Source organism: Grampus griseus, assembly GCF_964374135.1.
Source record: "Grampus griseus genome assembly, chromosome: 16".
Taxonomy (NCBI): Eukaryota; Metazoa; Chordata; class Mammalia; order Artiodactyla; family Delphinidae; genus Grampus; species Grampus griseus.
Window position 1 is genome coordinate 70,297,852 of NC_139010.1, and position 1,153,433 is coordinate 71,451,284.

At 41.9% G+C, this 1,153,433-nt stretch overlaps 10 protein-coding genes across 22 annotated transcripts in view; 7 read left to right on the top strand and 3 right to left on the bottom strand.

Annotated features, from left to right (window-relative positions):
- Positions 1–103,944: 103,944 nt before the first annotated feature.
- Positions 103,945–105,490, top strand: ADRB1 (adrenoceptor beta 1; the record flags this gene model as incomplete). The annotated part of the gene is made up of 1 exon (XM_082673254.1): positions 103,945–105,490. Exon 1 carries the CDS (start codon positions 104,084–104,086, stop codon positions 105,488–105,490), a length of 1,407 nt encoding a protein of 468 aa, XP_082529380.1. The 5' UTR covers positions 103,945–104,083.
- A 15,050-nt stretch (positions 105,491–120,540) lies between these two features.
- On the top strand, positions 120,541–122,623 carry LOC309834310 (stress-70 protein, mitochondrial-like; the record flags this gene model as incomplete). The annotated part of the gene is given in 3 exon segments (XM_082672970.1): positions 120,541–120,671; positions 120,673–120,819; positions 120,821–122,623. Coding segments are annotated over 3 exon segments (2,019 nt in total). The 5' UTR covers positions 120,541–120,602.
- Positions 122,624–173,100: 50,477 nt separating this feature from the next.
- On the bottom strand, positions 173,101–221,614 carry CCDC186 (coiled-coil domain containing 186). Its single transcript, XM_082674025.1, has 16 exons — positions 221,437–221,614; positions 211,854–212,549; positions 207,302–207,428; positions 200,568–200,696; positions 195,054–195,266; positions 194,031–194,150; positions 190,369–190,473; positions 189,804–189,902; positions 189,551–189,637; positions 187,838–187,980; positions 184,429–184,684; positions 183,588–183,777; positions 182,316–182,396; positions 179,671–179,881; positions 178,202–178,421; positions 173,101–177,517 (listed from the first exon to the last, which is right to left on the bottom strand). The coding sequence occupies exons 2-16, from the start codon at positions 212,513–212,515 to the stop codon at positions 177,434–177,436; spliced, it is 2,727 nt and encodes a 908-aa protein (XP_082530151.1). The 5' UTR covers positions 212,516–212,549; positions 221,437–221,614; the 3' UTR covers positions 173,101–177,433.
- Positions 221,615–234,398: 12,784 nt separating this feature from the next.
- On the top strand, positions 234,399–269,696 carry TDRD1 (tudor domain containing 1; the record flags this gene model as incomplete). 6 transcript variants are annotated; one of them, XM_082673651.1, is made up of 24 exons in its annotated part: positions 234,399–234,714; positions 236,865–236,923; positions 241,316–241,460; positions 244,095–244,200; positions 244,695–244,758; positions 245,928–246,032; positions 246,257–246,439; positions 246,952–247,095; positions 247,656–247,824; positions 249,580–249,666; positions 250,441–250,608; positions 250,728–250,835; positions 251,686–251,856; positions 254,942–255,184; positions 255,543–255,680; positions 258,419–258,529; positions 259,272–259,442; positions 262,024–262,299; positions 263,013–263,132; positions 264,642–264,755; positions 267,234–267,401; positions 268,604–268,831; positions 269,478–269,524; positions 269,604–269,696. In XM_082673651.1, exons 1-24 carry the CDS (start codon positions 234,414–234,416, stop codon positions 269,694–269,696), a joined length of 3,519 nt encoding a protein of 1,172 aa, XP_082529777.1. In that variant the 5' UTR covers positions 234,399–234,413. The 6 variants fall into 6 exon arrangements, with proteins under 6 accessions (XP_082529777.1, XP_082529778.1, XP_082529780.1 ...); XM_082673652.1 differs by having other exon boundaries at positions 234,402–234,714; positions 263,025–263,132; XM_082673654.1 differs by lacking the exon at positions 268,604–268,831 and having other exon boundaries at positions 234,402–234,714.
- Positions 269,697–278,883: 9,187 nt separating this feature from the next.
- On the top strand, positions 278,884–336,554 carry VWA2 (von Willebrand factor A domain containing 2; the record flags this gene model as incomplete). Its single annotated transcript, XM_082672971.1, is given in 18 exon segments — positions 278,884–279,565; positions 292,086–292,160; positions 293,480–293,613; positions 299,679–299,788; positions 321,629–321,794; positions 321,796–321,822; positions 325,901–326,036; positions 326,596–326,728; positions 329,647–329,702; positions 331,304–331,411; positions 332,391–332,573; positions 332,576–332,667; positions 332,669–332,936; positions 333,998–334,196; positions 334,198–334,343; positions 334,346–334,540; positions 335,181–335,306; positions 336,439–336,554. Coding segments are annotated over 18 exon segments (2,952 nt in total).
- A 3,289-nt stretch (positions 336,555–339,843) lies between these two features.
- On the bottom strand, positions 339,844–438,497 carry AFAP1L2 (actin filament associated protein 1 like 2). Of its 2 annotated transcripts, none has more exons than XM_082674113.1 (21): positions 438,454–438,497; positions 432,978–433,031; positions 377,777–377,905; positions 371,388–371,462; positions 369,921–370,015; positions 362,826–362,916; positions 359,969–360,052; positions 356,900–357,105; positions 355,691–355,870; positions 354,906–354,995; positions 353,346–353,430; positions 352,754–352,858; positions 350,000–350,211; positions 347,945–348,090; positions 346,978–347,089; positions 344,515–344,754; positions 344,256–344,427; positions 343,805–343,960; positions 342,189–342,370; positions 341,938–342,060; positions 339,844–341,063 (listed from the first exon to the last, which is right to left on the bottom strand). In XM_082674113.1, the coding sequence occupies exons 1-21, from the start codon at positions 438,467–438,469 to the stop codon at positions 341,037–341,039; spliced, it is 2,580 nt and encodes an 859-aa protein (XP_082530239.1). In that variant the 5' UTR covers positions 438,470–438,497; the 3' UTR covers positions 339,844–341,036. The 2 variants fall into 2 exon arrangements, with proteins under 2 accessions (XP_082530239.1, XP_082530238.1); XM_082674112.1 differs by having other exon boundaries at positions 342,177–342,370.
- Positions 438,498–460,101: 21,604 nt separating this feature from the next.
- Positions 460,102–778,464, bottom strand: ABLIM1 (actin binding LIM protein 1). Of its 7 annotated transcripts, XM_082674206.1 has the most exons (25): positions 687,448–687,536; positions 614,377–614,511; positions 582,708–582,891; positions 578,387–578,496; positions 560,890–561,016; positions 559,260–559,353; positions 513,247–513,334; positions 509,472–509,530; positions 506,511–506,594; positions 497,224–497,301; positions 496,027–496,182; positions 492,761–492,796; positions 490,275–490,404; positions 488,002–488,118; positions 480,124–480,228; positions 478,373–478,420; positions 475,219–475,359; positions 472,469–472,560; positions 471,154–471,265; positions 469,347–469,411; positions 468,647–468,707; positions 467,877–467,884; positions 466,972–467,046; positions 465,839–465,919; positions 460,102–464,725 (listed from the first exon to the last, which is right to left on the bottom strand). In XM_082674206.1, the coding sequence occupies exons 1-25, from the start codon at positions 687,503–687,505 to the stop codon at positions 464,612–464,614; spliced, it is 2,358 nt and encodes a 785-aa protein (XP_082530332.1). In that variant the 5' UTR covers positions 687,506–687,536; the 3' UTR covers positions 460,102–464,611. The 7 variants fall into 7 exon arrangements, with proteins under 7 accessions (XP_082530332.1, XP_082530330.1, XP_082530328.1 ...); XM_082674202.1 differs by lacking the exons at positions 460,102–464,725; positions 465,839–465,919; positions 466,972–467,046; positions 687,448–687,536 and adding an exon at positions 778,332–778,464 and having other exon boundaries at positions 467,048–467,884; positions 475,219–475,365; XM_082674200.1 differs by lacking the exons at positions 460,102–464,725; positions 465,839–465,919; positions 466,972–467,046 and having other exon boundaries at positions 467,048–467,884; positions 475,219–475,365; positions 687,448–687,544.
- Positions 778,465–818,338: 39,874 nt separating this feature from the next.
- On the top strand, positions 818,339–854,192 carry FHIP2A (FHF complex subunit HOOK interacting protein 2A). Its single transcript, XM_082674331.1, has 17 exons — positions 818,339–818,542; positions 825,838–825,916; positions 830,236–830,405; positions 832,106–832,210; positions 832,651–832,773; positions 837,300–837,593; positions 837,769–837,965; positions 839,329–839,443; positions 840,081–840,157; positions 840,239–840,431; positions 840,615–840,784; positions 841,165–841,308; positions 842,195–842,285; positions 844,382–844,525; positions 850,239–850,379; positions 850,726–850,829; positions 850,934–854,192. Exons 1-17 carry the CDS (start codon positions 818,498–818,500, stop codon positions 851,037–851,039), a joined length of 2,298 nt encoding a protein of 765 aa, XP_082530457.1. The 5' UTR covers positions 818,339–818,497; the 3' UTR covers positions 851,040–854,192.
- A 62,445-nt stretch (positions 854,193–916,637) lies between these two features.
- TRUB1 (TruB pseudouridine synthase family member 1) lies at positions 916,638–947,129 on the top strand. Its single transcript, XM_082673832.1, has 8 exons — positions 916,638–916,932; positions 920,142–920,240; positions 926,498–926,553; positions 932,965–933,046; positions 940,111–940,183; positions 941,498–941,637; positions 943,549–943,605; positions 944,407–947,129. Exons 1-8 carry the CDS (start codon positions 916,653–916,655, stop codon positions 944,664–944,666), a joined length of 1,047 nt encoding a protein of 348 aa, XP_082529958.1. The 5' UTR covers positions 916,638–916,652; the 3' UTR covers positions 944,667–947,129.
- Positions 947,130–1,048,773: 101,644 nt separating this feature from the next.
- ATRNL1 (attractin like 1) overlaps positions 1,048,774–1,153,433 on the top strand; it is a gene marked incomplete at both ends in the record, with an annotated part of 679,175 nt that continues 574,515 nt past the window's right edge. Inside the window, 9 exons of the mRNA XM_082673255.1 lie at positions 1,048,774–1,049,072; positions 1,074,651–1,074,734; positions 1,075,900–1,076,013; positions 1,082,645–1,082,773; positions 1,084,125–1,084,333; positions 1,097,504–1,097,678; positions 1,100,254–1,100,341; positions 1,108,915–1,109,170; positions 1,139,847–1,140,030. Coding sequence (XP_082529381.1) covers positions 1,048,774–1,049,072; positions 1,074,651–1,074,734; positions 1,075,900–1,076,013; positions 1,082,645–1,082,773; positions 1,084,125–1,084,333; positions 1,097,504–1,097,678; positions 1,100,254–1,100,341; positions 1,108,915–1,109,170; positions 1,139,847–1,140,030 — 1,538 coding nt within the window. The remainder of the gene's footprint in view (positions 1,049,073–1,074,650; positions 1,074,735–1,075,899; positions 1,076,014–1,082,644; positions 1,082,774–1,084,124; positions 1,084,334–1,097,503; positions 1,097,679–1,100,253; positions 1,100,342–1,108,914; positions 1,109,171–1,139,846; positions 1,140,031–1,153,433) is intronic.

The window sequence follows — 1,153,433 nt, forward strand, 5'->3', positions numbered from 1 at the left end:
TCATGTACCCATGCTTCTGTCCTGAGATCACAGGCAATGAATCTACTCACTGTGTCCCTTCTCCTCCTCCATCCCTGGGTTGGGGTTCTGGCCTGGGATTAGAGAGGACAGATGTCGCTCCCCAGGAGGGGAACTGGAGACTGAATTCTAGATGGAGCCTCCGAGGGGCTGGTAGATGGGGCCTAAACCAGGGTAGCTGTGCATATTGACTCACTATCAGAAGCCCCCTCAACACACTGTAGACACTGGGGAAGTTTGGCTGGAATCTTTCCAGGGAGATAATACATGTCCTGTTTCTAGGGCTGCCGTAACAAATAACCACAAACTGGGGAGCTTAAAACAACACAGATCTATTGTCTCATGATTCTGGTGGCTAGAAGTCTGAAATCAAGGTGATGGCAGAGCCGTGTTCCCTCTGGGGGCTCTAAGAAAGAGTCCTACCTTGCCTCTTCCTAGCTGCTGGTTCCTAGCTGCTGGTACTGCTGGCATTCCTGGGGTTGTAGCAGCATCACTCCAATTTCTGCCTCCACTTTCACATGGCTATCTTCCCTCTGTGTGTGTCTTCACAGGGTCCTCTTATAAGGACACTAGTCATTAGATTTAGGGCCCACTCTAATCCAGTATGACTTCACCTTAAATACATCTGCAAAGACCCTAGTTCCAAATAAGGTCATATTCGGAGGTTCTGGGTAGACATGAATGGGGGGGGACATATTCAACTGAGTACAATACAGTAAATTGCAAAGGCCGTAGCCTAGAAGTCAGAAGACCTGGGTTCAAGGTCTGGCTTGACCCCACTTACTAATTTTGAGAAGTTAAACAAGTCATTTAACTCTCAATGCTTTTGCTATAAAATGGAAATAATAACAACAGTAATAATAATACCTACACTCAAGGCTGTCGTGAGACTAGAGTGGGAACGACTGTAGGGTCTGTGGTGTGGGAATGACTTCGATGTAACAGCAGCCTCCAAGTCTACCACCAGACTGGCTAAGCCAGAAGTCATAGAACATTAGGTGGCAGGCAGCTTCTAAGACGACCCCCAGGAATTCCCACCTCCTGGTATTCACATCCTTGTGTAATCCCCTCCCCTTGAGTACTGGTTGGACCTCATGACTTACTTCTAATGAATCAGGCAAAAGTGATGGGATGTGAATCCTGAGATTAAGTTATGAAGAGACTCTTGCTTTCTCACTTCCTCCCTGTGATGGAAGGCAGGTTCATGTTGTAAGTGGCCCTATGGAGAGGCCCACATGGCAAGAAACTGAGGGAGGTCTCTCTCCAGCCTGTGAGAAACTGGAGGATCCTGCCAATACCACTTATGCGGGCTTAGAAGTAAATCCTCCCCAGTTAGCCTTGGGAGGACTGCAGTACCTGCCAACATCTGATTATAGCCTATGAGAGACCCTGAGCAGAGGACTATATCCTAACTCACAGAAATTATGAAATATTACATATTTATTTAAAGCCACTAATTTGGGGGTAATTTGTTACACAACCATAGATAATGAACTGCTATGGACTGAATGTTTCTGTCTCTCCCAGAATTCGTATGTTGAACCCTAATCCCAAGTGTGATGGAAATGGGAAGTGGAGCCTTTTGGAGGTGATGAGGTCATGAGGGTGGAGCCCTCATGAATGGGATTAGTGCCCTTATAAAAGAAACCCCAGGTTGCTCCCTCATCTCTTCCACCACGTGAGGACACACCAAGAAGATAGTCATCTATGAACCAGGTCTTCACCAGACACTGAATCTGCCAACACTCTTATCTTGGAATTCCCAAGAGAATTTCTGTTGTTTATAAGCCACCCAGCCTATGGTATTATGTTACAGCAGCCAGAATGGACTGAGCCATTAATACAGTTTATTAAAGCAATTTAAAAATTAAGAAACAAGAGGAAGGAGATGGGGTAGGTCCGAGTGGAATGAAAGACCACATTTCCTGAGCCCTGGATTATGCAATATTCACATATCCAGCCTCTGTCAGCCATATCAGGCTTCCTCACTGATGGTTTGATTATGAGAACCAAAGTTGAGGGTTTGAGCAAAGGGACCCATAGACAGAAGGTACCTGGGCCAATAATGCACACTTGCTCCACAGGGAGATGTAGGGGCAAGCACTCAGGGCCACAGCTGTACCTTCTCCGTTAGCCTGTTGAGCAGCTATGAATTTTATCTGGCAGAGGACATATGGGACCAGAATGTGTGGCCACGTTAAGACCTGATGAATACTGAGCGTCTCATATGTATGTACTTATGTGTGTTTAGTGTATCATGAATATTTGGTGCCATGTATGCTTTATGTGTATTATGAATACTTAATCCTACTTGGTCTTTCCATCCCTTCTGGGTTTTTTTCTGGTTAAAAAAGTACTTTCTGGGACTTCCCTGGTGGCACAGTAGATGAGATTCCACACTCATAGTGCAGGGGGCCTGGGTTCGATCCCTGGTCAGGGAACTAGATCCCAAATGTGTGCCACAACTAAGAGTTTGCATGCCACAACTAAGGAGCCTGCCTGCCACAACTAAGACCCGGTGCAACTGAATAAATAAATGTTTTTTAAAAGTACTTTCTTAACCTTAAAATACAGAAGTAGGAGAAACCCTCATTATTGTTTCTCATGTCATCTACTTTACTGGCCACCCTTTGCCACATCTTTTACCTTGCCTTGAATACTCTTTGCCATGACCATCAAACTCCTATCCATCCTCCAAAGCCCAGCTTAAGTCTCACCTTCTGCAGAATGCCTTCCCTGACACTGTAGCCAGTTTATGCTGAATTTGGTTCATACCAGCTCAAAAGAGCCAGCTGGTAATTTTTTCAGGAATTTTGCAAGCTGATTATTGAACACAGGCATAATTAAAAATTAAATATATGTAAACTTACAATGAAATAAATTATATTTTTTAAGAAGGTAGTAAATGCTCAGAACTCATCACTTCTGAATTATTATAATACATTTGACTGTAATCTGTGCTCACATTTATTTACATTCATTGTGCCTTTGTGGTGGAACTACTTTATCATGGTATGTCCTTGTGTGTCTCTTCCCAACTCCACATTCCATGAAGTCATCTTGGTGACTTGAAGTTGACCATGTTGGAAGTATGGTATTTACACCATGGAAATTGGCAAATGCTACACAGGAAAACTTTTCTTTTCCTCCCAGAGAGCCAGTTGTTAAACATTTACCAGCACGACCACTGACCCCAACCAAAGTAATCTCTCTGAATTCTAAACTCGTATAGCACTTCCTGTCTTTTCTATTCAATAAATGGGCATTTAGCTTTTGCTCCCTTAGTTATCAGGAATATTTCCTGTGTGTGCCCATGTCTGTGCACCTTCTCCTCCTAACTTGGGTTGTTGCCAGTTTTAGGAGCAGGGCTGGTGTCCCCCTTTAGCCTTCCTGAGCCCCCTTTTCTTAAATAAATGAGCAAAATGCAACCCCCTTCCCAGTGTGAGGCCCAGCACCATCTCCAGACTTCCTGGCTCTCCAAGGGGCTCATGTTCTCACCATCTTCCCTACTCCTGTTGTGACTCCTGGCCTCTCCCTGCTGCTGCTGTCCTCTTTCTGTCCCACATCAGCTCCCACTGCTCCTCCTTTGTTCCCCACAGAACCATGGACACAGCAATATATCTTTACTAAGGGTTTGGAGTAAATGGGTGGGAGAACACAGGAATCAGTAATAATTCAACATCAGGCATCACTTCCCTGATATATTAATTCCCATCACTGGGGATCTCTCCCTGCTCCTTTTCTCCATGGGCTCCTCTCCACCAGGAATGTTATCTCCATGTCTGATGGTCCCCAAACTCCAGTTTCCTTACCCACCAAGGGAAAACCACAATTCATCCAACTTTATGATATCAAGAAATTTGCTCTGAATACCTCCCCAACTAAAGACCCATCTTTGCACATTAATTTTTAAAAATTACAATAAAAACTCTTTAAAAAAGTGGGTATAGAGGGAACATACCTCAACATAGTAAAGACCAGATATGACAAGCCCACAGCTAACATCATACTCAACAATAAAAAGCTGACCGTATGCTAACACACATATATGGAATCTAAAAAAAAAAAAAAAAAGGTACTGATGAACCTAGTAGCAGGGCAGGAATAAAGATGTAGACATAGAGAATGGACTTGAGGATATGGCAGGGGGAGGGGGAAGCTGGGGTGAAGTGAGAGTAGCATAGACATAGGTACACTACCAAATGTAAAATAGATAGCTAGTGGGAAGCAGCAGCATAGCACAGGGAGATCAGCTCGGTGCTTTGTGACAACCTAGAGGGGTGGGATAGGGAGGGTGGGAGGGAGGATCAAGAGGGAGGGGATATGGGGATATATATATGCATATGGCTGATTCACTTTGTTGTACAACAGAAACTAACACAGCACTGTGAAGCAATTATACTCCAGTAAAGATGTATTAAAAAAAAACAATGAAAAGCTGAAAGCTTTTCTTCTAAGATCAAGAACAAGACAAGGATGCCCATTCTTGCCTTTTATTCAACATAGTATTGAAGTCCTAGCCAGAGCAATTAGGCAAGAAAAAGAAATAAAAGGCACCCAAATTGAAAAGGAAGAAGTAAAACTGTCTCTATTTTCAGATGACCTGATGTTATATACAGAAAACCCTAAAGACTCCACCAAAAAACTGATAGAATAAACAAATTCGGTAAAGCTACAGGATAAAAAAATCGATTTTCGTAAAGTTACAGGAAAAAAAATCAATTTTACAAAACTATAATCAATATAAAAAAATCAGTTGCATTTCTATGCACTAATAATGGACTATCAGAAAGAGAAATTAAGAAAACAATCCCATTTACAACTGCATCAAAAGAATAAAATTCCCAGGAATAAATTTAACAAAGGAGGTGAAACTATAAGACATTAATGAACAAAATTGAAGAAGACACAGATAAACAAAGATATTCTGTGCTCATAGATAAGAATATTCTTAAAATATCCATACTACAGATTCAATGCAATGCCTACCAAAATTCCCATGGCATTTTTCACAGAAATAGAACCTCAGAATTTGTATGGAACCACAAAAGACCCCAAATAACCAAAGCAATCTTGAGAAAAAAGAACAAAGCTAGAGATATCATGCTTCCTGGTTTCAAACTATATTACAAAGCTATAATAATCAAAACAGTATGGTATTGGCATAAAAAGACACATAGACCAATGGAACAGAATAGAGAGAAGTAAATATAAATATATATATATGTGTGTGTGTATATATATATATGTGTGTGTGTATATAATATATATATTTAATTTATGACAAAAAACCCAAGAACACACAATGGGGAAAGAACAGTCTCTTCAGTAAAAAATATTAGGAAAACTGGACAGCCACATGTAAAAGAATTAAATGGGACCACTATCTTACATCATACACAAAAATTAACTTGAAATGGATTAAAGACTTTAATATAAGACCTGAAACCATAAAACACCTAGAAGAAAACATAGGTGGTAAACTCTTTGGCATTGGTCTTGGCAAGGATTTTTTTTGGATTTGACACCAAAAGCAAAGGTAACAAAAGCAAAAGTAAACAAATGGGACTACATCAAACTAAAAAGCTTCTGCACAAAGAAAACCATCAACAGAATGAAAAGGCAACCTATAGAATGGGAGAAAATATTTGCAAATCATGTATCTAACAAGGGTTTAATACCCAAAATATATAAAGAACTAGTGCAACTCAGTAGCAAAAAAATAAAGAATCTGATTTTTAAAATGGACAGAGAATCTAAATAGACATTTTTCCAAAGAAAACATACAGATGGCCAACAGGCACATGAAAAGATGCCCAACATCACTAATCATCAGGGAAATGCAAATCAAACCCACAATAAGATATCACCTCACATCTGATAGAATGGCTATTAACAAAAATACAAGAAATAAAAAATGTCAGTGAGAATGTGGAGAAAAGGGAACCCTGTGTACTGCTGGTGAGAATGTAAATTGGTGCTATGGAAAACACTATGGAGTTTCCTCAAAATATTAAAAATAGAACTACAATATGATCCAACAATTCCATTTCTGGGTATTTATCCAAAAGAATTGAAAACAGGATCTTGAAGAGATATTTGCACATCCATGTTCACTACCACACTGCTTACAATAGCCAGGAGGTAGAAGCAACTTAAATGTCCATCAACAGATAAACGGATAAACAAAATGTGGTATATACATACAATGGAATATTATTCAGCCTTAAAAAAGAAGGGAATCCTGTCTCATGTTACAACATGGATAAGGATTGAGGATATTACACTAAATGAAATAAACCAGTCACAAAAGACAAACACTGCATGCTTCCGTTTATATGAGGTATCTAAAGTCGTCAACCTCTTAGACACAGGAAGTAGAATGGTGGTTGCCAGGGGCTAGGGGGAGGCGGGAAAGTTGGAACTATTCAATGGGTACAGAGTTTCAATTTTGCAAGATGAAAAGTTCTAGAGATCTGTTATACAACAAGATGCATATAGTTAACAATACTGTAACGTACACTTTAAAATTGTTAGAAGGTAAATTTATGCCATGTGTTTATTAACCACACTTTTTTTTTAAGTAAAGGAACTAACTGATCTTCCCATTCTAAAAATATGTGATTTCGTAACAGGACTCAAGAAACAATACAAGACAATCACATGTGTGCCTGATATAAATTATTTTTGGACTATCTGTGGTTTTGAAATATCCAGGTCACTCTTTACTACCATATAAGTAAGAGGTATGTTTAAAGAGGTGTCCCAGAGTTTCAGCGAGCCCACTTTTAGTCCTGGGACATTCTCTACACTGTATAACCTTTTTTTATAACTGGAAAAAAGTCTTCTCCCATGTCAGAAATGCATACACATGTGGCAGACACAGTAAGGGGATGGCATCACATAGGGAGTATTGGAGAGAGCTGGTCACCTGTTACCACCAGCCAAGGCTCTCCTGGAGCCTGGCCCAGCATCTGATGCTGCCGAGCCCCCCTCTGTGTATCCAGATCCCAGACAACCTCTGCTCACCACATCCTGGGAGATGGGCTTCCTTTCTACCTGTAAGCAGCCTGTTGGGAAACCCCATCCTACTCAAATGAGCTTACAGTAAATCCTTTAGAGAAGTGAAAAATCCCTTTATGCTTCACTCTTTACTTTGTGAATTAAAATTTTTGTGAACAGCGTTTTCTTTGAGCAAAGTTCCCTCTACAGTCACACTAGATGGTTTGTCTAAAGCTCATGCGAAAGGGTGGCCACCCTTAGTCATGCCTGCTTTGCTCTTCCCCTACAAGAAAAACATTTTACAGCTGTGTCAAAAAACCCCCAAACAACCCAATCAAAAAATGGGCAGAAGATCTAAATAGACATTTCTCCAAACAAGACATACAGATGGCCAAGAGGCACATGAAAAGATGCTAAACATTGCTAATTATTAGAGAAACGCAAATCAGAACTACAATGAGATATCACCTCACACCAGTCAGAATGGCCATCATCAAAAAAATCTACAAACAATAAGTGCTGGAGAGGGTGTGGAGAAAAGAGAACCCTCCTACACTGTTGGTGGGAATGTAAATGGTTGGTAGGTAAAACCATTATGGAGAACAGTATGTAGGTTCCTTAAAAAACTAAAAATCGAACTGCCACATGATCCAACAATCTCACTCCTGGGCACATATCTGGAGAAAACTCTAATTCGAAAATAGACTTGCACCCCAATGTTCATAGCAGCACTATTTGCAATAGCCAGGACATGGAAGCAACCTAAGCGTCCATCAACAGATGAATGGATGAAGAAGATGTGGTACTTACATACAATGGAATATTACTCAGCCATTAGAAAGAACGAAATAATGCCATATGCAGCAACATGGATGGACCTAGAGATTGTCATACTAAGTGACATAGACAGAGAAAGACAAATATCATATGATATTGCTTATATGTGGAATCTAAAATAAGGGTACAAACGACCTTATCTACAAAATATAGTTACAGATGTAGAAAACAAACTTATGGTTACTAGGGCGTAAGCTGGGGGAGGGATAAATTGGGAGATTTGGGATTGACATATATACACACTACTATATATAAAATAGATAATAAGGGAACAGCACAGGGAACTCTACTCAATACTCTGTAATGACCTATATAGGAAAAGAATCTAAAAAAGGGTGGGTATATGTATACATGTAACTAATTCACTTTGCTGTACACCTGAAACTAACATGACATTGTAAGTCAACTATACTCTAATAAAAATTTTTAAAAAAACTTTTTTTCACTTTATTCCCCCCCCCCTTTTTTTTTTTAAAGGAGACCAGCAGATGTTTGATGTGGGGTCAGGTGCTGTTAGAGACCAGTTTTTCTGCAAGACAGTTCCCATGTGGGAGTTGTCCTGTTTCTCCCCAGTGTCTCCAAAGCAAAGTTTCAGAGACTGTTCTGACAGCCTGGACTCAGGCCGATGCCATTGTAGTTCCAGGTCTCCAGCACCCCTTGGAGGCGTTTTAATGTTCTTGACAGACTATCTATTAAAATATTGTGTCCTCATTTGGAGTTTCCAGCTCTGTGTTTGCACTGAGCCCCATCCAGCTAAAAAGGGAAAGAAAATACTTGATGTGTTCTTTACTGCAGGGTCCAGGCAGATACCGACCAAACTTTATTGTCAGTGGCACCAAATTCTGCACCATCTGCCCAGCCTGGAGACTCCAAATGGCTCCCCAAGGCCACGAACCTCATGTAGACTTGAGGTTTGGAAGAGGTCAACTTGGTTCTGGCAAGTGCACTGCAGGCCACCTCCCAAGCCTGAAAACATTCATTAGAATGGTTTTAAGCCCAAATTAACATCAGATAGTTTTAGCCACAGTTGCCCCCATTTATGTTATAAAATCATGCATTTTTAGAGCTAGAAAGGATCCCAGAGAACTTCAAGGTCAACAACCTCATCCTACAACGGTGAATTGAAAAGGGTCATTGAAGGACACCTTCTGGTTGGTAACAGAGACGGGGCCAGAACCCAGCCAGGCCTCCTGACTCCCCACAATTGGATCTTCCCACTATAGCCCAAAAGTACATGACTTAGCTCTCAAAAGTGAATCTAGTCTGGGCCCTTGTCCTCAGGACGTTGCCTTTCTTCTGGAGGCCTGATAAAGGTCACACAGGGAATGGAGTGGAAATAAGCTGATGACCCCTGGGTGGCAAACAGTGCCGGCTTGGCAGACAGAACAGTGGCGGAGGTCCCCCGAGACCCAAGAATGTGAAAGCTCCTAGTTGATGGGACGGCACACAGAGGCTGACTGTGCTGAGTACATTATGGAAAAATTAGATTCAGATCATCTTTTGAACTCTTGTTCTGTCCTGACCCCAATAATTCAGAGATGGAAGATTTGTACCGTCAGTTCTGCAGTTATTTCAAGTACAGTCAGTTCTGCAGTTCTTTCAAATGGTAATTCCTTACATTATATGTTTCACTTGTAAATTTTCAAAATGCTTTCATAAACTATCTTCGGTTGGGTCCCCAGATACAGACTCAGGAGAAGATTCACATGCAGGTGTCAATAATTTACAATGGAGATGCTCCCAGGAGAAACCAGCCAAGGGGTGGGAGCAGCTCCAGCAGCTCAAGGACCATCCTCCAAAGGAGGTCTCAGGTTGGAGCCTTCGGAAGCAAAGCACTCAGAAACTGGGGGACTGGCACATGGAACCAGTCAGAGGGCTCTAAGGAGGTCTGGATTCAGCACCCATAGTGTCTGCTACACCTGGGCTAGCTCACTTGGTCCTTAAGCAACAGGAGGGAATGCATCCTTCATTTACAGAACACAGGAGCTAAGATAAAGAGAAGCTATGCCCAAGGTCACACACTCAGTGTAAATAACAAGGCGTACAGGACTCACCTGGACGTGCCCCGCCCTCAAGGCTCTTCTTTCTCTACCACGGGAATGCTTGCAGTCCATGATAGTTTCCCACTGGCTAAGGTGATGTGCGTCCGATGTAATTAGGAAGTCAAATCAGCTGCATTCCAAACCAACTGGAAACTACTTTTGGATGTGTTGATGTTGATTATCTAGCTTTCTAGTCCCTTAAATCAGAAGAGAATTTGGAGAAGTTTTGCACTTATTAATCTCAATGTCTCTGGGAAACAGACATCAGAATAGTGTTGTTTTAGGTAAACCAACTCTCCACTCTCCTAGCATGACTTGCCGCGTCTCACCTTGTACCTATGCTGTTCTCACCTGTGAGATGTACCACCCCCCACTACTACTCAAGACTCCCCACCTAAGCCTCTGAGCAAGTCTTACTGGATCCCCCCTGCCACCCCAAGGTCTGACCTCCCCTTGGACCTCGGCTGTGTAGCCTTTTGGTGGCATCTCGTCCTGCCTACCTTTTTAACGGGTTTGCTTCTTTTTGCCTAAAGCGAAGATCTGTTCCTTAGGACTGGGCTCACATCCGATGCCACCCTGTATCCTCTGCCAAGTCCAGCAGGATGCTTCAGAAACAGACGTTTGAAGAGCTTTCAGTCACTCCATTTTCAGACAGAAAAATGGAAGCAGCAAGAGCAACCTGCCCAGATAAATCACAAGCCACGGCAACGCTCAGCTTGCAGACGCTTCCTCTCCATTTTCCTCGGTGAAACTGAGAAGGGCTTAAGAGACCACCCCTATTAGGGCTGGTGAGAAAGGGGCGGGCTCTGGAGGCCACCTGCCTGCGTGATTAACTGTATGACCTCAGGCAAACCTGCTTCACTTTTCTCTGTTTTCTACTCTGTAAAATGGAGTTAATAATAGCACCTGTCTCACAGGATTATGAGGATTAAATGAGCTTCACGCATATAGAGAACTTTAAAAGGTACAGAGTGAGCACTTTAAATAGATTTATCTATTATTATTACTATTACCACTGTTCTGAGTCCAGAAGGATAAGGAATTTGCCTAAACATTCCATCTCTAGGAAGATCATGCTCGAACGTCACCTCCTCAGTGAAGCCTTCCCTGACCACCCTATGTAAATGGCAACCTTTCTTCTCTGTATTCTTTGTCCCTTTCCCTGCTTGTTGTCTTTTAACCGACTGTGTAATTTACTTGTTTTGTTCATTATTTGTTCCCCTCACTAGGGGGAAGGCAAGGGCACCGTTTTCTGCCCATTTTGTTCACTGCTGTATCCGCCAGACTCTGGAACAGTGCCTAGCACACAGTAGGGCACAATAAATATTTATTAAATGATGAAGTGGCAAATCTGGGATTCAGCATCACCTTGGTGGCTGTGAGTACCACCACATACTGGCCTGGGTGATAACTTGGGGTGTGGCCCCCGGTGGACAGCCCTCGTTCTCTAAGCCCCCGCTCCCAACACCCGCAAATACGCAGTGACACTTACAGGCAAATCGCAGAAGAGATTCCACTTCTGCCCACAGGCGCTAGTTAGGCTACCAGTCAGAACCACATTCAAGGCCCAGCTTGGCCTGTATCTAGGTGTGGGCCTTGGGCAAGGCCCTCTGCCTCTTGGGACCCTCCTCTTGGGCATGGTGGTCTCCAGGGCTCTCCCAGCTTCCTCTGTCGCGGCTTCAAGCTTTGCTTACTTGCAGAACCCAAGAACACGGAGGTCTCCCTGGTCTTCCCCATTACACCTGATTTAAATCAGCAGGGGCAGCTCTAGACACAGCTGCTCTCAATGCAGCCCTGGCCCCCTGGAGAGGAAGGGAAATGAACAGGCATCTCTGCCCGCCCCAAGCTCTCTCAGGACTGGCCCTCTGCAACCCCAAGCAGCAGAGCCTGGACACTTGCTGAATCCTTTGAAGCTGCGATAGTTGCTTGGGTGGGGCAAGTGTCTGCATGGGCAGGTTTTTTTTTTCTTATTTCCGAGAATTTCCACTTCTAATGGCATTCATCTTTCCCAGGAACTCCCTTCAGCTAAAAAAGAAAAAGCAAACAAAAGAAACCCTCCCTGAACAAGGAGACTTTCTTTCTCTGACTGTGAGTCCCTGATAAGAAAAACCCTCTGCCAGTTGTGGCATCCTGTTCTGGACCTGCCTGCTCTCCCTCTCCTTGGCAAGGCCACTGTGTCTCTCTCCCATAACCACTTTTTTTTTTTAATTTATTTAGCTTTTTATTTTTTGGCTATATTGGGTCTTCGTTGCTATGTGCAGGCTTTCTCTAGTTGCGGCGAGCAGGGGCTGTTCTTTGTTGCGGTGCGCGCGGGCTTCTCATTGCGGCGGCTTCCCTTGCTGTGGAGCGTGGGCTCTAGGCACGCAGGCTTCAGTAGTTGTGGCTCACGGGCTCAGGAGTTGTGGTTTGTGGGCTCTAGAGCACAGGCTCAGTAGTTGTGGTGCACGGGCTCAGTTGCTCCACAGCATGTGGGATCTTCCCGGACCAGGGCTCGAACCTGTGTCCCCTGCATTGGCAGGAGGATTCTTAACCACTGCACTACCAGGGAAGCCCCATAACCACTTTTAATAACAACTTATACACTTTACCTGCTAGACATTTTAAAAAGATAAAAATGACCATATTATCTTTTCTATTCTAAGATGCCTCTTTCACTTTGGTAATAAAACCAACAGGCCTGGACCCACCAGAGACTGAATTCTGCCGTATAGGGCAGAATTGCCATCCAGGATGGGAGCCACCTGCCACATGTGGCTTCCTGAACACTGGAAATGTTGTTAGTCCAAGCTAAGATGGGCTGTAAGTGTAAATATACACCAGATTCCAAAGGCTTAATATGACCAATATGTAAAATAGCTCAGTAGTAAGTTTTATATTGATTACATGTGGACATGGTGATGCTGGGGATATATTGGGTTAAATGAAATATATTATGGCAAAATTAATTTTTACTTATTTAAATGTGACTATTAGGACATTTTAAATTTTGTATATGGCTCACATTACACTCTATTGGATTGTGCTGATATAGAATTATTTCTTGTTTTCTTAGAATTATTTCTAGTCTCTAAATTCAAACAAGGAAGACCAACATTTTGCCTTGCTTCCTTGGATATTCAATCCATATTTCCCAGGTTGTATGATGAGAAAGAGCAGTCCTTTATTTCTTGCTATTTACTCCAAAAGTCCCGAGAAGGGAGGTGAGCACAGGACTTTCATCAGTTAGTCAAGTTCCAAGAGGAATTAAGTTCGCATTTTCCTCCTCAGGGAAGCTATGGTAGTTTCTGCCATGGGCGACCTTCATTTCCAACTGTACCTCTTACTTAGAAATACTCATTATTTCAGAATCTTCTTTGTAAAAACACTGTTCTACTAATTAACCAATTAGTAGAAAGTGCTTGGAAAGCCATTTATGAGCTGCTGAGTTAGGGATATCTCTGCTGGAAATGTTTAAGTCATATCCTTATTGCTACGTGCTGCCTTAACTTGAACCTCCTAAGAGCAGTTTCTAAGACTGGGATTTGGGAGACATGAATGTCAGCACCAGCTCTCTCTCTTTTTTTTTTTTTTTTTTTTGCGGTACACGGGCCTCTAGCTGTTGTGGCCTCTCCCGTTGCGGAGCAACAGGCTCCGGACGCGCAGGCTCAGCGGCCATGGCTCACGGGCCCAGCCGCTCCGCGGCACGCGGGATCCTCCCGGACCGGGGCACTAACCCGCGTCACCTGTACCGGCAGGCGGACTCCCAACCACCGCTCCACCAGGGAAGCCCCAGCACCAGCTCTTTGACTTGTAACTGCATGACCTTAAGAAAGCCACTTCCCTGGGCTGCAAGTTTGTCATCGATAAAGTTGGCAGGTGGCTTCTAAAAGTCCTTCTACCCTTCGTACTGGATTTAACATTCTAAGACTTGAAAATAAAACACTCAAGATGCAATAACAAAAAATTGAATTTTTGTAGTCAGCTTTTTGGTATTATGCAGGTGTTTCTGATTATCTTATAAAGATCTTTCCTCTTTTAAGTTTGGGGTTATCAAATCTAAGCAGTAGAAGGACCTATAGCATGTTCCTGATTATTTTATAGTAAAAACCACATCCAGTTCATGCAATCACCCCAGGGTAGTAGTTTGGTAATAAATGTCAAGAACGGCAAAGCTCTTCTCCTGTGATCGCTTCATGGAATCCATCATAAGGAAGTTATAGAAATTTGAAGAAAGATTTGTATGGAGACACAATATTGTAAATCAACTATACTCCAATATAAAATAAAAATTAAATTTAAAACTGATTTGTATGGAAAGATAGTAAGCCAGGCTACTTAACATATAATAATCATAATAACAATAAAAATAAGAAAGATCAGATGTCCAGTAGCAGGTAAACAGTAAAAATAGATAAAGTAAACCCATACAGTAGGATATTGTTACAGCATTAAAAATTGCTTTAGAGAGCTATTTCACAACATGGGAAAGTGTTTCTTCTATTGTTTAAATTGGAAGAAAATTCTTCAATCCTAACAGTAATTTTCCCCAAGTAGTGGCATTTATGAGTGATTTTTATTTTCATAGTCATACTCTTCTATATATTTTCCAAATTCTTTAATAATTCCAATTACCATGATAATCAGAAAAAAATGACGACTTTAAAAAAGAAATACATCGAATTTTCTAAGCCCTACAGTGTTCAAGGCTTTATTTGGTTCTGTGATGGACGCATGGCTGAAGTGGAGAACATGGCAATCTACGTGCTTTAGAACAGGACATACCTAGAAGTGCTCAGTAAAGGTTTGGTTAATGATTGAATCAAGAATTGGAGAAAAAAATAAAATCATGAAGGGTTAAATTTTAAAAACTTTCATTTTTCAGGATTAATTTTCAAATGAATGGTACAGACGATGATGAGTTGAGAGGAAGAATAATTACAATGAACTTCAGCTGAAAAATAAGTCTTTATGGAGGACACCTGTGTTAGTTTGTTAGGGCTGCCGTACAAATACCACAGACCAGGTGGCTTAAGCAATAGAAGTGTATTTCTCACAGTTCTGGAGGCTGTAAGTCCGAGGTCAAGCTGTCGGCAGGTTTGGTTTCTCCAGAGGCCTCTCTCAGCTTTCACATGGCTACCTTCTTGCTGTGTCCTCACACGGCCTTTCCTCTGTGTGTGCATCTCTCATGTTTCTGTGTGTCTAGATCTCCTCTTCTTATAAGGACCCCATTCATATTGGAATAAGTCCCACTCTAAGAGACTCTTTAAAGACCCTATCTCCAAATACAGTCACTTTCTGGGGTACTGGGGTTTAGGGCTTCGACATGTGAATTTTGGGGGACACAATTCAGCCCGTAACAATACCGATCCCAAGTGATTCCATGGACCTAAAATCTCCCGAGTGATCCTAATCGATCCCAGTGAGGAGCAGGGAGCGGCGTTAATCGTCCGGCACTCCCTGCCAACACCGCCCACCTCCCCACCTGCCAGAGGGGATGTGTCAGAATCTGAATCCGAGACACCAATGAAAGCCTTTTAATGGTGCCAAAGGTCCCTTTAGGGATGTCTTTGGAGGAAAAGTGAGGTACCACATTAGAAGAGTTAGAATCCAGCAAATCGTTTCATCCTTGACTAAGAAATTGGACATAACTCTGTAGATAATAGAGAATCATTAGACAATATCAATAAAACACTCACGTAACTTCCCTGTTTTTTATTTGTTTTGTTTTTTAATTCTGGAGGCTAAAAATGACTATATTACGTGAGACTTCACAGGTGTCACTTAATACGGAGCATTTAAATCATCTCAGCAAACAAGTCTTGGGGTTGAAAGAAAAGATAGCCTTTGTCCCATCAAATAAAAATATCACAGAATTGAACAAAGACTACTCTGTTTCACGGTACCTACACAGCCAAAGCAAAAAGTCAATTATCCAGATAATCCTGTTTTATTTATGAAGTTTTAAGCTCCTGTGGAGGACGCCTACCTAGTCCTATTCCCTTTTAGAAAATAATTAAATCCTGAGCCCACTAAATGTTAGAGGTAAAGTGGATGTTCCTTCCAGAATTTTTTTTTTGAGTTCTTGTATTGCACAGGCTGTCCGATTCTTCCTTAACCTTTGACTTCCTCTGCTACCCTCACGAGTTGCCAAGTTCCCCACCAAAAGATCCCTAGAGGAAGGCAATTACAAGAAAACTGTCAACTGGCTGTGATGGAGCCTGATTTTCTTATTGAAATGGAGATTTAAGGTCAGGGAACCAAACAAAAACCAAAACAGAACAAACTCATCAAAATGCAGGCCCCTAAATTGAGACGAACAGTGTTTAACTCTAAATTTAAAAGAGGGATGGAATAGAATGCCACGAGCTTCCCAGAAAACAGGGCAGCTTTCCCTACTGAAGCAAAACAGATTTCTTTTGCCTTCTAGTATAAGCTTTGGTCCTGTATTTCATCCCTACCCTTGCTGTCTTTTACCTTGTCTTTCACTGACTTCTAATAGTCTTAATCTTTGCAAGCCACCTTAAATTGTTTTTAGAACAAGCCACACATACAGACATACATATCCCAACAAACAGTATTCGAAAGCCCTCATTGACCATGCCGCTGCTCAGGCTTTTTTCTTCCCTCTACCTTGTCTCCTGAAAGCCTGGCGTGTGGGAAAGGAAACAGCTCGGGGTCTTAACCATCTATTCAAGTCCCTCCATATCCACGTGGCATTGGTTCCAGGATCCTCGCCCCACCCCCACCCTCATAGGATACCAAATGCAAGGACGTTCAAGCCCCTTCAACGGAACGGCGTAGTATTTGCATATGACTTCCGTACATCCGTCTGTACACTTTAAATCCTCTCTAGGTTACTTCTAATACCTAACAATGTAAGTGTTATGTAAAGAAGTATAAATACGATGGAAATGCTATGTAAATAGTTGCTGGTGCTTGGCAAATTCAAGTTTTGCTTTTTGGAACTCTCTGGACTCTTTTTTCTGAATATTTTCAATCCGAGGTTGGTTGAATCAGGATGCAGAACCCATGGATGTAGAACCCACAGATACCGAGGTGCGACTGTATTCCCAACTGGGTGTTGGCAGAAGTGAAGTACAGAGAACATCCAACAGAGGGTCTGTTATCTATGTCCCAAGATTGTTACCATGTATTATGGGCTGAATGTTTGTGTTCCCCCCAAATGTTGAAGCCCTGACCTCTAATGTAATGGTATTTGGAGGTGGGTCCAGCCAGCTAAAGAATGTCCCTTGCCATCTGGTTCTACAAGAACTAAGTCATTAGCCACTGCAGTTGCTGACTTTTAACACACCTGAAAGGAATTGAGGGTGGAGATCAGAAATGAGGCACTCTGTGCTCTGGGAAAACTGGCAGAATAGGCCTTCAGATGGTGAGATATTTTCAGCAGGAAATTTTATGAACCCCAATTCTTAGAAAATTATCTACCGTACTGAGAAAAACACTAAAACCATTAACTAAGATGCTTCTCCTCATGACCAGCAGCAGCCTTCTACCAAGATGTGTGCTTGACTGCACGTGCCCCTTCTCCAAACTCACATATATACTGACCCCCCACCCCATCTCTTTGGAGAAGTTCCTCAGAGCTCTCTGAGAGGCTGTCTCCTGGGCTATAGTCCTCAGTAAGGCCCCACATAAAACTGGAACTCATACCTCTCACGTTGTGCATTTTTATTTCAGTCAATAGTCCTTTGGGAGGAGAATAGGTTTAGATGAGGTCCTGAAAGTGGAGTCCCCAAGATGGATCAGTGCTCCTATAAGAGGAGAAAGAAAGGGACTTCCCTGGCGGTCCAGTGGTTAGGACTCCATGCTTCCACTGTGGGGGGGCCCGAGTTCGATCCCTGGTCAGGGAACAAAGATCCCACAAGCCATGCAGCATGGCCAAAAAAGAAAGGAGAGATCTCACCACGGGAAGACACATGAAGAAGTGGGCATCTGCCAGCCAGGAAGAGGGCCCTCACTAAGAACTGACTCTGCGGGCACCCTGGACTTCCCAGCCTCCAGAACTGGGAAGTATAAACGTGTGTTGCTTAAGCCACCCAGTCTGTGGTCTTCTGTTGTAGCAGCCCGAGCGCTGGCCAGAAATGGAAGGTAAAGCAGCCAACCTCCCAGCAATCTTGCCGTCAAGCCACCTGGCAAATCATGTACACGGACCACAGACAGCTCTGATGGGTTTCCACTAGCTCCTTGCCGAGTGCCTAGGACTGCAGCCTTTTTCTGCCCTGAGGATCTCAGAGCCTTCATGGCATTTCTTTCTCTCTTAGACACACTGGAAGCACCAGTCCTTATACCTCTAAAGCTCACACCAACGTTTCTGACTCTCATAGGATTTAGTGGAGCTTCACAGGAAGTAAGATTTTCCTCCTGTGTGTTCTTGGCAGCTGGCCTTTTCCCTGACCGCTAGTGTTGCAGTTTCCATAGCGTTTCACCATGTACCATCTCTCTAAATTTATGGCTAATTTACTTTTTTTCCGATCCCATTCAATGAAAACCAGTCACAATAAATTACACATTGCGTTTTTCAGTCCAGGCAGACGGGCCAGTTGATGACAATATGCTGATTTCAGAAGTTTGCACTGTTCATCTAAACGAAGACTGATATGGCCTAATTGCCTGAATTGGTCGGGGGTGGGGGGTGGGGACAATTCTAAAAGCTGTACCATTGCCAGAATTTCTGCTGCCCGTTAAGCAAAGCTGATAGTGTTTCTCTGAAGCAGGTTTGCACAGAGACCTGTGGGGAGCCAGGGGGCCCCACTCCAGCACCTCTGACACACTTAGTCCTCTCTGGCCTTCAGATTTCCAGCAGCACTTAGACCCCAGCCCACGGATTCACAGGCTAGTCCCCTGGGTCTCCCAACTACATCGACCCATTGCCAAAGCTCTCAAGGGCTCCTCTGGAAATCCCACGGGCTTGGGCTTGGGCTTGGGTGAGGGGTAGGGGGGATTCACAGCACAGCTCCTACTGCCCCTGAGTACTCATTCCACTGTATCTCATCTCCTCTTTCTCATTTTTGTTCTGGCCTTGGGGTCTAGAAGTTGTGAGCAGTTCCTACGGTCACATCCTTTGGAAAGCTACCTACAGGGAGGGATCTATATCTACCCTTGGGTCCAGTGGTTCTCAGTCAGGCAACACCGCCCCCTAGAAAGCACAGGGAAATGCATGAGGACCTTTCTCAGGATTGTTGAAACAATGGGTTCGAAGATTCTCCTAGCATTTTAGTGCCTGGAACAGGGTTGCTGAATATTCTGAAATGCATGGGACATCCCTACTCACTGCCCCAAAGGTCAGTAGCGACCCTCCTCCTGGAGAAACACTGGTCATCAAAACTAGGGCACAAGAGCCCCATTCTAACAAACTGCTATATTCCACAGCCCCCTTTCTGCTTAAGTGAGAACTTCTGCAGGGTCTGAGTGGCTTCGGAAGAATCCTCCGTTTACACCTGCGTCCTCCTGCCCAGACCATAAGCATCTTGAGGGCTGATGCTATTTCTGACCCTTTGAATGGCATCTGGGACACAGTAGATTCCAGTAAGGTCTGCTGAATTTGATGAACTGAATTGCATTGCACTATTTCATGAGAATAGGAACAAGGACCCAAACACATAAAGTCTGAGAAGTAAAGGATAAAAACCCTGATTGGACAGGATAAAAATTCTTTCTAAGGGACAGTGAATAGGAAGTGTATTCACTATCCCTTCTCCGATGGCCTCTGTTTCCACCCCATCCCTACACCCTACCACGGCCTGGCCAAGAAGAATTCAGGAAACACCCCCAAATCAACCTCTGGGCTTTATGCTGATCAAATAATGAATCAGAGCAATGAACAAGGTGACAAGGAAACAGATGAGCTTTGGAAAAGGCCAAAAGTTAACACCCTAGAAGGTAAAAGGGGATCTAAAAGGAAGGAAGGGACAGAAGAGACAGAATGTGGGCAGAGCCATGGTGGGAAGAGTCTGGAAAGGGGAGAAGTCAGGATGGGAACAGCCTCAACATGGAGAAATTAGAAGCAGGTTCTGAGGGTCTTCAGGTCCTTCACACTGGTTTTGTTTAGTTGTTTATTGAGCTTTTCTCTTACATTTGGGAGATCACAAAGTCAACGAACAGTTGACTACTGTATGAGGACCTACTATATGAAAAGCCCAAATGGTCTTTGAAGAGCATTTTAAATTGCAGTAAAATACACATAAAATTTATCATCATAACCATTTTTAGTGTACCGTTCAGTAGTAATAAGTGCATTCACCTTGTTGTGTAACCAATGTCCAGAATTTTTTCATACTCATTTTCAAACTCATACCCAGTTCCTCCTCTCTCCAGCCCCTGGCAACTCCTACTCTACTTTTTGTTTCTATGAGTTTGACCTCATATAAGTGGGATCATACAGTATTTGCCTTTGTTGAAGAGCATGCATTTTTAAGACCTGCTAATGTGTCCATTACCGTGTGTGACCGTGAAATACGGAAGGAGGGGAAGGTGAAAACCGGGGGTGTTGTCATCACCACCAATACCATCAGCAAATCTGGGAAGAAGCCGAACCTGGCTAGGCCCTCTCGTGTCACCCAGGCCCATGGCCGGCAGAGAGGCCTTCATCCAAGCTTCTGTTCTGGTCCTGACTCCCCCGGTTCCCCCTTCCAAAGATGCCTGGACCAACTGTCACACTGGACTCTGGAACAACCTAATTCACATAAAACTGCTAACAGCTGACAACATAAGTCACATTGTGTTTTCATACAGAGGACTAAATCTCTAAAAGGAGAATTTCAGATAACTGCCTGTATAGACAGAATGTTTGTGTGCCCCCAAAGTTCATATGTCGGAACCTAATCCCCAGTGGGGTTGTATTTGGAGGTGGGCTTTTGGGAGATAACTGGGTTATGAGGGTAGAGGCTTACTGGTTTAGTTCAGGTCCTGGAAGCAGAGCTTGAGACAGGAATTTGAGACAAGTGACTTACGGTGGATGTGCCTTTTAGGAAACCCTCCATGGGAGGGCAAGAAGGAGGGCGGAGCAGGGACAGCTCTCAGGTAAGGGTGAGCTGTGACTGAGGCACGAGGGCCACCGGCGCGTTTCCATACGGCAGTCACGGTGTCCAGTAAGGCAAGGGTGCTGGCCCTGTGCCCTCTCCTGGGATGGAGCAACCTCCCAGACAGGGCAGCTTGGCAATGAGGGTCCTGGTCCGGTCAAAGGATACACGACTGGTTCTTTGGGAGGAATGTCACACCTGTGTGACTCACGTATGGAAAGCACTGCCAGGCTAGGAAGCTGAAGTGGTTGTTCCTGTTCCTGTTGTTTCTGTTCCTGGAAACAGAAATGAACTATGGTCCAGTGATGAAGCGATTTCCCTAGCTATGGGACAGCTGTGGTAAAGAACTTTCCAGTGTGAGAACTGAGGCTAAGGGGGTGAAGGTAACTGATGATTGACATGGAGGGAACCGAGTAATTACCTGCTACGTGGTAAACTATGGACACAGCACTTTTTAAGAGAGAGGAAAAAATAACTCAGTATACAAGCTTACTGCGTGTAAAACCCAACATCACAAAATTCCCTGATAAGAATCGGCACCAGACAGGCATTTAAAGAGTTAGCATCTTCCTCTGCAGTGGATGTAATTATCACACTGCTTTGTACATCTGTTTGCTGTACCCTCCAAATGGAACAGGATGCCGTTTCACTGATGTTGCAGATTTATCCACCTGGCTTTTGAGCAGTTGGTCACTTTTCAGTCTGGTGGTAAATGCTTCCCCCACCTACCTCGGCACACAGGCTGGTCCCTCCCACCCCAAGCTCCCAGATCCTAGAGTAAAGTCTAGGAGAACTCAACACAGGATGGTTGGTTTTTCCATTGGCTCCCTGCTTTCTGATCCTTCCAGAAAATGCAACTGGACAATTCAATGTGACATTGGGAGGCGGGGGCAGCTTAGGAGCCAAGAAATGACATGTGTCAGTGACATGCGCTGAGGGATAATATCTGTTCACTGACAAAGAGGGAAGGTCTTGGTGAGGCGGAAGGACAGAGCTGGGCCCAACCAGCTGGGAGGCCTTGGCTCACACCCCAGAGCCAGCTGGCAGGAAGGCACAGCCACTGCCATCCAAGGAGCTTGAATCTGACCTTCTAACCCAATGAGTCATCTCATGTGGGTTTCCCCCTGGTTTCTTGCACCATTTGTAATCATCAAGGCAGCACTGATTTCAAGGAAGAAATTTCTCTGTTCCCTTATGGCCGAGCACTGTGTCAACTAATGGTTTGTCCAGCTCAGAAATTCCAGAGTGATGAGACTGTGTCCTTCAGGGTGGGGTGCACCCTTCCGCCTCCTCCAGCCTGTGTACAGCTGTGCCTTGGTCCCCAAGGAATCAGCCTTTTGGGTGAGTTTCCAGTGCTGGGGGCCAGCCAGGAAGAGTCTGGATCCCTCAATCACGTGAAAAAACAAGCTTTCTCCTCTGCCAAAGTTCACTGCCAACTCTGTCCCAGGGTCCCAATAGAGCTTCCCCCGCACCAGGCCACCCTCTGGAGTAGGAAGGTGAGTCATAAAGTGTTGGGGCTGGCAGGGATGCTGACATTGTCCAGCTCAGCTCATGCTTGCTTTTGCTTAGCCGTCGTCAAACAAAAGTAAACCATGAATGTGGGGCGGCTCAGGTCAGAGCAGAGGGGAGACTGATTCCAGGCTCACTGGCCTACCCCCATCCACAAGCCCTGGAACCCCCTGGAATCCCCAGAGCCATTTGGAAACCACTGATCCAGTGCAACTCCTTTTTATGTGCATAAAGAAAACCCTGGATACAATGGAATATTACTCAGCCATAAAAAAAAGAAAAGAAATGAAATTCTGCCATTTGCAACAACATGGATGGACCTGGAGGGTGTTATGCTTGGTGAAATCAAGTCAGGCAGAGAAAGACAAAGACTGCACGTCATCACTTACACGTGGAATCCAAAAACTAAAACAAACCAGTGAGGATAACAAAACAGAATCAGACTCACAGATAGAGAGAGCTAACTAGTGGCTCCCAGTGGGCAGAGAGAAGAGGGGAGCAGCAAGATGGGGTAGGGGATTAAGAGGCACAAACTACTACGCATCAAATAGATAAGCACCAAGGGCTTCCCTGGTGGCACAGTGGTTGAGAGTCCGCCTGCCGATGCAGGGGACACGGGTTCGTGCCCCGGTCCGGGAGGATCCCACATGCCGCGGAGCAGCTGGGCCCGTGAGCCATGGCCGCTGAGCCTGCGCGTCCGGAGCCTGTGCTCCGCAACGGAAGAGGCCACAACAGTGAGAGGCCCGTGTAACGCAAAAAAAAAATAATAATAAAAATTTAAAAAAATAAAAAAGAAATAAGCAACACAGATATACTGTATGGCACAGGGAGTATTATCAATATTTTCTAATAACTTTAAATGGAGTATAATCTATAAAAAGTTTGAATTACTATGTTGTACACCTGAAACTAATATAATATTGCAAGTCAACTATACTTCAGTAATAATTTTAAAAGGCTCATAGAATTTTACTCTTTGAAAAAAAAAGAAAGAAGGAAAGGAAAGAAAACCCTGGCCTAAAAGGGAAAGCTGTGTTTCCAAGTCACAGCGGGCTTGTGAGGGAGTGGGCCTGAGGTTCTCCTGTGTCCCCAGGCAGGTGGCCTGTCCCACAGGCTTCACAAGGCTCCTGCTGGGGCTGTGTCTCTTCCTAGGTCAGCCCCTCTCCTTGGCCATGGCTCCACACTAAATGCCACACCTGGTTTTTGTTGTTCTCAGGATCAAGCCCCTGCCCTTCAGCACCACAACCCCAAGGTGCCACCTGTGTGTGTCCTGGGAGGGTGGCACCCAGGCTGGGGCAGCCACTGTTTGCCTTGCTGAGGCAGATGAGCGTGACTTTCTTTGTCTGATGTTGCTGAGTTCTTAGAAAAATAAATAAATAAACCCACAGGCTCCACAGTGCGGTTTTAGATATGACCGCACAGCACCGTCTCCCAAGGCCAGGAGGCTTGGAGCCGGGGCCAAGCCTGGGTGATGAGAACCACTGCGGGCTGAAGACAGTGGCCGTGTGTTGAGGAGACAGAAAAGTGACAAGGGAATGAAACTACTCTTTGGGCAGGCTACCTGGCCCACCCAAAGGGCATTTCCTACCCCCGGAAACAAGGCAGACCTGGCATCTCTGAATCTCTCCTTTTCTCTGTCTTGTGCTGTCTCTTCTTTTTCTGCTCTCTTGCTCTCTGCCTTTGCCCTCAGTCACTTGTTTCCCAACTCCCTGCTTTTTCCACTTGTTTTCTCTGTATCTGTGCCTACGTATGCCCATTTCTCTGTGGTTCTCTCTCTCTCTCTCTTTTTTTTTTCGGCTGAGCTGTGCCGCATGTGGGATCTTAGTTCCCCCTCCAGGGATCGAACCAGGGGCCCCCTGCAGTGCTGCAGTGGAAGCACCGAGTCCTAACCACTGGACCACCACGGAAGTCCCTGTGGTTCTCTTTCCCTTCTGTGCTTCCATCTCTCCATCTCTCCGTTTTCCCTTTGGTCATTTGCACACATACATGCGCACACAAGCACCACCCCACACAAGTTCACGCTCACAGAGCCACACACAGAAAAACATACACACACACGCACGCACACATGACACATGTGTGCACACACAATACACACATACACAATCCCACACAGCTCACACTCACCCAAACTCACACACCCACAGAAACATGCACACATACACTCCCCCCTTTCCGTTGAGGCTAAGCTAAGTAAACTCAGAAGACCAGCTGGGTACCCACAGGCTTGTTGACACCTCTCCGTATTAAGAGCGATTAGTAACCATAGGGGCGTCTTGGTCAGTCAAATATCTGAGGCTCAGGACCAATAAGCTGGGAAGCCTCATATATGAACCTTGTTCCAGCCACATCACCTCCTGGAAAGGAGCTTCCTGTCTCAGCCACTCGAGTAGGTGGTCACTCCAGCAGCCGCAACCAGACTGCTAAGACCTGGAACATCTCACATGCCTTTTGAAGACGGTTGTGGTTAGCGTTTGGAGGCCTGTGTTGGTTTAGATTTTCTGAGCCTGGGTTTAGAAAGGAAGCACTATTTTGAGGAGGGAGATCATAATCACACTGGTTTGTGTAATTGGTGGCTCTAGTCCTGAGACGCAAGACTAGAGATGCAGGTTTTGCTGTGTAAGTTGAAAGCAAGCTGGTGGCTTCACCAGGCCAAAGAATAGAGACCTAAGGTATTCTAAGTTTTCACCAGGGCCTTGCTATAGATCAACTGCTTGACACCACTGCCAGTTAACGTCTCATGGCCTCGGTTACCTAGTCTCACCATGCCAACAGACCCATATGGGTGATACCACCGACGAAAACATTTGTGCAGAAAATTATTTATCAGGGTTGAAAGGTAACAAACAGGAAACTGCAAAATATTTTTATTTCATTTCAATTCATTCAAGGCAAACACATGGTTTATGACTCCCTGCTGGACGGTAGTTTGGGGCCACTTATGGTAAAGGCAAGTAGCCTTACAGCTATAGTGACCGTTGTACCTGAACTGAAAATCAGTATCTGACAAGAATAAGGAAAGTAGGACAGAATATTTAAAATAGGGATCATTCCAGAAGATCTGGTAGATTTCAAATACTTAGTGATCCTCAAGGGTGATGTTATTATATTGGATAATAGTTAATGCTCAAAATAAGAAATCCCCCCACGCATCGCAAAAATGTTAAATAAAGTTTAATGTATTCTGTTTAAGTAGAAAGGAATATTATGTATATATTCATATATATATGAAGGAATATATATGGTAAATATGATATATATGACTCATATGTATGATTCATAAAGAATTTAATTTTCCTAAAGATTAAAATGTTAAACTTGAATGTTTAACTCAAAATGTTAAAATTGAAACTTCCTAAAAGTTAAAAATGTTCATCTTACAAAATGTTTAAAATAAAAAATGTTTAAGGTCTTAAATGAGTAAACCCTCAGCTTTTTTAGAAAAACTCAGTTATCATCATGACATATTTTGCAAGAGTCCCAGATAGCTGAGACTTTTCCATACATAATTTGTAAACAATTGTCCAGTGTCTAGTAGTTATGAAGAACTGGTTGCTTTTCTATCTTTTGAGGGCATGCCAAAAGATAGAAGGACTAGGGCAGTGTATTAGTTGTCTAATGTTGCTATAACAAATTACAACAAATGTAGTCACTTAAAACCAGACACGCTTATTATCTTACAGTTCTGTAGGTCAGTAGTCCAAAACGGGTCATAACGAGCTAGATTCAAGGTGTTGGCAGGACTGTGCTCTTCTGCAGACTCTAGGGGAGAAAGTGTTTCCATGCCTTTTCCAGCTTCTAGAAACCACCCACATTCCTTGGCTTACGGCCCCCTTCCTTACTCTTCAAAGCCAGCAACGGCAAGCTGAGTCCTTCCTATATTACATCAATCTGCCCGTTCCTTCGGCAGTCACACCTCCTCTCCGTAACCAGGAAAGGGTCTCCGTTTTTAAGGATTCGTGTGATTAGATTGGAGTTGCCTGGATAATCCAGAAAAATCTCCCCATCTCAAAGTCCTTAACCTTAATCACATTGGAAAGTCCTTTTTGCCTAGTAAGGTAACAGGTTCCGGGGATTCAGAGATGGACACCCCTTGGAAGTAGGGTGTGGGAGATAGAGGCTAGGATTCTAGACGTGGAATTAGCAGGTCAATTCAAGCTTAAGCAATGTCAGCAAACTATTGCAGGACTAGAGTGAGGCATGGAATTGCTCTGCAATTTTGCTTTTCCCTCCAATCAAATAAGAAAAATAGGAGTTCTCTACCTCATGGGCCATGTCAGACGGCAATCTGAGACTGTCACACTCCTGAAGCATTATATGAATTCCTGGGAAGAGGCTGCTTTCTGTGCCCTGGGGGGAGCAGATCACAGAGAGAGCACAATGCATGTCAGAGCACGTCGTAAACGACCGGCTTCTGATAAAATAGCTACCAGATCAATCTGCTGGGTTTCAAGCAGAGTCGTAGAGTGGACTGGCCTGCATTTCAAGAGACCTGGGCTCTGGTGCAGTGACAGGAAGGGGATGATGCTGGGAGGTTAGGAGGAAACAAAGATGATTGAACCCCTTGAGTCCCTGGATGGAAGTGATCTATAATTTAGTGACGGCATCAAGCATAGGCATAACTCGGATGCATGACAGGATGAAACAGGGGCTGCAGCCCAGGAGGAATGTGCCAAAGGGCTCGTGCCTGTGGTCCATCCACAGTATTTTATGTCTCTGTTTGTTAGAGACACAAAGGAACAGCTTTGCGGACAATTCAGCCAAAATGAAAAGGGCAGGGACATTCTCTAAATTTTCTTCTACTAGTCCATTTTGGTTCTATCTTGCTTTAATCCTGTTTTTAAAAATCTAGTGCTGTTGTAAGGCCTTTCAGAATCCTGAAAGGATGCAGAGTAGATGTGGTGCCTTTTTTTTTTTTTTTTTTTAGTATAAGTTTGTGAAATGCCTTTTGTCTTTGTTCTCAGTTGGGATCCTGACGAACTTGCTCACTGCCTCCCAGGGGTAAAGAGGCTACGGTGAGGCCTCTGTTGTTTGAGCTTAGTGTTGGCAAACATGACTAATACTCGATTTGTCCAGGTGTTTATAAAGTGCCTACTGCGTTCTTAGCAGTGTGTGCACGTTCCACCATGTTGGAACAGGACTTTCAACATGGTGCTGTGACAGGGGTTTTGGTTTTGTTTCGACGTATTCAAACTGATGTAATGATACAAAAGTAAAGGCGTGGTGAACAGTCCAAGGGGTGGAAGGTGAGTGGGAGGAGAAGTATGGGGGAGGATGGGAATAAAAAAAAGCCCACCTTACAACAGAGAATCAAGAGGCAATGGGGATGGTTGGTGGCACAAAAGATGGAGGTGTAGGTGGAAGAACGGAGGGTAGGGTGTTTGGCAGGGAAGAAGGAGAGGGAAAGGCGGTGATGAGGAGTGGGGTGCAGATGGTGTGTGGGGATTGTGTATGGGAGCCGAATCCGCACTTGTCAGTGCAGGAAGTCAGCAGACAATGTCTGAAGCTGATAAAAGGAGAAATCGTGGTATAAGCGTTTTATTTAAAGATAGGGAACTCACCATCAGAAACAGAGAAACAAAAAGGAGGGAATGCAGTTAGCTCTTGGGAGCAGGACTGGGGCTGAAGCGGGCTGAGCCGAGTGCAGTTACTACTCACTACCCCAACTTATTTTCTAGAAGACAATGTGTAGGTCTCGTCTGATGGGATAAAGAACGTTGAGCAAATTAATGTAAAGAAGTGTCCCTCTTTTATTTCTACGATATTCTACTCTCTCAGGGAGGTTTAATTCTAAGAAAAATGTATCACACGTGTATTAGCTGCATATGTACGATATAGGTATCATATGTTGAGGCGTGCATAGAAATCTTAATTATTACATTGATTTTTTCACCCTTTGCCAATATCTTATTATAAAAAATTTCAAGCATATGAAAAAGTTGAGGAAATTTTTACAGTAAGCACCTGTATACCCACCACCTATCCACAATTAACATTTTATTATACTTGCTTTATCATCTATCTGTCCATCTGTCCATTCTTCCATCTGTCAATTTATCTTAGCTTGTTGAAGCATTTATGATGTTGATTTTTAAAATTATTTATTTATAAATTTATTTTATTTATTTGTTTTTGGCTGTGTGGGGTCTTCGTTGCTGCGCCTGGGCTTTCTCTAGTTGCGATGAGCGGGGGCTACTCTTGGTTGTGGTGCGTGGGCTTCTCATTGCGGTGGCTTCTCTTGTTGCGGAGCATGGGTTCTAGGTGCGTGGGCTTCAGTAGTTGTGGAACATGGGCTCAGTAGTTGTAGCTCACAGGCTCTAGAGTGCAGGCTCAGTAGCTGTGGCACACGGGTGTAGTTGCTCTGAGGCATGTGGGATCTTCCCGGACCAGGGCTTGAACCCGTGTCGCCCACATTGGCAGGCGGATTCTTAACCACTGTGCCACCAAGGAAGCCTCTATGTTGATTTTTTTATTGTGTAACAAAATTTATCATCTTTAAATGGACAGTTCAGTAGTGTTAAGTATATTCACATTATTGTGGAATAGATCTCCAGAACTTTTCTCACCTTGCAGAACTGGAACCCTATGTCCATTGAATAACTTGGGTAACCACCATCTACTTCGACGACTCTAGGCACCTCATATAAGTAGAATCATACAAAAGTTGTCTTTTTGTGACTGGTTTATTTCATTTAACATAATGTCCTCAAGGTTCATCCACGTTGTAGCATGTGTCAGGAGTTCCTTCCTTTTTAAGGCTGAATAATGTTCCATTTTATGTGTATATAACATTTTGTTTATTCATTCATCCACTGATGAATAGGTTGCTTCCACCTCTTGGCTATTGTGAATAGTGCTGCTATGAACGTAGGTGTGCAAATATCTTTTTGAGACACTACTTTCAATTCTTTTGGGTATCTACCCAGAAGTAAGATTGCTGGATCATATGGTAGTTCTATTTTCAATTTTTTGAGGAATCTTCATACTATTTCCATAGCAGCTGTCCCGTTTTACAACCTCTCCAAGGGCTCTAATACCTCCACACCTTCGCAGGCACTTGTTATCTTCTGGTTTTTGTTTGTTTGTTTGTTTTTGATAGTAGCCATCCTAATGGATGTGAAGTGGTTGGTATATTTAAAAGCTAACCTTTTCTAGGTGACTGAGAAAATAGGGTTCTCAGAAGAAATTGCAGTGCTGATGACAACACAAAGGTTGATTATTCTAAGTAAAAAACTTTCCTTAGACGTGAATGGTAAGTCAGGAAGTTCTCAGGGCAAATCCAGGGATGGAATTTCTCTTCACAGTAAATTTCATTCTATTTGCCTCGTTGAGTCAGTGTCAGCGTACAGGTTGGGTTAAAAGGCTACAGGTTTGTTACCATCAGGGGTACTAAGAGAAAGGTAAATTCTATGTATTAATAGTCAGATTATGGACCTAACTAAACCGAAGTTGTTTCATATCCTGAATTTTCTCATTGATTCTGATCCATGAGGCTTCTTGCAGTTTCTACACCAAATTAAGGCTTTGTTCTCTGGTGAAAATATCTTTCGAATTGAAATCATGTTGGCTTTTGAGTACCTTTGGGAACTTTTGACTCCATCTTCCTTCTATGGAAATGTTTGTCCCTCTGCTAGACAGACACTGCTCTCCTTCTGGTTTCCTTTGTGTGGGTAGCCTGGTGATCACCTTTTTAATTAACTCCTGAAGAACTCAGGCACGGGAGTGCAGTCTGGCCTCATGATATTATCGCCCTGGACTTGCATTACAATAGACTGATCTGGGACTAAACGCGATCTGGGTATTTGTGAAGCTGGTAAGGAGATTAATAAACAGAAACCTTAAGAACAATGAATCCATGTCTACATAGCTGCATGGCAGTTGCTCTGCGGAACAACTCTGAAAATGGGTTTGTTGGTCAGTTCTAGATCTATGCTTGCATTTGTGGCCAAAAGGCTAAAGAAGAGGAAGCGTGTGGGACAGCAGGTGGTTACTGTTCCCCAAATACGATGTAACACCATCAGTCCTGACACAGCAGCGGCTGAGCATCCCACCATAATTGGTTGACCCTTGGCTAACCCCGTTTCTAGATCGTGTTTACCTGGCGGATGTTTCAGCCATCTAATTAGCATTCTTCAAGGTTATTCTACCCCCGAAAGGGCTCCCTTTGGAATACCACATGCACCGTGATGCTTGATCAAGAAACGTGTACATTTATGGTGCCCCTCTCCTCTTTAATTACTAAACAAGTTAACTAATTCATACTAGTTTGACAGTAGAGCATCTACCATGTTGGCCTGCTCTGCAGAGAGCATTTTAGGAGGCAAGATCTTATTAATTTCACTATCCCATGACAGAGGCCCTCATTATTCCAATGCAGATAGGCAACAGGAGGTTCAGAAAGGTGAAGTGACTTGCTCGAGGAGAGCTACGATTCAAACCAGGTCTGTCTGAGTCTGGAGTAGACCTCTAACCACCACCTGAGTTACCTTTCTCTGTGCTCCTACATTCTTCGAGCTAGAGCTATCCCGCTCCCGTGAGCTAGTCCATTGCTGTTTCTGTTTTACTTGTAGTCTTCTCTTCTTCCTGTGGCCCATATGGCATCGTTCTGGGCACCTAGTAACTGCTGGGTGAATGCTTGGTGATGATGAACGTGCCTTCATACGATCCCTGCACTTAAACCTCCTATACCAGCTTCCCTGAAAGGCCAGCTCAGCTGTACAGGGAATAATGGATATGGTGGGAAACCTGGAGTCCAAATAAGAGTGGCCAAGACAAGTGGCTCAGCCTCCCTCGGCCTCTTTTCCTGCTTCAGCAATTTGAGTGTGTTAGTCATACAATCGGAGGTTTCCTGTGCTGAAATGCTGCACTTGTAAATGTAAGTTGTAACAAGGTGTTGAGGTTACTTGGGGCCCCAAACCGGTAATGAGGGCTCAGAGATGAAAACAGAGTTGTTATGCAGCCATCCTCTGAAAAGAGCCATCAGGTATGCGGCCAGGTGCCCCCTCCAGAATAAGAAATGGCAAACCCTTCCACCCTCCTCCACGCTCAGGGCACAATGGGTGCAGTGCCACTGAGGACTTTGGTCTTTGGGGAGGCGATCTGTGTTTGGGAAAGAAGATTCTCGTCCCTCTGATGGGGGAGGAGAGAAGAGTGCTTCTCTCTGTCAGGGTCTGATCTAAGCTACTTTGATGGTTCAGAATTACTGAGTTATTTTTTCCACGTAACAGTGTAGCTTTTAATAGTTTGCAACAGGGTAGAGCTAACAATCTCTCACTCCACAATCCAGAAGTCCTAGCCAAATTCTGACACACACACACACACACACACACACACACACACACACCACACACACACACCACACACACACACCACACACACACATACACACACACACACACCACACACACACCACACACATACACACACACACATACACACACACACCACACACATACACACACACCACACACACACACACACATACACACACATACACACACACCACACACATACACACACACCACACACACACATACACACACACACAAATTTTATAAACAAGCAGGCATAACAAAACAAAATAAAACAAAACACTATCCTCCAACGTGCCTGTAAGCTTGGTAAAGTCCCTACAATCTGTCCTCGGATTCTCTTGAGGTAAATGCAAGAATATTCTACTGGCATGTGTCAGCCAACTGTCTAGTCATCATCAAGATTCCTATGTTAAGGGGCTAAAATGTCAATCTGGAAGTAATAGGCAATTGAACTTCTAGGTTTTTATTCTATGTAGAGCAGTGGTGCCTGTACAGCATTTCTGTCCATTAATTCATGTATCTTGAACGCTATTCATTTCACAAGTATAAAAGTCATTTCTAAAAATCCCTCCTCTAATTAATAAACCCTCTGGTGTTGCTGGAGATAAAAGTATTTCTATCTGTTAAAGTTCTGGCAGAAAGCAGCACATTCCCATGAGGTAATGAAAGAAAGTTTGATGAAGAGACTATTGCAAAGGTGTGGTCAGGTTTAGGAGAAACTAACAAAGGATGGAGAAGCAACCAGGGCTAGCGACTCTGAGAGCCTTTGTTACTCTTCTCCTGAGCCCTAAGGGACATAAGAAGTTGTTCTTGGAACCTGGAAGAAGCCTTAGGTGGAGCAGAGGGTTACCAACAACAGCTGCAGCCTTAGGTAGAGCAATGTGGCCACTGCCAGTCTGTAGCCTAAAAGGACTCGTTTGGATTACGTGTGGGGAGGAGGGGTAAACACCGCGGTCTCTGCCTTCCAGCCTCCGATCTCCTGCTGGTGCCTCCCGCTAGCTGAACCCAACAGGAAGCCAGAGGCAAGGGGGCTGGGTTGATACAGCTCTGAAAGGTCAGTTCTTAGGGCCCATGCGGCAGCGTGCAGGACAGGGAGCGGATCTGGAGGTCATCCGACATCATAGTTGAAGGCTTGTAGTAACCTTTAGAGTTTTCAAATGCAAACTCATCATGCCTGGAGTGTGGTTCCTAAATAGTGTACTCCAAATGTCCACTAACTTCCCTGAGTTTAATACCAACACCCATGCGTAGATCGTACTGTGTATGGTATTTTAAAGTAAATTACACATAATTTAACACCTTCTCTGAAGTCAAGTTAGTCCCTCTTGAAAATTGGGGATACCTGCAAAGAGGGACACTGGCGTGTCATCCTCCAATTGGATATCTGCTTAGGCAGCTGACTTGGTGACCTGTACAAGAACAGCCCACCTCCCAAATGCTGGAACCGTCTGCTGAAGGTGCAGCTGAAGCGCCAGGTCAAAGGAAACCCTCAGAAAGGGTGGGGCGCATCCTTCAGGACACAGCATGTTTATTAAGTCAGAGACTCCTACACGGTACCGTGTCTCCAATAGGAAGGATACCTGAGTTCAGAAAACAGGGGGAAGCAGCAGCATTGGCCCCGCCTACCATCACTCCTAGTGACCCACTGTCCTTCCTGTCCTTGCAACCCTGGACTCTGACTTCTTGAAGGTCCTGGTCTCCCAAAGGGACCCGCTCATGGCAGGGGACAAAGCAAGGGTCCCATTGAACTATAATTTATTGCTGCCAGCAGTGTGCTTTGAACTCCTTGCCCAAGGATCAGCAGGTGAGGAGAGAAATCTTTATACCGCCAGGGGCTATTGACCTTGATAATCCGAAGGATGGAGGGATGCTTTACATGGTGGAGGGCCTGAAAAGGGCATGTTATCAAGGGTTCAGATCCCCCCAGGAAGGCAGACTTGGCTCAAACCACCAAGGATGCTACCAATACCTGCCAAGGGGATAGCTGAGGGTGAGAGGAATTTAGAATGGATAATGGAGGAGGGAGAGGCTGAGTACCAGCTGTGACTGTAAGACCAAATGCACTAAGGTGGCCGTGAGAATGCGTCAGCAGACCTCCAACTATAGGGAACGTAGTCAACCAAGGGCCCACTGCTGCTCCTGGAACCCACCACTGCCCTCGCACAGAGGCCACACATCCCACGGCTGCTCCTGGAAGGATGTGGTCAGGATTCTAAGGCAGTTGCCTTCCTGGGAGACACCAGATTCCTCTCAGCTGAATTTGGCGGGGGCACCCACACACAGACACACACAGCCTGCTGACCCTTCCTTGGACTGCACGGCGGTCTAAGGCGCTCCATTCAACCTTTCACTCAGATCAGACCTCCATGGTGGTCTTCCCCCACTACCTCATTTTCCCACACTCAGCTGTTTCCTCTAATGAAATCCTGGCATCTTGAAGCCTGTCTTGGAGTCTGCTTATTGGAGGACTGGAACAACGCAAAGCCTTGGGTAAAATACTTCCTTCCAGGTCTCCTCGCCCCTATTGTGAAGTGAGGACGGTCGCTCAGACACTCTCTATAGAGAGTTCCATTCTGCTCCTAGTTTAGCTGGTCCAGAGGCTGGTCCAGACTGACTTTCCAGCTGAGGCTGGGCCCTGCCCTCTGAGCTAGCCCACTTTCACAGGTCTCGCTCTGAAGATACCAGACCTTGATCTAGAGCAGAGTAAGTGCATAAGGGCCCTTTTGTCCTGTTACAGGGTCTGTGCAGAGATGGTGACCAGGCTCTTTCCTATGTCGCCTGCTTCAGTATTTGCATGTGACCACTCACGATGCCACTGGACCACAAGTTAACCCATAGCTCTCAAGGGTCATCGTGCATTTCTAGAAAACTCTAAGTAAAGCCTGCAAGTATCATCCCTGGAGACACCTTCACCCTTACACACGTACCTTCCAATTCAAGGTCTAATGTCCTCCCTGCCCCAAGATAAAGAACCAAAATAACTCTTGGGAAAATTGTGATTTTTGCTCATTCGGAGCCCCAGGGTTTTTTTCACCCTGGGAAATACAGACTCTCCCTTTTTGCTTCCAGAATAAAGGGTGACTGGTTCTTTGGAGGAGAAAAGACTTACGTTCAGCTCTACATCAAAATGTCTCCTAATCTTGAGATTCTATCTAGGACAGTCTATATTTTCAAGCTTTAGTTCAAGTTCATGTCCTTTGGTTGCCTTAGACTCAGCATTTGCCCTGCTTGCTGACGCAGGGGGAAACATGTGCTTTGCTCTCAAAAATAAAAAGAGAAAACAGAAGAAGAAAAAGAAAGTTCACATCTCAAGGGTTGGGTTTACTCTGGCTTAGGTAATGAATTCAGAAATGTTTTATTTCAATTAACAAAGGCAATTTGGATTTTCTTTCTCTCTGTCTCTGTCTCTTTCTCTCTCCCCTTCTCCTCCTAGCTCAATCAACTGACTATACCTGCATTTCACCTGCTTCTGCTGTAGTGACTTTCTGCCTCAGCAGAGTTTGGTCTCATACCAATGGAATCAATGGAACTGGTAGAAAGCGGGTGTTTTTGTTGAACTAAGGGGAAACTCCATCTTGGCTTGAGCAGTGCCATTCCCAAAAGGGCTCTGAAGGAACTGTATAGTTTGGTAGGTGATAAAATACTCCACAGAGGCAGAGGGGTGGAAGAGCTGCCCAACCCAGAGAGCACCTCGAATACGGAAACAACAAATAAAAACAAATGACAGGGGCTGGGGGGGGGGTTTCCACATTCTAGCTCCTTCGGCTTCTACTTAAGCCTTGATCAAAGGGCGGGCTACCGAGACCCTCTAGGTGGGAACGTACCATCACGCAAGGAGAGGTGCCGAGTGCAGCTTACATTCTCTTATTTTATCCCTCATCCGTGCTTCTGCCTGCCTTCCACCTCACAGTCGACTGCTGGGGGGCTCTCAGTAAAGAAGAGGGCGAATCATAAACCAGCGAGCTTGCTGTTTGCTGTGTAACAACCACACTGAACCCTGTAACCAGATAAGTGAGGTCTTCTTCAAAGTAGTCACCCTGGGAAGCTCTCCATGTTGTTTTTAAACAATGCTATGGCTGCTCACAGAGTCTTACAGGACAATGGGCTACAATAACTGGTGCGAAATCTCTCAGCAGTTTGCAAAGCACAGATAGGCACACCCTTTGAAGCGGCACAGTTCTCACTGCCATTTCATGTGAGGAATCATCCAATCCTGATTTACTGTTTGTGTTACCCTTAGGCAGCTATACACAAGCTGCCCTAGTCCATTTCTGGTGATATAACAAGAATGAACTAGAAGTAAATCCCGCCCACTCTTCCCCACCTCTTCGCTGGGAGATAACTCTTCATGGAGCTCTTCCATTTCTACACAAGTTATGAGCAGAAGCACTGACTACCTTCACTCTGGATTAGTTTTTCAAGGATGCTTGTGTAATGAACAGCCTTAGAAGTGTAGTTTCTCCCTCCAGAGCAAAGGACATGCAGACTTAACATCCCGTATAAAAAAGATATGTCCTTGTCATACAAAAGATAGGCATGTTTACTGACCAATATAAAAATGTCAGTTCCCTAAACTCAAAGTTTCTTTCCTAATACAACCCACTGCGTGTTCATGTCACTCTGTGGGAATCGGGGGGAGGAGAACTGACACAAAGCCGATACTCTAGCTACTGCCACTGTGATGAGTACGAAAACATCCTTTGTCTCTGACCCAGGAATCGTGTATCTTCTGCCAACATCCATGGAACTGTTTATAGGTGAAACACCCCTCACAATGTTGGACATTCTCTACCCCCAGAGGATGGCAAATAATGTTGTGTGGGTGCTAAGCAGGGTAGGAAGTGGGGGAGCCCTAGAGAAGCTATAATAACAGGTCAGTCCTTACGTGGATTTAGAGGCTGAGCTGGTTGCCAGCAGCTACTATAGCAAATACCACAAACTGGTGGCTTTAAAGAATAGAAATTTGTTCTCTCACAGTTCTGGAGGCCAGACGTCTGAAATCAAGGTGTCAGCAGGGCTGTCCTCCTTCCAGCTCCTGGTAGCTGTTGGCATTTCCTAGCCTGTGGCTGTGTGATCTTGGACTCCCCTACTGTGTGTATTTCTCCTCCATGTGTCCCTTATAAGGACACTTATCATTGGACTTAGGACCCACCTAGATAATACAGGGTGATCTCATCTTAAGATCCTTAGCTTAAATACATCTGTAAAATACTCTTTTTCCAAATAAGGTAATATCCATAGGTTCCAGAGATTAGAAAGTGGGCATATCTTTTGGGGGCCACCATTCAGCCCACCACAGGAGCCCACATTCATATCACCTGGATGGTCAAAAAAAATCTTAAGCCATTAATATAATTGAAAGAGGTCCTAAACTAATATAGTTTCCAAGTACCTGGCAGAAGCAAACACAAATCTTCTTTGACAAAATGCATCCCTAGCCTAGGGAAAATGTCTTACAAATAACTTCCCAAGGAAAATGAGCAGGTCGTGATAAAAAATAACCAAGCACACAAGAAAACAAGGTCAAAAATTGCCCACCACACTCATACTCCGTTCTTTGAGAAATCGCCTTGCCCACAGACCCTGCTGCCTAGGAACCTATGTTTTGAACCGGTTGACACTGACCCCTGACCTTCACCTCAGCTGACAACAAAAGTGGGCATCAGTCCCAAGAACAGTCTTCTGGTTGGCTCGTGACCTATGACCTGGTACATACAGATGACCCGGCTAATTGGTTTTCTCTCTGTCTTTCTCCCTCCCTCCCTCCCTCTCAAAAATTTGAATAAATTAGGATAGCATTGGTCAGTTAGTCTTGGAAGCTAAAACCAAAAGGTCATGATGGAAAAGAGGTTGAGAAGCTCATGATGGGCCAGGTACAATCCAGAGTTGTGGGAAAAAAAACTGGGTCATCAGAGGAACCAAAGAGGACCATTGAGAGCAGACTTGATAGAAGCAAACACACCGAGTTAGCTGCTCATTGAAATGGTGAAACATACAGTGAAAACTCATTAACTCACTGAACAAAAATGCAAGAGACACTTCCTAGTGTTTTGTGCACTCTAGGCTGGTTTGGGAGGACATAACAGTGAATGAGATGAACACCTTTCTTGTTGCCTAGCAGGAGTTTAGAGCTAAAAACAAAACGAAGCACCCCCCCACACACACATTTCCAGTGAGTGGTATGAAAATGAAGAAACCCACTATTGACATGTCTCACATGAACCTGGAGTCATCTCCCATCTCCATTCTTTGCGATGCCCAGTGCTCAGACAGCCCTGTTCTTGGAGCTCCCTGAAACTGAACAATAGGAATCCTTATCTGAGCTCACCTGAGCAAGTCTCTGATTTGTGTATCAAGAATCCAACCAAAATAGTCTTCTCTCCTATTCCTTAGCTCAGAAAGAAGTCAATAATTATTGAGTTTGGGATCATTTGCAGCAGTGCAAATTAACTACAGTCAAAAGCTCCCTCCTTGGAATCTTGGGTAAGGGGACTTTACTGAGATGGAAAGGGAAGATGTTTTAGTTCCATCTGCTTGCTGCAGCAACTTCAGCCCCGATACAAGGTTCTAATACTGTAGCATCCCATCCATTCAGTACTCAGGTTACTACAAGTCCAAAGCGATCTTGTGGACTCTGGTCTTCCTAGAATATGCATTAGAAAGATAAGGATTTTCAGTGGGTTGTATGCCAGGTGCTCAAAGAGGGGGAAGATGAGTTGAGATCAAAGAAGAGCTCCCAAGTAGGACACACCCAGTGACTACAGAGAGCAGTAGCATCTCGGGATTCGAGGGTGGAGGAGGCTGATGTCACTGTCCCCTTTGGGGCTAAGGCAGAGGCTGTGGTGGGTGTCTGTTATTTCTACCCACATGGCTCCTCTTCCCTTTCTTCTGGAGACAAAAACTGGGGGAAAGGAATTGCCTCTTCTCAGCTACATGACCTAATCACTTTCAACCCCCGCTCCTTCCCATCCTTTTTGTGTGATTATCATGTCCTTTAACTTTGATTTCTGTCACTTGCTACCAAAGAGTCAGGAAGGTTCTACTTGGTTCTGTCTCTGGCTTCAGGAACACACCACAGAGGAAACCGAGAAGCCCTGTAAGTGGAGGGGCCCGTGGAGTTAATGGAGATTGCCTTCCTTATGGAGAGATTCTTCCCCAGACGCCTATGCCCTAGGTGTGCGTGTAGGGCCCCTGCTGGCTCTCCGGGCTGCGTGTTGACGTAAGAGATTAGGTTGCACTGGAACACTCTACTGAAGAGCTATTTTGATTGAAAGAACAAACTAAAAATTAATAATAATAATTATAGCTCATTTCCTTCCCTGAGTTATGTCTTTTTACGAAGGTGACCTGAAAACAAGAATCTCCCCTTCGTGTGCAAATGGAAATGAGCTTTGAAGAGAGAGCACACACTATGGGTCACAGCTTCTGGCGTTTCCCTGTTCGCTGCCTTTATTGCTCTCAGAAGAACAGAGTGCTTACATTTTTCTTTCTCTTTATCAGTGGTTTTCTTTCAAAAAAAAAAAAAAAAAAGAAGTCACTTCGTTTTCTTTACCTATTTTTAAAGAGATCAGTAAATTTCTAAACCAGCTTGCAACTTGGCTGACCACAGTGCTTTCACTCTTGCCAGTCTGGCCCAGCCTCACATTGGCTCCCAGGCATCTTTCTTCCTCTGGCCACACTGGGCATTTCCACATGGACAGAACGTGAAGGGCTAGGCCCACAGAAACATTCTGCCACACTATCTTGCAAAATCTCTCGGTGACCCACATGGAGTGAAAGGTCCAACCTTCTTTCCGGCCTGGATGAAAGAGCCTGGTGTTCAGGACCGTGACCCATCGTGCCCTGGGCAGCCCCTCCAGTGACTGGTAAAGGCCTCCTACTGGAAGAACAGCGGGAGCGGCCAGGGGAAACTAGCCTCCTGGGTAATCACAGCCCGTGTCCCTCACCTGCTGCCGGAAGTCCAAGAGGGAGCCTTTTCCAACTCTGGCCACCAGGCCACATGGGGCCTGCAAAATCATTCCAAAGCTCCATGAAAGAACACAGAACAGCCTTTGTCATGTAAAATTAGCCCGGGCAAAGCCCCAGAGAACATACCATTGGATGCCATCCTGCTCTCCCTGCACAAGAGCATGTGACAGATAAAAATGGTTCCAACTCCTGCATTGGTCATCAGCATTTTCCCAGTTTTCACTATCCATCTCCTACTTTTACTCTTCTTGCTGCCCTGGATTCCTTGATCACTGAATTTCCTCCCAGAGGCTGCCCAGGAGAGGGAAGTCTCCTGGTCGCCATGGTGTGCAGAGAGAAGCCGAGGAATGAACCCAGTGGCCTCCTGTTTGCCAAGGTTCCACTGAAACCACATCTATGCTCCGGATTAGCAAACTAACTTGGTTCCCCTTCCAGGCTCGGCTCTCTCCATCAAATGTCTACTTTGCCAAAGATCACCCTTCAGCCTGATAACACAGAATAAGGCCACTGTCTGGTTGTCCCTGAGGCCTTTCATTCAAAGCCAAGTGTGCTGACATTCTGCCTAATACCTCCCCCAAGGAAGGCTGCAGCTTTCTCTCCATGCTTCTGCAAAACACGGAGCTTGCTCATAGCAAACGGTTCTGACCCGTGGGAGACCACTAGAGTCAGGACATTTCTGCAGGCTTCTCATCAATTACTTATTTTCCAGGCTGGACACTCCCTGTAGAGCAAAGCTGGAAGTCAAACTATGCTCAGAGAATATCCTGGCAGAGAAAACACCAGGTTTCATTGCTAAGCGAAAAATCTATGATCTCCCCACCAACTTCTCCAACGAGTGGGCCTCACCAGCCACAGCAAGGATTAATTTGAACATGGCCATTTCTTGGCATCTCAGGATGAATTTTCCAGGACACAAAGGCATGAGATGTTGCATCATCTTGGTCATTTTTATGACCGGTGGGGAGGTAGAAGAGAAAAAGATAATTAGATGCACCAAGCTGTGGAACAGATGGAACAGTAAAATGCTCACTGTCAGGTCCTGGATCAAAGAGACTGGCTCTTACATATGCAAGAAATTCAGTCTCCCTTAAAGTAAGAAATGAGGACAGAGCCTCCAGCAACTGGTCTACAAGTGAGTCTTTCACAGGCTTCAGGAAGCCTGCAGTGTTTCCCATCACCACCCAACACTCAAGTGTCACCGGCTTCAGGAAGCATGCGGTGTTTCCCATCACCACCCAACACTCCAGTGTCACCGGCTTCAGGAAGCATGTGGTGTTTCCCATCACCACCCAACACTCAAGTGTCACCGGCTTCAGGAAGCATGCGGTGTTTCCCATCACCACCCAACACTCAAGTGTCACCGGCTTCAGGAAGCATGCGGTGTTTCCCATCACCACCCAACACTTAAGTGTCACCGGCTTCGGGAAGCATGCAGTGTTTCCCATCACCACCCAACACTCAAGTGTCACCAGCTTCAGGAAGCATGCAGTGTTTCCCATCACCACCCAACACTCAAAGTGTCACCTAAGAATCTGAGTTACAAACTAGGGGGAGATATTGGAAATAAATCAAAATATGCACATGAGTTGTGGTACGATGAAGGGATTCCTGGGTATTTTTGTCCTTCTACTTTCCTAACTTCCTGTATACCATAAAAAAAAAAAGACACCCTCCCCCCTTTTTCTTTAGCATATCAGCCACCCAAACACCTAGTTAAAAATGTCGGCACTCATTCCTGAGGCCTTTCTTTTCTTCCCCTTAAACATCTCAGTCCATGCATCCTCTCTTCTCTATCTCCACCTTCTGGTCCTTAGTGCAGACACTTGGGGCCGGTTCAATCCTCTTCTGAGCACTGACATCCTCCCCTACATGGCTTCCCCGTTGCTGGTGTCACTCATCATCCAGTCCCTCCTCCAACGGCAGCCAGAGTAACTTTCTAAAATAGGAGCCCTGTCCCGGCACATTCCTGCCCGACTTCTTCAATAGCTCTACATTGCCTCCAGGAGACAATTTAAATTCCTTTCCAGAACCCGCAGGGCTCTTGAGAACCAAACCTGCCAAGCTCTTCCCCTCTCCTTCCTCAGCAGCTCTCCCCACAGCCACTGCAGCTTGTAGGCCCCCAAGGCACTCATTCCAGCCATTCCCTTTGCCCGAAATGCCCCCACCTCCCAGCCTCCCAGGCTCCCAGCCCCTGTGAAGCTCAAGCATCCCACATTTCCCCACCCAAGGAAACGCTGCTGGCCGTGCGCTTGGTCTCGACACCGACCCTGTCCACATCACAGCACTGTACACGGGGCTCTGGAGCTGGGCGCCCCGCATTTGTCTCTCTCACTAGACTATGGGCTGCAGGAGGGCAGGGACCTGGGTTCATTCATTTCTGGATCCTCAGCACGTGGCTCCTGCAGTGCCCGGCACAGGGGGATGTTCAGTAAATGTTGTTGATTTCAGAAGACGAATAAATCAAGCAATTAAAATGTGACTTTCTGCCATAATTGTCATATTATTTAGACCTGCATCATCTACTTCAGCACAATGAAAAATAAAATTAAAAGAAACGGGATCATCTAAAATCCTCGAGGAAAGCCAAATCACATGCAGTGCCTGTTGGTTCCCAGATTCTAGGCTTTTTCTCTCTCTCACTGCTCACCCTCCCAGGCCCCCTCCCGCGTTCCAATAAGTGTTTTTGTAAGGAACATACATAGAGGTACCTAGAGGAATTTTGCTGTTTAAGTGTAGCTGTGCTCAGGACCTCCATGGCGAAAGATGATGGGTGTCAACACTGTATTATAGGAGGATTCCTGTTTTGAAAAGGAGTCTTCTTCTCATAGAGTATCCATTGCAATTACAGAAGCCCTAACCCAATCTCCTCTTCAGGCAATTATAGATCATTAACTACTTGACAGAGGATAAGGGAAAAACTAAGCCAAAGTGGTAGAAGCCATTGCCCAATGAAGATTCGCTAGCAATGGAGGTAAAACATCCCTGAAATTACAACATGAGTCAGGAAACGGAGTTTGCGTACACACCGCCGAAGAGTCCGGAGTCTGGGTTCTAGCCCTACCAACCATTCGCTGTTGACCTGGGGCAAGTCGCCCAAGCTTTGAGAACCTCACTTCCTTCGGTGTAAAATGGGGAGGGATCAGAGTAGGTGTCCTACGAGAGACTGTGCAACCGTTTCAGAGAATGGAAGTCTGGCACAGTATAAAGGTCAGAACTGGGCCACGGAGGGAGAAGACTGGGTTCAGTCCTGGCACTGCCACGTCTGACTCTATGTCCTTGAGTGTCCTTGGGCAGATTCCTTAAGCTCTTTGAGCTTCAATTTTCCCGTCTGAAAAATGGGGCGTATAAATGGAACTTGTAGAGCTCTCGGGAGGAATAGAAAGTAGCCAATGTGTAGGAGAGGGTAGCTCTGATCATTACTGGGGTTTGAGGCCACAGGGCGTAGTAATTTGGAACGCAGACCCACCTGGTTCAAATCCCAGTTCTGCTGTGTCACCTTGAGGAAGCTCCTTACTTTCTCTGAGCCTCTGTTTCTTCCTGTGACAAATGGAGATAACAGTTGTACGTACGTCAAAGGGCTGCTGGGAGGATTTTTTTTTAAAATCAATGTACATAAATAAATGTAGGGGAAGCGCTCAGGAACTGGCAGACGACATCTTCGCCCGTCTCAGGGTCTAACTGAGGCGCCTGCCCAGTTAGGCGCCTCCTTCCCAGCCCCCTCCTTCCCAGCCCCCTCCTCCTGAGGTCAGAAGCGTCCTTCCTTCCCATCCTTCCAGGGAGAAGAGGAGAGAGGAAAACAAGATCACAGGTGACAGAGTAAGGGCCCAAGGTGACCTTGGAGGCACAGGGAAAGCTGGCCTGAGACTCATCTGCCCTCAGAGCCCACCGCCGGTTCACCTCACCTCCCTTGCTTTCCGAAGCTTTAAAGTAGCCTGAACCGGTGTGACCGCATCTCAGCGGCCCTCGGAGAGGACCCACAGGGTGTTTTCAAGCCAGCCCTGAGCTCCTTACGAGCCAGGCTCCAGCTAGGAGTTATTCTCACGCACAAGGGCTCCACCAGGCTGGCAGCGGAAGTGCGTTCTGGTGCTTTCCTGCCAGGGCCCCCTGCTACGGGAGCTCCGAGCATGCGGAGGGGTCGGGCCAATCAGCTCCTTCAATAAAAAGGGCCTGTGGAACCCTGCCAGCTGCAGAGGGAGGGCTGCCGGGGTCGGGGGAAGGATGACAGGCTCTATGGAGACCAAGGATCACAATAATGGGGAAAAGTCTGCACTGGGAGTCAGGTAGTCGGTGGTCTTGTTTCAGCCCCGCCCCTCACTCCAGGTGTGTGACCTTGAATAAGTTGCCTCCCCTGAGCCTTTAATTGGCGTCTGATCTTTCGGATCTCTCAAACTGGCTCTGTTCTCCACCTCACAGTGGCTTCATTCTCAGACCTTACATGATGTCAGGATGGCTTCCAGTAGCTACTAACCTTCTTCTTCTGATGCTCACACCTAGCAGGAAACACAGAGAGCTTCTCTTCCCCCTTGTTGGCCAAACCAAAGTGCTGACTTTGTTGCTAGAGGTGCTCTGCACCCACCTGTGGGGGTCACGGTGAACCAGTCCCCATTCAGGATCCCTTCAGGCTGCGTCCCTGTGCTGCAAAGCCTGCAGAGTGGAAATCTGCATCCTCAGCCCCGCTCAGCTAGGGTTGTGCATGCAAATTAGGTGCCATTCATCACATGTCCTAGTGTGAGATTGGGAAGGCAGCAGCGAGACGGGTCCCATTCTCCTGCTGCTTCAGCTGTGGCTCCTGGCCAAGGTTCCGGGCAGAGTCTCCAGCTCCATGGGTGTCCAGAAGCTTCTGAAGCCTGGATTGCAGCAACTGGGTATATTCTTGAATGGGATGGCAGCGTGGAGGGTGGTGTTCCTCTCCTTCCACCTTAATGCCTGGTGGGCAAAAAGCATCTTTCCTGGAGACCCAGCCAGAGTTTTTCCATGAACACCTGTTTCCCGCCAGTAAATATATTTCTGTTTCAAAACCACTGAGTCATTCCGGCTCCCTGTGTCTGACTCCTGACCAAGGCCCCATCCCTGAACCAGTCACTGGGCCAGAGGGAAAGGAACGTGCTGATTGCCTGGGCCTTGGGCACATGCCCGCCCACAGAGTCTGGATTAGTCATCTTTGCCAAAAGATACAGACAAAAAGAATAATTTCCTGAAAGTACTATTACTTTAGTGTTGCTAAATTTCTACTAACAATTAAATTACAATTATCGAGGGAAAGGGGGGATGGAGATTGGGCAACCAAAAAACACAAATGTCCACTACACACCCCAACTCAGATGTCAGGGTAAGGAGCCCTGGAAGACACAAACGGAAGAGTGGAAGATGTCAAGATTCTGTCCAGGCCAAAACTGTGGTGCAGAAGGCACTGACAGTGCCACACAAAGATTCCCTCCATCCTCCTTCCTGTTTCCTGTATCCATCCCCTGGCCCTGTGTGCTCGGCTTCTGGCCTGCAGCAGAAGACTACCCTGGGTGCTTCCGCTTGCAGAGTGCTGGGCTACCTGGGAGCTCACCTTGGGCAGGTTAGCTCTTGACCAATGACTGACCAGTGCAGGGGGATGAAAGGCCAGCTCTCCTGCCTCAGGTGTGGACTGACTCTGAGGTATAATTGACACTGCAGGGTTCCCATGTGGGATCCAGCTGAGGCTGGGACTTGACCCCAGAGCATACCTCTCCCCCACTCTTTGGCTTCTCCCCCTCCTTGACCTGCTCCCCCAGTACCTGGGAAGACTTTTAATAAATCATTTGCACACAAATCCTCATCTCCGGGTCTGCTTCCAAGAATCCTGGAGATACTGAAGTGGCCAGAAGTGTTCACAGCCAATGAGAGTCCCGGCCTCTGCTCTGACTCACTCGGAACGTGACATTGTCAATATCCAGGTGAGTCCCACCTCTGAGCTAGGATTCTGGATGCAAACTGGTTTCCTCCTTTTTAAAAGGAGATCATTACACGGGGAACGTTTATAATTCCTTCTTTGTCCTTACACTCAGATTAAAGTCATGTAAACCTAAGAGAGCATCAATTAATCTTGATTTTATTTTCACTGCTCTTTGATTAGAAAATATTGGGTTGGACAAAAAGTTCATCCAGTTAAGGAGTATGTCGTTCAATAAAGTTCTTGGTGAAAATGAAAGATGTGTCTTTTATTTTTACTTAAGACTGAACCAACTTTTTGGCCAAACCAATCCTAACAGTCACCAGAGGTGTCCACTTAAACCACAAGTTCCTAAATAAATATTTGAGGAAAGAACCCTTTCCTTTCATTAAATTAAAAAAAAAAAAAGACCACTCTGGTGGAGAGAGGCACCCTGAGGCACAGGAACATCTGGGCAGCTCTGGTGCCCACAGTGTCTCCTGGGCAAGGGCAGGTGGACGATGCACAGCAGAGAGGTGAGCCGCGGGGAGTAGACGGCAGGATGGATGGGAGGTCTCCTTTCCACTCTGCTGCTGCCAGACGAGCTGAGCCATCGCGGGACTATAGGACCTCTCTGAATCCACTTCCTCATCTATTGAAATGATTGCCTCATGGGTCCTGTCCAGCTCCAAAGTTCTCCATCTCTCCTGGGAAGAACGTCCACATTCCTACAGAGCACTGAATTTTAATACTGAATTTTATTTTTTCACAGAAACCAGAGGGGAGTAGAAGCAACTTATTTTATTAAGTGTCCTTTTACTTATCTGAGAAGTAAGCAAAGTCATTGCACTACAAGCAGATTCATAAAGACTCAAGGTTGGGCTTCCCTGGTGGCGCAGTGGTTGAGAGTCCACCTGCCGATGTGGGGGACGCGGGTTCGTGGCCCGGTCCGGGAGGATCCCACATGCCACAGAGTGGCTGGGCCCATGAGCCACAGCCGCTGGGCCTGTGCATCCGGAGCCTGTGCTCTGCAACGGGAGAGGCCACAGCAGTGAGAGGCCCAAGTACCATAAAAAAAAAAAAAAAAAAAAAGACTAAAGGTTAACCTCACAGCTTACAAGGACAAATCCTGACCCCAGCCAAGATGAACATTGGGAATATCCTTCTTAAGCAGCAGTTCAAGTGTCCAAATCAGTAACGTCTTTGTCTTGGACCCATGAGACCCACAGGCTTGCTACGTCCCACTGGGAGGGACCATTATTTGGGAGATGGCTATATTGTAAGAAAACCTCTGTCTGCCAAATTGGAGAGTTGGGTAATTGCAATTCCAGGATTTCACGTAGGTGGTTTCTTCAAAGGCCTTCATTTATTTGCTGCTTGATGTAAAAGAAACCTCATTTATGTAGTTTCTTTTTCTCCCAGGGAGGTTAAGAGCTCGGTAAAGCTAATGGACTACATATATCACTGGCTTTAATATAGTCCCAGGCAACTTAATGCTAAAGCATTGTGATGATTTGATATCATAAAAAGCATCCATTTTTATTGAGAATGGGAAATCAACTAATCAGGTGTCCATTCAGAAAATAACGTAGCTGTTAGAAGGCATGGTTGGGAAAGGGAGGGAGTGAGGAAAAAAGCAAGGAAGTGGATGAAACAACAAAAGGGAAGAAGGAAGGAAGGGAAGGAGGGAGGGAGGTAGAAGGAAAGAAAGGCAGAAAACCAAATGTATATATGCTGTTGAATTTTAACCCCAGCTGACTAGCCAGCTGTGTCCAATAGAAATATGATGGCAGAGACTATCTTCATTGATCACCAATATAACCCTAAGACTTAACATTGTCTGGCATGAGGTGACTGTTCTATAAATATAAATGCGAGACGGCATACACGAATAAATTCAAGTCATATTCACTGAATAGCTACCATATTGCATTAAGCATTACTTGAAACATTGAAGAAATGTAAATATTTTTTGAGTAAATGAAGGAGCGAATTGAGGAATGAGGTCATATCCAACATGCCCTTCTGATCTACTTATAATATATAATGGAGTGTTACAATTTAGGACTTAGCATTTTCAGTATGCTGGGACAAAACCAGTCTCACTAAAATATTTATTTTAAATCAACTAAACAGCCTGCCTCTTGCCTAGAAATTTTTGATTTTTTTTTTTTCCTCATGGCTCTTTATAACTAGACCTTAGGACCACTCTCTCTTACTGAGCATAGAGATGCTTATATAACAGCAGATGGACTCCTTGTTGACACATTCCATCATCCCTTCAGAATGTCCACTAATCTGTAGGAGAGAAAGAGACAGCCACACACATACACAAAATCGCAAGAAATGCTTATGTTCAAAATAATATCATTCAGAAAAATAAAAGAAAAAGAAATATAATGTGAGCCACATGTGTAATTTGAAAGTATCTAGTAAGTGTGTTTAAAAAGCAAAAAAAAAGAAGTTGAAACTACTTTAAAAAAATCTTTTTTTTTTTTTTTTTTTGCGGTACGCAGGCCCCTCACTGTTGTAGCTTCTCCCGTTGCGGAGCACAGGCTCCGGACGCGCAGGCTCAGTGGCCATGGCTCACGGGCCTAGCCACTCCGCAGCATGTGGGATCTTCCCGGACTGGGGCACGAACCTGTATCCCCTGGCATTGGCAGGCGGACTCTCAACCACTGCGCCACCAGGGAAGCCCTTTTTTAATCTTTTATATTGGAGTATAGTTGATTAACAATGTTGTGTTAGTTTCAGGTGTACAGCAAAGTGATACAGTTATACATATGCATGTATCTATTCTTTTTCAAATTCTTTTCCCATTTAAGTTATTACAGAATATTGAGCAGAGTTCCCTGTGCTACACAGTAGGTCCTTTCTGGTTATCTATTTTAAATCTAGCAGTGTGTACAAACTACTTTTTAGAAAGTTTTTATTTTATTTAACTTAATATAACCAGACCTCATCTAATATATTTGAAATGAAAAGATCATTTCAACACGTGATCAATATAAAAATTATGAAGACATACTGCATTCTTTTTTTCCCCCTGACTTTTCTAAATCATCACAGTTCAGGGTGTTTTTGGCACTTGGAGCGCATCTCAGCTTGAGCTGGCCACATTTCAAGCACTCGAGGGTCATGTGTGTCCACTATATTGGACATCGCGGGTCTGGTCCCTGCCTATGCCACTCAACTGAAACTCTTCTCTGACTGGACACCAGTGACCTCCTAAGGCAAATGGCCTCTTCTCACACACAAGCCTCCTCCGAATTCTCTTTGAAGTCTCTGCTATGTGAGGCACGTTTGATGACCCACTCCCTGAAATTTTCTCCTCCCTTGAGTTACAAAACCTGACATTCTCAGTTCCTCCCTGTCTCTTCAACAGTGTCCTCATGGTGCTCTTGCTGCCCTCCAAGCATCAGTTGTCTTCCTCTCTATATATATTTGAACAGCTCCAAAACCCAGGCTCCCAGGCTGGACCTGGCTCCTGCATTCAGGACACATATTCCCAGCTACTTGAAGGACTTCTCCATCCACCTAGCATCCCTCAGCACCTAAGACCAAATGTTCTAGACCAGCCCTATCTTCTCCTCCGACCCATGCTAGTTTTCTTCCCTGACATCCCAGTTTTTGTTCATGTTTGAATCACCACTGAACAAATATTTAACGAGCACTTACTCTGTGCCAGCTGCAGGGATACAGCAGTGGACAAGCCAGACGAAAATCTCTGTTCTCATGGAGCTGACACTCTAGTGAGGATAGATGGACACTCAAACATAATCAATAAGGAAAATACATACTATGTCAGAAAGTAATACTCACTACAGAGAAGAACATAGCAAGATAAGGGGAATGCAGAGTGTAGGAGAGGGGTACTTAGGTGGGCCCACAAAGAAGGTGATACTGGGACAAAGGCTTCAAGGAAGAGAGAGAGTGAACCATGCACATACCCGGGGAGGAGCTTCCAAGACAACGGAGAAGTCCTCATGGCTGAGTGTGTCCAGCATTTGACATTTAGAGAAACCACAATGGCCAGAGCAGAGTGAGCAAGGGGGCAGATCAGAAGAAAATGAGATCAGGAGGAGATGAGAGTCTAGAATGGCAGGCCGCCCAGGCCATCGTGAGGGCTTTGGTCACCCGGGCTTGGAAGGTAGGGCTGGTCTCTCGCCTCTGTGCCTCTCCATTCATCCAGTCTCCAGGGCTGACCCTCTTGAAGCCTCTTGATTCATCCCCACTCTCCCTTTTATCCAATCACCCCCCACCTTACCATCAGTAGGTTACTCTGCCTAAAGTACAGCTGTGGTAGTGTCCTCCTCCACCACCTGTCCCCAGCACCTTTGAAATAAGGTTTAAAGCCTCAGATGAATCATTTAGGGCCCCCTCCAACATCAGCCGTTCCCTGCTCACCCACACACGGCTACCCCTTGCTCCAGCCAGATTGGATTCCTTGCAATTCCCTTTGCATGCCGTATGAACTCCTTAGCCTCTGTCACTCCATCTGAAATATATTGAGCTGCTACTCAGTTCAATGAATAAACACAGTATCTTCCATGAAGATCTCCTTTACACAGACTCATCCCCAACTGGTAGTTTCTTCTTTGAACTCTCATACCATTTCGCATTTGTCTTTATTAACACGTCTGCCACATTTGGACATGCGTTATAGTTATCCTTGGCTTATTTCTTCTCCTAAATTTGCCTGGGGAACTTGTCTTTTTGGTCTGTGCAGACTTCTAATTCCTAGGGCTATGCCTCCCACAGATGGGGTACGAGGTATTTGTTGAACATCCTAGTGGATGGATGAATGAATGAATCATAGTAATATAATTAGTTGCTGTGTTATATTGTTGGGTGAGGACAGTGGAATTACACATTTTGTTTCTTTCCTAATCTCCAAAATCTGTAATATCTATTTTATTATTAAAGTAAAATATTTATATAATTTTTTTAAATCACTATAGTTCATGCTGGGTCATCAATGATCAAGCAAGCAATTTAACTTCTCTGAGCCCGTTTCCTCAGCTATAAGGAGGGGACAGGATTCTTACTTCATAGAGTTGTAGTGAGAATTCATTTTCATATGAGATGGTGTGTGTTAAGATATCGGGTATCTAGCCTGGCACACAGTAGGTGCTCAATAAAAGAAAGGACAATGATGATGGTGATGATGATAATAATGATGATGGTGATGGTGGTAGTAGTGGTAACAGTAATGGCAAAAATTATGACTTTCAACCAGCTAAAAATTAAGTGCTAAAAAGAGAAGGTTCTGCCCAGGTTGTTGAGGGACCACAGCTCTCAATGTCAGGCAACTGAGTTTTCCCTTCGTCAGATGCTATTTACAAAAGCAAAGGTCATCTGATATATTCATAGAAGGTTCCAGGCACATCAATTATTCATTCCCACATTTGAGACTTTGAAACAGATAAATTTCATACTGGGACTACAAATGATTAAAAAGAGAAAAATCCAGTTAGTGTGGCTATTAAGTGTGATGAATTGTGTAAAAATGGTTTATTGGATGCATGCATAGTTTTTTTTTAAGGAGCAAAACTTTCCTATAATAATTTTGTAGCTTTCATTTTTATATTATAAAATAATTCATGTTTATTATAGAAAATTTGCAGAAAAAAGCAATGACACTAAAATCATTCATAATTCCATTATTTAGGGTCAACAGCTGTGTACACTTTGAGGCCTATTTCTCTGATCTGTTTTATTTTTCCCTTTCTAGTAGTTTGGGAGGGAAAACAGTGCATCCTCTCTTTACTATGCTACTGGTTCACATTAATTTGAATTCATTTTTCTCTATCAATGGCAAGAATTAAATAGTACCTATTACCTCTCTCTTATGGAAGACATGGTATTTGGTACATTATTACTTAATTGCTACTTTTTTCAACCATTCCCAGCTTTGGTTCATTTAATATGGAATTTGGGGCTTAAATTATTATTACTAATAATATATACCTTCTATTTCAATAATTATTGATATTTACATTAAGTTTTATGACCACATCAGCAATAATTACTTAGACTGATTTGTATTTAACTGGTCACATAGTTTAACACCCATGCACTTACACTGTCTTCCCCATTTTAAAGTATTTGTTTCACTTAATCTGCCAGTTTGGTATTCTTCTCTGGGTAATTCCCTCAGGCAGAGCATGTAAGCAGTTGACTTTCTGAGTCTAGAATATCTGATAATATTTTTGTGAACATTAACTTGGCTTGTAGAATTATTGATTCATAAACATTTCCCCTAAAAATTATGTAGATGTTGTTCAGTTACTTCTTTTGTTTCATGTAAGGGAAGAGAAATCTAAAAGCACACTGACACATACTCATTTGTAGTAACTTTCCTTGAAGCTTACACGTTTTGCTTGTTTTCTTTACCCTTGAAATTCAAGAAAATTAATTACTGCAGATCTATTGGTCTATGTAATAAATTTTGCCTGGTACTTACCGATCCTTTCCCATCTCTTGTCTAGAGTAATTTAAGGTCACCCTATTTGGTAGCAGAATCACAAATAATGGATTTCAGGGTGTCTGAAATCCAGGACAGCCCTGAGCTTTCTGAATACATTTAAAGACAGTGACATGTAGTGGAAGGAACACAGCCTGCGGTGTCAGCTCTGCAAGTGGTCAGCTGCATGACCTTGGACATGTTACCTGATTTCTCTCCAAGCCTCAGTTTCCTCATCTGTAAATGGGGATAGGAAAAACTCCTTGCAGAATAAATAAGGCAAAAAGCAGGCCCTCCATAAGTCATGTCTACTGTCCTGCAACGTGAGAAGAGCAATACCTCCTCAAGCCAAGGCCGTGGAACTTTGGTGCAAGAAAAATTCAGATTCTATCTTGGGAGTCAGAGTTGCTCTTCTTTCTAACTGGAAAGTGTCTTGGAAAAGTGACTCCATCCTTGAAAGATGAAAACATTTTAGGAGAGCAGAGTGTCTGCCAAGGGAGCGAATGATCAGCTCAAATCCAGTTATGGGAGCGTGAAATCTGGGAAGAGGAGAAGGGAAAGAAATGCTGGTTCTCTCTTGGTCACTGACACAGGCCTCTTGGCCTTGTCTTGGGTGCTCCCGTTGTCCTTGTCCCTTTCATCATGACTCAGAACCGTGGACACGTTCACATCTACGAACAAGTAGAACCATTAGAAGATCAAGCTTTACCTAAAGAGTGGTCCACAGTCCAGCAGCTTCAGCAACACCCAGGAGCTTGTCAGAAATGCAGACTCTCGGGTCCCATCCTGGAGTCGCTGAATCAGAATTTGCAGTTTAACAAGATTCCCAGGGGACGCATGTTATGCCAAAGTTTGAGAAGTTTATTTCCAACCACACGTTGGTCAGAACTGAAGATTTAGCAGGCTTCTTTGTCACTAACCAGTGGTTTTATTTTCATGCCTTTTTAAAACAGAAATGAAACCCCAGCAGACAGGTCTAGAAGAAATGAACAAAAGGCATATGGAACTTTAAAGTGTAGAATGAAGACCAGTGGTTTCCCCTGCAGCCAATTCCATGGGAGCCAGGGAAGGGCCTGGTTCTCCTTCCTGAGGCCACCTCAACTTGCTTCTCTGCCCTTGGCACTGAGCTGGCACCAGAAGATCATCATCTCACATGTTCCCAGCCTCTCTGCCTGACCACAGTAATGAGGACACAACCGCTGAGAGCCACAGTCACATCATCCTTGGCCTCTGTGGCTCCTCCCACACCTAACTCTGGGGGATCCCACTGTGACCATAGATTGGGTCACAAAGCAGAAACTGGCATCTGCTGCTTCTGTAGGTGTGCTGTGGCCCCAGCCTTGACCTCCCTCTGGGCCCCAGATCCTCCCTCCTCCCTTCTCCAGCCATCACCCTGTGAATGTATATCTCCAGCTTTGGCCACCAGCCCCCGGCCAGAGCCTGAGCCAGAGCTGGAGTGAACACTGCGTGGTGACTCCAGTACTTTGCCTTGACTTCCGGGGCTCCAGAGTCCACAAGGATGTCCTGAGCAAGGTGGTCTCCCAGCTCTTCTCCAGGCCTAACCTGGGAGTCTCCCTTGAATTCCCAGAGGTGAAATAGAATGTTGCCAGAGTGAGGGGCCTAAACACATTCTGGGGTTCTCTGCAGCCCTCGCATGGCTTCCTTCATCAGCTGTGTGCGTTCAGGGAACACGCCCGGCTGCTCCTGTATATGCAGGGCTCACTGGAATGTCTGACACATCATGGGCACCTATATGTATTTGAACCTAAATCAAAGTGCGGCAAAGAGCCTGCATGGTCTTAACAGTGCAATCGGAGTTTAGTGAGAAGTAAGCTAATACCCAAGTTACTGGTCATGGCCTTATAGGAGAGCCCCCAGATTCCTCTCTGGTGTCCACTACTGTTTCTTTCATCCTTGAGGATGGATGAAACCCATCCTCATGGGTTTGAGGGGCCTTTTGGTCACGGGAGGAGAGGCCCCCTGGGTATAGTCTTCCTGGAAAGGGTGGGTTTAGAAAGTACTGAGGCAAAATGAAGTGGGTACAATGTGAAGGTATCAGGGAAGCCTCGGGAGGGATAGGATGGGTGGGGACAGGAGATATGGGAGAGAAGCTGTGAGTGATAAGACCAGCTCTGGGGAACAAAAGAGGACCCAGCAGCAGAGCAGGAGACCAAGGGCCTGAAAAGGAAAGTTGGGCGTAGGTCAAGATTGTGTAACATTCTATTGGAACTCCATCCCCCCACTCCCGAGCCTGCAGGAAAGTCGGCCAAGTGCCACAATCTTGTGATAGTGTGTCTCGTGGAAAGGGAGCTGCATTCAACCTTCAGGTGGATGAGAGAGAGAGAGGCAGAGAGAAGAGAAGGTCCGGGAAGGCAAGCTGCTGATCAGGGCAGGTCTGAACTGGGGAAGTCTCTGAGGCACAGGCTGGTGAGCAGAACGCAAGGCTCCATCAGGAAACTCCAGCAACCTCGGAGTGGATGCAAGATGGTTCCTGAATGTGGGAAGGGACTGCGAGCCAGCGAGCATGGTATTAAAAGGAAGGAAGGACGGACCCCAAATGCTGGAAGATTTAGAAACAACGTGTTGCCATCACACGGGTTACATAAAACTTATCCCCATTTACGGAGCCACCTCTGGCTTTTGGGCAAGTAAGTCTTTAGTCAATGGAAGCTACCAGCACATGACTGAATTTGAGTCACAATGTTGTAAAATGTCCCTGGAGATTCCTGGATGAAAGTGACAACTGTCACTATAAAATGACAAATGAATCAGAATAACCAGTGTTGGATGACCTCCACCAGTCGCCCGGGCTGCTTGCCATGATAACAAAGCCCTCCTCACATAAGAGACAGATGTCCTGATTACCCCACCGACCTTCTGCTCCAGAAGCCCACCCACTCTGGGGAGGAGGGGTCTTTTCAGAGAAACCCACCTGGGTAGAGCTCTGTGGTTCTCTAGAGAAACTGGACTATTCACAGTGGTGCAGTGAGGAAAAACAAACGATCCTAGTACTTGGAGAGAGCTGTTTCAGAGAAAAGTTATGCTTAAAAAAACAGATGGTTCCTTTGTTTCCAATAGTTGCCTATAAATTCTCTATTTTTCTGTCCGGTGGAATCGAAATTGATTGAAATTGACATTCTTTTATCATGAGTCAGTTGACAAGAAAATTGAGAAAACAAAACACTGAGCGCCAGTTCTTTTTCTTTTTCTTTCTTTCCAAACAAGTAAGTCCAGAGGTTCAGACAGAGAAAGAAGGAGGTCAGTGGTCTGCTTTTAGAAGCTGCCAGCAGTTGCCTTTCCGAAGCTGCTATGCAGATGTGTGGACACAGACTTTTCTCCACTGCTGCACATCTGGAATTCTGGAATTGTCCCTCTGGTGTTCCATGCAAAATAGCAAAAAACCAACTTTGGTTTTCTGACCCATGTGGTTCCATAACCTTTTCCAGACTCGAGCTGTGAAAAATTGCTGCTCCTGGCTTGAAATTCACAGTTTAGCAAGTGGTATGTTTCAGGGGACCTGGTGGGCCTGAAGATTAATTTGTATTTGCTGCCTCCTGGGGTTCCCAATCAGCAACTTGGCTCCCAGAGTCCCCAGTCCGAGTGTCGCAATGCACTCCTTGGGCGAGGAAGAATGCGGCACAAATGTCGTCTGTGAGAACAGCCCACTGTCTGGATGTCTTCTAGTTTGTGACTTTTCCCCTATTTTCACCATCACATATACAAAAAAGGTGTTGGGAGACATTTGTGTCTTCCACTGATCACGAAATGCCTCCTCTCCTGGAGACCTGGACACAGTTGCCCTTCGGGCTGGCGGTGTCTCCCTTCTCCCAGCCGCGTGAGCCACCTGAGATGCTTCACGCCGCATCTGCTGATGAGCACATGCAGAAAGTGTGACCCGTGGGGAACCGGCTGACTGGCTAACTGAGCTTGAATCCTTCCTCCAAACAATATGCCCATGAGAAAGGGTCACTGGGCTCTGAAGGTGGTGACTCGGCTTAGTGAAGAGGCCCTTTCCCACTCCTAAGTAGCACTGAGTCCCCAAGGCTGTTAAACTTTCCATTCATGACTTTTAGAAATGGGATGGAATTTTGGGGGTGGGGAGAGCGGTGCAGCGAATTAAATTTAAAATATATATATATATATATATATGTGCACGCGTGTGTGTATATATATATATTTATATATGTTGTCCGTCTTTGTTCCAATGTACAGTCCTGAGATCCATGGCATTTGGCTGACCATTAAAGCGCTTTGGGGAATGGTGTTTTCTTTGATGCAAAATGGTAACTGAAAATGTGGAAAGCAAATGGATTCCTAGTCCCAAGCTTTCCATGACGCTCTGAGGCCAGCCCCACATCCTCCGTGAGCGCTTGCCTGAGTTTGCCCACTGTGACCGCCTGCAGCGTCCACCAGCTGTATTCCCTCATTTTGCATGGAACGTTTGCTAACTCTAATAATAATAATGATAACCTTCCTAGATATTCTTTGCATTTTTCTCGATTCTCCAGTAAGGCCCTGGAGGGCAGATTTGTGCCTATTGTATCCCCAGCATCAAGTTGAGGGCCCTCCCTACAGAAGGTCTCAAAATAATTTAATAATGCAGAAAGATCCATTTATATATGGATATATGGCCCATCCCAAGTGAGGACAAGTATCTTGCAGTAGGAAATGACAAGGACAGCAGTTCAATTAAGAAAACACTTGCTGACGCCTCCCCGGGGTCATGGCTAAAAGCGACTGGCACAGAAAAGGAGCTCCTAATTCCAGAGGTAAATGCCATTGTGCTGGACACTTGGCCATCTTCAGTGTGAACCATAGGCATGGATACAGGGAGTGGGGAAAAATCTGAGAAGCCCCAGGAATTGCGGCTTTAGAAGTACAGCCTAGCCATGGGTTACGGAGAGGAAAAAGGTTGGTACCACAGAGCCAGCTGTTACATATTCAGGAAAATTGCAGGAATTTTGAGAGCCAGTTGTCAAATCATTGGTACCTTGAGATCAGCTGTGGTAAGAATATTTACACCATGGAAATCAGCGAACACTGCCAATCAGGTTCTTCCTATCCCGTCTCATGTAGGAGAGCTGGTTTACCAGAACACGACTGCTAACACCTGAGCATCTGTGCACAGACTAGAGCAAGTTTTGAGCAAAAGCTTCAAGCTGACTGTGACCTTGACAGGCCTTATTGTGCAAGGCACCAGCCTCTGCCACGAGCAGCCTATGGTGCCCGGAACAAAGGTTGGCCATTGCCTGTAGCTGAGAATCTTGGTCACTTCTGGGTCTTGGTAGCTACCTCTGCCCACCTGAGACCACTTAGAATCACGGCTTTTCTTACAAAGGATTGCAATATGCACACATGTATAATCTGCATTTTGAATTTGTAAATTTCCATTATCGTGGGTGCCCAGAGCACTGCGTATTATTACGTCAAGCGCAGCTCCTAACAGTGGTCCCCCAGTGTGAACGAAGCAGAACCAGAATAACTACAGATGGCCTGAGTCTCCGCACATGACACTTTTTCTCAGATTTTCACTGCCTTTTATTTACTCCTCTCTGTAATGTTTTCCTGGTTGACCTTATCTCGTCCCATGGCATCCATGGCATTAGATACTGTTGCACACTGATAACACCCAAATCCAGCTGTGATTTCTCCCCTGAGCTCCAGACTCATATCCAACTTCCTCCTTGACATCTCCACTAGGATGTCCAATGGGTGTCTCAAACCTTTCAAAAGGTTACACTGGCTCATGTCACTCCTCTGCTTCCGGTGTCTACTCATCTCATGCCAAATACAAATCCCTAAAGTGGTCTGATCTACGTCCCCAGCCCATCACTTCCCTGTCCTCCTCTCTCAGTGCTCTCTCCACTGTCGTGCTGGTCTCTCTGCTCTTTCTGAAACATGGCAGACAGGCCTCACTTTAGGAGAACTTGCTATTGCACCTGCCTGGAAAGTTCTTTCACCAGGTATCCACATGGCTTCCTCCCTCACCTCCTCAAGTCTTTACAAAAGGCCCCTTGTTAAACAGGCCTCCCTTGAGCACCATATTTTGAATTACATCCTTCACACTCCCTACGCCCTCCCCAACCCCACCTCCTATCACCTCTCAACGCTCTATATCTTACTGACTTTCCTGTTTATTGCTTTTCCTCCCACTAGAATGTAAGCTCCCCGAGGGCAAGGATTTTAGTTCAGTTTGTTCAGTGTTGTATCCCTAAGACTCAGCACAGCACCCAGCATATAGTAGGGGCTCAGGAAATACTTGTTGAATAAATAAATGAAAATCTTGGTCTCTGTTCTCAACCTCTTGGTCTCTCCCAGCCTCCACTCTGCCGACGGGCCCACCATTTCACTCAGTGTTTCAGGATAAAATTCTGACCCGCCCTCATCTTCTACTAGCAAGTGCCAACAGCTTGACCATGAAAATATATCTTGAATCTGACGACTTGCCTCTGCTTCTCTGCAGACACCATAGTCCAAACCATTCTCAGCTGGACAACAGCCATCATTTCCTACCTGGTCTTCCCACTTCCAGGCTCTCCCACAGCCGTCCCGCCCACCCTTTCACACACACACATTGTCAGAGTGATCTTTTAAAAATGTCAAACAGAACACATGACTCCTCCGCTGAGAACCTCCCAAAGGCTTCTCACCACATTTAAAACAAAATCCATGCTACCTGACCCGGCCACTGCTGACTTTTCCAGACTCAACTCCAACACTCTCCCAATTACTCTCTTTCCTTCAACAGCAGGTACTAAGTGCCTGCTTGGGGACAGGGCTGTTCGGGGTGTTTGGGACACATCGTGGCACAAAATGGAAAAATATTTATGCTCTTGTGGAGTTTCTGTTCTATATATAATGATGGGAAACAAACAGTGAGCAGTAAACACGGTAATAATTAATAATAGAGTGTATAAGAAGGTGATGAGTGCTACGGAAAGTAAAGAGACGTTAGAGAGGAATTGGAAGGGGTGAGCTTGGCCCAGCGAGAGCCGGCTGCAGTGTTAGGTAGGTCCTCACTGAGGGGGCAGGACCCGAGCTAAGATGAGGAAGTAAGCCACCCACGGTCTTCTTGCCGTGCCTAGAATGGACTGGGCTGGGCTTGTATTGTGTCAACTCAGCCAAGCTGGACGTCTGTTGCTTAGAATAGCCTAGTTCCACGCATAGTTCCAGGTTAGCATGGCCCACAGTTGCGCATGAGGTTTGGAAGGCAGAAACGAAGCCGCAGCGTTATTCCTTTTTGCTAGGAAGGTGGTGCCGGGTACCAGGTGCAGGTGCAGCTCGCTCACGTTGATGGATGCGTCTCTGCTGGCTTTGTTTTGTCAGCCAGTGGCTGAGCCATAGCTCCTTTGGTTCCCACAGGATCTCTTCGTTCAGCAACTTCAGCTCCTGGCCAGGTGCACGCTTAGCCCTGTGACGAAGGGCACTGAGGATGGAGGCATGAAGGTGTTGAGAGACCAGTCAGGTTCCAGCTCACCCTTGCAGCTCGCCACTCATCCTTCCTTCCCTCACATCACATCACATCATTCCCAACTGCCTGCGCTGCTGACTTCAGGATGGAGCACAGGATACAGGAGCAACAGCCTCACATCATCTAGTTACCAGCTGCCACGGTGCTGTGAGGCTAAGTCCCTAAATAACGAATGAATGAACCAACTAACTAAGGAAGTTTTTTTATAGGATTTATTATAAGGATAATATATTTTTATTATACTTATTGTGTACACAATGGCTGGCTCCTTATCTTCTAATCTATGCTCATGTGTCACCATCTTATAAAAAAACCTTACCTAAATATCTGAAACAGAAGTTTCTGCGGTCACTTCATAACACCTCCCGTGTTTGTTTATGGCATATATTACTCTTTGAGCTTATTTTTTTTAATTTATTTGATTACTTGCTTACCAGGGATCATCCTACTCATTGCTTTATCTCCAGTGCCTAGAACCCAGACTGCACATGATAGGAATCAAAAACAATAATAATGATTGAATAAATATATTTGATGTCTTTTTTGTGGCGTTTATCAACAGATTTCTGAATACCAAAATACACTAAAATGGTTTCAACTGCAGGAGTTTTGAATGCAAATCTCACAAGGGCTTAATGGGAAAATGCTAGCATTTATTCATAAAGTCTATAAAGGAAAAGACAAAGCATTTATTGATTACATTAGTCAAATTACTTTTATCGACACATTTTCAAAGCACAACCAAACCAAAAACAAACCTTTGATTGTATCATAGTATCCAATTCACGAAAAAAATCCCCGTTTTTTTGAGAACTAAATATTGAAATAGTTACAAAACAATGTGTTTTGTTAGTAAATTACGCTTAAACCTGGGAGTCTGAGTAAAAATTAAAGTTTGGTACCTCTCTAGCAAGCAATTGAACTAAAAGTTTCTCCCTAGCAAAAAAATACAGAATTAGAAGATTTTTTAAATTACAGTGTACTAAAACAAGACAATCCTTTAAAACAAATGTCTATATTTTAATTTTTAACCATTTAAAGCCAAAGATACTTCTGAGTCAAAACTTCTTTTGCCAATTCTTCAATGGAATAGTGGTTCTAACTTTTGCCAAGTAACCCATTTTAATTGTCATTGATTATTCCTTGTAGACATTAGACTGATGTTTGCTCATCTTACTTTTCTTTCCTTTATCACCTCCGCTCTTAGCATCCCACTTGGCTATAGATCTTCTGCACCAAAGCTCCATGTAAAAGAACTTGGTTCTTTCTTCCTGTGGCCAATCCTGGCACAACTTCATTCCCCTCCTAAACATATTTGCTTGTTCATTCATGCATTGAACCAATATGGATTGATCATCTTCTGTGTCTCAGAGGTTGTTTTAGTTTCAAGGTCATTGTCTTGGAAGAGTTCCTTCCTTTTCTGACCCATAAATGTTACGCTGGTGACCCAAAGAAGCAAGTGTTGCCCTGCCTTGTTTTCCCAAACATTCTCCCTGAAACCATTTGGGGTGTAACGCTTCCTGCTGCTATTCCTACAATTCTCCGCCACTGGTTTCTATTTGTACTTGGCTAAGTGCTCTTCCTTCCCATTTTTGTTCCTGCCCTTTTAAAGTCCGAGAGCATCAAAGGATGTCCTGTGCAGCCTCTGCTTTTACTAGCTCCCTTCCCTTTCCTCCTGCAAGAGGATCACTTGCAATTGCAGATTCAGAGTGACATTTCTGAGAGTGTCCCAACCCTCTTGGGACATGAGTCATTTGAAAGTCTCTGACCGTGACATCTGCCCTATCTCTCCTCTGACCTTTGGGAAATCTGCTTCCTTAAAGTCTAGATTGTGTGTTTCCACTGCAAAACTTTCCCTGTCCTTGGCTCTCATGAACTCATAAATGGATTTTGGATCCAGGCAGCCATGAATTTGAATCCTGGCTCTACCCCTTATTGGGAATATCACCTTGTCGAGTCATGGAATTTGCTTGTACCAAAGTTTCCTAATCTGTACAGAAGAAGGATATTCTAAAGATTGTATTTTCCCTTATAAAAGGGAGGCAGGAGAGTCAGAGAAATGGAGATGTGTTGATGGATGCAGAGGTCAGCATGATATGAAACCGTGAGCCAAGGAATGTGCACAGCCTCTAGAAGCTGGTGGAATCAGGGAAATAGATTCTCCCCTAGCGCCTCCAGAAGGAAAGCAGCTCTGCTGACACCTTGATTTTTAACCCACTGAGACTGATTCTGGACTTCTGACCCTCAGAACCCTAGGATAATAAATTTGTGTTGTTTTAAGTTTGTGGTAACTTATTAATTACTAGTTTCCTAATGCTGTAATTTACTGCAGCAATGGGAAACTAGTACAGACTTCCATGGGTCTTACAAAGTTACCCTAGGGAGAGGGGACATTTCCAGCCCTGTTCAACCAGAACCATTATTCACATGTTTCAAGTGTATTTGTTTATAATTATGACCTCACCTCTATTCCTAAAGAGTTTGAGATGGCATATTAAGAAACAGATTCTATTTTTATTTGACCCAAATGAGCTATGGTTTTAGAGAAGAAAAAAAAAAGTGTGACAGCTTATGTGTGAGGACGGAGTATGTTTAGAAAGAAGAAAACAGAATTCAATCGCACTGTGCCTGCACTCCCAGGTTTCTTGCCTTCAAGATTAAATCTGCCTCTGGTTTATAGTAAGAGAGACGCAAGACACTCATCTGTGACAAAGGCTGGTAGCTTTCACCAAACCCTTTTCTCTTCTTCCTGGGCACTAACTAGACAGCACTTCCCAGACCATCCTTGCAGTTGGGTGTGGCCTCCGACCAAGGTCTAGCCAATGGAATGTGAGTGGACGATGTGTGCCACATCCAAGCTTGCCCTCCCCCAAACCCCCTATGCATGTTATTCCATGTTTTTTACCCTTCCATTGGCCTGATGCAGATAATCAAGACAACCTTGGAAGCCATATGTTGTATATACCACACAATGGAAGGAGACTGGGTCCCTGAATCACCAGGTGGAGGAGAATTACCAGCCAATCAGGAACATTTGTTTGGGACTTTATATGAATGAGCAATTAACTTCTATTGTGTTGAGTAATTATATATTTGGGGGTTGTTTATCATAGCAGCTAGCATTACTCTAAGGAAACACACAATGCAAATCCCAAATATTTGGGGCAAGCACAGCCTGTTTTGCAGAAAGGCACACGGTGGGATCAATGCCAACTGTAAGAAACTGATTAGGGTTTATGTGTCACTCTGAACACAGCAGGTTTTATAAACATGACTTGAAGAATGGTTCTTTTCAGGTTTTCCTGGTTCAGCCCAATTAAAGCCACTGCTGATGCAACAAACCCTTCTCTTAATGCATTACATAACGAGTATTAACAAAAACACCATGGTTTTAATATTTTCACTGTAGTCTAAACCTGAATGATGAAATCACTTAATACCATTTGACTTTGTCAAAACACAATTTTCTGGACACAACCATTCAAATACTCTTTAATGTCTAAGAGAAACGCCACCCTACGAGTGTACACTTGTCTCCAGACCTAAGATTAGGGTGACCAACCACCCCAGTTTTCCCGAGACTGAGGGAATTCCTGGTATATGAGACTTTCAGTTTTAATATCAGGACAGTCTCAGGCAAACTGGGAAGAGTTAGTCACCCTACAGGATACTATTCTGTTAGAAGCAAGTCTACATATATGGCTGGAAATCCAGAAGAGAACAAAGAAAAGGGACTTTTTTCCTCCTTCTACCAGGAAGGGCACACTCTCAGTTTAGGAAACGATAAATTCCTTTAAGGCTCCACTGATTGGGAAAATTCCAGAATCTCTGATTTATCCAACGTTCATGCCCATGCCCTCACAAAGGCCAAGGGCCAATGCTGAAGTTAGACTGGTTGGAAATAATGTGTCCTCGACTTCCCTTGTGTTCTTTCTTACATAGCAGTGCAGGCAGCTGACACTAAATGCTGTGAGAACAGTCCTGAAGCAGAATGATAATACAGAGGGGAGGTGGGTGCCGATGGCAGAAAGGAGGGGCTCTGCAGTGGGAGGGGGACAGCACAGTGCTCTGCAGTGCACCATCTGCTCCTTTGCCCTGGGGTTTCCAATCACCCTGCTAACTCAAGAACTCTTGTCATTAGATTGGGCCGCGTGGTGGTTCCTGGGATGTTGGGCTAGTAATTGATCTGCATAGCTCCCATCACACAGTGCTGCCCAGCCCACCTCCAGGACTTGGAGACTCATCTCTTTGACATGAACTTACAGGAGTGGATGAAGCTAACTCTCACTCTAATGAAAATCAGGTCAGGCAACATGAAGGGATTCAATGTTTCCCCGTTCTGTCTTTCCTATGCCACTGCCTTGGTCACGTCCCATACTTCCTATGCTGTTGATATCATTTACCACAGATTTTTCTTGATGTTGCCTCACTTTTAAAACTCAATTCTATTTTCAAAGGACGTTGCATATCACCAACATAAATGGAAAACCGGTATCACTTGACAGAACTATAACAATCATAAAAAATTAAGTACAATGAAAGCAAAGCAGTGTGATTCAATTTCTGCTTGATATAATTTCAGATGGAGAGCTCCAGGTCTGCAGCCTGCTCTCTCTTGATTAAAAAGGGAATTAACAGCAGTTAGAGAAGCGCTTTATGTGGACTGGTACCACACTGAGGCTTTCTCCTTGGTTAACTGAAAGAGAATCCCCATAGTATTAATAGCATCAAACCTAGAGAATCCCCATAGTATTAATAACATCAAACCTACTGAGCCCTACCAGACCCATCTCTGCGCACCTCTGCAATCCCATCAGATGTCTCTCTCTGGATCTCTCCCCTACTACCTTGAAATCTCCATTGGCTTTCAATAAATGAATGGCTTTGAATGAATGAATGAATGAAATGCCAAGACTTACAGGCAAGTAAATCTTGATACAAGATTTTCAGGTAAAAATTTTTAGAAGAATTAAAGGCTCTTCTGGAAAAAAATGCCTATAAAAATAAGAGCATAATCCTAGAACTAATGAAAAGTATTTGTTTAAAATTTCCTCAAAGGTGCTTGGGTGACACACATACCCATTCCTGAAAATTGCAGAACTCCTTGTTTGAAAAAGTATTCATGAAGAACCTGGGGGCAAGACAGGAATAAAGACACAGACCTACTAGAGAATGGACTTGAGGATATGGGGAGGGGGAAGGGTAAGCTGTGACAATGTGAGAGAGTGGCATGGACATATATACACCACCAAACGTAAGGTAGATAGCTAGTGGGAAGCAGCCGCGTAGCACAGGGAGATCAGCTATGTGCTTTGTGACTGCCTGGAGGGGTGGGATAGGGAGGGTGGGAGGGAGGGAGACGCAAGAGGGAAGAGATATGGGAACATATGTATATGTATGACTGATTCACTTTGTTATAAAGCAGAAACTAACACACCATTGTAAAGCAATTATACTCCAATAAACATGTTAAAAAAAAAAATATTCACACTGCCATACCTAAGGAGAGAATTCACACCTATTTGAAAGTTAATTTGTACACACACACACACACAACTGAAAACACTGTCAATATTCCTAGGAAGGAAAAATGAGAGGGATGTGGGCTCATGGAGAAAGCTCTTTCTCCTAAGTTAGAAGACAATCATGTACTGCATCTTTTAGGTATTGGCATGGTGACCAAGTTGACCAAGATCTTATTTCAGGCTACCACAAACTTATTGTGATTTTTTTACAAGCAGCTCAACATCTTAGTGCCTCTAACTTTGTCTCTCCTCCCCTCAGGTTGGATAATTGACATTTAGCAAGATAATTTCCAAGATGTTATACTATGTTATTTTGAAGAGAGGTGTCACATACGTAAATCCAAACCTATACTGAAGTATAGAAAATTTCAGTACTATAGTCACTGGGAGCAATGAGAGATGTGCATGTCCTAGGAGTGTCTGAATCAATTACCTTAATAGGGTGAACTATAGCTATAATGAGGATTCTAAGGGTTGTCTGCTTGAGTTATAAAAAAAATATGCTGGATCAAATATTTCAGAAAATCTAATGCCATGATTGTAAGTTACTATTACTCAAAAAATTAAACATAGAGTTAATATATGACCTAGCAATTCCACTCCTAGGTGTATTCCAAGAGAACTGAAAACAAACCTTCCGATTTCTATGTAAATGTCCATAGCAGCGTTATGCATAAGAGTCAAAAAGTGGAAACATGTCCATCAAAAGGCCCACATGCCCATCAACTAATAAATGGATAAATAAAATGTGATACATTCATATCATGGAATATTTTGGGATAAAAAGAAATGAAGTACTGATACATGCTATAACATGGACGAAACTTGAAAATATTATGCCAAATGCAAGAAGCCAATAACAAAGCATCATATATTGCATTATTTCTATTTATATAAAATATACAGAATAAGAAAATCTATAGAGATAGAAATAGATTGGTGGCTGCTGAAGGCTGAAGATGATGGGGGTAGGGGGAAATTAGGGACTGATGGCTAAGGGATAAAGTGTTTCTTTTGGGAGTGATGAAAATATTCTAGAATTGACTGTGGTGATGGTTGCACAGCTCTGTGAATATGTTAAAAGTCATTGAATGGCACATTTTAAATGGATGAATTGGATGATACGTGAATTACATCTCGGTAAAGTTGTTAAAAGCAATAATCATATGCTATTTTCCCTAAATCATTTCTTCATCCCATTTTAAGAGGAGGATTCAGCATGTTAAATTAGAATCAATAAATCAATGCTGTCTTGTTAAATGCCATCATATATTTAGACTTTTTTTTGTTTTTGTTTTTGGGTTTTTTTTGCGGTACGTGGGCCTCTCACTGCTGTGGCCTCTCCTGTTGCGGAGCACAGGCTCCAGACGCGCAGGCTCAGCGGCCATGGCTCACGAGCCCAGTCGCTCCGCGGCATGTGGGATCTTCCCGGACCGGGGCACAAACCCGTGTCCCCTGCATCGGCAGGCGGACTCTCAACCACTGCGCCACCAGGGAAGCCCTCTTTTAAGTTTTTTAATATTTAGATTTATTCCCCAATGATAGATAAAACGTCACTTTGATTAAAAATTATGTTCTTACTATGGTGGTGTTCAATCACCATAGCGAATGGTCTTGATCTTGTACTTGCTTCTTGTCACGCTCTCAGCTGTAGCTCTAAGCGCTCTGATATGGTCTGAACTTGACCTTGAGACAATGACAGCCCCAGTATGTTGCCAATGTCATGCCGGAGTTGTGACCAACAATAGCCATAATTGTGTCCAAACAGTCTTAATATTCAACAATGTCGAACAGGACTCTCAGGGGCGCATTGCGTTGGTGTAACTGAATTTGATGACGTTGGCTGCTCTTTCTGGCAAGTGTTCTAGATTAGTTTTTATTTTGAGGTTTTGCCCTTTTAAGTGTAGGAGTATCTTCTACAATCTTCTCGAGTCTCTGTTTTCCAAGTAGATAATCATTTTAATGGCCTGGTTGCTCCTATTCTGGCTAAGGAAAGGGATTTGTTTCCAAAGACTTCAAAGAGTGTGGTGCTTTTGCCTAGACGTGGTGGCTTTTTTTAAAAAGAATGTCAAAGAATATACTGCTGTTATTATTTTAAAATAAAACAAAATAAAACCACAACGTTCCTTAGAGTCATTGCAAGTGTGTATTTCACTTCACGGTTATAGATTTTATTAACTTTGAGTAAAATTATTATTACACAATCCCATGTAGTGAAAAAGACACACAAATCATACTAAATGTTTTAAATATTCCAAAAGAGAAGATGCTTAGGCCAATGACAGGGCTTACAATACTTATGAAACACAAATGTATTAATTCCCATAGAATCATAAGTACTGGCCCCATCAAAAAATGGCAATAATAAGTGGTATAAAAATGCCACTTGGATTGAATTACTGACTTAATTTTCCTTTCCTTAATTGTAATAAAGTCTGTGATGCTAACACCAGGAAGTGTGTCACTAGCTTTTGTTTTGTTCGTAGTTTATGTATTCCATACAAAAGCAAGCTGGGAACAGATTTTATTGGGGAAGAAGAGTAATCTATTCCTTTCCGCAAAACTCAAACCACGATGAATTCAAAGTTCCCCCAAATAACTGCTCTGTAGATTATAAACAAGAACTGGAATTCCAAGCATGAATCACTCATCCCTTTGAGTAAGTGATCAGGAACTCTAAAGCCCTGGAGAATGGGGACCACTGTGAACTCTGGAGCAGAAGGCAGGGCTGTGCAGCTTTGGGTGCCGTGGAGTGGACAGGTAGTGAAAGCGTCAGAAAGAGGAAAAGTGTCAATAGGACAGTGAGTGCTTAAACTCAGACACAAATTCTAGCAGAAGCAGCAGGTGGCTGTGTTTCCACCTCTAATCACCGACAAAATGATTCACCAAACTGAGGTCTCTGGGAGGAATAATGGGTTAAAAACCACTTTTCATCAATTCTCCTAACACACATGACAGTTACAGACCCAGGCCAAGGGTCAAAGACCAAGGGTCAAGTGTCTGGGGGCCTTTAAAACTGTCCTGGGAGTGCTATACTGGACTCCCTCTAGGCACCAAGACGAACCCATCTCATTTCCTTTTAAAAAATTAATAATATTTAACTTTCCTAATATAAAAATAACTAAATTATGCCTTATAGAATAAAACCCAGAAAAGTATAAAGAAAATAATCAAATTACCTATAATCATTCTGCTCTGAAATAATCACTGTTAACATTTTAGTGTTTTTCCTTAAAATGGTTTCCTACACAGATATGGTCATAGGTCATAACAAAATTGGAACCTTGATAAATATCCAGTTTTGTACTCGCTTTTTCACTTAGCATTATATTGTGAGCCTTTCCTCACATCATTCAATAGCCTTAGAAACATGATTTTTAATGGCTGCATACTATTCTATCACATGGATACAGCAGAATTAACTACATCCCTACCTTAGACATTTAGATCGTTTTCAACTTTTCATTATTATAAATCGTTCTGTAATGAACACTCCTCCTAACTTATTTTTTAACAACCTAGGGGGAATCTTTGTGTCTTGCATGGGTAGAATTACTAACACAGCAAGAAGAAATATGGCACTACATAACTGGAAAGACGTTTCAAAAGACAGTCCATCAAAGGTTTTGACCCCTGTGCTCCTGAGGGAGCAGTTCTGTGGAATACACACAAAATCATCCCTCATTTGCTCATCATTTTAGGACTTGAGACTCCACTTGCTCTTGAAAAACACTGTGGATGCAACACAGTGTTTTTCAGTCAACAACTATATCCCTCTTATCAGGTGGCCAAGTCTTGCACACAAGCAGCAGCAAGAACTTTCTGATGAGGAGGCACCGGGTAGCATTTGCCAAATGTGCAGGGACCGTGACAAAACGGCAAAGGACGGAAAGGAGTCTGCTCTCCACTGCCTTTTATTTATTTATCTGTTTGCTTTTGTTGTGGAAAAACATACATAACACAAAATTTACCGTTTTCACCATTTTTAAGTATACAATCGAGTGGCATTACGTACATTCACATTGTCGTGCAACCATAGTTATCCTTTTCCAGAAATTTTTCGCCCTGCAAAACTTAAACTCTGCACCCGTTAAACAATAGCTTCCCATTTCCCTCTCCTCCCAGATACTGGCACCTGCTCTAGGCACCTCATATCAATGGAATCACACAGTATTTGTCCTCTGGCTCCCTTCACTAGGCATAATGTTTTCAAGGCTCATCCATGTAGTACCATACGTCAGAATTTTATCCCATTGCACGGGAACACCACATTCTGTTTATTCACACAAAAAATGCTGATGGACATTTAGGGTGTTTCCACTTTTTGACAATTATGAATAATGCTGCAATTTTTCACACAATTGTACATTCATGTGCAAGTGTCTGCTTGAGACTTTGCTTTCATTTCTTTTGGGTGTATACCTAGCAGTGGGATTGCTGGGTCATATTGGTAAGTCTATGTTTAATTTTTTAAGGAACCACCAAACTGTTTTCCACAGCATTGCACCATTTTACATTCCTACCAGCAACACAAGAGGGTTCCCATTTCTCTACATCTTCATTGACACTTGTTACTTTCCTTGTTTTTTAGCCATCCTAATGGGTATAAGGTGGTTTTGATTTGCATTTCCTTAATGACCAATGACATTGGGCATCTTTTCATGTGCTCATTGGTCATTTGTCTATCTTCTTTGGAGAAATGTCTCTTCAAGTCTTTTGCCCGTTTTTGAAATGGATTGCTGGAGGAATCTGCTTTTGCTGGGACAGACAAGACACTCAGCATCACAGTGCTTTCCACACAGAGCATTTGGTGGCAAGGAACAGATATGGATTTTCAAAAAAGCACCATTAAGAAGAGGGTTACTATGAGGCAAAGGGGGGCCCTCTTGGGATCCTGGTACAGGAAGTTCAGTGGGCCTCCAGGACCTGGAAAGGCATCAGATGGCTACCCTGTCCCTGTCCCTCTCTGGGGACAGTGTAGTCCCGTCTCTGCCCCTCCCTGCTTATCCGCTCCTCCCTGTGTGAGGCACTTAACCTCTGCTTCCCATCCGCAGCCTCAGTGTCTGGCTTCCCAGGACACATGCCCAAGCCTCATCTTCACATGACCTTAGAGCTCCAGGGGCCCCCATGAGACTCCAGCTTCTCTGTCCCCTCATTCAGCATTTCTCCTCTGAGGTCAGGAGCCCCTGGGGCCCAATCAGCTGTGGCAAACACTGTCAAATTGGCCCCTGCCTTCATGGAGGGCTGTGGATAGAAAGCAACTCCAAGGAAGGGCATATGGGGGTGGCAGCAATGGCTGCACTTAGCACCCAGAGGAGCGTTTCAAAGCTGTTCACAACCAATACACATTATTTATTATGCCCATTTCTTAAGCCCCCAAGAGTATTCTACACTTGATATTATTTGTCTTCGACTTAACGTACTGGCCTTTCAGGGAGAACAGCTGTAATGTTCCAAAGGCACCCTTCAGTGTTGGCGTGACGGCAGCACGTCCAATGCTGAGAACAGTTAATAGCCGGTGGCTGCGTTTCAGTTCCAGAGGCTGAATGTTGATCTCAGCAAGGCAAACTTGCTTGATCCAGAATGTTTCTATATGAATGTGCTTTGCCGTCAGCTGGTCTCCCTGGTGTTAAATGCAAGCTATATCCTCTCCCCACCTTTTCATTAGGTTCAAAAGGGAAAAGGGCAATCGTATTACTTGAGAGTAGTTAGAACATGCAGAAGCCAAAGAGGGCAGCACGTAAGAGCAGGCTCTGGAGTCAGCCCAGGTGGGACCCGAATGCCCTGGTGAAAAGTGAGGTTTTAGTCATTATTTACAAATCACTGCTGACCAGTAGTGCAGCTAATAAGAGATGATGTCTTGTAATTAGGACAAGATCCTTTTACAGATGACTTCGTCTGTTTGAAATGTAAACCAAGGGTAAGTTGCGAGTGTTCTCACTGTTCGTCCCAGCCCCTCTGTCTTTGGATGAGGCATCTGCTTAAAGGCTGTCCTTATTAGTCTCTGTGAAAAGGAGAAATTTCCCAAAGGAGAGGACAGTCTTGTTTTTCTTCGTCAGATGATGACAGATCCAATCAAAACCCTTTTCCCATTAGATGGTGCCTTAGGAGGGAAACCTTGTGAAGGGTAAAATGGGTCAGGTGGGCAATCAGAGACAGAGAAATTCAAGAAAACACCTATTGGCAGGTACACTTGGAGGACGTTCCCCCAGGATGCGGGGGAGTAAGGTGGGCTGGCATACTGTATTTTTTATTACCGTGTCTTTAAAAAATGTAATAGACATTATTTTTTAGAGCAGTTATAGGTTGGCAGAAAAATGGAGCAGATAGTACAAAGAATCCCCTTATCCCGTCTCCCCTCACACAAAGTATCTCCTGTTATTTCCATCCGGCATCAGTGTGGTACATGTGCTACAACTGATGAGCCAAAACTGATTAACCAATATTATTAACGGAAGTCCCTAGTTTACATTAGGGTTCACTCTTTGTGTTGTACATTCCATGGGTTTTAACATACGTGAAAATGTCACATATCCACCATTATCATACAGATTAATTTCATTGACCTAAAAATCCCCTGTACTCCATCTATTCACTCCTGTCCCCTCCTTGAAACATTGTCAACCATCGATAATTTTACTATCTCTGGTTTTGCCACTATGCTTTTTAATGAAAATTTCTGGAACAGTCAGGCACACTGGTCAGGACGGGATTAGAAGAGCAATGGTCTTGGTTTACGAGCACATCCTTACTTTGTGCTGGGTACTCTCTCAAGCACTGGACAAAAGTGAGCTCACCTAATTCTCATAATAACCTAGAAGCCATTATTATCCCATTTTAAAGATGAGGAATTAAGACTTAGCAAACTGGTTAAGCTATTCAGGTTACACCGCTCGGAGGGAGTAGGACTGGGCCTAGAACAAGGACAGACTATAGTGACTACACTTAACGCCTGCACTCCTGGCCCCCATTTCTGACTGTTCTAAAATTAACATTAGGACTATTTTTCCTCTTGAACCAAATGAAAAGATATGCAGATGTTATGACTTACTACTATTATCATAGATTTGCTTCATTGGTCTTAAAATCTAAACGTTTCTTTAGAATATAACATGTACATTGGAAAAAATAACCACACTTCTTTTTGCTTTAAAATGAAGTTACTTAGCAAAAATAGACAAATGGGACTATGTAAAACTTTAAAACTTTTGTGCATCAATCAGAGAAGAAAAAGAAATAAAAGGAATCCAAATCGGAAAAGAAGAGGTAAAGCTGTCACTGTTTGCAGATGACATGATACTATACATAGAGAATCCTAGAGCTGTTACCATAAAACTACTAGAGCTAATCAATGAATTTGGTAAAGTAGCAGGATACAAAATTAACGCACAGAAATCTCTGGCATTCCTATACACTAATGATGAAAAATCTGAAAGTGAAATTAAGAAAACACTCCAATTCACCATTGCAACAAAAAGAATAAAATATCTAGGAATAAACCTACCTAAGGAGACAGAAGACCTGTATGTAGAAAATTATAAGACAATGATGAAAGAAATTAAAGATGATACAAATAGATGGGGATACAAATAGATGTTCTTGGATTGGAAGAATCAACATTGTGAAAATGACTCTACAACCCAAAGCAATATACAGATTCAATGCAATCCCTATCCAACTACCACTGGCATTTTTCACAGAACTAGAACAAAAACTTTCACAATTTGTATGGAAACACAAAAGACCCCGAATAGCCAAAGCAATCTTGAGAACGAAAAATGGAGCTGGAGGAATCAGGTTCCCTGACTTCAGACTATACTACAAAGCTACAGTAATCAAGACAGTATGGTACTGGCACAAAAACAGAAAGATAGATCAATGGAACAGGATAGAAAGCCCAGAGATAAACCCATGCACATATGGTCACCTTATCTTTGATAAAGGAGGCAAGAATATACAGTGGAGAAAAGACAGCCTCTTCAATAAGTGGTGCTGGGAAAACTGGACAGGTACATATAAAAGTATGAAATTAGAACACTCCCTAACACCATACACAAAAATAAGCTCAAAATGGATTAAAAGGGCTTCCCTGGTGGCGCAGTGGTTGAAAGTCCGCCTGCCGATACAGGGGACATGGGTTCATGCCCCGGTTCAGGAAGATCCCACATGCCGCGGAGCTGCTAGGCCCGTGAGCCATGGCTGCTGAGCCTGCACGTCCAGAGCCTGTGCTCTGCAACGGGAGAGGCCACAACAGTGAGAGGCCCACATACCGCAAAAAAAAAAAAAAGGATTAAAGACCTAAATGTAAGGCCAGACACTATCAAACTCTTAGAGGAAAACATAGGCAGAACACTGGATGACATAAATCACAGCAAGATCCTTTTTGACCCACCTCCTAGAGAAATGGAAATAAAAACAAAAATAAACAAATGGGACCTAATGAAACTTCAAAGCTTTTGCACAGCAAAGGAAACCATAAACAAGACCAGAAGACAACCCTCAGAATGGGAGAAAATATTTGCAAATGAAGCAACTGACAAAGGATTAATCTCCAAAATTTATAAGGAGCTCATGCAGCTCGATAACAAGAAAACAAACAACCCAATCCAAAAATGGGCAGAAGACCTAAATAGACATTTCCCCAAAGAAGATATACAGATTGCCAACAAACACATGAAAGAATGCTCAACATCACTAATCATCACAGAAATGAAAATTAAAACCACAATGAGATATCACCTCACACCCACTAGGATGACTACTATCAAAAAACAAGAAAATAACAATTGTTGGCAAGAATGTTGAGAAACTGGAACACTTGTGCACTATTGGTGGGATTCCAAAATGATGCAACTGCCATGGAATATAGTATGGAAATTCCTCAAAAAATTAAAAATAGAACCACCATATGATCCAGCAATTCTACTTCTGGGTATATACCTAAAAGAATTGAAAGTAGGTCCCAAAAAGATATTTGCACACCTATGTTCATAGCAGCACTATTCACAATAGCCAAGGTATGGAAGCAACACAAATGTCCACCAACTGATGAGTAGGTAAACAAAATATGGTATATACATACAATGGAATATTATTCTGCCTTAAAAAGGAAGGAAATCCTGTCACATGCTACAACATGGATGAACCTTGAGGACATTATGATAAGTGAAATAAGTCAGTCACAAAAAGACAAATACAGTATGATTCCACTTATATGAGTTGTCTAAGGTAGACAAATTCATAGAAATAGAAAGTAAAATAGAGATTACTAGGGGCTAGGGAAGGGGGAAAAGGACAGTTATTGTTTAGTAAGGTATAAAAGTTCAGATTTGCAAGATGAAAAAGTTCTGGAGCTGTTTCACGGCAATTTGAATATACTTACCACTACTGAACTATACACTTAAAAGTGGTTAAGACAATACAGTTTGTGTTTTTTACCATAATTCTTTAAAATGAAGTTACCTAAGGAACTCGAGCAGATATTTGTATACCAGTGTTCAGAGCAGCATTATTCATAATTGCCGGAAGGTGGAAAGAGCCCAAATGACCATCGACACGTGAATGGATAAACAAAACGTGGTATAGCTATGTGATGGCATACTCATTCAGCCTTAAAAAGGAATGAAATTATGACATATGCTACAAAGTGAATGAACCTGAAAAACATTAAGCCTAGTGAAAGAAAGAAGACACAAAAGGACAGACACCGTGTGACTCCACTTCTATGAGGTGCCTAGAGTCGTCAGGTTCAGGGACTGGATGGTGGCTGCTAGAGGCTGGGGGAGGGGAAGAGGAGTTGTGCTTAATGGGGACAGAGTTTCAGTTTTGCAAGATGACAAAGTTCTGGAAATGGATGTTGGTGATGGTTGCATAAAACTGTGAATGTATGTAATGCCATTGAACTGTCCGCTTAAATATGGTTAAAATGGCAAAATTTGTTATATATATTTTACCACAATTTTTTTAAATGGGGGAAAAAAATGAAGTTTCCTAACTTTTCTTCTTCTAAGGGAACCTGCCTGATCAAAATGCTTAACTGCCATAGGACATGTGTCCAGGAGGAGAACAGCTTAAGCTGGAGACTATTGCTCTGTGGCTTTCTCAGAAGTCACATGTAGAATCTAAGACTCATGGCAGATCTCGCTGTCATTAAATTCCAAGTTGTGCTAGATGCTTCATCAGAGAGAAGGAATAAGCAACTGGAAGCCAAGGAAAGATGAGCAAAGGCCTGCTTCCTTGACCAACTAGTGGCTCCCAAGATTCAAGGAGTTGTAAAGATCAGCTCACTTGATGTTCACAACAGCCCCATTTTACCTACAGGCAGACTGAGGCACAGGCACTTTGAAGTCAACTTGCCCCAAGTCACACATGGCTGGTGGTAAGCAGGGCAGGGATCCAAACCCAGATGGTCTGACCCAAGAGGCCACATTCTTGACCACTTGCTATTCTGCCCTAGAGGAGGTAAGAGGCTGAGAAAGCAAAGACATGAATGCAAATAAGGGACAAGAAAGTAAGGGCTTGCCCGGCCTTACCAGGTGCAAATGTTAGCTCGTTCAACTACGGCACCCAACTCTAGGATGCGGTTCCCGTTTCTGTAGTCAAGGAACCTCTGGTCCAGAGACTGTTAAGCCAGCTTCTCTGGGTCCCACAGCCAGCGAGCCCCATTCAGACTCACCAACCCCAGTTGCTGTTGTGGTTAGAAAATACAGGGTTCTCCCCATTTTGCCATTTCTCAGAGGCAGGACTGGCCCAGGTTGCTAGAGCTGTTTCCTAATTAAAAAAATGTTAGACCCCAACACTTCCTAATTGTGGGGTGCTTTGACCATTTCACCTCTTTCCCCTAGACCAAGAGATCTCAGGGAGAGACCGAAATGACCAAGGTCAAAGTGATGGGCAGTCCCAGACTGAGCCCCACGAGATTCTTTCTTGGGTGGCGGAAACTATGAGGCTGGAGGAAAATGTTGAAAATGGGAATCCACCAACGTGGAAGGCTTTACTCAAGATTTTTAAAGTTAAATACTGTGGGAAACGGCGGCAGATGGGGGGAACATATTGCAGGAATGGGGCTGCACAACTGCCGGCACCGTGGAACTTGGACCAAGGCAAGGAAAACCACAGGCTCCCAGATCGCTCGAATGCAACTGGAGAAAATGTGAAATCATTTGTTGTGGCCGAGAGCAGTTAAACTTGTCACACACGCTAGTGAGCTCAGGATACCCAAGGAAATAGACCTCCAGCCAAACCCGGCAGCAGCCAGAGGTGAGAGCAACACGGCTTCTCCCAAAGGCAAAAGTGAAGAGCATCAGGGCCCAGGGCCTTTTCCGGAAGGGTTATCTTGGATGGCTCCGGCAGGGGGTCACTCCGGTCAGCCACGGTGGCTGGTGACGCTTCGATGCCTGGACAGAATCAGCCATCAGGTCTGCTCGTCTCCCTTCCACATTCGCAATGTTCTCCTCTGCCTCCCAAGGCTGCCTTCCTGGGCCAGAAGCCCATCACCTCTCGCCTGCTGCCAGATGGAGCTCACATCTGCCCAGTGACTCCCCTGCTCGGAAACCTCCTACAGAACAAACCTCCAACTCCTCAGCTTAGCCCCCCACATTGATCTCCCCAAGCAACTTGCCACGGCTGCCAGGTCGGTCTGTCTCCAGGTCATGACTACAATGTCATGACTTCCTCAGGAGAGGGATTATGTCTGTACCTGACAGATTCTCCGTTAATGTGTGCTGGATCAGCACAGCCAAGTGCACATGCTTTCGAGTCAGAAAACCTGAATTGGAATTTTGGTTCCACCACTTAATGGCTTGGGTAAGTTAACTAACCCTTCTGAGCCCCATTTTCAATGTTGGCAAATGAGGGTCAGGGTGTCTATTTCATTGGTTCTTTTTGAGAATTAAATGGAACAAAGTATATAAAATGATTAGTCAATAATAAACTCTCAATAAATGCTTTTTAAAAAATTTTAGTTAATAATAAACTCTCAATAAATGCTTTCTAAAAAATTTTTTTTAGTCAATAATAAACTCTCAATAAATGCTCTTTAGATAGGCAGGCCTCTGCTGCATATCTGACAGCCACCTATGCCACAGTGCTTGTCACCCTCCAACCTTAGGGAAGGACAGAAGTACCACCAGATAAAGGATTTGGGTGGCATTTATTAAAAGGAGCTGTTTTGTTACAGTGCCCAATTTTAGTTAGTTCATAAGAGAGAGAGCTGAGAGAAAACAGGCTAGAGAAGGAATTTTTAAAGGACTGAACCAAGAGGAAAGAAAAACAAGCCAAGGATAATTATTGATTCAGAAAGAGAGGGAAATACAGCCGAAGTGTTCCATCATCCAGGGAGATCATCAAGTCTCTTCAGTTCTTATGAGTTTTAGCTTCACTGAGAGAAGTGTTATCAGGTCCAAGGGCAATAAATTTAGAATAAGTGAGGGCACATTTGCTTTATGAAGTTCTATCAGCCGGGAAGGAAGAAAAATCCCTCTCTCTGTCATCTCCTCACTACCCGCCTCTGATAAGCCACAGAGGCCTAGCTTCTCCATTACCCAGGATTCACTGCTGGGATGCTTGTGGTGGAAACTAGAGTGACAAGTGCTCCGAGCGGTGTTATGTCGCTGAGAAGGCCCCTTGTGCTCTCCCTCTATGTGATGATATTCACCCTCCCCCCTACCATCCATCAGCTTCCATACAATTCTCCCATCGCCTCTTCCTCCTATGTGGCAAGCACTGTCCTTCTTCATCCTAAAGAGTTAATATTTCGGTGAAGCTTTTTAAATTTGCAAGATGCAACCCATTAGCGCTGGTAAAATCAGTTCCAGGGGTTGCCATCAACTATTTTTTAAAAGTTAAACAGGAAATAACATAGTGCATCACACATGGTAAAGTTAAGTATCATTTTATGAAACTTTTGTGTCAGGTATGTATATATAAGTTAAATGTACTTCTTACTGTGGGTCTCAGTCAAAAGTGTTCAAAAACCTGACTTGAGTAACTATGCAGAACTGGTTATTATTTTCCATGTTTCATTCCTGTTCATATCCTCTAGCACCCAGCACCGTGCCCTAACACAGAGGGAATGTTCACTGAGTATTTGTGGAGGAATGATTAAGTGCATGTTTGAATAATGAAGTGCAACGTGGCTAGAATGAGGAAGTACTTGAAAGGTGAGAAAACAGATAAGAGAAAAAATGTAAGAGGGTTTGGGGGCGAATTTCTCTTGCTTTTGGGGAAGAACTGGCTCATTTCAAGCTGCTAGGATCTGGTTCATGTGGAATAACGGAAGTCTTTTTTTTTTAAACTGGAGCCTTAGTTGGACAATACATCCATCTGATAACTTCCTACTTTCCAGTGTACTTGATATTGTGTGGATCTAATATAAGAACACTTCAGCACTGGCGCTGTGACATGAATAACTCAAAATCAGAACTAGACCAAACTGCCATTTCAACATTAGTATCATGTCTCACTTAAAATGACCAGTGACCGGGCTTCCCTGGTGGCGCAGTGGTTGAGAGTCCGCCTGCCAATGCAGGGGACACGGGTTTGTGCCCCGGTCCGGGAAGATCCCACATGCCGCGGAGCGGCTGGGCCCGTGAGCCATGGCCACTGAGCCTGCGCGTCCGGAGCCTGTGCTCCGCAACAGGAGAGGCCACGGCAGTGAGAGGCCCGCGTACCGCAAAAAAGAAAAAAAAAAAAAAATGATCAGTGACCGAGTGATATCACAGCAAAACCTAAAAAATATCTAAATGTTCATAAACCGATGGAGACCTTTAACAAAATGGTCTCTCCATACAGTGTAACACTACTCAGAAATAAAAAGGAATAAACTATGGACACTTGAAACAACACGAACAAACCTTAAAAACATTATGCTAAGTGAAAGAAGCCAGACACCAAAGATAGCTTATGGTATGATTCCATTTATACGAAATTTCTAGACAAAAAGCAGATCAGGCATTGCCTGGGCCTGAGGGTGGGAGCAGAATCTGATGACAAATGGGCCTGAGGGGGTGTTGGAAGTGTTCTAAAACTGGCTCTAGTGTTGGTTGCACAACTGTATACATTTATTAGGACTCGTTGAATTGTGCGCTTACAATGGGTGAATTATACTATGTAAATTATACCTCATGAAGCTGTTAGAAAAATCATAGGTGTTTTGAAATGCCTCTCTGGCTGGGTGGCACAGGAGAAACTTTCCCTTATACTTCTCAGCTGTGGTTTTCTTTATTAGCAAAGGGTGTGGACATTTCTTAAAGTCAGACTATTATATAACCTGGCCAATTCCCCCTTTTCAAGGAATATGGACAGAAAATCAGTGTCTTTCTGCCTGCTGTCTGTGGGCCTTTGAGACACCGCAATACCAACGGGTAAGCAGGGCCTTGCTGGTCCCATGCCCACTCACGCAACAGTGAGGATGCCAGGGAGGAAAGAATTCCCTTGAAGCCCTTCCTATACTGTGGTGCTTTGCAGCAGACAGGATGTAGGGTCCTTTCTACACTGCCCAAATCAGCAGCAATTGTAAAGAGAAAAAAACAGACGAGTATACTGAGTTTGTGGGCTTTTTCCTCCCCAGATAACTCACATTGAAAGTACAAAGCAGTTATAATATTTTCAACCTCGTAACCTGAAATCATACAGCTATTCAAAGCTCACGATCAAGGCAGATGTGCTTTGAGGAAACAATTGACATCGTCCTCCTCACTTGTTCACATAATGAAGGAATGTGTCTTATTCTTCTTCCACATCCTCCGGCTCCTCTTGCAAATGGTGCCCTGGAACCGTGCTAAGTGTTTAACAAGTCCCAGATAAATACTTGTTGATTTGATTGATTCTTTGTCTACCCCTGTGACAAGGGCTACATAGAATTGATGGGATGATTTGTACCAGCTGGAATGGAACACCATGTACACCGTGGTCTCAGTAATTTGACTGATGAGCATATGTTTTGCTTTCAAATCTCAAACCTCCAGAATCTCTCAAATCCAAACCAGAAGGTTTTTTTTTTAAAGCTTAACATTATTTTAGCTCTCACCAGTTCATGCCAAAACTGCAAACCAAACCCAAGTAGGTGAAAGTCATTATAATGCACAATTATATGAAAATCAATTGCAGTTTTTGCTCGTGTTTAAAACAGAGAAGCGTGGCACTCAATTTTTGTTTGTTTGTTTAAAACCAGAGTTTCCATATGGTTGGAAATTCTAATTCAAAAAAGCCAAAGTATACATGGTTAAGTCCTTGGCAAAACACACAAAATAGAAACTAAAATGAACAATAAATCACAACTTGATACTGAACTAGGAATGTCATTTTGTGCCATTTTTTAAACTTTTCTGAGTATTTCTTTTAAAAATGCATTCCTGGCTTCCCCCTTACACACATGTTAGATAAAGGGAGAGTAACACAGGTGGCTCCAGTCCAGAACGCTCAGAGGCTAAAAGTGACTGTGATTCCTGGGTTCTCCCCACTGGGATCGTCAGTGGTGAAGCGCACAGCAAATAGCCCTCCCCATGGGGCAGACCTGGCTCTATTAAAGGCTTCAAGCCACAGCAGTCACTCTCTCTGGAGAGGAAGAACGTGGAGGTGAAATCGAGGCAAGAGCCACCTACTTGGTCCAGTTGCTCCACCCAAATTGCCAAAAGTCAGGCTCGATATCCCTTACTCTCAAATTAAATATGGCAGAGAGAACCTGTGGTTCATTTCTATTGTTTTCATTCCGTATTTACTGAAAGTCTGCTCTGTGCCCAGCTCGTGGGTAACTCACTGAATTTTGAACATTTCTGCTTTTTGACTGTGCCTGACTCTCGGTGCTTTGTAAGAGTTTTGAGGAGTAGAACTGAGCCTTTCCGTGTTTGTAGCCTTGGCCTCCAGCCCAGGGCCTGGCAAAGAGTGTGCAATCAATCAATGTTGGTTGAATGGATGGATGGGTGAATGGGATAGAAATGGACGGACGGGTGGGTAGGTAGGTGGGTGGGTAGGTGGATGGATAGATGGGTTGATGGATGGATGGATGGATGAACAGACAGACCAATCAGTCAATAAATTTCCCCACTTTCAAGGTCCTATACATCAAGCTGCCCCCGTATTTCAACTGCTAAATAAATGCACAGTATTATCATTAAAGTCCAGACATTCATCTGTTTTGATGATAAGCGTGGTGGGAATAGACAGAAAAAGAGTTCCATGCTTCACTGATGCCACATGCGGCAAGCTCTTTGCCAAATGCACTATTTATCACCTGAAGACTACTCTTTCTGATATCTTATTCCATTTATAGATTCTGACTCTAGAGTGTAAGATTTTATTTTTTGAGTTAAAATGTGATAAGCGACCTTTCAGTTCCCAGAGTCTCTTCTCTGTAGGTCAGAAGTTATTGGCTGGAGTCCTGGCATCTCCCTGGAGTTTTGCATACTCCTGTCGACCAAACCTCCTTAACCGTCAGACCAAATGATGTCATATTCTTTATTGTGCATTTTTCTAACAGTTGACTTACGTCTACGTATGCACACATTATCTTTGATTTCCCACTATTTACAGAAATTGTAATCAGGTAAGCAAGTTTTAATTCTACATGGTGACTGCTTCATGGAGGGTTTTGATGATAAAGTTAATGAAAAATGTGTTGGTATTTGTTCAATGCACTGTCGGTGATGGTATGATTTTGTGGCATATTATATAATATGTCATTTAATCACTGATGAAAAGATGTCTTAGAGACCCTGTATTTCTAACACAAAAATTATGAAAACAAATAATAAATACTATTTATTAAGCACGCACTACGTAGGGCTCTTACACATATTAGCTTAGTCATTTCACACTAGAGTCCTAGGAAATAGGGAATATTATTCTGATTATTCTGCTGGTGAAATACTTGAACCTCAAAAACTACGAAAGGTACTGCTCAAAGACATATAATTAGTGGTGAAATAAGACTTAAACCTAGATCAGCCTGTGTTCTTTCTACTCCACCACCTGGGTTAGATACTGTAGTTCTAAGAAAAACACATTTCTTTCGCTTATTACACAGGACATCGTGGAACTGCTCATGTACTAAAAACCATGTTCAGGGTTATTGTGGTTTGGTTATTTAAAAAAACCCCACAAGATCAGATGTGTAGATTTCCTTTGACTTCAGTATAGTGTGACCTCAAAAAAAAAAAGAAAACCGCTTAATCTTTCAAATACGGACTTCCACAATATGCATATTCATGCGTACTCTGAAGTGGATTGGGTAGAATGAGTCTGGTTGATTACCTCCAGAGCAATAAGGCTTGTCCCAAATTACAAGGCTGGAGGGACAGTGGGAGAGGACATTGCAACCTTTGATAATCTTTGCCTATACATGAGTGCCCATACTGAGAATTCAGGACACATTTACAGCACCTCCGCTTGGTTTTTGCTTTACGGAGTTTTTAAACACAGTAGCAAATAGGAGGTGACTGCCAGCTGGCTGAAATCTACAGTTAATCTGAAAGGTCAGACAGCCCCCTTTGGGGCTTCCCTGGTGGCGCAGTGGTTGAGAGTCCGCCTGCCAATGCAGGGGACGCGGGTTCGTGCACCGGTCTGGGAAGATCCCACATGCTGCGGAGCGGCTGGGCCCGTGAGCCATGGCCGCTGAGCCTGTGCGTCCGGAGCCTGTGCTCCGCAACGGGAGAGGCCACAACAGTGAGAGGCCCGCGTACCGCAAAAAAAAAAAAAAAAGCAAGCCTCCTTTGTTTGACATGTGCCACCGCCACCCCACCTCATTCCGTTATAGGCTAGGCAGCAGTGGTGACCCTGCAAGGACCACGTCTACTCTTGTCCCCGGCATGTTGTGGTGACGCGGAGGTGCTGAGATGGCTTTGGGGTTCAGTCTAAGGTCAGCCTTTTCCGCGTTTCACTTCATGGCCCAATAGGCACCAAGTTTGTGGTTCACCCTCTATCTCTGGGAGCATTCAAGGCCCGGGCAGACGGCCTAAGACTGAGAACAAAAGAACACCCGGCTGCCCAAGAGTTCAAGACACCGTAGCCAGCCACCTCTGCCCCAGCGTTCCTGTGCCCCCCAAGCACTCCACACACAGACATACAAACCCTTCCCGTGCCCTTCTGCTCCTCCAATCACAGACCGCATCCCCTTAGTCCCACACTTCTTCAGCCATGTCAACAATTTCCTTTTTTTTTTTGTATTTTTTAAATTAATTTTTATGGGAGTATAGTTGCTTTACAATGTTGTTAGTTTCTGCTGTACAGTAAAATGAAGCAGCTGCTGAAGAGGAGGAGGGAGAAATTTTCATCTTAAGATACGGCAAGTAACTTCTTCCTTGATGAATTGCTCCTTCTCTCCCCTGCCCTGTAAGCTCGCTCTGAGGTAACTTCCTAATTCTCTTTGACAAGACAGTTTACTCTTGATGAGGATTAAAGGTTATGTTCGACCTGAATGGCACACAAGGAAATGAGGCAATAATTTCTCTGAGCTGGCTGAATGGTTCCTGTTTTTTGGTCTTTGAATTAGTACGATTCTGAGCTTTAAGTTGTTTCTGGCTTTCGTGAGTTAATTTCGTAATCCCAGGATAAAGTCCACATCTTCCAATTTAAAGGGTTGACTGGTACTGATTGTTTCCTGAATGACTGGCATTTTTCTCCGATGTAGACCTCAGTGTTAATACCGAGAATGATTTCAAGTCATCACACACTCTCACGAAGATCTCTCGGCTCCCCAAAGATCTCCTGCACCCTCTTTATTCCTTTCCCAAAGCCTCTACAATAGAACAGTAGTTAACTCTGCCACCTGGGGCTATTTCAGTAGGCATCAAGTTGTCTGCTGCCCCTCCAGTCTCTTGCCTACACCTCCTGTATAGCACGCAGACATTTCTTTCTTTTTTTTTTTTTTTAATTTTTGGCTGCGTGGGGTCTTCATTGCTGCACGCGGGCTTTCTCTAGTTGCATCGAGCGGGGCGCTACTCTTTGTTGCGGTGCGCGGGCTTCTCATTGCAGTGGCTTCTCTTGTTGCGGAGCACGGGCTGTAGACGCGTGGGCTTCAGTAGTTGCGGCGTGTGGGCTCAGTAGTTGTGGCGCACAGGGTTAGTTGCTCCGCAGCATGTGGTATCTTCCCGGACCAGGGTTCGAACCCGCGTCCCCTGCATTGGCAGGCAGATTCTTAACCACTGCGCCACCAGGGAAGTCTGCACATAGACATTTCTTAATCCATCACTATTTTTAAATTATTTGTGCATTTAAGTCCATATGTTTATATCAGGGTTTCTGAACCTCAGCACTATTGAAATTTTGGGCCAGATCACTCTTTGTTGCGGGGCTATTTATACACAAAAGGATGGTTAACAACATCCCTGGCCAACCCACTAGATGCCAGTAGCACCCCCTCCAAAGTTACAACACCCAAAACTATCTCTATACATCGCCACATATCCTCCAGGAAGGCAAAATTTTCCCTGGTTGAGAAAAACTTGGCTTTACGCTGTTCTAGATTACAAGTTCCTTTAGGATTGGAACTAACCTAATTTGTACAGACTTCACAACAGGAAGGTGCTCAGAGAGGCTGTTTAATGATGATCACTATCACTAAAAATGTAACAAGAATTTTTGGCTCACATCTAAAGAAAACGGAACATTTAAACAGATAATCGAGCAAACAGTGGACAATTTGTCTTATTCAGCTTTCCGTTCAAATCAGTAAGATTAAAACAACAATTCTTAGCTCTCATGTATTAACCACACAGAGGAATTGAAAATCTGTAAGAAAAGGGTCCATCACCTCCTGATGAAACTGCTCCCACAAAATAAGGTAAGAGGCAGGAAAACTGAAATCCCCCATAGCAGTGAATGACTGCAACCCTCAGAGTGAAGAGTGTGAGGTGGGATAAACATCTCTTTGCAATTACTGTCCTGCAAAGGCAGGGAATGAAGGTGACACCCGTTCCCTCATGGGACACCCTCGGGGCGGGGGGAAGGCAAAAGATAGATACAAACTGATATATCATTGTAACGGCTGCTGTTAGTCATGCATTCAAGTGGCATGAAACTGCTGGATTCAGAAAAGAAAAGCTTCTCTCAACAGCCCTCTCTCTAGGCAAAAGAACAAAACCTCCTATCAGTTAATCTGATGAATTACATCAGTTATTTTTATTCTATTCATAAGAGACAAGGCATGTAGGTCCTGCTTGTTCTTACATGCATTAGTTAACAATTCCATTAAACAAATATTTATTGAAACCATGGACAAGACAATCTGATAGTCACCGGTCACTGCAGTGGAAATACCCAATGAGTAAAAAAATAAGGATCTGCCCTCAGAGTATTTACGGTTTTGATTTCTATAACAATTTGTTGTATATTTGTATAATATCCCCATACATACTTGACTTTGTATACTTTAACGGCTCAATACTATGAACTCTAGGAAAGGTTTAAAAAATCCGGTGGTGATTCAAAGGCCCAAGCAACCACAGATGATGGGCGATCAAGAAAAAGTTTATGGAGACGTGGGTTTTGAAAGAAGGGTGGATGTTCAAAAGAATATTAATAGTGAAGTTTTGCTCCTGATTATAAAATTAATGAATATATTTGTTTTTTAAAAAAATACAGAAAACAAAGAAAACCCCAAGGAAAAAATGACCTTGCATAAGCAGTGGAAGTCTTGAGCAGAGGTGCAGGACCTGACATGGGGGGCTGAACAGCAGGACCTGTGGGGGAGCCTGATAAACTAGGGAGGAACGTGGGGTGGAGGCCTGAATGCCAGACCTAATTAGGAGGGTAATGGGGAGCCATTGATGGTGGAATGTTCTGGGCATGGCCTCCTTCCATCCTCACAACAATCCTGTGGGACGGCAGTGGCTCTGCTCAATTTTCAGATGCAGAGCAGGAGGATTTAAGCTGTGCAGTTAACTTGCACAAGTTCACGCAGCTAGTACGTGGCTGAGGTGGGCACCCCAAAACCCCACGCTCCTCATACCCAGGGGGAATTGAGTGGGACAAGACAGGACTGTGATTTAGAACATCAAGAGTCTATGTGGAGGGCTTTCCTGGTGGCGCAGTGGTTGAGAGTCCGCCTGCCGATGCAGGGGACACAGGTTCCAGCCCTGGTCTGGGAGGATCCCACATGCCGCGGAGCAACTAGGCCTGTGAGCCACAACTACTGAGCCTGTGCGTCTGGAGCCTGTGCTCCGCAACAAGAGAGGCCACGACAGTGAGAGGCCCGCGTACCGCCATGAAGAGTGGCCCCCGCTTGCCGCAACTAGAGAAAGCCCTCACGCAGAAACGAAGACCCAACACAGCCAAAATAAATTAATTAATTAATAAACTCCTACCCCCAACATCTTTTTTAAAAAAAAAAAAAAGAATCCGCCTGCCAATGCAGGGGACATGGGTTCGAGCCCTGGGCCAGGAAGATCCCACATGCTGCAGGGTAACTAAGCCCATGCGCCACTACTGAGCCTGCGCTCTAGAGCCCGCGAGCCACAGCTACTGAGCCCGTGTGCAGCAACAAATACCCAAAGCAGCCAAAAATCGATAAATAATTTTTTTTTAAAAAAAGAGTCTACATGGACATAGGGAACAGACTGGTGGTTGCTAAGGGGGAGGGGGTTGGAGGAGGGCTGGAGTGGGAGGCTGGGTTAGCTGGTGTAAGCTGTTATACACAGAATGGATAACAACAAGGTCCTACTGTGCAGCACAGGGACTATATTCAACATTCTATGATAAACCATAATGGAAAAGAATATGAAAAAAGAATGTATATATATAGACACAGCGGAAATTAACACAACACTGTAAATCCACTATACTTCAATTAAAAAAAAAAGAACATCAAGAGTGTAGCTTCAGGACTTCCCTGCTGGCGCAGTGGTTAAGAATCCACCTGTCAATGCAGGGGACGCGGGTTCGAGCCCTTCTCTGGGAAGATCCCACGGAGCAACTAAGCCTATGTGCCACAGCTACTGAGCCCACATGCCACAATTATGGAAGCCTGTGCACCTAGAGCCCATGTTCCACAACAAGAGAAGCCACCGCAATGAGAAGCCCGCGCACCGCCATGAAGAGTAGCCCCCACTCGCCGCCCCTAGAGAAAGCCCGCGCACAGCAATGAAGACCCAACGCAGCCAAAAATAAATTTTAAAAACATTTAAAAAAAAAGAGAGAGAGAGTCTAGCTGCAGCAGGTGTGACTTTGACCCAACGGAGTGGATCAAAAGATTCTATAGGCTCAGGACAATGATCCAACTCACTTTATTGATAAAAGACCAACCTGCAGCCCAGAGACGGCCACACAGAGCAGGTATAGCTTCCCTTGCCCTAGGGAATGCAGCATGGCATGATACTGCCAAGGTACCACCCGAATGAGTTCAGGATCACTTCAGGGGCTTTGAGCATCTGCCTTCGCACTTTTCATTAGGAGTCTGTGCCACTGACCCATTCCTACAGATGGTCTGGACCATCCACCTAGGAGCCAACCTGCTCACCTGGTGTGAGTGGAAGGAACCCCCAGCACATTCCTGAGACTCTAGGATGTATTCCCAGGATTCCCATGCCCCTGGTAGATCCAGGCCTCATGCCAAGAAAGGACAACATTTCAAAGGAAGATTCATGAGTGTGAATAGAGTTAATAGTGTCAGATGCTACAGAAGGGGCACAGTGCACAGGGCAACTGGTTCTAACTTTCATGGAGTTACCGGGAATCTCTGAGGAAGCACTTTTGAATGGTAGTGGCAGCAAAACTGGATTGCTCAGAATTACAGAGGGAGGGAACAATAACGAAATAAATACGTTAGGTATGATCTACTCCTTCTAGAAATATGTTGACAAGAGGAGGAGAGAGATGAGAAGTGGTGGTGGGATGGGAAGGATTTGTTTAAGGCCAGATGAGACATGAACCTTTCTTTTTCAACAGCATTCAAACATGTTTCTGTGCCTTGTATTGTGCCAGGCACTGTCCTAGACCCCAGAGACACAGCCATGATTACAACCAACAAAATTCCTGTCCTCAGCAACTTATGTTTGGGGGAGGGAATAGGAAGGGGGCAGGGTAGATAGACTCACCAAGCATAAAAATAAACACAATAAATATAAATAAGGTAATTTTATATAACGATGTGAAAATGTCAATGACATGGCAATGACAAAAGAGATGGGTGTAATAAGATAGAAGTTGGCTGAGTCTGGGGGAAGGGGTAGTCAGACAGGTCTTCTCTAAGGAGGTGACATTTGAGTGAACACCTCAGTAGTGAGAAGGAACTGGCCATGCAGCTCAGGGGACAGAGAGTTCAGAGGCCCTGTGGCAGGTACCAGTTTAAGGGACAAAAGGGCCAGTGTGGTAAAACACAGGAAGCAGGGGAGGGGGAAAGAGGGGAGGCAGCAAACAGATCACCGTACACTTGAGGCCACAGAAGTGAATTTGGGTTTAATTCTAATTGCAGTGTGAAACCACTGGGAGGGTTGAAGCAGGAAGGCTAAGTGATCATGTATGTATTTTTAAAAGATGACCTTGGGTACAGAGTGGAAAATGAACTCTAGGGAGAGGAGTGGAAGTCACTGGCATCTGTGCAGGGGTCCTGATGGGAGATGCTGCCACCAAGGTAGCAGCAGTGGAGAAGGTGAGAAGCTGGTGTGTGCAGAGTTGATAGCATTTGCTGACGGACTGGCTGTGGGGAGAGCTGGACAGAGAGGAACTGAGGATGAGTCCTAGGACCTTGGCCCGAGAACCCTAGCTGAATGGTGGTGCTATTTCCTGAGATGGGAAGACTGAGGGAGGAGTTTGGGGGGAGTTGAGAGTACTGGACAAGTTAACTTTGAGATGCCAGATGAGATCTGAAGTAGACAGCTGGGAGAAGTCAGGCCAGCACTACAGATTGGAGTTATCAGCATATTGATTTAAGAAAAAAAAAAAAGGTCAGATTAGTTAAACATAAAATTACCATATGACCCTGCAATTCCACTCGGGGTATAGACCCCAAAGAATTGAAAACAGGTGTTCAAACAAAACCTTGTACACAAATATTCATAGCAGCACTATTTAAAATAGCCAAATGGTAGAAAATGATGGACTCAAATGTCCATCAACAGATGAACAGATAAACTAACTGTGGAATAACCACACCGTGGAATATTATTCAGCCATAAAAAGGAGTGAAGTACTGATATGTGCTACATGGATGAACCTTGAAAATATTGTGCTAAGTGAACGATTCCATTTCTTTGGAACATCCAGAATAAGCAGATACACAGAGACATAAAGCAGATCTGTGGTTGCCAGGGGCTGGGGGGAGGGGGAAAGGGGGAGTGACTGCTTGATGGGTATGGAGTTTTCTTTTGGGGTGACGGAAATGTTCTGGAACTAGAGAGAGGTGGTGGTTGCACAACAACGTGAATGTACTAAATGCCACCAAATTGTATACTTTGAAATGGTAAAGTGTATATTCGCGGTATTTTAGCACACTCAGAAAAACAAAAACAAAACAGGCAATGGGATTGGACGAGACAATCTAAGGAGAGGGTTTCGATAGAGACGAGGATTCCCGAGTGAGCCCTGGAGCACACCAATATTTAGAAGCCAAGCAGAGGAGGATGGCCAATAACGAAGATTCAAAGGGAGCAAACTGTGATATAGGAGGAAAACTATGGGAGCTGCTGTCTAGAACCCAAAAGAGAAAATGTTTCCAGAGCGCATAGTGGCCATCTGTATCCAGGAATGCGCTTTGGGAAGAGGTTGCCAGATTCGCCCACACCGGAGTGGAGCCATTTTGCACCGTGATCAGCACGGCATCGATGTGCTCTTTTCCCCAGCCTTGCCAACACAGCGTGTTGTCAAAATGTTTGCCAAGCTGGAAGGTGAGAATTGGATCTCGGGATAGTTTTCGCTTGTGAATCCCTTATTGAAAGTGAGGTTGAGCATTTTGCCAAATGTTCAAGGGCCATTTGTCTTTCTTTCTGGAGAGCTATCTGTTCAAGGTCTCTGCCCATTTTTCTGTTGAGCTGTGTGTCTTTTATTCTTGATTTCTAGGAGCTCTTTAAATATCACAGAGTTTGGTCCTTTATAGTATCCCCTTTCTTGAAACTCTCTTCTCTTCGTTTCCACAACAGTACTCTCTCCTAGGTCTTCTCTCGCCTCCCAGGATCTCGTCTCAGCGTTTTGGGACTTTTTCCTTCTGTGCGTGGGTTACTTTTCCCCTTGGTACCTTTTTAAAAATGGTAGTGCCCCCCATATTCGGCAGCCTCCCTCCTCTGCATATCCTTCTAAGGCAGCCCTTCCCTTCTATCTCTTCCTCCATCAGAATTCTAATTACAACTGTATGCTGAAAACTCCCAAATATACATGGAACCAGATATTAAAATAGGACTTTTCTGATGCCCCCATCTGGGCTGAGACCCCAAAGCCGAGAGTAAGGATTGTAAGGCACCCATGCCTTCTAAAGAGAAGGGCTAGACCATCCACGCAGACCCTGGGAGGGCGACCCAAACCACCACACAGGGACCACACCTCATGGTGAGGGTCTTCAGTGGGGGCTTGAGTGTTGCTCCTGGGTTTTCTGCAGAGTCGAGGGGGTACTGTGGTTCCTTCCCAACACCCTCAAACCAAGCAGGGGAATTTCAGAGAAACTTTCAGAGACTCTGGCCTGTGCCTTATGGAACTGGGGAGACACAGGATTCATACCTGACTCATGCCTGAAAAACTCTAAAGGTGAGAGGTTGGCTTCCTGCCTGGGCCCCAAGTGAGGAAAGGGAGGTTCCCGGGGACCAAGGTCAACTCTCACCAATGCTCTTCCTGATGGTGTGACACGCGCCCCCCCCCCCCCAGTTAGTGGTCATTCTCTCCCTATTGGTCACAGAAAGTTGGAACAAGATCTTGAAGGCATTAAAAGGATGTAATTGTTGATTTGTGTGGGATGTTGGAAGGCAGACTTGACATGGTAACAGCAGAAGAGAAGAAAGTCCTAACAGGCAGAATTCAATAAGTCATGGAGGACCAGCCGTGAGCATTCATGGAAAACATCCTTACAAACGAAGTTTTTACAAAAGATAAGCACAGAAAAAAATTCATATGACATCGTGTAGCATTCACTTAAGATTTCTGATATCAATTGAATTTGGATCTTAGTTTCAAAATAATAAGCTGTTTCAAAATAGGAGAAAAATAAAATGTGGCTTATTTTAGAGATGTAAAGAGGGCTGCCTTTGGAGTCACACAGACCTGGGTTGGAAGTCCTGCTCTGCTATTAAGTAGTTGTGAAACTTTGTGCAAGTCACTCAACTTCTCCAAGCCTCAATTTACTCCTTTAGAGGGAAAAGTAATACCTGACAAGACTATTACAAGAAGTAAATGAGATATTATAAATGATACCCTTAACAAAGTATCTGGTGTTTAGTCATTGGTTTTGAGAGAGAATGTGACATCCATCACTAATCAGGGAAATGCAAATCAAACCCACAGTGAGCTATCACCTCACAACCGTTAGATGGCTATTATAAAAAAGACAAGAGATAATAAGGGTCCGCGAGGATGTGGAGACAAGGGAAGCCTTGTGCACTGTTGATGGGAATGTAAAATGGTGCAGCCACTATGGAAAACAGTATGGTGGTACCTCAAAAAATTAAGAATTGAACTACCATACGATCTAACAATCCCACTCCTGGGTACATATCTGAAGGAATTGAAATCTGTATCTCAAAGAGATATCTGCACACCCATGTTCTCTGCAGCATTATCCACATTAGCAAGATATGGAAATAACCTAAATGTCCAAATGAATGAATAAGAAAATTATATACATATATAGACATATATGTCTCTCTCTCTCTCTCTCTCTCTCTCTATATATATATATATATATGTACAATGGAACATTATTCAGCCATTAAAAAAAGGAAACCCTGTCATTTGCAGCAACATGAATAAATCTGGATGCCATTATGCTAAGTGAAATAAGCCAGACAGAGAAAGACAAATACTGTATGGTGTCACTTACATGTGGAATCAAAACAAATAAACAAACAAAACTGATTTCACAGAAACAGAGAATAGAACAGTGGTTGCCAGGGACTGGGGGGGGAGACAGAAATGGGGTGATATAGGTGAGAGGGTACAAATTTTCAGTTGTGAGAATAATAAGTTCTGAGGATCTAATGTACAGCATGGTGATTATAGTTAATGATACGGTACTGCAGACTTGAAAGTTGCTGAGAGTAGATCTAGCATCCTTACCACCCCCACACACACACAGAGTTAGCTATGCTAACTACTGGAGGTGATGGATAAATTAATTATCTTGACCTTGGTGATCATTCTATCAAATCATCACATTGTACACTTTAAATATATACAATTATATTGTCAATTATTCCTCAATGAAGTTAAAAAAAGAAAGGAAAGAAACTCTCCAAAGGTAAACTTCTTGAGGACTGGGTCCAAATCTTACATATAGACTTACTATTCTATATTCCATAGCAAGTGGATTTTTACAGCTGGATATTACTATTAATACTATGACAATAACGGTACTTCAATTAACAAAATTTTCAAGATTCTCTGTCAGTCAGAAGTGTTTGCAAAAGTTTTACATGGTCACAGATAACGTTTTCAAGAAAAATAAAAAGAAACAGGAAAAAGGACAAAAGAAAGAGAATGTGACACACATCTATGTTTCTATTACGCTGCACTGCAAAGAGTGCATATATCCTATGATTCTATTTCAAGTCTTTAATTTTCATCATTTGGTCTCGTGCTTTCTGGATGCTGCTAACTTTCATGGAAGCATTATGAAGTTTCCAAAGAAAGGTCTCTGTGATGTGTTCTGAAGGAAACCGAGAGGAAAATAAACCAAACCGAAGTAAGGAAACACAGCTTGGGAGTTCAGAAAAACTATCTGCTCCTCATACATCAAGTTAAAAATACAGTTGCACAAACAGATGACTAAATAATACTCAGACCCACAGGACTGAGCTTTTCTTTAAGTACTATCTTATATAAGTTTGTTCTACTGAACTAACCTCGCCATTAAACAAACTTAGATGTGACATTAAAAAAAATACAGTTTCATATACATCCACATCCATGCTGTTTACATAGCACACACGTAACAGATACATCTGTCAGGAGGAGTTGGCATCCTTGCCTGTGGAATGCAGTACTATGTTACCAAGATCCTCAGAACTTCCCGCTTGGGCACCCAGTTCTCGTGAGGCTCTGGTAGCAGAGGCATTCGGGACAGCTGGGAGCCATTCTTAATATCAAATGGCAAAGACAAGTTATCAGATTGAGTTCTTGGATCTTAATCAGCTGGGGTTTTGGGTTTTGTTCTTTTGGCATTAAGGTCAAGTTGATTTGGTCCGTGGCCATGCACAGGTTAAGCTATTATTAGCTTGATCATCAGTAGCAACAAAGGCCAATTAGATGTACAACTTAGGGCCACACAAAATCAGGCTGTTTGTGAACTTCAGATTCCATAATAAATCTAAACCGACATACTTAAGGAAGTTGTTTCTTAGTCAAACCTCTGCTAGCCAGTATTGTAAGATCTGAATCATTCTCTCCATCAAAATCATTACTTCAAGGTGATAAAAATCCTGTTTCTCAATGGATTCCATATGAGCGAGTACCTGATTTATCTTGCCTCAAAGGCCAGCTTTGTTCTTCACTTATAAAGGTTTGTTATATCTCTCCTACCCGGTTATTTGCTGTCTGTTACACTAATTCTAGCTCAGGAAAAGTAACAGGCATGTTGCAGCTTTGGAGAGAAACTCTGAGTGTGTCTACACAATGTCAAAACAACCTGCTGAGAGTGGTCGACACAACAACCAAGTGGATTGGCTGGTTTTAATCCTTGAATTTGAATTACTAAAGTGAACTTGAATTATTCTACTCCATTTGCAAGAAAACAGTAGAGTTTCTTGGTTTGTAATGAGCTATAAATTAGCAGTGCCTCCACCCCTTCCTACCTTAAGCACATCCCTAACAGGGTATGTGCCTTACCCTGCCCCGGCCCTCTCCCCACACCCCTCCATCTGAGACCCAGGCTACTTACTCAGCAAACTTGGGAACTGATCTGATCACCGTCAGCCTGTGGCATTCATGACTTTGTGACAGCCTGCGACTCTGCAACCAACTTGACTGCTCTCATCAGGGTCTGGGTACTATTTATTTGCAGAGCCATCTTTAGCATGAGATTTGAGAAGACATTATACTTGCCCTCTGTCCTAGAAGACTTAACTAATATAGCATGTATGAGATACAGGTGATAGAAGTAATCAAGATAAAATGAGGTCATTAAGGTGGATCCTAATCTAATATGATGGTGTCTTTATAAAAAGGAGAAATTTGGACACAGAGACAGACAGGTATGGAGGGCCAGACAGCCATCTCCAAGCCCAGGAGAGAGGCTTGGAACAGATCCCTTGCTCATAGCCCTCAGAAGGAGCCAACTCTGCCAACACCTTGATTTTGGACTCGTAGCAAACTAATTCCCACCTCACTGATCTGGCACCACGGGAGGATAAAAACAGCCCACATCAATTCACTTTCTAGATAACCCATGCGTTCTAGAAAATAAGAAGTTCCCAAATTTTCATACCACCGTTTTCCAATAAAAATGTTTATAAAACGCACATTAAACTGAGGACGGTTGAACCTAATTTAAAACTTTCTTAGTGAGCCAGGACTATCGGTGACTGCGGAGTGCAGAACACAGAAGACTATTGGTCTCTGCAGTAAATGGCATCACCGGTTTCCGTTTTCTTCTCTAATATGAAGTTCCCAGAAGCGCCCCTCCGCTCCCTGCACCATCCTCGTGCCTTCCCTCCAACTTGTTTCTCCTAATCTGTTATGAAAGAACAGAGACCGAACAAGATATTGAAACTGTTTTGGAAATAAAATTGTTCCAAGTGAGTCTGAAAGACTCTCCTAGGGTTTACACCGCATGGACTTGGGAAAACTTCTTTTGTCGCCTGCTTCTTTACTCTCTGTTTTCAGGAGGTGGGGTGGTCAGACCCCTTGTACTCAGGACAACTGAAGTGTCCTCCGTTGACACAAAACAAGTTACAAGAGAACCTTCTGGTCTCCTCGAGATCTTATGAATATACACCGTAAAAAGAAGCAGCTTGGATCAATTAGAGCTTGGGAAATAAGCCTCTCTATTAAGAGCCCAGTGGGGCTTTGTTTGGTAATTGTTGTTGTTTCATATATTTTGAATGTGGTTTATACCATAGGGTGGAACTCTCTACAATGACCTTTCCATGATGTAAAATTAGTTTGAGAAATTCTAATTCCCCAAACAGAATGATAATCAGATTAAATGAGCACAAAGGAGTAAACTTGCCTTTGAAAGCAAAAGAGTACTTACCAAATTAGATTCTTTACTACATCCTCTCACTTGAAAAGAAAATGCAATTATTCAATTTCCACTGACTAGAGGTTGCCTCCTCTGCCACCCGTGATTTTGTGCAGAATGAGGATTTTTCTGCCATGATCTTTTTGTGGTGGTGGCAGTTGGGGGGGAAAATGGAAAAAAGAAAAGATAATGTTTATTAAGTACGTAACGATGAGCCAGGCACTATGCCAAATGCTGTGTGTGTCTTATCGAATCCTCCAAACGCCTCAGAGGTAGGTACGATTATTATTATTATTCCCACTTAACAGATGATGAAGCCGAGCCCTGAGATGTTCAAATAACTTGTTGTTGAGTCATCCAGCTACTAACTGGCAAAACCTGGATTGTAACCCAGGCAGTGTGACTTCAGAATCTGCATCCTTAATCCTGATGGTATACAGAGAGAGGCAAATGTCAAAACTAATCACTAAAATGAGTGTCATCTTACTAAAATGCCATAATTTGAAATTATGTACTAAAAAAGCAACTAAAACAAAAACGCATAAGCCAGGGATATTCTCAAAATCTCCCATCAAGCCTGGTTATGCTATAAAACACTGATTCTTTTTTGCGAGGTTAAGTATGGGTTTTTAACTTGCTAATAAATTACTTTTAGTCTAAGTCAACCCTCAGATAAGAACTTATGGAAACTATACACATGAATGTGTACGCGTGGGAATTTTTTAAACCAAGATTATTATCCTCAAGAGACAGCTATGAAAATGCAAATAATCTCTATTAATTAATAATGAGGGAGATGTCAAAGTGCAGAGTAACTGGCAGCAGAAGCAAGGAAAGGTAAGGAGTGGGATGGAAATGGTGACAAGCGGGAGTAAAATCATCACTTTAGATATTTTCAGAATAAGAAAAAACAATATTTTCAGGACCGTGTCAATACCATTTCAGTGCATTTTCCAGGCTTTTCAGAGAGCCTCAAAGTTCAACATGCCCATGACAGAGCTACCTGGTTTGGAAAAGTTATTAGGGTGAGGAAATGACCAAGCAAGTAGAGCTTGCTTTTTAATTTTCTGTTCCAAACTCCCAAACAGCTTCATTTTGACTTTTAAATAAAACCCCAAGGTTGTCACAGCTTTGGGACCTTTGATTCTCAGTAAGAGTCTTTTGTGAAATTTTTTTCTAGTTACAGATTTAAAAACAAAACAAAAAACCAAATTACTTAATTGCTTTGCTTTTTGGGTTTTTTGTTTTTGTCTTCAGAGTTAGTATTCATGTGACACTTCTGGAAATTCACATTGAAATGTACTAACAAAGAGACTTTTATTTGTGTGGATAAATATGATTATTCTTCTAGATCTATTATATTTAAACCAATTGAAAAATACAAATAAACATTGCATGATAGAATCTCTTCACTCATTCAGAGCTATTTATTTAAAAAAATGACTCCATGACTCGCTCCAGGCCCCAAAATATATCATGCAATTGAATTATGCTGACAAGCAGTTAAGAGGTGGGTCCAAATCTGTTAAGGATGCAGGCTCTGGTAATTAAAGATTAGCTCAATAGGCAGGAAAGTGAAGAACTCCCTTTCCCTTTCCTTGAAACCTTAAGCACGTCTCTCTCCTTATGCTTCAGTGTCTCCATACGAAAACAGGAAGGAAAAAACCCAACCATTTCTCCACCAGTGTGAAAAGTCACTTATATTTAGAAGAGGTCTGCAAAGAAGGTCACTGCCCCCTTAACATTTAATTAAGTGATAATGCTCTGGAAACAGAAAGCTATCATAGGATAAAGATTTCTAATGGGTTTTATTCAAGGAGCTGCAAAGCTGAGACACTGTGGAAAATATATGTCATGTCAAAGGTTTGATATTTATTTTCAATGCAAGAAGCCTAACCACAGTGGTTATCAAAACCAAAGTAGCAGCAATAGTGTCCCACTAGTGTGGGACTCTGCCCTTCCAAGGCAAAGGACTCGCCATGCCTGTATTTACTGAGTGGGTCTGGATGAGCATTTATACAGTACGTAAGTTACCTACGAAAATATATATCCAAAACAAAGAAGTGGAAAAACATATGAAAGAAGATGCCTGTTTGGTCTACTCAGAGTAGTGAGTGAAAAGAAGCAATGTAAATGATTTGGTCTGCCACCCAGAGGCAAGACAACTTGCTTCTTCCACTGGTTCCCTTTGGCAATTCCATTCAGTTGGATGGGCCAGACCCATCTTCCATAGGTGAATGGAAAACACAATGTCTTCTTTTATTTTAGAGAGTGCACATAAGCTTTTAAGTGGTTCCTCTATTCCACAGGAATTTGCAAAGTACCAACTACATGACCAAAATAAATGGGAGCTAAAACGTTTAAAAGGTATCATTTCTACCCGTTAGAAACTTAAAATAAGGGCTTGGGGGATTCTTGTTGCTACAGACTTCTCAGCTTTTTACAACATAATCGTTTTATCAGGAGCACAATAAGACTCTGTTAAAATAAAACCTAGAGTTTTCAATAATTAGTGCAGCTTGTTGTCATTACAAGCTCTAGATTTGGGCAGATTGAAGGACAACTCTTAGCCAAGTACTTTTCATGTGTGCTGATAACACTCCCATTGCCGCCGGCACTTTAAGGTAAGATCTCAGCTGATGAACACTCAAGTTTTATTCATCATACACCTGAATAAGAACAGAACTTATGAAAGTTGGCTAAGTTTTATGTTGCACTACCTTCCATTTTTTTTTAAAGTTACTAGTTATGGCACTAAATAGTTGAGAAAAAAAATCCTTTCTCTGCTGCTAATATTTCACCACTGAAATACTTTAAAGGAACTTATGTCAGAGAATCACATAAATGAACACTTAAAAAAAAGAGTAGGGTACCTACTAAGGAAGGGCACAAAGATGGGGGAAAATCTTTTTTAAAATGTGATTGGCCAAAGGTAAAGGCATTTAAAAATCGTTCACTGTTATCCAGCCTCTGAGTCGTACTAATATCCAGCGTGAGAAAGAAAGGAGTCACCTGATAAAGTGAAGCTTATGTAAGTGAACTGACTCCTCTCGTACAAGCAAATCCTGACACATTTCATGGTTTGAAATGTCATAATGATTGGATGAGACCGCATTTGATGCGTTTCAAGCATACGGTGCTATATGAGATTTCAAGAAGCTGTCACATACATCATCTCATTTAATCCATGTGTAACCCTGCGAGGGAGCGAACGGTGAGTCCATTTTAAGGATGAAGCCACTGCTGAAGGTCAAACTCAAAAGTGACACCAGGACACAAACCTGGATCTTCCGCCTACCAGGTCTGAACACTTTTCAATATATCCAAATTTTGAAAAATATTATTACTGGCTCTTGCATTGTTCAAAGTACTCTTTAGACATACCAGGGAGAGGAGGAGAAGGCAAAGAGGGAGGAAGTGGGAGAGAGGAGAGCTTCTGAATTGCCCAAATAGTCCATGCTTTGCTATGATTACACCACTGTCTTCTGTGCTTCTTCTTATCACAGTGGATGCAATTGCTTGTCCCTGTGTAAACTGTGTCTTCAAAACCAGTATATGACCTTAAGCCAGCCACAGGTGCAAACTGTTCTTTGCTTAGTTTAGCGCTGAGTGACTGTTTTAGCAGTTACATTACTTTATGTGAAAAGTTGTATATCTTTCCTCAGAAACAGCCACTAGAGCTCTGATCAATGAATTCTGCCACCTATTATCAGCCTCAAGGCAAATTATGCTAACTTACTGATTTGATACTTTTCTTGGCGCTTTACTTAGAAATTTCCCCCGGACTTCCTCTGGCCAAACTTCCAGCAGCTGTCCAGTTAGGCTACTCACCATTATTTTAATCTCATTTGCCAACAAAGTCAACTGAAGAATGGAAAGGTCTCCATCAAGTTCATGGCTTACAACTATGGGTGGGTTGGACGCCCATTAGTCACTGCCGCACAGACTTTTAATTTGATCTAGAATTTGAAGCCAGATTCAAGTCATCAGCCATTCTCCCAGGGCAGAAATGCCTGGATATATAGTATCATAAAGGAAGGAAAAAGGTAATTCACCCTGAATATTTATGAAGATTAGGTAGTATTTTTTATTATGTGGACTTTCATTGTACCTTTGGAAAAACTCTTACCTAAGTCTGCCCCACGTTATTTATTACTGAGTAGGTATGATATAAATTTATTTATCTCATGAGCCTACCTTGTATTTGTAAAGCTTATATTTTGAAATGCTTATATGAAAGTATTGACTAGGCTATAGGGACATGAATTATTACTCTAAACTTGAAGCATGAGGAAAGATCATAACTCCAAAAACACTCGATTATTTCTCATACTAGTAAATATGAGAATATCTTAATAAATTAAATATTAAATATTTATGAATCAAAGCTTAATGTTAATTAATGTTAGGTAATTTTAGTAAACATGGGAAATATAAAAATGTATAGGATGGTCCTGGCTCTCGATGGCCTTATAATCCATATGAGAAGAAAAGAGAAAAATTAAAAATTATAAAAATCATATCACAATATAAGAGACGTCGAAAGGCAACATATTGTTCCTTGACACATGAAATGCAATGAGCAAAGTAACTACTCTAGGTAGGGAAAGGAGAGATCATTTCCAGAAACAGTGGGTAGGGATGACTGTAAAGTAAAAAATGTATCAACCAGATCTTGAATTTGAACTCCATGAGACAGAGATGGAGGAGGGAATTCTTGGTGGAAGGATCACAATGAGAAAGAGTACAGATGCAAAAAAAGGAAAAAGGGGGCTTCCCTGGTGGCGCAGTGGTTGGGAGTCCGCCTGCCGATGCAGGGGACATGGGTTCGTGCCCTGGTCCGGGAAGATCCCACATGCCACGGAGCGGCTAGGCCCCTGAGCCATGGCCACTGAGCCTGCGTGTCCAGAGCCTGTGCTCCGCAACGGGAGAGACCACAACAGTGAGAGGCCCACGTACAGCAAAAAAAAAAAAAGGAAAAAGGGTATAGATCCAAAAACTAACTTACACAACTGCAAGTTAGGGTGACATGGAGAGTTCTAGTACGGGATAGTGCTGGAAAGGCTATTTGGAACTGGACTGTGGAGGGCTTTGAAGGCCATGTTGAGGAGTTGAGGTTTCTGAACAGAAAAGCATTTCGGTCAATGCAGCATTTTAGAAATATGAATTTGGCTATGGTATGCCAGATTAAATGGATCAGGAAGGACTAGAGGCCAGGAGCTCAAAAGGAACCCACAGCATGTTCAGGTGTGGGATAAAGGCAGTGGGACGGGAAAGGTAGAGGTGGGAGCAGGAAATACTGAGGAGGAAGCCCTCTCGTTTTCAATGTGCTGATTAGCATGTATTGTTGGAGCTTTCTGTTCCTTTCTAAAGGACCGTCAAGTCAGTGGGTTCCCAAGAACTGATTCATTTTAAGAGTTGGGGGTGGGGAACGGGGAAATGGAGGAGTTACTAATTTTGAACTTGCAACATCTCATACCTGTGTAAGTGGGTATGTTTTCTTCTTAATCTTGTATCCTTAACTCAGGACAAAACAATGTTAGCTCAAAAATGTTTTTTTAAAAAAGTGTCATGAAGTGTAAGGATTAAAGGAAATCCGAGAACATTTTATTTTAAAAGAAAGTGAACTCTAGTTGAATACTCCAAACTTTTCCATCAGTACAACTGAAGGACGGCCCCAAGAATTCCAGGAATCCCTTTATGCCTGCAGCCCTACGTTGGAACTCCTATCAAAATAACCTGCTGGTTTTGGATATTTGTGATTTAATGTATTTATTATCCAGAAATTCAGGGAAACTTGATTTATCTTTGAATGAGCAGGGGAAAAAAGTTTCAGGAGAGTTTTTCAACAATTCAAATCTCGCGCCCTGGTATTTTTGGTGTGTTTATACATACGTATACCAATACATGAATGTATACAAAATGTATACAAATACATACATATTTGCACATATGGTAATGCTATTGGCATCCAGGCTTCTGCACTGAATCTGTACAACCAAGTTCAGGCCTTATCGCTCACAGAAATGCAGTCCCTTTGCCCTTCAGGGGCCCTTAAGCTTGGCACACAATATTCCCAGTAACACCACTTGACAGAAAGATGGCGCCCAACAGAAAGCCTCCTTCCCACATTCCCTACACCTCACTGCACAGCCCAGCACTCAGAATCCTGCAGCGTCAAATCCAACTCTTTCCAACCCCTTGGCTATTTTGAGACTGTCCCTTGAGGGCGGGAACAGAAAAAAGTCGGAAGCGGAGACAGGTTTGCAGTGACTTGGGTACCTAGGGCTCTCTGGGAGCCTACACTGAACTCAGGGTGCAGGCCCCCACCCCCCCCCTCTTTCTAGCCCTCTCCTTTCCTTGCTCCCCCTTCTCAAGCTTCCCAAGTTGGCAGAACTAGGGCAGAACTAGGCTGACAAGTCCTAGGGCAGGGGTGAATAAACAAATAAATCAGCCACATCCACACCCACCCACCTTGTAGCACTGATTATCAAGTTCGGGCCTAAAGCAAATTTATGTTTGGATATAGAGAAAGTGGTTTAAACTGCTGGACTTTATAAACTGAATAAACATTGCTTTTAGCTCTTGACTTGGGTAGCTGTGGAAGTCAGTCTTTCTCTACAGGGTAAGAATATGAGTTTGTTCCTTTCAGACGCTATGCTTTTTTTTTTTTTTTTTTTTTTTTTTTTGCGGTATGCGGGCCTCTCACTGTTGTGGCCTCTCCTGTTGCGGAGCACAGGCTCCGGACGTGCAGGCTCAGCGGCCATGGCTCACGGGCCCAGCCGCTCTGCGGCATGTGGGATCTTCCCGGACCAGGGCACGAACCCATGTCCCCTGCATCGGCAGGCAGACTCTCAACCACTGCGCCACCAGGGAAGCCCCCGCAGATGCTATGCTTTTTATTCCAATGCTAGAAAGATGTGTGAGCATTATATAACACTTTCATGCACTCTTACATGGGTAATTAGAAGCTGTTTACCCGTCCTTGTTCTCAAAGATTCGATTAAGGTCTTTTTATTTTCAAGGCTGAGCTGAGGACCTTACTGTGGTGGAATCAGACAGGGGGCCTGAACACCTTCTGCTGCATTGTGTGCTCACGGTGCCCATCCTGTAGGTGGGTCCCCACATATAAGCACACCGACTGCAGGGCTGACTCACTAATTTTAAACCCATGCAGCTGCCAACTCAGGGGTCTCTGATATAACTTTAAATGCTATCGGATTTTAATCTTCTGGAGTATTTACATATTTTCTTCTCTCATCCCTCCAAAACATATCCTAGAGTTTTGAGAATCTGGGAACTTGGGCAAAGGAGAAAACAACTTGGGCAGACCAAGAAATCTGAAATCTCAGTTCACTATGTCGTCCAAAACTAATGTACCTTTCTGTTTGCACTGACCCAGCTCAAACTGCAAAATCACGTGAGTAATAAAACACAAAATCCTGGTGTTATAACTGAATGTGAAAAGTCTGAAATGTAATTAAACGTGCTCTGTCTTCGTGGCGGTGTCACTTACTCCACGTTAACATTTGTGTTTCCTTAAGCCTCTCTCTTCATAGTATCGACACACACTGTTGCATCATACTCACACATCCATCAGCTGGGACTGGGGAGTGTGTGTTTTTCCAACTGGTCCTCAGCATTAGCTGTCAGATGCACAACCCTTCCCTTCCTTTCTGCATCTGCTGTCCTGGAACAACAGAAGCTTCGTGCAAGAATAGCTCCCAGAGAGCGTTGCTGACAGATGCGCGGTTTGCTCGAGCAAGGCGCTTGCTGGAAAGTTTCCTCTAACCGCTAACACCCGCCTCCGATCCCCTGAGCTGGCAGGACGCAGGCTGGCTGGGTCCCCTCTTGACGGAGGAAGGCTTTTACACGCACTCTCCTAGGCTGCCCAACACGAGAAACAATCTTGCAGCCAGACTCCTCCAACCCCAGTGAACAGACCGTCCAAGGCGCTCTGGTGCTTCGAGAACACCGAGGTCCCCTCCCCGCTAAAGGAAGCGCGCGCTCTGCTCCGCAGGAATCCTGGGCACTGGAGGTAGACGGGTAGCGAGTTGAGCCCGAGCGCAGGAAGGAGCCAAACGCCGGAGGCAAACGGGGCGCAGGAGAGGAGAGACTGGGGTCCGCGGGAGGGGACAGGGTGGGAGCCGGGGCGCCGTAGGGAGCCAACGGGAACTGGGCGCTGGAACCAGCGGACTCAGGAAGGCGCGCGCGCGCAGGAACCCGCGGGCGCCGAGGAGACGCTCGCTTGGCCCTCTGCCTCACTCCTCGGAGCCGCGGAACCGCCGGTAGGAGGGGGGGCTGCGGGGGGTTGCTGCGGGGAACCAGACAGGGGCGTGCCTTCGCCCGGATTGGCTGCAGGAGCCTGACGCGAGGCCCCGGGGGTTGGCTCGGGAGAGTGGGACTGGGGTGGGTTGGGTGCTGGGTGCCGGGGCTGCGGGCTCCGCGCGCTCAGAAACATGCTGAGGTCCCGGCAGCTGTTCCAGCAGCGACAGCGGCTCCAGCAGCAGCGGCGGCGGCGGCGGCGGCGACAGCGCACGGCTCCGGCTGGGAAGGCGCCCGGCGCCCATGCCTCCGGCCCAGCGCCTCGGCTGTCCTGACCTGGCCGCGACCTCCCTCCGCGCGCCCCGCCGCCCGGGCCTCTGGGGGGTTCCCCAACCGCGGCCCAACTCCGCCACACCCCCTCCCCCGGCCTCCGCAGCTCGGCATGGGCGCGGGGGCGCTCGCCCTGGGCGCCTCCGAGCCCTGCAACCTGTCAACCGCCGCGCCGCTCCCCGACGGCGCGGCCACGGCGGCGCGGCTGCTAGTGCCCGCGCTGCCGCCCGCCTCGCTGCTGACCCCCGCCAGCGAGGGAACCGCGCCGCTGTCGCAGCAGTGGACGGCCGGCATGGGCCTGCTGATGGCGCTCATCGTGTTGCTCATCGTGGCGGGCAACGTGCTCGTGATCGTGTCCATCGCCAAGACGCCGCGGCTGCAGACGCTCACCAACCTCTTCATCATGTCCCTGGCCAGCGCTGACCTGGTCATGGGGCTGCTGGTGGTGCCGTTCGGGGCCACCATCGTGGTGTGGGGCCGCTGGGAGTACGGCTCCTTCTTCTGCGAGCTCTGGACCTCGGTGGACGTGCTGTGCGTGACGGCCAGCATCGAGACCCTGTGTGTCATCGCCCTGGACCGCTATCTCGCCATCACATCGCCCTTCCGCTACCAGAGCCTGCTGACCCGCGCGCGGGCGCGGGCCCTCGTGTGCACCGTGTGGGCCATCTCGGCCCTGGTGTCCTTCCTGCCCATCCTCATGCACTGGTGGCGGGCTGAGGGCGACGAGGCGCGCCGCTGCTACAACGACCCCAAGTGCTGCGATTTCGTCACCAACCGGGCCTACGCCATAGCCTCGTCCGTCGTCTCCTTCTACGTGCCCCTGTGCATCATGGCCTTCGTGTACTTGCGGGTGTTCCGCGAGGCCCAGAAGCAGGTGAAGAAGATCGACAGCTGCGAGCGCCGCTTCCTCAGCGGCCCCACGCGGCCGCCCTCGCCCTCGCCCGCGTCCTCGCCCGCGCCCCCGCTCCCGACCGCCGCCGCCTCCCCGGTGGCCAACGGGCGCGCCAGCAAGCGGCGCCCCTCGCGCCTCGTGGCCCTTCGCGAGCAGAAGGCGCTCAAGACGCTGGGCATCATCATGGGCGTGTTCACGCTCTGCTGGCTGCCCTTCTTCCTGGCCAACGTGGTGAAGGCCTTCCACCGCGACCTGGTGCCCGACAGCCTCTTCGTCTTCTTCAACTGGCTGGGCTACGCCAACTCGGCCTTCAACCCCATCATCTACTGCCGCAGCCCCGACTTCCGCAAGGCCTTCCAGCGCCTGCTCTGCTGCGCGCGCCGGGCCGCCCGCGGGAGCCACGCGGCCGCCGGGGACCCGCCGCGCGCCTCGGGCTGCCTGGCGGTGGCCCGGCCGTCGCCGTCGCCCGGGGCCGGCTCAGACGACGACGACGACGACGTCGGGACCTCGCCGCCCGCGCGCCTGCTGGAGCCCTGGGCCGACTACAACGGTGGGGCGGCGGCCGACAGCGACTCGAGCCCGGACGAGCCGAGCCGCCCGGGCTGTGCCTCGGAATCCAAGGTGTAGGGCCGGGCGCCCTCCGCGCCTCCCCGCCTCCCTGTCTCCCTGCCTCCCCAGCCCGGGCGCAGGCTCTGCGCCCCGGGAGGAAGAGAACCCGGGCGTCCCTGAATGGCTTCCTGGGGGAAGAGGAGATCTGTGTTTACTCAAGACCGAAAGCAGGTGAATTCGAAGCCCGCAAACCTCGTCTGCATCGTCCAAGGCAAACAGAAAAGCCACAGACAGTGTTGCACAGAAAGGAAGGTTTGGGGAGGGGTGGGAGAGCGGCTTGCTGATTTTTGTTGGGTTCTTTTTTCTCTTTGTGGTCCGGCCTTATTTTGTGGGTGCGTGTGATACGTCTTTAGATCTTTTTTTTCTCCCAGGTGGTTTTTTAACACTCTCTGCGATGACCGGGAAGGGAAGGGAGAAGCGTTAGGAGATAAGTCTCTGACTTGGCTTCTATCCCGTTCTCGGGAACAGGAGCGGTCAACCGGAGAAAGAGGAGAGGATGACAGTTGATGAGGACGTGTTTCCTTTGCCTTCCGTTGAAATTTCATTTGAATTGCTGAGTAATGATTTCTCCTGTTCTTAAAGCAGAGGGAAAGGATGGATGCAAAAATCGCGTTTCAGGAAATTTTAAGCTATTCTTGGAACAAGCCTCACCTTGCTTTCCTTTTGTAGGGCAAGCCGGCTGTCCCCGAGAGCCTCGGTGGTCAGGCCGAGGGGTTCCTACCTCACACTGTGCACATTGCACAGCAAGATAGAAAGACTTGTTTATATTAAACAGCTTATTTATGTATCAATATTAGTTGGAAGGACCAGGCGCTGAGCCTCTGTGACGTGTGACTCTGTCCGTTGAAGACAGGACAGAAAAAGAAAAGAAGAGGAAACAGTTCAGATTACTGCACATGTGGGTAAAAACGAAAAACAGAACAAAACAAAAAGGCGTGATTCAAAGTGGCATTTTTGCACAGTATTAGGAACTGTAAAGTCCGCTGAAGATGTTACTTGCACAAAAAGAAATTGAATATTTTTTAACGGGGGTGGGGTGAGGTAGGGGCAGATCTTAAAAACTAAAATAACACTCAAACTCTGCTTCTGTTGTCTATTATGTTACTGAGCTAATGATTTATTGGAAAAATACCTTTTTATACTCTTTTATCATGGTACTGTAACTGTATCCATATTATAAATATAATTATCTTAAGGATTTTTTTATTATTTTTTTATGTCCAAGGGCCCACGTGAATCTGCTGGTAATATTTAGCACTTGTGTGTAGATACTATTTCCTCTCTGTGTTTTGCCAAGTATTTATACTCTGGTGCAACTAACTACTATGTGAGGAATTGATCCATGTGCAATAAATACCAATAAAGCACAAAAAAGATTATGTACTGTGTGTCTGTAAGGGCTCAGTGATAATGGAAAAGACAGTTTGTTTTGTTCAAAATATAGGCTGGATTTCCCATAGAGCTCTTTTAATAGCTTTTCATGACTCAATAGCATAGCAAAATGCCTCTAGACCAAATAAGGCGTGCACCTACTGAGAGCTGCATGCTTGCCCTAAATTTTCACAGCCAGATTCAGAGTATTCTAGACTACTTGTAGGTGTTTTCAAGATCCCATCTGCCGTACTTGCCTTAAGAAGTAATATTTGGGATTGTGCATCTTCTAAGAAAACATGATTGAGTCAGGTAACTCAGCTGCAACTTTGCACAGAAATGCAGGAAAGAAGACTAAGTCGTGGACCCGGCATTGCCTACTTGGAATTCGGTAAGTGGCATCCACGGCTGGTTTTTGTTTTCCAACAGAAAATCAAAATCACAGTGTGTGCAGATTTCTCCAGTGGCTGTTTAGAAAGCAAAATGCTTTCATGGTTAAGCAAAAATTTAGAAAAGAGCACTTAAGTAAATTTTTTTTTCTCTTGTGTAGTTAAGTAGACCATTTCAGCAGAAGTTCTGGGTGGACAGGTAACAGGTAAAAGTAAATGTGAAATTTTCAAATTTCCTAACAAGATTATGACACCCCCCAATGGATAGGATAGTTTTCCTAAAGTTAGTTCCTAAGGAAAATATAGTGAAATTCTATCTGGGGATTAATTCTACATTCTCCAAAATAAGTTTAAGTATTTCTCTTTCTTTGCATTTTTAAACAAGCTTTTCATTTCATGATGGTACAGGAAGGAAACCGATGTGAAGAGTATAAAGTTTTGGCTTATACCGAGATTGAACATGAACAAACTCTTCGCTACCAAGGAAAGTCAAGACCGATTATCCTTTTTTTTTTTTTTTTTTGGCAATGCGATATTCTAAAAACCAGGAAAGACCAGTCTTCTGAGAAAGATTAATGTTGCCGATGTTTTAGAGACCAGCAGAAGGTTGCATGAACAGTAGCAGTTTCAACAAAAGCTGCTGTGAAGTTTAACCCCTTTGTCCAGCAAAGAAAAAAGTGGAGAGGTGGGAGATAGCAAAAGTTATTTAAAAATACAGATACATACCTAAAGAAACTAATTTTGGAGAATGTAAAAATTCCAGGATGAAATCTCACTATCCTTTCCCCTAGGAACAAATACAGTCCATTTCTATCCTCCCTTCCCCCACCTGAATATGTAAGTTGCATTTTGTTAGGGGTTTTGTTCCTCTTCGTTTTTAAATCATACTAGAAAATTAATAGACTTAATGTCTACAGTTTCATCTGAAGAGCACTCAAGTACCAGGTAATGCTTCACTTTCCTATTTTGTCTAGCTAAGTCTTTACATTTAAATAAAAAGAAATTTTCCCAGACCCAAACTTACATATAGACCCATCAAACCTTAGGTCTCAAAATCATGAAAGTCCTATAAACTTTAATAACAAATATATATAATTTAACTGCTTAGTAGACAGGTCTGAACTCTTGAGTGAATTAGAGGAAACCACTATAATCTTGGGGCCAGTTTATATGTATTTGTAGGAAATAGAAAAAAAGAGTTTTCTGTGATCTCTTGAGTTCTCTAACTGAGGGTTACGGGGATTCAGAAACAGACCTTGTCAGTGATTCCTACTACCCAGGAAAACTGCTTTTCGTTGTTTTGAAGAAGACATTGATCTATAATAGAAATGTAGGAATCTGAGCTGCCAATCCCAATAGCTACATCAGTGGGAGGAGAAAACTGCCAATCCTGTTTAATCTGGTGAGATAATGCACAGTAGAAGTGACAGGAGGAGGGCAGTGTGTATGCAGAAAATCAACCTTACCCCGCGGGTTTGTGTGTAACAGTACCAAAGGCATAAGCCTTAAAATTAAAACAGTGAACATATGACCAAGAGTCACTTATTTGCTACATTTGAAATTATGTTTCAGTTGCACGCTGTAAAGTTCTCTATGTGTAACAAGATATTCCAGCATCCATAATTCTCCCTCCAGTGTAGGAATCTATAATTGGTATAGAAGATAGCTTCATCGCTTGGTGAACTTGGCAATGTAAAACTTTGTAAATAGAGCTCATTTTTTCTATCCAGGCTTTCTTTGGAACTGGAATTATTAATAACCTCTAAGTGGCTATTGTGAAACCTTTCCTTGTTAAGCACATTTTCCTAATTTCGCATTTTGTTGAGCGTGCTGACTTCCTCTGGCAATATGTAAAATTGCCAGACGGAAATTCTGCACTCGAAGTCTCAGGATGATATTAGCATTCAAGTTTTTAGCAAGAGCTTCTAAGCAAGGGTCAAAAGGAAAATTATTAAGTTTTACTGCCATTTGTGAAAGGCTTAAAAAAATTTTTTAACAAAGCAGGACCCATCAGTTCTTTGGAAGGAAAAAAATTTAAAACCTTAGCCGTAATTCAAATTAAACACATTGGCACAGATAATTTAGTTTTATTTGTACATTTCTGGCATTATGTGCTGAGAAATACTAATTCTTTTGACTCCCTGCCAATTTGCTACTAATCAAAATGGAGAAGATATGCACTGTTTGGATTATACCTAAAAATAGTTGTACTACAGTCACATCAGCAAATGGAATTAATTTCTCTTTCTTCTCCTTCACACACACCCTCCACATTATTTAAATTTCCATCTAGAATATTGCTTGTGAATCTCATAATTTGTGATTCAATGTGTCCCAGAGTTCACTGCTACACTGCAATTATTTTAAAGCAAATTCTAGGGGTGGGATAGGGAGGTGGGAGGGAGACGCAAGAGGGAGGAGATATGGCGATATATGTATATGTATAGCTGATTCACTTTGTTATACAAAAGAAACTAATACACCATTGTAAAGCAATTATACTCCAATAAAGATGTTAAAAAAAAGAAAAAAAAAGCAAATTCTATCAAACTACTTTCTGAGAAATACACCTCTCCTAAAATTCCAACTTTTACTCTGCTCTCATTTAAAGAGTCTCTACTAAATAGTCCATATAATGTCATCAAAGAAGTATTAATACTATAAATAGATACTTTTTGGATTAATTTACCTCCTGATAGTCTCTTTACCTTTTGTGGGAGATAGTTTCTGAATCAATAAGACTTGGTCATTTGATGGAGCAGTTAATAGGCTTCCAGATCCAATCGCTCTAACGACAGACTGGAAAACAGCTGCCCAAAGGAGAAGCTGACACTATGCTGACAACATGAGAGCATGATCTTGGCAGTCATCTTAGCAGCACCCAAGAAAGCATGGAAAGTAACTGTCTACACCCTTTAAACCTTTGTCTTCACTTACATGTTGCCTTCACTCTGAGCACATCTCTACCTTCCTGGTACCTGAAGCCAGTTCTTGCCTTGGACATACCCTATACTCACCAGCCCTTCTCTTGAGCACATCTTCATTTCCTCTTGAATGAACTAGAACCATCTAGAACATCTAGATAAATTGTCTTCCTGGCAGCATTAACGTCTCATGAACAGTTTCCTAAAGCTCTGGTTTTCAACATCTCTCAATACTTAAGATTCTTGTTTTCTTCTCTCTCCATGTCCCCTGGCTCATAGCTATTAATTAATATTAGCAAGATCACATTGTTTTCTTCCTATTTATGAGAGAACTTACCTATGATGCATTTTAAATGTCTTAAGTTTGGATTTCTTCCTGAGAATTTCAGTATTGCTCATAATTATGAGTAGAAAAACATTTTAAACTCTGTACTTTTCCTATAAAAAGTCTTCATGTTGAGTTTAATATTTGTGGTGTGGGGCTTTCTTAACAGGCTTTATTTTCCTGTTTTTCTTTATTTTTCAGTTCTTAACTGTATGACCTTGTCCGTTTTTCAGCATCCTGATTGCAAAGGATAACATGAGCTGTTACACCTTCAACTATTTGTAAATTAGTTTTCCTAATCATTAGGCTAGCTGATTTGTGGGAATTGTGGGTAAATTTTTACTCTAGGAGAGCAGAAAACGTGTTCAAGCAGACAGTCCAAAGACTGGCTGCTCTGGCTCCTCTGTATTTGCTGCTGTGCCCAGTGAGCTTGGAGAGGTCAGTTGGTTTCCCTGCTACTCGGGTTCACTTCCCACAAACCCTGATCAGTAGCCTTTGTTTGTAAATCCCTCTGAGATGCTCTGATAGAAGGAGTTTATAGCTTTGCACGGTCTATCATTTCGAATACTTCCTCCTGACCTTCTTTTCCCTTTCCTTGCAACTCCACCCACAAAATCCCTGGGGTTTTTTTTTAAGTGAAAAGAACAACTAAGAATAGCAAATATATATATATATATATATATAAAATACCCCATGCATCCCAAGAAACAGTTCTTCACTTATTATTATACTTAAAATTCCATACACCCAAAAAATTCCACAAAAACCACAACTGAATAAAATAGTCTCCTTCCCAAACATCTGATTTAAAAACCTGTTTGCTCTGTGCTAAGCAAAAGTGGTTGTTTAATGATTCTGAACCCACGGCCACTTGAGAAAAGTAAGTCAATTTGGAAGGTAACTCAACTCTACGATTTTGCATTGAGTTGTAAACACTAAAAGCAACTCTCTAGATTTTTCTCCTTTTCCTGGAATAGCAATTCAGAGATGAAAAGTGCTGAGAGCAATGGCAGTTCGAATTTTTGCTAACCTCTCTTTTGTGGCTTGCAGGGCATTGGGTTTCTTTGTTCCCAACTTAATGAACAGAGGCAAATCTACAGGAACTTCACTGACTTAAAATATCTATTATGTTAACTAAAGAAACTCACCTGTGATCTTGAGGTCCTAGTTAAAAATGCTTTTAAAGAGTAAACATTAATAGATGTTCCAATGACATTTTCTGCAGTGAGTTTTTTCTAAAGCCATTAAAGTTAACAGTTTAGTAAGATGCTCTTTTTAAAGAATTCCTTGTGTTTAAATGATTCAGTGATCAGTCCTGAAATAATGTGTGGGTTTTTTTCCCTTAAAATAGGCATATCTTTATAAAACTGAGTCACCCAGAAAAACTCCAGAATTTTCGGCATGGGAAGGACCTAGATATGTCTAGTAAACAACACCCCTACTCTATATAAAACAGATAATCAACAAGGACCTACTGTATAGCACAGGGAACTCTACTCAATATTCTGTAATAACCTATATGAGAAAAGAATCTGAAAAAGAATGGTTTGTATATATATGTATAACTGAATCACTTTGCTGTACACCTGAAACTAACACAGCATTGTAAATCAACTCTACTCCAATATAAAATAAAAATTAAATTAAATTTAAAAAATAAATAAAGGAAATGGACAAAAACAAAAACACCACTATACTCAAGCAACGGTATAACTAGATCAGTACAGACCACCAAGACTGAAGAGACATAATCTGAGATGTAAAGACCTGACCCATCATTTAATTACCAGTCTTATCAGCAAATGTTTCCTTTGTAGCTAACCCAAATCCCTCTTACTGTTTTGACTCATGATTAATCTCAATGGAATCTGAAAACTAATGACTGAGCCACTATTTTCTGTATTAAAATCCTTCCAGTGATACATATGAAAAACAGTGCCCTCCCCCTCAGCTTTCTATGTGCTAAATCCATTTCCTCTTATAAACAACTTTCATTTCATCTCAAATCCTTTCATTCTTTCTGTTGTTCAAATGGGGGTCCCATTACATCCCAGTTACAGGGATTTTTCCTGGCTGGAGACTGGAATGAAACACGGCACTGTGCAGTGTTCAGTGTGGCACGAGGCCTGGTGGCATCAACATGCCATCCTTCCTGTAACTGTGTTGCTAATGTTTTTAAACATCTCCGAGTCACAAAATTCCGAGGATCTGAAAAAATACTGTACCAAGCGACAAAGGTAACATGAAAATTGTAAGTCCTTACAGTACTGCAAAAAGCATTCTTGCAAGCACAGGACAATATAAATTTTACTCAAAACAGGCAACGCATAGAACTCCCTCTTCAAGCGGCAAATGTTTACAAGTCTCTTCAAACCTTTTGAGTGTTAATATACCTATACAGATAAATACTTTTTTTCACATTAGAGATGCTCAGAAGACACCTGGGGAGCTTAACTATTTGGAGGATTTCTGAGATTAGTTTCTGAGTTGTGATTCATATGTTTACCTGTTCCTGAAAGATTGAGGGTACTGTGTCCTGAGTGAGTGTGCTGTATGGGATACAACCAGCTGAAAACACTGGGCCTGTCCCCAAGGCACCCACACTCTGGCTGGGGAGATCAGACATCCACAAGTGAAAAGTGACAAAGAATGAGGCAGGTGTGGCTGCAGGCCAGACACGTGGCCAAAAGTAAGGGCTCTAGACCAGCTCTAATAGAAATACAATGCAAGCTGTATATTTAATTTTACATGTTCTAGTAGCTACGTTTTTTTAAAGTAAAAAACAGGTGAAGCTAGTGTTATCATTTCAACATAGAATTGATGTAAAACTGTATGAAGGAGATGCTTTTTTTATACTAAATCTTTGAATCTGATGTACATCTTACACTTACAGCCATCTCAGTTGAGACCACATTTCAAGTGTTCAACAGACCCATATGACTGGTGGCTACTGTCCTGACACTTCAGCTCTAGAGTTCAAAGGACATGGATGGATAGGAGTGGATGGATAGGGTGGCATAATCTAGAGGCTTGGTGATGTAGTAGATCTTGGATAAGGCGATAAACCTGTGTGAAAGGCCATTCCATGAGAAGTTGCTGGGGGAAGAAAACCGCATGAACAAAAGCATAGGGATATAGGTAGTTGAGATGAATTTTTAGACAATGAATAACCAGTTACAGACGGTTCATGTTGATGGAGTAATTAGAAGATGAAACTGGACAAGTAGTTCGGGAACAGATCAGAAGGTTAATGCAAAAGTGTTGAACTCTAACCTTCCCAGAAGCCTGGAGATTGACGATCAAGAGTGTTATGAGAAAAGCAGTGTTTTAGAAAGATTAACCTGGCATCAGAGGCATGACAGGTGGATATCACATCTTAATCTTCCAAATAATTGAGTTAAGTAAATTCAATAATCATATTTTATAAATCAAGACTAATATTTATATAATCTCATATAATAAATATGAGTTCATTATTAAACTGGCTTTCTGGTTCTCATATATCAGCCCCAGGAGCCGATCCAGAGAAATGCAGCCCAGAGAAGCCGACCCAGGTTTCTGAGTGCATGATGCTGACAGCCTGGCCAATGACGGAAGGTTCTGCCCCCTTGCAGGTAAGGCATATGAGCTCAGGTGATTTGTTCAAGACAACAGGTAAGCAGTCTGGATCAAGTCTAGGTGCCTGACTCCTAAGTCCATCTCTTACTCCAAACTGTTACCAAAGCAGTTAACAAACTGCTTGTCTGTTCCCCACAAGACTGGAAGCTCCAACACACTGCCTGGCACAAGGTATGAACTCTAAATTTTCATTGACTGAATTCCACTGGAGCCAGAGAACCAAGTTCTCTGGCTTCTGCAACAATCCAAGCACAGAGTGATAACAGGCCTCACTAGAGCAGTGCACTGCAAGAAGATGTGATGTAACCCTCTATTTCCTTTGAAATTCAGATTTTCACTAGCAGACATAAATAATAGTTTCTCTAAGAAAGGTGCTAAGCCTCAAATTGCAACATATATGGGGCATTCTTTGCTAGTGTCACAGGAAACAATGAGATTATTTCCCAAAAATTTCTAAGAAATGGATTTATTTCTAGAAATGGCACCTAGATTGCTGGAATGTATTTTAGCAACATATATTCAATGAGTATACAGTGTATGAAAATGTACATCATTATTCTTTAAAAATAGGCATTTCTCTAAAATTGTTAAGTCAGAACTGCATGTTCTAGGCTCCAGGTTCAGTTATCAATGTGTAAAATACTTGATTTATTTGTCACTTATTGTATTCTATTTTCAATGGGGTTCTCTCTTTTGTAACTGGAAGATTTGTAGCCATTTTTCTTACTGGACTTTACAAGGGAAAAAGTCCCTTTCCCCACCCCCAAGTTTTCTCCCTAGACCCCCCCCAACAGTTAACATAGCTAAGAGAATCAGATTCTGTTTCACTAACTTAGAGATGTCTGGCAAGAGATTAAATAGCTGTGTCTCACTTTGTGCAGGTCACCAACTTGTTAACTCATCATACTATAAAGGGGTAGCTGGGAGGGGGACCAAACTGTGGGGATCCAAGGGTATGTGCAATGTACAACATAATATATATACACACGTGGCAGCGCAAGCACTGCAGCTAAAGGTTAAAACCAGTTCTAAGGGGTCGTCTCAGGGTTATTCATACAGTCAAGGAGGAGACAAAGAGGTCAGCTTGTTGTAGGTTCACACATGATACTTTGGGGAAAAGCCTTTTCTTTTTTCTCCCCCCTCAACATTTAACTAAAAACATTTTTTAAAACTACAGCTTGCTGCTGACCCAGCGTTTTCTCTTGTTTCCATGTGAGACATTATTATTACAGTATGTTCACAGGATCAGGTGTACAGTACATGAAACGGTCTACTCTACTGCACACGCCTCTCCAGTGAACAGGGTTTGTCCACAACTGCGAACTTCTGGGTTCCTGCAAGATTGGGAATGTACAACAATAAACCATACACAGTTCAGCAGTCACCATTTTTGTCCTTCGGGTTTTTTTTGGTTTGTTTTTTTTAACCATTAAAAACATTATGGGGCTTCCCTCGTGGCGCAGTGGTTGCGAGTCCGCCTGCCGATGCAGGGCACGCGGGTTCGTGTCCAGGTCCGGGAAGATCCCGCATGCCGCCGAGCGGCTGGGCCCGTGAGCCATGGCCGCTGAGCCTGTGCGTCCGGAGCCTGTGCTCCACAATAGGAGAAGCCACAACAGTGAGAGGCCCGCGTACCGCAAAAAAACAAAACAAACAAACAAAAAAAAACATTATGAAATGTGGCATCCCCTTGATGCCAGGACTGGGAAAGCCATTTTTATTTGTATTTTTTTCCCCCAAACTCACTGTAAACGACAGTAACTTTGGTTAAAATAAAAGAAGTCTTCTATGTAGGCAGAGCTTTGTCTTTTCAAATAGGGCAGGGTCCTGAGGGGACAGGGAATAGAAAAATTGGGAGGAGGAAGGGGCGAGGAGGAGGAAAGAGAACTAGGAGAGACTTTCTTTCCAAGGGAGAAGCTGGACAGCACAGGGTAAACTGGATTCTGAGGTGGTTTTGCATCAGTAAAGGGCAACAGTTTCTAAGTTCTCCACGCGCGCGCACGCGCACACAGGGAGGGAGGCGTCCCACGGCTGTCATGACTGACCAATCAAAAACAGAACATCGCAAATGACTTGTGAAACCAGTGAGTTCATCGACGGTGATACCGAGATGTCCAACAACCGTGACTCATACAGCGTGAACTCCGAGTGTTTCTCGTCCACCTTGGCCAGGGCCAGCAGCGCACAGGCAGCCTGCCACATCACGTCCACACTAGCTGGCCCAAAGGGCGGGTTCTGCGTGTGGAGCAGGCTGGCCTGGCTCTGCTGGAACCGTCTGGCAGCAAGGCTGTCCTCCAGGAAGCCCAGGAGGTCGCCGATGCTGCCTTTCTGCACTGCAGTGGCACAGGCTACCAGGCTGTCACCCTGTGCCAGGTTGGCTAGGAGTACCACAGCCATCTCCTGGCACACAGGGTTCTCTGGGTCACTGAGGAAGCGCACCATGGTGCTGTACAACTTCTCCGGGTGGCTGAAGGGGGGTGTGGCCAGGATCAGGTCCGCATTGCTGTCCTGGATGCCGAGTTTGCTGAGGGTTTCCAAGACCAGTCTCTGGGGGGGGAGGATGGCGTTGGGGCCCAGGGTGGAGAAGGGGTCCTGGGTTTCAGCTGAAGGGCAGACTGCCCAGTGTAGGAGTCCATCCAGGACAGGCAGGCAAATGCCCTCGGGGTATGGGGAGAGGTCCAGCTGCCCCGAACTGTTGGCGAGCGTGACCAAGGTGTTTTCCCAAAGCATCTCCAAGCAGTCCCACCACCACTCCACTTTGTTGCAGCTCACCCCTTGGTCCTGCTTCCCCTCCTTCTCGTAAGTCAGTGGCGCCTGCTTCCATTCCGGGTGCTTGTGGTGCAGAAGGATCTGCTTGCCCAGGGTGAGCAGCAGCCCCGGGTGCTTGGACATCTCAAAGTCGAAGTCTAGCACAAATGACAGACTTCGGATGGTATTGGAGACACAGACGCAGCGTTTGGCTAGGGAATCCTGCCAGCCCAGAAGGGTACACAGTAGGGTGTCATCTTTACTGTGGGGTTCATCCTCTAGGATCTTGATGTTCCGATGGCTCTGTGCTGGGCTGATGCCAAATGGAAACTTGCTGCTTTCCTTGGTGGCCTCTACACTCTTGGCTCCCTCCTCGGTCAATGTGCTAGACCAGGTGGACAACATGTCATCCATAGTGGCTGGGATCCGTTTTTCTGGAGGGCCATCAGTCGGGGGGCCCTCCTGCTCTGTTGTCCCTGGGGTACCCTCTACTGCTGTGACATACTTCCGAGTGACTGGTGGGCAGGGTACATGAGGCCGGGAAGGCAGCAGCTCTGTTTTGCTCTCAAAGCAGGTCTGGATATGCTCAGTGGTGACCCCCCCACAAATCCGCCAGTGCAGCAAGCCACTGTCAAACTCCTACACGCGCCCAAGCTTATCTGAGCAGCCCACCATAGATGGGTCGTTCTTTTGCACAAGCTTTACTGGAAGCCTGTCAAACTCACTAATCAGCTTCTCCTCACTATTCTCTGAGGCGGCTTTGTCCTTGTCCGCAAAGGCCATCTCCTCATCATTTTCAATTACTTCCTCCTCTTCTTCCTCCTCTAGTTTAGGACCTAGAAGGTCTTCCTCCTTCTCTCCCTGCACAGGAGCTGGACTAGACGTTTTGCTGAATCTCCCAGGGTCCAGTAGTGTTCTCTGTCCTGGGTCACCCACCTCATACTCCTTTAAAATGCCAAAGATCTCAATCAGGCAACGTGGGAAATATTCCACAAGGAGCTCCAGCAACCCTGGGAGCTGACTGAGGTTGAAAGTCATGATGCTGTTGTTATCATACAGCAGGATGTTACTGGTGTCTAATGCCCACGTGCTCTCTGCCAGCAGCCCGGACTTGAGGGACATCATTACCCGCCACGCCTCCAGGGTTCCGATGTCTTTCGTCGTGAGCCACCTCCTCTGCTTCAACACAGGCTGTGTGGCTTCAACAGAGCCAGGTGGGAAGGTGATGTCCCGCCGAATCATAGGGGGCTGCACAGGGGCAGGTGCTATGTGTGAGTCAGGTACTGGGGGACCTGGCTTCTGCATCTTCATCCCAGAGCGCAGGAATGGAGACTTGCTAGGAGAGGTGCGGTTCTCCATTGGCCGGGACAGGGGAGCAGGGCTGGATACCTGAGGAATGTGATTCTGCATGCTTGGTGGGGGCTGGTAGTTGGACGGAGGGGGCCTTGTCATGGGGGGCACGGGGGCAGAAGGACCATATGGGGGCTGGCGTGTGCCACGGGAAGGCCATGGGCCTTCATGGTTGGCTCTCTGATCCGTGTGCAGCATTTCATGTTTGGTTCACGCCCTGATAGGCAGCGCCTTGCAGGGCAGAGCCCGTGCTCTGCCTGCTGGCGTAATTGTGAATGAGTGCTTTTTAAAGTTCATTTCTCAAAGGTCAGAAGTAATTTATTGTGTGACAGTCCGGTTTGGAGAGATGAGAAAGGTGCTTTGTTCTTCTTTTAAACGTGACCGCACAGGCACATACACACAGCATTACAAAAGCTTCTCAGGCAAAAATATAGGGTCTAAGTCCACAAACTCTTACCTGAGAGCCTGTGGGGGAAGATATGTTTTAGAATTCAGGATTTGGGGGATTCTAGGAACATAATACGGTGCATAGTACAGAACATCTTAAGCAGGGTCCCAGGTCAGCATTCCATAATCAAACATTAACGTCTCTGCAGTGAAATGTATGATTGTTCATACTGAGTAGATAAATAATGACTACAAAAAGCCTCATGCCAGTTCAGGTCAGATCTTACTGCCAAATGAGTTCAATTCAGGTCGCATTTACTCGCAAGTGAGTTATGGAAAAAAACCTCTATCTTCAGAGCTTTCTAGATTTGGGAATTGAGAGTGAGAAATTGTGGACATGTATTATGAAATATTCCTTCATAGAATGTCATCTACTCTTTAGGGAAGGCAATGAAACATATTCAAACCTACCAAATATGTTAAATCAATTAATTTTCAAATAATATTATTCAATAGATACTTGTCCAATGAGGAATAAACACAGTTATTTAAACAGTGACAATTACAGGGAGATTTGATATAATAGGCTACATCCTGTTAGCGGACATTAAGAATGGCCGAAGGCTTGGGGACTTCCCTGGTGGTCCAGCTGTTAAGACTCCGCACTCCCATTGCTGGGGGCTTGGGTTTGATCCCCAGTCAGGGAACTAGATCCCACATGCATGGCGCAACTAAGACCCAGCATAGCCAAATAAATAAATAAATGTATATTTAAGAAAAATAAAAGAATGTCCAAAGGCTCGATAATGATTGGTGGGCAACTTATTTGCAAACAATCAATAAGAGCCAATATGTTATACAGCCAACCCACTGCTTGTTAGTGGCAACATATCAGCTATGAAAATATCCTTGATTAATTCAAGGCTGATTTCAAAGAATCTCAGGATTGGAATCACTTTAAAATCACTGTAGTCCAACCACCTCTTAGAGCAAAGAATCTTCTTATCCTTAGGTCACCAACCCCTTAAAGTTACAAAAGAAAAAAAGAAAAGGGAAAAAAGGTTATGATCTTCACCCCAGAAAGATGCACATGCATGATAAGTGTCACAATCATTTCCAAGGGATCTACTGACCCCGAGTTCAGAATTCCTGCCTAGATGCTTGCCATATTTGAAAAGAAAGCTAATGTTTTATAATTTCACAGCAATCTTACTACCCTGGAGAGCTTCTATATTTTAAGTTGCTCATAAATTGACTGTGGTCATATGTTTCAATGGCTTCTGTGACATTTATCTCAACTTATGATTTTCTATGCAATATTTATAAGATTTTTTTTTTTTTTTTTTTTTTTGTGGTACGCGGGCCTCTCACTGCTGTGGCCTCTCCCATTCCGGAGCACAGGCTCTGGACGCACAGGCTCAGCAGCCATGGCTCACGGGCCCAGCCGCTCCGCGGCACGTGGGATTCTCCCGGACCGGGGCACGAACCCGTGTCCCCTGCATCGGCAGGCGGACTCTCAACCACTGCGCCACCAGGGAAGCCCAAGATAAATATTTTTGAACTCACTGTGACCCTTTGTTTTAACCATAAAGGTTGAAAAGAGGAAACATCATGACATTTTTTGGCTTTTCTTTTTGTATTTTTACATCCCATATCACACATAACTCAGACGGGGGAAAGAAAGAAAAAGAAATCCTTGATATACCTCTTTTAGCCTCCTGGTCTGTCACGGAGCCCAGACCTGCCGCAGCTGGCACGGGAGGACACGCTTTTCCCTACCATCATGCCCCAAAGCGTGTTAGCCATAGGCCCTGACTCCGGAAGCAGCGTTCAGGTATTTTCTCATCAGGCAGCGCGGCGGCGCCTCAGCGGAAGAGCGGGCTTCCAGGCCGCAGCGATCAAACCCCGCCCCCCACCTCACGTAGTTGGAGGTTTCCAGAAGCGCTAGCATTACCGCGCCGCGCAATTCTCGGTGGTCCGAGCGCGTGTTTGCTGCCTCGTATTTCCACTATTTACCAGTCATGATAAGCGCCAGCCGAGCCGCAGTAGACCGTCTTGTCGGCGCCGCAGCCTCTCGGGGGCCCCCCAGCCGCCCGCCACCAGGATGGCTGGAATGGCTTTAGTCATGAAACTTTTAGAATTGTTTCAAGGCGGGACTGTGCATCAGAAGCGATCAAGGGAGCAGCTGTTGGTACTGATTTGGGTACCACCAACTCCTGTGTGGCAGTTATGGAAGGTTAACAAAGCAAAGGTGCTAGAGAATGCTGAAGGGGCCAGAACCACCCCTTCAGTTGTAGCCTTTACAGCGGATGGTGAGCGACTTGTTGGCGTGCCGGCCAAGCGACAGGCTGTCACCAACCCAAACAACACATTCTATGCTACCAAGCGTCTCATTGGCCGGCGATATGATGACCCAGAAGTTCAAAAAGACATTAAAAATGTTCCTTTTAAAATTGTCCGTGCCTCCAAAGGCGATGCCTGGGTTGAAGCTCATGGAAAACTCTATTCCCCGAGTCAGATTGGAGCATTTGTGTTGATGAAGATGAAAGAGACTGCAGAAAATTACTTGGGGCACACAGCAAAAGATGCTGTGATCACCGTCCCAGCGTATTTCAGTGACTCTCAGAGACAGGCCACTAAGGATGCTGGCCAGATATCTGGACTAAATGTGCTTTGGGTAATTAATGAACCCACAGCAGCTGTTCTTGCTTACGGTCTAGACAAATCAGAAGACAAAATCATTGTCGTATATGATTTAGGTGATGGAACTTTTGATATTTCCATGCTGGAAATTCAGAAAGGAGTATTTGAGGTGAAATCCACCAATGGAGACACGTTTTTAGGTGGTGAAGACTTCGACCAGGCCTTGCTGCGTCACATTGTGAAGGAGTTCAAAAGAGAGACAGGGGTTGATTTGACCAAAGACAACATGGCGCTTCAAAGGGTTCGGGAAGCCGCTGAGAAGGCCAAGTGTGAACTCTCTTCATCTGTGCAGACTGACATCAATTTGCCACACCTTACGATGGATGCTTCTGGGCCCAAGCATTTGAATATGAAGCTGACCGGGGTTCAGTTTGAGGGGACTGTTACTGATCTAATCAGAAGGACCATAGCTCCATGCCAAAAAGCCATGCAAGATGCAGAAGCCAGCAAAAGTGACATAGGAGAAGTGATTCTGGTTGGTGGCATGACTAGGATGCCCAAGGTTCAGCAGACTGTGCAGGATCTCTTTGGTCAAGCCCCAAGTAAAGCTGTCAGTCCTGATGAGGCTGTGGCCATTGGAGCTGCCATTCAGGGAGGTGTGCTGGCTGGTGATGTCACAGATGTGCTACTCTTGGATGTCACTCCCCTGTCTCTGGGTATTGAGACTCTGGGAGGTGTCTTCACCAAGCTTATTAACAGGAACACCACTATTCCAACCAAGAAGAGCCAGGTGTTTTCTACAGCTGCTGATGGACAGACTCAAGTGGAGATTAAAGTGTGTCAGGGTGAGAGAGAGATGGCTGGAGACAACAGATTTCTTGGACAGTTTACTTTGATTGGGATTCCTCCAGCCCCTCGTGGAGTCCCTCCGATTGAAGTTACATTTGACATTGATGCCAATGGGATTGTACATGTTTCTGCCAAAGATAAGGGTACAGGACGCGAGCAGCAGAGTGTGATCCAGTCTTCCGGTGGGTTAAGCAAAGATGATATTGAAAATATGGTTAAAAATGCAGAGAAGTATGTTGAGGAAGACCGGCGAAAGAAGGAACGAGTTGAAGCAGTTAATATGGCTGAAGGAATCATTCATGACACAGAAACCAAGATGGAAGAATTCAAGGACCAATTGCCTGCTGATGAGTGCCACAAGCTAAAAGAAGAGATTTCCAAAATGAGGGAGCGCCTCGCTCGAAAAGACAGTGAAACAGGAGAAAACATAAGGCAGGCAGCATCTTCCCTTCAGCAAGCATCATTGAAGCTCTTCGAAATGGCATACAAAAAGATGGCATCTGAGCGGGAAGGCAGTAAACTCTGGAGTCGAAAGGACAACATATTATGATGCTTGGGAGTGAAGGGATTTCCTGAGCTGAAATGGGCAAAACTTCAGTCTTCTACTGTGTTTTTGCAGTACTCTCTATATAATTTCCTGAATGTGTAAATTTCGTGACCATTAGCTAATGATCATTTAACAAGTGATAATTCCCAACAGTACAAAGTTCACAGTGTTCTGTCCCTAGCCTGTCATTCCTTTTCAGCTGCATGTAAAATGGGGGGAAAGATGATTTATCGATCATTCTAAAGATTTAACGTTGTTTTGTGCTGAAGTAGCTGTATTTTCAAAGGGGTGAAACCATCTCACACACTGAAGACAGGTCTGGAATGAGACCATAGGGGGATGAGATCCTTCTAGTTACCTAAGAACTGCTGTACCAGCCTGTGTGTATATGGAGTTCTTCAACTGAGGCCCTGCAAGGCAAACCAGCTGTGCCATGTTGGGAGGTAGGGCAGGGGAAGCTAAATCAATGGAAAACTAAGCTAGCTATTTATGTGAGGTCCAGCTTCTAAAACGCAAGTCTCCCAAACTTTCTGAAGGCATACTTTCCTAGCTACCCCTTGGCCTGTGTCTGGCACCTGTATCCCTGATGACTGTTCTTTTTGATCCATTCTGGATTTTTAAAAAAATAAATAGGAAAAGCAAAAAAAAAAAAAAAAAAATCCTCTAAGGAAAAAACATAAAATTTCCTGCTAATAATTTATCAAGCAACAATTTTCAATTTGACATTAACTGGAATAGGAAATGATGGAGTAACTTTTCTAAGTGTGGAGCTGTCACGGGAGAAAAGACTTATATTAGTCTCTGGCATCAAATCATGATTTAGATTTGTCAGTATTAGGCACACCATTGCCTTTCTTTGACATTTTTAGGCGTCTGATAGGAGAGGATTCTGCGTGTGCTGCAGTAGAAACTTCCTTCTATGCACTTATCCGAACGGTTCATCGAGAGCATCCTTCTCAATCTAAGCATCTCAAAGAGACTGACTCACCAACACCAGCCCCTTGGCACACCCGAAGAAGGAGTACCTGAACTCCACAATCACATCAAAAAGACTGACTTCTCTTTGCGTAAGAAATTAAGAGAGCAATGGTTCCTGCTAGGCATGGACAGAAAAAGTGTCCTGCAGCCTCTTTCCAGTTAGTCTGGTGAAATTGAACATAAACTGTCGTAAGGGCAAGCTGGAGCCCAGCTGAAATCTCACCCTGTTACTAGGCATCTTCCAATAGCTTGCTGCACTGTCCTCATGTCCATACAAGGACTATGCCAGGAAAAGACCAGGCAAGTCAACAAAATCACGGCCAAGTCAGATGATGGGCTCCTTGCCCTTCCTGCATGTAGTCTCATCATCAGACTCAGCCCAGGTCCCAGGGAAAGTGATGGAGAGCAATCCTTAGGTCAAGTGGCCAAGGGATGTGAACGGTTTCCCTTCCCATTGTTGCCCTTGAGGACCACTTCTTTGCCTCTCCCTGTAGGAGAAAAACTCTCAGTCATAATAATTCATGTGTTTGGCTTGTTCCTTTGCTACCATTCAGTGTCAAAGATATACCATGAATATTACAAAAGACAAAATCTGATGGGATCTTGAAAGCTTTATGCTAAGTGCGAATCAGACACAAAAGCCATATGTTACATTATTCCATTTACATGAAATGTCCAGAATAGGCCAATCTATAAAGACAGCATGTGGATAAATGGTCACCAGAGGCCGGGGTAGGGGGTCATGGAGAATGTTTAATGGGTGCACCATTCCCTTTGGGTGATGAAAATGTCCTGGAATTGGAGAGGAATGATGATTGCCCCTTTTTACATGTACTAAATGCCACTGAATTGTGAGCTTTCAAATGGTTAGAATGGTGAATTTTACGGTATTTGTTTTTTTACCACAATAAAAAGAAATGTGATAGGGTCCTTTTCTACTAGGCTTGCATTTTTATTTCTGTAGACAAAAACATATAAGACGAAAATTGGAGAAAATATTTCAACAGAAGACAGAAGAGGAGAAAATTTATTCTAGCTTTGAAAATAGTTCAGTTTGTTTTTATCAAAGTTGAAAGCAAGCAAGGGAGCATCTCAGTCTTCATGAGCCAACGCAATTCTCTCATCTTACAGCTAAGAAGTGAAGGCTTTCGGGGTAACCTGGTCTGGAGAGCAGACAACCAGATTTGAATCTGGTTCTGCCAGATTCTGGCCTACCACTAGTCTACATTACTGCCTGTGTGACTTGAATGCATTTACCCAGTCTCTCTGAACCTCAGTTTCCACATCAATAAAATGGGCCTGGAAGTCCGCAAAAGGTCACCAGACCACTTTTTGATAACAGCAAAGCTAAATTTATCAGAACTTGGTGCAGTAAGGGAGAATGCCGTCTTGACAAAGTCTTAATTTCTCAGAAGAGAAAGTCAAAATGGATATTTATAGGGTTTTAGGATCTGGTCTCAAGTGACTTACAGCAGGTCTTTCAAGGTGGAGCTGACTGAGATTGGGCAGACTTCGTAGCATCATAGGATCAGCGGAAACAACAGGGCGAGGGGCTTGAAGCAAGTCTTCACTAACTAACTGTTGTTTGAATAGCCAGCTGTTTACCTGTTGCTCTGGATAAACTGATCTGCAGGAATTTCCTGAGGCAAACTGTGCAGTTATTATTGGTTTACAATCTTATCGTTTCTGAGGGAAGAGTTCCTGGAACAAACAAGCAAGCCATGTTGACATGGGTAGTCTCAGCTCCAGGCCCTAAGAGTTCTGTCACGTGTGATGTAGGGGGCCTCAGAGGTGCTATGGTTATATGTCAAGCACATAACCATTGCCTACACCCAACAAATCCTTTATTTTCTCCCAAAATCTCACCAGCATTCCCACTAAACACTTGCTCCTAGATGGTGAATCTCAGCCAGAACTAGAACCAAGTCTTCTGCCTTGCTTTCTAGAACCCTTTCCATGATTGGGTTGGGTTCCACCTCTCCTGGCATAGGCAAATGAATTCAGCCACAGTAAAAAGCCCCAAGTATTTCTGCCACACTGAATGAAGAAGCAGCAGAGCAGAATGGTTGTGATGCCAACAGACCTGGGTCTTAGGTTTTCTGTCACCAGATCTGACCCTAGGCCAATTATTTGCCCCTCAAGCCTCACTTCCTCACCTATAAAACAAGGATGGCCATGCTTAGCACTCAGTACATACTCACCTAATCTTTTAAATTAATAAATCCATGCTCCCAAATTCTAATTTCAATTCCTTTTCTCAGGCTTGACAAAGATGAATTTTTGTTTTGTTTTGCACTTGTTCCTTATCTTCAGAGAGGACCTGGGTGTGGCTCTCGGGATGCTGAGAAAGCAGCCTTTCCAATGGCATCCGGAGCTTTCCTGCTCAGAGGAAGGACATAAAATCCCCTGGGACGTGAGGGACCCACAGAGTTTAAGCCCAAAAGGTTCACATTATTTAAATAGGCAGCCCCAAAGTCTGATAATCTGAACCTCATCAAGCCTAACTTCTCTGTCTGACTACTTGCTTTTTCTCCTATCCTATGACTTCCAACATCCTTCATGGGCAGAGCCGTTGACAGTTTTAGCTACTCCCCTTCAACCTGATTTACTGCCTAGGGCTCAAGTACAACAGTTTTTGTTTCAGTATTTATTTATATAAACTAGCAGTTTGTCTGACCTGTAGAATTACCCACATCTATATGGCAGGTTAAATCTATGACAGGAGAGTATTGCAAATAATTCCTAATCTGGACACTTCCAATGGAAGCATCAGAAAAAAAGACCCCCAAACTAGGTATAGGGACCTGCATGGGTTCTAATACCCTCTGCTCCCAGTAAGTTTGGGGGAATAATTTTATATGTCTTTACCACAATGTTGAATTTGAAAAAGGCTGCTGGTTGAACAGGGTAACAGCTAAGATCTTTTCCTAGCTCCAATGAGCTGTTACCTACTTTTAACCAAGGGTGTTTTCCTAAAAGTTCACGCTCTCCTAGAAGGCAAACCCAGTAACTTTCTAATGGGTTTTTCAAGAGATCAAATTTTATGGGTTAATTAATATTTTTCTGTCCAGAAACATTTTTTGCACTCCAACTAGAAGCCAGGTACCATCTTGGGTAATGGAAACACACAGTTACCAATCCTGGCCCCCAAGGAGCTCACAGCCTGATGGAGGAAGCAGCCAATGCAAGTCCCTAATTGAATGATGCAAGGTTTACCATGAGACCCCCAAAAAGGGAACAGATTCTAAAACAGGCTTGGATAATTAGGAAGAGCATCTCCTACAACGTATCAAGTGAGCTGGAACTTGGTTGATTTTGTAGTTTTTGCCAAGATGAAAAGGGCATTCCAAGCAGAGGAGAGAACTTTCCAAAGGCAGGGAGGCAAGAAAGAATAGGCTGGATTCCGAAGACAGCAAGAACATTTGCATGGCTGGAGCGTACGCCTGCCAAGGCTACTGCAGTGGGAAACGACTCCCGATAAACAGGAAAAGGCTAGACCAGGAAGGAGTTTATAGATCTTACCAGGAATTTTGGAGTTCATTCTGAAGGGCGAAGAGAGTCATGGAAGGTTTTAAGTAAATGAATTCTCGAGTCAGATTTGAGTTCCATTGCACGTACTTGACAAGAACAGGGAGGGTGGACAGGTGAGTAGAACTGGAAAAGGGGAGATGCGTTAAGTGAGTCAAGACGATGCGAGAAGGCCATAAATCACAGAAAGGAAGGCAAGACCAGTAGCATGTCTTGTTGGGGTTGGGGTGGGGGAAGTTCAAGGAAACAGAGTCAGATGTGTGGTTGGAGGTTCTTGAGTTTGACGTGGACACGCAGGGTGAGAAGTCTACCAAGCAGCTGAGAAAAGAGATTTGGGTTTCAGGGTATGGCATGACGCAGAGATGTAGGAATGGTTGGCACACCACTGGAAAGAAGTTCAAAGTGAAAACTTTCCAATACTACTAACAAAAATACAACAAAACAAGTAAGAAAATAATGGTAGGTAAGGGACGAATAATGTCTACAGTTTTCCTTAGACTTATTTCTTATATCTTCACAGATAAACATTTCTTTTTTATAGCCAATTCCAACATTATATAATAATAGGTAAGAAAAATATAGGTTCTAGAATTTTTATATATACATATGCATGCAAATGTGTGTTTTGCATTTGTGTGTGTGTGTGTGTGTGTGTGTGTGTGTGTGTGTGTGTGTGTGTGTGTGTGTCCTTCCTCATTCTGGGAAAAGATGGTGCATCAGCTTCAAGCCAGGTGAGTTGCCCAAGAATAGCTAGGAAAAAGTTATATTTGCTTCTTTATATTTTAGTTTGCTGTCCAATGTTTGCAAGACTTTCCCCTCCATCATTGAAAGAATGTGTTTGGCCCTGAGGACTTGGTATCAGGCAGACAACATATTTCTTACTTTAGAAGTGGCACTGTTAGAATAAAGAGCCTGAGAACCGGAACTGTTGCCAGAAATAGCCAGGTCAATTCACCCACTTCCAAGAAGGTCACCGAGCTTCAGAACAGGGTGAAGGCAGATTGAAGCAGAGTCCTGGCATTGCCACCGCTGCATCAGTCGGTTGCAGAATTTATGGCTCTTAGTTCCCTTGATTGAGGGCACTGGTGTTGACCGGGCATTTTCTGTTCCTCCCTCTTATACGGTTTTTCCAGCTGTGTCAAAATAATCGCTGTTATCAGGTGACCTTCCCTAAGAAGTCAGTCTCCCTTCTGTTTTAACAGCTACCTGTTGAGAATCTTATTTTTTTATTTTTATTTTTTTGTGGTATGCGGGCCTCTCACTGTTGTGGCCTCTCCCGCTGCGTAGCACAGGCTCCGGACGCACAGGCCCAGCGGCCATGACTCACGGTCCCAGCTGCTCCGTGGCACGTGGGATCCTCCTGGACCGGGGCACGAACCCATGTCCCCTGCATCGGCAGGCGGACTCTCAACCACTGCGCCACCAGGGAAGCCCGAGAATCTTATTTTTATTGAACAATTATAACCCAAGAGCTGTCATCTGTCAGGTTTTAAATGTTTGTTAAAAATAGGAGTCCCAGACATGTAGTCATTAGACAACAGAAAATCATAAACAGTAGGAAAAGCCAGTGACAGCAAGAGACGTTAGTTATGTGAATTCATTACTACACCTCAGTTGGGGAAGAGAGGGCCACAGTCAGAGGCAAATCATAAGGAAATGGAGGGTTATGGCCCTTAACAGAAGCAGTTCTACTGGCGCACAAGAAACTACATCCCTGTGGACATCCCGTTCATATTAATAACTATAGCTATGCATTGGGGGAGAGGGGTCTGTCTTAGAGTAGGAATTGGAAAAATAGGGTAATAGCTCAGGAACAACGCATAACTTGGGAAAATGCTTTGAAATGATAGCTAATTTTTTTTTAGTGTTTCTTATTTTACTTAGCACTACACTACACGCTCTTATGGATCACATCACTCGATCTGAGAGAACACTGTGAGACAAGTCCTGTACCAGCACATTTTACTGATGAAGAAACTGAGGCTTGGTGGGGCGAATGACCTGCTTAAGATTCCAGAGCTGGGAAGTGGCTGTCAGAGCTCTGGGGACCCAAGCGCTTTCCTCCAGAGCCCTCCCTCTCGTCCTCACATGACTGTTCTACCTAGGACACCAAAATGCCCTTTTATGGATACTGAAATGGGCACTCCGCCTCCCCAGCCCCCTCCCACTGGGCTCTCTGATTCAAGCCATGATTTGTCTGGTGGGTGGCAGCTTGGGTTTCAGGCAAGAGAGTGACTCTCCAAACCCCAGCTTGAGTTGGGGAGCCCAGGTTGGGGTTTATTCCGTGGCCTCATTCTCCCTAACTCCACACGGTACCACGATGTCCTGGGTAATCGCAGATACTCAAGACGTCCAAAGGTGCAAGGTCCAAGGACACATCTGCATTTGTTGATTAAAGATCACGTTTTTTTAATATTAGTATCTTCTTTTGTTTCACCCAATTTCCTTTTTCAGGCCATGACTTTTTTCTGTTCTCATGCACGATGGAATATGTGCTTTTCTTTCCAAGCGTACCCTACCGAACTCACGTTCATGGTCTTACCCCCCACAGTATTTTTCCACCATTTCCCCTGATTTATGAAAATTCAAACTTCCACGTCCACAGAGTCCTAGGATGGAGTAGACTATTGAATTCAATTGAGCAGAAGACCTTTAAATAGCTGTCCCTAGTACATTGCATTACACGTCATTAACAGCCACTGCGGGGGCAGGGCAGGTTATGGAGGGCAATAAAGTCCTGGCTAATTGACAATCACTTAGAAATTAATACAAAGCATCTCGGAAATGCACATTGTTAAATGTTTATTGAAGCCTATCTATCTGCCTGCGCTGAATACTAACATACAAAAACATTTCCAAAGAACTCACCTTCTGATTGCACTCAAAAGAATAATTAGAGGAAAATGTGATGAGTCATCAAGTGTTAAAGTGTGCAGAAGGTGATTCAATTGATCAAAGTCTATTGTATAATCACATTTCAGATACACATCTACAATATAAAGCGAGCTACCATTTTCTTGGTTAAAAATCAGACAAAAGTCCGTCATTTTCTATGGGAAGCTATGATGTCAGGCTAAAGACATCAGTCAGCATTTTCTTCCTGTCATTTAGGGTTTCCTCTTATTTGAACCTCATTTTAATATCCTTGAATTATTCAATAAGAAACGCAGTCACTATAGCCACAACAGGGCTTTTTGTTGCAAATCAAAATGATTTTCTCATTACCTACTTGCCCCTTAGATGTCCTTTTGAAAATGTATTTTCTAGGACAATACTTTTCTTACGATTTTACTTTTGGAATCCAAATAACGATGACCCCCTCCCCTTCCATCCCCTGAAATTCATCTGCTGGGAACCCTGATGCCACAGAAAGGATTCTCAAAGCTCTGCTAGAGAAAATACTTGATAAACTTTACAGCCAACATCAGACTTTGAAGAAGAGAAGACAAGCACAGCTGGGAGAGGACCGTACACAGAGGCCTTCTAAATTCCTTTTTCAGTTTGTAGTGCTGCAGATAAGTTTTTCCATGAAGCAGTCCAACCCCTGTTGCTGCAAGACCTGTTTTTTTTTTTTTTTTAAATAAGTCCGTAAACGAACTGGAACTTCTGTCAAGTCTGGTGACTCTGTATAAATGGGTGCAAATATAACTTGATGTGTTAATTTCTTTCTAGAAAACAATTTATGTTCATAGAATCGTGGGATCCCAGAGTTGAAAGGACCTTAACAGTCATCCAGTCTAAACACCAACCTCATGTTGGAATTGTTCACCTCTAAAGTCTGTTTTCCAGAGCAGCTGAGCTGAAGTCCCTGAGTCAGATGTTTTGCACGTCCCTGTCCCATAAGGGCAGTTGAATATGAACATCATCTCACTGGTGATTATTTCCCTGGGTGGTGTGGATAGATTCTAAGGAATGGGTTTAACATGGATTGCTAATAGGTTGAACTAGAAATAGATTTTTTGGCTCACCCCTATGGCTAAGGCATTCCTCTGTATTTCTATTTTTCTTTTCTCTATAGGAATGTCTATACTTCTGAAAATTCCAGCATGTTTGTCATTTTATTATAAATCTCCCCTAAATATATGCAGGTTTGAAAAATCCTTCTACCAGTCCCCCATGAAACAGGATGAGTAGTTTGCAAACTGAAGGCCTAGAAAACCGACCAGAACAGAATAAATACATGAACTGGCAGAGGTAACAGGATGAAAAGCCAATGGCAGTAGCTGAGAGTGTCCTAGAGACACATGCTCAGAAAACAAGGGCAGCTAAATCAAGTGGATCGTGGGGATAACCGTTTGGTATAGGGTCTTGCCAGACAGGAAGCTCTCACCTGCCCAGTGGCCAAGAGAATTAAGAGAGTCCTGGCTTCAGCTATAGACAGGAGCAGGAGAAAGAAAGCTGATGTTTGAATAAAGGCCTGATTAGCAAGTTCAACTGAATAAAGATAAGTTGACTAAATGGGGTAGAATCTTATTTTTAATTACCTTGATGTGTTTAGCCTATATTCCCAAACCTTATACGGTAGTGCAATAAAAAAATTTTTTTACTACGAACTGTTATGTTGATTATGCCAACAAACACATGGATAGGGGATTCCAGGAAGGGGAAAGGGGTACAAGAGCAACGAAAGGGAAAACTGGGTCCATGGAGGTGCAACCAACAGAAAGTGCTGTTACTGACAGCAACCCTGGAGGGTTCTTTTTGGGAGTCAGACTCATTCTCATCCAAGAATGAAACAGAAGGACCTTATACAAAGGGTCAGATTTGACTTTTCCATCATTGGAGTTTATGTTTGCTTCCCTCCCAAAAACAGTTGCTTCATTTATGGTTGGCAAATTCATAATAGAGTTCAACTGAACTCAACTGGGCTTTTTCCATTTCCTTAAAATTTAACGTTTTATTAACAGGAGGATAAAGAAAAATGGAAAAGTAAAGATAATTGGCAACAGATATCTATGTGGCACTAGCTACTGGAATGTATTAATATTAACACTGGGCCGTGTTTCAAGAGCTTTTAAATAAATAAATAAATAAAATAAAGTTGAAGCCCCTTGCTTTCCAGCCCAGCACCATTCCTCCCTCTCCCTCCCCAGAGGCAACTTCTATCATGAATCTAATAAGCATCTTTTCCCGAGATTTTGTGCCTAAACCATGCATAGATACATCATAGACTATTGTCTTGTTACTTTTTAAATGTTATAGGCATTATATTATTAGTATTAATCTACAACGTGCTATTTTCCAGCCCTGTTTTGAGATCCAGCATTCTACATCTTACAGAGTCCCAGTGACCACTAGTTTAGAGAACTATTTTTTTTAAAAAAAGAAAAGAAAAAAGAATGATTCCCATAGGCAAGTGTTCCTATTAGATAATGAAAGATTAAAGTGATGATTATTATGGACAAAAGACATTAAAAGCACTTAATTGAACCTCCAAGTGTATCATGATGGTCTCTGATCTATCAAATTAAAAAGCACATTTTTAAAAATTACAATGAGTGCTAATCAAACTAGATACTTTTTAAATTTCATGGAGCTATTTTATTCAAATGAAAGTGCTTTGAAGATGAAAAGTGCATGTTTTTCCTCCCAGAATTAAATCATTTCATCTCTTGTCCCACAAAGTTTATTAAAGTGGGAAAAAGTAAATACGTTCTTCCCTTTTTATGAAGTTTCAGTTTACTTATGTTAGGGCTAGCTTCCATTTTCTATCCTTATTTCTTGTCACAGTTTGTAATTTCCCTACACTGATAGATATTCTTTCTCTACCCCTTAAATTATGCAGAGTAGTGGTCTGGAGGGAGGGCTCATGAACCTTATTTTTCTTGCGGTTTTCTCTCATTACTTCATTGCAAGGCAATAGTTTTTAAAAGACTTCATGCTAGCGAATGGCAGTTGACACACAGAGCTTAACAACTTTTTTGGAGTCTGAAGGTCTGTGATGTAAATACCCAAGTTTGTTTTTAAAAGGTTTTCATAATCCATTGTATAAATACTTACATAATTTCCAAAACATGTTCTTTGAAGCCACAATCCTTCCAGCATTATTATCTGTTAGTAACTAGTAAATGTGGGATCTGCGAGCTTGAATTCCAGTGTGTCACTTTATCATTTTTAAATTTCGTGAGAGTTGGAACTCAGAGGACAGACTTACCCCTTCTTGCTTCAAGAAAACATCTTCAGCGTGTCATCCACTTTGGAGGGAAGAAGACTCCTGAGTTTTGATAAACTTGACCTCTGCGGAATTATACCAGAGGGAACTGAAATAGAATAAATATTTGTAGGCATTTAAACTCATCCTTCTAGGTAACATTCTGCAATTCCTTCTATGATCCACTTTTTATTTTGCCCGCAAACTTCTGACCAAGGCCATGGGGGTTTCAGTGGAAGTCAGCAAAGACAACACTCTGCCTGTTGGAAACCCAAAGGGTTACGTCCTACGTATGAGAGGTTTCACGTGGGCTTAATCTACCCTGGCTTGGGGTAGAGCCTCTTAGAGAGAGAGGGAGAGGCCTGATCACAGCTTCAGCTGAGTTTTACTGATCTTTGGCTTTCTGGGGAAAACACCTTGCTGGGCTATAGAGCACAGGCCTACAAGACTTGTAGTTGCCCAGCCATGAGACCAAAGAAAGAACCCACAGAAAGCGACAGAGATCAATCATTTATCGGACAGGGGATCTTACACAGAGCGTCCTGGAGCGACACCCCACCATGCGCAGCAGACAACGGGCAGGACACGGCAGCAGCCTTTACCGCAGTGAGGGGGTGGGGGGAGGAGGAGGAGGCTCCCATTTATAGGGGAATTGACGTCAGGTGGGCTCATCAGTTACCGGGACTAATTAAGCCCTATAATTAAGAGCATTGGATAGTCATGTGAGTGAAGCAGGGACTGGTGGAGCAGGGGGTGGACAGAGAGCAAGAGAACAGCCATCTTGAGTGGCCTGACCATACACACCTGAACACAACCTTGTGGGTGTTTCCAGCCTCAGATGCCCACCTGTGGCTGAAACCAAAGAACCAGGGTAGCAGAGACCCTTTGGACCAAGCCCTCTGCTAGGCCTTGACTGGACCTTTTACCTGGTGCTCTATAAGTTTCACCCAAGAAGAATCCTTTTGGATTTTTTTTTTTTTTTTTTTTTTTTAATCGGTACGCGGGCCTCTCACTGTTGCGGCCTCTCCCGTTGCGGAGCACAGGCTCCGGACGCGCAGGCTCAGCGGCCGTGGCTCACGAGCCCAGCCGCTCCGCGGCATGTGGGATCTTCCTGGACCGGGGCACGGACCCGTGTCCCCTGCATCGGCAGGCGGATTCTCAACCACTGCGCCACCAGGGAAGCCCTTTTTTGGATTTTTTGCTTCAACAACCTAGGTCACTGGTTTGTATCTTCTAGACCTTCCAGTACGACAGAAGTCTTGACCTTTGTGGACTTTCATTTTTTACTGTATTGAAATTATTTTTTAGTACATTATCTTTCATTATAGCTTCTCTTATTGCAGTTTGTTTTACTGATATTTTCTTTGCATTTTAATCTTTAAGAAAATAAATGGAGAACAGTAAGGATAAGGGGAAGAGTTTCAAACATGGGGGGCCAGACGCCAATTATCCCCACAGTGAGCTCTGCCTCACTCAGCCCTTCCCTGCCTGTCAGTTCATCTCTCATTTCAGCTCCAGATGGTCCCCTTGACCTTGAAGACAGCTTGCTGGGAGAACTTTTTAGTCTTACACCTAAAATCATTATTCCTGGCAGCTCAGTGTGGGTACAGGAGAAAATATTCTGTCTGGGGAACTGTAACCCCAGCCCTAAATTTAGCTTAGCGGGGCTGGAAACATACACTCTTATCTCAAGATGAGTACATTTACCAATTAAGATACTTGATTTCTCATGTGCATAACTTTCTCACACTGAGGTAATTAAGAGGAATGCTGGATATTCTCCTTCTGTCCCTCTAGATCCACTTTCCACTGCTTCTCGCAGCCAAATCTGGCCTTTTAAAAAACCCCAATGTAAGCAGAAGTATATCCTTAAACCGGAAAAGAACCAGGCCGTCCATTGCTTTGATACCATCATCATCATCATCATCGTCATCGTGAAACACTTACTAGACACTTGCTCAGGACCCCCTCTAACAACATGTGAACACAGGACATGCATATATTTGCACAGAACGGAAAAATAAATAGGTTTAAGGAAAATGATATGGGAAGTGTCTGCTCAACCATGCAGGCAATAAATACTGCAGGAGTTCAGGAAAGGGAGAGAAGATACAGCCTATGATATTTTAAAAAATGATCTCAGTAAAGAGGTGGGACTTGGGAAATACAGTATTGAGATTATGAGAGAGAAGGGCATTCTTTTCTTCCAAGGAGAAATGTGTGAACAAAGACATAAAACAAAACCAGAAAGGAGCCAGACCTGCCTGAGGCCAGTTAATGGGCCAGAGCTTGGTACGGTAGGTTTGTTTTACCTGTAGGCTCTTTCCTGTGTGTGCCACGTACTGTCCAGGCCATTTGGTGTACCTGGGGAATGTGACAGCACAATGTCTGGGCCTTTGCTATGGAAGCAACATTTTGCTGTTTGTGTTCTACTTAGTTTACTAAAAACAGTATGAGTTTTCAGCTTAGAAAAGATTGAGAACTGTATTTGTTTTAGCTTACTTAATTCTCTTAACCCTGGCACACTTTTTCATGCTTTAAAATTAATACATAGAGTAGAATGTATGAATTACATGGAGGAAGTTGATAGTCCTCCATGTAATTTTTAGCAGATAGTCCTGCGAGTTTTGACAAACACATGCAGCCAGGTAACCACAATGACAATCAAGATATCAAAGAGTTCCATCACCCAAAAAAATTTCCCTGGGCCCTTTGTAGGCGACCCTCTCCCTCACCTCCAGCTTCTGGTGACCATGATCTATTTTCTGTCCCTACAGTTTTGCCTTTCCCAGGATGTCTATAAATGGAATCACACATTCTGTAGCTTCTTTCATTTAACATAATGTATTTGTGATTCACCCACGTTGTTGTATATACCAGTAGTTTGTTATTTTTTGTTGCTGTGTAGTATTCCACTGTATAGATGTTCCAAAGTGCTTATCCATACAGAAGTTGAAGGACATTCAAGTTGTTTCTATTTTTTTGACAATTACAAATAAAGCTGCTATCAACATTTACATACAGGTTTTTGTGTGAATGTAAGTTTTCACTTTACTTGCATAAATACTTCAGAGTGGGACCTCTGGCTCACATAATAAGTGTATGTTTAGGTTTTTTTCTTGTCATTAAGCAAAGCCTCATAGGAACATTGAGTGTGTAGGTAAAAAAATCTGAAAAGTACAGGTTCACAAACTTATGTTCCCTTGACCTTTTCACATATATTTGTATATAATTTAACATTGTTTGGGGGGGGAATGGCTAAAGAGCTCTTTTGCTCTTGCCAGTAAAGTTACACAATAAGTGATAACAACAGCTCAGCATTTACTTCACAATGTTTCTCTTCAGGTCTTCTCTAGGTTTTTAGTTTTATTAGTTTTTAGCATATTTAGTTTTATAAGGAATGGCCAAACTGTTTTCCAGAGTGGTTGCACTATTTTGCATTCCCACTGGCAGTGTATAAGACTTCCAGTTTTCCTGCACCCCTGCCAGGACTTGGTATTGTCTTTTTTGTTAAACATAGCCATTCTTATAGGTGTGGGGTGATACCTCACTGTAGCTTTAGTTTGCATTTCCCTAATGACTAATGATGCTAAGCTGGAAAGGTTTTAATTCTACCACAACTATAAGTAACCACACCACTAGGCAGTGGTTCTCAACTGGGGGCAATTTTGTCACCCAGGGGACATTTGGCAACGTCTGGAGACGTTTTCAGTTGTCCCAACGGGGGAGTGCTAGTAGCATTTACTGGGTAGAGGCCAGGGATGCTGCTAGACATCCTTCAATGCACAAGACAGTACCCACAACGAAGAGTCATCCATCCCCAAATGTCAACGGTGCCAAGGCTGAGAAACTCTGCACTAGAGTGTTGTCAGAAAGATTCAAACACGGGCCACCCTGAAGATTAGGGGAGCTCTTCATGCTATATTACATTTACACTAATAAAAATGGACTTAGGAAACAATTTCCAGTAGATCTTAAACCCTTTTTTTTCAGTCTGCCCTAGGGTTCATAGCTTCATGCTCTCAGCTTGATACTTCCCATGATAAGTTCTCTCTCAAGTTTAGACGCACACTCTTGCTAACTTACGTATTTGGCCTTCTTCTGACCTAAATAAATGTCAAATCATTGAGGTTTTCCTTTGCGTCTGAGTTCCTTTTAATGGTGAGACTCTGTATTATCAAACTTTAGCTCAGAGTAAGTTACGTTTGCATCATAAATCCTTGAAAATTGTAACAATTTATTGCCAAAAGGCAAGCCACTTACTCTCTCAGCATCTCAGTTCCTCTTCTATGAAATAAGAGAATCAGAGTGGCAGCTGACTGCCAAGGCCTCTTTAAGGCTCTCCTGTGCTTTGATCCCTATCGAGACTGTTGGGTGCTCCTGACATTCAGCAGCACAATGAAATCATCCATGTACCATTTCTTGGCACCAAAGGTGTACATATCTATTTAGGAACCCTTGCCTCCAGTCACCCCCCAAAATTTTTTAAAATAATTAACAGGTAAACAAGACCATATGATTTGCCTAGCAAGAGTTTAACTTCCTTTGATGACTCGTTATAGATTCCAGTCATTTTTAGATTTGGGTTTTTATTTCAGGTCAGCAGTAGAGCCACTTCCAGTCCATGTTTGTTTGTGTGCCCTGAAGTTTATCTCAGAATGGGTGTGTAGGAAGAACAGGGAGGTGAGAATTCCCTGGCGGTCCAGTGGTTAGGACTGAGCGCTCTCACTGCCTGGGCCCTGGGTTCGATCCCTGGTCAGGGAATGAAGATCATGCAAGCCACGCAAGGTGTGCAGAGCAGCCAAAAAAATTTTTTTTAATAAAAGAAAATAAAAAAAGAGCAGGGAGGAAGAAAGGCAAGCGATCACCTACCTGCTGTAGCCAAATACTGCTCTGAAATTTTTATCTCATTTTTCTTCCCATGAATGCAGAGCAATAACTTCATTCAACAAGCACATGTATGTGTCTACTCTGTTCTCAGCACTGTGCCAGAGACTTAGGTAGACACCAAAGAAGATCAAGATATGGCACATTTCCTTCCAGAATGACACAGGGAAGGACTAGACCATCACCCTCAAATCATGAGCCAGCCATACAAAGCCAGGACTGTGAACTTCTCGGGGGTTTGTGCCCCTAGAACTGACACCTGCATGTAATAGGTCCTAAGGAAACTTTTTTTTTGGGGGGGGGGGTACGCGGGCATCTCACTGTTGTGGCCTCTCCCGTTGCGGAGCACAAGCTCCGGACGCGCAGGCTCAGCGGCCATGGCTCACGGGCCCAGCCGCTCCGCGGCATGTGGGATCTTCCCGGACTGGGGCTCGAACCCGTGTCCCCCTGCATCGGCAGGCGGACTCTCAACCACTGCGCCACCAGGGAAGCCCCCTAAGGAAACATTTTATTGATGAAGTCATAGAGCATCGAGCAGTGCTCCTCACATTATCTGCGGTAGAGGGATCTTTCCTAAAGTTTCCAATCCATTGGTGGCCAATGCATTGGTAGAACACAATAAAAGTGTGTGTAGGTGTCATAGCAATGCCAAATTGTTGTATACATTTCTAGAAGCTTTATCCTAAGTTCTGTGGTTATCTCATTGTAGAGTAGTAAAATAACAAACAAAAAACGAAAACACCCACAGATCAGCACTGGTCCATGGACCACACTTTGTCAATAAGAGAAAAATTAAAAAGAGGATACTGGGGCTTCCCTGGTGGGGCAGTGGTTGAGAGTTCGCCTGCCGATGCAGGGGACGCGGGTTCGTGCCCCGGTCCGGGAAGATCCCACATGCCGCGGAGCAGCTGGGCCCGTGAGCCATGGCCGCTCAGCCTGCGCATCCGGAGCCTGTGCTCCGCGGCGGGAGAGGCCGCGGCGGTGAGAGGCCCGCGTACAGAAAAAAAAAAAAAAAAAAGGATACTTTGTGCCTAAAATGATAAGAGTGCATGAACCCACAATTCACTCTGATTTCACCCACCAAGTCTGGGGCTTGATGCAAGTAAGAAATTGAAACCATCAGAAAGACCTCAAACCCCACCTGGACTTGACTGTTTCCCAAATCCTCCTTCTCCCAAATCTGGTTTCCGTTCAAGCACTGGATGGGGGAAGAAACCAAGACGGAAAAGGAAGAAAGACAGATGTGAGACTGGAATGGCTGCTCCCCATCCAGAGTGGTTGACAGAGGGCGCTCCCAGCGGCCCTCCCAGGCTCTCCTCTTCAGCTCATTAGGTCACCTTGGGCTTCCCACACCTCCCTGGTGAGTCCCTGGGCAGCACCCATCACGTAACATCATGGTCAGGCCCCGCTCTGAAGACATTCCAGCCACTGACCTACAACCTAACGGTTCTCTCATTAGTGTTTCTAGCTCACTGAAGCGTCCAGTCACGGCCATCAAAGACTCTTCTCCTCCCCTTCTTTCCCACCCACGCCCCCTGCCAGCCACAGTCACTGTAAGGTGGCCGTGGCTTTCCTTCCCTCTCAGTCTGTCCAACTGCAAGCCAGCGACCCTGAGAGGAGTCTCCGTCTCCGAATGCCCCGGGCATTCAGCTCCCTGTGGAAAGCATTTTATTTTAAGAACCAGAGCGAAGTGTCATGACCATAACTCTTCACTAACTCAGGATGAAACTTCATCCCCAAAGTGCCTGCTGGAAAAAGGACAGGGAGAAGAATTCAGTATTCTTAGCTTGATGGCCAGCCAGGTCTGGATTAGGCCATCTCTGCCGAACTGCTGAGAAAAAATGACGTGCTAAAATTCCTCTGTCTGCCTCAATACTTTTGTGGATGGTACTGAATATTTTGCAGGATGTGGTAACAGAGAAACATTCTGCTAAGTGAGCCATTGTTGAAACCGTGCTCTTGAAAGAATAGGAAAAAGAGATACTCGCAGAATTTTCAGGTCCCTGATGCAGTGTTTAGAGTCATCGTACCAGCATTGCATTTTTTTTTTAATTCCTCAGGAGGACAGGAAATTAATTTGACCCAGAAACCAAGTTGTCAGGTCGTATAGAGGAACCAAACTTCGTGCTTCCTGGCACTTTGACATAAAACCGAGTAAACAATATTAAAGTTGAATGATATTATTTTGAGAAACAGTGACTGGAATTGCCTCTCAGCTGTTCTTTCCACCTCAGTCTCTTCCGCCTTCAATCTTCCCTGCATATTACATTAATCTTCCAAAACACTCCTCTCATTTCCCTCCTTTAGTCATGAATCTACAATGGCAGCCAATAATGTAGCTCAGAGTCACTACCTTGTAGAGCAGAAGGAATCTCAGCCATTTCATCTGGACACCTTATTTGCAAAGTGGTGAAGTGAGGGTCCAGAAAAGGTGACTGACTCACGGTTGCTCAGCTAGTAATGGACAGAAATAAGAAGCTAGAGCTCCAAATCCAAGGCATGGTTGTATTTTTTTTTTCTTTTTTTTCTTTTTTTTTTTTGCCTTAATTCCTCTGATAAACTTTCAAAGCACAGTTCGACCCCACATTCTAATAGAACATCATTTCTTGGCCCTGAGTCCCCAGCTCCACCTCACCACTGTGCACAGCCCTTCCCCTTTGTTTCTGCCAGACCTTCAGCCAGAAGGTCCCATCCCTCCTTCCCTGTACCCATTCCACCAAATTTCTCCATGACACCCAGCCCGAGGACCCTACTGCTCCTTTCCTGGTTCCTCTCCTACTCATTGGCTATACATCGTGTTTGAGCATTCAGTCACATACTGTCTTGTTCATTCAGTGTTTCTTGGGTTTCTTCTTCATTAGCATCATAGAGTCATAGGAAATTAGAGGTGGAAGGTATCTACAAGTCATCCAGTTTGACCCCAACCTGTACCCCATTGCTGTCTAGCTCTCCCAAACCACTGCCTAGAGGGGGAAAATTAATACCTGACCCAACCTGCCCATTCCTAGTTAACCTAGTTAACCCTAGTTAACCCCATTCCTAGATAACCCTATTTGTCAGAAAGTCCTTCCTTTTGCCAAGACAAAAATCTCCCACCAATCTCCACCAAAACTGACCTTATAGCTGTTCCCCGGGATGACCCAAAATGAATGGAATCCCTCTGCCATATAGCTTCTTTTTAGATATTTAAAGACAATTTTCATGCATCTTCCCTTTCCTTAGCCACCTCCCTTCCCCAGGAGTCTCACTTCCAGTCCAAACAATTTACTCATCCTATTCTGCCCGTGACATGGCTTTGACAGCGCTGTTCACAGTGCTCTTAAATTATGATTAGAAAATATCTGAACACAACACCACAAAATCCAACATCAGAAAATAGTCTGCTAATGGCCCAAGCACCTCCCTTCTAAAACGACACATTTGCCATTGTGTCCTGCAACCTCACTAGCTTTCTGAATGCTGTATCACACTGTGGACCCACGATGAGCTTGTTAAAAACAAGATTTATCATCAGGGCACATCTTCCCTCTCTAGTCCAAGTGCAATTAGATTTGCAGATTTTTGCAGAACGTTGCGTTTATTCTCCTTAAAATAATTCCTTTCTTCTGTCATTAAGTCATTATTGAATTCCTTGGCACCTGTGAGAAGCAAAAAAGAATCAGACATTGGTCCTTCATCAAAAAGTGCTTATAGTAGGTAAGATTATACACCCACAAATAATTTATTCTAAGGTAGACAGACATGAATGTGCTTTTTCATGAATTTCAGTTATGGAATTTCAGTTATGGAACCATGGAAGTTCAGAGAAGAAGAAATCGCTCCCATCCAGGGAGAGAGAAGATAGAAGACACGGTGGAGAAGAGGCTGGTTTGAATACATTGCAGTGATAGGAAGGCAGTTCTCTGTGATGGGAATGGGATCGACCGAGATACAGAGGCAAGAGATCAAGGACTCAAAACAAGCTCAGAAGTGAAGAGTAGAAATCATGAGTTTCACTGGCACCTGATTCCAGACCAGTCTCATAGGGTGCTTCCTTGCTTTCCTCCATTTGATATTTGCACACCCCTTCCTCCACAGTAAGGACTCCAGATCCCCCAATATTGGCACATTTACTCATTTGCTCAATTCTATGACACTTGTTGCCACACCCATGTCACTTCACAAAACAAACCTTCTGAAAAGAGTTCAAGATCTATTGGCAGGTTTTGTTCCTCCCGGACTGAGGGTCCACAATCACTATGTTCAAAATCACCCGGATTTGTTCTCCCCTCTCCCACGCCTATTCAGCATGGTTGTGTTATTCCTTTGCAATACATTGGGGCTCATGTGTTTCTATTTGCATTCAGTTTGGGTTTTTTCCTCTTACCTTTCTTGATTCGACTTTATTTTTCTAATATGTAGAACACTCATGTGCTTGACCAGAAACTTTACTTTTCTTTGGTAGCTTACTACACCTAGCAAACTGGATCATTCAAAATGGGCAGTTGTTTTCTGATTGATTCATTACTGAATAAGTAAAAGGTTGGAAATTGTGTGTAACAATCAGAGATACCCATTATTAAGGAGGTTTTCAGCTGAACATCCAAAGGTGCTGTAAGCTCAAGTCTTTGATGTCCAATCACAGCAAAGTCTGATGTGCCCCCAAAGTCTCAAGCTAACCAAGGACATAAACCCAGATGGCAGCCCCAGGATGCCCCAAAGGAAAGTACTCCATCTGGGATGCCATTCAATGGTAACTTGGGCAAAAACTGTCCTGGGGTTTGTCCCTGATGTCGTAGTGGCTATTGAAAGATTTTTAGAAGTAGCACCTGCACAGTAAACTTCCTCACGTGACTGCTGCTTCTTCCGCTGTGGGCAAGGCAGGAAAGAAGAAAAGGTTAACCTTCCTCAGAGGTTAAGACAGATCTGTGCATGCATTGCATTTCTTTGGGTGCAAATAGGGCAACCATATTTGAGAAAGCTGAATTGCAGCCAGGTTGGCCTCTCCATAGAGAAGAGATAAGAAAGATATGATTCATTAAATAAATCATTCTGATAAAAAGGGCTCTAGTTAACATAGAGTCTGCTTGTTTCACTTTTCATTTATACTTATCAATCATTATGAATGTAATCATTAACAAATTATTTAAATAATTGGCCATGCAAACACGGGGCCAAAAGACAAACTACTTGTTTGGGAGTACCAAAGACTCTACTTTGAAATTACAAAGCCATGTTTCTCCTCGTGAAATTCAGTTGCAGTGCCATGCAGTAAGCATGATTTTCCTCCTTTCCTCTCCTTGGGAAGGGAGGAAAGCACTGCGAGTTCGTTGGTGGCATCTAGGCATGTGCTCTGCTGAGTGCCTCATACCAGCACTGCCTGCTGTGTTCCCAAGGAAGGACTCAGCCCAGTAGCCTGGGGGATCCTGTGCCATGGACCCTTTACCCAGGCTTCTCCCCAAAGCCCTCAGACTATCTTATTGGAGGGGAGAATGCAGGTAGGGAACAGGTAAACTTCTCTCCTTCGATTGTTGAAAACACATTTCTAACCTCCTAATACAATTAGAGGAAAAACAGAACTCATCAATATCATCTATTTTTACCTAAACCTGGTGATATAAGACAGGATCTCTAATCTAGAGATGAACTGGAGTCACCAGGAGATGCAAGGCCCAACGCTCACTATTCTATACTATTTTTCATTCTCTCATTCTGTAACCCCTTAAATAAAAGCTGTAGGAGGATTCATTTATTGATCATATCGTATGTGTAGAGCAAGGTACTAGGTGCAAATGTAAGGAGACATTTGACAGGTATATCAGTTAAATATTAATGCATAACAAACCACCCACAACTTAGAGGCTTAAAACAACAACCGTTCTATTTATTCTGTGGGTCAGCAGTTTGGGCTGGTCTTGCCTAGAGGCCCTCGTGCAGTTGAAGTCATCTATCTGGCAACTTACCTGGGGCTGGGTGGTCTAATATGGCCTCACACACATGTCTGGTGGTTGGTGTTGGCTGTCAACTGGGTCACGTGTCTCTAACAGGCAGGCAACGTTCTGATAAGGCAAACCTCCATACAAACTTTTTAAGCATCCCATACCATGTTTGCAGATATCCCATTGGCCAAAGCAAGTCATTTGGCCAAAGCCAGAGTCACTGTGGGAGGAGTCTCCCAAGGGTGTGGAGGTGGAATTCACTAAGGACAACTGCCATGATAATCTACCACACTTGGTCTTGTAAGGACATGGGCTGTGCGCGTTGACATCAAAACCCCAGTCAAGGCTTCTTGGGCTTCTCAAGGCTCCAGGCTATCTCCTACTTCCTGGTTAACATACCGTTCACGTCAGGCTTTGGTGCACTCAGGAATCTACATGACTTAGAGACCTCGCCTCCTAGGCTTTGAGCCTGCCACCACTTCCATCCTGGCCAGCCATTCCTCTTTGTTTTATTTTGTTTTGTTTTAACTAGCTTAAATATGTAGTAAAACAAAATATGTACCTGGTAAAATAAACTAAATAGTACATAAGAATAAAAATGAAAAGTGGGAGTCCTTCAACCCTATCTCCATGATCTATTCTTCTCGATTGTTCTTCTGAAGGCATTCCAGCACTATCTGACTCCCATTTCCCACTCAGGACTTCAAAGCCACAGGAATTTTCTGGGTCTGCCAAAGGGGGCAGGAATTGAGTGGGTTTCCCAGCCTCCGCAGAGGATATGCAATCTCCCGGTCAATTTCTCCCGATTGGCTGTTAAGTTCACCTTTGTTAACTTCAGAGCTGTTGAGCTAGGGGTCACCTCCACTACCCTGGAGCTTATTCTCCAGGGTCTGGTGACAAGCCTTGGATGCTGGTGTGTCACAGAGTCCAGCTCTCTGTGGGTACGTCTTCATCTCACATTCCAACGACCAATTGATTTTACCCATCAAATAAAGCAGATAACCCCTTGCACTGGCATAGCGTACGCACACTCTAAAGAGCTAAACATTGCACCTTATAGCAGGCAGACAAGCGACAGAGCACCGAGATCACACACAGGCGAGAGGCAGCGAGAACAGGCAGGCAGACTCAGCCCCAGCCTTGGTGAGAAGACTACACTTAAAACACAGAAGAAAACTGTGAACAAAAGCATCGGCGAAACGAGACTAGTAATGACAACCCTGGTTCTCAGGCCAGCACGGGACCTGCAGAAGAGGCTCAGCAGTGCCTGGACACAGGCAGAAGAGGAACCCAGACCAGAGAGATATAAGCACTGTTTTCTCAGCCACCCCTTCCCAGGGTTTTTACCAAACCCCCACGCCCAGGGAATTAATACACTAATCATCTACATCAGAAGAGCAGGTTACATATGTCCATGAAATACTTATGCACAATATAAATTATTCTTCAGTTAATTGCAGTAAACTGCAATTCTCATTTAATAACAGTGGTTTCTAGTTATTCTTATCAGATCTTTATTATTGTCTACCTAAAGCTCCCGATTAGAGAAATCTTGTAGGTTAGAGGAGAATGCGTGGGCTGTGCACACACTGTCTAAATATTGCTGTCAAGATGCTGGTGGCCAGAGTGGGCAGGGCCCAGACAAGCCTCACTCTTCACTGAATCTTGCTTTTATAAGGCTTACCTCTGCCTGTTCTCGGGATACGTCATATTTCCTCGTAAGATCTGTATTCACTCTTTCTAAGATCATTCTCTCTGGTCCCCTCTTTTCAGAGTATCATTCCCCCCCCCCTTTTGCTTCCATTCCACCTTCTTCTATTCCCCAATCATTTTTTGAAATAACATTTATTGCTTTTAAACTTGCCCCATAATCTCTTTTTTATTTTTCCTCTGGGTTCTGGGAGACTTTCCTAACCTTATCTTCTCCTGTCCTGGTTTACATTTCTATGGTACCCAGTGCCTCCACTGGGGTTTGTAATACAGCAAAATCACAGTTTTCATCTCCAGGCTGCCTCTTCTGCTCTCAGATATCTCCTCCTCGAATTTGCTTTGAATGTTTTCCCAGCAGCCATGTCCTCTTGGATCTTACTGAGAACGCAAATTAGTTTTTTTTTTTTTTTGCACTGAGTTGATTTCATAGTTTATTTTGCATATTTGCTTGATTCCTGGGATGGGTTCCCTTCTTTAGAAGTGTGGGGTCCCACTGTGTTTCATGCATTCTGTCTGAGTTGAGCCTTCCAGAGAGAGAGGAGGGTTGGGAGCTGAGGTGCAATCATTCCAAATGATTGGGTCACCTGTTTGAATTTTTTACGCAAGTAAAGAGATTGACTCTAGTTTCACCTTGCTAGGTCGAAGGTCCAGCAGCTTCGTCAGAGAGCATGGAGGGGGCTGGGAGAGAAGAAGGAAGAAAGGCAGCTCCATAGGTCCTTGGGCAGTGGGTTTCACCTACAAGCCAGAGACCCCTGCTCGCGTTCACAGCGACATACACGCTCTGTCTGATGCAGCTGTGCTCTGAGCCAGCAGCACCGCGTTCCCTGACTCTGCCTGAGACCGCTGTCCATTCCAAGAGCTGGAGCTGGACTTGACTGCTCCCCAAAGATTCTAAAGGGCTGGCTGAAGCTTGGTGTTTCTCTCCCTCCCTTCCCTGCCCCCACTGTCCCACACACACTCTCCAGCCCTCACCCTCAAATTTGGTGGATATTGGTGAGGGTCTAAGCCTCTTCCACTTCCCAGGTAGGTAGTCCCTTTACATGTGTATTTAATAAGATAGTAGAATCGTATTTACTGAATTCCTCTTAAGGAGAGTGTGGTATTTGGAAGAAATAACTTGACCAGCTACTTGGTAGAGGGGATGAGACTCCAAAGGCATATTTTTACTACTAAAGATGATTGCTGAATTGCAGACCATGAGACAGGGAGAGGAATTTGTTTTGCTCCTGAGAAGCAACAGAGAGAGAGAGAGAAAGAGAGAGGGAGAGAGAGGAAAAGGAGAAAAGGAAGTCACAGAGATGGCAGAAACCCATGCACTGGGCGAGGCCACCAGCCCCATGACCTGCACACCTTCAGTTAAGGTAGAGTTTCTCAATGTCACCATTATTGACATTGGAGGCTTGATAATTCTTTGTCATGGGGGCGTTCCTATGCCCTGTAGCATCCCTGGCCTCTACCCAGTAGATGCCACTAGCACACATCCTCCAGAGGTGACAGCCAGAGATGTCTCTGGACACTACCAAAATTGCCCCCAGTGGAGAACAACTGAGTTAAGACAACTAAAGTCATGAAGTGCCTGGGCTGAGTGAATTCTTTGTGGAAAGTGTTGAAGGGTTTGAGTTCCTGGCCAGGCTGATAGAGGGCCAAGCAGGGGCTGCATGAGGAATAGAGAGGCCAGAGGCAGAAGGGATCGTGAGAATATAAGCCCCAGGAATTCACAGATATGGTGGGTCGGGCTTTGAAGTTTTACGAGCTGTGGTCTCTGGGGGCAGGGAGTTTGCCTGATGTCTGCATTACAGAGTCAGTCCCAGATTAGATCACACCTTCCTTGAATCAGGTCGGGTCTAAGCTGTAGATGACAGAAATCCCTCCCTGTTCCTGTCACGTGTCAGTCAGTCACCCTTAGTTTCCAGCTCTAAGACAGGCTGTTCCACTTTCTTTAGTGGGAATCTGGAAGCCAGCTAGAGGTCATCTCACCCAGAAGCTGTCCTGTTAACGGAGTCTCCACACCAGTTTTAAGTCTCCTGCATCACGCAGAAGCACCAGTGGGCAAGTTTATCTTGATACAAATGATGAGTGTCTCTCACAGGAAGGCATGTATCTATGACAGGTACAGCCTAAAACCTCAGGACAGTTTTTTTCAAGCTCAAGTGGAGCAATATTTTTGGTGAGTTCCTTCAGGATAGATATGTCCTGAAAACTGGTGTGGCCAACTGCTTGCTTTTTTTTTTTTTTTTTAATTTTTTGTCTAGGCTGATCGACACTTCACCATTTCCCATGAGCCCCTGCTTCCTTCTTCCATCTGAGCGCTTGGACTAGTTTATTCTGTATGGTGCCCACCGGCTTTTCATCTGCAAACACCAAGATCCTTAGAAGTTTCTAAAATGCTTTCCTTCTCTCTACCAGATTCCTATTCTCTACCAGATTCCTAAACACGGAATGGTGGTTTGCCTGTTAATTCAAATCAAATCAGCAAACACATGTTGAGGAGTTGGAAGAGAATGATCTCATGGAAACATGGAAACCATGACACTACCATTTATTGAGCAATTATTATTTGCCCTCTGATACTTTAGGGAATTAATCTAACAGCAAAATCCCATTTCAAAGATTAAGAAACTGAGGTTCTACTGCATAGCACAGGAAACTCTACTCCATACTCTGTAATAACCTAAATGGGAGAAGAGTTTGAAAAAGAATAGATACATGTATATGTATAACTTATCACTCTGCTATACACCTGAAATTAACACAACATTGTTAATCAACTATACTCCAATACAAAATTAAAAATTTTTCAATTAAAATTAAGAAATTAAAACTTAAAAAAATTTTTTAAGTTTAAGAAACTGAGGTTCACAGAGGTTAAATAACTTGCCTGTTGTCACAGTACTAGCAACTCAACAAGCTGACTGAAAACCCTTTCTCTTTACAATATTGTAAAATGACGTAAAAGAGGAGACTAATCAGATATAATTTTGTGGGTTTTGGCCACAGTTAGCATAAATTTATGGAAGGAGAGTTTGCTTTTTTAAAAATGGGGTTATTTCTACAATACTTGATGAGTTAAAAATTTTCCAAAGGGATCACCTTGTGCTTCCTTTGCATAGCAAATATAATATTTAATGTGATAATATTGAAAAGCTATTTCATAAATAACATAGCTAATTAGTAATGTCCAGCTACTTAAAGTTATAAATCAAACTGTTAACCTATTAACTAAAATATATTATAGCTTTCTATCTTGACAAATAGGACTTAATAAAACAAATAAAATATACATGTGAATTTACATTATTAATATGACTAAAATATATAAATTTAAAAAATAAAATAATTAAGTTAAAAAACGGGGCTGTTATTTTCAAAATTCAAGTTTTCAGACAGATTCCTAAAGGTGGAATTTAGGGTCAAAGGTAATAAACATATTCTCGAGGCTCATGGTACCTATTGCCTAAGTCCCTTATTTTAAAATCTTTGCTATTTTGATAGGTGAAAATATGCTATCTTTTAATTTTATTGTGCATTCTTTCTTTATCTCTAAGATTCAACATTCTTTCATGTTCATTGGGTGTCTGCACTTCTGTTCATATCCTTTTTGTCTATTTTTCTGGTGCAGTTTTTTTCTTAGTATTTTGTAAGCTTTACTTGTAAAATAAGGATATTAACTCTTTATCACAGTGTTAAAATACTTTTGCCAGTTTGTCATTTGCATTTTTGGGTGCTTATTGTTTCTTTAGACACTTAAGAACTTCTTTTATTTTGTTGGAAAATCTCATTCTTTTTCATAATAATTAATTGTATTGATGTGGCCCTTAGAAAGTGCTCAATTTTGATATTTTCTTCTGATTTTAAAAGGCTTCATGTTTTACTTTTATGCTAATCCACTGTAATGTATTTTAATCTATCGGGTGAGGCTGTAATTTTCATCTTTTACAAATAACTAAATTTTCCATCATTTTTTGAATAATCCAAATCTTTCTCCGTTGGTTCCTTTATGAACTACTAAGTATTAAAATGTTTGGGGTCTCTCTTAGGTTGACTCTTCTGCCTGTCTAGCCACTTATCAATCTTATGCCTAGAGCATAGTGTTTCAAAGCAGCTTTCAGATCTCCTTTAATATTTAAGGCTCCTCCTCTCCTCATGCTTTCCCAAAACTTTCTTAACTCTGCTGGTATGTTTATTTTTCCAAACGAAGTTTAATCACCATGTGATTTGTTTTTAATAAATTTATTCATTTATTTATTTTTGGCTGTGTTGGGTCTTCGTTGCTGCACGCAGGCTTTCTCTAGTTTCAGCGAGTGGGGGTTACTCTTGGTTGCAGTGCGTGGGCTTCTCATTGTGGTGGTTTCTCTCGTTGCGGAGCATGGGCTCTAGGCACGCGGGCTTCAGTAGTTGTAGCACACGGGCTCAGTAATTGTGGCTCGCAGGCTCTAGAGCGCAGGCTCAGTAGTTGTGGCGCATGGGCTTAGTTGCTCCGCAGCATGTGGGATCTTCCCGGACCAGGGCTCGAACCGTGTCCCCTGCGTTGGCAGGCGGATTCTTAACCACTGCACCACCAGGGAAGCCCACCATGTCATTTTTTTAAAGAGCAGCAACATGTTGTTTCCATGGAGGTTGGCTGGGTTAGTTACGTGCAGCTCTCGCAGCCTTGCTGTCTTTGCCAAGAACCCCTTCCCCATCCCCCACCCCACCTCGTCACCTGGGTAACTCTGGCCACTGGTTTAACTGCCCAGTTGTTCATCTGTCTGTCTCATGTCACACTCCCCCTGTCTCCACCCCCACTAAACTGTGAGCCGCTTAGCAGCAGAGGCAGAATCTTGCTCTCTTCCTCTGCTCAGCAGTCCAGCTTCCGGCAAAAGGTGTTAAATAAAAGGAAAGCTCGAAATAAGACCCGGGTAGAGGTGAATGTGTGAGGTGATCTTCAGCCTCGATCTTGAGGAGGCCTCAGGATGCTCAGCTGGGTCTTCCTGATCTCAGAACCCCCTCCAGGCCCCTTCCTGATCTCCAGTCTCTTCAAAAGACTTCTCTGAAATCTATGCCTCACTCCAACCTTCTGCAGAACTGCTGTCACACAACCCACGTCCGAGGGATATTATGAGATGATTTCGGCTCAGGACCTAACTCAGAGACTTCTGGAGCTGAATTTTAATGCTGGCAGCACAAAGTGTGAATAAACATTACCATGCTTTATTGCTCTAAATCTGTTGCTAAATTCCTTGCTTCTCTACGAGTCAGAAGCCCAATAAACAACTTCTGCAATGTTCCAATAACTACCTTGACTGTCGTTTCGGATATTCTGAATGATTCATAGAGTCTTCCTGCTGATTCCAACCACAGAAGTACTTTCTGTCTAAAGCCATTAAACCTGAAAATCCATAGCTCTCAGGTTCATTGGAACAGTTGGGAAAATAAGAGGTGCTGAAAGTGATACCTGGAGCTGAAAGTGGCCCCAAGACTTTGAAAGCAGCACCTTTCTACTTGATGAACGGGAACACAGGTGACGGTTGTATACCTGTTTTCATCCTTACGTAGCTTCCAATTTCAAAGATGTAGGGAAGGTCTTGCTTTTGAAATGGAATGACTGTCTCATTGGGAACACTTTGGGCTAGAAGTAGAAGGGGAGCCATGTTCCTCTCTAATTACATCCTCAACCAAAGATGCTTCATTTGTCCTGGGTCAACAATCATCACCCCTTCTAAATCTGCACCCACACCCTGTGTTAGAAAATAAGTGGAAGGATAGTCCCTGATATGTATGTAGGCATGTTAAGTTTTCAAATCTGTACTAAGATTTTATGAACAGAATACTCCATGCTCTGGCCCTATATATAGGCAGAGGAGCAGGGTACTGCCTGAGTGGTAGGATTGAGAACGCTGCTTACATTTATCGCCCAAGCCCACACGCCCACACCCAACTGTCACAGAGCCTGAAATTCCTACCATTAGAGTTGCTACTTTTGGTTGAGGCAGAGGGCTTCAAGAAAACCCTTGTTCAAATATACATATACCAGGCAAGACTTGTTCCACAACACTCAGTTGCACGGAGCATCTCATTTCTTTATTTTTCTATTGCAAATAAAACAGGGCCGGATGGCTTATAAAGAATAGGAATAGGGAATAGTGACTTAACAGCAGCGAAACCTCGCAGATACCTCCTTCACCGAGTGACAAGGGCTGACCTGATCAGTGATGTCATGTGGGTGTCATGCACGTACCCTCTGATGTGACGTGATGTGATGAGAAGGGCAAGTCCCCAGGTCCCATAGCTCCAGTCTAATATGAGAAAAATACCTGACAAACCCAATCTGGGAGACATTCTGCAGGATAGCTGGCCAGCCCTTCTTAAGACTGTCAAGGTCATGAAAAACAGGAGAAGACTGAGAAACTGTCACAGATCAGAGGAGACTGAGGAGACGTGGTGATTAAATACAACACGGTACCCTGGATTAGACCCTAGAACAGAAAGAGGACATTAGTGGAAAAGCTAGTTACATCAAAATAAAGTTGGGGTTTAGTTAATGTAGAGTACCAGTGATGGTTCTGACTTTTGACAACATACCATGGAAAAGTAACTTGTTCCCAATGTCTACCCCTCACTCAATTTGCCTCAGTTTGGGGCAAATTGAGTGAGCAGTAGACATGAACTCACTGTACTACCTCTGTAACATTTCTGTAAATTTAAATTCTTCCAAAATAAGGTTTCTTAAGGGTCAGGGAGAAGTCCAGTACCCATTTTATTCTTTGGGGCTCCCACCTCCAGTCTTGGGCTATAAGGAACCCTGGGAACTTAGTAGGGCCACAGTAGGGCCCCTCTAAGCGTGGGGTCAGTGCTCAGCGGGTTCACCTTACATCCCCTTATGGGTGCAGCCCACGGCCACCTGTTCGGTGCTGTGGATCCATCGGATGCCAGCCTCACTAGCTCCGTGAGCCCAGGCAGCCTGGTCCAGGTGCTGGCAGGCAGTTAATGGTGAGTGCTCTACTCTTCACCTGCCAGGCTGGGTACCTGGGGACACTTGCCTTGGCTGTCAGAGCCTCAGGGATCAGCACCTGATCCTTCACTGGCCTGCAGGTAACCAGCCCTTGTCCAAGGTGTCCCCTTTCACAAGGTATTGCCTGCAAGCTAAGGTGGGTCTTCATTCAGAACCTCACTCCTTGCATCTGGCCAGCCTTGGGGCTCCACCCCTTGCACCCTCCCCTTCAACCCACAGAGCCCTCGTCCTTGCAGTGGGTTAAGTCCTATCTCCTGCAGGAACCTAGACTGTTGAAAACACAGGCATCTAAAGCTCGCCTGAGACAGGAGAAGTCCAGACATCCAGGACACGGGACCTGGCTCCTCTTTTGGAAGAAGAAGGAAAAAATACCTCTCATTCTTTCCTGATGAGCTTACAGCTGAGAAAAAAATAGGCATAGTTAATTCTCAAGCTGGTTATTTCACCACATTAAATGTTCAACACATGGGGCTTCCCTGGTGGCGCAGTGGTTTAGAGTCCGCCTGCCGATGCAGGGGACGCGGGTTCGTGCCCCAGTCCGGGAAGATCCCACATGCCGCGGAGCGGCTGGGCCCATGAGCCATGGCCACTGAGCCTGCGCGTCCGGAGCCTGTGCTCCGCAGTGGGAGAGGCCACAACAGTGAGAGGCCCGCGTACCGCAAAAAAAAAAAAAAAAAAAAGTTCAACATATGGCCTCGTACCACCAACCTGTAGAAGGTGACACATGACCCAGTCATGGGAAGAAGTAGCACCAGGCCCTGTACCACCTTCCACCCCCCAGAGGGAGACGGAGAAAAACGAAAGGATAGAAGAGTGCCAGGAGCATTTGTGGAGAGTTGTCAACAGGAGTAGCCACTAGAGGGTAGTATGGGGGTCCTTTACTATCTGGTGGGCCTCCAAGGTGACCACTCTGCATAAAAAATAAATCCGGCTGTCCCTGCAGAAAAAGAGCCTTGCAGTGTATGGGAGAATTTTCTTTCCTGATATGAGTCTAGATTACACTGCCCCTTGAGGCTTCATACTTGTCCCTCCTTCAGACATGCATGAGCCTGCTCTAACAGACCAAGTACTCAAAGAATCAGGAGTGCCTCCCATGCCCATAGCAGAACAAGGGGACCCAGCCTAGAGGGCTCAGTTACCAAGGGGTCTGGACCACCTCTTCAAACATCACTGACCATCAAGCTGAAGCCCCAAGTGTCACTCCAGACAGAACAACTCCAACCTGAGCAAAAGCAACGGGGGTAGCGCAAGGGGGAGGCATAATTCCAGAGCATGAGCCCCCTTCCATCGGCTCAGGTTGGGTTTCCCAAAAGAGGCAGGGGGAGAGCCTCATATAGATCATTGGAGAGCAAGGACCCGGAGGACCTTGCTTAGGATTCGGGGGTGTGCTGGGATGGTGGCCACTACAGCCAGTTTATAGAGGACAGAAGTTTGTTCAGTGTGAGACGTGGTCCAGGACAAGCTGTGGTCTCTTGCCCGAAGCAAAGGCAGTGGAGTGTCACTCAGGACAGCCTCAGAATTGAGGTCAGGGATTGTGGCTGATTATACAGCCTCCAAGCTTTATTCTCCACCCTCCTGGGTTCTAGGACAGCATCTAATACACTTAAATGTTTTTTCTGCTTCAAGGGGCCAGACTTGGTCTCTGTTATTTGCCATTAAAACCTTGATTGACACACGTTAACTCCTCTTATCCCAAATTAACGTAGATAAATGTCACGTGGAGATGATTCCCTTGAACCTGGAAACAGTAAATTAAATGGACATAATGGACTCTTTCAGCAAACAAGACTAAAAATGCGTTTTTGTTTCCTCCTCCCGTAACACATATTAAGTAACCCCATCTCACATTACTTCAGCACCTCAGAGACTCAAACCACTAGGAAGCACAGGAGGACTTGTGAGTTAATTACAATAGCCTTTGCAGGTTCAGCTTGTGGTTTTCCTCCTACAATGAAATGCGAAGCATGGGGGAGGTGAGCTCTGCCATGTGTTGCTGCTAGTGTTTTTTTACCAAGGATCCAAGGCTGTTTGATATTTTTGGCTTTGTCATTCCCATTTCCAGTCCCGTTTTGGAAATAAAGCAATACTGAAGTCCAAAGGAGTTTCAGAACTACAAAATGGTCTGTTGGCCCAAGGTAAAAAGTTAAATTCCTGAGGTCCCTCTTCCCATTTTTTCCAGGTTGCTTTTGTCATGTAGCAAGTGGACTTTCCAAAACTCTTTAGTTCCTTCCTCCTTAGTACTTACTGCAGGCTCTTTTCTGCCTCCGTTTATCACAGAATCTATTTCGGGGCTGTGGACTTCTTATCTCTTCTTGGGACTCCTCCTGGACAGCGAGACTTCAGACTCAGGACTGGGCACCAGAAAGAAATCAAGGTGTCACCACTTTGCCCTTGGATTCCCAAGGACAGTGTGGCTAAATTTCCCGTCTTGCCCACACCCTGTCACATGACTAGAACCCAACAGAGAAGGAGTTCCCATAGCTGACATCAGAGCTTGGATTTTATGCTCCTCATTCAGCTTTGAAGTTTCAAAATTTAAGAGAGAGATCGAGAGTGCATGATGAAGTCGTTTTACCCTCTGTGAACTTGGGGCACACTTCAGCACAGCTTGGGACTCCCTAACAGTTAAAAATACCAGTGCTACGTACTTTACTCAAGGACAAGTGCAAACTCTTCTGGCCTCTGTACACTCCTCCGTGTGTGTGTGTGTGTGTGTGTGTGTGTGTGTGTGTAACTGACCCTTGTTTTTCATAGAACCCAGCTTTGCCTCACTATATCAGATATTCAGTCTCTAAGAGTGACAGAATCTGAATTTTTCCACCCTGAATTTAACCTGTGTGGTTCCAGCCCCCAACCCAGGGTGACCTCCAAGCTCTTCTGAATCTCCAGATCCTGAGTAGCCTCCTGTGACTGACGAAGGAAGAGTCAGGGGAAGTTGTTGAAGGCAAGAGATATTTTCTGTGAAGCTCCTCCCCATAGCTTCCTGTGAAGCTGCACAGGAAGACAAATTATAAGTCTCCTCCTGCATAATGAAATTTCCTACAAAATTCATCCAGCCAACTCGCCATTCTGCATCATCTGTAGATAATGGATTACACTGACCCAGTGCCCAGCAGAGTAGGTCTGAAATCAATGGTGATGAATAAATAAATGGAAACATGATTTGCATTTAAGCTCAAATAGCTAAGAAAGCGTGATATTAGTAGCACCTTTGCAAATTCATCTTTTCATGGCAAACTTGGCCTCCAAACCTTGGGTGTATACTGAGGATGCAACTTTCACATTGGCCCATAAGACACATTGTCCTCAGCTGCCTATCCCACCCCTATCTCATTTGAGCCTAAACATAAGAAAGGACAGGAAGTTTTATTCCAGTTTTCCCAGTGAGGAAACTGGGGCTGTGTTATGGGCTGAACTGCATCCCCTCAAACTCATGTGTGGAAGCGTTACCCCCCCAGCTCCTCAGAATGTGACTCTATTGGAGATAGTGTCATTAAAGAGGTAATTAGGCTAAAATGGGGTCATTAGCATGGCCCTAATTCAATGTGATTGGTGTCCTTATAAGAAAAGGATATTAGGACACAGAGAGGACATCAGAACATCATCTGTGGGAGCACAGAGAGATGACCAAGGGAGAACACGGCAAGGAGGCAGCCCTCTGCAAGCCAAGGAGAGAGGCCTCAGGAAAAAAGCAAAACAAAACAAAACAAAAGCCCTACCAACACCTTGATCTCTGACTTCTAGCCTCCAGAAATGTGAGAAAATAAATGTCTGTCGTTTGAGCCACCCAGTTTGTGGTCTTTTGCTATGGCGGCCCTAAGAGCCTAGCACAGGCTCAAAGATGTTAACACCCTGTAAGAAATAGAGTGAACTTTAGTCCACATGCCCCAATTTGAAACTTCTTTATCAAATAAAACAATTGACTTAGGCGAAAACGCCCTGCTTTGTGGCTGTTAACCTGTAATGGATCTCTGATTTACTTACTGCTTCCTCACTGTTTAATTGCCCTAGGGCTATACACACACAAACACAAATTCCAACGTTCCTTTCATTTCAGGTGACTTTTAGTTCAATTAGTACTTAGAGCAAAATGTTCATTTGATCCTAGGCAGGGCAGCGCTGGAAAATAATTCAGGGTCCACACCCCCTATTTCCCCAAAGAAAAGCTAAAACGGCCCTTCTTATCTGCCCTTATTTGTCTAATACTCACATTTCTTATTTGAGCAACACGCAGAGAATGACAAAGATCCTGAGAAAAATTAGACTTCTTCAGGCAGACATAATTCCAATTAAAACAGCCCTTGGATCCTGACTTGTCTCCTTTGGGGAAAACTGAAGTGCACTGCTCCCCCGCTCAGGTCAAAAGTGACCAGGCACTGCGAAGGGGTCACCGCTTTACTTCTACGTCTAGGCTTTCCCTGCCAGTTTACTGTCTGGGAGGTGGCGGCAGAGCTCATTTGCATTCCGAGGCAGAACTGAAACTTGGGGGCGTGAGCAATGATTTGCATTATGAGCCCATTTCCCCTTTTCCTCTCTGCTTCCCCAGGGATGCTCACTAAGTCCCAAGTGGGCCTGACGCCTGGGGTCTGCCTTCTTGAAGCAGAGAGAAGGCCCCTCAGTCCCAAAGACAGCTCTGGAACAGGTGGCCCAGGAGCCAAGCTATATTCTGCACAGAGCCCTCCCCCTGCTGAACCGTCTAGAGATGCCTTTGTTACCACTGGGGTGGGAGGGAGGCTGGAGGAAGGACACAGCTGACTTTCCCAGCAGGCAGAGATCAGGCACTGACCTGGTTAAAATAGTAACTGCTGAAAGTGACAGCGACATAAGCCATGTGTGCAGCAGTCACAATCGGGGTTCTCCAGCCATGCTCTGGCTGAAGACCAACCTGAGTGATTTTGTACCCTGCCCAGCTCCAGGACCAAAACCTAAGTGTTTTGGGAATGTGCATTCCTGTCTACTAATGTAAGTACTGTACTTTAACTGGATTCCTTAAAAATATGCCTCTGTGTCTTCATTATCATCATCTTTGCAGTTTTCAGGATGATCATTAGATTCTTATCAATATATGCACAACTGGCAAAGATTCCAATCATGCCACTAAAGAACAATCTCAAAGTCTCTGACCTTCATGCAGAGTGGGGAAGTTGTCATCCCACCCAGACTGTGACATGGGGGCGATACGGTGGCTTGGGAGGTGTGTGAATCTTAGACGTGTTAAGCTCTAAGTAATGCAGCTCTTCCCTCTCTTCCAGCGGCCTTTGAAGTAAAGGCAAATTTAAGTCTGCTGATCCCCAAACATCATAAAATGAGGTGTAAGGACCCCGGGGCAGTGGCTGATTGCCCATCTAAACAGCCACCACAGATGCATTCCCAATGCAGCACAAGTCCTTTACTAAAGATTTTATTAAGGAAAACCATATTTTTCACTCCCCACTAAAGCAAGTTTGCAAATTTCTAGATACACCTCAGTTTTAATACCAAAGCTCCAGCAACATACCCAGCTACTAAAGCAAATATTATCCTACATTAAATGGAAACGGCTCCCTGAGAAAAATTCCCTACATGTCAAGCCAGGGTTAAACCGTCTAGAATGAGAAAGACAGAAATGAGTGAGGTTTTCCTTTCCAGAGAGAAAACCACTTAGAGGAGACCAGGTTCCCGGCAGGGAAGCCTGATAAGTGTCCCCGTGGGCTGCGAGGGGCCCTGGGCCAAAGGAGGAGATGAGACGGGGCTCTACACCCAGGGAGGCGGGGGACGGCAGGGGCGCAGATGGAGGTGAGGCTCTAGAAGGAAAAGAAGGGCAGAGCCGTGGTTCGAGCCCTGGGAAATCCTCAAGCGATGATTTAGGAAGTGAAAAGGGACTCACAGCCGCGGGTCGAGTAAAGTGGCTGGAAGCTCCTAAGGGGAGCTGTTCCCAGCTCGCTCCCCACTCCCAGGGCACCTTTCAAAGCCCTGCCTAGACACCCGGACAAAGAGATTAGCCGGCTCAGAAACTCCTCGTCTGCCTTCCTCTCCACCTCCGCCCCGCCCCCGACCGCGGGCAGGCGGGCCGCTCGCAGGCTTCCTTTGATTCATAGATGGCTGCGTTTCCAACAACCCTATAGGAAGCAGGAGGGGCTGAACCTCCAGCCCAGGCTTTCGGGGGCCTAGGGTTCCTTCAAAGAAGGAAATGATTGTGTTGACTTAATTTGGAAGCCCCGAATTTCATGTGCCCTTAATTTGAAAGCTGGATTTTCTCTCCCACTTTCTTCCTAACCTGAGAAACAGATCCTTAGCTGGAAAGCTCCAGCTCCAGAGGGAGCATATGGCCACTGTCACTTGCAGAAGGGAGGGCTGGATGGACAGAAAAATGGTCTGGCAACATCTCAGTTGACACCAAAGGCTAGTAGCTCATCAGTAAGAGAGCACTGCCCATGCCGGAGATGGAGGCCCTGAACAGATCCCAGACACACTGAGGCTTTAACTGACAGTGACTTAGGGCACTGGTAGGAGACAGGGGACTGCACCAGAGGACACACTCTCAGTTGCCTGCTCTGAACCCAGCTTCCTGTCACCTCGATAAGGTGTCTTTTCAGACTGTAAGGTCCTCATCCTTTTTATATGAATTGCATGCCCTGCTGTCATCTCAGCCGGCCCTGTTCCATTCCTCAGTCACATCTGTCATGTGGAAATAGAAGAGGAGGACTTGATTCTTAAACCAAGGGCCTCCATTAGCTACCTTTAGTTTTTCTCCAGAAATTGGAACAATTAATTGGATGGTTATAAACGACAGGAGAAAGTTTTGTTATTTTTAGCAATCTATAGCGAATGTAATAAAATTCAGAGTCATAAAGCAGAGCCTGCTGGATTTCTTCTTCATGTGGTGGTGATATGACATTAAAGCAGCTCTTTTTTCCGGCCCCTCCTGGGAGTGGGCAGTTTGAGAAGTGGATCTGCCAGCCGGAAACGAGACGGCTCTGCAGCGCATTGGGCTCATTCTCTCTAACAAACATCTGCAAAGTGCTGCAGGAATGTTGCCTTTCTTCCAAATGTCCAGCTCTAGGAGACTTGAAAATTCTTCAAAGGTTGGAAAGCTTTTGATATTTTCTGTTTAGGGATTTGGGCAACAGTAGAATCACACACTAGGTTATGCTAGTACCAGCCATCCAGGGTCACAGACTTGTCTGGGGGCTGAGTATACGCAAAGACAGGGACTAAAAGCCCAAGTTACAGGAAAGATCTCTCAGGATCCTGCAGACTGGGCTCCCGCCAGGTGATGAGAAAGAAAGGGAGATGCATGCTTCCTAGTGTGTGATGATTGGCTGGTTTCATAACGTTCCTCTGCCACCTAGTGGCAGTTAGAGCCTACACGTAAGTCCCACAGAACCTTCTAGGAGTACCTATGTCAGGGAGGATTATCTACAAAACTTTTAAGAATTAACTTCATGTTTTACACAAACGCTTTTCAAAACATCCTTCCTGAGGTTCACCAGAGAGATCAATGAAAACTGACTTCGGGTCTATCATGGTGTGTGGGGCGATGCCCACTTTACAGGGACACTTTGCCTAAGAACTTGTAGCAGGTTAACAGCTTTTTCCTTCATAACAATGTGATCCACAGCACAAAAACTACACACACTCACACACACACAGTCCTTGCTCTCTTTATCACTAGACACAAGGAGTTCCACTGTAACTCCCTGGCTGGCCTCTACTGTATGTACTGCTTTGGGGATTCTTTTCTAAGGATGAGGCCAGCCTTTAATGACATCATGCCAATTTGCATGACTGCAGTCTTTTGCCTGGTATCTATGACCTTGCACTGTTCTTCCTTGCCTGGAAGAGCCATGTTCAGTGCTGGTGTTCTGAACTCTCTACCATGACAACAGCTTGTTTTTATTCAGTGCTCAAACTGCATGAAAGAGTAGATGGTATAGGCTTGTTATTTCATTTGAATCTCAAGACAATACTACGAGCAAGGTACCTACTCTCATCATCATTGTACCTACGAAGAAACTGAAGCACAAAAAGGTTTCATCAAGTGATCAGACCCAGGTGGTCAGATTCCAGAACGTATACTCTTTAGCTATTTTGCCACAGCTTCCTTCAAGTTCATATCATATCCCCACTACTGGACTTTTTGATGGTATGAAACTTATCGAATTTTTCAAGCTGATCAAATTGCTTGATTAATAGTCCAAGCTCATCACTACGCACAAATATAAGGTCTCTCAGCATAAATAAACCCAGCCTTATTCCAGGAGGTGGGTGTCATACTGGCATTGCATGTCAAATTATGGCAAGGACTTCTTAGCACAGAAGCAGAGGCCTGGAAGTGAATTACACATGTGAAAGATCTGTAGCATATTTCAGACTAGCAAATCTCAGTGAATATTTCCCAGAACCATTCCAAAGGAAGAACTTATAGATGGTGTGAAGGAGTGAAATGAGCCCAGATCCAAAGTCGGGCACCTGAGCCCCTCGTATGCAGTCACATGAATTGGGAAACTAATTTTATTAATCGCTAAAAATCATTCTTTCAACAAAGCTAAAAAGTAAAATAAACATTGAAATTTAAAATCTTAAGCAAAATGTGACAGCATAAAAAATACTCCAATTTACACATTTTCAGGCAAACATAACATGGTTTTTTAGTGCTTTGACATGAATAAAATCATTCAGTTTTGTGCCTTTCAATTTTTAAAGCCATTTGAGGTTTTAAGGCCGAGTGTTGCTAAATCTGTTAGATGTTCTTGTCACCTCAGGGTGCTCCTAAATCATTTAAAATTAGTTTTCATTCAGAGAAAGGACATTCTGCTGAGGATAGAGTAATGAGAATGGTCAAAATTAATAATATTAAAGGGAACATACTCCACAAAAACTTATACTCATGTCATTTGAGGTTGCTTAAAGTTTTTTTTTCAATTTTCCTTTTTAATAATGATGTACAAACAGTAATTGATTGCACCCATGATTAATTCTATAGCTCTCTACTTGACTATCTCTATCTTCTCCATATCTTTTACAACAGACGTTTGATTCATGTCGATTAATTAGATCAGAATAAGAAATGTCAATAAGTCAGCGACTGGCAAACTAACTGTACTTGGCCTTGAAATCTTGGGTCTATCTGGGCCATATCTTTATTTTACAATATGTGATGGAATTTTACATGTTGTAATCCTTTCCCATCCAATGAACGTTGAAGCTCAAAGAGCTTTTACCTTGGCTGTTGGCAAATCAATCAACCAAAGTAGTTAATGCAAAAAAATTTTAATATATTGTTGGATTGTTAGCAAAATGTCTGCCAAAGGAGCTTTTCAGTACAGAAAACAAATATTTTTAAAATATAAAAATATATTTGTAAATAGAAGATATGTTTTAAAATATAATTTGAAGCGGTCCTAATACAATATTGTTTTCCATTACACATTAAAATGCAATGACAGGGACTTCCCTGGTGGCGCAGTGGAGAAGACTCCGTGCTCCCAAAGCAGGGGGCCCAGGTTCGATCTCTGGTCAGGGAACCAGATCCCACATGCATGCCGCAACTAAGAGTTCGCATGCCACAACTAAGGAGCCGGTGAGCCACAAATAAAGAGCCCGCCTGCTGCAACTAAGACCCTGCGCAACCAAATAAATAAATTTTTTTTTAAAAAATGTAGTTAAAAAAAAATGCGATGACAAAGCTCTGTTTCCTTTCAACTAAAATGTGTCCGGATACCAAAGGGCAGTCCACTGCCTGGACAGCTCTTTGTGTTTGTTGAAGTCAATGACTTCTCCCATATCCTGCTAGAGCAAAAACTGGCAAAAAGCAAGAATCTTTCCTAGAGACTCTACCATTTCTCTAGCAAGAAATACATGCCATTTTTGTATACTGTAATAATCAAGGAATGGTATATTCTTTTTCAATGACCTGCAGAGCAAATTGTACCTTGGGCTGCACAAATTAATCTGAATTACCCGGTACAGAGATCTATTGTGATACTGTTTATATGCCTGTGTTAATTTTTCCTTGGCATTGTATAATTTGGTCTTGCAACTGCTTAGGTAAATAGTAGTTAAGAGAACACTGAATAATTTATAATTCATTCACTTATTTGATAAGTGGTGATTGTGCATTCTCTAGGTGCTGGACTATGCTAGAGCTGAGGATTCGGGTGACTAGGAATTTGGTGTCCTTGCTGAGAGCAAAAGCTCTACAGTCAGCTGGCCTGGGTGCAGATGCTGACTCAGCTACTTACTAGCCAGGTGACCTCAAGCATGCTGCTTAAACTTACTTAGCTTATTCATCTCTAAAATTTATTTTTTTGCAAGAATCAAACGAGTTAACAAAAGAGTACCTGGTTTATAGTAGGCATCTGCCATTTTAATTAATACAGCAATGGATTAGCACAGGTAGAGAGGAGGCATTCCAGAAAAGTTAGGTGTGAAGTTGCTCCCAGTCCTTGTCAGGGAGGCATTTGTTTGCTAGTGTTGTCAGATTTATTGATTTTATTAAAATTTACCTGCTCGAGGCCACAATCAATACCACTGAAACTCTGATCTCAGAATAGTCCATGTGCCCTGGTGTGATGCATCCATTGAATCGACCATTGTTTGCTCTGCCTGATATAATAGGTGTCTTCTCAAAATGCCATGAAGGACCACCACTTCCCTGGTGGTCCAGTGGTTAAGACTCCATGCTGCCAATGCAGGGGGCCCAGGTTCGATCCCTGGTCAGGGAACTAGATCCCGCATGTCACAACTAAAGAGCCCGCGTGCTGCAACGAAGATCTCACATGCCGCCACAACTAAGACCCAGTGCAGCCAAATAAATAAATAAATATTCAAATCCTCTCCCACAAAGACAAAGCAGAACAATTAAAGCTCTTGTGTTCCCAAAATTCTAAAAAAAAAAAAAAAAGCCATGAAATGCTCCTTGTCCTATCTTACCCCCACTCCTTGCAGTGTCTTTGAGACACAGCAATTGCTCACCGCCATAATCTCTCAAAACAGGTCTCCAATTAACTTGCTTGCTTCCTGGAATTACCTGAATTCTCATCATTGGCTCTCATGGTTCTGAGAAAACTATGAGACCAAATGATGCTCAGAGAGATTGCCAGAAGAGCTTGGATGTGCTAACCAGGCCCTGGAGAGTCTCTTACTGCTCTGTAGGTCCCTGCAGCACAGGCTGGAGCCAATGTGTTGTCATCTTGTTTGTTAGTTTATTTATATTCTGTCCTCGTTTTTCCTCATCCCCACTTCCAACTATGTGCCACTTAAATTGTAGAAAAGCACTGAGTATTTACAGCTCACAGTTTCTTGGTACCGCCATTAGCAACTGAAAGCAGCTCAAGGAAGCACTCCACTTGACATAGGATGACAACTAGTTTGCCAACTAAATTTAAAAGAAAAAAGCTCCTCTCTTCAGGGCAAAATATTTTGAAATAATTTCTCAAACTATTTTGAAGTTACCCTTAATCTGAAGTTACTTGCTTTTTGCTAATATTTTAATCTTTACTAAAAATGTTTACTGCTGGTATTCTCAGCACCTAAAACAGCGCTGGACATGTGCTTTGTAAATTTTGCTGAACGAATTGAAGTACGATGGGCATGATTATCAATATAAGATTGTTCGGAAAATTATATGATGGATCTCATGATATGAAGAGGATTCAGTGAACTATATCCAGAGTAGAATTTATTCATTTACTCATTTAATAAATATATATGGTACTTAGTATTTGCCAGGCACTATTATAAGTGATTTATACACAGTAATTAATTTAGCTAATATTTCCTCTCTATAGGGCTGAATAATCAGATCCTAGAAATAGAGTCTGAACAAAAAGAGGTGCATAGATTTCTATGGATATTTTGCAAGAAATGTGTAAGATTTTTTCATAGTAATAACACCTTATTACTTATTCTAAAAGGCCCATGTTATATGCTTTATAAAATAAACCCCTTTCATCCTCACAACAAATGTATGTTGTAAGTGTTCTTACAGGTATAAAAACTGAGGCTCAGAGAGAGCAGATATAGGTCCAAAACCCAAAGTTACAATGTTAAGAATTTGAACCCAGCTCTGAATTCAAAATTTTTGCATATTTGGAAATCATCTTTTTCCCTTATTTACTTTCTGCCCTCTTTCTTCCTCACTCCTACTCGCAAGTAGTTTGTAAGCTCTATGCATCGGCAGACAAAACCTGCTCCTTCATTGTACTATCCCTGTGCCTAGATCAGGCCAGGCATTTATGGGCACTGGGGAAATATTTGTTTGATGGGTGAATAAATGGACCCCAGAGTCCTTGCAGAGGTGCCACACTGCCTTCTGAATACCACCAGTTTCCTCTAAAGTAATTTATAACAATTTCCAGACTTATTTTTCTAACTGAAATGTTTATTAGCTAAAGCATATGTAGTGTGTTAGGTACCTCCTCCAGATTTTTAGGAACCAGGTGTGCTGAAAGAACATGGGCTTTGAGAAGCCATGCAAAAGGCCAATGGGTACATGAAAATGTGCTGAACATCACTGATCATCAGGGAAATGCAAATCAAAACCACAATGAGCTATCAACTCACACTTGTTAGAATGGCTTTTATTCAAAGGACAAAAGGGACTTCCCTGGTGGTCCAGTGGTAAATAATCCACTTTACAATGCAGGGACTGGGCTCGATCCCTGGTCAGGGAACTAAGATCCCATGCTGCGGAGCAACTAAGTCCTCGCGCCACAACTACTGAGCTCACATGCCTCAATAGAGAGCTGCATGCCGCAAACTACAGAGCCCACGTGCTCTGGAGCCTGCAAGCCACAACTAGAGAGAGAAAATCCACACATGACAACTAGAGAGACGCCCGTAGACCACAACGAAGAGCCCGCACGCCACAACAAAAAGATCCCGCATGACTCAACGAAGATCCCGGGTGCCACAAGACCCGATGCAGCCAAAAATAAAATAATAAATAAATCTTTTAAAAAAAATAAAAGGACAAAAGATAAGTATTAGCAAGGATTGGATGAAGGGGAACACTTGTGCACTGTTGGTGGGAATGTAAGTTGGTGCAGCTACTATGGAAAACAGTATGGAGGTTCCTCAAAAAATTAAAAATAGACCTACCATAGAATCCAGCAATCCCATTTCTGAGTATATATCCAAAGGAGATGAAATCGGCATCCCATGTTCATTGCATCATTATTCACAAAGCCAAGATATGGAAATAACCTAAATATCCATCACTAGACGAATGGATAAAGAGAATGTAGTATATATATTCAACGGGATATTATTCAGCCTTAAAAAAGGAGATCCTTTTCAGAGGTCATACAACGTATTTCACTCTCACTTTCAGTAGCAGTCTGGGTCGTCAGGACACAGAAACAATACAGTATGCTAAACAAAAGCTTAATACAAAGAATTACTGTGATAAAGAGTTACTATAAGATATAAGGAAATTCTGTACGATACCTTTGGCTGAGGGAGAGAACCCAAGGATGCACAAACTTGGAAGGGGTTCAGACTGCGCTGGAGAAGGTGTGGTTCAGCCCATTGGGTAGCAGAGGTGTTAGCAGGTTTGGCCAGGATGGAGCTGGTCTGGAGCTGCTTGGCAAACAATAGGTAGAAGTGCCAGCTGGGGAGCAGGTGGTCAGCAACCAGTGGTGTGGACCTGCACGGGCTATTTTGTGTGTAACTCTCTGGACCACATGTAACTTTGTGTAGCCATGCAGGGGCTTTGGTTTCCATGTTGAGAAGGCCATGGAACGGTTACCATAAAGTGCTGCAAAGTTGCAGAGGGATGCCTGGGGCAGGCTCCACTGGATGTCCTCTCATGCACAAGGCTGACACCCAGCCCCTGCCAGCAACTTCCAGAAACTTCTTCCTCCTGTAAGTTGCTTCTATTGCTCTCTGCCGAGGAAGGTTAACACCATGCTTACTTTAAAGGAGAGATGGTTAAAGGAATTCTCTTGTTGATCACGGGGCAGATATTTCGGAATGCATTTGGACCTGAGAAGCAATAAGTCAATAACCCACACAACTTCCATCTTCAGAGCTTCCTTAACTCCTTTGGTTCCAAGGACCTGTAGAACCATAAGGTATTGGTATTAACTGTTTCGGGCACTATCAGGGTCATCGGTGCCTCTGGAGCAAAGAAAAGCCTGATGAGGTGTGACCTCAGGCAGATCACTTCCTCCCATGAGCCTTTTCCCTCATCTTATAATGAGCGACTGAAGTGAATCAGTGGTTTTTCAAATACCAGGCTCCACTGAAGGAAGAAAACAGAGCATTTTGCAGAACGAAACTCATGCAGTTGAAAAGTGGAATCTTTCAGCCTTTTTTGAAAAGTGTTAAAACATCCTGTCTTTCATGAAATTATGGTGATAAACTGCAGTTCTTTTTGATTCTCACTTAGCAAAATAAAAGTCTGCAAGCTCAGAATTTTGTTTTTGAAATTTTACTAGCCTGTAGGACCTGCAAGTCTGGACTTGAGCCTAGATGCTCTCTCTCGAGCCTTCCTTCATCTCTCAGACCTGCGGTTCCACAGAGCCCTGTGGTCTTTGCTTCTCATCATCCAACTGTAAAGCAGGCAGAAGAAAATCTAGAAAAGGCGCTTGCTTCAGCAGCACCTGTTGTAAATTTGCACCCATCACAGAGATCCACATGGCCCCTGCACAGTGATGACTCACCAATAAGTGAAGCATTTCATATTTTTAAGATATTTTGTAAACCCCAGGGCAACCATCAAGACTTTTTTTTTTTCCTACAGTACGCGGGTCTCTCACTGTTGTGGCCTCTCCCATTGCCAGAGCACAGGCTCCGGACGCGCAGGCTCAGTGGCCATGGCTCATGGGCCCAGCCGCTCCGCAGCATGTGGGATCCTCCCAGACCGGGGCACAAACCCGTGTCCCCTGCATCGGCAGGCGGACTCTCAACCACTGCGCCACCAGGGAAGCCTCCAAGACATTTTTTTAAAAAGGGTTAACTCCTAAGCCAGTACTGGAGATATAATTGAATCATACAAACGAATTAATCCAAAAGCAGGCAGAAATTCTAGAAAAGGATGGAAAATTTATTTTACACATGTATCTTGCTTAGCATAATGACTGAGTCTTAGTGGCAGCAAACAGAGCCTGAGTTCTATCAAAACACACACTGAGTCAGGAGCAGTGCTTGAGTTATCTATATTGCTTTGAAAGCACCGCAGAACCTAAAGGAAATATTGACAGTGGAGCTTTCTTAAACTAAGAAAATGAGCGACAACCACGTGGCAGGGGTGGCACGTGGTTAGGTGCCAGCTAATCGTCTGCCTTCCTATCTTCAACAGCCCACCAGTGCTTGTGTGTTAGCTAGGGGGTGGCTGGAATTGGAACCCGGGTTAGACCTCCTGACCTCCAGAGGCTACAGGAGGCAAGTCATGTGAACACCTCCCTTTGGCTGGTATTAGTAAAATTCTAAGCCCCATAGTGCTTTTTTTCCCTTTCCTTCCTCCTTCCTACAAAAGGGTGAAACACTCACAGTATGTTCACAGTTAGAACCAGGCCCTCAGGACAAAGTCTATGTGACAATGTCAAACAAGTATTAATTTTAAAGCTCCAGCCATCTAAACACTCCCCCTGCTGACACCTCAGTGGCTGTGCACAAGAGGATAGGGTTGGCTCGAAAATGAGTAATTTGCATTCTTCTCGTTACTTATTTTCATCATGCAGCCGCCGAACCCGCCATCCCATCTTCAGAAATGGCATCAGGCTGCAGGTGTCTCTAGGTTGCACAAAGGTCTGAAGCAAGAATTGAATTATAGACCTTCTCAAGGAATGCTGCTCAAATGAACATTGGCAATACATCACCTTCTCCTACCTCTTTCCAAACTCAATCTTTTTCAAGAGAATAAGGAAACTGAACAATAGGATCTTTCCAGATAGTAACTATGTGTGTGTGCGTGTGTGTATAATCTCCACCCCTCACTCCTCCCTTTCTCTTACTATGCACTCCTACGGTACCAGCATGTGATATGATTCTTAGAATACAATTTTAAAAGTCAACTATAGTGGGCTTCCCTGGTGGCGCAGTGGTTGAGAGTCCACCTGCCGATGCAGGGGACACGGGTTCGTGCCCCGGGCCGGGAAGATCCCGCATGCCGCGGAGTGGCTAGGCCCGTGAGCCATGGCCACTGAGCCTGCGCGTCCGGAGCCTGTGCTCTGCAATGGGAGAGGCCACGACAGTGAGAGGCCCGCGTACCGCAAAAAAAAAAGTCAACTATAGCAAAAAAGAGTACATATTCATTGAAAAATGTTTTGGAAACAAGAATTTAAAGTGAAATATGAAAGTATACCACTCCTCAGGGGAAGCCACTGTTGAGTCTATGTATCCAATCAGAACTTCTCCTTTACATATACACATAGTTGTATATATAACAGTATTTTTTCACTTTGTTGTAAAGGTTATTCTATTAAAGCAACAATTTTTATAATACACATATATATGCATCCTTCAACATTTTGAATAATAGTTTTTTAAAAAAAAACAGGAATTAGCCCTTTATTTTTAAAGACTTAGCTTATATGTCCACATCTCAGAGCTTTGCAGTTTACAAAGTTCTTCCACATTCAGTATCCTATTTAGTCCTCAGAAAAATAGGTTTTATCATCCCGATTTTACAGGTGAGAAAACTGAAGCTCAAAGTGGTAAAGTGACGTGTTTAAGGTTTTACCATCAGTGCCGGGGCAGGGTTGTCCAAGTCCATGTCCAGATCATTTCACAGCCCTCAGTGTTCTCCGGTTCCTTAGATGGAGATGGGGCAGGAAAGGGAGGCTCCATTACAGTCACCAACAGGGCAGCATGAAAAGGTATACCCATAGGTAATTCAGAAGCTTAAGGAACACCTATTCATTGCCCAGACTGTCAAGAAAATTATAATATCATCTATCAACTGTGAGTCCCCGGCAAATCTCTACTGAGTTTAAAAGGGAACAAAATGACTGATTTTATTTCTGTTCTTCTCTGATTGCAGTTAGAGGAAGAGCTTAGTCAAAAGACAATCAGAAAGAGGAAGAAAAGAGGGGCACCAAGTCTCCAACTAAGAGTCTGCTAAATCACACAAACTTGCACATCCATCTTCTTTAATAGATTATTGGTCTTTTGTTTAAACCATATTAGTGCAAAGAAAAAGAATCTAAATATGACTTCAACCCACTCACTGAAGTATTAGTACTTTTGACTTTTGGGAGGCAGCAGAGGATAGTGAAAGGCACCCCCAAACCGTGTTCAAATTCCACCTCAACAAATCCCTAGCAAGAAGATCCTCAGAACTACTGTGCACCTGTTTCCTAACTCATACGGTTGTCAGAGCCTCCCTCAAAGCAGTTCATTAGTATTTGTTCCCTGCCCCTGCCGTGATGTTTGTCCTTTAACTGTGTTCCTTATCATTTCAAAGGGAAAACAAACGTTCTTAAAATGCAAAAGCAATACAGTACATTGTATTTGATTTATTTCTGACCAGAGAGACTAGGTTCTAAATGCTACTGTTAAGTAAATACAGCATTGGGTAAACTCCTAAAACACATTAGAGCACCTCGCAGGACAAACCATGTTCATATATGTAGCTACTTTTCTTATACTGACAAGTGTCCAGAACCAATCAGAGGGCCTTTTAACTTCATTGGGGGATGGATCATGTAGCCAGCTGTATCAGACCATGAGCTCCATGGCCCTCAGGCCATCACCGCAGACCTCACCTTTACTTGAACTTAGTCCTTACCCCAACTCTACCCATCCCCCCAAACCTGTTAAGGTCTCTGCCTCTCATCTCCACAGCCTGCAATACAATATGACACCTATTTACCTGTTAATGAGCATTTAAGACAGAGGTTAATCTAGAAAAACATTTCAGTATACTCTGTTTCCTAGGATTGACTGGCTTTTTTTCTTTTTCTGGAAGCTTTAATAGAAGTCAACTTTAAATTACATAATATATGAATACATTCTTTTAAAAACTGAAACAGTCCTTTAACCCTGCACCCCTACACCATGCCCCCAACACACAATCACACAAGGTTAATTTCTACTAGGACTTCAGTGTTTAACTCTCTGGAATCCCCTCCTTCAAAAAAAAAAAAACATACACATATGATAAGCTGGTACATCTCTAGTTCGACTTATAATTTCAAAAAGGTACAAAGTGAGATCAGGAATCACCATGGACCATTCTCTCTAAACAGCCACATTACATGGGTCTCGCCTCCTGCGGTATATCGTCTACAGCACAGGCAAGCCCGTCTATGACATGGAGCACTTCCACCAGCGAAATAGTAATTTGACAAGGAACTGAACGTGACAAGGAATGTCGCTGAACTTTCTCTTTTCCCTTTAATCTCTTCCTCACTTGACTGACTTGGTAAATAAAAGCCCATCCAAGCAGGATGCTGAAGGAATCGATGAAGGCTGGAAACTCAGAGACAGCCAAACCAGCTCTGCACAGGTAGAGTTCTGGTTGTTGTTTTGGGTGTGATAAGTTGTGTGATGGGGGAGGCAGTGAGTGTGGGCAAAGACAAAAGGAAAGGTCCTCTTCCGCTTTATCCCAAAGCTGTTACTGAAATGGAACGACGTCATGCCTGCAGGTAGAGTGCGATCTTTAAAAACCATCAGCAACGTTTGTGCTTCAGAGTATGCACTTTGCAAACAAGTTACTCAGACTGCTTAAACTTCACAACACCTTTGTGAGACTGTGATATTGGATCATCCAATCTCAGAAGGCACCTGGGGCTTGAGCATGTGGAGCACCATTCTGCCATGAAGTTATGCTTCCAAGCCTCTGCTTTAACTTTTTTTGAAAGTTGGTGCCTTGGAGCTTAGAAGGCATTTAACCACATAAAGAAAAAAGGTAATAAATGTTACAGGCAAGCACACAAAGCCTTTTTACTCATAAATTTTGATAAGACTTAGTCAGTCACTGTTTCAAAATATGATTTCTATAAGAAAGTGGGTTCTGAATTTCAATTAGGAAAGCCAGGAACAGACTTTTTGGCCGGCAAGTCCCAGCAGGGTCTCCCTCCAATCCCTCCAGGCTTGCCCCAAATTAACCCCAAAACAAAACACAAAATCCAGGAAGAAGCCAGTTCAGAGCCCAAAGCAACAGCCTCCTTTAGCATGGACTCCTAGGGACCTGTTTTTTGGGGGGAGATGGGATCTATGGGGGCTCCGGTGGGAATAGAGCTGAAAGTGTTTCATGTGGGCAGGCAGACTAGATCAAGGGCATCAGAGGTAGTGGGCATTTGGGGGTATCTTCCCTGGTCAGACTTCATAAAGAAGAAACTGCCAAAGAAACAATAGCTACTGTGGCAGGTTTAACTGCTATTTCTTGGGACAAGTAAAGCATAAGGATGCTGAAAACACATACACACAATTTCCTGTCCTTGGGCCTTTAATTAGTCATTAAAAGCAAAAACTACACAGTGAAATGGATGATGTGGAAAGCCATTCTAGTATTTAATATAGTTCCCAAGTAAATGTAACTAGAAGTTGACTCTCAACAAGCTAAGTTTTCTTATTTCAGTGAATCCTAAACTTTCAATAGAACTCTTTTTACACTGGGTTAAATGGTAGAGATTTTCCTCTCAGGTCTAACATCCTATCCTTTTTTTTGAAGTACAATTAGGGGGCAGACTGGCAAGTCTGACTGGCAAGAAGCATGGCCTTTGGACAATTTAAAGGCTGAAAATTCTTCAGAAATAGAAAACTACTTAAGTGGATGCTTCTTTTAAAAAATAAGAATCAAGTCTCTTAAATGTAACTTAGGAATTAATGGTGCATCTCTGCACCATTTGTCCTCTGCAGGGACATCAAGTCTAGTCACACTGTTCTCAGAATCATTAAAAGAGCATTAGCATTGGTCAGCCAGAGGCATCCTCCCAAGTTGCTGGTCCTGAAGAAGTGTGCATTCATTCTACACTCATTGATTGAAGCAGACTTTATTAAGAAAAAACAGACTTGGATTTAAGTTTGTTGGAACGGTCTTTTACGACTGTGGGTCACACTGAAGAACCGTAAGCCAATACTCTTCCAATAACTCACCCTCTTCTTTCATATATTCCTTTCTCTTGCAAACAAATCTACAAGTTGCTGAACGCAGACTATTAAGGATGTCAGGAAAGCTTCCTCTATTCTATCACTTTTACCTTTATTCCAAGGATCCTGATTTCAGGGGATTCTTTCCAATAGTAAACTCTTTAAGGAACGTTGCATAATCTGTGTACTTGAACTGTTAAGAGAAATGGAAAACAACACATTGTGATGTGAAATATCCACCATACACATTACCTTCATGAAATTAATGCCATTTCAATATATTTTTATTGAACGTATTAGATCTTTATTGTTAAAGCTGGATAATTCGGGCAAGTTAAGTTCCATAATTTTGTGGAAAATCTGAATTTATTACTGGCTTGTCAAGTTCAATGAGAAATTTTCACATAGGCATGTATAAAAGGCCTTTTATAAAAGGCTGAATTTTGCTATCAATAATTTAAACAAAAATTTAAAATACAATGTGGCATTCAGTTTGCTTACTATTGTTCACTGACTTTTAATGGTAATCAGTAAAGACAAAAATGGAAAGCAAACATTCTCAATCTGGTTTTAAAAAAGAAAATTCAAGCAATCTGTATCAGGTTTTGCCAAGTCTGGAGAATCAGTCTGTTAGCAAGTGGTGTGCGTAAATAAATAAACAAAGATGCCAGTAAAATACAACTTGGTAAATAGGCATTACCTATTTAATAAGTACAATATATACATAAAATTCTCTTGAAAAGCTTCATTTTATACAGAAACATATTTACAAAATGAACAGTATAATCAAACTAAAGATTATCTGTACAATGCACACACATATATATATATGAACTTTGGAAGGTAAACAAGTTTCATCATAGTCAAAATGGACAGCCATATGCATTTTAAAAAAGAATTTCATTCCAGAAGAAAAATACATCTTTAATATACAATTATATTTTTCATTTATTTTCCTGAAAATTCTTTGTTTGGATTATCTTCTCTTGTTCAGCCTTGAAAATTTTCAGGTTTCTAGTGCCACCAACTGGTGTTAAAAATTAACAATCTTAGTGTCAAAAAAGAATTGTTTTGTTTTAAAAAGGTTACTGGAAGATAGACCACTGGACTCAGCATCCATAAGGCAAATTAATGATATGGAATAACATGATTGATAAAAATATTTTCACCACGGTAGCATATATAACATTTACAATATTAATGGTTTCTAGTGCTTTTTTCCTTCTACTGGTAAATCTTGGTCTAAAATTATATGTAGAAGTCTTTAGAGTATACTGCAAAACAAAGTTGGGAAATATGCATGACAATGTGATTAGATTCATCTTTATAAGCATCAAGTAGACATTAATAATTTACTAAAATGGCAAAAATCAAATACCATTTTATAGTCTTTGGATTTTTTTCCTTCTTCTTAAAGAATAAACATCAAGCTGTGAAAAAGTTAGGAATGTGCAGAACCACCATGAAAACAGCAATCTGCTCTCAGCGTACCTCAGCAAGGATTCATTTCCCAAAGCTTCACGCCAGAGTGAGACTTCTGGGTCACCTACTTGCACAAGTGAATTAACCCTCTTCCAACAGGGGCTGGTTGTGAGCTGCAGAGGCTTAAAGAGCCGCTCCTACTGCCTCCCAGCTGTTTTCACTAGACCATAAGCTCCGTAAGGACAGGAATTGCCCTGTCTGGTCTGTCTACCAGTATAATGATGATACCCTGTATGGTGCCTGGCAATAAGAGGTTTCTAATAACTATGTTTATTACATGAATAAATAACATGTTGGTAGCCTGACAAAATTTAATTTCAAGATAATCTGCTTTAAATGGTTATGGATAGAAAGTTTAAAAAAAAAAAACAACACTAAAGTTTAAACTCATTCTTCTGCCCAAACCCACCATTTTCAATCCTTAAAACTTATCAGGCTAACGTTTGAAGTGGTATGGGAAAAAGGGAGTCACAGCAAGTATGCACTTTAAAAGTGAACCTAGCAGAGTGTATACATATATATACACACACACAAAAATCATTTCCTGCTCAAAGAAACCAAAATACTGCTAACAAAAACAGCATTTGATGTGTTCAATTAATAATAAACACATAAAACAAAATTTCTCCTAGATCTCAAGTTTATCTGGACCATTTTCCTTTTCTAGACACCCCATTCTTCTCTCCATATATTCAGTACAGTAAGGGTAGAAGGTCCTCTAAATGTTTACATCAGAATCTGTCTGTGAATCAGTTTAGAGAGAGGGAGCTGATAAATGCACATTTTTGTACACATTTTGCTCAGTCCTGATCCATATACAAAAGGATATAGTAGAAACTAAGGAGCAAAAGGAAAATAAAGCATTTTCTTCAAGTTTTCCACAGTTCCATACATTTATGGGTGGGAAAAGTAATAATAAGTCAAAATATGGTTTATAATTACATTCTTCTAAAATTGTTTAACCATTAAACTTCTCTGAGTGAATGCTGGCACAAATGTTAATATTGGAATGTTTCATTTTCATATGTAATATATGTATGCAAAAACATGTATATATATTTTTAAGGTGTATAGACATAGAATACTATGGTTCTGACCACTATTTGGTCTCCATTAATATATTTTGTGTCTTGGGAGGAAAAAAACAAATATTGTAGTGTATGAATCTATATCACATAAGAAGCTATATAAATTTAGTTATGTTGACTACTCTAAATAGTCTTTGGGAGTATCGACAGTATTGTCAAAAACAACTAGGAAAATAATTCAGATGTGATTGCACTTACCCTCTTATTTCTTTATTTTGATAAATTATTACTGGTAAAAAGAACAAGATACGTTATGGTAAGGCTAAACGTTTTATAGCTATTTTAAATATAAAATGTTTCTGAACTTGTATTTCCATTCTGAAGTGAAAAGATTTTGTTTTTAGATGACAACATATAACTCAATAGACAGAAAAAATGCTACATTGAATTATCTAATCCTTAGTAACTGATCTTTTTAAGCAATGTTCATTTAAAAAAAAAAGTTAAAACACATTAAAGGGAAATTGCCACCATAAGCCCAGCCCAACTTTTAAAGCCACACAATTCTTGTTTTTTTGTTTTTTTTTTGCGCTACGTGGGCCTCTCACTGTTGTGGCCTCTCCCATTGCAGAACACAGGCTCCGGACGCGCAGGCCCAGCGGCCATGGCTCACGGGCCCAGCTGCTCCGCGGCACGTGGGATCCTCCCGGACCGGGGGACGAACCCGTGTTCCCTGCTTCGGCAGGCGGACTCTCAACCACTGCGCCACCAGGGAAGCCCTGCCACACAATTCTTTAAAGGCTTTTAATCCACCGCAAAGCTTACTTCTGTTAAGGGGAGAAAGAAGTTGGCGAAAATCCAAAACGAAAATGAGGCTTGCTGCAACATCTGTGTATGTGCCAAGGTATCTACTATAGAAATTATCTGAATATAATGAAATGTGAAAAACCACACACAAAAATTAAAATAAGTGAGAAATTACAAGAGGTGAGAAAAAAATTCAATGACAGAAATACTGATACTATGACTGTCAACATTTAAGTGTACATCATAAATATTGTAAAACTCCAACAGGATACATAAATTTGGTTCTAAAATTCCTTTGGTTACGGAGATGTAATTATTTTGTATTTTAAATAAATATACCAAACATATCATATCTGGGGACTGTAAGATCACCCCACTATAATATATAATTATACCAATAGTAAAGAATGGTGCACAGATAAAATGGTTAACAGTGCCATATGCTGGATTTTCTTGGGAACTGGTTCTTTATAAATATCTTAAATTTATCTTTATACTTGATGTCAGTAAAACTAAAGTACTTCAGTTTCAAAGAATTCATTATTCATCTCTCTGTTCTAATGAGACTAATCCATTTCACATTTTAAAATATAACTGAAGTCCACAGGAATTCTCTAAATGAGCAGATTATTTAAAATCATATTTTATGTAACTGGAGATTTAAAAAACTCAACTATTAACTCAATTCGAATCTGAAAAAAATGTACCTAGCACAAATAAGGAAACCTGACAGGGGCATACAATGCCTGACCATTGCTAGTTACCAAAAGCTAGCTTTCCTATTAGCTTCCATTAAAATCAAATGGTTTAAGAACTCATTGGCATCCCTAACACACAAGCAAATGTTATATTAGAATGTCAAAACAAGTTTTTATCACTTCTTTAGTTTTATTCATGTTGGAGAAATAGCATATTACTGAATGATTAACACCTGTCCTTCCATGCATAATTTTAAAAAGTGAAATCATTTTTGAGATTATATATTTTAAAGGGAAGAAATATGGAGAAGGGGTTTTCAAAAGCCCTTGTCATAATGTTCAGCACTTCATATGACTATCAGCAAATTAAATAAGTTGTTCTGATTCAATGACAGGCTGTCACCACACAAAAACAAGTTTCATCAAAGCTTACATTCTTACAGTATACACAGCAATGCACTTGTATTGTAAAAAGGTACTTTTTTATACAGATGAAGCAAAACAAATTTTTTACTGGCTGACACACAAAGCAGGGAAAAGTTTCCAACAATACTGGGCAATGGCACCTGCTCCTTGTGTAGCTTTTGTCTGTTTACTGAGGAAGAACTTTGTGTTAGGTTTTCTTCGTCCTCTGTTCTAGGTCGTGCTGGTGTTTAATTAGACGTTCTATTTCTGTTCCAAGTGTTTGCAGATTTTCCTTTAACAATTGGAAAAAGAGGGAAAAGAAAACAGAACTACTAAGTATAATAAGTAAAAAGATTCAGTTTGAACTATTTTTGCCTAAATTCTGAACTGAAACAGTGACAGTCTTAAATGCCATGCAAGATAAACTAGGCACACGGCTGTTTTCAGTAAAGTAATCCTGTACACTTCAGAGTCAGAAACTCTTTTTACTGAAGCTATAGCAAATTTTAGTGCCTAAAAATATTACCAGATTAAAAAAATTATTTTTTAAATCCATTACTAACCATCAAGGCCCAAACAGCACAGATAGAATAGCTGGGTCAGATAACAGCTGCAAAAAATAAAATAAAGCTGGAATACATTAGAAAATAAATGCCTCAATCTTAAAGTCTCAGTAATCAATTATAACTAATTGTAATATATGTCAAAGGCCACCCATTGCAAAGTAAATTACTCGGTAAATGACTCATCTTAGCGTCTATCCAACAGCTAAACTGATTTTTTTGCTATTTCTTTCTTTCCTGCTAATTTAAAAAATTGTACTTTTCAAAAAGAGAAAAACACAAAATTTTATATATGGAAAAAACGGCTACCCTGCATTACAGAAATAGTCCATCCATGTGTTGGATTGAACTATGAAAGAGGCACCATTTTTGTCATGTTTATTGGTTGGTAAGTGAATGAGAAATACAAATACCTTCAAAGTAATATTTTTCAATAACGTATCCTCCAAAACAGCCTGTAGTTTTCGGTTGATCTCCAAAGAGAGTTCCAATGTTAATCCACTATCAGCTGGATGGGATGTGTATAAAGATGCCATGATGCCACCCCGTCTACTTAAATGGACTTTGTTAAAATCAGATGCCTCTGAAGAAAGTGTGCCTGATTCTTCTCGTAAAACGTAACTCTGAATTATTCTGCAAAATAAAACGACACTATCAGTTATGGCCTTGCAGAATTACAAACACTGTAATTTGCAAGAGTCAACTAATCATAAGCTTAAAGATGATTAGCATAAAGTAATTATCTATTAGTTAATAACAGAACTATATTAGAAAATAAAGGGGTTTTCCTTATTCAGATGGTTTCTTAAACAATCCCATTTTTGTTCTAACATGGTATTTAGATTAAAGATACATAAACATTGCTTTTCTATTTTTTCCTTATTACTTTAAATCAAAATATGTGAGCAATTTATTGTTCCAGTTTCAGTTAATATTTTCTATTTTCCTGTCATTAAACTTAAAACTGTGTTTTACTCTTTTTCGTTTAAAAGTCATGGGCAAATTTTTCTCTAAGTCTAAACTTATTTCAAAATAAAAATTTTTAAGTCATGGGTAAAGACCCACAATATTACTTAAATGAATATGGTATCTGTGAGAGGAATTTGGCCCAGCACAGGCTCTGGAGCCAGTCAGAGCTGGGTTTGGATTTCCAACTCTCGGTCTGTCACTTACAGGATGAGTGGTGACTCTGGAACATTTAGTAATTTGACCTGAGCCCCAATTAATTAACCTATCAAATTAGACACAGTGGTCCCCAACCTTTCTGGCACCAGGGACCAGTTTCGTGGAAGACAATTCTTCCACGGCCTGGGGCGTGGGGTGGGCTACTTCAGGCAGTAATGCGAGCAATGGGGAGCCTGCATTGCCGGGAGTTGGGGACCCCTGAACTAGAGGACTCATTCTCTCCCTGGGTAGTTTTAAGAAATCAATGAGATACTGTTAAGTCACAGGCACAGTGCCTTATATTTATATTTCTCTACTATATTTAGTAGATGCCCAATAATAACTCACTATGTCCTGCCCAACAGGAATGATAATCCACAACCCCAGTATCTCTTAAAACCACCATCTTGAAAATAAAAAGCTAAGTAGAGTACTATCTGTTTTTAAGTCCAAAGGTATTTTAGTCTCTTAAAAAATTAGTGTCTACTGAACTCTGTATCACCTTAAAGGAAAGACCTGTGTTTTCTTTAATGTCTGTAGTCCCAAAACCTAGAACATAAATAAGTTATCAGTAAAAGATTGGGAACTGAGTGACTATAGTTTTAAGAACTATTTTTTGAAAGAAAAGCTCTTGATATGACTAATTTTGAACACAATAACTTTACCATGTGAATAATGGTATTTTGAACACACATTACAGTACCATAATAATACATACTTTGTTTTTTTCCTAATTTCTTCCACCAATTGTTTGATGTGATCCTCCATAAATTCTATCTTTTCATTTTTCCGAGCATGTGCCTTCTGCAGCCTTACTATCCTCTCAATCAGCATGGCCTTGTCTACTTCTGGAAAGTTATCCACAGCTACTGACGACCCAGTATTTTCTGGAGATCGATCTTCTGCACTGCTTCGAGCATTGAGGGACCCTGAAGACAAAAAAAAAAATCCACTTATTGTACTTAGTCTGGAGTCAACTCTAATCTCATATATTATTTCTTCTAGTATCATTTTCACATATTCAATTTAACAGAGTTGGGTCCAGAACACAAGTCATACGTGACCTGAGTTCTTGTTTCTGAATACATTGATGATAGAAAAAAGGGTCTAGGGCTCCCCTGGTGGCACAGTGGTTAAGACTCTGCCTGCCAATGCAGGGGACACGGGTTCAATCCCTGGTCCGGGAAGATCCCACATGCCACAGAGCAACTAAGCCCGTGCGCCAAAACTACTGAAGTCAGTCAGAAAGAGAAAGACAAATATCTTATGCTAACACATATATATGGAATTTAAGAAAAAAAAATGTCATGAAGAACCTAGGGGTAAGACAGGAATAAAGACACAGACCTACTAGAGAATGGACTTGAGGATATGGGGAGGGGGAAGGGTAAGCTGTGACAAAGTGAGAGAGTGGCATGGACATATATACACTACCAAACGTGAAATAGATAGCTAGTGGGAAGCAGCCGCATAGCACACGGAGATCAGCTCGGTGGTTTCTGACCACCTAGAGGGGTGGGATAGGGAGGGTGGGAGGGAGGGAGACGCAAGAGAGAAGAGATATGGGAACATATGTATAACTGATTCACTTTATTATAAAGCAGAAACTAACACACGATTGTAAAGCAATTATACTCCAATAAAGATGTAAAAAAAAAAACTACTGAAGCCCACGTGCCTAGAGCCTGTGCTCCGCAACAAGAGAAGCCACCACAATGAGAAGCCCGTGCACCACAACAATGAGTAGCCCCTACTCACGGCAACTAGAGAGAGCCTGTGCACAACAATGAAGGCCCAAGGCAGCCATAAATAAGGAAGGGAGGGAGGGAGGGAGGGAGGGAGGGAGGAAGGAAGAAGGGTCTAGTATGTCTCTCAGGAACAGAATGAGTAAGTGCAATAGAGAAACGAGAAATTCCAGAGAAGTCAGAAAAACAAGTCTGAAGTGACACCAAAATTAAACTGAGACAGACACAGATAAAGACAGAAGACAGAATATAGCCAGTGGGTTAAGCTCTGGAGCCAGTCTTCCTAGGTTCAAATCTTACTTCTCCACTTTCTAGCTGTGTGACTTTGGACAAGTTAACTCTCTGTATCAAGGTCACTTCGTTTCAAAATGTGAATCATAATATGATTTGCCTCGTAGGACTGTTATCCTCATTTAAATTAGTTAACATGTCTGAAGTGCATGAACAGCATACATAGTATGCACTAAGTGCATGTTAGCTATTATTTTTACCAATATCATTTGAGAAGAATTTCTAATCCTTTTTATTCTACAAAGACACATTTTTTTCCTAACCCTATTATGTAGATTTAAGACAAGTAATATATCTTATCCAAGGTCATGCACAAATAAATGGTAGAGCTGGGATCTAAATACCCAATGTGTAATCTCAAACCCATGTTCTCTCTACACAATTTTCCCACTATTGTAACAGTTGATGATGTTTTTTCCCCTAATGTGCGACTCCTGGGAGGCAGTGTATGTAGTGGCGTGCAGACTCCAGAGCCTGAGAGTTCTGTTACTGTGGATTTTGGGAAAGTCATGCAACCACTACGAATCTTAAGTTTCCCCATCTGTAAAATGGGAATACAACACTTATTTCACATGGCTGTTCTGTGAGTAAATGATATGTTTAAAACGTTTAGCACGGTTCCTGGCATTCCAAAAATGGTAAATATGCTGATATTTTGCCAATTATAATTTTCACAGTGCTACTGATCATAATTTTATAGATTCAATTTTTGCTTTAGACTATAGGTATATTTACCATGAGAAAAGCAAAAAGATTTAAAAATACACAGGCATAAATATATATATATAAAAGCTGATATATAATGATGACCATTTCATTAGCTCTCAGGTGTTAAAAGTAATATAAAATTAAAAGAAAACGAAAGCGCATACTACACCAAATCTCTCTATAGATGGATACAAATCTGAATTTAAAAATGGAAGAGTAAACTGTTGCACAGAATAAAGAAGCAGGTATGGAAAAGGAGGTAGGAAGACAGATGGTATAGAAACCCATGACAAACTTGAAACCCTGTCTAATGATTAAACATTTAACTGGAAATATTTTTTACAACATAATTATGTACAACTACTGCTTTTTATAATTCAAAATTAAAGAAAAGCATATCGATACTTTTTAAACAAAAAATCCTATTTCTTTTCCTTTTTTTTTTTTGACCATGCCGCAGCTCATGGGATCTTAGTTCCCTGACCAGGGATTGAACCCACACCCTCGGCAGTGAAAGCACAGAGCCCTAACCACTGGACCACCAGGGAATTCCCGAAAAATGCTATTTCTTTTTATAATCAATCACTAAAAAACAACTGTAAAAACATTAGTTTTTCACCTGATGAACTAGAACGACTTCCCATGCTGCTGACTTCTTTATCATAGCTTCCATTCTCAACCTGATCTAACTTTCTTCGTGCTGCAGGAAAAAGAAATGGATTACTTGTGACAACTGTCATGACCATTGGCCCCCACTATCTCTGATTTTAATTGCTAAAATCACTTAGGCCAAAATGGCATAAACAACAAGAGAAACTTCTTGAACATGTACTTTCGAAAGGAGGGCTGTAGGGTCATTCATATAAAATGACATCTAGAAATGTACAGGTCATATACAAAATATATGGAAACAACATTATGGTAACAACTGATACAGGCATCACTTAGGTACACAGAACCTAACTTTTGGAGTCCTGAAAGATTTCGAAGAGCTCCACACTACCACAAATTTCCCCCAAATTTCCCTTTAATCACATCTATGAAAACAAACTAAATTCTTATGGCAAATATCTGAATATATTTATATTAAGTAAATGCTAAGTCTCTTTTACCATATTACTATATTTCACCCTATTTTAATACAAATAAAGCAGTGGGGAATAGTAGAGAATAGGATGTCAGAATACATCTCTTATTCATCTTTGTATCCAATCACATAGCACAGACCCCCAATTTGTATGAATTTTTAAATGTAAGAAATCTGGGTTCCAGTTCTAGATGTTAATTGTTGTGTCCAGGTAATTTATAACCTTTGTGGGTCTCAGTTTCCCCTAAGAATAAGGGTTAGGGTTCAATGATCTCTAAGTGAGAGGTCTACAAGGTGGGGGCAGGTACCCTAGATGCTGCACGAAACAACTCACAGACAAGGGTAGGGAGAAAATATCAGAACTCTATTTATACTTATATTTAATCTAATCTTTTTAAATTTGTATTTTTCATGTTTTTCTAATGTGCATAAACTAGAGTAATACATGTTTAAAATTTACAAATAACTAGATACAAATTGGAGAACAAATACTTAAATACTTTTTTATTGACAGCAGTATGTGATCAACAAAGTCTAGACACTACTGCCTTGGTAAGGTACTTTCTCAATTCTTACATTTTGTGGTTCTGTGAATAAATGTCTTTTAACATAGAACATGCTATAAACTATTCACGGAACTACAAGAAGGTCAGCCATGTGGTTTATTAACATTAATACATTAAAAAGAACATACAGCTCTAATCAATGTGGGAGAAACTGATGTAAAATATACTTTTTCTATAAATCCTTAACAATGAAAAGAAACAAAAACATTCAAGGTCTAAGTGTAGAAAAATTTTATACCTTGCTGAAGTTGTTTGGTAAGATCCTTGACACTAGAGGCATGTTTACGTCTTTGAGTTACTAATTCATCTTTTAATTCTTCCACCTGGGTACTCAGTGTTTTAACTTCGGTTTGTCTACAAGTGAGTTCAGCTTGCAGAGTCTGGACTTCCTCTTTTCGCAGTTCTTCTTCTTTTAACAATCTACTTTCCTAAATATTAAATAAGATAAAAAATACCAACTTTAATATCTGTTTCAATTACTGTTCACAGTTTAAAACCTTAAAAATACAAGGTCTTTCATAGTAAATTCTTCTGTCATCACTCATTATCAGGTTTTGTTTACGAGCTCCTCAAATTCTTTATACAGTAATGCAGGGGGATATATTAATGCATCTGCCATTCTATACATGTAAAACAACATGTGATACAGGTCTCTGTATTTTTTTTTTTCATGTCTCTATTTCTGGTTTAAAGTCTCAAATTATTTCTATGAGTAACCTGAAGATACTCTCACTACTTGGAAATATTAAACCATTTTTAAGCTATAAAAATATAGAAATTTAAAGTTCTTTTAAGAAATATATAATAAATCCAGTTAGGAATAACAAAAACCCTGGTTTTCTTACTTTCAAAAGTGAAATATTTCTTCCTAACGATGTTAGGGAAAAATTTTTATTATAAATTACATAAGTTGAAAGGAAAAACTGACATTTCTCATAGCATTTGAAATTATCAGAAAGTCAGTGCCAAAAAAAAAAAAAAGAGTTTAATCAACTACCATTAAGTTTATGCTTTTAGGGAAATTTAATTTGTGCTACTTGCTATGTTGCTTTAAAAGTTAAATGTACACTTATACTTACCAAATTAATATTTGTCTGTTTCATGTGTTCACATTGGCTTTGTAACTGACTTTCACTACAGGAAAGTTTATCAAACTGTGACTGCAAAGAATTGGATTCAGACTGAAGTTGTGCATTCTTACTAGTGAGCTTTTCTGTAAACAGTAGTAGCTCAGATTCTCTTTTCCTACTGCCTTCGATGTCTTTTTGTAGGTCATTAATCAAAGAATTAAGACTTTCCACTTCTTCCTTCAAATTTTCAATTTCTTGTTTACCTCTAGAAAACAAAGTTTACAATTAAGAAAAAAATTAAACTATTAAAAGACATTAATGGTTTGAGAATTTTCATCAAATGAAATTCTTTATGAAGGTACTCTTATTCATTCATCCAAGTATTTATTTGGATTACTATGAATGCCTAACATATGCTAGGAACTAAGAGCTGGGAATATACATAAGCAAGACTGACATGGCCCCTGCTTTCAAAGAGCTTTTAGTCAAGTAGTGTGAAAAAACATTTTTGATGATGAAAGCACAGAGTGGGTCACCTAAGCTAGTGTAAGTGATGAGTAAACTAATATTTAAAGGGTTAGCAAACTTTTCCTATAAAAGGCCCACACAGTAAACAATGTAGGCTTCTGGAGCATATGGCCTTTGTTACAACTGTTTATAACTCTGCCACTGTAGTGTGAAAGCAGCCACACATAATACATAAAGGAATGAGAGTGGCTGTGTTCCCAAAAAAAAGTTTATTGACAGAAAGAGGCAGTGAGCTGGATTTGGCTTCTGGGCCATAGTTTGCTAATTCCTGAGCTAAAGGGAAAGTAACAGTGAGTGGGAAAACAAAATATGTTCCAGGTAGAGGAAACAGTATGTGCAAAGCTGGGAAGGGAACAAGAGAATGACTTCTTGTTGGTACTAACAAACAGATGTTCAATACTGATGAGGATAAGGACAGTACTATATCCTAGCACTTAACACAGGGCTCGGCACCTAGGAGACAATTAATTAACATTTGTTAACCAACTATTGCTGAAATACAGAATAAAGAAGGAGAAGGCACAGAGGGAGAAGCAAGGTTACTAATGATCTTTCAAGCCATATTAAGCCATCTGAACTCACTAGGCAATCCTTGAGGCAATGGGAAATCATTGAGAGGTTTGAGATTTCCTTTGTAAAAAAGATTATCCTAACCACAGTGTAGGAAACAGACTAAAAGGGAAGCAAAAAAACAAAACAAAACAGTTTAGAAGCCCTGGCAGTTTGCCGGGAGAGCTGATAATGGCTTGAACAATGGTAGCAGCAGTGGGGATGTAAACAGTAAATGGATTTGAAAGACATTAAAGAGTTAGCATCAAAAATATTTTGTGACTGGTTACATGTGTGAGGGAAAGGAAAGAAGAGCCAAGGGTAACTCCCAGGTTCCTGGGTTGGAAAATCATGTGGATGTCACACTCATCATTCATCTCAGGAACATCAGAGAAGCATATTTGTGGACAAGATACATGAATCAGTATTGGACATATTATAAGTTTGAGGTGTCTTTGATACTTATGTATCTGGAGCTCAGCAAAAAGGGTTGATGATAATTAACTTGAAGGTCCTGCAGCACACTACTGGAAGAGTTAGGATCACCCAGGGTTATAATAAAATAAGAACAAAAAACAGCTTTATGACATAAAGAGAAGGCTGCCAAGGAGACAGAAAAGATTGGCCAGAAAGTGGGGAGGAACACCAGGAAAGTACAAGGAAATGAAGCCAAAAGAACAGAGCATATCAAGAAAGGTAATGGGCTTAGTGTGTCCATACTGAAAATTCAAGCAAGGCTTAATCTGGGAAATATCTACTATATTTAAGGATGCATTAGCAGTCTGTAATGGAATGCTGGGGCATTAGAATAAATGGAGAGGAACAGAAGAACAAAGTATGTGAAGAAATGGAGAACAAGCACAGATGATTCTATAAAGACATTTTTGGTTGTGAAAAAAGGGAGAAAGGAGATAATAGGAGTTTTGATGTTTTTAAGATATAATATTTAAATGTAGAAAGAAGAAAAGTCAGTAAAAAGAGGGAGGTAAGAGATAAAGAATAAAGAAGGAATAATCAAGGAAGACCCTGAGAAGGCAGAAGAGCATGGGATCCACAGTAGGAGTAGGGACCACAATTTGATTCAGAAAGAATAGGAACATTTCTTCCATAATAACAGAAGGAAAAGAGAAATGACTGCAGATGCAGGCAAGTTCATAGGACTGATAGCAAGAGGTTGAGAGAACTGTCACCTGACAGCTCCCTTTTTTTCTGTGAAGTAAGAGGTAATCGCCTGACAAGAGTAAAGAGCAAGGTGAGAGGGAAGATCAGAAGTGTGAAGAAAGCAGTAAGGTTTGGAATAATGCTAAGAAGATGGGGAGAAGGCTCTGACTAAGGACATATGGTAGGACTGGAGGTGCATTAGGATTCCCAGTTGAGGTTGGTTGCTAACCATGAATTTATAGCAGCATCAATCTGGATGATCTTGAGGATTTCTTCAGCAACACTCAGCAGCCTGGGTGTTGGTAGGGTATGAAGAAGAAGGTATCTGGATCCAGCCTGAATCCCGGCTCTCTCAGGTAATGTCGTAAGTAGAATTTAGCTAAATGGCTTTATAAGAAGCCAAGGAATAGGACTTCCCTGGTGGTGCAGTGGTTAAGAATCCGCCTGCCAATGCAGGGGACACAGGTTCGAGCCCTGCTCCAGGAAGATCCCACCTGCTGCGGAGCAACTAAGCCCGTGAGCCACAACTACTGAGCCTGCGCTCTAGAGCCACTGAGTCCACGCACCACAACTACTGAAGTCCACATGCCTAGAGCCCGTGCTCTGCAACGAGAAGCCACCACAATGAGAAGCACGCACACCACAACAAAGAGTAGCTCCCACTCACCGCAACTAGAGAAAGCCCGTGTGTAGCAACAAAGACCCAAAGCAGCCCCCAAAAATAAATAAAATAAATTTATAAAAAAAAAAAAAAGAAGCCAAGGAATGATGTTACCTCCTGACCTTGAGCTACATACATGCAAAAATATAGACATAGATACATATCTATCTTTTAGAAGAAAACCTACTGTGTATAAGTAATAGAATTTGAAAGCTAAGGAATGGATAAAAAACTACAATCCATTCTGTCTTATAAATAGTTACTGCCAAAAAAAAAAAAAAAAAAAAAAAAAACTACTGCCAATATTTAGGGAATATAAACTTTGATTTTTTAGAAGCCGTGATGGGAACTACAAAGAAAACCCAAAATAAGTTCAAATGAAGACAGGAATTAAAGTTTTTTTATCTAGTAAAATATAAAATTACTCTTATTTAATGCAACAATTGCATTTAAAAACAGAAACAAGATAGAATCAAAAAGCCTGTTGATTAGCATAAACAGAAGTTGCTCATTTTATACCTTTGATGCTGCTCCTGTATCTGACCTGCAATTTTCACTTTGTCCAATAAATTCTGAATTTCAGCTTTTTGGCGATTAATAATTTCTTTATATTTTGATAGTTCATCTTCTGTTCTCAATCGTTCATCTTCTAGACATTTTACCTATCAAATAATCATAATTGAGTTAAACTACAAACAATATTTTCTTGTTCTTTATTAGCTATTTCAGACAGTGGTTATATATTAATAATCTAAGCTAAATTCTGAAGCAATATTAATTAACATGAAGAAAATATAATAGGAAGTTAACAGTCTTGGGTTTCAGTCTCAGATTTCTCATGATTTAGTCATGGGATTTTTAACATGCCACTTCATTCTGGCTGAATCTCCATTTTCTCATCTGAAAAGAGGATGTACCTTCCCTATCTGCCTCAAAGTACTGGCATGAAGAACAAATAGAAAGGTACATGAAAGACACTTTAAAAATTATTAAGTGATCGCAAATTCAAGGTGGTTACCTAAAAGCCTTTTTCTAAATAAATGAAAGATATATAATGATAACATATTTCACACTTATATTAAAAGGGCAAATATTCTTAAAATGAGAACCATAACACTGGAAAAGATTTAAGAGGTTGTTAGAAATTAAAACTGTATACAAGGGACTTCCTTGGTGGTCCAGTGGTTAAGAATCTGCCTTCCAATGCAGGGGATGTGGGTTCAATCCCTGGTCAGGGAACTAAGATCCCCCATGCTGCAGGGCAACTAAGCCCATGCACCGCAACTACTTAGCCTGTGTGCTCTAGAGCCCACATGAGAGCCCGCAACTAAGAGAGCCCGCATGCTGCAACTACTGAGCCCGCGTGCCACAACTAGAGAGAAGCCTGCATGCTGCAATGAAGAGCCCACATGCCACAACGAAAGACCCCACATGATGCAACGAAGATCCTGTGTGCTGCAACTAAGACCCAATGCAGTCAAATAAATAAATAAATAAACAAGCAAGCAAGCAAACATTTTTTTTAAAAAACTGTATGCAAGACTATTAAATATACCTAGGAGAAATGTAAAGGTTTTCTATTATTTTCTTTCTTCTTTTCTTTTCTCATTAATTAATTTTATTTATTTATTTTTGGCTGCGTTGGGTCTTCATTGCTGCGTGCAGGCTTTCTCTAGTTGCAGCAAGCGGGGCTACTCTTCGTTGCGGTGCGCAGGCTTCTCATTGTGGCGGCTTCTCTTTGTTGCGGAACACAGGCTCTAGGCACGCAGGCTCAGTAGTTGTGGCTCACGGGCTGTAGAGCACAGGCTCAGCAGTTGTGGCACACGGGCTTAGTTGCTCCGTGGCATGTGGGATCTTCCCAGTCCAGGGCTCGACTCTGTGTCCCCTGCATTGGCAGGCAGATTCTTAACCATTGCGCCACCAGGGCAGTCCCTTTCTATTATTTTCTGACACAGCTCTAAAGCCCATGTAACAGAGGACCAAGGATAACTTATAGATAAAGCAAATGTGCTGTGAAACAGGAATGTTTGGCAAACACTTTAAAGGGACTGAAATGGAAGACACTTTTATTTCTCTAAGAGTCAATTTTGTTGCTAGGGAATTGACATGCTACTATTTGATTTTGGAATATTTCTATATAAATATCCTTTCCCCAAGATTTAAAAATCAGAATGAGTACAAAATTAAAGATAGTTATCCTTCCTCTGGAGTCATGACTAAAGACTGAATTACCTTTGTTCTCAGTGTTCGTAGCTCATCCATGCCCTCCTTAAATGTCCTCTTCAGATCTTCTAGTTCCTTTATTTTGGCATGATGCATCTTTAAAAACGTTTAAAAGAAACCACAAATCATTATATACTAAACCAGATCTAAAATTTATTACCTGCTCCTTCCAGAAGGCCTTAAAGTAGCTGACAATAAGTACTTGTTCTTTCTCTCCTCTATATTATACCATCCAAGGTATACAAAGAACAAAGCTACTCACTTCTAGCTGGTTAGATTTTTCTTGCATTTGTTTTTCAAGTTCTCCTTTTGTGACTCTAAGCTTGGCATCAAGTTCATTTGATTTAATTTCTTCTGATTCCTAATGGGAAAGAAATGACAAAAGTATGACAATTTTTAAAGTTTTATGCTTTGAAATGTGAAGAAGGCTTTTGCAATTAAGTTTCCTCATCGTGAAATACATAGCTCATGTATGTAAAATTGATGACTGTATTCAAAGATTTTAAATACGTCAATTTTGCACCAACTAGAAGAGCATACTTAACATATATAACATAATAGAATGGGCTCTTTTTTTAAGTTATACATTTTCTTGTACTCTTCATTCTTCTAACGTTTTCTAGTGTTTTTATTTGGTTAAAAACTTCTCTAGTAAGATCTCTATTTAACCTGCAAGTACTTTAACATAGGAAATAGCCTGTATTTAATTTAGCTGCCCTACCAAATCTATTCCACACTTCGAATATTGTAGATACAAAAATTTATGAAACAAGATTACTGATATCTGGCATAATTTGTTACTAATCTATTCAAAAATTTAAGCATACCTGATATGTTTTTATCATATCCTGACAATTTTTCCGAATTTGATCTGCTTCTTCCTTTGCTTGAGTTAATTTTGTTGTTGTCTCTTTGAGTTTATCTTTGGTTTCCTGCATTGACAAAAAGACAATGTGAGATGATAGAAAATATATATTGGTCTCTGTCCCCAGTTCCTGGCACAGAGCTCCTAAAACCCTTGTAATTTTTTAAGTGATAAAAACATCAGGAGCATCTCTTGTTCTAATACTGGTCTTTAACCTCTGTTCCTGCCACAGAGCTCCTGAAATCCTCATAATTTCCCAAGTGATAGGAGTGTCTTTTGTTCTACTGAGGTGACTCTGACTGGACTTCTGGATGACAGCTGGTCCCCAGAAAGACCAAGTCATGGTTAGAAGCTTGGAATTTTCAACCCTGTCCCCCATTCCCTTGAGAAGGCAGAAGGGTAAAAATGGAGTTAATGATCAATCTCAAGCCTATGTGATGAAGCCTCCACAAAAAAACAAAAGTATGAGGCTTGGGGAGCTTCCAGATGGTGCACACATCCAATATCGGGAAGGTGACAAACCCTAACTCCAGAGGGACAGAAGCTCCTGCACTTGGGACCTTCCCAGACCTCACCTTATGTATCTCTTTATCTCACTGTTCATCTGACCCTTTATAATGTCCTTTAATAAACTGGTAAAGGTAAATAACTGTACTCATTCCCTGAGTTCTGTGTGGTACTGTAGCAAATTTTTTTTTTTTTTTTTTTTTTGCAGTACGCGGGCCTCTCACTGCTGTGGCCTCTCCCGTTGCGGAGCACAGGCTCCGGACGCGCAGGCGCAGCGGCCATGGCTCACGGGCCCAGCCGCTCCGCGGCACGTGGGATCATCCCGGACCAGGGCACAAACCCGTGTCCCCTGCATCGGCAGGCGGACTCTCAACCACTGTGCCATCAGGGAAGCCCTGTAGCAAATTTTTGAACCCAAGGCGGGGGGGTTGTTAGAACCTCCAATCTATAGCCAGTTGATCAGAAGAACAGGTCATAACCTGGGCTTGGGACTGGTGCCTGAAGTGGGAGGTGGGGGAAGTCTTGTGGGACTGAGCCTTTAACCTGGAGGATCTGACACTATCTCTGGATCGATAGTGTCAAAACTGAGTTAAGTTGTAGGCCACTCAGCTGGTATCACAGAGAATTGCTTGTTGTGGGGAAAAGCCTTCTCACATTGGTAACCAGAAGTGACAGAAGTGAAGTGTTCTGTGTAAAAGTAAAAGAGACACAAAGGGAAGAAACCCACAGTAGGGAGAACTGGATTTTTCCCTACACTGAAGGAAAACTGGGTTTTTCCTTTACAGACAGTAACAAGGTTGGCATAGTGATGTGATGAATGGTGAGAACAATGACCAGACAGTAGAGAAAGCTCTTGTCGTAGCACTGCCACTGGAGTCAGATACTATTTTAGTAATAACATTTTATGCTTCTGACAAAAAACTAAATGTGGCCTGAACAGTTAATTGACAGTCATTAAATAAAGTTAAATTTGATAGAGTTTTCATCAAATCACTAGAAGTTACTAACCTGAAAAGACAAAAAGAGCAAAGTGTTTAAGCAGTTCTTTGTAGATCCATAAAAAGTCAATTGTTTGGTTGATGGCCAAGGTATCTATTCAAAACTGTTTTACAGATTCATGCTGCAATTTGGTTTCTGTTCCTAACTACTCTCCTAAAATAACAATTCTGAAGGTCTGCAGGGACTACTTTCTCATCAAATCCAATTGCTTTTTCTCATTTCTTCTTCTTGATTTACCTGTTCCAGTTCTGATCACTCCAGACTCTGAATAGCCTTCCTCTGTTTACAAGACAACATACTCCTGTTTTTGCCCACTTCATCATTGCCTTCGCTGTCTCCTTGACTAGCTAGACTTCCTGTGGTGACTGTCCCAGTACAGCCCTACCCTGTAGCTCCAACGTTCTCCTTCAGAGTACCCATCCAGTCCCATAATTTGGGCTATTATGTGGATTTCAAATGAGAGTTTAGGTATCATCTCCTCCTAGTAGCTTCCCTTCAGAAAGGGGTAGAAGTTGCTATTCTGCCTTCCCATAGATAGAATCCAGGGAATCCCTAGATTGTAAAACTTGATACATTGTACAGCAGCTTACATGCTTCCCCCACTGAGGATACAGCTTCTGGATAACACCTAGCTCAGTAGTTGCCACATATTAATTGTTCACGTAATAAGTGTTGAATTAACGAAGGAATACCTAACATAAACCTTCTGTTCTAGTTAGGTTGGTTTTCTCAAACACCAAATATTCATCTCCCTTTTCTCTCTTATCTTGCTGTTCCTCCACTTGGAATGCCTTTCCTGTCATCTCTTAATGTAAATTGCATCTATCCTTCACACACGGCTTCTTATACATCATTTTGTTTTTGGATAAACCTACCATACAATTAAGTGCCTACTTACATACTTTCAGTTGCAGGTCTTTTAAAAATAATTTCACTTATATTAAAACTGTGTTACTTTTAAAATTTAAACATTTGAAGGCTTTTTCAAATATCGTTTTTTAAAATATGAGAATGTTAGCTCAACAAGAAGAAGGAGAGACAGATAGAGAACAGAACTTTATCTGTTTTACCCCCCCACTTCTATATCATCAATAACTAAAACAGAGCCTGATACATAGTAGGTACTCACTTCATTTATTCAAAACATAGCAATTGAGAGACTCCTGTGTCAAATACAATTTCAAATGGTTTGTAGCCCTGTGTGAGCCCTAAGGATTGTTGCCCCTACTCCTTCTGGCAGTTCTTTCTCTGCCCATATAGTTTCCTAACACTCATTTGCTGATCAGCAATTAGCTCAGAAACCTACCATTCTCTAACCTATCTTTGACCACTGTCAACAGACACTTCTCCCTACAGTTTTCTCTGATATTATAATATACAAATATCCAAAGGTTAACAGTTCTACCAACTTAGGATTATTTAAAGAGATGCCAATGATAATTTAAACAATATCATTAAGCCTATTTTTGAAAATGTGGTAACTGTTATAAATAACATGGCTCTTTTGTTTAAATCATATTTCAAAGTTTTTTTTTTTACTTCACATTCTATCATCTTCAGATTTTTATTACTGCTTATATCAGTTCAGTTACTGCTTAAAATTATGGCATCAGGTACCAGCCTTTATCACTTTTTATTATATTGTTTAATAATATGATATTCATTATACACAATACAAATAGAATTATATTCATAATAAACAGATAAGGAAACTTTCTTTGTTATGTTTATATTTAAATAAAAATTCGTATTTCTTGATTATAAGAATTGTATCATCACTAACATTTTTTTAAGAATTTCCAGAGTTTACTTTCAATTTTGATAACCTACATATTCTCCTCTTCCCCCGAACCTGACAATGTTTAATATAAAATATAGAACACTAAAAATGCTTAAAGAACAAAGTCATTGGGGGGTTAAAAACAATGAATGCTAAAACAACATTCTATCCAATTTAATATGTAAATCATGCAAGGAAGTATCTTTTTATGATCACCAAATATTCAGGCCCAAGCTATCCTACAGGAGTCACTAAGCTTTATGCCTCATTAATAACTATTACTGCATGTGCTCTTAAAACTGATTCTAATAATTTTTCCACTGTATTACAGTACTCACCTTGTGTGAATCCATTTCTGCTTTTAATTTGTTTTGTGCCCATTTTACTTTAATGATTTGAGAGTTGATATCTTCCTTTAATTTGTCTATTTCTCTGACGAGTCTAGTAGTTTCACCTTCCTAAAATAATATCACCAGGTCATATTTTTCATTTAAACAACCAACCAATCATTTGTGTATCTTTTATATCTCAAGATAATTAATGCAATAACACTATAATTCAGGGCTAGCACATTACGGCCTATAAACTGACTTAAAGTTCAATTCATAAGAGGACAGTAAAAGCCTAAAACCAATTAACAGACATAAGATGATTAATATTTATATTTTAACCAACTAGTACACTGTGAGTATAAGCATACCTTTCTGATTCTTCCCAACTGGCTGACATTAAGGTGAAATATGAATTAAATTGGTTTTGCCAGAATTCTTGAGACAATGACAACATTCCTGAACTAAAAGTTAATTAATAAAAAATATCATTGATTACCAAGAAATGATAACCTACTGGACACAAGACTACGCCATGAGGATGCTAGTTAATAGCAAGGATTCTAAATAGCACAGTAATTAAATCTCCTTGGACAGCGTGTAAGAACATGTTTTTCTACAAGTAAAATATAAATTCTATGATGTGTAAGTAAGTGTTACATTAAGATTCTGGTCAAAGTATACTTCTGGCTGAAAAACTACTCACATTTTGACACACCATGTACATCTTTTACCAAAATAAAATCTTCCTGTGAAGCACAAAGTCATTTCTTCAACATGCAGATTTTAAAAGGAAGTTTTTAAAAAGATCTGTCTAATAAACAACATGTCAGTTTCTCATCTTTTCATAGGAAAAACTTTTTGGAGCTAAGTAACAAGATATTGGAATTATTAAAGCATTCTTTGAAGGTAAACTAAGAAAAACAACTTTATGTTTAACAGTGGTTTAACCATGTTAAGTTATGATTATTTGATTAAATAAGGAAAAGCAAAGAGTAAGTTTCAAATAAGATACAATATCAAAAGTTATACCTTTGTTTCGTACAGCTGGTGCAGCCGTCCTTTCTCCTGAGAAAGTTGCTTAATTTTGTTAGTGTTTTTCTCATATTCTTTATTTGCCTCTCTAAGTTTTTTCTCAAGTATCTCTTTTTCCTTTCGAAGGTCTAAAGACCCCTTCTCGCCTCTTACATACTTCATTACCATTGCTTCTTTTTCCTGGCGTGCTTCTTCACATTTCTTGTTGGCCTTTGAAAATAATATCTAGCATTAATAAAACACATTTTTCAAATAAAAATTAATTAAAACAAATAATATTTTCCTATAATATCACCAATGTATTTTTTGGTCTTTTACACAAGATTTTCAGGACCTGTGTCATGAAATTTTAAAAAAGAGAAATGATACAATGAACAAATTAATATCATTAATATTTGCTTCTTCCCTTTCCTATTCCTTTTCCTTTAGCTAATATGGTTGCTATTTTCTGTTTACTCCTTCAGATCACTTTTCCACTCTTTCCTAGCCCACTCTGTGCTCTGGGAAAGTGACCATCAGGGACCATATCAACAAGTTTCTTTGCCCTCATACTTCCAGTTGGGTTTGGCCAACAGGAGGCACTAAGCAGAAGATTAGGACGGTAGGCAGAGAATGAGATCTGGCTCCTCCAGAATCATACACTGTTCCTGTCAGGTGACCTCTCTATGCAACTACCTTCTCTGGGTTGTACTACCTGCACCGTCTCCTTATTCCTTTAGCCCAAAGAGTGATAATGGCTCCTCCAGCGGCCCCAGGATCCTGCATTTTCCCAGGTTGGACTCCCTAAATCTTACCCATACCTTTGTAAAGAGTCCTTTTATGAAATTCTCCCCAAATCACCAGTTTCTGTTTTCTGTCAGGATCCTGAGTCTATGGCTGACAATTTCTAAAATCTATAATCTTAGCTCCCTCACAAAAAAGTAAGTAATATGCTAATTAGTGATCGCTGGGTTCCTCTGTATGAAAAGTATTTGGCATTTTAACAAGAAATACCTAATTGGATTAGGTGTGACATCTACCTATATACTAACTTAAAATTCTCTGTAACTATAAGCTGGTACTCCATACTGTGAAATTTCATACAATGAAAACCTCTACAGATGGCCCTTCATTTAAGTAAATTCATAGCTTGCAAATATGATGAAGCACATACTTACTTTACAGAAGACGGATCCTTAAACTTTAAGGATCTTCAATGGCAGCTAGTGGTAAACTCCAACTAATACTACAACTGAATTGAAGTAGGTTTAGCGTTAGGATAATGTGGGGAAACCTCCTATGCTCTGATGAAAGTGACTGACAAAAAATGTTTCATGAAGTTCTGCTACAGCTGATAAGCACATCTAGTAACCACTCAAAATACTATACATATAAGTATTTTTAAAAATCATCCAATTGGGATTTTTCCCCCATTGAAATAGCCTACTAATTTTCAAGAAATTAAAGAAAACACTGGAATAGGGATGGCAGAGATCCCTGAGGCTTTGATGACATGCTTGTGGACAAATGATTGACAAAACCGTGATGGAATTGGCTGACAGAATTAGCTAGATTTTTAGATAACTGAATAACTGTACTTAGAAAAAGTCAACTAATGGTAATGTCAACTTTAAAAGAAGTCCAGTTCCATGATAACTTAATGCTTAGATAATGGATTAGCTTTTGGGAACATAATGAAGAATAAGCCATGGTAAGTCCTGGAAGAGCTCACTACCTAGTAAGAACAACACATAAACGAAGATTATGAAACAATTTCTAGTGGATGAATGTACAAAGTTCTTTGAAAATACAAAAATACTAACAGTCCCTGGGAAGGGTTGGCATGAAGGGTGAAAGATGCTATTTGTACTTGAACTAGGTGCTATACTTGAGCTAGGCATTGAAGGACTCAGTAAAGGGATCAGTCAAGGAAAGGAATTCAAGCTAGAGTGGTTATCATGTGGTTATTTTAGGCTCAAATGCCTAAAAGTATAAAATAGCATGACATATTTAGAGGACATTAAATTATTCTGTAGTGATTAAATTTGGTGTGTTGATTGCAGTGGAGAGGAAGTAGTTATAAAACAGAAAAGGAGGTAGAGATCAGATCCTGAAAGGAAGAAGGACTTCTCTTCTTGTCATGCTAATGATTTGAGATTTTATCCTACAGGCAAAGAGAAGCCAAAGACGGATTTAATAAAAGGTGTTTTAAATTTTATTAAATTAAATTGTGTTTTAAAAAGATACCTGGTAGCAACATGGAAACTTCACTGAAGTTAAGAGATAAGAAGCAGAAAACAGATAATTATAATACACGAGATAACATATTACAAGGTTCTTAACTACAGGAGGGGATATGCACCAGAATGTCCTGTTACCCAGAGTCATCCCTGAATCAGCTGCAAAAGAATAACCTGGGGTGGGACTTCCCTGGTGATCCAGTGGTAAAGAATCTGCCTTCCAATGCAGGTGATGCAGGTTCGATCCCTGGTTGGGGAACTAAGATCCCACATGCCACAGAGCAACTAAGCCCGTGCGCCACAACTACTGAGTCCGCATACCTCAACTAGAGAACTCGCGTGCTGCAAACTACACAGCCCATGCGCTCTGGAGCCCTCGTGCCACAACTAGAGAAGCCTGCGTACCACAACTAGAGAGGAGCCTGCGCAGTGCAATGAAGAGCCCACGTGTCGCAACTAAGACACGACACAGCCAAAAATAAATAAATTAATTAAAATTTAAATAAATAAAAAAAACAAATGGATTTATTAAAAAAAAAAGAATAACCTGGGGTGCTAAAAGTTCACATTTCTATATCCCACCCCAGATAATAGCAGCACCTACTTCATAGATTGTTGGGAGTATTAAATGAGATAATTGACTACTCTTTAAGCTTCTATTGAAAGTCAGTCCATTATGGCACAGATAAAGAGGAGTCAGTAAAAGTCTTCGGATTTGACTAGTTTTAAGATGTTTACCATTGACTTGGATGAAGATATGAATAACATAATTGATAGGATTCAATAGTCAACTAAAATTAAGATAAACTGTAGAAGTAGTTCTGCTTCTCCAAGTATGGCAGATGAATCCTCCCCATTCAAAACACCTAAAATTTTAGATAAAGTACAACAAATGTTTTTTTAATGCACAGTTGAGTTCACAAGAAAGTATGGGAGGGCTTCCCTGGTGGCGCAGTGGTTGAGAGTCCGCCTGCCGATGCAGGGGACACGGGTTCATGCCCCGGTCCGGGAAGATCCCACATGCCGCAGAGCAGCTGTGCCCATGAGCCATGGCCGCTGAGCCTGTGCGTCCGGAGCCTGTGCTCCGCAACGGGAGAGGCCACAACAGTGAGAGGCCCGCATACCGCAAAAAAAAAAAAAAAAAAAAAAAAGAAAGTATGGGAAATTTCAGGGCCAAAAAATCTAATTAGCAGCAGGAATCCAGAATGCTTCGTTAGGGCTGAATACTTACCAATATGAGGTCATGTGGGGCTGAGGGAGACATGCTACAAAGTCCCTAAGAATTTATAACTAACTCTACCCTCCTGTAAATTTGAGGTTCAGATACATTCTACGTATCTGTTCTGAGAAATGGAGAAACCTCAAACTGGAAAATTAAACTGGGGAGTGTACACATGTGTGTGCAGCAACATGTACACACTCATGCTAGGAAGCTATTTCTAAATAAAACTCACCAGGTTTGGTGACTCTAGGTGAAGGGTAAACAAATGTTCATTTTACTATTCTTTTACCTTTTCTACAGGCTTAAAAATTCTCAAATCAAAAAGTTGAGAGGAAAAGTTATGGGAGAAAAGGAATGAAGCCAATCTAGAAACAACTGAATGGAACAATCTCCAAAATCTACATAAGAATACCCACCTCTTAGGGTTATCCTGAATATTAAATAAGTGAATACTTGTAAACCGTTATTAACCTCACCTACACTCATCATTAGAGAGGAAACAGATACAGAGTACTGAGTGTAGTATGTTGCCATTTGTTTAAAAACAGGGGGGAGGATGGGAGGAATAAAGGAAATATATACATGCTTGTCCATGCAACAAATATTCTGAGAAGGATATACAGGAAACTGGCATCAATGGTTGCCTCTGGGAAGGGTGCGGAGTGGGAGAAAAAGTTTGGAAGAAGACATGTTTTACTGTTTGAATTGTTATTGTGCACATTTTACTATCATTTTGTTTCTATTTTAAAATATAATTCCAAAGAATATATATAAATATTTAAATTTATTTATTTATTTATGGCTGCGTTGGGTCTTTATTGTTGCGTGCAGACTTTAGACGCGACGAACGGGGGCTACTCTTCGTTGCGGTGCGCGGGCTTCTCATTGCGGTGGCTTCTCTTGTTGCGGAGCACAGGCTCTAGCTGCGTGGGCTTCAGTAGTTGTGGCACATGGGCTCAGTAGTTGTGGCTCATGGGCTCTAGAGCTCAGGCTCAGTAGTTGTGGCGCATGGGCTTAGTTGCTCTGTGGCATGTGGGATCTTCCCGGACCAGGGCTCGAAACTGTGTCCCCTGCACTGGCAAGTGGATTCTTAACCACTGCGCCACCAGGGAAGTCCCCAAGAATATACACACACACACACACACACACACACTTCTTCTCTTATAAATTTATTTATTTTTGGCTGCACTGGATCTTTGTTGCTGTGTGCGGGCTTTTCTCTAGTTGCGGAGAGCGGGGGCTACTCTTTGTTGCAGTGCCTGGGCTTCTCATTGTGGTGGTTTCTCTTGTTGCAGAGCACGGGATCTAGGTACACAGGCTTCAGCAGTTGTGGCTCGGAGGCTCTAGAGCACAGGCTCAGTAGTTGTGGTGTATGGGCTTATTTGCTCCACGGCATGGGGGAATCTTCCCGGACCAGGGATCAAACCCGTGTCCCCTGCGTTGGCAGGTGGATTCTTAACCACTGCACCACCAGGGAAGTCCCCAAGAATATATATATTTTTAAAGCTCACTAAGTTATTCTAATGAAGCTATGTTTGGGTCCACTAAAACCAACAACTTCTTAATGTCTTATCTTCTACATTTCTCTTTAATTAGTATAAAAGGTTTGAGAACTGATAGTGTAAATTTTAAATATATAACATTCCTAATGCTCAGGGTAAGCATATTGTAAAGAATCACAGGAATAAAGGTTGAAGTTTTTTGTTGTTAGCATGCATTTATGTATTGCTTTAGCGTTTTTTTTTTCTTTTTTTTTGCAGTACGCGGGCCTCTCACTGTTGTGGCCTCTCCCGTTGCAGAGCAAAGGCTCCGGACGCGCAGGCCCAGCAGCCATGACTCATGCGCCCAGCTGCTCCGCGGCATGTGGGATCTTCCCAGACCGGGGCATGAACCCGTGCCCCCTGCATCGGCAGGCAGACTCTCAACCACTGCGCCACCAGGGAAGCCCCCTGCTTTAGCATTTTTTAAATCCTAATCCTAATACACACTAATGTCCAAAACTGTCTAAAAGGTTACTTAATATACAAAGAATCATCAGAAAGTTAATAATAATAATGCCTTGAAAAATACCTGTTCCATCCGATGGGCCATCTCTTTGTGTAATTGCTGAATTGCATTTTTAGTTGCAATGTCTTGAGCTAGTACTTTATCTTTGGAAGCTTGAACTTCTTTATTAAGTTCCTCTATTCTTGATTCTAACTGTAAAGAAAATTATTTCCAGATTATTTTTATAGTTATAACAAACAGACCCCCAATATTTCAAATAAATATAAACAATGTAAACAAGCATAAAGATGGCAATGAATATACTTCAGCCATAGAAATCAAAAGTAAATGTTAGCAATGTTCTGATATATCAATAGAATTAAGTCAGAATAAATCTGAAGCAGATTCTGGTAAGATGGATGATAAGCTCTAGAGTAATTACCAATGAAATAATTCAGAAAATATCATGAAAAAAATTTTAATGTTACATATTTACTTAATGCAAAATAAAGCAGTAAATGAGACACAGGGAAACAAAACAGAAACATACAGAAAGACATACAGAAAACACAGACACAAAATTTTAAAATGGTAGACAAAAATCGAACTGTCAACAGTAACATTAAATGAGAGTAAATAATCATATCAAAAGGCAGAGATCTTCAGACTGAAATAGAAAACAAGATCTAGACTGGAATAAAAAACAAAATGCTGTTTACAAAGGTACTTTAGGGAATTCCCTGTCAGTCCAGTGGTTAGGACTCTGTGCTTTCACTGCTGAGGGCGCGGGTTCAATCCCTGGTTGGAGAACTAAGATCCCACAAGCCACGCGGCACAGCCAAAAAAAAAAAAATAAGGCACTTTAGATTCATCTCATAATGATAAAAGGGTCAATCCAGCAGAAAGGTATGGTAATTATAAATATACATGCACCTAGTAATATAGCACCAAAATACATGAATCAATAACTGACAGAAATGAAGAAGGAAGTGGACAATTCAATAATAATAGTTGGAGACTTCAATACCTCACTTTTAGTAATGAACAGAACTAGAAAGAAGATTAACAAGGAAATAGGAGACTTGAACACAACTATATAACAACTAAATCTAACACATCTATACAACATTCCACTCAGCAACAGCAGAATACACCTACTCTTCAAGTGAACATGAAATATTCTTCAGGACAGAACCTATGCTAGGTCTTAAAGCAAATCTCAATAAATTTAAAACACTGAAATCGCACAAAGTATCTTCCTTTGACAACCATAATGGAATGAAATTAGAACTCAGTAACACAGAGAGAAACTTGACAATTCATAAATATGTAAAAATTAAACAACATCTAAATAACCAAGGGAGAAATCAAAGAGAAAGTAGAAAATAAGGTGACAAATAAAGATACAACATATTTATGGGATGCAGCTAAAGCAGTGTTTAGAGGGAAATTTGTAGTTATAAACATCACTATTGAAAAACAAGAAAGGTCTCAAATCAAAACTAAACTTTCATCTTAAGACACTGGGAAAAAAAAAAAAAAAGAGCAAACTAAATCTAAAGCCGGTAAGAAAAAGGAAATAATAAAGATTAGAGAGGAAAGTAATGAAATAGAGAATAGGAAAATGGAGAAAAATCAACAAAACAAAAAATGCTTCTTTGAAATGATCAACAAAACTGACAAACCTTTAGCTAGATTGATCACAAGAATCAAAATGAAAGAGGGACATACTGACCTTACAGAAATAAATGAAATTTACAGAAATAACTAATTATGAATGAATATTATGAACAATTTAACTTAGATTAAATGCACAATTCTTAGAAAGACACAAACTACCAAAACTGGCTCAAGAAGAAATAGAAAATCTGTATAGACCTACACAGGCATATCTCAAGAGATACTGTGGGTTTAGTCCAGACCACTGTAATAAAGCAAGTACTGCAATAAAGCAAGTCACACAAATTTTTTGGTTTCCCAGTGCATATTAAATTTATGTATACACTATATTGTAGTCTTTTAAGTGTGCAACAGCATTATGTCTAAAAAAACTGTACATAATTAAAAAATACTTTATTGCTAAAAAATGCTAACCACCATGTGACAACACAGGTTGCCACAAATCTTCAATTTGTAAAAACCACAATATCTTATGAAGTGCAATATGGTGAAGTGCAATTTTAAAAAAGGCATGCTTGTAATAAGAGATTAAATTAGTAAAAAAAAAAAAAATTTTTAACTACCCACAAAGAAAAATTCAGGTCCAGGTGACTACATAGGTATATTCTACCAAACATTTAAATAATTAATACTAATTCTTCACAAATTGTCACCCCCCCCAAAAAAAGGAACACTTCCCAACTCAATCTATGAAGTCAGTACTATGCTGCACCAAAACCAAAGACATCACAAGAAAAGAAAGCTACAAGAGCAATAGCTCTTATGAATATAGGCAGAAAAATTCTCAACAAAATACTAGCAAAAACTTCTGCAATATATAAGAATTATACTCCATGACCAAAAGGGATTTATCACAGTAAAACTATGCTGGTTTAATATCCAAAAATCAGTTAATGTAATACACCATATCGACAGAACAAAAAACACATAATCATCTCCACAGATGTAGAAAAAGCATTTGGTAAAATTCAACTCTTTCATGATAAAAATACTCAACAAACTAGGAATAAAAAGGAACTTCTTCAACCTGATAGCATCTATGAAAAGCCGACAGCTAACACCGTACTTAGTGGTGAAAGACAATGCTTCAGAAATGAGAGAAGGATATCTACTCTTGCCACTTCTACTCAACATTGTATTGGAGGGTCCAGCCAGGGAAATCAGGCAGGAGATGAAATAAAAAGCACTCAGATAAGAAAGGAAGAAGTAAAACTCTCTACATGCAGATGACATGATTTTATATATGGAAAATCCTAAGAAATCTGCCAAAAAATTTTAGAACTAATAAACAAGTACAGCCAAGTTACAGAATATAATATAAAAAAATTGTTGGGACTTCCCTGGTGGCGCAGTGGTTAAGAATCCACCTGCCAATGCAGGGGACACGGGTTCAAGCCCGGGTCCGGGAAGATCCCACATGCTGCGGAACAACTAAGCCATGCGCCACAACTTCTGAGCCTGTGCTCTAGAGCCCACGACCCACAACTACTGAAGCCTGCACACCTAGAGCCCATGCTCCACAGCAAGAGAAGCCACCGCAATGAGAAGCCCACGCACCACAACGAAGAGTAGCCCCCGCTTGCCACAACTAGAGAAAGCCTGCGTGCAGCAACGAAGAGTCAATGCAGCAAAATAAATAAATAAATAAAGTTTTATATACACTTGTAATTAACAATCTGAAAATGAAATTAAGAAAACAACTCCATTTACAATAGCATCAAAAAGAATAAACCACCTAGGAATAAATTTAATGAAGGAATTGCAAAAATTACTCCGAAAACTACAGAGCACTTTAGAAAGAAATTAAAGATCTAAATAAATGGGCGGATATCCCTTGTTTGTGAATTGAAAAACATAATATTGTTAAAATGGCAATACTCTCCAAATGAAGTCTACAGATTCAATGCAATCCCTAACAAACCCAGTTGGCTTCACTGTAGAATGACAAGTTGATAGTAAGATTCATATGGAAATACAAGAAACTGAGAATAGACTATCTTGGAAAAGAAGAACAAAATTTGAGAACTCACACTTCCCAATGTCAAAACTTACTGCAAAACAACAGAAATCAAGATAGTGTGGTATTAGCATAATGAAAGACAAATAGATCAATGAAACAGAACTGAGAGTCTAGAAATAAGTTGATGTATCAATTGGTTTTCAACAGGGATGCCAAGACCATTCAATAGAGGAAGAATACTCTTTTTAATAAATGGTTCTGGGACAACTGGATAGCCATATACAAAAGAATGAAGTTGTATATCATACAATATAAAAAAAATTAATTCAAAAAGAATCAAGACCTAAATATAAAAGCCTAATTATAAAACTCTTAGAGGAAAACATAGGAGTAAATCTTCATGATCGTGGATTTGGCAATGGAGTCTTACATATGACACCAACTGCACAAGCAATTAAAAGAAAAAATAGATAAAACTGGACATCATCAAAATTTAAAACTTTTGTCCAAGTACACTATCAAGAAAGTGAAAACAAATCCACAGAATGGGAGGAAATATTTGCAAATCATATATCTGATAAAGGTTTATAATCCAGAATATAAAAAGAACTATCACTACTCAACAATAAAAAAGTTTAAAAATGGGTAGAGAAAATACTTCCCTAGAAGTATCTATTTAAGATATACAAATGGCCAAGAAGCACAGGAAAAGATGTGTAACTTCATTGGTGATTAAGGAAATGCATATCAAAATCACGAGATACCATTTCACAACCATTAGGATGGCTATAATAAAGAAGTCCAATAATAACAAGCATTGGCAAGGATGTGGAGAAAATGAAACCCTCATACACTGCTGGTAGGAATATAAAATGGTGCAACCACTTTGGAAAACAGTCTGCCAGCTCCTCAGTAAGTTAAACATAGAGTTATCATTTGACCCAACAATTCCACTCCTAGGTAGACACCCAAAAGAAATGAAAGTATATGTCCACACAAAAACTTCTACATCGCAGCATTATTAATAATAGCCAGAAAGTGCAAACAACCCAAATATCCATCAGATGATGAAAGGATAAATAAAATGTTGTATACCTATACAACAGAATATCACTTGGCCATTAATTTAAGTACTGATACAAGCTACAATTTGATTGAAACCTTGAAAACATTACACTAAGTGAAAGAAGCCAGATATTATATGATTCCATTTATACGAAGGAAAAGGACACATATTATAGGATTCCATTTATATGAAGTGTTCAGAATTGGCAAATATACAGAGAGACAGAAAGTAGATTAGTTGTTCCCTAGGGCTGGGGGGAGACAGCTGCGAGGGGTTGGAGGGAAATGAGGAGTGACTACTAATGGATTCAGAGTTTTTTGTATGATAAAATTTTCTAAAATTGTGACAAACCCTGCACAACTAAAAACCACTGAACTGTATACTGAAATAAGTGAATTATATGGTATGTGAATTATACCTCAATAAAGCTGTTATAAAAAACCCTAAATATTAGTTTACATATAGTACATGTGTACTAATTATCCTTATGACAAAATTATTTAGAGCAACACTGTCCAATAGAAATATAAGCCACAATTTTTTTTCTTTTCATTTTTGCGGTACGCGGGCCTCTCACTGTTGTGGCCTCTCCCATTGTGGAGCACAGGCTCCGGACGCGCAGGCTCAGCAGCCATGGCTCACGGGCCCAGCCGCTCCGCGGCATGTGGGATCCTGCCAGACCAGGGCACGAACCCGTGTCCCCTGCATCGGCAGGCGGACTCTCAACCACTGCACCACCAGGGAAGCCCCTAAGCCACAATTTTTTAGTAGCCACATTTTAAAAAGCAAAAAGAAACAGGTGAAATAAATGTTTTATTAAATCCTATAAATATCATATCAACGTGTAATCAACATGAAAAACTGAGCCATTTTATCTTTTTTTGTACTAAGTCTTTGAAATTAAGTGTGTATTTCACACTTACATCACCTCTTAATTTGGACTAGCCACCTTTTAGTGCTCAATAGCACTATGGCTAGTGGCTGCCATATTAAGTGGTGCAGATTCACAGATAAAATTAGGAAAGAAAACTCTGCTATACTGGCTAGCAAAAGAATGGTGAATCGAATTTTCTCTTTTAAAAAGGCACAACCACTAACAAGCTCATGAAAAGAACAGCTCTGGTTCACCTCCATCTATTTAGTCTGAAGTTTCTGGTCATCAGCAGTGACCTGCCTACCAAAATACAGATTCAGGCTACTATTAAGGCACCTTCACACTTTAAAATTCTAAGTTTGGTCTGCATGCAGTAGCCCTTTCCACACAAAAATCAGGATTAAATATGTAAAATTTTACAAATATGGTCACCTTCCAACTATGTAAAGGTTCATGAAGTATACCAAGGCATAGATAAGTGAAACTTGGTTTTTTATTATATTACTACCAGCTGTTTACTTTTATTTTCATTATATAGCTTTCTGTGAAAGATGAGGCAAAAAGAAAGACTTTTAAGGCTACAATGTTTCTAATCCTTCCCACAGAAGAAAAAGCAGCTCAGAAAGATAAAGCGCAGCTGAGCTTTGCTACCAGTCTTGAATATGAACTTTGTCAATCCAAGCATCACAGTACATTAAAAAAAAAAAAACAAAGAAAACAAAGATGAACTTTGTCAATCCAAGCATCACAGTACATTTAAAAAAAAGAAAAGAAAGAAAGAAAAGAAAGAAACAAAGAAAGAAAAGGAAAGGCTAGGGAAGCTAGCTCACCAGATAAAGTCTGAAGAGAGCCAGTCTTCAGTATAGTTCACAAAATACTGAGAATGGAAACATATTAAACTATAAGCTTGAAAACATTCTAATGCCAGATATAAACTTTTAAGTATATACTGCTTCTTCCAAAACAATCTATTTGACTGCCAAACAAATAGTCTTTCCCGCTCAGATTTCTATTATATATAGAATAGTCACACATATCACATAGAAATATTAATTTATATAAAACAAAAAGATCAACTATGATTCCCAGTTCATAAAAGACAATGCTTCACATACCAAGCAATCTTCTGCATTTAAAGTATGATTTAACTTACAGAACTTCAATTTGCACACAAATATTCAGGAATGTATTTATTTTATATATTGAAGAACAGACTTTAAAGATTTTTGTCTTTTTACCTGTTTAATTGTGTTCATATGCTGCTTCTCTGTTTCTGTTCTTTTTTTTAGTTCTTCTCTTAAATTGTCTTTTTCTGAACAAATGTCTAAGATAAGTTCCTGATGCTTCTTATTTTCTTTAATTAACCTAAATATAAAAAGGCAGTATCAGTAAAACATAATTAAAAATGACAATGTGTAATATAATCTGTTTGCAGACTAGGGTGTAGATACCTATGATTAAGAAATGAAAATTCCCAAGTAGTCCTTTTGTAATGATATATTATACTTTACAAAACATTCTCTGGCCAGTCAGGCTATTAACTTTTTCCTAGAAATTTGTATTATTTCAAATTAAGAGAAAAATAATCAGATAAAGAAAACCACACACTTTTAAGTTTATGTCTACAGGCATATGAATTATGTAGTTCATCCCTTCAGCACTGGAATTCCTTCAGGTCAGTCAGTGGCAACCAGGGGCAATTGTTCCCCTCCAGGCATGTGTCTGGAGAAACTTTTTGGTAGCCACTACAGTGGTGAGGCTTGCTACTGGCTTCTTGTACACAGAGGCAGGGATGCTGCTAAACATCCTACAATGCACAGGATAGCCCCAGCATCAACAAAAAATGATCTGCCCCCATATGTCAATAGTGCTGTGGTTGAGAAATCTTGCTTTAGATTTCTAAAATATTTTAATGATATTCTTATAGTTACAAAAGTAGTCAATGTAAAATAATAAAGTTTGAGCAGAAATTTCATTTTGAGTTCCCTAGAAAAATATAAATAAAACCTTAAAAATTACCTGTAAAAGTACTCAGAACTATAAAGTAAGATACCTAAGAGGGTTAACAGCTAATATTTTAGGATTACTAGCAACAGCTATTATTTGACATTTATTGCACAAATACTATTTACTAAGTTTAGCTTTAAATGCATTATTTAACACTCAGGTCTATAAATTAATAAGTCTATGAAATTATTATTATGCTTTATGAATTTGAAAACAAACCAAAACTGAAGCCTAGAACTTATTCCAGGTTATATAGCTAGTAAGCGGTTGAACTGAGATTTGGACCCAGGTCTAATTCCTTGCCATCTTCTCCTTTGCAGATCCCTCATTTACTCAACAAATGCTCACTGGGTACCTACTATGTACCTATATTAGTCTATATGTTGGGGGTACATCAGCAAACTGTCCCTGCCCTCATGATGCTTACATTCTAACAGAGAAATTAAACAATAAATAGATATATAATGAAATACCAAGTTGTCATTAAGTTCTATTAAGAAAACTAAAGGAGGGCAAGAGGACAGGGAGAGTGACTTGAGCTGTGATTGTACATAAGGTAACCAGGACAGACCTCTCTGAGGAGGACAGTAATGCAGTGAGGAGGAAAGTCATGAAAATGTTTGGGAAAAGAAAAAAATGTGTAGCATGCAAGTTTCTTCAAGCCTTTCATGGCACAGGGGGTTAACTTTGTTTATGTACATGATTAAGGCGTACACTCAATTTGTTGCGAAAAACAACCTGAAACACAAAAATCCTGACTATACCTCGAAAGTAAACAATTTAGGGAGGGAGAAGTGAAGAACAGCAAGCCCTGAAATTGTTATTCTTACATGCCAAATGCATATCCTGTACACAAATAACTGTTCTTAATTAAGAATTCTGGTTGGGACCTTGGACAATAATATTGATGTTAGAAAATAGAGGAATGGATGTATAAACAAAGCCATTTGAAAATACATGCATTCATGAAAATTTAAGCCAAAGGAACTGAAAGGTAGTTTTCTTTACAGAAAATTAAATGAAGGCAAAAGAAAAAAAATGAGTTGTTTTAGAGCTAACCTTAATCACAAAGCATTTTATTTGAAATTTAAAATATTACATGTATGGGTTTCCCTGGTGGCACAGTGGTTGAGAGTCCGCCTGCAGATGCAGGGGACACAGGTTCGTGCCCCGGTCCGGGAGGATCCCACGTGCCGCGGAACGGCTGGGCCCGTGAGCCATGGCCGCTGAGCCTGCGCATCCGGAGCCTGTGCTCCGCAATGGGAGAGGCCACAACCGTGAGAGGCCCGCGCACCGCAAAAAAAAAAAAAAAAAAAAAAAAAAAAAATTACACGTATAACAAAAAATTAACTTAGATTTAAAATAATATTTGACATTTTTATAATGCTTTAATGTCCTCAAAACAATCCCATCAGGTAAGTATTGTCCCCTCATAAAGATGAAAAAATCTTCGTCTTGGAGAGGTTGATTTAACTAAGGAAACAGAGCGTGCAAGTGGTAGTGGGAATCTTCCAACTCTGGGCTTCTGACCAGACCTGTGCTCACCCCAGTCTACCATGTGGCCACTGTTCTGACATGACAGAACAAAAGAGGAATTAATTTTCTACTGTATTCCTAATGTTTTTAGATAAATTTAATAACATGTAACTTGTTCATTTCAGATAACCACATTAAAAAAATCCACTGAAGCCAGACTAATTGGGTTTAACTTTGCCATTTACTAGCATGTGACCTGAAGCAAGTTACTTAACCTCTCTGTGCTTCAAGTACCTCATCTGTAAAATGGGAATAATAATAGTTCATACCACATAGGGTTGTTGTGAGGATTCCATGAGTTAATACATGTAAAGTGCCAGGCACATAATTAACAGCATCTAAGTGTTCCTGATATTATTATTAAATCTGTAACATCTTATAATTTACAAGAGACGCTTGAAAGTGGTTAAGTCTCCAAATCTAAGGAAAGTAGAGGCATCAAGGATGATCTCAAAGGGAAGGTCTAAGAGATAAGCACAGGTAACAGGAAAATGAGGAAGTTACCCTAAAAAGCAAGAATGGCAAATACTGATGGTTCAAGTATAAAATCACAGTTTTTTCAATAATAGCAGCATTCCAGTAAAGTTATGAGCAGGAGTAGCTGACATTGGTTTTTGCATAGTATTAAGAAAGGTATTAGATTCTCAAGAGATATTTGTACACTCATGTTAACAGCAACGTTATTCACACTAGCCAAAAGGTAGAAGCAACCCAAATGTCCACTGATGGATGAACAGATAACAAAATGTGGTATGTATACATACAATGGAATATTATTCAACCCTAAAAAGGAAGGAAGCTCTGACACAGGCTACAATATGGATGAACCTTGAGGACATCTGCTAAGTGAAATAAGCCAGTCACAAAACGGCAAATAGTATCAAAAGCAGTTAAACTCTTAGAAACAAAGTAGAATGGTGGTTACCAGGGGCTGGGGCAGGGGGAAACAGGGAGCTGTTGTTCAATAGGTATAGAATTTCAGATTTGTAAGATGAAAAAGCTATGGAGATCGGTTGTACAATAATGTGAATATACTTAACACTACCAAACTGCACACATTTAAAAATGTTTAAGATGGTAAATTTTATGTTATGTGTATTTTATCACAATTGAAAAATAAAAAAATAGAAAAAAGAAGGGCTCTGGATGCTGAGATTAAAATTCATTGGGTAAACCAATGAAGGGTGAGCTGGCTTGGGGAAGACTGATCTACTGATAATCTGGAAGAGTAAACTAGAAGCAAGGAGATCATTAAAAGTCAATTGCATATCAAGCAATATTTGGATTATGGTATATTTTCCTCTGTCATCCTCCTCTAGCGTGTAGATTTCCTCCTCCCCTTTCTCTACACACACCCCTCCCATTCCAAAAATTTTTTTACCATTCCAAAAATTTTTTTAAAGTATCACTTTTTTAAAAAGAGAATCCGTCTGTATTTTAGTGAAGGCTAGCAAGTTTTATTTTCCTTTATTAAAGGTTATAGGAGTACCTAAACATATGCATCACTCACATATATAAATTTAAAACAAAGAGTGGTATAATATTATTAGGAAAAGATAAAATGAAATTAAACTGTTGTTAAAATAGAAATTAACTCCATAAATCCAAGAGAAGTCTAAAAACAACTATGTTCTTATTTATTGAATGACACTAGACCAATTCTTCTGTTCTAATTTTAATTTTTTAAACCAATGAATTTACAGTGGGAATTTTAAGAAAATTTTTTGAATTTTATAACTTGTCATTCCTCTTGAATTTATCTTAATTCTGACATTATGTTTTACATTCTTTCAAAACTGGAAAATTTGAAAGAATATAAATTTATTTCTCTTTATAAATCTTTCTAGATCTTTAATAAACTAACACTTTAATAAAACATTTATTCTTTTAAACTTATACACTAAGACATATGTAAAACAGAAATTTTGAATCATATTCAAAACAGTGCCTTTATACATAGATACATATGTTTCTATATATGCTAATGTATTTGACATAGGTATATTATATATAACTCTCATAAAAACACTGTTTACCTATTATTTCTAAAATAATGAAAATACAATACCACATTCTAAGAAAAAACAGAGTTATATATTAAATAACTAGGCAAACTTAACATCTGCTCAACTACCATGTGCATGGCTCTATTGTGGAAATAAAAGTAGATAAAATGATACCTTCCTTTAAAGAATTCAATCTTTAATCCCTGTGGAAAAAAATAACCTGAAAGAATAAAACACTTACTTCTTTATGGTATGCTCCTGCTGCAAATGCTTATCTTGCACACACTTTTCAAACATAACTAATGCATTTTCTCCCTTATTCATTCCATTTGGTAGTCGGTGTTCTTTTGCAAACTCAGTAGATAAGAGCTCAGATTCTATTTCTTCCAACAAATCCTCTGATGTTGAAACATTCTTCATTTTTGAAATAAGTTTCTTGGTGCAGTCTGTATCATAAGGACTTTCTGAATAGGTCTTTTGATTAGCTGCTTCTGTAAATGTAGATGACCTTAATTCCGCCAATATTTGTGTTACTGTTTGTTCTGCTTCATTTGTTTTCAAAACTTGCTTTGTAAAATCTCCACCAGGAAAATTAGCTATTTGTTCAGAATTTTCTGGGCATATGTCTGTTTTAGCACAGGAATCCTCACCTCCACCATGATCTGGAATATAATTTTCCTGTGTTTCAGTTTGATTATTGTGTTCACTGGGCTGACATAAAGTTTTATCAAACTTTAATGACAACAGTTTGGACTCATTTTCTAAGCTGCTGTTTTCATCACCAGAAAACGAATTGCATGAGTCTTCCTTTATTTCAGATGTTTTCTCAATATTTTGATCAGAGGAAATGGAGGCTATGTGCTCTGTTTCTGACATGCTGACTGGCACCAATTCACTTTGCATCTCTTCAAAGCTGTTCCTGATCTTCGTTTTACATCTGAGAAAGTCAAAACATAAATTTTTTTTAAAAAGGTTTTTTAAACCAAGACCCCATATATATTTGCACACATTCCATGATGTGGAAAATCTAAGGCCGCACATTTTACCACTAATAATTCTTTAAAAATTCTTTCCTTGGGTGGGGGTGGGGGGAAGAATAGAACAGCTGACCCACGTGAGCCACAACCAGTCAGGTGCTACATAGGCTCATTCTCTTTTCTCCTTCAGTCCAGTCCTACAACTTCACTTCAGTTGCAGTTTGGCATTCCCCAATCACCCCCATAAGATGTTGGGTATGGAATGATACTAATAACAGGAAGATTAGCGCCCAAGAATTGTTTAGAATTCCTTCAGCTCCACAAAGGGAAAAAGACTACCTAAAGAATTTGTAAGAAACTATTGGGGAAATAAGATAGCAATGAAAACACTAGGCAAGAAATTACAAATCAAGATAATAAAACAATGTACATTAACAATGATAAATATTTACTGCAAAAGGAAAATTAAACAATAACAAAACACAGCTACCTACAGCCCAGACACCTAGAGCTGAGCTGAAAGAAGTCAGGGTGTAAAGGATCCCTGACAGGAATTCATTTTTCACCCAGGGTTGCAGGAAGTATCATGGCGATTTCCAAACATTCTCATCAAGAACACACAATGTTCAGTACAACTCAAACGGACCTCATATACATTGCTTAGGTCATAAAAGAAACATTTACAAAACTAATTCAACAATGTTAAAATATATTTTATGCTGTTTATGAGCGTTACTAATCTAGCTATTTTCTGAAAATTAGTCAACTTTAAAAATTATCCTGAGACAGAAAAATAAAAACATTCCAGCAATCTTGATGAAGAAGAATTGTCAACTTCTTTTGTCAGACATCAACCAAGCATGTACTGGAGTCATGTGAGGTTGGATAAAAATGTGGGCAGATCATAGTTTTGAAAGAAACTAGGGAAAAAATACTTCCAGATGTAAGGTATAAATGGAAAACAGAAAGACTAATATTTGAATAAAAGAAAGATACATGTTTACGTTGGTCTGTGGTGAAGGTGGTGGTCAGAGGATGGTGAAAAAGGGTAAGAGAAGATGGTCAGGTAGAATCCTCAGAATGATATGCAGGAGTGAAGGTTGTTAAGAAGGACGATAAATCATGACAGACTTGTATACTTGATATACCATAGAATTTCTAGCACATACTAGGTTTTCAAATATTTGTGGAATTAAAGCAAGAAGTAATATGAGAAAAGCAGTATTTGAGGACTAGGAATGCAGAAAATGGGAAGAATAATTCTAAGAAAGGAAAGAAAACCAGCTTGTTTGTTAAATACTCTGGCGTCGACTAATACAGACGTTGGCCTTAATACTATAAATTACCTACCTGTAAAACATATTTCCAAACAATGAAACAAATTATCATTATTATCTTGCTGCATATATTGCATACTAAGACAAAGTCCACACTAGCAATAAAGGTTTGGTTTAGGCAATACAAATAAATGCAGTAACAAAAAGCCTTGTGAGTATGCTGTATTCCAAATCTAGGACAAAGTAAAATAATTCTCAAACAGGGACATTAGCCGCCTACATTATCTTCTTCAAAGTAACTAATTTCAAGATACAACTTGTGAACGTGTTGCTGCTGAATTTGAAATCTTAATTTAGAAACATCATAACTAGTCAATGCTATGTGATATCTACTTAAGTCAAATTCAGAGCTGACCAAATGTAATGGAAAGCAGATAAAGAATCTATTTAAAAGAGAATGAGTCTACGAAGGCATTGTGACTCTCCAGCATAGATAGCAAGTGAAAAAAACCTCTCATTTGAGAACTCTTAAGGCTCTTGCCTGTGCACCATGCTTTGCAAACAGAAAAGCATTACGCAAACAATCGTTATCTTCTCATCCAGCTTTCATATTCCCCAGGGTTCAGTCCTCAACTTTATTTTCCTTCCCAGAATTCATCCACTTTGATAACTTAAACCAAAAACTCACAGTTGATGCCCACTTTAATTATTTTCATTCCTGTGCTCTTGAGTTACAGATAATGAATTATCTCTTTGTCTTCACTCTATCTCTACATAAAATAAAATCTCAAATGAATACAGGCATTTCCAATGGCTCAACTCAAAAATGGTTAAATCCAAAATCATAACAATAGCTCCTAAAATTGAGTACCCCCAGATAATCTTTTTTTTATTTCTGTCAATGGTATCATTTTTCTTAGTCATGACTCCTTCCTTTCCTTTAGCCTCATATTCTTTTACTAATTTCATGTCTCCTGCAATTATACCCTCCTTTCTACTGTCACTGTCCCCAACCTGCAACCCAACCCAGGCCTGATAACTTCCTACCCGGAACACTGAATTGTTGGTTTCTCAGTCTCACTCCATTCCTCCCTCCTGCGTCACCCAATCCAGAGAAGGGGTTGAAGAATATACTACATAGGCTCTGCCAAAGGGGAACAGGAGCTGCCCTATGAAGCAAGTCCTCAATGGCACAAGGGTCCACGGAGCTACAACACTGCCCCCCAGAAATCCACACATACCACCTCCAGAGACCACCATCAAATACAACCAGATGGACCAGAGTAAGGCCAGAGGTATCTCTTCCCTCTTTAAAGTTTCAGAGAGTGAGAACTCTGCCTCCACTGGCTGGTTTTCTTCCCCCAACTCCAAAAGGGCTAGTTAGAGAAAGGAGAGGGAACATATTTTAGAGCCAAATTACACCTCTTCTTCTTTAATCCAAGCAGCTGGGAACTAACAGCTTCAACACTTCTTTAGGGAGATGATAGAGTTTATGATTAACATTTTTTGTTGCTTTTGTTTTGTAAGCGATTGAAACCTGTCTTAATTTCTGGAATAAGTTTTTTCTGGTTATCAAAAGTGGCAGCAAAAGGGTTATGACATCAAACCAAGACATTATTGAAGGATTGCACCTCAGAGGGAAGTGGAGGGGATGTGAGCATTTCATGTTTATACCTCAGAGTTGCAATTCCTCAATAAACCAGTTGTAGTATTTTTCCAATCTTATCTCTCAACACATTCCTAAAATCCTAGTACTTCACTATAGTATTATACTTTGCCAGTCCCTGACCAGTCTATTCAAGATTCCTCCAAACAGTGTGCTCATTAACATTTCCATGGCTTTGCTCTAATCTAGAACATTCTTCCCTTCAGTCTATCCAGAGCCTAATTATATTTAAAGGACGTATTCTAAGGCCACATTTTCCTTCAAATTTTCCCTCATGAGAAGTACAAAAATAATCTCTCATGTAAATGAAAACATACTTCATTTATACTCATCAGGTACATAGTGGCAGCCTTCCTTGTGACGTTTCTTTTTTTGTTTATTTTTTTGTTTTGTTTTGTTTTTCCTTGTGACATTTCTGAACAGCCTTTTAAATGATCTCTTGCAAAGAAGAGGAACCACGCTCTGAACTGAATCAAACTTCTTAAATCTCAAGCAATATAATAGTAATAATAAATAGATAAATAAATCTAACAAATATATTCTCTACTACCTTTACAGTCATTCTTGCAAAGGCTGTTCAGTGGTTCTCAGTGAGGGTGGGATTGGGTTTACACAATGAGCTGGGGGGGGGGGTTGAAGGACATTTAGAAGGTGGGAACCAGGTTGTAAGAAGACTTGTCATGTGTAAGACAGTACAGAACAACAAAAAGGTCTCATTCTGCTGGATATTCATCTAGGTTAAAAAAAAAAAAATTTTTTATAATTACCTCAGCTTGGACTGTTTTACGTATTATCCTCCTGTAAATTAAAGAAGGCTTAGTTCAACCTCAAAAGACAAGCACTGGGCTTCCCTGGTGGCGCAGTGGTTGAGAGTCCGCCTGCCGATGCAGGGGACATGGGTTCGTGCCCCGGTCCAGGAGGATCCCACGTGCCACGGAGCGGCTGGGCCCGTGAGCCATGGCCACTGAGCCTGTGCGTCCGGAGCCTGTGCTCCGCAACGGGAGAGTCCACAGCAGTGAGAGACCCGCGTACCACAAAAAAAAAAAAAAAAAAAGACAAGCACTTTCTATACTGTTGCTCAGTAATATGCCCATGACCTTTGAAAAAACTCTTCAGATGAACTGGCATCTGAGAATCACTTAACTTGCAAACATAGTTTTCTGATGCTCAAATGAATACTGATTGGAGGCAAAAGAAAAAGGAGAGAAGTTAAAGAAGATTTATGTGTATATATGTAAAAAGCCATCACTAAAGAGTAAATAACTGTACAAGAATGGTACGGGGAAGAGAGCCATGATGAGCTTGATTGTCCATGATTAACCAGGGGAAAAAAGAGTCAGCTGACTCCTCTTGTGGGCCTCCAGTTGGCAATGGTGATATAGGCCAATTTGGCTGCTGTCCAAGTTTTTTCTTAGGGGTGGGGGTAGTTATCATTAAAGCTACTGAGGACTGAATAGCCTAGAAGTAGATTAAAGGTGTAGGATGTAAAACTAGACATTTGTTTACAAGATTGTTTTAATTAAGAAGTGCTTGTATAAATCAAATTCACACTCATGTATATAGATATAGCGACTACAATTACAGATTACAATATCTGTTGCTTCTTTGAGGTAAGAAGTAACACAGGTTATTTGACTTTTTAGTAACTCTTACTCATTAGGGGAAAATACTGTATTTAAATTTAGCAGTCACAAAATTCCTCTTAATTCAAGCACTATTTTCCCCCCTGAGAGTTGTTTCTGTTTCTGACACAGTACTACAGGACCAATTCACACTTCAAAATTGTTTCAGTGGAGTGAGAAGTGGTTTCGCTCTTACTGGAGCTCGTCAGCTGTAGGCAACTGGTCGAGAAACATTTACTTGCCTTAAAGCCAACCATTATCCACCTTGGATTTTATTTCTTAATCAAAGAACTAGCAATTCTACAAAATTATTTCCAAGCAAAAAGCCTTATAAACGAAAACACTGTCTTTAACAGCTTTTAGTACTATTTCTTGTTTCTCAGTAAACAGCAGTATAAACAACAACAACAAAAGAACTTAAGCTTATTCAATAAATGCAAATACAAATGAATCCAATCCACAGATATTTGGTAATAGATTATCAAACATACAAGCCTCATACAAAAGTACCAAGCCAGAAATACATTTCTAAACTAGATATTAATTCATTCATTCACCAAATATGTACTGAGCATGTAATTATGTTCAGGCACTGTTCTATGTGTTGGGAACACAGCAGTGAATAAAACAGATATCTCTTCTGGAGTTTACACTCTGGTGTAGTGGACCAACATATAAAATCTATGTTAAATCTTTTGCTCTTGTGTTTACAGTATTTTAATTTGAAGGTCTGTCAGCGTTCCATCAGAAGCTGTATAAGATATGCATGAGTGTCTAAGTCCAAATGCATGAGTGTTTAAGTCCCACAGAAACATGTGACTCAGTTCAGCATAAGTGTTACTTACAACAAACTAAAAATTTTAAACTTTAAAAATTTTAAATTTTAAAAAGTCTCAAATAATACCAGCTATAGCTTCTCAAATAATGTCCATTAAGATAAGCAAGTTGAGCCTGTGAGGGCACTCCTGTTCTTCAATATAATGGTTTACTGTCCTTTGAAGGAAAAGTAAGTACATCCAAAGGTCTTTTACACACTCCCCGAATACACTCTGAAAGCAGCATAAACAAAATAATGACCTATCTTTCCGACCAGTTGTAACAAGGTTCTAAAACGGCAATTAAAATCAGAAGCAATTAAAAACTGGTTATTTCAAAGAACTCTAGTTTTACCAAAAGTAAGATATATTTATAAAGTAGTCACATTGTAACTAAGCTTTTGGGTAAAATTTAATATACCGAGTTTCCTTTACGTGAAACATTATTACTTGCTCTTAAAAGTTGTCTTTAGTCCACTAGGTTAAAAAGCATATTATATGAGGCCAAGGTCAATTATCCCTGTAGGGATTTGTTTAGTTTTGCAACCAAGGGTTAGGGCATTGTGAATTTTACAGTGTGTACACTATATCACCAAAAAAAAAAAAAAAAGATGTTGAAAAGACTCAGGGCAATAGATGCAGCAGGATACCCCACCCCCACCCCAAACAGTACCAAATCCTGTGACATGAAAACAGAAGACATTACAGTCCATCAAGATTCCAGGAAAAAGAGAGTAAGTAGCCACATCATACATCACATTATCAAGTATAGGTCATATTATCAGTTTGGTATCTTAGATCCATGCAATTTTATGTATCTCTAATAGTAAGTTTTAAAATAGAAAAAATTTTAATACAGAAATCTCAGTTTGAAGCTACTTGTACAGAGCTCACCAAATGAACTTTAATAAGTCTAAGAAGACATGAAAAGTATTTTCAGCTAATTTCCCCCCCAAATCTGAAAGCTTAAAAAAAAAGAGGGGGCGGTAATTGGCCTATAGCTCCCTTTTCAAAAAGGAAGGCTAATAACTTAAAAAAAAAATTAAGTTTTAAGTCTGCCTTATATTATATTAAGAAGTTCTGGTTAATGTTTAAATTTTGAAGCCACCTTTGGCCTGGGCTTGGTTAATTTGGTACAATGTAGTTTACCAAAAAAATAAATTATTCATTAGCTACTACATAATCATCCCTGAAATAGACTTAACAGTTCATGTGCCTTAATGACTGACAACTATACTCACAATCCAATCAATACTTTGCTGGGTTTGATTTCCACTTTGTGTCTATTGCCCCTTCATGCCAATACTTTTTCTTTTGTTTACTTCTTAGCCCAAATAGATTTTTAAAATCTCAGTAGCTGAGAAATAAATTTCAAAGGTGACATTTGCAATAATATGATAAGATTACAGGGTTAATTTGCAAATTTAAATTATCTATGCTCCCAAGGTTGCCCTGAAACGACACTGAGCATAACATTCCCAACACTGCAAGCAGCGTGACATGTTTATGAGAAACTCAAGAATCAGCTTTAATTATTTAAAGCTAGAGATAAGGGATAAAAGAAAGACCTAAATTTTACTGAAAGAAAAGAAACAGAACTAAGCAGTCTTACTTTAACATGAAACTGTTAAATGAATTTGAAAAACTAGCACAAATTAGGGAAAGATGATTCCCTTCAAAGGGAAAGATGATTTTTCTAAATCTCTAAATAAAAGCTGCTTCAACCTATCATCTCTTCCTAAAGAGTGAGTATACTTCACTGTTTTACCTTCATTCCAGGATGTCAGCATGTAGCTGTAAATAGATGGTTTTAAAGTGAATAAGTAATCATTATCAGCTATGCTGTTACTGTACAGCATCAAAGAACAACTCTTTAGTTTATGGTTGAAGGAACTAAAAGGTTAAAGAGTGGTTACTGTGCTACACCACTCCTTTCCTGTTAGCAGTGAACAAGCCTCTGAAATACCAATGAAACTCTAAGGAATCTCCGCTGTTTAAAGAAACCTCTGAGTTTATATCCAGGTATCAGGAATTAGACAAGGTCTTAAAAAGAATAAAACCAATATAAACACAATCCAGGCATTTCCAGGTAGAATCTTCAGTAATTATACATGCTTGCTTATTACAATGTAATAAGGAGTTTTAATTCTTTATACTGCAAAATTTGTTAATCACTCAATACTGTCACTGAATTTAAAATAAAAGACCAAAAAGGAAGAAAAAAAAAAAGAGGCCAATCATCACTGTTTTCTATTTGTGTAATGATGGGTAAAGAATTGGAAAGTAGCTGTACAGAGACGAGCAGACTTTATACACAAGCAGATAGTTCAGTTTTACTATCAATATCTCTTGAACCTTAACCTTTCCCACACACTGCAAATATGACAGTGTAGTTAGTAGTTGGGAAGGCTGCACCCACAACTACCATACCTAAACACTTAATAGATTTTTCTTTTTGAGTGACTACCAGCACACCTCTTGAAACACTTCCACTAATTTGCCGCACAATTTCCTTAGAAAAACTCCCAACCTATCATTTCGGAAAAAATAACAAAGCTAGGCATCAAAGGTACGTTACACACGCATACGCGGAGAAAACTGCCAAACGCCTGGGGCTGCATGGCCTTCTAAACAACGCTCCTAAGTAACAAGATTATCATGTCAAAGGTAATCCAAATGTTCCAAATCCAGGCCTCTTTCCTCAAAACAATATCAAAATGTAAATATTAGCTCAAGTTATTAAACTGTTAACAGCCAAGCAATAATTACACCTGTTCCCCAAGACTGCTACTAGGGAACATGTAGAAGGGGTTTTACCATTTTACAAGTTTGAGAGAGGCTCAAATTTGAAACATGATCCTTACCAACCAAGGTTTATCAAATGCCTTGATGTCCTTGGAAAAAAGGCAACATAAACACCAAGAACGATTTCTCTCATATCCACAATCCCAAAGAATCGTCTCTAAATTACTTAAAATCACAGTAATGGAAGTGTTTGGAAGAGAGTTTAAAAAGTCGCTAACAGTCAACATAAAACACATACACAGTGAACTTGGAGAGGAAAGGAGAAATAGGCGACTGAGTCTATGAGGGATGGCCGAGCAGGTAGGGCTTAGCTACAGTTCGCATTAGGAGACCGGGCAAGTGGCCCAAGTTCCGCCGCTCTCTAGGCACCACTCTGGAGGCGCGGCCCTCACGGCCCCCGGCGACCCCTCGGCCGCCGCCTGCCCCGGCGCCCGGGACTGAGGAAGGGAGGCAGGGAGAGGAGGGGATTCCGAACTCCTTCCCCCAGCGCTCGCCTCGCCCCCTAGAGAAGCCAGGCAGGGAGCCGCCCCGGGACCTGCAGGACGGGGCGGAAGGTGGGCACGACGGAGCGGAAGGTGGGCACGACGGAGCGGAAGGTGAGCAGCCCGCCGCGCCGCCACCGCGACTCCCCGGCCCGCCCCTGGCATCCCTCAGGCACTTACCCCACTTCTTCGAGCCTTAGGCCACACCCCTAAAGAGGCCATTGGAATTCCCGCGTAGAGGCCAACTTCTCCATAACGGGGTCCAGAAGAACAGGAAGTGCAGGGGCGGGGGGCAGCGATGAGTAACAGGGCCGACACCAAGCTCCCTCCGCCGCGACTTCCCCAAGCCCCCGCAGAGCTGACACATCAACAAAGATGGCGGCGACGCTGAAGCCGGCCCCACTACAGCTGAGGGGGCGGGGCTCCCTGGAGGAGCCAATCAGCACGGCGCGGGCGGCGTGACGCGACGCCCCTTGGTGCCTGGGTAACCTGTCTGCAGTGGGCGGGGCTGGCGCAGCGCTGTCTCCTACCCCGGGAGCGCCAGGCACGAGAGTTAGACTTGCTGGGCACCCCCCCACTACCCCGCATCCCCGGTCGACCCGGCGAACCGGTTCTCCCGCCTCTAGTTCCGTCCTATCTCTCACGCCCCTCCTCGGCCCAAGCAGGTTATTGCTTCCTGTAGAGCGTGCTCCTTGGAGATGTTCCCTCTGAACCCTTTGGCCCTTACTCATCATAGTCAGGGACATAAAGTTATAAAAATGAGAATTCAAAATTGTGACTTGCAAGCTTTGATGCGTGTCTTGCACCTGACGTGGGCGGCGTCAGCAAGAGCAGCCTACCTGCCCGTCAGACAGTTCATCTCTGGGAGAGGTTCTGGGGGTTTCCAGAACACCGCGTTCGAGTCCACCACGCGGCCCCTACTGCCATTGTTTAATAATAAACTGTTGGTGCGTTCGTCGCCTGTACTGCACTGTGAGCCTTGAGCGCTGGAAGTGTCCTCATCCCCGCACGCAGCGTCGGGGTTGACATGCTGGAGCAGCTCAATAATTAGCAAAAAACTTTAAAAAGTGTACTGGGGGCCGGGGTGGGTGAGGATGTGTATTCAATATAGTTGCCTAATCGCGTCCTGAGAAGTAAGGTGAGAGCAGTTTCAGTCTGGAGGGTTTGCAAACCTACTCTGTCCAGTTAAGTGCTGTTCTTTAAGATATCTTACATACAACTCCTGCGTGAATATAGTTGATTCTGACAAGTCAATTCAAGAGTTTATAAAGAAAAACTTCTTTTTCGGTTAAACTTCTTTGATACTAACTTCTGGCAAAACAAAAACAAAAACCTAAAAAACAAAACCAAAAAACAAACCCCACTTTAAAAAATTCAACATTTTGTAACTCTGTTCCTCTTTCCTTTCAACAGGAAATGGCACCTCCCTCCTTAAATGAAGATACTGATTAAAGCACATTATGCAGTGAAAGTGTGACAGTAAAGAAATTATTTGGCTTTTTTTGTTGTTGTTGGCTGGTTGGGTCTTCGCTGCTGTGCGCGGGCTTTCTTTAGTTGCTGAGAGCGGGGGCTACTCCTCCTTGCCACGCGTGGACTTCTCATTACCGTGGCTTCTCTTGTTGTGAAGAACAGTCTCTAGGCGTGCAGGCTTCAGTAGTTGTGACCCGTGGGCTCAGTAGTTGTGGCTTGTAGGCTCTAGAGCACAGGCCCAGTGGTTGCAGCACACAGGCTATGTGGGATCTTCCTGGAGCAGGGCTCGAACCTGTGTCCCCTGCATTGGCAGGGGGATTCTTAACCACTGAGCCACCAGGGAAGTCCCAAGAAATGATTTGACTTTTAAACAATAAATTGACCAAATATTCCTACTGAGATGTTATTCCAAGGGGGAAAATTAAAAAAGAAACTTTAAGCTTTTTCAGTGTGCATATTGTCAGTAATAACATTCATACTGTTATTTCTGAAATATATTAGTATAAAGCGTATATGTAATCCTTGGGAACCAAGATTTTCAGTATTGGAGAAAGGAAATACACATATAAAAATCAAAGAAATTAAGTAAAAATACTACAATCCTAAATTTGAATTTAGAAATATCAGTATGAACTCATGGCACATTTCATTTCCATTTAAAAAAAAGGCTGTCCACTGGAAAGGCCTAGAACAATGATCAACCCAATGCACACCCCTATTCTCCTACCATCTCTAAATATAATTTACCTCTAAAAGTCACCTGGGATCCTTGAAGCTCAAGGGCTAAATCTACATCTGGGGCAAGAAATGTACAAGAAAGCCTAGGACATTTTGGTTGTATCAGAAAGCAAAGAAGAAAGCAAAGATCATAGGAGTTGTGTCAAAAAGATTCAGGAGGCAATTCAAAGGTGTTCCCACTGGTCAAAGATAGGACAATTTTAGCATTCAAAAATAACAGCAATAGAGATACATCTACCAGGTTAAAAATCAATGAGCGTTGATTTTTTAAAATGTCATTGGTCACCTTTGGAGGATTCCAAGGAATCATCACATTCTGAAAACTGATAAAAGAATAAAGCATCCTACCTTTTCTGTTACAAACTGAATCTCAGTCAAGTAGTTGATGTGAGAAAGTTCTTTATAGAATTTCAGGTAATAAATGCAGAGGAAAAGATAGACTATCACCATTTTGGAAACCCTAGTGAAATAATGTATCCAGGTAATGATCATCAGTGAATCCAGAATCATTAGATGAAAAGCTGACTGGAAACTTTACAGTGCATGGATAGGTCTGACAACATTAGAACCTGCTAAGTTAATTTTAATATCCCCCAAAGAGAAAGGACTAGATATTAAGTGTCTTCTGATGTGGAGCAATAGAGGAACACACCACCTGTGAAGTATTCTTGCTAGAGAGGATGTAATCAACAAAATTGTGAGAAAAACTGCAGTTACTTCAATACATAAGCTGCAAGAAATCTCTTTTTAAAATACATCACTGAATGCAAATGTAGGATCTGATTTGACCATACCAACTGTTAAAAATCATTTGAGACTATCTGGAAATTTTCAATACTAATTTGATGATATTAGGAAACTATTTTTAAAGGTGGGATAAATTTTGGTGATTTTTTTAACAGTCATAATCTTTTAAAAATACATCCTTAAATATATATGGATGTAAAGATACAATGTCCCAGAAAGTAAGAACGTGCTCAAAAAAATAAAAACAACCCCACATTGATGGGAGTATGTCAAAGGAGAACAAAAAAGAACTGAAGGGACTTCCCTGGTGGCGCAGTGGTTAAGAATCCACCTGCCAACGCAGCGGACACAGGTTCGATCCCTGGTCTAGGAAGATCCCACATGCCACGGAGCAACTAAGCCCATGGGCCACAACTCCTGAGCCTGCTCTCTAGAGCCCACGAGCCACAACTACTGAGCCTGCGTACCACAACTACTGAAGCCCGAGTGCCTAGAGCCCGTGCTCCGCAACAAGAGAAGCCACCGCAATGAGAAGCCCACGCACCACAACAAAGAGTATCCCCCACTCGCCGCAACTAGAGAAAGCCCATGCGCAGCACAAAGACCCAATGCAGCCAAAAATAAATCAATAAAATAAATAAATTTATAAAAAAAGAAGGACTGAAGGAGCTTCCAATGGCCCTAGTTGGAATTTGAGCAAGGAAATAAAGTAGTATTGGATTATAACCCAAAGTATAAAATAAATATCTATGAGTTCCTACTGATAGAGATGATTGAATATATTAATAAATAGAAGAGGCGAGACACATCTCCCATGCAAAAGAATTTTAAATAGGGACTTCCCTGGTGGCACAGTGGTTAAGAATCCGCCTGCCAATGCAGGGGACACGGGTTCGAGCCCTGCTCTGGGAACGTCCCACATGCCGCAGAACAACTAAGCCCATGCAGCCCACCTACTGAGCCTGCGCTCTAGAGCCCGCTAGCCACAACTACTGAGCCCATGTGTCACAACTACTGAAGCCTGCATGTCTAGAGCCTGTGCTCCGCAACAAGAGAAGCCACCACAATGAGAAGCCCACACACCACAACGAAGAGTAGCCCCTGCTCACCGCAACTAGAGATAGCCCTCACACAGCAACGCAGACCCAATGCAGCTAAAAATAAATTTATATTTAAAAAATTCTAAATAATTTCTGTAAGTACTCTGCCCTTAAGGAAGTGAAGCATAACCCTCTTTCTTTAGGTGTAGACTGCACATAATGACTTCTTCCAAAGTGTATAGTATGTAAAGGGAGGGGAAAAAAGTAACTTCATAGTAGGGAAACCTGACAAGTACTAGCCAGGTGATCATGGAAAATATCAACTGTCATAAATCATGCTCATAGAATGTACCCTTCATATGATGCTATAGGAATGACACTTTACCTCTGTAGTCTTCCGGCTAATAACCCATAACTACTCTCTTAACATGAGAAAAATATCAGACCAATTCCATCAATGGGGCATCGTACAAAAATGCCTCACCATTACTCCTGGAAGCTGGGAAGGCCATCAAAACACGGATAGTCTGAAAAACTGCCACAGCCAAGAGCCTAAGGAGACATGACAACTAAATAAGTGTGTTATCCTGAATGGGATCCTGGCTCAGAAGAAGGACAATAAGTAAACACTACGAAAATCTAAATAAAATATGGACTTTAGTAATAATGTATCAATATTGGTTCCTTAATTGTAACAAACATATCCTACTAATATAATGTTACTAATAAGGAAAACTGGGTGTGGTTTATGTGGGAATTCTCCATACTGTCTTCTCAGTCTATTTGTATTTCTAAAACTGTTCTAAAAATAAAATCTATTAAAAAGAAAACAATATACAAGTCGGAATTTGCCTCAAAACAATGGATGGAGAGTATGTGGGGTACAGATGCAGACAAGATTGACCGTAAATTGATAATATTGAACTGGGTGATGATTACATAAGGGTACTCTTTTTCTTCTGAATTTTTTTAACGGTCATAGTTCAAAAAATAGCTAAAAATATTTTTTCTTTGAGCAACATCAACCTATAATCACGTGCTCTCAGGGCAAACTGTGATCACGTGTACCTGGTTTCCACGTGCAGGCAGAAGCAGTGGATTGATTTGAGAAAACTTCTTAAGACTTTAAGTGATTAATATAACTCAAGTGACCCTTGCGGAGACAAGGTCTGCATTTTTGCCCTTGGAGTTTCCAGGGACTCCTTTCTAGAAAAAGCAAAAACGACTATCTTAAGTTTCCGCAGTGGACCTCCCTCTGACCCTGCAGCTTTTGTACCAAAGTTAGAGCACAAAAATGGCGCCGCCAGGCCCAGGGCGCAGCTCCCAACGCGCAGAGAGCTCACGTCGCCGCAGCGGCAGCACGTCGCCGCAGCGGCAGCACGTCGCCGCAGCGGCAGCACGTCGCCGCAGCGGCAGCACGTGGATGCGGACTGCGCAGGCGCGCGTTGCCGCGGGAGAGCGGCCTGGGCGTCAGGAGCGAGGTAAGCGCGGGGAGAGCATCCGGCGGCCGGGGCTCCGGGACACGGGCAGGTGCCACCACCGCCAGGCTTCAGAGGCTGGTCGGGGTCAGCGGCCCTTTTGCCTCTTTCCAGGTCAGGATTCCCAGGCGCATGGGGAAGCGAAAGGGACTGCGTGAGGGTTACGGAGCTTCAGTCGTTGGGGCCGGATGTTGGGCGCTGAACGTTTAGGTCGTACGTTGAGCGGGTATCAGGGGCCTGGAAGTGGAGAGAGTACGGAAGGTTGAGAGAAGCCCTAGGAGCTTTGGCTGGGAAGGCAGGTCTGGGGTGGGAGGTTTTGGGAGGAGGGGCGTATTGGGAGGAGGGGCGAGAGATGTGGGAGTTGAGCTTTGGGCAAATGCGGGCCTTGCAGCAGATTTGGAAAATAGTTAATACTTCCAGGCATGACTCTCCAAAGTGTGAACATCCGCTTGCATCCCATTGGAGGACCTCTTTCCTCTTCACTCTAAAACAATTTGGTTCGTGGATTCAATGTCTTCATTTAACTCAAAGCTACAGTGCAGACAATACTTTTTAGACTTCTTCCCCCTACTTATCTACTGTAGAAAGGAAGATACATCGCAGCGTTCGCTTACATATAGGTGAGGCAACACTGGTTCATTTAACACGTATTTATAGCATGTCTGCTGTGTACTAGTCGCTTTTCTTGGCACTCAGCCCCTGCTATAAATATGCTTGCCCTGTTGGCCTCTGGTTCCCTTATTGAGCCGTCCAGTTATTGAATGTGCAATTGCACGGCCTAGGAATGTGACGTGAGTTTTCATCTTAGATGTGTAATGGCGCTGGTCCTCGTGGTTTTGGCGAGTTACTAAACCTTCTCAGGTCTCCCTTCCTTGTCTGTAGGAATAAAGAAATAGTAATACTTTAATCCTCAAATTAGTTTCGTTTTCAGTGTGCAAACTAATTCCACCTGAGTGGAAGAAATTCTTTGTGTGTGGGAGTGGTATAGAAGTAAAGTAAAAATAACGGCTGCATTTTAAGGATTTAGTAAGGTCCTGCCACTGTGCTGGGTAGTTTACATGCAGTGTCACATTGAATCCTCATGATTAGGTGTTGTGAGGAAGTTACTACTTCTGGCCACACTTAACAGCCACTGAATCCTAGAAAGATGAAGTGATTTGCCTGAGGTAGCATAGCTAAATGAGGAAGATGAGACTGCTCAGACTTGGGTCTGACCGACTTTAAAGCTCGTGTTCTGTGGAACCATTGAGTTTCATAGCTTTAAAACTGTTTCCTTTGAATAGCCATTCTCTCTGAATGCAGGGGGTTACCAGGAGGACAAAAGCAAACAGAGAAGAAAAAGTATTAGTTAAGTATCTGCTGCATGCACTTTTGGTATTAAAGGAATTAACTCACTGTGGGTTTACTCTAGCCTCTAGGTTGTGGTCTCTTGGAAAGACAGGAGAGGCCTTATGTCACTGTTTACAGTGTATCCTGGGATGCTCTGGGCTTCCTAGGGGAAGGGTAGCTGGATTTCAAGGGAGTAAAAGAAAGGTTTTGCCCCTTGGGGAGCATCAAGTCTTACTGAGATCAATTCATGAAGTACAGAACAAAAGGACAACACAAAACCAAGGCCTTATTTTTGCCTGTAGAACTGCAGAAGTTAGTTACTTTCATTCCACTGCTCTTTTATTACATCAGTGATTCCTTAAAGAAATTTGGGAACCCTTCTAATTAATCTCTAGTGTTGGTTAAGGAAACAAAACTAATTACTGTAGATTTGAGGATTATCATAAATATATTTTATTTGTCACTAGTAGCGTGTAAAAAATAGTGGATTGTATATGGGGGAACTGCTTATTTTAAAACTGTGTGAGGTAAGCCTGTCCTCAAGGTATGACCCCCAAAGCAATATCTATCACACCTCTGTATCTGTATATTCCAGAAGTTTGCAACCCAAGATTGGGAAACATAGAACTATGGTATAAGGCCTGTCCTCTCCAGATTCAAATATGCCCCAGTGATTGACACACGATGAAGCCAAGTAAGGATAAACGCACATTCTTAGTTTTTTTTAATGTTCAAATTCAGCTTTAAAAGTGTATTTTGTATCCCAGTTGTGGTGGTTACATAAATCTATATATGTGTTAAAATTCACAGAACTGTAAATTAAAAGAAAAAAGACAATTGCATGGTATGATAATTACACATTTAAAAAAAATAAATTCCAAAAGATTTTAGATGAGTGCAAGTTTTATGGGTACTCCCAGTAGTCCAGGCTTCCCTCCAAAAGCTAGTGCATAGGAAGAAGTAACTTTCAGAGTCAGGGATAGTGTGATTCTCCTGTTGACCCTTTGTCGGCCCACATCTAGAATCCTGTGCTGTTAGGAGAGTCCTTTCTATATGAGGGTTTCGGATGAACTAGAGAAAGTGCTGAATTGTGAGAAGTCTAGAAGATTAAGGACCTGGAGGAAAGTGGACATGGTGGCCATTTCAGATCTTTGAACGGTTGGGGTCACGGGGCAGCAGCAGGAGTCACTTGGGAAGAGAACCATTTTATACAGAAGCATGCAGTACAATTGGCCGTCCAAAATGAAAGGAAGTTAGAAGTTTCTAGTTATAGGACAGGGCTAGATGTCTATTTGCCCTGGGTGTTGTAATGAAAATTCCTAAATTGGGTGAGGCAAGTGAGATAACCTAAATTCTAACCTAAATATTCCACCATAGGTGGAGCTTCTTTTAAGCTTAAATCCTTTTTGTTTGCTGCTTACACTTTACATTGGGTCTAAAACTGATTGTTATCCTTCCTAAAGTCAAATAACTTTATTAATTTTTGGACTTTGGAAGAGTTGAGGTAAGACATGAAGTATTGCTATTAAATTTCAGTAAACCTCATAGCATGGTGTAATTCTCCCTTTAAGATTGCTAGATGAAATTTCAGACAGTGAATTTAACTTTCCCTGTCTAGGTTGTCAGGAAAACAGTGCAATAGTGCATTTTAGATAGTTTTATCATACGAGTATCTTTTTTTTGTGTGTGTGTGGTAAGCGGGCCTCTCACTGTTGTGGCCTCTCCCGTTGCGGAGCACAGGCTCCGGACGCGCAGGCTCAGCGGCCATGGCTCACGGGCCCAGCAGCTCCGCAGCATGTGGGATCTTCCCGGACCGGGGCACGAACCCGTGTCCCCTGCATGGGCAGATGGACTGTCAACTACTGCGCCACCAGGGAAGCCCATACGAGTATCTTTTGAATGCTGCATTGTACCAGACGCGGTGGTAGGCACTCTGGGAAATCAGAGGGTTTTTTGTAAGTTGTTTTAGTAAGACATGGTTCCTGCACTCAAGCAACTTAAAATAATTGTCTATAGGTAACTCTACAGGGTAGTGAGGAGTTAAGGATTGACTGTCAGCCTTATTAATAAGGACAAAGTTAGAAAAGCTATTTCAGAAGTTAAAGGCTGTGTATTGAGGGTCCCAATGGTGTCTTGAAACAGTGTCTGTACCCTGGTTTTGTGGTTTAAATATTACTGTGATCTTTTATTTGGTTTAAAATTAACCACAGTTTACGAAAAAAAAGTTTGAACATGCAATGATATTTTAATCTTTAACATGCTTTTTTATATAAAAGTAAATCATCCTAAAATATAACTTGGAAAATGAAAAAGATTGAAAAAGAAAAAGATTTCCTCAACTTACCTACCCCAGAACACTGTTATTTAAAATTTAATGTATCTCACTCATCTCTTTTTACATGGAGTTTTGTTCTTTTTTATTTTGCAGTTATTATACTGAATATACAGTGTTTTTCTGATTTTTCATTTGCCATTCTAATAGACATTTTACAATGTTTTTGAAAGCTGTGATTTTGAATGGTAGTGTAATATTCTGTGTAGTAGAAGCATCACTGTTAACTTTTTTCCTTTTTTTTCTATTTTAAATGGATATTTATACATGCCGTATTTTTTGATATTTAAGGTTATTTCAGTGGGATGATTTCTAGAATAGACTTGTCAGGTGAGTGGCTATGGATATTTTTAAGAATATATATTATATGTTATATATGTATAATATGCACATATATATTATATAACTATATTATGTATAATACACATGTACATATATAAATCTCCAACTTATTTCTCAGGCAGAACATATTAATTTATATTCCCTTCAGTAATGAGTGTTTTACTTGCACCTATGCTGTATAGAAAATAATATATAGTTATTTCAATTTGAATTTTTTTGTTACAAATGAGGTTGAATGTTTTCCCCCTTACGTTCATCAATGAATCTTCATCCTCTATGTATCCTTTCATGCCTTTTGCTCGTTTTTTTTTTTTATTGGTATCTGTGTCCATTGGGCTTCAAATAGAAAATCCAAAGGTGTATTTTTCTGATGCCACAGCAAGGCTGTGCCTAGGCAAATCAGGGCTGGAGTCAGGGCTTCTGCCAGGGACACCAGACTCTGCCTTCTCCTCTCCACTGTCCTGAGGGTGTGCTGCTTTCTCATGCTTATTGCTTTCTCATTGCATTGTGGGTGATATATCTTCAGGCCTCAGGTCCGTGTTGCAGGAAGAAAGAAGTGAAAGACCCTGCTAGCCAAATCTGTCCCTGTCCATCAGGAAAGGAGAGAGCTTTCTGAGAAGCTCCACTCAGAACTCTGATTATGGCCAGTATTTAACTCAAGCTGGCAAATCAGAAGTAGAAGGTGATGTTTGGGTCGGTTACCCACAGTGTCTGCTACAGTGTCTGGATGTTTTTACTATTTATCCACTTTTTAAAAGGTATCAAATTTCTCATCTTTGTGTTAGTACTTATTTTTCCGACCTCTTTGCTGTTTTTTGTAAGTTTTTAATTGTTCATTTAATCATGTTTGCTATCATTTCGTTTATGGTATTTTACCACTTTAATAAAACAGGGACTTCCCTGGTGGTCCAGTGGTTAAGGCTCAGAGCTCCCAATGCAAGGGGCACGGGTTTGATCCCTGATCGGGGAACTAAGATCCCCAGAAATAAAAAAATAAATAAAACCCAAACTCCTCATCCTCCAGTGTGGGTGTTGCACACTGATTCTCTGGGAAGCAAAATCTGAGATGGAGGTTCATGTAGTGTGATGAGTGAACATGGCCCGTTTGGAACTAGTTTCTTTTGGAGTTAGTTAGTGGACTTCGTAGTCCATTATGTCTCAGCGTTGGAAAAATGAATGTTCTTGGTTGTATTAGTCCCTGTTAGATCAGGTTTATTGTGTTAGTAAAATATATATCACTGCTTGTTTTCTATCTGTTGACTATTATGTGTCTAAAGCAGGTGTGTCCTCATTGTGACTGCATTTCTCTTCTAATCAGTTTTTACTTTATACATCTCAAGGCGATGTCATTGTGAGTCAGAGATTTCTGGCCCCTCTCTCTCCTGGGAGGGTTTCTTTTACCAATGTAAAATATCTCTCTTTATCCCAATATTTTCTACCTTGAGTTCTATTTTATCTGCTGTTAATGCTATTAATATTAGCAGCCCAACTTTATTTTGGTTATTTGCATAGCACATATTTTAGTCCTTTTATTTTCAAGCTTACCGTGTATTTTGTTTAATGTGTGCCTTTTGTGCACAGTACGTATCTGGATATTTTCCTCCCTGGGTCCATCTCTCTTTTTCTATTTTGAGACTGAATCATTGATATTTAGATTACTTGGGCTTGGGTCTGTCATCTTATTTGATATTTTCTGTTTACCATACTTGAATTTTTTTTTCCCTGTTGGATTGTGATTTTAAAGTTATGCTTTGTTTTTGTCCTTGTGGTAGTTGCCCTAATACTTTTTTTTTTAATTTTATGTATGTATTTATTTATGGCTGCGTTGGGTCCTCGTTGCTGCACGTGGCCTTTCCCTAGTTGCGATGAGCACAGGCTCTGGACGCGCAGGCCCAGCGGCCATGGCTCACCGGCCCAGCCACTCCACAGCATGTAGGATCCTCCTGGACCGGGGCACGAACCCGTGTCCCCTGCATCGGCAGGTGGACTCTCAACCACTGCGCCACCAGGGAAGCGCGGGGGCCACTCTTCATTGCGGTGCATGGGTCTCTCACTGCAGTGGCCTCTCTTGTTGCAGAGCACAGGCTCTAGGCGTGCGGGGTTCAGCAGTTGGGGCACGTGGGCTCTAGAGCACAGGCTCAGTAGATGTGGCACACGGGCTTAGTTGCTCCACGGCATGTGGGATCCTTCCAGACCAGGGATCAAACCCGTGTCCCCTGCATTGGCAGTCGGATTCTCAACCACTGTGCCACCAGGGAAGCCTGTCCTAATAATTTAAATGCATGTTCTTTATATTTCTTGTACAGAGTCTAGCGTTACTCAATATTCACATCGCCACCCAGCATCCCCTGGAAGTTATTTTCCTTTTGTAATTTCACAGTATTTCTGTCTTACTGCATCCTTCATAGTAGTTCTCAATCTGATCCTTCAGTTTAGGTATACCTGAACATATCTGCTACAGGTATGCTTTCCCTGACAGCTACAGTATCTCCCGCCACAGCTGCCCATCTGCCGGCCTTCTATTAGGGATCTTCCCACCTGTAAGTCTGCTTGTGTATTTCTTTTTTCTTTCTTTTTGTAAATTTCATTATCTTTTCTGTACTGTCATTGAATTAGGCTGGGCCTGATTTAGAGCAGAGATAGAAGTTTTAGGACACCACGAGGGAGGATTTTTCTGCTCTTTATCTTCTATTTAAAATAAGGTCAAATAATATTTAGCTATTACTCATACCAGTTTCAGCTATCTGTTGCCTTTTTTTTTCCTGAGCAGTTTGGGGAAGATAGGCAGAAGTTTTGTCTTCAGGCTAAAGACAAAGCGATAGGTCACTACTTAAAAATAAGAGTTGTTTGTCTACTTATATTACTTCCTCTGTGCAAACACTTAGTATTTTCAAGGAGTAATAGGGAAACAACAAGCCCACATAATGTCTGATTAGAGGTTTCTCAGAAGCGCTTTGCAACAGTATGTGTACCTTATTTTCAGTGAAGGGCACACACAGATAAGTCCTTAAAAGCAGTAGATACAAGTTACAATTTATGGAAGCCCAGCTGGACATTATGAAACAGAGGACTTGGGAAAAACAGACCAAACCGGAATCAGCTGAGGCAAATTGTGAAGGATGACTAGGAAGGAAAGGGTTGACCAGGTGGATGAGAGAGTGAGGGCATTCTGGGGACCTGGTTCAGCATAGTCAACGACATAGCAGAGCAACAAGTAGGGGAGGATAGAGGGATTCTGAGAGGCTAGACAGGTAGGGGATGACCTGATCTAAACACTACCCTCTATTGTATTTCACCATTAAGTTGTAGGCTTTAGGTCGGAAGTACTTCGTTTAAAACTTGATGGTCCTTTTCTATTCATGTTGTTTCCAGAAGCTTTTTAAAGTAAGGAATGGTGTCGAATCCAGAGATAACTCTTCTGATGTCTCTTGATTTGCCCGTTGTCGAATTCTGTTAAACTTGGGAGTTTGTACTTAAAGAATCGTTCTTTTCTTGTGCCTGTAGAACAGGCTTTGATATCATGGTTACAGTTACATCTGCTTTGGAATCATTGATGAGAAAGAGCTGTTACATAAAGAGAAATCACCTGGCCCTGCAGTGCTTCTACTTTTGGAATTAAAAGTTGCCTTTTAAATACATTTCTTCCCTTAGACTTCTGTGAATGTTAAATTGCCGCTTAATATGATGTCAAGAAGTAATTTGGAGGCATCTAGCTGTAAAATGACAGAGCCATTTAATTTTGAGAAAAATGAAAGCAAGCTTCCACCGCATGAGTCTTTAAGAAGTACCGGAGGACATCCTAACCATCCTAATTTCAGGTTGAAAAGCCCAGAGAATGGAAATAAAAAGAAAAATTTTTTGCTTTGTGAGCAAACCAAACAATATCTGGCTAGTCAGGAAGACAATTCAGAATCTTCAAACTCTAATGGCATCAGTGGAGAAGTGGCTGGATCCAAAGGAGACAGGACGATGCTGCCAACAGGTGAGTAAAACCTGTAGGCTTAATACTACTTGATTCTGATGGTTTCTTCGACTTATCGAAAGTATGTGTAACTATACATCAGTGTGCTATTAACAGAACAGCCAAATGGCTAACTTACAGGATTTGCATATACATATTAATTTAGAAGGAAAAACCAGATGCCAAGTAGCTACCTTTGGCTACATTAATCACAGAAGGATTCCTGAGGAGAAAGTGTCTACAGACAAGCCTCCCTCCTCCCCACCTGCCCCAATCCAGAGACATACTGGGAATGTAGAAACCAAACACTCTGGCTTTTTATGGATGTTCTAAAGATTGGCCGTATTCTAAAAATACTATGCAGATTTTATGCATGTAATAGCTCACAAAGGTATGTCTAAGACATTAACTTGTTTCATTTGATTTTTTAAATCATTCCTTTAGTCTTAATTCTAAAAATCTGCTTTTTAAGGAGACTGGGGCCTGGTGGAATTAGCCTCTGTGAATGTGTATGAGATGTGATCTTTTAATATTATGGTGATGTAGTTCTCAGAGTATGGCCCTTGGGCCTCTGGAGTCACAACTATTTTCCTAATAATATTAAAACATTATTTGCTCTTTTTCACTGTGCTGACTTTATGCTGGTGGTGCAAAAGCAAAGGTGAGTAGACTCTGGCACCTTGTTAACTTGCCTTTAGCAGAGGTACCAGCTTGGGCTAGTGGTCATTGTTTTTCATTTTCATGCCCTTGCAGTTAAGACAAAACAACCCAGAAGGGTCAGTTTTACTTAAGAATGCCCTTGATAAAGCAGTACAAATTTATTAGTAAGTCTTGAGCCTTGTGTACAGGTATTTTTAGTGTTTTGTTTAACAAAATGGGAATTGCTCCTAACTTTTGCTGCTTACTGAAGTATGAAAAGCATGTGTGTGATTGAGTTGTGAGCTGAATGGAAACTTTTTTTTCTTGGAACGTCATTTTTAATTGAAAAGAATGACACACTGTGGTCATTCAGACTTAGATATCTGGCCGTCATTTTCTCAAAAATGGACAAAGTGAGCCTGTCACGTCAAAGAAAACAGCTGACAGTGTTTTGTTGCTAATGATAAAGTGCAAGCTTTCAAGCAAAAATGAGAATTTCAGGAAATGTGTATCTGCCACTCTGAGCTTGACAGCTTCCCAATACTTAAAAGATTTTTCTGGTGAGATGCATGGTGATATTAACACATAAGGTTTTTCGGTACTGTCTTATGAAATGTGTCAACATTTGGAAGATCTGCATAACTCAGGAGTTTCTCAATCTTTTCCTGAAGACCAATGCATGATGCTCTGTAGTCCTGCATGGGTAAAAATCCATTTAAAGTGCAAGATAAATCAATGGATTCTAATATAACAGTATGAAAAGTTTATTGATAACGGTTTTAGATTCCACATTGCAGCTAACCCTTAAACTACCACTTGAGTTTTGGGGTGAATTAAAGGAGAATATCCACAGTTACCTGAGAAGGCCATAAAATACTTCTCCTATTTGCAACCATGTATGTGTGTGAGGCCAGATTTACTTCACAGTTAAAGCAACATATCATAACAAATTGGATTCAAAAGCAGATATGAGAATCCAACTATCATTGGTTAAGCCAAACATTAAAGAGATGTGCAAAAATGTAAAACAGTGCCACTCTTCACACAATTTTTTTTTTTTGCTTTGGAAAATAGTTTTTAAAAAACCATGTCAACATGTAATGCAGTTATTATTTTTAAGTAAATATATTTAAATATTTAGTTTTAATTTCAACTACTAGTATTTGAAATTTCTAATACTTAGTTTTAATTTCTAATAATGCTAAATATTGATAGTTACAAGCTATGTAAACAAAAGCTCTTTGAGATCCTCAGTAATTTCTAAGGGTATAGAGTCTGGAGTTCAAAAAGCTTGGTAACTTGTTGCCTTCGTGAATGGAGAAAAGTTCAGAGTGAGGTATATAGTAGTCAAGGAAATTTCAAACAAATCCTTTTTTTTCATTAGGAAAAGTAGGATGTTACTTATTTATATGTAGCTTTAAGGTTATTATGGTATAGCTTTATTATCTGAATGTTGCGTAATTATGTTGCTGTACATTTTCAGGAATAAAGTAATATTTGACCTTTATTAGGCATTATGTTTTACATCCCAGGTAACTCTGTGTCACCATTAAATGTTGGAAATAATTCACCACCCAAAGAAGTAAATAGTGTAAGTTATTTATTTTTTTTCTATTTTGTGTTTTTGGGTAAAAAATTCTAAACATGTTTTTATATCGTGTTAATGAAGAATTACTCAATTTGCGGGTATTGTTCAAGGTCAGACTGTCTTATCTCTAGGCTAGTATCTTTTTAAAAATAAAATTCAACTTTTTCTATTTGGGTAATTATAGATTGACCTACAGTTGGAAGAAATAATAGAGATTCTTCGTGGCTTTTACCCAGTTGTTTCCTGTGGTGATAAGCTGAAGAGCTATAGTGTAATATTACAGTCAGGCTATTGACATAATACAGGCAAGATACAGAACATTTCCATCGCTCGAAGGATCTCTTCTGCACCTTTTTATGGTCACATCCACTTCCCTCCTGCCCCTACCCCCTTCTTAAGCCCTGGCAACCATTAACCTAATCCATATTTCCAAAATGTTGTCATTTCAAGGATGTTATATAAATGAAATCATAGAGTATGTACCTTTTGGGATTGGATTTTTTTCATTCAGCGTAATTGTCTGGAGATTCACCTAGATTGCTGTATGTATCAATAGTTCAATGCTTTTTATTGCTGAGTAGTATACTGTGGCTTATTTAAACATTCTCCCATTGAAATACATCTGGATTGTTCCCAGTTTCTGGCTATTATAACTAAAACTGCTGTAAACATTCATGTGTAAGGTTTTATGTGAACATGAGTTTTTAATTTTTGTTTTTGCTCTAGGATAAATGCCCAGGAGTGCATTTTTGGGTCATATAGTAGTTGCATATGTAGTTTTTTAAGAAGCTGCCAAAGTGTTTTCCAGAGTGGCTATACCGTTTTACATTCCCATTGAGAATGTATGAGTGATCCAGATTCTCTGCACCCAGCATCCTCACCAGCATTTGGTGGTGTTACTATTTTTAGTTTCCCTATTGTCACATTTGTGTAGTGATAGCTCATTGTGGTTTTGTTTGACTAATGGCTAATGATAAACATCTTTTCATGTGCTTATTTGCCATCTGTGTATCCTTTTTGGTGAAATGTTCTCCATGTCTTTGTCCATTTTCTAATTTGGATTGTTTATTTTTTTACTGCCAAGTTTTGAAAGTTCTTTATATATTACAGATTCTAGTGCTTTGTCAAATATGTGATTTACAAATATTTTCTCCCAGTTTCCGGCTTGTCTTTTTATTCTCTTAACAAGATGTTTAGCAGAGCAAAAGTTTTTAGCTAGGTCCTGGTCAATTTTTCCTTTTATGGATTATACTTTTGGTGTCAAGTCTAAGAACTTTTTCTGCTATAGATGCAGAAAGTTTTGGGATTTTTTTTCCCCCTAAAGTTTGTAGTTTTATATTTAAATTTGCGGTCCATTTTGAGTTAATTATAAGTTGTGAGACTTAGGTTGAGGTTAATTTTTTTTTGGCTAGGGATGTCCAATTGCTGCAGCACCATTTGTTGAAAATGTTATCTTTCCTCCACTGAATTGCTTTTGCACTTTTGTCGGAAATTAGCTGGGCTAATTTGTGTGGGTCTATTCTGGATTCTCTTTTCTTTTCCACTGATCTATGGGTCTTTCCCTCCACCAATACCACACAGTACTGGAGCTATGATGGTCAGTCTTGAAGTTCGGTACAGTGATTCCTCCCACTTTCCGTTTCTTTTTTCAAAATCATTTAATCTAGTTTCTTTCCTTTCCAGTATACATTTTAGAACAATCTTGTTTGTATCTACAAAAAATCTTGCTGGAATTTTGATAGGAATTGTATTAAGCCTGTATATCAATTTGAAAATTGTTGACATCTTTGCTGTGGTGAATCTTCCAATTAACACAATCTGTCTCCCAATTTATCTAGATATTCTTTTATTTCTTTCACTTTGTGGTTTGCAGCTTACCAGCGGTGCACGTTTTGTTAGATTTACACCTAAGTATTGTTTTTTGAGTGATTGTAAATGCTGTTATATATTTTATTTCATGTGTCCTCACGTTCATTGCTAATATATAAAAATATGGTTGATTTCACATGTTTATCTTGTATCCTGTGACCTTCCAGGAGTCACTTATTCTAGGAATTTTTTTGTAGACTGCTTGCAATTTTCTACATAGACAATTATATCATCTGCCAATAAAGGACAGTTTTATTTCTTCCTTTTTAAAATATATGGTTTTAATTTCCCTTTCTTGCTTTATTGCACTGACTAGAACTTCTAGCATTATGTTAAGAGTGGTGACAGTGGACATATTTGTTTCCAAACCTAGGGGGAAAGCACTGAGTCTTTTCACTGTTGAGTATAATGTTAGCTATAGAATTTTTGCAGACGATCTTTATCAAGTTGATGAAGTTTTCTCTATTCCTACTTTTCTGAGCGTTTATATCATGAATAGGTATTGAAATTTTTAAGATGCTTTTTCTTCATCCATTGATATTGTTGTGATTTTTTTTCCTCCTTTAGCCTGTTAGTTTGGTGGATTGCATTGATATATATTTTTTTAATTTAACCAGTCTTGCATCCCTGGAATAAGCCCCAGTTGGTCATGGTGTATAATTATTTTTTATATGTTGCTGAATTATATCTGATATTGTTTCGATGAGGATTTTTTACATCCATTTTCATGAGAGAGGTTGGTCTGTGATTTTCTCTTTTTTATTGTCTTTGTATAGTTTGGGTATCAAGGTAATATTAGTTTTCTGGAATAGAGATTGTATAGAGTTGGTGTTAATTCTTCTTTAAACATTTGGTAGTATTCTCCGGTGGTAAAAAACCATATGGGCTTGGGGATTTATTTTTGGGGGAGTTTTAAAATTATGATTCAGTTTCCTTAATATTTATAAGGCTATTCAAATTATCTATTTCATATTGTGATAATTTGTGATTTTTCAGGAATTGGTCCATTTTGCTTACATTGTGAAGTCTACATAGAGTTGTTCGAAGTATTCCATTGTCATTTTTATATCTTCATGGTCTGTAGTAATATTCCCTTATTTCATTCCTGATATCGGTAATTTCTGCCTCTGATTTCTTCACTGTTAGTCTTGCTAGAGATTTATCAATTTTGTTCATCTTTTCAAAGGACCAGGTCTTGTTTCACTGATTTTTTTCCTCCAAGTTTTTATTTTTAATTACATTGATTTCTGCTTTTATCTTTATCGTTTCCTTCCTCTGCTTGCTTTGGGCATGTTTTGTTCTTATTGTTTAGGTTCTTGAGATGAGAACTTACATTATTAATTTGAGACTTTACCTCTTTTCTAGTATGTGACTTTAGAGCTATAAATTTCTGTCTTGGTGATACTTTGTGTCCCACAAATTTGATATGTTGTATTTTTATTTTCTTTTAGTTCAGTGTATTTTTAAAACATTTCCCTGAGACATCCTCTTTGACTCATGCATTATTTAGAAGTGTATTGTCTAGTTTCCAAATGTTTGGAGATTATCTGTTCTCATTCTGTTACTGATTTCTAGTGTAAGTCCATTGTGGTTGAATAACACCGTCTGTATGATTTAAATTCTTTTAAATTGGTTGAAGTTTGTTCTATGGCCCAGGATGTTCTTGGCTGGACAAGGGTGGGAGTTCAGCTTCCCAGCATCCTTACTGCTCCCCCCCCCCCCATATCCTCTCTACTTAACACGAGGTGGAGGGAGGATTGGAGGTGGAAGGGTTTGGAGACAATCCACTCATTACTATTGAATGGTGGTGGAAAATCCTGACTGTCCACTAGGTTTCCTCTTAACACCACCCCAATGGTGCTGGTAGTTGGGGGGCATGGGGGACACTCTTTACTGCCAGGCAGAAGTCCATGCTCCCCATGCAGTCTCCACAGGGAGACCCCACGAGGATGAAGTGCTGGCTCCCTACTCTGTTGGCCTTCTCTGATACCACCCAAGTGGGAGAGAGGGGCACCTCACTGTAGCCTGGTGAAGGTGGAGGTCTAGGCTCCCCAGTCTCCCTTTGCTGGTGGGATGGGGCCACAGTTTTTTCTGCGGCAACTGTCTGGAGTAGAGCAGTTACTGATAAAGTTTTTCTGTCTGTCTGGGCCATCCCTTTCCTGGTCTTTTGGCTAGAGAGAGCAAGCGAGCAGGCTTTTTGTTGGGGCTTTTATCATCTGTGCCTTTGGGTGTTTCTGACTTCTCCAGCACCGCATCTGAGATATATGAGGCAGAATAAAAACTCTGGGGACTCACTGCCATGTCCTTCTCTGGGTGCCAAGTTCCTAGCCTGTCTGCTGCCTTCCTTCAGTGTCACTGTGTGTTTATTTTATATATAAGTCCAAGGTTTTTAGTTGTACTTAATGGTAGGAGTAAGAGAAAGTACATCTATCTTGTCTTCTCGGCAGAGGAAATCCCAAGTCTAATATTCAACAAACAAAACATTATTACCAAGTTTTAATACTGCTATTGCTCTTTTCTTAATAGAAGACTAGCAATAATGTGTCTCCTGCAAAATCAAAAAAAGTACACAAGTTGGTTGAGAGTTCCTTGTCCATAAATGATCCAGCACTCTTCAGCTCATTAGGACCTCCTCTTCGGTCGACAACTTGCCATTGCTGCGGTCTGTTTGGTAAGCATATTGCTCTCAGATGCCTGTTGGATTATTCCTTTACACATTTGAAAAATATTTTTATTATGTAAAACATTACATATAAACAGAAGAGCATATATAAATCATATACCCATTTCCCAGCTTCAACAGCTGCCAACATCCTACCATTCTTGTTCATCCATGCCTTTTTTTTTTTTTTGCAGTACGCGGGCCTCTCACTGTTGTGGCCTCTCCCGTTGCGGAGCACAGGCTCCGGATGCTCAGGCTCAGCAGCCATGGCTCACGGGCCTAGCTGCTCCGCAGCATGTGGGATCTTCCTGGACCAGGGCACGAGCCCGTGTCCCCTGCATCAGCAGGCGGACTCTCAACCACTGAGCCACCAGGGAAGCCCCATGCTTCTTTATTTGATTATTTTTTATACTTTTTTTGAGATAAAACATACTTGCACTGAAAGGCACAAACTCATAGCCCAATCAAGATGAAGAATACTTCCATCTTCTCAGAAAGTTCCCTCATGTCCCTTCCCAGTCACTATACCCCCCAGAGGCAACCACTGTTGTTGTTTCACCATAAATTAATTTTACCAGTTACAGAATTTCTTGTAAATGGAATCATACAGTATAGACTCTGTGGGAAGCTTTTCTTGTTCAGAAAATATTTCTGAGTTTAATCCATGTTTTTGCATGTACATTAATTTTTTTGTTCGTTGCTGAGTAGCATTTCATTACATGATATCACAGTGTGTATATCTGTTCTGTTGAACATTTCGCTTGTGTCCAGCTTTTGGCTATTATGAATAGAGCTCTCTACACGTTTTTGCATAAGTCTTTGTGTGGACGTATGTTCTCGTTTCTTTTGGGTACAAACCTAGGGGTAGGATTGCTGAGTCAAAAGGTAAGTGTATGCTTAACTTTATAAGAAAAAGCCAAACCGTTTTCCAAAGTAGTTGTCCCATTTTGTATTCCCACTGGGAGTGAGTTCTGGTTGCTCCACATCTTTGTCAACATTTGGTGTTTTCAGTCCTTTTAATTTTAGCCTTTCTCATGGATGTGTAGTGGTATCTCCCTGTGGTTTTTTTGTTTTGTTTTGTTTTGTTTTTTGCGGTACGCGGGCCTCTCACTGTTGTGGCCTCTCCCGTTGCGGAGCACAGGCTCTGGACGCGCAGGCTCAGCGGCCATGGCTCACGGGCCCAGCCGCTCCACGGCATGTGGGATCTTCCCAGACCGGGGCACGCACCCGCGTCCCCTGCATCAGCAGGCGGACTCTCAACCACTGCGCCATCAGGGAAGCCCCTCCCTGTGGTTTTAATTTGCATGTCCCTCATGATCAATGATCTTGAGCAGTTTTCCTGTGCTCACTGGCTATTTGGATATTTCGCTTCTTTTTTCCAATTTCTTTTAGAGTGGAGGCATTTGAGGCCAGCCTGATTTCGTTGTTTCTTTATGTGTTTTTTGTTTTGTTTTTCAGATAACTTGTTTTCCTCTGCCTGGAAACTGATAGGTTTTTTTTTAAACTTCATTTCAAAAACTTACTGGGTTTTTCTAGGTGTGATTCTCCTTGTTGGTTTTTGTCTTGTTATTTTTAAATGGCACGAGGTGAACCTCATCAGACTGTGTTTGCACATGTCTGTTTTCACCACCGCGGATTTTCTGTTCCCTTTGATTGTTCCTTTTATATCGTGTGTTCTGGGTTCTGCTTTAGGAAAGTCAGTTATGTTTCCAGTCTGTCTGATAACAGCCAGGGTTCTTGGCCTTCCCCAATCAATAGAAATTGATCAGAGGACAGGCAAGAAATTCAGGCAAGGCTTTATTGGGGCAGTAGGGGGAGTGAGAACAAACAGCAGGTTCTCTTGCTTGCTCACTCCCTGAGTAGGGGGTGAGCTTGTTGCTTATATGGGGTGAGGGTAGGAGTGTGTCCAGGGGTCAGGCCGGCGGGGTGACTTTAGGCGGTTTGCCCACCTAAGATGATATGGTGCGCAGGGGGCATGTGCAGTACCCTGCTTTTCCTCCCGACCTCCTGGTTTTGCTCCTGGCTCGTCAAAAGTGGCAGTTGGGTTTTTCTGGTCTCTTGGTATGTTTTGTCCAGAATTTGCCCCAACTGCACATGCACGCAGTTATCTTTAGTCCCATATGGTTTCTTTGTATTTTGTGGCTCGAGGAGAGGTGTGTCCAGGTGCAAGCACTGCGGCAAAGGGTCGCAGGTCCCAGCCTGCCTCGTGTCCTCCTTCTCTTTTTCATCTTGGCCCCCTTTCTCTGCAGTTCAACGGAGCTTTATAAATTCAGTTTGTTTGTTTGTTTATTTTTGCGGTACGCAGGCCTCTCCCTGTTGTGGCCTCTCCCGTTGCGGAGCACAGGCTCCGGATGTGCAGGCTCAGCGGCCATGGCTCATGGGCCCAGCCGCTCCGTGGCATGTGGGATCCTCCCGGACCAGGGCACGAACCCGTGTCCTCTGCATTGGCAGGCGGACTCTCAACCACTGCGCCACCAGGGAAGCCCTATAAATTCAGTTTTAACACCTAATCATAAACAGCATAATCCTCTTCACATATTCTCCTTGATATGATTAATAGAATGACGTCTTTGAAACGGTCTCGTTCCTGCCAACAAATATTTGCAATAAAACATTGGTGGTGTCATGGGCTGTGTTCTGTAGGGCCGCTGAGGTGCTCACAGTGCAAGCAGACGTACTACTGCTCTGTCGCATGCCAGAGAAGGGACTGGGCAGCCCACAGCATCGTGTGCAAACCTGTTCAGCAGAAGTAAGTGTGATTTTTTTTTTTTTACATTCATTAGAGAATATTTTAAAATACGGAGTTTTTTTTTTTTTTGGTAGTATAAGGATCAAATCAGGTAAGCAGGCCATAACTATGTAAAAGTTGCTGCTTTTTACTTTTTTATTTAAGTATAACATAAAGTATACAAATCTGAAGTGAACAGCTCTACAATTTTTGATCCCCAAAACTCTGTTTTAAGTAATGTAGGTATTTTCTCCATTTTGCAGATAGGGAAACTGAGGCTTGGAGATTGTGGCTATCTCCCTTTCATTAGGTGGCTTTTGGAAGAAGCACACCTGTGCACAGGGCAGACCCTTGCATAGCCACCATGGGGTTGTTTTACTTTGTTACTACTGTGATTCTTTCTGGAAGAAGCTGTTTTGTTCTTTCTGGATTTTGTTGAGAATTTAACATTATTGTGGCCCTTACTTTTAATTGGTTCTGTGCTGTAAGTATTATAATTGGTTGCTTTATTTCAGTTTCCACAAACTTGAAGATAATAAATCACCTTTTGAAACAAAGAACATGGAAGTGAAAAAAGAGGTATGATATACTTACTTTCTCTTTGCCTTTAGAGTGAATTTTTAATGACTCCCTTTATTTTGAAGTAAGAGGACCTAAGCTAAATAAAATATTTATGACTTATTTCTCCATTTCACCAGTGTTTGTTTATTCCTGTTGAATAAATCTGTACACCCTAGTGATAGATTTGGTGAGCGTTGGGGGTCTATGAGAACTGTTTATGCCCAGCTTTTTCCAAAAAGGACTTGAGATGGCCGTGTCTCGCTGTAGGTGGACTACTGAGAAAGTTGTCTCTTTGTAGTCCCTGCGTGCACATGCTCTCTAGCTTTGTGTACTGGATTCTAATAGGGCCCTGTTATCTAAGGAGCACTTTTTCCTGTTAATACCTTTCTTCCATGTAGCTAACTGTATAGGGTAAATCATTTGCAATCTGGAAAGTATCAGTGATGTCCAACTCATATTTTATAGGTAAATTTTAGCTTTCTCTAGCTGGTCCTAGCTTCTACTTTAAAAAAAAAAAATCCATTCCTATAAAAATGTTAACAAGTGAAAACTTAAAACACGACCCTCCCCGCCCCCTTTTTTAAAAAATAAACTCAACATTGCCATCACCATCATGGCCTGATTCTCGGGTGATCCCAGTGCTATGCACACTGCCTATGGACGGTACGTTTTAGTGACTCTAGAAGACGTATGTTATTTCTCTACACCCTCATTCAAACCTGGGAGTCAGGCTGTTTTGACCTAGGTTCTAGCAAATAGTGGCCATGGTATCATTTATTTTATTTTATGTTATTTTTAATTATTTATTTTTTATTTATTTATTTTTGACTGCATTGGCTTTTCGTTGCTACACGTGGGCTTTCTCTAGTTGGGGCGATTGTGGGCTACTCTTGGTTGCGGTGCACGGGCTTCTCATTGCAGTGGCTTCTCTTGTTGCAGAGCATGGGCTGTAGATGCACAGGCTCAGTAGTTGTGGCTCACAGACTCTAGAGCGCAGTCTCAGTAGTTGTGGCCCACGGGCTTAGTTGCTCTGCAGCAGGTGGGATCTTCCCAGACCAGGGATCAAACCTGTGTCCCCTGCATTGGCAGGTGGATTCTTAACCACTGTGCAACCAGGGAAGTCCGGCCATGGTATCATTTAAACATGTGCTTGTAAGTAACTCACTTAATGTGTTTTTTCAAACCAGAGTGACTGTCCTGTTGGAGTTACTAAAGAAATAGCCATTTGTGCTGATAAAATAATGTTTTCTGATTTGAGAAGCCTACAACTCAGGAAAAGCATGGAAATAAAGGTATTTGTTGTTTAATTTCCATAGACAGAGATCCAAAGAACTGTAGATTTTTATTTCCTTGTTTCCTGTGTTTGAGTTTATAAGACAGCTCCAAAATACAACTGAAATTGATAAAGATTGCAAAAACTTGTCTACAGTACTTTTTGTATCTTGTTATAAAGCTTTACAAAATTAACATTTGCTTTGTTCTCAGTGAGTTATTGCAACTTTTTTGTCTTTGAAAGGGTATAGTTACTGAATTCAAACACCCAGGTGACTTTTATGTGCAGTTACATTCTTCAGAAGTTTTAGAATACATGAACCAACTGTCTGCGAGCTTAAAGGAAACATATGCAAATAAGGCACATGAAGAAGATTATATTCCTGTAAAGGGGGAAGTTTGTGTTGCCAAGTACACTGTCGATCAGGTAACCCCTAATGAAATATTTAACAAGACATTTTAATTTACTTTGGTCCTATCAGCTTGACACCAGAGCTTTTAATGATGCATTAGATGGCTTGAGGTGAGACTCTGGTCACACTGCTGTTTCTCTTCCTCAGTCAGGAGTCCACATCTGTTTGCTTACTTCCTCCCTGCCTGAGGCCACTCCAGCTCTGCATGTAGGCTCCTCAGTTGCTGGGTACAGAGTGATTGCTAGTCCTAGAGCTTGTGTTTATTTGTGTAGCTGAGGCATTAGTGTGTCACAGAGTCTGCTGGGCTAGAATAGCCTGGGAATTGTTGTGTATATTAAAGCATCTAAAATGGACAAATTTGAGGATTTCTGAGCCAGATTCTTAGGAAATTAAGGTAACTTGTTCATAGAGTATCTCAGAACAGAACAGTAACTTTTCCTTTGCATGTTCTGTAGATTGAGAGTTTTTAAACCTAAGATTGTGAAATGCTGTTTAGAAGCAGAATACCGTTATATTTCACTTTCAGACCTGGAACAGAGTAATAATACAAGATGTTGATGTACTGCAGAAGAAGGCACAAGTCTTATATATTGATTATGGAAATGAAGAAATAATTCCAGTAAACAGAATTCACCAACTAAACAGAAAAATTGACTTGTTTCCTCCTTGTGTAAGTCTCTTTTACTTTTTGAATTCCTAATAGCATCCCAAAGGAGCTGTTTTTAATGTTTTGATGGACATAATATTTGCGTGTTTGTTGCCATGGTTATTATGAGAAAGGACCTATTGGTGTATCTTTTACTATGTAGAGAAACAATCATGGACTTTCTTGGCTCCATTTTATTAGGCATTCCTTAGTTAAGTACTGCCTCAGGTAGGAAACATAGCATTTTTAGGGACATCTTATCAATCTGCTGTTTAAAAACAATCATTTTATTATCATTTATTACATTATTTGGAAGCAACTTAAATTTATGTGTAATTGAAGGATAATAACCATCCTTTGGTTGATTTCTCAAGCTTAAAGTCCCAAAAGGAAAAGCATTGTGGATAGAATATCAAGAGAGACAAATAATTATTCATAAAATTGTTTATCGGATTAGTACTTGAAGATTTTTGATGAATATTCAGCATGAAATACCTTGTCTTTAAAAAAAATCTTTGCATAATTAATTAGAAAAAAGTCACTTTCAAATACTAATTTTTAGTAACTTGTGTAAAATCTTTCAGGCCATAAAATGCTTTGTAGCCAATGTTATCCCAGCAGAGGGGAATTGGAGCAATGATTGTATTAAAACTATTAAATCACTGTTAATGCAGCAGTACTGCTCTCTAAAGATTGTGGACATCTTAAAAGAAGTGATTTCCTTTGCTGTGGATGTTATGCTGACAAGTTCAGGTAAGATCTGAATCTTTCTTTTTTTTTTTTTTTAAATTTTATTTATTTATTTATGACTGTGTTGGTCTTCGTTTCTGTGCGCAGGCTTTCTCTAGTTGTGGCGAGTGGGGGCCACTCTTCATCGCCGTGTGCGGGCCTCTCACTGTTGCGGCCTCTCTTGTTGCAGAGCACAGGCTCCAGACCCACAGGCTCAGTAATTGTGGCTCGCGGGCCCCGTTGCTCCGCGGCATGTGGGATCCTCCCAGACCAGGGCTCGAACCCGTGTCCCCTGCATTGGCAGGCAGATTCTCAGCCACTGCGCCACCAGGGAAGCCCTGAATATTTCTTTTTAAATGGAGCACTTAATATGTTATTTAGTGCCCACCTGTTACTCAGAGAAGAAATAGAAACATGAAGTGAGACCAAGTAAGCCCCACTCTGGAGTCATTCAGATTGTGACAGGAAATATGGCCTTGGCTCTGCTCTTGCAGTTGGCAGTTTATCAAAGACAAGGCACAAGTTTATAGAATTTGGTACATTAAAAGGCTAGATCTAGACTTATTATGGGAAAACTCTAGTATCTTTTTAATACAGCCATTATAATATCCCTGATTTCTACTCATTTACTGGGAAAATTCAGGAATTTTTCTGTGAATTTGTCCATCCTTACCATCAGTGCTTTTTCTTTGAACAACCTTCACAGAACTGCATTTGGTTAGCATTAAGCCCATAAGCACATAGTATTTAAGTTGTGGAAATGGAAGCAGTTTGGAATCCTGTTCTTCCTTTATGGCTTTGTACATATTTAAAAAGTGACTTCTGACAGTGTGCTTATAATTGCCTCTTGGTTTCCAAGGTATTATTACTCTTCTATTGCTTGAGACCCATCATTGGTTGATTACTTGGTAGAAAATTCAGTTAATCCTGTTGTGAAATTGAGTATAAAATCTCTGTGTTTTGTTTCTTTGCTATGTATGTTCCATGTTGTGACTTGAGCTTTTGGATACTGTTTGAGGGAACTTGAAGTTTATATGGCTGCTGGTTGACACTTGATTCAGCCATACTTTATGTCTGAGATGAAGTAGTCTTATGTCTTAAATTTATTTTTTCTTATAAATGGTGGTCATTCTAAGCATGCCAGTGAGGTGGTAACTAAATCTTCCATGTTATTCATAATTTTTAAGTGAAATATTTTTATTAAATTTTTTGTTAAGTGATGATGGGGATTTTGACTCAATTTTTTCTAATAAATTTATTTATTTTTGGCTGCATTGGGTCTTTGTTGCTGCAGGTGGGCTTCCTCTAGTTGCAGCGAGTGGGGGCTACTCTTTGTGGCGGTGCATGGGCTTCTCATTGCGGTGTCTTTTCGTTGCAGAGCACAGGCTCTAGGTGCGCGGGCTTCAGTAGTTGTGGCACACGGGCTCAGTAGTTGTGGCTTGTGGGCTCTAGAGTACATGCTGAGTAGTTGTGGTGCACAGGCTTAGTTGCTCCGCGGCATGTGGGATCTTTCTGGACCAGGGCACGAACCCGTGTCCCCTGCATTGGCAGGCAGATTCTTAACCACTGCACCACCGGGGAAGCCCTTTGACTCAATTTTTAAAGCTGAAAATTAATAAACTATATTTTGCACATAGAAACTGAACTAGTAAAAAATATGCTGGTGTGCGAATAGCTATAATCTTTAAATCATGTGATTCATTTCTTTTGTATTTATTCTTTTCCTCTAATACTTAGTATAATATCTCAATGGAAATATGTTCTCTTAATTACTTTTAGGAAAATTCTTAGACCATGTGCTCATAGAAATGGGATATGGCTTGAAACACAAGGGACAAAATTCTAAGAAGCCAAGTGCGGATTCAAGTGAGTATACAGATTAATATTGAACAGTGTAGTGATTTTAGTTATTGAAGAAGTTATTGTCTCTTGTCTGTATTCCTAGAGTACTGCCTATATGAAATCCTTGAAACATCAATCTTGGGTGAGACAGCTCTGCTGAACAGTTCTCAGGAGTTTTTTTGGCCATCTGGAGGAGAAAACTCAATACTTACTGGTCTAAAAGTTATCACGGTTGAAATTGTAAATGATGGTGGTGTCCTAGGGAGACTGTAAAGTGAGAGAAGTGAACCTGAGCTTACAGTACCAAGGGAGAAGCTGTGTTGGGAGAGGTGGAAAGAGAACAGGGAAAATGTTGCCAGAATAACAGAAGAGTAAATGTTCTGGGAAGGAGTCATCAGCAATAATAAATGCTGCAAAGGGGTCCAGTGGAAGGAACAAAATCCTCCCAGCAGTATCTGCTTCACTAAGGCACTGTGGAGGTGCCTTCAGGGAGGGTATTCTGTGGGCAGTTATACGCCCACATAGAGAAGAGATTATAAAACGGTGGCAGGATCGCAGAGTGCAGTGGGGGCCCTGGGAAGGGCACCTGACCCAGATTTGGAGGAAAGCCTTTCACAGTGACATCATACTGAGCAGGAAATACTCAAGTTGCTGGGAGATTTGGGAATATGTTCTGGGAAAAAAGACCAGCATGTATGTATTAAGGCCTAGAAGTGTGAAAGAGCACAGTTAGGCCTGAGAAACTGGAAAATTGGATTAATGAAACCAAAAAGGCTTATATTTCTGCTTTTTGATAAGGTGATCTTGAAGATGTCAGGAAAATCACAGCTGAAAACAAAATTGTTATAGACAGAAGTGGCCTAATCCCCAAAGTGTTGACTTTGAACGTAGGTGATGAGTTTTGCGGTGTGGTCGCCCACATTCAGACTCCAGAAGACTTCTTTTGTCAACGACTACAAAGTGGGCGTAAGTAAATCTTGATTTGTGTTATCAATATAACATACATCAAGAGACTCAGCATGCAGATATGCAGATAATGTGTAAACTTGTATTTCTTTAGTTTAAGATGTGATCTGTATCCACAGATAAGCTCGCTGAACTTCAGGTGTCACTTACCACGTACTGCAGTCAAGTGTCTCCACGCTCTGATTTTTATCCAACCATTGGTGATATCTGCTGTGCTCAGTTCTCTGGTAAGGAAAAGAGTATTATTGAATTTTTTACTTACAATTAAGTACCAAGAAATGAACCAACCTTCGTTTTGCGTTGATGGCTGCATTTGAAGTTTGAGTAGTGCACCAATTATGTTTTTAAGTATATCCAATTAAACTGAATCCAAGTGTGTAAGGGAGGAGGAGGACCTGTAAATGCTGCGGGGGTGGGGGTGATGGAGGTTTTTATTTTATCAGCCCTTTAGTTCTGGAGACTGATACAGACATTTGTTTATATCAGTGTGGGAATGTGGAACCTCCCAGGGTCATGTCTTGGCCAGTTTTCTTTGGAACAGCAGGAGTGTCTGGAGGCACATAGCTGTTGTGGCCCGGCCTCTGTAGCTGCACAGATGATGACCCTGTGATGACCGGGTTCAGTTCTCTGCTGAAGGGAGGACCAGTGGCCTCACAGGCGGGGAGAGACAGGTAGGCCTCCGGTAAATCTATGGCTTGGTTAGTGGAGTCTGGTTGACTCATACTGCCAGGTATTCTAAAATTGATCAAGACCTAATGGATTCACTCACATGACCAGGACATGTTCCCTTGTCCTAATGAGTTAACTGTCCACTAGAGGGATTAAGCACTTAATAAATAAATAATGACAAGCATACAACATGAGTTACCTAGAAAGGGATGAATAAAGGTGACATTTCAGGAGTTGAAAGCTTCTGATAAGGAAAAGTAGGAATGGTGAATAAGCATGCATAGTTCAGTAAAGCTTGATGTTACATGAAAATAGAATCTATAAATGACCATCTAAATTGAGGAGGAAAAATTTTTGTGTATATCTACATTGGAAAATCATTTCAGATTGAGTCTCTCCTATTTTTAGAGGATGACCAGTGGTACCGTGCCTCTGTTTTGGCTTATGCTTCTGAAGAATCTGTACTGGTCGGATATGTAGACTATGGAAACTTTGAAATCCTTAGTTTGACAAGACTTTGCCCCATAACTCCGAAGTTGTTGGAATTGCCAATGCAAGCTATTAAGTGTGTGCTGGCAGGTATGTAATTTTTATAGTTTCTGTATTCTTAAAATATTGAAACCTAAAGTTAAGAGCATTAGAATTGAAATTAAACTAGTGAGTAGATCAGGGAATGTGTTTAGCTATAACTTACCTCAGTACAAAAACAATCCTTAATGGAACATTTAGGAAATAGATGACTATTTTGCTATCGGTAATAAAATGAAGTTGAATGTACCTGTGTTTATGAAGTTGAGTATTCTTTTTTGTTATTTATAGATCCTGCATTATCAATACATATCACAGAAGCCTGTCAATTGCATGAATTAGGGGGAAACTGCTTTTGAAAGCAAGAACATTAACGATCATATGCTTAGAAATCACTGTATATGTAACATGTCCCGCTTGGAGCAGGAGCTTCTTTCCAGTGTAAAAGATTAGCTTCTACAACTTTTCATTCACATGCACCAGAATTTAACTAGTATCCAGTTATCAGAAGGATATTTCCAAGTTTCTGCTACTAGCAGTGTTCTTTTAGCTACATTTTTTAGCCTATCCAAGATCATATCCTTAGGAAGAGGTACAAACTACTGTGTATAAAATAAGTAAGCTATAGGGATGTATAGTACAGCACAGGGAATATAACCAATATTTTATAATAACTTTAAGTGGAGCATAATCTGTAATCTACAAAAATACTGAATCACTGCATTGTACACCTGAAACTAATACAGTATTGTAAATCAAATATACTTCAATTAAAAATTAATGATCTTTTTTAAAAAACTAATTTTTAAAAACAGATCATTTCCTTGGGATAGGTTGCAAAACGCACTTACATTTGCAAAAATACCGCCTTAGGTGGAATGGAGGTGTCAGTGGGTATGCTTTTCATGTTTGTGATACACATTATGATTGTTCCCTAGAAAAGGTAGAACTGGTTTACACACCTACCAGAAACGTAGTAGGGAGTCAGTTCCTTGACACATTGGTGTACCAAATATTGGGTGGGCCAAAAGGTTCGTTTCGTTTTTTCCGTAAGATGGCTCTAGTAGCACTTAGTTTTCTTTAACTTCACTCGAAACAATTTTGTTAGATTGTATGTGACAGCTGTCATATCAGCGTGCATTTAAAAAAAGACTTATCAAAATTGGTGAATTTTTGTGTAGCCATTTTAATATTGAAGGTGGAAGAAAAACAACTTTTTTGGCATATTATGCTTTATTCTTTCAAGAAAGGTAAAAATGCAACTGAAATGCACAAAAAGATTTGTGGAGAAGGTGCTGTGACTGATTAAGTGTGTCAAAAGTGGTTAGTGAAGTTTCGTGCTGGAGATTTCTCTCTGGACGATGCTCCACGGTTGGGTAGACCAGTTGAAATTGATAGCGGTCAAATCAAAAAACAATAATTGAGGACAATCAACGTTATACCACACGGGAGAGAGCTGACATACTCAAAATACCCAAATTGAGTGCTGAAAATCATTTGCACCAGCTTGGTTATGTGAATCGCTTTGATGTTTGGGTTCCACATAAGTTAAGCGAAAAAACCTTCTTGACCATATTTCCGCATTCGATTCTTTACTGAAACGTAATGAAAACGTTCCGTTTTTAAAACAAATTGTGACGGGTGATGAAAAGTGGTTACTGTACAATAATGTGGAACGGAAGAGATCATGGGGCAAGCGAAGTGAACCACCACTAACCACACCAAAGGCCAGTCTTCATCCAAAGAAGGTGATGTTGTGTACGTGGTGGGATTGGAAGGGAGTCCTGTATCAGGAGCTCCTTCTGGAAAACCAAAGGATTAATTCCAACAAGTACTGCTGCCAGTTAGACCAACTGAAAGCAGCACTCAACGAACAGCATCCAGAATTACTCAACGGAAAACGCATAATCTTCCATCAGGATAACGCAAGACCACATGTTTCTTTGATGACCAGTTAAAAACTGTTACAGCTTACCTGGGAAGTTCTGATTCATCTGCTGTATTCACCAGATATTGCACCTTCAGATTTCCATTTATTTCGGTATTTACAAAATTCTCTTAATGGAAAAAAGGTCAGTTCCCTGGAAGACTGTAAAAGGTACCTGGAACAGTTCTTTGCTCAAAAAGATAAAAAGTTTTGGGAAGATGGAATTATGAAGTTGTCTGAAAAATGACAGAAGGTGTGGAACAAAAGGGTGAATATGTTGTTCAATAAAGGTCTTAAGTGAAAATGAAAAATGTCTTTTATTTTAAAAACTGAAGGTACTTTTGTCCTGCCCAATAGATATTTCTGGATTGTTTCATCTTGGCCACTTTTGATAAGCTAAAAACTAAATCATTTTAATTTGCTTCATTACCAGTGAGACTGGATGTTTTTTCATAAGTTACTTGGCTCTTAATTTTATGAAATGACTTGCTATAACTTTGGGGTTGTTGATTTGTAAGTGCCCTTTCAGTAAATGCTACAGATGTTTCAGACGTCAGTATTAGTGACCGGTGTTTCTTCCTGGATTGTTTTATACTTTTGTTTGTGATTTTGTTAACAACCTTATTGACATATAATTTATATACCATAAAAGTCACTGTTTTAGGGAATTCTCTGGCAGTCCAGTGGTTAAGACTCCGCTCTTTCACTGCCAAGGACGTGGGTTTGATCCCTGGTCGGGGAACTAAGATCCTGCAAGCCGCACAGCCAAAAAAAAAAAAAAAACAACAGTGTTTTAGGTATACAATTCAGTGATTTTTAGTAATTTACCGAGTTGTACAGCCATCACCATAATCCACTTTTGGAATATTTCCATCACCCCACTGAGATCTCTTGTGCCCATTTATATATAGTTAATCCTAGCTTCCTAGGCAACCATTAATCTACTTTCGGTCTTCTAGATTTGCCTCTTTGGACATTTCGTATCAATGGATTTATGATGGTTTGTTTACATAGAAATATAGAAGCGTTTTACAGACGTTTTCTTTATAATTTTGCCTTCATTTTCATGTTTAGAAAATCCTTCTCAGATGGGACTTTCTGGTTCCAGTGTTTGTCATAGAGTCCTTAAGTTTGTGGAAATTAGGAGCTAAATTTGTAAAGGCTTGCAATAAGAAATATTTTAACATTCTTTTAAAAATTCTTTGTTAGGAGTAAAGCCATCATTAGGAATTTGGACTCCAGAAGCTATTTATCTGATGAGAAAAATTGTACAGAATAAAATGATCACAGTGAAAGTGGTGGACAAGTTGGAAAACAGTTCCCTGGTGGAACTTACGGATAGGTCTGTGATGCCCCACATCAGTATCACCAGAGTGCTCATCGATGCAGGCTTTGCCGTGGGGGACAAGGGGGTAGTGACAGTTAAGCCCAGTGTCATGAAAGAAGCCAGTGGTAAGTAAATTGTCCACCAGATAATGTCCGTGCTGGAATTCAGGTGGCTTTGTGAATGTATGGGTTCTCATACTTTAAACAAGAATTGATGTTGAGTACCTTTTGTCCTTTTAAATCAAGCATTCATCTAAAGAGTGTGTTTGGGTCACTGGCAGCTGAAGGTCGATCAGAAATGTGAATTTGGAATTCAGTGAGGTAGTAATGGTTAATTCTCATACTAATTAACTTTCCTGCAAAGTCACTAAGAAAGTTATTGGACGTTCAGTTCTTCAAAAGCAGACTCTTTATCTTTAGCAGCCCTGCTTCCAGCTCCCCGCTCTGGCCATTTGTTTTGCAAATCGTCCGTTTATTTTCACAGTTCCCTCGGGTGTAGAAGCAGAAATCAGTCAGTTGGAGTGGACGTGGGTTGAACTTGCTGTTGATCAGACAGTAGATGTTGTGGTCTGTGTGATGTATAGTCCTGGAGAATTTTACTGCCATGTGCTTAAAGAGGATGGTAAGTTGACTCTTACTTATTTCTTTTTACAGTACACTGGCATAGATAATAGGTCAAGATAAGTTTGTTATTGGGTGGTGAAACTGTTCTCTTTCCAGTAAAGGCCAAGTGGGTATTTGTACTTTCAAGAAAGATTTGGTTTTACTTCGTTGCCTTTTATTCCATTGTAAGACATTATTTTCTGTTTTCAATAGTCTCTGTTTAAACCAGCTTAGAGTTCACAGAATGTCTGCTAAATTCATTTTTGAAAAATTTTAATTGTTGATCTCATTGACGTATGACATACATACAGATAAGTGCACAAATACGAGTGCAGCATAACAAATTCTCACAAAGTCAAAACCTTGTATAACCAACCTCTGGTAACCAGTAACCCGGAAGTTTCCTTCACGTCTGCTGACAATCACTGCCACTTCTTTCTTTCAGAAGTAAATATGATCGTGCCTTCTAATAATAGCATAGATTAGTTTTTCCCATTTATGAACTTTATATAAATGGAATCATACAATATGTACTATTCTGTGCCTTGTTGCTTTTTTTTTTTCACATTTGTGAGTTTGGACCATCATTTTCACGTGTGACTGTAGCTCGTTTTTTGTTGCTGCATAGTGATCTGTTGTGTGAATGTACTGCAGTTTACTGTTCCTTTCCACTCTTGGACATTTGGGTTATTTCTAGTTCTGAGCTATAAAATGTTGGTAAGAATATTCTCATACAGATTTAGCGCACATGCATTTCCATTGAACATGTACCTAGGAATGAAATTACTGGCCAAATCTTAAAGGGTATGTGTGTTTTCAGCTCTGATTGATGAATGCTAAAAAGTTTCCAAAGTGATCATGGCAGTTGTTGGTTGGAGAATTCTGGTTGTTCCACATCCTCACAAACACTTTGTATTTTCCGTCTTTTTCCCTTGAGCCATTCTGGTGAGCATCATTGATTTTAACCTTTCTAAGTTTTGGGTTTTCTCTCTGTCAAATAAGGATGTTACCCTAGATAACTAAGTTCCTGACTGGCTCCCAACTTGTGAGGTTTGTCATCCCTTCATACAGAATCATCTGGTAGATAGGCTACTATTTTAAAATATTTGCCACTTATTTTCATAAGTGATTGTACAAGCATATGGTACAAATTTTAAAGTTACAAAAGAGAATATAGTGAAAAGTTAAGTTTCCCAGTTCCTCTTCTCAGATTTCTAAATATCCTTCCAGTTCCTTTTCTCAATGTTCTCAATATTTTTCCAAAGTTGCGCTATACATATGCTTGTATGAATATATATATTCCTTTTTATGTAGGCATAAATGGTAAAATAAATAATATTTGCACTTTGCCTTTTTCTCCCACTCTGTCTTGGATATCAGTTCACATAGTGTTTCCTCCGTTCTTTTTAAAATATACTTTTAACTTTGGAATAATTTTAGATTTACAGAAAAGTTGCCAAGGTAGTACAGAGAGTTCCTGTATACCCCTAGTTTTCTCTATAGTACCACAATTACGTAAGATGTTAACATTTGTTACAACTTAAGAGACCCACATTGGTAAATGTCTATGAACTAACCTCCAGACTTTATCTGGGTTTCGCTAGATGTTTTTTCCATTTCTGGTAATGGCCTTTTTCTGTTCCAGGGTACCACATCACTGTACGTCCTCATTCCTTTTCATGGTTACATGGTATTCCTCTGGGTGGGTTTACCCTAATTTAGTTAACCTAGGTGCAGCTACAGCTAAAGGATTCCTGTGTACAAGCATTTATCACTAAAAACAATTCTTGTAATCTGTGATTTTATTCTGAGACTATATCCTTGAGACAAATTCCTAAAATTGTACAATAGTTATTAAGTCAAAAGATATGTGCTCTTGTGCTCTTGAGAGAGTGCCCTCAAGAGGCCATCCAGGCTGATTTCCACCATCAGTGTATGAAAGTGCCCTCTCCCACACCATTTCCTGCAGTGTGTCCTTAAACTTTCTTATTTTGACTAACCTGAACGGTGACAATTCTAACTCGATACAACTTAATTTCCATTTCTGTGGATGGGTCTTTGCCACATATTTAAAAGATATTTTTCTTTTACTTCTATAGTGTTCAGATCCCTTTACTTGGCATTTTAAAGCTCTCCACGGTCTGTATATTTCCAAGCACATCTCTGGTGTTCTTCTTCAGTGATTCACCTTTCCATTCCTCTTCTCTGCCAGACTGCTCCCAGCAAGTGTTTTTTTGGCTGCTTAATTTGGTACTTCGCCTCAGAGCCGTTTCTTTTTCTGGAATGACCCTCTCCTTTTCTAGCAAACAAGTCATACTTCAGATTTCTCTGTGAAGCCTGCAGTGCACAGAGCTCACCTCTCTGAAAGTCCTTAGCAGACACTATCTGTGCCAGCCATTTAGTAATTACATATACTCCTTCAGGACAGCTTATATGTAACTTCCTTTTTGTGCAGGCTTGTGCACTGTTTCCTGGTCCACATGCAAAGCTCATGCTCTAGCATACTGACAACAATGCCATCATCATGGCTCTGTGCCCAGTAAATTGTTGGCATGGGGTTTACTGAGAGTATTAACTAAATAATGACTTATTTGCCCAATTTCTTAATAAGGAGAAGGGAGAGGTATTTGGTGTACTTTATAGTTGCTTGGGGATATGCCTGGGTTTTTATGATCAAAACACTTTCCAACTTTAAATGAAAATCTGTTACTCTGCATGTTTTTAAAATATTAAACACTATGTGTATTGTGTTTTCAGCTCTAAAGAAACTCAGTGACTTGAACAAATTGGTAGCAGAATATTGCCAGCAGAAGTTGCCTAAAAATTTTAAGGCAGAAGTAGGGCAACCTTGTTGTGCTTTTTTTGTAGGTAAGTTGCAGTTGGCACAATATTGACTATATTAGAATCTTTTATTTCTTGACTTTCAAACCTCATTTTTAGTGGATTTTCTTCCTGATGTTTAAGCAGATATTTTTCATAATCAAAATTAAGTGAATGCTTAAAATACTGTGGGTTTTTTTGTTCTTCTCTCTTTGTAACAAGGAGCCTCCAAATGATACATTCTTACCTAACTTTGTCAAATGCTTTTCTTTCCAGAATTTCTGATAATATTAAAAGCTAGAGAGTGGGAAACCTGTTCACTGCAGATTCATTGTTTCTTCTGGTCACCCTGTGCATGTTTATTTTGAAAATATGTTTGATGAAACACCTTAATTTCATTGCATGTTTTTCTGTTTGTTTTTTCTATTATTTACCAAGTAACAAGTGAAACAATCTCATTAGTGGTGAGACTATTATAAGTCTTCCAGTTTGACAAATATCAAGTTTATTAAGTCTTTACTTCACTTAATATTCTGCATATTGGTTAGGTTATGAATGAAATCTTTGTAGTAGATGTAAAAGTGTGATGCTATAAAAACTTTGGTGATATTCTAAGAATGAATTTTGAGAATCCTCCTTCTAGGGATTTCTGAATTAAAAACTAAAGGTGTTGTCTGGGAAGAGAAATATATTAGCTACTTTAGACAAAGAATGGTCTTTTTCAAGATAAAAATTTCAAACCTTAATAGAAGGGAAATACTCCATGTTACAAATTCTGTGTTAAATCTAGGTGATGGTAATTGGTATCGTGCTTTAGTCAAGGAAATCTTATCAAATGGAAATGTTAAAGTACAGTTTGTGGATTATGGAAACATTGAAGAAGTTACTGCAGATGAACTCCAAATGATCCCATCCAAATTTTTAAAACTTCCATTTCAGGGGATACAGTGCTGGCTAGTAGGTATGGTGCAGAGTAAGAAATTTTCTCAACTGTCTTCTAATACTTAGAGTACATAAATTTCTCAGTATTAATATATTTATAATTTTAATATTTTGTGTAAGTTATTTTCTGTTTCATATTATAAAATTTAGAAACATATATTTAAAGATACTGGCCAAAATGTTCAGTGTTGATGTCAAAGTAAGGAAGCAGCTGCTTTTCTATACTTATGATAGGAGTGAAAACTGATGCTTTCTTTTGGAGACATTTTGCAGGATTCCTTAAGAGCCTCAAATATTCTTACCTTTTGTCTTAGCAAGTTTACTTCTAATAATTCATCCTAAAGAAATAATCATGTTATTTCACAGAGTTCACCTACATGGAAATTCATTACACTGCTGTTAATAATAGCAAAACAACCTAAATAGCCAATAGTAGAGGCTTGGTTAAATGAGGATCCACATAATGGGTAGTGGTAGTACCTATTTCATAGGTTTGTTATGAAGATTATTAAATTAATGTTTAGATCAGGGTCTGTCTGGCACTCAGAGTTCTATTAAGTGTTCGTTCTTATTACACAGTCATTAAAATGTTAAGTATGTGTTGATGTGAAGACTAGTTCATGATTTAAGTGAAGGAAGCAAGTTATGAAAGAGATGGCAGGATGGCATTGTGATTAAGAGGACAGATTAGAAGCAGCTCTGCTGCCTACTAGCTGTGAAACCTTAGGTAAACTGTTTAAACTCTATGCTTCCTTTTCCTCATCTGGAAAATAACGGTACCTTCCTCAAAAAGGCATTAAGGATAAAAGAGATACAAGGCATAAAGCACTGAATAGTGGCTAACATTACAACTATTTTTATTATTATAAAAATTTCTTTATAAAAGCATTATGAGTATATATGTGCATGTGTGTATTTCCATATGCACATAAAGATTATGAAGGGTTGGATACCAAAATGTTAATAGTGGTCATGTCTAGAAGCATTAGATGCTTTTTATTTTTCCTTTTGCCTGTTTAATTTCTACTTATTTTACACTATGTTCTGGATTATTGTTTTTAATCACCATGTTTTATGTCAGCGTTTCTTAAAATATGACCCCTCCACCCCACAGCCAGTAGTATCAACGTGAGAACTTGTTAAAAATGTAGATTCTTAGTCCCCATCCAAGACCTACTATTAAATTGGAAACTCTAGGGTGGGGCCCCAAAATCTGTTTTCACAAGCCCTGTACATAATACATATGCACACTCACATTTGAGAACCACTGTTATGAAAATAAGGGTATAAGCCAAAGTTATCCCAGAAAGATAATTTTTGGTTAAATAATTAAATATGATACTTTGAAATTATCATTGGAAGACTCTTCACAAAGGTGCAAGTGTAGGTTTAACATCTTTTACTAGAATAGTTGATAACTCATCATTGTGTATGTAACCATAGTGGCTTCTAAAAGAAATAATAATTCTATTTTTGCCTATTGGGAAAAATGCCAGGTGAAGATAAGTTAGTGAGGAAAGTAAAGACGGATCCTGAGCCTCCTAAAACAGTAGTATATTTGTAGATGCATTATCTGCAACTCAGGCACTGAGGATGTAGATATATAATTGATTATTGAGAAAAGATATTCAAAATCACTGACCTGAATGGTAAACTTGGGAAGGGTCCAGTCCTGGGTATTATTGAGGCAAAAAGTGCAGCTTTGGGGCACAGAATTCTTACTTTTTTTATTTTTATACTCCACATCTTTATTTATTTTTATTATTTTTTATACTCCACATCTTTATTGGAGTATAATTGCTTTACAATGGTGTGTTAGTTTCTGCTTTATAACAAAGTGAATCAGTTATACATATACATATGTTCGCATATCTCTTCCCTCTTGCGTCTCCCTCCCTCCCACCCTCCCTATCCCACCCCTCTAGGTGGTCACAAACCACCGAGCTGATCTCCCTGTGCTATGTGGCTGCTTCCCACTAGCTAGCTATTTTATGTTTGGTAGTGTATATATGTCCATGCCACTCTCTCGCTTTGTCACAGCTTACCCTTCCCCCTCCCCGTATCCTCAAGTCCATTTTCTAGTAGGTCTGTGTCTTTATTCCCATCTTACCCTTAGGTTCTTCATGACCTTTTTTTTTTTTTTTCTTAGATTCCATATATATGTGTTAGCATATGGTATTTGTTTTTCTCTTTCTGACTTACTTCACTCTGTATGACAGACTCTAGGTCCATCCACCTCACTACAAATAACTTAATTTCGTTTCTTTTTATGGCTGAATAGTATTCAATTGTATATATGTGCCACATCTTCATTATCCATTCATCTGTTGATGGATACTTAGGTTGCTTCCATGTCCTGGCTATTGTAAATAGAGCTGCAATGAACATTTTGGTACATGACTCTTTTTGAATTATGGTTGAAAGCTTCCCTAATGTGGGAAAGGAAATAGTTAATCAAGTCCAGGAAGCACAGAGAGTCCCATACAGGATAAATCCAAGGAGAAACATGCCAAGGCACATATTAATCAAACTATCAAAAATTAAATACAAAGAAAACATATTAAGGGCAGAATTCTTCTTAATGCTGTTTTATTTGTTAGATATACAGCCTAGAAACAAACACTGGACCAGAGAAGCCATAGCAAGATTTCAGACGTGTGTCACAGGGATAAAACTCCAAGCCCGAGTGGTTGAAATCACTGAAAATGGAGTGGGAGTTGAACTCACCGATCTTTCCACTTCTTATCCCAGGATAATTACTGATGTTCTGATTGAAGAACATCTGGTTTTAAAAGCTAGTTCACCATGTAAAGACTTAGTGAAAAACAGTCCTGTTAATAAACATGGTCTTCAAATTGATGCCCCATGGCTTCAAGGTAACATTTTTAAACTGCTATTTAAATTTATGTTATCCTTTGCTTTTATAGGCTGTGAAAATTTTTCTATTCCAAGTGACATGATTTTCCTGTAGAAATATGCTTTGTGGAAATAGATTAGTAATAAGTAAAGTTAGTTTAATATTTATTGAAACATGGCTTTTTTATTAAACACTGTACTCTTTTTTTTTTTTTTTTTGCGGTACGCGGGCCTCTGACTGTTGTGGCCTCTCCCGTTGCGGAGCACAGGCTCCGGACACGCAGGCTCAGCGGCCATGGCTCACGGGCCTAGCCGCTCTGCGGCATGTGGGATCTTCCCGGACTGGGGCACGGACCCGTGTCCCCCGCATCGGCAGGCGGACTCTCAACCACTGCGCCACCAGGGAAGCCCTGTACTCATTTTTAATGTAATTACTTGTCAGGCAGATGTGTATCATACAGCTATGTATCCTTTAAAGTTTGAGTAAATTTTAAGAATTAAATATACTACAGAAATGGAAATATGCTACTGAAATATACTATAGGAGCATAATAGTTTAAGGATTCTTATTATAGATTGAACTTTTTTGTAATGCACACCAAAATCCCTCAAATTAAACAGATTGTTTTATGTAAACACAGATTTTCGTTTTGGGAATTTGGGAATGTTGGTATTCAGTAGAATACTAAATGTTATCTTTTTCATGAGAGACCTGTATTTCGTATGTTTTCAGCCACCTCTTCAGCTGAGCAGTGGAGGACAATAGAATTGCCAGTTAATAAAACTGTACAGGCAAGCGTATTAGAAATCGTAAACCCAAACTTGTTTTATGCTCTACCAAATGAAATGCCAGGTAAGAAACCAAACAGAGTTTGAGACACATTTATGCTGGTCTTTTAAACTGTAGAATGAACTTACCTGAATTCCTTAGGAAGTGATGGGGAGAAGAAGGTGATGATTTCTGTTTCACTCATGTTTTAATTGATCATAATAACACTTCAGGAAAATTTAATTATAAAAACATGAATGTGAACATGCCGTGCATTCAGCACCTACTCCACCTGGTCTTGATCATCTACAGCTTTTTATAACAAAGCAGCATCCTTAATTACTGTATAATTTCTTGTTTAAAAATAGGTACTGTCTGTATTGAATTGTACTTATTACTAAGCTAACCTTCTACAAGCATTACGAGAATTTGAACCAAAACAGTTTAGATACGTTGGAAAAGTACTTCCTAATCAGTCTATAATCACAGTGTTACTGTATCTTAGAAACTTGGAGAAATCTTTTACACTGGCCCTAATCATGAAGAAAAGTAGCATGTAAATATTGACTTTCCTTTTTTATTTCGTGAAAGATTACAATTAAGGCATCTCTTCAGTGTATTTTAGGTTTTTTTTTAAAATTATTTTATTTACTTACTTTTGGCTGCATTGGGTCTTCGTTGCTGCGTGCGGGCTTTCTCTAGTTGCGGTGAGCGAGGGCTACTTTTCGTTCAGGTGCGCGGGCTTCTCATTGCGGTGGCTTCTCTTGTTGCGGAGCATGGGCTCTAGGCCTACGGGCTTCAGTAGTTGTGGCTCACGGGCTCTAGAGCGCAGGCTCTAGTTGTGGTGCATGGGCTTTGTTGCTCTGTGGCATGTGGGATCTTCCTGGACCAGGGCTCGAACCCATGTCCCCTGCATTAGCAGGCGGATTCTTAACCACTGTGCCACCAGGGAAGCCCCAGCGTATTTAACTTTATTCTTGCAGTATCAGAGGCTGAGTTAGTGCAAGTTTGCTATTCAAAATAATTTGCAGGTATTTGAAAGCTGAAAAAAATGAAAAAAAAAGTTTTTTCAAATGGTCAAACCAAGAATTGTGGTGATAACAATAACTGCTCTTAAATTTATCCTCCAGTATTAGGAATAATCAACTTTAAACTGTATAGCGGAAAGCAGCGTCTTAGGATTATTGCATCCTGACAATAACATATGGTATGATGAATTGGAAGTACTTTGCTTCATTTAATTAACTATAACACACTTACTGAAAAGTATACTGAACAGTCGTAAAACTGCAGCTTAATAGAACAAGTTTTTGTAGAATGAACACACTAGAATAGCCACCCTGATCAAGAAATTAGCCCCCCAGTGGCTTCCTTCTTGCCCCCTCCCAGTCTTGCATCCCTTCCCCACAAGGTAACCAGTAGTGGTTTTATCTTTTTTTGGCTTTATCTATTTTAAAAATATAAATGTATATTTTAATATATATGGGTTCTTTTTTGAGTGGTTAGATTTGACTTTCCTTTTTATATAAATACTTTATTATAAATAGTAGCATTGAAAATTTCTTCACAATACATTTTCTATATATATTTTAGATCAGGAAAAACTGTGTGTATTGACAGCCGAATTGTTAGAATACTGCAGTGCTCAGAAAAGTCGATCGGCCTATAGACCAAAACTTGGAGATGCGTGCTGTGCCAGATACACAGGTAAGATTCTTTTCTATTCCCCAAACAGTGTTCACTTTAAAATTTAGATTTACAGTTTAAAAATGTATTTCGTTTCCCTCTTCTTTTGTATGACAACTAGATCTACAATTTCCCTCTCTTTCTTCCCAGTAGAAATGTGTCATAATTTTTGTTTAGATAAGTATTCTGTATTACGTTATTAGTTTTGCATAAACAGTATTCACAGCCTACCCACGTAGTTACTATAATTACATTTTTCTTTTGCAGCCTTTTTTGTTACTAGTGTCCTATATACTTTCACTAATGATCTCCAGTTCTCTGCATTGGTATAAATTCTCTCCATGAATACTGCCTGTACTTTATCAACTTTTATCATATTGTAGGCAGCTCCAGCCTTCTGACACACTCCTATCCAGACTGCTTGTCCTCCAGACCTGAGCTGTCATCCTGAAATTTTCCTTTCACCATCATACTGGAGATTGTTTCAGCACGAACCCCCTATGTTTCTTGGATTTCTCTCCCACCCCACCTTGTTGGCTAGATTTCTCCCTCCCTCATCTCAACTTGTTTTCTGGATCCTTTACTTTTGATTTAATATTTTGGTATATCTATCTCATCCTCTAGAAGCTGAGAAAAGGTACATGTAAGATAAATTTTGTTATCTTTCATGTTTGAAAAAGTCTTTATTCTACCCTAATAGTTACTTGATAGCTTACCTGTAGATAAAATTCTAGGTTGGAAATCATCTTTCTCTTAAAATTTTGAAGGCATCGTGGATGTTGCTGGTGGAGAGGTAGATGTCATTCAGGTTCTCCAAACTTTGTACGTATTTTTTTCCTCCTTTCTGGAACTTTTGGTAATCTTTTCATCTCAAGTTTTGAATTTTTTTTTTTTTTTGCGGTACGTGGGCTCTCACTGTTGTGGCCTCTCCTGCTGCGGGGCACAGGCTCCGGACGCGCAGGCTCAGTGGCCATGGCTCACGGGCCCAGCCTCTCTGCGGCATGTGGGATCCTCCCAGACCGGGACACGAACCCATGTCCCCTGCGTCGTCAGGTGGACTCTCAACCACTGCACCACCAGGGAAGCCCCTGAATTTTATGATGTGACTCAGCACTGGTTTTCTTTTCACCTTTGTACTGAGCACCCAGTGAGTGGGCCCTTTAGAAATTCATGAGCTTCAGTTTTGAAAATTTTTCCTGAATTTTTTTATTCCTTTCTTTTATTTTCTGCTCCTTTATGAACTCCAAGTATTCTCATGTTGGACTTAAACTCTACTGCTAAATTTCGTTTGCTGTTTTTTTTTCTTTTTTTTTTTCCCAAGAGATTTCCTCAGTTTTCTCTTCCAGCCTTCCGTATTTCATTTTTAATATCACATTTTTGGTTTCAGTAGCTTTTTTTGTTTCTCAAGTGTGTGGTTTTTAATAACTGTCTTGTACTTGCTTCAAGGATGGAAGGTCATTTCTCCGAGGATGTTAATATCATTTTTTAATTTTCATGGTCTTCTCCGTCTTTGGGTCTCTGTTTCCTTGAGTTCCTGTTTGTTTCAGTCTTCTCTTTCATGTCAGAGACTTTCTTCTACTATCTGATCATCTTTCGCTGTTCATTTATGTAAGGTGAAGCACTGAGAAGCTAATTGGAGGTTCCTTTGTGCACAGGCAGAGCTTGTCTGCTTAGTGGACTTTCCTGTAGGGTGACCTGGCTCTGCCGTTTCACTGGGAACTCCTGATGCCTGTGTCTTGAAGTGCTTTTGCTTGAGACGGTCGTCTCCTCCCTGGAGTGCATAGCTTGCCTGGCAGGGTTCTTGTAAACTCCCTCTTCTGCTCTGCCTCACGTTCCCCAGTCCGTAGTCTTTCTGGTTCGTCCTCTCTGGGGAGGACACTCGTCTTCTGCCCATGGGTAGGAGCAGTTACCTGAAAAGGGGGAATTTTCTAAGCGTTATTAAAACACGTAAACATAAAACTGAGCATTCTCTTTAGCAACTTTAAAAATAGATATTATGTGTAAATGTGTTTATAAACTAAAGTTTATTCACGTGCCTTGGGGAAGCAACTCTGCTTCTGTTATCCAATCCCCATTTCATCTCCACCTTTGCTCCAACTTTTGAATGAGTAGCATCAATTATTGAGCCTTGATTGCTTGGGGATTTGAGATGCAAACTGAGATGTTTCTTGGCTTCTTTACACCCAGCTTTAGTTGAGCTCTGCTAAATCATTTCCACTCACATATTTGCTTTCCACCTTCCACTATTACACTGTCTTCCCTCTTGTTCTCTATCCTTGTGGTTTTAGGCCTTTTTCTGTTTAGTTCTGTAACTGTCTTTTGAGTAGAATCTGCAAGGAGTATATGTGATGCTCCTATTTAATCTAAACTCCTTGGCGTGAAGTCAGAAATCTTGGTGTGAATTTCTAAGTGAGGTAAATGTAACTGTGAATAACCATCTTAAAGGAGGAGGGCATCATTGAATGTAACTTCTCACCTGAGATTCCTCTGTATTTTCAGGTGATGATTTCTGGTACCGTGCCGTTGTTCTGGGGACATCAGCTGCTGATGTGAAAGTGCTCTATGCAGACTATGGAAACATTGAAACTCTGCCTCTTTGCAGAGTGCAGCCAATCTCTGCCAGCCACCTGGAGCTTCCTTTCCAAATTATTAAATGTTCCCTTGAAGGTACACAATTAAGTCACTTTCCGATTTGGGTGTCTGTGGGATGTTTTTCTTCCTTTTATAGCACGGAGTCTGAAACAAATGAGTATTTTAGGACTTCCCTGGTGGCGTGGTGGTTAAGAATCCGCCTGCCAATGCAGGGGACACGGGTTCGAGCCCTGGTCCGGGAAGATCCCACGTGCCGCGGAGCAGCTAAGCCCGTGCGCCACAACTACGGAGCCTGCGCTCTAGAGCCCGCGAGCCACAGCTACTGAACCCACGTGCCACAACTACTGAAGCCCTCAACGCCTAGAGCCCCTGCTCCACAGCAAGAGAAGCCCCCGCAATGAGAAGCCCGCACACCGCAACGAAGAGTAGCCCCCGCTCACCGCAACTAGAGAAAGCCCGCGCACAGCAATGAAGACCCAACACAGCCAAAAATAAAATTAAAAATTTAAAAAAAAGCGTATTTTAAGCAACAGCCCAGATTTCTAAATATCAAGCAGAGTTTACCAAAAAATCTCATACCTTTTATTATTATTTCATTCTCACAAAAATTATGTTCATTTGTTCCATCTTTGTTTTACAGATTAGTTTCAGAGAGTCAAGGCTCAGAGATTCTGGTTTGCCTCAGGTTGCAAAGCTAGTTAAGTGGCAGGGCCAGGGTGAACTGGGGTCAGTCATCTGACGTCTTGTGCGGGGGTCTTTCTGCTTCGTCACAGAGGCTAGAGACATTCAAATGGCACCGTTTGGGGCTACCTTCCTATTCATACCATATCTGCGTATTTATTCAGCCCTTCAGTTGGAATTTGAATAAACGGAACTAAAATGCTAAAGTAGCGTTTTATTCTTACTCCTGGTTTCTTTACCCAGAGGTCCCAGCAGATAATAACACACTGATTTCCTCACAGTCTGCTTTGGTTTTGACTCAGAGAGTTGGAAAATTATCTTTATTATTGTTTGCTTCTACCATTAGAATGTAAGTCCACAAAGGCAGACATTTGTCTGTTTTGTGGCTTCTAGACCTAAATTAGTGCTTGACATAGTAGGGATTGAGGAATATTTATTAAGTTTGATTTTTTTGAATGCAACAGCAGTAGTACATCAAAGCATACCTAAACCTAGCTAAAATCAGTGAGCCTTTTGCTTATTATCCTTAGATAATTTATCTAAATATCATTTTTCAGGAACTTGACGATTAACTCTAATATTCAATTTTTTTCCAGGACCAATGGAATTGAATGGAAGCTGTTCTCAATTAATAATAGAGCTACTGAAAAATTTAATGTTGAATCAGAATGTAATGCTTTCTGTAAAAGGATTTATCAAGAATGTCCACACAGTGTCAGTTGAGAAGTGTTCTGAGAATGGTACTATCAATATAGCTGATAAGCTGGTGATGTATGGTCTGGCGAAAAACATCACATCTGAAAAGCAAAGTGCTTTAAATAAAGGTATTCTTTTCAAGTTTAATTAATAGCAGGTGTAAGTGTAGCCAAGAACAGATGTGATCAATTTAGTTGACCTGATCCTTCCTTATTCTCCGTGGCCACGTTCCCTCTGTCGTCATCCTTTACAAATCCAGCGGCAGGGTGCTGACTCATGTTGCCACCTCAGAGGAGCCACCTGGAAGGAAGCAGGCCTCCCAGTCCAGATTTTCCTTAGATCAGGCTCAGCAACACTGTTGATAGAATTGATGCTGAGAGCTTTAGAAATGTCAAGCATTCAGAGTAGCTTCCAACTTCCTTTTGATCCTGATCAAAGTGAGAAGAACTCACATATTTGAGAATGGATCTTACTAGTTATTGCATAAGATGATGCTTTGGCAGGCCTGCCCTCAACCAAAAAGAGATATCCTGTGTATGACAGGCAAAAGACCTGAAACCTCGGAGGTAAGGGCACTCATTTGGTAAAACCCAGGACAGGAGTAGATAACATAAAGCCCAAATGAAAAATTAATTGATCAAGTCCTTTGTAGTTGGAAAGGATCTGCCCTGAGGGGCAGATCTGTATATGTTCAGACTGCAGGTTTTGTTTTGTTATATTATTTCTGTTATTTATAGTGCTAGTTGTCTAATGGCTTTTTGCATTTGCTTTTAGAAAAGGTGAACAGGATGAATTGCTGCTGCACAGAGCTACAGAAACAAGTGGGTAAAATTTCCTTAAGTGAAATTATACTCCCACCATTTTTAGGAATGAAATAACACCATTTCTTCTCACCCTCAGGTTGAAAAACATGAACAGATTCTTCTCTTCCTCTTAAACAGTCCAACCAATCAAAACAAATTTACTGAAATGAAAAAATTGTTAAAAAGTTAAGTAAGTTAAATTTGATGTTTTTGCACTTGTGTAACCCCCAGCAGGACATCTCCAGTCATGTTGTCATGACAGAGCTAATGGGGTTGACACCCGTTTTGAGGCTGTACTTTATTCTGCGGTGTAATGATCTGAGGTCTGGCTGTAGTGTTTCTGCTGTCTTTGTAGGTTTTGTTTGGTAAGCTCCCTTTGACACTGCTAGTGGGACTGAGTCCAAGGCTGTCCGGATTGCAGCGTCCTTTACTGTGTTTGACATAGAGACAGCTCTTGATGATATTTGCAGGGACTTGTAAAAATTGTCATGAGGTCAAGCTTAGCCTGAACTTCTTTGTGTCTAGAGTGAAATTAACTCTCCCTTGTAGTACTTCTATAAAAACATTTAGCACTTTTTGTGAAGAGGTTCTAAGAGGCCAGGAACAGAAAATGGGCTGTACTGATAGTATATTTCATTTCAAAACAAAACATACTCTTCCTTTTTTGGCTGCGGTGACTCTAGTGGTTCAAGACTACATTGGTGGATTTTGAATAGTGGTTCCCCTGCTTTTCTATATTGCCTGGGATCCTTTGTTCTAAGGTGGCCCTCGGAAATTGTTTTGTGATCAGTAGCCAGTTAGAACTTCTCATCAAAATGAAGTTGTCCTTCTCACCACTTTGAATTGATAGAATTCTAGCTAAAAGCAAAGGATCTTTGACTTACTCAGTATGTGCACTCTTGCTGGCTAACCTGCAGTTCATATCTGACCATTTGCAAGTAGCTCCCGAGGTCCTCCTGCCCTCTGGGGCTCAGTGGGTGTAGCAGCTCTCAAGGAGGTACCTACTGGGGTCAGACCTATTCTCTACATGATAATGGACAGTTGTTTTGTTTCTGTTTCTAAGAAAGTATGGCTAAGTTCTAAGCTAAATATCATTCATGCAAGATCAAGAGTTTTGATTCTCATGATTTATTTTGAGATGATTTATTTTACTTCACAAGTTTTGGGTTATTTTTAATAAATGCTGACTTGCAGTTACAACTTTCAGTCCTTTCTAATATATTAAGTTTTAATACTGACTGCTGTTATGTGTACCATACTTGAGTTTAAAATTTAATGATACCAAATCATCATATTTCTAATCAAGTTGATTAACTGTATGTGCTTTAATCTTTATATCTGTGCAATAAGCTTTTTTTTTTTCCCGTAAGAATATTGAGTGTGTTTGGGTACACAACTTCAGATGAAACCTGTATTTTCTATTGTTTCTAAATAGATTGAAGATATTACTTAAAAAAAAACAAAACACTTGATTTAAAGCATAGTGGTTGAACTGGCTTTACCCCTACTGCAGAAATAAATATAGGTTGTCTACCTTTGAATACCTTATATTTGAGTAGTGCATTATCTAATAGTCACATATTTTTTTTACATCTTTATTGGAGTATAATTGCTTTACAATGGCGTAATAGTCACGTATTTAATCTTCACAGTGCTCAGAAGATTAAAAGAAGGTAGGCCTCATTTTATAGATGAGGAGGTGAAGGCTCAAGGAGGTTAAGTGGCTGCCCAAAAAACCACACACACAGACTGGAAAGTAGGTCTTATGATGCAAGCTGAGTTCTCCGTACCACCGTTTGCTGCTTACCTGTAGCTGTGCTACAATATCATTTTAGATTAGATCAGTTCTGGATGGCAAGAAACTAAGGGGTTATATTACTAGAAAAAATTACATACATGGTTCCTTAAGCATACTTCCTTCATTGTGGTGAAAATATAGTTGGTTTTGTTTTGTTTTTTCTGGTACGCGGGCCTCTTACTGTTGTGGCCTCTCCCATTGTGGAGCACAGGCTCCCGACGCGCAGGCTCAGCGGCCATGGCTCACGGGCCCACCCGCTCCGCGGCATATGGGATCTTTCTGGACCGGGGCACGAACCCCTGTCCCCTGCATCGGCAGGCGGACTGTCAACCACTGCGCCACCAGGGAGGCCCTGGATAATTGTTTAAATTACTCTTCTTAGAGAAGGATAAAATGTGCTTAAAGTTTCAGTGTTTCATCATCTCTGGAGAAATTTGTTCGTAATTTTATTGTAAAATTGCTAAACTAGGAGTGATGTGGTGATGAGAACATAAAACTCCCTGTAATCTGTTACTCAAAAGTGGTAAGTATTTCAGCATACAAGTTAATAAAATATTTTTTATATTTGGAGGGAGAGCAAACAGCTATATTTTATATCTGTGAAGGGGAGTACAGACAGCTGTATTGGACATAAAGCACTGTTACTGTGGTGGTGAATTTTTTTTAATTGGCAGATTTGACTTAAAGTAATTTCAGTTAAAAATGAATATTTGGTTTACTTTTACTTAAGATAGAAATTAAGAACCATGGTAATTGAGTTTCTATATAAGGCGTAATGATAGCTGATTTTTCTCTTGCAGAAACACTCTCAGAGATCAACACTTACGAGAAAGGAAACAGTGAAGGCTTGACTGAGGAGAGAAAGTACAGCATCTTGTGTTTTTGTTTCTTGGAAACTTTTTCTTTAATGACATTTTATGCCTTAATTTTTGTTTGCTTACCACTCTTCTGTCTAGGCGGGGTAGTTTTATTTTTTTCCCTCGATGTTCTTCCCCCCCAAATAAGTCTTGCATAAAAGATTCATACCAAGTGCGTGGGAATATGGGAAGGGATACATAGGGGCTGTCTAGTGTACATGTAACTTTTTATTACTTAAAGGTACTGAAGAAAATATGGCTCTGGGTTAGTATTGGATCAATTTAGTTGATAGACACATGAGTTTTATTTTTTGGATTTTTCTGTATGTTTGATATATTTCATAGTAAAATATGCCCTGCTCTCCCTGTCGCAGTCTGCCTCTTCCACGTAATAAATGTTCTTTGGTTTGTTGTTGCTTGGGTCTCTGCCCTTCTTATCTTGTTCTCTCTGAGGTCATCAGCTTCTTTCTCTCCATGTTGATTCAGATGGCGTTTCCTCTGCCCTTGGGCACAGTCTGCCCTTGGGCTCTCACCCACTGGGTGGGCGGAAGGCACAGATTCTTCTCTCTGTTCCTGACATCCACAGGTACCTTTCCAATCTGTAGCCACTTAGATTGTTAATGTAGATAGAATTTACATTTTCTGAAGCACAAATATAGTTAACAATTTAAGTTAAAAAGCTAAGTTAGAGTATATATTTTTCTGGAAGCACATACAGTCATCTTAAACTGTAAACTCACATATACAGAATTATGGGCCAGCTGACTTTCCTGCCAGCCTGTAAGTTTCTATTTGGGAATTTTTCCATGATTTAAGTATCAGACTGTGACAGCCTAAGAAGATGTTGTCACCAACTCAAAGAAGAAACTCGACTTTTTTTTTTTTTTTTTTGCTTTTACTGGTAATGTGTGTCAGCTTAGATTAAGTGGAGTTTTTCCTCATGTTAAAAGTTGTTCAAACATTGATGTGCTTCTATTAGATAAAAATTTAAGCTGCCCAGTAAAATCCTTTTCCTTCACAGCCAGATTTCCCTTGTGTCCTTATTGCCAGCAGCATTTTGCTAATTTCCTTTTCTTGTTGGCATATACTAGGAGCACTGGACGTTTAATTTGTTCATACTCTGTTCAATTCCAATCACAATGAAAATGCAAATGAAAACTGGAATCGCAGAATTGTCCTTTTTATTAAGGAAAATTAGGGAAGCAAGTCATGGAACACATTAAAAAAAATCTAAGTTCATCGGATTCCAAGGTTTTATCGTATGGTACATACTGGAAGTTTGAATAGAAACCGTTTAAATTAAATGGAGTTTAATAATAGTTGGTGGTTGAGCTATTTGCCTTGTTCCCAAAGAGAAACTAACGTAATCTATAGTGCTAGTCTCACAAGTAGAGAGATGGGTTAAATGTCTTCTGGATTAATGCAGCATATTCTCATATTCTCGTACTGGACCACCAGATCTTATTTTTGATCTTTCACATTAATTCACATATTTACTGAGCTCCAGCTGTGTTCCTGACACTGAGGTAAGTGACGTATTTTTTGTTCAGTAGGGCCACGTGTGGTCCGTCAACACCTGCCAATCCCAGTCTTGGGGTTCCCTCAAAATACTTAGTTCAGTCATAGATAAGTACTTAACACCTGAGACCATATAATCAAACAGTTATATTCCTTGGCATAGGGCATGCAAATATTGAGACAAATCAGATCCATCGTGCAAGGGATTCTTAACCATGGGTTAAGCAATGAACAGGGGTGGTGGGGGGCAGTGTGGGAAGAGGACATATTTGATGTGCCTTTTTCTTTTGGTAGAATGTTGTTTGCTAGGGCCGCTAGAAATGAAAAAGTTTCAAAATTGTGAACAAGGGTGAGTGATAATCTGAACTCGAGCTCTCTTGCTCCAGAAAACCTGAGGATCCTTCTCAGCAGGGCCTTAAACTGCCGAATTCTAGGTGAGGAATAAAGTCATTGTGATGCCCACCACTCTGAGTCTGCCAGACCAGAGCAGTAAACCAGTAGAGTAACTAGTGGGCTCATCACCAACATGACTGCTGCCTGGATTGGGCCAATCGAGCTCTTCTGGGATTAGCCAAAGAGTGACACCTGGGCTCCTCACCGCTGTGGGTGTTTCTGTAGCCAGACTTGCACCCAAGGAGTGCTTTACTTGTTAAACAGAAGAATCGCAAGGGTGCTTTTTGTTTGCTCTGTTTTTCCAGATGAATTAGAGGGCAACCTGTGGTTCCAAACGTGCAGTTAGGAGTCGTAGGATGGTTTTGTTTGCTGAAATTAAAGAGAGGTTCAGATACGCTAAGACTTCTGCCTATTTGTATGGGGCAGGAGTTGTGGAAGGCTCACCCAGGGAACTGCTAACACTTCCTCTATGCCTGAACATTGTTCAAGTTACCGTTCAGGCACTGTGGTCTAACTTCCCTAGGAAGGTTCTCAAATCTTGGCAGTAGCTTTCAGATAACCTAACATTGGTTTCACTTAAGGCTTTAGCTGCCCAGCCTCAGCCATTTTCCTATGCTTTCCTTGAGACCCTGAGGTGATGCCGTATTTAAAGACTTGTGATAACCTTTTGAAGATCAGGTGCCCACCTGCTGTTACGTGAGCCTTCCAGGAAATGAGACTGACTGTGAGGTTGATCGTACATCAGGCAGAGCCTAGTCTGCTGCCTCCAAGGGTGCGCCCAGATTCCTCTCAAAATGCACTCAGTGAATACTTACATTAAGGCATGCACGTATATGTGAAAACTAAAGACACAAAATTTGGAACTATTGACAGTTTGAAGTCGAGTGCATATGTGGTTTTGGATGTTGATTGAATGACTGAATGTTACCCAAGCCTTTGCCTTTGCCGACATTCCACGCTTACTCATGTAGCCAGAAAGCATCACGTTTCCTAAAAGCAAATCCAGTAAAACCTTGTACATAATTTTTCTCACTGTTTTAAGGAGTTGAGATGCTTTAACCCTTAGAACGATTGGTGCCTGCCCCAAACCTAAGGGTCATTAGCTTGAAGATGGCGGTATTTCTGTTCCTTATGTCCCCCTGCCACGCCTTTATTCTCTCTTGCTGCTGTTAGCGCCACAGTTTTTGCTCTGGCTTAATTTGTTGCCTGTGGAGTACTTGAGAGCCAGGCCCTTTGTTTCCTCTGGGGTGGTTTCTTCGCCGTTAAACATGCGTTGTTTCCTGTTCTTTCATTTTTCAATGGAGGGTTCTGGGAAATCTACAACTTTTGTGGCTCTATTATGAATCCTTCTCTGGGTTTTTTAATATGTGCTTCACCTTGCTTCATCATGTGGGGGAGTGGATGCAAAGAATTTGAATTAGGCTTCCATAGGTTTGGGAACCACTGTACCCATCCACTTTTATAGTCCAGCAAACTGAACAGTCAGATATTAAGCATCTTATCTCTTGTCAGAAAGCCAGTAGGGAAGAGAGCTGGGTGGGGAACCCCAAACCACCTCATTTCCAAAGCAGTGGTCATTCCACTACGCTGGGTGTCTGCCTCTGCACATTGCTGGGAGCCAAGGTCCCCCTTTATCTCTTCGTGGAATTCAAAGTTGTCTTTATACCTTGGTGTGTTTACAACTGAGACATGCTGTATAGGGCAATTCATGAATTAACTCATTTTAAAAGGGCACTTACTACGTAGAGTTACAGGGCATTGGGGCCACAAAGATGAATATGGCAAGTCCTTGGAAGCAAGGGGCTCACAAGCCCTTTGGGATGAAGGTCCTTCATAGTGCCTATTTTTAAAATTTCCACAAATCTCACAAGGGAGGGGTTGCCATGGATGACAAAAGTAGTTGCCCAGCTTCTCCCTGTATTAAAATCCTCTACCGCTGCTAGTCAGCCACTCAGCACACGGCATAGCCTGGGCCACCTGCTTTCCCCGCCCACGCATACATGGAAGAAAGGCACAGGTGATTAACTTTTGATGTGAGGGAGTTTGGAGCAACTGATGCTGTTACCAAAAGAAGGGGTCCATCTACTTGCCACTCTAAAGCCAATAAAGAAGCAAGGTTGGTGGAAAGGAAAGTTTGCTTTATTTTGGAGGCTGGCAACCTGGGGGGAGGGCGGACGCCTGTCCAAAGGCCAACCCTCCAGAGCTGACAGAGGGCAAGAGCTTTTATAGGCGGAGGGAGGGGGCTACATGCAGAAACAGCACAGTCAGCTCTGTCATCTTGAATTTGGTTATGCGGTGGTCTGATCAGCTTCATCTTGATTGTTTTTAAGTACAGTTAATCTTTAGTTCCAGGGTTGGTTTGTTCCCATTTCTTTGAGGCCAGCCCTCGGAATTGTGGCAGCTTATGTCGTGACTACAACCTTGTCATCATTAGTTCACTTCTTCCACCTGGCGGGGGTTTCAGTATAAGACAGCTCGCAGGATGTGGCTCAGAGTATTATGTATAGCCCTTGAAAAAGGATCTAGAGGTCCTTGATTTGCGTAATGACTAAACTATTATTATTTTGTTGGACTGTCTTCCTGTTTATGCATTTTCTCACTTCTCTGATTAAACTTATTCTTTGGCTAAGGTTTTTTCACAGACAGAAGGCAGGCTGAGGACATGGGGGTGGGGGGGGCAAGGACCATATAGGGTCCTACTCCATTTCAATATCTCCACCAGTATTTATAGTTTCAGCCTTTTTACTTCTTAATCATGGAATGAAAATGTGAAATGCCCCCAACTACAGAAGTAAAACTGTCAGGAGCATCCAGAATTGAAATGTAGCTTCTCTCAGGTAAACCTGCTTAGGCAAAGGTGTGCTGGTTCACTGTCAACAACCAATCAGAACAGGTTGGGGAGAGGGTTGCCACCCGTGAAGTTCCCACTTTGACCAGGACTTGGTCTGCTCTTCTCAAACCCCTGCTCTATCTAGAGCGGCATGGGCAACTCGACACTTGCGGCTATTGAACACTTAAAATACAGCTAGTCCAAAAGCAGATGTGCTGTAAGTGTAAATACAACTGAATTTCAAAGACTTAGCTTAAAATATCTCACTCTGATTACATGTTGAGATAGTATTTGGGATCGACTGGGTTAGTAAATTAAGTTCACCTGCTCTTTTTCACTTTAATATGGCTACTAGACCATTTGAAATCACCTGTGTGGCGTGCACTGCCTTTCTATGGGACAGTGCCCATCTAGGGGCAGAGACCATGCCTCCCCCACTGAGCATTTAGACCCGCAGACAAGTTCCCCTGCACAGGTGCTCAGGCATTACTTATGCTGCTCTGGTTGACTGTTTTTACATTTGGGTGCTCAGTAAATAATATTGGGAGGAATGAAACGAGGTGAAAAAATGAGGCCTCTTTTTTTCCCCTCTTCAGTGAAGTTTGCAACAATCGACATTACCACGGGCCACTTTCACTGGAAGTTGTCAATATTGGGAGGATTGGAAACCAACTGAGAACCACAGAGGGAAATGTGACGTTTTTAGAATTTTTTGAAAAGGAAAGATGTAAAAACAGAATTGTTATTAGTCTATCAGATTGCCATTTATAAGAAAAATGGGGGAGGGGCTTGGAAGAAAGGAAACAGGTCAATCTTCCTGGAGGGCAACTTGATAATAATACACATCAAAAGCCTTAAATTGTATATATAGCCTATAGCCTAGAACTTTACCATCTTGCAGTTCACTCCAAGGGAGTAACTGGGCAAAAGCACAAATATCTAATGATTAAAATTAAAAGAGTGGACTGGTTAAGTACACTAGAACATTAAAAGTGGCTAAAAGCCACAGAAAGAAGCAGAAACTAACACACCATTGTAAAGCAATTATACTCCAATAAAGATGTTAAAAAATTTTTTTAATAGATTTTTTTAATGAAAAAATATCTCCACTTGCAGATAACATGAATGTTTATCTAGTCAATAGTAAGGAATCTACCAAAAACTGCTAGAATTGTGGCATAGTGTGTTTCCAAAAATAGTCACTGCAGAAGTTCTGGTACCATATCTTACAGAATCTTGTTACTCCCCCCCTCAGAATCTTTTCCCCTTTCCTCGAAATTGGACTATTTTGTGACTGACTTGAAAAATAAAATGCAGTGGAAGTGAAGAAAAGCCACAGAAAGATGTTCAAAAAGGGACATAAAAAAGCTGGTTATGATACACTATGCATGGAATGAGCTAACAATAAAATTTAGTATGAGTAGAATGATGCTGGAAGAAGGAACACCATAATGTTAACAGTGCCTATCTCTGGGTGGTGGGGTAGGTGTGCTTTGCTTATCCATTTTTTTTTGGTAATGAGCACACGTTATGCAATGACACTTTTTTTGATGTATGAAAACTACAGATTATGCAATAATAGCTTTTTTTTTGAGTGCTTACTACGCACAAGGCATTGTGCCAGGCATTGAGCTATTGTCGCTTTGTGGTGTTTGATTTTTTTAAAAAATCAAGGCACCTACTAGACTTAAACGAGGATACTGGCCAAAAGGCCCGCTTACTACCGCCCAACTGCAAGAACAGGACAGACAGGTAAACAAAGGGCAATTGCCATTACAAATAGAAACGATGCCAAAGTCAACATTTTCGTGAGGGTCGAAGCAATAAATCCTGCAGAGTCGAAGGGAGATGACACCCTGCTGCACCGCTCGGAGGCTGGGAGACCAGAGCAGAAGTAAGTACCTTTGTTTATTTGCCAGCCTTGGCCAACGCGTTGTTTAAAAACGCGAGAGGCGCTGCGGACCGTGTTCCCATAAGCGCAATGCACCGCCCTTGGGAGAGCGGGCTCAGCCGGCACCGCACTCCGCGCCTCTCCTCCGTGAGGAGCACAGGTGTCCCACGTGGCTCCCACCCGGGCGCCCCTCCCCGGGCCTGCAGCGGCCCCTGGCCCGAGCGTGTCCCGCCGCGCGCTCCTCGCCGCGCTCGCCGCCTCTGTTCCGTGAGGAACACAGGTGTCCCACATGACTCCCACCCGGGCGCCCCTCCCCGGGCCTGCAGCGGCCCCTGGCCCGAGCGTGATTCGCCGAGAGCCCAGCCCGAGTGGTCTCCACGCCGCAGGAGCCTGCGTTCCGGGGCGTGGTTAGCTGCGTCGGAGAGGCGCCGCTTCCTTCCTCGCGCTCTCAGGAGAGGAGAAGCCCGGCCCACGGGCGAACAAGCCCGGCGTTCCGAGACCACTGGCCCCGCGCGAACGCGGCGTCGGGACGGCGGGTTTTGTTCGGCAATGTCTGCGCTCCACCTGAGTGCGGTCGTGGCGCCCGGTCGTCTCTCCGGGAAGTCGGCGTTCCGGGCAAAGCGCACCTGGCGCGCGCCTCCTCCGGGCTCCCCGCTGTCGGCCCCGGGCGAGCCGGCGGGGTTCTTGGGAGGCAGCGCGCGGCGGGCCCGGGAACGGCCCCTCTCATGGGTCCCCGGCAGCGGAGCACCGAGCGGAGGGGCGCGGACCGCAGGTAAGGGGATGGGGGCTCGGTGAATGTGGGTGGAGGAGGGAACCTTATAATACACCCGACAGGCTTGGCACGGTCGTGGAGCCCCCTGACCTGGCTCGCCTTTCGAATAAAGGCTTTGGGGACAAGCCCAAGCCTCCCCCGCGCTCCATTTTACAGAACAGATGCAGGTGCCCGCTTGGTTTTGTCAAGCAGCCCAGTGGCCCCAGCGAGGTCTCTGCAAGCAGAGCCTGAGAGGGGCCCGCTGCCCTGAGAGACTCGCCCTTGGCCTGTGGGAAGTCCAAGGGATTTATCCTCCATGGTGATTTCACCTGCTGGGACCCCCTCCCCGGCCCAACCCCACTCTGGCCAGCTGGACCAGCCTTGCTTCCTGCACTTCTCCAATTCAGGTCCGGCTCTTGGCCACCTTCTGGGATGGGAAAGGGGAGGGTCTCAGAATTGCACCTTAGAAACTCGCCAGGGGGCATGGGTTTAAAAACAGGATGGACACCCAGGCGGAAGAGAAGGGAGGAGGGCACCTTGCTGCCCTTTCATTGTGGAATCAGTGGCTTTCCCGCTGAGAGGGACCTTTCCATGGTGACGCTATGCAGTGTGTTTGGTGTCTTGGAACTGAATAATTAGAACCTGTACAGTTTTCAAATTATGTGGTCCATTAATTTAAAAACAAAACCCCGAGAACCTCTGAGTGTTTTATAAATTGAGGTCTAAAAATTGAAGGTCTGTTCTGCTTCCAGTGTGACATTATATTAAGAAATGTGCAGTTATTGAGAGAAGAGTCAGAAAAGAGAGGGAAACAGAAAACCAAGAGAGGTTTGGCTGTACTTGGCAAAGGCCGTGGAAGTTCATTTGTAAATGCTGCTGGCTTTCGGTAGCCTGCAGCCCTTCTCTTCCTGTGGCTGATGGGGCACAAAGCTCGACTAGATAGTCCCTTGCATTGGGACATGTAGCCCTTCCTCTGCTTTGTAGAAATCCAGCTCAGAGCCACCTCTTGAGGTATAAGAATTTCCCAGCCAGGGTCCCCAGGCAAATCCCGGAGGGTCATGGAGATTCCTTCGCTCATCATACCTGCGTCTTTGAAAACCATCAATGGCGTTTTTCTTTATTTTTTTTTTAACAATTTTTTTTTTTAATTTTATTATTTATTTATTGGCCGCTTTAGGTCTTCGTTGCGGTGCACAGGCTTCTCACTGCGGTGGCTTCTCTTGTTGCAGAGCGTGGGCTCTAGGCGCATGGGCTTCAGTAGTTGTGGTTCACGGGCTCTAGGTGCACAGGTTTCAGTAGTTGTGGCGCACGGGCTTAGTTGCTCCAAGGCATGTGGGATCTTCCCAGACCAGGGCTCGAACCCGTGTCCCCTGCAACCCCTGTGCCACCAGGGAAGTCTGACATTTTTTTCTTTAAATCTGGTTTTTGGTCTATGGTCCAGAGCTTAGTGTAGCTCTTTCCCCGCCCCCTCGCTAGGCTCGAGTTCTTGGAATGAATTATAGTCAGATGCCCGTGTTTTTACAGATGAGGAGACTGAGACCCAGAAAGGGTGGAAGACTGCCCGAGGGAGAATGGGAGAGCTTCCCAGGAACCCTGACTCTTGGGTTTTTAATGAGCTTCTTGAGCATCACAGTCACTAATTGGCAAGTGATGACATTGAGGATAAACTACTGGTGAAAATGTAAAAGCCTTTTGTTAAGAATGTGCCCACCAGGTGCGCATCTTATAGAGCATATTCACTGCATTCCCACCACCTGAGAGGGTGCTGGGCACAGGGCAGATGCTTACTAGTTCTTACTGAATAATTTAAATTTCCTATAATTATATCAATGGAAGGGTCAGCACCACTATAAGGTGTTTTGGAAGACTGGTCTTCACACTTTGGTACTTCACAGATCAGTAAAAAAAAAAAAAAAAAGAAAACTTTTAATTGAAAGGACTGTAACAGAATTGCTCATTTTTAATTTTATCCCACAAGGATATTAAAAAAAAAAAAAGACACATCCCTCCCATCATCTACAAAGCTATTGGAGGTCTCTTGGGAACCCTGCACAAGGGAGGGTCTATCCCGTGCAACACCCCTGCTTCAGCGTCTCCCCAAGCCAGCAACCTGGGACAGCTGAATACACTTGAAGGCCCTTCTCTTAGTTCATCCTTTTATCTTCTAAACAGCTCCAGCCTGCTTACTCTTCCTCTTCCACCCAGAAAACTACCTGCTGGGTTTCCCTGAATGTGATTATGACCCTCCATCCCTCACTTCCTTTCCTGATCCTGGGTCCCTTCTCTTAACTGGATTTCCCTGATCTCCATTAGTCACCTTTGCCCTTGCCAGAGGACTTTTGCACTGTAGTCTCATGTGATGCTGGCAACAACCTTTCCAGGTAAATAGGACGGGTAATGTCACCCCCATTTTTGAAAGAAGAAAACTGAGTGACTAAAGTGAAGGAATTTACCTAAGAAGTCAGCGCTCAGGTCTCCTCATGTCAGACTGGTGCTCTTTGCACGCCAACTGCGTACGGCGCGCTTCTTGGCATGTCCGGGCTGCCAGCATCAGAAGACCTGGGCCTGACACCAAACTTGTGATTTACCAGCTCTTTGACCTTGGACCCCAACTTCTCCAAGACCATTTCCATAAGTATAAAAGTGGAAATGATCATGTCTACCCTATAGGGTATGAGCAGTTAAATGAAGTTAATATACTAAATGCAGTGATAATCTTTTAACATCATATGTTTAGAAAGGCTTTTACCCTTAGGGGGACTTTCACACACTGTTCCACTGGATCTTTACAACACTGTCAGTTTATGAAACAGATGAATGAACTGAGGTGGACAGGGGTGGGGGTGTGTGAGGAGTTGTTTGCAGAGTCACCCGTCTGGTTAGAAGCAGAACTAGTCTGGAATTTCATCCCTGGACTTCCAGTCCTGTGTGTGTCTTTCCAGAGTCCCATGGCAGTGAATTTGGGTCCTGTACAGTTTCAATAAAGGATTTTCAAATACTACCAAAACAAATATCAGAATCTCTTTTGGCTAAAAATGTCCCTTAGCAGGTACAGTGAATGTGGGAAACCTGTGATTTATGCCCAATCTGCCTATTCTCCCCAATTATCCAGAGATCCAGAGGGCACATTGTTTGACCCTTGGGGATGATTTCTGGTTGCCAGACTGTTAGGTTCTGAAAATTGTGATTTTGTTAGAGGGAGCATGGCGTGTCCAGAGCAACTTTTAAAATGCTCTTCTTGCCTTACCAGACTAGAAATGTGTCATCCACTTCCCTTGACTTTCTGGGTCTGAGCCAAGTATTTTGCCAAATGAACAAGGAAGATGTTTGTTACAGGGGAAGACCACGGGCTTCCAGGCTGGAGACTTTTGCCTCTGATTTTAAAGCCTTTCTGTTCAGGTGTGGACTGTTTTTGTAAAGGGTTCAGATTTCCATCCTACTGATGGAGAGGAGGCTGCCAAGGGCTAATCTAATATTCGGGGTTGGAATTGCATTTTGTAAGGAGGTGGAGTGCTCTCCTTTTTCACCCTGCCCTCATTTCATTTCCAATCATAGAGGAGAAGGTGGGCATTGTCCTGCAAAACTGCCTTTAACTATTGCTCAGTCTGGCCCTTCTTTTTCAAAAGTAGCCTTGTTTGGCCTTCCTTTCTTCCTGTCTCATGGGAAACGTATTCCTGGGGCAGCACAGAGTGTGATGTTTTGCAGCGTCCAGCAGCACCCCTCACTCACCCGCTGTCCCGGGTGCTGCATGGAATCAGGATTGGAAAATAAGAATCAGATAAGAAGACAGGGTGGGGGGGTGTCTAAGTCCAAGCATGAGAACCCCAGAAGCTAGGAATAATGTGTGGGATTAGCATGAGTGATGGAACAGAAAGGAACAAATGTGATGAGGCAGGTGATTCGTAATGGAAGAGGCTTGACAACGCGTACCTGGGAACGAAGGATTTGTTTCTGCCCCTGGGTTGCAGACCACTCCCAACTGCTTTGTACAAGAATGCATAGAGTTCTGGAAATCTTCTCAAGTTTCGTGCTCGAGTATGGGAGTTGCTGGCAGGTATTAGCTCATGGAAGACTGCCAATGGGTGGGATTCAGGGTGGCAGATTTTAAATTATGCTTCTGTTCCTCTATCCTGGTCCCCCAGAACCAGGAAGGTGACAGAAGGAACAGATCACCGGGAGGCCAGAAAGGAGTCCGATGCACTTACTAGCTGTCTAACCTGGGGCGAAACACTTCACTTCTCCATGTCTCAGTTTTCTCATCTGTAAAATGGGAGTAACACGCTGTCACGAGCTGGCTGGGAGAATTAGGAGAGAGAAGATACAGAAGTATGGAGCCTGGTACTGGGCGCTTTAGTGAGTTAAGCGCTCACTAGGTGGGAGCAGCTGTTGGTTTTTACTGTGGAATTCATCCTTTAAAAAATTTTCAGATGTAGGGTTGCGTTTAGAATGTTGAATTAGTATTGCAAGAAAGTTTTGCTATGTGAGTTGGGGGGAATGAACTGAATTTTTGAGATGATTGGGTGGGCATAGATAGTAAAGAGTGCTATTAACCCTGCACCAGCATTGAAATAACAGTTTCATTTATCTTGGTGTAAAAAAGAATACAAAGATTCATCCGGAAGTATCCTTCCAGCCGACCTGCCGTGCTGAGTTCCGCTAAGCACGTGTCTCGCCTACTATGTGGCAGGCACGTGAAGCTTGCTGGGGCTCCAGCAGAGACTGAGACACAATCCCTAGTCCCTGAGCCGTTTGCCATCTGGCAGGCAGGACAGATATACCAGCAGGCAGGCTCGGTGTGGGCTGTGTGGCAGTGGGGATTGCAGTGGGTGTGGGAGGACAGGGGAGGGAGGTGCTGCTGAGGTCCCAGAGTCAGCGCCATCTCAGCCAAGCACTTACGAGGAGGCGTCTGACTTCCTACATTGATCTCCAGATTGCCAACACAAATTCTGTTTTAATGAGCAGAACCTTAGGAGGCTCTGGCAAAACACGCATCTGGGCAAGCAGAGGCGCGTGATAGAGCACGATGGATCTGCTTAGGTCTGTCACCTAGCAGAGGGAGGGGCCCGTGTTCACTGAACGCCTTGCTCTGCGTCGGGAACCTTCTGCACTCTCTTTTACCTTGTCCTCACGGCAGCCTGCGGAGGCTGCTAGAATCCTAGTTTTGTAAAAAAAAATTAACAGGCCTGAGCCTCAGAGTCCCGCGCGTGCCCAAGGTCAGAAGCTGTGATCCCAGAAAATCATCCTGAACCTCGGGACTAGACGGCGTGGAGAAGCCCTTTCCCTTTGCTCTGCACTGGCCCTTGTCTCCAGGCCTCGCCCCTGCCTGGCTTCCAGACCCCAGGTGGGGACTTGTCCTGTGGCTGTTGTCTGAAGTAAGAGGAAAGAAAACATGTCCTTGGGGAAAAGGAAAGTCTGTCTTGCTGGCATGAGCGGCGCAGGAGGCATGACAGCCCCTCCACCAGCCGGTATCCTCTCGGTCTACCTTTCTCCCTTTGATTGTGTCTGGGAAGCTCCTGCCTTCCTCCCGCTTGCAGTATTGCGTGTCCAATTTTCACTTAGATTAGGTGAGGATGTGAAGCCTCTGAGTTATTTGAAGCACAGAGACCCTCAGCTGGTTAGGATATTCGATTTGGTTTGCTTCAGAAATGTTTTGAAATCCAGCAAGCTGAATAGACAGGGGAGTAAGGTCCGAACATTGTAGGTCCACGATGGAGGGGAGATCAAAAGGGGATTTTTTTTTTTAAACCAGAAGACACCTTGGTAGCATCTGGTCCAACCTCTTCATTTTGCAGGTGAGGAACTGTAGGCCCCTCTCAGGGTCACACAGCATCAGATGAGAAGTAGGGCCCCTGGATCCAGGATGCAGACTCTACCACCGTGGGGTGGGCATGGCTCCTGCCTGTCCGGGGGTGACTTACGGTGTGCCAGCTCAGTGTGGATGGAGTTCAGGGCTGTGGCTCTAGGACTCTGAGCTGACTTCGGCTCCAGGAGTAGCATGGTTAGAGGAAAGCCTATTGGATTAGGAGCCAGAGACTTGAGCTGTGTGATCACCCAGGACCCCTTCCCTTCTAAGCATCAGTGACGCCTTCCAATCATCGCTGGCGTGTGTACATTCATTCACTGAGTCTCCTCTTTACTTTTGACACCAGAGCGCGCCACCTGCGGGTAGGAATGCAGGCCCAGGGGGTAAGCACGGGCCAGGAAAGCGCACCGACCACCACTGGTTATTCATATTTCCTGCAATTCCAGTGAGGTCTGGCAGTAGCACCTTCATGAACACGAGTCGGGTCATTTTTAACTCTTCTGCAGTTCACAAGAATATACATTTCCTGGGTGACTTTGATTTTCAAGGCTCTCAGACTGGTCGGCAGATCCTCTGAATTCAGAGTGGAGTTCTGTTGTGTTCCTGCAGCTGGCAGGTGTGTTTTCAGTGCCCAGGCAGAGGTGGATGGGGTGCAGCAGACGAGTGAGACAAAACGAGTGAGACAAAAGCCACACGGCTGAGTCACCGAAGATGACCAGGAGACTCCCGCCAGGTGTTTTGGAGAACTGGCGTCCCTAGTGGAGGTGGGGAATCCGAAGGGCCAGGATCCATAAATGAAGACTTGGGGCTTCCGCCTTGCTCTCCACGTTCTTAGATGCAGGAGAGTGGCCCTTATTGAGGATGTTAAAGGGATTTTTGGAGTGTCAGGTTGAAGTGAGTTTCCCCGCTGCATGTTGCACGCTTCTGTGCCCCCGCAGAGACTGACCGCTTCTCTCTCTGCCCTCGTCTCTATAGCCTGGGATTCTCCTGGAATCCTGCAGTGTTTCCCTTTCCACATCTCTGCTTAGGATTTTCTCTTTGGAATTAGCTCCTGATTGAGCATCTGTGTTATTTGTTTAGTGGAAAGAAACATGTGCATTGCCTGGCTCCTCCTAGTATGGTGGATTTACAGTGTTGTGTTAGTTTCAGGTGTACAGCAAAGTGAATTAGTTATACATACATCCACTTTTTTTTAGATTCTTTTCCCATATAGGCCATTACATAGTATTGAGTAGAGTTCCTTGTGCTATACACCAGGTTCTTATTAGTTATCTATTTTATATATAGTAGTGTGTACATGTCAGTCCCAATCTCCCAATTGATCCCTCCTTCCCCACTTCTCCCCTGGTGACCATAAGTTTGTTTTCTATATTTGTGGCTCTACTTCTGTTTTGTAAATAAGTTCATTTGTACCCTTTTTTTTAGATTGCACGTATAAGTGATATCATATATTTGTCTTCCTGTGTCTGATTTCACTCAGTATGACAGCCTCTAGATCCATCCATGTTGCTGCAAATAGCATTACTTTGTTCTTTTTTTATGGCTGAGTAATATTCCATTGTATATATGTGCCACATCTTCTTTATCCATTCCTCTGTTGATGGACATTTAGGTTGCTTCCATGTCCTGGCTATTGTAAATAGTGCTGCAGTGAACGTTGGGGTGCATGTATGCTTTTGAACCATGGTTTTCTCCGGGTATATTCCCAGTAGTGGGATTGGTGGGTCATATGGTAGTTCTATTTTTAGTTTTTTAAGGAACCTCCATACTGTTCTCCATAGTGGCTGTATCAATTTACATTCCCATCAACAGTCAAGAGGGTTCCCTTTTCTCCACATCCTCTCCAGCATTTATTGTTTCTAGATTTTTTGATGATGGCCATTCTGACCCATGTGAGGTGATACCTCATTGTAGTTTTGATTTGAATTTCTCTAATAATTAGTGATGTTGAGCATCTTGTGCTTTTTGGCCATCTATATGTCTTCTTTGGAGAAATGTCTATTTAGATCTTCTGCCCATTTTTTGATTGGGTTATTTGTTTTTTTGAGATTGAGCTACATGGGCTGTTTGTACATTTTGGAGATTAATCCCTTGTCAGTTGCTTTGTTGGCAAATATTTTCTCCCATCCTGAGGGTTGTCTTTTTGTTTTCTTTATGGTTTCCTTTGCTGTGCAAAAGCTTTTAAGTTTAATTAGATCCCATTTGTTTATTTTTGTTTTTATTTTCATTACTTTAGGAGGTGGATCAAAAAAGATCTTGCTGTGATTTATGTTTAATGCAGAAAAACTGTAGGGTGAGATCTTGAATGTATTGCATCCCAAAGGACAAAATATAGAACCTATTGTTAAGATATTTTTAGATTTTTTTCCCTGCTGAATTATGTTGGGGGGAAAAAGTCTAAATTTCATCTATATGATCACTTTCAGTTCTTACGCTACATGTATACTTAGTAAGATATAAGTCTGTCTGAATTGTGCATCATATCTTTGTGATTGAAATGATAATATTGCATTTCCAGGCCTCACAGCTAAAATTAGAAGTAAACCTCAGATATGTGCCCTTATGGAAGCAAAGTTACGGTCTATGGTTTCTCAAGAAAAGCTCTCACTTCCCATCCTTAATATCTCCCTCAAAAATCGATAAGTAATCAGGCTCCATGGAACTGAATTTTACCCATACTATAAGCATTAGGAAACAAAAAAACTTTACAAAAATACTTTTGTTGCTTCCTCTGCCATGTTACTGTTTTTAAGTAATTTAGAAAGTGCGGGCTGGGAGACCTTGCTCGGTTTCAGAAAATGAAGACTTTGAAATCAAATCTTCAGTCTATCAGAATCTAACTCCTTGTGAAGAAGTGGAGCTGCTAAGAGGGAGGGGCTTTCCCCAGGGTCACATGGCTGGTCGGGGCCGAGGCTGAGCAGGGCCCCGGGTCTCTTAACTCTGGACACAGGGCACCTTGCCAGAGTCTGTGAATAATGGAGCAAATCAGTTTTCTGTTTACTTCCCACTTTGGCCCTCCCAAGTTCTAGCCCCTCTGAAATATGAGACGGTAGAAAGGAATAGTGTGTTTTGTGGATTGTCGCCCAACGAGTAAGAACCAGTGGGCTGGGTGGCTGGCTGAGGCTAGCCCAGGGTCCTCTTGCGGTCTCTGAGGCTCTCTTCCAGTTCTTCCCTGCTCTGTGTTTCTGTGAGTAGGGGTATACTCTCTGCTCGTTGGCTGCTGTCACCACCTGCCTGTTCTCCGGAGCCTCAGGGAGATAAGGGAGGCTGCAAGAAGGGTGTGCTTGCCCAGCCTGCCTATCCCCTCTCCTGAAGCCATGTAGGTGCTGAATGTGACACAGTAGCTTCATGGCCAAGGAATTGGGGAGAGATGAGATGTGTTTGGGGACAGGGACCGAATGCGGTCCCTGGGGGCCCAGGCACAGTAAAGTTTCTGTTCTAGCTCATCGTGGAACTTCACCCTCTGTAGCCTGTCCAGTTTACAGGGCACTTGATCTGACCACCCCTAGGTTGTACAGATGAGGCAGGGGAGGCCCAGAGAGGTTCTGTGATTTGCCTGGGGCTGCACAGCTATCAGTAGCAGGGCTGAGATGAAAACCCGCCACCCACTCCACCCCCTCCCCGTCCAGCTTCTTAGCACCACCCATTGCCCCCGCCCTCCCCAGGTAGGTGGTCCTCAGAGGTGTGGGCTGACTTGGTTGGGAGAGGAAGCAACAGTCACACGTTCATCAGCTCCCTGTTCCAAGGGGGACTTCTGCAGAGTCCTGAGGTAGTTTCACAGGGGCGCAGTGGGGACATCACCCCGGTACCTGCTCCCCTGAAGGACGCCTCACCTGAAGCCTGGCACCCACCAGGACAGCTGGGCACATGGTGCAGAGTTACATTAGCTGAGTCACATCTGTACTGAGCGGCCTCTGGTCATGGAGCGCCTCCTCCCTCCTATCCGGGGCGATGGCTGGTCTGTCTCCTGCTGGAGAATTTGCTGGTAAGATGGATTCCTTAGCTCCTGGACCCTTTGCCAGTAATTCATGGGCTCATTCAGGAAAGCTTAGTGCCTACTGGCTTTGACACAGGGTCAAAGGATGTGAGCATTTTTATAGTTCTTAATTCATTTGGCCAAACTGTGTGCAGAGAGCTGGGCTGGGCTCTGTGGAGGACAGGTGGAAGTGTTCCTGCCCTCGGAGAACTTCCGGGGGTGCAGGGCTCATGGGAGCTGCACCGCATCACGGGATGGGCTGCAGCAGGACCCCCCCCCCCACCAGGTTGACAAGATCTTGATGATGTCGAGTACACTGACGCAGAAAGCCTCCATTTTCTGGAGGACCAATTTGCTGAATTACTGAGTGACTTTTGTGATCTTTTGTTTTTGGAGTTTGGGGGTAAGTGTTGCCTCTGCTTCTGTCCCAGCATCTGCCGTGTGTTTTATGCAAGTGGAGGATTTTTTTTTTCTTTAATTCAGTCTACCGTCTGTGTTGTAGTTTATGTCTTGTTTCTCCCTCTGGTGGCAAAATGGCAGTGGCGGACTTTCTTGGACTTCATGACATCTACTTACTTGTCTGACAGCTTTTGACTGTGGAGCTAATGGCTGGTTCAGCATTTTGGCCTAGAACCATCTTCTACTCGAGTAGAGATTAGGGGGAGGGCATATCAGGTGAGCAGGAACTCAGATACGGTCGGGGGAGAAGTAGACACTGGTTTAGCTTGTTTTTCAGGGACTAGTGAATGTAGAGGAGCCACAGAAGGTGGAGCTGGGACCAGCCAAGGGGGTAGTTGCTTAATGCAGTGGTCCCCAACCTTTTTGGCACCAGAGACTGGTTTTGTGGAAGACAGTTTTTCCACGGACCCACATGGAGGGGGATGGTTTCGGGGTGATTCAAGAGCATTACATTTATTATGCACTTTATTTCTATTATTATTACATTGTAGTATATAATGAAATAATTATACAACCCCCCACAATGCTGACAGGAGGCGGAGCTCAGGCGGTGATGCGAGCAATGGGGAGCGGCTCTAAATACAGAGGAAGCTTCGCTCACTTGCCTGCCTGCCGCTCACCTCCCGCTGTGCAGTCTGGTTCCTAACCGGTCATGGACCAGTACTGGTCCATGGCCCGGGGGTTGGGGACCCCTGGCCTAATGAACTCCAGGGGGTGCTGCCAACGAGAAGCATGCCCCCCAGAACCTGACATCAGTTTTTGGTGTCCTCCTCCTGGTCACCTTCCTGGCAGGGGCAAATCCCCCTGAGCCCAGCGTCCCTGTGTTGTGTGATTGCTACCCCACACCCACCCCCGCCTGGCTCGCTCTCCTTCACCTCTTTCCTCGGCAGTCCCCCCCACCCCATCTCACATTCCTTCATCTGCCCCATTCCTGGCCTGTCCAGCTCCTGGGCTTTGCCCACCCTCACTTTGTGCCCACTGTGCTTATCCAGCGGACATGAACGTTTATAAGCATCTACATGTCTGCTTCTTCTGACAGTGACCATGCACAGTTGGCTTTTCAAATAATCCCTCCAAGTGGCACCTCACTGTCTTCAGAACTTTTTTTTTTTTTTTTTTTTTGTGGTACGCGGGCCTCTCACTGCTGTGGCCTCTCCCGTTGCGGAGCACAGGCTCCAGACGCACAGGCTCAGCGGCCATGGCTCACGGGCCTAGCCGCTCCGCGGCATGTGGGATCCTCCCGGACCGGAGCACAAACCCCGTCCCCTGCATCGGCAGGCGGACTCTCAAGCACTGAGCCACCAGGGAAGCCCATCTTCAGAACTTTCATCGGGGTTGGCTTGCTGTTCAGCACCTGGCATGTTACCTGCCCTCAAAGTTTATTTTGAAAATTGTTGTTGGCTGCTCATATGCCATTATTACAATTTTACTGGGTATCACATAGAAGAAAAAAAATGTATCCACAAACTTTCTACCCCAAAACTTTTTAGCGCTTGTTCATATTAATTGCACTGAATGAATGTATCATTGTTTACTGAGAGTTCTATCTCTTTGGAGATTTGTTATCGCCATCATTCCTCTGAAACAAGTCACATTGAAGGGAGTGTCTTGGTGCACATTTTCCCTTCTCTAAAGTTGTTTTTCCGTTGGATCAATTCCCAGGTGCGATACTATGGAGCCTAAGCGCTTTGATGACTCTTAATTCATTTGGCTAAATTGTTTTCCAAAAGGGTTGTACCAATTTACAGTGTCACCACTGGAAAAGCTTTTCCTGATTTAATCTTTCCCCAGTTACATTTAAATTTAAAACTTGATCATCTAAGTTTCACATTTAAAAGGGTATCCCACTGTTTGAGTTAAAGTGTTTTGTCACCTGTTTGAAAATTTTCCTTGTGCTTTTCTATGAATTCTCTTTGTTCTATGAATTGTCGGTTCATATCCAAGGTTAATGTTTATGGCAAGATGCTACACCCCAGAGGGGCACTCAGTTATCATGCCTACCCAGGGACGAAGCTCATCAGAATCACAGGCTCTCTATATCCCCCCATATATCTTTTAAATTTTTCTCTTCAAAATACCCAAATTTAAATGCAAAGATACCTGATAGAAGTGGGGCAATTGGTGGGGGCGGAGGGAATTATTTATGTTATCCATCTGGTAATTTTTAAGATACAATATCATTAAACTCTTTCACATTCCTGTTTTCTCTCTTGTGACCCGTTTGTTCTGGTCATATAACGTGGAGACTAAGACTTCTCCCCTCTCTGCCTTGTAATGACTGCTTCTGGTGTTTTCTCTCCTAGTGCCCCCATCCCTCCCTCTTCAGGAAGTCCACGTGAGCAAGCAGACCATTGGGAAGATTTCAGTCGCCAGCAAAAGTAAGCCCACGTTTTCCTTAACCCTCCAAACACCTACTTCAGCCTCTGTGTGATGGACTCAAGAGAAGCCATGTTACTCCGGACAGTTTCTTCCCCACTCCTGTCTTCTTTCATGCTGTGGCCAGAGTTATTTTTCCCAAACAGGGGCCTGACCAAGTTCCTCTCCTGGTTAAAAACCCTAGGAAGATCCCTGTTGCCGAATTTCTTGGCCCGTGCTTCAAGGTCTTCTGTTGTGTGACCACCATCTACGCAACCGGCCTCGTCTGCTGCCATATTCCTTCTCTTCCTCCCTGCTCGTCATCCCCTCCACATGCTCAAGCCACACCCGCCCACTCCTAGGGACCCTGCAGTCCCTTCCCTCCCTCTCTGGTGAAATCCCCCTTGCACGCTGCTACCAGGTGGCGCCTTCTCACTGGTGCTTCTCTGACTTCTGCTCTCTTGCATCTTTCTGGTGAGGTGATAGGGTGTGGACTCTGCAGCCACACCTGTGGACAGTTTGATTCCCGGCTCCACCACTTTCTGGTACTTTGGCCTTAGGAAATTCCTGAATTTCCCTGTGCCCTGCTCTCCTTATCTCTCCAATGGGAATGCAGATTGTAAATCTGTTTAGGGGTGGGGGTAGGGGGCTAGAGAGCTGATAGCTAAAGAGTACAGGGTTTCCTTTTGAGGAGATGGAAAATGTTCTAAAATTGATTGTGATGGTGATAAATACATCTGTGAATATACTAAAAACCATTGAAGTGTATACTTTAAATGGGTGACTGGTATGGTATGTGAATATTATCTCAATATACCTGTTGAAAAATAAAGAAATAGTATATCTCAAGGCGGTTATGAGAATTAAATAAATTAGTACATATAAAGTGTGTAAAGCAGCACCCGGCATATAGGAAAGATGCAGTCAGTGCTGGTTATCATTACGTAGACTCTTGGGTAATGCAGTCATATGAACCAGGGTGCCTGGCTGTGTCCCAGACAAGATTGTGACCCCTGAGGGCGGGAACCAAGGCTCTTGGGTATCCCTCACTGGCCCAGTAGCCCCTCCTCTCATACGGCTCAGTTAGTGTTGTTGAATTAGACTCTTCCATTATTATACAGACTTTCATGAGTTGTGCTCATGGTAGGTGGGTGCTCCCTGCTGCAGAGGAGGGCTGCCTCTGGCCCAGAATTTCTCCAGTGTTATTTCCCCCATTGGGCTTAGAGGAGCTTGACCCACCACAAGGTTGCTTCCCCCTCCACTCTGCTTTGGGAGTAAGATCTTTTGGGGACCAGACTGTAGGGAAGCTGATTGTCACCCATTCTGTCCCCCTCTCCCCTAGGGATGTGGTGCTCGGCTGTGGCGGACGTCCTGTTTCTGATCGATGGCTCTCACAGCATTGGGAAAGGGAGCTTTGAAAGGTCCAAGCACTTTGCCATCACGGTCTGTGATGCTCTGGACATCAACCCCAGGAGGGTGAGTGCAAGTCTCGTTGTCTTTGTATGAGGGCGTCTTTGGCTGCAAGTGACAGAAATTCTGTCTTAAGCAGAAGAGGTCACTTACTGGCTTGTGGAACCAGGAAGACTAAGGAGGTGAATCCTGGTTCTAGGCACAGTGGGATCCGGGGACTCGATCCCTCTCTTCTCCTCCTCTCCATTTTGCTTCCCTCTGTTGGCTTCCTTCCCAGGCAGGTTTTCCTTACATAGCAAAGTTGCCCTACATTGTCCCTCAAGGTAGTCACCCCAGGAAAAAGAAAGTAGACTTCTTACCCTGTAGAGCTGGCAGCAGTCCCAGGGAGGGCTCTGATTGGACAGGCATAGGTCACATGACAATCCCTTGACCAATCACAGAAGTCAAAGGGAAGAGCTTGTCTGGCCAAACCTGAGTCATGTGCTTATCTTCATTCTTGCAGTGGGGATGAACACTTGGATTTCCCACTAGAAAGAGAGGTGGTGTTTGCAGAACAGTGGGAAAAAGAAAGCATGCTGGCAGACAAAAACTATAACTGCCTCTGAAGACTAGAGTCGTAATATGAAACACAGCTCCTGCCCTCTCTGTTCACTTGAAAGGAACAGCTCCTGCCTAATCAATCCAGCCAGTATCTTCATTTCTTGTTCTTCCTTGTTTCAAATAGCAAGTGTTAAATGTCAGCAGTGCGCTAGCTGTGGCTCTTGTTGCTAAAGGGGCATTTTGGAACAACTCAACAGAAAAACAGGCAGTGAACACAGTTCCCAGAAAATGAAACGTAGATGGCCCTTTGACGTAGGAAAAGATGCCCAACCTCACTCAATGTAATAGCAAATCTCTGACCGATATACCATTTTTCACTTAACTAGATTAGCAAAAATCCAAAGTTTGGTGTCATGCTCCATTGGCAAGTCTGTAGGAAAGCGGTGTTCTCATGCACTGCTGGTGGGAATGTGCAACCTCTCTATAGAGGAATCTGTAATAACAGTGTCTATCAAAATTACAAAGGCTGGGACCCTTTGACTCAGTATTTCATTCTACAGATACTCCCACAGGTGCAAAATAATGCACATATGAAGTTATTCATTGCAGTGTTGTTTGTAATTGTGAAAGATTTCAGGCAACCCAAAGGCCTGCTCACAGGGGACAGGTAAATCTATTATGGTGTCTTCATATAATGAAACACAGGGCAGCTTTAGAAAGTAAATGAGGAAAATCGCTGATGTGGAAAGACACCAAAACAAATTGAGTGTAAAAATAAGGTGCAGGGTTTCCCTGGTGGCGCAGTGGTTGGGAGTCCGCCTGCCGATGCAGGGGACATGGGTTCGTGCCCCGGTCCGGGACGATCCCACATGCCGCGGAGCGACTGGGCCCGTGAGCCGTGGCCGCTGAACCTGCGCGTCCGGAGCCTGTGCTCCGCAACGGGAGAGGCCACAACAGTGAGAGGCCCGGGTACCACAAAAAAAAAAAAAAAAAAAAGGTGCAAATGGTATGTATAATGTGTTACCTTTTATGAAAAATGGAGATGAAAAGAGTCTATGTTTGTATTCATCTGTATGTGCATGAAGAAACTCTGGAGGGATTTGTAAGAGGCTAAGAGCAGCGGTTTCCCATTGAGGGAGAGGGTGGGAACTGAGCAGATGGAGCACAAGTCCAGAGGGAGGCCCATCGGTATAGATGTCTTTATACTTTATGGATTTTGAACCACGTGAACTGACTCAAAAATCAAGTAAATTTAAGGAGGGCATTTTGGTCTGGAAAGCTATAATTACTTGAATTAGGGGCTAGTCACATACAGGTCGGGGAAGAAAGTGGTTTTCCAAGATGGCATTCCTGGGTTAATCCTAGAAAAACTTCTAGGATTTAGGAGCAAAATCATGGCTTTTAATGAGGGCCAGATTTTCTCCAGAATGACATGTCATTTGTGGAGAGTGAGCACATTACCCTGGACCTCAGGCTGTCTTGCATGGTTATAGCTGACATCATTCCATCGAGGCATGAACAGCCTGGAAGTTCCAACCGTGAAGTTAACCCATCACAGACCCTCAGAGGGTCAGGGCCAAGGGCAGCTGAATCTCTACCCTCCTACACACAGGGCCCTGATTTTGAAAGGAAGTGATTCTCTATGAAGTTTCACTAATTTTTTCATGGAGGAAGAGCCATAAAGATCAAACACTGTTGACCTTGGCATGGATATAATATGTCCTGAAATGGGTGGCCTGGAGACCCCAGCGGATGGCAGGTTGGAAGGGAAGAGTTGTATGGATTATTAGAGAATGTTTTACAACTGAAGAAACAGGCTCAGAGAGGCTAAGTGACTGCCTAGGGTCACACAGCAATCTTAGAAGAGAGCTAAGCTTGGAAGAACTGGTGCTCTTGACTCTCAGCCCAGGACTTCACATTCTGCTGTCGCAACCACGTAGCACGTGGACAGCAGGCAACATGGTGGTGTGTGTATGTGTATCTGTGTATGCGGAAGTGGTGGGTGCTGATGGAATTCAGCATCCTCAAAGAGAGGGTAAGAAAACTATGACAGAAAAACTTGATGGGTGATGCTGTTGGGAGCAACTGTCTCAACACACAGGTCCCCAGATTTCAGGGAATTTAATCTCAATGTTGCCAAACCACGTCTAGAATGTGGCATTTTTTAGGTTAGATATTGGCAAAGCAGACAGTGCCCACAGCAAGGAGACAGAACATTGAGAGGCCTGGACTTTTCCATGTGAGGGAACCTGATTATCATTTTCATGGGAAAGAGGATGCCTAGCGGCTCTCTTTTATTAAGAGGACATAGTCTGGGTGTTGAGGGAACTGTATTTGGCTTGTCCTGAGAAAACTTTCTCACAGCAAGACCTGTTGAGCAAAGGAGTTGGGTGTCTATTTCACGAGCAAACGAGAACCTCCACCTCCAAGCTGCTCAGACTCGATGGAATTGCTGGCGAAGGGTTTTTGCATTAGGGTGATTTCAGATGCTTCAGTCTGACTTGTGGCTTCAGGTTTTGTGTGTTTGCTGCTGCATTTTGGTGTCATCGTCTTATCTCCATGTACAAGAGATTTGATTTGCACCTAATTTTACTTTCCAGGAAGAAATTTTTAAGTAGCTATAAATTAAGGCTTTTTATGGAGGCTCTGTTTTGAGGTGGATTTAAGGTGTTTAAAAAGTCTTCCTCTCAACCCTTAAGCTGAGAAGTTCACTTCCTGGCTCTAATATAATGATTGCAGCAGAGTGATTACAGTGTGGTGAGAAATCTGGGCGGGCTTGCTTCTGAGCGTACAGTAAACCGAAGATAAAAGGTAACTATTTTGCTCCCAAACCACCAATTAAATTAAATGCCTTGACTACTGACTCCAGCTGTTTCCATCTTGTTTTGTTTTGAAGTTGGCTCCTTCCTGTTTAATTTAAATAAATACACCCAGCTATTGGTCTCAAGGGAGTTTTTAAACTAATTCATTCATTCACATGGTTCCAAAAAAAAGACGTTCAATGAAAAATATCCCTCCCGGTCACACATTTTCTATTTGCCCAGCCCCGTCCCCCTGCTGTCTTGAGCATCCTTACAGAATCGCTTCATGCAAATATAAGCAATATGAATATATATTCTAATTTTTGCCCTTTTAACACAAAGGGTAGCATGCTATACACACAGTTTTATCCCTTGCCTTTTTCTCTTCACATTATCTTGGAAGTCTTTCCATATCTAGGTAGATAGGTAATATAGGTCTTAATATAGGCATATACACTATATCATTTTTTATAGCTGATTAATGTTCCATTGTAAGGATTTACCAAGGTTTAGTTAACCAACCCTTATTGATGGACATCCACTATTACAAATATATTGTGAGCTTGTAAATATGTCATTTCACACATGTAGAAGTATATAGCTGTAGGATAAATTCCCGATAGCCCCATGCATTAGTAATTTTCAATAAATATTGACAAATTTCTCTCTGTGGCTGCCGTAACATTTATGTTCTTATAGCAGTGTTTGAGAATACTGGTTTCCCCCTGCAAACATTGTATCTGGCTTTTTGCTACCTCTCAGTGCAACACGATCAAGCATCTTTTCTTATTAAAGAGCCGTTCTGTATTTCCTGTTCTGTGATCCCTGTTCATAGCCTTGGCCCATTTTCCTGTTGGATTGTTGGTCTTTACACATATCAATTCCTAGACACTCTCTATATATTGGGGAAACTAACCCTTTGTCTCTGACGTGAGTTGCAGATAACTTCATTTTGTCTTCATTTTTTGGTTGTGTTATGGTATGTTTTGCCCTGTAGAAGTTTTCTTCACGTAGTCAGATTTATCAGTTTTCCTTTACGACTGCTGGATTGCAAGTCTTTTCTACTTTGAAGTTACGAAGGAATTCTCCCAAGTTTTCTAGAACTTTTATGGTTACATTTTTGACATTTAAATCTTGAATCCATTTGCAATTTATCCTTTATTCTTTTGCAGATGGCTATCCAGTTGTCCCAGTATCACTTACTGACTGTACCATCTTTTCCCAGTGGTTTGAGATGCTCCCTTTATCACATGCTAAATTCAAGGGAGATTTTAAACGGGTCGCTTTTCAGAAACTCCTTCCTGAGGTTCTCTACTACTCTGCTTTCCGGTATCCCTCTCCCTCACATGCCCACCCAAGACTTAAATTTCTTCCTATTTAAGATTCCCAACAGCTCCTCCTCAGAACTTCCTGTGGGAGGAAGGTCCAATGGGCTGTGCTCCCTGGAAGCAGATGCAGCTGGCCTGCTGTGGCCAAGTGCTTTGATCGGCTCCCAAGCGCCAGGCCTGTTAAGCGATCAGCAGTGAAGGAACTCACAGAGCAGGAAAAAAATCAGCGTCGTTGTTTAAATATGAATCACTTGGCCCATTTACAATCTTGGCCAGAATCGGGGTTAATTGTGAGAATAGTAACTGAGAATGTAGTTTCTCCGGGAGTTTAGAGAGCCAATGACTAGGTGCAGGGGTTAGGCCCTCAAGAGGAAGCTTAAATGTCTAAACCCTTCTCTGCTTGACACACACTAATCTTAAGGATCCAGGGAATGACTTTACTCAGTTTCCCTTCTCCAGTTTTGTAAGGCATTGGATTTTCTCCCATGGCCTTCTGAATGAGGATGCGAAATCAGGACTCGCCAGTGGCTCTCACAACCTCCGCTACTTCAGCTCCAATAGCGCTCGTCTCCGATTAGGGAGCTGCTTGCCCCCCAGTCTGACTGTGGCCTGGAGATCTGGCCTTTCCCTAGCTTGGCAGGAGGAGGCCTGGAAGGGCGGGCCCCCCAACCAAGGATGGGTGTGTGGAGGCTGCGGATAGCCTCTGTGACACCCCTGGTTGGGGGTTTAGCTGAAGTCGTGTGCTGGCTGAGAAGGTGATCGGCATAACAGGCTTAGTGAAGATCACAGGCACCAAGTCCAAAGGCTGCGCTCCTATCTTACTAGCCCTGGGCCAGTCCTGTATCCTCTTTGTTTTAGTTTCTCCAGCAGTAATGTGGGTAGGAATAGCACCTCTGTGGGTTAAATGTAATAAAGAGTTGAGAAGGCTTAAAACAGTGCTTCTGCCTGGGAGGCAGTAAGTGTGAGCAGAGACCCTAAAGCTCACAGCTCCGCCAAGAGAGCTGTCGGAATGGGGGTCAAATTGGTGGTGGTCATTGTGGAGCATGGGCAGATGTGACCGTCTCCTTCCAGATTGTCCTCTCAGTCTTTGGAACCTTTTTTTTTTTTTTGTGGTACGCGGGCCTCTCACTTTTGTGGCCTCTTCCGTTGCAGAGCACAGGCTCCGGACGCGCAGGCTCAGTGGCCATGGCTCACAGACCCAGCCGCTCCGCGGCATGTGGGATCTTCCCGGACCGGGGCACGAACCCGCGTCCCCTGCATCGGCAGGTGGACTCTCAACCACTGTGCCACCAGGGAAGCCCCTGGAACCTTCTTTTAAGGACATGAGAGAAATACCAGCACTGGTATTTGTGAGTGGGCCGGAGGCAGGGTCGTTAACCTTTCTCGTCCCTTCTTTCCTCTTAGGGATGTTTGTGTCTTGACCCTGCTCTCGGGCCCCAGGGCCCTCTGTCTCCCACTGCAGGTCAAGGTGGGAGCCATCCAGTTCAGTTCCTCCCCTCGTCTGGAATTCCCCATGGATGCGTTTTCAACCCAACAGGAAGTGAAGGCAAGAATCAAGAGGATGGTTTTCAAGTAAGTACGATCAGATGATCAGATGCTGCCGTGGTTAGGATGAAGCTAGCTGCTCTCGGAATCGTCCCTTGAAGGGTTGGGCCTGCTCTTGACCTCACAGAGAGAGAGGCTGTGGCCCGCCTTCCAAAAGCCCAGCCGAGTGCAGCGGGTGAAAAGAATTCCCTTCTCAAAGCTGCCCCTTATTACATGATAATGTCCCAGGTGGAAACTTAAATGCAAGTTAAAAAAAAAAAAGATTTGCTGTTACTGTGTGTGGCTGTCAGCTGGGAGAAAGGGCTAGTGAAGGTGGAGACAGGTTAAGAGCATGAGGTGGTAGGAAGAACCCTGGGTCCTTCTCCCAGTTCTGTCCCTGGTGACCACACAGCCAGGAGAATTCACCATGCTTCTTGGAGCCTCATTTCTGTGATCTAAAAAGAGTAAGTGGTCCTCTGTTACTGAGAGCACTTTAAAAATGATGCATTTCTGTTTGTGTGCTCATACACATATACATCCTATAAATATATATATATATGTAATGAGTCATAATTTTACTCACAAGTCAGCTGATGTGTGTATATGCACATACATATATGTGTATACATATATTTTATGTATAATTTTTTTTTTTTTTGTGATACACGAGCCTCTCACTGTTGTGGCCTCTCCCGTTGCGGAGCACAGGCTCCGGACGCGCAGGCTCAGCGGCCATGGCTCACGGGCCCAGCCGCTCCGCGGCATGTGGGATCTTCCCGGACCGGGGCACGAACCTGTGTCCCCTGCAGCGGCAGGCAGACTCTCAACCACTGCGCCACCAGGGAAGCCCTATGTATAAATATTTTATATATGTGTCTTATATACATACACATATACAGCTACATGGATATAAATGTGTGTTATACACATGCATGTATATACATGTACATACACACAGTGTTCTTCATAAGCCCTCACAGAGGAATGCCTTTATTTGTCACCTGCCACTCTGATCTCTGGATCTTCTTTGCCCCCTGCTGCCTCTTGCCCTAGCGGATCTGAAGTTCCACTCAAGTCCATGGTCCCAGCCATGTACAGCCGTCACCTCCGCTTGCAAAGGCTCTGAGGTCCTTTAATAGGCCTCGGGCCTCTGTAGGTCCCCAGTGCTCTCAATAAGCCAAAATCCCCACACTGGACACAGCAGGAACTCTGGGTGTCCTACAGGTCCCAGAGACCCCCAGTGACTTTTCTTAAAATTTTTATTTTATATTGGACCATAGTTGATTTACAATGTTGTGTTAGTTTCAGGTGTACAGAAAAGTGATTCAGTTATACATATATCTATTCTTTCTTAGATTCTTTTCTCATTTAGGTTATTACAGAATACTGAGCACAGTTCCCATTGCTATACAGTAGGTCCTTGTTGGTTATTTTATTTTATTTTTTTAACAAAGTGAATCAGGTATACATATATATATGTTCCCATTATCTCTTCCCTCTTGCATCTCCCTCCCTCCCACCCTCCCTATCCCACCCCTCCAGGCGGTCACAAAGCACCGAGCTGATCTCTCTGTGCTATGCAGCTGCTTCCCACTAGCTATCTACCTTACGTTTGGTAGTGTATATATGTCCATGCCTCTCTCTCACTGTCACAGCTTACCCTTCCCCCTTCCCATATGCTCAAGTCCATTCTCTAGTAGGTCTGTGTGTTTATTCCTGTCTTACCCTTAGGTTCTTCATGACATTTTTTTCCCTTAAATTCCATATATATGTGTTAGCATACAGTATTTGTCTTTCTCTTTCTGACTTACTTCACTCTGTATGACAGACTCTAGGTCTATCCACCTCATTACAAAGAGCTCAATTTCGTTTCTTTTTATGGCTGAGTAATATTCCATTGTATATATGTGCCACATCTTCTTTATCCATTCATCTGATGATTGACACTTAGGTTGTTTCCATATCCGAGCTATTGTAAATAGAGCTGCAATGAACATTTTGGTACATGACTCTTTTTGAATTATGGTTTTCTCAGGGTATATGCCCAGTAGTGGGATTGCTGGGTCATATGGTAGTTCTATTTGTAGTTTTTTAAGGAACCTCCATACTGTTCTCCACAGTGGCTGTATCAATTACATTCCCACCAACAGTGCAGGAGGGTTCCCTTTTCTCCACATCCTCTCCAGCATTTATTGTTTCTAGATTTTTTGATGATGGCCATTCTGACTGGTGTGAGATGATATCTCATTGTAGTTTTGATTTGCATTTCTCTAATTTAGATTAATGATGTTGAGCATTCTTTCATGTGTTTGTTGGCAGTGTGTATATCTTCTTTGGAGAAATGTCTATTTAGGTCTTCTGCCCATTTTTGGATTGGGTTGTTTGATTTTTTGTTATTGAGCTGCTTATAAATTTTGGAGATTAATCCTTTGTCAGTTGCTTCATTTGCAAATATTTTCTCCCATTCTGAGGGTTGTCTTTTGGTCTTTTTTATGGTTTCCTTTGCTGTGCAAAAGCTTTGAAGTTTCATTAGGTCCCATTTGTTTATTTTTGTTTTTATTTCCATTTCTCTAGGAGGCGGGTCAAAAAGGATCTTGCTGTGATTTATATCATAGAGTGTTCTGCCTATGTTTTCCTCTAAGAGTTCGATAGTTTCTGGCCTTACGTTTAGGTCTTTAATCCATTTTGAGCTTATTTCTGTGTATGGTGTTAGGGAGTGATCTAATCTCATACTTTTACATGTACCTGTCCAGTTTTCCGAGCACCACTTATTGAAGAGGCTGTCCTTTCTCCACTGTACATACCTGCCTCCTTTATCAAAGATAAGGTGACCATATGTGTGTGGGTTTATCTCTGGGCTTTCTATCCTGTTCCATTGATCTATCTTTCTGTTTTTGTGCCAGTACCATACTGTCTTGATTACTGTAGTATAGTCTGAAGTCAGCGAGCCTGAATCCTCCACCTCCGTTTTTTGTTCTCAAGATTGCTTTGGCTATTCGGGGTCTTTTGTCTTTCCATACAAATTGTGAAAGTTTTTGTTCTAGTTCTGTGAAAAATGCCAGTGGTAGTTTGATAGGGATTGCATTGAATCTATAGATTGCTTTGGGTAGTAGAGTCATTTTCACAATGTTGATTCTTCCAATCCAAGAACATGGTATATGTCTCCATCTATTTGTATCATCTTTAATTTCTTTCATCAGTGTCTTATAGTTTTCTGCATACAGGTCTTTTGTCTCCTTAGGTAGGTTTATTCCTAGATATTTTATTCTTTTTGTTGCAATGGTAAATGGGAGTGTTTTCTTGATTTCACTTTCAGATTATTCATCATTAGTATATAGGAATGCCAGAGATTTCTGTGCATTAATTTTGTATCCTGCTACTTTACCAAATTCATTGATTAGCTCTAGTAGTTTTCTGGTAACATCTTTAGGATTTTCTATGTATACTATCATGTCATCTGCAAACAGTGACAGCTTTACTTCTTTTCTGATTTGGATTCCTTTTATTTCCTTCTCTTCTCTGATTGCTGTGGCTAAAACTTCCAAAACTATGTTGAATAAACTATGTTGAATTGCTGTGGCTAAAACTTCCAAAACTATGTTGAATAAAACTTCCAAAACTATGGTGAGAGTGGGCAACCTTGCCTTGTTCCTGATCTTAGTGGAAATGGTATCAGTTTTTCACCATTGAGGACGATGTTGGTTGTGGGTTTTTCATATATGGCCTTTATTATGTTGAGGAAAGTTCCCTCTATGCCTACTTTCTGCAGGGTTTTTATCATAAATGGGTGTTGAATTTTGTCAAAAGCTTTCTCTGCATCTATTGAGATGATCATATGGTTTTTCTCCTTCAATTTGTTAATATGGTGTATCACGTTGATTGATTTGCATATATTGAAGAATCCTTGCATTCCTGGAATAAACCCCACGTGATCATGGTGCATACACCTTTTATGCACCTTTTAATGTGCTGTTGGATTCTGTTTGCTACTACTTTGTTGAGGATTTTTGCATCTATGTTCATCAGTGATATTGGCCTGTAGTTTTCTTTCTTTGTGACATCCTTGTCTGGTTTTGGTATCAGGGTGATGGTGGCCTCGTAGAATGAGTTTGGGAGTGTTCCTCCCTCTGCTATATATATATATTTTTTTAACATCTTTATTGGGGTATAATTACTTTACAATGGTGTGTTAGTTTCTGCTTTATAACAAAGTGAATCAGTTATACATATACATATGTTCCCATATCTCTTCCCTCTTGCGTCTCCCTCCCTCCCACCCTCCCTATCCCACCCCTCCAGGCTGTCACAAAGCACCGAGCCAATATCCCTGTGCCATGCGGCTGCTTCCCACTAGCTATCTACCTTACTACGTTTGTTACTGTGTATATGTCCATGACTCTCTCTTGCCCCATCACAGCTCACCCTTCCCCCTCCCCATAACCTCAAGTCCGTTCTCTAGTAGGTCTGCGTCTTTATTCCTGCCTTACCCCTAGGTTCTTCGTGACATTTTTTTTTTTCTTAAATTCCATATATATGTGTTAGCATACGGTATTTGTCTTTTTCTTTCTGACTTACTTCACTGTGTATGACAGACTCTAGGTCTATCCACCTCATTACAAATAGCTCAATTTTGTTTCTTTTTATGGCTGAGTAATATTCCATTGTATATATGTGCCACATCTTCTTTATCCATTCATCCGATGATGGGCACTTAGGTTGTTTCCATATCCGAGCTATTGTAAATAGAGCTGCAATGAACATTTTGGTACATGACTCTTTTTGAATTTCAGTTTTCTCAGGGTATGTGCCCAGTAGTGGGATTGCTGGGTCATATGGTAGTTCTATTTGTAGTTTTTTAAGGAACCTCCATACTGTTCTCCATAGTGGCTGAACCAATTCACATTCCCACCAGCAGTGCAAGAGGGTTCCCTGTTCTCCACACCCTCTCCAGCATTTATTGTTTCTAGATTTTTTGATGATGGCCATTCTGACTGGTGTGAGATGATATCTCATTGTAGTTTTGATTTGCATTTCTCTAATGATTAATGATGTTGAGCATTCTTTCATGTGTTTGTTGGCAGTCTGTATATCTTCTTTGGAGAAATGTCTATTTAGGTCTTCTGCCCATTTTTGGATTGGGTTTTTTGTTTTTTTGTTATTGAGCTGCATGAGCTGCTTGTAAATTTTGGAGATTAATCCTTTGTCGGTTGCTTCATTTGCAAATATTTTCTCCCATTCTGAGGGTTGTCTTTTGGTCTTGTTTATGGTTTCCTTTGCTGTGCAAAAGCTTTGAAGTTTCATTAGGTCCCATTTGTTTATTTTTGTTTTTATTTCCATTACTCTAGGGGGGTGGGTCAGAAAGAATCTTGCTGTGATTTATGTCATAGAGTGTTCTGCCTATGTTTTCCTCTAACAGTTTGATAGTTTCTGGCCTTATATTTAGGTCTTTAATCCATTTTGAGCTTATTTTTGTGTATGGTGTTAGGGAGTGTTCTAATTTCATTCTTTTACATGTACCTGTCCAGTTTTCCCAGCACCACTTATTGAAGAGGCTGTCCTTTCTCCACTGTACATTCCTGCCACCTTTATCAAAGATAAGGTGTCCATATGTGCATGGGTTTATCTCTGGGCTTTCTATCCTGTTCCATTGATCTATCTTTCTGTTTTTGTGCCAGTACCATACCGTCTTGATAACTGTAGCTTTGTAGTATAGTCTGAAGTCAGGGAGCCTGATTCCTCCAGTTCCTTTTTTTGTTCTCAAGATTGCTTTGGCTATTCGGGGTCTTTTGTGTTTCCATACAAATTGCGAAATTTTTTGTGCTAGTTCTGTGAAAAATGCCAGTGGTAGTTTGATAGGGATTGCATTGAATCTATAGATTGCTTTGGGTAGTAGAGTCATTTTCACAATGTTGATTCTTCCAATCCAAGAACATGGTATATGTCTCCATCTATTTGTATCATCTTTAATTTCTTTCATCAGTGTCTTATAGTTTTCTGCATACAGGTCTTTTGTCTCCTTAGGTAGGTTTATTCCTAGATATTTTATTCTTTTTGTTGCAATGGTAAATGGGAGTGTTTTCTTGATTTCACTTTCAGATTATTCATCATTAGTATATAGGAATGCCAGAGATTTCTGTGCATTAATTTTGTATCCTGCTACTTTACCAAATTCATTGATTAGCTCTAGTAGTTTTCTGGTAGCATCTTTAGGATTCTCTATGTATAGGATCATGTCATCTGCAAACAGTGACAGCTTTACTTCTTCTTTTCCGATTTGGATTCCTTTTATTTCCTTCTCTTCTCTGATTGCTGTGGCTAAAACTTCCAAAACTATGTTGAATAAGAGTGGTGAGAGTGGGCACCCTTGTCTTTTTCCTGATCTTAGTGGAAATGCTTTCAGTTTTTCACCATTGAGGATGATGTTTGCTGTGGGCTTGTCGTATATGGCCTTTATTATGTTGAGGAAAGTTCCCTCTATGCCTACTTTCTGCAGGGTTTTTATCATAAATGGGTGTTGAACTTTGTCAAAAGCTTTCTCTGCATCTATTGAGATGATCATATGGTTTTTCTCCTTCAATTTGTTAATATGGTTTATCACATTGATAGATTTGCGTATATTGAAGAATCCTTGCATTCCTGGAATAAACCCCAGTTGATCATGGTGTATGATCCTTTTAATGTGCTGTTGGATTCTGTTTGCTAGTATTTTGTTGAGGATTTTTGCATCTATGTTCATCAGTGATATTGGTCTGTAGTTTTCTTTCTTTGTGACATCCTTGCCTGGTTTTGGTATCAAGGTGATGGTGGCCTCGTAGAAGGAGTTTGGGAGTGTTCCTCCCTCTGCTATATTTTGGAAGAGTTTGAGGAGGATAGGTGTTAGCTCTTCTCTAAATGTTTGATAGAATTCGCCTGTGAAGCCATCTGGTCCTGGGCTTCTGTTTGTTGGAAGACGTTTAATCACAGTTTCAATTTCAGTGCTTGTGATTGGTCTATTCATATTTTCTATTTCTTCCTGATTCAGTCTTGGCAGGTTGTGCATTTCTAAGAATTTGTCCATTTCTTCCAGGTTGTCCATTTTATTGGCATAGAGTTGCTTGTAGTAATCTCTCATGATCTTTTGTATTTCTGCAGTGTCAGTTGTTACTTTTCCTTTTTCATTTCTAATCCTATTGATTTGAATCTTCTCCCTTTTTTTCTTGATGAGTCTGGCTAATGGTTGATCAATTTTGTTTATCTTCTCAAAGAACCAGCTTTTAGTTTTATTGATCTTTGCTATCATTTCCTTCATTTCTTTTTCATTTATTTCTGATCTGATTTTTATGATTTCTTTCCTTCTGCTAACTTTGGGGTTTTTTTGTTCTTCTTTCTCTCATTGCTTTAGGTGCAAGGTTAGGTTGTTTATTCGAGATGTTTCCTTTTTCTTAAGGTAGGATTGTATTGCTATAAACTTCCCTCTTAGAACTGCTTTTGCTGCATCCCATAGATTTTGGGTCGTCGTGTCTCCATTGTCATTTGTTTCTAGGTATTTTTTTATGTCCTCTTTGATTTCTTCAGTGATCTCTTGGTTATTTAGTAGTATATCGTTTAGCCTCCATGTGTTTGTATTTTTTACAGATCTTTTCCTGTAATTGATATCTAGTCTCACAGCATTGTGGTCGGAAAAGATACTTGATACAATTTCAGTTTTCTTAAATTTACCAAGGCTTGATTTGTGACCCAAGATATGATCTATCCTGGAGAATGTTCCATGAGCACTTGAGAAAAATGTGTATTCTGTTGTTCTTGTATGGAATGTCCTATAAATATCAATTAAGTCCATCTTGTTTAATGTATCATTTAAAGCTTGTGTTTCCTTATTTATTTTCATTTTGGATGATCTGTCCATTGGTGAAAGTGGGGTGTTAAGGTCCCCTACTATGAATGTGTTACTGTCGATTTCCCCTTTTATGGCTGTTAGTATTTGCCTTATGTATTGAGGTGCTCCTATGTTGGGTGCATAAATATTTACAATTGTTATATCTTCTTCTTGGATCGATCCCTTGATCATTATGTAGTGTCCTTCTTTGTCTCTTCTAAAAGTCTTTATTTTAAAGTCTATTTTGTCTGATATGAGAATTGCTACTCCAGCTTTCTTTTGGTTTCCATTTGCATGAAATATCTTTTTCCATCCCCTTACTTTCAGTCTGTATGTGTCTCTAGGTCTGAAGTGGGTCTCTTGTAGACAGCAAATATATGGGTCTTGTTCTTGTATCCATTCAGCCAATCTGTGTCTTTTGGTGGGAGCATTTAGTCCATTTACATTTAAGGTAATTATCGATATGTATGTTCCTATTCCCATTGTTTCAATTGTTTTGGGTTCGTTATTGTAGGTCTTTTCCTTCTCTTATGTTTCTTGCCTAGAGAAGTTCCTTTAGCAGTTGTGAAGCTGGTTTGGTGGTGCTGAACTCTCTCAGTTTTTGCTTGTCTGTAAAGGTTTTAATTTTTCCATCAAATCTGAATGAGATCCTTGCTGGGTAGAGTAATCTTGGTTGCAGGTTTTTCTCCTTCATCACTTTAAATATGTCCTGCCAGTCCCTTCTGGCTTGCAGAGTTTCTGCTGAGAGATCAGCTGTTAACCTTATGGGGATTCCCTTGTGTGTTATTTGTTGTTTTTCCCTTGCTGCTTTTAATATGTTTTCTTTGTGTTTAATTTTTGACAGTTTGATTAATATGTGTCTTGGTGTATTTCTCTTTGGATTTATCCTGTATGGGACTCTCTGTGCTTCCTGGACTTGATTAACTATTTCCTTTCCCATATTATGGAAGTTTTCAACTATAATCTCTTCAAATATTTTCTCAGTCCCTTTCTTTTTCTCTTCTTCTTCTGGAACCCCTATAATTCGAATGTTGGTACGTTTGATGTTGTCCCAGAGGTCTCTGAGACTGTCCTCAGTTCTTTTCATTCTTTTTTCTTTATTCTGCTCTGCAGTAGTTATTTCCACTATTGTATCTTCCAGGTCACTTATCCGTTCTTCTGCCTCAGTTATTCTGCTATTGACCCCATTTTTAATTTCATTTATTGTGTTGTTCATCGTTGCTTGTTTCATCTTTTGTTCTTCTAGGTCCTTGTTAAATGTTTCTTGCATTCTGTCTATTCTATTTCCAAGATTTTAGATCATCTTTACTATCATTCTTTTGAATTCTTTTTCAGGTAGACTGCCTATTTCCTTTTCATTTGTTAGGTCTGGTGGGTTTTTATCTTGCTCCTTCATCTGCTGTGTGTTTTTCTGTCTTCTCATTTTGCTTATCTTACTGTGTTTGGGGTCTCCTTTTTGCAGGCTGCAGGTTCGTAGTTCCCGTTGTTTTTGGTGTCCCCAGTGGCTAAGGTTGGTTCAGTGGGTTGTGTAGGCTTCCTGGTGGAGGGGACTAGTGCCTGTGTTCTGGTGGATGAGGCTGGATCTTGTCTTTCTGGTGGGCAGGTCCACATCTGGTGGTGTGTTTTGGGGTGTCTGTGGATTTATTATGATTTTAGGTAGCCTCTGTGCTAATGGGTGGGGTTGTGTTTCCTGCTAGTTGTTTGGCATAGGATGTCCAGCACTGTAGCTTGCTGGTCGTTGAGTGAAGCTGGGTGCTGGCGTTGAGATGGAGATCTCTGGGAGATTTTCGCCATTTGATATTATGTGCAGCTGGGAGGTCTCTTGTGGACCAGTGTCCTGAAGTTGGCTCTCCCACCTCAGAGGCACAGCACTGACTCCTGGCTGCTGCACCAAGAGCCTTTCATCCACACAGCTCAGAATAAAAGGGAGAAAAAGTAGAAAGAATGAATTAGTAGAAGAAAGAAAGAAAGAAAGAGAGAGAGAGAAAGAAAGAGAGAGGGAGAGAGAGAGAGAGAGAAAGAAAGAAAGAAAGGAGGGAGGGAGGGAAGGAAGGAAAAAAGAAAGGAGATAAAGTAAAATAAAATAAAGTAAGATAAAATATAATAAAGTTGTTAAAATAAAAAAATAATTATTAAGAGAAAAAAAAGAAAAAAAATGTTTTAAGAAAGCAAAAAAACCCCAAAACGGACGGATAGAACCCTAGGACAAATGGTGGAAGCAAAGGTGTACAGACAAAAATCTCACACAGAAGCATACACACTCACAAAAAGAGGAAAAGGGGAGAAAATCATAAATCTTGCTCTCAAAGTCCACCTCCTCAATTTGGGATGGTTCGTTGTCTATTCATGTATTCCACAGATGCAGGGTACATCAAGTTGATTGTGGAGCTTTAATCCGCTGCTTCTGCGGCTGCTGGGAGAGATTTCCCTTTCTCTTCTTTGTTCTCACAGCTCCCAGGGGCTCAGCTTTGGATTTGGCCCCGCCTGTGCGTGTAGGTCGCCGGAGGGCGTCTGTTCTTTGCTCAGACAGGACGGGGTTAAAGGAGCCGCTGATTCCGCGGCTGTGGCTCACTCAGGCCGCGGGGTGGGGGAGGGCACGGAGTGCGGGGCCAGCCTGCGGCGGCAGAGGTGCGCGTGACGTTGCAGCAGACTGAGGTACGCCGTGCGTTCTCCCGGGGGAGTTGTCCCTGCATCCCGGGACCCTGGCAGTGGCGGGCTGCACAGGCTCCCCGGAAGGGGGGTGTGGATAGTGACCTGTGCTCGCACACAGGCTTCTTGGTGGTGGCGGCAGCAGCAGCCTTAGCGTCTCATGCCCGTCTCTGGGGTCCGCACTTTTAGCCGCGGCTTGCGCCCATCTCTGGAGCTCCTTTAAGCAGCGCTCTTAATCCCCTCTCCTCGTGCACCAGGAAACAAAGAGGGAAGAAAATGTCTCTTGCCTCTTCGGCAGGTGCAGACTTTTCCCCGGACTCCCTCCCGGCCAGCCGTGGCGCACTAACTCCTTCAGGCTGTGTTCACGCCGCCAACCCCAGTCCTCTCCCGGCGCTCCGACCGAAGCCCGAGCCTCAGCTCGCAGCCCCGTCCGCCCCGGCGGGTGAGCAGACAAGCCTCCCGGGCTGGTGAGTGCCGGTCAGCACAGATCCTCTGTGCAGGAATCTCTCTGCTTTGCCCTCCGCACCCCTGTGGCTGCGCTCTCTTCCGCAGCTCCGAAGCTTCCCCCTCCGCCACCCACAGTCTCCACCCGCGAAGGGGCTTCCTAGTGTGTGGAAACCTTTCCTCCCTCACAGCTCCCTCCCACTGGCGCAGGTCCCGTCCCTATTCTTTTGTCTCTGTTTATTCTTTTTTCTTTTGCCCTACCCAGGTACGTGGGGGGTTTCTTGCCTTTTGGGAGGTCTGAGGTCCTCTGCCAGCGTTCAGTAGGTGTTCTGTAGGAGTTGTTCCACGTGTAGATGTCTGGTTATCTATTTTAAATAGAGTAGTGTGTATATGTCAATCCCAATTTATCCCTATCCCCACCTTTCCCCTTTAGTAACCATAAGTTTGTTTTCCACGTCTGAGTCTGTTTCTGTTTTATGCGTAAGTTCATTTGTATCGTCATTTCCACTTCCAAATAAGTGATATCATATATTTGTTTTTGTCTGACTTACTTTTGTCTGACTTACTTACTACCTAGGAGTTCACTGACTAGAGAAAACAAGATCCTTGCATTGAAGCTTAAATTCTATTGCTGGCGGGGAAGAGGGGGTGGGGAGGTAGATAACATGCCAATGAGTAAATATAAAATAATTCTGTTAGTGGTAAGTATAAAAAAAGAGAGAAGAAAAATATATTTGAGAAAACATCAGTGTGCTAGGGGTTAGGAGTGCAGGGATGCAGGCTGCTCCTGTTTTGTAGCGTGGTCGGGGAAGGCATCGCTGATAAGGTGCCAGGTGACCAGCAGTGTGATGAAAGTCAAGGAGAGGTTCCTGTCCTTGCTGGAGAAGGATGGTCCAGGTGATGGCTCCGAGGAGCATGCTTGGCGTATTCAAAAGGAACAGCCGGTGGCCAGTGTAGTTGCATCCTTGGGCGTGCTGTTCCTCCTGACAGCTGCGGGGTGTCTCAATGCTTCCCAGGAAACCACTGTGGGGTTCCTGGAGTCCTTCTCCTGGAGAGTAGCCTCAGGTCTTTGCACTCTCCCGAGCCCAGTCGACTTACAGCCCCTCCAGCAGGAAATCTAATTTTGCACACCGTGGGGCACGTCCGCAGTCTGACTTACTTACTTAGTATGATAATCTCTAAGTCCATCCATGTTGCTACAGATGGCATTATTTCATTCTTTTATGGCAGAGTAACATTCCATTGTGCATATCACATCATCTTTATTCATTCCTCTGTCAGTGGACATTTAGGTTGTTTCCATGTCTTGGCTATTGTAAACAGCACTGCAATGAACATTGGGGAGCATGTATCCTTTCGAACCATGGTTTTCTCCTGAAATATGCCCGGGAGCGGGATTGCTGGATCATATGGTAGCTCTATTTTTAGTTTTTTTAAGGAACCTCCGTACTGTTTTCCTTAGTGGCTGTACCAATTTACATTCCCACCAACAGTGTTGGAGGGTTCCCTTTTCTCCACACTCTCTCCAACACTTATTGTTTGTAGACTTTTTGATGATGGTAATTCTGACTGGTGTGAGGTGATATCTCATTGTAGTTTCGATTTGCATTTCTCTAATAATTGGCAATGTTGAACATCTTTTCTTATGCCTGTTGGCCATCTGTATGTCTTCTTTGGAGAAATGTCTATTTAGGTTTTCTGCCCATTTTTTGATTGGGTTGTTTGTTTTTTTGATATTGAGCTGCATGAGCTTTTTGTAAATTTTGAAGTTTAATCCCTTGTTGTTTGCATCATTTGCAAATATTTTCTCTCATTCTGTGGGCTGTATTTTCGCTTTGTTTATGGTTTCCTTTGCTGCACAAAAGCTTTTGAGTTTAATTAGGTCCCATTTGTTTATTTTTGTTTTTATTTCCATTACTCTAGGAGATGGCTCAAAAAAGGTTTTGCTTCGATTCATGTCAAAGGGTGTTCTGCCTTTGTTTTCCTCTAAGAGTTTTATAGTATCCAGTCTTACATTTAGGTCTGTAATCAATTTTGAATTTATTTTTGTGTATGGTGTTAGAGAATGTTCTAATTTCATTGTTTTACATGTAGCTATCCAGTTTTCCCAGCACCATTTATTGAAGAGACTGTATTTTCTTCATTGTATAGTCTTGCCTCCTTTGTCATAGATTAATTGACCATAGGTTTATTTCTGGGCTTTCCTGTTCCATTGATCGATATCTCTGTTTTTGTGCCAGTATCACACTGTTTTAATTACTGTAGCTTTGTAGTATAGTCTGAAGTCAGGGAGCCTGATTCCTCCAGTGTCATTTTTGTTTCTTAAGATTGCTTTGCCTATTCGGGGTCCATACAAATTAAAATTTTTTTGTTCTAGTTCTGTGAAAAATGCCATTGGTAATTTGATAGGGATTGCATTGAATCTGTAGCATGCTTGTGATAGTATAGTCATTTTGACAATATCGATTCTTCTAATCCAAGAACATGGTATATATTTCCATCTGTTTGTTTCAGCTTCAATTTCTTTCATCAGCATCACATTGTTTTTGGAGTACAGGTCTTTTGCCTCCTTAGGTAGGTTTACCTAGGTATTTTATTCTTTTTGATGCAATGATAAATGGGATTGTTTCTTTAATTTCTCTTTCTGATCTTTTGTTGTTAGTGTATAGAAGTACAACAGATTTCTGTGTATTAATTTTGTATCCTGCAACTTTACTGAATTCATTGATGAGCTCTAGTAGTTTTCTTTTAGGATTTTCTATGTATAGTATCGTGTCATCTGCAAACAGTGACAGTTTTACTTCTTTTCCAATTTGAATTCATTTTATTTCTTCTTCTTCTCTGATTGCCATGGCTAGGACTTCCAAAACTATGTTGAATAAAAGTGGCGAGAGTGGACATCCTTGTCTTGTTCCTGATCTTGGAGGAAATGCTTTCAGGTTTTCACCATTGAGTATGATGTTGGCTGTAGTTTTGTCATATATGGTCTTTATTATGTTGAGTTAAGTTCCCTCTGTGCCCACTTTCTGGAGAGTTTTCATCATAAATGGGTATTGAATTTTGTCAAAAGCTTTTTCTGCATCTTTTGAGATGATCGTACAGTTTTTATTCTTCAGTTTGTTAATGTGGTATATCACAGTGATTGATTTGCGGATATCAAAAAATCCTTGCATCCCTGGGATATACCTTGCATCCCTGAGATATACCACGATCCTTGCATCATGGTATATGATCCTTTTAGTGTATTGTTGGATTCAGTTTGCTAGTATTTTGTTGAGGATTTCTGTGTCTGTGTTCATCAGTGATATTGGCCTGTAATTTTCTTTTTTTATGGTATCTTTGTCTGGTTTTGGTATAAAGGTGATGGTGGCCTCATAGAATGAATTTGGGAGTGTTCCTTCCTCTGCAATTTTTTGAAAGAGTTTCAGAAGGATAGGTGTTAACTCTTCTCTAAATGTTTGATAGAATTCACCTGTGAAGCCATTTGGTCCTGGACTTTGGTTTGTTGGGAGTTTTTAAATCACCGTTTCAATTTCAGTACTTGTGATTGGTCTGTTCATATTTTTTATTTCTTCATGGTTTAGTCTTAGGAGATTGTATCTTTCTAAAATTTGTCCATTTCTTCTAGGTTGTCCATTTTATTGGCATATAGTTGCTTGTAGTAGTCTCTTATGATCCTTTGTATTTCTTTGGTGTCAGTTGTAACTTCTTCATATCTAATTTTATTGATTTGAGCCTGCTCCCTTTTTTTCTTGATGAGTCTGGCTAAAGGTTTATCAATTTTGCTTATCTTTTCAAAGAACCAGCATTTAGTTTCATTGATCTTTTCTATCACTTTCTTTGTCTCAATTTCATTTATTTCTGCTGTAATCTTTATGATGATTTCTTTCCTTCTAATGACTCTGGGTTTTGTTTGTTCTTCTTTCTCTAATTGCTTTAGGTGTAAGGTTAGGTTATTTATTGGGGATTTGTCTTGTTTCCTGAGGTAAGATTGTATTGCTATAAACTTCCCTCTTAGAACTGCTTTTTCTGCATCCGATAGGTTTTGGATCATCATACTTTCATTTTCATTTGTCTCTAGGTATTTTTGGATTTCCTCTTTGATCTCTTCAGTGATTCATTGGTTGTTTAGTAGCATATTGTTTAACCTCCACATGTTTGTGTTTTTTACAGTTTTTTTCTTGTTGTTTATTTCTGTTCTCATCGCGTTGTGGTCAGAAAAGATGCTTGATATGATTTCAGTTTTCTTAAATTTACCGAGGTTTACTTTGTAGCCTAGCATGTGATCAGTCCTGGAGAATGTTCCATGTGCACTTGAAACGAATCTGTGTTCTGCTGCTTTTGGACAGGATGCTCTATAAATATCAGTTAAGTCCCTCTGATCTAATGTGTCATCTAAGGCCCATGTCTCCTTATTGATTTTCTGTCTGGATGATCTGTCCATTGATGAAAGTGGTGTGTTAAAGCCCCCCCCCCCCATTATTGTGTTACTGTTGATTTCTCCTTTTATGGCTGTTAGTATTTGCCTTATATATTGAGGTGCTCCTGTGTTGGGTGCATATATATTTACAATTGTTATATCTTCTTCTTGGATTGATCCCTTGATCATTATGTAGTATCCTTCTTTATCTCTTGTAACAGTCTTTATTTTAAAGTCTGTTTTGTCTGATCTGAATATTGCTAATCTAACTGTCTTTTGATTTCCATTTGCATGGAATACCTTTTTCCATTTACTCACTTTCAGCCTGTATGTATCCCTAGATCTTAAGTGGGTCTGTTGTAGACAGCATATACATAGGTCTTGTTTTTGTATCCATTTCAGCCAGTCTGTGTCTTTTGTTTGGAGCATTTAATCTGTTTATGTTTAAGGTAATTACCCCCACCTCCGATACCAGCAGGTAGGTCTGGCCCAGGCTCTTATGAGGTCACTGCTTTTTCTCCTGGGTCCTGGTGTGCACTAGACCTTGTGTGTGTCCTCCAAGAGTGGAGTTTCTGTTACCCCAGTCCTGTGGAGCTCCTGTGATCAAACCCTGCTGGCCTTCAAAGCCAGGTGCTCTGGGAGCTCCTCCTCCTGATGCCAGACCTGCAGGCTGGGGAGCCTGACGTGGGGCTCAGAACTTTCACTCCTATAGGAGAACCTCTGAGATATAATTATTTTCCAGTTTGTGGGTTGCCCACCCAGTGGGTATGGGATTTGATTTTATCACAGTTGTGCCCCTCCTACCATCTTGTTGTGGCTGCTTCTTTGTCTTTGGATGTAGGATATCTTTTTTGGTAAGTTCCAGCAGTTTTTTGTCAGTGGTTGTGCAGCAGTTAGTTGTAATTTCGGTGTTTTTGTGAGGGGGGTGAGCTCACATCCTTCTACCCAGCCATCTTGTTACTGCCCCCATCCCCAGTGACTTCATCTTAGGTTGTTTATCCCAGCCCTTTCCTCTGACCTTGGGTGCAGAATGAGCAGCAAGTCAAATACAAGAAAGTTCAAAGGAAAAAGCACGTTAATATGTTTTTTAAAAGTGATATTAGTGTACGTTGACCTTTCCATGTTCCCTTGGAGCCTTCTACCCTTGGGCCCTCCACGAATGGTTCCCGTAGAGAACAGTGGCATCCCCACTTCTGTATCTTGGGCCCAGACACACTGAGCAGTACTTGTCAAAGTGAGGTCTTTGGTCAGATGGTCTGAGTCAGAATTGCTTAGGGAGTATGTTAAAGTGCAGGTGCCTGGGCTGTCTCCAGACCTGCTAAATCACTCTGGGCAGTGATACTTAGAATTGGCACTTTTAAAAGGTCTCTTCCCACTGCCCCCTGGCCTAGGAGTGTTATACACACTAACTTATTTAAAACAGCTTTATTGAGATATAATTAAAATACTGTAAAGTTCACACCTTTAATGTGTACAGTTCAGTGGTTTTTAGTATATTTTCAGGGTTATCCAACTATTACCATCATCTAATTTTAGAATATTTTCATCATCTCAATAAGAAACCTTGTAAATAGACTATTCTCCAGAGAAGATATATAAATGGCCAATAAGCACATGAAAAGATGCTCAACATCATTAGTCATTAAGGAAATGCAAATCAAAACCATAATGAGATACCACTTCACACCCACTAGGAGGGATAAAATGAAAGACAGACAATAACAAGTGTTGGCAGAGATGTGGAGAAATTGGAGCCCTCATACGCTGCTGGTAGGATTGTAAAGTGGTGCAGCAACTTTGGAAAACAGTACAGCAGTTCCTCAAAATGTTAAACATAGAGTTACCACATGTCCTAGGAATTCCACTCCAAGAGAAACAAAGACATATGCCTGCACAAAAACATGTACAGTGATGTTCACAGCAGTGTTATTTATGATAGCCAAAATCCAATGGATGAATGGGTACACAAAATGTAATTTATTCCTAGAAGCAAAAATGAACAGATAGAACTACATAAAACTCAAAAGCTTATGCACAGCAAAAGAAACAACAAAATGAAAAGGCAGCCTACAGAATTGGAGAAAAATTTTGCAAATCATATATCAGGTAAGGTGTTATTATCCAAAATATATAAAGAACTCATACAAGCAATAACAAAAAACCCAACAATCTGGTTAAAAAATGGGCGGAAGAACTAAATAGACATTTTTCCAAAGAGGACATCAAAATGGCCAAGAGGCAAGATGCTTAACTAAAATGCTAAGTGAAACAAGCCAGACATAAAAGGTCACGTATTGTATGATTTCATTTATATGAAATAGTCTAAAATGGGCAAATCTGTGGAGACAGAAAGTAGATTAGTCATTTCCAGGGGATGTGGGGTGGCGGGATATGACTGCTAACAGGTAGAAAGCTTCTTTTTGGGGTGATGAAAATAGCTTGGATTTAGGTAGTGGTGATGGTTGTACAGCTCTGAATTATACTAAAAACCACATTTGTACTTTAAAATGGTGAATTCTGTGGTATGTGAATTATATCATTATTGATATTTTATTGTTATAAAAACTTTTGTACCCATTATATACACAAAAACATTTGCAGAAGAAAAAGTAACCTAATGTTTTAAATTTAGGACTGAAAGTCAAAAACGTTTGGGGGACTTTGACTCAAATGACTCAGCCCTGCTCTCTTGTGAAAAACTAAGCCAATTTAAGTGACTTGGTACCAAAAGGTACTCTATAGAGATCACCCCGTACCTCTTCCAACCCCTTATTTTATGGAAGAGGATACTGAGGTTGGGGAGGAGCAGGTGACTTGGCCGGGACCACAGGGTCGCACTGCGCGTCCAGGAGGCCCCATGGAGCTGTCCTTTCCCACCTCTCTCCGACCTCCCCCTCCACCCCTGCCCCCTAAGTAATTAGTTGAGCCCCTTGTCAGCTGTGCTGAAAATCGTAACTAAGGGCTGTTATTCATAACCCATGACGTGCGGAGATGCATTGAGGATGCACCAGATGAGGACACGGGGGGTGGAGAAAGATGCCTCTTTACGTGTCTGAACAAGGTCAGCTCTTCTTTTGGGGATGAGAATGGTTAGCATTTGTGTATCCCAGGTTGGCTGTAAGACGACAAACAAGAAAAGGAGGCAGTTCCTGGTTTTTGGGCCACGGTTGCAGGGTCATTGAGGACATTGAACGTTAAGACACTCTTACTAATAACAGAGGAATGTTGGCCGAATGGGAGCGATGACCTGCCCAGGGCTCTTTACCCTTTTTCTTCAGTGGAGTTTTAAATTCTCGACAGACGAGCACAGCTGTCCCCAAAACCCAGAACACTTGCCTTTCCAGATCAATGCAGTCCCCTAAAAGCATGTTTTGAAATGACTAAGAAGACACTGTGACAGTCACCTTATTGCTACTTTGTAATAAGTTTAAAAAATACTACAATCAAACCTTACAGTGTTGTACCCCATGATAACCTAAAACACGGCCAGCAGTTGGCTTCCGAATGTCTAGAAGTCTGGCCAGAGGGCTGTGCACGTCTGTTCCATCATCTGATTAATTTCACGTAACATGACTCTGAGTTTTCTGTGATTGAATTTTTTTTTTCTTTTGGACCCCATCTGTAGCTTTATCAAAGTTGTACCGTGTTTGAGTAGCTCTGCAGAAATAGCAATGACCCCTTTCTTTAGCACAAAGCCTTTTATAGCCAGCTCTGGCCTCTTTCAAGCTGCATTAACATTTAAACATAGTTTTTAGAATAGTTAAAATTACAAAGCACTTTGCTCTATTTTTTTTTTTACTTAATATTATTTGTATTTTTGCATAAAGCTGCATTATTTTTCATGTTGATCCTTTTTAATGGTTATGTAATCAATGAATTGAGCTCTTACAATATAGTAAATCAGACCCCTAAAAGGACACATTTAGCTTGATTCCAGGATTTTTGTCCATTGCGGAAACCACCAACAACAAAAACTCCTGTAATCAACATCCCTATACCTACAGTGAGTGTTCTTATGAATTATTTTTCGAAGTCTGTTCCATGAACTACCTGCATCAGAATCACTGGGGGTGGGAAAGGGGAGCGGGTCTAAAATGTATTGATAGATTCTCAGGCCTGGTCACACACCCACCAATTTGGACTCTGGGAGGATGGAATCTGAAAATCCACATTAGTAAATCTCCTAAGGGACTTTCATGCTGACTAGAATTTGAGACTAGCTCAAAAGGTAAACTTCTTAGAAGAGGCTGCTAGGTAGTTCATTATAATGACCACGATGGAGTGCTTACTAGGTACTAGCAGGCACTGGATACAGCATTTAATCTTCAAACAATACTGTTACTTTTTCTACTTTAGCAGGTTTAACAGGAGTGTCAGACCAAGTAACGTTGCCAAGTTTAGCGGGCCAGTATCTCACGGGACTAGTATCTGCGCCCTTGTTCTTAATCGTCCACGCGTTTCTATCATAAACAGCAGTCCATCTGTGAACCTTCACTTTCTACCTCGTTTAGTCCCATTGGAGAGAAATTAGAAAAACCTTAGATTCTGGCCTCAGACCTTCCTGTCTGGAGCCAGACGATGAGCTCAGAACAGTCTCTGTGAGAAACACCCCGTGGAATAAGAAAAGTGGAGGTAGCAGGGTTTCTTCTCATTTCCCGGGGTTCAGATGCTGTTAGGAATCTCACCTGCGCTCGGTCGGTCAGAAGCCAGCAGGTCAGATGCAGAGGTGGAGAGGGTGGCCGGCACGGGCATTTGTGCGCTAAGCGATGTGGAAGCGGACACCCCAGAGGTCCGTGGAGTTGTAGTCTGGGCCCTCATGGCCTTGAAATTTAATTTCTCTCTAGCCACAGGCTGGTAGCTACGAAGAGCGGGGCCAGACCCACTCAGAAAATCTGGATTGAAAAGGGAAAACAAAGGTTAACTCTGGAGGGGCTGAGGGTAGACCTGTATGAGAAACAAGAACAGCGTTGCGGAGAACAAGTGCTTTTTCTCCTGGTCTTGAAGCTTTGAATCCATATGGAAAGAAGTGATGATTAGATGGACGAGGGGTGCGGGGGTGTTTTGAGGAGAGAAAGCGAAGTCTGGCTGAGAAGCTAAGGACGCAGGGCCACAGCCAGAGGCTTGTGGGGAACCCTGCCGGGGGAAGGCACAGGGAGCTCCTGGCTTTTGGCGAAAAGTGTTTTGAAACCATTTAGAACAGTATAGAGTAGGGGTCAGCAAACCTTTTCAGCAAAGAGCCATAGAGTAAATATTTTAAAGCTCTGCCGGCCGCGTGGTCTCTGCTTAGATAGTACATAAATGAATGGGCGCCCATTTTCCATGCCCGTTAGGCGCAAGTCTGCAGAGGAATGACCATTGGCTTTGGAATTAGCTGGACTGGGTTTCAACTGCAGTTCTGACCTCCACTGGCTGGGGAGAGGTAGGCTGTGTAGCCTGATGGTTAAGAACTTGGGCTCTGGAAGTGGAGGGTTCAAGTCCTACCTCCACCACCCATGAGCTGTGTCACCTTAGCTAAGGCCCTTCTCTTCTCTGAACTCCCCTGTCTCAGAGCTGTGGTGAGAATTATATGAGCCAAGCACCTTTACACACACACACACACACACACACACACACACACACACACACACACACACTCTCAGCACAGTGGTGCCTGGCATGTGGTAAGTGCACAGTAAATATTAAGTTAGTATTACTGGTCTCTGAGCAGGGGATTCCTCATCTATTACCATCCACTGAAAGGTTTTGCCCAAAATCTATTGTAGTGAGTCATATTATTTTCTTCCCAGTTGACGGAGCTGGCAGTCCACCCTCTGAGGACGTTTGCACGAGCCTCCTATGGCGAGCTTTACTAGGGATTCTGTGCTGGGATTCCAGGCTCAGTCGACAGTCCCTGTAACTAGGCTGTGAGGATTAGAGAATCTTAGCATCCTCATGAGATGGGACCACCGTAACCTGCCCTGATCTGAAAGCAGTCAAACGGTTCAGCCTTCCAGTGCCCAACCCTGAACTTGGAAGTGGGACAGAGAGGCCTGATCACGGACCCTTGCATCAAAGCCTCTGATGAGAGGCCTCATCAGACCCTTGCCGCAAAGCCCCGTCCTTCACGCCCATAAATTCTTATGAAGCTCATTTATCTGCTTTCCCACTCCAAGGAGATGTTGAGCTGTAACAAGAAGGGAATGGTATGGGGCTGGGGAGATGGGAGGTGGGTGTTAGACAAACGAGGAGAATTGTGCCCCGGAGACACCATGGCGAGAGACAGCAAACACATACACAAAGAATGTCATTGTTACATAACACAACAGAGATGTATAGGGGGAGTGTTAAGTCCAGGGGAAAAGTTCATTTCTCTTCATCATTCTTGTGGTTTAGTTGGTGAGAGAGTGCGTATCTCATGCTGGAATTGTCCCTTTGAGTCTCTGCTGGAAGAAGGTGGCCATCATTTCAGGCTCTCATTCCAACTTCATCTCTGGACCGCTGCCTCTTTCTTCTTTGTTTTTTTCCTTCTGGGTCAGCTCAGAGGAGGACGTACAGAGATGGGCCTTGCTCTGAAATACCTTCTGCATAAAGGATTCCCTGGGGGCAGAACTGCCTCTGTGCCCCAGGTCCCCATCATTGTCACTGACGGGAGGTCCCAAGGGCATGTGGCCCTGCCAGCCAAGCAGCTGAAGCAAAGGGGCGTCACCTGTGTTTGCTGTGGGGGTCTGCTTCCCAGTAAGAGATTTGGTCACGCGGGGTCAGCCCTCTGGGTCAGCCTGGGGACGTCGCAGCCATGGGAAGAGAGGGGAGCTGGGAAAACCATCCTGATCCTTCCTGGATCCGTTTTTTTGTCACTTTGCTGTATTGTTGCTGGCACAAGGGGACCGCCAAGTCTTTGGAAGTCTGAGAGTTTGCATCGTCTTTAATTTAGTCTGAATACTTGATTTCAAGTGTCAGAAACTTGACTCTAATTTATCTGGGCAGAAATGGAAGTTCATGGACTCATCCAACTGCACAGGGTGGGTCAGCAGCCAGATGCAGGAATAGACCTTCCTAGAGGAGAGGGGGGCACAGTTCCTCAATGCTCTCAACCCTGAAAATGGAGGTGACCTCAGTGGGGCTGTTGTCATTTGTGGGTATCAAGTGAAATGACTCTTGGTCTGGGCACTGTGCCTATACATAGAAATCTCTTTATTAATTTTAGTATAGTTGTTCCTTGGGGTTGGTTCTAGGACCCCTGTGGATACCAAAACCCATGGATGCTTAAGTCCCTTAGTTGGCCACCCATATCCATGGATGTGGAACCCACAGATACAGAGGACCAACTGTACATTATTTATTCTCTCAGTCAATAAATGTATGTTGTCTTCCTCGTGCCAGACACTGTTCTAGGTTCTCAGGATGCACAGACAGCAATACAAAGTCCCTGCCCTGATGGAGCTTCTGTTCTAGGAAAGGAGCTAGATTTAAAAAAAAAAAAAAAAAAGAAGTGAGTGAATAAATAAGTAACAGTTTCAGGTGGAAATAAAATTCAAAGGAGAAAAATAAAGTAGGGAAGAGGTTACAGAGTGATGGGAATAGAGAGGACAGCTGTTTTAGATAGGGGGGTCTGGCAAGGCTCCTTTGAAGAGTTCATTTTTGAGCAGAAACTTGAGTGAGGAACAAGCCTTCCAAATAACAGGGAAAAGAGCAGGCAAGGCAGGCAGATGGAAAGTGCAAAGGCCCTGAGGCAGTAGCTAGCTCGGTGTGTGATAGAAACAGTGAGACAGCCAGGAGTGGCTGGAGCCCAGCAACCAAGGGGTGAATTATAAGAAATAAGGTAGAAGAGGTGGGCAGGAGTTAGGTCTAGAGCTTTTGTGGGTTATTGTAGAGACTAAAGTTTGTAATGAGTAGTCTGGGAAGTCTTTGGGGTGGGGGGTTTGAGCAGGAAAATTACATGAATTGGCTTACATTTTTAGAAAATCACACTGACTGCAAGGTAGAGAGAATAGACTGGTGGGTGAGGCAGAGGGAGAAGCAATAATAGGGGCAGTGGGGAGTCTAGTTAGGAGGCCTTTGGAGCAGCTCACATGCAAGATTATGATGGTTTGCAGTAGGGAAGCAGCTGTGACCCCGCTGAGGAGTGGCTGGATTTAGGTTGCTTTTGGAAGGCAGAGCAATGGAGTGACCGGTGTATTGGATGTGGGTGTGTGAGAGAAGAATCAAAGATTTTGGCCTGAACTCCCGTGTGAATGGTGGTGCTATTTACTGAAAAGAGAAAGAGTGGGAAAGGAACAAAGGAAATTGAATTCTGTTTCAGACAAGTCAAGTTTGAGATGCGTATCAGCCATCTAAGTAGAGAAGCTGAGTAAAGAGTTGGATACGAGAGTCTGGAGCAGAGGAGAAAGGACAGGCATCGAGATTGAAACTGACGATGGTATTTAAAGCCTAAATAAGATCACCAGGAGCTGAGTGCTGCGTGGACCAGCAAGTGCAGAAAGAGGAAGAAGATAGAAGGGGACTGAGGTTGTAGGTACCATGGGGCTGCCCCGATTGTGCAGTGTCCTGGTGACGATGATGACAGCTACCACCACCATTATTGTTGTCATTGCCAGTAAGTTGGTATTAGACACAAGCTGCCTTATGGCTGGCTCTTTCTGTGTCCTCAGATATAAGGAGTATAAACCCCTTGAGAGAGGAGAGTGGGCGTTACTTCATGGCTCCCTGCCCACCCTCATCCCCACATAGGGCCAAATAGAGTGCCTTGCACGTAGTATTTGCCCAAAGGTTTGTCACTGAGGATAGACTCTCCCATGGGTGGAAATACTGGCCCGTTCTGGGGCTTTCTTCTCCAGCTGCTGGCTGGAGTAGCGCTTCTCAAACTATCTGTGGTGAAGGTCCAGTTTGTTTTTTTTTCTAATCCATCATGAACGGATACTTTTTTAAAAAAAAAATACAATAAAAATGAGTTGCTGGAAAGATGAAATAAAAACAAAATAGAAACTCAGATATTTATTATTTGACCCAACAGACATAAAATGACTGTCAAGTTGCTGTACGATTAGTTTCTAAATGCTTGGTGTCTATACTTACCGGATTCTGAATCAGGGGGAAACAGTTCGGGGCTCTTCACTGGCCCACAGACCGTATTTTGAGCATCCCTAGTGTAGGGAAATCAAGAAGCCATTGCTCAGAAGAGGGGGCACGGCTCAGATATGAAGACCTGAGCTGCAGACACAGGAAGCCTCTGAGAAAGCCTGTTGGATTTCCAGGGCTACCTGACCCCTCCCCACTCCTAGTAAGAGGCCAGCTCCCTGTTGACCAGTGGTTCTCCAAGTGTGTTCCTTGGACCAGCAGTAACAGCATCACCTGGGAGCTTGCTAGAAATGCACACACTCAGGCCCCACTGCATTGAGTCCAAAACTCTGGGGCAAAAGGAGCCTCGATCTGTGGTTTTTCTGGCCCCTCAGTGATTCTGATGCCGCCAAAGTCTGAGAACCACTGCAGTGTGAGATTAAAGACTGTTGCCCGTTCAAACTCTTTCCCCCTTTTAGTGTACATTGAGCCCCTTCTCTGATGGTTCTCAACTCTGGCTGAGCATCTGAATTACCCAGGGAGCTTTTAAGAAGGTCTGTTTGGGGGCCGGGAGAGCTAAGGGTGCGGCCCGACAGAGCTGCCCGCTCAATGCTAATGTGAGTCCGGAACTGAGGAGCCCCTCTGTGTGCCAGGCGCTGTCCCAGGTGCTGGGCAAAGTGTCTGGTCTCTGTGGCTTCAGAGGAGGATGGGGAGCTTTACATTAGGAGGTTTAGAGATACATGAAGGTTTTGCTGTATTGCCAAGCCGTGGTCTGTTTTGATGAATTTTTGATAGGCAGGATTCTAAATGTGTCACTGACTGCCTTGTCTTCTTAAAAACAGGTTTCTCGACATCATTTAACCCTTTCTTCATGCCCTACGGTCATCATCCCCCACAGCATTTCTGTTCTGGACACTAGCAGTGCCCTCTGATTGTGGAGCTATGCCAGCTCCTGCCTCTACACGGCCTCATGTTGCTGGCCTTTCAGTTCTTATTGCCACTATTTATAATTCTTCAGGATTTTTTTTTCTTTTCTGTTACTAGCTGTCCCTGTTTGTTCTTCTCTTGCTGTCACCTAGAACCACGTTCCTTCATTTCCTTTCTAGTTAAATTTATTTTTATTTTTGGCTGCGTTGGGTCTTCGTTGCTGTGCATGGGCTTTCTCTAGTTGCGATGAGCAGGGGCTACTCTTCGTTGCGGTGCGCGAGCTTCCCATTGGGTGGCTTCTCGTTGCACGGGCTCTAGGCGTGCAGGCTTCAGTAGTTGTGGTACCCGGGCTCAGTAGTGTGGCGCACGGGCTTAGTTGCTCCGCGGCATGTGGGATCTTCCCGGACCAGGGCTCAAACCCGTGTCTCCTGCATTGGCAGGCAGATTCTTAACCACGGTGCCCCCAGGGAAGCCCTCTGGTTAAATTTTTCTCATCAGCTATAGGTTGCAAAACCAGACGACTAAATCTGTTAGGACCCTGTCTCAAATAAGAGCCGACGGTTTGAGTGTGAGGCTCTCCTCTGAGGAAGTTCGGGGACTGGAGCGTGTGCACGTTATGACCCATGGCTGAGCATCCTCGAGGTCCTTCTGTGCTTCACTTCTAGACCTTACCTGCATCCTAGGTGGATGAGGTTGCAGCTCTGTGGCTCCTGCAGTAGTGGGTGGCGGGGCTGTCCACAGGGAGCCCAGCGTCTAGGAGACGGGTGGATAGGAGGTGGGTGAGTGTGGGGCGATGAGCCATTGTAACTTCTCGGCCGGGGACTTGGGGCACAGGTGGGAGGAGCTGCGCACGCTGGCCAGCAAGCCAAGGGAGCAGCACGTGCTGATGGCCGAGCAGGTGGAGGACACCGCCCACAGCCTCTCCAGCACCCTCGGCGGCTCTGCCACGTGCACCATTGCCTCTCCGGGTGAGTAAGGCCTTTCCGTGTGGAAAGGAGTGGCCTCGCCTGTATGGAAGCGGGATGGAGGTGAGGAGGGTTCCCCAAGGCCGGAGGTCCCCCTGAGAGGGAGGGAAGAGGAATGGAGCCCAGCAGCCTCGGCCCTGGGGCCCTCTGCTCTGTTCTACCGCCCTGTGTCAGGCCCTGTGGGGTTCTAGGCTGGGAATTCCGAACTTGTTGCACGGGGTAGAGAGGCTCAGATCTGGTGGGGTCCCCTCCCCTGCTGTCAGCACAGGGAGGCCTCATCTGGGGGTGAGATCCCTGTATTCCCAGTCATCTTTGTCAGGCTCCATCCAGGAGCTAGAGTGAAGTACGTTGTAAAAAAAAAAAAAAAAAAATGGTACACGTGTGCACAGGATGGAAGAGCGGTGTGGGGCGGGGCTTGTGCAGAGGAGATGCTCGGAGACCGGCTGCCCCTCCCCCGTGTACTCTGCCGGGAAAGAGCCAGGGCTGAGGGTCGTGGGCCCACCGGCGGAGGAAGGAGGCGTAACCCTGTCTTCCCTGCCTCGGGTATGCACGGTGGACACAGACTGCAAGGTCCAGCCTCACCCCTGTGAGCACAAGACGCTAGAGATGGTCAGGCAGCTTGCCGGCCAGGCCCCGTGCCGGAGGGGATCTCGGGGGACCAAGGCCGTGCTGGCTGCTCTCTGTCCCTTTTCCAGGTTTGTCCACAAGGTGTGGGGTCAGAGCCTGCGGGCAGGGCCTGGGCGGGGACGGCCAAGTGCTCATGGGCTGCAGGGAGAACGGCTCTCCGGGGCCTTGGCTGTGGAGTGTGTGACAGGGATCGGAGGAGACCTGGGAGGGAGGCAGGGACAGAGCTCCGGGGACCCAGGCAGGGGCACAGCTACTCAGTGTCAGAGCCTTTTAGACACACCGCCCAGGAGCCCCGGGCCTGGGTCCCAGCCATTCTGAAGGCTGGTAATTCAGCCAAAAGCTGGTCTGACAGGGCGGTGGTCTGGACTTGGGATAGTGGTCTGCTAATCTGGTCCCTCCGATCACCAGTTTCCACGTGTCTGGGGGCTGAGCAAGGCCAGAGGCTTACGGTGCTTCGATGGATTCCGGATGTGGAGACCGTGAAGAATGCTGGATTCTTCAGGGCCGGAGCTCAGGCATTCAAGGGCACCCGGCGCCTGGCTCTCAGCCACCGCCCCGCAGGCCCCCAGATCGTCCCCTTTATCCGGACCACCTTCAGTACGGCACCTGGTCAGGAGCTCATGACCTCGTCCTCTAGTCCTTTCTGGAGGGCCAGGGTAGCGTTTGAACCAGCTGCACCTTGGCCCCTTGGCCTGGCCTCAGCGATGAGATCAGAGCGTGCACAGCAGTGAGATGGAGCGGCTGAGAAGCCGTGAGGGCCGTGTTGGGTCGATGCAGAGTCCGAACGCCATCTCGGCAGGGAAGGGCGGTGCCCCCCATGTGGATCAGAGGAAGTGGGGCCTCGTGCCATGTCAGAGGCCACTAGAGGATCTCTTCCAAACCTGCACTTTCGAGTGAAAGGAGGTAGTTCTTCATTCCCTGGTGAACATGTTTAAGGACTCACTGTGAGCCAGGCAGGGTCCAGCGAGGAGGCAGGCACAGTCGCGGCCCCAAGAAGCTTGTGGTCCAGAGAGAGCCTCCCAAGTGCTGGGATGGGGCCTGTCCTCGCCACACGTCATGGAGGAGGGGTTGCTTGAGCAGTCTTAAAAGATGTGGGAACCAGGTAGCAGTGGGCAGAGGCGTCCAGAGCCGGGAGCCCTGGGAGAGGCTGGTGGGTAGAGTACACTTCATGGCTATGTGCTCAGACTCTGGGGGCATCACCACTAGTGAGCTGGGAACCTCCCGCTGTCTGTTTCCACATTCAGCAAGGGGGTGATAACAGGACCTGCCCCCGGAGGATTGCCAGGGGCACTCAGCGAGGTAATTCGTAGAATGCACTGACATTGCAGGCTCCTAGAATAATGCATATAGTAGGCTTTTCATCAATCCCCTCATTCAAGAAATACTCACCGAGGCTCTCCTAAGTTCCCAGCACTGCCCCAGGTCCTGGGGAATCAGCATGAGCGTCTCGGAAACAAATTTGCTCTCATGAGCAAGAGGCAGCAGTGAACAAAGTGAATACCTAAATGAACTATTAGGTGGTGGTAAGTGCAATAGGGGAAAGGATGCGGGGTGGGACAAGTAGAGGGTAGGGGTGCAGCTTTAATTAGAGTGGGCAGGGACCAGACCTGAGGGAGGTGGGGGACTAGCTGAGCACAGGCCCAGGCGAAGCCCTGTGGATAGTGTCTGCTCCACAACGCTGGCTCCTGTAGGCCTGGGTAGGGAGGGCAGGGCCCGTGGAGCTTTCTGGGCTAGGACCTGTGGTTTGATGAGGAGTAGACGTGGAGGGGGAGAAGAGTTCTCTTTAATGAGCTGGCAGCTTGGCACAGTTTTGATTTCAGCAACCCCTTGAGTTCGTAGTTGACTTGGCTTTTATCCCAAGTGGATGATTTGCCTCAGGAAAGCCCCCGCCCTAGAGGTGAGCCCAGTTAGCCTGCCCGCCAGGTGAGCAGCCCTGGGTGGGGTCTCCCCGGGAGAAGTGCTCTTTGGCAAGTTTTAGAGAACTTTGTCGCGAAGGCCCCAGGAGAATCTCCTTAGATGAGGCCATCCGTGGAGCTGCTGCAAGCCAAGAGGAGGGCTTTCTGCCCGAGGGATGAGGACCCACTCCTCTGTGGTTGGCCCATCGCCCTGCAGACTCAGGAGAGCCAGGGGGCAGAGGGCAGGATGCATGGGCTTTGGAGTGGGAGATGGAGTTCGGATCCCAGCTCTGCTGTGTTCTGGTAACCGTGTGACTTTGGGCAACTTAATTCAGCCCTGAACCCATTTCTCCATCTGGAAGAGGAGACTGCTGTCTCTCCAAGTAGCTGAGGCCTTGAAGTAACGATGGGGGATGGCGGGGGCATGGAAGCCAGCACAGGAATGGCGGCCCTTGTGTTGTCACAGAAGGTTGTCACTCACACCGACCTCAGAGGTCGTTGAGACCAGCCAGTGGTTTGCAAATCCTCCTGAGCTACGGAGCCTCCTATGGACACTTGTTATGCAGACCAGAAAAAGCACATCTGGGGTGGGGGCGTGGGGCTGGGGCACTGGGGGAGCCCTGGACAGTCCCCTTCCCTCTCCACTGAGGCTCTGAGGAACACAGTTGAAAACTAGAGAGTTGCTATATAGAAGAGGGAACAGAAGACCAGAGAAGGAAAGTAACTTGCCTGGGGTCACATAGCCAGAATGCAGTCGCCTAATCCCAGTATTTCCCACCCCCCACTCCTTGTGCTGGCCCCAGAAAGTAACTCGTAGTAGACAGCTGTTGCCGTAGTTCAGAGTATTGAACACAGATACCTCTAATTTCTGACATGATAGCCAGCTTCCATTATCTTTTTTAATTGTCTGAGTAGTTTGAAACATTTCCTACTCTATGTGCACACAAAAGTTGGGTAGAATCAGGAAAAAAAAAAGAACCAAGTCTGTCTTGACTTGCTTCTGCATTGGCATCTTGTTTCAGCTTTTAGTGTTTTAAACACCCTCTCCTGTTAAAACTTTGATCTCTACCATTTGTTTCCTTGGGTTGTAGCTGGAAGAGAGTGTTCTTAACCCACCCTGCCACCTGCTACAGGACCACCCGCCCAGGTACACTCTGCCTCTTGGATTCTCCTCTTCTTTCTGGCCCTGGGACTAGGCTGGCTCCCAAAGTGGCATTTACACTCCTGGGGTAGCACGTGGGGTTGGACTGAGCTCCAGGGCACAGGGACAGGCATTTTCAGAGGCAGAGGAACATGCTCATGCCATACTCGTGCCTCCCTTGGTCAGTGGTATATTTTCACTGAGAAAGGGAGTGAAGGCTTTGGAATTACTTCCTTAACCAGGGCCCCTTGCGTTGACAAGAGGCAGAGCAGGGCGTGCACTGAGCCCCAGCTGTGCAGACAGCCTCACATCTAGCACCAGACTCAGGGCAAGATACCTGAGCCTCACTTTCCTCCTCTGTAAAATGGGGGTAATGTTTGCCCCATGTCTGGGCTCCCCATTTCCCTGCTCTGGATGATAGGGGGTACCATACAAGGGATCCTAGGGAAGACTCAGTAGGTGATGTCCACCAAAGCGCTTCATTAGCGACACAGTCGCAAGCAAACAGGAGGACTTTTCAATACCATTAAGATCATGCAGGCTGGCTTCCCAACGGGCCCTCGCTGCTCCTCACCCCGGGGTCTAGTGCGTCTCACTGACCCAGGAGCACAGAAATCACACTGAAGTGTCTTGGCATCAGTGCTTGCGTAGATATGCTACTCCCGATGAGGTCGGGAGTCCGTCCCTCGGAAGCAGAGCCAGAGGCTTTGTGTGCAGGCAGGATGGTGCTTCCTGCCTGGGGTTAGGTGATCCTTCGGGCATCTTATTTTAAAGTTCTAACTTGGCTGGTCTCTGACACATGGGAGGAACTGAAAGTGGGGTTGTTTCTACTCAGAAATTAAAGCTCAAGGACTTACGGTTTTGGAACCAGAGTGACCTGTGTTTGAGTCCCAGCTCTGCCACTTTCCAAGTAGCTGACCTTCAGCACGTGACTTCTGTTCGTCAAGTTTCAGCTTCCTCGTCTGTGACACGGCGGTTCACAGTACCTGTTTCATCCAGTTGTATCAGTGAAGTGAGATTATACATGTGTAGCGCTTAGCACAATACCTGGCCCCATAATAGCTGCTCAGTTAAAGGCCACTGTTGATGCTGTTAATGAGCCCTCAGTTGTTTGCATGAAACTCCAACTGACAGAACTGCTGGCCTAGGAGCCCAGAGTTACCCTCGATAATTCCTACCTTCCAGAAGTGTATACTTTAATTACAATCATGTCACCACCAAGTAATAGATTAACATTTTTAAGGTATTGGGGGTTTGGACTCCTACATATAAATTTGGAGGTCGGGGGGGGGGCGGAATTCAGTCCATAACACGTGTTCCCAGTATCAGAGCCAGGAGCCAGATCCCATTGGCAGATCCCCAAGTGAGCCTGTAATTCGCACGGGGCCTTACTGAGCCCACCACTGAGTGTCTGGTATCACCTACACCCTAACCCCGCCTTACGTACCTCATTTACTTTCCTTTTCCTCTTTGCTACAGGTGTTGAGACTAATTTCCTAGTGCATCTGGGGAAAGAAAGGGGCTGGGCCCTGGTGTGGCTGGGTAGCCAAACCCCTTCGCATCTCTGGGCTGATGTGCCAGGCTGTTAACAGGCATCTCTCTGATAGGCCCCCGTGACTCGCAGCCCTGCCAGAATGGAGGCACGTGTGTTCCAGAAGGACTGGACCGGTACCACTGCCTCTGCCCGCCAGCCTTTGGAGGGGAGGCTGACTGCGGTACGTGTGCACAGGCCTTCCCAGACTCTGTTGGGGAGCAGTGGAGCCGGGGTTCCTGCTTCTCACCTGCCACCCTTTTAGCTACTAGGTAGGAACTGGCCCTGGAGTTAGGGCCACCTGCTTTTCAAGTATACCACTGATCTGATGTCTCAGATGATACACTGAGGGTTCCATGAAGAAGTAACTCAGGTGGTGGAGCTCCGGCTAGGACACGGCTCCTGGCTTCTTAGCTTTAGAATGGCTGCTGCTTGATCTGTGAGCATTGTGGAGCCCAGCTGCGGGCTGGAGCTGGCCGAACTGGGTCCTGGTTCTGGGCTGAGTCTCTTCTCCCCTCTTCCAAGAAGAGGAGGAGTGAGAAGCTTCAACCCCTTTTGGATTTAAAACTGTGAAATGAAGATTATAATAACTGGCTTTACCCCCTACGGTTATGGGAGTTTGAAATAAGATTCTTAGCACAATGCTTGACACGTAGGATGGGACTTGTTAAATAGTCACTTTTTAAAAACTGTAGTGCTGGGTCAGTTGGAGACTTATATGGGAAAAAGATATATATGTTGACTCCCTACCTCACAAGCTACACAAAAAATCAAGTCCAGATGGATCATAGATTTAAATGTAAAAGGCAAAGTTGTGAAACTTCTGGAAGAAAACATAGGAGCATATCTTCATGATCTTGGGGTAGACAAAGATTTCTCCAACAGGACACAAGAAGCACTAACCATAATGGGAAAAAGTTATAGAAAAATTTCTTTTGAAAGAGTGGTGAGATGGAGACACTTGGTGGGAGCCAGGGAGCTCTGTGTCCGGCTGTAGCTAACCCTGTGACCTGCACTGGTCACTAGGCCCTGAAGCCTCTGTGTCAGTGTCTCATCTCCCTCCTGGGAGGGAGGCGGCTCCGGCCCCACGTGGCTCCTGGGGGTCCCGGGTGGGACAGTGGTCTGCGTGCTCCACAGCGCGACGGCCGCTGTGATCCTGGCAGCCCCGAAGCTGAGCCTGGAGTGCAGAGCCGACGTCGTCTTCCCGCTGGCCGGCTCGGCGGCTGCCACCCCGGAGGGCTTCCTGTGGACCAAGGCCTCCGTGAAGCGGTTCGTGCCGGGGGCGCTGAGCGAGGGCTCCCGGGCATGCTTGGGTGTGGCCGTGCCCGTGGGCGAGTACCGGGACGTGCGGACCTGGTCAGGAGCCTCGACGACCTGCCCTTCGCTGGCGGCGCCATCCTGACAGGCCACGCCCCGCAGCAGGCGGCGGAGCGCGGCTTCCGGGAGCGCCGCCGGAACGGGCCTGGACCGGCCCCGCAGGGCCGTGGTCCTAATGACCGAGGCGCACTCTCAGGACCAGGTGGCCGGCCCGGCGACTTTCGCCAGGGCCTGGGAGCTGCTCCTGCTGGGCGTGGGCAGCGAGGCCGTGCGGGCAGACGTGGAGGAGGTCACTGGTAGCCCGGCGTGCGTCATGATCGACGCTGGCCCGGAGGACCTGTGCCGCCAAATCCCGAAGCTGCGGGGAAAGCTGTGCAGCCAGCAGCGCCCAGGTAAGGACCAGTCCTGCACCGGCGCCAGCTGCGGGCCGGCCTCGCCCAACCCAGGGGCCGGCTGGCCAGTGGCAGGCCCTTCCTCCCTTTGGTAGCGACTTCACCAGGGCCTGTACTGGGGGCCGCAAGCACGGCCCGACTCTTCTGTATGCTAGCCTTGTGATGAGTAACTTCTCAGTTTACTGGTCAGTAAAATTGGACTAACGTAGTACCTAGTACCTCCAGAGGGGCTTTCGTGAGGATTAAGTAAGGCAAGCACCGTGCACACTAGTACACAGTAAGCTCAGAGTGTACGCTCAGAATTGTAGGTATCGCTGTTTATTATTGTTATTTATTGTTGTTAACAAGGAGTTCTGAATCTTCAGTCTTCAGCTGAAATGTCGCTCCTCAGAGGAGCCCCAACCCCATCCTTACCCACCCGTGCCGCCCCCGCTGGTCCCTCATAGCACCCTGCTCCTTCCCTCCATGGCTGCTCACATAGTTTGTAATTCTTTGTTGGTTTCATGTTTGTCAGCCGATCAAGGACAGGCACTGGCAGTTTTGTCCACATGGTATAATTAGTGCCTTGTATACAGTGCACGGCACGTGGAGGGCACTCGGTAATGGCACAGATGAGGCCCCGGAGCTCAATGGCTTACGCACAGCGGACGTTTATTCCTCTCACATAACAGTTCAGAGGTGAGCGGCCAGGGCCCGCAGGGTGGCTCGGCTCTCTTGTGGTTCCACCTCTAACTCCAGGTCACTGTTTCTCAGACAGCAGGAAGAGGGCAGAGGGGAAGTGGAAGGCAAGCAGCTTCCTTTTGAGGACATAACTTGGAAATCACACAATTACTTGCAATCACAACCCACTATATAGAACTTGTCACGTGGCCACACCCGGCTGCCAGGGAGGCTAGGAATGTGGTCTAGCTGAGCATTCGCGTGTCCTGCTACCATTCTAGGAGAGGGTGGAGGACGGATACTGCAGTGCACAGACAGCAGACCGGCTGACCTGGGCTCCGCTCACCCCGGAGCAGTCCTCACTTTGCTGCCCACTGAGGTCCACTCTGCTTGTTCTGCAGGCTGCCAGGCCCAGTCGCTGGACCTGGTCTTCATGTTGGATGCCTCGGCCTCTGTGGGGCCCGAGGACTTCGCCCAGATGCAGAGCTTCGTGAGAAGCAGTGTCCTCCGGTTTGACGTGAACCCTGACGTGACACAGATTGGCCTGGTGGTGTATGGCGGCCAGGTCCAGACAGCCTTTGGGCTGGACCCCCACCTCACCGGCACTGCGGGCCAGGAGCCAGGCCCCCTACCTGGGTGGGGTGGGCTCAGCAGGCACGGCCTTGCTGCACATCTATGACAAGGTGATGACGGTCCGGAGGGGCGCCCGGCCTGGTGTCCCCAAGGCTGTGGTGGTGGTCACGGGTGGGAGGGGGCAGAGGACGTGGCTGTCCCTGCCCAGGAGCTGAGGGACGACGGCGTCTCTGTCTTGGTGATGGGCGTGGGGCCCGTCCTGAGGGAGGCACTGCGGAGGCTCCCACGTCCCTGGGACTCCCTGATCCACATGGCAGCCTACGCAGACCTGAGGCACCACCAGGACACGCTCATGGAGTGGATATGCAGAGGTGAGTGGGGGGCGATCCACACCCTCCGGGCCGCCTCCAAGGGAGGACCTCAGCCCGAGCCTTCATGTACATCATTACAGGGACAGCAACTCCTCCCAACTGCTGGGCGCTTTCCACGTGCCGGGCTTTATGCTAAGTGCCACACTTGCACGAATGTCACTCACCTGACATTTAAGGTGCAGCTAATTTAACACAGGCACCTCTTCCCAAACTTGAGAATGTATGCACCCCACTTAAAAAGAAGACGTCACTAGGATACCCATAGGACCCCGGGTTGGCACTGACCTTGGTAGGAGCAGACACAGCCAGGACAGCCTGACTCCAAGCCTGCCTTTTGCCAGTGACATCCTTTCCACTTTTTAAAAAGCATGTGGCCACGATAATAACAATAAGCACTGCTGTGCGCACGGCCCACCCTAGAGAGGGAGTCTCTGTACACGTGTAGGAAAGCTGGGTGGAAGTCGGGTCTTTGACCGGCCATGCAGTATGGGGCCCAACTAACCTGTGGCTCAAAGGCCCATGGAGCCACTAAGATGTGTAAAACTCTGCTCTGGTGGCCTCGCCTCTGTACTGGGCTTCCTTAGAGCGGGGTCTTCGGGGCCAGCCCAGGCTGGGTCTGCTGGCACGTGCTCCCTTGCAGAAGCCAAGCGGCCAGTTAACCTCTGCACACCCAGCCCGTGCATGAGTGAGGGCACCTGCGTCCTGCACAATGGGAGCTACCGCTGCGGGTGCCGCGATGGCCGGGAGGGCGCGCACTGCGAGAGCCGTGAGTGGGGCACCTGCGTGCACGTGGGAGCTGGGGTGCTGTTCTGAGAGTCCTGAGCCCCAGGGCCACAGCCAAAGGAGGCTCTAGGGCATCAGTGGAAGGAATCAATCATTTGTTCGTTCATGCAGGAAACATTCAGTGGGTGCCTCCTACATCCCAGGTGCTATTCTAGGTGCAGGGAACAGAGCAGGAAGCAGGACAGAGAATCTCTGCCCTCGTGGAGCTTCCATTCTAGTGAGGGAGACAGCAAATAAGTACAGCACGAAGTGTATTATATGGTGCTGAGCACACACTCTGATTGATGAAAATTGATGACTGGGAGGGAGGAGCAAGTGGACCCAGACTAACTGAAAGGCAGGCAGAGGATGTGGCACGGGTACAGGTGGGTGGGTAGATGTGGCGGTGGAAGTCGGTGGGAGTTCCGAGCGTTTCTTTTTTTTTAAAATGTTGAGCCTTCTTTTTTTAATTTATTTTTATTTTTGGCTGTCTTGGGTTTTTGTTTCTGTGCAAGGGCTTTCTCTAGTTGTGGCAAGCGGGGGCCACTCTTCATCGCGGTGCACGGGCCTCTTACTGTCACAGCCTCTCTTGTTGCGGAGCACAGGCTCCAGACGCACAGGCTCAGTAGTTGTGGCTCACGGGCCTAGTTGCTCCGCGGCATGTGGGATCTTCCCGGACCAGGGCTCAAACTCGCGTCCCCTGCATTAGCAGGCAGGTTCTTAACCACTGCGCCACCAGGGAAGCCCCCGAGCGTTTCTGTTTGCTCAGCTGAGAGAGAGGATGGGGAGACATGGAGGTTGAGGAGGGAAGAGAACTAGTAACTGTCTAGGAGAGAAGGGGCCCAGAGTGAGGACGTAGAGAATGATCGTTGGGCAGCACTCTGGCCCACCTGTGGCCGCCGTTCATGAATTTAAAGTTACAACAGCAGCGGCAGCCAGAGGATGATTCCCACTGGAGCCCTGGGTTTTCAGGCACTGGTAGAGGTGGGCTTCCTGATACCAGGCGTGATGTGAGGGGCACCTCTTCCTTGGCTTACGGAGTAAGAGCAAGGCATGATGGGGCCCGTGAGGCAACTAGTTGGTTGAGAAGAGGACTCAGACACTCCTCGTGTCCTCAAAGTTCACTTCTTTCCCAGGGACCTTGAGAGGAGATGCCCTCAAGGCACGTGGCCCCAGCCGAAAGCCTGCAGGAGGGCAGCAGCTGCCCCCCTCCCGGCTGCTACCAAGAAGGCCTGGGTTCCCTGGGCGCTGAAAGGGGGCCTGCCCTCAGTGGAGCATCCTGTCCTGTGGGGTCCTTTGCGTGTCTGCCTTCAGCCCTGTCCAGAACCCTCCTGCCCACTCTCCTGACCCAGGGAGAAGAGAGGGCCCAGCTGCAGACGGTGCTGCCTAGGGACACAGTAGCAGCTGATATCGCCCCTAACGACGATGTTGAAAATTCTTCAGGTGTAAGTACTTACTTTGCTGACCTAGTTGAACGCTGCTGAGCTGGTGTCATCTGCCACCTTTCCCCTGAGGAGGAACAGAGGAAACTGGAGACTTTCGATGGCCTGTTTGAAGCTCACTTTTCCCACAACAGATGCTAAGTAGAACGTTGTTGGGACAGTCATGCCCAACAGAAGGCAGTGATGAGAGTGTCACTCGGACCCCCGACGTGATGACACTTCAAGATAGACAAAGGGTGGACCTTGAAACACATCTTTCTCCTAAGATGTCCCAGAGGGATTCATTCTTAGTTTGAAAAGGGGCTTGAGTGGCATTTGTGACTAGTTTTGGTGACTGGATCCGCGTGTGGGAGTTGGAAAGGCCCCAGGCTGGAAGGTGACTGATTAACCAGCTGTTTGGCCTTGGGGGAGGGGCTGAGTGTGCAAACGGCCCTGGTCTCCAGGGGCCACGTGAGCTGGGCCTGGGCACTGGGCAGCAGTCCCTTCGAGGGGCTTCTCAGCCTTTACTTAGGAGGGTTAATTGCGGGGTGTTTCTTGAGTGCTTGTCTTACTCTGCCCTTTGGGGGCAAAAAGGAGTAGAATTCTTAAACTCAGTCAATATAGAACAAAGAAACTTGGAGGAGTTTTGTTTTTTTAGGCGTAGATCTTATTCTGCTTGGTTTTAGGTTTTTTTTTTTAGACCTGGTTTTGAAAGGAATATTTCAAGAAGTAATGTTGGTTATTTATTTAACAGGAGTTTTTGTACCTAAATGGCAAAGAGGCTTAGTTTGAATATTTTTTTGGTGAACTGGATATTTCCTTACCCCACAGTATTTAGGAATCAGTTCTCCCCCTGGGTGGTCGTGTTGGGAGTTGGGTTTTTGGTAGAAGCCTTTGTAGACCTCTGATTTAAATCCAAATACTTTCTCACAGTTTTTATTTTTAAAGTAAATACTTTAATGTGATGTTTTATAGGCAAACATTCAAGGCTACCTTGGTTTAAGTATTGCTTAGCTTTAAGAATTTTAGGATTTCTGGTGCAATAAAAGTACTTGAAAGGTCACCACCATGGTTCTGTTAGACGTTAAAAAGTCCTGTGTGCCGAGCACTGTGCATGACAGTCATTTGCGTTCAAGGGATATTTTCATTCCTATTATTGCTTTTGCCTTGGCAGAAGGTGACATCAGAGCAGGGTCACATGCCCACCTGGCAGGTGCCGATAGGTGATGTCTGAATTTACATGAACCCCTTGTCTTTATATTAACAGCAGTTTAATCGTTTCATAGTGTAGGCTTTTTGTCTGGTTCAGGGCTGACATTTTGATGTCCCATTTGAATTGGACTTAAAAAACCCCCCACAAAACTGTGGTCCCTGGGCTTACATATCAAAGCCTTTACTGTTGCTATTTTTAGGTCCCAGCCCTTGAAACTTTACCTTTTCTAGTGAAGGTGTGAAGAGTTCAACCCTTTTGGGGTCCCAGTAGCGGCAGAGGGAATTCCTAACAAGATAGCCTTAAGTGATCTTTTCCCAGCCAACCCTTTTTCTTTCTTTTAAAATAAATTGGCTTTTAATTACACATGTAATATATAAATATGTTCTCCTTGGAAAAGCTTAAACACTGCAGATAGATCATAAATCTTTTATTTTCTCCAAATGATCCTTATTCCAGCCAACTTGCTAAATGCTCTAGTTCTAATAGTTGATTATTTGATTCTCTTGCTTTTTTAGAAAGACAGCATTTACAAGTAATAACAGATTTGTCTCTTCCTTTTGAAATCTTATACTGCTTTTTCTTGTCATCTTGCATTGTCTAGAACCTTCAGAATCATGTTTTAAGAAGTAGTGGTAACAGCATGCATCTGGTTCTTGACTTGAAGGGACTTTTTCATCATGATGTTCTGTGGATTACTTGATAAGGAATGTTTACTTCTATTCCTAGCTTACAAAGAGTGTTTATTAGGAGTGTTGAGATTTGTGGTTTGCTCTTCTGCTTCCTTTCAGAAGATGTTTTTTCACATTTAATCGGTTAATATGATAAATTACCCATTAGTATATTTTCAGTTGTTGAATCACCTTTGATTTCTTGGGTGAATGCTGTCTGGTCGCAATACCTGATTCTTTAAGCACTGTTGAATTTCTTTTGCCAATACTTTAAAGCTTTTGTTCATCTGTGTTCAAAAATGAGATTTTCTTTTGCAATATGTGTTAGCATAGCTCTGATACAAAATTCTAACTTTCTAAAATGAAAACTATATAGTCCTCAGACTTTCAAGCTGCTATATTCATAGTGTTTGCTTATAATTTAAAAAGTCTCGTCAGTATCTGTACTTAAGGCCTCCTTTTCAGTTCTGCCATTTAATACTGCCCTAGGCTGTCTTTTTATTGTATTCGCCTTTTCAATGAGCCAGAAGTTTGGTTTTGTCATTTTTAAAAAAGTTATTTATTTATTTTGGCTCTGTTGGGTCTCCGTTTCTGTGCAAGGGCTTTCACCATTTGCGGCAAGCGGGGACCACTCTTCATCGCGGTGCGCGGGCCTCTCACTATCGTGGCCTCTCTTGTTGCGGAGCACAGGCTCCAGACGCGCAGGCTCAGTAATTGTGGCTCACGGGCCCAGTTGCTCCGTGGCATGTGGGATCCTCCCAGACCAGGGCTCGAACCCGTGTCCCCTGCATTGGCAGGTAGATTCTCAACCACTGCGCCACCAGGGAAGCCCTGGTTTTGTCATTTTTAAAACCAGCATGTTTATGCTATAAACTTTCTTAATTATTACTACTAAGGCAACTTTCCAAGTACTGGTACCTTTTTTTCCCCCAGGAATTATTTAGGAGTGTGTTTAATTTCTAGGAGTACTGATTTTCAACCACTTATATATGGTCAGCCTCTAAAGATGTTTCCCTTGTGTTAATTTTACTATTAAAATCTTCTTTCAGCCTTACCTATGCTACTTGAGTTAAGGAGGCTTAAAGTCTCCTGCTAAGAGCCCACCTTGTAGTTCTACCAGTTTTTACTGCACATAGTGTGAAGTTCAGTGCATAGATAACCATGATGTTTCCCCCCTTTAAGTAGAAGTCTGCCAGGCCTTGCCCCATGTCTTTCCATGAAATACAAGAAAATCCAAAATACAATTAACATTTTATTAAAAAAAAAAACCAAAACTAACTCACCACTTGGGACACCAAGTGTTTATGACAAAGGAAATAAATGCCCTGGGATTAGAAAGACAATAAGACTCAAAAGACCTTTAGTTCTCAGGAACCAGTGTTAAAGAACTCTGATTCAGAACCCCCAGAAATGAGGCTGAGAGATGACAGGTGAAATGTTCCAACCTGTGTTAACCAATGTGTTCCAACCTGTGTTAACCAGTGCCATCAGAAGAGAAGAACGGGCAACACAAAGAACAGCACTGCCAATTTTAAGAGAAGAAAGAGACCACCAGAAACAAAACTCGCCCCTCTTTTTCTTGGATAAGGGCCTGGACATCGAGCACAACTTAAGAAAACAGGGACTAAGAGAACATTATACTAAGTAACTCTTCTCTTAGAAATCGCCTCACCGCAGGACTGAATCTGTAAACACAGGGTAATCTTGTTTCTATGGTAATGTAAAATGTCAGTTAAATCTCAACAGTCACTTTTCACTGTTCTAAATTACAGGATTTGAAACTTTTTTTTCTATGTAATACAGCATCACTTAAAATTTTATTTAAAAGCAATTGGTTCTGGCCTGCTTTAGCCTGAAAAAAGTCCTTAATTTACTGGCAACAGTGCCTCAGCTTGGTCCCAAATGTTTTCCCCGTTACCATTTCTCAAAAAACCATAGATGGCTTTACACAGTTGAAGACAAGGACGGTTTAACCCCTGACGCTGCTAAGAATCAGATAGGGGTTTAGACCTTCTCAATCACCAAAGCCATGTGACCAGTGGGACAGGGCCCTGCTACCTTAATTTCTCTTCCACCAAAGTCTCCACATCAGAATCTTTTCACTTAAAAAGCTTGATAAAGCAATTGCTGAAAACTTCAAGGAAGAAACACAGAATACCCCTAAATACAGCAATGTAATGTTTACAACCAATAGACTTAGGTCTCCAAACAAGTCTTTTTTGTTGTTGTTGTCGTATTACTTCCTTTGGCTCTGCAAAGGGACAGAGCCTCCTCTTAGCTGAAGTTTTCCATTCATAGAACCCCAGTCCTTCCTTTTTCTTGTAAACAGACTCACCCTTTTACAGAGTTGCTGCTTTAACGAAGACTGTAATGAAGCAGGATTGTCACCAAGGTCCATATTGACAGGAGAGTCTCTAGATGAAGTTTGTTTCCTAACTTGCTCCTTTCTTCTCCCATTCCTAGGGTACCATTCAAACACCAGCGTCCCCCCAAAAGAAGAAAGTTAGTTATCCTCCGTAGCCAACCTACATATTCCTAGAAGAAGCTAGGAATAGAGACGCCAATTAAGTAAGGTTCAACCCCTGCGTGTCCCCCACTGCTTGGAGCACGTGTTCAGAGATTTCTGAGGCCCTGGAGCAGCAGAGAGGGAGGTGAGTGATGTCTGCCGTGGCAGTGGCTCGTGTGCTTGCATGGATTTAATACTTAGTCATTGGTGCAGGTGCCTCAAAATATCTCCTGCAGGTAATAAGCAGGATAAAAATAAGGAGCAGAGTTTGCCAAGAACACAGGCAGCTCTAGGCATGCTCTTGACTGTATAAATGAGTCAAGGATTCATAACACTTTTTGTCTAGCCCTCAGGCAAAAACCCAGCAATGGGCACCTGCTCCGTTTACGCCTTTTACTGAGCCTTTGTCACCAGCCGGCCGGATGGATGGCTTTAGGCAAATCCGACACCTGTCTGAATCTGCTGCTTTGGTTTTCATGGCAGAAGTCCTTCAGAGTCACTGAGGTTTTTTTTAATTGGAAAACTGTCCAGCGCCAGTCTGTCTCTGAACTGCAGCTCTCCCCCAGACTCTACTGATATCACGTGGCGGGCAGTGCAGGGATTCACGCGCCCTCAGGCTGACTCGTAAGGACACTGAACCAAGCACAAGCACCTTTCTGGTTGGTCAATGCCAAAGACACAGCAAAGCCCCAGCCCCTGCCTCTTGCTGCTGAGAGCAGAGCCCCCACTCGAAGCTGGAAAGTGCCACCCGCCTCAGAAGGGCCCCACCATAGTGACAGTTCTGCTGCCACCCGTGGCCCAGAAGGAGGCCGGGAACGACCGCTTACCTTGGCTTTCTGGAGGACGGTGCCTTTGCCTGTGACCATGACCGACAGAGGCCTGTTCTTGAGCGCAGTTGCAGAGTTGACTGGGGTACAGTCCGGGGCAGGAGTCGAGGTGGCAGCTTTGGGCTGTGGTCACAGGAGAGAGGGAGGGCTGAGTTCAGGGCGGGGAGGGTGACCCAGTCCCCAAGCCCAGTCCAGGAGGCCCTGCAAGCAGCTCAGAGGAACGCGGCTCCCAGACTCACTCGGGGGCTCACGTTCTCCAGGTGGGTGGTGTCTACAGTTGTGCCCAGCGTCACGGGCCCGGCCTCGGCCTTCTTCAGGCTGTCCTTCACCTCCACAATGCTGAGCTCCAGGTCCACGCGCCTGCGCTCCTCCACCCTGCACTCCTCATCGATCTCCTTCAGCTTCTCCTCCAGGCTGGCTGCCGCCCCCTTGTCTGCAGAGAGAAGCCAGTCGGCTGCAGGGAACAAACAGCCCTTCAGCCAGAAGCCCCACCAGGGGGAGGGCAGGATTCGCACACGCTCTGCCGGAACAGGACCCCAAGTGGCCCCGGACCACAGGTCTGGCTCCAACACTCAGGGCTGGGATGGGCCTCTGGGTGATGGGCGGCCTCCCAGCCCAGGTCCTGTGTCCGCACTCCACAAAGGCTGGGGAGGCCCCAGAAGAAGAGCTCTGCCTTCACGAGAGGGCCTGAACCTGAGTCCTAAGTCCCTTCTGGTAGAGAGACTCTCAGTTGTTTCGATACCTGCTATTGTGACAGCGACCCCAAAGGGACAGAGGAGCTTTATTAATGACCCTTGGAGGATGGCTGGGCCATTGCAGCCTGCCCCACACGGTTCCCTCCATCCTTCTGGCACGTGTGCTGCTTCCCTGGGCCTAGTGGAGCAGTGGTCCTCAGCCCTGGCACCTTCTCAGCCCTGTTTTATGCTTCCCTCTTCACCCTGGAGTTCTCAGGTTGGTCCTACAGCACCAAGAAATGACGACTTATGAAGAGTCAACCCTAGGAGCTCACTGCGCTAGAGGAAAGGATGGACGTGTTCAATATAGAATCCTAAGCAAGGGCGCCTGCTAATGAGGAGTGATGAAAGTGTTCTGAAATTGACTGTGGTGACGGCTGCACAGCTCTGTGGATATACTGAAAACCACCTGTAAATGGGTTATCGTATGGTCTGTGAATTCTCTCTCGATAAAGATGTAATATTAAAAAAAAAAAAACAGTGGGTCACTTTGTGCCCCCCATGACCTTCCACCACCAATCATGTTATAAGCTTCCCAGAGAGCCCGAACCTGTTAGTGTGAGTCTGCAGTTTAAATATTAAATGAGCCCAGAGTTACTACTCTGAAAACGAAGTCAAATGCTGCTGAAAGGTCTTGGGAGAGACAAGGTGCTAGGAAACGGCTGAAGAATCATATGAAGATGACTTGGAAAATAATCTACAAGGATTCAGATTTCTTTAAAATGAACACAAACTCAAGGTGCTTGTAAAAAAATGACCAGATGAGGCATTAGAGATGTGGTTACTGTGGAAACCAGGACCCAGGGCTCCCGTCAGCCAGCCCAGATGGCAGGAAAAGACCTTGGCACTGCTTTAGAAGATGGGCCAAAAAATATTCATTTGTTTTAAGTGAGAATCAAACACTTCCGGTCTAAACACAATTTTTAGAGCATTTCCTCCTTTAACCAGCTTTTCCAGCTACGTCCTGGTACAGGACAGTGGCCCTTCAGACGGGCTGGAGGGGGAGGACTTTGCAGGGAGCACCCACCTGTGCCAAAGGCTGACGGGGCTGCAGCCCAGGTGCAGATGCGGATTCTTCCCCCGGAAAGCCCAGGCCCCTCCACGGGCCCTCTCTGCTGAGGGGGGGCCCTTACCTGTACACTTCAACAGGGTCTCCTTCAACTCCCGTTTCTCCCTCCGGAGCTGAGCCAGGTGCCCCCGGATTTCTTCCTTCTTCTTCTCAAGCCTCTCCTTCTCCTCTGTGTACCGCTTCACCTCGGCTTCTGTCCTGTTCTTGCCAAGTTTGATCTCTACAGACCCAGAGAGGGGAACCCCCGGGTCAGCCAGGCTGGCCCCTGAGGGCTGTCCCACCCCACTCTGCAGGCTCAGACGGAACCCAGGGCTTTGGCAGTAGATTAGAGCTGGATGCCAGGCCAGCCTAGCACGGACAGAAAAGGAAATGGGGCCCACCCTTTCTTTGCTGTGTGACGTTGGGCAAGTCCTTCACCTCTCTGAGCCTCTGTTTCCTCATCTGAAAGGGAGGGAATTGGGCTAACTTCTCCAAGCCCTTTCCAAAACCTTCAACTCTTAATCTAGCACAGGCACCTGCATTGGTTGCCTTCAACCTGTCTTTCACAGGTGGGCTGGCCCCGGCTGGGGTGATGGGCACAGTGTCAGGGCAGCTCGGTGGGAAGGAGATCTTCTGCTGTTCAGTCTGGATTTTGACTGCCGTGATTCCCAGGGAAGGCTCCTCAGGTTCCTGACTCTCCTGCTGCATCTGCTTTGGGAGAAAGCAAACAGGACCCAGCTGGCCGAGACACCCCAGAAGGTGAGGCCAGCTCACCTGCTGGGGGGCCCCCTGTACCTGCAACTCGGGGTTCTCTGGAGACACCATGAGGGGCTCATCGGGGATGGGGTTCAGGTCTGCAGGGAGGGCCTCGGCCGGAGGGTCCGGCTGGGGCAGCGTGGGCGAGGGGGCCCGGGCCTGTGCACCGCCGGTGCCGTGCAGGAAGGACTTGACGGGCGTGAGGTCCAGGTATACGCGGTCGGGGTCAGGCTCACTCGGGGCATCTGTCGCAGGAGCAGCTTCCTCAGGGGCCTCCCCCTGCACAGGGAAGAGACAGGGGGCTTTCTCCACAGCCTCGGCTCCCTGGGCTCTGGAGGGGGCCCTGCCGCAGGTCTCCCGTCCCCTTCCTTGTGCCGGAGTTCGCAGGGCCTCCTTCCCAGGGAGCCTCCTGCTGAGCTGGAGTTAGAAGGCCTGGGTCTGCCATTCAAGAGCTGGGGGACCCAGGAGACAGTACTTCATCTTCCCGACCTCACTTCCTCATCTGGAGAGAAGAGACTCATAGTACCTCCCTATCGGGTGGCTGGGATTAAATGAGATAACCCACAGAAGCCCTTAGCACAGAGGCCCACGCCCAGTGAAGCAAACCTGCTGTCAGGGGGATTATTCCCCCTCAGCTGTGAGCCTCAAAGGCTAATGGTGTCTGGACAGCTAAAAGAATGAGATAGAACATTTCCTCATACCACATACAAAAATAATCTCCAAATGGATTAAAGACCTCAGTGTGAGACCTGAAACCATAAAACTCCTAGAAGAGAACGTGGGCAGAACACTCTTTGACATGAAGCATAGCAACATTTTTTTGGATCTGTCTCCTAAGGCAAAAGAAATAAAAGGAAAAATAAACAACTGAGATCTAATTAAACTTAAAAGCTCTTGCACAGCAAAGGAAACCACTGATGAAATCAAAAGACAGCCTATGGAATGGGAGAAAATATTTGCATATGATATGACCGACAAGGGGTTAATATCCAAAATATATAAATAGCTCATACAACTCAATATAAAAAAAAAATCAAAAAACAGGCAGAAGTCCTGAACAGACATTTTTCCGAAGAAGACATACAGATGGCTCATAGGCGCGGGAAAAGATGCTCAATATCACTAATTATTAGAGAAATGCGAATCAAAACCACCACAGGATACCACCTCACACCTGTCAGAATGGCTATCTTCAAAAGCCTATAAATAACATGTTGGCGAGGATGTGGAGAAAAGGGAAGCCTTGTGCACTGTTGGTGGGAATGGAAACTGGTGCGGCCACTATGGAAAACAGTACAGAGGTTCCTCAAAACAGTAAAATAGAACTACCATCTGATCCAGCAATTCCACTCCTTGGTATATATCCAGAAAAAGCAAAAGCACTTATTTGGAAAGCTATACACACCTCAGTGTTCATAGCAGCACTATTTACAGTAGCCAAGATATGGAAGCAACCCTAGTGTCCAACAGATGAATGGAAAAAGATGTATGTATGTATTATATACGTGTATGTGTGTACACACACACACACACACACAGAGACATGGAATATTAACCATAAAAAGGATGGAATTCTGCCATTTGCCGCAATATGGATGAACCTAGAGAATATTACGCTTAGTGAAATAAGTCAGAGAAATACAAATACTGTATGATACCACTCGTATGTGGAATCTAAAAAATAATACAAACAAGTGAATATAGCAAAACAAACAGATTCACAGATATGGAGAACAAACTAGTGGTTACCAGTGGGGAGAGGGTAGGCGGGAAGGGCAAGATAGGGGTATGGGATTAAGAGATACAAACTGCTATGTATAAAAGAGATACAAACTGCTATGGTGATAAGCAACAAGGATAGATTGTACAGCACAGGGAATTACAGCCATTATTTTGTAATAACTTTTTTTTTTTTTTGCGGTACGCAGGCCTCTCACCGTTTGGGCCTCTCCCATTGCGTAGCACAGGCTCCGGACGCACAGGCTCAGCCGCCATGGCTCACGGGCCCAGCCGCTCCGCGGCATGTGGGATCTTCCCGGACCGGGGCACGAACCTGTGTCCCCTGCATCGGCAGGCGGACTCTCAACCACTGCGCCACCAGGGAAGCCCCTGTAATAACTTTTAGTGGCATATAATCTATAAAAATACTGACACACTGTGCTGTAAACCTGAGACTAATATAATATTGCAAATCAGCTCTACTTCAGTTTTTAAAAAAGGCTAATGGTGTTGCTGCTCCCCATTCCCACCGCCACACCCCGCACCCCTGGCACTGACCAGGGTGGTTAACCAGCTGTTTTATCTAGACAAGTCCCCAAGCCAGGCAGACGGCACCGCCCCACTATACAAAATATGACCTCTTGCGCCTCGGTTTCTGCACTGATGGCCCTGAGGGTGACCTGGAGTCCATTCCTCTCAGGGACCATCTAACGATCTCTGGCGTTGAGGCTTGGCAGGAAGAGGATGGGCAGCCCCAGGCTGCAGCCCAGCCGGCGCCCTTACCACAGCCGTCAGCTCTGACACCTCCACGTCATCATACAGTAGCTCCTGGTGATGCTGGCTGGGCAGGCCGTCAATGTAAGTGTTCGGCTCTGAGAACTTTCTCTGCATCAGTCTGGAAGACACGGCAAAAGAGGATTCAGGACAGGGTGCTAAAAGCCACCAGTCTCAAAGGAGTCATAACAATGAGAGGTGCTGAGAAATCTGTGGGCAGTACAGGAGGCCTGGGGACTAGCTCTGACCTCATTTTAAAACAAATTCATTTATTTAGGGGTATCCCCTCCCTCTCTCCCCAGGGCCTTCTTACTAGAACTCCCGGTTCCAAATTTCTCTTCCCGAAAAACGAACTTCCCTCGCCCCGTACCCCTCCTCTTGGAATCCTTTTGCCATCTTCTCGCCCTGATTTCTCCTTTTCAGGATCTCCTTCCAACAACAGCAAAACCCTTTCTCGCTTCATCTTCACAATACACTCGGCCAGCACAGGCCAGATGCCTTCCCCATTTTGGCTCAGCTGGCTTCTACCCATGCTACCTCTACCCCCCAACCGAGGACCACTTCTCCCCGAGTCCCAGTTTGCTCATCTAGGAAGCAGAAGTACTACCCCTGCCCTGCTTATTCCAGGGTGTGCTGGGACCCAGCGATGGAGCCATGGGAAAGTGCTGTCTCCACAGAAAGGAAAGCAGAAGGCCAGGAAAGGTGCCAACTCTGCCTTCAGGAGCTGGATAGCGTCTCATGAGAGCCAGGGATGCTGTGGCTGCCCCCGGGCCAGAGGTCTGGCTCAGCTCTTTGCTGGGCCTCCTGCAGGGCTGCTCCCTGGCCCTGGCCTGCCTGCTGCTGGGTAGAACAGGACCCACCCTGAGTTCCCAGCTGCCACCCTGCTCGACTGACCACCAGCGGCCAGCCTGGGCCTCGGTCTAGAAGCATAGCTGGGAGTGGGAGGGTGCAAAGCAGGAGGCCCCTTAATACTCACAGCAGAGAGGTTTTGGCGGCGCTTACGATACAGGAAACCCTGTCGGCATCCACATAGTCGTAAGTGAATTCTTCTGGGTCTGTCTTGGAGCCCGACTCAGAAAGCAGGAGGCCTAGCCAGTGGCCCATTTCCTCGGAAGACTTGGCCTGGGAGGAGGCCGAGAGGGACATGAGCAGGGCTGGAGTGTGCTGCCTGGTGCCCCACCCCTGCCCTGATGCCCACCCCGGGCAAGGCCTCTGGGAGCCCTGGGGTCATGCTCTTCATTTTCACTAGCATATCCCATCCCCCAGGGACCCCCAAATGATATTTCCTGCTACTGCTGACACCCTGGTGCCACCTCAATGATGCTGTGGACATCTGTCCCAAGTATCACGTGATGTTTATAAACATGTATTTCTAGAAGGCTAATGGACCGGGAGAGGACTGTTCAAATGTATGTATTTTAGGTCGACACCTCTATTTTATGAATGATCACATTTCAGATTACAACCCTAGTCCATTTATACAAGACTACCTGGATCCCTAAGAAATAACAAAATTCAAATTTATTTTTGTTTATGGTTTTAAGAGTCAGGATGTCTTATACACGTTACACCAGGTCAGCTGGCTCTGACAAATCTTGAGCTAAATTCCAGTGAAGTTGGTGCCTGATTTTCTCCAGGGGACAATGCATTCTAATCAAATACGTTATCACATTGAGTATTTCTATTAAAATGCCAACAGGGTTTCTGGGCTTTATAAAGAACTAGGAATTCTATAAATACTACAGGTTTACTTTCGTGAGGAAAAACAGTCACCATGCTGGCATTACACAACACCGCTCTGCCACCTTATTGCTCTTTTCTCGCGATCAGAGGGGCAGCTAAAAGTGCAGTTTGACGTTTAGCTGGTTTCCTTTCCCCACTCATTTTCAAGTGGATTTCTCAATACAGCTTTTCACGGGCTGCTTCTAGTTCCTGCTACCACCATCCCTGCGCTGGGCGATGGTAACAGCTTCCTAACGGGTCTCATTTTATCCCTTCCTGTCCCCCTCTCCTCCGTCCCCCACCCAGCAGCTGGAGGAAGAATCTTGGAATCCAAACCTGAACACGCCACCCTCCCTTGAAACCCTTTAGGGTCTCCCACTGCTCTCAGGATCAGCCCCCCCGTCCCTCCCCACCTTGTCCCACAGGCTTTCCCTACACCAGCCCCCATCCGCCCAGCACGCAAACTTTCCTACCTATTCATAGCGCCTGCCCCACTGCTGAGTGATTACTGAGTAATCAGTTGGACAACCACTGAATAATATCTCACTCTTGTACTAGCATGTAAGTTCCATGGCAGGGAGTCTGTCTTGTTCACCCTATCACTGTGCTGAATAGGTATCTGTCAACAGGATGGATGGATGCAGGAATGAATACAAGCTTGTCCCTGGGAAGCAGTTGGGATGTGGATCTTTTAGCCACCAGAGGGCAGTATTGGAGCAAAATCTGGATGAAGACCCCTGGATACAGGACTAGATGAACAGGGGTGAACTGGGGTGTGTGCTTAAGTGCCTGTAAAGCCCTCTGGCTCAGGCCTGCCCGGCTCATTGCGAGGCATTAGGTCACCTCTTATTTTTGTAAATGTAACATCGAACAGAGGACGGGGAGTGGGAATAATGTAATTGTGTCACAAACCTTATTATTCCCCCCCCCCCAGATAAGCCCTAACAGTCAGCATTTTTATGTACTGGCCCCCATCTGGTGATACACAAACGAAATCACAAACCCGCTTTGAGTCCCCAGAAAGTTTTTCCAGCAACTCAGAGAGTTATAAATACTCCTCCTGCCCTAAGTGCAGGAAATAGCTCATTGTCCCGTTCCTATAACACAACCACCCTGAGGTCAGAAAGGGAGTGGAAATTTTTTAAAAATGCAAACAATCTCAGGCAAAGGAAGTAAAAATAAAGGGTGGCTAAGTTGACTCTCCCATTGTAGGACTGCGGTCCTCAGGACCTGCGGCAAACAGCCGTGACCACGACCTCTGCCCTGGCCGTGCCTCCCCACTCCCACCCAGCCAGAGGGCCAGCGGTACCTCGAGCTTGGCCAGCTCCTCGCCGTCGTGGAGGATGCGGAAGGAGTAGAGGTGGTCGGGGCTCGGGTCCGGCACCACCTCACAGCCCACCAGGCTGAGGGGCTGCTGGGCCGCCTTGCTGCGGTTCCGGTCCTGGTAGAAGTACAGGTGACTGTCCCTGACGGAGCACCAGCGCGACTTCCACTGGCTGTTCACCAGCACGTTCAGGTAACCTGTGGGGTGGGAGGCGGCTTCAGGGCGGGTGCGTGGCTGAGGGCTGCCCTTGCTCCCGGACCCCTGGAGAGGCTTCTCCAGATCTCAGCTCCAAGGCTTGCCATGCTTTGCCCGAGAGACTTTCTTGCCTCGTAGAGGCTGTGAATTCTCCTTCGTGTTAGCTGCTAGATCCTTTGAAGGTGGGCAGCACCGTGCTACTGGGTTTTGAGAAAGGCCTGTCCGGAGGGAAGTGAGTCGTGCCTTGGCCTGGACCAGGCAGAGAGCGTGTGTGTGTGTGCGTGTGTGCGTGCATGCATATGTGTGTGTGCGTGTGTGGGTGTGCGTGCGCGTGTGTCTGCATGCCTGTGTGCGTCTGCGTGCATGTTTGTGCATGTGCGTGTGTGTCTGTGTGTGTGTGTGCAGCACCGAGGCAGGCACCCCCACTCCGGCCTCCTTGTCTCCCTTCCCCCGCCCTTGCCAGCCCAGGCCACCTGCAGGAAGCTCGCCCCAGCCTGGGTGTCCTGGCCGTATATGCGACCCCCTCACCTCCACAGCCTTAGTTCCCTCAGCTCCCCTGACACCTTGCCGTCCCCAGTCGCTGGGTCTCAGCCTGCAAAGGCCCCTCCCCCTCGGCCAGCTCCACGTCCTCCCAGAGGTGGCTGGCCCTCCTGGGTCCTGCCCTCCCTGCACGGTCGGCCTTCAGAACACTTGAGTCCTGGAACAGCGACATTCTCCACTTCCATGTCAGCCTCCCAACGGGACACAGAGCTTGTGAAGGGCAGGAACTTGCCACGTTCGTCTCCAGCGCCTGGTTCTGTGCCCCTTGGCCTCTCCACCAGGCAGCCCTTCTTTCTCCACCGGCACACAGGGGCTGCCAGTGCTGGGGTGCGTCCATCACATAGGCCTTTCTTGTTTTTAAATGGTTGCATGTGTTGGGTTCAGCTTCCTCCCAACCTAGGTGAATATTTACGGAGCTGACACCGTGTGCCAAGCACAGCCTTGTCCCTGGGGCTGGAAAGATCAGTAAACATCCAGTCTCGGGCCCCTCTGCCTGCCCCACACACCGTGGGTCGACATGTCTCTGTGCTGCTCACCTTCCCAGGGGCACTGGCTTACAAAGCGGATGCCTTCTCCATCCTAAGGGACCGGCAGCTGCTCTGAACCTTAGCCGGGAAGAACTAGGCCCATGCAACAGGGTCAAAGTACACAGCCACCTTCGCACCCAGTCCAGTGCTGGACACTCAGTGGGAATCGTGAATTTCTCAGGGCCACGAGACCATCACATCACAGTAGCAAAGTGGAAGAATGTGAGCCCAGGACCTAGGAACTCTGGCTCATTTAGGCAGGCGCCCCACTCGCCCATCCCGATTCTCTGGACCAGAGAGAGGCAGGGAGCTCAGGCACCGAGTCCTGGGAAGGAGAGTAGCTATGTTCTCTCTGGCCCTTCCCCAGCCACAGGGGACAGCAGCGTGCTTCCCTGCTGAGTAACGGCCAGCAAGAACCCAGCCACATCGCGCAAAGCGACTCACTGGGACCAGGCTCCCAGGCCCAACACCGTGCCCTCTGAGGCCACAGGGCCTGGCAGAGATGGGCCATCACCCGGCAACCTGGCCAGAGAACCAGGAGACTCCAAAGGCAGGGCCCTGTCTGCTGCCTTCCTGTCGCTCCAGCCCACCCTGCCAGCCGCAAAACACAGAGCTGAACTGGGACTCAGGAAGAGAGCCCAGGGCTGGTACACGGGTTCCATGAGGAGGAGGAAAAGGCCCAAAGAAGGAGAGTAGTAGCCTTCAGGCTCCGGGGCGTAAGTATAGCAATGAGCTTTGAGTTGGAAGCCAGGATGTTTTCTGGGAAAGGTCTCGCTCTCTCTGTCTCTCTTTCCTGTCATCAGTTTCCTCAAGGCCGAGTAAGGGCAGCAGAGATGACCTGGAGGGCCTCCCAGCACCCACACATTCCCTCTGTACCGGCGACATGGGCTTTTGTCATCCCCTTAACGGGTCTTACCAGTGCCCCCTCAGAGTCTTTGCTCCTGCCCGCGGGGGCCATCCCAGCCCGTTTAGCTCCCGCCCGGCCTTGGCAGCTCAGGTCCAGGAAGCCATCCATCTCTGTCTACACAGTAAGAACGGTTCTTTCTGTCCCCGAGTCCTTGTAGCTAGTAAGACGGCACAGTGTGCGGTTATGGGTATAAGGCCATCATCTCTGTTGAGCTGTAAGCTCTCAGGACTGTGTCCTCCGCCTGCTTGGGCCCCTTTCCCTAACACCGTGCCTACCGTGCTCCATACACATTGATCGAATGAACATACAACTTTAAAGACTGTGGGGAGGACGGCCATCAACTACCCTTCACTTCCGCACGCTGCAGCAAGAGGGTCTGGTGAGGCTTTATAAAGGGCTGCCTGCAGCGAAGATCAGCAGAAACTGTGGACTGTGGGCTCACCCGCTCAAGAGGTGCTAGAGCAAACCCCAAGTCCCCGCCCTGGCCGTCTGAGCCGCCTTGCTGGAGACGGGCTGCGGCCCGGCGGGGGAGCCCGCCCTCTGGCCCAGGAGGCGGCTACTGAAGCTTACTGGATGTCTCGAGGGACCTTTCCGGAGGCTCCAGCGAGGTAGATTTCTTCCTGCCCAGGTTCATTAGGTTGCTCAGTTTGAGGCCAGCAGAACATTTCTTCTTGACTGTCAAGATGAGAGGAAAAACCTTCAGCCTTGCACACAGCCTACCGATGTGCGCTCATGGATGACGGAAAAATTAGCAGACCTGTCCCTGTCCTGTCTGCCCCTCCCTGTGCGCGCACAGGTCTGTGCCCCAGACTCGGATCCACAGGGCAGTCAGGTGTCTCTAGAGGCACACCAACCTCTCCTACAGAACACGTCAGCACTGGAGAATCCTTACAGACTGAATGGGTTCAGAGAAATCTGAACTAGGGTTAGCAAACGAGATGAAAGAATATTCTACCCCCAGCAATTCATGGAACGTAACTTCAGTTTGGTCCTCTCTCCTTTTTTCCGCGATCTATCAGCTGTATACTTCTAAGCAGTTTAGAAACTGGAGGCATGCTGGAATGAGCTGTTAAAATTCGGTAGGGTTGAGCCAGACAGCCGAGCCTCAAAGCCCGGGATACCACCCCTCCCAACCCTAGGCTGAGAGCCAGAGCGTTTGTACCGTCTTTGGTCTCTGGGACCTCAGGGTGGCCATCTATGGAGCTTCCATAGTCCGAGGCTGACAGGTACTTCTCAGTTACATCTGGCTGTGGAAGAGAGAGAGACAAGTGGGTGATCTTGTCTGGGAATGGTTACCTGGGAGACCACAATTTAAGGGAAAATAATAGATGACTCTTGGGTGTAGGCTAGGGGTCACCTTGGAGTCCAAGTCACTGGTGGGGCATGGCCAGGCTTCCCTGGGGCTCCCTAAAGGACCTGCCTTTACCTTCCCTTGTGAGGTTCCCCACCCCATGCCAGAGCATTGTTTCCTTCTTCAGGCCACCGCATATCCTTGATCGTGAGTTCTCAAGATGACTACTCCACTTGGTGTGACGGCGGCTCCGTAGCCAGTGGGCAGGGCAGGTAGCCAGCCCCAGGGTGCACGAGAGCATCGCAACTGAAGCTGGGACCCACCCATACCAGGACATCTTTTGAGAGTTGACTGCACTACCAACGCGGCAGGCTTTGCAGAAGGGCTGGCTTGTCCTCACAGGGTCAGACCACGATTCGAATCCCACCTGGAGCATTCTCTAGTGCGGCAGGGCCCCTCTGAGCCCCACCCTGCATGTGTATAAAATAGGGATAACACCCCTGTCTGCATTCTCAGGGCTGTTGGGGGACTAGAGACAGTCCCTAGAGTAGACACTCAGAAGATTCCCATCAGGCTTCTTCTAGAACCACTGACTCCAGAACCCCTGGAAAACAAGCCCAGCGACTCCCAACCAACAAGGCCTTCACTGAGGACCAAGGACTGCAGTACCTGGCCCGGGAATCTTGTGTGCTGGGTCTTTAGGGAGAGGCCTTGTTTCTCACCCCAATGTGAAGGAATCTCCAGGTTTACTCTGACTTCAGTTTTCTTGTCAATGACCAAGGAATGAATAAGAATGAAAACATCAGCCCCTCTTCCGTCACCCTAGAAGGCTGTGGGTTTTCCTCCATGGGGGTGGCCCGTGCCTTCCAAAGGAGCAGAGAGCCTCCTCCCTGCTCAGGGCCTCTGTCCACCCTCTGCCTTCCTCCCTGCCGGGGGTGGGGACCCCAAGATGAGCCACAGGGACCCTCTGTGCACAGCAGGGTTCCAGGCACCCACCTGGGGACATGGAATGTGACCCCGCAGTGACAGCCCTCCCCTCGGCCAGCACCCAGCCCAACTTTCTCAACTTTGACCCTAAAGCAGGGCTCCCACAGTTCCATGCAAATCAGCAGTAGGGCCCTTTGGTTGGGGTCCAACACCCAGACAGTTGCCTAAGTGGGAAGGAAGAGCCTCAAAAAATCTCCCTGCCCAAGAACGGAGGCAAAGTGACTTTTGTCCCAATAAACCTTCCCCCAAGCAAGAAAATACTGTAGGCTTCTGTCATTCTCATCCGTTTCCCTGCCAAGCTGAAGCTATTGCCCTTAGCCAAGCACTGCACGTTTCTTATCAACTGGGCTGACGTGCGAGAGCAAAGCTCCCCATCTTAACACCTTGAATTTTATGGAGACAAAAATGGAATTGAACGCTCTTTCAGGCAGGGTAGAGGCTTACTTTTGGACAACTCGGGCGCTGGGCATCTGGGGTGTACTGGCTTCCCTCACAAGCTCCTTCAGAAGGCAGGCCACTCACCTCCTGGATGACCTGAAGGAAGAGGAAGACCCTTCAGGCCTGCAGCCACGGCCAGACCAAAGCCAGAGCCCCCCTAGCCACGTGTGGCCTCGGGACCCAGCCAGGGAGGGGGCGTGTTCCCGAGGCCTGTCTCCCGCAGGCCCCCAGGTGTTTGGTGGCGTGCCAGGGAAGCGGGGCGGGGAGGCAGGCAGCAGGGTTGGCAGCAAAGCCCAAACAGGGTGAGGGCAGCCAGATCTCAGCTGCTCTCACCCCATCCTGGGCAGGGGTGGCTGTTCACGGCGGGGGTGAACACCCACATTTGCCAGATGGCTCGCTGGCTCCTGGGGGCCGTGGGGCTCGCTGTGGAGGGTCTGCGTGCCGCCTGGGACTCAGGCCTGGACGCTGCCTTGGTCCAGGCCAGGCTCCCAGACATGCCTGTCAGAGTCCACCCCAGCTCCCCCGGGAAGGAGCCTTTGAACTGGCTGGCGATGCCGCACTGGAGACCAGAAGGCAAGTGGATTTCAGCTAGAGCCCAAGTCCAGGTGGCAGAGACCTAGCCCTGCGACCCATTTCCCTAAGGCGGCTCGCTACCACCGACGACGCAGGAAGCCCTGCGAACTTGAAGGATCATAGACACTTCACCCCCGACCACAGCCATCCCTTTGAAAAGGCTGGGGAGCCCCAGAGCGGAGCAGGCCCACCTCCCCCGCACCTGGCGCCTCCCTCACCCTGAGCCACTGCTCAGCCTGGTCCTTGCTCTGCAGGCCCAGCACGATCACGTCGGCGCTCACGGGGGTGATCTTCAGCTTGTGCTCCTTCTTCCGCACTTGCTTCTCCTTGTGCACCACACTGCTGCCCAGCAAGTTCACGTCCAGCTGAGGACTGTGGTCCTTGGAGGACTTGTAACACTGGAAGAGGGGAGAGGCGAGACGCTGCTTGGCCAGGTTCTGCAGAGGAGGGGCCCCTGGGCAGGGCAGGACCCGCTGAGGGGTGGGCTCTGCACGACAAACCCAACGGCCGGACACCCCTGTGCAAGTGCAGAGCTGTCACCTCCAACACTGGCAACGCGTGTTCTCGGCGTCAGTGACCAGGCAGCTGTCTCTGTCTCCCTCAAGCCTCTTCTTCCCCAGCCCTGCTCATCCAAGCTGCTCTAATCGCACTGCAGACCACGCCGGCTCCTAAAATTTGTCCTCTGCAGGCAACTCCCACCTCTCCAGGGTGGAAGGCACTTTTCCCAGTTCTCTGTCTCTCTGCTTCTGTTCCTTCCTCGGCTTCCCCAGTAAGGGGTCCAGAGGGGATGAAGGCCAAGTTTATCATCCGATTCGTTAGGAGACGATGTGTTAGCAGAGAAAGGAAGCGACTCTCCTCCCTACCAGAGAAAATGCGTTACCCCTCTGTTTCTCACTTGTAAGGTGCAGGTGCTTTACGGGGCTGCTTAACAGGATTACCTGGAAAACACCTGCGCGCAGCAGGGCGGGTTGTAACCAGTGAAGAAGGGTGTTTATAATGACTCCATGGAACTTCACACTGGGACATAAAACCAAATTTTAATTTAAAGTAACAAGAAACGGGGCTGTGGTCAGAGTACTATCTTCTGATTCCCTTATGGGTCTCCTCTTATAATCAGTCACCTGCCTGGGCAGCAGGCTCTGCCCCAAAAGGACTGTAAAGAAGAAGTAGCCCACAGACCAGGGGACAAAAACATCCCCGGAAAAAATATCTGTGGGATGGGATCGGTGGGGAGGGGAGGGGGCAGTCGTCACAGACCCCTTTGAAAGCCTGCTGAAAGTACTAGTCCTTCCTACTTAAGGGAAAGCACGTTCATCCTCGCACACGAAGCTCTGCTGGGGAGAAGCAGAAACCCCCTGACGCGACAGGCTCTAAGCACCTGGCATCAGGGACCACCCGCACCTCCACTCCGGGGAGAGGACACTCACCAGGAGCCTGGTGTCCTTGATCACGCAGAGCTGCTTGGCCCACTGGCCCAGCCACTTCTTGCGCCACAGGAAAGCACAGATGCGGGCGTCGCGCATCAGCTCGATGCTGGCCTCGGGCGAGGGCCACTGGTAGGGGGCCGACTTGCCCTTGCTGCTTTCGTCCTCGTCGTAGGACTCGTAGGAACTGCTCACGGCCTCTCCGTCCTCTGCAAGGAAGAGCCCTCCGTCACAGTTCCAGCGGGCAGGGGATGTTCCGAAACAGGCTTTGCTCCTTCGGGAGGGAGGGGAGCAGGCAGGGGCAGCCAGTGGTCCCCAGGCCACCCCGCCCCCTCCGTGCCCTTGGACCAGCCCACAGTCACCAACCACACACCCAGGCGGACTTTCCGGCCCCCAAACCCCTGAGCAAAGCGCCTTGGATGCTGCCTCCGGCCGCAGACGCAGGTGACATAAAACCAGGAGTCTCCCTCTTCCTCCTCAAATCCTGTCGCCTCAGACCCTGTGGAAACCTCTGACCAGACGCGGCCCTCACACGCCTGCTCTTGAGAGGTCCAGTGCCCCTGCTGGGGGCCTCCATTTCCTCCGCTGAAGGATGAGATCGCTTCTGAGGGCCCAGGAGGAGAGGGTCGCCGTCTGAGCCCAGAGCTGGGCGAGCCTCCAGCAGCGGCCCACTGGGCCTGCCCTGTCCCTGGTTCTGTCCTGGGAGCAGCAGGAGCTGGCCCTCCGGGGAAGGCGGCCACCCTCGCACTCCTGAAGGCTCTCCTCACAATCGCAGCCCTGCTGGAAAATCAGCTTATCTTCCACAGGCTCCGTTCTCTTTCCCTCCCCACAAAGCACCTCCCGTCACGAGCTTAGCATCTTCTGCCCATCCCCACCTGCTACCCTTCCTTTCTAGCAATGAGCCACCCTCACGTTTTTATTCTGTTTAAAAGAATCCCAAAACGCACCAAATTGCACCCGATCCTGTGCCCGCTCTGCATGCCTCGGTTTCCGCCTCCACCACCCTGCAAGAATTTCTCTGTTCCCCAGGCCTCACTGCGCTATTCGAGGCCAACAAAAACTAGGTGCAGAAAAAAATCAGTCAATCAAACCCCGAAATGCAGGACACGGAGAAAGGAGAACCTCAGGATCCAGGTCCAACCCCTGGCTCAGCACCGGAATCCTGTCTGTCGTAACCCTGCCCCAGCCTCTGCTTGAATCCCCCCGTGGACGGAGAGCTCATACCGCCCGACTGCTGGACAATTCCTTCTGTTACTGGGCAGCTCTAACAGTTAGAAAGTCACATCTACTTCCCTGTGACTTCTACAGACACGTTCTGTCCCCTTGAGTCAGAGTGAATGGAACCTCTCTTTCTTCTCCACATTACCCATCAGAAAAGAGACAGCCCATGGGTCCCCCATCTTCTCTTCTCCAGAAGCCTCTTAAACTACCTGCATAGCTAGGTTCCTGCAATACTAAGAAAACAGAACCGCATTTGAATTAGAATGAGGCCACGGCCACAGTTACTCTGGCTACAATGCCAATGAAAATGTGTTTTATCTTGCTTTAATATTTTTAAAAATAATACCTTGACTATTTTAATATCAGTCTTCTTGAAAAGCAGTGTGATACTACTCCCCTTCCTGGCTTAATAAAAAAGTTGCATAGTTCACAATTTTATACCTATTAAATAAACAAAGACTGAAAATAGTGGTGCTACCCAGTAGGGGACCCTGAACTCTCTCGTATGGCTGGTGGCAATATAAATGAACGCCAGCCTCTCAGGAAACAACCTGTCAGCCTGCTGTTTCGAGCGCCATAAGAACATTCACACCCTTCGACCCAATAATCCCAGTCCTGGGAGTTGATCCTAAGAAACTAGTTTTTAAAAAAGGAAGGAAGTGGGGAAGGTTACATGCATTAAGATATTTCTTCAAGTGCTATTGAACAGTCAGCAGAAGGAGACTCAGGAAAGTCTGATTTCATCCAGCGTACCGTGCACCCGTAATCAGTGAAAGCTCTGAAGACTAGTCTGCAACTTGAGAATCTCCTTAAGATAAGATGGTAAGTGAGAAAGCACAATTAAAATGATCTATACAAAGAGAACAGTACTGAAAGGCTCAGAGAGAACTCAAAATAGTTGGTTTGATCTGGTGGTAGGATCAGGGTGATTCTGTAAAAAATGTACCCCTTGTCAGCACTGCACAATAAATGAAATAAGAATGATGTAGTCACTGGGATAGCTCTTTCAGTGATAAAGATTAATAAGCGAGGCTACAGAGATTAGTGTGAAGAAGCTGGCCGAATCCCGCCCCCCTCCTCCCCGCCCCCGGCTGTTCTGTGCTTCTGGGGTTGCCCCACATGTTCCATGGAGAATTCTCACATCCGCCCCTCTGCCTCCAAGGGCGATGGGGAACAGCTTGGAGGAAATCTAGGGCAAATGTATTGACCATTTTATTTATCTCTAAGAGTGATCACGGGGCTTCCCTGGTGGCGCAGTGGTTGAGAGTCTGCCTGCCGATGCAGGGGACAGGGTTCGTGCCCCGGTCCGGGAAGATCCCACATGCCGCAGAGCGGCTGCGCCCGTGAGCCATGGCCGCTGAGCCTGCGCGTCCGGAGCCTGTGCTCCACAACGGGAGAGGCCACGGCAGTGAGAGGCCCGCGTACCGCAAAAAAAAAAAAAAAAAAAAAAAAAAAAAGAGTGATCACGGCCCAACCATAAATGTAGGGTATTCTTAAACAGGTACTTGGCTTCTAGAGGTTGCAGGATGAACAGGAGTGAAAGGCAGGATGCTCAGATAATTCCAAACCCCTTTTTGCTGTCCCCAGGTGGAGACTGCACCCACTGTGTCCTGTGGCATGTCCTCGGGAACAGAGGGCAGGACAGCCATGCCACGCTCTGCATCCTCTAGCCATCTGTTTGGAGGCTACAGGCAGGGGTCTGCAGAGGGACAGCACACGGCGTGCGCGTGCAGAACCCATGCAAGAGGACGGGAAGAGGGCGGCAGCCACCCTCGGGGCATGCACCCCGCCTCAGAGAGGGCCAGGCAGCAGATGGGATCACCGGCATTCCCGCTCTGGGACAAGCAGTACCCAAGGTGATTGTGGCGTAAACGACTCCTTCAGGTACCTGTACCCACCTGGGGACTCCACTGGGGGGAAATCTGCCAGAATGATCTGTGTGGGATCCAGAAGGACAGACAAAGGCAAGAGGAAGAGAGAGAAGATGAAGAGAGCGGCAGACCCAGATGTAGAGACACAAAGAGATGTGGCGACGCGGCTGCCCTCCCACCAGAAGTTAGTGCATTCCCATTGGAGATGTGGGCTTGTCAGGTGTACCCCAGCCTGGCCAAGGACATCATTTCCCAGCCCCTTCCCATCCAGAGATGTGACTTCCTGCTGCCAATGGAATGTGGATAGAAGCACTGGGTGTCACTCTGCCTGGTGCCTTTAAGGAGCACATAGAGGTTCTCCACCCTTTCTTTGTGGTGGATTCTGTGGCCTCAGAAGGTGACCGAGCTCACGCTGGACGCAGCCTGCTGACCAGTAACGCCCAGCTGAACTATTCCGTGAGTGAGAATCAGATCTGCATTGGGTTACTCTAAGCTGCAAGAGGGCTTGTTTGTTACAGCAGCTGCCGTTACTGATGTCTACCGTCTCTAGCAGGAGACACCAGCAATGCAGGAGCTCTACCTAATAGCTCCTGCACAGGCCGGCAGGGCACTTACTAAACTTGTTCAGAGAGAGGACCTGACCCAGGGAAGCAGTGAGTGGACTGCTGATAAAGCAGGCCAAGAGGCCAAGCAACTGGTCTTTTTCAGGAAGTCAGCAAAATCGCTGTTGGACAAAGAAGTAGAGCAAGGGGCGGAAGTCCAATGGTCATTTCTGCTGTTGTGACCTGTGCGTCCCACTGGTCAAACAGGTGTGGGGGACAGCAGGCAGGAACCAAGGGCAGGCCAGCTTATGATGCAGGGGAGGCCCCCTCTTCGTGGTAAGTATGACCAGCTCCCCACAAGTCATCCTCCGTCCTCGGGCTGGCAGGGGACAAAGGCAACTGGGCTTCTCCCCACCCTCCTTCCTGACCTTGTGATGACCCCTCCCCCCCACCCCCCCCACCCCCAGTTCTGGATAAAACCAATATGAACTCCCAGTCGAGAGACAAACACCGGGATCCTTCTGACTGCTTGTTTGTGTCGAGATGAAGTGTCTGCCCCACCAACAGGCCCCCGGGAGCGTCTGGGAGGCAGGCCCCGGCTGGCACAGGCCACACCCGAGAGAGATGGGCTTCAGACACATGGAGGTGCTCCCCGGGGTGAGTCACTGCTCCCACCTTCCAGACGCACCCAGACAGCCCCACCGCGCTCTCAGCTCCAGTCTGAAATCACAGTCCGGCCACTGACTTGGCAACACCTCGCAAGCTAAGTGATGTCTGTCCACAAAACCAGACTCTTAGGATAAAATTCCTTTGGGCCAAAGAAGCCCTCACCTCCCACACAGTTCCCGGGACCGCAGACAGTAGGTAAAGTGTGAAGAAAGAGGACAAGAATCCCATGTGGCTCCAGGTGACTGGTCCCATCTCATCCCAGGGCCAGTTCTTTGTGACACCAACAAGGTCCCCCCTTCGGCCAAGTTCATTCCCACCACCAGGGATCCTTACTGCTGACATCTGCAAGTTGCTTTATGCTTTCAAAGACCTTTCACTTACAAAGGAAGGAAAGAGAAGGAGGTGAGAAAGGCAGAGTGAGGGGACCAGAGTCCAGCTACCTGGGAGAATGGGGTCACAACCATCTTTCTTCCAGAACCTTCAAGGCCTTTCTGTGTTATAGAATCCCCACAACGAGAGCATTTCTATTTCTGATCCAACCTCATCAGGCTGAGAACCACTGGCCGAGGACAGATGAGCCCTGCCCCCATAGCAAAGGGCCTCACAGACAGATGAGCCCTGCCCCCATAGCAAAGGGTCTCACAGCGTGAGCCCTGCCCCCATAGCAAAGCCCATCTACCTAAGTTAGGTCAGCCACAAACAACCCTCCCCTCCAAAGGCTGGAGAAAAGTCTATTCAGAGAAAAGCCGAAGTCGTTACCAAGGCCTACAGCTGCTTCTGTGTCCCCATCTCCCATCTCCCTCCCCCAACCCCACCTGCTCCTGCCACAATGGCCTCCAAACATGCCAAGGGCTCTCCTGCCTCAGGGCCTTTGCACATACTGTGCTCTCTGTTTAGAAAGTTCTTCCTGCAGGTATCAGCTCCACCCAGTTCCCACTTCATTTGGGAATCTGCTCAAGGTCATGCTATCAGAGAGGCCCTCCCTAATCTAAAATAAAATCCCTCTCCTGCCCCCACCCAGCCCCTGCAGCTTTCCATCCTGACAAGTTATCACCACCTGACACATCCTATGTTTATTTGCTGTCTGTCTTCCCTCCCAGAATCTAAGTGCCGTGACCACTGAACCCCACTGAATCCTGCGTGCTGCTGAGCTCCTGACTCCTAGAAGCATGCTGGGTACATGGTGGGAGCCCAGTGACTATTAGTCCAGCGAAAGAACCTGGAAACTGGGCTCTGGCTCAGCCTGACCACATTTCCATTGCTTACGGGGCCTTGTGCCTCTCGGCCAACACACCTCTTCTTTGTCACATTTCTGTGCTGAATCCAGCAACATCCAGGCAGGACCACAGAAGGCATCAGACACAGTAAACCAGCTCCTTGTGGACCACCCCAAGCCCCTCCTTGTGGGTGGGTTGGGTCTGCTGTAGGTCTCAGCTCCCCAGCAGACCAGAGGCCAAATGCTCTGTGGCCAGTTCTCAATTCGGGCCACGCTCTCTAGTAAGAGCCACCCAGGCTGCCCTGTGTTTCTAGCCAGGGTAAGTGTGCCGGTCACCACCAGGGGAGTTGGCACTGGCCTCCGTGCAGGAAGTGACTGGACCCCCTCCAAGCCCCGTCCCCAGGATGTACCATTGAGGGATGTGTCATATGGTTCGGCCTCTTCATAGTAACCCTCTGGAGACTCGATCTTTGGGGTGGAGAGCTGTTTCCGTTCTGGAATCTGTGGTATGAACAAATAAAACAAACATTTTCAGATACGATACACTGGGAACAACTTGGAATTAACCCTTTGGGTGGAAGGAGAGGGAACCAGAAGAAAAAAATGCCCAGCTTGGACGTCAAGCAAGTCGAGAGGGAGAACGGGGATTATCGTGACTCCCGTCAGCCACCCCATCCACAGTGTTTGGTTTGCATCCAGCTGGAGGGCTGTGGGTGCGTTGCTTAACCTCACCAAGCCTCAGCATTCCCCCCGCCTCCTGCAGAATGAGGCTCCGATGCCCACCACACACACAATACCATTGTACACATCATGACATAACACACTTGAAAGGCCAGATGGAGTCAGGCTGTCATGGTAGCTATGATGGCTTCTGCATAGAATACACTTTCTACAAAGACAAGGGCTGATCGGGGTACACAGAGGAAGAGGACCTGGCTTCTAACTCCCAAACTTCTCGCATAACAAGTTCAATCATTTGCTCAGCAGATACTGGATGGCTCCCACGGACTAGCTGAGGGACACATCCAGACGGTCAGGAGTCAGTCCTGAGAAAGTCTTAACTAGGTGCTCACAACTCCTTATCAAGTGCTTTAATAGACAAGGTCAGAGCTCCATGGGAGCGTGGAGGGTGTGATGAACATTTAGGACCAAGGAAGGATGCTCAGAGGACAGGACCACCCAGCATTTCTTACATGGCATGAGGGTGAATGAGCATAATTTGAGTAGAATAAAAAACATATGCAGGGCTTCCCTGGTGGCGCAGTGGTTGAGAGTCTGCCTGCCGATGCAGGGGACATGGGTTCATGCCCCGGTCTGGGAAGATCCCACATGCCGCAGAGCCGCTAGGCCCGTGAGCCATGGCCGCTGAGCCTGCACGTCCAGAGCCTGTGCTCCGCAACGGGAGAGGCCACAACAGTGAGAGGCCCGCGTACCGCAAAAAACAAAAACATATGCAACTGTGGAGAAGAACAGAGCATGAACATCGTTCTCTCTTCCATTATTCCATCTGTAAGATGGGCACTAGACTACGAAGGTAATCTCATAAGCAATAGCAGAGGAAAAAGAGAGATAGATGGTGGCATGAATATTACTATATATAGGTCATGAACGTGTAAGTGTCCATCCACACAAGTCCCTGAAGAGGGCCAAGGGAATATTCGTGATGAGAACAGAAATGGCAAAAGCTGAAGTGCATTCCCAGTCCTGGTTTTGAGAAGTCCTTGTGCTGCGTGTTCCACACGAGGGGCAGGCCTGGACCTTCGGGGGGTGCCAAGTGAAGACAGAGGACGGCTCTTAAGGTAAAGGGGGTGCAGGGAGATCGTAGGAGAGACGGGGCCCTGACCTCGGACGGACCCCTGGGCTGCTGGGGATTCCTTGCCCCACCAGGAACAGGGGCAGGAGGTGGGGAAATCTAGAAACCTTTGCCATGGAAAATGAGCTTCTTTGGGGGACCTATGACAGAGAGAGCTTCCCTAGGCCTGGCCCAGGCGATGGTGGGAGAACAGGCAGCGTGGGCTCACGTCCCCCGTGGGACAGTACTCAGCAGGGACCACAAGGGCGTCGGTTCCCAGCTTCCCCCGGGGGCAGAGTAATGCTCCTGCAGCTGCTGCACAAAACCAGGCTCCCCAGAGCCAAGTCTTCTGTGGCTTGGCGACTAGATCTATTTCTATGATCTCCAGAGTGAATGTAACTAGGTTCGAATCCAGCCTTTAGGAGTCCATAGATTTAACCATGGGTATGTGACAGCCTCTCTGGGTCTCACTTTCCCTCTTCATAAAACAGGAATAGTACTGGAGTTGTCGAGGATTCAAGGAGACAAAACGTGATGGTGCTTCCACAGGGCCTGGTGCGTATCCAGTACGAGGAGGCTGTTGTCATCGTTGTCTGGGGGCCTCCACGACCCAGGCGCCCTACAGGAGCCAGGTTACTGGATTGCTGTCCGGCAAGCTGAGACAGGTCCACATGAGGAGGGTCAGCAGAGGCCAGGCCACCACCTGGCTCCCATACCACGTCCTTCGAACTCCATCTGGCCCGACACCGAGAGAGCTGACCCAAGTCCCAGAGGCAGGCTCTGAGCAGCCTGCAGCCCCAGCAGGTGCGACACACAGCACGCAGGAAGGAACAGAATAATCTGCTCATTTCCTAAGCAGCCCAGCTGCACTCCGGGCCGGCTGCGGAAGGGCGACGGCTGCGAGCAGTACCTCCGGCCGGGCTCCTCGCCGGGGCGAGGGCCTCGCACATGGTGGACACATCTGGTAGCTGCTAGTGGATGACCCTTCGCCTCTGCTGCCCCTGGCCTGGAGAGACGTTTCTGCTCCTCTCGGCCACTCCCGGCCCCTCGGTCAGCCAGAGGAAGTGCTGCCTCTGAGAGCCTGCTTCCTGGGGTCTGAGGGGAAAATGTCTCCTTACCTGGGCCCCGACAAGGTCTCTGCTTTTGGGTCCTGGGGCTCAGGCTTCCTGCGTGGGCTGGGCCTCCAGCTGCAGCCTCCAAGAAGCCCCACTCCCCATACGGGGTGTGGGAACCCTTGTCTTGGTGAGGGCGTGGGGATCCCATCCGGAGGGAAGCTCTGAGCACCCAAGGTCTGGCTCTGGTCTGGATTCCCATGATTAGAATAGGACAGAAGGGGATTGAACCCTCCTGTGGGAACTCCTGCTGGGTCATTATCCCCACAGGGGGCCTGCCCTCCCATCTAGGAGTTGAGCACCAGGGGGTGTTTCTTGAGAGTCTCCCAAGCCTCTCACTGTGAAATCATCTGTAAATGGATCTATACAGAGAGGCAGATAGGGCAGTGGGGCAGGAATCTGACCTTCGGGGCTGGGTTCGAATCCTGACACTGGCACATCGAGCTGTGTGACTCTGGACAACTGACTTGACCTCTCTGGGCCTCAGTTCCTTTGCTATAAAATGGGGAGAGTAGAAGTACCTGTCACATGGGGTCACTGTAAGGATTAAACTGTGCTCAGCACTATTAAATAATAAATATTAGTGTTCACTAACCTTCAAAATAAGATATAAAAATATCAATCAAAGGGAGAAAAGGTGCCTGTAGGCATGTTTGGTGGGGGAAGAACAGGTGTACTCTGGGAGGATACAGAGGAAGTATTTGGGCATGACCTGGCTTATAGCAAGCTCAACTGCCTTAAAGAACAGGACAGCCCCTGTCCTCAAGGCGGCCAGGGCAAAAGATACGGGCCTGGGTCACGTTAAAGGACAAAACGATTCCAACAATTCAGAAGAGAGTCACATAATTACACAGGCGCGATGGCCTATTATCAGAGGAGCAAGAGATCCTAAACTCCCGGAATTAAGAATGAAGGAAAGTTACTTTATCATCATGATGATGAAGATGGTGCACATTCAACGAAGAAGCAGAAGATGTGTGACTTCGGAACCTGAAATAACTGAGGGTTCACAGGAAGGGACAGGGAAGAAAGCCACCCTGCTCAGCGTGACTTGCCAGAGATTGGCAAACTTTACCTGTAGAGAGCCAAACAGTCAATACTTAGGGATTTGCAGGCCATTCAGCGGCTCCGACCTCAGCTCTTCTACCCTGCTACTGTAGTGCAAAAGCACCCATAAATATACACAAATGAATAAGCGTGGCTGAATTCCAGCAAAATGTTATTTACAAAAGCAGGTGGTGCAGGATTCGGTCAGGGGGCTGTACCTGGCCAGTGCTGATTTAGATGAGACACAGAGCTGAAGATGCGGGGTGGCCCAGGTGACCTGGGGCAACCCTGCAGTTCTGAGCAACCTGCCCCAGAATGCACTGTGGAAGCTTCCGGGGTGGGGGCTAGCGGATCCAGCCCGAGCTCCCCAGACCAACCACGGTGACGGCCTTCCCTGCCCCCGCAGAGCAGCCTGCAGAAGTCCAGCCCCGATGCATGGTCAGGCCTCAGAGGGGAGGCGGGCGGAGGTGGCTGCCCAGGCCAGGAGCACAACGGTGCCAGCAGACGTCTGTCTCTCGGAAAGCAACCGCCGCACCTGGCTGTGCAGACCGTGGCCTGGAAGTACCACGGCTGCTGAGTCACTGGCCACACCCACAAGATCGCTCCAGACCCCTGGCTGCCCCCTCCAGTGTTGGACGGGCTGAGCCTGGGACAGAGGCCACGCTCCCGGCCCAGCCCTGGGCACTGAGGACCCCAGGCAGACGCCCAGCTTGCGCTACAGCCACCAGAGAGCCCGGGGCCGGGCATGCAAGAGGACAAGCCACCGTGGCGCCCTGAAGCTCCTGGGTCAGGGTGGGAAGGGACACGGCTTTCTCTGGCCGAGGAAGAGAGGTCACAGGGCCAACCAGGCCCAGGCTGCCACGCTCCCTCCCTCCCCAACTGCTTGCTGTTCTGGTTCTCCTCCTCCCTGTGAGAGCCAGAAGACACAGCTGTTCCCCGCTCCGCCCTGACACCGCTCCTCTGGGGGCCTTGGACTAAGTCTTCAGCCAGACTTGACCAGAGAGGAGGCTGGAGGGGAGCAGGCGTGTGTGGGCAGGCAGGGAGGACCCCGGGTTCTGCACCCCGCCTTCCTCACTCCACATCCAGAAGGCCCTGGGGTGGAGGTGGGCGACTGGGACAGAACTAGGAGGGACCTAGGAAAGGTCCTTCTCAGCAGAGCAATTCCACAAGGAGCGGAGACTGCCAAGGCCGCTCGCTCTGCTGGAAGTTGCCCCACGGCCTGGAGTACGTCCACGGGAACCGTCACCACGCATCTGAAAGGCCACACATCTCGGGTGGTGGTGTCTTTCCAGTGCAGCAATAGGTTCCTCTCGAGCCTCTCCTGGCCCCGATGGCCCACAGACACAGCTGATGCCGGGAGTCCGCTCCAGGGGACGACCACAGTCCTGGCCTTGATCGGAGGCCCTGCGTCTCACACCCCCTTCTGTGCCGGGGTCACAGAAGGCTAGCAAGGGAGCACTAAAAGCCAGCCAGAGTCCCGGGGCTGCCGGACTCTGTGACCACGACCCGGCCCCAGACCCTGGGTTCCCAGTCCACCACCACGTTTGTCAAACACGGGCTTCCAGAGCGAGTCACCGCTAAGAGGCTCCACCAGGTGAACGCCCCTCCCGTCTGGTGTGGACCCCTAAGCAGCTAGCTGCCCCACGTGGGGTGGGCAGTGGCACCCCACTGCACAGAGGCCAAAGGCACCCCGGTCAGAATCACACATGAACTCAGGCTAGGAAAGTTGCAGCCCTGGCTCAGAGCATCCACCTCTCCTTCCCCCCATCCGGCAAGGGGTGCTTGGGGCGTAACCGGAAAACCACAACACCTCCCGTCTGCTTAAAACCAGCAACAACTGGATGGGAGCTGAGAGGCCATGCCCCCTCCCCAAGTCCCGGCGCCAAAAGTGAGGGGAGCCTGCTGCGGAAAGGGACATGACTTGTACCTTTACTTGGCTAAGAAGCCGAGCTGAAGTCCGGGAGGCCGCAGAGTGGCCCAGAAACCAAGAAACTGCATACAAATCCTGGGCCTGCTACCTCCCAGTGGTGGGATCTTGGCCAGTTGTTTTAACTCCCTGAGCCTCTGTTTTTTGGCAGGTGGTGGGAGGACCATGTTTGTGTGCACCGAGTGGGCAGCGGCTCAGAACATGACAGTCACTCGTGGCATCAGCATATTGGGGTACCCAGGGCCTGATGCTCAGTCCATCAAGTCTGTCAGCCTGAGATGAAGGGTCCCTGCCAAGCTGTCACCCAGCTCCAGGGGCTCCTGCAGTGGGATGCTGCCCAGACATTCCAGGCCTGCCCTACCAGCTGTGAGAGCAGCGGGCAGAACCGTACTGCCCCCAGGAAGGCATGAATGAAGGGGCCAGTCTGGGGACGGGACCCCCTCAGTGGTGACCTGAGCCTACGGATCCGGTGATGGATGGCTTGGTGGGAGCTCAGTGACCGTGCAGTCCCACGGTCCCAGAAATCCTTCCCAGCCAGATCCTAGCGTGGAAAGAACTTGGGTTCAAGTTCTGCCACTTCAAGGCTGTGTGACACTGGGATATTATAAACTCACTGATTCTCGGTTCTTCACCCATAAAATGTAAATACTACCACTCACCTCACTGAATACCACGCCCCCTGAATAAGAGGAGCTTAGGTGAGAGATGTTTACGTTCCTTTCATTTAAACACCAGGAAACAGAGGGCCAGAGACCTTAACTAACCTGCTCAAGGTCAAGGAGCTAGTACCTGGCAGAGCTGGACTCTGAACCCAGGTCTGTAGGAGTCCATAAATCCATCCATCCACGAACATGCGTGTGGCCTACTGTGTGCAGACACAGGACACGAAGCAGTAAACGAGACAAGTCCCTGATCCAGGGAGCTTACACCTACTCTGGGAGGCAAATAATAAACATGGAGGGGTAACTGGGCGGCGTGGCAGGCAGTAATGGGGGCAGGCACTGAGGTGGGATGCCTCACATGGGTAAGTCAGGGAAAGTCTGTCTAAGAATGTCTGAGACAGGAGGAGGGGGCAGCCTTTGAGGGGCCAGGGCCCAGGGACTGCAGAGTCCCTGAGGCAGGACTGACCACAGGGGACAACCCAGGAACAGAAAGGAGGCTGGTGGAGAGCAGATGCAACAAGGCTGGAGACGCAGCTGGGCCAGACCGTGTAGGCCCTGGGGCCACGTGAAGGAATGTGGATGTTCTGTCCCAAGTCCAGTGAGAGCTCTTGGTGGGTTTCAAGCAGGAAGTGGTGTGATGTGGTTTACATTTCTGAAAGGTCACTGTGGCCTGAGCTGGTGCCCATGTCTGTACAAGGCCCCGCTCACGGGGTGCTGGTGAAGAGCCTGGCCTAGCCTCGGACACACAGGGACCCTCATCTCGCACTGCCGTTCCTCTTTGCGCTGAGCAAATGATGTCACCTGCTAGCACGCTTACTTGTCTCCGTCCCTCCCAGTGCCCCGGACCCCACAGACAACAGGTGCTCCGAAAATGCCAGACGCTTGGCGGACTGACACCTGCGAGAAGCATTGGACCTTCACGGGACCCAAGTCAGGGAAATGAGGGGTCCCGGACCCACACTTACGATCTTGGGTGGCGGAAGGTCTGGAAGACTCTTCTGAGGGGCCGAGGAGTGCTGGCTGGGCTCGCCGTTAGTCAGTGGGCTCTGCTCCTCGGGCGCTGTGGGAAGCAAGCAGAAGAGGGCTTTGATGAGGGGCACCCAGGCTTGCAGTGGAGTCTCAGTAGCCAGGAATGTCTGGTCACATGAGCCCCCAGTTCTATTTGGGCAGGTGTTAATTACCCAGGCAGGCGGTCCCTGGAGCCAGTGTTGTTTTTCCTCCAAGAATAGGGTAGATCGGCCATGGGCAGTTTCCTCAGGAGGAACTGGTTTGAGGTTTCTGGTAGGTTCCGCACCCTCTCCTCCACCGGCCCCATGTCCAAAACGCCCTGGCCACAGAGCTTCAGTGAGTGGAGGAGCTGCCCGTGGTCACTATATTGAGCTGCTCTCAGCACCGACCCTGTGATTACCTCTGTCCACCCCATGGTTTCCCCGGAAGGCAAACAACCTAGGGCCCGGGGGCTGCTTTAGTGCAGGGGACTTCTGCGGAGCCCACGCTTGGTGGTGGGGCAGGAGGTGAAAGCCACACTGGGGACCTTGGCCACCAACCCTCTGTGCACTTTTAAGGAAAAGGCCCCAAAGGCTCTTCTGAGCCTGACCATTTCAGCAGGTGGCCAAGCCAGCTGGGGACAGACAGGTTCAGGCAGATCTGACCCTGGGGCTTTGCTGGCTGATGTCCTGAAGCCAAGTCTTTAACAGGACCGAATGTTTGGGGATGCTGTGTTCCCACCTCTTGCTAAGCCTCTGCCTTTGAGTCACAGGCTTGAGAGCTGCGAGACGGGGGCTTCTAATCCCCTCTCCTCTGCAGCTAGGCAGCTCTGCAAACCTCTGGGCCTCCCTGGGGTCCTGCTGGACCCACTCCTGAGGGTTTTCAGACAAAAGCAGAGAGCAGAACAGAGAAGATTAAGAAGCCATGGAAGACACCACCTGTCCTTCCAGTGGAAGGTAAGATGTTCTGCCAAGTGATTACCTTTGAACAAAACCTTCGATCGAATATTAAGGCAGCTGCTGACATCACCGACTCCTCGCCATCACCCCCCCCCCCAACACACACACACTCATAAAATCCAGACTTCTGTCAAAAGTCATAAAGCTGGGGCTGTGGGATCAGCACCTATACAGCTGCTTTCTTAGAGCATCTGAATTATAACTTCCTATTCCTGGGACGATGCTGGGAAACGCTGAGAGATTTTAGGGACTGAATCCTTATCCACGAAGGGGACACGAGACCTTTAAGAGGCAAGGAGGTGGCCTGATGAGACATCCCAAAATACATCAACCCCAAATAGCATCACCCAAAATGCGACTTCCAAAAATAACCCCACCAGGCCTGTCTGTGGTCCTGGCTGGGAGGAAGGAGGGGTGGGACGGGACCAAGGCTTATACTGGCCCCCTTCCTGGGAGCTGGCCACTCCATCAGCGGCAGACCCGTACCTTTGTCTTGGGACTCGGCATCCTGTTGCTTGTGGACCGTCACTTTGTTCATATAAATGTACTCCTCGTCAGAACCTGCAGAAGGAGGATGGAAGACACAGGCTTCATGTGATTTCATGAAGGGAAAGGGCCTCTAGAGAGAAAGGATGTCCCCTCCACCCCTCAGAGACATTGTCATCAGCCTGGATTCCAGTAAAAGCATACAACATTTTGAGTTGATTGAAAGAGTCCACTGTAGAAAGAGCTGACAGATTTCCAAAAAAAGAAATACCACATTGCTGACTGTTAGTTTTCTAGCCTGGGGGGAGGGGAGGGGAGGGAAGGGAAGGGGAGGATACAGAAGGATAGCTTTGGGAATAAAAGGCTTAAGTGGAAAAGCACCCATACCTTAAAGATCTGCCTCATATTCCACCAAGCAGAGATTTCTCTGGGTTTCCTAGCATTTTGTTTAAATTGTAAAACATTTCCTATCAGTCATTCTCACCCTAGTCTGAATTACACTCATGGGCTAATCAGAGTGAGGTCTATATAAGATAGGTCATATTCAGGACCTGGAAGTTTAGCTCCCAGGCCTCTAGGTGGGGTGCCACTGTGGGGGCCTGAGCTCTGGGTTTGGAGTGGGGAGTGTGCTGGGATTTGGACCTGCAGGACCAGCAGCTACCTGCTCTACCTGCAGTGCACAGCCCTTCCCCTCCTTTAAAAACATTTCTGTACAGGCTGTCACCTTCCCCGTGCATGTCTAGGCAGAGAAAGGCTTTGACCCTTTCTTCAGAAGCCTGCAGAGGAGACTGATCTGAGTGTTTCTCCTCCTAGAAATCCTCCTGCATTTCTTTGTGCCTCTTAATTTGCATTGCCTAGAAACTTGCAGCTGATAAATTCCAGTGGCTGGAGATGGTGCTACAGAGCCAAGGAGCCCAATTCAAACCCCTGGCGAAGGAGGCAGTTCAGCGCCAGCCAGTTCCACACCACAGACCGCCTAGACTCCAGCCAGCAGGCCTGCGTCAACAGAGCCCTGAGAACCCAGAGGAACAGGAGGAGGATACGGCTGGATGGATCTTCCTCCATCAGCCCGTGGGATTGCCACCCTGGTGCCCTGCCCTACCAGAACCAGTCAGCAACGTCACCCCTATACCAAGGGCCGCAGCAGCTTATCAGAGGGAACTACAAGGTCTAAACGTAGTTATCCACAACTTGCATACTTCCACTGAGGGGCTGGGTCTGTACCTCCTCCAGAGCACGGCACAGGATTAAAGCACTCTGCAGGGAGAAGCAGGAGACAGGGTAGGGGATGGGGGACGGGGGGCCTCGGCCAAGCTCTGCCATTAACAGTAATTCTGAGCAAAACAGCTAACCTGTGTGCCTTAGTTCTCTTGCCTGCATAGTATGGAAAATAATTGTGATGAAATATTGCCTAGTTCTACCTAACTGAAATTTTCAAATGTACAAAACTCAAACGTTAGGGAATTTGAAAAAGTAAGGTAACCTTGTAACTAACAAAGATTAAAAATCACAGCCTAGGGCTTCCCTGGTGGCGCAGTGGTTGAAAGTCCGCCTGCCGATGCAGGGGACACGGGTTCGAGCCCCGGTCCAGGAGGATCCCACATGCTGCGGAGCGACTGGGCCCGTGAGCCATGGCCGCTGAGCCTGCGCGTCCGGAGCCTGTGCTCCGCGACGGGAGAGGCCACAATAGTGAGAGGCCCGCATACCGCAAAAAAAAAAAAAGACAGCCTAAAACATGGGAAATAATTCAAAGGCTCAATAATAGGAAAATGGTGAAAGAAACCATGGCACATCAACATAGGTAACAGCAGGTCACCTTTAAGAGTAAATGGATTACCGGCACAACCATTTTGGAAGTGATCTTGGAGGATAATTTAATTTTAAGTGTTCATATTCTGTAACCCAACATTTCCGCTGCCAGAAATCTATCTTGAAGATAAACTCCAGCATGTAAACAAAATTTTATTTGAGGGTGTTTACTGCAATATTATATGAGGTTTTTTTTTTTTAAGAACAAAACTTAAATGCCCACGAATAGGGGGCTGGTTGAATATTATTGTTCATCCATGGATGGACACTACCCACCTGTGAAAAATCACAAAGTAGCTCTATGTCTGCTGTTTACAAAGATATCCAAAAATCACAGTTAAAGGATCATGTTTCAGAAAAGCAAAAAAAAAAAGAAAGAAAGAAAGAAAGAAAAAGTATGAGAACTGTCAACATAGGGAAATGTGCACAGGCAGCAATTCTAAATGTAAAAATAATGCAAAGCAGAGTACAGAGGCAAACCACAGCTACATGAAAATATCCCGATGACACCGATAAAGATCAAAAAAGGAAGTGGAGGAATGTAAATAGTGTTTAATGTTCATTTCACATTCTTTTCTTTTTTCATACTGTTAACTAAGCCCACACTCCCGTACAAAAGAAAAGGCAAGATATTGTTGTTATTGTTTTAACTGTTAGACTCTGAGCAGGTGCTTCCCCCCCAAGACGGTGATCTGTAAATTGCAGAGAAAGCTGGCACTGGCCGTGTCACCAGGCTGCGTCTCCCTCCTTGGACACTCTGCAGGCCATGCTTGACTAGGTGTTGATTCTCAACACCATCCAGTTGGTAGGTAAGAGGCTCCCAGGACCATCTGCAATCCTGTGAACTTGGCCCTGGAAAGAGAAGCCTGATGAGCTGTCCCAGGTCTGGGAGGCAGCAGCCTCGGGTTGGAGAATTTCCATCATTGTCTCATTCATTTTCAGAAGTGCACTGAGCACCAGCACTGTACTAGGTGCTGGGGATACAGCAGAGAACAAAACAGACATTGTCTCTGCCGTTGTGAACTCACCAGATCGGGGGAGGGAGAGGGAGAGGGGGCAGACCCAGATTGGGTAGTCGCACAGGTATGTGGGAAATGACAGCAGCTACAGGTACGGTGGAAAGGAGAGCTCATCGTGCTTTGAGCAAGTGTGTGGATCCTGGGGGAACGACCCTTCTCTGAAGAGGGTGGTGGGAAGGGGTAGGGAGGAGGGGCCCGGACCCTCTTACTACAGCTGCATAGACTGAACGTTTGAAGCATTTCCCATCACAGGGGCAGCCCTGAAATGTTCCCAGAGTCTCTGAGCAGGGTACTGGGGGGCCCACAAGGTTAAGACAGGAAAAAATATTGGGCCCCCAATAGACAGACCTCAATCCATGTCTTGACCTTACCACCTAGACAAAAGGCAGAGAGTGGAAAATTCAGTAATACACTGAAGATCGGAAAATGGAAAATTCCATTTGAAAAGTGCACACACACACACACACACACACACACACACACACACACACACACACACACACTCATGCTCTGCCCCAAATGTGTTGAAGTAAACACCAGCTCAGCCAGTGGAGACCACAGCCTATCTTGAAATGATCATCCTGCCTCCACCTGTAAGTCCCGTCAGGCTGAGTTAATTTTCTGGAAGATACACAGTGAGGCAGGCATGGGAAGCTGAGAGAAAACGACCAACGCGTTCAATTTAAGGGGCTTTGGATTCTATCCCGTGCAGCATAATTAACCTGGTACAGACTCATCTGGACCGTGGAGAGAGGAGGGGAGCGTAATGGTTAGGTCTGCTGGCCCAGGCCCAAGCCTGGGCTCTGCCACGCATGGCCATGTGCCTAAAGTAACTTTCCAAACCTCAGTTCCCTTGTTGGTAAGATGGGGACAGCAACTCCCTCACTGCCTTCGGACGGGGTTAGATGACATAATCCAAGTCATTTCATTCATTAAGCACGGGGCTGGGAAATGGTAAGAGCACAGAAAGTGTGAGCTGCTGTTATAACCACTCTGCCATCCGAGAGGGTGCAAAGAGGACCAGAGGGGAAGTTCGAAAACAGTGGCTATTCATCCGTGGGCACTGACCTGGAGAACAGAAGTGACAGCCGAAGGCCTTGGTACGGCTATGCGCATTTTATCGGTGGTCTGGGTGTGCTCTGGGGGCAATTCACACTGGGGGGCCCCCGACCCGTTCTCAGCAGCTCCTGCAACCCTACAAACTGCAGAGAGCAAGGGTGGGCAAGGCCTGACTTTATGAGAGCAGAACATACACACATCAAAGGTGAAACAGAGGTCACCCTACAGGAAGCCACACTAGACCACAAAGGGGACCCCACACCGGGAGCCCTGATGGAGTGGTGAGAACCAAGAAGCAGAGGTCAGACGCCATCACAGGGGTGTTTCTCAATTCCCAACAAAGGTGTTCTTTATCATTAAACATTCGCAGGTTGGAGCACATCTAAATGGCCTGGGAGTGTGCTCTGTAAAGAATTCCACCGATGAGTCCTTCTGTGGAGTGATTCATCCCTCTGTAACTTACCTGCTTTGTAATGGGGATTTCCCATCTGCTCATCCCACCTTTGATGTGCTACTGACCAGCACTCAAGGCAGGTCAGCAGATGCTCACTACAAAGCTAGGAGGAGCCTGTAGAGCTCAAAGGCAATGAAGGGGCTGCCGGAAAACCCCTCTGATGAAAGGCTAGGGGAGCCAGATTATGCCGACGGAAGAGAAGGCTGCCGGGCATATAGCAACATGCTCCAGCTTCATGACTTCTCTGATCTTCAGACAATAGGAACTAATTCCACAGGGAACAAAAAAAAAAAGGAAAAGGGACTTTGAAATGTAGCCCAGTGGACGCAGGCTGGATGTCAGGGAGGAGTCCCTGACTGTGATGGCCAAAGAAGGTGCACTTCCCTCCCTGGCAAGGATCTGGGCTATTCCTACTGTGAGACAGATGGATTAGATGTCCTCTTACTGTCCCTTACTGTCCCCAAAATATCACTTTCAATTCTCAAACATCCGATATAAAAATAAACTCGACTAAACTGTTATGACTTCACAAGAAGGTGTTTCTTTAAAAAAAAAACACCTGTGCTAGAAATGAAACCGTATGTCCACAAGAAGACTTGTACAAGGCTGTTCAAAGCAGCCTTATTATTCATATTAGCGCAAATCTGCAAACAACCCAAATGTCCATCAGCAGTGAATGGACGAGCAGATTGCAGTATATTCGCAGAAGGGAACACCATTCAGTCCACAGCATGGAGTGACGGGGGCCAGACCCAAGGCACAAACCACCCAATTCCATTCATAGGAGGCTCCAGAATGGGCACCGCTAATCAATGGTGGTAGAAATCTGAAAAATGGTTGCCTTGGGGTGGGGCTAGGGAGGAATTCTTGCCCTGGGAAGGGGCAAGAGTGAATTTTCTGAGATGATAGAGATGTTCTACGTCTTATTTTGGGTGGTGGGTGCACAGGTGCATACAGCTGTCAAACCTCACTGAACTGGGCTTCCCTGGTGGCGCAAGTGGTTGAGAGTCCGCCTGCCGATGCAGGGGACGCGGGTTCGTGCCCCAGTCCGGGAAGATCCCACATGCCACGGAGCGGCTGGGCCCATGAGCCATGGCCGCTGAGCCTGCACGTCCAGAGCCTGTGCTCCGCAACGGGAGAGGCCACAACAGTGAGAGGCCCGCGTACCGCAAAAAAAAAAAAAAAAAAAAAAAAAAACGAAAAAAATAAACAAACTCACTGAACCAACTCCTGAAGATCTGTGTACTTGACTGGATACAAAATCTAGCTCAATTAAGAAGATAGAAAACCAATGAACTCACAGTTCTGTGATTTACAAAGTCTTAAAACAATGTTTTCCTGTTTTCCCTTGGGCTGTATGACACTGGGCAAGTTATTTACACTCTCCAGGCCTGAGTCTCCTCATCTGTAATAACAGCAGCAACCCCACAGGGGTGTCTTGAAGATGAAGCCCGAGCAATACATGTGCGGGCGGGAAGTGCTCAATTAAGCATTAGCTATGATTATACCAGTTTATTATCCCTTCTCTACTTTCAACCATAAGGAAAAGTGCTCTTCGTGGGCTACTGTGTTGAGTGTTCAGAAACTCCTGGGGCTGCCGTACACGTCCCGTCACTCTTGCACTATTGTTACGGGCTGAACTATGTCCCCCTCAAAATGCACGAATTAAGTCCTAACCCTGAATACCTCAGAATGTGACTGTATTTGGAGAAAGTGTCTTTAAAGACATAATTAACATTAAATGAGGCCACTGGGGCGGGCCCTGATCCAGTATGAATGGTGTCCTTATAGGAAGAGGAAATTTGGACACCGCCATTCACACAGAGGAAAGATGGTGTAAAGACCCAGGGAGAAGGGGACCATCGACATGCCAAGGAGAGAGGCCTCAGAAGGAACCAATCCTGATTTTTAGCCTCCAGAACTGTGACAAAGTGCGTTTCTGTTGTTCAACCCAGTCTGTGGGGTGTCATTATGGCAGCTCTAACACACGTACAACCATCGTCCTGCTTCCACGGGGACCTCTTTACTAAGGCCCCGGCCACACTCACTGCTGCTTTTGGTGTAAAGCCGGAGGAGCTCGGCCAGGCCACTCTTCTTCACCACAGCTGTGCTGCTCAGGTTCTCTTGGTCAAGAATCCTGAGGAAGTCATCCAGCTCTGTCAGCAGCTGCTCCAGGGCTAGAGACAGAAAACAGAAGAATCCCTTATAGCAGCTGCCTTCTCTCCAAAGGCCCAGCTCAGACACACCTCCGATCCCACAGCATCCCACGACGGACCCTCCGGTCTTGAGGGGTGGGGTCCAGGGTGAGGCCAGGCAGCACATGGGGGGCCCAGCCAATAGGTGCAATTCCCAGTGCCAGCATCGCTGGGGAGAGGCAAACAGGCCCTTGGCTTCGAGATGGACAACCTCGGCCAAAGCTGCGGGGCTACCATTTGCTGGAGTGACAGTGGCCAAGGTGGTCCAGTCAAGTCTATCAGGCTGTGAGAATCTGGAAACAGGATTTTCTTCCTAATAAAGGTCAATCAAAACAGCTCAGGGTCTGGGGAACTTGAACACAGATCAGACCCCCAACCGTCAAAAGAAATGCTGTGGTTGACCCAGTTGTTAATCCTTTCCCCAAGGATGGGGAAACACAGAGTCACTTCAGGGAGATGAAACAGTGATTACTCTGTGCCCGCAGGAATGTGGACAACCTATCCAAAGCCACACTTGGACAAACGAAGCCTTTCCCTGAGATTCTTCAGTGACTTCAGAGCCACTTCAATTGCCACTAGGCCAGCGTCACTCCCAAGCTGGTTAAGGGCTGTGGTGCCTCGGATCTAGTTGTCAAATACGCCTCTCTCAAGGGCCACTGTTATAGAAGCACTGGCCAATTTCTAGCTGGAAGTACATTGCAGAAACATCAGTGCAGCGGGCAACAGTCTAGGTGCAGGGCCTTCCCCATTACTGTTGTTGTTATTATTGTTAATGACCGAAATCTCTATTAAGAACAGGATGCTGCATTCCCTGCTGGGGTCCTCACCTTGGCGCTCCCTGCCCAGCTGGCTCTCCAGAACGTGCTCATTAATGGCAGCAGCTCCTTGAGGGTCTAAACAACGCTTTCCAACCCTGGCTGCATTGGAATCACCTGGAGAGATTTTAAAACTCCTAATGTCTAAGCCGCACCCAGACTGATGATATCAGGATCTCTGGGAGTGAGACCCAGGAGTTATTAGGTCTTAAACCTCCTCAGGTGATTCCAATATGCAGCCAACGCTGAGAAGCATGGGTCTAAATGTAATGCCAGGGGCCACAACTGAGGGCCCTCCTTCCGACAGCAGCCAAGACGCCCAGACCGCCCTCCACCGCCTGCTGCTGGAACTCTAAGCGGTCACACAATCTCTCCAAGCTCATTCCCTCATCTGTAAAGTGGAGAAGACTGTGTGGGCCCTGCCCATCTCACAAGGTGGGTGTAAAAGACAAAATCTGTGAAGCTCTTCACAGCGATGCTTGTGAAATGCTATGCTAACCACACAAAGAGCTTTGTCATCATCGTCTCCTCCCATCCTGTGACATCATTAGTTATTTCTTATTCTCCACCAGTAGCATTCGTCTCTAAGTTCCTCTTCAGAGAAAAACCAAAACCTTGCACTGTAACATTCCCTACCCTACCATGTAAGGGAGAGGAAGGAAAGGAAGGTCACCTCCTCCGAGCAGCCCTCCCTGACCACCTTCTCCATACTAGATATTTCTTATCATTTTCTAACTCAGCATCTATCTCCTGCTTTCATAGCCCTAATCACAACTTACTAGCAATATGAATATACAATATTTTTTGAATACACAGTATTTTTTAAATAAGATTTTAAAATGAACAATATCAACAATGAATGAAATAACAGTTTTATTTATGTGCCCATTTTTAACGTGTATTTTTGTCTTTCTCATCCTGGTCTAGTCTGTTAGCTCAGTGAGTCAGAACCACACCTGTCTTGCATCTTTGGCACCTCACGCTGTTACAGGCGTTGAATGAATGTTTATGGAAATAATGAATAAATGAATGAATAAAGTTATTAGGTACCTACTAGCTCACAAGAACTCTAGGAGGTAAGCAACATTATGCCTATTTTGCAGATGTGGACCTGGTGGCCCAGAGAAGACCCATAACGGCCCACATGGCCCATGACAGAGAGCTGGGTTTGCTGCCTGACTCCAAGGCTGAGCTCTTGGCAACACCCCACCTGATGCCTCCATGTAGGGCCTTCTTCCAGCATCCCCCAAAGGCCTGGCGCCCCAGAACTGAACCAGAGCCCCTGACTATCCCCTAACCCCCTCATTATAGAAGCCCTTATACTCCCCTGGTTCTAAGGGAGAGCCCAGTGCCCTATTTCTGTTCAAACACCCCCTTGGCTCTCAGTGGGGTAGCAGCCTCTGACTCCAATTCTGAAAAACCAAACTCCCTGGAATGAATATTGCTACCGACCGGGAGAGAGCTGGAGGAAGGGAACGGGGGATGAGGATGCTTATTTCGGAAGAGAGCAGTGATAACAGTACCAGCGCATGTGACTGTCAGGTCAAACAGCCAGCTGGCTCAGATGAGTGGGTGCCGCCTGTCGTAGGTCAGAGCGCTCTCTCCCTGCAGGGAGAAACAGCAGAGAAACCGCCTCTCTCCCTTTCAGTGTCCTGGTAAAGGATGAAGAATCAAGCGGGTCCCACAGAAGTCTATGCGTCACTTCCCCTCCGGCTTGTCAAAAGCCAAGTGAAGGTAAAAGACACCTTCACATAGCCAGCGGCCCAAATGCTGCATGTGGTACGTGTTGGCCCGTGTGCCTAGAGGTAGGATGGAAGACGCCCTCATCTCTGCCCGAGAAGAGATGAGCAGATGGTTAAGGGATAGCCAAGGAGAGGCAAGAAAGAAGCCACATCAGGTAGTTCTGCTTGGGAAAGAGCCATGGATCAACAGCAGAGTCTCCTGCCCCGTCCTTGGGTATTGAGAAGAACACCCCAGGGAATCTCCAAGAGGTCAGTGGCTTCTGCCCTGTTTACTTAAAATTGATTAAACTCTTAACGCAATGAAATTTGAAAGAGCACCAGCAAAAGCTCCCAGAGCCCACCGAATCAGCATCCGGCGAGACCTCTCCGTATGCCCAGCACTCAGCTGGGCCCTCAGCCTCAACTTACCGGGAAACTGGAAAGGAGACCTGGATGGCGTGGCTCCTGCCTTTTGCAGGCTTGTTGGCGGGACAAGACGAGCACAGGTGAAGTGATTAACAGACCAGGGCGCACCACCAAAGAGTCAAGAGTCTCGCAGCTGATATCAGACGATAGGTTTAAGGCTGGAAGGTTTCTGGGAAGAGGCCCTCGTAGAGTAAGGCCTTAGGTTGTTTTTTGTTTGGTTTTGTTTGATTTTGAACAGTTATTCATGAGTTTCCAGTTGGCTGCAGAAACTCAACAGGCTGAAAGAAATGAGCTTAAAGAAGTCAAACTGGGGGACTTCCCTGGTGGCGCAGTGGTTAAGAATCCGCCTGCCAATGCAGGGGACACGGGTTTGAGCCCTGGTCCGGGAAGATCCCACATGCCACAGAGCAACTAAGCCCGTGTGCCACAACTACTGAGCCTGTGCTCTAGAGCCCGCGAGCCACAACTACTGAGCCCGTGTGCCACAACTACTGAAGCCCACGCGCCTAGAGCCCGTGCTCCGCAACATGAGAAGCCACCGCAATAAGAAGCCCGTGCACCGCAACGAAGAGTAGCCCCCGCACGCCACAACTAGAGAAAAGCCTGCACACAGCAACGAAGACCCAACGCAGCCAAAAATAAATAAATAAAATTTTTAAAAAAAGAAACAAGTGAATTAAAACAAGACACTAGGAAAAAAAAAAGTCAAACTGGGGAAAAACAAAGGATAAATGACTCTGAGGCTTGAACTCAGCTACAGTGGATAAGGAAAGTGAAAGGGCCTTGCAAAACAACTAGGATCTCAAGCTGCATTTTTCCTGACCTTCTGAACTCCACTGAGCTATTACTGCTGCTACTCCTGCTAACAAACAAAGAAAAAACACGAGAACTTTAAGTGTCTCTTGTTTCCACATCCTCAGCTATTCCCAAAAGCTGCCTGATTCCTGGAAAACAGCCTTGTTTATTTTTATGTGAGCAGATACATACCAAGCCAAAGGATGAAAAGCATCAGTGCCTGGCTCTGGGGAGACAAAGGTGACCCTGATGGGGTCCCGTGCACTTCCAGGAGCCCCATGCCTGGAAATAGGGCACCAGTGAATACACAGGATAGAAGTGATCCAGGGACATTTCCAAGGATCAGGAATGTACCGAGGAAAGAGACAAACTTTGCGGTTATCAGGGAGAGGAATTTATAAGCTGGCCATTGCCGATGAATAGGAGCTCACCAGGAAGAGGCAGAGGCATTTCAGGAAAAGGGAATGATGCTCAGAAGAAGACTCAGATGCTGAAAGCACATGGGGTGTCTGAGAAACCACGAGTAGCTCTGTGTATCAGGGCACCCAGAGCATGGGGGCAGGGTGGGTGGGCCTTGAAGGAGAGAAAGTGGGCTCTGCGGCCAGAACTGCAGACTTAGATCCTGTGGGCAGATCATAAGGGCTTTATTCGCTTTGCTAGGGAGTTCGTGCCTCATCCTGCAGGGCTTCTGGGCAGTGCAGTGGAGGAGGCCATGCTATGCGGCTCTTCAAGCAGGCTAGCTCTGCCAGCTGTGGGGAGGACGGTGGAAGGGGACCAGGGGACAGGACGGGGAGGCAGGGAGGCCAGTGAGATGACTGCATTAGCTCAGCTGAGGAAGATGAGGGTGTCACCCAATCACAGCGGCTGGGGCCATGCAGGGTGCTGCACCCCACCACCTCCAAGTCTCCCAGGCACTCTGCAAGTGCACAGTGGGGGGAATGGGCTCTTGAGCCTGGATTACAACCTAACTCTGTCACATCTGCCGTTAACAGCGGCACTGGGGTTCAAGTCCAACTGTGAACAAGTCCAAGTACTTGCTGTCTGCTGACCGCGCTGGGGAAGTCAGAGAGGTTGACCTGGATCATGGCCTCTGCTTCCCAAGGTAGCAGGGGATGGGATGGAGGGGTTGGACTTGAGACATGTGACAGGTAGCAGCCATGGGCCATTAGATGTGGAGACTGTAAGAGAAGATGCCCACGGGTGGCTGAGAGCTGCAGAATACCATTAGACACACAGGCCTGAGGACACTGCAGTTAACTGGGCATCTGTGGTCCCTGCTGCTGGGGAACTGATGGGCTAGGCCGATGGGAAAGATGGGAAGAGGGGGAGTGCTGAGGAAGCAGATACCCTCCTTTTCCCCTAAAACAGCTGAGTCAGGTGAAGAGTATGCACCAGGGTTGAAGAAACGCAGGACCGGGAAGCAGAGGGAGTCACGAAACCCAGAGGTCACTTCCCTTCGTCTCTGGATCCACATCATCCTTCAAGCTCCGTCCAGGCCCCGACCCCACAGAGCCGCACCCACGACCGAGGGCACTCAGCTCTCCTGCCAGCTCTTCCCTAGATTCCTCACTGTCCAAGTCAGTTGTTCTCAGTTGTCTCAGTCTGTGCCAGGTCTGTATTCTGGGCTAGGCCTGAGCCCTTTCTGGACAAGGGTCAGCCTTCGTAGGTTTGGGCCTCTGACAAGGCGCTAAGCACATCAGAGGTCAGTGACGCTCCTGCCATCATACCCCCTGGGGTCCAGCCACAGGTTCCCCCGCTAGCCCAAAGGAGAGCGTTCCTGTGAAAACTTTATGCCGAAAAGGCATAAAGGGAAGCAGCTACTGTCTTTTTCTGGAAAAACGAAACTCCTCTCTGGATGGATTTCAGTTAGCGCAAGCAGGTATTCACGTAGGCCTTTCATCAAAGCCAAGGGGCGCGAAGCGAACTTTGGAAAAGCAGGGGAAACCGAGAGCTCAGGCTCTTGGGAATAATAAAAGCATGGCCCCAACTTGCGCCAACCCTGGTGACATTTTAAAGCCCTTAGAGCTCGGAGGGACGGGCCATCCCTGGGAGGAATGCGGCCATTTCACCGAGGCTCTGGAACGCACTCGTCCCAATTCCCTTCCCCCATCACCCCCACATTGCTCATTTTGGTCTCTTCCTCAACCTCCAGCGGAGGGAGGGAAAAATAAGTGTGCTGTTCATCGTGGAAACTGTAGGCCCTTGTGCAGGCTTTCCATCCTGGCTCTGTTAAAGTTCAGAGTTGTCTGCTCACGGGCTGACAAATCATCAATACGATTCTTGTTCAGGACGTGCAAGGCCCACGCAGAGCCGGACGGGTCAACGGCTCGATTCATCGCCCTCGGCCCCGGCAAAGCTCTGCCTCCAGATGACCTCCTCCCCCAGTTTTTCTCATCCTGAGGCAGTTCTGCTTTTTGGTCACTAGGTTCCCAACCATAAACGTCTTCCCAACATGCCAAAAAAGCTGCTTCTCGTGATTCCCCTGCTGTTTTACACACACAGTTTTATTTATTCAGCTGCGTTTGCTGAAGACCCATGATTGAGGGTGATTTTCCTTCCAAACGTGAAACTGAGCAGACCTGTTCTTTTAAGTATAAAGACATGCATCCCCCTCCCTGCCCCGACGGGGTTCCGAACATTGAGCCACAGGGCATATTATTTGCGTGAACCCGACTGCTGGGCACCAACCAAAGTTATGAAGCTGGTGAAAGTTTCTGTGACAAGCAACAGCATCAGGTGGGTTGCAATGAGGAGCAGAAAATGCCAGTAGACTCATCCTGGTCACAGAGAACCGTCAAGTTCTCAATGAGCTTTTGGAAAACATGCCCCTTTACTCCACCTAAAAGGAGACCTCCCCCCACTTTTAGGAGGCCCAATCCCCCTTTCTCTAAAAGTGCCAAATGCCAAGTCAGCCTTTACCAAGTACCCGATGTACCGACGGGTATGTGCCAGGCAGGTTGATAGGAAGTGGGTTTCTTCCTTTCTTTTTTTATGGCGGTAATACACACATAACTTTACATTAATTTACCACTTTAGCCACTTTAAAGCTTACAACTCAGTGTTACAATGCCATGCAACCATCACCACCACTACCTAGTTCCAGAACTTTTTCATCACCTGAAACATAAACTCACTAGGTTGTCGCTCTCCATTCTTTCCTCCCCCAGATTTGTGGCAACCACAAATCTGCTTTCTGACTCTGTAGGTTTGCCAATTCTGAATATTTCATGTAAATGGAATCATATAATATGTAGCCTTTTGAGCCTGGCGTCTTTCACGACGCATCATGATTTCAAGGTTCATCCATGCTGTAGCATGGATGGTATTTCGTTCCTTCTTACGGCTGAATAATGTTCCCTTGTATGGATATACCACATTCTGTTTGTCCCTTCATCATTAATGAGGAAGTGGGTTTTTTTAAACAAAAATAATTTTTAATTGGGCTATAACTTACATACAGCAACATCCTCTGTTTTTACTGTATAAAAATCTAGTGTTCTGACCAACACACTCAGCTGTGGCAACTACCACCACAATCAAGATACAGAACAATTCCATCACCCAAAAAGTTCCTTTGTGCCCTTCTGCAGGTGACCCCTTCTCCACTCCCAGGCCCCGGCACCCTGCAGAACCTCTGGAGTCTGGCTCCTTTTACCGAACATAAGGCATCTGAGATTCATCCATTGTTGTTACATGTATGAGAAGTTTGTTCCTTTTGATTGCTGTGTAGTATTCCATCCTACGGCTGGAGGAAGCCCATATGTCTCCATATATTAAGAGATCTCTGCTGGGTGCTTCTGCACAGACACAGCAGGTTCCTGTGTCCTCACCCCAGTTTCTCATGCTTCTGAAGGCACCCTCCTGCTGACTTTCAAGGGCACTCCTGCTTTCAGGACACCGAATGGAAGACCACTCAGGGCCATGCATACAAAAGATAAAGCGGTGCTTCTCGGCAAAGGCTGCATATTGGAATCAACTGGGGACTTAAAAAAAATTCCTGATGCCTGGGTCCACCCCCAGAGCTCCTGCTGTAATTGCTCTGGGTGTGGTCTGGTCCTCAGGAGTTTTCAAAGCTTCCCAGGTGATTCTACTATGCAGCCAAGGTGATGAACCACAGAGATAAAGGTGTGATGATTGCTTCATGAAAAGTCTTTACTTTATAAAATTACTTATGAGTCCTTAAAAAACAAATTTCCATAGTGCTGCTATATAACGCAGTTCTGATTTCACATGGAGAACTTTCTAGGTTCATGCTTGTCATATCAAGTCAGATACATTTGAAAATACCTTTTTTTTCCTCCTAACGTCTTTTCCCTTCTGGACAGTGAGGGTGTGGAAGGCAAGAACCAAGATGTCTCTGTGTTTACACATCACTGAACTCGGTTCCCTGTCCTGCTTAAACAAGTGGGAACTCTTATCACTGGTAATCCGCACCCAAAAGGTTTGCAGGCTACTCCTCCGGTGGGCTGTCATTGATCCCGCCTGCCTGGACCTCAGGAGACTGAGCCAGAAACGTAAATAACTTTCTCCAGGATAAATACTCCAGGAGTTTTTCTTTATTTCCATCTCCAAGAAATGGCGAGGGGGAGAGGGCTGTGCTCCATTTACCAGCGCTGTGACTGCGCTTCTCCCTGCTGAGTCTGACCTTCAAGGTCAGTTTGTCATCATTTTTGCAAGATCTGCTTTTTCTCACCTATCTTGGAGTCTCATCACTTAAAACACATCCCCAAGAAGAGGCCGCCCTCTGCATTCCCAGATCATCTGTGCGGGCTTGAAGAGATGGGACAGATGCTTTGCTGTGGCTTGCACTACTGGAAAAACAACTCGAGTTGCTCACTGGTGACCTCTCAGATGGAACAAACCTCCCCAAGAGCAGAATTCCAACCCCAGCTATGAAGCCAACTGGAACCAGAGCCGCTCAGATAGGGCCTCTCAGAAATTTCACATAGTAACCACCAAAGACATCAAATCAAGCACAGCGAGGAAGAGAGGCCAGGCGCCTGCCAAGGGCCACTTCCTCTCTGCCTCAGCCTGCCCAGAAGCACCACCTGTCCATCCAGTCCAACAGCACAGGGACTATTACTTGGTGATTCTCCCATCTTTATTTTCTATTTGTCCCATGAACGCAAGTCCTTGGTCCCTAGTGAAGTTGAAGGCTCTGTGTAGATAGGGACCACATCTTCCGGTTTAGTTTCCCCCACTGTGCTTAAACAGTGCTTTGCTCTAAAGTCAGTGCTTGGAAAACATCTGCTGAGCATAAGGCTTCCATACACACACACACACACACACACACACACACACACACCACACACACACACACACACACACACACACACACACACACACACACACACACAGACACACACACGGCCTAAGGAAGGCTCCTCCTGAATTGTCTTGTAATAAAAGGATTACAAGACAGGCCAGGGGCGACAGACCACAGTTCAGGTCCCCACAGCTAACAGCTCTGGAAGGACCATCCAGAGACAGCCCCCAGCAGCAGACATATCTCACACCTGGGCAGCACTCTAGTGGGAGAACTTACTCAAGGGTGCAGGTGGGAGGGGCATGGAGGTGGCCGTTCCCCTGGAGACCAGGAACCCAGGGCCAAAGGAGCTCGACCCCCAGGGCACTCCAGCAGTTCAAGGGGCGCAGGAGGGCCGGAGCGAGGCACCCCAGGTTCTAGCAGCCACCAGGGTCCAGGCCAGACAAAGAGGCTTTGGGGCCCAGGGGGCCTTTGTCCCCGGGCTCAGTTAGGACATTCCTTAAATGCAATCTGCCAGAAGAGTGGCTTCATTCAGACTCAGTTATGCGGGTGGGAGGCGCAGAGGTTCAGCTGGGTGGCTCCCCTCATGGCAAGTCCCACAGCAGCTGGCACAAACCATTTCAGTCTCTGAACAAGAGGCTGTCAGGGGTCACTCAAGTTCACTTTGGAAGTTTGGGAAGTACTGTGTTTAACAGAAAAAAAAAAAGAAGGCTGGAAAATAACAGTGGTTATCTCTCGGTGGAGGGGTTCTGGGAAATTTTCATTCCTGCTTTACACCCTCCCCTTTTCCTCAACACAAAAGAGCAGTGAGTTATTCCATGAAGAGAAGACACTGCTGAGGGGCTGGTATGCTTTCGGTTTTGGCTGCAAATTTAGGTTTGTCCTTATTCACTTGCTATTTGTATTAGACAAAAAGGACACAAACTAAAAATGTATGGAAAGAAAAAATAATCACTGTACTGTTCAGATTTCCTGTTTCTTTCCAGCAGTTGGCAAAAGTAATGACCCACCATTGGGCTGATGTGCCAGTGGGGCCTCTTCATCCTGTTCAGGCCTCCAACGCGAAAGAGGTCAAAATCAGCCCTGGCAATCTAAAACCACGACCCCCTTGACCTCGGAGTCAGCGGCAGGAGGCTACCCCCAGCCTGATTCAATGCCCTCCTGGCCCACACAGGCAAGAGCCCTTCCTTGGGGCTCCAAGGAAGCTGGGCTAGAGGACAAAGGCCTCCTAGCCCCCCAGCCTCCTTGTCTGGCCTGGACCCTGGTGGCTGCTGGAACCTGGAATTTCTCGCCCCTGCCCTCACACTCCCTCTGAACTGCTGGAATGTCCTGGGTACGTTGGGGGTGGTGGTTGTGTACCTTTTGCCCTGGGTTCCTGGTCCAGAGAAAGCAGTGTCGTTCATGCCCTTCCCACCTGTACCAGATTCATAAATTCCCATTGCTTAGGGACTTCCCTGGTGGCACAGTGGTTGAGAATCCGCCTGCCAATGCAGGGGACACGGGTTCAATCCCTGGTCGAGAAAGATCCCACATGCCGTGGAGCAACTAAGCCCGTGCGCCACAACTACTGAGCCTGAGCTCTAGAGCCCACGAGCCACAACTACTGAGCCCACGCACTGCAACTACTGAAGCCCGCGCGCCTAGAGCCTGTGCTCCACAACAAGAGAAGCCACCGGATTGAGAAGCCCGCATACTGCAATGAAGAGTAGCTCCTGCTCGCTGCAACTAGAGAAAGCCCGCACACAACAACGAAGACTCAATACAGCCTAAATAAATACATAAATAAATTTTTTAAAAAACAAATTTCCTTTGCTTAAATCTTAGTTCCAAATCGTGGCTCACCCTTGGCTTTACCACATACAGGCCGTGTGGCCTTAGAGAGCTGAATTCACTTCTCTGTGCTTCAGTTTCCTCGTTTGTAAAATGGGGTTAATAACAGTACTAACTTCATAAGACTGGTGTAAAGATCACAAAATAATCCCATAAAGTGCATATACTAAGGTAAATGTTAGCTGCTAAATAAAAACTAGATCTCTCCTATAAGATGGATATGGAAGACTCTCCATAAACACACACTCCCACACACATATACATTGCAATTTTAGTAGAACAGTTTCAAAAAAGTGATTGGAGATATCCCTGTCTGGTTTTTGCAGGACTACTACACTGTGTCCTGGCAGAACGGCAGCAGAGGTAACTGGGGTGGAATTCCGGTTAAGCCCCTCTGAGGAACCACCTTCCTAGAAACACATAATGTTGAAAATAAATAAGAAGTGCAGGTTTTCCAAGCTTCCTGTAGCTCCCCAGCCCAGGTCTCCATACCAGATACGCATGTGCAGAACAAGAGTCAATGGCAGGCTGTGAATTGAGAAGTGGCTACCAGGTCCTGTGCTTCTTTTCCACCCTCTGCCCATCTAACCCCTGACCCTGCAGCACCACCCTCCCTACCTGCCTTGACAGCAACCCAGGCAACATTCCTATGGGCAAAGAGCACAACCCCATTAAAAACGTTGCCTCAGAAGGGACAACCCATGAGCGTGTGCAGTGGATCCTATCTGCTGTTTTTCCCCCTTCCCCAGCATCTACTTGCCCTTCTTATTTGTACCCAATTTCTCTTTGGGAAACCCTTTTAACCAGCTGTATTTGCAGCTTGGGCGGGACTAGAAGCCCCACCCCCGACTCCATGGCAGCTACATGACCCTGGAGTTAGCCAGAGTGTTTCATTCCCTTAGCCACAGTGATTGGCTTAGGGATGGCCTCATGATGAGAGCCAAGCCAATGAGCGGCAGCCGCGGGACTCTTCCTAGAACTACCTCTTGGTCTCCGAGCTGCTGGAATGTCAGCCCGGGGCCACCTTGGACATCTCCGAGCACAGCCTCCCAAGGAAAGAAAACAGAGCCTGGAGACTCTGACCTTTCAAACCCCGACTCAAACGAGCCTTCTCCTATACCGCTCAGTTTTGTGCGGCCAGGACTTCCTTTTTTTTTTTTTTTTTTTGCGGTACGCGGGCCTCTCACTGTTGTGGCCTCTCCCGTTGTGGAGCACAGGCTCCGGACACGCAGGCTCAGTGGCCGTGGCTCACGGGTCTAGCCGCTCTGCGGCATGTGGGATCTTCCCGGACCGGGGCACGAACCCGTGTCCCCTGCATCGGCAGGCAGACTCTCAAGCACTGCACCACCAGGGAAGCCCAGGACGTCCCATTTTTTGATTAAGCCAGATTGAGCTGGGTTCTCCCTTGCTTGCAAATGGAGAGTCAGCTACCACAGCACATTTTTTGAGCCTGGAATCTGGGCCGGGCAGTCTGCATACACAATTTCAATTCATCTTGTGGGGTAGACATTATCATCCCCATTTCACAGAGGGGAGACCTGAGGCCAAAGGAGGGCCACAATGTAAACACCAGAGCTCAGAATCAACAGGGCCTTCTGGCCGCATGCCTAGAATTTACTCCATTAATCTGAGTCTACTTTACAGTGGTAAGGATTTGCTTATTACTCCAGAGAGTAGAATTAAAAAACATTCTAATGAAAGCAAAGTGTGGGGAAAGATCCAGGAAAAAAAGCACCTTGAGAAGCCTGAGATAAAATGTCACCAAGGCCTGGGATGAGGGCAGAGATATATGGGCAAAGGGCAGCGAAGATAAACTCCTGCCAGCCTTAGGAATACCAGCAGAAGGAAAACTGAAAGGGAAATTCCAAAGGCCCAGAGGGGAGAAGCAGAGCAGGGCATGGCATTGGGGATACGGAAGGACCTGAAAGAAGACCTTCACTTATTCCAGGCAGAGCTGACAGATTTCAAGACAGCCAAGCCCTCCAAGGCAGGCTGATGGGAGAAACAATGGTGGCAGCTGCAACTCTTGGCTCAGGGAGCAAAAGAGCTGGGAGAGAGCATGCCATCCCCAAACCTCCAAACCTGACTCCCCAGACCCATAGGATGGAACAGAAATGGGAGGGGCTGGGGTTGTTCAGTTGTGGAGAGCACAAGAAAGGGTCTGCCTAAAATGGTCCTTAATACTAGGAGGACTGGAGAAGCAAAAGTCTACACAAAGGAGCAACTTTAATCAAGCCAGCAGTTCTGAACAGACAGCTCTTTAGCTAGACCAGCCCTGCCTCTGCTGATAGAACATCTCTAAGGGACGAGAACTGATAATCAGGCAGAGAGCTGCATATGCTCCCGTTACGTGAACCTCATCAACTTGGAATCAGTCCCTTCAGCAGCGCTGCAGGAATTAGGAATCGATAATGAATGGAAGTTAATTATTTTGGTATACTTAGCATTCTTTTCCCCTTCTTTTGGGAATGGGAGGACATGTTCCATACAGTTCAGATCTGGCGGGCCCCACCTGAGCCATGGGAGGTGGGGATGTAGCTGAGGACCGGTCATTCTTTAGGCCCCAGTGATGGGTTCAAGCAAGACCAGAATTTCCCCTAGGATTTGCTCTACTGGCTTTGGGAGAAAGAGGCCTTTCCTGTCTTCAGATTATAAACCACGAGGATATATACTTGGAGCTGCAGTCGACTCTCCATCCTCCACTCCACCTTCCCAGTCTGAAGATGAAGCCAGTGCTCAGAGGGGAGGAAAGCTGAGAACTAGAGAAAGAGACAGAGCCCTACCCACATTGCTAGAGTTCCTAGGTCCAGCCGTGCCTGAAGCTACCTCTGAACTTGCCAACTACATGAACCTTTTTCACATAAGCTGGGTTTTAGTCACCAATGACCAGAAAGTCCTTATTCATGTGTAAGTGAAGTTTGAACAAATGGTGGCTTCATGTAAACCACCCCCTTTACGAGGCATACCTCAATTTCCCAAAGCTATAAAATGGCCCAAGAGTAATCTTAATTTCCCGCTCCCTTTGAAAGATCCAAGCACAAAGCCAGGTAATTTTCTTGGATGACAAATATGGTGCCCAAACCACCAGAAAAACAGCTGACGATGGCCCACAAACACTGAGGGCATGGCTGTGATGGTCTGTTTAAACCACAAGAAGCATCAGGCCTAGGGATAGGTGGCGGGGGGTTGCTTCCCAGCCAGGAACCCAGCTCCTCTCTTTTCTGACCGGTGTCCATGCCCTTGTGCTGCTCTCCACGGTCCCCAGGACAGGGCCCACAGCAGTGCTTTTCAAACTGGACATGACTCTTCAGTGGGCTATGCTGTCAACTCAGTGAGTTACCAGCAGCTCGAAAAAAAATGTAGTGGGAGGACTTCCCTGGTGGTGCAGTGGTTGAGAGTCCGCCTTCCGATGCAGGGGACAAAGGTTCATGCCCCGGTCTGGGAAGATCCCACGTGCCGCGGAGCGGCTGGGCCCGTGAGCCATGGCCGCTAAGCCTGCGCGTCCGGAGCCTGTGCTCGCAACGGGAGAGGCCACGAGAGTGAGAGCCCCGCGTACCGCAAAAAAAAAAAACCAAAAAAAAAAATGTAGTAGGAAATATCAGGATGCATAGCATCTAGTAAAGGAGTGTAATCTTTCATAAAACTTTTGTTTTTAGATGTATGTCCTGGCATACAACGTAAAATACATTCCTTACCATGGTCACAATCAAAAGGTCTCAAAAACACTACTGTAGGCCCATGATCTCTTATCTGAAACCCACAAAGGAAGAGTTGTTTTGAAAGTCTGTACGTTTTAAATTCTAGAAAAGGAACATGGTGCATAAGGTCTGGGGAAACACCCAGGAATAAAACTCATGAACATTTCTTTAGCAAAATACACAAACATTCAAGCTAAGTGGGCTTGATAGATTATATATCCCCTCACATCATTTCAGATGCCTTCACATTAATTTGTTCCAACCTTACCAAAAAACTCCTGGCTTTCCAAGTTTGGGGATTTGGGAATTGAAGCGAGAAAACTGTGGACCTATGTAGGGATTCTCAGGACCTTTTTCCTTCTTCTGCCTTGAAATTGACTTTTAATTTTCCAATTTTTAAAAAAGACCTCATGGGGCTTCCCTGGTGGCACAGTGGTTGAGAGTCCGCCTGCTGATGCAGGGGACACGGGTTCGTGCCCCGGTCCGGGAAGATCCCACATGTCGCGGAGCGGCTGGGCCCGTGAGCCATGGCCGCTGAGCCTGTGCGTCCGGAGCCTGTGCTCCCCAACGGGAGAGGCCACAACAGTGAGAGGCCCGCGTACCGCAAAAAAATAAATAAATAAAATAAAATGTCTATCATAGACTCGGAGCATTTTGAAAGCAAGAAAAAAGTTATCCCTCGGATAGAAACAAAACAAGGTTCAGAGAGAGAAAGGGACTTTGCCAAGGTCATACGGTCAGTCTGTAGAAAGCTAAATTTCCTACATCTGCCCTAGGCTTTCTAAACATAAATTCAAGTAGTTTTGTATCCTAGAGAGTAAAGGAAAGCACAAGGGTCATTCTTTAATGAGAGTTGCATGGGAGTGGCAGAGAAGGCCCCAGAAGATTCTAAATGTATTGGTTGCAATTCACCAAAGTGAGAGGGGCAAGAAGAGAGAAGTTCTCTCCACAGAAAAACAGCTGCTGTGACCCGGATGGAAAAGATTTGGTTCCTCGGTCCAGGCTGTTCTTTGTTTACATGAACAAGGGCCAGACATTCATCACAGAAATATTCTAAATTAAACCCTTGAAGCCCTGTTATATAAACAACGTAAAGGTATCACAGAGCTTTGAGTTGGATCATTGTTTTTGTTTTGACAAAATTTGTCAAAAGAAACTGCTGATGTACAATTTCTGACTCTTCCAGAGCATTTCCGTTTGGCAGAACATTTTAAGTTTGCATTTGGCTCTCTCTTCAAATCTCCCTTTCCCTCCCTGGCCGATCTCATAGGGACCTCTCTGCTCCTTATCTCTGTGTGCCAACATCTCCAACACAGTGGCCCCCAGCCTCAGACTCCCTGGAACTGTCTTTAGCCACTTTTTCTCTGCCACAGCCAAGTTCTCTAACGCAACACCCACACTCTACGTGAACTACTATCTGAACTATGCTATCAGACCACATGCCACACTCTATCTGAACTACTATCCCCTTGACCCTCAAACCAGGCTTTAAGAGCCCCCTAGGGCACGGTCAGCACTTCAGCCCAGCAGTGCGCCCTGCCCCATCTCACCCCCGCCCTGGCCCTGTCTACCCACGCTAACTGTTCAGCAAGTATTTCCCGAGTGCCGGCTACACATCAGTGGTCCTTTTACAATGTAGTAAGCGTCTACTCTCTGCCAGGGCCATGCTAAGCAATACAATAGGGGAGAAAAATGGGCAAATTTCTATTTCAATTTGCATATATTCCTTGAAATCATAAAACAAGAATGCATGCTGCCACTCTGTTTGCATGTAATGTAGTAGTGTTTCCTTTACTCCCTCCCTCAAGCACGGCACTACTGAATTGAGGATACTTCTTGTATCCAGTGACATCTTAGAATTAGTCATCCCTCAGTCAGCTCTTCCCCTTCCCACCACAGTGATTTTCCATTCACTCATAGTGAGGGCTATTTGCACCGTGTTAAGTTTCTCTGGACAAGTTACTTTCTAAGTGTTTTCAAGTCTCCTAAATGCTAAAATTGTGTCTGTCTCAAATCTCAAACCAGCTCTCTACAGTGCAAGCATCGGAGTTCACTGTAGGCATCCCTGCACCTCGTAAGTACCTGGGTAGGTACCTGTTAGGCACGAGTTAGGCGCACAGACCTGAAAGGGAGTTCACACATTTGATGACTAAATGGTGCTGGGCCTGGGTGAAGAACCCCCCCACCCTCTTCCAGCCCATGGCTCTGAAAATCCCTGTCCTTTCCATTCAGAACTGGTTGTTGGGACCCCATCCAACATCTCCAGAACAATCCTAACTCTGAATCCCAAACGTGGTTCAGGAGTTGCTTACTTAGAAATAAGGCTTAATTTTTAAAACCTGGGAATAAAGGTGCCTTCTTTTGCCTTACCATTGTTCTGAAGGTACTTTGGTGTAAAGTAAAGCAAAAATGCAATGAACTCTAAATTCAGAAACCAGGATTAAGAGATTATATGATGGGCAGTTTTCTACTGAAACTTGAACAATGAAGATAGAATTACAGTTAAATAAATAATACAAAATGCTATTCATAATAAGCCAGTAAAAGAGAAAGAATATAAACCAAAAGAGGAAAACTGCTTTTCTTAAGAATAAAGTCAGCCAGAAGACTGACAAAGTCTATCACACTGAGCTCTTAATAATAAACCTATACGGTAGACAGAATTATCCCTTAGATGAAGAAACAGACTCAGAGAGGTTAAGTAACCTGCCCAAAGTCACACAGCTAGTACATTCAGATCTGAATTTTCAAATCACTCTGGCCTCTCCCACCATAACCTTGGCTGGCCTCCCTTGCAATTTCTTCTTTCATGTCCAGACAGTACAACTTACAAAAAAGAAGAAGAAGAAGAAGAAAATCCACAGCCATTTGAAAATAGCACCTAGAAGAACTGGCATACCTAAGAGAATATTATTGCCTAGATTTATATATAAATACAGAAGATCTCTGCTCGTCCATTTCAACCCTCCTTATTCATACAAGTTGCCCATGACCAAATCACATCCTATGAGAACAGTAACAGTAAAAGAGAACAGTAAAAACTCAGGAAATACATTTGACTCACAACAGGAGCTGAGACCACTAATATTAAAGTTTCTGGTGTGTGACATTTAGTTATTCAAACACCCAACAAGTTTACCAGTAAACCTTGCATGGTAAGTATTTTGCTAATGCAATATCTGTTAAGCATCAGTAGCCAAATTACAAAAAGTATCAACTTGGGCTTCCCTGGTGGCGCAGTGGTTGGAAATCCGCCTGCCAATGCAGGGGACGCGGGTTCGTGCCCCGGTCCGGGAAGATCCCACATGCCGCGGAGCGGCTGGGCCCGTGAGCCATGGCCACTGAGCCTGCACGTCCGGAGCCTGTGCTCCGCAACGGGAGAGGCCACGACAGTGAGAGGCCCACGTACCGGAAAAAAAAAAAAAAAAAGTATCAACTTTATTACTGGGTTTAAAATGACTTTTGGTTTTAAAAAGACTAAATGCCTTGTAATCAAGTTAGCCAATAAAAAAAAAATCCACCACTCAAATGTATATTGTGAGCCATGCATGTGAACATGCCTTGCACTTGTCAACACAGCAACTGGGAAATGAAAAGTGGTGGGAAGGGGGCTGAATGAAGGTCCATGGACCTATCCTACTGGAGGTAGTTATTCATCGAAGTCCTCTGGAAATTAATTGACTTTCCTTGCCCCCTGCATAGCAAGTCTATTCAACCAGAGTGGGTTCATGTGGCGGGGGCAGGTTATATCTTGTAATAAAAAGGGAAAGGGTTTGGTTGGCAAATGTGGTTTTAATCAAAGCCTTCCTCTGGCTATTAGAAACAGGTTTCAAACAAGTGACCTGTTGGCTTATTGTAGACGTGGTCAAAGAAAGCCAGACACCTCTCCCTGAACTGTAATAACATATCTTATCCATCTTTTCTTTCATTCATTTAAAAAAAAAAGGTACTGATACAGTCAGGACAAGAAGCAAAGGAAGCCAGTGGAAACTTAGAAGACTAAGAAAACATTCTATCTTATGAGCCACTGTTTTGATTCCTGCCTTGGCCCCTACACTCTTTTGTTTCTACTGAATACACCTTTGCCAAGGACATTAAAAAGGGTCATATCTATGACACTGCCACCTTACTAAAGCTAAGAATGAACAAATGCCACAGAGATGAAGTGTGAAGTTAATTTTAGGGGTCAATTTGACTGGGCCACGAGCGTCTATAATCACAGGAACCAATTCCTGATAATAAAGCTCTTCCAATGGATGGATGGATAGATGGAGAGAGAGATCCTATTGGTTTTGTTTCTCTGAAGAACCCTAATACACAGAGCTTTTGCAAACCAAGGAGATGTCCCATTCAAGTTGAAAGACATTTCGAAAACAGCAAGGAAAATTTCACATGGTTGGGAATTAAAACATTCACCACTATCGTCCTGAAATCTCAAATCTCCTAGGTACTTTTCTATCCCAAATTTATTCCATCAAGCATGGTTCAAACCCCACAGATCTGGACAGTTTCTTGGGTGCTGAGGCTCAGAAATTCTCAGAACTTTGAACATGCATTTTGTTTTCCAAGCAAAATTTCTGCAGCAGTACAATAATTTTCTCCATTTGCATATGTGCTATCCCTGTGAAATCATGGGACCAAGTGTCAGGAAATGAACCCAGGCAGAAAATGGTCTGCAGCATTCCTGTGATGTCTCAACCGATCCCAGTTCAGAAATATCAGTGAGACAATTGAGATTATTCCCAAACTCCTGGCACCTGACTTTTAATACAGACTTAAGAAAAGCACTTCCATCTGACATGTGACATCTGAGCAGACAGGCTAGGACAACTCTGGTGCGAAGAGTGTGCAAAGTGATGGAACCATCTTGACTTTCTTTTGGCAACTAAGGGGTCACATCCCATAGGGGGGTGTTGTCCCAAGGTGACCGTGTCCTTATGCTTCTCACAGCTTCATTTCTTCAGGCATTCATTTACTCACCAAATATTTATGGAGTGCCTAATACGTGTTAGACCCTTAGATTCAACCACTAAATAAAATGGGTATGGCCCTCCTGGAGTATACATCAATATGCTTCGGTATAAATTCTTTTCTTAGGGCTTCCCTGGTGGCGCAGCGGTTGAGAGTCCGCCTGCCGATGCAGGGGACACGGGTTCGTGCCCCGGTCTGGGAAGATCCCACGTGCCTCAGAGCGGCTGGGCCCGTGAGCCATGGCCGCTGAGCCTGCGCGTCCGGAGCCTGTGCTCCTCAACCGGAGAGGCCGCAACAGTGAGAGGCCCGCGTACCGCAAAAAAAAAAAAAAAAAAAAAAATTTGCATATAAATTCTTTCCTTATAGTTATGTTAGCTTTTCAGCACCTTTTGGACGAACATCAATAAAAAAATCCTGCTATTCTTTTTTTCCCCCAACCCTGTATTGCCCCTGCCCCTCCCAGTCTCCACTGATAACCACTAGCTTGTTCTCTATAACTGTTAAGTCTGCTCCTTTTTTGTTTTATTCACTATTTGTCTTTTTTTTTAGATTCCACATAAGTGATATCATACAGTATGTCCTTCTCAATCTGACTTATTTCACTTAGCATAATGCCCTCCAAATCCATCCACGTTACTGCAAACAGCAAAATTTCATTCTTTTTTATGACTAATATTCCATTGTAAAAAAGTCCTGGTATTTTTTTTTTTTTTGCGGTACGCGGGCCTCTCACTGTTGTGGCCTCTCCCATTGCGGAGCACAGGCTCCGGACGCGCAGGCTCAGCGGCCATGGCTCACGGGCCCAGCCGCTCCACGGCATGTGGGATCTTCCCAGACCGGGGCACGAACCCGTGTCCCCTGCATCGGCAGGCGGAGTCTCAACCACTGAGCCACCAGGGAAGCCCTCTCCTGGTATTCTTAATGTCCCAATATTCTTCTGTGATTTTCATGCATGAATGAGTGGCAGAAAAACCTATATGTTTTTTCTATGGGTATTTTATGATGGTAGCTGTTAAATTCTCTCCCTTTTATGATGAAGGATGGCCCCCATATAGTGGAAGGAGCTGGGTTGAAATTCAGTGGCTGTACTAACAAGCTGTTTGAACTTCAACAAGTTTGACAACTTCTTGGAACCTTCGTTTTCCCACCTACAGAAGTGGGAAGAAATGGTACCTATCTTGTAGGGTTGGTGTGGGGATTAAATGAAATAACATGTGAAAACCACCAGACACAAAGCATCATTTAATAAATGTTATTATTACCCCCTGTAGTGGGTTGAATAGAGGTCCCCAGAAAGATATGTCCAAGTCCTAACCCCTGGTACCCGTGAATGTGACCTTATTTGGAATTGGGCCTTTGCTGATGTAATTAAATTAAGGATCTCAAAATGAGATTTTTCTGGATTTAGGGTGGGCTCTAAATCCAATGACTGATGTCACTGAAGAAAAGAGAGGGAGCTTTAAGATGCAGAAACACAGGGAAGAAGGCCATGTGGAGACAGACTGGAGTGATACCCACAGCCAAGGAATGCCAGGCCCCACCCGAAGTGGGAAGAGGCAAGAAAGGACCCTCCCCTAGGGTCATCAGAGGGAGCGTGGCCCTGCTGACACCTTGATTTTCGATTTCTGGCCTCCAGAATAAAGAGAGAATAAGATTCTGGTGTTTTAAACCACCTAGTCTGTGGGAATTTGTTCCTGCGGTCCTAGGTAACTAACACACTCGCCTTCAACCCATGGGACTGGAACAGAATATTCGTACACAGCTTAGGAAGAAAACAAAGAGCCCAGTGAAGATTAGACTTACAAACGATTTAGCCTGGTTGGAAAGCTCTGATTTTCCACTGAATTAGAAGAATCTGATTAGGTTTAAAATCAGGCAGGTAAAAACATCTGAATTTGAAAACATCCATGCTGGTGAAATAGGGCCCTCCATTTTGGCCATAAATGATAGTAAACAACTTTCACAAAAAGCTGAGCGGGTGGTGGGCCCAGGGCTTCTAGGCCGGACCCTGACAGGTGCGGGCAGGACAGCTGCACAGGGCCCAGGGGAGAAGAATGAGCCCGGGATGCGGGCTCTGCTCCCCACTCGGTGCCGGTGAGGTCCAACTTGCTCATGCCCCGGGAGCTGTCTTGCAAGAGTAGGTGCTGGACACAGAAGCAGTGAACTGGGAAAACAGAAGTCGGGGTGGGGCAACCCCTGGAACATACGCCAGACTCAGATTCCAAGTTGTGGCTCCTGGAAGGTTCTCTTGAGCCCACTGGCTTCCCATCCCAAGTACAGCCTGCAGTGTGTACACCACACGTGCCTCAAGGCCCAGAGTCAGGCCAGCCACCCATTCTAGACTCAGCGCCCTGGGCTCCCAGCGGCCCCCGTCGCAAGAACCAGGCTGAGCCCCTGCTCTGGTTCTGAGTCCTGGGCCTTCCTGTCCTTTCATGTGAGCCCCCGACCAACGCTGACAAATGACACTTGCGTCATTTCATCTTCCACAGTCTTATTCCAGACTTTGTTAACCAATCTTAAAGTTGAGGACCCTGAGTGAAGTAACTTTCTCAAGGTCACAGAGGTCACCAATGGCAGAGCCAAAATCCAAGCGCAGATCTTTGCCCTACCATCCAGTGCTCACCCCCACATCGGGGAGGTCACTGGGGAGGCCTTCCCTGATCGATCCAGGAGGCTTGTTTCCTCCACCGCTCAGCCTGCTCTGCTCATGGCGCTGAAACAACAGCGCTTTCACCTGACGGCTGCCTTACCAAGGCCTTGACTCACATTTTATCTAATCCTCATGACAACCCTATATGACATATATCATTATACCCATTTTATAGACGGGGAAACTAAGGTCTCCGAGAGAGAAACCGCCTGGCTCAAAGCCACACAGCTAATGCGACGCAGAACGGGATTAGAGCCAAGGCCCCAAAGCGCATGCTCTTTCCCCACACAGAACACTGATCGAGCCCCTGACTCGAGGCCATAATGCTCAGCAGCTGTTGCTGCGGAACTACTTAAGGGAGAGCCAAGCTGTCACTTACACTTTTTGGAGTCCCCTTTTCCCTTGCTGACATTCCCCTCTGCAGGCTGCTACCTTGTTAAGAACTCAGCAAAGTCACAGCTGTGACAGCTGCTGAGGGTTTGCCTCTGGGCTCCTGCTGCATGGCCTCACCCTTCCCATGGGCACAACCCTTAGGGTCTGGATTAGTGTCCTAGGGCTGCCACAACAAAATACACGGAATGATGACTTAAATCAACAGGAATGTACTCTCTCCCAGCCCTGGAGGCTAGAAGCCCAAAATCAGGTGTTGACAGGACCAGGCTCCTCCGATGTATGCGGGGAAGAACACTTCTTTGTCTCATTCTAGCTTCTGGTGGTTGCTGGCAATCCCTCGTATTCCTTGTCCTGCAGCTGCATCGGTCCAATCTCTGCCTCTGTCATCACATGACATTCTCCCTGTGTGTCTCTGAATCCAAATTGCCCTCTTCTTATAAGGACATTTTATCCTTGTTGGATAAGGGCCCATCCTAATCCAGTAGGGCCACTGGATCTTAACTGGATTACACCTGCAAAGACCCTATTTCCAAATAAGGCCATATTCTGGGGGTTGGAACTTGAACATAGCTTTCTGGGGGCTCCAGAAGAGGCCACATGGAAACCCAGACAAACAGATCTTCTTCCCTGAGCCCTCTCACCTGTGGCCCCAGCACTAAGCAAGGCCCTTGCTTCTCAGCTACATGGGGGCAGGATGGGGGGCCCTTTTGGGTCCTCCTGCCCGCCTTGGACCATGAGTTTTGTTTTAATATCCACACCCCAGACCAAATAAGTCAGACTCTCTTGTTGGGTCCAAGCACCTGGAGGCTCCCCATCTGATTCACACGAGCAGACAGGATTAAGAATGAGAGCCCTGGGGTACAAGTGGATTAAATCATTGGTTCGCCAGGGGTGGTAAGTCATATGCAACCAATAACTGACACTCCTCTGCAACATGTTCCAGTGCTTCCAGACTCCTTCTATGATAACACGCCTGAGCTGCCAAGGCTTGTTTAAGGCCTGCCTCTCCTCCCCAATTTCCCCTCAGCCTATAAGCTTCATGAGGAATAGTCCTCCGTGTCTGTCTTGATCACTGCTTACTCGCAGGGCCAACTTTGGTGGCTGGCACATAGCAGCTACTCAATACAAACTTGTTAAATGAACGAGTGAGCAAATGAAGGAGTACATGAGTGAATGAACAAATGGACACAGGTATTATGAAGGGCATTTTTAGAAGGAGACAAAGCCACATCAGCGGTAAGTTGAATCCTGCCATCCATCCAACAGCTCGTAACCCCGAACGGGGGCAGACCCACCACCCCACCACAACTCGAGTAAGAACGTGTCAAGCCTCCATGATTTCCATCCTATGGGGGAGGAAAGGGGAGTGACAAGGGACGGGGGTGATCAGAGAGGGCAAAATGGTGCCTGGGCTGGGCTGTGGGGGGTTTGGATAAAGGGAGATGGGGCAAAGGCGGCATTCAAGGAAGTGGTGAGAGTGATGTGATAAGAGCTTTGGGGGCTGCTGCGAGGGAACAGTGACCACAGCCCATGCTTCATTCAGGCAGGCGAACGGTGAGATGAGGCTCCCATGGGGTCAGCCTTGCCAACCAGGTGGAGGTGTATTCCCCAGGTGAAGCATCCAGTTGGTAATGGGAAATCATAAATGGCTTGGAGCAGAGGAGTAATGATGAAAACAGAATCATAGAAGAGCTAGCTGGCTGTGGTGTGTGGAAACCAGCAATTGGAGGCCCATCTCTGTTCCAGCCCAGCCACAAACTCAAGTTCCCAGCTCAGACAGAGGCTGGGCATCAGAGGTTGTCTGACGAACATTACACACTATCCAGAAACTCCTAACAAGACATGTTTTACAAGGCCAACGGCTTGAAATCACAACTTCAACGCTGAGGGCTTTCAATAGGAAAGAATTCTCTCCCCCTTTCTCTGTATACGTACTTATTAAATCACTGGGATCATTTTGGCAAAGAAAGCTAACTTCTCCGGGCCCTGTTTGACTCACAGTAACATAACAAGGCAGTGTTACACACACAAAACGTGCAGACGTGGCGAGGCGTGTGTATTGCTCCCTTGCATTCTCAAGCTAACAAACGATCCAGGAACCTCCCAAGCATAACCTTGTGGACCCTCCAGGGAATCCAGTTAGTAGGAGTATTTTTGGTCGTCCCTGGGCACCAACCTGATAGTACATGTAACTGAGGCTATAAACTCTGAGTCATAGGTAGCCATCCAGATGATCCAGAAGAGGCTTAAAATAATTTTATAAATTATTACCAAAATGAAAATATAAAATTCAAATCATCATAGAGAGCTTAGAAACAAATATCTAGGGCTCAGTCTGAGAAAAGTAATCTTCAATCAGATGCAGAAAACCATCTACAATAGCTTCCAAGGAACCAGTCCCCACCCCCCACCGCACTCCCCACAGAGCTCATGACCCTCACAAAGGCCTTTCCAGCCAAGTCTGTCCAAATCCAGTTGTACAACCAGTTTAAGGGGCAGCCTTTCTTTGAGCAGCCTTGAGATGCCCATCACACATTTGTAACTATCTTTGAGGTTGAGATTGACGACAGAGGTATCCCGAGCAGGACTGTTTGGTGAGCAGATTCATTAATTACAGAGAAGAGCTGTGGGCCTCAGTTCCAAGTAACAAGATGCTGCCTCTTAGCAAAAAGGAAAGATTCTCAGACACTCGTGAAAGATGCAACGGAGGCAGGCCTGGGCTGTGAAAAGACAGGCCTGGTCGGGATCCTGTCAAGAGGAAGGACACAGCCTTCCAGAGGGGAGGGCTGAGTAGGGTCCTCAAAACCAAAGGACAAAGAGATGATGGATGGACGGGGAGTGAGGATCAATGCCTCCGAACAGGTCACTTATTTGCGCCCGGTACGCTTCCTAAACGGTTTCTGAAAATGGAAACAGAAAACCAAAACCAAAAGGAGGGGAAAGAAAATGTACCCCAAACCTAGGCTAAAGTTGTAAAGAATATGAAATATAAGCTTTGCCTTTCAGGGTAGTCAAGTCAGGTAAAGGAGGGGAGGCAATTATTCTTACCTGATCCAAGGGAACATACCAGTCCTTCGTCTTTTTCCTGATGCTACATTGCAAGAGGGATTATTGACCTTTGACAGATCAAGGCTCCTCCAGTGTTTTTTCATATTATTAATACTTAGCAGCGAGGTCAAGCCGGTCGGCTAAGATGGCCAGGCCACACCACGCCCGTGAACAAGGCTCCAGATGTGTGGGAGGTGACAGCCCACACGTCACTTTCTGGCTGGGCCAAAGGGAAAATAGAGCTTTGGGTGACTTCCCATCTCTTCTGTGTAACGGGAGGCTTCTTGACAAAAGGCAAGAAGACAAATAGCCTTCTGGAAACACTGTGTCTGTGCCAGAGGGCAAAACATCATCAGCTGTTGCAGACATTCTGGGACGTAGACTCGTATCAGGCCAACCTCATGTTCTCCGAGAATGTGTTACAGAGAGTGAATTTCAGGGTGCATCACATCTCCAAAATGTCAGGGGAAAATGACTTGGTGATTCGGTCCACCTGTCTAGGGCGGCTGCCTCTATCTCACACCCCTCCCCTGCTGCAGCGCGGGGTAGCCCAATACTCTCCGGTACTAAAGGGACAGGATGTGATTGTGGGCAGGAGCTAAACGTGAAAAGGGTTGTTTGCAGAGCAGCCAGGAACTGACCAATAATGAGCCCCAGTCCCTGAAGCTGCTGATAACAGGAGGCCAGAGGCCACACTAGAATGTAACCTCCAGTAAATCACTGTTAATTGCCAGGGGGAGAGGAATGAAGGCTCTGCTTGCACTTGCAAGTTGATTTCAGGTCATTCCACAGCCTTCCCAGGGGCTCCCTGGCAAGGAGGTGAGGCGGGCAGAGGGGCTGGGAGAAAGATTGCTCTCCACCCTTTTCTATGTCCTTTGTGGCAGCGGCCACTGCAAATGCACACACACACGGGAATGCACACACACTCCCAACAGAAAGCTTACTTCTTCTTCCCACCCTTGCAGGCCAGGCTGGAGCATGGCTCTTGGAGTAATTAACTACATGAACACATTAACAGACTCCGCTGCACACAGGGAGCAGAGACAAGAAGCAGGAGTCACAAGAGTGGGATTCCATAAATGGCTGAGAGTGAGTTGGTGCCACGTTGCCCTAGCGGTGGAGGAGATGAGAGGCTACGGACACCTACCTCAAGGGGTTGATGGCTCAGAAAAGGATGCCACTATTTGGTTGGGTGTGAAAACTCACTGCTGATTTTTAACAACTTCTAATGAAAATATTTAATAAAATTTATGAAATTTTAAAGGAAGTTTTCAAACATGTAAAGTAGGAATAGTAAAATGGACCCCCCATGAACCCATTACTGAGGTCATCATTTTCTAACAGTTCTAAACATATCTCCATTCTTATTTCATCTCCTGCTCCACCTATTTTTGCTGAAGTATTAAAAACAAATCTATTGGGGCTTCCCTGGTGGCGCAGTGGTTGGGAGTCCGCCTGCCGATGCAGGGGACACGGGTTCGTGACCCGGTCCGGGAAGAGGCCACATGCCGTGGAGCGGCTGGGCCCGTGAGCCATGGCCGCTGAGCCTGCGTGTCCGGAGCCTGTGCTCCACAACGGGAGAGGCCACCACAGTGAGAGGCCCGCGTACCGCAAAAAACCCCCCATAAACAAAAAAACAAATCTATTCAAAATAGAATACGTTTAAGTTCTGCAATATGCATAAATACCTCAGTGTGTCTCTATCAGGTAAAACCTTTTTACATTCAAAACAGATGATCATACAGATGAATGAAGAAAGAAGATGTGGTACATATATACAATGGAATATTACTCAGCCATTGAGAAGAATGAAATAACGCCATTTGCAGCAACATGGATGGACCTGGAGATTATCATGCTAAGTAAAGTCAGTCAGAGAAGGACAGCTATCATATATCGCTTATATGCAGAATCTAAAAAAATGATACAGATGAACTTATTTACAAAACAGAGTCACTGACTTAGAGAACTAACTTATGGTTACCAGTGGGGAACCATAAGTTAGTGGGGGGGGGAGGGGAAAGGTGGGGGGGAGGAATAGATTGACATGTCCACACTGCTAGATATAAAATAGATAACCAACAAGGACCTACTGTATAGCACAGGGAACTCTGCTCAATACTCTGTAATAACCTAAATGGGAAAAGAATTTGAAAAAGAGTAGATACATGTATATGTATAACTGAATCACTTTGCTGTACACCTGAAACTAACACAACACCGTTATTCAACTATACTCCAATATAAAATAAAAATTTCAAAAAAAACCCAGTGACCATACCCAACAAAATGAACACGCCTATTCTTTAGTTATTTTGGCACCTCCTGCCCAGATGCAGGATTCAGTGGGTAGGAATGGGAGGACTTGAGATACCCTGTCCTCTTTTGCCACCACCAGGCAGGGTGACCCCAGGCGAGCTGACCAACCTCCCTGGCCCACAGTTTCCTCATCACTAATAGAAAATCAGAGGGGTTGGTCTCTCAAGTTTCATCCAAACTCCAAATATAGCTATTCTCAGGTCCCCAAGGGTCGTGTAGTATTGCCTATAATCCCCTTTCACACTCTTCTTTGAATAGTGCAATATATGTGTGCAAGTAAGTTAATCTAAATCCACACCCCAGGGTGGGGAGCTCATACTTAAAGTACCCTAAACAGATTACACACCCCAGGAGCTTTGGTTAGTTGAAAGACTCTGATCACAAATCCACACCCCAGGGGCAGCTACTACAAGGCTTTAGTTATTCTGAAGGATGCTGAAACTGTTTCATTGCTGACTTGAGTGGTGTTCCCATAAACGGAGGAGCTAGAAACCCTCTTCCGGAGCCTCCACCCTCGCACGAACCAGGCCCGGGACAAAATGCGGCGCGACGCTCACGCGCTGCTGAATGATCCACTAGGGCAGCTAAGTCCTTCCACGAGCATTTCATCGAACCTGCCTGAAGTGAGGTGCCTGTTGGGCAGAACAGAAGGCTGGGTCTTCATTAGGCCCATAGAACAGACTAAAGCTGTTCTTTTTTTTTTTAACATCTTTATTGGAGTATAATTGCTTTACAATGGTGTGTTAGTTTCTGCTTTGTAACAAAGTGAATCAGCTATACATATACATATATCCCCATATCCCCTCCCTCTTGCGTCTCCCTCCCTCCCACCCTCCCTATCCCACCCCTCTAGGTGGTCACAAAGCACCAAGCTGATCTCCCTGTGCCATGCGGCTGCTTCCCACTAGCTATCTGTTTTACGTTTGGTAGTGCACATATGTCCACGCCACTCTCTCACTTCGTCCCAGCTTACCCTTCCCCCTCCCGATATCCTGAGGTCCATTCTCTAGTAAGGCTGTTCTTGTATCGGCTGGCTCACAGATACTTGGGGTGCAGCCGAATTTGGTCTGAGACTTGGTTTCGTTTTAACACAGCAGCAGGGAGTGAAATTGTGTGGGAGGGGACCCATGGCCCCCTTCTATATCTTACACTGGAAGTCACGGTGTTTGCCAAAAGCACCCACAGTGTGGCGCTCTGCCCACTTCTGAACTTTTACTCCCGTTATTTCCCTTTATCTGAATTCCCCTCCCCCCGCACCCTGCTTCTCTATAAATCCTTTCCATCTGTTAAAGCCCAATGCAAATCCTGCTTCCTCCAAAGAGCCTTCCCCAGCCAACAGGACCCAGGCAGCAGTCAGGCAACATTGAACTAATCTTTTCATTTCCCATGACCGTGAGATATATTTGGGGGCTGCAGGAATGCGGTGAGTTACTCACTCGGACAGGCTGGTGTCTGCGGGGCCTCTCACAGGGTCCCAAGGAGAGGACATTGGCTGGTGGGAACCAAGCGGGGGCTCACTCCTTCTCTCTCATCTTTCCCCACCTGCAACTGGGCAAAGCAGCTAAAATAACGCTGAAAACTCTTCTCAGTCTGCCTGTGACTTGCTCGGTTCTCCATGGACAAAGCCAGGTGGGTTTGTACCGAGGAAGGAAAGTGGGGAAGAGAAGCCAGGGGTTCGGCTACCATCTTGGAAAGAAGGAGCTCAGCTGAGAACAGGCAGATCATAAAATTCAAGGCTTCTGGTGTGGGTAGTTGTAAATGCGGACTCTGAAGAAAGTAGACCGGCAGGGCAAGACCCCCCATCAGTCCAAAAAAGGATGATTTACCAAGGTCAGAATTTGGGCCATGGAAAATTCCCTTTGTTTACTCCATTTTTTTTTTTTTTTTTTTAAGCAGTCCAAGAGCAGAGGGAAGATTATCTTTTTGCGGGGAAAAAAAAAGGCCCCTTTTATAGCTCATAAACCTAGTGAATTAAATGGGCAATATGGATGAGTTCTATTGTATTTTATCACGGGAAAAAAGATTAATTGGAATGGCTCTCCCCACGAGAACCACTACATTAACTTCTCCCCAGCAAGTCACATCCTGTAGAGACAGCAGCAACAAAGGTTTCTTTCCCTTAACTTGGATGAAACAGCAAAATTCCTGAGTAATCTGTTCCAAATTGAAGTTTCTCCTTGGGCTTGAAAAGGCATGCTGTTAATAGTAGTTTTGTGGAGAATCTCAGGATGGCTGGAGAGCTTAACCCCGAGAATGACCACCGGTCTTTTCCCTTGGTCCCTCCCTGGGCAGTCACCTGGACGGGCTCTAGAGCCACCTTGGGGGCCCTCCCTCCCAGCCCAGAAGCCCAGAGCGCCATTATTCATTCCAATGAATTCCAATGGGTTCCCAGATCTTTCCTCTGTAAACACCAAGTCCAGCCCTGGGCTGACTTGCCATTGTTTGGCCCCGAATTTATGGCTCAGATAAGGGAAGCAGCATAGGGCTGGGTGGGGTGGGAGGGGCAGGGGTTGCCACGAGTGAAATAACCCAGTATTTTCTTGTGCTTTTTTCTCCATATCTCAAGGTCCAGAACAGGCTGAGGGTGACCAGCTCCGGAAGCTTCCATGATGCGAAATACCTTCTCAATGACTTCTTTTGTGTACTTTCTTCTATTTTTTATTAAACTTTTACTGGAAAAATGGAATGTATGCACATGGTAAAAATATACTTATTTGTTTATTTACTTATTTACTTATTCATATCAAACAGCAGCACAAATGTAGACGATGAGAAGTTTCCCTTTCATCTCAGAACCCCCAGCACCTGCCCCCTCCCTGGCAACTACTATCAATGGACTATATGTATCTTACCAGGGCTTTCTACTGCATACTAGTCTATGTAAAAAAAAATACATAGAAAAATACAGGTAAAGCTCTTTCATACTAGCAAACTTATACTACCTATGGCATTCTGAACCTTGCTATTTTCACCTGTCGATGCCCCCTTGGAGAGCCACTCTGGGTAACACATGGATGTGTCTTGTTCTTTTTAATAGCTACATGGTACTCCATTGAATGGATGCAACATGTTTAAAAATGTATTTTTTTGTTTATAAAATACACAGCTATTATTTTGCAAACCTGCACTACAGGAAACGCAGAGTAATGAGGAAAATCTCATTAACCCTTTCTTCCCCTCTTTTTTAAATTTTCAGTCCTAGCACTCCAAAATCCCCCTGCCCCATACGTTGCCCCGAAATGATGACACTAGGACATTCACGTGGCGGCCAGCAGAGAGAACAGGGACTGGGAAGATAAAGGCCAGGCCCCCAGAGCTCTGTCTCCACTCCCTGGTCTCTGTCTTGCAAGTCCCCAGGCCTCTGTCACCATGATTACCTGCCAATGCACCACCCCCGCCCCCGCCCCCCCCGCGCCCCGCCCTTCTCCCAAGGCCAGGCAGCAAGGTAATCTTGCCCCTTCTCTGCTGGTAAAATCAGCAAGACCTGGGTTCACAGTGGACAGAACACTGACTGGGACCCCAGGACCACCCCTGCCTAGTGTTTGGAGAAGATGCAAAGCCCCTCGCTGGGCTTCCGTGTGGCGTCAAAGAGAAAAACACCACAATCCCACCGATTAAAACTGTCTCACAAGCTCTACACGCCCAATCCCCTCTCACTCCTCACGCTGTGGCTTCAGCATTCCAGGCTGGGGAGGACACTTTGTCAGTTATTTGGGTATTTCACAGACCTTGACATGCCCACCCCTTAAATCTCCTAGGCAACGTTACCCTAAACATCCCAGCTCAAGTTACAGATTTGAAACGCCTGCACGGTATCATTGGATTTTTCTGAAACTTGGTCATTCAAGCAGAAAGGGAAAAAGTGTTCCTGGAAACTCTCTCCGTGAGACAAACAGTACAGCTGGCTAACCCTCTGACACAGGACCATCATGCCCGGGGCCACAGGCCTGCCAACGAGGATGAGGGCTCATGTAAGGAGCTGCAGATGTGCAGCTGGCCAGGAGGGTCTTCACAGACGCCCAGCTGAGGGACGGAAAGCCCTATGGGTCTCGGAAGGCTCTCCACGAGGCTCCCCTTCCCCAACCTTGGCCTCAGAATAAAGGCAGATGCTGCAAGCCCTGGTTCTGGGAGGCCGTTCTCGCTGGTTGCGGAGCAGCAGGGTTTGCTCCAGATTTGTCTTTAGCTGCTCAGCATTTACACAGGAGCTGCCAGAGTCCTGAACTCACCCCCCTGCTGGATGATTCTAGAAGAAAAAAAAAAAATCATGCAGCTGTTTCAGCTTCTCCATCCTTGGAAAAACCTTCCAACTAGGAGCTGGAAGGGGCCCAGGGCTGATGTTGCATCCTGAAGAAACTCTTTCCTAGACAGATTTTAGAGAACTAGGTCTGTGGGACGGTGGGTGCGGGATGTTCGATCCCTCGCAGACGAGGAGTGGCCTGTGGGAGAGCTTCCCTCGTGGCAGTGGTGAGAAGGGAGTCTGTCCCTAGACCAGACATTACCTAGTCTAGTATTATTTCAGGTTCACCAGTGAGCTAACCTAGTCACTAAGGCATTAGGGGGGTTACTGCCTCATCCTCTAGAACAGGGGTAAGCAAAGGACGGCCCACGGGCCAGATGGAACCCGCCACCTCTTTCTGTACAGCCCTCATGCTAGGATAGGTTTTTATGTTTTTCAATGGCTGAAAGAAAATCCAAAGAAGAATATCCTGTAACACATGAAAATGACATGAAATTCAAGTTTCAGGGTCCGTAAATAAGGTTTTGTTGGAACTCAGCCACGCCCATTTGTTTACAGTCTAGGGCTGCTTACACATTACAACGGCAGAGTTCAGTCACTGCCACAGAGACCACATGGCCACAAATCCTGAAATATTTACTATTTGCCCTGGTTCCCTCATTCTAGAGCAGGCCACTAGGTAAAAATCAAGGACATCATGTAGGTACTACTATAACAAGAGAAATCACAAATTTCTACCAATTTTCTATTGACAAAATTCAAAATATCACAATTGAGTACAATGTTTTATAATACGGGTCCAACGCAAAGGAAAATCTTTCTATGGGGGGATAGTTCGCTTATTGGGGGTTCCAAGTTAGTGTCCCCTTTCACCAGATTGATTGCAAATGTTCATCTGTAAAAACCTTTCTTAGCTTGAAGGCCACTGGCCAGTACAAAAAAGATGACTTCAATTTTCTGATCTCTTATTTCCGTTCCATGAGAGTCTAATCGGGAACAAATATTAACAATTTTAAATTGGATTTGGGACAACAACAGAGTACGTGGTCAGTGATACTGTTCCTTCCCATCCCTCCCCCACAAAAGTCAGTCGCTTAAAGGAACCGCACACACTAAAGTTTGTCCAAGAGATTGTGAGAAATTCCAGAGGAAGGATCGTGTTTATTTATAAGCACTCTGACGTGTGACATAAACCAAAATATACGGAGCATCAGCTATGAACCAGGCCTTGTACTTGGGTCTGGTGGAGGTGGGGTACGGGGGGTGAGTTCAATACAAAGAAGCCTGAAATGTTATCTACATTTAAGGACTTTCAACTAAGAAGAGAAGAGAAGGAATAAATAACAGTTAAATAATAGAACTAAACTCTGACACCAACGCTGCTGCTATGGTAGCATGTGACTAGCATACAAGCAGTCTTTACTGGAGCCTATAAATGCAACTTCTCCTAACGTGGGGGTGGGTATTCAGTTTCCCTTACTTGGAACTGAAGAACCTGTACAATCACTGCTCCTCTTGCAAGAGGATTACAGCAATTACCTATCTCAAAAACTGCAAGGAAGAGCATTCTGAAACAATCACAGTGGGGACTTCCCTGGCCGTCCAGTGGTTAGGACTCCACACTTCCACTGAAGGGGGCACAGTTTCCACCCCTGGTCTGGGAGCTAAGATCCCACACGCTGCACGGCGCGGCCAAAAAAAAGAAAAAGAAAGAAAAAAAATGAAACAATCACAGGGGCTGAAACAACACTGCAAATTCAGACCCTGATAATGGAGTTGATGAATGTGTTCTAACCAGCACTGTCAACACTCAGTTAAAACACACATGCAACGACTTCAACCCTATCCAAGGGATAGAAATACTGAAGACGTAAGAATAGAGAAACATGGGAAGAATAAAAGACCACCCAGGCAGAATCAGCCAGAGCCTGAGAAACCATTGGAGCTTTCACGCCTCCCTAGAAGTCACCACCCACAGAGACGTGAGCCAGCAGGACCGGGAAAGGAATGGCGGAAGAAGCCCAGCACAGCCTTCACCTGCCTTCCCGAAGGCCGGGAAGGAGAAGGGTGCTCTGCTGGGTGCTTTCAAGCATCTCTAGGGACGTTATACAAGTCAAGGTCATAATACACATAGAAAATGTCTCCTTTGGCCCACAGTTTACTAATTCACACTCACCCCCCTCCCTCCTAACCCTGGCTTCCTAAGCGAAAGAGCACCTCTGAACAACCAAACGTGAGATGCCGCGAACTTCATCTTGACTAGCACACGAAGAGTTATCACACAAGCTCAGTACACGGAATATTTTACCAGATTATCTGAAAAGCCCAGCGGAGATATTCCTTTTCTACGACTCTTTAGAGAAGCCAGTCTCAAAGTAAGGATCAAATGTGGCACAAAGTATGATTTGCAAACTCGATGACTCTGGATGAAGTCCAGCCAAGGACAGTTGTGCTTCTTGAAAGGAAGCCATCACTCTGCCCATCAAGGTATAGTGCGTGGGTGGCGAATGTGCAGGACACGAACATTCGTGGACCGTTTGCTGTACCATAGACACTGGACCATACGACAAGTGTAATAATCAAGGGAGTACAACTTTTACATCCATGGTCAATGCTGTCTACAGAACCAAGTTCTTGGCAAAATAGCAGCTAATGGAAGAGAATGGTTACTGGTTTTCCCCCGTGTGATGATATAATAATTCAATAATTATTTTTTGAGCCCTTACACTCTTCTAGACACAAAAATGAGTAAGATGCATTTCTACCCTCAAATGCCTTCGCTTCAATCCAGCAAGACAGTGGTAAGCCAAGGGTGAGGGGAGCCCAGAGAAAGGAGTACCTATTGGCCTGAGAGGCTTAAGGAGAGAGCATCACACAGGTGGCTCCATTTCAAAGGGACACTGAGAATCCTCCCCATGTCTGGAAAAGTCTGTAAGGGCTCAGATGTGTTTTCTGCCACATTTCTCAGAAGTTGCTTCCCAGGAAACTGAACCATGGTTCTTCTGGGTCTTCGCTGGTGCCACACCTCCCATGTGCTTTGTCCCTATTTGCCAGGAAGCATCTCAGGCAAGGAGGTTCTGTCACAGCAGAATCAGAGCCCAAGTCAAGGGAAAGGACCTTCAGAATGAGCATACAAATCACCAGGTGTCTCACCACCTGCTCAGGGATTGCCTGCTGGCAAAGAACATGAAGGAGCATTCTTCTTTACATTACTCATGGAATTCACAAGACAAGCGATTTTTTCTTGTTTGAATGCTAAACATGTTTCTAAAATAAGCACTAGCTGTATATTGACACAGGAAATTGACTGGAATTTTCAGTCAATTGGGTACAAAACCATCTCATTACTACTGAAGCTTAAACCTTTACTTTGTTAATCCCCACCAGTCAATAACATTGTAGACACCTGGATGGAACACAGAAAAGGCTAAAACAAAAGTGGAACACACACTAAAATCGGAGCTTACCAGGACAACCTGAGAAGCTTTCTATGAAGAAATAGTAAAAGTACTGTCATTGTCTTCATTATCCCTAGACGCCAGGAGATTCAGAATGTAAATATCGTCTAATATGATGAACTACAATTTCTACATGAGAAAGGCAGAGTCTTTCTCCATAAAGCAGTGTTATTTTGCTTTTCCTGCAAATGTACCATCTTCCAGATTGTCAGAGATCCCCGCTTCTCAAATGGTACCTGAAATTAAATTAGCCCCAAAAGACCAAAGTTAAGGGCCTGGAAGAGAAGTAATGACCCCCACTTCCCAGCTTCCCAAGACCCCACAGTCCAAGAAGTTCTCAAAGAAAACTCATGGAGGAAGAAGCTTGGCCTCCAGGTCTACAGGGATGTTCTGGCCACCATGGAAGACAGAGAATACATCACTGGTCATCACTAAGAGGGTCTGGGCCAGTGAGCCCCAGACCCACCAACCTTGAGGAAGCACCTGCCCCTGGCTTGGCCTGGCCCAAGACATGCACCAGATGGAGAAGGGGCTACACCAGCTATGCCAGCGATACATACGCCCCCTGTACCAGCTCCTCTGCAATGGTGATGTCTGACACTAAGTCAGCAAAACCAGGATCTTCAAAACCAGGTCACACTGGCCTAGCCTAAATATCCTATTTTTCCACAATAAAAAACAAAGGACAAGTCATCTACCACCCAGTGGAATAGTTAAAACTTTGGGAAAATTTTCCCATAAAACAAACGTCTTTAGGGGGTGATAGGAAGACAGATGAAGATACAGACAGACATTTTTTCCTTCAGTGGAAGTTCTGAAATATTGAGGCAACTTGGATTGCATTTTTACTGCCACTTCCAGGCAAAATCCTTTTGAGATTTCTTGTTCTGCATGGGTTTACCCCACATTCCTACAAGTGAATGCTTCCAGGGCGGTCATGAGATACTCTCTTAATCCCATAACCCCCGAACCCCGAGTGTCTGATGAAGGCTGAGGAAGTGAAAATTAAGTAGGTCTTTTCCTTGAGTCAATCAGTTCCCTTGCCTTAATACCCCCCGGAGAGTGGAAATCAGCCAAGGTCAGGAGAGCGAGTCTGCCTGGGAAGAGATGATTTCATTGATTGGGACTTTATGGGGCTTGTATGTTTTATGTGGCAAATACTTTTGCTACCCTTTTGCAAGGGTGGGGGGCAGGGAGGGGGAACAAAACAAAAACTCCATCCCTGGCAGGGATCTTGAGTCACACAATCTGGGAAGGGAATGAAGTCCAACCTCATTTCCCTACTGTCTGGAGTCTCAATTTAGTTCTGGGGGATGACAGGGTTTACATCCAAGAGGCTTCCATTCCAAAGTGTGGGGCTCTCCTCAAAAGGCTCACTCACCCTGATCATTCCATGATGAGGGAGCAGACACTGGCTCCAGGGAAGACCCTGAGTGAAGACCACACTGCCTTGGACAGTCTCTCCATTGACAAGGCACCCAAGAGCACCTGACCCAGAACTCTTTGAAGACAATACTGTAGGTGTCTTGTCTTCTTTCTGTCTCAAGGTTACCTGTCTCACATCTACAATGGGAATGCAAAGCTCTAGCTACCCTTATAGAATTCTAAGGTGAAATAAGATAATTCACGTAACACATTTGTTAGAGGCATGGCAATGAGAACTCTTATATACTACGAGCTTCTAGGTGGCAGGAACAATATTGGATATGTCAATCTCTGAATCTGCACTATATATAGATAAGGGTTTAATAAATGCTTGTGATGAGTAGGTGTTTTAAAAATTAAGAGTGAAGGAACATGTTACAAAGCTACAAAAATTAAAGCAGTGTGGCAATGACATGTGAATGGACAAACAAATCAACGGAAAAGACTAGAGTGTACAGAATAGGCCCTAGTATATACAGTGATTTAGCTTATGATAAAGACATTGAGAAAGAAAGATTACTGAAAAACACTGTTGGTACAACAGGGTAGCCATCTGGAAAAATATACATTTAGACCCCTATGTCATACCTTGTGAAGAATTTCAGATTGTTCAAAAGCTTAAAACATGAAAAATAAGATCACAAAAGTTCTAGAAGAATGCATGGCTGGTGAGAACGTACAATGTTATAGTCACTTTGAAAAACAGTCTGGCAGTTTCTCAAATGATTAAACATAAAGTTACCACATAACCCAGAAATTCTACTCCTAGGTATATACTCAAGATAAACAAAAATGTATCATAAAAACTTATATACAAATACTTATAGCAACATTATTCACAAGAGCCAAAAAGTGGGAACAACACAAATGTTCATCAATGGATGAATGGATAAACCAGGTGTGTTGTATCTATACACAGACATGCAATGGAATATTATTTGGTCATAAAAAGGAATGAAGTACTGATAACGTGCTACAACTTGGATTGAACCTTGAAAATATTATGCCAAGTTAAAGAAGCCAATCACAAGAGTCTGCATATTATGTGATTCTATTCATATGAGAGTCCAGACTAGGAAAGTAGATTAGTAGTTGCTTAGGGATGGGGGGAAGGAGAGAATGGAGGATAAGGGGGTGACAGCCAAAGGGTAAGGGGTCTTTTTTTTTTTGAGGTGATGAAATGTTCTAAGATTGACTGTGATGATGGTTGCATATGTCTGTGAATATAAAAAAAAACCCACTCAATTGTACACTTTAAATGGTAAATTGTATGGTATGCAAATGATCTTGATAAGGCTGTTAAGAAAAAAAAGAAAAAGATTTTTTAAGTAGAATTTTATGGAAAGACTTTCTAAGTACCAGCAAAACCCAGAGCTATAAAAGGAGATAAATTTGACCACACACATACAGAAAAAATTCTAGTTTAGAAAAATAAACATAAAAACAAGTCAAAAGACAAGAAACTGGGCAGCCAGGGGTAGGGGTACAATTTTGCAGCTCATATCCAAAGGGTTAATTTCCTTATGATATAAAAAGTGCCTACAAAATTAATTTTAAAAGACCAACAACCCAAGAAGAAAATGAGTACACACACACACAAATGGCTTTTAAACATATGAAAAGATGTTCAACTTTCCTTATAATAAAAGAGAGAAACCATATAGAGATGCCTTTGGCCACTCTGATAGGCAAAGATGAAAAAGTATAATATATTGATGAGGGTGTAGGAAAACAGATACTCTGACACTTTACTGATGAGAGTAAAAAGGACACAACTTCCCAGGAGAGCATTTATCTAATAAAATGGTAAATGCATATGTCCTTCAACCCAGCAATTCTGCTCATGAGTTTCTATCCTGAGATGAGATCCTTCATGTGTGTGAAATGACCTGCATGCAAGGAAATTGATGGTGGCATTGTTTGTTATGGCAAAGGATTGGGAAAAACTTAAATGCTCAACAATGATAGAAATCATGTGATTTCCACATGAAGGAAATACACAGCAGCATTACAAAGAAATCAGAAGATCTATCAGGAATGAACTCCAAGAAACATCCTTAACTCAAATAAGAAGGTAAACAGTGGGTATGCTCCATTCGGGGGAAATGGGGACATTATACCTACATGGCTGCTTAATATGCATCTTTTTTTTTTTTTTTTTGAAGGATCTATAAAACTGGGGTAGTGCTTGCTTCCAGCAAGGCAATGTGAGTGAACAGGGGTACGAGGGAGGTTTACTTTTTACTGTACCCTTTTGCTTTTTAAAACTATGCCATGGGGGTTGGAAAGAAGGAGAGAAAAAAGGACAGAGATGAGGGGAGGGGAAAAGGAGGGAGGGTGGGAGGAAAGGAAAGAAATGAAGGAAGGAAGGGACAGTTAGGATTATTGTAGAGAGGAAGAAAAATATGTGCTCAAATATATCCTTGACAGATATTATCACTGAGGGTGGAATTCTAGGGATTTTCACATTATAAATTTCTGCTACATGTGCGTATTTAATAATAAGCAGGTATGACTTTTGCCATAAAAAAACCATAAAATTACTACATTGAACTCCTTAAAGATGAAATAACAGTTTGAAATGTGTAGCTGTTGTTTACACTATTTTAAATTATTTAAAGTAACTCCACTGGAAAAAAAATGAAAAACTGAGTTTGCCCAGTCGGGCCCTTTTATCTTAAGCTTGGAAAGCTGAACTTTTGTCCTGGAAAGTCAGTGGAGAAACAAGCACAGAACTTGGTGGAAGGGGGTCTTGTGGACGCCCAGCCTGAGGCTAGAAGCACTGAGATACCTACTCTCAGCCCAAGGCCAGAAGTTCTCACTGGCTCTTCCTACCTCTCCACCTCATCTTCTCTTTCTCCATCATCCCTTCTGATCTGGTTACAGGAGGAAAGAAGCAGACAGATTCAGGGGAGGAACCAGGGTCAAGTTCAAGGGCTCTAGCCCTTCATCTCTCTTAGCCTCGGTCCCTCTAGAGAAACATGCTCTGCCCTAGAAGGACTAGACCCTCCAAAACCCTATGATCCTTTAAGAACTGCAGTGGGCTTTGCAAATGTATCAAGGGGGAGGGCCATCATCCCATAAGTCACCTTCTAGAAGGCAGCGTTTGAGAGGTGGAATCATTCACTCTGATTATTTGGGACCTTTCTCAGCGGCCATCAATCCCATCCTTTTCTGTTTCTTGCTGCCTCCATCCTCTCCATTTTCGCGGCTGTTCGGAGCCCTCCTTGCTGAATCAATGGCATCTTGTCCGTGGTCTTGACCCAGCTCCAAGTGATGAACCAACTTCACTGGGAGCGTCTGCTGAGGGCTCTCTGAGAAGGGCCATTGTTCCCCCCACACTTGTCCAAAGCCTCCATTTAGGGACGGCTGTGAGCGTGGATGGAGGACATTCATCACCGGGAACATTTGCCAACAAATGAGAGACAGCTGTTGGGCTCAAAGGGTGTGTGGCTGAATGTTGCCTGCAGCGAGATTTATTTTTCCAAATGAGAATATCCTCACTTACCTTTTCTTCTTCCAAATTATAAGAAATGGGGGCAATGCTCACCTTCCCCCTTACCTGTCAGAATCCACGGCCACCCCACTAATCATACAGCATGCAAGGCATCATGGGAGCACATGAGCAAACAAGGCCTCCCGCACAGAGCGTGCATACACTGCACACACACCTGCCTCCAGGCCCACGGGGAGGAGTGGCTGGGTCACGCGAGCCGTGCCTTCTGGCCAGGAATCAGGCCTTGCCTCTCCCGACCCTCCACGTGCCCACAGCAGTGCTGGGTCCACACACTCAGCAGGGACTCCTGAAGGCTGGCTGAGAGAGGCAGATGGGAAACTGGACTGAAACTCCTGGGAATCACCAGGAACAAAGCAAATGCCCGCTTATGTGCCAAACATTCTGCTGTCCGTTTTAGGGGCTATAAAACTAGCCAAGGGGACAAGGCAGGGATACGAGGAACAGAGACCCACCCACGCCAGCCCAGGGAAGTGCTGACTGGATCCCACGTGGAGCCTGAGCATCTGGAGCCAGATGTGGTCAATGGAAGCTTCCAGAGGCAGGGGTGGTGATGAGGTGGGTGTAAGTGGGAAGGGAGGAGGGATGGGATGACGTTCCCTGTCATAAAGAACAGCAGAAGCGCAGGTCTGGCCAGGCCAGCTGAGGATGCAACAGGCAGACAGGACACCCGGAAGCCAGGCACAGAGAAGCCTGCTCTTAGGAAAGGCTGCTTCCTCAGCCAGGGCTCTCCTCAGAGACAGCCAAGCCTCAGCTGTGAGCAATGCTGGGGAATCCTCATCCCAAAGGGGTACACCAAGATGGCGGACTGCAGCTGGGAGACGCAACACCCCGTTTAACGTTAGATTCAAACGTGGCTGCCGATCAGGTTTGAAGTCATTTGAGGATGGAGATCATGTTGAGCTCGACCAGGCTACACCAAGCAGCGGAATGTGCTGTAGGGTCCGACGGAGCTGGGTCTGGATCCTTCCAGACCGGCTGTGAGCTTTTGCTTGGGCTGCCTCTGGCCTCAACGGCTGGCTTCAATTTCCTCCATCCACAGAATAAGGATAGTAATGTTTACTGCTGGATCCCCGCCTCCCTGCCCCCATGCCCAGCCCCCGATTCAGCAGGCCTAGAATAAGATGAAAGTGTCCAATGGAAAAGCTCTGGGAAGCCTTTTATTAACATTCTCAGCTCAGCCTAACTCAGGGGAACAAGCCTCTGAATTCCAGGGGACTTCTCCCACAGCAAAGCAATGACAAGAATGTCACTGAAAGATTCTAAGATGCTTTTCCTATCAGAATCCTCTCAGGTACGCAGCTCCCCCAGGGAGGCTACAGGTACCTGGTGGAGGGGGAGAGGAGGGATGCGAGGGGCTCACCACCACTTCCCCCCAGGAGGATGTAGGGATTAAATGAGAGGGTGAGAGCAAAATGCCAGGGGAGAGAGGCCTCTGCTGAGCCTGTGAACAGAGCCAATACCAGATGTGGGCAGCGAGACTGACTTACACTCAGCCGAGAGTCTGAAAACTCGCCTTCTGGTAGAAACAGCTTCCTAGTCGGTAGCTGTGTGAGTTAAGTTTAAAGGCTCAGGCCCTCAGTTACCCCGTGGAGAAAACAGCTATCTTACGATTTCTGACACATCTCACTGGGATACTCACGAAAGTCAAAACTGGAACATACACTGAAATAAGCAGTAGAAGATATTGGTATTATTTTTTCATAATCGCTATAATCACTCCTGATGCTCCACTTAATATGGAGAAGGCGGCAGCATCTGCAGAGCAGGGAAGATGAAGAAAGTCAGGGTTGATGGGTGGGGGGCAACCCCCCCCCAGAGAGAGGCAGTGCTGGAAGTCACGAGAGGTCCAGTGCATGTGTCCCAGGGAGCAGCTGCCAGGAGGCCAGGGCCTCCCTGGGCCCAGCGGGACCCCACTGCCAGGCCGGGGAGCAGCAACCTGGGATAAGCAAGCAAAATATACCCGCAGCAATGTGGCTCTGAGCAGATGTTCTCGTGGGGCTGCAACTGGTAACCAGGCCATGTGGGCACCGGTCCCGTGACTACAGGGGGCTTATCACTCTCCTCATCTTGTAGATGGGCACTTGGCACGGAAGCGTCCACTGCCTGTGGGACTGAAATGAACTTCACCAGCCTGCCCGAATCTCTTACTGAGACCTCACTGCTGACTGTGATCCTGCATCTAATTGCCCGTCTCAGCAGCCAATCTCAAACACGTTCCCACAAGGACCCAGAAAGCCCGCCTTCTGGGGAGAGCTGAGAACTAGTCAGGAACAGTAGCAATGCCTAAGGAAGCACCACGACTGCCGTTTGCCTGCTATGCAAATCCCAGCCCAGCACTGAAATAACCACCTTCCATACATGTTCGGTGCTTTTCAGTTTTCAGGACACTTTCATGCATGGTTTTCATTCATCTTCCCAACAAGCCTGGGACAGGAGTAGAGCGATGATTATTATAGATGGAGAAAACTGAGGCTGGGGTGACAGAGGACTAATGAGGCACAGTGTTCTCATCCTAACGGGTTCAGAAGCAGGAAACAGTCAGCTTGCCCCTCCCTCACACAGCCTTAATGGCCACACTACTGAAAGCAAAGGTTTTAGGCATCAGAAATAAGCATGGCAGGGGCTTCCCTGGTGGCGCAGTGGTTGAGAATCTGCCTGCCAATGCAGGGGACACGGGTTCGAGCCCTGGTCCGGGAAGATCCCACATGCCGTGGAGCAACTAAGCCCGTGTGCCACAATGACTGAGCCTGCGCTCTACAGCCCATGAGCCACAACTACTGAATCCATGAGCCACAACTACTGAGCCTGTGTGCCACAACTACTGAAGCCCATGCACGTAGAGCATGTGCTGCACAAGAGAAACCAACGCAATGAGAAGCTGGTGCACCACAAAGAAGAGTCGCCCCCACTCACCGCAACTAGAGAAAGCCCCCGCGCGCAGCAACAAAGACCCAACACAGCCAAAAATAATAAATAAATAATACAATAAATAAATTTATTTTTTTAAAAAAGAAAGAAACATGGCAGATCCATGGCAAATACAGCGCAGTACCTTGTTTCACCACAACCTACGGCCCGTAACTAGCCTCTTGGGGCTCTGACCATGTGCTGAACCTGTGGAGAAGTACGAGATTTCACTCAGTTCTTACAAACCTGTAGGGAAGAGGGTAATCAGCCCCTTTCAGAGGAAGACACTGAGGCTCAGAGAGGGCAAGTAACTGCTCAACGTTGCAAGTATCCAAGCTGGATGTGAACCAGGTGGGCATAAACCCTGACATTTTCGACCATTATTATATTCCCTGCAACCTGCACAGTGGGGAAATAGAGCATTCAATGCCTCTTAACAGGGAGAAGTAATTCAGAGATGTTAGATGGTTCAGAGGTCAAAGAGCTACTTTCCTTCCCTGGCTTTGCCTGGTGGGAAGGATGCAGTACCATCATTCGGGAATCTCAGGCAACTGTCCTACACCTGCCACCAATGAGCTGTGCACCTGCGGGCTTTCTCCATGCCCAGTCTCACCCTCAGAACCCCCTTCAGTAAAGTGCGGAAAACTGTAACAGGCCTGTAGCACCTCAACCTCTTCAGAGAAGTATGAAGGAGAATATTCTTCCAGGATGTGCTTAGAATTTTGCTGTGGAATAAAAGACTGGTGGTAACCTACCCTTGTAAGAGGCAGTGGGTGACTGGGAAGCTCAATTCCACTGCTTGTAAAGTGCTCTCAGAATACGACCCAATTTTGGCTTTGACTGTAATAAACATGCTATATTTTGAAAGTCTTAAAAAAAAAAAAAAGAATACAACCCAAGCTTTTGGCTCTCCCACCTCATCTCTCACCACCGTCCCCATTGCTGACTCTGCTCCCAGCTCCCAGCCCCTAAATCCATACCATTCAAGCTCTTGATGATCTCAGGACCTTTGCACCTGCTGCTTTCTCTGCCTGGAACTCCCAACCCTGGTTCTCCATGCAGCAGGCCCCTCCTCTTCACTTAGATCTCAACCCAAACGTCATCTCAGAGAGACTCTCTGTGACCACCCTGGCTGATAGTGCGACTGTTCCTTCCCCCTGCCAATTACTCTCAAAACATACTGTTTAACCTAAGTGTCCATCATCGGATGAATGGATAAAGAAGATGTGGCACATATATATAAGGGAATATTACTCAGCCATAAAAAGAAACGAAATTGAGCTATTTGTAATGAGGTGGATGGACCTAGAGTCTGTCATACAGAGTGAAGTAAGTCAGAAAGAGAAAACCAAATACCGTAAGCTAACACATATATATGGAACTTAAGGGAAAAAAAATGTCATGAAGAACCTAGGGGTAAGACAGGAATAAAGACACAGACCTACTAGAGAATGGACTTGAGGATATGGGAAGGGGGAAGGGTAAGCTGTGACAAAGCGAGAGAGAGGCATGGACATATATACACTACCAAACGTAAGGTAGATAGCTAGTGGGAAGCAGCCGCATAGCACAGGGAGATCAGCTCGGTGCTTTGTGACCGCCTGGAGGGGTGGGATAGGGTGGGTGGGAGGGAGGGAGACGCAAGAGGGAAGAGATATGGGAACATATGTATAACTGATTCACTTTGTTATAAAGCAGAAACTAACAAACCATTGTAAAGAAATTATACTCCAATAAAGAGGTAAAAATATACTGTTTTTCATGTTACTTACTACTATCTGAAAGTATCCTTTATTAGACCCATTAATACCGTGCCCAGCTTTATCTCAGCACCCAGACGACACCTGGCACACGAGGAAGCTCAAAAAACGCCTATGGTGTGAACACCTGGAAATTCGCCATTACAAAGGGCTATTTACACACATCAGCAAGTTCAGTAAAAAACCACAAACCCTTCTAACTGGAAAGGACCCTGGGGCTGACACTTGCACTTAGGAGAACAGAAATGAAGATCTACATTGTTCCAACACTGAGGCATACACATTCCAGTGGAGCTAGGAATGGGGAATGCAGGGCAGAAACTGAACTTGGTCAGTAAATGGACAGGTCAGATGAAGGACAGCTAGAAGAAAAAGACATCAGTGCATGAGAAAGAACGGTGGGAGAACAATCAAAGCAGCAGAGCCAAAATCAGGGGTTTTTCCATTTTCTGAAAACCTTAAGCTTTATTTCCTGGCTTTTACACATAGCTGGATTTGCTGCTCCGCACCCCCAGCTGAGCCACACCTGAAAGAGTCAGCTCTTCTGCCCACGCTCACGAGACCCCAGGCAGCCTCGCAGAGCACACATTGGGCAGAGCAGAAGCAGGCTGTGGTCTTCCCGGCCCAAATGGCTCTACCACACACACCTTTGAATCTCAAAAAGACTTAAAAAAGACAAAGGACGGGCTTCCCTAGTGGCGCAGTGGTTAAGAGTCCGCCTGCTGATGCAGGGGATGCAGGTTTGTGCCCCAGTCTGGGAAGATCCCACATGCCGCGGAGCGGCTGGGCCCCTGAGCCATGGCCGCTGAGCCTGTGAGTCCGGAGACTGTGCTCCGCAACGGGAGAGGCCACAACAGTGAGAGGCCCGCGTATCGCCAAAAAAAAAAAAGACAAAGGAAAACAAGTATATTGCAAGTAGGAATAGAGGTGGAACAAAAAATTTCAGGGGCCAATTCAGTTCAGGTTAAATAGACCCCAGGTCTGTTTGTGGAGAAGCAGTTGCTCTCGTTTGGATGCACCGATTTTGAGTGAATATTCCCATCTCCTGGGTGGAGAGAAGCAAAAATGAACTGCTGTACAGAGTCTAGCAACTTCGTGTCCAATCAATCAGGTACCGGAAAAATCCAATTCCAATGCCTTCGACTCAATCTGATAAACCTTTGGACACAGCCCTTGGCCGTGACCTGTACGTACTTATTAGCAATCTGAACCCAAAGATGACACCTGGTGCTCAGAGTAGCTGGAGGTGACTGAAAAATAACACAACTCTTAAAAGCCAGCTCTATCATCCCAGGCTCATCCAAGGGTGGGTTACAAGCATCCCCTCCCCTCCTGACCACGGCAGGCTGCTAATCATCACTACAGCTCTGAAAAACACATTAACTTTGGTGTGAATTGTAAGGGTGGTCTATTATCACAACCTCACTGGCAAAGGGTCTTGGACAGCCCAGCACTTAACAGAAAGAAAATGGCCTCCCCATTAACTCTTCCCCCTGGCGGGGGCTGCAGGGAGATGAGTGCCCACCCGACTCCCACCTCTCCATCGCGCACTGCATGTACTGCTGGTGTTGCCATCACTATGACCAGTTCTATTTCAAGTCAGATTTGTAGGCTTCTGGCATCAGCAGCAGACTATAAACAAACTCTTACAAATCCACTTTCCTGGGATTCCCTGGTGGCTCAGTGGTTAAGAATCTGCCTGCCAATGCAGGGGACACGGGTTCGAGCCCTGGCCCGGGAAGATCCCACATGCCGCGGAGCAACTAAGCCCGTGCGCCACAACTACTGAGCCTGTGCTCTAGAGCACGCGAGCCACAACTACTGAGCCCACGTGCCGCAACTACTGAAACCCGCACGCCTAGAGCCTGTGCTCCGCAACAAAGAGTAGCCCCCGCTCTCAGCAACTAGAGAAAACCCACGCACAGCAACAAAGACCCAATGAAGTCAAAAATTAAATTAATTTAAAAAAAAAAAATTCCCTTTCATGCCCATATCCCATCCCCCACTACCAACAGAGATGACATTCTCTCCTGTACGTACTTTTTTTCTGTTATGGGTTCCTGCTCGATGTGTACTGCCTTATGAATTTTTAACGGCCTGAAATACAATTGTCTCAAGGGCCCTTCTGCTTCCTACCTTTCAGTCAGCACTACATCTTAAAGAGCCATCTATGTTTCTGGACAGACATTTAATCCATTGCTTCCACTGCTGCAAAATTTTCTAGAATGTGCACCTGCTGTCATAGTTCACCTAGACACCAAGACCACCTCCCGCTCTCCACCACCGAAAATAACACTGCAAAGATCATCTTCAAACCTGTCCGGAGTGGACCCATGCAGAAAGTTCTGAGTGTTCTGAGAACACCTGGCCTCCTGCAGCCCCTCACTTCCGCCAGCCTGCTGGGCGGTTGCTCTGGCTGGTTTGGCTCTGAAAACTAAAAGAGCCCAAGCAAGCGTTTCTTCAGGTGCTCGCCATTCTGGAGGCTCCTTCACCTGTAAACTCCCATTCACACCCTTTACTCACCTTCTTTTCTATTGAGATTTCTGCCTTTTTCTGGCTGATTTGCCAGAGGTCCTTGAATATTCTAAATGTTAATCCCCTGAAGCTTTTAGACAGTGTAAATCTCTCTCTCCTTTCGGCCAGCTGCCTATTACCTTTGTCCGAAATCTCATTAATGAACAGAAGCCCTTAACTTTGACGCAATCAAACTCAGAAAACAGCACAAAGAGGAATAATGGCTTTTGACCCTTGAACTCTCACCTTCCTGGGAACATAGACTTTCCATCAACTGTAACATGACCGTGGCCATGGAGGGTCATGCAAGGTGCAGTGAGGGGTTAAAGTCTTCAGGGGGGTCAAGGTTAAGGGTGAGTGAGCATTGACAGATAAGCCTGGCAGGCAGCCCTGAGTGGAGAACATTCCAGGCCAAAGGAACAGCATTTGCAAAAGTCCAATTTGGGGAATCACAAGGAATCCACTACGGCTGGGGCACAGAACAAAGTGATAAATAGCCATAGGGGCTGGACAAATAGGCATGGGCCACTGCAGAAGGAGCTCAGATTTTTTCCAGTGCCAGACACGGGAGAGCACATCTCCCTGCTCTCCGCACAGCCACTGGAGAGTTGCTTTAGCCACTGCCTGCACTCAAGGTAGAGGGCCTGGTTCAGGGACCCTAAGAAATCTGGGCTCACCTTAGGTACGTAGCAAACTATTGAAGTTTAAGAGAAACCCACAGAATATTCTAGAAAGAAAAGGTTCATGAGCATCCGAGTTAAACTACCAAGGTGGTAAGAGACACCCATTGGACAGGTCTGGACTGTCCTGAACGAAGACTTTCCTTCCTGGCCTCAGCTGGAAGCTGCTCCGCCTACTGCTCTTGCCTTCGGTGAAAGTTCTCAGCGACAGAATTCCCCAACTGCCAAGTGTGCTTGTGCCGGAAATGTACCTAATAAAGTCATTAGTGACAGCGGACTCTTACCCAAGACCCCACCAGGATCTCTGCCAGCCAGCTGTTTCCTCCTGAATCTAAACCATTTTCACACTCAGTAATGGTAATGTTTTAAGAAAGAAGAGAAAGAAAAGAAAAAAACAGCCATTTGTAGAGAATATTTTGCTCCAATCTATGTGACTGGCCTTATTTTTTCCAGCCAGAGAAGAAATGCATATGCACAGACACATGGCAGCCGAGGATGGAGGTACAGAGCAGGGCTGTGCAGGATGCAGTGAGGGGTTGAAGGCTTGGGCTGGGGGGGTGGGGGTCGAGGTCAAGATGTCAAGGCTGAGTGAGCCTTGATGGATAAGTGTGGGATCTGGGCGTCAGTCCATCCCAGCAGAACACGTCCTCTGAATTCTCACTTTCTCTCTCCCAAGCTGCCTCAATCTCCCCAGGGCAGAAAAATAAATCTTGTTGTAGGACACCAATCTTATCCTTTAAGGGCATTAGGTAAATAGCTTTAGGAAATTTCAAGAAAATGGGGCTGATTGTGGCTGACAGCGCTTCTCCAAGACACACACGCGCGCGCACACACACACACACACACACGCACACACACAGTCCCAATCACGCCTAATGTGAAGTGAATGAGTTTATCAGCTTCCTTTCCCTTCACTGGGGCCCCACCCGCTAGGTATGTTAAGGGCTGCAAGGATGCAAAGAGGAGGGAAGCCAGACCCCCGACATCGGTGCCCCCCATGTCCCCCAACTGTCCAAAGGCATTTTCAAACACAATCCCTGCAAGCACTTTCGCTCTGAGATGACTTCCAAGTCTATTGCTAGGGCCAGGGAGGTAACAAAGCTGCCTACACACTTCAGAGGCCTCCTGCTTAGGACAAGAGGCTCCCACCTGCCGGCTGCCATGCCCGCGTCAGGCATCCAGCTGTACTTGAGAAACGATGCTGAAACTGACCTGACACTTGCCCTGGTGAGTGGGCTCCACATTCTCACATAGAGAATGCAGGCTTCTCTATCTGCTCCTCAGTCAACAGCATCATGTCGATGCCTCCCTGAAGACTTGAGAGCACTCGGGGCCCTTACCTCGGGGTCAGAGAAGCAAAAACCCCACTCACTCATGAATTAGAGCCCCCTCCCCCAGTCTCTTTCAGTCGTGAGTGGAGACCTGGGGGGTAGGGGCACGGGAGACAGTCATGCTTCCAAAGGATTTGATCTCAAAAGCAACAGACTAAATTCTCCCTTGGAGAACAAAATGACCTTTCCCACTCTCAAGGGAACCAGTGCGTGGCGAGCCAGGAGCGACACCTGGACCCCATAACTCTCGGAGATTTGCCCCCAGCCTGAACTGTTTACAATTACACGCACCAAACCAGCATCAGATGGGCGGGAGATGGACACTTGCCCACGGGGAAGCCAGGAGGTCAATGGGAAAAAATTATTTTAGTCAATGTTGAGCCTTCATGTTTGGAATGTTTATCCAAACTGTGGCGATGTTCTCATGCTCCCCCTGTGCAGATGCCAGGCCGTCCTCTGATGCTGATTTCCAGGGAGCTTGGGATGGCAGTGGAAGGAGCCCCACCCAGGGCTGGGACTACTTCTTTCACCCCTTGGAGGTGAGCAGGTCACAGGGCTGTTTAAGGACCAGCAGAGAGGGCAAGAACTCTCCTGGGCATCCCAGCCTCTGTGACTAGTCACACTAACCCGCCCTGGGTCAGGTGGGACGGCTGGCAAGCTTTCATGGTTAGCATGGACCATGAGGGTTGGGGAAGGTGACCGTCTTTGCAGCAGGCAGTATGGAGTGACACTTTCTAGGGCCTGATGAAGCAGCAGGGGCTGCACCGAACAGACTTCACCCAGGCCTCCTCTTCCAGGAAGGAATGAGATGCTCCTCGTTGGGCTGGGAGCATGCCCCATTTCCCACCCTGCCTCTGAGGTCATCAGCTCCTCCTGGGGAAGCCTGGAGTTCTAGCCTTGGCTGCTAGAAATAAGAGCAGAGACCTGGAGGCAAGGGGAGGCTCTCTCTTTCTGGGTCTTTCTGACCTTAGGTTCCTGGGGAAGATCCTTTTTCTAAAAATACAGGAGACCTGAACAGAACTGACAGAAAGAAAAAAAAAAAAGGGAGAAAGTCAAGAAGAAGAGAGTAAAGGAATGAAAGAAGAGAGCAAGGGTGGGGGAGGGAGAAAAATAGAGAGAGAGGACGTTGAATGTACAGAAGCAGGTGTGAGCCTGTGTGCGCCCAGGAGGGGTCTTGCAGCACCTAACACACACTCACACTTGCCGGAGCTGGTTTTGTCATCAACCTGACCTGCTTTGCCACAGTCTAAGTTTCAGGGCACCTGGGACATTACTGAGTCTCACCCCAGCTCAGGTAGCCGGCAGTGGCTCTCTCAGGAGAGCCTCAAGGGCTTCAGACACCTGGAACTGTCACCACACACTAGACGATGGCACCGGACCGTCAAACACACCATGATCCTCAGCCACAACTCCAGAAATACCATCCACAGAGACCCCATCTCCACATCAGGCTAGAAGACATGCATCCAACTCTGCCATGACTGTCACGGACCAGCCGCACTGCATCAGGCACTCGAGCAACAGGTGTGAGGTTGTCTGTCCTCTGTCCAAGCTCTGCCACATCACCACCCTTTACTTCCTTCCACTTGTGCCAAGCAGAAGCCACAAGGGGCCTCTGTTCATGGAAGTACCTAGTGGTGGTGTCCATCTTCACTTCTTCAAAGAAAGTGCTAGAAGGGGATGCCACAAAAGGCCTGATGATGCAAAGGGCAGTAGGTTGGTGACCGTCTCAGGCTCATAAGAAGTCTGATATTGTAAATGAGAGTATTTTTCCCCCAAGGAGACCCAAGAGCATGAAGATGAAGATAAGATGCCCCCAGCAGACCTGCCACCCAGTAAGTCCCAGCCCTGATATCAGGGACACCCAGCACCCTCGGAGTTCCTTCCCAAAGGCCCGTATTTGAATTTTAGTAAATCAGCTCAATATGTTCTAGGATTGTGGGTATTAAATAAGTCAGTGAAATCTCCAAACAATAAGCTCATTCAACACAATCTTTCTTCTCCCCCCTTCTGGGGACTTGAATATAGTTAACATGAATAAATCCTCTTGTGTAAAAACTGGGAAAGAAGAAAAAGGGGGGTGGAGGATGGAAGGAAATGGCAGGATTCCCACTTGTTGGTCTAAGAGGAAGGCTGACAGCCCTCAGAACCCCCCCAAAATGCCAGTAGGCCAGGGTAGCCTGGGGAGATGGTGGTAATCGTTTGCAGTCTGGGGAAGGAAGTATCTGGAATTTCCCCACCCATGCACTCCCAGCTTCTCCTCTGCAGCCCTCAAACTAGAATTCAAACTAGTACTGTTTGTACTCAACCTAGAAGTGGGTCCTTGGGCTGCCCCAAACCTGGCCCTTCCAAGGTGGACCCTCCACAAGCCAGGCCTGACCCTGCATCAGGGAAGATTCACTGCAAATATGCACAAAAAGTATTCCCTGCCTCTACCCCACCCTCCACCACTGTCCCCCAACACAGTTGAGAAAATTGGGACTAAGGACTGCAATTATTCTATTATTATTCTGCTATTATTCAGCAATTCTTCCTGAATACCCCAAGAACAGGTAGAACGGACCTGCCTCTGTGGGTAGCTAGTGTCCTGGACACATTTATGATTAAGAAGCGTTGCATGTGTGAAATTCTCCTGTGTAGTTCATGACTGAAAGTTATCTGGGCCCATAGGGTCCTCAGGGATGAAAGTTCTGCAGCCTTCCAACCCACTGTACTTAATGAAGACGAGAAGACACACAGTCGGCTACCCGGGTCATAGAGCCAAACACAGTTCACCTGAAGAACAAGCCAGTTTGACTTAGGGTTTGAGTTTCTGGGAAATGGGAACCACTAAGCTCTTCAGATTCCATTAGGACCACCAGAACGATACGTCCTCATTCATGGGGGATTCTGCATCCCGTCTCCTGGACTGGTGAGCAAGGGCTGCTGCTCGCACATCACAAGGCTTTTCTCTGCCTGGAAACAAAAGGGCTGATCCCTTACCTCACATGGGAATAGGTGCATTATTTTGCTAAATCATGCATTCTCCCCCCCCTCAAAATCAATCCTAGCTAGCACAGACATGCAGGATTGCCAAAATCAAGAGGTCAGCCAGGAAATAATTATGGTGCAGACTCAATTCCAATTCAATAACTTCACTGGTGAAAAAAACAAAACAAAACAAAACAAAAAACAAACCTTGCAGCATAAAGCCTGCCAAAGTCAATACATTAGATCCATGTGTGTGTAGCAGAAGAGTTCCCAGGGTGGGAACCCAGAGCTAATGCTTCAATATTCCATGACCCTCCTGGGCACATCTGCTGCCTGGGTTTTAGGAGACCTGCTTTTCCTTTTCTCTAAATAGAGGGAGAGCTTCCACCATCACCCTGTCTGTGCCTCACAGATACGTCTCTTGCGTTTAGCATACCGTCCCATAGTCATTTTGTTTTGCACCAAAATTCTTCACTGTCTTCTGCTGCACCTCCAGGTGGCTGCAGGCATGACCACACCAAGACCTCAGATGCTATTTACAACCTGTGATGGCCAACCACATGCTTGATCGATGCTTCATCTTATACCACAGTGTCACAAATGGCTAGTGTTTGTTTTAAAGTCAGCTTTCTGGAGGTATAATTTACACAAAGAAAGAAAAAACCAAAAACGCTTCCCTGTTGACTGTACAGCTCTAGAACTGTGTAACCACCACCACTATAAAGATGCAAAAAAAATGAAGATTTGTATCATTCCAGAAATTTCCCTCCTGCTCCTTTGTGGTGAATCCCTTGTCCCAGCCCTGGTAGCTACTGACCTGTTTCCCTTTCCGACAGTTTTGCCTTTTCCAGAAAGTCACATAAGTGGAATCATGCAGTGTGACTGCAGACTTTTCAAGACTGGCTTCTCTCCTCTAGGATACTGGTGGATATCCTTCGTGGTTAGTTGCAAACGGCTAGTTTTTAAGCTTTGGGCTTCTGCTTTCTTGTCAAAGAGACAAAATAACTGGCTCTAGTTCGTCTTTGCTACGGAGCAACCACATGTTTGATTTAGCTTTTAATAAAGCTGAGAGGCCTGGGAACAAGGCGACCCACCATCTCGGGTCTGCCCGGGACTAAGGGATTTCCTGAGACTGGGCACTTTCAGTGGCAAAACCAGGAAAGTCCCAGGCGAACTGGGGCAGTTAGTCACCCTCCTTGGGAAAGACACCTCCACCGGCAGGAATGCACATGGCCCCGCTCAGATTCCTTCCGGGAGAAGCAGGCTGCTCTCTCAGAGCTAACAGCTAACCATCCTTCCTCCATTTAATGAGGAGCAGAAGGCCAATTTGCTGGGGCACAGCTCACCACACTCAACAGGCCTGCTGCTGTCTTTGATATCCCTGGGAGGGGTTCAAGGAAGTGAGAGGAGAACTCAGGGGTCTGTTTAGGAAACAACAGAGCAGGGCTTCTGTTGCTGTCGGTGCCCCTCCCTGCTCCTCCCTGAAATTTAAGGCCCACGGAGAGACGGGACGTGAAAATACAATACGCTGGGCTCATCTGGTTTTGCACCAGTGCAGCACGACGTCCAGGGTAACGCAGGCTCCGACATTTTCTACACGTTCTCCCTACTCCCTCTCAATGGAGTTTTTCGTTAGTTTGTTTTAAGACCAACTAGGGAGAAGGTGAGAGCCAAGTGACAGAAAATTAGTAAAGAGCTTGAAGTTCTAGTTAGAATTTAAGGGTCTCTCCTATATAAACTTACTGAGACAGCAAAGAAGTTCCTTGCCCAGCTCCTTTCCAGCTGACCTCAAGGGGATTACGTAGATGCTCTGAGAAGCTAGGCTGCCTGGGAACAGGCTGAACATCCCCAGCTCAGAGCTCCCAACAGCTTCGCAAAGCATGTGATGGGCACAGCTGGTGCCCAAATTAACGGTGAGGAACCACCCAACCCCCAAGAAGGCAGGAACTGGTGGGGCCAGGACGACATCACCGAGGTTTCAGGGTATTTGCTCCCTGAATTAATACAACATTGCCCCTTACAAGTACAGCACAGAAGCTCTTAACAATTATTCCATCAAGCAGCAGTTAGTAATCATTATCCTCACTCGTACAGGTGAGGAGACAAGGCCCAGAGAGATTAATTGACTTGCCCAAGGTCGCACAGCGAGTTAGTGGCAAAGGTCAGATTAGAACCCTGAGCCCCGGAGTGCCCAGGCTGGCGCCCAGCTCCACGAGATCCCTCAGCCATCGGTCCAGAGCATGGGCAGAGCCAAGTCTGTGCCCTCGGGAGCCCTGGAGGCCAGGTGAGCTTCTGCGGAGGGCACAGGCAGGCTCATACTCACAAGCAGAAACCTGCAGCATCCTTCTCTGTACCACCAGACAGCAACACCCCTGTGCTGGAACAGACAGAAACAAGGCTCAAGTCGGGAAAGCCAAGGGTGGCCACTGCTGGCTTGCATCTCCACTTCCGGAATCTGGCTTTGAGATCATGCCTCATTTCCCTTTGTGACCCAGGGCTGCCCCTGAGGGCCGGAACCTGAGAGAGGAGGCACTCCTGTTGCCTGCAATTCCTTCCTTCCTTCATTCCCCCATCTTGTCTCAGGCACTTACTATGTGCCTGGCAGTGCACTAGGGGCTGAGGGGGAGGGATCCTTGGGGGAGAGAGATACCCCTGTCTTGAAGGGGCTTCAGGGGAGACAGACACAGAGGCATATAATGATAAGACAATGTGACTTTAATTCAACAGTTTTTGAGCACTTAACGATGTGCTACACCTAAAATAGTGAGGGAACACAGAGCAACTCAGGGGAGGCTTCATGGAAGAGGAGGCATGTGGGCCAGGTCCTGAAGACGGAGGAGAGTTTCACTGAGTGGCTAATCCCTTCCTGGCTAAAAGGACACTGATAAGGAATGAGCCTGAAAATTGCTCCTAGAACTTCTTTCTAAATAAGCCCTTGTTGTTATTAGAACAGGAATCTACCCTTTAGAAACTCACTTCTCAGGGATCTCTTATCTAGGTTGTGACTTGCTGAGTTGTTGCTTAATCTCTTTCGGCCTCAGTGGATCCGTCTCTCAAATGGAAGCGAATAATCCTGCATTTCAGAGAGTGGCTCCAGGCTTTGGAGACACGTTCACACAAAGGTCCTTGAGAAACAAATTCCTCACATGTCCGATGGCATTCTCTTTCCCACCAAAGCTGCCTTTCTCCACTCTCAACAGGAAATTGGTTTTATTTATAAGAATCACAATCCTAAACTGGAGTTTGTTGGGCTGCCCACATTCCCTCCCTCATTTTCCTCCCCTCCTCAAGACATATCCTCCCTCCAGAGATTCCTCAGTAACCACAGAGCAAGTAGCATTGAAGAGTGCTCGGAAAACGTGATGGCTAAACACCAGGGGGTGGTTTCTAGAAGGGGAAACTGAGGCCTGGACAGCTCAGCATCTCGCCTGACCAAGCAGATCCCTCGGGACTCCCAGTTCCCAAGCTGCTGCCTCTTCCTCGCACCCTGACTCTTCTCCCTTCCATTTCAGCCTGGGCTCTGGGCAGACGTGCCATCCTCCCTTGGCCTGGGGAAAGTCTCCCTTCTCTGGATGACAGAAGTCTTTAGAGAAACACTTCCCATCATTAAAGGGATTTGGAAGAAAACTGGCACAGCTTCCTCAGCTTTGAAGCTCCTGGGCCCCTCCCGGCCCTTTAATGGTCCTTGGAACCAGCCCAGTTCCCAGAGCTCCCGCCCCTTCAGAAGAGGGGAAGGGCCGGGAGCAGAATTCCCCCACCCCTCCCGGCCTCTCAGCACCAAAGGTGACCTCTCAGTATTTGTTTCAGACCATTTCATTGCCAAGGCATCAAGGGCTCCCACACAAAGAGCTTCAAAGTCAGGAGGGCTTGGGGTCAAGTACAACCATGAGCAAACGCTGAGCTTAGGGTTCTGAAGCATCACTTTGGAGACTGTTTTTCAGTAGCTTCCCCACAGCCTTTCAAAGTCCATAACAGCTTCAGGTGAATTACATTAGATTTCTGTAGGTATCACAAGATTCGGTTAAACCACATCACATGCGTATGGAGGGGGGTATCCGTCTCCACACTCGCTCTTAGTTTTCCAGGTGAGGAAAGTGTTATATAATTATCTTTTTTCAATGGTTCTCATTGTTGGCTACACACTAGAATCACCTAAAAAACACGCTTAAGCCGAACCCTTAGACCAATTAAATCAGAATGTCTTGGGTGGGGTCTATGCATCCATATTTTTTAAAGCTCCCTGGATGTTTCCCACATGTGTCTAAAGTTAAGACACTCTGCTTTAAGTAGAACTTCAACTGGGAAAACCTGAGCTCCTAGACATGGAAAAACAACATATTCAGATGATTCTTCTGAAGGTGAAATGAATATTATCAATCTGTTTATCTCTTTTAATTAGTTTTCCTTTTTTGGACCTTCCCTGACCACAGATCTCATGATTCCCACATAAGCTTTCAAGTATTTTTACTGGCTTGACTCTTCACAGCTCATCTCTACCTTCCAGTACCCTAGAACCAAGTGCCCTCTCCCGAAAATCAGGTGATATGATTCAGAAACCAAAGAATACAGGAAAAGAATGATACACTTTCAACCAATTACTGTGATCCAAATTAAAGTGACTATCTCAACCTTGCATGTTTGTATCCAAGTGTGACACAATTTCAGGAAGCTTTGGCATGGACTTCCAAGTGCAATACCACAGACAGTAGGTCAGTCACATTTGGCCCTGGACACACTCACCAGCTGGAAGAGCAGTAGGAACCAGAATCCTTGACTCCATGGTGTGAATTCAGCCAGTGGGCTTATGCACAGTGATACAAGGATGCCCTTACGGGATTCATAAATATGTAAACACCCAAGGATGGGAACGGTCTCAACGCAGCCCGCAGGGCTTAGCACAGCTAAGACAACACCGAAGAGATTCACGCACAAGACACAGCAATTCTACCATCACTTTCTAGGACAACTCTTATAAAAGCTCCACCTCTCTGGGGAAGACACCCTCACCTACTGCCTCCACCACCACCTTGTTTTTGCTTAAGAGAATCATGGTTGTCTCCAGAATGGCTTAGAAGGGATGAGGAGAAAGCCTGGAAATGTTTCTGCATTACACACAGGGTGATATTCCAGTCTTTACCTCCAGACGTCTCTTTACCTCTTACAGAACAATGGAAAGTCAGCCCAGAGCCTAAAAATGATAGGCTGGTTTTGGAGATGCACAATATGTGACATGTAGGCTGGGGAACGTGGAAAACAGTTTCTCCTAACGTGGACTGATTTGTGTGATTTACAAATGAGAGAAAACATTTTGAGAATCTGGAGATGGTGATGAGGCATTCAACCTATTTGTGAGGAGAGAGAGCTCAAAACTGGGAACTTAGAAACATAGAAGGAGACATTTAAATAACAAATTTTAAAAGCATCACAAACAATTCTTTACAATTTTTACCTATGTTCTGAGAGCCCAAGTATACCTTGCTCTTCCATTTAATTTTGTTGTTAAAACCACCATACCTAGTCATTCCATAATTATTCAATCTTACCAAAAAAAAAAAAACAACCCTCACTCTCTGACAAGCGAGAGACTACAGATACTAGTTAGAGTTGCACTGGTTAATGGAAGACTGGGTCCAACATGCTTAGTTTTGCACAGATCAACTTTTCAAGTCAATGACTGTTCAAAGCGCAACTCAGCTTCTCCAGTGAATGGGGAATTCTAGATCCCTGGTGAAGTGGGGGATCCCCAAATTCCTTGGCTTAAAGGTCCAGTAAACATATTAGTAGCTTCGCCAGTGAAACCTGGAGATTTTTCTCCATAGTCAAAACACTAAAAGATGGGCTGGGTTAGCCCCTGCAATCCAGCTAATTCTCAGATGTATTCGCTTATCACTCGCTGTGTTTGATTTACTGCAAAATGAGGAGGCAGATACATGTGTTACCAGAAACATAAACACTCTGAACGGGAAACTAAATTTCCTTCAGTTGGCGAAAACCTCTTAGAGATCTTGGAGGGTGGGAGGATGTTAAACCCCCAAGAGGAAAAGATAAGTAAGAAGACTTTCTCAGGTTAAGGGCCAAGTCAAAAGCTATTAATACAAAAACCTTCTGATGATAACTGGGCATTTGGAAAGACGACACAAAATGTTATCATTTGCCCTAACTCAGAAGGATTAATATACTGATTTGATCAAGTAGCTTACAACCAGGACCTTCAACCAGCAGCTAACACAATTCAGGAAGGGCAGACTCTGAGCTGGAAGTGGCCCTCAGGGAGGCGACTCAAGTCTCGAATTCCCTGGGAGGGTCCCTCCCAAAGGGCGGAGGGGCCCCAGCCGGGTGGGGAGCAGCAAATTGCAATTTTAGAAGGAGAGGGCCTGTGGCTTCCTCAAGTGTTCTGAGACTACCGAAGCACGCATTCAGGCACAAAACTGATGTGATCTCAGCAGAATCTGAGACAAAAAACCACCCGCTTAGAAATGTGAGAGAGGCTCCAGGGAGGGTTCACAGAAAACGAAAAAGGAAGGTTGTCAACTAATTTAACTCGGTCTCCCCAGCTGGCTTCTGTGCTCCTGGCAAAGACCCTTCCTTTACATGTGAAGCCCTGCCCAAGATTTAGTTCTTTCACCCTCACCTGTAACCAGGTGATCCAAATAAGGAAAGAGAAAAATCAAAAGATACAACTGGTTTAGGGGACCAAAGCTGAGCCCTAAAAGTTTGTCAGTTCAGAAATGAGAAACCACTGGAGTGAGATTCCTTGGGAATCTGAGCGGCCTCCTTTATTACTCTCTCCCAGGGGGAAATAAATATAGAAACAGTATTTCCTTTTGCAGGTTTGGCAGAGACGAGTCCAGGACGAGAAAGTGCAAGAAGCTTTCCCAAAGGAAAGGAGTTGGCGGAGGGGTCCAGGGGGGTCCCCGCAGCGTCATGCTTAAGGGGCAGCTCTTTAACCTCCTTTTCCAAATGATGTGCAATCCGAGGCTTCTAGACTCCAGCCCCGGCGCTCTAAGCACGGGAGCGAGTCGGGCACAGCCAGCACACCAGGGTTTGGCCGAGATCCCCGGCCCAGGCCAACCCCAAAACTTGCCCAGCTGATTACGAGCTAAGCCCTTGGGCTGAGACGCGCTCCACCTGCCGGGCACCCCGCTCTGCCCCCAATCCCTGCACCTCGCTCTTGCTTGGGGGTAAAGCAGCGGAGAAGGGCTCGGAGAGAGACAGTTTACCGGGGCAGCTTAACGATTGGGATGGCCCGACCAAGCCCGGAAGAAAGCTGCGCGCCCACCCCCAACTTACGCCCAAGCGCATCCCCTCGCAGGCTTTCTCCGGGTTTGCAAGAAGCCCTCCACTCCGGCTGGCGCCCGCTCGAGAAACCCCAACTACCTGCCCCTTTGCCACCCAAGCAGCCCCGCACTGTTCCGACCTCACTCGGGAACTCCTCGGCCTCGCTCCATCTTTCCGGGGCGACCGGGGCTTAGAGGGTGGGTCTCCAAGCGCACCCCGGGTCCTCCAACAGGTGAGAAGCCTCGCCACGCCGACCCCGGCCCTCCGCGCCTGGGAGGATCAAAGCTCCCGGGCCGCAGCCGCCACCTAGGAGTCCGCTCTACCAGCCCGCGGCGCCGCCGTGGCCCGGGTCTTCGGCCCAGATCCGGGCTGGGCGGGGGCAGCCGGCCTGGCTCACCTGAGCCCCGGCGGGACGCGAGGCGCACCTGGTGACGCCTCTCGCTATGCCCGGCCTTGCTTTCCGGCGTGGCGCGGGGCGAGTAGGTGTTGGGGGCGCGCCGGCCCGGGACCCGCGTCCTCACCTTTGAACCGCTCCATCTGGGCCGCGGCGTGCGCTCCTCGCGGCTCGGCTCCGGCGCTGCGCTCTCTGCGCTCGGCTCCGCGCCCAGGGCTGCCGCGCTGGCCCCTCCCCGTGAGGTCACGCTCTCGGCGGGACCTCCTAGCGCGCCTGGCGCGCCCGGGGCCCTCGGACCCGGTCCCCTCCCGGCGCGCCGGCCCCGCAGAGGAACTCCGCGGCCGGCCTGGGCGGACTTTCAGCGCTCAAGTCCGTGCGCGCCCCGGGCCCCACTCCCGCGGCTGCGTGGCAGCTGCTTCACGTCCCGGCCCCGGGATGGCGGGAGGGAGACCGAGACGTGCCCAAACCCTGGGGGAGGCCCCGGGGAGGGGCGGGCCTACGAGAGCCGTTCTTCCAGCCGCCGGGCTGCGAACCCACTGCCGAGAGCGGGAGACTGAGGGCTCAGTAGGAAGACAGATAGGTGCCTAGAGCGCCCCCCGCTCGATCCCCGGGCCCGCGCCCTTTCGCCTTTGGCGTTTCTCGAGGGGAGACGTGGGGAGAGCGCTGGGGTCAACCGAGCCCGCCCCCAGTTCTTCGGGAATCGCTCCCACTCTCTCGCAGTCTCTCTGGGCAGCCGAAGGCACACACATCTACTTGCTGTCTTTTACCCCAGCCCAGGTTCCCTGGGCGCCTTGTGCCAGGCTCTTCTGAGAAAGACTAGGATTTCTAGAGCCGCCTAGATGAATCGGGGGGCGCCGGGTTTCTGGGCTGGCGCAGCGCCAACCGCCCTGGAGGGGTACCATCTCTTCCATAGGGAGCTCAATCATGGCTCTAACTGCACCCTGCACCACCGCTGCCACCAAGGTCCACACTAATGTCCTTTACATTTTTTTGTTGTTTTGGGGTTTTTTTTTTTGCCATCGATCCCTCCACTCTCTCACGCCCTCTCAACATGCCCATGTCCTCCCCACCTGCCCCCAAAGAAGATCCATGTTTTCCTTTAAACTTCCATTTTCACTTTAAAATCTCAATCACAGTTTTTTGCTGAACGCCTGGTTTTTCAACATGTCTCCCCCAACTTCCTTGAAGGAACACTTAAGGATGATTTGTTGTTGCTGTTTTCTAAAAGACATCCTAATTCTTCCTCGGAACAGCAGTTAGCTCTGATGTTTGGAAACCTTCTGTCCCAGCGGTCTTAGAAATGTCTTTCTCAGCTCTGTTAGCAGCTAACATCCACGGAGCCATCCTCTCAAACCAGGCATGAGGCTGAGGGCTGTACGTGCGCAGCCTTTAATTTTCCCAATGACCCTGTGAATTATTTGTCATGTAGTTGAAGAAACTGAGGCTTACAGAGGTTAAACAACTTGCCCAAAGTCACACAGCTAAAAGAGAACACAGCAGGCATTAAGCGCACGTGGTCTGCTTCCAGATGTTTATTCACAAAACTTTCCTGGAGCTCATAGGAAGTACCAGGCTGTCTGTCACTGTCTTGGGGAGCACGCAGACAAGTGAACAATGATGGCCCAGCCAGGTAGGGGCTCTGATTAGACCCAAGCACAAGGGATTCTGGAAGCCCAGTGGAGGGCCCTGATCCGGCCTGGAAAAGCCTCCTAAGCCTTCTAGAAGAGGGGATGGCTGAGCTGAGTCTTAAAAGATGAGTTAGAGCTAGGGTGATGACAGGAGAGGCAAAGTGACTGCAGCCTTCCAGGCAGAAAGGACAGTGGGGACAATGGCAAAGAGGCCACACCAAGGCTCTGTGCCTGAGCACAGGGCGTGAGGGAGATGGAAGGGCCAAGGCGGACGCTGCGGTTTCCAGCAACTTCGATGACCAGGTGGTGAGTGTCCCCAGTCAGTCAGTCCTCAGATATTTATTACCTGAGCCCCTGTCAGGTGCCAGGCGCTACCAGGCACTCCAGAGCGTGTGAGTCAGGTGGCCGAGGGACTGCTGGTAGGAGTGTGGGGTGGGACGACAAGCAGGAAAGGAGCTGAGCATCCCTGAGTCAGACGCAGAGACGCGTTAGCAGGTTGGGGTGTTGCGGGCAGAATGTGAAGGGCCCCCAGCATCTCCAGGGGGCTTAGAGTCCTGGATCTGAGCCTTCAAACTCACCCCCATACATTATTTCAATTCTCGCAGCCACTCTTCCAGGTGGGCCCGGCTCACGGGGGTTCAAAAAATAGGAAAAGTGAAGGTTGCAGCAAGAATGCAAGCATCTCAGGGGACCAGGGGACAGGAAATAGTGTTCAGGGGGCCTTGGGAAGCTGGGACAGGGAACCGGGTCGGGACGGAGGGTGCTCTTGCTTTTTTGTGTTCTCCCTCGTCCTTCCCTTTCCCCATCTTGCAAATGGCCAGGCCTGGTGCCCACCCTCCCATGTACAATGTCCATCGCTGGGTCCCGGGTTTCCTTTCAAGTTCTCAAGAAGAATCTGATCGTGCAGCTCGTTGTTTTGAAACCAGCCTCAAGTCTGGTGGCTGGTCACTCTTGGGCAGATTTCAGCTCCAGCTGTCAGCTGGGGCCAGCGGGGAGAGGTTACATGGTCCAGCCCCACTCAGCAGGGCCTTTGTTCCAGCTGGCCCTCCCAGAGGAATAAGAGCAGGGTTGGCTCTCACTGAGGTCACTAAGTATAAAAGGTGGGTTAAACTACCTCCATCCTGTGAATGAGAGGAGTTAGGGCCTCACCAAAGTCACCAAGTTAGGTAATCTCTCTTTCAGAACTCAAAACTCAGGTTTCCTGATTCCAAACCCTGTGCTGTGTCACACCCCTGAGTTCCGGCTTTCCTGGGGCTCTAACTGGACAGGGCTTTACCCCAGCCAGTCCTCTGGTAGCTGTCTCTGTAAGCACTTCCTGTAACGGCAACCCCTCTCTGCAGGCTGGGGAGGGGGAGGCTCGATATCCCTATCATGCCTACTCCCTCCCCCCCCACCCCCCCACCCCACCCCTACCCACCCCCTGGCTCCAGCCCGTTAATTACCTCTTCCTAAATCCTCTCTAGTTTATCAGGGAAACTTGGCAAATCCCAGAGCCTCTAGACAAACAGAAATCAATCGGAAATGTATGCAGAGTGAATTTAAAATGGGACTTCACTGCCCTTTGCAAGAATGAAACCGAAACACTACTTCAAACCATCAGTAGGAATCAGGCCTCTGGAAAGCTCAGTACTGTGTCCCCCTCTCTCCAAGTCCTGGGTGTGGTTTAACCCTGTGTCTTCAGTCACTTTGCAACTTCCACAAAGGAGCCACTCACATTCAAATTATAATTCATTGAGTTTCTGGCCTCCGGGATCAGACAAGCTGGTTTCCTTCTCAGCCTTCTGAGGGCTATGACCGACCCCACCCCATACCATAGGATCCCAAATGGGCTGTTCTGTTGCAGGCAGTCCTAAAACCAAACTGAGTACCCCCAGCCTGGAGTGTAGGTGGTGGGTGGGTGTGGAGTGGAGGTGCACCGGGCCCTCTGGGTGTGCAGGTGGAAGTGTCGGCGACACAGATGACTGAAGGGCTGCTTCTCCCTTAATTCCTAAACCAATTCTCGGCACCAGACAGCTTTCTTCAACTGCAAAGGGGTTGAGGCTGTTGCCAGCTGGGGCAATGAAGAGGGGAGCCCAGTTTTACAAGATTTATCCTGTTTGATTCTCACAACCATCCAGGCAGCACATACTATTTCCCCTTATTTCACACATGGAGAACCTAAGTAACTTGCCCAAGGTCACCACTGGGCAGGACCCAAGCCAGTCCCATTTGAACAGCATCTCTGACCCAACTACCGAGGAGTAGAAATGCTGCATTGTACGGTACTTCTGTGTTTAACTTTTTGAGGAACCCCCAAAATATTTCCCCCAGTGGCTCCACCAGCGATGCACACGTGCTGCAATTTCTTCACCTCCTCACCAACACTTATTTTCCATTTTTTAAAATTACTCCCATCCTAGGGGGTTTCTTTATTATTTTAAGTCTCTGAAGTCAACATGGCATGAAGTTAACATTTCTTGAATCTGAGTCGTTGATACACGAGTGTATTTTATATTATACAGTGAGGACCACTGGCTGGAGTTCAACCCTCTCGGAGTTTTACATTTGAGGAAACCAAGGCCTGGAATCTTGACGCAGGAAGTGTTCATTCAATATTCAGGTGATCGAGCCTCTCAGCCAGCATGTTTGAAATACTCCAGAATTTAAAAACAAAAAAAAACCAATAAATATTTGGCCTAAAGAAAGCAAGCAAATCTAGGCTGAGAGCGAGTAGGTAGAGGCGAGGAGAGGGGGGCGGTCGGAGGAGGGGGATTCCTGGGTGCCCCTCTGGTTGGACTCTGTGCCAGAGCCCACAGTGCGTAGCTTGATAGGGAAAAGCAGGAAGTACCAGTGCCACTGCCTGGTCTCCTGGTGCCCTTACCTCCATAGCAGGGCTGGCACAGCAGAGGGATACAGGCCTACAGACTGGGGAGAATGTGAGCTTTTAGCTGCACCTCTAGGAAATCTTCAGCTTAGAAAAAACACTCCTAGTCTATTCTGGTCAATATTCCTATAATGATTTGATTTCTATAAAGGGGCTATTTATGTTTATAACTTTCCTTAAAATATTCCTATCAGGTAGAGTAGACGAAAGGTGACTCTCCGAAGATCTACGTAATTGAAGATCAAAGAATCCAAGAATGTCCCTTTGGAAGTAGTTGGACACGGGACCCCTTATTTCATACCAGAAAGGCCTGTGATTCCAGGAGCAGGTCTGCTTGTCCAGGTCATGCTGGGGGTCAAGGGCTCATGGCCCAGGGCCCAGGGCTCCTCTGGGCCTCCCTTCTGTGGTCTGAGCGTCCTGGGCCCTCCTTGGTCCCTAGGACCATGGATGGGCAGGGCTGCTGGGCTTCCTGACTCCGGGTACAAAGGTCACATTCTGTTCTCGCAGCTCTGCGGTGCCAGCTGGGCCGCACACTTCCTCTCAGCTCTGGAAAAGCACACTGGAGGTTTTCATAAACGACTCCCACACCATCCCCATTCTGATGTGCTGCCCCCCACTCTCCAGAGAGATCCAGGATTGATTGACTCTCCTTCATCACCTTTCTCCCTTTCCTCCTGAAGTCACACATCCACTCCTAGCTAACAGGTAAGATTCTCAAATGCTCAGCTGGGTCTTCTCTCCAGTAAATTGGGACTGTGGGAGTGAAAGGACACGTTCTCCGGTCATCTTCCCACCAAATCGGAGGCTCTGAAACTCGGTGGACACAGGCATCCTCGCTCTGTCTTTTCCTCTCTCCGTGTTGTCGCTCCTAACACTTGCCCCAGCCCATCTCTAGGCCCTTTGCCTCCCATTTCCTGCCTTGATTCCCAGTCCATCGATGCAGAACATTTCACAGCTGTCTGGAAACTTGGAATCAATAGCGAATCCAACCGTGTGACCTGACGCTCGGGATGCAGGAACCCAGAGAGGTGCCAGGACCAACCCAAGGGGGCCAGCAGCTGGCAGGTGGCACCAGAGCCCAGACATGGTATCCAGCAAGAGCTCTTCTTCCAGCTGCTTCTGCTCAGGGCTTGGCTGCCCTTTCTGCCTGGGTAGTCCTAATCCTGTGTCATCCTGGATCATACAGTAGCCCTGACACTTGCCTGAAGTCTGGTGCCTGGGCAGTTGTCAGGGTCTTGATCTTGGATTCACTTGCTTGATTGTTTTTGCTGACTCTTCCCGTGGTTGCTAAGATCATCCTTTCTCAGATGAGGCTCAGACAGAAATGCAGCTGGACCAGAACTGGCAGCCCCGCAGGTTCTTCAGAGTCCCCAGATAAGGCCACCTTGCAGAGGAATCATTCATTTGTGCCTGGAAGCAGAGTACTTCCTGCTTCCTTTCCTGAACTCCCTTCCCCTGCAGAGTCCCAGCTGTCCTTCCAGACCCAGCCCAGAGGCCTTTCTCCTTCATCCAGTCTTCCCAGAATGTTTCAAAAGGACTGAAGGATTAAAAAGATTCTTGAACTCCTGTAACACTTCCCCCCTCCCCCCCAGATCCATTTCTCATTTAATAACAGAAAAAAATGACTGTCTTTTTAGGTCTGGGTCTCTCCAAATAGCTTGTAGGATCCTGTGAGCAGGAACTCAGTATAGGCCCCTAGATAGCCCACCAGTCAGGACTGGCAAGTCTTGGGTGCCTGCGATTTAGAGATTGGTTGTGGGCCCACAGACCCGGCCACAAGCCCACAGCCGCTCACGCAGAGGCAACCACCTCTCTGCAGTCGGTGCTTCCCCAGCACTGCGCTGCCAACAGGCTTAGCTCCCCAAGGCCTCTTGGGGCTGCCTGGGCCCCATACCAGGCCAGAACAGCTCAGCCTGTTAATCCTTCTCCATCTAGCAAGGCTGAACTTCTTCAGACTCTCGTTGCTGGGTTTCAGAATCCACTCTCTCCCGGTTGACATGCCAGGTGACTCTTCTTCCCACTCCTTGGTGTACTCTTTGTGGATCCCTTTCCAATGGTTGGATGAATGGAGTGGAATTTTAAGCCTTTTCCCCCAAAGTCACCGATTGGGGTAAGGTATAGCCATGGGAAGTCATCACCTAGAGGTTGGCTCAATCTTGCGGAAACAAGATTCCATTAGTTTTTAAGGCAAAGTGGGCCCGCACTGATGCAGCTTCTGCCAAGTCCCAGGGCAGGCAGGAGTGGGGCGGAAGGCCGTCCGGAGGGCACGGGCGCATCTCTGTGACCCTGATCCAAGAGCCTTCCCCAGCAGGTCCTGTGTGCTGTTTCCAGCTCACCATTCTGCCTACCCTTAGACTTGGTTTTTCTTTAAAAGTACCAATTTCCTTAAAAGTACCCATTTTCAAGGTTGGTAATGGATGTGGTGAGAGAATAACTGACCCAGAGCCACAGAAGCAGGACTGGGGCTGGACTCTGTGTCTCCTGATTCGCAGGCAGGGCTCTTCCTGCTGCAGCCACTGTGCTGAGGGTGAAAGCAGGTCTGAACTGGTTCCTCCAGGATGGGAAATGTTGCCACATCGGCCAAGGCCCCTGGTCCTGTTCCGCTCAAAGATGGCCTTTCTAGAGCCCCATACACCAGGCTCCTCACTATGGGTACAGCCTAGCATGTAGAATTGTCCGCAAATCCTCCTGAAAGAGTGAAGTACTCTCCACGAGAGTGATTGTATCCCTGAGCGGACAAAAATCTGTTCTTGGGGTAGGGTGAAAAAAATCTTACAGTGTATAACTAAACACACACACACATAGTATATAAACAGATATACAGTCTATCTGTGGGATTAAAATTTCACGGGGGAGTAATATCTCAGCCGCCTATTACAATGTGTGTGTGGGTTTCCCCACACCCCCAAGCAATGCTCTGACATCAGCTGGGTATTCTACAATTCAACTCCATTCTGACACCATCTACCTGGAGATAGCATTAAATCCCACAGGTTAAGGGCTTGGTCCTACAAGACTGCGCGCCAAGCCCTCCCCTGGCCCCAATCCCCACAGCTTCAGATGCCAATCCCAAGTTCAGGTGATCACATGTACTTCTGATCAACTGCCTATGTATTGGTAGCTCCCACAACTTTCTCCTCAGGTTTGATTTATCTGCTAGAGTGGCTCACAGAACTCAGGAATACATTTTACTTACTAGATTACCAGTTTATAATAAAAGGATATAACTCAAGAACGGCCAGGTGGAAGAGATGCATAGGGCAAGGGATGGGGGAAGGGCACAGAACTTCTATGCCTCTCCCAGCTCACCACTATCTCCGCATCTCCAGGGATTCATGAAGTCAGAAGTGCTCTGAACCCTTTTCTTTTGGGTTTTTATGGAGTTTTCATTACATGGGTATCATTGATTAAATCATTGGCCACTGGTGAGTGATTCAACCTCAAGCCCTTCTCCCCTCCCCGGAAGTCAGGGGGTTGGGACTGAAAGTTCCAAACCTTCAGTCACATGGTTGGTTCCCCTGGCAACCAGCCCCCATCCTTAGGAACTTTCCAAAAGTCACCTCATTAACGGAAACTCAGGTGTGGTGAGAGGGGGTTGTTATGAGTATCGAGACACCTTTATCACTCTTATCACTTAGGAAATTCCAAGGGTTTTAGGAGCTCTGTGTCAGAGATATAAATTTCTTGTCATAAATCACAATATCACAAGGAGAAAATGTCTACAAATGTTCCGGGATGGAGGCGACAATGAAAGAAAGGTGAGAAACACCGGAATATAGGCTCTGGAGTCAAGATTAGAATCTCCCCTCTACCTCTTTCTAGCCGGTGACCTTGGGCAACTTATTCAACCTTTCGGTACCCCAGTTTATCCCTTAGTCAAATAGGAATAAAAATTATACTCATCTCATAGGTTGGCTGTGAGAACTACATGAGATAATACACATAAAGAACTTAGTTCCATGTCTGAGACATTAGGTCACAACAGGTGTTAGACGCATCTTTCAGATTAAGTGGCTGAACATGAGGGCGTCCTCTTCCACGTGATAAGAATCACTCAGGCCTCCTGTGGCAGAGAAAACAGCTATGGATTGTTTCAGCCATCACTCTACATGCAGAAGGGTCCTATTCGGTGCCAAGGATTAGAATTGGTGCTAGGATTTCAATCAACCACCCACCCACCCACTCAGGTCTCTGCCCTCCACCTCTCTGTATCTGACACTAAGCATGGCCACCTGGCGTTTTATTAGATGATAAATTGCCTGAAGTCCTCAAGGGATTCAGAGCCTAAAGGGGCGGCCAGAGACTCCATCAGCACTGGCAGAAAAGCCTTATCTACTAAGTCAGTGCTTCTTAGACATTAACAGGTATAGGAATCACCTGGGGACCTTAACACTCAGCTTCTGCTTTGGAAGGTCTGGAGTGGGACCGGAGAGTTTGCATTTCTGACAAGCTCCCAGGCGATGGCGATGCCGCTGGTCCAGGACTACAAATTGAGGGGCCAAGTATCCAAGAAGCTGCCCTTTCCCACAGTTAGCCAAACTGAGGAAATGAGGTTCCCCTTTCTCTGCTGATGGCTGCCTGTTAGTCTGACATCTCTTGGGGCCCACAATAAAGTGTCTAGAAAATTTCACATTGGTAAATTCTGGAACAAAATCTTCAAGGCGAGTTTATCCCGCACCTGGGGTCACGACCGGTCTCTGAGGATTTCGAACACTGAGTCACAATGAGCTCGCTTCAGTGCCCCTGCTGGATCACACAGTTGTACTTGATTTTCTTCCAGGATCAAAATACTTCAGGGGGAGGGAAAGGCAAAGACAGGAGAGGAGGAGAGAGGGGAGAGAGAGAGGAGGAAGCAGTAAAGCGGCTTCCCAACTTCCTTTTGGAAACAGCCTCAGGTAGCCACCATTTCTTCTGGCAGAAACAACTGAGAGAATGTAAATGGGAATCGTTTATAGAGGAGTCTCCACCAGGGCAGAGCATTTGAAACCAGGCCACTACAATTGGACAGTGTCTGGGGATCTCATTCTGTCACTCGATTAGAATTTTTAGTGTAATTCAAGTAATGTTTACGGAAGGCCCCCAAGCAGAAGGGCCTGGGGTGTGGGGTTTGGAGCCAAGAACAGGCAAACAGGCAGTTCCCAGATGGCAAGGAACAACAATCTTTTTTTTTTTTTTAATGCATTTGAGGAGCAGTTTCCTCAGCAAAGGAGTAAACTGTTAACACATAAAGATGAACTGACTTGGACGGTTCAGAGAATGAAGCTGCCAGTGGGTTTGACTTGCGGATTTGCTCTTAGATCTGCCCCATTGACCTGAGGGCTCTTGGTAGGATTCACATCCTACCTCACACAAATATTGTCACTTAATTCAGACAACACCTGGGAACATCGAAGTGGTGAGTGTCTTAGAATCTGTGGTCTGCCCAACAGATGGGCCACCTCCGGGGGGGTTGTAAAAGTGGAAAAGCTTGGGAGGCTGGGAGAAAGATTTTCCTGAGCTGGGTCACGTCTTGAGACTCAGTCCTTCAGACTGAAGGGCCGGCGTGTCCTAGTTATCCCACCTCCATCGTTTACGATCAGTGTGACACTGGGCACGGTTCTTTATCTGTAAAATGGGGATAATAATAATACCTACTTCATGAACATGTTGTAAGGATGCTACAGGATGAAGCACACAAAAAACTTAGCATAACGTCGGCTATTGAGTGAATCCTCAAAAATGGGTAGTGGGTACATTTAGCAAGTGCTCAGGTCTCGGGGGGTGGTGGAGGAGTAAGGCAAAGGAAAGAACTAAGAGCTTAGAACGTTGTTTTTCAACAAACGCTTTCCTTCGTGTGCATAGAACCAAATTTAATGCCCTCAATCTAAGCCATAAATGTACATCCCACCTGCTCAAGCTTCTTGCCCACTTCCCACTGGGTTAAAAGCCAACACAGCCACTTCTGAGCTTCTCATGACAGAGCTATGGAAGCACACTGGCCTCGCTCTTGATTTCCACCATCTCCAATCTCCCATCCTTCTGCATCTCCAGCTGACACTTGGCTGGTTCTCACTCTTCTCCAAAATCGACTGCATCTTTCTCCACTACATAGCTTTTGTTTTTTACAATAAAAATAAACCTCTGTTTACCTCTTTTCAAATTAATTGCCCTTCTTTGTCATTGCATGTATTTTTAATTGTGTTGAATTCCAACTTATTGATGTGTCATTATTTTTATAATCATTCTCCCATGGAGGTATCGGAGTGATTTCTAGATTTCAATATTCTAAATAGAACATCTAAAGACATCTTAATCCAGATTATCTTCTTCCTTTAAAAGAACATTTTTATTGAGATATAGTTGACATACCATGCAAATCACCCATTTAAAGTGTACAATTTAATGGTTTTTACTATGTTAACAGAGTCGTGCACCCATCACCACAATTAATTTTAGAACATCTTTATCACCCTAAGAGGAAACCTTACACCCATTAGTAGTCATCCCATTCTCCCCACTGCCCCAGCCTTAGGCAACCACTAATCTATCTTCTGACTCTACAGATTTGCCTACTCTGGAAATGGCATATAAATGGAATTATTTAATATTTCCAAAGACCATTCCGTTCCATAGTCTTTGGGGCCTGGCTTCTCTCACTTAGCATAATATTTTCAACTTTCATCCATGTTGTAGCAGGTATCAGTATTTATTCCTTTGTATTGCCAAAGAATATTCCATTGTATGGCTACATCACATTTTATTTATTCATTCATCAGTTGTTGGACATTGGTCTATTATGAATAATGCTGCTATAAATATTCATGTACAAGGTTTTGCATGCACGCACATTTTCATTTCTGTTGGGTGCACTGCATAGTTACGCCCCCAATCAGGTGTTGCTCTTGTGGTTCAACCCTTGTTCGTATGTTGAGCTCATGCTCTCCTCTCCGCCCCAAACCTGCTCCCCTTCCAAAGTACACGGAAGGTTCCACCACCTCTCCTGTTGCACAATACAGAAGCTTAGCAGTCATCCTGTATGCACCCTCAGCTCTTCCATCCTCCACCCCACTGCAGCCCACATCCAGTCCAGTTGCAATTCAAATACAAGCATTCCTCAGAGCATGCTTTGCAGATGTTCTAGAATCAATCAGGCCATTAACTCCTTTTTTTTTTTTGGCTGCGTCGGGTCTTAGCTGTGGCATGCAGGCTCTTTGCTGCGGCGCCCGGGCTTCTCTCTAGTTGCAGTGTGCAGGCTTCAGGGCGCGTGGGCTCTGTAGTGTGTGGCACACGGGCTCTAGTTGAGGCGGACGAGCTCAGTAGTTGTGGTTTGCGGGCTCAGTGGCCCCATGGCATGTGGGATCTTAGTTTTCCGACCAAGGATCGAACCCACAGCCCCTGCATTGGGAGTGGGATTCTTAACCACTGGACCACCAGGGAAGTCTCAGGCCATTAGTTTTTTACACACTCATACCCCTCTGTTTATACTTGTAGGGTTCCTTGATTAATGTCTGTTTGCTCCCTGTTTTATCTCAAGTGCTTAGCATAGTGCCTACTTTATAGCAAGACTGTAAGCTTCTCAAGATTGGATATATATCACATTTCTTTTATAACATCTCACAGATCCCAGTACACTAGTATTGGCAATAAAAATGTGTTGACTTGAACTGCTTTTATTATTATAATTTTTTACAAATTTTTAATTAAGGTATAATTTACTTACAGAAAATTCAGCCTTTTTGGTGTGCAGTTCCATGGGTTTTGATAAATGTATACAGTCACATGATCACCACAATTAAGACACAGAATATTTCATCACCTCCCAGAATTTCCATGTGTTCCTTTGTAGTCAACCCTCTGCCTCCCCTATTCCCATGAAACCTCTGATTTGTGGTTTTCTATCCCTATAGTTTTGCCTTTTCCGGAATCTCATGTAAATCTAATCATATATCTGTAGCTTTTTGATTCTGGCTTTTCTTCCACTTAGCTCATGCATTTGTGCTTCCCCTATGTCATCGTAAGAGCTTGTTCCTTTTTATTGCTCAGTACTATTCTGTTGTATGGAAGAACTACAGTTTGTTTATCCATTCCTCAGTTAAAGAACATTTGGGATGTTTCTAGCTTTAGGCAATGTGAACCATGGCAGTATAAACACGCATGTACAGGTTTTGTGTGAGCCAAGGTTTTGGTTTTACTTGGATAAAGACCTAGGAGCCGGACTGTGATATCATAAGATCAATGTATGTTTAACTTTTAAGAAACTGTCCAACTGTTTTCCAAAGCAGTTGTGTCATTCTGCATCCCCGCCAGTGGTGTCCATCATTCTGCATCCCCGCCAGTGGTGTCCATCATTCTGCATCCCCGCCAGTGGTGTCCATCATTCTGCATCCCCGCCAGTGGTGTCCATCATTCTGCATCCCCGCCAGTGGTGTCCATCATTCTGCATCCCTGCCAGTGGTGTCCATCATTCTGCATCCCCGCCAGTGGTGTCCAAGAGCCCAGTTGCCCTGCATCCTCACCAGCACTTGATAGTAAGAATTCTTCACATAGTCTAGATTCCAGTACTTTATGAGATATGTGATTTGCAAATATTTTTCCCATCTGAGGCTTGTTTTTTCATTCTCTTTATATCTTTCAAAGAGCAGAAGTTCTTAATTTTGATGAAGACCAATTTATCACTTTTTAAATTTTACGAATCATGCTTTTGGTATCATATATAAGAAGTCTTTGCCTAGCTCAAGGTCATGAAAATTTTCCCCTATGTTTTCTTCTAGAAAATTTGTAGGTTTAGGGTTTTTACATTTAGGCCCTTGGTCCATTTGATTTCTGTTTTATCTCATGAACTTTTTCATCTGCTTTAGGTTCCAAATCTAACCTACGATATGCTTGCCCACATTGCTCTCCAGCCTTTAAGCTCCTTGAGGGCAGGGATTGTGTTTTCTCAATGTCAATATTTGCATGACCCTGAGAATGAGCTCTCCTTAAATTGTGAGCCCTCGGCACCTCACCTGTCTCACCCTAGTCCCCACCCCTTATTTTATTCATGTTTTCCATAACACCAAGTATCATGTCTTTCACTTTAGGTACTGAATACATGTTACTGACATTTTAAACATGAGATATTCGAAGGGCTTTAGGCTGCCTATCCCACTGAGAATGAAGGAGAATTAGCACAACTAGGAAAAATCATTTCTAGTCATTTAATTAGCACTGACTGTACGCTGTGCACCTACTGTGCGCCAGATGCTGGAATGCCTCCTGGTGGCCCAGACCTCCAGAAGGGTACTTCATCCTATGTGGCCTTCTTATAGCAGTGCTTATGACATCACCCAGTAAGCAGGAATACAGAGTTGTACAACCAAGCAAAGTGCTCTGATGGGATGTTTTCAATATCTGAAACACATTCAGGTAGAAAGTATGATAGAGAAATAATGTGTCAGTCCCCCCACGTGGCAGACGTTCTACCTTGAGTTCAAGTGAGGCCAGATGTAAAAAGACAAGGGTCTTTTTACTTGCAGGGCTACTTGTCTCTCGTTTTCCCTCTATTTTTCCCTCTAGTTGCACTTTTCCCCCCAACAAGGAAGAGTTTTCAGGGAACACCCACTTTGTGGCTACCTGGACAGAGAGAAGGGAAGGGGACTTTCCCCATTCAAGGTTTGCAGACTCAAAGACTGAAGGAAAAACCCAGTGTGTCTGGAAGGTGACTTTCTGACTGTCTCAGGCTGTTATAACAAAAATATCATGAACCGGGTGGCTTACAATCAACAGAAATTTATTTCGGACAGTTCTGGAGGCTGGTGATCTGACTGAGGTGCCAGCACGGTGGGATGAGGGCCTCACCCAGGTTGCAGACTTCTCCTTCTAGCCTCACAAGGTGTAAGGGGCTGAGGGATCCTGCTGGGGCCGCTTTTATTGGGCTGGCCAAAAAGCTCGTTCGGGTTTTTCCATAAGATGTTACGGAAGATCCGAACGCACTTTCTCGCCAACCCAATATAAGGACACTAATCCCATGAGGGCTCTGCCCTCATCACCCACCAAAGGCCTCACCTTTTGTCAGGTGTGCTGGGGTGGCAGTTAGATTCCCCCTGTGCCTCTGCTCATGTGTTCCGGCAAAGGGGACACAGTAACTTAGGAAGGACAAATCCATTCTCATCTCTGGAAAGATCTTAAAGAAATTTGATGCTTTGACAGAATGTTTCGTCCCAGGCTAGAAAAAAAAAATCTATTTAAATACTGTGTTGTTGTTGTTGTTCTTTTTAAATTACGTAGGTTGAGAAATCGTGAGTTTAAAGCTTAGTGATTTGAACTTAAGCACGTTCTAGAGGCAGGAAAAGACTCATTAAAATAAATTTTATGACTTTGGCATTTTGTATTGTTTAAAAGTAACCAATTACAGAAAATGGAAATGAGATGTCAAGATTTCAATTTTAGTTTTAAAGCAAACCTAGTTCCCTCCTAGGGATTAATAATTAAAATAAACTTCATAGTTCTAGGGAACAACCTAATTTGGGCAATGTTTTTAAAAAATTATAATTTGTGAACCACCAGTCCTAGAATCACTTGACAGGTTTGTTAATAATCTCCCCTCCCTCCCTCCCTCCCTCCCTTCCTTCCTTCCTTCTCTCCCTCCTTCCTTTCTTCTCTCTCTCTCTTACACACACACACACAGAGAAGTTACTCGGTCCCCCATTAAATCTATCTGGTGGTGAGGCCTGGGAATTTGCATTCTTAATAAACTCCTGGGATATAGACATTTTCATTCAGGTTTTAAATCACTAATGTATGGGCTCTTTCCCTGTCATGGTAATAACACCTAGTACTAAATACTAATAATACTAACAATAATAATATTTTGCTAACCTTTATTGGGTGTTAGTATGGGCCTGTTCTGAGTGTAGCTCATGCATTAACTCATGTAATCCTCTCAGCAACTCCTGGAATAAGCAGCATCTTCCTCCTCATTATGGAGAGGCAGAAACTGAGGCAGGAGTACCTTGTCCAGGTCGTGCTGCTGGGTAGCGGCTCTGGACTAAAGGAGTTCATGAGGCACAGGGGGCCCCTGATGACCCCAGGGGAGAGGTGAACTCACAGGTCCCTTTGCCCCTGCACACTGGCAGATGGACATTTACATCAATGTGTGCTCTGCTTCTAGCCTAGCCCAGGGCTCGGCTCATCTTAAAGAGCAAAGTCCCCTGAGGGAGGAGGAGACATGCTGCCACCTGACTGGCCAGCCCAGTTCTGCCCAGAGGGGCTCCATCCCCAAGGTGGACTCTGCCTGCTTCGGGCTTGCCAGTTGAAAACATTCTAACTACGTTGGGCCATTGAGGCCTGCTAGGCGAGTCAACTGATAGCCAGGCAAACGTTGATCTTCTTTCTAGGAAGAGAAAAATCAGACCCTTATCTGCCTCGCTGGTGTTGGAGAAGTAGGCCTTGTCTCTCCATACCTGGTCAGTGGCATCAAAGTGCCCTGGGGCCCTAGGGCATCTGGCTTAGACCCCTGCCTGTTCCACCTTGCTGAGGAGTCACGAGACCTTTTTTCACTGATAAAAATGCAGTATTCATTTCTTAGGGCTGCCATAACAAATAACCAGAAACTGGATGGCTTAAGACAACAGAAATTCATTCTCTCATCGTTGTGGAGTCCAGAAGTCTAAAATCAAGGTGCAGGCAGGGCCATGCTCCTGCTGAAGGTGCTAGAAGAGGACCCTTCCTTGCCTCTTCCAGATCCCGGTGGCTCCGTGGCTTATGGTAACACAACTCTGATCTTTGCCTTTGCCTTCATATGGCCTTCATTTTTGTGTCTATCTCTGTGTCTCTCCTTTTGAGTATCATATAAGGACATGTGTGGTGAGATTTAGGGCCCACCTGAATCTAGGATGGTCTTATCTCCAGATCCTTACCTGAATTACATCTGCAAAGACCCTAATTCCAAATAAGGGCATATTCTGAGGTTCTGGGTGGACATATCTTTTGAGGGACATTATTTCAACTCACTGCAGATGCTTTCATATACAAGGGTTCAAAAATAAAAACAACCACGTTTATGTAAAAGAAGAGTTTGCAGACATAACTCCTGGCTTCCTCGGTCTTACTCTCTCCCCAGCCAGCCCTGAAGACAGTTCCCAAATTTCCCTGGAGTAACTGTCTCAACAGAAAACTTAGGACTAGAGTTCTTTATACCCACCCTTCCAGCAAACAACAGACTGAAAAAACAGTGAGCACACTGGGGGAAAAAAATAAGTTGTCTGGTAGAATAACAGGATTTCTAGGCCATGTTTTCAACCTTCAGACGTTTCTTAAGGTTGTGAGAGGAGAAAGGGAGGTGGAGATGCCAGTGGATTGTTTTTCCTTTAAGCAACTAGGCACCTGACCCGTCCTCTCTCATCTCATGCTTCTTTCTGTAAATGGAGACAATCTCCTTCATCTCCTTGAGAATGAGGTGACATCTGAGCAGATTCTGATTCAGAGAGCTAGACACCCTGTTGTGTGAAGGACGGTGCCAGTGATTTCTTAGGGAGGCCTCTGGAGGCTGCAGGCCTATTTGCAAGGGCAGACTTCCAAGGCCTTGGTCTGACTCCTGGTCGCATGTGTTAGGGTGATGCAGTCTCGCAAGGTCTGGCAGTAGATGCTGGGTGAGTCACAGACCAGCTCCACTCTTGACCTGAGGCCATGCAGCGTGGGCCAGGGGTTCCTAAACTTGGTTGATCATCAGAATTATCTGGAAGCTTTGACATTTTGTTTTAGGACACAGCTTCCTGGCTCCCTCCCCAGACCTACATAATCAGAATCTCCTTGTGGATGAAGCATAAGCTTTTCAGTTAGAGCTGGGGCCACATCCTGACGCTTCCCCATCTCCGCATGTGAGTTTGACAGGTCAGCCAAGCTCTGATCTGTGTACTGAGGGCAATGACACTTCCCCAGGTTGCCTGTGGTGGGGGGTAGGGGGAAGGTTCAGAGGCGATGCTTGTGAAAGTACCACATCCAGTGGAAGCCATCTGATTCAAATAACGATTAATAAATACCAGCAATTTACCCCGAGTTGTCTGAAATACCTTGTTTTTACGTGCAGGAGGAAGAATTTGTTCTATATATTTAAAAAAGGGGAAAGAAAGAAAGAGAGAGAGAGAGGGAGAAAGGAAGGAAGAAAGGAAGGAAGAAAAAGAAAGACAGGGTAATCCAGTTGACTCTTACTCCTATCTGATGGGAATGTAACTGCCCACAACATTTTCTAACTTTCCATTAAGAAGCATATGCTTTGGGACAATAGCAGGAACGAAAGAACTTATACTTTCTGTGCAGTTTCGAGCAAAATGTTGTTATTCATGGCCAGGCTCCACCTTGCAGAGAAAGGCTGGGATTAGTCTTTGCAAAGATGGTCCTTTTGGCAAATCTTAGAAATCACGTGCAAATGAGGAGACCCCAGAGAGCTGTGACAGCCTCAGGAGGGATATGGCTGTTGGACGTGATGGGAAGGGGCTAGAATCCCATCCACTTTTTAGTGGGCCTCTCCCAGTCCTGGGTTTACCTTTCACCGATGAAATGAAATAATCTACACAAACTAACACTTAGCCCTGAGCCTGGCACTCCAGAGGCTCTCAAGGAATGTCAGCCACTGCCATCAGACCAGCGTCATCCATCTTCCTCTTAGACTATCTGGACTCATGTACCCTCAAGTCTGATTCCCAAGCTCTGGTTCTGGAAGCCAGGTGGCTCTACCCTGCCTCTAGGCCTTCGGGAACATCCCAGGATGCTCTGGGAGGGCCCACAAGTAAAACATACTCAGGACAAAGCAGAAACAGCCTCTGCTTTGGAGGGAGGTTTTCCCAAACCAATTTTTCTTTTTATCTGATGGGAAGGGCCGAGTTAAGAGGCAGCAGCAGGGGGACAGCACAAATAAATACAGAGAAACCTCTCCAGGGCCTGCTATTGTGCTGAGCACAATGACAGGCTCTGGAGAGCATTTTTATCCAGTTGAGACTGGAAACTAAAATAAATGTGGTCATATTACACCCTCCTCCAGAGCCCTGACTTACCGCAGCACTTCCCTGAGTGCCGTAGGGTGGAAGGGGCATTTCTTTGTCAGAGTCCTGGCTGGTGTGGGGGGAGAAGGGAATTTAGGGTGTGAAGGCAGGTCCTCAAAATTGGGGCTGAGATCCCTGAAGCCTTGGGCACTAGTCCTTTGACCACCCTGAACTTTCTCAAAAGCTGCTAACACCAAGTCCCCACCCTTCCCAGGGCTTTCCGGCCAACAATGGGCCATGTCCAGCAGGGCGGGGCTGGTGACACACCCAGGCAAGGCTGTTTGACTCTGTGGGGTGGAGGAGGGAGCCCCCTTCCAGAAATGGGCGGGGGGGGCTAAGCAGGACTGGTAGCTTTCTTGAGCCTCAGAAATGTCTCCCAATACTGTAAGGACTGGCAGGTCAGCCTCTGCGGCCTTGGGCTGCTTTGAAGTGAGTCATACATTGGAAAGATCTTTCTGAAACCAAAGCCATCTTTCATGGGAATGAGTCTCAACTCTTCTGCAGCTGGTGTTTCTAAACATCCCTCGAGCAGGCTGGGGAAATCCTCCCCACCCAGAAAACACCGAGGTCCAACGGCTCTAAAACTCCTTGGGAAAAGCTGAGCCCCCAGGCTGGCACATTTGGACGCTTCCATTGTAGGCGGCCTGGCACCCTGGCTCCTGCAGTACCCGTGGGGACAGCTGAGCCCTTCTCTGCATGACACTTGCTTACATTTTGAGCTTGGAACTGGGGAGATGGGGTCTGAATCCTAGGCCCACCACTCAATAGGCAGATCTTGTATAAGGCACTTGGTTTCTCTGGGTCTGTTTCCTCAGTTCTGCAGTAGAAGTGATGTAAGGAACTCCATGAAATAAAGCGTGTAATATGCTCACCTCAGAACTGGGCAAACAGTTAAGTCCTCACTACACGGCAGCCGCTTTATTAATAAAAGCTAATGTGCGAGCGCCCATTTTGTATCATGCCGCGTCCTATTCTACCTGATTCTCACAATAACTCTTTGAGGTAGATATTTTTATTACTATTCCTATTTTATAAAAATGGAAATTGAGGCTTAGAGAAGTTAGGCAAACTGTCACTAGTCACACAGCTAATTATTGGTGGAGCTTGAACTCAAACCCAGGGAGTTTGGGCTTCCCTGGTGGCGCAGTGGTTAAGAATCCGCCTGCCAATGCAGGGGACACAGGTTCGAGCCCTGGTCCGGGAAGATCCCACATGCCGCGGAACAACTAAGCTCGTGTGCCACAACTACTGAGCCTGAGCTCTAGAGCCCGCGAGCCACAACTACTGAGTCCACGTGCCACAACTACTGAAGCCTGTGCGCCTAGAGCCCGTGCTCCGCGACAAGAGAAGCCACGGCAATGAGAAGCCCGCGCACTGCAACGAAGAGTAGCCCCCACTCACCGCAACTAGAGAAAGCCCGTGCACAGCAACGAAGACCCAACACAGCCAAAAATAAATAAATAAATAAATTTATAAAAACAAAACAAAAAAATCCCAGGGAGTTTGATGCTATAGCCCACACTCAACTGCTATGTAACACTGTTATTATTACTATTAATTAGCACATCTTGGGAATTCTGTGGTGGTACAGCGGTTAGGACTCCAAGCTTCCACTGCAGGGGGCCTGGCTTTGATCCCTAGTCAAGGAACTAAGATTCCATAAGCCATGTGGTGTGGCCAAAAAAAAAAAAAAAAATCACATCTTCAGGGGATCTCAATCATAGATAATTATTGGACAAGAGAGTGTTGTTATTGAAGCATATAAAAGCTGTGGGCTTGTTTTAATGCTGGAGAATTCATAACAAAGACTAGAGGGGGAAAAAGCCCAGAACAAAAACTTAAATTCTTGAATGATTAAACTATCCAAAATAGTAGTAGACCGTTGGTGGGAATGTAAATTGGTGCAGCCACTATGGAGAACAGTATGGAAGTTCCTTGAGAAACTAAAAATAGGACTACCATATGATCCTGCAATACCACTACTGGGCATATATCCAGAGAAAACTATAACTCAAAAAGATACATGCACCCCAATGTTCATAGCAGTGCTATTCACAACAGCCAAGACATGGAAGCAACCTAAATGTCCATCGACAGATGAATGGATAAAGAAGATGTGGTACATTTATACAATGGAATATTACTCAGCCATAAAAAAGAATGAAATAATGCCATTTGCAGCAACATGGATGGACCTAGAGATTATCATACTAAGTGAAGTAAGCCAGACAGTGGAGGTCAAAGATGTTTTGAAAGATGTTTTCCTCCCACTGCATTCTAGTTTCTTAGTAAAATGGCCCAACTCACGGCAGCGGTTCCGAAGCTCCTGTCCTCAAACCTCAAATCCCCAGCCTTGCCTAAGTGATGAGACTGTTGCTGCTCTGTGTCACACACAAAACTGAATACCAGCTAGATCAGCACAGTGCAACAGCTCTATTAAATTGTTTCTTTAGTTCACTTGGTCAATATGGTCTGGGTCACTGGGCAAACAGTTCTGGAATATACCACTGCTACCTGATGCATTTTCCCCTCTAACCTGCCTTCCTACGTGATAAAAGTGCATTCCCAGGACTTTGATTTTGTTTTTGTCTTTAGAAGTTGGGCTGGCACTTTTTCAAATGGGACAGACCTTGAAAGGGAGCAGGGGAAACCAGAAAGGAAACCCGGTGTGGAGGCAGTTACGCATAAAGCACACACTTTATTCACTGAGTTGTGAGGACAACAGTGAGGCAGGACAGCGGCAGAGGGGCGGCAGGTGTTGATTTCAACAAGAGTGTGGAGCGCGTTGGGTGTCCCAAGCACAGTAACGCAGGCCCAGGGCCATCCCACCTCTGCACACTGGCACGTGGCATTCAGGATGCCGACCGATATCCACTCACTTTCACGGGGGACATGATACATCTTTTAAGCAGCATTTCTTCCAAATATTTGCTTTCTTGTTTCTGGAAGGGGAGGGGAGGCAGGAAGAACAGTATGCCTTCCAACACTTGAAAAAAAATTCCATTAAACCCAACTTAAAAAGGAAAGAACTGCAAAAGCTTCGATGCAGGACTGTCAGCAACTCACAGAAACCACACGTTTATCACGGGACAGGTCTGTACATAACACCCCAAAAGAACACCAATCCTGCAGACATTCGTCTTCTCTTCCGTAGGGTAAAGAAACATACACATATACAGTCACTAAGTGGCTCATTGCCTTTCTGAATGTTAGTGGATGCAGTCTTTTCCTCTACCTTTGGCAAACGGGCTCAGAAAGCGACTCATGGCATCGTCACTCTTGGGAGATACTCTTTTGGGAAGAATTTTATTTAATGATAACAATCGCCACTCAATTACACTAAGCATCAGAAAAGATTGGGTTTAATTTTGCTGTGTACACATATATTGTTTAGAAAGTTTTTCAGCTTAAACTGACCACCTCCCCCTTTCCTTTTGAGTTTGCCAGAAATGAAACTTGCCCCAAATGAGAAATACACAGATCCATATGCAAAGCGTGTCAGTCACCATCTCCCCACTACTCCCTAGACAGCAAATAGAAAGACAGTGATTTTTTAAAACGCCGAAGTCAAAGTTTCTCCTTCTTTCATTACGACATAATTGGGTAGTTCCCTTAACACACATCGCCACTATAAGGTGTCATTACGAACCTCAAGCCTGAAATGATCTCTTTTTCTGGATAGAACGTTCTTCAAAAGGGAGTACTAATGAGTGAGTTTTAGGGCATCCTGACAAACACTTGTTTTATAAAAAGGAAAATGATTTTACAAGCCAGATAAAATCAAGGCTGGCCTCGGAAGTAGATTAAACAGTGACCGGAAATACAGATGAGGTGATTTGTAAAAACTGAGCCTGCTGCAGAGGATGCAGAAGGGCTGATGGCACAGAGTTCATCTTCCTTCCATCATCTTTCCTGACAGTCAGAAAGAGGGCTCTGGGAGCCCACAGCCTGGAGGGTCCCCTGCCCCTTCAACATGCAAGAGAACGCTAACATCAAGTTTGCTTTAGAGAGTTTTTTTAGAAAGACCTACCTAGTCAAAAGTGGTTCATTTGAATTTTTAAACTTGCAAAAGCATAGATATATATACTGTATAATCATCTAAGAAGCAATTCTTTAGAAAAAGGTGTTTGCTTTAAAGTGTAAAGAAATTAGAGGAAAGTTTTAGGAACATTTCTAGCAAGACTTTTCCAAGTGGAGTTGACTGACATCACCAGATGGAGGGGATAGGAGTTGAAAAGAGCATTGTTCCAGCCTCACCTCGGAAGAGGAAACTCAGCTTGGCAACAACAGAATGGGAAGTTGGGGAGAACTGGGGAGACTAGAGGACATGACAGATAGAAACTACTTTTTTTTTTCCTTTGCACCTTATTCCCCATTGTCTCTAGCTTTTCTGTTCAAGGTTTCAGGGACCAGGCAGTTTATCTTTTGTTATTGAAGGAGTCACAGTAAGAACATTTCATAATGAACCCAAACCAAAATGTAGATACCTAGCGAGCTGGACAGGTTTCCCAACGCTCTTTATATCTCAACATAAATCACACCAGAAGACTAAATGGTATCCTGGCTGTTTTGGAAGCAACTTTAAAGGAAGCACTGACTTTCAGGTCATCATAGAGGCCTCTTCATGCAATCAGCCTATGCTTCAAGAATCACTAGTAAGCCCACTGATCAAAAATGTAGCCCTTTATGTATGCACTAAGGAAGCTTACCATGTGTATACTTCCTGTCCTAGAGTAAGCAATCCTCCTTAATTTGACTGTGTTAACCACTGGAATTTTTTTATGCGGGGCAGCGTTCAAGCAGAGAACACTGATTTCCTGTGCAGTGACCTGGACATTTTCGGGACACGCATGCTGAGTCCAGTTCAACGAAACACATAGGGCGCTGTAGCCCCACTGATTCAGTTTGGCAGTTGGAAGAATCAGGTTGCCCTGTGACCCGCGCCCGTGGCTGGAGCCTTCCGCTGGGGAGTGGGGTTGGGAAGCCCACTCTGCGTTCCCAGTGCCCCCTTCCCTAGAGCACAGCACTGCTCTGCTTGCAGCCAGGAGGCTACTGGCATGTTCTGGCAAGGCATTTTTGCACGGTGTAGTTTAAATTAGCTCATACACTTGATATGGAAAGAAGCTATTTCCCACCCCCGACCCCGCCAAGATGGATGCAAAACTGAATTCAAAAGTTACAAGAAAAGTAGAGTTTCATTAGTGGCGGCAAATTTAGGGCTCAGTTCTTTAACTATCATCGCCATTTTTCTTACACTGACATTTAATCTGCAAGTACGTGGATTATAACTCATTAGCCAATGAAAAAAAAACCTCTCCTCCAGCCGAAACCTCGGCTACGTTTGGCCATCCTTGTTATTGGTCGTGGCAGGGGAACACTGGGACTACACCACGGTCCTCACCCCTCACACTTTGCCAGAGCGAAGCAAGGATTAGGACACACAGGCGTTGTGCCCAGGCTACCCATGCAGGAGAGGTCACAGAAGGTGGGACAGCGGATGTACTGAATGAAGCAAGAGGCAACGGATAGATGAAGGGGCGAAACTGTGGGCTGCAGTCTGCCTTCAGTCCAAGGAGGAGCTGGTCTCCTCACATCTACCTCATCAGAGCCATTTGCTAAATATGTTAGTAGGTCCAACACACACATACACACACACACACACACACACACACACGTATTTGTGAGAAGAGTCCTCAAACATTCAATGTCTAGCAAAGGTCAGGCAGGTTTAGATTCTCTTGGGAAACACAGAATACTATAAAGCAATTGCAGTATTCACTACAGCACCCGGTTGCTAGAGCGTGTCACAAGTTAGGTCTGCAGTACAAGATCAGAAAGAATATTCTACTTGCTTTTTACCACTGGTGTCAGCTACTAACTCATTCTAATACTCGGTGCCAGCAGGAAGAATTTCTGAGCTTTTATTATTAGTGGCATATGCAGGTGAATTCAGATGTTTTCTTCTTTGGCTTTAACATAGAGTTTAAATTCTTAAACAGAGCCCCAAAGCATGAGAATAGATGTGACAACCTCCTACATGTGAGTCACGTCCTGTCTGAGTCTCAGCCAGAGGCTTTCAGGAACCATGGTGGGGTCTTAAATGCAAGTTTTGGGGTAATCTTCGGCTCCAATGTGAATGTTGTGTTACTGAGTTTGAGGACTCCGGTGAGATGTTCTGCTGTCTACACACAGTCTGATCCTAGGTCTGCGGTCTTCGGTCTGACGCTGACTTGAGCTACATGGAATATGCTGGCTTCTAACCACCAACACCCTTCCACAGGGGACCTGGTGGCAGGGATGCAGTTAGCCTCACTCTTGACCTTTGAGTCATGTGCACCTGTGCAAATGTCCCTGAGGAGCTGCAGCACAGTGGGACAAACATTCGAGCAGGAATGAAATTTAAAAGCACATGCAGACACACCAAACTGCCTTGGGTGAGTGAAAACACATAAACGCACACATGCAAACCAGGAAGTCCACAGACCTAGGCAAGAAAGAAAGCTCAAAAGACCAAATTAAATCATTCTGAGGCAATCTACCTTGGAGTTGCAGAGATTTCAAAGAGAAAAACATGCCTTTCCTTAGCCTACTACTGAAAAGACCTTAAAAAAACCAAAATCAGCCAGGGCTTGATGTGATTTAGAGAATGCCAGATAGAGAGCAGAGGTTGCTGGGTGGGAGAACTTGCATTGAGAGGAGACAGAACTTTTGTTTTTGATCAAGACTGCTGTGGCCTTTGGACAAAACTCACCTAACAGCATACAACTGGGCCAATCTGGAGACAATCCCCCTTTCCTTTCTTTGTAAGAGCGGAGGGCTGCGGGGCTGAGACATCTCCTGTCCTTGGTGCAGAGGAGCACGCTTTCTGAAGTAGAAAAGGGTTTAAGGAGAATTTTCATTCACTCCTTTTTCCTCTCTTTCTCTTAATTCTTTTTTCTTTTTAATAATAGGCTAAGTGGGCTTCCCTGGTGACGCAGTGGTTGAGAGTCCGCCTGCCGATGCAGGGGACACGGGTTCGTGCCCGGGTCCGGGAAGATCCCACATGCTGCGGAACGGCTGGGCCCGTGAGCCATGGCCGCTGAGCCTGCAGGTCCGGAGCCTGTGCTCCGCAACGGGAGAGGCCACAACGGTGAGAGGCCCGCGTACCGCAAAAAAAATAATAATAGGCTAAGTAATTTGCCAATCAGGTCCTAGCAAACAGTAGGGGACAAGGAGCCATGTTAAAAATGACTTTGGTGGCTATTGAAACAGAGCTGCCGGGGGCCCCGATTCTGCTTTCCCTCCTGCTGAAGCCCAGGCAGGGCTGCAGGAGGCCAGTGAGGAAAGGGAGGGCAAAGGCTGCTGCCACGTGGATCTATCCCTCGGGCTCTTCCTTCTCAGCCGCGGCGCTACATAATAAATATACTCGTACTTTGGAATTATTACAACTGCTTTTGTCCATGCGGCATCCTAAGGGTACTTGCTGGCTCTTACCCATACAGTCACACTATTATTGAATAACAGTTGAAAGAAAACAAAAGTAGCTCCTGCTGTGCACATAAGGTGATGGAAAAAGGTCACACGTGAACACTACTGTCGAGGGTGGGAACACAGACATTTCTACCCCACTGCTTCTGGGCGAATGTTGCCACGGGCTGGCCCATCATTTGGCTCATGGGTGTTTTAATCAGATTTTCCCTTTTGTTGCTGAGGGACAGTAGTTTGCAAAGTCTCCAATCAAGTTTGGGGCTCACTACAACATCCTATGTGTCACCGCCATGGTCAGTCCTTTTTCTAATTGCTGTCTATGTGTGGTACTCAGAAGAGTTTTGCTTTTTTCTTCATGTCGTTGCGTCTCCAAAGAGGTAACTTGTCAAAATCCTGGATGGACATTCCAAAGATTTCCCGAAACACTTCTGGGGCTAAGTGGCGCTGTGATGGGAGAAGAGAACAGTGGTCAGTCCTGATGGCCACATGGATGACCTTGAGAGTTGCTCTCCAGTTTATAAGTGATTGTTTTGAAGAGCAAAAGGCAGAATGATGGAAGAGGAGTTTATCTCTGAGGCTTCTTAGCAGGCACTGGACCCAGTGGTTCCTTACCTGGCCAGGCCAGGTGAGGCACCCTTCCTACCAAAGAAAAGAGCTGGTGGAGTATTAATGATGATTGTTGATAACATTGAATGGCGATGGGGCACGGTAAGATGAGTCATTATCCTGGAGGTGACTCCACTTCAGGTCCTTGGGACGCTGAGGAGATGCAGGGAAAATGGACCAGAGCAATAAGGAAGCCAGAGAGAGGCTTCCAGAGTGGTCCTTTGGCATCCCTGGGGCTTTTTCCTGGCTCAGCAGTGGGATGTTTGGTCTTCTGAGGAGACCAAGAACTTCAATCTCTTGTCCGCCTAGTAAGGTTCTCTTAGGATAGTGGAGCCTTTATTCTCTGTGCCAGCCTGACCTCACATACAGATGTACTGCTTTTTGTCAGAGAAAATTAATGATTCTTTATGAGATTAGCAGCCAGAGTTTTCCTTAATTAAAACCATTCAGATGGAAAAGTACAAAGATCAGTCTTCCACATCTAAGGAGGCCTTGGGTATGTGTACCCAGCGAACCCTTCGACAAGGAATGTGGAAACAGCCAAGGGAGAAACTTGCCCAGTACACACCTCTTTAGTGAACACTCCCTCCCCAATCTCCACAAACTCAACCCAGGCTCAGAGAAAGATAAGGATTTGGGGGTATCTGAAGAGTGATGGAGACTCCATTCCACATCCCCAGCCATAAATTAGGGCAACGCCAAATCTCCAGAGAACATGACTGAAATCAAACTGCATCTCCTGGGTTGTTCTTCTGAACTTTACCATACATTTTTATGCTCATCTCTTAAATACAAATTTGGGTTTTCCTCCAAGTTAGCTTAGTTTAACCTAGGTTGATCCTTTTTATCTTTTTGCCTTAACTGGAACATTTCTTAGGGGGAAGTTGTGGAAAATGCACAGGAATATGCAGTTGGGACAAGTTTTTTTGTTTGTTTGTTGTTTTTTTTTACCTCTAGCCTGGTTCTGTCCACGTCTCTTAGGATTTTGCTGCGCCCTCTGTTGGTCACCATCAGCATTTCATATGGAAATATCTGAGAAGCAAAGAAAAACACCTAGAATATTGCTGTCCATGTTTTTATTTTTATTTTTTTTGGCCATGTGGCATCTTAGATCAACTAGGGATCAAACCCGTGCCCCCTGCAGTGGAAGTGCGGAGCCCTAACCACTGGACTGCCAGGGAAATATTCCCACCGCTGTCCATTTTATCAACAAGCAGAAGCTACCTAAAATCTAAGACTCCCAAGATAGAGCTTCTAAGACACTATGGTTAGAGTATTAGAGTGATGGGTGTTCCTCACTCAAGTCTCCAGCAGACAGGGGCAGGTTCCTATACATTCCCAATACCCACAAGTGTCTCATGTGGCACTGTGCCTCTGGAGGGCGCTGCGAGTAAAAGAATACAACTTACTATGTATTGGGGATGAAGGTAAAAATTGGAAGAGAATTGAAATTAGAGGTTTATGTTTTACAAGGCAGTACACATTTGTAGGGTTAAAAAATCTCGTTCCATGTCCAGCTCATGAATCCAGTCCCAGAAGCAGTGTTTTGGTAGATGACGTATTGAAATAAGCCCCAGTTATAGTCACCAAGGAGCACAGCTCTTGGATACCCTTGGAGTCACAGGATGTTCTGGAGCTGGGGCAACCAATCATCCCAGTTTGCTTGGGACTAAGGAGGATCCCAGGATGCAAGACTTCCGGTGCTAAAACCAGGAAGGTCTTGGGTAAGCTAGGATGTGTTGGTCACCCTATCCGGAGGGCGCTGCAGCTGCTCCACGTGGAGCAGGCTTTGCCATGCTCATGGCAGGGGCCAAGTACACACCGAGGTCACAGGAGAGAAGTGCTGGTACTTCACTGGGAACACACAGCACCAGACCCAGCGAGGGCTTAAACCTGTTGACTCGGTGTGACAAAACCCACAGAGTGGAAAGATGCTTTATGACACACCCTGCCTAATGCACTGGGCTAGAGCCAAGTGGGTCTCAACCCTGAAGATGGTGAAAAAGATACAAAATCAAATCTTTTCAGGGTTATGTGTCAGTTTCATCCCATGTGAGAGGAAAGAGAAAAAGAGCCACACTTGCCTTTGGTTCCAACATGTTAGGCATGGAGACACCCCGGTCCATCCTCATTCCAGGCATGTGGCCATCTGGGAGGGTCTGCAGCAGAAATGCAGGTTTCAGGAGTGGCCCATGGCAGCATGGGGAGCTGAGGGAGAGCTCTGTGGGCTCCTAGACCTCCCTGTTTGGGTCTCAAATCTTCACGGCCATTTTAGAGATGTGTCACCTTAATTACCATGGATTTTTCAAAATGAGCTCCTTGTTAAATAAAAGCAGGGATAGTGGGAATGCTGCTTTTATACTCCAGCTGATGAAAGATTTTGGCTTAATAACTACTGACTAATCCCTGAATGTAGGCTGCACGTGTTAAAGTATATGGTACGTCAAAGAATTGCCAGGTCTATGTTTGTTTGTTTTTTTTAATTCTAATCTTAGCTTTCTTTGCATTTTTCCCCTTTTCTCATTCTCCATTATCATTTTACAAGGTTTAGGTTCTAGGAAAAAAGGAATGGTACCACACCAGCTCTTTCCTATTGGCCAAGACAGGGGTTTCTTTTCACCTGTGACCACACAGAGGAGGGGAGGGCCTCAAGGAGTGAGTGGTTATAACTAAAAGAAAAAGCAACTGTATGTGTGTGGACCCTTGATGCAGGTCCACTTCCACCCCAGAGAGGACTCTCCAAAGGCAGAGCAAGAGGGTCCTCGGACACCTGGTGTGGCTCATGCAGGCCTGCAGGACCAGCTTGACCTGGGCACCAGGCATGCGTGCTGCTCATGGCTCCTCACATCTGTGGACTAAAGATTAGACGGATCAACTAAAGTCAGGGTCTTCTCAACAGAAACCCTTCCCTGGAGCAGCAGAACATGTCTGGATTGTGAAAAGGCTGTTTTGCTGGTGTGGCCAACTTGGGAAAGACAGTGTTCCATACCTGGTAGTCTGGAAAGGAAAGAAAAAGAAAATCTCAGAAGGGCAAGCCCATATTAAAACAGGGAAACATCAACAGAGATTATAACCTATTGCAATTCTCCAAACATCCCCCAACAAGCCATGCTCTCCTGGCTCCGGGTCTCTGCGCACACTGCCTGGCTGCTCCCTGAAGCTGGAAGATGCCCGCTCTGGTTTTAGTTATCAGTTTAAACACCCTTTCTTGTGGAAGCTGACACCCTGAAGGTGTTTCTCCCTTCTCTCTGCATCTCCGATCGTAGCATTTATCTCACAGAGTTTCTCTCTCTCTGTCTCTGTCACATGCATTTTTTATTAGTTATCTATTTTATACATATTAGTGTATATATGTCAATCCCAATCTCCCAGTTCATCCCAGCCCTGCCCCCTGCTTTCCCCCCTTGGTGTCCATACATTTGTTCTCTACATCTGTGTCTCTGTTTCTGCCTTGCACCCCAGTTCATCTGTAGCCACATGCATTTTGAAGGTAGGCCCCTGTCTTGCTTCACGGTACTTCCAGGGATCTAATTAGTGCTCGGTACATAGTAGGAGCAATGAATTCCCTCCTACAAACTCGCTTCTTGTGGTCTCACATCAGGAGAGACCCTCTGGGATTTTAATACATGCCCTGATGGCTCAGAGGACAGATGTGATCTGACCGTAGGATGTGACACAGCCTGAGCCCAGCTAACATGCCTGTGACAGCACAGCCCCTCTTCCCCTTGGTCAGCCAACACCCGGCCGCAGGGGCCTCACCTCGCACTCCCCCGCTGACATCCCCATAGCTGCTGTACTGAGCAAAGTCTGTAGAAACAGGCTGAAATGAAGAAAAACACACCATTAGCAAATCTGCTCCACGGTACTCATTCTGGAGTCAGGCGAAAAGGAAGATGGGATTTACAAAATCCTGAGAATTCCTCCCAAGCCGAATTCCTGGACCCCTATTATTTTTCCTACGTAGTTCTTCTTCTATGAAATACCTGTGTTTTGTGGTATATCCTATGCTACTGCTCAGCAGGTCCTTGGCAAGCAATTATCTCTTGCTGATAAATAAAAACACATTTTTCCACATCACAGCTACACAGTTACACTTGTTCTATGCTTTGTGGGGAGGGAGGTTGTAACAAACTTTCCTGTATCTTTTTACAGCAGAGATAATGGCTCCGGTAATTACTTTTTGCTTGACTGTAGAAATATTGGACACACAATTAATCTAGTCTTCCCATAAGCTTATACAGGCTATTCTTTTATCTAAAGTCAATTTCTCTTTCTCTCAATAGAAATATCTTATTTTGCCTGTAACTCAAAGTGATTTACCAGGAGAGCAGGGTGATTACAATTTTCATTATATCCAACACTGAGATCATATTGTCAGATGTATTCAGACAATACATCAGCACTTCCACCAGGACTCAAGAGGGAAGAGACTCAGAAACGAGTAACTGAGAAATCTCACCCGGTGAAGCCCGTTTTTCCCATAGCCTGGGAGAGATGAGGTTTTCGATGATAGAGCATGTGAAGCTGAATAAGAGAAAGATAAAAAAAGTAATTGTTAGGAACCCGAAGTCCAATTCTTTCATGAAGTCGGCAGTGTATCTTCTACCCTACAGAATAGAGGATTTAGAAAAAAACAATCCAAATATTGGGTTCAAATGTTCATAAAATGCCACCATGTTTGGCTGATGCAGGGAATGGGTGGGCAGTGAAATTTTCGAGGAGGGATGGGGAAGGAAGAAGTGCTTGGCATCTCTGAATCCTCAACACAATCCTAATAATAATGGTAGTATTTCCATTTTACAGGAGAAGAAATAGGGGCTAATAGAAATGTAAGTATCTTGCCCACGGCTGCTCAGCTTGTAAAGATCTAAGCAATGATCTAAACCCAGGGCTATTGGGATACACAGGCCCAAGCCCCAGTTGGTACGGCAGCAATAACTGATCTGGAGGCCTACACTTACGTTACCAAGATCTACTGGTCAACCACAGGTGGACTCCTGGGAGGCTTGGGATAGGGTATCCCATTGATCAACAGTGTGGACACCTCATAAACTGCTGGGCTTTGGAGGGAGTAGACCTGGGCTTGGGTTTTGGCTCTGCAACTTAACACCTCTGCATCTTCGGGCATCGTAATCCATCTTGTTAAGTCTTCATTTCTTGACCCATGTAGATACAGTGCTGTTTATTTTTATACAACAGAGTTGCAGAATTGGAAGGAACTCTAAAGATTACTAAACTACCTAATCCAAGATTAATGCCAGTGACACATCTATGAGAAGTAGCAGGGCATTCCGGTTAAGGGTGTAGGCTCTGGGGTTATAATACTTAGACTCCTAAACCTTAGTTTTGGTAGTTATCAGCAATGTGACATCGGGTAAGTTACTTAAACTTCCCTTTACTTGTCTCCTGATTTACAAAATGGGGAAGATGATAATACTCATAATACCATCTACTTCATTGGTATGTCGTGAAGATTAAATGAAATAATGTTTAGCAGAAGTGTTTGCAGAGGAAGCACTAAACACATGTTTAAAGGAATCCTCAGGAGAGAAAATTAGGCACTAGTTCACAACATGTGAGAACATATCTTGTGGGTTAAAAGAGAACAGGCTTATGACAAGTATAAGCAGGGGAAAATATACCGAAAGACTATTTCAGCCCAGTATATAAGTAATCTCTTTCAAAAGTATCAACAACAGCACTGTTAGCCCTCAGCTCTTATATTGAATATACTAAAGTCATAATACTTTGAAAAAACTGTTCATGCTCTCTACAGTTAAAAAGCGTTCTGTTCTTGGACTTCCCTGGCGGTCCAGTGGTTAAGACTCTGTGCTTCCACCGCAGGGGGCACGCGTTCAGTCCCTGGTTAGGGAACTAATGGCCCACAGGGCAACCAAATCAAAAAAAAGAACAAAGTTCTAAAAAGCATTCTGTTCTCTGTGAGGATTTTCTTTTTGCCGCTTCCCTCTGAGATGTATGTTCTAGAAGGTAGACCCGGCACAAGGGAACTGACCCCTCTTGGTTCCTGAGATCCTCCAAGGGCTCCCCCTATTTCCAACAGGAAGGAAACATACATTTAAGGAAGAGCCATGGCAGGCTCTTAAGCTAAGTTGACATGACATAGGATTCTTACATTTCCTTTCCTATAGAACACTCTGTAGATTCCACCAGAAACCACCCTGCCTCTCCTGGAACCGTCAAAATAGGCTCCTTGCAGGCAGGTGGCCAGCTCCTGGCTCAGGGAAGGCGGTGGGTCTGCTGCTCACCTGAGTTGATGGAAGAATCATAGCGCCCGGTGGCCAGGGAGGACCTCTCCCGGCTCTCCCTCTCCTTCTCCATCTCTTCTTTCAGTATCAACTGGCCCAGGCCCGAGTTGAGCTATTCACAGAGAAAAGGAAAACGAAAGCGAAGCCCGCAATTACTTTTAGGGAACTGCAGTTTCTTTTTAGGAGATCCTGCAAGAAGTTCCTGACTCTGGAGAGGGCTGAGGCATATTGTCCCAGAGCCTGGTGGCTCCCCAAAAGGTCAGCCAGGTCTTGGACCTTGAACCCACCATAGTCCCTTCAATGTCAAGGCTCTGTTGCCCTAAACCAGGCTCCACATCAGAAGAGTGTTCTCCCTCCTTTGCCCTCCCCCCAAAGCACCAGCAGGTAGACTCAGGAGGGCAATGTGTGAGTATGTACAGATTTTTGATGTGGGAAGGGAAGACTGGGGACAGTAGCCTTTAAAGATAAATTACACTGATTTGTTTAAAAACAGGGGAAAAAATAATGCATGCTCATTGTACAGATTCTAGAAAACCCAGAAGGAAAGAAGAACCCATAATCCACCACTCAGAGACACCACCATTTACATTCTCATCTGCATCTATCCAGTAGTTTTCTACGCACATAATATACAAAACTGGGAACACATAATAAATGTAACTTTGTATCCTTATATAACTAGTATCATGTGCATTCCCCATATGATGAAGTATCTTTGGAAAATGACCCTTATTGGTAGGAGTTGATCATGTCTAGGCTCCCTCAACCCCAGGCCTTCTGGGATGCTGTGGGCCTAGCTAGAGACGGAGTGTACAATGAGGATGTCTTAGTGACAGTCCATTTTATCCCCTCTCTCTTGGCCCAGATATACACACACAAGGTCCTATGAGTCCTGAGGAAAGACTTGGAGAAAGGCTCTTTCCCAAGGGAATCCCTTCAGCAGAGCCTGCGTGAGGGAAGGAAGGTGTTGTACCACCTCGGAGTGCACTCTGGCTTTACCTGGCCTTTCAGCATCCTTTCAACACATGCACCGCACACCCACACACCCCACACAGAGTCTCGCTCTCCTCGAAAAGGCCCAAACATTCCGTGTCTCTCTGACCTCCAGGTCACCTCTTCCAGAACCCGCTAAGTATCTGCCTTATTACAGTCACTAGATGCCCATCTTGTCTCTCCTACTGGACCGTAAGCCCCTGAGGGCTGGGAGTGCCCCCTGCTAATCTTGGTGGCTCGCCCATAGCAATCATTCAGTAACATGGATCAACAGAAGACAGAACCGAAGTGAAGGCTGCAGCAAAGTAGTTTAAGGACAAACCTTCATTAATTGCTCCTCTTGTAGCTGTCGGCGTCTCAGCAGTTCCTCGTCGTCTTCCTCTCTGCCACTAGATCTGCGTCTCATGTCAGCTCCTAAGTCCACAGCAAAGACAACCTCTCACGTTAGCCCCACAGCAAGGGGAGCTCAAGGGACTAGTCCACCTGTGCTCAACGTGTCAGGCGGGCAAAGTCAGCAGTGGTCTTCAACATTCGTGAACAACACATGGGAAAAAAGAGCCTGCCACCAGTTCAGCTGGTTTCTTGAGACAACGGGGCCCCATTCGACAAGCCAGTCCAAAAATGTGATTCAGTAAGGCATGCCTCCCAACAATCTGATCTGCTCAATTAGAACTCGGTTTGCCATTACGATTGGGTCTAAGTCATCCCACTGGCCACTTGTCAGAGCTTCCATAGTAAGTGGGAGGGGCATCTACGGTTATTATTTTCATGTCCCTGAGGTCATTGTTCAAATAGAGAGGAAGCCAGATTCATCTAGATACCATCAAATAGGTAAAACAGTCTCTTGTGATGAATTTAAAAATCTTGTTTTCTTTTTCTGAATATTTAGGTTTGTCACCATACCATCACCCTGTCTTCTACCTCCAATAAATTCATTAAGAAGCATGCTTCAGTGGTTAAGACTCCACGCTCCCAATGCAGGGGGCCCAGGTTCGATCCCTGGTCAGGGAACTAGATCCCACATACATGCCACAACTAAGAGTTTGCATGCCACAACTAAGGAGCCCGTGTGTCACAACTAAGGAGGCAGCAAGCCACAATTAAGAAGCTCTCAAGCCACAACTAAAGAGCCCACCTGCTGCAACTAAGACCCAGTGCAACCAAATAAATAAATATTTTTTAAAAAAAAGAAAAAAGAAGCATGCTTTATTTTTCTTTGAAGAGATGGGTCTCTAATGTTTCCTTGCTCTTAATCTTTCAGAAAATGGTCACAAAAGGGTTTTATACTAATGGGCCAATAAAAAGGGTTAATGCAGCTAAAAAGTTACTTATTTCAGTATAATAGAGCAGATCACGTACAATTTTTAAGCTTCCTGGAAAAGGGGAGATGGAGGGGAAAGGAGGAATCTGTCTGGATGTCTGGAAAATTAAGATAATTATCGCTTTTCCTAAGTGGCTTGGACTAATTTAGCTGTGGGAAGAGATAGGAAAGCCTGCTAATCTAATCAAAATAAACTCTAACTAATACCTTCAGGGTTTGATCAGTTGGATTAATGGACCAGAAGCTTTCTTCATTTTGGAACCCCGAACTATTTAGTGATGACAGTTGGTAACAACAAAATGTTAATTCTCCCCTAAAGTTTAGCTGTTTAATGTCCCTGCTATGCAACACGACTGAACTAGGAACCTCAGCGGCCCCAAGAACTGCCTGAAGGATGTGGACCAGCAGAAAAAAAAAGCTGACGACTGAGTCTTAGTTTCTAAAATCATGAATATCAACGTGAATTTTCTCTCTTTAATCTACACGAACAAAAATGAATAGACATAAGTTTTCAAGAACTAGATACATCTTAAGTCAACATAACGTATAGAATACTTGTGAATAAGGAACCCAGGAGGTATAATAGATTTTTCCTTCAACTATTTCTATAGATATCAATTGCTTTAAAATCCACTTCTATTGCCTGTAAAAGTTATTCCAAAAATAACTTGGCAAAAAATAGCAGGATGAAGAAAATTTGGGAATTTTGGAAAATTGAAGGCCTTTTAGGTTGTCAACAGAAATGTGATAAGATAGTCATATCTTTGTAAAGCTGACTCACTAAATTTTCAGTACTACCTTCTGAGTTTGCTAATACCATTTTTTAGGGCCAAGTGATTTCACTAATGACAAAGCAGTAAACACACAGACAGTCTAAAGCATAAATGTGTGGTTCAAAGCAAAGAATGAAACAGCTCCAATGTGACATTTTAGCACAGAAGTCATGGAAATGACAGATGTGAAATCATGTAGCTTTACATGAGTAATATTCCAGAACACCTGCTACTCTGTAACAGCCCTTCTTAGTAATGCAGAACGTGATCAGGCAAGAAAAATGAAAGAGCTTCAGCGTTAAGATTGGTTGTTAAGAGAATCGTAATTACAACCCAGAAATCATCTAAAACAAACTTAATTCAAAGAAGTCACACTTCTGTGGACACTCAGTAAATCCACCCACTATGCTCTAACTATATAGAACGAAGTTCTTGGTAGGAGGCTTTGATTCAACTATGTTCAAAAGAGTTACTGGGGCTTCCCTGGTGGTGCAGTGGTTGGGAGTCCGCCTGCCGATGCGGGGGACATGGGTTCGTGCCCTGGTCTGGGAGGATCCCACGTGCCGCGGAGCGGCTGGGCCCGTGAGCCATGGCCGCTGGGCCTGCGCGTCCGGAGCCTGTGCTCCGCAACGGGAGAGGCTGCAACGGTGAGAGGCCCGCGTACCACAAAAAAAAAAAAAAAAAAAAAAAAAGTTACTGACTTTACAATAATAACTGAGAGTCCACGCAAAACACCCGTTTTAGACCAGTTCTGCACCTCACTGGGCTTGGTTAGCACAAGGCTCTGGTGGTTGGGTTTTTGAAGCATTCTGCACACACGTTAACACTACCTTAGTTCTTTTCACTGTTCTAACTCTTGGTCATACTTTTCTTAAAAAGTCTTTACACTAGGACACATGTCCTTGCATACTTTTAAGCACTGCATCTTGAGATCTCCTAGCAATCTGTCCATGTGGCTTAGCTGCTACCGTTGCATACCTATGGCGGCAAGTGAGGGGGGACCAGGCCAGTGGTCCGTCTCAATCTTTGGTATCTCGCTGGGGTCTGGAGCCTGGGCTGCTGGGAACTTGGAAAACTTGATGATGTCTTCTGAAGACTTGCTCTGGGCTGCCAAGGCAGCTGCATCTGGATGGGAATCAGGGGCAGCTTAGCTAGCGGTCTGTAAGGTCATGGCAGTATACAATCCTCTTACATAGTTTTCTCGTGCTCTGGCAAAAAGTGTGAACTCCAGAGAGCTGTTTATCACCGTTATCCATCACCCCGTCACTAACAGTTCCTAGTGACAACTCGACTCATCCTCCTTACGTTCTGCCGGAAGCAAAGCTTCATTCTACATCTGTTCTACATCTGAAAAATCTTGTTCCAGAGCTGTGCTGTCCAATACTAGCTCGAGCCACACGTGGCTACTCACGTTTAAATGAACACAATTAAATAAAACAAACGATTAATAAAACTAAAATTCAGTTCCTCAGTGGCACTAGCCACATTTTATGTGATCCATACCTACACGTGATTAGCGGCTACTGTATTGGACAGTATAGTTATAGAACATTTCCATCATCCCGGAAAGTTCCACTGGACAATTCTAGAGCAATTAGAAATTTGAATCTAGTTAATTTGAAATTAAAGAGGTTAGTGAAAAGCATGACATTGTCACTTGACTGTAGGTGTTAATCGTAGGAGAGTTGGTTGGCTTTGAATTTTTGTGGCTTCTCAGCCACAAAAATATTGGTCCAGTTCATTTCAATCCTTGCCTATTGTATATGTGTCCTTGATTCCTAGGTGAAGTGGCAGCAGGAGAATCCACTGTCAGCTTGCAGGAATTTAGCCTTGAGACTTGGGTTTGCCATACCCACTCGCTGTTTTGTTCAAGGGGCTGCATATACAAATGAGTCATCCAGCTTTAAAACCACAAAAGCCAGAATAGGAGCAGCATGAGTTCGCAGAGTTCTTAATGGCTGTGCTGATAGGTGGAGTCATTGGCTTAGAGCCCCAGATGGAATCACAGAAGTGGAGCAAAACAAACCAGGTTAAATGGTCAGTCCCTGATTCTGGCTAATTCTGCAAGCTGACCTGGGATGTTACTAAACATTCCACAATATATTTATAATGCTATAAATAAAATTTGCCCCCCTCCCTGGGCTCACAGATTTTTAAATCTGGAAGTAACTTTTTGAATTTTCATCTCCAATTCCACATTTTTTAAGTAACTTTCTGGGTCTCAATTTGCTTAAGTAACTTGACTGAGGTCGCCCTACATAATAATAAGGGATAAATTCTCAGCCAGGCATGGAACAGTATTTTTCCTGAATTTCTAACCTCATGAGTATAAAAGATAAAATCAGCTTGGAAAACACTGCACACTATATCCTCTTCTTAAAGAAGGACTATATGTGTTAGCATATTAAAGACTAAGAAGTGTACTTTATTTAAGTCTAGCATTTTCCAAATGCACAGGGCATAGACACCAGTTTTTGGTATGACATCTATTTCTATCACAGAGAATTGCTCTTTTGCAGAATGTCCTTTGGGATGTACCGCTCTGGTTGTGCTACTCTTAATTACAAGAGACTGAAAGAAAGTAAAGAGTAAAGTCAATTTCACAAAAAGAAGCAAACTAATCCCTTCCAAATAAATAACCTAACATTATCCTATCTTTTTAAATCTTAAGTATTTGATTATTTTTATTTGGAGAGGCAGGGTCTTAAGAGATTTTAGTATTTTAAAAAAAGTCTCTATAAACTGATAAATCAAACTGGGAATCTTATTCTTAAATTAAAAAATATATATATATTTTAAAGCCAGACTTCAAACAGTACTTACGCATTAGAATTGGTGAAGTCAGTAAACATTCACATGTTAATGAGTGGGTGAGAAGACATTAAACCATAAAAAAAGCAAACAAAAACAAGGTTAAGAAACTTAAAAAAGCAAGCACATGGTGTAAACTCAAAAAAAAAAAAAAACACAGATAAAAAAAATCATAGTTCTAGAACCATTGCAATACATACATTCTTTTTCCCCTAGAATGTTGGCCTGAAATTTTTTTCCTTTTTGCATTTTCAACTCTATTTGCTTTTCATGTCATCCTAAGCCTTTAGGACTCATTAATGTCAACTGGATTCTAAAGGCAGCCTTCAAATTTCCAGGCACAATTTGTGTATAATTTTCTGAAATCACCTGGAGACCAGGCTTGGCTTTCTACCCATTCACAAAGATTTACAGCAGCTGAATCTATAGAGACCTAATAATGTTGGAGGGAAATGTGATTTACAAAGAGTAATATGATTTCCTGGGTTTAAAAATTCTATATTCCCAGAAAAGGAAAACACAATTATAAATCCACATCAGTGGTTCTTAGCTTGCAGGAATTTCAGAGACAAGCTGGCCTAATGTACTGGTTTTTGCAGATGAGAAAACTGAGGGACAGAGGTTACGTTTCTGATATCACAGAACCGTTTAGGTGAAGAGCTGGGATCAAGGCTAGGGCCTCTGTCTCAGCATGAGTCCCATCCCCTCTACTACAGGGTGCAGACATCTGCATGCTCCATTAGAAACTGGGGAACTGGACAGTCAGGCTGATGGAAGCTTGGTCAAGTTAATGTTTTCTTGGCCACACAGCTTGCGGTATCTTAGTTCCCTGACCAGAGATCGCACCTGTGCTCCCTGCAATGGAAGCACAAAGTCCTAACCACTGGAACGCCAGGGAATTCCCTTGGTCAAATTAATTTTTAGGTAGCTAGCCTTCACTAGTTTTAATTAGTTAAACTAATTGCAAGCTCATCAAAATTATCAGAGAGGTTGGTTAAATTATTTGATGGCCCCCCCAAAACAGTCTTGTTAGGGAGTTTGTGAATTACTGTGTGACCGTACCTTTCCTTCCCTATGAGTGTAATGATACATGGTTTGATGGGCTCAGAAATAAGCTAGGAGTTTCCTAATCAAGCTAAGTGTTCTCTATCTAGGAAAACCGACTTCACAATATTTGCATCATAGGAGACCACAAAGGCATAATACACTGGACGCCCCAGTTTGATTCTCAAAAGCAGCAGCAGGTAAGCCTTTCAGAGGACAGTGAAGAGTTCAGCTGACGTTGCTACTTAAAAGCTACGCGGAGGAAAGCGGGTTTTACCATGCTGTTTGTAGATGGGTGGTTTTCGGTAAATGTTGATCCCTTGATCTGTGGAAATGAAAAGCAAAGGTGTGTGATTACGGGGAGGCATCCACCGATGGGAAAAACAGATCAACCAAGAGGCAAACCAAACTGAAGATTCTCCAACAAAAATAACCCAGAAGGTTAACTTTTGTATTACAAAGATTGAGGTTACTGGAAGAAGAAATTACAGGAATGAGTGAATTACTATAGACATGTGACATGGAATCCTTTGTAATACATCTTAGGATATAGAGAGATGTCATTCACTCATGAGCCATTTATTTCAAATATACACTTCACTAAAAGTGGGGTTAAAACAGGAAGAAATGCAAGCAGTGCAGATACTGTGATGGTGAGGAAGACGTAACCAGTTTGGGGAAGATCCCCAAATTGCTACTGTCTCGAAATTGAGCTGCCAGTAGAGACCAGTGGCTCAATTTACTTTTCAACTAATGAGTGGAACAGTGGAAAGCGATGTAGTGAAAATTAAGAGTATATTTTTGTAAAACATAGAAACAATTTTTAGGTGCGAGGCTAGTCTGGTGTATTGACAGGATGTTTGACAAAATCCTAGTTTGTATAGGCCAAATTTTACAAAAGAAAGGAAGAGTAAGGAGATGCCAAATACTATTCATATATTTATATAGAACCCCATTTGATTATGCAACCATTAAACTTTGACTGCAAATACTCAGTAGGTTTCAAAAGGTTTCCCCAGAATCTTGGGCACTGGATCCTGGTTGGGCATTCTTTATGAAAAAAGTTGCAAACATACAACACTGATTTTCAAGGTTCGATGAAACTTCATTTATATGTATTTTTTAAAGGCAGTGCTATCTCAGTGGTATGAAGCCCATTGAACTTTCCTCTGTTCAAACTTCTAGGTAAGTTTGGAATGCAAAAGAGAAAAACTACTACAGATTCCAAATATGTATGTTAACATTAACATAATGGGTAATTTATTAAACCACTTTCAGTAGCTAAAAGAAGCAAAACAATGTACTTCTGACGGAAAAATAATATCATGACTGCTGACGGCCAATCTTGCCTTCACAAAGATTGTGAGCTGACCCTAAATATTAAGATACTGATGGGTTCTGATTTTTCCAGTTCCTGATGGCAAATTACTATTTGTACCATGACAGCAAAGCTTATAGCACCAAGCCTAAATTGCAAGATGTCTCTGTGGGCTATGGAGGTGGTTAGTTAATTACACACTGCAGAAAGACCCTCCAAATGACCCAATTTTTCAGCTCCCTGAAAAGTCCATAGAAAGAATCTCCACACTGGAGACAAACAGATAAAATAAAAGTACTCTCAAGAACACTGTGGTTCAGTCTTTAGGCTGAGAAGGTAACTAGATTGCCATTGTGTTAGACAATGACACTAAACCACAGAGTGGTATCTCAGAAGGTACTAACATAAGGGTAAAATTAAAATTTTTGTCAAAACAAGACAAAACGAAGCAACTCAACCCTTATTCCTTCACCCTCTGCCTCCCATCCCCCTTCAAAAATTTTAGAGAAAATGTAAACCTTCAATACAATCCTGGCATCTCCCATACAAAGCTTTTGAAAGGCCCTCTAGGTCAGGTCCTGCAATTTAGGGTTTGTCGGCTGTGAGCATCTCAGTTAAAAGAGCATGAGAAATGGAGACGAGACAGAGGCGACAAGGCTACATTCTGCACGGTGACAGGACACCAAGACACAGACCATGTCAGCTCCTACCTGGAACATGGAAATGTTTAGGGGCCTGAGCGTAAGTTGGAGTGAGAGGGCGGCTGTCTGGCCGATAAGGGAGAGGGGAGTTCCGGCCGCTGGATGGCTCATTGCCTCCAATGAGAAGAATGGAGAAAACAAAATGAGAGAAGGGAGAGCAAGAAAGAAAACAAAGCTAGCATAATAAAAATTCAAAATGAACAAACCGGAAGGAGGTACATCAAAAAGGAGAAACCAAAGAAACAAACTCAGTTCATCAACTTGGCTCACAAAGGTGACTGGTATAAGGTTGAATTTTCCAAAAGAGAGATTTGAGTTCAAGTGGAACTAGGTTAAAAGCAGTGAGCGGTAAGATGCATCATTCCAATGGCATGCGGTTGAAGGCTGTGAGCTGGCAGCAAACTGATTAGATGGAAAGTACATTAAGAAGAATGGAAAGTCACTTGCTAATGATTCAGGGTCAGTCGTCAGATGGTTTACAACCCAAGCATGTAAAGGGGTGGGATATGCAAACCCAAAAACAATCACTTCCAGGCACAATGGCAGAGGCTGGCAATCAGAATCTATTTCTCTGAATGGGAGGCTGAGTCTGGGAACCTGTGTGGTCCTTCCTCTGAGCAACACAAAGTGCCTTCATTGCAGCCTATGTTTCTGTTGCTTCACTTTGAAATACACACAGTAGTCAGACCCCTTTCTTCCAGGTACTTTGGGACCACTTATACTTCTCTCTACCTTTCTCTTAAAAGAGGCTCTACCCAGTCTAAAAATTCCATCAGTGAGACATTTACTGAGCATCTACTATGGCTGGGCAGTGAGCTTCGATTGAAGCTAAGTAGGTGAATGAGATGTGGTGCCTGGCTGCAAGGGGCCTCATCAGGGTCTACCTAAGGAGACAGACTTATAAGCGACAAGTACACGTAATACCACATAAGTGCTTACTCGGGGGTATGCGAAAAATTCTATGGCACTCATATGAAGGTACCATTGATTTTTCATAAAGGCTACAGAAAGATGCTAGAATTGAGTTGGTCATTGAAGAGTAAGCTCACCAGGTGGATGGGTGGCTGCAGGGGTGAGAAGGTCCAGATTCTAGGGAGCTGGAACATCACGGGGAAGGAAGGGCCACGGTGTGTGGGAGCAACAGGACGGGCCTCTGTGGCTGGGCAGCACGGCGTTCTTGGAGGTGGGAGTGGGGAAGAGCCTGCAACGCGCTGCTGGGCTTGGCTGCAAAAGCCTTGAGGACCCCCCCCCCATAGCCACCATCATTCCCTCGGATAAGAACTGCAGGGTGAATTGAGACTTGTGCAAAATCGGAAAGAGATCAGCTCTTACCCTACTGTCCTCCTTCCCCACGACTGAGCGAACATCCGTGCAAGAATACACCAGAAGATATAGGACTATCAAAAGTTAATGAATTAGTAAGGTAATTACTTTTATGATTGAGTTGTAAGGGTTCTTTACATATTCTGGATAACAAGTTTCTTATCAGACATATGATTTGCAAATATTTTCTCCCACTTTGTGGTTGTCTTTTACTTTCTTGATAGTGTCCTTTGAAGCACAGAAGTTTTAAATTTTGATTAAGTCCAATATATCTATCAGTTAAGGCTAACAATTTTAAATAAATCACAGATCTTCAGAAAATAGAGGAGTCAATTTTTTTTTTTACTTTGTCATAATTTTTTTTTTAATTGAGATATAACTGACATATAACATTATATTAGTTTTAGGTGTACAAGGGCCAATTTCTTCAAGTAAATCAAACTGTTCTAAATCTGGCCAGTAATGCATGAAAGATGTCAATTGCTGGAGTCTCAAAATAACACGTTCAATAGGGTTTTAATTTTTTGATATGTATAGTTTTAGATAACCAGAGCACAGATCTGTACCAAATGGGTAGTAAGATATTCTGAATATGAGATCTGAATTTGTTCCTGTCTCAGATTTCGAGTCCAGGTTTTTGGTTATCATGTTCTAAAACTTTTGTCCTTTTTTCTTTTTTTGTTTCAAGAGTCAGTTTAGCATCTGGCTCCCAATATATCATAATGCTGACTTTACTAGAGTGAGATATTAGCTCCTAAAAATTATGAAGCTTCACCTACAGCCACTGATCTATTAAAGAGCTCATTTAAAGAGAAAGTGACGTCATTTCCTATCACTCTCCTAAAGAGAAATAACCAGCTCATGTCTGAAAAAAATTAATATAAAAAACGCAGGTAGAGGCAAGCAGGGGGAGGAAGAATACAGTTTACGTTTAGAAGAAAATCCTGCTTTAACCCTAAGGCTGAATCAGAACTAGATCTCATTTACCTCTGTGTGTTCAACACAGTGCCTGGCCACGACTAAGGGCTTAATAAATGTCTGTGAATGAATGACTGAAGTAGGCCAACTAATTAATTCTACAGCAATGAATGACCTAATTTAGTGAGCACCACTGCAGGATCAACCATCATCTTTCTCTTAATTATAGGTAGCCGGATGCTAGGACACAGCAATGGGATCACAATAGTACCTTTTTTCTTTTTTTTTAAAATAGCTTTCCCTAGAGTTGATCCTTAATAACCCCAATTTAATTGTTTCACTTCAGAAGAATTCTTTACTCCTACAAACATTAGAAATTATTCACAAGAGTAATCCATAATTAAAAAACAGAATAATTCTTGTGGGCTATTCTCAAAGGAAGTTCTAGAGAGACTCAACTTTCTTGCTTTATTTGAGGTTTTTTTCTGAAGACCTTGCCTATCTTGAACACTGGTGCTACTGCTTTGAAACCATACTGCTCCCTGCCCTTAATCCTGCACCTCTAACCTTCCTGTACTTGTAGAACATCAGATTTTCGGGGGAGAGAAATGTTCTCACAGGTTTTGTTTATAATATCCAATCAGATGAAACTCCATTAAATTTTTTCTGATAGTTACTAGCCAGGGTCACGCACACACAAAAATAGCTGCATATATGGGACATCAAGGTTTAAGGTCATTAGAATTAGCATTTGCCCAAGTATTCTATCATTAAGATGCTCTGCTGCCCAGTGGCAGTAGAAACCCATCACTTCCATGGTCGACGGCTCTCAAAGGCTATGGAATGACTGTCTGACTTCCCAAAGGGTAGTGGCTGAATGCTGTCTCCAGTTGGGCAGAGTTTTTTACTTAGCAGCATGTCTTCGGCAACCACTGACCTTTCTAGTGGCTAGAAAAAACGCTAGTATGTTCAAGTCTTTGTAAGTAGATTTAACTCTATAATCATTTAAAATCTCCCACGAGACATTTGAAAACACTAGGTAAACAGCTACTCAGCAACACACCCATCTAAGTGATCCTGCATAGTATGATTTCCACACATCACAACGGCTCGTTGGGGAAAAGGTCTCAGGGTACATAATGTTGCTAGGTACCAAATTCTTAGTCCTTGAAATGCGAAAGGAATCAAAAATTTTGGCATTAACAAAAAAATTCTCAAGATGAGGCCTTTTCTAAGTTAAACACCCTTTCTTTAAGTGATAAAACGTTTCACTCTATCCTGGATGGAAATGACTGAGGAAGGCCCTAAAAGGTTATTTTCGTGCTTAGTTCATTACTCAGGCAAAGTGATGTATAAGCCATCAGATGAAATATCATATACGGAAGGTACCATCGTCATCATCATCATCTATCAGCCTGGTGTTGACATTGTTTAAAAATAACATAATAGTGTATATATCATATAATAGTGTATATATCACACTCGTAGCCATTTTGTTCCTTTAAATAAGTCCTTGCATTGGTTCATCTAAGTTGTTAGTGATCTCAGCTCCTGGGGTGAGAAGCTACTGTATATATAGATATACATTTCTTGGTCTTCATTTTCAGCTCCTTCCAAGTCAGCCCAATAGGCCAATTTTTCAGTCCTTGGGAGATCATTCACTGGAAGGATTCCCACTGTACTTAAATTCAAACGCTCTGTCCAACTTTTATTCTTCTTTTCGCCACCATGAGAGCCTCAGTGACAAATTCTAAGACAAGTCAATCTAAATGGCAATGCTAGTGTCTGCTGTGGGAAACGGCTGGCAACACTTAGCTTCTGGACTCTAAGTGCTTATGTTCCAAAATATAAATTCCGAGGGGACCTTAAAGTTGGCAGCAACTAGAATGTCATGACAGAGTTTCAAGATTACTGGTCCTTGTCTAAAGCTTCAATAAACGTTATGGTTTCCTTCAGCAAGTGTCAAATACATATTTGCATCATAGCAACTCATATCTATGGCAAAACAAGGAAGATTTCTTTCAAAGAGACTTAATATATGTAGCCCTCCTGTTTGCAAATCTGATTCATGGACACAGAAGGAAATATCTAACAGTATTTCAAAGGGAAAGGAAGAGAAACTGTGCAAACATGGCACAAAACCCAAAACAAGGTGAAAATAGTTTTTCCAAATAGGCATGCACTTGTCCAAATGGCCCAACAATGATATACTGATATAGAATGAAGCTGCAAGGAAGGTCAGAGAACAGAAATAAAAAACACAATGGAAAACGAGATGGGCATTACAGAAAATGGATGGGGAAGCCAACGAGATAGAGAGAAAGCTGGTGATGTGCATCTCAGCTCTACACCCATGCAGGTGTCCTCAGCTCTGTGGACCCTGAGGGCCTGGGCCACATGCATCTGAAATAAGGGCCAAGAATTGGACTTGGGAGGTGGGAGGTGGGCTTCTGGCTGCCAGAGGGGCAAGGGGACCCCTGCTTTCAGCTACACCTTCCTGAGATGGACATCCCACCCTGGGGTCCTCAAGCTCCTTGGCTTACGTTTGTTTTAAAAATAATTTCCCTGAGATTGCAAAACAAGCTCCAAGTTAAAGAGTGAATGTTCAAATGAAGAGCCATGGAAAACCCTGGGAGACTTTGCTCTTTAAAGATATCTTAGATGTGTTTCTCTAATGGTCATACGTTCCCCCTGGACTGGAGAGGAGTTTCATGTAAATGGATACATGTCTTTCAAAATAACTAAGACGTAATTCTTTGCAGAATCCGTATTTAGCTATTCAACTAAACTAGGCTTTTAAAGCAATATCTTTAATATACAAATTCTGCATGATTGATTTTGTAGTTTAGCAAAAAGCTGATTTTAAAACTAAGCATATACTGTTATGCACATTATATTCTGTATCTGAAGTATATAAACTATTTCATCTGAACAAACTGTAGGCATATATCCAGTAAAAAGAAAATGGGAGAGAGACCATTAGATATTTTTTAAGCGTAAGCTCGAAGTAACAAACTATTGCTTTCTATAATTTAAACCTATACTATTTGACTGTGTACTTCGAATTCAGACTGAAAAAAGAAAAGATTGTGTATCTATACTTTTAATAAAGCATTATTTAGGCACACTGAAGTACTGTAATTTTCCTAACCACTTATTATTTCTATTGAAAAGTTAATTTTGTAGTTTAAATGCCTGAAAGTAGCTGTTTGTCTTGGCCTCCATAAGAATGCAATTTTCTAGTTAAAAGAGATGGAAAATAAAAGTTTGCTTTAAAAATTATACTTCGTGTATAGCATTTAGGCCGAAACACACCCCCCTCATAGGAATGAGGGATGGGAAGGCTTGGGGTCTATCTAGTCCTGGTGCTGCCACTTCCTAGCTGTGAGTCCTTGGCCGGGTCACTTAACCAGGGCCTCAGCTCTTCATCCACCCCCATGCCTGCCCCCTGCTACTTTACTTCATAGGGCCGCTGTGAAGAGTGATGGACTGATGCAACCGGAAGTGCTCTAAGAACACCATGCCAAGGGGGAAGTCACAGAGGGACCAGAGTTGAGTGCTCACTACACACCAGGGCATTTCACCTTGCCAACTACTAATAGGCGCTTGCCATGTACCTCTATAAGGATGAGATCATGAGCCGCAGCAGCTGCTGACCTTCAACACCCCCTGAAAGGAGTTCAGGGTGGAGATCAGGAACGAGGCACTCTGTGCTCTGGGAAGAACTGACAGGACAGGTCTTCAGAGAGTTAGATACTTTCAGGAGAAGATTTTATGAGCCCAATTCTTGCATCTCCTCGTATCTAGAAAAGCACTAAAATCCTTCATGGTGACATCTGCTCCTCGAGACTAGCAGAATCCTTCTGCAAAAAATATGTGCCTGATTGCATGGACTCTCCCTTCACCAGAATCACCTATATACTGACCTTCCCCCTGCCTCTCTGGAGCAGTTTCTCAGAGCTATCTGCAGTGCTGTCTCCCGGGCTATAGCCCTCATTTTGCCCCAAATAAAATTTAATTCACACTCTCACGTTGTGATTTTTTTTTTTCACTTGACAACCTCACACACCCCAATACCCTAGGAGAGGTTTCATAGATGAGGCAAGTGGCACTCAAAAGGTTAAGTCTACAATCCAAGGTCCCATAGCTAGCATGTGACAGAGATTATATTCAAAGCCGGGACTCCAGTGTCCACATGGGTGCCCATCTCGCCATAAGGCTGTGCACAAGCACGAGGTATTGAGTCTTGATATTTTGTGATGTGTTATTTGTATAAACTCTGTATAACTTTATAGGGTACATGACATTTTTCATCCTACACAAAGTAGCTTTCTGAAAGATGAAATATATAATAACCAAATAAGGCAGTTTACATTTTAATGAATTAAAAAAATGTATTTTCCCTTGTATATTAGAAACAAAGAAACAAAAATCTTAATTTGGCCAAGGGCTTCTATATTAAAGTCTCTTTAAAATACATCTCTGAAGTTTTTTTCAATAATTTCTTATGGTTTTATAGACATTCTCTAAAGTATCATCTTGACATCTAAATAATAAAGGTCTTTCCTCCCCCAAATACTAATTAGCAGTAATAATTTTAAATAACCTGTCAAGAATTTTAGAAAGTGCTGCACCTGCTGAAAAATTTCTTTGCTAGTGGCAAACGGTATGTGTCTTCAGATAAGCTTGTCAGCAATGTTATTTTTACAGCACAGAAAATGCTAAAATCGCATGCTTGTAAAATGACTGCAAAGGAAATTCAGTCAAAGAGCACAACATTTAGGCTGCTTGAGAAAGTGTTAGTGATGTGAGCTCTTGGAACTCGGGGTTAGAATCCCTTCGGTCTGTCTTAAGACCCATGACAACATCTGTGCTTGCCTGCTACTCCCTCCTTAAGGTATCTTCTTTGGTTAATTTGGTTCAAATCAAGACTACGGAAAAAGCATCCTCTGGGAGCTCCTACTTATCTTAAATTTGGGGCTCTTGGCTCGATTGAGAATGGCCACGGAAACATAACAGACAATGAGAACAATGGGAACGGCATAGAGGGAAGGGCAGAAATGGGCAGGAACAGAAAACAGAAGGCAAAGTCCCTGTTCTCCATCATGCAGACATCAGGACAGGTCGAAGGAAGATTACTCTAAGGGTTGTCTCAAGGAGATAAATTTAAGTTACGCTGCCATAGATCTTTCATACCGTCCAAACATTTTAATATTGTTACATGGTTAAGGGGCTTATCACCATTAAGACAACTTTGGAACCCTTGTTGCTGAATACTGTTTTTGCTGAGCCATAACACATATGAAAACCAGGAAGATTCCCCAGATATATATTATATTTTGCTTTTGACCAGAGAAAAACAAAATAATAATATATATTTTTCTTAAGCAGTAGCTAACAAATCTCAGGGTCTCAAACATATTTCCTGTTTCTTCATCTAGAGCCCTTTAGAAATGACATATTTCTCCTACCGAGAGATGCTATGCCAGTTCTAAGACACGGCTGGGTGTAGCCATGACACACGCAGGCATGCTGAGAAGCCCAAAGCTCGGAGCTGACTCTTGGAGATGCACCTTATTAGCCTTCCCCGGGTGCTAATAAATCTCGGCTATGCAGGGTGCTGCCTGGAGAAGCCTGCCTCCTTACCTTTGATATGGGGAAGGAAGTGGTGTCGGAAAGGGGAGTTGGGGCGGGAGTCGCTGTGGCCGGAGCTGAGGCTGCCGGTGTGCAGGAAGGACCTCTGCACACCAGGAGACAGCAGCTCTGTGCAGCAAGGATCAGGGGCAGGACACGGTGCAAACAGAAAAGAAGAGCACAAATTAACACACGAGCAGGGACAACGCCATCGTTCCAAGGGAGAAAAAAAAATCAAGAATGTTAATCAAGAGTCTGAAAAAGGAGGAAGGAAAAGGGGTTAAGAAGGCACCTACGAAGGGTTACACAAAGTGGGGAGAGTCTGCAAACAGGTTCAGGTCAGTACAGAGTTCACTCTCCGAGGATAAATGGTTTTAGTGGGAGGGAACGGCCACCAGAAGGTTCTGTCAGGATGACACCAGCTACCACTGAGCCAGGACTGGGCACATCACTTAGACTCCACCATAGCTGTTTTTAAAAGGCACCTAACAAAACAGAACCCTCTGAAACACAGGTACAAAACCGACAATCATTTCAAGAACCTTGCAAAGAAATACTTATACGTAAGGGTCAGATTCTTTGTTTTTTAAGCTGCAAACGTCTCCTACTGCAAGTTTAATTTTACTTTTCCTATGTAGAAGGGAAACCTGTCTGTATCCCCTGGGTAGCAAAGAGCTACCTGTGATCTTGAGAATTGGGTAGTGGTAACACCAGGGGAGCTGGAAACTCAGTTATGGACCGTTAACCTAAGCCCAGACCTAAGGACGTGCGTCATCCTCTGGTATCTAGAACGTGTGGAGTGGATACTCTGAGGTGCTCTGTGCTGACCATGACTATGCTAGCAGAGCCCCATCTCGAAAAATAATTATGAGCCCTAACAACTGACATCACGCATGTCCATAACGTATTGTGAAGGGGGAGGAGAAGTGCTAGAATGCGGAATGTTCTACAGGCTCTTGGCATCAGAACCATGACTAGAACAGAGGAAAACTTTCTACTGCCCAATGAGGACATGACCTTTTAGGGAAACCATGTCCCTGGCTGACCACTCCCTTGCTATCCAGGGATTCTCTCGAACAACAATTTCCCAGTGAACTTCGCATCATTCTGATAAGGGTACGGCTGCAGTATCAGGGTATACCCATACGTAGGGGTGGTGGCATAAAGGATTTCTCATCACCCAGACAGAAAATGGCATAAATCCAAACCCAGAAGTAAAATGAATATCATCGTACATGAAAAATAAAAGGAATTTCTTTCCTGAAAAATTTTCCTTTAACGTAACTCAACAGATACTGAGTAAATATTTGAGTCTAGAGAAAACTATACTTTATTGAAGGATCAAAAAGTAAAAATTTAATCCTCTATAAGCATTAAATCTATGGCTTTAAAGAGACGATTGCAGCCTTTTTACATTCTGTTCATGTCCTTTGGTTTATATTTTATAAAACACGTTAGCATATGAATGGGCTTATTCTCATCAGCCTGCACAGAAGCAAGAGGCTTAAAATGAAGTCTTCATAGACATATATCAACACCAAGTTTGTTTAGAAGGACAAAATCTTCCTTGGTGAATCTGTTTCTCAGGAATCCTCGGTCTGTGCTGGGATCTCCATGCTTTTTCTACCCTACATGGGAGATACCCACTAACAGTAAAAGGGACTACGTTCTGCCGAGATAAAGGTAAATGAGGTCCACTACTCTTAATATTCCCCATCATAGCACACCTCTAGTGTTTTTATATTTTCCAAGTCTGATTCAAAATCTTAGGTTGGAAGGCATCTTAAAAGTTACCAAATACAACCCCGAGGTTGTATATGAGACTTCTTCCTAGCAGGTTCTTAACCAAGCATGCTTAGTAATACCATGTGCCCGGATGGGGGAAACATAATAAACTCACGAGTAAATGACTGGATTTAGATTTTAGATAAGCCTAAAAGGCACATCACCGTATTTTCTTTTGGAGATCTCCATTTTAAGTCTCAAAGTGCTGAGATTTTCTTCAAGTCTGAAAAACCCAAAAAACCTCCTTTGCTTCTAGGTGTTCACTGTCAAAATGTAATTATTTAGTAAGTCATAATGAATACAACCATAAAATGACTCTTGTTTTGAGAAAAGAAATAACACAAACTACAATGGAATAGGAGTTTGCAAGTTTTTCTGGGAGAGGGGCAGATAGATTTGGCAGCCAGATTTTTAAATACGCTATCAGCGGTGGGGAAAACAATCACATAGAAACACGGATGACTCTATAGAGAGTGAATCCCGGGAACAGGTGCCCTTACCAGGTCTGTGAAAATGCTGGGGAGAGCGAGACGTGGTTGGAGTGTAGCTGTGACGGCTGTACACAGGGGAGTTGATGGAGCCCTGGCTGGTGGACCGGTGGATCATCCGGTCCCGCCCATCCTGGTACCCCTGGAAGCAAGTGCGAGAAAGAGGGAGCACAAGGCATACATGCAGGCTGTTGTCAGGTTCAAGTGAAATCAAGTTGCACCAAAGTCACCCAGGAACTATCCCGTCTACCTGTTCATGTATACACTTTAGGGCCATATTCCTTAAGTAGGTATGCAAACAAGCATTCCATGGTTAGTGCTTTTTGTTCAAAACCTGTAGTGCTTGCCTTTACCAAGATTTAAGATGTAAAAAGGATAAACTCCAGTGTTGATAGAGCTCTGGGAAAAGAGGGAATAATTCCAATGACCACACTTATATCGTGCTTTTCAGTTTTACGAAGTCTGTTCACGTAGGTTGTATCATCAGATCCGCATCATAAAGAAGGTAGACACACGGTATCACCTCCCTTCTTCACAAATGCAGAATGTTTCAGAAGGTTCCACGCAGGTAAGAGACCCGTGTGCAGGTGGAGCCTGCTTCAGAACCAGCCTCCTGACTCTCCTCTCATCCCTGGATCCAACCACCAACCCACACCATCCATGCTGTTGATCTGGTGATGTTTTACGTCGATTTTCCTGGAGAACAAGCCTGTGGTGGCCTCAACTCCAGTAATTCTACTTCTACTTTAGGAAGCAAATTCCAAAAAGAAAAAAAAATTTTTTTCAACGATCTTTAAGTGGAAAAATTTCCTCAGACATTTATAATGCCACCATTTATAAAGACAAAACTTTGTATTATGTGCTCAACAAAACCGGGGAATAATTAGGTTATGGCATATCAATTTAATGGAATACAATAGCACCACCAGTCTGTCACCATGTCCAAGTCTAGAAAAGAATATTGTAGGTATAAAGTATAAAAAAAATCATACACACACAAACATAACATAAAACTTTAAAAGAATTAGAAGAGTACAAGGAACGTTTTACATTTTAGGAATTTGTGGCCCTATGAAGTTTCTACTAGCACAAGAAAAATAAAAGTTTGAAAGAATGCATGAAAAAGGACTAAATTAAAACCTCAAAAACTATGGACGTGCGCAATTTGAGAGCAAGAGGCAAAAAAACTTTGATTTTATCCTAGTTGTGGCTGTAACAATAAATTAAAACAGCAACAAAACAAAATTCCCCCAATAATGTGCCTCAACCTATTATTACTATTTCTATTATTGACAAGTCGTCAATAATAGAAATTAATTCTTCATAACTTCAGTTGAAAACGATCAGAATATTCATAGAAATTAGTTATTCATAGCACTCGGTCATAAACCACAATACTACAGAGATTATAGTGATTACCTAAGATCAGGCCAGTTTTATATAGACTATCCAGACAGTTACTTAGCTTTAAGACAAGACAACTGATTTTATTTATTAATTATTATTATTATTTTTAGAAGGGGGTAGACCTAACCCCTGAGGAGTTTGCTCACTGGATACATAAGGAAATACAAAATAATAAGAAGCACACTGAACAAACAATCCCTTGATTATTACTACCTGTAATAGCTTAAATGAAAGTGCTGGGTTAGACCTGGACCATGCTCAGATTTGAGGTGGTCTGAGCTTAGGCCACCCTCCAAGGGCAAAATTATGCTGGGACAACAGAAAGTGTCTCTAAGACCTCTGGTCACCAAGCACCTCTGTCACTGTGGGTGACAGCAAAACCAAGACACTCCTGGGATCGGGGTATAGTGTGTATAGTATAGAACAGTATCATCAGCTTCCCGAAGAACGTTTAATAAAATGGGTTTTGGGAGCGTCACTAATTTGGGGGCTCTGTCTTTGGTGCTGGGTGCTGCAGAGGGGAAGAGCATGTTTGGGTTGATAGGGGACCCGTGGCTCACTATGGAACCATCACTGACAGCTCTACGTGATCCAGATACGCAGGAGGTTATTCCCGAGGGAACAGCCAGCCTGGTGGACTTGATAAAAGCCACTATAAGGTCCGTCTACCCTGAGAGGGGGGTCAAGACTCTTGATTTTAGACTAAGAGAAGTGGTCTCCCATGAAGATGGCTCTGCTGATAGAAACACCATGACCACTGCTGGCCATTTCAGATAATCAGTAGGTTAGGATTCAGATCGATCAATTACAGATGAGAGGAGAGAGACCAACATTGGGACAAGTGGTCCCCATTCTCCACTCTCTTTCCTACCACTCAGAGGTGCAGGGTAAGGCTGGTTGTATTCCCTAGTCTCCATTTAGAAAGAAATTTACTTCTGGGTCTTACAGTCATATCTTACATGTAAGGAATCCTACATTCATCATAATCTTGTACACGGGTTTTCTGTCCTTTTGCAAAAATGTGAGTCTAGGAATATGGTCCAAGTAACTCCCCAACTCCACCCATTACAACTTCCAAAAATGGTACTTACTTCTGCTGATGGAGTAGGAGACAAAGTCCTTGGAGACTAGAAGAATAAAAGAGAATTAAAGTCACAACGTTTATTGTTAGCTCATTTTCAGTTTTAATTAGAGTTGCTTATCAGAATCCCCTGGACACATTATTCAAGCTGCACATGCCAGCACCTCTGCCCATTCCCCGTCTTCTGATTCAGCAAGTTGAGAGCGGGGCTCAGACAGGTACACAAGGACAAAGCTCTCACGAGACTAGGGCACATGTCTCTGCTTAAGACGCAGGGGTTTTGGAAATATGTTGTGATGCTTTAGGTGATTAACTTAGAGAAATTGGAACTACTTCCCCTATATGCTCAAACTATGCTGTTTACTACTATGAGTTACAGTGTCTACTGAAACACACAGTTTGGTAAACACAGTTGTGGACTAAATTATAACCACAGTAATCACCTGATATGTTATGATGACCAGGTCCGTGGCATCCTCCCCAGTGGCCTTGCCAACCTCAACACCATTCACCTTCTGGCTTTCATCTTTCCAGGCACACAGGCTTCCTCAGGGCAGTCAGCAGACCAACCCCTCTCTCACCTCAGGGACTTTGCACTTGCTGCACCCGCTGCCAGCAGTGCTTTCCTCTCAGACACCTGCAGGGCTCACTCCCCATCCTCAGTGAGGTCTCTACTCAAATGCACTACCACACAGTAACTTCCGTGAGCCTCCTGCTTAGAGTAGCAACCCGGCCCCGGCATGCTTTCTCCTTACTCAGCTTCATTTTCCCTCACAGCTCCATCACCCTCTAAAATTATGTTATGTATCTGTCTGTTTATTATGTCTCCCACATTACACTGCAAGCTCCATGAGGGCAAGGACTCCATTCATTTACAACCAAGTATTCCCAGCGACTGGAGCAGCTCTTGGCACATATTAGGTGCTCAACAAATATTTCCTAAATGAATGACCGAAATGTTTATGATTAAAATGCAGAAAGCTTTCAAATAGAAATGAAATGCAAACAAAGCATTCTGAAGAACAGGCCAGTGGTGGATTTCTGTTTCGGAATTTGCCCTTTTGTTCCAAATTTACAAGAAGCTGCTGGCTCTCTTGCACTCCAGACTTCCTTGAGCCCCATGGTCTGGTTTGATCGGCTTTCTGGAGGCACAGATGGCTACACAGAACTTCAAGCTTACTCCTCCAGGTTTCTAAAATGGCAGTAGATGGATTCTCTGGAAGAAGTGTTAATAATTAAAGGAATAAATAACTAAATAGCTTGCAAACTTGTCTAAGTTGCAAGATCCATGCATTGGGGAAGAGCTCGCGAATACGGCTGACCAGAGGGCCTCCTTGCATCCACACTTTACGCTCAGAGAAACCCACAGGCCTCATTCTAGGCTATGATGGTAACAGTGCTGATTATGATGGCAGCCAGCATTCTTGCTGAGTACTTATTACGTGCCAGGTATTGTTGTAATCTAAATATTTCATTTAATCCTTACAAAAAACCTCTAAGGTAGGTATTACCATTATCTTGAATTTACAGATAAGGAGACTGAAATATGTAATTTTTCCAAAGTCATAGGGAGAGGAAAAATCAGTCTGGTTCCAAACCCAGAAACTTTCACTTCAAAGCTCAAACTTTTGGGCCCAGAACACCATAAAGCAACTCACCTCCCCTTGCTTGTGTGACTCGAACCCTAGGAAATTCTCATACACTTGCTCAAGGACCAGCCCCTATGCACTCTGCTCAGGAACCTTCCTTTGCCCCTTATCCTCTCTGAAGCTCTGCCACCCAAATGCAATTGAACCCCCCAGACCAATCAGCCTGCTCTTGAGAGGGGCCGCAGATGCAGTTACAGGGGCATGACCACTAGGTGGCACTACATGAAAACAGACACCACTTCCTGCCCAAAGGACCATTTCAATGCAGAGCTATGCTCCAGAATGTGTGTGTGTGTGTGTGTGTGTGTGTGTGTGTGTGTGTGTGTGTGTGTGTGTGTGTGTGTGTGTGTGTGTGTGTGTGTGTGTGTGTGTGTGTGTGTGTGTGTGTAATTAAAAATACAGACATGATTATAAAACAATAAATATTATACATACATTATTGAGAATAAACAGAATTGCCACGTTTTCACGAACTTTCTTCATCTAAGATCTTAAAGCACTGTGATGTTACAATTATTGGTTTTAGCCTTGGTTGAATGACTGATTTTGGTCCACTACTTGGGAAACACCTCTCTGAGTGGACTAAAATCATTCTGTAGATGATTCCAATTTAAAAAACAAAAGGGGAAAAATTTAGAGTGAGTTGAATAGGCCAGGGGAAACAGACCAGAGCCCATGAGACCTAGGGGAAAGAGAGGGGAGGGTCACTAGGGGCTGAGGCTGAGCTCCAGCCTGTGGACCATTAATGTTGGGAGAGTATTAATAAGCCCCAAGAAGACAGGTAAAGACAACAGTGGTAGCTGCCATTTTCTGAACATTCACCACGAGTCTGGCTCTCTGCTAATTGCTTTAATAATTAGTTAATGTAGATTAGCTTTAATAGATGATAAATTATCTAGATATATAGATAATTAATCTTTAATAGCTTGTTTTATCCTCACTAACGCCCCATGAGGCAGATTCTGTCATTATCTGTTTTACAGACAAAAAAACTAGGATCAGAATGGTTGTCTCATGGTCAAAGTCACACAACCAGCATGTGGACTTCCTGGGTTAAGCCCAGGTAACTTGATTCCAGAAGCCTAGCTCATACCACGGTCCTATACCATGGCCCAATTCTCTCTACTTTGTCTTTTCTTGCATATTGTATCTTATGATGCTAAAAACTGCAGCTGTCAAAATTTAGGGGCTGTGATCTCTCTCATGATCCCCATGAATGTACTTCAGCTTGCCCCCAAACCAAGACCCCATTCCCCACCCCATCCCCCCCCTGCACCGAGCACTATCCCTCCCTCACTCCCTCTGCCCAGCTCACAGAGTCTCCCCTGACAACTTCGGCTTCCTTCCCAGCATGCCGGCTCTGCTATCCTACAACCTGGTACTGATGCTTACTCATCCTGCACTGCCGTTTTCTGTGGCTGGTCTGCTTCCCTACCTCTCCATACCTCTCCAAGGGCAGGGAAGGTGTGATAGGTTTTTGACTACCTCAGATCACCTGGTAGAGAAGCCTGCAAACAGTGGGCAACCAAAAGGACCCTCTCATTTATTCTGATTCCAGTCAGTAGTTTTTATACACGTGCCAAAGAGAAATAAGTTGTACCACTCACAACTTCTGGGAATGTATTACCTCTCCCAGGCTCTGCCTCTCCTGTTTGTCATCATAGCCCGAAGAGTAGAAAGGCTCATAGGTAATAAGATCTGGACGTTCAATGTCATAAATTGCCTTGACCTTGGGAATGGCTGCTAAATCCTTGTAATCCAGGATTTCATTGTCCACTTTTGCCTGCCAAAGTTAAACAGAAAGAAAAAATCACTTTGCCGTCTCATCTTCGGGGAACTATGGTTAGCGCATCTCATGTCTTGTTTAAAAAGTGAAAACCTTAAAAATAAACAAAACCCAAAACACTTTGCTTAACACGGCCATACTCTTTATAAAGTTGCCTGTTTAATACTCGCAGACATAGAGAACACACCTGTGGTTGCCTAGGAGGAGGGCAGTTGGGGGCGGGAAGAATTGGGAGTTTGGGATTAGCAGATGCAAACTGTTATACATAGAATGAATAAACAACAAGGTCCTACTGTACAGCACAGGAAACTATATTCGATATCCTGTGATAAACCATAATGGCAAAGAATATGAAAAAGAATGTATATATATGTATAACTGAATTACTTTACTGTACAGTAGAAATGAACACAACACTGTAAATCAACTATACTTTGATTTATACCAATTTATACCAATATTAATCACATTTTCAAAAAAGTCACCAAAAGCTTAGGAAGAAGTCTATGTAGAATTCATCAAGTAGAGAAGCCTGTAAACCTTCAGGATAATTTCCTAAATTTATTACAGAGAAGGAAAAGCTCAAACAGATGGCCAAAAAATCCTCCCAGATGGCTAAAACAAGAACTGAATATTTAATAAACTAAATATTTAAAGACCTCTGTGGCAGAATTTAAAGACACTCAGTATCAGCATTGTAAAATGTATAATCAATCCCCAAATATCTATATGCAAGTTAGGTACAACAATTTTTTAAGTCCTGCATCATATCACTGCACTTTACAGATCAACTAATCGTTCACTCTGTACCAATGGTCATCTACTCGTTCACTCTGTACCGATGGTCACATTCACATGAACACTTGATCACGTGGAGGAAAATGGGATTGAGGTGGCTGATCTACAAGAATGAAAACTGGATCTCATAACAGACATAAAAATCATTTTGAATTATTCACTTTTGGATTATCCAGTCCATGCTTACCAGCTGCTACCACCCCTGGTCCGGAAGTGTCTCTTCCAGAAGTAGATACTTACATAGATAGTATGACCTGGGGACCCAGGGATACTGGAGCCTGGTCTAGAATAAATGCTCTCGGAAGAAGTCCTGGTAGGCTGTAAAATAAAGAGTGACTTGTAAGATTTCAGACCATGGCTTCAGAATCAAGACTGGCCTAAGTCCCTACACTTTCCTAAAGACTTAAGCTGGTTAAAATGAGAAAGAGGTGTAACTTTTCTGAATATGGGAAAATAGAACACAGAAAGAAAGGCAAATGAGAACTAGTTGTACAATCAGCCTTGAAAATGCATTTCGGGGCTTTTCTTTTTCTCCTTGTCCCGTACAAGGGGACATGGTCAAGCACATTCCGTCTCCATGGCCACAATCCCGGCCCCAGTCACCACCTCTGCTGGTCTGGACTCCTGCAATGGCCTCTCCTCTGGGTTTCCTGCCTTCATTCTCTCCCTCTTCAAATCCACTTGGCACCCAGTGGCCAGAGAGATCTTTGAAGAATACAATTGGGATTGTCACTATCCTGCTTTTGGCTTCAGGGTCCACAGAGAATGAAATCACAGCTCCCAGGGCCTTGGGATTTTGTCCCTGCCTTCCTTCCCATCACTCACTACCCACTGTCACTCATAGAACATGGTACATGTCACTGTCTCAGGGTCCTTATCCTTGCTGCTTCCTCTGCCCCAAATGCTCTGATCCCCAATTTTACTTGGTTGATTTTTTTTCCTCCTTCAGTCCTGGCTTAAATATCACCTCCTCAAAGAAGCCTTCCCTGATCTTTCACTCCAGAGTTGGTGACCTTGTTATTTTCTCTCACAGTATCATTCTTGTTTTTTTTCTTCATGAATAAAATGTATAATTCTGTATTTGTTGGTTTCATCATCACGTTAATCTCCCTCACTACCTTTAGTTATGACCTCTGCTCTCAGAGGGTTTATTTTCTCTCCACTGTATGTGCCCGATGTTTTACACAGGTACAGAGAAGGCATAAATATTTGTTGCGGGAATGAGCTAGAATTTATTATTTGTAAACAAATCCTCAGTTTGTGGATACTTGACTCATGTCAGTTGCACGTTTTGAGCCTTACCATATGGAAGGTCACTGAGGTAAGGTTAGTGGTCGGCTGCTGGGGAAGGTATAAGAAAGTAGACTTTGTAATAGAGGCTGGAGAACCCTGAGAGTGAGATGGGAGCAGGGAGAAAAGGCATGAGTTGAGATTAACTGCCCCCCTCCTCTGCTTGGTATGTTCTGGAAAGCTGTGCAAAGAAACCCAAAGGCCTGGTCTTGGAAGATTTGCTCCCCTCCGCACAGCTATTTCTTGGAGAAGACAATTTATAGAGCTACGTTAGGAATAGGACTTTCCCTCTTTGGTACTGTTTCTACTGATATTTGGTACCTCAAATATGAGTCTAACTGAGTCAGAAAAACCCTCCTAAAAGCAAGGATGTTGCGTCACTATGGAACTCACATCTGAAACAAGGAAAGCAAACCCGCCTGGCCAACCAGAGGCAGGCAGTGATTAGACTTGCCCTGACAGTAAGAATTCACGAGGGGGCTGGGGTCCGTGGCTCTCGCCAGTGTCCCTGGTATCTCTGAGACAGGAGGGTGGAGGGGGTAGGAGAAAGCACACGGGGTACAGTGGAGGTGTGCCAGGCTCGACACTTCCATCCCTGCCCCACCCCCCAGACCTGCCTCATACAAGCACTTTCCTCCTCAAGTGACAATTTTCCCATCACAGGCATATCTCAATATAAGAAAATCCTCAGATCTGAGTATAATGAAAAAGAAAGGATTCACATAATAACACGACTCAAAAAGCCCAACTCCCGGACCCATTTCCCAATCAAAATATAGAAGTGACACCACCAAAGTGCAGCCCTCCTTTAAAAAGAGACGCCAGCCCTTCAGAAAGCTGAGCCGATAACCATCTCTGCGGGATAATCATTAACTACAGGTCGTCCTTCAGCTTCAAGTGGCCAGGATCTAACATTTGCCAAACTCAATATAAAAATGAAACCTCTTATGTAACAACATAAGAATATTAATAGCAGTAAACATGTATTGCCCACTTACTATGTAGCAGGCCCTGTGCTAAGCGCTCCCCAGGCAGGCGCTCACTTAATCTTCTCAGTAACCCCAGGAAGTAGGTACCGCTGACATCATTATTTTATAGATGAGTGAAAAGTCACACACAGGTAGGCAAGTGTCAGGATTTGAAACCAGACACTTTAGAGGCAGAGCCCAAGCTCTTAATCCCTGCGCTAAATTTTCTGCCCATGTCGTAAGGCGTGTGTGGCCGTTTATTTCTCATCAACATGGCTTTGGGACGAAGGAGGTGAAAGTAAAAGAAAAATATTGAGATGAACTGGCAGAAAAGAGTGCCTGCGAACTGAAAATGTTTTTGCTGCCACTTACAAGCTTCTAAGAAGCCTGCAATAGCTCGGTGTTAGGGTGGGGTGGGAGAGGGTGCACCCTAGGACAGTCCAACATCTTCGGTTGCTGGTGTTGCTATGACAACAACAAGGTCTGTTTTCATTAAAAGCAGTGAGGACACTGCGTGAATAGCTAAAGTGCATACAGAGCTTTGGGGCCTCTCCCATGTTACTCATCCTAATTTTTGTCAAATGTGGGCCAGGGATCCTTTCTGTCTTTCCTGTAATGATGCACCTGGGGACGGCTCTGAAGTGTTTTGTTCTCTGGCGTACTGTGCGAGCTGATAGGAACGTAGTTGGGGACGAACGTGAGCACAGGTCAGAAAGGGGCCCTGGGTGCTCCCTTCCAGGGATGGAGAACTTCGTGGAAGGAAAAGGTCTCTTGGCTGAAGCAACCTGTCCCAGCTCAGTCTCTCTCCTTTCCTTCTTCACTGGATAGAGTATTCTGTGAGCGGCACAGGCTTTCTCTGAAGCATTTTACCCTGTTAATATTGTAGGGCTAAAGGTTTTAAGTTATCCGACAATCTGAATTCTTGTCAAGTCCCATCTGATTCTTCAGAGGTGTTCAGATCACAGTCACCTCCAATTTGCGCACAACTGTCCTGGATTCTCTGATTCCAAAATAAAGATTTTAGAGTTTCATAGTCAGTTTGCGAAGTCAAGCTGATGTTCACCGAATCCACTACTGCTCTGGCTCTCGTTAGATGCACTCTGCCCCGTGCATCTTCAGGCTACTTAGAGTATTGGAGAAACGCTTACAGTATCTCTCGGAGGTTCAGAATCTGCTTTCTTTCACTGCATTTGCCACCGTTTGCTTTTGCTTCCTCCTGACCTCCTAACCTTACTGTAAACTTTACTTCCGCAGGCATCTTGTTTGTGGGTTATTCTTGCTTGCCTATTTTCTTACAATGGTCTTTATTTTCCTGTTTAAAATGAAATAATGGGATAAAACACACTTCTGTAGAGTATAATCTAGTGGGGTTAAAAGGCTGGTTTTGGAGTCAAATACCTTGGCTCACACACTGGCTCTCCTAGTTGTGTGACATTACATGAGTGTCTCTTTTCTTTCTCTCATTTTTTTTTTTCTTTGAACTTCCTTGAGCTTCAACTTCTCTACTTATAGAATGGAGGAGAGGGTACTTACAACCCCTAGTTCCTAGGGATAAATGAGACAAGACATATAAAGCTTCAAGCACCTTGCCCAGCACATGGCAAAGACCCAGCATTTTCCAGACACTTGACATTAGACTGGAGTTCTCAGCCAGTTCATCTCAAATAGTGAAAGGCAGCACTGCCTCTGTTTTGCTCCTCATCATAGGACAGTCCTTTCAGATGTGAGCTCCACAGACCAGACTTTCCTACCACCTGTGGAGGCCTTCCCATACCCTGGAACTCACGTATGTTAACTATCTCAGCACATGGGGGGGGGGGCAGCAGCCCCACCTGGAGCTGACAAATGTCCTTCCCCTTCTTGAGAACTCCATGGAGTGAATCTATATCCTTCCAAGATGACTTCCTGCTTACGTCTTGGCTGTAGTTACTAATGCCCTTCCATGACAGATGGCAACGAGTTGCACAGGCCTGTCTGACCTGCCAGTATAGTTCCTGGTTCGCTGCCTCTTGAACTGTGCTCCAAGCTTAAATGGTACACAGGGATGCCTGCTTTTTGCCACACTCCCTAATGGCTCCCAAAGTGTATTTGTTCAACCAGCAGAGGTTAGAGCTCTCCCTTATGAAGATCATAAAATTACTTTTAAAAGCTGGACTATTAATTTTGGAGTTTGAATCTTAAATATTTAGAATTTTACCTTTCAAGTCTAAACATCTAGACTTGTAAGCATGTTGCATTTTATTTTTTTATGTGTTTTAAAGTGTTAATTAAAAAAAGCCAAATCTTAATATTACCTCATATAACAAAAGAAATCCAAATGTTAAGACCTAAATGCCAGTGTAATTTGAGGTGTATTTTAGAATAAGAAAGAAGAGAAACATGCTGAATTTTAAATGAACGTCTTGTTTATCAATAATGCACCCTTTTCTTCTTCTAGCTGTATTTTCCCTCTAATTAATACATAACTTGCTGAAGGTCTCTGATGGCCTTCATCTTCAAAAGGCACAGAGCTGTCTTCCAACACAGCTGCTCATATCCACACAGTCAAATTAAAACTCATCTTAACCTCGAAAGCAACAACTGACATGTTTTCCCTCTTTCAAATCCCACTGACAGTTTCTTCTTTATCATTAACTTAATTCTAGCGTCACCTCTTTGAACTGTAACAAAGTTACAGAAGATCCATATTTCCACATGATCCTTAGGTGCAATTATTTAACCTAAATTACTATTTTAACCTATTCAGATATCCAAGTTAACAACAGCGATTCATCAAATTAAATCAAGAACCCAAATGGGCCAACAGCCTTTGTTTCTGGAATTCCCTATGAGAGCTATGATGGATACCCTCTTGCCAATATTATAAATGAAGATAATTTCAAATTTGTATCCCCAAAGGTATGCCCACTTCTGTTCTACAGAGAAAAAGCAACAAGGATCTGTGGTTAAGCTGTTAAAGCAGATGCAATTTACTTACTCTCCTTTAATCACTTTTTCCTTCATGCCTTAACAGAAAAAAAGAACTTGAAAGCACAGTTGGAAAAGTTCAGTTCTTTCTTTTGATGCCATCTTTGGAGGAAAATAAAAAGGTAGAGGGAAGGGTGGAAAAAGCAAGGTAGATATAGGAAGGATTATAGACTGGCTGTGATCTTTCAGTGTATTTTGCCAACAAGATCAGGCAAATCATTTAATCCTTATTTTGGTAACAAGAGGCAAGGATCCTTCAGAAAGAACCTTGTAGTTGTATGTGGCTGTCCTCACTCAATCGCTCATGAGGAAGAGGTCTAAATCTACATTGATTTCTCCAGCACACCTTCACATACTTACTTTTGATTTCAAAAAGGCTTTTTATTTTCCTCAAAGGAAAAAAATAAATCAACAAAGAGAGGTCTCACCTGACTAGTAGTTCATTTCAATAGTAAAGAGAAAACAAATGGCATTTGATCACTAATAGCAGGTGCTTGAAAATGCAAGTCTTTTTGTTTTCTGTATGAAACTTTTAAAAAAACCCTCTAACTACCTTTCACTTGATATTTTCCCTTACGCCTTCACTTTGTCCACCTGTTCTACCCTGCAGGAGGCACAGTCACAGAATGAAAATTACATCGAAGAGACCATTTTATGCTTCCACCCCAGCTCTCAACCTTCTTCAAATGTTCACCATTAAAAAACACTTACCAGAGCTTTGCCGGGAGATTAACCAGAGAAGTGACATTTTCCGATTATTTCCAATCACGGGCCACCATGCACACTTGGTCCCTTCTTAGAAGGGGAGAGCTGGAGAGCCCTCTGCTGCCCCTGCCCTCCCCCCATTCAGCAGAAGCAGGGGTGCAACAACTACGTTCATCTAATCTGCATTCATCCAAAGCCATGCTCTAAGAAGGGAGAGAGCTACAGGCAACTGGCACCCAGATCGGAGAGATCATACAAACACCTACGGGACAACTACCGATATAAGGTGACTAACACCTTATACAAAGTGCTGCTAAGGCTGACAGTACCTGCCTTGGGTTTTTGCTGAAGTTCACCAGACAAGGTGGTGATAACAGCTGCAGAAGAAGGAATATTTTTAAAAATCTGCATATACTGAATGTTCACTGCTAAGTCAAAAAAGGAACTCCTTTTGGTTCTTTTTCTGTTTTTGTTTGTTTGTTGTTTTATTTTTGGCTGTGCTGCATGGCTTGTGGGATCTTAGTTCCCCGACCAGGGACAGAACCCACACCCTAGGCAGTAAAAGCACAGAGTCCTAACCACTGGACCACCAGGGGATTCCCAGGAACTCCTTTTGGAAAAAGAAATTTGTTTGTGAGGAAGCAGGAGGGACTCACGGGCACACATCTCCTTCTCTAGAGCCAGGTGCACAACGGCCATCAGCCTTTACTATGGCCAAGAGTCCCCACTGTCTTTGCAGGATAAATCTTAACACCCATACATTCTGATGCATTGTAAAGACAGACCAAAAAGAATAAAACTTTCAAACAGAGTGAAAGCTGGGAACAAAGTGGTATGTATGGTAGCAACATTAATAAAACAATAACAGCATTATTTCCTTGTTCTAGACATACTTAAAGCCTCTAATTAGTTCCTTTGTAGAAATATACACATGGTGTTTGTTGGGTATATTATGGGTTTGCAAGTGCATACGTTATAATATAGTGAATGTTAGTTTCAGAAGAAAAACACTCATGCCCCTTTTGGAAGGCAGCCATTCATACTTCAGCCTCCAAAGGCACAACACAGAAGCCCCTTTTTAGAATGTAAGCAAGTGATCCATTCCAGAATATTACAGACTTGGTCCTGGGAATCTCGTGTGCTTTGTTTATAGTGCATTACAACAGGAATTATAAATGGTCAGTACCAACTTTTACCTACAGACAAAATCTGCTATTCCTATAAAACTCTTCCACGTAAGCAAAACCAGAATATGTTTTTCTTAGGGGATTCTATTTTCACCATTTTCTTTACCTATAATTCAGCAAGAGGAAAGAAGGGGAGATTTCAGAATATAAATAATAAAATGACTTTCCTCCACAATAAAACCAGGCTTATTTCAGGGGCGTGGAATGTTGACTGTCCCTGCAAGGTGTACAGTTCACCTAACAACTAAAGCTGCTTGACATTATCTGGTGAAACGAGCGGCTGTGTAGGCCACAATATTTAAAAGATCAAAATAGCTGGGTGGCTTGAGAATTGCTTTGGCGTTTTCAGGCTTCTCGAACGTTCTCATGAGCTGTTCCTCAATGGCCAACGGGTGAAGCAAGACCTTGTCAAATAGCCTGTTCTCTCTGCCGGGTCCCAAGCTGTTGGCACCTTTCTGTGATGGGGCTACAGTTGACCGCACTGATATTTAAGGCTGAATAATGGGAATCAGATGTCCCTTTTGAACAACAGGATAGGAAGAGAGAAGGCTTTTTCAAGACAGACCCCCCCGCCCCAGCCTCTCTCTCTCTCTCCCCCCACCACTTCTCAAGATGCTCCATGTCTCTTAGACTTAACGGTCTGGAGAAGACCAAAAATGATCACAGTTGATGGTATTTTTCTTCAAGTTATGAAAATGAATCACTTGGCAATAGCCTTAGGCTACCAACATAAAACACTATTTGAGTTATAAAGTATACTTTCAGGGAAAACCCCAAAAGCTGTTGAAAAAGCAACTTCCTGCCAAGTAGGTACTAATTCTGAGCCCTCACTTCAGTGGGGACCATCTTTGGTTCTTCCTCTGGATTCATGACACTATAAGTCTGCTGTACGTGAAACCCTGCCACTGGAGCTAAAGCTTTAAGATAGATGAAGATCATATGACATATACATGTTGGATGTAACCCAGCATCACGGGCCAACACCATGCACTCGAGGCCTGGAGCCTTTGCTGTTTATGACCTGCGTAGCCTTGGGCTGACTTCATTCTATAGATGAAGAAACTTAGCAGGTTGATATCTAAAACGTTCCTTTCTACTCTGAAACTCTGTACTTCTAACTACTTTTCAAATCATTTAAAGAAAGAAGGTGAAGTTTTAATAAAAGTAGATCCAAACCCAAACTCTCCTGGGCTGTAGGACAGTTCTGGCAGGCAGAGAAAACAGGCGCAGGCACAAAGCCTGGACTAAAGAGCTGTGTTGCAACCCTGAGTTGTCAAATGGGTTTCCTCTGGACAAAGATAGGATTGTGGAAAGTCACTCGTAATTTACCAGGCCAAGGTTTCAACTGATTCTAAGAGACCCCGAAAGAAGGTCAGGTGTGTGCAGGGAACATCCTCCCCTGCTTTGCTGCTCATCTGGAGAGCAAGCTGAGTACCTTCCCTGTTCCTGTAGGATGCTCTGGGCAGGTGGTGCTGCCTTGAAACACCATCTCCTCCTTCTACACTATCAAACTTCGCCAGTATTTCATGTTGTCCTCTTTTTGCCTTCCTAGGTTTCTCTCTTACTCTCCTTTTGTAGGACAGTGGAAAGAAGATGAGTTATAGGCTCAGAGAGACCTGGGTTCCAATCCCAGCTCTTCCACTTACCGCTGGGATAACTCTGGGCAAGTTCGTTAACTATGATGGGCCTCCGTCTCTCCATCTGTAAGATGGGAATCAGGATAGCTACTTCATGGGGATTCTTAGGGAGAGCCACTGAAAGTGTATGTCAATCCCCCAGCCTCTTGCAGAGCTGGTGCCTGGTTTTATTTGTTTCCTTTCCCACTTCGCTACTCCTTCCTGGAGCCAAACCTCTCCCTCCCGAAGCACTGCATTTCCCCAGCTCCCCGCTCCTGCCGTTCTCTTCACCAGGCCCACCCCTTTCTCATCATCTCTACATGTTCAAATCCCATTCAGCCTCCATAACTCAACTCAAAGACCACTTCTCCTAGGAAGTGCCCCTTGACCCCCTTCCCTCATCTGAACTTCCTTGATCTTTATGATCCACATCCTGTGATACATTTCTCTATCATTCTATAATTATTTACCTGTCTTTTCTTCCTTACTATACCTGGGTACTTAGCAAATATTTGATCAACAAACAAATGTGTGAGCATAGGACCAAAAGGGTAGCTTCCAATGTGCTCGCTGTACTGAAGACAATGCTTTAGTCACGGCTCTAAATGAAAACATTGTCCAGAGAAGAAAACAGCCCGAATCAGAATGTGAGATGCACTCCGTGGGGTGAGAAAAGCATCTGCCTCTGCAGGAGCCCAGAAGTTATGTGGGGAAAGCAGCAAGGGGAGGAAAAGCGACAGAAGCCTGGGGCCCAGGACAGTGGCTCCCAGCCTCAGCCCAGACACAGAGCCAACCTGCAGAGACGGGGACCATCCTGTGCGTCGAATCAGACTTTTGGGATAAAAGAAATCAGATGGAGAACGACGGATGTTTCGTGGCTGCCATGAAACATGAAAAAGGGAAGAATGAACAATGAAACAGCCTCGATTCAGAAACACTATCAAAACCAGAAAAAAACCTTCAGGAAAACTAATCTGATAAGTGACAAGTGACATCACTTTAGTTGTGTGTGTGTGTGTGTGTGTGTGTGTGTGTTTGGGGTCCATGTTTGAAAGCATAGTAACTGGTCTTTTTTTTTTTCTTTCTTTCTTTTTTTTTGGCTGCGCCGTGCCGCTTGCAGGATCCAGTTCTCCGACTAGGGATTGAACCTACACGCTTGGCAGTGAAAGCGCGGAGTCCTAACGACTGGATCTCCAGGGAATTCCCTAACTGGTCTTCAAGTTACAGTATGTTTACCTATGTTCCAACCCACCATCGTTCCTTTCCATTTATTCTGGCTTAAATATTCTGATATATGAAGAGTGAGAAGCCAATGAAGCCACTGAGAGATGTTCTTAAGAATCTGTTATTACAAAAGCCCCACAAATTCTTTAAGTACCAAGAACGTGGATTACTCAGTGGGGTTGCCAAAAGATTCTTAAAAACATTTTCATTTTGCTATAGTAACTGCACTGATGTGACACCCAGTAAAAGGCCTGGAAATCCTGGCTCAAGACTGTCATCTGGAGACACACCCTTAAGAGAGCACAAGATTTATTCCTTCTTCAAAAATCTAGCCTCTTTTAAATCCCACCAGCGTCATCCAGTACCCCACTTGGGCCACATCAGAACCTCTTTCCTCGGAGGTGCATCATCCTCCTTCTTTCTGGGTGAGTGAGCTGAGGGCTGGGCTGACCTCCCAAGTGGTAAATGTTGGCTTTAGGAGAAGAGCTTTGGAATTCTCTAGAAAGTTTCACTAAAGGAAAAAAAATCAACAGGTCCTCTTGGCCAGAATGAGTGGAAGTATCTCACTAGCTGTTTTCATAATCTTATCCATAGAGTTCCATCAAGATGCGATCAAGAGTGTTGATTTTTAGGGCTTCCCTGGTGGCGCAGTGGTTGAGAGTCCGCCTGCCGATGCAAGGGACGCAGGTTCCTGCCCCGGTCCGGGAAGATCCCACATGCCACAGAGCGGCTGGGCCCGTGAGCCATGTCCGCTGAGCCTGCGTGTCCAGAGCCTGTGCTCCGCAACAGGAGAGGCCACAACAGTGAGAGGCCCGCGTACCACAAAAAAAAAAAAGTGTTGATTTAAAAAAAAAAAATCATTTTAGTAACACAATCTGCAAATTCAAGCAATCCTTATAGAGGAAAGACACATTCCATTCAGTCTGGCCACGTTAGTATTCCTCTCTCCATCTCCCAAAACACTTCATCAGGGATGAAGTGAAAATGATTATTCAAGAAACTGAAGCAACACTGTAAAGACAGTGTCGACCATTAGCTACTTGGGAGGTTTTGGGGCAGCATCCACAAGCTATGCTGTGAATTTTAAATTCTTATGATAAAAGTGACAGTAAGTCGCCTCTTACTGTCTTTAATGTTCTTTAACCTCTTCTTCAATGTTCTAGTATTTTATAATGACAACCTGCTTTCAAAGCAAATGGAAAAATATCTCCATCTGATCTTACAGATGCCAGCTGAAGCAGAAAAAAAAGCAAAGGAAATAAAGCTGCTGGGCAGACCTGGGCTTTGCTGAGAATAAAGGAAAGATACTGGAAAATGAAAACAAGAGCTGTCATTCCCAGGGTGGCAGGCCCAAAAAAAATGGGTCTCACTGAAAATCATTTCTCTGAAGCCAAGTCACCCCTTCACAAGTGACACATTAGTGATGGGGCCACACGGATGCAGCAGCTATGCAGCTGCTGGGGTTACATACGTTGTTCTTTACGTCTGCTAATGGCAGGTCAAGAAGAAATGATACCACATCCTAGAGTCTTCTAGAGTCTGGCTTTCAAAACAAATTCAGACCATTCTTTTCCCTGAGGCACCAGGTGACCTAGTCAACCTCCAGTTTTTCCAAGGGTACCAGTAAGGTAGCTAAACTGAGGGAGTGTAGACTGGGGTCCAGTCTGATTATTGCTCTGAAAAATACTTCACAGCCCAAGTGAAAAACTGGGGGCATCTGAGTAAGATACAGATTATGATCATGGCCTTGCAACTGTGTACAGCTCTTTGCTTTTTAAACAGATGAAATATTGTCACCTGGAGGTGATCTGAGAATTGAGTAAGACCAGGGGAAGGCTTTAGAAGTGAGAGATTAAAAAAAAAAAAAGGAAAGAAAGATAAAAGAAGTGAGAGATAAAGAGAATCTATCCTCTTGCCCGAGCGGTCCATGTTCTAGGGAGTTACAAAAACATTCTGATGCTACCTAAAGTTTAAGTTACAAAAACAATCAAGAATACCTGTTTACATTGACACGTCTGGGCTCATCATGATTTTCCCCAAAGGTTTTATCTGACAAGTCATCAGCTTCTGGAGATGGAGGCCACTCAGTGAATTTGGATTTGAGAGGCCAATCAAACGTAGAAAGAGCTGAGCAATGGCCTCAGAGTTTGGGCTGGAGTGATATTATGGACAAAGTACAAAAAAAGCCCGGTGATGAGGTCACCAGATGTTGGACCTAGAACTTGATGAAACATTTGTTCACATCTGTCAGGTCTGACTTTTCCCTTGAATGCTTTCCTAAGAACCTGACTTATGAGGCAAGGCTTATTTTGTCCAACACAAGCATTTGGAACAAAATCCACCATTGATTTAAGGTAGGAGGGAACCTGCTTTTTTGGCCAAATGGCCTTTCCACTTAGTCTGCTATAGAGAAAAAAAAAAAAAAGTTATAACAAAGTACTTTCACCCAAACTCCAGTCCCCAAAATTAGTGACTATAAACACAGTGCCCAGCACGTACACCTGGCATCATGGCACTAGTGCCTTCCTTACCCGCAGTTTTTCCTCGGTCTTGGTGGATTGCTTACAGTCGGGATGCCAAACGGTAGAACCTGGAAAGACAATGCATGGCTAAGAATAAAGGAAATGGAAAGCAGCCAGAGTCCCGTTAGACAGAACTTCTGAGAGTGGCCCTGTGCCCAAGTGAATCATGACAGTTCAAACTCCAGGGGAGTTTTCCACATCTGGTCTGAACTTGTTCTATAACAGTCATAATCCTAGACCACAGAGACCACTAATTGGGCACAAGAGTGTCTTGATGAAAGAGACTGTTCTTGACTGGGTGGTGGTTTTTGTTTTTGTTTTTGTTTTTAAACTGTATCATTATCCTTTAAAAGTAATGTCTGTGTGCTTAGCAACAGCTGCATTTAATTTCAGAAATATAAGCCATAAGCCATGCTTATATAACATCAAAACAACCAAGCAACTTAGATGAGGGCAATAAAGTCAAACCAGATCGCCTATAACCAGAAGCAAAACTCACTGAATTTTTTGTTGATCCAACAGACACAGGAGACCAATCTAACTAGCAGAAAGATTGAAAGTTACATTACAAATCCACAAGGTTTCCTTTAACTTTTAACCTTTTAATTAACTGCAAAAAGTCTTCACTTTTAAACTAATGAAGGCACTAATTCAGTGTCATCTTCTGTTCCTGGGTTAATGCCTCACTTTACAGGAGTGTAAAGCACTTTCTTAGATGGTACCAGTACCAAAGAACTAAGCAAAACACTTATATCCAATCAAAAGCTCTTTTCTTATAAGAATCAAATGTCTGCCTATATGATTATTTTACGCCTAGATAGACAATCTATGTAATTTATGGCTAAGGCCTATATGTAAGTCTTATATGTTCATATAAGGGTATGTTCAAATGTGGGAATGGGCAGAAGAACTTGAAGAGGGACTTAAAAAGACCTAAGCGAATAAAGTTACTAAGTTGAAGACTCATAAACTTAGAGAACGAACTTATGGTCACGAGGGGGAAGGGAGGTGGGGGAGGGATTGTTTGGGAGTTTGGGGTTGACGTGTCCAACACTGCTAGATTTAAAGTGGACAGCCAACAAGGACCTACTGTATTGCACAGGGAACTCTGTGCAATACTCTGTAACAACCTAATTGGGAAAAGAATTTGAAAAAGAATAGATACATATATATGTATAACTGAATCACTTTGTTCTATACCTGAAACTAACACATTGTTAATCAACTACACTCCAACATAAAATAAAAAGGTAAAAAAATTTGAAAAAGTTACTAAGTGGAAAGCAGTAAGTAAATGATATAAACTTAATAAGAATCTCAGTATGAATATTAGACTGTCTACATTTCATTGTTGAAATCTTTCTCCCTTCAAGCAGCAATCTGTGTGTGTACTTGAAAAGTATCAAATTAGAATAACTCTCGAATTATTTCACACCACTGAACTAAAATACTATTAAATTAATTAATACTATTAAATTAATGACTAAAATACTATTAAATTAAATTAATACTATTAAATTAATTTTATATCAGAATTATACTTTAATCCCTATTTAGCAGTAATTTCTATCTTGCTTAACCCAGGGCCAAAAAAAAAAAAAAAAATTAAACAAACCCAAACCAGGCAGACACACAGTCCATTCAGCACTAGCGTTTACTCTGAGGCTGGCTACAAAGCACAAGAAATCGTCTTAACATGGAGAGCCAAGGGCCGGGGGTCAGGGCCGGGTCCAGGAGCTGCGTGCGCTGTGGAGGTTCTACTGAGCGGGCGTCCTGGCCCTGAATCCCGGGTGTGCACACGGTGTCACATGGTTCTCCAGAGGTCAGACACACAGGGAATGGGAGCCAGAGGGAACATCTGATGCTGGGGAGGATGGGGAGGATGCAACTGCTCATTCTTCAAGGACGTGCCAAGAGGGCAGGCAAAGAACACAGAAGCCCAGCTCCAGGAGAGATTCACAACAATCCCCAAATTCTGAATGTAGCCCAAACTGAGTTGTTTATTTGTAGTATGAATGTACTGCACTCCTGCACAGCCTGAAATCACCCTCTCTATTCAGCTTCCAGGACCATGTGAACGTGCAGAGCTGCACCCAGACACAACCCTGAGTCTTGGTTCTCAGCAGACACAGGGGTGACAGGTACTCTTGGGACTTTGATTGTGGGTGCTGTAATTGACACACTCAGATCTAAAACAGAGCCTGGAGACCAACTGAAGAATAAATCTGCTCTATGCTGAAAATGTAAACTGACACCTGCCTATTGCTCTCATGGATTCACAGCCTGTCCTCAGGGGAAATGCGTCATATAAAGCACACGTGAGACCACGGATTTGGTGCTTCTCACTTGCTCTTATTGGGCCCTTTAAAATTCAGTGAGATCTTTTTTTTTTTTTTTGCGGTACGTGGGCCTCTCACTGTTGTGGCCTCTCCCGTTGCGGAACACAGGCTCTGGACGCGCAGGCTCAGCGGCCATGGCTCACGGGCCCAGCTGCTCTGCGGCACGTGGGATCTTCCCAGACCGGGGCACGAACCCGTGTCCCCTGCATCGGCAGGCGGACTCTCAACGACTGTGCCACCAGGGAAGCCCCAGTGAGATCTTTAATCAAAATTTTTCAGAGAGATCCTTCTAAAGCTGAAAGGATGTTTGGGTTGTCAGTTTCTCATATAGCTAGCATTTTTAAGGGGAGAGTAGCCAAAGCTTTGCTCTAATACTCAAGAATCGTTTCCAAAGACTTTTCTTAGTTGCATAAAAACAAAAATTGAGACCAAAGCAAACCATTCATTAAAACTACACATTTGTAAAAAAAAAACACAAAAAAACAAAAAAAACTACACATACTGTTACATGCAGAGAGAGACGAAGAAATGACATGTAAAGGCCAATGAGACCCAGTAATTAGCAAAACTGAATAAGCAACAGCTCTCGTGGTTCTTGCTAATTTTACTGATAAGCCCTTGTCTATTTAATGACTCTTTTTCCCGCTAAAATTAGTAAAATGCTTGCACAGATGGTGCTGTTTGACTGGAGGAGAATCCTCCCCTAAAGCTCTCTGAGAAGCTTCAGAATTTTAGAGGAGACAAAAGCTAATCACAGCTGTACACTGAGAAATTTTCTCAAAATTATTTTCATTAAAAAAAAATAATTGAATGGCCCTCTGGTAATGAGCCCTTCCTTGACACCAGAAACTTCTCAATTTCTCTGTCAGGGACTTTGGGTGTGTTCTCTCACTCTCTGTCCCTCTCTCTTACACTATGACAGCTATGTCATCTTAATGGGATGAAGTACATCTGTGATGCAATTCACCAAATACGGGATTTTCTTCTTCCTGAAAGCCTGGATAAGAGCAGCCTGGGAGGCCCCCCAAAATCCTTTCCCCAGGACAGTGAAGCGAGAAAAGACAAAGTAGCCATCCAATGTGTAACATTTCTAGAAATGCTTTCCCTCTTTTGATCTTTTGTTTCCCAAGCATATCCCTGGGGACTGGGTGGGAGGAGGGGGCACTGATTCTCACTCTTGCCTAACCTCCGTAGCAGCAAACATCAAGTCCAATTCATTCACCCAGAAGCAACGCACTCCTCTGTTAACAGTCTCAGGGGCTCACTGCCAGGATGTCAATTGCTTGGCTGATTAATACTAACAGATGAGGTAACATTTGGCTACATTCATTCTGGATCCACGTAGCCCTGCAGCTAAAAAAATGCCTCCTTCTCTGAAAACAAACATAGCGAGGTTTTCTTTCCCCAGGTGGGGAGAACTTACTGGATTCTTGAGTCCACCTTACCTTGAAGATACATTTCCTCTCCTTCTGTGAACATCTGGTTGCATCTGCTGCATCGTGCACAGCTAGGGTGGTAATGTTTGTCACCTGCCTGCAAGAGGAGAGGTAGGAAATATTTTAGTCTATATTTAGTCTATATTTTAGTCTATTACTTTAGTCTATTACAGCCTCTTTTCTGGATGTGGGAATTTGGAGGAAAAGAGAAGAAGCTAAGGCAGGAAAAATAACTGTCCAATTGACCAAACTTCCTATACCAACAGCCCTAGAAGCTGGAGCTGATCCCACTGGATCTGGGAGGGGTTCAAAGACCAGCTACTTGTGCCTGCTATGTGAGGCTGCCTTGCCTCTTGGGGTTTCTGGCATCCAGTTGTCTCTCAGCTTGGGCTCTCCTGGACGGTTGCCAGTTATACAGCATGTGCCTGAGATGAGTCCACGCCATCTCCCAAACAAGCCCACCTCAAAAACATTAACATCCAAACTGATGTTGGAGGCCAGTGTTGGTTTGTACTAGAGCAATAAAAAGAAAGGATACTATTTAGCAGGTTCTTGCTTTCCTAGCTAAACAGTCTGAAAATAATATAATCTACCCAGCTTACATCAAGATGAGAAAAACCATAGTAAAAGACATCATATGCTGCTTTTTATCTTGGAAGGAGCCCCAACTCTCTTCTCTGCTGCTTATAACAATCTTTTGCCAAAGTCTCATTTTAATTGTTTTCTGAAGAAGGCATTTTACTGAGATGGCTCTGCATTATTCCTGGGCATTTCACATTCTTAAATATCACAGATGCCACCACAGTGGGTGTTGACTTCCCCAAAGCAAAGTGTCACTGGACACAGGGACAAATCTGTAGACAGGTGCCAAGTCCCTTTAGAGTCATGCTCCAAATGCATATGTCCAACATAGCAAAATCCTTTCGTCCACATCTTAGCAAAAAGTCTCGCCACCCAAAACTTATCATATGTACTCTGCAATTAAATCATTTCATCAATCGACCATAAAAACATTTCTTCTGCATTAACTGTGCACAAGGTACTGCTGAGAGCCCAGAGTTAAAAGTGACTTCACCCTGTGCCTGCGTGAAATCTCAACAGGAAATCAGAGGTCAGGTAGTGATTCCTTTCTCACACCCTCCTGTAGAAACTATGAAACCAATTAGCTACTAGAGTGTGAGATGGTGGTCAGCTACTCAAGATAACCCAGTGGAAAAAAAATGGAAGTTATTTACAAGTAGAAGCCAGGAATGAAACGTTTTCAGTGGTGCCTGCCAGCAAATTCCAGAAGTGGAATTTTGCTCTTATCCACACAGCATTATTTATTTAATTTTTCGGCGGGGGGTGGGAGGTGGAATGGGGGGGCAAGTGAGGGGAGTATAGGAAATGTTCACACAAAGTAGCCCTTTCTCTTCGGCCATCCAGGGTCCAATGTGAGTGAAAGGAGGAAGAGAAAATATTACTCAGTTCTAAACTGTGTTGGGTCAGCTGGGATATCAGTGCTGGGAGGTCCCAGGCATTTGGACAATCTCTGAATTCTCAAGGAAAATGTAGGGGGCAGAATTAAGGCCCCTTGACGGGAATCTGGTGTAGTCTGCAGTGAAAAGCACACGCCCTCAGTAAGCTAGAAATAGAAAGAAATTTCTTCAAGCTGATAAAGTGTATCTACCATATTTAGTGGTGCAGTATTAGAAGCGTTCTAAAGATAAGAACAAGGCAGAGGTGTACACTTTCACCAGCGTTTTTCTTTAGTCCTAGCCTATGTGATAGATCAAGAAAAGAAATCAGTATAAAGGTCACTAATAAAAGAGTTCAGTCAAGTAGCTAGATAAAAAATTAATATATAAAAGCCAATAGTTTTCCTGTTCACTAGTAATACAAATTAAGTCCAGGTGATGGGAAAACAGGTCCCTATTTGTAATAGCAACAAATAAACCCTTCGATGAAAGATCTACATAAGGATCTTAACTGACGGGCATGAAAGAAATAGAGACATATGGTACTTGCGGATGGGAAAACTAAATATAGTAAAGATGCCAAATTATCCAAAATGAACCTATTAATGCAACATATTCTCAGTCAAAATACACACAGGAGTTTCTTTTATAGAACTGGACAAGCTGATTTTAAAAGTTCACATGGAAGAAAAAATGCACAAAAATATAAAAACTGCTTTGGAAAAGAGAGTGGCAGTGAAGGGGGTTTTTCCCTTCCCGAATAAAAAGTTATTCTAAGGCTAAAATAATTAAAGTATTCTAATATTGGTGCAGGGATAGAAAATAAATCAGTGGGACAGAAGAGAGGAACCAGGTGCACAGCCATACATACAAGAGAATTATGATAAAGGTGGTGTTTCAAATGAGTTGAAAGAAATGGATTATTCAATTAACGGTGAGAACAATGAGTTTTTCACTTAGAGAAAGTTAAATCTAGAGTCCTAATTCACAACCTACACAAAAACAAATTCTAGAGAGGTACAAAGTTAAAAGTTGAAACAAAATCATAGAAATATTCGAAGAATATGTAGGACACTGTTTTAACAAACTTGGGAAGGCTTTCCTAAGCAAGGCAAAGCCTAGAAACAATAAAGATAAATATTGACTGTGGACGTGTGCCTGCACATACACACATGCATACACAATCTCTAGACATAAAACAAAGTTACAGACAGGGATAAAATATCTGTCATGCATTTCAGAGAAAAGATTATTATCCAGAACTTATAAAGAGCATCTACAATGAAAAATAAATGGCAATATGGGCAAAAGGCAATTTCCAGAGGAAAGGTCGATAACCCCCCAAATAATTAGCTCAACCCCACCGGGAATCAGGGAAACACAATTTAGAAAAAGGGTGTTTTAATTCAACAAATTGGCAAAGATAAGAAGAAGGCTAATGTGAGGAAACAGGCATTCTCACACTGTTGGTGAGCAAAATTCTTTTTGGAAAGCAATACTTATTGAAATTTAATGTATACGTACATACTACTCCCTGATGAATGATTCCACCTGTAAAAGCCATTCTACAGAAATTCTCACACATGTGCCCAAAAGTGTATGTATTAAGGATATTCAGTTCTGAATTACTTATAACAGCAAAGAACAAGGAAACAGAAGCAACCTAAATAAGAAAGTAGTGAAATAAAATATCGACTCACGTAGCCATTAAAAGAAAGAAGTAAACGTATATGTATTTATATGGGAAGAGTTCAAACAAACACTATTAAGAGAAAAAAATCAAGTGAAAAAATAATGCCTGTGATATGGCCACATATAGTAGTGGTCAAAAGTCTGGAGATACTGGGGTAAGTGTGACTGGATTCAAATCCAGTTTCAGCACCATGTGGTCCCGTAAAGGTGACAATCTCCCTAACCTTCACTTCCACAGCTGTAAAATGGGTAGAATAATAGCGCGTAACTCATGGAGCTGATGAGAGGGCTAGTATATTGCTTGCCCTCACCCTCTGCCCCCCAACATCCAGCCCTATAAGTCAGGCACTGTTACTATTATTTATGCCGGAGAGGACACACATATATATATATGTATATTGATTTTATGTGTGTGCCCTGCACGGAGAGAAGATAGGGAGAATGCACACCAGTTAGTTTTCTATGGTTCCTTGTGGGGAAAGAGGAAGGAGCAGGGTGGGAACCTAACAATTTCCTTTACATGTTTCTGTATTGCTTTGATCTTTTACAAGAATTCATTTTTATGTTACTGTGTAATAAGGAAATAAAAGACTAAGAGGAAGAAAGTCCACTGTCTCTTGGAGTCATAACACCCAACGTGATCTTGGGCAAATCACAAACTCTTGGAAACTCTATTGCAAAGTAGAGATGATGAAGTTGATGGTGACATTAACAATAAAAGTGAACATTTTTATGATTATTCTGTGTCAGTCACTGTTCTACATACTTCATAAACATTCAGTCATTTGTTTAACAATAACCTCCTAAGGTTATTATTCCCTACTTTATAGATGAGGAAGCTGAGGCTTGCGGAGATTTAGTAAACTTGTTCCTGGTCACACAGCTAGAAAGTGGTAGGGCCAGGCTGCAAACCCAGGTAGTCTGGCTCTGGAGCACATGTTCCTAACTAGTACCATAACTAATAACCATACAGTACCCCGCTGCTGTATCTACCTCACAGTGATGCTAGGGTGAACGATCAAATGACATTTTGAAAATGTTGTGATGTACTGCATACAATAATAATAGGAATAACAACCTAATAATCCTTTGCACAGAGATGGTTCCAGGGCCATCCACAGAAAGGCTTGTTAGCGCGGTTTGGGATGCTGACAAAAGGCTCTCTGGATGCTGCCGCCCTTTCCCAAGGACAGGCAAAGGAGAGTAACTGTGTTACATGAGCTGTCATACAAGATGGACGGAAGATTTGTCAAGCGCTCCTGTGGCAGGGCTCTGCTCTGTAAATCACGAGCAAAACCACTGCTGAGAAACTCCGCCAGCATAACGCCAGGGGCATCGGTCTTGACCCGTGCACTTGCTTCATCCCATGATGCTGAACGTGTCAAGAGATACAGTGAGCCAGAACCGAAGGGCAGTGGCACAGCCGTTTAAAAGTCTTTCTGTTTGTGCAGCAGTGCAGGCCTGGGGGGCGGGGGGCACAGGGTCATGTGCTCAGGATAGGGGAGCCCCTCCTTTGCATGTGTGAGCCACCCCATCTCTGTTTCACTTCTTCTTAACACAGGAACCCATGATGGTTCACAGACAAGCCCTGTGCACAGGGCCAGGAAAGGTATCAGAGCCGAACACAGATGGGGTTATATGCAAACTAACCAAAAAAATTGGATGTAGCTGAATCCAAAGCATTTAAATTAGAGTCATTTTTAGAAGAAGGAAAAGTATTTCAGATCATGAGCAAAATGAGACTAAACAGCGTCCATCTACAAACAGATGAGGAACACACAATCCACTGTGGAGAGGAGGCTGTTGATTGCAAACTTATTTTTTTTTTTTTTAAGATTTAATTTTATTTATTTTTGGCTGCTTTGCGTCTTTGTTGCTGCGCGCGCGCTTTCTCTAGTACGGTGAGCGGGGGGCTGGCTACTCTGTTGCGGTGCGTGGGCTTCTCATTGTGGTGGCTTCTCTTTGTTGCAGAGCATGGGCTCTAGGCGCGAGGCCAACTAACTTCAGTAGTTGTGGCTCGCGGGCTCTAGAGCGCAGGCTCAGTAGTTGTGGTGCATGGGCTTAGTTGCTCTGCGGCATGTGGGATCTTCCCAGACCAGGGATCGAACCCTTGTCCCCTGCATTGGCAGGCAGATTCTTATCTACTGCGCCACCAAGGAAGTCCCTGAGTGCAAACTTTTGAAGCACTGTGGGCTCTGTTGTGACAGGTGACTTCATGAGCAGTGATTACCGGGTACCTGTCCCCAGGCCCACACCCTGGAACACCAGCTCTGCCTCAACCCGAGAGACCAGATGAACCTCTGGGGCTCACTACAGCTCTGTCATCACCATTTTCTGTCCATCTTTGTACCCTGCTGTTTAAAAAATTACAACCTTATTTTCACATATTCAAAATGCACACGTTAAAAAGTCCACATTCTGGCTGGCATTAAACTCTATGGACCATAAACGATTTGTTTATTTAGTTGAGTTTTATAAAAGCACCTGCATACACATTCAAAGTGCTAAAAAGCACTTGCCTTTAATGGTGCTGATTAAGTCACACTTGTGTGGTTATTATTCCTATTTAGTTAATCTCTAACTTGAAGTATAAACTTTATCATACAGGCGAGAATACCATCTGGGGAAATACCACCTGCTATAAAGCAAGAGAAAGGAGCCCTGAACTCCTTGTGGACACGGGGTGCAGGGAAAGGGTTACAAGATTCAGAATCAGGAGACTGGGGTATTATTTCTTTATTTCTTACTCATGGGACCTCAATTATGTCACTACTTACCCTCTCCAAGGCCCAGGACCCTCCTCTGTAAAAAGTCCCATCCTGCTGTAAAATTCTATGATTCTGTGTGAAATCCTGTCCCTCTACAAGCTCACAAGGCAGTGTTAACAGAAAAGTAATCTAGGTAGAGAAAGAACATTCTTGATGGCAGGGAATGGAATTTAACCAAAGACTCCATAGTGTCTGACAGCCAGGAGGAGTTCTGACGCCCTAAGCCCTGTGCCAGCGTAACAGGCCACTGGGAGTAGAAAACAGAACTGTAATTATAGACCCCGTCCTTGGACAGATAATCTGCTTAGCTCCGGAATGGCTAACTGCCCTTTTCAGTTTCTCTTTACCCCTTTTCTCTTGGAGTGCTTTACTCCTGATACTGCCCAGGAGATATGAAACATGGCCGTTGAGGTCAGCCTTCAGCAATTTATAGCTTATGCCACGCCTCCTTCCAAAAAGGACTTCCAGATGCTTATCAGAGAGGGCTGTGACCTGAAAACAATGGAACAAAAACCTTAGAGGAAAAAAAAAAATCAAAAGGCTCCACACTCAGGCAAACATGTTTGTTGGGATCCGAGCTTCTCAGCAGATGAGGACAAAAGGGAAAATGGGCCACGAAAGTCTCACAGTGGGAAAAAAATGGTCACATACAATTGCCACTAGAGAGGCAAGGTTTCCTGATTCTAAATTAGTAACAGTCACCGCAGGCTGAGGTTCGGTAGGGTCTTGCTCTGTTCCAGGCATGGGACCAAGGGCTCTGAGTGACGGCCCTCAGACAGCCCTGTGGGGTAGGTGCTATTGTACAATCTTGTTCTGCAAGCAAAAAATGAAAGCTCACAGTGAACAATTTCTCCAAAGCTCCCAGTGCTTCCAAAAAGCAGAGCTGGGCTGTGAGTCCAGGTCGCCTGACTCTAGGCCTCCTCTTGCGTAAACTGCCTCGAAAAAGCACCAAAGGAATTCTCATAGGGGGACCTCAGTTCTGGAGCAGTAAAACAACTTCCACACTAATTTCGATGATGGCTAGAAACGTCCAACAAGTTGTTTCTTACACAGACCCTTGAGAAAAACTGAGGGTGTAGCACTGAAAGGTCGTTGAATGAAATCATTCTCACAGGGGAAGTTAAACTATCAAGGTCTAGGTTTGCAGTCCCTTTTTTTTTTTTTCCCCCGGTACGCAGGCTTCTCACTGTTGTGGCCTCTCCCGTTGTGGAGCACAGGCTCCGGACTCGCAGGCTCAGCGGCCATGGCTCACGGGCCCAGCCGCTCCGCGGCACGTGGGATCTTCCCAGAGTGGGGCACGAACCCGTGTCCCCTGCATCGGCAGGCGGACTCTCAACCACTGCGCCACCAGGGAAGCCCCTGCAGTCTCATTTTAAAAATCTAACCTGATTCAGAGACGGTGCTCAGAATACCCAAAGGAGTAAACAAATTGCATTTCTGTCCCTGAGACTCTCGCAAACATGGGTCTGGTTGATGGTGCTTTCAGACTAAGGACATGCAAACACTTGGAGTTGTGTTGGTCTAGGTCAGGGGTTTTCTAACTTTTCTGCACATAAGTAACACCCAAGAGCCTTTTAAAAATGGGTTCAATGGCCCTGGGGTGGGGCCCAGAAATAAGCTGCTTTTGTTTTATTTTGTAAGCACTGACCTAAGTCCATGCAGATCATTGTGAACTGGGGAAACCTGACAGTAGATGAGGAAGCCAAAGGGAGTAACAAGGATGTTGCTTCCGTGGCAGGTGCTTGGGTGGGGAGGGAGAGGCAGAATCACACTAGTTCCCACTTTGCTCCTGTAGAAATGCGATGCGAGGGCTGACTCAGGCTTTTCTGCGTTTGTTGTTTTTTTCCCTTGGAGTGGGAGAGGTTTCCAGTGCAACTGGACCAACTTGATCCTGAAGCTGCCACTCCCCTGTTCCGGACGCTTTTTTTTTTCCTGATGCAGCATCCTGTTTAGGCAGGATCGTGAGGGTGTGTTGTGGCCCAAAGTTTGGATCCTGGGCAAAGGTGACTAAATCAGTCTGCCCAGGCAGGTTACACAAAGTCCACAGGGCTCCCCACAAGTCTGTGCACAGCCAGTCTGCACAGAGAAGAGCATGCTGCAGCCCTGCCACCTCACCGACCATAGAGCCCCAACTGCGGCCCTTGCTCCAAACATCAGGGGGAGGGGCGGCGGCTGGTCTTCCCCAGAGAAGATGCACAAAACGGTACAGAGAGAAATACGCAATGGCATTCCAGCGCTCTGGTTCCCTCTGACCAGCTCAAAATATAAAGGAATAAAAAAGGCTGCAACATCCCGGTGTACCTGCATACTGGCTTTTGGCAGATGGTTACTGCTATCCCATCTCCTTCCAAGGAGTGAAGGGCAAAAACTTTTAAGCAGTCTTTGCAGTTTAACAGTGCTAGATAAACATTATCTGTAGATGTGTGCATTCCTGAAAGACCTAACTGGTCTCTTTAAATTGATCAGTAACGTCAGTGTAATCTTTACCAAAAATCCCAGTCAGATTATTTGTACATTGACAAGCCAATCCTAAAGTTTATATGGCAATAGGAGAGTGGTACAGCTACTTTGGAAACCTCTTGAGCAGTATCTCAAAAAGTTGAACATAAATATACCATGCAACCCAGCACTTCCACTCCTAGGTTTCGAACTCAAAGAAATGGTAACTTCTGTCCATGCAAAGACTTATATGCAAAAGTTCACAGCAGTGTTCTCCAAAAATAGCCCCAAACTGGAAATAATCCAAATGACTCTCAACTAGTGAATAGATACACAAAATGTGAAGCGTTCAAATCGTGCAATACTGCAAAGTTACTGCTTTTAAACGAAAGGAACTGCTGATACATCCAACACAGACGACCCTCAACAACATGCTGTTAAGAAGCCAGACACGAAAGGCTACATGTTGATTCCACTGCTATGAAATTTCTAGAAAAGGCAACCGGAAAGAGATACAAAGTAGATTGGTGGCTGCTGGAAATGGGGATGGGAATAAGATTGGGCGCAGGGTTGACTGCAAAGTCAAAATGAGGTGATGGAAAAGTTGTAAAACTGCATTGTGGTGATGGCTACACAGCTGTTTAAATGTAGTAAAAATAAACTGTATTTTATGGTACATAAACTATTCTTTAATAAAGAGACAGGACAATTAAAAAAAAGAAAGAAAGAAAGCAGTAGGGAGTGGGGGAAAGACCTGACCGGAAGACAAGAGGAACTTTCCTGTGCACTGTTCACAAGGACACATCAGGGCGTGCATGCATTCATTCCTTTTGGGGGGGGTCCAGATTCCTTTGGAAAGCTATTGAAAAATATAGACTTTTTTTTTTTTTTGCAGAACAAAATATACCTGCATATAAAGAAAGCTAGATATATGTGTGCAATATTGTACTGTTAGCAGTTGTCTAAAGACTCGAACATTTTCAAAGGGATTAGAAAACAATTGCCTAATTTGCTAATCTAATCAGTATTTCTCTTTCTTCAGAGGAATCACTATTCTCTTGTACAACAAGAAAAATGGAGCTGCAGAGAGATTAAGTAACTTGCTGGGGACCACATGAGACGTTGAAACGAAAACCTAGGCTACGCCATTAACCTTAGTGTCGCTACTGGGAATCTCTCAGGCTGGTTCTTTGGCTGTGTGCTTTCATGCACAATATTTAATTGGAGTTTTCTCTGAACTTTTGAAGCAGGTGACATCATCCTTCATGTTTTATGGTGATCAAACCGAGGCTCAGAGGCCAAATGACTTGCTGCACCAAAACCAAGGTCACACAGCTAAGTGTCAGAACTAGGAAACATCCCAGGTCTTCGGACACAAGTTCGATTCTCTTGTACTGATATCACCACATCATGGATACAATACTTCTCTTGTTTCAGAAATCTTAGGCAACTAGAAAAATAAATAGAAATATCCTGTATAATATAAAAAGATGGCCAAAATGATTGAGAAGTTTTGTTAACATGTATTTTGAATAGTTTGCCAAATTTCAAGGCAGAGCAAATAACTACACTGAAGGCAAAACATAAATCTGAAATGCACGGATATCTGCATTTGAAACTAACCTCTCCTCTCTGGTGCTCCCACAGCTCTGGGCTTGGGCTGTCCCACACATTTAACTTTGCCTCGAACGTTACTGAAATGGAGAAGGACGATATGGTCCTTGCCCCCTCCATGTCCTCAGCCCGCCTTTCGTCTGTGGAAAAACTTTAGCCAAAGAATAAGTTTAATCAGAGAAGTGAGAAATGCAGAAACAAAGGAAAACAGTCAAAGGAGACCAAATAATAATAGTTTAGTCATTAAACATAGTCAAGGATCTTTAGGTCCTCCTTAAGGGCCATAGACAATATTCTGAGCCGTATCCTGCGAGCTGTCTTATAGATACCGAAACCCCCGCCAGGTGGAAGAAGTGAACTACATGATGACCAGGCTGTAGCCATGGCATAAGCTGCCACAATTCCGAGAATTGGCCTCCAAGAAACGGAAACGAATGGAACCTGAAGATTAACTGTACCTGAAACAATCAAGATGATGCTGGTTGACCACCGATGACCAATTTCAAGATGACTGTCAGAGCTTGACAGAGAGTTGGCCTTTGGACAGGCGTCCACCCTCCCCAGTTGCCAGCATCGAAAATAAAACAAACTTTCCTTTCCACCAACCTGGCCTCTTTATTGGCTTTTGAGAGGCGAGCAGCCGGACCCCACTTTCAGTTACATTATGGCTGGGCTGTCTGCCCCATCCCACTGTCCAACATGGAGTAGAAAGAGATGGGCTTTGGAATCAAGAGAACGCAGGGTCTGCATTCTGACCTTGCAAATGGTGTGGCCTTGGGCACTTTTCTGGACTTATTTCTTCAATTGTAAAAACTGGCATAAGAAACCCTTCCACATAGGATTGTTATGAAAATTAAGTAACCAAAGGCAAGTTCAGTTCATACCAAAGTAAGTATCTGGGACCAGTAAGTGCAGGTGAGCTTGCTCCCTCTCATTCACGTTAGACTATACATCCCTTTAAAGACGCGGGCCACACATGTGTCATCATAGCTCTTGGATCTCTCTTGCTTTCCATAGAGCAAGTTCTCTAGAAATGTCGGGTAAATTAATGGCCAGCAGAAGCCCTTATCCCCAAATCTCTAGATGCTGAGCAACCATTTCCTGCACAATTATGGCCAAAAGAGAACTAAAGGATGAACTTCAGAGCCCCAGCTGTCATTTCGCTATTTACCTGTTTCCAGATACTAACGCTAAGCACCTCAGAAACCATATTCTATCTGACTCTCCCTACAACCCTGTGATGGGGTTATTATGTCCATTTAACAGATGAGGAAATTAAAGCTTAGGGACATCAAGAAATCACCCAAGGTTACTCAGTTAGCAAGGAATGGAACTGTGGTCTAAACCCCAGTCTGTCCAACTCCAGACTGTACTCAGAAGCACCAGGTCCTCCAGCCTCCCTACCCTCAGCAGCTCCATTCACGAGGGGAGACCCTTGCTGGGATCTGCCCTAAAACGGCGTATTTCCTATGACTTTACAGTATCATCTTTCAACTTGCTTTTTTTTTTAAAGAATACAAATAAAGGTTTATTGTACCAAATTAAGGTCTTCATATTTTAGTTTCCTAAGGCTCAAGGAAGACTAGATGATTTTTAAAGACCTCAACAAAAATTTTACTTTCACGATCCCTCCCACCCCCAACTATTCAAACGGTGTGATAAATGTTATAAAAACAAAACAAAAAACCAAAACCACTAGAAATAACACCAAGTCCTTTAAAAACAACTCTCCCAAATGTTATTTCTTGACGTAGGTGGTCTTCGTGGTTTGGGACAATGTGATCCTAAATCCTTGTAAAGCAGCCCTGGCAGCTCCAGCCTGCCTGTCATTTTCAAATCCAGTTAAGTCATGTCATGTCTCACAGATATTAAACGTACTTCCTTGAAACCAGGAACTGATTAAGTAGCATGGATAACATCATCTCATTAGTCTCTTCCGAAAAGTTATTAAGGAATACAACATAGTTTAGAGGGTAACCAGGGACCCAAGGATTTGGGGTTGAATTTCCTTGGGTGTTAGCTAGACTTGGTATTCCCTGACCAAGGTAATTGTTGTTACAGTCTGTTCTACAATGTGGCTTTCTTTCTTTTCTTTGTTACAAAAAATGCCATGCATTTTACATATTATATCACAATGTTCTCCCTTACCAGGTAGGCAGGAAGTCCTGAATGCACTTTTTTTTTTTTTCCTTTCTTTGGAGTAGGAAAGAGGTACACCTTATTTTTTTTTTCTTTTAAGTAAACTTCTTTACTGAAGTAGAACATACACTGGAAAAAATGCACAAATCATAAATTTCTAGTTCAATGAATTGTCATAAATGCAACACAACTTGTAACTAGCGCCCAAACTGAGTAAGAGAACATTATCTGTACCCAGAAGCCCCTTCATGTCCTCTTCCAGTCACTGACTGCTAATCACTATGCTGACTTCTAACTTTTACCTGTCTTTGAAGTTTACATAACAGGAAGCAGCTAAGTCTGGCCTCTCTTACTCAACACCGTGAGAATTATTCATGATTCTGTGTGTACTGGTACTTCACCATGTCTCATGATTCCATAGTATTCCTTTGTGTAATTATACTACATCTTATTTATCCATTCCACTCTTGATGGACATTTTGGTAGTTTTTTTTTGTTTTTTTTTTTTGCGGGACGCGCAGGCTCAGCGGCACATGGCTCACGGACCCAGCCGCTCCGCGGCATGTGGGATCTTCCCGGACCGGGGCACGAACCCGCGTCCCCTGCGTCGGCAAGCGGACTCTCAACCACTGCGCCACCAGGGAAGCCCTTGGTAGTTTTTAAATGTTGGCTGTTCTGAACTGTGTTGCTGTGAAACTTCCTGCCCATGTCTTTTGGTGAATTATACACACATTTCAGTGGTACATGTACATAAAAGCAGACAATGTATGTCAAGGTCACTGCATACGTTTATGTTCAGATTGAGTGCTGCCAAACAGTTATCCAAAGTGGTTTTTGCCTTTTATTACAATTTTAATCCGAGAGGAATTAGAAGGAATTAAATAAGAAGAATCAAATTAAGAGCACTTTAGCAAATAGATTCCCAAAGTGTTTTCTAACCTCTGTGAAGTGAATGATTTTTTTTTTTTTTAATAAAATGGCCTCTCTGTACTTTAATCCCATCAGGTATCCATTATTCCAGTATCTCCAGAGTGTCACTGAGCAATTTCCAATTCTCCTTTTATCCTCGTCTTTCTGTTCGAGAGACGTGGATGAACCGATGGAGAGACGTGGATGAACTGATGGAGAGACGTGGATGAAATGCAAATAGCCCTCATATTTAATTCCAAAATCAGCAGGCAATGGCTGGCACGCCCTGGATCACTCTGCACAAGGCTTTGTCATGAAGCTTCAAAAGTGGCTTCTTCCACTTAGGGCTAAGGCCCACTGGCAAGGATCAAAAAAGAATTGGAATTGGAAGGTTGAGGACTTCAGTGGCTACCAAAAGATTTCACTTTTCCTCTCATGGTTGAGCTTAAACATTTCTTATCCATTATTTTTATTGTTAATAATATCTTTTGCATTTGTTTTGTAGTTGAATGTTTGTGAAGCACCTTCCCGTTTAATCCACCCAATGCTTCGGGGGTACCCTATTACTCTTATGCCTATTTATGGACTAAGAAAAGCCTTCTAAGTTACAGAGCTAGCGTTCAGTCTAGGGTTTTTGACTAAGTCCATTCTCCCTTCCCCCTACATCCTGCTACATGTTAAGAGTCAGAAAGACTGGAAATTACTTTGGTAACTTGGACAGCTTAAAAATAATAAGCATTTTTTTTTTCCTTCTTCCATGAATTCTCACGAGGGAGTACAGCAGCTAACTACCCAGGTAAGATCCAAGGGATCTCTGAAGACTACCCCTTGCACACAATAACTCACTTGGGCTGATAGTTTGATATTGTGGACTAGAAAATGATCCTGGTTCCTGGGGTCTCATTAGGAGAGTGTCATTTGGCCCATTTTAGACATGTTATTAGGCTGCCCCAGTCTCGGTATGTGCAACGTCAGGAATGTAAAAGGTGGATGTTTGAGAAATCTGTTAGGTTGAATACTGTACTGAACTTTCAGCCTGTTTGGATGTATTGGGACCCAACTGCTTATTTCCCCCAAAGCTATGTACTGTCTGAGAAGACTTGTATGTTCTATAATGTTAAAAGGGTAGAAAAGTATTGCTTCTGCCTAGTTTGCAAGATTGCTATGTAGGTAAAATAAATGTTAATTACATGTAAATTTACCTTGAGTACTATGACACAGGGAGAGGATGAACTAGGTTGCAAAATACCAGCTGATTCTAGGCCATTTTCTTTCCAAATACTTACACTCCGAAAGAGATTTTTAAGGGGTCTCTTTAGGAAGTTAGACCCAAGAGGGACAGACTCTCAGAATCCAGTGGGATATTACGGTGAACACTGAGTAGAACGCCAGGTCAGCTGCTGCTCTGCATGTGCTAAACACTATTTGCATAATTCCAGGGAGGGAACAATGAGAAACTCGTCATGCTTCCGGTTTAATGCAACCCATTTTTCAAATGCAGACACCACCCTACAGTCAAGGTCAAAGGTTTTACATCTTTTCCTTTCTCAACACCAGGAGATAAATATTTGCCTTCAAGTTCAACATTCTTGAAATCTAATCCCAACTGGATAATTTTTGTCTCTTGTTCAAGGGCAAACACTTAAGGTTTCTTATTACTCGTGATCTCATTCCTGGTCTCCTTTCCAACTCAAGAGCACGTTGGAGTCAGGAATGCACAATAACAGCAATCCAAAGCGGCTCGTCCCTGCCAGAAGCTCCAAGGGGATCAATGATCAATACACATGTCCAGGCGGCCAAATGGCCCAAGTGTGTGCCTGGGAGAGGGGATGGGAAAGAGCATGCAGGTCCCCTGTATTTATCGTCTTAGTAATGACTTTGTCACTTGTAGGAAACATACAGAAAGCAGGGCTTTTTTAAATTAAAAATATTTAAGCTTGTTATATAGTGTACAGGAAACATGTCATCCCAATTCAGGGAGATTCTAGGTTGTCACCTGCTTTTCTTCATCAAGTTGCTATCGCTAAAGTAAATTCCACTTCTATGATTTTTGTCTTCTCCAGGAATTGCAAACATTTCTCTATCCCACCCATTCTTTTTCCTTCCTTGATATCTCTATTCTAACGTAACTCTCAAAGGACTTCATGAGAGTTGGGTAAGACCCAGAGCCTTGGGCATAGCCCTTGCCTTGCTTTGGAGTCTTGGGTGATCCTTACAAGTTATGTCCACTAAAACCATGGCTCGGAGTTATCAACTCTTTTACAGATGGTTCAGCTCTGGGCTGCCTACAGCCCAGTATCAGACTAAAAATATTTTTTCTTCCCCAGGGTTAGAGGAGTCTTCAGGGTGGGAACCAATACCAGAACAGTCAGAAAAACACAACTTGCTTTCAAAAACAACCTTGTATGATTTCCTCTCCCACTGTGGCTGGACTCTACCCCCTTAACAAACAACCAAGCCTTCCAGCCCAGAATCTGCAGAGCCCAGACTCTACCGTTTCACTAGGAGCAGCGGGGAGGGGTGCTCTGGCCATCACTGTCAGTGCTAATGGTCAGGAGCAAGAAGAAACAGTGCAAAGTAAATTCTAAGACGGAGAGGGAGATGTATGAAAGAATTCAGGACCCCATGTTTGGCAATACCCAAATCAGAACCCATTTAAAAGCAAAGCTCATGTCTTTGGATGACGACCAAAGCATTTCCGTACCCTGCAAAGAAAGAGATACATGATTCACATTCCAGTCTTTACAGCCTGGGTGGGGGCTTGCTCTGCGACCAACCCTCTGGATTCCTCTGGAAGGGCAGGCCTGGGGCTGGAGCCAGGATAAGCAGAGAGTTCTGCCCAGGAGGGCAGGTACCCTGCCAGCCGCACCTGCGGCCCCCTCCCACCCGATATGTCAGGTGACAGAGGGTCCTGTCAGAGGGGAGCCAGTGACCTTGTCGTGGCTAGATGCTGGGACTCAGATGACAGCCTGAGTCACAGACATGGACCCGTGATTCTGTGCAGTCACACAGTTCTGGAACCTTTGAAGTGTTAGACCCTGTGACCTGAGCCGATGTCAAGCCTGCACTTTGCCCCAGGGCAGCAGACTGGCCCAAGTTCTGAGGTCAAGGCATCCAAGTGCTCCTTAGCAAAGTCTACTGAACTCAGTCAAAGCCAGCCGGCTCCTCTGACAGACAGGCAGGCAGGCAGGCACACCGACAGGAAAAGCCCAGCTGCCCGGAAAAGCAGCCACTCTGCAAAGAAATGTTGGTCGTCCTCCCTCCTCACCACTCAGCAACTGGACCAGAGGCCCTTTACTGAGCTAAGGACATTTAAACGGCAGGTTAGTTTTTATTGAACACCACATGGTTCACAACCCTCTCTGGATAAAACGTCTTTAATGTCATCCCATTACCTACTGACAAAAGTTGAACTTCCTACCCCGGCATTCAACAGCCTCCACAATCTGGTCTCAATCTACCTGTCCAGCTTTAAAGAATTATAGGTTCCCCTCGAGAGAGGTGGAGTAGCTCTGGGGAAGGGCTTGGGCACCAGCAGCTTTAACGAGCTCCCCTAGTGATTCCCAGGTGCAGCCCAGGCTGAGAACTTCTAGAGTGAGCCTTCTCCAACTCCCCAGATTCAGGCATTCCCTTCGACTTGCATTTATTTCTGGTCTTGAATATATACTTTTTAAACATTGATGGAAGTAGACACCCATTTATCTAATGCAATAAATTATCACTGCTGGTTACTTAACCGGTTTTCCCACTAGACTTTTCACTTCTCAGAAGAAAGGACACTGTCTTATTCATTTTCATATTTCCAGAGTCTTGTAGGTGTTGAGCACATAGTAGGTATATTTTGCAAAAATAGTCTACTTTATATAATAAAATACCAATGCTGCAAGCATTGGGTCAAAAGCTGCCTTCTCTAGGGACTTTTCTTATCAATTTCACCTGGATAGGACCCCGCCTCATCTGCACTCTTAAATAAACAGCATTCATTTATTCCATTCATATAGTGCCTTGAGCTTCTAGATATTTCTGTGTTTTAGGACTGCCACTAACTTTTAAGTTCCATTAAGGCAGGGACCGTGTCCTTTATAATTGTATATTATAACAATAATTATGCAATCAGCTAGCAAGTACAAGCATTAAACGCTAAATGCTTGTTTAAAGAATGAATTATATCTCAAACTAGTAGACCCAAAATATGTTAGGTAAGTATAGCACTGAGAAGAATTACCATGCTGTAGAGCAATGACAGAATGAATTTTTGAAATCAAACTATATTGGTAAATTTACATTAGGATTTTATTCTATTCTAAGCTGTTTTCCTTTTAAAAATTCTTTTTTATCCCCTCTCACCTCTTTCTAGAATAGTCCTACTTCCTGTAATTTGCTCCTAATACATTTCCTGGGAAAGAGTGATTCTAATTCTTTCAGTATGAAACAAACAGGTCACCTGCAAAAAACACTCCCAACTCTCAAGAGAAAAACCAACTGTCTATATTCTCCAATATCATCAAGTTTAAAGGCCTCCCTTTCTTATGGGACCAAACAGCTGTCCCTCTGCCTCTCTCCAGCGTGAAAACGGTGGCATCACTTCCTTATCAACAAACTATCTCAGGTGCACAGATGCTCTCTTAGCATCTTCCTGGAAAGGTTGGTCCAGGCACTCCCCATTCAAGACAAGTCAACTGCCTTCTGTCCAATTAGGACAGGACAGCTGCTCCCGCTTCCTCGCTGCAGGCCAGCCGTGATGAGCACAAGATGACTTAGATTCGTAAACCTCGCGGAGAGGGATACTGATTCCAAAAATAATGAGTCTATTAAAGGCAGGAGGCTGAACAAACTGCTGTTTTCACCTGTGCATAAAGCAGGCCAGATTTAGTGATCTGGAGAAAGGAAATGTGTTCCAACCCAATGTAATGCACATATGGGAGCGCCTGGTATATAGTAATGTCCAGCTGTGTTTTCTAGGGACCAGAGGCCTGTGTGCATGAGGTCAGAGCCTTTAGGCAGAAGCCTTGTTCATTTCTGCATCCCCAGTTTGTGCAAACAGTAAGTGCTCAATAAGCATTCACTGAATGAAAGACTCTGCCCTGGGATCAAGAGGAGGGGACAGTGGGTGATGATGATTCAAGGGGTCAGAGAAGACGTCACAGAAAATGGCCCTGTAAATGGAGATTAGAAAGGTAAGCAGAATCTCCCTTTCATTACTATATGCACCAAAACTCAAGACTTTTTTCCCTATCACTCACATCACAGCCAAGAACATATCCACCTGGACCCCTCCATCTACCCTCTCTTTCCCCAACACACAAAAGCAAACCCAGAAAACCAGACATTTCTTTACCTCGAGTTGCTTTTCTATATAATTTCCATATATAATGGTCAGCTAAAAGCTCATTTCTTACCCCTTATACATTTAACTGATAGATGGGATAAATTGAGAGAACAAAAATCACAGAGGGGATAGAAAGAGAAGAAAGAAGGATACTAGCTCTTCATTGCAGAAAAGCAGTGATCTTAGAAAACTGTGTTTCAAACATCCCAACCATGCGACATAACGGCTCAGAACAGGAAGAAATTAGCTTTATTTCAGTAACAGCCAGTATTCTACCACCCCTTAAATCAAGCAAAAATCATTATCATACACACACACACAAAGCCACTGGCAGGCAACATCCGACAGTAATGATTTCACACTCAATTTATCCCGAGCTAGCTCATACCACATCACAGCAATTTCGCCGGGTAGACTTGCTTCCATTCACCTCTTCCTAACCTAGAGTAAACGACCACCAATAAAAGTCCAACTCAGCCTGCAGCACTAGTGGGCTTAGAGTCGACGTGAATTTAATGTCCCTCACTAATTCTGGTGGCTGGAGAGAGCAAAGGGCGTCCCTCATTAACCAGGAACAAAAAAACAGCTAAATGGTTCTTAGCATTCCTGTCTAGTCCAGAGTATGTAGACATAAGCGATTGATTTTTCTGAGAAAGGTGATGGATTCAATGCTACCAAGAAATATATCCTTTACCAAAGAGATGGCAAGGATTAGTGCTCTGGCTGAATCTAGTTGGCTACTGATATCTGCTAAGTTTGGGTCACGTTTCAAATTTCCAAGACAGAGAGATTCTTGAAAATGTCATCACAAGCCTGAAAAGTTTTCAAACGATGCTATCCCTCAAATGATGGTACCCAGGGAATCACTGTGTCTGGCCTCTAGGCTGTATGCGTATCTCTTCTTGGACTATCTGCAGATTAGTTACCTCAGGTGGCTTGCTCTATGCTGCTTGCAGTAGACTCAGAGAATAAGAAGTTATTTTTCAATATTAGATAGAAATAAACATAATTAAGACATGAAATGGGCTTTTTTTTTTTTTTTTTGCGGTACACGGGCCTCTCACTGTTGTGGCCTCTCCCGTTGCGGAGCACAGGCTCCAGACGCGCAGGCTCAGCGGCCATGGCTCACAGGCCCAGCCGCTCCGCGGCATGTGGGATCTTCCCGGACCAGGGCACGAACCCGTGTCCCCTGCATCGGCAGGCGGACTCGCAACCACTGCGCCACCAGGGAAGCCCGAAATGGGCATTTTGAATTATGAGCTGTTTTGTTAATTTATGCAATCATTCCCCTGAATTAATTTTTATAGTTGAACTAGAACCGTACCTTTCCAGCAGTGAGTGCATAAAAACACAAAAGGGCATTCAAAGTACAGGAAACGGGCTTCCCACAGGCCACTTAGCAGAGTTTAAAACTGTGTCTACACTATTGCGATCCTGTTTAGAAATTTAAAAGCATTAGTTTGAAAACTAAGAGGCACAAAGCACCCGTCCTTGATAGCTACCACCATGGCACCCTTAGGGATTAAAGATTCAATTAAGAGTCTCCACGGGCTTTTTGCCTGAATGCAAATGCACCTTTCAGAGAAACAAAAAATCTAAAACACATCTGGGGACATCTCCCAGCGCCTGAACGCGGGTTAGTCCAGGTGAATGTGCAGTGGGTGTAAAAGAACAAACCCACGCCCGAGATCACATTAATAGCAAGTCAAGACCAGGGTCATTTAGAAGTAACGTGTGGCTGAGGCTACCCCACGCTCATGATCCCCCAGTGAGCGAGTTAAGGCCACCCTGCTTTGGGGAGAGCCTCATCCTCCCCACAACTCCAGTCACAGGAACTGCCATCATCTCCACGACCCACCACGGGCCACAGAGAATGATCCAGGCTGGAAAGGTGACCACACCATGGCAATGGCACCTTCCCCAGGACTTCCTGAGGTGAGCAGGGGAGAGAACAGCCTTTTCCACTGAGGTTGAGCTGCTCGGAGCCCCTGTAGCTCCGTCCTTTCCAAGCAGAGAGAGTAGGTTTGTGAGCACGAACACACCTGCAGAGACAAGCCGACGCCCAGAGCACACACACAGCACCTGAGGCCCAGGCTTCAGCCCCTCCGGCCCTCTGTGGCGGCCTGGTCCTGTTGTGCTTTACTCGGTGTTAGGGGTTGACTTGTGCCCCCTAAGAAGATACGTTTGTTGCAATTCCAATTCCCAACACCTCAGAATGTGCTCCTCTTTGGAAACCGGGTTGTTGCAGATGTCATTAGTTAAGATGAGGTCAGACCAGAGTTAGGTTGGCTCTTAATCCAGGATGGCTGGTGTCCTCATACGAGGAGGAAAGGGTGACAGGCTTCCTTCGAATGCCAGGTCACAGGAGGCAGAGATTGGAGTTACGCTGCCACAAGCCAAGGAATGCCTGGGGCTACCAGAATCTGGACCAGGCAAAAGGAATGCCCCCTCCTGCCCTCACAGAGGCCTCGGAGAGAGCCTGGCCGTGCCAACACCTTGGCTGTAGACTTCTACCCTCCAGAACTGTGAGAGAATAAATTTCTGCTGCTTTAAAGCCACCCGCTTTGTAGTACTTTGTTACGGCAGCCCTAGGACACTAAGACAGCTGGATTGAGGTGAGTTTCTGCCACTTTTGACCAAAGGTGCTGTCTCCCAGTGGAAAGTGGGCTGGCCTCACTTCTCAATTTTAGAAACTAAAACCTTTTTGCATCCAAATGCCTTGTGCAACACAAATAACAGCTGTTTTCTCAAACTGTTAAAAACAAGTGACGGGGCTTCCCTGGTGGCGCAGTGGTTTAGAGTCCGCCTGCTGATGCAGGGGACACGGGTTCTTGCCCCGGTCTGGGAAGATCCCATGTGCTGCGGAGCGGCTGGGCCCGGGAGCCATGGCCGCTGAGCCTGCGCGTCCGGAGCCTGTGCTCCGCAACGGGAGAGGCCACAACATAAAAACAAGTGACGTACCCAGCCACAATCCTTTAGTTTTGCATGAATACAACTTTCTTCTGAAAAATTATACAAATAGATGGTGTTGGTAATCCAGGCCTCACGCTGGAGTCAAACCTCGAAACTCAACTACCAGTGCTGGTTAATTTCAGAGCAAGGCCACCATTCAGCTGGCTCCAACTGAACTAAAAACCCCTGCGGATTACAAAGGAAAGCTTTCCTTCTGCTTTCTTTTGTTTTTTTAAAATAAATTTATTTATTTATTTTATTTATTTTTGGCTGCATTGGGTCTTCGTTACTGCGTGTGGGCTTTTCTCTAGTTGCGGCGAGCGGGGGCTACTCTTCGTTGCGGTGCTCGGGCTTCTCATTGCGGTGGCTTCTCTTGTTGCGGAGCACCGGCTCTAGGCGCACGGGCTTCAGCAGTTGTGTCACGCGGGCTCATTAGTTGTGGCTCGCGGGCTCTAGAGCACAGGCTCAGTAGTTGTGGCACAGGCTTTGCCGCTCCGCGGCATGTGGGATCTTCCTGGACCAGGGCTTGTACCCGTGTCCCCTGCATTAGCAGGTGGATTCTTAACCACTGTGCCACCAGGGAAGCCCTGCTTCCTTTTCAATTAAGGTGTCAGATATGCAAATACTTTTCTCATTAGCCTCTTATTTTGCTGAACTTGGCAAGAAAATTCCTCGAAGTCTTGCAGTTCTGGCCGGTGATTTCTGTGACTGATCTTAGACTTGCAAATAACTCTCAGCAGATGCCATTCCTGGGGCTGCCAGGGTTCTCCTCAAAAAGCAGGGCTGCTGATTATGACAAGAATGAGGCAGGGAGAAAAACTTGAACAGGAAGAACACTGATGTTTAGACAGAGGACATGGAGTGGGTTGAATTGTGGCTCCTTCAAGGTATGTTCACCTGGAACCTCAGAATGTAACCTTGCTAGGTATAGGGGTTTTGCAGATGGAATTAAGGTAAGGTTCTTGAGATGAGGTCATCCTGGATTAGGGTGGGCCCTAAATCCAATGACAAGTCCTTACGAGAAAAGAGAAGGGGAAGCAGATTGAGAGACACAAAGAGGAAGGCCACGGGGAGACTGGCAAAGATTGGAGCGATATGTCCACAAGCCAAGGAACGTCAGGATTGCCAGCCGTCGTCAGAAGCCAGGAGAGAACATGGGACGGGTTCTCCGTCAGAGCCTCCAGAAGGAGCCCACAACCCTACTGACACCACCTCGATTTCAGTTGTCTGGCGCCCAGGACTGTGAGTGAATAGATTTCTGTGGTTCTAAGTCACCAAGTTTGTGGTCCTTTGTTACAGCAGCCCTAGGAAATGAACACAGGACACCTCCAAAAGCACAGACACTGAAGGGCAGGCACAGGGCGGGTCTAACCTCATTCACCACAAACCATATTCCACAGCACTACACAAAACTTGGCATCTTCAGGATTTCACAGAAGTCTCTTCATAATCAATCATGATGTTAATCCTAAAATTTGCTTGGAAACCTTCATCGTCATGCAAAGTCATGTATTAACTTGCCCCTTTGTACACGGTGCTGGGCTGGGAGCAAGGAGGCTGAAGCGATCCCCCCTCCAGAGCGGCTCACGTGGAGGGCCGCTCAGACACACGGGATGATGTGAAGCCAACGAGACATCATCTTTGACTGTCGGCCAGTAATTATTTACATCTATAGTTATTCTCTTGTATTTGTTATGGTTTCTTGGAGCAAGGTAAAGAATGAGGCCACTATGTGGCCTTTAGGAATCAAGTCCTAAATCCATAAGCACTGGCCCTGAGTCACTGCCAAGCGAAGAAAAGGAAACTGTAAAACAACAGGCACAACGTGGTCCTATTTGTCTAAAACAAGGACATATACCCTCCCACGTTTATCTGTGCATTGGAAACAGGAGAAAAGCAAGATACAGAACTACATTCGGGATGACAGAAGCCATGTGCCTAAACTCCAGATATGTAAACACTTCCGTGGCTGCCAGGGACTCGGAACAACACCCACCACTGGGGAGCGGGGGTGGGGAGGGAGAGGGGGATGTCTACTGGGATGTCTACAGCTGGCAAACTGTAGCCCTGCTTTTGTAAATAAAGCTTTATTGGAACGCAGCCATGTCCATTCGTTTGCGTGGTGTCCATGGCTACTCGGGCCCTTCAACAGAAGAACTGAGTGGCTAAGACAGAGAGAGTAATGGTCCATGAAGCTGAAAATATTTACTATCTGGTCCCTTGCAGAAAGAGTCTGTACAGACAGAGTTACCATCTGCCCTCTGCCTTGTATGATTCTACACCATGTGCTTCTTTGTTTATTCATTTAAAATGAGCACACATTACTTTGTAAAGAAAACTTTTAGAAGTTCTCTACTTGGACAGGGCAGGGCATCCCAGGCAGTCATCAACGATCTTCCTGGAAGCAGGTGGAAACTCACATGTTTTCAGGATAAGAAGGGAAGGCCTTCTTCTGGCCTGGCCTGGAAAGGGAAGGTGTCTCAAAACAAAGAGAATATAAAATAAAGCTTTGAGCAAAAATTCTCAAATATCCACGGAATGACCAGCAGAGAAATTCACTCAACTCCCTAGCACCCTGCTTTCACGCAATAGCTTTAATATTCCGAAGGCCTTTTGGAGTACCTTTTTTTTTTTTTTTTGTACAATAAGCAGAGAAGTAGTTGAATGGGGTGGCCTGGGGAGTGCTGGGGGTGGTGAAACACAGAACTGCTTTGAGGCTTGCTTTTCGCTCTCACCAATAGGTTGTACCTTCTTATGTTTTCTGGGTCTCAATATCCTTAACTTTAAGAAGGTCAGACCAGATTAAGTCTATGTCACGTTCCTGCCATGGTATTTCTAGGGGTCTTGAGCCGGAATTACCTTTAACACAGAAAAGCAGGTAGAGAAGAGATCTTTCAGGTTGGTGCCAGGCCAGGTCTGGGAACCAGCCAACTGAGTTGCAGCCCGTGTCAGTGTGAGCTCAGATTAGGCAAGGCCCCAGTTACCAAATGGCTCTGGGCTGGAAGTAATGCATGAACTCAGTCAGAAATTCCTTTCCAATACTCTCATTGCAAAACCAGTTAAATTCCAACCACGAGACACAGTTATTAATGAGCACACCCAAGACCATTAAGGAGCTTGAGAGTTTTGTGTTAAAAAGTCACAGTCCCTCCAATTTTGCTCAGGGATGGTTAAAGGGCCAGTAGTGGCTGTGATGGACAGAGAAGCTGGGTCACACATTGGGGTTCGTGACAGATTCCACACACATGCTACCCACGACAGAGCGCCTCTTGGTGGTCCCACCCCCAGTGCTGGAGGGCCTTTTGATTTTATCACACATGAACTCCATCTTCCTGCTTATCCTCCCACCAAGGAAAATGGGAACCAGCTGGGTTGGCCCCAAACCTGGGTGAAACTTGGTTCTGCGCCAAGGAAAGCTTTGACGGACCAGCCTTGTCAGGACTCTGCCCTGTTAGAGTCGTCATCGGGACTTGTCGTGTGCTGGAAAATTCAAGCTGCCAGACGATGAGGGACCTGCTCGCAACACACCAGCACAGTCTGCCTCGTTCCTGCTCGAAGACTCACATTACTGGGCACACCAGATGCGGACACCTGGGGCATGAGCGCAGTTAACTCCTTCCACCACAACGCTATGAAAGTTCAGCAGCTTTTATCACCTTAGAACGGAATTAGAGAATTACATGCACGTGTCACCAGAGGCTTCTGATCTTGGCTTTCTACCTCAGCAATGGAACATCCTGGGGCCAACCAAACTCATAAAGACTGGTGTCAGCCCTTCTTCCATATTTTTAACGCAACCAAGTGGAGGGGCAGGCAATTGGAAGCACCTGGTTGTGTTAAAAATATGGGAAGAAACACTGACACAGTTTACATTTTTAGGCTTTTTCCTAGGTTTTTTTTTTTTTTTTTCACTTGAAATGTCCATCTATGGCTGCTAGGTTCTTTTCTTAGTGAGAAGCTTTATGTTCTAAGGGAAATCAATGTAACGCTGGGAGCTGAAAACAGGGAAAGTGGTCCCTAGGGCTGCCCAGGAACCAGCTCGGTTAAAGTTCTTATGCATGACTCAACAATAGCTGAACTTTTTAACTAATGGATTTGCTTACATGAGAAAAATGAGAGTTTAAATAATCAATTAAGCCCTGACAGTTTAAAAAAAGTGACTTAAGATACACCAGCTAGTTAGAGATGAGCTAATAAGCTCATCTTTACACTATTTATATAATATTGCAAATAATATTATAAATAATGTTTATATTATAAATAATGCTTATAAGCTCAAATAATAAGGAAGAGAGGGAGGAGGTGAGGTGAGTTCTTAGGTTTCATTCATTTGGCAAAAGCTGATGGCGGACCAATTCTCATCAACCTGATGAAGAGGAGACAAATGCTGTGGAATATGGGCTTTGGAGACAGACATCATGGATTCAAATCCAGGCCCTGCCAGTAATCATCTGGGCAGCTGCTCTGAGCCTCAGTTTCCTTATTTGCAAAACAAAGGTGAAAGTAATACAGAGTAATGCACATGGGTGAAAGGACATTAATGAGATAGGGTTATAAAGTGCAGTAAGAACTAATAATAACTACAGCCATAATCACCCTTTATTAGATATTCCTGTCCCGATGCTTACCCTGAAGAGGTGTGGCTGACTCCAAAACAAGGGACTACAACAGGTGGCACTGTTGGTGTGATGTGCCCAGTGAGGTGGGCATGGGGGAGAAAACCACCCAAGACCACTGTGGAGGGGGGCACCACAGAAGGGGAGCGCTTGGTTAGATTTAAAGGGGAGCAGGAGGTTACTAGGCAGATAGCACCCCCCGCCTCCTTCCCTCCCTCCCCATTCATTCCTCCATCTACCATCCACCATCCATTTATTGAACACCTACCTACCTTCCATCAGACACTATTTTATTTTATTGTATTGAAGTACAGTGGATTTACAATGTTGTGTTAGTTTCTGGTGTACAGCAAAGTAATTCAGTTACATATACCTATTCTTTTTCAGATTCTTTTCCATTATAGGATTATAGGTTACTACAGGATATTGAATGTAGTTCGCTGTGCTATATAGTAGGACCTTGTTGTTTACCTGTTTTATATAAAGTAGTGTGTGTCTGTTAATCCCAAGCTCCTAATGTATCCCTCCCCCACCCTTTCCCTTTTGGTAACTATAAGTTTGTTTTCTACGTCTGTGAGTCTGTTTCTGTTTTGTAAATACATTCATTTGCAGATCCTGTTTTAGGTGCTGGGAACATGGCAGCACCTGTCATGAAGTTTACATTCTAGCAACAGGTGACAGACAATGATGTGTATACAAACACGGAAGAATTTCATATTGTGGAAAAAAAGTGCCAAGAAGAGAATAAAACAGGGCCAGGGGACAGAAGATGACCTGGGGGAAGAATGTTCCAGGCAGAGGGAACAGCGAGTACAAAGACCCCAAGACGGCGAGAGAGTGCTTGAGAGACAGAAAGAGGGCCAGTAGGCTGGAGTGAATCGAAGGGAGAGATGTAGGTGCCTTGGGGGGGCAGGGCAGGAGCTTAATTGCAGAGGGCTGGCTAAGCCAAGGTAAGGTTTTTCAATAGGTTTTTACAGTTCTGAGGTTAAAAGTCAAAACAAAAAAACCCACAGGGGTTTCCCTGGTGGCGCAGTGGTTAAGAATCCGCCTGCCAATGCAGGGGACATGGGTTCGAGCCCTGGTACGGGTCTGGGAAGATCCCACGTGCCGCGGAGCAACTAAGCCCGTGCGCCACAACTACTGAAGCCTGCGTGTCTAGAGCCCGTGCTTTGCAACAAGAGAAGCCACCGCAATGAGAAGCCCGCGCACTGTAACGAAGAGTAGCCCCCGTTCACTGCAACTAGAGGAAGCCCACGCGCAGCAATGAAGACCCAACGCAGCCAAAAATAAAATAAATAAATGTATATATATTAAAAAAAAAAGGTACATCATTTTTTCCTTATGCTTTAAAACTCTTTAAAAACCACAAAGGAGGGCTTCTCTGGTGGCGCAGTGGTTGGGAGTCCGCCTGCCGATGCAGGGGACAAGGGTTCGTGTCCCGGTCCAGGAAGATCCCACATGCCGTGGAGCAGCTGGGCCCGTGAGCCATGGCTGCTGAACCTGTGCGTCCAGAGCCTGTGCTCCGCAACGGGAGAGGCCACAGCGGTGAGAGGCCCGCGTACCACAAAAAAAACCCCACAAAGGAAGACTGGAAATCTGCACTCGCCAGCACCCCCCACCCCAGTCCTTAGGCCCTAAACTTTGTTATGTAAGAACCAACACCTTCTTTAATCTGTTGCCAGAACAAGATACACTTTGCATCCTAAACAAGCTGCCAAAACAAAGCAGAAAGCTGGGCTAAAACTCTGTTAGAGGATGTTCTGAACTGTTCAAAACACATTTCTCTATCTTTTCAAGTATGTTTATTTGGACAAGGTATACGGATATAAGCGCGGATGCAAGGAGCCAGCTGCAGAGCCCCAAGACAAACTAACACTATTATTATTTAGCAGGAGGGTAAGATAAAAGCCGCCTTAAGTGTAAGCAAGCATTCCTGCTTCATCTAATGTTTATGAGCAAAAAAACGCCCTCAATGTGAACCAGCAATGCTGAGGAGGACACAGACACGTATTTGCCAAAGACATTCCAGGCTTGGTGAACAGGAAAAGCAGTGGGGTTTGTTTCCTCTTTTATTAGGGCCCCCTCCCTGCAAGGTCACAGTTTAAGCCTGGGCAGCTTAAGGCACCAGTTAGACTCATTCTTGCCCATATAGACTCATACCAGGGACTCTGCTTTAGAAAACGGAGCAAGGGACAGTCTTTGAATCACAGCATTAAGGCCATCTTGGGCTCCTTTACATACCACTACTACATCTTTACATCCTGCATATTCCAGGGAAGTCCCCATTTCAAGTCATCTGCCTCATCTGGACACCCCATGTCCTGATACCTGATTCAAGAAATGTGGGCTCTTTTTTTTTTGTGGTACGCGGGCCTCTCACTGTTGTGGCCTCTCCCGTTGCGGAGCACAGGCTCCGGATGCGCAGGCTCAGCGGCCATGGCTCACGGCCCCAGCCATTCCGCGGCATGTGGTATCTTCCTGGACCGGGGCACGAACCCGTGTCCCCTGCATCGGCGGGTGGACTCTCAACCACTGCGCCACCAGGGAAGCCCGAAATGTAGGCTCTTTTAAGCAGCACTGTTCTGACTTCCCAGTAGACACTCCCAATTCTCGAAGACTTCATACCCTAATACATAAGAATCTATAAGGCATATTTTTTCATTTGTGATCTACAAGTTCATTGGACTGGATAATTTTCTTAAAAACAAAGAGGATGGGAATACATTGCCTTTAGGTCAAGTCCTAGGCTTGGCATGTTCTTCTCACTGAAGCCACAAGGCAGCTTTAGCACGTGGGGCTTTAAATATAAGAGCATAAGTTTAATATCTGGACCTCAGGAAGAAAAATTTATAAAGCTCTCCCCTCTAAATTTTACAACCCACAGAACCACTATTCCTATATCCTTAAAAGATTTCCCTGGTAGTCTTTCAAACATTAAAGGCTGCTTGGATGGGGAATGGATTTGTCCTTTTGAAAAAAATACACAGAATAGACTATGTGGACAGGACACAGGTGGTAGACATGCGAACTTCTTGCAGACCAAGCTCCCGGGTGGTCTTTGTATGGGAATCACTGACATCCACTTGTTTATTCATCAACTACTGAGCAGCCAGCATCCGTAGTCACTGTGCTACATCCTGGTGATAAAATGGACCTAAAATACTTATGTTTTCTGCATTCATAGATCTTAGATCTAGTAAACGAGGGAGTGGGTTTTCAAATGAGGAAATGCTTCTAAGAGAGCACAAGGTGTCGGATACATAGGTACCTCCAAGTAGAGGTAAACGGAAGATGTGCTTTGTAATGAATCACAGAAAACACCACGGGCCATTCCAACCCATCACCAAGAATGACTCCAACAATTAGAGGTGTTTCCTGATATGCTCAGCCAATGTCAGGCACCACCCCTACCCGAGCTGGGTCTGAGGAGGGTTTCCTCCCCAGAGCAGCCTGTGGCCACTCCTTGCAACATACCATGGTGTTCAGCACATATCATGTTCTTGGAGAAATGCCAAGAACATGTAATACATATAGTTTGTATATCAGATCGTTGTTTAATAAGATTATGAATGTATACTTATAAAATTTAAAGCTATAATTAGAACATAGGTCCACCAAGAAAAGTTAAGTAGAACTAAGCAAAATTGGCTATTTCCAATGTTTTGTTCCAGAATTTGTTACGATTTCATTTTGTAATCTGTTAACCTCTGAGAGCAAACACACAACAGCATATGCTAAAGGTGTAAGAAAACTTTTAAACGGAAAAAGTTCCAGCCATTGACTTTTTTGTTATCTGTGAATTGGAAAAAGGCTGTGACTATTTTATTTCATTGACAAAATGAGACCCAACTCTCAATCAGAAAGTCTGAGACTTACTGGTACAGAGGGGGAAAGGAAAAAAGAAATGGAAGCACTTAGCTACAGGTTCCAGAAGAAAAACCAAATAGGTGTGCCCAGATTTACACACAAGGCACACCTATTTTTTACACCTTATAAAACGTGCTATAATACGAGATGCTTTTTAAAAAAAAAATAGTGCATTTCTGGGATGCACTTAAGATAGGATTCCTTTCAGAGAAGTTTGATTAGGCACTGCAACAAATAAGGCCCACAAAGGACCAGGAGGGGAGAGGCCAGGGGCAGAAGAATGTATATGGAGAAGAGTGCTTAACCCCTGCTCCACGACCCAGCCCAGGATGTGATTTCAAACAAAAAGAAAACAAAGCAAAGACCAAAATGCTCAGGGCAAAATATTTGTCCCGTTCCTGCTCTTTTGATAAACACTCTCCCTTGGGGTCTTGCCTCCCCGACCCAGCCCTCCCAGTAGGTCTCAAAAGTGGTTACTTAATAGGAGTGGTTCTGAACTGGGGACTGATTTTGCCCTGCAGGGAACATTTGGCAATGGCTGGAGATGTTTTTAGTTGTTGAGTTGGGGAGGGAATTGCTACTGTCATCTAGTGGGTGGGTACCAGGGATGCTGCTAAACACAGGACAGTTCCCCACAGCAAAGAATCACCCCATCCAAAATGCCAGTCGTGCTGAGGCTGAGAAACCTGGTCTACAGGAGGCAAAACCATGATCATCCCTCTACACACTTGGGGTGTTAAGTCCTGAGTATTTTGGACTTTCCCGTCCTTTTAAATTAGCTATTATTTAGTTGGAGGGAAAAACCTGCAGACCTCTGTTGTCATGATATGATAGCCCCTGACCCAGTTGGATAAGCCACAGGTGCAGGGGTTAAACTCACTGACACATGAAAATGCAGAAGGAACCCACTTGAAAACATGAGGTTGAAACGTGCATTGAAAGCTTATTTCAAAGAGGCTGAGCCAGGCCTCACATTTAGTCTTAAAAACCCTTCTCAAAAGTAATTTATGTCGGGCTTCCCTGGTGGCGCAGTGGTTGAGAGTCCGCCTGCCGATGCAGGGGACGCGGGTTCGTGCCCCGGTCCGGGAAGATCGCATGTGCCGCGGAGCGGCTGGGCCCGTGAGCCATGGCCGCTGAGCCTGCGCGTCCGGAGCCTATGCTGCGCAACGGGAGAGGCCACAACAGTGAGAGGCCCACGTACCGCAAAAAAAAAAAAAGTAATTTATATCAAGGAGCTGTGGCAAATTCACCTTTTCTGTAAGTACATCATGACTCAACAAGCCTTTTGATCCATTATAGAATGGCAACAATATTTTAATTAGTTATTTTCACTTACTTGTCAGAACCTGTTTGGATAATCTAAATAACTTCACATCCTCTTAACATACCTCCTGAGACTGTCTCAGAGAAAACAGGCTCAATTTTCTTTTAAATCCCCAGTCCCAGTGAAGGGATAGATGGAGCTGCTATGGCAACCCCACACCTGCTCACTTTTTTTTTTTTTTAACCTTTCCCAAATCATAAATCTATTTCTTTCATGGTTGAGATGCTTTTTCTTGTCTCATTCCTTCTTCAGTGCTAGCACAGCATGCTTTAAAATTTTTTCTCAAAAATAAACTTTGGAGCATGGTTTGATTAATAACTAGGTTTTCAGAAAACCTGTTTGCATTAGAAAGGCAAGAATCTCTAGATTTCTTACTTTTCCTGCCCAAAGATGGTAGAGAGAGGGCACAGTCAGGCTCTTTCAACCTGTAGCTGTAAGACAATATGAATAATACACAAATGTTTTGCTTCCCCATATTCATTCATGGGAAACTTCTTAAAGGAAAAATCCTCACATCTATAGTAACAGATCAATTGAGTCAATTCCCCTCGCCCCTTTTACCACCAGACCCCCTAAATACGATTAAGTTCTTTCATCTCAAACATAAATTCCGCAGAGCTTTACAACCACACACAAAACAAAACAAAACAATCTGGAAACCACACTCTCCTTTCAATCTTGGGGGTAGCAGTCTGAAAAAACACACTCTTTAAAAGGTCAATAAACTATTACTCTCAGTCAAATAACTTGCCTTTCCTGCTCTTTGCTACTAGATGCATGGAAAAAAACCTCCGTAGTTCATTTGTATCATAAGAAAAGCAAAAAGTTTAAATGTCCTTCAGGCCAAAGCAAGTGGCTTCTGTCGCCAGGATCCAGCATACCACATCTGGAGGACCCTGGGGGTCTCCAATGTCGCCAAGGAAGCGGGGAATTTCACGTCTGCTCTGCAAAGCCAAGGACACCTCCAGCAACATCGCTTTACCTTAATCCAGGGCTCCTTTTCTTCTGCTTCGGTGCCTGGTTTTGCTGAGCAGGGAACTCTGGACTTCAAACTCACAACACGGCAAAGACGCTTGGAAACGCCAGACCTCAGCCCGACAGACCGGGGCTCCCCGCCCGCCTGGGGCACGCGAGCGGGCTCCTCTCTGAAGCAAGGCTAACGAAATGCACGTCTCTCCAGAGACACACACCGGAAAAAAGAACAGACTGGGGCAGGCGTTCCCACCCTCCCTCTCCCCACTGCATTTACTAGTTAAACACACCAGCAACCACTAACGGGCCAGTCCATGTTTCTGAAAAAGGAGGGGGGTATGTTTTCTTTTTTTTTTTTTAACTGCAGGTGGGGAAAGTACCATTTCTTCACATTCACCCACGCTTGTCTGAACCATTAATCTGACAGCGATTGTCCCCGGGGGCAGAGGCTTGCGTTGAAACAAGTGTCTTGTGCTTTTTAATTTCTTTCTTCGATTTGGGATGATGGAAAGGTACACGACTGAGCATAGAGATCAAATAGCCTCCTCTCCTAAGTCACTGCATTGGAGACACACTTTATGGCATCCTTTCTGTAGGTGTAATAAAACACAGTGCAACTTGATTTTGGTTTCCACTCGTTGTTCAGAATTTTCACATTTCAGAATGTTTGTATTGAGATAAATGGGATCCCCCCCAAACGTCACTTATGAAGCTTCCGTGTTTCACACTGTTGGTACATTTTGTATTGTGTCCTTTTACTGCAGTAAAAAAATTACTAGTTACCTACATTCCAGGCACTTTACACACCTTACCTCACTGTCCACTAAACTGTCCTGCAGAAATGCCAGATGAAGCCACCACAGAAGGCAAAGCCACAGGCTCTGCGTGTTTATGAACAGACGGAGCCGGAAACCTTCTACCGCGGTGCTAGCACAGCCCCTTTTCTGTAGCCCTCCCTTAGAACTAGGGCAAGATTCTGTTGACTCCTGTCATTTTTAACAAGACTAAAGTGATTTAGGGAAATTTTTCATGGAGATTATTTGCTCGTAAAGATCAGCTAATACATAAAAAGACCTTTGTGTGTGTGTGTGTAATCTCTCTAGGTTGGTTTGGAAGCAATCCCAAACACTGCTGAAGACATGTAAGGATTTTAGCAATAGAACAGTGCTTCTAAAATGGAGAGGAAGCCACTGAATTGCACATTATAATAATTACAGGGGGTTAGCGAAACTTCTAGTGCATTATCCTTCCAAGGAGTCGAAAGCCCCCATGAATGTGCTTTCACCACACCCTTTTAGGGACAGTTTCTCTAAGTGTGATCTGTAGCCCCCTGGCCCTACCAGAATCACCCAGAGCAGGGTGGCATGTTAACATGCAGATTCCTGGCCCCAGCCTGGACCCCTAGAATCTCTGGGTGAGGTCTGGTAATCTATACTTTAAATGAGATATCCAGGGGATCCTAGAACTTTGCCTCTTGTTTGGGACATTAGTAGGCAGTCCACTGTTTGCAGAGGAGTGAAAGTGTCCCTCCTTACAAAGGAAAAAGGGAAATTCAACCATGCTCCCAGGCACAGGAGCATAAGATCTGGGATCACTGCCCCCCAGACTTAATCATCCTCTTCTACTCTCCCATATTTGGAGTTATCAGCTCCTCTTTCAGATTTTATTTCTGTATTACCTCTATATCTTCTAGGATGGAGAGAAAGAGGATGGTTCATCTTTAAATTGGCCAAGCATATTTCCAAATGAAAAGAGCCCCAAATCACCACCAGACAGAGTCAAGAGTTTCAAGAAACCATTCTAGTTGGGCAGCCCTTACTGAGCAATAACGAGATGCCTTTCCTGTTGACCTGCCTTCTCTACATTCATGTGCATGTGATTATGGGAAAGAAAGTGAAGAATAAAGAATCAAAGGATGGGCTTAGGGATCTGTTTGAGGTGATGGAAATGTTCTAAAATTGGATTGGGATGATGGTTGCACAACTCTGTAAATTTACTAAGGATTCTTAAATCACACAGTTAACCAGGGTGAACTGTAAGGTATGTAAATAAAGATGTTACTAATCAAAGGGGCAGGTGGTTAACATCTGTTCCAAAGGGACTCAGTCTATATCAAGGAGCTGATATTGGAGCTCTCACAGTCCGTAGAAGCTAAGAGGCCTCTTCATCATCATCCTAGATACTGAGAAACGCCGCATCTGGGCAAATGTGCTGGGCATTATACAGAACAATGAAACAGAAAGCACAAATCCTCCAGGAGTTTATACTTAACAGACCACACTCAGGTGGATGTGATAACAGACAGGAAAAAGACACGTGGGCATTTATTTCCCACGTGAGGGAAAGGAACCAGTAATTAGTAAGTAGGGTGGTGAGGAATTTATGCCCAAAGAGTATGTGAAGGCCATGACAAAAATTCATAATGGGAAAAACAATCATTCGTCAACAAATCTTTATTTAGCAGCTGCTAGATGCCTTGTAAAAAGTATTGTAAGAGAAAATACTTGCTGGAACAATGATAGATCGAATTTAGGCGCATGTGGATGTCTAAAGTTAAGCGATTTAAGAAAATTTCAAAAGAAAGCATCAACGTGCTTTGTACGTGTTGATGACTATTAACTTGTGCATCTGAAATAATCACATATTTAACTACATCAGAGAGTAAGTCGGTGGGGGTGAGCCTGCCTCCTTCATTCAGATAGGAAGTTATGAGCTCATTCAATGTACTGGGCTTTTACAAAATCTTTTTCTTCATTTATAAAGGAAGAAAATGGAAAAAACATTCTTGAAGCATCGTATGTCAGGCACTGTCCCAGATGACTCATTTATAATCCGATTTAAGCCTTTAAAAGGTAAAGATTATCCATATTTTACAAATGAGGCTGCTGAGGCTTAGAGTTTAAGCAACTTGCTACCCATTGCTCAGCTCTAAGTGTAGGTACTATAATCAAATCCTGGTGTGTCTGGCTGTGTCAGTTCTTTCTAGTAACCACTCTTGCCTCTCCCACCTTACCTAAGGCCACTTCAAGCTCCAAAATTCCTGATTCTGTCTATGTTTCCAAGATGCCTGCCTGCAGCTTTGAGGTTTGCTGCAGGGCCATGAAAATAGATGGTTTATAAACAGTTATCATTTGCAAGGCCACTCCAAAGTGTCCTTTAGGGAAAGGGATTACTGAAGCAGTTCATTTTCTCTGGGCTGGACGAGTACCAGCCCTGACCGTCACTCCTCCTGGCAAACTCTAGGCAGGTCCATCTGCTGGAATTGGCATTACATCCCTCACAAGGTGGGAAGCCATGAGGTGCAGGAAGCAAGCATGTTCAGGTGGAAAACAAAAGAGGAGGAAGCCTGTTCCTAGTAGGATAGGTAGCAGGGCAGCATCGCTGCCTGAGGCCAAGGGGACCAAATGCGCCCATCTCCCCTGGAGCAGTCATCATCTCCTGGGCCTCGTGGAAAATTTCACATCCTCACCTAGAGAAAGTTGTGCCCAGAATAGAAGTTGTCCTGGTGACCTGCGGATGGTGCCACGTTTCAACGTCTACCCCCAAGTTGAACACTTGCTACAAGGGGCTAAGTGGACAAAAACATAAGGCCAAAATACAGCCGAGGTAGCTCGGACACCACCTTTTGTCTCAGCTGTCAGGAACCCAGAATCTAGAGAAGATTTCTTGAGACCAAAGGGCTGCCCTAATGCCCACTGGAGGTACAGCCCAGATTTAAGGAGAAAGGCTGGATCTGGGTGTAGAGAGCCCTTTGCCTCTCTCACCATCCACCAGATGGGCAGATCCAAGAGGGTGGCGGGCGTTTTCTAATATGCATGACCTTTCAGATGGAGAAATGGATCCAGGTGAACCCACAAAAGCCAATTAACCTCATAATTAAATTAAAATTATGCTAGTCAGCAATGGAAAATATATTTTTCTTAATTTTTAAAGTTTACAACCTACTTACAAAAATGATTTAAAGTGGAAAACAGCACATTATAAGCACGCAATTAAACCAAACAGTCAAATGAAAACCAAAGAAACAGACAAAGTTGGAAAAAAGTGACCTAAGACGTCAGTCACAAGGGCAAATGGAGACAAATTTCTCACTCTCACCTGCCTGTACCTACCCATTTCTCAAGATCCAAAGCTGACTTCTAAGAATTGACAAGAATCTTTTCAACCCCAGGGCATTTATTGTGTGTGCATCTCACTTGGCCCTCACACAACTGTGCAGCCCCAGTTATCTTTTGTGTACTGAGATACAGTCAAAGATTGAACTCTTTTACTGCTCCACCAAGAAATGGTCATGACAATTACCTTGAACTTCAGTGAAGGTCACCTCTGCAGGGCAGGTGAGGCACCTTGGAATCGATCCCTTAGAATAAGGGGTATAATCGTCCCTTTTCGGGTTATAGTGGTGAAGGAGACATGAACAGAGCCAGGGATGGGAGCACGTGGGGAACAGGAGGAAGGGAAAGGATGGACGCTTTAGGTCCATGAGAATGCAGACACATGAGCCTTCTGAGGCTCACATAGTGTTGGGTCCAGGAGAGGAGAAAGGACAACTCTGAGGGGTCATCACTTCTGTGCTCAGAACAGTGGCCAGACCAGAGACCCATCCCTTCTCTGTACTTGTTGGTCACGTGTCTTCGCAGGCTGCCTCTCAGCTGTTGGGTCCTAGCTACTCCCAAAGTTCAATACCATCACTGAGAATCACCCTCGGACTGAAGATGCTGCAGCAGCTGCGGGTACTCATGAGCTCTGGGCGTCCCTGGGACACTACAGGGGGTGTAATTTTGGACTCGGACACCCTATTACTTTTAGAAATGCACGCCTCATCTACCTGAGAAGAAGTCCTAAGTCTCACACCTTCTTCTGTGGCCCCCAGTGCTGGGTCATAAGCACATGCTCAGTACTTCTTGCTAATTTCTCTGGAAGAGTCACATTACCCCACTTGGTTCAGCTGTCACCCCACTGCCACATTGCACCAGCAAGAAGCTAAGCTCTCTGAAGTAGAATAACACTGAAAAACAAAACATCTTTTTTAACTTAAAATACAAAGTCTTTTCAGAATGTCATTTCCAGAGAAGAAAGCCCTTCCGTCTGTGCTGGCAGAAATGGGTGCTTTTTAAAAATAAATATCGAATCTTTGCTGCCTGTGAACAGTCTTCTGCTACCCTGGCAACACACTTCCTCTTACCATTAATGTAGGACAAAGTGGATAATTTTGGGTGAATCAGATAGATTTTCCTCCAATCATTTATCATGTCAATGTGCTTCTTATGCTCTACTGGGCCAATTCCTGATCTATTCATGATGGAGGGGACAAATATTAGCACTAAGTTATTCTTTGCAAATAAGACGTTGCAACCAACACCACTGAGATATAATCCACATGCCATAAAATTCACCCTTCTAAAAAAAGGGTACCATTCAGTAGTTTTTAGTATATTCACAGACTTGTGCAACCATCACCACTATCTAATTCAAGAACATTTCATCACCCCCAAAAGAAACTCCATACCCATTAACAGTCATTTCCCTCACCCCCACAGACACTGGAAACCACCAATAGACTTTCTGTCTCTACAGATTTGCCTATTGTAGGAATCATATAATAGGTGGTCTTTTGTGACTAGCTTCTTTCACTTAGCATAATATATTCAAGGTTCATCCATGCTGTAGCAGGTATCAGGGACTTACTCCTTTTTACTGCTGAATAATATTCCATTGTATGGATAGCGCACATCTTGCTTAACTCATATTTAAGATGAGGCCATTTTTGCAGTTTATCGTTAAGCTGTATTTTAAATGAGGAAAGGTGACCGGTGTCCCTATATTGGAACTGCCTCCCAGGCTCTTCTTGACTCTCCACTGAGCTTTGGGGAGTCCTAGACCAGAGCTCGGTGAAGAAAGCATGCTCCCTCACTCGAGACGGCACCATCCATCCACAGTATTCTCCACGGGCCATGCCAGGTGCCCCTGTAGAGCCTCCAGCTGAGTAAAGGAGACAAGGGAGAATGAGGCATGACGGTGTGGAAATACAACAGACTCTAGGAGCAGGGTCCCTGACCTTCGGAGACATTTTACATGGGTAAAAAGGAACCCAAACAAGCAGCAAATGTTTACTGTCCTGAAAATAGATATAACAGGGCCACTAAGGAGGTACTTTCCCCATTTCACCAGGAATGGTAAATTTTGGTCCTTCTGTAAGTTATTTTGGGAGGCAAATCAATTACTTGTTTTCTGCAATGATTATTGCCAGATAGATCACGAAGCAGCATGTGTGTACGTGTGTGTTCCTATCTTCTGAGGACTGAGAGACCTGGCTTCTAATTGGGTTCTGTTACCAATCAGCCCCCAGGTCTCTGGTGCTCATCTGTAGGTGGAGGTCAGTAGTAACTGCTTTCATCACTTTACAGGCCTGTTGTGAGGATCAAATATTTATGAGATCCTTTGTAAATGTTAAATATATCATACAAAAGCAGGCTATTGTGGTGGTTCACTGTCCACTGGGGCAGAGACCATCTCAACCAAGACTTCAAATATTACTTGATTCTTCTCCTTTCCCTCATCCTCAAATATATTTGGGTCCACAATTAAGTGGAAGGAGGCATGAATTCCTGGGAGTGCAGTGAGAATGAAATTATTTTTCTGCACGAACACAGCTTATTAGTCTTGCTTGCATTTATATGACATACACAGAACAAGAAACGGGGGACTTCACCATTCAGTCTGTCTTTGCAAATTACATCTTCAATGGTGACAGAAAGATTATCTGCCATGCAAGTGCCCTGGGACAGCCTATGTTCCCTCTCACTAGGTAACAGTTTAGCCCAGAACAAGATCTACTCATTGCTTGTGGCTGTTACAGCAGAACACGCTTAAAATACCTACAGCAAAAGGAAGGAAGGGGACAAGGGCCTCTAATTTATAACATGAATTAGTTTCACAGGAACATCATAAACATTTGTCCTTGGGCTTTATGGAAAAGGAGTTGTAATCAAAAAGTAAAAACAAAACAAGGTAAAACAAAACAAAGCCATCGGTTTTAATCCCTCGGAGAATCAAGGGAAAGGATTTGCTGACTCATGTTGTGATTCCATTTCCTACACTGCAGGGGTAGAGCAGGAGGGGTCTAAAGCCAGTCTAAGTCCTGTCTTTTCATCCAAGGCTTCCAAGTTAATAGATAAAGACAGGACAGTGTTGCCATAGGTAATGAATGGAATGGCACTAAGGAGGCTGGAGGATTGGCCCTGGGCCACATTTGAGGGTCTCTCTCTTACATCGCGAGGCATTCAAATTATAACAGACCCTGTCATACATTCTTCCCAGGAGAGCACAAGTGGCACAGTAAACACCCCACCACAGAAAGACGTGGGCTACCAGCCCTTCTGGAAAGACAGGAGGATTGATTTCCTGGGTGTGGCGACCTGAGGAAGGCCAGGGAAAGACTAGCAGCCCCGCCCTCCGCTGGGAGGAATGCAGACACACCACGGGCCTTTGTCTCTGGGGCCAGAGCACACAGGAGGCTGGGCACACAGCCGGCCAGGTGCCTGCTGAGGGCGGCACTGTCTGCAGAGCCAGCCAACCCTAAGAGCCCTGGTCTTTTTTGTTTGCTTGTTTCTTCAACTTTTATACTCATGTTATTATTTTTTTTTACATCTTTATTGGAGTATAATTACTTTACAAATGGTGTGTTAGTTTCTGCTTTATAACAAAGTGAATCAGTTATACATATACATATGTTCCCACATCTCTTCCCTCTTGCGTCTCCCTCCCTCCCACCCTCCCTATCCCACCCCTCTAGGTGGTCACAAGGCACCGAGCTGATCTCCCTGTGCTATGCGGCTGCTTCCCACTAGCTCTCTATTTTACGTTTGGTAGAGAGCCCTGGTCTTGAAGGAATCCGGGAGTGCTCTGTGAACACTGAGCTCCCTGGGGAAAGGGAGTTGTGCAAGAGAACAGACTAAGAGAAGTCAAGTCCAGCCTCGGTCTGCAGATGGGACAGACCAGGACAGGGAAGGGGGCCGACATGGGACGGGCCCTTTTCCTTTACCCTCCAGACTTCTGTGTCTAGTTTGACATTGGCTTTTTTTTTTTTTCTGTACTGCATTCATTTTGCAGCTATTTTATTGTTGCTCTCTTTCTTGGGAAAGTTGGAAGGTAACAACCTGAACCCAGGAAAGGAAGTTTGTTGGAGTCAGAGATCTCCTGGGACCATCCACCAAAGACGGAAGGAAATTCATACCAAAGGGATGTCCCCAGCATGTACTGACATCTGTGACCTAAGTCTGAAGTCTCACGTCATGTCCTGTTACCACTAAGCTGCTAAAGCAGAAGGGAGCAGGGTAGGGGGAGGGAAGGGAAGTAAGTACCAGGAGCAGGAAGGCTGCTTCCGAGAAGAGTTTAGAGGTGGAGATGGAGATAGAAGGCTACTGGCAAACTCCAGTATCTCACACGAATCTGCTTCTGGACTTCTTAGTTAGGAGGGAGGTTGTAAACATCTTCAGAATGCTCCTGAATTTCTAGGTTAATTAGCATAAGCTCTAAAATATGTGCCACTTATAGCAAGATCTCTCAAAAACAAAACTGGGGCTTCCCTGACGGCGCAGTGGTTGAGAGTCTGCCTGCCAATGCAGGGGACACGGGTTCGTGCCCTGGTCTGGGAAGATCCCACATGCCGTGGAGCGGCTGGGCCCGTGAGCCATGGCTGCTGGGCCTGCGCGTCCGGAGCCTGTGCTCCGCAACGGGAGAGGCCACAGCAGTGAGAGGCCCGCGTACCGCAAAAAAAAACCCAAAAAACTGAAAGCAAGCTAATGACAAATAAAACTACAATCCGAGTGTAGGCCATATGCTGAGTGTTATAGGCCAGTTTCCAGAAAATCTCTCCAGAAAAAAAAGAACTGCTGGCTCTGACCCCTTAGGTCTAAGACATGAGAATTACAGAACTCAGATCCTTAGAACCAAAGTAACTTTAGGAGTCAAGTGGTCCAAGTCTTGGATTTACATATATATTTTTAATGCTTGTATTTAAAGAAAAAACTGAGGCTCAAAGAAATTGAGTGAGTTGCCCAAGGTCACAAGCTGTGAGTTCCAGATCCAAGAGTAAATCCCCGATTTCCCATCCCCTGGAGCCCTTTTCACTAAAACACATGAAGCTCTCCTCCCCACTCCCTCAAGCCAATGTAATGGGTAGAGTTTATGATATTAAGGAATAACGGAGAGAGAAGTTTAGAACAGGGTAGAGTTTCAGAGGTTACATGCCACTCCTTTTTACCTGTGAAATGAAGATAGTCTCAAAGAGGCTAAATGATCTGTTCAAAATTACTCAGGAATCAGTGACGTAGCTGAGCCTGGAGCTTCTTGACCATTGTCTGGGACCCTTCTCCTTCTCAAAGCTCCCTCCAGTGTCTGGTGGTATCTCAGGTAAAACCACACCCAGAGAAGTGGCCTTAGGACACCTCCGATGCTCAGCAAGAGTTCAATTAAAACCACACCAGAGCTCCGGCCTTCACCAGGATGACACTTGCATAATTTCCCAGGTTTACTGGACTGGTGGCCCCCCCAAAGATATATCCACATCAAATCTCTGGAACCTGTGAATGTTTGGAAAAAGGGTCTTTACAGATGTAATTAAGCTAAGGATCTTGAGAGGAGGGAATCATCCTGAATGATCCAGGGGGACCTCAAATCCAATGACAAGTGACCTTCTAAAAGAAAGGCAGAGGGAGGTTTGACACAGAGAGGAGAGGACACAGAGGGGAAGGCTCTGTGGAGATGGAGACAGGGATGAGGGTTATGTAGCCACAGCCACTAGGAGCTGGAAGAGGCAGGGAAGGATCCTCCCCTAGCCTTTGGAGGGAGCACAGCCCCTGCCAGCACCTCAGTTTGGGACTTCTGGCCTCCAGAACTGTGAGACAATAAGTTTCTGCGGTTTTAAGCCACCACTGTTACAGAAGACACAGGGAACTAATAATACATTTATAATCTCTATGGATAAAATCAATCAGAAACACAACCACAAAAAATCAAAGATCACAGAATGGATAGGCAAACTGTGGTACATCCATACAATGGAATATTATTCAGCCTGAAAAAGGAAGGAAATACTGTCACATGCTGCAACACGGATGAACCTCAAGGACATTATACTAAGTGAAATAAGCCCATCGGTGGAAAACACAAATACTGTATGATTCCACCTATATGAGATACTCAGAGTAGTCAAATTCATAGAGACAGAAAGTAGAGTGGCCACCGCCAAGGACTGTGGGGAGAGGGGAACGGGGAGTCACTGTTTAATAAGAACAGATTTCAAAGTCATAAAGCGTTATGGAGATGGATGGTGGTGACGGTTGCACAACGTTAGGAATCTATGTAATACTCTGAACTATACGCTTAAAAATGGTTAAGATGGTACATTTTATGTTATGTGGATTTTACCATAATTTTAAAAACAGAAAAAAAAAAACCAAACCCCCAAAAGCAAGGATTACAGTATTTACAACAAATCCAGAATCATCATGCTTTACCTACAGTGGGTCAGAGAATAAAAGGCAGAGGGAGGAGGGCAGAGTTTTGTGCTGGGAACCCAGCCAGGTTGACTCACGAGCTGTCACATGTCAGCTGCTCACCGTACAGGACATTTTTCTAGATCACACACCCATCTGAGGGGGATGGCACACCCACTGGGTGGGTCTTGAATCTGCCCGGAACCCCACTGCAACCTGCTCCCAGAAGCCCCACCTCGGCGGGTCTGTGTGGAAAGCGTCCCAGGCTTCGTCCTCATCCATGGCCCTCATGGAGGCCTGAAGCCAATGGGGTGAGGGGCCCTCGCAGCCCCTGCAAACGCTGGAATACTCGGGTCTCCAGGGAGAAACCAGAGTAAGCAGATGTGTCCTCAAAACAGCATGCTCTTGCGTCTAGTTCTACTGTAGAGATTCCTTCCTACAGCTGTTGAACTAAATCTGAAGATGATCAACACCCTCACCAGCCCTTCTGCCTCCCCAACTCTTTTGGGGGATCACAGTCCCACATGTGGCCTGAGGAGACAGCTGCTTCCATCCACGCTGTCTACAAATGCGGTGCTCAAGCTGGGGGCTGCGTTCACTGTCTTCCCGCCTCTCTTGCTATAGCTAAACATCTTGGAAATAAGTTCTGGTGTTTTAGTTATTTGTTTATTATTGAATTAGAATCGACATACAATATTCTATTAGTTTTAGTACAATATAGTGATTCGGTATTTTTACACATGGTTCGTCACAGTAAGTCTACATTCCATCTTGTTTTAAGATGAAATTTCCTAATTGTTCCCAACTCTATGGGTTTATTTCAGACCTGTGCAGCAGATCAAACTTGGGAAGCCAAGGAAATGCTGTAAGGCCCCACTCAGGGCTCCTCGCTCTGTGGAGGGACGAGGGGCACATTCAGAGGACAGGCGAGGACTACTGTACTTTGTGTCTTGGGATGAGACGGCTGGACTTTAAGCCACCCCCTGGATGGGTCACACGCATCTTCTCCAATAGCTTTCCTAGGGATGTGCATCACCCTGGGCCCCAAACCCAGCCTTGAAGTATCCTTGGGCTGCCAATAAAAGCCTTATTGGAAAGGCCATGAAAACTCCTCCTTGCCCCCCAGCTGTGTGTGTGGTGGTGGGCATCTACTTCTCAGGTGTCACTCCAGCTAGTGCCACCACTGTTTGGTGTCCAAAGCTCTCCAAACTGGCCTCCCTGTCTCCACCATTTCTTTTTTTTTTTTTTTTTGCAGTACGCAGGCCTCTCACTGCTGTGGCCTCTCCCGTTGCGGAGCACAGGCTCCCGACGCACAGGCTCAGCGGCCATGGCTCACGGACACAGCCGCTCCGCGGCATGTGGGATCTTCCCGGACCGGGGCACGAAACGGTGTCCCCTGCATCGGCAGGCAGACTCCCAACCACTGCGCCACCAGGGAAGCCCTCCACCGTTTCTTTTTAAAATTGAGGTGAAATTCACATAACATAAAATTAACCATTTTAAAGGGAACAATTCCGTGACGTTTAGGACGTTCACAAGGTTGTGCAACCACCATCTCTATCTAGTTCCAAAACATTTTCATCGCCCCAAGGGGGTACCAATAAGCAGACACTCCCTGTCCCCCGTCCCTACCCCCAACTCCGGGCAACCACCAATCTGCTTCCTCTCCCTATGGATCGATCTCCTCTGGATATTTCATCTAAATGGAAGCATACAGTGTGTGTGGTCGTTCATGACCGGCTTCTACCACTTGGCATAATGTTTTCAAGGTTCATGCACGTTGTAGCCTGTGTCAGAACTCCTTCCTTTTAAAGGCTGAATGATATCCCATTGTCTATATATACTACATTGTGTTTATCCATCCATTCATGGACTCGTGGGCTGTTTTCCCTTCTGCCTGGTGGGAGCAGAGCTGCCGTGAACATGGGGGCACACGCATGCATTTGAGGACACCCACCTATTCTTCACACAACAGTCTGATCCAGCCACATGACACTCTAGCCACAATCACTTCAACGCTTCGCACCACTCTTAGGATAAAGCCAAACTCCTGAATGTGACTTTCGAGGTCCTCATGCTCGGGCCCCTCCCATTCCTCCAGCATCATCTCTCTCAGCTGTGCTCCTGCCCAAATGACTTTGTTTCTTCGGTATGCTGTGCTTGTGCTTGCCTCTGAGCCTCTGCCATTGCTGTTCCTTCTTCCTGAAACACCCTTCCCCTGAGTCAGAGGCAACCACTGTTCCTTCTTCCTGAAACACCCTTCCCCTGAGTCAGAGGCAACTGCATAGACAACACGCACTTCCTTATCTCCCAAATCCAATTAGCTGGACTAGATCTCAGCACAGAGCCAACGTCAGCCCCCCTCTGCACTTCACGGACAGGAAGGCATTGCAGAGCTTGCTGTGGGATTAGGAAGGCTACCCTGAACTTGGTGAAATCCCACAGAAGCTGCCCAGTGACAACTTGGGGGAATCTCCGATTCAGTCCTGGGTCCCTGAAACATAGCCTGTTGGGAAGTTTGAATGAGGTGAAGTGGATTCAGTGCCCTGGTGTCTGCTGAAGCCATGTGACAAGTTGTTCAGCTACCTTCCAAGGACTCCACCAGGCATCCTGACTCAGTGCTCAGTGCACATTCTCCGCCCTGAGACGCGGGATGGGTGTGAGCCAATCTCTGCTTTTTCCATGGGAGTGTGTTAACACCCCACAGGCCTATGAGAAGCCAGGCAGTGACTCTCTGACCTCTGACCTCATGTCCACAGGTGGCCCCGGCCCAGGAGGAGCTCGGCTCAGCCCAGAGGCAGAAGCTGGTGGGGCGGCTGCTGAGAAAGCAGGAACCAAGCTCCCTGGTGCGAGGCAGTCACACCTGAACTTGACAGGCTTCGGCTCAGCCTGGACCACAGGGCGTTCTGGGTCACACAGGATGTGGTTTTCTAAGGGTGGGGAAGTCTACGCCCTCACCTCTAATGACTCTTTCTTCTCTTAGCTTCAATTTGGAGCCTCTGCTCCGTGAGTCTGTACACTCCCACGTATACACACAAGAGCGCACACGTGTACACGCACACACGGACATGCGGGCACACATACGCACAGGTGTACCACCCCCACACACGGCTCTAGCACGCTCTTCATTTCCTCTTTTCTAACTTCTAAACAAAAGAACAGTTTAATATAACCTTTCCTACTACATAATTCCTAACAGACTCTTTTTCATTCTTTTGCTCCCTCAAATTCCCCATCCTTCCAATTTCCACACGAGCACTCAGTAGGCACTGCCTGAGAAGACAGTACCACACAGTAGTTCTCTAAGCGACTCGTCATCTACAACTACTCTTTCCTCCACATGTGAGAAAAAGATGGGAAACAATGGAAAAAGAGGCCCCCGTGTATTTTCCAGGGCCTCGCGGAAGACGACGGTGGCTGCGAGGGAAGCCCATCTGTCACTTACCTCCAGGACCTTGCCAGTGACAAACTGGCGGCAGGCTTCGCATTTTACCCCGAAGAGAGCCTGGTAGTCCTTTTCGCAGTACGGAGCGCCATCCCTGCAGGACAGAGAGCGTCAGCTCCCGAGAAGGCCGAGGGCGGGAAGGACACCCAGACCCCATTTCTCTCCGCCCTCCTGCACAGAACGGTAGCAGAAGCTGTTTCTCTCCCACCCAGCACTCACATGTCTGGAGACCTGGTCAGACAGGGTCAAAGCCCACAAAACCAAGCGATCCGGAGAGAACGCTGAGGTTCTCCAAGCCGCGTGGAAGTAACAGCCAAATGGTTACGGCTGCCGATTCCTGGACTGCCTCAGACCTAACTAGCGAAAACCTGGAGTCGCTCTCTCTCGCGGCACCAGGCCAGATGGGCTTCAGCTGTGGTCCCAGGGTCCCTCTTCCTCAACCCCCACCAGCTCACTGACTCATATGCGTCCCAACAGCATGGAGACGCCATCCCCTTAGCCCTCAGGGGCCCTAGGGGTCCAGGGCCTCTCACTCAGCCTCCTGCAACCTCCTTCATGTCCCTCGGGACACAGTGAAGAATACCATGTTCTATGTGCCATCACGTGGAAGAGTTAAAACGTGCCACTTCAGACAGCCCAGTTACCTAGCGCCGCACAGCCGTCAGTGTCAAAGGCCGAGCATTTCTCTCTTCTTACTTGGGCTGTGCATCAGAATCACCTGTGCAGTTTCTCCCTTTCTAATACTGGTGTTTGCTTCACCCCAGACCTGCAGAATTGGATTTCTAGGGGGTGGGGCCTAAGCTACTTCTTTTGTTTGTTTCACTATATTCAGGAGTTAAATTCATTAAAATTGTTCTGAATAGGTGCTGGTTGGAGACCATTTTTTAAAGTGGATGGGGGAAAATTTTCCCTCACTGCCAGTGGACCCTCCCCCTGCTCCATGCTCATTCTTCCCTCCTTAATTTTTTTTTTTTTTTGGCCTGGTTGCACGGCATGTGGAATCTTAATTCCCTGACCAGGGATCAAACCCCGCGCCCACTGCAGTAGAAGTGTGGAGTCTTAACCACTGGACCACCGAGGAAGTCCCTCCTCCTTAATTTGAAAGGTAACCACTGTAACTAGTTTTTGCAGGTTACATTAAACAAAAACAAAAACTTCACCTGCTCTATTATCTATACCAGCATCTGACTCTAATGAACCTGTTCCCTGGTGGTCCTAATGGGCTCTGTGCCTAGACCCTGAGTGTTTTTTTTTGGGAGGGGGGTGTCTACAAATATGTCTGAGACCTGGAAGGAGGGTAAAGGTTTACTAGTTCCAAATAGGAAAAAAAATTAGCGAAATTACTAAATGCTTAATTGGTTACAACATACAGCCTATCCTTATGTCAGCTTCATTAATTGTTACATTAGGCAATGATGAATATTTCATTAAACTTATAGTAGGCAACAACAGAAGAATAAAATTCTCTTCAAAAGTTTTATGGCAAAAAGTTCATATTGATTTTGGGATGTGAATGTCTTTCATTATGTCTGATGGGATGGGGTGGAGTCCCGGAGAGCAGGGCCTACAGAGGGGCCCAACACGGCCCCATCCCCGCTGAAATGATCCACGTCCCAGGCCCCAGTCTTACTTGCTGATGTACTCCCCGGTGAGGACTTTGCCGCAGGACTTGCATTTAAAGCAACCCAAGTGCCACTGCTTTTCCAGGGCCAGGAGCGCCTGCCCGTTCTTGATATCTCGTCCACAGCCAGCACAATCTGGAAAAAAAGCAGCCACCAGTGGTTACTCCACGTTTGTTTTGCTAAATCCAAGCACGCAGGCCTGCTCTGAACCCCAGTGTGTACCCATCACACACTCAATAAATATTTACTCAAGCACAATTTCATTCCGCGTTCTCTCCCTGCACGAAACCTGCGCCGGCGGACTCGCAGGCCCCATCCTCACACAGGATGGGAACGTCATAAACCTCCGTGGGTCCAAGGGCATGGACGTCCTTCATCAGTTTATTTCCTTGGGGGTGATGTAACTACCCTCTGAGCTCCAGCTGGCCCAGAGAATATTTAATTATAGTGTCTTGGCTGTGATTTTAAGAAAGCTCTCATCGGCCTTTATTAATTGAGGGCACATGTGAGTAGCTGAGCATATCATGCTGGATGCCTCTCTAACACTAGGTATGGGACTCTTGGAAGGCTGCCCGTTAAGTCTCATTTTTGTAAACAGGACTCTACTTCCTTATCAGCCTAAACCAGACTCTCAAACATTTGTGATCATCAATTCAATGGCTTTTAATTCCTTAGCCTTCAATTCTCCCTGACAGGCTCCTGTGAAGCAGATAGAGGAGAAAGTGTTTCTCCATGGTAGCGAGTGTGGACCCTGCAATGAGACGACCTGGTTCTGAACCCCAGCTCATGTTGGCTAGTCACGTGACCCAGGTTGGTTCTCGCCTTTTCTAAGTCTTGGTTTCCTCATATGAAAGCCAGGATGCTATTAGTGCCTGTCTCAAGTTCTCTGATGAGGAATCAATGAAATAAAGGACTTAGAGCTCTATAAACATTTGCTATTGTTACAATTGCCCTTATTCTGATTATTAAAAACATAGTCGTTAGGGAAATGGAATATTTAAGAGAACCCAGAAGAATGTACAGGCGTACCCCATTTTATCGTGTTTCACTTTATTGTGCTTCAAATATAATGCGAATTGAAGGTTTGTGGCAACCTTACCTCAATCAAGTCTACTGGCGCCATCTTTTCAAAAACATTTGCTCACTTTGTGTCTCTGTGTCATTTTCGTAATTCTCCCAATTTCCCAAATTTTTTTATTATTATTGTGTTTGTTATGGTGATCTGTGATCAATGATCTTTGATATTCCTGCTAAGTCTCGCTGAAGGCTCAGATGATGGTTAGCATTTTTCAGCAATAAGGTACTTTCTAATTCAGGTATGTACATTGCTTTTTTACACATCATGTTTTGCACACTTAACAGACTACAGAATGATGTAAATATAACTTCCATATGCACTGGGGAACCAAAAAAAATTCATGTGACTCATTTTATTGCTGTATTTGCTTTATTGTGGTGGTCTAGAACTGATCCCGCCGCATAGGCAGTATCTCCGAGGTCTGCCTGTAAATTGGTACAACCTTTCTGTAAAGCAATTTCTGTAAAATCAACGTACCTGAGAAAGTGAAAGAAAGCACTGTTGGCACATTGCTCATGATGTCCCCAACTGATCATAAAAAACACTCACGGAATAAAGAAATGTGCAGACAAGGCCTCTCGGTACACAAAATGATTACACACGCCCCTTTTGTGACCACATCTGTGACTGCTGCTCCTGTACTAAGAATGACATTTCTAGCCTAACTTGAATTCTCTCTCCTAGAAAAACTTCCCTAACAGTACCCAGCACAAGCCCAAATCCTATAAAAAGTTCCTCTAAATGTCATCCAGACATAACTCACAATTTTTCTCCTTTTCTCCCTTGCTGTGGTTCGTTAAGTACACTTGACTTTTTTTTTTATTGACTACAGGTGTGCTTCTGGTGACCTCTGGTCAGTGGGTATTTACATAACCTTTATATGCAGCAATTTCATGTCTAAGATTTTATTCTACAAATAAACTTGCAAAAGAATGTGCCTGTGAGTGTATGTCTATCCCCTGAAGAATATATATTCATCCTCTACCGCATTTTTGTAACAATAAAACTGAAAATAGCCTATGTGGACATTAATGAGAAACTGGTTACATTGATTACGGTATGGTCAATATGGAATAGTACATACCGTTGAAACGAAGGAGGTAGATTTGTGTGCTGACATGGAGAGATGTCCAAAGTAGATGGAGTTAAAAAAAAAGGAAGCTGTAAAACACTATGCATAACAGAAACTCTTTTTTTTTTTTTTTTTTTTTGCGGTACGCGGGCCTCTCACTGTTGTGGCCTCTCCCGTTGCGGAGCGCAGGCTCAGCGGTCATGGCTCATGGGCCCAGCCGCTCCGCGGCACGTGGGATCTTCCCGGACCGGGGCACGAACCCGTGTCCCCTGCATCGGCAGGCAGACTCTCAACCACTGCGCCACCAGGGAAGCCCCATAAGCTGATATTTTCTTATCAGGAGAATGTAAAAAATTGCTGAGCAAAATATTTATAAAGTTAAAAGTATATCTGCAATACAAGTTATGAATATTGCAGATGAGAATTTCTTTAAGTATAGCCCATTATAAACTGAGAGTGTATTATACGGTCACAAAGCGTTACATAGTTTTTTAAGAGCTGGGGTTTATACGATTCCCAGCAATTCACCAAAAGTCTTTCAAAGGGGACCACTCATCTGGTAGTTTACTATAAAGATAAAAATGGAAGGCCATGATATTTGCTCATAAATACAATTTTTAAAGGTCAGGAGCACAGTATGGATTTAAGATGAATTGGCAGGTTTTAATCCAAGCGAACTGAATATTTTCTTCATTCTTCTGATTAGATTATGCCCACTAGGTGGCAATAAGGATTTAAAATAATACGGAAGATGCTGGTTGATAGAATTTTTAAAGCAGAAAATAAACCTTAGAGATGGGTTTTCAATTCTACAACTGAAGACAGTCAGGCTCAAGAAGGTCAGTGGAGCTGTTTGGTATCTCCCCTGCACTGGGGTTGAGGGAGATCAAAGGTGCGGGGACAGCGAGAGGGCTGGCTTTAGGATTAGGAAGACTTGGGCACTAACTCGGAAAAGTTATTCTCTCTGACCCCTCATTTCTTCATCTGGGAAATGCTGACCCACTTCTCAGGTTGCTGCGAGGAAGAAGAGAAACTCTGTGTCGTGAAGTGCTTCGTATAACACTTAGAATGCTTGGTATCTGTTGGGTGCTCCACATGGGGAGCGCCAAGGAAAGGGCGCTCCCCTTTCCTTGGTAGGGGCCGATGGGACTAGAAACCAGGTTTCTTGATTCTGTCTTGCTGTTTTTATAAGAACATTCATGCCCAGATACCTCAGAGCTCTGACAGCAGCTGAGACAATTTGAGTGCAATAATGACCTCTCTGATCATTCGGCACTGAGGGCTTTGGTGAACCAGGCATTGTGTGAGCGTTTTATAGACATGGCATATACTCTTCAGTAGTTGTTTTTCACAATCTTTATTATCCCTCACAGTCATGGAGTCAAAGTGCCTTGCAGTCTGGAAGCCTCTGACCTCACAGGGGGTGTCCTGAACCTCTCAGATCCTCCATGCCCTGTACTGTTCCACGGACGGCACACATTCTACAACTGATCTTGGTTATGTTTCATGAAGAAGCATTCACTGAGTGTGACCACCTAGAGCCAGCCAGCTGGTGAAACTGGGCTGGAAGTAGAGGCTGGGGATGAGGCTCCTTCATCCCAAACCTTAAGACATAAATCAAGCAAATCTGCAAAGATGGCCTCCTGGAAAGTAGGATACTGGCCCAGCTGATTCAAAGTATTCCAGTGTATTCCACAGAGGTTACCCATTCGTTTCTCTCTGGACAAAACTTTATACTCTCCTTAAGCCTGATGTCATGCTGGGGAAAGTAGAAAAGATGCTGAGATAAAAAGATTTGTGCTGATGGTTTGTGTCTCCTATGCTCATTCCAACTAAGCTCTTTTATAAAGAACAAAATGTCCTCGTCTCTATCTTCATGTTTTTCAGCTGTTGAGAAAATTGTTTCCACATCACTGAAGCAGCTGCTGGTAAATATAGAAAGCTGGTGATTGGCACTGGAATTACTGCCAAAGTCAGAAATAGGTGAATATGGAGCAGCACCAAGGAAATCAAACCCTCTAGCAACTCGCTGGTCTTCTTTCGGGGATACACAACGACCAAATGTGAAAACAAAAGCAAACTACAACAGCCTTAAACACTCTGCCCCCAAGCCTTTCATTCTTGGCACCAGGAGCCAAGAGAAAAGCAGGGATTTGGCTACTTATGTCCAAGTTAAACTAATATCCATGTACACACCTGGTTCCATGTTTATATCATTTTGTTCAAAGTTAATGAATATCCTTGAGAATAGGGATCCTGTCTGTCTCCTTTAACCTCTCTCTTTGTTTTCTTTTTTGGCATAGGGCCATGGACACCTGGGCTTCTAAAGTACTTAAGTTGAAGAAGGTGACAAATGGCTCTCTGAAAGGAAACCTGTGTTCTCATGATGCTAAGAAAGATGTCATCACTTGGGCTGCCTTTAAGGTCCTGTCAGCCTGGAGCCTGGATACCTATGTTCTTTTTTTTTTTTTTTTTTTTGCGGTACGCGGGCCTCTAGCTGTTGTGGCCTCTCCCGTTGCGGAGCACAGGCTCCAGACACGCAGGCTCAGAGGCCATGGCTCACGGGCCCAGCCGCTCCGCGACATGTGGGATCTTCCCGGACTGGGGCACGAACCTGCGTCCCCTGCATTGGCAGGCAGACTCCCAACCACTGCGCCACCAGGGAAGCCCCCTATGTTCCTTTTAAGAACGATTTCTGCCTTCCTAGAATTTCCCATTTGGTAAGGGTAAGAGCCAAAAAGATGTCTTACTCTGTGAAGATGATTTTCTGGAACAGAAGGCTGCGGAACGGAGCTACAGAAGAGGGAACTTCGTGGTAACTGAATTCCCAATCACCCCTGCCTTCTCAGGCTTCTGTCATGCCTAGAACCATCAGTGGAGGTGGAAGCTGCCATTCACAGTAGCCACCCATCTGCGACCAAAGCTTCTAGAATATGGAATGGGACTTTTCCTAGTGTCCTGAAATTTTGGGTTATGTATCATCTTAGAGCTGAAAACAATGATGATAAATTTTCCGTCTTCCAGAGAAGGTTGCTAGGAATATCCTTGCCGGATTTACCAAAAGATAGTAGAATCTACCTGATGACTCTCAACGCTTACTGCCTCCCTACCTCTGAAATCAGAAATTCACAGAGGCATAGAGGAGAGTGGGCAGGGAGCTGTCCACACAGCAGGAATGGGGTGTTCCCTCCCCTCTGCTGTGAGAGGGATTAGAGGACCCTGGGAGAGCGGGGGGACCAGCCCCCCACTCCCCACCTACATGTTTACTGAGTGGGGACGCTCAGGCCCTGGTGCTCCTGTGGATCCATGAGAAGCTTGATGTTAAGAGTTCTTGGGACAAATTGACTGGACTGTCCTGGAGCTTGGTAGCGTTCATGAACAAAAAGTCTGGAGCCTGCTAAGTCTGGAAGATTTGGAAGGCAGGAAGCCGGCTGGAGCCCCTCCTCTTGATGGCAGGCTAAGGAGAAGGCAGAAGTAGGAGAGGTGTGCATGGCCACCATTTGGCTCACCGGGGATGCACTTGTGTCCTGTGGCTGGTACCCACGCCCAAGCATCTTGAATGAACCCACCTGAGAAAGCTGCCTGCCAGGCATTAGTAAGAGCTTATGAGGAGCAGACCTGAGGCTGGGGAGGATGGAGGGGGTTTGTTGAAACAGGTTAGCCAGAAATTGCACACTTTTGTCAAGGAACTCAAAATGGGTCCTATTAAAAATTCTCCCTAGGGCTTCCCTGTTGGTGCAGTGGTTGGGGGTCCGCCTGCCGATGCATGGGACGCGGGTTCATGCCCCGGTCCAGGAAGATCCCATGTGCCGCGGAGCGGCTGGGCCCGTGAGCCATGGCCGCTGAGCCTGCGCGTCTGGAGCCTGTGCTCCACAACGGGAGAGGCCACAACAGTGAGAGGCCCGCGTACCGCAAAAAAAAAAAAAAAAAAAAAAAAAGAGAGAATAAAAAAAGAAACTCTAGTTGTCATCAACCGAGATTAGCACGTAAGTTCATGGCTATACATGTGGATGAAAAATAGACACGAAATCATTTCAGATACAGGGTTTTTGTTTGTTTGTTTCTGTTTCAAGACACTTCACTTACTATATACTGTTGAGTCTTTCACACTGAACTCATAACCAACAGCACTATAACTCATACCTGAAGGAAGCTTTTGCCGCACACATATTTTCTCCATAAGACACCTCACCGCCTTCTGGGAACGAACAGTAGCGAGCCGGGTGTTTTGTTGTTGTTAATTTAAATCTATTATGGATGCATGTTATATATACCTTTTGCATGTTGAATGTACACATTCTTAGAAAGGAACAATGTGTCTGAGACACCACTCCATGTCAAAAACTGCACATCATTAGTCATCAACTTTGAGTTTTCCTCATTCTAGCCTAGGAGATGTGGCAGAAGGAAAGAAAAAATTTTAAAAAAGCCTACAAGATCTGTCCCAGACACATCTATTTCAGCAGAAAGAAGACACACCAGGCAAACAAAGCAACAAATACTGAAAACAGACATAGGTTGTTATTAATAGAAAGTAGAATAAGATTTTGGAGACCTTATAAAATATTCAAGTGGCATCCTTTTAATAGACTGTTAACTAGAGGCACTTTATTCCTGGCCAGGTGTCAATACAAGGAGCTTTAAGGAAAACAAACAAACAAAACCCCCCAATTTAAGCTCCAGGGTTTGGCTAACTTGAATCCTGAATTTAATGACATCATATCTTGTCATTCAACGTCTCCCACAGGATGTGGATTTCCCTGACCTTGTGTAATAAAATAGTGAATGCAGAATACCGGAGAACAGCTGTTCTACCCAAAGGAGAGAAAGTGGAGACGAGAGAAGTGTGACCTGAACATGGGTCAGATTCTGTGAGGTCAACAAGCCGCCTTTGACACAAGCTTTCAACACATCTGATCAGCCTCTGGCACGTGGATTGCTCTGTGTGAATAACTGTGGGAGGCACGTAGTGGCTGCCCACCCTAGACAGGACAGATGTTTTCAGTTTGCTAAGGTTCGCATCCCTCCCTAGGGTCTAAATGTCCACTGCCACCTGTTTTCACGCTTGAACTGAGCATATGCACCTATGTTACCAGCCTGGCCCTTTTTTGTAGGCCCTTGAATCTGTAACCCATCAATTTAAAAAAATCCAGACATTCCCTATGCTATTTTTTTCTTTTTTTTTTTTGCGGGCCTCTCACTGCTATGGCCTCTCCCGTTGCGGAGCACAGGCTCTGGACGCGCAGGCTCAGCGGCCATGGCTCACGGGCCCAGCCACTCCGCGGCACGTGGGATCTTCCCGGACCGGGGCACAAACCCGTGTCCCCTGCATCGGCAGGCAGACTCTCAACCACTGCACCACCAGGGAAGCCCTATTTTTTTTTTTTTTTAATAAGACTTGGCTTACAGTTTTAACATCATTAAGGTATAAGGGGTTTGGGGTTTGGGTATTTGAAAACCCTTCCTTGACTAAAAAGGCCACATCATTTAGTAGTGATAAGAGCGTCCATCTAGCAAGTGTACACCGTTGAATGTCTGATCTTCAGCTGTGCTGCTCAGTGTTGTCAAGTTCCAACCAGACATCTGAGTTGACAACTACTGACTGGCCACAATCCGTGTCGAGTTACTGACATGAGTCTGCAATTTTCTTTTCTAGCATGTCATGGCAAATTCCATGGGTATGAGGTCACCAAAAGAAAAGACAGATAGAGGGCAAAATGCAAATGTGTTAGGCTAAGCACTTTTCAAGAATTAGTTTTTTAAGTACTTTTTAACTTCTGAAATTCTACGCTGCCATTTGCCAGAAAGCAATACATGGGGTCACGAGACAAATACTAGCTGGGGCTGAGGGGAATTGGAACATTTATATTTATTTATATTCAAATAGGTGCAGTGTATTTGCCATCTTATGGCTCTCAATAATTTATACCTAAATTCACTAAAAATGATGCAGAATTATTTTAAAAGGTTATGGGCTGCCTGAATATGTAATCTTGAACCAGACTTTGCACAATCACCATGTCCTTGCCTAGGTTAGCTGCTCCCTTTGCTGTCTTGACGGCCATGATGGAAACATCACAAGCCAGAGCAGCCTCTGACCTGCTATTTTAGGTGAAGGTTCTTGTTGTCTTGGGAAAACAATACTGCACAACAAACAAGTTTTCATGGGCCATAGCAGCAGCAGATTATCAGCCTCATCAGGAAAGCTGTAGGCAGGACCAGGAACAGTCATCTTCGGAGCCCTCTATTATCTAATATTTGGCAGTCAATCCCATCTTTCCTTCTTTTAAAGTGTATATCATATATACTTATAGCTTTGGTCATAATTTTTATAAATACAGACCATTTGCACATCTGAAACTTCCAATTCTAACCCCTGAGCCAGTGCTCACAGAATTCCGATAGGAGTATTACGAATTCTCAAGGTCAAGAAGCCCCCTCCTTTAAGTAGCATTGGGTGTGTTTTTACTCATATTCATGATCAGGATCTGAACAGGAAATTTTATTAAAAGGAGCCAGATTGTTTGCCTTTCCTCTCCATTAATTGGTTATGAATCTATTAAGCAGGAGTTGAATGGAAGGAATTCTGACACATGCTATGACATGGATGAGCCTTGAAAACAAGGTGGAAGAAGTCAGAAACAAAAGGCCACACTTGTATGATGTCATTTATGTGAAATGTCCACAATAGGTGAATACACAGAAACAGAAAGCAGATTGGTAGCTCCTAGGGGCTGGGAGAAGCGGTGAACTGGGAGTAACTGCTTAATGGGTACAGAGTTTTCTTTTGGGGTGATGAAAATGTTTTGGAAATAGAAGTGGTGGTTGGACAATGTTGTGATCTACTTAAACATTCACTTTAAAATAGTTAATTTTATGTTATGTGAATTTCAGTTAAAAAAATCTGTACCAAGAAGGTTTGCCCTTATACTGATTTCCTTAATTAAGTTGTAAATTTTAACCTGGTGAGGAGTTTCATGATAAATCTTTAACTGGCTATGGTCACCCAGCAAACCGGGCTCTTGCCAAAGAGGAAATCATACTTGAGTTTTACGTCAGTTTCTCAGATCCAGTACTCATTAGCCAATATCAGCTCATTGACTCTATTCCAAAGATAGAAAGAAGAAAAGAAAGGGTAGAATGTCAGTTTCAGTACTTTCCTCATGTGACCAGTCACTTAATACATACACAACTGAAGGTCACAGCAAGGGCAAACTGCAGTGAGACTTCAGTCTGGAATGGGCCTTTTATTTATTTACTTATTTTTTTTATAAATTTATTTTTATTTATATTATTTATTTTTGGCTGCACTGGGTCTTCCTTGCTACGCATGGGCTTTCTCTAGTTGCAGCGAGCAGGGGCTACTCTTCTTGCGCTACGTGGGCATCTCATTGTGGTGGCTTCTCTTGTTGCAGAGCACGGGCTCTAGGCATGTGGGCTTCAGTAGTTGTGGCACATGGGCTCAGTAGCTGTGGCTCACAGGCTGTAGAGCGCAGGCTCAATAGTTGTGGCGTACGGGCTTAGCTGCTCCACAGCGTGTGGGATCCTCCTGGACCAGGACTCGAGCCCACGTCCTCTGCATTGGCAGGTGGATTCTTAACCACTGCACCACCAGGGAAGTCCCTTTTTTTAAATTTAACATTATTTTTATTTTTGATGTGCTTTGGTTTTAAATAGGTAATACATACACATAGTTAAACTTTTTTTTTCATGTAGTAAAAATAATTCCTTTCCTTCACTATCTCCCTGCTACTGCTCCCTTTCTTCTGGAGATAAGCACTAAGAGTAATTTCTCAGTATCCCTCTGAGGACAGTCTATAGGAATATACAACTATAGATATACACAGCAGTCCTTTGAACAGCTAAGTCTTTACTGCTGCTGAAAAATTAAACTGGGGAATAACCACGCTTCCAATCATTAAAATTCTAGTTTTACTGATAAGTTGTCAGAAGGTGCGGGTCTTATTACATAAAAGACGTATCTAGTGAAATGAAAACAGCAAAGAACAAAATACCATTAACTTGCCAACCACTGAAACATTTTTTTGTACCCATTTTCCCTTTTTGCCCCTTAGTTGGACCCATTCCCTATAAGGCGGGAACTTTTCTTCCTTTCTTGCAACCGAGATAATCCAGGTTCTGGTTAAGTGAAAAGATATGTCACTCTGGGATCTTTATGTCTGACTCATAATTGTAACAGGTTTCAGTCTGAAAAATCTAAATTCCTTTTTGCGACATACCTTGTCCTCCCGCAATGAATCTTTGGCTACTATGTCAATTCCAAAGTCTCTCAACAGTCTAATCCATACCCAGTAGAGCAATACTGGAACTGCCATGTCAGGTTAGACCCTGTCCTTCCAGGCCAGGGGCTGGCACCCTAAGTGCCCAGACAGGTGAGGCCTCTCTAACCTCACACTCAAAGTTGGGAAATACATTCCCTGACACTTCTACTGAAAAAAAAAACCCAAAATCAAAAAAACCTTGTGATGCTGTCATCAGCCGAATTCTCTAAAGCAATAGCTCCTTCCCCTTTTATTAAATAAGAGGAAAGACTTGTAAATAAGATGAGAAAATGAACATTTAAACATGCCGGTACACCTTGCCCTCATGCACCCAAGCTGTACTATGTAATTTTACAAAACCACAAAAGCCATTGTCACCATCGTCATTCAAGTAGTATTCAGAACTCAACATTCCAGACCTGGGAGCTGAGATTTATTACCTGAAAGGCTCTCCTGGGATGGCATCAATTTACCCACTAAATGAACATTCATGTACTTGCTGTGTGCACAGTGCTATTCTTAGGGAAAAAATAAATAAAAGAGCTTGTCATTAGGTAGCTCATAGTCTGGTTGGAGAGAAAAAGATGCAAAGAGCTAGGGGAGCTATGTGGTAATAACTGTCACAATAGAAGTGCAAAGCACAGCTTTGGCCGGGACACCTGTGAGCTGGCCCTGTAGCCAGGGAGCCTAAGCAAATTCAAAGCTTTCAATCTTTTGTGTGACACTAAAAAGAACAAATGATGTTTGATGAGAAGACACATGACCAAAATGCTATGGGAAGAATTTATGCGAAGTTGTACATGTGTCTATAGCACTTAGAGCAAAATCCAGAAGCATATCCACCAACATGTTAACAGAGGTAATCTCATTGTGATGGGATTTCGGGCGATTTTCATCTCCTTCTTTGTACTTTTCTGTAAAATTTGTATTGTTTTACAATGAACACTTAAACCCATTTAAAAAGAGAAGATTGTTATTAGCTCTGTTTAGAGATAAAGATGGCTTTGATTCAATTCCTGGAGTGTTTTTCTAGGGCTTTATGTGCTAGACCTTGTGTAAGAGAGAAAGACAGCAGGGTCCTTATCTTTAATGAGTTCATGAACTTGGTGGTGGAGGTGGGCACACATTTAAACAATTAAAATGCAACAGGTTATGTACCAATGTTGGTTTTTTAATTGTGACAGATGTATCACCGTAATACACGATGATAACTGTGCAGTAAAGAATTTGGCTGGTGCCAGGAACACAGTAGGTGCTCAAAGAAATGCTCATTGAATGAATGAATGACATCCATATCTTTCTTTCACTTAGTCCTTTCATTCATCTTCCTCACCTTTTCTCACGGCCATTACCTGTACCCACAACCAATGGTATCCCCAGCTCTGATCAGTGATGTCAAATCACTGATTTTGCACACCATCATTGCCATTACCACCTTAATCTTTCTAGAACATTGTTTTCATCTGGTTGTCCTCCAGGTTAAGCCAAGCTCCACATTGCCAAACCCCTCAAAGCCTCCAGAGACCTGGCGCCCTTGCTCTAACTTTCCAGATTTTCTTCTCAGGACGTGGAAGAACAAAGCCTTTGCTCTGTCTGGGTTCCCCCTGTGCTGTTTTTACAAGTACCCTCCCCACATTTAGACTGTCCTCCCACGTAGTAGTATCTTATTTAATTCCCGTAACAACCCTTGGGAGTAGCTATCTTCCGATTTTCAGATGAGAGCATGAAGGTTCTGAGACATCCAATAGCTTGTCCATGACTTCATGGCTAGGAAGAAGCAGGACCAGGAGTGAAACCCAAGCCCTCTGAAAGGTAGAGCCCACATTTGAAACCAGCATGCTACGCTCTCTTCTTCTGTTCCTTTCTGATTCTGAGTTATCTCTAAGCTCAAGTTCTAGTCTTGTAACTTCCTTAAAGAACAATGGTTAACATTTGGATGAGCTTATTAGGTATCATGAATCTTTTAAGTACTTTACTTATATGACCCCAGAACAACCCAATGAGAAAGGAACTATTATTATTTGTTTCAATTTCATTTATTTATTTTTGGCTGCCTTGGGTCCCCATTGCTGTGTGTGGGCTCCTCATTGTGGTGGCTTCTCTTGTCGCGGAGCATGGGCTTCAGTAGTTGTGGCACACGGGCTCAGTAGTCATGGCACACGGGCCCAGCCGCTCCGCGGCATGTGGGATACTCCCGGACCAGGGCTCGAACCCATGTCCCCTGCACTGGCAGGCGGATTCCCAACCATTGCACCACGAGGGAAGCCCAAGAAAGGAACTATTATTGTTTCCTATTTTATAGGCAAAGAAACGCTGGCAGAGATTGAGTTCTCAAGGCCACACAGCCTGTATGTGGTAGAACTGGGATAAAAACCAGCCATCAACCTGTCCAGAACCCACACTCTTTAGCAGAAGCCTGCCAAGCCTCCTCTGCCATCCTATCCTACTGGAAGAAAGTGTCTCAAGAAGGTGGGGCTGGTCTGTTTTGAAGACCTTCCGCAAAACCCGTCACCATGAGTCAAAACCCAACAGTCCATGGGTTGTATGTGTGCACGTGTTCCTGCCTTCAATGGTTTTACATATTGGTGGAAATATCAAATGAACAGAAAAGACAGCCACCGTGAACGGTAGAGTGAAAAACGCACAGTCACAAAAAGCAAAGATTGTCCTACACAAAAATTCAGAAGTCAATGCGTGAACAGTAAGTTTTTGTTTTATAAGTAGTCAGTACTTTTATCTATTTACTTATTTAATCCTACGAGGTAGGTACCTATTGCCATCCCATTTTACGGAAGAGGACCTGGAGGATGGAGAGGTCAGGAGATGGCTAGAGCCAGAGCCTGCCCCAGGCAGTCAGATGCCAGCATCAGATCGTCACCACTCCACCTATTGTAGGGGCCTCAGCAGACAATCCCACTCAACCTGCAAATGTTTTTTTGAGAGAGAACATAGATAAAAAAAAAAAAAATCATCTTGCAACTATTAAAAGCTATTGCACCAAATAGAAAAGTAAAATAATTGAAAAATTCTTCCTCCCCTTTGAAAACATGCACAGGACTGTTTATCTGAAATGATTTAAATTCAGTCCAAGCAGAGCATTTGCCCCAATACGTTAGGAGTTCCAATTGCAGTTGGAACAATGGCAATGCTGTACAGAGGGGGTAAAGGAGAGGAAGATGGGTTTGGATGTATGTGTGTGGGGGGGGTGTTCATAGCATCAATCTGCCAAACCCACACACAATCAGACACTAGTCAGACACCCTTTGAAATGGAAAGGGTGATCGTAGACAGCAACCCACTTCTGTTCAGATGCCTGAAATAGACCAGAGCCGTGCAGGAAGCAACATCCAAAGCCGATTCCCTGCCCTCTAGGTTGTCACACACAGACTCCCCCTCACGTGGCTCCTTACGCCACAAGAACCAGTCCCTCAATTACTGGCAGATACACGGAATGGAGTGAAGTTAGGCCTTAGAGTGTCAGTAAACTTCTGGGAGAGCATCATGTTTTCTGGACATACATTTTTATTTCTAAAGAATGAATCAGCTAGATATGGGCAATTGATTTTTTTTTATCAATTATAAAAGCAGTTTAATTGATGTTCATTGTAACCCTGTGAGGCAATGTTTACTATTATCTCCATGCTATATAATGTTTGTTGCTTATTGAATTCAAATTGCATTAGACTGGGTGCAGCAACAGTTTTTACTAATTCAAGGGCAATAATCTTTAATTGAAGTAGTTTGTTTCTATGAATAACTTCCTGATGGTTTCTATTCACCAAACCTTGCTACACCAGGGAGGCAACTGTGGCACACAGAAAGCACACAGCCCTTGCAGGCAGACACTCGAGTAAATCCGCAGACAAGTCAGGTCACTGCTCCAAGGCTCAGCACCCCGCATCTTTGGAAATCAGAGAGTGATACCTACATTATGCAATAAATATCCGGGACAGTAACATGGCATCTGGAGCCTGGGTTTGTATCCCGACTCTACCACTGTGTAACCTTGTGTAACCTTATTTAACATCTATGGCCCTTTGTTTCTTCATCTGTGAAAAGGGGATAGTTTTAGTACCAACCTATAGGGTGGTTTTGAGGATTAAATGAGTTAAAATTTGTACACCAGCTACACAGTGCCTGATCACAGTGAGTACTGTGCAAATGTTTTAAGAAGAAAATAAAATAAAGGTGAGAAGAGTTACTGTAATGTGGAAGAAAGCACCAAGCAGAGTACCCAAGACATCACAGGCACTCCACTGGGACGTCTCCCTAAATTAGAGCAACACAGACATGGTGGCCCCTGAGTAGCTGAAATTGCACCTCTACTGAGTAAGCTCTAACAGAGCCTATTTTGTGTTAATTCTCATCACATCATTGACTTGCTTCCATTGGCCACTCTTCACTTCTTCTCTCCCTCTCACACTGTCTTCACCTCCTATTCAGTGATTATGGAAAACCAGCCACAGAATGTGAAATAAAATTTCGGTTCAGAAGAGCAAACTCATTTGTGAAAGAACATTTCAAAGGAAAGAGAGGACCTTGGCTCTCTGATCTATGTCACCAACACTGTGAACATTAGCAAAGAAAAGTTTCATGATTTGCCTTTCTTTAGGAAGCTTTGCCAAGTTACATTATTTTTTAAAAAATAAGAATCAAAGTAACATCAGTATAGTTTTAAAATATAGGGCATTTCTTAAAGAATTACAAAGAATAACCAAGTGTTTTCTAATTATGCGCCAACGAATTTCAGAAACTTGCTGAAAATTCACTTACTCTTGTACTTGTGTGCCTGCCTCCTTTGGGTACTTTGCATGTGTGTATCCATATATAAGAGCTCTCTTTTTGACAGACACCCACACCCACGCGCCCCAGAAATGCTATTTGAGTACTTATCTAAACAGACAAGTACTTGTTGAAAATAAAAATGTTCTGACCAAAGCAATTGCACAGAGAAAAGGGATTTCATCCATTGGGAGCAAAGGAGAAAATACGATTTGGTCCAACAATTTGCACACACGCAATAACTGTTAAATCTAGCATTAGAAATGTAATGAATTTGAGTCTGATACATTTTTATACTTAGAATTTTAATTTCTTTTTTATGTGCATAACAACTATGTCATATAGAAAAAGAAAATATAGATAAAGCAAAACAATGTTTAATAAAAATTGGAATAACCATTTTGGTGGAGCTATGATTAGGAAATATGCTTCCAAATTACATGGAGGAAGAGGACTGGAAGTCTTTAAAAATATCCTCCTTCTGTTTCTTAAACCAACCAATGAGGAGTATTAGATGAAACAAAAAGACAGCCCCAAACTCGCAGTCAGAAGCCCTGCCTCTAACCCTACCTTATTATTGGATAGCTTGTGTGACCTTGAATATCCTCATGGGCTGCAATATCCTCACCTATCAAGAAAGATAGTTGGACTAAAGGACTCCACTGAATTTGAGGATGCAGCCAGTCCTATAATAGGCCTATGGACATGATCTTCTGTTATAGATTGTCATCCTATCCTGGGACTCATAACATCCTCTTTTTCTTAACTAGACTGAAGAATTCCTGCAAAGTTTTTTGGTAACATACTTTCAAAGCAAGCCCTCTCAAGCAAGGGGTACCTATTCTCAACCTAGGTCACCTTCCCAATGACCTGCAGGGGGCAGAGTAGGTAAGCACAGGGAGGGACTTGAAACCGTATTAGGGGTCTTGGATAGTGTCCTGTTTTGTAGCCCTTATCCTACCCAGGCTGCTGTTATTTATTAGTAGGGCATATAAATCCACATGCTAAGGATCTGATCATGTGTGTTGAATAAGATGCACTAACACATTTATTTTCTTCTTTTCTCCCAATGGTCAAAATCCAATTTCTATGTAAATACGTTTGGTCATAACATTCTTATTTTTAACAGGTATAACTCTTCTACTTTAACAGGAGGATTTGGAAGTGCTGTTAAAAATTACAAGAAATTCCTCCGGAGCAGAAGGGGCTTATCTCATTCTTATGTGCTGAGGCTGGCAGGGTTTAAAGGCATTTGTTCTCTGAGGATGGGCACAATACACAGAAACCGAGGCAAACCTCTATCTAGTCCATGTCCTAAAGCCCCAGGAAACAGAGGGAAGGAGAGCTTCCTTGCTTGCTGTCCTGAGTTCAGAATCCCTCTCACTTCAGAGTGAACTGACCTACCCAATGTTATTTACTACAAGAAATACTGCAATTTGCCACTATTTTTATTTGGAAGGAAGTTGGTTTTCTTTGGATTCATACAGGTCAGACAAGCCTTGTCATCAAGAATTACCAATCCCATGATGTATGGATAGCTTGTCCCATACTTTCTTCCGATCTCGCCTTGGGTGACACTTTTTAAGAGTGGTCTTCCTGATTGCCCCATACAAACACAGACCCATTGACCTGCTTTTTCTTCCTACTTTAATTTTCTTCACGTATTAGATATTTTTGTACATGCATTCATTGTCTACCTGCTCCTACTAAAAAAGAAGCTTCCTGAGGATTCTGAGTATGTTCTGTCCACGCCTGTATCTCTAGTGTGAATGACACACACATTGTACGTGCTCAGCAAATTATCTGTTCAGTGAATAAATGTCAGAAACCCTCCAGGTGAATAAAGAATACTTAAGGGTGATAAAGAATAAAGAATTATTTAAGAGTAAATAATAACCACCACATTTGCCCAAGGCACTGCGGGGATAGCTTTTCTAATACACAGAGACATCAATCACAGCACCACCAAACGCTCTCACAGCTTAACCTCCGTGACCAGAGAGGGGCGTTTCTGATGTAATAGTTAATAATTCTTTTTCCTTCATTTACTATCAAAATACACAGTGTGATGTCCAATTCTACTTCTGTCCTTTTGAAATAAGGGAGATGCTTCTCACTGCATGGGTTTTAGTGAAGGTTTCTCCACGCATCACGTTTTACAATTGAAAACGCCTTAGATATAGGCCTACTCTTGGCTCCGGCTACCGGAGTTTCTCAAAAAGGAAGGTACCTGCCTAAGCTACCTTTGAGGAATGAAGGAATTCATGTCAACAGGTGGCTGGGGCACTTACTGCCAGAGCAGGAGGCTTCTTTAGGGCTGGAAGACATCGGCTGTGCACACAGTTGGCAAAGGCAGTCTCTCCCATTGAACGTGACTCGGTCACCGGGTGGAAACGGGCGCCTGGAGACAGAAAGACATTGCCCTCAAGGTTACTGCAGCAATTTCATTCCTCTTCCTCACCCCTGCTTGGCTGGCCTCCGGTGCCAATTCACTGCTTCGAAGAGGAGCCAAACCATTTGAAATGCAGCCTGAAGCCAGCCAGCCAGCTGGATCCAGTCCAAACAAACACACAAACGTGCCTCATTTTGAGAGGAAAGGAGAATGCGCAGCTTCTGCGGGCAACCGGATAGTAAAATGATACCGTTTACCTCCACTCATTAGCGGAGGGATGTTCCAACAAGTCACCTAGCAGGGCACACACAGTACAATTTTCCTTTTCCAAATGGAAACACCTCCAGGAAGAAATATTTTAAATGCCATGGATTCCTATTCAAGCTTAAGGCCCTTCCCCAAGAGAACTGGTTGCAGGTCAAGCATTAACTCTTTAAGTTCCCTGGACCAACGTGATAATTATGCTGAATTAGACTTGGTCCTGGACGTCTGAATGGGCGAACTAAATATCTCACAGTGCTAGGGGCCCAGTCCCTTATAAACTTGGAGAAATACGAAGATGCGATAAATATCTGTTTAAAAATTAGTATTAGCTTCTTTTCAGAAAGATATTTTCCTTTCACATTAGATATTCATCAATAACAGCACACGTTGCAAAAATATTGCCTTCTTCAGGTACGTTATCAGTTTCTTCTGCTCCCACTTCAGCAGGCAGATAGCTTTAAAAAAAGTCATTAATTAATAGCCATATGACAGTTTCCACGCCTACTTTCTTGCAACTGACCAATTTGCCAATGATCTTCATCATGAGTTTTCAAATGTGTGATTCTGTCAATCAGGAAATTTGAAACTCATAAGCCAAACATCCCCACACATCTGAGTCAGAAGCAATTTCTTAAGAACAAATTCAAGCTTCTGGACATGTTTTACGCTCACAGCTGCCTTAAGTTGCCCTTCGGCCGCCTAACAGTTGTTGATTAACCATAATGCACGCACAGATAGTAAATTTGGACTTAACTCCACAAACGTGCTTGCTGCCAGTCATCAAGGAGAGTTTTAAACTCTCACACCGCCAAATTTTAGAAGCGCTGAGTTGAGGTGGTCTCTCCTCTCCTCTTCTCTCCTGGTGCCGTGTTACTTTCCGTTGCTCAGCTAAGGCCCAGAGAGGTTAAGCAACTTGTGTGGATTGACCAGCTAGGGAGACCAAGCCACAGGCAGGTGCAGGTGGTATCCACCAACTCAGAACTTGCTCTGTCTTTAATAATCAAAGTCACACTCTGGTGGATACCAACAGGCCTATGCTTCACACTTACTAAGTAAAACCAAGCAAGCCTCCAAACTGCTCTGTAAGGAGGCCCTCAGGGGGTGAAGAGTCCGCAGACACAATAAGCTCAGGTTCTTTGCCTCTGATCAGGGCCAGGACCAGGGTGAGGGCAGCGAGGCAACCGAGGCAAAGCATCTAAGGAGGCCCCCGCTGTCAGAAGTGCTGCATGACCCAGGAGTAAGCACCCCTTTAAACTGTGCGCCCAGGAGCCTCCCTGGCTTCACCCTAGTCCAGGCCCTGCATCTGATCTAAGCTTCTATTTTTTTTTTTTTTTAAGCTTCTATTTTTAAACTTGAACCCCACACAGATCCACCATGGGACAAACCAGAGTCCAGTTCTCAACAATGCGACCAGGTCTTCTGAATTTTGAATTTTGTTATTTCATGAATGACCCCCCTTCATTTCCCTACGTCCTCTGCCCATATGGGTTCACTTCCTCCTGACATTTGCCCAAATGTTTGTAATAGGAGAACTGGATTTACAGTCAGAACACCTGAGTTCAAATCTTGGCCTTGCGATGTGAGGGACTGGGAAAATCCCTTACACTCTGAGTCTCAAAGTCACTCATAAGTAGGGATACGAATTCCTGATTGACTCCGCAGAATTGCTCAGAGGGTTAAATTAATTTCTACATGAACGCAATTTGTAAACTGTAAAGGTGGCCTCCTCAGAGGAAACTGACATCATTCAGCAGCAGCAACAGTGGGCACCTCTCTGCTGGCTCAAACATGCAGGGACAGGACTACAGCTGATAAATGTTTGTCCGTTACCAACTTGAAGCAATGATCTCTCAGGGCCAAGATCAGGAAGCCTCTTGGAGTTTACCTGGGCCAGCGCCCTCCAACCTGACTGAGTCTCCTCCTCCTTGGTGGCCCTTCAGAAACCACTAAATTATCATGAGAGTTAGGAAGGAGAAAGGCTAGAAACGGATATTTTAAAGAGACCCTCCCTAGGGGATTCCAGTGACCATCCAGGTTTGGGGAATCACTTGTATGCAGTTCACAGCCTCTCACCTTACAGATGAGACAACTGCTGTGGAAAAGTTAGCTCACATAGGTCTCAAATCAGCCCAGGAAGCAGGACCAGGACTCAGGTCTCCCGAATCCCAGTCCAGGCTCTTAACCAGGCTGTGAGCTACAGCCTGAAAAAGGAGAGGTCAAGAGGAAGCTTTGCTTTTGATTAAATACAGAAAAAAATTCAGCTCATTAACCCAGAATTTTTAAATTATGATTTAAAAATATATATAATTTTAAAATGGGCTAATAGTTATATAAAGTTATTAAAATAATTTGATTATGAATATTTCATCTAAATCTTATTACAATCTATTCATGTGTATTATCTTGTTAATTAATTATACAAAATCATATTTACCCTTCTAGAGTTTACATCTCTCTGGCCTAGAAACATGAAATGCTGAAAAACAAAACAAACTGTAGTTTTTACAAAGGCATAGCAAAATGGAGCGCACAGAATCAACACCATTCCAAAGGCATGGGATTGCCTGATTAGTATGGGTCCATTAAGTAGCTGATCCTTTATTGGTGAGTCTCCTCATTATAGGAATCGAACCCATTGTAAATTCTGTAATGTGTAGCACTCAAAACGCAACAACAATGAACCACATTTTCCACTCACACTTCACACAGTTTCCTTCTTCTCTCTGACTGATCATTTTAATCAAGTTGCTTTGTGCAGTAAAGATCTAACCTTGGTGGATGATAGAGAGGAGGGGTTGGCAACTTTTCCCCTGAAAGATCAAATTGTAAATATATTTTTAGACTGTGCAGATCATAAGGTTTCTGTCACAACTGCTCAACTCTGCCACTGTCACTTGGAACCAGCCATAGACAATACATAAACAAACGGGCGTGGCTGTGTTCCAATAAAACTTTATTTACAAAACACGTATTGGGTCTAATTTGGCCCATGGGGCAGTTTGCTCTCCCTGGTTATACAGCAAATGCAACTATTTCACACACCCACTCCCACACACTGATACTTCCAAATAAGCTTCATCTTTCCAAGTATTTATGCCATTTCCTCCCATGTTTCCATTGCTCAAAGTGTCTCAAGATCTAGAGCTGCTTTCAGATTTGGTTTCAAGGCACTTAAAATCAGTCACATTATTTAGTGGAGGATATCACATATAAAGTTTCCTAAGTAAATTACTTTTTGACTAAGCCTGATAACACACTAGGAAAATAAAAACATCTAAAGGTGCATCAGAAAAAAATATTTTAAGACAAATGTATGATATCACTTTTATGTGGAATCTAAAAAAAATGATACAAATGAATTTATTTACAAAACAGAAATAGACTCACAGACATAGAAAACAAATTTATGGTTACCGAGGGGGAGGGATAAATTAGGAATTAACAGATATAAACTACTATATATAAAATAGATAAACAACAAGGTCCTACTGTATAGCACACGGAACTATATTCAATATCGTGTAATAATTTATAATGGAAAAGAATATGAAAAAGATATATGTGTATATTTGTATAACTGAATCACCTTGCTGTACACCTGGAACTAACACAACACTGTAAATCAAACTGTACTTCAATAAAAAAAATTTTTTTTAAAGAAAAGATATTTTAAGACTAAGTACAACTCAAAGGACTTCCCTGGTGGTCCAGTAGTTAAGACTCAACACTCCCAATGCAGGGGGCCTGGGTTCAATCCCTGGTCGGGGAAATAGATCCCACATGCGGCAACTAAAAGATCCTATATGCCACAGCTAAGACCAGGCACAGCCAAAATAAATAAATACTAAACAAACAAACAAAAAAAGAGAGACTAGGTACAACTCAAGACCAAAGCGCACATTCCAAGCTTTGACAGCAGAACCCAGAGCTTCTCTGTTGGGGAAAGCCACACTTACTTGCAGATCGTACAAGCAAAGCAGTTGGGATGGTAGGTCTTGCCCAGGGCGGTCACCACCTCTCCTTCCACAAACTCCCCGCAGCCATGGCAGCGCGTGCCATACATCCTCTGGTAGTCCAGGGTGCAGAGATACTCTCCGTTCTTTATGAAGAAGCCCCCTTGGGCCAGGTCACAGCCACACACTGTGGACAGACAAGTTCACATCTGGTCATCATGTGCCAAGCTGCTGGGCAGCAGTGCCTTCTACTGCATGCTGCTAACTTACTCTATGATCTCAGCAGTATGGGGTTTGGGAGGGGGGACTGGTACAAAGAGCTATTTATTGTTGGGCTCTGATTCTCTCTTGCCTCCCTCCCCTTTTGCTTCCCTCCCCTTTGGGAGCTATGCAATGTCTCATGCAAGTAAAATCCATTGGCTAGGGCTCCACAGCTTCTGTGATATGTCTAAGATTCAGAGATAATCAGTCTTTGATGGAAAGATACCTTTGGTTCACGCGGTCTCAAATATGAACAAAACTGTCTCTTGCAGTGCTATTCAGGAAAGCACGGCTTGCCCACACAACTGCTTGGTTTGGACCAAAAACTGTTACTGAGCTGAGTAATAAATTCCCACTACACCAAAAGCTGAAATGTCCAGTGTCTATTTTTTCACACTCTGGAAATACTTTCCCATAGTTCTAAACAATTCAGACGTTTAATTTTCTCTTTGTGCAGTAAATAGGATAAGTCCATTATTTATATATTACAGAGAGAGATAAAAATGAACAAGCAGAAGAGGAAAGAAAAGGGAACATGTCCAAGATAAAACTGTCATTCAGGACCTCAGCACACGCAAAAGAGGCTGCTTTGCTGTGTCTGGATTTTGGCGTCTCTTTCAAAACTGTGCAGCTGTGAATTACGGAGATGGTGCAAAAAACAGCAGGTCCTGGGATTCCAGGTGTGCATGTTCAGGCAAGACCAGAGCAGGACTCAGCAACTGGTCCAAAAATAAAGCCAAAGGCAGCCTCTGCGAGTAAAGATTTTCCACTGCCAAGTGACTGGGAAGCAACACCAAAGCTGGAAACCTCCATTCTTAACCTCTCTATCCCCAAGTTTGGATGACACTTCAGGGCCTTGGGCAAAGAATCCAGGATTTGTCCTGATTATTCCTGCAAGCAGTTGGTATGGGCACTCAGCTGGGGTAGGGACGAGGTGAGTTCAGTCACTAAATTGCTTTCCTAAGGACCTACTGGAACACATGGTAAGTTCCCATGACACATGAACACATCTAGATGAACTAGTGTTGAGCACAGTAAGATTCTGACGGAATCTTACCGCCCCACCCTCAGTTAGCCGTCTCTACTAACGGCAAACTACTGAAGATACTCAAGGTGACGGAGAACCTACAACAAGCTTTCCACTGTGGGTTCATCTGTCTTTGTTTAGATCAACACTCCACAGCTATGACCTCCTTCTTTGCAATTTATAATCAAGTAACCCAAGATGATGGCCTGAGTCCGTCATGCCTGAAAATGACCACCATATAACCCTACTGTGATCACATTACCTAGAAACCAGCTTGTTCATCACCTGCCACCTCCCTAACCTGCCAGTCCCCCACTGCTCCCACACCTGCCTTTTCCTTACCAAATGGTCCTGTGGGTCGAGAGAATTCAAGTATGGACTAAGCCTACTCCACCTGCAAATTCCTTCAACAACAATAAACACAACCCTGAGGCCACAGGACACCTTAGAGTTCTTTCTTCTATATTGTCCTATGTATTCTTTTTTATTTTCCCACAAGATGACAAAGCACTTCATGGGTAAGAGTCCTCAGCTTCACTTCTTTTGATTTGTCTTTAGGGACCTCCAACCACGGTATCTGATATAACACTGGGAACCAATTTTTGAATTATTATAAATTGAATCCAGCCTCAAACTTGGCAAATTCCCACTGGTTTCACTCCTCAGTGGCATCAAGCAGTTCCAATGACTCAGTTGCTCTTCCAAACCTGGGTATTTCTCAAAACCATGAAAGGTAACAAAATAAGGCATTTGGACTGCTAGTAATTCCCTTCAGTCTGTCTTCCAATCACCTAAGGTAGACAGAATGTAAAAATTCACAGATCCTTTATAAAAAGATCTGGTAGCAATAGGGTAATTATGGTAATACAGATTGTTGAGAAAGCTTCAAAGCTAATTCTAAATATTTTAGAAATCCCTGTGTTCACTGCTTCCTTAGGGAACCTCTGCAGCCTCTCTAGTTCACAGGGTTTTGTGAAGTCGACACATCCTGTCCTTTAATAATAAAGTCTTAGTTTATATGAACCTAATATAGCCTTAAAAATGACTTTTTAATTACTGTTGAGAGATGCCAAACTAAAATCAAACTGTGCCTCTTTGCAGTTTGATTATTTCATTTGGCTTAGTCCTTTTTTTTTTTTTGGCGGTACGCCTCTCACTGTTGTGGCCTTTCCCGTTGTGGAGCACAGGCTCCGGACGCGCAGGCTCAGCGGCCATGGCTCACGGGCCCAGCCGCTCGGCGGCATGTGGGATCCTCCCGGACCGGGGCATGAACCCGTGTCCCCTGCATCGGCAGGCGGACTCCCAACCACTGCGCCACCAGGGAAGCCTTGGCTTAGTCCTTAAATTCAAAGCAGTGGCCCAAATTGGCTTACCAAACTGTACCACTGTTTCCGGTGGTTTATGCACAAGGAAACCAGTGTTTGAAAACGGACTCACAGAGGCAGGGGTCATGAAGGGCACACACAGCAAGCAGTGAGAAGGAACGTCTGTACTGCTCAGACCTAAGAGTACTTAACGTTATTACATTTCCTAAGACTGGACTAGTTGGGATGTAATCTCAGACTCTTCCCTCTCCAGGCTTTACTTGCCTGTTCCTCCTCTGACCACAACTTCTCAGTCTCCTTGGCCAGACCCCTAAATGCAAGTAACTCCCATGGATGTCACCTCCTTCCTCTAGAATACAAGGCCTCCCTGGGAACAGGTCTCATCCACTCTCAGAGCTTCAACTATGACTTTATGTGAAGGATTCTCAAATCTATGTCTTTATCTGTGATACCTTCCCCAAGCTGGGCAGAGACGGCACACCTAACTCAAACACAGCATCGTCAAAACAAACTCTACCCTCTCAGCTTCTCTGCCATCTCTTCTGAAACATTCTGCTATTCCCACTTTTAATAAAATGGCAGCGCTATGCATTCTCCCACTCTTACACCAAAATTTTCAACTGTCCACTAAATCCAATCCATTTTCCCAAGAAAACATTTCTTTGATCCATTTCCCTCCTCTGCCTTCTTGCCATCTTTACTCAGGTCCTGGCCTTCAGCATCACTTTCTTGTATTAAAACAGCCTTATTATAACAGTTTGTGTACTGGCAAAAAAAAAAAAACCCAAACCTGGGAACAACTCAAATTTCCATCAGCAGAGCAATAGTTGGATAAGTTACGCTATATCCAGTCTATGGAGTTTGTATTAAAAAGAATGGGTTAGATCAATATCTGTAACCTAGAGGCCCGTCCGGGACATATTATTAAAAGAGAAAATTTCACAAAGAATTTTAATAATCCCTTTTTTAAAAAGTCTACTTATGTTTTTATGAACGAGGAAAAGTGAGTTAAGACAAACATAGGGTTATTAAATGGGTTATCTCAGTAGGATGAAGAATTGTTAACTTTTTCTTCACATAACTATGTGTCAGCTCACTTTTTAAAATTAGTTAATTTTGCTCATACACACATAACATAAAATGGACCATCTTAACCATTTTTAAGTGTATAGTTCAGTGACATTCAGCACATTCACACAGTTGTGCAGTCACCACCCCCATGCATCCACAGGACATCTTTCATCTTGCAAAACTGAAACTCTGGACCCATAAAACAATAACTCCTCATTCTCCCTCCCTCCCCCCAGCCCCTGGCAACCGCCACTCTACTTGCTGTCTCTAAGAATCTGACTATTCTTGGTGCCTATACAGGTAGAAGCTCACTTTAATAATAAGATGTTAAGGAAAATTATCCAAACCTTGTAAACAAGGTGAAGGAGAGAAGCGTGTTCCTCCAGTGTCATGCCGGAGTATTAACAGCTCACACAAAATTATTTCATGACCCAGGGCACTGGATCTGTGTTTGACAAGCTCTTTACTACTAATTAAAAGCCTGGACTTTGAAAGTTAACCATAACTTGTAGATTCTTGTTCGGTAGCTGTGCAGATGATTTCTGTCCAGATTTACTCTCCTGTTAGACTGCTAACCAGTTTTATATCTAACCCTGGCATCTTATCCCAACATCTTTTCTTGAATGCCTTTAAACCCATTCCTTTGGTTCTCCTTTGAACCAGCTTTACATTCTGCTAGTTCCTTCATTAATGAATTGACTATATCTCTGGTACATGTTCATTCCATATTTGTATGAGAGTCATGTATTTAACTTTTTGAAAACTACACTTTGACAAAGGAGTTACTCTTTTTAACCAAAAATATCTAAAGGTGAACATTTTAAAAATTAAAAAAAACTTTTGGTCTATTTTATATTAACAGCTTTGCTGAGAATCCTTTTCACTGGTGGCGCAAAGTAAAACTTTCCCATCCAAATGATCACACAATCCCAATTTAAGGTCGAAATTCAGTAGAGGCTCTATTTAGGTTTTTAACTCTGGATGCTCCATTTGTCTTTGCTTTGGTTGAAAGTTAACATATGCCCAGGGAAAAGCATAGATTCCTTTCATAAAAAAATAGAGCTGCTACTTGAGGACATGGGGAGAGGGAAGGGTAAGCTGGGACGAAGTGAGAGAGTGGCATGGACATATATAAACTAACAAATGTAAAATAGATAGCTGGTGGGAAGCAGCCGCATAGCACAGGGAGATCAGCTCAGTGCTTTGTGACCACCTAGAGGGCTGGGATAGGGAGGGTGGGAGGGAGACGCAAGAGGGAGGAGATATGGGGATATATGTATATGTATAGCTGATTCACTTCGTTAGAAAGCAGAAACGAACACACCATTGTAAAGCAATTATACTCCAATAAAGACGTTAAAAAAAAATAGAGCTGCCAGTGAAAGAGATTAATCAATTGCTTTGTTCTCATGATCAATTATTTAAAACATGTCCCACTCAAGACCCCCCTGAATCTTGCCTGCTTTGCTATCACTAAAGCATGGCCACAAAGAGTCATATGTCTTGTAGATGTTACACCCTTGAATTAATTCTCTGCAAACCAAGGAATTCCATTAACTAGTTAAGAAGGAATATGTACATTGAAGCAATTTTATATAAAAGTTGTGAAAATAGTAACAGCACATTTAAAAATCTTACATCTTTTAAAAAAAGTTAACAGGAGCTGCTTGTGTTGTAAAAATACCACAGAACAGGAGGGGAACAAAGTATGGAGGTGTCAAATAAGGGTGAAAACAGCATAGTATTCTAGCGGCATGAACAGGGTTGTAGTAGCAACTATTTCTTCAACTTTCTAAAAACAGCAGTTACTTTTTATGTTGCAACAAATTCATTTCAGAGACATTCCATCTGTCAACTAGTTCATACTGCCAGAAACTTAGGAGAATAGGTAATATTTAAAACTCTGCCCAAAGGTTGCTTGGAGGTAAAATGCAAGAGACATTTTCTTCATCTAGATCAAGAGACTGAACATCTCTGCCGGTCTCACTGGTGTTTTAATCATTTCATCCTAGTGAGAGAGGGAGGGATGTCAAGCAAACATGATCAGTTTAGTTTTGAGCAACATAAGAATTCTAATTGGGGGCCTGGAGCCTTAGGTGGGTTCTTTCTTCTCTTTTCTAGGGCAGGTGCTGGTTTTGTGGTCTGGCACTCTGCCAGCTGGTCAGCCCATCACAGGTCATGAAGAGCCCTTCTGAACTTGCCCCAGGGAAATGAAGGCTTTTCATGGCAGGATCTGGGTTACACCCGCTCATTTCTGGCGATAAGGGCCATGTGCTTGCTTTCCTTCTTTCCTTCTTTCTTTTCCTTTCTTCCTTTCTTTCCTTCTTATTTTCTTTCCTTCTTTCTTTCTTATTTTTTACATTACTTTTATTTTTTCTTTCAGTTTTATTGAGATATAATTGACATACGGCGCTGTACAAATTTAAGGTGTACGGCATAGTGATCTGATTTACATACATCATGAAATTATTATCACAATAAGTTTCGTAAACATCCATTACCTCATATAGATACAAAATGAAAGAAAGAATTTTTTTTTCTTGTGATGAGAACTCTTAGGATTCACTCTTTTAATAACTTTCACATACAACACACAGCAGTGTTAACTATATTTATCAGGTTGTACATTACATCACTAGCACTTATTTATCTTATAACTGGGAGTTTGTACCTTTTTATTGCCTTCATCCAACTCCCCCTCACCCCACCCCCACCTCTGGTAACCACAAATCTGATCTCTTTCTCTATGAATATGTGTGTTTGTTTTAGAAGTAAAATTGACCTACAACACTATTCTAGTCATTTATTTTTTAAAATAAATTTATTTTATTTATTTTATTTTTGGCTGCACTGGGTCTTCGCTGCTGCACGCAGGCTTCTCATTGCCGTGGCTTCTCTTCTTGCAGAGCACGGGCTCTAGGCACGCAGGCTTCAGTAGTTGTGGCACATGGGCTCAGCAGTTGTGGCTTGCACGCTCTAGAGCGCAGGCTCAATAGCTGTGGCCCACGGGCTTAGTTGCTCCAGAATGTGGGATCTTCCCAGACCAGGGATCAAACCCGTGTCCCCTGCATCGGCAGGTGGATTCTTAACCACTGCACCACCAGGGAAGCCCACTATGCTAGTTCTTGTAACTCAACTTAGTGATTTGATATTTCTATACATTTCAAAATGACCACCACAATAAGTCCAGTTACAATCTGTCACCACAGGAAGATATTACATAATTATTGACTATATTCCCCACACTGTACATTTCATACTGGTGACTCATTTATTTTGCAGCTGGAAGTTTGCACCTCTTAATCTCCATCACCTATTTATCTTCTCCCCCTTCAACCCTCCCCCAAGCATCCACCTGTTTGTTCTCTGTATCTATGACTCTGTTTCTGTTTTGTTATTTGCTATTTGTTCATTTGTTTTGTTTTTAGATTCCACACAAAAGTGAAATCATACAGTATTTGTCTTTCTCTGTCTGACTTATTTCACTTAGCATAATGTCCTCCAGTCCCATCCATGTTGTCGCAAATGGCAAGATTTCATTCTCTTTATGGCTGAGTAACATTCCATTGTGTATGTACATCACATCTTTTTTATCCATTCACCCATTGATGGGCATTTCGGTTGCGCCTATACTTTGGCTACTGTAAATAATGCTGCAATGAGCATAGGGGTGCATGTGTCCTTTCTTTTTTTAAATTGAAGTATAGTTGATTTACAGTGTTGTGTTGTTGCTGTACAGCAAAGTGATTCAGTTATGGGTGCAGGTATCTTTTCTAATTAGTGTTTTTGTTTCCTTCAGATAAATATCCAGGAGTGGGATTGCTGGATCATATGGTAGATCTGTTTTTAGTTTTCTGAGGAACCTCCATACTGTTTTCCATAGTGGCCACACCAATTTACATTCCCGTCAACAGCATATGAGGGTTCCCTTTTTTCCACACCCTAAAAGGGCTATGTGCTATAGAAGTTCTGCTTTACAGGTGAAACCCTGTTCTACCTGGCCTGGGCCAGCACTAGCCCCGCCTCCTCTTAGGCTGTCATGTGCAGAAGCAGGGCTGGGATGGACGCAGGGTACGCAACTCTCAAACACTTCATGGGTGGATCTGCCCTGTGAATATCACATACTTCCCATCCTCTTCATCCATCCTCTACTCCAACTAAATTTTAAAAGAACTTTAGGGCTTTCCTGGTGGCGCAGTGGTTGAGAGTCCGCCTGCCGATGCAGGGGACGCGGGTTCGTGCCCCAGTCCGGGAAGATCCCACATGCCGTGGAGCGGCTGGGCCCGTGAGCCATGGCCGCTGAGCCTGTGCTCCGCAACGGGAGAGGCCACAACAGTGAGAGGCCCACGTAATGCAAAAAAAAAAAAAAAAAGAACTTTATTCATCCAAGATGTTATTCTATTCATTTCCTCAAACCCTTTTTTCACAGAAAATACAAAGGTAGACTTTGACATAGCATCTTCCCAAACCACTCCCAATTCTATTACAGGGTGGGGTCTCACTGAATCAGATTCTGCTCTGAAATCCAGAGCAGTGTGTTTGAAATTACCATACACTGTAGCTCCAAAGTACTACATGCTGTCGCCCAGAGTTCAAAATAGCTGAACAGAGACTCATAAACAATAATAAGAGGGGGCAGCTTCCACTAAAAATAACCATTAGCTAATGCATCACCCTGGAAGCAAACACTAAGCCTCAAAAACATATTTAAATAGTTTTCACCTTAACTTCTAAATGCGCATCGAAATCAATGATCATTTCTGGGAAAGAAGGTAGTTAGAAGTCCAACCAGATGGCAAAATGAGACCCCAAAGCCAGGCATTTGAGGGGCTGTATTAATTCCAAGTTTGAATTTACAATAATAACTGAAGAGACTTGGCTGAAAAGGAAACATTTAGGAACCTCTTTTATTAATAAAATCTTCAACTACAAAGTAAGTTTGTTTTTAATGCTTATTGTGGATTAATTATGTTAATCCACATTAATTATAACCAGCTCAAATAACAAAGATATCACCCAGAATAATATCTCTCACTCAGTGTACTGTTTTGTTTTGGTTTTGGCCCATAACCCAAAACAAGTATTAAAGTCTTCTCTGATAGCATAGATTACTTAATAATTAGGAAAGATCATGCATAAATGCTGCAAATGTGCACAAGGAAGAAATGAAAGGCTGGCCAGACTTAATAGGACCTTGCTTATCCCAGGTAAGCCCACCTCAGACTAGGCCACCCACTGGAATTTTGGGCCCACAGGTAAATTTTAAGATCTATATTCTCTCCTCTCCCTTTCCCTTTTTCAGTCCCCAGAAAGAGCTCAGTCATGTATCTTTGCCTTTTATGAACTCCCAGACACTAAGGACAGAGCCTCCATGCGAATCATATGTGTATCTATAAGCTGACCCTGCAGAAGACAGATAAAGGCACAGATGCATAGCCATTTTTACCAGCAACCACAAAAAAGCAGTTAGCATGGGGTCTATTGACCCTCTTAATGGGCTCTTTTTCTCTGGTTTCTCCTGCCCAATCTACCCTGCACACCTTCTTCCAAGTATTATGGTAAAAGACCTCCTGCTTCACTCTGCAAACATGCTGACCTTGCATCTAAGGCCCTGGCATCTACCAAACATTCATCTGACTCTTCTTGATCATCAGGGCTTTATTCCAGTCAAACTGACCCTCCCATCCCCCTGCCGGATAGACACCTCCTCCACCTCCTGCCAACACCCATACCAAGCCCAGCCAGCCTCCCAGGCCCCACTCAGGTTTGACCTTGTGATGAAGCTGATGGCTTCTTCCAGTCCCCTCTGGCTCTGCTTTCTCTGGGCTCAGAATAATTATTAACGTTTGACTCTTAATATATGTTATCTTGTACCTTATACTGCCATTGAGATTTTCTCCTTATCTCAGTTGCAAGCTTACTGAAGGCAAATACCACTTCTTATGCTGTTTTATATCTTCCATGATACTTAGAGAGATGGAAACTTATTGTCCCTTTCCTCCTATTTCATATTGCTTTAAACCAGGACAGTGTGGGCAGAACCAAGTTGCCCTGGCACAGCATAAAGAAAGAGCCAGTAATCCTGTCTTTGCTTCTGCAAGTACCAAATTGGCATCAAAATAGTGGCGCCAAGGTAGTAACTCCACCCTCTCTCAAATTCTTGAGTCTTTTAAGACTCTGAACTTCCTTCACAACTGAAATTGACCGTAACTCAACAACTCAAGAGACCATTTCAATTCACATGTGCTACGTGTAGGGTCACACTACAGCTCTGCTTTGTGCTCACAATACCAAGAAGGTCCTGATTACAGAGAATAAGACTGTGACTGGTTATGTGCTCCATAATTTAAGGTGCATGAAAAGAAACGAGAATGGGATCACAGAGTAGCAACAGGAGTAATTAAAGGGCTGGGAGAGAACAGCTAAGGAAAAAAAAAAGGTAAATGGAATTGGGATTAGACCAAAGAAAAGAGGTCCGGGTAATTATGGTCTTTAAGTGTATGGTGGGTTATTTTAAGGAAATCAATAATCAGCTCTTTTCCATCTAAAGGACAAACTAGGGAAACATTTGCTTTACATGTACCAAGAGATCTAGGTTAGATAAGCTTATAGCTATAACCATAGAGGTGATTACAAATGAGAACAGGCTCTTGAAAGAGGCTATACTATATCTATGGTTAGAAAATATTTATGACAGAATAAATGGCCTTTCCATTCAGGATAGAAGAGCACTTACACTTTTCGGTATGGACAATGTGATAATGTTACTTTCTTGACCCATACAGCTAGATCAAATCACAGAGATTACATTACAATGAAAAAAGCATCAAATTTATCATTTTATCAGCACCTAAAGTACCATTTTGGAAATGAGATATAAACATGAAGAGTTAGTTCTTATAGCATATAAATTAGATAATATAATTTTACTTAAAAAAAAAACTAAACACAGAAAACTCTTCATCTGTGTATTCAACCCACACACCCCTCGGTTTTCATCCACTTTACTCCATGAAATCCTTGCACTTATAAATACACATATTCTACATGGAATGATCCTTGTCTGGTAAACATCTTATAAACCTGAAGATGGCAAAAATGGAAAGTGCTATTGGAGATGGGATGCTTTTCCCAAGCCCTTTCACAGAACCCTGTCTTTAAAGACTAATTCTTGAAAATTATATTGCAATTCATTGACATAAGTAGAAGTTGTTACCCAGATTTTCTAATAGTTTTAGATAAACACTTTAAAAATAATTTTGATGTTCATGGGCTATGAACATCAAAAGGTAGCATTTCCCACACCCTCTAACACACAGTTAAGACTCTCATTGCGAAGTGGCAACAGTCTCTATTAAGACATATTCTGTATGCAGACTTCTGCCAACGCTATCTTGAGAGATGAGCTCATGTGATCTGATTTTTAAAAATTTCCACAGACGTCCAATGTTCAGAAGTCTTTTTAAAACTATGTGGCTATAAATAACATACAACACTAGTTCCATTTTTGAAATGGAATAAAGTGACTCTAATTAATGTTTAAAATGCCATCTTTCAAATGACAGTAGGAGGGTTATGGCTCCATTCATTTCCGGCAGGAAGCTTGCTTCCCCAAATGAAGGCCAGCGTCAACTCCAGATACACCCCTGTCTCCACCACCTTGAACAAAGCAGTCCCTACCCCTGACCACAACTAGCATGCTCCCCCTTTCCAGTCCTGGGAAGGTTATTATGTTTTCTGGAGCATCCGTGTTTTATCATATCTTGTCCCCTTCTTGGCAACATCCCTGGACCATTCAGCTCTAGGTGGTCTCTGCAGTCTTGGGACTCATTGCACCTGTGCTCTGGACCACTCACCTGCACCTGTCCTGCTACCAGCCATGGTTCCTCTAGTAAGCACACCACTTGCCACCAGATCACATGCTCTTTAGGGGTAGGCATCATGTTATAAATACGTTTCAGACCTCCATAGCCTAGGATGGTGAATGGACAGATGATAGATGCTCTATAAACATTTTACATGGTAAACATTTGAAGGCCATCAAGTGTAAATATTCCCAGATTGATTTATGCCACAAATTAAGTGACTTCTAGTAAGAAAAGAATGCAAATCTGCTCTTTGGAATAATGAAGTCCATTTAGTGGACTTTTATTACAAGGAAAAATTAAGTGGCTACTGTAGTTTCATCCTTCACACGGCAGCTCAAATTTCTCTTCCAGAAGAGGTGGGAGTGGGGTAGGAAAGCCTTTCCTGACCACCTGCCCATCCCCCCACCACAAACACACTGAGATCCTCCTGTTACAAGCTCACATTTTTGCCCAGGCAGATCTTTTCATTTTCCCTTTATTGCACCAATGACAGTTATTAAGTCATAGTTTTATGATTATTTCAATATCTGATTAATACCTTGTCTTAGTCCATTCAGGCTGCTCTAACGAAATACCACAGACTGGGTGGTTAATAAACAATTGAAATTTATTTTTCACAGTTCTGGAGACTGTGAAGTCCAAGATCAAGTTGACAGCTGATTCAGTGTCTGGTGAGAGCCCACTTCTTGGTTCAGAGAGCAGTCTTCTCATTAGGTCCTCATGTGGCAGAAGGGATGAGGGAGCTCTTTGGGGTCTCTTTCATAAGGGCACTAATCCCATTCATGAGGGCTCATCCTCATGACCTAATCACCTCCCAGAGGCCATACTTCCTAACACCATTGGGGACTGGATTTCAACATATGAGTTTGGGAGGAACACAAACATTCAGTCTATGGAATACCACTATGAAGGCAGAGGTCATGTCTAACTTATATGTATAACCTGATTGTGTATGACTTATTCTTGAGTGCCTCAGCACTTGAAAAAAAAAAATTTGTTGAGGGACTTCCCTGGTGGTGCAGTGGTTAAGAATCCACCTGCCAATGCTGGGGACACGGGTTCGAGCCCTGGTCTGGCAAGATCCCACATGCTGCGGAGCAACTAAGCCTGTGTGCCACAACAACCGAGCCTGCACTCTAGAGCCCATGAGCCGCAACTACTGAACCCATGTGCCACAACTACTGAAACCTGCGTGCCTAGAGCCTATGCTCTGCAACAAGAGAAGCCACTGCAATGAGAAGCCTGCGCACTGCAACAAAGAGTAGCCTCCGCTCACCACAACTAGAGAAAGCCTGCACGCAGCAACGAAGACCCAACACAGCCAAAAATAAAATAAATAAATTAAAAAATACGTATTTGTTGAATAAACAAATGTTACTGTTTATCCTCGGAATTTATTGTATACCCTATAGGTTAGCCATGGTTTTCATCATTGATAGTCATTTGACTGCAGTCTTCAGCTTTGAACTTATGGGTGCAGATAAATTATATATCAGGGAGTTCTATACCCTTGTTTCTTTTGCCCCATTCAGAATTTCACAGGACATATCTTGATGCTGTGACTTTTTCCATCTCCATATTACTAGTCGGTATGTTTAGAGCATAAATTTTAAAAAATATTTATTTTATTTTATTTATTTATTTGGCTGTGTTGGATCTTCATTGAGGTATGGGGGATCTTAGTTTCCCCACCAAGGACTGAACCCTCGTCCCCTGCATTGGAAGGTGGATTCTTTACCACTAGACTGCCAGGGAAGTCCCTAGAGCATAAATTTTCATATCTACTTTTTAGCTGAACATTTCCTGAATTCTATGTTTAATGATGCTGTTCTAAAGAAAAGCCCAATTCCTGTGAATTTCATACGCCATGAAGGGCCATGACCAGGGAATCCTTATCTGGATGTTTCTGAACAGGCTACTTATATACTCTCCCTCATGCCAATATCCCACTACCAATTCAAAGCCCATGTCCAACAAAGCAGTGGTCCTCAAATTTGGTGAACTGGTTGGAAATGCTAGACCCTGACCACCGAGATGCTGATCAGGGAGACTGGGGTGAGACCAGGAATCTGAATCGTTAACCAGCATCAGGATTACTCTGGGGTAGGTGCTTCTTGGCTCACACTTTATCATCTCTGCACTAAATGGTTTTATAAGTTTAAGCTTCTCCAGGTAGCTCTCACACCATATACATATCTCCTGATACATCACATCTATTGAGGTTCTCCCACTTCTCATGAAATGTTCAATGAATAAAGAGAAGCTCAGAGTTTTAGAAGTTTTGAGACACAGCAGAAAGGTGATCACGGGCTCTTAGGTATGCTGTAAACACTCTTTCCTGGCGGGAAAGTAGGACTGACTCAGTGGCACTGCACAGCCCACTGGAGGCAGATGATGGGACCCTGGGGGGACCTAGAGCGAAAGGCTAAGGGGAATTTGTTTGAGTCACAGAAGGACCCTTGAAGTTACCTCACAAATGCCTTTCAATCATGGAGAAAGGTGACTCAAGTCTCTCCTCTTGGGTTTAATGTGGATAAGAGGGTTTTAGGGTGCTTACCTCATTTGGGAATTGGTTGATCTTATCAACCAAGGAAGAATTCCAAAAGAAATCCTACTTTTGCCCTGTAGCTGTCACTCAGTAGATAATACCACTCTAGAGGGTATCAAATCCCTTCTCAGATTAAATCAAAGAAAAAGAAATGAGGGACTTTCCTGGTGGCACAGTGCTTGAGAATCCGCCTGCCAATGCAGGGGACACGGGTTTGAGCCCTGGTCCAGGAGGATCGCACATGCCGTGGAGCAATTAAGCCCATGCACCACAACTACTGAGTCTGTGTTCCAGAGCCCGTGAGCCACAACTACTGAGCCCACGTGCCACAACTACTGAGGCCTGTGTGCCTAGAGTCCATGCTCCGCAACAAGAGAGGCCACTGCAATGAGAGGCCCGTGCACCACAGCGAAGACTAGTCCCAACTTGCCGCAACTAGAGAAAGCCTGCGCGCAGCGACGAAGACCCAACACAGCCAAAAATAAATAAAATAATAAATTTATTTTTAAAAATAAATAAATAAATAAAGAAAGAAAGAAAGAAAGAAAGAAAGAAAGAAAGAAAGAAAGAAATGACCATGGTAGAGTCAATTCTTACAGGATACTTTTCAAATTGCAATCAAAATTCACTAATTCAATCTCATTAGCGGCAGGCAAACCTCACCATAGCAGTTTAAAAGTTGGACTACATTTACATAAGTGCAGTTTTTCTTCTTTTCAGTAGATGTCATGATTATAATATGGTAAAACATTTGAGTCCCAAGACCACACTAAAAACAGCCTCATCATTTCAGATGCAAATCCAAGTCTACTATCAGAATCACTGCTTCCCATACTTTCCCAATTTCACTCACGTACCACCTTCACTATTTTTTGACATAGTTTTTGTTTCCTAAATGCCTTTTAAAAAATCAGCTCACTTTTTTTTAGGTAAAGCAGACATTTTTATTCATTAGATGTAATGAGTTGATATTATAGTCTTTTTTTTAACATCTTTATTGGAGTATAATTGCTTTACAATGGTGTGTTATTTTCTGCTTTAGAACAAAGTGAATCAGCTAAATGTATACATATATCCCCATATCCCCTCCCACCTGTGTCTCCCTCCCAACCTCCCTATCCCAGCCCTCTAGGTGGTCACAAAGCACCGAGCTGATCTCCCTGTGCTATGCAGCTGCTTCCTACTAGTTATCTGTTTTACATAAGTCCATGCCACTCTCTAACTTCGTCCCAGCTTACCCTTCCCCATCCCGTGTCCTCAAGTCCATTCTCTATGTCTGTATTTTTATTCCTGTCCTGCTCCTAGGTTTTTCAGAACCATTTTTTTAGATTCCATATATATATGTGTTAGAATACGGTATTTGTTTTTCTCTTTCTGACTTACTTCACTCTATATAACAGACTCTAGGTCCATCCAACTCACTACAAATAACTCAATTTCGTTGCCTTTTATGGCTGAGTAACATTCCATTGTATATATGTGCCACATCTCCTTTATCCATTCATCTGTCGATGGACACTTAGGTTGCTTCCATGTCCTGGCTATTGTAAATAGAGCTGCAAGGAACATTGTGGTACATGACTCTTTTTGAATTATGGTTTTCTCAGGGTATATGCTCATAGTGGGGTTGCTGCACCATATGGTACTTCTATTTTTAGTTTTTTAAGGAATCTCCGTACTGTTCTCCATAGTGGTTGTATCAATTTACATTCCCACCAACAGTGCAGGAGGATTCCCTTTTCTCCACACCCTCTCCAGCATTTACTGTTTCTAGATTTTTTGATGATGGTCATTCTGACCAGTGTGAGATGATACCTTGGTGTAGTTTTTTTTTTTTTTTTTGCGGTACGCGGGCCCCTCATTGTTGTGGCCTCTCCCGTTGCGGAGCACAGGCTCCAGACGCGCAGGCTCAGCGGCCATGGCTCACGGGCCCAGCCGCTCCGCGGCATGTGGGATCTTTGCAGACCGGGGCACGAACCCGTGTCCCCTGCATTGGCAGGCGGACTCTCAACCACTGCGCCACCAGGGAAGCCCCCTTGTTGTAGTTTTGATTTGCATTTCTCTAATGATTAGTGATGTTGAGCATCCTTTCATGTGTTTGTTGGCAATCAGTATATCTTCTTTGGAGAAATGTCTATTTAGGTCTTCTGCCCATTTTTGGATTGGATTGTTTGTTTTTTTCATATTGAGCTGCATGGGCTGCTTATATATTTTGGAGATGAATCCTTTGTCAGTTGCTTCATTTGAAAATATTTTCCCCCATTCTGAGGGTTGTTATTTCATCGTTTATGGTTTCCTTTGCTGTGCAAAAGCTTTTAAGTTTCATTAGGTCCCATTTGTTTATTTTTGTTTTTACTTCCATTACTCTAGGAGGTGGGTCAAAAAGGATCTTGCTGTGATTTATGTCATAGAATGTTCTGCCTATGTTTTCCTCTAAGAGTTTTAAAGTGTCTGACCTTACATTTAGGTCTTTAATCCATTTTGAGTTTAATTTTGTGTATGGTGTTAGAAAGTGTTCTAATTTCATTCTTTTCCATGTAGCTGTCCAGTTTTCCCAGCACCACTTATTGAAGAGGCTGTATTTTCTCCATTGTATATTCTTGTCTCCTTTGTCAAAGATAAGGTGACCATATGTGTGTGGATTTATCTCTGGGCTTTCTATCCTGTTCCATTGATCTATATTTCTGTTTTTGTGCCAGTACCATATTGTCTTGATTACTGTAGCTTTGTAGTATAGTCGGAAGTCAGGTAGCCTGGTTCCTCCAGCTCCATTTTTCTTTCTCAAGATTGCTTTGGTTATTCGGGGTCTTTTGTGTTTCCATACAAATTGTGAAATTTTGTGTTCTAGTTCTGTGAAAAATGCCATTGGTAGTTTGATAGGGATTGCATTGAATCTGTAGATTGCTTTGAGTAGCATAGTCATTTTCACAATGTTGATTCTTCCAATCCAAGGACATGGTATATCTCTCCATCTGTTTATATCATCTTTAATTTCTTTCATCAGTGTCTTATAGTTTTCTAGGTCTTTTGTCTCCTTAGGTAGTTTTATTCCTACATATTTTATTCTTTTTGTTGCAATGGTAAATGGGAGTTTTTCCTTAATTTCTCTTTCAGATTTTTCATCATTAGTATATAGGAATGCAAGAGAATTCTGTGTATTAATTTTGTATCCTGCCACTTTACCAAATTCATTGATTAGTCCTAGTAGTTTCTGGTAGCATCTTCAGGATTCTCTATGTAGTATCATGTCATCTGCAAACAGTGACAGTTTTACTTCTTTTCCGATTTGGATTCCTTTTATTTCTTTTTCTTCTCTGATTGTTGTGGCCAAAACTTCCAAAACTATGTTGAATAATGGTGGTGAGAGTGGGCAACCCTGTCTTGTTCCTGATCTTAGTGGAAATGGTTTCAGTTTTTCACCATTGAGAACGATGTTGGTTGTGGGTTTTTCATATATGGCCTTTATTATGTTGAGGTAAGTTCCCTCTATGCCTACTTTCTGGAGGGTTTTTATCATAAATTGGTGTTGAATTGTTTTGAAAGTTTTTCTGCAACTATTGAGATGATCATAAGGTTTTTCTCCTTCCTTTTGTTAATATGGTGTATCACATTGATTGATTTCTGTATATTGAAGAATCCTTGCATTCCTGGGATAAATCCCACTTGATCATGGTATATGATTCTTTTAATGTGCTGTTGGATTCTGTTTGCTAGTATTTTGTTGAGGATTTTTGCATCTATATTCATCAGTGATATTGGCCTGTAGTTTTCTTTTTTTTGTGACACCTTTGTCTGGTTTTGGTATCAGGGTGATGGTGGCCTTGTAGAATGAGTTTGGGAGTGTTCCTCCCTCTGCTATATTTTGGAAGAGTTTGAGAAGGACAGGTGTTAGCTCTTCTCTAATTGTTTGATAGAATTCACCTGTGAAGCCATCTGGTCCTGGGCTTTTGTTTGTTAGAAGGTTTTTAATCACAGTTTCAATTTCAGTGCTTGTGATTGGTCTGTTAACATTTTCTATTTCTTCCTGGTTCAGTGTTGGAAGGTTGTGCTTTTCTAAGTATTTGTCTGTTTCTTCCAAGTTGTCCATTTTATTGGCATAGAGTTGCTTGTAGTAATCTCTCATGATCCTTTGTATTTCTGCACTGTCAGTTGTTACTTCTCCTTCTTCATTTCTAATTCTATTGATTTGAATCTTTTCCCTTTTTTTCTTGATGAGTCTGGCTACTGGTTTATCACTTTTGTTTACCTTCTCAAAGAACCATCTTTTAGTTTTATTGATCTTTGCTATCATTTCCTTCATTTCTTTTTCATTTATTTCTGATCTGATCTTTATGATTTCTTTCCTTCTGCTAACTTTGGGGTTTTTTTGTTTTTCTTTCTCTACTTGCTTTAGGTGTAAGGTTAGGTTGTTTATTTGAGATGTTTCTTGTTTCTTGAGGTAGGATTGTATTGCTATAAACTTCCCTCTTAGAAATGCTTTTGCTGCATCCGATAGGTTTTAGGTCATGGTGTTTTCATTTTCATTTGTTTCCAGGTATTTTTTGATTTCCTCTTTGATTTCTTCAGTGATCTCTTGGTTATTTAGTAGTATATTGTTTAGCCTCCATGTGTTTGTATTTTTTACAATCTGTTTCCTGTAATTGATATCTAGTCTCATAGCATTGTGGTCAGAAAAGATACCTGATATGACTTCAATTTTCTTAAATTTACCAAGGCTTGATTTGTGACCCAAGATATGATCTATCCTGGAGCATGTTCTATGAGCACTTGAGAAGAAAGTGTATTCTGTTGTTTTTGGATGGAATGTCCTATAAATATCAATTAAGTCCATCTTGTTTAATGTATCATTTAAAGCTTGTGTTTCCTTATTTATTTTCATTTTGGATGATCTGTCCATTGGTGAAAGTGGGGTGTTAAAGTCCCCTACTATGATTGTGTTACTTTCGACTTCTCCTTTTATGGTTGTTGGCATTTGCCTTATGTAGAGAGGTGCTCCCATGTTGGGTGCATAACTATTTACCATTGTTATATCTTCTTCTTGGATTGATCCCTTGATCATTATGTAGTGTCCTTCTTTGTCTCCTGTAATAGTCTTTATTTTAAAGTTTATTTTGTCTGATATGAGAATTGCTACTCCAGCTTTCTTTTGATTTCCATTTGCATGGAATATCTTTTTCCATCCCCTCACTTTTAGTCTGTTTGTGTCCCTAGGTCTGAAGTAGGTCTCTTGTAGACAGCATATATACAGGTCTCATTTTTGTATCCGTTCAGCCAGTCTATGTCTTTTGGTTGAAGCATTTAATCCATTTACATTTACGGTAATTACCGATATGTATGTTCCTATTACCATTCTCTTAATTGTTTTGGGTTTGTTATTGTAGGTCTATTCCTTGTCTTGTGTTTCCTGCCTAGAGAAGTTGCTTTAGCATTTGTTGTAAAGCTGGTCTGGTGGTGCTGAATTCCCTTAGCTTTTGCTTGTCTGTTAAGGTTTTAATTTCTCTGTCAAATCTGAATGAGATCCTTGCTGGATAGAGTAATCTTGGTTGTAGGTTTTTCCCTTTCATCACTTTAAATATGTCCTGCCACAGCCTTCTGGTTTGCAGAGTTTCTGCTGAAAGATCAGCTGTTAACCTTATGGGGATTCCCTTGTATGTTATTTGTTGCTTTTCCCTTGCTGCTTTTAATATTTTTCCTTTGTATTTAATTTTTGATAATTTGATTAATATGCGTCTTGGCATGTTTCTCCTTGGATTTATCCTGTATGGGACTTTCTGCACTTCCTGGACCTGATTGACTATTTCCTTTCCCATATTAGGGAAGTTTTCAACTAAAATCTCTTCAAATATTTTCTCAGTCCCTTTCTTTTTCTCTTCTTCTGAGACCCCTATAATTCGAATGCTGGTGTGTTTAATGTTGTCTCAGAGATCTCTGAGACTGTCCTCAATTCTTTTCATTCTTTTTTCTTTATTCTGCTCTGTGGGAGTTATTTCCACTATTTTATCTTCCAGGTCACTTATCCATTCTTCTGCCTCAGTTATTCTGCTATTGATTCCTTCTAGAGAATTTTAAATTTCATTTATTGTGCTGTTCATCACAGTGTGTTTGCTCTCTAGTTCCTCTAGGTCCTTGTTAAACGTTTCTTGTATTTTCTCCATTCTGTTTCCAAGATTTTGGATCATCTTTACTATCATTACTCTGAATTCTTTTTCAGGTAGACTCCCTATTTCCTCTTCATTTGTTTGATCTGGTGGGTTTTTACCTTGCTCCTTCATCTGCTGCGTATTTCTCTGTCTTCTCATATTGCTTAACTTACTGTGTTTGGGGTCTCTTTTTTGCAGGCTGCAGGTTCGTAGTTCCTGCTGTTTTTGGTGTCTGCCTCCAGTGGGTAAGGTTGGTTCAGTGGGTTGTGTAGGCTTCCTGGTGGAGGGGACTGGTGGCTGTGTTCTGGTGGATGAGGCTGGATCTTGTCTTTCTAGTGGGCAGGACTGCGTCCAGTGGTGTGTTTTGGGGTGTCTGTGAACTTGTTATGATTTTAGGTAGCCTCTCTGCTAATTGGTACGGTTGTGTTCTTGTCTTGGTAGTTGCCTGGCATGGGGTGTTCAGCAGCGGAGCTTGCTCTTGTTGAATGGAGTTGCGTCTTAGCATGGAGACAGAGGTCTCTGGGACAGCTCTCACCAGTTGATATTATGTGGGGCTGGGAGGTCTCTAGTGGACCAATGTCCTGAACTCAGCTCTCCCACCTCAGAGGCTCAGGCCTGACACCCGGCTGGAGTACCAAGACCCTGTCAGCCACACGGCTTTGTTGTTCATTACATGGTCTGTAATCATGGAAGTGCATCTGAAAAAGGCAGCTGAAGAGCCTGCTTTGGTATTGAGTCCCACCCAAGCCTTCAGCTGGCCCTGGCCTCGGTCTCTGCTCTCAGTCAGGCCTGCACTCTCCTTAGGCAGGATAGAGACAAATAAATCTCATTTTTATGAAGTACAATTATTTTAAAAGGCAAATGTATACCATTACTGTAAATCAAAACTTCCAGGGCCACTTGCCCTCTATATAAAGTATCTGTAGAAATAAATAATTAAATAATGTGATTCAGTTTGAGCTTTGATATCATTGCCTGATTAAGGCCCTGTGCCTGACAGCTATTGTCTCTTTGTTATAAAGATCTTCTGCTTCATGAAATTAGAAGGGTTGAAAAAAATATTGAAGAGAGAATATTTTTTCCCTGTGTGAGAAATGCTGTATCTGGGAACTACAAAAATAATTTTCTCCTTCCCACACTTAAGAAGACATTGATTGAAATCAAGCCTGGGTGACCTGAATTTAATAATTTGGAAATAATAATCTGTAATTAGTATCAATCAATGATAAACATTTCTTTAATTCATTCAGCCATTATTATTGAGTGCCTAATGTACGCTAGGTTTTTTCCTAAGGACTGCTGTACAAACCCATTGGTGCCTACATTCTAGCAGGGGGAGACAGACAACCAACAAACCACACATAACTTAAATCGTATATAAATACATATATATGTAAACACACGCAGATACACATATACACGTGTATCCATATCAGTTGGTGTCAAAGATGATCTCATTGATAAATGTCATTTGAGAAGGGACCCAAAGGAAGTGACGGAGGGCGCCAGGCACATATCTGGATAAACAGTTTGTCAAGCAAAAGGAACTGTAAGTGCAAAGGTCCTGAGGCTCTTCAATGCTTGGTTTGTTTAAGAGCAATCAAACAGGTCAGTGTAGCTTGGCAGAGGGAGCCAGAAAGTGCTGGGACATGATGACTGGGAGTAACAGTGAGGAGGGGCCCTGAAGGTCAAATTAAGGTCTTTGGCTTTCATTCTGAAAGATGCGGGAATTCTTTGGAAAGGTGACAGGATCTGGCTTTATTTTTAGGATCACCTTGGCTACTGCATTACGAATAATCTGGGGAAGGGGGGCAACGGCAGATGCAGGGAGACCCAATACCATTATTAATCCAGGCAAAACATGATGGCAGCTTGGAGTAGGATCATTATCTTTGGGATAGTGTGAACAGTCAGATTTTTGTATATACTATGAAGATAGGGCCAAAGGGATTTTTTGGTGGAATACTTGCTTCATGTGAAAGAAAAAGAGGAGTGAAAATGACTCCAACGTTTCTAGCCTGAGCAACTGGGAGGAAGGTCTTGACAACTGCTGAAATTAAAAGACTGGAGAAGAAGGTTAGGGGGTAGGGATGGTGCCAGTAGCCAGGAATTAGGTTTGAGGGGCCTACCGGAGATGCTGAGAAGGCCTTTGAAGATATCAGGCTGGATTGCAGGGTAGAGTAATCGAGTTGGTATTTGTCAGGGTACAGATGGTACTTGTAAACCATGAGACTAGATGAGCTCACTAGAAAGTGGACATAGAGATGAGGTCTGACCACGGGGTACTCCAAGGGTTCAGGGTCAGGACGTGAAAAGAAACAGCAACAGGATGAGTTCAGTGCTTGCTTTAAAAATGCTTGAGGAACATTTCCGTTTTCCTCCCTCCTCTATGATATAAACACTCCCATAACCTTTGTTGTACAAATCATCTTCTTAGAAAATGTGTTCTTCTTTGATCAAGCTGGGTGAACTTCAGCGTTCCCTTTCTCAAAAAGTAAGCTTCCATGGACACAAAACAGAGCTCTCAGGAACTATAAAGAACCTGAGATTTTTACCTGCAAGCTAACAAGTTAGCCTGCCCTGATTTCACGGATGCTGGCAGAAGACATGACACTCCTGGGTCAGAAGCAAAAGACTTTTTTTTTCTTTAAAGAAGATAGGACTTCCCTGGTGGCGCAGTGGTTGAGAGTCCGCCTGCCGATGCAGGGAACACGGGTTCACGCCCCGGTCCGGGAGGATCCTACATGCCGTGGAGCGGCTGGGCCCGTGAGCCATGGCCGCTGAGCCTACGCGTCCGGAGCCTGTGCTCCGCAACGGGAGAGGCCTCAACAGTGAGAGGCCCACGTACCGCAAAAAAAAAGAAGCGAAAGACTTTATGACTCAGGGCGAGTAACATGAGCTTCATATTTGTTACCCATTCCCCATGACCCCCCAAATCCCTCAGAGGCAAGAGAAGCAGGTCACCAGGATGCTGCTCGTGCAGGGGGTTTGTGTCACTGAGGAACCCCGAGCTTAGGAAGCCCCAATCTTTCATAATAAGCTGCAAGCAAATCTTCTAGAGGCAGACATTATCTTTATTATACTAGACAGCAAACAAATCCATCCCCTACTCCAGAGGGAAACACTATCTCTATCTTCCAAGAATGTTCACTATACAAACATCCTTGGAAAGATAATTCAGAACAACAAGCTACCGGCGCCTATGCTCACAAGAGACCCATGGATAATTAACTCCCAGCAAGAGTCAAAATTGTTGAGCAGCGTATTCTGGAGAAGTTCTGAGCCTTTATCCTATTTCACTTTGGAATTCAAAACCTTATAACCTAAATTATATTTATTTGACTAGGTAACACTTTAATATGGTGCAAAATTCAAAAGATAAGCTACACAGGATTATTCTTTTATCAACAAAAGATGGCATGAACGTGGTTTCTGATTTGCTGTGCGAAGGGAGCACATTTGCATCAGACTTATTTTTCTTGCATCCGGATTAATTCTTCCATTTAATCAATTTCCAAATGAGTCAGATTCTCTAAATAGGTATTAAAAGCCCGAGCTCAGCACTTAGGGAATATAAGAAATTGCTTCCATTTTACTAGAGCTATATCAATGTCCACTTGAGTCAGAAAATAACCCACATGCAGTGGGTTACATCCAGTGGGTTAAATGAAAGCTAAGGGTCTAAACCAGCATAAAGAACTAAACAGCAGCAACATCTCACCCAAGCGCTGCCTGACAGTAGCCTTCAGCACAAGTTCTCTTATCTGTTCCATCTGCCAGGCAGACGTGTAGCTCTGTAATCGATGACAGATAGCTTTACTTACACTCGTTCTTTTCAAAAGATAATGTTGCTGTCTAGTAAGCATTTGAGGGCATATATCATAGTAAGCACTCAATAAATCTTGTTGACTAGCTATGCCATTAGAAACACTTACAAATATTCAAGTGACAAAGAAATACACGGTTACTGGTCATTCAGTCAGCTTTCCCCTTATTGGGCACCTAATACATCGGGCATTGTTTTAGGTACCAGGTACACAGTAGTAAACAAAACAGGCAAAAGGGCTTCCCTGGTGGCACAGTGGTTGGGGGTCCGCCTGCCGATTCAGGGGACACGGGTTCGTGCCCCTGTCCGGGAGGATCCCACGTGCCGTGGAGCGGCTGGGCCCGTGAGCCGTGGCCGCTGAGCCTGCGCATCGGGAGCCTGCGCTCCGCAAATGGAGAGGCCACGGCAGTAAGAGGCCCGCGTACCGCAAAAAAAAAAAAAAAAACAGACAAAAATCTCTGCCCTCGAGGGGAGCTTACTCTTTAGTAGGAGGTAAAGATACATGAATAAAATATACTAAATAATGATAAATGTTAAGGAAAAAAGATACATTAGAAAGAGATATGGTATAGGGAGCAGCTGAAATCTTATACAGTATAGTCCAGGAAAGGCTCACTGAAAACAGAACATTTAGCTAGATAGCCCTTCTCAATCCTCTGGTCCCTGATCGTTTCTAAATGCTCTAGAACTTTCTGGAAGAAAACTGGATCTAGGGCATTATCCTGAAAAAAAATGCTCAAGATAGACAACAATAATTATAATGAACAATATAATGTATCAACAATGTATATGATGAACTGTGTGTATAATTAACTTAAATTTAATCAAATATTAAATATGTAATTATTAAATATTAAATTTATACTATTTAAACAGGTTTCTTATTCTCTTATAGAGCATGTATTACAATCATGATGCAGACAAGGTGCTACATTAAAAAATGATCATTGGGGCTTCCCTGGTGGCGCAGTGGTTGAGAGTCCGCCTGCCGATGCAGGGGACATGGGTTCGCGCCCCGGCCCCGGAAGATCCCACATGCCGCGGAGTGGCTGGGCCCGTGAGCCATGGCTGCTGAGCCTGCGCGTCCGGAGCCTGTGCCCCGCAACGGGAGAGGCCACAACATGAGAGGCCCGTGTACCGCAAAAAAAAAAAAAGATCATTGGGGCTTCCCTGGTGGTTCAGTGGTTGAGAGTCCGCCTACCGATGCAGGGGACACGGGTTCGCGCCCTGGTCCGGGAAGATCGCACATGCCGCGGAGTGGCTGGGCCCGTGAGCCATGGCCGCTGAGCCTGCGCGTTCGGAGCCTGTGCTCCGCAAGGGGAGAGGCCATAGCAGTGAGAGGCCCGCGTACAGGAAAAAAAAAAAAAAAAAAAAAAGATCATATCACTGGAACAGTAGCAGAATGATTGGATAGCATTAAAAAAAAAACACCTCTTTTAAGTTAGTGGGATGGCTGCTGCTAATGGGCAAGCATGAAAAACAAAGCCACTGAGTACTTAAGATATAGAATAGCTCCATCCAGAAGCCTGCAGCCATATTTTATTTCCATTGGGTTATTATAGAGAATAACAGAAGCTTTGGGGATCTCCTTTTCTTTTAATTATAGAATCCATCCATTAATTAAATCACTTTCCCCATCTCATTACCAGATGGGCACATTTTCCAAGGTTACAAATGGAAATTAGGTTCTACTTCCTTGAGACGCTGGCATCGTTATTATTCAGTTCCTGCCTTTTGCCCTTTCCCAGGGGAATTCCACACACAATTACAGAGCTTCAGCCATTACCTGGATGCCAAACACTTTCGAATCCTTCTTCCCAACACAGACCAGTACCTCTCGAGTGCTAAGCCTATGAGACTCTGTATGGACCATGTGGGCTCAGCCACAATGTATCCCAAACTGAACTCTCTCCCCGCACTAGCCTATCCAGTGCTGTTGTATATCCTTAGTTGGTGGCAACCATCTGTCCACCCAGGCAGTCCAACTGGAAACCTGGATCCTTCTTCATTCCTCATATTCCATCAGTCATAAAATCCTAGCAACCTTAACTTTAAATGTCTTTTAAATCTGTCCCTGAGTCCCTATCACACCTGGTGCCACCTTGCATGTTTTCCACCTGACTACCATTCTATCCCCCTTCTGCATCTATCTCCCTGCCCCCAGTCCACATGCTATATTTCTCTCCATCACAGCACTTATTACTCAATATAATACATGTTGCTTATGTAGATACCTCTTCAAATACCCCATGAGTTCTCTGACACACAAACACGTATGTGTGTCAGCACACAAACAGGCTGTGCTCTTTCTTTTCTCAGCATTTAGCATAATATCTTGCATGGAGTATGTGTTCCATTAACATGTACTAATTGGATACATAACTCTTGGACCATCAGATCCCAAGATATCAGACGTTTCAGGAAGTGATATAGGTTCACCAACAAAATTCATGCTCACCAACCCTGACCCTGTTCCAGCTAAACCTATGAAGTCGTGGACTGCTTATGGGTTTAAGTTTGTGTTATGAAGTCTAATTCCTCCACTGCAACCCTGTCCCACCTTCGTACTTGTCTAGCTCTCATGTAAGACGTTCAGTGTGCTCTTTGTCCCTCCTCCTTCAAAATCCATTCTTAGTAAGAGTTCATCTCTGCTTTTTATTTCCACGGGTATTTGCATCTTAGGGTTTTCTTTCTAATTGCGGAAAGCCCCCTCAGGTCCCACTCAAGAACTACGAGGCTTTGGCACCATGGTATATGTATGAAGGAGAGCTGGTAGGAGGGAGGAGAGAGAATCACCCAGAGATCCTGACTCACCTCGTGGTCAGAACCTGAATGTTCCTCCTCCCGCACTCAGCCAGGTCTTGACCAAAAGCCCAGGCTTGTTTTAGCAAATGCCCTCCACCCAAAATCCTCCATCCTGGGACATTAGCTCACAATCGGAACATGACATCTCTATTTTGTTTTTCCTTCCAGTTTTATTGAGACATAACTGACATACAGCTCTGTATAAGTTGAAGATGCACAGCATAACGATTTGACTCACATACACCATGAAATTATGACCTCAGTAAGTTTAGTGAACATCCATCATCTCATACAGATGCAGAATTAAAGAAATAGAAAAAAAGATTTCTTTTTCCTTGTGAAGAAAACTTAAGCTTTACTCTCTTAACTTTCACACGTAACATACAACAGTGTTGATTATATTTATCACTTCGTACATTACATCTCTGGTACTTATTTATCATATAACTGGGAGTTTGTACCTTTTGACCACCTTCATCCAATTCCCACTTCCGCCTCTGGGGACCGCAGTTCTGATCTGTTTCTCTGTGAGTTTGTTTTTGAAGTATAATTGACCTGCAACACTATGTTAGTTCCTGGTACACAACACAGTGATTTAACATTTCTATACATTTCAAAACGATCACCACGACAAGCCTGGTTACAATCTGCCACCACACAAAGGTATCACATAAATATTGACTGTAGTCCCCATGCTGTACATTTCACACCAGTGGTTCATTTATTTTGCAGCTGGAAGTTTGCGCCTCTTAATCTCCCTCACCTATTTCTCTCCCACACCTTCCTCCTCCCCTCTGGCATCCACCTGTTTGTTCTCTATATCTATGACTCTTGTTTCTGCTTTGTTATGGTTATTCATTTGTTCTGTTTTTTAGATTACACATATAAGTGAAATCATACAGTATTTGTTGCTGTCTGACTTATTTCACTTAGCATAATACCCTCTGGATCCATTCATCTATTCTTTTGCAGATGGCAAGATTTTATTCTTTTTCTGTGACTGGGTAATATCCATTGTATATCACATCTTCTTTATCCAGTCATCTATTGATGGGCACTTAGGTTGCTTCCATATCTTGGTTATTGTAAATAACACTGCAATGAACATAGGGGTGCATATATCATTTTGAATTAGTGTCTTCATTTTTTTTGGATAAATACCCAGAAATGGAATAGTTTAATCATATGGTAGTTCTATATTTTATTTTCTGAGGAACCTCCATACTGTTCTCCATAGTGGCTACACCAATTTACATTCCCACCAACAGTGCATGAGGGTTCCCTTTTCTCCACATCCTCGCCAACACTTGTTATTTGTGTAAAAATGACACCTCTGCTTTATATGTAACAGAAAGAAAACAAAACGGTTGTTTTAAGACTTAGCTGCAGTCTGGGCCACTTAGGTTAGGATGAAGACAGCATTCTTCAAGGGGATTTTTGTTTCCTCTGGGAAACCCTCCTAATGAGCTTATAAAACGTAGAGACCCTAAGGTAATTTAGACTCCTGATCTGACAGTGAGGGAGAAGGAAGTTGGGGTCCCTGGGATGGAGGGGAGAAGGGCCTTTGTAGAGAGAGGAAGCCCTACCAAGATGGTAGCAGATGAGGTTCTGAATAAGTATGAGAAATGGCCCTCATCTGTACTGTCTGCTCAATTTTTCTGTAAATGTAAAATTGCTCTAAAAATTAAAGTCTATTAATAGACTTTTCCAGTTAATAGAAAGAAGGAAGGAAGGAAAGAAAGAAAGAACGGAGGGAGGGAGGGAGGGAGGGAGGGAAGAAGCAAGGATGGAAGGAAAGAGAAAGCCTGAGAATACTAGGCAGTTGTATATTCTGTGCTATAACTCCCTCCATTATCCCAGACATTCAGTAAACTCTGCTGAAAACAGCTGCTTTGGGAAAAGGAGGAAGAGAAATGGTGTCCAGTATGGGGTGAAGCCATGCGAAAGGCACAGCACTCATAAAGGGGAGACCAAGAAGTTGGGAGTGGCAAGAATTTAGAGCAAAAGGGGACCACAAGAATGTAAACCTCGAGGAATCTCTAGAACTGTGTTGTCCAATACTATAGCTACTAACTACCTGTGGCTATCGAATGGTTGAAATGTGACTGACTAGTCCAAATTGAGATGCACTGTAAGCTAGTATGAAAAAAAAAGAATGTCAAATATCTCAATAATTTTTATTTTAATTACTTGTTGAAATGATACTATTTGGGGTCTGTAAGGACAAATAAAAAATATATTATGAAAGTTAACTGCACCTATCCCGTTATACCTTTTTAATATAGCTATTAGAAAATTCAGAATCATGTATGTGGCTTGCATCATGTTTCTACTAGACAACGCTACTCTAGAATCTTGGGGAAAAGCCATAAACTTGCTAGAGTATAAGACATGGGGAGCTTAAACACCTTCTTTGGATAGTAAAAAAAGGGATGATCCCAGTAAGTTGGAGACATAAGACAGCAGACTTGACAGATAAAGTATGGGAAAATACAAATTTACAAGAACCGATGACAATTTTTTTAGTAAAATTTTGTTTAAACTAAAAATAATTCCTATGAATGACGTGTTCTCAAAATATGATGTAATTTATAAAAAAATTCAACTTTTCAGGAACATATTGATAGCATGAAACAAAGTATATATGGTACAACTTTCCAACATAAATAACTTACATTCAGTCCTTCGATTTAAACTAGAAGAAAAGCATGGAAACTTCTACCTCCCGGGGGATAAACGAATGTGTCTTCTAATATCTTGATGTGTTGAACAGTGACCACCCGGAGACTAACACTTTGTACTTTCAACTAGAAATATAAACTACATACAGGGATGCCCTTGTTTACTTTTTTCTGTTTATTTCATATCAAACCTACTCCTTAAGCCATGTCTCAGGAAATCTATGAGCACAAAATAAAACAAAATATAATGCCTGACCCCAAGTTAGCCAATCTGGATGTAAGCAGAAGTTATATTTTTTTCTGACATGCTACCTAAAAGGCTCTAATTCAGTATCTCTGGGTTCTGTATTATGTAGAGATATGGTTATGTGTATATAGAATTGGCAAACTTCAGACCTGGGGTGATTTAAATATCACGTGGTCTAGTCTCTTTCTTTTACAGATAAGGACACAGAGCCACAGAGAGGTCACTTGCCTGAGACCATAGAGCTGCTTTAGTGGCAATGGCAGGACTTAAGGCACACAGAGTGCGGACACAGTCAGTACCCTGGGTGTGACCTGATGCTTCCTGATAACCAACTTGGGTCATTTGAAAACTGGGGATTTATCGTACTTGCTCATAGGGATTTCCAGGAGGATCAAAGACTCTCTCTCTATATGATGCGCATTATAGCCTTTGTCATCTCTGTCACGCTCAATGGGAGCCAAACTCACGCCCTTCCTTCCCCTCCACCTTTTTACCCGAGCTATACGCCAGTGCTCTTTTTCCTGAAAAGGTTACACTCAGTAAAAGAAACAGCTGTGGACTCCAGAAAAGCTTTTGCCCGCCGCCTTTGATCATGTATTTGAGGGTCTCTAGGCAGCCTGGAGCTTACTTGAGAGACCCCGGGGACAGCTGGTTAAGATGGCAATGCTGACCCTTTGTAGCCTAAGGGGCTCAAAATGAAACACGGTTTCCAGGAATGAGAGTGGGTACCACGTGCAGAGCCCAGAGGAAAGCTGCAGAGCAGGCTCATAGCCTTGCCCCTCTTCCGCCTCTTCCAACATCACTGAACCCCAGCCTGAGCTATCCAGACACGCCCTTAGCTCAAGTAACATATTTCTCACATAAACACACAGAAACTACTCGCTTCTTCCTTGGCCACTTGGCCACGCCCTGGCTCCAGGATAACAGGACAGCACATTTCATACGTAGATGCCAAGAGCTGCATCCCCAGAAGGGGGGCTTGTTAACAGAAATCAACCACAGATGGGTCACTTCTTAAGTGGGAAGTGTTTTCCTGCTTGGAGGCCTTCCAAGCGTTCTTGCTTAATTCTCACTTCTCAACACACACACACACACACACACACACACACAAGCACGCACAGAAGCCAGTGTCCTAGCACCCCAATCTTAAAGTTTTCCAGTCCTCCTTTAAAAAATGGCTTTGGGACATGGTTACTTTGAAGTAGGAGTCCCTCATCTCAGGGAAAAAGAAATATAAAGTGCAGATAAACAGCAAGGTCCTACAGTATAGCACAGGGAACCACATTCAATAGCCTGTGACAAACCAGAATGGAAAAGAATATGAAAAAGAATACGTACATATATGTATAACTGAATCACTTTGCTGTACACTAGAAACTAACACAACATTGTAGATCAACTATACTTCAACAAAATAAAAAAATTTTTTTTAATATTTTTAGAAAGAAATATAAACTTGGGACTTCTCTGGCAGTCCAGTGGTTAAGACTCCATGCTTCCATAGCAGGGGTCACGGGTTTGATCCCTGGTTGGGGAACTACGACCCCATATGCCGCGTGGCACAGCCAAAAAGAAAAACAAAAGAAAACAAAACACAAAACTCCATTTTCATTGCTCTTCCACAATTAGGCTCCTCTCCTAGGATCAGGCACCTCAGTGAACACCCAAAGACAGTGTACTGCTGGTCTTGGGGGTGGGGGGAGCTCAGTCTCCCCCTTAAGTTTAATCCATTCCCAAATTAGAGAAGGTGAGCAATTCCAGGGTCTGGGAGCACATTCATTTACCATCTGGTGAACTGGTGTGGAGTTAAGGGGATGGGGCAGCCTCCAAGGCAAGGACATGGCACACAGCCAGGAAGCTGGAGGGTCCATACCTTTGCAGGTGAAACATCTGATGTGGAAATGTTTGGTCTGGACCCGAAGCACTTCACCCTTGCACGGCTCCCCACATTTATGGCAGTGAATGACAGGTTTCTCTGACGGGTGGTGAGGGTCCTGAGGGTTGGCCACTGAAAGAAAAACAAAAAAAGATCCACGTGAGTAGAAAGCATTGCTACAAAAGCAGTCATTGTGGGCACGCATAAATATACCCCGAATTTCAGTATCAAGTGAGCCACATATTGATTCAATAAGCACTGGTGGAGCCTCTGCCCCCATGTCATAATTACGGGGACACACAGATCAATAAGAGAGCTGTGGCTTTAACAGTCCGGTGGGGAAAACACTGGGCTTGCTCCTCTGGCAGCCAGAAGTCTTGTCTCTTCCTCCCAGACTTCTCCAGGACTAGGTAATTGGGTCATTAAGTATATGATCTTATTTGGTTCAATAGTGTACGGTACGTCCCTATCTTGATTTAGAAAGTGCCTTCCAGCCAGGAGTTCACTGCAGACTGTAATCCTTGACAAAGAGGACCGTTTATTAAAGTTCGTATTTTTGTGTTTCTCCCCGTTTTTACTTCTCCTTCTTTCCCCAGCTTCTCTGAACACAGCAGAACACTCGTGCACCAAAGGGGCTCAGTTAGCATTTATTTCCTTCTTAGTTAGCAGGCACTGGCTAGTTCCTCGTCTCCAAAGAGTCATGCCTGATCCTCATTTGGCAACTCAACCCGTTGGATGTCTATTACGAGCCTCCTATTGTGTGCACAGTTCCTGAGTGGTGGAGAATCCGCCTGCCGATGCAGGGGACACAGGTTCGTGCCCCGGTCTGGGAAGATCCCACATGCCGCGGAGCGGCTGGGCCCGTGAGCCATGGCCGCTGAGCCTGCGCGTCCGGAGCCTGTGCTCCACAACAGGAGAGGCCGCAACAGTGAGGCCAGCGTACCGCAAAAAAAAAATAATAATAAAAAATAAATAAATTAGTAACTACGTGGATTTCTCTGAACCTCAGTTTCCTCTCCTGTAAAACAAAGGGAATTGGATCAGCGGATTTCGAAGATCTTTCCAGGCTCTAAAATCATATGATGGGGCTTACAGGGATTATTCTCCCAGTTTCCAGAGTGTGGCCTTCAGAGAACAGAAGTTATTGTGACGGCCGTGCCCCAGGAATAGGATTACAGGCTCCTCTTACGAAGAACCAGGAGAGTAGAGGCAGCAAGGGGACACCTGCTTGACGCTACCCAAGGATCTTCACTGAACCTGCCGTTTGTCCAGCCAGAGAATGCAGCGAGGCGTTCGGTGCTATTAAATTCCTTTTCTGATTTGGGTTCTCAGAAGGAGGAACCGTGTGATATACAGAAATGTATTACATAAGTACCTACATGAGCGTGATATGGGATAAGAACAGTGAACCTAAAATTAATCAACCAACACAAAGAACAAAGATGATTTCTTTTTTCAAACGGTAAAACCAGGTTGGACCGGGGGAGGGGGGTGTGGGCAGGTATTGCTGAAATTGAATTTAGAAAGCACCTCACAGCAAGGAGCTCTCTGTATACCACGAGTATAATAGTGCATTGTTTCCCTCAGACCACTGTAATGTTCTCATTTCGCCTGGAAAGAGTTTGAATAAGACAGTCCAATTAATCCATTACTAGTTAAATTCTCAGAAACAAGGTTCTCCTTGTGAGATTTAGACCAGGAGCAGGTGTAGTTTCGGGTTAAACTCCTGACCTGAAATCCCTGCACTGGACCCCAAAGTGTTCGGCAAAGGTATGAACATCGTGATACCCCTGCATTTCCTTATCTGCCTGCTGGGATCTCTCTTGGAAACCCGTATTCACAACAGAAGTCAGTACTATCTAAAGGAATTAAGAAGGGGCTTCCTTCCAAGATCTCTAAACAACCACTGACTTTTAAAATGATGTGTAACAAGGCCAAAAATCTATTCACCTGGGCATTAAAAAAAAAGTCTCCCTTAACAATATCTGCTTTATGTAAGGTTTTTCGTTTGTTTGTTTCAACCTCCTGCTTCCTATAAGAATGGAGGAAAATAACATTTACGGAGCATCTGTCTGCTAAGTGCCAGGCACGGTGCTAGGTGCTCACATATAAGTCATTTTATTTCATCCTCACCACCCCTCCCTCAGTGACTTGGGGAATACTGTTCCCCCTTGACAGGTGAGCAAATCAAGCCTCAGAGAAGCTGAGCAGCCTTCTCAGGTAACGGTAAGTGGAGGCTCAAAGATCTACACCCAGGGCTTTCTGACTCCCAAGCTCATGATCCTCTTGTCTAAATCAGAAATTTAGAAATCAGAAATTATTATAAGTCCAGCGATGATTGTTGTTAAGTCAGGCAATAATTTATTTAGCCAGGCTCAAGTACTGCTCTAAAAGCAGCAACTAGGACTTGGTTTATAAAGGCTTATGCACTGTGTACAGTAATATATTGCTAGCTGAGCATGGCACCCAGGTGGTAATCCTCAAGGTGGCTCTGCTGATCCCCTATATCAGAACTCCCTGTGCCATGTACTGAATACGCAGATTCCTCAGCCCACTGAACCAGGGGTGCGAGTTGGGGACCTGTTATTTTCGTAAGCTCCTCAGGTGATTCTTATGCATACTACAGTTTAAGAACTACTGTCCCCTTAGAATTCAGACAATACTGTTAAGCAAGTTACAGAGAAGAGTTAGAGTGAAGAAAAGTAACCCACGAGACCATCCACCTCAGAAACAATATTAGAACACAGTGGATCTCTTGACTGTGAGGGAGAAGGCATTTTTGGAGGAGAAATTGCACTGCGGTTTCTCTGGACACTTGCATTTTTTATAGCTAGGCAAGCCAGCTATGCTGAGTAACGATGAGGGAAGGAAGATATCCTTTCACTTCTTGGCTCTTCCCTTTGCCCTTAACGCAGGTGCCAATGCCCATGCTGGCACCAGTCACAGACGTCAGAACTGGGCTCAGCATCTGCATTTTGCAGGCATTTCCCTTTGGAAATATATATTACACTGCGCAATCCTCCAGGCCCAGAGATGACCTTTATTTTCACCCAGAGATGAGCAGAGACTACACCACGTTTACTTGCCTTTCCATCGTACATCAGCCCAGGCAGACGCTTATCAGAACCACCTACTTGTGAAGAAATGGGCTCTGCTTGTTGGAGGACAGAATCCAAAGACCAAAAGAGACTCAGTATTTATTTCATCCCAACTCAAATCAGTAGAGACAAAAGAATCTCTCCGCTTTTTAAAGATCAATAAAGAGGTTTCCTTTACATAACTTCCTTTGGCAGTTTGGTTAATACCACATGTATATCCTTTGGCTCAAGCCTACATTTTTGAAATGTGCTTAGCCCCTTGCAACATAAAAGATGACATTAACTCTGTACTCCTCTTATTTGCCAACTAGCTCTGCTGCTAATTTTTACTTCATTGCTCCATCCTTCAGAGCCTGGGTGGTCCCTCCGTATTCTACTGATAGGGAAAATGAGGGGCAGAGAGCTTACGCTCCTTGTGCCCAAAGTCAGCAGCAAATTATTGACAGAGGTACACTCAGCACTCGGGCTTCCCAAGTTTCTTCTGCTGTACCAAGTCGTCAGTGATTTACCCCGGAATTTGGGCAGACATGGTTAAAATCTTCCATGGCTCATCAGTTTGTCGCTAAGATAAGAATAATACGATGAGAAACCAAAAGCATGGTTGCGTATCTCCTGAATGGCGAGGAAATGTATATGAAGAGCCAAGAATGTAGTTGCCTGAAAAGGTAAAGGGATTCGTCCACTGCACAATATCCAGTTTGGAGGGATTCTGGAGACTCAGTTAAAACAGGCTATTGCAAGGCTAACTGAGGAGTTTCACAGTCAAGTAAAGCAGGTTAGCCTCATCCCTGGGACTCCAGCACAGAACAGAACCAAAGTTCCATTTTGGATGTGTTACTTTGGAAATGCGTATTAGAGATCGCAGGTGATGAGACTGTGTGTGTGGGGGGGGTGGGGGGGGGTTGAGATCATTAAGGAAACCTGTTACCTTCAGTGCCCCCAAGCAGAGGACATTAAAGGCTGTAAGAGGAAAGCTGAAAAGATTAGGTGGAGCCCCTCCTAATATTCCAGAACCAGCCTCGTCTTACCCAAGTTCTTTCCTTCTGAGGGACAGACCATGCAACTAGACCAGCAGAATCAGAATATCTGAGAAAACATATTTGAAATAAAAATCTCCTTAGCAGGTGACTATCACAGCCCATGGCAGCCTCCTCAGGATGAGTTATACCTTGCCCCGGGTTATCTGAGTTATTCAGAATCTCTCAGGTAATAAACCCCCCTCCCAAGTACGCGTCCCTGTCATTAGTACCGTCACTCCCTTCGCCAGCCTTTGAAACCACACAGGCTTAATGGCTTTCAAAGCCCTTCCATCTGCATTATCTCATGAGAGATATCTCATTACTCTCATGAGAGCCCAACAAGGTAGGAAGAGCAGAAACTGTCAAGAACGTTTTACAAATGGGCAAACTGAGACTCGGAGGAACAGAGTGACTCACCCAAGGTGACACAGCCATGAAACAGAGAGTTGCCAATAAACCAATGCAGTGCTCTTTACACCCAAACGATCCCCTGATCACTGACGCTTGGAGACGTGCAGCCATCCTGATCCCACCCTCTCTTTCATCTCCCACGAAATTCTGTCCAATCTCACATCCCTTAGTCATCTCTTCTCTCACCACATGAATCCAGTCTTCAACCCCTTTTTCTCAGATTGCTGAGAGTTCCCTGCTCCCTGGCTCCTTCTTCTTCAATGTGACCTGCGAAGTGTAGGCAACTCAAAGGAGTGGGGCATCACTCCCCACTCCTTAAGTTTGGGCTGTGCTTGGTGACCTCCTTCCAGAGGGGACAGTATGGAAGGGGGAGTGGGAGAGAAACTTTACAGTGGACAACTCTGACAAGCACTACCTCACCCAGGTGGTCAAGGTCAACATCAACAAGTCGTGTTGATAGCATGTACCTTTGATATGATGTGATGAAAACTAGTACTTTGCCCCTGTGACCTTCCTTCCTCCCCAAACCTCACAATCCGAATCTAATCATGAGAAAATCCCCAAAGTACCAGACCAGTACTCGTCAAAATCGTCAAGATCATCAAAAACAAGGAGGAAAGTCATATCGTCACAGCCAAGAGGAGCCTTGATGACTAAATGTAGTGTGGTATCCTGGATGGGATCCCAGAACAGAAAAAAGACATCATATAAAACCAAGAAAATACAAACAAAGTACAGTCTTAAGTTAACACTGTGTCAGTTTTGTCATTAACTGTAACAAAAGAATTATATTAATGTAAGATGCTACTCATATGGAAAACTAGTATACGGAAACTCTCTGTACTATCTTGCTGAATTTTCTTTAAATCTAAGACTGCTCTAAAAAATAAAGTCTATTAAAATAAAACCAAATAACTTCCATTATCTCTCTCAGTCCCAATCCATCAAGTCTAAAGTTCTTGGTCTCATTTCAGAGATCTTCAATAACATGACCCACAACAGCTATTTAGATATTTAAGAAGAAACTACATTGCTGAGTACTTCTCACTGTGCTGAGTGGTTTTGAACTCTGGGAGGCCAACCCCAAAGATAGACACTAAAATCCTCTGCGGTCCATTCATATAAATATACAAGTGAGGCCTCCTGACCACTTCCTGGTCAGTCATCTGAAGCTTCTCTGAAGCTCTCACTGTAGCTTATAGTAATAAATTATTTCATTCTCCTCCAAGTCCTAAAGCACTAAATACCTGCACTGTCACCCAGCACTTAATTTTCTCTTGTTTTGTGTTTATTTTGCTTCTGTTTCACAGTGCATCAATCCTGACCCTACAAAATTGCAAGCTCAATGGTCAATTCCTCCAGGTTTCTGGGATACTTCTGATTTCAAATAATCTGAGTTGTTCTCTCTGTACTTCTCAGTTCAATTATTGGATCAGGGAAAATACAGTTACCATCCAATACCACTATTGGAGCATCTCCCATATGAAGCTACAGATTCTTGAACTTAGGACAACTCAATATGTAACTCTGTAACACCATTCTATTATTGTAACAAGTACAATTTATTGAATACTTACTATGTTCTAGGCCCTGTGTTAACTAATTTACACTCGCAATCACAGATAATCATCACAACTGCCTTTCGGGGGTGCTGTTTTATTATTCCTGCTGTGCAGAGGAAGACACCAAGGCTAAGAGTCAAATACCTTGTTCAAGACTTATTTATGAAACAGAAACAGACTCACAGACTTAGAGAATGAACTTATGGCTATCAGGTGGGATGGGTGGGGGGAAGGGATAGTTAGAGAGTTTGGGATTGACAGGTACACACTGCTGTATTTAAAATGGATAAGGGCTTCCCTGGTGGCGCAGTGGTTGAGAGTCCGCCTGCCGATGCAGGGGACACGGGTTCGTGCCCCGGTCCGGGAAGATCTCACGTGCCGCGGAGCGGCTGGGCCTGTGGACCATGGCCACTGAGCCTGTGCGTCCGGAGCCTGTGCTCCGCAATGGGAGAGGCCACAGCAGTGAGAGGCCCGCGTACCGCAAAAAAAAAAAAAATTGTATAAAATGGATAACCAACAAGGACCTACTATATAACACAGGAAACTCTGCTCAATATTATGTAACAAATGGGAAAAGAATTTGAAAAAGAACAGATACATGTATATATATCACTGAATCACTTTGCTGTACATCCGAAACTATCACAACATTGTTAATCAACTATACTCCAATATAAAATAAAAAGTTAAAAAAAAAAAGATTACACTACTAGGAAGTTGTCTGACTACAAAGCCCACACTCAGAAGCACTGGGTAGGGGATTTCCACAGGAAAGTATTATACAGCATAGAACGAAACCAAGCTAGTACAATGTACTAAATTCTGATTACACACCTCAGAAGCAGTAAACACCCAGCTGCATCGTAATCCCAAAGGTAACACCTGCTAGTAAACAAGCAGATGGGAAATAACACTTCAAATATAAAAGAAGTTATTCCAGGCTGCGGCAATTTATGGGGAAAGAACACTTACAGGGGAAGGGTAATAGAGCAAGGGGATGCATTCAGCCTCCACCCTGAGCAGAGGGGCCTGGGTTGGAAAACTGTCTGGTTAGGACTGGTCTGGATTTGCAATCACAAAATGATTTTCTGCTGGTAAGTTTGGTTTCTGTCTAAAGATAGGAATCCTATTATCCTGGGAGCCTACATTTCAGAGGAACTGCTTCACTACTGAGAAAGCTTTCTATGCTTCTACCCCATTAGCTCCCATTTAATTGTAAACACACATCACAGAGATGTGTTCTCCCGCCCTTCCACCGCTTCTCTCCACCTCCTCCCTTTCTTTATGCTCAAATGGTACTAGTATTGAGCCTAGGAATCGAGCAACTCAGGAGTTTAAATAAATGCACAGAGGGCTTAATTTGCAGTTTACCCAGAAGTCCATTTCCTGCTGTGGCAAGTGGTAGTTACGGGAAGCTACCCACTGTTACCATGTCAGTAGTTGTCCAAAATGACCCTTCTCTTAAATTGGCTTCCATGACCTAATTTCCTTATACCATGTTAGTCTGGTGGTCAGGATTACTGCTTAGCACAAAGCACACGGCCGCCTTGGCACAAACACTCCCGGCGAGCAGTAGGACGGCTGTGTTCTAGCACCCTGCCACTGGTGGCTTTCCGCTTGTAACAGATCCCAATATCTGATTTGCCTTTTCTGAGGCAACGCAGTTTGTCTCTGCTATTCCTCCAAACATAAAAGACACCGTCACCAATGGGTCAGCTGGGATCCTGATTATAGCAACAGCCCAGGCTTTAATCCAGTTAATCTGATTCCCCCAAGGCAAAGAGGTACTAGGATTATAATAATTCAGCCAGGAAATTTCCTCCGTGTAAATCATGACGCTTTTGCCCTGCTGTGTGTGCTACACCTGCCTTCTGGGTCGGAAGGTTAATCTTAGAAAGGGATTTACCATCAGTTCGGTGTCTTCTCCTCCTGCTTCTAAAAGGGTGTCTCCCTTGACACACCGTTTCGTTGAGATGACTCACTGAGGCCACTCCCTTCTTTGGCCTCCCCTAGCCCTTCTCTGACAGCACTTAGTAATTTAACTTTGGAGCACAGTCACCGGTAGAAAGCCACACCGCTCCCCCCGAACAGTAACTCAAAAGGACCCTGCAGGAGACCTGACTCCTAGCCCTGCCTCTCCTGACACGAGCCTCCGCTTCCCCGAGACCATACAGAAGGGCTAAGAGGGGCTTCCCTGGCGGCGCGGTGGTTAAGAATCTGCCTGCCGATGCAGGGGACACGGGTTCGAGCCCTGGTCCAGGAAGATCCCACATGCCGCGGAGCAACTAAGCCCGTGAGCCACAACTACTGGGCCCGTGTGCCGCAACTACTGAAGCCCGCGTGCCTAAAGCCTGTGCTCCACAACGAGAGAAGCCACCACAATGAGAAACCCACGCACCGCAACTGGAGAAAAGCCCGTGCGCAGCAACGAAGACCAAACACAGCCAAAAATAAATAATAAATAAATACATAAATTTATTTAAAAAAAGAAGGGCTAAGAATGCCTCACAGGTTGAAGTGGGGACAACACGAGGTCATCTCCTCGTGGGCCAGCGCCCACAGCACCGGCCTGGCACACAGATGCCCGAGTCATCTGAATGTTGGGAAAGACCGTCACTAACCCTGATGAGCAGGAATTTCTAAAGTTTAACAACAATACCTTCTGAAATGTGACACAGCCTTTGAAAGTCACCCAGGGATCTCAAATTGTCCCTGCCCCAGCAATTCTACTTAGAATTGGATCAAGTCAAACACTTGGGCTGTGGCCACAGCCTGGACCCTGCTGGCAGACCACCGAGGGACAGGGTCGCAGTCTAACAGCATTTAGGCCTAGGGTCCTGGGATGGGGTTTCACTTAGGCCTGGTAGCACCACCACTGCCTTCTCCCCCGCTAATTCCAAACCCAGACACATGAGAGGGGTTTAAAAAAAACAGAAAACCAAGATGTTAACTGTAGTGTCCCTGTGAGGTACACACTGAAGTCTGATATCAGCACAGGAAGCTTCCCAGCTGTCTTCGCCTTTTTTTTTTTTTTTTTTCTGCTTCTACTTACTGCCCAGGACACACTGGGAATTACTAACTAGTTAAAAATAGCACTTAAGACAAACGAATGAAAATTGTTAATATGCGTATGGTACTTCACAATTTACAAAAGGTGTTCAAATATAATATCTCCCTCGATCCTATCAACCTCAGATTGACCTCACTGAGCATTAGCAATGTTAAGGACCTTCCCTCCAAGAGTGGTGAGCTGGTAGGGCTCTTGCCTGCTGCAGAGAGCTGGCCTTGCACAGCTCTGCCCAACTGTGCGCTCAGTGACTTCACCTCAGTAGCCTGAAATCAGCCACGGGGCGGGTATTTACACCACGGAAATCGGCAAACTTTACAAATCAGGGCTTTGCCTTGTGCCCGCTCCCAGAGACGGTTGTGACACGTTTACTAGCACACCACCGTGCCCGAGGTCACCTGCTGGTAAAAAGCAACATGAGGATTTTAATTCAGGTGGTAGTAAATTTCAAAAACAAGACTTTGAACCCTTTCTGAAGTGGCCCTCCCACTCGCACTCTGAATAAACACGCACAGTCACCTTCCCCTGGGTCTCTCCAGCGTCCGCAGGCCTATGGGGAAGATGAAAACAAAGGACTTGAGTTCACAGTATCCAACGTGCAGAATCAGACATGATCTTACAAACGCTGGAACTACACTTTAGGTATTTAGTCTCCTTTCAGAACTTCAGTCTGGCTTGTTCAAGCTTTCTGTATGACATAACTCTGCCCCATGTTACCTTTGCAAGAAAAGGCAAGCACACATCATCTATACTTGTCACCTTGCCAGGTATTTTCCTCATCATCCGGGCGACAGAGAGCCTGACCCTGGGTGGTTCGATCATTCTCTCATTTAACTTCAGGGATTCATCTGCTGGAGTGGGGGAAAAGAGATTATTTCCTAAAGTTTAGCAAAGTTCAGACTTAGTGAAGTCTATCACTGGAAAAGAAAAAATACGTTTGAAGTTCAACACGCGACCGGTGGGGGAAGAGGACAGAGACATTACATAAATGTCTCCATTAAAACTCCTAAATGCAACCTTCCAACGCTTGAGAAATAACTTCTTAGCAACAAGAGTCAACAAATACTGACCACATTAAGAGCTGCTGTGTGTCCTGTGTTGTTCCAGGCCCTATGGGGAACTCTGGAGACAGACCTCCCGTGCCCTACCCAGTTCTGTGCACAGCACACAGGAGTGTCTCCCTGGGGAGCTGGTCAGTGCTGAGAGAAAACCACTTGGGAGCTGTCCTGGGAGGTTTAAGACTGTAGGAGAGGCACAGACGATATGTTAGGACTTCTGCAGGGAGAAGCATGCAGTAGGTTGGGATGAACAGCTGGAGAAAGTTCCAGGGAGGAAGGACTGGGATTTGAGACCGTGGTATGGGCAGAATGTAAATGGTGACAAGGGGAGGATAGTTCAGGGAGCAGGGACAGCGTGAGCCAGGGTCTGAAGGTGGGAGAGCTATGGTTAGTCGGGCAGCCCTCTGACCCAGAGGCTTCGTGGGCAAGAGCAACGGAAGGCGAAAGCGGCAGAGTTTCTCCCGTGACATTTGTGTAAGTCCCAGATCCTGCCCTCAAAGAGTTTACACTTTTATGGCGTAGGTTAGATGGAAGGAGGTGGAGGAAAGGATAAACAGACAGATAAGGAGATAAAGAGAGACGGAGAGAGAAAGAAAGAGAAGGAATATGAATGGGAATAAAAGGTAGAGAGTAAATCGTGTGCTGAAGTAAAAGTGTAAACTGAGGAGAGAGAAACCAAAAAAATTTTCAAGAAGGAAGCATCCTTCCAGCTGGGTCTTTAAGGCAGGGTAGGAGGGCAGGATTTAAATGAGTAGGAAGGAAGAGGAAGGCATCTTAGATGATGGAGGGGTGGGACGGGGTATATCTGGGGACCGTCAGGACACCTGGTTTGGCGGAAGCACGCAGTGCGCAAAGGGCAACATGGAATAGAAGACAGTGAACAAAGTTTGACCTGCGCATCCTTGAAGGACAAGCTAAGGAACAGACTCTAAAGGTTCCTTCTCTCTCCCAGGTGGAGGTCTTGAGATGAGTGATATAATCAGAGTATAATTGGCCTATTTCTTAGGAGCTGCGTTAGGACTGGTTTTCAGCTCACAGTGCAGGCAAATTGGGAGCCATGCACTATGACATGATGGCTTTCAGCGAGGGGTCCCCTCCAGCGGTGACGTGGTCACAGTCCTGATTCTGGTCAGCCAGGCCTGGTGCGAATCCGGGCTCCACTCCTCTTAGCTCTGTGATCATGGAACAAGTTACTTTTCTTCCCAGGCCTCAATTTCCTCTTCTGAAAAATGGGTACGAAACCTATTCTGACACTTACAAGGATAAATGTATGTAAGGTTCTCAGCACTTTTCCTGACAGATAATGAGTGTCCATCAAATGGAAGCCATGATGGTTCCCATGCTGTTTCAGTGTGGGGATACGGTGAACTGTAGTTTAAGGTCCTTGATCATAAATAAATGACCATGTGCTCCGCCTGAAACACAAATACGTTGAATTTCCAGCTCTGCTGTCTTCTGTGGCTTTTAGCAATGGACACCTACTCTTCTGCTGGGTAACACCCAGTGCATGTTCAGTGCACCCAATGAATCTTACAGTTTTCGGTGTCATCATTTCAGTCTAACCCGTAAGACTCTAAAGGGCAGATCTTGTTTTATCAGCATATAGTTCACACATCCTAAATTTTACCCATTTAAAGGGTACAATTCAATCTTTTTAGGTATATTCACAGAATTGTGTGACCATCACCACAAGTAGTAATTCTGGTATTTTTTACGTTTTTATCACCCCCAGAAGAGACCCCATACCCATGAGCAGTCACGCCCCCATCCCTCCCCTGCTCAGCCCTGGGCAACCACTAATCTATTTTCTGTCTCTATTGATTTTAAGTAGCAGGTTTGACTAGTGTCCATTAGTCTCCTCTGAGTAATTGGTTCCTCAACAAGTAGGGTGCTAGGAGGGGTTTAGGGGACAGTTGGGAAGAATGCACAGGGTCTGTCTTCAAATAGTGTGGGCTTTTGACTCATGTTCAATCCCTTTGCTACAGAGCAACCGGAATGATCTTTTAAGGGCATTATTTGAGCAGATCATACCACCAGCTAAGGCCTCTAAGTAGCTTCTGCCGCATTATCCAAGGCACCCTATGGTAGCCCACGGAGCTTGCCCACCTCCCTGGTCTGTTCTCATGTCCTCTCCACATCGCTCCCAAGCTCCTGTTCCTGACGCTTCAAGATCTCCACATGCGGGCTTCCCTGGTGGCACAGTGGTTGAGAATCTGCCTGCTAATGCAGGGGACACGGGTTTGGGCCCTGGTCTGGGAGGATCCCACATGCCTCGGAGCAACTAGGCCTGTGAGCCACAACTACTGAGCCTGTGCATCTGGAGCCTGTGCTCCGCCACAAGAGAGGCTGCGATAGTGAGAGGCCCACGCACCGCGATGAAGAGCGGCCCCCGCTCGCCACAGCTAGAGAAAGCCCTCGCACAGAAACGAAGACCCAACACAGCAAAAATAAATAAATTAATTAATAAACTCCTACCCCCGACATCTCCTTTAAAAAAAAAAAAATCTCCACATGCCCCTTCCCTTCCAGAAGGCTGGTCCCTCTGGTATTTGCAAGGCTGGCTCCTCCTCTTCTGGTCTCATCCTGAAGCACCTCTCACATCAACCCTCTGAGAGCTCCCTCGGGACCACCCAAGTCAATTCGGTTTCCCTGCTTCCCTGCTGCCCCCATCTCTGTTTACTTGCTTTATACTTACCACAGTCTAAACATTCTGTTTCCTTCTTTTCTGTCTTCTTACTACAAGGTTACTGCCACTGTATTCCCAGGGTCTAGCACGGTTTCTGGCACCAGGTCTATGCTCTGTAGATGTATGTTCAGCGTGTTCATTCACTTAACACTAGCCTGATTTTCTGTCTCTCTTCCATAGTAACAGCCTTTGGGTGAAATCGAAAGTTGGTTAAATGCCTTGGCGTCACCAATCGGATGTATCAGTTAGGTAATTTTGATGATGTCAATAAACTCAACTAATGACATAATGACTAAGACTTGCTTAAATTTCTGACTCAGACAAAAAACCAGAAGCTGAAGGGATGAGCTTACTGGTGGACCAGTTTCAAATCAACTCTGGCTAAGCTTCTCTCTGAATGAGAACTGCACAAAGGAGTACCACTTCCAGTCGAACTGACCTAGGGCCAGGAGCAGAGGTGGCACCAGAGCCTTGGAAAATGGAAACGCAGTGTTCCCAGAGCAGGACATCACATGATGATGGGGAGGAAGCCAGCAGGGGCTGCTGCACCGTGGGTGGACAGTTTCCTCGGCAAGAATCCTGGGCACACCTGGCTTCCGGCCTCAAACATTTTAAAACAACTGTTCTTATAAGGTCCACAGGTTCCTGCACCAAATCATTATCAGCCATCTCATTTCATTCCACAGCAGAAAGATGAACTACTATCATCAGCTTGCTTGCCCAGGGGACGTGGGCTTAAAGAACCCAGCCAGTAGAGCTCCTTGATGACGTTCTATCACAGGACAGTAGGAACGACTGGCCACAGGAAGCCACTCGCGTGGTCCCGGAGCAGGGTGGCACGACAAAAGTTTCCAAGGTCTTGCTCTGCTTACGGTGAACTGGGAAGACACTGGCCAGCAGAAATGGGTGGCTCCTTAACTCACCTGTCTAGCTCTGTTTATCTGCCCAGGTGCTGAAACTAATCTGATTATTGAACTCCATCCCAATGAAAACGTTGTCCCACCAATTTTACTCAGTCCAGAGGTACAGTGATAACAATAGCTGCAAAAGCAAACAATTACTGAGCTCTTGCTAGGTTATTTTAAATGCCTTATAGTATCGATTCAACCCTCACAACAACCCTATGAAGTTGGTACAACTGATATCCTTATTTTCTGATGAGGAAACCGAGGCACAGGCGGGGTTAAGTGACTTGCCTGAGGTCACACAATTAGTAACAGTGGAGCTGGGATTTTAACCCAGGCAGTCTGGCTGCAGAGCTCCCGCTCATAAATGCTACTCGTTTCCAGGCAAACCTATAACATCCCGAAGGCTTCGGGGATAATCATACAAAGTTACCAAGGTAAATGGAACAATTGCACCACGAGGGACAAATGAGAAAGAGATGAACACATACAGGGAAGCGTTTCACACGTTCAGGCTCTGGACCTGTCTCTCCTGAAAATCCCAGCTGAAGGCAGTTTGACTGCCTCTCCATCCAGCTACAAATTTAATTATTCTCACCGCCTATATTTTCATTTTATTTTCTCTGCAAGGGATCTTGGGTCATTCCCTCTGGCTCCGGGCTGTGCACCTACCCTGCTATTTAAATAAACTTTAGAGATCAACGGACGTTTGGGCAACGTTTCTGAGCTTTTTATACAAGTTCTGTCATTGAAATGAATCCTGACAATAAAGATATGAAGAGGGTAGTATGGGTTTTCTCCCGTATGTTTTAATTTTTATCAAAGTTTAAGAAACTAAAAAGGCTTATATGCATAAAAACCACATACACTGGGCTTCCCTGGTGGCGCAGTGGTTGAGAGTCCACCTGCCGATGCAGGGGACGCGGGTTCGTGCCCCGGTCCGGGAAGATCCCACATGCCGCGGAGCGGCTGGGCCCGTGAGCCATGGCCGCTGAGCCTGCGCGTCCGGAGCCTGTGCTCTGCAAAGGGAGAGGCCACAACCGTGAGAGGCCCACATACCGCCAAAAAAAAAAAAAAAAACCAAAACCACGCATACTTATAAGGCACGATGGCAACTGCCTGCCTCCCCACCCTCACTGCTCTGTGCTCACCATAAGTAGATGCGTTCGACTTTTGGTGTTTTTCCTGGTCTTCATCGCTCTGTTTCTTAGTCTTAAGAAATTCTTACTGCTACTCTTATTGCTACATTCTCATACCAACTCAGTCACTACTTATTAACATCTTGTTCTTACTAATATGGCTAAACCACATTTTCAATTAACGGTGGTCAGCGCTTACACTTTGAGAATGTAATTATCGTTCGACTAGAACCTGCAGCGCAATCTGTGAATACAGCCCCTTTCTTGTACAACTTTCTTTTTTTCTCCTAGATGTCATCATTTCCTTTTCTCCCACTAGCCTGGTTTCCGATGAACAATCCATCATGTTTATTTTTTTTTAACGGTTTTTGTTGTAGATCTAACCAGTAATTCTTTCCAGCGCTCAAACTTATCAGATAACTTACCAAACCTCCACACCCGGAGAGAAAAGTGGGTGTTTTCAGTGCTATTTTCACTGAAGAAAAAATCAAATCTCACACAGGTGAAGAGCTTGGCTCTACGTCCTCTAGAGACATGATTCATCTGATAGCAACCCCAGCATTCACTCCCTGGCAGCACTGCCTCTGGGGAAAGAAGATGTGCGGGCTGTGGCTGCACAACTCCAGAGGGGGCCGCTCCCCCGCACGAGGATGAGAATGGGGCCCTGGAGGGAGGTGACACACAGATCCTGTAAAGAAAGGGAGGCTTCCCACCTCATCTTCAAATACTGTTCCTCATGGTCTTGTACTGCACTGGTTCCCCACCCCCGGTAGTATCGTATGGGACACTCTCTGTCCTTGTAGGTTGCCACTCTCTGTCTGGCCTTGTTTGTTTGATTCACGTTTAGCACCTGGCTTCTCTGCCTACCTATTAAGCAAAGCCACCATATCAGTGCCACCTCACCGTGGTCCCTGGGCTCTCATGTTAAGCACGGCCTTTCCCTAGGGGGGTCTCTCCATCACTGCCGCACCTGCCAATGGCAAGAAGCCACTCTGGTGCTCTTGTTTCCTAGTCCAAGCTCTTTTTGAGTCCTGTTGCATCTTGCAGGAGTGCCTCCAACTCAAGATAGGAGTGATGGCAGACACACCCAGGACCCAAAGAAAGGTTATGCTTTTCCTGCTGCACGGGAGGCTTGCTATGACAACTCACCTCTCAGACATTCCAAGGGAGGGGTGAACTCTCTCCAAAGCCCCTACGTTACAATATTTCTTGAAATACTCTGATATGTCAAAACTGCATGCTATATAGCACATGGTGCCCAACCAATGGAGGTGAAGAGCTGTTGCACTGATGATGGGTGACGTGGTACCTGACAGACTGCCCAAGCCCTGAAATTGTTCTACTCTCCCTGGTTGTGATGCAAAAACAAGGGGACCAGGCGAGCAGAGAGGTGATGTGGAAGCATACGGGGAAATTCTTCTAAATGAAAAAGTCGTTCCAGAAATATCAGGCTTAGATGCTAATGAGGCCTGAATGGGGGTTTCCTTTGGACTTTCTGCTGAAATTCAACCACGTAGCATTTTACTCTGAATTGAACAGCTGGGTCAGTCCTTAATTGACCCAAAAGATGACAAGCACCCCAAAAGAGGACACCAAATTCTGGCCAACTTCTGTTTAGGATAAAATGATCACGAAAAGATTCCAAAATTATTCTGTCAAAACTTTTCCAGTTGCAAGTGAATAAATCCAACTTAACCAAAATGACCAAAATGTACATATTAAGCACTATTGTAAGTGTCCAGGATAGAAACATGGTTGCCCAAGAAAGTACCTTGCTCTGTTTCCATCCAATAAAACTTTAGTTAGTATAGATGTTCTAAACCAATGGTTTTCAAACTTCAGGTCTTGACCCATGAAACAGGCTATCGGTTCAAGAGATCATGACCAGCTTAGTTAAAAAAAATAGGAGAGGCTAGAAGAGAGCGGAGAGTAAAGGTTAAGGATTGCTTCATGTGACTTCTTCTGTAGCTATTTATATGCATAAGTGCACAAGTCTTGAGTCTTGATGTGTCAAAATGGATTTCTTACTGTGGGTAGGTTTGGTGAGCGCTGTGTTAAGCCCCAGACCACAACTGGAAGGCCCTTTGGCCGAGTCCTGCCCACAGACATGTTTTGTTTGGCCTACACAGAGTTTTTTTGAAGAGAAAGTTGAATCATTTGCCAACATTTAAGCATCTGGAGATTTTACATAAAAACCCCTATTTCTAGTCACTCTTGGAAATTGGAAGGCCTGGCCATGTGGCCTACATGCCTCCATTCCTAGTTTCGTGGGAACCAGGATAGAGCAACAGAGTGGCTTTTTGCTGTAGGGGGGTCCCTGCTGTCCAGTTTGTCCTAATCTCCATTCATTTGGGTCACCTGCCTGATTCTTGGAGGCACCTGTATGTACAGCCTTTGGTTCTAACCATCCTCAACTCAACCTGACCTGCAAAGCCCTCCATTTACCCTTCCTCACGTTCACTGCAGTCACGTGACCGATAGTAGTTCCTGCCAAACTCAGCTGGCTGCGTTTCCTGCATTGCTTCTGTTTTGCCAGTTGGAACCCTTTCTCCCATTTCCCCTTTATCCACTTGTTGCACTCCTGTTCAACCTTCAAAGGCTTGCTTGCCATGACCTCCCAGGAGAGTTAGTCACTCCCTGCACTGCAGCCCCGTATTACTTTGAGTTCTCTGCTGCATACATTTCACGTTATATCATAATCATTTCTGTGTTTATGTTCCTTGCTAGAATGTGAGTGCTTTCAGGTCAAGAACTACATTTTATTTGTTTCTATACCTAGACTGCTCATCTCTTATTAGGTTCTGAATAAACATTTAAACAAGGATAACCACCTCCTGCACCCATACGCATCCTTCATCCACTTGTTAGTTCGTTCAACATTCACTGAGCCCTTACTATGGAGCAGACACTGTATACTGAGTGCGAATTGAATTAAACACCATCCCTAACAGGAAGAAATTAACAGAACCCTTCAAGGTCAATCTTAAATGCTTCCTTTTCTGTAAAGCCTTTTGTGATTCATTTGAAACACTAACTCTTCCTTCCTTTGAACCCCAAGAGAATACCATTTATACCCCTTCTGATCACCTTATGTTGCCTCTCTTTTCAATCAGCACCCCTCCCCACACTGGCTAATTCATTAACCTACTGAAGGTAGGACCTTTTCAGTGTATCAGGTTACCCCCGATATGCCTTGTGGAGAGTAGACCTCAATAAATTTGTGATGCGCTCAAGAAGCCCGTTGCTATGGTTCATTGCTTCAGGCTGGGCTCTTCACACATGGCAGGACTGGCAGTGTCTTCCAGTTGAGCAGGTACAGCACCACAGAAACCAGTCCAGCAGCTACCATTCCCACTGAGATGGGTGGTCCTCGACGGCTGTCCAGACAGGGCTCCCACGAGTGGCACACAGCAATCCAGCAGACACTCATCTAGCTCCACGTGTCACTTAGGGGACCCTCCACGGACCTGGGAACCCGCAGCTCCTGCCATTTTTCTGAGGGGTACTCAGCCCTCTCTCTCATTTCCCATCAGATACTCCACAGTGAAATAACCGTGCTACCTTTCTCTACCATTCTCTATTTGTCTTAATTTTTCTTGTTTCTCCCTGCACAATGTTTCAAATAGCATTGTGAATACAGACTGCTGAACAATCAATGTTGTTGAATGACAAGACAGAATCCAGACATCTAGAATACAGACCGATATAGTGGAGGTGGGTGAAAAGCTCCAGGTTTTAATACTATGTTTTAGCTCCTCAGAGACTGTCCTGGCTCCTTTGAAACTATCTTTTACAAAGGATTCCAAAAAGGTGTATGAACCCCAGTAAAAATGTTCACCTAACCCTTCTAGATTAGGAATGATGGTTACAGAATGGCACTCCTGTGCCATGACTCCCTGCCTTCCCCAAGTCAAGCTGAACGCCAACTCACTCCCAGGGAAAGGCACCTTGTAACTTCCTCCCATGCCCACTCTCTGCCCATCCAGTGTCATATACTGACAGCAGTCTCCTGGCCACTCAGATCTCCCAGAAGATTTTTTTTTTTAATGAACTATAGCTTTATTCTGCGACGCAGGAGAGTCAGAGTGAGAACAATGCTCTCGGCCTTCTCTTTGCTGTCTGCGTTGTAAGCAAGATAAATTAGCAAAAGAGAATGGAGAGGCTACTTATATAAAAGTTCTGACTTCTCTGCCTGGAAGGCTGATCATTTTACCCACAGAAACCATGGATTACCTAGACAGTGTCAGAGTATGATCCCCGGACCACAGGCGTCAACATCACCTGGGAATTGCTAGAAATGCGAAACCCCAGGCCCTTCCTCAGACTTACTGAATCAGAACTCTGGGAAGAGGACCTAGAAACCCCTGTTCTTACAAGCCTTCCAGGTGGTTCTGATGCCTGCTAACAGTTGAGAACCACTGCCCTAGATAGTAATTTCCCTGGAAGTCTTAAGAAAACCAGCATCTTCACAGTTAAGTCCAAGTATTCAAAGAAGTCAGCCTATTGGATTGCAGTGGGACACAGAAACTCAACCCTGGGGCCCCTCAGGGCACACTGGACCATAATAGCATTAATCATGTCAGTGTGAACACAAATACAACGTTTCAGAGAAAAGAGGTCATGCATACAAATATTCACCCTCCCCACTGTTAACGAAATTTGCCCTTGAATACACAGCTCCTGCCAGTTTGGGATAAACATACCTCTCCGTATGAGTCACCATCACACCAACACACAATGGAATAGGAAGCTGGGCTGGATTCTACTGTGGTGTGCCCAGATCAGGCTCAACCACAATGGGAAGAAATCCTGCACCGCTCACCCATCACTGAACCTTCTGAAAGGTCCTCTGACTCTAATGCTGGCCCAGGAAAATACTCAGCATTTCGGCTTTGGCATACGAGATGCAAACACTATGAGGGCCCTCCTGCCTGCCTCCCAGGAGCTGTGAATATGATGATGACGCAGAGAAGCCCCCTCCTCACAGAGAATCGGTGCACAAGATTTTGCTCTTGGTAGGGTGAGTCTCACTGAGGATGTCTTTTCTGCAGGACTTTGGAAAGTCAAGTTCTTGTTCTTTAAAAAAGGGTTTCTCCTAAATGTCCATCGACAGATGAATGGATAAAGAAGACCACCCATCTCAGTGGCCCAACCAGCTGAGACGTTCTCAAGAGAGGGTACATTTAAGTCAATGTGTTCCTTCTCTCAGATTTCTTTCCACATTCAGCCTTAAGTCGAATTGTGGAAACAAAGTCTTTTTTTTTTTCTCTCTGGATAAACATTTTTAGACGTCAGTGAGTAGGTGGCAGAGGGCAGGGATCTGTTGTGATTTTTTTTGTTTTTTAATGTGAAGTTCTTTCCCTTAGCGTTAGAAATCCCATCACCCAGACAGCCCTTCAGTTGTGAAGAAAACCAGAGCAGAGCCGTACTTCCTAGTGAGAGTAGTACTATTTCGTTTATAAAACAGTAAGAGAAATTCACACTTGGTTTTTTTTTCCTTTCGAGTGGAATATGATGACAAAACTGGATCTCCTCTCCCTCCAAAGATTCAAAGTTCACAACTGAGCTGTGTGCATAAGTCACAGATCAAGACAATGTGTTCTGAAGCTTATAGCATCGTGGTGTCTCCCTAAATCAATAGCTTCCCTTTAGACCTTACTTAGGAAATATCCCTGTCATTGGTGTCCCTTGAAAAACTTGGGGCTTTTCGAGTTAAGGAAAAATGAAGAACCTAGACAATTCCAGGCACAGGTAGGGGTGGGGTAGGAAGCCTCAACCTGGTAAGCAGGGTTGGAAAACTGAATCTAGGAGAAGCTATTTTACACCAACAGGGGGCCTGGAAGGCAACTTGGATGGATAATGAATTATTATACTGCAGAGAACGATCTGTTCTCAGACTTCCCCAAGGATGGAACAGAAATGGATTTTGATTACATTAGGCAGCGTGCACGCGCCTGAGTGGGTAGTGTCTGTGTGGGTGTGGGTTTTGGAAAGAGTGGGTTTTGGAAGGAGTGCGATGGGGGGGAAGAACAGATACCATTAGAGGCAACAACACGTGGCAACTCTAAATGTTGTTTGTTAAGACAATATATGAAGTCAACAACTCCTTAGGGAGAGACAGACACTCTTCCTTAAGTCATACAGGTGATGATTAAATTGTTGTATAATTTCTCTGGTGTTTACTTCAGTGTTCAGAGTAACTCTAGAAGAACATACAGAAGGGGTGGGCCTTTGTAAAGCACTGTTAGGAAGCAGAACTTGAGTTAGGTCTTGGGCGGATACAGAAAAGGAGACTATATATATTTCTTACCAGGACAGGAGGGGCAGAATGACCCAGGATGGAGAAGGAAGATACCGCCATGATTATTCAAATAGGAAAAGTGTGGGGGGAGGTACCATAAGTACAATTAGCACAGATTCTGGAGGCAGATAGGCCTGGGTAGAAAATCAGCTCTTCTACTTTCTCGCTAAGTGACCTCTGGCAAGTTTCTAAACTCCTGTGAACCCCCTCTTCCTCATCTATTCAAGGGGAGGAGTACCACTGACCTTGATGGTTTCAAAGATTAGAGACAATGTACGTAAGGCTTTCAACACAAAGCCTGCCAGTTAGTATATTTTCAATAACTGGCAGATTTAATAGTAACATTAAAAACAAAAACAGAACCTAGTGGCAGGGCAGGAATAAAGATGCAGACGTTGAGAACCGACTTGAGGACACAGGGAGGGTAGGGGAGGCTGGGACGAAGTGAGAGAGTGGCATGGACATATATACACTAACAAATGTAAAATAGATAGCTAGTGGGAAGCAGCCGCATAGCACAGGGAGATCAGCTCGGTGCTCTGTGACCACCTAGAGGGATGGGATAGGGAGGGTGGGAGGGAGACGCAAGAGGGAAGAGATATGGGAACATATGTTTATGTATAGCTGATTCACTTTGTTATAAAGCAGAAACTAACACACCATTGTAAAGCACTTATACTCCAATAAAGACGTAAATAAATAAAGAAAGAAATAAAAGCACACACAAAAAAAACAAGATTGTCTTAGATAGCGGTGGGGAGGAGGTAATTTCAGGACTTGAGGAGAACCCTCATGATTAGCAGGAAGCCTTGAACTTTACCTTGTCACTCATTTAGGTTTCTGAGCTGGAAATATGATGACATCAGCGTCCCAAGAGGATTACGTTGGTGCCAGTCTGTAGGACACATCTGAGACTCAGTACACTGCTGTTCTCAGAAGTTGCTAAGAAACAAGACTGCTCCGTGTGTGTGTGTGTTTGTGTGTGTGTGTCTCACATACCTGAATGTCAGGTGGAGGGTGAACGTCTCTCCACTGAGGGTGAACTACAATGAGTTTCACTGGGTCCTGCTCGACCTTAAAAGCAAGTTGGGGGACTTCCCTGGTGGTGCAGTGGTTAAGAATCTGCCTGCCAACACAGGGGACACGGGTTCGATCCCTGGTCCGGGAAGATCCCACATGCCATGGAGCAACTAAGCCCGTGCGCCACAACTACTGAGCCCACGTGCCACAACTACTGAAGCCCGTGCGCCTAGAGCCCGTGCTCCACAACAAGGGAAGACACCACAATGAGAAGCCCGCGCACCGCAACGAAGAGAAAGTAGCCCCCGCTCGCCGCAACTAGAGAAAGCCCACGTGCAGCAATGAAGACCCAATGCAGCCAAAATAAATAAATAAATTTATTTAAAAAATAAATAAAAGCAAGTTGGGTCATCTAACGGTGACAGAAAACTTCTGAGAAACAAAATAAACAAAAAATGATTTGCTCAAATGTAGAGCTCTGTCCTTGATGTGACTCCCTTGCTGCTAAATTTTTATCCTCTTACATGATTTCCAAACCCCATAAGGCCCCCCTTATTGTTTAAATAAATGAGTGTTTACACAACGTAATCTCTAGTATTTGCTTATTCTTGTTTTCTCTAACAAAAAGGAATAATAAATCCCTTTTGTGTTCATTTTTAAAACTTGTACTAGAACACACGTAAGCTAGGCAATGACAGTTTTTAAATGAGTAGAGTGGGCTCTGGAGTTGAGGCTGATGGAAGTGTATTCAGGAAGACAGATACTGACTGATAAACCCACAAAATCTCTCCTGCTTCTTTGTTATAGGACACAGCAAGGGTAAGACGCCGTTGAACGCGTCAGAGAAATAACCACTTCATCAAGATTCCCAGATCAATAAGTCTCTGCAACTGGAAATGGGTGGGCACCTGGTTAGGAGAAGAGAAGAGAAGGAGGGTCAAAGCATGTTGGTAAATGTCAGTCCACACCTGTAGAGGTGTGATCTGCCAGCATGCTTTCTTTCCAGTCAGTGTCAACCCCAAGCCGAGAGATACTTGGAAACTTTACCTAGGAGAGAGAATGGTGGTGCAAACCGGTGGGAGCTAAACCATCTCTAAGTGGTGAGCAACAGGCAATCTACGTCACTCCTTCAGAGGGCTTCCCACGTTCCTCAGGATGGACGCTGCCGTGATCCAAGCTCGCTCAAGGCTGATTCGTGTCCGCTCCAGGAGAAAGGAAGAAGCTAGGCCTCTCTGGCAGCAAGAGAAAATGGAGAGTACTAGAAAGGTCTCAGAATCAGGAAGACACAGGTTCTGGATCCAGCTCTGACAACAGGCCAACCTGTTTCAACTGTAAGAATCTACGATGGGCAGGCACCAAGCTATGAACTGGAAGATTAAAGAGAGAGACACAGGGCTGCTGCTGAGACGCTCGCTGTCTAGTGACGGAGCCAATGGGTGTCCACACGCTGTAGTAAATGCAGACACTGAGCCATGTTCTGCTTTGATGGAACACAGAGGATGAGCGCTTGGTCCAATTACCCGCTGTGTGATTTTGAGCAATTTACCTACCCTTTCTGAAGCCCCATTTTCTCACTCTAGGATGAATGTCTGGACTGCATGCTTTCCTGTGCCCTTCTCGTTTTAAAAGCTATAATGAAATTCCTTTCTTCCCACGGAAGAAAGCTTGTGTACCCACCAAAAACCCTGCCTTCCCCTGCTGTTGGCTGAGGTCAATGCAATCAGGAAGCTGGGAGACAGAAGTGGAGACGGACACAGACCTCAAAATAAAAAAGGAACAGCCTTTAATCAGTGGCTAAGGGCTAAGATAATACTAGTATGTGACCTCTCGGTGCCCTGTCCAAAGTGTTCCAGTCAGAAAGTGGCTACTGACTTGTAAAGCAAATGTGAACCCAGGCAATCCGAGCTTTGGGAAGTCTGCAATGACTTAAAAAGAGCTGCTATTCGGAGACCACTGATCTATAATACATTCACCACATACAGCAAGTCTGGAGCTTCCACGGACCCCTGGGGGATGGAATCGGGAAGTGGCTTTTACAATCCCCTTTCCCATCACTCATAAATTACTCCTGTTGGGGAAACAAACTCAAATCCATTAGCAATAGAGATTAGAGCCAGGTTGTTTCTCTCCTCTGTGGGAGAGGTAAAAATGAAGGGACCTGACCTTGGTTAAATGTCAACATATTTATCTGTTACTCTGAGGGTTCCTGGTATCACCCCAAAAAGAGAGGAAACATTATTAGAGGCACCTATATTCACACCAAATCATTTCACTCAATTACCCCTTAGTCCATGAAAAACCAAAGCAAAACAACGTGATTTATGAAAGATACACAGGAGCAGAATGGATGGAGCAGAAGCTGTTTCTCTTTGTCCTAAGGTGTGGTCTTAATACAGTTAGCTGTCATGATCCTATTTCTCCATCCATCCATTAGCATAATAAACCTGAACTGAGTTTCCAGCAATAGGGATCAATTTGAGTTCAGCACATTCACCTAATATTTATTCCCTGTAGGGGCTTTACGAGAAAGTACATAAAGATAAATCACTGAAATGTTCAAGACAGCCCCCGAAGAGCAGACATCTGTGTTTATGGAGAAAAGTACGTCCACAGTCAGAAAATGTGGTAGAATAAATCCAAGCTTACCAAAAAAGCAAAATTAAACGGTGGTTACTCACACTATCAAATCATGTTGTAAAGGTCCTGAAGACATATTAAGGGAAAAAATCAAGTCACAGAAAATGATCAAAGAATGATTCTTTTAAAATACTATCTACCTATCTATCTATCTATCTCCCATCTATCTATGTTATTCCTGTCTAGGTCTAAAAGGAGGCACAGTAACTATTAACAATTTTGCCTCAAGAGAGAAAGGGGAGTTGAGGTGTACAGGGTAGGGGCAAGGAGATTTCATGTTTCATTCTCTAGTCTCCTGTGACATTTCACTTTTCTTAACGTAAGACATATTTATATATTACATGGATAATTAAAAGCAAACACTGTTGTGCTCTTTTATATTTCCCAGATAAACAAATAATTTAAACTACAAGTCAATTCTGAAAGATTTAACTTCCATTTCAGGACCACACCCAGTGCATAAATACTGCACACCTGTGCAGAGCCTGATTGCCCTCTCCCTTTTTACTTTCTTCTTAAGACATAATCTGTCACCTTTGACATGTTAAGCATCCTTTAAGGTGTTTGGAGGAGTGATTAGGGATGCCGCTGAAATGACAGGTTATTAGAGTGGCACACCTGGAACCTTTAAGACAGCCCGCTTCGAACTTCCAGCCAGTCCAGCTAGGCTTGGGCAGATGCCCAAACAGCACAGACGTGGTAGAAGGGTCCTTTCATTACACATCTTCATTAATTTATTGATTTGGGTGGGGGTAAGTGAGGAAGAATGGAGGCTAGGATGAGGGCAGGAAGGCAAGGCTCAAACACAACCAAAAATTCAAAATGCAATGTCAGGCAAAAGAGACGCACGCCCGGGAGCTCGGCTGTGCAAACACTCCAGAAATAGGATGTGCTTCTGACGACGCCGTGGCTAAATGAAAGGTTCTTGATGAAGTAAGTCTCCCTTCTGTGGAAACCCAGACATCACAATACAGATTCTTAAACCAGGAACATGTCTGCCCGGCTTTCCATTGATCATCCCCCATTAGGTGGCCGAGCCCTGAAGCACCTGTCCAACTTCTGCAACCATGCACAGTGATCGATATTTATAATTACCTTTCTCCTTCACCATGGCAACCAGGGCCTTTGGAGAGCACCGCCGAAGGAAACAGGAACAAAGTCTAGGAGTGGGAGCGCCCCTAGGCAGGCAGCTCGGCTGCGGCAGAGGCAGCGAGGAAGAGCCGGGGCATCCACTTGCCAAGTCCGGGGCTTCTTTCTAAAATCCCGCCCCCCCGTCTGGAAGGCCGAGCTCCGGTGCCCGCCCCAGCGATCGCAGCCGAGTGGTGGCCGCGCCCTGCTGCGGGGGGGGCCTGGTGGGGGGGACGCTGCCCTTCGGCCTCAGCCACTCACTACAGCTGCTGCTGTAACAAATGCAAAATTCCAGTGTCCTAATCTCTGGTCACTGACACCACGTAGCATTCCTCGTGCCGGGAAAACGGGCACCAAAATGCGCTGGAGCCCTGGCCCCCTCCTGGGGTCTGATAAATGATTGCCAGAAGAGGGGGGCCGAGGGGCAAGCCAGGGACTGTTCCAATAAGGAAAACTAGTCAATTGTTAGCTTATTAGTCTCCTATTACTGCTGCTGTCAATTCAGCTTCTTTCAGACCAACTGAATAGATAAAATTAGCCTTGGCAGCTCACGCAGCTCAATATCAAAAAAACAAACAACCCAATCCCAAAATGGGCAGAAGACCTAAACAGACATTTCTCCAAAGAAGATATACAGACTGCCAACAAACACATGAAAGAATGCTCAACATCACTAATCATTAGAGAAATGCAAATCAAAACCACAATGAGGTATCACCTCACACCGGTCAGAATGGCCATCATCAAAAAATCTACAAACAATAAATGCTGGAGAGGGTGTGGAAAAAAGGGAACCCTCTTGCACTGTTGGTGGGAATGTAAATTGATACAGCCACTATGGAGAACAGTATGGAGGGTCCTTAAAAAACTAAAAATAGAACTACCATATGACCCAGTAATCCCACTACTGGGCATATACCCTGAGAAAACCATAATTCAAAGAGTCATGTACCAAAATGTTCATTGCAGCTCTATTTACAATAGTCCGGAGATGGAAACAACCTAAGTGTACATCATCGGATGAATGGATAAAGAAGATGTGGCACATACCTACAATGGAATATTACTCAGCCATAAAAAGAAAAGAAATTGAGTTATTTGTAGTGAGGTGGATGGACCTAGAGTCTGTCATACAGAGTGAAGTAAGTCAGAAAGGGAAAAACAAATACCGTATGCTAACACATATATATGGAATCTAAAAAAAAAAAGGTTCTGAAGAACCTAGGGGCAGGACAGGAATAAAGACGCAGACGTAGAGAAGGGACTTGAGGACACGGGGAGGGGGAAGGGTAAGCTGGGATCAAGTGAGAGAGAGGCATGGACATATATACACTACCAAATGTAAAACAGATAGCTAGTGGGAAGCAGCTGCATAGCACAGGGAGATCAGCTCAGTGCTTTGTGACCACCTAGAGGGGTGGGATAGGGACAGTAGGAAGGAGATGCAAGAGGGAGGAGATATGGGGATATATGTATATGTATAGCTGATTCACTTTGTTATACAGCAGAAACTAACACACCATTGTAAAGCAATTATACTCCAGTAAAGATGTTAAAAAAAAAAAGTGAAAGGGTAACCTTTCTATTTTTATTGTAGAAACTGCGATTTAAATCTATGCAAGTAAATATGTGTTCAATTCCTACCCCCCAAAATAAATAAATAAATAAAATTAGGCTTGGTAGAAAAATAATGCTAGGGTGCCTTCAAGCTCATTTTCTTCAACTTTTAAGGTCCTGGAGGCTGAGTTATAATGAAAAATGAATAATGACATTTGATTTGTGATTTGCCCTGCTGCTCCCCGACCCCTTTCCTGAAATGGGAGGAGCGGGGGACCGACCGGACAATGAGAGGGAGTCTGGGAAGAGGCTCTTTCAGGATTCCATTCCTCATCCAGGATCAAAGTAAAAATCTGAGTTATCCAGGTAGGATTCTGACTTCCCCCTTCTTTAGAGTTTTCTAGACAAGCCCCTCTTGGGCTGTGTCTATGTGAGGGAGGAACCTTCCCAGCCACAAAGTGCAGGGCAGTCACCCCTGCACCGCTCACCAGCCTAAGTCTGCTCCGGCAGTGGCAGTGAAACCTGACAAGTGACAAGGCTTTCGATTTCTGACCCGCAGGAGCACACGCTGGTCTCACGGGAGCAGGTGACTTCCGGGGGGGGGTGGTGGAGGCTGGGGTCACTAAGCCGACGCCCACCCCATTCCAGCACCTGTCTCCGAAATCCAGATTGTTTGCTTGCTCTCCCCACCACGTGGGAGAGATGTGATGAGCAAGAGACACAAAGGCAGATGCCGTGGCTCGGAGAGAGCAGCAGATGGACAAGCCGCCCTGCAAAACCCGAACGCACAGCCAGGATTCGACTGTTTTACTGCAAATATTGTACCGTGTTGGGTCTAAGAGAGCTGGGGTGACAGAAAGGAATGAAGTCAATCAACGTGCCTCATCTTTGCCTCCGAGGTTGTTTATAGCTGAAATGACGTTGGGTGGGGCTGGTTTTCTGCCGGGTAACAGTGGCAGAGCTCAAGCAGCTGTGACATTCCTACATCTGTGATTCAGGGCTTTACTATTAATAGCCTGGGCATCTCTGCCTGTAAGAAAGGGCTAATAAGGCCCCTCCAACCCATGGGTCGTCATTTCTATGACACAAACTTCTCCCACGGTCCTCCCTGACCCCACTGCAGCCCCATAGGGTCATGTTTTTCCTAAGTCAGCAGCCAGCTGGAGTGTGAGCTCTATAGAGCCTTTAAGCGGCTTCTCTAACCTCCATTCATAAATAAGCGCCAAGCATGAAAGCAGCACGACCTCAGGTCGAGAGGGATGGGCAGGGCTCAAGAGCAGGAGGGACAAGCCCTTTCTATCCCCGAAAGTTCACGGCTAGCACTGCACGGTCTACTTCTCCCATCCCTAACACCCTCAGAGCCTGCAAGGAGATGCGGACAAGCAAAATTAAACTCGGAGAACTGGAATTAGTTTGGTGCTGTGAGCCTAGCAGGTGAATTTATTTTATTATATTTTTGCTGCATCAATAGATTAGCCCCTCACGGAGGCACTCCCTCTCTCACCCTCTCTCTCTCCCTTCCCGCCCCACACCCCATGGAATGTGACACTAAAACACCATTGTGTTTCTAGTCCAAACCAAATCATACATAAATATTCTGGATACTGTAAATGCAATTAGTTCAATGTCTTTTATTCAGGGTGACCATTTTTAATCCTGAGATTTCAGTTTATTAACCAAACTGATTTATTACAGCTCTGAACCTACCTGTATACCTTTGTGGGTAAACTGCGCAGAAACCCTGGTTGAGGAAGGCTCACTGGCCGCTTTGGAGACTCTGCCAGCAGAGTAACAGCTGGTGCCTATTCATTTCCAGAGAAGCCTTTTCCAAAGGAAAATACTACATAGTGGTTCAGAGAGATTGCCCCCCTCCTGTGTTTTCCATGGAAAGAATTTTCCTGTACCACAGTCAGAGGGAATGAGTCACCAGCATTTAGTTGCTAAACAACAGTCATACAGCTAAAGCCCCCCCAACAGTCAGACACTGCTACTTTAGGATAAAAGCATCCACCCTACACTTTTAAGATAACCAAAGAGGGTATTACTAAAGTTATTTTTGGAATGTGGCAGAGTAAGACCAAATTGTTTTTGTCTCCAGCCTCAGGGCCAAATAATTAAGAGCTTTGAGAACAGAAGCAAAGCATAGATATTTTCTACTTTACAGTTAGTTAAAGCTACGAGAAGTGCAGCAACATAAATGAAGGAAAAAATAAAAAATGTACAGTTCATAAGACAGCAGGACTTTTTATTGTTATTTCTAGAGAAGATTTCCAAAGAACTTATCTCAATCTCATTCCACTCAGATGAGATAAGACTTCATAATACAGACACCAACCCGTGGGTTCATTTGTTGTTTTATTCCCCCAAACTGACTCACTGCTGCCTTGTCATTCACTCACAAAATGAAGCCAGGGTTGTCCACAAGTGACCAAAGGACAGAAACCATTTTGTTGCAGAGAAAAGCTTTGTGAGCACACAGCCACTCTTGGCAAAAAATCAAGAGTACATCACTTCCAAAGAAGCCATGCCAATTAAGAGGGAAATGTGAAAACCAGAAAACAAGCAACCTGATGGAGTCCACGTCCTCACTGCTCTCTCCTACAGAGCCGCGGATTGTCTATGGCCTGTGCATCCACAGGGCAGGAATTTCAGGACCCCTCCATGGCCACCCATCCTTCAACTCCTTTGGACTCATTGGCAGAAGAGTGCTCAAAATCCTCTCTAGCAGAATCCAGCTGAAGGAAAACTTGAGAATGAGTTTGTTATTTGCTTTCCATTTAATGTTTACATCTACCAACCTCACTGCAGATATTTATGGGGCATCTACGGTACGTCAAGTACTGGGCTGGCAATACCAAAACAGGAAGAGAGAAATCACTGCTCTGGAGTTGCTTACCATCTAGTGGAGGAGATGCTCACACACAAAAACTCTCAACCCAGTTAGGAAGGTGGTAAGACAGAAGTGGGGGGACTTCCCTGGTGGTGCAGTGGTTAAGAATCCACCTGCCAATGCAGGGGACACGGGTTCGATCCCTGGTCCGGGAAGATCCCACATGCCATGGAGCAACTAAACCCATGCGCCACAACTACTGAGCCTGCGCTCTAGAGCCCACGAGCCACAACTACTGAGCCCACGTGCTGCAACTACTGAAGCCCGGGCGCCTAGAGCCCATGCTCCACAACGAGAGAAGCCACCACAATGAGAAGCCCGCACACTGCAACAAAGAGTAGCCCCAGCTCGCCGCAACTAGAGAAAGCCCGCGCACAGCAATGAAGACCCGATGCAGCCAAAAAAAAAAAAGACAGAAGTGGGTGCACAGGGTGCAGAGCAGTACTGAGCCCAATCTGGGGAGTCAGGAGAGGCTTCTAGGAGGAGTAAAGAAGTAAGAGAGGGGTGACAAATGAAGAAAGGGGGAAAGATCATTCCATGGCCTCCCCTTGGGACGAGGTATCAAGCTCACTGTTCAAGAGGAATGGGGAGAGGTTCAAACTAAGGCCAGGGTGGCAGATCATGGAGGGCTCTGAATGCCACACTAAGGACGATGGACATGAGAAGTGATGTGATGAGAGTCTCAAACCTGAGCTACCTATTTCTTTACCAATTAAGTTCAAAATACTTTGGGTGCATTTCGAAGTCTGCCACGATGTGTTTCCAACCATACTGCCTCCTTCCTCCAAATTGGATTGTGTTGGTGTGTGCATGTCCCGTGTTTAGCAGACATGCCCAGAAAGTGTCTATGTTTATTAGTGTACTTAAATATTTCCCTGAGAAATAGAATAAAATGACAGCCAGGCACATCCCACACATAGCACTTTAAGTAGCACAAAGCATTTGGGATTGGCTTATCCTCCTGTAGTAATGGCTTCATGTCCACAATGAAGCTGTGAGCTCCATGAAGGGAAGGAGGTTTTCATGCTTTGCTAGACTCCCAAGAGTGCAGCCTGCAGACCTCCAGGGATAAAAAAAATACGAGGGATGCTTTAAATGCATACACCTGGTCCCATCCAAGGTCTGATGATTCAGATTTTCGGGGATGGGGCTTGAGCTGCACCAGCTCCTTAAGTGTTGAAGGACCACTGACTGGCCTAGCACATGGGCCTGCATCACAGGAAGTAAATGAACATGAAATTTACAAACATAGCTATAGCCCATGCTGCCACATCTAAAAAACAACCTCCATCTTCTCAGTTGGCTGAAATAACAATCATCCTGACATTCACTGCAATCTTCATGAAAATTTATTAGTAGTGATGATTCCAAAGTTTCCTACAGTCTGACACAAACTCCTAAATGTCTGATCTCTCTTGATCCCACTCTCATGTTTTCAACGGGAATTCTTAGGATTTTTTCCATGTGAATCTCACAGAATCAATGCCCAGCAAACTTCTTTTCCATGAGTTCTTCAAGTAGAATTATTTTACATTTGTATCCAAAACTTCCCTATGGTCCTTCTCAGAAGCCAGTTCTGAGTTTGGACCTAAACAACAGGTTGCAGCTTAGGAAAAATTACTAAGGTATATTTAAAGCTCTCTATAAATAATCCACTAAAGATATAAACTGCAGAGGGAGCACAAAACAAGCCTTTTTCCTGAAAGTGTACTGGAATCTATTACTGGAATTCAAAGGATCTTTTGATAGTACAGAGAGTTTCATGAATTTTAGCCTAATTTCAGGCACACGAGAAGTTCACACAAGAAGTACAGAAATACCTTTGAATTACTTGGGAAAAAAGGCTTTTTTTCCCCCTAACAATTTACTCTTGGCTTTATCTTTTCCCCTAATATTTTCTAGGTAGAAATACAGCTATTGGGAAAGAAAAACGGTCATTTCCTATCATCTGGAGCTGTGATGCCTTTCCTAGCAACACCCCCTTCTTTCTGGTACTTAATGTCACCAGTGCTCTGAATTTTACTACACTGCAATGAAGGACTTATATGTCTATTTTTGCAAAAGATTGTGGGCTCTCTGAGGGAAGGGATCACACGTGAATATCTGTATTCACATAGTGATAGGCACAAAGTAGGAATGTGACATTTGATGAATTCTAAGGAATAAATGTCACTGGCTTACCATAGTAAGTCAAAATGCTAAGTATTCATTTTTATATCAAAAAGGCTGATTTAAAAATCTTACTCAAGTAAATTAAAAGTAAATTCAGTCTCATATATAAATCAATTTAGTGGTTGCTTGAAAGTATTTGCCAAGATGCAAACCAATAATTCACCGTGGGAGAAATGAGTTGAAAGGAACTTAACCAGGTAGCATCTTACAAAGTCTCCTTAATAACTAATCCTAAGTACCACTTTTGTTGCCATTTACAGAGGGCTTATTATGTGTCAGCTACCATTCTACTCTCTTTACATTCATTTATCACCTCATTTAATCCTCCTAACAACTGGATAAGATAATGTTATTATCTTTACACTTGAGGGAAGAGGCTTGTCAGAATCCAAAGCCATGGGCCCTCCCTTTGCTTTGTTGGGTCTCTTGCTTTGTTGGGTCTTTTGCTTTGCTGGGTCTTCATTCCACAGAGGTCATGAAAGAGTCTCCATTCCCCTGTTCCTAACTACACACACACACACACACACACACACACACACACACACACACACACACACAGAGACATTTTTTGAGTCAAGATGCACTCAATGTACATCAACTTCCTTGGCGTTTCCAGAAGACTTGACACGATGGAAATGATGTTCCATTTTGCCTTGTCTGTAGAAAATGATCTTCTCTCCTGATACCTTATCCTTCATTGGCTCTTGAACGTCTTATGATAGGACCTGCCAGGTGAATCGCATCCCCTTGGCCTGTTGGGCTCATCCTTGGCTGGACAGGGGAAGATGGTTTGCCCAGATCCACATTCTCGAGTCTTTGAAGTTGCAATTCAATCATCTACCCTGTCTAATCATCCTCAAGGAATAGCATTCCTGTGGTCTACATAGAGAGAAAACTAAAAACATTTTATGGGGGGTGGTCACAGAATTTTTGCAAAGTTGACAAAGCCTCCATTTGCCCCCTTCACGCTGATTAGGCCCTGGCACACTCCCAGAAAATAACCTCTCTCACATTCTCCTGGGACATTTCAGCCATCGTCTGAGGGACAGGCCGAATAAAGCATGCAAAGTGCATGGCCACTAGTGCATGTGCTGTCACAGGAAAAACAGCACTGTCACCCAACACACATCTCTGTGAGCTCCTCCAGCTCTCAGGACAGAGAGAGAAGGGACCATGCAACCGACCCTCTGGTTTGTGAAAAACTATAACTTGTATGAAAAAAAAATAGGCATTAGCTTCACATTGAGATGAAAACAAAAGTCCTAAGGCAGACTTGTCCAAGGTTACACAATTACTTGGAAATGGCCAAAACCCCTGGGGTCTTACCTCCTACCTGTGGTTATTTTGTCATGCTAACTGGCCACACAAGCAACCTGATCAAACAGCCAGGATTTGAGTTCCAGCTCTGCCACAGGCTCAGGGGCCTCGGGCATGTTATTTTCTCTCTGGGTTTCAGCAGTCTCATCTGTGGACGGTAGTAACATGCTCCACTTGTGAGGTTGTGGTGAGGACAGGGCTGGCTTCCTGGGCGAGCGACCTGGGAAGCTGTGTAGGAACCTGTGCTCAGATGGGCCCTCCATTTGGTTTAATGCTCTGCTCTTGTTATATTGAGATTTGTAAGAATTTTACTTTGAGCTTGTGTTTTATAAGTGAGGTTGGATGGGACAATGGAGCATGCGTGTGCGCAGACGAGAGAGGTACAGGATGTGTGTCTGCATTCCTGCTGCCCCCTTCACAGGTGGTATTTGCGATGCCCCCTGAGCTCCCAATTCCAGTGGACTCGTGATGCGTGGGAATTCAGGGAGTGCAAGGGAAGTGTGTCACATCTACGACTGAACAAACAGCAGCACTGAGAGGTCACTTTCCATCCAAACCACAATGCAAAAAAGAAGGCAAGGGGTTCAAGGAAACACAAACGACCAAGGGACCCTATCATATCCTTTCTGACTCATGTAACTTCCCTATTGAGCCAACCACTTACACTGAAAATGATGACATAGAAGCAAAAGGAAAGATAGGACAACCTACTGCCCCCTTTCCCTTCCATCCTTCCTTACCCATCAGTAAGCCAAAGGTAGAGAGTGTCGCAAGAACGCACACGCATCCAAGAAGTGAAATAAAAACAGTTGAGCTATTTGGGTTCAGAATTCCCACGCTTCTGGAAAGAATGAAATACATATGCATCTACGATCTATGAAATATAAATTGCGCAATTTCACAAACGAGTTCAGTGCTCTTATATTTGAGTTTAAAATGAGCGGTGCACAGTGTAAACATGAAAGGTCAAACTTCATGTCAACAATTTAAAATTTTACTTTATTTAGGACAACATTAAATAGCAAATAAAAACATTATGACAAGGTGAGAAAGAGTCTGTGGAATAAAGAAAAAAAGCTTTATATTGTAGTACCTTTAAAGGCACTTTACTCCTGCACTTTGAACCAGGGGTCTCACATTTTCCTTTTGCACTGGACCCTGCAAATTATGTACCTGGTACTGGGTGAGGCTGAAAGAGGCTCTCTATGAAATGAAAGGGCCTGGCATCCAGAAGGAGCTCAAGGAAGGTAATAACGATTGTTATTTCTTAGTTTCTCACTGCTTCATCAATTTACAACAAAAAGAGGATAATGGAAAACTGTAAAGCTCAAGTTTTCAAAACCATTCTGGGCTACAGGGAGCCTTTTCTTATCAAATGTGGGGAATCTTACTTACAATGCCTTGAAGAATTTAGACCCCCTCCTGATACCTTGACACATGACCTTTGCTGCCATATGAAAAAGGCAGTGTGATGCCAACCACCCAAGAAACACTGGACTCCAAGGTTAGGAAACCTCCCCAGGAAGACACAGTTAACCTCAGCCCACTCACTCATTCAGGAAATACTTACTGAGTGCTTACTAAGTGTCAGGAACTGTTCTAGATGCTGCAAGAAACACTGGACTCCAAGGTTAGGAAACCTCCCCAGGAAGACACAGTTAACCTCAGCCCACTCACTCATTCAGGAAATACTTACTGAGTGCTTACTAAGTGTCAGGAACTGTTCTAGGTGCTGGGATATGGCTGTAAGGGCAACAGACAAAAATCCTTGCTGTGATGGAGCTTACATTCTAGTTGTGTGTGTGTGTGGTTGATATAATAAAATATACATATATATATATCATATGATATAGATGATAGAAGTGGTAAGTATTATGGAGAAAAATCAAGGCTGGAGAAAAATCAAGGCTGGAGAAAGAGAGTTGGGGGGAAGGAGATGTGGTTTGAAGTGAGTGGCCAAGGAAGGCCTATTTGAGAAAGTGTCATTTGCGCAAACCTGAAGGAGGTGGGGGAGTAGCCATATGGATATTTGAGGAAAGAGCATCCCAGACAAGTGAACAATAAGAGCGAAGGTCTGAAGGAGGGAGGTGACCTGGTGTGTTCAAGGAGTGAGAGCCGAAGTGAGGTTAGAGAAGAGGAAGAGTTAGGCCCCTCCCTATCAGTCATGTGAGGACCTTGGCTTTACAGTGAGTGAGGTGGGAAGCCATTGGAGGCTCTGAGCAGAGACAGTTGCGTGATCTGATTGTCATTTCCACAGGATCCTTCTGGCTTCTGCGTGAGACAAGAGTGAAGGGGAACGGGCACAAAATGTTGAATTAGTGCATGAAATTTAAAAAGAGCTCATGTTGTGTGATGATGACACAACAGAAGGAGATGAAGAAAAAGATTACACAAATAAGAAGTGGAAACTGAGGACCAAGACAGGATCAACAGGAATGAATGAGACATCAAAGAAGAGAGCAGACACTGATAAATATCTAATTCCTAGGACAGAAAAAAGTTTGAGATGATCTCAATGAATGCAGAAGAAAGACCCTAAAACAATGAGAGACAATCAATAGATGTGCAAAATAAAGGAAAATGAAAAAACTTACGTCCCAGAAGTAGAGAATTTAAGAAGCAGAAGATATATTCAGAGATCTAATACACAAGAATTTCCCTGAAATAGAGATAGATCTGAACTTGCAGATTTAAAGAGTGTAGAGATACTATTTTAACAAAGTTTGATACAGAATGCTCACTCCAGGTCTTAACCTAAGCTTTTGAACTTCAAAGGATATCATTCTCCATATATCCAGACAGAAAAAGCCCATCACTCATCAAAAGAGAAAAACTCAGGCTAATCTCAGACTTCTCAGTGGCAATGCTAATGCACAGAAGACAGCGGAGCAATACCTGAAAATCTCGAGGGAAAGAAAGTGTGTGTCGCAAGAGCCTTTCACTCAGCCCAAATGTTGTTCAGACATAAAGGCAATGGACAAACCAACCACAACCACAGAGGTGGTCAGGAAATACAACACCACGAACACTTCTTTGGAAAATAGCTTCACATCAACATCTAGTCAATGAAGACATGAGTGAGATGAGTCAAAATAAACTCAGGAATGCAAATATTGTAGTAAAAGGACTAGCAGTGAGCAGTGAATTCTATTAAATATGAAACTGATACCCCAATTACTGGATTATGGTTATGAAAGAGAATGGGAATGCTCTTGTGAGCAAAGAAAGCCAAGAACAACATGAAAACAATATTATAACTAACAAATACCAGGAGGTGGGTAGGAGAGACGTATGAGAGAGATACTGTCCTTGTCTTCACAGCAGGAAGAGATGACTTGCACCAGACAGTCCAAGATTCTTGATCTAGGCATCTCACAGAATCACCTGATTGCTTCATCTTTGCTTAGAGATTATGCAAAACCTAACCCCTATTTGTCTACTTCATCTCCCATCACTTGGACTTGGTAAGGCAAAGGGTATCACAAGGCAAACGTATCTTCACGGTTCTAAAAGGGAGTTAATACACCTTTACCGTTTTACTGATTCATTTTTTTCTTTTTTTTCCAGATTCTTGGTTCAAGATCCAAAATTGTTTCTCATTTATTTCTATCTAGGATTTCCACAGTATCTTTCCTCCAGAGAGGTTGAGGAATGAAAAAGAGATGACACACTGGTTCCAAGGATACCCACATAGAGTTTTAGTTTTCTTTCCAGTTATTGAGCCTGCATATTTATGAAAATGCCATGGAATTTCTCATGACAAGACTTTCATTATCAACACAGAGTCACTGCCCAGAGGTAATGACATGCCTTGGGGGATGCTAATCATTCCTCTTCTGCCCCCATTCAACCCCTCTTCTGAGCGGGCACTGAACAACATGACTTCACGCTCTGGCTGTGGCTGACTGGATCCTAAGTAGACACTGGATGGGGACGGGGGACCCATATCTCAGCTGGCCAAGCACTTACGATGTATATCCTGCCTTGAGAAAGAGGAGCTGGGTCAATTAGGTTTTCACTTCTGGGACTCTGAACTAAGAGTCATATAGAAAAGTCCTAGTCAGGGGCTGGTACATGTATTAAAAGATCAAGTAAGGCCAGGCCAGGGGCAGGCTTCATAGAGACATGTGGATACCACAATTCCAAGGGGTAAAGTGTCAGAGGAAGCCAGTTGGGAGGGAAGAGAATAGGACATTCCCCAAAACTGAACAGATGGTCCTGGAGCAGCCTGGAATTCTATGCTTCCTGAAGCCTGACTGCTCAGCATTTCCTGGGTTCCTATGAGACCTCTCTATGTTCTCACACATATACATTCCTCCGTCTTTTGAATGCTCGTATCTCCTTGGCATTCACCTCTAAAAGTCAAACCTGGTTCCTAGAAACATCAAATGAGTGAGTTAACGCCCCTGAAAGCTGCTAAGTGCTTCTTCCTTTAAAATATGTCAATAAGTCTACTTGGTTTAACTCTGGTCACAGGGGTCAGCACAAACAACTGCTTCATAAACCAATATGCCCCCAAAAGCCTTTTAAGACTGTAGTTGTGTTTTGGGGGGAAGGATGTGATTTATGACATTGATCAAGCTCTGTAGAAATGAATCCTTTTATAATAATATTCCATTTACATATATACATGGGCTTTCATTTTAAAAATTTAAACAGTTTCACATTGCTACAATTGCACCAAAGATTGTGCTAGTACTATATGCCATATGGCTGTATTTTTGAAAGAGGTATAAAAGGTAGTTTTATTCCTTTCTTCCCTTCTCACCATTCCCCAGCAAGACAGAAAACACTCTGCATATGTATTGGATTTGTTGAGGTTTGGGGAGATTGGAGGGAGGACAGGAAGGGAAATATTTAGAACTTAAATTCTTCTTGGTTTTGGATCTGAATTATACACTATATTTTTCCCTTCCTGAATAAAATATACTAAGAGTGCTGGGCATTTATCAATATGCTTCATTGGTCATTAAATTTACACACCGAAAAAAGCAACAAAGCCATAAAAACAGCTTTAAGCCATAGCATCACACAATTGAAAGCAAAGTGGGCAAAATTCAGGAAAGAATGAAAAGAAATTACCACTGATTCATTAATTATGCATTTACTGAACATCTATAATACATAAAACTTCATAAAGCTGACTGATATATAGATCGAAGATGCCTAGATTAAGCCCTCAGTGAGCTTACATTCTAGTAGGGCAAGTAGCACAAGTACTTAAATAACTTCAAGGGGAAGTAGAAAGGGATTGGAATCAGAAGTACTAAGAAAATGCTATAAAGGTTTGAAGAAAGGAATGCTTGCCGTTTAGCAAAAGAGATAGAGGAAAGCTTCAAGTAGAATATGGTCCTCCCCAAATACAGGAAGAGTTACAGAAAGTTGGTTGGGCTCAGCATCTTTTCACCAGTTGCTACAGACAGGAAATGAACTAGACCACTCCTGGTATCCAGATAAAAGAGCTAACCAAGAAACGTGTTGAAAGCAGCTTCTCGTGTCCTCTTCAAAATCTTAAAATAGACCAACTGAACCGTGATCTATGCAAGATCAAGTTCAGTTGAAGTATTACTAAACAAAGTAACATCACATAGTATTTCCATCAATGATAATATTGTAGCAATTGATGACTTCAGTGATGGAGCAGTTAATTATTAAGCAGCCAGTACCCCTGCAACAGGGCTGGCTACCAACTGGTTACAGAGTTTGAGTGTCACTTCAAGGACAAGTCTGGCCTGAGGAAAAGATAACAGATGAACGTATCCAGCTACATATTAGAACCACATGATAGCCCTTCAGGGAAAAGAGTGATAGGAAACAGAACTGGGAATTGTCCCACACAAAGAGCAAATGTTAAACACCCTAGAATATTCTAGTGATGTCAAAAATGACATTACAACATGATCCGGGGCGTGACAGACATAAAGAGAGAAAGCTGGGTGCTGGCAGTGGCTCCAACTATGTGACTTTTCTTCCCAAGCCCACCTTTATCCACTGGGGACCTATTTTATGTCATGAGAATGCTCCCTCTCCACTGGCCCACATGCAAACCTCTGTGAGCTGGATTTTCCTGGGCACTGTGAGTCAGAACATCTCTGACATCCTCTGATTCATTTCAGTTGCTATCTATGGCTACAGAACTTGGATGAGGAAAAATCTTTAAACAGCAACCGAACAAAGCTTGGGGGCTGTCCTCAGGCACCTGTAGCAGAACAACAAAACCAGCTGACTAAAGTCACCAAGTAAAGAGCCTACCTTCCTTTGTGCAATATGTTTGCAAACCTTTAAGTTGTAGGGATATACGAGGTTTTGAAGATTAAGATACAGGGTATAAACAGGCATGAATGTACACATGGGATTTTTCACTTTAATGAAAACCGGTTATTTCATATTAGGGGAATAGTTTTGACTTAATTTAAAATTGTATTAAGGGCAATTTTAATGCAAAATTGTGTAGTCCCTGGGGAAAACAGTTTGACAGTTCCTCAAAAAGTTAAACATAGGGTTAACATATGACCCAGCAATCCCACTCTTAGGTATATTCCCAAGAGAATTGAAAACATATGTCTTCTGTCCACACAAAAATTTGTATACAGGTGTTCCTACCAGCATTATTCATAATACCCTAGAACAGAAACAACCCAAATGTCCATCAGCTGATGAATAGATAAACAAAATGTGGCATATCCAAATAGCCATATAAAGGAACGAAATACTGATAACATGCTGCAACATCGATGAACCATGAAAACATTATGCTAAGTGAAAGAAGCCAGACACTAAAGGTCATGTGTTGTGTAATTCCAATTATATGAAATGTCCAGAACAGGTACATTCATAGAGACAGAAAGTATCAATAGATCAGGAGTTCCCAGGGGCTGGGGAGCGGTGGTAACAGGGAGTGACTGCTAACAGATACAGGGTCGCTTTTAGCGGTGATAAAAATGCTCTGGAATTAGATAGTGGTGATGTTTGCACAACTTTGTGAATACACTAAAACCCACAAAATTGTACATGTTAAAATGGCATATTTTTATGGCATGTGAATTATAATCTTAATTTTTTAAATGTGTGAAATATGTTTATTTACCAAGCACAGCGTTTATTATACACTGGAGAAACAAAGCCCGCTAAAACCACTTTGCTGCAAATAAGAACCTTACTACCTGGCAAAGAGAGACATGCAGACAAACAGATATAACCAAGCATAAAAGTGCATAAAGGTGGAAATACTTATCCATAAATGGGCATTTGTGTGGTATTCCCCAAACAGGGGACATCTGGAGAAGATTCAAAGGAAAGTTTCACCTGAGCTGAATCTCAAACTAAATTAAAACAATTTTTGGTAGTCCTTTGGTCTTCTCTTCTACGATGTTAAGCAGGGAGAAAGGAGACCAGTTCTTCATCTAATTTCACCTCTAATTTATCCAACAGATCTGGGGAAAGTCACTTCACTTCTCTGGGCCTCAGTCTCCCACTCCCTGGAGAAAGGTGTTGATATCAAAGTTTTATTTCCATCCTTAAGAAACATCTAGAATTCCAAGGCATACTATAGTTCTTCTAGAGTTCTGGCCTATTTAGATTTGAAGGTCCCGTGAATTCTGATTTTGCATTCTGAGTGTGGTGTCTTCTGGAGGTTGAGAAAGGAATCATCCGCTCTCCTGGCTACATCACAAATAGCGTCACAAATAGACTATGCTGCTTTCCTGTCGGCAGCCTTCATCTTGCGTCCCAGAGCCAGTCCAGACTCATGGCTGATTTACTAAGTTAACAGGCATCTATGATGATAAGCACTGGGTCATACCCCAGATTCATTAGGATCACATGATGCTAAATCAGGGGTTTCTGTGAAGGTAGTCCACTCTTAGTAAGAATAAAAATATTTTTAAAGCCAGGGAAAAATACCAACACCAAACAATAAATGTAAACGGATTGCCTTACCTTCTGACTTTAAATAAGATTCGTTTTTACGTATTAATACGTGTAATTAAAACTAATGGGGCATTTCAGCATATTCAGTTACTTAAGGAAGTAAACTAGATGGGAACATTTCCTGTGAAAATAAGTTACTTGTCCACACTCCTAGGCCTAAAAAAAAATAAATAAAAACAAAGAAACACATCAAAGCAATAAGGCTGGACCAAGAAGAGAGAGGCAGTGGAACTAAGTGAAAAATGTCTTCTATTTTTTTCTTTCTAATCTCATTTCACTGAGATATTTTCTTTCTACTCCTATTCTGGGTATGTCTCCTCTATTTTCCAGCTCAAATCCTACTTTCTATTTCCCTGGCCATCCCAGGTCCAAGTTATCTTTCCTTGCTTGGAAAACTAATTGTATGTATTACCTAAGAATTTATTTCACTCCTCCCACATTTGGGGTGGAGAGAAGAAGAAAGGGGGAAATAGTTATTGAAAAGCTACTAAGGTTAGTTTATTTTCTTCTTTTATATTTATATTTTATTTTAGTCCTCATATTATTACTGCAGTGTAGGTAGTATTATCCACATTTGATAAGTGATAAAACTGAGGCTCAAAGATATTAAGTATGGGGACTTCCCTGGTGGCGCAGTGGTTGAGAGTCCGCCTGCCAATACAGGGGACAGGGGTTCGAGCCCTGGTCCGGGAAGATCCCATATGCTGTGGAGCAGCTAAGCCTGTGAGCCACAACTACTGAGCCTGTGCTCTAGAGCCTGAGAGCTGCAACTACTGAGCCCACGTGCTGCAACTACTGAAGCCCGCACACCTAGAGCCTGTGCTCTGCAACAAGAGAAGCCACCACAATGAGAGGCCTGTGCACCACAACAAAGAGTAGCCCCCGCTCTCAGCAACTAGAGAAAACCTGCGTGCAGCAGTGAAGACCCAATGCAGCCAAAAAATTAAATAAATGAATAAATAAATAAATTTAAAAAAAAGATATTAAGTATGGTGTCCAAGTCACAACATCTAAAATGAGTAGTGCTGCCTGACCCCACAGCCCAGAACTTGCGGCCACTGCACCAAACTGCTTCTTCCGGCCTCAGCTACTTGAAAGCAGGGGGATAATTTTACACCCACTGTATTCTAACATAGCGATTTGATTTCTACAAACATCTGTTCATTCATCTACTCATACACTTACAGCCTCTTTCCATACTAGGTACTATAATACAGTGAAAATAGAAATGTGGCTCCCTCCACACCCTCAGAGAGGACCTTGCAGTGTGCTAAGCGAGAGATGCTTACAAACAGGTACTTCTAACAGAGATGCATGGGATGCTGTAGAGCAACAGGAGGATGAGGGAAGAGGTAAGACAAGCCTGCCCAGAGGAGGAAAAGCTTAAAGCAAATCCTGCCTGAGAGTGAGAGCAACCGGGAAGGCTATGGCAAGAAGCAGAACAGCACGGAGAGAGAAGGTGAAAGGGCCCTTCAAACATCTGTGACAAAGACCTCTGGTGTGAGTGTTGGGGCAGAGGGGGGTTAATGATTGAAAATGTGATAGAAAGGCAGGGTCAGAGGTCGTTTACCGCCGATCATTTCCCACCTCAACAGAATAAAAGTCAAAGTAAGACTACTGTTTTGAGGGAACCACATCCCATCAACAAACTGGACGTGGTCCTGGTGGCCTGGTGTGGTGGAGGAACTGAGGCCACGACTGAGCACATCTCCTTGCCAACACCAGATTCCTGTCACCACTTTGTGTCCAGACAGCCACTTGTGTAGCCATCGGCGAGGACAGCAGGGCTGAGGGGAGGAACCAGATATTCCTTCTTGTCACATCTTGTGGGAAACATTTTTTCATGGCTAGAAGTCAAACACCCCTCTCAAATTTAAGGTGGGGTGGGTAGGGGTCTTCACCATTGAGTCTGAGATTTGCAAAGTATTTAAAACATTTTTCCAACACAGCATCTCAACACTACCAGGAAGATGCGATAGAAAAGCTCCACAGAGTCTTGGAAGGTGTGCTCTTCAAACTGTGGACAACAAAAAGTCCCTTCTAGCCTTTGGGCCACAATGTCCAAGACCTCCCCCTAGCCCTTTGACAGAAATGTCTGATCTATGGGGTTGGGATTAGTAACAGCAAACGAGATGAAAAGGGACACAGAAAGTTAGAGAACCACAGTGTCACATGCCATGAACAATATAACAAAACAGGTTGCTACCACTTGAAGAAGCAACAATGTATTAATCACCAGAGAGGGGACTGCCAACTCTACTTTGGTCCCTGGTCTCCAGTCCAGAACATTTTGCTTTGGGATTTGGACTCAGCTGACAACATAATCATTGAACCCTTTCAGATGACCTTAGGGCTTCTGATAGCAGCACCAGTCTCTTCTTGCTTGTTAGTTGAGAAGGTAATTGCCCTAAATATGCCTCTTTCATTTGTACTAGACCCAAAAGCTCAGAAGGTCAGAGAACAACACAGGTTCACAAACTTACTCTAAGTTCCAACAGTAAGGTGAGGAGAAAACCCCATGCAGATAGCTTGTAATTATGAACTAGGAAAAAGAAATATTTGCTAAGTTTCCTGGCAAAACCAATTTATTTTATAAGAGAATCTTCAAATTTGAGTTGTTAAAGTACTTCTTTAGAACTACTAGTTACAAATTTTAAGTTTGCCAATGCTCAGCAGATCTCATGGATGACCTGTCCTTAAGCTCCTAGGGCTAAGGCCTTACCACATCACGGTTAAGACCATGAACTTGGGTGTCAGGCCAACCTGGGTCCAAATCCAGCTCTTCCACTTTCTACCTATATAACTTCTGGCAGGTTTCTTAACTGCATATGCCTCAGACGCCTCATCTGTAAAACAAAGATTAAAGTAGTGCTGGCTTTGTTGAGTTATTAGGAATATTAAATGCGGAAAAATTATAAAGCACTTGGCACAATGTTGGAGACATAGCAGTCCCTCAATGAATGGCAGTGGGTCTAGAGTGGTATTGCATCCACAATCAGAGATACAATCAGATCCACATGTAGAAGCTATTTTTTACGTTCACTGATATATCTTTGCTGTGTCTACACGTCCCAGCTTCTTGCCAATTCCTTTCCTGTTCTTTTTTTAAATTTTTAAAATTTTTTTATTGTGGCACGCGGGCCTCTCACTGTTGTGGCCTCTCCCGTTGCGGAGCACAGGCTCCGGACGCACAGGCTCAGCGGCCATGGCTCACGGGCCCAGCCACTCCATGGCATGTGGGATCTTCCCGGACCGGGGCACGAACCCGTGTCCCCTGCATCGGCAGGCGGACTCTCAACCACTGCGCCACCAGGGAAGCCCATCCTTTCCTGTTCTTAAATGGGGAAAACAGTTCCTTCTCTAGTGACTTCTGGGGGTTGTTTTGAGCATAACAAAAGAGAAAGACACATAGGGGCACTTTGACAAGCGTGGAGCTCTGCACAGCTCAAAGCAGGAGCGAGCACCAGACAAAAACAGGAAGCTGCAACATCTTGAGGTCTTTCTGGCAGCTGCAGGAGGCCTTTGCCAAATATCCCTGAGCATCCTGCCAGGAGCTGCTCCTGAGCACTGGGAGGCTTTGCTAGCGCAGGAACACACACGACTGCAGGAGGGTGAGCTTCCTTCACGCACCTGTCCTAAACGGGATACTTCAAGCACACTTAGTAGCTTCCTGGGAACCCCACTTCCTGTGCTGTGTTTATACTCCTGGGCCCCAGCAGCACAAAAACTGGACCTCTATTGCTTCACAGCAGTGGAAGACAAAATCATTATTTTTTAAATTTAGCAGATGCTTGTGTGTGCCACCATATCAAACACCTCTGACGTGCATGTTCTCATTTAATCCTTATAATCAATGCTGTCCTTAGACTCAGGCAAACAGGGACCCCACCCCTAAACCAAACCTTCCTCAAAAATAGACGTCTAAGTCCCTTCCTGTTGCCTGAGACCAGCTGGGGCCAGCAGTGCTATCTGGGCAGGGCAGTCCGGCCTCCTGTTTGGAGCACTCTCTAATGATCCTCTATGTCTCTCCCTTGCTGTGCAGGGGGTTGACCAGATGCCTGGAGGAGCTCTAGCCAACCAAGGCCCTGAAACTAGCTCAATTCCTGGAGGGGAGTTTGGTGAATAATCACTCCCTGAGGCTGGCATGGTATTTCTTTACCATGATTGAGCAGGATTGGACTGTTGACACACTGATTTGGGGTGACTCAAATTGTTTATGTAAACAGGGGCCCCACAAAAAATATTTGCCCAGGAAACCATATGCCCTAGGGGCAGACCTGCTCATAGCAATCACGTAAGGTGTGCGTTCTTCAGCATACCTTACAGATTGGGAAACTCTCACTTGGAGACACTAATTTCCCAAAATAACACATTTAGTAAGTAGAAGAGCTGGGACTCAAATTCTGAAATGTCCAACCCCAAAGCCACACACTGAACTAATCCCCCAGGTTTCCTTATCTGCCTCCACTAAGATACTGATACCCCAGTGATGGTTACGCTTTCCTTTACCCAGGCTCTCTTTGATACTGTTTATTCTCTTAGTCTCTTGTGATTGAAACTACTGACAAGCCATTGTCCAGCACACGCTCCATCAACCACAGTTTACCTGGTCTCCGCTTGACTTCCTGCCTTCTCTACTGGCAGACCTTACCTCTTTCCTGAGCATCAACAGCTCATTCCAAAAACATGTACCTTGAATCACTTTTATTTATTTTATTTATTTTTATTTAACATCTTTATTGGAATATAATTGCTTTACAATGTTGTATTAGTTTCTGCTGTATAACAAAGTGAATCAGCTATATGTATACATATATCCCCTCCCTCTTGCATCTCCCTCCCACCCTCCCTATCCCACCCCTCTAGGTGGTCACAAAGCACCGAGCTGATCTCCCTGTGCTATGCAGCTTCTTCCCACTAGCTATCTACCTTACGTTTGGTAGTGTATATATGTCAATGCTACTCTCAGCTTACCCTTCCCCCTCCCCGTGTCCTCAAGTCCATTCTCTACGTCTGCGTCTTTACTCCTGTTCTGCCCCTAGGTTCATCAGAACCTTTTTTTTTTTTAGATTCATATATATGTGTTAGCATACAGTATTTGTTTTTCTCTTTCTGACTTACTTCACTCTGTATGACAGACTCTAGGTCCATCCACCTCACTACAAATAACTCAATTTCGTTTCTTTTTATGGCTGAGTAAAACCGTATATGTAGAAGCACTGAACTCATTCATAATTAACTGTTGGCTCCAGCAGAAAGCTACCTGTTTGGTTTTTATCCCTAATTGATGAATTAACTTTTTTTCCTCAATAAAGGGATGTTAGGTATCTGCCAGCATGTGAATCCGACGGTTGAGAGAGGTGCCCTAAACTATAATAGGCATGGTCAGCTGGCTCTGAACCAAGTTTTTCTAGGGTGGCTTATAGGAGGCCTGGGGGCAGCGGTCACGGTTTCTCTATCCCCACTCCTTGCTCCCCTGAAAAGGATGAGGCTGGAGTAGTGAAGTGGAGACTGTTGAGGAGTAAGAGAACCAAGGAAGTGTGAACATCAGGAACCGTCAGCACCTGTCGGATCAGTATCCTGTCCTGCCTTGACACTGACCTGCTAGCCAGCCTCCCTCTGTCCCAGTCAAAGCTCAGTATAACCATAATGATATACTACCTTATACCTACTAGGAAAGCTAGAAGCAAAACGTCAGATAATAACAAGTGTTGCCAAGGATGTGGTGAAATTGGAATCTTCACGTGCTGCTGGTGGGAATGTAAAATGGTGCAGCCACTTTGGATAAGAGTCTGGGAATTCCTCAGAAGGTTAAACATACAACTACCGTATGACCCAGCAATGTCACTCTTAGGTATATACCCAAGAGAAATGAAAACATATGGCCACACAAAAAGTTGTACATGAATGTTCACAGCAGCATTATTCATAATAGCCAAAGGTGGAAACAACCCAAATGTCCATTAACTGATGAATGGATAAACAAAATGTGGTCTATATATATATATATATATATCCATACAATGGAATATTATTTAACCATAACAAGGAATGACGTACTGATACGTTCATATCATAATATGAATGAACCTAGAAAATATGCTAAGTAAAGAAGCCAGACACAAAAGACCAGATAGTATGATTCCACTCATATGAAATGTCCAAAATAGGGAACTCTATGAAGACAGAAAGTAGATTAGGGGCTTCTTACAGCTGGAGGGTGGGTATGGAGAGGTTGGGGTGAGGGCAGGGTAACGGTAAAAGGGCGCAGGGCTTCTTTTTGAGACAATAAAATATTTCCAAAATTCACTGTGATGATGGTTGCACATAACAGCAAATATACTAAAAACTATTGAGCTGTACACTTTGAATGTGTGAATTGTATGATATATGAATTATATCTCAACAAAGCTATTTAAAACTTAATTGAAAACAAAACACCCCAGTATAGGTTAACTCCCTTACCTTACCTGGCTTTAATTCAACCCTGCCGTCCTCTCTAGCAAAGAATTATCAGGTATATATTCTGTTTTCTGGCTCTTTCGGTTCATCTTCACATGTTTATAGGGACCATGTCTAATAGCCCTCTGCCTCCTGTACAAATCCTAGCACTGGTTTTGACAAAGGAGTAAGCAGCTGGGTGGATGTCATCTTCATTAATAAAGAAATCCCTGTAATTTCCAAGTCTGAGAACTCTTAAGTGCAATGACTCTTGTCCTCATCTGGGCTTTCTCAACTTCTTTCCCAGGCAGATGGATGAGTGACCACATTCTAATAAATTTCACTGAAAAGAAGCCTCAACAAGTTCTCTAAATATTATAAATCCTTTCTTTTTCATTTCTTTTAAAATATTTCACAAGATCAGCACACCTGAGGCAGTGACAATTTAGACCTCAACTTCACTTAGGTCTCGTTTTACTAGTGGCAGTCTGCTGCCTTGAATATTTCTTTTCCATTCACCTTATATCATATGAAAGAAAAACATCTATCGACAGAGATCTTTCTTTTCCATCATACTTCCTATTACAGACCATTATTAGTACTAAGTATGGAAAGAGACGTATTTGTTACTGAGATCATAAAATCATGGACAAAATTACCGTCAGAATATAGCTCCATAGCTGTACTTATGTTACATTCTCCATTGCTCCCACCCTCACCCCATTAATTATATATCAAGGATAGTGTTTCCTTTGAAGAATACATAATGGAAGAATGGTTCTAGATAACACTTTATTACTTATGCCAATCACGAAACACAAAGCCGTGTCCAGAGTGGGCTCTTTTACTTACCAAGAAGATCAAGGTTGTTCAACAAGTGCTCAAACATGCAATAGACCTCAGGATGTAGACACAACAAATGAGTGATGGTGGCCCGCCTGTGAGCAGGGTAGGGGCTCCCAGGGGCATACACATCCTCGACAACCAGTATCCTTCTGTATGAGCCCCTGGTGCTGGTTTTTTCAGATGAGGTGACTTTGCTTTTCACCGAGTTGAACAATTTCCCCAGAGACTTTAAACCAAGGAAGCAAGGCATCTTGGCACTGATTACAAAGAAGTTAGAAATAGATACCAGGCTCCCAAGAAGCTGTGCTTCTCCGCAACTCTCCTGACTCCTTATTGTTTTTTTCTCACTGCCCAGAAAAGAAGATTAAGGAAGATGTATTTAAGTGATTACCCTCAAGAGCTTAGGTAGGGCTCCATATACACAGATGATCAGGTATAAAAACAACCGCTACCAGGAACTCAAGACTATGTCAGTCAGAGACATGAATGCATATTTAAAAATCAGATTAATATCCAGAGCAAGAGGAAGGACAGAGCTGCAACAGCTGAAAGAATTCACCCGCGGCTATTCCTAGGATATTCAATATCATCTGGTAAGAGTACTGTGAATAGCCATATCTATCGAATAGAATCTAAAAATGCATAACAGAAACAACTCAGGATAATAATTCCAAGTTCTCTAGTATTTCAGATCTCATGGAAGGGAGAGCTCAATTAAAGTTCTTCAGCTTCAACTAGCGACATATCTAGCTCCAGGCCACAGTAAATAATCCTTTTCATTTTCTAGAGGGAAAACCCCTCCCCCTAGTGTCATGAAAATCTTTCTGCCTCATTCCATTAATCCAAAAGCTAATAATATTCTTAATGTTGTTTCATGTGTTTTCTGTTATTGCAGAATCCCTAGAAGAATCACACAATGGAGACAATTATCATGAAGGTAGCTGCGTGTATTAATAAAGTTATAAGCTAGCAGGACCGTCACACAGTTAGGGCTGCTGATGTACAAAGGACAACCCTGGTAATGAGTATTTACCCTCTGATATCCACTCAGTAAGGTTAAGCACAATATGTGACCGTCTATAAACACACAATAGTCACAAGTCAGAGTGAATAAAACCATGCTTCTTCTCCTGTCATTGGGCTATTATATTCTAACAGCCTTTTCTTTTCAATAAAGCCCTTACACACTTTAAACAGAATTGAATTATAGAGCTAGAAACGTCTTCAGAGATAGTCTAGTCCAGTGGTTCCCAAATATCACTGTGCAGAAGAGTCTTGTGTAGAGTTTTTGAGAAATACAAAATCTGGGGCACTAGCCCAGACCACTGAATGGGATTCTTTGCAGGTGAGTCCCAGGAACTTATATTTTTCAAAGTTCCCCATACCAGGACCAACATCCAGGAAGCATTGATCTACTCCAGCCCTTTAATTTTAAGATGAGGAAGTAAGCCTTAGAGATGCTAAGTGACTTTCCCAGGACAACACAGCAAGCCCAGGGTGAAGCCAGGTCTCCTGACTCCTAAACCATGACTGTTTCTACCACAGTCGACAGGTCCTTCCACAAAAGCTATAGAGAGATGAAGCAGAGAAAGCAAATCTTTGCTTCTTTTATTATTAGCTCCTAATCTTTAATGCAGGATTTAGTAACAGAGTTCAAGAACCAGAGAATTCAAATTTGCTAGAATGATTCTAGGCCAATGGGAAGCACAGTGGGAATGGAGATCGACTCTGCCCCAAAGGCCATCCAGATAGGGCTGGAGCTGCAGAGGGTGCAAGTATGGAAGCTTCTGCACACCACAGTCACACGGTGAAATTTTTGTCATCAAAGTTTGGAAATTAAGCCCTATACCAGCATTGCCTCCAGAAAAGATCCTTCCAAGGTCTTCCTCTGAAAACAGTTTTCAAAGCGAGTGAAACAAGCTGTATGTGTTCTATTTCTTGCTTGTCTATTTTGAAGAGCCTTAGGATGTACAATGTGAGATATTTTATCAAGTGTTTCCCAAGGTATGGTTCCTGGACCAGTCTGTTTAAAACACAGATGCCAGAGGCCCATTGTAGACCTACTGGTTCTTCTAAAGTGTTTTTCTAATAAACATTGTAATATGGGAACCTCCTCCCTAAACCGTGAATTCCTTCTTCCTGTGGTTAGTTTCCTATAGACCTGTCCTTTGCAAACTGAGAAAGTGAAAAGGTCTATCTGCTTATGTGTGTGTCCACATGGCCTGTTTGTGAAACATATATATGTTTCTATGTAGAGAAGCTGGACGCAGCCGCTTTAAACATAGGCTCTAGTATATACTAACGATACACAAACATAGACTTTGGACAGATAAGATGACTTTTTTTCAAATCCAGCATCTTCCTGACCAAGCAAAAGTATAACTATTCCATGACAAAGTTATCCTGCCTTCTCGGTCCCTAAACTTGTCAAGCATTGCCCACTAAAACGAATTCTACAGCACTGACTCAGTTGTTGTTTCAGCAGAACATATTCAGGCCACACCTAAATTTCTGGACAAGTTTATAGATCCATATATGTAGTTAAAAAGCAGTTATATACTGATAGACTGTAAAAGGAAAAAAAATTAAATTCTTCAATAAAAGGATTATATATAAGAAGTTCTATCTATTTTATGAATTTTAGGTCAGGATGGAAAGTAAATATGAACCATAAAGAAGGCTGATGAGAGGTTGGTTTTCTTTTAAAGACAATCTCATTGCATATAAGTGAGAGGTACTGAGGTACTGAGTTCTTTCTCAGGTGGTGGAGAGAGTTAAGAATTCAGATACTGGCTGCTTGGGAGCTAGAGTCAGCAGTGACATTGGGCACCCTTGAGCTACATTCCACTTTCCAGAGTGCCCAGAGTTCTTAGCTTAACCTCTTCCACATAGCTCATTGTAAACACCCAGCAGAGGCCACACCTCCAGTCTTAAAAATAAACTTTCAGTGGTATCTGCCTGACAGCAACCTCTTCAGGCATGAAAGCACCGTATGGAGGAGATCCTTAAAGAAGCACCAGTGCACCCATTTCTTCCACTGCTGCACCAACATCAGCCTCTTGCCGCAGCTCATGTAAAATTACAGTCACAGCATTTACAAAGCAGTAAAGTGGTTTCTGTGACAGTTCACGTGGTTATAAAACAAGGTATCACAATGCATTACACTACAAAGCTAATGCTAATTACGAATGTGTAATTTGTTTGTGTGGCCTGCATATCTTATCTAATAGGACTTTCCTAATGCTGCTAGCAACAGTTCCACGGCACCTGAACAAGCTTTTCTTCTATGATAAAAGATGAAAAGAAACTGTCAGTGGAAAAATGAACCAAGAGCTTCAACCAGCACTGAGAGACCCTGAGCACTCTGCCTGTGCATACTGTAGGAGCTCAATAATGAGATGAACCCCAACCTCAGAACCAAGGATTTGGGGGTTGCACAGTGCTCAGGGGACAGATGCCTTAAGTACTGCTCTTAGTGTGCCAGTCACAGGTCAGTCCCTGCAGCAATTCTCCGCAAGTGAATTCTGACTTTAATTTATCCCATGTAACTATTTTTTTTTTTTTTTTTGCGGTACGCGGGCCTCTCACTGTTGTGGCCTCTCCCGTTGCGGAGCACAGGCTCCGGATGCGCAGGCTCAGTGGCCATGGCTCATGGGCCCAGCCGCTCCGCGGCATATAGGATCCTCCCGGACCAGGGCACGAACCCGTGTCCCCTGCATCGGCAGGCGGACTCTCAACCACTGCGCCACCAGGGAAGCCCCCATGTAACTATTTAGGTCTTTTTTTTTTTCAGACGAATGTCCCTCCTCCCCCTTTAAATCACCTGCTAAGATTTACCTGCTTTTTGCTAAGACAAAAATTTTTGAGAGAATATTACCACCTTTAAGATGCCAATTTTTATGGGATTTAGTTTTATAAGGAAATAGTTTGAATTTACAGCCTGTGGCTTTATCAGTGACAAATAGCACTACTTGTTTTTCAGTTTTGGATTTTGTTTTAATCAGAAGTGAGCAAACAGAAGAGCTTAGCAAGTCCATTGAAAACACCTGCAGTAGTTCACAATAATCAGGATGATCTTTGCTGCTGAGCAGGGCAGAGTAAGTAGAGAAACAGCAGTTTTTTAAGTGGGAGGGTTCAGAGGAAGGGGCACCATCGACCGGACTTCCAGACGATTACGCCTCAGCTCGCTGGAGGTTCTCCCACTCCAGCAGCTACACCTGCTCCCTGCCACCAGCAAGTCTTAAGTTTAGTCCTTCTGTTCGCCTGCAACATTAACCTGGGCATCTCTTCCACGAAGCCCAATGTTTAAGGGGTCTTACCCATCCCTCCAAGGCAGGCTGTGATTTTCTGAGCATACTGGCACAGGCTCCTGTCTGGGTAGGGCTCCTCTGGAAGGCCTGCTTCGTCCATCACTCTGCAAGCAGCTGCCTCTCTTCCCGTAATGCCACCCGTCCAAGACCTGCTCAAAACGGGACCAGCAGCCAAGCCCCCTCTTCCATATCATCTCCATTAATAATTCAGACGCTACATTAAATCTGCTAAGCATTTAGGATTGAGGGCACCAAGGCACTCGGAGGACTGAAGCGTAATTAGTTTAACAGACAGCAAGTGTCTCAGATTACCCTCTAACGATAACTCTCCGCAGGCAAGATTTCCAAATAGCAATGAAAGGCAGGCTTGGAATGCCTTCAAGGAAGCAGCCGCAGACAGGGATCAGCTCGGGGATGGTCACAGGCATCCCTGGAGCTCGAACCCCGTGCGTTAGACAAGGCTGCCTCACGAATCTGTTCCACGGAGTCAGAGCACTAACGTCACTTACCACAGATCACAACCCACAAGGCTGGGGTCTCCTTCCATTGCCGAAACTTCTCCTGCCCTGAACACACCCCATGTTCCCCAACCCTTAATTCTTTCTGTGCTTCTTTCTCTTTTCCTGAAATACCTCAACCTTCTCCCACCTGATCTTTCTGAAATTCCATCTGTGCTTAAAAATGCAGCTCAGCTGCTACCTTCTCCATCAAGACTTCCAGAATCCCTCCAGCTAGAATTAATTTCTTCCTGTCTTGTCTTCAAAAGCAGCTCTGCCGTGGGATTTATTATACCCTGCCTTGTAACACGGTTACCTGTAGACGGCCTTATTTTCCCCACTGGTGCTAAGTTTCTAGAGGTCAGGAGTCTTGCCTCTGTCATCCTGTCTCCTTCACGTAGGACTCTACACACACTAGCTGCTCAGGGCCTTGTAAACAGAATTTGACAACTCTTGATAAGTCACTGTAAAATACGAGGACACAGTACTTGGATAAAAGGCAGATATCAGGGGCTTCCCTGGTGGTGCAGTGGTTGAGAGTCTGCCTGCCGATGCAGAAGACACGGGTTCGTGCCCCAGTCTGGGAAGATCCCACATGCCGTGGAGCGGCTGGGCCCCTGAGCCATGGCTGCTGAGCCTGCGCGTCCGGAGCCTGTGCTCCGCAACGGGAGAGGCCACAACAGTGAGAGGCCCGCATACCGCTAAAGAAAAAAAACAAAAAACAACAACAACAACAAAAAAAAGGCAAAGACAAAACACGCTTTGGTCATTAAAAACTGCTTTAAGGGTCTGAGAACTCCTGTTCCCACATATGCAGCTTCAGGATGTGGTTATCCTCCTGCTGGTCAGAGCTCACCTAAGTGCCACTGGACTGGAAGGCACTCGGTGACACGCACATGCCTGAGTGGCCCAGGCCAGCTGTGGCCACAGAAAGCTGTCCCAGTGGTTGGTCATTAGGAGACAGGTTGTTCTTGCTGGTGGGATAAAAAGCTGAGCATAGGAAAGAGAAAGCCCGGCGTCAGCACTTTTCTGCACCACCACTGATGGAGGCGCTGGACCCGGAGCAGGTGCGTGGTGCTTGCCTGCTCCGGCCTCCCCTCCAGGGCCCTCCCAGGAGGGAGACTGCAGAGGGGAGCGTTTCCAGTGGCATGGTTTGAGGTATTCATAATTTATCTATCTCGACACAGAATAGCTCCGACTCACTCTGGCAAATCTCATGTTCACTGTCAATTTATTAGAAAATGTCAAATAATCTATTCCACCCCGAACAGCCTACTTCCTGACTATGCCATAACCAGGGCCTTTTGCTCACCGCATCTTTTCTGCAGATCACTCACCTCTGCACTTAAACTTTGACTTCAAAGAGGAACTCCCTGGAGTCTGTGGTCACAAGACATATGTAAGGGAGACAAGGAATATAACAGGAGATCTGCTGATGGAAATCAGCGTCAGGCTTTTCTGCATCCTTTGCTGAAGGGAGCTCTCTTCATTCCACAAAGATATACTGAGTGTCACAATAGGACAGTCCAGGCGTTAGCTGCTTTAATGAGGAATAAGACAAGGGCCTTCAGCGAGCACGGAAATTAGCCGGAGACATGGGCATGTACATGCCTAACTATAGTGCAACTTGGTGAATCCACCCCAGTGTATAGTTAGTGCAATAGAAGATGGGAGAGGGGTTTGGTTTAGATATTTGAAATATAGTTAGTGGTACCTTTTAATTTTGTCTTAAAAAATGTGTTTCAGAAAGAGACGTGGTTTATGTTTCAGATTTTACGTGGACAATTTTATGCATTTCTGTTACATTTCCAACAATAGCACACAAAAGAAGGCTTTCCCTCGAGGGAGTCCATGGGGCGTGTGTGTCAAGTGTGTTCCCTTGCCATGCTCTCAGTGCCATGCTCTGAGGTTATGAAAGTGCCTGGGAGAGAAAGGATGGGTCAGCCTGGGGCTGGTGGGATTCTGGAGAATAGGGTGTTGGATCTGGATCTTGAAGAAAAAACTTATTAAGAAAAGAAGGGGACTAGGGTAAGACAGAAAAGAACAATCCAAACAGAATGCTCCAGAAGAAAGCTTTATTCAGATCACACAAGATGACGGGAAGGAAGATCAGGGAAAGCTCAGGTCTTAGAACGCAGAACCTATCCATCCACATATAAACAACTCTAGTCAGAGAATAACACACGCACAAGACACGCCCCCCAAATGCTGCTCACAACCATTCTTTTTTTTTTGCGGTACGTGGGCCTCTCACTGCCGTGGCCTCTCCCGTTGCGGAGCACAGGCTCCAGCGGCCATGGCTCACGGGCCCAGCCGCTCCGCGACATGTGGGATCCTCCCGGACCAGGGCACGAACCCGTGTCCCCTGTATCGGCAGGCGGACTCTCAACCACTGCGCCACCAGGGAAGCCCTCACAGCCATTCTTTACAGTGTCAGAACTCCGGGAAAACTCTTGGCACGTGCCCACAGATGCCTTTCACAGTGATTCATTATTAACAGCCTCTCTCTGCACTTGTTTTTGTCCAGTTTTGTTAATCATGGCAGCCCTGTAAGGTGAGAGGGTACAACCTCTACACGGATCCCCTGCAGCTCCAACTGAGAAACTGAGACCGGGAGGATACTCCATCCCTTGAAACTAAACTCACAGTCAGAATTAGAGGTTTGAAGAGAACCTACACTACCCAAAGGCAAATATGAGACCTTAATATCAATAAAAGATGCTCTTAGCCATTTTGAAGTTCAGGGCTGTAAAAGGTTAGAGCACAGTGTTGTCAATGTGGTTACAGATGAACAACTATTTTTCTAACGAAGGAGAATTTTGTTCTTTCCATAATCTGGGCTGAGCTGGTGACTTTCCACTGCACCCTTTACCTGGAAGGGACAATTTATTGGATACAAAATTGGGAGTCTCTGACATGAAAGATGCTTTCAGGCAGAATCATCGTCCAGGCATTGTTTCATGTACTGGTTGTCAAAATAGGGTATGCAATACGTAAAAGATAATTAATTGCAGTGTAGAAAGAAAATTTTTTATATATATATATATGAGATATTATGTATATAAATATATACATACTATCTTATTCTTTAACATTTTAGAATATATGTATGCTTTAGAATGTATATAATATTAATATACAAGAGTATTATTTATTAGTAAATAATAAACATAAATAGGCATGGTTTTTTTTACTGCTAAGGATGCAAAATCAAGAGAGTTTGGAGACCAGGGGTTATTCTATCAAAATAAATCATAAGGAAACCAACAAGAACTCAACCAGAGGTTAGTACTAAATAATGGATGAAACCAAAGCTAAAAATAAACAAAGGAGAACAACAATGTGGTGGGTAAATGCATGGGCTCTGGAGTAAGAAAACGTCCTTCAGATTCTGGCTTTGCTACTTACTGCTGGGCAACCTCAGGGAAGCTCTTCACTTATTTAAACCTTGGTTGCCTTGTCTGTAAAATGGATATAGTAATAGTATCTACCGTATGTACCTGCTAAAGCCCCTAATAATTCCTAGAACATATGAGGCGCTCTATAAATGTTAATTCAAAGGCTGCATATTCAAATACTTACGGGACTGAAAATAGAAATGAAAACAATTGAGGCAGTAGTTTGGTCCTAAGATACCTGTGATACTTGTAGTAAGATGGGTGTAAAGTACGTTCCCCACCTAAAGAAGGAGCCACTATTCAGATCCAGCCAGTTATTGCTGTTTTGGAACGCCAGCCAAGGGTTACCAGGTGTTCAGATTTTTATGTGAAATATCCCAAGTTTCAAACATTTGCAAGTAATTCAAAACAAAACAAAACAAACAAACAAACAAAAAACACGATCCACATCCTCCCCTCCCCCGCAAAAAAGAGAAAGAAAGCAACACATGTTCACAGGCCTATCATGGCCTGTGGGTTACCAGCCTAAGTAAGATCTATGTATCTGTTATTGCAAACCTATCATGTAAACTCTCCTACTCACCATGCTTGAACCAAACAGTTGTGGTTTATTTCAGGTACTGGAGGAAGGCAAAGGGGTGGAAGAATTTTAGAAGCATTGCAAGGTTTCACATACAAGATATTTTCTTACTTGCAGAATTGGATTTTAATTATGACATATCTGCTATGAACCACCACAAAAGTGGCCATTATTCCCAAACAGCTGAGTGTATGATACCAGCAGCACTTACTTCCAGAGCAAATTTTATCACCTTTTTTCCTTGTCACGAATGCAAAAGCATGTCCTTTCTCCATTACATTATTTTCTTTATACCTACATTATATAATCCTTTATCTCTAATCACGAGGATACTATTATGAATTCTACTCTGTATGTTTCCCCTTAATTTTTTGTTTCTTTTATACAATTTTTACCTACGGTGAAAAGCATAGATCTTAGGCGTACACTTCAATGAGTTTAGACAAATTCATTCGCCCACGTAACCCACACCGCTCTCAAGGTATAGAACACATCCGTCACCTCAGAAAGTTCCCTTGTGATCTTTCCCAGTCGCTCTCCACCTCCACATCAGAGGCAACCACTATTCTGATTTCTCCCACCATTTTTCTCATTCTAGAACTTCACATAAATAGAACTATCTAGTATGTACCCTTTCGCCCCCAGCTTCTTTTGTTCAGCATGTTTTCGAGATCCATCCATGTTTCTCCATTACGTTTTGCCTCTCACGTTTCCCCCAATGCAAAAATCATAGCTTCTCTCCAATATGCTATAAATCATAAACTGTATGTTCTTATCCCATGGTAAACACCATATCATGAACTTTGGGAATGGGAACACACGCAAAACCTACTTTTGGAGTCTCAAAGCATACCACTTTTGACACCATGTCATTGGTTGGGGCAGGCCACGATTTGGGAGCTGCCTAGGCAGGCAGTATTGGGGGTTGGGAGAACTTCAGGCTGTGTCATATTGGAAGGCGCAAGTGCCTGAGGGAGATAATCCAATGGAAGAGTTGCCTGTCTGCAAATACTGAGTCAGAAAGAGAAGTGGAAATGGGGAAGCAACCAATTATGCGTGATCATTTCGGAGGAAGAAGGGAAGGGAAAGCACCCAGCCTAGGTTGAGATGGGAAGAGAGGTGGGTAAGTTTGACAACCAAGGGGCAAGTGGAGTGAGACAGGGTTATTAGTAGATAAGGAACACAAGATCGTTCTAAGATCTTCCCACAAATCTAAGGTATCCTGCTGAGCCACCGCTTTCTTGCATGGACTCATACACCCAGCCGCTCTGAGGATGGGCAGTGGTTATAGGAGGTGACTCCAGTAGACAAGTGGCCAGAATAAAAGGAGGTGGATGCTTAGCAAGGGGGAAATAAATTTGTAATGTAAGGGGTTTTGTTAGAACTCCCAAAGGTTAGAGCTTGAGTGACTGGAAAAAAGTAGAGCCATTGAGAAAAGAGACGTAGGAAAGAGAATGAGTTAGGGTGGAGAAGGTGATCATTGCAGATGTAATATGAGTTTAAGATGTCATCAGAACATCCATGGCGTGGTAACCAGCAGGAAATGGGGCATGCTGCTCTAGCTCCCAGGGGAGAAGTCACAGCTGGAGGTGTAACTTTGGCAGCACCCACCAAAGTGAGGGTTGGGGCCGTGGGAATGGATGAAGGAGAAAAGAACTCACTGGACCAGGAACTCCTTGAAAGCAAAGGTGGTCTCTCTCATTTCTGTGTCTGTTTCTGGGGAGATACTTCACAAATATTTATGAACATTGGACCTTAAAACGAATACTAGATGTAAGTTATCTGGGAAAATATATTAAAATTGCCCATATATACTCAATTTACTGAAATTGACCCTCTGCACACAAATGCTCAAACCTCTCAGCTCATTGCACTAACTAAATGATTCAACTCAGCAGTACTTCCTAGCATTCTAATTAAGGAAGCATACATCTTATTGACTAAAATTTCCAGTAACAGCATAACGCTATTGCTTACCCTGCCAAAAAAAGAAGAAAAGCAGTTAAAAAGAAAAAACACTTTCAAAAGACTTCAATTCATCCTTCAATTCAATTCATCCTTTAAATGTAGTAATTAAACTTACCTAAGAGGATACAGGTTTGCAGAGAACAGATTCAGAAAAATACTGGATTCTAAAGAATATGACCCCTTCCACAATCCGCTTCATAATTATAAATGTGCACGCATCAGTAAAAATGTGCACAGAAAAATCTGAATGTGGCATAGACCGTGATCCGTAGAAGGGAAATTCAATCAGCATTTATTGAGCATTTCTTTGTGCACAGTTCTGTAATAGGTATAAAATGGAAAAACAAAGTGATTTGCTTTTCATTTTCTGATGAAAACCTAAGTACTCTTTAAAGGCTTTCAATATAGGAGCTCTCAAGACAAAGCAAACAAAAATAGCCTGAACCAGGATGAAGTGGATGGTGGATGTCTTCAACAGATGGATCATTTGGAGCTCTGTGTGTGTGTGTGTTTCTGGTATTGTTTTATTTATTTATTTCTCAGGAGGAGAGAATGCCTTGAGACTATTCATTTTTAAACTCACATTGGCATATGGAGAAGCAGGGTGGTAGGGGAAGGATGCCGCAAAATAGAGAACAGAGCAAACGGTAATGCCTGAAGAGGTAAAAGGATAGGAAAAGAGTTTTTTAGGGATAAGAATTACAAATGGCTTAAAAGATCAACATGTTAAGTGAAAAAGCAATTATACATTTGAAGGACCACAGAATCCATGAAGTGGATAGAAACACAGTCAACGAACATAGATTGAGGATCACAGGTCAAAGACAACATCACACAAGGTTAGCTGTCCAGCCCCGCTCCTGCTTCTAACCACATCTTCCCTACATGCTGTCTCAGTTCCCCTGAGGTTTTCCCCATGAAGCTTTCGCTAACCCTACAGCTCTATGAATCTGCCTGTCCTAAACTGCTACTTCCCACCCCCAAAGTATCAAAATGGATTTACAATTGAGGATCAAGTTACGTCAAATACCTTCTTAGTTACAGTTGTTCCCATTTCAGCTTTTCTGTTATAGAAGTAATATACTTCATTAGAGAAAAGTTAGGAGATGCTGAAAACTATTAACAAATGGAAACAACACAGTCCTACCATCCAGAAATCACTGTTAATTCTTCAGTATATTTTCTTTCAGTGATTTTCTATGAAAATCTTTATTTCACATCACATTACATATGCAATTTATAACTTTGGCTCACTGAAACTTTTCCCCGTGTCATTCGAATCTATCGTTATGACTTTAATGTTAAAATTTTAATGGAACTATATCTTACATGCAGTAGTTCACAAATCTCAAGTACACAGCTCAGTGAGTTTTTTCATGTGTACAACATGTAACCACCTCTCAGATCAAGATCTAAAACGTTCCTGACATCCCAGAAGGTTTCTTAATACCCGGTCAATGCTACATCTCCTCTCCCTCTAGGAAACCACTATTCTGACTTATAATAGATTAGCTTTGCTTGAATTTGAACTTCAAGATGTATGTATAGCATGTACTTATCCATGTTTGGCTCCTTTTACTCAGCATAATGCTTGTTCAATTCATCCATGATGTTGTGTGTATCAGTAGTTTTGTTTTATTGTTGGGTAATATTCCGTTGGAAAAATACACCTCAACTACACAACTAATTTATCCATTCTCCTGTTTTGGGACATTTGGCTTTTGGGTGGGGGGCTATTATAAATAAAACTGCTATGAACATTATTATAGATGTCCATTAGTGGACATACATGCTGATTTCTCTTGATTATGTACCTAGGATAGAGTGGATGTATGTTAATTTTTGAAGGTACTCTCAAACACTTTTCCAAAATGACTGGTTCAGTTTATATTCCCACCAGCAATGCAGGATAATTTTAGTTGTTCCACATTCTTGCTAACGTTTAGTATTATCAGCCCTTTTAATTTTAGCCATTCTGCCAGATGAATAACGGTGTCTCACTGGGGTGATGACTAATGATGGTGAGACTTTTTTCATATGTTTATCGGCCATTTTGGACATCTTCTTTTGTGAAGTAGATGTTTTTGTGAAATATGGATTCTCTGCCTTTTCCTTATTGATTTGTAGGAGTTCTTTATATACCTTGGATATGAGTACTTTTTCAAACACAATGCAACTACCTTCTCCTAGATGGTAGCTTGCCCATTCATTTCCTTAATGATATCCTTTGATGAACCATTCCTAATTTTAATAAAACTTTAATTTAGCGACTTTTTCTTTTTTGGCTAGTGCTTGCTTTTGGTGTTTTTTTAAAGAAATCTTTGTTTAATGCACGCTTATGAACATTTTCTCGTCTGTTTTATCCCAGAAATTGGTTTTAGCTTTTATGTTCCATCTCAAATTAATTTTTTAACATCTTTGTTGGAGTATAATTGCTTTACAATGGTGTGTTAGTTTTCATATATATTTCATACGTATATAGGGATATATGTATAGCTGATTCACATTGTTATAAAACAGAAACTAACACACCATTGTAAAGCAATTATACTCCAATAAAGATGTTAAAAAAAAAGAAGACAATAGTTTAGAAGCTGTAGAAGATGAAAATGGAGAAAGTTATTATTTTAATGTATTTATTAAAATAAAACTACCGTGAAAGAACTTAGAATTTGCCATTCCTAGTCATCATACCTGAGGTTAGCAATAAAATTAAAAGAAATTCCTGGTAGGTTTTAAGAACATCATTTGAAATCCCCTGAGTTTCTTGGAAAAATACCATTTTTCCCAGGTAAAATAATCGTATAAATCCACTCTCACTGTTACTGATTATTACCTTACATTTTCTTTTAATTTGTTACACACATTATGTTTTCTTGAGACATTCTCTTTTCTCTCAATAATTTCCTTTCTTACTGTGTGTTCACAGAGAGAGAGAGAGCCACAGACAAGCTATGAGAAAAAGGATTAGGTAAAGGATCTGCTGGGAAACTTCCTAAGATCCAGCCTTCCAATAAACTTACAGATATTCTATCTCGTTATGAAGAAGAAAATTTATTTTTAGTCTCTTCGTGAAACTCTCAGAGCATTCATATAAATGTCTGATTTTGAAGATTTTAACAGCGTGTTGCCTCCACAGTAACATTAAGAATAACAATAATTAAGATGGCTAAAAGAATTTTTAGTGCTTGTCATGTGACACGCACTGTACTTTAGCAGTTTTATTTTAATCATATGTATGTAAAATCAGGAGGGAATTCATTTACCTTGGGAAAAATCCTCCTTACTTTTGAGACTGGTTCCCTCCCTCTGGGATCCCCCGATACATTGATGCACTGTGGTCACCCGTCCATGGCCATTGCTGGCCCCTGACCACCCCAAGGGAAGAATCAGAGCTGATCTTCCTCATTGTTGCATCCCCAGGTCCTAAGGCAGCGATTGGCACAAAGCAGGAGCTCAATAAATAATAAATCAAATGAGTGAAATAAAATAATACCTTTCAGACCCCTTCTTCTGTGTACATTTTGACAGTTCCACCAGGAGGGAAAAACTAAGATATCTGAGAAAAACATGAAGCTTTAGAAAACTCTTTTTTTTTTAGATCAACTATTTTACTACACAGATATGAAGTAGTAATAAATAAAAATGACAAAGTGAACAAGTGTGATAATTATAAGAATATTAGAATGGGTTTGCTTTTTTAAAATATGAGGATTTTCAATACTAAATTAAAGCACACTGACCTAAACTTTCTCCATTTTCATCTTCTACAGCCTCTAAATTATTGTCTTCTTTTTTTTTAACAATTTTATTGGAGTATAATTGCTTTACAATGGTGTGTTAGTTTTGCTGTATAACAAAGTGAATCATCTATACATATACATATATCCCCAAATCTCCTCCCTCTCGTGTCTCCCTCCTACCCTCCCTATCCCACCCCTCTAGGTGGTCACAAAGAACGAAGCTGATCTCCCTGTGCTATGCGGCTGCTTCCCACTAGCTATCTAGTTTACATTTGGTAGTGTATATAAAATTAAGACTCTTATCCAAGGGGGCATCCCTCCTTCCCGCCTTTCCTAGAGCTACGGTCCAAACTCTTCTTTATCTGGATTTAATCAGCAGAAATCTGTCAAGAGACAGGCTATTGACGACAAGCTGACTACAAATGAGTAAACAGGTATTAAAGATTTTGAACCAAAAACTTTACTTTCTAACAGTATTCTGGGCTTTTTTTCCTTCAAATATAGGGGGAGCATGAAGATTACTAAGGAAAATCTAAGTGAAATACAATTTAGGTGGAAAAATACCCACTTAAATTCTGCATATTGTTTCTTAATAGTTAAAAATAAATCATTCCTATTAATCCCTCTGGTTCCTTTATACAAATCTAGGTCACATCAATCAAACACAAATTTTAAAGTGGCATAAAATCAAATCTCTTTAATTAGGTATTTCTTTTCTTTTATTTTCAAATCTTTCCTTCCTCATCCTCCAACTAAGCAAAAATATTAACATTCTTAAACATGTTTTCAAACAGGCAATCAGAAGCAGAAATCATTTGCAGCAAGTAATACTCCTGAAGAGAAATGAGTTTTTATTCTGACTGAACCACACTAACCTGTTGGAAAATTTACCTATTGAATGACCATAAGTTTTTTCTGACTTCATATCTAAAACATATCTTGTTGAGCTAAATTAATCTTTATTGCCTTGGAAACCATTGCTCCTTTTTCAGCAAGTCTTCCATAACTGACCCTGTCTTATTTCTTTCAATATTCTAGGCCAGTGGTCTATAAACTAATGCTTGCTGTCCTGTTTTACAAATAAAGATTTATCAGAACACAGTCATGGCCATCCATTTGTGTATTATCCATGGCTACTTCTGTGCTGAAACCATAGCTGAATAATTGCAACAGAGACCACTCAGCTCATAAAGGTTAAAATATTTACTATTTTGTCCTTTACAGCAAAAGTTTGCTTTAGGCTAGTCACATGCAAAGTGTTCAAATCTTCTATTTCTTAGCTTTTTGCTCTATAATCATCTTATTCACTAGTTTCATCTGTACATCATTTCCTCAAGTATGATTAGTAAAGTCCTTGAGGGTTAGAATTGTCTCTCTATTTTATTTTATTTTTTAAATTTTATTTTATTTTATTTTTATTTATTTATTTTTGGTTGCACTGGGTCTTCATTGCTGCATGCAGGCTTTCTCTAGTTGCGGCGAGTGGGGTCTTCTCTTTGTTGTGGTGTACGGGTTTTCTCATTGCGGTGGCTTCTCCTGTTGCAGAGCCCGGGCTCTAGGCGTGCGGGCTTCAGTAGTTGTGGCACGTGGGCTCAGTAGTTGTGGCTCGCAGGCTCTAGAGTGCAGGCTCAGTAGTTGTGGTGCACAGGCTTATTTGCTCCGCAGCATGTGGGATCTTCCCGGACCAGGGCTCGAACCCGTGTCCCCTGCATTGGCAGGAGGATTCTTAACCACTGCGCCACCAGGGAAGTCCCCTTGTTTTTTAAATAAAAAAATGAAAGTCTGGCAAGGTTAGCTGGACATAAGACTTTTACTTAAGTGAGTCTCAATAAGTGTCCGTTCATGCCAGGGCTCCTGTTACTGCACAGAAGGCAAGATAGGTTGCCTTCGTGGCCCTACTTCATCTTCCCTCCTTGTACCCAAGCCCTTTGCCACGTAACTTTACAATGCCCACCACTTTGACCATGTAACTTGCTCTGGCCTGTAGAATAAGGAGGAAGAAAGTAACTGTGCGGTTCTGAGCTAGGCCTCAAAGAGGTCGTGCATATCTCTGTTTGCTCTTTGCCCTTCTGCTTCACTGTGATGGGGACATGGCTGGGATAACCTGCTGGTCCCAAGAGGAGGATGAGAGATGCGTGGAGCAGAGTTACCTCCAAACATGTGGTGAGCCTTCCAAACTGCCCACTGATGCAGCAGAAAGCAGCTGACCCCCGGCCAACCCTGCAGACTCATGAAAAATGGTAGATGATTGTTGCTTTAAGCTTCCAAATTTTGGAATGGCTTATGGAGCAGGAATAACTAATTGATATAAGAGTACCTTGTCTGATAATAATTACTGCTAATACTTATATTCCTTTGGAATCTTAAAGGCAAAAATGAAAAAGGTGCAATTTTTTTTTGGCCACACCACATGGCTTTTGGGATCTTAGTTCCCCGACCAGGGATAGAACCCATGCCCCTGCAGTGGACTCGCGGAGTCTTAAACAATGGACCGCCAGGGAAGTCCCGGTGTAATATTTTTTAGTGACATGGTTTTTATGGGACCAAACTCTTAAAGGTAATATATATGATGTCCTTTTTCACCCAAATATGAAAAGCAATCAACCAATCAATAAGAATTTAGTGACTAAAGAACTCAAGAACTCAACAACAACAAAAAAACAAACAACCCGATTAAAAAATGAACAGAGGATCTGGGGCTTCCCTGGTGGCGCAGTGGTTGAGAGTCCGCCTGCCGATGCAGGGGACACGGGTTTGTGCCCCGGTCCGGGAAGATCCCACTTGCCACGGAACGGCTAGGCCCGTGAGCCATGGCCACTGAGCCTGCGTGTCTGGAGCCTGTGCTCCGCAACGGGAGAGGCCACAACAGTGAGAGGTCCGCGTACTGCAAAAAAAACCCCCAAAAACCAGAGGATCTGAAAGGCATTTTTCCAAAGAAGACATACAAATGGCCAACAGGCAAATGAAAAGATGTTCAACATTGCTAATCATCAGAGAAATCAAATACAAATATCAACTCACGTTCATTAGAATGGCTATTATCAAAAGACAAAAAATAACAAGTGCTGGAGAGGGTGTGGAGAAAAGGGAACCCTCCTGCACTGTTGGTGGGAGTGTAAATTAGTGTAGCCACTATGGAGAACAGTATGGAGATCCCTCAAAAAATTTAAAATAGAACTATCATAGGACCCAACTGTTCCACTTCTGGGTGTTTGTCCAAAAAATATGAAAACACTAATTCAAAATGCTATAGGCACCCCTATGTTCATCACAGCATTATTTTTAATAGCCAAGATAAGAAAACAACTTAAGTGCCCGTCAGTAGATGGATGGATAAAGAAGATGTGGTATATATACCATGCTGTAGTGTATTTGAAAGTCGAATTATAATAGTGTATATGTGAAACTTATACAATGTTATGAATCAATGTTAGCTCAATTTTAAAAAAGAATTTAGTGCACATCCACCATGTGCTCATTACTGAAAGATATGAGATTTCTGAAAGATATAAAAATCACAGTTTTAATATTAATGAACTTATAATTCTGTTGGAGGAGATTAAATAAAATGCGAGTATAAGACTGTAATTAAGTGGGAAAATCTACAGAAACTTTGAGCTTCTGGTTAAACATGGTGCTGTGAACACTGTTTATCTCTGTGTCTTCACAAAACCCCAAAAAGATCATGAAAGGAACAACAGCGGTAGACATGTCGACACGATTTTGGAAGCTGGAAAGTGAATGGATGACATAAGCAGAAAGGGAGAAGCTGAAACTTAACCTGGAGGGGAAACAACCGCGGGGGCAAGCCAGGGAAGGCCCGTTATTGGAGGCACAAAGTACCACTGAAGGCAGGGATGAAGGATGAACAGGAGGATGGGATGACGTCTTTACGGAAAAGCATCAAACCTCCATTTCCCCTCCCTTTCTTCTCTCTGCCAGGAGACTGACCCTCACTGATACCAGCCAAAGATGAAAAATAAAAAAGTAAAAAGTCCCACCTAGAAAGGCCACATTGTGTAACAGAAATGCCATAGTTTTGATGATCTTAGAAAGTCAGGCCAGAAAAACTCCAGAATCCTTGGGTCTTACTCCCTTGTCTCCTGTTCATGGAAGAAGACACTATTTGGCTTCTAAAACTAGGAACATGCATTACTTTGATGAAAATAAAATGAATAAATAACACTGATAATAGTAGTTACCACCTAGGTTTGGATGGTGGTCAAGAGAAGCTTTTGCCTTTCATATAGTATTTGAAAGTTTTACAGTGAGAGCTTACTCTTGTATGATTTGTATAATTTAAAATAAATAAACACACACATAAAAATAAAATAACCAAACTAGAATCAAAGCCTATGGATTCCAAGTCACTATTTAACAATATAAATAATTTGGAAGCAGCTGAATTTCTCAGGTGGAACTATAATTGCCAATGCTAGAACCCATTCATTATTACACGTGAGGCACCATGCCATGGGTTTTATAGACATCCTCATTTAATCCTCACAGTCTTATAAAGCAGGTAGCCCTACTATTAGCTCCATTTTATAGAAGCAGAAACTGAGGCTTAGAGAAATTCAGACACTTGCCCAAGGTTACCTGGCTAGTAGGTATCAAAGCCATGATGTGAACCAAATCTCTTGTCTCTAGAGCTCAAGAACTTAACGTTGTGTCCAGAGGAACATCCTTTTCCTTCTACAAGTCCAAAATCATATACTTCCATTAGAAAAAAATAACTCTGAAATTCACCAAAGAATAGGCATTTTAGCAAGAGGAAAATAAATCCCAAATCCTTGTGGTCCCGGCAATAAGCAGTGGAAGAAATGGTTCCTGAGGACCAGAGGCACCCTGATCCCATGCTGCAGCCACGGTGAGAAGTGACCTGTGGTCAGATTGTGCCCCACTGAAATCAGTGGGGTCATTTATATCCCAAGGAGCCCTCAGGGCTTCCCTAGCTAGCATCCTAACCTCTTCAGGTGACCACATCTTTTTTAAAATTGAAGTATAGTTGATTTATAATGATGTGTTCATTTCAGGTGTACAGCAAAGTGATTCAGTTATAAATGTATATATTTTTCAGATTCTTTTCGATTATAGGTTAAAATATTGAATATAGTTCCCTGTGCTATACAGTAAATCCTTGTCATTTATCTATTTTATATATAGTACTGTGTATCTGTTAATCCCATACTCCTAATTTATCCCTCCCTACCCTTTCTCCTTTGGTAACCATAAGTTTGTTTTCAATGTCTGTGAGTCTGTTTCTGTTTTGTATACAAATTCATCTGTATTAGTCTTTAGATTCCACATATAACTGATATCATATGGTATTTGTCTTCCTCTTTCTGACTTCACTTAGTATGATCTTTAGGGCAATCCATGTTGCCACAAATGGCAAAATTTCATTCTTTTTTATGGCTGAGTAATATTCCATTGTGTATATATACCACATCTTCTTTATCCATTCATCTGTTGGACACTTAGGTTGCTTCCATGTCTTGGCTATTGTAAATAGTGGTGCTATGAACATAGGGGTGCATGTATCTTTTCAAATTAGAGTTTTCATCTTTTCCGGATATCCCAGGAATGGGATTGCTGGATCATATGGTAGCTGTATTTTTAGCTTCTAAGGAACCTCCATACTGTTTTTCATACTGGCTGCACCAATTTACATTCCTTAGGTGACTACATGTTCTTACATCTTATATTCCAATACTGGCATTCTTCACCCAGCTCAGGTGCTTACTAATTTCTCATGTTGGTTAGCTGCCCGGCACATCTTTGGCACACACATGCCAGCAGTCCTTCCAAGACTATAGACTCTAAGTGACAGAGATTTATTCTGAACAATACATAGCACAGTACCTGCCACCTGCTGAAAGATGCTTAGTAAATTAACGAGAACAAACAGAACGTTAATGAGCCGCTCTAACGCCAAGTCGGGGGAGGGCTCTATGACACATCCGCAGATCCTCCCCAATGAAGCTACCAATTAGAGACAGACTATTACCGTGAGAGTGCCTCTAAAGTTAAAAAAGTAAGGAAAGACATGGCAGGAGCCTCAAAAGTGAAGTGGCTACTTAAATCCACGAATCTGCATGTGCATTTGAGTGTTCACATAGCCAGCAACACACTGTATGTGAAAAATAAACAGAACGGACCACTTAAATCATTTAAAAATAGACCATAGAGATGGACTTGCCATAAAATAATACCACTCCGCTAACACGCAGACCTTTCCCCAAGAGCACTGTGTACCCCACTTCACCTTCTAAGTCTCTACCACTTCATTCACGCGTCACATGAGGTATGGTTTCCATGCAAAGCGTTATAAAGATGAGTAATACCAGGCTCAGGGAGTTTCTATTGCACTAGGATCTTCGAGGCACGTGGTAGGTCACAAGCCTGGGGAGCCTGCGAACAGCGTCTGTGGGGGAGGCAGGACTCAGACAGGAGCTCCCAAGGCCCCTTCGATGCTTGACTGCTTTGCACAAACCTGCTTCTGGGTGGGCTCCCACCGTTCACACATGTCTCTAGCAGGGTCGTGTTCTAATTGACCCACTGGCCACCGGCCTTGACGGAGCGCATTTTCCATGGCAGCTGTGACTGCCTCTTAAAGCAGAAAAACCTGCCCAACACTCCATTCTCTCACGTGGAACCTAGACGGGGTGCCAATGAGCACATGGCATTTTTGCCCCTTTTTGGAAATGAATGGCATTTAGAGATGTCTTGTTAAATCTCGATATTCTGAATTAATATCCTGTCTATGACCCCAACCTTTAAAGTATGTTAGTGATGGAGAAGTACGTGTCAGCAGTCAGGTTTTAGTATAAAATAGAAGGTTGGGTAGCTCATATGCCTAAATAACTAATGTTAATTGTATGCAAACACTAGCTCTAAGCAGATCCTTTAGAGAAGAAGATAATAAATTGCTGCATCAAAGTCTTACATCACCCGTCCTCTAAGTAGTTAATGCTTTCAAGCTCTGCCAGGAGAAGAAGACAGGGTGATGCACTCATTAAAGATGGGTGGGTGGGCAGGCGAAAACCTGGTTGTTTTAAAGTATCTGGGACCCAACTACCAGTTAAGACACCAAATTCAAGCATGGTCAAACATGTTTATTAGACATCCTTTCAAAACATCCTTCTATTTAAAAAAAAAAAAAGGTCATTAAAAAATATGGTCAATATTCCCTATGGAGAGAGTACTTTTAAAACAATGCAGAGTAGTGAAACTCCTTATGTTACAGACATAAGGTGTGCCTCTTTTTAAGTCTCAGAATAATTTGCCAACTTCCAATTTAATTATGACTGAGATTCAAGTCAACTGTTTAGTGTTCTAGGGATACACTTTCTGTAGATTCCAGCTGGCAGCAAGTGGAAAGATTCCAAATACATTAAAAATCCGCCATGGAGTGGAAAGGAGGGGAGTAGGAAAAAAACGGAGAAAAGAAATGAAATTCTTTTGAAAGAATTTTTCTTTCCAGTGACCACTAAAAATATAATCAGATATGACTTACTCTGTTAATTTATAATCTCCCTTTCATGTAAGATTTTCCAAAACCTGCCCTATCTTTCCTAGAAATTGAAATGAAAACTTACTCTTTTTGGGACTTCCCTGGTGGCACAGTGGTTAAGAATCTGCCTGTCAATGCAGGGGACACAGGTTTGATCCCTGGTCCGGGAAGATCCCACATGCCACGGAGCAACTAAGCCCGTGCGCCACAACTACTGAGCCTGCACTCTAGAGCCCGTGAGCCACAACTACTGAGCCCACGTGCCACAACTGCTGAAGCCCATGCCTAGAGCCCGTGCTCCGCAACAAAAGAAGCCACCACAATGAGAAGCCTGTGCACCGCACCGAAGAGTAGCCCCCACTCGTCGCAACTAGAGAAAGCCCGCGCGCAGCAATGAAGATCCAACGTGGCCAAAAAAAAAAAAAAAAAATTTTACTCTTTTTACAGTGCAAGGAATCAGAGGACTTCAAAGTTATTCAAATAGTGACACTTAGACATCTTGAGATATTCTAGTTTTATCTCTAAGACCCCTTTCAGTTAGGAAAAGCCATAGAATCATAGTTTCCAACTATAAATATCAGTAGTGTGTTGATACTAATTAATATGTACAGTGTTATCATTAACATTCAGATTCTATCTTCAAAGAAAGCCCAGAGAGTGTCAAAGAATCCAGAGGCCTTTTGTAAACATCAGGTGGTTACACTTTAGAAAGAACCTGGTAAGAAAAAGTTGCAGCTGAAGTTTTGGCTTACTGCCCACCTGGGGCTACTGTCAGCTTTAAATTTAATTATTCTGATGTTTGTCAACTTTTGCCTTCCCAGCAAATGTTGAAGGCAGATCAATAAAGAATATGACACCACATTTCCAGAGTTTTCAGTCAGCATTGTCTTTCAGAGTAATGTTCATTTATAGAAGAAAATTTTATGGCACAGAAAGCCTCCATGAATTATTCATCAGTTACAGAGTATGCCAACATTCAGTTCCTTTGTACCTCTCAACAGTGTGTACATGTGAAGTGTAGCACGCCAAGGCTCCCCAGTCCTACAGGAAGGCAAACCAGAGCTCACCGGAGGTCCTGGTAAACCGAGAAGAGCAGGGCGTTCAAAAGTGATGGTGGGAGGTACAAAGCGTATCTGCCTTACATGAGACTACTGGAGAGTCTACTCTCCAGAAGCCAAAATGTTCCAATCACTTACCCTAAGCAGTCTAGGATCAAAAGAATCAGCGTGAATCGACAAGGTCTGCTGGTTTCAATGGAGCAGCCGGCAAAATCACCTTGGGATGCCTCTGAGGCTGTGGCATCGGCTGTCGGTGCCTGGAGTGCTGAGCAGGGTGGGCTCCCTCTTGAAGCCAGCCTCACCTGGGTATGAACTGTCTGACGAAGCACAACTGTAGGGGGAGCACCCTAGGGACGGCATCCCTAACTCAAAACACCCAGAGCGCCTGATCCAAGGAGAGAAAAACTACATTGTAACGTAAGGGGATGAAAGAATTCATCTCGAAGCTATGTTAACACAGAGGTACTGGCATGGAGAGGGCGGGTGAAAGGAAAAGAGCATGTGAGCAGAAATGGGGTCACAGATGTTCACCTACAGTCACTGAGGACTCCTTCTAAAGTGCTCCAACAGACCAACCTATCTAAATTTAGACAGGTTGTCCATTTTTAAATCCCATTATATTAATGACATCTATAAATATGTTAATATATAACATATGCATTTTATACAAACATGTTATGCACATAGAGGGTTAAGATAATAAGCGTACAACTATTTTAACCAGTAGAAAAGTCACTGCATCTCTCCTCATCTTTAAACACACAGTCTACCCCAGACAGCACGTATGTCGAGTTTACAAAAATGGACAGTCAAACCTTGGTTGTCTTCGAGGATGTGATGAGGGTCCATGGGCTCAACGGGTTCCCAGGTCATTAACACGCACAAAGCTCTAAGGTTTCAGCTTTTCTTCCTGAGGTGGCTGACACACAGAAGGACTGCATCCACTCCTCAGGAAGGCCCTGGCTTTCCTCCCACGAATCTGTGGGCTGAGTTGGACCCGAGGGAGGGGCATGCCACCCAGAGGGTGTGTCACAGCCAGCTCTGGAAGAATGAGCAGTTTCCGGCAGGATTCTAGCTCCTTCCTCAAGCACAGAGTCCTCATCTCCCGGCCCTCTGTGCTCTGTCTCCCACCAATTCTAAAGACTACTCTGAACAACACATCAGTTCACTGACACCACAGCTGCAGAAAACTGCCCTTTCTGGGAAGATACTATTAAAACACGCCCAGAACGTTCCGCCGGTTTTCCTCCAATCTGCGCAATTCAGAATCCAGATTTTGATCACTGTGACTGCACAATAACTCAAACACGTGAGACAAAGAAAGAAAAGGATCGATTTCCCTAAGGCTGCTGCATCCTCTCTTCACTTAATGAGTGATCATCTCGCCAGATGGGCTTTTAGCACTTTTTTCGTGTGTGCGAGGATTTAACAAAAATACTCCAACTTGGGGAGACTCCTTTCACTATCAGCCTGGCTGTTCATCATGGCTTTGGATGTTGTTTCCTGACAAAACGCTGGTCTGAGGCCAGTCATGGACTTGGAGCCCTTTTGTATTAGGTACAGGCTGTCTGAAAACAATGGCCTCCTCCGGTAAGGCTCAGGAAGAGGCATTTTTTCCTTTAGTCAGTAATGCCCTGATGCTGGGTTGGATTACCTACCACCCACAGTCCAACTTTTCCCCCAGTTATTTTTGGACACCAGGGCTTTTGCAAATTGGAAACATTATGAAGGCAGTTTTAATGGGAGAAGACACTTAGGACAAATATCTCCAGCGTCAGACACATTTAGAGGCTAAGAGGTAGAAGGAAACTGGCATAATTGTTTTCAGCGTGAGGGCAGTTCATCTAATTCCTGCAATAAAGACTTAAGCCCCAGCACCCAATTCTGAGATAGTTAATTCAATATAAGGCCCATAATCTACCCATTGAAAGGAAAGACTACATGATCACATTGTTTAAACATTAAGCTTATGTCGTTGAACATTCTCAGCTTACTCTCTTCTCCGTCCAGGTGGCTTTTTTGATTTGTTTTGAAATGGCTCTGGGTCATACTCCTGGGTCGCCCCACCCTCCCTTCCTTGAGTCCAGGCCACCATCTGGAACTCTGTGCCTCCGATAACGTCCTCCTGACTTGGCCGAAGCACCAGGCGCCAGACAAAGGATCACAACTGGACCACTCGTTGATAAAATGCTTGGCATTTGCGGAGCTGTCATATGTTAGCTGCTGCTAAAAGGCCAGTCGCATTTATTGAAATCTTCTGATTACGCCCAATGCCTAGCATTCTCATGACAGTGATTTCATAGTTCAGCCCTAATGTTTTTTTATTAGTGTCTCAGCATTCTTACCTTAAGGATGGAACAGAAGTCTTTTATCATTGCATTTTTTTTTCTCATTAGTCCTCATTCTGATTGTGATGGAAGCTAGTTTTTCCCACTCCCTTGAAATCACAGAATATGATCCCTAACTGATTTTAAATGAAAGTGGGGGAGAAGAAACCACATGTAGTGCTGTAGCTCTTTTCTGGGACCAAAACAGGATTCTAGTTTCAAAGCAGCCTGCATGGATGGGTTCCTTGCCTATTATGAGGCAGGACAGCACGGCGAGCGAGTAGGGGCACGATCCAACATGGAAACTTCGACTTTTTGAAGTGTTAGCCAATAAAGTAGTTCCTTCCTGACCATGTTCCTCCAAATCTTACTTCCGTTAGTTGAGCCAGAGATACGTGGGCAATTTATTAGAATCCAAAAGCCAGTTGCTTAAAAACTGTTTATATAACCGTTTTCCAATTAAATGGCAATGGTACTCCCTACGATGTCATTCTAAAATCAGAGGTACTGCTATGTGTTCTTTACCTTACATAACTCAGTCACCTGAGGAAGCTGGAGCAGAAATCTTTCCCAAATGATGCTCCTCAGAAGTCTTCCCAGGAGAGCGACTGTCAGTCAGTAAAATTAATAAATAAAACATGCCTTAAATTGCATATTCACCTATACTTGAGAAATGCTTCATTCAACATTGTTAAACAGGTTTATTAATCATGGACTTCTCAGAGACATGTGTGCCTTGTAACTCTTTAAGACAAAAATAAGGTAAGAGGCACTTCCTAAATTTATTGGACCAGAGAACGCCCAACCCCAGCACAAATATTAACTGACCCCAAAACAGAATTTGGAAATACTTCTCTAAGGAAGCAGAGGGCAAGAAGGGAATTTAGAGATAATTTACTTCATAGTGTCAAAGAGAAATCTTAGAGCCAGAGGAACTCAGGAACTTGCCAAGGCCACACACCATGTATAAGGAGGAGACTTCTGACCAGCAACATTCCATCCTGCTATTCAGATGGCTACAATAGGCCTCAGCGCCTGGGTCTGTTTGCAAGTCCGGTCTGGTCCCCAGTGAGGCTAACTTGGAAACGTAGATGCTGCGTGTTCCTAGGCAAACAGCACATCTTACAGCAGATTGTATTAAAAGACTGGGCTTAGGAGATGAAGCCTACCATAATATAATTTATGACAGAGCTAAGAGTGAAAAATAGCGTGTATCAATAACAAAACACGCACAGGGCCCTGGTCTCATCTTTTAAACTAAGCAGAAGAGACAGAAACTTGAAGCAAATTTAATCCCATAAGAAGAATGATTCTATTGGGAACGATGGAAACTAAATTTCTTAAAAGGTCATATTCAGTAAGAAAGAAGACCCCTCTAGACCCTAACTAGAAAGGCACAGGAAAAAAAAAAGTTAAGTACTGATTTGTCATTTCCCTTGAACTTGTGTTCTGATGATGTCCAATTATAAGCCCAGGTGATTGGCCTCAATCCAAGCTCAGCTATGTGACTCCATGGGAAAGATCAGTTTCAGGAACTAAAAGAACTAGTAGCTCACCACCCACTTAAACACAAAGCACTCTGAAGTGTCTTCATCTCGATATGGTCTTTTTGGCACACAACGATCTCTGTGCTGCTAGACCCAGTTTCTGCTAATGATTTCCACGTGGATCCCACGTCATTATTTTTGTGACTGGAGAGGAAATTTTATGGACTTTACTAAGATAATATCAACGCCTATTACGTATGGTCATTGTGTATCTCAGATTCATAAACTGCAAATAGAATAGCATTATTATTATTCATAGCTCACATTTACTGAGGGCTCACTCTCTCCAGGTTTTGAACAGATTCTCTCATTGATTTCTTATAACCCTCTGAGGCAGGTACCATTATCATCTCCATCAGAAAGATGAGGCAACTGAACAGAGAGAAAGTTGAAGAAATTGCCCAAGGCCACTCCACTAACAAGAGATACAGCTGGGACTTGGGGACTTGGACACAAGCGGTCTGAGTCAGAGACCCATGCCCAGGATGCTAAAACTCTCTCCAGAATAAACAGCTCAAGGCAAATCATTACATCAGAGAAGATGCCAAAGCTATCTCCATGCCTGAGATAATGGTGGGGTGATCCAAAATATGAATTTAGCAGTACAAAAAGTAAGAGTATATCGAAGGCTGCTAATGCTTTTTGCAAAAGGTCTAAATACTAAAGACTCCATGGGAGAAGGAAGGAGTTCTTTCTGTTGACGTCAAAAGAATCATTTTTCTGAGTCACATACTGTTTTCATGAGATTCTCCTGAATTAATCTCCTTCACAAAGAGACCTAGTTGATGGGTAGTACCTGTCTCTGCAAAGGCTGCAGTGAGGGGACCACCGTCATGGCAGACTGTTCCCCAAACCTCATGCCCACTGATTGGAGTTGCCATCTGACACTTACTAGATCCAACTTCTTGACCTGGTCCTATTGCTAACTCACCAGTGATCCTAGGTCAGTCACCAAACTGACTTCTAAATCTGTTAAATGGTCCAATAATACCTGCTCTATCTGTATCAGAAAAGGTTAGAGATAACAGTGCCACCCAAAATTTCTATCAACTCTTTTTCTTTTACTTTCTCTTCTTTTTTCCTTCCTTCCTTCCTTCCTTTCTTTCCTCCTTCCTTCCCTCCCTTTCTTTTCCTTTCTTCTTTTTTTGGCCACTATTTGTCAAAAAGGACTTGAGATGAAATCTCAAGAAACTAGACTCCCCACATCAAACAATTAGCTGCATGGAAACAGTATAGCTAGTACATTGGAATCCATCACCTGAATTTATGCTTATCCTAATCACTACTTGATGCTGCCCCCTAATACTTGCCGCCAGCACCCCAAAATGGGGCTAATATCTTTCAAGCAGTTATTCTGTCCCAGGAACTAAGATAAGCATTTCTCACCTGCATCTCTCAATTTTTCCTCATAACAATCTTAGAAGGTAAGTACTTGGAAGAAGGGTATTATTAATCCTTATTTAACAGATGAGAAGACTAAGCCTAGAGAGAAAGTACTTTTTCTTAAAGTCAGAGCTTGTGGTCAGGGGAGCAGGAACTTGAACTCAGGTCTGTACATGTTCATCACTGTGCTAGAGTGAGATGTGATCAAATGGCTCAACCACAACATCCTCGAGCCTTCTTCACATTGCTCTGCGTGCAATCAACCAACATCAAGGCTGTTATTTGTGTGAACATTTTCTAATAAAGAGGGACTAATTCGAAGCAGAACGTACTTAGTGGTTGCCATCAGACGGCTTCTACATCGCCCATCCACAGCTAAGAAGTGGACAGTCATGGATTTGCTATTTCCCTCCTCTCCCACTTTCACCTATTTCATCTGCCCTGACCCTTCTCTCCTACCCAACCTGCTGGGCTAGGCTAGTGGGGATTAAAATGTTTTCTATACTCCCTGCAAAAAAAACCAGGCCATTTCTCTTTCATGCTCATCTGACACAAATAAACTTTAGGAACTGGGGGATTCCAATCTTTCTGTGCCTTTGAAAATTTGCGACGATGAAGTCTTAAAACAAAAAAAAATTACTGCAGAATGAGAAGATTCTACCTTTCTCTCATTGTATGAGGATCAAACATTAAGTTAAATCATGATTGACTATAGTCTGGATTTTTATAATTTCCACATTAATTACCATTTTGCTCACAAGTGACGTATGATCATAGCAACTGCAAAATATTCCACACGTAGCTTCACCCCTAGAGAAGGAAGGAGGATATTTATTGACTGCGCTATACACAGCGGCTACATTTTATATGGAATTTTTTTGTTGTTAGGGGGTAGGAAAATAGAATAAACATCTAGAAAATACTTCCCCTGGAAATGTTACTACATCATTCTGTCTCACCTATATCTTTCACTCAGTGTGTACCACTAGCAACCAGTTTGGAAGCTGTATTCTCTTTGGAAGCTTTATTCAAAGTTAGTGGGAAGAGAAAATATGCCACATTTTAACGAGAATGAGAATGTTACTTCAAACCACTGACTCTGATTCAACCCAGTGTAATTTGGGAAACTTTAAATTTAATTTAACATTCTGTATTACCCTGCCTAGTTAACAATTTACGGACAGCAAAACATTCATATCTAGTCTTTAATGAAAGCAATCCTTTATTTGTGGTCTCATGCAAACTAATTATTCCAAAGACTTTCCTACTGACTTCTGAAAATCTTAATGGTTTAACTTTCATCTCTTCCAAGATCATTTGTTTACTTTAGCAAAGGGAGTTGGGCTAGCCTGTAACTATATACATCACACCTTTATAAACCTAGCCAAAAATCAAAAAAACAAAACAAAACAAAAATCTTTCTACTCTGTCCCAAATTCAAGAGGATAAGTCTAGTTTAAGGTATGTTTAATGATAGAGGAAGAAAAAAAACCCAACATGCATTTAAATCTTTCAAAACAAGTCAACACTGAGGATGCCTTGCTAAACCTTTTTAGGGTTCCTAATAACCAACTACTGGGGTCAAGGATAAAATTGCCTTTAGCGGTCAAATACTTCTCCCCAGCAGTAGCCTTCTGATACTCCAATCTCTGTCCCTCTCACACAGGCACAGACAGACTGTACAGAAGCTAGAGGGAGCCTTTGGATCAACTAGTCCAGTTGTTTTCAAGCTCATACACAGAATAATGAGGCTTCTCGTGGACTGGAGAGGGATGAGAAGGGCTGACTCTGGCTCCACCCCAACTTCCACCAGAGAAATTTCAGCTCATCTATCTTATTTTCTGGGCTTCCGGATGAGCCTTTATTTGAAAACAGGGTTCCATAGCTAAAAACAAACACACACTTTGAAAAATTCCCATCCTGTCCAATCCTTTCACTTTAGGAAGGAGGAAAATGAAGACCATGAGAGTCAGTGACTGGTCCCAGGTCCCAGAATAAGTGAGTGGCCAAGGCAGGGTTATGGCCAACCATGGGCTCTGAGCAATGTGCTCCAGTGTAAGCACTTTCCCCAAGTTGCAGTGCTCAGGTCTGTCTACTACAGCTCTTCCTGGAACTGCCCACAACCCTACAGGGCAGGCTTGCAGGTACAGCGGTGGTCTCATTCCTATTCTTATTTTTATTCTTATTCTTATTCTCAACATTTTTAAAGTACTAGATTGAGAGGCCAGGGACAGGAAAGTAGCAAGAGCCCTGCCAATTTAAGATGAAAAATAAAAACTTTCTGAGGTTGAATGTAAACCAATAGAAAATAATATTTGCTTGATAAAGTTGAATTTACATTCAAATTAGGATGGAAGCAGGATCTGTCCTGCTTGCTGTGATCTTCATTCTTTTTTTTTTTTTACATCTTTATTGGAGTATAATTGCTTTACAATGGCGTGTTAGGTTCTGCTTTATAACAAAGTGAATCAGTTATATATATACATATGTTCCCACATCTCTTCCCTCTCGCGTCTCCGTCCCTCCAACTCTCTCTATCCCACCCCTCTAGGTGGTCTCAAAGCACCGAGCTAATCTCCCTGTGCTATGCGGCTACTTCCCACTAGCTATCTATTTTACATTTGTTCATTCTTAAAGTCTTGTTACTTAGCAAACCACAGCTGAGCTCACTGCATGGGGTCTAGTCCCAGGGTCACTCTAGTACTCATCAGGATACCTAGCCTCTGCAATTAGTCTGGGAGTGCATTCTGGATAAATACCACTGTCGCTGGCTCCAGGAAGGTGGGCTCCACGTTTTGTAAAACGTGATGAAACCAAACTGTGAGCAACAAAAACTGATAAATTAAACTGGACTACTCCAGCTATCCCTAGGGTCTCTGATTTACAACAGGCTCCTTTAAACAGACTCCTAAAATAATCTTAGTTGCCATGCACTAGATGAGTATCTAAGCAAGTTCTCTTACCTATATGGGCCTCAGTTTTCTCATCTATAAGATGGGGATGATTAAAGTACCTACCTTACGGGGTATCATAACAATTTAAGTAAATGGCTCCTGGTACATAGTAATCTCTATATAAATATTAGTCATTGTCATTGTTGTTATCCTTATTTTGTTAAAAAAATAAAATAAAGTGTTAGAGAGGCTAAGGATGGGAAAGAAGAGCCCTGCCAATTTAAGATGAAAAATGAAAATGAAATTGTTATGAATTTGAATGTAAAGCAATAGAAAATAATAATCGATGGGTAAAAGTGGAATTGACAGACAAGCTGGGGCCACAGCTCCACCACCTTGCTGCTCACAGCTAACCTGGAGCAGCAGCTTTGCCATCGCCTGGGAACTCGTTAGAAATGCAGAATCTCAGCACCCAACCCCACTCCCACCTACCGGATCAGAACCTGCCTTTTAACAATATCTCCAGGGAATTCATGTGCATATTAAAGTTAGAGAGAGGCTGCTTTATGGCATACACTGAGGTTTTAGCGCTTGTAGGTTAAAGGAATAAGACCTCGCTCTGTAGTTATACCTCCACACATTCTCCTAAATCCTACACCCCTCATATTAGATGGTTTCAACCAACCTGAGTCTTAAAGCAGATGTTCCTTGCATGAGACAGAACAATATGTTAGGAGGGCATCAAGAGCAGTGAAATCACCTCTTGTTAGTAATGTCATCATCACAGTCATCATCAATGACTAACATTTATTGAGCTCTTAAAATATGCAAGGATTAATGCAAGGTGCTTTCCATATGTTCTCAGTGAATACGCACAATACCCTTTCAAGGAGGTAATACTGTGCCCATTTTATAGATGAGGGAACGGAGGCTCAAAGAGGCTACATTACTTCCTTACATCCAAGTTGAATGGGAAAAAAGGCCTTTCTGAAGTCCACTCTCTTTCTCAAAATTGATGCCTACGACATCAAAATCATATCTTTGTGAAGTAGGGAGCAGGAATTAGCTCTTTTTAGGTAAAGAAAACTGAGACACAGAGTGGGTGAATGCATGATGTAGAGTCCACAACCTGAGACTGAAGTCAGGTCTAAGTCCATCAGGATTCGAGTTTTTCTTTTTTTTTTTTTTTGCGGTACGCGGGCCTCTCACTGTTGTGGCCTCTCCCGTTGCGGAGCACAGGCTCCGGACGCGCAGGCTCAGCGGCCATGGCTCACGGGCCCAGCCGCTCCGCGGCATGTGGGATCTTCCCGGACCGGGGCACGAACCCGCGACCCCTGCATCGGCAGGCGGACTCTCAACCACTGCGCCACCAGGGAAGCCCAGGATTCAAGTTTTTCAGATTGAATAATCCTGCTGCTAGAAACACCAATGATAATATAATGGCATTGAAGAGATGGGGGGAAAATAAATCAAATGAAAAGAAAGGTTTCCATTCATGAAGCTTTGGACAACTAAACCAAGGGACTTCCAATTTTAATCTCTGAAGTCAGGGTCTTATTGGGGTGTCAGCCTCTTTGGCAAACCAGAACTTCCAGATTTTTATCGCCATCGCCTGTGGCAACTGGCCCTTATCAGTATATCTCAGCTAACATCCTACACAACGTTATGCTTGCACACCTGCGAAATTCTCCTAATTACAGCCTTTCTGATTTCCCTCACTAGCTCTCCATCCAAGTTTGATATCCAAAGAGTTTAGAACTCAGCAAGGCTTGTCAAAATCATTCCTTGATAGCACCAATGTCGTCAATCAAAGACACAGGTTTAGAATCAAGTGATCAGACTACTTACCCAGGCCCCAGTGAATGCCTTCTTCCTCTGTCCTTGAGGGCAGCAGGGAAAGAAACAGGATTTGTTGACTAAGAATTCTGAATCAGTTTGTGCGGGCTGTCACTGCAAAATACCACAGACTGGGGTGGCTTCAACAACAGAAATTTATTTTCTCACAGTTCCAGAGGCTGGAAGTCCAAGGTCAAGGTGTTGGCAGGTTTGGCTTCTGAGGCCTCTCACCTTGGCTTGCAGATGGCCACTTTCTTGCTGTGACCTCACAGGGTCAGCCTTCTGTGTGTGCATATGTCTCATGTCTCTTTCTCTCTTCCTCTGTGTCCAAATGTCCTCTTCTTATAAGGATACCAGTCGTATTAGATGAGGGCCCACCTTAATGACCTCATTTTAATTTAATGACATCTTTCAAGGTCCTATCTCCAAATACACTTGAGGTAGGGCTTCAACAGAGGAATTTGGGGAGGACACAACTCAACTCACAGCGGATGCTGAATGGATCTTTTCCTCCATTGTCACTAAGTCCTAGGGCTATGCTGAGGCCTTCTCATGCAGCATGGGTTCGGTAAGAACAAGAATTTGCAATAATCTGAATCTCTCAGACCCATGACTCAGAGCACTCTGGGGGGAGAAGGAAGAGGAGGGATTTCCAGATCAGAACTTTTCTTTTCTGTTTACCGGGCCGAGCTTCTTCCCTGCCCCTATGCATCACGAGTGCAGGGGAGGTCACCCTACAGAGGGTTTTTAACAAAATGTAAACGGCACTTCTAGAACAGTCTGAGTCAGAGACACGAACAACTACTTCTAAAAAGTACAAACTGGAAAGAACTGGCATCCGGCAGCCTGGAAGGCCTCTCGTGCCCTGAGGCACATGCTCCTGAGTGGTGAGGGGCTCAGTCCTGGGAGCTGGCGCTGGGCTTCGCAGACAGCTGTCCTGTGCAGGAGGACAGCCAGCCCCGGGCCAGCCCTCGCAGCTCCCCAGGCAGCACCAGCAAATGTCAGCAAGTAGGAGCGAGGAAAACCAGCACGGAGCGAACATGTCAGGAGGTGCCGGCTTCACACAGGATGTGTGCAAACGGCTTCTAACGATGAACTAGACGTTAGGTTCCTGGGTATCTAAACCATGATACCATAGGAACAGAACAAGACTAAAGTGAGAGTGAGAATTTGCTATTAAAATGAAAACCCATACATCATTTAGTCTAATAAAGTTCATTAATTTAGACTGCCCTAATTTTCAGTTTTAGTAATTCAGCTAATTCTTTACATCATTAATTTTTAAACTTCGATCTCCAAACCTTTCCATATTGATATAAAATTCCATAATCTTCCTTGGGGTTTTAAAAGATTATTTTGCCATTTTCATTTGGTGTATGATACGGACTTTAAAGTAAAGCTTATTTTAGATCAATATATTACTAAATGTATTGATTATATTTTAGAGATCTCTTGTACAGAGACAATGCAGAACACTGCAGCTATAGAGGAAAATTACACCAGCAAGGAAACAGAAGGAAAAATTAATTTCCCCACTAGAAATTTCCTTATTAATTTCCCTATTAATTTATTAATACATGTGAAGAAACAAGTTAAGAATCACTAGACATTTGAGGAAAACAAACAACACAAAATGGGATCAAGATGAAAATATAACCACATGATTCTAGAGAATACAAATAATTCATACAACAGAAGAGGACCTAAATAAAAATTCAAATTCAATTCACATCCTCTAAGGTGTTTGAGAACACACTGTATCCATGAAATAAAAATGCTAAAAGATTAAAGGAGGAAGCAGAGAAAAAGAGGGTTTGGGGAAATTAAAAATGATTGTGAAAATAAAAAGAAATTCAATTGGTAAGCTAGAAGAAAATGTCAAGGAGATTGCCAAGAACATAGAACAAAATAAAAAAGAGATGGAAAATATGAAAGAAGAATTAAGAGAGATGGAGGACACCCAGCACCCATTTGGTAGGAATCTCAGAAAGAGAATACAGAGAAGAGGGGAGAAAATAATAAGAGAAAACTCCCCAGACCCAATGAAAGAAACAGGTCTTCATATGCCTTCATTAAAGGGCAAACCAGGTGCTGAATAGGATGAAGAAAACAAACAAACAAACAAAAACAACCAGCAAGACATATCCTGGTGGAATTTCAGACCTCTGAAGATACAGAGAAGATCTTTAAAGCTATCAGAGACCCAATCAGGTTCCCAAGAAAGGAAAAGGACTCAAGCTGCCCTCAGACTTGGCAGACATTCTGAATTTCAGAAAACAGTAGAACAAAGCCTTTCAAGTTTTAGGGAAAACATACCATTGAATCTGGATATCTATACCAGGTCAATCAAGCATGTGGGCAAAATAAGACATTTTCAGACTTGCAAGGATTCCATTGACCTCCCATGCATCCTTACTGAAAAAAGTTTGACTCAAACAGAAGGAAAAATTAATCCTCAAACATAAAACTATAGATTCCAAGAAAATGTAGAATTAGTTTAAGAATAAAACAGTAGTGGTGTTTGTCCCACAGTGACAGCTATGCAACAGATCTAGAAATATGGTTAGAACATGGTCAGAGGGTTCCAAGAACGCATCTTCAAGAAAGAGTTCATTCAGCAAGTTAGCATGATTAAGAGGACAGAAGATCTTAGTGATGCCATTAATATATTCATTTTGCTTAGCAAAAAAAAAAAAAAAAAAAAAGAATTGGGATTAAAAGCTTTGTGTAAACTAAAACTCTGTATGAGAAAATCATGGTGCAACTATGATGCAAACTAAAAACTAACATAAAGTAACATAATTTTAAGCAAAAAAAAGTAAGGATTTTGGAAAAGGGCCCTTTGATGATGATGCTTTGATAATGCTTGAACATTCTCTTAGAGCAAAACAGCATCAATGCTCAAAATAATTCCTTTTCTCTACAGGTCCAATCACATACCTGCTTTGCAGTTAAGAACGTTTATATAACTTTAATGTTATAAATACATTCTATTGGTTTTCAGATCTCAAAATCAACCTATAATAAACAAGAAAGCCTGAAAGTTAGAAGATGTACAATATTGTAAACCTTGACAATGTAAAAGTAGGGTATAGAGGAGAACAGTAAGAAGGCAAAAAACGTGGGTAGGAGAAGAAAAGTGAGGTGAAGGAGTGGTAATTTCCTCCTTTCACATTATAGGGAGTCAGGAGGTATTACCTAAAATCAGATAAAATATAGCAGTATATTATTTCGAGTTATAAAGACTACCGACAGTAGATTTAAAACTAACAAAACTCTGGAAGTGAGTATTAAAGTTCCTAGTTTAAGAGCAATTGTTGAAAGAAATGCAAGTACAAACATATTATTTAGAATTTATAGTAGTACCTACCAGAAGTAAAAAATAAACTTTTAAAACAGTTATATCTGCTATAAAAGGGCAACACAAGGTATCCCTGTGGTGACGCAGCTGCTTTATGTCTTGGTTGAATCAATGTCAATACACTGCTTGTGATATTGTACTGCAGAATTGCAAGGCGTTGCCCAGTTATATTAATTCTACCAAAGATTCTACCAAGCTAATATATTTATTTTCTTTTTCACCTTTCCTGAGGTATAATTGACAAATAAAATTGTAAGATGTTTAAAGTGTACAACGTGATGATTTGATATACATGCACATTGTGAAAGGATTCCCACCCTGAAGTTAATTAATACATCCATCACCTCACATAGTTACCTTTGTGTGAGTGTGTGTGTTTGTGTGTGTGTGAGAGAGAGACAGACAGAGACAGAGACAGAGAGAGGGAGACAGAGAGAAAGAGAGAGGGAGTGAGCTTAAGATTTACTCTCTTAGCAAATTTCACTTACACAATACAGTATTGCCAACTATATTCACCATGTTATACATTAGATACTCAGAACCTATCCATCTTGTAACTGGGAACTTATACCTTTTTACCAACCTCTCCCTATTTCCCCCACCCCTGGCAACTACTATTCTACTCACTGTTTCTATGAATTTCACTTTTTTTAGATTCCACATGTAAGTAATACCCTAATGCATCTCTAGATGGATACACAGTAAGTTAATTCATTATATATGAAGAATGCATTAGGGCATTAGGGCTAATTCTCTAGTGAAATCTCATTGAAAAAGGCTGCTCTACACAAAACACTGCAAATAATTGCTGAGATAAATTAAAGAAAACCTAAATAAATGGAGATATATAACCTGTCTATGGATTTTAAGATACAATATTAAGATGTTCATTTCCCTGAAATTAATTTATGGATTCAATGCAACCCCAATAATATTCTCAGCAGGTGTATAGAAATTGGTAAACTGATGTTCCAATAGACGTGGGAACATAAGAGCCTAGGAATACCAAAACAATCTTGAAAAAGAACAAAGATGGAAGACTTATATGACTGAAAAGACTTTCTATAAAGCTACAGTAATCAAGACAGTGTGGTACTGGCATAGTGAAAGACAAGTTGATCAATAAATGGATTAGAAATTCCAGAAAGAGAGCCACACTTTCATGATCAGTAGATTTTCTACAAAGGTCCCAATGCAATTCAACCAGGAAAGGAGTCTTTTCAACAACCGGAACAACTGGATATCCACGTGGGAAAAAAATGAACCTCAACCCTTCCCTCGCAGTACATACGAAAATTATTTTGAGAGGGATGACAGATGTAAACCTAAAGTCCAAATCTATAAAGCTTTTAGAAGAATACATAAAATACCTTTGTTCCCTGGGATTAGGCACAGATTTCTTGAATAGATAGGATACAAAAAACACAAACCATAAAAACTGATACATTAAACTTCATTGAAATTAAAACTTCTATTCATTAAAAGAGACTATTAAGAAAATAAATAGGCAAATCTCAGGCTGGGATAAAAAACTTGTAAAACATAAAGTAGACAAAGAACTTGTATTCAGAATATATTTTTGAGAAGTCCTACAGCTCAATAAGAAGATAAACAACACAATTTAATAGTGGGGAAACAAAGACTTGAACACGCACTTCACAAAGAAAGATATGCAAATACCCACTAAGCACATGAAAAAATACTTAAATAATTAGTTATCAGGGAAATGCAAACTAAAATCACACTTAGATGCCCGTCTACCAAATGACAATACTAAATGTTGATGAGGATGTAAAACAGCTAAACCTCTCATACGTGGCTAGTGAGAATATACCAAGGTACAATGACTTAAAAAAGATTTGCTATTTTCTTATAAAGTTAAGCGTACACCTCCCCTTGGCCTAGCAATTCCACATCTAGATGTTTATTCAAAGGAAATGAAAACACAAATCCACAAAAAGACTTTTTCGAGTATTTTCATAGCAGATTTATTCATATTAGCAAAAAATTATAAACAAGTCAAATGTTCATCAATAGTATGAAAAAACAAATTGTGGTATAGCTGTACAATGGAATACCACTCAGCAATAAAAAGGAATGACTACTTCTATATACAAGGACGTGGATGAATCACACAGACCTTATGCTGAGCAAAAGACGCTTATGCAAAAAGAGTATGAATCCTTTATATGAAGTTCTAGAACAGGCAAATCTATTTAGAACTGTGGACTAAGAGAATGCACTGACAAGGGACACAAGGGAATATCTGGGGATGTGGAAATGTTCAATATTGTGATAGAAGTTATGTGGATATATCCATTTTTAAAAATCTTAGAGCTAAGATCTGTACATCAATGTATGCCAATTGTATCTTTAAAAAATAACTTAAAAAGTAATAGAGGGAGTGGAAGTTTACATCTAACAAGGATGGCAGGGTGTTGTTAACTGAAACTGGGTGATGGATATGTGAGGTTCATTATACTAGTTTGCTTATTTTTTATTATAGTAATCTTCAAACACATGCCAAGGAAAAAATGTACACTGAATTTTAACTTTGTATTATTGCAACATGATCATATAGATGCTTAGAATTCTAATATTTAAGCTTAAACATTCAACTGACTGATTTTTATTACTTTTATTGCTTTTCTTAACGGTAAGCTAAAAAAAGATTTCAGCCTGCTATTTCCAACCTTTTCTCTCTAAATATCATATTATAAGTGAGGAAAATCTTTACTGCTAATAATCAAAAAACAAAGTGCAGATAATCATTAATATATTATCCTTCTAAAACACTGGCTTTTGAAATACCGTAGTTCTTCCCATGACGTAAAGAAGAATTTTACTTAGAAGAGTGAGACTTATGAATACCGTGAAGATCAACTTGAGAATAAGAGTTTGCAGAATTTTTAAAAATGTTAAAGATAAAAATGATTCACTTGTATTTTATCATCAATCTTTTTAATGTTTCTTATCTTTAACCAAAGGTCTTTCATGACTATACCTTGAACAATATATGAATAAGAATAAAAACACTTTAAGTGGCACTGTGGTTTGGCTTTTCTAGCTACTCAGTGATTTGAACAACTCTCTCTCTCTCTGTCTCTGTCTCTCTCTCCTCCCTCTCTCTCTCTTTCCCTCTGTCTCTCCCTGCCACACGCACTCTCTCATAACATTACATCTCTGAGGTATCTTGGAGTAACAAGAGCTTAAATTGTTACCACATAAACTATAAAAATGTACCTTATAGTACTTCCCAGGAGAATATTTTCATAAATGGGGATTATCTGTAAATCTGCTTTGGCCAGCTACTAAACTGGAATTTAGAATGTGCATTACATATTAGCAGAGATGTTCTAATGCCCAGTTTCAAGCTTCCCTTAAATTGCTTATAGCTTATTTATTTTTCATACCATTTTCAATAAAGTGATTCACAGGCAAAGCCTGCCTTTGGTCATTCTGAGAAGAAAAAAGAGTAACTTAATGGGCAGGGCAAATCAGTCTCTCCCTTCCTGAGTGGGGTCCAATGTCTTTTTTTCTGGCATGCCTGGGAATGTGAAAGTACACTTTGTTTTAGGCTCTTTCCACAAAGAGAATCCACAGATTGTTTCCAAGTATAACGATTTAGTGGATCATTGACCCTAATAAGGAGTCAAGTCCAATTTCAGAGAATCCTGGTTCTCAGAGACAAACTCATGAATAGTTCATCAGCTGAAGTGGAAGAGCTGCCTTATAATTCCTTTCATGTATACCAGTTTTAAGACTTTTTCAAAGGACTGGATAATTGTGCCCAAAATTTCCATGCTCACTGAAGTACTTTAAACAATATGAGTACCCAAACAAATGAGGTAATAAGAAATAAAAGTTTGATATCTCCTTTTTTTTAATTAGTGTCAGGTCTAGTTCTTAAACTAAACACGTGCAGAATTAGCTCAAAATCAGCTGAGAAATATCTGGTTCATGCCATGACCTCCAGGCAGACATGTACTTACACCATCGCAGATACAGGGTGTGTGTATGCTTAAAACTTCTAGGCAAGAACACAGGGATTTTTTAAATGCTAAAACAAGATAGCAGGCAGAATTCTGACTTGACTAGAACCAACTAGCCTGAGCCATGTTTTAAAGCAGTTATCACACAAATTATAAAATAAAATGGGGCTTCCCTGGTGGCGCGGTGGTTGAGAGTCCGCCTGCCGATGTAGGGGACATGGGTTCGTGCCCCAGTCCGGGAAGATCCCACATGCCGTGGAGCGGCTGGGCCCGTGAGCCATGGCCGCTGAGCCTGCGCGTCTGGAGCCTGTGCTCCGCAGTGGGAGAGGCCACAACAGTGAGAGCCCCGCGTACCACAAAAAAAAAAAAAAAAAAAAAAAAAGGATGTGACTTATTGACAAATAAAGTGACTTGAGATTAGGATACAAAGCCAACAAGTGTACCCACTGGACATCATCCTGTATCCCAAAGTCAGATGTCAATGCCCATGGTCCCTGAGCAGATGGGTCACCACTGGGCAGGGTACGAATTAGGAGGGTAAGGCAAAGACCTTGAATAGTTGAAACTGGAGGAAATAGTCTGAAAAACTTTTTTTTTTTTTTTTTTGCAGAGGTTGAACCTAATGAATAAGGATGAAGGAAAAGAGAACTGTAGATGGTTTGGGATAAGCAAACACAGGAGACTGACAGAAAACATAAGAAGTCATTCAGCTCACAAAAATTTACTCAGACCCTTGGTGAGAAAGTCTGGTCACCAAGATAGGCACAAAAGCAAAAGTAATGTCTCTAAAACTTAGTGCCATGGTAAAGCAGAAATGAAGCCACTGTATCTTCCAAAGATGGTTACTTAAGATATTGTAATTTATGCAGGTAGCCTCACCAGAAATCATGATAAAAAGTTTGAAATTTTATGAAATATTTTGTTTTGTGTGCAGAAGATTGCAGTGCAAGGGCAGGGCTGCAGGTAGTGGGATGGGGGTGTGGATCAAATTATTTGATAATACATTTCATTGGGTTATTTTCCAAGACAAATAGCCAACAGGTCCGGTTTACCCTGAAACCTCTAGTACAAGGCAGTCATCATTCTTACCATAAATAATTGGATCCATTGAATAAAGAAGATGTGGCACATATATACAATGGAATATTAGTCATAAAAAGAAATGACATTGAGTTACTTGTAGTGAGGTGGATGGACCTAGAGTCTGTCATACAGAGTGAAGTAAGTCAGAAAGAGAAAAACAAATACTGTATGCTAACACATATATATGGCATCTAAAAAAAAAAAAAAGGTTCTAACGAACCTAGGGGCAGGACAGGAATAAAGACACAGACGTAGAGAAGGGACTTGAGGACACGGGGAGGGGGAAGGGTAAGGTGGGATAAAGTGAGAGAGTAGTATTGACATATATACACTACCAAATGTAAAATAGATAGCTAGTGGGAAGCAGCTGCATAGCACAGGGAGATCATCTTGGTGCTTTGTGACCGCCTGGAGGGGTAGGATAGGAAGGGTGACGCAAGAGGGAGGGGATATGAGGATATATGTACACATATAGCTGATTCACTTTGTTATACAGCAGAAACTAACACAACATTGTAAAGCAATTATATTTCAAAAAAGATGTTAAAAAAAAAAGAATTGGATCCATTTAAAAACCACCAAGTCAAACTCAAACCTTCAAACCTGAATCTCAAGTACAAGACTACACTCTTTCTTGATGTCACACTCGGAATCAGAAAATCAATCAATCGGAATCAAGCATCTACTATGTATAAAATAACAATATATAATTAGATAAGGGGATGGAAAACTACATACAAGTAAATTCAGCAAAGCAAAGTTCAAAGGATTAGGAAACCTTTGGGAATTGAATCGATTTAGGCACAAGCCCCTTTTCTCGGAAAGACTTTATCTTTTTTCTTTCCCAGGTTCATTCTGTCATCCGAGTTACATAAACTATATTAACAGCATCAGTACCAACTGATTGTCAGAGTTTTGTGGGATACCCTTATCAATAAATAACCCTCACTATGAGTTAGTCTCACAAATGTTCACTGGTAATGATGACACCAAAGTCGACAGGTCAATGCACGCTCCCACATGCTGGAGGCATAAACAACAGGCAGTTAAGACCCAAGCAGCTACTTTTCCCTGGAGGAGTACACCAAGTGTGGCTTGCAGTCTCAAGGAGGAGAGCAAACTAATTCTCTTTCTACACGCCAGCGTGACGAAGCCTGAGGCTAAAGACGTCCAAGGCAGTTGCCCAATTATGATGGGGAGAGGTAGGGTTATGAGAGATAACCTTTGGGGGAAATATTTTGCTAAAAGCAGAGAACTTGTTCTGTTGCTTAACCTGTTATGTCCCCAGAGGAGTTCATTACCCTATTATTCCACTTACTATAAAGAGAATGGCCTGCTACTCTGATTCATTATGTTTCAGAGTTTTGTTCAACTTAAAAAAATTAAAAACCCTGCCCAATCCTGTGGGAAACCAAAGCGGCCCCTCCCCAGACTTCCAGTAAGCCAGTAAGACACCAGTAATAGACTCTCAGACACACAGAATGGCCTATTAGAGACCAACACCATCATTTAAATTTTTCCAGTAACTGCATAAAAAAGTAAAAGAAAACAGGTGAAATGAATTATAACAATTATTTTATTTAAGACAATATATCAAGATATATTTAACCTGATACAGTATCCCTTCAACAAGAGCTCAATAGCCACGTGTGGTTAGTGACCACCACCTGGATGATGCAGTCAGAGGCCACGATATCCTGCAGAGTTCTCACTGCTTTACTAAAGCTATTTTGCTAATCACTGTTTTTCAAAGTCTGTTTTGGTGGCAGGTCTTTTATTTGTTCACACGAGGTGATGAATACAAAATATGTACAACTCAACAGTCTTGGTGATGGGAAACCTTACTAAAACCTTCTTAGCCATAAGGAAAAGGGCACTTTTAAAAAGGAACCACCATGAGAAGGATGGCAAGTGTGAAATGCATGCTGAGCTCTCTCTAGATAAAGTGATCCAGCTACTGGCACATTCTGAAACAAAACAACCTCAATAGGCACCGGTCCAGCGCTGTCATGTGACCATGAAGCAGCTATGCCCCCTGAAGCCATCAGGAAACCTCTTGGTCTAATAGACAGTCAGTGTTTCCCTGAAAGTGCTTCCTCCTACCTGTCAAGTCCTCTCTCCAGGTACCCTCTGCCACAAACGTCTCCTTGCCAAGCATGAGGCGATGCTAAGAGACCCTCCTTTCATGGGACCCCAAAACCACATAGGACTGGTAATTGGAGGCAGCAGTGACACACATGAAAATAAATAGTGTACTTCTGGTGAAGGAGGAGGTCCAGAGAGGGTAGAGGAAAACTTGGAGAGAATGCAAAAAAAGAATGAAAGAAAAGTGAATGAGTTAAGTAATTTAAAAAGAAGTACTTATTCTCCCCCTACATTTGAGGAAAGGAGGGAAAAAGGGAGGGAGGGAGGGAGAGAAGGAGGGAGGGAGGAAGGAAGGAAGGAAGGAAGGAAGGGAGGAAGGAAGGGAGGGAAGAAGGAAGGAAATGAAGTAGTAAAACCTACTTATCCTAAAAGTCAACTCCAGTTAATAATAAAATCCAGGGTCAGTGTCTTAATGCTTGAGTGAGGCAGCAGACAAGCTTTCCAATATAATTAACAGAAGTGGATTTACCATGAAGTTAAAGATGCTTGAGCTGCACGGACTCTCACTTGCAGGGACGCTTTCAAAGTCCTGGGAGGAGCCCTAATATTATTCACATGGTCATATGTCTGTAAAATTTGCACACACGCGTGCACACATAAACACACACACACACACACACACACACACACACACAAAGATATTTCAATCAGAATCTTAAGACTCTCTCTTTTCCTTTGACTTCCCTCCAGAGAAGGTCAGTGTTGAAGTGGCACAGAGTATATTTTAAGAATCTGGCTAAGAAGAAGTTGAGTCAGGAATACATTTAGTTTGGGGTTTTGTGGAATATATTTATGGGGTTCATTGCCACCTCTGTGTATTGTTACATTATTGTTAGCTATCACTGCAGTGTAAAAATGACTTCCAGGGACACTCCTACCACGTACGATGCTGACTCAGTGTCATGACATGAAGATGTGAGAACAGAGGTCATGTGATAAGAATGTGTCCCATGGCATCCAGCACAAGAACTGTGTGGGCCCTAGAAGAGAAACAAGGTTTGAAATGTACAGAGGTCTATGGAAAAAATCTTCCAACCATCAGACATGTAAAATCAGAAGCAGAGGATTCAGTCCTCATCAACATCTAGTCAAAACCGAAGTTCTCTCCTACCATAAATATACTTGGTAATGAAACAGGTATAATTATAAATTCACCACACATTTTTACGTAGGCACTATGAGAAATCAAAACTATCAAAATTCTGGTATTTATAGACCCAAAACTATAGCAGTGAGTGTAACTGTGCGAAATTGCTTGTTTTATGTGTTCCAGCTAGCAATACAAAAAATAAATTTTAATAAACTATGCTAAAAGAAAGATTAAAGTATTTTTCTTTTCTCTATATAGAAAATATTACAAAATTGTTGTCATGTGAAGAGGCAATCAAAGAGTATGCCATCTAAAATGTAGGGGGAGGGGTTTCCCTGGTGGCACAGTGGTTAAGAATCCGCCTGCCAATGCAGGGGACACAGGTTCGAGCCCTGGTCCGGGAAGATCCCACATGCCATGGAGCAACTAAGCCCACATGCCACAACTACTGAGCCCATGTGCCACAAGTACTGAAGTCCACGCACCTAGAGCCCGAGCTCCGAAACAAGAGAAGCCACTGCAATGAGAAGTCCGTGCACTGCAACAAAGAGTAGCTCCCGCTCGCCGCAACTAGAGAAAGCCCAAGTCCAGCATCAAAGACCCAACAATGAAGGCCTGATGCAGACAAAAATAAATAAATAAATAAATAATTTAAAAAATGTAGAGGGAGAAGTATTACAAAGATATGTCAATATGTTTATTACTTAACTGCCTGTTGCTCTGTATGGCATGATATTTGATAACTGTCGTGTTTAAGAAAGAAATTTGACATTTCTTATGATTTTTTCCTCTTCCTAAATAAACATTCATCTTTATACCTAATTTTTTGGCTCCGGACGTGCAGGCCCAGCGTCCATGGCTCAAGGGCCCAGCCGCTCCGCGGCACGTGGGATCCTCCCGGACCGGGGCACGAACCCGTGTCTCCTGCATCGGCAGGCAGACTCTCAACCACTGCGCCACCAGGGAAGCCCCCTATACTAATTTTTGTATTCGTAATTTTTCATTATTTTGCCTAAAGGGGGCTCCTCAAATAATACAATCTTCTACAATATTGCATGTAAGGCTCCATAAAACCTTAGCAAAAAATAACTACACATACCACCATCCCCACCATGTGCATACACACGTACACACGGATGCGCGTGTGCACACGCACACACACACACGCACACATTTACTTGGGCAAGAACTGCCATGTTGACCCAGGTCAAGGATACCCACTGGACTTCCCATCCACTCCTCTCACAGGTTCAACTGCCCAACAGATCCAGAGATGAAGTGACTCAGTAGGGCTTTGGCAACTATCAGAATTGTATTAACATGTAATCTTGACAGATTTGGCTTTCCAGAAAGAAATGCATGGGTCCATATTTGCATACTAAGTGTCTGAATTCCACTATTTCACTAGAAAATGTGAGCCTCTGAAACATTTGCTTGTCTTTTACTCATTCTTTAAAATTCTAAAGACATTCTGATACACCCTACTTAAAGTTGACCTACAAGCTCATACTTGTGTGTAAGTAGGTCTGAAAAAGACTAGTCAATGATTATGATAATATTCAAAGTATTCCTGTTCTATTTGGGGTCTGTAGTCCCTGTAAGGTATCTCTGTCACAAGGCACTATATATTCACTTGTCACAAGTGAAGTTTTACTGTCACAAGAGCAACAGTAACAGAAGTTACTCTGGTTGTCACAAGGAAGGCAAATGAATATTGCTGTCCAGCATCTCATTAGAAATTGGTTTCACCAGGGTTTTGTAAAATTTTCTTCTGCTGATTGTCTTGTTTGCAGTCATCCCACTTCAACTTACCATGAGCTCTTCTGTTGCTATACAATGGCTTTTTATAGGAACTGGGTATATTCCCTATCTTTTGATGTTCAATTTACATGGTGACAATGTTGAGACCACTGAAGAAGCCACGTGTAAAGCTTATGACTGACACAAGTCTCACAGTCACACATACCACTCTTGGGACCAGGAATGGCCAGCCCTCATGCTTAACTTCTGTATCAGTCAGGGTCTTGGCAGGAAACAGATAGAACATTCAAACCGCATCATTTGAAAAGAGTTGAACAAAGCGGATATTTGCAAAGGTATGGGAAGGGTTTAGGTAAACCGACAAGGAACCTCCCCTACATGAGCCTAGCTACAGTGGAGAGCTGTTACTACTCCTAGGCCTGCAGAGGTGAGGGGTAGAGTAGATGCTAGAATCCAAAGTGGGGTAGCCAAATGGAGAGGACTACCTGACAGGAGCTATGGCCTTTAACAGAAGGACAGACAGCCAATGGTGACCTGGCAGGGAAGGAGTCAGGGGAACAAACACCCCAACTACATTCTCCTCCCACTCTCAGATCTCCTGCCATAGCCCCCCACAGGCTGGACCCAACTCCAGCAGAAGTCAAGGGAGCCACTGATGCAGCTGTAGAGGTGAGCCTGGAGCACAGAGCAGAGCAAAGGGCAGAGAGAGTGGAGTCCAAGGAACATCGGGAAGATCTTCAGTGTATCCTTGAGAATGAGAGGGAAAATCTTTTCATTACAAAGTGTACTGATGCCATAGTTAAAAGTTATAGTGGTTCCTTCATAAGACCTAAAAATTACAGTGTAGAGGCATACAATGGTTTTCAAACCATAAATATAGGAAATTCAAAAGCAAAACGGCTGCAGCCTATTAGGAGCTACACTCCGTCAGACTGACCACCCTTAATCAAGGCTACCTTCTATTTGCCAGGCTCCCCAGCGTCATGCTGGCTTTCTTAGTTTGGGTTTTCCACTTTGCTGTCATCATATGGTTGAGACACACATGCTACGTGGATAAAAGCTAAGGAGATGACAGTTCACACTCTGATGCCACTAGTGAAAAATTTTAGTGATATGTGGAACAACCTGGTACAGGTTAGTCTATGACACAGGACTATTTGGGGCTTTTTAGGGCAAAGTTGAATCTGCTCAACAAAACTGTCATTGATTTTATGTGAGTACTTCTTATTTATTACACATCAAACCGTAGGGCAATGGACCGCCTCCTTTCCCTACAGTTCCATCTGCTAATGAAATACACATCTTCTCACCCTGCTATTTCCATGATGTAGCTGACAGAGCATTTTGATACCTGACTCAGGTTTTAATAAGGAAGAGGAGACACTGGTATAAGAAAATGCCTGGGAAGGTGGAAGCCAATTCCTACTGTGCTGGCCTCTTTCTGGGGCACGTGTGTTACTTGCCAAGGATGGCAGAAGGGCAGGTTTCCGTGACGAATACAGGATAATCCCCTTCAGATGGAATGCCCAAGATCCCACTAAAATCCCTGCATTTTGGGGGGGGTGTTACACAACTGTTATTCTGTTAGGAAGGAACAAGGGAGCTATGTCCCCAAAGGAGAGTGTTTTTTAAGTACACAGTAATAAGATCTGGCAATAAACTACACATCCAAGGGAAAGGAAAACAAAGTGCAAGATGAAGAGAAAGGGAAAATAAAAAACAGGCCTTGTCGGGGCTTCCCTGGTGGCGCAGTGGTTGAGCGTCCGCCTGCCGATGCAGGGTATACGGGTTCGTGCCGCGGTCTGGGAATATCCCACATGCCGCGGAGTGGCTGGGCCCGTGAGCCATGGCCGCTGAGCCCGCGCATCCGGAGCCTGTGCTCCGCAACGGGAGAGGCCACAACAGTGAGAGGCCCGCGTACCGCAAAAAAAAAAAAAAGAAAAACAGGCCTTGTCAAGAAGCCATCCCTCAATGTTTTTCTTAACCAATGAAGGGTAAGAAAGGCTTCTAACCTCACATTTCCTACCACTGGCATTTACTTAGAGAAAGTATAGACTTTTCATTTGTGTTAGTCCCTTTTTGGTAACACTAAAGAACTTTCAGTTTCAACCAGCCAGCTTCATTCAACAAGATTGTTTCCCTTCAAGGGGCAGCTTTTAGGAAAACTTCACTCCTTTCAATAAAAGAATAATAAAAGAAGTGAGGAATTCACACCCATCTTTCTCTAAATGCAAAGAGAGTAAGTGATAAATATCACTCTTGCAGAGAAAATGTGTCTCCCTGCTTAAAAAATACACACAATGGATAGAGTGACAGCTTAAAAGGGGCTCAAACGAGACAAAAATGGGAAACTGGGGCTTCCCTGGTGGTGCAGTGGTTGAGAGTCCGCCTGCCGATGCAGGGGACACGGGTTCGTGACCCGGTCCGGGAAGATCTCACATGCCGCGGAGCGGCTGGGCCAGTGAGCCATGGCCGCTGAGCCTGCGCGTCCGGAGCCTGTGCTCTGCAACGGGAGAGGCCACAACAGTGAGAGGACCCCATACCGCAAAGAAAAAAAAAAAAGGAAACCGACTTGTACCTACTGTGTTAACTGCATTCTGTACTGGGAAGGTGCTGCATTCACAGGGTCCACATACCAACTTGGACTTGGAAATCATCTCCCAGAAATGCCTAGAGAGGAACCTCGATAAATACGTCGTAATCAGCCCTCACAAACATTTTACTTTATGGAACATTCTTTCCCTCTGAAGTGGCCCTCTGATGCTGTTTACCCTAGGATTGAGTGCCTTCTCTTCCTGTTTATTAATCACAGGGCTGGAGCTGGTTTTCTAATTAACTTCATCTAGATCGTAAAACCATCCATTTGGGACCTCGGACTTCACATCTCATTTCACAGATGAGAAAAACTAAAGTTCACTGAGGCTAAGTGACTTGCTGCAGATCAGACAGCTCATCAAACTGAGCCCAACCTGAAGGTCTTTGGACATGGAGCCTAGGGCTTTTTCTACTATAGCACTTACTGGGTCCCCAGCCAAAGGCGGCCTTTCAAAACTGGGCTGTCAACCACCAGCACTGAAAGAAGCCAGTGATCCTGGCACCTCAAGCTGAAAGCTGCACTTGAAAAGGATTTGGAAACCCTGGAGGGTTGACGTCCTTGTGACTAATGTTACCAAAACCTCCCCAAGTCAGAGCTGGAACTGCTGATGCTGAGCTGTCCTCCAACTGTAACTGAGCACGCAGCTCCACAGAAGACTGTAAAACACTCCTCCACGTATCTTGGGATCACACACACTCAGAGGGTTTGGTTTGTTTTGTTTTGCTGTGGCCTGCACAGAAGTCAGTAGCAGATTATTTTTACGTAAACTATTTACAGATTCAGAAAACTAAGGAAAAACCTTAAGAAGACAATTCTCCATTCGCTGTAATAAGGAATAAATAAATTAACCCCACATTATGTCCTTGTAATCTATACAGAAGGATTGTTATCCTTCTGATTTCAAAAAAAACCACTTCAGATTTCTTTCTCTCTTCCTCCTTCCTTCCCACCCTCTCTGTTCCCCTTTTATGCCATGAAGGCAGAAGTGATTCCAATGTGGACTTTTGCATATTCTTAAAGAAAGAAGGAGAAGAAAAGAGAAGAGAAGAGAAGTGAAGAAAAGGAAAGGAAAGGAAAGAAAAACAAAAAACCCAAAGCTGATCCACATCTAAAATTTCAACACTTTGAAGTTACTTATGTTTAATATAATATTGTTCTTAATAAAATTACTAGCTTTCACAGAAGCATGGACTTTCTTATTTGATGCAGGAAAAAAAGGCACAAAGATTTCCCAGAAAGGCTGAGGGCCAAGGGAGTTGGAAGAGAGAGCCAAGAAAGAAAATTCCAGTCATCTTAGTTGCTCTACTTAGGGAACATTGCCCTTTCCTCCTAATTAGCTAGCCAAACACCATTAATTTTCACAAACACACCTAGGATTAGTATTCAACCCTCTTCCTTCAATTCTTTCCAAGTAAAAGCAGCTGCAAGAAAAGGACAAGCCTGGGAATTTAGGAATCTTCTGCTCTTTTCCTAGTAAGAACACATTTAGTAAAACAAAACAAAAACCAAATTACATTCCTTAAAAGACACGCATTTCCTAACAATGCCTCCTGCCTGAGAAGTGACCCAGGCTGACACTGAGGCTGACTTGCTCTCACTCAGCCCAGTGGGTAAAACTGCCTGGTGCTCACACACACGTTAGTTCTCCAAGGAGGACAAAGTGCGGAGGCGTCCTTCCTGACCTCAGCTTTCACAGTGACCTTTCCTTTCTATAAGAAACCTACTGTAACATAGTGAAACCTTTGAGTTTGGGGGCTATTTAAGCTTAAAATTGAAGTCCATACATTTCTTCTGAACCCTCATTTTTAATTTTCAACCAAATATACTTCTGAATTCTTTCATTTGCATTAACAAGGAAAACGTGAACAGAAATACAATGTGGAAAGAAACATAAATACAAAGAGCATGTTACAGATTCCCCTGAAATTAGTCTTAAGAGTTAGGTACCCACGTTGGAGCGATCACATTCGACTCCCATCATGATATGGAGCCGTCATCATGGAAGTTCCTACTTCCCCCCATTTATCAACCAAAACAATCACGTGTTTCTACAAAAGGCTAGTGTGAGGATAAAGCAGAAAACCTCTCTGGTGCTATTAGAAATGCATGTTCCATCCACCCCTAGAGTCACTATTTTCTGTCTCAGACTGTGTTATGGAGTCCTCTTGGCCAGGAGAGTAGCTATCCAACAAAAAGTGGAGAAAACAGAGAACTTTTCATCATCATCTGCCATGTCCCTCCATGTAAGGAAAAGGTGACCTTAGATCCTTTACGGCCAGTGTTAGAACCGTTTCTCCAGCTCCAGCGGGCACTCTTTAGCTACGGTAACTAAGGAGGGTAAGTACATATATGCAAGTTCTAATGGTTTGTCACAGACAGGGCGTCTAAAATAGGTAGAGAGAAAGAGAGAAGAAAAAGAAAACATTTCTCCACAGCCCCCCAAAGAAAAAAGAAACAAAGTCATTGTAAATATGTTTTTCTGATTTTCTTATGCAGGGACCACCACCTCCTGAACTTATAAGGGACACTTTCTTAAGGATAATCACTTGTCTTCCAACTGATGTACTTCATCTTTAACATATATGCTATTAAGATCATGTAAACTTTCCATGCTAGAAATCCTCCTGTCTAAACGATATCAATGATTTGGGAATCCAAGGTAAAATTAAGTCCTTTAAAACTCCGAGAACCAATGATCCCCTCCCTGAGTGGTTTTTTTTTTTTTTTTTTGTAACATCTTTATTGGAGTATAAATGCTTTACAATGGTGTGTTAGTTTCTGCTGGATACCAAAGTGAATCAGCTATATGCATATGTATATCCCCATATCCCCTCCCTCTTGCGTATCCCTCCCACCCTCCCTATCCCACCCCTCTAGGTGGTCACAAAGCACCGAGCTGATCTCCCTGTGCTATGCAGCTGCTTCCCACTAGCTATCTATTTTACGTTTGGTCAAAAATGTAATTGACATATATACCAAAATATTTGGTATATATGTCAATGTTACTCTCTCACTTCGTCCCAGCTTACCCTTCCCCAATGGCCATCACCAAAAAATCCCTGAGTGGTTTCTATGCAGGTCTCCAACACTGAGTTCATTACACACTAGCTGCTTTTGCGGATGCCAGATATGTATAAATTTCTTCTGTAATTGCTTGCACTGCTTGGAACTGCTCATCCACAGGAGCAGCAGGAAAATACAGGGGAAATGGTAAGCTCTGTTAATGGAAGCTTCCACACGGACACAGAGCTGTCACAGCTGTCACAGTCACCATGCAGCAAAGTGTATGCTGGTGCCAGATGTCTGCTCACATCACTGCTGCAAGCCCACCAGCGGATGCCAAAGCACCCCATTATCTCACTCATTCAACCAATGTCTGCTGAGCTCCTACTATTCACTGGGGCTGAGGATACCATTGCAAGCGAGAGGCCTCATCTGTAAATGCCTCAGCAGTGGGGTAATTCGTACCATTAGCATTTGTTAGGAGCAAGTGAACTGCTCCGTGTGGATACCTTTATCTACTGATCTGAAGAGACTCTGAGAATCTAACAGCTGGAAGGGATGGCTGAGGTCCTAAGAAATATACAAAAACAACAACATTGATACCATGTAGGGAGAGCACTGAACTCTAGATGAATCGGCTAGGATTCCTCAACCGCAGCATCTTTGACATTTGGGGCCCGATAATTCTTTGTCGTGGGGATGTCTGTGCCTTGGAGGGTGTTAAGCAGCATCCCTGGCCTCTGCCTGCCGGATGCCAGGAGCACCAGCCCCCCAGGTGTGACAACCAAAAATGTCTTCAGACATCGTCAAACATTCCCTGGGGGACAAAACTGCCTCCAACTGAGTACCACTGAAACAGATGCCACAAATAGGCTTCAAACTAGGAATTTTTCCTTCCAGTTTTATGGAGATATAATTGATATATAGCACTGTATACGTTTAAGGCATACAGCATAATGAATTGACTTCAAACTAGGATTTTATGGTATTAAAAAAGGCAAGAGGGCTTCCCTGGTGGCGCAGTGGTTGGGAGTCTGCCTGCCAATGCAGGGGACGCGGGTTCGTGCCCCGGTCCGGGAGGATCCCACGTGCCGCGGAGCGGTTGGGCCCCTGGGCCATGGCCGCTGGGCCTGCGCGTCCGGAGCCTGTGCTCCGCAACGGGAGAGGCCACAGCAGTGAGAGGCCCGCGTACCGCAAAAAAAAAAAAAAAAGGTAGGAAGATGGAAAGAGGGGAAATAAGTAGGCACATAGTGTCCCTTTGAATAAGACTTCCAAATTATCAATAGATGACCCCAGAGTCAAGTGATTTACACCCCACCCCCAGTACATACAAACACAATTTTTCCCCTTTATTTTACGACAGAAAACCCAGTATGGAAACACTCTAATTCTAAAAAGAATCACATGTGGTTCCGTTTTGTAAGAAAATTTTCCTTCTCCAGAAGCTATTGGTAATGAGGACAGAGAATGGGGCATTCTCTCCTGGCTCAGGCTGGATGATTAATTACCTCTGTGGAACAGCAATGCAGCAGCTGTGTCTGCCAGTGTCCCTGGGACCCATAATTAACCCAGAAGGTCCTCCAGGGGGAATCAGACAAGAAGCCAAAGGAATATAATTAAATCCCTTTTGCAGCTTTAAAGGTGCTCAAGTCCTAGATTCTTAACCAGATCCATTCTTTGTCTGGAAGCACGAGTTCTCCACCCGGGTTGCCCATGATCTTCCAAATAATCTAGCTTTTGTATTGTATTAGTCAATATTGATGTGATGTAAAGTTACTGAAAAAAAAAACAAAAACAAGGTACAGAAGAGTGTGTCTGGGCTGCTCTCATTTGTGTAAAGAACAAGACACTTAGGAGTGTACATGCAGGAAAAATTTCTGGAAGGAAACAAGAGAAACAACATTGGCTACCTCTGAGGAGTGTAAATGGGGTCACAAGAAGCTCATTTCACTGAACAGCTTTGCATCCTGCTTGAACTTTTGTTCACTTGTGTATGTTATTATATAATAATGACCAACCATCACGGGGCAAACTTGGCAAGACAGGTGTGGAATATAATGAAAAGTAGGAAACATAGTGAGAAGCCAAGAGATTCCACACCTCCCCCAAAGGCCACTGATCTCCCTGACAGGATTTATGTTGGCCATAGTTTCACAGAGTCTGAAAATTAACTACATAGGCTTTCTCCATAAAAGTCCAATAAACATTTTTTGACTACCTACGATGCCCAAGATACTGTAAGGGCAGTTCACATAAAAGAGCTCAGGTGAACCTTAAATAACCCTAAGAAGTAGAATCTCTACTCTCATCTGAACCTCAGGACCTTGCCCAAGGTCACTGAGGTGCGGAAAGGGCCACACGAGGCTTGAGCTTGAAGCCCAATCCTGTCCTTCTACTTCACCGCCCATCTTCAGAGCACTGGGTGAAGTGACCTCTCAAGGCCACTAACCTCACCACTGCTTGGAGTATCGTGAGAGATCAGTGGCCCTCTCATGGCTGGTGTCAGGCTCACAATATAATTCTAGGTACTGCAGTAATAAGGATGCCCATTCTTGTGTCAGATTTTGTATGTTGTAGGACAGGTCACAGGAAACAGAAAGGTGACATCTGTGTCTGTCATGCTTATCTTCTGGGGGATGATCCCAGCAGCGCTGGGTTGGCTGCTCTGGCTGAAGCCTGGGCTCCCTGCTTTAGCCTTCTGGTGGTCTGAACAACTAACTCATCTTCCAATGGTTAAACATTTTCAGAATCTCCATTTTTTTTTTTTTTTTGGCCATGCTGCACGGCTTGTTGGATTCTCTGTTCCCAGACCAGGGACTGAACCCAGGCCACAGCAGTGAAAGCCCGGAATCCTAACCACTAGGCCACCAGGGAACTCCCCAAATCTCCACTCTTTAACCAAACATACCTGCCTTTTCTTCCATTCCTTCAGAATAATTCTCAATAATTATTCCTATAAACTTAGCTGTGAAGAAGAGTCTATGAAGGGTCCTTTCTTCAGTAATGTGTTTTCACAGGGCTTCTGGGAGCCTCAAAGGGCATTCTGTTCAGTGAATGAGTACAGAGAGACATCTTAAGGAAAGAATGGTTTCTAGAAGCCTTTGAATCACAGTACTCACCCAACCTGAAACCTCTTCGTTAACCCCTTTCTCCCAGGGTCCTTATGGATGTAGCAAGACTAGGGAAAATTCAAATAAAAACAGCAAGCATGAAAACTTCAATCTTAAAGAAAACAAGGAACCAAATCTATTTTCCACACAACATGAACCATGAAACGTAGTCCTTCCTACCCCCTGTCGGGCATTTGCCTAGCATTTACCTTCAATCTTCACAACTTCAGCCGTGGATAATTATCCAACAAGGATAATCAATAGTGTGTCTAAATAAAAACCCTTCCCAGCAGTGGCTAAAAACCAAACACAGAGGGTCTGAGACCCCAGTCCCTGCTCTGCTCCTCGAGGCCCTGAGCCAGGGTCAGCCCACCCGATAAACCTGGCTCACACTGAATGTCAGTTACTCTGTGAGAGGCTGCCCTGGGAAGTGACTGGAAATTGCGTTCAGCTAAGATAAGGAGGGTTGCCATACTCTTTATTAATAGATCAAGTAGCTTTTCAAAGTCTGATTTGGTGGCAATGGGGATTAACTGTGTTCTTCTCCAATCACGTTCCTGGCCTGATCCCTTCTGGGACAGCTTCCTTAGTTAGCAGTAACTCCCTCACAGGTAACCTTCGCCTCTCAGGAGTAGAGGCGGCACAATGAATCTCCTGGACCTCAGGAATAAGCTCTTTTACACTCTGCGGAGGATGTCTTGTGGACTCCTCCCAGCCAGCAGGGCCCCACTGAGCACTTACTCCTAAGGAGATGCCCAAGTGAGGGCTCCCGGCTTTATACAGACAGATCAGTCTGGAGGACGTCCTCGGTGAATGGGCAGGTGGGCCTGGAGGATAACTAAGTGCCCTTAGAAGATCATTTTTAAGCCTTATAATCAGATCTCAAGGTCCAGTCACAGTCTTTTTCTAATAAAATTCCAGAGATCTAAACTTCTAAATCAATCCAATAGCCTCAATTAAGAAATTAAAAGCAGTCATCATTTACAACTCATATTTCTCCACACACATACACACACTTCAAGGTAAGAGGGAATTTTGCTTCCCTGGCATCTCCTTTACCCCAAATGATTTTGCTTACAGGGATCCCACTGGTGCCCGAAGAGGCCTCTCTGAGCAGAAGATGCTTTGTCCTTGTCTAAACAGGTGCGGAGCCAAGGGAGCAGAGAACGGCCTGTCACTGGCTGACCAGGAGAGGCAGTGGAGGGGGCCTCAGCTTCTGGGTAGGTCCTTTTCTCCCAGCAAAAGCCCACTCATGCTTCCAGACCCAGCTCAAGCTGAGCTAATCCCTCCCTCTTCTGTAATCACAGCTTGAGGTGCACATACCTTGGCCAAAGCACTGAGCACATTATGTTGTAATGATTATCTACACGGCTGTCTCACCAGTAGAGCACGAACTCCTACCTGAGCTACTATGCCTCCAGCACCTAACACAGGGCTCAGCCCCAGAGCAGTGGTGATAAATGAAAACTTACCCTAATGAGATTTGCTTATTCAAGCCTTTCTAAGTGTCTGACCAGATTTTGGTGAGGAAGAGAAAGTGACAGATGCAAAGGACAGGGGGAGGCAGGCTCAGGAGAGGACCAGAGCTGCAGTGGGCAGGGGCCGGCTATGGAAGCCAGGAGGGACACACAATGATGAGGACGGGCCCCTACAGAAATACTCAGATTACCTAAGACAGCAAGCTGTAACCTGGCCGAACGCGGGGGTCTCGGGAAATGGAACACAGGGCAGGTAAATTTTAACGGCTGAAACAGGAATAAATGAGAGCACAGGCTGCTACCTGGAGGGCAAGCTGTCTAGGATTACCCTGGAGGGCCGAGCCAGGCCAGCACGAAAGGACTGCAGGGAAAGGTCAGCGTGCATCTTGACCTTTTCAAAACCTTGAGAAACACCGGCAGGACTCTTGCCCACCCTCCTCCTTACCACCAAGCTACCGTGGGGGCAGCCTCTCTGTCCTTTCAGCCTGTTTGACACGCCTACATAAATTGTACAGAGATGAATTTGTGTTTTAGTGGAAAACTATGCATTGTCTATATACAATACACACTTAAGGGTTATCTGATTCTAGCCCTGCCCATTGTCTGAGTTGTTTGCACCTCTTTGTTTACAGGTTAAACTGAGAGACCTGCCATCATGGTCATGCCTGGTAGAGGTTCAACTGCCTTCTCTCTTGCTCTGTGCAAAAATCAGTCTGACTCCGTTTACATATTTGTTTCGGTATTCCTGATCTAGAAATGTATCTGGTTTTCCATTCTCTTTCGAACTTGTTACAACATCTGCATGGTTCCTTTGTTGATGAATGAGTAAAACAAAACCTCTGACATGTGCTCATTTTGGTATCTGTAGGAGAGCCATGGTTTTACCTTTTTCTGAAAAGCATCTTTTAACAATTGTTATTACCTCAACTCCAAACTTTCAATCGCTTTTTAAAAGGAAGACCCCTCATTTCACATCTGGAAGGCTATTCATGATATTTAAGTTGCATGTTCCTTATTAGCGTGCAACAGAAAGAGCCCTTAACAAGGGACTCCTCGTGGCTCCCAGTTCTGCCACTTATTGGTAGTGTGTCCTTGAGTCTAAGTTACTTGATTTCTTTGGGCTTCAGTTTCTTCATCTGTAAAATAGAATCACTGTGAAGATCCAAGGAAAATGTACGTGAAAGTACAAACCTGCAGGTAAAGCACCGCAAATAGGAGCTATCACCACTGTCATTACCATCTTTACGGAAGGAAGGGATTCTTTTGTGTCGTGCGTGTGTGTGTCTGTGTGTGTGTGTGTGTGTGTGTGTCTGTTAATCCCAAGCTCTTAATTTATCCCTCCAGCCCCTTTCCCCTTTGGTAACCACAAGTTTGTTTTCTATGTCCATGAGTCTATTTCTGTTTTGTAAATAAGTTTATTTTTATCATTTTTTTTAGATTCCACATATAAGTGATATCATATTTGTCTTTCTCTGTCTGACTTAAACTTTACTTAGTATGATACTCACTAGGTCCATCCATGTTGCTGCAAATGGCATTATTTCATTCTTCTTTATGGTTGAGTAATACTCCATTGTGTGTGTGTGTGTGTGTGTGTGTGTGTGTGTGTGTGTATACACACACCACATCTTTATCCGTTCATCTGTCGATGGACACTTAGGTTGCTTCCATGTCTTGCCTATTGTAAATAGTGCTGCTATGAACACCGGGGTGAATGTATCTTTTTGAATTAGAGTTTTTGTCTTTTGTAGATATATGACCAGGAATTGCTGGATCATATGGTAACTCTATTTTTAATTTTTTAAGGAACTTCCATACTGTTCTTCATAGTGGCTGCACCAATTTACATTCCCACCAACAGTGTAGGAAGGTTCCCTTTTCTCCACACCCTGTCCAGCATTTATTGTTTATAGATTTTTTGATGATGGTCATTCTGACCGGTGTGAAGTGATACTTCATTGTAGGTTTGATTTGCATTTCTCTATTAATTAGCAATGTTGAGCATCTTTTCATGTGCCTCTTGGCCATCTGTATGTCTTCTCTGAAGAAATGTCTATTTAGGTCTTCTGCCTATTTTTTGATTGGGTTGTTTGTTTTTTTGATATTGAGTTGTATAAGCTGTTTATATATTTTGGGAATTAAGCCCTTGTCAGTTGCACCATTTGCAAATATTTTCTCCCATTCTGTAGGTTGTCTTTTCATTTTGTTGATGGTTTCCTTTGCTGTGCAAAAGCTTATAGGTTTGATTTGGTCCCATTTGGTTTTGTTTGTTTGTTTGTTTCTGCTTTGTTTTGTTTGCTTTTATTTCTCTTGCCTTGGGAGACTGACCTAAGAAAACATTGCTACAATTTATGTTAGAGAGTTTTGTCTATGTTGTCTTCTAGAAGTTTCATGGTATCATGTCTTATATTTAAGTCTTTGAGCCAGGAATTCTTAAAAGTGGAGAAACTCAGCTCTCCTCCTGCTTTTTTTTTTTATGTCTTTATTGGAGTATAATTGCTTTACAATGTTGTGTTAGTTTCTGCTGTACAACAAAGTGAATCAGCTATATGTATACATATATCCCCGTATCTCCTCCCTCTTGAGACTCCCTCTCACCCTCCCTATCCCACCCCTATAGGTCGTCACATCCATTTTACATTAGGTAGTGTATATATGTCAGTGCTACTCTCTCACTTCGTCCCTGCTTCCCCTTCCCCCGCCCCGTGTCCTCAAGTCCATTCTCTATGGCTGCGTCGTTATTCCTGCCCTGCCACTAGGTTCATCAGTACCGTTTTTTGATTCCATATATGTGGGTTAGCATACATATTTGTTTTTCGCTTTCTGACTTTCTTTCCTCTGTATGACAGACTCTAGTTCCATCCACCTCATTACAAATAACTCAATTTCATTCCAAACAAAAAGCCTAGATGTTTCTAGGCTTTTTGTTTGTTTCTGCTTTGGTTTTGCTTTTTCCATGCCATGCTGCGGGAGACATCCTCATCCATGTAATTTTGGCCCATTCGTTCTGGTATATCTGTAGGGTAACTTGCTAGTGGGGGAATTTGTTAGTTCACCAATTATGTGCTTTTTAAGTTCTTCAGTTTTCATCCTGGAGATTTAAAAAAATACATTCTCAAATGCTAATTTTGGAGTAAAGGCCTGATGCTAGTTGAGGAAGCCTTCTTTTTTAAGAAATAGCATTGAGTTATTTTGTGTGGCTGGGGGTGGAGGGAGAAAAGAGAAACATCATTTTACTCACGGTGCATCTAAATATATGAAAATGTGAGGTCCATCCACCTTATTACAAATAACTCAATTTCATTCCTTTTTATGGCTGAGTAATAATGCTCCATTGTATGTATGTGTCACATCTTCTTTATCCATTCATCTATTGATGGACATTTAGGTTGCTTCCATGTCCTGGCTATTGTAAATAGTGCTGCAGTGAACATTGTGGTACATGACTCTTTTTGAATTATGGTTTTCTCAGGGTATATGCCCAGTAGTGGAACTGCTGGGTCATATGGTAGTTCTATTTTTCGTTTTTTTAAGGAACCTCCATACTGTTCTCCATAGTGGCTGTATCAATTTACATTCCCACCAACAGTGCAAGAGGGTTTCCTTTTCTCCACACCCTCTCCAGCATTTATGGTTTCTAGATTTTTTGGTGATGGCGATTCTGACCAGCATGAGGTAATACCTCATTGTAGTTTTGAGTTATATTTCTCTAATGATTAGTGATGTTGAGCATCCTTTCATGTGTTTGTTGGCAATCAGTATATCTTCTTTGGAGAAATGTCTATTTAGGTCTTCTGCCCATTTTTGGATTGGGTTGTTTGCTTTTGTAATACTGTGCTGCATGGGCTGCTTGTATATTTTGGAGATGAATCCTTTGTCAGTTGCTTCATTTGAAAATATTTTCTCCCATTCTAAGGGTTGTCTTTTCGTCTTATGTTTTCCTTTGCTATGCAAAAGCTTTTAAGTTTCATTAGGTCCCATTTGTTTATTTTTGTTTTTACTTCCATTACTCTAGGAGGTGGGTCAAAAAAGATCTTGCTGTGGTTTATGTCAAAGAGTGTTTTTCCTACGTTTTCCTCTAAGAGTTTTATAGTGTCTGGTCTTACATTTAGGTCTTTAATCCATTTTGAGTTTATTTTTGTGTATGGTGTTAGGGAGTGTTCTAATTTCATTCTTTTACATGTAGTTGTACAGTTTTCCCAGCACCACTTATTAAAGAGGCTGTCTTTTCTCCATTGTATATTCTTGCCTCTTTTGTCAAAGGTAAGGTGACCATATGTGTGTGGGTTTATCTCTGGGCTTTCTATCCTGTTCCATTGATCTATATTTCTGTTTTTGTGCCAGTACCATGCTGTCTTAATTACTGTAGCTTTGTAGTATAGTCTGAAGTCCAGGAGCCTGATTCCTCCAGCTCTGTTTTTTTTTCTCAAGATTGCTTTGCCTATTCGGGGTCTTTTGTGTTTCCATAAAAATTGTAAAATTTTTTGTTCTAGTTCTGTGAAAAATGCCATTGGTAATTTGATGGGGATTGCACTGAATCTATAGATTGCTTTGGGTAGTGTAGTCATTTTCACAATGTTGATTCTTGCAATCCAAGAACATGGTATATCTCTCCATCTGTTTGTATCGTCTTTTATTTCTTTCATCAGTGTCTTATAGTTTTCTGCATATAGGTCTTTCATTTCCTTAGGTAGGTTTATTCCTAGGTACTTTATTCTTTTAGTTGCAGTGGTAAATGGGAGTGTTTCCTTAATTTCTCTTCCTGATTTTTCGTTGTTAGTGTATAGGAATGCAAGAGATTTCTGTGAATTAATTTTGTATCCTGCTACTTTACCAAATTCATTGATTAGCTCTACTAGTTTTCTGGTGGCATCTTTAGGATTTTCTATGTATCGTCTCCTCCTGCTTTTGCCTAAAGACCAAACAGGCAAAGTTGTCTTGGCAATAGACACTCCCTAGCACCAGGCCTGACCTTCTCTCTTGCCTATCCCTTCTCTTTCCCATCCTTTTCTAGAGGCTACACTGAAAGGCATCTATTTTGTACTGGTCTTTTCAAGGCCTTCCAAAGTGAAGAGCATTCCCACCCTATTAGCAGAACAGGGCTGGGGTGGGGGCCTCTAAGAAGTCCTGCCTTCCTCCCCTGAGCACAGCAGGCACATTTTACAAAGACCTTCTAGGGCCAGGCCCTCTCCTGGACTGTCCAACTCTAAGGAGCGAATCAAGGCAGCAGCAAGGGCAGTCACCTCACAGGGAGATAGGCGAGTGGGTCTCAGCAAGCTCCAGACCTCCACCAGGTATCAGCCACCAGATACCCAACGCCTGCCAGTAAACGAGCCTATGTGTTCCCTTAGTGCAAAGTGAAGCATATTCTGTTAAAAACATGCCCCACGTTTTCATATATTTAGATGCACCATGAGTAAAATGATGTTTCTCTTTTCTCCCTCCACCCCCAGCCACACAAAATAACTCAATGCTATTTTTTAAAAAAGAAGGCTTCCTCAACTAGCATCAGGCCTTTACTCCAAAATTAGCATTTGAGAATGTATTTTTTTAAATCTCCAGGATGAAAACTGAAGAACTTAAAAAGCACATAATTGGTGAACTAACAAATTCCCCCACTAGCAAGTTACCCTACAGATATACCAGAACGAATGGGCCAAAATTACATGGATGAGGATGTCTCCCGCAGCATGGCATGGAAAAAGCAAAACCAAAGCAGAAACAAACAAAAAGCCTAGAAACATCTAAATACTCATTAATAGAGACGATGGCACTGTTTTTTTTTAAAAAGTGCAGACCATCCATACAGTAAATGGGATACTGACATTAATGGGCACTCCACATACCTGTATGCTCACGTGTGACACAGCCTCGACGTAGATTATCAGGTGTAAAAAACTAACGGACAAAATGGTGTGTAGAGTATGATCCCTTATTAGAAATGAAGTGCATTTCTTCTGGAAGAATACAAAGAAACTCTCTTGGGGGAAATGCACTGAGTGTCTGGAAAAGAAGAAGTCTCGGCATGTACTGTGCAGATGTAAGCCTTGTACGTGTATCACTTTTCTGTCTTTAAATGTCCAAAGGCACTATCTGGATTGTAAGACTTGAATTCATTTTCTTTTTGTGCATTTCTATATTTAACTGCTATGTTTTATAGCTCCAAAGAATATGAGTGTGTGATTTGTAAAAAGTGTTAGGGAATAGGTTTAGAGATTTGTTGCTGTTACAAAATAAAACGAAACAGCTGTTGTGAGTATGTGGGAAAGCTATTTTCTGCAGTTTTCACAAAACCGCTTCATTTTGCCAGTGGGCAAAAAGGTTTTGTGACTTATAGCAACACTGTCTAGCTTGCAGAAACAATGTTAAATGTGAATTCATATAAATAACAGCAATAAAGTAACCCCCCAAATTCTACAGAATCTCAAAATGTCATCATCAAAGACATTTACCTCCCTTTCCGAGGCTGTCATGCCTCAGGACGTAGACAAATCAATAGGCCCATTTCATCTCCTTGCCATTTTTCTGCAGTGAATCGGCTAGCATAGTAAGATAAATGTATGGCACCACCTGAGACAATGAGCTAACAAATATTTTAAAAGCTTTCACTAGGAAAGAATAGTTTCACCTTAGGAACAAGATAAAATTCCAGGTGACAATTTAGAAGTTTCTCTGTGTTTTGATACAAGATCAAAAAAGTAGAATACAGAATTTTAGAATACATAGGGGAGGAAAAATATCTTTACTCATCTCAGGCTCTTGATTAGGTCTCTGTAACAAAAGACAGATTAACAAGAGGAAAAGCATACAAATTTATTTAACATAAGTTTACGTGACACAGAAGCCATCATAAGAAAATGAAGACCTAAAGAAATGGTTAAACCTGAGCATGGTTTGTTTGTTTGTTTCCATTTATTTTATTGAAGTACAGCTCATGTACAATGTTGTGTTGATTTCTGCTGTACAGCAAAGTGATTCAGTTATAAAAATATATACATTCTTTTTCATATTCTTTTCCATTATAATTTATCAGAGGATATTGCATACAGTTCCCTGTGCTGTACAGTAGGACCCTGTTGTTTAAACCTGGGTGTCTTTTATGCTAGTTTTTTTAAATTGAGATATAATTGACATATAACATTATAGGTTTCAGGTGTACAACATAATGAATCAATATTCATATGTACTATGAAATGATCAGCACAATAAGTCTAGTTAATATCCATCACCCACAAACAGTCACAAATTTTTCTTGTGATAAGAACATATATGATATACTCTCAGCAACTTTCAAACACACAGGAAGTATTGTTAACTACAGTCGCCATGCTGTACATCACATCCCCAGGACTTATTTTTTTATAACTGGAAGTTTGCACCTTTTGATCCCCTTCACCCATTTTACATACCTGCTACCCCCCAACCCCAACCTCTGGCACCCACCTACGTGTTCTCTGTATCTATGAGTTTGGTGTTTTTGCTAGCTTTAATAAAGAGTGGAAAGTTGTGAGAAAATGGGATAGGACAAAGAGTGTGAACTAATTGTGGGAAACTGGGAGATTTGTAAAAATGTGACAAAGAATTTGTACCCAGAATTTATAAACATCTATAAATCAATAATAATAATATAGCTGATTCACTTTGTTATACACCAGAAACTAACAAAACACTGTAAAGCAATTATTACTCCAATAAAGATGTTAAAAAAAAAAGACATAGTAATCCACTGGAAAATGGTAAAGATACTAACTGGCGACTCACAATTGAGGAAAAACAAATGATCTTACATAAATGTATGAAAAGGTGCTGTTCAGATTTGTCAGTAATCACGAAAATACAAATTAAAACGGAAGTGAGTTATCACTTCATACTCAAACCTGACAATGCAAGTGTTGGCAAATTTGTGGAGAAATGGGAATGCTCTTCTGCTGGTAATAGAAACACATACAAGCACCTTGGAGAGCAAAATTTTAATATCTAGTAAATGGAAGATGCACATGCCCAAAGCCCAAATAGTTCCACTTCTGTTTTTGTACCCTGCATCAGAAGGACAGGTAAGAATGTTTACTGTGGAGACCTTCAAGATGGCGGAGGAGAAAGACGTGGAGATCACCTTCCTCCCACAAATACATGAGAAATACATCTACATGTGGAACAACTCCTACAGGACACCTACTGAACGCTGGCAGAAGACCTCAGACTTCCCAAAAGGCAAGAAACTCCCCATGTACCTGTACAGGCAAAAGGAAAAACAGAGAAAAAAGGATAGGGACGGGACCTGCACCTTGGGGAGGGAGCTGGGAAGGAGGAAAAGTTCCCACACACAAGGAAGCCCCTTCACTGGTGGAGACTGCAGGTGGCGGTGGGCGGGGGGAAGCTCCGGAGCCACGGAGGAGAGCGCAGCAACAGGGATGTGGAGGGCAAAGCGGAGAGATTCCCGCACAGAGGATCGGTGCTGACCGGCACTCACCAGCCCGAGAGGCCTGTCAGCTCACCCACCAGGGCGGGCGGGGCTGCGAGCTGAGGCTCCGGCTTCGGTCGGAGCGCAGGGAGAGGACTGGGGTTGGCGGCGTGAACACAGCCTGAAGGGGTTAATGCGCCTTGGCTAGCCGGGAGAGAGTCTGGGGAAAAGTCTGGAGCTGCCTAAGAGGAAAGAGACCATTGTTCAGGGTGCACGAGGAGAGGGGATTCAGAGCACCGCCTAAACGAGCTCCAAACGAGCTCCAAGAGGGGCGCGAGACGCGGCTAAAAGCGCGGACCCCAGAGACGGGCAGGAGACGCTAAGGCTGCTGCTGCCGCCACCAAGAAGCCTGTGTGCGAGCACAGGTCACTATCCACACCTCCTTTCCCAGGAGCCTGTGCAGCCCGCCACTGCCAGGGCCTCGGGATCCAGGACAACTTCCCCGGGAGAACGCACGGCGCGCCTCAGGCTGGTGCAACGTCACGCCGGTCTCTGCCGCCGCAGGCTCGCCCTGCGCTCCGTGCCCCTCCCTCCCTCCGGCCTGAGTGAGCCAGAGCCCCCGAATCAGCGGCTCCTTTAACCCCATCCTGTCTGAGCGAAGAACATACGCCCTCAGGCGACCTACACGCAGAGGCAGGGCCAAATCCAAAGCTGAGCCCCTGGGAGCTGGGCCAACAAAGACGAGAAAGGGAAATCTCTCCCAGCAGCCTCAGGAGCAGCGGATTAAATCCACAGGCAACATCATGTACCTGGCATCTGTGGAATACCTGAATAGACAACGAATCATCCCAAAATTGAGGCGGTGGACTTTGGGAGAAACTGTAGACTTGTGGTTTGCTTTCTGAATCTAGTTTGTTTCTGGTTTTATGTTTATCTTAGTTTAGTATTTAGAGTTTATTATCATTGGTAGATTTGTTTATTGATTTGGTTGCTCTCTTCCTTTTTTTTGTATAAATAAATATACATATATTTTTCCTTTTTCTCTTTTTGTGAGTGTGTATGGGTATCCTTTGTGTGATTTTGTCTGTATAGCTTTGCTTTTACCATTTGTCCCAGTGTTCTGTCTGTCCTTTTTTTCTCTTTTTTTTATTACTTTTTAATATTTTTTTGTTTTTTATTTTAATTATTATATTCTATTTATTTTCTTTCTTTTTTTCTCCCTTTTCTTCTGAGCCGTGTGGCTGACAGGGTCTCGGTGCTCCGGCCGGGTGTCAGGCCTGTGCCTCTGAGGTGGGAGAGTTGAGTTCAGGACACTGGTCCACCAGAGACCTCCCAGCTCCATGTAATAAAAAATGGGCAAACGCTCTCCCAGAGATGTCCATGTCAACGCTAAGAACCAGCTCCACTCAATGACCAGCAAGCTACAGTGCTGGACACCCTATGCCAAACAACTAGCAAGAAAGGAACACAACCCCACCCATTAGCAGAGAGGCTGCCTAAAATCATAATGGGGTCACAGAAACCCCAAAACACACCACCGGACGTGGACCTGCCCACCAGACAGCCAAGATCCAGCCTCATCCACCAAAACACAGGCACCAGTCCCCTCCACCAGGAAGCCTACACAACCCACTGAACCAACCTTAGCCACTGGGGACAGACACCAAAAACAACGGGAACTACTCACCTGCAGCCTGTGTAAAGGAGACCCCAAACACAGTAAACTAAGCAAAATGAGAAGACAGGGAAAAACACAGCAGATGAAGAAGCAAGGTAAAAACACCAGACCAAACAAATGAAGAGGAAATAGGCAGTCTACCTGAAAAAGATTTCAGAGTAATGATAGTAAAGATGATCCAAAATCTTGGAAATAGAACTGAGAAAATAAAAGAAACGATTAACAGGGATCTAGAAGAACTAAAGAGCAAAGAAACAATGATGAACAACACAATTAATAAAATTTAAAATTCTCTAGAAGGAATCAACAGCAGAATAACTGAGGCAGAAGAACGGATAAGTGACCTGGAAGATAAAATAGTGGAAATAACTACCACAGAGAAGAATAAAGAAAAAAGAATGAAAAGAACTGAGGAGAGTCTCAGAGACCTCTGGGGCAACATTAAACGCACCAACATTCAAAGTATATGGGTCCCAGAAGAAGAAGAGAAAAAGAAAGGGACTGAGAAAATATTTGAAGAGATTATAGTTGAAAACTTCCCTAATATGGGAAAGGAAATAGTCAATCAAGTCTAGGAAGCACAGAGTGTCCCATATAGGATAAATTCAAGGAGAAACACACCAAGACGCATATTAATCAAACTATCAAAAATTAAATACAAAGAAAAAATATTAAAAGCAGCACGGGAAACACAACATATAACATACAAGGGAATCCCCATAAGGTTAACAGCTAATCTTTCAGCAGAAACTCTGCAAGGCAGAAGGAAGTGGCAGGACATATTTAAAGTGATGAAAGGGAAAAACCTACAACCAAGATTACTCTACCCAGCAAGGATCTCATTCAGAGTCGACAGAGAAATTAAAACCTTTACAGACAAGAAAAAGCTAAGAGAATTCAGCACCACCAAACCAGCTTTACAACAAATGCTAAAGGAACTTCTCTAGGCTGGAAACACAAGAGAAGACCTACAATAACAAACCGAAAAGAATCAAGAAAAGGGTAATAGGAACATACATACTGATAACTACCTTAAATGTAAATGGATTAAATGCTCCAACCAAGAGACACAGACTGGCTGAATGGATACAAAAACAAGACCCATATATATGCTGTCTCCAAGAGACCCACTTCAGACCTAGGGACACATACAGACTGAAAGTGAGGGGATAGAAAAAGATATTCCATGCAAATAGAAATCAAAAGAAAGCTGCTGTAGCAATTCTCATATCAAACCAAATAGCCTTTAAAATAAAGACTATTACAAGAGAAAAAGAAGGACACTATATAATGATCAAGGGATCAATCCAAAAAGAAGATATAACAATGGTAAATATTTATGTATCCAACATAGGAGCACCTCAATATATAAGGCAAATGCTAACAGCCATAAAAGGGGAAATCGACAGTAACACAGTCATAGTAGGGGACTTTAACACCCCACTTTCACCAATGGACAGGTCATCCAAAATGAAAATAAATAAGGAAACACAAGCTTTAAATGATACATTAAACAAGATGGACTTGATTGATATTTATAGGACATTCCATCCAAAAACAACAAAATATACATTCTTCTCAAGTGCTCATGGAACATTCTCCACGAATAGATCATATCTTGGTTCACAAAACAAGCCTTGGTAAATTTAAGAAAATTGAAATCGTATCAAGTATCTTTTCTGACCACAACGTTATGAGACTAGATATCAGTTACAGGAAAAAATCTGTAAAAAATACAAAACATGGAGGCTAAACAATACACTACTAAATAACCAAGAGATCACTGAAGAAATCAAAGAGGAAATCAAAAAATACCTAGAAACAAATAACAATGAAAACACCATGACCCAAAACCTATCAGATGCAGCAAAAGTGGCTCTAAGAGGGAAGTTTACAGCAATACAAACCTACCTCAAGAAATAAGAAACATCTCAAATAAACAACCTAACCTTACACCTAAAGCAAGTAGAGAAAGAAGAACAAAAATACCCCAAAGTTAGCAGAAGGAAAGAAATCATAAAGATCAGATCAGAAATAAATGAAAAACAAATGAAGAAAACAATAGCAAAGGTCAATAAAACTAAAAGCTGCTTCTTTGACAAGATAAACAAAATTGATAAACCATTAGCCAGACTCATCAAGAAAAAAAGGGAGGGCTTCCCTGGTGGCGCAGTGGTTGAGAGTCCGCCTGCTGATGCAGGGGACACAGGTTCGTGCCCCGGTCCGGGAAGATCCCACATGCCGCAGAGCGGCTGGGCCTGTGAGCCATGGCCACTGAGCCTGTGCGTCTGGAGCCTGTGCTCCTCAACGGGAGAGGCCACAACAGTGAGAGGTCCGTGTGTCGCAAAAAAAAAAAAAAAAAAGAAAAAAAGGGAGAAGATTCAGATCAAAAGAATTAGAAATGAAAAAGGAGAAGTAACACCTGACAGTGCAGAAATACAAAGGATCATGAGAGATTACTACAAGCAACTCTATGCCAATAAAATGGACAACCTGGAAGAAACGGACACATTCTTAGAAATGCACAACCTCTCGAGACTGAACCAGGAAGAAATAGAAAATATAAACAGACCAAAGACAAGCACTGAAATTGACACTGTGATTAAAAATCTTCCAGCGAACAAAAGCCCAGGACCAGATGGCTTCACAGGCGAATTCTATCAAACATTTAGAGAAGAGCTAACACCTATCCTTTTCAAACTCTTCCAAAATATAGCAGAAGGATGAACACTCCCAAATACATCCTATGAGGCCACCATCACCCTGATACCAAAACCAGACAAAGATGTCACAAGGAAAGAAAACTACAGGCCAATAACACTGATGAACATAGATGCAAAAATCTTCAACAAAATACTAGCAAACAGAATCCAACAGCACATTAAAAGGATCATACACCATGATCAAGTGGGGTTTATCCCAGGAACGCAAGGATTCTTCAATATACGCAAATCAATCAATGTGATACACCATATTAACAAATTGAAGGAGAAAAACCATATGATCATCTCAATAGATGCAGAAAAACCTTTTGTCAAAATTCAACATCGATTTATGATAAAAACCCTGCAGAAAGTAGGCATAGAGGGAACTTACCTCAACACAATAAAGGCCATATATGACAAAGCCACAGCCAACATCGTTCTCAATTGTGACAAGCTGAAACCATTTTCTCTAAGATCAGGAACAAGACAAGGTTGTCCACTCTCACCACTATTGTTCAACATAGTTTCGAAGTTTTAGCCACAGCAATCAGAGAAGAAAAAGAAATAAAAGGAATCCAAATCGGAAAAGAAGTAAAGCTGTCACTGTTTGCAGATGACATGATACTACACATAGAGAATCCTAAAGATGCTACCAGAAAACTGCAAGAGCTAATCAATGAATTTGGTAAAGTAGCAGGATACAAAATTAATGCACAGAAATCTCTTGCATTCCTATACACTAACGATGAAAAATCAGAAAGAGAAACTAAGGAAACACTCCCATTTACCATTGCAACAAAAGAATAAAATACCTAGGAATAAACCTACCTAAGGAGACAAAAGACCTGTATGCAGAAAACTATAAGACACTGATGAAAGAAATTAAAGATGATACAAACAGATGGAGGGATATACCATGTTCTTGGATTAGAAGAATCAACGTTGTGAAAATGACTATACTACCCAAAGCAATCTACAGATTCAATGCAATCCCTATCAAACTACCAATGGCATTTTTCACAGAACTAGAACAAAAAAGTTCACAATTTGTATGGAAACACAAGAACCCAAATAGCCAAAGCAATCTTGAGAAAAAAAAAACAGAGCTGGAGGAATCAGGCTCCTGGACTTCAGACTATACTATAAAGCTACAGTAATTAAGACAGTATGGTACTGGCACAAAAACAGAAATATAGATCAATGGAACAGGATAGAAAGCCCAGAGATAAACCCACACAAATATGGTCACCTTATCTTTCACAAAGGAGGCAATAATATACAATGGAGAAAAGACAGCCTCTTCAATAAGTGGTGCTGGGAAAACTGGACAGCTACATGTACAAGAATGAAATTAGAACACTCCCTAACACCATACACAAAATAAACTCAAAATGGATTAAAGACCTAAATGTAAGGCCAGGCACTATAAAACTCTTAGAGGAAAACATACGCAGAACACTCTATGACATAAATCACAGCAAGATCCTTTTTGACCCACCTCCTAGAGGAATGGAAATAAAAACAAAAATAAACAAACGGGACCTAATGAAACTTAAAAGCTTTTCTACAGGGCTTCCCTGGTGGCGCAGTGGTTGAGAGTCCGCCTGCCGATGCAGGGGATACAGGTTTGTGCCCCGGTCTGGGAAGATCCCACATCCCGTGGAGCAGCTGAGCCCATGAGCCATGGCCGCTGAGCCTGCGCATCCGGAGCCTGTGCTCTGCAATGGGAGAGGCCACAGCAGTGAGAGGCCCGCATACCGAAAAAGAAAAAAAAAAAATCTTTTGCACAGCAAAGGAAAACATTAACAAGATGAAAAGACAACCCTCAGAATGGGAGAAAATATTTTCGAATGAAGCAAGTGCCAAAGGATTAATCTCCCAAATTTACAAGCAGCTCATGCAGCTCAATATCAAAAAAACAAACAACCCAATCCAAAAATGGGCAGAAGACCTAAATAGACATTTCTCCAAAGAAGATATACAGATTCCCAACAAACACATGAAAGGATGCTCAACATCACCAATCATTAGAGAAATGCAAATCAAAACCACAATGAGGTATCACCTCACACCGGTCAGAATGGTCATCATTAAAAAATCTAGAAACCATAAATGCTGGAGAGGGTGTGGTGAAAAGAGAACCCTCTTGCACTGTTGGTGGGAATGTAAATTGATACAGCCACTATGGAGAACAGTAAGGAGGTTCCTTAAAAAACTACAAATATAACTACCATATGACCCAGCAATCCCACTATTGGGCATATACCCTGAGAAAACCATAATTCAAAAAGAGTCATGTACCACAGTGTTCATTGCAGCTCTATTTACAATAGCCAGACGTGGAAGCAACCTAAGTGTCCACTGACAGATGAATGGATAAAGAAGATGTGGCACATACGTACAATGGAATATTACTCAGCCATAAAAAAGAAATGAAATTGAGTTATTTGTAGTGGAGGTGGATGGACCCAGAGTGAGGTGGGTGGACCCAGAGTGTGTCATACAGAGTGAAGTAAGTCAGAAAGAGAAAAACAAATACCGTATGGTAACACATATATACGGAATCTAAAAAGAAACAAAAAACGGTTCTGAAAAACCTAGGGGCAGGACAGGAATAAAGATGCAGACGTAGAGAAGGGACTTGAGGACACAGGGAGGGGGAAAGGTAAGCTGGGACAAAGTGAGAGAGTGACGTGGACATACATACACTACCAAATGTAAAATAGATAGCTAGTGGGAAGCAGCTGCATAGCACAGGGAGATCAGTTCGGTGCTCTGTGACCACTCTAGAGGGGTGGGATAAGGAGAGTGGGAGGGAGACGCAAGAGGAAGGGGATATGGGGACATATGTATAAGTATAGCTGATTCACTTTGTTATACAGCAGAATCTAACACAACATTGAAAAGCAATTATACTCCAATGAGATTGTTAAAAAAAATGTTTATTGCATAATTGTTATAACAGCAAGAAATTGGGGGGATTGAGGGGAACCTAAATATCCACCAATACCATGGATAGATAAATTATGATTTAGTCATAAAATACTTGCCTTATAAGGCAGGGGAAAAAATGAATGAACTATAGCAACATGTATCAACATGAATTAATCTCAAAGACATAATGGTGAGCCAAAAAAAAAAAAAGCTAGAGAGTAGTACATAATGCTTTCATATAAAGAGTGAAAATAAGCAAAGCTGTGCTGTATGTTGTTCGTTTACATATATATGTGGGAATACTCTCGAAGCAGTAATTACAACAATTCATGATAGCAATTGCCTCTGGGGAGAGGAGATGAAAGAGATTTGGGAGGGGCGCACAGGGGAAGTCAGTTGTATTTATGACATTTTATTTCTTTAAAAATCTGAAGCAAGTATAGCAAAATTGTAGAAGTCTATACATCAGTGTCCATATTGTGTTTTTCTCTATTCTTTTCACTTTTTTTTTTTTTTTTTTTTTTTTTTTTTGCGGTACGTGGCCCTCTCACTGCTGTGGCCTCTCCCGTTGCGGAGCACAGGCTCCGGACGCGCAGGCTCAGCGGCCGTGGCTCACGGACCCAGCCGCTCTGCGGCATATGGGATCCTCCCGGACCGGGGCACGAACCCACGTCTCCTGCGTCGGCAGGCGGACTCTCAACCACTGCGCCACCAGGGAAACCCTCTTTTCACTTTTTAAAGTGTTCATAAAGTAATGTTTTTGCAACCTGCAGTTAGGAGTCCATTCATTCATTCAACAATTATTTACTGAGCCCACGCAAGCACTGGTTCTAGGTGCTGCAACACTGTTGTTTACTCTGTGTAACCATGTACCAGGCACTGTGCTCAGCACCTTTGATGTTTTAGCCTCTTTAATCATCACTTCACTCCCATGCTCTTAGGACCTTATTTTGCCAATGAGAAAACTGAGGCTTAGGGAAAGTACTTGACCAAGTTCTTGCAGCTATCAGGGTTAAGTACGAACCCAGGATGACTCCAAAGCCAGTGTTCTTCCCAGGGTACTCACTGTCTGCCTCCAGAGGTTCCAATGTATGGGTATACCCTGAGCACCAAAACATGCAGGCACGGTCCATTCTACATGGTGCCACCAACCTGGTTCCAAAGCTGATCACCATCAAACTTTGGGATGATATCAAAGTCCCAGGGAAATGAGCACCTTTTTAAAAAGATTAAGAGCTGCTGGTCCAACGTGCCCAAAGCTAATTATCTATGGTATAAAAATACCCCAAAGACCAAATCTTGAAGTAGTTTTCACAGTCTGATTCTCAAATTGAAACAGAAACTCTGAATGAGTTGTTAAGTCGTCTGACTGTGACTGTCCACAATTCCTCTCAGGACATAGAGGACAGAAAACTGTGTGGCATGGCTAAGGAAAGGAGTCTGTACATACATCCAGGGAGTTTCTTAAACCCAGTCCTGAGAAAATGATACTGTACTACAGTGTTATGAGAAATAGAGAAAAGTCAACATTTTGATGAAACAGAAATTTTCTATGCAAAACTCCTTTCTGATCATTTTGCCTTATGGTCTACTGTTCTGCTAGTAAAAAGCCAAGTTATTTGGCTTGGTCAGTACAGTTATTGGGTAAAACTGTAAGCCAATTAAAAAATAACAATTTCCTCATTCTTTCAGCCACTTCACTAGAATATAAACACTTTGAGAACAGAGGTATTATTATATCAGTAAACATTCATACAAATAAATCAGCCTAATTCAGTGGCTTTTCATTCTTCATTCAAAAACTGCTTTACTGTTCATATGGCTGGGTTATGTTTCTTTTCCCAAATAACATGTACACAAAGAATGTATTCCTTAAAGGAAAATGTGGAATACAAATAGCTAGAGTGCTGTTTCCTCTGCTACAGGACAAAATTCCACCTAGAGTGAAACGGCTGAGTAGGCTATGATCAGTCACCATGATAAAATCCTGAGCCCCTGGACTAATGACATGATGACTTATGTAACTGAACCATAAGTTAACTGGAGATAGGTTCATGACCAACCAACAGCAAGTATATGGACCGTTATAGGTTAATACTAGATCCACATTACATGCTTGTTTCAGTTTTCTCATCCACTTTGCTTTTGAAATATACATACCATAATTCACCCTTTTAACCTATACAATTCATTGGGTTTTAGTACATTCAAAAATTTCTACAACCATCATCACTAATTCCAAAACATGTTCATCACCCAAAAAGAAACTAGCAGTCACTCCCCATTTCCTCCCTGCCACCACCTCCCTGGCAACCCCTAATCTACTTTCTGTCTCTGTGAATTTACCTATTCTGGACATTTCATACTTATGGAATCATACAAAATGTGGCCTTTTGTGCCTGGTTTCTTTCGCTCAGCATGTTTTCATGGTTCAGCCATGTTGTAGCATACATCAGTCCTTCACTCTACTTATTGCTGACAAATATCCCATTGTATAGATATACTACGTTTCATTTATCAGTTCACCAGTTGATGTATATTTGAGTTGTTTGCAATTTTTGACTATTATGAATAATGTTGCTATAAACATTCATGTACAGGTTTTTGCATGGACATACGTTTTCAATCCTCTCGGTTATATAGCTCAGAGTGAAATTGCTAGGTCATATGGTAATTCTGTACTTAACTTTTTGATAAACTGACAAACTGTCCTCCAAAGGACTGTACCATTCTACACTCTCACTAGCAATGTATTAGAGTTCCAATTTTTCCACATCCTCACCAACACGTGCTATCTTTTTTATTATAACCATCCTAGTGGGTGCGAAGTGGTGTCTTGTTATTTTGATTTGCATTTCCCTAATGACTAATGATACTGAGCATCTTTTCATGCACTTATTGGCCATTTATATACCTTCTTTGGAGCAAGGTCTATTCAAACCCTTTGTACATTTTTAAATTAGGTTGTGTAGTTTTGTTTCAGTTGTAAGAGTTCTTTATTCTGACTAATAGACCCTTATCAGATATATGATTTGTGTATATTTTCTCCCATTTTATTGGTGGTATTGTCACTTTCTTGATAAAGGCCTTGGAAACACAGAAAATTTTAATTTTGGTGAAGTCCATTGTATCTCTTTGTCCTTGGTTGCTTATGCTGTTGGTGTCATACCTAGGAAATCATTGCCTAATCCAAAGGTCATGAAGAGGTACACCTATGTTTTCTTCTAGCTCACCTACTTTAAATGATGCTGCCTTGGCATATTTTATATATCACTATAAACTGCCATAAATTACCTCTAGAAAAAAAGCTAGATATTAATGAATTAATTTTTTAAAAAGTCATAGTCACTGATAAGGACAACTATGTTGGTTCCTTTCATATACGGAAATCCTATGACAAATATGTAAACAAAATCTAAAAATTTAAAACTCAAAATACGAAAGTGAAATGTTTACATTTACTTGGGCTCCAACTGAAATTCAGGTTATATAACCTAGTTTAATGTTCAGATTCTCTAGTCCATATTATTGTGTTCATTTAGTATAAATATAATAATTAAGAATATACTAGAATCATTGATTGCATATTATGAATACTAAAAGTGGATTAGGATCATAGCGTGGAGGACCACGAGTGTAAGGTTATAGAGTTTGGACTTTGCTACATAAACAAAACCATTGAGAAGGTTTTTGAGCAAGGGAGTGACACAATCTCAGTGGTGTTTTAGGAAGATTTGGTGGGGTGCCAGGTAGTGTGTGAATTAGATAGGTGATGGGACTGGGGTGGGGAATAGAGGAAAGAGAGCCCTAAATAAGGGCTACAGGGAAAATTGTAACTATTCTGAATTCTTTGACTGAATTGTCTAGCAACACTAACCTGGTCCAAAAAAACTGCCCTTTAGGAAAAGAATATTGCAACTCACTTCTCATGTAGCTTGATCACATGTAATTCAGCCACTGTAATGCTGTGTACCCCAAGCGAAAACATGCTCATTGAAGATCTGAAGTTTAGTCTCTGGAATTAATTTAATCAGCCATACTAAACAATTTAAAAGTCAGCCTTCCTGTAGCATGCTGGGCTGACGTTATTTATTTATGTGGTGAATTGAACCCTGCTGAGAAAAACTTAGTGATGTCACACCCCATTTTCTTCGGTACCCAAAGAACACAGGTGATGCATGGGAAAACTGATTTACAACATCCAAATTCAGTCTCCTTATAATTAGATAAAGGACTCGTTTGTTCCCAGTAAGTAACAACCAGTTATTTCTGCCCAATACCACCTGTATCAGAAAAAGACACCCTGTTGCTGTCATATTCAAGTAAAAAGTGTTTCGCATCTCATTCTTCCTTTGTATTTTCATCACTAACTCCCTATTTCAGGACCTCGAGACTTCATAGGTGGATTCAGAAGCCCTATCTTCCTGCCTCTGATCTTTGCCCAACCTCCTGCCAGCTAATTTAATTCATCCTCTACCTGGCTCCCCACCAAATCTCCCAAATATACCACTGAGACTGTGTCATTCCCTTGCTCAAAAACCTTCCAAATGGTTTTCTGTTTACACAGCAAAGTCCAAACAGCATAACCTTACATTCATGGTTCTCCATAATATGCTCACTTTCCAGCCTTATCTATAATGACTCACTCTCCCAAAGTCGCCATTCTAATCAAAGTGGTCTTCAGTTTCTCCCCAAAGTTCCGTCTAGTCTCCCCAACTATCACACCCTGCTCCCCTCATCCTCCTTCTCTGAAAGGCTCTCCTCACACCTCAGTTTTCCAAATCCAACCAATCCATTGAGATTCAGCTCACCTCCCCATGGGAGGAAGTCTTCCCAGACCACTAGCCACACAATAGGGTGATGTGCTTTCCGGTCCATGACTTGACTTATCATGGCATCAAATTCTCAATAGAGGGCTTCCCTGGTGGCGCAGTGGTTGAGAGTCCGCCTGCCGATGCTGTGAGCCATGGCCGCTGAGCCTGCGCGTCCGGAGCCTGTGCTCCGCAACGGGAGAGGCCACAACAGTGAGAGAGGCCCGCGTACCGCAAAAAAAAAAAAATTCTCAATAGATTATTTTACATGGATTGTTGAGTTTTCAAAAGGGTTAAGTCTACTCTTTACTACTAGTGGGTAAGTTTCCTGAGGGTAAGGTCTCTTTAGTATGTTTTCCATCAAGTAAAAACAGTAAATATCTAATAATTATGAAATATACTCAAGAGGTTAAGAAAGTTCTTGCCTGGAATAGTTTTTAAGTGAGGACATGCTACCTATACACGTTCCAGACGGGATTTCAATCAGTTCACAAGACTGCCTAAAATGAAGCAAGTTAGCAAGTACAACTTTGGAATTTTTTTTCCCTACCATGTATACAATGCAGTTGTAGGTACTGCAGAGGTTTACAAAGATAAGATAGATCCTTGAGTCCCTGCCCTCAAGAAGTTCAAAATCTAGGAGGCTCACTCAAGTCCTCCAGTTACTTCCTATAAGGTTTCAGGTAGAGGGAATGGCATGAAGAGAGGAAAGCAGGCTCCTACCTAGAGTAATGCTGAAGGGTCTTGTCTAAAGAGCAATGATTTATTTGCTCTTGAATTAATCCAGGGATCTAAGATTATTTATTTTGTTATTGGTAGAGCCAATAAAGCACTCTCCTTAATTTCTTTTGAACACAGATAAACAAAAAAATTTCCACTTTCCGTATGTTCCAGGGATTTGGGAGCCAATTGAAATTCCATTTATGTTTTTTCATTTATATTTTTATTATATTAGTAAATGTAAATAATTGGTCTTAGAACGGAAGATGTTTTAGTAAAACTGGTGCTGTGGTCAAGTCAAAGTTGTATTTGCAAAGTGGGAACAGGAGTCCAGTAGTCAAATATTACAACACAGTATGTGTGCCTCTGTCCCTAAGGAGACTAGGTGTAGGAAGATGGATGAATAATCACAAATCTCTGTATTACTCTCAAAATATCTAACCACACATCCTTTACCAATGGAATGCCAGTAGATCTCCCTGTGGTACCATTTGTGGAGCAGTGTGACGTCTAAGCTTGTTGACAAAGGAATGTTTTTAGATAATGTACCTACAAAGAGAGCCAGAGTTTCTGCAAAAGAGATTTTGACAGGTGGCGATGTTTTTCTAGAACCATTTCCATAATCCTAAAGTGCCCCCCAGGAACCAGAAGGCACTGGTTTTGAAGTCCACTATTATACCATCTGTCGTATGTGAAGAAGAGCCTGGCCCTGGGATATGAGATAAAACTCAGATACCACTTGTATTAAGCAACGACCTCATAAATAAGAATGCAATAAACGGGCCATAGTGATTTAATCCTCATTGCCATTTGGGGTTTGATTATCAAGCCAAGCCAAACAGAGACAAAGAATTTGATGAGTGTGTTGGCTGACTGGATTGTATATTAAAAAACAACAACCCTAAGGTACATTTCAGTCCCTGCTTAAAAAGTAATAAAACTGACAATTACATATTGTAATAACTTTGGATGGTGACAGATGGTAACTAGACTTACTGTGGTCATTGTTTTGTAATGTATAGAAATATTGAATCACTATGTTGTACATCTGTAACTAATACAATAAGTCAATTATGCTTCCATAAAAAACTGACAATTACACATATTCCTTAACCATTTTTTAAAATAATAAAGGAGATATTTGTGCTGGGAAAAATATAAATAGTACATCCAGTGACAGCTATCTAAACATGAAACCAGGAACAGCACTGAGCAGTACACACGGCAGGGTAGCCGATAAAAACGTAAAATGCTCTTAAATCTAGTGACCAACATGTAGATAGAAATATTACTTTACCACTTTGGGCTTTTGAAAAGCCAACTTAATGCAGTGATGCTTAAAATATATCTATCTGAAATAGCTTCAAACTACATGTTGGTAAAAATTCTAGTAACACCAAAAAAAGAAGGTGCATTAGCATGTCCCAGATTCATCTGTGAGACCGTGGCAGCTATTAGCATTAGCAAGAAATAAAACGGTGCATAAAATAAACAGTCCCTGCTCAATTTGGGAAAGCACTTTTTCAAATCTTCTGACCTGTTGAACTCTAGGCTCTATTCTACTTTGGTCTTTGAAACTTGCATCATCCTTAGTGCTCCCTGACACTTGCATCATCCTTAGTGCTTCCTGACTTCCTGGTTTCAACACAACGACAATTATAATTCCAAATCCCTCCAAACCTGAATCGTGTTATCCCCCAACCCCAAATCCTGCCCCGTAAATGGGCCTGTTCATATCCTGCTGCATCCTTATCCTAATTGAAGGAAGATTCGAACCTTGTATTATCAACAGGTACAAATATCACTAAAAAAAATTTGTTTTAAGAATTTTTATCTCACACTTCAATATGATGTACTAAAACACTAAAATAAAGTTCAAAGCTACCCAGTAAAGAAACCTCTAAACCTATTGTGACACAACACAGAGGACACTCAGATAGGTCTGAACGATTATGGTCTTCAGAGATAGTGGCCAATATTGAATGATTTTGCACTTACATATCCGTGCAATAAAATACGTTGCATTTTTAAAGTTCATGCACTTCTCAAAATCTAATGTTTCCTCAACGTTAGTTCAGCCTCAGAAGCATTCTAGTAAAAAGTGTGCCATTGGATAAAGAAGATGTGGTGTGTATACAATGGAATATTACTCAGCCATAAAAATAGAATAAAATAATACCATTTGCAGCAACATGGATGGACCTGGAGATTATCATATTAAGTGAAGTAAGTCAGACAGAGAAAGACAAATATCATATGATATCACTTATATGTGGAATCTGAGAAAATGATACAAATGAACTTACTTACAAAAAAAAAAAATAGACTCACAGACATAGAGAACAAATTTATGGTCACCAAAGGGGAAAGGAGGGGGAGAGGGATAAATTAGGAGTATGGGATTAACAGATACACACTACTATATATAAAATAGATAACTAACAAGGACCTATGATATAGCACAGGGAACTCTACTCAATACTCTGTAATGACTTATATGGGAAAAGAATCTAAAAAAGAGTGGAGGACTTCCCTGGTGGTGCAGTAGTTGGGAGTCCGCCTACCAATGCAGGGGACACGGGTTTGACCCCTGGTGCGGGAGGATCCCCCATGCTGCGGAGCAACTGAGCCCATGAGCCACAACTACTGAGCCTGCGCTCTAAAGCCCACGAGCCAAAACTTCTGAGCCCACGTGCTGCAACTACTTAAGCCCGTGCCCCTAGAGCCTGTGCTCTGCCACCACAAAGAGAAGTCCACGCACCACAAGGAAGGGTAGCCCTCGCTCACTGCAACTAGAGAAAGCCCGCTGTGCAGCAACAAAGACCCAACACAGCCAAAGAAATAAATTTTTAAAAAAATAATAAAAATGAGTAGATATATGTATATGTGTAACTGAATCACTTTGCTGTACACCTGAAACTAACACAACATTGTAAATCAACTATACTTCAATTTAAAAATAAAAAATAAAAATTTTTAAAGGTGCCATTACAGCTATACATTCTGGGTAACGGATATGTGGGTGTTCACTCTATCATTTTATCCACTTTGTGAATATTAAAATAGTTTACTAAAAAAATGAGGTTGCATAATCTTTTGATTTTACTAAAAACAACTAAATTGTACTCTTTAAAAGGTGAATTTTATGGTATATGAATTATATCCCAATAAGAAAAAATATGTAAGCATTATGCTTTCCAAACTGGAGATGAGAGAAATTTGAAACAGCTAGAGAAACAGTCATTTGTTCAAAGCCAAATAAGATATCCTTGGAAAAACATACAAATGTGGGCACAAGCTAATGCAGCACTTTATCCCCTCCAGTCATTAAATTAAAGAGAGAATTATTACAAAATCCTTTTACTCTCTTGGCTTAAAAAGGAAATGGCAGAGTTAATAGCCAACAGCTTTCGGTGACTTTACATGAATAGATATAGGTCTTCGTTAGTCCGTTTATCCTTTACTAGCTGTGTTTTACCTCAAAACTGAAAAGAAGCAAATGACAACTTCATGAATAAACTCCTAGTTGGATCTAGAAGGGACAGAAACTGAAGCACAGCCAGGAAAATGGGCATTTCTGGGTGACAGAGGGGAGGATGGTACACTTGTGGTGGTCTGGATGAGCAAGAATAAACTCTGTTTAAGATAAACAAGGGAAACAATTCTCTTCAAATGAAAGTATGATTAAGATGCTAAAAGATCTTAGTAACATGGGGAAAACAATATCTCTTCTCTAATTACAAAAGAGAAAGGCACCTAAAACCTTTAGAATAGGCAGAGAAGCTACAACAAAGTCATTATCTAAATAGAAACAATTTAAAGGTGATGTGATTTTGAGTAATTGAGGAATGTAAGAAAAAAGAATCCATTTGACCTTAATGCTTTGAACGTTCTCCTTAAAGAAGCACAAGTGTGGTGCCATGGCATTGCAACCCTTTCTCTGGTTTCCAGTGTTTAGAATAAGCCTATACACAAAGCAGGGCAAGTTTACAATAACATCAAAATGTGTCAATTTTTGATAACATAAAAATAGTGGTAGAGCTGATGGAGCTCAGGGCTTGTAGTGAAGGAGAGGTTGAGAGTAATTAGGAACCCTAGTTCCTCAACTTACATCCTAGAGAGTCTATAGAGTCCAGAGTTGACAGAACAAGAAATTGGGATAAAAATATAATTTTTAAAATTAAAAAAATGTATGTTATATGGGACTTCCCTGGTGGCACAGTGGTTAAGAATCCGCCTGCCAATGCAGGGGACATGGGTTTGAGCCCTCGTCCGGGAAGATCCCACATGCCGCGTAGCAACTAAGCCCATGCGCAACAACTACTGAGCCTGCGCTCTAGAGCCCACGAGCCACAACTACTGAGCCTGCATGCCACAACTACTGAAGCCTGCACACCTAGAGCCTGTGCTCCTCAACCAGAGAGGCCACCACAATGAGAAGCCTGCGCACTGCAACAAAGAGTAGCCCCTGCTCACCGCAACTAGAGAAAGCCTGTGCGCAGCAACGAAGACCCAACACAGCCAAAAATAATTAATTATTATTTTTTAATTTATGTTATCATAAAAATAATAAAACACTAGGTAGGATGAAGAACGGCAGAGATACAGTAGGGATACTAAATCTTTATCTTTTATAGTGAGGAGTCTAACATGAATGGATGAATAGAGAGAAATGTAGTTTTTACATATATATTTTATATATGTATTTATATTATATATACATATATACAATGTAATACCATTCAGTACTGATTGATTTTTTTTCTTTTTACATTATACATGCATTGCTTTCACCATACCTTCTTGATTCTTTAAATCACAGAGTCAAGGGGGAAATAATCTGCATAACAAATAGGCACAGTAAAGACAGTTTTGCCATCAAAAACACGAATCCACTGGATTGGCAGTTTCCCACTTCAGATGGTCAAATGCCAACTCAGCTGGCATTCGGGCTCTGTTAGGTCCTTGCTTCGACACTAGAAAATCAACTGAATACAGCCTAACAGGCTTAAAGGAAGCTCAACCGAGATCTTATCTTGTTAGGGCATAATTCTATTGGCAACTTATCAAATAATAAGAAGCCAAAAACGCACTGGCGTTGAGTCCAGTGGATGAACTCCCTATTTCCAGCTAGGATAAGGATAGCCATTTCTAAAATAACAACATACCCATCGCACCAATTTTTTAAAATCTCAATCTGAATATACAATACACAATTATAGGACACAGAGAAAGAATTGTCACCAAAATGATTTAACAATGTTTCTAGACAATCAATGGAGTCTCCTACAATGTAGTAGATAGTTGAATACACATTTATATGGTTCTTCACTAAGTCTAACAAATGTTATTGTGGGTGCCTCAAAATGTTAATAATACCCATTCTGTCAGTTATTAGTAAGAACTTTTAAAAATAGACGTTTTGAGCTTTTCATACATGTAGTACATACATGTACTGCGTATAAGAAAAACAGGGGGCTTCCCTGGTGGCGCAGTGGTTGAGAGTCCGCCTGCCGATGCAGGGGACACGGGTTCGTGCCCCGGTCCCGGACGATCCCACATGCCGCGGAGCGGCTGGGCCCGTGAGCCATGGCCGCTGGGCCGGCGCGTCTGGAGCCTGTGCTCCGCACCGGGAGAGGCCACAACAGTGAGAGGCCCGCGTACCACAAAAAAAAAAAAAAGAAAGAAAGAAAGAAAAACAGGAATATTAACACAAATGGACAGTTACAGATTTTTAGCAGAAGCTTTACCCCTTGCCTACATTCTCTTAGGGAAATTTGTTGCCTCTTTGCTTGGGACTGTATAGAAAGAAGTAATCCTAGGGGACTTGCACCACTTGCCTTTGAAGTCTTTCTTATTCTGCCGAGGAGGAAATCTGGGCATGACTAAATCCCAACCCCTACACATTCTCCTATGGGGGAGTATGAAAATGGAAAATTGCAGGTACGGAAAGGAGTGGATGCAGCCACAAATCTAAATTTACAGGAAAATTAATACTATAGCGATTGGAAGTAGTTACTTGGACAGAGCTGATATGGAAATGGATCTTTGAAATAAGAAAAAAATCTGCTTTTCTGAGGTAATATATAGACTGCAAATCAGGGAAGATGTGGTCTTAGCACTTTGGAAACCACTTAACAACAGTGGTTCACTACTTTCAAGTCACCTTAAAGAATTCTACTAGGTAACAGCTTTGACAGACTTGTCCTTAATATGAACCCTTTAAAATAATGGAAGTGCACTAGGTTTAAAATCAAAACACCTGCCAATAACTGGGAAGGTATATGTACAACATATATCAGGGAAATGGTTAATATCTTTAGGAAGAGAAATGGAGGGACATCCTCCTGTCTCTACTCCTCAACCTCCCACCATAAAACAAGAGCAGGCAATTCACAAGATGAAGTATATGGGAAAAGGTCAGAATTGTTCCTAATCAAAGGCATGTAAGTTCAAATAGATTCTCTTTGTTCCCCACAAATAACTGACAGAGATTATTTTCAGTTAAAATTCAGAAACTGTGAGGACACTATTACAGCTGCTAGCGGAAGTTTAAAATGATACAGCCTAGGGACTGCCCCAGTGGTCCAGTGGTTAAGACTCCGTGCTTTCAGTGCAGGGGGTGCAGGTTCGATCCCTGGTCAGGGAACTAAGATCCCACATGATGCGAGGCGTGGCCAAAAATAATAATAATAATACAGTCTTTCAGGAAACCATATGTCAATATGTTGTCAAATTCATTCACTGAAATATTATGATGCCATGAAAAGAACCCCAGAGAAGTTTTTATAGACATAGAAAGTTATTTATGGAAAACTATAACAAAACATAAGTACAGAAAAATTACCTTTTTGTCAAACACATGAAACACAACCTATTCATAACTTGTGGACTTCCTATATTTAACAAGAATGTTTAGGGTTACTAGTAGGGCAAAGCAGATTGCTTCTCCCTTAATTCTCATAGATTTAGCTAACTTTGGTAGAAAGCTAGCCTATCTCAAGCTGATTCCCGTCTTATGAAATATGAATGCTCTAAGACAAATTAAAAAGTACTTAACTTTTATATTTGGCATTATTTTTAAAAGGCTCTACTAAGTGTTATTTGAAAGCCCTTGAAAATTTTTATTGCTGTGTTTAAGTATTATAATATCAGTTAATTGTAAAATAATTATCTCTAATGACTAACAACTGTCGGAAGCACACTTTGGTTCCACAAAAAAGTATGGAGAGATACAATTTATCTTTGTGTTCCATCACTGCATTATTTGAGTTTATTTCCAACCATCTGTAAGTAAGCAAAACAAAACAAAATACCATTATCTACATTCTACCTGTCACCTGCATCTGCAAGTAAAACATCCAGACCAGCAAGTTAAATATGAAAGAAAATCTCTTCCTGAGTCAATGACTTTGAACCAGTAACTTAACTTCACTGTGCCTCAGTTTCCTCACCTGTTGAATGGGGTCATAATATTATTTACCTTGCTATGGTCTGAATTTTTGTTTCCCCCCCCCAATTCATATGTTAAAATCCTAGCCTTCAAAGGTGATGGTATTCTTACGTGGGGTTTTGGAGAGGTGATTAGATCATGAAGGTGGAGGCTTCATGAACAGAATCAGTGTAAAAGGGACTGCACAATGGACATACATACACTACCAAATGTAAAATAGATAGCTAGTAGGAAGCAGCCACATAGCACAGGGAGATCAGCTCGGTGTTTTGTGACCACCTAGAGGGGTGGGACAGGGAGGGTGAGAGGGAGATGCAAGAGGGAGGAGATATGGGGATATATGTATATGTATAGCTGACTCACTTTGTTATAAAGCAGAAACTAACATACCATTGTAAAGCAATTATACTCCAATAAAGATGTTAAAAAAAAGAGAGAAAAAATAAAATTTAAATTGCAAAAAAAAAAAAGAGACGGCACCGAGCTCCCTTCCACCACGTAAAGACACAGCGAGAAAGTGTCAGCTATGAATAAGGAAGAGGGGCCTTCCCAAAACGTGACTGTGGTGGCAATCTTGATCTTGGACTTCCCAGCCTCCAGAACCATGAGCAATAAATTTTGGATGTTTATAAGCCACTCAGACTGTAGTATTTTGTTATAGCAGCTCGAACAAACTGAGACATATTCAACACCTCAAAGATTATAAATTCATTAATCTGTGTAAAAATCTTAGAATATTGCTTGGCACATAGTACCTCAATAGATTTTAGTTTTTGCAATTATTAGCATTACTACTACTAAGTAATGTACTTTTAATTTATTATTATTGCTATCATTACTATTATTATCATTATTATATGTAAGGATCCAAGTAGTAGCGCTAATGTGGTTAAAGCATAATTAAAGCAACTATGAAAAGCAACTTCAAGGTAATTTTGCCTATAAATGAAGCTTTAGAATAGCTTCTAGAATTAAAAATTTCTACTCCATTGGTGTTGATTCAGGGGCAATGAAAACTAGAGAGCAGTAGGGTTATACCACGTGTCCTGAGTGTCTGTGTCTAAACATGCTCAGAGTAGTGACTCAATTAGCTATTAAAGGTGTCATATATTTTAGAACTCAGAAACACTAAAGGTCAATAGTAGAACCACTTGTACTTTTTGAAGTTCAAATTGCCAAACTCAGATACACTGACAGATTTCTTGCATAAATTAGATATAACCATCTTGGATCTTGCTGTGAAATAATAATTTTTAAACTCAGTTTTAAATCAGTCCAAGCAGTAAGATAATAAATGTTTAGTTCTTTGTCTTCTCTTGACATTTTTCCTTTTCCAAAGCATGAGGAAATTTTAAACCTCTAAAAATCAAATTACTACTTTTCAAAACTATTCAAGGGAAGTAACCGTTCGTCTATAATACACTTAAAAAACAGAAACCCTAAAGTTTGTGTTTAAGATCAGGGCTGGCAGATCGAGGCTGCAGCTGCTTCTGCCTCCTGTTCCCCCATCATGGACCCTTATTTGCGTGGGCTGATGTGCAAGAGAGAGGACGGATCCTGGGAAACGGGAGACAGAATGGCCCTGTTTTTTAGCTCTGCCCACGGGCAAGGTCTAACATCTATAAAAAGAGGAGCTGATGTTAAAAGGAAAAGGCAGCTTTCTGTAGGGACTTCATAAAATATTTTTAAAAACCCTAACATATAAATAGGATTTCTCTGGGGACCCAAGTGACAAAGTGAGACAAGAAGTTGAGGGAAAAACACTTCTCATTTCTATAAAAACCGATGGGGATGCAGCCCCTCCTGGCAACCTAGGTTGACCTCTTAGGAGACCAAGAGACATCACTTGGGCACAGAAGCAGAAGCTTCATGGTGGGATCACAGCTCTGTTGGTGTTATATCATGGGCCTTGTTATGGTCACTCCCTAGGAAAGAATGCAATAAAAAATCACAGTGAAGCACCTGTGCCTTGGAGTCAGACGAGGTTCCAACCAAAGGAAAATCAAAGTTTTCCTTCTACCTCACTGGCCATTTATTCTCAGGCTCTGTTTCTATCTCTTCCTTCCTGCTTAACCTCTAAACTTCAGAGCAGTGTTCCTCAACTGTCTAGGGAAAAGAGTTAGGTGTTTTTGTTTTAATTTCCAAACCCTGCAAAACAGTATTATTGTAAAGTGCAATAAAAACGTATTACCGAAACAATGAGACCAAAGGCATACAGAATACAAGGAACTGATCAGGCATTTGTTATAATTGCTATAAACGTTTCTAAAACTTACTCTGAATTCTGTTTTTATCTCACTGGGACCAGTAACATGGCGTGGGTGGGAACCACGCTCAAAGGTGGACCACCTTTGAGTAGCATTGCTTCGCCACCTACATCTCTTCCTAGGTGATATCCCTAAGCTTTACACTGACAAATTCCCAATTGAAAGCTCTCGTCTTGACCTGTCCCCTAGAACAGACTCAGATGTCCAGCTGACTGCCTGACCGCCCCTCTCGAATGTCTCAGAGGCATCTCAAATTAACACATGCTAACAGAACCCATGACGTTATTCCCACTCCCAACACCTGTTCCCTCCATCCCCCTATCTCTCTAAACAGAACCACAGCCCTCACACTCCCCCAGGTGCTCTCCCTCCCTCACTGTCTCACTCCACTCTATCAGGAATTCCTGCCAATCCCTCCTCTAAAATAGTCCACGAATCTGCTTGCTTGTCCCCCCTCCACTGCCCCACCCTCCTTCAAGCCACCATCCTTTCTTCCCTACATCCCTGAAAGGGCATCCCAGCTGCTCTTTCTGATTTCTCTCCTGCCAACCTGTAACTGACAATCCACAAAACAGCAAACGCGAGGCTTTAACATGTGAATCTGATCCCATCACGACCCTGCTTAGAATCCTCCAGTGGGTGTTCATGACTGTCGGAATAAAATCAAACTCTATGGTACACAAGACCCTACCTGGCTGGAGCTCTGCCTCCCCTCCAGCTTTCTCTCTGATTTTGTTCCCGCTGATGACTATATGCCATCTACACAGACCTTCCTTCTGTTCCTGAAACACACCAAGCTCCTTTCTACTTCGCGACTTTTACATTTGCTGTTTCCTGTGCCTCTGACACTCGTGCTCAAGCTCTTCAGGTGGCTGCCTCTTTCTTCTCACTCTGATCTCAGCTCAAAGGTTCCTTCTCTAAACGGCTTCCCCGACACCCTCCAAGATGCCCACCCACACACCAGTCATTCTCTTTCACATAACCCTGGTTTACTAACACCATGGCAGCACTTATGGACATTTGAAATTATCTTTTTTTGTTTCTTGTTTTGTTTATTGTCTGTCTCCACCTCCCCGACAGATTATAAATCTGAGAACAGGGGGCCCTAACTGCACTGTTCACCGCTGCAGCCCAGTACTTGAACTGTGCCTTGGTTGGTTTGCAAATATGTATATATATATATATATTTGTTGAATCAATTAATGAGTGATTCTGAGAAATGCCACTGGAGATCCCTGTGAGTCTTTAATCTCTGTGCCTCTGTTTCTTCATCCATAAAACTGAAGTGTTCATGCATGATCCATCAGGTGGCTGGGAGAATTCATTCATTCATAAATGAGGAAATGCACATAAAGCACTGGATACAGGGCCTGGCAGTAGCAATCTATGAATGGTGGTTAAAAAGTAAATTGTGCGCAGTGGCCAGTAATAAGGAGCTTCACTAGAATGTGGTAAGCTCTTTCGTAGCACATATGAGATCCCTCCCGGGCCATGCCGGAAAAGTGGGGAGAAACTTTCAGGGAGGAAAACGCTGAGTTCTTCCGGTTTTTTAGTTGAAGGGCACTGAGCCAGCAAAATGTGGCTACTTACAGGGATATGCCCCATCTGTACCCACTGGCTGGTCGGCCCTGGGGGAACCTGGTGTGCATTTGCATTTACACAGCTCTGGCACTAAAATACCAACCTAGGCTTGCAGATGTCAGAATGCAACATGGAAATTTCATTTAATTTTATATTTAGAGGGAACCTTACTTGACAACCCAGCATTTTTCTGAAATATCTGTACAGAACTATGACTCCAGTTTTAGAATCGTTTTCAGAGAAAACGGGTGATAAACAATCATGCTCTTTTGTGTAACATCCAAATTGTACTAAATTGTGGAGAAAATAGAACATGTGTACTCCACGCTCAGCATCACTACATCTAAACCGAGAGTAATAAATTTCACTCTCTAGCTTTATTCCTAACTAATGTTTTCCTCCTCAACCCACCTGACCTTTAAGAGTAAATGTGACCAAAAAAAAAAAAAAAGAGTAAATGTGACCACAGGCCAGCTTGATTCAGTGACATCCCACCCTTAAAAGGATGTTTTTCTTTTGTACTTTGATATATTTTCCTCCTGTAAATCTGTGTTTATCACCAATTTTTGTTGAATGAATAGGCCGTTAGACTAGATTAGAAGTCCCTAGCTCATGTGGTTCCTAAGAATACATCAAGGTTATTAGACAAGGGATCATGATTATAATCCAAAAACTCCCTGAAGTGCTGAAGCTCCTCCTATCTACCCCCTTGTTTGATAACTAGGGAGTTACAGTAGCACCAGACCACTCAAGGAAATAGGCGTGCACTTGTACAAGCTGGTTTATTTTTTTTTTCATGCCCAAAGAAAACAGAATGTTAAATTATGAGCATTTGTAAAAACTGTCACTGCAGGGCTTATTATTTCAACAAACTGCATTTCGGCCTCCCAATCCTGGCAGTTCAACATGACCAGTTCCACTATATCGAATGCTCAAAGAGAGCCAGACACTGGCCTTCCTACTGTTCAACCTACAGGCACATCAGAAAGAGGGAAACACTGACTCCAGTGGTTCATAAAAGGTTAGCACTTGACATTTTAAATCAGAAGATATTTTATGAAATTTGAAGACGGGTATAGTACAATAGAATTGTTACAAAATAGGTGGATTCCAGGAGAAGGAAGAAGAAATTATCCAAACGCTTCCACTGCTATCTATTGGTTTCCTGAAAATAAAACGGAAGTCCAGACCACGGCATCAATTTATCATTGGCTTCACGTTGTTAGGAGTTTTTAGAAAGCAGCATATTTTAATCGCAAATACTTTATGATCCTATTATAGGAAGGAATGTTTCCTGTTAGATGGATTTGTCCCATGAGATCAGGTCAGGGAAGAAGCTCGGTGCTGCAGTCAAATGTTCCTTAAGGGTTAATTATCCAATCTGGGGGTTGTTCGAGTGTAAATAATCTCTCACCTCTCTTCTAGGTCACTGGTTACCCATGGTCCCTTATGCTACTTAGTTTCTGTTTAAGCCTATCCTTATAGCTTAAAAACTACTTTTCCCTCATGTTTCCTCCTCCAAACCAAAGCTCCTTTCACCTAAACGCTGGCTGATTTAAACTAAGTCAAGAGAAAAACAATCAGATTAAGCTAACTCATTTATAAGATCTCCCATCACATTGCATTTTGAAAGAGGATATTGGTTAACTCAACCCAGTCTGGGATCAATATAACTTCAGGCAACACAGCAAGGAGAAACGAAGAAGGGATATTTTCAAACTTCCAAATCAAGCCCGCTAACAGGAGGCTGCCACCCTCGTGGCATTACTGGAATAACAATGACCAGCATTTTGTTTTTTGAAGGGTTGATGTGACTACTCTAATCAGAATCACATCTCTCACAGTATTTTAACTTGACTAACACTGACTAATACAATGATAATAATTTTTAAATAATAAGGGAAATGAGAGAAGAAACTCATACTCATCAAGCACGTTCCCTACGTTAGGCAGTTGACATAGGTGATCTCACTCAATCTATACATTTATTTACTCCCCTAGCTCTCTGGCATGGTTATTACTATCCTCCTCTTACAAAGAAGGAGAACCTGAAGCTAGGAAGATTTAAGTACGTTCTGAAATTCACATAGCCAGTAAAAAGCAGACGCAAAATCTGAACTCATAAATGCATGCTTTTTTTTATACTCAGCATTTCAACTCAAGAAATATGTATGAAGCCCCTACCGGGTACGTGGCACCATGCTAAAATTTTTTTTAAATGAGCAAGACACATAGTGAAATCAAACAGACCAAGGTCCAAACCTTGGCTCTCCCATTATCAGTCGCACGATCTTGGGCAAGTTGGTTAATTTCCCTGAGTTTTATTCTCCTGGTCTTTCAAATAGGGCTTAATATAAACCTCATAGAGTTTTTGTTAGGATGAAATATTATGATGTTTGCAAACAGTAATTGCTACTATTGAGTGTTTACCATGTGCCAAGCACTGTCTGAAATCTTGTTTTCTGTATGAACGCATGAAATTCTCTTAACAACCCTATAAGAAACTTGCCAATGATGAGGAAATAGGCACAGAGAGGTGAGGGCCCTTGTCCAGGGTTACACGACAGTAAGTGGCAGTGCTGGGCTTTGAACCCAGGCAGTCTGCTTCTAGACTCATCTCTCAATTACAATGCTATATGCCTCTCACTGCCTGGCACAAAGTAAGGACTCAATAAATGGCAGCTTTAAAAATGTTTCCTTTCTAAGTACGAGAAATGCAATGAAAACAAGCACGTCAGTCTCCACAATGCAAAGGGATTGTTACTCAAGAGACTCCAAAAAAGCAGAAGAGGTCTCTCTCTCACGCAGAAAAGTCTTCACAGCATATAAGATGGGTCTTTAAAAAACTGACCCAATTTTATCAGAACCTGGTGAAGAAGAAGGTATTCCAGGTGGAAACAGAGTCAAAAGTATAGTTGTGGGGCTTCCCTGGTGGCGCAGTGGTTGAGAGTCCGCCTGCCGATGCGGGGGACACGGGTTTGTGCCCTGGTCCGGGAGGATCCCACATGCCGCAGAGCGGCTGGGCCTCTGAGCCATGGCCACTGAGCCTATGCGTCCGGAGCCTGTGCTCCGCAACAGGAGAGGCCACAACAGTGACAGGCCCGCGTACCGCAAAATAAATAAATAAATAAAAAGTATAGTTGTGTTGAAAAAGATGAAAAGTCTAGCTTGACCTAAGCAAAGGTTTCAAAGACCAGCAAAGTGAAGTGAGTCATCCAGGTCATGAGGAGCCTTGAATGCCAAATTAAAGTAAGCTAAAGGCAATTCAAGAGGCAACAGTGGTGGGTGGGATGGGGAGCGGGGGAATTACGAAAGCTTTTGGCAGAGGGAAGTCATTGCAATCATGCAGTCAGGCTACAAAAAGTTAATTAATTTGGAAGTCATTTCTGCTGTGTGTGCCCATCTTTTCACTCTGCTCAATGTGTACGCATGTCCAACGAATTCATCTCTTCTCTCCAAAAAAATTAAAACATCCTGGTACTTGTCACAAAGGAGCCTTGAATGAAGTGGCAGAGGAATCTGAAGGTAATTCAAGAGACAGTGTGTGTGTGTGGGGGGGTCACGGCAGCTTTTCGAGAAGGGAGCCACACAATCACAGTCAAGCTGTAGAAAATTAATTTAGTAGTGATGCACAGAATGAAGTTGAAAGGGGATGTGAGTGAGATTGACATCAGTTGTCTATAAGTACAAATTGACCTAGTTTACGGTTCTAATTGCTTTCTTTTTTGAAAAATTGTGTTTTAGTATAGTTGATTTACAATGTTGTGTTTAATTTCAGGTATACAGCAAGGTGACTCACTTATACATACATACATACATACGTACATATGTATTCTTTTTTCATATTCTTTTCCATTATGGTTTATCACAGGATATTGAATATAGTTGCCTGTGCTATACAGTAGGACCTTGCTGTTTATCCATCCTATATACAATAGTTTGCATCTGCTAATCCCAAACTCCCAATCCTTCCCTCCCCCACCCCCTATTGCTTTAATATATTCTTGAAATTTAAGAAGAGGCTTACCTGAAATTAATTACTTAAAAGGCTGTATTAGACATTGAAAACCACAACATGATCACACTTGAATGGCTGAACTGCCAAAACGATGGGGAAAAAATTACAAACCACATGAAGTCCTGTGCTTAAGTAATTCTCATTTTTTTTTTATTTATTTATTTATTTTTGGCTGCGTTGGGTCTTCCTTGCTGTGCACAGGCTTTCTCTAGTTGTGGCCAGCAGGTGCTACTCTTCATTGTTGTGCACAGGCTTCTCTTTGCAATGGCTTCTCTTGTTGCAGAGCACGGGCTCTAAGCACGTGGGCTCAGTAGTTGTGGCTCACGGGCTCTAGAGCGCAGGCTCAGTAATTGTGGTGCACAGGCTTAGGTGCTCCATGGCATGTGGGATCTTCCTGGACCAGGGCTCGAACCCGTGTCCCCTGCATTGGCAGGCAGATTCTTAACCACTGTGCCACCAGGGAAGTCCCAGTAATTCTCATTTTAATGGAAACCATGAACTAAGTTTGGGAAATTGGGCTGACCATATTTTTAGCTATCATTAATCTTTATTATTTTTCAGTTCTTAAAAAGCATACATAGTAGTAAACAGACATGAAATTAGATACTGTCTCTGGTTGGCCAGCTTACAATATGCAATCTATACAAAAGGGATCACAGTTCAATTCTGAAATTACGTTTCTACTGTCAGGTATGCAGAGACAGACGCAAAACGACAATGAAAATGTTATCTGTGTGTTTTAATACAGCCCCAGGCCTTCAGAAGTCGTACCTGCTGTGTGTGCCTGTCTCTCATTCTGTTCAATGTGCATGTGTGTCCAATAAATTCATCTCTTCCCTCCATTTTGTCTGCTTTCCAAAAACTAAACTAAAATTAAACTAAACTAAACTAAAATAACCTGGTGCATAACATGAAAGACCAGGCAAGGATGGCAGCTGAGAGTTTTAATATCAGTCACACCTGCACATAATCTCCTCCCACGGGACTTGTCTCTAGCTCAAACAGTGTGCTCCCTTACGATTGCCTAACAGTTTAATTGAAATTACGTGTCATGGGTGTACTGAAAGTATAATGATTTATCATTGGACATCTTGATTTCTAAGCTTGGTCACACCCTTTACCAGGAGGTTATCTGGTATTACAGCATTTCCTTTCTGAAACCACAGAAGGAAGCAGTTTGCCTTCCTCTACTAGTTATTCTTCTAGACTATGTCAAGTGCTCTAAGCCAAATGTTAGCCAATGACTGCCCATTACCCATTGACTACATGTGCTTCTTTCTGGTTCCAACAATGTCAGCGATCTGTGGTGCAGGATACACACTTTGTTTGCTTGCTACAGTGGTAACAGTAGCCAGAGGTAAGTTTTATTCATATAGTTATTCACAAATTAAAACAATAAACGCACACACAGGTCAGGACTAGGGTGAGGGGAGTGAGGTGCTTAGGGTGTAAAAGTTAGGAGGCATCACGCTCGGGGTAGAGTCTTACTCCCTTCACCCTAGTCCTGGCGCTGTGCATACACATGCACGCACACACACGCACACACACACAGCACAAAACCCAAAGATGACCAAATACTGTATAAATAAACAAGCCAAAGCCACAGATCAGGGTTTCATGTTTTCTTTAAAGGTATGTTCAGGTCAGGTCAACATTTAACTGTTTGTTTGTCTGCTCAAAACCCTCCAGTGGTTCCCATCTCACTCAAAGTCCTTATGTTGGTTCACAAGACAGCACATGACCCGTCCCCCAAGCTGCTCTCTGACCTCCCCCTCCTACTAGCCTCACTGTGTCTGAAACACTCCAAACATGTTCCTGACTCAGGGTTACAATCGCTGGTCCCTCCACCTAGAATTCTCTTACTCCAGACGGTCACATAGCTTGCTTTCTCCTGCTTCTGTTTAAATGTCATCTCAGAGAAGCCTTCCCTGATCAAGCTCAACCCTCCCTCTCCATTCCCTGCCCCTGCTTCATCTTCTCCAGAGCATTCATCACCATCTGATATGCTATATATTTTACTTATATTTTATAAATATAATTTTTACATAAATAAAATAACCAAGTGTAAGCTCTCTAGTAAGCTCCCACTGGCAAGGACTTTTTTTTAATCTGTTTTGTGTACTGCCGCATCTACTGCTCCTAAGACAGCAGGTGCTTAATAAATATCTGTAGAATGACTGTACCAAGTGCTAGGCAGACAGACTTGACTACAATATTGTTCCTCCTATTCAGATGGTAACAGTGTCCATGATTATTGCTCCTCAGGGAAAATCAAGCTCATCAAATTGTCTACATTAGGGTTTTTGTCAGTGTGGTGACGTAGTCAACCTTATTAAATCATTTCCAAAACTTCTTTATTTTTTAAATTGAAGTATAATTGATTTAGAATATATTAGTTTCAGGTGTATGGCATAGTGATTCAGTATTTTTACGGATTAAACCCCACTAAATGTTATTACAAGGTAATGACTATAGTCCCCTGTGCTATCCAACATATACTTGTTGCTTATCTATTTTATACATAGTCATTTGTATCTCTTAAAGCCGTACCCCTATTGTGCCCTTCCCCCCTTCCCTCACCCCTCTGGTAATCACTAGTTTGTTTTCTGTATCTGTGAGTCTGTTTCTGTTTTGCTTTATACATTCATTTGTATTATTTTTTAGATTCCACATATAAATGATATCATACAGTATTTGTCTTTCTCTGACTTATTTCAGTAAGTATAATATTTTGTAGCTCCATCCATGTTGTTGCAAATGGCAGAATTTCATTCTGTTTTCATGGCTGAGTAATAATCCATTGTATATAATATATACACCACGTCTTCTTCATCCATTCATCTGTTGATGGACACTTGAGTTGCTCCACATCTTGGTTATTGTAAATAGTGCTGCTATGAACATTGGGGTGCATGTATCTTTCCAAATTAGTGTTTTCATTTTTTTCTGCATATATTGGAAATGGATATAGTGGGATTGCTGGATCGTATGGTAGTGCTATTTTTAGTTTTTTGAGGAACCTCTGTACTGGTTTCTATAGCGGCTGCACCAGTTTACATTCCCACCAACAGTGCACAAGGGTTCCCTTTTCTCCACACCCTCTCCAACACAGACCAAAACTTCTTTAGAGAAGCAAATTTAAACACCCTCCATAGGAAGTGCACATATACCTAGAGGCTAGTTTAAGCAGAATACAAAACTCAAATGAAGTCTAGGAAATAAATTTGAAAAAGGTGGGAAAATAAAAATGTTGTTGATAATATTCTCAACAAAGCTGAAGCCAGGTAGAGTACGTCCCTTCTGCCAAAGCTTTATAGCGTCAATATTCATAACCTCCAAAAGCATTCTGCTGTATTTTAAACGTATATTACATACGACAACAATTTCCTGTAAAATATCTTTCTTTTAGCATTCTATTAATGAAATATATTTCCACTCAATGTCATCACTTTTTTATGACTTAGACAATAAGGTAGTAAAAATAATTTTTCAGAAAAACTTTTCCTAACTGACCTTAAAGTCATATTGATTGTATTTAGCCTCCCAGCATCAATTTCATGTGGAATACTTTCTTGTGCAATGAATAATACAAAAGTAGAAATCATTCTGTTTAAAAACAGCTAATAAGTGCCTTTCCTCCTGACTTCTGCTTCTTTTCTTAATTGACAAAGATGTTGCATAATCTTACCATCAGGATTCTAGAGACTGAAGTGATTGATGGAGAAGCTGCCTTAACTACCAAATTCATCAAAAGGAAGAGAATGAAAAGAGTTCAGTCACCGATACTTCACTGCAACGTCAAAGAACCATATGAGGGAAACAGGAGCTGCTCTGAATACATACTCTAATAGGTAATAATACTCATTTCTTAAATTTGCATTTCTTCTTTACCAATAAATATTTGGTATTGTTTGTTTGGTACCAGAAACAACAGGAAGAGGCATGGAAAGAACAAAGAAGATATGGTATTTTTCTAGTTCTTTCTATTCCATACAAAAGTTGGCATTTTAAATTCTTTTATAAGTTAGGTATGATATTTTTATATTAAGCCTTATCAGTCAAGGCTTCCAAATAAATTCATGCAACCAACCTAATAAACATCATATGACCCTTTCTAAGAACAAAGCAGGCCCTCTGTTAGTTTTAGGTTTGGGCTCCTTGACCAGAATATGTTACACGCATCATTAAAAATGGTATGCAACAACCAGACTCAAAAAGGAGGCTCTGCTTTCACTAGCAAAATCTTCTTTTTCATTGGCTTCAGAACATCAAACGCATCACAGGCTTCTTGGAAATTTTATCAGATCTCCTAGTAAATCAGGAGTCACATCTTGCAAAGGCAAAAGCAGCTTAAAATTTTAATTCCATGACTTGAGATGGCCCCTTCCCAAACCCCTCTGCCCAAGTAGCTCCTGTCTGCTGAAACTCCAGCCAAGAGTGAAGCATTACAGGAATTTAATCAAAGTAAAATTGAGTCATCGGATCTGGAAATTCATTTTTAGTTTCAAAACTTGGAGGTGGAAGAGTCTTCTGAGGTCATCTTGGGAATAGGGACTGGGGCTCCAAGGTGAGGGTCTGTTGTATGGTGTACCCACAATCACACAGCTGGAGGAGCAGAGTTATAGGTAGAACTCCAGCCTCCCAACTCCTCATCCAGCTCTTCCCACTAGAATGTATGACCTCCTGTGGAGGAATGGCCAATTGGATTATTTGTAAGTGGGGAGATTTGGACTCAATCTTAAACATAATTAATTTTCAGGTTTTATTTTTTAACTGAGGGTAACGAGTGACCATGAATAAGGATAAATAATCCAGCCTTTGGGAAATATATCAGCACCAGACTATTTTGTGAGTAACTTGTCCTAAAAGCAGTGGATCATTCTGGAGAAAATTAGTCCTGTAACAGGCAATGAGGTTGGCTTTAGATGAAGTAAGGGAAAATAAATATTCTTTTTTTTTCCCTCTGGGCTAGAAGTGGTCTGTCCCTTGGTATATATAAAGGAGACGTCTGTAACATTTTTTAGTGCTGAGAAATAAGCTGTTCCTAGCTGGGCAGAGACTGAATGGGGGCAAGGCAGGAGACACCACAGGAGAGAGCCTAAAGCAAGTCAACCACAGAGGGGACCATGCTCCCTTGCCATTTTCTCTGAACCATCAGTAAAGCCTCATTAAAAGTTACAGCTAGGGCTTCCCTGGTGGCGCAGTGGTTGAGAGTCCGCCTGCCGATGCAGGGGACACGGGTTCGTGCCCCGGTCCGGGAAGATCCCACATGCCGCGGAGCGGCTGGGCCCGTGAGCCATGGCTGCTGAGCCTGCGCGTCCGGAGCCTGTGCTCTGCAACAGGAGAGGCCACAACAGTGAGAGGCCCGCGTACCGCAAAAAAAAAAATAAGTTACAGCTAATACCTATTGCTATGCTCTAAAAATCTCAACAAGATACATGCACAACGATGTTCAATGCAGCATTGTCTATAAAAGCCATCAAGCAAAGTATCTATCAAAAAGGATTATTAAGTCAGGTGTGGTGAAACCATCTGCTTGAACACTATGAAGTCATTTTTTAAAATGAGCTATATCTGCAGGTACTAAGAGGGAACAACATCAAGATATATTACGTGAAAAAGGCCAAGTGTGTTTTTAAGTAAGCAGGTAGGTAGATCATCATTTTATAGGTAATAGATTGATTTTAGTGTCCTAGTACACACATAACTTTTCTCTAGAAAAGAATCTCAAGAAACTGGTAATAGTGGTTACTTCAGAGGATGAGGACCTTTCACGTCCCATGTTATTTAAATTATTCTTTTAAATCTAAGTATATGTGTATATCCCTCTTTTACATCAAAAGAGTTTCTCTGGACAGTTATATTATAGCTCTTAGAATTAAAAAAGAAGCTTTTACCTTTTTAGTTTTCATTTAATTTTCTAAGTTACACCTTGGTCTCAGTTGTGCTCTGGGGAAGAGCCTCTGGCCATGCTTAGCTCAAACCAGCTCAGGGAGACTATGGCCAGACTGGGTGGGGGTGGGAGAGGTGACCAGAAGCCCCAGCAAAAGAGGAGTGCTCAAGGATGTTGTCTACACCAAGGCAGCAGGGTTGCAGTCAAGCTGGATGTCCAGACATAAGACACGTGAGACAATACCTTAGGAAACTCTTGGAAATTGCTGAAGGATGCTTTGAAGGGGATTAATTTGTAGCTGCAAATGCAGTGGGCAACACAACAACATACCCAATATGCACCCCAGTATCCTTGACACATTCCAGAACCCCGTGACAGGTGGGAATGAGGAGTGTGGGTGTGAGGAGGATAAAGGGAGGAGAGGGTCAGGGTCCCTGGGGTACACATCACCTTGTAGGAAAACAAAACGCAGGGGCAAGAGGGGTGAAATCGCGCATCAGAGCAACCACGTCAGAGTGTCTAGCTTCAATCCTTCCAGAACCCAGCCTACTGAAGAACACAATGGATGGGGTTAGAATCTGCATGTCAAAGACTCCTTGCCCAAGTAGGAAAAACTGTGTCCTTGATCAGGTTTAAGAGCAAAGGCATATGAGGAAATGAACTTTCAAGTCACATCCAACTTGAGTTCAACCAAAAGGACTGAGAAACTCTAGGACAGCAGCTTCTCCTTCTACCCCCTTCGTATGTTTGTGCATCCCACCAGACTGTGGATTTCATGCACAGCAACCTTTCTTCTCCCAATCTCTCAATAACTGTTCATTGAACGGTACTCAGCTTCAGGCTCTGGGGTGGGCTAGGATCTGGGGATGCACTTATAACACTCGGTCTCCGGCTTCTCAGAATCCACAGTCTAGGAGAGGATAGAGCCACTTAGACAACTCTGCACAGTTTAGTGTCACTGACTAGACACTAAAATGAAAAAGTCTGGGTAGAGGAAATGTAACCGTTAGAGGAAGAGCAGAGTTCACCACCAAGTTCAAAATGTATTTATTAGCAGACAAATCAGGGCAAGAGGATGCCTCCAAAGCAAGCCCAGATTTAATCAAAGGGATTCAGAGAATCAGGCAGGCTAATCTCCAAGAACCATTAATAGGAGGCTCACTTAAGTCAAATGATCTGAGCACCAGCAAGTAAATATCCTTTATCACTTTAGGCAGCTTGGCTCTGGGAGGAGAAAAGGCTGAGATCAATGAGTTCATTAGACTGCCCCTTCTAGCCCACCTTCAAGTGTTCCTTTGTCCCCTTTTTCAGCAGGAATAGAGCATCCCAACCATGTCACCTGTTTTTCCATGGTAAATGTGTGCCAGTGTCACTGGGTAGCCTAATATTAACCTTAAAGTAGACGACCACTTAGTGCCATTCCTACAACTGTCAAGAAAAGGGATAAAGCCTCTGACCACACTATCCTAAGGAATGTGAATGTTCTGGAAGACAGGGAAGAATGGGAGTGATGGTGGCCTTCCAATTTCAGATATCAAACCTAGGTCCAACGAGGCCTCTCCGAGGCAGGGACTATGCTGTACCCCTTGCATTTGGTAGTGAAAATCCTCCCTCTGTGTTTGTGAAATGAGGGGTGAAGGCTGTCCTCAGAATTTGTCTGGCCTGCTTTGTACAGAGAGTGAAACTTCAGTGAGGTTCTCAGGGGAACCCTAACACTAACACTGTCAAAGCATTTGCCATGCTCTCTAAAAGGCCCCGGTAGTGCCCCCGCTAACCCAGTCCATCTTTGCCTCTTCTCCGGCTACCTGCTGGCTGGACCTTCCTGGTGCAGGTGGCCAGGTCGAGTCAGCTCTGCTGGGGTCTTGTGATGCAAGCCAGAAGGCAGGGTGGGGTATTTTTAACCATACAGAATTCTTTCCATATTTTTACGTAGTTAAGTGTATCTACATTTTCTTTTATGACTTCTGAGCTTTGTAGCCTGTATGAAAGGTCAGGAATCTTCTAACATCCTCAGGTTATAAATTTACCTGTGTTTTCTTCTAGGACCACTATTGTTTCATTTATTTTACACTTAATGACTTACTACACTAGGAATTGTGTGCTGGTGTGTAAGAAATAAGGGATCCAGATTTCTTTGTTCTAAGTAGCCGGCTGTACCCGTACCATTTATTGAATCTCTCTTCTCACACTGACCTTAAAAAGCCACTTTTCGGGCTTCCCTGGTGGCGCAGTGGTTGGGAGTCCGCCTGCCGATGCAGGGGACACGGGTTCGTGCCACGGTCCGGGAAGATCCCACACGCCGCGGAGCAGCTGGGCCCGTGAGCCATGGCCGCTGGGCCTGCGCATCCGGAGGCTGTGCTCCGCAGCGGGAGAGGCCACAACAGTGAGAGGTCCGCATATCACACACACACACACAAAAAGGCCACTTTTCTATAATTAAATTCCATACACACTTGTTTGCTGTACTCTGTAATCTTTTCCCACTACTCTCATTTCTCTCCAATACTTAACTGTTTTAATTATTGCAGTTTCATATTACATTTTAATATCTGATACAGCTAACCCTCACTTAACTACACCTCTTTCTCAGAATTTCATAAATTTCATTTTGCAAAACAAATAATAGTATCATTTTGCCATGCCTCTAAAAAAAGATTCTGTTGGCATTTTAATCGAGATTTCATTTCTTTTGTAGAGAGATTTAGGGGAAATGAACATTTTTACAAGATAGTGTCTTGTTATCTAAGAGCCTAGTAGGTCTCTTCAATGACTTAAATTTTTCATGTTTCTCCTCAGGGTAATTTTAAAATTTTCCTGATTTTGCTCCTGTATGTTACATTTCACTTCAAATGTCTTACTGTTTCATATGCTTAATTAGCATTTTTAAAATTCTAAAAGCATGCTGTGTTTGCAACGCTTTTCCACCACTTCTCTCATTTGGCACTCATTTGTTAAGGTCCCATTCTGGTATCACTTGCTTCCTCAAGTCTTCTTTGGCCCCATGTCCAGTCAAGATGGTGCGGGTCCTTCCTCTGTGCTCCTGCAGCACGTTTTACGTCCCACCATCACCACTGGTCACACTGTGCTGCACCTTCTGTACACACGCCTCTCACCTCATTAGTCTGGCAGCTCTGCTAGTAGAGGAGCCAGTTAGCACCCCCCAAGCCTGGTTTATAGCGAGCACTCAACAATCCAATGGAATGCATGAATGAATGCCATACTACGCCTCTTCATATTTTGGTAGCGTTTTTGCAATGCTAACAGTGATAACACTGATAAATAGTAGAATTTGGAATAATGTGACTGACAGGGTTTTATTTTCCCCTTAAACACAAGCCATGTTTTAAAATGCAGAAAATTATCTCATATAATGAGAAATCATAATTAAGAAGTGAAAACTAGATGCATTATTTTTCTGGCATGTATTTCAGCCTCATGTAAAGAGGCAGCATTGTGGTGGATAACATATACTCTGGCACGAACAAGACCTGAATTTAAATCCTGTATCAACCACTTATTATCTAGGTGATATCAGGCAAGTGTCTTCACTTCTCTGTGCCTCATTTTCTCTATCTGTAAAATGGGCATAATAAAGATTCTCATAATAGAATACCTAAGAGACATCTCAAATTTAAATGTCCAAAATGCTTGATTCCCCTACTCCCCAAACCTGCTTGTTCAACATGCTTCCCCATTCTAGGAAACGACATGCTACCCTTCCAGCTGCTGAGAAAATGGAGGTATCCACAGTTCTCCCCCTTCTTTTGCTCCATGTTTCCCACCCATCCACAAGTCCTATAAGCACTTCCTTAGAAATATTTCCAGAATCCATTGACTTTTCACCAGCTGCTTTCCTACCATCTGGTCCAAGCCACCATCTTCTGTTTTGACCATTGCAGTAACCTCCTAAATGGTCTTCATGCATCTACCCTTATTCACTACAATCTATTCTCTATATTGTTGACCAAGTGATCCTTTTAAACTATATCAAATCATGTCACAACTCTGCTCAGAACTATCAAGGGCCTCCTATCTCACTCAGTCTCACTCAGAGGAAAACTTGGGTTCTCACAGTGGCCTGTAAGGACCAATTTGACATAGCCACCCCTTCCCCAACTACCTCTCTGACTTCACCTCCCTCCCTCTCCCCTACTCTCTCTGATCCAGCCACACTGGCCTCCTGCTGGTCCCAGGACACACACGCAGGATAGACCTCAACCCCTTTGCACTGCTCATCTCACTGCCTAGAAAACCCTTCTGCCAGAATCTGCATGACCTCTCACTTCCTTCGGGTCTCTGCTCACCCGTCACTTTATCAAAGAGGCCTTCCATTATCATCCCGTAGGTATAAATTAGCACCTGCCCTGCCCTCTCATCTCCCCAACTCTCTCTCTTCTCTTTGCTCTTCTTTATATTTCTTCCTAGCACTTTATCACCCCTTGTCACATTATATGTTTATTTGGTAAGTGGCTGTCTCATTTCAACACCTCGAATAATTTGAGCCCTTAGTAGGTGTTCAACTAATACTTATTGAATGACCGGATAAATGAACACATTGTTTACAACTCTAATTCTACAGTTTATATAAAGTGTCTAACCACTGAACAGATCCTTCTAAAATAAAAAGGAGCTAAGGAACTGGTGAGAAAACTACACTATCGCTGGTGTTCATGTTTATTGCTCACCCGAATGCTTAAATGAATCAAAATAAAGATTCTCTTGTTTTACAAAGAACAGGAGCAACAAAAAAATCTCCCTAGAAGCCATTAGAGACTGCCAACGTCAACTTCTTTTCTACAGTTTTTTTAACATTTAAAAATGATGGCTTCCCCTCCCCTCTCTCCTTCCCCCAGACTCTGGGACTCCTATCCTTCTGTTCATTCTTATTTGGAGTATAAGCCAGAAATAGCTGTTTACTTCGTTGTCCTCATTTCCCTTCATTGTTACCATTCAGTTCTCTGGTGGCTACCCTCTTGTGGATGTGTTTTTTTTTTTTTTTTTTTTTTTGCCTTACGCGGGCCTCTCACTGCTGTGGCCTCTCCCATTGCGGAGCACAGGCTCCGGACGCGCAGGCTCAGCGGCCATGGCTCACAGACCCAGCCGCTCCGCGGCATGTGGGATCCTCCCGGACCGGGGCACGGACCCCTGTCCCCTGCATCGGCAGGCGGACTCTCAACCACTGTGCCACCAGGGAAGCCCTGGATGTGTTTTTTAAATGAATTCTCAGTAAGTTGAGAAAGAAAAGCACGGGGAAAGACCTCAGACACAGTTTTAAGCAAAACATATTATAGGATATTTTCTTTAGGACAAACTATTTATAAATTGACTCTAACATGATTACATATACACCATCAAATATTATTCACATATGTAATAAAGTTAAAGAGCTGGAGAGAGAACACACAGTACAGAATAAAGAACTTTAATTTATTAAAATGTGAATAACAATAATTACGCATGTAGAGCTCTTTCTCACACAAGCCTAAAAAAGAAATTCTCTCACAAAGGACCAAAATCACATGACCTCTAATGAAGCAGCAAGTAATTTGGGGGTGCTTGACCCACAATTTCTGCTTTCATTTTTATCCTAATGTAGGGCTGAATAATACAAAGGATTTTATGGGTACATCTACTCAATAAGAACTTGCCCACCCAGTAATTATAAAACAAAACACGGACAATTTCCTTATACTGGTAAATACATACTAGATAAATTTTCCAATAAAATAATACAATGTACTGGGGAAATAAACCTTAAATACATTGGCAGAGAGACATCAAATAGATAGTGAGTCCAAGAACAGACACAGGTAGACTGAACCACACATTTTAAAGCTGCTTTGAAATTTCACTAACTAGAAGAAACAGAGCCACTCATTTTAAATGACTATGGAAGACCAAAGGCACATTTCCTTCCCACAACAGTTTTTCTCTAGGTAACGACCCCGACAGAAGAAAATTATTGTGTGAATTACTCCAAAAAAAATGCTAAAAATTCATTTGGGTTTGACTTCATAATCAAATGTTATTGTTGGTCTCTAATGGTAATTACACCTGAGCAGACCAACTTCCCATGAGAGAAAATAGCCCAGAAATGTGCTGGATTGATGGGGAGGAGATGGCCAGTTTAGGATTTAAGTTAAATTTTGATGTAGATAATATACAATGTAGCTAACATTACAGGCAAATATTCAGATATTCACAAAAATTCTATCCTTTGAGACCAAGGAATACACTGACACCAAAACACAGGCTGGCTAGAAACTCTACTAGGTAGGAAGCCCACAATCCCAATTTCCCTGGGATAGCCCCACTCTACACCTATGTTCCAGCATCCCATCAGGTTTAGCATTTGTCCTAGATAGAAGTATCCCATTTGGATGTTAACTTATACAATACATGTAAGTTAGATTAAATGCCAACAATAAATGTTGATCAGCCCTATTTGCTCCAGCCTCATTCAATCACAAATTCTAACACCTTTTAATATTTCTGCACCCAAAAATCATGACAATCCTCACTCCAGAGTGCTCAATAAATATTTGTTAAATGACTTTATTAATTAATATATAGATTTGGAATAAATCTGGCTGCTCTAGAAAAGAGGTTCGATAAATATTAGCTGATTGAATATCAGTGAGGAAGGTCGAAAGAGCAAAAGAGTTAACCCCTGTCCACCACACTGTCTTCTTGCTTGCTGTCAAGAAATTTTCAGATAAATAGTTGGCATTTCTGTTCTTAGGGGAAGGGAGAGAAAAAGTATGCATTTTCTTCGTTCTGGAATCCTGTGTATATCTAACATAAATTTCAACTCCACTAGCTTCTATTCCATTTTCAGTAAAGAAAAATGTGATAATTCAATTTATACTAGCAAATATCTAAGTTAGACTCAAATCTGATATCTCTATTTTCAATTTGTAATAGTCTTGTTTAATCTACATCAATCCCCTATTGTTCTCGTATTCTCCCTCCCTCTCTCTCCTTCTCCCTCTCCCTCACACTTCACTCTCATAACAATTTCCTCTCCAGTTTGCAAGTGAATTGGTTTTTCTCCTCAGGCTGAGGTTTTTGTCCTCAAACAACAGAATGAAGTTGTTTGTATTCTAGATCGTGAGGTATTTACTAAGGTAGCAAAGAGTATACCCTAACTTGTGGGGGAGAAAACAAGACCTAAAAATGGAAGTGCCCCAGGAGAACCCAAAGAAACACATGGATTGCTCTATCCATGGAGTGGAGTCGTAGGTTCATTTTTAGCCTTGCTACACTGTCACCAAAATGGGTGGACAAGATGGGCTGCAGGAGAGGACCACAAAGCTTCAAAATACTTCTCGAGAAGTCCTCAGGGCAAATGAACAAAATCGGTTCTTTTTGGCACGCACAGCACATTTAGAGAGAGAACAACCCTACCATAATAGGATAGTGAAAGGCAACATGAGCTGTCAACTCCTAGTGACATTATAAAATGTAATACATATAGACAGACAGCGGGCTCTTTGATGACGTTTATTAGGAACTCTAGGAAGGCTATGTAGATATGTATGGAATGGGTGGATGGATGGATGGTATTCAGAGTCTGCTGCTTTAACCAGGGTGAAATGCTGACCACTTACATTCCTTTTCATTTCACTACCATGTAATTAGAAACCAGCGATTAAGCAGATAATGGCACCACAAGTTCAGGACTTAATAAGTAGCACCTTGGGAATGGAGCAACAAAATGTTAAATTGTATCAAGTGATCAGTACTATCTATGTCAATGAACACTAATATGGATTGAGTTAGAGAACCTGAAACCACAGGCTCATAAAAAAAAAGAAACATTTCGCCCCTAAAAGATTATGAAGACTAATTTACCATCTCAAAGAGATTGTTCCATAAATTTTACAAAATGTCATCTTTCATTTTAAAGGGCTCTATGAATTAGTGCTGTTTTGTTCCTCTCCAGAACTGAGGGAACTGTTAATGTGCGTGTAAAAGTAGGATTGGTTAAGAATGCACACTTCTGGGGGAATGGCCTTGCTCCTTCCCCTGGCTAGAGTCAAACATGTTGCTTGGCTATTCTGCATTCAGCCCTCCTGTATGCCAGCATTCTTTGTCCTGGAATATTCTGAGGTCAGGTACAAAACTAAAGATAAGACTCCTAATCTGCAATAAAAAAGAAAACACGAGAGCGGGCTTTGGGCAAAGTTTTTACCTAAATGGGAATTGTGGTCAGGATAAAATGTAACTCACTGCAGCATAAATTGGCAATAAAATACCATCAATACCATTGTGGGCAGCTGAACAACCAGGAATGAGTTATCTGAATGTACCAAGGACAGACCTCTCACTTCCCTTCTTTACATCTGCACTTCTCTGTTTAGGAAAAGCCTTTGATGGAAAGGCTTACTAGTTCAATGCATCATTCCCTTGTCTTCCTTATTCTTCCTCTCCTCCCCACCACCAATCCTGTAACCCCCTCACATGTCACAGACTCCTTCCTCCCCATATGTCCTGCACTTTCCCTCCTCTGTGTTTTTACCTATGCGATTCCTGTTCCTTCTGAAAGGAAGCACATCTTTCAGTATTCTGCCTGCCAAATCCCTACTCAGCCTTCAAGATTCAACTCAATTTCCATGTCCTCTGTGAAGTGAAGGCTTCATGTTATCTCCAGTCACAAATTAGTTGAACCTCCCATAGCAGTTTGATGATTCTTATTTGATAATCTTAATGATCTATTCTTGTCAGCTGTGTACGTGTACATAACTTTACACACACACACACACACACACACACACACACCTTAGTTTGTATTCCTTTGGGATTGAGAATAACCTTTTTTCATATTGTATATCTAGTCTCTAACAGAAAAAGGCTTGCTGTTGCATTAAGTGATGTAAACTTCCAAATAAGATCAGAAATACATATCTGTTCACAAAATCAGGTATCCAAATAAGAATTTGGTTAATCTTTCAAACACAAAGACACACAGACACACACATAAAGTAAAATAACTTGGTACTTACAGCTTTAAATATAAGAACTGTTCTAAGAATTGGTTTTACTGTAAATTCTAGGACACACATATCAAATGTATTAGAATCGTTGCCATTGGGAAAAGGAATGGGATTGAGGGATAGGGATAAAAATATATCAATAAATAAACTGGACAAGGGAGGGATCTGATGAACTGTTGATGACAGTAAGCCATAACCTGAGAAGTATGATTAACTCAACCTTCTCTACATGAGGTCTCAAATTTAAAAAAAAAATATATATATATATACACATATATATAAAATGCTGTTCAGAGATACAATGCATGAACAATTCAACCTTCTGAAACTCTTTTCTGAAACATGATTCTCCCACCTGTGAGAAACTGATGTCAAAAGCTACTTCTCTCATGTAAAAAAAAAAATCTATTTAATTGGAACCCATATATTTTAAGTGCAAAAAAGGACTTCTAGGAAGTGTAGTGTTTTGCTGCTTTATTTTTCTTTTAATACTAAAACTTATAATGGCTAGAGTTGGCTTTCAAATACATTGTCCTTTTTGTTCAGTTCGGTAAATTGCTTGAGAGTTCTGTAACTCAAAGAGAAGAAAAACTCTAGCCAGAGGCCAGAAAATACAGGCCAGAAAAACAGCCCCCCATAACACCAAATAAGAAGTCTTAGAACGGGCTTCCCTGGTGGTGCAGTGGTTGAGAGTCCGCCTGCCAATGCAGGTGACGTGGGTTCGTGCCCGGGTCTGGGAAAATCCCACATGCCGCGGAGCAGCTGGGCCCGTGAGCCATGGCCGCTGAGCCTGCGCGTCTGGAGCCTGTGCTTTGCAACGGGAGAGGCCCACGTAAAGTCTTAGCGCATTAATCTTTGCAACATCACCATGAAAGAAGTTGATAAAGGTAGAGTGATGCAACTAGAGGTATAACAGACATGGAGTTACAGGAGGAAGTAAGAGAGAGAAGAAACAGAGTGGAAGCCTCCACTTATCATTTAGCAGGTGCGTATTTGTTGAGCCCTACTGTAAGCATGGAAGCAGAAGACGTCAGCACAAGTGAGTGTGGCTCTGATTCCTAGAGTCCCTCTGCACCTCAGCCCTATGGAAGAACCACTGTCCAGCACAGGTCTTAGCTGCTGCTCTACAAATCTGATGGCAGCCCTCACCTCCTCGCTGCCTTTAGCCAGTACTGCCTGGGACTCAGCTCGGCCTGCCACCAGAACTCCTCATGCCAAAGTTAAGATATTTGAGGCCGACCATGCCCAACCGTGTCCCTCATTCCTGCAGTCTCAGTCACGGAAAGAACTGAGAGGGCCCAGCCTCGCTCATTTCCTCTCCCCCTCATCCTCCCTGCCCTGTGCTGCTTCCCTCCTGCTGCACAACTCCCACCCACCACTGATGACCTTCCACTGTGCTCCCTGGAACCACCCTTCCTTGTAAATGAAAATCCCTACATCCCCAGCCGTTCCACAAAGTGCCCGCCGCACCTTCTCACTCAGCGGAGATCTGGCTCCCCTCTCCCTGGCAAACACACCCTCCTGAACCTACATGCTTTCCAGGTTGACATACACACAACTGTTTCTTTCATGCCCGAGTCTCCCTGGAAAGCCTTTCCCTCTACCCCATCCTTTTTCACTGGCTAAATCCAACTCATTCTCCAAGAAAACATCCCTGCTTTCTTCAGGAAACCTCACCTGATCTCCTGGTCCTCAACCCCGACGGCTATATTCGGTGCCACTCCTTTGTATCATCATAACTCTTTCTCTAGCCCACATTATCTCTCTCCTTCTCTCTGCACTCAGCATATCCTTTTATAAATAGTTTTATGTATTTGTCTCCCGCACAGAACTATGAGTTCCTTGAGGGTATATGCTGTGTCCTAGTCACTGACTGCTGGCATGTAACAGGTGTTCAGTAAATGTTTGTTGAATAAATGAATGAAAATCTACAGTCCTGACTTGAATAAATGAAATGAATACTGGGGATGAAGTGGACATTTTTCTTATTTATTCAATTTTTCTCTCAATCTTTTAAAGCTATATCTACTTGCTATCAGACAACACAAAGATGTGTTCAAAGAAAAGCCAACTCTCTCCCCTCCCTACCCTTGACTTTAACTTTTTTTATCCTCGACCTTTTTTTACCCTTGACTTTTTTTAACCACTGTTGAATGCTTGGTGTGTACTGTTCTATGACTTTCTCTATGCTCATGGCACACCCATATGCACACTTAGAGATTTTTCTCAATTTGTAGAACTAGGATCGCACATATATATTTTATCATAACACTTGCTCTTTTCCCTTAATAATGTATCATGGCCATCACTCCAGACCAACACATAGGGACCTAAGTCATTCTTTCTAATAGTTGCATAACAGTCTATAGTATGGATGAACCATGATTTAGTCACTCATTCTCCAATGGATAAGCATTCAGGTTGCTCCTAGTTTTATGGAAGTTCTGAAAACAAAGATAGCAAGACTGATCTAACATTTCTAGAGCATACGTACTGAGTTATTTCTCTGCCAGTGCTGTGGACTCTATCCTCACATACCTGGACCTATTTTCTCAAGACTCGAGCTCTGAAAACCTAATAAGCTCATAAGCGATCTCTTCTGCATACAGCGCCAGTTGCTGCCACACATCTTATACTGAATAGGTATTTAATATTTATTGAACTGAACCAAAAGCTAACCAGATAGAAACTGCCAGGAAGGATACACAGGACGCACTGCTTGCCATGCTTAATTTCGAGGATTTGGTAGGAAGGTGTAAAAATAGAACATTTTCATTTTTAACTTAATACACTTCTGTTTGAATTTTTAATATAATACTCTATAACTTCAATATTTAATATATCCATTTATACATTAATATATTTTGATTATATGAATATATTGATAATAAAATTTAGCACATTATTTTTATAACTCAAAAACAGCTTTTTCCCAAAACTTTCTGGACGATACAGAACCCCTGAGTTAAAAGAAACAAGCTCTAATTCAATAACTCCAAAGTCTGGCTGTACATAAGAATCAACTGAAATTTGCTACAAATTCAGATTCCCAGGGCTTACCATGAATATTCCGATTCAGTAGATCTGAAGCAGAGCCCGGTATCAGCATATTTAATAAATGCTCCAGATGATTCTTTGATCCTGCTCTAATCTAATGATTTTTAGAATTACCTGGGGAGCTTTTCACATAGTATGTGGATGTTTGGGCACTACCTTTAGAGGTTATGAGCCATTAGACCTGGAATGAGACCTGAGAATCTACATTTTAAAAAGGCTACCTAGATGATTCTTCCCAGGTTTGGAAACTCTATTCTAAGTGTTATAATTTCCCTCACTTTGTCAATTCAAAATCAAGACATGATAGCTCCATTTTGGTCTCTAGCAGTAAAAATATAACACCAAGTTAAAAGTCTTTGATGATAGTATTCTAAAAGACCACAAGATGAGGAATGTCTTAGCTGGACTATCATGAAATTTAAGAATATCTTTTATTGTTAGTTTGAATAATGAATTAAATTTTAGTACTCTCTTTATATCTTAAAGAGAAGATGAATTCAAAAATATTTTTCTCGGGCTTCCCTGGTGGCGCAGTGGTTGGGAGTCCACGTGCTGATGCAGGGGACGCGGGTTCGTGCCCTGGTCCAGGAGGATCCCACATGCCGCGGAGGGCTAGGCCCGTGAGCCATGGCCGCTGAGCCTGCGCGTCCGGAGCCTGTGCTCCGCAACGGGAGAGGCCACAACAGTGAGAGGCCCACATACGGCAAAAAAATATATATATATATATTTTTTTTTCTCTAAAATATTTTAATAAAATTACTTTTCTATGGGGTTCAATGTTTCAGCATTTTCAATTTTTAAAAAATACGTCTACCCCTACCATAACTTACAAGTCTAGATATTAGAAATAAGAAGAGTTCATTTTTTAAATTAATGAGATTTATCTTTCCAAGTATCTAAAGACCTTCCTAATGATAAGTCAGGTATTTAAGTAGACACATTAACCTTCTGACCATAAAAGTTTATCTCTACTTTCAGGAATAGAGATGAGAGCAGATACTAAATTAGAAAAGCATTGTGAAGCTCAGTTCTGAAAACATCTTTTATAAAAAATAAATGGCAAACAGACATCTTTCCACACGAGCTTAATTCAGTAGCTACTGTACTAGGCATTCTACTAATCATTTAGAATTGTTGTTTACAAATTCATAAAGATAAAAGTACTTCATAGAAACATAAGAAAAATCTTCAGTCATTGGTAATATCTAGGAAGTTCTGGTCCTCAAAAGTGAAAGAGGAAGAAACAAGAGTAGGGATATCAAATTAATAACATCAAGGATCAAGGGCCTTGTTTCCCTCACTTGGTCTTTTACCAAATGTCCATGAAGAAGTTCCTAAATGTACTGGGAATTCCAAATTACTTACCAAGGCCATTTCCTTTCAATCTCAAGTATAGGGCATTTTTCTCTCTCAGCAAATCAATGATTGTGATGTTTACTATAATACTCAAAGCACAAGTAATAGAGAAGCACTAAAACAAAGTGGATGTGATCAGAAGTCAGACAGTCCTGGGTAGAAATCAGGATTTGCCACCTACCAAATGTTTGAGCTCACGTTAAGTTACACAATCTCTCAAAACCTCAGTTCCTTCATCTGTGAAATGGAGAGGTAATAACAGCATCTACCTGAGTCAGTTATTGTGAGGACCAACTGATGCAATACATGTAAAGCGCCTGACATGTAGTAAGTATGCAGTAACTGATATTTATCATGTTTTTACTCCCCTTGCAATATTAGTCAGACTTCAAACTGTTAAATGCAAGATTATCAACATGGAGTTTGAAGGGGAAACAAGAACGCTAAGTGAAAGATCTGTGTCCGACTTGAAATCATCCTGCTTGAAACCAGGTTCGAGAAGAAATACTCAAGAACCAGGTCCCAAGCCAGGGCTCTAGCCTCTGAATCACTGGGGCATCTTCATTTCATATCCTCGGATAAACCACAGAGACCTTGTAGTAGAACGGGCCAGAGACAAGGTGAAACTGGGGGGTTACCTAATGAACTTGATGCTTTCTAGGACCTACCAAGGCTCCCAGTAGTTAGTTGGCTCCTACGGTGGGCAATGTTTTGTGTACTAAGGGGTTTGGGTGGCATAAAGCTGCATCAGAGGTGGACTCTGACCACAGAGAGCTTTACAACCTATGAGAACTAGTCGCCCCATGTTCCTTTTAATACTTAGGACAGGAGTCGGGACCAAAAGCCTCCGTCTTAGGACACAGTTCAGAGATTATACAGCTGGAGTCGCTCAGAAGATTCCGTACACACACCCAGCCCCCTGTAGTCACACCCTCTTTTTTCTTTCTCTAATACACACAAATTTTTAGGCATCATTGGGCAGGTAGTATCTCAGGGTCGCATATCACCTCTGTAGCCCGATATCTACAAACGTAAATTCTGTCATTCCACCCTGCCTGTACCACCCCATTTCCAGGTACGGAACCAACCAACCATATTGCCAAAACAACAAAGACCAGTTTCCTTAAAAGGGAGTTTAAACATTCTGGATAGAATTTACATGCCCCAGAATGAACCTTGAAAAGCATCACTAAATTATCCAACACATTGTTAAATTCCTAAACTCCCCTTAAAAAGCAGGGTTAACCCTTCAGAGTTAAAAAAAAAAAAAATTACGCTGCAACTCCTCTTAAAGCTTCGGGGTATCAAAAGGGGTGGTACTTACTGCTTGGCAAATATACTTTCTAAAAATAATCACTATTTTCCTTAAAAGCTTATGGTAAAGCCACCAAGTCACTTCGTTTTCATTGCTGGCAAGCTGCACAGTGACTTGATCGCTTTAATATTTCACTCATAGTAGCAGCCACTGAGCTATGACTAACCCACTCTCCCAGCATCACCACTGGCTCCAGATGGCAAGAAATACATTCCCTTCACTCTTGGCTGAAAAGCAATTCCGATTTTTTTTTCTTTCTTTAGTCCAGTTTCACCTGCAGTTTAATCGTTTCACTCCAGGAAGAAAACCGCTGGGGGTGAGGGGCGATTAATGCAAAGAGGAGTACAGGTAGGGAATTTACTTTTTTAAATGAGATGTAAGCACTGCAGCTTTAAATGTTACTGCATCAAGCCCTGGATTCCTTCCGTAACCAAGCTGCAAAATGGTAACAAGAATGGAGGAAAAAAAAACCTCTTCCTCCCTCCCGGCCAGCCCTTCAGGCCACTGCCCAGCAGGACTGGCAGCGGCGAGCCCATCCCCCACGCCCTCCCAGCCCAGACGTGCGGCTGGCACAGGTGAGCCGGACACCGACCTTGGCCCTCTGGCTTCGCCCACATCCGGGGGATCAAGGTCAAGGGCGAGGGCTTCCTTACACACACACACACACACACACAAACACACACACACACACACACACATACACACCCCGCACACTCCCCCCGCTCCCCTCTCGGTCGCCCAGAGCCCAAGGATCCGATGCCAAAGTTTCAGGCCGGGTTGGGGCCGGCAAGGTTCTCGCGGCCCCCGGCCCCCGGCCTCCGGCACCTGCCCGGCCCGCCCTGGTCCGCGCCTTTCCCGCCGGGCCCGGCGCGTGGTCCGGGGACGGCGCCCACTTGGTCCCCACTCACCCCTCGCGGACATGGTTCAGGCAGCAGGAGTCGAAGCAGTGAGGGCGGTGGAGTCACCCGGCAGGGCGTGGGGAGGAAAATCTCGCCGAAACGCACAAGGCGCACCCGAGCCTGCCCGCGTGGGGAGGCGGCTGGCCGCGCGGGGACGCCTCCCTCAAGACACCTGAGCGCCGCTGGGCGCAGCACGGCCGGCGGGCGGGGACCGGCCGGGCGCAGCAGCGCTGACAGCCCGCGGCCCGAGCTGGGCGGGGCCCGCCTCCCCGCCTCCCCGCCTCCCCCGCCCGCCCGGCCGCCCGGCCCACAGGGTCCAGCAGCGGCGGGGACGCGCCGTCAGCTCGGCTGCGGCGCCAGCCCGAGCTTTTGTCCCCGAGCGAGCGTGGTGCGGCGTGCGGTGAGGGCTGCGTCTCCCCTCCCCCGACCCGAGTCCTTACTGAAAATAACAGTAGTAATAAGAAAAGTGCTGCCGCTATGAGTGGCCTTCCAGCCTCCCGCTTTGGTCTCAGAGAAAGAAAGGAGGAAAGAGCTGTTCTGTTCCCTCCCCTAAGTGATGCCCTGGACAGGAGGGGAAGACCACGGTCGCCGGAGGGGCTTGGACTTCAGTGGGAGGAAGACCTTGGGCGCCCGCCCGCTGGTCAAAACAAAATTAGCGACCAGTGAGCCCCTTCGAAGTCGGCTGAGTGGGATGCGCGGACTTTTCTTCCTGGCACCCTTAAGGTCATGCAGAACAGGGCTGACCCAGCTCAGGGTCTTGAGTCAACTGACACTCAAGGAAGGTCTGTAAACACATCTGGTTTATTGTATCAACTCTGGAGTATCAGGGCTGGGCAGGGCTGGGCTGGGCTGGAGAGTAGGGCAAACGTTCTAAGCAAATCCACCTTTTCTATTTATCAGAGTAAAAAAGAACAAAATACAAGAACAATCTCCTACTGCCTGGAGGTTTTATCATCTAGAGCTTGAGGCTAGTAAGCAACCTTACACCACCACCAGATCCAGAAGTTCTAAACTGAAGAGGTGAGATTCTAAGGTTTGAGGAGAACGGGCACAGCAGCTTATTAAACCTCTAAGACTGATGAAAGAATTGCAAGTTTCAGGAATTCACACTCACTCCCTTCTCCGTGTCTATTCCTATATCCACTCTCACAACAGATATTCTAGTTATTATTTATGTAGGCACTTCCCAAATCTATCCTGATATAATGGGAATTGTATAATAGGTCTGATAATTCAGAAATCTTCAAAGAATAGGTGAACAAACTATCTCTAGAAAAAAATAACCAGTGGATAACTGAGCATCATTGAAAAAAAAGCCCAATCTAACCATGTGGGGAGAGAAATACTAGGAAAAAGGTAAGTAATGAGAGTAGAATTTCTCATATTCAACTACCAACTACAAAAATTAACTCATTATTTATCCATCTTGACAACATCCCTTTTGCTATCTTCTAGGAGGCAAACTTGACAATAAATCACAATCTGGTTGCTTCCATTTCAAAACAACTCTTCTGGGCTTCCCTGGTGGCGCAGTGGTTGAGAGTCCGCCAGCTGATGCGGGGGACGCAGATTCGTGCCCCCGTCCGGGAAGATCCCATCGTGCTGCGGAGCGGCTGGGCCCGTGAGCCATGGCCGCTGAGCCTGCGCATCCAGAGCCTGTGCACCGCAACGGGAGAGGCCACAACAGTGAGAGGCCCGCGTACCGCAAAAACAAAAACAAAAAAACAAAACAACTCTTCTTTCCCACTATCCTCAGTCTACTGTTAACCCTTCTCACCCAAAGGATGATGACACGAAAGCCACTGCTCTCCCTACATCCAACCTCCACCCGCTCCAGTTTATTTTGCCTCTTGCCTTGAGAATAGTTTTCTTAAAACACTGTTTATAGTATGACATCTTCATACTCCAAAACTTCCAGTGAATCCCCACAAATCTTCAGATAAAGCCTCAACATTTCAGTGTCTTCATCCATGCAGTTAATCCTTCAACAGAATTTTATTGAATATATACTATATGCCAGTCTCTATGGTAGGTACCAGAGTTACAATGGTAAACAACATGGACATTATCTGTGTCTATGTGGAGCTTAAGGACTATGAAGATTTTGAGGCTTTCCACAACCTATGCTCTCTTACCTCTCTAGCTACTCCTCTAAGCAAGCACTCTGTTGTAGCCAGAATAGTTTCCCTGTAGTGTGCCTCCCAAATGCCCCCCATCTCACCCAAATTAATTTATACACTGTCTCCTCACGTAAAGTCCTCCAGCTACCTCAACCCACATTGATCTCCTCATTCTTTCAACTTGTACTTTCAGAACCACCTATTTTTACTTAATACACTGCTTTGTGTTGCCATTCAATGGTTTTGTTGTACGTGTTTCCTGTCTCTCCAGCTGACTGTAAGTTCCTAGAAATGAGAGACTTGGATCGTCTTGTTGAAATGAATTTGTTCTGGAAGTATATCACAGGGCATATATTATATCAGACCCCAAACTAGTAAGATAGGGAGGCCCCAAAATTGTGTAACTTTCACTTTTATTCTTGTAATTAATATCCAGCCCTTTTCTCTAACTGTCACAATAGTTCTGGTCCTTATAACTTCACACCAAAATTATAGGTACAGCGCAAAAGCTTAATAATGAACAGAGCTTACTCTTGTCCTTAACATGTTTATAACAGACTACACAGCTGCTTCTAAAATACACTCCTATATATAACTGTAAGTCTGAAATAAGACATCTTACACAAAACTGTTAGGCACATGCTGGTACTCAGTACCTGATTGACCGGCAGGTTGGAAAATGGTAAGCTATCATCAAAGATTATCTTTGGCTAAAGAAAGGTTTCCTTATGAATTTAACTTTGGCCTTCTTCGGGTTAAGTATCAGTTCAGATTTTAAAATATATATGATTTGCTTATATTTTGCAGTTATGATTGAAATGCCTGTTAGAGTCAAACGCATCATTCCAGAATCTGTTCCTATAATCTTACAAATCTGAAACTAATTCTTCCAACCACACAGCAACCAAGTTCCTGTTAGTAGCTTGAACATCCTAACAAATTTCTCATCTAAGATAACTGAGAATACTTTTGAAATCATCGTGAAAGCAAACTGTAAGATGCAAGGAATTTTAAGAGAAACGTTAAATGCCACTTTTTAAAGTCAGGTAATAAAGTATAGGCTGTTGGTTGAAACTATAAATAGCAGTTTTATATAGACCAATGGGAAGAAACATTTCAGTCTGTGTTTGAAAAAAGATGTTACTACTTGACTCTTACCAAAAATACTCTTTCAACTTCTAATGAAGTTAGCATACATTATTAGTGTTTTCTATTCTTCATTGACTTTTAAAGTGATTGAATATGGATTCATATTCACACAGCTTTTCAACTGTTGATTCACCACCACTTCAGTTTGGCTTTCTGTATAACTTCAAGTTGTTTTTTTTAAAAAAAGGGCAATCTGACTACTCAATGATTTTTCAGCAAATACGTTTGTAATACCTACCATGTAAGAGGCAATGAAGAAGACATGGCAAACCAGTTAGATTAGTTCCTTGTCCTCATGACATTTATGTTCAAGTACGAGAAAGTTAGACAATGTACAAGGTGGAGAAGCTAAACTTGAGACTTGTCATGAAGCCAGGTCACTAAAGGGGGCTGAAATGATTCCAGGTCAGTAGTATCCCTGGCTCCCAAGAGAAGCAAACAAAAATTCTATTCTGATAAAATTTGACAGATGAGCCACCAAAAATGAGGTCACAATCAAAGATTACTAAATACAGAAGAAAACATGCCACTCTGAATGCGAGTTATCAGAAATAATAAATAGCAGATTCGGATAGTAAGTACTTCAGATCTCGTAATTCCCAGATAACAAATATAAAATAAGAGATGAAATATATAAATAATACAATAAAGTAATAAAAGGTACACATCACAAAAAAATGAACCAACAAGAAACTACCAAAAATGACCAAGTAAATTTTAAAAAATCAAAATTTTAAATATCAAGTGTTAAAAAAATTTTTAATTCAATGAATAGGTGATACAGAAAATTATTTGGAACCAAATAATTAGTGAAATGGAAAGTAGATGTTTAAAAAATTGCTAAGAATACAGCTGTGAAATATTAGGAGATGGAAATATTAAAAAAGAGGTTAAGATATATAGAGGGCAGAATGATATGGTGTAATGCATAAATAATAGGAGTCCTAAGAGAGAATAGAAAACATGGAGGAGAGACAGCATTTAAAGAAATAACAGCTGAGAACTTTACAAAAAAACAAATCCACAGATAAAGGAAATACAACTTATATCAAACAGGATGAATAAACAGAAATCCAGACCTAGACACATTGTATTGAAACCAAACAACACTAAAAACAAAGGGAAAAGACACAGTCTACAAAGAAACAACAGACTAACCATAGACTTCTTAAATGGAATGGTGAAAGCCAGAAGACAATGGAATTGTGACTAGACTATAAGTAGCCCATTAAACTATGTAAACAGCAAAAAATCTTTCAACAATGAGAGCAAAATAAAGATATTTTAAGATAAACAAATATTGTTTTCCACTAAAGGCATTTCTACATTATTTATATATAATATATAAATATATTTATATAGCAAAAAATGACCTCTGTTAAAAGGTGTGAGATGAGGCTTCCCTGGTGGCGCAGTGGTTGAGAGTCGGCCTGCCGATGCAGGGGACACTGGTTCGTGCCCCAGTCCGGGAAGGTCCCACATGCCGCGGAGCGGCTGGGCCCGTGAGCCATGGCCGCTGAGCCTGCGCGTCCTGAGCTTGCGCTCCGCAACGGGAGAGGCCACAACAGTGAGAGGCCCACGTACTGCAAAAAAAAAAAAAGGTGTGAGATGGAAGAATGAGGGAAAAAATTTTGTTTACATGTAGATAAATCTGACTAAACATTGATACATTTGAAATGATAGACTAGGATAAAAATTATTTCTTTGAGAAGATTAATAAAATGGATCACCTTTAATGAAATTGATTAAGGAAAAAAGAGAAGGCAAAAGTGAATAATATTAAAAATAGAAAGAGACACTTATTTACATACGGAGCAGATGTTTAAAAAATGTTACAGACTAAAATTCACTTCTGGACATGATGAAGTAAAATGAATTAGGCTTGCTTTCCCACAACAAATAGGTGAAAAACTGAATAAAATACATGAAACAACTATTTTTAAGGGCATGGACAACAGACAACTCAGGACAGTGATCCTTTAAAAAAAGGCAAGCAAATAAGACGAGTCCTGTGAATGCTCTAGCTTCTGACTAAAGTAGATTTGCAGACCACAGGCGGAAGGAGGAGAAACTCAAACAGAGCTCAGTGGTCTCATTGCTTTTAGGAAACCAGATCACAGTCCTGGGAGACTGAAGTGGCTGGAAGCTGTGGGACAGAATACCTAGAAGAACAAACTATGTAGAAAAAGAGCTCCAAGAATCTACACAAGAATCCCCTTGAAACTTTACTGTGTACTAGGCTGTACACGTGTAAGATGAAGCTACAAACGGTAGGCAAAATGAACAAATTGTTGAAAGAGGAACAATTTGTAGGGCTCACACAAGGCTAGGAGACATCTGAGTTCTGGCCAGGCACAGCAGAGATTCATTGGTGATAATCTAAGGCACTCAGTGGAAACTTCATCAGAGTCACCCCTTAGTAGGGAGGCTAAAATACTGCTGAAGTAAAGGTACATGCCATCTACCCCAGCAAAACTTAAAACAGGCCTTGAAGAGATCAAACTGGTCTATAAATAACTTAACTGCCTGTAGAATAGAAAACAACAATCTTAAAGGAAGACAACAAATTCAGCACTCAACAAAGTAATGGTTACAATGGTCCGCATCCAGTCAAAAATTACTAAACATGCCACAAAGCAGGAGAATATAGCCCATAACTCAGAGAAAAACCAATCATTAAAACAGACTTAGAATGATAGAGATGATGGAACTATCAATTAACTACATTCAAGTATTTAAAGGAAGACATGAAGATAGTGAGGAAGAAAATGAAAGTTTAAAGAACAAATAAACCAAATTGAAGTTCTAGAGAGGAAAATACAACATCTTAAGCAAAAATTTCACCAAGTGGAATGAATAGCAAATAAGACTCTTCAGAAGAAAAGATCAGTGAACATGAAGTAATCAATGAAAGCTATTCAAAGTGATACCCAGAGGAAAAAACATTGAAAAAATCATAAACAGAGTTTCAGTGACCAGTGGAACAATAATAGTCTAACATATGAATATTTGAATCTTAGAAAGGAGAGGAGCAGAAAATATTCCAAATTTGAGGAAAACAATAATTTCACATTTCAAAGAACTCCATGGTTCTCGGGCAGGGTAAACATCTACCCACGTACAAAACAAAATACACCCAGGTGTATTATAAGCAAATTGCTGAAAACCAGTGATAAAGAGAAAATCATAAAAGCTCCTGGAGTAAAAAGACAAACTAAATGCAAAGCAACAAAGATAAGGAGAGCAGACTTCTTGACAGAAACTAAGCAAACCAGAAGACACTGGAAATACTCTTTAAGGAGCCAAAGGAAAAAAAGCTGTCAAACTAGAAATCTATATCAGACAAAGTATTCTTCAATAACATCAAAAACTTTTTTAAACAAGTGAAAGATGAGAAAATGCATCACCAGCAGACCTGTACTACAAGAATGTTAAAGAACTTTCTTTGGGAGGAGAGAAAGTGATACCGAATAGAATCAACAGAACTAGACTCAGATATGACCCAGGTTTGGGAACTAAAAGCAAGGACTTGAAAATAACTATGTATCTGGATCTGGTGGAAAAGAAAGACAACACATACAGAATGGTGGGGAATTTCAGCAAAAAGATGGAAATGATAAGAAAAGTCAAATGGAAAGGCCAGATATGAGAATTCCTTCAATGAGCACGTCAGTAGACTAGATACATCTGAAGGAAGAAGCAGCAAATTTGAAGATAAGTAAAACAAAGTATAGTGTAGTCACATATTGAAATAATACACATTTGCAATAATGGATGCACCACAGCTATATCCAACATGATTGAATTATAGAAGCATAATATATTTAACACTAGCCAAACTGGAAAATACATCATTTAGGGATACATACTTGTCTGGTAAGTTATTTTTTAAAGCAAGAGAATTCCTTAAACCACGCTACAACTCAAAGACATAGCAGTCTCTGCTATGGCCACAGCTGACGAGACTGCAGTGAGGACCTGACCCAAGCTGGGACAATCCAGTTCTCTCTCTAGAGAATTGGATTGGGACAGAGGACCTTTATTAGTCACTATTGGGCCTTTGACCTGAAGTGAGTTGCTATGCACTTAACTGTATCCCGCCAAATTAATGCTAAATTCCTACCCCACAATGTGATGGTCTTTGGAGATGGGATCTTTGGGAGATAATTTAATTTAGATGAGGTCATGAAGGCGGGACCTTCATGATGTCCCTTATAAGAAGAGACACCAGAGAGCTTGTTGTCTTCTCCCCCACTACGACATGACAGCACAGCAAGAAGACTGCCATCCATCAGCCAAGAAGAGAGCCCTCAGCAGAAACTGACCATGCTGACACCTTGATCTTGGACATCAAATCTCCAGAATTATGAGAAAATTAATTTCTGTTGTTTAAGCCACTCAGTCTATGGTGTTTTGTTATGGCAGCCTGAGCAAGACAGACAACTCTGTGAATAGACTAAAAGCCATCAGTTACAAAACAGAAGACTCACAGACTTAGAGAATGAACTTATGGGTACCAGGGGGAAGGGTGCAGAGAGGGATAGTTCGGGAGTGTGGGGTTGACATGTACACACTGCTAGATTTAAAATAGATAACCAACAAGGACCTACTGTATAGCACAGGGAACTCTGCTCAATATTCTGTAATAACCTAAATGGGAAAAGAATTTGAAAAAGAATAGATACAAGTATATGTATAACTGAATCACTTTGCTGTACACCTGAAACTAACACAACATTGTTAATCAACTATACTCCAATATAACATTTTTTAAAAGCCATCGAACTGTGCATTTTAAATGGGTAGATTTGTATAGTGTGTGAATAAAATTTTAGAAAATGAACAATAAATCGTCATGTATCCTGAGCTCAATTCCGGTCTCCAATTTCCTGGCTGGGAGAACTTAGGCAAGTCATTTAACTTCCAAACTTCATGATTAAAAGCTTTGGTCTTTAAAACCTGGCTCTCTCACTTGCTACTCCTGCATCCTTAGGCACAGCCCCTATAAGCCTGAAGTTTCCTCATCTAACAAAGAGTTGCTTCCTCTTAGAGATCTTTTATGGATTCAATGAGAAAATGAATGTTAAATATATTACCATAATCTGGCATATGGTAAATAATCAATAAAATTTGTTATTATTTGCTGGGTTCAAATGCACATAATAAAAGTAATATCCACCTAGCAAGGTTACTGTGGACTACAAATGCAATAATGTATATAAAAGAATGTTTTAATTAGACCATTAATGAATGGTAATTATTTACTTGGTTAATAATGTGTGTATTTTGTGGTTCATACCCCTCTATATCACCACTAGGGTCATATTTTTCATCTAGGGAGCTTCTGAGCTAATGTATAAAGGCACCAATCTAATTGTCCACCATTCTGAAACCTCTATTCATTTTTTCTTAGCCTCCTAATTGTGCCCACATCTAAGATTTCACATTTAAAATGGCCATTTGGAGGTGGAGCATTGACATCACTTGGGGCATTTAATATCAATCAACTTCTTGGGAATTATGTTCTGAATGGTTTCTATGCTATCCTGTAGTAAATAGTAAATGCTTTATTATCATTATATGGAGGCCCTAACATAATGAAACTTAATTTGAAGCAGAGGGTTAGAGGCTGGTCATGCAGCATACTGGAAAACTCCATAGAAGTTGGCAGTAACTTGGGGAAACAGAAAAATTGTACTGAAAAAGGAGAGAAAAAGTCAAAAACAGAGGAATGAGTAATTGAGTCCAGATCCAGGTTGTAATGTGAAATTTGAAGGGTCTCTAATACATTAGGGCTAGTGGCAGGGTTTGGTTGAGCAGTGTGGAGATGTTAAATTTTTTATTTTTATTTTTTTTTATGGTACGCAGGCCTCTCACTGTTGTGGCCTCTGCCGTTGGGGAGCACAGGCTTCGGACGCACAGGCTCAGCAGCCATGGCTCACGGGCCCAGACGCTCCACGGCATGTGGGATTTTCCCAGACTGGGACATGAACCCATGTCCCCTGCATCGGCAGGCAGATGCTCCACCAGGGAAGCTGCACCACCAGGGAAGCTCCCTTTAGAGGTTTTGAGTTTAGCTCTTTGCCTCTGACCCCATGCAGTTTCAATAATTAGCAAATGTCTTGAGGAAGTAACTGGCTATATATTTGTGTCAGGACCTCTCCTTATAGTGGGACTTTGTCTCCTAAGTATTATGAAACTGAGATATTTCACAACGCCTTTTTAAAGCTTCTAGCTGAGTCTCCTAGTGTCCTGCATCTCCCAGGAATCAGCAAATGGTCCTTTGTGATTGGTTCTATACGAGCTTACAATCTGTCAAGCCAGCCCCACACAACCACCAAAAGCTCTACTTGTACCTAGTTTCCCTAGAGGGGTCAGGTCCCTCTTCCTAGGCCAAGCCTGATTCTTAGTCCTCACCCAGAACTGGCAAATATCCCCAGGGAAGGAAATGGCCAGAGATTGTCAACTTACCTAGGAAGGGCTCTTCCCTGTCAATTCTCTGATATCTTTTAAACTAGGAATTTTGTAACTTATCCTTTTTTTCCGTAGGTGTTGCAGCAATGACCTATTACATTCTACATAGAAGCAGAAACAGAAATTGTCCAGTAATATTTTTTCAAAAGGTTATTTCTCAAAGTTGAGACCTATTACATAGAATCCCTTGACCTGTCAAGGCAGGCTATCTTCAGTAACCTTTCCACTACAGTCTGGATTTCTGCTATTACAACACTGATACTACATGACTAAGGTCATCTTTGGTTGTCACTATCTTTCCAAAGTAAGGTTACTCTTTACTTCCTCCCACCATTCTTCCCCTTCCTCTCTACTTGCTGCCAAACACACACACACACACACACACACACACACACACACACACATAAAAAATATACATACTACATTTCAGCAGTACCAAACTACTAGTAGTTCCCTCACATAAATCATGATGTTTCCTCTGCCTGGAATGCCCATTCCCTCCTTCTTGTCATTAGCTAACTCATCCCCATCTTTCCAGAGTTTTCACCTCTTACCGGAAGCTTTCCTTGTCCCCACCTATTCCTTTTCTCTCTACCTACATTTATCGCTCCTATCACACTGTGATAGAGCACCACGCTGTGCTGAAATGATCTGCAGGCTGGTTTGATTCTTCCCTCCACCACACCTCCCATTACACAAAATGAGTTCCTTAAGAGCAGAAAATTTGCCTCATTGGTCTTTTTGTCTCCAACACCCAGATCAGTGTTTGATATTAATGTTGGTTGGACTGTACACTCCAACTTCCCATCCTGCATTTTGTCCCAGGATGACTAGATAATAGCAAGACCATTCCAAGCCTCATCTCCAGGGCTTTTTTATATTGATATTTTAAAGGTACATTTCCTGAGGTCCCACTAGTGCCAAAATATGAAGAAAAGTAATAATTTTTCTGACTAAAGTGGAAACACAAATGATTTATTCTTCCCTTAATCAATAATACTAGCTAACTCTTACATAACACATTGTAGGTGCCACGCACTTTACATGTATCATCTTCATTCATCTTTACAGCCACCTTCTGAGGTGGGTACTATTGTTACCCCCATTTTACAGGGGAGGAAGCTGAAGCACAGAGAGGTAAAATAAGTGACAAGCTACAGCCTGGATATAGGTCGTCTGGTTCCAGGGACCATGAAATTAACCACTATACTATACTGTACGTCTTCTTGCTTTCCTCGTCCCTTTCTCTTAAATGTTTAACTGTGTAAGTAATAGTACATTGATACACATTGTAAAAAATTCGGAAACAAAGCAAAAGCCTACTTTAAGCCAACTTCCACCCAAGTCCAACTTTCTTCCCCAGAAGTAATCACTTCTATTTGTTTTATGGGTAGCCTTCTGAACCTTTTTTCTTTGTTTACTTACATATATACTATCATGTATATGTGTGTACATACAGAGAAACATTTTTCTACAGATTACTATTTTCATTTAACAATTTATCTTAAGGATCTTTCCATCAGTATATATAGATCCATTTTATTCTTTGGATGGTGCATAGTATGGGTATATTGCATTGAATCAGTGCATTATAGTTTAGTTAACCATTTTTCCTTTGCTGGTCATTTATATTGTCTTTCGTTTCACTGTTACAAATGATGCTACACTGAGAATCCTTGAACATGTCTCTATGATTATTTGCAAATGTATGTCTAGGAAAGACCCTTAGAAATAAAATTGCTGGGGATGAAAGTTGTGTCGATTTTTTTTTTTTTAACAGTGACTCACAAGCTAAGGCTGTAACTTTTTTCCTTTGTCATTCACAGATTAAAAAGGTTGAGGCTGCTGTGTTTCCAGGAAATCAACTTTGTGTATAAGCACTCTCACATTTGAACACATGAAGGAAAGCCAAGATCTTCTCTCTTCACCACTTCATCTTCAGAAAGGAGAGTTTTGGTATAATTAGTAGAACAAACAGTGTCCTTAAGAACACACAATGGGATGCCCAACAAAGGAGGTGGCAGGTCAGAAGGAAGTGACACTTACTGTGGGGAAAAAAATGAAGTGGATCAAAGCTTTCTTTCCCTCTGGAGCCTCTCTTTTCTGTATTTTGTGACCCAGCTGGTAATACCAGGGCTGGGAGTGTCCCTTTATCCCTGAAAGGTCACACTGGATAGAGTAAGATTCAGGGTTAGGACACTGTATAGTGAAGAGTCCACGAAAATTCTGCTTTAATCCTTTCAGGAAGATGAGGGTCAGGGATGAGAGAGGATGAGGACTAAAGATTTAGGTAGAAGTCGTACGCAATTGCCTGGAGGGTCCCTTGGACATACACCCCTCCTCACTCCAGGAGAGTCACAGTGGTGGCGGCTAGTGGTTGCTAGTGGCAACAGAACCACTTCTCATGAGACACAACCAACCAGCATTTGAATAAATGTCTTTCCTTAAGTGGTTTTAAAATTTGATGCGAGTACTAGTGTTATTTCGTATCAGTTATTTATATTATTTAAATGTTATTTATGTGTTATTTATAATGTTCTTTTCAATTTTATCTTACTTGATGTACCCTTAGTACAGCAAGTTGATGTTACTCTCTGAGCCCCTGACTTTTTTTTTTTTTAAATAATAAATGCAGCTCCACCCTTTGTGTTTCATTGGAAGTTCTAATGATAAACAAGCTGCATTTTTAATATAAGATCAAAGTTGCAGAACTCTCTGATATCAAACTCAGTGACAAATCTATAATCATATAGCTAGAACATTTTTAGCATCACAGTCTAACTTATTAAATTGCCAAAGTCCAAAGACACTCTTTCCGTATGTATTTGATCAGGGAAAAACAAAACTATGGCCTGATAGTTTTATTGGTGCTTTTCTCTCTTATTTTATTTGGATTACCAGAAATATTTCAATTCCTATGAGCAATTCTAGCTCTTCGTCTTACTAGTACATACTTAGTAATTCAAATCATAAATACTAGAGATGTTCTGCTGAAGTAAAACTACCCATCTGTGAAACTAGGAAATGAGAATATCCTGAGTTTTTGTACTGCCACCTTCAGGACACAAGTCTTTATTCTGGAACTCTGCAAGTTTAAAAATTAAATTGAATTAAATTTTTAAATAGTTGCTCCTTACTCCCCCCAAAATTGCCATTTATTTAACACATACTCTGTACCAGGCCTTATACTGAGAACTTTTTCATACTTTTTTCATTATTTGTTCCTATAAAGTAAATCCTTATTTATAGATTAATTCATTCATGCAACCAGGAGATAAACAGGGGACTGAGACAAAGAACAATGAAAAGGTAGATTTAAATTGATTTGATAATTAAGGAACAGAAGAAGCTAACCACAAAAAGAGAAGGAAAAGGTCATTTCAGAGAGGGGGTGCCTGTACAAAAGCTCTATATGGGGGGGAAATCTTAGCATGTTCAGGACTAGAAAGCCAACCACTGTGGGCTTGAGCAGAACATAAACGAACTTGAATGACCACACTTCAAGTTGGACAGATTAGCAGGGACCAGATCAAAACCCTGATATTTGATTTTTAAGCTAAATATAGTGAAAGATCGTTTAAGGATTGTAAGCATGGAAATGCTGTGATCTGATTTACACTGTAGCACTTCTTGTGGCTACATGGAGATGGATTGGAGGGGAGGATGTATTGACCTTCAGAGATCAGTTTGGGGGCTACCATAGTAATTGAGTTGAGAGACCATGTCAGCACAAAATGTGATGACAGTAGAAGTGGAGAATAAGAGTCAAAAGATATTTTGGAATATAATTGACAGGATTTGCTGCTAGATTAGACATGGGGATGGAGGACAGGGGAGAACCATGGATGATGCTGAAGCTTTTGGCTTCAGTAATCAAGTAGACGACGGTTCCATTTACTGAAATGGAGAATGTTGGGCTAGAGAAGGTAAGAAAAGGAAAGGTTTGTGGACTTAAATCTGGAACTTTGTTTTGCCCATGAGTTTGAGATACCTGTGAGACATCCAGTACAAGTTTAAATAAGTGTTTTGATTTTGGATCCTAGAGGGGAGGTCCAGGCTGCAGACACAAATCTGAAATCGATCAGCATATGGTAGCATTGAAATACCTGGAAATTAGTGAGATTATTTTTTGAAGCTACTATATGAAAGGAAGAGAGGACTCAGGACTAACGAGTGCTAACATGTAGTGGTGGAATAGAGGAAGAGCCAGCAAAGGAGAAGACAGAGGAACTAAGATGGGAGGAAAACCAGGAGAGAGTGGGACTGCGTAAACAAACAAACAAACAAAAAAGGGAGTTCTCTAAAGGGAAAAATGATCACCTATATCCAGCACTGTGCTGATAAATGTTTGAAAAATGGCTACTGGCGGGGTTGGAGAGCTCTGATTTGTAGCATTTGCTGATTTCCATGATGTAAATATTCTCACCATGGCTAATTTCAAGCTACCAGCATGTCTTCACTGAACTTGGAGGTGGAACAAGATGCACATAATTAGCTGCTGGGCACCGTTACCATCAGGCTCCAGGACAACAGTGCTGCTGAGAGAGAGCGTGAGATGAAGACAGGAAAATGTGCATTGAATCTGACAACATGCAGGTCATTAGTGACCTTAATCAGGGTCATTTTTGGACTATGGGAGCAGAAGCCAAATTGAAGTGGATAGAGTAGTGCAATAAATGTAAGAAAGGAAAGACGATATACAACTCTCCTGAAGAAATAGATTGTAGCTGCAGGCAGAAGAGGAGTCAAGATTAAAAAAAAATAATAAAACAATGAAATTAAGATTTTTGCCCTAAGATACATTAAATAAGTATAAATGGCATGGATAGGATTTGAACCCAGGTTAGTTTGACCCAAATGCTTATGCTTTATTCAGAGCTTCCTGGACCACAGAGAAAAAAAATTTTATAAGCCCTCTAAACACAAAATTATAGATGATTTTTCTTTTTATACTTTTTATATTTTTCTGGATTTTTCCATTTTTTCATTAGAAGAATTTTAAAAAGAGAATAAATTACTTTCATAATCATAAAAATACTTATAAATATATAATAGATTTTATATTTCCCAAGTACCTACTGGGATACAGCAAAGTATATGAAAATCATTAACTAGTCTAGTTCAACATAAATAGCATATTACCAAACAGTGCCACCTAGTGTAAAGTTTATTTTGAGATAAATATTTAAACTTCCATTCTATTTTACAGCTTATAAGTCAACACACATTTAGATACTTGTGAACTAAAATACCTAAAGGTGCTATCTTCAAAACTCATGATTTCATAGATTCTAACTCTTAGGTGGTTTCGCAACATTAGATACAGGAAGGGACCATGTCCTGTTCTGTGTGGTGCTAAGTACACTGTCACAGCTCTAAAGATAATAAGTAGTTTTAGGAAACAGTGGTGTAACTTTTCTGTAAAGAAATCATTGGCTGTTGTATTGAAATTTAAATAAATTAGGGACTTTATTGGAGTTCATGAGGATGTTTTCCTTTGGCTTTGTAAGAAGACAGATATCTGTGATAAGAATAAGCATTCTTAGTAGAATGGGTGGAGGGCAGAGGTATGGGTGTAGATACAATAGATAATTGAGGTTCCATTTTTACATAATTCTATATTATATCATTTATGTGTAAATACAATTTTAAGATTATGGCTGTATCTTTGGATTGCGGTATTAAACTATTATGATGATAATAGTTTTGTGTGAATACAAAATCTCGTGCTCATGGAAATAGATTTTTTAAGAGCACAATACAATTAATATATTTTTCTTCTGCCTACATTTAATAGAATTATATTTAGTTTAAGTATAAAAGAGAGATTAATCGCTGTTTTGAAAGAGAGAGAAAAGTACATTATTTGCAGATAGTTTAACTGTATATTAGAAAACTCAAGAACATTCATATTAACACTACTTGAACTACAGAGTATGGTCTAAAACAAAAATAAACATACAAAAATCAATCTTACACATCAGAAGTAGTCTGTTAGAAAATATAGGGAAAAAATTCTATTTACAATATCATGAAAAGCTACAAAATTCTCAAAATAGCCCTAGAAGTATGAAGGCACCATAGTCCACTAGAACTGGACCACATATGGGTTTCAATCCCTTTGATGATGAGTGTGGGAAAGATGAGGACTGAATTATATTTATTTTTGAGTACCTTAAAAACTATATTTTTGAGAACTTCATTTATCTATCTTTTTTAAAAGCCTTTTTAGTAGACAGTTAAATAATAAATTATTAAACTTGGATTTGCCAAGCAGCTCCCATAAAATTACTTGATCACACTGCCACCTACAGGTGGTAAAAAAAAAGCAGGGTGGCACTAAAATGTATCACCTACCATGTATCAGACATTGTATTAAGAAAAATGCTAGGGTTGCCAGACAAAATACAGGATGCTCACCTAAATCTGATTTGAATTAACAACCAATACTTTTGTAGTATAAGTATGTCCAAAATATTGCATATGACATACCTATGCTAAAAAATGATTAATTATTTATCTGAAATGCAAATTTAATCGGGCATCCTGCAGTTATACTTGCTAAATCTGGCAACCCTTAAAAATGGAGATAATAATGTTGACTGTACTGTGCTGCTTAAAACCTTTCAACAGTGTCTCACTGGCTTCAGGAGAACGTAGGAGCGCCTTAACATGGCATCATAAGAACAATCACGTCTCTACTCCTGTCTTGATCCTCCCTGCCTTAGCACCAGCTTCCCGTCAATATCAGAATCTTCCCTTTGCTTAGACAGCTCGGTTGGCCTAGGATACAGAAGTTCCTGGTTTGCGTGTCTTTTAATATTGTTTATGATAATTTTATTATGTAGTTACATCTTACCTCTGGACTTAAGTGAAGGTAAAAATTATAATCGCAGATTATAATTAAATAATACATTACCTCAAGGAGAAAAGATGAGTGAGAACATTCCTGTGGAAAGGCACATTGGAAAACACTTTATTTCCAGCAAATTTTGTGTTCTTATTTAAATGTAATGAAAGAAAAATTCTAGTGAACTTAAATTGTATGTTTGTGTGTGCGTGTGTGTGTGTGTGCGTGCGTGTGTGTGTGTGTGTGTGTGTGTGTGTATCTGGCTATATAATTTGCAGGGCAGCATGCATTACGAAAACGTGGAACTTCTTATTCAAAAAATTATTAAGAATTTCAGGGTGGTAGCAGCACAGCATTAACTCAAGCATGGGAAACTCTTAAGAACAGGGCTCTGACTGCACAGGTCACATGCCCTGTATATATGTTTTTTGTTTTTTGGCTTTTTCACCAACTGAATTGACTTAGAATTTAAATTTCTCTGAGGGAAGGTCCTTTTTGTTAAAAATAGAAGTATATGAGTGACTTAAAATTCATGATGTTTTGACATCCTACTTAGTGGACCCTAAACAATCGAGAAGGAAATCAAGCTTATAGGAATATGGACTTTGCAGCCAATTCAAGACCTGGCTTCATGGCTGCCTAAAGAGTTCATGGGTTGGCTTTAGGAATCCACAGACTCGCTCAAATTATAATCAAAATTGTGTGTGTGTGTGTGTGTGTGTGTGTATCTGAGTATGCATTTTTCAGAGGAGAGCTTTCACCTTATTCTCAGAGGGATCAATAACCCTAAAGGGCTTAAAACTACTGTTCTATGAAACTATTTCTCCTTATTTTGACTTTCTCTGTCCAGCCAATACTTAAAGAAGCCTCTGTTGGCAACTGGTTTAAAACTTTAAATACAAGGAGTTGTGAAGATTTTAAAAACAGTTTTATTTCAAAATATAGAAAAGAAATAAGAAACGAAATATGAGGAGAAAACAAGTACATAAGGATCCCAGTCAGAGAAATGAAATCTGAAAGGATCGACATTAAACCCTAAAATCCTAGCTGCTACCATCAGAAAACTTGAGAGAGAGAGTAAAAGCTATTGTTAATGGCAATATTTCTTATGTAATGATATATAACATTTATTGAATACTTATCGTGTGTCAGGCGCTGTCCCAATAATCATTTACAACTATTACCTCACTCAATCCTCTCAACAACCCTATAATCCCCAGTGTAGAAGTGAGAAATCAGAAGACTGAGAATCTTGCCCAAGGACACACAGGAAAGGCAGAGACAGGTTTCGAATTGGCCACAAAGCCAAAATGCTTATAAGCTTTATTTTCTTTATTATTTAGTAGGTCCACTTAGCAAGATATTAATACTTCATAGAACTTTCATTTAATAGATATCAAGATTAAAGAAGTAGAAAACTGAAATTTTATCCTTCCAGAACATTTTCTCACTTGGCTCCCTGGACACCACCCTTCTCTGCGTCTCCTCCTACCTGCTACAGCTGCTCCTTCTTCTGTCTTTTTCTGGGATTGTCCTCTTCTCCCTGTTAGGCCTTGAACCTCTTCTTCTCTCCATCTATATATATTACTTAGGTAAACCAATCTGATCTCATGCTTTTAACTGCTATCCATACACTGGTGATTTTCAAAGTTACATTTCCGGTTTGGAACACTCCTTGGAAATCTAGATTCATCTATTCAGCTGCCTTTTCAACATCTCCACTTGGGGGTCAATTCAACATCTCAGACTACATGGCCAAAATGAACTCCTGATTCCCCTCCTTCAAGACCCCCTCAGTCTTCCCCATCTCAGTAAATGGCAACCCCCTTCTCCTGATACTCAGAACAAAAAACCTTGGAGGCGTCTTTGTCTCTTCTCCCTCCCTCACACTCCATATCAAAGCTACTGGCAAAAGAGGTCAACCTAACCTTCAAATATGTCCAGATGAATATACAGCCAAAATCCATCTACTTCCTGAACCCAAGCCACCAGATCTCTCATACCTAGATTATGGCAAAAGTCTCCGTGATGGCCATCTGAAAGCTCCCTGTCTGACTGATGGCCCCAGCTGCTGCACTCTGAAATCCATCAGTGTTCACCCTGAGGCCGTGTTTCCTAAGGACTGCTTCTAGCTAATGACAGCATGGCAGGAACACAGGGGCAGGCCCAATCCTGGGAGATGAGGGACTTCTACGATGGGTGACTTTGACTCAAGGGCTCCTTATTGGCCTTGCCAAACTTTCATAGACCTGCACTGCAGTTTCAGACTCTTCCATCTAACCTTCCTGCCTCCTTGACCTGGGTCAGAACTGCATTGCATTCTGAAGGTCCTCAAAGCCTGTTCTGACACCCCCTTCCATTTCCCTTCACAGGTGTTCCCTTAATAAATCTCCTACACATGTAATCCCAACTTCTCAGGCTTCTCAGGGGACCTACACTAACTGGTCTTCCTGTTTCCACAATTACAATGAAAATTCATACTACAGTCTCTTGACACAGCAGCCAGAAGTGATTACATTAAAATCAAACTCTTCACTTTGGCCTGTGGACTTCACAAGCTCTGGCCCTTGCTTCCCCACGGATCTCATCTCCTCTTTGCTAACTCTGCTACGGCCAAACATGTCTCCGGGCCATTTCTTGACCCATTAGGTATGGTTTGCCTGCCTTTGCACCTGTGTTCCCCTCTGGAATGCTTTTGTCCCTGACAAATACATATCTTGACCCCTGTCCTCATCTAGGTCTATCACTTTCTATCCTCTTATCTTGCTTTGTTTTTTTTTCATAGCATTTAATCACCATTTGACATATATCTATTTTGTTTATTTGCTTATTAGCTCTTCCCCCACTACAAAACCAGACACTTCGTATGTTTCAGTCACTCCCATATCCTCAACACAAATAAAAGTACCTGGCACATAATGGGTACTCAATAAATTTTGTTGAATGAATGAGTTCTTACTAAAAACCGTGTATAAGATCTTAAAAATCAAAGGAATTTACAAACATAAGTTTGATTAGGAACATCTGAGTTTTCTGAAGAACAAGAATACAACTAGAAAAATTAGTACCATCAGTGATTAAGGACACATATTTCTGTTTCCTTATTTTTGCGAATTATAAAAACAATGCTAAATTTTTACAAAATTCAAACTACACATTAATCACTAACCTATTTACTATAAAATATGAAATAGTATTTTTGCTCAAGCAAGCTCAAACCACACTTAATTACCTGAATTGTAACCGGGAAAGTGCTAAAATGTCAAGGGAGTAAAAATTGTCTTTCTGTGACTCCCAAGAGAATAAGTGATTGTAGGAAATAGTTGGCAAATCTATTTTTTTCAAGCACAGTAGAAAAAAACACAGGAAAACATTCAAGAATCTCCATAATGCTGAGAATATATGACAGCAAATTAACTTGCTGACTGTAATGAGGAGTAATTGGAAATACATCTGAATTTTTGTGAGATTTAATGAAATTGGAGCCTTGAACACACTTGAGATTAATTTGCTTTAAATCCATGTTCTAGTGAAACCCAAATCTAATTTTCTACTCTGCTCCCTTCTTTCCTAGCTATATTCTTAAGGAAGGAAAACATAAAGTAATTATAGAATCATATTTTTGAAAACTGAGTCCCAAACTGTAAGTCAAATGGTCACACAAAATCTCTCTGACATAACAATCCTGTGCATACAAATGGCAGACTCTATGGCATGGAAGTAGACGCCACAAAGTGACTTTTTGGCAACATGCCCTTCTATGAATATTACATTTAGAGACAACAAAGAAAAATGCAGACACTAGACCCTGTCACTGATTCACTGCACAGGAAGGGCAGAATTACTGAAGTATTTAAATGATATAACTAATACCAGTTACTCTGTCATTCCTGTCAAGTGGTTAAAAGAAGCCAAGGAGAAATTATATTTCTGGTTTTACCACCAAGCTTTTGCACAAACTTTCATTAGTCCTTTCAAATCTTTCCATGAATTATGGCAAAAAGATATAAGCGTGCTTTGGAAATGCTTATGTGTTATACTCTATGTTGATGACAAAGAAAAATTTGCCTTACTGAATCTTATTCTGTATTCCATGAGTTTTTATTTTATTTTGCCTAAGAAGAAGCAGAACTATGATCCATTAAACATTTTTAGATAGGTATTAACACCTCCCGAGTGCATGTGTTTCAGTACAAAAAAAGCACAAGATACACCAGAATACAGCGTGACCGTAAAGAACAATGAATTGAGAGTGAGAAGCCCTGTGTTCTCATTTTAAATTGGCCACTACCTAGCCTTGTGCCTTTGGGTAAGTTACCCAAATTCTCAGTATTATTTATCTCTTGCTGCTTGACCAAGTATCCCAAACTTAGTGGCTTAAAACAACCAACATGTATTATCTCCCAGTTTCTGTAGGTTAGGGATTCAGGAGTGACTTAACTGGTTCTGGCTCAGGGATTTTTCATGAGGTCGCAATCAGATGTCAGCTAGAGCTGCAGTCATCTAAGGCTTGACGAGGGCTAGAGGATTTGCTTCTAAGCTTGCTCACGTGGCTACCGGCAAGAGGTGTTGGTCCACACCATGTGGGTGTCTCCATAGGGTTGCTCATGATAGGGCAACTGGCTTCCCCCAAAGTGCGTGATGCAAGAGGGAGAGAGTAGCTAGACAGGGGCTGCAATATCCTTTCTAACCTAACCTCAGAAGCAACAAACCATCCCTTCTGCTGTGTTGTACTGTTCATGAGCACTAACCCTGGTGCTCTGTGGGAGAGGACAACAGAAGGGTGTGAATACCAAAAGGTGGGGCTCACTGGGGAACATCTTGGAGGCTGACTACCACACACTCTGGCCTCAGTTTCTTTATCTACGGAATGAGATCTTTTAACTAGATGAGCCTTAAAGTTGATGACCTCCTCGTTCCTCAGTGCCTCCCAAATGTCACCTCCAGACTTTGCTTTTCACTCTCATGTAGAAATGCCTACTCCTTTTAGCCTTAAGCCATATGGCTATACCAAGCTCCATCCCTCCACGTTGCTGTCATTTATAGACATCCTGGTCACTGCCCCATCCCCCATCACTGTGACTTGGTACCCGGCTTACGGTTGTCCTTCTCACTCCAAGTCCTGCCATCATCACAAGATATCCATATCCTCATGGGTGACCCATCTGTCACCGTGGCCTTCAGTTCCTTAACCTCCTCATCTCCAGTGTCCTTCCCATCCACCCCAATTCAGACCCCACTCCACACCAACACCCTGGATTTGTCAACACCAAAAGTGTTCAACTTTGTAAACAATAAATTCAATCATCTCATTGTCTCACTGTAACTTTCTATTTTTCCAGTTCGCTAATCAGCGAGTCCTGAGATGGGTCCCCAGGCCTGATTGGAACTTCCAGGAAACTGTCACATCTACTTTTTCTGTATCAGATCTCTCTTGTCTTCATTTCCACTTCAGATTAGATTTTAAAGTCCATCACTTGAACCCCTCTCTGCATAGATTCCTCACCTCCTTTGTCTCATAGGCTCTCACTCACATCTGCCTGGAAGCGCCTTAGTTTTGACTGATTTCAACTGACAATCTTACACCTTTTCTACCACCTACGACCAGGTTAAGGAAGGCTGCTGGAGAAAATCACACAACAGTATAGACCAGATACATGGTCATCACATTCACACTGGCTTCCGAAGTGGTTCAACAGTTCCACCGTCAGTGTTCCCTTGGCCAGCTCTCTCTCTCCCCAGTCCCCACAGAGGCTATTTCAGATACATGGTCATCACATTCACACTGGCTTCCGAAGTGGTTCAACAGTTCCACCATCAGTGTTTCCTTGGCCAGCTCTCTCTCTCCCCAGGCCCCGCAGAGGCTACTTCAAATATTCTCCACTTTCCTCAAAACTTCAAATCCACCACCACTGCCACCCTCCACCTCTCCCGTCATTCTCATTTGCTTTTTTAGTTCCCAAAGGAAATAGAATCTATTAGCTGGGGACTCTTTGTGTCTGGACCCATCCTCTCCTCCTTTCCTCTTGTTACAATGAAAGAGGAGTTTTGCCTCTGATCTGAAGTCAGTCCCTCCACCTGTGCTTCAAATTTCATTCCCTCTCAACTTCTCAGCAACCCTGATATTTTTTAACCAGGTGCAATCTCACTCCCACCTTCCTGTCTTCCCTGAAGTAGTCGCTTTCTTACTTTATTTTGTTAGCTTCTTCCTTTGTCTAAAACTGTGCTGCCGAACCTGGTAGCCATTGGCCACGTGTGGCTATGAGCACTTGACATATATAGTCCCAACTGATAAATCTAGGCCTCAGAGACTTAGTATTTTTAAAAATGAAAATAATTTATCTAATTGATTAATTTTATATTGATTACATGTTGAATGTATGACTTTCTCGGGGGAGGGATGTTGGGTGGAACAGGGTAATTAGATTGGCCTCTAATACCTAAATATTCTGTCATCTGCCATTATGAAGTTAGATACAACACATTTCCCTCTGTATATATTCAAGGTTAAATTTCTCACATAGTTAAACCCATTATAAAAAATGCTATCTTTGGGCCTCCCTGGTGGCACAGTGGTTGAGAGTCCGCCTGCTGATGCAGGGGACACGGAGTCGTGCCCCGGTCCGGGAAGATCCCACACGCCGCGGAGTGGCTGGGCCCGTGAGCCATGGCCGCTGAGCCCGCGCGTCCGGAGCCTGTGCTCCGCAGAGGGAGAGGCCACAACAGTGAGAGGCCCGCGTACCACAAAATAAATAAATAAATAAAAGCTATCTTTGGGACTTCCCTGGCGGTCCCACGGTTAAGACTCCACGCTTCCATGCAGGGGGCAGGGGTTTGATCCCTGGTTGGGGAACTAAGATCCTGCGTGCTGTGTGGAGCAGCCAAAAAAAAAATTCCATCTTTATTTGTGAATAAAAGAAATGATTATCTTCTATTTCAATATTAACTGTGGTCATAAAGTAGGTAATTGTGTAATTACTATTGTTTAAGCTGCAGAAATTAAATGTGACTATTTTCTCTTTTATACATTAATATACTCTCACATACCATACAGTATAAATAACATATATCATTAACAAATATCATAGTATGTATAGTATTTATAAATGAAATTAATAGTGCTGATACTATTATTAATAATGTTATTCATATTTAAATATAGGGCTTTTTTGGATTTTAGCACAGTGAAACTCATTCCAGACCTCTGACCTTCAGTACTATAGGATAATCCATTTTTGTTGTTTTAAGCCACTAAATTTGTGGTACTTGTTACAGCAGCAATAGGAAACTTATATACCAGTTTTAGACTCTGAAGTCTTTTGACTGTTGTTGTTAGCTTGTACATGATATCTATTGCTGAACAGAAATAGTTAATTTTGATATGATAACATCTCTCAATCTTTCCCTTTATAGTTTTCTTTTTGTGGTCTTATTTAAGAAAATCTTCCTACTCTATATTCTCCTACATTTTCTTTGATTATTGAAACTACAGATTTACCTTTCATGTTTATGACTTTAAACCATTTGGTGTTTTTTTTAATATAAATATGTTGTGATGGACAGATCTAGCATACATTCTTTTATAGCAATAGAGGTTTCCAAGAGCAGTCTGCATTGTTACATTGGTTTATTAGTCTCTCCCTCCATTATCACTGTGCTATTTTATTGCCCTGGCTTTACAACTGGGTTTTTTAAATTGAGGTGAAATTCACATAATATAAAATTAACCATTTTAGGGGCTTCCCTGGTGGCGCAGTGGTTAAGAACCTGCCTGCTAATGCAGGGGACGCGGGTTTGAGCCCTGGTCCGGGAAGATCCCACATGCCGCGGAGCAACTGGGCCCGTGAGCCGCAACTACTGAGTCTGCGCGTCTGAAGCCTGTGCTCCGCAACAAGAGAGGCCGCGATAGTGAGAGGCCCACGCACCGCGATGAAGAGTGGCCCCTGCTTGCCACAACTGGAGAAAGCCGTCGCACAGAAACGAAGACCCAACACAGCAAAAATAAATTAATTAATTAATAAACTCCTACACCCAACATCTTAAAAAGAAAAACAAAAACCCTCAAATGGCTTCCAGGTTGACTCAGAATAAAATCCTGAATCCCTAAGCCCTAGCCCTATGGTAAGATCCCATGGTAGTCAGTCTTAATGGAGACAGTACTAGCATATGCTAGCAGGTGTTTTGGAAATTAGTGGAGGACTATGAAATTCAAGGAACAGTTCTAGACATCCTGCAATATACGGGCTATTCCCATAAAAGAAGGACTTTTGAATTTCTGGCTGGATATTCATGTAGATGAAAAACCTATTTACCGTTAGTTGAATATTTAGTATAAAATAAAATTTCCAGGAATGCACTAATTTGTAAATCAAGGGAGAGTGGTACATTATTTTTTTTGGAACGTTACCAAAAGTTGCTCACCATGTTGAAGAACCACATTATTCTTGGCAACACCATTTATTATTTGCATCACTAGTGTGACATGCCTGAATAGATTTAGAGCTGTCACCTTCGTGCTGATCCCTCATATGGATGTAAACATCTATTTTATCGTGTCCTCTCTGGAACTGAGTCTCTGCATTTATGTGTGAAAACACACATAATCCTATTAAATCAGGTCCAAATCCACCCTCCTGAACTCTGCTTTGTGGTCTGGGTCTAGGTCTACAAACTAGTTTCTCTTTTGCTGGATAACTGTTCAGTTCTGCCAGCAGGGGGTGCTGGAGGGAGAGTATGAGGTGGAAGAAAAGCAGCAGAACTGCCTCTTCCGGTTGCGTGCAGTTCCTGTCATTGTTACCTACGCAGCAGCATTTCCCTCTGGCACCAGCAGTTACTTCCAGTCTTTAGCTTCTTTTGACGCTTCCAAAATTATCTTTATGGTGCTCCCTATGAGGTACTGGTACCAGCAGGGCAGCACCTCCTTCTCAGGGGTCTAAGTCCTAGCTCTGTGGGGCTCCTCTTCCAAGCCTCTGGTTTTTGAAAATACCAACTTTTTTTTTTTAGTTAGTTAGTTATGGCTGTGTTGGGTCTTCGTTGCGGTGCGCAGGCTTCTCTTGTTGTGGAGCACAGGCTCTAGGCGTGCAGGCTTCAGTAGTTGCAGGCTCAGTAGTGTGGCGCACGGGCTTGGTTGCTCCACGGCATGTGGGATCTTCCCAGACCAGGGCTTGAACCCGTGTCCCCTGCATTGGCAGGTGGATTCTTAACCACTGCGCCACCAGGGAAGCCCTGAAAATACCAACCTCTTCCCTTTGTTCCAGTGGCAGGTCATTATCTCTGGGCCTCAATGTTTGCCCCATGTAACACATTTCTTACATTAAATTCTCTCTGCTGAAATGACTGGTGTGGTCTCTGTCTTCCTGACGGTACCCTAACAGGTACAGTACTCAGTGCCAGAGTGGTTCTGGGAAACAGACCCTCAAAGATGGGATTTGGGATTGTCTGGTTATGTCCTTAACTTTGAAAGCAGTGCCGAGATCTTTTGCTAATAGAAAATAGGAATCTAGTTGTCTGTGGTCATGCAGGTCATCATGATTAACTAAAATATCATCTGTAGTTGACTGTGAAGAAGTGTGTACTGAAACAAGTAGCCTGGAGGACCAAGTGGTTGATGCACTGGGTTGCTATGATAATACTGAAAAGTATGAGAACTAGGGGGTCATTGGCTGCTTCTGACTGCACTGGAGAGCTTACAGAAAGAAAACAACAAGATCAAGGTTTTAAAATGTGATTTTAAACTTTGAGACATTTCAAGTCACAAAGAACTAGAGAGAGTCTATGGTGACCCTAAGATAGTTTGCAATTTCTTATAGCTGCAGGGTCAAACTCACTGAAAATCATACCCCAAATTTAGCTGCTTGGGTTGCAAAAACAGAAAAAAAAAACAACTTGAGTTGAATTCATAGACTTGGCCATGTCTCTTACATTAAAGTTATGGCATTGAGAGGGAGTGGACCTGAGACTTGGAATAGGGACCTCTGGTGGAATTGAACAAAGATGAGAACTTAACTCCAAGTCTCTGTGAGCCTCTCCTGCCAACACAGACAGCCTGTCCTCCTGTGTCCAAGGAGACTAGATTAAAGATCCTGTGTAAGATCACCTAGGGAAGTTGCCTTGCATATCCTTCTCGAGACCCACCCTGACCACCCCTAATGACTCTAGACTCAGATCTCAGCATACTCCTGAGAGAACAGTGTTTTCCTGAAGACTCAGTTACACCACCAGTTTGAATACAACATCCTGTCAAAAGAAAACTCAAAGACAAAAGCACTCAGAAAAGAAAAATAGCTTGCAAAGGAGATTTTTAGAAATAACATTACCAAAAAAATACAATAAGTTTTTTTAATCCCACAAAGTTACCAATGTTACTGAGTTTATATTTCATTTGTACATGATGGAAAATAGCAATTTTCTCATATTATTATCATATCCACAAAGACCATGACATTTTTTTCAGGCATCAGCACTACAAAACTCAAGGATGAAGTTGGTTGTTTTTGTTAGGGAGTGAGAAATTTCCAGGAAAAAAAAAACCACTTAAGGTTTCATTTATTTGGGGGACCAGAATTATATGGGGAGATTTTTTGTTTGTTTGTTTTTTAAAGCATAGTTATACATAGAGTTTGACATGGCTTTGCTTCAATATCCTGAGCGTCTGTACTGTGATTCACATATAGCAGCCTGCCAAATGCTCCATACAGCGTCCCTATCTGCCGCTGACATTTCAGGCACCATTGGATCTGCTGGGTCATATGGCCAAGTGACAGAGCAGCTTATGCTGCAGCCCAGTCCTGTTTTGGGTCCCACTCAAAACTGGAAGCTTTGGGGGTCACTTCTTATATGGGTCAGAGCAGCATGCAAGAATGGGGTATATATTGCCTCCAAATTCCAAAGAGGCTTATTAGGTATTGTACCTCTCTCTTAGTGGTAGTGGGGGCCAGATGGAGCAAATTATCCTTCACACGGGAGACATATCTTGACATGCCCCAGACCACTGAACTCCCTAGAAGTGTCACCAAAATGGCAACAAGCCTCTAAACTTTTGTGGGATTTATTTTGTACCTTCTGGCACATGTGTAGCAGGAAGAGTTATTACTTCCTGCTCAGCAATCAGCATAATGTCATCAATGTATCAGACTAGCATGATGTCATGTGGAAGGAAGGGTGATCAGTCTCTGAACACTGGATTATGGAATAGGGGTGGAGAGTTGATATGTCTCTGAGCTAGGACATTGAGGTGTATTGTTGGCCCTGCCTGCTGAAAGAAGACTCCATGTGATGATATTTAATGATGCAAAAGGTCAGCAAACCATGGCCTGAAGGCCAATCTGGCCTCCCAGCTGTTTTACATAAAGTTTTACTGGATCACAACCATGCCCGTTAATTTATATATTGTCTACGGATGCTTTTGCACTACAATGTCAGAGTTGAGTAGTTGTGACAGGGACCTATGGCCCATAAATCCTAAAATATTTTCCATCCGGTCACTGACAAAAAAGTTTGCTGATCCCTGGTCTTTACTAACAGGTATAGAGGGGAAAAAAAATCTCAAAATAGCTGCGAGCCAGTTGCAAGAGGATGTGTTGATTTGCTCCAGCAATGAAAGCACATCTGGAACAACAGCTGCAGTAGGAGTCACCACCTGATTAAGTTTACAGTAAACCACTGTGGTTATGCAAGACACATCTGTCTTCTGCAAGGCTACATAGGCAAGTTGAATAGAGATGTGGTAGGAATCACCATCCCTGCATCTTTTCAATCCTTGATGGTGGTACTTATCTCTGCAATCCATCCATAAATATGATATTGTCTTACTATTTTCATAAACAGAGGCAATTCTAGTGGCTCCCACTTAGCCTTTCCTGACATAACAGTACTCACTCCATGAGTCAGGGAATCAATGTGGAGATTCTGCCAGTTGCTGAATATGTCTATTCCACTTATGTATTACAGAACTGGGCAAATAACCGCAAGGTAGATTCAGATACCCACTGGGACCACTATATAAGAACCTGTGACAAAACTCCATTGACCACCCGACTTTAATTTCCTAAGGCCCTACCCTCACTGTTGGACTACAGCAACATTTGAGGTCTCTAAAAATTAGTGTCAGAGCTAGTATTTAGTAATTCCTAAAATAATCCGACTCTTTCTCTTTCCTCAATACACAATCACATTGGTAAATGATTACATGTCCTTGGGAGATGGCTAGAAAGAAGATGAACACTGTAAATATTTGGCAGTATGGCATGGTCCTTTCTCAAGGGGACCTGGCTTTCTCTCCATTCAAGGAACTCCAGGTTTGTGACATGACTCAATCCTGGGAAATGACAGAGTAGTTGAGGCTCTCTGTTTTGGTGATACAAGCCAGACTTCTGTTCATTAAAACTAGAGTAAGAGATGAAGTAAGACTTTAATAAGGATGCCCATCTATTTCAATTCTAGGGATACCATGATCAATTAGCCAATGCCAAAGACCTCTGCAGGTTAGAGGTCTAATTATCGCTTTGACTCTGTTGTCCATTACAGTCATTATGTCTACCTTGACTTTGGTAATTAAGTGCTGCCACTTGGCCCCTGCTATCCCACGATCCTATCATCCCCATTTAATTTAGGGGTCCCAGTTCAATGGTAGTAGTTCCCAACTTCAATTACTTACCTAAAGAAGAGCCAGCACAGAACTCTTCAAGGATTCTGGGGATCCCCTCATGAATCTATTTCTCACTACTTTGATGAAAAGCATATCCTGAGAACCCTCTAGGGGGACGTGGTGGGAGGGTGGATGAGCAGGTCTTACATGATAAATCCACTAATATTCCAGTTTCCTTAAACTTTACAATTTCCTAAACACCTTTCTCTACAACATACGAAAGAAGTTCTGGCACTTCTACTTCATTTAATGGAAGCCACTTTTGGGTCCAGAATTTGGGTCAACCAAACAAGAAAACTATCAGATCTATTTCCATGTTCGTTGGCTAACATGCTGAATCTAGACTCTCTGATTAGTGAGCCATCATTGGCCTGATCGAACTTTATATTCCTTCCATCCTTAAGATTTATTCCCACACCTATTCTCTAGGTTTCTATCTATATAAATTGGGAAAATCATGATACATTACCCTCAAAAACATGATAAGACTGATAGATGACTTCTTTAAAAAAGTAATGGAGGCCAGAAAAATGGAATGATACATTTAGGGTGCTGAAAGAAAAATAAGTTCCAACCAACAGTAAGAATATACTGGGCTTCCCTGGTGGAGCAGTGGTTAGGAATCCACCTGCCAATGCAGGGGACGTGGGTTTGAGCCCTGGTCCAGGAAGATCCCACGTGCCGTGGAACACCTAAGCCTGTGCGTCACAACTACTGAGCCTGTGCTCTAGAGCCCGCGAGCCACAACTACTGAGCCCATGTGCCACAACTACTGAAGCCCACGTGCCTAGAGCCCGTGCTCCGCAACAACAGAAGCCACTGCAATGAGAAGCCCGTGCACCGCAACAAAGAGTAGCCCCCGCTTGCTGCAACTAGAGAAAGCCTGTACGCAGCAACGAAGACCCAATGCAGCCAAAAATAAATAATTAAAAAAAAAAAGAATATCCTTCAACATTGAGAGTGAAATAAGTGAATAAACAGATAAAGATGAAATAAAGATATTTTTAGGCAACGCCCCACTGCAAAACTAAAAGAAAAAAAACAAAAACGAAAACCAATCATGAGAGTTCTTCAGGGCAGAAAGAAAGTAACCCTAGAGGGAAACCAGAGGGAATTGAAAGGAGAAATAAAGAACAGAACAAGAAAATATATAGTAAATACAAGTGGATATATACTGTTCAAATAATAATAGTAATGTTTTATGGAATAAAACAACCCTAAAGGGTAAAAGTTAATAAATAGAAATAAAGTATTTTAAGGTCCCAGCATTATTATGGAAGTTATGAAAGTAATAATTTGTTTTAAAATAGAATATGTCAAGGATATATGTTATAATTTCTAATCTATCAACATTAAAAGAAATATAATGTCTAATTAACAAATTCTGTTAAATTGTTATATAAATGTAACAATATTAAAATATTAATATTAATGGAAATAAAAAATCTTGATTAATTCAAGGAAGGTAAGATATGAATGAAAAGGAAACAAAAAACTGGTAAAATAGAAAATAAATAGTGAGAATGGTAGACATAAACCCAAATTATCAGCAACTATATTAAACAGAATAAAATTCCAAGTAAAGGACTGTCTCAGTAGATGAAAGAAAAACCTATGTTGTCAACAGACAGATCTTATTTTTTAAGCACACAGAAAGTCTGCAAGTAAAAAATGGAACTATATACTCAGTATGCAAACATTAACCAGTTATACTTATAATCAATCATAGCAGACTTTAAGGCAAGAAGCATTATTATCATAAAAGGTACTTACATCAGGACAAAGAGGTCAATCCATCAGGAAGTGACTGAAAGTCAAAATTTGAATATACATATAACACAGCTTCAAAATATATAAAGCAAAATTGGCATAACTAAAAGTAGAAGAAGCCACAGTCATAGAGGGAGACTTACATCTCTCAAAAGCTGACAGAACAAAGCAAACAAATAATCACTACGGATATAGAAGATCAGAAACACACTATTAACAAGTTTGGCTTTTACAACACTGCACCCGACAGTGACAGAATACATGTTACATGATTCCACTTTATATACAGTTCCGAATGAGGCAAAACTAGTCCACGGTGTTAGAAGTCATAACAGTGGTGGCTCATGGCAAGGGTTAATGACTGGATGGGCATTCAGAGCCTTCGGAAGTAGTGGTAATGCTCACTTTCTTGATCTGCGTACGGATTGCCCAGGTGGTTCACTATGTGAAAATTCATTAAGGTGTACACATAGGACTTTTCTGTATGTGTAATACTTTCATTAACATTTTTCCGTTACGAAAAGGGGCCCTTTGAATTTGACAGCACTGAGAATTACTGCTTTCTGTGATCTGACTCCTGGCCACCTCCCTAATTGCATATTCAACTTTTTCTTTTTTTCTCCTCAAACACCTACCTATTCCAGCCACACCGGCCTTCCTCAGAGACGCCAAACTCTTTCTCATATCAGAAGACATTTGCACACGATGTTTTCTCTGCCAGAACCACTCTTCTATTTGCATAGCTAGTTCCCATGCTTTGTTCATATGACACCTCCACAGAAAAGACTTCCTGGGCCACTTTATTTAAAATAAGACTTCACCAAATCATCTTCTCTCCCCTTATTCTAGTTTATTCTCTTCAAAGCTTTTACCACTACTTGAAATTTTATTATATATTTGTTTGTTATTAGTTTTTCCCATTAGGATATAACCTCTGTGTATGTGTGCATGCATGTGTGTGTGTTGCTCAATAAATATTTGGTTAAAGAATGAATATTGAGTCTTTGGAATTTCCTTATGCTTCTTTTGTGGCTGGGTATGTAATCAAATTTTGTGGATGTTCCAGGTATGCTTGAAAGTATGATTTCTTTCATGGGTATACATTTCTATATAACTTTTAGCTTGAGCTTATTAATCATGTTATTCAAATACCCTATATCTTTGCTTATTTTCAGAGCTTGATCTATCTGCGTATGTGAGAGGTGAATTAAAACCTCTAAGTACAATAGTTTATCTCTTTCTGTAGTGCTGTGAGTTATTGCTTTATATATTTTGTGTCTATACCATATTTTTTGTCAATATCAGGTATATTTATATTATTGGTCTATTATTATTTTACCAATATTGTTATATGTTTTAGCTCTTGTGACATTTTTCAATTCTTTTGTCTGATACAATTGCTACTCTTTTTTTTTCTTTGATTCATATTTCCCTGGTATGTCTTTTCTGTTCCTTATTTCAGCCTTTCTCTTCCCTTTTGTTTTAAATGTGCCTCTCCTAGAAAGTATGGTACTACAGTTGACCTTTTGACAATGTGGCAGTTTAGGGGCGCTAATCCTCTGCGCAGTGGAACATCTGTGTATAACTTTACAGTCATCCCTCTGTATCTGCGTTTCTGTATCTGTGAAGTCAACCAACTGTGGATCACGTAGTACCGTAGTGCATACTTATTGAAAAAAATCTGCGTATAAGTGGATCCTTGAAGTTCAAACCCATGTTGTTCAAGAGTCAATTATAGATATTTTCAAAAATCCAGTGTATGACTCTCTGGCTTTCAACTGGTGGGTTTAGCCCATTTACATTTATTATAATTAATAGACCTATTTTAAGTTTTCTATTTTTCATGCTTCTTTTTTATGTATTTTTTCTTTCCCACGTTTCATTGGATTGAGCAAACTTTTTGTACTGAATTTGAAAGTTATACCTTTTATTTTTCTGCTGTTTACTCTGAATTAAACACTACATTTCCCAACTTTCTTTCCCCAAAACTAGGTGTGGTTATGTAAGTTCTGGCCAATGAAATGTAAGAAGTGTGGAACTTTCAGAAAGAATTTGTTAAAAGGGAGGAGGTAATCACTTTTCTCCTTGCTTCTTCCTGCTACTGCCCTCAAAAGGGTAACTGGAGCTCCAGTATCACTATGAGACCATGAATTGATCTTGAGTATGGCAGCACTGGATGGAGGGTGGAAAGTTAAGAGTCCTGACAGCCTTCCAGGCAAACTTTTACTTGAGAGAACTGTTTTTAAGGAACTATTATTTGAAAAAAAATTTTTTTTTTTTTGGTCATATGCAGCTGGACCTAATAGGCACTGATCACCTCTAGGAATTGCTTCCTTTGTTGTAATTCCCTAGCCTATGGGGTAAAGGTATATTTCCCTTAGTCTGGACCCAATTTGTGGCACTTGGTCTTCCCCTCAGGCTTCTTCCACTCTAACTCCCTCACACAGTGGGTTTCCTCAAAAGTAGACCCTGAGACAAAGACTTGACTGTAATTTACTTCAGATCACAGGAAGTGAGGAAGTGGGGAGGACAAGAATGAAGAAGGAAAAGCATAAGAGGGCTACTGAGGTCACCACTCTGGTCAGTGGGTACTTGATCCCACCAGGACATCCTGAGAAGTGTGCAGAATACTTCCTAGAATTGCTTCCCAGAATCAGACAGGACACTGGAGTCTTTATCCACCAGTTTCCATCCCCCATTGGCTAAGAGTTGTCCCCACGGGTTCTAACTCCATCACACGTTTGCAAGGAGCAGCCTCTCCTACACAGAGATTTCAGTGGCAGAAGTTCTGAAGAGGGTTGAATGAGACTGAGGTGAGATGCTGTCACCATGAGGTGAGTCTGAGCTTGCACAGAACTGCAATCAGCTGCAGCTGCAATCAGAAGTGGACCAAAGGAACGTGACACTGGACACTAGAGGTATCTGCTATACTTGCTAAGGAGTTTTCACAGTTTTTATATAAGGTTCTGGGATCTATCAGCTTCTCTCTTGTTTCTGTGTTTCTGTGGCAGCTGTAGGGTTGAGTTCAGGAGATGAAGCCTATGTTACTTTTATCTTGAACCAGCCTCCTAATTTCGAAACTCACTTCTTCCTGAACTTCATAATGTATTTTCCTATCCCTTTAACTGCTTTTTTCAGTGAATTCCTCTTCCATCTCCCAATCCTTAAATTCAGTGACTCCTGAAGTTTACATACATTCTGTCTTTTTTTGATCACTATACCATCTCACTGAACTACCTCATTTATTCTAGCATCTCATCTCTAAGAGATGACTCTCAGATCTTTATTTCCAACCCAGATCTCTCTCTTAACTTTCTAATCCAAATTTATCATCCCGTAATCAACATCCTCACACAGATGTCATACAAGCAATCAAACCTAACATGTTAAAAGAAACCTATCTTTCTACATTGCCGTAGTCCCCATTTCAATTAATGGCATCTTCACCTAACTTCATCCAAGCTAGAAACTCTAGCAATATCTTTGACTACTTTTTCTTCTTCACTTTTTGTATTTAATCACTTGCACAATATGGTTGATCTTACCTCATCTTTCAAGTCTACCATCTCCTTCCTATTTTCCAGTTATGAACCCTTACAATCTCTTGTCTGCACCAAAAATGGTTTCTTGCCTTTAGTTTCTCCCTTTGCCAAACAAACTTTGGTCATATCAGTTATACTAGCATACAGTTTGTCAAGAGGTTTTTACAAGGTTTGTTATGAAATCCCCTGTCCTTCCTCCAAAACTCCCAACTTCCTGCTTCACAGAGGCAACCTCTTTCAATGCTTTGGGTGGGCTCTTTTGTTAAATACTTCCTTTCCTTAAATAATATGCTTATAGTGTTACTTCTTGATATTTTGGCTTTAAACAATACCTAATGTTTCCTGACTACAGATGAAAAGATTTAGCTTTCTTTCACACTCACACACACACCCCACCCCCACCCATCACACATCCATCCTTTCATCTTCCCTAAGTACAGCAGCAATACCATAATTTTAAATTAGATCAGTATTTACATTACTATGGTTATGTAAGCACTATTTACAGTTGAGCCATGTGTATACTATGATTACACATTTCTACACAATATTTTTCCTGGTGTTAACAATGATCTAGCTTTTTTTTTTTTCCTTTTCTTAGTTTTCTTTGTATTTATCACTAATTCAATATCACTCTGCTCCTATCTGATAAATCTGCTCAAACAAAGATAGGCCATCCACCAGTTCCATCTTCTTGAGGAAATCTCTTCTTTTGTTTTTAAATTGAAGTATAGTTGATTTACAATATTTTATTAGTTTTTCATGTACATCATAGTGATTCAGTATTTTCAGATCATACTCCAATAAAAGTTATTACAAGATAATGGCTATAATTTCCTATGCCATACAATATACCTTTGTTGCTTATTTATCTTAGACATAGTAGTTTGTACTTCTTAATCCCACACTCCTACTTTGCCCCTTCCCCCTTCCCTCTCCCCTTTGGTAACCACTAGTTTGTCTTTTATATCAGTCTTTTATATCAGCAAGTCTGTTTCTGTAGGGACTCTCTTCTGACTTGCTCCAATTTGGACTGGTTGTTTGCTATCCCATAGCTGTCTTCCTGGGATTCTGCTTTACTATCATCCTAGGAATTTCCTTTACCTCCTTCTTATGGTGGATTCTGTTAGCTGATTCCTTTATCTTTTTTCCTTTGGTTTACTCCCTGAGTTTTGATGGAGCACATCTTCTGACAGCTTCCTGAGAAAGACTGCAAGTTAGGAAAAATTTTCAACACCTTGCACATCTGAAATGACTCATTTTATCCTTATACTTGATTGATAGTTTCTTAGTATAGAATTCTAGATTGAAATTATTTTTACCTCAGAATTTTGAAGGCATTGCCCCAAAGCCTTCTGACATCCCATTTTGTTGTTGAAAAGTATGCTGCCATTGTAATTTTTGTTTCTTTGCATAAACTTGTTTTCCTTTTTTCCCTCATTGGAAGTGAGCTCATTTCCCGCATTGTAAGAGCTTTCTTTGAACCCACTGTTCTGAAATTTCACAATAATGCCCTCTAGAGTGAGTCTATTTTCATTCATTGTTCTGGTGTTTAATGAACCCTCTCAATTTGGAAACTCATGTCTTTCAGATCTATAAAATTATATCGAATTATTAATTAATATATTCAATTATTTCCTCCCTCTATTCTCTCCAATTATTCAGATGTTGGATCCATTGGACTGGCCTTCTAATTAAAAAAAAATTTCCCTGCCATTTTCCATTCTTTTTTGCTCTAGTCTAAGCTTGCTAAATTTTTTCAAGCTTATTTTCCATGCTTATTTTTTAAAAAAATGTCTGTTATCATATTCTTGATTTCTAAGAGTTTCTTTTTTGTTTCCAAAATGCTGCTTTTTAAAAATACCATACCAGGGCTTCCCTGGTGGAGCAGTGGTTGAGAGTCCGCCTGCCAATGCAGGGGACACGGGTTCGTGCCCCGGTCTGGGAAGATCCCACATGCAGCGGAGCGGCTGGGCCCGTGAGCCATGGCCACTGAGCCTGCAAGTCCGGAGCCTGTGCTCCGCAGAGGGAGAGGCCACAACAGTGAAAGGCCCGCGTACCGCAAAAACAAAAACAAAAACAATAAAAATACCATACCATTCTTATTTTACAGATGCAACATCTTTTTCTATCTCTCTGAGGATATTAAAATAGTTGTTTTTTTTAAGTTTTCTTCCCATCTTTCCCTATCTGTTCAATGTAAGCCACTCTGTTTCTTCCCAGTTTCTTTTTTGTCCTGTTTTTCCTTTGGGTTCTATCTTTAATGGTGTAAGCTTTCCTCAAGTTGTTGATGACCCCGGGGCTGTGTGATCCTACTTAAAAGAGGTGCATGAAGAAACTGAAGCTCTGAGCATGTGGACAGAGCTTGTCAACTGGGGGCTGCACTGAAGACTTGTCTGGGTTCCCTCTGCAGGACCTCTGGGTCTTTTCTCTTGGGCTAAACGGATTCTCCAGAGAGGATCCTTCTACCTGGAAGGATCAGCCTGATGATTACATTTTGAGCCAAGTGCAGGATGAGAGTTGGGGACGTGTGTCTTCAACATTCACAAGGTTTATTTTCACTTTATCTTCTTCTTCTCCTTCTTTTTTTCTTCTCTCAGTATGGAACCTCTCTCTTTCTGGGAAAAAGTCTCTAATGTTATTCCAGGGTGGGAAAGGGGAAGTCAGCCAATCTTGTAGAGTGGGGGGGATGCATCTAATCCAGTTCTAAACAAACTTTCAATCCATCCTGCTATTTTCAGTCCCACTTTTACCTCTACTTCCAGAGGTACTTAATGCTACCAATTCCTGAGCCATTGAGAGGTTCTGTGAATGTATTGACATATCACTTTTGTTCTTGGTTTCCTTAATTGTTACCTTGGGATTCAGCTTTCTTATGTCAGTCATATCAGTTACCTCCTTTACAGTTACTTTCCAATTCTCAAAATTTTATTGCTATCTCTTAATTTATTTGTACTTTCTTGGTGTGTACTTTGAAAAATCTCTTTACTGTAATTTTTAGTGACATTTGGAAAGGGAATGTTGCTGAATTCTATATAGAGAGGGAATATATATAGAAAATCTCCAGAAGTCTGCCACATCTTGAAAGTGGGTTTCCTCTAACTCTATTTCTTCTTCAACTCCCTCCCGACCGAGTTTCAGTTTTATAGATTTTTCTGTGTCCTTGCTGATTAAACTTTATTCAGAAAAGAACTTAACAAATTCATTCACCCTCAGGTGTAATGAATGATAAGAGTTTAATGTGTTATCTCTCCCCAAAGTATTTTAAGTTAAGCAGGGACTAAATTTCTTATTCGCCTTAAGCCAAAGGATTGAAGAAATAAAGTTCTAATTGAGGAATTTCAGGCACCTATATCTAAGTGTTTTGGAGACCCAGGAAAGCCTTCGTTATGCTTTCTTAAGTCATAAGCTACTTTGTTGAGGTAGGTTCAACTCTGCCCATGCATAAGGCTGGTGATAATGTTAGTGTCATTCTAGGATGAGAATACGTAAGAGTATCCGCTCTATTATAATTCTACTCCAACTTGCATGTCTTGGAACCTATATATCGAATAGATGAATCGTCATCCTAAATATTAATCTAGAGCAAAACATATATCTTATTGTGCTTATATTAAGTATACAAAAGACAGGCATTGTCAAATACAAACAACTCTAAGTAAGCCTGCTTTAAACAAACCTCCTCATACAATTAGTGGTTGTAAGGTATTATGAAAATACAAAACACCATGTAAATGTATGTCAATTAGGTCAGGAAAATAATTAGTTAATAATATGACTAACCATCTTAAACTGCTGAATAATAATAATGATAATAAACAGTATGTACTCTTGGTTGAAGCAGACACAACTACCTACACTTTGATAAGGAGCACATTTCGATCTTTAGCAAATGACAGAATTTGCCTCCAGCATTCTGGGGGCTACTATACAGGGAATTAAGGTCAAATTTACCTGCTATCCAAGGACAGAGGTAGCAAAAACAGGAGAGAAAAGAACACAAGACTAGTTAAAGTCTCCTCCTTAAATCTTGATTTCTGGCCCTATTATTTTGTTAAATACTACTATTACTAATAACAACAATAATAATAATTGTCCATGCATCGCTTACTATGGACTGGGCATGTTAAAGTATTTTACGTATATTAAGGAATTTACATACAACTTCATGAGGTAGGTGCTACTCCCATTTTACAGATGAGGAAACTAAAAGCACAAAGAGGTTAAACAACTTGCCACAGTGAGTGGCAGAACTGGGATTTAAATCTAGGCTACCCAGCTCCAGAGACTGGCCCTAAATACCACTCTGCACTGATGCTACTTTTTCTGCCTTTTTCCTCTGTTCAACTAATTCAGTTACAAATACATATTTTCATCACCAGTTATGTAACACTTACTTCACCCTCATCTTATCAAGAATTTAGTGGTTCTTTTGATAAAATGCCAATACAAGCAAAAACAAAGTTCTCCAGGATATGAACATTTTCATAATTTGTATCAACCCAACCTAAACTTTACCAGCCCGAATCTTGTTTCTTCAAGGCTTGACAAATATACTGTTGCACCGTATTTTAAGAAGCCTCCATCCGAGCGCTTACATTGTAGCTCCACTTATCTGTCCTGTGCATTTCCTAGAAACCCTTCTGATTCTTTTCCCTCACTGATGTTTCCCAGTATCAACTGATAAGCTGAATAGAAAATGCTATACTGAATGCATTTTCTAACTATCAAACATGTTACAAATTAATAACTGAATCATCTTACCACTTGTCCATCTGGGGCTTCCTGTTTTAATGTTGAATAAATAAATAACTAAATAAAATAATAACAACGACAACAACAATAAAAATAATAATAAAGATTTACAGTTAGCAAAGCCATTTCATCTGCATTACTGGATTTGTTCTAATTCTTAGCATTTAAACCCACGGTTCCTGTTTGCCTTGGGAATACTGTGCTTTTTCTTACCGGTCTTGCAAATCTGCCCTTAAAAGAAGAACCTCTGAATTTTATATACATACATGTCTACGGTTTCATACAAAATCGGCATGTTAACTTCCATCGGAGAAACAAAGTGAACGAGAACGGCCGAATTTTTAAGACGTAAGAATGACCGCGTCGCCGTAAGAGGGAGGCGGCTGCGCCCAGGCCCGACTCCCGCCCCAGGCAGGCCGCGGCCTCTCTGTGCCTCTCCCGCCCCCGCGGCGTGTGGCCCCCGTGGCGCAGGGCCGGCCTGGCCTGGCTGGGCGCCCCACCCCCGGGCCGCGGCGGCGCCCCCTGGAGGCCGCGGCGGGCAGAGCGGGCGGAAGGAACCCGAGCCGATCTGCCACCGTGTCCGAGCGGGAGCCGCCGCCGCAGCCGCCGCCGGAGTGTCTCGGGCCCGGAGTCCGCCTGGAACGCCCTTCTCACCGCCCGCCACGTCGCAGCGCCCGCCGGAGCCGCCTCGCCGCCCGCGCACACCCGAAGCGGCCGGGCCGGGCCCGCCTCGGCCCTCTGCTCGTCCTCCCCGCCCCGCACCGGCCTTCACTCTGGAGCGGCCCCGGCAGCCGCAGCAGGGGCGGCGGCGGCGGATCGAGGAGCTCTCCAGGTCGTCCCGGGAGAGGCTGCTGCAGTCCCGGGACAGGATGTTCTCCAAGTTCACCTCCATCCTGCAGCACGCCGTGGAGGCGGTAAGGCCTCGGGCTGCGGGCGCACGACAGGCCGGGGATGGCGGCCGGCCTACGCTCCCCCGCCGGCCCCAGGAGAGCCCGGCGGCCTCGGCCCGGCCCTCGGCGTCCCCGGCCCCGCGGAGGGGCGAGGCCCGGGGCGGGCGCCGCGGGGTCGTGCGGGCGCCGGGGCCTCGGGCCTGGCTCCGAGCGGACCCTCTGCCCTCCTTCCTGCTCCGGGCCGGCGTGGAGCCCTTTCCTTCGCTCACGAGTGTGGGCGGGGGTCCCCGGCAGGACCAGCCCCCCGGCCCGGGTCGGGGGTCGCCCGATTCCTCCGGTGGGGACAGGGGAGTCGGGGAGCACCTGACAGGGCCACAGGGCTCTCCCCCGGACTCCCTGGCCGTTAACCTCAAGTGGTCAGCGTTGACCAAGACAAAAGAAACGGCCTAACACTGCTTGGGTTTGTTTTGTTTTGGGGGGTGGGGAGGCAGGAAGGGGTGCTCTTGCCGGGGGCGCGGCTCTGGCGAGGAAGCAGCCCACCCGACCCAGTTTCGTAGTCTGGCCAGCTCTTGCTTTCACAGGCCTTGCGGCCGAACTCAGCTGGACCTTACTGATTGATGTGAAATAGGCGTTTGGAGGGTCTCGTCGAGGGCGCTTTAGACAGCTTCCAAGCCCTCACACAGCACCGGGACCATCTGTTTCCTTTCACCTCTTCCTTTCCTGGACGCTCGTCGTTTTTCCTGCAATTGTACCCTCCTTTGAGGATTTTAGACACAAGTATAGGGAGACATTACTCAAATATCCTAACACTAATAAAAGAGAAGTAACTAACAGGAGAATGTCTTCCTGCTGTTTCAGTGAAAGGGGTCGAGTTGCTTTACTCTGGTTGTTTTGCTTTACGCTGGCAGAATTGCCCAAATTGAAAAATGCACCCTGTGAAGTTGATAACAAGTGCAGTTTTGCTAGTGTTACTTTGCTAGTTTTAAAAATGTCATTCTCTTTCTATGTTCAGTTTGAGTGATACAGCACATTCAAATCTACACAACTTTAAGGAAAAAACAAAACAAAACCCAATTACAATAGAACAGTTTTTATGGCCAGATAGAAATAAAATGGATTTTTAAAACTCAGTAATGGAAACAAAACTTCGATACAATTTTTATTTTAAGTGCTGTGTGGGAAATGTTTAAGAGTCATTTTAGCTCTACTACAAGTTCTTGAGAAAATGAGTGTATCAAATCAAGCAAGACAGGGTTTTTCATAGATGAAGAGCAGTATTACTCATGAGGGAGATGACAGTTTTAGACTTTAAGGCAACTTTTAATTTTCCTTTCTTGGCTTCTACACAATCAATCTACGGCACCTTATTGTAAGAATTTAACTGAAATTTATAAAAAACAGCGATATTTACATTTTATATTATTCCTTAACTTAAAGTACCAAGAATCATTTAATTTTTAACACTCACTACAGCTAAATACTGAGATAATTGGAAATAAAAGTTTATTACATTATTTATATTCTTTACTAATTCAGGCTGATATTTACAGAAATAAGTAGTGAGAGAAAGAAAGATGGCTTTCATGCTCTCCCGGTAAAGACTCATTTTTGTCCAGAGGCCTGTATTCTCTGTCTGCGTTATCTTTTTATAACTGTGTGTTAGCATCTACCAGATTATCCATGTAAATTGTCTGACTCTGACTCTGGCTCTGTAATATCCAGGTTCTCTACTTTGCTGAGGTTAGTGAGCAAAAGTTAAGAATGGATTATATTCACCTGGTCTTAGGAGTTAATGCACTGCATTTAGAAAAGTAATGTTTTTATTTGCTTAGCATTAATGTTTTCAGCTGTGATACTTCCCAGTTTACCTTGATAAGAGGTTAAATCTTATGAAAAAATTTTGACATACTTTTTTTTCCGCCTTTTAACATTCTCTTGGGAATGAACTCATATGTAATGCTGAATAAGCCACCTTTGTGGTATCTGAAGAATATTTTTTTTTCCTAGCCCAAGATTGGTTTACATTTATTCAGTTCTCCTTCTTTATTTGCTTGACATTTTTTTCTGTGTACTAATCTTACCATTCCTCAGTTTATTTCATTGGCTTTTCTCTGTACTCCTTTTAGTTTGTATGCCCAATTAGCATTTTCTGATACAGTATTGCAATTATCATAATTATCAGGATTCTACAGCGATGGGAGATAATCCTATATGCAGATGCTGACATGACCTTTTTTCAGTTGTGTCATTATGTGAATCTCTAATGTTTTCTCAACCGTTTTGGTATTATTACTTCCTAGGTTTCTTTCTTTCTTTTTTTAAAATTAATTAATTTATTTTTGGTTGCCTCGGGTCTTCGATGCTGCGTGCGGGCTTTCTCTAGTTGCAGGAGCAGGAGCTACTCTTTGTTGTGGTGCGCGGGCTTCTCATTGCCGTGGCTTCTCTTGCTGTGGAGCACGGGCTCTAGGCACAGGGGCTTCAGTAGTTGTGGCTCGTGGGCTCTAGAGCGCGCAGGCTCAGTAATTGTGGCACACGGGCTTAGTTGCTCTGCAGCATGTGGGATCATCCTGGATCAGGGATCGAACCCGTGTCCCCTGCATTGGCAGGTGGATTCTTACCCACTGTGTCACCAGGGAAGTCCCTCCCTAGGTTTCTTGATTCAATTGGATCAGCCTTCAAATGGTTTTTTAGGGTCAACCAGGTGCATATTCATTTAAATGGGGTTTAAGTGTAGAGTTTTCCTTATTGTTTAATTAATGGTTTCTTCACATTTCCTGTTAACTACTTAACAAGGATGAAATACAACTAAGATGTTTTCAAAGATCAGTATTTGAAGATGTGTTATTAAGCTGATAGACTGCATTTTGAATTTAGGAGAGAAATTCACACCTTGATCAAAAACAAAAACTGTAATGTAACTCTTGCCTCCTGTTTCAGAAATGACAGTTTTCCCTCAGCATACAAATGATTGGCCAGTAAGAGTTATGAAATGAATCTGTTCTTTTAGCCAGTTGCCACATGTCACACGTCTGAAATCAGGCCTCCCATGTAGTTCTGAGGTGGATTATTTTAGTACAGCTTCTCCAAAGGATAAATAAAACACCTTCCATACAATTCAACATTTGTTAAGGGCCTTTGTCTATGTGAGGTTATCTGCCAGGGACTAATACCTTTTAAATTCCAGTCAGTTCCATCCTTGAGGGCAGATTTATTCCAAGAGGATAAAGGGCAGTGTCAGGAAAGAAAGTTTCATCTACCTTAACTAATTAATTCAATGGAAGTCATCTTTCAGAATTTGAATGCAACATTTTTCTTTTTAAATTATAGTTTGAGTTAATGATGATTGTTGGGACCAGCAATTCCTTAAAAATCTACTCTGCACTAGGAATTAAAACATAAGATGAGGGCTTCCCTGGTGGCACAGTGGTTGAGAGTCCGCCTGCCGATGCAGGGGACACGGGTTCATGCCCCAGTCTGGGAAGATCCCACATGCCGCGGAGCGGCTGGGCCCGTGAGCCGTGGCCGCTGAGCCTGCGTGTCCAGAGCCTGTGCTCCGCAGCGGGAGAGGCCACAACAGTGAGAGGCCCGCGTACCGCAAAAAAAAAAAAGCAAAAAAACAAAACATCAGATGGAACATATGTAGTGTTTTCTTAAGTGTATTCTTTTCCAACAAGTGATCTTTAACTTTAGTCCTTTAGTCATTCAGTAAATATTTTATGAGCCCACCAAGAAAGCATGGCACAGTGTGAGTTCACAGTGAGAATACATTGGGAGACAAAACAAAACACTGGTTAAAGTACAAGCAGTGCACAAGAGTGTGGCCTAGCCCCTAGAGCCAGTCAGAGCAGGGTTCCAGGCTTGCCTGTGTCCCTTGCTTTTTCACTAGACAAGTTACTTAGTCTTTGTACATTTCAATTTCTCACTGTAAAATGGAAATAATTGTATCTATCTGATAGAATTGTTGTGAAAATTAGAATGAGATTGTATATATGAAGTGCTTAATGCAGTTCCTGGCACATAGTAAGTGCTTAATAAATGTGAATCATTATTATTATTATTATCTGGATGATTGTTCAGCCAGTGAGTTCTATAGGAGGAGGGGAGTAAGCACTTAGGGTTGGAGTAGTTGCAGAAGGCTCCCTGGAGGAAGTGAGACTTGAGCTGGACTTTGGAGAGGAAGAGAAGATAGGATGGGCGTCTGGAAAGTGCTACAGAGAAGAAGCATTTTAAAAGATCTGGGCATGGAATGTTCGTGATACATGTGAGACTGCAGATGTGGCTTTGAGAACACTAGTTCTCATCTGAGTTATCAATGTAGGTAGGTCCTTTTGTGTGAGGCATTTTGGAGAAAGAGAGTCCAGGTTTCTAATTACAAGTAGTGTTTCTTTGGGCAGGTCATTTAATGACTCAGGGTCTTAGAGTTTATTGTGAGAATTTAAGAGCACATGGTAAGTGTAAACTTTGTAGCACTGTGCCTGGCACATAACTACTCATTAAATGGTAGCAACTGCTGTTTGTTCACTCAATAAATGGTACTGAATGCTTACTATTTGCCATCATTGACTTGGAAACTGGGGATTCAGTGATGAGCAAGATGATATAATCTTTGTAAACTCATTGAGTTTACAATCTAGTGGAGAAGATGGGTAACTCGACAATTACAAACACGGGATAAGGGCTGGGAGAGAGTGAGCAGTCAGTCAGGGAGTGGGTGCCACAAAGTGTTTGGAAAGGACTATAACCTCGGCAGGAAGTCTGGCAAGACTTCTCAAAGAAAGTAATATCCAAGTTAGATATTCAGGTCAGTTTTTGGTTGAGATAGTGATCGATCGCATGAATTTTCAAAAATTTAATCTCTGTATTGTAAGAAGTTAACTCAAATTAGAATCCCCTCATGCTGATTCACACATCTTTTTTTTTTTAACCCAGAGCGTAAATGTTTTTATGTAATGATAAAGCATATATTTTGCATGTTATAATTTGAAATGAAAGAGGCAAGTTTACTAGGAAGTTTTACTTAAATAAAAAAATTTATTCATGTTTGAACAAGATTGTTACTAAATTATTAGCAACTTAAAACTGTTTCACTGTCTCCGTAAATAGGTTTCTTATTTAAAGCAAATTTCTGCAAGAGATTCACAAGTAAGCAACACCATCCTGCTTTGAATTTGACTGTAACAGCAAAGGCCCTGACACAAGTCATTTAAGACCTCTGATTTAGTAACTTTCCTTGTAAATAGAGTTAAATCCCGTGGGAGAAATAATGTGGAACAAGGATGCTTTAATTCCATATATGCCCTGGAAATTCCCTTGGAAAAATTTAACAAGTCATAATATTTACACATAAGAAAGTAGGTACATTTTTTGAAACACCAAATTTCATTTGGGTTTGTCCCAATTGTTAATACATAATTAATTAATAATAATTGTCAACACTACATAAAGTTGGTGTGTAAAAAACCAGGCCCAAAAAACAAGAGAAATTTTATGTGTTTTGAGGAAGATTCTAAAAATAAGTAGCTGATTAAAACAGACTTTTTAATCTAAAAATTTCAGGAAGATTATTTTCCCAAGTTAATTCTTTCTTTCCTATTTTTCTTTTTAATTGTTTTCTCAATCTCCTACAAGTTATTTATTTCCCCATGTTCTTGAAGTGTATAATCCCAAAGGTTTTAACTCCTTTGTTAAAGATCTTAAAGTCTTTTAAAATTTTTCATAGCATTCTATTTGGAAATGAGATGAATATTTATATTTTCTTAATTCAGTACTCTTCAGAGTGGTATGAATATGCACATATGAAAAAGCTAGCATTACGATGTTGATGGTTGCTGAACATTTTTCAGGTCCATTTTCTTCCTAAGTACAGTTCATCTTCTGGATTGAAACACTTAAGACGTCATGACCAATGTTTATAATTTGGTCAAGAGTTTGGAAATTGTTTTGACAGGGTTTCGAACTTTGAGGTCCCTGCAGGAGACTCCAAGAAATCAAAATGGAACAAGTAGAGTATAGGAGTGACATGGCCTCTTAGGTCATCTGTTTAGATGAACATATGAAAATGGACGATTACGCTGCCATGGTTTAGGTTCCCGAAATAGAAACCTCTTTGTTCTTTTTTTTAAAATAAATTTATTTATTTTATTTATTTTATTTTTGGCTGTGTTGCGTCTTCTTTGCTGCACGTGGGCTTTCTCTAGTTGCGGCAAGCAGGGGCTAATCTTCGTTGCATTGCGCAGGCTTCTCGTTGTGGTGGCTTCTCTTGTTGCGGAGCATAGGCTCTAGACGCATGGGCTTCAGTAGTTGTGGCTCGCAGGCTCTAGAGTGCAGGCTCAGTAGTTGTGGCGCACGGGCTTAATTGCTCTGCGGCATGTGGGATCTTCCCTGACCAGGGCTCAAACCCGTGTCCCCTGCTTTGGCAGGCAGATTCTTAACCACTGCGCCACCAGGGAAGCCTGAAACCTATTTGTTCTTAAGAAAACTGGGTCAACTCTGCACTTTCTGACCAGAATTTATTGATGATACTAGGACTGAGAGAGAGTTCTCTCTCTCTTTCTTTCACTCTTTTTAAGGACAAGAAAATGTTTTAGAAGGTACATCAATCTTTTTCTATCCATTTATCACCCATTTGAAATACTTGTAAATTTGCTATGAGATGGCTGAAGGGATATAATTTTGGTCTTAAAACTTCTGAAGTAAATTTCAAAATTAAAATGTAAAACATTTTTGACTTTGTGGAATTTAAATTGGTAGTGTCTTGTTCATGTAGTTATTTTGCTAAAAATATGCACTGCCTAATCTAGGCTTAAAAAGAAAAGATTCACTTCTGTATGTCATTGAAAATACAGAACAGTTTTAATCTGATTACAGGGTTGACTTTGGTGATGTGTAACTAATTACATAGCAACCTTTTTACTGGCTTGCATTTCAAAGTCCTAGGTACAAAGATCCCTGGTTATCGATAATTCCATTTTACAGATACTTTAGTAATAGAATATTGTGTTGTCATGTAACGCTGTTACTTTTGAAGCCATATATATAGTAACTAGTGTCGGGGAGTAGAAAAAATACCCAATACTATAATATAATAATAATGCTGATAAATGTGTTTGTCCTATTTCTTAATAAATCATTTTTACTTTCTTGGATTTGACTCATTTTGTTTCTCTTTGATATTGACATAAAGAATCAAATTAAAGCTCACCCCTTATTCTTATGCTGCTTTTGCATCATTAGTAGACAAATACAGAGTTATACTTAATGGGAAACTTTTAATGCCATTTTCTTAATTGCTGTGGTCTTTTTTGTTTGTGTTTGTGTAGCTTGCACCTTCTCTTCCTTTACAAGAAGATTTTGTTTATCACTGGAAGGCAATTACCCATTACTACATAGAGACTTCGGGTAAGAAACAATGCTAATATTAATTAAAAAGAAAATTTGTGAAATGCTAAAATACATTTCAAACTAGTTTTCAAAATTATTTTATATTAAACTTACAAACAGTTTATTTTACTTTTAATTACTCTCATAGATTCATTCAAAAGTGTATCTGTTGAACACCTACTACGTGTAAGCATTGTTCTAGGCACTGGGAAATATAACAATCAAACAGACAAAAATCTGTCCTAGCAGAGCTTATGTATTGATTGGGAGGAAGCAGACAATAAATAGACAAGTATACATAGTGTGTCAGATGGTAAGTGCTAAGGAGACGATGAAGCAGGCTAAAAGGGATAGAGGTGGGGGTCAGGGGCAGATGGCTCTTTAAGATTAGAGAAAGCCTTGTTGCCCCAGGTGACTGCTGAGCTGAAGTCTGAAGGAGGAGGAAGCAAGCCTGGGGGCACCTGGGGCAGAAGTTCCAGGAGAGCGCCCAGCGCACAAACCCTGAAGCTGGAGCGTGCAGCACTTGGCTTGTACTAGGAACCACAAGGAAGTGTGGCTAGAGCAAGTGGACGAGGAGGGAAATGGGAGGAGGTGACAAAAGACAGGTGAGGGTGCAGATTCACACAAGGCCTTGTAAGCCATCGTAAGGGCTTTGGCTTTTACTCTAAGATGGGAAGCCGTCAGAGGGTTTTGAGCGGAGGTGTAACATAATCTATCACTTTGGCTTCTGTGAGAAAATTAGATGGGAAGTATGCAGAGGTGAAGCTGGCAGAACAGTTAGGGGACTATTGCAGTGGTCTGAGAGATGGCGGTGGCTCAGACTAGGGTGGAGGTGTAAGAAGCGACTGTCCTCTGGGTATACTTTGAAGAAAGCTTTGTTGGTGCATTGAATATTGGGTATGAGAGTAAGAGTCATGGATAACTCCAAATGTTGGGGCTTAGGCAGTTGGAAAACTAGGAGGGCCACTCACTGAGAATGGGGAGACTGCTGGAGGAGCAGGTTTGTGAGGCACTGTGGACATGTTTAGTCTGAGACGCCCATTATATATGCAATTGGATATGTCAAGTAGACAGTAGGAAATAGGAATCTGGAATTTAGGGTAGAGGCCTAAACTAGACATAGGGAATTGAGACTCATCGGCATGTAAGTAGGATTTAAAGCCTTGAGACTGGGTGAGATTATCTAGGGTTAGCTAAGGATAGACGGAAGAGGGAAAGTGTTCAGGAACTAAGGCCCTGCAACTCAATGTTTAGAGATTGGGAAAATGAGAATGATAGCAAAGGAGATTTTGCTTTTTCCAGTTCGGTAGCAGACAGCCAAGAGAGAATGGTGTCCTAGAAGCTGGAGGAGGAGAGAAGGAACCAAGTGTCAAATGATGTCACACTGATGAAGGCTGGGAACCGGTCATTGGATTCAGCCATGAGGAGCTCATTAGTGGTCTTGATAAGAGCTCTTTTAATAGCAAGGAAGAGAGAGGAGACCTGATTGGAGGAAGTTTCAGAGAAAATGGACAGAGGGCAGATAGAGACAGTGTGTGAAGACTGCTGTCTTGAGGAGTGTTAGTGGAAAGGGGGGCCGACAAATGGAGCAGCAGCCACGGGGGAGATGTGGCATTGAGGGGGTTTTAAAGTTTTTGTAAAGATGGAACATACTAGAACGATGTAGTGGAGAAGGACAGGTGGGTACGAGAGTCGTATGAGATCATCTCTGAGCCATATCCTTAAGTTGGCAAGTGGGGTGTGGGATCCTAGTGCATTAGTGGAGGCTTAGCCTTCATCGACTTGTGGACAGTTCATCCATAGCATTAAGGCAGAAAGAAGAACATACGGGTGTAAATTCAGGAAAGGGGTAGACATGGTATAGGGAGTCTTTGGAAGTTATTTTCCAGTTGCTTCAGTTTTTCTTAGTGAGTAGACTGAGGAGTGAATATGGGGAAATGTGAATAAATTAGGTCAAAGGTTGGCAAAATTTTTCTGTGACGTGTCAGATAGTAAATATTTTAGGCTTTGTAGTCCATGCAGTCTCTGTCGCAACTATTCAATTCTGCTGTTATCGTGCCAAAGCAGCCATCAACAATAAATAAAAGAATGGCATTCTTTTGTTCCAGTACAACTTTATTAAAACAGATGGCAAGCCTGGGTTTGTCCCATGAGCTGAAGTTTGGCAACCTCTGAAGTAAGGAAACAGAGTAGCCTTGCTACATAGCACTATGGGTCCTTTGAGGAATGTATAGGTAAATGCTAGTGGATGTGCAGGTTGGACACATGTTTTTTAACTGAAAGGAAACATGAAAAAAAATAGTTGATCTGGTAAGCTGATGGGGTCATAGGTAATTCTTCTTTAAAAGAAAGGAATTCTTCATATTTGTATAGTAAGTGAAAATCAGACTATCTATATCTATATATACACCTTTAAGTGTAAAATATAATTTCTACCTTAATTTGGATGTTTAGACGGCAGATCTACAGAAAGTTTTTTGAGAGGAGCTGCCTTTTCAAATGACTATTCTTAGCCCTTGTGAATTTCTCACCCCTCCACGGTCTTAAGGAAATGCTTTACAGGAAAGCCTGTGAGTTCTTGCTTTAAATGATTTTTTTGCAGTCTCGTAGCAAAAACAAGTGTGTACACTACAATAAAGTATGGACAAAAAGGTGCATCAGGCACAGAGGGAGAAGGAAGAAGGGAGAAATAGGAGGCAGTGTCTGACCTGGGCTTTAAAGGATGAGCAGTAGGTTTTAAGGTAGATAAGGAGGGCAAAGGCATTTCAGATAGAAGCAATAGCTTATGCAAAGGCACAGGGATCTAAACGTGGTTTGGGATGAGAGTGGATGGCAGAAACTAGATCTTCTTGAGAGCTAGGATTTTAATCCTGTCAAATTGAATTTACAGTTTATTTATTTCTCAAAAAAAAAAACAGTCTTTTTGATTATTTTTCTCCATAAATAAATGTAATCAGACCATGCTTAAATATTCATTCTTTCCTGGAATGTTTATATAAAGTCTGCAGTAAAACAGGTGAAAAAACATTTTTAAAAAGCAGATTTCAAATAAAATCACACACTATTTTTTATTAATCCTAGGCTACTCATTTTAGAAGAATATGAAGTTAAGACATCATAAGTTAACATTTCTTGAATTCTTACTATGTTCTAAGGCACTGGGCTTTACACAGAGTATTTCGTTGAAATCATACGACAGCACTTACTGGTGTTGATTAACTCCATTTTATAGATGTTGGTGCTGAGGCTTAAACAGTTTGCCCAGGTCATCCAGCTAAAAGTGACAGAGCCAAGATTTGAATTCAAGTTGTCCAACTCCAGGTCTCATGCTCTTAACAACTGTCCCGTACTATATCAAATTTGGTACTTATATGTCCTGGGGAACAAGAGTGACTCTTCTCTTTCCATTGTTTTCTCCATAAGGCTTTAGTATTATCGTTTGGTCTGTGTGTGTATATGTAATACATACATGTGCATATGCACAGACAAAGCTTTAAATCATCAGATACATAGTATACCAGGATTGTGTAGTATAAACTGTAGCAGTACTAAGTGAAGGAGAATAGAGATGTAAATAGAGACGTAAAAAAGAACTTGTCACTCCCTAATATATTTTGTATTTAGACATTCTATAAAACTTCACATTTTATTGAGAGTAATTTAACCCTTATGTAATAAAGATAGGTTAATAAAACCATGTGTTTTCGATATATAAAAAGTATTCATGAATTTTTATTTTGAAAAATCAATATTTTATAAGAATTCTCCTGAGAAGCAGCTTTTACTTTGGGAGTAGGTATCTGCTAATGAGAGGAGATGTCAGAAATTTTTAATAGAGGGATTTTCTTTGGGGTCCTCATGTTTTCAAATCTGGAGATGAATTGGGGACAGTAAGTGCATTGTTACAAAGCAGTGTAGCATTGATCAAAAACAGAACGTGTCCTCTCCTCATATCCTACGTTATTCAGCTTAACATTCACGGCCAACCTGTTTCTATATAAAGAGACCTAAAGTTTAGATCTTCTGAACTGGCTAATTGAAAAAAAATTTCTTTAATTATAAGTGGGTACAAAATTCTGATGTTACTTATATTTTTTCTGATCGTGTTCCCATTCCGCATATAAATGGCTCCTTTTCTGAATTACTTTGCATGAATATTAGCTTATAGACCATCTTTCAGAATATAGATTGTTTTTGAGTAAGATATAAGCCTCACTTAAGTATGTGTAGTTCCGATTTTTCTGTTTGAATGGGAACAGGGAAATATAAAGAGTATTTTACGTGCAAATGTGCAGATAAAAATGTTTGAAAATTTGATGAATGTTTTTATTGTTTAGATGATAAAGCCCCGGTGACAGATACAAATATTCCATCTCATCTGGAACAGATGTTGGTTATCTTGATACAAGAAGAAAGTGAACGGGAATTTGGAGAGACGGGGCCATGTATGGAATATTTACTTCATCACAAGATCTTGGAAACATTATATACCTTAGGGAAAGCTGATGTAAGTTCCTAATCCACGTGGCGTTCTTGGGCATGTAATATATGTGTTCATGTCTTAGAGATAAGGAAGCTGCCAAGCACTAAATTTAATTGTAGAGTTGTGTGTTAAGTATGGCAGGATTCAAGTCAGTATGTGGAAAAAAAAGAAAATTGTATGGCCTCTGTGAACATGACTTTGCATAGATATAGCGAAGCTCCCAAATGCTCTCGACAACAACTGGTACTTAGGCTGCTTAGAATTACAGTGTAAACATTTGTGAAAATAAACTCAAGTGCAGACGCTCAGAATCAAAGGAAATGAGTAGGAACCCAGTGCAAATTGGGTTACAAAAGTAGGAAGTATTTTTCATAATCCTGAAAGAAAATGTCACTGATTATTCTGACATTAACTCTACTGACGAGTGGAGCCAGTTTCAAGTAAGTCTCTTTGGATAATCTTCCTCCTCTTTAAAAACTAGGAGGTGATCACCAAGGGGCCTCCCCCAGCTCTAAAAATCTGTGGTTCTGTTCTGTGAATTATTATAATACATGATGTGAAAATCAAACTAGAAAAACCCCAAACTAATAGACATGTTTAAACACCAAATAGAATTATGAAGTAGTATTGAAGACAGTTTCCTTTTAACTAAATCTGTAATACTCCATTTCATTTCTAGGTTAAATTCATTCTATTTATATTTTCTAGGCAACGTGTTTGCTCCCTAACATCTTCCGATTCATTCCCCTCCTGCCTTCTTTTTCCTGTTCTGTGGAGAGAGGGGTTATGCAACATTATATTGAACAAATATTAATTGACTTTTGAGCAAATATTAGTAATTATACTACTAGGAAATTTAGTTTGATATTGGTGATTGTAAGTATTGTGTTTCACCTGAGTAATTGAAGGTATTTGCTATCTTAAGATATTATTGTGCTTAAGATTATAGCTTATGCTATTTCCAGATAATGTGTCTATGATGATGTTTTGGAAATACTTCTTTTGTGACTATATTTTAAATCTGAGGCAGAATAAGCAGGTTAACTATAGAATGTATAACCTTGTTAACTCATATTCTCTTAATCTACAACATGAGTAATCATGTTTACCTACTTTTCAGCAAATATTTAAAACAATTGGCATGTTATCAAAACTTATTTATTAAATATTCATTGCCTATAATAATCATAATGTAAATAATTTTGCAACTAATTTAGAACAGCATTGTTAGAATAAATCACAGCAGTTTATACATAGGATTCCTTTATTTACATCATATGTGTTAGAAGGCTTAATTACTGCTACACGTGTATGATGGAAGGTTATTGATTACCTGTCATTAGCATAAGCGGTAAGATTCTGCCTTTGCTTTGGCTGGGGAGTTTCCTGTTACCCTAGCGTTTAGACTACAAACAGGTTGGCATTGCCTGAACCAAACTCCAGTCTCCATGGCACATTATCACCAGGCTATTTGTAATTACATCAGCCTGTGGTCTCCTACGCTATATTATAGTCCCAGATGTGGTTTTATTTATACAATACCAGTCAGTAATAATATGATGGAGAATTTTATTCTGATAAAGTCATTAACTGGCTAATTGCATTGATTTTTGAAGGTGGAATATGTTCACGTACATTGCCTCTCCTATTTTTTAAGCTTTTGAGTAAGTATGTTTGCGTTGTCTGTTTTTTTCTTGTTTGCTTTTCTTTTCTCCTACCCCTAGTGTCCTCCGGGGATGAAACAGCAGGTTTTGGTGTTCTATACCAAACTTCTGGGGAAAATCCGGCAGCCACTACTTCCACATATTAACGTGCATAGGCCAGTGCAGGTATTTTGTTCCCTTTACACAAAACTTTTTAGTTTGCTTCTTTTCGTATAGAAATAATTTTATATGGTTTTTCTAAAATAACATGCAAATTAGCAAATACTCGAGCTTTCTTTATGCATGACGATGTATTAAATGCACTTCATGTCTTTATATTTCTCTTTTAAAATTTTATACATTAATTTTACCATTTACCTATTTCCATGACATCTCAAGGAGAGTTTATTATATAACCCCTTAATTTTTTAGAGTAACATATTTGAAAGACCTACGACTAGCAAATGTATTTTGATAGAGGTGATTGTAAATAGTGTTCTTTCTGAAAAATGCAAGCTATTTGCATTATTTGAAAATTTTAAATATCCTGAAGGTGAATGAGTGGCTGTTTACATGTTTATAAAAAGTAACCTAAGTTTAAACATTTGTTTTAAATTTTTTGACAGAAATTAATTCGACTGTGTGGTGAAGTTCTTGCAACGCCAACAGAAAATGAAGAAATTCAGTTTCTCTGCATCGTGTGTGCAAAGCTGAAACAAGATCCCTACTTGGTTAATTTTTTTCTGGAGGTATGGTATCCTTCTTATCAACCTTCAAAGTATGTGTGTATTAAAATTATTATGAGAATTGAATTCTGTGAATAATATTAGAAGAAATTACTTCTTTGGGAATCAGATAGCTTGTTTTACTTCCCAGAATTTTCATTTAAGAGCACTGTCTTATTTTAACCTGAAATCTCCTGAGAAAAACAATTCTCAAAGAATGTGATTGAGCCAGATGTATGGGGCGGTATAGGGGCTGGACAAATACAAAGCCAAGGCTTAGTACAGCTTGAAGGGCAAATCAGGGAGAGAGAAGTCACGGGAATTTATAAGCTATCATATTTTCAGCCAGGCTTGCTCAAGTGCAGAGTGTGGGTAACTTGACCTGGGGTAAGGATGGTGTGTGCAGATTTGGACATGATGCGAAGCGTCATGAGTTACCTCCCCACCCTTGTGTAGCAGTTGGAATTGCTCTACTATCTTGTACTATCTTTTCATAGCTGTAGTCACCGAATCATAGTTTATGTAAATCAATTGACATTTAGATTTTATTTCCAGTTTTAAATTAGAAAATAACTTTTATGTATTTCCTGCTTTCATTTAATTTTTTTCAGCAGTGAAGTCATTTAGGAATATATTAGAAAAAATGTGTTTTTTTAGTTAAAAAAAAAAGTTTTTTCTTCTTTTTTTTGTTTTTTCAGATTGAGGTATAAGTTAGAGTACAATTCAGTCTTTCTGATCCACCATTCTATGAGTTTGACAAACACAGTCGTGTAACCACCAACACAATCAAGATATGCAGTATCTCCATCATCTTACCATATGTCCTTTCCTGGTCATCCTGTTTCCACCTCTGCCCCAAGCAGTCATTGATCTGTTTTCTGTCCCAAGTTTTCTCTGTTCCAGAAAGTCATAAAAATATAATCAGCCTTTTGAGTCTGGCTTTTTTTTACTTCATATAATGCATTTGAGAGGCATCCGTGAGTTTGGTCCTTTACACTGCTGAGTAGTATTCCACTGTATGGATGTACCACAGTTGTTTATCCATTCACCAGTTGAAGGACTTATGGGTTGTTTCCAGTTTGGGGCAATTATGGTTGAGGCCACTGTAAACATTCACAGATTTTTGTATGATTTAGATTTTCATTTCACTTGAGTAAATACCTCAGAGTAGGATTTCCGTATCGTGTAGTAAGTGTATATTTGCAAAACTCGTCCCAAGTGGGTTTTTCATTTTGCATCCCATGGACACTGTATGAGAGTTCTGTTGTTCCGTGTTCTTGTCAGAGTGGGTGTTGTCAAGTTTTTTTGTTTTGTTTTTAAAACTTTTAGCCGTTTAATAGATGGGCTCATTTTTAATTCACTTTATTTAATAAGTAATTCAGGATCTTATTCTGCATTCTTATTGGAGGTAGGTAAGCAATGAAGCTGCAAAATTGCATAAATTTAAATTTCTAGGTTAGTGTTAAGGACTCTGAATGCCTGATTTTCATGGTATGCATCATATTTTGAAAGTTTGCTTCAACATGGCTGGAATAGCCTTATGATATAAATGTATCAAATATCTTGATTTGGCTAAGTGTGAGATTTTTCTTCTCAAAGTTTTTTACTAAAGTTTTCTTAGATACCTAAGTTACTTTATTTTTTTTAAAATTTTCATTTATTATATTTTGGCTGCATTGGGTCTTCATCACTGCATGCGGTCTTTCTCTAGTTGTGGCAAGCGGGGGCTACTCTTCGTTGTGGTACGCAGGCTTCTCATCGCGGTGGCTTCTCTTGTTGCAGAGCACAGGCTCTAGGCATGTGGCTGTCAGTAGTTATGGCACGCGGGGTCTAGAGTGCAGGCTCAATGGTTGCGGTGCACAGGCTTAGTTGCTCCTGCGGCATGTGGGATCCTCCCGGACCAGGGCTCCAACCCGTGTCCCCCGCATTGGCAGGCGGATTCTTAACCACTGAGCTACCAAGGAAGTCCTGATACCTGAGTTACTTTAGATGCAGTAGATTTTTTTCCAAGCTTAAACTTTAAGGAGTTTTTCTCAGAATCTCCGAAACTTGTTTCAGAAGTACACAGCCATAGATCAGAAGCAGAGAAAATTTGCAAGCATATGTATGCCTGCCTGTTTTCAGAGGAACATTTACATTTAGACCTCAATACCAAGAACACCTTTCTGATAGTGTCATGACTGCTGTAATGCAGCGTGTTTATAGCACATACTTCTCCAAAGCATGAGGTGGTAGGTATCTCCATTTTCTGAACTGATCGGACTACTTATACGCTTTTAATGTCAGTTATTACAATCTCCCTCGCATTAGAGTTATTTATATGCATTTTATTTTTTCTTCCTGGTCAGTAAGCTCCTTGAGGACAGGGACTCTATCTCATTAATCTTTAGGTCCCCACAGCTGCTCTGGTATCTAGCACAATGCATAGTAACTTTAATTAACTCTTATTGAATGAATGAATCTTTAGAGAAATGCAGCTTTATTACTGGTAAGTAACAGATGGTAATAGAAGTACTTTGCAGTTCTTGAGCATGTATCCCCTGAAATCTAATCTCTCTGTTCATTTATATCAGCTAATAGATACATTTGCTGTGAATTAAGTGCAGATAGTAGATAAGTTAGAAACATTTTTGCCCTAAAGGAGTTTGTAGTCTGGTGATGAGGGTAAGACTAATGTTCAGATACTGTAATCTAAGGTAGAGTAAGGTGAGTATCATAAGAAAGATACCCCCTAATGCCCCCTAAATGTTCATAGGATGAAGAGATTACATCGGCCCTGGTCATTAGGAAAGGCGGCATGGACGAGGTTGTCTTTGAAATGAGCCTTGACAGTTGTTTAGATAGGAAGGGGTGAGCATAAGTAAAGGAGTGAAGATATGAAAGTTTGTGGTGTGTTCACATAGTTTAATTAGGCCATGTGGTAAGAAAAGGGCCTAGACAGATGGGTTGGAATCGTCAGAGGCTTTGAATGGCAGGATGAAGAGTTTGTACTTGCTTGCAGAGCTTCTTCAAAAATGCAGATTCCTTGGAGGTTCCACCTCCAGATATTCGCATTCTGCAGGTCTAGATGAGACCCAGGAATCTGCATTTTTATCAAGCCCCACAGAAGACCACAAGGCCGACAGTCCTGAGTCACACTTTGAGGAACACTAGGGAGTGAGTGCTGTTCTAGGGTTATTCTTCCTCTTGCCATTCTCATCCCAGATGCCACTCCCAACAATAGTATTAACATTTTAGACGGAATAAAATATTTTACATTCATAAAGACTATGATATGCAATTGACTTTATAGGAAATACGGAAGTTGTTTGGGATATTCATGGAGTTCCTCAGCATTGTTTCCTTTTAATATATGTGCTCTGAGCTCAATTTCTCAAGATTGGTCTAAACTCTACTTTTAATAGTAGTAAAAGTGATTTATAGTAACTGTCATATAACTTTGGAAGTAGAACTTTGAGTTCATTCAGCATTTAATGCACTTCTGTGATGGGTGCAACACTGATAGGCCCTGCAGAGAAGCGGGTTTATGATGCATTCTAACTTGTGTGGGTGATTTGACTTTTGCTCTTATGTTTAAATGCAAAGCAAGATACTTTTACCTGGAAACTAAAGATTTGCTTCAGTTTAGATTCTTTTTGTGTTTGGGTGTATGTGGTGGGGGGAAGGGTCACAATATTTCAAGCAAATCTTAGTTTTATCCTCAAAAACACGAGTAAGAATGCCCTCAGAGTGTTGATTTATATTTACAGAGCAGAAGTATAAGGAAAAAACAGAAAAATCATCTTAGAAAACTGGTTTTAGAAGAGTCAACATTGGGGCAATGTATTTTTAGTAGCCCAGTGATTAGAAAACAGTTAACTGCAATTGAAACTTCTTGAATCTTTTTTTTCCTCACTAACATCAGTTGTTTTCAGTAGTAGTCAAATAGTTATCGCTAATATTGTTCATTGTTTATAGTCAGTGTAAAACAGTTGTTTATCGTCGGTGTAAAACAGTTTGTAGATCGTGTTCTGAAGAGTATCAGAAACGCCTATGTAATTTTTTTTTTAACATCTTTTTTGGGGTATAATTGCTTTACACCGGTGTGTTAGTTTCTGCTGTACAACAAAGTGAATCAGCTATACATATACATATATCCCTGTAGCCCCTCCCTCTTGCGTCTCCCTCCGTCCCACCCTCCCTATCCCACCCCTCTAGGTGGTCACAAAGCACCGAGCTGATCTCCCTGTGCTATGAGGCTGCTTCCCACTAGCTATCTATTTTACGTTTGGTAATGTGTATATGTCCATGCCTCTCTCTCACTTCGTCCCGGCCTCCCCTTCCCCCTCCCCACGTCCTCAAGTCCATTGTCTCGTCTGAAACACCTGTGTAATTTTAAGATATCTAAAACACAGTTTGTTTAAGTCTGGGTATTTTCATTTGTCACAACACGTATCCATTGCTACAGTGGCTAGGTATTGAATGTTAATTATAGAAAAACTCATTAAAATATGATTTCTGTTCCATGAGGCTTTTGACGTGAATCTTACAAAACATGTATTCCTTTTCAGAACAAGTTTAAATCACTGGCTTCTAAAGGAGCACCAAACGCAACTTCAGAAGATGCATTAAAAGGTCAAGATTCCTTGTCAACAGATACAGGACAGTCCTGTCGGCCAGAGGAACCGTCTGGTGCTTCTGGAATGGAGCACACGGAGTTAGAAGACGAGCCTCACGCTCAGATGGATGATCTGTCCACAGGCTTGGACAGCCTCAGCATCGCTGCACTGCCAGAGGCCACGGTTGTTCGTCCTAACCAGGATTACAACTTAGTGAATTCTTTGTTAAATCTTACTAGAAGTCCTGTGAGTCATCTGCTTTACCTTCTTTCCCTCTAACATAATCTCAGTTATTTGCATAGAGAAAAAAATCTATTTTCATTTTGGTGTAAAACTTTAAATCCGTTTAACTTGAATTTTTCCAAACAAACTGATGTATGTCTAATTCAAGCATTGAAGAGGTATGTGTCTTTCCCCTCAGGATGGCCGAATAGCTGTGAAAGCCTGCGAGGGCTTGATGCTGTTAGTGAGTTTGCCAGAGCCAGCGGCCGTCAAGTGCCTCACGCAGAGCACCTGCTTGTGCGAACTGCTCACAGACAGGCTGGCCTCCCTGTACAAGGCCCTACCTCAGTCAGTGGACCCCTTAGATATTGAAACAGTGGAAGCAATTAACTGGGGGTAAGAGCTGCTATTTCTGTTTTCCCATAAAAGTGACTTCTTAAACCTATGCTTTTAAATCCATTTCCATTTTGCAATGATAGAAATCTTTAGTTTTGAAAAATACAGCATTGCTAGTGAACATTAAACAAGATTGTGTTTTGAGGCTTGTTTTAAAATTTGTTATCAGGAATGAATTGTCATGGGAACAGTCCATCTGTTACATAGTTAAGCTATTTTCCCTCTGTCTGTTAATAGTGATCAATTACGACCTTAACTGTGTTAAGATCAGTAACTTTATCTGACTATATATATATATATATATATATATATATATATATATATATATTTTTTTTTTTTTTTTTGCGGTACGCGGGCCTCTCACTGCTGTGGCCTTTCCCATTGTGGAGCACAGGCTCCAGACGCGCAGGCTCAGCGGCCATGGCTAACGGGCCCAGCCGCTCCGCGGCAAGTGGGATCCTCCCGGACCGGGGCACGAACCCGTGTCCCCTGCATCGGCAGGCGGACTCTCAACCACTGCGCCACCAGGGAAGCCCATCTGACTATATTTTTTAAAAAACAAAAAACCCTGAGAGAAGGAATCTTCTCTTTTATAAATCAGCTCCACTGCCCCTGGGGCAGTCTCATAGTTCATGGCCTGCCTGTGTGGAACCTTGCCTCCTACCTCTTTGTTTCACCCCTTCCCCCCAGCTTTTAGGGCTCCCCCCTTGATTCTCATATGAAAATATGGTTATTGAGGAACATTTATAAGTTATTAAAAACTGTAAAGCAGCATAAATAAAATTACCCATAATCCCACCACCTGTAAGCAGTCTAACATTTTGACATAATAACCTATTATTGTTTCTCTGTGCATTTTTAACCGTGCTTTTGTTCTTACTTGTTTTTTTCCACCCTGTATTCTGTTAACATCTGCCAGACTCACGTGTTAACTGTACTACTGGGTGGTACTTTAAGGCAGGAAGAGAAGCAAACCATTTATTTCTTCTTGCAGTCCCTTCTTTATGTTTCTTTCCTTCCATCCTAGTGGCTGAGAACCTCCGACTTTTCATTTTTGTTACTTGGTCAAATTTATGGTGGAAATATGAAGACCTATCTCAATGGTTTTTCTGCTGCAGCTCCATTCTGCTTCAGTCTCTCTCCACTTAATGAGTGAAAATTATTCACAACTTTCATTTAAAAGGTTTTCTCTTATCTGTGGCTTTTATTTATAAAACCCTCTTCTGATTGACATCCAGCGTCGCCTGTGTAAATGTATCATATACTGTGTGTTCATTCACACGCCTTCATCTCCCCTTTTGTACTGAACTGGATTAATGCTTTCGGATAACTTTGGACTTCAAATTTCTTCTGTGTCCTGTAGCTTGGACTCATATAGTCATAAAGAAGATGCTTCCGCATTTCCAGGAAAACGAGCCTTAATTTCATTTCTCTCCTGGTTTGATTATTGTGATCAACTCATAAAGGAGGCACAAAAGGTTTGAATATTTGTTGTTTTTTACTGATAACTTAAAACTGTAAATATCAACTAAGTAAAATTTGAATCCTCAATTTATATTTTTGAATACGTCTTAATTGTCTTAGGATAGCACAGTTAGTAGTTTATATCCCTAAGTATTATCTTAATTGTCTTAGGATAGCACAGTTAAATAAATAAAATGAAATAAACCCCCAAAAAGTGTATATATACGTCTGTGTGTGCGTGCGTGCGTGTGTGTGTGTGTGTGTGTGTGTGTGTGTGTGTGTATTACAGCTCTGAAATAAATCGAAGTTCAAGTTCTGCCCATGTGTCTCTTTAAGTATTATAGCATAACCCTTCACAAGGTAACATTGGCCTCCCTCCATTTCTCCTCTTTGGGGAGATGTTAATACAATAAGTGACTGGGATAATATTTTTATCCTGTTTGTCTTTGTTCTTGGAAATTTAGATAACATGTAAAGGACCCAATAGCTAATGTCTAATCTAGGTTTATATGCCATCAACAAGATGGTCAGTAGGCAGGTTTTTTTTTTCACATTAATTCAGATGGAGAGTGCAAACTGGCTTAACTGATGTTATAAATTAATCTCTTTCCCATTTTAAAAAAAGATAATGATACTTATACTATGTTCTAGACTGCTGCTGTTGCTCTTGCCAAAGCTGTTCATGAAAGATTTTTTATTGGTGTTATGGAACCTCAATTAATGCAAACGTGAGTGGCCTCTTTACTTAAAAAAAAAAATCACTGTGTTCATGTTATTTTTGCCCACTAATTACTTGTTTGTTTTGCCAGTTCTGAGATGGGCATTCTGACATCAACTGCTCTGCTTCATCGCATTGTTCGGCAAGTAACCTCTGACATTTTGCTTCAAGAAATGGTGTTTTTCATCCTTGGAGAACAGAGGGAACCAGAAACTCTGGCAGAAATCAGCAGACATCCTTTAAGACATAGGTTAATTGAACATTGTGATCACATATCTGATGAGGTAAGCTATGTAAGGATTTAGAATTGGACTTAGATTCTTTGACATACTGACTTTGATGTACTTGTGATGTTTTGAATATAGCCTCTTTTTTTATGTGGCTTTTTATTTTGAAAATCGCAAGCGTGAAGAAGAATAGTTTGTTTAAACTATTTTTCAGTTACCCTTTATCATTTTGGGTTTCAGATAAGCATAATGACATTAAGAATGTTTGAACATCTTTTGCAAAAACCCAATGAGCACATTCTTTACAACTTGGTCCTAAGAAATCTTGAAGAAAGAAACTATACAGAATATAAACCTGTGTGCCCAGAAGATAAAGATGTAGTGGAGAATGGGTTAATAGCAGGAGCAGTGTAAGTTTCATCCAACTCTGTGAGTTTAGCATTTCATATAGAATCATAATTTTCTCCCCTCTTATTTCCCTTCCTTATTCTTAAAAAAAATACCTCTAACAGTTTAAAAGTTTTTTAAAAATAAAATTTAGATGTCCTGATTTTATTGTCCCTTTAAATTATAAGTGGCAGTATATAGTCATTAAACCTAACAAAATCATATAGCCTTGAGTTTGATGTTAGTATAAAATGTTAATTTCTCGAAGAAATGTAAATACATTCATTCCTTAATTCTTGTATTAGCAAAATCATGTAATGTTTTCTAAGAACATAGCAGAGAATCTTTTGGTTTAGAAACTATAATAAAAATTTTTTTTTATACATCGTTAAATTAAACTTAGAGATCTGGAAGAAGATCCTTTGTTTACTGACATTTCACCAGATAACACTTTGTCAAACCAAGAGTGGCTTAGTTCTTCACCTCCTGCTTCTCCAGACCACCCCAAAAATGATGGGAAAACTGAAGTCCATAAAATTGTAAATAGGTGAGTTGCTATATTAATTTGACTTACATCTCTTTTACTTATTTTTATAACAATGTAATAGCTCTGCTCCTTGATCATTATAGAGATATGTTATGAATTCAGTCTTCCCTTCTTTAAAATCTTTAATGTCAGCTTTTTGAAATGCTTATGTAGCTAGTGACGGCCTAGGGGCAACGATCCATACAAAAGAGAAAAGCTCCTGGGTAGTAGTGGTTAAATAAATCTTCAAGGTCCTCTACTTACTTTTAATGTAAAATATTTTAAGTAATTCCCAGTTGGAACAGCACTGAGAATTTCCAGTTTGGTAGATTGAACTTATCAGCCGTGTACTCACATGTGTTAAGCCGAGGGCTATTCCTTTTTTTTTTTTTCTTTTTTAGCGTTTTTATGTTGTTGTTTCTTTTTAAGTGCCCTTTCCCGGCAATTTTCTTCCTTTCCTTCCTTTGCAATCCTGTCGCTGATATGCCTGGTGCTGGGAGGTGACTTTAGAGAAGACTGCATGTGGTGTAAGATGCACGGTTCAGGGTGCATGAAAATCGAAGATTCAGTTACTTAAAAGCCAGGTTCCTGAGACTAACAAATTTCACGGCAATCGATCATTGTCCTGTAATGTAAAAGGAGTCGAGTCTTCTTGTGCTTGATTCTACTTTTAGTGGAATGAGTAATTTTTAGATAAAACCTTTAAAATAATGACAGAGTATTTAATCAGTGCATTGTAGTGCTGATTCAAGATTAAGTACTTACGAATATACAATTTTACTTTTCAAGTTTCCATTTGCATTAATACTTGGCTAAACTGAAGATATTCCTAGGTATTTTAACACATATAGAGATGTTGAATTGTGAGAGTATTCGTATTATTGATTATGGCATTTTTTCATTTAAGTTTCCTCTGTCTGGTACCGGATGAAGCAAAGTCATCCTACCATGTTGAGGGCACTGGATATGACACCTACCTCCGAGATGCTCATAGGCAGGTAAGAGAAGTAACTAGTTTTTGACATGCAGTCTAATAGGAACGCACACACATTGTCACATTGCCCACAGTCGTTTCTCCAAAGGTTTCCCTTTCTCTGCAAGACCTGAACTCCACTCTCACCACTTGAACTTTTTGCCAGTGACCTGACTTTGCATTTCATTAACTGTGTGTCTCTATCTCAAGATTTCTTTATGGTCCCTTCCCCACCACCCCACTCCTTTTCTTCCCTTTCTTCCTGCCCTTGAAATTATATGTCCCCCACATCCTTCCCCCTGCTAATCTAAAACATGATTTTTAAATAATTCTACCCATCGCCCACCATGGCCCCCAGCCCACAGGCTATACCCTTTCCTCTTCACTGTTCATACTCATCAGTAATTCACAAGTGCTGGCTCTTCATCCCCTGCATCCCAGCTTTCCACCTCACTGAAAGTACTTTCTCAAAGGTCTCCTCTTAGTTATTAAATTAAATGGCCTTCTCTCAGTCATCTTTCCCCTCTGTAGCATTTTACATTTTTACCAAATTCCAAATTTTGAAATGTCTCAAGTCAGAAAAATATACATTTAATTTTCATTTAAATCCTTTGGGTTGAAGTGTGCTCTTATTGATAATTAACTTGCATGCGCTTATCGTTAATTCATGATGCTTTAAGCCTGAATTCAAGTCCACATTACTATGTGAATAACTAGAGTAATGCAAATACATTCATGTAACAATAAAATAGAGGCAATAAAAGTAGTACCAACCTCAGTAGTACTGATTGGATTTTTAAACTGCTTTGATTCTTTCTGTAATGTTTCATTTCCATATTCTGATTACAGTTATGATTGTTTCAGAAATATTTGACAAGACACAAAAAGAATAGAAAAAATTTACACTATTACTTTCTAGCTCAGAATTTCGGAAGTGTTAATATAAAAATGCTTTATTAAATATTGGGGTGTGGTTTTATAAAGAAAATTTTCTATTGAAAGACAAATAGTTTAAAACTCACAAAATATTGAAGAAGTTTGTTTTTTAATCATTTTTAATATGTTTTTCTTTTAAAAGTTGAAGTTAGTGCTTTGTGTAAGAATATGTTTTAATCTCAGTTAATTTGTAAACTAGAGGTGATAAGGTAATTTTGCTTTATTGAATATGTTTTAATCTCAGTTAATTTGTAAACTAGAGATGATAAGGTAATTTTGCTTTATTGAATAAGGAAAATCTGAAAAGGGAGAAAATATGGAAGAAAACTATGCTCTAAATTTCTTTTGTTTAAATTCAAGTAAATTACATGTCAGAGAAGACTTTAAATTTTTCTTTTTATTATAAGAGATATTCTTGTGCTTATAAAAATCCATATTGTGTATCCTGCTGATAAACTGTGTAGTGAGGACCAGTTTCCACTTATTTCCAATCTGTCACTGACCAATGCTTTTGTAAAATATAAAAAAATGAAAAGAAAAAATACAAGCCCTGATTATTTTATAGATTGAACAGATGTAAAATTTACTCAGTGAAATTGCAAGAGAAGTTTCTAAACTTGCTCTTAGTTTTTGTACTCGTCTCAAGAGCAGTGGTAGGGGACAGTTTTCGGACCACACTTAGAGCAGCCCTGTTTCCTCCTGGCAGTCATGGCAACGTGCCTGGGTTAAACACATCGTAGCAAAGTCAAGTTTGCCGTCTCAGGTGCTGTGTATCTGTTCACCTATTTTATATATGATATATATTTTAGAATAGATTTGAAAATGTGGCTAAGACTTGCTTTGCTTTTTAAATACTCGCTAAATCTGTGACAAGAATAAGTAAAAGTTTGAACTCCTCTAAAGGAAAGAGCATGAGCTCAGCAGTGAAGGGGGTACTTTGGTAAAGTTAAAATCTGCCTGCTTTCGCATCAAGGTGCTGGGACTGGTGGTTGTGACCTGACCTTGTGCCTCTCTCCAGTCAGTGTGTTATCCGAGTCATCCTTTTCCCCTCTTCCACGGCACCTCACACTAGCAGACACTTAGCATTCAAGCGGATTTCTATGCCTGTTTGGGAAAATTATTTCTATTTAATCTCCATTTGTTTTTGTTCAGTTCCTTTTTAATGATCCAAATATTTCTCCCTAGTTCCGGGACTACTGTGCTATCTGCTTAAGATGGGAGTGGCCTGGGTCTCCAAAAGCATTGGAAAAGTGCAATTTAGAAGCAGCTTTCTTTGAAGGTCATTTTTTGAAAGTTTTATTTGACAGAATGGGAAGAATTCTTGATCAGGTAATAAGTTTTTTTTTGTTTGTTTTAAAATTTATTTATTTTTGGCTGTGTTTGGTCTTCGTTTCTGTGCGAGGGCTTTCTCTAGTTGCGGCAAGCGGGGGCCACTCTTCATCGCGGTGCACGGGCCTCTCACTGTCGCGGCCTCTCTTGTTGCGGAGCACAGGCTCCAGACGCGCAGGCTCAGTAGTTGTGGCTCACGGGCCTAGTTGCTCCGCGGCATGTGGGATCTTCCCAGACCAGGGCTTGAACCCGTGTCCCCTGCATTGGCAGGCAGATTCTCAACCACTGTGCCACTAGGGAAGCCTAGTAATAAGTTTTAAAATATTAATTTCCATATTATTTTGTTACCATTCACCATGAATTCTACTCACATCTTAGTTTACATCTTCAGTCAAGTAGTTTGTTTTCTTTTTCCACTAGATGACTTTTTCATAAAGCTAGATTGCCAACAGCTGGTGGGTTTCTGATGCATTCATTATGTTAAAACTTTTATTTGGCCTGACAGCTGTTACAGAGTTGTATGTTTACTTCTCATCGTAGGTCATTGTCTTAATAACCTTAACGCCTTTCGGCAGTGCCTAGAGTGCTTTCTTAGAAAGCCTTTTAGTTAGTACAGTTAGTACAGATACAGGTAGAGTGAAACTTGTTAGGTTTAATTCAGAAGACCTTAAATGTCATTTCAAATCGAATCTTGAGAGCTCTGGTCTCACTAAAATTATGGAACAGTATCAGAGGAACCTGCTTCTTCAGACAAAGAACTTGTGAATATACTCATTTTCAAATGGGGAGATGCAATTTAAAAAAGGTTAATTTACTTATTCCAAGGTAAATAAAAATCACCATTGGCCGGTATGTTGCTCTGTCTCCATTGATTGTCAGGAGAACTGAATTTGGGATTATATCACTAGAATCCCTCTCTCCGTCTCTCCTTGACATACAAAGTGACGATAGAGTTTTGAAATGTTTTATGCACTGGGATGGACACTTGAAATAAAACAATCTGGCATTAAACTTGCCTCAACATGGAAACTGAGTTAGCCAATTTAGAATTAATTTAAAACTGTATATTAAAGTACTTGTTCATTTTAGCATTTTAGTTAAATATTTATGTGACTGTAGGGAGTTATAAACGAAATTTACTCCACAAGCAGGCTGCCTTCAATAACCAGAAAGCCAAATAAAGAAATGATAAGAAGTGTTTCACTGGGTTGGACTTCAGTCAGCACTGTTTCTGATAGTAATCAATAAAGACACAGAGTAAAGTCCTTTTTTTCTTTTAACCTCCTAACAACATGTGCTGAATTTCTAGTGTTTCATTGTTTGCTGATTTGTTGGTTGGTTTTTAATACTTAACAACCAAAGTATTTAAATCCAGGTACTGAATGTATTATGCTGTAATACATCACGGCTGTGTAAACCTCCCAGGTAATGGGGCTCATCAGTATGTTGTGTTTTTGTGCTGGTTCTCTTGGCATAGTTTGGATCTGATTAACACAGAAGAGACATTAACAATCAGTATTAAGTCAGTAATCTTTAGAAATTTTGACCGAAAGCACTAACAAGGAATCTAAATTTTAAAAAGTAGTTTCTTTTTTTTTCTTGCGGTACGCGGGCTTGTCACTGCTGCGGCCTCTCCCGCCGCGGAGCACAGGCTCTGGACGCGCAGGCCCAGCGGCCACGGCCCACGGGCCCAGCCGCTCCGCGGCATGTGGGATCCTCCCGGACCGGGGCACGGACCTGTGTCCCCTGCATCGGCAGGCGGACTCTCAACCACTGCGCCACCAGGGAAGCCCTAAAAAGTAGTTTCTGAATTGAGTGGAAAGATCCTCTCTGAATCCTCATCACACTTGAGCATTTTTCCCTTCAGCCTGTAGAGTGCTGACACAAAAGGATTCTGTCGGAGACAGAATATCCCGAAATGCTTACAGTTCTTTTTCGTTCACCAGATAGCTCTTCACAGGGCAGAAGCGATTCATACACAGTGTCTCACTTATTCTTCCTAGAATCCTGAATGATAGGCAAGACAGTTCCTTGTATTATTGTATAAATGAGGAATCCTTAGTTTCAGTTCACGTGACTTAGTGAGCTGTGGAACCTAGCCTCAAACCTTCTGTCTTTAAAACCCTTGATTTTCTAAGCCTTTTTGGATAAGGACATTATAATCAGATCTCAAAGATAATCATGAGTCCTGGTGTGCCTAGCGTGCTTGGTTTAATTTCATTTTCTTTCTTTTCTAAATGTTTTTGCTGAAGGTGATGTTTGCTTGTATTTTCTTAGTACATATATACCCCTAATAGGATCAGGGTAACCAGGCTGGGATTAAACATTACTATGGATAATTAATAAAGTAGCTAATTTCTGCATGTATAATTGAGAAGTTATGACATCAGGTATTCATGATACTATTGTGTTGTCACAATGTTAATTTTTGAAAAATATAGTGTGTTTAGTATTGTTTTTAACCTTAGTGATTTTAAAAAGACAGTAAAAACGAAAGTCCATAGCAGAATGTAAGGAATACCAGGGAGAATATAGGGAAGCCCAAGTTCTTGTCCCTGTTCTGACGGTGAAAAATCTGAATTTGGGCAACTAAACTTAGCTGTTTGTCACATTTTCTTATTGTTAAAGTGAAGTTGATATTACTTGATTTGCTTGTAAGAATTATCTGAAAAAAAGCAATTTAAAATACTTTAAAAAATATAAAATCTTGTTAAATGCAGGTGTTATAAGAAATTTCCGAGACTATCAAGTTGTTGAGATTTTTAAAAATTTGACTTATTTCTTATTATTTTGACCATCTACGTACTTGGCCTTTAATAAAAGGGTTGCGACTGAGTTTGCAGGTGACATCCGTATGCTTTTTTTTTTTTTGGCTGCATTGGGTCTTCATTGCTGCGCGTGGGCTTTCTCTAGTTGTGGCAAGCGGGGGCTCCTCTTTTTGCGGAGCATGGGCTCTAGGCACACAGGCTCAGTAGTTGTGGCGCATGGGCTCTAGAGCACAGCCTCAGTAGTTGTGGTGCACGGGCTTAGTTGCTCCGTGGCATGTGGGATCTTCCTGGACCAGGGCTCGAACCCGTGTCCCCTGCGTTGGCAGGCGGGTTCTTAACGACTGCGCCACCAGGGAAGTCCGACATCAGTATGCTTTTTCTTTTTTTTAAATTTTATTTATTTTTGGCTGCGTTGGGTCTTCGTTGCTGCACGTGGACTTTTCTCTAGTTGCTGTTGTTTTCGTTGTGGTGCTCAGGCTTCTCATTGCGGTGGCTTCTCTTGTAGTGGAGCACGGGCTCTAGGCACGTGGGCTTCAGTAGTTGTGGCACACGGGCTTAGTTGCTCCACGGCATGTGGGATCTTCCCGGACCAGGGCTCGCACCCATGTCGCCTGCATTGGCAGGCGGATTCTTAATCACTGGACCACCAGGAAAGCCCTCAGTATGCTTTTAAGTCAAAGTTTATTGTTCCAAAATTCAGATCTTGTATTTAGGGTGAGCTCAATCAAAAATGGGCCAAGTGCACTTTAACGTGTCAGAAAAATCTGGTTAACTTTTATTTCAGGTGAATACTGTATGAAGTACAAATGGGAGGGATTCAAAATAATAGATACAAACAGTTGCTGTTTACAACCCTCTAAAAGGCCAACTTGTTTTAAAGTTACTACTTTAAAGTAGGAGAAAGAGACTAGTGAAGTAAAGACCAGTTCAGAGTATGGTGGAACAGTTTCTATCTAGCTGAAATTTATCTTCATTTTCACAACATTAAAATATAATCTGGGACTTCCCTGGTTGTCCAGTGGTTAAGACTTTGCCTTGCAGCGCAGGTGGTGCTGGTTTGATCCCTGGTTGGGGAGCTAAGATCCCACATGCCTCCGGGCCAAAAAAAACAAAACATAAAACAGAAGCAGTATTGTAACAAGTTCAATAAAGGCTCTAAAACAAATTTTTTAAAATATAATCTGAGTCAGCCTTAAGTTTCTTAAACAACCAAAGATATAGATTCTTGTTCAAAAAAAGCTTAAAACCAAACTAACAAACACCATATAGAGAAAATACAGAGTTTAAGTGGCAATATATAGTTGTTTGAAGCCAAATTTTCTCAATTTATTTAAGTACCTGTAAATGGCAGAATTCAGTGACCTAAAACTCTGAACCATCTGAAATGAAGTCACATACAATACTGTACTTACGTTGTATTTTAAATGATTTTGTCCACATTTTACCAATTGCATTCTTCTTAAAGATTTTTTAAAATGTTTTCCTTCGTGCCTAAAATACAATTTAATGTGAATTCATTGTTTTGAACTGAGTCTTGGAGAAGGCTATTCTCTTGCAAATATTATCAAGTAGGAAAAGATGCCCTTCAGACTACGTTTAATGTGAATCGTATCTCCTTTCATTTATCTTGCTTAAGGCTAGATTGTGAATAAGAGTGATTTAGGGGTAGTTTTTCTTCTTTCAGAAAATCTGTGTTCATGTATCTAGTAGTAAGCAAAAAAGACTAAAATTGGACCTTAGCACAGGACTTGAGTTTTTGTTCAAATAACAGTATCTTTGATATCTTCTGGCACGTGCTCAAGCATTTGCTGTCCTTTAAATGTCAAATATTCACTTCTGGATTGGTATTCATTATGATCAAGGGCTTAAATCTGCTCAGTGAATGAGGGTAAAACGTTCAGATTCTGTTGTCAGTATCAACTTGGTCCTGAATCACTTTTCCCTTGCTCCTGCTGCAGCATCTGTTTCTCACTCATCCAGTCACCTAGGTTCTTTCCAACCTTCTCACTGAAGTCGGTTTTGTTTCAGCCACTCAGTTGCCTTTGACTGCTTAGAAGAAGAAAACTGGAAGGGATGAGAGATTTCTGTTGAAAGTTCTAGGCACAATAATAGCAACTCTTTTTGTACATTATGCATTTTGCTTGGATTTTGACACATACTCCGTAAAGCACCTCCAAGCTGCTTCCTACGAAGAATAAACAGATTAAATATTAAAAAAACAGAATTCAAGTAAAATTGTGATACATACAAAAAAGTATACACAGATGTACACAGACATTGTTTTGGAAGAGTTAATGCTCTTGCACAGTAAAGGAGGTGATCCCTGTCTGTAATCATGATTTTGAATCTTCTCGTTCACTTTTGAGGCATATGGTAGTTATTTCCACCCCCAAGTACTTTCATTCTGTTGACAGGGTTCTGTGACGTATGACTTTGTTGTATACATGCTTTTGGTAATTGGCAGTAGTTGAATAATTTAAGAGACGAGGATTATCATTTCTAAAACTAGACCACTATAAAAGATTTTAATACCTTCCCTTCTATCTTTGGTCTTACATGTAATGTCTTCTATTGTTTGTAATTAATATTACATATGACTCTTTGGTGAGTTTTGATGACCTCTTGAACTATTTTACTACATAAAACCACCTGCATAAAACAGAGACATTCTGACTTTGTTATGCATTTATTTTATTCTGTATGTTTATGTGCATACCTTTTATTTTAAGTTTTAGGATTGTGATATATGCACTTTGACTAAGGTGGTGCGAGCTAGAGCTAATGTAGTTATAGATATTTTCATTGTAGAAGAGCATGTAGCAGGAGGAATGAGATGGTAGATTTTCCTTTTTCTTAAGAAGACCAATGGAAATGGTAAATTAAGTGCTCAGGTATATACATTATACATAATGTCAAATATCTTTTTGTTTTTTCCCTCTCCGTAGCCATATGATGTCAATTTACAAGTAACATCAGTGTTATCTAGACTTTCTCTCTTCCCTCATCCACACATACACGAGTACCTTTTGGACCCGTACGTGAACCTTGCTTCTGGCTGTAGATCTCTCTTCTCTGTAATCGTCAGGGTGAGTTACCAGTTTTGTTATGTTCTCTAGGATTGATAAATCCGACCAATTAACATCTTAATATCATTGTGTGTAATTAGTGTCACATAATAAAAAATGTTACATATTTACTGTTTAGAAATAATTATCTTACTACAGAATGTGGAGAATAAAGATTCATTCTTTTAAGTGGTATATATAACTTCTGTATTTTAAGGTATAGCTATGAGTCCTTTGTCAAAGATTGTTATGTGAATAGTGAAAAGTGACAGTCTTCATTTAGTAATAGGAAATGGAGTATTTTTTTATCCTGAAAATTCCCATGGAGGTGTTTAGGGACTGAGCTCCTTTTGTCCCTGTGACACAGGTTGTTGGAGACCTCATGGTTCGAATCCAGCGTATTCAAGATTTTACTCCCAAGCTTCTATTAGTCAGAAAGCGATTACTTGGTCTGGAACCTGAAGGCCCTATGTAAGTCAGCGTTTTACATGTTGTTTATCTAAAACTTTTGCCAAAACTTGATGATCTGCTAATACCCTGCATCGATTGATTGATTGCCTGCTTTCCCTTCCCAGTATCGAGCACATCACGTTGCTGGAGGGTGTGATTGTGCTGGAAGAGTTCTGTAAGGAGCTGGCGGCCATCGCCTTTGTGAAATACCATGCTGCCTCCACACCATAAACGGCATCTTGCAAGTAACCAAGGGAACAGAACTGTTGTATGCATTTCATCAAAAAAGCCTCAGTTCCACCCAGCCACAAGAGGATAAAAAGCCTTTTTAAATGAAGCATTGCTGTAAACTGGACAGAACCATTCAGAGCCCACTGAGTGGACACTCAGTGCAATGTTGTGTGATGTTGACTTTATCGTAATGGTTCTAGATATAAAGTTGCACATCCTTGAGTCCAGGATACAATCAAAGGAACTTCAGGAAATAAGCATTTCTAATGCCTGTGTGAAAAGCTGCAAAATTTCTGATGTCATGACTTTGATGATATTTCTGTTAATTTAACATCCTTTTAGGTAGCAAGGCATTTTGACATTCTCTGGGACTCAAATGCTTATATTCTTTTGGATTAATAAGTAGCAGAAAAAAAAAACACCTAATTTTATAACTTTTTAAGGTCAATTCTTATCAAACAAAATATTGAAAAAAACTGTAAGTGAGAAAAAAATACAATTTAGGAACCATCAAATGAATTAATAATAGAAGATAAAAATGTGTAGAGCACCATTAACTTCCTTCAGCTTTTCTAAGAAAAACAATTTAATATGATAATGAAATTCTTGATTAATATAATATATATATTTTTTAAAGAAACCTTCTTTTACTCTCTTGTGCACATAGCCTCGTTAGTGATTGATTTTCATGTATGGGTCCCAGTTTATTTAAACTTTGTCATTTTTGCAACAATGTTGGATATGTGCCCACTGTTGGTAGTGTTTACTAAAATAGTATTTTTTAAGCTAATTAACATGTATTGGGTTGAGACCCTTTTTTTCCTCTCTCTCCCTCCCTCTCTGAAAATTGCTTTATCATTTGATTTCCTTATTGAAATGCATGGTAGCGTGTAGGTGGCAGCAATCAAAATGCCAGTGGCCTCCTGAATGTTTACATTTTGTTTTCCATTTTGTTCAGTCTTTTGTTTTAAATCATTCTGAAGAGATTTTACAACAAACCAGCAAGTCTGACTGTTTACCTATGAAAGGACTTGGGTAAATTGGTCTATGTGTGGATGGGTGCGTGTGTAGGAACGTGTGATGTGGGTAGCTGGCAGAGCTGCACTGTGCACCGCATGCTGGTACTTGATTTACAAAATGGCGTTTGCTAATCCACTTTCTCTTCTTTAAGTGATACTTATCACTCAAATATTGCTCTTAAGCTTCCTTGGGTTTTTGTTTTATTTTTTCAGTTGGAATGTTAAGCAGCAGCACTTTCCTCTTTACCTTTTCATTTACTGATATTCGGGGGAGCAGACTAGGCAAACCTTGCAGCCTGAAAGGAGCTGCCCGTTCTAAGAAGTTGTTTTGTGTAGCATGTTTGTATCTATACATCGTGTAGCGTGTGTATGGAAGCATGTTTTACACCTACTGCTAATTTTGTTGTATTCGTTTTCTGATTTATTTTATAGTTAGTTGTTGCTATTTATTAACAACAAAATGTTGAAAATTATGAATATTCTTGGCTCTAGAATGCTTACCACTGTTAAAACAGCAACAAAAAAACTAAATTTCTAATTTAATGCAAATCTCTGTTAGCTCACTCTAGGAAATTTATTGAGCGAAACAATGAAAAAACAGGTGGGAGATAGTTACTTTGTGCATGATTTTCTTTAAAGGATTTTTAACGATAGGAAAGCATTATTCTGTTTGCTGTATTTATTGATGAAGGAATGCTGCAACATCTTCATTTTTAGATGTAGTTGTCGTCTACTTTGATGTAGGTGTACTTAAAATAGACCATTAAGAGATTAGATATTTCTTAATGTTTTTGCAGCATTCGATAGGTGTAATGGCAATGATGTTACCTCTCGAACCAAATACGATTTTATTCTTGCTTTCACCGTAGGACCTTTTGGCTAATCCATGAAACCAAGCTCAGAGAAGCTTTAATTCATATTTGTGTGTTTGTATGCTGCTTCTTAAAAGATAATTATTTTCCTAAGTTATTGTAATGACTTTGATTTGTAATCAGCTAAAGCTTAAGATATAATTTGTTTCTCTTCTAAGTTTGCTACTGTCTTTCCTTCCTTTCTTCTTCGTATTTAGTTCAGACCTAGAGCCAGCACAAGTTCTCACAGTGAGTTGGATTTGTTGGTGAAACATTGTCCTCCATGACTAGCCATTTGTGTACTGTCTTTCAGAAGCTATTTCTGTTCCTCAGTATTTGCAAAACAGTGACTGATGTGCACTGTGTTGAGTGGGCAGTACCACCCTAGCAATCGATTGCCATGACAAATTCCAAACTGAATTTTAGCCTTGCTTCACATTGGTGTAAATGGGCATGCACATTCTTTTTTTTAACTTTCTAACAGTATAGTCTTTGGGTTTATTTTTTTTAGTAATGAGCCACATTCTTTACGTGATAGAACTCAAAATGTGTCCTTAGCCAGCCAATTATCATTGTAGTACTCACATTGACTATGTAAGGTTCTCATAATGTATCTGTCTGTGCAATATATAAGCTATGAGTGGATTCATAGCTTTTTGGTTTAATTGTACATTATTGTGTGTGTACATGTGTGTATATATATGTGTATATATCTGTAAGGACCAAAATCCTTAGCTTGCTTACACTGTTGCTAGTGTAAAGATTATTACACTTAATTTTACGGGGCACAAATTATGGAATTACTTCATAATTCATGGTAACATATTTCCATAAATTATTGCATTAATATACAATTACCATTTAATTATGAAGTTTATAGGTATTGACAGAAGTTACAGTGAAGTGCTGAAATCACAGTTTATATGGTAATTATATTTTGGGTTGTACAATTAATGAAAATATGCATGTCATTGTGACACTTGTTGTGTTGAAACATGATAGATAATCATATTTCTGGGCCCTGTAAAATAGTGTTACTATAATACTCTGTTTTGCCTCCTGCCTTGTTTACATTAAACAAAGGATATTTGGTAAATTTTTCTATTGTACATTGTATAGGTTACTGACAGTGTTACCAAGGCCTGGAAATCTTGGGCCATCTGTGAAGAAACTCTTCAGATGGTGATTATGTACCTAATATCTCTTCAAAGGAGGTTGTGATCAAGTTCAACTTTTTGTGCTAACAATGCATGCAGGACTAAGAGGGATGATCTAAAAATAAATAACGTAATTTAAACAAAATGTTGTCTTGTATTTTTGTAGAATTGTAATTGGAAACATTTCATTCCCTGATAAATCTAAAATAATAATTCATAACATACAAAAGGATATGACACACAGCAGTCAGTGGTTCATTATAGCATTGATTCCAGAGAGAGAACGAAAAGGAATATATCAGAATATTTGTGGAGGGGGAATGTATAGCTTGAAAAATCCCTCTGGGTGAGCCTTACATGTATTGATATTTTCCACCCTACCATAATAACCATTTCCCTAAAGGAAGGAATGGTTATATAAGTCTTAGAAATATAATTCACTGTAAGCATTATTTCTTTTTTTTATATAAGTTTATGTAATTTATTTATTTATTTTTGGCTGCATTTGGGTCTTTGCTGCTGTGTGCGGGCTTTCTCTAGTTGCAGCGAGCGGGGGCTACTCTTTGTTGTGGTGCGTAGGCTTCTCATTGTGGTGGCTTCTCTTGTTGCGGAGCACGGGCTCCAGGCACGCGGGCTTCAGGAGTTGTGGTTCACGGGCTCTAGAGCGCAGGCTCAGTAGTTGTGGTGCATGGGCTTTATTGCTCCGCGGCATGTGGGATATTCCCGGACCAGGGCTTGAACCCATGTCCCCTGTATCGGCAGGCGTATTCCCAACCACTGCACAACCAGGGAAGCCCTAAGCATTATTTCTTAATAGATTTATAACACATAAAAACTTCTCTCTTTAACTGACATTTAAAACAATTTGACTCTAGGCTTATTCCATTCACTTGAATATTTGCCAAAGTCCCTTAGTTGGAAACTGAAAGAAACATGTACTGCATGGCACAACGAGAAAGAGAAAAATCTAGTTACTAATCCCTCCTACCCGTGATTCTTTTCAGCCAGTGTTCCTCAAAATAGTTTTAGAAGGAAATAAAGAAGGTAACAGGTTTAAGGATGCAAGGGAGGTAAGGTTTAGGCATTGAAGAGTTAAAATTACCTCCTTATCTTGAGCTCCTTCGAAAGAAAACTGCATTTTAGGAATGCATAATCAGATCCCCAGTCCAAAAACCTGGTTCAGAATTCTGCACTCTTCCATCTAGAAAACTAGTTATCTCAAGGGAATTTAAAGAATAAAGTTGTTAAGGTTGAAATTCTGTTAAAGTCTTTCAGGTAAAAGCTGTACCTCTTTATCAAAAAAAAGACAAAAACACTCTGTGACTGTTTGATGCTGAAGTTTCCATGGAAGAAATAGGTTTTAGTTGGTCTAAAGCCAGTTAGGAAAGTTATTGCCTATGGGCCTCGCCTCATAGGAGACCGGCTTTTAAATTTACTTGATCTACACCCTACCACCCACATTAGAAAGATTGCATCTAAGCCTGTCTGACATACTCTTACGGTTTGACTGTTGTGCGCATTCGGGGTTTTATTTGTGTTATAATAGCATTTCTAAAAATGTATCAGAAATAGGATACTAACATGTCATCTAAAACCAAACCAAAACAGTAATTTGGTTTCCTCGACAAATATTGGGGACTTCTTATGAAGCAAGTTTTAAGATGCTAGGAAAACAAATAAGAAGAAGCTTTTCTGCCCTCACCAAGTCACAGTCTCGGTTCAGTGTGCTGACAAAAATAAGGAACGCTGCACACCGGAATACTGTTAGAGAGAGAGCGCCGAATCATTGTGAGAGCACAGGGAGAGAAGTCGCGTTGCAGGTCATCAAAAGAGAAAATCTAAGACTCAAGTCTTGACTGAATTATATCCTTACTTGTGAGTGCAGATAGGCCAGATACTCTGAGAAGTCGTAATGATAAAGTCAACTCAGCGATAAATAGACAATTGTTCTGTTATATTTACCATGATTAACCGTTGCCTTTCACCTTCTTCATTCTGAGATTGGTATAAAGCACCAGCCTAAATAATTGTGCCTTTGGGCCCACATTTTCTCAATTGCTGAGAAGTAATTAGCTGTTCTGATTTAAATGATCTCTTTCTAGAACTATTATATAGAGAGAAGGCAAAAAGTCAATTGAAATATTAAAACCAAAAGATTTAAGAAGGCTTAAAAAAATGATCGGAACATGAGGGTAAGATTTGGTTTAGTGAATCTGCAGAACCAACCTTGCTCCCGGCTTGAACTCAATGCTCCTTTGACCGCATTCTTTATTCTCTGCCGGATTGGGGCACAGGTCGCTGCGCATCCAATTAAGAGAGAACGAAATGGGCTGATGGAGACAGAAAAGGTGAATTTGGAAGCCACATGCTGGATGTGTGTGAAGATGGAATGTGTAAACTTCCACTGTTTCTCATAACTCCATCCGTTCCTGAAATTGAAGGCAGGGGTCAGGCTAGAAGGCAGGTGGACAGGCTGGGGGTCACACCTGCCAGGACAAGATGAGGAAACCTGACTTCTGTTTCCTTTCCTAACCTCAGCCTTCTTGAGGTAACCTCAAGGAATTACCTGATCTCCCAGGAGTGAGTCTGAGGAATTAAAGGAAATGCAGCGTGCCTTATAATTTTATATGACCTTACTCTTCCCTCTAGTTAGACTAATCAGTATATGAAGGAATTAACAGAGATCCTCTTATAAAGGGCCTTAAGGTATTGATTCTCTTGACTAAGTAGCCAAATCCTGACACGAATGTAGGACCCAGTAGGAGCATCAGGAATTCAAATACTACCATGGGTTACTTTGCTCTCATTGCAAAGGTGAGGAGAAAAGACATCCTTTGAGTTTTGTAGCTTAGTTTCATAATGGTACCCATGTTATATACATTCATTTGCATGGTGATCATTCTATTAATTCTTAACAAAATATTTAATACCAATGATGTGCTAAAGTTTTCAGGGGAGATATCCAGGTTGGAAGATCTGAATAAGCCAAGAACACATTCTGGGTCTAACAGATCAGTCTTTCTCAAAACACATTTTTCGGTTGAGAACTATATCCAGAATTGCAAGCTTGAGGAGCTATCTGTGGCTCAGAAAAAAAAAAAAAAGAAGAAAAAAAGAGCAAGTGACATGCGCAGCCTCTGAGACTCGAGGAGACAAAGCAAAAGCATCTCCAAGTCTGTTACTGCCTCAGTCCTGTAATTTATGAGTAAGGAATCATAAAATCAATTTCACTGTTATGCGGAAAGATGAGATGGCACCCAAATTCGCTATAGTCTGGGTAAAGTTATATTTCAAAGCCCTGAAGATGAGATTCATTTATGTAATAACACGAGAAATGTATTCCTCATTCCACTCATAAATAGAATAGCACGTAGGGTTTTAATTGATCAGACTTCCCAAGAGAACCATGTACAAGATTTCTAGAGGGAAACAAATTGGCCATTCCTTAAACATTATTCTTCCATGTTTAAAATATGCTTTCCTTCTTAAATCTCTTTATCCTGTTGCTATTATCAACAGTGTAGCAAGTCACAGAGCATTTTATGGTTCTGTAATCTTTGTTGGCCGCTTCAATTATTTGGGTGTCCTGCGATCATTATTTCAGTTCCGTTTTAGAAATGATTAGGAATAGAACATCTTTTTCTTAAGTCGAATTGCTTTTGGGCTCCAACAGAAATGGAAGTCGGGAAGGTAACGACTACTTTTAGGATATAAATATTATCCCAATAGTCTGTATACCCTGGACTCCTTGACAATAGGTTCTGTTTTACGAAGACGTGCATTTTCCTTAAAATGAGTCAGTGTAATGCAGCTTCAGGAAAGCCTTTCCCTGAAAATACTGTCGGCAAGAGCACATGACTCATTGGAGTCTGGGTTCAAAACCACATCCTAAAAAGAAAAGCTGTAAGTGCAAATGTGCATAGCAATTTCTAGGTGTTTTTCTTTGGAATTTGACACTGAAATAAAATTTGCACAGTTTTTCTTTTTTCTTTTTTTTACATCTTTATTGGAGTATAATTGCTTTACAATGGTGTGTTAGTTTCTGCTTTATAACAAAGTGAATCAGTTATACATATACATATGTTCCCATATCTCTTCCCTCTTGCGTCTCCCTCCCTCCCACCCTCCCTATCCCACCCCTCTAGGCAGTCACAAACAACGGAGCTGATCTCCCTGTGCTATGCGGCTGCTTCCCGCTAGCTAGCTATTTTACATTTGGTAGTGTATATATATATGTCCATGCCACTCTCTCACTTTGTCACAGCTTACCCTTCCCACTCCCCGTGTCCTCAAGTCCATTCTCTAGTAGGTCTGCGTCTTTATTCCCATCTTACCCTAGGTTCTTCATGACATTTTTTTTTCTTAGATTCCATATATATGTGTTAGCATACGGTATTTGTCTTTCTCTTTGTGACTTACTTCACTCTGTATGACAGACTCTAGATCCATCCACCTCACTACAAATAACTCAATTTCGTTTCTTTTTATGGCTGAGTAATATTCCATTGTATATATGTGCCACATCTTCTTTATCCATTCATCCGATGATGGACACTTAGGTTGCTTCCATGTCCTGGCTATTGTAAATAGAGCTGCAGTGAACATTCTGGTACATGACTATTTTTGAATAATGGTTTTCTCAGGGTGTATACCCAGTAGTGGGATTGCTGGGTCATATGGTAGTTCTATTTGTAGTTTTTTAAGGAACCTCCATACTGTTCTCCATAGTGGCTGTACCAATTCACATTCCCACCAGCAGTGCAAGAGTGTTCCCTTTTCTCCACACCCTCTCCAGCATTTATTGTTTCTAGATTTTTTTTTTCTTTTTGCGGTACGCAGGCCTTTCACTGTTGTGGCCTCTCCCATTGCGGAGCACAGGCTCTGGACGCGCAGGCCCAGCGGCCATGGCTTACGGGCCCAGCTGCTTCGCAGCACGTGGCATCTTTCCGGACCGGGGCACGAACCTGTGTCCCCTGCATCGGCAGGTGGACTCTCAACCACTGCGCCACCAGGGAAGCCCGTTTCTAGATTTTTTGACGATGGCCATTCTGACCAGTGTGAGATGATATCTCCTTGTAGTTTTGATTTGCATTTCTCTAACGATTAATGATGTTGAGCATTCTTTCATGTGTTTGTTGGCAATCTGTATATCTTCTTTGGAGAAATGTCTGTTTAGGTCTTCTGCCCATTTTTGGATTGGGTTGTTTGTTCTTTTGTTATTGAGCTGCGTGAACTGCTTGTAAATTTTGGACATTAATCCTTTGTCAGTTGCTTCATTTGCAAATATTTTCTCCCATTCTGAGGGTTGTCTTTTCGTCTTGTTTATGGTTTCCTTTGCTGTGCAAAAACATTTAAGTTTCATTAGGTCCCATTTGTTTATTTTTGTTTTTATTTCCATTTCTTTAGGAAGTGGGTCAAAAAAGGATATGGCTGTGATGTATGTCATAGAGTGTTCTGCCTATGTTTTCCTCTAATGATAGTTTCTGGCCTTACACTTAGGTCTTTAATCCATTTTGAGCTTATTTCTGTGTATGGTGTTAGGGAGTGTTCTAATCTCATACTTTTACATGTACCTGTCCTGTTTTCCCAGCACCACTTATTGAAGAGGCTGTCCTTTCTCCACTCTACATTCCTGCCTCCTTTATTAAAGATAAGGTGACCATATGTGCGTGGGTTTATCTCTGGGCTTTCTATCCTGTTCCATTGATCTATCTTTCTGTTTTTGTGCCAGTACCATACTGTCTTGATTACTGTAGCTTTGTAGTATACTCTGAAGTCAGAGAGCCTGATTCCTCCAGCTCCGTTTTTCTTTCTCAAGATTGCTTTGGCTATTTGGGGTCTTTTGTGTTTCCATACAAATTGTGAAATTTTTGGTTCTAGTTCTGTGAAAAATGCCAGTGGTAGTTTGATAGGGATTGCATTGAATCTGTAGATTGCTTTGGGTGGTAGAGTCATTTTCACAATGTTGATTCTTTCAATCCAAGAACATGGTATACCTCTCCATCTATTTGTATCATCTTTAATTTCTTTCATCAGTGTCTTATAATTTTCTGCATACAGGTCTTTTGTCTCCTTAGGTAAGTTTATTCCTAGATATTTTATTCTTTTTGTTGCAGTGGTAAATGGGAGTGTTTTCTTAATTTCACTTTGAGATTTTTCATCATTAGTGTATAGGAATGCCAGAGATTTCTGTGCATTAATTTTGTATCCTGCTACTTTACCAAATTCATTGATTAGCTCTAGTAGTTTTCTGCTAGCATCTTTAGGATTCTCTATGTATACTATCATGTCATCTGCAAACAGTGACAGCTTTACTTCTTCTTTTCCAATTTGGATTCCTTTTATTTCCTTTTCTTCTCTGATTGTTGTGGCTAAAACTTCCAAAACTATGTTGAATAAGAGTGGTGAGAGTGGGCAACCTTGTCTTGTTCCTGATCTTAGTGTAAATGGTTTCAGTTTTTCACCATTGAGGACGATGTTGGCTGTGGGTTTGTTATATATGGCCTTTATTATGGTGAGGTAAGTTCCCTCTATGCCTACTTTCTCTCAAGTTTTTAGCATAAATGGGTGTTGAATTTTGTCGAAAGCTTTCTCTGCATCTATTGAGATGTTCATATGGTTTTTCTCCTTCAATTTGTTAATATGGTGTATCACGTTGATTGATTTGCGTATATTGAAGAATCCTTGTGTTCCTGGGATAAACCCCACTTGATCATGGTGTATGATCCTTTTAATGTGCTGTTGGATTCTGTTTGCTAGTATTTTGTTGAGGATTTTTGCATCTATGTTCGTCAGTGATACTGGTCTGTAGTTTTCTTTCTTTGTGACATCCTTGTCTGGTTTTGGTATCAGGGTGATGATGGCCTCGTAGAATGAGTTTGGGAGCGTTCCTCCCTCTGCTGTATTTTGGAAGAGTTTGAGAAGGATACGTGTTAGCTGTTCTCTAAATGTTTGATAGAATTCGCCTGTGAAGCCATCTGGTCCTGGGCTTTTGTTTGTTGGAAGATTTTTAATCACAGTTTCAATTTCAGTGCTTGTGATTGGTCTGTTCATATTTTCTATTTCTTCCTGATTCAGTCTTGGCAGGTAGTGCATTTCTAAGAATATGTCCATTTCTTCCAGGTTGTCCATTTTATTGGCATAGAGTTGCTTGTAGTAATCTCTCATGATCTTTTGTATTTCTGCAGTGTCAGTTGTTACTTATCCTTTTTCATTTCTAATTCTATTGATTTGAGTCTTCTCCCTTTTTTTCTTGATGAGTCTGGCTAATGGTTTATCAATTTTGTTTATCTTCTCAAAGAACCAGCCTTTAGTTTTATTGATCTTTGCTATCATTTCCTTCATTTCTTTTTCATTTATTTCTGATCTGATCTTTATGATTTCTTTCCTTCTGCTAACATTGGAGGGTTTTTTGTTCTTCTTTCTCTAATTGCTTTAGGTGCAAGGTTAGGTTGTTTGTTCGAGATGTTTCCTGTTTCTTAAGGTAGGATTGTATTGCTATAAACTTCCCTCTTAGAACTGCTCTTGCTGCATCCTGTAGGTTTTGTGTCATCGTATTTTCATTGTCATTTGTTTCTAGGTATTTTTGATTTTCTCTTTGATTTCTCCAGTGACTTCTTGGTTATTTAGTAGCATACTGTTTACCCTCCATATCTTTGTATTTTTTAGTTTGTTTCCTGTGATTGATATCTAGTCTCAGAGCGTTGTGGTCAGAAAAGATACTTGATACGATTTCAATTTTCTTAAATATACCAAGGCTTGATTTGTGACCCAAGATGTGATCTATCCTGGAGAATGTTCCATGAGCACTTGAGAAAAATGTGTATTCTGTTGTTTTTGGGTGGAATGTCCTATAAATATCAATTAAGTCCATCTTGTTTAATGTATCATTTAAAGCTTGTGTTTCCTTATTTATTTTCATTTTGGACGATCTGTCCATCAGTGGAAGTGGGGTGTTAAAGTCCCCTACTATGAATGTGTTACTGTCGATTTCCCCTTTTATGGCTGTTAGTATTTGCCTTATGTATTGAGATGCTGCTACGTTGGGTGCATAAATATTTACAATTGTTATATCTTCTTCTTGGATCGATCCCTTGATCATTATATAGTGTCCTTCTTTGTCTCTTGTAATAGTCTTTATTTTAAAATCTATTTTGTATGATACGAGAATTGCTGCTCCAGCTTTCTTTTGGTTTCCATTTGCATGGAATATCTTTTTCCATCCCCTCACTTTCAGTCTGTTTGTGTCCCTAGGTCGGAAGTGGGTCTCTTGGAGATAGCATATATCCATTCAGCCAGTCTGTGTCTTTTGGTGGGAGCATTTAATCCATTTACATTTAGGTAATTATTGATATGTATGTTCCCATTCCCATTTTCTTAATTGTTTTGGGTTTGTTATTGTAGGTCTTTTCCTTGTCTTGTGTTTCTTGCCTAGAGAAGTTCCTTTAGCATTTGTTGCAAAGCTGGTTTGGTGGTTCTGAACTCTCTCAGCTTTTTCTTATCTGTAAAGGTTTTAATTTCTCTGTCAAATCTGAATGAGATCCTTGCCGGGTAGAATAATCTTGGATATAGGTTTTTCTCCTTCATCACTTTAAATATGTCCACCGGTCCCTTCTGCCTTGCAGAATTTCTGCTGAAAGATCAGCTGTTAGCCTTATGGGGATTCCCTTGTGTGTTATTTGTTGTTTTTCCCTTGCTGCTTTTAATATGTTTTCTTTGTATTTAATTTTTGACAGTTTGATTAATATGTGTCTTGGCGTGTTTCTCCTTGGATTTATCCTGTATGGGACTCTCTGTGCTTCCTGGACTTGATTGACTATTTCCTTTCCCATATTAGGGAAGTTTTCAACTATAATCTCTTCAAATATTTTCTCAGTCCCTTTCTTTTTCTCTTCTTCTTCTGGGACCCCTATAATTCGAATGTTGGTGAGTTTAATGTTGTCCCAGAGGTCTCTGAGACTGTCCTCAGTTCTTTTCATTCTTTTTTCTTTATTCTGCTCTGCAGTAGTTATTTCCACTATTTTATCTTCCAGGTCACTTATCCATTCTTCTGCCCCAGTTATTCTGCTATTGATCCCATCTAGAGTATTTTTAATTTCATTTATTGTGTTGTTCATCATTGCTTGTTTCCTCTTTAGTTCTTCTAGGTCCTTGTTAAATGTTTCTTGAATTTTCTCTATTCTATTTCAAGATTTTGGATCATCTTTACTATCATTATTCTGAATTCTTTTTCAGGTAGACTGCCTATTTCCTCTTCATTTGTTAGGTCTGGTGGGTTTTTATCTTGCTCCTTCATCTGCTGTGTGTTTTTCTGTCTTCTCATTTTGCTTACCTTACTGTGTTTGGGGTCTCCTTTTTGCAGGCTGCAGGTTCGTAGTTCCCGTTGTTTTTGGTGTCTGTCCCCAGTGGCTAAGGTTGGTTCAGTGGGTTGTGTAGGCTTCCTGGTGGAGGGGACTAGTGCCTGTGTTCTAGTGGATGAGGCTGGATCTTGTCTTTCTGGTGGGCAGGTCCACATCTGGTGGTGTGTTTTGGGGTGTCTGTGGCCTTGTTATGATCTTAGGCAGCCTCTCTGCTAATGGGTGAGGTTGTGTTCCTGTCTTGCTAGTTGTTTGGCGTAGGATGTCCAGCACTGTAGCTTGCTGGTTGTTGAGTGAAGCTGGGTGTTGGTGTTGAGATGGAGATCTCTGGGAGATTTTCGCCATTTGATATTACATGGAGCTGGGACGTCTCTTGTGGACCAGTGTCCTGAAGTTGGCTCTCCCACCTCAGAGGCACAGCACTGACTCCTGGTTGTAGCACCAAGAGCCTTTCATCCACATGACCAGGTACATGGGAAGTTTCTTGCCTTTTGGCAGGTCTAAGGTCTTCTGCCAGCGTTCAGTGGGTGTTCTGTAGGAGTTGTTCCACATGCAGATGTATTTCTGATATATCTGTGGGGAGGAAGGTGATCTCCACATCTTACTCTTCCGCCGTCTTCTGCACAGTTCTTAATGGTTGGAATCTTTATATGCATAGCTTATAATATAATTGATATTCATTGAGTTCTGAGTCTTTCAAAGAAAAAGCTGATATATATCTTGCCAAGTAGTGTTTTGCTCATTTATTATCATTTTTATTTCAATAGAAAGAAAAAGACTAGAGAAGTGTAATTAATTTGACGTAGATAATTCTGGGCTGAGCATTTCAATATCAACACCATTTTAAGGCCATTATGAAAAGTTCTTTGTCCTCATGATGCAGCCTGCCTTTGCTATACTTTCTGATCCAAGACTATTGTATTTTGGCCCTTCCTCCATTGATCTGTGTGATCAATCACTCAACTGATGCCATAATGCCTTAAAACAGAAATCCTCACTCTCAGCCTTTTTTGGATAAGAAAGATGTTGGGTAGATGTAGATGCTGAGCTTTTCTGCTGGTTCTAGGATTATATGTAGAAAGACCTTACAAGTTTCTCAGACCCTGCATTACATTTTTTTTTAATCTGCAAACTCTTCAGAAATCCCCACATCACCATGGAAGCTGAGCTGATCCCTGTCCCTTACAATGATTTAAAAAAAAAATAAAAAGAAGAAAAAGGTATTTTACAGGAGTAGTTAAACTACTTTCAGCATCTCTGTGCATAAAGACCACTGACATCAAGAGGCTGTGCCACTTATCAAAAAGGCAGGGCTCTGCTCTCCTGATGTGACTTTCCAAAATGATCCTGAATAGAGTGGAAAAAACCTTTCTCGCTAAATACATAAAACACTGTCATTGAGTGCTGTGTCCATAAATATTGAGATCTGAGATCCTGAATGGATTGTGCTGTGTTGCAGGATTATAGTCATATCGTCCGTGATGCTCAACCAATATTTACCAAAACTCTGTCTGGCTATGGCAAGGGGAGGGCAGTCCAAGAAAGTGTGTGTCTTTGAGAGGTTTGCTTTTTAAAGTAGAGGGGATGAGGGGAGTCTCTTGCAGGTTATGAAGTTCTTGTCCTTCTGTTCCAAATCCACTCTTCTCTGTTCTTTATGATGTAGGGCTGGGATTCCACACGTTAGATTTCTTCTTTACTAGCTAGCTTTCTAGCTTTTGGCAATAAGGGGTTCCAGAGGAGAAGGGGAAACCAGAGGAGAAAAGGAACTTCTCTGAGTTTACTTGCTGTTCCTGACATACCAGCTCAGCAATGGGTTCTCAGCAGTTGGTTTTGGCCTCTATATTACTTAAGCTCTCCCAGAAACAGCATCAGTCCTTCCAGAGGCAGCAACTGCAGCATGCGGCACCCCCTGTCAGAGGCCTGAGCCCCAGCTTCCCAGGGCCCATCCTGGGTTATTACTTCCGGATGACCACAGAGAATGATCCTCTTCCTCACTCAGCCCTCCAACTAATTCCCGTATTAAATTCCCTCTGCTGAAATCTCTACGATATGGTTTCTATTGTCCTGACAGGACCTATCTCAATGGCGGCATCTTCCCCCATGAACCTCAGCCTAGGGAGCATAGCCCCACAGAACTTTCCGAGGATACTGATATATTTCTTCATACCTTGGTGAGGACATTGCCAAATGGATTCCACCCGGAGATACGGTTGGGTATTCATGGCCTACGTAAATCTACGTTCCTGTCTCCCTAAGTCTTTGGATGAGTTTTCTACATCACACTAGGAAGTTCTAGCATCTCACCTCATCGGATGTAGGCACCAATGAGTACACACATCATTAAATCAACCACGAAGACTGCTAGAGCCACGTCCAGCTGGGTGAGCTGACACATTAAATCTAGACTCAGATAAACGCACCCAAGTGCATACATTTGGCCTGGTTTAATATTATATTTTATCTTCCCTTGACTGCATTCCCACAATGAAGTTACTCCCCACCTCCTTCCACACTGCCCTCTTTGGAACCAAGTTGCAATGCATAGCCCACACTTAAGAACTGGGAGTTGCATGCTATCTTGTTGAGGGTGGAGTGTCTACATACATTATTTGCAATTCTCCAAGGAAAATGTATGTCCCCCTCCCCCTTTATTTATTCGATCATTGGTATCAATATAGACTCATGGATATTTGTTTTCTACTTTGGGTTATAAGCCTATACTGCTTCCTTGATTTTACTGCTCAAATTGCTCCAGCTTTGGCCATTGGGAGCTCTTTCAGTTGGTTCCTATGTCCTGTTGACAGTCCAATCAATGTAGGGGGTTTCTTTTGGTTGGTTTTTGATCATTTCCTTACTTTCTGGCACTGCAAGATGCTCCAGGCTCATCTCCTGTATTTCCTACCCTAATCCTAGAATCAGCAGTTTCATCAAGGAGCACCAGGGCCATTAAAAAAAAAGAGTTCTGCAGCAATGCATTGAGTTGGCGTGCTGCTTTGGATTCAAATAGGCTAAGAAAGGCTGTTGGACTAAATATATGGTATTTATAAAGCCCTTCCAATTTGAGCATTCTTAAGACAGGCTAGAGGACGCTAATATAGTAACAGAACGATTCCGAATGGGTGACACAGTAGGAAGAGCGGTAGGACTTACTCAAAGACAAGAGTGTCCGTGTTAACAGAAGGGAAACCTCCACAGTCACCAATATCGTTAGCTTGAACATGGCCACGCAAAAGTTTTCCATTTTAGACTTTTTATGTTATTTCCAAAGGAATGATACACTGACAGGATTGAAAGAAGTTTTTCAACATACAGCTTTACCCCATGTCCTGTTACCTAAGGTGCACTATGAATTATTACTTTCTACAAATCCAGTAATTAGCTTGTAACTAGAACAATTACATTGCATTATATCTTTTGCGTTAAAAATATTAACTTGCTAATGAAGCATTTACAATCCACTGTAATTTTTAAAACCCAATTTGGGCATTTCTTCATTTTAAAAGTACTTGGGAGACTCAAAGAGTGGAGGGGACCTAGACCTCTCTGGCCCACAGAGGCCCTTGGGCATATAGATTTTCCTTTTTTCTGACAGAACTGGTTTGCTTAAATCTGTACAGATGAGAACACAATTATTCTAAACTAGGAAAACCCACACTGGTTGTGTATACTTCTGTTTGCTCTGTAAAGGGCAGCATTTAGGTATCTCAAGCTGTATCTTGAAAGCCTTCCTGTCTCAGAAGCTCACTTGCATTAAACATGAGATGCTGCTAAGTGCTGTTGCCACAGGGAACTGCAGGCAGCTCTTCTCAGCCCTGGATGATCTCAGCTCTGTGGGAAGGCGCCACCGAGGAGGGCTTTGGGCCAGCTGAGGATGTACGCGCTGTGGGAAGAAGACGGGTGGGGATTTTGATTGCAAAGAGATCGGATTTTGATGTTTTCCTTTACTTAAGCAATTGATTGTTCTCTTTGACATCCTGTGAGGAGTATGTGACATGCTGGGAGGACACGCCTTGGATCTCTGAGGGAAGCTAAAAACCTTCCTCTAACGGGGAAGACAAGAAACAGGAAGAAAGGAGAAGTAAGAAGAAAGTAGAAGTACGAAAGGAACATGAAAAGATCCAGAGGAAGAAAGAAGCTCAAGGAGAAAGGACTGCAGGAGGGCAGGGGTGCAGAGGAGTCCCCAGCCCCCTCCTCCAGCGGACCAGTGCTTGGCCTCCATCACACCACCTCCCCCTGTGCTTTCTGCAGCCTCTGGTCTGACTGGTTTCTGGGCCCGGCCTCCTCTTCCTCTCTCTACCTTTTGGTCCTCCCTCCTTACATCCCTACCTCACCCCAAGATTTCCTTCACTACCGAGCATAGGTTTGACACCATCCCAGCTCTGGGACCACACCTGTGGTCTGTCATATCTCTGGTCCTGCTCTGACATTTGGCACCAGGCCTAGTAATGAAGGATTTGACTTGTTCTCGTGTCTTGTTCCTGTGAGCAGCTCCCTGCCACCAACTCCCCGCTACCTGCCATTGCCATCCAGGCCCCATCACTGCCCAGCTGTGAGGCTTCAGGCACCTATTGCCACCTCCCTGAGCCTCAGTTTCCTCATCTGTAAAATGGGAAGAGATCTAAGAGATGTTGTAAGGACTCGATAAGGGAATAATGCGGTAATGCTGTGCCTGGGACCAAGTAGGCACCAGACAAATGGTGGGTCCCTGCACTGCTTCTCAATGCCTTCAGATTCCTAGACCGATTGAATCAAACTGGTGGAAAAGGCCTTCACAGAAGCTTGCTGAACAAGCTTCCCAGGTGGTTTGGATGTGCGATAAAGTTTTCTTCACTGAGATTAATCTTTCCCCCCAGGCCCGCTCCAGGATCTAGGTGGGCACTACGGCCCGTTGTCCCTGTTCACCCTGGTGACACTTCCTCTCCTCAACTGTCCCCTCAACCTGCCAGTGTACCCCACTACCTTGGACTTTTGCCCCCCACACAAGGGACAGTTTGTTTTGAACCTTCTAAAGAGTTTGTTTTGCTAAATATTTACACTTTTCCTCTTTCCCAGACCGTATGACTGTTGATGTGATATTTTTTTTCCCCCCAGTAAACTGACAGGAACAATTCTGGCTCAGTTTAGCGTTCCCGGTGTCAATAAGCAACTCTGCAGCTCTTATCACCAACTGTTACTCCTGACAATTAAGAACCAGTCTGGAAACTTTGTCCCAGGTTTATGGCTCCAAGTCTGCTGCTGACATGTCAGGAAAGGGAAAACCTATTACTAATTCAAGGGAACTTTCAAAGGCAGGCCCACGCCCAGCCGGTCGGTGGCTGAAATGGAGGCAGACTCCATGGGAGGCTCGGTCAGGCAAGGTTCAGAGCCCCATTTGGGACCGTTTCTAGAGAAACAAGGGGAAGAGTGAACCCAGGCCTGGCTAAACAGTTACCAAGTGTCGCCACAGGAGGGCGATGTCTCCAAACAGTCTCTCTGGCCACCTGGCATGGCAGTGCGGGGTGGTGGGCGGCGGGGGGGTGGGGGGGAGTTCCAGCCTGAATTTCCAATTCCCTCAATCAATAGGGCGTCTGGAAATTGTGAAGCTCTTTCTGAAATCCTAACAAATATGTATATATATAGCTTCAGACAACGAAATAAATGAATGTAGAATTTTTCATTCAACCAGATAGACTAGGTCAGTGGTTCTCAATTCTGCCTGAAGATTAGAATCACTTAAAGAGATTTAAAAACTATCGCTGTCTGGACCCCAGAAAAGACCAATTAAGTCAAAGTTTCTGGAAGATGGAGCAGTGGTATTTGCATATTTTTAAAGCTCCCCAATGATTCTAATGTTCACTTTGTAAGATTCTAGTTGGAACATCAGTGGCAGGCATCGAAGGAAAATTTACGGGAGAGAATTTTAATTTTGGAAAATTCTATCATGTTTTCTCCTACAAACTAGGAAATCACTGTTGATATTTGCTTTTAGAGGTAGAACTGCTTACCTCTCACAGAAGGGATCCTCTGGAAGGGATCAGTGGTTGAGAACTTCTGCATCCTGCCTATGGAAGTCCATTTTCAATAACACCTTTCCAGAGCTAACACCCAGGTGCAAATGACTTCCTCTGAGATCAAAATATCTAGGATTCTGACAAAACTGAGGCCAGAGGAGTTTAATTTTTTAAAGAGAAGGGGGAAGAAAACTTACACTGGCTTTTCTTACCCCTGTATATAGGCTTTTCTTAAAAAGTCAGAAAGTATTAAAAAATAAAATCATCTACAACCTCTCTATTGCTATTGATATTTTTATATATTTCCAGTGTTTTATGAATATATGTATAGTTTTTAATCTGTGAGGTCTACATAATTTTGTTTCATCCTTTTTGCCTTACCTTACCTTTATAATATGTACATTTCCCGTGCTTTAAAACATGCTTTAGAAGCCTTATGAATAGCTGCCTCCTAGAATAAACCTTATGAATATACTTCAAATCGCGCAGTGACGGTGGAACGGGAGAGCATCTGTTTTATGCCCACACCCCACTGTAGGCCTTGGAATTATGCTTCTAGTAGAAAATAGCTGCTACATATTGTTGTAGGTTTACATAGTCTGTTTCAAAGAGACCTGGAGACACCTGCTGGAATCTCGTGGACCCAATTACAAATTCCCAGGAAAGAGACTCATTGGCCAAGCTTGGGTTGGGAGTCCTTACCTAATGCAATCAGTTATGGCATAGGAGGAATGGGGGTGAGTTCACACTGTTACAGAAGCTGCTGGGAGCTCACGGCTATAACCTTGTGGGTGGCGGGGTCAGGATAACCCTAGGAGAGCGGAGCCTGGGCTGGTAGCCCATGGGTGTTTTCCACAACCTGTCCTTCCTTAACCCTCTCTTGGCTCTTGCATATGAGATGCTACGATAGGAGTTGTGTGGGAACCAAAGGACTGTCCTCAAAGAAGCTTAGAATCCAAATGAGGAAACACAGGAAGCATGAAATGAGAAGTAACATAACAGTAATATTTGTTACTTTTTACTGAGCAGATATTTTGTACCATCTTGTATACGTTTATTATGTCATTTACTCTTCAGAATCATTCTGTGAGCAAGGTACCAATAGTACAAATCTACAGGCTGAAAGGGATAAAGTAACAGGTATTAAAGGTAGAGCAGGGCAGCCACAGCCCTATTTCCACAATGCCAGGCAGTCTCGAGTAGCCCATAATTATGTAGTGATGTGATCTTAATGTAGGATCAGACTACTGAAGGACTCTTATAAAGTTGGATATTGTTTTAAAATGTCTCAAAAAACCCTCCAGCAAGCCCTTTAATCCGCATTTTACCTCCTTCCCTTGGGACTTGGCTTAGGCAAGCCCCAAAATTGGATTAGAGAAAGGAACTGATCTCATATATAAAATGCAGAGTTATACCAGAGCCAGACTAAAGCACATGTGAATAAATCCATATGGAATGCTAACACACACACACACACACACACACACACACACACACACACACATACACATACTGGGGCACTTTTTTTCAAGAAAGGCAGTGATACAGGAAAAATTGTCTCTGCAATAGCGCCTTTTATAGCAGTTCCCAAATACCTGTGTGTATTTTCACTGTATCAGAGTCACCAGAGGCACTCGTTTAAAATACAGGTATTGGAGCCCCACATATGATTTACTGAATCTTTGGGAAGGGGCCTTTCCTCTCCCCCAAATATCAACAGATGGTTACTCAACTACCGGATAAGGAGAAGTGGGCATGGTTCACTGCAGGGTTTTGGTTTTTCCTAGTAAACTTTTGTTTGTTTTTAAACAGTTTTCTTAAGATGTAATTCACATACCATACAATTTACTCATTTAAAGCGTACAGTTCAGCAGTTTTCAGTATGTTCACAGAGCTGTGCTTCCACCTCCCCAGTCAATTTTAGAACATTTTTGCTGATCCCCCAAAGAAACCCTCCTTGCCTTAGCCATCACCCCAATCCCCCCACCCCAACTCCCAGCCCTAGACAGCCACAAATCTGCTTCCTGGCTCGATGGATTTGTCTATTCTGGACGTTTCGTGTAAGTGGAATCATACGGCATGTGGTTACCGTGCGAAGTTGGCAAGTTTGGGGCAAGAGCAGATTCGCTGCAGACAGCAGAAGATTCGTCCCCACTTAACACCAGGTGTCTCTCCTCTAAATAGGTGTCGAGTACACATTTAAAGAACACGGGCGGACTCCCCTGGTGGTGCAGTGGTTAAGAATCCACCTGCCAATGCAGGGGACACGGGTTCGAGCCCTGGTCCGGGAAGATCCCACATGCCGCAGAGCAACTAAGACTGTGCGCCACAACTACTGAGTCTGCGCTCTAGAGCCCATGTGGCACAACTACTGAAGCCCGCGCGCCTAGAGCCCGTGCTCTGCAACAAGTGAAGCCACCGCAATGAGAAGCCCAGGCACTGCAACAAAGAGCAGCCCCTGCTCACCACAACTAGAGAAAGCCTGTGTGCAGCAACAAAGACCAAAATAAAATTTAAAAACGCAGCCAAAAATAAATAAATGTATTAAGAAAGAAAGAACGAACATTGGCTTGAAGGAGGTCAAAGAGTCAGTCTTCCCGGGACCCCTGCAGGGTCAGCCCTGGATCACAGCAAGCAGTCGCCAGGGCCGTCCGTGCACTGAACAGGGGGGAAAGCTTCTGCCCACTGTTTCTCGGGCCCAGCTGGGCAACTGAAGCACCTAAAGGGCTTGTTTAAAACACAGAATCCAGGACCCCTTCTCTGGGATTAATGTGTTTTGGGTGAGGCCCGGGTATCTGTATTTTAAGGAAGTGCTCTGGTGATTCTATATGGAGGGCATCAGACAGGCATTCAGGAATCCCTCTAAAAGGCCCTGCTTCCTCTGCAGACAAAAGCTCCCTCTGCTCATACACCTTTTTATCCATCTTCCTTTCTTTGCAGTAGCTGCAACAGGGACTTTGCTTCTGCACAAGGCCAGTTCAGTTATTATATGGAAATTCCATTCTTCCAGAGACCAGGGGAAATATTCAAGTATAAAACTTTCAAGTATAAAAATAACTTCCAAGTATAACTGTTTGCCTGGAAACAATTGCAAACTGCTGACCCGCTGGACATTGCTGACCTGGAGGAGGATGGCTCTGGGACTTCAGACAATCACTGTGCCTGAACCAGCATGGGTGTTAGTGAGGTAAACACGCCTGAAATCTCTCCTCAGCCTCCCAGTTCCCCTTCCTGGGTCTGAAACTCATTTTCTCAGTGAGAGGAAGTACTTCCTTATCTGAGTCCCTCTTTCTAACTTTGATTTACAGAAGCTTCCCAGCAAATAAATACGAGTTGATTCCTAGGTCACAACCTCTGGAGAGCTTCCCAAAAACCTTCCAAGGTAAGGCAGTGAAACTGGAACAATATTTGGAGAAGAATCCCTGTGGCTTGTTTATCATTTTACTAGGGGCTGAGACCCTGCTTATGTCATGCCTCCTCACGGTAACCCTGTGGGGTAGACAGGGATTTTGAAGCTTAACTTTTTGCAGGTAAAGAGAGCAGATTCAGAGAAGCTAAGAGGTTTGCCCAACATTATCCAGCTGGCTTCGTTCTGGGCCCTCGTGGTAGATTTCCAGGCCTCGGGGCTTTACCATGTTGCCTCCCGGCCATAAATATTTTAGAGAAGACTAAAGGATGGAAGAGACTTCAGAGAATTTTGTCCCAGCTGTTTAGCCACAGAGGCTGGGTTTACAGAGCCACTAATTCAGCCTGACAGTTCCTTGTCTGCAAAGCCTCAGAAGAATGAGGAAGATCTGCACATAGGCAGAAGACCTAAATAGACATTTCTTCAGAGAAGACATACAGATGGCCAAGAGACACATGAAAAGATGCTCAACATTGCTAATTAATAGAGAAATGCAAATCAAACCTACAATGAAGTATCACTTCACACCGGTCAGAATGACCATCATCAAAAAATCTATAAACAATAAATGCTGGACAGGGTGTGGAGAAAAGGGAACCTTCCTACACTGTTGGTGGGAATGTAAATCGGTGCAGCCACTATGAAGAACAGTATGGAAGTTCCTTAAAAAATTAAAAATAGAGTTACCATATGATCCAGCAATTCCTGGTCATATATCTACAAAAGACAAAAACTCTAATTCAAAAAGATACATTCACCCCAGTGTTCATAGCAGCACTATTTACAACCTAAGTGTCCATCGACAGATGAACGGATAAAGATGTGGTGTGTGTATACACACACACACACACACACACACACACACACACACACACCACACACACCACACACACACCACACACACCACACACACACACCACACACACCACACACACCACACACACACACACCACACACACACACCACACACACACACACACACACACACACACACGCACACAGTGTCTCTTTCTCTCCCTCCCTCCTGGAAAAACCAAACCTGACCTGGTTTATTTGTAGCTTTACTTAGCCCAGGTGGCCAATCTATTTCAAAGACAGTCGAGACCTAGTCATTAAATCATATTTTTGAGCACAGGCATGTGCGTGTGTGTGTGTCTGCACATGTAATTTGCTTATTTGTCATGTCTTTCCTTTAATGAGGCCGCGTACGGTTCTTCCTGTTTGGCCTGACATGAGCAGTGGGCTCGGGCTTGCTGACCCGAATCAGCACTGTGTGCGGCCACGTGTACGTGTCTGATCACCAGGGAACAGAACAGACGCTCATGGGCTTTTTCTGAGCAGCCTCAGCCAGGCGGCAACTGCTCATCACCTTCCAGGAGCCTGCAAACCTCCAGCAGGAACCTCAGGCAGGCACCTCTAAGTGAAGGATGAAGCAGAACCTGGCCCCTGGCATTTCGGTTTCTTTTACACGACAGGAGGAGCTCTAGTGGTTGAAGAACCTAGTCTGTGCCATGGGCTTTGCTGGCATTAGCTCCATCCTCCTAACGACCCCACATGGTGCATACCCCATCATGCAGATGAGGACACAGGCTCAGAGAGAGCAGACGGACATTAAATAAACTCCTACGAATACAGTAAGGACTACAAAGGATCTCCCAGGAGGAGCTGTGGTAGCGTCAGGGTGTAGAAGGAAGATTTGGTCTGCGGGTCAGGAGACACCTCCGAAGTTGTACTTAAGCCGGGTCCTGAAGGATAAAGGGGTAGTGAAGGTGTGAGGTGGGGGTAAGATGAAAGAGCAGTCCAGGAGGACGAGGTAGTGTGAAAGGCTTGCGACAGAGTGGAGCATGGGAGGCACTTAAAGAAGGCCAGTGGACAAAGTAAGGAGGAGAGTTGAGAGACTGGGAAGGAGAGCAGGAGCCAGACTGGGAAAGGCCTTGGAGGCTAAGGATTTGGGATCATTTTGTGATAGTACAGGGTTAAATAGTTTTTATAGATGACCCCTGGAATTGCAGGACCTTATATCACATTCTTCCTATGGGGAAATAGTCCAGGTTTCACAAGTCAGTTTTCCAAGGGACTTTAGGAACACATCCAACTAACTGATAAGATATGGTGGGGCTCTACTGATTGTTTTAATTCTCATTTTTTTCATATCTGTGTATCTTCTTATCTACATCGTAAATTCCTTGAATTCAAAGATATCATGCTTTTTAGAACACCCTCACCCCAACACATACGCCTACAACCCTAATTATTGGCTGTTAGAAGAAACAACTTTTGATTCTGCCTTTACTTGAGAGTAAAAACAATTAAGAATCCAATTGGTTTGTCCTGGAAGAACATAAATGCAATATTCCATCCCAGCTTAACATAGTACACAATAGATTTTCTTTTTTTTATGTTTATTTTTTGTTATTTTGGGTAAACTTATTTTTATTTTTTTCACACACACACACACACACACACACACACACACACACACACACACTGTATTTTATTTTTACAAGAGATAAATAAACTGACACCAAGCATTGTAAATGGATGATCGCAACAAAAGCAGCAATGATTGCAATTACCGAACATGAAACACACTCATACTATGTCATGATATTGACATTCAGTCCAGGAATCCTCCACTGCAACAGCTCCTTTACTTTGCAGTGCACAATAGATTTTCTTATACTACAGACCAAATCATGCTTCCCTCAGAAAAGGTGTGACTGATAGTAAAGAGTCTGGTTGCCATCCTTCACACGGAAAGATCCATTTGATTTCAGTTACAACATGTACAGAGTAATACATCCATCTCACTATGTAATCTACCAAAAATGAATTAATGCCCTGCTACGTCATTAAAATTGCAGTGGGGATTGAATTGGATACATTGGGTTGCAAGTGTCAGGCACTCAACTTGAATTAGCTTACAAAAAAAGCCGATTTATGAGAAGGTTCATGATACAATGAGGAGAGCCAAATGAGTAGGATCTGAATAAAGATGGTACCTCCCATGCAAGTAGAATGATCCCCTCCCAGGAGAAAGGAGATGTTTCCTGGACAAAAAGTTAATGTTAACGAAAGACATCTACTGTTTGAACTTTGAAACTTGTTCTATAATATTATAAGAATACAGTTATTGTGGTAAAAAAAAAAAAAGCATGACATTTTGGGGTCAGGAAAAACTGAATTGAACCACTAATCTGCAACTTATCAGTGCTGAGACGTTAGCAGATAACATAAACTCTCTGAACTTGTTTTTCTTCAGCTGAAAAAAATGACCATTTAAGGATTTAATGAGAATGTGTATAAAAGAATATAGCACAGTGCCAGACACTTAACGAAGCACTTAACAGATGGTAGACCTATTCTCTCTCCATTCATTAGGGAATGAGGATTAACCACCTGCATTAAATGACCCAGTATGTGTAAAGTACTAGGACAGCACCTGATGCGTAGCAAGAGCTCAGTAAGTATAGCTGCAATTATCATCATTTTGATTATTGTTTCCATTTCCCTATAAGAATATCCCTAAATGAGTCCAGTGGCTTCCCAGTACTGCTTACCTTCCTGGGGGAAATAAATATGAAAAGATAGTTACTTTTTTTCTCTATGCTCTTTTTATCTTAATGCTAGCCGTTGTTCTTGCTCTGCAGTACCCAACAGACTTTGGACACTTAGTCAATATTAATTCATAATGTTGGTGTTTGGTGTGCCAGCTCGTTGACACTAAAAATTTTTGTGCCAACCAAGCTAAGGTAGAATTAAGCAGCTGTGCTGCAAGCTTGTCTCAGATGTAATCACCATTTGCTTTGTTCATATTTCCCATGCTGTTTATGCCACTTAATTAGTCAAGTTTTGTTGGCTTTACTGATTGTATTGACGTAGCTTCAGAAGCCCCTTCAGGAATAATCCTCCCTCATTTTTCTCTTCTGTAGCTGTGGGTACTACAAGACCAGTCTCTCTCTCAGCTGGGGCCAGGGTATAACCTGTGGCAAAGAGGGTATAGAGGAAGCACCAGGTTTTGCTATCATGCTGCATTAGGCATCTCAGAGTTTCGTCTATCCTCATAGTTTACCTGTCATTATTTGTTGTTGAAGGAAGGCTTCCTAGCAACATAAAAGGACGGCAGGGACACGGTTCCATGAAAGAGGCTTCTCGGGTTGAAGACCACAGTCTTCTTGACGTCAGTGGCATTGTGTAAAGCTTCTTAGTATCTCTTCTAATGATCCAATAATAACAACAACGATAACGGAAGGAATAGCCAACGCTTATTAAGTGCTTACGGATGAGAGGCATTCTTCTAAGCACTTCACACATTATCAGTTATTTAATTTTCAAAACGACTCAGAGGGATGCTTATTATTATTCTTCCCACTTTACAGATGAGGAGACTGAAACACAAAGAGGTTAAGTAACTCACGGATGGTAACCCGACTATTACGGGGTGGTCCTGGTTCTTGAACATCAGCAGAACACTTTAGAGTTTGTGATAGTAAATGCTCAGTAAACACTTACTGACTAATTACTTTTATTTTTTATTTTGTTTTTATCAGTGAAGTGTCCTTTAAAGTTTTCTCAGAAAGAAAAGAAACATTTATTGAATGTCTGCAGTGTGCCAGATACAGCATTAGGTGCTATCACGTGTATTATCTCATTCAATTTTCGAATAATCCTGCAAAGTAGATGCTATTTTCTCTGTTTTTACATGTGAGGACTCCAAGGGTGAGAAAAGTAAAGAATTGTCTTAAGATTATACAGTTAGTAAGGGGGGAAGATGGGACTTGAGTCCTCATAAATCTGTCTGACCCGAAGGCCATAATTCCGTGCATTTCCTATAGCTGCCAGCTTTGCACCACAGATGGAAGCCACGGAGGCATTTTCTGTACATTTTCCCACCGCACTGTCCTTTTGACGTATATTTAACAGATTAAGTAGAAACTTTTATGTATGTGCACATTTGCCACGATTACTCTATTGTATGAATATTGTCCAAAAGACCCAGGGGTACCACAATACTAGAAAAGCAGCTCCTTTGCAAGATGGACCACAACTGTAGCCATAAGTAACAAGACCAATAATTGCAATATTTTACATTTTTACGTTAAAATTTCATTAATAATAAGCACCTTACAATTTTACGATGCTTACTATGCATCTGATATTATTCTAAGCATTTCACATGTATAAAATTGTTTAATCCTCACCAAAACCCTATGAAGTAGGTCTGCTATTACCTCTGTTTTATAATGGGAAACTGAGGCACAGAAAGTCAAACCACTTGCCGAAAGTCACCCAGTTAGGAAGTGATGGAACCAGACCTAGACCTCGGTAGTGGGGCTTCAAAGCCTGGGCCCTCCCTCTCATTAATTAATTATTTCAGAAATGGTAGTTCCATTCCTCTCTTCCTACTTTAAGCAATGGGGTTAATAGGAGAATTAATCATGTGTATTGCATGACCTAATATGTGTGCCGAATTTGCTAAATATTTATTTATTGAGCATTTACATATATGAGCCATAGTGCTAGGCCCTGAGAATGTAGCACCTGCCTCCAAGGATTTGAAATAAACAAATCAGCAAATATACACTATGTGTTAAAGGACTACAATAGGACTATAGTAGCTGTTGTCCATTTTCCATCTATTCTCTACACGACTCTGTCAAACCTGATGCCCAGGAGACTGACCCGGGCTTTCTTGCCCTTTGACTTCTGGTTAGGTAATGCCTCTGGGCAGACATTGGAGTGAGGGAGGAAGGAGAGAGAAGTCAGTGTATTATTCGCCAGCCCCCCAGCCTTGCCTAGTCTCAGTTCTAGCAGAGGTGATGATTCTTCTATGGCTATAATTTCTGTCAGGTGACCCCTCTTCTGTTGCCCCAGCTCTTGCAAGGGTGTCGTAAACACCATTCCCTCCCTTTGCTTCTTTAGGTTTAGGAGCCGGAGTGGTCCCCAGATGCTTCATCATCCCTTGTGGGTTCTCTTGACTCTTGAGTGTATGTTCGTTTCCTGCAGGGAGCCTGACTGATATAAGGTGTAAGCAGAGTAGGTTGTGAGTAGCGTCAGGAAGGTTGTCTCACCTAGACTTGCAGGGATAGGGGAGGCTCCTCAAAGGAAGTGAAATCTAAGATGACTTCCAAAGGACGAGTAGGAATTATCCAGATTGGGAAACGGGATATAGGGAGAATATTCTAGAAAGAAAAAATATCAAGTGACAAGATAAGAAATCTAGAGCATAGAAACTTCTAAGAACCGCAGGTGCTACCACATGCTGTTCAAGGTGGAGAGTAGTGAAGAGGGATCCCAAGAAAGCAGATTCCAGAAGGTGGGGATTCTGACATAGCTTTGCTGTGTAGTTTGTCATGTAACTTCCTTTCCATTTCCTTATGAAGCATTTGGCAAAATCTATGTGACTTACTATAAGTGCTGGAAATGGGCTTTGAGGGAGCTGAGTGAGACGAAGTGCTGAGTCTGGTTTCAAGGAGAGCATGGGAGTGATCTGGCAGTAGAGTTTAGATTGCTCTGTCAGGTTTTGAAATTGATGAGGCCACACATACCATTGCTAATGTGCAGCTGTGGTGGGGGGAGAATAGATGAGGCCAGCAAGGTTCATTTAGGACAAATAATTTGGTGATGGAGAATCGTCAAGGGAAAGCTCAAAGGAAAACAGAGCAGCTAGTGCTCACATGCTATAAAAGAAAGCTTGCTCTCTGCCTCTGCTTGCATACTTCTTAGTAAAATACACCTGAATTATTTAATTATTTAAAATACTATTTTAAATAATACTATTATTTATAATAAATAAATAATAGTATTATTTAATTATTTAAAATACTATTTTAAAAATTATGTACAAAACAAAAACAGACTCATAGACTTAGAGAACAAACTTATGGTCACCAGGGGGAAGCGGGGGGAGGGATATTTAGGGAGTTTGGGATTGACATGTACTCACTACTATATTTAAAATGGATAGCTGATGTGATGACCAAAAATCTGTCTTCATATCCCCTGGATAGAGATACAAAACTTATGTTTCAATTTCAAAAAAGTTAAAAAAAAAAGTAAAATGGATAGCGAACAAGGACCTACTGTATAACACAGGGAACTCTGCTCAATATTCTGCAACAACCTAATTGGGAAAAGAATTTGAAAAAGAATAGATACATGTATATGTATAACTGAATCACTTTGTTGTACACCAGAAAGTAATACAACATTGTTAATCAACTATACTCCAACATAAAATAAAAAGTTTAAAAAAATAAAATGCATAAAAAATAACACTCAATACTGATGAGAGCCACACACTTTCTTATACTGTGTCTCTATTCCTGCCCCTTTTGTGGTTACAGATGTTAAGCACCACCCTTGCTGGCTTCCTGTCTATTTTGTACCAAGAGATGCCATTCTCTATCTGTTATCTCCATATCTCCTTGTGGGTCAAGCCCCCTTTGCTGCCCCTTCTATAGTGCTAGTCATTACAGTAATTATGGCCTGGCTTCTTTGAGGCCCCATCATCCCTGTGGATATTAACGAGCCCCACTTTGAGACCATCTTTTGACCATCAGAGAAGGACCATCCCGGAACTTGCTAGCAATGCTGGCATCCTCTCACCAGCACATGCCTAAAGGCCTCAGTAAATGGCATGTCACTGGGCTCTCCGAGGATCAGAAAGCTCTGACGGGTCTTCCAGCCTTATGTTAAAAATCCATTCCAGCATGCCTACTCCCCTTAGCCTCTGCCCCTCAACAGTCCTTCCTCCAGCATCTGTCAGGGCCCCTCAGGCATTTCCACTCTCCTGAGAGTTGGCTGTTGCTTTTGCCAGGCTTCCGAGAGCCACTCTGGCAGTGATTTTGTTCTACTCCCTAAGGTTTTTGCTAGGTATTGTGAAATAATTGAAAATATATATAAACTTAGTCTCTGCCCCCATTCCCTGGCAGAGAGCTTCTCAAACCCTTGTAATTTCCTAAGTGATAAGAGCATTAGGAGCACCTTTTGTTCTAATATTTGGTGTTTGACTCTGGTTCTGAATATAGAGCTCTTAAATCTCTTGGAATTTCCTGGGTGATAGGAGCATCTTCTGTTCTAATGAGGTGATGCTTGGTGGGCTCCTGGATGGCTTCAGGTGGGTCCTGGTCATCAGAAAGCTCAAGCCATGATTAGAAGCTTAGAACTCTCAGCCCTACCCCAATCTTCCAGGGAGGGCAGAAAGTCTGGAGATTGAGTTAATGATTGATCATGCCTACATGAGGAAGCTTCCATAAAATCCCAAAAGCACTGGGTTCAAAGATCTTCCAGGTTGGTGAACACTTCTATGTTCCTGAAAGTTGGCATATACCCCAACTCCACAGGGACAGAAGCTCCTACGCTCGGGATCCTTCCGGACCTAACCCTATGCATCTCTTCATCTGTCTGTTCATCTATATCCTTATCGTCCTTTATTACATAATAAGCCAATAAATGTAAGTAAGTGTTGCCCTGAGTTCTGTGAGCCATTCTAGAAAATTACCAAACCCAAGGAGGGGATCCAGGGAACCTCAGTTTTTGCTCCACTGGTCAGAAGTATATGTGACATTCTGAGACTTGGTGATTGGTATCAGAAGAGAAGCAATTCTGAGGGACTGAGCCCTTAACTTGTGAGATCTGATGTTAACTCCAGCTAGATAGTGTCATAACTGAATTGAATCGTAGGACACCCAGCGGGTGTCACAGAATTGCTTTGTGTGGAAAACCTACATACCTGGTGTCAAAAGTGTTGTGAGCATGTAATAGTATGAAAGGAAAGGAAAACAGAGTGGTTTCCCAATAGAGGTGTTAAATCCTACCTCCTGAGAAAATGCCCCTAAACCAATGAATTCTTGTTTTTTCAGTCAAACATTTCTGTCCCTTTCATCAATCACCCTCAAAATTCATTTCTTTTACCAGGACATTTTTCCAAGTGAAATCTTTAGTAACTGAGCTGCCACCTGTGCAATAGACTGTCCATGCCCCACTTACCAGTGAGGATGACATTTTCTTTGTCTCTTGGGTGACTGTTTTCTCAGATCACTTCCATTAGCACTTGTGTTAGTACAGGTCCTCCAAGAAGCATATGCCAAAATGGGATTAGATATGCAAGTATTTATTAGGGGGAATGTCTATGAAGGAAAATGAGGAGAGAGCCAAGGGAAGCTGGAAGAGACATCAGGCCATGACGCAGGTCTCACGCTGGTGGAAGGAGAACCGAAAGGAAGGAGGTTGCGTGAAAGAGCCTAAGACTGCAGTGCAGTTCTAAGAAAGTTTGACATGCCCAATGTAGTGTCCAAAGTTGCCCATCAGAGGAGTCCCATGACTCTTAGGAACAGGCCTGCCTTGGTATTCCTGCTGTACTCAGTCATTGGCTGGAAGTAGACCGCATATGGGGAAGGTGGCCTTTATCTATGGAATGTTCTTAACTGTCCCTGGTTAAGTATTGCTTATAGTAAATAAACCTAGAATCCATGGATTTATGGGGTATGGCTTCCTGGACAATGTCATGTAAACTGAAAACGGATGTTTCATATTCTAAACACTCCCTGGGGTGCAAATCTTTATGCTTAGCTTTGAGACTTTGTTCTCTCTAGGCCAGAGATCGTGTCTATTCTAGGACTGAAGGACCTAAGGAAGCTTCCCCTGCTGTCCCTTTGTCTGAGTCTCTTGTAATTATTCTTGTAGTTATTTGTGGAGTTTGAATACTGGGTAAGACCTTTGATTGTGTGAGTCTAACTTGACAATCCAATGCTTTGTGGTGTTTTATGTACATACATACATTCATATCTATATCTATCTATCTGTATATATATAGTGTTATGCACATAAAATATGAATACTGACTGGATATTTAAAAATATTAAGGAAACACTGTAGTACTTTTTGATGTGGTAGTGGTTTTGTTATGCTTTAAAATAAATACACATACAGAAATATTTACAGATGAAATCATTTGATGTCTGGGATTCACTTTAAAATAATCAAGAGTTTGAGAGGGAGAATGGGGAGTACAGAAAACATAAAATGGACGTGACAACCATTGAAACTGAGTAGTGAGTTCATAGAGGTTCCTTATACTATTCTGTCTAGCGTTGAATACAGAATATGATAAATTTGAAATTGTCCATAGTGAAGAGATTTTTAAAATGCTAAAAACAAAATTTAAAGCAAATCGTAAGACAGCTGAAATACCACAAGGGTGGATATATTTGATATAAAGTATTCTATTGCTTATAATAGCATTTAAAATAATAAAATAATAATTATAATAAAATAATAAAAGGAAAAAGAAAGCAGGAAGCTAGGCGGGCAGGCAGGCAGGCATGAACAAAAAGAAGGAGGAAAGGAGACTTGAAGATCCAACAATAGAAAAAAGCTAAATAAATTGTATTATATATGGATATAGATACACACATTATTATTCAGCCCTTAAATGACACCATATGATGACAGGGAAAGATATCCATAACAATTCATTAGGTGAAGAAGGCAAGCTGAAAACAAGTACTATCGATATTTCTTATTTGTGTTTATTTGTGTAGCTCTAAACAAACACAGAAAATGGATGAGAAAGATAAAGATTAAACAGTGATTATATGGTGGGGAGAGGGTGGCTTATAGATGATTTTAATTTTCTTCCTTTTATGCACCTATATTTCCTAAATGTTCTATAATGAACCTGTATTACTATTATAAAATTTTTTTGAATCCTCTGTTGAATCAACAATCCATTCAGGAATCTTTTTTAAGAAAATAACCAGATATATGCTCAAAGACTGCTTAGGACAGTCACTGCAGCATTATTTGTAATAGTAGAAAAATTATAAATAATCCAATTATCCCACAGTAAGAGAATGATTAAATAAATTATGGTATTGAGATGACAAAAATTTCTCATATTCCTAGGAAAATGCTGATTGTTCTGTAATCATGGTAACAAGTACCACTATAACCTGGTTTTAAACCCTTTCTACCCATCAGTGCAACTTGCTTCGGTGAACATACTTTGGCAAACCAACCAATAAGTGACAGTCTTACATTCCAAAGTCAGCCAATCAGGAATGACGTTAGTCCAATAAATATGCTTCTCAATGCCAACCAATCAACAGAAGTCTCACTAGAATAACCGCATTTCTAGAGTTGCTGTCAACCTACTTTTGCCCTTGAAAGTCTGCCAATCCCTGAACTCCACACTCTCCCAAACTGTGCGTGCAGTGATTAGTCTGTTCTCTTGGTGAGATTGGTTGACCAGCATACTGCTCCCTTACTACAATCACCAATACATTCAGCTTCGCTGTGAGCAGTATTGGTGTGTGTATCTGTGTACACACTGAGGGAGCACACATAAACACATGTGTACAAACCTATTATGAAATAACATGCATTTATTAAAATTTTTATTTTCAAAGACTATATAATGGCAAGTAAGATGTTCAAAATACATAATGTGAGAAAGCTGAATACTGAACTGTGTATTATATAATCCTAATCAGAGAGACAGAGAGATAGAGGGAGGAAGGGGGGCTAAGAGAGACAGAGAAGCTGGAAAGAAAATGTTGAAAGTAGTTCCATCTGGATTTTGAGACGATGGGTGATTTTTATCTTCTTTATTTTGTTATTTTATTTTCAAAAAAACCTACAATGACCAGTTACCACTTCAATAATGACGGGGGAAGACTGTTTCTAAACAAAACCTTAATTTAGCATTATAGAACTAAACCGGTTAATTTTTTTTTTTTTTTTTTTTTTTCCATACGTGGGCCTCTCACTGTTGTGGCCTCTCCTGCCGCAGAGCACAGGCTCGGGACGCACAGATCCAACAGCCATGGCTCACGGGCCCAGCCACTCCGCAGCATGCAGGATCCTCCCAGACCGGGGCACAAACCCCTGTCCCCTGCATCGGCAGGCGGACCCCCAACCACTGCGCCACCAGGGAAGCCCTAAACCGGTTAATTTTAAACGCTATCTGAGACCTCCTGTGAGTCTCATAAGATCCTTTCATTGATGAAGTAGGCCACGATAGAAATCCAAAGGCCTACATTCAACACATATTTATTGTGTGCTTCTATGAACCAGACACTAAATTAGGTTCTCAGACAGGTATAAGAGAGTGGTCCCACTTTACTGATGTAACAATTCCCTGAAAACCAGGTGGAAAAGGACATTTTCATAAATTGCACTGAGCTTCTGAAGTTATGCTTTTCCCTTCAAACACATTCACGTTCTTATGATTAGTGGGGACCATCAATATAGGAAGTAAAGGCGAGAAGCAAAGTATAGGTGTTTGTGGCAGGACTGTGAATAATGATCTATGAAATGCGGGACAATTAAAACATAGACGCAGCCAGGACTGGGTATTAGAGAGCAGAAAATACATTTTACATCTCCTACTATCTTTTTCTTTATTTTGGAGGGAGAGAAGCTTTAACTTCTCCTTTTCTTAATAAAAGTTGTGTCATGTTCTAATTACATTTAATTAAGCTGTATTTCTCGTGCTGAAAATATGGAAAGAAGCACTGGAGCCTGCTGGGTCTCCACTTCCTAATTCATGCAAGCAGCTCTTAAATGGGTAAGAAATGATGATTGAATATTGTGAACCGGCACAATAGTTAATCTTGTATGAATAGGCAGTAGGAGGGGAATGTGTTTGTCTTGGGTTTGTTAGAAAGGTTTTCATGATCAAACACTGAATGAGGATTTTCCCCATTTTCTGCCTGCTGACAGTGCATCGCTGATAGTTTGACTTAATGAGGTTCTTAGATTTAATAAAATAGAAAAAGGCAGTGAGCCATTTCCCAAAATGACTTGAAAGAAATATTTGGCAAAAATAATGGAGATTCAGAGATTACTGGTACAAAGAGCTCTATCAATTTCTTCCACCAGACTATGCTCACTTGCTCTGTGTTTCCTGCTGATTTTAGAATTTACTCCATTTGCTGCCCAGATAGCAGCAACTCCCCTTAATAGAGACCATTCTTCATAAACTATGAGGTGCTAAGGAATGAATCAAACTTTTCAGTGGGTAAGCAGTAAATGGAGAGTCTGTACAATCCTTAATAATGATACCTTCGTGAAGTCAGCTGAGTATACATAGTGCTTTCACAGACTGTTAACTCATTCAATTCTCGTTTTAATCCTGTGATTTGGGGACTATTATTATCCCAGCTTTACAGCTGGGAAAACTGAGGCTTAGAATAGTTAAGTGATTTGCCCAAGGTCTCTCAGTGAGTAAATGCTAGAGTTCAGACCCAGGTCTGGGACTTGATCCAGTCTACCTGAACCACCACGTTTAAAAGAGCAGAAAGGAACATTCAGATCTGAGGTCCGAGGATCTGGGACACTGCCTCTTGTTAACAGGTGACATGAGGCACACCAAGCAACCTCTCTGAACCATAGTTTTCTCGTTGGAAAAACAGAGATAATTATGCCAGTTATCAATTTATTATGATCTCTCAGCTTCAAATCCACCCTTCACGGCCGTGATCTGTGATCCTGCAGCTTACTGGAAGATGAGACTGCCATCTGGCCATTTTGGGCTTCTTATGCCACTGGGTCAATAAGCAGATAAAGATGTTACACTAATGGCTAGAATGACTGATCCCAATCACCCAGGAGAAATTAAGTTCCTGCTACACATTAGAGGCAGGAAAGACTGTGTCTGGAACACAGAGGATTCTCCAGAGTTCCTCTTAGTACGTTCCTGCCAATAGTAAAGGTTAATAGAAAACTGTAGAAGCAAAACCACGAAAAGCAGGATGACGGAGGACTCAGAACCTTGGGGAATGAAAGTTTGGGTCATCTCACCAATGGTCAGCAGGGCAGCATTCCTTCTGGAGGCTCTAGGGGAGAATCTGCTTCCTTGCCTTTTCCAATTACTAAAAACTATGGGTATTCGTTGACTCATGGCCGCCTTCCAGAAATGTCATCACTCCAACCTCTGCTTTCATCATCTATCATCTTTTTAGACACTGACTCTCCTCTTACAAGGACCTTTGTAATTACATTGTTCCCACCCGGATAATCCAAAATAATCTCCCCATCTCAAACTCCTTAGTTTAGTCACACATGCAAAATCCCTTTCCCACGTAAGGTAGCAATTTCACAGATTCCAGGGTTTAGGACATAGGCATCTTTAGGGAGGCCATTATTTAGCCTACAGTTGAACCAGTGTACTCATTCATTAAAACAAAAAAACAAAAAACCCAACCTGTGTTGCCCAAATAATCTTGTAATAACAATAATGAGAATTTTGAAGTCACCCATTTAAAGGAAATGTTTGTCTTCTAAGCAAAAGTATCTCTAATTCAGATGTTTGTCATCTGCTTTACCTTTGGGTGAAGAGCAGTGGGGATTCAAGAACTCTTGCTTCCTCTGCAGAAATGATACTGCTCATAGTTTTCTTAAAATATACTCATTTTAATTTTTAAATGAGAAAAATAAAGATGAGGAAAAGAAAAGAAAAAAAAGGTTTGAGCAAGATGCAGAGTAGAAGGTAGACAAAAACTCAGAAGCAACTTCTTAGCATCACTTCAGAAAGGGAGAAAAATAAAAGAAAGATAAAAGCAAAGCATACCAGAAATATTTGCCATTCTCATGAAATGGAACTCAAGTGAGAGGAAGGTATAAACTCTGACTTGGAGGACGCTGAAGGCCAGGGGAAAATCTTCTTTCATTTGACCATACTTCAAAACAATACAGAACAAAGGAGTGTCTCTTAGAGAAAATGGTAGAAGGGATTGATTTCTAAATTGCTTTTAAATCCCACGATTGTAAAGCATTTTGGGTAGTCATCCAGCAGTATACCAGGAACTTTGTTGGAGAAGAAAATCCAGGAAGACATTTAATGAGAAGCACTAATAAATGCATGTCTCTGTTTTACTGAAGCTGTCTATTCTTCTTAGCAGTTGAGTTTTCATCCTAGAGAAGAATTATTTATGAAAGGTGAGCATTGGAACAGTCTGTCCTGAAAGTCTAGCAGAAAATATGACATTTTATAAGTTTCATAAAAATCGTATGTAAAGAGATGCCTGGCTGAGAGTGGGTTAAAATATTTTCTGCAACTTTGATGTTTGTAATATTTAAAAAGTACCAATTCATTTCTCTAAGCAGGTTGTGTTTCTCTCAAAAGGTAGAGGCTTGAATTCAACATACATTTTCCACAGTTATGTCAGTGTTCTTTATTGTCTAATGGAAATTGAATCACTTCTGGGTGAATTATCTGAAAATCAATTTGCCTAATGCCAGTTTACAGAAATTCAATTCATCCAGTGACAATTTACCAAATGAACAAGTCTCCAAATTTATTGAATGTACTGATTTATTAAAAAAACTTTAAAAAATTATTTTAATATTATTTCTGACTTTTCAAACATTAAAGAGTATCCCAAACAGATGAGAAGTACATTATACAATCCTGTCATGTATTAAACGCTAAAAAATTTATTTCTAACCAGGAGAAATTCTATACATAGACTGTAGCAGTTTGCAGAAAGACTTAACGTGAAAAAGGGAAATTATTAAACTGAGTGGAAAGAATGCCTGGGAGGGGTTAGCATAATGTACTATAGGATTAATACTTCAAACTTAGGTTACCTTAACAATAAACATGAAATTGTAAAGGAATAATTTTTTTTTTACATCTTTATTGGAGTATAATTGGTTTACAATGGTGTGTTAGTTTCTGCTTTATAACAAAGTGAATCAGTTATACATATACATATGTTCCCTATCTCTTCCCTCTTGCGTCTCCCTCCCGAAGAATTTTTTTTAAAGTTTTAAAAATCCTTAAAAGTTTAAGTCAAGAAATGAACCAGAAAGTGACAAGGACAATCACATCACATAATAAATTCAAGCTACAAATAGCTAAAACTAACAAACATTGATTTGTTACTTGGAAAAATAAAGTGTCTTAAAAGTGCTAAAATATTAGAAAAACACAGGTAATTCCCTAGAGGTCCAGTGGTTAGGACTCTGAGCTTTCACTGTTGAGGTCCGAGGTCGGGGATCTAGGATCCCACAAGCCGCAAGGCAGGCCAAAAAAATTAAAAATAAAAATAAAATATTAGAAAAACAGAAAATCATACTTTTAAAATGACATTTAAAGAATTAGAAATCAATGTAAACATAAAAATTCCTAACTGAAATGTTAAGGTGTCAGTTACAGTTGAATTTTGATATAAAATATATACATAGAAGACTGAACCACTCTACAGTCCGGAGTGGTTGGCTACCTGATTGTTCCTTAAAGTGCTGTTATGGAGACAAAAGAGAATCAGTCAACTAAAACATCACAGGAATATTCAAATGCTGTTAAAACTGTTGCATTCAATTCTAAGTAATCATAACGATTATAAATGATTATAGAAACAAGATTTTTGTTAATGGGTAAATTTATTGAACAGGTCACCTTTCAGTTGGACCACATGACACATAATTGAAATCCCAGATGGCTCCTCACTGTGTTACAAAAACCCAAACTCTTGACCTTAATGTACCAGGTCTCTCATAGTAAAGCTCCTGCCTACTTTTCTATTCTCATCTAACTTCAATTAGTCATGCTGGCTGCTTTTTGTTCTAAAATTCTACTTCTGCTCTTTCTGGCTTTGTGACCTTTGCTCTCAATAGTCCCTCTGCCTGGAAGACTCTTCTCATGACTGTCTCCTTCTTTGTCTTTGCATGCTTATTATCGATCTTCCTCTCTAGAATGTAAGCTCTATGAGAATTAAAGTTATACTTTAAACCAAGCATCTTCTCCTGACACACAGAGTAGGCACAATGTAAATGTTGAATAAATCAGAGGATAAATAAGTTTATCTTTGAGAACACACCTCTTTTTTATTTAAAAAAAGAAATCACTTGACTGGGTCTTTTAGCAATGTGAAAATAGAGCAAAGAACTTCTTTTGGAATGAAGACTTTTGAGACAATGAATCTTCTGCCAGTTATCCTTACCCCACATCCAAATAAATGGAAGCTTCCCTTTCCACTTGAGGAACATTTCCCCACCTAATGGGAAAGTGCTTGACTCCAGAATGTACTGACTGCAGGGATTTGGAAGGATCTCAAACTGTCTATGAAGAGTCCATGTAAGAATGACTCATCTAGTAAGAGCTGCCATTGAAGATGATTCTGTGACAGTGTAGGTGCATAGATCAGTATAAGTCAACCAATGGCCCATGTGGGAATTGTATCTGCTTGTATATATCAATACCTTCTTTGGGAGGCTTGGTTCCAAAGCATGCTTTAAAAACAACAGTATTAATTCCTGAAATTGCTTCAGAGGAAGAGATGAAAGAGTTAATACCTGTGGCCCCAGGCAACCTCTGTGATTTTTCACTTCCCACTGAACTCTTGTTATTGAAAAAAAGCTAATTAGAAGTCAGAGGAGGTTAAAGTTCCCCCAAAGACAGACTTTCAAAGTGAAAATTGGGGAAAGTTTTCCAAGCTTGATAATAAGAAGAGTTTTGATAGCTATTAAGGTGACCTCAAGTTCACCTTCAAGCAAAATTTTGAGGAAACAGATATAAGCCTCAATCTTTTTTACTCAGTGAACTGAAAGAAAAAGGGAAAGAATCTAGACATTGTCTCGCCTGTCCTAGGTAAATCAATAAGGAGGCTGCTCTTTTTTTGAAGGCTTGTGTGGACTTAATGATCCTCAAATCCTGAGCTCAGAATTCAAAATTTATATGTATGTAATTATTGCAAATCTCACTCAGAAGCACGAGTTCAAAATACAAGACACAATGAAAACGCATATGGAATGCTGACTACAAATTATCATATATATTGTCATCCTCTATTCAAATATTTATCTTTTCTGGGGACTCTGTGCTCACGGGGATTGGTAATGAGATATTGAACCTTTTGCTGTTAATATTCTGTTTCAAATTGAGCCCGGCTTTACAAGGAAAAAAACACTTGTCATCTTCGTTTTCACTGGCTGCTTTCTGTAAAGACATAGGAGGATACTGTCAGAACTGGCTCTGGGGGAAAATTGCAAAGTTGAGGTTGGCTTTCACTCTCATTTCCTCAGAGTCGTCCGTTTATTTCCCCCCAACCTCCCATTCCTGAGAGTTTGCAGTGTATTGCCCTAAAAAGGGAGCCCCTTTGCTGGGACTTCTATCTTCCTTCTCTCCCTCCTTCCATCAGAATATGCTCTCTGATATTTTTTTTGTTTTTTTCTTAAATTGCTTATGTTCAGCAGGAGAAACCAAGGCTTCGCAATGAGTGCCAGGCCACTTCTTAGCAACAAGAAGACATCTCGGAATACCAGGCCACCTGGATGTCAGGAGCTCCTAGCTAGCTAGCTATCATCTGTTTGTCTATGGTCCTATCTATATCTGTCTATATATAATCGTAATTTGCATATATAACATCTTAGATATATATGTATATAATCTTACACATATACATGTATATGTGTATGTGTGTTTTTTGGTATCTATGTTTTTATGACATATGATGTAGATATATGATATAGGTATAAATATGATATGGATATATGATTGATAGATAGATAAATAGATAGATACAAAGTACCAGTGATTCCTAACTGGGGGTGATTCTGCCCCCACTCTCCCATTGGCCAGGGATGTTGCTAGATATACTATAAGGCACACAATAAATCTATACAACAAAAAATTATCTGGTCCAAAAATGTCAAGCTCTGTTCTTTTTGAGAAAAGCAGAGAAACTGAAGAAAAACAAAATCTCTTCAGTGTGGCTGTCACTGTGTTCCTCAAAACCTTGGATATGAAGTTGCCGTCTCAGAGTTAAACTAAAAATGAATTCCTAATGGATGGGAGCAGAGATTACTAAGTACCTTAATGGGACCAAATGGTTCCCAAGGCAGTAAGAATGGACATTAATCAGATTGAAACCAGTAATACACATCTAAATAATGAGGACAGGGGAGGAATTGGCCAGCCAAGGAGGTAGAAATCACTTGTCAGAGACAAGGCTATGAGTGCCCATCTAAGCACTGGTCGCAGATGGGGGCCCTTCCGGTTGTCTTCTTACGGTGGTCCTGTGTGGATGCCACCAGATGTCCAAATTGCAAAACTCCTGCCTCCTACTCCTACACCTCCAGCTTATTCCATCCTTCCCAAACAGTGTCTGATAAATTGTTTCCCCACGTGGCTTGCCTACATGGAGAAAAAGCATTGATCAGGCTTACACAAACATTCAGCATGTCTAATGATTATTTTTCATATTAAAAATTATAAGCAGGGACCCTGATTATATGACAATGCAGGGTGAGCTATCCAGGTGCATCACCTAGGGAACCCCATGAGGTTTCTGACGCTACCAGGCTAATATGGAAGGGATGCCCCAACGGGACATGTCCACATGGTCACATGGTCTGGAGTTAAAAGAAATCCAGATTGCACACTGTTACAGGTTGAATTGTGTCCCCAAAAAAGATATGTTGAAGCCCTAGCCCCCCAGTACCTCAAAATGTGATCTTATTCGAAAGAGGGTCATTGCAGATGGAATTAAGTTAAAATGAGGAATAGGGCTGGCCTTTAATCCAACATGACTGGAGGCAAGATTGGAGTGATGCTAACATAAGCCAAAAAACACCTGGGGCTATCGGAAGCTGAAGAAGCAAGGAAGGATTCTGCCCCGGAGACTTTGGAGGAAACACGGCCCTTGATTTCAGATGTCTAGACTTCAGAACTGTGAGAGAAAAAGTTTCTTTGTATGTAAAGCCACCCAGTTTGTGGTCACTTGTTATGGCAGCCCTAGGAAATAATACACCTGTTGAAGAGGGGAGGACACCTAACGGTCTCACAAGCCCGCGGTGCCAGAAGTAACGTGTTCAAGGAGGAAAGAGTCTATGAGACCTAGAGCTGGGTCCAAGAGGAAGTTTGAGAACAAGAGGGTTTGAGATAGAGAAGTGGGTGAAGTCCCCTCTTAGAAGTATAATCTCAAAGCATGGAATTCATCTGGGCTTCCATTTACCATGACTGAATACAAGAAGGGAACCAGGAATGGAAACTTTAGAAGTCCTTAATATCTGTCTATTTTCCCTATATGATTATCAGTAAAATCCTTAAGGGCTACAGAAGTAGCAAGAAAAGTAGAAGGAGGGGCTGTGGTCTTGAGAGTTAGGTAACTGGAAAGAAGATTGCACCCTGTAGCCTGGTGTGGGGAGAAGAATTCCAAACGAAAGAGATCATGGAAATAGAAACAGAAAATCGGGTATCGGTCTCACAGTCTCCCCCTTGACCAGCTTCCTTAGAGGGGGATCCTGGAAAACCACTCAGGAATCACCACTTCATTTGCCTCATAGGCAATCTTTCCTTTACTTCACAGATCTTACTCAGGCCTGTAAATTATATAACTATTCCCTCCATTGCTCAGAAATCTAGGAGTCTTGATTCTTGATTCTTGATCCTTGATTCTTCCCTTTCCTTCCCTCTCTCATCCCCATTTATCAGGAAATCCCAGAAAGTTTACCTCCAAATGTGTTCCCTTTACTTATCATCTGTCCTTTAATCACCATCTCCATAACCCCACTGTAGTCTAATTTTGTAACATCATTTGCCTGGACACCATGATGACCTTCTCCCCTTTTCTAGTCTTCCTCCTCTAATTCCTTCTGCACTCAGCAGCAAAAGCGATCTGCTTAAAACAAAAATCTGGTTATATAACTCCCCTGCTTAAAACCATCCATTTAATTGAGAATAAAATTCCACCTTTTTACAATGGATTACAAAGCATTTTACTATTGAATCCTGCCTTTCTAGCCACTGTTCCCTTGGTTCTAGCTGTACTGTTCTTTCTTCAGTTTCTCTTCCTGAAACTCTTTTCCACCCCAGGGCCTTTGCACAGGCAATTTCCTTTAGCTGGAATGTTCTACCACAGCAGCATGGCTAGCTACCCCCTATCCTCAGTTTTAGCTTAAATGTCTCCTTGGAGAGGCTTTCCTTGGTAATCACCCATGTCTATTGATCTTTATCTGTCTCAGCATCCCCTCTGTTCCTTCATAGTAGGTGTTATAACTTGTAATTACTTTCTCTCTCTCTCTCTCCTTCTCTCTCTTCTTTGTCTCTCTCAAAAAATGTAAACTCCCTAAAATTAGGGATTATGATTTTTTTTGTCCACCACTGTATTCCCATTGCCTAGCACAGAGCTATAGTAGGTGCTCACAGACTGGAGGGTGAAAGTGAGGTGGGAAGGGGATGGTTAGAACCATCTGCTGGGAAGAGGATTTTTTTACCATGTGCATGTGATAATTAATTTTATATGTCAATTTGACTGGATCAGAGAATGCCCAGATATCTGGTTAAATATTATTTCTGGGTGTGTTTATGAGGGTGTTTCTGGATGAGATTGGCATTTGAATCAGTAGACTGAGTCAAGCAGATGACCCTCCCTTGTGTGGCTGGGTATCATCCGTCCAATCTGTTGAAGACCTGAATAGAATAAACGTTGAAGGAAAGAAGAATTTGTCCCTTTTTTCTGCCTCATTGCTTGAGCTAGAATCTCCTACCCTCAGACTGGAATTTACATCATCAGCTCCCCTAGTTCTCAAGCCTTCAGACTCAGATTGAATTACTCCGCTGGCTTTCCTGGGCCCAGCTTGCAGACGGCAGATCTTGGGACTTTTCAGCCTCTGTAACTGCATGAGCCAATTCCTCTTAATAAATCTCCTTTACATCCTATTGGTTCTGTTCCTCTGGAGAACCCAGGCTAATAAAGTGCATGAAATGTAATTTCACTCAATGTGACAATAACTATATTTGCAGTCCAAAATTCTGGAAAAAAATATTATACCTAAATATATTCATTGAGGCATTATTTATTATAGCAAAAAGTTAAATAGTCTCTTGGCTACAGTGTAGAAAAGGGCATATTTACTAATAGTCACCATATGGAACTTTTAAAACTATCAAAGAAGATATATAGAAGCAAATCTCAATGTGATCTTTATTTATGATATTAATTTGTCAAATAAAAGGTCAAGTTTTGTGGGGTTTTTTTAATATTTATAGCTTAATAGAATATAACAAATTTGCTGTTGGTTAACAACAATATTGTTCATTAATCCTGATGAAACCTAAAGAGTGGACATGTCTCTCACAAAAAATACAAGTGAGTTCAGAAGTTTTCAAACGATACAGAGGCACAAAGTCATTACAACTGGTTTATAAGAGGGAGAGCCTCGTGGTTCCCCACGAGGTGCATTCTCAGAGTGGTCCCCAGACCAGCAGAAAGAGTAAATTGTCAGGCCCCCTTTCACACATTCCCTCCAAGTCATTCTGATACCTGCTAAAATTTGAGAACCACTGCTTAAGCATCAGTCTAATTACCAATTCTCTGTTTACTGAGGTCTGACAAAGGAGTGAAGTTCTGTTCTTGAGCAAAGAACGGGCCAGTTTCCCTGTGGACCCTGGATGAGTAGAACAGCCCCAAGAGCCCTTCACCTTGGGCATGCCCCAAGTCCACCAAGAGTGGGAAGATTCTGTACCCCTTAAACCCCCTCTTTAGCCAGGGATCCACTTCTTTCTTCCCCCCTGGGTCTTAGGAGGATGAGACTTAGCAATGAAGCTAGCTTTGCTTTATCCTTGCTCTGCGAATCTGTGTCTCTGAGTAAAAAGACACTTATTAAGGGGGAAAGTCTACTTTTAGCACCTCTTCTGGAATTAGAAAACAAGTTCTTAATCTAACACGTACTCTACACACGTACTTGGATTAAATTGAACAAAACCAGGTCTAGAGCTCCCCAGAGCTGAAACAGAGACTCAACATGCTCCCATTATGCTTCTTAACAAAGGAGGACATGGAGACTCAGAGAGCCCAAGTCTCTGAGATCACACAGCTTCTAAGTGACAGACCTCAGACTAGCTCCTGGGGCTGCTGCTTCTAATTGAGTACTTTCATAGCTCTACTCAATCCAGTTCCCCTTCTATTTCCAGACTTGACACCTCAGGGCTTAATTTCTATGTCTGTGGAGCAGGGCCACTGTGAACATGCATACAGTTCTGTACTGAGCCAGAAAGGCCCTGCAAAGGCCCCGGCAGCACAGCACAACCTGAGCTGAGCCCTGACCCCTGGCTTGAGGCTGCATCTGCCCGAAGGAAAGACCCTTTTACACATTTGGAGGCCTTGCTGGTGCCTCTTCAAATACCGATGTCTGAGCCACACCTTAGACCATTAGATCAAAACCTCTGGAAATGGGGACCACCAGTCACATATGTAGTATTTACAGCTCATCAGGTGATTCTAATGTGCAGCCAGAGTTGAGAACCACTGTCCAAAATGATTTCCAAGCTTCCTTTACCACACTATTTTTTAAGTGTCTAATCTTGACCTTGTCATCAAAGGCAAGAGACACTGGAGATTTACTCAATAAGTCAAGTTAGTATAATCTGGTGATCGCCACAAAAAAAAGCACTGGTTGATGAAGTTAAATATTTCATGCAATCCTGTCTGAGCCATCAAATCAATAGTGTATTTGAAAGGATCTTAAAAGTAAGGTCTGTTTTAAGCATAAGGACGGTTTCTATTTTTATACCTAAAGACGGAAAACTGAAATATTAAGTCCCTTGTTTTGAAAAGCAATGAGACTTTTGGGTACGTGGGCTCGTGTTCTCCTTCTCCCAGCTTCCCAGTCTTGACTGACAAAGTGGGAACTTCCAGGTTCTTGGAGTTATTAGATAGAAGCTTCTGCCTTCCTTCTTTTTTTTTTTTTTTTTTTTGTGGTACGCGGGCCTCTCACTGTTGTGGCCTCTCCCGTTGCGGAGCACAGGCTCCAGACGCGCAGGCTCAGCGGCCATGGCTCACAGGCCCAGCCGCTCCGCGGCATGTGGGATCCTCCCGGACCGGGGCACGAACCCGTGTCCCCTGCATCGGCAGGCGGACTCTCAACCACTGCGCCACCAGGGAAGTCCTGCCTTCCTTCTTTTGCTGGCTCCTTCCCACGGTGGGATTTCTAGAAGAGTACTGCGCTGTTGGCATCCATCTTTTCTCAATGAGCCTGTCTGCTGGACACACATGTTCTTCACTTCAGATGACAAGTGTAAGGGCAAGCCCTACCCTGCAGAGAGCATCGGTTTGCATCTCAGGAAGGAAGACCAGGGAGTCTGGTTTTGTCATAGGTTCCAGCAGCTTATTCTAGTCCAGCTTTACTAGCAATAAATTTCATATCATGATCTTCATTTGGCTTCTGGGTCTACTGCTGAACTAATTCAGCAAAAGGATGTGACTAATTAGCCCCCTTGAATCCTAACAGTTTCATCTACATGACCAAAATGACCTGTTCGACAGCCTTATTGGCTGTGTTTCCACGAAAGCCATGCTGTGAAGTGGCACTGCAAAGCACTTGCTGCAACTTTATTACTCCAGCTTGCAGTCAAACCAGTTAGTTGTGGCTGAGAGAAATGATGGCTGGATTAGTAGAGGCTGGGAAGTATTGGTCACCCACATTGTACTCCTGTGCTGATGACCTGGGGTTGATTAATTCAGTGGAATGTTTCTTTTTCAATGTTTTGTAATGATTCTAGACTGAATACATCAACACAGCCTGAATTGATTTATAGCTCCCACGAATTGACAGAATAGTTTGCTGTTGTTTTTTTGGCATGGGGTAGTTAGAACTGGTAGAGTGAGGATTATATAGGAGTCTTCATAACTTTTATGGTCTGACTTTCATTATTATTCTTGCTCTATTGGAAAGAAATAATTGCTACCATTCTTAGAAAAGGGCTGGGATACAGAAATTTTAGATTGACTGACTAGAACAACTAATTTAACATTTTTCGTACTGAGATGTTTGCAATTGTAGAATAAACTTTTACTGGCCAAGTAATCTTATAATCATTGCTACCATGGGACTTACATTGCTCATAGCTGCAAAACTAGTAGAATATTAATAAAACTTTGTGCCCCAAATCCATAAGACAAGAATTTTAAAACAATGTATAATAAACTTAGATGCTCTAGGTACAGAAACAGATTGAGTTGAAATTACTACCTGGATTCTAGAAGCCACAGATTGATATTTAAAATAACAATTCCCTTTCCTTTCTAAGAAACTGATGTGATTACAATGTTTCTTAATGGTAGGCTCAAGTTTGAATCTTACAATGAAGCTCAATTTCTCAGATTTTGAATTCTGAGGATTTCACTCCAGAGAAAATTGTATGTTTTCAGCCACAATAACTGATCAAAAGAAATTTCTGGGAAGAGAATATATTATAGAAATCATGTAGCCAAATGTTTATGTAAATTAATTGGCAAAAGACTCTTTAATGTCCCCAGCCTACATGATTAATAATTTAGAGCCAAATTTAGGGGCACTCCACCCGGAAAGAATTACATTACCCAATATCTGTTATGTGACCCTGAAGTGTAAGCAGCAAAAAGCTCATTAAAAATTAATGAGGTAATCAGACAAATTCTATGACTATGCGTGAGCTTCTCATTAATGTTTCACTAGACAGCATTAAGAAAGACTAAACAGACTGCACTAGGTTTAGAAGTAATAAATGGACTTCAAAAGCAAAGCAACTTAATGACCTTCCAGTAAACACAGAGACCTGAAACAGAAAGGATGAAGGATTTTAGAAACCTATCCGCTATGCTTTCCGGCTGAATCTACAACGGAAAAAGGGAAATAGAGCGTGATCAATTACCTGCTGAATTTGATGAATCAAGAGGCCAGGTTTAACTATTACTTTGGAGCCTGAAATAACTGATTGGACTGTCATCAACTGTTTAAAGTGCCCAATTCTCCCTTCACTAACTACTGTTTGACTAGAGCATGGTTCCTCAACAGCAACACAATTGACATTTGGTCTGGATAATTCTTTGCTGTGGAGAGCTGTCCTGTGCATTGCAGGATGTTCAGCAGCATCCTGGCTTCTATCCACTAGATGCCAATAACAACACCCGATGTGATAACCAAAAATGTCCCCAGAGATTGCCAAATGTCCCCTGGCATTCGTATTCCAGGCTGGTCAAGGGAGTCATACCTGTTAGAGGCTGAGAACTCTAAGAAGACAAATACCACATTCCCAATCAGAGTGGGAGGACCTATACAGCATTAAATGAGAGGATTAACTTGCAATTATTTGGTCAATTTGGATTTCGCAGACAATTAAACTAGTTAATTCAGATCAAAATTTCTTCTTCGGGATCTGACTTATCAGTATTGGCCTCTACATTAATTCAATTAGTGGACTAATGGCTCGGCATATTTTTTATTTGGGCTTCAGGTTTCAAGCTCAGAAATACTTCAAGTGCAACGATCAGGGCTAAAAAGCAAACAGAGCAGTACTCATCAGCATGATACTATTACATACCCATCCAAGAGTTCCTCCCCCTGGCTTCTGGTCACCTGGTTCTTACTGTCCCTCCCCAAACCCCACTCCTTCCCAACCTTGTCTATCCCAGCTTGAATTACCAAATAGCATGAAAATTGAAAGTATGCGCTTTAGAGCCACACAAAACCGTGTTTGAATTCTGACTCCATGATTTGTCAGTCCCTCATCATGTAAAAACTGGGATCAGTCATAATAATAATTCCAAGGTTGTTGTGACAGTTACATAAATTGATTAGGAGGTCAATGCTTCTGCCAATAAGAGACCCGACTACAGTGTTAAAGTAGGTAAGGGTTGTCATGTAGAATTCTGATGGAGGCAGCCTGAGATGGCATGGATGCTCCAGGAAGTTGCCAGGAACCAAGCTGCTTCCTGTATTTCTGCGCTGCAACCTTTAGTAACCTTCTGGGTCAAAAGATAGCTGTTGGATTTCCAGACATGTTTTCTTCATTCCCAGAAGGAGGAAAGAAAACTCCAAAGAGCAAAGGACCTTCTTCAGAAGTGCTTCTCAACTTCTTTTTATTTTCATCAGCCACATACAAGGGAGAAAGACTAGGTAATGTATTTTTTTAAGGCAAGTACAGTTGCCTCCAATAACTTAGCAGTTTTGCTAGTGAGAAGGAATGCATATTGGGTAGACATGGTCATACTGTGTCACTCAGAGACTCTCTCCCTCTCGCCATTGGGTCATAAGAGTCCAAGAACTTATATGACTCTGGGAACACAATCAGGGCCCTGATTTTATGATAATTGCCATCTTTCCTGATGCTTCTTTAACTACATTCTCTGCTACCAAGCACCAGTGTTTTGGATGGAATCCAAGAATGCTGTCACAGAAATCCATTGGCCATAGGTTGTCCTCTAGACCACAGTGCTAGAAGTTCAGTCTCCATAGGGGCATCCATTAGATGACCAGTCACCCTCAGAGTGCTGGGTAGGACTGGATGTCATACCTTGTCGAACTTGCCCAATGTCCTACCACCCTACTCAGTCTGACGGAATTTAACGCTCCCGTGTAGGTTCACGTGTCTCTCCCTGAACCCCCAGAAACCCCTCTTTCCCCAATCCAGGATAATCTGTCTGAAACCCCTATAAGCTTAGGTTTTGAGAATTCAGCTTAGATTTTGAGAATCCAGGTCAAATATTTCTTCTTGAAGCTAAGGAAATTCAAATTTTCAACACAGAAGGCTTAATTGCTTTATTTGGGGCAAGAGAGGGAGGATGCATACAATAGGGCACACAGATTTTATGATTGGGGGAAAAATAAAGGATAATTTAACATTGACCCATTAATGTCCTTAGCAGTTTAAATGGAACAACCAATAAAAATGTATTTTCATCTATGTGGGAGAAATGCAAATTATTTTACGATTATTTGAATTTTAGAATAATTGGGATTTTTGGTCCTTTGTAATGTACGCCAATTGTAATGCGAAAAGTCTAACACTTAAAGAGTACTGATACTATTCATCAAAAGGTAACTATTCTTGGGCTTCCCTGGTGGCTCAGCGGTTAAGAATCCACCTGCCAATGCAGGGGAAATGGGTTTGAGCCCTGATCCAGGAAGATCCCACATGCCACAGAGCAACTAAGCCCGTGTGCCCCAACTACTGAGCCTGTGCCCTAGAGCCTGTGAGCCACAACTTCTGAGCCCACGTGCCACAACTACTGAAGCCCACGCACCTAGAGGCCGTGCTCCGCAACAAGAGAAGTCACTGCAATGAGAAGCCTGCGCACCGCAACGAAGAGTAGCCCCCGCTCACCGCAACTAGAGAAAGCCCTCACGCAGCAATGAAGACCCAATGTAGCCAAAAAAAAAAAAAAAAAAAGTAACTATCCTTTAATATGTCTACAGCTGTAGAAATAGAAATCTGTGTGTTAATGCTTGATGATTCACTGTCTGATCTCAGCCTTGTCTTTTGCCCTTTAGAAAGAAAATGCTATTTAAGTAATGAGCAAGGTATCATGGCATTTCCTAAGTGTTCACTACTCAGGAAAACAGTTGTAAATCACTGTGTTTTGTAAAACAGAAAAAGTGTGACAGACATAAACCTTTATCTATCCAATAGCCGTTTTCCCCACTGCCTACCTCCTTTCTTCCTTGGTAGGGGAGCCCTGATCTTGTTCAGGTAATTACCTTCCCACACACTCAGCCCCAGGAGGGAATCGCTGATTCACCACTTTAAACCAATTGTTGTAATTCCATTACCCTTGCTAATGATTGGTTTAAGCATGGACACATGACACCCCATGAGTCAGTTGGGCGGTTTCTACCCTGAAGGGACACAAATGAGAATTTACCCTTCCAATGTTTGGATGTTGTAATGTGAAGGCATGATGCAGCCATCTTTTGAAGAAAAAGAAAGATACTGTTGATATATTATGAATGGCATAGCAGAAAGATGGAAGGTACCTGGGTCTTGACAACATCCTTGAGCTTCTCAACCACCCTGACTTAGTTTGTAGGATAAAATTTACTGTTTAAGCCACTTATTGTTAGATATTTTGTTATTTGTAGCCACAAGCATAACTGTTAAATGACATAAGAGACTATGCTGTGGAAGAGAGACTGCTAGCTGCCTTGTACGGGATCTGTTGTCCATTTTTTTTCTTATTAAGAGACCCCTGATTATATTCTTAGTAACAACTGCATACATTTTCCAGCTTCTCTTGAGGGCTTAACTGAGAGTCAACAAAAATTGATGGGTGTGTCTTTTGGGCTTGCTCCCTAAAGGGCACTAATTTGGCTAAAATGCTCTCTCTTTCCCCTTCCCTCTTTCTTCTCGTTACTTGCCTGGAATATAGATGTAAATCGTGGTACTCCGAAGGCCATATTTGACTGTGAGTAGACTTTAAGGATGGAAGCCACTCACAAAGATGGTAGAGCAGAAAGAAAGAAGGAGCTTCCGTCTCTGATTGACCATGGAACCACCATGCCGGCACTGGACTATCTATCCCTTGACTTTCTCTTGTTTAAACCACTATTATTTGGCATTACTGATGCATGCCACCGAACCTAATTCTGACTGTTGCAGCTGCTGAATGGCATTAAAAGTGATACTTTTTGGAAGAAATTAAGTTAGGAGCAGAAGCCTTATTTCTTAGGAGACAGATTCTTTTCAAATTTAAATATTGTCATTGAGTTATTCTGAAAGAGCAAGGAGCTACTCAAATTGTATTTAATAATTCTATTTTGCATTTTTTACACAATCATCCTAAAAAATTATCTTTTGAAGCTGATTGAGAAAGCAAGGAATAGAAATCATTATAATTTGTTACCATCTTCCTGTGAATGCCAAGAAAGGAGTCCCAAATTGGGTCTCTGAATTCATTCATTCTGCACAGACTTATTGAGAACATAAGGTATTAGAGGCAGTATATGTTAGGCACTGTGCGTGTGTGCGTGTGTGTGTGTGTGTGTGTGAGAGAGAGGGAATATCAGATATACATCCTACATTCATCAAACAAAATGACTGTTTCCTGGCAGGAAACAATATGAAAAAGATAATGCCAATTTCATAAAAAGCAAAAATAGAAAAATACAAATAATTGCCTAAGGAATAGAAGGAAATAAGCTAAAATATTAACAGTTTATATCTTATGAATATAGCTTTTTCTCCTTTATATATTTTTCATGTTTCCTGTAAAGAATATGCAGGTTTTAGTCAGAAAAAAAACTTTATTAAAAAATTTTATTCTTAAAAAAATGATGTAGTTGTTACAGGCAAGGAATTTGCAGGCAAAGCCCCCCACTCATTGTGTCCTGGGAATTCTTGGCTTTCTGCAGTTCACTTCCACAGCTGCTTAAAATTCTTCAGTTGATCATAGTGACTTTAGCTGCAGGTTTTGAACCTATTAAAGGGAAGGTCCAATGGGAGGCCAGTATTTCTTAATCAGGAATGCTTAGAGCTTTTACAAAATAAAAATTCCTGGTTCCCATTCCTAGTGATTCTGATTCACTAAGCCTGGAGTAGAACCAAACCACGTGAAACTTTACTTCCCATGTGATTCTGATGGGCACTCTGGGTTGAGAACCATTGCTTTAGGTTGTTATCTGTTATTTGAACCTTAGTATAAATGAGAATCCAAAGAAAAGTTTGATAGGGAATGAGGGGGCATAAAAGGATAGTGGCGCCTAAAACTGAGCGGATGTGAGGCAGTCAGCATTGGGGAGAGCGCAAAAGCCTGCAACCTCACCATTCTCCCAGGACCCTGCATGCAGAGATTATAAAAGAACAAAATGTATGAAAATATACGCTCTATAGTATTTCAGCTTATTGCAACAATGAAACAGCCAGGCTTAGAGAGGTAGGATGCAATAAAGAGGAAGAGAGAAACAGTTTGGATCTTCTGATGAACAATATGAAATCATCTCTACTGTGTCTCAGTTTTGAAAGCTTAAATCAGGACCAAAGATCAGGAGAGGGTCACTGGAGACACATCGAGAGGGAGGGTGTGATCTGGGTATCTCCAGATATCACTAAAAATTGGGAGATGATGTTTAACACAGGACACTGCTTCCTCAGGCTATTTAGGGGACCTAGCTGGGGTTCACCACAGTTTCAATACAGAGCCACATTCTGCTCCATGGTTTTTGTAAATGACTCTTTTCGTAAATGACTGGTGTGTATGCATGACAGGATGGGTCCTAATCTTCATCTTTATTTATCACTGACAAAGGATGAAAACTATAGAAATAATTTTTCTCTCATATCTTGCCAGAACAAAAGAAGATCCGTCATCGGCCCTAAATAACCAGTTTTGTTTTTTTTTTTTTGTGTGGTACGCGGGCCTCTCACTGTTGTGGCCTCTCCCGTTGCGGAGCACAGGCTCCGGACACATATGCTCAGTGGCCATGGCTCACGGGCCCAGCCGCTCCGCGGCATGTAGGGATCTTCCCAGACCGGGGCACGAACCCATGTCCTCTGCATCGGCAGGCGGACTCTCAACCACTGCGCCACCAGGGAAGCCCTAACCAATTGTTTATATTGAAGCTCTATAAAGCTCTAAATAAATATAGAGCTCTTAAAGCTCTATATTCCATTGTGTTACAGTAATTTCTTCCTCAACTCTTAAAGTATTACTATTTGAAAAATGAGCATATCTTTATTGCAAGTAGAATGATCATAAATCTTATAAATTTAAACCAGGAATGAATGTCCCCCCTGAGTTAGGAAGAAATCAAAGGACTGTAAAATATATTTCATTCATTTTTCCCTGAGCAGTCTGATTCTTCCAATGTCAGGATCTGCCTGCTATCTTTTCATAATAGGCTGAGCTATGCAGAAATTCAAGATGAGATATTACATTGTACATTACTAATTATACACATAGACCCTGATGCTCACAAATGTTTAATGCACTGAAGGGAAAAAGGCCTTTATTAAAGACCTTGCTGTTTATCAGCTTCTAGAGCTTATCATTTTGGATTTAGTTTGGAAGGATTTATCCAATTGAAGAATTATTTTTTAAAAAATAAATTTAAAGGAAACTAACGAACTTTGTAAACTCAATATGATGAAACTTAGAATTCCTTGTAGGAATGGAGACTGATTCCTTAGTGCCCTGGAAGGCCTACATATTTTCCTTTACTCATCCCTAGAAATAAAAGAGAATTATTTCAGAACAAAGCAGCCATTATCAATTCTATCAGAGAAGTAATTACCATACTAAATACTCTCACAGCATAGAGCATTGCAGTATTACTGATAAGTGAATATTTTAGTTTAGCCTCAGTAAAAACTAAAATCTTTCTCTTACCAGAAGTACCAAGTTAAGTACTGAATCACAGAAAAGCTTGTCTTGTATGTACAAGAAAATGTACATTGTGTTATAGACTTCTAGGGAAATACTGAAAACGGTGACTCTTTCTTTGGAGGAACAAAATGTAGTTTCTCCAAAGGCAACTCTTCCCTACAAAAGAAGAGCGAAGAAAAGGCTGTAGTCTTAAAATGAATCATTGAACACTAATACCCAGTTGCAGGTTTTATTACTGTAATCGCGAAAGACCAAAGACCAATATCATTCCTGTCACAGCTGAGGCCAGTTACAACCTTTTAGAAAAGACCACGTTCCAAGAACACACACCCAAATAATTGACGTCATCTGCAAAACGAAATAGTACTCTGCAGCTTCCATCAGCAGCGCTGAAATGGTGGCAGGTTATAAATAACCTCAGCCTACACTGCCACTTCTGTCTGTGAAGCACACTCTGCTCCACTAGATCAACCTTCTGAATAATGATACCCAATTTCACTTACATTAAAAACCACTGAGACACTTTATTTGTTCATAAAAAACTGCTACATATGTCTTTTTGGAGCTATGGACAATTTCTAATTTTCAATATGATATCGAGTTATGTAATTGTCCCCCCACCCCCAATTAAATAGGTGTGTCCCAAGGTCATCCAACCTCATGCTCTGTATGCCTAGCAGAATGCTGGGTACCTTGCTCAATAAATACCACTGACTGATGGATTGTTCCAGGGCTGCATGTGGATTAGCCCAAGTGCGTGTCCAATGCCGGATTAAAAATAGTGACCCTACTTTGAACCCTCATTGGCAGCTAACCAAGGAATTTACGTCTCATCCATTCCAATTTCTGCAAATTATAAGGAAGCACTTTCTGAAACGCATTAAAGGAAGAAAATTTTTGATTTACCGCTACTAGCATTCCCGTCCTCCTTTGCTTTCTTGTTTCTTCCCTTTTCCTTCTTTCCCTTGAGCTCACTTTCCTTTCCTTTCCCTTTCTATTCACACCCAGAAGCATTTATTGCTGGCTACGGAGCTAGGAGCTGTGCTTTTTCCTCCAACCTGCTTCAAAGGAGCTCCCAGTTTAGTGAGCAACCATTTATAATAATGTTAGCTTCGTTTATTGCACATTTGCTTCCTTCCAGATGCATTCTATCCATTGTTTTATTTAATCTTTACAACAATCTCGAGAGGAAGTCATTTGCCCACCCCATTTGACAGATAGAAAAGAAGCTTAGAACAGTTAATTAGTTTTCCAAAGGTCACACAGCTAGTAAATGATAGATTTGGGATTCAAACCCAGACCCATTTGGATCCAAAACCAATCTTTATTCCATAATAATATTCTGTTCCTAGAAAACAAAAGATAAGCTCCACATTGGAAGATATTTACCACTGCACTGAAGAGCGATTTCTACTCTTCTGAGGTTTCTCTGAAAATGCTTACGTCTCATTTGATTATAATTCATAAAGTCTCACACTTAAAACTCGTAAGGATATTTAAAGCACAAAGGCTATGATTTAGGTCAGTGATACTTCAAGCCTGATTCACAGACCAGTGCAAGCAGGCGATGTAAATATTATCAGTCTGTGATGAGCTAAATACAGAAATTGAAACTAAGCATTTAGGAACTTTTATAGCAATTTGACAGAGTAATTAAATAATATAATAATACACAATAACATATAATAATTATAATAAAAAATAATAAACCACATGGCATTATATTGGGGGATTTTTAAAATTTAATTTTTCTAGTAGTTCCTTTTTATTATATTTTACAAAAATATCAGTCCACATGAATTGGGCATTTAAAAAAACTAGTCCACAAATAGTTTGAGAAGCACTGCTGTAGGTCATTCTGAATATGTAAAATTTAAGTCATGTTAGCTGGCTATCAATATGATTTTTCTGGAAACGCCACTAGGACACCCAGAAATAGATTTTTTCTCCTTCCTGCACCGATAGACTGCTAACTGATTACTGGATCTGTTTCTGGGGGATATGGGAGCACTGGGCCACTCGAGGGAGCACATCTGCTCCGAGCTTCTCTGGCTTGGTGCCTGGAACAAAGGGAGTTTCAGGAGGTGCTTGATGAATGTTAAATGGAACAATTAGTGACCAGTGACCCATGAGGTAAAGTTTCTCCTGAGTTTTAATTCATAGTGCTTGGTGAAAAAAAGAATTAAGTGTGGATATATCAGTGAACCTTCCAGTAATTTTGATCACAGGACTTAGTGACAGATGTCGAAGATGCTTTTAAATGGTGCGATTTACAGACTGTGTTGATTGAGAGTGGTGCTCTTTACCCTACCTCGCTGGAGCATTTCAGTGAATAATACAAGGCTGTAAGATAAGCTCAGGGCTCTTCTGTGGGCAGAAGATAGACACATAATTTGGTACTTGGAAGAAACATCCTGGACAATTTATGTACCCAGGAATCAGAATTGGCTTATTCATGACTTCCAAGGGAAGACATGCATTTAAGGAACTGGTTATTGCAACTGGTGATAAAATGCTGCTGGTGGCAGAAAATGTTATTTTATGAAAGCTTTTAAAAGATATCTTTCCCCACACCCTGAATGAAAATATATTTAAGATTTCAACTGCATGTGTCATTTCCTTATTTTCAGAGCTGTGTCCTGGCCATGAAAACATCTTCTGCTTATAGTGACACCTTAACTGAAGTTGATAGGGTTGGTTTTTTGCTGGTTGGTGGCAAGCATGAATCCTTCATGGAAAAATCTAAAGAATAGAGCTCTGTGGCTTTCTCTGCCCCCAGAGATTTGCTGTGAGAGCACAAGACTGCTCTTTTATCTGTGACTGCAGAAGCTAACAGAATGTCTGGGAGGCCAGGGGAAAACATGCTCTAGGGATCTCTCCTTTCAGACCCTAAAACGGGAGAAAGATTAATGGCTGGCAAAGTCACACTGCAGATTATAATTCTCTTCAGGCAGGTTATAAAGGTGCACCGACAAACTCTGTGAGGTGGGGGAGATGAGGGAAGGGGGAGGCTCACAGCTGCTTTCAAAGCCATTTATCAGGAAAGAAAGTATCTCTCAATAAAATGACACCATGTCTAAAAATTCTTGCCTGGCATCCCTATCTGTTATATGTTGGAGTGTGAATGAAATATGCCTTCATAGGGACTTCCCTGGTGGTCCAGTGGTTAAGACTCTGCACTACCAAAGCAGGGGGCCCAGGTTCGATCCCTGGTGAGGGGACTAGATCCCACATGCATGCCGCAACTAAGAGTTTGCATGCCACAGCAAAGGAGACTGCGAGCCGCAACTAAGGAGCCTGCCTGCCGCAACTAAGATGCAGCACAACCAAATAAATAAGTAAAATAAAAAAGTCTTTAAAAAAATGTATTCCTTCATAGTAATAAGAAAATAGAATTTAGGCACATGAAATACATAAATATTAGATACATATGTTTAATAAAACAAGCTGGCTTGTTCTAAACGCTGAAATGAATCAAAATTAAAATTTCATATATGTGGTTGCTCATCTATTTGATGAATTACACAGACTGGCAGCTTTATGAATATCGTAAGTGCCCCAGCTTTCTGATATAATATGGAATATTTATTTTGTAAGATAGAGAGCAGGATCTCAATATTATTCTAAAAACTATATATATTAGAGAGAAAGAGAAAGATAGAGAGAGATGTTCCCCTGGAAGAGTTATTTATTATCAAAGATAAATTTGTTGGGTGTAATGGGATTCAGGACATGCTACTCCAAAATATGCCCCCTTGGCATATTGAATATCTTAAGCTGAAGGAATTGGAGAAAACAGCAGAAGCAGGAAGGTCACTCTGACCTTCCTGCCTTGTTTTTCTTCCCTGAAAGCAGGAGATAAAATCTCCCAGGTGAAAGGTACCCTCCCTGTATCAGGAGGAAGGAAGACTTTCTTATCGCTAGATCCTAGAATTTGGGGCTTAGAAATCTGTACAAAACAAACCTGGTTAAACTAATCCTTACTAGTTACCTCTTCACCATTTGCCACCCCAAGCCCAAATCCCTTTGCCTTGTCAATTCTTCATAAATTCATTGCTTCTTTGTCTAAAATGTATAAAAGCTTCCTGCTCTGGTCACTTCTTCAGGTCTTCACTCTCTTGTGAAGGCTCCCACATACATGTAAAAATTTAATAAAATTTGTACGCTTTTCACCTGTTAATCTGTCTTTGTCAGTTTAATTTCCAGGGTCATCCAGGGAACCTAAGAGAGTGAAGAAAAACTTTTTCCTCCCCTACAGGGGAGATATAACCTTTAGCAAGATAGGCTAAAATAAGTCAGTTCGACCATTACCTGAGATGTCAGGGTTAATTCACAAGCCATTTATAAACTTGAAGTTCCCATCCTATAGTTTAAGAAACAGATCAAGGCCCAGCCGCATTGAGTTTGAGTATGATCTTAACTAAACTGAGAGAAAATTGTTTTCTTCCCTTTTGTTACTGACCCTCCAGAGTCAGCCTCCAGGAACAGTCCTGCTACCCGGTGTCGTTCAGCTCAGAACAAGACCAAGTAGTACCAGAAGCAAAGGAAAGTTTTATTCTTTGATCAAAAAATGGAGAGATGCAAGCCCTAGTTCCAGAGCACACCCTCTCCTGGACAGGCCTTGGGTGGGGCTGCTTTTTGGGGATCTCACCTGTGGAGTAAGGGACAGGGCTCTTGTTGGTAGGAGCAGGTATGTTGCTTAGGGCTCCAGGTTGCACGCCAGGGGCAGCATCTCTGCACACCGCATGCTGTTGTCATGGTGAATTGAGGTGTCGGGTGCACCGCTTCTGCACACGGCCCACCAAGTCACGTGCCAGGTGCAGCGGTTCTGCGTTGAGAAGGCTGATTCCACGTGTTAGGTGCAAGGCCTCTGCACGTGCCCCCGGTAGGCAAGTGAAACTAGACTAAGCACAAAAGAAGAGGTTAGACCTTATCTTATAACCTAGATTCCATCTTATTCTCCACCCCAGTGGGCTTTGCCAGTGACACTTTCAGAAACTCTGTGAAGTAGACATTAATTTTATTTCTGGGGAAAATGACCAGAGTATTCATGGTGAATTAGTGCTTACTCAAAGTGGGAGAGTAGAATAGAAAACAGAGAAAAGAAAAAAAAATTATGTTCATTATGGATTTAGATGCATGTCAGAGCTTATTTTTGTGATCCCTACCATAAAGTCTGTAGGGTATTGTCAATGAAAAATTAATCAGTCGATCTTAGAAAGAAATGGAAAAAAACTTTTTAGAAGTGCAAATTTTTCCAGTTTTATTGAAAAATAGTCGACTTCCATCACTGTATAAGGTCAAGGCATACAGCATGATGGTTTGATTTATATATACTGTGAAATGATTACCACAATAGTTTCAGCTGGCATATATCTTCTCATATAGACACAATAAAAAAAGAAGAGAAGAATAAAGAAAAAAATTTTCTCCTTGTGATAAGAGCTCTTAGGATTTACTGTCTTTTATTTATTTTTATTGAAGTATAGTTAATTTACAATGTTGTGTTAGTTTCAGGTGTACAGCTAAGTGATCCATATATATATATATATATGAATATATATATACTTTTTCAGATTCTTTCCCATATAGGTTATTACAAAATATTAAGTATACTTCCCTGTGTTTCGCAGTAGGTCTTTGTAGGTTGTCTATTTTATGTGCGATAGTGTATATATGTTACTCCCAAATTCCTAATTTATCCCTCCCCCCGACCTTTTCCCTTTGGTAACCCCAAGTTTGTTTTCTATGTCTGTGAGCCTGTTTCTGTTTTGAAAATAAGTTCATGAAATGGATTTTTTTTTTTTTTTTTTTTTTTTTTTTTTTTTTTTGCGGTACGCGGGCCTCTCACTGCTGTGGCTTCTCTCGTTGCGGAGCGTTGCGGAGCACAGGCTCAGCGGCCATGGCTCACGGGCCCAGCCGCTCCGCTGCATGTGGGATCTTCCCGGACCGGGGCACAAACCCGTGTCCCCTGCATCGGAAGGCGTACTCTCAACCACTGCGCCACCAGGGAAGCCCGGAATATTTTATTTGAGCCAAATTGAGGACTATAACCCGGGAACAGTCTCTCAGACAGTTCTGAGAACATTTCCACCGGTTAGGGGCCAAGGCACAGTTATATAAGTTTTTGAGACAGAGGGCTGTACGTTAAATGATGTATTATTGACTGTTTACACAGTCTAGTGAGTAGTGGGTCATGGGTCATCATGGCCCCTTATAAGATCAAGAAGGAATGTTCTCTTTTAAGGAGTTGCCTTGTTGATGCTAGGAATATATTTCTCTTTATGGTGGACCAAGCATTTTTGCTGATTGGAAGGTTGGTCAATACATAATGCAGATACACAATGTACAATAGTGGGAAAAGAGGTCAAAAGGAAGAGAACATTTTTTCATGTTTAAATTTTTCTTGTCTTGTCATAAAATATGAATTTTATTTCACAATAATAAATGTATAATATACTATATGTTATCCAATGTGAAGTAGTAAAAAGTAATTTTGGAATTTCATACTCAAGCTTTGCTTTTTCCAAAATAGCTTTTCCTACTTAAGGCTAACCGCAAGAATCAGACATTTTTGGAGCCAAGGTATATCTACATAATCAAGAACTTATGCAGATGTGCCTTGGCTCCAAAATATGAGAGCATACTTTTATTTTCTAACGTAGCCAAAACATTCAGATGTTTTTCAAATTGTGGAATAGATAGCAAATCACAGATTAGAATGAACACACCCAAACATTCTCCAGCCCAAAAAAAAAAAGAAAAAAATCAATCGTACATTTAAAAACCTGTAAAATATTCAAAAGGAAGATCATAATTTTCTAAATTCAATTAAGTAGTAATAGAATAGGTTGAAATCTTCAGGAGTTTTGAGATAACTGATGACCGGGCAAAGCTTTCTTCTTCTGCTAGCCTCTAGGCATAGTCCACGCTAAGTAAGAAGCTTTTCTTTCAACCTGGTAATGGGAAACATCCATCACCTCTGTCTCTGAGTCCAGCCTTAAACCCTTCCTCAAGTGGAGAACATTATTAAACGTTTAAAGAAAACTGAAGTCACAGAATGACATTTCCCCCGCTTATGATAGCATAGATTAATCAATGAAGACAATTTGTACATTATCTTTGGAATGTGAATATAGAACGGTTTTAAATATTCCAAATCCTCAGAGCCTACTTAAAAACAGATACTGATAACACTTTCTCCAGGCTGTTTATAAATGACTTTATTTGCAGCAGTGGTCAATATGAAAGTTATTTCACGTGCTTATCACAGAGCATGTGCATGATAAATATTTGTTGTACAAATGAATGCTAAATAAAATAAAAGCAATCAGATCTACTGTGTCGCTTTGGCAGCATTAAAGGCAACATTTGACCAATCACAGAGTAATCTGTTCTTTTGTATTTGTAATTTACCTAATATATATAATCACGTATATGTAGTTTGTATTAAACTATCAATATTTATATTATTCATGCCCTTTAATACAGATTTAATATTTATACTTGTATATATTGATTTAATTTCAGAGTTTATTAAATGTCCTTAATGTATCTCGACAACATTGTGTACATTGTAGGGAATCAATTGTGCTCTTTGAATAAACATTCTGAGAGCTCAGGAGTAATTACAATCATCTCTTTATAGACCTAAAAACACAAAATGTCAAGCACTCTTATTTTATACATTGTAAAACGTCTGTATTGTTCCAGGTCTTTCTTCATTGTATCTCCTCTTTTCCATCTCTTTGCCCCTTAAAACTTTTCACATTTGTTTAACCTGAGCTACTACATTGGGCAAGGGAGGGCATACTGCTCCTTTTTGCTTATTACTGTGAAAATGTGCTTTTTTTCATAGAGAGGTCATGTGAGCTAGCTAATGCATTGGCATGCGAACTAGCTTTTACTGCCAAATGAGTCAGCTGAGATGGGAACATTAATTTATTTGAATGGGTACGAGTTGACAATGCCATAAGGAGATATTGGTACAGCTTAATGGAACAAACTGTCAAGAAAGTGTAGGTTGGGTATGGTGTAATTCGGCAAGCATCTGAATGTTTCCATGTTCACAAGTATCTGCCTTTCCTGATCTGAAATGTTGTCTCTTGTCTCTTGGATTCCTCCACTAAAATGGAAATACCCCTAGAGAAATGACACGTAAAATTATTATCAGGTGTTAATATTAGATTGAAATTGCTGATATTCAAACATTTTGACCTAGACAAGTAGTAGTTTTATTTGATTCAACATCATACCTTCATAGGGATAGTTTATCAGATTGCCTTGTTATTTTGTTTTAATTAATTAATTTATTTTTGGCTGCAATGGGTCTTTGTTGCTGCACGCAGGCTTTCTCTAGTTGTGGTGAGTAGGGGGCTACTCTTGGTTGTGGTGCACAGGCTTCTCATTTCGGTGGCTTCTCCTGTTGTGGAGCACAAGCTCTAGGTGCCTGGACTTCAGTAGTTTGGCTTGCAGGCTCTAGAGTGCACGCTCAGTAGTTGTGGTGCACGGGCTTAGTTGCTCCGTGGCATGTGGGATCTTCCCGGACCAGGGCTCGAACCTGTGTCCCCTGCATTGGCACGTGGATTCTTAACTACTGTGCCACCAGAGAAGTCCGCATCAAGCACTATTTTCTATGATTCTGTCATCTATAGAAAGTTGCACAGATGAGCAACAGTTGGAGAAGCCTTTGTAAAGAGTAAGCTCTCCCAGGCACACATACCTATAGCAAGGACCAGAGAAGTGCCCCAGTGATACAACCATGGGGGAGCCAGTGACAGATTTGGAATAAAACCTGAAAGTCTTATCAATTTTTGATTCCCATTAATTAACAATCTTTGGAGGCACATGGGTAGTTGAGGACAGCATGGAAGCTAGTCTAGAAAGCTGAAGTTTTACATAGCAGTAGGTAGTCTTATTTTTTCTTTGCTTCAGTTCCATACAAATAAAATGGAGATAAAAACATTTGAGGCCACATGAGATAAGCTACACTGGGAATATACATATTTTACGTGTCCAGCACTCTACTTTTCTGGGAACTGGCGCTATTCCCCTCTATCTACGTGGTTTCTGCTGGAGCTGCCATGTTTATTCATTCCTTTATTCAACTACTATTTATTGAGTGCTATACCTGACACCATTCCAGGTCCTGGAGATATAGCAGCGACTAAAGCATACAAAAGTTCCTCACAGAGCTTACATTCTGATGGAGGAAATAAGACATTAAGCAAAATAAGTAAATATTTGGTATGTCACATGAAACACGCTATGGAGAAAAATCAAGCAGGAAAATAATCAAGGAAAGTGCTGTGGTTGAGGAATGAAATTAGTGAAGTGCTATGTTCATTAGGTGGCCAGGAGTGGCTTCATCCAGGATATTTTTGGAATTGGATCAAAACAGAATGGTCTAAACCAAGAATGTGGAGTAAGGAGTAAGTAGAAAAAAAGCCTGTTAGAAGCAAAAGAGAAAAATGAAAAAAACACAAGAGAGTAGCATGAAAGGAGGATGTGGGGAGAGAGGGAGAAAAAGAGAGAACTTCCCAGGTTCTGCATAATATTCCAGTACACTTCTGATAAACCCTTTTTAAAAAGAATCCTTCTGATAAATTCTAAGCTGATATGAATCAGTTTTGGTCACTCCCAACCAAAGAATCCTAACTCACACATATATTAAGATAACTTATAAATGCAAGGCTTGCCCAATGTGGGAGATGTTGGTTACCTCAGAAAATTAGAACTTGATGCTTCTGATGCCAATAATATAGATTTGATAGCAGAGTTGAATTAATTTTGCTGTTCCCTAGCATCCAGGAAATAAAATGTACAAGAAATACTTATTTCTTTGTTTTCTATTAATCAGATGAGCTCTGATTCTGCAATGGGCTTGTGGAAAATTCAAATGAAAGCGTTATTTTTTCACCCCTAGCTATGCCCTCCCTCCACTCCCCCATCGGAGTCACAGCAGAATTAGGGAAGCTTACTGATGTCTGGACAACTGGGAAAAGGCTCTCTAATTTCCAAGTCATCACTGTTCAAGCCTGCTTTAAACTTTCTCTGCCAAGAGGAGAGCACAGAAATCTTACCGAGGCTAATGGACGCTTTGCTCCCTAGGGTGTAGCCATCCCCTCTGAAGCCGAGCCACCTTCCTGGAGAAGGGAAAATCCTGAAGCAGGCTCAGGTATTCACTAATCATGGGACCTGTCAATCTTTCAGTTTCTCTCTCCTGATTCTCAAAACAATTCTCTTCTCTTCTGGCCTCCAAGGCATCCTGTGCATAATGTTTTCAGTTAGCTTAGGTTTTTATAATAGACCACAAGAGTAAGTAAACTGCTTCTAGGAATTTCAGCTTTCCACCCTACAAAAACTCTCCCTCCCTTTCTCACTCCTCCACAGATGCTGGGTTTTTTGTTTTTTGTTTTCTTTCTTTTTGTGGTATATTATACATCACATAAAATTTTAACCATTTTAAAGTGTACAGTTATGTTGCATTAAGTACATTTACGTTGTTGTGCACCCCATAGATTTCATAAGAGTCCGGTGATCTGACTGAGGCAGAGAAGGGTGGAAATATAGGAAGAAATAATTATTGTATTTAAAAGGTTTTTTCGTTTTTCTTGAATGCATGGGGCAAGTTCAAATGGGATACCATAATTGGTGATTGTGAGTAGCTAAGAGGCATCATTAGGATAATAGATATAAACGTGAAAAAGGATGATGAGGAGAAAGGGTGGCTGTAAGGAAATTTGTAGGAACAATGAAGACAAACTTTATCTGTCTCACAACACTTGTAATACCATTTAATATATCTGATGCAGAAGTAAGATGAAGAATTTTTCTCCACTTTGCCTTGTGCCAGGATCAGAACAGTGTTCCTGAATTTTGTTGGGAACAAAACAAATAACTTCCAGAGAGGTCTCAAATCTAAAGTAAAGTTTAATTTTATGAACTGCAATAATGCCTAAGCAATGTGTTACTAAAGGATGCAATCCACAGAAGACTTAGTATTAAATATCTTAGAATCCTTAAGAATTACATGTGAGTTGTGTGGTTTGGGGGGTGGAAAGGAGTGCATGAAGGGCATCAAAATAAGCCTACGTGATTTAGCACTGGCTTGGCCTAGAGGTTTCTTTCAGGAATTTGAAGAACTCGTATCCATTTATCTGTTCCCAAATATTTAAGTGCCTGCTATGTGTGAGGCACTGGAATACAGCAGTGAACAAGGTAAACATGTTCTTTGCTCTGAGATTACATTCAGGTGTATTTTAATTCTGAACGATGAATCCAAGAGCACAATAAATTGAATAAAGCAGTGAACCACGGGAGCCGTGGTTCTTCACAAGCTGCAGCGGAAGTCAGCATCTTAAGTTTTCTATTCTTGGTTGCTGACTTCTGCTTAATTCTTGAAGGGGGCGGGGCGAGAGATGTGAAGAGATTTCTCGCCGAAAATATACACAGACTTGGTGTTTGGGTTCGGCAACCCCAAATTACACCTGCGGCACCGAACTAACCCCACCTAAGAAGCAGGCAGTATTATACGGGAAAAACTACTCCGTCAGAGCCCTCGGAAGACTCAGCGACTTTCGGCCAGCACGGGAAAGCCATGGACTACAATCCCCACAAGCCCTTGCGATCCCACCCCGCCCGGGCAGCTTCGAAGCAAGGGGAAAGACTGGGGGTTGTTGGGTGCACTCCTTTTGCGTCATTAGCGTGCGACTCCACGAAACAAAACAGGTCTGGGCTGCAAAACTATGGCAGCTGCTGAGGCGGCGGTGGTATCGTCGTCATCCTTGAAACCAGATACAACCCCAGTCCCCGAAAGTGCAGGAATGGCTGCAGCCACGGCCGCCACATCCTCAGCGATGGCTGCAGCCGCGGCGGTAGCGGCCAGGACCGGATCCGAAGCCAGGGTCTCCAAGCCCGCGTTGGCTACTAAGCTGCTGTCTCTGAGCGGCGTGTTCGCCGTGCACAAGCCCAAAGGGCCCACTTCAGCCGAGCTGCTGAATCGGCTGAAGGAGAAGCTGCTGGCAGGTACTGCAGCCGGGTGGGGACCAGGCCGAGGCGAGGCGGTCGCCGTGAGAGCGGAAGCCGCACAGAGCACACTGGGCTTTTCGCGCTCTCGTGGCTCAAGAGATAAGAGGAAGGGAAAGGGAGAACGGCCACAGTGTAAGCTCTGGACAGAAATCTGGGGCATCTCCGGCTTGGACTTGTCCTCACGTGAACTCCTGTAGCCTAGTTGGCAGTTGTCGTTCTCAAGGGAAAAAAAAACGAAAAGCAAAACCCACACATCCACATAATAAACCTCTGCTCTTGGGCCTGCAGACGAGTTTTCTACAATCTGATCCCTCAGAAGCCTTTTGTTTGGCTCACGTAGATAAACTCTACCCAACGGAATCACTGGCTTTCTACACCCCAAAGTTGCATTCCTAAAAATATGTTGGAAATGCGGATGTTAACCAAGACTCAACACAGTGGTTTTCATAGAGTGGGCAAGAGTCCCTTGTACAAATGCAGATTCCTAATCCTTGCCCCCCTCAGAGACTGTGATTCTGAGGATATGGGGGTATTTTTAGGAAACTGCATTTTTAAACTGTTGCTCCGGGTGATTCTGGTGTAAGTAGTTAATGGACCACATTTTGACGAGCACTAAATATAGTGCTAAATATATTTGTTTGTTTGTTTCCTCATATACACTGGGAGAATATTAGAAAAGCCTGAAGGATCTCTCAGTTCATCAGTCCAGTAGATCATTTCAGACAATGGAATCAAGGAACCTTGGATTTTTTTGGATCTTGCAATAAGCCAGACCTGTGCTAACCTATGGAGAGGTGAGGGTGAAAGACACTGTGTCTTGCTAAGCTCATAGCAGTAATTTCTGCAAACTTTGGTGATAAAACTATTTAACTGGGTTTTCAAGGCCCTCCAGAGTTTGGCCCTGGCTTATTTTTCCATGAAATCAGTACAGGAAGTTTCTTATTTGTTTAGTGTCCCCTGGCAAATGTTACCACCTCCCCCGCCCTTTTTACTGCAAAAGCAAATATTCTGGTAGGAATTTGTTAATTAAAACTGACACAATACAGATTCAAATGTTTATTGGTAAAGGTACATTCCTGAAGATGTTTAATACCTATGTTATATCTGCTTATTCTTTTGTTATACTTTCATTATACTTTGTTACCTGTAAGGATGGGTCATATACGGGATGCTGAAGGAAGGAATTACATCAAGGACAAGCTTTGTGGTGTCATCATGGAGTTGTTTCCTTCATAGAATTGCTTTCATTTGGCCTGATTTGTTAGCTAAGCTAAGGCTTTTTTGATCCTCAAGATAATGATTATCATTCTTTCTTTCAGACAAGTTTCTGATAGGATTAAAGCCATATCCTGGCCTTCTGGTTAATCTGCCTATCAAGAACTGAAATTTCTCTTGAAACTTAGTTAAAATTGATTGTTTCAAGGCTATTGCTGGACCATCTTCTGGAAGCCACTCACTCAGAAGTAGACATTCTCATTACTCTCCATTTCTATATTGCTTGTGATTGGCCTATTCTATATTTATGTTAGCCAGACCAGGGCTTCCCAAATGCCATTCTAACTGGCTGGCAGAATTGTCTGGGAAGGTTCTCTTAAAGTTACAGATTCCAGGGCAAGACATTCTAATGCCAGCCAGGTGTGACAACCGCTGATTTAGGCCACAGTCAGTTGTCATGCTCTCTACTAACATTCCTTGCCTTTCCTTACATTGATTCATGTCGTACTAAAATCTCTGCTCTTCCGTCTTTTTGAATCCTTCAAGGACTAAAACATAGCAGAATTTTATAGCTAGAAAAGGTCTTAATAAATATTCATCCATGAATGGTACCAATGGGGTGAACCAAATTCCAATATAGTAGAGACGGTGTGTCTTCAGACTTGAAAGAAGTAAATTTGGACACAAAGGGAAGACAGTAAATTTTAGGGTCTCCACACTCCAAGGACCATCAAGTTAAAAATACAAAGAGTTCCCCAAAATATTTCTATGAATACAGGACGAGATCCATAATGGGTTGCAAGTGAAAGTGAAGGGTTTGAAGCCTAGGCCTCGCCTCACAGATTTATGTTAAAGCATATGGTCATGTCCTTCCAAGCAGGGTGATGTTGTAATCACAGAGTGACAATAGGACTGTGTTCCAGACTGAGTTCTGACTCAGTAAGACGGTAATTACAACCCAACTTATCCTTTGGGCCATTTAACCTGGCTTCTTCACTGTTACTCTGCCTTCCCTCCTTTCCTGTCTCTGTCTTCTCTTTTCATTTTCTTTTAGTCTATTTTCCATCTTCTCTGTGTCAGTGGTAATAAGGAAGGTTTGATGGGTTTGGAGGGGTACAGATCAATAGAGCTCTTCCTGCTGTTCTCTCCTTTCCCATTTGAAGCCTAGTAGCCAATATTCTCTCATTACAATGTTATATGCCATGATGATGAGGATGATGATGATAACAGCATATTGTTATAGTGCTTTGAGTTTCCAAAGCACATTCAGATCGCATTATTTCATTTTATTTTTTACAATAGGAATATGAGATAGGCCAGGTTGGCTTTTTTTTTTCTTTCTTTTTTAATATCTAAATGCTTTGGAGTATAAGTGGCAACTTAAACTGTTACCCTCTTCCCACATAACCTTTTGTTGAGATTAGCTTCTTTAAGGAATTGAGAGTTTTGATTAGGAGAGGAGGACAGACCTACAGATAGTTTGGGTACTTAGTGTTCTCAGAAGTAACCCTGTATGAGATGTACTCCCAACATTTAGGTAGCTGGAGAGACCAGCAAAGAGCACCAGGGAACAAAAGAGATTTTAGAAATGAAATTGAGGACTTTGAAAACTAGCTGCCTATGTAAAAACCAACTTCTTCTCATCATTCTCTGTCTCCCAGCCCACTGCTACCGGGAATTTACTAGATCTCTGTGGGTTCGTGTGGATATTGACCCACTTTAAAAAAAAATTTTTTTTCCCTTGGAAAATGAATTCTAGTTTCTAGACAACTAATTTGGGAATACTATTTCTTTGTAATTTAGGGAACGTCTGTACATTTTAAAGTCTGTTCTTTGTTAGTAATATCATCCTAATCTTAACATATTAGGTTTGTACAGTACTTTTTATTTGTCTTGAGTACTCCATCCACACTGCCTCATCCCGTATTTATGGAGATTCTGCTTCGTTTGTCTCAGTACTTACCTTTTTTTCATCCCAATTACTCTTACAGAAGCTGGAATGCCTTCTCCAGAATGGACCAAGAGGAAAAAGCAGACTTTGAAAATTGGGCATGGAGGGACTCTAGACAGTGCAGCCCGAGGAGTCCTGGGTAAGAGATACGAATGGAAGTTTGATGTAACTGCCACTTACATCAGAAAGAAATATTGATTAAGAACAGCTAAAATTAACTAAGGCCATGCCATTTTCAGTCTACTTTGGAATATTTCAAAATATCCAACCTTAGGATGGATTTATAGTGCCATCTTCTCAAGAAGCCCTTGTATCATTTGGCACGAGGTATCGAAGGCTGTTAGAAATAGCCACTTTTATGTCTGGATGGACTTTGAGAAAGGGTTTGTATCTGTGCAGAAAAGAGTTAACACAACAGGCCTGAAATCACTGTCTTTAGAAAGGCCTGCTTGCATCTGGGGACTTGGATTTGGTTGTGTTCCCATCCTTCCCCATCCAATAAGGATGGGTTTACTGTCCCTTGACTGTTTGTGTGAACAGTGTGGTTTATGCTAAACGCCTGCTTTCTATCTTGGAATCCGGGATTTTGTCCCACCATGCAGGCAGAGGGTGTCTGGGTGACCATTCCTCTCGTCCCCTCCAATAAAAACTTTGGGTGCTGAGTTTCTAATGGGCTCCCTTGAGCAGGAACATTGTACACATGTTATTCCTTGTTGGATTGTTGGAGGAAGGAACGTGCTCAAGTGTCCCCCCTTATAAGAGGGAGAGAGAATAAGGAACCTGAGCATGGATTTTCTCCAGTGTCTTTACCCTTAGGATACAGCTGTGTAACCTTAGGATGTCACGGTAGGTAAATCTTAGCCATGGATGAATCTTCCAGGGTGGGGTAGTCTTGGGGACTCCTGACAAGGTATATGGCTCTTTGTTCTGCCTGTATCGAATCTAACTCTGACATTAGCTCTCTTGAGAAGGCGAACCTTATAGTTCTTCAGAGGCAGTCACTCTGTCTTGGGGACATTAGTTGAATGTCTTATTGCATGTGGAGGAAAGTTGATAGAATTGATTGAGGGGAGAGGAGTGATTTATCCTATTTTCTTCCATCCTTTTTTTTTTTTTTGCATCTAGTAGAGGTTCTGAAGTCTTATCTTTATAGACTGCTAAAGTGTGTATCCACAGGACAGGGTATGTTCTTAGAAATTTTTTGTAACTGTATCCACAGTCACAGAAATACATATGTTGGGATTCTCCCTATCTCCCCCTTCCCCACATACTAGAAAAAAACTTTTTTGGAACGATCCTTACCTTTTTACATGCCCTGGTGTTTTATATTTTATTGTATTCCATTTTTTAAAAATGTTGATCATAATCCAGTAAATTGATTTCATGCTGCCCTAATGGATTGTGACTCATGCTTTAAAAAATACTGTGCTACATGATCCAGTCCATTTTATTAGAGCTAAAATTAGATACAAATAAAAACAAACCTGATCTAAGCTAGCCAAAGGAAATGAATGCTTACTTAGAAGAAAAGGATAAAATTGGTGAATAAAATTGTATTTTTCAAGAAAATTAGAAGCAGTTTATGATTTTGCATTTTCTGAAATTACAGATTTTATTTGATGCATGTTGACAAAAACATCTTTACCTGAGGTTAAAATAGAAAAAAAACACATGGAAATTCATTTTCCTGAATTAGAGAACTTGAATAGGCAAATTCTGATACCTTAATTACTGTTTCTTACCATAACTAATAATAATCATTATTGAGCACTTATTGTATGTGAGGTCCGTCCCATGGTTAGTGGCAAGGTCAGGAGCTGAACCTGGACCTGCTCAGTTTTAAAGTCTCTGTCCTAACCTGGGATGGCAAATACCTGGCACTCCTGCCTTTGTTCCCTGCTCTCCATGTCCATAGCAGAAATTACCAATCAATCACAGCACTCTTTGCCATTGGTTCTAGAAGTGGCTTCAGGATTCTTATCAGTTCAGCTCTTCTAGAGTTGAAGCCTATTTATTATAACCTTCTGTTTTCTAAGGCACAGCACCATAAATCCAAGAAGAAAGAGGATAAAATGTGCTGCTGTGATAGGCAGAATAATGGCCCCCTGAAGATGTCCGTGTCCTAATCTCCAGAACCTATGAGTATGTTAGGTTATGTGACGAGGGGGCATTAAAGTTGCATGTGGAATTAATGTTCATTAGTTGACTTTAAGAGATATCCTGAAATACCCTGGTGGATCCAGCGTAATCAGAAGTGTCTTTAAAAGTGGAAGAGGAGGCAGAAGAGTGTCAAAAAAGATGTGGCAATGGAAGCAGAGTTTGTAGTGATGAGATTGCTGGCCTTGATGAGGAAGGGGGCCATGAACCAAGGAAGATGAACAACTTCTAGAAGCTGGAAAAGGCAAGAAAACTCCTCTAAGAAGGCTCCAGAGAAAGATTCTCCCCTAGGGCCTCCAGAAAAGAATGCAGTTATGCTGACACCTTGATTTTTACCATAGTAAAACCCACCTCAGACTCCTGACCCCTAGAACTGTAGGATAATAAGTTTGTTTTGTTTTAAACCACTAGGTTGGTAATTTATTACAGCAGCAATAGGAAACTAATATACCCATCTATTATAAATTGCTTAAAATGGAAATTGAGTTTTTATACACCATTTTATTTGTTTTTTGTGTTTTTGTGGTACGCGGGCCTCTCACTGTTGTGGCCTCTCCCGTTGCGGAGCACAGGCTCCGGATGCGCAGGCTCAGCGGCCATGGCTCACGGGCCCAGCCACTCCGCGGCATGTGGGATCTTCCCGGACTGGGGCATGAACCCGTGTCCCCTGCATTGGCAGGCGGACTCTCAACCACTGCGCCACTAGGGAAGCCCTATACACCATTTTAGAAGTTATTTTTTAACTTTAGAGGTTAGAAAATTACAGTGAAAAAATTTAGAAAATACAAAAAAAGTTGAAAATAAAACTTATACATTTTCTACCTTGCAGCAATAATCACTGTTAACATTTTTGTTATATTTCTTCCTAGCTTTTTGTCTATGCAGAATTTTTAAGTTGAGCTGTTTTACTGTATGTATGTACATTGTATCCTTTTTTTACTTAACATCATAACATAGCATTTTCTTCATGTTAATTAAAAATATTTGTAAACATGATTTTTTCTTTTTTTAGACTTTATTGAGGAATAATTGACCAATATATTTGTGTATGTTTAAAGTGTTGAAATCATATCAAGTATCTTCTCCAACCACAATGATATGAAACTAGAAATCAATTACAGGAGGAAAACGATATTAAATAACACACTTCTGAATAATCAGTGGGTCAAGGAAGAAATCAAAAGGGAAGTCAAAAAATATCTTGAGACAAATGAAATGCAAATACAACATATTAAAATTTATGGGATGTGGCAAAAGCAGTTCTAAGAGGGAAATAAACATTATTTTTAATGGCAATATCATGTGATGTCATATTGATTTAACCATTTCCTTATTTGAGGTCATTGGAGATTATTACCAGTTTTGTTAGTAGGACTGATTTTGTAAGGATCATCTTTATGAATAAAACTTCCTCTTTGTTTTGGATTATTAAGATAGATTCCTGGAAGTGGAAAGATACTGGTCTTTTCAAGTGATTGCAAGGGTCTTGGAGAGTTAGATAAATGGCAGTAGAAACTTCCAACTGCAAAATGCTTTGGAATTACATGTGTAATAGACTTGCCGGCCCTAAAGTGACTCTCATCATAAATAAGTTCAATGATTTGAGAATAGAGTATTAAGACATTTGTATAGGTTTGGAGACAGTGGCTTTATTTTTTTATAGAGAAACATCTGAGCACAGAAAACTTGGGAGATCATAGAGTAGTAATTGCGAGACAGTACTTGGAAAATCCTGGTTTTCATTCATTCTTCTAATTCTTTACACTTTTTCAAACTGTTGCGTATTTGCTTATGCTTTTCCTCTCAGATAAACTGCTCATCTCTGTCTTCTTTAGTTGTAGAAATCCTACTAACCTTTCCTGATTTGGTTAAAATGCTGTCTCCTACATGTGAATCCTGCCCACTTGCTTTTTTATATTGCCAGTGTAAAACTTCACGGTATTCTTTGTTTTTGTTAACTCACTGAGGGCTAAAACAAGGTCTTATTTATTTCTGTACCTATACAACAAAATTTTGAATGGTTGAATGGGAAAAAGCTGAATAAAAATTCTGTGCCATAAACTGTCCCTTGAATGAAAAGCTGCTGGTTGGCTAGGTCTCAACTCCAGTTAATTTTTCTATATACCACTTCTGTATTAGTCTTCCTAAAATTCTGCTTTCACTAATCACCTAACTTCAATGGACCTTGGTCTTCTTGGGTATAAAATGAGAGCGTTAAGCTGGGTAACTCTAAGATGCCTTGTTGTTTCATTCTGGATCACTGAACTAGCAGAGAAATCATCATCAGTCCAGCATTTATACCATGATAGAATCAAACACATCAGCCTGCTCTTAAGACGCCCTGCACTCTGGTTGAGAAACCCACTGTGCTCATCCTTGTATCTGAGAATTTGTCAGTTTGTTCCTTCTTTAGAACATGCTTCTCTCTTGTCTGCATCTTCATATCCTGTACATCCTTTAATCCCTAACTCACACTAAATGTTTGAATGAAGCATTCTCTGGCCTCTGTAGCCATTTAGAGTGCTCCCTCCTTTGACCTCCTACAGCAGTTATTCTCTCTGTGTTCATTTTGACACAATCATATACCGTTGTATTGTTGTTTAGAGTTATTCACTCGTTAATTCAGGCAACAGGTTTTTGAGCACTTGCAGTTTCCCTTATCTGTATTGTATTTTCCCCATGAGATTATAAGCTCTTTCAAAGTCAGGAAATGTGCTGTTCCATTAAAAGTGTTCTTCTTGGCATTGAGTGCATGGTAGCTCCTTGCAAAATATTGATTGGGGATTCTTGAATGGAATAAAATTGAATTGAATCTTTTATTATTGTACAAAGTTTTTGCCTCAGCAGCAGCTGCTGTTATTTGAAGGGTGCTGTGCTCAACAGAGGATCCTGAAGGCAGACAGTTTCTATGTTGGTCCTTGAACCAATATGCCTGTCAGAGAAGCCGAGAGGGGTGGGTTTTGGGATGGACTTGATGAAGGAGTTGGGATGTGAGCTGTGTTTCAAAGGATGGACTTTGAATACTTTACTAAGGAGTTGGTACTGTAGGCATTGGGACCCTATTGAGGATTGTTTGGGGGCTTTGTGCAGTATAGGTTTTCAGAAATGGTATGAATTGGGAGCGGAAGGGATAAGATGTAGAATAGCTAGGTTTACAGTATATAGGCTGCTTTAGGGTGGCGGCAGTGGGAAGAATGCCTAGATGAGTAAGGTGGCAGGGAGGATGAGAGGAAGGGGGTCTGCTGTTAGTCTGGTTTGAACTTTAACTCCACCATTTACTAGTTGTGAGATGCTGGGCAAAGTTCTTAGTCTCTCTATGCCTCAGTTTCCTCACCTATCAAATAGGGATAATTGTATTATCTTTCAGGGTTGTTATAAGGATTAAATGAGCTAATGAATGGAAAACGTCTAGAGTAGAATTTGATTCATAGTAAACTCAGTGAATCTGCTATAAATATTCATGATAATCCTTTTAGCTTGCCAATCGTTTCTCCTTGTTGCTTATAATTCTGAATTGTGGTGGTTATATTGTGTTCTTTTACAAAATTGTATCCATTAATGAGAAATACTTCAATTCTTACAAAAATATGCGTGCTATTAGGTGAAGAAATGATTATGTCCTCTCATCCTCGGCTGGTGAAATGTGTTGTCATAAGGATAATGTTTGAAATTGAGGAAACGTGAGCTATTGTACTTTGTGTACGGCCTACACGAACATACACTCTCCAGGCTCTCATTTTACCTTGTATTCTTTTTTGTGTTGGGTTGATTTGTGTTTTTATTTTCTTGATTGTATGCTACTGGGCACTAGTCATCTTTAAATGGTTCATTAGTTATGATGATGGCTTTTGCTTTGTTTAATAATGAACTCTGTCAAATATTTTATCATACCAAGATTAATTGTACCATGTATTTTCACTGATGCCCATATAAAATTCCAGTGAGTCCTTTGAGGTTTTTGCAGAACTTTTTGTTATCTAATTGTCTGGATTGAGGTTTCTAGTATGTTTCACACTTCGGAAAAGGAAAAAAAGTCTCCCACCTGCGCTTCAGAATTTCTTACTTGCAGGACAAGTTCAACCGATTGGAGTAATAGGAGCCCTCACATTATACTAAATGAATGGTTTTCCAACTTTACATTACATATGCCAAGAAATTATGACCAATGTATGTCATAAAACATTTTTAAAACCTAGGTTTACAATAGAGTGTCATGATATTTCTTTCTTTGATTTGTAGTGGTTGGAATTGGAAGGGGAACAAAACTGTTGACCAGTATGTTGTCAGGGTCCAAGGTAAGAATACTGGAATGGTTCTGTTTTTCTTCAATGTTTTCTTAATGACCTATGTGTTGGATTTTATCAATTCAAAAATAAGCTGTATAAATTGCATGAATGTCAACACTGAGTATTAAACACAATGTTTATAATCATGATATCTGAGATTCAAAGTATTGAGACTATAAATTAGTGATTTAAAAACAAATTTGACTCATAGAAGCAAAACTTTTGTGATGCCCATAATTTAAACATATATGTATTTAGGTTCTTTTGGGTTTTTTTGTTTTGTATAATCGTATTTCTTAAGTGAAAGGGAACTTACAGATCATAAATTCTACCAGAAGATTTTTTTTTTTTTTTTTTGTGGTGCGCAGGCCTCTCACTGCCGTGGCCTCTCCCGTTGTGGAGCACAGGCTCCGGATGCGCAGGCTCAGCGGCCATGGCTCACGGGCCCAGCCACTCCGCGGCATGTGGGATCCTCCCGGACCGGGGCACGAACCTGTGTCCGCTGCATCGGCAGGCGGACTCTCAACCACTGTGCCACCAGGGAAGCCCGACCAGAAGATTTTTTTAAACCTTGGAATTTTTGTAGAAGCAATACCATTTTGTAAACCATGCAGTTTCTAACAAAAGATATGCTTTTTTCAATGGTTATGAAATGTTTACTAAATAAAAGAATTGGGCCTCTTTAAGATGATGTTACATCATTCCTTGACTAAATCCGAAAGCATCTTTCGAGGTATTTGCTAGGAGAGGGAGGAGGGGTTAGGAAGAGGCAGGAGAGGCTCTAAACCTGTTGAGTGAGAACCCTCATCGAAGTAGCAGGGGAGCCCTAAGACAAGTCTAGATGTCAGTGTTTGACCTCTCCGGGCCTCTCAGTTTTTCCTTAGGAAAAATGGTTTTGATTCTCTCAAGGGTCTCTTCTAGCATTAAAAGAGATAATAGTATCTGTATTCTAATTAGCAAATAGGTGCTGGTTATGATAGTTGGGGCCAGGGGCCAGTGAAAATGCCTGTGGAAGGAAGATTAATATGCCACTAGTTAGGGAAGAATTTCAGCAATTTCCTGGACTAAACTTTTTATTTGTTTTAAAACCCTTGCTCCAAGCAGGATATAAATAGTTTGGATAAAGTGGTTTTGTCTAAATTGTTTCTTTAAAAAAAAAAAAAAGTGGTCAAAGACCATTTAAAAAACTTACCATTTCATTGCAGACTGATTGATGACTTTTATAAAATACAGTTAAACTGTTATGGCAATGTCAAATTGCTAAAGAAGTTTCTAAGCACCTTCATTTTCTGAACTTATCTCATGGTGGATACCGGCCCTTGGGCCATACTCTGAGTGCCAGGGGTCTAAGTAAGCTTTTCTTAAAATAAAAAGCCCTGGAGAGCCTGTTGCCTTTGACATCCCATTTTAGTTATTAACTGGCATTAAAAACCTGTGTCTTTCAGTTGGGAAGGATCTTAATACCTTAGATAAATGGAAAAATTTCCATGCAGCTTGCTCTGCAGTCTTCAAAATATTGGTGTTGAAAAATCACAGAGTATAAAAATTGTGTTAGAGTGGAGGAGTTTGACAGTTTTACAGTAAATTTGAACATTGTACTGACCCATGGAGTTTAGAATCTGTTTCTGTTACAGGATTTGCCAGTTGCTTGATGTATGTTCCTTAATTCTAAAATATAAACAGTGGTTACCTTGATACAGGATTATGGATGATTTTATTTTCTTTTTTCACATTATTTGGTGTTCTCCAAAATCTTTACAATGAAAAGTCACTTTTATAATAATAGCAAAAAGATATATTTACATTAAGGAATGTGTTTGTTTTCTTTTTCCTCCCAAGATAAAATACGTGAAGTTCACTGGAATATTCATTATCCAGCCCTCCCCTCCAAAACCACAAGTACATGTAACACACTATATGTCGTTGAAAGGTTTTACATGTAAATTCCAGGCATATTTCCAGAAATATGATGACTGGAAATATAAATACATCATTGGCTCTGGCTTAAGTTTATTTATCACAAACCATTTTGGTATTCAGCTAGGAAAGCTGAATGTCATACAGTGAAATCACCGATCCTCAGAAGACTGTAAAGTAAATAGAAAATCCCAGGTGCATCTTATTATAGAGACCTAGTTCTTGGGTGTTTCATGTTTCAAAAATAAGCGTTATTGGGCTTCCCTGGTGGCGCAGTGGTAGAGAGTTCGCCTGCTGATGCAGGGGACACGGGTTCGTGCCCCGCCCCGGGAAAATCCCACATGCCGCGGAGCGGCTGGGCCCGTGAGCCATGGCCGCTGGGCCTGCGCGTCCGGAGCCTGTGCTCCGCAACGGGAGAGGCCCCAACAGTGAGAGGCCCGCGTACCACAAAGTAAGTAAAAAATAAGCGTTATTATCTTGTTAGCTATTTGTGTTTCTTATACTTTTAATTTTAGATTATGTACTTGTTGAAAAATTAAATCTTTTAAATTTTACCTTTAAGTATGTTGGACATTACACTTTTATCAGAAGTAGTTAAAAGCTGTTAATGAATTTTTTAAAAATTTATTTATTTTATTTATTTTTGGCTGTGTTGGGTCTTCGTTGCTGCGCTTGGGCTTTCTCTCGTTGCGGCGAGCGGGCGCTGCTCTTCGTTCCAGTGTGCGGGCTTCTCACTGCGGTGGCTTCTCTTGTTGCGGAGCACGGGCTCTAGGTGCGCGGGCTTCAGTAGTTACAGCACATGGGCTCAGTAGTTGTGGCTTACGAACTCTAGAGTGCAGGCTCAGTAGTTTTGGCACATGGGCTGAGTTGCTCTGCATGTGGGATCTTCCCGGACCAGGGATCGAACCCGTGCCCCCTGCATTGGCTGGTGGATTCCCAACCACTGTGCCACTAGGGAAGCCCTGTTAATGAATGTTTAAAAATAGATTTTGTTTTTAGCACTGGCTGTAATCTTGGAGATCTTATGCAGTGACTTACAAAAATTTTTTGAGGAAGACCCATAATAAGAATTTCATTTTACACATGACTCTATATATCCATTCATGTATAAGAACCAAAAATTTTATCAAACAACTTTAACTCTATGTACAGTGTACTCTTGATATCTTCCTTTCATTTAAAAAATTGTCTGCAGCCTTCTAATGGGGCACAGGCCTGCTGTTTGACCTCATATTTACTTTTTCCACTTTTACAGATGAATTTTTTTTTTTTTTTTTGCGGTACGCGGGCCTCTCACTGTTGTGGCCTCTCCCGTTGCGGAGCACAGGCTCCGGACACGCAGGCTCAGCGGCCATGGCTCACGGGCCCAGCCGCTCCGCGGCATGTGGGATCTTCCCGGACCGGGGCACGAACCTGTGTCCGCTGCATCGGCAGGCGGACTCTCAACCACTGCGCCACCAGGGAAGCCCTACAGATGAATTTTTATTTGCATCACAGTGCTACTAGAAAAATTAGCCTTTTAGTATGTGTAGAGTGGGGTTACCTCAAGAGTAGAAATACTTAGTTCTAGGATGGCAGATACTCGCTGTTCATGTTATAGCCATATCGTAATACACCGTTGCCTCACCATCCGGTCCTAAGGAGAGACATTGTTGATTGAATGTGACCTAACACTCTTTTCTGCTGAACCAAGAAATATCCTTAGAATCCTATTCAATGTAATAAATACCAGTTCATACAACACTATCAATTAATGGGTGGAGTGCTGACCTTTACCTAAAATCTTTAGGCCATGAGATTAATTTGCCTCCATTTTGTGAAGACCACAGATTATTTAGACCACCCCACTCCTTTCATGCATTCCTTCCCAATCAGATTGGAGTAAGATTTAAGAAAAGAGCCCTTCCTTGTCTTCGTCATTAGCTTTCTCTTTGTCATATGGTAAGCCTTGCTCTGCCAATGATCAACTTTCTCTTGAGCCATTTTTTTCTCACTGCATTCTCTTTTGGGATTATGAGTGTAATGTGTGCATAAAGCATGTAGGTTTTCTGTACAGTGCCTGTTAAACAAAAGTTGCTCAATAGATACTGTTATTACTATTCTCAAGTGTTTCACTATCCCCAAATCTCTCTCTCCTGAGTTTCAGGCCTCTTGGGTCCCTCTGGCTACATGTTCCATAGACATTAATTTTATTCAAGCAATTTCTGTTGGAAATCTTGAATACAGTTAATTTCGTTGCTTTTATTTCTATCTGTGATTTTTGGTGGCCTAGGCAAAAATATGACATTCATTAGAAAGAGAAAGCATGCCAGTTTTTTAATGAAGAGACTTTACCCTGGGCATTATAGTCAGAAAGAAATTTCTTACAGTAAGGAATATTGAGTGACAGATAGCGGATCTCAAAATAGTTTACAACAGGTGAAGAAGTGGATCTGCATGAAATATAACTTTGGTAAAAGGATTCTAAGGGGGTTAGGCTAATACATCCCTTTGACCTAACTTGATCTAATTATGGAATATAGATTACCTAGAAGAAGTCAATAGATGCATAGTCCCTTTACTCTCTTCCCTAAATTATACTTTCTTTGAACCAGTCATTCAGCAGAATCTGGATGGCAAATGTACTTTGAAGTAACAGACTTTGATGAGGTTTTGGAGTATTATCTTTATTAGCTTTCTATATTGCTGATTAAAAGTTGGTTACTTATATGTGCTTTTGAAACCAGTGAGCGATGGAAGGGTTGATGTTCTATTAGGAAATCATTGATGCCATATAAAGACTCTTACCTAGCAATTTACAGGTATATAAGGTATATATATATATATATATATATATATATATATATATATGCAGAGATAAACCATAATAGTACCTGTAGGCAAAGCCAACATTTCGTCAGAAAGCTGCTTTGTATCCCCCTCCAACCCTTGAACAAGTGTTATCATTGGGATATACAAACTTTTCCCCTGGGATATTTCAGAGGGCAGTAATCTCCCCCAGGTATACAGTAGCATTTTTAGGTTAACCAGTCAATGTCAATTCTGAAGTGTGACTTGAATGATGTTCCTCTGAAACTTAGCAACTCTCGGAGATTAGAGCATCTCTAATCTACTTTCTCCAGAGGTAGTCTAATTTGTACCTTTTCTTTACACTCTATTAATATTCATACATTTCATAAGTACTATATTGAAAATTTTGAAGGACTTACATTTATGAACTGTATAGAGCTATTGCTTTTTAATGAAGATATTCAAAACCACATGTTTTCGGTGTGGTAGCGTAATAAGCTTATCATTAATAAACATAATTCTGCAAAGTTCTCCAGCTTAAATTACTCAGCGTAACTACATATTCTTTTCCGTGGGAATTATATTCCTTGCATTTTTCTCACTACTTCATGTGAACCTCCAAATAAAATTTGAATTTGATCAAAAGAGAGGAATACAAAGAATATGTAGTATAAGTGTGGCCTGAGATGGGAAGCAGAACAATCCTCAGTTAACTCAGTGATCTGCTTCTTCATTTGTGAATAATGAGCAGTTCTGAGAAGTGACTTTTATCCTTTCAGAGAGCTTAAGAAGTAGCAATTTCTCTTTATTAAGAAACACATATGTACATTACTTATGCTATACTAGTTTTGCCTTATTTTCTACATATTTAGCTTTTGTTTAAATGCATAAACAAGTTACTAAGATTACTCTTGGTATTTCATGTAAGAAGTAATAAATTGATTAATTAAAAATTAATTTTACTTTTAAGTATGGTAAAATCATTGAATCTTGAGATGACTAGGTAGGGGATTATTGTACCATTCTCTCTACTCATAGGTGTATTTGAAAATTTTCCTTCAAAATCAAAACTGCCCAGTAGAAAACTGGTTTAAAAAATTTTTTTTTACAGTAACAGTATATTTATAAGCCATGATTATCAATAAAATCAGGCTTTTCCTTGTCATGTTGGCTGGTGTGGGAAGTTTGTGAATGTTCCTCAATCTGTACAATACTTCCCACATATCAGAAACTAACAAAGCGGGGCTTCCCTGGTGGCGCAGTGGTTAAAAACCCGCCTGCCAACGCAGGAAACACGGGTTCGAGCCCTGGTCCGGGAAGATCCCACATGTCGCGGAGCAACTAAGCCTGTGCACCACAACGGCTGATCTTGCGCTCTAGAGCCCGCGAGCCACAGCTACTGAGCCCGTGTGCCACAACTACTGAAGCCCGCCCGCCTAGAGCCCGTGCTCCCAACAAAAGAATCCACCACAATGAGAAGCCCACTCACTGCAACTAGAGAAAAAAGCACGTACGGAGACCCAATGCAGCCAAAAATAAATAGATAAATAAATAAATTTATAAAAAAACTAACAAAGCAATTGCAGTCTATTGATTTTTGCCTTTATTTTGTATCAGGTAGTATTAGTAAGGTTCTGTATAAACTTTAAGACATGCATAACAGTTCTTCTTTACCTTATGGCCTATTTCTCTCCCTTGTTTCTCTTCCTCTAGAGGTATATTGCCACTGGTGAACTGGGGAAAGCTACTGACACGCTAGATTCTACAGGGAAAGTAACAGAAGAAAAACCTTACGGTATGACGTTCATCTTAGGTAGTCCTTGTTTTTAATATTTAGAGAAAGTTTCTCTGAATTCAGAATTTAAAATAAATCTCATATTCCCAGTGATTTTAATTGTCAGTACATTTCTTTGGGTTAAGAAGGTTGGAAAAACATATTTGCTTATTTGGTATGTCTGTTAATAAAGATTTATAATAATTACCTCTTTTCCTATAATCAGTTTTTCTTTAATGTGCAGAATTCTTCCAACTAACTCCCTTGCCAAAAACCATTTATAGCTGGGATTTAGGACATTTTTCCTAATGAATGTGAAACAAAGCAGAGAAACTCTCTTGCTAGATTTTACCTGCATCTTGCCATTGTTATTGTTTTGGTTTTGTTTTTTATAATTATCTCTTAGCTGTTGAGACAAATGTACTAGGTTGAGTACTTTTAAATTGATCATATTTCTATGCTTTTGGAGTATGTAAAAAGATAAGACAAAAGGAAAGCTGTTTCTCTAGCAGTAAAGCAGAACTCATTGGGGCCCACCTTAATTTTTCTACCATTCCTTCTTGCGCTACTTTAAGAAAGGATAGATAAATGGTTTCCTAGCAATTCTCATAGTGCTTATGCTATTTATAATGCAGCAGTTGTGGTTTTTGTACAGTCAGTTCACCCACATTATTGTGTCATCAATTGTGAATTATTTGTAAGCTTCCTGGGTTTCTTTTCTGCCTGGGCTTAATGTTATCTTTTTTTAATGTACCTATAGGCAGTCTAGCATCTGCTTCCCTATGTTTTTGTGTTGAGTGGTCTTAATATATATTACATATTACCCTAGTAGTGAGACCAACCTTCTTGTTCATAATAGCTTCACTTGTCCTGTTAACATTTATATGTGGCTTAGTATCTTGCATGATCAATCAAGCACCAAAATGAAAAGAAAAATCACTGATTTATTTCGAATCTTTTAAAAAAGATGTTGAATTAGCCTTGAAATTATTATTATTATGGAATAATAGCAGATGCTCACTTAATGGAAACCCAACTGCAATCTTCAGCCAGAGTGCTTTTAAGATTCAGGCGGCCTAGGAGAATGTCAGCGATTTCCAGAGTATCCTACAGTATATGTCAGTACACATATAATTAGAAGAATGGTGAGGAAGTGAAATTGGTGAGACTTGGTTGGATGAGGTAATGACAGAGAGGAGGTTGTTAACCACGACCTAGTTTTCTGGGTTGTAAAACTGGTTACATGATGGTGCAGTTTGTTGAGTAGGTGGTATTAAAAGAGGACCAGGGTGATGAAACTACTTAAACATACTCTTCCTTCCTGCCCTTAAGCATTTTGGAATTTTTACAAACTCTACTTTGTATTGTATCATTTATAACCTTATTTACTTACCTTAAAGAAAGCATATTAGTTTGTTAAAATCGTCTCATTATAATCTTGAAAAGCAACTTTCTTTAGGCCCTGAAAGGAAGAGCTCCCTATAGTTTATTGAATAGTATTTGTAGGCCCAGAAAATGAGAGCTCAGAGAATTTTGCTGATTGACATGATTTTTCTGTATGATTTCTGTAAATCAGTAAATGTTTGTCATCTGTTTAAGCTGTACAGCAGGGTACCAGGGGGAAGATAAATACAAGACCTACCCTGTTTCCTTAAGGAACTTGTGTCATATAGAGAACTAAGACTTATGTTCTCAACCCTCTGTGAACTAATACTAAGACCTATAACTTATATTTTCTAATGGCTTCTTTATTATCCTGAAATAAAAGTCAGAGGTATTCTCCACTACCTACACGTTAAAAAAAAAATCAATGTTAATACAGTAAGTGGACTATAAAGAAGAAATAAAGGTAATTTATAGTAAAATAGACATATCATTATGTAAATACACAGATATTACTACATGGAAAGTCTTCATGAAGTAGTCATATATATATTATATATAACAGATACTTATACATAAATCACTGTGAATGCCACAAGTCAAATGCGGACTGACAGGAATGTGGTATTGATGACTCAGTACTGGAAAGTTCAGTATATGTAAGACTGTACAAAAAATTCTGCGTTTAAATGGGAAATGGAGTTATGTTCTAGCCTAAGGTAATTATAAACAGACTTTCACCCACATGAACATCTGGCAGACCTCCAGAAGTCATGAAGGGCATAGGACAGTTCTTCACTGTGCTGTACCACTGCACATTCAGGAAATCCAGCATCCCTGGTCCTTGCCTATTAAGTGCTGCTGATGTCGCCACCCTACCCAATCATTATAACAATCAAAAGTACGGTTCTTAATTAACCTGTTGAGAACAACTGACATCTGGTTAAAGTAAGGCAGTATGCAGTAAATGGCAAGTGAATGATCTTAGGTCATTTTATCCTATCTAGACAAATAATATTTTTAGCCATAGAAAATGAGTGTGTAGCTCAGTAGACGCAACGTTCAAACCATATTAATAGGACCCTTTCTTTTATTCTCTATCCTGACACCTTCTGTTATTTCTAAACAGTGTTTTTCACCATTTATTAAAAATCAATCTTTGTGCTAATACCAAACTATCTTCATTGCTATAGTTTTAGAATGAGTCTTGTTATCTGAAAGAGCAAGTTTTCCTACCTTTTCTATTTATTTATTTATTTTTGGCTGCGTTGGGTCTTCGTTGCTGCATGCAGGCTTCCTCTAGTTCGGTGAGCGGGGGCTGCTCTTGTTGCGGTGCGCGGGCTCCTCATTGCAGTGGCTTCTCTTATTGTGGATCACGGGCTCTAGGTGCTTGGGCTTCAGTAGTTGTGGGACACGGGCTCAGTAGCTGTGGCTCACGGGCTCTAGAGTGCAGGCTCAATAGTTGTGGCACGTGGGCTTAGTTGCTCTGCAGCATGTGGTATCTTCCCAGTCCAGGGCTTGAACCCGTGTCCCCTGCATTGGCAGGTGGATTCTTAACCACTGCGCCCCAGGGAGGCCCTGCTACCTTACTTTTATAGATTTTCTTTTATAGGTTTTTTTATAGCTTTCTTATCAAACTAAGGAAGTTGTTTTCTATTCCTAATTTGCCATTTGTTTGTTTTTTTAATCATGAGCAGCCATTGAATTTTATCAAAATTCTTTTGTATCTGTTGATTTTCCTCCTTAGTCAAATATTAAACTAACTTTACATTTCCAGAATAATCCCAACCTGATCATAATATGCTATCCTTTACATAAATTGTTGGATTTAGTTTGCTAATATTTAGTTTAGAATTTTTGCATTTTTGTCTATGAGTGAGATTACCCTGTATTTTTCCTTTCTCTTAATGTCCTTGACTGGTTTTGATATCAAGGTTATACCAACCTCATAAAATGGGATGGGGAGTATTCTCTCTCTCTTTTTTTTATTCTCTGGAAGAATTTATGTGAGATTGGCATTATTTCTTTTTCTACTGTTTGGTAGAATTTACTGGTAGACATCTGATTCTGGAGTTTTCTTTATTAGGAAGGCTTTTAATCATGGATTAGATTCCTTTACTAGCTATCAAACTTAATATTTTTTATTTCTTGTGTCATTCTAGATAATTTTTCCCCTAGGAATTTGTCCATTGCATCTCAAATTTCCAAGTTATTGGTATAAAGTTGTTCATTGTATTCCTTTAAGATTTTTCTTTTTCTTTTTATTTATTTATTTATTTTTTATTATTTTTCTTTTTATTTTGAAATAATATCAAACTTAGAGAAAAGTTGCAAAAATAAAGCCATATTTTTATAGATTTCAATGTACAGATCTTTCACTTCTTTTGTATATGAAATCTCTAAGTACTTCGTTTTTTTAACGCTATTATAAATTGGATTTTTAAAATATCAATTTCTGATAGTTCATTGCTAGATATACATAGATGGAGATGACTTTTGTGTATTAATCTTATGCCTTTCAGCCTTGCTAAACTCACTTATTAATTCTAGTCGCTTTTGTATAGATTCCTTGTTAGGATGGGTCTAAAGTAGACTTTTTTTCAGGTCTGCATTAGCCCTACTCCAAAGGCATGGCTTTTCTTGGGTGTCTATCGAGTGCTGGGGTATTCAGCAAAGTTTCTTCATTCTGAGGGGTTGGAATTTGGACATCTTCCAACCTTGTAAGAGGTTTGGTAGTAGCTCTTTTTTTAACTTTGTTAAGACTCACTATATATATGCACAGCTTGGAATTTAGCCAGTTTCAAGTGGACCCCTATAGACATCACTTTCTCTGTGTAATGCTCTCAAATTCCAGCTGCTGCCGCTTCCCCAAATTCTGATCTTTGCTCAGAGCTTTGTTTGTTATTCCCCTCCCTGCAGTACAGTTCAGAAAGCACCCCCAAGCAAAAGCAAGTGATTGTGGGCCTTACCTTGTTTTTTTCCTCTTCTCTCAGGGATGATAGTCCTTGCTATGTGTTGTCTAATGTTTGAAAACAATTGTTTGCTGTATTTTTTCCAGTTTAACAGCTGCTTTCGGTGACAAGGCTTGTCCAGTAACCATTTAACTCTATCCTGGGTGAATTTTTTTTTTTAAGTCTTTACTGAATTTGTTTACAGTATCGCTTTTGTTGTTTATGTTCTGGTTTTTTGGTCATGAGGCATGTGGGATCTCAGTTCCTCGACCAGGGATCGAACCCACACCCCCTGCATTGGGAGGCAAAGTCTCAACCACTGGACTGCCAGGGGAGTCCCTGAATATCGTTTTTAAATCCGTCATCCTGCTTTTAACTCCATAGTTCAGTTAAGTACCAGCTTTCATGTTGGAAGTTCACTGGAAGAGCCAATAAATTTTAAGCAAATAATAACATGTAACATGGTCTTGTATATATTAATTTTATGGGAGTGACTTTTAAAAAAATTAATTTCAAATGAATACTATCACATTGATGATTTATTAATTTGCTAAATAAAGAATAATTACTCAAGTTCTATGGTACTTCTGTCGTACCTATCATCTTCTACCAAAGGTCCTTCTTTTGGCCAGTTATTGGATATACTTGCTTTAGAGATTTTATTCTTGATTTCTTTTTAAATCCTTTGGAGGTAGAGTCTTTATTCTTACAGGGACAATTATTATTATTTGGATCAGACTAGTATCATGTTTCAGATATAGCCAGCATGCTTCACTACATATTAAAAATATCTAAAATATTATATTTGCTTTTATTGTAAAATAACTTGCTGCACAGGCTTTCTGTCTGGTGATTTGAACATCAAATGAATGATTCCTTGGTGACTTTTAAATGCTCTTTTAACCTTGAGATTCTGTTATTCATCAGCAAATTAAATTCAGCAAGAATGTCTTTAGTACCATCTTAATTGTGTGCATTATATAAGAGGAAAAGCTATCTTTGCCTTTAAGGAGATAAGAATTCCATTGGTGAGGTAATACCTACATATATATAGTAGGTAACAGTTAAAAATTGTGAATGATTAATTTCAGAATGAACAGCAAAACCATAAATGCCTAGGATGCATGGCAGAAGTAGAATGAGAAAGAGTACATCTTGTCACCTTGTGGGAGGGAATATCAGTAAAAGAGAGCCACTGAAGCAGGACAAAGGAGCACACGTTGGCAGGAATGTCAGTAAAGAGACCAATTTGGCGGAAGTAGAAAGCTGTTTGGTCTTATTTTTAAAATGTGTGGCAGACTAGATTGTGAACTATAGCAATTTTATCAACAGTGGCATTTCTTTCATCAGTTGCCAGCATGGTGGTAATGTTGGCTGTCCAGATTTGGAAGTTTTGCATAACTAAGGTGCCACCAGTAATTATGTTTTAATGTTTCAGTAGAGTAAAAAATTTTCATGGAAAAATCCATTCATATCATGAGATACATCTGTTTGAAAAGCAGTTTGAACAGAATAGGCTTTTCAGATCTGCCTTTTTGGAGCTAGGTGTTAGAGAAATTCTTTTGAGTTCCGTAGCTCTCCTCTGAGTCTAGTAGATTCTGGTCTTTTGTTCATGTTTAGCTTGTAAGGATCAAGGTCACACTGAAGTTAAGACTCTCTTGCTGCATTGATGTTGAAATCTGGACATGTTCCATGCTGTCTTTTAATTTTTATTCTGGTGTTCGAACAGTAATTCAAAGCACATTAGTTAGTTTTTGTTTAATATTGTTCAAATAAAATCAAATCCTTTGACATGTATACACCAGAATAAAAAAGTTTAAATAAATTTCCTACAAAGTGAAAAAGAAGACTGTAATTTCTTTCCATTGCTATGACCTAAACAAGTTATAGAATATTTCTGTAACTTAGTTTATTAGTGAATATGAAATACGGATAGTCATCTATCTATATGTGAAAATCCCAAATATTGAATTTCAGTGTGTTATAGTTTTCAGTTGTTAAAATTATAGAACAGTGCTTTAATATTGCATCATTTTGTTTGAAAGAGTATCAGATACAAGCTGAAAAGCTTTATCTGACTAAGACAGATAACATCTTTGCTATGTATATTCTCTTTTTGCACTGGCTTAGTTTGGAGGCAAAAATCAGACTCCTGACTGCAATTCCAAGAGCAGTGAAGGAGACATAAATACAACTTTACTTAGGGACAAAGTTAATGTGAGTGTGGAAAATGTATACCATACCATACAACAGTTTTGAAATCTATCAGGTAAAATTTTAAATGTTGTTAGTACTTGATAATCTTCAATAATTTATTCAGTTATTTATAATATTTGATGCCTGGAAAACCTTAGAAATGAACTTTACAGGTATTTTTCTACTTACTTTCTGATCACTGCAGGACCATTCTGATAGCTTTATGCAACATTTTTCTCAGGTCTTCTGAAGGCCATAGTAAGTATGTAGTAAATGCATATAAGATGATTGGATCATTTTTAATGGAGAAAAAAATGAAGCAAAGGAAATTAAATTTAGTCTTAATATTGGACGATATAAGACTTTCCCCCTTTTATCTCATTAGCATGTATTTTATCCATCTCAACAAGGTAGAATTTGACCTGCAAAACGTACATTGTAATAAATGCTTTGTTGGAAACTTTTTTTTAATTTTCAGAGTTGTCAGTGCTGTAAAAATAGCACATGTACTTCTGTGGTTGTTTTAGTGTCACTTTTTTGGTTCATTTTTGGCAGATAAAATAACACAGGAAGATATTGAAGGCATTCTACAGAAATTTACTGGGAATATAATGCAAGTACCTCCTCTGTAAGTTCAATTAATGAATTTGAATAAACGTTTAATTTTATTTTCCAGTGGCTAACATCACTTTAATGAAAAAAGAAAAGAGGAGGGGCTTCCTTTTACTATATGGTGAGGCAGGTTTGATCAAGTAAGGTGAACCTGATTCAGACAGGATGCAGAGCTTCTGACACTCTCTAAGAGGTAGTGGGATGTAGTCTCCTCTGTCTCTGGATATTGCCACAGCCTGACATCTGTGCTCTTCCAGGATTTATTGGTTCTTCTGATTCCATCTGTAGACATCAGGGCAGTTCTGGAGAGCAGAGATGTCACTTTTCCCAGAATTGCTGTGAAGGGACCAGTCCAGTCTGGTACAGGCATCAGAGCTGTGATTCAGAGTCCAGTTGGCACTTCCTGTCAGGTGTTGGGCCCATTCCTTTTGGACCCAGAATCTTATACTTCACAATTCTCGGCAATAAATGAAACAGATGAGAATTATAACTTATTAAAAGTATAATGATATTGATTTACCATTTCGCCATATTTTTGTGTATGTTACCATTTCAAGCAAATTGCTTCTTTTTTTTTTAATGGCTTATAGGATGTGTCAGGATATGTTACTAACAGTTCTTTTAGAATTTAGAATATATTTTGTGTTTTAAAAACATCTTAAGTTTTTTCAAGAACACTGAAATACCTATGGAGAAATGTTTCTTCATAATTTTGGCTCAAATGTGAAGACTTAAAAATTGTAGCAGGATCTGAATAAACATTATTTTGGATCATTATTGTTAAGATAGAGTAAACATTTATAAGAATCGTTTTAGAATTTTCTTCTCTGTGATTGTTCCAAGGATTTTGTGGTCTAGTAAAATTTAATCACACAAAGATAAGATCTGTTATTTGTTTATTTGCTCTTTGTAAACATTCTGGTAACATATTTGAAAATGAATATTATTATAATGGAAATATATTGTTTCAAGGAAATATAGCTGAGATCATTGTGACTGGAGACCCTTAACCCAGAATGAGGACTAGTGAAGACATGAATAGACCATCTCCAGGAAGATGGTTAAAGAGAAATATTGACAACATTGCTCACTGAGTGCCAGAATGAGCTGTATTAGCCTCAAAGATATTTAGGAACTCTATATGTGACACCATTGTGAAGTAGATTAGAAGAAAAAATTAGTTCATTCTTAGAAGGATTTTCAGTTTAAAGAGCTGCTAATCATCCTTTCTTTCCATGCTGTAATCTGGAATTATTCTCTCTTTCTTTCTCAATCTCTCTCTATTCTTCCTCCCTCCTTCTCTTCCTGTCTCCCTCTTGCACCTTGCAAGCTATTCTGCATTAAAGAAAGATGGACAGAGACTTTCAACTTTGATGAAGAGAGGTGAAGTAGTAGAAGCAAAACCTGCCAGGCCAGTTACCGTGTACAGTCTTTCCCTTCAAAAATTCCAGCCACCATTTTTCACATTAGGTAAGATGGAGAAATTTGAGAACATTTGTATTTACATGTGCCTTTATTTTATATTTGGCTACTTTTGTGTAATGTTAATGGATCCCTAGGATATTGGAGATTTTTTAAAATTTGAGTTTAAAGAAGGTTAGAATTTGTTAATACCTTTTTGACAGCACAAATAATGAGAATACCTATAGCTATATGGAGGTTCAGAAATGTCCTAAGTAGTGTGAGTTTTTCATATATTATATTATCTTACTATAAAGTTGGAAGTAACATACTTTGGATCTCTATGGGGAAGAATAGGTAAGGAGTACCTGTTTTCAAAATTTTGTATTTTATTATCTTATGGATACTTGTTCCCCATTTTGGCTAGTACCTGATAGTTTACACTCAGTTTTTTATTGACATTAATTTGTCCTTTTAAAACGATGCATTTTCAGTTTTTGGACAAGAAATTCTAAGAGTGGAGTGACACCCCCCCTTCTTTGTCACCAATAAATCACTGCTAAAGATCATGAAAATATAGGAGTAATGGGTAAGGCAGAAGTGTATTCCTAGACGTGTGGTAAATTTTAACTCAAGTTATCGATTTGAATTTATCTATAATCCATATTTGAAATAAATTTAAAACCGAAAAAGTTTTTTTCTATTGTTTGGAAATTTTATGATCTCCTAGCTAAAGCCCTGAACGTATAAGAGCTGTGGAGAATCACAAGCTGTAGCTGTTATTAATCCTCAGGCTCCCTGAGATGGACCCTGCTCCCAATTTCATGGTGCATACTGAATGGGATTCCTTGTAGACATAATTTCCCAAAACCTTTTTTCCTGAACTTCATTGCTTTTTTTCCCATTGACATTATTATTTAGTGTGTATTAAGTTCCTGTAGATTGTGGGTTTTGTACAATTTTCTTAAAAAGTCACTCCTTAAGTTTCCTGATTCTAAAATATTAGGCGAACAATGAAACAAACATACTAAAAAATGTTTCACTCCATTCCATGAAAATGCGGCCTCTGTGTTGGCACAATAGATATTATCTATGAAAGTAAAAAAAACCTCAAATTTTTCCAGTTGCATTTGTTCACTGGAATTTGTAGTAGTCCAAATTTGACTCTTTTCACCAAAGTCAAATATAGTGCAAGGATGTAGAAATTCCCTCAAATAGCTTTATTTGTATGCTAAGCTAGAAACAGAAAGTAGTCCGTTTGTGTGAAAATACGGTTCTTTTCAGGATGTCTTCTGGATGAATAAAAATAATCCAGAGCCCTGCTCTTAACCAATAAACTTGTATTATACTGCGTTAAGAAGATGTTTAGTTATGCATTCAGTTCTGGTACATTGTGTAATTTTAAGTTATTTCATGATTTTTTCAGGAATATTTCCAAGAGAACATTTAAATATGCGGAGTTCTCCATGTAGTATATCACCCCAAACATAATTCCTGTCACTGAAAAGGGTTTTTTTGTTTGTTGTGTTTTTTTGAGTGTACAAATCTGAAAATATTTTAAAAATCTGCAGCTCACGATAGCAAGGCTGAGATGTCTAAGCATTTAAAGCCTATTAAATGAAAAAGATGTACAAATCTGAAAATAGTTTTTTAAATCTGCAGCTCATAATAGCAAAGCTGAGATTTCTAACTATTTAAAATCTATTAAATGAACAAGGCTGAAGTATTAAAGTGGTATGACTTGCCATGTAATTTAAAATGTGTTCAAGAGTTTCTGCTGTTTGCTTTCTCCACACTCTGACTTTGCAGTCTCGCAAACACATATGCTACTGGATGAATAATTTATATTTTAGCGCATAAATGTTTTATCACTCGATTGTTTGCATAGTGCATTTTTACATTTGTTTAGGGGCATCATTTCTATGTAAAGTGGATTTCATAGGCGGTTAGCAATTTACCATGTCACTGTTAACATTCCAGATGTTGAATGTGGAGGAGGTTTTTATATCAGAAGCTTGGTCAGTGACATTGGCAAAGGTAAGCATAAAGATGAATTTTGAATTATCATTTAGAGAATAATATTCCTTTTTGATGGGAAGAAGGAATTTTCCGTTTTCCATGTCTCTGAGTACTGGCCTTAGGAACTGGATTCTTGCTGCCCTTCCACCTTCGAAGTGTTATAGGTTTATGGAAGACAGTTATCAGCGTAAGCAGCTGCAGTGAAATGCTTGTAATGGGAGAGAGGAGAAAAAGAGGAATAGAAAATGAAGATGTGAATGATGAATCTCAGGACCAACATTTTTTTCAAGTATAAAATATTTTAACTCAAAGTAAGGATAAGAAGAAAAGATTAAGCCTGCTAAAAGTTATTTTTATCGCTACAAGTCAAATTTTTTTTGAAAACTGGAAGCCATAGTCTTAGAAACAGCCAGGAAGTTGCAGTTCTGGCCCTGCCATTTTCTGGCAGTCGTGACACTGGACAGGTCACATTACCTCATCCGCAAAGTGAGACGAATAGTAACCTCATGGGGTTGTTTCATGGGTTAAATAAGAAGAGTGTGCAACTTCCTTGTAGACTTTAAAGCAGTTTATTAGGTCAGTTATTAAATGTTATTTTGCTCCTTAATCATTTCTTAATCTCAAGGCTCTTGGCTATTATAATGGATAATTACAGTTTTACTTTTGAGGTGGTTTTGAGAGGTCTGAATCGAGTTCTGTCATTTGCAAAATTATAGCCGATGAAATACTGAATTACTGGATCATTTATGTTGCTTCAGTATTTGAATGAAATGCTGAATCATTTATCTTTTGTTTTCCTTTCACCTTTTGTTGCCATAGAACTGTCTTCCTGTGCCAATGTGCTAGAGCTGACCCGCACCAAACAGGGACCCTTTACACTGGAGGAGCACGCCCTTCCCGAAGACAAATGGACAATTGACGACATTGCACAGTCTCTGGAGCAGTGCTCATCCCTTCTCCCAGCAGAGACGGCACTTAAAAAATCAAAACCTGAGGAGTCTAATGAGCCAGTTTTGAGCTGTGAGTACATAACTCTAAATGAGATAAAGGGAGAAGATGATGTGATTAAGACATTTTAAGTTTGGCTTGGGGTTGTCTTCATTTCCTGGTTGACATTTGCATCCTGTGTGCAGAATGACAAGCTGTGTGTGTGCCAAGACAAACGATTCTTTTTTTTTTTTGCATGAGGAAAAATGTCCATCATTTATGGTTTCTACGGTGCACAATTTATCTGCTGTACATTATAAATAGCCCTGCAGTTGTTCAGTTCTTGCTGTACTATAGAATGTTCTTCTAGGATGTTATTATGTTGTTAGATTGGATTCAGGAAAATCAACTTTCTGATTTTGATCTCTCATCAAAGTCTTTTCCTGTGAAAAAGTTGACCACATTTTCTAATCAGAGGAAAAAAAAATATGAGCTAAATGTTTCTTTGGTGTGACAAAGTGAATGTATATTAGTTTCTTTGACTTTATTGTGGCTTCCTCGTGACTCTGGTTATTGAAATTCCTTAACTATGTTTGAAAAAGCCATTATTTAACTCATGTTTTGGAGAGTTTATGATTATTAAGAACATTTCTTTGATAAGGCTGCACTTATCTTGGTAATAGCTGTGTTTGCTTAGATCTTGGAAGCTAATAAACTTCTATCATAAATATTTGTAGAAGAACCAAATTATTGCTGCTACCACTAATGGAATGTAAATAGAAGACTAAACGTTTAATTAAATTCACCTCTGCTCTCCCATTAGCACAGAACAGCTCCTATGGCTTATGTTTCGGCAGCTATGAGATAGTTTCCTGGTAATTTAATCAGTACAGTCGACCACCCTGTACCAGTTTACTAAATAACCTAATTAAAAAAAATTAAGCTAAAGAATGCCTTCAATGAAAAACTTCTTTTCTTTATTCTTTAGTACTTGTTCATACATCTTTATAGGGTATTAATTCCCATGATACTTTGCTTTCAATTTGCTCTTTCAAGTGATGTTTATAGATGCTGAGATTGCTGCCCTGCATTTCCAGTTAATCCCTTCTGCTCTAAATGTTTAAAAACAGTTATTCTCAAACGTTTTCATTCAGGTAGCCTACTGAAAGTTCCCTGTCCCTCTCTGCCATAGTTTTGAAAACAGTCACATTCTGAAATAGTAAATTTCATATGTAATGAGTACGTCGTATTTTTGTTATAGGAAAGCAATATATAATGCAGCATCTGTAGAAATTTTCAAATCCCCCTGCGTTTATCCAAATAAATAGTTTCAAAAGGAAGACTTGTTAAATTTTTCATCATATAAGAGTTTTTACATTTTTATGGATTGTCTTTCTTTTAAAGGTGGTTGCTTTGCAACCTCTAACTTATAAATTTTAAATATGTAAACAAACGTGATCTTATTTGTGGTTAACCTAATATAAACTCAATATAAAAAGTTATATGCTTCAATAGAACACTTTCAGCGTATTGGCAACATTTTTCAAGTGGAAATGGAAATATTAAAACATTCTTAGTATGACACAGAAAATTATAAGGAAGATTTAATTATCATAATGCCTTAAATAAAACACCAAACACACAAAGTTGTAAATTGAAGCTTTTACAGTTTTACATATTCATATCTAGTGCCCTGCAGTTTGTGTAACCAAAGGTGGCAGTGGCTGCCTCTTTCTGTTGGAGTGGTACAGGTTACAGTATGTCTTCATACACTGCCAGCTAAGGTCCAAATAGAGGAATATAAAACAACTAGGGCCTCTCTGCTCTATTTCTCAACTTAAAATTTAAAATGTATAATTTACTAATGGAGAAGAGTATAAATTTTTTGAAAAGACAAGTGACTTTTTAAAATGGTAACCAATCTTTTTCTTTTATCGAAAACATTGAAGAAAATGTTGCCAAATGGAAAAATTACCAAATCCTCACCATCCTGATACAGTGACTTCAGAACTTTAATTTCGTATTATTCTTTTTTTTTTTTGTTCGTATTATTCTTTTCCCTTCTTTTGTTCACATAATTACAGTCTGAAGACACCTATACTTTTTATTGACTATTTTTTAAATTTCATGTTCTTTTACTATTTGTATTTAGTTTTGATAATGATTATCTTAATCATATTACTTCAGTTTGTTTAAACCATTTCTCTATTGCTGAATACTTAGGTTATTTTCAATTTTATTAGGGTAAGTTCCTGGGAGTGGGATTATTAGATGGAATAATATGAACAATTTAATTTTCCTTAATGAGTTTGCCTTATTGCTTTCCCAAAGAGTTGTAACATTTTACAGTGTCATCATTTGAGTATGTCAGTTCACTAAAAGTCGACAGCTTTGGGTGGGGGATTTATATGTCGTTGCTCATTTAGTAACTTATACGGGTTCAGAGTTGCTCTGATTTGCCTTTGTGTGACTTTTTCACATACTTTGTTCACTTATGTAAATAAATGTCTTAATGGTTTCTTTATACATTTGTGTGAGTTATTTGTGCAGTAAATACTTGTAGAAGCATTTTCATGGCCTGTTCTTTCTTATTTTAGTTTCATTTTCCATTTTTACTAACCACATTTGCTAATATTAAGAATTCTTCCCCTTTTAGAGTCACCAGATTTATGAGTATGAATAGTTAATATTTATTGAAAACTAAAGATATTATTCTTAACTTTCATAAGCAGCTGTAACTGATCAAGATTCTCTAAAAAGTTTAAGACTCATCCATAAACAAATTAGTTTTCTTTTGAGTCTAGTATTTGAATACCAACTGCTTTGTTTTTTTCATTTTAATCAAAATATTAAAGAAATATCTGTACCTTATATATTTCTAGGCCTAATTCTTTATGTAATAATAAAGTTGTTTTACTTGTAAGAAAACGTGTTAGAAATTTCTGGAAATGTTTCAACCTGGAACATACAAATGACTTCATTTTGACACTTAGTTTTTTATATTTCTGGAAAATGTTGTCTTAAAAGTCATCAAAAGTGGTCATAGAATTATTTTATTTACAGTTTTAAGATCCATGAGCATTAAAATAATATAATTTTTTTCTTTGATAATTCAAAATTATAAAATTTGAATAAGGGTTAAACTCACATTTTCCTATACTGACTAGGTCTTTTCTTCTTAAATACTTGAATTAATACAAGCTACTGATCCATCAGCAGAAATGATTCATTGTACTACATAAGAAAAGAACGCTTCAGTACGTTAAAAGGTCTTCGGTACATTTTATGCCTCTCTGATCAGTTAGAAATTTGTGTCAGACTTACAATGAACATTTAGAGGTTTAATTAGTTCTATTTCAAAAGAAGAAAGTAATTTACCTCATATCATGATGTATATAATAGAAAAATTATAATTCAAAAAGCACTCTAAAATATTGAAACATTTAAATAGAGGAATATGATAAATATAAGCTTTATGGCTTGAAATGATTGTAATGGTCTTGTAATTAAATTGAAATAGAAGACTTGTCTTGAAACTGTTTCTTTAAGGTATGTGTGGGCAGCTGTAGCCTGGCCTAATCATTTATTAAATGTCACTTGTTAAACACTTATTACATGGCACTTGAATCAGTAGTGCCTTCATAGTTTCAACTTGAGTTAAAATTCTCTCTTTGAACAGGAATATTGCTGTTCATATTGCTGTTCATGTTCATCTTGCTGTGTTACATAATCATACCAGTAGGAAAGTTGAAGTCAGAAACTATATTTTGCTCCTCTTATTCGTAACTCTTACAATATAACATATTAAGATGATTTCCGTCTCCGCTGACAGTCAGTTTTTGGATCCAGGCAAATCACTTAATCTTTTTAGACCTCAGCTTTCTTATATTTAAAACAAAGGAGACAGACTAGTCTATCTCTAAGAACTTTTGCAGAACTAAAATAGGCTGGTGAGTGTAGGTGATTTGTATTTATTCTGTTCAGAGCTTGTTCTTTTTAAGCCTGAATTTTCACGTTCATCAGTTTTGGAAAAGTCTCATCCCTTATCTCTTTGAATATCACATCTTTTCCATCTAGTACTTCTGTTAGATTTATGTCTTCTCATTTTATTGTGTCTAATTACTCTTTCATATTTTCCAGTGCTTTATCTCAGTGCTTCTTCTTGGGGAATTTCCTTGAACCTTTTTCCCAGATATGAATTCATTCTTCTGCTATTTTAATTTACTGTTTATGCATGTATTTGTTTCAGCGATTACTGTGGGTTTTTTTTTTGTTTTTTTTGCGGCACGCGGGCCTCTCACTGTTGTGGCCTCTCCTGCGCAGAGCACAGTCTCCAGACACGCAGGCCCAGCGGCCATGGCTCACAGGCCCAGCCGCTCCGCGGCACGTGGGGTCCTCCCGGACTGGGGCACGAACCCGCGTCCCCTGCATCGGCAGGCGGATTCCCAATCTCTGCGCCACCAGGGAAGCCCTACTGTGGTTTCTTAAAGTTTATAGAACATCAACTTTTTTTTTTCAAAATCCTTCTTTTTGTGTGTGTTGTCTTTCATCAGGGCTTTAGTTTAAATATATATCATATATATATATAAGTATCAGTAAAAGTTTTATATGTGTGTGTATATAATTTTTACTGATATTTAATATCTATACAGAAACTTGCACATATCATAAATGTATCATCTGAATTTTTACAAAGCAAACATGTGCAACCAACAACCAAATAAAAAAAACAACAACAGATCATTACTAGTCCACTAGAGGCCCTCTAGAGGTTCCCCTCCAGTCACTAGCTCCCAGCCCCACCCCACTGCCAAGGGTAACCATATCTAACATTATAGATTGTTAATTTTGTCTGCTTTTGTGCTTTATATAAATAAAGCATACAGTATATACTCTTTCATGTTCGGCTTCTTTTGCTCAAAATTATGTTAGTGAGGTTCTTCCATGTTGTTGCACACGTTCATAGGCCATTCATTCTCATTATTGTTTAGTATTCCATTGTGTGAATATACCTATATTTGTCCAAAATTACGTTAGTGAGGTTCTTCCATGTTGTTGCACACGTTCATAGGTCATTCATTCTCATTATTGTTTAGTATTCCATTGTGTGAATATACCTACATTTGTCCATTTTACTGAATGATGGGCACTTGATTAGCTTTTCAATTTTGAGTACTTTTAGCATTCTATTACATCTTACTCATTATTTCTCACTATTGGCTTGTTAATGTTACCTCTTTAAAATTTTTTCTTACTGTTTTCTGTAGAATTTATGATACATGTCTTTAACTTATCACAGATTACCTTCAAATAATACTGTACTGTACCACCTCATGTATATTGTAGAAATCTTACAAGAGTATATTTCCATATCTTCTATTGTTTGTGCTGTTTTCATACTTTTTACTTTTACATATATTATAAACTCTATAATATATTGGGTTTTTTCTGTTGTTGATGATCTTTATTTTTACTTTATTGCTTTAGACCAGGGGTCAGCAAACATTTTCATTGTTTTGTGAAAGTAGCCCTTGACAATACACATAAATGAGTGGATGTGGTCATGTTCCAATAAAACTGTATTTACCTTCATGTTGTAGCTTGCTGGCCCCTGACTGTCAGTTATCTCCTAAAAAGATTTCTAAAACTTTTATATTTATGTACATTCTGCTGTTCTTCATTTTTTAATGTAGATCCAAATTTCTATCTGGTATCATACTCCTTTCTGAGTAATTTCCTTTAACATTTCTTGTAACACAAGTCTGAGAGCAATGAATTTTCTCAGCTTTTGTTTGTCTGAAAAGTGTTTTTTTTTTTACCTTTGCCTTTTGAAAGATATTTTTGCTGGATATATAAATCTGGATTGTTAACTTTTTTTTTTTCTTTCCATTCAGCACTTTAATGTTGTTAATTATCTTCTGGCTTGTTTAGTTTCTCTAGCTACCTTCAAGGTTTTATCTTTGGTTCAAGGTTTTTATCTGTGGTTTTTGGCTGTTTGACTCTGATGTGTCTAGGTGTGTTTTCCTTTGTATTTATCCTTGTGAGGGCTTCTCAATTTCTTGCATTTTCAGTTTATTTTCATCAATTTTGAGAAATTCTCAGCCGTTATCTTTTCAAATATTTATTCTACTCCTTGCTCTCGCTTTTCTCCTGAGACTCAAATTATTATGTTCAGCCTTTTGATATTGGTGCATATCTCTTGGATGCTCTGCTCTTTTTTTAAAAACTTGTATTTCAGTTTGGACAATTTCTGTTGACCTGTCTTCAAGTTCACTGATTCTTTTCTCAGCCATATCTAGTGTGCTGATACACTTGCTAAAAAAATTCTTCATCTCTGATATCACGTTTTTAATTCAGTGTTTTTTTCCGGTTTCCATCTCTCTACTGAAATTCCCTATTTCTTCATGCATGTTGTCTACCTTTTCCACTATATAGGTCCGTTATATTAATCAAAGTTATTTTAAAGTCTTTGATATTTCTGACACCTGGGTCATGCCTATTTCTGTTGATTGCTTTGTTACATACAGTCTTTTTTATTACTTACGTGTATGTTTCATATTTCTTGATTGAATGCCAAATATTGTGTATAAATATACATTGAAATAAATAAATTCAGAGATGGGCACACATCTTCTGTCGGGCCATTAGTGTGGGGATTGGGGCAGTCTAGTCAGTAGTTGAAAAAGGTTTGGGTTTATTGTTGTTATATTTACTGTCAGTGTACCAGACTTCCAATCACTGTAGGAGTGGTCTGCTGCTACTTTGTGTTCAGTGGGAGTCTGGATTGTGGAAGGATTTTTCGCAGTGTTACTCTCCATGCTCAGATTTCAGCAAGTCCATCATACCTATGGAATGGGAGGAATCTGACCCATGCTTTTTCACCTCTCCCGGTGGTAAACTGCTATTGCTTGTTACAATAGTGAGGTTCAAGGGGATGTTTCCTCAGTTCTCTCACTCCAGCCTCAGTCTTAGGCCCTGCAGCCCTGGACTTCAGGGGTGGAGTCTCTGAGCAATTCTGCCCCTTCCCCAGTGGTAGCAGATCACTGCTTTGTATCAGTGCAGGATCCTGAGCTGAACTTACTTTCTCCCCTTCCTCCAGTAATGGGCAGTTTTTTCTTCCACCCTTTCACCAGAGGCAGTGCATCTTTGCTTGGATCTCTCCTCTCCCCCAGCACTTGTAGCTTTTGCTTCATATAAGAGAAAGGTTCATGTAGCAGGTGGGTTTCATGACTTGGTGCCACCTACAGGGTCTTTCTCAGGTCTCCTGTCCTGCCCCAATCTTTCTTACGAGCAACTACTGGAAACCCTTGGAAAAGAACTAGGAAGTGACTTCTTTTATGTGTGGGGCTCCCAAAGTTTCTAAACTGTCACTCTTGGCCTTTAAGAATTCATTTCAAATTTCAGCTGTTGTCTCACCTGCTTTTATGATGACTGGCTCTTCCTTCTGTATTATGCCCAAAGTGAGACAGTTCATTTCCCATCTCTCCTCTGAGGAGTGTGTCACCCATTTGAACTCGTTTTACCTCCCAACCGTAGCTCCCTGGTGGGCTCAAGAAGTTACGCAGTTTTTTCTTGCTGTTAGGGTGTGATTGACATTCTCTTAAAGCTTTTTATGTCTAAGTGAAAGGAGAACCTTCAAAATTGCTTACATGTAATTTCCCCAGGATTTATAGTCGTGAGGATTTTGAGGTTATTTTATCTTTTGTTTTTGCTAGAAATGAAACTCTCCATATCCAAAGAGCGATTAAGACAGATAAAGTTAATGACTTGCAACACCATTACATTGTAGTTAATTTTATATCCTCAGAAAATAATCTGTCAAGCCCTTGACAAATGGCAAAGCATTTAATAAGTTAGCATTCATCTATTCAGGGTGCTTTGAAATTATTTGACTTTTAATTCTTCTATTATAGGTGAGAAAATTAGGACGTAGAAAAATAACTTTTCCCAACTCCAGATTAAGGCATTAGTAAGGATAGGACTTAGAGGCCAGATATCTTAAGTCATGACTATTCTTTTGGCTTGTAGAATTGACTATATTATCTAAAGGTGTTGACTAGGTGATTTTATTCCATATATTTAAATATGTCAATAGTCAAATATTCACCAGTGCCTTTGCATGGGGAAACAATGTATGGCATACAAAAGAAGTCTTGAAGACATGGTTGAGGCCTTTAAGAAGCTTTCACTTTACTTCAAATAGGAACTCAAGAAATGTACATATAAGAATGTAAGTAGCGCCATAAGACAATGCATAAGTATCAGTGAGTGATATTGCCAAAAAATGCTGTTGATGTTTAATGGAGCAATAATTTCTGCAAACATTTGTTGAGCTCCTACTGAGAACAGAGGAAGGAGAACATGGATGTTCAGTACAGCTCCATTGAGAAGGAAGACCTGATTTGAGCCTTGAACAATAGATACTATTCAAAGAAGAGAAAAGTCAGACAGAGGGGAGAATAGTTCCAGTGAAGATGGCAGTGTACAAGGCATATTCAGTCAGGAAGGAGGAGAATGGTCTGGGTGGAGAGGAGGATTTATGCTGATATGTGGTTGGAAAAGCAGATTGGCATTACATCGTTCGGAGCCTTGAAAGGCAGAATTGAGTAAAGCTTCAGAGGAGGGACTAGTTCATATGGAAGCTTTGTTTTAAGGAGGTTAATCTGGCAGTGGTGCATGGCAAGAGCTAAAGAGGTGGGAACAGGAGGCAGAAAAGTCCAGCTGGAACTGAATCTAGTACAGTAATCCAGGACTGAGGTAATGAAAAAACTCTGAACTAGAGTATTCTCAGATAATAGATCTTTGAATGGACAGTTTAAAGGAAAATAGATGATATTCAGTGATTTATTAGATAATTGACAGCCAGGGAATTGGAGGAAAAATGATTAGCAATAGTCATCAAATAGTTTTTCTTAAAAGAAACAAATCTGAGTTTTTGCATAGGCGTAAGCATTTTCTTAGGCATCGGATAGTTGGTACAGCTGCCTATGATAACGATGACCACTTGCTTATTCCTTTTTAATAGCCACGTGTCCCGTGGCCAAACGGTGAGCCTCCTGGAGAGAACTACGCCGTTTCACTTCTCCTCTAAGCGTCTGGCTTATAGTAGGTTTGTTGAATTTAATCTGTAATTAGGGGTTCCTGATTATTATTTGAAATATTATATAAATCATGCCCGTGGTTGAAAGCATGGGCTCTGGAGTTGTTAGGTTTTCCAAGTTCTACTGCTTACTCAGCTAGTAACCTTAAGAAAGTTAATTAACTTTCTTGAGCCCCAGTTTCCTCATTTGTAAATTGGGGATATTAATAGCGACTACTTCATGAAATTAGGAAGTCTAAATTAGGACATTGAGGTAAAGTGGTTAGCATACTTCTTAGACCTCAGTAAATAGTAAACAGAAGCAAATGCCATATACCTGATTTACATTTAAGTGAAGGATAAATCTGAAATTCTCACGGCTTATGGATTCCAGGTATATATGTCTAAGAGGCTTTCTAAGATATTGCTTTGGTGGGAAGAACTGAGCTGAAATAAAGAATTTCCTGACAGCAAAGATTATTAAATGGTACAGTAGGCTATTGGTGCAAGTAGAAAAATCTTTAGAGAATGTAGATGTTCACCTTTTGTATATTTAGTGTACTAATGTAGATATATACACACACACATATAAACATACGTGCCATTAAAGTTAGTGAACCTTTTTCATTTACATCCCCTCATTTGACCCTCCAACAATCCAGTGAAGTAGGAGGAATTAGTCTTTATCTGTTATTTAGGTGAAGGACTCAAAGTGGCTCTGAGTGCTAGGGGACTTGCAGGGTCACATCGCCAGAGTGGCAGAGCTGGGTGCCTGTACTCTTTTGATTCCCAAATGCTGTCATATTACATCTGGAGAAAAGTGATCTGAAGCACAGATATTTTGTGGGAAGAATGAAACACATGCCGTAATGCCAAAAAATAACTGGGAATAAAAGCAGATAACAAGACATTTGTTTCTGTTATAATGTGACAGAAAGCAAGGCTCTTGTGGTTTGGGATTGAGCATTCAGAGGAGAAATGGGGAGCAGTTGAATTTGGGTGCGACTACCCTGGGAACACTGCATCTGGTTCTGGCCTCCTCATCGCTGGGCTTATGGAAACCAGCTGGACAAGGTTCAAAGCAAAGCACCAAAATGATTAGGAGCTGAGGGCACTGATGAGTAAGGGAAGATTAAAAGAATTAAATATGTATAGTTCAGTTAGGTACAGACTACGGAAGGAGAAGCTAACTATGTACAAATATCTGAAATGTGTAGACATTGAACAGGTAGATTAATTATTTAGCGTGATACAGGGGCTGTAATGTGCAGTAATAGGATGTAAATTTAAGCTGAACGCAAGGAGAAATTTCCTGATAATCTAGGAAAGCGCTCTGTGGCATAGTCTTTCCCTAGAGAAGCAATAGAGATTGCAAGCCTTCTGACTTCTAAAACTTTCTTGTGAGCTAGGTATTAGACGATATTAGAGACTTCTTATTAACATGGTCAGGTGTGATAGTGATACCGTGTTTATATAAGAAAATGTCATTTTTTAGTGTTTCTCTGAAATCTAGAGGTAGAACAACATGATGTAAAAGATTTGCTTAAAAGTACTACTACACAAAAGAAAGGAGGGAGGAAGGGAGGAAAGAAAGAAAGAAAAAAGGAAAGGCAAAGAAGGAAGAGAGGGAGGGAGAAAGAAAAAGGATGAAAGAAAGGGACAGATGAAGCAAGAGTGATAGAATGTTGATAATGTTGAATCTGAAGGGAGGACATATGTGAGTTCGTTTTACTCTTTTATGTCTATTTGAAAACTTTCATAATAAAAAATCTAAATTTTCCTGAACAAAACTCAGTAGTGTCTTATTACTCGCTGGCCTCCCTGAATAGAAAAGCCTTACGGCCCCACACACAGACTTCTGGTTGACCCGGGCCTCTGCTCACCGCCTTAATCTGAGAGATAGATGGGGCTGGGCTGAAGGACTCTTTCTAAAACTGTAGAGGGATATCCAAGGAAATTCTTAGAATTGTAGGCCTCTAGTGGTAGCTTCAGGAGGTTGAATTTCTAGTGAAAGAGCAGAGAGCAGGGTTGTTGAACCATTAACTGACCTCTCCTGCTCTCCTGTCCCTTGTTCATGGAAAGTACTGGCCATTGAGCAGAGAACCAGGTGCCTTCAGAATGGCCATATCCTATTCTCTTGAATGAAGAAACATTGCCCCCTTGTTTGTAGAGTTTGTGAAGCAAGAAGCGGGGTAACTCACGAAGTGAATGATTTCAAAACCCAGCAAACATCTATGAAGCTGAAGCTTTTAAAAACTTCTTACAAAACCATCGTCCCTCCTTTAGCCTCTCAGGGCAGATCTCACCTTACCTTGCAGGTGAATGTTTAGGGCAAGAGATTTAGGGAACATTTGAAATGTGTATCCCAACTTTGCTCTTTTGTTTGTTAGAGGAGTATAAATATTTTGTCTGAATTTCACTAATGGCAATCCAGCATGAATACAGACCCAGCATTTGAGGACCTGTCGTGTCTGAATTTCTCCAGAGTGCACCACTAGGCCAGCAAACGTGAGGCGGATTCCAGCTCAGTGTAAGAATGGATCCGGGAGCCCCTGGAGCTGTCTGGAAATGTCGCAGAGGCTGAATGGTGGACAGGTTTGTCTGAGTCTCTCTCGTGTCCAGACGTCCTTCCTCCAGCCCCAACATCACTCGTTTAGCTCAGGCCCTTATCATCTCTCACCTGGGCTATTGCAGTCACCGTATTTAGACTTCCTCACCGCTAGCCTCTTCCCTCTGCCATTATCCTCCACTTTGCCTCCAGCGTGGCTGTTCTGCAACACAGCTGATCGATCATGTCATGCCTCTGTTTAAACTCTTAGCACCTATACCCAGCGATTTTTCAAGACTCCAAGTGTATAGTAATGAAATCTTTCATCAGGGCTCAGTCAGAATCAATCCATCCTCATCTCAGTTGCCATGGTACCTCGTATACACGTTCATTACCATACTTAGCACCCCATTTTAATCATATCTTTACTTGTCTTCCCCACCAGACTGAGGGCTCTTTGAGGGCAATTACTATGTTTTCATCTAATTTCCCCAGTGCCTGGCGCATTCTAGGCACTCCGTGTCATCAGATAAGCCTTAGGAGCCAGAATATGCCAAGTATAGGAAGACAGTGGACACTCAACAATTTTAAGGGCATGAATAAAGTATAAAATAAATATTTATTTTATAAATAAAATACATTTTATTTTTTATATTTTAAAATAAATATAAAGTATATTTTATTTTTTATATTTAATAAAATAAATATTAAAAAATACATTTTTATAAATAAAAATGTCCTGAATAAAGGACATTCATTCAGCCCTTATTTATTGACCAGAGATCTAGCTGATCTCTCAATTAACCTTTAGCCTATCAGTGGTCCTTGAAGGCGGAAGCGTTTCCCCCCATTTCCGGTGTAGTTGGGACAGGAATATGAGTAATGCAGTGAATGATACAGTCTAGAAATATTTCTTCCTCTACACTAAGCTGTCTTTCAACTTTCAGATTCTATGAAAGAAACAAGATGATATATAGCTTATTCTAATTTGTGGTAACATAGTTTATTTGTTTCCTGTTTTAAAATATTTATTTATTTTTGATGCGTTGGGTCTTTGTTGCTGCAGGCGGGCTTTCTCTAGTTGTGGCGAGCGGGGGCTACTCTTGGTTGCGGTCGGTGTGTGGGCTTCTCATTGCGGTGGCTTCTCTTGTGGCAGAGCACAGGCTCTAGGTGCACGGGCTTCAGTAGTTACAGCACATGGGCTCAGTAGTTGTGGCCCGCGGGCTCTAGAGCGCAGGCTCAGTAGTTGTGGCGCATGGGCTTAGTTGCTCCGTGGCATGTGGGATCTTCCCGGGTCAAGGCTCGAACCTGTGTCCCCTGCACTGGCAGGCGGATTCTTAACCACTGCGCCACCAGCGAAGCTCCTATTTGTTTCCTTCTTAAGGAGGAGGTGGAATTGGATTGTTTGTTTGGTTTCTTCTTCAGTAAGAAGCATCTTAATATAACTAGTCTGGACATCTGTCCCATTTTCAAAAATTACAAGTTTCGATCATTGCTAAACTGTACAGATCCCAATCTGTCTGCTCTGCATATATTTGCATTTATAAAAGCAGAAGCAGCCTAAAAGTTTTTCTAATGCAATCCCCTAAATGCATGAAGTGTTAGATTGCTTTCCCCCATTGGTTCATGCATTGCTAAGGGCTTAAAAGGATCATTGATTTGAATTATTGAATGTGAACAGCAGGTTGAGTTTCTTTTTTTTTTTTTTATAAGGACCTTTGGGACATTGCCTTAGTTTTTTTGTTTTTAAGTTAAATCTCATTTTTCTCTGAAAATAAGAAGTTAAAGCTGTATTCACATAAGCTCCCAAAGTGCCAGATTTTCATTGTGTTTTTAAACCATATAGGAAATGTTTGATTCTGACGGAACATTGCTGCTGAAAATTGGGCTGAAATTTCTAGGCTGAAAATATAGTTATAACTACTGTTATTCAAGTGTTGTTTTATTTTTCTTTCTTTTTAAAAAATTTTATTTATTTATTTATTTATTTTTGGCTGCATCGGGTCTCCGTTGCTGCATGCGGGTTTTCTCTAGTTGCAGCGAGTGGGGGCTACTCTTCGTTGCTGTGGGCGGGCTTCTCATTGCGGTGCCTTCTCTTGTGGAGCACCAGCTCTAGGAGCGCGGACTTCAGTAGTTGTGGCTCGCGGGCTCTAGAGTGCAGGCTCAGTAGTTGTGGTGCACGGGCTTCATCGCTCCGCGGCATGTGGGATCTTGCCGGTGCAGGACTCGAACCCGAGTCCCCTACATTGGCAGGCGGGTTCTTAACCGCTGCGCCGTCAGGGAAGTCCTATTTTTCCTTTCCTGAAGTTGATGCAGAAGAAATAAAAGAGAGAGGGAGAGATCCTATCTATAATAAAAAGCCATCCTCGATTTTTGTTGTCTTGAAATTTAAGCTCGTTTTGACTTAAATTCAGTAAACACAGTTCTAGACTTTAAATGTTGAACATTTTTATTGTGTAATTTAAATTTTAGTTCCTATTGTTTTTTGATGGTTTACTCTTTCCCTGTGGAAAGGCAGTTGTGCCGTGTCAGCACAATTTGTGATGGTAACATCTGGGTGAATGGATTTATTTCAGTTTGTGTTCTGTTCAGAAAGCTTGCCAAAAATAGAGACTTGTTTGTGATGTCTAGTGTGGCTTCCTAAAACATAGCAAAGAGTCTTACTTAATTCATTTGTCAGGACACTACACAAATAAAAAAATGGAAGTCTCATTCACATAAGGCAGTCATGTGATATAAAAAGTTTAGGTAAGGGGATTGATAGGGTGACCATATAATTTAGTATCTCAACCCCGATGCTTGTGAGAGTGAAATGGGAGTCCTAAAATAATTGAGACATTATTGATCCACAGCAGGTCTAAACTGGGGTTATCCAGGACAACCAGATGCCATTGTCACCCTAACTACTTGCAACTACTATTTAAAGTCTCATTTACCATGGTATATAGCAAGTTCTTCTGGGAATTCTCGTACGTCATTGATGTAGCTGTGTCAAGGAGTGATGTGGTAGGCATTCTAATATATCAGGCAGTATAACACTTTCCTGGATTTCTAGTAGGTAAAAGGCGTGTTAGGGCAGAAGACAGAGCAACTGGGACTTGACAAAGGCTTGAACGCTGCCTAATGAAAAACCTGCTATAGCTAATGGTTAATTGTTATTGGCTAAACATCTTTCTTAGTAAATCAAATATATTTAGCACTTGTAGGAGGGCACAGAAATTGATAGCCTACAGGGGAAAGTTGTGATTTGGGTTGCCTGTGGCTTTGATTCCAGAATCAGAAATATTAGCCAAGGATGTCAGCAAATGAAATACGTTTTCTTTGTCACATGTCATGAGATGCAGCTACTGCCCTATTTTCACTTACAGTCTTCCTTCTGAATTAATATACCTTAAAAATAGCTGCGGATTCTCAAATCTGTAAGAATAGTATATGTTGCCTGCCACAATTTCTTTTCTCCTGAAGATCTCTTCAAGGTCTTTCAAGAATGCAGTTTAACTTAGCAAATATTAGGGGACCTACTCTGTGTGTTAGATGCCTCTGAGATACGAAGAGGAGGGTGAGTCTCTGCCCTCAAGGCATTTTCTATAATACAAGAAAATAAAGTGAATGCATAGCAATACAATACTACAGAGGCAGTTGCCATTAAAAAGATACATACGTTACAGCGGGGTGGTGGGTATAAGGATATTTATAGCACAAGTCTATAATTTTCTGCATGTTTGAAATATCACTTAAAAAAATTTTAAAGCTGTATATCGCTATATCTGTATAGTACCAGGAGAATTCAGGGAACTGGGCAGTTACATCCGGTTATGAGGATCTGTGTTGGGTTTATCTACCCTTTTCTGCAACATTCCATTTCCTTTAATTGTCACTTAGCTTCCCTAAAAACTCTCTCATGAAAAGAGTCTTCTTTCTCCCACACCTATTCAGTGGTAGGCAGCACAACACACATTCTTTCGGGTGCCCAGAACATCCCCCATGGTTTGCCGCTAAGAGTCTTTGATGTGAGGTTCACTCTGTCTTTCTCTTAACCTTGCCCATCTCACATACACTGTGTGTTGGCACCTGCCCCCAAGACTGCCTCTCTCCTCACCCCATCCCTTGCCAAGGCAATCTGGTATATGCCCACTACTCACCTTCCCCAGAGCACAGCTCCAATCCAAGCCACACACAGCTCTTGACAGGACTCTGCAGTGGATTCCTTTGTCTCCCCGCACAGGTCTTGTTCTCTGAGCACCTGAAGGAGGTGAGACTGGGGGAGAAGCAGGTGTGGAAATCCAGAGGATATTGAGAAGTGCCTGTGCTGGCTTGAGAAGTTTTATATTCAGGAGTTGCGGTTGGGTTGGTCTCAAAGGAGAGATGGAGGCTGAAGAGCTGAGATTCTTCGATGTGTGACGGATGTTCGTGGGCTAGGATCAGGCCATCCTTCTAGGCAGAGTGTAGATGGAGAAGCTGAATGACTTCTGAGTCCTTAGTCATCCCAAATCAGGCCGATGTGGTAGGAGGAAGCCTGGGGAGAATGAAGGGGGTACTGGCCAGTGCTAATGAGAGAACTGGTCAGGTCGGAGCCAGTGATCACCGAACCTGGAGAACTTGAGTTTGTTGGTCATCTTGAAAAGAGTAGGTTCAGAGACCATTTGAAATTATTTGTAATTGCATTATTCTGGGCCAAATGACCAGAAAAACAACCAATACTTACTGAGCAGTTACTGCATGCCCCGCTCTGTATTATTCCCACTGAGGTCTCCCAGCAGCCCTCGAAGATAAGTACCATATCCCCATCTTACAGATGACAACACTGAGGCACAGAGAAATTAAGTAGTTTGCCTAAGGTTACACCAGCTGATTAGTGCAGAGCGAAGATTTGAACCCAGGCACCGTGACCCCAGAGCCCATGCTCTTAATTACTAGGCTGATGCTCACAGAAGATTGTGTGGGGGCTAGGGGGAGAAGGGGAGGAGAGGGGAGAGGCGGGGAGAGGCGGGGAGGGGAGGGAGCACCTCTGGACTAGAGAATTAGGAGTTGTTTACACAGAAGTAAAAATTAAAGCTGTAGTTGTGAATGAGATCAGTGAGGAGAGTGAGATTAAGTGTGTGGAAGAGAGAGACACCCAGTAATCACAGGGACAGTGAGCTGATCACTAGCTGAGGATTAGACCCTTGAAAATATCTACTGATTGACCCAGGTTTCTTAGACTCTGAAGAACTCACATCGCCTTTGATGAGCGCAAGAACTTCATATCCTCCTATAATGTTATTTATAATGCAAGTCACATTAAATGCTGTGAAGGAAATCAAAGCAATGGACAAAACGCCACTTTGTTTTTTGAACTCAACCCTTACTCCCAGATTCTGATATGTGTCTATACGGGGGCTGACAACACACACACATACACACGCACAGGAGCAGCCCTGGCTTGGCAGGTGGGAGGAGAAAGTTGAACAGGATGAGCCGTTTGAGAGAGGGTCAGTCAGAGGCCAAGAGAGGAGACCGGGACAGGGTTTCGTAGTGAAGCCCAGGGGATGAGACCTCTCATCTAAGAAGAGAATGACAGCGCCGCTGGATGCGCAGGGCAGGGTTCCTTCGGGGGCTGCTGAGATCTGTTCACCTTGGTAATAACACTGGTGCATATGCAGTAGTGTAAGGAAATGGATATTGTGTTTACAAGCAGACAACGTGTGCGAAAACATATTTGCAGACCTATAATGGATAATAGAACAACAAGCTGAAACCCTCCAATCCATTTTCTTGCTTTCCTGAGAGAACTGATCATTAGAATTGCGGGTAACCTTGAGAAAGGAAGAAAAAAAGCTCCACTGGAGCTGGGCTCATTTTCAGCTGTCAGCGGAAAAATACAATCCCGTACCAGCCTCCAGCAAAGCTCTCAGTCTTGGCCAGCCAGTAGTTGTTTTCCAACTTCTCTCTGTTACCTTTAAAATCCAAACATTTTTCCATCCGTTCTTTTCTGCTGTGCCAGCACTGATCAAGCTAAGTGCGAGCATTTGCAACATCAAGATACCAAGATTACTCACTATGTCACTGGACATGCAGATGCGGACGGCCCACCTCCTGCAGCTGCTGGATCAGGCTGTGCTTTTTTTTTTTTTTTGGTAGAAGTTCTTTACATATTTGCATTGTTAACCCCTTGTCAAATATATGGTTTGCAATTATTTTCTCCCATTCCATAGGCTGTCTTTTCTTTTATTAAAAAAATTGTTTTATTGAATTAATTCAACATGTAACGTTGTGTAAGATTAAGGTATACAGTATGTTACTTTGATACATTTATGCATTGTAATATTGTAATATGTTTTAGCGATATTTATCACATTACATAATTATAGTACAATATTATTGTCTGTATTCATTATACTGTGCATTAGATCTCTATGGCTTATTTACTACTTGTTACACATTTGTACCCTTAAACACCATAAATCTTATCCACACCCCATCTCCCTGGTCACCAGCATTTTTACTCTCTACTTTTTACAGGTTAACTTTTTTAGATTCCATGTATAAGTGACATACAGTACTTGTCTTTGTCTGACTTATCTTGCTTAGCATAATATACTCAAAGTCCATCCATGTTGTCACAAATGGCAGGATATCCTCCCTTCTCATGACTAAATAATATTCTGTTATGTATATGTACCATGTGGTTGTTTTTCCATTCATCTGTTGATGGGCATTTGAGTTGTTTCCATGTTTTGGCTCATGTGAATGTGCACTACCATATTTACTGAAGCATTATTCACAGGCTGTGCTTCTGAAGGGATATGGTAACAGCCACGTTCAGTCAATCTTGCCTTGAACTAATGGACGAAAAGAGGCAGCTGACCCTCCACTGTAAGGGATAGCAACACTATAAGAAATCATTTTTTTTTCTGTGTCAGTTTCCTACCTTTCCCTCATTTCATAGATGAAATCACATGTGTAGAACCAACTTTGCAGTTTAGCTCTGAAGTCCAGAATGGCTACATGGGAGTGCCGTGCCTTTTCAGATACTTATTCCCTTATGTGTTAAATCACCCAGAAAGCTGGAGGAAGATGCTTTCCTGCTTGAGCAGGTGCAAGAAGGGTGCTCTCTGAAGGATATTCCGACATTTTACAGTTGAAAGGATGTGGAAGGTCTGGGAGTATTAATAATAACTATTACTTTTTATTTTTTTAAATAAATTTATTTATTTTTGGCTACATTGGGTCTTCGTTGCTGCGTGCGGGCTTTCTCTAACTGCAGCGAGCGAGGGCTACTCTTCATTTTGGTGAGCGGGCTTCTCATTGCGGTGGCTTCTCTAGTTGCGGAGCATGGGCTCTAGGCACGTGGGCTTGAGTAGTTGTGGCTCGCGGGCTTAGTTGCTCCGCGGCATGTGGGATCCTCCTGGACCAGGGCTCGAACCTGTGTCCCCTGCATTGGCAGGTGGATTCTTAACCACTGCGCCACCAGAGAAGCCCCTATCTTTTTATTTTTAACCTCAGAGGCAGGGAGTGGAGTCAGTTATACTGCTCAGTTCACGGCACACTTTTATTGCCATGCCTTACAATGCCTGCTCTTCTTTCATGTATTTATTCCCCATTCCTGTTCTCTCACTGACCATGCCCCCTTACCCCGTAGGTGATTTGCTCTAATGTGTTTACTGTGTATTTGTTTATTTGTGTGCATTCTTACAAATTGTGTACTATCAACCTACATAATGCTGCTTACTGTGTTACGTATCTTTCTCTTTTCACTCAACTAGGTTTTTAAGATTTATCCTTGTTGCTATGTGCGAATCAAGTCTATTGATTCTAAGTGCCGCAGAATATTCCACAATTCTTATCTCTTCATTGGGTGCTTAGTATATGCTAGGTTCTATATTAAAGTGCTTTAGGTGCGTGATCTCACTTGATCTTACCGACAACCCAGGAGCAGGGTACTGTAATTTTGGCCGGATTCCCAAACCGAGTGAAACAAATCAGAATCATGATAGGGGATTCAACAGAGTGAAACCAGTGTGCCAGGAGCCAGGTACTATTTGCTCAGCATAACTCAGGGGCTGCTCTAGCAGCCCCTTCCTGCTTCATTTCTTCTCTTGGACTCTAAACACTGCTGATTTCGACTCATAAGTTCAGCAAATGATTCTTGGGAATCACCTAATACCCAAAGACAAAGGAGCTGCAGCAAGCATTGGGATCCATGTAAATTCTCTCGAAAGAATAATTTTATAGAAGCTAAGGTGGCCTTAGTGCCCCTTGAACATAGTGTGCTCAGCCCAGGCTCAAGCCTAGTGGTTCCAATAGGAAATTACAGAAATTTTGAGCTTCATAGCAGGATCTACATCTTCAGTGGCACAACCAGTTGGGTAAAGAGACAATTGCCTGTGATCTCAGTTGCCTCCTTTTCTCCGGTGGAATGGAGAGATGGTGGGATGTGTCACTTGAGTGTTGCCTAACAATCTCATGCAAGAGGCTGGAAACTGTGACTGCAGATCATAAGTATGGAAAAATTAATAGACTCTTTATGCAGAATATGAACTCTTGTATGGATATAGTTAAAGGGTTGTTCTTTATGTCTTGATTCCCACCTGAATCTGGTAGAATAACATATACCCCTTAAAAACTTTTTGTCAACAATTGCACTATATCCAGTGTAACTCCCAAATCAAACTCCACGAAAATGCTTCAAAACCCAGTATAGGGAGATTTTTAACCATGTGTGACAAAAGAGAGCTTACTTCAGTGTTGAAATTCTTCAGAGAAGTATTTAATTATGTTCTCTCAGATCTTGTATTTTGTTTCTCAAGCCTTCATTTCTATCTTATTCATTTTGGAAGTAATGCATTTAAGTAAAACGTTCAATGATCGAGTATCTTTGGAAAATTCTCTGGTTCCTTTCATATTTCTGTAAAAAATAATGCTGATATTACATTTCTTTCAAATTGTTTATTTCTCTAAGGATTTAAAGCATATGTCTAATTTGTATCGACTAGTTTTCACTTCTGGTCATCAAGCTTCTGTTCTCTTATTACCCTGTAAATCCAACTGGCTAATCTAATAAAGAGCTTCTAACAGATTCTTTTTTCCAGTATGTCTTATCTTTTGACTGAATGCCAGTAACAAACTTAACTGTTAGGATTCTTTGCAATATTTCCCAGAGCGCACTGACTACTTCCCTCTTCTGAGAGTAATGCCAAAGTATGATGCAATAAGATAATGTGAACCCAGCATGGACATAGGAAAAATTGGAAGGAAAGGAACCTCTCTGGGCTTGAGCCATAGATGATAGGCTCACTGAATCTAGGCTCTGAAAGGTCCCCAGGTGAAACAGACATAATCTGTGCCCATGAAGTACAGAGGAGGGATGGAAGAGTCATGCCTGATGAAGCTTGATACATACCAGGAAGGAACTCAGAGCTGCCCTGTGCAGCCCAGGGGTCAGGGAGAGCCTCCCATAGGGAGCAGCCTCGGAGCTGCCAGGTGATGGGGAAACTCTAGGTGAGCTCTTCTGACTTCCCAGAGCTGCTTTTTCACATCCACTCATTGGCATTGGAGTGTGACCACCTTCAGGGACCCACAAGTCTGCTGGGTCCTCTTCTCTGCAGAGTAGTAACACTAACATGGAACCAGGCCCTAGGAAAGGGCTGTCACCATATCCTACTCAGATACTAGTTCACTGGAAGGACCTATGGGCCACTCACTTTCTGACTGCAGAAGCCCATGGACATTTCCATTGCTGGGTCTCCTTTTCTCCTTCTCTTCCTTAGAATCAGAATTTAGAGAACACAATGTGCCAGAAAGTCATGCCTTCCTTGCAGGGCAAGACCTAAGGGCCTTTCCCAGCAGGAATAAGAGTGGATGCAAGTTTCCTCTTCTTCCTGTGGTGGATAGGCTCTCTGACAGCCCAGAAAATTTTAATTACTTGGGTTTTTTTTTTGCCACACCCCAGGGCTTTCGGGACCTTAGTTCCCCGACCAGGGAGTGAACCTGGGCCGTGGCAGTGAAATCACCGTGTCCTAACCATTGGACTGCCAGGGAATTCCCAGCCTGGAAAAATTTGACACCAACCTGGCAGGCAGCCCAAAGTGGTGGGGCGGGGTGGTGGTGGGATGAATTGGGAGATTGGGATTGACGTGTATACACTAATATGTATAAAATGGATAATTAATAGGAACCTGCTGTATAAAAAATAAATACAATTCAAAAATTGAAAAAAAATTTGGGTCTTTGTGTTGGGTCTTTGTTGCGGCGCGGGGCTTCTCATTGTGGTGGCTTCTCTTGCTGCGGAGCACAGGCTCTAGGTGCGCAGGCTTCAGTAGTTGTGGCGTATAGGCTCAGTAGTTGTGGCTTGCGGGCTTTGTTGCTTCGCAGCATGTGGCATCTTCCTGGACCAGGGCTTGAACCCGTGTCCCCTGCATTGGCAGGCGGATTCTTAACCACTGCATCACCAGGGAAGTCCCTTCTTCCTTACTCTGAGCTCTATGCCTTCAGAGCCTATTCTGATTATCCTATGATGTCTGCCTCTCCCTCTTCTCTGTTAGAAATGGAAAGACATGGAAGCCACTTGCCTTTTACTGAATGAAGAATTAATTAAAGAAATAAAAATTGATAGGAAAAATGAAAATATAAATTAGGCAGTATACTAACAGGAATGAGAAGATAGTTGACTCAATTAAAAACTGACAGGAAGGAAAAAAGAAAAGAGGGAAGAGAGGACCAAAATAATAACCTGAATGACCTATTTGTTAGAAAAATAACATCAGAGAAAGTAGATATTGTTTATACTCATGTATATTTCTATAGAGTAAAATTTATAGATATCATATCTGATCCTTTCTGAGTAAAGAGAGCTGCAGGTAGAATTAAGAAGAGATTCAAAGAAATGTAAAACCCTAGCACATGCTATGTCTACCTGGAATGGTTACTCATCTGCTCTAAACTATGAAGTGTTTAAGACTCAGCTTTAATGTAATTAAGATACATAAACTGTATTTACATGTAAGTTTGTACACTATGTAAATTGTAAAATGTAAATTGGTACAGCCTCTATGGAAAACAGTAGGGAGGTTCCTCAAAAAATTAAAAATAGAACTGCCATATGATCCAGCAATCCCACTTTGGTGTGTGTACCCAAAGGAAATTAAATCTCTATCTCAAGAGATATCTGCACCCCCATGTTTACTGCAACATTATTTATAATATTCAAGCCATGGAAACAACCCAAGTGTCCATCGATGGGTGAATGGACAAAGAAGATGTGGTATGTATACAATGAAGTATTATTCAGCCATAGAAAGAAGAAAATCCTGCCTTTTGCAACAACATGGATGGACTCTGAGAACATTAGACTAAGTGAAATAAGACAGAGAAAGACAAATACTGTATGACCTCACTTATATGTGGAACCTTAAAAAACCGAAATATACAAACAGAGAAAGGATTAGTGGTTGCCAGAAGCAGGTGTGAAAGGCAGAAGAGATGGGTGAAGGTAATCAAAAGGTACAAAATTCTAGTTAGAAGATAAGTTCTGGGGATGTAATATGCAGCATGGTGACTGTAGTTAACAATACTGTACTGTATATTTGAATGTCACTAAGTGAGTAAATCTTAAAAGTTCTCATCACAAGAAGAAACATTTGTAACTGTGTGAGGTGATGGGTGTTAACTTACTGTTGTAATTATCTTGCAAAATATACAAATATCGAATCATTATGTTGTACACCTTAAATGAATACAATGTTAAATGTCGATTCGATCTCCATAAAACGGAAAAAAAGGAGACTATAAAGAGAGAATGAGAGAACGAGGCAGGAGAACACTCAGGATTTCTTACTTCTCAGTCTCCAAAATCACAAGTGTCTCAGACAAAAGAGGAAAAAAGCAACTCTATGAAAGAAAAGCTTGGTGCTGTAAGGTTTAAAATGTACTCCTGACCCAACTCCACCATTGAAATCCTCCCCAGTGTTGCACAGCAAAGGATCCCAATCCTAGGAAGTGTTAAATTGAATTTCTGTAACATAAAATACAAAATATCAAAAAGTACTGTGAAGCAACAGTTACTAAACCTGAACTGGTGCAGGAATAAATCAACAGATCAATGAGGCAGATCAATCAACAGATCAGTGAGGCAGAAATCAAGTCCAGGAATAGACTCAAATGCATAAAGTAATTTAATATAAAATAAAGGTAACATGGTGAACCAGTGGAAGAAAATTGATCACGTAATAATTGATATTGAGGTAATTGGCTTGTCACTGGGAGAGAAGTAAGCTTATTCCCTACACTAAATGAATTGGAGATGGATAAAAGACATCTGTGTGTGCTAAATACATTGAAAATATATTTTTTAGAATATCTGCTGGAACCAGCCATGCCACTGATCAAATAAAGATGCAGAACTGTAAAACAGACCCAGTTTATCAAAGCATTTTATTTAAAAAGTTTGTTTACTTTTTAAAAAATTTATTGAGGTATAGTTGATTTACAATATTATATAGTTTTCAGGTATACAACATAGTAATTCACAATTTTTAAAGCTTATACTCCATTTATAGTTATTATAAAATATTAGCTATATTTTCTGTGCTGTACAATATATCCTTGTAGCTTATTTATTTTATACATAGTAGATTGTATCTCTTAATCCCCTACCCCTATCTTGCCTTTCCTCCCTTCCCTCTCCCTAAAAAGCATTTTATTTTTAACATTCTGCACTGACTCGCTGAATGAGCATTAATATGGAAGTTGCCTTTTCCAATGATGAACTCAATTTTCCCATTCAATGTAGGAACCTCTAATATTTAAAAAATAACTGGACCAGTTTTTTTTTAGGCCCGGTGAGAGCTAAACGTTATACCTGAAGGACCAGGAGATTGGTAGTTCTTTGCATAGAGGGTCAGAGTTAAAGTTGAGGTAATTCTGACATCTATTAACACGAAGCAAAATTAGCAGAGTATCCCTGCTTGGACACTTTTATGGTTAAATTTGTTTATTGAACCAACAGATGCAGTTTATATTGGGAATTTTTAACATATCAACATGATCTTGGCTTAGCCTAGCAAAATAATATATTTTGTTTTTGTTAACTGTTTTCCTCAACAGGCTGATTTTAGCTGCTTGAAGAAAAGACATACACACAAACACATACATTTAGAAATTATATAATATCAAAATTCAGTCCTAAATGTCAGGGCGCAGAACTACATCCTAACAACAGAGATGCATATAAAATTTGTATTTTTGTGTTTCAGAAATTACTCATAGGAATTTGATAATGATTTCTTGGATATGATACCAAAGGCACAGGCAACAGAAGAAATAAGAAGGCAAGTAGGACTTCATAAAATTTTTAAATTTTGTGCAACAATACACTTTCAACAGAATAAAAAGTCATCCCACAGAATGGGAAAGAATATTTGAAAATCATACACTTGATAGGGAACTAATATCCAGAATATATAAAGAACTCCTAAAACTCAACAACAACAAAAACAAATAACCCAATTCAAAAATGGGCAAAGGACTTGAATAGACATTTCTCCAAAGAAGACACACAAATGACCAATAAGTGCATGAAAAAGATGCTCAGCATCACTAATCATAAGGGAAATGCAAATCAGAACTACAATGGAATGCCATCTCATGCCCATTAGGATAGACACAATTAAAACAAAACAAAACAGAAAACAGCAAGTGTTGGCCAGGATATGGAGAAATTGCATCCCTTGTGCACTGCTGGATGGGAATGTAAAATGTAAAATGGTACAGCTGCTGTGGAAAAGTGTGGTGATTCCTCAAAAAATTGAAACTAGAGCTACTATATGATCCAGCAATGCCACATCTAGGTATATACTCAAAAGAATTGAAAACAGAGTCTTGAAGAGATATCTGTATACCCATGTTCATAACAGCATGATTCACAATCATAGCTAAAACGTGGAAGCAATCCAAGTGTCGGCAGATGAACAGATAAGGAAAATGTGGTTATACGTACAAGGGAACATTTTTCAGAAAATAAAAAGTAAGGAAATTCTGATATATGCTACCACATGGATGAGCCTTGAGGACATTATGCTAAGTGAAATAAGCCAGTCACAAAATACAAGTACCATATGATTCCACTTACTTGAGGGACTTGGAGTAGTTGAAATCATAAGAGACAGAAAGTGCATGGTGGTCACCCGGGGCTGCAGGGAGGGGAAAAGGGGAAATTATTGTTTAATGGGTACAGAGTTTCAGTTTTACAAGATGAAAAAAGTTCTGAAGATGGATGGTGGTAATGATTGCACAACATATGAATGTACTTAATACCATTGAACTGGACACTTAAAACCCATCAAGATAGTATATTTTATGTTATGTGTATTTTACAATTTTTAAAATTATTTTAAAAATTTTCTAGTAAGCAAAATATCAGTAGTTCCACAATCAACCCTCAGTTACCTGAGGGAAAATTAATGTGGTTAAAGACTCAAAATGGCATAATGAAATATACCCAAAAGGACGGAAAAAAGGAATGAAGAGTAATAAATGAGGACATTAGGGCACAGGCACCATGAGGGCTGGGAAATGAACTTGCTTTTGAATGAAAGCAAAAGGTAAGACTAACACGCAGAAGTACCACAAATTGATAGCTGAGCTCTTATGATGTAACTGTTCTAATCACTTGACATACATTAACTCATTTCATCCACACAGCAGCCCTCTGAGGCAGACGTTATCATCCCCATTTTACAGATGAGGAACACACCCAAAGAGACTGAGCAACTGGCCCAGGTTCATAGCTGACACGTGGTGGAGGTAGAATTTGAACCTGAAATTGACTCTGATCCATGTTCTCAGTCGCTGCACGAAGTGAATATCAACGTTGGCAGAAGTGGGCCCCACATCTGCCTCTGTGTTTTCCAGTAGCCAAAACAGAAAGTGTGATCAGATCTCACTTTAATAAAAAAAAAAAATCTCAAGGCAGAGAAATAGTGTCTTGATGAACACACCCTGCTGTGTGTGTTTGTGTATATACCAGCCTCACTGATACTTTCCAGGTGGCCCACGTATTTGTGCTCTAATGTCTTACAGAATAAAAATGGCCAGAGTTCAGGTGTGGTTTCTAGGCCCTGAGGTTTGGACTGAGCTTTTGTTTTTATTTTTCCTTGTAGACTTTATTTTTTAGAACAGCTTTGGGTTACAGAAAAATTGAGAAAACAGTACAGAGTTCCCGTATACCCCACACCCAGAGTCCATGATTATTACCATTTTACGTTAGTATGGTACATTTGTTACGATGGATGAACCAATACTAATACATTATTATTAACTCAGGTCCATCCTTCATTCAGATTTCCTTACTTTTTACCTAATGTCCTTATTTTCTTCCAGGAATCCACGTGACGTTTGATTTTCATGGCCCCGTAGGCTCCTCTTGGCTAGGACTGAGTTTTCATCTGCCTTAGGCAGAAAATGAGGATGTTAGCTCCGTTCCTTTGAAGCATCACAGCTCCATATTTTCAAGCGCTGTACAAACAGCCTAATGTTATGATGGCTCGTAACAGTGTTTCAAGGTGGTGAACATCTCTGTTTTCTGTGCCAACCGAAAAATCTGCTGCTTAGTCTCCTGCCAGATGACTGGTTGGGTATGCAAGAGCATTTTTCCAGGTAAAGTATCTTTCCTGGGATTTCTTAAAATGCAGGCTTATATGCAATAATTGTCCAATTACAAGACTTATGTTCACATTTCATCCATTCTATTTTCACTATATCTCCAACTCTGAAAAGTATGGTTTTAATCACTCAGAAAATCTAACATGACTGTAATTATATTTTCGCCATCAGCTTCCCCTCCATCAACTCTTTCCCTTTTGCCAATTTGCTTATAAACACACTCAGGATTCCCCAAGCTTTAAAAAGCAAAGTAAAAGTTTCTTAGTATCCAGTTACTGTGTGATTCCCTTGTTCCATTCATTGCTGGAATTCTTGAAAGTCTGGCCTGTATCATTATTTCTGTTTCGTTTCCATCTTTTAACTTCTTAATCCAGGATAGTCAGGCCTCCTTCACTGCTTGAAACTTCTCCCTGAGGGTGACTCATAAGCTCCAAATCTAGTCACCTTTTCTTGCTTCTCTTCCTTCTTATGCTCTTAGAGCATCTGACTGTGTTGTTTATTTCCTCCTTTAGAGCGTCTCTCATTTGGTTTTCAGAACATGAAGTGATGAGGTTTTCTTTTCCCTTTCCAACCATGCCGTTATCTTTTCAGCTTCCCTTCCCCTCTCGTGTCCTCGATGTCATTTCCCAGGATTGGCCTCACCTCTTTGCCTTCCCCAGGCCATCCTGTCCACACACGTGTTTATGACATTGTTATATCTATGTCAATAACTCCCGTCTTTCTCTAAAGCCCCAGTTTCCCATTTACAAAAGTCCGTAGACATTTCCAATTGAATATCTCTGTAATGTATTTAACCTGCTGAATATCTAACAGATAGTCTTTCCCACCAAATCAGTTCTGCTTCAGCTTTTCCTGTTTCCTCTTGGTGATACCACACTTCTCCCAGGAGCCCAGACTTGAAACCTTGAATTTTTTCACAACTTCCCTCTTGTCTCCCATAATTAATCAGCAACTGCTATCAATTTTTCCTGGATAAAATCTTTCTGTACTTCCTTTTCTGCTATTATAATTCATTCATTCATTCAGCAAATATTTATTGAGTGCTTACTATACACCAAACATTTTTGTTTTATTTTCCTGTCTCTAGTTGGTCCCCTGCCAATCAATTCAAAAGTACTGCCAGGTGTATATTCAGAATATTCTATTCTGATTATGTCATCTCCATGCTTAGAAACATGCAACGGCTGCCCTTTGCCTACTGCAAAATACAGAAGCACTCTGCAGAGTCCTAAGGGTTCCGTGGAGCTCCTTAGAGGTACCAAACTATGTGAGATTAATGGGAGGAAGCACTTCAGCTACAGCAGCTCTGTCTGCTCCCATTTAATAATTGTCTTTAAAAGCTAAAAAAATGTTTTCAACACTACTGTTTTAGCCTTAGCCTAATACTTAATGCCGTCTTCAATCAAACTCTAAATGACTTTCCAGACAGACAATCCACTTTTTAACCAAATGAGACTACTGGTTGTCACCTATGGAAATCAAGTAATCCACCACCCCTTCAAGCCTTCGCTCCACCATCACCTTTTCCTGGAATGTCCTGTGCTCATCTAACCGTGTTGAATTCCATACCCTAACTTTTATTTTATTTTTTATTTTTTTAATTAATTAATTTTTTTTGTGGTACGCGGGCCTCTCACTGTTGTGGCCTCTCCCGTTGCGGAGCACAGGCTCCGGTTGCGCAGGCTCAGCGGCCATGGCTCACGGGCCCAGCCGCTCCGCGGCATGTGGGATCTTTCCGGACCGGGGCACGAACCCGTGTCCCCTGCATCAGCAGGCGAACTCTCTACCACTGCGCCACCAGGGAAGCCCCATACCCTAACTTTTAAATGCTAGCTCAAATTCCAAGAAGAGTGTTCCTTTTTCTGAAAGTCTATGAACTTGGTTTCACAAATCTTTTTGGCACTTATTACAATACTTGATTTTGTTATTTGTAAGTTCATTCCTTATATGCCCTTAGATGATCTCAAAGCGTTTTAGGCTGCTTGAAGGCAAAAGTGATGTTCTAAATAACTTTCTATCTTCCATAGTAGCTAACATAGTACCTCATCTGTCAAAAGCAAGGGATAGACATTTGTTGAATGAACAAATCTGTTTCCCTATGGTCTTGCCATGAAAGATCCTGTCAAAAAGAAAAAAAAAAATTTGTACAGTCAGTCTTTTGTGTGTATTCGTGTAAAGGAGAGCAAGAGAAAAGAAAATGAGGAACCATGAAATCGAGGGGCAAGTAAGAATAATATGTAGAAAAACCACATTTTCTTATTGAGGATCATCCATGAAGGTAAATTGGGTAAGCAATAATCTTTCTTCACTTTGTATTTAGTTCACTTTTTTTTCACCTTAGTTTTGATGAATTCACATAGGAGACATTAAATTATTAAAGTTTTCAGTATCCCTGCAGATAAGAAGGGCTGCTATGTTCATTAGATAGATAGGGAAGCTCAAATTATCAGTGACTTAAACAAGGACACATGGCATAGAAATGAAGCATAAACCTCCAGGTGCGGGTTATAGAATTTGGATTCCCAGCTTGTGACTCTTCACCTTTCGTCTCTCTCCCCAGAGTTCTGATCTTTTCTTGTGCATAGGAAAATCATGTTTTTTCTCACCATCCTTAGGATTACAACAGCCCCTTTAAAGCCTCCTTTATACATTCAGTAACATCACCAGTCAGTGTTCTTTGAGACACTGACTGTATATCATGTACACACACGGTTCCCACTTTAACACAGAAAGTCTGCAGCACTGTACTCTCAGCAGGTCCCACCAAGACCCTGCTGAAGCAGGTGGCATAAATAGCTAAGCGCCGCCATGCTGACCTTGAGTACTCAGGGGATGCAAATGATGTCTTTCATCACTTTTTGCTGGCTTATTTATTTTGCCCATGGGGGAGTGGCTATTGCATCCATGTTATATCCATGTAATGTTGGACGGTGAGCATCACTTGGCTTTTTCCAAGCAGAACTTATAGCTGATGACAAGCTATTGCTGAGAAAATGAAAATTTTTCTGAATTCAGTTCTGCATGGAAACAGCTGACCAATTTTCATTGCTGCAATGTAGCTCTTTTGCTCTTGGTTGAGTTTGAGTAATAGCTTCACTTGTGTAGCAAAGAGATTATATTTGAAGTCCATTCAGAGATTTGGTTCAACAAACTGGACTACAGGTTTCAGAAAATCTCTTTTGAACCTTCCAATAATAGACTTTTTCATCTATTATTCCTGGAACACTTTATCCTTCACAGCCAAGCATGTGGATAGCTTTGTTGTTCACTGTTTGCTGTTATGACCTACATTTTCAACTTGGGATAAAGAATAAAATTTCTTTTATTTTTCTGACTAATTACTTGAATTCCCACTTTCCTTCATCAGCAGGAAGCCCAATATCTTCTTGAAAATTTCCTTTTCTCAGTCCAGGAACTTACTTGGTCTGTAAGCGGTCAGTCTTCTTTCTTAATATCAGAGAAAAAAAGAACTGTAGCTATTGTCATCTGCAAAGTATCACTTTGGAAAACTGGTCCTATGTAGATCTTTAGACCCTTGTCCACTTGGTGATGGTACACTGGCCAGGCCAGCTTCCTGTTCAGGCTGCAATCGTGTTCCATGTTTAACTTGTAAGTTACAGCAGGTACTGAGTAATCAACTATACACAGCTGGTAGAGCAGTAGAGCCTACCAGCTGGTTATTAGTCCTGGTAATAGTCCTTTTCAGTTCCTCTGCAGATGGTCAGCCCTTTTCCACCAGAGAACTCCCACCATGCTGAAGTGGCTGAATCTGGGGGTGTCTCCAGCCTGGACCACATGCTGTATTAGAACGAGCCTACCTCCAGAGCTGTGGAAGAGCTAGATCACCATTCTATTTTTTTTTTTTTTTTTTTTTTTTTGCAGTACGCGGGCCTCTCGCTGTTGCGGCCTCTCCCGTTGCGGAGCACAGGCTCCGGACGCGCAGGCTCAGCAGCCATGGCTCACGGGCCCAGCCGCTCCACGGCATGTGGGATCCTCCCGGACCGGGGCACGAACCCACGTCCCCTGCATCGGCAGGTGGACTCCCAACCACTGCGCCACCAAGGAAGCCCCTGGATCACCATTCTTGACACCCTTTCTTCAAGGTATTTTATTTCGGGGATATTTTTACTTTTAACAGCCACAGGGATTATTTAGACTCTTGGGGCACAGGAGTAGAGTGCCTTTACTTCCAGAATGCCCCCGTATTAGTGTCCTAGGACTGCCATAACAAAGTACCACTAGGTGGCTTAAAACAACTGACATTTATTCTCTCACGGTTGTGGAGGCTAGAAGTCTAAAGTCAAGGTGTCGGCAGGGCCATGCTCCGTCTGAGACACGTAGAGGAGGATACTTCCTGGCGCCTGGCAGTTTGCTGGCAATCCTTGGAATTTCTTGTGTTCTCCCCTCCTGTGTCTCTGTGTCTCTCCTAAACTTCTTATAAGAACAACAGTTATTTTGGATTAAGGGCCCCGCCTTACCCCCGTTTGACTTCATTTTAACTAATTCCATCTGCAATGACCCTATTTCCAAATAAGGTCACATTCTGAGGTACTGGAGTTAGGACTTCAGCATATCTTTTGGGGAGACACAATTCAACCCATAACAGCCCCTGTGCTATTTTGCAAATACATACACCTCCCCTTCCCAAAGTTCTTCACAGCTGAAAGCAACTCTTATACCAAGAAACAAAATACAGTGTTATGTAAGCGTCACCTAGGATAATAGGTCCCTGCTTGCCTGCACTTTCATAAGCCTCAGAACCACCCAGGAAACTCAGTATTAAGACAAAGAAGGTCCTCTCCAAGGAGACTTTCTGTTACTGCCTGTCCAGTGAATTTCTCTTGGGAGAAAAAAATCAAAGTCAATTTTACCCTGCTATGTATCATATTAGACTTGGTTGGTCAAAGAAATTAGCTACATGAATGCAAGGACTCCCATACCAAGTGGAAGCTTTCCTCTGCTTTTCTGCCCCAATAGAATCTAGGGAAATTGTCAGAACTCTTGTTTTAATTAAGAAAATTAAGATTCAGAGAAGTGAAGTGGCTGTCCAGGTCACTCAAATGGTAAGTGACAGAACTGTGATTAAGAATCTTCACATCTTCATAGCTCTGAACACCAGACCATGCTAAATTCCGTACATCTTTTCCAAAACCCAGCTGAAGACCCTCAACTTTGAAGACAGTATTTTTTGCTTCCATTGATGGATCATTGATCTAGGAAAGTGAGGTTAGCATGAGATCATAAAAGGCTTGAATGAGAGCCAGAGGAGTTTAGATCTTATTTAGCAGGAAGTGAAGACTTTTTTAAAGAGAAGAATGACATGATTGGGATTGAAGTTTTGGAAGATTAATCTGTAGGGTATATTCAAGTATGATAGAGGAGAATCAAGGGGGCGCATTAGAAAACCAGTAAGAAAGTTCAGGAAAGAGTAAGTACACAATGAGATAAGGGCATTGGCAGAAGTCAAAGATGGTTCCAAGGTTTGAGCCTTTCGGAGACAGAGCTTCTTTAAAAATAGGGAACACAGGGCTTCCCTGGTGGCGTAGTGGTTGAGAGGCCGCCTGCCGATGCAGGGGACGCGGGTTCTTGCCCCGGTCCGGGAAGATCCCACGTGCCGCGGAGCGGCTGGGCCTGCGCGTCCGGAGCCTGTGCTCTGCGGTGGGAGAGGCCACAACAGTGACAGGCCCACGTACTGCAAAAAAAAAAAAAAAAAAATAGGGAACACAAAAGTGGCTGACCTGGGAGGGAAGGTGAATTCAACACTGGGGATACAGGGCATGATGTCCTGATTATGTGCTCTAAAGAGATGTCCCACTGCAAGTATATGCCTTTTAAAATGAGGGGATAGAGATTCTAATTTTGGTCTTTCTTTAGTAGGCACATCCCACAGCCCATGTCCAAAGGCACATACACCCTTGTTGTGCTGGGATCTCTTCACTCACCGAGTAGCAGTTCACCAACTATCATGTGCTATGCCCTGTTATAGGAGCTGGGGATATGAAAATGACTGGTACCATTCTAGATCTCAAAGTTGAATAGATGATCTCATGGCATAAGGGCTCTGCTAGAGATGAACAGTGGGAGCTACGGAGATGGATAGAAGGTGTGGGACAAGGGTGTCCATAGAGGCTTCCAGGGAGGTGACCCTGAGCCAGGTTGTAAAGGAGGACTCAGAGCTGTGTTGGAGGAGGAGTGAGTGAGGGTTTTCTACACTGAGGTCATAGCCAGAGCAAAAGCAGAGACGCAGAGGGGACGGATACCTGGGAAACTGCAGGTGGGCCAGTGAGGGGATTGGGAGGGTACAAAGGCCAAGGTGAAGACTGGACCACAGTGAGAACAGAAATGGCTCCAGACCAAGTGAGGAAGTGGAAGACCAGGAAGGAAGAGAGGGGATCATCAAAAATAGAATTTCAGGGCTTCCCTGGTGGGGCAGCGGTTGAGTGTCTGCCTGCTGATGCAGGGGACACGGGTTCGTGCCCCGGTCCAGGAAGATCCCACATGCCGCGGAGCGGCTGAACCCGTGAGCCATGGCCGCTGAGCCTGCGCGTCCGGAGCCTGTGCTCCGCAACGGGAGAGGCCACAACAGTGAGAGGCCCGCGTACCACACAAAAATAAATAAATAAATAAATAATAGAATTTCAGTCTTAGAGAACATAAAGTTTTCATGCTTATAGGAACCATCAAAGGCCGTTCTCCTCCAGCCACCTCAATTTACAGTTAAATAAAGCCCAGAAAGCTTAGATGGTTTGCTCAAGGTCACACAGATAAGCTAGGACTAAAGCTCCCAGATTAATGTCCGAGCTCCTGTCTCCCCAGTGAAGAAAACTAAGACTCAGAAAAAGAGAATGACTTGCTCCAGTCACCTAGTCCATTAGCAGCACTTTTGGGTTCTTAGCCCGGTGCTCTTTCCTCCACCCCATGGCTCAGTGCTATAGACTGAGTGCATCCCCCCAGTAAACCTAATCCTCAGGGTGATGGCATTTGGAGGCTGGGCCTTTGGGAGATGATTAGGTCATGAGGGCACAGCCATCATGAATGGATCTGGGCCTTTGTAAGAGAGACCCCAGAGTGTTCCTTCACCCCTTCTGCCACATGAGGACTGTGAGGTCTTAGTCGTCTATGAACCAGGGGATGGGCTCTCATCAGACACCAAATCTGCAGGTGCTTTGATCTTAGACTTCTGAGCTTCCAGAACTGTGAGAAATAAATTTCTGTTGTTTATAAGCCTATGGTATCCTGTTATAGCAGCCCAAGCGGACTAACAAAATCACAGAGGTGAAGCAACTGTGAGAAATCACGAGAGCAATGCCCCAGTCATGCCTGTGATGTGACTGAGAGGAGGCCAAGACAAAGGTGCTGAAAAATAAGAGTTTGACGAGCTGTGAGCCCAGCGTGTGGGGAACACGATTAGCAGGGATGTTGGAAAGTCTTCCAGAATAACAGCAGAGAAAAAGACCATGAGCCGTGTTCTAGAATCATCCAGGAAGCTGAGAAAGTGTTCCAGACGTAGAAGAGAATGGAGAATGGGTGGAGTGTGCAAACAATGAGGGCTACCTAAGAGCAGCCATTATTGCAAAACAGAGGTGGGAGGACAGCCTGGAAGGGGTGGTGGGAAGCTAGGTCCCCTGAGGTCTCCTAAGGAGATACTGACAAAGTGGTCATAGAGAGGAGTTAGAAACATAGAGAGGGAAAATCTCAGGACATAGAGTATAAGATTAGAAGCTCTAACTAGGAGAGCACGAGGAAAGGTGCTGTTGAGCCCCAAAGGAAGGAGAATGTAGCTGGAGGGGGCGGGGAGAGGGGGTTGAAGGTAGGATGGTACTTTTTTGAAAGCAGAGTTAGAAGAAGGCAGAATTCGAGGAGTCACTGGATGCCTGTGCTTATGATCAGTGTGACACCGTTTTATGTCAGTTATTAGCCAGTTACTGGGCTAAGTGCCTGAGATACTTGTCTATTACCCCTTGCCAGATCCCTCTGAGGCAGGTACAGTTATCCTCATTTTTCAGATGAGGAAATTGAGGCACAGAGAGGTTAAATAACTCACCCAATATTACAGAGCTCGTAAGGGATAAAGCCAGGATTTGAACTCTATTTGACTCCAGAGTCCAAGCTTGTGACTACTGTGCTTTACATCCTCTACAAAAGGGGTCAGCACAAGAAGAACTGAGGTGATGGCAATGACCAGCCCTAAAATTATGATAGGGTGTTAAGTGTCTGTAAAACTTATTCCTTAGGACTTGAAAGGATAACATGGGTTTGCATCCCGTCTCTGCTATTAGTAGCTTAGTGACAGGATAAATTACTTAAACTAACCGAACTGACCTTAGCTTTCTATAGAGATGCTGTAATGAAAGTAATAATCAAGGTACCAGTTTTAGCAGAGCACCTGTAGTGCTTCTATTAAAATATAAATCACATCCTGTCATTGCTCTGCTCAAAACCATCCAGTAGCTTCTCAACTCAGAGTAAAAACTGGTCTTTACCATGGCCTGCAAGATCCTGGTCTATCTGGTCTTTGACCTCACCTGCTCTTTCTAGTTCCCTCCCTTACTTGTTCCAGTCACATTTGGGTCTCCTTTGTGTTCCTTGAAGACACCACGTGCTTTCTTTGCCTGGGATACTTCCCCTCAGATATCTTAGTTCATTCCCTAACTCCCAATTCATGGATCAAATGTCTCAGTGAAGTCTTCTCTCTCACCCCTAAGTGAAAATGTACTGTATTCCTTTCTCCACCACTCCAGTTATCTTTTGCCATGTAACAAGTCTCCCCAAAATTTAGTAGGTTAAAATGTCAACACACATTTTATTCTCATGGTTTCTGAGGGTTAGGAATTCTGGAAGGGCTCAGCTGGGAGGTTCTGGTTTTTGGATCTCTTATATAGTTGTAGTCAAATGGTGGCTAGAACTGGAACAAAGCAGGGTTCAAGTAGCTGGGGCCATCTGCATATGTCTGTCTCTGTCTCTGTCTCTTCATACAGACTCAGGGTCCCTCCATTCAGTCTCTCCACTTAGGTTAGTTTGAACGACCTTGCAACATGGTGACCTCAGGGCAGTGAGCTGTTTATATGGGGGTGGAGGCTTTGTAGGTGAGCATTCCAGCAAGTAAGGTGGGAGCTACATTGTCTCATGATCTAGCCTGTAGCCTTGGAATTCACATGGCATCACTGCCACATATTCTATTGGTTGAAAAGGCACAAAACCCCATCCAGTTTCAAGGGGAGGAAACAAAGAACCCATCTCTTAATTGGAGAGGGGTCAAAGTCACATTGTAATTAGAGCCTGTAGGATGGGAGATATTGTTGACGCCACCTGTGAACAATTCAACCAGCCACACCTCTTTTACTTTCTTTTTCTCACCTAACAGCTATTTAATTGACTTGTCTTCTATGTTGCCTGTCTTCCTACACTAAAATGCCAGCCTGTTTTGTTCACAGCTCTAGCCCCAGAGCCAAGAACAGAGCCTGGCACACAGTACTCAATAAGTGCTTATCGAATGAATGAATTATGTCTACCAATCCTAACAGTAGGTGTCTAAATTAGATGTTAATGCAACCATTTTACAGATGAGGGAAATGAAGGTCAGGCAGGTTCAGTAACTTCTACAGGTTCACTCAGCTACAAAAGGGAAGAGCTGGCATTTAAATGATGTCTTGCTCTTTCAACTGTTCCAGGCTGCCCATCACATAATGGCATCTCTTTGGACTCCCCTCCACCCTCTACCCCCACCCCTGCAGGAGACACACGGCCACAGTCCACCACTGAAATTCAGTTTGTCCCCAGTTGGGTGCTCTCAAGCTGAGAGCAAAGCAATTGCACTTTAAATCCCCTTATAGCAGATATTTTGGAGCGTGTTCGGGGTAAACAGCACATTTTGCGTTCAACTCTTATGTCTGGTTTGCTGCAAAAAGGCAATTAAATGAAAGGTTAGGAGGCTTTTTAAATAGCCAACTCAAACTTTTGGCTTATTTTTTGCCTTGCTGTCTTTATAGGCATTTTACCAATATCTATCACTATTTCCCTTAGGGAGCCCTCAGATCTGTGATATTTGAGATAATAAAGGCTCTCCATTGGCCCTTTAAAAGGTTTGTGGTAAAACTGCACCATTAACATTCACAGTTCCTCATTTATGAGGCCGAATTGCACTTATTTCCATATTCCTCACTGTTTCTCCAACAAGGATTTCACGTAATAGTGTTTGAAGGCTAAAGACTTCAAAGCAAATTCTTTACCATTTTTGTCTTGAAAAATATTCAATATTTTTATAATTAAAGTTAAGTCTTCTTAGAGAAATGACAACTCAAATAATCTTAAATGTACCTCCAAGAAAAAAGCTGTCAAAATGACATTTAGCTGTACAGTCACATTCTCTAAGGCCTTTTCTTCTCCTCCTGATTTCCTGTAATCTTTGAAGGTTATGTCATGGCTGACTTCAGATCACTTTCTAAATTATTATGACCTCCTTTCAGTGTGAGTTCTGAGGGTGAGGAGTTCTATCTTCCCTTTACTCCAGATTTTGTCTATTGCACTGTTTCCAAGCAGTTAAAACAAAAGCCAAAAACAAACAAAATCTTCCTCCGTCCCGATTTTCCCACTATCTAACCATCCTATTTCTCTTTTCCTTGGCACTAAAGGTTTTTAGCAAGTCTGTCTCCATTTTCTCATCTCCTAAATTATATGGCAAAGATTTGCCGATGACCTCCAATCTCATTGGCAAATTTAAAAGAATTTTTCAAGTTTTCTTTCTTTTTTTATTTTTTTAACATCTTTATTGAGTATAATTGCTTTACAATGGTGTGTTAGTTTCTGCTGTATAACAAAGTGAATCAGCTATATGCATATATATATATATATATATATATATATATATATATATATATATATCTCCCCATATCCCCTCCCTCTTGCGTCTCCCTCCTACCCTCCCTTTCCCAACCCTCTAGGTGGTCACAAAGCACCCAGCTGATCTCCCTGTGCTATGTGGCTGCTTCCCACTGGCTATCAGTTTTACTTTTGGTAGTGTATATATGTCCATGCCACTCTCTCACTTCATCCCAGCTTACCCTTCCCCCTTCCCATGTCCTCAAGTCCATTCTCTCCATCTGCATCTTTATTCCTATCCTGCCCCTAGGTTCTTCAGAACCTTTTTTTTTTTTAGATTCCATATATATGTGTTAGTGTACAGTATTTGTTTTTCTCCTTCTGACTTACTTCACTCTGTATGACAGACTCTAGGTCCATCCACCTCACTACAAATAACTCAATTTCGTTTCTTTTCATGGCTGAGTAATATTCCATTGCATATATGCACCACACCTTCTTTATCCATTATCTGTCGATGGACACTTAGGTTGTGTCCATGTCCTGGCTATTGCAAATAGAGCTGCCATGAACATTGTGGTACATGACTCTTTTTGAATTATGGTTTTCTCAGTGTACATGCCCAGTAGTGGATTGCTGGGTTGTATGGTACTTCTATTTTTTAAGGAACCTCCATACTGTTCTCCATAGTGGTTGTATCAATTTACATTCACCCCAACAGTGCAAGAAGGTTCCCTTTTCTCCACACCCTCTCCAGCATTTATCGTTTGTAGATTTTTTGATGATGGCCGTTCTGACTGGTGTGAGATGATACCTCATTGTAGTTTTGATTTGCATTTCTCTAATGATTAGTGATGTTGAGCATCCTTTCATGTGTTTGTTGGCAATCTGTATATCTTCTTTGGAGAAATGTCTATTTAGGTCTTCTGCCCATTTTTGGATTGGGTTGTTTGTTTTTTTGATATTGAGCTGCATGAGCTGCTTGTAAATTTTGGAGATTAATCCTTTGTCAGCTGCTTCGTTTGCAAATACTTTCTCCCATTCTGAGGGTTGTCTTTTCGTCTTGTTTATGGTTTCCTTTGCAAAAGCTTTGAAGTTTCATTAGGTCCCATTTGTTTATTTTTGTTTTTACTTCCATTTCACTAGGAGGTAGGTCAAAAAGGATCTTGCTGTGATTTATGTCATAGAGTGTTCTGCCTATGTTTTCCTCTAAGAGTTTTATAGTGTCTGGCCTTACATTTAGGTCTTTAATCCATTTTGAGTTCAAGTTTTCTTTTTAATTGAGTGTCCCCTGTCTACATTTCCAGTTTTTACTTCATGCTTCTCACTTTGCACTCTCCTCAGTGCTTGAGCATCCCCTCATCTAGGATGTCTTCAGATCAGTTGCACAGTTAGTATCGTAGTGTGTGTATTCTTGTACACGGGCTTGCTAAGACATTGATGGAGAAGAGGAGGAAGCTGGAAGTAGGTCAAACCAAAGCTAGGGAAATTGACCTATCTCCAGGTGGGGGACCTGGCAGCGTAACACTTGGTATTCAAAAGGGCTTGGAAAACTTGTGCTAGACCTGGACCAGTACTAATTCTTAGGGTCCAATCCAGTCAGTGTTCAGTAGGGATTTCCAGGCAATACCTCTATTCATTCAATGAGAATTTGCCATGTGTCTATTCTGTATTAGGCATTGTGCTAGGCACAGGGGATGCTAGGATAAGTAAACACAGTAACTGTCCCAAAGTTGCTAACAGGGGAAGTAAAGAGACAGAAAAGTGAGCAGGCAAGTGCAAAAAAATATACAGAAAAATATATATGCCCATGGAGGTAAACATTATTAACTTTTTTTAATCAGATGCTCACTCGAGGGTTTGATATGGGACTTGTTGAGTATTTTATTGGAGAAGTATGATATTTATTGGTTTTCATAGTTAAACACACGAATAAATAAATTAAATGCATTGGTATTTTTATAAATAGCTGTTACGAGCTACTAGACACCTGGGAACTCAAAATCTTGCCACGCTACTTCCTCTAAGACCTTTTATTTTATTTTGCACATTTCTTTACCTATACAAACACCACTGTTGTCTTACTGCTTAGTCTTTTTAAACCTCACATCCTTCCATCATCTCTTAATTATTCATTCCCATCCATTAATTCTCCTGACCAGAATGAGACAAAAATGGTAGAATGTCTAATTAGGGAGAGTAGTTTTTTTTTAAATTTATTTAAATTAATTTATTTATTTTGGTTGCGCTGGGTCTTAGTTGCAGCATGCATGCGGGTTCTAGTTCCCTGACCAGGGATCGAACCCGAGCCCCCTGCGTTGGGAGTGTGGAGTCTTACCCACTGGACCACTAGGGAAGTCCCGACAGTAGATTTTTGATAGGCAGTATTCAGAAGTAGAAGGAAATAGTTAAGACAGATTTGATGAACAACAACAAAAAGCTAATAATTTTATAGTATAACAACTTCTAGCCATACGTTTAAAAACATTTTACGACATCAAGAGATGTGTCTGAAAAGGAAGAAACAAAAACTGTCATAAACAATTTAGAAAATAACGAGAACAGTGAAGTTTTAAACTTATGGGGTGTGGTCAAAGCTGTGCTTATTGTCAAATTCATAATCTTAAATGCTTTTATAATGTAAAGCATAGGTGTTAGGCTTAGTTAGACCTGGATGCAAATCCCAGTAATGTCACTTATTGGATGACCTCAAATGACTTTGCCTCTCTCAGCCTGTGTTTCTCCACATATAAGACAGAATAATAATGGCTTGCATTAAGGAATAAACTTATGAAGTGTCAAGAATAGTGTCTAATATGAAATAGGTACTTAACAAGTAGTAGCTGCTACTGAAGATTTATTTGCGTTATAGTTTTGTACTACAAATTATTAAATAAAAATTTAAGGGCTTCCCTGGTGGCACAGTGGTTGAGAGTCCGCCTGCCGATGCAGGGGACACGGGTTCGTGCCCCGGTCCGGGAAGATCCCACATGCCGCGGAGCGGCTGGGCCCGTGAGCCATGGCCGCTGAGCCTGCGCGTCCGGAGCCTGTGCTCCGCAACGGGAGAGGCCACAACAGTGAGAGGCCCGCATACCGCCAAAAAAAAAAAAAAATTTAAAAACTAAAACTCGTAAATATTCTTAATGATTCAAAAGCTCTGCTGTGATCTAAATGTGTTTTCATTTAAGAAATTCATCTTTGTTCATTTATTCTGACTTGATATGAGTGCTTCTGGCAGCTCTTAAGCTCTCACAGATTTTATATCATTGGTTATGTGATAAACACATTATTTAATAAAATAATATTCTTGCTTCCTTTTGGGGAATTTCCTCCATTGAAACAGTTTGGACACAGCAATATTAAGCATCAAATCTGATTGGCAACAGTTTCAGATGTTTTCAAAGGATTTTTAATTTGAGCAGGGGTCCACTTGAGCAGGGTTATTTAGATTCTGAGAACTGAAACTGCTTTGTTAGTTCTGTTTTTCTGGCTTCTGGGAGAGGAGGAGATATGAATTCAATTAGCACCTTGGTGTTTTCTTTATCCTTCATTTCAGTAGCAGAGATGCTTCACATGCACAGTGGTGTCAGGTTACATCAAAACAGGGGGGAACAGTTTCTTGGTTTTTAATTTTCTACCGAAAAGGAAAGGCACCCATTTTGTTCTGCTCTAATTAGTATGAGAGCTAGTGCATGACTTTTGAGAGCAGGCAGATGCTTTGAAGGCGGTGTGACACAGGTCTTCGTTAATCTCTGTGCAGGATTTTTGCTGCAAACTGTCGAGACTGGAGGTAACAGATCAGGAAGACAAGCAATCACAGAGCCTTAACCAACCCAAGCCAAAATTTATAAAGAACAAGTCAAGAGGGTTAGAAAATAGAATTCTCATAACCTCCCACTTTCTTATACATCAGAAAGACAAAGTTGATTATTTTAATTGGAATTTAGAAATTAAAAAAAAAAACTATTTTAAAGTCAGTAACAAGCTTAATTATAAAGACATTTACTGTGAAAGCGCTGGGATTAACTCTAGTTCACCAACCCCTCTTCTGGAGGAAGCCAGAAATGGAACCATGTCGAATGTTCACTCCACCATCAAATCTTTGCTTCTCTAATGAGGAAGCAGGCCCACAATGGTAAACTGTGGATTAAATGACTAATTAGTGCTCTGGTTCTTTTATTAAGCACTGAAATCTTGACTCAGTAATAAATTTGTCCAATGAAAGGAGTATCCCTAACATGCTGGTTCTAACTGGTGTTCTCCAAAGGGCCTGCACATCCTATACACACATCTGGAGGGGACTTCACTTCCACAGCTGAGAGAGCTAAGCCTAAAATGTTGTGAGTGACATTCTGAGGCTCCTGTCCTAGTAGCACTCATGTGCCTGAGCTTCAGCAAGGCCACCTGGGGTCTGTCTCGCTCAGATGTTCCATCCATCTAATTCACTGGGCACTTCATTGTAGTTACCTGAACACCTACTTTGTCTATAAGGCGCTATGGAGGTGCATGAAGATCCGAGATGAATGAAATTCTGATATTCCACCATATCCTGTAAACCAACACTTTGGGAAATTTTTTACATGTGCATAAGTTCCAGGGCTTCCTTTAGGCTAGAAGTCACAAACTCACACGCCTGCAGAGGCCTAGCTGACAACATAAGTGAATGATTTTGGCTGGATGTAAAACAATTATGGCCGAGTGGGTGGGAGCGAGGGCTGCTGCCAGCTGGAGAGCTCACACTTGTTTTAAAGGGGCAGCTGCTACTCATTTTCCAGCCAATTGTGTTCCCATGTAGAAATGCAGGCTGAGTATGGCCAGTACTGAAGCTTTCTCAGGAAAAGCCAGAAATCTCGATTTTTGTGTAAAATCTCTCAGATTTCCAAAAGGACTGTACAGGCCAAATGTACCCCGCTCAGTTTGCAGCCTCTCACTTAGCCACGTGCAGGACGGTCACAGAGAGCCGTGAGCAAAGCCCTTGTAATGGTTCTTTTTCCTTCCTCCTTCCTGCCTTCCTGTAGCCTTTCTTCTCCCTGCAGCCCCCTTGGGGCCCCAGGCCCAGGTGCAGTGAACATTCCAGAGAGGAACACTGGGTGTCAACTGCGGATGCGGTATAAACAACGTTGAGATCCATTACTCTTGTGGTAAGCACCGTGCTGTAGGTTTTTAATTTTATAAAGGGTAATATTGATGATTTGCTTCTTTCAGGGAAGAGCTCTATCAGTTTTGGTAAACACTTCGAGGCTGAGACGCCTTGAGAGAGTTGTGCAGGGATGCACGGTAACGAATCCCATTTTGATATGAGTGAAAAAAACATCAAATGTCACATGAAACTCACTGCCTGAAGGGTTACATTAGTATTAAAACTGAGTTTAAAAAATTCTAAAGGGACCGATGGGCCAGCCATTAAAAGACCTGCGTGTGACCTTTCTCCTCTCTCTCTCTCTCTCTAAGAGATAATGGGACTGTAAGAACAAATAAGTACAGACAGACAGTTGTCTATTGTATTTAAAATATTGCCTATTATACAGGCATTAGGTGGTGGTGGTTAAGAATCCACTGTGGGGAGCACATTAGGAGTCAGTGAGAGATGGGTAACAGGAGGAATGAAAGGAATGAGAGGAAGAGAACGGTCCAGATGCCCATAAACAGAGACTAGAAAAGTAGAATCAGCAGAGCATCAAAGGGCATGGGATTGAAGGGTAGTGTTACATATATTATTGTGAGAGCTGACTTTGGGTACAAAGTAGGAAGGTAAATGAAATCAATAGGGGATGATGGAGAATAGTTAGGTGTGAAGGGATTCTGGATAATAACGTAAACATATGTAAACGCACACAGTGTTATACTGGAAGATGGTTAGCACCTGGCTCTCCTAGGGGTGGAGGGAAGTCCTAACTTGTAGCATTTGCTTATTTTTGCCATGTAAATATTCCCGCTATGACTGGTTTCAAGCTATCAACGTGAAGTTACTGAAAGCAGAGTTGGGAAGAGATGTGCACGACTGGTCCCCAGCCAAGGAGGAAAGTAAGGAATGTGAAATCAACAAGGTCAAAGAAAACTCGAGATCTTGAGGTGCCTCAGGTCTGAGGAGTGATAAGCCACTAAAGAGCGGCTGTACTGAGGGTGGCTGTAGGAGTGACTGCAGGGGTCATGAAGCTGAAGAGCTGGAAACAGAGGTTAGGAAGCACCCGAAATCTATGAGGATGAGCATAGGTGGGGTGGAGGGTGGCATTTTTGATCCAGGTCCAGAAGCCACAGAAGGAAGTGTGACATTGTGCTCGAGGCCAGCAGACATTGGAGTCAGATCTCATGTGATGTTGTGGGCTGTCATTCATCACCCATTATTGAGCCTCTTCTATGGGCCTGACACCGTGTGGATTATAAAGATGCAGATGACAATAGCCCTGTCCATTTACTAGGGAAATGAGGCCAGTACACCGGTATTATGGAGTATCTTGAGACTGGTACAGATAAGGTATGCTATAGGTTAAAAGATGAGGCTCTTCATATTAATGATAGATGCTACTTATCAGAGCCTTTAGAATGTGCCTAGCATTGTGTTGTTTCCCTGCATTCCATTTAATCTTTAGAACAACCCATTTCATAGATGAGGAAATTGAGTCCAAGGTCACACATTTTTGGCAAGTGGCAGAACCAAGCCTGGAACACAGGTCTTTCTAACGCCCAAAAGTCTGTCCCACAACCACTGAGCATACTGCCCTTCCCCACCCTTAAAGATAATACTCTGATGGAGAGGAAGGATGGTGTAATAGGAGATTTGGAATTTCTTTTTAAAAAATTACTCAGCTTGCATATTCCTAAAGAGTCGATTCATGTTAAGAAATAATTTCCCTTGTGCTCGCATGTGACATGTATTTTTAGGATCTGCTGTGAGCAAGTGTATTTTTGTGTGATTGAGTGGGAGGGTGGGAAAAGTTTTGCAGAGCTGTTTAAGCCAGAATGCAGGGGGCACAGCAGAGACTGTAAAATCTCTACCACCTAAGGTCTCGGAAAAATCAAGGAGAGACGTGTTCTCAATTTATTATTCTATGTACATCCCCAGATGAATGACTAGCTAAAGGTATTGTTAAAGCATTTTAAATGACCCACTTCCAGCAGTGAACAAAATCACTTACCGTACCAAGCCAACTGGCGTTTCTGAGATTATAAAACCACAAAGTGAGGAAAACATTAAAACTGCTAAATCAAAAATGATACACAGTAGTGGAGAAGGATAAAAATTGAGCTCCATTGTCTGCATAGACAGATGGCTGACCACTAGGTGGGCCTCGGTGTAACGTCCAGGGTAATTGGCTGCTGGGGTTTTTCTGGCGAGGGCGATTCAGACTTCAGCTTGGTGCACGGGTCCTGGCTCATTCTCTGCTACGTCTTGCTGCCTTCCTTCTCCCCACAACTAGATCTGATGGTTGATCCAAGCAGGCAATCGAAAACAGAAAGTGACCTTTACCTTAAAACGCTTTTCTGGAAAAAACGACATGAAAAGTAATGAAGGACCGGATTTCCTACCCGTCATTCTGTTCTGCATGTACAATTATCTGCAGATATAAAATTGCCTGCTTTGATAATTACACCCTCCAATTGAGGGGCAAGTGGCTAATTATGCCCACATGTGGCCGATTGCACTCTCCATTAGCCAATTATGGGCACTATTATTTGTGCACATAAATAATTGTACTCATGGAAAATAGCAGCCCTCCTTTCAAATCCTCCTGCTTGGAAAGGCTGATGGAGTAATCGTCACACTGAAAATGTACTTGGTGGGTAGTGAAAGAGTATCAGATCCCAGGAGGCGCCTAAGTGACCAGAGCTCGCAGATGTGCACTGAAACAAATGGCGTTAGGAGTCAAAGAGCCTGAAGGACCCCAGGACGGAACAGGGCCAGCCTGTGAGTTAGGAAACCTACTTCTGAGGTTGGCTGAGCTTCTCACATGTGGTGATCTTGGGCTAGTCATTAACCTTCCTTTAGTTCTTCTGATTCTGCACACACAGTGAAGATGATAATAAAGCCCAATTCCCAGCACTACTGTAGGACGGATCAGACAATCCAAAAGGATTTGCAATCTATTTTTGTGTAAATGTACTACATAAATATGGGGCATTCTCCTGTCAAATAAGCTCATTTCCAATTGCTACAGAAAGGTAAGGGTCCTCCATAGTAAAGCAGGGTCACTGGGTTGGAGAGGGTAAGGTTTGATAAGGACAGGAAATGTTCCCTGGGCACTGATATTTCTACTGATGAGATAACAGAAAGTGATACGTGGTCATACTGAATTCATTCATTCATTTAACAGACACCTATAGAAGTCTTGCACTGTCCTGGGCATTTGAAAACATGATGTAAGCCTTGGTCCTGCCTTAGGAGGTCACTGGTATGTTAGCCTGTGTCAGCCTTTTAGTAAATGCTGCTCTGATTAGTAAATGAGGGGGACTTTCACCTCACATCTGGAAATCTGGCATGGATTTTCATGGTCTGATTAACGAGTAAACTCAATGCCAGTGAATCTTATTGGGTATGGTTACTTTTATTAACCTAAGAACTGTGGTTTTAATGCCAATGCTAACAAGTAGTAGATGTCACAGTGTTACTGGAAGGGGGACACCTTCCAGGGCCCTAAAGTGGGCTCTTTTCTAACACTTGGAAATGAATTGTCTGAGGAGACACAGATACTGACAAAGGAAAAGACTTTATTATGAAGGGGCACCCGGGCGGAGAGCAGCAGGGTAAGGGAACCCAGGAGGACTGCTCTGCCACGTGGCTCACAGTCTAGGGTTTTATGGTAATGGGGTTAGTTTCTCGGTTGTCTCTAGACAACCATCTTGCTTGTGCCAATATCTGGTCCAAGTCAAGGCCCTTCCTGGCAGCACGCGAAGCTTTCAGCCAACATGGATTCCAGTGTGAGGGTTTCTGGCAGGTTGGCAGGACATATTATGGGCTGGCATCTCTCCCCTCCTTTTGGCCGCTCTCGAATTCTCCCAGTTAGTTTTCTGTGGCAGCACTGTACTCCTCATCAGGACCTTCTGTTGTGAGACAACTCATGCAAGTGGCTATTATCGTGCCTGGCCAAGGCAGGGAGTTTCGGTCAATGGTTCCCTAACAACGGTGTCGGGGTCGGGGGGGACAGCCAAGAGGCAAGACTACAGCTTTGCCACTTGCCTGTGCCCCTGTCTCTCCTCTCACACACAGTGAAAGGAGGCATTGTACTTCATGGGGGTAAGGAAAGGGTTCATGGAAGCAGGAATGCTAAGCTAGCCTTGAAAGAAGAGGTGTTTGCTAAATGAATGGGACGTGAAGGCTGTGGTCACATTATAGAAAGCCAAGGTATGAAGTAGTCTCATCTAGGATTAAGAGTGTGGACTCTGAAACCAGACTGTGCCTGAATTTGAATCCTGGCTGTGTGATGTTGGGCAAGTTCCTTAACCTCCCTGTGCTTTTGTCCACTCTTCTATAAAATGGGGCTTATAAAATACTTGTGTCATAAAGTTGTTATAAGGGTCGAATTAGTAAATATATAAATAGAAGTATTTAGAATGATGACTAGCACAGAGTAAGCACTGATTGCCATTATTTTTATTACTTGACTGAAAATAGACCAAAAAGTCCATCCAGAAAACAATACCAGTGGTTCTCAAACTTTAGTAAATCTAACAGTCACATGGATAACACCTCAAATAAAGCAAATTCCTGGGTTCCATCCTGAGAGATTCTCATCCACTAGGTTGGACTAGAGCCCAGGAATCTTCGCTCTAAACAAGCATCTCCCCACCCCCACCCACGTGATTCTGAGCACTAGGCTTTGAGAAACAGAATTACACGGAAGCATCCCATTTCTTACCTGGCATATCTATAACAGGAGACAAGGAGGGTCTAAGGCCTTTTGTCAAAGGTCTTCTTCTGTAATTTCTGCTCTTTTAGTTGGGCCTCTTCTGTGACAGGCAGTGAGAATCTTGAGAAGTACTAGCAGTCTCCTCCTAGGTAGAGCTGTGTCTCACTGTCATGGTCAGATGTGGATCTTGTGTTGGGCACACTTAGCAGTTTCCTTCTCCAACTCTTCTGTATTCTCAGGAGACGATTTTTTTTTTTAACACTAACATTTTTATTATGAGATGAATCCCATTTCACTAATTCTGAAAATAAGAAAAATTCTGAACGCTGCGCTTAGAGGAACAAGTTACCAAAGCTGAACGTTTTCAGCTCCAGGGGATTCACAGTAGTGGAGATGGAGGTGGACTGCAGTCACAGTGGAGAAATATTGGTCAGTTGTTGGATGCTCTGCATTTTCCAAAAAGAATTGGTTCTGCCTTTGTGCTTCAATGCTTAAGGTAAGTAGTTCACCAAAACGCTAGATTTCTAAGCCTAGCTTCCTTAAGTAGGAACACTCTAATAGTGGCAAAAATAAAAACTGCACCTAGGTTAAAAGGGACTCAGTGCATGGAGGTTGTCACACACCTTTCCCCTTAGATGATGAGGATGACGAGTGGATTGAGGGCCTCATGTATTTCATAATATCTCTCAGGGTCCAAATGATGAAGCAATTGCTGAAAAGATACGGTGCGTACTTGACACCTTTGGAAGCATTTTGTTGGCATTAAAAGAAGCATTGATCAGTTATAATAAGAATTGTCGCACTTACATACTATCAAAAATGAAATTTGCTTTCCCCAGATCTACATCCTAAATTTTCATGAAGCCAAGTTCCCCTAAATACCCAGTAACACGAGAAAGTGTGCTATGCTTTGTAATGTATTCACACAGATCCCATAAGCTCTCAGGAATAACAGAGATAGTAAAGGTCATCTACTCCCCATCTAAGGGGTATCCCCTACATTAAATTCCTAAGAATGGCTTCTAGCCACTGCTGGCAGGCAGGTTTAGCAGCCAGCTGGGGATGACCACGTCCTCAGTCTGATCCTAGTCAATTTCTATCCATGGTTTTCAAATGAGAACACTGGGGGCACAGTTATCTGAAAAGAGCTCCTCAGGCTGGAGTGGGGGATTGAACCTAATAAGATGATATGTGATATGGATAACTGTGAAACCAAACTCCAGACCCACAAAAGCTAGCATCATACTTTTGAGAACAGCAGAGTTGAGCTTTGGTTGATGGGAACTTTTCCTGCTAAAGCAGCCCACTCCATTTAGACAGCTAGAAGTGTTGGAAAGTTCTTCACAAAGCACTCACCTGGAAAGTTCTTCACAAGGCACTTATCTGGCATCCATTCCTTTTTTAAAATTTTGGCTGCGTCAGGTCTTCATTGCGGTGCGTGGGCTTTTCATTGCGGTGTTGTCTTGTTGTGGAGCATGGGCTCTAGGCGCGCGGCTTCAGTAGTTGTGGCTCGCGGGCTCTAGAACGCAGGCTCAGTAGTTGTGGCGCATGGGCTTAGTTGCTCCGCGGCATTTGGGATCTTCCCGGGCCAGGGCTCGAACCCGTGTCCCCTGCACTGGCAGGAGGATTCTTAACCACTGCGCCACCAGGGACGTCCCGTGGCATCCATTCTTGCCGTGGTCTGGAAGGCTTGCATGCCCTGCTCCTCTCCCTCTCCCTCCCAGTCTTAGTTTGTGTTACCTTCATGTCTTACCTCCCTCCCCCTGGTCACTGCGTGCCAGCCACACTGCGGCCTCTTCTCTGGTCCTTAACAGACCAAGCAGTTCCCTGCCTTCACTGCTGTCCCACCTCCTCCCAAAGCTGCCTTCCTCTCATCCTGCAGGACTCAGCTCAGATGTCTTCTCGCCCTGCCTCAAGTGACCCTCTTCCAGGCACTCTCCCTCTTTTTACCCTGTAAATCTCCTTCTAGCACCCACCATAACTTATATTTATTTTAACTTTTAAAGTATATTGCTTGGTTATTTGTTTACTGACTCTCTCTCCGTGTCTTCCTTATTCACCGTATGTCTTTGTTAAGCCAGTAATTTAAAGTCAGTTAATATTTATCTGACATGTTCCTGCAAATAATTGTATATAACTTTTGGTCCATCCTGAGTTGATACATTTATTTTAATTGTATTACGGTATGAAGAGAGCAAGAGTATTTGTTCACCTATTCTTACCTATTGATGCATCTAAATGATGCAAAGTACACATTTTGGGGGCCTGATATATGTGATGACCGGGCAGTCTGATATTCCGGAATATCCAACTCTGTGGCACACACTACAGCCTAGGCGCGTCAGGCCATGGGTCCTGTTCAGACTGTGTGGTCTCGGAAGCTGTGGCTCTGCAGGGGTGGCCGTGTGGATCGGGACTTGCCTGGTCACCTTTGCTGCCCATTGCACAGTGGCCAGCTCAGTCCTGACTTGGTCAGTGGGCCGGAGCTGTCAGGAGACCAAGGGGTGCGTAGCTGTTTCTGTGAACTGCTTTCGCCAGGACTGCCAAGTAGCCATCAGACAGTGTTAGAGACTTTTGATTTAGGTTTGAACAGAGCAGTCCCCTGGGCCATTTACTGTGCTGCATCATCCTTTTTGGAAAATGCTCTTCAAGTAACTGCCCAGCAGACTGAGGAAATGAAATGCCCACAGAGGAGAAAAACACAGAAAGTCTAACTTCTCATGACACGGTATTTCAATGTGGAACTGCATTGTGAAAAGATGCTTACATTTTCTATATGCAGGGCAGGGAACGCACTTATCCCCTCCCTCCCCTCCCCTCCCACCTGCCTGTCTCTGTCTCTCTGTCACACACACACTTATTCATTGCCAACAGTAATAGAGTTGCTTCTCTACCTCTTGGAAAGAAACCTTATTCGGATGAAAACTGTGCTCACTAACTTTGCTCTTAATCGAGGAAACAATGCTTTACGCCTTTATCTTTGCACAGCTAAAAGACCTGGTAGCAGGTCCTCTATATGATATAAAATAGAAGGATTGCTGCCAAGAGTTGGCAAAGCTGCAGTCTTCTCTCCCCTCACCCCACACTCATGGCTTCTGAAGCGGAGGGAATTTGGGTGAGGGTCACTCATGGGCAGGGCCACTTGAAGAGAAGATGGGTGATGAAATGTGTGTGTAGGTCGGGCTGGCGGTGCTGACCATGAAATAAAGGATCTACCCCTCTAGTAACTTTATCACTTTGGTAACTGCTGTGAAAGAACTTGGCAAAATTCACAAGGACCTATTGCAGCTATTAGAGGAAATTCTTAAGGCCGAGGTATTTATTTCTGCATAGACACACGGAACATACCTTGTGTATTGGTCAGCATTCTTGCTCTGACAATGGTGAAGGGAAAGACTGAAGGACATGGCTATCCTCCCAGAATTATAATAGAAGGTTACATCTCCTGGGTGTTCATTGTGTGCCAACCGCTGTGCTAAGTGCTTTACTGTATAATCACATCTAGTCCTCACAGCTATCAGAAGGGAGTGGGCATGGAGCAAAAAGCAATCAGGAGGTTCTAGAATAGCTACCCTCTTCGGACCCCTACAAAAGTAGGAATATGTATTCTCTTCTCCAAACCCCACCTATTGCTTCTATCTCTGAGGTATTCATTGTAGAATGGAGACTTAGAAAGTAATCATGTATCAGGGTGCTAGTCAAGACAGTCAGTGATCAAATGATCAAACGTGGTGCTCGTTGAAGGCTGGGCTAAAAGTTCCAGCTTCTCCATTATCCCAGAGTGCAGATTGCCTGACTCAAGGAAAAGCCAGGTAAGTGGCTGCTCCTCGTTATATAAATGTTGGATAAGCAGCCTTCAAGAAAAGTGTAAAGAGATCTTTGTACTCAAAAAGCTGCCTCACTCTTTGGGTGAAGTGTGGCCAGGTAACAGTCGTCCAGGTAAAGGGGGCCCACTACATCTGGTTCTGTGAAGTGGCAGACACTGACATGAGGTCCACACTTGGAGCCCATAAGCCCCTGACTCTGAACTGTAAGAGCTAATCACAAGCAGCTGTAACTTTCAGGACGAGCGCGCACATTGCTGGCTAAGGTGAGCCCTGGCAGAGAGGGCTGTCCTGCAGAGAACCATTGCATTTGTGCTTTCGTCTAGGCTAGAAAGGGCATGATCAGACTAGTAAAAAGACTAGTAGAGGGACTGTGACATCTTATAGAAGTGGTGTCCCAAAGAACCTCCATTTTCTTTTGGTGTTGGAAGAAGACTGACCCATCTCTGTGCTCAGCAAATCCCAACAACTCTTGGGAGAAGGAAGCCTATGAGGAATATATTGCATTCTCTGGGATGTTGGTGGTGGGAGAGAAAGGGTGTGTGCTGCTTTAGGATGTCATTCAGGAACCCAGGCTGACAGCAAACCTGCCATTTTTGACATTTGGTTTCAAGGTTGCTCTGGTCATTGACGCCCCTACTGCAGCCCAGATGAAAGAGAAGATGGCTTGGAGGAGCAAATGTGGGAATTTCTATGGGCCAGACTTGAAATGCACATACACTGTTCTGATCATCCTTAGCTGGGAGGGAAGTTTGGAAATGTGGTCCACAGAAGACAGATTTTGTGGACAACTAGTAGTTACTGCTACCTAAGATATGGGGATCTCAAGCAATTAATTAGAAAAATATAATGAAAAATGGTGATAGCTAACATTTATTCAAAACTTACTATATACAGTTGACCCTTGAACAACATGGGTTTGAACCGCACAGGTCTACTTACAGGCGGATTTTTTTCAATAGCAAATACTACATTACTACACGATCCAAGGTTGGTTGAATCCAACCGATGTGAATTCCGATGTGAATTGGGAATCATGGATGTGCAGGAAACGCGGATACAGAAGAACTGGACCAATGGACCATAAATTACGGGCAAATTTTTGACTGTGAAGAGGGTCTGTGCCCCTAACCTCGACGTTGTTCAAGGATCATCTGTAACAGGCATGGATTAACTCATTTAATCCTTACACCAAACCTATAAAGTCAGTGCTGTCATGATCCCCATTTCATAGATGAGGAGACTGAAGTGCAGAGAGGTTAGGAGAGAAGAGGCCATATTTGTACTCTCAGTTTTTGAGCAGTTCCTACAATATCATCTGGAATCTGGGGTGAGAAATGCTCTAACAAGGTGTGAGCAAGAGGCTGAAGAGAACTAAGTTGGGCAGTTGGGGATGGATGGATGGATGGATGGATGGATGGATGGATGGGTTGGGCTTAAAGTTTGATGGAGAAGCTGATGCTTGACTTCTGTGGGGCCTTGAAGAGTGAGAGGGACTTCACCACAGAAACTGGTGGGCAGGGGGGAGAGGGGGTGGAGGAGGCAAGGAGGCAGAGGAAACCATCCCACAATGGAGACACTGAAGATACTAGAGCATGTTCAGGGGGTTAAAGCATACTTTTTAAAGGTCAAATCATGACCTCATACAAATATAAAATGAACACATGCCAAAGATTTTATTTATTCATTTATTAACGAGGGAACCAGTAAGATGTTACAACCAGTTCAAAGGAGAATTCAAAGGACTATGCATATATAGGCAATGAGGAGAGCTGAAGTGAACTTGCAAATGGATGCGCAGTAGGTTTATCCATAGAGCGGTAATCAATTATTTTCCACCAGACGTGACTCTGTTGCATTTCTACGGACAGGGATAGTTTGCATCGTTATCAATTTTCTACACCTGACAGAGCTGTAGAATAGCTTGAAACCGGTGAAAGGCTGAGATAACACAGAAGGGTATGCTAGACAGGACACCCAGTATTTTTTCTCTCATTCCAAAGTCTTTCACAATTTTTCAGTTGTAGCAGTGATTTTGTGTGGCGGGAAGTAAGACTGGGAAAATAGGCCAAGTTTTAAGGAGAAAAAGGCACACAAAGGTTTGTGGACACTATCCTACAGGTCGGTGAGTCTCGAATTATTAATTATTAATATTAATATATTATTATTATATATAATATATATAATATATATTATATTATATATAATATATATATAATATATATAATATATATAATATATATAATATATATAATATATATAATATATATAATATATATAATATATAATATATTATTAATATAGTGTATAAGAAACACCTGTTGAGCTTGTTATACATTCACATTCCCAGGCTCGACTCCCAAAGTGTCTGATACAGTAATTTTTAGATGAAATATGCAAGTCTGCAATTGTATAAAAAGCAGCCCAAACTGATGCTGATGCACTTTGAGAAACACTCAAAGTGTTAGAGAGACATTGAAGGCTTTTAAGCAGGGTGGAAACCAGAGGACATCCAGGTTGGAGCAGAGGAAACGATAAGATGTGGTCTTAAAAGACTGGAAAGCAATAGCAACAACAGTTAACATCTGAGCACTTATGATGGGCCAGGGAATGAGCTAGGTGTTAGACGCGGTGGAAGCCTGAACTAGTTCAGTGTCAGTGGGGTGAAAGGAGGGGCTGAACTGAGAGAGATTGAATCCTGACAACTCAGCCTCCTCCGAAATTCACACTCAGCGCTGTACCTATGGATGTGCTTCCAGGCTCTTTCTGGGCCTCCAGGGACTGGCCCAAGGTCCTAACAAATGGGGAGCCTTGCCAGCAGTGTAATGCCTGGGCTCTGGAACTCCCTGGATGTCGCTCATAAAAAGAATCCAAGTTCCTCAACTCATAAAGCCGCTCATCACTTGGAAGTGGTAAAGCACCCGCAGTACAATGCACGTCATTATTTTCAGTCATCCGTGAAGTGAACATTCTGGGAGATACAGTGAGTTGCTGCATCACCCTCAAGTAGGGAAAAATGAGGAATTCCTCACCAGGAATGAATTCCTCACCAGGAATTCCTATGAATTCCTCACTATGAATTCCTCACCAGGAATACATAGTATTTTCAAAGGATGGCCAAGGGAAGAAGAGCGGAGGCTAGGCAAACACTTTAAATAGGTTTCCCCCAATCATATATTGCAATTGAAGATAATTAAGTTATAATTTTAATTAAGCACTCATGGAGCCATTATTATTTGAGAATGAATTGCCTCCTAATTGTTCGTGTGCGAATCCGATACATTCGACTTAAGCTCTTTTAATAAAGCATCAGTTTTCAGAAGCTATACTAGGTTCTCCCAGGTCAGATTTGATAAGCCATAAAGAACAAATATCAACTCATATTTTTTTCCATGATAATGGGAAATAAAGAGAAATGGGTAATTCAAACCAGTGGTTTAACTTTAGCCAGTAGCTTGACTCTCCGCCTCTCCTGTCCTTCTTCCCTAAGCCATTACCAAGTAACCACGCTGGCTGGCTTGAGTCTCACCTTTGTGTTCACAGTCTCCCGACCCTCCTGTGCAGAGGCTTGTCATCTGTTAAAGAATGGTTATGTGAGTGGGCTCTCCTGAGTTAGGGTTTCCAAGGTCTGGGTTCTGGTTTGCCCTTTACTGCTAAGTCTGTGAATGACCTTCAGCAAGACATCTGAGGTGTGTGCAGAACTGCAGGCTTGTCATCTCTAAGATGGCATTGAAAATTCTCTACCTATCTTGAGCCCACACTGAGAAAAAGATTACATGACTGTATGTAGTTATTGCAGGGCCTCATGGAAAGATGTCTTATAAATATTGTAATTAATGTTATCCTTAAGTGTTGCTTCAATGCAGATCTTCCAAGTATAAATATCAGCTGAGTAAGAAGTCAGTTTTCCCTGAAGCAAAAATGAAATTTGAAAATGCAAATTTGGGGAGCTGATTTTGCCTTATATGATTACAAGTGTTCTGCAACACATACGTAATTTTTTTCTACATGGACTATTTCTTTAACATCTTTATTGGAGTATAATTGCTTTACAATGTTGTGTTAGTTTCTGCTGTATAACAAAGTGAATCGGCTATATGTATACATATATCCCCCTATCCCCTCCCTCTTGCGTCTCCCTCCCACCCTCCTGATCTCACCCCTCTAGATGGTCACAAAGCACCGAGCTGATCTCCTTGTGCTATGCGGCTGCTTCCCACTAGCTATCTATTTTATGTTTGGTAGTGTATATATGTCCATGCCACTCTCTCATTTCGTCCCAGCTTACCCTTCCTCCTCCCCGTGTCCTCAAGTCCATTCTCTATGTCTGTGTCTTTATTCCTGTCCTGCCCCTTGGTTCATCAGAACCATTTTTTTTTTTTTTTTAGATTCCGTATATATATGTTAGCATATGGTATTTGTTTTTCTCTTTGTGACTTACTTCACTCTGTATGACAGACTCTAGGTCCATCCACTTCACTACAAATAACTCAATTTCATTTCTTTTTATGGCTGAGTAATATTCCATTGTATATATATACCACACCTTCTTTATCCATTCATGTGTCGATGGACATTTAGGTTGCTTCCATGTCCTGGCTATTGTAAATAGTGCTACAATAAACATTGTGGTACATGTCTCTTTTTGAATTATGGTTTTCTCAGGGTATATGGCCAGTAGTGGGATTTCTGGGTCATATGGTAGTTCTATTTTTAGTTTTCTGAGGAACCTCCATACTGTTCTCCATAGTGGCTGTATCAACTTACATTCCCACCAACAGTGCAAGGGGGTTCCCTTTTCTCCACACCCTCTCCAGCATTTATTGTTTGTAGATTTTTTGATGATGGCCATGCCGACTGGTATGAAGTGATACCTCATTGTGGTTTTGACTTGCATTTCTCTAATAATTAGTGATGTTGAGCATCCTTTCATGTGTTTGTTGGCAATCTGTATTCTACATGGACTATTGACAACAAAATTTGACTTAAAATGTTTTATTTCCAGGAATGTTCAGAACCTTAATAATAAACCCCAATGAGAGGTTTTTAAAATGTTTTTATCTAATGGTTTTCATGACAATTAAATTTTCTATATAATATCAGTTCATACAAATGCTCAGAACTACCACATGTTAGATTGATTAAATATATGTCTATATTAATGAGAACATTAATTTATTATATGTAATAAATATTTACAAATATATACACAATATCACCTTTTGTCTGGTCAATTTAGAGGTCAGAATAAACTATTGCAATATACAGTGGACGTTACTGCAGTGGACAGAGTACAGAACTAGAAGTCAGGACACCTGGGTCCCCAGGAATTAAAAGGCTGCATGGTACACTTAGGGCTATTCAAAGAGTGGTGCTCAGACAAGCATCAGAGTCTCCCCAGGGAGCTTGTTAGAAATACAAATTCTTGGGTCTGACCCTAAACCCAGTGAATCAGCATCTCTAGGTGTGAGCCCTGAAATCTGTATTTTCACAGGCTCTCCTGTGCTTCTGAGGAGCATTAGAGTTTAAGAAGCGCTGTGTAGTTGATCCTCACTTAGACACACCAGGGACATGATCTTGAAAAAATTACATAATCACACTGAGTTCAGTTTCCTCGTATTTAAAATAGGCCCAAGTATATTTATTTCATAGGATTGTTTTAAGGGTTAGCCAAGATGTTAATGTTTAGTCTACAGTTGACATTCAATAAATGGTTGTTTCTCTGCTCTGCCGTATCCTAGCTGGTTAACTGTGAGCAAGTAATTTAGCTGTTCTCAGTTTAGTTTCTTCATCTGTAAGTGAGGGAAATAACTGTTACTCTCCATGCATGAAATGGTTATAAAAATCAGTTGAAATTATATGCATGACAGATCTTTGTACACTATAAAAAGAAGGGATTAATGAGACCAGGTTGATGATTTTTAAGCTCAAGTGGGTAGTAAGATTGACCCTGTTCTATGTCCACATAGAAACTCTAAAAAATATGCACATTTGGAACAGAGGGGCCATCTGGGGAAGGGGATCTGCTCACCCAAACTAGTCCATAGAAGTTAGTCCTCCAGTGGTGTGCCGGAGCCAGCTTGTAGCAGCTCACGAGAGCCAATTGTTCAATTTTCAGGAATTTTGTAAACTGGCTGTTAAAAACAGTTACTATTTTAAATTAACATATGAATAAACTTATTATACTATTAAATAAAACAAATTAAAACCAAGGCAATAGTTACTCCATATTCTTCCCTTCGTAATTATTTTACTATCTATGCCTCAAGATTATTGATATTTATTGTATACATATGGTGACAATACTTTACAATGAGGTGCTCGCTCCCTAACTCCACATAAACTGCCATTGGGCTAGTAGCTTGACATTGACCCTGGTGGAAATGTGAATATTTGCACCATGGAGACTGGTGCTTTTTTTTTTTTTTTCTTCTGGAGTGCTGTCTGTTAAAATTTGCCAACACACTGTTAGCGATTAACTTGTAATGGAATACAAAGGATTTTCCCTATTACAAGTATACATATAGTCGTAAAAATTTACCCCAATTTAGGAAAATGAAGTTCTAACCCTGACTCCAGGTCAGTAGTCACCTTTTCAGTCATTTCCAAGAAGGGTCCACCCATTACGATTGTTAGCCCTGGTGATGGAGGTAGAAACACAGGAGTGGAATTTGCTTTACATGAAATCTCAGTGTACACAAGTTGAAGTGCATAGCTTTTGCTATCATCTCTAAGAATGAAAAGAATAAACTTGTGAGTAGAGACTGGCATTTTATCAGAGGGAGAGTCATTCTAGCTCAGTGGTTGTTAACTAGGGGTGAATTTGTCTCCAGGGAACAGTTGGCAATGTTTGGAGACATTTTTGGTTGTCACTGGGGGTTGCTACTGGCATCTGGTGGGTAGACACCAGGGATGCTGTTAAACATCCTACATGCACAGGACAGTCTCACACAACAAACAATTATCCAGCCCAAAATGTCAATAGTTCCTAAGTTAAGAAACCCTATTCTAGCTTCCTTTTCCCTTTTATTACATTCTAGTCAATTGTTTCAGCATTAGGATCCATCCAACAATCTCTTGCCCCAGCAGTTTCTGAAGAATTTTTAAAGGTTTGAATTATTTTAATATCACAAGAAAAGAATAAATTCCCATGAAAGGATGGGTCATTTCGCTTAATGATGTTTTTGCCTTTCACATAGCAGGAGCTCGATAAGTATTTTTTTTAATTAAATGGATGAATAAATTAAAACATTACTTTTATATGTATTTTAATAAATAACAGGAGGATGACTTCTTATATGTTTAACTTGTTCTTGTATTTGTCTTGAGTGGATCGTTAAACGTAGGCTACATGCATTTCACTTTGAATGGATCCAATAATAATGCTCTTTAAAAAAGAAAGCCAAGTGGCTATTATTTGCTGAGAGTGTGGTGCTAATAAAAGCCAGCCGTGAATCCAACTCCCCAGATCTATTTAAAGAATTCAAAGAATGTCAGAAAAGCATGTGGCTTCAAGGTTAATTTGTAAGATTTACAGAAACTGGAAAAATCACTATGACTAAAAAGGAAGTATGATCTCTCTGCATGCCTTTAAATTAGAATGACAGCCAAAACCAGTTAATTATAAAAACAGCTAATTTAAAAGGTTTTTGTATTTGCCTCCTGCCCTACCTAGCATTTAATCAATAAGCCTTAAAGAAAAATAATGAAGAAAGGGAAGCTCTGAACCAAATTTGCTTTATTGTGTACACGCAAAACATTGAGTTTTCCATCTGCAAATTGGGTGCTTCCGTAGTTTAATAGTCACAAAGAAACGGGAATAGAGGCAGAGGTATAACTGCAAACTGGATTTAGTTATAGAGAATTACAACAGTCATGAGTGATTAGGGGGACTAGAAAAAGAAGTTAAAAGAAGCACTAGATAAAGGATCTCGTCATTGTCATAACATAAAATCATGGACCCTTAAAAAACAACTGATACGATTAGACATTTTAACAACCCAATTTCTTTAGTTTTCAGCTGGGAAAATGGATGGCCAGAGAGGCTAAATAAGTGGTCTAAGGACACAAAGCACAGATCACCCTACAATGCAAACCCCTTAACATAAACATGCAAGGCCTTTGATCTTCCCAGTCAGAATTAGCTCATACTTGACAGGGTCTCATTTCTGCCTCGGTTTAGCACAGTTGCCAGTCTGAGTAGTTTTGGAGTTGTTTAAATATCTGTCCCCTCTACTATACCGTACTCTTCTCATTCATTTTCATTTTCCAATGCTTTGGCCTCAATAAATATTGGTTAAACCAAACTGAGTTGAGCCCAGATTTCTTGATCATAGATCATAGTCTGGTGCACTGGGAACTAGGATCACATGTGATTTGTCCTTAAGCTTTTTTTCTTTTTTTTTTGCTCATATACTTTTTCCATGTATAGATGTTCTACAATTGTTATTAAAATCTGATACAATGCTACATTTATTTATTTATTTTTTTTTTAATTTTTGTTTTTGCGGTACGCTGGCCTCTCACTGTTGTGGCCTCTCCCGTTGCGGAGCACAGGCTCCGGACGCGCAGGCTCAGCGGCCATGGCTCAAGGGCCCAGCCGCTCTACAGCATGTGGGATCTTCCCGGACCGAGGCACGAACCCGTGTCCCCTGCATCGGCAGGCGGACTCTCAACCACTGTGCCACCAGGGAAGCCCTACAATGCTACATTTAAACTCCCGTGGTTAGATTCCTCAAATGTATCATAGTGATCTCTATACATCAAGTTGTTTTAAATTTTAAAATGTAGCTGGGTGAGGCTTGGGGATGTGTAAGATACCAAAATATATTTTTGTTAATTTTTATTTTAATTTTAGATAACTTTTTGTCTTATTATAAAAATAATTCCTGTTCATTGTGGAAACCTTAAAAATAGTAGATAAATAAAGGAATAAAATAAACATTACCCATAATTGTACCATACATTCTGATTTTTTTTTAAGCCCTAAGTAAATGCTAGGAATACAGTGTAGCATTGAAGGGGTTGAAGTTTGGAGAAGCATATTTGACTTAAGAAATTACCTAGGCTAGGCATTTTCTTGCGGGGGTTATTTTGCAGATGATGTAACTGAGAGGCTAAGTGACTTGCCAACCTCACACAGCTAGTAAGGGACAGGGGAGAATACTGGAACACAGATTTCTAGTCTCCAAGAAATAGTCAAGAGTGAAGTGCTAAAAAGCTAACAATATCCCTCTGGATGGACATTTATTCTGTTAACTACAATAAGCCACATGGTAAGTCCTAAGGGGCATTTTATTCTTCTAATATGTCTCTACTGTATGTAGAATCTGATAATACCACTATTAGAATTCACCTCTTTAAGAATAAAAGGAACCGAGGAACTAAAAAGAGGGTTGGAATAATCCGTTAATTATATCCGTTAAGCTTCAGTTACAGCTAATAAGGAATATCACGTGACCACAGTGTGTGTACTTGTTCTGAACAATAAAGAACAGGAGGAAAGATAAGAGGACCAAAGTGTCCTTCAGCACTATGTAGGTAGTGGTGATGAAAGTCATTAAAGAAAAATTGATTGAGGTATTTTTAGTAAACTAAAGAATTCACTGCTTACCCATCAGGAAGTATACTGTTAATATAGCCTGTTCAGCCTACTGGAAGAAAATGTTTCTTTATGCTTCTCTCTTTAGCCTAATTCTTATCCTGTCACTTTTCAGAAGAAAAAAAAAAAAAAAAAAGATTGAAAACCATGGCCCTGTTTTGTTTGCTTCAAAAGAAACAGTCTGTTGCATTGTGCTTGGAACAATTTACTCTTGGCCTTGATGTAAGTGAGAGAGGAAGACCATGTAATTGACTAGGCTGTCTCTGGGGAGACAGCAAATATAGTGTTAAGAATATGAACAGGCATGAAAACAATGGCTGTTTGATAAAAGTAAATAATTTCTGCAGCTAACATGCTCTCGACATATTTTCTTTGATCCTGGACTTGCTTACTAGGACAATAGCAGAAGCAGACGTAGCTTGTAGGCATCGCCTTTCTGATATATTGCTTTTGCTCGATTGAATCTATAATCACTCACATTTATATTACCTTTGGGTTACACGGAGGATCTGTAACTTTTAGAAAAATCTGGAGCATCCAATCCCTGACATACATCTGCAGCCTCTGAAGTCTTAGGACTGAACTAGAACATTCTTGTGAACATCAATATCAGATATCAAAATGGAAGTTTCGTCTAAGACTGACCACAATAAAAATACCAGATTCCAAAATGAACGCCAGATCACCATACAGAATTTTTTTTTTTTAAGTGTGTTGGGGGTGGGGAGAGATGGCAGAAAATCAGTTTTACAGCTCCTAAGTATTTCACCCTTGATAAGAGGATGCAAGGGTGGAAGTTGGAAATCAGGAAGTGAACATTTTTGGAGAGAAGTGTTGGTTTGCTGTGAATGAGTCCCACCCCCTCTCCCCTCATGGAGCTAGGATAGAGGAGGCTGGTCCTTCCCTTCCAGTCCGGTTGGACAGGGCCCTCGACAGGGCCTCTTCAAGAACCTACTCTGGGGAAACTGTGGCTTAGGGAACAAAGTGCTCTGGTTTCTGACTCTCAGCAAAAGCCGGGGAGACCGATTTGCCAGTTGCTTTGATGGTAGAGTCAAGATCGCCCCCACTGGGGGGCGTCTGAAATGTTGCCTTGGGTCTTGTCCAAGAGATGCCCCTGGAGGAACCAGCACACAGCAGCAGAGAGAAGCTTGAGGTACCTTCAGTGTTGAAGGAAGAGTAAGCCCCCAATGAGGACCTGAATTCATTCACCCTGTGGAGAGAGTGACATGGGAAAGACCCCCGGTAATGGGGAGTGGGGATACCTCTGACAATTACAACCCCTCACCACACACACACACACACACACACACACACACACACACACACACACACACACACACACACACACACACACACACACAGAGCCAGTCAACCAGTCAGCTGTAAACTCAGGCCAAGCCTTGAAAAACTCAGATACTAAATCACCACCAGGATACCTGACAAGTAAGAACTTTGCTGTTCCCTTATCTCTTTCTCCTTTGTTTTCTCTAATTGGTAGGGTTAGCAAGAAGGGGAGAGGAGGAGGAGAAACCCTGGGTGGGAAAAAAAGACCAGAAGCTTTCCTCCTTCTTCAACTGCAGGATTCTCCCTTGCCACAGGTTTGGGCTGGGGGAGGGAAAGAAATGTTACTTTTAAACTGAAAAACTTAATGTTATCATTTAATTTAAAAGCATTTTATAGCTTGACTATGGTGGGATTGGATATTTTAATTATTAAACCAAGACCATGTTTTGAAGCTTGTAGTGATAAAAGAGCATCCAGAAAAGTCGGGGTCCTGACTGAGTGTTCATGAAGGGGCAGGGGAAGAATGAGGTCCTAGAGCAGATAAAAAGGGCAGTGAGAGCCTCTGTAAACTCCATAAATGTAATGGTTACACATGCAGACTTGTGAACCATAGAAATAAACATTTTCTATCTTTCCTATTCCTTTTTAGAGAAGAAAGCTCAACTAGCATAAACGTCCAATTCAAAACCCAACAGCTATATTTGCATGTTTAAGTCTAAGACATACCATGTAAGCACTGAATTATGACATTCATTATTTCAAATGACAAGCTGTGGGGGTGGGTTCCCTTCTAATTTAACAAATTAATTTTCCTTGGAAACTTTAGTTTGGATTTTAAGGTTTTAAGCTTTCATCATGAAAAGAAGACAGCACTGAAGATTAAAGTGTGTGATTCTTCTCAAGATGTTCTCAACCTGGCACTGCAGAAATACAAAGGATCATGAGAGATTACTACAAGCAACTCTATGCCAATAAAATGGACAACCTGGAAGAAATGGACAAATTCTTAGAAATGTACAACCTTCCAAGACTGAACCAGGAAGAAATAGAAAATATGAACAGACCAATCATAAGCACTGAAATTGAAACTGTGATTAAACATCTTCCAACAAACAAAAGCCCAGGACCAGATGGCTTCACAGGCGAATTCTATCAAACATTTAGAGAAGAGCTAACACCTATCCTTCTCAAACTCTTCCAAAATATAGCAGAAGGAGGAACACTCCCAAACTCATTCTATGAGGCCACCATCGCCCTGATACCAAAACCAGACAAAGATGTCACAAAGAAAGAAAACTACAGACCAATATCACTGATGAACATAGATGCAAAAATCCTCAACAAAATACTAGCAAACAGAATCCAACAGCACATTAAAAGGATCATACACCATGATCAAGTGGGGTTTATCCCAGGAATGCAAGATCTCTTCAATATATGCAAATCAATCAACGTGATACACCATATTAACAAATTGAAGGAGAAAAACCATATGATCGTCTCAATAGATGCAGAGAAAGTTTTCAACAAAACACCCATTTATGATAAAAACCCTCCAGAAAGTGGGCATAGAGGGAACTTTCCTCAACATAATAAAGGCCATATATGACAAACCCACAGCCAACATCATTCTCAATGGTGAAAAACTGAAACCATTTCCTCTAAGATCAGGAACAAGACAAGGTTGTCCACTATCACCACTATTATTCAACATAGTTTTGGAAGTTTTAGCCACAGCAATCAGAGAAGAAAAAGAAATAAAAGGAATCCAAATCGGAAAAGAAAAAGTAAAGCTGTCACTGTTTCCAGCTGACATGATACTATACGTAGAGAATCCCAAAGATGCTACAAGAAAACTGCTAGAGCTAATCAGTGAATTTGGTAAAGTAGCAGGATACAAAATTAATTCACAGAAATCTCTTGCATTCCTATACACTAATGATGAAAAATCTGAAAGTGAAATTTAGAAAACACTCCCATTTACCACTGCAACAAAAAGAATAAAATATCTAGGAATAAACCTACCTAAGGAGACAAAAGACCTGTATGCAGAAAATTATAAGACACTGATGATAGAAATTAAAGATGATACAAATAGATAGAGAGGTATACCATGTTCTTGGATTGGAAGAATCAACATTGTGAAAATGACTCTACTACCCAAAGCAATCTACAGATTCAATGCAATCCCTATCAAACTACCACTGGCATTTTTCACAGAACTAGAACAAAAACTTTCACAATTTGTATGGAAACACAAAAGACCCTGAATAGCCAAAGCAATCTTGAGGAAGAAAAACGGAGCTGGAGAATCAGGCTCCCTGACTTCAGACTATACTACAAAGCTACAGTAATCAAGACAATATGGTACTGGAACAAAAACAGAACGATAGATCAATGGAACAGGATAGAAAGCCCAGAGAGAAACCCACACACATATGGTCACCTTACCTTTGATAAAGGAGGCAAGAATATACAGTGGAGAAGAGACAGCCTCTTCAGTAAGTGGTGCTGGGAAGACTGGACAGCTACATGTAAAAGAATGAAATTACAACACTCCCTAACACCATATACAAAAATAAACTCAAAATGGATTAAAGACTAAATGTAAGGCCAGACACTACTCTTAGAGGAAAACATAGGCAGAACACTCTGCGACATAAATCACAGCAAGATCTTTTTTGACCCACCTCCTAGAGAAATGGAAATAAAAACAAAAATAAACAAATGGGACCTAATGAAACTTCAAAGCTTTTGCACAGCAAAGGAAACCATAAACAAGATGAAAATGCAACCCTCAAAATGAGAGAAAATATTTGCAAATGAAGCAACTGACAAAGGATTAATCTCCAAAATTTACAAGCAGCTCATGCAGCTCAATATCAAAAAGAAAAACAACCCAATCCAAAAATGGGCAGAAGACCAAAATAGACATTTCTCCTAAGAAGATATACAAATTGCCAACAAACACATGAAAGAATGCTCAACCTCATTAATCATTAGAGAAATGCAAATCAAAACTACAATGAGATATCATCTCACACCAGTCAGAATGGCCATCATCAAAAAATCTACAAACAATAAATGCTGGAGAGGGTGTGGAGAAAAGAGAACACTCTTGCACTGCTGGTGGGAATGTAAATTGATACAGCCACTAGGGAGAACAGTGTGGAGGGTCCTTAAAAAACTACAAATAGAACTACCATATGACCCAGCAATCCCACTAGTGGGCATATACCCTGAGAAAACCATAATTCAAAAATAGTCATGTACCAAAATGTTCATTGCAGCTCTATTTACAATAGCCAGGACATGGAAGCAACCTAAGTGTCCATCAACAAATGAATGGATAAAGAAGGTGTGGTACATATATACAATGAAATATTACTCATCCATAAAAAGAAACTAAATCGAGTTATTTGTAGTGAGGTGGGTGGACCTAGAGTCTGTCATACAGAGTGAAGTAAGTCAGAAAGAGAAAGACAAATACCGTATGCTAACACACATATATGGAATCTAAGAAAAAAAAAAAAGGTCATGAAGAAACTAGGGGTAAGACAGGAATAAAGACACAGACCTACTAGAGAATGGACTTGAGGATATGGGGAAGGGTAAGAGTAAGCTGTGACAAAGTGAGAGAGTGTCATGGACATATATACACTACCAAACATAAAATAGATAGCTAGTGGGAAGTAGCTGCATGGCACAGGGATATCAGCTTGGTGCTTTGTGACCACCTAGAGGGTTGGGAAAGGGAGCGTGGGACGGAGGGAGATGCAAGAGGGAAGAGATATGGGAACATATGTATATGTATAACTGATTCACTTTGTTATAAAGCAGAAACTAACACACCATTGTAAAGCAATTATACTCCAATAAAGATGTTAAAAAAAAAAAAGAAAAATCAAACCTGAAAAAATAAAAAGATATTCTCAAACTCTGCAAAGGATTCTGTGCATATTCGAGCTTCTTTCCTCTCTCTAATCACCTGTGTTTCTCGATATTCTCTTTATATTCTGTAGGATTTTTTCAAAAGAAAAAAATCTTCTGTGGTTGAAGGACATGTCAAAGAATAGAGGATACAGTTCTTTTTTTTCTATAAATTTATTTTATTTATTTATTTTTGGTTGCGTTGGGTCTTCATTGCTGCATGCGGGCTTTCTCTAGTTGTCGGGAGCAAGGGCTACTCTTTGTTGTGGTGCACGGGCTTCTCATTGCGGTGGCGTCTCTTGTTGCAGAGCATGGGCTGTAGGTGCACAGGCTTCAGTAGTTATGGCATGCAGGCTCTGTAGTTGTGGCTTGGTGGCTCTAGAGGGCAGGCTCAGTAGTTGCGGCACACAGGCTTAGTTGCTCCACATCATGTGGGATCTTCGCGGACCAGGGCTCGAACCAGTGTGCACTGCATTGGCAGGCGGATTCTTAATCATTGTACCATCAGTGAAGTCCTGAGGATACAGTTCTAGATCAAAAGAAGTTTCATGGTATGACTTTAGAAGCTCATTTGACTTATGGCCCATCTTTCCTCATAGAATCATTAAATAGCTCTGTACAATAAGGCTGGCACTCTTTCTGTAAAATACAGGTATTTTTCCTCCTGTTCTAAAACAATGTGTATTTCAAAGTGTGCATATCAGCAGTTAGAAAGCCATATATATATACATATACATATATAAAACTTATTTTTCAATGTACTGAAAAACCTGTACCTAATCATGAATATATTTTTCTTCACCGATTGTTTTTTTCCTTTCCAGAAACTCATTTTTTACTTTGTTTTGCAAAAAGGCCCTTCTCTTTGGGAAAGGTAATTTGTTATTCACAGTTTCCTTGTCCTCATATTATTAAGGGAAAAATTATAGATATTTTCAAGAAAGCTCTAGGCAATGTTTTCATTCCTGAATCTTTGGGGAGTTATAAAAACAAACAGATGACTGAATCTACAAGAGAAACAATCGTGAAGTCATTACATTTAAGCATAAGCAAAATTTCCTCTTGGATCATTAAGTTATAGAAGAATAGAAAGATTGCATTTTGAGATCCAGATAAAGCTATGTAACGTCAGTCAAACAAGTAAAGTTTTACATTTCAGGGGTATTAGCAGCAGTTGAGTTTAATAGACTTCTGACATTCTAAATTTAAAGCTTCCTTTACTGTGCTAATAGATGTCTGCCCTTAAGAAGAAAATAAATAGAATGAATAAACAAGTTAAAACTATAATGTGTCTTTTTTTCATTCTCTTTATTTACATAAAAATTTTAAAACATCACAAAAAGTTTGAAAGAAGGAGGGAGCAAAAGATAGCCCACTTTCTCTCTCCCCAGCTATCTCCTTCAAAGCTATGCCTTTTCCTCAGGCCATAGCCCCTACTTAGTGTGCAGCCCATGTCCCACAAGACGGATGTCTGGGCAACTCAGTCCTGATCAGACCAAAGCCACTGACCCTCCCATTTCCTCTCCTCCAACACGTTCTCAACAGTTGACTTTTGGCTTTTTTTCAGTTCAAGTCCTAGGACCTGATTGGTTTATTGATGGTTAATGCTCCTCCTTCCCTCTGGTTGGTCTAGCCCTCTGCCTCTAGCCTCTTCTGGTAAGTAGGGACCACTCCTTCAGAACCAATGCTAAGCCCTAGACCTCCCTCTGGCTTTAGTCCATGAGGCAGGCATCCCTTTTGGGTGGGCCTAAGTCAGACAGAAACACACCCATTCACAAGGATCTTTAGTGAATTTCCTTCTAGTCTTTTTCCAGTATCTTTCTTCCTTCATAGTTACAATAGTACACCCACACACATATCTGAATATCCTGTCTTTTTCTTTAAAGTTACATTATAAACATTTAATATCATCTATATAATGTCATTTTTAAGGTAAGAAATTACTCTCCAAATGATACATAATAATTTATTGGGTCATTCTGCCACAGTAGTGAACATCTGTTGTTCTTTCTTCTCAGCATCTCTCTTTTCTTTCGGGAAATGCCTCTCCCCCTTTGCATGTGATCTGAATAAGATTGTTGATCACAATGTTTTCAACTCCTCATTTTGCCTATAATCCTCTTAAGAGGATTATAGCAATTTACATTTTATAAGCAGGTAAGCAGATGACGCAAGCCAGGCCAGGCCAGTTAGATATGATCTGCAGATAGTCTTGAGTAAGGCATTACCCCACTCAAAGTTTGGTTAGTGAGCAACAGGTGACTGAAGTTGGGTCATTCTAACAGCAGTATCCCTAAGAAATACTGTCCATCATACTGAGATTCCTGGAGTTACCCTGGTTCCCATCCTTCCTGATGCCATTGATTTGAGGAACTACCTGAACTTTCCAATATATTTTTTTGCTGAAGATTGTTAGAGTTGTTTTCTGTTCTGTGCAACCAAGGAATTCCAAATGGTAAACTTGTTGCTAGGCATCTTTAGTTATTTTTACTATTTTGAATACTTCTGTGATCAACATCTTTGCGTGTATGCTCATATGTATGTATAATGGCTTTTTATACATTTTAAATAATTTCTCAGAGGTGGAATTACTCAGTCAAAAGATATGAATATTTTTCTGATTCTTAATATAAATTACTCAAAGGTTTCTTAAGAGGATTATAACAATTTACATTTTATAATACATGTTACAGAAAGTACTATCGAAAAATATTACAAAAATTTTCTTCTCTGTTCAGAGGACCTTATAATAGATACTATGTTGAAAGTACTTGATGTAGGAACATAGAGTGCTTTCAGTTTAACTTTTAAACCATTTAATTGGGTTGTTTATGAGATATTACACCGTTTTGGCCAAACAGGCGTTTATAGGTTGATCTATACCAAACGTAGGATAATAAACAGATTGCTTGTTCAGCAAACTTAAATCTGTAATAAAAAACTGACACTTACTGAATATTTGATGTACACTTTGCAAATGGCTTTGCATCATTCCATGAACTTCTCAAAATGACCCTGCTATTATCCCTAACTTATAGGTAAGGAAAGGAAGACTTAGAGAACTTGATTAACTTTCCCACAGCTTGTACTGGGGCCAGAACCCAAATCCATGGGGCTTTTAACCCTACTATAAAACTGCATCTCAACCATCTCTTCCTATAGAACCTGGGGTCAGAAAGCCAGTTTGGACTCCTGACTCCACCACATAGTAATTGGATAGCCTTGGGGAATTCACTCCACTTCTTTGAATCTTAGTTTTCTAATCTATAAAACTAAAACAATAATACCTACTCTACCTACCTCATAGGACTTTGTGAAACACATAGAGATAATGTGGGAAAGTGCTCTACAAATGTAAAGTATTAGCATGATTACTTAGAGTAGTGAACACCATGGAGAAATATCTCTGACCTCTGTGAGAGGTTATAAAGAATACTGGGGCCTTGGGATACCCACTCCTCTTTTTCTGCCTTGAGTTTTGAAGCAGTTGAGATACATACACAAGTCCAATAGATGAGAATGAGCTATCAACTGGACTGGGGTGGGGTTTAAGTGTGGGGCCATGACGGGCTTCCTAATACTTCATGACTGAATAAGGAGACAGATTACTGACCTGCCACTGGCAGATCTGGACACTTTGTGTCTCTCCCACAGGGCAACCCCTTACTGCACGGCAATGGAGGAGAAAATTGGCCGAGGACAGCCTACTCCAAAAAGCAGAGCGTGAATGGCACTGAGCCACAGCTGGTCAGGTCCTCCTTCCCGAGTAAACAATCACATCATTCATTCTGGACAAAGCCCGTGAGGTGGTGCAGAGACAGAGAGAGCAAGAATTCCTCCCAAGTTTTACCCACCTGGGAATCTTTATGGGGACGTGGAAATATGAGGTTTGGGAGAAGACAGTTTCCCTCTTAACAGTGAAGAATCACCATCCTTATTAGTAACAGGAAAACGAGGATCAGAGGGTGTCTTTCCTCAACTCTTTCTGCCTCCCATGTGGCTGAGCTGAAGGGAGACATCTGTGGCTGCTGCATATGATTTTGTCAACTTTGTAATTCCACACCCACTCCTTAACTCCCCACCATGTGGCCTTCAAATTGTTCGTTTAAAAAATGAAATGTGTTTCCTCTCCTATGAAATACAGACCATTGTCAGAATGCTTGCATTGTTCGCTCTCTGATGTAACCCTTTCACAGCGTTTGGGCTGCTTTCTTTCTCTGTGGGGTCCCCTTCAGGTCCAAGTGTGCGCCAGCCGCATCTGGGCAGCAGAAGCCCCGTGGAAGGACACTGGGAGACAAGAGCTGATGGGAATTTTGTGATTAGCTGTCATGGTTGCCTGGTCCTGTCAATAGTACTCAGTAAAGCCACAAGGCCAAGTGTTCCCTTCTGCATACTAATTGCTGGATCAGATTTCTCAGTGCAGAAGCACTTCCCATGCAGTCAGTTTTAGAATATTAGTCTTGGTTCTTAAGCGGTTAAAATCCCTAGCTGGTCTTTAATCTGGGTGTGGAGAATTCTTACTTATGGCTGAGATTCTCCTAAGATATTTTTGCCCTCAGTATACACAGATCTGTCCCCAGTTTCTTAGCTCCCTGAATCAGTTATATCTGATCAACTGTCTCTTTCCAGTCTCCAAGAGTGTTAAGTGCGTATTCTACCAGGTTTAGCGGACAGGAGAGCTTCTAAATGTCTTTCTCTTTGCTCCCTTTTCTTTCTTACTGCCTCTCTGCCAGTCAGTCCCTTCTCTCCAACTACACCATCATGATGACCACTAAGGAGGTCTTCTAGGGCCACCCTAGTTCCTGTCCATCCAGAAGTCTGTTGTTCAACCTTTTTGCTGGTTCTATGAACTGCCCCTTCACTATATTCCTATTTTGGCCTAAGTTAGCCAGAGTCTCCTTGCAACCGAACACCAGTTTGCAGCGAGCTGTGTCACTGCTGAACTGATGCAGCTTTTCTTGTCAAATCTCTGTTTGTGTATGTTTGTGTGCATGTCTTTTCTCCTCAGATAGAATGGGGTCTTCTCAAGGGTGCTGGACCACGTTCCATCCATCTGTAGATGTCATACAGCACCTGGCAGTGCCTCTCACAAAGGAAGTATACAACAGACATTTATTGATTGATTGTTCCACTTTCTCTTTTATCTTCAGCAACTCCCCACTCATATCAAACATCTCCACGGAGTACCGGAGAAAGCACTTAGCTTTACCTGCAGCTATGGTTCCATCCCCACAGCAGCTAAATGGTAACCAAGGAAGGCAAATATAATCCTGCCCTGGCATCAGGCCCTCGGTCTTCTGAGGCCCCATGGCAAATAGCAGAGTTTGTGGGATCTTTTTTTTTTTTTTTTTGTGGTACGCGGGCTTCTCACTGTTGTGGCCTCTCCCGTTGCGGAGCACAGGCTCCAGATGCACAGGCTCAGCGGCCATGGCTCATGGGCCTAGCCGCTCCGCAGCATGTGGGATCTTCCCAGACTGGGGCACGAACCCGTGTCCCCTGCATCGGCAGGCGGACTCTCAACCACTGCGCCACCAGGGAAGCCCGTGGGATCTATTTTTGATCATCTCCTCTTCTGCTCATCCTGTGGACTCACTCTGGACTCTCTGTGGGGATTAAGTCCCTAGAGTAAAGGGGCCAGATATAGAGAAAATCATTATTTTATTTTATCCTAACAGTATAAATACTGAGTTGTCTGGTGTGTGTTTATGATAAGCCCATCTTTCTTTGTATGAGAGAAACAGAAAAAGTGAAAACTAGACTGTCATGGATTATTCAGAACTCTTTGATTGCATGTGACATATACTCAGTTCAAACCAACCTGAGTCAAAAAGGAAAATATGTCGGTTCATATAACCTTGTCACAGAGAGGTCAGAGTGGATAAGGCCTCAGGGACAAGGGAATGGGATACTAGGATTAATCCAGGGTAGGTTGCCCACCTGCCCCAGAGGTGGAAGTGGTGAGAGTGGAGTCCTATTAGAGGAGGGGGTGTATGGTAGGGTGGCGGTAAGCACACAAGGACAAGGGCCTCCAAACCATTTTAAAAAATGGTTTCTTTTGATGTCTTCTTAAATTTTGCAAATACTTCCAACAAAGTAGCACGCAGGGAAAAGAACGCAAGGGCTTTACTGGCGTGTGCTGTGCTTGTGTCATGAGCCTGGTGCCGGCCTTGAACAGCTCATCCACTGCCTTGCCTGAGGCTGTAGGTTCCCTGTAAAAAGCTTCTACAAAGTTGTTCTCGAGCTGGGCTCCTCATATGGTTCTGTCCCTTCCCTGTTGATTCACACCGGTGAGTTCCCTCATTTCCTGACCCCTGAGACTGATGACTTGTTTGCATGAACTGCCTAACTTTGCTTTTGTTTTCATCCTGGAGGACAAAGTCTTCAGATTACCCTAAACCAAATAAACTATAGCCACTGGGCTACAGTCTCCCCCTGCTCCAACTGGGCCATGCTCCCAGTACCCGTCACCCTAGCTTAGGTCAAGCATTCCTGATTAGTGAAAAACCTAGTTCACAGTAGACATTCCAGAATCTGATTTTTTTTTTTTTTTGATTGTTTTTGACATGCTGTGAAAGTTATCCACACTTTGGAACTAAAGCATTACCCCACTAAAAGCAACATCAACCAGGCTGCCCCTGAACTGTAGTGAGGGCTAAATGTGGAATGTTCTAGAGAGCAGTATTTTGGGCACTTAGCATATTCTCCAAAAGGTGTGCTTAGGGCACAGCACTGAAATTAACACCACTTAAGTCTGTCATATTCATAGAGTTGTTCTCATGCAATGCAGCTTCAGAGGTGGAGCCAATCTCTTGTGTGGCCAGCCTGCCTTCCTTCAGAAGTCAGCTGTGTTTTCTGCTGACTCTCCATGGAAGGGCAGTGCCTGAATCCTCAAAATCATCACCTGGAGTAGTAAGTACTCCTGACTACCAGAAAGCATCCACTGCGGGAGCTCCAAAGCCTGTGATAGATTATGGGAGTGAAATGAGAAAGCTGAGCTCTTCAGATAAACCTTGCTTTTTACAGGCCCCCTCATTTTATTGCATAATTATTCTGAATCCACTGATAATTTGTACAATTTTCCTGTAAGTCATTCATACATAAATCTCTCTCATGCGATGCTTGGCTTTGCTAATACATATGTATTAATGAGAGCTACTTCTTAAGTGTAAATGTTTTACATGTGTTATGGCTCTTGGCTTACATACAAAGGATATTGAGTACTATGATACCAAGATCTTTTCTCTACATATGTAAAGAATTCATTGGATTGCTGAGGTAGACTGATTTGTCCATTTCTCTGCTCACTTGTAACAAAGGCATCATTAGCTCAGGAACAAAAAAGGAAAATCCATGCAATTAAAAGAACAGACTGACTTTGCCTGATGTAAAAATAAGACAAAAGAAACTGCATGAAAGACAGTATTTTTTAAATGAGATCATTGAGAATCTATTAAAATATTTTTTTCTTTATGATGAGAACTATCTTGAATCAAGTGGTAAGTGATAACCTCTCTGGCCTTTTGTATTTACCTAGAATGGTGGCTTTGCCATAAAGTCTCACCTAGCATGAATACTGAGATAAGTGCCCTGGCCTGCTTTTAAAAGCGCTCTGGATTATATTTTAGTCTTTCAGTGAATGAAAGAGAATAAACAAATCTCTCTGTGAGAACACCTCTCCCATCCTTGGGGAAGTCATTCTGCCAGAGTTCTATCTAGTAGTTACTTTTTCTAATTCATTAAATGTTGTCCCAGGCCCTGACACTGCTAATTTTTCTCTCATTTGTGATCAATTTAAACACAGGGAATTAAGTGTTCAACTTATTTTTTTCTTTTCATTATATGAGTTTCAGGTGTACAGCCTTATAGTTCAATATTTGTAAACAAAAGTTCAACTTGCCTTCCAGGATATACTCAGCCTTACTGCAAAGATCTAGGGAAGAAACTTAGATTTCTGCAGAAGCTCTATCATCCCATCCATTACTCAAACCCATTTACTTGTTTATTCTGTCCACAAGTTCTGGAAGACAGACAAGAAGAAAATGTCCCTATCCTGCTCCATTTTCTGTACTGGAAAAAGCATTTGTGGCAAAGCTGACCTTACAAAAGTGCATTAATGCTGGATGACATGGAGGACCTTCTATAGGTCCTTTCTTTAAAAAAAAAAATACACACGTGCACACACAATATTGCTGCAAAACAATGGTGATGACAGTTTACATACTGAACCAGCTGTTTCCTAAGAATGTTTTATCCAATATCCTCCATAGACAGTGAATGCAAAGGACTTAGGTTGGAAAAGTACATTAGCTTTTGATTAAAGATTGGGTGAGGGCCAGTTAAATTTTAAAATCTGAATGAACTTGCTGACTCAGGCTCCTTAGCAGCGTAATGGACAGACAGTCCTCAAAGCTTTCACTAAAAAGGTTTCTGGTAACTGATGTCTAGAGAAATGAGTTGAAATATAATTCACTGAGCTACTCAGCTTTCATCTGAAACAGAATATGTAATCTCAAAGAAGTCAACTGGTCTCTTGAAATTTTTAGGTGAAATTAAATTTAAAGAAGCTAGAGCTTAAGTATTTTGAAGAAAGGAAACCTCCAGTAGCTTTGTGATTATATCATTTTATCCTTTGGAATCCTGTATTTAATTCTGTTTATTGCATTTTAAGTGCAGCTAGAGTCACCGATCTGTTGATAACAAAGTCTGGAATCATTTGTGGGAGGTTCTCAGGATGTATCAAAGACTGATTTAATTTGAATTTTGTTTTTAATTTTGGGTTCTCTCTCAACTCCGCCTTCTCTCTTTTGTCTCTTTAACCTCAGCAGTAGAAACAAACTGTGCCTTTGCAGAAATCTCCCCAGGAGCTTGGCTACAAAAAAGGCCACTGAAACTACCCTGAACTTGGAGGTGGTTTCATAAATCAGGACAATAATTCTCACCCCTTAGGCTACAGCCCGAGATCTGTCAGCTCTCCTTTGCAATGATCCTAGAGGTGAAGAGGTTCTCGCTTCCGTTTCTCACAAAGGAATATAAGCGTTATTAATAGTCTTCTTTCCCAGTCCTGTGATATCTTGCTAAATTTATGGGAACACAGCAGCACTTCGGGAAGGTGCAGCAACGATGGCTACTTTAGAAAATGGGGGAGTTCTTTGCAGTCAACTCTGAGTTGAGGGCTCCTTGTATAACTTGTCTTCCCAATTAGGTTGTGAACTCCTTAAGAGAGCAGCTATATCCTTTACTCCTCCCGGATCTTCTCAGCCACTCTCATGCCACAGGATTTCAACAATCTGTTACCAAGCCATCTTAATCCTTTTTCTGAAGTGTGTCTTAGCTTCCTTTTATTTAGAATGTCTGCCAGTTTCCAAAGACCACTGTCTTCTCTTGAAATCAGCCTTACCAGCCATGTTTGTACTGTATGACTCTTTTGGAGGCAGTAGCTGATTGGAAAAGTGATGGACAGTTGCCACAAACTGAACCAATCAAATTCTCTCTCTCTCTCTCTTGGATTTTGAATTGAGATTCAGAAACAGCCATTTAGTCTCTACATGTGGGTAGAACTGAAATATATGAACTCAGAGATGGAGGGATGCAGTATTCTAAGAAGTGGAGAGAGAGGCAGAGGAAGCCAGCCTGCATAGAGAGAATGAAGTGGCAAAGAGAAGCAGACATGAATTCAAAGAAGCCTGATACCTTTCTGGTTACACGCTAGCCTCTTCAGAGGCCCAGATGCATTCCTGTCTGGGAGCATTATGGTGCACTTGCATAAATCTATAATACATCCTTTCCCATCCCCTTTGCATGTTAAAGTTCTTTTGCTCTTGAAATCAAGAGTTCTAAATGATATAAAAATGTCTGTTATACAGAAAGTAGAATGGCGGTTACTAGAGGCTGTGGGGAGGGGAAAATGGGGAGTTGATGGGTATAGTTTCTGTTCTGCAAGATGAAAAAGTTCTGGAGATGGGTTGCACAACAATGGGAATATACTTAAGACTACTGAACTGTATGCTTAAAAATGATTAGGAAGGTAAATTTATGTTATGTGTATTTTTTTCACAATTTTTTTTTTTTTTTTTTGTGGCACACAGGCCTCTCACTGTTGTGGCCTCTCCCGTTGCGGGGCACAGGCTCCGACGCGCAGGCTCAGCGGCCATGGCTCGCGGGCCCAGCCGCTCCGCGTCATGTGGGATCTTCCCAGACTGGGGCACGAACCCGTGTCCCCTGCATCGGCAGGCGGACTCTCAACCACTGCGCCACCGGGGAAGCCCTTTTTCACAATTTTTAAAAAAACAGTTTTAAAATATATGTTATAGTCAGCTTCCTTTTCCTCCTCACTGCCACAGTCCTATTCAGGTTCCACTGCCCCAGGTATGGACAATGATAGCTACCAGTTTAGTCTCCCTTACCCCACCCCCTTGAAGCTGATCCCCAGCAATCTACCCTGCTTGCATGGAACAATTCATATTCCTAAGCCTGCACTCAAATTGTGCCTTTCTCCAATATACAAACATTCATGGCTACCCATTGAATTCAGGATCAAGTTTCACTCCCCAGCCTGGTACACAGGACCTATGGGACCTTTCCAACCTTCTGATCTACTCATCCCCAATAGGAAGCAAACGCTAGTCAGGTTGTTCTACCTCATCCCCAGAATAGTACTTACTCAAACCATTTCTCCACCTTGGATACCTTCCTTCTGCTGACCACATCTTATCCTCTTTCAAAGCCCAGTTCCACGCCCACCTCTTCCATGAAACATTTTCTGATCACTCTATTTCCCCAAGGACATGTATTATTAGAATCACACTTCTTAGCACTTAAATACACACAGTTTCCTATGCCTCTATCCTGTTCCTTTGTTTGTCTGCAAATTGTTTGATGATAGGGACTGAGCCTTAAATTGTTTGATTTTTTCCTAAATTATCTACCAGGATACCGTTCCCTTGGTAGGCTCTTAATAATGCTTGTTGAATTAAATCAGAAACAACGAAGGGCTGCTTTACCAGCTTGCCTCTTCAGGACAAACACTTGTAGAGAAGTAGCAGAAAAATTTATTGAATACTAAGTATTTTCCAGATACCACTCCAAGTGTCGCACATGGATTGTATATCTCATTTAATCATTCCAACAACCCTATCCAATAGACATGATTATTATCCTTCTTTTACAAATGAAGAAATGCAGGCACATACAGTTAAATAACTTGCCCAAGATCATATCAGTAGGAGGCAGAGTAATGATTCTGAGCTAAATCTATTTGGCTCTTAAACCTAATGTTCTTTATACTCTATCACCACACACTTCATACTCTGTTGTTATTGCTAGCTTTCTTGCCTGGTTTTTCTGTGAATTATAACTTCCGCAGAGGCAGGAATCTTGTCTTAGTATGTGGTAGAGGCTCACTAAAAATCTATTAAAGAAAGGAAAGATAAAGCAACTAGGGGAGAAGAAACTTTGGGGTAGAGCTTGGCCTGTTCCCAAACTTGGCAAGATTCAATCTTGCAGGGGGCTTGGCTAGAAAACTTCAGCTCATCTTTCTGAACCACATTCCCAATGTTCATTGATCCCTTTCCTCTGGGGAGTTATTCTATCATGTGTTCACTGTGTGGGTGATAGTTGATAATAAATACTCTCTTGCCCTGGTCTCTTTGGCCAGGGTTCCTTGGCTTCCAGCCTGCGCCCTGCCTGCTTTAAACAGACAGTACATGGCCTTCCTTTCTGCTGACAAATGCAGAACTTTGGCCTCTCTTAGCCATCAAGTCTCCAAATCAAAAGAAAAAGATGGGGTTGCCTGCCCAGCCCTGCCCCTGACCAGTTATCCATGGAACCTGTAGAATATGGGTGTTGACATAGGTTTAAGGATGGGTAGGCAGATAACCCTAGCTACAGTCCCTGAAATTACACTGCTGGGGATTATTCCTTTGGGTTAAGAGGCTCCTCTCTCTCCCCTGCCACCCCCTCACATCTCCTAAGAGAGATAATATTAGGGTTGTTGTAAGTATTAAATGAGTTAATACATATATGTGCTTCGCACGGTACCTGCCACTCAATAGATAGTAGCTATGGTTGTTGTTGCAGTTATTATTATCATTAGCAACTGTAGTATTAAGATGCGCCATAACCTGGGAAAAGTAGGACATTAAGCCAGGATTCGTCATGAGCTGCCTCAAGAGGATTAGTTTACTAGCCTTTTCGTGCTGTGTCCCCAAAGGATGGTTCGTCAAGATGAGAAACAGGTAGAGATGACTTACTGCAGCTTTGGAGTCTGGAAATGAGGAACGCTGTGTATCTAGGTGCAGTGTGAGGAGACAGGAGAGACCTGGGCAGGACACAGCAGTGTCTAGTGAGAACTCTTTGGTTCCAAGTGACAGCTAATTCAGACTAGTTTAAGCCGTAGAGAACTTCTCAGAAGAGTAACTGCAGAGACCAGGAAGCAGGTGCCTCCTCTCACTCCCAGTTCTCTTGAATTCTGCAAGGCTTTACTCTCTCTTTCTGCAAACAGACTTTTATCCATGATGGTGATGATAACCAACAATGTATCTTTCCAGCTTTGTGACCAAAAATGCGAGGCTTCTTTCCTTCCGGCTTCAAATTTTGAAAAGAACCCCAGGGAAGAATATTTATTGACTCGGCCTGGTATACGTGTCCAATTCCCCTTTGAGTCGGGGAATTCAACCAGCATTGGTAGTTCCACAAGACTCACAAGAACAGAGCAAAGTAGGAACTAGTCAAACAGAAAACAACAGATCTCCCCGGAGTTTATAGTACTTGGTTCTAGGAAAGCAGATATCCAGAGCGGAGGTGGCCTAAACATTTTCTTTGAGGCAGATGAAAATCCACATTCTTCCAGCTAAAATGTTTCCATTCTCTTTGTGAGGAGTTTCCATGGAGAGGCTTCCTTCGTGGGAGAGTAGGAAGAAGACAACTCATGCTGTTTCTTTTTTTTGTTTTTTTTCATGCTGTTTCTTATTGGGGCACATCCTACTTCTAGGTTAGTCCTGTCCTTCCCACAGCTCACATGTCATTCCTCACTCTTGTGACTTCTGGGTTTTCTCTTTTCTTTGCATACTGCTCATATTCCCTTCCCTAAAAGTGACTCTCTTAAGAGGGAGATCAGTCAAGTGGGCTGGTTTGAGTATGTGTTGATTTAACTCATAATCATATACCTGGAAAAGAAAATGTCAGACACATTTTAATAGCTCAGTATATAAAACATGGAGTACAAAGCAAACTGTAGACTTTCTCATTGCCAACAGACACATGAAACAGGCAAGGAAAGAACATAGTGAGGAACGGTATTTAACAGCAATTGTAGCAATGTCCAATTTTGTCTGGGAAGACCATGGCAGTGGGGGATAGAAGGGAATGACGTACAGCCTTTAGAACAGTGTTTATAGGTTTAGAGGCAAGGTTAAATAATGAGAGAAAAACAAATGAAGTACAATTTCATTGGCTATCTGATTGGGCCCAACATGAGCTGTGTCTGCAATGGCGCTGTTAATTTGGAGATGTTGGACATTGTCCTTTCCTATTTGGCAAGGGCCTGACTGAGGTGAAGAGAAACCATCACATTTGTACAGTTTACAAAGCACTTTCCTAAAGAATATGCTAGTTTAATCTTCCCAACTAGTTTGACGGGCAGTAATGTTATTCCCATTTCACAGAGGGGGAAACTTGGACTAGAGCCCTTGGCTGGTGAGTTTGGAAAGCTGAGCACCAGTGGTTCTTAATTTTAGTGCACAGAAGCACCTACAAAGCTTCTAAAATGGATGTTCCCGTTCTTGACTTCCAGAGTGTCTGATTGAGTGTCTGTTTGGGAAGGGCCGAGGACACTCAATTTTTATCATGTACCCTAGGTGATTTGAAAGCTTGTGGTCCACTGGATATACTTGTGAGACTTTGCCCTAGACACTAACTCAGGTGACTGTATGAGAAACTGAAGCACACAAATTATGTGACCAAGGTGTTTTTTTTTTTTTGCGGTATGCGGGCCTCTCACTGTTGTGGCCTCTCCCGTTGCGGAGCACAGGCTCCGGACACGCAGGCTCAGCGGCCATGGCTCATGGGCCCAGCCGCTCTGCGGCATGTGGGATCCTCCCGGACCGGGGCACGAACCCGTGTCCCCGCATCGGCAGGCGGACTCTCAACCACTGCGCCACCAGGGAAGCCCCACCCCCCACCCTTTTTAAAAAAAAATTTATTTTATATATTTATTTTTGGCTGCATTGGGTCGTCGTTGCTGCGCGCGGGCTTTCTCTAGTTGCGGTGATTGGGGGCTACTCTTGGTTGCGATGCGTGCGCGTCTCATTGCAGTGGCTTCTCTCGTTGCAGAGCACGGGCTCTAGGTGCATGCGCTTCAGTAGTTGTAGTGCATGGGCTCAGTAGTTGTGGCTCGTGGGCTCTAGAGCACAGGCTCAGTAGTTTGGCACACAAGCTTAGTTGCTCCGTGGTATGTAGGATCTTCCCGGACCAGGGCTGGAACCCTTGTCCCCTGCATAGGCAGGTGGATTCTTAACCACTGCACTACCAGAGAAGCCCTGTGACCAAGTTTTTTAACCTTTCTGAGCCTTAGTTTCTTCAACTGAAAAATGGTTAATGATAATAAAAATAGCTAGGCATGATGCTGAGTGACTTACACATGTCACTTCAATTAATCCTTTCTATAAACCTAGGAAGTTGGTGCTATTGTTGTCCCCATGTTATAGGACTTAAACCCAGGTCATTTGTACTCACTTCTTTGCAGAATTGCCAGGAAAATTAGAAGTAATACATAGGGAGTATCTAGCACATATTCCTGACAAATGAATGGCAGCAACTGTTATAACTAACTACTAAGGCTGACCGTTCTGACAATGCAGCTACTGCTGAGATGCAAAAGTTGAACCAGATAATCTCTAAGGTCCCTTCCGGCCCTACAATGCTGTGATTTCAGCATATCAAGTAGTTTCTATTTAGAGGGGTTTCTAGAAAGAATGTGGCAGCAACTTAGCTCAACTCTGTGTGTGACCCAGTTCTTCTTTAAACAGAAATTATGTATTTTTTAAGAGTGAGCCTATAGACAGAGACTAGACAGATACAGAGAAAAATGAGAAGAACTACTGTGCTTTGATAGTATGGTATGGATGGTGCTTCTTATTTGAACAGTTTCTTTTTACATATGTTCATCTGGTTTCTAGAACAAATAAAAATTTGGCAGAAGAGCAGAATATCCAATTTGTCTTGTGCTGCCTACTTACAGTATATTTCTTAAATGTATTTTTTATTACAATCAGCAACTGAAAATCCTCTATAAAAAAGAAAACAGTAAAAGAAAGGTATCAGAGCTAAAAGACTTCAGAGCTGAAGGACCTAAACCTGATTTATATGCTCATTAGCCTTGGCTCATCTCAAAATATTGGAAGTAAACTATGATTCAATCTGTATCCCTTGCACAGTGTCATGTCATTTAAATAGAAAGTTCTCAGAACAATCTGTACTATCATTGTAACACTTCACTCAGTTCTTGGGCATTAAATTTAATTTCCTGTTCCTGCCCCATATCATTAAACAATGTTTTAAACTTCATTGCAAAGTCAACTATTGAGGCCTAATGCTGTACTTTTTACATCAGACGTGAAACATAAACATTTACAGTTCTGAACCTGAGGTTTCCTTTTTAGAGTAGACGGCCGGGGAACAAGCGTGGAGGTTGGAAGACAAGTTAGGAGCTATTACAACAGTCTAGGTGAGAGATGATGGTGGTTTAGGCTTGGATGAGAGCGGTAGAGGAGGTAGGAGTTGGATGATGGGCATGTCTAGCTGATTCACTCTTATACACTTTATGTCTAGGCATAGTACTTGGCACATAGTAGGGACACAGTAAATATTTGTTGAGTGAATGAATAAATGAGAGATGAATACGTGTAAAGGTAACTTCTCTAAAGCTCTGTTTCCTCACCCCTAAAATGGAGGTTGGGGGAAGGAGATAGTAATAGTAACTACCTTTGAGGGTTATTGTGGGGATTAAGTGAGATAATTCCCTTATCACATGACTGAAACATAAGAATGCTAAGATGTCTTTATGAAACACATCAATATAAAACATTTGGGGAAGTGTTTACCTTTGGAGAAATGGAGAAGGGCAGACTTTCACTCTTGACTTTATATTCTAAAAATAAAGGAAAGAAAAAAGTATTGGGATTATGAGTCACTTTTTAACATCCTTTTTGTGCTTTGCGCTACTTTTTGAAATTTTCCTATAATGAATGTGTGGAGTGAAGACAGAAATGAAAGGATAGGATCACTCAGAATTTCAGATTTTTAAAACTTCAGAAATGTAAGACTTTGCTTCTTCCACGTGGCCCATTTCTCTGACTCTCTGAATGTGGATATTAATGCTTATCATCCTCTCCTCCTGCCTCTCTTTTTAGTTAAGAGTAAAGTGAGCTGTTGAAGCTATTACAAAATAAGAACAATAACCTAGTTCATCCTTCAAGGTTTGGAGTCTCTCGTTCCTTCAAAAGAACAAGCACATCTATTTAGTGGTTAAGAGTCCCTTGAGCTGAAACCATTCATCATGGTAACTATACTCCATCTGTCTGAAATTTCACTTATCACTAAAGAAATGAGGCTCCTTGTTGGAATTTACAAATTGAACATCCAAAGAAGGGTTCTGGTGCTCTTTAAATGGGGGCGCCAAAAGGTAACAGTAAGACGCCTGGTTGGAACCAGAGGAAAAGGCAGAGGTCACCAGGAGACTTGGTTGTCAAGCCTAATCTTAGGGCCACATCAAGAACTAATTATGCTAGAATGAGCCCTGAGATGCAGGCACATCAGCATGGCTCTTCCTCCGCAAAAAGAGAGGTCCTCCCGGCAATTTCACTTACTCTCCTGGACTTCAGCGCTTTGTTTCTATCTGCCTTTCTGGTGCTAGTGTGCTTGTTCCTAAGGTTTTCCCCCGGCTCACGTCCAGCTGTCCTTGCTAAGATCCAGCTGTCAGTGGTTCTCAACTCTGACTGTGCATTAGCAAACTCCGGGGGAAATTTTTTTAAAAACGGGGTGTCTGGGCCCTACCCAAGACCTTTTAATTTAGAATCTCCTCCTGTGGATCCTGGGCATTGCTTCCCCTCCCTCCCTCCCCCACCTCCCACTACTTTCTAGGTGATTCTAATGTTCAGCCAGAGTTGAGAACCACACTGATAATTAAAGCTCAAGGGGTGGCCCTTCCCAGGGAGAGTTTGCTTTTCTTGGAGATTCGGAAGACCAGAGAACTGTTAACACCCAGGGGAATATAAAAATAATATTAACAATAACAGTAATAATAGTAATACTGTTACTAATATGAATAACTAATATTCATTGACGTTAAACTGTGTTAGCCAATTTAATTTTCAACGACTCTATGAGATAGTTACTATTATTATTAATACACTCATTTTACAGGTGAGGAATCCAAAGCACCAAAAATTTAGATAACTTGCCAAGCAAGTGAGCGCTCAAGCTGGGATCCAAACCCAGTCTAGCATCAGTGCCCATCCTCCACTACTGAGATCACAGAGAGTGGTGATCATACTGCAGACACACTGCTGGCATTTTATCTCCTCCTTGTTAGGCCGATCCATTCACACTCCAGTGGGCTACACTTTAAAAGCAGAATTGGCTAATATATATGCAACTTCTCTGATATAATTTGATCTAACCAAGAGACTCCATCCCCTGTTTTTAAAGCAATGTAAATTATTAACCAGCATTCTGAGATTCTTTTTGGAGTCTAATTCATGAAATAAATTCATGGCATAAGTTAGCATCATGCGTTTTCTATAAATTGCTCATCAATCAGTATGTAATATAAGATAAAGCAGTAAGCATTTTCCTCCAAAGAATGGTCTTTCTGTTTGTGACAAATTATTCTTGGCAATGTAATTAGCCGGTTGGGTTATTGAAACAGATGGGAAATGTTTCTTCCAAAATTTTAGAACTGAAATGATTCTTATTCTGTCTTGTGATAAATGTCAATTTAAATAGTCTTCCCTTCATAGGAAAAATTAAGAAAAAAATAATTTAAGAAAGTATCAACTCTGATTGCCAGGGGAAATTTGTTTCTGCAGTAAAACAAGCAAAACAAATCAAATGTAGTCTGAAGTCAAGTTTACATCTAGAGATTTTTATAAAATTTATCGGAACAGTTCTGGTTACCTTTATTTCTATTTATTTATTTATGTTTGGTTACCTTTATTTTTTAGCAAACCAAAAGATTCTTATTCTTGGTTGAATTTGATCTAACATGTTACTTTTAGACAAGTCCTGACACAGCTCCTACCATGGCTGGAAAATATTCTCTGTGTTGACAAAGAAACAAAGATCTTAGATACTGAAGCCAAAATGGACCATCAATCAGCTGGGCACTCTTAAACATTCTTTCTAAATTATGTCTAATGCCCTTCACCACAGGTTTGATCAACAAGCAAAGAGCTGACAGCAAATCGCAAACTTAAAGACTATCTGGTAAGTACACTGTGTTTATTAATGCTCTTTAAATACATGATCTTTATTTGCATTTAAAGAATGCTACTTATTCTGGGAATTTTTGTAAAAAATATTATTAACTATGGCATCAGATGATAGAAATCTAAATAGAATTTATTTAAAAGAACATGGAATGACTGAATTCTCATCCATGCAAAATTCTAAGTTTAAATGATTGAAATGTTCTTTCTAACTGCAAGATAACTGTTGGTCATATAGGAGTTTACATGCTAAATTTTTATTTTTTAAAAATTAATGAATATGAGTTAAAATCCATATTTCACAAGTAAATCACTTTTTTCTTTTTTTAGAGAAAAGGCAAGTAACCATCCCCATCCAGCCCCCTAAGTCTAAGATTAATATATTGACATTTTGGCCAACATTGAAAACATTCACATTTTTTTCATAAAGAAGAAAAATTTTTCTTCATTATTCCTTTTTTCTTTAAATTTATTTTATTGAAGGATAGTTGATTTAAATGTCATGTTAATTTCTACTGTACAGCAAAGTGATTCAGTTATACATACATATACATTTTTTTCATATTCTTTTCCATTATGGTTTATCACAGGATACTGAATATAGTTCCCTGTGCTATACAGTAGGACCTTGTTGTTTATCCATTCTACATATGCCAGTTTGCATCTGCTAATCCCAAACTCCTAATCCATCCTTTCCCAACCCCCCCCCCACCCTTGGCAACCACAAGACTGTTTTCTATGTCTGTGAGTCTGTTTCTGTTTCATAGATAAGTTCATTTGTGTCATATTTTAGATTCCACACATGAGTGCTATCAATGACATTTGCCTTTCTCTTTTTGACTTACTTCACTTAGTAGGATAATCTCTAGGTCTATCAAGTAGGATAATCTCTAGGTCTATCAATGTTGCTGCAAATGGCATAATTTCATTCTTTTTATGGCTGAGTAGTGTTCCATTGTATATATATATACCACATCTTCTTCTAAATGCTCTTCTGTCGATGAACATTTAGGCTCTTTCTATGTCTTGGCTATTGTTAATAGTGCTGCAATGAACATTGGGGTGCACGTATCTTTTTGAATTATCATTTTCCGCAGACATAAGCCCAGGAGTGGGATTGCCCAATCATATCTTCATTATTTCTTTGTGTGTGTGTTGCTTTTTTTTTTTTTAAGATTTTTTTTTCTTTTACAAATTTGTTTATTTATTTTTGGCTGAGTTGGGTCTTTGCTGCTGCACGTGGGCTTTCTCTAGTTGCGGCGAGTCGGGGCTACTCTTCATTGCGGTGTGCGGGCTTCTCATTGCACTGGCTTCTCTTGTTGTGGAGCATGGGCTCTAGGTGTGCAGGCTTCAGTAGTTGTGGCTCGCGGGCTCTAGAGCGCAGGCTCAGTAGTTGTGGCGCACGGGCTCAGTTGCTCCACAGCATGTGGGATCTTTGCGGACCAGGGCTCGAACCCGTGTGCCCTGCATTGGCAGGCAGATTCTTAACCACTGCATCACCAGGGAAGCCCCTTCATTATTTCTTATTCTCGGCATATAGCAGATTTTTATTTGTCTTTTAAAACAGGAAAAAATAGACAAACACAGTCTTAAATTATTATTATTTATTATTATTGTCATCAATAGTAAAGATGAGAGTAGGAGCACTTTGGAGGACTAAAACCTGTCATCGTGAAGAGTTAGAGTTAGTACACAGAGGCACAGATGGAGGGAGCATTCAGAAAGCTGCCTGGGATAGACATTTAAATCTAGGCTCAAGAGCAAACAGGTCAATTTTCTTTGACAGAAACATCTTTGCCACAGATCCTAGGTAGTTACATTGGTGGAACATTCCCAAGATGTTGGAATTTGTGGGATTTCAGGTTGAGAGGTAGGTAGGGTCTCAGCAAGCTCAGCTATACATGACCTTGGCACTGAATGTGAAATACAAATGTTCTGTGAGCCAACTGGACATTGCAGTTATCCCATCTATCAGGTGACCACAACTTAGGATGAGCTGGTTTAGTCTGGTTAGGTCTTATCTCAGCAGGACAAGATAGGTGGCACTTAAGCCCACCTAAATGCCAGAACCCAAAGATCACTGCTGGGACACTGCTTTCTAGATTAACTTGTGTAACCTTCCTAGGACGAGGATGAAGCTGCTCCACCACTTTCTGTCTAGCATTCGGGGGCAGGGCTGAGTCCATGGCAGGGAAATTCAGGCCTAGGAGATGGATCGAGGCACGGGGGCTACGTAAATGATGAGTATATTCCATGAATGAAGGGTCATTGGAGTGGCTCCACGTACAGGACATGTTTATAAATCATATTAAACTGTTTTGCTTTCTGGTAGCCCATTGAGGATGAAAACATAGACTCAGTGACTTTACAGAACGATGGAAAATTGAACCAGGTCTGAAAATGGCCCAGATAGCTCTGCACCAGTGCTGGGCAGCATGGTGAGGACTCTATGTATTCTGCTCGCACAGAATTAAGACAGTTCAGTGTTTGGTGAGACAACCTTAGAAGGTGGCAAGATACCTGTCCTGGGAGTTGCAGCCTGGAAGTGGCCAGCAGGGGCAGCGGGGGCCAGCCCTCCCTCTGCTCCCCGCCAGTGCTCACACCATCATGGCCCTTGATGGGAGACTTTTCCTAGAAGAGTGCCTCAGAGCCTTCCTTACACCCTCCTCCCTGATTCTTGCACCTCTTTTTCTAGATTTTGCCACATTGGTATGTATTAGTAACGAGAAGTACTTATCAGACGAGCTGGCTGACCTGTATCTATTCACCTCCCTATTTTTCCTATAATTTTTTCACTTGTGCCCATCACTCCACTCCTTCCCTCTTGTCTCTGGTGTCTTACCCTGGAGGCAAATTGGAAATGGGGCTGCTCTAAGAATGAAGGACTAAAGGAATAGTAAGTCTTCTATTTACTAACAAGCTTTCCCTTTTATTTCTAGGTCAGTGTCTATGTAATAGGAATTATTGGAATGTTAAAGGAAAAGAATGAATACATATTAAGTGCCTACTGATAGATAGGGGTTAATACTAGTTTGATGACATTATGGCCTGGGATCCGGGAATGCTAAAATCCTACCTTAACCTACAGCCACCCCTCTGCCTTGAAGTTCCTGAGGTGCGATAGATATATGTACAAGGACTAACGGACAGTAGAAGATCAAAGCGCCACTTTGTTATTATCGGGGTTTGTGCCCCACATATCAGTGCAGCACTTGCTGGTAAAATGGACTGGATTACAGGGCTTAGAGACAAGATCTAAGGGGGTGGCATGAGAGGTAGAGAAGGAAATCTCTCTTTCCTTCTAAGCCCAAATCTAAATATTACAGCCACTCCACTGAGATAAAAAACGAGAGAATCCAAGCACACTTGGTCAGAGAGGAGAGGGAGATGATGACTTCTTCTTGTGGGGAGGAACGAGGCCATCTTCCTGTTGCTCTAGCTACCTGATCACATGAAGCAGGAAAAAATAAAACAAAACAAAAAACTGCCACATCCACATATGCAGTTTTTTTATACACACAGTGATCCTGAACACTAGTATAAATAATCCATCAGTGTCCTGGAATCTGACCAATCAGATTACAATTCCTGATTTTTTAAAAGGGAGTCGGGAAGTGTGTCGAATCCCCAGGAGTCTACACTTACTGTGTTCATATTCCACACGTATTATTTTCTATAATCTTTGGACCACTTCTCCATTTATTTTCACTCTTGGGTGATCTCATTCAGTGTCATCTTTTAAAAAACTTTAAATGTAAATACTATACTATATACTATGCTGTATATGTATTTAATAATGGATATATACTATATCGCTATACTTATAGTTCTCAAATGTATATCTTCATTCCTGATCATTCTCCTAAATTCCAACCTCTAGTATCCAGCTGCCTGTTCAATAATCTTCACTTGGATATCTAATAGGCATCTCAAACTTGTCATGTCCAGAAGTGAAGTTCTAATCTTTCCTCCCAAACCTGCCTTTCCCACAGTTTTCCTCATCTCAGTAAATGGAAATTCCATCCTTCCAGGGTTGCTCAGAAACCTTGGGGTTACTCTTGACTCCTCTCTTTCTCGAGCCCGGCATTCCATCCTTTAGCATACTGTGAAGCCTCTAACTTCAAAACATATTCAGGGCTTCCCTGGTGGCGCAGTGGTTGAGAGTCCGCCTGCCGATGCACGGGACACGCCCCGGTCCGGGAAGATCCCACATGCCGCGGAGCGGCTGGGCCCGTGAGCCATGGCCGCTGAGCCTGCGCGTCCGGAGCCTGTGCTCCGCAGTGGGAGAGGCCACAACAGTGAGAGGCCTGCGTACCGCAAAAAAACAAAAACAAAAACAAATATCCAGAATTTGGCCACTTTTCTCCACCTCTGCTGTCACTATTTTGGCCCGTTATCTCTTACCTGGATTACTGTAATAGTCTCCTTAATTTACCTCCCTTCTTCCATCCTTGTGCCCCTACAGTATAATCTTAATGAAGTGGGTTGAATGGCTGCCTAAAAAACTTTAAAATCCTAAACCAGGTCATGTTACAGGTTTATTAAAAACCTCCCAGTGGCTTCTCATGAAAGTCAAAGTCCCTACATTTGGTCTATAAGACCCTATGTCATCTGCCCACACCCTCCACCCTTCTGATCTCATCTCCTGCTGTGCAGTCTCTCAGTTCATTCTGCTCCAGGGACTCTGGCCTTCTCCTCAAACACGCCACACACAGTCCTTTCTCAGAGTGTTGTCATTTGCTGTATTTTCATCTGGGACCCTCTTCTTCTAACTGTCACCCCTGCTCAAATGTCACTTTATCGGGGGGCACTTCCCTGACGACTCTATTTAAAACCACGATTCTCTCCTGCTCCTGCCCTCTCCGTTGCCCTTTCCTGACTTCTTTTTCTTGTTAGCACTCTGTTTATCTTACTTGTTTGTTATCTTCTCCCATTAAAGCAGGGAAGTAAGAGTGGAGAAAATTGAAGTTCAGATTCATTAACTTGGTCCGTTTATGTACCTAGGGGAACACAGGTCTTCTAATCCCCAATCTTTCCCGATACACCATGCTATTGGCTATAAGGATTCGTGCTGCTGTTGAGCAAAACATACTCCATGAGGTTTAAATGCTAATATATGTAGTAAATCTACAAAACATACCAGCAAAGAGTACATTTCTAGGAAAGAGTGTATTTTCAGCTTCCCAGGGCTCACTTTTCTCCTTTTATTGAGTTGTAACATACATACAGTTTAGTGCTCAAATATTAAATATATATAGCTCAATGAATTTGTACATTTCTATGCTTCTGTGTAACCCCCACTCAGACCAAGTTATAGAATATTTCCAGCACTTGGTAATCCCCCCCCCGAGGTTACAATGATTTTGATGTCTGTATACACACGCATCAGTTTTGCCCATTCTTTAACTTTATTTAAAAGGAATAATACCTTATGTAGTTGGCTGCACCTGGCTTCTTTTACTCAATATCGTATCTGTGAGAGTCAGCCATGGTGTATCATATATCTGTAGTTCTTTTTTTTCTTTGCTTTATAATGTTCCATGACATGAGTATATCATGATTAATAAATGTATGTGTGTGTATATGTATGTATGCACGTAAGTAGGTAGGTATTTAAACTACTGTTGTATCACCTTACACTCTCATCAGCAATGTGTGAAATTCTGGTTGCTCCACATCCTTGGAAATGTTTGATGTCATTGGTCTTTTTAATTTTAGCTATTTTGATCATTGTGTTGTGGTATCTTATTGTGGTTTTAATTTGCATTTCCCTGATCACTATTGATGTTAGGCATTTTTTCATATATTTATTGGCCATTTGGATACTCTCATTTATGAACTATCTATTCAAGTTTTTGCCCACTTTTTAATTGGATTGTTTATGTTTCCAATGCTCACTTCTAAGTTTAATATATTTATTAATAATCTGGAGGAGAGAATAAATTAAAGTATAGTTATAGAGTCATTCACTTATTCACTTAGTTTTACAGCTATTAATCAAGTACCAACTATTTTCCAGCACTGGAACAAGGCAGTCTCTTCCTCCGGTAGGCTCACTGTCTATAAAGGAGACTATATAACATGAAATGATGTAGATGTTATCGTAGAGGTATGTAGAAGACATCATGGGAGTTCAGAGTGGGAGCACAAGGCAAGGACAGGTGACATAAACTGGGAAAAGTGCTTGTAATGGAAGGTGACTTGAGCTAAGATTTGGATTGGAGTGATACTCATAGTTAGGCTCTTGGGATTTCTAGGATAAGAAACTCACTCAAGCCAGCTCAAGTAACGGAGTTATTGGATAAATATGTATACAAGGTAGAATCTCGTGAAAATCCATGAATGGGAGCCATGGAAATGGGAACTCAGTGGCCATTTTGAATCCAAGGCAGCTCTAGAATTCTCAGCAGCAGGAATTCATGGCTCATCATTCTACTGCTTAGCTAGCAATACGATTCAACAACTCTCCATGTGTCTGATTCTTTGTCTAATTACTAATAGAGAAACATCTCCTTATCGTCTACTTTATCATTTCTCTATGTCAGAGTTGCTACTTATCTATAATTTCTTCTTTCTCATAATTTCTACCTTCTCATATCTTGAGTTACACCCTTTTTGCCCCTCCTCTACCCAATGGTCTCTCTGCCTTTTTCTGCACAAATTTTCAACCTGAGTTGCTGCTCTCAATTACTTAATTCTTTCTATATTTCCTAATTCAAATTCTCAAATGTGAGAATTTGATTGATCCAGTTCATTTCTGTTTGATTAGTGCTTTTGTATCAGGTTACCTTGTAAAACTGCTGGTGAGCCTAAAGATTGGCTGCCCCCAGGCTGGCGCATGCATCTGTGCTAATTATCAGTATTTAAGGAGAGCAGAATCATGTGTACAAAACATGGCTGCCTAAGTAGGCTTTAGCAGTAGAGGATATGGGAAGGACAGTTTTCCTCAAAAGAAGTTGAGGGCTTATCTCTAATCATAATTATCTAGTGCAGATGGGAAAGGAATAGTGGATTACTCAAAACCCACAATCATGGAAATCTAGAAGTACCTAGATATTTTACTTAACTAAGTAAATGATCACACCAAAGATGGAAATTAACTTGAGATTCTTTGATTCTAATACATCTCAGAAAGGAATAATTTAAATAATATCCTCATGGGTATTGAATTTGTTCTAACCCTGTTGGAAAAGCATGCAGACATCATCAAGAATAGTTCAAAGAATACATTTTAAAGGGTAGTGGTAAGGACTTCCCTGGTGGTGCAGTGGTTAAGAATCCGCCTACCAATGCAGGGGACACGGGTTCGAGCCCTGGTCTGAGAAAATCCCACGTGCTGGGGAGCAACTAAGCCCATACGGCACAGCTACTGAGTCTGCGCTCCGGAGCCCGCGAGCCACACCTACTGAGCCTGCGTGCTGCAACTACTGAAGCCCGGGTGCCTAGAGCCCGTGCTCCACAACAAGAGAAGCCACCACAATGAGAAGCACGCACACCACTACGAAGAGTAGCCCCCGCTAGAAAGCCTGTGCGCAGCAACGAAGACTCAATGCCAAAAAAAAAAAAAAAAGAGTAGTGGTAGTCAGGTAAGTAATAAGAAGCTATTCTAGTGAAAAAGGGTTATAGGAAATATTGTACTAAATTTATGTTCATTTTACAAAATGCACATCCTAATTTTGAATGGTCTGTTTCAGTTTCTCTTCTTTATCTCAAAAATGACTGAGATAGATAAGAAATAAATTAGACAAGGTCAGCTAAAATAATTACAGCACATATAGCAAGACAGAACCCGGAGATGAATGGCTAGGACTTTTTAGTTACGGGAAATATGGTAGAAATCTGATAAGAGCTATAAAATGATAAATGTTAAAGAGAAGGATAATTGAACACTTTTATTTATATTTTCTAATAATTAAGAACTAAAAGGACACTTGATAAAATGAAAAAGCAGAAAAATTTTAAGCTAATAAAAGAGTCTATTTTTAATTTAACAATTAACTTTAGGAATTAAATCATGGGATAATTGCTGCAGGTAGTTTGGGATGATTTAGAAAGATCAAGCATTCATGTGAATGAGGATAGTGTTTGCAGCCACAATGTTAGTGTTAATGTTAGAATAAAAATCATGAGTACTAGCAAGTCCTGAGGCTTTAGGGCATATACACTGATCATAAGCCAGAGGAAATATTCCACCTGATGTAATATTGTCCACCCACTGGGACTGTCGGGCATCTACAAGCCTTCTGAGCATGTGCTGGGGTGCTGGCACTGGCTTTTTCAGTGGTTTCCCTTGAGTTATTGCACAGTATTGCTGCTTTGCTGTTTATTCCTACATATTTTTGGTGTCTGGCTAGCTCAGAATGCCCATATTTTTTTCTTATTAATGAGGTTGATTTTTTTCTTATTTTGAGTGATCATTTCCAGTTTCATCCTTTCCAGTCTTTCTCTAATAAGTATTTCGTTTTGACTAGTCTGCATGTTTAAAAGAAGATCAGTTGGGCCAAGAATCTGTCGGCAATGATGTTATTATTTATGCAGAGGAGACTTGGGGTAATCTTAGAGATTGACATTTCCTTAATCATCCTCCTAGCTGTTAAAAATAGTCAGGATTTTTGCTGATGATTCCTACCAGAATCGAGCTTGCGGAGGGTGTTTCCAAGTAAATACCTAACCTCTTATTCTGATTCTTTCTTTAAACTCATTCATTGTGTAGTCAGAGATGCCAAAATCCTACTGCTAGTCCAATCTCCACCTAAAGTAGGTAGCTATTCACCATGAGGTACATGTCAAATTTTTCACCAGGTGCCACTGTCTAAAATCCCACCATTACTATTTAATTCTTTTGTGTCTGTTCTCTTGTTGGACTTCTTTAATTATTATTATTATTATTTTATTATTATTGGCTCCGCCACACAGCTTGTGAGATCTTAGTTCCCCGACCAGGGATCGAACTCGTGCCCCCTGCAATGGAAGTGTGGAGCCCTAACCACTGGACCACCAGCGAATTCCCTGGACTTCTTTTAAAACATAGAAACATTCCTTCCATTGACACCATATTATAGTAAATCACTGAAGGGTGTTACTGGCATCTCAGATTCATTTACTTTCGAACAGGCCAGGTAGTAGTCAAAGAATGTTCACATTACATACGTGTGTGCTGTGTGTTCTGGGTAGCGGGGAGGGGTAGATGGGGAGGTGATACATCTTTATACTTTTCTTATATTCCTTATGAAAACTATTCTCAGGAATAGGTACAAAGTCATTCATACTCACATGTTATTGACTGGTACAAACTAAGCACATTAGCCCTTCGAAGGCGTTTGCAATAGAGCAAGTGCCCCAAAAACCTTAAGCTAAAAGACAAAAGCATTGAACTTGAGTTCCAAGTTTTAGCTATAGTGTGGGGATAGTGTGTTTTGTTCTCTGGGCCTTTCCAGTGGTCACTGCAGTCACCCACACGTGTGGCTCCTTATCTCACCTCGGCATAAGGCGATGCACTGGGCTGCTGCAACGGGGGATCAAGATGCTGAGGAATTACTGACCTTGCTTCATGGCTCTTTAGTGTCACATGGCCCCAGTGGGTCCCAGTGCAGTGTTCTCCCAGAAAGAATAAAAGGAGGCACAAAAAGGGCTTCACAGTTTTTCAAAAACTTTGACATTTTATCTCATTTGTAATTTTGATTCTCCCTATAACATTAAGGGAGGGCTAATATTTTTTGCTGTTTTACAAATGCAAGAACTGAGAGCGAGTGAGGCACATACTGTTTGGTTGTAGAGTTTGGGTCTAGTGGCTCTTTGTCTAGTCCTCTTGGCACTAGCTTGTGCTACCTCCATAAACTAAAGGACTGTGTCCAGTGATGAAGAGCATGGCCATAAAGCATGTTAGAAAATGTCTGTTACCAAGTGGTTTAGATAATTTAATAAATACAACTCTTGCACATGCTTCCTAGTTGTGGATATAACATTTTCTCTGTTTACTGTAGAAGCAATTATCTTAGAAAAATATACGTCCTCTTCATGTGCAGAAAGACTTTCCGACTACATTCTAATTTAAAAATAGAAAACTTGGGGTTTTTGCTTAAAATCAGCAATGTTCATGTTGACCTTTTTTAAATTTAATTTTAAATTTCACATCAGCTTTGCAGAGGAATACGGGTGAGGGACTTACAATAAGAAGAATCATAAGGCTGGTTTTAATTTACTTGTGTACATTTTCAAAATTACTGTGCCTGGAGTCGTCCAAGACTGATGTTTTTAATAAGTAGAATGTCGTGTTATCAGGATTTGTGGGGCCTGGCTATCATTTGTCAGATATTTTTCTTTTTTTATATGTGTGCTGTTTTGTGGTTCTTCTCTGTGTCTGAGCTCTGTTCTAGGAAACCTTGCTGCACCCTGATGGCTTAGTCTCTTCTGATCAGAGAGTCCATAATTCTCTTTCATGTTCTTTTCCACTAAACATAAACATATTTTCCTAGGTCAGGACCCCAAGCAGCTTTCTAAAAGCCAGTATGTTATTGTTCATATGAATTGTTTATTTCGCTTGGGAGTTTTTGTTTTTTAAGTACTTCCTGTTTTTCTTACTGTGACTCACTTTTTCTTAAAACAGAGGGAACATGAAGCAAACCTCAACTCAACTGAGGTTTATAGAAATTCTACCTATTTTATCTGCATATGGGCAGTGTCTTAAGAGTGTGTAGCAGTTATTGGGTTTTCTCACAACTAAAGCAGTTCTTTCTGTTGCTCAAAATTACAAGTACCTTTGTGTTCAATGACACTATTTTTTCAGTGTATGACCTTTCTTAAAGTTGGTTTATTTGGAAGTAAGGTGATACAGCATAATGCAGTGATAACTAATGAGTCATCTGGAGAAATTAGAATTATCTATCGGGGAAAAATGATGACTTCTGGAAACAAAAGAGTACAATATTTTCTTTTTTGTTACCTGATTCAAATTGAAATTTTGTACATTTCTATTGATAGAACTGAATTTTTTTTAAAAAAGGGTTTTGTTCTCCTTTTGCAAGAAGGAAGGTACTAGCAAATGACATCCTGGGGATGGAATAGAGAAAAGGTCCTTGACATTTTTATCTCCCCCATGCCTAATTCCTTTCAGCACTATCCCAACAGGGAGAAGATAGGGAGGCCTATTAGTTGTCTTGGAATACTTTGGAGATTTCTAAATTTAGTCACCCTTTCTTGACATTTTTTGTCAATCACTGGGCCATACCCTTTCCTCCTTTGTTTCCTTCTCTGTTTCTCCTTCTCCCATTCAGTAAGTCAAATTCTTTTTTATTTTTTTAATACATTTATTATTTTTTTTATTTTTGGCTGCGTTGGGTCTTCGTTGCTGTGCGTGGGCTTTCTCTACTTGCGGCGAGCAGGGCTACTCTTCGTTGTGGTGTGCAGGCTTCTCATTGTGGTGCCTTCTCTTGTTGCAGAGCATGGGCTCTAGGCGCTTGGGCTTCAGTAGTTGCGGCACGTAGGCTAAGTAGCTGTGGCTCATGGACTTAGTTGCTCTGTGTCATTTCCCCAACCAGGGATCGAACCAGTGTCCCCTGCATTGGCAGGCAGATTCTTAACCACTGCACCACCAAGCAAGTCCCCATTAAGTCAAATTCTTATACCTTCATTTTCAAGAGAAATTTTGTTGCTGACTTGGCTTATTCTATTTGTCTTTTTTTTTTTTTTTAAAGTATGTCTATTTCCTCTCTGCCTTTTCTCTCCATACTTAGGCAGGAACTTTAGTTAGCCAGTTAATTGATATTAATTGATAATCTGTATGTTGCAGACTCTGAGCTGGGCTTTCAATGTCTGCCTTTAGCTCTGCTGGCAACTTTTCACTCTGTTCCAAGTGTTTGATACAGGGTTCAATGTTTGACGGTCTGTCCTTTGGTTTAGTTTTGCCTCTGCTGTCGCTAACTTATTATGGATGTTGGGCAAGTCACTTAACTTTATTGAGCCTTGGAAGGCCTTTCTGGAGCTAGGTATGGATGACCAACCTGAAAATTTCTCCTATTAGCCTGAATTGTTAAGGTATAGGACAAAGAAAACTGGACTGCATTTCAGGAGAACTAGGGTTTCAGACTTAGCTCTGCCACTGTGTGAGTTTGCATAAAACTTCACTTTTCTGGGCCCCAGCATCTCATCTGCAAAATGAAGATCTTGGACTAGATTCATCTTTAAAATAACACAGTTTTCTTACAGCTCTGCCTCATTCTTTGTGTTTTTGTATTGCCCAAATCTCTTTCAATAATCCTTTCCATCACATGGGATTAGGATTAATTCTGTTCCTAAGAGTAATTTTTGAACATTAAATGTCAGTATTATTAATATATCTTAATATATTATAATACAAAATATAGTATATACTATATTAATATACAGTATTAATTTGTATAGTACTTTACCATTTAGTAGGCTCTTTCATATACTATTCTGTTTGGTCCCTCATCTCAGCTCCGAAATGGGCATTGACAGGTAGTTTGATTATACCCATCTTATAGGTGAGAAAACTGAATCACAGAAGTTAATGGATCATGAAAGGGTAACCAGTATACAAGTGGAAGAATTAGAAATCAAACTCAAGTGTCTATGAGTCTTAGGCCCCATGCCACCTTTTTTATTTTCTTAGGGACGCATATTTTTGTTTATTTATTTATTATTTCTGTATATTTGAGAAGTAATTTTTAATTTTTTTTTTTTTTTTTTTTTTGCGGTACGCGGGCCTCTCACTGCTGTGGCCTCTCCCGTTGCGGAGCACAGGCTCCGGACGCGCAGGCTCGGCGGCCATGGCTCACGGGCCCAGCCGCCCCGCGGCATGTGGGATCTTCCCGGACCGAGGCACGAACCCGTGTCCCCTACATCGGCAGGCGGACTCCCAACCACTGTGCCACCAGGGAAGCCCTAATTTTTAATCAAAGAGTACTGAAAGCTTTATAATAAAATGCTGCATCTCCTTCTCCTCTTCCCTATCCCCTAAGGGAAAGCAGCTTTCAACTTTTCTTCAGTGTAGTATACTTATACTGCTATTTCTGGATTTATCAGTTTTGGACTTGCAATTACTTCTTATTAAGGAATTAAGATTTAGCACTATCCTTCTTTATCCCCTCCCATCTTTTTAATAGAGACATTTTATATATTTTTGGTTAAATAAATAGTGAGCATTTATTACGACTATGTAATTATCGTTTCCTGCTGAACAGCCTTGTATAGGTTTCCTTCCTTTCTTTCTCTTCCTCCCTCCCTTCCTTCCTTTCTTCTAGGCAACAATCACTTCATTTTGTTCATTTACTTAGGTCTCTGTGGGCTTATTCCGTTTTCTACCCAAATACCTTCCCTTCCCTCCCTCCCCGCCTCCCTTCCTTCCTTCCTTCCTTCCTTCCTTCTAGCCAACAATCACTTCATTTTGTTCATTTACTCAGGTCTCTGTGGGATTATTCTGTTTTCTACCCAAATACTCCAAGATCTGTCACATATTGTTAATATTTTCCCCAAAAGCTCCAACAGTTTCAAGCACTCATATGCATTACTTTCCTAGATACCTCCCTCCCCAGCCTCTGTTTCCAGGTTGGACTGGCTGCTGGGGCACAGCTGTCCATCATTCTAGGATATCCCTTCACAGTTCTCTTGTGTTCAGCCTCTTGTCCCTTTGTTTCATTCTCCAGGAGTTTCCTAAAGAAGGGTCCCTTAGGAGACAAAATTTATGAAGGTTTGTGTGTCTGAAAATGTCTTTATCCTCATACTTGAGGATACCATTGCATTTGCCTGTCTCCTTCTTCCCTCTCCTCCTGCCCCCCAATATGTGAGTCTTGTTAAACTCAGTGTTTTAGGCAACTGGAGGCTCAGTCTAGTTCTGGGAAATATTCTTATGTTGAATAAATTAATCTAGACAATTTTTTTCTGCTCCTACATAGGAGTTGTGCATTAATGTACTATCACATTAATAAATGTACTCATATGATAAATAATTTATAATCATACATAATCTTAACAAAGCTTCTAATTTTCTTAGTTTTTCCCTTCTCTATAAGTGGAGACACCTTCTTTGTCTTGTATTCTAATTTCTAGATGATTTCCTACACTTCACCTTCCAAACTTTCTATTGCATTTTAATTTTGGCTGTCCTATTTTTTATTTTTCTGTTTCCTGAGTGTCCTTTTATATTTTTAAAGAGTATCCAGTACTTGTTTCATGGTTGCAAAACCTTCTTTTAATACTTTGACTATGTTTTCTCTAATTTCCTTTTCTCTGTTTTGGTTTCTGTATTTTATGTCGAATGAACTTTTGCTGTCTATATTTAAGAGGGAGTCATGAAAAACATTATTGAGTGGGGCTTATTGACTAGAGGCTTCATTGTAGGGTGATCCATTTGGCTTCAGTCGTTGTAGGTTTGCCATTTGGTTGGGAGACCCTGAATGACAGTATCTTTTCTCTTGGACTATTCAATTTTTGCAGATAGGTATCAGGTTTCTGCCTGGGGTTATTCAGTTGGCTATAGTGTTCTGGGAACAGGTAGGCAAAGGAGGCAGCAAAATGATACCATTCAATATATAGATTTTCACTTAATCTCTCCATTTTCAGCTGTGTACCTCACTCCCTCCTTCTATAATCCCTGGTGCCCCAAGTCTAGAAACTCTCTGATTCAATTTCTCAAGAGATTTAACCTCCTGTCAGAGTTGGGTCTGGGTTAGTTTTAGCTGCTTAGGGTGAGGAAGGGTACTGTGGGTCCTTATATTGCCCTCATCCATTCCCCCCAGTTTTCATCCTAAAGCCCCATTTTTACCTTCCATGGTAACTCTTGCTTCTGAATCCTGAGGCTTTCCTGGGCTCTTCAGGAGAAACAGGCTTGTTCCTTATTATAATTCATCTTTGCAGGCATGTACCAGTCCCCCATTCACTTTCCTCCTTCCAATGAATCGACTCTTCCAAATACATTGATATCGTTCATCTGCTAGTTGGTTATGTTCTCATTTTCTTTGTCATTGTGAGTCTATACCTTTAAAAATTAAACAACATTTTCTGCCATGTTGGTAGAGTTCAGAGCAGAGGTAAATACACATACTTAGTCCACTATGCTTAATAGGAAGTCCTAGCCCATAATTTTATTGAATTAGGTTTCACAAAAGACAAATTTTTGCAATTGACTGCTGCAATCAACTTTTTTTGGTAGCAAGTCTGAATATTTAGGATAAAAAGTTTAGTTTTTAAATTTTATTTCCCAGTTAAAAAAAAATGTATTAGCCCAGCATAGTAAATTTAGAATCTTTGGATTTATTCCCTTGGATTTACTTATGACAATATGTTTGAAATGTGTTAAGTTGAAAAATTGGCAGGATCAGACTGTACGTGTGTCTTTGCAAGTGTGACAGCAAGAGAAACTGATGGAATAAAAGAATGAATCCAAGCGAAAGCAGAGTGTTAGATTTTGGTGGTACGGGGAGGGGGGTTTCAGGTCAAAGTCATATCAACATTTTCAATATGATCAATAATGTTTTAATGAGTACCTAAAGGTGATTTTTTTTTTTTTTTTTTTTTTTTTACTGTCTAATCTCACAGACCATTAATGCTCTATCAGTGTCTTAAAAATACTGCCCCAATTGCACTAAGGGTCCCTTTGAATGAATGCATTTCTGGCTCTTGGGGCCAGGCTATCTACAGCTCTCATTACCTTAGCTGCTTTCAGGAGCCTCCTGTGAGGCAAATGATGAATAAAAACCAGAGTAGAGATCATTCTTCAGTCGAGCAACTGAGAAGGGGCTCCTTTGGTTCATTAGCCCAAATAGGATCTTTGACTTTGTGAATGGCGATCAACAGAGCAGTGGATCTATCATTTTTCTAGTTCTTAAAAAAAAAAAAAAATTGCATTTCCTTCAATTTGGCAACGTGAAGTCTTAGATTTGTGCCTTTTATAGTACCATTGTTAGATGGTATGAATGGAAATGAAACACACTCACCCACATATCTCAAGGTCCTGATATAAGGCTAATTGTTGAGAAAATATACTTATCTTTCCCCTTGGAGCAATTTTAATAGATAATTCCAATCTTAACAGTTTCATCCTACTTCAGTAAAACTGACTTTTTCCCTACCACCTCTTTGGAGTAAATTTTCACCTTTCTGCTGGATTTATGACTGCTATTACCAATACTATGAATTATTGTAGTGTCGTGTAGCACAGCTAGGATGCTGACTCTCCTTTGGAAAAAAGATAACATCATGTTGGAGTTTTACAATTTCTTGATCAAAGAAAATACTGAAACATCAGTCAAGAGTCTGGGCAAGCTTTATCACTATTTTGTGCAACCATTGTAAGTCATTTAAGTTTTCTGGGTCTACATTTGTAAAATATGTGCCACTCAGCTGTACAAGGAACTCCCAATCTAGTAAGCCTAATAAAAGATAAGCTTATCCAGGGGTAGAAATCATGTTTTATTCATCTTTGTTTTCTCCTGCTTAAATTCATAATAGTTACTCAGTAAATGCTGACTGAAAAACAGGATATAGGGCAAGTGCAAATCCTGTGAGATCCTTATGAGAATAATTTTATATAAATTTAATATATTCAGCTTGATTCTAAAGGCAACGTTGAGAGGAGGGCTGTGGGGCTGCGTGTTCTTCAGTGTAACCTAAAGTACTGAGCTGATTATAGTGGTTAGAAGATTAAAAGATATATATTTTTAATGGGCAAACGCTTTGCTTAAATATAGCCTACCGTCAGTAATGTGGCTGAGCAGTGATCTCTCTTGTTAAAGTGGCTCCTGTGTATCGAGTTACCTTCACACTCAGTGATGGTTTTAAGAGTTTGGCCACCTTCCACATGTCTGAAAGCAACTCTACATTAGATGTGAGAAAGATGTGGCTGACTTTAAACTTTGGTTGGCGTGAGAAGAATGGAGAAGGCAACAGGGCTTGTTCATGCATGGTTAATACTAGAAAGAGTTCCGGATTTTAGTCATGGAAATTAAAAGGTGTGATCCAGAACAATTTCCTCCTTTTAATTATCGTTCCAAAATGTTCTCCTCTCCTTCTCCCCCATCCCAAGCAGTCTCTAAGGGGCATACTGATATCGAAAAGATGTGAAAAGAAGGAGCTGTCCTTTTTAGGTTTGAGACTGACATTTCTGGTACTGATATTTTGGGGGAATTGTGATTTGTTTGTTCCATAAATGAAAATCATGATTTTCCTTTTTCTTTTTTACTTCCGAAGGAGCCACGTCTTTCTGGACCTTTTTTTCCTCCTTAAGTCATCGCCGAGGTGTTTGCAAACCAAGCCAACACTTAATTTTTTTCCCCAAACTAGAACAAAGCCAATAGAAACAGCCTAGTAAGTAGTGGAAAAAGCACAGACTTGTGTTTAACGCTCGGTTCATTGCTTTCTTCTAACCTGTCTGACAAATCTTTCAACCTTTTTGAGTCTTTCTGTCTTCATCTGCAAAATGGGGTTAATGGAGGATTTCATCTGCAAAGTGGGGATAACAGATTAAAAGAGATGACATGGGTACATTATGCCCCAAATATACATGAATTGAATCTTAATAATAATATTATGACTGTGTGGTTACAACAAAAACTTTTTCTCCTTTTGCTGTCAGAAATGCTTTTGGTAGATTTCAAATTCTTTTTCATACTGCCTGCTCTTCTTTGGTGGGGATCCAAAAATATTGCTGTGACTCGAGTGTACGAGGCTGCAATTTGTGTTCGGCTTCCTTTCTCAAGGGTTCAAACAGCCTGTTTAGTGAAGGCACAAAAGTACAAAGCAAAAATTTCAGCATATGCCATCAAATCTTGGAAAGTCATCTAAAAGAGGAAAGCTTGCTACCGAGGAAGGAAAAACGGCTCTTTTCTGGGCATCATTTCTGCTCTTCTGAAAAAAGCCCCGATGTTGCAGTATTTTTCAAGGCAGAATATTGTCCCAGATGGAGGAGGAAGCACTGACAAGCAGAAAAGGAGATACCTGGGGTTCCGAGGCAGCGTCGGAGAGGGGCGGCGCGCCCGGGGCTCAGAACCTCGTAGCTCTTTGTTGGGGGCGGGGAGTCACTGTTTCCGCGCAAGAAATGGCTCCCCCTGGGAGCGGCCCCTCTGCGGAACCGGCTCCGCGACCCCCGCAGGCCCTAGCCCCCGCCCCTCTCCGTTCTTGCGGACCCCACAAAGTGGTCGGAGTGCGGTGCCTTTAAGACTTTTGCCTGCTGCACATGCTCAGCTCTTTGTGTGTTGTTGGAGTTTTTCTCTTTTCAGAAAAAAAGAAATAGGCTGGAGGATGGGACGGAGGAAGCGGGGAGCGCTGGGGGAAAAGTGCTGCACTTTTGCAGCTGTAGACAGCGGACGGGAAGGGCTTATTTTCTGCTGAAGCTGCGAAGCCGGTCCCGATCTGATCTTTCGTCTTGGGGGGCTCAGGAGGCGCGCGGTGCGAGCGGGGCCGACTTCCCAGGCACGCCGAGGGGAAGGGTACGGCGGGCCCGCGTGCCACACCTGGCGGCCCGCTCTCCCCTCAGCCGGCGGGCCGGGTTGTGCGGACGCGCGGAGGAGTCCCTGGTCCCGGTAGGGGCGGGGCGAGACCACGCGCAGGGCCTGTGTGGGGAGGAGCGGAGACACGCGCGAGTGGGGGAGGCGGCGCAGCACCCCGCGGGCTCTAAAGGCAGCACCGGCATCTGGCTAACGTTACCGGAGAGAAAATGGCTTCTGGGGGGCCGCCGGCGGCCGGCCGGGGCGGGCGAGGCTGAACCCCGCTTCCCTAGTCCCCCCTCCCGCGTTGGGCGCGCCCACCTCGGGGCTCCCGTGGCCCCCGCCCTCCCGGGCGCGCCGGGCTGGGAGCTGAGGAGGTTGGCGCGAGCCGTGGGCGAGGCGGGGCTGCGCGCTGGGTCCCCCTCCCCCTCCCGCAGGTCCCCTCCGGAGCGCCCCGCGCAGCCTGCATCTCCTGCTCCCCGCCTCCGGCCCGGCCCGGGGCGCCGTGGCGGTGGGCTCGGCCTGCCGCGGACAAGGTCAGGAGACGGAGAGGCGATGCCCGAGTGCGACTGGAGGGAGCCGAGCGGAGGCGACAGCGTCTGGGATCTGTCCCTCCTGACCAGGGAGCGGGACTGGAGCAGGCGCCGGTGAGGAGGAGAAGCGGCGGCGGCAGCGGCGCGGTGTTCTCCTCTCCGGCTAGATTTCCCCTCCGAAGCATCCCTGTAGGCGCCCGAGAGCGCATCCCGGCCGGGCAGGGGCGCTGGGAAAGATGGAACCGGGGGGCCGGGCCCGCACTGGTCACCCGCAGCCGGCGGCCCCGGGGCCGTGGAAAGCTCGGCCGGCGGGCGGCGGTGGCGGTGGCGGCGGCGCCTCCTTCTGGCTGCTGGACGGGAACAGCTGGCTGCTGTGCTATGGCTTCCTCTACCTGGCGCTCTACGCGCAGGTGTCCCAGTCCAAGCTCTGCGAGAGGACCGGCTCCTGCTTCTCGGGCCGCTGTGTCAACTCCACCTGCCTCTGCGACCCGGGCTGGGTGGGGGACCAGTGCCAGCACTGCCAGGGCAGGTTCAAGTAAGTGCCTTCGCCGGACCCCGAACCTCAGCCCTGCCCCGCATCCGTCGCGGCCTCCCCCCTTCTCTCGGCCCCGGGTCCCCCGACTGGGAGCGACCCGCAGCGCTGCGGGAGCGGGGCCCGCGCTGTCCCCCTCCAGCCCTCGCGCCTCGGGGACTTCGGGCCCTGCGTCTCGCACCGACCGCCGTGGATGCGAAGCCTTTCCCGATGGTCCACCTGTCCGCAGCGACTCTGGTCCCCTGATCGTCAAAATTTTCACATTCAGTTACGGTGCCAAACACCATTTTGTTAGGACACTATTTTTTAATCAAAAATTATGCACGTAACTCGTGAAATACTTGCGCATTGTGAAGCATTCAAACAATACGGAAGTTTAAAGGTTAAAAGTTCTGGTCTACCAGTACCTCCCTTTTCCCCATCCTACTCCCCTCTCTAGAGGTAAGCACTGCTAACATGTTAGTGTATTTAGTAATAGTGATCATAAGTAGAGTTTATGATGGCCTTACTATGTGCCAAACACTGTTCTGAGCCCATTACGTGGGTTATCTCGTTTGTTTCTCACACCAACTCTGAGTTACTAGAATTACTATACCGGTTTTACAGAGGGAAATCGAGGCAGTCCAAATCAGCCAGTCTAACTCTAGAACATTTACTTTAAGCCAATATACTATGTTGAATTTGCGAGGACAGTCTTGAATTGAGAAATACAAGAGTGACTTTGGGTTAGATAAGAGGATGAAATACCTGGACTTTTTAATGTGGTGGAGATAAAAGATTTTTCTAACTGGTTCTTTGACTATCAGCTGTTGTGTGGGAGCAGCACTTTCGTTTTTTTGAAGCTCAAGGCCCTAAGCAGCTTGCTTTACAACAGTAAAGATACTTTCCTCCATTGGTTGATGTTTGTTGCGTTGCTGTCTGATATGAAAAGAAATGGGTGAATGTGGGGGGAGCAGCAGATAAGATAGTTGAGGCCAATAGGGTGTCCATCTGACAACTTGCACATAACAGTCACTAAGTACCTCAGCTTCTTGGTTTTCTAGGTACTTCACATGAAGTTTGCTGGCTGGGTTAGTAGCTCTGAAATTGCACTATGTAGATTACTTGTCAGGGTGATAGCAAAATCTAACTGAACTGTCTCTTGGGCTCTAAGGCAAAGATAGGAATATGGTTCACCTGCTGATAATGTATTATAGGAAAATTTCCTGGGAGTTTTAAACAGCATATTTTCCTCTTTTTGGAAAAAAACTTGCCAGTTAAGACAGTGCCCCTGAAAACTCATTGTAAAAATGTATTTTTAAAAATGGGACTTTTTAATTTAAGTAGATCTTACTGTTTAAATTAATTGACAGGAGATTTTTGGAAGTGAAATCTCAGAATGAAGTTTTATGAAATTCATCTGTAGCAATAAGTTAAAATGTTTCCTAGCTTCATAATTTCACAAAGTAGCCATAGTACTGTAGTTTTATATTTAAAAAAAATTTGGTGGAGGTACTAATTAAAAGTTTAAAAAAGTGTTTCAAGGTCTGCAAAGATATCTTATCGAACTGTGCTTGTGTTAGCAGTCTTTATAAATTAAATGTTTTTAAACTTTTGCTTTGATCATAACAGCCAGCCTCTTTACCTAGCAAGAGAGGATTTTGAACATATGAACTGATAGTCAACAATGAAAAAAGCCACATCCATTTTTTATATCCTTTGGTACATAAATAGGAAGATTGCCTGATTCATGTGTAAGTTAGGGACATTGGCCTTTGGGTGGGTGGAATTGCTCCATTTCTCTAAAGAGGACAGAAATTGCTGCAGTCCTGAGAAGCTTCTGTCTACATTTTATAGTAGTGGAATTGCTAATCAGCCAGATCAGCAGCCTGTAACCTCACTAGCAGAGGTTGTCTCAGTAGGAAAGATCACAGATCAAGTTAAAATCAGCTTAAATAATATAGAGAGATGGTTGGTGTTTGTGAAAGATACATTAGTGAGTAAAAGAGGACTAGTTTTTTTTTTATATAGATATAGTTAAATAACAATAAACCCTGGACTAATCATTGAATATTCATTTCCTTGGAAGCTGTTTCCTATGATTCATTGTACCCTATTAGTAAGTACTTTTTCATTTCTCTGTGGAATACAAGCTATTAGTTAGAGTAAATATAACTGGTACAACTCTGTGTTTTGTTATGTATTCTCTTAGCGTCAAGAAAAAAGTGGTATTTAATGTTAAACGGAAGAATCAATTTAGAAGAAAAGATTTCTTCCTGGTAAAGTACATGCTAAGCTAAGAAAGGTTTATTTGAGGATGGTGGCTTGTTTTATCCAGCATTTGAAGTAATAGCACAGTGGGAAAGACTTTAACTGGAAATTTTCACTTCATTAATTATCTTGAAAATCTTTTACTTAACTGAAGGATAGCCACCTAACAAACAGACATCAAAAATGATCAATCTTGGTAAGCAGGTGTCAAAATTAATTGGCTGGTTCCATGGTAACATAGCTTTTTTCCTACTGTAGGGATTTCACTAGGGAATGAGTATCCTTCAAATGCTTCTTTAGAACAGAAGATTGATGGTTGGAGGGAGAAATGCAGAAGCAAATATGGTATCAAGAGTGGTACTTCAGTTCTCTTAGGATTGATTTCAGTCTTCTGTTTCCATTTGAAAAGAATAAAACTCTCAGAATTACAAGCCATTCCTCTCATAGGTAAAACAGAACGAACACCGATCATCAGCTAAAGCTGGACTAAAAGACTTAGGACTGAGAATCAGAGAGGACAGTGCCAATTTGAAATATAATAATCAAGGATATGATATATGCAAATTTGAATTACATTTACGTGGGTAGCTTAGTATCACATTGGAGTAGAAAATGTTTTACTATAACCTATTTGAATGAATAACATTCTCTATTAGAAGCCAGTTCTTTAGAATTATTTTTGTAGAGTAGTTGAGATTTATGTTTATATAAATTAATAATTTGAGTTCAAACTCAGACATTTTCTTGCTTATGTGACTTAGAAACCTAAGACTTCTAATTTCTCTTAGGTAAACAAAGTAGCTGATATTAACGTTCTGAGATTGGAAAATAACTCATTATATTGTGAATATTTTATAAATGTATATTTATTATTAAAACAGATTTATTGACTGTTTCTCTAAAATCATCTATTAAATCTTATTGTGTGTTTAATGTATATAGATATTTTTAAAATCTCTTGTCAGTCAAGTATGGATAATGAATTTCACAGATTTATAATGGAAGTAGTCTATTTCTATTTTGACAGCAAAATGAAGATATAATATCAGGAGTGAGGTTGCTATTGTAAACAGAAAGTGGCAGGGTTAAATGTGTCAATATTTTCCCTAAGTTATTATTTTTTGCAGTACGCGGGCCTCTTACTGTTGTGGCCTCTCCCGTTGCGGAGCACAGGCTCCAGACGCGCAGGCTCAGCGGCCATGGCTCACGGGCCCAGCTGCTCCGCGGCATGTGGGATCTTCCCGGACCGGGGCACGAACCCGTGTCCCCTGCATTGGCAGGCGAACTCTCAACCACTGCGCCACCAGGGAAGCCCCCATTCCCTAAGTTATTATTAAAAATAAAACAACCCCAACATATGTGGGTATACACACACACACACACACACACACACACACACACACATATACACACATGCACATATTTGGAATCCTTTTTAATAATAATAGGGAAGCTATCAGTAACTATAAAGTTAAATTGAATATTCCCTGTCCCCAGGTCTTCTTTATTTCAAACTAAGATTATAATATGTAATTTATATCCATGGGTTCTTTTTACATTATTAAACCATAAAATCACACAATAGATTTTAAAATAATTTAAATTGAGTGTTTCTAGGATCCTAAATTGATAAATTGCTTGTACTAGCATGGTTTTCAAGACCATGTGTCTACATAATTTGGTTCCTTTAGCAGATCAGACTCACCCTTCCTGTTTTCCTGCCTGGGTCTTTTAAAGTTCCTTGAAAGTGTCACATTCCTTTTGGACTCAGGGCATTTTACACATATGCATACATCTCTCTGAACCGTCTTTCCTATGTGGTCTTTGCTTGACTTATTACTAAGCATCCTTTGAATTTTATACTTATACTAGTGTCTAAAGGAAGCTTTTCTGACTCCTCAGACTATGTGACCCCTCGTTATGTACTCTTATAGCACTATTTTTACTTTTTAGCACTTTCATAATGAATTATTACAATTGTAATTTTTTCTTAAAAATTATTTTTAAGAGCTTTATTGGGGTATAATTGACATGCAATAAACTGTACAATTTAAAAAGTTTGGACATATATATGCACCTCTTAAACTATCACCACAATCAAGATCATAAAAGTATCAATCACACTCAAAAGTTTCATGTGCCCCTTTGTATTCCCTCCCTCTCCTTTCCGCTGCCTCTCCCTGTCCCCAGGCAACTAACTGAGCCACTTTCCTTCAGTATAGATTTCTAACAAAATGACAAAACTCTTTTTCAAAGTAGTTGTATCTTTTACATTCCCACCAGCAGGGTATGAATGTTCCAGTTAATTTACACCCTCATCAACACTTGGTATGGTCAGTCTTAAATTTTAGCGGTTCTAATAGGTGTGTAGTGGTATCTCATTGTGATTTTATTTTGCATTTCCCTAATTACTAATGAGAGCATCTTATGTGCTTACTTGCCATCTGTAGATCTTCTTTGGTGAGGTATCTGTTCATATCTTTTGCACATTTTTAAAATTGTTTTTTCTTATTATTGATTTTTATGAGTTCTTTATATATTCTGGATACTAGCTCCTTATCAGATATATCATTGGCAAATATTTTCTCCCATGTTGGGGCTTGTCTTTTCATTCTCTTAACGGTGATTTCAAAGAACAGAAGTTTAAAAAAAAAAAAAACAGAAGTTTTAAATTTCAATTCCAGTTTATCATTTTTTTCCTTTTATGGATTGTGCTTTAGGCACAATATCTAAGAAGCCTTTGCCTAAACCAAAGATTTTCTTTGATTATTTTTTTTTCCTAGAAGTTTTGTAGTTTTAGATTTTACAATTAGGTTTATAGTCCATTTTGAGTTAATTCCACATCTAGTGAGAGGTATGGATCTCAATTTTTTTTTTTGTGTGTATAGATATCCAATTATTCTAGGACCATTTGTTGAAAAAAACTATCCTTTCTCTACTAAAGTGGTTTGGCATCTTTGTTGAAACCAGTTATTCGTATATTTGTGTGTCTGTTTCTGGACTCTGTTCCACTGATCTATTTGTATGTCAAGATTATTATAGCTTTATAAGTCTTGAATTCAGGGAGTTTAAGTCCTTCAATTTTGTTCTTTTTCAGTTATTTTGGCTACTCTATGTCCTTGGCATTTCCACATGAATTTCAGAATCAGCTTGTCAGTTTCTACAAAAAAACCTGCTGGGATTTTATTTGGGACTGTATTGAATCTATACATCAGTCTGGGGGACAGTTGACACCTTATCGATATTGAGTTTTCTTACCTGTGAACATGGTATATCTCTCCATTTATTTAAGTCTTCTTTAATCTCTCAAAAATATTTAAAAGTTTTCAGTGAACAGGTCTTACAACTCTTCTGTCAGATTTTCCCCTAAGTATTTAATATATTTTGCTGCTATTGTAAATTATATATACGTGTGTGTGTGTGTGTGTGTGTGTAAAATACGAAAATACAACTGATTTTTGTATTTGGTCTTGTATCCTTCAATTTTTCTAACCTCATTTATTAGTTGTAGTAGTAGTAGTTTTTGTAGATTCCTTATGATTTTCTACATAGATGATTGTGTTGTCTGCAAGTAAAAATACTATAAGCCTTTTCTGTGCAATCTGGATGGCTTTCATTTCTTTTTCTTGCCTTATTTCACTGGCTAGAACCTCCATTACAGTGATGTATACAGGTGATAAGAGTGGTTGGCTGTGTCTTGTTTTTTGATTTAAAGGAAAAATATTCAATCTTTAACCATTAAGTATGATGTTATGTGTAAGATTTATAAAACCTTTCTGATTTTCTGTTTCTGTCAGTTATTGAGAGGGGGTATTGAAATTTTCAATTATAATTTTGTAACTATCTATTTCTCTGCAGTCACATCTATTTTTGCTTCATGTATTTTGAAGCTCTGTTATTAGGTGCATGAAATTTTCTATTATATCCTATTGGTAAATTGATCCTTTTTTCATTATGGAATGACTAGTTCCTGAAAAGACTATCCTTTTTTCATTGATGTTTTTGCCCCTTTGTTGAAAATGAGGTGGATGTCTCTCTCTCTGTATCTATTTCTTGATTCTGTTCTGTTCTATTGATTCATGTATCTTTACTTTGGGAAATGCATTTCTTTTGACTACTGGATCTTTATAGTAAGTCTTTTTCCTTTTTAAATTTATTTTTGGCCATGTTGGGTCTTTGTTACTGCATGAGGGCTTTCTCTAGTTGTGTCGAGTGGTTGCCTCTTCATTGCGGTGTGCGGGCCTCTCATTGTGGTGGCTTCTCTTGTTGTGGGGCATGGACTCTAGGTGTGCAGGCTTCAGTAGTTGCAGCACATGAGCTCAGTAGTTGTGGCTCACGGGCTCTAGAGTGCAGGCTCAGTAGTTGTGGCACAGGGGGTTAGTTGCTTCGTGGCATGTGGGATCTTCCCGGACCAAGGCTTGAACCCGTGTCCCCTGCATTGGCAGGCAGGTTCTTAATCACTGTACCACCAGGAAAGTCCCTTTATAGTAAGACTTAAAATTAGATAGTGAGATTCCTCCAACTCTGCTTCTGTTTTTGAAAATTCATTTGGTTTTTCTAGTTCATTTGCTTTTCCACATAAATTTTAGAATCAGTTTGTCAATTTCTTAATAAAAAAAGCTGGGATTTTGATTGAGATTGTGTTGATTCAAGAGATCATTTTGGGAAGAATTGACATCTAGACAATATTGAACTTTCTTGTCCATCAACATGATATATTTCTTCATTTATTTAGGTTTTCATTGATTTCTTTTTTCAGATACAGATACTGCATACATTTTGTTAGATTTATACCTAAATAGTTTGTATTCTTTGATGCTATTGTAATTGATAGTTTCCTTTAATTTCAGTTTCTAATTGTTCTTTTTCATTATGTAGAAATGCAATTGATTTTTGTATATTGACCTTGTATCCTGCAATGTTGCTAAACTCAGTTTCAGTAGCTTTTTTTTTTTGTAGATTCTTTGGGGCTTTCTATACAGACGATCATAGCATCTGTTTTACTTCTTCCTTTCCCATTATATGCCCTTATTTTTCTTCTTGTTCTGTTGTACTCGCTAGGACTTCAACCTGATGTTGAATATGAGTACAAGAGTGGATATCCTTGCCTTGTTTCCAATCTTAGGTGGAAAACATTCAGTCTTTAAACATGAAGTATCATGTTAGTTGCATGTCAGGCTTTTTAAAAATAAATGCCCTTTATTAGGTTCAAGAAGTTCCCTACTATTCCTAATTTTGAGAGTTGAGATAACGGAAAAATGTATATTGGTCTCTGCCCCTGGTTCCTGGCACAGAGTTCCTAAAACCGTTATAATTTCCTAAGTGATAAGAGCACTAGAAGCATCTCTTGTTCTAATGTTCATCTTTTACCTTTGTTCCTAACACAGGGCTGCTGAAACCCTTGTAATTTCCCTGGTGATAGTAGTAGCTCCTGGATGGCTTCTGGATGAGGGCTAGTTACCAGAAAGGCCAAGTCATGGTTTGAAGCTTGGAATCTTCAGCCCTGGGCCCCGTTCTGTTGAGAAGGGAGAATGGCTGAAAGTAGAGATATGCTGAATCATGCCTACATGATAAAGCCTCCATAAAATCCCCAAAGTTTGGGGTTCAGAGAGCTTCTAGTGAACACACGAAGGTGCTGGGAGAGTGACGCACCTTAACAGGGCAGGGAAACACTGAACCCCTTCGCCCATGTATTACCCTATGTAGCTCTTCTATCTGGCTGTTCCTGAATTATATCCTTTTATAATAAACTAGTGATCTAGTAAATAAAATGTTTGTCTGAGTTCTGTGAGCCTCTCTAGCAAATTAATTAAACCCAAGGAAGGGGTCCTTGGATCCCCTAGTCTATGGCCAGTTGGTCAGAAGCATAGGTGGTATCTGGGCTTGCAACTGGTTTCTGAAGTGGGGCAGGGTTCAGTGGGGGGGCAGTCTTGTGGGACTGAAACCTTAACCTGTGCGATCTGATGCTGTTTCCTGTTATATAGTGTCAGAATTGAGTTGAATTCTTGGACACTCTGCTTGTTGCCTGTGAATTCCTTGGTGGTGGGGAAAAACCTCCATACATTTGGTGACCGGAAGCGAAGGTTGTGTGAATAGTAAAGGAGACTTATGGGGAAGAAGCACACAGTAGAGAAGAACTGGATTTTTTCCTACACAGGAGGAAAAAAAGCTGAGAATGTTTCCATTTACAGTCGTGTATGGATGTTGAATTTTGTCACATGTTTCTTCTATATCTATTGAGACAGTCGTTTGGTTTTTCTTCTTTTTGTTTGTTAATATTGGTGAATTAAATTGATTGATTTTCAAATGTTTAATCAGCCTTACATTCCTGGGGTAAACTCCACTTGGTCCCAATATATTATACTTTTTATATATTGCTGGATTTAATTTGCTAATATTTCGTTGAGGATTTTTGCTTTTGTGTTCATGAGAGATATTGTTCTGTAATTTTCTTCTCTTGAAATGTCTTTGGTTTCCTTATGGTGTAATGCTAACCTTATAAAATGGGTTAGGAAATGCTCCCTCTTCTTATGTTTTCTGGAAGGATTTATGTAGACTTGGTATTACTTTTTTCTTAAATGTTTGGTAAATGTTTTTCTTAAATGTTTGGTAAATGTTTTTCTTAAATGTTTGGTAAATGTTTGATGCCATTTGGGCCTGGAATTTCTTTGTGGAAGGCTTGCAGCTGTGAACTCAATTTTTTAAATAGATGCAGGGATATTCATTTTATCTATTTCTTGCGTGAGTTTTGGCAGATTGTATCTTACAGAGAATGGGTCCATTTCATCTGAGTTTTCAAATTTATGGGCATAAAGTTGTTCATAATATTTCCTTATCATCCTTTTAAAGTCTGTGGGGTCTTTAGTGATATTTCTTCTTCCATTTCTGATATCGGTAGTTTATGTTTTCTTTTTTCTTGCTTAGTCTGGCTAGACATTAATGTTATCAATCTTTTCAAAGAATATGTGTTTCGTTTCATTGATTCCTGCTATTTTTTCTTTTCTTGTTTTTTCAGTTTCATTGATTGCTGCTTCTTTATTTTATTTTATTTTATTTTATTTTTGCCATGCCACGCAGCTTGCCGGATCTTTAGTTCCTGAGCAGGGATTGAACCCAGGTCCGTGGAAGTGAAAGCCCCGAGTCTTAACCACTGGATCGCCAGGGAATCCCTGCTTCCTTTGGTTTTAACTTACTTTTATTTATTCTAGTTTCTTAAGATGAAAAGCTTAGATCATTAATTTGAGTTGTTTCTTCCTTTTAATAAAAGCATTTGAATGCTATACATGTTCTTCTAAGCACTGCATTAGCTGAATCTCACATATTATGGGATGTAGTACTTTGATTTTCATTCAGTGTAATTGAACTAAATTATGATTTATCTTGAGACATTCTCTTTGGCTTATGTAGAACTGTTTTGTTTAATTTCCAAATATTTGGGAATTTACCAGAGCTTTTTCTTTTATTTATTTCTAGTTAAATTGCATTATGTTCAAAGAACATACCTTTTATGATTCTAGTTTTTATAAATTTGTTAAGACTTGTTTTTTGGACAGAATATGGTCTATCGTGGTGAATGTTACATGTGCAGTTCAAAGAATATACATTCTGCTGTTGAATGGAGTGTTACAGAAATGTCAAGAAGGTCAGTTGGTTGTTTATGTTGTTTAGATCGTCTGTATCCCTAATGATATTCTATCTGCTTGTTCTGTTGATTACTGAAAGAGGAGTGTTGAAGTCTCCCACTGTATTTATGAATTTATCTGTTTGTTTCCTTTCATTTCTGTCAGTTTTGCTTCTTGTATTTTGAAGCTTTTTTTGAGATGCATATACAGTTAGAATTGTTATGTCTTTTGGTGAACAGACCCATTCATCATAATATAGTTTCCCATCTCTTTTTCTTTGGTAATTCTTTTTACTTTGAAATCTACTTTGATATTAATAGCCACACTAGCTTTCTTCTGCTTATTGTTTGCATGATGTATCTTTTTTGACTTGGAAAGAATGATGTGTGTGTGTGTATATATGTATGTGTATGTGTGTATATATATATAAAATCCAGTCTAATAATCTGTCTTTATATTGGTTTGTTGAGACTATTTACATTTAATGTATTTGGATATTTTTTAGCATTCCATTTTAATTTTCTGTTGGCCCTTTTGGTATATGTCTTTGTATTATTTTTTAGGGGTTATGCTAGTGTGCTAGTGATTACACTATGAATAGCTAACTTTTTATAGTCTATTTAGAGTTAGTAATATATTACTTCAGGAAAATTAAGAAATTTTGGAACCATATAGGTCCATTTATCTTCACCTGCTGACCTTTGCTATAATTGTCATATAATCACATCTACATGTATGGCAAATCTCATCTGATAAAGTTATAAATTTTGCTTTCAACAATCATACATACTTTAAAGAACCTAAGAGGAGGAAAATAGTCCTTTATATTTTCTCAGATATCTGCTCTTCCTTTTGCTCTTTGTTTATTTCTCAAGTTATAAATTAACTCTTAGTGTCATTTCCCTTTTGTCTGAATCACTTTCTTTTGGATTTCTTTTTGAGCACAACTGCTGCTGATGGACTTTCTTAGTTTTCCTTGTTTTGAGAATATTTTGCCTTTTTTACTGAAAGATATTTTCCCAGGTACAGAATTCTGGGTTGACAGTTCCTTTCTTTCAGTGTTTTAAAGATGTTGCTTGACTCTCTTCTGGCCTGCATAGTTTCTGAAATCCGCAGTCATTCTAATGATTTTCCCCCGTATGTATCATTTCATTTTTTTTCTAGCTACTTCCAAGCTTTTTATGCAACTTTTGTTTTTAGCAGTTCAGATTCTGATGTATCTGTGTGTAGCTTTCTTTGAATTTACCGTGGTTAGGGTTTGCTGAGCATCTTGAATTTATATTTATGTCTTTCACAAATACAGGATTTTTCTAAAAACCGTTATTTCTTCAAATATATTTTTTCTGCACCGGTCTTTTTCCCTTCTCTTTCTGGGACTTCGGTGATACTAATGTTAGGCTTAAACAAAATTCTTGAGGCTCTGTTCTCTCTCTCTTTTTTTTTAACTCTTTTTTTCCTTTCTTTAGATTGTACAATTTCTGTTGAACTGTCATCAACTTCACTGACGGTTGCCTCTGCAATCTCCACTATGCTTTCGAACCCATCCAGTCATTTTCAAAGTTAAGATATAGTTTTCAGTCCCCACATTTCTGTCGTGTTCTTTTTTATGATTTCTATTTCCCTGTTGAAAACTTCTCCTCCCATTTCATTTAAGTGTCTTTACCTTTATACCATGGAGTACAGTTTTAATACCTAACGTCTTTGTCTGATGATTCCAATTTCTGGATTTTCTCAGGAGTGACATCTATTGATTATCTTTTCCATTGAGAATCTGTTACATATTCCTGGTTCTTTGTATGTTGAGTGATTTTGGATTTATTCTGGATGTTCTGAATGTTATGTAGGTTCTTGGTCCTGTTATTCCCTGGAGAATGCTGATTTATTTATTTACTTATTTATTTTTATTTAGTAGGCAACTAACCGGTTAGGTACAAGTAGCAAATTGTCTATCTTGCTTTCGGAGGGCAGTGGTTCTAATCTTCGTTCCATTTTCAGAGCTTTGGATCTAAATGCACACATGCCACTCAGGGATTAGTCTGAGACTTTGTGGTGTTTTAAATTTTAATTCACTTCTCAGAGCCTGTGATAAGCTGCTTTTTGGTCTGTCCCACACGTGAGCAGCTCAGATTGAGCTTGAGTCTTATGTGGGTTCATACACAGAATTAGGGTATCTGCATCTTCAGCTCCCTCTTCCTTAGGATTCCCCCCACACTCTTTGGCTTGAAGGGGCACTTTTCCCCAGTTATTCTTGCTTTTGAAGAGACAGAATTTCTCTTAGGATTTGATCGGCATATGCATGTGCTGCTGCCGTTCTCTCAAGGTTTGCCACCCTTGCCATCTCTCCGGCCATCGTTTTTGTCAAGTCCTGAAGTTTTCTTTCTTGGGTTGTTGCAGTAGCCCCCCCTCCTTTTTTTTTTTTTTGTGCAGTAGCCCTTTAATTGATCTTTCTGTTTCTGTTTTTTTCTCTTGCTCATCTGTCCTTTATTGTTGCCAGAGTTTGCTTGAAAGAACACAAATTTGATCATATCTTCCTTTGCCTAAGAACTGGAGTATTTAAGGTAGTGAGTGGTGCCAAGGTTTCTGATGAGGGATCTGTTGTCATTCAAATTGTTGTTCTCCTCTAGGTAGTGTGTCATCCTCCTCTTTCTTTCTTTATTTTTTTTTTCTCTTAGGTTTTCAGAAATTTGGTTATGATATGTGTGGGTGTGGAATTCTTTGTTTACCTTGCTTATTTTTTGCTCAGCTTCTTGTTCTGTAAGTTTACATCTTTTTCAAAATTTGCAAAAATTTCTGTTATCATTTCTTCAGATATTGTTTTCAGCTCCACACTTTTTCCTCTCCTTCTGTGACTCCAATGAGACAAATGTTAGATCTTTTGTTACTAACTTTTAAGTCACTAAAGCTCTGTTCATTTCCTTCAATCTGTTTTCTCTCTCTTCAGACTGGATGATTTTTATTTACGTATCTCTATATTCACTGATTCTTTATCTTCTCTGTTCTGCTCTTGGACCCCTCTTGTGAGTTTTATAAAACGTTTCATTTGTTATATTTTTCCATTTTGTTCTTCTTTACATCTTCTGTTTCTTTGCTGAAACTTATATTTTTGTATTTGTTCCAAAAGTGTCTGAAGCTGCTTATTGGGCCATTTTTCTGAGAGCTGCTCTAAGATTCTTCACAGATAATTCCAGGATCCTTGTCATGTCAGTGCTGGTACCTGCTGATTATCTCTTCTCAAATGCGTTGAGATTTTGTATGGCAAGTAATTTTGGATTGTATCCTGGATATTTTGAGTATTATGTATGAGACTCTTGTTCCTATTTAAATATTCTGTTCTAGGAGGCAGTTAGCTCGTTTTGGCATGTATGACCTAGCTCACTTTTTAAAAGTACAGCTTTATTGAGTTATAATTTATATACCATAATATTCATACATGTCATGATACCATTTTAAAGTGTATGATTCAGTGGTCTTTAGTATATTCAGAGAGTGGTGCAACCGTCACCACTCTCTAGTTTTAGAACTTTTTCATCACCCCATAAGGCAAACCCACACCCATTTGCAGTCACTTTCCATTTTCCCTACCCACCAATTTCACCAGTCTAGGCGCTGCTAATCTACTTTCTCTATGAGCTTGTTTATTATGGACATTTCATAGAAATGGAATCATATAATTATATGTTCTTTGTCACTGATTTCTTTCACTTACTTAGCATGTTGTCAAGTTTCATTGTATTGGTATTCCACATTTGTTTTTCTCTTTATCAGCTGATGGACATTTGGGTTGTTTCTTCTACCTTTTGGCTACTGTGAATAATGCTGCTATGAATTTTTTGTGTACAGGTTTTGGCATGGACATACGCTTTAATTTCTCTTGGCCATATCCTAGGAGTGTGCTGGCTCTCTTCTGTGCTGAGATTAGACTGCCCACTTAGTTACAATTTAGTTTTGCTGTGTTGATTCTGCTCAGTTTCACATATTGCACCCGAGGGCATGCCCAGGACTTCATACACAGATTTAAAGAATCCCCTTTTTCACCTTCCTCATCTTTGTAATTTGTTTCCCTTCTCTTGTTAGGAGGATAAGGGGAGCTGACTCTATTGCCATTTGTCTCCTCCAGTGGGGAGGGAGAGATTCTTTTTTTTTTTTTTTTTGGTAGGTAAAATAAGCGTTTAAAAAATAAAAGCACTGTATAAATTAGGAATTTTCAAGTTGATTCTCTGTCTCATAAAAAAAATAGAAGATTTAAGATCATTTTTCACGTTTTGATGTATTAAGTATTATGCCAGGCTTCATTTGTATTTTACGACAATATAATTATGCTAATAATGAATTTTTTCCAGAAAGTAGAATTTATTATTCTAACTATTTCATGTAAGACTAATATTAATAGCATTAAAACTAACATTTCACACGTTAAATTATGAGTTTAGAGGAGAAATGATATCATGTGGTGGAAAAAGCTTTTACCTGTATTGCCTTTTTTATTGCTGATGAAAATCCTGTGAAGTGGATGTTGTTATTCTCATTTTACAGTGGGAATAGAGAGTGAAAGACCTGAAGCAATTATTTATGCAAAGTCTGATAGCTACTAAGTGATAGCTGAGTTGCCAAACATGTCTTTCTGGCTCATTTTCTATAGCAAGCCATCTTCTACTCTTCAATAAGAAGTTTCTCCTCAGTTATAAATTCATAATCTTCTGGATTTCCAGATAGCATAGGGGTACTTAGGATCATGAGTTTTGATACCAAACTGACATGGGATTGAGATCTATTTCTGCCAATGTGCCATGAATGTTGCATGGATTTAGTTTGCTGCTTTACTGAACACTTGATAAGTTTTATGGCATTACGGTTTTAAAACAATCTTGTGAAATAAGCATTATTGTTATAACTGTTTTGCACACAAGGAAACTTGAGGCTTAGGGAGTTTGAGTAACATACCCGTTAGGTGACCAGGCTGAGATTCTTGTAGCTCTTCTAAAGTTTTGCCTGTTTCTTCTAGTTTCTCAGTCATGTCTTATTTATTCTTCAGTGAAAAGAGAGTATTGTTCTACAGAGTTCTTACGTGTCCTTTGTGAAGTTAGTATGAATGAGTGCGTTTTACAGTACACAGAGATGCCATAAGAAAAGTCTAAGCTCATTAAATAATTTTCTATGATATAGCAATATTTTATTTATCTCCAAGCTTGTTGATTATTTAAATGTATATTATAACAGGAACTTTTAATGTCACGTTCCTGGATAGGCTGTGAGTGGTTGGTGAATCCTCAGATTTGTATATAAAATATTATTTATACGAATTTTTCTAGGCAGGTGGTAGTAGCTTTTACAAGATTCTCAAAAGTGATCTCGGATCTCAAAATGGTGAGCATCACTGTACTGTAGAAAAGGAACCCAAATAATGGTCACTGTGTATGTAGAATTAAAAAACATTTTTTCAACACATGGAATGATTTCAAAAGTAGTTTTTTAATTTATTTTTTCAAAAAAGCTTAGGAAGATTATACAACAAGGATAAAAAAAATTTCCTATTAATTGAAATATTATAGTATTCAAATAATCTGAACATCTATATTACATGTAGGTACATATAGATACAATGAATATCTCTATGTATTTATATGTATACATATATGTGTGTGTATATATGTACACACACACACCTGACATATTTCTATAGATATCTATCTGTATGATGGGGAGTGCTCCATCATCCCCTCTATTTGACATGTATCATTACTTTATATGCTCTACATTTATTTGCTGTTCGTATATTGTCTTCCCTCTTTCTAGCACTAAGTTGTCCAGTGTGTCAGTCACTATCCGCATGTGGCTGTTAAAATTTATTAAAATTAAATTTTAAAAGTTCTGTTCATTTTTTTGCACTGACCACATTTCAAGTGCTCAGTAGCCACGTGTGCTTAGAGGCTACCGTACGGGACATGTATAGAACATTTCTATCATTGCAGGAAGTTCTGTTGGACAGCATTGTTCTGGAATGTAAGGTCCAGGAGGGCAGAGACTTTTTTTACTTAGTTTTTCTTGTTTTTTATTTTAATAGCTTTATTGAGATGTAATTTACATAACATAAATCTCACTAGTTTAAAGTACACAATTTAATGGTTTTTAAGATGCACTTAGAGAGTTGTGCAACTGTAACCATAATTTTAGAACATTTTATCATTGCATAAAGTAAACCTTGTATTCAAGAGCGTTCACGCTCCATTCTCTCCCTGTCCCCCAGGCCACTACTAATCTGCTTTCTAGAGACCTTCCATGATTCACAGTTTTATCTCCCATGCCAAGAATATTGCTTGCCATTTATTTTATGATGGCCCTCATGACCTTTGCCCCCTGGGGTTCCTCTCATGATTTTATGTTTTATGGCAAAAGGGAGGTTATCTCAGTGATTTTCCACCACAAATCCTGGAGGGTGAGGTATAATTAGCTCCTTCCTTTGATATTAGACTTGATAGCTAACTAAGCACATACTGTTTGCTGTCACTGAGGCCAGTCTGTAGACAGTTTAGTTAGTGTGCTGATGGCCAGTCCAACTGGTATAGCCAGCTTCGTTAGTGTACTTACATGGGGGAAAATATTAACTAATAAAGTCAGTACCTTTGTGGCCAGGATATGATTTGTACAAATTAGTGATCATTCAAAGTGGGACAGGGCTTCCCTGGTGGTGCAGTGGTTGAGAGTCCGCCTGCCGATGCAGGGGACACGGGTTCGTGCCCCGGTCTGGGGAGATCCCACATGCCATGGAGCGGCTGGGCCCGTGAGCCATGGCCACTGGGCCTGCGCGTCTGGAGCCTGTGCTCCGCAACGGGAGAGGCCACAGCAGTGAGAGGCCCGCGTACCGAAAAAAAAAAAAACAAAAAAAACAAAAAAAAGTGGGATGATACCCAAGGTGACTTACTGGAGTGTGGGAAGAAAGCATTAGGGCTTATACTACTATTATTTTTAATTTTGATTTTTAAAATTTATACTTCATAGTGCACAATATTTAAAGTAGTATATGTTTATTAACATGTAAATATACATTTACTTGAGTTACATAATAAAAATTCTTACTGATAAGAGAGCATGATGATTAAGGTTTGGAGACTTCTGCTCTAGCAGACAAGGTCACCTAAACTTTTATTAGGGATCAGGTGGACAGACAATGCAGACTTGGGAGTGAGGGATGCAGAATGCACTATAAAGAAAACAAGAAATGCAAGCTCAGCACGGTGTAATACAATAATGTATCGTAGTGCAGAGAGGAAAAAAATACCCATAATATAATCTAGAGGTTCTCTTCATATTGTTTAAAAAGAAATCAATAAATATTAAATAATATTTTAAATAAAAACACTATTTAACAAAAGACTTGCATGTGAGGTTGGCTTCCAAAGGCAACTCTGTGTAAAGACTAGCCCTGAGTGGATCTGATTCTTCTTTGTAGAGTGGTTATGCTGGCAGTAAAACTAGATACTTTGATAAACAGGATTTATTGTTTCCTGTAATACTTTATAATGTTAAAACTATTGCATTTTTCTTATGTTTAAAATGTCTTAATCAAATTTTGTATTCATGGCTAGGATAGAGAATAAAACTTTAATTGATTTAATTTTAGTTCTGTTTCATGTTTGTGCTGGTTTTCCTGCATTTAGTAGTGGCCATTCCTGTGTTATAAACAGCTCAGCATGCTTATTTGATTAAGGGCTCTAGACTGGGCAGTTTCAGCAAGATGAGACATTGGCAAGGCATATGGGCATGTGCAGGCATCTAGACAGGGATTGGCAAAACTTTTTCTGTAAAGGGCCAGATAGTAGATATTTTAGGCTTTGTACACCAGATGGTCTCTGTTGCCAATACTCAACTCTGTTCTTGTAGCATGTTAACAATCTTAGATATATGTAAACAAATGGGTGTAGCTGTGTTCCAATAAAACTTCATTTACACAAATCGGCAATAGGCCAGTAGTTTATGGAGCCCTGATCTAGATTAACCATGTCAATATGGTTCTCAATCCAAGAACATGATTGCTACAAATTAAAAATAAGTTAATTACTTGAAACTTAGAATGCATTGTAGAAACGGCATTAGAAATAGAAGAAGCCTGTTTTACCTTTTATGTAGCTGAATTATATGCTACCTAATTTTTGAAAATCTCTACCCAGCTGGAATGTACAGATGATGTTAAGAGTAAGAAGTGAAGAAATAGATTGGAAACTAGGTGTTTGTGGTCAGAGTGTAATCTTGGAGTGTAAGACTTCTGAATTTTAGAAGAACAGTTCCAGGTTGTGAAGATGTCCAAAGTGTGTAATGGGAGTTCTTTGCTCAAGTGGCATGGAGGTGAACATTCTTCAAGCTGAAGAAGAGATCAGGAAACTACAAAGGGGGAATTGCTCCTTCCTTATTGTGGAAGTGGTAGGAATTTCCCCCCCTTACTCCTATCTCTTAATGGTGAGAAAGGATTTTCCATCCTTTTATCTTGGTTGGTGTCAGCCCCTCCATGTTTCTAGTAGAGTGAAAGTGGCAAAGAGGAAACCTCTTTGCAGTAAGTAGAGGCAAAGGTAGGCTCTTGGTAGGGGCTTTTGCTAGGAATGGGTGATGAAGGTACAGAAGGATTTCAGGGGCTGTGGTGAGTAGAGTTTTCTTTTAAGTCTGTGTAATTGTGCCTCTGAAGGTGAAGCGGATGGGACAGAGTGGGTGGCTTTCATGTACTCCTGTTGTGTAGCCTAGGTGGGGAAACATAACAGTTCTTTCACATCACCTCTTATAGGTGGGAGATACAGATTATAGTTGTAGCTCCTAGAGTATATGTTTCTTTAGAGGAGGGGAAATGTATTTTAAACTAAGAGTAAGGAATTTCCCAACATAGCACAGGACTGGGTCAGTTCGAGTAGGTGGGGTGGTAGAGAAATAGAGGGGTTTTGGGGAAAGAAATCCCCAGTAGTGTTAGATTTCCTCATACGCAGTTTGGGAGGTATATTCCTAATTAGGAAGATAGATTATATTGTAGGTGATAGTTGCAAAGCTTCCTGTTCTTAAATTTCCGGCTTTATTTTCTTATTAAAAGAGCTATATATTTCTTGACTATATATTAAGGTACTTTTTGAATATGTTACACTTCTCTTCTTCCATTAGAGAAGAAATTGAAATAGAAGTGGTGGTGTAAGGTCATGGAACAAATTAGAATTTTCTTTAAAATTAAGTCTCTGAGGCTCTAAACTGTTATCATACAGGCTTAATTTATGTCTGATAATTTGTATCATTTGATTCAGCCCTGATTTGGGGTTTTTGTAATTTAAATTATAGCAATATTTTGACTTTAAGGGTTTGTTACAACTGTCAGAAACTAGGGAGAAGGATTGTTTAGTGGACCCTACTGATGGATCTAAGCCTTGTTTAGATCAAGAGGAACTTTTATACAGAATTTATATGAGGTTGTGATCATAACATTTCTAAATCTTAATTGATATTTTCTATTTGTTGAGACATCATTTTCCTGGTTTCCTGTAGCTGTTGTCCATGATTTCCTTTAGAATTTTTGAGTATATTTAAAACAGTTGATTTAAAGTGTTTGTCCAACAAGCTCAATTTCTGTTTCCTGAAAGACAGTATCTGTTCATTTCTCCTTTGAATGGGCTATACTTTCTTGTTTCTTTGTATGCTTTGTAATTTTTTTGTTGGAGACTGGGCATTTGATTATTATAATGTGATAACTCTAGAAATCAAGTTCTTCCCCCTCTTCAGGGTTTGTTTTTCTTACATGTGGTTGTAATTGTGTATTTGTTTAATGACTTTTCTAAACTATTTTTTGTAATGACTGTATTCTTTGTTTTGTGTGGTTTCTAAAGTCTCTGTTCCTATAGTTTATGGTAAGCTAGTGTTTTGACATAGATTTCCTCAAATGCTTGGAGTCAAGAAAGAATAAAGAATTCTCCCATTCTGTGCACATTGACTCTGTTGGGACACTGCTTCAGTGCTTAGCCACATTGTTTATGACTCTGCCTTACCCTTCACTTCCTTCTTGCTCTGAGTCTGAAAATTAGCCAGAGGTGGAAGTGTAGAGTCTTCTCAGGCCTTTTCTGAGCTTGTAGTCCAAGAAAAGTCTCCCTGGGCATGCATGTGGCTTCTCAAATTCCCATATCAAAATAATTGATTTTCAACTTTTTAATATATACATTTAGAGCTATATATTTCTCTCTAAACAATGGTTGAGCATCTCATAAATTGTGATATGGTGTGGTTTTAGTATTAACAATTAAAAATATTTTCTAATTGTCCTTGAGACTTATTAGTCTATTGCTTAGTTGTCAAACTTTTGGGGATTTTAAGTTTATTTATTTTTGAATGGTCACTGTATATGGGGCTGCCACTAATTACATGGCTTTTGAATACATGGTTCCTGTAGCCAGTTGTCATTGATTGATTACATTGATTTAATGCAATTCTGGTGTTACTTCTTGTTGTGGCTTAAGAACAGGTACAGGCAGACCGCAGAGATATTGCTGTTTCAGTTCCAGACCACCACAATAAAGCCAATATTGCAGTAAAGCATCACATGAATTTTTTGGTTTTCCCAATAATGTAGTTGCACATAAGAGTTATGTTTACATTATATTGTAGTCTATTAAGTGTGCAATAGCATTATGTCTAAAAAAACAATGTATGTACCTTAATTAAAAAATACTCTGTTGCTAAAAAATGCTATCATCTGAGCCTTCAGCAAGTCTCAATCTTTTTGCTGGTGGAGGGTTTGAACTACTGTGGGAATTATCAAAATGTGACAAAGAGATACAAATTGAGCAAATGCTATTAGAAAAATGGCACTGATAGACTTGCTCCATGAAGGGTTGCCACAAACCTTCAATTTGTAAAAAATGCAATATCTGTGAAGCACAATAAAGTGGAGTACAAGAAAAGAAGATATGCCTGTAGTCATTTAAAGAGGGTGAGAATTTATTTTTCTCACTGTCAGCCCTGGTTTCTAAAAGACTTTTGCAGGCCCAAAGGGTTAAATAAATCTAGAGGTTCAAGGTTCTCAAGTACATCTACCAGGTGGCACCCTCCTAGGTATCGGGGCACTATCTTTAGCACTAAAGTCTTGCCAGGGCTGTGAACTAAACTTTTTCTGTAATTCTGCTCCTCTCATAATCTGGTCCTGGGCTGGTTTTCCAGTTTGGTCAACCCTCTGGCCTCAGAAATAGTCTCTTTAAATGTTACAGAGTCCCCTGGCATTTACACTGTATCTAAAATTGGTGGTTGGTGAATTGAGTCTTATAGGATCTTGGGGCAAGCTGCTTATGGGTCGGTGTCTTAGTACAGGCACTTCTGCCTTTAGCATATCAATGGCTTTTAACATCAGTCAACTAATTCCACAGTCCTTGTAACTACCCTTGCTATTTTATTTCTCAAATATTAGAGATATCACATAAGTCTCTTGCATTAGTCAGTGCATCACCTTCCTCTGGTATCCTCTCTCAATTCAGCAAAAGTGAAAGCCTTTGTCATTGTGAGCTATAGCATGCCACAGGTTATTGCCACTCTCTCTACCACCCTCAGTGTGACTCTTGTTGCCATCTGGCCAGTGAGTGATCCAGCCCCAGAGCCCATCTTGAAGTTCCTGGTACTGTTAGATTGGTCACACTCCCCTCCACCACCTTGAAGCAGATCCTGAGACAAGAATTGAGCACAGGTAGTATATTTGGGAGATTCAGGGACACTGACAGAAGTGATAGAAGAGAAGGAGCCAATAAGGGAGGTATGTTATCAAGTCAGGTACTTGACTTGGGTGACTGGAGCCAAATCCCACAAGGAAGTGCACTTCATTATTATTGCAGCAAAGAGATAAGCAAGTTTGGAGTTTTTCCGAATCATTCATTGGCTAAGGGCTGCCCTGGGAGGATGTTGATTCACAGGCACTTTCAGCCCACCACATGCATAGGAAGAGTGGGTTCTAGTAGATAGAGGGAGACCTTCAACATAGATGCAGGTGCTGGCCCGAGAAAGTCAGGCTGGAGTATATGGAAATGGTCAGAGGGTCTGAGAGGATATGGTGTAATGCTGACACTGTTGGCAACTGTCTATTTTCAGCTATGCAAGATAATATGAGATTACTTTCTAAAGTTGTACTGATTTATCCTATGAGAATTATCTCCACATCCTTGCCAATATTTGGTATTATTAATCTCTTTAATTTTAGCCATTCTGTTGGGTCCATAGTGGTACGCTATTGTGATTTTATTTTGCATATCCTTTATTATTATTGGTTGGTTTGGGTCCAATTAGGAAAGAGAATCACACAGTAATTTTAATAGGAAAAGTTTAATGTAAATGATTATTGACTGTAGCACAGATTGGAACAACGAGAAATTGGCTGGTAAGAAGTAAAGAGAACTCTGCAAAATATAGAAGTAGTAGATACAAGGAGCAGCCACTACTACTGTTATGGCTGAGATAGAACACTTAAGTGAGAGTCCCTGTGACCTGGCCTGAGATCCAGACCTTGTTGGGAGAACAGGCTGTGGCTTACTGAATGGCAGAAAAGTCACTGTAAAGCTGTACCTGCGGAACTTGCTTAACATCTGCCCTTTGGAACTTGCCATGGTTACTTACGGGATGCTGGGGAAAGCTGTTCACAGAGTAGTGTCTCACTGGAGGCCTCTGCTGCAGAACTGCCTGAGGGGAAGTGCTGGGGGAAACTGTTGGTGGCTGGGTGCTGGTGGCCATCAGGTACGTAGGAGCCTAGTACCTAGTGCTGCAGGAGCTTGTTGAGTGAGTACATTGGAACTTGGCAGCAAATCTGTTTCCTCCTGCAGTCTCTCCAGCTTGCTCTATTGACAAAGCCTGCAGGCTTAGCATCCTGCCATCTGGGGAAAAAAAAAATATTTAAAGGGCCCAGATCCATTTTCATAAAGTAGGCAAAAAGTCTGAATTTTGAGGTGGGAGGCAATGGATAACTGGCACAGTCTGCCCTTTAATTATTCAGCGTCTTCTGTATGCATCTTTCTAAACACACGTGAACTCCCCAGCAACCAACAAAGCTGTATTTCTACCTAAGAAGGTACACTTTTTCCAAGTGAAGTTCTCATCCTCTGTCCAAAAGGAGGAAACGCAGGTTTTGAGAGTCATTGTATCTATCACTGGTTATGTTAATTGCTCTTCATATTCAGTCATAGTCGCACTAAATATTCCATTATCTAAAGTCTAAATTGTAAAGTTACAGCTTGTAAATAAAATAAAAATGTGAAGGAGAGAGGATATGTGTGTGTGTGTGTGTGTGTGTGTGTGTGTGTGTGTATCAGATAGAAACTATGTAAAGTTGTTAGGATACTTACCTATTTAATTTGTTAAAAGACCATAATTGATGCGTATGGTTCTGTTCTTCCACTCCCCATACCGTATTTCCCCTGCCCTCAACTAGAATCTTGGCTCCTTGGAGTTTTACTTGGTAGAGTGACCCACACCCAATGGGTTGAACCCTCAATCATCCTGCTATAGTTTGGATATTTTTTATGGACCTGTCTTCTAGATCTCTCATCCTCTTTTAGCTGTGTTTAATGTGTTGTTAAACCCGTCCATCGAATTCTTAATTTTGATTAATGTAGTTTTCAGTATTAGAATTTCCATTATTTTTTTCAAATATACTGTTACTTTTTACAGTTTTCAGTTAACTGCCGAAATTTTAAATCGTGTCTTTTGTCTTTTTGAACTTAGTACGTCATATTTGTTTTATAGGGCACATCTGATAATCTCCACAATTGGAATATCTTCAGGTCTCTTCCAGAAGATATTCTGTTGGTTCTTGTTTTGTTGTCATCTATCTTTATGTGTCTTACTATCTTTGATCATAGTAGACATCTTATTTGAAAAATTATTGGTAGAAATAATTTGAGGACTAGGATAATGTTATCTTTCTTCAGAGAATATTTTTGTGTCTTCCAGTTAGGAGCCTTGGCATGATAGTTCTAGTATCACCTTAAGCCAGTGGTAGGTCTTGGGGTTTTCTGTCATCCTGATGACTTGTAGCTGGGTTGCAGTCCACGTAATGGCTGGTTTCTGGTACACCTTTACCCTTATAGAAAATTTTTGTGTCCCAGTTCAGAGTGCCGTGTTCTTTATTTGAGCCCCTACCTTTTGTAGGTTGTTGCATCCAGCTTTTGTCCCCCTTCTTCCTTGAGGCTATCAAAAGTACTCTCAGCCTTTTGGCAGTCTCTAATAAATAGATAAAATTCTCCATAACAGAAGTAGCTCTGGATGCCTGGTTCCTCTTTAAAGAATTTGCAACTTCTGGATCTTGGCTTAGTAGGTCTTACCATTTTGTTACTTATAAGATTTAAACATTGTTCTTTAGCTTTTTAAGTTATCTTCAGTGGAGGTTTGTCTGAATTAGCTCATCTGGAGCTATTATTGGAAGTGAAAAATCAGGACAAGCTATTTAACTTGTAATTTAAAATGTGCTTCAGTTTTCTCATCTGTAATATGGAATTAATAATTACTATCTTGTGGGGCTTTTGAGATTTTTAAGTGAGGTAACACATTATGAGCTTACAGTGATACCTGATACTGTAAAATGCTCAATTTATTATTATATTACTTTGAGAACATTGGAATGTTTAAACACTTTTCCAAGCATGAATTAGCCCTTTTTTAAACCCAAACTAATTTGCAGGGATTACGAAAGACTTTCAAATAACATTTACATTAATTGACCTTTCGGTTATCCCTGATTTAGGCAAGTGAAACTCTTTTCCTTGAATGTTTTTGAGACTCTACGCTATAAGGAAAATTTAATTTTTGTCTAAAACTAGATAATTACCCTGATGTCTGTGTAGACATGTATGTATGTATGTATGTATGTATGTATGTATAAATATATGTGTGTGTATGTATATGGGAATATATAAAGACTGATAAGCCAGTATGTGTGTGTGTGTATGTCTACATAAATACATAAAGGCTAACTGGGAAGATATCTTAGTTATTTAAAATATTGTATTTTGTTGATAAAATATAATTGGGCTGGAGCTAAGGAGAACAAAATGAAGTAGAATTGGGTTATTGTTTAAATATTTTAAAATTCTGAAAATTTGAAGCTTTTCTAAATATCTTTTTCTTTTCTGTGTTTAAAATAGAGGATAATTACAAAACCCTTGATTTACCCTATTTTTAAAATTGACTGAGTTCTTGGACTAGATATAAAGTTGATGAAAGAAAATGATTCTAAAATCAGGTAGCTGAACTCAATAAAGTCTGGTGACAGCTACTTTAGCAGTCTTGCTGCATGAAAAGCAAACATAGCTAACAATGTAACCTCCAGAAGTGCTAGGTACATATACTATTTCTCTAGTCCATAGATCTGCATCTTTCAGAGTGCATTTGATCTTCTTTCTTTTGCATCTATCTAATTTTTGGGCAGAGTAAGTTTAACAATCTATTTTGCATCAGCATAGAACCCATCTGTATAATGTTGTCTTTCAATGTGTTTTTCCACTTTGCAAAATGAAACAATCATAATACATAAAAATCTAAAGAAATTCAAAATAAGTTTCCTTTGAGATTTAGAGAGATGATATATGGCAATCTGAAAATTTTCTTAAGTTGTAAATAAATTCTCCTGTTTGGAAGTTTGGTTTAGTGTCTTTTTAAATTTTTTATGCTACTGTGTGTCTTAAAGTTACTTTAAGGTAATCATTTTCATGATTTTGTTTTCTAGGTTAACAGAACCTTCTGGATATTTAACAGATGGTCCAATTAACTATAAGTATAAAACTAAATGTACATGGCTAATTGAAGGCTAGTAAGTATACAATTTGCATTAAATTATTTATTCTGAAATGATAAAGAAGGTGATTATATCAGTGTTAAAGCATTAAAATATAACAACTTCATAGTTACATAGTTTATTCTGTTGCTTATTATTGGAAAACATTATTCATGATGTTTTAAAATGGGATTGATAAATTTTAGATATAATGTTTAATGTAAATTACAATACCCTTTTACTTGTGATAATAGTTTGATTTTTACATATATTTATTTTTAAGTTATGTTACTATGGCATTAAGTCAAGTATGCATTTTTGGTTTCTTTTAAATCGCTTATTATGGAATTTGAAGACTGCATAGAAAGGATAAAAATATTCCATGATGAATTATGCCATTGGTTCATACTATTCAGCATTTTAGTTCTAAGGGTGTTAAAAAAAGAACATTTTGTAAAAGAGAGAGTTAATTGTCCTTTTAGAGGCATTTTCAGTAATTAGGGCTTGAGACTGAATTTATCTATTTAAACATATTATGACTGGATCATAAATGGTATGAGTTGTTTTTGAACTATTTTATGATTTTAAAGAGTTTATTTGGAAAACTGGGTTTTTATTTTTGTTACTTTAAAGGTTTTTTAAAACTTCAAGGTTATTAATTCCCTGTGTACCTGTGGTCTCATTCATTTGTTAACAAATAAGAGTATATCGTATTGAGACCTTTTGATTAAAATTTGAAGACCTTATTAGTACCTCTAGTTAAGAGTTCATAGAAATAAGAACAGTCTTGAGTGTTGAATTTAAAAATCAACTTTATTCAAGTACAATTTGCATACAATGAAATACACCCATATTAAGTGTACAGTTCAGTAAGGTTTCAGTAATGTATACAATTTATGTACCTCCACCTTAGTCAAGACATAGAACATTTCCTGTTGACTAAATTTTTATAAGACAGAACATTTCCTCTTGACTAAATTTTTAGAAAAGGATGATACATACATATGGCTGGTTAATAGATTTTGGAGTTGTATATCATTTTTACAAATTAGATATAACTGGTTATCAATCTTTTATACTGATGTGTGGATTTATAGCTAAATTATCTGTAAATAGGTTTTTAATAAAATACTCTAAGATTTCTTTAGACCGTGCTTTACATATTACATATTAATTTTAAAATATTTTAATTTTTTTTCAGTCCAAATGCAGTGTTAAGATTAAGATTCAATCATTTTGCTACAGAATGTAGCTGGGATCATATGTATGTTTATGATGGAGATTCAATATATGCACCTTTAATAGCTGTACTTAGGTGAGTAGTTATGTTTAATTGATGAATTTATAGTCAGTTGTAGAAAAGTAACTGTATAATTTATTAATTTTAAATATATACTCATCTTTACTGCAAAAATAAATTTAGCATAGGCATTGATGGCTAAACTTCAAAGATGGTATAAGACTATGATGATACTGTGACCATCAACTTAGGGGTATATATAATAATGTAAACATTGATATAGCAGAGATAAGTAGTTACTGTTTCAGAAATGTAGATTTATTAATAAATACCCCTTATTCTTGCTGTACATATTTCATTCTTTTAAAGTGAATTGAATCTGTTTTCAGAACTATCTGTATTTGGATAGATTAATGTGAGTTCTAGCTGACAAAGGAATTAATAGATATATATTTTATAGTTACCTTTTTATTTTAGAGAAATTATAAAATTTTAAATTCTGTAAAAAAGGTTAAGTTATGCTTTATTTAGTGGTTTAATAAAGAAGGTGTTTCTATCAGTTCTCACAGTTTGGGAATTTTGGTTGTTTCCAAATATTTTATTGTTAGTAGTCAGGTAGTAAGATTTAATTTAAAAATTTTAAAATCACAGCATTTTCAGTATCAATTTAAAACTCTTTATTATGTGTGTACAAATTATTATGAAATGTTTTATGAACAGGAGAGAATATATTAGATAGAAAATTTTTTGAGCATATAGTGTAGATTTAGTGTACAATTTAACTGCCATGATTGTTGACCAGAGTTATTCATTACATTATTCCTTACTTTTGTTACTTACACAGTATCTCTTATATGTCCTGTCATTGTTAAAAATTTAAATATGGGTAAAAGCTTATTGTTCCCTTCAACATTTTAAATTTTATTTTTCTTTTTACTATTTATGTTGTAAATATTCTGTTTTAACAGGAATGTAAACTATTATTTTTTTGGGCAAACACGTAAGGGCTGTATTTCCAAATGACTGTTTGAAAATGACTCCTTGAGAACTTAGATGCTTATTCTGTGATATTGCTATTGCTCAAGATACTTGTAGAACTTAATTTTTGAGTTGTTTGAAAATTATAGAAAGGGTATTCTGGAGTAACCTTTCATCTAACACCAATAGATAGAAAATGGAGCAGAGCCTTGTGAATAATTACATTGTAAGATAATTTATTGCAACAATTAGATAAGATACTAGGTTCAAACATTTATTTTTAGCAATTTAGATATAACCGTTACCATTCCTCTATTTTTATGACATTATTGACTGACCATCATTTAGATGTGTGCCTTTTCATTTGTTTTTCTAGTAGTTGTGATGACTGCATTAATTAACAGTGATTCACGAACACTCTTACCAGCCATTTCTTGATACTAAAGGAAGCTTTTGTAAGATAATTAGCAGGATGGGATTTAGTATATGACTGTGAAGGTGAACCAGTGACTTTTCATCAGCAAGTGTTCCTGTTAACTATCCTGAGAGAGATGGAAAACTCATATTTATTGAATACACACTTGATTGTAAACACTGTACTAGGCAGTTTAAATGTCATCAGTCCTTGTTAGGATATTGTGGAAGAAGTACTATAATCCCCCATTTATTGTTGAGAAAATTGAGACTCAGAGAAAGTTTTACTTCTAATAGATGGTAGAGCCAGGATTAGGACTTGACAATCTCCGGACTTAAAAGCCTATACTGTTTGTACTTCATTTTACTAAGAATTCAGAATCTAAATGTTTGAATTATTCCAGCTGTATAAGAATTTATTATTCAACAAACATTTGATAACCTCCTCAATTCAAGAGACTGTCATAAGCCTGGAGGATGCAGTAAGGAGTAAGATACAGGCCATTGCAGACACCAGCTACCTGAAGTTGCGCCCAACTTTATAGGTGAAGTGCACAGTCCTTCACAAAACTGACCTCACTTCAGATAACAGCTGCAAGTTCAGGGGTCTCCAGGCTACCTGCACTTCTGACCAGCTGGCTACAAATTTAGAGGTGCCTGTGGCCCCCTCAGGTTCAATAATTTGCTAGAATAACTCACAGAACTCAGGAAAGCACTATACTTATGATTATAGTTTTATTATAAAGGATAAAAATCAGGACCAGTCAAATGAAGAGACACATAGGGTGAGATCTGGGAGCATCTCAAAGCTGGGTACTCAGGACATATGTTACCCCCCCAACATATCAGTGTGTATTGCCACTTAGGATGCTCACCTGATTTACAGGTGTACAGAGTATTTTTTGGGGTTTCCTTTTGTAGGCATTATTGATCTAATCATTGGCCATAAGGCTGAACGCAATCTTTAGCCCCATTCTGACTCTGGAAGTCAGATTGATTTCTTATGGCTTAAAGCCCCAGCCAATCACATGGTTGGTTTTTCTGGTGGGGCCAGCTCCCATCTGAGTCACCTCATTAGCATAAACTCTGAGCCCACTATGAATAACAGAGACATTCCTATCACTTGGGAAATTCCAAGGATTTGGGGGCTACATCACCACACAGTAGTTGGGCACTGGTGGTGGTATGTAAAGTGATTTTTTATACAGCACAGTAAGTGTTATAATCAGGTTATGAAAAGAGTGCTATATGATTTCAGAAGTAATGAATTCGTCATGGTGAGTTTCATCATGAATAGAAGAATGATAGACAAATTGTGGGGGTCAGATAGGACATTCTAGGTAGAGAAAAACATACGTACAAAGGCGTGTACACTCTAAAGAACATTATATTTTGCATCAGTAGTAAGTAGTTATGAGTAACTTGATCATAGGAAATGTGAGGGGATAGGTAGGTGCCAGATTACCCAATAAATGGTAATCAGTAACATCTACTGAATACTTACTATGTGGGGGGCAGTGTGCAAGAGTTCTTTATATATATCAAGTCATTTAATCCCCACAATAACCTTTTAGGTAGGTATTATTATTGCCATTTTGTAAATGGAGGATTAAGGCACAGAGAGATTCTGTGAGTGGCCCAAAGTTGCTTAACTGGTTGGTGATAGAGTCAGAATATGAGCCTGATTTTATAATGCTGTAATCACTGTAGTGTTGCTTTCTTGTTACCGCACTAAAGAAATTGGACTTTATTCTGTAGGAAAGACTTTTTAGAATATGGAGAATGGATTGGAATGGAGACCTGCTATTTTTTATTGTGTGCTAGACGATCATGTGCTGGACACCGTGTTTGTAAAGTCATAGGTAGTGATAATTTGAGGCCTAGAAAGTTATTATATTTCCAAAGAGTGCCTGGGGACACCAGAAATCCACAACCAACTGAATTCTAATTCAGGTGTTGAGGTAATTCACACCCAAACTGAAATTCAGTCCCCTGAAGGGCCTGTCTTCTACTAGTTCACTTTTACACCTAGTTTTGGGGGTCTCAGGTCAAAGTGAGGGCCCTGTGTTCCACTTTTTGGTTTCCTAGCTATGTAAAACAGCCCAGTTTCTTAGCCTTTCAGACCTCATCTCCAACTTTGAAATCAGTGAATGCCCATAAGGAGAAATGGCTCTAATTCATGGGCTTACCCTTTTCTTAGTTCTCCCAGTACCTTCAGGCTGATTTTTTTTAACTGTCATTTTTTCTGGTTGATTTCAGTGGGAGGGTTGGTTGGTCCAAATTGGTATGTTATGTGCGAAGTGTGAGTCCTCTTTCATTTACTGCTTTCAAAACACTTATAAACAAACAACCAAGCAAACAAATCTGCTCTTTTCATCTGTTTCAGAGGGATTAATCATATCTGTTATAAACATCTGGGAATATTATTTTTAGTAATCATTTGATATAATCTCACTGCAATGAAAAATATATATGTGTAACTAAAACTGGTCTTACAGAATTTTAATTGTGTTGACAGCCTCCTTTTAAAATCTTTTCTTTCACAAACATAAGCTAGTCGATGTTATAATAATTATTACAACATCAAGCATTGATTACTTTTTAATTTGTTTGCTTTTCCAAATGTGTTTACAAAATAAATTATTTGACTGTAATATTTCATTTTGTTCTGTCAAATATGATTTGAATGAGGGAATTCAATTCCTGGTGGTGCCTAAACATAAGTTTAACAGTGTCTAAAGGCATTGACTATTTTGAGTAATGTAATTTGTTGTTAGCAGCTTCTTTTCTTTCTCAGATTTTATGCTTTCATAGATTTAGAGAGGATAGTATGTATAAATAAATGAAGATATATAATTTTCCCCCATGAACAAGTAGGGTTAAAAAGGGAGAAGTTCCAGTTATTAATTTAGAACTACTGCTTTTACACATTTATATTTCTCCCCATAAACTTCACTTTCTTTTGTGTGTGTATGAGTAATATTGTCTTTTGGAATAATTATATATTAATGTAATTTGCATAAGTATGCAAACTTCTAAAGAAATATAAAAAGTGTGTATTTTAACATGTCCTAAAATACTTAGATTAGTGTATTGGAAATGTACAACTTTAACTAGAGTAGCATTGTAGTCACTTAGCTGATGTGGAACGTTCTATCTAGCTTCATGAGAATTTGCAACTTGTGGGGAAAAGTAAGGCTATAAGGTCACTTGTTAGAGTACCAAGGTGGTTTTATTTTATTTTATTTATTTAATTGGAGTATAGTTGATTTACAATATTATAGTAGTTTCAGGTGTACAACATAGTGATTTGATATTTTTATATAGATTATACTCCATTTAAAGTTATTATGAAATATTGGCTATATTCTCTGTGCTGTAATTACATCCTTGTATCTTACTTATTTATATCTAGTATTTTGTACCTCTTGATCCTCTTCCCCTATCTTGTTCCCTCCGCCACCCCTCTCCCCACTGGTAACCACTAATTTGTTCCCTGTATCTATGACTCTGTTTCTGTCTTGTTATATTCATTTGTTTTATTTTTTAGATTCCACATGTAAGTGAAAACATATATGTCCTTCTCTGTCTGACTTAATTCACTAAGCATAATACCCCCCAGGTCCATCCATGTTGCTGCACATGGCAAAATTTCATTCTTTTTATGGCTAATATTCCATTTCTGTGTGTGTGTGTATGTGTGTGTGTGTGTACCATATCTTCTTTATCCATTCATTTCTTGGTGGACACTTAGGTTGCTTCCATATCTTGGCTTTGTAAATAATGCTGCTAAGAACATTGGGGTGCATATATCTTTTTGAGTTAGTGTTTTCATTTTCTTTGGATATATACCCAGGAGTAGAATTGCTAGATCATATGGTAGTTCTGTTTTTAATTTTTTGAGAAACCTCTGTACTGTTTTCCATAGTGGCTGCACCAATTTATATTCCCATCAAGAATGCACTAGGGTTCCCTTTTCTTCACATCCTCCCCAACATTCATTATGTTGTCTTTTTGATGATTGCCATTCTGACAGGTGGGGGTTGATGTCTAATTGTGGTTTTGATTTGCATTTCCCTAATAATTAGTGACGTTGAGCATCTTTTCACGTGCCTGTTGGCCATCTGTATGTCTTCTTGGGAAAAATGTCTCTCCATGTCTTCTGCCCATTTTTTAAACAAGGTTTTTTTTTTTTTTTTTGATGTTGAGTTGTATGAGCTCTGTATATATTTTGGACATTAACCCCTTATCAGACATATCATTTGCAAATATCTCCTCCCATACAGCAAGGTTGTCTTTTCATTTTGTTGATCGTTTCCTTTGCTGTGGCAAAGCTTTTAAGTTTGATTAGGTTCCATTTGTTTAGTTTTGCTTTTGTCTCCCTTGCTTGAGGAGACAAGATCCAAAAAAATAATGCTACAACTTATGTCAAAGAGTGTTCTGCCTATGTTTTCTTCCAGGAGTTGTATGGTTTCTGGTCTTACATTTAGGTCTTTAATCCATTTTGAGTTTATTTTTGTATATGGTGTGAAGGCATGTTCTAATCTCATTGTTTTACATGGAGCTGGCCAGTTTTCTCAGCACTATTTGTTGAAGAGTCTAGTTGTTCTCCATTGTATATTCTTGCCTTCTTTGTCATAGATTAATTGACCATAAGTGCATGGGTTTATTTCTCAGTTCTATATTCTGTTCCATTGATCTGTGTGTCTGTTTTTGTGCTAGTACTCTTTACTGTTTTGATTACTGTAGCTTTGTAGTATCGTCTGAAGTCAGGGAGGGTGATACCTCCAGCTTTGTTCTTTTTTCTCAAGATTGCTTTGGCTATGCAGGGTCTTTTGTGGTTCCATACAAATTTTAGGATTATTTGTTTTAGTTCTTTGAAAAATGTCATGGGTGTTCTGATAAGGATTGCATTGAATCTGTAGATTGCTTTGGGTAGTATGGACATTTTAACCATATTAATTCTTCTCCAAGGTGGCTTTAAATGAAGGTTTACATATGACTTAAGTTAATGATCACCCTATAGTATTATGGCAGGATGGATGGCAGGACAAAAGGGAGAAATGGGACATAGCAGTCCAAATGGTGAGAAGAGAAAAAGGAGTATGGTGGCATGAGAGTAGATGTTAGTCTGTTGGCAGCAGTAGCTAATTGGTGAGAAATGGCTAGGAACTCATTTTAGATTTATTTTTCTAGTTGCCCATTCTAATATAGATACTTAGTGATTCTGACAAGAATATTTTGAGTAAATTTTGTGTGATTAACTGTCATATGTACATTAATATACAGAGTGTTCAATTTTGCTCTCTTACAGTGGTTTGATAGTCCCTGAAATAAGGGGAAATGAAACTGTGCCTGAAGTTGTTACGACGTCTGGCTATGCACTGTTACATTTTTTTAGTGATGCTGCATATAATCTAACTGGCTTCAACATTTTTTACTCGTAAGTATTTTTTCAAAAAAATTCATATTGTAACGATTCTTATAATTTGACTTAAAAGAGTTTATTGTTTGTTTTTATAAATGTCTTATATACCAGGAACAGGCTAGTGTGTTAAATTCCAAAATATATAGCATCTCTTTCTAAGTGACATAAAATTTTAATAATATCCCAAAATACTGTCCAAGCTTGTATAGGATAGTTTCTAAGTCTTAGGACACTATGGTAACAAGTTAAGTTTGGTTAAAAATTAATTACAAAATTAAAAATTTTTGGAAAACGATTAAGTAAACATATTATACAAACAGTGTCACTTTACTGGTAATAACGGATGTGTAGGATTGCAGGGAGCCCTCATCTGCCCTGCTGTGCTCCAAGGTATTTTATACCTAATTTGGAGAGTGAATGAGAGCTGAGTTTTCATAGTCCTTCTGTATTCTAAAGACTGTACTGGATGCTTTATATATATTATATTCTTTAATTCTCTTCTCATCAGTCTGTCAAATGGGTATTTTTCCCATTTTACACATGAGGAAATTGAGGCTTAGGAGATAAGGTAAGTGGCTATATACCACTGTCTCCTCTAAAATTAGAAAGTAGTATTTATTGAGCATCTATTGTGTAGACTCTGTATACATTTTTGTATCTGGAAGTCCAAGGGTGAAGTGAATTAGCCAGAGATGCTTTCAGTTGCTTTCATTAGGAATGGCCACAGAGGAACTTGATACATTTTTTTTGTTTGTTTTCTTCAAGAACGTAGAGAATGATACCAGAGAATTTTTCGCGAGGAATAAAATATTCTAAATATCCTTGAATCAGCAGTTTATTATAGGATTTATTTATATCAAGAATTTACACAAGGGAGAATAAATATATAGTAGAATATAATCAGCTTTATAATAAAACTTGGTAAATATCCTTTTACTTCCATAACAGTGTATAAGTGATAGCATGCTGTTTAAGTATTATATAACCAGTTTAAATCATGGCTTCTCATATTGTTTCAGGTATTCATGAATTTAATTTTTTTCTGTGAAATATATATTCAAAGCAGCTGAGTACTTAAGTCTTTACAAAACAGTGTGCTTGGAACTGTATAGATCCTGCAGGTGTTGAGTATGTAGTCTTGGTAGCAGAGTAAACTCAGTGAATGAACTGAGGCCAATTGCAAATATGTGTAACCGAATTGCTTTAGGGTTTAAAAGGTACAGAGTAAAGAATTGAAGTCGCATTGTAAAATTGCGTTAAATGAAGCACGTAGACACAACATAAAAACTATAAAGTTAACAGAATATCAGCCGAAGTTCTTTTTCAGTTGTCTTGAATTTGAGTATGTATGAATTATATTTTACAGAATCAATTCTTGTCCTAACAATTGCTCTGGTCATGGGAAGTGTACAACTAGTGTCTCTGTTCCAAGTAGAGTATATTGTGAGTGTGATAAATACTGGAAGGGTGAAGCTTGTGACATTCCTTACTGTAAAGCCAATTGCGGCAGTCCAGATCATGGTTACTGTGACCTAACAGGTGAAAAGCTGTGCGTCTGCAATGATAGTTGGCAAGGTAAGTGGCTTTTGAAACATTGATTTATGTATCTAATATATTAATACAAATTCTACACTCATTTGTTTTGCTGTAGTTTACACACCCAAATCTCATGTATTTGTTTTATTTTTAGAATTTCAGTAACAGTCAACTTCTTAATAGCTTGCTTCTTCACAAATAAAATTAGTAAAGATTTTGTCTATGTGCTATTTTGGGAATCAAGTGAAGTTATATATGAAACTCTTTAAATTGTAGACGTGTGATCATTCTGATCTTCTTTAACTTTTTGTTGAGTTCTCAAAGATTTGGTGACGTGGCTGAGATTAACACATGGTACATTCAAATTTGATTTGTAATGGGTAATATAAATAGTATATTGCAAAAATAGATGCTCATCTGGGAAGGTACTGGACTACATTAAACTTGTTTCTTGGGAAAGACTGACCTCTTGTGGCTATGTTTTAAAAGAACATAGAGTATTTTTAAAAGTTTAGAAGTTTTACAGCTGCTTATTGCAAAAGCAATGAGAAGAATTGGGGAAGAATTTCTAAACAATTTTTATAAATATCTATTATTAAAGATTAATTTTAGACTGCATTGAAGAGTTTTAGCTTACTTAAGTATTTGGGTATAAAATCATAAATCTTGTCATTGTGGAATTTAAGGAAGAGATAGGTCCTAGTTATCTATATACTTACCCACCCAGAACTTGCTTTGTGCAGATTATATTTATATATTGAGAGCTTACTTTGTGCCAATGTATTAATCCTGTTGATGGGGGAACTTTGACTCAAGAAATACATAATCCAAAGTTACATGATCATGTGTTATTATGACACAGTGTAACAGTAGTAGCAATAGTTCCTACCAGAGCTGTCTAAAAGTAAAAACCAAAGAGAATGGTTTCACATTCAACATTCTTGAGACAAGTTAGAAAAAATGTTACTGAGTGTGCTGAGTACTTATTTAGAGGAATTATTTTAGGCTTTCTGTAAATTATGCCCATTTTAAACCCATGTTATTTCATTAAAAAATTAGTTGCTCCAACCATATGAAATACCAGTGATTTCTTATTGAATCGAATTTGATTTCCTACTATGATTATGACAGATACAAATTTCTCAGTGTTTTTAATTATACATATAAGGCATATATTTTGTTGAGTGGCTATTTTAATAAATCATGACCTTTCTTCCCTTAAAAAGTGCCTTGAGTTATCTTTTTTTTCCGTTTCAGTCTTGAAACTAAAATAACGTCCTTTTCTATGGAGAGAATAGTACACCAAGAATATATTTAAATTAAGGCCTGAGAAATAGAAGTATAGCTTGTATGCTTGGTGTTTTTCTGACTGGTCTTCATCTGCTATTAGTCCTCATCTCATTTTAACAGTCTTGAAAGCAAAAGAGGGATATGTTTGTATAATATTCTCTATGAACAGCTCTGTCCTTTTTTGTTCTTTACTTCCTTTTAGTAGTTCTTCTTTAAAATGCTTTATTTTCTGGAGGTTTTGTAATATGTATCTGGTTGAAAATATTAGCTTTTGTTTTTCTGGCTTTTGTTTATCAGCATTTCACATTTTATTATTCTTGTCAGGAGTGCCTGAAATCATAAAAATTCCTGGCTCTTAAATGTCTATAAGCAAATAAAAATGGGGAAGCAAATGCTGGGTTTGTTTATTTTGAAGCAAAGTGATAATATGAATAACTTTATATATATATATATATATGTATTAACACATACACATATGCATGTACACATATATTTTAAAAAAATGAGAATAATGTTAAAGTGATTTATTATAAAATACACAGAAATCAGATACACTTTTATACCACTATTAATTCTTTGTAATTAAATAATTCACCTCTGAATTGATATGAATGTTTTATGGGTAGTGTTTGGTGAAATGGATATTGTGCGTCTTTCAAGACAGATGATGTGCAGGTTGGTTTCTTTGAGCCTCCAAACTGACTCCTGATTCTATATCTAAGGAAGCATATCTTAAAGTAGGTGGGATTGTTGACTATATCACTAGGTTTTAATTTTAGATATATGGAATGGGAGAAACCATTGAGGGGAAACGGAGAGACATTTGTTTCTAGGGCATCTGAGGAATGATCAGAGAGCTGGAGATATTTGAAATGAGAGCTGAGGAGGCAATCTTTATGAGATTCAGAGTCTGGCAGTTTTTAATGTGTTATTTGGAACTGGATTCTTTGGGTTAAGAATAACAGATTGTTGCTACCTTCATTATATTTTATCCATTTATGTTGGTTAATTTTACTTACTCTGTTTGGTTCTGTGCTAGTATATAAAAAGAAAATAAATGTTGTTTTCTAGAAACTGAGATTTTATTAAGAGAATACAGAGGAAAAGCCTAGATTTTTGTTAAGTCTTGAGTCCCCTTCCTCACATTTCTCTAGTGCTTGTCCCACCTAGGCTTCACATCTCCTTGTTTTCCAAGTTTAGTTTTTCTATGTAGCATCTCCTAAGAGTTTTGCTTAGCCATTACTATACTTTTTCCCCCCTTAACTTGCTCATCTAAGTCTTTCTTCCTTAACCATCTGCTTTCACCTTTTTACTGTTTTAGGCAATAGGAGTATGTTCTAAGACTAGATGGCACCATTAAAGTCAACTGTCCCCCTTTCTCTGTGGAAAGCACTTGTAACAACCAAAAGCTGAAATAGTAAAGAATATAGAAAATGTTAGTGCAACATTTTGAAAAGCATACAAGTTGATTGTATAATGTTTAATTTTGTTATAATGTATAGTTTTCAAAGACAATGATATATACATATCAAATAGATTACTTAAAGGCTAGAGACCTGTGTGGATTCATCTGCTTCTGTGACATCTTTCACTTAATAAAATTTAAGTCTTAATAAGTCACAAGAGGGAAAAAGACAACTTTGAAGAGCACTTTTTCTTTTCAGATGGCTTCCAAACATTGGGATAGATGAGGATTTCTTTTTTTTTTTTGGCCACACCATGTGGCATGCGGGATCCTAGTTCCCCTATCAGGGATTGAACCTGTGCCCCCTCCAGTGGAAGCACGGATTCTCAACTACTGGGCCACCAGGGAAGTCCTGAGGAATTTTTAAAAGGCATGAAAATCAAGATATAATAAATTGGATTTATGTTCATATGTAAATAATACAGTAGAACATTAATTTTCACAGCAGACTCTTAGATACGGTGTGTTCCCACCCCCCGACTCCCGTCAACTCCCTAATCAGAGTGGCTCCAGGTTTCTCTCTTACATAACTTTAAAAAATCGGAACCACTATAAGTCTTTGATTTGATTGTAAGCAACAGAAACAGTTCTGGCTTATCTGAGCAGAAAAGGCAGTTATTGGAAAGTATGTCAGGGACCACTGCCTACCAGCATTCATTCTTCCCTTCTTTTTGGTGATAGAATTGACTGAGTTTTTAGCTCAGCACATGGTCTTCAGCTACATACCACATTTTTCTGCCTTCCTTGCGTCTAGTATGGTTATTGTGCTAAGTTTAGGGAAGTAGGATGTGAGTGGAAGTGCTGTGTGGGAATTTTACATCATTGAGATCTTTTCCAATGGCTGGTAAATGGCAGTAACTGTAGTAAGCAGTAGCACTTGCCCATTTGCCTCTAGAATGTTTTATGAGAGAGGAATTAACTTTTAGTTTTTTTAAGCAACTAATTTTTTGTTCTCTAAACCTGTACAAAAGGATATTGGGTAGCTCACAAAGGAGATGGGAAGGCTGGAAAAACCTTGGTTAGAAAGGGGTAGGTGTAACAGAAGGCTAGGTGGGTTGGTTCCCAGCAAAGATGAAGCCACAGGGAAGTTTGATTAGGATATTCCTGTTACTGCCACTGGACCCTGGGGTACCACCACTGGTGTCTTTACTGTGGATACTGTATGCTACAGGCTTGGGTAGAAAAAATTCTAAATTCTCCCCACATCTTTGTATCACTTTTGAAGATTTGAAGGCCTGCTTAGTAAAATCTACTTGGCTAAACTTAGGTCTTATCCATGACTTGCTTGGCTGCCTTGAGATATAGAAATAGAGAATTTAACTTTTCTCAATTGCTGCCTTGAGATATAGAAATAGAGAATTTAACTTTTCTGAATTGTGTAGTGGGAAAGGATTCTGTTTCTGAACAAAATTCACACAGTGAGAGATTTTCCCAAACTAGGAAGGGGGTTCACATGATTGGAATCTTCTAAATAAATTAAAAAATCCAAATAAAGTATTTTAAAGTGTAGATTGTTGCCATAATTGACAAGGAATGGGCTGAATAGTTCTCTCATGCCTACTCAGAAAAGCTTTGCAATGTGTAATAGATGGTAGGAGTAGACAGGTTGAAAAGATAAACAAGCAGTCTTCAGGGTACAATTCTTTCCTTAATCTATTGCAACAAAACATTTTCCACCTGTTCTATAGAGATGAAAAACAGGTTTTATATACAAGAGCATTGCTTAGCCATTTAAAATTTGTCCCTGGTCCTTTCCTATTCCAGAATGCCCTGTTCAATCCTATCGTTCAGTCCTTTTACATGTCTTCAGGATATTCTTTATAGATCTTCAGTGTCATTTTCAGTGCGGTTCAGACACTGTTCTCATGTAAGGATTGAAGTTGGTTGTTTTCAGCCTTTAGATGATTGATTAAAATACAGTATCTTAATATGTAAATCAGGTAATTTGATAGTTTTTTATAGTGTTTCCGATTCTTTATTGAAAGTTACACTTTGGATTTATCTCAGTTCCTTGAATGTTCGTTGTCCCTAAATATTTCAAGGCCTTTCTTATTTCTGCACTTCCCGCTCAACACCCTCACCCCTTAACATTCTAAGACTGGGTCACATCCCCCCACGTACTTTCATAGGACCCTATCTTTTAAATTTATAGCTTTTATCACATTTATGTTTGTGTGATTCTTTATTATCTTTCCTACTGGAATACAAACTCCATGAAGTTAAGAATGACTATGTTTTGATCACCTTTGTGCCTACAGCATCTTCTGTAGTGCCTGTTGTGTAGTAGGCGCTCAAATTTTGTTGTTGTTGTTGAATAAATGAATTAGAAATGTATTAGTTGCTGGTTTAGTGATATGTGGACATTCAAGTATAGATGTTTTAGAAGACTAGTACTCCAATAACTTATGCAATTTACTTGATATATAAAGCATAATTTTAAATATTGAGGGAAACATTTGAATTTGAGCATCTGGTCAGTTATTTTCTTTCAGTCCTTTGGTTTTAGATTTTAGCATTTGCCATTGGGTGGCAGTATTGACTACCAGAGCACACACTTAGATTCCATGGCATTATTTAAGTTGTAAAAACTTGATGATTTTGTTTGTTTTAGAAAAATATAAAATCTTTTAGCTCAGATCCATGAATATTTTATCATACATTATGTTTTTTCTGGGTTAGTCACGTAACATATTAGGACAGAATTAGTTACTTTAGGGTAGTGTGTATAAGTACACGAGACTATAGGTTGCTTTAAAGAAATCCACAACATAGCTTACGTTTCCCTTTAGAAATTTAATAATAATGAACGTGATCTCTCTATTTAACTTTGTGGAGAGACAAGCAACAGATAATGTGCTAGATTAAATTCTTCTCTTTTTGTTCATTTTCCCCAACCAGCAAAAACAGCAAATCCAACTTTTTGCAAGAGCCAATAAAATAAGTTTTTATTCCTCAGCTACTTGAAAAGTTGTTTAAAAATAGTATTGAGGATGTATATATAACACGCTTTATTTACTAATTCATTTATTTTTGTTCATTTTATGTAACAAAAATTTTAGAGCTTCTTCCAAGTGCTAGGTACTATTCTAGGACCTTTGAATACATCACAGAAAAAAGAAAGTAAAGATCCTTGTGGATCTTACATTCAAGCTAAGAGAGACAGACCATAGATAATCAACATAACATATATATTATACATATAATATTTTAGAAAGGGATAAGTGTAATGGAAAAATAAGGTGGAGCTGAGAAGGAGGGATAGGTAGATCTAGGGATGGGAGTTAACAATTTTAAATAAAATGATCAGGTTAGGCCTTATTGAGAAGGTGACATTTGAGTAAAGACTTGAAGCAAGTGAGGGAGTTAGCTCTATAGATATTTAGGAGAAGGGCATTTCAGGCAGAGGGAATGGCCATTGGCAAAGGCCCTAAGGCAGGAACATGCCTGGTGTGTGTGAGGGCCAGCAAAAGGCCAGTGTGCCTGAAATTGAATGACTGAGGGGCAGGTTGTCGGATGTGAGCTCAGAGAAGTTGCAGAGCAAGGAGATGATCGAGGATATGGAGGTAAGGTGCTGGAGTGATGGAGGTTTGTGAGGAATGGAGCTAGATGAGCTAAGCCTTAGTGTTGTAGGCTATTGGAAGGATTTTGACTTTTACCCTAAGTTAAATGGGGAGCCATTGTAGAATTTTGAGCAGACGATTGATATAATCTGACTTAGTTTTAAAAGGTTCCTGTTGACTTCTATATTGAGAATAGACTATGAAAGCAGAGTACCAGTTAAGAGACTACTACTGTAATTATAATCTAGATGAGAAATGATAGTAGTGTGGGCAGGCAGCAAGGAAGGTAAGAATTGCTTAATACTGAATGTGATTTTAAAACAGGGTTAATAGGATTTGTTGATGCATTGGATATGGGGGATGGGAGAAAGAAAAAAGTCAAGGATGACTTGAAGATTTTTTTGACCTTAGAGTAAGATAGAGTTGTCATCAGTTGACATGAGGCAGATTTTAGGAGGAAGATCAGTTTGAATTTGGTATGTTACGTTTGAGATGTCTTTTAGACATCTAAGAGGAGATGTTGAAAAGGCAGTTGGAGTTTAGTGGAGAGAGGTCTGTACTGTTTGGGGCTGATTGGCTTAAAAATGTTAAATTGGAAATGGTTGATGATACTTAAAGCCATGAGATCAGATGAGATCATGAGGGAAGGGAGTGTAGAGAGAGAGAATAGAACAAAGGACTGTGGGTTACAATAAAATTCACAGAAAATTCTGTGCTAGACATAGGTTCCTTCCTTGTGGAAGGTTACCTAATGTTGAAATATTTACAACCACATACTTTATTGCCTCTGACTTAGATAGGTGGGATAAACAAATCCTGCTTTCAATCCCAGCTATCTCTGTATTTGTCATTTTCAACTAATCAGAACCAGTCTATAAAGCTTTGTTTGCAAGCCTTTCACCACTCAAAAATAGTAATTGGAAAACACTGATCTTTGCTAACAGAAGGGCAGTTCCTTTCCATACTGTAATCACATCATTGACCTAAACTGTGAGAACCAAGTATTCTTGGAACAGATCTGGTGTAGTGATTACCATTCACAAATTCATTGTTCTGTAAAATTAGGATATTGTCAGAACAGCTGTGGACATTTAAAATACACTAAAGTTGATAACTGTCCTTTGGAGATTGGTTTTATGGGCCTAGAAAATGTTTAGAATACTTTGGAAACTAAAACAAAATCAAAATTTTCTGATGATGTTAGAAGATAGGACTCTTGCAATGATGTTACCTCATTTTGCCTTTTATTATGGAGAACTTCAGATTCAATACGATCGTAAGACTATTTCTGGAGTGATTACAGTAAGTTACATGTACCTCTCTTCAAATGTTCCTTCTCAGAATACTTTTCCTTTCCTATTAGCAGTCCAGTTTCTTTGTGGGAAATTGCCTTTCACTCATTGAGAGTAGTCTTGATGGGACGATAAATCCAGATACCTGTCTATTTTAAGCTTGGTTTTCAGCCTCTTTTTAAAAATTCTTTGAATTTCCCCATGTTTTTTCCAACAAATACCGATTTTTCCTTAACCTAGCCAAAAGTAGTTTCTGTAGCTTACAACCAAAGCAATCTAGCTGCTATACTACACTAGAGGTACTATTCAGGGAATTGTTGTTAAACTCACTTGAAGACGTCACATTTTTATCCTTCTTTATGGAAGAAAAGTTATTTTATAAAACTAATTTGTATAAAGCAAATAAAATTTTTGTACTGATTTCCAGTATCAAAACAGAGATAGAGTCCCTTAGAAAAACTTTTCCAGTGCAAAATAGACTACTTTGGGAAGGAAGAAAGAATATAATTCAGTAGTTCTGGAATTACTTTGGAGAAACTTTCAAAACTTTGTAGTACTTTCTTTATTCTAGGTTTTGTCCTTTGCAATTATTTCTCAATTGTATTTATCTCTGATTATAGAAATTTTTAGTTGTAATTTTACTGTTTTCTTTTGGCATGTATATTTACTATACCTAATAATGCTAGGCTTCATTAACATATTTTGCCTGTAGACTTGATTATACTTAGTTTCCTTGTATATTAAAATGAGAGGATGGACTTCATAATAGTAATAATGTTACTATTATGAAGGTTTCATTATAGTATTTAATATTAAGTACAATCTCATTCAATCTTATTTTCACAGAATCCTATGTTCTTCTGCGTATAATCTCCATGATTAAACTGAAGTTTAGAGAAGTTAATTCGTCCAAGGTTTCATAGCTAATAAGTTGGAAAGCGAGGTTTGACTTCATAGCTCTTGCTCTTGATCTTTTATGGCTCTAAGGTTATTTTCATTCATTCATTCATTCATTCATGCAGTAAGTGAATACTGAGGCCAGTCATGTAAGAGTTGTGGGCCGTGTTAAGGATTTTTATTTTTAGTGTGATGGGAAATCATTGAAAGATTTTGAGTAGGGAAATTTATATTTTTAATCATTCTGGTTGCATTGTGGAGAGTTGAATGTGATAGGAAGGCAGCGAGAATGGAAATAAGGAGACCAGTTTGGAGACTATTGCGTAGTCCAGGTGAGATTGGATGGTGACTTGTACTAGGATGGTAGTTGGAAAGGGAAGGATCAGTGTTTAGAGCCTGGTAGAGGTGATCGAATTTAAAAATGTTTATAATTGGTAAGGTACAGACACTTAGACACCAACCAATCAAAACTGATCTGACTTTAGCACTGGGGCAGGCTCCTGGATGAGCCATGCTGTGCCAGGCATTACCCCTTTAGTTGTCTTTTGCGGAGAGTCTGGATTATCTCAGAGGGGCCAGGGGAACTGGGAAGGGGAAGGCCTGGTACCCGCAGCAGCATCTACTTAACAATCAGTGAAGCATTTCCATGTTTTAACAGTTGGAAAGGCTGTATTCCTGCATACGTAATGAATGTCAGTCCAGGATTTGTTGGATATGGGTGTGGGAGAAAAAGAGAACTCAAGAATAGCTCCAAGATCTTTGCCCTGAGCAACTGGGTAAATGGAAGTGCCGTTGACTGAGATGGTAAACACTGGTGAAGGAGCAGATTTGGGAGGGAAAGAAATCAAGATTTTAGTTTTGGACGTGTTAAGTTTGAGATGATTATGAGACATCCAAGTGGAAATGTCATGTAGGTAGTTTCACTTTGAGTCTGGAATTCAAGAGAGATTGTGAGGATGGAGGTATAAATTTAAGAGGGATGAGTATAATTCCACTTTGGATTGTAGAACAGTGTCAAAAATTTGTCTCACAGTAGCCTGTCACTAATGCCGAAAATTACATCATTAGAAATTCATTTATGCTCTTTGGATTAACCCATGGAAAAGGTAGCATATTAAATCTTTATGAAAACCCACTGTAATATGAATTAGTTTATTACATCTTTTTCAAGACAGCTGTGATCTGCTTACCTTGAGGAGATTCCCATATTGATTGATAAAAGTTATGCAGGGAGAATTATGCAGAGATGTTCCATAACAGGACAGATAATGAAGTGGTAGACTTTTCATGGATGTGTTTTTATAAAAAGGGAGTCTTGGATGGCTTTAAATGATACTTAATGGGTGGTGAAGCCTTTGTGTGTATAAAGTGTTCTCTATAGTTATTTGTGTTTTAAATTAATATTCAGTTTATAAATTTACATTTTTAATCATTTTAGTTACGAGTGCAGAAAACTACAAATTAAGACATCTAATTTTCCTTACACTTTTAAGTCATATTCATAAATCTTTCTATTTATAAACTTATTAATTTAGAGTAAAATAAAGACAATCTGTAGAGTTTGGCTATAGACCATTCCTTCTAATAACTGCTAGAAGTTACATAAAATAAGGTAGTAACAAAGAGGAAGAATTTGACTGCTGGTTTGCATAGAAAAGTAGATATTTTAGATTATAGAGTAAAAATTTAAAAATCTCTAAAATCCAATTTCTTTTTTTTTTTTTGTGCTGTACGCGGGCCTCTCACTGCTGTGGCCTCTCCCATTGCGGAGCACAGGCTCCGGACGCGCAGGCTCAGCGGCCATGGCTCACGGGCCCAGCCGCTCCGCAGCATGTGGGATCCTCCCGGACCGGGGCACGAACCTGTGTCCCCTGCATTGGCAGGTGGACTCCCAACCACTGCACCACCAGGGAAGCCCTAAAATCCAATTTCTTGTAGTAAATAACAGTATTTATCTGAAGTTATAAATTTAGTTATTAGCATTAGCTTCCTATAATTGCTGTAACAAATTACCACAAACTTGGTGTCTTAACACACATTCATTATTCTCTTACCATTCTGGAAGTTAGAAGTCTGAAATATGTTTCACTGAGCCCAAATCAAGGTGTTTGCAGGGTCACACTCCTTCTGAGGCTCTAAGAAAGAATCTGCATCCTTGACTTTTCCAGGAATAGAGTTTCAGTCCCTACATTCATTAGCTCTTTTCCCCTACTCCATCTCCAAAGCATGGAGCACAGCATCCTGCTTCAGTGGTAATATTGATTTCTCCTTCTGTAGTCAAATCTCTCTTACAAGGACACTTGTGATTACATGTAGAGCCCTGCGCTCTAGAGCCTGCGAGCCACAGCTACTGAGCCTGCATGCCACAACTATTGACGCCTGCGTACCTAGAGCCCGTGCTCCGCAACAATGAGAAGCCCGCGGACTGCAACAAAGAGCAGCCCCTGCTCACAGCAACTAGAGAAAACCTGTGTGCAGCAATGAAGGCCCAATGCAGCCAAAAATAATACGTAAATAAAATAAATAAATTTAAAAAAGAATAGATACCTAAAATACCTAAAATTGAAAAAAAAAGTACAAAGAATATACAAATGTCCTTTACCCAGATTAACCTATTATTAACATTTTACTCTTTTTGCTTTATTATTCCTGATTTAAAATAAATCTACATTTTTCTTTTTAAGAAAACAAGATATAGCATTTAGACCAATTAGGTATACCACTCATGTGTAATTGTCCATATGATCTTATTTCTCTTCAGTTAAGTTAGAGGTTGGTAAACTTTTCTGTAGAAGGCCACATAGTAACTATTTTCGGCTTTGGGAATTGCATGATATCTGTTGCAACTACTCAACTCTGCTGAGTACTGCAGAAGTAGCCATAGATAATACTTAAATGAATGAGCATACTGTGTTCTTAAGAAACTTTATTACAAAAGCAGGTAGTGGGTTGGATTTTGCTCATGGGCTGTTGTTTGCCAACCTGAGTTAAATGCGTTCTAAGTGGTTTAGAATTGTAGTTTAACTTATTTTTAAAAAAATCAGTGTGTTCCTTTAATTTCTTTGGTTACCAAGGAATAGTTCACAGTCTTTTCACTCAGAAATTATAAAGTTTTCTATATTTGATTTAAAAGATTGTGTTGTTATCAAAGAGATAATCTAGGGTGCTATCTAATTTGTACCTGAAAAATACAGACTCATAGAATGTAAGCATTGAAAAGGACTTGGAAGATGAATGAATGAATGCATGGGTGAGTGAACAAATGAGAAAATAAAAACTGTAAAGGCTAATATTTCTGAAATTAGGGTCTGTTTGGAAGCTTTAAAATTTTGTGATTCAGTGATAATCTAAAACTTTTTGATATAAGAAAATTTAACATCAAGTGATTGATCTCATAATTGTATAAAAATGCCACTAGATTGCAGTGCCAGCATTTGTGTTGACTGTTTAGTTAGGACCAAGTAGTATCCTTATTGCAGGCTAAAAAGAATATTGAAGAGTACTGATACTTTTGTGATAAGTGAAGGTCAACAGATGTTATGGCATATTATATGGATAAAAAAGGTTTGTAAAAGATAAATGAAAGAAAAGTGCTGGGAGAATTATGTTGTCAAAATAATATAAGTATCTTAAAGTTGCATAAAAAAGGTGCTATGGAATTGATATCATTTTCCACTTAGGACCAATGATTTACTTTGAGCAGAACAACACCATTCATCATTTTAAGCAAAAATTAATTTTAATGATTTTATAAGTTTGTTTATATACATAATTTATAAGTTTATGTTGGTTTTATATTTATAAAAGAACTTTAAACATAAGGAATTTATTTCTAGTTTTTGTTTAAGCATATTAGTTTCATTAGAATTAAAATAATCTGTGAGCCCTTAAATTTGATGAAAATACATTTCCTTTAGGAGCATTCCTTCCATAACTTAAGTTTGAGAAACACTGATCTAGCCTAGCCTGCTACATTTTACAGGTGAGGAACCAAGACTCATGAGTAACATCATGAACATGGATAGGAAAAGGCAGTGTTTTTAACTTAGAGTATTTATGTTATCCTGCACTCATTAATAGTTTTTATTTTATTATGCATAATAATTTTTTCTGTTTGAGGATAATAAGCCTCTCTACTGATGCCAATTTTGGTTGTTCTTAATAAGAATGATGCTAAGAAAAAATGTAATTTTATTTTTATATTTCTTTAATAGTTTACAATTTATGAATGCTTTAATTTCCACTGTCTTTAAAAAAATTAAATATTTATAATAATCCTTAGGAGATAGATTGTTATTTCTGTTTTATAGATGAAGGCGTGATGATGGCAAAGGTAAGCAGACTTTCCCAAGGTCACACTTTTAGTAAGAGACAGAACTGGGATTTTGAGTACATTGTTTACTGTTCTAATATCCTATTAGCATACTGAAATAAATCTGAAATTTATATCATTTAAGTAATTCTTTCAGATTGTATTATTTATTTGAACGTATCCAAGTCTGATTTGAGTGTATGATTTTTTCCTCTATAAGCATTACGTTTGCTTTTAGAGTTTTTCCTGTAAGTTATATTTCAGACCATTTATGTACATTATATTATTAATAAGATGAGCATTGGATTCTTAAATTCTCTTAATCCATGTATTCTGTTTCTACAATCTAAGGTCTTTGTTTAATGCATTGTGTTGTTTGATTTTTTTAAATAGGTCCTGATTGTTCTTTGAATGTTCCTTCCACTGAATCTTACTGGATTCTGCCAAATGTTAAACCCTTCAGTCCTTCTGTAGGTCGGGCTTCCCATAAAGCTGTTTTACATGGGAAATTTATGTGGGTGATTGGTGGATATACTTTTAACTACAGTTCTTTTCAAATGGTCCTGAAGTAAGTTTTCTTTTTGTTTTTCAGATTTTCACAGTCTAATTTTTAGGCTGGATATTTTTCAGTAATAAGACTATCCTAAATGTCCTATGTTATTGATATACAAATTTATGAATGATTATTTTTGTAATATATCTGTTTGCCGCATAGGACTGATTTGAGAATATATAAACTCAGTGTATCAATAAGTTATTTGTCATTGGGCATATAGGTTTGTTCTATATAGATATTTCATTAACTTTCTAGAGTGCTTTTAATAAATTCTGAATAAGAAAATATTAACTTTAAATAAGCCCAGGCCGGGCCAAGCCTATATTGGGCATTATGAATACTGCTACCTTTTATTTTTTCAGAATGAAGTATAATTGCTTATATAAAAGTACTTTCAGTTTTTCTGCAAATTTTAATTTACCTAAACTTTTACTTTGCATTTACTTTACAAGCTTTTGTTGGGAGAACAGTGGCAGTATTATAAGATAGGTTATGCATTTACTGTTGACTCAATAGAGATTGTCCTTTGCGTGATTAGATGACAAGGAGAACTGCATGGATGCTAGCTTTATCTGATTTTTTCAGCTGATAATTTTATTTTATGAACTATTCAATACTATTCAATAATAGAATAAAAGAGGAAATAAGAATAATTTGATTAGCAATGTTGTTTTCAGGGGTGATATTTATAATATGTAATAACTGATGCAACTTGGGCATCAACCAGTTGGAACTGACCCTGGACAGTGTACCATAATGGTGTGTACCCAAAAGGGTTGCCATATTTAGTAGATAAATATACAGGACACACAGTTAAATTTGAATTTTAGATCAACAGTGAATACTTTTTTAGTATGCATAGGCCTCATAATTTTATTTTATTTTTTGGTTTTGTCCCAAATATTGCATGGATCATACTTATACTAAAAAATTGTTGTTTATCTGAAATTCAGGTTTAACTGGGCATTCTGTATTTTATCTGTAAACTCTAATTTCTGAAAATACTCGTCCTTTTAATTTTGGGGATCAAAAAAATTCTGTGTTAGGAGATTGCTTTAAAACTATGACTGAATAAGACTGGAATTAAAGTATGAAATAAAATAAAATAAATTCTGGAGAGAGGGGGGAAGAATTTTAGGTAAATATTTAAGTGAACAATTAGTAGAATTCTGTAACACAATAAATGAAGGATAAAATATAGTAGAAAGAATTGAAAGAGAGTTGGTAGGATTAAAATGAATTGTTAAGATATGCAAAGAACCTGAGGAACCGAGAGTTAAATGTGGAAAAGAAAAGGAAATTAACTATGATTCATGAAAATGAAAAGGTTGTGAAAATAAAGTAGAACTTTGGATTAAACTGTGGTATTTGCAAAGTAGAGTTGTGAAGACAGAGTATAGTTGCCAAGGAAACATGGAGATCCTAAAAGTTTGTGTTCTGTACAAGTTAAATAGCATATTTTAAATTAAGTGATGAATTTTACTTGATATTCTCCTAAACATATATTTTCTATTTGAACCAGATAGTTTAATTTTTTTTTTTTTGTCTGAAATCTGGTTCTTCTGGTTACAGTGTTTATTTAGTTTTATAGTAAACTAGAGGTATCAGCTTAGAAGTAATCAGCAACTTTGTTGCTGTTTTCACAGGTAAGAGAATATTTTTTCATTTTTCTGAATGTGGTTTAGCTGTAGGTAAGGATGTTTAAAAGCTTTTAGAAGTGATGGTGTCAGTTATAAGTTGATTTATCTTCTGTAGTAGAATTTAATTGAGGTGTAGATGTTATGCTTAAGACAAATTATTCAGTAAATAATATAAAAGTTTTGTATTAGTGTCTATTAAATTAGAGAGTATTTTACGGAACATTTATACATCGACATTAGAATTAATATGTATTCATGGGCATAGCAAATTGTTTTGAACACTTACTTTGTGCTTAGTACTTGGGATCTGTCAGTGCACATAATGAATATCCCATCTTTGTGAAGTTAGTGAGGAAGGACAGGCAATTAGAAAAAAATGTAATTAGCATGATAAATATGTATATTATAAATAAATTATATGTACATATATTCATATACAGATATAGATAGATAGCAAGATAGGTAGCAGGGGTAAGCAAATCAGGAATGCCAAAGAGGAGGGAGTTGCACTCACAAATGTAGTGGTGTAGGCTTCATGGGAAAGGTGAGAGCTGAGCAAAGACTTGAAGGGGTCAGACATTGGCAGAGAAGAAAGCCAGACAAAAGCCTTAAGGTAGGAGCTTCAAGGAGGCCCAGGTGACTTTAAAAGTGTAGAAGAGCTCACTATTGTTTAGGTTAATCGGCTGGTTCAGAAAAAATTAACTCCGGTAATAAATAGCCTAGTCAAGTTATTGTATATTATACATTCGGATGATTGAATCCTAATTTAGACTAGGTATATCTTGAATGAGTCTCTATTAGAAATTTCTAATATGGTATATGAAATTATGAGTTTATTCTAATTGTTTTTGAATTAATGAATATTTAAATACAAGAAAGCATATGCAAATTACAAAACTGAAAATGAATCTTAGCTTATGAAGTTATTTTTTTTTTCTTGTTTTTAGTTACAATTTAGAAAGCAGTATATGGAATGTAGGAACTGTATCAAGGGGACCTCTCCAGAGATATGGGCATTCTCTTGCTTTATATCAGGTATGAATCCTGCTTTAAATTTTAATCTTTTTTTTTCTTTTTTTAGACTTTATAGGAAGAAATACTAAATCTCAGATTTATTTCAAACATTTAGTAAGAACAGTAGATCATATGAATCACAATAACTTGAGATGTCAAAGACTTTTATACTATTTTAGTAAAAATAAAAAGATTTTAATACAGTCCTCCATTGAACATGAGAAGAAATGAAGGTTGAGTTTTTGTCCATGATATACATAACAAAAATTTACCATATTAACCATTTTTAAGAGTAGAATTCATTCAGTGGCATTAAGTATATTCAAGTTGTTGTACAGCCATTACTGTTATTTTCAGACTTCTTTTCATCTTACAAAACTGAAACTCTATACCCATACAGTAGCTCCTCATTTCCCCCTTTCCCCAGACCTTGCAAACTACCATTCTGCTTTCTGTCTCTGTGAATTTGACTATTCTAGGTACCTCATATAAGTGAAATCATACAGTGTTTGTCCTTTAATGACTGGCTTATTTCACTTGGCTTGGTGTCCTCAAGATTCATCCATCTTGTAGCATGTGTCAGAATTTCCTTCCTTTTTACGTCTGAATAATGTTCTGTTGTATGTATATATTGCACTGCATTTTGTTTATCCATTCATCCATCGATAGATACTTGGGTTGCTTCCACCTTTTTGGCTATTATGAATAATGCTATTATGAACATGGGTATACAACTATCTTTTCAAGTCCCTGATTTCAATTCTTTTGGATAGATAGCCAGAAGTGGAATTGCTGGATTGTATGGTAATTCTATTTTTAAATTTTTGAGGAACTGCTATATTGTTTTCCACAGCAGCTGTAACAATTTTACATTCCTGCCAGCAGTGCACAAAGGTTTCAATTCCTCCATATCCTTGTCAACACTTGTTATTTTCCTCTTCCTTCCTTCCTTCCTTCCTTCCTTCCTTCCTTCCTTCCTTCCTATAGTAGCCATCCTGATGGATGTAAAGCAGTATCTCATTGTGATTTTGATTTGTATTTCCTTAATGATTTGTGGTATGTAACATCTTTTCAAGTGCTTATTGGCTATTTGTATGCTTTCTCTGGATAAACATATATTCAAGTCTTTTGCCCATTTTTAACTTTTTTTTGGTGTTGAGTTGTAGGAGTTCTTTATATATTCTGGATTTTATCCCCTAATTGGATATATTATTTGCAAATATTTTCTCTCATCCTGTGGGCTTTTTCACTCTATTGATAGTGTCCTTTGATGGGCAGGTTTTTAATTTTGACACAGTCCAATTTATCTGTTTTTTCTTTTGTTGTCAGTGCTTTTGGTGTCATATCCAATAAATCATTGCCAAATCCAATATTATGAAGCCTTTTCCCTATGTTTTCTTTTAAGAATTGTGAAGTTTTAGTTCTTAGGTCTTTAATCTGTTTTGAGTTAATTTTTGTTTAGGATATAAAGTAAGGGTCCAATTATTTTCTCTTACATATGGATATTCAGTTTTCCCTGCACTATTTGTTGAAAAGACTTTTCCCCCATTAAATGGTCTTGGCACTCTTGTTGAAAGCATTTGATCATATATGCAAAGATTTATTTCTGAGCTCTCTAGTCCTTTGATCTAGATCTGTGTTTATTCCAGTACCACACTGTTTTGATTAGTGTAGTTTTGTAGTAAGTTTTGAAATGTAGAAATGTGAGACCTCCAACTTCAGTCTTGTTTTTCAAGTTTGTTTTATTTATTCAGGGTCCCTTAAGATTCCATAATAGTTTAGGATGGATTTTTCTACTTATGCAAAATGTCATTGGGATTTTGATAGGGATTGCTTTTAATCAGTTATTTTTATGTATTTGTGGGGTTCATGAATTTAGCATGATTAAAATCAGGCTATTTAATTGGTTTTTATTTTGAATCAACAAAAATTCATGTATTTTGTGGACTGTGACTACACTCTTCAAATCAGAATTTATATATTTTCTGTGCTTGTTTAAGAAAATTTGGAAAACACGGGAGCAATGTAAAGAATAAACTACCACTGTTTTGTTCTATGCATATACATGTTTAAGAAATTAAATAAAAATCTCTCTGTGTACATATGTATGTGGATATATGTTTCTTTGTTTTCTTTCAGTTTTTTGATTTATTTCATTTTCTTGTAACAGCTTTATTGAGATATAATTGGCATACGATACAATTCATGTGTTTAAAATGTACAACTGAATGCTTTTTAGTATCTTCAGAGTTGTGCAATTATCTCTTGCATGCTTGTCAAAATTGCAGTGTTGCGTAATCAATTTTAGAATATTTTCATCACCTTGTAAAGAAGTCCTGTACCCTTCAGCTGTCACCCTTGCCCCTCCCTGTGTCCTCAAGGCCATTCTCTATGTCTGTGTCTTTATTCCTGTCCTGCCCCTAGGTTCATCAGAACCATTTTTTTTTTAGATTACATATATATGTGTTGGCATATGGTATTTGTTTTTCTCTTTCTGACTTACTTCACTCTGTATGACAGACTTAGGTCCATCCACCTCATTACAAATAACTCAATTTCGTTTCTTTCTATGGCTGAATAATATTCCACTGTATATAGGTGCAACATCTTCTTTATCCATTCATCTGTTGATGGACACTTAGGTTGCTACCATGTCCTGTCTACTGTAAATAGTGCTGCAGTGAACATTGTGGTACATGATTCTTTTTGAATTATGGTTTTCTCAGTGTATATGCCCAGTCGTGGGATTGCTGGGTCATATGGTAGTTCTATTTTTAGTTTTTTAAGGAACCTCTGTACTGTTCTCCATAGTGGCTGTATCAATTTACATTCTCACCAACAGTGCCTCTCCACACCCTCTGCAGCATTTATTGTTTGTAAATTTTTTGATGATGGCCATTGTGAGGTGATACCTGATTATAATTTTGGTTTGCATTTCTCTAATGATTAGTGATGTTGAGCATCCTTTCATCAGTTTGCTGGCAATCTGTATTTCTTCTTTGAAGAAATGTCTGTTTAGGTCTTCTGCCCATTTTTGGATTGGGTTGTTTGTTTTTTTGATATTGAGCTGCATGAACTGCTTGTATATTTTGGAGATTAATCCTTTCTCAGTTGCTTCGTTTGCAAATATGTTCTCCCATTCTGAGGGTTGTCTTTTCGTCTTGTTTATGGTTTCCTTTGCTGTGCAAAAGCTTTTAAGTTTCATTAGGTCCCATTTGTTTATTTTTGTTTTTATTTCCATTTCTCTAGGAGGTGGGTCAAAAAGGATCTTGCTATGATTTATGTCATAGAGTGTTCTGCCTACGTTTTCCTCTAAGAGGAAGCATATTTCCTCTCTGCCTACTTTCTGGGGAGTTTTTATCATAAATGGGTGTTGAATTTTGTCGAAAGATTTTTCTGCATCTATTGAGATTATCATATGGTTTTTATCCTTCATTTTGTTAATATGGTGTATTACATTGATTGATTTGCGTATATTGAAGAATCCTTCCATTCCTGGGATAAACTCCACTTGATCATGTTGTATGATCCTTTTAGTGTGCTGTTGGATTCTGTTTGCTAGTACTTTGTTGAGTATTTTTGCATCTATGTTGATCAGTGATATTGGCCTGTAGTTTTCTTTGTTGTGACATCTTTGTCTGGTTTTGGTATCGGGGTGATGGGGTCCTTGTAGAATGAGTTTGGGAGTGTTCCTCCTTCTGCTATAGTTTGGAATAGTTTGAGAAGTATAGGTGTTAGTTCTTCTCTAAATGTTTGATAGAATTTGCCTGTGAAGCCATCTGGTCCTGTACTTTTGTTTGTTGGAAGATTTTTAATCACAGTTTCAATTTCAGTGCTTGTGATTGGTCTGTTTATATTTTCTATTTCTTCCTGGTTCAGTCTCGGAAGGTTGTGCTTTTCTAAGAATTTGTCCATTTCTTCCAGATTGTCCATTTTATTGGCATATAGTTGCTTGTAGTAGTCTCTCATGATCCTTTGTATTTCTGCAGTGTCAGTTGTTATTTCTCCTTTTTCATTTCTAATTCTGTTGATTTGAGCCTTCTCCCTTTTTTTCTTGATGAGTCTGACTAATGGTTTATGAATTTTGTTTATCTTCTCAAAGAACCAGCTTTTAGTTTTATTGATCTTTGCTATTATTTCCTTCATTTCTTTTTCATTTATTTATGATCTGATCTTTATGATTTCTTTCCTTCTGCTAACTTTGGAGTGTTTTTGGTTCTTCTTTCTCTAATTGCTTTAGGTGTAAGGTTAGGTTGTTTATTTGAGGTTTTTCTTGTTTCTGGAAGTAGGATTGTATTGCTATAAAGTTCCCTTTTAGAACTGCTTTTGCTGCATCCCATAGGTTTTGGGTTGTCGTGTTTTCTTTGTCATTTGTTTCTAAGTATTTTTTGATTTCCTCTTTGATTTCTTCAGTGATCTCTTGGTTATTTTGTAGCGTATTGTGTAGTCTCCATGTGTTTGTATTTTTTACAGTTTTTTCCTGTAATTGATATCTAGTCTCATAGTGTTGTGGTTGGAAAAGATACTTGGTACAATTTCAATTTTATTAAATTTACCAAGGCTTCATCTGTGACCCAAGATATGGTCTATCCTGGAGAATGTTCCATGAGCACTTGAGAAGAAAGTGTATTCTGTTGTTTTTGGATGGAATGTCCTATAAATATCAATTAAGTCCATTTTGTTTAATTTGTCATTTAAAGCTTGTGTTTCCTTATTTATTTCATTTTGGATGGTCTGTCCATTGGTGAAAGTGGGGTGTTAAAGTCCCCTACTATAATTGTGTTCCTTCCGATTTCCCCTTTTATGGCTGTTAGCATTTGCCTTATGTACTAAGGTGCTCCTATGTTGGGTGCATAAATATTTACCATTGTTATATCTTCTTCTTGGATTGATCCCTTGATCATTATGTAGTGTCCTTCTTTGTCTCTTGTAATAGCCTTTATTTTAAAGTCTATTTTGTCTGATAGGAGAATTGCTACTTTAGCTCTCTTTTGGTTTCCATTTGCATGGAATATCTTTTTCCATCCCCTCACTTTCCGTCTGTATGTGTCCCTAGGTCTGAAGTGGGTCTCTTGTGGATAGCATATATACAGGTGTTGTTTTTGTATCCATTCAGCCAGTCTGTGTCTTTTGGTTGGAGCATTTGATCCATTTACATTTAAGGTAATTATCGATATGTATGTTCCTGTTACCATTTTCTTAATTGTTTTCTTTTTGTTTTTGTAGGTCTTTCCCTTATCCTGTGTTTCCTGCCTAGAGAAGTTTCCGTAGCATTTGTTGTAAAGCTGGTTTGGTGGTGCTGAATTCTCTTAGCTTTTGCTTGTCTGAAAAGCTTTTGACTTCTCCATCAAATCTGAATGAGATCCTTGCTGGGTAGAGTAATCTTGGTTGTAGGTTTTTCCCTTTCATCACTTTAAATATGTCCTGCCACCCCCTTCTGGCTTTCAGAGTTTCTGCTGAAAGATTAGCTGTTAACCTTATGGGGATTCCCTTGTATGTTATTTGTTGCTTTTCTCTTGCTGCTTTTAATATTTTTTCTTTGTATTTAATTTTTGATAGTTTGATTAATATGTGTCTCAGCATGTTTGTCTTTGGGTTTATCCTGTATGGGACTCTCTGCGCTTCCTGGACTTGATTGACTATTTCCTTTCCCATGTTAGGGAAGTTTTCGACTGTAATCTCTTCAAATATTTTCTCAGACCCTTTCTTTTTCTCTTCTTCCTCTGGGATCCCTATAATTCGAATGTTGGTGTGTTTAGTGTTGTCCCCGAGGTCTCTGAGTCTGTCCTCAGTTCTTTTCATTCTTTTTTCCTTATTCTGCTCCTTGGCAGCTATTTCCTACATTTTATCTTCCAGCTCACTCATCCGTTCTTCTGCCTCAGTTATTCTGCTATTGATTCCTTCTAGAGTATTTTTAATTTCAGTTATTGTGTTGTTCATCACTATTTGCTATTTAGTTCTTCTAGATCCTTGTTAAATGTTTCTTGTATTTTCTCCATTCTGTTTCTGAGAATTTGGATCATCTATACTATCACTATGAATTCTTTTTCTGGTATGTTGCCTATTTCATCTTCATTTATTTGGTCTTGTAGGTTTTTACCTTGCTTATTCATCTGTAATATATTTTCTTGTCGTTTCTTCTTTTTGATGGTTGGGGCTGTATTCCTGTCTTACCGGTTGTTTGGCCTTAGGTGTCCAGCCCTGGAGTTTGCAGGCAGTTGGATAGAGCCGGGCCTTGGTGCTGAGATGAGGACCTCTGGGAGGCCTTACTCTGATTAATATTCCCTAGGGTGTGAGGTTCTCTGTTAATCCACTGGGTTGGACTTGGAGCTCCCACCACAGGAGCTTGGGCCCTACCTCTGGCCTGGGAACCAAGCAAAAAAAAAAAAAAAAAGAAAGAAAGAAGGAGAAAAGGAGCAGTACGATATCAAAGAATAAAAAAACAAAAAGATTTGAAAGATAAAAGATATATTAGGAAAAGTAAAAATATAATTGCAACAAGGTAAAATAAAACCACAACAGAAAAAAGAAAAAAAAAAGGTGGGGGGAACAAGCCAAAAGGAGACAACAATAACAAAGTATAAAGAATAAAATAAAATTAGAAAAATAAAAGATTTACTAGGAAAAATAAAAATATATATGAGTCAGCAAGGTAAAGCAGAACCCCAATCTAAAAGCGGAAAAAGAAAAAGAAAATAAAAAGCCTTTGCTATGTGGGAGGAGTTTAGGCGGGGGTGGAACTTAGGCAGGGGTGGGGTTTAGGGTGGGCGGGACCTAGGCGGGTCGGGGGTGTGACATTTGAGCATGGGGCAGGACCTAGGCTCAGGACCCATGCAGCCAGAAAAGGCCCTGGGGGCCAGGCGTGTGTGGGGCGATGATGTTCAAGCGTGGGGCAGGGCCTCTGCTTAGGACCTGGCAGGAGGGGAGAGGCAGCAAGTGGAAAGGAGGGCCTCTGGAGTGTGGAGTTCCGGAGTTTGGAGGTAAGGCCCTGGGTGAGGGTGTGTTGGTGGGGTTTAGGCCCAGCCTGTTGGAGGGAGTCTCCATGTGTAGAGGTGGGGCCCTGGGTGGGAGTGCAGGGCAGGGTTTGGGCTCTGCATGGCAGGAGGCAGGCTCCGAGGGCAGAGGATTAGGCCAGGGAGCCCAACAGTCTTCCCAGTGCCTAAGTGGACAGGGAAAGCGCTGGCCCACTTCCGTTCCTTCACGTCCTTCCTGCACCGTCTCCCACAGGGTCTCCCCTGACCCATTGGATCCTTAACCGTGGGTGGGTCCCACTGGGTGTAGGAACTCCTCCCCTGCCCCAGCTGCCCCTCAGGTGTGCCGGTCCTGGAGGTCCAGCCTTTACTTTTGCTCCCCCTTCCCACCCTCCCACTCCCTCAGGACCTGTGTGGCTGGAGGGGGCCAAGGTGGGCAGAGGATCAGGCCTGGGATCTCAACAGGTTCCTGGGAGTCCAAGTGGGCAGGGGAAACCTGGCCATGCTCCCTTTTGATCCTCTGCCCTCCCAATGGTTCCCCAATTCCCCCTTCTGGCCTGAGTTCCCTTCCCCTCCCCCAGCTGCCCTTGAGGGGCGCCAATCCCGTCCTGCCTCCACTTCTCCCTCATCACTTCCCCAATGCCCCACGTTTCTACCCTATCACTGGGAGTTCTTCCCATCCCCTTAGGTGTCCGTGGTCCCCCACCGGTGCCTGGTAGGTGCCCTAGTTGTGCGGAGACATGAATTCTGCATTCTCCTAGTCCACCATCTTGACTCTGCCCCCTCTAATTGTTTTTTTATTTCTTAGTATTCTCTGTATACAAGTTCATATCATCTACAAATAGAAATATTTTACTTTTCTTTTCTAATCTTTATACCTTTATTCAGTTTTTGCATATTTGTTCTGGCTAAGCTCTTGAGTACAATGTTGAATGTAAGTGGCAAAAGCAGGCACCTTTATCTTATTACTGACCTTGGTGAAATATCCAGTCTTTTACCATTAAGTGTATGTAATAGCAGCTTTCTGTTTTTCTTAGATGCTCTTTATTAGGTTGAAGAAATTCTTTTCTCTTTCTAGGTTGTTGAAATAGTAATGATTTATATATCATTCATTTCAATCATATTGAAATTGTATAATTTATAAGTGCTACAAGGTATTTGCTCGTAGCCGTGAGAAGTGGTGATAAAAATGTACTCCACATAACATATGCAAATGTGATCTACCTTTCTGGTGAACAATGATGAAAACAGTGAATGACTGAGACTAGCACAAAGCAGTACAAATAGATGGTAAAATTCAAATTTAACAACTAGGGACTCAACAACTAGGATAATTAAAACCATGGTTAATTGACTACATAACTTTTAAATAAAATACCTTAAAGTAACTTTTTGTAAGTGTGGATTTTCCCCCTTCTTGTAAGGAAAAGAAGTAATTATCACTACTTATGTGTTCTCATTTGACTTTTTACAAATAAGAACTATGTCTTATGCATGTTGTGAGCAATTACTAAAATTTAATGTTTGGTCTTAATTAGTCTTAATTTAGTCTTTATTTTTAACTAATATATCTTGCTAAGATACAAATATTTTTTTATTAACATATGTTTTTTTAATTTACAGGAAAACATCTTTATGTATGGAGGCAGAATTGAAACAAGTGATGGCAATGTCACAGATGAATTATGGGTTTTTAACATACATAGTCAGTCATGGAGTACAAAAACTCCTACTGTGCTTGGACACGGTCAGCAGTATGCTGTGGAGGGACATTCAGCACATATTATGGAGTTGGATAGTAGAGATGTTGTCATGATCATAATATTTGGATATTCTGCAATATATGGTTATACAAGCAGCATACAGGAATACCATATCTGTGAGTTACTTTGAACATGTAACTATGTACTCTTCTTTATTGGTTGAGAATATTTTATCTATAATAAAATCTTCATGTGAATTTAGTCAAAATGGTTAGTTATTTGAAATTAGAATTATAAACCAAGAATTAATTCTTTCTAATATAAACTTTTTTATGTTAGCTATTGTCCTTTAATATGTAAGTTATCTTCTTAGCCAAATGTGTGGAAATGTTACATACTAGACACATTTTCTAAGAATTGAGAATATGTATTTTAAATATCTGAAATTCCAATAGATAGTGCTATTTCTTTGGATTTTACTTATGAACCGAAAGCTAAAACTACCCCAGTTTCTTAACTATGCATTCCATGATTTCAGAATTTTTCATTTTTCAAGGTTCTGTTTCTAATCTTATTGCAATATCTCTATGTATGTATTACTCTTCTAAAGTAAGCTTCCCAAAGACAGTCTTTTGGCTTCTATAAAAGATTATATCTGGTGTGTGAGGGTGACTGGGGCAATCTACATATGACTCTTAAATACTCTAATTTATTTTTCTGGTACTTTATTTCTTTGAATTCTTTATGACATTTTCAAACAGTTGTAAGTTGTTTTTTTTTTTAAAAATTTGCCTACAGATGTGTATATGCTATGTTTGCTATTTAGATTCAGGAACATACTCCATTTCCAGTTCTAGCCAGGATTATGAACTCAAGTTTTTGGCTCTTTTGTGTATAGACAACTATATTCAACTATTTAGAGTCCTTGTGTAGTCTTGATGAGAGAACTCATTTGCAGATCACCACTGGCAACAACAAGAGAGTGCTTGTGTGTCAGAGCAAGACTTCCTTCTGAATTCTCCACTGTTTCCCCTTCAGTCCTTTTAAGTGACCTTCTCTTTTTCACATCCCCAGTACAACTGGGCTAGAATTGGGATATGTATCCTCCTTACTTCTTACTGTCATTTCCACTCTATTTTTACTCCTTCCTCCTTTAAATCACTCAACTTTGAATCTTACATCATCAGACTATACCACCTACTACTTCTCCATCTTACACTCCTCTGTTGCTCCTTTGATCACTGTGCTTAATTCCTGGAAGAATATAGCTTCTGGCTCACTGTCTCTGTCCTACATATATTAGCCAGATATTTTTATGGATATTTTAGGATCCATTTAAATACTTCTGTCCTCTCAATTTTTTGATCTCTCTTACAAAGATCTTGTTTTCCATCCTGTTTGGGTCTTTCTCTTGCATTGCGGTACTCTTGACCTTGTGTACCTGCTACGAATCCCATAATTTCCATTTCAAGTATCTTACTCTTCAAGTGCTGCTCATCTTTCCAGCTTACTCCTGAAGAGTGTCCAGACACTGGGAATTCTTCAGCCTTACCAGAGCCTTTAGTCCGTTGAGCCTCTGGTCAGTGCTTCACTCTCTCTCACCCTCTCTTGTCTGTACTTCTCATTTACCGAGTTTTAAGTTCATAATCACCAATCTGTCTTACAGTTTTCCAAGATGACTGTTTCATGTGTTTTCCTTTCTCTCTTCAGACTTCCAACACTTCACTCTTCATCATTACTCTCTTAATTCTTATTTTACTGAGAAAATAGAAGAAATCTAAAAAGAATTCTGGTGATAGGAACATTTTAGAGTGTAATGGTTAATAAATGCTGCATTAAATAAGCCTGTTTACACACATTATTGTCATAACAAACTCATGGTAGCAGTGAAGCACATGTAGGTGAGTCATTCTCATTTTTCAGATGGGCCCAAGAGTCGTTTAATTAAGAGTGACAGATTTCTATGTAAAAAGGTTGTTTTGTTTTTGGTTTTATTATAGTGTTCAGGGAATGTTGTAGGTATTATTTCTGCTTTTTGTAATTTATTGAGATTTTCTTTGGGGCCCAATTTTCATAAATGTTCTATAGATGCTTGAAAAGGAGGTAAATCCTATAATATCAAAGTATAGCATTTGATACATACATATAAAATCTACTTTATTGATTATTCTGTTTAGGTCTTTTCTTCCTTACTTATTTTTAACTTGATCTATCATGCTCTGAAAGTTAATAAAAGTCTAACAATATTAGTTTATTTCTGCCTCTTTCTTCTTGTGTATTCTGGAATTTATGCTTTATGGAAGTTGCTATTATGGATATTCATAACTGTTATATCTTTATTGCAAATTGTATCTTTTAATATTATAAAGTGCTTTGTTCAGTGTTTTTTGATCTGATTTCAACATATTATTAATATTATGGCTCTTGGTTTTTTTTGGTGGGGAAGTCAGTCTTTTCCCTGTGTACCTTTGCCCATTCCTTTATTGTTAACCATTCAGAATCACTTTGTTTTAAATGTATCTCTTGTATACAAGAGAAAGTTGGATTTTGCTTTGTGATTCCCTCTGGTTTTTGTACATTTTATGTACGTTTTATGTTTTTTTTTAAATTACTTTGTTGTCTTTTTTTGTTTTTAATTATAGCTCTTCTTGTGATCAGGGAGAGTGAGGCCCATTTTTTTGTGGGAACAAGAGAGGTAATATTTGAGATCTACCATTAGGCTTCTTCCATGTTCCTTGTTTTTTGTCTTCCTTTCTGCATTCTTGCAGCTTTCTCTATCTGATTCTCTTAGTTTCACTGGCTTTTTGCATGTTCGCACCTGATTTGGAGTTGGTGAGTTTTTTTCATTCCTAATTTCTCTGGAAATTTAATTTTCTTTTTCTTTCACTTTTCCTCCCCATGTTTTCCTTATTTTTTATGTCTTCCCTGAGGAAAACGGGAAGATTCAGGATTAAACTATTACCATGCTTGTACTTGAACCATAGGTGATGACTTTTTAAGTTTTAAAATGAATACTTTAAGTCGACAGTTAACCATACTTTTACTCTTTGATCAACCTCCAATTTACAGGCTACTGTTTCTACTAATTTAATTCATATTGTTTTACTTTGAACACATTTGACATTATTATAAGTATTTTATGCTAGGGGTCACTATCTTTTCTGTAAAGGGACAGATAGTAACTATTTTAGGCTTTGTGGACCATATGGTCTTTGTCAAAACTAATCAGCTCTGCTGTTGTAACATGAAAGGAGCCATAAACATAAACAGATGGGCATGGCTTTGTTCTAGATTTAGCCCTGGGTCTTAGTTTGCCTACCCCTGCTCTAGAGAGAGAGTGTGGACTTCTGGGGGCCTAGCAACGTAGGTCCAAATTAAGTTAAACTTTTGGCATGTGGTTTTTTTTTTTTGAGTTTGAATGTAAGATGAATTTATGCTCCAAAGTGACATTATGTTTAGTCTATGCCCAAACTACTTTTTTCCTCTATGTAGAGCCAGAGCTGAAATAGATGTTTTCTGTCTGCCTCTGCAGAACAGATTTTTAAAAACCTCACTTTTTCATTGATGGTATAACCCTTTAGGGATCCCGGCTTTATATAGAAGTTCCTTGATGCCATACCTGCATGGGTTTACCTACAGTATTGGCCATTGAAACAAATCTATAGGCCACCTGATTGGTACATGCCTTCCCTACCCCATTCTCCCTACTGGTTATAGTTTACAGTTCACAGAATATATTTTACTTTTTTCATATTTCCCTTTATTGAAGGATAGTCTCATTCAGTCCTGAGATGTGGTGGTTATACTTTCCACGGATGGTTAGGAAGGCACAACAAATTTATTCTAATCTTCTCTGAATGGTAAATGTTGGTATGGATTGTTAACCAGTAAATTCATTGGTTGGTAGGTTTTCGGTTTTATTTGGAATAATTTTTTTTTTTTGTGGTACGCGGGTCTCTCACTGTTGTGGCCTCTCCCGTTGTGGAGCACAGGCTCCGGACGTGCAGGCTCAGCAGCCATGGCTCACGGGCCCAGCCGCTCCACGGCATGTGGGATCTTCCCAGACCGGGGCACGGACCCGTGTCCCCGGCATCGGCAGGCGGACTCTCAACCACTGCGCCACCAGGGAAGCCCTGGAATAATTTGATTACAAAATGTCAAGTGTAGTTTTGGTAAATTTTAAAGTATTTCTACAGAGGGTTTTTTTTTTTTTTGCCTTATTCTATAACCAAAATACTATTTCTAAATAAATTTATCAACAGGGTATTTTTGGTTTGATTTTTGTCCTATTAATTGTATTATTTGTTAGGTACCTTTATGAATGTAGTATAAGGTGGAAATGGGAAGAATACATGATTTATGAGTTTTATAAGAATAGTAGGTGAATTATGAGTAGTTTTAAAATGCTATAAATTATTTAAGTACAAAGTAAAACTCATCAGTTTTTCTAAAATGATATCTTAATAATAAAAAGTTAACATATTACTTGACTCCTAAAGCATTTTGAATTTGTCACTTATTGTTAAAGTATGTGATGTCAAAAAAATAATCTGTAAGTACTTCCACTTTGGAAAGTACTTATGAAAGAATACAAAACAATAGGAATATGTAAAGATGTTGTCAGAATAATTAAGTTGTGTATACCACAGACAAGTGCTACTTTAGGGAACAATACTATGTTAAGTAAGGCTGCTCTGAATATAAGTAATGGGATAATTTGTCATCTTAGTTATAAGTGAATGCTTATGTCAGTGGAGAGAGGTAAAATTTTTTTCCCTCTGTTCTTAGTGGGAATTACTACACTGTGATGTGAGTTTAGGCTCTTTTTCTTGACTGATTTTAATGGCATCAACTACCCAAATGTATATTGGCTTTACTTTGGTTAACCTTACATGTTTAAAGCTTCTAGGAAACTAAGAAAAAAAGTTTTTTTGTTTGTTTTTAATTAAACAAGAGGCTGTTACTTTAACCAGCATTGCAGTGAGGGTAACTGAAAAGAAAGCTGAAGTTATAGCATAGTAATTAATGAAAACAGAGTATTTTACTAGATAAAAATTTACTCTGGGGGCTTCCCTGGTGGTGCAGTGGTTGAGAGTCTGCCTGCCGATGCAGGGGACACGGGTTCGTGCCCCGGTCTGGGAATATCCCATATGCCGTGGAGCGGCTGGGCCCGTGAGCCATGGCCGCTGAGCCTGCGCGTCCGGAGCCTGTGCTCCGCAATGGGAGAGGCCACAACAGTGAGTGGCCCGCATACTGAAAAAAAAAAAAAAAAAAAAAAAATTTACTCTGAAGTATACCCTAAGGATATTGATCTCACCATTATGTAGAAATTTTAAAAAGAGACAAAAACTTCCAATTAACATACTCCAAGTGACCACTTACTCAACTTCTAATAATGTTGCAGATAATTTGAAGTATTTCTGGCTCAGTGCTTGGTACTGTGACTCTTCCCTGATATTTTGATAATAATATGATTTAAAACAAAGGAACCATCTGGTTAACTTAACTTTAATCATTTAATTTGAACACTGTACATTAACATTTGAAAAAAAATCTAAAATACTGCAGAATATTTTTTAGCTCTTGAAACTGTAGTTTAAAGTCTTAGGCACTGTCATTGCATTTTATAAATTTTAGAGTATCTATTGAGCCAAGGAGTACCTCCAAATATTGCGTTGACTTTGTAGCTTATAGGAGCACAGTTTTGGTTCCACAGATATGCAGTAACGCTTCTCAGCCAATGATGCATCAGGTATTTTTCCTTATCTTTGCAGAACTTATTTCTAGCAGGGTGATACAGACAATAAATAATAAACAGAATAGGTATGTTTATATATGATGTGTTAGAAGATAGTAGTTTTTAGTAAAATAGAGCAAGGGAAGGGGATTAAGAATACTGTGAGGGTGGGAGGTAGTCACAAAATAGGGAGGCCAGAGTAAGCCTCAGTGAGACGATGAATTTTGGTCAGAGTTGAATGAAGTGAAGGAGTTTGCTATGTGGATATCTGGGAGAAGAGTTCCCAGAAAGTAGGAACAGCTAGCGTAAAGGCACGAATATGCAGGCATGTTCAAGGAACAGTAAGGAGTCTGGGAATGCTTTGTTAATGTTTATTCTCTCTCTATAGAGAGAGAATAAGCATTAACAAATGAGTGAAGTAACAAATGAAGTTAGAGGAGTAACAAGCAGCAAGATCATCAGATTTCTGCCGAGTGTTTGTATTTTACTTTGGGTGAAATGGAGAGACACTGCAAGATTTTGAGTAGAGCAATGACATAATTTTTAAATGAATCGTTTTGGTTGCTGTGTTGAAAATAAACTCTAGGGAGGAACGAACAGAAGCAAGGAGGCCAGTTAGGAAGTTGTTACAGTAATCTGGGCAATGATGGTGGCTTAGACCAGGGTGGTAGTATTGGAGATGATGATAATCAGTCAGTTCGTTTTGTATGTTTTTAAAGTAGAACAGATAGTATTTGCTGAGGGTTTGGAGGTAGTGTCTGAGAAAAAATGAGGAGTCAAGGATGATTCCAGGATTTTTGGCATGAGCCACTGGAATGGTGAAGTTGCCATCAACTGACGTGTAGAAGACTCTGAAGCAGGTTTGAGATGAAGGTGATTCGAAGGTCAGGAGTTCAGTTCGGACATGTTATATGTGAGATATCCATTAGACATTAAAGTGAAAATGTCAATTAGGCAGTTGGCTGTATGGATCTGGACCTCTAGAGAGAGATCTGGGCTGGAGATGTAAATTTGGGACTTCTTGGGATATGGATGGCATTTAAAGCCATGAGATTGGATCAGATCACTAAGGAAATGGGTGTAGATAGAAAGGAGAAAAGGATTGAGCCCAATGATAAGAGGTAGGGGTGAAGAAGGAAATAAGCAAGGAAGAGTACAGTGAACTAGAAGCTAAGCAATGAAAGATTATTATACAGAAGAGTAATCAACGGTGCCAAGTGCTGCTCTGCTGATGGGTCGAGTAAAATAATTACTAACGATTGACCATTAAGTTTAATACTGTGCAGATCTTTGGTGATCTTGACAAGGACAGTTTTCGGTTTTTTAAATAAATTTATTTATTTTATTTTATTTATCTTTGGCTGCATTGGGTCTTCATTGCCGCACGCGGGCTTTCTCTAGTTGCGACGAGTGGGGGCTACTCTTCGTTGCAGTGCGTGGGCTTCTCATTGCGGGGGCTTCTCTTGTTGGGGAGCATGGGCTCTAGATGTGCGGGCTTCAGTAGTTGTGGCACACGGGCTCAGTAGTTGTGGCTCGCGGGCTCTAGAGCGCAGGCTCAGTAGTTGTGGAGCACGGGCTTAGTTGCTCCGTGGCATGTGGGATCTTCCCAGACCAGGGATCGAACCTGTGTCCCCTGCATTGGCAGGCGGATTCTTAACCACTGCACCACCAGGGAAGTCCCGACAAGAACAGTTTTCGTGTAGTGTTGGGGTTAAAAGCCTGACTTAGATTTAAGAGGGAGTTAGAGGAGTGGAATCTGGCACAATGGGCAAAGTCAGTTCTTTCAAGGAAAGTTGTTTGTGGAGGGGAGCAAAGAAGTTAGTGGCAGGAAATATAGGATGTTTTTAAAACTGGGTTTTCACAGAAGCAGACCATGAAACAAGGATTCAAGTAAATCTCACTTGGAAAATGCAGGTAACAGTCTTAGGGGAGATGAGAAGTAATGCAGGTGTGAGAAGGCAGCCATTAAAGGGTCTGTTAATAAAGCATTTACCACAGTGGTGATGGAACTTAATTACCCAGGCATTAAATCAACACATAGTATTTGAGTCCTGTGGGCTGTCTCTCCAAAGTCAGTCCATTCTTTTGTTGAAGACTTGTTTCCTTGAGTGTGGCTTGATTTATATGAAAATGTGTGTAGATATATAACTACAGAATACTAGAGAAAATAGCTTCTGTGGAGCACATGTAAATAGGTCTGGCAGAGAAATTTTTTATCAGGCACCCTAGCGTACAGCTTCTAAAAGTGTATGGTTATTAAGTGGTTGGGAGTGACAGTAACCTGTAAGCTTCATGGAAAAAATTATTGGAAATGATCAGGAAAATTATCAGGGGAATGTATAATGAGGAGATAGGTTTGCAGTAAAGGCTCTATAAACTTGTTTAAGTAACAAAGTGGAGGTGGCCTTTATAATTGTGTAATGATGAAAGACTCTCAGTGTTCCACAGCTATACTTTCTGCCTTTTTCATTTTCTGGAAGTGGTTTAATTATCCTCTAAATTCCTGTAACTCTTTGTTTATAAATGAATATGACACATATTCTGCTTTTTATAGGTATTGTTTTTGTACTTGCATTTTTTTCCCAAGAAGTTTAGAGAGGAATCCTGCTGTATCCTCTTTGTATGTCTACTTCTAGTAAAGTGCCATGTATTAAGTGCTTGATAAATATTTGTGGGTGAATGAATAGGGTTTTCAGCAGTATTTTTTAAAAGTGAATCTATATATTTCCTGAATGTTTTAAAAGTATATTAGCCAAATTATTTAAATTGTGTACTGTGCATATTATTCTTTTTCTAGTGGTGATGTGATTCATATGGTACTGTGTTTGATAGTCTTCATTTGTCTCTCCAGATCTACCCTTCACTATTCCATTCTGCTCCCATGCCCTGCAGCTTTCAGTTGGGGTCAGCTGGTAGGAGGTACCATCAGTAGATCAGAAGGTGGGAGATGAGTGAGGTTAAGGTATTTTATTCCTCCAACTCTCTTCCTGCTGGATTTTCTTGGGTTAATTGGGTTGTCCTACTGAAGGCTTAACTTTCTGGTGTTCTTCCCCATACACCTACTCTCTAGAGTTCTAGAAAACAGCCCCTCCTCTTGCTTATTTCATGCCGCAGGATAGTAAAGGCTTTCTGCTCTGATAGTCCCGGGATATTATCCTAGCCATACTTTTGTAAACAGACTTTTTATTAGACTCTTTACAGTTACTCGTTTTGAGCATGTCTGATTGCACCTACTATTAGTTCTCGGAGATTCAAATATAACTTTTAACCTAAATGGTCCTTCATGCGTATTTAGGTATTAGGATCCTGGAGGTTGGGAGAAAAAGGTGTTTTGTGAGAGAACGTCACACTTCTTTTTTTTTTTTTTTTTTTTTTAATAAATAAGGTCTAACCTTTATTTAATTAATTAATTTATTTTTGGCCTCCCCATGTGGCATGTGGGATCTTAGTTCGCAGACCAGGGAATGAACCCATGCCCCCTACAGTGGAAGCACGGAGTCTTAACCATTGGACTGCCAGGGAAGTCCCGCACAGTTTGTTAATGGAGAAAAATGTCAGAAGAAATACAAATTTTTGGAGTGGCGTGGAGCTAGGTCCTTTAGTTCATTTCTAGTACTACTATTCTTGAATTTTTAAATTTTAATATGGTCATCTGTAGCATTTTATATTATTTAAGATTGATATATTTGCTTAACACTTTTCAAGAGCATTAGCTATTCTAAGTTTTTAAAATAAGCAGCACTCTTATTTGTCTATGTATTGCTTTCTAATTATTAAAGAAAAACCATTTGTTGATTATTCTTAAGTTTTTTTTAATAATTACGTTTACTCTAACTCAGCTTTATTTGGTTATTATGTCATCAACATAGAACTAATCATGTCTTACTAGCAAAGTCACCCCCAAAAGTATATCTGATGAGAGAATATTTATCTTAAAAAGATAACCATTTGTTGTGTTCCTTGAAGTTTTCTCTTTATAATAATTCATGTTCATAAAAAACTTTATTTAAAAAAAAGTTTTCTGCCTCTCCATTAGTCTGAAATCCAGAATTTCTTATTATGTACTTTTTTTTAAAAAAGATAGCTTTATCACCTATACATGTATGCTTATATGGCATATTGTTTTGTTTACTTGTTTTTGAATTTTATGAAGAGGAAATAATATTTTAGGCAGTTTTCTGAGGCTTTCATTTATTTCCTTCATCACTGTATAACCAAGATTAATTCATGTTGTTATGTATTCCTACAGTTAACTTTTTTGCATTACTGTATTTCATTGTCTGACTCTACCATAATTTGCCTATCCATTCTCCTATTTATGAGCTTCTGAGTTGGATACCTGCTGAAATTCACCCACAGCAGCAATTTTGAGACATCTTGATAAAAATACTATATTTTAAAAGATAAAGAAAAAAAATTCCTAGGCTCTTCAGGCAGAAAGATGAAATATCTTACAAGGGCAAGAGATTATATCAGATTTCTCAAAAGCAACCTACAACTCATGGCAACTAGGAGCAAATTTTTCAAGAAACTCACGGAAAGAAAATATAGGCTAAGGGTTTTTTTTTTTTTTTTTTTTTGCGGTACACGGACCTCTCACTGTTGTGGCCTCTCCTGTTGCGGAGCACAGGCTCTGGACGCGCAGGCCCAGTGGCCCGTGCGCGGCATGTGGGATCTTCCCGGACCAGGGCACGAACCCATGTCCCCTGCATCGGCAGGCAGACTCTTAACCACTGCGCCACCAGGGAAGCCCGGGCTAAGGGTTTTTGTATCTTGGCAAACAGTCCTTCATGTGTCAAGGCTATAGAAAAACAGTTTGAACGTGGCAAAACTCAGATAATTCTGTACATATGTGCCCTATTTCTTTTACAGTAGAAATGTGCAGACTTTTTGTAAAGATCTAGATAGTAAATATAATTTAGGCTTTGTAGGCCATACAGTGTGTGTTGTCACCACTCAAATCTGTCGTTGAAGCTCTCCACAAGCAGCTGTAAAAAATGCATGAATGAATGAGTGGACGTTGCTCCAATAAAACTTGATTTACAGAAACACTTGAGCCGGATTTGGCCTGTGGGCTGCAATTTACCAACATTTCTCCTAGAGAATAAGCTCCATTTAATGAAGAGGTGAATGGGAACACTTCAGGTAAAAGACTGATCGAGAACATTTCATGTATTGAATTTCAGAGCTAAGACTGAAACAAGGGTGGTGGGGATGTCAGTAGATAACTGGTATGCAAATGTTTTATGTTCTGTCCAAGTAGAAGTAATGCAACTAAAAATGGGAAGAGAAGGAAGAGAGAAAGAGGAAAGCAGAAAAAGCACATGGATTGTTGGATAGATAATAGGTAGGAATCAAAGGATGCCATTTAATTCTTGGTATACCTAAGGGTCTGTTGGACCCAGTTTTGGTTTTTTCGTTTCTTTTTTGAGCAGGCCTAACTATATCTACGAAGACTGGTGTTTCATAAATTGCATTCTATCTTAGAAGTCTTCCAAAGAACAAAGAGAACATTTACTTATTTAAAAAATACGGAATAAAATATTCTATATATGTAATTACCAAGATGGATCTGTTGGACCCTTTTACAAATCTAAGTTACACGATGGGATCTTCGTGTTCTTATTTTTCCTATATTTTGAAACATTTTGTTATTTTATGATTCTAGGAATTCATTGCACATCAGTTGTTCCCAACTATGCTAAAATATTAAATTACTAAGAAAATAAGCTGTTTAGAAGGATGATGCCACAGTGAAATATATTGTCTATATTGTCATCTTTCAGTTTTCTTATTGCAGTGCCCAAATTATTTTATCAAATTTAAAGAAGGCATGAGAGAAAACTGGAGGCATCATCATAGTAGCCTGTTTTTAGCTTTTATTGAACACAATTGAGAATTAAAAATTTTTCATTTATTCCTATAATGATGATAGTGGAATTGATCATTTACATTAAATCTCAGATTATGACTCTTCATAAGATGATATCCTAAATAATTTTTTCAAGCTCAAGAATCAATGAGTGAACAATTTATTTTTATCTTTTAGTATATTTATGCCCCAACATTTATTTGACACAAAGAGGTTTGCTATGTTTAAATTCTTACGGAAATTTGCAAAACGTAGTTTTTCACTATCGTCTTAGTCTTCTATAAATTATTTATAACATGACTTGATAACATAAAACAAATAAAAGGAACAATTGAACCAAGATAGTGAATGTTGATTACTATTGTTCCTGGTACACCTAGTATTATGTTAAAAATTAAGTAGGAAAGAAGAGAATTAAGGGCACTGTGAAAGGTATAAACATCAAGGAAACCACTAGAACAAAAATATAAACTTTCTTAAATACCAAAAAGAAAACATCAAATAGAAAAAAAAAACCCTCAGAAAAACATCATAATTCACACAGTAATTATAAAATAATATGACAGAGTTGAGATCCAACATATATATTGTCAATAAACATGAATGAGATTAAGTTGCCTGTTTAAAGAAAACATTTTCAAATTGGTGCATAAAGCAAAATCCAACTCTGTGTTGCAAATAGAAGACACATCTGAAACACGCTGATTCAGAAAGGCTAAAATGAAGGGATGAAGGAAGATTTACTAGGAAAATGGATACAATGAGAAAGCAGGTGCTGTGATCCTTATACCAGAGAAAGTAGAATTCAGGCCACCAAGACATTATATGAGATAAGAACACCTTATAATATAAAAAAACCCCACAATTCACCATAAAGATATAATATGTAATAGAAGAATATCAATGCACCGAGTAACCCAGCAACCACCTATATAAATAACGGAAATTATAGCTGATGCAAAGAGAAGTACATAGCATCACTGTCAGTAGAAAACAGGTCAAGCATTACTCTCAGTACTTGACAAGACAAAAGAATATATATATATCAAACAATACAGCTTGATTGTAGGCAATGTTATCTTCTCAAGTGCACACAGAAAACTCACAAAAAGTAAGTTGATCATATGTTAGGGTAAAAAAACATCGGTAGTTTCCAGAAGGCGGAAATATTAAAATTAAATACCTGAATATTAAATAAAGCCTTTTTGTTGGGTGAAAAGGGAAGTAAATACTAGCTTAAATTACAAAACTGCCGACAAATAATAACAGTAAAAACACCTATAAGAATCTATGAGATACTTTTAAAGCAGTTATCAGAGGAGTATTTTTAGCTTAATATTAAACAACTATATTAATATGATGAAACTAAATGAACCACATCCCCAACTCAAAAAGCAAGAAAAAGAACAACAAACTAAACAAAAAAAGTGCCAGAAAGGAAATAATAAAAATAAAAGCTGAAATTAATGATGGAAGAACAGAAAAAACAATAGATCAATTTATAGCTTACAACTTTTTAAAAAAATAATAAAATAGGGGCTTCCCTGGTGGCACAGTGGTTGAGAGTCCACCTGCCGATGCAGGGGACACGGGTTCGTGCCCCGGTCTGGGAAGATCCCATATGCCGCGGAGCGGCTGGGCCCGTGAGCCATGGCCGCTGAGCCTGCGCGTCTGGAACCTGTGCTCCGCAACGGGAGAGGCCACAACAGTGAGAGGCCCGCATACCGCAAAAAAAAAAAAAAAAAAAAAAGATAAGCCACTAGCTCATTTAATCAAGAAACAAGGGAGAAACCACAAATATACGAAGTAAGAAATGACAATGAGGAAATAATATTGATAGGAAATTTAAAAAAAATACAAGACTGCTTTGTATATCTATACAAATAAATTTGAAAACTTTGAAGAAATGGATGATTTCTTAGAAAATAACAGTTTCCCAAAATTGAACCCAGTAGAGATAGAAAGTTTATATAGAGTAATTTCCATAGGAAAAAATAGAGAAAGCACCAAGCTTAGGTGATATTACAGGATAATTTTAGCAAACTTAGTAACAAGATAGTCCCAATTTTCCTAAACTGTTTTAGAGAATAAAAAGGGAAGGAAAACTCACAAATTTTTTTAGAAAGCAAGTATAACATTGCCACTTAAACCTCGTACATTTAGCACAGAAATAGAAAATTACATGTAAACATGTAAGAATAGCTAGGCAAAGATTACAAAGGAAGAGCTATGAGGGGACTTGTCCTACTATTTATTAAAGCATACTGCAAAGTCTCCATAATTAGAACAGTGTGACAGTGTGATAATGTGGCATGCATGTACAGAAGGACAATAGTATAGAATAAAAGTCCAGAAACACAGTCAACTAGATAAGGAGGTCTGTGATGGGCAGAGTATAGAACGGGTGGCTTCTCTCTGCTCTGTGATATCTGGGACCTCATCTGGGTAGACCTGAACAGCTGGGGTGATTTGAATGGGGGGGGCTGGAATCATCTGCAGGCTTTTCACTCATATATATTGTGTCTCAATTGTGATGGCTGAAGGCTAATCTCAACTGGGACAGTTTTTAGGTAACTTACACGGTCTGCATGCAGTTTGGACTTCTCAGCACGCCAGCTGAGTTTAGAAGTGTGTCCTAAGAAGGAACATCAGAGGAACAAGCATTCCACAAAAACCAGGCAGAAGCTGCATAGCTTTTATGACCTAGCCTTAGAAGTCACAGAGCACACGTCTGTACTCTCTTGATTGAAGCAGTCACAAACCCTTTGATTCAAAGGGAGGGTTCATAGATCCCACATCAGTGGTAAGAGTTTAAGAGAATTTGGGCTATGTTTTAAAACTGTTTAAGTATCTAACAGAAATACATATCAGTTCTATTCCAAGGAATTTATCCTGCAGATACAGCTCCAGAAACACAAAAATACGTTTTTTTTTGTATGCACAAGGTTATTTATTGTAACATTATTTGGAAACTACTTCAATGCTAAATGTAAGAGAGCGGTGGATAAACTCTGTTACACCCACATTAGTGATCATGCATTTGTAGAAAATAATGATGAACTGTGAAATTAAATGGAGTGATTTACATGATATGTTGTGATCAAGTATATAGTATATATAATGTACTACTTTTTGTACATTAGCGAAGTAAGGGAAATTAGAAAATATACTTACGCCTGCTTATGTGAGCAAAAAACATCAGAAGGATGAACCAGACAGCAGTGATGTTGATTACTTACAAGGGGCAGTGGAGAATGGTGTGGAAAGGATAGGAAATGAAAAATGAAAATATGTCCCCTGAGTTTGTCTTTTTTAAAAATAGTTTGGACTTTCAGAAGCATATTGCCTTTAGAAACATATATTATCTATATATAAAAATTAAATCAACAAGGAAAGGAAGAAAAGAAAGCTCTAGAGTAATGCAAACTGAAACTAATGAACCCAACTGTGTTTCAAGTGAATAATACAGTCATGCTGAAAGGGGGAGAAAAGAACTAATCCAAGTGAGTTTTTAACACGGTGTTTGCCTTTAGTGTACGTGTGGTTGTGGGGAAGAACTGCCAACAAGTCTTTTAGGTTTGTATTTTGAAGGTTTTGGTGAAACAATTCTGAAATTACTTTAGATGTATGGTTAGACTGAAAGAATGAGTAATGTGTTGATACTTTTGGGAACTAGCGTTCCCAATGTGGAAGACAGGAGATACAAATACGAAATGGAGAAGGCCAGGGAGACTCCTGCCTGGATGGATTGGAATTGGAGGTATCAGCGTGAGCTTATGATTAGAAGGTAGATGGTTACAGATACTTGTTGATTCTTCAGAAAGGTTTAGGAGCGAAGATACTGCAGTAGTAGTGAACCTGTTGATTCCACATATTCCCAGATATAGTTTTTAATAAAATTCCTATGAAAAGAAACAGGGCTCCTTGGAGAAATGGCTGATTTTAGGACTGTGGTAGGGAAAAATAAAGATGAGCTTGGTACATCTTTTATGTTAAATATGGAAGTGCTCAAGAAAATTCTGGGTTATGTCAAAAGAACATAAGGGTCAGCTTGAAGGGGGTTCCATTGTACAGTCTGGGATAATTTGAGCATCAGAATAGGAAAGCAATAAACTACAAACCACTGAAAAAATAGGAATCCATGAGCTTACACAGACTGATAGGCACAAATAGAGGAGAAGCCTCTTTCCTACACAGAATGCTAACTGGCATTGCTGGAGTTGAAAAATAATCATTTTGCAACAATCATAGTAAAAATTGATTTAGAAAAGAATCAACAATGGATGCTAAATCTGTGGGGTTGGGAATGAATTTTTGATGAGATGTGCATGATATTTAAGTGTCTGTCCCATAGATTGTTTATAGAGTTCAGGGGAAAAATAGTAACTATGTAGTGTAAAAATCGGTTAGAACCTTGTCCATGATCAAAATTTCATCTTAATATTAAGATAAAATGAACAAAATATGATCAAAATTAATATTACAAACCATGGGAAACTGGACATTGTGTGCCTCCGGATATGGTACCTGCTAAAGGAAACATCACTTAGAGCAGAGTTCTGTAAACTTTTTCTGTAAAGACTTACGAAGTAAATATTTTAGGCTTTGTAGATCATACAGTCTCTGATGTATTCAATTCTTCCATTGAAGTTTGAAAGCAAGCCATGGATGATATGTAAATGAATGAACATGCCAGTGTGCCAGTACATCTTTGTTTACGAAAATGAGTGGCTGACTAGATTTGGCCCAAGGAACATAGGTTACTGACCTCTGGCTTACAGTATTCTAACTGGGAGTGTATACTTGAATCTAATCATGAAGCATATCATATAAACTTCAAATGAGGAACATTTTATTTAATAAGGGGGAGAGGTTTATTTTTCAAGAATGTCAATGTCATGAGAGAGGAAGAAAGGCTGAAAAATTGTTCCAGATTAAAGAAGGCTAGAGAAACCTGACAGCTGAATGTGGTAAGTGATACAAGACTGGATTCTACACTGGACGCAATTCAATTCACAAAATGAAATATATATGTGTATTAAACAGTGTGTAAATGTTAAACTAAAACAAAATCCTTGTTCTTAAGATATACACCAAAATATTTAGGGGTAATAGAAATAATCATTTCTATTGTGTGTGTGTGTGGTGTGTTCACACGTGCATGTATACGTGTGAAAGAAAAAGAGATGTAGAGAGGGAAATAAACTAATGCTAAAACAAACGGGACAAAATGTTAACAATTAGTGAATCAGAGTAATGGGTATATGGGAATCCTTTGACTATTCTTGCAACCTGTTTGTATCTTTGAAATTATACCTAAAAGTGCTAAAATAGATTAGAGGAAAGAGATGTATGTTTTCTCATATTTGGTTATATAGGATATATATTTCGATAAGAATTCTTGTGAACTTAAGCTGACAGTAAAGGAAATGTCAGTTTGTCCTTTTTGCTGTACTTAGAATTATAGGATTTTTAGGGAATCTATAAATCTCAGAGGGGAATTTATGTGCATGGTTTTACTAACTTGGGCCATAAAGCTCTTCTGGGTTAGTCCTGAGGGAAATTTGTTTCACTTTAGGTTAACAATACTTATAAACTTTCTAAGAATCTCAATGTGAATCTCAATGTTAGTATAATATTAATGTTTCACTGTACTATTTTTCATGCCTTTAGGATTTGGGAGGTATAGTTGGGAAGCCATTATTAATGTCATTTTATGTTAACTTTTTTCTTTTGATTTAAAAAACCATTAGATATTGTATTTTTAGGAAGGTAGTTTTTTTCTCTGTTAAGTGTGGTGATACTATATGGCTTTCTCTTCTCTTCAGTTCTTAACATCACATGTTTTTTCAAAATTCTGTGGTGAATTTCAAGTGTAAATTGGACATTGCTTTCAACCTACTGGTTATCTGGAAATATAGATCTACAGAACACAATGTTAGATGGTGGGAATTAGGAATTTTTAATACATGAAATCTCCCCTTTAAAAATGATTCAGTCATAGGAATCAGAACACAAACTTTAACTGTGCTTAAATTAGGTTTGGCATTTGTTGTGTAGTTTCATTTGTGAAGAACTTTCAGAACTAATTAGGTAAAGTGAAACAGTTGCAAAGTAATAAGTAAAATATTTTAATAAATTCCTAGGTTTGTGTGACAGAGGCCACTGTTAATATGGTATACATTTTTATATTTACTAAATGTTTCCAAAAATACCACAATAAAAATAGTTTAGTTTTGGTAAGTGGAATTAAACCATTTGCTTTTAAAACTTTATAAGCTATGTAAATATTATACATATATTTGAAAATATGCATTGGTTATATTGAAAAATTTTAGTAGATGTGCATTCAGGATTCAGAAAATTCTGGTTTTCTGTCTGCTCAACATTCTTTCATTGATGGAAGTGTCAGTCCCTTAAAAGGTAGCCATCCGATTATTTTACATATTTAAAATTTTTATTTATGTTTAGAAGAAATATGCATTTCTTGTAATTTGTACTTGGTTTTTCATGACTATATAGAACTGTACATGTGCAATTTAATCACTCTTCCACATATTGACCCTAAAATATTTTGAGATATCTTATTTTCAGCTTATCTTCCATTCTTTAGATAAGCATCTTAGTTCCTTCAGTCTTCACATAACAAGCTTTCCACTCACATCTTTTTAACAAGATGTTAATGATTTACCTTAACACAGATGTTAATGATTTAAAGAATATTTTCTAATAATAATAACAGGCCTTACTATGTGCTAGGTGGTGGTGTAAGCATTTCACAAGTATTAACTCATTTAGTCCTCAGCGTGAACATGCAAATTTCTGCTCTTTTTACCCCATTTTACAGATAAGGGAACTGAGGCACAGATGTCTCACACAACTGGCCAGTGATCACACAGCTAGTAAATGGCAAAATCAGGATTATGTAAATATAAGATACACATTATCTTAGGTGACCCTTAGTCATCTTTATCACACTCCTGTCACAGGACAGACTGCTGTACTGTGATGATCTATTCAAACTTATCAGAGCCTAACAGAGCAGGATCTAATGTGAAACCATTGCTTTCCCTTGTTCTGGGCATCTTTTATTAATATTTTTATTGCAACCTAAATTTATACTTTATACTAATATTATTATTTTGACTTATAGTTAGCCTACAGACAACAAAACTTCTTACTTAGTTCATTGGTTTTTGTCGTTTATATAACTGCTGGGGAGTAAGGTATACTTTATCCTGTACTTGTCAATTTAATGTTGTAATCTCAGTGAAGGGCTTGACATATATTGTTAAAATAGTTTCAGCTCATCATTACTTTTGATTCATAATTCTGGTATCTAAAGATTTAATTAACTCCTCCTTTTATTAGGTCAATGGTTGTTTAATAAGTACAACTTCTATGCCTTCATCCTAGGAATTGACAAAAAATGTTGAAGAGCAAACTACTGGTATTAAAAAAAATAAGGATGAGAATGTATAGGTTAAAAGAGATTCAATAGACACATCAGGCAACTTCAGTGTGTGGATCTCATTTAGATCCTGATTCCAACAAACTTCCAAAAAAAAAAAATAAAGAAGAAGCTTATAAGATAATTAGAAATCTGAACATTAATTGGATACTTGCTGATATTAAAAATTATTAACTTTTTTTTTTTGGAGAATCACAATGCAAACCTCTAGGGGTTTTGGAGTAAAGCCATAATCTCTTCTACAGATAACTTTTTGAGAAACAGTTTCTGTTTTGCTAGCCAGTATAATTCTTCCCACTGTCTGGAAGACTTTCAGTTGTTACCGCTTTTCCTAGAAATGCTTGGCGTAAGTCATCTGGAGTTCTCTTTGTGGCAGGATTTTAAAATTACAGATTTAATTTATCTGATAGTTCTAAGACTACTCAAGTTTTTTCTCTCTCGTCAGATTTGGTAACTTGATTTTATTTTCAGAATTTGTTCATTTTATCTAAATTTTCCAATGTATTGATCTAAAGTTCTTCATAATATGCTTTTAGTGAAGTTTAAAATATTTTATAGCCCTATCCCCTTTTATATTCCTAATATTGGCTGCCTGGGTCTTCTTACTTTTTGTCTTGATCAGATTCTCCACAAGATTGTAAATCTTAATACTTTTCAAAGTACCAACTTTTGAGGTTATTGATTTTCTTAATATATTCATTGTCTATTTTATTAATTCTTATTTTTATTATGACCTCATTTTAATATATTTTGATTTGTTATGTTTTTTCCCTTTTATATTGATGCTTTAATTCATTATCTTTCAGGTTTTCTTCATTGAATTTTTAAAAATATATACATTTAAAGCTGTAACATAAACAATGTAAACATGGCTATAGTTATATCCTACATGATTTGGTATGTAGTATTTTAATTGTTATTTAGCTCAAAATGTGTTTAAGATTCCATATTAATTTCTTCTTTCACTAATGGGTTATTTAGAAGTGCAGTTTAAAATGTTCAAACATGGGGTTTTCTAGTTATTTATTTTTATTATTAATATCTAGGTTATTGTATTATGGTCACAGAACATATCCTATAGGCTTCCTCCCTCAAAATTATTATGAAATATTTCAAAAATACATAAAAGTTGAGATTGTGCAGTGAATTCTCATAGGCATACTACTTACCTTCTACAATTAATCTTTTGCTTTTTCACTTACCAGTGTATGTATCCATTTCTCTATCCATCTATCTATTTTTTTGGTGCAATTTAAAGACTGTTGCAAACATTAGTACACTTCTAAACATAATAGCATGCCTGTTGTTAACTAGAGTTCTGTACTCATGTTTTTAATGTAAAAGTTACATACAGTGAAATGCACAAATTTTGTGTACAATTCAGTGAGTTTTGACAAAACATACATCTGTAACCCAAATTCATATCAAGATATAGGACACTGACCATTACTTGAGAAAGTTCTCTCCTGATCCTTCCCAGTTGATACCTGCCCTGCTTCGTGATTTTTTTCATCATCAAATAGTTTTGCCTGTTCTGGAATTTCATGTAAAGGGAATCACACATCATGCACCCTTTTTAAAATAAGGCTTCTTTCACTCACCATGATGCTTTTGAAATTTATACATGTTGTGTTTATTAGTAATTTGTTCCTTTTTGTTGAGTGCTTTTTCAGTGTATGAATACATTGCAGTTTCTTTGTTCATTTTCTCATTGATGAACACCTGGGCTGTTTCCAATTTTGGGCTGTTATGAATAAAATTTCAGTGACCATTCTTGTACAAGTCAACTAGTAGACATGTTTTTATTTCTCTTGTCTAAATACCTAAGGATGTTGGTTGGGTCAGGAGGAAGATATATCTTTAATTTTTTAAGAAAGTGCCAGACCTTTTTTCCAAAATGACCTAATACATTTGTTTATTAAGTGTAGTTAACTACTTGTGTTGTTCAAATCTTTTAGATCTTTACTGATATTTTGACTGTTCTGTCAATTGCTGGAAAGGGTACATTAAGGTTTCCATGATGATATTGATTTTGTAAATTTTTCCTTATAATTTTTTCAATTTTTGCTTTATATATTTTGAAGCTTTATTACTCTCTTGGATTATTGATCTTTTAAAATTTATATGTAGTGATCTTTACCTTTAGTAATCTTTTTGCTGCTTTTCCCATAAAGACTGTTATTGTATTCTGATATATTGTGGTCATCCCGCAGAAGGGAATCCCCAATATTTGCTTTGGATGTTGAGGCTGATGGTGCCAAGAGAGTATGAAACACGAATACCAAGAGAGTATGAAAGACTTATTATTCACAAAATGAGGCTTTCTGACGTGTGCAGGGCAGGCTCCCAAGCAGGTCTGAAAATGGCTTGAGAGAGCAGGGAAAGGAGATTGGCTTGGTTATGTAATTTTACAGTGTGGGTAAAGTAAGGGAAACATTCATGCAAACTGGGTCTTGCTTGGCTTAAATTTCCCCTTGGCACCATAACGGGGAGTAATAAAACAGTTGGTGCTTTATTTATAGTGATCCCAAGGTATCCTTGCCAGTCTTAATAAAAATCTTTATTATCTTTATTCATTATATTATTATATTATATATTTATATTAATATAAATATATAATATATTAATATAATATATACTAATATTTATATTATAATATTATATATTATTTATTATTATAAATCTAAATTATTAAAAATCTTTAGCAATTAACTTAATAAAAATCTTAATAAATTAACAATTATTTAACAATTAACTTAATAAAATTAACAATTAACGTAATAAAAATCTTTTCTCCTGTATTGTGCACTTCCAGTGATCAGTCATTCACATGAATAGTAATATTGTCTTGGAATAATGTGTTAGCAGGGAAGGTGGTGAGGAGTTGTTGGATTCTAGATTTGTTTTGAAAGTGGTGACAACAGGAATCACTGAGAGATCATGTAAAATGTGAGGAAAAGGAGTCAAGGATAGCTCTAAGATGTTTGGTTGAGCAACTAGAAGAATGGAGATGCCATATGCTAAGTGAGGGAGGCTGAGAAAGGCAGATTTACTTGTCACCAGCACATATGTGTGTGTGTATAAAACATCAGAGTGCAACTTGATAAGCTTTAACAAATCGATATAGTTGTGTAAGTGCTACCTCAGTTAAGATATAGAACATTTCTATTTCTCCAGAAAGTTTACTCATGACCCTGTGCCGTCAGTCTCTCATGATCCTCTAGCTCCAGGTAACCACTGATCCGTTTTCTGTCAACATAGTTTTGCCTCATTTCAAATTTCATATATATGAAATCACGTGGTATGTGGTCTCATTGTATTAGCATAATAATTTTCAGATTCATCTAAATTTTTGCTCGTGTCAGTAGTTTGCTTCTTTTTAATCTTGAATGGTATTTCATTGTATGAATAAGATATAATTTGTTTATGTGTTCACTAGTTAGTGGACATTTGAGTCCAGTTATTAGGTCTTTTGAGTAAAAGCTGTTATGAATATTTGCATACAACTCTTTGTTTGGGCATATGTTTTCTGTTCTCTTGTGTAAGTGCTGTAGAATGGGATTGCTGGGTTATTTGCAGTTATGTGTTTAACTTTATAAGAAACTTCCATACTGTTTACCAAAGTGATACTACCATTTACAACCCACCAGCGGTGTATGAGAGTTCCAGTTACTTCACATCCCCACCAACACTTGGTATTGTTTTCTTTTTAATTTTTGCTATTCTGGAATTGTAGTGATATCTTATGGTTTTTATTTGCATTTCCCTGATGACTAATGATACTGAATATCTTTTTATTTCAGTATTTGCCATTTATTTATCTTCTTTGGTAAAATGTATGTTCATACTTTTTGTCCATTTTGAAAGTTGGGTTGTTTGACTTCTTATTATGGAGCTATAAGAATTTTTAATATATTCTGGATATTAGTCCTTTCTCTGATATATGTTTTGCAAATATTTTTCCCCAGTTGTGGCATACCTTTTCATTTTTACAGTGTCTTTTAAAAGGCTGAGATTTTAAATTTTGTTGAAATACAATTTATCAACGTGTTCTACCTAAGAGATCTTTGTCAAGCTCAAGATCGTAAAGGTTTTTCTCTAGGTATTTAGTTTGGGCTCTTCTCAACCTCAGATCTATCACCTATTTGAGTTAAATTTCATATATGGTGTGAAGTAAACTCTGAGTTTTTTTCTTTTTTTTTTTAACGTGTGCAGCTAAATTTATTGGTCACATATACAAAGGTTGGAATCAGGATAAAAAGAGCAGTGCTAAAAATTAGTATAAAGCAGTGTTTCCTCGCCTTTCCTGTGTCATGATAACAATAGCAAATGATAATAAGGAACATGTAGAAAAGACATGATTTACAACGAAATCAAATTGCTAAACACCAGTGACTTTTTCTCATTTTTCTCATTATCCCTCTTTTTTGTTACTCAAGTAATAAATAACAATTACATAAAAGTCTGCAAATTCAAATAAGCAAAAAAAAAAAAAGAATTACAGTTTTCAATAGCTATGACAAGTATAGAAGAAAGGCAGTGATTTTGTACATTTTTAAAATTGAGCCCCTGCAGTAAATTCACTCATTAATTATAATTTAAAAAAATAATGAATGATAGTATTTATAAGGTGTAGCAGTAAATGGATGGAGCTTCTCACTTGAAAGTGACCAGCCTGGGTGCTTAAGGCCTGAGATTTTTTTTAAGAAATAAATATACAGTTGTTCTTTGGTTGAAAGAGTTTCCTTTCCCCATTGAATTACCTTGGTACATGTTTTGAAGAGTCAACTGACCATTTATGTATGAGTTGACCTTTGGTCCGTTGATGTATATTATGTTTAATACCACACTCTGTTGATTACTTTAGCTTTGTAAATCAGGCAGTGTCAGTCCTCCATCATTTGTTTTTGTTTGTTTTGTTTTCAAAAGTTTTGGACTCTTCTGGGTCCTTCACATTGCCATGTAAAATTTAGAATCAGCTTGTCAGTTTATTAAGAAAAAGCATGTAGGGATTTTAATTGGGGTTGCATTACATCTATAAAGGGAAAAATTGAGCCTTTAACAGTATTGAGTCTTCTAACTCATGGGCATGGTATATTTCAGCATTTGGCACCCTACAACTTTGCTGAACACACTTACTATTCCTTGTAGCTTTTTGGTAGATTCTTTCTTATTTTCTCTATAGATGATCATGTGTTACGCTCATGCTAATAAACATTCTTCTTCCTTTTCAATCTATATACCTTTTATTATTATACTGCTAGGATCTCTGGTACAATATTGAGTAGAGGTAGTGAGAGCAGATATTGCTGTCTTTTTTTTCATATTTTAGGAGGGAAAGCTCCAGTCTTTTAATTACTGTAGTATTACATTAGCGGTATGTTTTTTTAATGCCTTTTATCAGGTGGAGGAAATTCGCTTTTATTCCTAGTTTGCTGAGTATTTTTCATGAATAATGTTAAATTTTGTTAAATAATTTTCTGCATCTATTGAGAAGATCATTTGTTCTTTTATTTTCTTTGATTTCTTAATATGGTGAATGACACTGACTTTCAGATGTTAAGCCACTATTGCATTCTTGGATAAATCCCACTTGGCCATAATGTATTACCCTTTTCATATACTGCTAGAATTGATTTGCAAAAATTTTATTAAGGATTTTTATGTTTATTCTCATAAGAGATATTGGACTATAGTTTACTTTTCTTGTAATGTCTTTGTCTGCTTTTCCAGGCTGTAATGGTAAAATGATTTGGGGAGTGGTAAAATGGGGAGTGGTAAAATTTAGGGAGTGTTTCTATTCTGTTTTCTGTAAGAGTTTGTGTAGAATTGGTATTATTTCTTTCTTAAATGTTTGGTAGAGTTCACCCGTGAAACTATCTGGCCCAGAAGCTTTCTTTGTAGGAAAGATTTTGACTATGGCATTTATTTTCTTTAATAACTGTTAACAATATTCAACTTATCGATTTCTTTTTGAATGAGATTTGGTAGTTTGTGTTTTTAAGTAATATGTCCATATCATTTAAGATGTTAAACTTATTGGCATAAAGCTGTTCATTATATTCCCTTATACTTAATATTTGTGAAATCTGTAGTGGTATCTCCTCTTATATCTGATATGAGTTATGTGTGTCCTATTTTTCTTGTCTGACTAGAGATTAATAGGCTACTCAATTTTATTGACCTTTTCAAATAACCAGCTTTTGTTTCCTGTTTTCTATCATATTGATTAATGCTTTGTTACATTTCTTTTCTTCTTTGAGTTTTATTTGCTCTTGTTTTACTGTTTTCTTAAGATGGAAGAACAGATCACTGAATTGAGATTGAGACCTTTTTCGCGGGCCTCTCCCTGTTGTGGCCTCTCCCGTTGCGGAGCACAGGCTCCGGACGCGCAGGCTCAGCGGCCATGGCTCACGGGCCCAGCCGCTCCGCGGCATGTGGGATCTTCCCGGACTGGCCCGTGTCCCCTGCATCGGCAGGCGGACTCTCAACCACTGCGCCACCAGGGAAGCCCTTTTTCTTCTTTTTAAAAATATAAGTATCGTTATAAATTTCCTTCTAAGCCAGTAGTTCTCACACTTGATGCATAGGAATCACCTAGAAGGTTGTTAAAGTAGATTGCTGTGCCCTAATCCCTGATTTTCTTATTGATTATGTCAGGATTGGTGCCAGGGAATTTGCATTTTTAAAAAGCTTCCAGGTAAGGGCTTCCCTGGTGGCGCAGTGGTTGAGAGTCCGCCTGCCGATGCAGGGGACACGGGTTCGTGCCCCGGTCCGGGAAGATCCCACATGCCGTGGAGCAGCTGGGCCCGTGAGCCATGGCCCCTGAGCCTGCGCGTCCGGAGCCTGTGCTCCGCAACGGGAGAGGCCACAACAGTGAGAGGCCCACATACCGCAAAAAAAAAAAAAAAAAAAAAAAGCTTCCAGGTAATGCCAGTTGATGCTTTAGGGAACCACTGTTGAGAATGACTGCTTTAAGTACTGCTTTAGCTGTATCCCACACATTTTGAAATGTTGCATTTTTTGTTTCCATTTAGTTCAAAATGTTTTCTATTTTTTTGTGTGTTTTTTTCCTTTGGCTCCTGGGTTGTTTAGTAGTATTTTGTTTGATTCAAATATATGAAGATTTTCCCGATATCGTTCTTGCCATTATTTCTTGTTTAATTCTATTATTGTCAAAGACTATGTTTTTTACAGTTAAAATTTTTCTTGAGTCTTATTTTCTGACCCAGAATATGGTCTACCTTGGTGAATGTTACATGTGAATTTGAAAAGATCTGCATTCTGCTCTAGTTGGTTGGGGTGTTCTATAAGTGCCAATTATATTATGGTTGATGGAGTTATTCACGTCTTCTATATCGTTATTGATATTCTGTTCAGTATTTTTCTTAGTTCTTGAAAAACCAGTATAGAAACCTCCAGTTATGATTGTGGATATATCTGTTTCATTTTTAAGTTCTATTAGTTTTTGCTTCACTCATTTACTTATTTTTAATTTTTTACTATATAATTAAAATTAATTAATTTTAATTGAAGTATAGTTATTTGCAGTGTTGTGTTAGTTTCAGGGGTAGAGCAAAGAGATTCAGTTATGTATACATATATATCTATTTTTTTCAGATTCTTTTCCCTAATAGGTTCTTACAAAATATTGAGTATAGTTCCCTGTGCTATATACAGTAGGTCCTTGTTGGTTATCTATTTTACATGTATATTTCACTCATTTAGATGTTCTGTTACTGGGTGTTTACACAATTAGAATTGTTGGTTCTAATGATAAATTGTCCTCTTTCAGTCCCAGTTTCCTTCTGTTGTCATTTCTGCCTGAAGAACTTATTTTAGTATTTCCTTTAGAGTAGGTCTGCTGGCAGTGGATCAGCTTAATTCTTTTTACATCTGAGAATCTATTCATTTTATGTTCATCACTAAAGAATATTTTTGCTAGGTATAGAATCCTGAGTTATAGTTATTTTTATAGTTATAGTTATTTTTCAGCACTTCCTTCTCTCCTGCATGGTTTCTTAGGATAAAATCATAGTCATTAACTGTTGTTCCCCTATAGGTAATTTGTTATTTTTCTGTAGCTGCTTCTGAGATGTTTTCTGCACTTTTAGTTTTCAGCGATTTCATTGTGGTGTGAATTTCTTTGAATTTATCCTATTCATGGTTTGCTCAGCTTCTTGAATCTGTGGGACTATTAATTTATTAAGTACTTTTAAATTTTACTTTTGTAGAGGTTACTCTAGAGTTTACAGTATGCTTATTTATCTTTTCAGATTCTACCTTTAATTAATGTTCTACCACTTCACATATAGTGTCAGAAACTCAGACTAGTATCCCTGCATTTCCCTCTTTTAATATCATATCTCGTATGTTATGAAGACCATAACAAAATTGTTATACTTTTTGTTTTGGACACTTAATTATCAGGTACTGAGAGGGAAGATGAGAAATGACACCTTTAATACCTACCCACATATCAGATATTTCCTATACTCCTCATTCATCTCTATAAATCCAGATTCTGGCTGGTTTCAAGTATCATTTTCATTCAGCTTAAACTTATTTTGGTCACTTTTTTATAGGGCAAGTCTGCAATAATATATTCTCTCCGTGGGTTTTTTTTTCCTTTATCTGAAAAAGGTTTTGTTTTACTTTCACTTTTGGAAAATATTTTGTGGGATATAGAATTCTACTTTGATAGTTATTTTTTGGTATAGAATTCTGGGTTAATAATTCTCAGTAGTTTAAAAGTGTAACTTCACTGTCTTCTGACTTGCATGCTTTCTGTTGAGAAGTCAAGTGGCATTCTTATTTTTGTTCTGCTTGTGCATCTTAATCACTTCATGCTATTCCTTGGCGTGGGTTTCTTTTATTTCTTTTTTTTTTCTCCTGCTTGTATACCATTGACCTTCTTTGTTTTGTGGATTTATAGATTTCATTAAATTTGAGAAACTATTTTTTCAAACATCATTTCTGTCTACCTTACCACCACACTTCTTGGACTTCTATCATAGTAGATTAGACTACTTGACATTGTCATACAGGTTCCTGATATTCTGTTCATTTTTTTTCAGGGTTTTTGTTTGTTTTTTTCTGTGCTTCATTTTGGATAGTTTCTATTTCTATATTTTAAATTCATTGTTCTTTTCTCCCAGAGTATCTAACCTTGTGTTAATTCTATACAATGTATTTTTCATTTCCAGGAGTTCTGTTTGAGTCTTTTTTATCTTCCATTTTTCCCTTATCATGTTCATGTTTTCTGTAACATTATTGAACATATTTGAGTATATTTACAATAGCTTTTTTACAGTAGCTTTTAATTCTATCGTCCTTGTTATTTCTGTCTCTATTGATTGATTTTTCTTCTTGTTATGGGTCATATTTTCTTTGCCCTCTGTGCCTGTTAATTTTTTAATGCATTTTGAGCATTGTATGTTTTTACCTTGTTGGCTGCTGGACTTTGCTGTATTCCTTTAAAGAGTGTTGGACTTTGTACTAACATGGGGTTAAGCTTCCAGTGTAAGCATTTTGGGGGATTGCTTCTGAGGTCTGTTAAAGTGGATCCAGAGCAACTTTTAGTTTATGCCATCATTGTTTTTAAGAACAAATTGAAACCTAAATGAGTCACAATGTAGAGTTACTTAAATAAGTTATGTATCATCAATACAATGGAATTTAGCTGATAAAAAATGAAAAATGGGACCTGAAAAGATGTCCCAGATGTTAAGTGAAAAAATAGTTGTAAAATAGCATGATTTTTTGGTACAGATATTTACAGGTATGTATGTACATGCAAGTCATATACATTTGTTTTGTATATTGTAATAAAATATTCAGAATTATAGTTTGAAAATATTCTGAACATAACAATTTGTGAAAAATACCTCTAGATAGTGGGCTAGAGCAGAAGGTAACATTCACTTTTGCATTATACAACGTTTTATTGCTACAATATTTTTTGATAAGAAGTATATTTATCTTTTTTTGTTAAAAAGAGAGTGAATAAAAACATAAAAACCTTCAGTTTGGCTATATATATATATATATATATGGCTTTAATAAGTGTTTGAAGTATATTAAAGAAATTGTTCCTAAGTTATTATTAACTTCATTCTTTGGAAATTACTTCCAAAATGTAATGCCCATTAGTTGCAAGAGTACTCTGAAATTTCTTCAAATATGTTTAGTTTTCTCTAAGTAAAATTGGCTTTAACAACCCTTTTTGATACTTCTTTTATACTTCTTTTATGACTACTTTTATGACTGTTGAAGTATCACATTCTACACTACCTTAAAATTGTGTAAGTGTGAAGAATTTTTAAGTATCATCTTTATTTTCTGTTATTTGCTTTGAGTATTTTCAGTGAGTTGTCTAGTATGACAAAGTTGAGGTGAAAAGTTAGGGGGAAGATGGAAGTGTGGTCTGGGTGGATATTTAAAGACTAATAATAGATTTCTGTAGAGTTGCTCTTTATAATCTAAATTTTTTATGGCCAAGGAGATGTGTATTTTCATCTTATTTTTAAAAACATGTCTTTCATATGATTGGGGCTTGTTTTAGTGAATTTGCCATAGAGATAAGAGTCCCTTCTAGATATATCAAGCAGAATGGGAACTTAATATAGGGAGTTAATTACCAAAATACTAGAGACACCAAAATGAGGGGATCGCCCAGAAATCTGGAGCTGCTACATACCCAGGCTGGAGCTTAGGACCACATCTGTAATTGAGCTACTTACTGTAGGTGCTACTGCTGCCACTGCGCAGGTGGTACCCCTGCTGCTGTTGCTATAAAACCACCACTGCCGTTACCTACTGTAGTCACCTACCTGTTCCTTCTGTTAGAGAAGAAAGCAGAATCTTTCTTCCTTTTGCCTTCTAAGCTCTCCCCAGTACTTTCATTGGTGGAACCTGATGGTAACACATCTGTCAGCAAGTCTTGGAAATTTAATTTTTAGGTTTTTATCAATAATACAAAGCACTCTTAGAAGGGACAGTGGGACTCATAACCAAGAGATAAAAGACCAGCAGAGTGCTAAAAATTGTTAAGGGCAAGAGTCATATCTTAATTTTAGTCTTTGTAATATCAGTGACTAAACTCAGAGCCTGTGACATAATAGGCTCTCATAAACTATTTAAGTCTTTTTTTTCAGGTTTGTTTACAAATACAGAAATGTATGTGAGAATAAAGTTTTCATTTTCTCTCTCACATACAAAAATTAGGTATTTTCAGTATTTCAGAGTTTAATTAAAATTAGCAAAAAGACCAGTCTTACTTACCTTCAGTCCCTAGCACCCAACATAGTAACTAACTAGCACATATTTATTTATTTTTAAAATAAATTTATTTATTTATTTTGGATGCGTTGGCTCTTTGTTGTGGTGCGCGGGCTTCTCATTGTGGTGGCTTCTCTTGTTGCAGAGCATGGGCTCTAGGCACACGGGCTTCAGTAGTTGTGGCACGTGGGCTCAATAGTTGTGTCTCACGGACTCTAGAGTGCAGGCTCAGTAGTTGTGGCACATGAGCTTAGTTGCTCCGTGGCATGTGGGATTTTCCCAGACCAGGGATTGAACCCGTGTGCCCTGCATTGGCAGGCAGATTCTTAGCCACCTAGCACATATTTAATAATGTTTTTTAATTAAATGATTATTAGGTATACTTTACTCATAAAATGTGGTATGAGAATGAACTTGTTGGTAGTTTGGTGGTATATTAGTTTTATTTCTAAATACTATTTGAGTTCATGATTTATCTTCTTTCTCTTACAGCATCAAACACTTGGCTTGTTCCGGAAACTAAAGGAGCTATTGTTCAAGGTGGATATGGCCATACCAGTGTGTATGATGAAATAACAAAGTCCATTTATGTTCATGGAGGCTATAAAGCATTACCAGGCAACAAATATGGATTGGTAGATGACCTTTATAAGTATGAAGTTAACACTAAGACTTGGTGAGTAGATTGGGCAGAAGTACGTTGTACATCTTGTACTGGTCATTTCACATATGCCAGAGTTTCTCTAGGGTACATACCTAAAAGTGAAATTGCTGTATGTGAGGATATTCACATCCTTAACTTTACTACCTGTTGCCTAATTGCTTCTCAAGTCACTGTGATAATGTACACTTCCACCAGCAGGGTATAAGTGTCCTTGTTTCTTCGTAGTCTCACCAATGCTTGGTAATTATGAGGATATTTTCCTTTTGCCAGTGCAGTGGATGTGAATGGTATTGTACTGATATTTTAATGTGCATACCCTGATTGCTATAGTGAATAAGCATATTTTTATGTGTTCATTTGCACTCGTGTTTTCTATTTAGTGAATTGCTTATTGATTTTTCTAGGTATACAAGTTTTAAAATAGAATTTTTGTTGTACTCATTTTCTTTTGTAGGGCCTGGGAAGTGACCCCCTTTTTGTTTTTAAACACTAAACACTCTTTTAGGCTTATATGAAATTACTTTATGTGTTTAAATGAAATACAGTTTTCCACCAAATTGTGATTTGTTCTATCCTCTTCACTGTCACTTTCAAACATATATTCTAATTTACACTTTATTTAAAAAAAGGAAGATGAAATTAAAAAAATGAAGACTTTTCCTTTGGGTAATTTTCCTAATTTTCATTTTTTTAGTTTAATAAAATGCAGTATTATATTTTAGTAGATAGGCTACCTTGCTGAGCTATTAGTAAATGTGTGTTTAGAGATTCTTTTTCAATGGGGAAATGGATTATTCTGGACTACTATTTCCACTGAGAAAAATTAGGAGTTACATCTTTTTGAGGCATCATGGGACTATAAAGACAGTCCTATTTGTTGGTCAAGATTAAGGAGAGATAGAATGAAAAGGGAGGTATGACTGGCATTTTGCACAACTTTTGTCCTTGAGACAATTATAAATCCTGAAAACTGCCTGAGAAACTGAGCAGAGCTTTCGTCAATCAATATGGAGGACCAAAATGGATTTCTAGGTGTGCCAAGGAATAGGGGTCTTGTTACACACTTCACAATGTAGTCTGGTTCCTGAAGTTCTAAACCTATGAGTGAGTATAAACTTATCTTTGAATCATCATGGTCTTTCATTGGTTTTGGTGCTCTGCCCATAGTCTAACTCGTGGCAGAGCAAAAGTAAATCCTCTCTTGAGGAAGACAATATCATACAGAGCCTCAAATTATTTCATATACAATATTTGTTACAAAACAAAAAATAATAAGGTTTAGGAAAAGAAAAGCCATGAAAAAAACCCAGCCATTTGAAATATACCTATAGGACAATGGCATTTTCAGACAGAAATTTTAAAATAATTAGGATTTTATGATGAAGGAATTAAAATATAAGGTAGGAAAATATTAACAGACAACTGGAAACTTTTACTAAAGAATGAAATGGAAATTATAGAAATGGAAGTAGATTAAATGAATTAAGAATTCTTTGGATATGTTTACAGCAGGTTAGACACAGCTGAGGGGGGATTAATGAAATGGAAGATGGGTCAGAAGGAAATACCCATGTTGAAATAAAGAAAGACAAAGAATGAAAAATAAAACAGGGAAAGAAATATAAGGGACTTGTGGAAATGTTCTAACATGCATATAATTGAGGTCCAGAAGGAGAGGATTGAGAAGATAATGTGGAGCATTTTTTGAAGTCTTAAATGACTGAGAATTTTCGAAAGTGACAAAGGATAGCTAGCTACAAATTGAAGAAACTCCTTGAGTACCAAGGGGGTGAGTACAAAGAAACTTACACCTAGAAATATCACTGTAAAACTTATGAAAACCCAAATAGAATTAGAAAAGCAGCCAGAGGGGAAAAACGCATATTCTCTTTAAAGAAGCAACACTAAGACTGACAACTGGTTTTTTAACTGAAAAACCAGAATCTAGAAGACATGGTGTCTTCAAATGGCTGAAGGAAAATATCAGTCCAAAGTTCTTCACCCAGTGAAAAACCCTTAAAAAATAGAAGGAAAACATGGACTTTTCAGAAAAACAAGATGAATTTGACAGCAGCAGACCTGCAATACAGCAAACACTAAATAAATAAAGAAAATGCTAAATAGATCTTCAAAATATTGAAGTCGAAGAAAAATGATCCTAGATACTAGAAGGAAGAGAGAAATGGAAAGGGTATATCTAAGTGATTATTTATTATATAATACTATAATAGTAATAGAGGCTTAAATATATACAAAATTTAAATGGATGATAATAGCAGCACATAAATCAGGAAGAAGGGTAAATGGTGTTCAACATTACTAAGGTCCTTGTATCATATGGGAATTGATAAAAAACTAATTTATAGTAGACATTAATAGTTAAGGATTTATATTGTAATCATTAGGTAACAACAAAAAATAAAAGTAAAACACTGTATATCCAACAGGTGGGTAAAGGGAAAAATGAGAATAGTACTTAATGCATTTGGAAGAAAACAAGAAAGGAATAGAAAGGGAACAAAGTAAAGTTGGGAGAAATATAAAGGAAGATGGTATATTTAACTCCAAATATGTCATAATTATACTAAATGTGAGGAAGTAAATATTCCAGTTACACTGAATGTAGGAGACAAATATTCCAGTCAAAAGCTAAAGATTTTTGGACTGGGTATAAAAATAAAACCTAGCCCTATGCTGCTTAGAAAATATACAAAAAGTATAAAAGTATTTATACATCATTTGGGTTCACTCTAAGAATATAAGGTAAATTAAAAATTCATAAAATCAGAGTAATACATTAAAAGAATAAAGAAGTGAAGGCATATAATCTTCTCAAATGTTGCAAAGGAAAATTTAGATAAAATTTAACAAGTATTCATGATGAAAACTCAAATACAATAGGAATAGAAGCAAACTATTTGTGTGGTAAAACGTACAAACCAATAGAAAAACTTTATTGCAAACATTATAGTGTAATGTTGAAAAATTTTCCTTTAAGTTTAGGAATGAATAAGAGTGGCTACTATCAGTGTTTCTATTCAACATTGTATTGGCATTTCCAGCCAGTGCAATAATACAATTAAAGTTAAAGGGAATAACAAAGTATAAAAGATATATGGGTAATAGGTTGCTTGATATAAGGTCAATATAAAGAAAACCAATCCAATATAATTCTGTATACCAGGAACAATTAGAAAATGATGATTTAAAAGCAATACAATTTTAAATACAATTTAAAAGCAGTACCATAAAAGCAGTACAGTTTATCATCAGAACATCAACAACCTGAGATGTAAATTTAATGACATATACACAGGATCTTTCCATAGAAAACTCAAAAACCATGTGAGAAATTGAAGACCTAAATAAATGGAAGATACATAATGATAATTAATTGAAACAATATTGTAGAGATACCTATTCTGCCCAAATTGATGTTTAGATTTAATGTAATCCCAAAACAAAATTGCAGAAAGTATTTTTCTTATAGAAATTGACATGCTTATTTAAAAATTTATATGAAAATGCGAAAGACCAATCATAGCTAAACCAAAACTTTTAGAAGAACAAAGCTGGAAGACTTCTCCACTAGATTTCATGAATTCGAAGCTACAGTAATTAAGTGTTGCTGCAAAGATAGCGACATAGACCATTGTAGCAAATAGGAGTTCCCCAGACAGACCTACACATTTATTGGCACTTAATGTAACAAAGTCGGCACTACAGAGTCGTTTTTCAATAAATTATTCTGGGCCAATTGGTATACAATTGAAAGAAATGAATTTGGGGCCCTGCTTCAAATCATACACAAATTAGTTTCAGATCAATTGTAAATCTAAGTATGGAATGTAAAATAATAAATATTGTAGAAGATAACGGGTAAACATCTTTGCTTTTATTGGCAAAGAAAGACTTTAAAAATAGTATTTAAATAATACTCTTAATAAAGGAAAAATGATAGACTGAACTATGTATGTCTAAAAAATATCACTAAGAAGGTGAAAAGGCAACTGCAGTGTAGGAGATATTTGCAACACATAAAGTCAACAAAGGTCTCTATTCCCGAATATGTAGAGAAGTACTACAGATCAACAAGAAAATAATCAGATGACTCAAGAGAAAATGGGCAAGCGACTTGAACAAAAGGATATCCAAATGACCAAAACGCATTTTAAAAGTTGCTCAACCTTATTAGCCACAGGGTAATTTAAATTCAGGTACCACTACACATCCACTTAAATGGTTAAAATTTACAGTATTGATAATCCAATTGTGTATAAACCAGTAGAAGCATTTGAAAAACGTTTTGACAGTTTCTCCTAAATTTGAATACATTCACACACCCATATGTAATGTATATATCCTATGAAATAGTTATTTTAGTTATATATTCAACAAATGCATATATGTATGCAGTACAAATATAGTATACATATATACTATATTTCAGACACTCATTATGCAGAGAAATTGTCAAGGATAAACATCATGAATAGCGTGTTCATCAGTATTTAGTAGAATATAAGTAACTAATAACATATTTATAAAATTGTCTTATATCATTTTCCAAAACCTCTGACAGCTACATTTTTAAGAAATCACAAAAACTTGATAGTTTAATAAACTAGCTTTGAATACTTTAATGTAAAAATAATTCTCATTATACCAAATTTAAGAAGCTAGAAGAAATCATTTCATGTAACCAGATTAGCATTAATATGAAAACATATTTCAAGTATATGTGATTGCAAAGATTTTTTAAAGTACAGAATTAATATAGTACCACTGAAGCACTATCTAAAACATCCTGTATTTATAGGAATTCCCATTTCTCAAAAATGATTCCTTTTGTATTGTTAGGATGTTTTATTAATTAGTACTGTATTATCCTTTGCTAAGAGACTTTTAATTTGCTGTAATGATTTTGAGTACCAGGGCCATTATGGCCTTGATTTGTTAGTCTTGTTAGATGAGGTGTCTCATAACGTTTTTTGCACATATATGTTTGTAGAGCTTGTAGTAGGAGCCCGCATCTTCATTTTTTTCTTCTCTGTCAAGGGTTTTCTGTGATAGTAGAGACCTCAAATTTTCTTGTCCTATTGTTGAAGTCGTTTTCTCTATTATTGTGTTTTTTTAAAACACAATAATAAGAGCACAATATGTTTTAACACATAAGGAACATATTAAACATCATTTACAACTTGCAGCTGTAATTATAAATTTGGTATTTTTTCCAGTTTTTTCAAGTTAAAAGATTTCAACTATACTTCTAGAAATACTAAAAAAGAAAAGTGAATCTAATGTTTCCTCATGATTAGATTCAGGGTTTGCATTTTGATCACTAAAGTTTGCATTTTAGATCACTAAAATGTGTTCTATGAATTTTTTTTTTTTTGGGGAAAAAACTTTTACTGAAATAAAATTCATATAACATAAAATTCTCCATTGTAACCATTTCAAGTGTACAATTCAGTGGTTTTTAGTATATCCATAGTGTTATGCAACCATCAATAATTCCAGAATATTTCCATCACTGCAAAAAGAAATCCTATACTTTCCTATACCCTTTCCCTCCATTTCCTGGAAACCGGTAACCTACTTTCTGTTTCTATAGATTTGCCTATTCTCAGTATTTCATATAAATGGAATGTACAGTATGTGACATTTTGCATCTGGCTTCTTTCACTTAGCATAATTTTTCAGGGTTCATCCATGCTGTAGTATATTTCTGTACTTAATTCTTTTTTATGGCTGAATAATATTCCATTGTATGAATATACCTCATATTGTTAATCCACTCATCAGTTGATGGACATTTGGGTTGTTTTCACTTTAGACTATTTTGAATGAGGCTGCTATGGACGTTCATGCAGAGGTTAACTTTCATATCTTGGTTAAAGTAATGGTTAAAGCGTTTCCAGGTTTCTCCACTGTAAAGATACAATTTTTCCTTTTTAATTTAATAAACACTGTGTGGAGATACTTTGAGACTATGTAAATATTTTGTTTCTCATTAAACTTTTACACACTCGTTTTAGCATCTATTGATCATTCTTGTTATCACTGTGATAGTTACCAAATGGTGATATTGTAATATTATTCCTTGTAAATATCCCAGGTTGTGTGTTCACTTATATCAGTATCAATTGATGGATTTTTATTTTAATCAATGTTCTATTATCAATTACTATTCTTTATTTTGGTGTTCAAAGTGTCCCAGATTTGGCCATCGTGAGCTTCTTTCAGTAAGGCTCCTCCATTCTTTAGACATGTCCCCAGTCACTCTAGTGCATTTCTACACTTTCTGGCATAGATGCAAAAAAAAAAAAAAAAAAAAAATCTGTTTACATCTTGTAGTTTCCCTGCTGGAGTAAGTCATTTCCCCCAAGAAACCTAGATTACTTTTAGTAGAGAATGGTATTTAAAAACCAAGATTAGGGGACTAGGTATGTTTATTACTTTTTGATGTGTTTATAGACCCTGTCAGAAGATGGAGCCAGAAAATTTACAAAGACACACATGTTTATACTTATTTATAGAAGTGGGTATATTGCTCTGTCTCTGTATATATGTCTGTCTGTCTAAACCCTGTCTGTCTAAACTGCATAATGATGTAATACAACATGACAGGATTTATTTTAGACCTGTCTTCCATATTTGTAAATTCCTTTAGAAAGTGAGAAACCCGGATCCCACTTTACAATTCATATATTTAAAAAAATTATCTGCTTACCAGGTACTAAGGGTAGGGTTTATTTATTGCAGTAAAGATATCATATCTGGAAAAGCAACTGCAGATTTTATCACCACCATTTTATTTTGTTGTCCTTTAATTAATAGACTTTAGTTCTTAGAACAGTTTTAGGTTTAAAGAAAAGTGAGCAAAAGGTATGGAGATTTCCCCAATACTCTCACATCTTCCCCACCCCAAGTCCCTCTATTATTAACATCTTGCATTAGTGTGGTACGTTTGTTACAATTGATGAGTCAATATTGATACATTATTATTAACTAAAGTCCATAGATTACATTAGGATTTACTTTTGTGTTGCTGGTCCGGTGGGTTTGCACCATGTATAATGACATATTCCACTGCTACTGTATCATATAGAATAGTTTCAATTGCTCTAGAAATCATGTGTGCTCATCTCCCTCTCTCCCTGACCAACCTCTGGCAACCACTGATATTTTTACTGTCTTCATTGTTTTTGCCTTTACCAGAATGTTATATAGTTGGAATTATACAGTATAAATCCTTTTTTAGATTGGCTTCTTTCACTTAGATTGCTAAGTGCATTTAGATTGCATTTAAGGTTCCTCCAAATCTTTTCATGGCTTAATAGCCCATTTCTTTTATCACTGAATAATATTCTGTTGTATGGATGTGGTACAGTTGTTTATCCATTCACCTGTTGAAGAACATCTTGGTTGTTTCCAAGTTTTGACAGTTATGAATAAAGTTGCTATAAACATCCACTTGCAGTTTTTTGTGTGGACATAAAATTTCAACCAATGAGTGCAATTGTTGGATTGTGTGGTAAGAGTGTATATTTTTATGAGTATGTTTAGTTCTGTAAGAGTGGTTGTACTATTTTTCATTCCCACCAGCAATGAATGTTGCTCTGCATCCTTGCTAGCATTTGGTGTCAGTGTTTTGAATTTTATCCATTCTAATAGGTAGTGGTATTTCATTGTTTTAAGTTGTAATTCCCTAATGACCTATAATGAGCATTTTTCCATATGCTTATTTTGCCATCTGTGTGTCTTCTTTGGTATCTGTTCAGACCTTTTGCCAACTTTAATTGAGTTGTTTGTTTTCTAATCGTTGAGTTTTAAGAGTTCTTTTTATATTGTGGATTCAGGTCCTTTATCAGGTATTTGCTACAACTATTTTCTCCGAGTCTGTGGCTTACTGTTTCATTCTCTGAATGGTGTCTTTCACAGAGTCAAGGTTTTTAATTTTAATGAAACCCAACTTATCATTTTTTTCTTTCATGATTTGTGCTTTTGGTGCTGTATCTAAAAAGTCATCAGTAAACTCACGGTCACCCAGATTTTCTTCTATATTATCTTCTAGGAGTTTTATAGTTTTCATTTTACATTTAGGCCTATGATTCATTTTGTGTTAATTTTTGTAGAAGGTGTAAGATCTGTCAAACTCCTTTTTTTTTTTTTTTTGCATGTGGATGTCCAGTTGTTTCAGCACCATTTATTGAAATGACTGTCCTCTCTCTCTTGAGTTGTTTTTGTTCTTTTGTCAGAAGTTAGTTGACTATTTGTGAGTCTATTTCTGGGCTTATTTTTCTGTTCCATTGATCTATGTGTCTGTTCTCTCCCCAGTACCACACTGTTTTTATTATTGTAGCTTTATAGTAAGTCTTGAAGTCAAGTAGCGTTAGTTCTCTGAATTTATTCCTCTCTCTCAGTATTGTGTTGGCTATTCTTGTGAGAATTTTGATGGGATTGCATTGAATATATAGACTAAGCTGGGAAGAACTGACATCTTGACAGTAGTGAATCGTCCTATCCATGTATTATATATGGCCTACCCCTTTATTTACCTCTTTGATTTCTTTCATCAAAGTTTTGTAATTTTCCCAATATAGATCTTAGACATATTTTGTTAGATTTATACCTATTTCAGTTTTGTGGAGGTGCTATATAAGTGTTGTGTCTTTATTTCAAGTATCCGTTGTTCATTGTTAATATGTAAGAAAGCGATTGACTTTCGCATATTAACCTCATATCCTACAACCTTGCCATAATTACTTATTAGTTCCAGGAGTGTTTTGTTTTTTTTTGTTGTTGTTTGGGATTTCTTACATAGGCAATCATGTCATGTGTGAAAAAAGACAGTTTTATTTATTCCTTACCATTTTGTATATCTTTTATTCCCTTTTCTTGTCTTGTTGCACTAACTAGGACTTCCAGTAAAATGTTGAATAGGAGTGGTGAGAGAGTATATCTTGCCTTGCTCTTTCTTAGAATGAAAACATCTTTCCATTTTCTTGCCATTAGTATAATTGTTTTTTTTAATAGATCTTTATTGGAGTATAATTGCTTCACAATACTGTGTCAGTTTCTGTTGCACAACAAAACGAATCAGCCACATGCATACACATGTCCCACTCTTGATCCTCCCTCCCATCCACCCTATCCCACCCTTCTAGGTCATCACAAAGCACTGAGCTGATCTCCCTGTGGTATGCTGCTGCTTCCACCAACCATTTTACATTTGGTAGTGTATGTATGTCGATGCTACTCTTCCTTCTCCTCAGCTTTGCCCTCCCACCCCATGTCCTCAAGTCCATTTTCTATGTCTATCACTTTTCCTGCCCTGAAACTAGGTTCAGCAGTACCATTTTTTTTTTTTTTACATTCCATATATATGTGTTAGCATATGGTATTTGTTTTTCTCTTTCTGACTTACTTCACTCTGTATGACAGACTCTAGGTCCATCCACCTCACCACAAATAACTCAATTTCGTTTCTTTGTATGCCTGAGTAATATTCCAGTGTATATATGTGCTACATCTTCTTTATCCATTCATCTGTCGATGGACATTTAGGTTGGTTCCATGTTCTGGCTATTGTAAATAGTGCTGCAATGAACATTGTGGTACATGTCTCTTTTTGAATTATGGTTTTCTCAGGGTATATGCCCACTAGTGGGATTGCTGGGTCATATGATAGTTCTATTTTTAGTTTTTTAAGGAACCTCCATACTGTTCTCCATAGTCGCTGTATCAATTTACATTCCCACCAACAGTGCAAGAGGGTTCCCTTTTCTCCACACCCTCTCCAGCATTTGTTGTTTGTAGATTTTTTTCATGATGGCCATTTTGACTGGTGTGAAGTGATGCCTCGTTCTAGTTTTGATTTGCATTTCTCTAATAATTAGTGTTGTTGAGCATCTTTTCATTTGCCTCTTGGCCATCTGTATGTCTTCCTTGGTGAAATGTCTAGGTATTCTGCCCATTTTTTAACTGGATTGTTTGTTTTTTTGATATTGAGCTTCATGAGCTGTTTGTATATTTTGGAGATCAATCCTTTGTCTGTTGTTTCATTTGCAAATATTTTCTCCCATTCTGAGGGTTATCTTTTTGTCTTCTTTATTGCTTCCTTTTCTGTGCAAAGGCTTTTAAGTTTAGTTAAGTCCTATTTGTTTATTTTTGTTTTTATTTCCATTACTCTAGGAGGTGGGTCAAAAAAGATCTTGCTGAGGTTTATGTCAAAGAGAGTTTTTCCTATGTTTTCCTCTAAGAGTTTTATAGTGTCTGGTCTTACATTTAAGTCTTTAATCCATTTTGGGTTTATTTTTGTGTATGGTGTTAGGTAGTGTTCTAGTTTCATTCTTTCACATATAGCTGTCCAGTTTTCCCAGCACCACTGGGAAAGAGACTGTCTTTTCTCCATTGTATGTTCTTGCCTCCTTTGTTGTAAATTAGGTGCCCATATGTGCGTGGGTTTATCTCTAGGCATTCTGTCTTGTACCATTGATCTATATTTCTGTTTGTGTGCCAGTACCATACTGTCTTGATTATTGTAGCTTTGTGGTATAATTTGAAGTCAGGGAGACTGATTCCTCCAAGTCTGTTTTTCTTTCTCAAGATTGCTTTGGCTATTCGGGGTCTTTTGTGTTTCCATACGAATTGTAAAATTTTTTGTTCTATTTCTGTGAAGAATGTCATTGGTAGTTTGATAGGGATTGCATTGAATCTGTAGATTGCTTTGGGTAGTATAGTCATTTTCACAATATTGATTCTTCCAATCCAAGAACATGGTATATTTGTCTCTCTGTTTTTGTCATCTTTGATTTCTTTCATCACTGTCTTATAGTCTTCTGAGTACAAGTCTTTCACCTCCTTAGGCAGGTTTATTCCTAGGTATTACATTCTTTTTCTTGCAATGGTAAATGGGAGTGTTTCCTTAGTTTCTCTTTCTGATTTTTCGTTGTTGGTGTATAGGAATGCCAGAGATTTATGTGCATTAATTTTGTATCCTGCAACTTACCAAATTCATTGATTAGTTCTAGTAGTTTTCTAGATTTTCTATGTATAGTATCTTGTCATCGGCAAACAGTGACAGTTTTACTTCTTCTTTTTCAGTTTGTATTCCTTTTATTTGTTTTTCTTCTCTGATTGCTGTGGCTAGGACTTCCAAAACTGTTGAATAAGAGTGGTGAGAGTGGACATCCTTGTCTTGTTCCTGATCTTAGTGGAAATGCTTTCAGTTTTTCACCGTTGAGTATGATGCTTGCTGTGGGTTTGTCATATATGGCCTTTATTTTGTTGAGGTAGGTTCCCTCTGTGCCCATTTTCTGGAGAGTTTTTATCATAAATCGGTGTTGAATTTTGTCAAAAGCTTTTTCTGCATCTATTGAGATGATCATATGGTTTTTATTCCTTAATTTATTAATGTGGTGTATTACATTGATTGATTTGCATACATTGAAGAAACCTTGCATCCCTGGGGTAAATCCCACTTGAGCCTTTTAATGTGCTGTTGGATTCTGTTTTTTAGTATTTTGTTCAGGATTTTTGCATCTGTGTTCATCAGTGATATTGGTCTATAATTTTCTTTTTTTTATGATATCTTTTTCTGGTTTTGGTATCTGGTGATGGTGGCTTCGTAGAATTAATATGGGAGTGTTTCTCCCTCTGCAATTTTTTGGAAGAGTTTGAGAAGGATCGGTGTTAGCTCTTCTCTAAGTGTTTGATAGAATTTGCCTGTGAAGCCATCTGGTCCTGGACTTTTGTTTGTTGGAAGATTTTTAATTATGGTTTCAATTTCATTACGTGTGATAGTAATGAAATCTTTTTTCTTTATTCTGCTCCTCGGCAGTTATTTCCACCATTTTGTCTTCCAGCTCACTTATTCATTCTACTGACTCAGTTATTCTGTTATTGATTCCTTCTAGTGTATTTTTCATTTCAGTTGTTATGTTGTTCATCTCTGTTTGTTTGTTCTTTAGTTCTTCTAGACCTTTGTTAAACATTTCTTGTATTTTCTCAATCTGTGCCTCCATTCTGTTTTTGAGATTCTGGATTCTCTTTACTATCATTACTCTGAATTCTTTTTCAGGTAGATTGCCTATTTCCTCTTCATTGTAGGTTTTTACCTTGCTCTTTCATTTGTGACATATTTTTTTGCCATCTCTCTTTTTTTTTATGAGTGGGAATGTGTTCCTGTCTTACTGGTTGTTTGGCCTGAGCTTTCCGGCTCTGGTCGGCTATTGGGTAGAGCTGGGTCTTGGTGCTGAGATGAGGAACTCCGTGACCTCACTCAGATGAATATTCCCTGGGGTCTGAGGTTCTCTGTTAGTCCAGTGGTTCGGACTTGGAACTCCCACTGCAGGAACTTTCACCCGACCCTGGGCTCGTGAACCAAGATCCTGCAAGCCGCCTGTGGCAGCAAAAAAAAAAACAAACCCAAAAAAGCCAAGAACAATAACAAAGTAAAAAATAAAATTAGATTAGGAAACTAAGAGATATGTTAGGAAGAATACAAAAATAAAAATATAGATGAATCAACAACTGGGAGGTACAACAGTACCATAATAGTACAAAAGACAAGGGGGGCGGAAATAAAAGGGTGTGGGGGAAGGCCTTGGCTGTGGAGGGTGGAGCCTAAGCAAGGACCAGGTTTGGGTGGTGGGCGGGGCCAATGCTCAGGGCCCACAGGGCTGCAAAGGGCCCTAGGGGCTGTGGGGCATGGGACTTAGGCTCAAGGAACAGAAGGGGCTGAGGCGTGCCCCCACCCCTGGTCTCAGAGGGCAGGAACCTTACCTGGGAGCCCAGCATTCTTCCTGGGCTTGAGTGGGCATGGCAAACACCCTCCTCTCCTCTCCTGCTCCTCCAGTCTGGGAGGGCCCCTCCCGCCTACCTCTCCTGATTTCCCTGGCCTCCCTCCTATGCCCCCAAGGGCCCATGCAGCCTGGAGGGGAGTTTGGAGGGCAGGGGATCGGCCTGGGAGCTCAGCAGGCTCCCTGGCCCTGAGTGGGTGGGGCAGTCGCCCTCTGCTCCTCTCCTGCTCTTCCCGGAGAGCCCCTCCCACCTGCCTCTCCTGATCTCCCCAGCCTCAGGGGCACTGATCCTGTGTGGCCTCCACTTCTCCTCCCTCCTCAGTCCCCCTACGTCCTACTGGTTCACTTTGAGGTTCCTCCCTTATCCTTGAGTGTCAGAGTCCCCCGTTAGCGGCCAGCAGGTGCCCTAGTTGTGGGGAGATGCTAATTCCATGTCTTCCCACACTGCCGTCTTGCCTCAGCCTCTAGTTTTTTTGATAAATTTTTTTTATCAAGGTAAGGAAATGCCCTTCTATTTCTAGAGTTATTATTTCTAGAGTTGAGAGAGTACTTTATATATTCTAGATATAAATCCTTTATCAGATATGTGATTTGCAAATATTTTCTCCC

Bases quoted from the DNA above. Each gene is read 5' to 3' on its own strand.
- ABLIM1 (XM_082674206.1), bottom strand. From the start codon at position 687,505: ATGACCTGGGAACCCGTTGAGCCCATGGACCCTCATCACATCCTCGAA. The intron at 513,335-559,259 runs GTAAGTGACAGA...CTCCTCTTGCAG, and splicing joins TCACTGGCAAGGTCCTGGAG to GCAGGTGACAAACATTACCA. The intron at 506,595-509,471 runs GTAAGGAAGGCA...GTTTCATGGCAG, and splicing joins AGACCGAGGAAAAACTGCGG to CCACGAAACATCCGTCGTTC.
- CCDC186 (XM_082674025.1), bottom strand. From the start codon at position 212,515: ATGCAAAGTGAATTGGTGCCAGTCAGCATGTCAGAAACAGAGCACATA. The intron at 195,267-200,567 runs GTATTTTTCAAG...TTATTTTCAAAG, and splicing joins TGGCCCATCGGATGGAACAG to GCCAACAAGAAATGTGAAGA. The intron at 178,422-179,670 runs GTATGTATTATT...TTTATTTTGCAG, and splicing joins GAAATTAGGAAAAAAACAAA to AATAATTCAGAGTTACGTTT.
- TRUB1 (XM_082673832.1), top strand. From the start codon at position 916,653: ATGGCAGCTGCTGAGGCGGCGGTGGTATCGTCGTCATCCTTGAAACCA. The intron at 940,184-941,497 runs GTAAGTTCAATT...GCACCTTGCAAG, and splicing joins ATAATGCAAGTACCTCCTCT to CTATTCTGCATTAAAGAAAG. The intron at 941,638-943,548 runs GTAAGATGGAGA...TTAACATTCCAG, and splicing joins GCCACCATTTTTCACATTAG to ATGTTGAATGTGGAGGAGGT.
- FHIP2A (XM_082674331.1), top strand. From the start codon at position 818,498: ATGTTCTCCAAGTTCACCTCCATCCTGCAGCACGCCGTGGAGGCG. The intron at 830,406-832,105 runs GTAAGTTCCTAA...TCCTACCCCTAG, and splicing joins ATACCTTAGGGAAAGCTGAT to TGTCCTCCGGGGATGAAACA. The intron at 837,594-837,768 runs GTGAGTCATCTG...CTTTCCCCTCAG, and splicing joins TAAATCTTACTAGAAGTCCT to GATGGCCGAATAGCTGTGAA.
- AFAP1L2 (XM_082674112.1), bottom strand. The intron at 362,917-369,920 runs GTAAGTGTGGGT...TTCATACCACAG, and splicing joins ACCTTCCGCCACCCAAGATC to ATTCCAGAACGGAAACAGCT. The intron at 360,053-362,825 runs GTACATCCTGGG...GATCCCACACAG, and splicing joins ATATGACACATCCCTCAATG to ATCATTCTGGCAGATTTCCC.